We start from the raw sequence: 1,153,433 nt of genomic DNA, 5'->3' as shown, positions 1-1,153,433 counted from the left end.
CCCTTATTCCCCACCAGAACAAATATGGCATTGGGCTAAGATGCCCCTCAATGGCAATGAAAGAAAACTGGAATGGGGAAGGGAGGAGCCCTCGTTCAGGCCCTGAATAGAGTTCTGATGAGTGCAGGATCCTGGGCCTCAGAAGCAATTCTTTCTTCAGTGCAGAAAAGGACAACGTTGAGGATGGTTTGCAAGGGGCAACAGGGCCTTGCAGAACATCTAGGCTTGCTGTGGGTGAGACAGTGCCTCTTACTAATGGGCTGATAATCCACTTGCCACTGCTGTCAACGCTAGGAACACTAGCAGATCCCCTGATTACAATACTTCAGGTAGCACAATGTGAGAGGGTTAATGGACAATGGGCGCATCTTTTTCTGGTTGCTGGCCCCATTAGACTCCAAATCCCACCTTGACAAGAACTCTGTCAGTTAGAAGTGAAAGACTCACCATGGTGATAAAGCAAGAATGCAGTAACATTACTCAAATCCATGGAAAGCAGCAAAGGGATGAATAAAGACAGATTGTGTGCTGGTGTGAAAAGAAAGGGCCCTTCCCTAACAAATAATATTTGTGTTGGTGCCACACGGAAAATATTGTGTGGGGGAATCAGCCTTCCCCATTGAACTCAATTACACTCAACAATCCTTTTGTGATTACAGATTAAGAGTGGCTCCCCAATCACACTCCTGACTTCACGGAATGCATGCTTGACTCGGGTGGCTGGGGTTTTACCTCCCATGATGTCCCCTTGGGCACCTCCACTCTAATAAATATTGGAAGAAGGTGGTGAAGGTGAAGGAGAACTCTGGCACCCCCCAGCAGGGGACCAAAAACCAGTATCCTGGATCCACCAAAGGTCCACCAGCATAAGTACCTGACGAAGCAGTTGGGATAGCAGAAAACAGAACAGACTTTGGATCGCTACAATACTGCAAGCCATATGTGACACCTGAACTGCCCTGGAGGGAAGAAATGGAGTAATAAGAGTGGAGGTCTCCCCTCTCTGTCAAGAACTCAGTGATGTGGCTGACCAAAAGACCGAAGCTGAGGGCTGCACTCCCAACAGCAAAAGATGAGTTACAGACCCTCTGAATTGAACTTGCACAGCTGTTGAAAACTGCCATCTGGCTTGAATAACGTGCCAAAGCCCCTGATGGAAGATCTAGCAGGAATGACCTGAGACTTATTAGTATTCAAGGGTGCCTTGAAAGCCCAAAGCCAGATTAATCTTAGGTCCTCGTGGATGAACTTTTAGCATGCTTTGTGCTCAAGAGGGCCCATAAAGCATTAATCAAGAGGCCACCACTGAGGGTACCCTTGCATCCCATTATTGTCATGATTGTAAAGCAGGAAGAGCAGCATGCCATAAATCCAACACCAGGCTTGAATCCTCAAGAGTCATGTTATTTCCTGGGAATAGTCCACAGCATCCAGAGGAGGGGGAATGGAATAAGCCAGCACACTCACAGCTTGAACGTTTAAGAAGACATGACTAAAGAAGGGACTTCACTATTTACAAAATGTATTTATTGTCAAGATATATTTTTCCTAAATCCTGTCTATGGCTCGATCACATTCTTAGGCACTAATAGATACATATTGGGTTAATACTTGATGAGAGTTTGTTGAACTTCAGATACTATGGGTGACATCAACACCAGTGAATTTGTTGCAGGAGTTTAAATGGGCAATACTTCACGGTTTGATGTGTAGTGAAAGGGAAGTTGGGAGGAGGCTATTATGTTTCAATTGCTATTGAGTTTATTGCAGCATACAAGAGATGCACAAAAACGATGGATGAATATGTACTGCATCCACCATGACACAAGACAGGAAACTGTATGAATACCGATTGATATCCTGGATTGTGAACATTCTTAATAATAAAATCAAATTAGGAGAACTTCTATATATGGCAAGAAGTGCACTCTAAATGTGCTCCCTTTACAGGAGACTAATCTACTGAGCAGAAACTGTGGCTTCCTGGGCTGCCATCTATATACACAGGTTACCACTTACTTCAGATTCATAAAGGGATCAACAGGGATTGCTATTCTATTCCATAAATCTTTTCCAATTACAGTCAGTGACACACAGTTACAAACTAGTGCATTGTGTTATGCTCACAGGACTACTTGAGAGCGGCTCTAAACACTGGTTAGCGTGTATAAACACTTATTGGTGAAGTCTTTCAGGCCCTGTCAATGTGGTTAACGACCCTAATCAACTATGATGACAATACTAGTGAGAGTATTTAGCTCAGTTATGGGTGCCCAAATGGCCAATAGGCTTGCTATTATCCTCTCAGCGAGAAGCTCTTCGGGGTGGGCTTTTGTGCCAAAGCATAAGAGTTATTGTATAAGGCGAGAGGATGTTTAAAACCGTGAAAAAATCTGGGGAACCTGCTGGGGTCAATTCCAGAATTTACCACCTGTAACATAATATAGTACTGCAAACTGTCGTTGATAATGTAAATGTACGGTGGTGGATGGAATGTATGGTTTTTCAACAAAGAAAGCTGACATATAGTAGAAAGGCCACCCATTTTATGAGTCATAAAATGCGTTTAACTGTGGCGATTCTTTGAAGCGATGGCAACTACTGTTGTTAACATTTGGTCAGACACTCTTAGAAAATATCACAATGGTGCTGATTTTAATACACAATACAATTAGTTATTTTCATTCAATACTATTTAATTTGTAGGACTTGTACAAGTGGCTCCTGAAAACATGAATGCTAGCTTTCTTTAAGCATATATTCATTTTTCGTACAGTATGAGGCTTTTGAGTTTCCACTGTTTGAGAAGGTCCAGTGGACTTTAATTATCTTTATTAACTTATTAACTATGTATAACAAAACACTTATACTCATTGAAGGGGCCTTTTTTACCTCCCTCTGGATAGCGTTGAACTTTTTAGGGAGATCTCACTTGAGGATTTAGGTATTAATTACTGTTAGATTACAGGCCTAGGAGAAAGGTATGTGCATACACCATCACATGAACACTCTTCTCATGGTAGATTTCAACCAATATGCGTAGCAGTTCTGAAAAAATAGAAAAGGTCAACTGATAATTGTACAGTATATACCTTCCTTCCTATGCTTCCGTATCTTAGACATGTTTCATCCCCTTAATATTGTATGGAAAGAAAGTGGTCCTTGAAATCCACTGCTTTCCATAAGTAGACAGTAAATGAATAAAGTAGCACATTGTAAATTCCAAAACTGCATGATGGCAGAGTGAATTCTGGAACTACTGTCAAACTATTTAGACTTACACAAGAATTAGAAATCAGCTATGATACAGGCTATGCCTTGGAGACATTTGATTATCAAATTGGGACTTGCACCTCAAGGGAGCTACAGGCGTACTAAACAGATTAGCTGAACATTCCAGTTTCATTGTAATAATTAATGCGACTAATATCACTATTCCTCCAAGAATATATCACGCTTACTATCTTTTATTCAAATTTCTGCACAGCCTGGTGCGAGACAAAGGGTTTATATTTAATTCCTCAAAACAGTTATTTAAAGACATTTTCTGATTATGAATGCTGTTATTATTTTTTCACAGAACAGGAAACTATCTCATAGCTGCACTATTATAGTGTATAGATTACAACAAATTACTCTATGAATGTTGTGATATTGGGAGTTATGTAACTGTTCTTGACCTGTTATTTCACTCAGAACCCTAAACCAAATTTGTAATATGACTTAATTAAGTTGAAGGCTGTAAGATGAATGGAAAAACAAAATGGCCCATGCAAATATGTTTCTTTTCCTTGTTTTCAAAAGAAAGGAATTTGCAAAGTGTGTGCATTTTGAATTTTGCAGGTAATATGGATGAATGGCATTCATAATTGGAGCATGCTGTCAGGTATCACAAAGAGATACCTCCCGGTAGACAGACTATTTCTCCTATACCTCTGCACCTTAGCTATTGTAAGTGCCATGCACTGGAAAGACATCCTGCCAATAAAGAATACGGGGACAATGTGTTGTGCTCTGGTTTGACAGCATAGCATAGCTGTCATCAGTTAAACATGTGAGCATCACTAGAGAGTGGCTTTGGCTCCACTCACATGTTGGGAACCAGGAGTGCGTTTTGATTGGGAAGAAATTGTGTGCTTCCACAAGTACTTGCCCTCCTCCAGCTTTGATCATTTTATTTATCCAGATGCCTAAGCTTAAATGTAAAAAAGGCACATATAAAACATTGGAATGCTAATAAAAGTGTCTTAGATAACTAGATAATTTATATTCATTTCCTCTGGCAGCAGCACAGATGAGAGAAGGGCAGTCCTTTACCTGCCTGCATATTTAGATCTGGCTTTACAGTGCAACTGAAACCTGACATTTTAGCATACATCAATATTATTCTGCAGTCGTTTGCTTCCACGCAAATACATACCAATTTCCATTATACTTGTAATACATGACATCACCATATAACATTCCTTTAAAGCTAGATCTATTGTCATTGCCAATTCTTGTTTTTTATATTGTACTAGTGATTAGCTTGCCTTTAAAAGGAAGCCTTAATTCATGGAAACAATTTCCTAAGTGCACTAGACTGTAATTGAGTAAGAGTTGTGGGATTCTCTTTGAGTGATATGATCAGTGATTTACACAAATATTCAATATATATACACAGATGTATATATATACACACACACACACAAGGAGGAGGGAGCTCACTGCCTCTGCTACTTCTGCCCTCTACTGATAAAGGGCTAAACCCAGAAACACATGTCTAGTCTAGAGATAACAGCACTGTGCCAACTTTGGTGAAAAGCTACAGCAACTTTGAATTCAGCATACTGCATTTACCAGGATGCAATGGTGTGCAGTAATCTTTGTTTTTTTTCAGTGACATTATCAGATGTCACTGACCATGTCATGAGTGATGTAATATGTGAAGTCATAACCAGGGCATTATGGTAGCACAAGTTATAGTTAGCTCAGGTAGCTGTAACTGCTGAATTTCTTCAGTTTTGTACTAGTAAATTCAGAACAGAACTGTAACGTCAATGTAACCTTTGTTTTTTTCAGTGAATTTCTAAGGATTTTTTAATACTTTTTTCTAACTATAATGTCCCTATAACTTTTGTTGTTTTCAGTGAATTAACTTCTTACCAATAGGAAATGCTACTAGAATTTTGGTGATAAATTCAAATCCATGTAAGGCCAGCTTTTGTGCCTGTGAAATTCGTCGAATTATACTGAAACATTTAACAAGTAATTAAAATTAAATGTGGCTAATCGAAAAAGAAATTACAACATATAAATAACAGTGTGTTTCTTTGTCCAGCTGTGTTTGCAAGTTAATGGCCAACAAAACCAGAATTCTGGTCACCTCAAAACTAGAACAGCTGAAGAAAGCTGACAAGATATTAATACTACATGAAGGCAGCAGTTATTTCTATGGGACATTTTCTGAACTGCAAAACCAGCGTCCCGATTTTAGCTCACATTTGATGGGGTTTGAAGCTTTTGATCACTTCAGCCCAGAGAGAAGAAACTCAATACTGACAGAGACTCTCCGACGATGCTCTGTTGACGGGGATGCAGCACTTTTAAGGACCGAAGTCAGGAAAATGTCTTTCAAGCAAACAGCTGATTTCAGTGAGAAAAGGAAAAACTCAATCATTAATACACGCAAATCTAGCCGAAAGTTCTCCATTGTGCAGAAAGGTCCACCACAAATGAGCGATATAGAAGAGGAGGACCAGCTGGAAGCACCTCCGAGGAGGCTGTCACTTGTACCTGATTCTGAGCAAGGGGAGGTCATTTTGCCTCGCAGCAACATCTTAAATACCGGACCCACTTTTCAGGGGCGGAGAAGGCAGTCTGTTCTGAACCTGATGACCCGCACGTCCATTTCTCAGGGCCAAAGCATGTACAAAAAAGGAAGTGTGTCCATACGGAAAGTGTCCATGGCCCCACAATCCCAAATCGCCTCTGACATCGACATCTATTCCAGGCGGTTGTCACAAGACAGTGTCCTGGAACTCAGTGAAGAGATAAATGAAGAAGATCTGAAGGTTTGCACTTCTTCATACGCTATTGAAGTCAATCTATTTTTCTTTTGAACTTGAAATATTGTGTTTACCACTATGGTATCCCTAATTGCCCTTTTCCATTCTCTCATTTTTCTTTCCTCTTTCTTTTGATATGTCTTCCCTCCTTCACATTTTCTTTACTTCTACCTGCCTTCTTGTCTTTCACGTAGTGCTTTATGTTTTGCTTTCGCCCTAACTTTGCTTTACACATTCTTTCGTTCTTGTCCCTTCTATACTTATTTACATATTTCTGTTATTGTTGTCACGTCTTTCCATTTTTCTTTTTCAATTCTTTTACCCTTCTCTTATTTAATATCACATTTCTTTCTTGTCTTTAACTCCGTTTGCAACTTACTTTCCCTCTTCACTTAATTTCTTTCTGATTTCCTTTGTAATGTTTCTTCCTTCTTCCTCTTCATCTTTGTTCCACTCTTACCCTTCTGTTACTTTCTTTTGTTAGCCATTTTTCTTTCATCTTTGTTTCCTTTTCCTTACCGGCACTCTGTTCCTCTTTCAGTCTTTTCCTTCTTTCTTCTGTTTCCTTCCTTCCTTCCTCTCTTCATTTATTCATTCCATTTCTCAACCTTCTTTCTGTATTTATTTCATCTTCCTTTCCATCTCTCTTCTTTCTGCAACCCATCTACCTGTCTATGCACCCAGCCATCACCCTTTTTTCTTTTGTTTATCCCTCAATCCCTCTATCCGTTGTTCTATCCACCCTTTTTCGACCTTTCCTTCCTTCCATCCATCAGCCTTCCCAACCTTTCTCCATCCATCCTCCCATCCATTTCACCTCCCTTTCCCTCTTTTTCTCCCTTTTACAATATCTTGTCCCATTTGTTTCCCAACCCAAAACTCCACTATACTATCCTCTTTCAGTGGCATTTGCGAGCTTCTATTTGGAGAAAGGGATCCACAATCAAAGGAAGGGAGCCATAAGCAACAATTTAAATGTTTTATGTTATCTAGAACTTCCCAGTCTGTATGTGTCCTCATTTTCTTGGTGTTTAATGAAGTCTGAGTAAAGCTAGATGCCTTAAGGGATGATTTGAAGGAATCCATGCAGAGAAATGTAATGGGCAAGTCACTACATTTCCATGTGATTTAGCAAGGTATTTTTTAATTATATAATTTAATAACCAAAAAGCTGAGTACTTTCACAATGACCGATTGAACTGTCCAAAGAATTAATGGAAAATAAATATGTGTAACATATGTTATGTGCTTTCTTTGTAGGAATGCTTTACAGAGGACAGAGACACTGCCACAATGACTACCACGTGGAGCACATATCTTAGATACGTCTCATCTCACAAGAACCTGGTTTTCATTCTCGTTTTATGTGTGGTCATATTTTTAGTTGAGGTAAACTAACTTTTTCTTAGTAAGCATGTGTGGGAACTGCTCGGGTACATAAATATTAGGGTCCTATAGGGCCATTGAGGAGCTGTTATAACAATACACCAGGAAGATTCTTTCTTACTTTGTTTATTACATGGATTAACTTCATTTGGTACAACATGACAAAATGTGTTATTTTTTTAAACTACAAAATGAGTTTTGAAAGCATCAAATTGAATAATTTGAAATATCAGCTGGTAAATTCTAGCTTATAATAACAGAAAAAATGTCATTTATGTTAGGCAGTTTAAACACACATGCACCATCATGTATATATACGTGACCAAGGCTGCTGTGTCAGTCGAAACGCATTGTGTGTAGATTAAACTGATCTTTTTTTGTTCCTGAAATCCGAGTGTGCGAGTATTATATCTATTTTCTCTTTGCTTAACTAATTACCGGCTTGCTCGTGCCGGTTCTCGCACCACCCCTTTGGGCTGATTGAGATCATACTTCAAGTATTTTTGCAGTCATATATATATATATATATATATATATATATATATATATATATATATAAAAAACACTGTTAAAGTGAAGTTATGGTTTCTTTTACTCTCAGCATGCTAAGATTTGTGTACAAAAAGACCACAGTCAAAATATAGTTATGCTTGGGAACGAAATTTTAAAAATGAAATACATTTCCCAGTTGTGGTTAACTTTATAATCTATAGCACTCGCACCACCCATTGAAACCATACCCTTACACCAAATACAGTGCTCATCATCACTGTCATTATCAATAACATGACTGAAGTCGCATACAAATGCTGATCACCACAAACGTTTAGTATCAGTGTAAATAAGGACGTTTCCTTACATTCTTTGTGAGTAAATTTAGCTTTTTACGGCATACTACAGACTTCAGTTGTAATCAGTATCTACAAGGCTATGTATTGCTAGTCAGAGTAAACGACGTTGGATTGTGGATGACATCACTGTTGACATTATAGCAGAATCTGACGGATTCCTGTTTCTACTTTGGACAATTTGTTATGTGCAAAAACGTAACATGTCGATATATAGTGTGTGGTGCAACCAAAGTGCGTTTTTGGCCTACTCTTTCGGTCATGCGCAGTTAATCAAAATTCACAAAGCCATTTATTCCAATGACTAATTCTGATTGATTAACTGCATATGCTCTCTATACAGGTTGGCGCCTCTCTGGTTGGACTCTGGCTCATTCGAATGTAAGTATTGTCACATTTTCTTTTTTTAAGTTTGATCATACTTATAAAGATTATGTAGGTACATTGCAGCACCAATCAAGAAAATAAGTAAATAATATTGGAATCATAGTTCAATATTTTAACCTGAAATACATGCATGTAACTGAATGACAATAGTAACGGGAAAGGCCTAAAGTATATATATATATATATATATATATATATATTTATTTAGCGTAATGAAAATAAAATTAAATAGAAACGTAAAATTACAGATATTATAAGCTAGTCATGTTGTATTACAATAAGTGAAATCAAAAAAGGAGTAGTTTAATCTATATCTTGTAGCTGCTGCAAGAACAATAATGAAATAATACACAAAAGGAGACAAGAAATAGACAAACATAAAGGGAGGCTCCAATAAAATATACATATAGATAAGAGTAAATATATGCACTTAGTTGGAAAATAGACAAAAAAATATTAGAAAGACAAAATAAGAAAGTGATTTTAGCGTGGTTTATAAACGTCATCATGTGACAGTAGAATGAGTATACATATGTATAGATGGCACAACATTTTAAAATTATTTTTGTCATATATAGTAAAGCTGTATGCTCTGTTGGGTCTTTAATGTGCATAAGTTCCATTTCACCAGACATGTCTTTTGGACATGAGGTAATTTGTTTCAATAGAATAGTAAGTAACAGATCAGTTATCCTATGTATGTACATTTGTTAAGGTTTCTGCTGGAGTTCCATGAGAACAAGAGAACCTGCAAAGTTATCAAGGAAGGCAAGAGCTAAAGTAGGTGATCAATCCTAAGCTTCATTAAAGACAAATATAAATGCATATAGGACAACATCGACTCCGAATATACATTCGGGATCCAAGACAATATAGTAAAAGCCATTTCAATGCCTTTCCTATGTCGTGCCAATCAAAAGTTCCAATTTAGGTATATTTTACCTATTTAAACACTACAGAATTTATACTTCAGCCAACAAAAAGCAGATGTTTCTTCTTGGATCCGAAATTGAATTATAATGCCCTAGCAGGTCATGGTCAATGTAATCAGGATCCTGTCCTATCTGATACAGCCCTGAGAAGCTGAGTTAGAAACGCAGCTCCTCTCTGTGCCTCTGCAAGTACCCACTGGCATGTGAACCCATGTCGCGTGCAATCTGTTCAGAGCCCTTTACCTCAACTGTATACAAAAGCTGAGCTTATGCTAGGGAGACACTGACAGCTGCAGCTGAAGTTCATTTTAAACAGAACCATGCAATGGGCGAGGCGGCAATAGGGAGGCTTATTCACACCAGAGGTCCACATACAGGAGATCCAAAAGCAAACATGAACGGGGAGAGGGTTATGTGTTAGAAACCACTTTCTCATAATAAACATGTGAATTGCCCAGAAAGAGTAATGTGGTGATTAGCTATGGTGCCCCACTGACATTATAGAGATAAGAACATCTCTGTCCTCACTGCCCAAGTTCTCATTAGCTCGCCCTGGTGAAAGCACCACCACTTTTGTCACAGAAAGTTTAGTGCTGGTGATATGTAAACATTCTGTGCAGTGTAAATATTGTGAACCACTGCATTTGTTCTTTAATTATGCCAGTTAGTTGTAGGTGATTTTAACAAACCTGGGCATACAAACCATGAAATCAGAAAAATACTGTCCAGTGTCTTATAACATGTTTTATTTACTCCTTAGGCACGCAAGCCAAAACAGTTCTACAGCAAATGGAAACATCAGCTCCAATGTGCCGGAGTCCTTGGCAGTCCTATTCACAAGCACAAGCTCCTACTACATATTTTACATCTATGTGGGTGTGGCAGACACCCTGCTTGCACTGGGAATCTTCCGAGGTCTGCCCCTTGTGCATTGCCTCATAACAGTTTCGAAAGTGCTGCACAAAAAAATGCTACATGCTGTTCTTCATGCCCCTATGTCCACTTTGAATACTTTAAAACCTGGTGAGTAACTATAATGATTGTCCCTTCCTCTGCCCCCCAGGCGGCTGGTATCTGCTGGGGAGATGCTACAGGAAGGTCAAGGAGTGGCATCCACATAAAGGGAGCAGATGTCAAAGACACTTGTTTACTTTCTCTTCTTGCTGCTGCCACTAAGCCCAAGGTATCAAAGGCAGTGTTAAGTGGTACCAGAGAGTAAGCTATGATAGCACCTGCTCCCCATGGCACTCATAATTGCTGTGCCTGGTATTTCTTTGGTTCGAGGTTTGATATTTTGCTGGTACCTAGTGTTATTCACTGATTCATGTGATGACATCGGCAAAAGGTTGTTAAAATATCAGATTTCGAGTGATTTAGTTTTATGTGAAACTGCCCTTTCCGTCAGGTTGTTTTTCACTACTGCATAAATATCAGGCCCTAACAGGTTGGAAGTAGCCCACAAGACAAACCAAGGTAGCAAACTATATGAAAGTGTTGGTACCATTGCCTGCTTCCAGTCACTGAGCACTGCACCAATATTAAACTGTGATGTACTCTGCCCTGGGCATTGTGAAGTGGTGATCCAGTTTTTAGGACTAGTGTTAAACCGGTTTCCTCACACACTGATCTTTAACACAGCTATCTACAAATTGCTGAACCTACCCAAAATGCAACATCTATCCTTTCTCGCCTTCCATGCCTTTTACCAACAAAGTCTCATGCCGCACAGGTAAATTTCTTTAGTAAAAAAGCTCATTAGTTTACAGAAATAGCTGTTTAATTAACAGAATACTGTCACCTATTATTTAAAATGTTTTCACTTTTCAAGCTGACAGGGAAAATTCACAAGTGCATTCATGAGTACAGGAGGTAGTCCACAGAAGTACTTGTGTATTCCTCTTACATGCCTCTGAATTGTCACTGAAAAGACCCACTGCCGATTAGTAAATGTTTGGATGTGTGGGGCTGACTCACAAACACGTAAGAGCACACAAAAGAGTTTTCTTTTGCATCCTCTTACATATTTTTGTGAACTGGTCCCAATGTTTGTAAGCATCCTCAGAATGTGGGGCTGATTCACAAAGACATCAGGAACAATTTAATATATTTGCCCATGACTAGCAGACATGCTTTTCATTGGAACAGGCCTCTTATCATAACACGCTCTCATAGTATGTATTACACACTTTGGTGCTAATCATACAGTCAAAGTATAATGAATGGCTGGATCATACAAGCTTTACATGTAACGGACTCATAGATGTGCTGTTCTCATGAATCACATGAAATCACACAACTGCCAACTTGAATGGGATTCCTTTTATCTTCCAAAATACGAGATTTCCCTATCCAGCATTCAAAACTGCAATACACTGATGTTCGTAGCATCTGTATTCATCTGTTGAGACATTACTGTACAGTTTAATCTGCTGTTTTATCACTCATACTACATTCTACCAGTGCCTATTTTAAGCCTTTGGTTTACGGTGCTCGCCAATGGCACTTAATTGTCAACATCGACACTTATGACAGTCTGCCACATGGCAGCACTGTTTGTCTAATTTAGAGATAAACCCAACAGTTGTTTATTAATTTAATATATATTAAAAATGACTAATACCAGCTGCACAAACCATTCATATAGCTTTGGGGGCATGGAATGATTTAAATTGTCACTATTGAAGAGTGTGATGGTTAGTAGTTGTGTTGGTTCTGTCACTGGTGGCACTGGCAGGGCAATAAGTGGTGCGAGCTGCAGCTCCTCCTGACGAGGGCCCTGGCACTTATATTTTTACCAACAAAGTGCTGCTTTCTCCACACTTATGTCCATATCTCCCTTCCCGCATTTTCTGTCTTCAAACATTTTGAATTTGCAAGCCATCCACTAGCCCTACAAACATCCTGACATTTCCTGAACTGTCTCTTGAGATTTATAGTTTGGGAAGATATTATAACAGATTTGGGGGGCACGAAAAGAAGTAAAGACCTTAAATAAGTCTCAGTTTCACTTCAAAGTTTTTGTATAACTTCTATCTTCTCCATTCAGAGTTACAAGTGACAGAAATACTCAAGGACCAAAACACTCCAGTCTCCACTGATCTTTGAACTTTGAATAAGCATCAGACAAGGCCATGAACTTGAGTCCAAAAGCCATTCTGTGATTAAGTAGCTTGTTTCAGTCCATTACTGAAGGCTGTTGTCTTCTGACAATAGCACCATTTTTGAACTTGATGAAACCACTTATGAAGGCTTAAACTAATGCCAGGTTGGCAGCTGGGGCTCCTCCGCAATGGCTTTGTTTGGCTTAAGATACTAAAACACTGTTAATCCTTTAAAATAAGTGGTAGTAGGCTACTACATTTGGTTCACTGATAAATAACTCTGTGGAGGACTGAAATAATTTAACCTCTTCATATTCTTTCTACCTGTTATTGAGCACATGGGAGTTTAGGTAGAGTAAGAAAAACATTTACTATATGTGATACTTACCCCTGGAATGGGAGGAGTTTTTTTGTTTTGCTTGTCACTTGCTGTAGGCAGTCAGACACCTAATGCTTTTACTATTTTGGACTTTCATGTTTATATGGTGTTTTTTTATGTAAGGGTGGCAGGTGATTTACCCTTATGTTTTTCTTTCTAATTGGCCATCCTGTTGCTGGAATTTAAGTAGGTAATAATTGATCATCCAAGACCTCAGAATGTAACATTTCCTAATAAACATGAAGGAAAGTTTCAATTGTATTAAGGACACAGAGGCGAGGATTATACATTGCTTTCTTTCTTTTTTCATTCCAGCAGCTTCAACTTAACAATGACAAAACTACCTTTCCCGTGAGTCTTAGTGAAAGAACTACAACTTTAACATCCAATGAATGAAGCACAGTCCACTATCATCAGGGTCACTCCCCATGTAACATCCTCTTTCCTGAATGCAACAAGAGATTGTGACTTCCTCCTTTCTCATTCCTTTTTGGAGCCTTCTGTACCTTTTAAGTAAGGAGAAAGAGAGCCTGGTAAGTATCTCTCATTGTTGATATTCAAACAAAGCAACGTTTACTAAAGCAACAATACTATAGATAAACCTCATCATAAAAGAACGAGGTTATGTAAATTACTTGACCTCGTCACAAGCATTCTTCTACTGCATGACATGACAGCTTAGAGAAGAAAAAAAGAACAAAACAGCAAATTGGATGGAAGCTATAAATTACTTAGACCTTACAGGGAACTTCTCCCTTTCGACAATTTCACATTCCAATCACAATCGGACAGAGAAAAAGTCTTCTAAAGCCTTGGGTGGGAATAATCCTCGCCTCTGTGTCCGTAATAGAATTCAAACTTTTCTTCATTTTTATTCGGAAATGTTACATTCTATGTCACGACCGGAGGCGATGATTATGCCTGTTCAAAGCTTATCCACCATCAAAGAGGCCCTATCTAGCACTGGTTTGAAGTAAAACCGTTTGAACATTTAATCTGAGGACCAAACCGCTGCATTAATTATGTCCTTTAGCTAAGCCCCCAAATGAAAAGCCTTAGAGGCCAGCGCTCCTTTCACTGAGTGAGCACCTAACAGTGCAACATCAATTCCCGCTTCTTGCATTGCCCAGCGGATCCATCTGGCAATGGTGGGAGATGAGACTGCATTATAGGGCTTTCTTAAGAAAATTGAAGCTGCCTTTCTCCCGGAGGTCGGAACTCCTCCGTCATTTCCTCGTATGCTTTAAGGCAATGAATCACACACAATTTTGGGGATCTGTGAAAAGCAGGGTATGAAACCACTTTTGGAATTTGGTTTAGTTCACCCGGAAATATGAAATGTTACTACATCCGGGGTGAATAACCGTCCTGGAAGGTCCAAAGCTCTCACGTCCAACACTCGATAACATGACACTAAACATAAGATCATTGCTAATGTTGCAGACAGTTCTTTACATGACAAAAATTTGTTTTGTTGCCAGGCCAGAAAGAGATTCAGGACTAAATTGACAAGTGTATTCCTCTCATTAACTTGCACACCAGGGGATGTTCCCCTACCGGAGCAGCCTCCAGAGGAAAATGACCAGCTGAAATAGTAGACGTGTAAGAGTTTCTGGTCTGTAGGCCAAACCCTGGGAACCTAAGATCGGCAGAAAATTCAAGATGGAGACCATTTCACACTCCATGGGTTCGTGGTTTTTTTTAACACACCGACATACCCACCGAAACCATGCTGATTTGTAACATTTATTGGTTCAGTCTGCCCATGCAGCTACCAATATTCTCTCAGCCTCAGTCAATAATCCTTGGACTCTCCAGCGTTGCCTGAAATCAGCCAGGCCATGAGTGGCATCCAATCCAGTAGTACCAAAGGGTGATAATTTCCCAGGGGATCGTTCAGGAGATCCAGAGTACGGGGTAGAAGGATTGGAGAATCCCAAGAAAGTTCCAGAAGAACTGGAAACCAAACTTGTGACCTCCAACAAGGAGTGATCAGAACTATGCTGGCCTTCTGTCGATGGACATGCACCGATAGTCTCATGATCATTGTGAAGGGGGGAATGCATATCCCTGTTCCTTCGACCAATCCTGCAGAAATGATTCTGTCGCTATTGCCAGACGGGCGGGCCTTCCACTGAAATAGCAGGGAAGTTGGTGATCCAGCCTGGATGCAAATAGGTGTCTTGAGAAAGGACACAATATCGCATCCAGCTAACTGAATCTCAACAGGTTTAGACACCCTAAGGCTTGTGTCTGACCACTGTCTGGAGTACCAATCTGCTACTAAATTGGAAGCACAGGGCAAATATTCCGCTGTAACAGAGATGTTCTTGATCAGACAGAGCTCCCAGAGATCTCTGGCCAAGTCTGTCAACATCTTCAACTTTGCGCCCCCTAATTTGTTAATATATCTGACCACCAAGCAATTGTCCATCTTCAGAAGGACAGTGCAATGGATCCAGTCCTTCGTCCAACATTTTATCATGAAGGACCCTGCCATGAGCTCCAGGCAGTTGATGTGTAGTTTCTACTCCTCTGCAGACCACTTTCTGCTTGTACAGGAATCTTTGCAGCGCACCCCCCATCCAGACTTGCTGGCATCTGATTTGATCACCAGGTCGGGATTAGAACCGAAGATGGCTCTGCTATTCCTGGCCTCCATGTGTGTCAACCACCACCTCATCTCGTCTACCACCTTGTCTGTGGGGTGGGACCTTCTCCGAGTTTTTCAGCCCCCTGCGTAAGCTTGAGGCCTTTAGATTTTGCAAGGCCCTGCAATGGAGAGGGCCTGGAAAGATCGACTGAATGGATGAGGATAGCAATCCTACCACCCTGGCTATCTGCCGTAGAGAGGTTGAAGTCATTGAGTCTTCCTGAACTCCCTGTAAATCTACACCATCTTGCGCATAGGAAGACTCAGGCATTTCTCGACTGAATCTATCACAAAGCCCAGGACGGTAGTCTGTCGGGTGGGGGTGAGCAGAGATTTGCGTTTGTTGACAATATAACCTAAACTCTCCAAAAGACTGACGGTCACCTGAAGTTGGTCTGATAGATGACGCGTACATAGGTCCACTATGAGAATGCTGTCTAAGTACACCATAAGCTGAAAACCAGGAGATTGAATATGTTCTATGACTGGTTTGAAGAGCTTGGTGAAACACCAGGGAGCGGAGGGCAGCCCAAATGGCAACTCGCACACTATCTAAACTGCAGAAATCTGCGGTGTGGGGGAAAAATTGGGACCGTTAGGTAGGCATCTTAAAGGTCCAGCTGGACCATTCAATCGTTGGGTCTCAAAAGGTCACGTAAGAGATGCAAACTCTCCATCTTGAAATGGCGATAAACTAGCCGACTGTTGAATGCTCTGAGATTGATTACCGGGCACTGGCCACTATGCCGTTTCTCCACTAGAAAGAGATTGCTCAAAAAGCCTCGGGGTGAATTTGTGTCCTGGATATAACATTCTTTTCCAGTAGATCCGCAACCTCCTGGTCTATTAAGGCAGCCTGATCTTCTGCAAAATTCAGCATGCATGTGGTAACAAGCTGTACCAGGGTACTGTAAAAGTCTACGCGAAACAATTGGATGGTTTGCAAAACCCACACATCTGACATGATCCCTTCCCAGCTGTGTTTGAACAATGCGAGTCTGCCGCCCACTGTTGGTTGGGAAGAATCGCAAATTCTTACCTGTTTGGGTTTGCAACTGCACTCTGGAAGGGCCTCTGGATTTATGTCTCCTGTAGGGTCTTTGTGAGTTGAAGAATTCTCCCTGGCAGGACTGGCCTTGTGGATGTTTGAAGCCTTTGGGAGGGCTTTGGGCCTAGAAGCGGCCAGTTGATCGCTCGCTGCACGGCCAGCCCCAATGAAAATTTTAGGATAAAAAATCTTTTTGATAGATGTTTGCGCCTGGTCCAGCGAAGTGAAAGTAGCAACAAACCTGCCTAGCCCCTTGATGAAAGGCTCCCCAAAAAGGCCTCCCTGTGCCACTAGTCCTGCCTCCGTAGACACCAGGTCTCTGATCTTTGGATCGACCTTAAGGAAGAAGGAGCGCCGTCGTTCGATCGAGAGGGCACAGTGGCATTGTCTAGAAATATGACTTGATGTTGGGCCCAACCTGAGAAAGTCTCCGAAGACATAGGCATGCCTGTGGCACTAGCCTCCTCAGCTAGGTCTAGGAGTTTTGTCTGCGGACTGCTCACATCTAGGAGTTTGTCTTGGCACGAACGCCAAGACCTATTGATCCTTTTCCTGGGATCTTTGATGTATTTCTGCAGGAAGGTGGTCATGCGGGGGCCAAACTCAGGAGTGAGTGCCACCTTCCCAGGGTGGATGGACATTTAGCTTTGAGACATGCCCTGACCTCCTTATCTATAGGTTTGCGAAGGTGGCTAGCCACATACTGAGCCACCTTGTCCATAGAGGATCACTCGTAGAAACGCAGATGGATTAAGTTCCCCAGTTCCTGCATGTCAGTTGTGGATTCTTGTGATTCGGGGGCTTTCAGTATAGGAGAGGGGCACCAAGGGCAGGATGGACCCACTTCGTCTGGCGTATCTCCATCGTCCTGGTCCGATAGCAGAGGTACTTCTAAGTGACCCTGATGATTGTCCTCCACTGAAGGTTCTGGCCTAATAAAAGCTTTTTTGAGGGACTCGAACACTCTCAGGTCCAGAGGCTTATTGCCTTTACTTTTTTTGCGATAGACATCGCAAGAGAGGTACCCATGGCTTGGAGGTAGTATCCATTATATCACCCAGAGGTATAGGGCAGGCATAAGCAAGCTCAATAAGGCAGCGTTGCAAGGGCTCTATTGCCTCTGCTACTGCCTGGTGTATGAAGGTGTTGACCGCCTGACAAAATTCATAGTCAGTGGGGAGCACATGTAGGGACTCCTCCTCTGTATATTCATCCGCCATTCTGGCTAATAGAGGCAAAATATTGGCTCTGACCTGGCTGGTTACAGAGATTAGGTAGACTAGAGGGGCAGGAAAGAACTCACTGAGGTGCCCAAGGCAGATTTTGGAGCTAGGCCAAATAGCAGGTTTTTTGAGGCACTGTGACGCGGTCTGCGAGAAGGCTATGGTGAGCCCGCTAAAGGGGAGAAAACAACAGCAAAATCACAATCGTAGAGAGGAGAGAAGAAATGTCTACTTAGCTGCTTGGAAGCAGGAAAGAACAAGGACGTTATGGGGGAAGCGACCCGGATGATAGTGGACTGTGCTTCGTTCACTGGATGTTAAAGTTGTAGTTCTTTCTCTGAGACTTATGGGAAAGGTAGTTTTGTCATTGTTAAGTTGAAGCTACTGGAACGAAATAAATAAAGAAAGCAAGGCATAATCCTCACCTCCGGTTCTGACATAGAATTCTGCTTGTATTCACCTCAGGTTGGACCCTTCATAGGGGTTTGCAATTGCTGCAGTTGATGGACGGGGTGACATTAGTGTTGCATTTGTTCCACTATTTATGTTTTCTGTTGTATTGCTCTTATTTTTATGCTATTTATTGTTTGGGATTTTATTGGTCTTTTTTGCTCTTTTAGGATTCTATAGCTAAAGTTTTTATTGTTAAACAGCTTCAATGTTGTTTTGAAATCTAATGTCTTCATTGCGCATGTTGTATCTTTAATTTTTATTTTCAGGTGTTTCAAATGGTCTTTGTTGATATCTTTATTCTTTAATATTGGCTATTAATCTTTAGAGTCTTGCAAACTGTTTTTGTTCCTGTATTCTTAATTTTTAAATATGTTTTATATGTTTAAATATTTTGAGGTGTTTGTTTTAACTCTCCAATTCTAGATGTTTTCAGGCTGTTTGGCAGTGAGTTTCATGATGGTGATTGGTTATTGTGTAATGTTGGTTAGCTGATGGTGCATTATGTTGTCATGACATGTTGGGGGAATTTTCTTACTCTTCACAACACTAGGTATCCTGCTTTTTTTTTCCGAAGCCCATTGTAAAAGTTTATTAAGATGACCTTAGTTTTCTAGCCCAAAATCACTGTCCTCATAATCACCCACAAGCTTCTGTTGGGTGGTTGTATTACATTGTAACCTGTGCCTGTAGAATCTCTGGGTGGTTCTGGATGCAGTAGTCTTCTATTGCTCAAAGGTTTGTCCAGGCCATCATCACCAAAAACAGATGACTTCACAGCACTCTACCCACAGCAGAATTACATTGTACATTCTGATGAATGCAATGGTGCATCTCAGTTAAAACTATGATATGAAAGTCTAACTAGGCAGTGAAGTACATCTTAATAAGGATGTTTAGATGACACTGAATCAGTGCCATTCCTCCAGACCATCATTATTGAACCAAATATTTTAACTAGTCCTTCGAGTAATGGGTAATTAGTACAGAAGATACTTAGACCATCTGAAAATTGCAATTGCATACCATATGATACAAATATTTACAACATTTGTGAATGTATAATGGTTGCCTGATTTCGATTCACCTGGTCTTCATGCCTATAATGTAGGGTTCCATTTAATGCTAATGACTAGGACCGGATTTCATTCCCTTAGAAATTTGCCTTAGACATTTGTGTATTGTAGACAACTTTATTTGGGTCTTATAACATGGAGATAAAGGAGCAATTAAGGTTTAAGAGCAAAGACAGATATCAAAACTACGCAGAGGCTGCAATATTCCTAGGAAGCATGCAGACAACATTGGCCTGGTGGCCTTTAGCTATAGTCTGTATCTTTGTTTTTGTTTGCAATGGTCATAATTTTTTATGCTATCATGTACCCAGACACAAAGTAATAACATTTTAATTTGAAATTCGTTTAAAAATGTAATTTTCTCATAAATGTTATCTACCTTTTAAGAACGTTTGAGAAAAACAGATGTGAAATAACACTAAAACATGTCATCATCATAAATAGTTTATTTGGAAGTAAACATGAATTTCCATCACACAGATATCAATTCAACATAAAGATATACACTGAGGACACTAAAAACGAGAACAGTTGAAAATATTACTTTTACCATGTACTTCATGTGATCCTTGCTCAAGTAATTTTTACTAACTCCACTTCTCATCGTACAAATACAAATGTTATCAGAAATAGAGAAGCAATATTTGAATGCAGTCATTGGGTCGAACCTAACTTCTATCCAGCTACCATCACAGCTCTACTATAATCAAAGGATAATTCATCTTCTCCAAAGGAGTCTGAACCTCATGTAAACCTCAGCTATTGTCTTTGCTCTACATAGTGTTAGTACTGAACTGTAAAAGTACAGAAGGGCTACCATCTTTTTAATTTGAGAGGACGAGAACTATTTCAGACAGAAATGGATGCCTTAGTAGTCACATCATCTACCATTCCAATTTTATATTATTGATACAAAATAATGTCTTTGGTTAGTCTATACATCCTGCGATAATAATTAAACCATGCAAGTGTGCTTCATAATGGAACTGGCATTACCTTTCGTAAATGACCAGATAACATCTAAATGACAGCGGGAAACATGAAACAGACTATTCATTTAAACGATGTTATCACAGGTCAAAAATCATAATGTCTTGTGACTGTGACTCCGATAGTTTATTAACATCTTGATTATTTCCACAACATGTAAAGGTTGATTTTTACTATAATTGTCATACTACATATTTAATTTCCAAGACAGGGCAAGAGTACTTTCATGCTTGCTCAGTTTAACTGCAGAATCTGGTGTATTCTCCCAGTTACAGGAAAGTCACATCCCCTTTTCGCATATGGCTTTTAAAAGATGAATACCTCACAAACACACAGCTTTCCAATGTAAGCAATTACCAAGGGCTTGGCCTATTGGATGAATATCAAACTCGGGCCTTTAGGCATGTGTTTGACAATTGGTGATTCCTTAATTCACTATTTTGGCATTTAAGCCCTCATTATGACATTGACGGTATTGACCACCTACCGCCGTGGCGACGGACACCAAAAAACTGTTGCCTCGGCTACCTACTGTCTGCCATATTATGACTGTAGCCGGAATTCTGCCAGAAGGATGGCGGAATTCCGTTGCGGTCATGGCGGCGGACGGCAGTAAGGTGACTCTGCTGCCAGCAGCAGCCCCACACAAGTAGACCGCCGCAGACCGTATCATGACCCATGGTACAGCCTAGCGGTGTTCTGCTGGCGGACGCTGCTGCTGGCATCAGTGCCCCATCACGTCTCCTGCCAGAGGACCCACTCACAAAAGGTAAGTCGGGGGCTCCGACAGGGGACGGGGGTGGGAGGTGTTGTGTGTGTGGGGTTGTGTGGGTGTATGTTTGCATGTGCGTGCATGCAGGGTGTGTGCTGTGTGGAATGCGTGTGTGCATGCATGGGTGTGATTGTGCATGTATATTGTGTTGTGTTTATGCATGCTTGAATGTATTTATGTCTGTGTGTCTGGATGTGTGTGTGAATGGATATATGAATGTGTGGATGAATGTGGGTATGAGCATGTGTATGCATGTGTATGATGGTGCGTGAATGTGCGTGTATGTCGTGGGGGGTCTGGAGTGGGAGGGGGAGGGTGGGGAAGGACTCTGTGGAGGGGGAGGGGGCGGGAGAGACCCCTATCAGTGACAGGGAAGGGGTTCCCTGTCACTGATAGTACCTACCATCATGGTTTTCGTGGTGGTAAGGAAGCCACGAAAACCATGGTGGTAGGTGGGGTCATAATCCCGCGGGTGGGACAGTGATGGCCGCCTGGCTGGAGACTGAAGTCTCCAGCCCGGTGGCTGTTACTGACCTGGGGGACGGAGTGGTACATTGGTAGTCCAAACCGCCAATGTCATATTTTTAGAAAGAGTACCGCCAGCCTGTTGGCAGTACTCTTCTCCAAAATACTGCCATCCGCCAGGGTCAAAATGAGGGCCTTAATGTTTTTTATTATTGTTTATATTTTTTTGCATTTTCAAATGGTTTTCTTTTTTATTTGGGGTAGGTTGTATTACTACTGCATTGTAAACAAAAGATGTTGTGGGAAAGCAGTGTTGAATCGTATCACTTTGAACTAATATGAATGTTAAATTGGTACCTCCTTATTCTGCTTTAATTTAAAAAATATTGTTTACCTTTATGCAGGTCACTCAGCTAAAACACTCTTTGCATGTCCAATAAATAGAATTACAAATAAGGTGATGCTGACACCGTGCTTCAGTTTGTTGTATATAGTTAACTACTGCTATGTGAAAAGAAAATCGAAGCTTCCATATTTGAACCCATAGTAAAACATGTGTGAAAAAGATTTGTTTTTCCTGATGTACAGAACTCTTTTTATGTATTTTTTTAATTGTACATTTATTTTCTTGATAAAAATTCTAATATTATTTTCCATTCAACTTACAGGTCGGATTCTTAACCGATTCTCTAAAGATACAGCCATCATGGATGATCTACTACCGCTTACTATATTTGACTTCATACAGGTGTGTGCGTTAATAGTTCTCTCATGGGTTGTCACCCAGCGATGGATGCTTCTTAAATTAAATGGAAGTGTTGAACATGATTTAGGCAATTTCAGAGATCAGGCAAGTCAGTGGTCACGTGGAATTAAAATAATCCGTGTTTGGTCTACACAATGCAACAGGTAAAGACAAGAGTTGAGATTTGGCTGTTAGAATGATTCACACTTAGTCAAAACATCGTACTTTCCTTGGTTGGGTTGGGGTGAGTTATGGCTTCTCTATGAAAAAGTGAATAAGTAGCAGTGAAAGCGTTTCAATATATCTTTATACAGTTAAAATATGAATAATACTTTCAAGTACCATGGAAAGAGGTGCAAATCGGTTCAATTCTAAAATTAAATCACCCTTTCAAAGAATGACTTGCTGTAAGGCTGCCAAAGACTATTTACATGGAACATGATGAAAACCAAGAAGCAAAGCTGTTTCAGATCTAGTATTTATGTTTTTTGCCAGTGCGGCATCAAAAGTCTAGCAATGAACAGCCAGTGCTATGAAGTACGTATTTGGCCATTCCAGTATAAACAGATGTTCCTTAGTCCAGTAGGGAAGGAAGAAAGAGAAGCATACATATACATATTTTCTAATACTCAAATTGGAGAGTAGAATGATCCTAAAAAGGAGATTCCAGAAAGGTGTGGCTCTAAACACACTGTCAACTTCACTGTGTTTAAAGTACATGGCATTTGGAAAAAATGCCAACACGCCAGACATATCCTGTATCTTTTAGAGCTCTAAATTGGGAGCTCTTAAAAATGCAGCCATATTCAATGTTTTGTTGCTGGTATTTTGTGATGGGATGACATCCACCAGAGACAGAAATTGCATATTTACAAAGTTCAGATCACGTCAGCTCTAAAATAAATAAAATATATTTTCATTACCAATAATGATGCAAATGTTTATAACGTTGTGTAGAAGTAGACTGATACTTTTTTCTTAAGACAGAAAAGAATTAAAATGACCTAAATATTGAACAAGAAACAGAAGAAAGTTTGCCTTCATAATGCCACCCTAGATATCAATGTTGACTGTACTAAAATAATGCAGTAATGCATTTAGTGTAAAAGGCCTAGCAACACACACTAGTTACATTTGAAAACCAGAAAAGGGTTCAACATTAGTATCACCCATGCCATTGCTATATGAAAATCTACTGAAGGAGTGAACTGTTGCTACATAAGTCTTGTCAATGCTTGCATCAACTAAAAATATCCAATAAGGAAACTGTGCTCCCTAAAAATATTGATTGTAGAAAACATACAGGATTCACCAAACTAGAATAAGCCATAGTAAGAGCATAATGTGTGGGGTGGTGGCTTCATCTGATGAGGGCCAACTGGCTCTCGAAAAGGGTTAAAAATTAATTGAGTAAATTACAAAGAACAGTATTGAATGTACGATCAAATAAGTGTTGAGCCATTTAATAAGCCAGCCTTCTTTTCTGAATGAAATAAAACACAAAAAGTGAAGTAAGATCACATGAAAAAAGAATACATGCAACTTAGATGACAGAATAAGCTTTTATGCAGACAAACATAGGTCCAGGAGGGCCAAACAAGTCTGATTTTTGGGTTATCTACATAAGATAAATTTGCATTCAATACATGTAAATAGCAGGTGTTTATTCCGATCTAGCGCTGATTATACTTTTTTAATGATGCTATGCACAGTGTGTTGCATGGATGCTATTATTTTTCACTCCATTCCAAGATGTGCAGACATATAAAAATATTCACTTCATCTTGCTTGCTTTGTGTGACTTTACATTTAAGCAGTCATAACACAAATAAGACCATTTGTTTGCTATGAAATGATATGTAGATTGAGCAGCATGATGTATTGCTTCTAATAATTAATATACACCTAATATTTGAGCAGGAAAGTCTGAAACAAAGCTAGTAGACAATTAGATGGACCCATAACCTGTGGTGGTTGAGTAGAACAATTGGTTAATTTACTCGCAGAGTGACTGTGATATATGCCTGAAATAACTTTGTTTCAAAATGATTTGGCCGTCTTTTGCATGCTTTTTAACATACTGGGCATTTACTTTTCTTCTGCTCTTGCTACTTACATTCTGACACAAATGAAGTCTGCATAACAGTCTAGGGCACATATGCTTGTGTAGTTGGGCCACCAACTAGCCTTGCCTGACATTTGGCCTATCACATTCCTGTTGGCGTGCTCTATTTGAAAGTATTTCCAAAAGCTGAAATTACCTCCCCGAAAGAGCAGCATTCATTTGAATCTTGGGCATTACATGAAAACAATGAAATGGCTTAAAACCAATGTCTGGTACAGAACTTCTGCTTCAACGTTCCAATAGTTGTTTCAGTTACTCCCTGTTTATTTGAGAACATTCTACTCTTGGTGAGTGTAATAATCCATTATGGAGAAAGTAACCCCTGCCGTCCATGATAAGGATATTGCAAGTCACTGAGGAATTTCATAACCATATATCCTTTCTGAAGTAATGAAACTATGAGATGACTTGCAATGTCCTTATCATGTAATGCAGGGGCTACTCTACCCCATATAATACATGGCCACACCATCACCGTTCCCAGAGACCGCCTAATACCTTGCTGCATAGCTGTTTCATACAAAAGAGCAAACATGTTTGCAAACAGGAAGAATAAAAATAAAACTTCTAGTCTAAAATTATACACATCAACCTGTTAGATATTTGTCAAAATCAGATATTAGAAACCGTTCAATATACCACAGTTTGAAAAGAAAAAGCTGCTGTAGCTGTGAACGTGTAGAAACATGAATAAATATACTAGCTCTGCAAAAAATAAACATATTCTCTCTGTTTGTCACTGAAAGCTATTAAAATAGATCCTTAGAAAGAAAAGCAACGTTCCGTTTTCGCTGCTTTAACCAGTTGCTATAATTATACTACATGACCTAATCTGACTTTCACCTCAGCAGCTGGCTCTGGCCGCTGGCATTTTGACATAAGTGCTGAACTGTAATCACTTGTAATTGTCAAGTTCTGATGTCTTTTCTTCATAATCAGCAACTTGATGTGTCACAAGTCGCCGATTATAAAGAAATTAGTGACTGTCGCTTATACAAGGATTACAGAATCCCATATATTATAATAGTATTGAAGCTCGTCAGCCTCTTGCTATTACTGTTGCTAAAGGTACTGTCACTCGTAATAGGCCCTAACCTGTGGCTTTGGTCAATAACTCAGCTCAGGGCATTTAACAACCTTTTTAGCCCTCTGCAACCCGACAAGCTACAATGCTATATATTAGCAGAAGGCAGCAGTTGTCTACCTGGTTTACATCTAATGGAGAGCACTAACTATATCAAGCAGACATTAATATTGCTTACTGTGATAATATATATAGTTACACATTGATTTGTAACTTACTCTGCATACATGAGGTGTTATGCACATGTCTTGATTCAGGAATTAGTTCCTTTTCTTAAAGGCTTGCTTCGTCCACACAGTACACAATGCAGCCTAATATAAATTGAATGGTTTACCTTTAATTTGTTTCCTAATGGCTATCTATGTGTAACCATTTCATTAAATATATTGATAAATGAAAGAATACACTGGTCATCTAAATGTATTTTTTATGTTCCCACAGTTGGTACTAATTGTGATAGGAGCTATTACTGTAGTTTCACTTTTGGAGCCCTATATTTTCCTGGCAACAATACCTGTGATCATAGCCTTCATTTTACTGAGAGCCTACTTTCTCCACACATCTCAGCAACTGAAACAACTGGAATCCGAAGGTATGAACATGCATTATTTAAACCCGAAGCAATATGTGACAATCAAAGGTAAATGGCATCTTTTGGTCTCAATGGCAGTCATGTCATGATCACTGCAGATGGGCTCAATGACATCAATTTTAAGTACTGTTATAAGCAGGAAACATGCTTAATATCAGAATAAATACTGTATAATCTTTCACAAAGGTATAAACACAGGAAATAATGAGTAATATTCAATGTATTTTGCATATACAACTGAAGTCTCTAGAACATAAACGTAATTTATACAGCATGTGTGTATCATGAGCCTAGAAACAACTAAACATGATGGGGCTATAAGTAACTAGTTCAAAAGAAAGAGGACAGAGAAGGGAGATAAGGGATGCAGCATCAGTGGCACTGACCTACAGTAGAAAGGGAAGTATGCTGGGTGAGGGTCCAGGGAGGGTTAGGTTAGTGAGCAGAGTGGCAGAACTGTGGGTGGTATAGGAAGAGGTGGGAGTGGAACTCTTCAGGTGTCTTTCAGAATCTGGGTGGTTACCAGGTGCCAAGGTGTGACATGAACAGATGGGTTTTCTTTTCAACTCCTTCTGGAAGTGGAGAAGGGATACATGGTGGATCTGGACTGGTTTGGCATTTGGGATCATAGTAGGTGATAGGATGGGAATATCGTTGGCATGGTAAATGGGTGTGACCCCCTACCCTGAATGCTTGACTGCATGTGAAACTGGTATCCTAACTTTTGTTTGGACCTGGTATGCTTGCAGAGGCCACAACCTCTTCTGTCACCTGTGAGGTGCACCAAGTGCACCCTCCTACTGGGCACGGACCTAATGACACAGTTACGTACCTCTAACCTTCACTACTCAGAGTCATAATTTTCCTCGCCACAGTCCTGACTTAATGAGGGACTCTGTGGTTTGTGCACAGTATTCACCCATACAAGTGAAAACAAAAACCATTACAAGTGAAAACAAAAACCCACATGCCCTAAACAAAATGGCCCCTACAGGAAGTGATCACCTTCAGGCCTATATGGACTGGCCTGACATGTGTGCTTCCTGAACTATTAGCAGTAAAATATATTAACATTTATCTCCCCTCTTCTCTCAGGGATTGAAGGGAGGGAGTTTAAGACTATGGTTAGGATGAAAATGACGTGGAGTAATGAAGATTACCAGTAAATAACTGAGTCTTTACCTACTTTGTCCATCTTCCTAGCCACAGTAACAACTCAATAAGGGTGTACCAAAGCTGATGTATAAAAAAAGTGTTTGATCTCTGCAATCACGCTACAAAAGGTGTTTTTATTCAAGAACGAGTAAATAAATAAAACCATCATGATGTAACTCACTGGATCACTGAAACAACAGCTGAATCAAAAACAGAAGAGAATACATCTCCCATTCTAAGTTTACAATAGGCAATTCAAGTAAGATGGTTTGCTCAAGTTGCAGTTGAACATATGTTTTTTAGAAAAGAGAAGGGTTAGATTACTGATGTGTCAAAGAAATCACTGTATTGATCTAGCAATTCATTGTGGAAATAGTGGGAGGTTGACCTTTATTGCCCCTACCATAGTTGGCAAAACAAATCCATCTTCCGGAAGGAAGCTGTCCTTTGCAAACAGATTGTAAAAGCCCTGACTAGATCTAGAGAATGCTTTAAGAGCTCTTTCTCTGAGGAAGAGGCAGGAAAGAAAGCAGGGAACGTTAAATCATGAGATAGATAGAAAGCTGAAGAAACCTTCAGTATACATGCTGGGCTGGTCAAAGGATAACCTTACTGTGAAGTCTTAGATAAGGCTCATGACAATAAAGAGCCTCAATCTCACCTACCTTGTGTCTGAAGGAATGGCAACAAGGAAAAACAACTTTCCTTAAACTCGTTGTGTCTATCCTCCAGGCCTCCTGATATGGAAGAAGGGTGCAGAAGTTTCTAAAGAGGGCATCTTTGGGAGAAGCAAAGATGTGGAACCATGGAACTTCAAAATGATCTCTGATGTTTTGAAACACCCTAGGGTATAGAAGGAGGCAGAATGTGTGGCTCAGCAGATCTGCACTTCCATTCTCCCTCCTCAGAAGATATATCACCGCCAGGAACAGAAGGTTCTGCTCTGCCCACTTCTCTATCTGGCCCGACAGAGAGGCCAACAGAGGTATCTGGTTGCCCTGTAGATTATGCACATAGGCCCCTATATAATATCTATATCCTATATGTTCTGATCTCAGCTGCTTGGTTCATGATGTCTGGTGCAGAATGTAACAGGGCTTTGAGCACGGTTGCCTGTTCTTTCCAATTTGACAAATTCCTGGACTCTACCAGAAAGCATAGACTTTAATCTGAAAAGCTCCCCATTGTTGCTCCCCAACTCAAACTGCTTGCATCCATCAATATTGTGACTGGAAACAAGGGAGATAGAAGTATTCCCTTGCTGAGATTAAATTCAAGCCACCACTGCTAGTGGGGGAGATCTGAACTGGAGCATCAAAGTCCTGTGACACAGGGTTCCATTAAGACAGGAGGTGGTACACCAGGTGAAACAGGTGAAGGTGAGCCCAGGGAACCAGATACAAGGAGGCTGCCATATATCCCTGCACTCTCAGCCATTCCCTTGCTGGAGCCTCTTTCAAAATTATCAGATATCTGAGACATCAGCTTCTATTGATGGGCCAGAGGTAAAAATACCTTTCCCACTTTTGTGTTGAACAGGGCTCCAATAAATTGAAGCTCCTGAGATGGAGGCAGATGAGACTATCAGCCATGAGTTTCCAGGCACTTACAAACTAGCTGGACAGTTGGTAGCCCCTTTTAAAAAAGCTGAAATTAGCCAGTGTTCCGAGTATGGGAAAACCAACAGACCCAAGAACCAAGAAATGCAGGTTGCCACCAGTGGTGCCAAGTGAAAACTCTAGGAGCTGAAGAGAGGTCAAAAGAGAGAATATAGAATTTATAGTGGAGGCTGAAGGCACACAGTCTTGAAAACCTCTGAGAAGAAGGGTGCACAGGAATATGCAAGTAAGCATCTAGAAGATCTATTGATGATAAAAACATGTTTAGAGAGATATGATATTCTATGCATTCACCATCTTGAACTTTCGATGGGGGATGGACAAGTTCACTGTTTTTCGATCCAGGAGGGTTCACAATTTGTCTTTGCTCTTCTGAACTGAAAACTTCAGTGAATAGCAATCCTGCTCCTTCTTCTCCACTTGTCTGTGGGAGGAGTGCCTTGGCCACATCCGCTCACACGAAAGGAATGACTGGAAGTCTTTGTTGAACATGATTGGTAAAAAGCTCTATACAGTCCACAACGTCTACCCATCCCGGGAGGTCTGAGTGGCATAAGAAGCTTGTGATCTTCTGGCGATTTCTTACCCATGTCTTTCAGCTGGGAGCCAAAAAGCCTTTTAGCACGGTTAAATGGGAGATGGCTTATCAAAGATCAGCCTCCAAGGTTCTCATTCAGCTATGAGGTCTCACAAAGATGGCTGCACCAAAGGCCACAGCAGCAGAAAGGGAATCAAAGGTTATGTCAGATAACAATCTGATCTGCAGGTCTATGATCACCAGTTTGGATGTGCCATCTTTTCCTTCTTGCAAAACTTCTGCAAGGGCTTAAATTCATGCAGGAGTGACTGGACTATAAAAGTCTCATAGGCTCCTGTTGTGATTGGAAAAATTGCCGCTGAGTAGTATCTTTTAACTGCACCTTCAACCTTCTTGTTGAGTGGCTAAGGAAACACGCACGCTACCTAAACAAAAGCATCTGCTACAGCAGGCCACTGTATGATGACTTACAAAAATATAGAAACAAAAGAATAAAACAAACTTACTTGTGACTTGATTCTGAGTGGTCTGCAGAGAAACAAAATAAAGAGGAAACACATGTGAGGTCCCATCTATATAGAACCGAGGCTGGTCATTTCCTTTAGGGACCACATTGGTTAGGGCATGTGTGTTTTTGTTTGAATTTGTATGGGTGAATTCTGTGCACTAGACACAGAGTCAGGACCATGACAAGGAAGGCTGACATAGGTAATGTCTGAACCCTGGGTGCAGATAAAGCAGTAAAGGCAGCATACCATATTTTGTGAATCTTTAATGTGACCAGACTTTTTTTCTCTGTTTCCCATAAAATGCTGTCTACAGAACTCTTTCCTGTAAAGTTCATCTATTATGTGAACTCTGGAACCTTGCACTGACATTCTTTGTGCATGCCTTGTGTGTGTCTGTATGTACACACGCATTTATAGCAGTAGAACTCTGTGAGTCTGAGTACTTGGCCCAGTGGGATCCATTTTGAATGGCCTTGGTTTAGCAAGGCACATGATGGAGTTTGAGGACATATTCCCCAGAGGTCGAAAGTAAAGTGTTGCTCTGCTTGCATTCTGTTGGCTGGAGTGTGGAGATCCAAACAATAACATAGGAACATAGGGGAGGGAGGATAGTATGTTTCACTTAAACAAATTGATGAGGACATTCTTCGCAAATGCTGCTGATTAGGTCTTCTTGAGCACTGCCAATTGGTAAATTGTAGGGGTGGGTTGTGGGACTGCAGTTTCTGTTGTTCAAGGGTAGGATGTTTCTAGAGAAGGCCTGCCATTTTGCATGTTCCTGATTGTTGCTTCAGGAAGGGCTGATAAAAGCCAGGTGCAGAGACCTCACACTACATTATGCTCTTGTTTTGGATATTCCTACTTGGAGCCAGCACCATTGGTACCTGCTGTGAGAGCTGTCACCTTATATAAAGGCTTTGTCTGAGGAACAGCCAGAGAATGACTTTTCAAAGGAAAAACAATTTAAACCAGTCCTGAAGTGTTAGACAGTGAATTCATATCCCATATCTGGAAAAAACTGTAAAACTGGGGAAACAGGGCTAGTGACTGACTGACAGTTAATGTCCTACAGGTGAGGGGACATCTCCTGAAGACTGCAGTGTATGCTGGAGGTGCTGTGGTAACTCCTAGTGCCTGGAAGCTTACATGCCTACTTAGAGAGGTAAGGAGAGGACCTGTCTCTGCAGGAGGAGAGACTGTCCAGGAGGAGAAGGCCAACATGTTAATGATGTGAGGAACACTCAGAGAAAAGCTGATTACAACAGAGTGTGAAGCCTGGAGCAGCCTGTGCTCTGAAGGGTTTCCCCGGTCTCTGTGTGTGTGTCTTGCTGTGAACTGTACAAAGACTTTGAACAAGCATCACTGTGTCATTCTGTAATCCACCATGAGCTCAAGAGATTGGTGCTGCAGTTGCCAACATTAGTAAGAGGAGCTAAGTCACCACTAAAGCAAAAGTCATGATCGGCCCGGAGGTCACAACTGCAGAAAACACACTATAATGGATGACTTGAAGACTGCAACTCTTGTAATTGAGAGCCTGTCTTCACTCAACTGGTAAGGCAACAAATACCATAAGTGGGTACTGCTGACTGGCCTGTCATACTGACTCCATTCAGTGGCCCCTGTTCCAATGCTAGGTTGCAGACACAGCCAAGAGAGAAAAGAAGGTGCCTCTGTGAGGGTAGGTAATAAACTGCACCCACTGCACTGATAGAGCTGCAACTTGACCCAGCTTGTGACAGTAGTAGTTTGAGACACTAGAACACACAGAAGAATCTGCAGTGTGGACATAAGGCTCTTGTCTGAGTGAATTGAAGGGATGAAAGGGATGAAAGATGTTGAACTGAGTTGCACATTTGATAAGTAGGTTAACTTAAAATAATCTGCACCTGTGCCTAATGAATGCCTATGCCCACATCCTACCGGGGACTGTAGCTAGTAGAAATCACTATCGCAGAAGAAAGCATTGGAAGAGTGGTGCAGAGCCTCACTGAAGATTTTGACTTGGATTACAATAATGTAATTGCAGTTCCCATTTATCTATGTAGTACTTCATTTTTCTGTGAGATTAAAATACTTTCTGTTAATTGAAAGATAATCACTGGGCTAGACAATATGTTATTTTGTCGCTTGGTTGAATTTTGAGTTCTGAATTCTGGTCCCCCATATTACCTCCATGAAAAGCCTTAGGCCCTCATGACGACTTTGGTGGCCTTTTCCAAAGACCACCGCAGCCAGAGGACAGCCAGTGCTGGCGGTCTGCTGACCGCCGTATTTTGAGTCTTTAGAGGACTTCCACCTGGCCAACGGAGTTGAAGAGGTGGGTGCATCGCCAGCACTGCCACACCAGGAAGAGTTCGCCCGCCGGTGGCGTCTTGCTGACGTGGTAGTGCTGGCGGTGCAAAACCACCATGACCCATCCCCTCTCGGATGACCAGATCACTGGAAAAGCTAAGGTGATTGTCTGAAAGGGGAGGGGACGTTGGGGGCATGTGTGTGGTGTATGCGTGTATGTGTGCAAATGGGGGTGTATGAGTGCATGTTTGTGAGCGAGTGAGTGGGGGTGTAAGTGAATGGATGAGGGGGGTGCCTATGTGTAAGTGCAAGTGTGTGAATGAATGTGTACGGTTGGGGGTGTTTGTGGGTGCATGTATGCAGTGCATGGGGGGTGTCTGTGTGTGCGTGTCTGCGTGTGTGAGTGTGTGAGTGCCTGAGTGCGAGTATGCAGAAGAGGGAGGGGGATGTATTATGAGTGCAAGTATGCAGAAAGGGAGGGGGGTTGTGAACATGTGTGTTTGCGATTGAATGTGAATGTTTGTGTGCGTGGGAATGGGGGGGTTCTCACTCATGCTACTCTGAGAGTGAAGGGTAAAAAGGGTTGTATTTGGCCTAGTTTGCAGAGCCATAGTGAGACGGCCCATAGGACACCAGTAGCAAGCAAGCTCAACCATCATGTTTGGGGCCCAGTAACTTCTGTCTTCCCTGTGGTCCCTGGACAGAGTTTGACAGAAGACACTTCAAAGGCAAAAAATGTAAAAATGAGTCATTAATGAAATTTTTAATTACACTAGCGAAGTTCCGAAATTTTGCATTATGAGAAATTAATAAAATGTCTTCAAATTACGCAGTCGTATTACACATTAAGCAACTTTGTGTCTTTTTGCCCAAGCATCCATTTCTCATTAAAAAGTCCTGCGAGGTACCACTGTTCTGATCTGTATAGGAAATGTCTTACCAAGAACCATTTTCTACTCCAACTAGTGTAATGCCAGTGTCCCAGAAGACATTTTTAAACGAGGAGCAAACTTGGGTATGCAAATGTCTGTGATATAAAGACTGAGCTCTGGGGGGTGTAATTATATGAAATTTTCATGGACTATACCTGCTGTGGGAACTGTGCGTAAGCTCAACAAATGGACCTCTGCCCTTTCTATAGTTATTAGTGTCTTCATATAGGAGATGGTTCTCAAAGGTTGGGACAAAAAGTTGTAATCTCTGTTAAAAAATGTGATGATGTCATCATGTCACTGGTGCTATCATAGCCCTGTGGCGATGCCATCCATTAGATAAAGCTATGACATGAAATCATTTCCCTCCCTCTTTTTCTTGTCAGTTTCTCTAATACTTCGAAGGGAAGGGAGTGGGGATCTATTTACCTCTTTCCTATTGACCTCCCAGACTTCTGCCATAAAAAGTAGAGACTATGGATATTTAGGCCTTTCTTGATTTGAGGATTCATAATGTCCGGGTGAATTGCAGGGAACAGGTGAATCACAACAGCCAGTACTAACTCATAACTACTCAAATTTGCATGAGTGAGCAAGTCCTTTACAAGACTTTCTTAGCTTTGCAGCCAACTTTCAATGTTTTGTGTAAGTTAAATGACGTACATTGGTATATTGAGCATGAAGTGACATTGTGTTTTCTTAAATCCAACTTTCTGTACAGCTCGAAGCCCAATTTTCACACACCTCATCACCACGTTGAAAGGGTTGTGGACTCTGAGAGCTTTTGGGAGGCAGCCTTATTTTGAAACCCTCTTTCACAAAGCCCTGAATTTACACACGGCGAACTGGTTTCTGTACCTCTCCACCCTGCGCTGGTTCCAGATGAGGATAGAAATGATCTTTGTTATCTTCTTTAGTGCTGTGACCTTCATATCCATTGCAACAACAGGTAATACACTCATCAATCCTAAAGTTTTCACAAATTGAAGATGGGGAAACCATTGTGGTCAATGCTTTTATTCAAAATATCTAATTGTTGCCCAGGAAAAAAAAAACATCATAACCTACCTTTTGGATGGGGAGCGTTTGGAAATGCGGAAGGGGTGGAAAATGAGAGGATGATGGAAAATATGCAGCTGCGTTCTAACGTTCATGCTTTAGGAAGAAACCGAGCAATTAAAGTGGGATGCGCTAGTGATCATCTACACAATGGGCTCCTTTCTTTTCTTGATTTCAATGTTAAAGGAAATAGCTCAGTACCAGTAGGATCTGAATACCGTCCGCTTGTGTACAGGATTAACCCAAGAGATCAATATGCTTATGTTAAGGGAAAGTCGTGTCACTTCAAGATCACGGGGATTGCAAGCAGGCTACCTAATTTTTGAGTGAGAACAGTTTATAAATTTAGAGACAAACCTGTCTTTGTATTTTAACCTCTAAAAGGACCTTGTCTGACACACTTAAATGCGGGTTTGTGTTACGAGATTTGATCTAGAGTATTTACTTCCTTATGCAGAAGCTTAGGTAGAAATCGAACATTGGAAGTATAGTCCCCATACAGTACGTGCCATTTAAATATAGGCGGTAGAAAATTCTTTGATATCACTCCATCACCACTTCCAGGTGTATTAATAGCAACAAGTTACAAATAAGAAATATCCCTTCTTAAAAATAGATGATGACTAATCTATTTGTGTGTTGCATCACGGCTGCAGCAATAAGGAGATTATTTCCAAACACCAAGGCAGGTGAAAAAGCAATCTCGGTGGTGGAGTGCCTATGCTCTTTGCTCATTTATTAGAAACATGGGTGCAATAATAGTTTATAATAATATTACAGTCATTAGTGCTTTAGTATCTAAAACACAAAGAGACTAAGAGCACTTTTCTCCCTTTTGAAAAAAACTGCAAATGCAAAAATTGCACTTTATATGACATTTAAAAAAAATATAGGTCTCGATATCGTAAATTATACTTGATAAATATATCCTTCCTTCAGGCGATGGTGAAAGCAGAGTTGGCATTGTTCTCACTCTGGCCATGAACATCATGAACACTTTGCAATGGGCCGTGAACTCCAGTATAGACGTAGACAGCCTGGTAAGTCAAAAAAACATTCCTATAATTTCTATTCATGCTATGTTTCGCCAAGACGCAGTTTAATTTTATCGACTGCTCGACTAATATATTCATAATTCACAGATTTGAAATTTTCCAAATGAATAGAACCTATATCATAAGAGCATCCTTCTTCACCGAACACTTCTTATGCTCCGATTCACCCCTAAAGAGACACACACGTGCCATACTTGCGAACACGCTAGAGCAAGCAGTGAACGGAGCAGGAATAAATGGTCAAAATTCTTTACCTGGGTGCACTGCAGCGTAAACAAGGTTGCAATCAGGCCTTGGCGAGTGTTGATAACGAGCCACAAAGCAACCTATTTACATCCTAGCAGGTCTATACAGTTTTCTTTTGTGGTCTAGAGAATTTAATAAAGGAAACAGAGCCTCTCGAAATTTCAAGGACATTCTAGACAGTGCTGAAATCTTCCAACGCATTAGCTCTAGAACAACTGAAAAAACTAAGTTGTAGACATTTTTGTACGGATCCATTACAATTCCGAACAATACAAGAAGATGAGCTGGAAGATCGGAGGATAATAGTTCTAAACAATTTTGATTCTGTACCTGATCATACTTATTCAGCTGACGTAATTAGTAAAATAGTGGCCCAGGTACATGTTGAATAACATGGAACATATAGGGGATCCCAGAGGGACCCAAAAATAGGATAAGCAAGGAAAACGTATTTTGAGATGAAGAGTCCCAAATTCACCCTCTGTAATCTGACTGTGAGGAATTACTGGGTCCAATTTATGGTTGGTAAATCAGCATGAATAAGTGATCATTGATAATGGACTCTGTGATTCTAAAAACCCAATAGTGCAGTTTCAGTCCATTGTTCAGGCCAGAAACCAGATTGCATATTTTGAAGTTTTGTTATGGCAATTGTATTCACACTTTTCTCTACGAGATTTCCCTTTTACAACGCACATTGTCACTAAATTCACAATTTTCATGCAAAAGTGGAGGAAGTCTGAAACTTCCTATCTTTGTGAAGTTGCTAAGGGCCAGATGTAGGAAAGGTTTAGCGACTCGCAAACGGCGAAAAACGCCGTTTGCGAGTCGCTAAACCCCATCTGGTATGTAGAAATGCATTTTGCGAGTCGGAACCGACTCGCAAAATGCATTTCCGAGTCGCTAATAGGAAGGGGTGTTCCCTTCCTATTTGCGAGTCGCAGTGGTATGCAATTCCATTTGTCGCAAATGGACTCGCAGTTACCATCCACTTGAAGTGGATGGTAACCCACTCGCAAATGGGAAGGGGTCCCCATAGGACCCCTTCCCCTTTGTGACTGGACCCAAAAATTATTTTTCAGAGCAGGCAGTGGTCCAATGGACCACTACCTGCCCTGAAAAATACCGAAACTAAAGGTTTCGGTTTATTTTTCAAAGTGCAGCTCGTTTTCCTTTAAGGAAAACGGGTTGCACTTTGAAAAAAAAAAAAACTGCTTTATTTAACAGCAGTCACGGACATTGAGGTCTGCTGTTCCCAGCAGGCCTCCATCCCCGTGAGTGCCCTGAGTCGCTATGGGGTCGCAAATTGCGACCCACCTCATTAATATTAAGGAGGTGGGTCTTTGCGACCCCATAGCGACTCGCAGAAGGTGTCTGAGACACCTTTCTGCATCCCAAATTGACACTCGCAATTTGCGAGTCGCAGGGACTCGCAAATTGCAAGCCGCAATTTGGGACTTTCCTACATCTGGCCCTGAATGTTTCACAGAAGATCACAACGATTGCGAAAATACATTCAAACTTTGCACCCTCATGTAATGTGCTCCATGTGAAAAACAAAGTATAAGCCATGTTTTCTGATTTCAGTATCATGCTGATAAATATTTCTAGGAAATCAGTCGTGAATAAATAAATGCACAGTCTTCCTCGTCTCTCGCAAAATCTACAATCTGGTTTCTGACCTTGACAATGGACTGAAACTGCACAATTGTGTATTTAGAATCACAGAGTCCATTATGATAGACTGATCTCACTTATTCATGCTACAAGGTGTTTTCTTATTATCTTTGTGCAACACCTCACTGTAGTAGTCTTGAAAAAACTGGTTTAAGTGACAACAGTGTAAAGAGCTACCATTTCAGCCCCTTCCCAATAATATTGATAGAATATCCATGGTAGCAGTGACAAAAGAATATAATACTTTGTTTATAATAATAGCACGGCTGTATAAAATTGAAACTTCGTGTGCATTTTCTTTGTGCGAATGGTTTTAGCAAAAACATAAGATTGTTTTTGATTAAAAGAGGTCCGTACTTATCTGTTGTACCTAAAACACAAGGATGAAAAAGAAAGTCTTGCAAGAAGGTGTTTGAAAACTGTAATTACTGGATAAATGTCCGTGCTGCGTCGGGCTGGAGCTGTGTACACAACTAAGAACTAACCAAAAGTAGCTTATAGTTTATCCACTGAGCTTATCACCGTCAAGATATAAAATAAGTACAAATGTATATTGTACACTGATTTACATGTTTTCTTTTTGGCCAATGTTTATGTTACGTGTATTATGTTGAAAGTTACTTGGGGCCTGATGTATTTTGCAGTTGCAAAAGCCGAATGTAGCCATTTGTGACCTCAAAATGACCTTGTACAATGTACCATCCCTATTTTGAGACTCAGTATCCTGTTACCGACTCGCAAATTAGGGATTGCGACACGCAATTAAGAAGCAGCGTTCCAAGGGCGTCTCTTCCTAATTGCGACTCACAGGCCCATGTATGATTGTTTTGTGACCGTGAAAGCGGTTGCAAAACAATTGCAGTTAACACAAATTTTAAATTGGTGTTAACCCATTTGCAAATGGGAAGGGGTCCCCAGGAGACCCCTTCCCCTTTGTGAATGGTAGCGAAAATGTTTTTTCAGAGCAGGCAGTGGTCCCGTAAACCACTGCCTACTCTGAAAAAATGAAAAGAAAACTTTTCATTTCTATTTTTGAAATGCATCCCATTTAACTTTAAGATAAAACGGCTTTAAAAATAAATAAATAAATAACTGCTTCATTGAAAAAGCAGCCAGAGACATGATGGTCAGCTGACACCAGCAGGCCAGCAGGCCACCATCCCTGTGAGTGCAGCCATTCACAAATGGGTTGCAAATTGTGACCTGCCTCATGAACATTAATGAGGCAGGTCCCTGGGAATCGCTAACAGTGTCTCAGACACTGTTGTACATTACAGCTTGCAAAAAAATGCCAATTGTAAGTCTCACTTTGTAATGGTCGTACATCGGGCCCTAGATCTGATTCCTTTCTGTCCGCTCCCTTCATGCCAAGTAAAATGACACATTATATGAAGGAAACATCAATTTTTTTTAAATATGCTTTTTATTGAGATTAGTAAGTATAAGAAAGAAGAAATACAGGGAAAAACAGCATAGGATGATACAACCATTGAAGGCATGAATAATAGCATTTAATACTAGACTTAGCAAGTGATACATGTGGTATAATGAACAATGGAAGTCCCTGTAAAGCAAGACTCATGATTAAAAAACATAACAACAAATACCATTAGATAAACAAGAAATGCTTTGGGCCGGAAGGGGCAAGGGTGTTGATGTGGAGTGAAATATTCAGGGCGAGGTGTGGCAAGGGAACATCTTTCAGGGATGGAAGAGAGACAGCGTGCCGCCCTTACCAAGGCTCAGCTGATGTGTAGGAGTGTGGAGAGGGTGTGTGCCCAGGGAGATCACAGAGAGTCAACTTAAGAGGTGGAGCTCGAAGTCTGTTCAACTGGAGTGGTGAGTTGTTGGAAATGAGAGAGTAGGGTGTCCCATGCAGGGGATATGGGACGCCTGGCCTCCTCATAATGGAGAGCTGTACCCTCAGTGGTCCCCCACTTTCATACCGCCCCATACCATGCCTCCACTGGTGGGCCGTGGGTGCCTTCCAATGTGAAGTAACTATTCGTTTAGCTCAAATTGAGGCCCAACTAGTGAATCATGTATGAACCACATGATGTTTCTTGCATTTAAAAATGCCTAAGGTGCAGGCCTCCAAGGTGACAAGATCAGTGAGTTCAGTGATGCCTCATAGGATGGTGTGTATATTCTGCCAAAAGGAATGAATAGAAGGGCACAACCACAACATATGTTGGAGATCTGCCTTGTCCGATCTATGATGGGGGCAGGCCAGATTCACTGTAGGGAAGTATTTGTTGAGTTGCGCTGGGGTGGGGTAGGCCTGGTGAAAAAATATGAAACTGTATGTTTTTAAATCTCAAGTTTCTCAAGACGCTGTGTGGGAATGCCAGTGTCCGAGCCCATTCCTTATCATTGAACACCCTCTGAATGGCGTCCTCCCACTTAGTACAGAGGAGACCTAATGAAATACCAGTCTGGCAACAAAGTGCTCTATAGAGCCATGTGATCAAATGTCAACCAGTGCCAAAAGGAAGCAGGTTCTGTAGCATATTATGAGTGGGGGAGTTCCTCATCTCGTGTTCTCCAGAAACTATAGCAAATGTTATGGAGGTGGCAACAGGTGAGGAATTGGTCAGCTGGAAGGTCAAAGTCCATCTGAAGCTGGGAAAAAGAAAGGAGATGGCCGTCTGAAAAAAGATCCCCACCATGACAAGTAAACAATCCTGCCAGGCACGTAATGTCCTGGCAGAATATGAACCTGGACAGTGTGGGAAGCCCACTAGAGAGAATCCAGAAGCATATGGGGAGAACATGTTCAGTAAGAGTATGTAGCCTTTGGGGACACTTACATGCTACATGTACTTGGAACAACTGGGAAAGGCGGGGTAATGGGTGCAGGAGTATATGGTTCCTGATAACAGCAGCAGTGAGTGGGGGGAGTGATGACAAGTTTCACCAATATTTCAACCTGCTATCCACCTTGCTACCCATTGTAACTTAGCTACCAGGAAGTACAGCTCAAATGAGGGAGCTCCTAGCCCGCCCTCATCAGGCGGTAATTGCAGCTTGCGGAAAGCAATCCCGTGGCACCGCTTCCCCAAATTAATTTGATAAGCAAATATTCAAGATCTTTAAAAAAAGTAAACATTCTTAAACCTCTACTGTATTGTATTGCAATACCAGGATTGCCACTAACTGATTAAAGCGGGAGGGTCGAGGAGTAGTTCAGCTCAGACTTCATGTGGCTTAGAACTGAAAGATGTTATCTGTAACTCTAATGCTATTTTTAAGGTTGATTTGGTTTGAACTAACCATACTAGCTACACACATAGATACATTTATATAAGAACAATACAAACATCATGGTATCATATTATACAATCCTGAATCTCAATAGTACTTAAGCAAAACTTTGTTCATACTTGCATTTAGAGCAGCTCTCTGATGATTTTGAATAATTTAAAATATATGGTGCATCTTCAAACACCACACTTCCAGAGAAGTCCAATAATTGGTGTATTCTCTCCTTCCTCTCATCTTCCAAATGGTTGCACGCAAGCTTTATATGGGATTAGCTAATCTAAAGGAACCCCACCTATCCTCCAATCGGATGCAATATACTTGGACCCGAGACAATATTCTTCAAGTTTCATCTATCACAGTTTTCTATAAAGGAGACAGTGATATTTCGATCCCATTTAGTAATGTTATCTATCCAAGATAGACAACTTTTGCAGATGAGCTGTGGCACAGGTTCTACACTGTGCATCTAATGCTTTTTTCCTTGCTCTTGAAATGAGACATGTTGGTCACAACATGGCTGAGAAGAAGTCCTCAAATGCTGAGTCCACATAATACATGACACATGCCTCATTGTGGGATGCCTCACAATCCGTGATGTAACTTAGTATGGACCCTGGAGCAGCTTTTTTGATGTGATTCCAATGCATCATTATAAGTAATTCATCCATTACCTTCGACATTCTCATTTCCAGTTCCAGTAATATGATTTATGAAGTTTTGGAATTGAACCGCTTAATCCCAGGGTCTTCCTCCAAATGCCCTTGTTTGTGGGATCAGGGTTGACCACAACTTTGGATCAACAGTGTTGCAAAGGGAATAAAGTGCAACTGCTTGGTAGCATATTCTAATAAAGAAGGCCCAAAAGGAAGACCAGTGTACCTCTAAAGCAAATCAAGGTTGTTGGGACATTCTTCATTATAGCTTTAATGTCCTCTAACTTCCAAGTTAGGACATAATCACATGCAAAACCTCAGGTATTTGTATACAAGGGGTAAATCGAGGGAACTGTCATTGAGGTAGCCACCGCCGTAGCTCCTTGGAGTAGAATCTGCTATTACCCGATACACCATGTAGAAGAATAAAATGACGGAATGACCTTTAGCAATGCAATCTCATTTTTCATTTTCATTTACTTCCACTCTAGTGCTCTATAAATTAAATCAAAGACAATTTTAAAGTACTTGAAAAAGCAAGTCAGTGGTAAAATGTTCTTCTCATTTGCTGCCCTAGCCAAGTATGCTAACATTGTACAGCTTTGGAAGCTTGAAAAGGTATCCCTGAGTCATGTGTAAGTGATAGGAATCAAGTTAATTTCTTCTATCCATGCTAGAAACCACTTGTCAAATTCCTTGGCAAAGACTACTTAACAGGATGATCATTGAAAATAGTATATGGTACTGGAGTTGCTCAGGAATAAGGCCCTAATTTAGAGATTGGCAGGCGGAGAGGTGGAGTATGTACATTGGCCATCCTGATGGACAACGGCCCATTAAATTTAGAGATCACCCAAGGGCCAATGGTGATCTCTGTACCTTTAGAAACCAACATCAAGAAGGTACCTCGGAAAGTACAGAAAGTTAGATGGGTGACTGCCATCCAATTTAACACTATCCACTAAACATTTGGGGCCTGATTTAGAGTTTGACAGATGGGTTACTCCATCACAAATGTGACGGTTATCCCATCCGCCGTATTACAATGTCCATGGAATATCATAGAATCAAAGGATGGGATATCAGTCATGTTTGTGACGGAGTAAATCAGGCCCTTACTCTCTTCAAAATAAACTTCTTAAGCGGGAGTTTGTTCTGGAAAAGCAAATAACTAATAACCCCCACACAATGGAAGTTATTTTCAGGGTGCAGGGGTCATTATTTCATTTTTTCTGGCAGTGATAGGTATAAAAAAGGCATCAGACCCTCTGCCCTTCAATAGGTTGGGCAGTGGCTTTACTCTGACAGCCAGCACTTTGTCAGGCTGTTAGAGAAGGATTTATGTCGATATAGCCAAAGGGGGCAATGCCAAAGGATAGCTGATGATGCACCCAACTCATAATTGAGACTGTGGACCAAGGGTTTGGTATACAGTGTACACCATCACATTTTGACAATGCACATAGTCTGCCAAACTCTAAATCAGGCCCAGACTTCCTAAGGTATCGGGAACAGAACATCCAAGTTTCCAGCACTAATTAGGTACATAGGAGCGAATTAAAACTTGTCCTGTCTAATTTAATGAAATTTCAGAATCAAGACACTTGACCAGCCATGTGGCCTGAATGACTTAGAAAATTTAGTTCTGTTCCAGACCAGGCTAGAGAGAACCGCACCTCTGGGAATGCTGGATCTTTAATCTGGGGAAGATAAATGTCCTTAAGTTCAAGAGTTCAAGCACCTTCCCTTGTTGATATTAATTATTTTGTTTGTTTATTTAGACATGGTGTTCAAAATAATGATGAATTGGGATCCAGCCCGAGGAACTACCAGAGGCTGAGATTAATTCACGCATTCTATCCATCACTTGTTTTGCATAATTTAGTGTGTCACCCTAAGTGGGCCAGGTATGCCCAGGCATAGGTCCTGTGCACAATGTGTCACTGGAACCAAGTTGTAACCAGCTGATGAACACATAACTAAGGTGAAACCAGTCCTGGGTTGCCTGTTTTCTGGTTCAAGGAGGACCTGTCTTGGCAGTTTGAGCTGAACTGTTCCGATTGGGGCAAGGTCAAGACTGATTTGCATATGGCTGGGCTCAAACTGAGGTGATATGGCGGATTAGGATTTGGCCTGAGTAATTACCAGTGGCTGAGATTAATTTGAGCATTCCATCCATCACTTTTTTGTATACTTTAGTGTGTCGCACTAAGTGAGACGAGAATGCCCAGACATGAGTCCCTTGTACACTGTGTCACTAAAAGCAAACTGTACCCTGTTGATGAGCCCATATCTAGGGCAAAACCAATCCTGGGTTGCTTTTGTTCAGGATTCAGGGAGGATCTAGTTTGACAGCTCGGGTTGGACTGTTCCGACTCAAGCAGGGTCAAGACTGATTTGTATATTGCTGGTTCCAAACTTAGATGACATGGTTTGCAAAATAACAATGGATTAGGAAACGGTCCAAGTAATTACCTGTGGCTGAGATTAATTCAAGCATTTCATCCATATCTTTTTTTGTATACTTTAATTTAATGTGTAATTTAATGTGTCATCCTAAGTGGGATGGTATGCCCAGATGTGGGTCCTGTGCACACTGCGGGCTGATTATGAGTTTGGCAGTCAGAAGAATCAGAGTGCCAAACTCCCAATGAGGAGACTCCCACGGTGCTAATGGGCTTCCCACTGGCCCCTTTACGAGTTTTTCATTGGGCTGACCAGTGTCAGCCCAGTGAAAAAACATGCTGTGGCATTGGACTCGGCTTCATTTGGAGCCGAGTACAATGCCATTGCACAGGGGGTCAGACCAGCACCCTCAGAATGTGCACTGTCTGCAAAGCAGACAGGGCACATTGCAAGAATGCTGGGGAGGAGGGCCTCTGCTCTGCCCATGCTGCAGGCATAGACATTGCAGGAGCCCCCATGTGGCACCCTGCATTTGTTCTCTGCCAGCCTTTTCATGGCTGTTGAACTGCCATGAAAAGGCTGGCGGGCGACATTGTTGTAATCAGCACCACTGCGCTGACTTCAGTGCTGACATGGCTGATTACAACCACGACCACTGTCATCCTGTTGGGATCAAAGATCCTGGCAAAAACAGTGGTCTTTTGGTGGTCTGACCGCCAGGGTCATAATGTGGCTGTTACACTGCCACAGCTGCAATGGTCCGACCACCAAGGATAGTCTGATGGTTTTGAGAGCCCGCCAGACTCATAATAGGGCCCTATGTAACTGCAACCAGGCTGATGAGCCCATATCTAGGGCAAAAGAGGTCCTGGGTTGCTTGTGCTCCGGTTCTGCGAGGACCTAGCTTTGCAGCTTGGATTGGGGTGTTCCAAATGGAGCAGGGTCAAGACTGATTTGCATATACCTTGGTCCAAACAGGGGTGACATTGTGTGCAAAATAATGATGGATTGGGATGTGGCCTGAGTAATTACCAGTTGCTGGGATTAATTCAAGAATTCCATCTATCACTTTTTTGTATACTTTATTGTGTCACCCAACGTCGGTTGGGTATGCCCGGATGTGGGTCCTATGCACACTGTGTGACTGGAACCAATCTGTACTCGGCCCATAATTAGGGCAAAACCAGTCCTAGGGTGGCTGTGTTCCGTTTCAGGATGGACCTGGCCTGTGAGTTCGGGCTGGACTGTTCCAACTGGAGCAGGGTCGAGAATGATTTGTATAAAGCTGGGTCCAAACTGAGGTGACATGGTGTGTAAAATTACAATGGATTGGGATGTCCTGAGTAATTAACAGTGGCTGATATTAATTCAAGCGTTCAATCCATCTTTTTTTTTGTGTACTTCACTATTGCATTTGTTGCACAGATCTTCTGAATCTGGTATTGTTTTTGTGAAGTGTATATTTATTCCATGGTATTGAATAAGTGGACTCATGTTTCACATGGGCTATGAGTTGCTTTCTCAAAGATAAGGGTCTTTAAACATGCCCACTATCGTTTAGTATATTTGTAAAGGTCTCTGTATACGTCCCTGTTAAAGAGCATTGGTGATCCTGTTCTGCTACTCTCTGTAGAAGTCAACATTTGTCTGTCAAGAGCTGTCCTGTGACTCTGTAGTTTGTGAATGTGGGAAGAGGTTTTTTTTTTTTGTAAAGATGTATGGTACAGTTTAAGGTGAAGTGTTTTACATGGGCTGTAAATAAGACCAGTTGCTTTTAGGGCTGTAATACACAAATAGGAGACATGTACACATTTTAGTTAATTTAAACTCAAGAACTACAAGTGTTACCCAGAAATAGCATGAGTACCTCCTACTGAAACTGTATAGATATTGCAAACACAGTGTGAAAATGAAAAACAAAATAGCTTGAAAGTATGTGTACCTATGATATAGTGAGACATACTAAGTTGGCTCATCTACAATTTGACAGACAGAGGGTAATCCTTCCAAATAGCAGAGGACATTGCCTTTGCCATCCTGGTGGACTTCTGACCAACAAATTTAGAGCTGTCTGCAGGTCATGTGGATAACTCTGTACATTGACAGGAACCGCAGTCACATTGATTCCTGTCATTTTATTAAACGTTTGATGATACCTTCAGGCATGACTGCCGGCTGTCAAACTTTTTTTAACGCTTTTTGTTTTGTTACAACAAACTCCCAAAGCCAGAGTTTGTTTTAGAAAAACAATAAAAAAAAACAAATGCCCTCTTACTCTGGGGAGTTTCTCCCAGGGTGTAGGGGGTCATTATGTTTTTTTTCCTGCCCTTTACCCCTAGGTCTTCCTGGTGGTGATGGACAGGAAAAAAAAGCTTTACACCCCCCCACCCTAAATTAGGTGGATGGTGAAAGGTTGTTCTTCCGACGGCCTCTAGTATGTTCGGCTATTGGAGGAAGTATTCTTCTGACAGAAACGAGGAGGGCTCTTTGTTTTTGAGACAGATTACCCTTTTCACCAAACTCTAATTCAGGCCCTAGGGGTCTCCAATTGGAAGATTTTGTCATAGTATTTCAATAATATTATCTATGTATACACCATTATTTATGAATTTGCAGTGCAGTAATTGTGGTTTTAAAAAGCATACACTTGCTAAGTATTCTGTAGAAGACAGTGCTTTCCAAAAAACAGAAACATCGCATACACAAGCAATGTTTTTTCAGATTTTTTTGTTTTGTGCAAATTAGGCCTTTAGTAAAGGTTAGTGTGGCCTAATATGTTTGTAAAGGTCTCTCCTAATTTTCCTGTTAGCCAGTATTGATGAATGCATACTGCCAAAGTCTACAGTAGCTGGCAGCGTCATGTCTGGAGCCATCCCATGAATTTGTACTTTGTGAGTGCAGGCAGAGATTAAATTTAGTAGATTATTGATTTAAGATGTTTTCATTTGATATTGGAGCCACTCCCAGGTATGGATCAAGATCAAGAACCACCCTATTCAAAAGAGAACAATTTAAAAAGGGGCTGTTCGAACGCCTATACATCCAAAGATGCTGAGGTAAATGTCCCATTGCTCTTGAGAAATACGCTGTGTTCCAGTGTTCACAGCAAGAATTGCCATGCCTTTGATAACATTCATTCATGTTAGTAGAGCCCAGTAGCTAAAGTATAACTTTACTTTGTGGTAATACTGTCAGATTTATTGGCAGTAATAAGTTCTTTAGCTTTATTTTCAATTTTGTTTTCTCAAATCAACTTATAATGGGCTTTTCACAAATGATTCTAACTTTACTTCGTATGTCTCATTACATGAGATAAGATTCCTGATGAAACCTGCTCTGAATGATCATTTATACAGATTATGGAGGTGGCTTTCTTAGCGCAGATACCTTCACTTAAACCCACTCTGTTAACATCTTAACATTTCAAAACAGTTTCCTCATCAGTTTCTGCACTTGTTGTTTTCTTCCAAAATGTTCCCTCACTCGGGATTCTATTAAAAGTCCCAATTACTGGAGAACCCATTTAGACCATAGTACGTTTGGAATCAGCTCATTGTGGCTGAATAATTAATAATATGTACCATATGAAAAATCTGCAGAGAATTGTTGATCTCAGGTCATTCTATGATATTAAAATTTAGTCACCAGAGACAAATCATTCCCTAATAGAAACGTTTGATAAAGAACTACTTCAGTACTGTTACACGTGTCACTGTTGAGAATATCTCCAGGGGTCAGACCATCAAACTTTTATAACCAAATCAAGATTGCTGCAAGATTGCAAGTAATCTTCATTAGTCCTGGGGCCTTCTTCCTCATCCCATTCTTTTAATTTCTACCACTCCCTCCTAGAAATATATTACATTCCTCCTGCTGAAAAATTGTTTGCTTTGATTACTTCAGGCTGTGAAATTTGGTGGGGGTAAATTATGTAGCTTTCTGTAGCAGATGGGATAAAGGAAGAGAAGGAAAAGTAAAAAAATAGAAGCAAATTCATACTTTTTTGGAGACAGAATTACCTCAGAATGTGAGTGGAATGAGGAAGATGGCCCCAGGAGTACTGGAGATTACCAGTAAATAATCTGCTCAGTATACAACACAAATACTTAGACAAAGGCCCTGGCTATTTTCAGAAATGGGTAAAACACTGTACTCTGATGTGAAAATGTATTTTAATAAATATATATGTGGTTCAAGACCCTTTGAGGTCTACGTTCTGAAACTTTGGCACAGCCCTAACTTCATTTGGATGTCTTTAGTTTAGGAATCTCATGAACACCAAAAATAAATGCTTTAAAAAAATATATATATATTTCCCTTCTTAAATGAGGCAAATGTAATCACATAAAGCATAGCATGTTCACATTTAAGAATGCAGTAACATCAAGCAATTAGGATGTGTCTGTTTCTCTAGGAGATGGAGGGGTTGACTTGGGCAAATAGTGTCAGGGGGGTGAGTGGAAGGATGGAGGGAATAGAGTAACTCATAGCGGTTGCATCAGACTTCCAAAAGTGATCATTCTTTATATTAATTAGGTAAGAATTTGAAGTACAATGGGGGCTAGAAGTCATATAAGGCATCACATGAATGTCAAAAAGATTTTAGGTTATAAGAGAGCAGCATGAAGAAAGGTAGAAATTTTAAGCACTCACAAATCTTGGTAAACAAATCCTCATTACTCACTATTACCCATCTATAGTTCTACATATATTCAGCAAGGCATTCAAATGCCAATCATATTAATTTGGGTATATTAATTTAAAAAATAATTATAAAGAAAATGTGAAGCCATACAAAGGGGTTCTTCACATCGAATGAATACTATCTGATAAAAATATGGCACAGGACACCCAACACAATATTATATCTTGATCTGGGCAGGTAAGAACATAGGTCTTCATTATGACATTGGCGGTAAGTGCCGCTTACTGCCATGCTGGCTGGCGCCAACATACCGCGATCGCGGCGGTATACCGCTACTCATATTATGACCCACACATAGAAATCCGCCACTATACAGACACACACACAAGTCCGCCAGCCCAAAGGTCAGTGATAAAATGGAGGTACCAAAACCTACACCGTTCCGCCAACAGAAATACACTCACAGCATTATGACCCACGAATCACCGCAGCGGACATTCAACCGCGATAAACCATTAGCGGTACATACCGCCATGCTCAAAATACACACACACTAACAAAACAACACCACATTGGACAATTCAAACTACACACACCTGACACACATACACACACCACACCCACACACCCACACACCCACACCACTATAAAACACACACACACACATTACCCACAACCCCTTACAACTCAAGAAAAGTGACAACTGAGGGAGGGACATCCCAGGAGCTCACACAGAATCAGAGCCACAGAACACCATCGCCCATACACCATCCACGCACCTCACAGCACACAACCCAACACTTCATCCCACACACCCTCACTCACACCACTCACACTACACCCATGGCACCACAAAGACACCCCAGGTTCTCTGAGGAGGAGCTAAGGGTCATGGTGGAGGAAATCATCCGGGTAGAACCACAGCTATTTGGATCACAGGTGCAGCAGACATCCATTGCTATGAAGATGGAGCTATGGCGGAGAGTCGTGGACAGGGTCAACGCTGTGGGACAGCACCCCAGAACAAGAGATGACATCAGGAAGAGGTGAAATGACCTACGGGGAAGGTATGTTCCGTGGTTGCAAGACACCAGATAGCTGTACAGAGGACTGGCAGTGGACCCCCACCTCCTCCCCCACAACTAACAACATGGGAGGAGCAAGTCTTGGGGATCATGCATCCAGAGGGCCTGGCAGGAGTAGCAGGAGGACTGGACTCTGGTAAGTCAAATCTTTACTACTCCCCACCCTACCTGCATGCCATCAAAACTCCTACCCCTACCCTCACCCCCATCACTCCACCACCTCACATATACCCCACCATCACAACCCACCCATCCCAATACCAATCTCTGCATGCAACACCAATGCATGGACCCCCATCAGAGACCTGCATGGACCCCCATCACCACAACATGCACACTAGTGACAATCACTTAGCCACCCATATCACAACTCACACAAGCCAAAGCTGCCATGGTAATAAAAACCATAGAGGGGAACATGCACAAGATGTCACACACAGAAACAATAACACTGCACTTACATCCCCACAGGACCTCCACACAATGTCACCGGAGAGGAGGTGCAAGCAACATCCAGCCCCCCCTCCCCCCCAGAAGAGGCCCACAGTGATGACAGCAGCTCTGCATGCCTGGATCAGACTGACCAACCTGGCCCATCAGGAACCTCCGGACAGTCGGTGACCCAGCCACAGTCCCAAACCACCACAGAGCCTCCCCCCTCAGGAAACACCCCCACAGCACCCACCCAGCGGGCCCCTACCTCTGTCCCCAGGACACATCAATCAGCAGTGTGTCCACCACTACAGGGACCCCAGGCAACCCCACAAACACAGAATGATCAGGGACCTGGGGTCAGTGGCAGTGGGCACACGGTTCAGGGGACAGAGGCACAGGACAACAGGGAAGCTGGAAGGACTGCTGTGCGACAGGGGGAGGAGAGGCCAAGGGAAGCGACTCTCCACGAGGCACTCACCAACATCCTGGGAGTCATTCCACCATTCCCAGGAGACCATGGGCCAGATACTGGGCAAGTTGCAGGCGACCCAGCGGCTGCAGGAGAGACAGTACCTGGGGATCAGGGAGGACCTGAGGGACATCGACATCAATCTGGTCACCATTGAAGGGGTGCTGGCAGACATGGCCAACACCATGAGGGAGGCAGTGGCACACCAACGGACCCCTGACACTAGCCACAGCGATGAACAGCCCTCCACCTCTGCCAACGCTAGTGGGCAGGAGGCCCTGCCACAGGAACAACAGGCCACCAGCACCCCTCCCCCTGCAGAATGAGAACCACCACACAAAAGGTCCCTGCGATCCAGGCAGAAGCCAGAGAACATTGCCTAGACCCCTGCCAGGAAATAAGACTCCCCTGAATGTCACCCTTGTGTCCCACAATGTCACCCTGTCCACCTTGAACTGCCATTGCCCCACTATCTATGACCCCTTGGAAAATGCATCTGTGATACCAATAGACTAGACTCTATCCTGGGCATTCCTCCATCATCAACCCAGCCCATTACAATACCCCTACACTTATTATCACTTGAAACTAATATAAGTATGGAGTTTGTCAATGGATTGAAAAATGTATTAGTTTACTAAGCTGTAAACATTGCAATTCAAATGTACAGTTATATATACATAGGTATGACCTGTAGTGGGCAGCAATAAACACGCCAGGAGCCAAAGTGGGGCACAGATATCTGAAAATAGAGATGCCAAAGGGTACAATAAGTGGCCATAGATTTTGGAAAATCAGGCTGCCATGTACAATGTCCAACACAAAACTGCAATGGAAGGTGAAGTTACAGTGTCTTACCTGTGTGTCACTGGAAGTACTGTTGAATTATAGTAGTTCTGTTGTCCACATCCTCTTCCTCTGCCTCCTCTATGTCACTGTCCACATGCTCCACTGCTGCCACACGACCATCTCCAGCCTTATCCTCCTGCAGAAAAGGCACCTGGCATCTCAAGGCCAGGTTGTGCAACATGCAACATACAACGATGATCTGGCAGACCTTCTTGGGTGAGTAGCACAGGGATCCACCTGTCAGATGGAGACACCAGAATCTGGCCTCCAGGAGGCCAAAGGTGTGCTCAATGATCCTCCTTGTGCGCCCATGTGCCTCATTGTAACGTTCCTCTGCCCTTGTCCTGGCATTCCTCACTGGGGTCAGTAGCCATGAGAGTTAGCCAGACATTCACCCTTAGGGCCAAACCCACACCCATATACCAACAGACACTGGGTGGGGACCATGGGCTCACCTATTAGCCACACCCTGTGCCTCTGGAGTTGAGACATCACGTATAGGATGCTGCTATTCCTCAAGATAAAGGCATCATGCACAGAGCCAGGTTACTTTGCATTGACATGGTAGATGTACTGGTCCGCCAGGCACACCATCTGCAGATTCAGAGAGTGAAAGCTCTTCCAATTTCTGAACACCTGTTCATTTCTCCGGGCAGGGGCAAAGGCAATACGTGTACCATCAATAGCACCAATGATGTTGGGGATATGTCCCATTGCATAGAAGTCAGCCTTCACTGTGGCCAAATCAACCCACCTGGGGGAATACGATGCAGCTGTGTTTCATCAGGGCAGACAACACTCTGGTCAGCACGATTGAGAACATAGGCTGTGACATCCCTGATGCCATGGTCACTGTCGCTTGGAAGGGACCACTTGCCAAGAAATGGAGCACTGACAGGACCTGCACTAGAGGGGGGATACCTGTGGCGGATAGCTGAAATCAGGTCTGGCTCCAATTGGGCACACAGCTCTTGGATTGTGGCCCTATCAAGTCTGTAGGTTAGGATAATGTGCCTGTCCTCCATTGTCGCCAGGTCCACCAGGGTCTGTAGACGGGGGTATGTCTCATCTAGTCATCCTCAGCGCTTGAACTGTAGGGTGGAAAACAGTGAGCAGATGGTCATATTCAAACATATACTCAGATTAATATGCCTTGTATTCCTTACAGAAACTTAATGTGAACATGTAGGTCCGTTGATGTGTCTATGTCTGCTGTGACGCAGTTAGGTGCCATGGCCTGTGCCCCTCTGAAATGGCGGCCGCTTGACCTGTGAGGAGGGACAAGTGGAAATGAGGTAATTCCGCTGACGTTGTGTGTCGTTGCGGGAGGTGGTCAACGACTGCCATGCAACACACCAATGGTTATCATTGGGGCCTAAGAGTTCCAGGAGCCAATGGTGATGTACGCCGGTGGTGACGGTACGCACCGTCACGGACGTGACCGCCATTTGCTATCTGTTCACTCACTTGCTACCTGACCTTAAACAGGAGAGGACCTACACTGCAAGTGCTGCTGTGACCTGTGTGTGGAAGTGACCATGGCTCGAGTGTCTGGGGAAAGGGCCCCTGCCTTCACTCCCGAGGAGTTGGAGAGACTAGTGGATGGGGTCCTTTACTTTATGGTCCTCCAGACAAACAGGTGGGTACACTGTGAGCACGATGCGTGGGGCATGAATGTATGGAGTGCTGTGTGTGTAAGCTTCGTGTGGGAGGGGCTGAAGGGTCCCGGTCAGAGTGCTGTATGTTTGGTGGATAATCTCTGTGCTTAAGGGGATGGGAGGGATATGGTGGGCCACGAGTATAACAGTTCGGACGGTATGAATAATACCTTTTTTTATGTATCTTTTTCTGCAGGTCAGCTCCCATCAGAAAAAGGCTATTTGGCGTGCCATCACCAAGGAGGTGCGGACCCTGGGGGTCTTTGACAGATGGAGCACCCACTGTCGCAAAGAGTGGGAGGACCTGTGCCGCTGGGTACGGAAGACAGCGGAGGCCCAGCTGGGGCTGGCCTCCCAACAAGGAAGGGGTGCCCATCATACCCTGACCCCTCTGATGTTGGCATCCTGGCCGTGGGCTATCCAGAGTTGGATGGGTGCTTGAAGGCATCACAGCAGCCACAAGGGGGTGAGTACAGATTCAGAATCATGAAGTTGCACGTGTTAAGGTGTTTCCTGGGTGAGGGATGTGGGTCTGTGGATGCCCCTAGGCCAGAGCGAACATGGCAGGGTAGGTTCCATGATGGGCAAGCTCAGATGCACTCCAACCCCAATAATGCTAGTGGGCATCTACTACTGGGCAGGGTCCTGTGGGTTTCAGGTGTGCAGCTAATGGCGTTAGGCATTGTACCCCATGGCCTGGTGACTAGCATTGTAACTGGTAGTGCATGGCCTAGTGCATAGGGCTATTCCCTGTGAGTTGTGTACGCCAACAGTAGTGTTGTTGCTGGCATTGACCAAGTATATCCTCTGTCCCTCCCCCTTTTTGTTTTGTCACCCTGTCCTTGTGTGCATTAGCATCATCTGGCGGAGGAGCAGAGACACCGGCGACGGAGGGAGCTGCATACCACATGGGCCTGGAGGCTGAATCCGCCAACAGTGAGGGCACCAGTGGGACGAAGGGTGAGGGGAGCACCACGACGGAGACAGGAGGGGACAGTTATGACAGCAACACCTCCTCCAATGGAAGCTCCATGGTGGTGGCGGACACCTCTGTGCCCACCCCAACTACAGGTATAGTCGCCACCCCAGTACCAGCACCGCCCTCCCAGCAGCCCCTCAGCGAGTTTCCCTTGGCCGCTCACCCAGGAGGGTGGGCATCTCCTTCACCCCAGGCACCTCAGGCCCTGCCACAGTCAGCCCTGCTGCCCTCAGTGAGGAGTCTATTGACCACCTGAGATCCCTCTCTGTTGGGCAGTCAGCCATACTGAAGGCCATCCAGGGTCTAGCAGGGCATTTGCAACAAACAAATGCATTCCTGGAGGGCATTCACTCTGGCGTGGCGGCCCAACAGAGATCATTCCGGGCTCTGGCCAACTCACAGATGGCAGCCATTGTCTCTCTCTCTAGCCTCCCCCTCCAACTTCCCATACCCAGTACCATTCCCCTCAACCCCAGCCTATCCCAAGCACACCTTCAGTCCTGCATGAACCCAAATCAACACACAGAAGTGGCTCAGGCAAAGACAAGCACACAAGCACCACACTTCATCCCACAGGCACTCACAAAGCACTCATCTAGATGCAGACACACCAACATCCACTGCCTTCACTGTGTCCCCCTCCTCCTCGTAGTCCACCTCCCTCCCAGTTTTGTCTCCACTCACACCTGCATGCACTACATCCTCATCCACTACCTCCATCACCAGCACACCTATCACAACACGCCCCTCACTGGCAGTCACCACCCCCACATCAATGCACACGTCCCCTGTGTCCTCTCCCACTGTGTCTGTGTCCCCTCCTCACAAAGTACACAAACGCAAGCACTTAGACACCCAACAGCCATTCACCTCACAACAGCATCCAGCCCATGCACGTGCACACAACCACAGCAGACAGACACCTCCTACAACCACTCCCTCTTCCTCCACTCCACTCCCATACCTTCACCCTCTTCCAGCCCTTGTGCCCCTAAAAGGCTTTTCCTCTCCACCCTTGACCTATTCCCTGCCCCCCCAAACCTTCACTTCAGGCCAGAGTGGGCAGAACCCAGCCCAGCACCTCAGCCACCCAGTCCACGGCCACTGTAGTTTCTGCAGCTACTGCAGGTGTGAGAGGCTCCAAGCAGGCACCCTTCAGCACAGCCAGTGTGCCTGCACCACCTGCCAAGGGCAAGAAGGGGCCGCCAGCTAGCAAGGGCAGGAAGGGGACACCAGCCAGCAAGGTGAAAGAAGGCACCACCAGGCAGCAAGGGGAAGGAGGCACCACCAGCCAGCAAGGGAAAGGAGGCACCACCAGCCAGCAAGGGGAAGGAGGCACCACCAGCCAGCAAGGGGATGGAGGGAACATCAGCCAGCAAGGGCAAGAAAGGAACACCAGCTGGCAGAAGCAAGGAGGCACCATCATCTGGCAAGGGCAGGAAGGGGACAACAGCTTCCAAGGCCAATATAAATGGAACAGATCCCACAGGCAGGATGGATCTGGTGCCTGGGGCCGGAGCAACATCTGGGGAAACAATATCAGCCATGGCACTTCAGCCATCCGAGGCTGCAGGGGAAGGGCTGAAGCCTCCCCCCACCACTGACAGCACCACCACCTGCACCGCCAGCAGCAGCAGTCCCAGTGGGCTGCCGTCCGAGGCTGCAGGGGAAGGGCTGGTGCCTCCCCCCACCACTGACAACACTGCCACCTGCATCGCCAGCAGCACCACTGCCAGCAGCCAAAGTGGGGAGCCATCTGAGGCTGCAGGGGAAGGGCTGGTGCCTACCCCCACCACTGACAGAACCACCACCTGCACCACCGGCAGCACTGCCACCTGCACCGCCAGCAGCACCACTGCCAGCAGCAGCAGCCCCAGTGGGCAGCCATCCGAAGCTGCAGGGGAAGGGCTGGTGCCTCCCTCCAGCACTGACAGCACCGCCACCTGCACTGCCGCCAGCACTGCCACCTGCACCGCCAGCAGCACCACTGCCAGCAGCAGCAGCCCCAGTGGGCAGCCGTCCAAGGCTGCAGTGGAAGGGCTAGAGCCACCCCCCACCAGCGACAACACCGCTGCCAACCCCGCAACTGCCATCCACTGAGCAGCCGTCACTGCCGGCAAGCAGTGTGTAGTTGTGACTACATGGGCTGTAGTGTGTCCAGACCCCTGCAACACCTGTAGGTGTGACACCCAGGTGAGAGACTGTGACCTTGCACCATCCATGATCAGCATCACAGGGCACAAGGCCCCCTCCAGAACCAGTGGAAGAAGGCATCCACTGACCCCCTCCTTGCCAGGATGAAGCACACTAGGCACAAGTCCCCCTCCAGAACCAGTGGAAGAAGGCATCCACTCACCCCCTCCATGCCAGGATGAAGCACACTGGGTGCAAAGTCCCCTCCAGAACCAGTGGAAGAAGGCACCCACTTACCCCCTCCTTGCCAGGATAAAGCACACTGGGCACAAAGCCCCCTCCAGAGCCAGTGGAAGAAGGCATCCACTCACCCCCTCCTTGCCAGCATGAAGCACACTGGGCACAAATCCCCCTCCAGAACCAGTGGAAGAAGGCATCCACTTACCCCCTCTTTGCCAGGATGAAGCACACTGGGCACAAAGCCCCCTCCAAAACCAGTGGAGAAGACATCCACTTGAGACATCCTCTTTGCACTCCCCAGGACCAAGTAGTGGGCAAACCACCCGCTTAAGAGACTGTGGGCTTGCACTTCCCAGGACCAAGCAGTGGGCAAACCACTTACTTGAGAGACTGTGGCTTTGCACTCTCCAGGACCATGCAGTGGGCAGACCACCCACTTGAGAGACTGTGTCATTGCACTCCCCCGGACCAAGCAGTGGGCAAACCACCCACTTGAGAGACTGTGGCTTTGCACTCCCCAGGACCAAGCAGTGGGCAAACCATCGACTAGAGATACTGGCCCTCATTCTGACCTTGGCGGTCTTTTCGCAAGACCGCCGAGTTACCGCCGCGGTAAAGACCGCCGACCGCGGCGGTATGCCGCTGCGCGTATTCCGACCGCTGGGAGCGTTCCGCCGGAATACCGCCAGCAGCCACACTGGCGGTCGGCGGGAAAGTGGAGACTGGTCAACCTCCACCGCCACGCCAGCAGAACACCGCCCCCAGAATTACGACCCACATTTCTGTGTGGCGGTCTTCTGTTGGCGGTCTTCTGTTGGCGGTCACGTCCCTATGGCTCCCGTCGCCTCCCGGAGGACCAACGCACAAGGTAAGTTGATCGTCCGTGAGGGGAGGGGGTGGGGGGGTGTTGTGTGATGTGTGCGTGCATGGGGGTGTGCGTGTGAGTGTGTAGAGGGGTGCTGCTGTGTCTATGGGTAATGTGTGCTGTTCGGCAGGTGCGCATGTCGGCATGTATGTGTGCGGGTATGTGTCCCCGTTGTGTATGTGTGTGTAGGGGGTGTGTATATGTGCATGTTGGGGGTGTGTGCATGTCGGGGTACATGTATGTACATGTCGGGGTGGGGGTGGGGAGGGGGTTCGTACCACCTCTGGGGGGTGGCGGGGGGGTGGAGGGTGTGGGGGGAGGACTCGGGTGGGTAGTGGGGGGTGGGGGAGACCCCTATCAGTGCCAGGGAAGGAATTCCCTGGCCCCGATAGTGCTTACCGCCATGGTTCGCACGGCGGTTCCCGCCCGCAAGAAACCGCGGCGGTAGGCAGGGTCATAATACCCTTGGCGGTCTTGGGACGACCGCGGGGCCGGAGTGCGCAAACTCCAGCCCCGCGGTCATGACCGCCGCGGCGGTCGGAGTGGAGAAGTAGCGGTCGGTCGCGGCGGGGACCGCCGCGGTCAGAATGCCATTTTTAATACCGCCGGTCTGTTCGCGGTCCGACCGCCGTCTCTCCGCCGACCGCCAGGGTCAGAATGAGGGCCACTGTGTCCTTGCACTCCACGGGACCAAGTGGTGGGCAAACCACCCACTTGAGAGACTGGGCTTTGCACTCCCCAGGACCAAGCAGTGGGAAAACCACCCTCTTGAGAGACTGTGGCTTTGCACTCCCCAGGACATCGCACAGGGCATGTAGCCCCCTCCAGGAGCAGTGGCATTGCACCATCTTCCGGCTGAATTCCCCCCGCTTCGTCTTCCCCCTGAGGTGCCTGTGTATTTTCGACCTGATGCCCCTGCAGTGTTCTCTCCATATTGAGGCAGGAGTCAAGTGTGGCCTTGGCCTATTTGTAATGGCCCTGTGGGCCACAGACTTTTTGGAGTGGGCATTGTCCCTCTATTTGTATATATTGTACGTACTGTTTAGTGCTTTAAGGACATATTTATCTAAAATTTTGATATTACACTCACTTTAATCAATTCCTTTTGTCCCTGCATTATTCTTGAGGATTACGGAGTGTATATGTGATGTTGTTGCATCTGTTTGTGTGTATGGTGTTGGGGATGGGGGTGTTGCGTGTGTGTCACTCTCTTTTTTCTCCCTCCTTCCCTTGTGTGCTAGGTGCGGTACTCACTTTGGTCTTCTTCCCCACCGTTCGTGTTCCTGGTGTAGGAGGAGGTAGACCAGCATTGGAAATATGTGCAGTTTGGGCTCCATGGCATCGTGGTTCTTCCTTAAGTGTCGAGAGGTGAGTCGTTTCCCTTCTGTGTACTGTTTCCACCGTGCTTTTGATGGCGTTGGTACCGCCCGGAAAAGGTGGCGGATTTGTGTGTCATAATACAGTGGGTGGTACATTGTCTTCCGCCTGGCTGTTGGCGGTTACCGCTGTGGTCCTTATTGCTACCGCCGTGGCGGTCGGAGTGTTAAAGTGGCTGTATGTGTTGGTGGTTTCTGCCGTCGTCAAAATTCCATTTTTCTTATCGCCGGCCTACTGGAGGTATTACCGCCACTTTATCACCGACCGCCAGAGTTGTAATGAGGGCCATAGTTTACTGTGTGGCAGACATCTAAACCAATCAAATGCTTAACAAATTCAATCACAGCATCCAGGCTAGGATTGGTCTGCCTGTCACCTGAGCCACAAACTTGTATCAACCACGAGGAGATATTAACATAGTTTTTTAAATTATTAATTTCTGCTATATAGATATAGCTACAGAATTATATAATTCATGGTCAAACATCTATCAACATACCAGGACTGTTGGAATTCTATTTACTGTTTAAGAACTCAGAATATATTGTTCTTAATTTTCACCCTTTTTACCTCACCTGAAAATTTAAGTTTGGCTTTTACATTTATGAATTCACTGCCAGGCCCAGAATGCTACTGGTAGTGCAGTAATAATTGTCAGTGCTCACTGCACATAGACATTTGTCAATACAGTCCTAAATGCTGGCACATAGTTTAATATATTTTTCAGCCTTGTAGGTTCAGAAAGGTAGTGATGTTTACAACAAATGGTATAAAAGATGTAAATTGACTCAGTAACATTCAGTTGTTTTACATTTATTTACAAATTGATGAAGGCACAACGCTAACTTTAGATATTTTCCCTGAAAGTAAGAAAATTGTTTTCATTGTTTTTATATGAAAATGAAATGTAGATGTTATATAACACAATTAATACAGGGCTGTGAAAGAATAAAAGCACCACAAAATAAAATGAAATGAAATGATGGGCGGAGTGTTGAAACTTTTCAGACACTCACTCCAGTCACAGTTCTTGGCTTAATCCATTGATATTTTCCTCGCCACATCACCCTAGTTTCGACCCAGCCATGTGCAAATCGGTGTTGATCCTGCTCCCCATGGGAACAGTCCAGCCTGAACTGCCAGGCCAGGTCCTCCCCAGAATGGAAACAAGCTTCTTGGGACCGGTTTCGGGGTATCACCCCTCATCAGCCAGGCTAGCTTTAATCCAAAGGCACAGCGAACAAGGGACCCATGTCTGGGGATACCCTAGCCACTCAGGGCGCACATAGCAACACCACAAAATAAAATGATGGACGTAGTGTTGAAACTTTCCCAAAACTCACCCCCACTCGCCCATCTGCAAGGTAGACAGTGAACATTGTGATGCAGAGGCAGTGCAGGGGCCCCCCTGTGCCACCCCTGCACCTGTTCTCCACCAGCCTTTTCATGGCGGTAGCACCGCCATGAAAAGGCTGGCGGAGACCAAGGTAGTAATCCGCAGGGCAACGCTGCTTGATGCACTGCCCTGACGGATTATGATCTCCACCACCTGGCGGAGCTGGCAGTTCCCTGGTGGTCTAACCGCCAAGGTTGTAATGTGGCCGTTGGACAGCCGCATCCGCTGCAGTCCTAACCGCCACCGCGATTGTGGCAGTCTTAAGACCGCCACACTCGTAATGAAACCCCCAAGTTTTATTTTGCACATTCTGGGCTATGTATTAATGCAAACCTCCTGTTAATATACATCATATATTGATCACAAACAGCCTGAAGATGTAATGATAAATGTGGAGACACTTTCATATTTTTATAAATTTGCTCAACACATTGCATCTCACAAATGGACAAAGACAGATCGTGAAAGTCTAACCAAGAAATTGTTGACATGAATGTCTGGAGTCCATCAATACCAAAGATGTGTGGTTTTGGTTTTCCTAGAAAACGTAGACTGCACATTCAATTATGTAATTTGAGCAAAGATCACTAAATTATGGCAGAGTCACTGCTTACACCACATTCTTCATTTAGTTATTATCAAATAAGAATGGCATCTATGTACGTAATATATCGGGTCTCTATTTATAAGGTTTCTCTATTCCTTTCCTTCATCATTTCTCATAATGATTTAACCAATTTTGTACGTGAATTGTACGTGAATTGTGGTGCTCTAATCATCTTCTCGGAGAATCATGATATTTCCTAATGGTTTATTTTTTTCTGCAAATATTTCACCATATAAATTACAATATACAAGTTTTTCTTGAGAATGTTAATGTATACAGATCTTTACACATCCCTGTTAACATTTTACATCAGGCACATCTAAAATTAATTCAGTATAAAACAGACATCCTATTCTAATCTAGACAAACCATCTGCATTTACATGGTCTCTAGTTTAATTTCTGAAGAGGGGTAAATAACATCATCACACATCCTAAACATTTAAACTTCGAAAATGTAATTGCATAGTAGGATGCATAAGCATTTCTCTCTAGAGGTAACATCAATTACAATATATTCCATCTGGGCTTCTACTGTGCACCAAGTGGCTTTCACTAATGAAATCTCCATTTCACAAAACGGAGGCCCTAATTATGAGTTTGGCGGGTGGAAAAGGCCCCCTGCCAAACTCCAGCAGTCAGGTTACCACCAGTGCGGTCTCCTTCACGTGGTCCCTAATAAGAGTCCCTAATAAGGTCCCTAATAAGGCCCAGCGGAAAACAGGCCGCAACAATGACGCTGGCTCATAATTGAGCCAGTGGCAATGTTGAGGTGCATAGGGTGCACCAGCACCCGTCGCGCTTTTCACTGTCTGCGGTGCACAGTGGCTGTTCTTTAGTAGCATGGCAGAGATCCCATCCCAGATATGCACAAAAAGAACAAATTAATACTGGTCAGAAATCCCACATGCTTTCAGAGCGAATTTCACTGATGACTTTTAGAGGCTATGCAAGAAACTTTTGTGTTTGTTCTATGTAGTCTCAGTAGGTTTTGGTGGTGGTTCTATTGTCCTAGGACCACCACAGGCTGAGTAATGGGATAAAATGTTTTGGAAAAGTAATGCCCTGCAAAGCATTAAGGGATGGTTTTCAAGAGTGCAGTGAATATTGTAGTATTGGCTCTCCCGCTGTGCAGGGAGAGTCGCTTTCACTTTGAGGATTCCTGTTTTACAGAAAGCATTTACCAATTTCAAGTGTTTTAAGGGGAGAGCCACAAGAAATGACTCTGATTAGGTAACTGTGAACAACGTGACCAGCCCTCCAATACAGCTGAGCGCCTCTTCTCACTGTGAGCACTATGGCTGCAATGCAGCAAGAAGGGAAGGTACAAAAAAATAGTGTGGCCACGCTGAAGTATATCGGCAATTGTGCAATAATCCCTGTAACAGGGGCAGTCGGCAAGGCATGACAAAACAGCCTCAAGGCGGAACAAACATAAAGCATTTACCACTGACATCAAGTGATTTTGGAAAGGTAAGCCTACGAACAAGTGAAGCCCACAATACTTACAATACTTGCACGCTCGACCTACAAACGGTTATTAATATTGTGCTATATTTCCAAAGAGAGTTTCTGGTGGTAGCTTAAACCACCAGGCAGAAGCCTGAGTGCTTTGTAAATGTCACCAGAACATCAGAGTGGTAGTAGAGGACCCAATTATAAATGGTAAATAGTGTGTATTTCTGATACTAAATGTGTATGTTGGTGCAATCTTCATGAAAATAATGCTTTTCTGAAGCAAGGAAATTGTTATTTCATTCATAAATCAGATACTAGACTATACTGTTTTATTCTGGTGAAAAGAATAGAACCGTGTTTAATTATGTAGTTAAAAATACAGGGTTTTAGAGAAAGCATGCTTTGCTTTAGTTAAAATGTATTAGTGTTTTTTTATGTAAACTAAGATGCTATTATCATATCTAACTATAACGTCATTTTAACATATTCCTAATATTTGTTTTCTGTGTAATTTTAAAGTGGGTGATTAGTTTTGTGTTTTCTGCAGGTAGGTGACACGAGTTATAGCATGCATTTTCTGCATTGCATAACGTAACGGCTGAACCGGCCCTACACCCATCTTTCTGCACGTAGCACATCTGTGTGCATGGCCTTCATCCATGCACCGCACAGGTTGAATGGAAGGCCTGGCAGCTAAATTCTCTGAGTGCACCAAGTCCCGCTAAGCACAGCTGGAGGCTATGTGCAGCAAGAACTGTCCAAGGGGAAATTGCTTACCGCACAGACCGCTTACCTCACGGTGCAAGTCATTTGGCGCTACACAATGGGGGTTCCCGACCCAATTCTTTTTGTTTTCTTTTTTGAAATGACATTTTTCAGACGCATAACATTGTGGTTACGGAAGTGTGATTTTCAGAAAAATAGCAATTTGACTTTAGTGTGCACAACTTTTTTGAGGGTGTTTTTGTATTTTTCCACTCCTCTGAGTTCCCCATTGCACTTAACTGAGGCCAGGCATCCCTCATGGTACCATCTCAGTGCTGTGGAAACTGTTTTTTCCACAGCGTGACAATTTTTTCTAGCAAATATCGAGATGGTGGAATGAAAATTAATTGACTTCAACAGCCAATTACACTTGAGAAAAAAATCAAAATGCTATTGACAGGATGCACATTTTTCTGAATCACAGTATTACACTGCACCAGTTTAGAAAGGTTTCAACCTGTAAAACCATTTCAGCAACTTGTTAAAGGCTGATATCTTAAAAGCTACTGAACAGATGTATACAACACCAATTAAATAATTATTTCTGGGAAAGGTTCAACTTTCAAGCATACTTTGGGGTAAATCTGTTGTGACTGAAGGCACAATAAAAAAATTCTTTAGAAGCTTGAATGGAAAAAAGCATATATAAATTAATTCCCCTTTACTTTTTCTTTCCATCACATATCTGCATGAAAAATGGGATACCAGAGCTCTGCTGGCTATGACAAATGAATGCCCGACTTAGTGCATATCTGTCTATGGGCTCAGAGGTTATAGGCAAATCAAAAATGCCTTCACAACGGGAAGGGAGGTTGAAACATAACTACACAGTGGCTAGCGCTTTCGTGTGAAGGAGACAGTATGGATGCAGACATTAAGAATAAAATCTAAATCTGTAGTGCAAAATGAAAAGGGTATTAGAATCAGTTTAATGTAAGTCAGATTAATAAATGACATAGCTCAGTATTCATAAATACATGCAGCACTTCCATCTTTCCTGTAATGAACTATAGTCTGGAGAAAACAGACATTCATTTTAGAAAAATAGATCAGAAGGGAAAAGTCAGCCCTTGTTTTCATTTCACAGTAAGCATTGATGTCACAACTCAACTGTAATAAGTTATCGAGCAGCTATATCACTTAATTATTACAGGCGACTAGAAATGCCACAACTCGACACTAATAAGGCAATTAGAGATGTGCTTATATACAGGGATTGCAGAAGGCCATGTAATGTATGTCTATCTATCTATCTATCTATCTATCTATCTATCTATCTATCTATCTATCTATAGATAAGATATATAGACATATAGTTGAAGATATAGCTATCGATATAGATAGATATAGCACAGTGCCAGTCGCTGCTGTGTAGTTATTACTAAGCAACTGGCAGCACTGCGTGTTGGGCTGATTCCTTAGGTTTTATTTGCACAAAACGGTGCCTCACCAGACATAATTCAGCACATGTGATTAATTCTCATCCGATTCCGTTAGTGACTAGAGTCCACCTTAGGTCCATTTTATCTCACACTACCCAAGTGGCTTCTGGGGCATGCCGTTTTCACACAGTCAAAACATTTCTAACCCCTCTAATGGGCAATTATGTTTGCAGCTAATGTAATCAACAAATTATGGCATTATAATATTATATTCATTATCCTCCCTCAGTGGGCCTAATACACTTATGATTGCAAGTGTATTTGCATTTCAGCATCCAACATATAGCCCTTGCGTTGTAAAGTATCCAATTCAAGTATCAAATGTAACTTCTCTCTCAATGTTAGTAGTCCTTCTCCTCCTTTTTGTAGAGTATTCACTTAACTCCTAAAAATTTAAAAGAATCACTTTTGCCAAGATGTATATTATTGTAACGTCCCAAGATTGGATATGAAATTGGTTTAGTGGCCTACAGACGTTTCAAGAATCTTATTTCAATTTGCATTTTGCAAACAGTATGATGCCAGATATGATGAAAGTATACCTCATATCGCACAGGGACTGGAAAGCATATACCTCATGTGTACTTTCACATATTATTTTCTTTTTGCTTTTGTATTATTTCTTTTCACATTTTAACTCCTTTAACACTTCAAGCTCCACATCAGCTTTTTTTCCTTTTGCAATGATTCCTACGGAAGTTGTCTAATATTCCACTAACAATACTACGATGCCACTCACCAATCTTAGAAAATCTCTTCCCTATTGGTTCCCTATTGGTTCCCTATTGCTTCTCCAACTCTTTACTTCATTAGAAACATCTGATATGTTAGTGTCAAACTCGTTAATTTCGTTATTTGTTTTCCAGGATGTAGTGCAGCACTGTTGGACATGTTACATGAGGCTGACTCTGCCCTCTTTCACAAGTAAGATAGGTAAAGCAAACCTATTCTGCAAAAACATTTCTCTTATTGCAATACGCTCAGAATTCATAGAAGTTAAATCACCAGTGGTGTTAGCAGCAAGGTGATCCGCTAAAGAAGATAGTTTTCTAATCTTCAAATCATTCAAAACTATGGGGGTTATTACAACTTTGGAGGAGGTGTTAATCCGTCCCAAATGTGACGGATATACCACCAGCCGTATTACGAGTTCCATAGGATATAATGGACTCGTAATATGGCTGGTGGTATATTCGTCACTTTACCGTCACTTTTGGGACAGATTAACACCTCCTCCAAAGTTGTAATAACCCCCTATATGTGTAGGAGGAAGCGTGGACCAAAAATATCACCTACTAGTTGTGAAGCACTACATGCGGCTCTTCAGTGAGTCACTATGTCCATATTGTCTATTTTATCTACATAATACACCTTTTAAAGCACTAAATCTAAGAAGCAGCTGGCAATCAGTTTGCAGGAAGCTAAATATAGGCATTTGCTCCACGCACATAAACTCCAGAAATAACGGGATCCTTTCCAGGAAATATTTGTTCCCATGTAACTTCTATTCTTTTTACACATCCACTCCAACCCACCATCTGAGGGTTCTTACCCTGTTCCTTTTGCCTCATGAAGTACAACTTTCTCTCTTAATTTTGGATTTGAACCATACTTTCCACAGACCTCTCTCCAGAATCTGGATTACATTTTTTACAGATAGGCCCATAATCTAAAAACAAGTCAAAGTTGGATTTTTTTTTATTAAAAATGACCTTGTTGATAAAACAAACTCATGGCTGTGCAGCAGATAAGTGCATGTGTGAGCGGCACATGATGGTCTGTCAGGCTAGCTGCTATTGAGGCGGGTAAGTGTTTGTAGATTTAACAGTTCCGTGCATGCATAACTTTAGAATACTCGTGGAGTAGGTTATAAACGACATTATATATATAATTTCCCTCAGACCTATCTCTGTGAATTGTACATGTTATATCTAATTAAGCTAAGCCATGTTTAGATTCAGGATTAGCATGCTCAACAACATACTTAAGGCTCAATAATAAGCCAATCATTAACATAACTAGGGCAATTACCACTATCATTATTATCATGCCACATCTTTTTGGTGTATTTGACACCATGGTATCTAAAAGAAAAGGAAAAATCTAGATTCTACTTGTTGTTTCTAAGGTGCAAATCAGCAACACTTTGTTCAGTGTAAGTTCATTAGTTCTGTTGACTTTAAAATTAGAACCTACAACTGACAGCCAGATACACAAATCCTACTCTTCTAGTGGAGTTTAGGACCTGATATTTCATAGGATACAGAAAATGAGTCTGCAGCGACTAGGAACATGTCACCTAAACTCAGGAAATCATAAATTTCAACCAATCTTCACTGTGGTAGCACTGCTCATGAAGGTGTTTTTTTTAACTCTCTGTTGACTCTCAGCACCATATGTTCTCAAATCAGGTCCACTTTCAGCAAAGTACATTAATTCAGGAACTGTCTACCTATGATTAGTCACCTTTTGTCTCTTTGGTCTTCTGCCTACTGGTTGTTCACTGACGTTTTGTTCACTTTGCTCTGTTTCTTCTATGATCGTTTAAGGGATGTATTCTTCCAACTACTCTTAGTCTCTCACCAATTTTCAATCACTTCTCTCATCTCTGCGCTCTTCTGGCTAAAGTACTTGCACCTTTTTTGAGCTCGGGGGAACAGATTCAGTTCCAGCTGCTTGTTTCACTGTGATTACTGTTGACTCATTTAACACTGTCTGTGGGCTTGTCTCAACGTTCTCTGAGACACTTGTGCACAATATTCTCTTCCCTTTGACTGTTCATTCGTTCATTTAATTGTCTGAATCAGTGGTTGTTGTTACCACTTTTTCCCAGCTTGTTTTAATCTCTTGGTGTGAGAGACATGATTCTGGTTAGGAAGACCCCCCCACAAATCATAGCAGTATTTGTTGTAAGAATAACTTAGAAAGAGCCTTACCAGTGGGCTCCAGGAAGGAGTTCCTGACATGTTTTTTCATCAGTACTCAATCAACTGGACCTAGATCGTGGTACTGTTCCTGCTTTAGAAGAGGCATTACCAACTCAATCTGCTAAGAGACAAAATACACCACGTCAGCCAGTCCTTTCCAGTAGTCAAGAATGATATCATTCATTATACACACGCACAGCTGCTGGCATGGCAGTAAGTGAAAAGGTGATCTCATAGTGGAGAGTCCATTCATCCAATCAGGAGTGCTTCGGAGACTCATCTGATCTAGACGATGAGCATAGGTCTTTCTGAGAAGTGAAATTTGGCTAGTCGAGACTTCAGCATCCTGTTGACTTGACCCACAATCCTAGATGCCTCTGGCCTATAGCTAAAATGAAACCTCTGCTCCATCTGCAGAGCTACACGCAGCAGTGTTGTCATTGCACTCCAGAGAAACTGGTAGACCACAACAAGGGATGATCTCCTTCAGTGCTAATTTGGCCATACAAAACTATCACTCCTCCTGGTCAGCAACATTCCTACCCAATGCAAAAAGGGACAGACTACCAGCAAGACGTAGCAAAGTCCATTAAGAGGGGTAGCTCCAGAAAATCCAATTGTAACCAGCTAAAGGGGCCACCTAATATTTGCATGTGACTTGTGGTCACAACTATCCTCTTGCCTGCATTTGACTGCTGGCAAGTAATGCATCTGTGACATAAACTCTGCAATGACACAGAAATGGAGATTGTACTAGCAGGTCTTAAAGAGGTGGACCATAGTGACTTTTCTTATATGAGCAGGATTGTGGAAATGCATTGCAATAGGAGACAACGTGGCATCCTGTGGAACTAGTCTCCCATCTGTCGAAACTCACACCTCATTCTGATTCTTTGCACATTTGTCTTTTTCATGCTCTGGGGCATCTATCTGGATAGCTTTCAACCCTTCCCAAGTATCAGTATTGTTTGACAACCTGTTTGAAACAGCATCACTTTCAGATTTAAATGATTCTTCCTTATTGAATGTACAGGACTTTATATCGCACTACCTTGCCATCTCATCCACATAGTGTTTTTCAGCAGTGAAGAAATCCTGTCCACTCCAGAGTGCTGCACATTTCATACCAGCTACCTGCTCCATCAGATAATATCCATGTCAAATTGGGCATCCAGAGGAAGTCATAAAGACTCTCTGGCACCACATCTGTCTGAAATCATGGAACACACTAAACCTGCACTGACTGCCAGTAAAGGTGGTGACTCTCAAACCATTGGAGATACAGCACACTCTTGTAAGAGTAATCAGTTCTGCTATCTGTACAGACATTACATTGCACATATAGAGGCTTCAACTACACCCTTTAAAGCACACATCACATAAGGTCCTTTCACAATTCCTCATCCATCTCTCAAGCACGATAAAGCCACAAACAAGGTCAAATCAGGTTCGCCCACAGGGACATCTTAAATATCAGGACTGAGCTTGGTACACAGTTTCAAAACATCTAGAAAGTCATGATCATCACAATGGTCATATGCAACATTCATTGTAGGTCCATAATTATAGAAGGGCTCAAGATATTGCACCTCTTCAAGCAATCATTGCAGCCAAAATCACATGTTCACTTCTGGTGAGCTTACTATATGCCGCGTAATGTGTTTGAGTGTGGATCATCAAACTGTCAGTTGAATGGGGAGCCATTACAGTAAGCAAGTAGTCCATTACAATGCCTTTGCACAGTTGAATTGCTGACACCCACTATAGATATTTCCTTTCCAGCATCCAGCCAGCACCACAACTTCTGGATCAAGTGTGACAGAAAAATAGGCAGCTGGCTGTTTGGCTTTACCATGGGTCTGTGTCAGCACAGTCAATGTGTACCCATCATGTTCATGACAGTGCAGGATGACATTTTGTAGTAATCAGGCATTCCTAGAGCTGGAGCATGGCAGAGCTTTTTTTCTCAGCATTTGTTGTCCCAGGGTAGTGGACCAAACACATCACTGCGTGTAATTTACTGTTGAGGCTTTGCCACTAAGGAACAGTGTGGATTTCACTAACAACAATAATCCACCATTCCCAGAAACATCCTACCCTACCTGTGTAATGGGCGATGTTCATTTTCAGGACTGGAGATACTCCCTCATGGAACACTTCTAAAGCTCCTTTCACAATATAATATACCTATACAGCACCTCCCTCTAACAGTACTGCAATGTTTGTAGGGTACAACTTGTATTCGTTCTCTGCCAAATGGTACAACAAGGCAATATTGTCATGCTTGCATGCATCTTGCACTGTCAATGCCATCAGTAGGTCATCCATATATTGGACCAGAAATGAGTTGCATGGCAATTGCAAGGTCTTCAGGTTTTTCTTCACTAACTGATTAAATATTGACAGGCTCTCTGCAAACCCTTGTGGGACTCAGCACAATGCCATGATTTAACAACTGGTAAGGGACAAGAAACAGGCTATCCTTGAATAGAGGAATGGAAAAGAATGCTTGACACAGATAAAGGACTAAAACCACTCATCATCATCACAAGGTATTTGGAAACTTGTCATCGCAGGATTAGATACCATGGGACAAAGTGGGACAACAATTTGATTCACATTTTGTAGACCCTGAACTATCCTCCTTTTTTTATTTGGTTTCTGCAAACCCATCACAGGTGAGTTGCCGGGACTTGCTAGTATTTCCTTCATGATATCTTGTATCACATAAATTCAATTACAGGCATAATTGCAGCCACCACCTCATGTGAAAGGTTGTATTGGGAAGCTCTGGAATATTTTGCATTAAGTTTTATGGTTATTTTCACAGTTCAACATCTTTGATCAGATGGATACTTGGTGTGTAAAATCCCAGACTTTTTCATTTAATTTCTTAGGTGGGGAGGTAAGTCTTCTCTTGTTAGGACTGGGAATAACCCAATGGTTGTCTCGGGTTTTCAAATTGAAAACTACATCCTCAACATGTGCCTGAAGCTCAACATCATCTAGTATGCAATATATCACACAGTTTATTTTGCAGAGTAAATTCCTGCCCAACAGATTGACTGGACTCATGTCACATATTGAAAACCAATGGTATTCTTCAAAAGGCCCTATTTTCACCTGGACTTCAGCTGAAACTGGGTTTGTAAGTTACTTGTTGAAAATACCTACAATTTGGACTTGCTTCCCCAAGAATGGTAAGTTAGGTACCTTACCATACTAACAGTAGAGTGGGTAGCTCCAGTATGGATCAAGAATGATATGCGGTGTCAATTCACCTTTTAATCTACCTACAGCCCACTTGGTCTACCTCTAGAACTGTGCCGTACACAATTATCCTCCCTTCTCGGGCACCATCATTGTGAATGACCCAAGTCCAGTCCAGTAGATCTGCCAAAAACTAGAAACTAGTAGATTACCGGCACTCATGAAAAGGTTTTGTTGAACATTCGGGTTAGGATTCTGGTTATACCTCTGGTTGGTCACGTTTTGTTAAATCCTGGGAGCTAGGGTCATTTTGGCATTATATGGCCTTTGACCTTGCCCCTTCTGTATTGACATCACATTCATGTTTGGCTTTTGAACATTATTTTGCATTTGATTTGGATTCAGTCTACACTCGTTTTACCAATGGTCCATCTTGTTATAAGTATGACGTGCAGTAGTCTTTTTCAACATGTTTATGTCCAGCCTTGAATTCTGATCAACAGCCATCCCTCAGGCTCTGCCTTGTGGAACAAAATTCCCATTCTGTATCACCTAACCAACGACAAAGGAGTCTGAGCGTTTCTTAGCAGTATAGGATCTGGCCAAGCTACAGCCAGCTTACATTGTGCTCACGGATCATGAGAGACCACATTCTTGCCATATATTTTCAAAACTGATGTTCTCATATTCGTTATAGTGTACTCACTCACTTTCATTCAAATCAAGTCTAAACTCTGTAGCCAGCTCTTCCAACTGTTTGAGTTTCACAAGCACATCTCACAACTTTCATATTCCAGAATAAAAGTTCTACTTCATTGTACCCATCCATGAATTCTAACTCAAGATATCCCTTGACAAGCTTCTTAATTTCTGACCTGAATCTTAAAACATCCAGTTTGCTAGGAGATGTATCTCTTTCTTGAATTTGCGACTCAGGATCAGGCTCAGCACCAATATCAGGCACATTTATAAGAGGAGCTTTGCCCTTTTGGGATCATGTTCCACAATCTAAGGTAGTACCAGTTCCTGGAGTACTAGGGGCTGTGGTTACAATAGATGTGCCTGGTGTTATAATGATAACAGTAGTGCTACTGCCTCTTAATAATGGATCAGGTGTGACAGGGTCAACCTTTCCCTGGGGGAGCTCTGATCAGCAAGTGTAGTCAAAACTGTCCCTGCATTTGTTCCTTCTCCTCAGCTCCCATTAGGGTCTGTTGGTTTTCTGCAGCCTGAAGAACAACATAGTTGTCTTCTTCATCAATTCATCCCCTTTCTTTCAAATCCTGTAATTTTTTGTCGTACATTATTTTTACCTGCAATGTCAGGTTATTTTCTAGTTTCTGAAAAATAGAAACGAGTGAGCTGTCACTTTGACTCCTATTTGTAGTTCTCATCAACTCATATCACTATAAGTCCACCTTGATCAGCTTTTGTTGTTTCTAGAGTGTTATCCCAGTGCTTCCCAAACCCTTTGGAACCACAACCCGATTTTTAGTACAACAAACTTTTGAGACTCACCTAGCTTTAATGGGCATGAGGCAGATTTCTTTTAATGTACCTAAAGCATTGTGTAGAACATTGGCATTTACAGACAACACATTTTTCCATTGAAATGGTCATAAATGTTGCACAGATATACAGTTCTACTGATAAGACTACATTGCACACAAATGGTAATGTGTGGAAAACAGGTTTCAGTCAATATTCTCCATCACCAAGTAAAATGTCTTGATTTGTTCTGATCCTATTAAAACTTTTGTTTCCGTCACACTTCAGAAGTAAACAAAATGTGCTTCATTTTTGCTTACCTAAATACTAAATGTGTACAGTTCATTTTCAGGGATTTACATTTTGTTATGTGTCATGAAAAGACGACATTCTGTCCATTCACCCACATCATGGACGCCAGCAAGATTGCCACATAATTTACTTTTTTTTTTTTCTGACTGTGAACTCAGAGGAGTGTTTAAACACCAATCCTCATGTTAAAAAAAATAAGCAGCAGAAGAAAAAGACTTTTACTGACATTTGACTTCTGTCTTTAAAGCACAGAAAACTTGGCAAGATAAATAAAAAAGGTGAAGGCATCTTTATTTATTGCTTGTACATTCTAGACCCGCCAAAAACCAGCTCACCACCCACCAGCGGGTCGCTACACACAGTTTGGGAAACACTGTATTATCCTCTGCCAATCTCTTCATAGTTCTTGTTTTCCCTTTAGTTAAATTATCTCAACCCCAAATTTGTTTGCAATGACCATTTCTGAGGTCGTTCAACATCATTTTGTAAAACAAATAGTTTTATGCCCAGGGGCTTGAGTGAGCACGGGTTTAGGCAGGAATAAGAGAGGGAAAAAAGGGACTATGGACTAAGATCCGGCTGGCCTCAAAGCCCCATGAAGCACAAACAGGCCAAAATTGTGAAGAAGCCACAAGAAGATATCCATAACCGGTCACCCCAAATTTGGCCACACTGTCTGGCTGCTCCTTCAGGAGATGATCAAATAGACAGAGCAACGGAGGAAGACGGAAACAGATGAGCAAAGCAGGGAGAAGAAGGGAAGTCACAGAATACATTGGAGGAATGAATTTTGTCGGAAGAACAGAAGAGAGAGAGGAAAAGGAAGGTAGAATAAATGTGAGAACAAAGAGGTGAAATTAGAAGGAAAGGGAAGGGTAGAGAAACACAGAGGAAAGGTAAGGGTAGGGGAGAAAAATAGAAAGGCCAAAAAATGTATAGAGGCAAGAAAGAAAATACAAAGAAAGAGATTTAAACAGATATGAATCAAGTAGGCTTCTTGTTAACATGTTATTGCACATTATCAACTCTTTTCCAGTAAGATGATATGAATGCTCTCCTGTAGGTCTTCAAAACGGGGGAGTGGAAGAAAAGTAGTTTTGGCCAAAAGGCCACTGCAAAACTTAACAGGGCCAGTCAGGGAAGTCTCCACAGCGAATCAGCTTGTACCCCTCATACTTTTAACCACATGATGGCTTAGAGTGGGACAGCCTAGGAAAAAGCCTAGAACCTTGTCATATCAGATAGTCACATGGTCATTCTACTCAATCACAGAGCAGCAAGCAGGAGCCATCTTAGAACACTGCAATACTTCTGAATCATACCTTAAAGGTTAAAAAAAAAAACATTTCATGAGTGCAGATAATCTCTGACAGTTTCTGTTTTTTGACAGTCTCGTTGTGGTTTGTAAGGCATGCAGAAAATGAGAGCATGAATGATTTATACCAACAATGACATATATTGCAGAAAGAGTATGAAAAGTAATAAACATTTGGTAGGGATCTATAGTTATGTTCCTGGAGAAAGCCAATTGACCACGTAGCGTGAGCGTTTTCTAATGGGTGAAACAAGTAAACCTATAGATGTTGGAGTCAGTTACACAGTCCAATAACATCTAACTATGTTTTTAATTATGCCACAGGTCCCCGTAAGGAATAAAAAGAGATGGAGAACTCAGGTTTCCTGCAGACAGTTTTAAAGTAGATCCCTCACAAAACATAATCAAGGAGCTCCACTGACAAGAAGTGTTGAAAACCATCCTGGTACTCTAGGTGCCACAGATGAGGACCCGAGAATGAAGCATGCCAGCAATATTTATGAGGTGTGAGGGTCCTTCTAAAAAATATTTCTTTACTCCACCATCAGGCCGCGAATCTCAAGGGGAGGGGCAGGAATAAAATATATATATTTTTTAAAGTATCTGTTCCAGCCACCGCCTCGCTCCTCTGCTCTTCTTCTGGTGTCCCAGCATTCACTGGGACACCAGCACAGGCTACCCAGCAATCCTGGTGCTGCTCTCATGCTACACCTAGCATGAGAGCAGCACCAGGTTTGGTCTGAGCGGCTTGTTCTGCCACAAGGACAGTGCACTGGAGCCTGTGCAGTTTCTCCAATCTGGCTGTGTAGCACAGCCGGGTGGGAGAAACCTAAGAGCGCATGTGTGCTTGGCCGCACTGAGATGGCTGGCCAAACACACATGTGCACTTAGAAGTATGATATATCGTTTTATTTGCAGCTCCTGGGTTAGACAGGGGGGGCAAAGCTCCTTCGCCATTGTGATCAACCGCCCCTGATGAGTTTTCTCTTTTTTGATTTTGTATTGGATAGCAATGTGAAGCCGAGTGAACCCATAGAAGTAGTTACTTTTTCCTCCCCCTAATTTAGCACCAGAAGTTAACTCTTCTGACATTCCATTAAGTGGCAATTTAAATAAGCTGAAAATGTAAATCCCAATTTCAAATAAAAAAAAAAACATAATGTTCCAAAAACTGCATTTCACAGAGCTGACAGATGTAAAGAAGTGTGGCTTTCTTTATCTTGTGTATTGGCTGTTGGTAACACATCAGCATAATAATTGGTAGACAATTACAGATTAAGAAACAAAAGAACCCAAAGTAACTCATAAATCCAGTTTAATCCGGATTCAGATATAAAGAGTTAACTCTTCTGACATTCCATTAAGTGGCAATTTAAATAAGATGAAAATGTAAGTCCCAATTTCAAATAAGAAAAAATCCATAATGTTCCAAAAACTGCATTTCACAGAGCTCACAGATGTAAAGAAGTGTGGCTTTCTTTATCTTGTGTATTGGCTGTTGGTAACACATCAGCATAACAATTGGTAGACAATTACAGATTAAGAAACAAAAGAACCCAAAGTAACTCATAAATCCAGTTTAATCCGGATTCAGATATAAAGAGGAGTTTGGTCCTGGATCGGGATTCCCAGATTTATGGTAATTACAACCTTATGCGGGGTCTATCCTTTCACAACTTTCACCAGATAAAATCTGGCAGAACTTGTGTGAGGAAGATCCAGATTATTCCATGTTTTTCACCCTTTACAGTGAGTAAACACTTGATATTATATTGCTATATCCCATGGGGAGGAACTCAGATTAATGCAGCAATTCCATACTCCGAGGTAATGTCATGTTATTTACCCGTTGTGGTATTACCGTAAGTGACAAATCAGTCGTTAAGGGGCTCTTACTATTTGAATCCCCCAAAATGTTAGTGGTTTATGTTTTTTAAAGTCAGATTTCAGTATTAGGCGCTAGGAGTTGTCAGCTTCCCAGTTTCTGCAGGTCTGAAGATGAAAAATCTAGGCTAGGCTTGTAAGAATATTTTATCATTTTTAATTAAACAGAGCCACTCTTTTACTAACTAGTGACTGAACTGAAGTGGGAGAGAGGAGTTAAAATCTAATCTTAGAAGAGCAACACAAGGAATGGAAACAGATATGATTTGTTCAGAAATTCCTACCGGGCAAGAGACATATATTAACTTTTGTTTAGAGAGCTGGTAGTTTGCCAGAGGTCTGATTCTGAACTAGAGATAGAAAACCCTTTGTCATCAGTCGAACTTTAGTTTCAGCATGTGGAGTGTAACTGCAGACCTTTGTCAAACTACCCAGAATACTGTACCTGGTATATATTCAAATCCACATCATTTAGCCGTTGTCTGTTCAAAGTGGTGCATCCTGCTTTGGCTCCAATATCAGCGTCATCATCATTGGAAATGCTGACTGAGGGAGACAGTTCATCAGACAGACATCTGCATACATTCATTTGCAATCAGTCATCATAGCCCAAATCAGCCCTTGTGTTTATATTTATGGGTGACTGGTAGGAACTGTTCAAGCCGCGGACAAAAAAGGGTTTAAACTTAGTTTAGCTCATGTTTTTTTTTTTTTTAAAAAGCAGATATTTTTCACAAGAACCGGAAAAGACAGAGAGAAGGGCAAAGAAACGCGAAAAGCACGTGTGTCCCAGGGATGGTCTATGTGGCAGTTTGGGATTATTAACTAGCTGGTCTAAGATAGTGGGGAGATAGCTTCAATTCTTCACATGTTTGGGGGCAAACACCAGGACCAGTATGTGCAGTGTTTAGTGAGTAGCACCCCGGACCCACTGCTGCAGAGGGACCTCACACTTGAGTTGCTCAGTTCTATATCAATATACTGGCAAAAAAAATATTATACAAAACATATTTCGGCAAAAACATCCACTAAATAAATATGTAATACTCTGTGCAAAATGCAATAATATAGATCACAAAAATGTTATCATTATGAATACTGTTAACATAGTATCAACAAAAATCTAGAAATTAAAAATATTAACTTCAAAGCAAAGCAATGAAACAATACCAACATTTTGACAGTACTGGTATAGGCAACCTAATAGTGAACAAGCATAGTAATATATTGTTACAGTTAGTCCCCAGTTATAAATATATCATAAGCAAAGAAGTAAAAATACATGTTTAAAACATGTACACTCATAACCAAGTATTTTTCAAATAAGGACTAACCCTGAAAAAATAAAATTAGTAATTACTAAACCAGTCACATTCAAAGCTACAGCAATTAACAAATTATATAGACTGTTTTTGGTTGAGAATGACACATGCGGAGAAGGAGAGGAGCTAGAGCGGAGCAGAGGCAGAGTCAAAGACGTTGAGGCGGCCAGGTGCGGTTCAGTGGTTCTGTGCAGTGTTAGGACTCCACTAGCCAACAACCCTACCTGACTGCTGTACACCTGCTGACTTACCACCCTTCGTTGGTGGCTGAGCCTAAAAAGAAAACCAAAACTAAACATTCTGAGCAGGCACCTAGAACAAAAGGTGGCAGCACTGGTTGTGAAACCTGCTTTTGATGCTTCAGTAACCCCCTTTTCGAGAGGTGTTTTACAGCTCATCAGCATTCAGTCCGGACTGTGAAAGCCTCAGTAGTTCCACCATGCCCAGGTTTTGGCGGCAGAGGCGAGGGGGGCAGTAGGTGCAGACGGCACTTCGGTGCGTGGAAACTGCCATCGTTAGGTTGCTGCACTTTGCGCCTGAATGGTGAGTCTGTCTTTCCACCATGGACCTCCGTATGAGTGAATCAAAGGGAGTGAAGCCTTCTCCCACTGTGAGGGTGGAAGAATAACAATTGTTCAACACCTCTGGATGAAGGTCTGAGCCTGGTCTTATATTATCCTGTACATTTTGATGTTTGAAAAGTTCTTAATCAGCTACCATTACACCATAAATCAGTGCTCAGTTTTTGTACACTTTGGAGGTACTTTAGATGGGTTTCTCCCCCGAATGCCACTTGGAACTTCACCCTTTTTTCATTTTGGGGTGCAATATACATCATAGGGGTGATGCTTCAGTTTAGGGGTGACGTCCTGTAGTGTCTTTATCATACCAGCCTCACCTATGCCTATTGTCTGGTTTGCTGGTGAATAATGCGCACTAACTAGCCACTGTCCTGGTGATTTGTAATCATGCAATCGCACAAAGTGTGTGGGGTGGTAGAGAGAACACGCCTCTTTTGGCCTGTTCAAAGTATGCCGGTTAGGCAATTGCCTTAGTGGGTGTGGAGATATGGATGTGACAGGTGGCTAAACCTATGAGGGAGTTCCCTTTACAGACTAGGTGGCCTCACACACATTCTAGTGTCATGCTTCATCATATGGCCACCTAGCCCCACCCAGGTAAGATAATACTACCTGGGCGCACTCAACCTCTTAGTTAAAGGAAATTCGGAGGGCGTGCTGACATTTTATCTTGCTGGATAATAAAAGGGATCCAGATGAGAATGGTGATAGATAAAATTACCTTACAAATCACCTGTTGGTTTCGGAAATGTAATATCGGTGTTTGTAGGTAAGAATAAAAACAGGGATAGAGACGCCTTTGAGTATGATGACTCAAGGAGTCTAAAAATTGGGGACCAACATGTTTCTGCCCATGCTAAGAGCCTAAACGGTCTGGGGCATTCATCAGGGTCGTCTTGGTAATCGAAATTGAGTTGTTTTTGATAAGGAGCTTTTTGCGCCACCAGAAATGTTAAATAAAAAGATCAGCAGTCCTTCTTTCATTGCCCCTTGCGCTACTTTTCTAATTTTTATAAAAAGGAAATGCATGTGTTGAATACTATAGATAGACCTTCAAGATTCACAGTAGTAAAAATGGTGCAAAGAGGAGTTCTAAGAAGAAAAATCGCAGGATAGTAAAAAAGGGTTCATGGATAATAAGATTTGCTTTGTGGCTATTCTGCATGATCAATCACAAGATCCGCTTGTGGTCACTCCAACGATTCCCCATATTAATCAAATGACTTTGCCCAAGGCGATACCTTCTCATAAAGCATTAGCAGAAAGAGGAGCCCATGAACTGTCACATAACCATTTTCCCCAGCCATGCTTGTTCAACATACATTTAGGTACTCTGTAGTCTTCTCTGGATCTGAAGGCTGAAATTGTTTCCCTATTTCATTCCATCAGCCTGCCAGTGAGCATGTTTTCCTTCCATCCTATTGCGTTGATTTGGAAATAAAATATCTTCCTCTAATTCTAGATTTTACGGTTTCGTTTGATGATGAAATAGCTTTTTTGAACTGTATGTTGTTATTAAGATGTATGTCAGTAGCAGGATTTTTAAGGATGGTAATAAGCACTGATATCTTATTATTTCATTAGTGCAAAGTTTGTCACCCCCTCCAAAAAGAGATTGAGGGTAACTTTTAATTCTAAAGTTATTGTAAATCTTATAATGGGAAATGTGAGTTTTTCCTCAGAAGAGGTAGAGGTGTAATCCTTTACTTTCCAGCAAAAAGATGGACAAAGTCTGATGCATGTAATGTTTTTTGTAATTGTACCACACCCAAGAGATTTAGGGTATCTGTGTAGGAACTACAAAACAATGCTAAATTAATAATTATCTCAGTAACGCCAGAAGGAAGATCGATCACTTATCTAGGTTCAAATAATTATCCATCTGGGGCTACAGATGAAGATGGTTCATCTAAATGGAACCTGTTATCAGGAGTCTTAATCTACCCAAGCAATTTAAAAAAATAACTTTCAGTCCATTTAGTAGGGATAGTTCTTTCCTGGGATTTTCCTTACCTTTCTATTAAGTCCCAGAAGCTCCACTCACTGGACTCATTGATTGTTATCTGCATTCAGGAAACTTGGTGTATGGTGCCTCTGGAATGTGATAAGTATTTTGTGATCAACTGTCCAGCTAAGAAGGGGAGGAAGGGTAATGTAAGTGTTGGGATTACTATTTTACTAAGCACAGAATACTTTTGGTGATATAAACCATTTAGCCATCCTTCAAATCGTCTACAGTGTATGCTGCTAAACTGTGAGGGCTTTGCAAATCCGGTAATGGATCCTCTCCACCTTGTTAATCTGTATATTTCCCTAGTCTCGAAATTCAACCCTCCCATCAAAACGTTCTTTTATTTTATTTCTAAATGTAGCTGTAAAACAGGATATAATTAAATGTATCATTGGGATTGTAATACATAGATGTCTAATTCTACAACAGGATTGTTTTCAGATAGAGAAAAGGAGGAAGAATTAAATGTCACAAACTCTATTTTTATGTTATTGTGCAGAGCAGGAAAGAGAAAAGCTCTTGCTAAACCTTGAAGGGATAATGGTTTGCTAACTGGAAGACCTATTCCTGCTGATTATACTTATAGTTGTGGAAAGAGTAGTTCAATAATAGATTATTTATCTCTTTTCCCATATTTGACTGTCTTGCAGATTTGGATAAATAATAGCCACCTCCTCGAGTGACCACAAAATGTTCTCTTTTAACATTGGTTTAGTCCAGGTAGACACTTTGCCTTGGCACTTGAAGGGTGATAAGGTGCACTTTATTGCTGCTCAAGGTAAGGCACACTGGAATGTTTCCAACAAAGAAAACCCAAAAATACCCTTAAAGAGTGTCTTAAAATATAGTGCAGAGCAGGGACTTATCCCTTGTGCAAAAGTTGAGCAAGATGTTTTGTATTTTGTGGCAGATAGACTAGCTCTGTGAGGCCCTCCTAGGGCAAATTCAAGGGCCTCTGCAACTTTCCATAAATAATTTTGTATGAATAAATTGATCATTAAATTACAGTGGCAGAAATATTTGTACTTCTCCAGAAAGAGAGGAACATTGATTGATTTATTAAAGAGAATGTGGTCAAGTTAGAAAGCTACTATAAAAAGACAACAGGCTGATAAGATGTGGATAGATCTTCATGAGGCTTAAACCCACAATGATTCCAGAACTTTCTGGTAAATAATTACATTAGCTTGTGGGAGCAGCATATGCTCTAAAATAAGCACTATTTAAAGTGAAGAGGGGTCATTGTATATTACTACTCTTCATGCAGCCAGTACCATTAATGACGAGGTTCTATCTCCACTGGTCTCTCATATTGATCGTGGAGATATATATTGACTCTCTGAGGCCCATAGTAAGGATATCAATCATCAAGTTAGAATCTCCAACACCAGGGACTCAGATGAAATTCCTGTTACTGTTGTAAAGCAGGAAGATGATCAGTGGTCGGGCTAGTAGGCTGCCTTATTTACATATTGTTGTCTCACCAGATCTGTTCTGTTCTCATTAAGAGGCAGCATTATTTTCCTGTTACATGACAAAGGTTCTCTCATTCTTCCTAGTAGTCATAGGTAGATAACATTAGTTGACTGATAATGGGGATATTTTTCGTCAAGGGCATTTTGGATCATCTGCAGTGCTGGGTGGATGATGATAACATTATTCCATAGGAACAGGTGGGTTTTAAAATGAATAGTTCGTTTCTGGATAATATTACAGTTTTGCAGGTTATTTTTTTTATAAATATCTGTTATCACAGGGTACGCCTCTCTATGCAGTATATATCGCCTTTTCTACTGTTTTTGATCACATGGACAGACCTACCCTGTGGCAAAAGCTTTGAGATCTGAAAATGTCTTGCCGTTCCTTAAAATGGTGTCATGATGTACTTGGAGGCGACAGTGAGTTTTCCCCAAACAGTTTAATGAATAATAGTCTAAACCAGGTTGCTTATTAGCTCTTTAGTTATTTTCTTTATATATTTATGATTTACCAGTGGCTTTGACTTCAAAGGGAGGAGATACCCCTAAAACTAGGCCACCACTTTATAGCTGTTCTGCTGTATGCAGATGATATTGGGATTTTAGACCTGACTCCTAATGATTTATCAAAATAGTTGGATTGCTTGCATAGTGATGCCGAGAGCAGTCACTTGAAGACTGGTATAAAGAAGAGTAAAATGATGACCATAAGGGCCAAGTGTAGTAGAAAGTCCAAGAAACATAAGTGGGTTTTAAGGAGGATGCGTTGGCATTGGTTAATTCATACCTGTACTTTTTCTGCTAATTTCTCAGATAACTGTAGGGATCTCACTCTTTATATAATATATTCAAATGAGATATATCATGCAAAGAGTCCAGGGGTTCCCTTACTAGTGGACATGGGCACGCTCTAGCAATCACAATGTGCTCTTTTAGGGGGTAGTGTGGCCGGGCAACCTTAGGCTTATCACAGAGGAGTGTGAGACACTTGCAAATACGCACAGTCAATAAATGAGATGCACGACTTAAGAAGGAGATCCACACCAAGTTACAAAAATAATAAGCATGTTTCAGCACCAGAAACAATACAGTCAGTTAACACAATGCATTTTCTGAAAAGCTGCAATGTTATCCTATGGAGAGAAAAACAAGTACTGCATCCAGGTATAGTACAGCGACTTACAGGACCAATCTTGTGGACTTAAGGTAAGAATCAAGCAAGGGTGAGGATCACCCCAACAGGTCACACTGGGAAGCAGTGGGGCAGCTCGCTGCAGAGGTGTAGTACTGCATTGGGTCCCCACTGAAGTCTGACCAACACAAACGATGATAGCCACTGACAGGCCGGCAGAGACCATGTTTCCACTGGACAGATTAGGAGGTTGTACACCGCCAAGGTTTCTGCAGCGGTCGCACCACCACGGAATCCCAGGCAGAAACGAACTGCATAAAAGGAGATGCCCCCGTTGATGAAGTCATACTTATCCGGAGCTGCCATGGAACCAGAACTAGACGTCATCCAACTGCTCCTGCTCGCCCAAAGACTCCAGAATCTTCGACGAGAACAGCAAATGTAAGTACACACGTTCACCTGTTACTGTTATATATTCTCATTTTATGTACACTCACACAACATACAATAGGGAAGGGGGTATGAGGGCGACACTCACATGTAACTGCACGCTGACACGCACACTCACATACAGCCACACACTCAACTGCACATACACATTACCCATGCTACGGCCACCCCCTCTGCCCCCACACACATGTCACAAACACACACAGGTACGCACGGAAACACTGCACTGCCCGACTCTCACACAGTACCACAGAACACACAACTACAAAACAACCACACCATCCCTAATCTATAGTCAGGGACCCACAGTGGACTCTACCCAGGGACACATCGCACATACAACACAACATACAACCAACAGGGAACGAACACACAAATTTACACAACCATACTACTTACCGATCGACATACACTGGGCATCATATCTAACATGCCATGCACAAAACACACACACAGTCAAAGCACACAAAGCCACACAACACAGCAACAAACACATGTCAACACAAACACCACTCAATACCATCACAACAAAATGTGTTGAACATACACATGTCCATCACACAACACACACCCTATCACTGTGAGACAAAGGCACTGCACATAACTTCACATACTGGTTAAACAACACTGGTAGCACAAGCACCACACACACACACACACAAATACAGACACACAACTAATGTCAGCCAGGAACAACTCCATACTAGGGAAAGAAATGCATGACAAAGATGTAATCACTAAATCAACAAAAGGTTGGTTTAAATATAGTAAAAGTTAGTGGAAATGTGCATGTCAAAGGCCATAGGCCAGTCCAGATAAAAAAAACCTCTCTGTATACACAAAGTGCACATATGTGTGCCCGGAACTTGACTCCTGCTTGCCATGTAACCTCAAAAGGGAGGGGCATCAAGGGGGGCATTCAGGCACCTCAGGGGTTATCGGAGGGCGTGGTGGAGAGGGGGTTGGGCTTAGGTTTTGGAGGGGGGCTTTGGGATCTGGCTAAGGAGGGTGGGATTTAGGCTTAGGAGAGGGCTGGAATGTTTTGGGAAGGGTAGACTTGCTGGCAGGGGGAGGAGGTTGGGAACTTGCAGGGGGGCAGGATAGGGCTTGGAGGTGAAAGGGACAGACTTGGGGAGGGAAACAGAACATTTAGGGGTATCATGGGGGGAGAGGAGTAGGGAAAAGGCCAAACTCTGTAAGGAAACACTTTTTATACACACTGGAACGGTCACAGCAGAAGGGTTTGCATGTGGAGGGAGAGGGAGTGGTTGTCTAAGGTGTTGGTGTGGATGCCTTGAGTGCATGTTTGTGCGAGGTATGCTTGTGTGTGTTGGGTGTCTGTTGGGAGGGTGAGTGAGGGGGTTTAGGTGACTTGGGATGCGGTGGTGGGTGTGTAGCTGTCTGTTGGGGTGGTGACTGCAGGTATAGTGGATGTGCTGCATGTAGGCATATCTGTGGTTGTGGTGTCTGCAGGTATGGTGACTGGGGTGGATGTCTGACAGTCTGCTGTGGTGCTGTCTGTGGGTAAGATTGGTAAAGTGGCTGGATCTGTGAGCGTTGGTGTGGTGTCTGCAGGTGTGTCAGGTGTGCTGTTTGTAATGCTGGAGGTGGTGGGAGTGTCAGGGCAGGTTGTGACTGTTACTGTGTCTGCAGATGGATGTTGCTTGTGTGCATGCTGGTGGTATGTCTTGTGTTTATGATTGTCTGAGCTACCTTTGGATGTTGAGGTAGATGCATACCTGTCTGTTTGTGTGCTTTGGCTGGTAAGAGGGGTTTGGGATAGGGAAGAGGAAGTTAGAGGTGGGAAGGAAGACAACGGGTGACTAGCTGCCATCAGTGTGGCGGACAGAGTCTGAAAGGATCTCTGTAGGCCAGCCAGTGCACCGTGAATGCCCTCCACGAACGCATTACTTTGTTGGATCTTAGTTGCCAGTCCATGGATGGCATTCACAATGGTTGACTGACCCACAGAGATGGACCCCCAGAGGTCAATAGCCTCCTCTCTGAGGGCAGCAAGGCTAATAGGGGCAAAGATGCCTGCGGCAAAGGAGACGCCCACCCACTTGGGTGAGCGGGCACGGCCAATTGGGTGGGGAGCTACAGGGCGGACGGTGGTAGTAAGGGGAGGTGGCGGACAGAGATGGTGCTGGGGGGTTTTAGGTGGGACCGCCACCACCAGGGAGTGTCCACTGGAGGAGGATTCTGGAGATGACAATGTGGATCCTGTCTCCCCTGTGGCACTCCCCTCGATCTCCTGGCCACTGGGACCCTCGGTATTGGTGTTATGATGACTTAGGGTCTCGTGGCCAGCAGCTTCCCCAGTCAGCTATGCCCTGTCTCCTTCGCCTGCTGATGCTGAAAAACAGAGAGAGAGGTAGGTTCATCACATTCTTTTCATACACTTACATCACACTATACATAACACTATCGTTACATATATGTGTGATACAACCCCAGGTAGAAAGTGTTTTGAGACAACATCATATGACAACAATATCACCCATCACATGAGCCACCTATCTGACAACAACATCACCATCTCATCAGTATAGCTATGACACAAACAATTCCTGCACAAGACAAATTGACAATATGAAAATGAGTCCATATACACAGCATCACTGTCAAACAACAAACCAGCAATGGGAATGAATGTTGACATTGATTTCCACATTACGCATACTCCAAATTTACACATGCTCAGTGCATTACCAGATGTTTATTTCCATGAAAGTTAGCTCATCAAATGCCAATAACAAGACTGCATGTTGCTTAGAATTCACATACATCACATGTCACTGTGTTGATTACCTCACAATGAAAAATAGCTCAGATGCATGTACTCCGTTTGGCATATCCAAATTTGCAGTATAATAGACTCCATACACATTTCAGCAACACATTTATCGATTGTGCTGTTGCAACGGTTGATACAGACTTTTTGGACCTACTCTTCTTAGTCATTCTCACCTAGAAAACAAAGTCATGTACACTAATAGGGGCCTACTTAGCACATATGATTTAGCCACAGAAAACCCCAGGGAGCATACCAACACCTTAAATACAATGCACAACTGTCATGTACATGAAGGCCACATACAGTTCAACTTATCATGATGAGGGGCAACATCAAAATAACATTAAGTTCCAATATCACTATCCACACTTCAGACATGAGTAGCCTTACATCTTTAGAGTAAAGTTACACTGACAAAAAACACTTCTAAGGTAATTATGATTGAGACATACACCTAGAGCCAAGCCAATTTACTGACAACACATACCATTCCACCAACATTTGATGTCAACTATAACACCTGCATCACAATTAAGTCAGTGCAAATTTAGGTTTCCCATACTGAAATCATTCAAAACAGAATCCGAATACCAAATGTAAGTATGTCAAAGTAGAATCACAATGCTGAAACCTGGCAGAATTACCAATGTACACATGATATTGGCTAAAATAGTGCATATTGTACCTATATTGAGGTTGTCCTGCCCTATGTAGCAAGCCCACAAAACATTGGCTAAGGGAATTGCAGGGTAGCCACTTACCTTCACAATAACATGTACATGGTACAAATAGTTTGAACTCCCATATCAGTGATATGACTTGCACTAGGAATGTAGTAATACCACCATGCTTTTCAGCATGTAGGATGTCCATCCTGATTAAACATCGCAGGTGCCAATGTACAGTCCACACTTAACAATTGGGATATCTCCTTACACCTCTGAGTAAGTGTAGCAAGTATGCCACACCCTCACATGAACTTGACATTTATTTCACAACTCAGGGATATTTGGACTGCTTCTTACCTGTCAGACCCTATGTTGCTATATCCAGGGGCATTGGAATGGACAGAGGCCAAAGACCTGGAATACCAATAGGATACTTGGAGTATGGATCAGTAGGTGGGAAAGATGAACCAGCAGGGTATATATAGAGCACTCTGTGGTACACATATGACACAGTCACATGTGCATCACCACATGCTTTTAAGCAATAGGGTTAACATAGGTGAGTAGTATGTCACTATACACAATTGAATGTCCATACCTGTGTATCAGTGATATAAACTGTACATCTAGGTGTTCCTAGGAGACCCTTTGCCTTTAGCACTTACCACATTGTCATAGCTTAAATACTTACACATCATACACTGAACTGGCAGAGGGATGTACATGTGTCTAGTCAGTACTTACCCCCTTGTGGCTGCTGTGCTGCCCTCAAACGTCCATCCAACTCAGGCTAGGCCACCGCCAAAATGTGGGCCATTCATGAGGTCACGGTCCAACGGGCACCCCTCCCTCCTTGGTAGGACATCCCCAGCTGGGCCTCTGCGGTCTTCTGGGCCCAGCGTCTCAGGTCCTCCCACTGCTTCCTACAGTGGGTGCTTTGTCGGCTGTGGATCCCCAGGGTCCACACTTGCTTGGTGATGGCACACCATATTCCCTTTTTTTGATGGGCGTTGGCCTGCATGGATGACACAGACAAGGGGAGAAAGTTATGTCCACATGCACCGTCCCAACACAAGTGGTGAAAAAGCTTCGTCCATAGCAAGTAAGCAAACATACCCTTCCTCACAGTTCAAACTCCTTACCAAATTACCATCAACAGCTAGGCCATGTGTGAAGTGGAGTCAGCAATACAACATGCATGATCAGTATCAGGTATTGACTAGAAACAAATGACCAGGCCACAAGATTGTCCATAACATGGTATGGCTCTACTATTATTTCTCACACCATTATTGATGTACATGTTGCAATATATGTTGTGGATCATGGAAGATATATCAAACACTATCTACTATGTATCAGTACTGTATTTCTGTCTATGCACATTTACACATGTCCATACACCCACACATGATGACTCAATCCAAACCATATAGCGGTTCATACAGGGGTAGGACCTCATCCACAAGCTTGTCCAGCTCTTTTGGAGTGAAGGTTGAGGCCCTATCACCTGCAGGACGTGGACTGATTGCTCCCAGAAGCGGTACACAGCAGCTCAGGTTTTGGAGGTCTTGCTGGCAGCAGTGTCAGGGGTCAAGTGAGGAATACTTCTGAAAATGGTGGTCACGACTGCCACATACAGGACTGTCAATGCCGGTGGATGTTGCAGTTGGCCTAAGTCTACCAAAGGCAGCAATGTGTTCCAGTAGCAATGTCCACCGTGGTTGTAACCGCCTACCACCATGACGACATCTGCCGGTGAGTTAGGTCACTTCCTCATGTCCAGTGCAGAAAGTCAGGAATCTACCATTTTGAGGCAGTTATATCTATGGAAAAGTAATGAAAGGTGCATCATTTACTCTTAAGTAGTCTCTATGAATACGTTTTAAGTGCTGCCTTCATGTTTACTAGTCTCAATGTGCATGTGAGTTGTAAAGGCTGTGTAAAGTGGTATGGCTGGTTATGGAAATGAAAATCTATTGTCAACATCCTATTTTCAACGTAAATAGAGTATAGGTGCAATAAATATATCTCACATGTAAACTAGGTAGATCTGTCAAATACTGCCTGTGACATATTTATGCATGTAAAGTACATCTAAGTGTTTAGGGGTTTGAATGAAGGAAACAGTCAAATAATGCATAGCTATGTGCCTTAAATCAAATTTCAAATGTATTATCTGACAGTATATTGAGATTTGTGTGACGTGTACTTGAATATAGTCATGATGTGTAGATTGAATCATTCACCTAGATTCTGTTTTTGTCCCACATAGTTACCCTGGCATGAGGAGAGGAAGACAACTTCCAGTGTACTGCCCACTATTAGGCCTGTACACCATGGAGGAGAGACACATAATACAAATCTATCGCCTCAATAGGCATACAAACATGTATCTATGTCACCAGTTGAAGCCAGATCTGATGACTGCCATTCGCAATCCCAGTAGCATGTCTCCCATCAAGTCATGTCAGTGCTACACGTCCTGGCCATTGGGTCCTTTCAGAATACATTGGCCCTAACTGCATGGATGTCTCAGCCCATGTTCAGTCTGGTTTTGAAGGCTGTACTGTCTGCATTGTTGAAACACCTGGACAGCTACATCAGATCTCCCCAATGTAAGGATTTGGCCTATGTGAAGGCAGGGTATTTTGCTTTGGGACACATTCCACTTGTGGTTGGAGGCCTAGATGGCAGCCATGTAGCCTTGGTTCCCTCCAGTAACAATGAACAGGTATATAGGAAAGAAAAAACTACTACTCCATCAACGTCCACGTGGTCTGTTTGGTTGACCTGTTCATTTCACAAGTGTTTGCAAAGTATCCTGGATCAGTCCATGATTCCTTCATTATGCGGAACAGCAGTATCCCACTGCTGATGACACGAATGTACACAGAGAGGGCCAGGCTGGTTGGTATGTCATAGATGTTATGTGTATCTCTAAAGTTTTTCTCCTGCTATCACAAATGTGCATGTCCAAGATATATGTTTGTGTTGTTGTACCTATTCCTTACAGTGACTCTGGCTTTCCAAATCATCTTGGTTGTTGACACCAGTGAAGTACTCAACCACGCCAGGGGAATTCTGCTTCAGTGAGGCCCATGGAAGAACAAAGCATATCATGGAGTGGACTTTTGGGCTCCTGAAGACAAGATTTCACTGCCTTGACAAATCTGAAGGAGCTCTCCTCTACTCACTCAATAAGGTATGTGAAATTATTATTGCCAGCTGCATGCTCCACAAGCTTGCCCTGAGAAGTCAGATACCATCATACCGTATGAGGGTGAGCCAGCAGATCCTGTGGGTGGAAATGCAGATTTGCCAAGTGAGGATGAGCATGATGAAGATGAAGTTGTAGACATCGTGGCAGATCTCATCAATCAGTACTTCAACTTACTAAAGGTTTGTGATGTATTTTTACAAATTGTGAGGTCTTAGGTTGCTCCAATGACTCAGGTACGCATGCAGATTGTTACTTGGTAATGTGTACAGAACTCTTAGGTATAACGTGTCATGATTTGTAAATGCACAAGCTACGTCACACTTGTACTAATGAATTGCCACAGTTATGTATGTGTTCAAATCTGTCCCATCCCTTATCTTTGTCAATCACAGTTTAGCTGAGTTTCTGTTTGGCTCATCCTCATTTAGAAATCTCAGACAGTGTCACAGGCAGATGGGAGTTGCAGGCAGACATGAGAAGTGAACATAGATGAAACCAGGTACTGTCTATCATGAGTTTGTGGAGTGTGACTTATATGGCCAGACTGTCAGGACAGTAGGATGACAGTGTGCCTTTGCACAAAGAAGACCTGTATGGTACTGGAGGTGGACAAATGGTGCCATGTGTGTGTCCACCTGTGTCTGACACGTCATAATTTGGAACCCAGAGCCTCTCCCATCACATTGGTTTCTGTTGTACATGACCTACCTTGTACATAGCTGTCAGTGTGTTACTACATTGCAGACCAATGTGCATGTCTCTGAGGACTGACATAGGTGAGTGGCAAGCCTACAGCTACCTGACCATGGTAAGTGAAAGGTTCCAGGACTAGTGACATCAGTACGGATCTCTGTCTTTATCATGAGGTATGGTTATTAGGAAGCAAAGGTATGGGTATGTGATAAGGCTTTACCTAGTGATACATAGAACCAATCTATTTGCTTCCTGGGTTGTAGAAAGACTAACATGTCCCTAATGTCAGTATCCTGTGAGTTAGTAGTGTATGACACCTGAGCTGACATTTTGAAGTCACCAGCAGTGTTCCTCTATCCTCTGTTTGCAAATCTACAAATAAATGTGTGGATATTTACAATATAGTTGAATTAGAAAGTGGAGTTAGGTTTCAGAACAGCCAACAGGATGTATCTGTTGCACACAAGGGGAACCACTCAAGATAGGATCACTTCCTGGCAGTGGGTTCGGTCTTTGCATCTGCTCCTCCTTTATATCTGGGTGGACATCCACGTTTGTGGGGGGAGAGTTCTTCAGCTTCAGAGGGTGGGGTGTCTTAGGGATGTCCTCCCCATGGCAAGGACTCCATTCCACTGCAGCCGCAGATGTTGAAGGGCCTGATGAATCATTAGTAGTGGAAAAGGCCTGATGTTGGGTGCCAGATCTACTCAGGGTAGTGTTGATGTCCCTCAGCACCCCAGCAATAGAAGTCAGGATGGCATTTTGGGCCTGCCACTGCTGCATAGCTTCCTGATGGTTCTCTCTCTGCAGCTGTTGGACTTCCCACATCATCGTAGGCACCTGGACTGGGATGATGCAGGAGGATAAACTGTATAATATGTCTAAGATTGCCCCCCAATCCCTTGAGCATGTACTATTTGTTTCTCTTCATTGCACTTTAATAATTGTTTTTTCTTGAAACAATTGTTTGTGAAATATGGGATTCATGAGAGAAATTATGCACTTCAGGTATTACTTAACCTTGTCAATGAATTGATGTATTTTAAAGTTTCCTATTTAAAAAAAAAAAATGTATTGATTTTATGTTTTTTATAATATTTATATGTGGACCTCATTGAAGATCGTTATCTTAATAATAAAAATAAATACATTGAAATTGAACAAACAGAAAACATTCTTAATACATAAAGTGTATGAATAAAACAGGTGCCAAACAACTACTTATCATGCACATTTGCTTCAGGAGAGAGAAGGCTGGCACATTGACCAACAGAGCAAATTTCAAAGTACAGAGTAGTATGTCTACCTTTCTTTGTTTGAAATGTAATTATAATCTAAGTTTAAAATTAGCATTATTAAATTTTATCATATTTTAAAATATATTTAATAATGTTCCTGTATTTTATTCCCTACAGAAGAAAGCACCTTAAAAAAACTCCAGGAAACATCTTTACTAAACAAAGGAAAATTGAATTCTACACTGAAATCTTAAAGGCTGAAGTCATAAGAAATGGGAGATCAGGTGTAGAAATGCAGTTTCATTTAAGACATTAGCAACTATATGCATTATGTCTTCTAAAATTATAAATCTATATGAAGAAATATATTTCGTCTGCCTTTATATCTACCACAGAGCCCAAAATGTCTACAGAGGTAAACTTTACGCTTCTCAAGAGGGAAAATCCATTCAAACAAAATTGGGACAACTTACAGCAGGCATAACAGTTCAGTTCCTGGAAGTGCACCAAAAAAGTATCTAGCAGTGGTCATGTTAGGGCCACTAATGTTAATCATCTAATAGAAAATGTTAGTGCCCATAACCACCCTCCTCCCATGGAAAAGATTGAAATACACAATATAATTCAACACCTAAAAGATACCTCTGCAAGCTCAGTAGCTCACATTAGAAGCATTGTTAAAGAATATGCCCACAAAATACCTCTCTAAGTGGTAGGTCATCTACCTGCAGTGCAATACCTAAATTACACAATACAACGAAAAGTAGAAATGCAACAGCAGCACCACAACATATGTGGAAATTGATATCTACCCTGTTTCTGCCTCTCCACCCTAAATAGAGTTTATTTTATTTGGCAACAAATTACTTTCTGTACAGTTAAAATACGTCCCACCCAATGCCCAAATAAACCTAAATAGACCCCACAGCTCAAAAGAGTCAAATATTTATAAAAATGGAATAGCAATAATTGAACGCATATTTCAAATAATATTTAAATATAATAATATATTATAATATATTAATAATATTATATATTAATATAATAATATATTATTATTATAATCTCTAAAACAACCAACCGCATTAAACTATACCACAATAATTTAATATTTTATATTTTAAATACTGCTAATATTAACAAACATAAAAATTGCATACTTACACTCAATATTATGTTTTAAGATATTTTAACCACAGTATTATTATGAAACAATGTTTTCAAGCTGATATTTAGGTGGCACACTGAAAGCTTGTGGTGGTTTGAGTATTATAATTGTCAATATGTAAATACAAATTAACCTGCAGTTGCTGTGTATAGTTTGAAATTTAGCTTAATGCATTTAAGATTTTATTTGTGATTTCACAATTTGTATTTCAGGGTCGGTTACAGTTGCTGCTCTGCACCCTATACTGACAACCCATTTACAGAAAAGGATTTGGAATCTTTAGTGTCAGGCTCAAAGTACCCATTAGCCAGATTTCTGTTACCTCCAAGCTGTCCCCTCAGTGCTTAATTTGAAACGGTGGTTTCTGGTGGGGGACACCAGCACTTATTTTTGGGAGCAGGCACTTTTCTTTTTTGAATCAGGCATTTATTGCACACAAAAGACACTAATGTGAAAGACGGAGGAAGAGAAGCACTGACAAGCGTCACAAAAGGAGAAAGCCGAAAGATGCAAGAGTGCACTAACGGGATAGGGAGTTAGTGTAAATAGATTAAAGAGGCCTGAGATGGCTTTAGTATTACGCTGCCTCAGTATTCAGTGCATGTACATTAAATTGTAGGAACCGCATGTTTCAGAGACGAGCTTTGGTTACCGGCACATTTTTATTTACACATTAACCACTATGCCCGATGCGTCATGAATTAACAGGTATCATACTTCCCACTGTTTCAAAAGTGATCTACTGTTTACCAAGGCCCCTTTTTGGTGCGTCCATCAAGTGACCGATTTGAGGCTTTGTGCTAATCCTAGCCCTGGTTTGAATGTGAGCCCCCAAGTTTCATGGCAGCAACTTCTGCGATACACTAACCTCTATGCATTCCACATGGCAGGCCTGTACAAAATGTTTTGCACAAATTATGCCAAATTTTAAAAATGACACGTGTTAAATTTTATACATTTGTTCTGCAGTTGACTGTCTCCAAGGGAGAAAAACTCTCAAATGAGTCAGTTCAAGCAGAAAGGTGAGAGACATTTTCTCTGTGAACTGAGTCCCCATCCAGTATCTCCAATTAGTTTTAGGGAAGGCATTAGCTAAGACCTTTTGATCTTACTTAAATATGCATAATATACTTATATATATGGCGCCATTAGCCACCTCTCATCATCCATTGGTCTGTTGTTGTGTCATTCACATTTGGCTTCTGCCAACTAAACAATATAGCATGGGCAGTGGGTCAGCCTCCTTGAGCTACTAGTTAACGTCACTTTGAGAGACTACATTTTGCTCTTGCACAAGGAGTACATCCACACACAAGCTAGCTCCCTTCAGAACAGATGTTTTTGTTTTTACTTTATAAATTACTTTAGTGTTGCCTTTGTGTTTAGAGATTGATGTGATACCAGCATGCAGGGCACATTCCATCTTTATTAGATCCAATCTACTGCCAATGCTGTTGTAAATTCCTTTGGAGTGTTTTGCTTTTCTAACTGCTGCTATTTCACAGCATACTAGTTTGTGTCCATTTTAAACTGTTCTGTATTGTTATCATCTTTTTTTTCTTTCTCACCTTTCTTTCCTCACTTTTTTCTTTACTTTTTTCTTTTTTCCTTTCTTCTTCTTGCTTCTTCATTCCTGTTCTTTCTTTCTTTCTTTCTTTCTATTTTCTTTCTTTCTTTCTTTCTTTCTTTCTTTCTTTCTTTCTTTCTTTCTTTCCCTTCTTCCTTCTTTCTCTCTTGCCTTTTTGCATTATCTTCATTCATTCTTACCTTATGTCTTTCTTTCATTCTTACTTTCTTTCTTTCATGCATTCTTTCTTTCATTCTTTTTTCTTTCCTTCTTGATCTTTCTTTACTTTGTTCTTTCATGTTCTTCCCTTCTCTCGTTCCTTCCTTCTTTACACCCTTCTTTCTTGCTTTCCTTTTTCCTTCTTTTTCAAAGGCAAGGGGCTTGCTGCCAATGCCAGACTGATTGACTTTTTAAAGTTCTGTGTTAGCCAAGACCTTTTGATTTCACTAAATGTATGTAATTGTGTAGGTGTTTCAGTCAGACTTTATCCATTAGTCTGTGGTTGGTGATGTTCACATTTTTGTTCACCCACTGTAGCATGCATTAAAGGGTAATGCATCAGCCCACTTAAGCCATTGGCGGCTTTCACTATGAATTACTCTGTGCTGCCCTTTCACAAGGAGTACAACCACACACAAAGCAGTTTCCTTCAGTTCCAGGGAGTGCTATAGTAATATGTTTTTTTAGTTCGCAATATCTTTTTTGCCTGTATCAATTTTTTTTTAGATAGATGACGGCTTGGCATATTCCCAAACAAAGTTTTGCAAAAAACATGACAAAACAAGAATTACCAGATGGCTGGCTCCCAGTGCCATATCTTATTTAATATAAGATTTGTCCTCATATTCAGTTTCCACTCAGGATACCTGAAAGTGCATTTTGCGTAACTTATGTGTAATTTAATGCAATTTTCTGACATTACTCACATCCCTTATCAATTCCCACTCTATACTAAAACACAACTCCCAATCTATCAGAAACCTTGGGCCAGCTTTATTAACATTTTATGCAACACAACCCAGCAAGACAACTTGCTAGCCTGCTTCAAAGAGAGAGAGCAGGAATGCACCATACGTACTAAGATATGCTGCTTTCCTGCTCTCCCTCAGCGTTCCTTCACTGTATGCAGCATAGCGCTAACTTAGGCACCATCGTGCCATGGTGCAAAGGTGCAAAGGTGCCTACGTTATAGGCAGGATTGTTTCTGTGCAAGAAAAGGCTCCTCCCCACGCAAAAAAATCCTCAGGGGCATCTTCCTCTTTCTACGTGTGAAATAACAAGGAATAATAAGCCCTCCTTAAGCCTCTGGTTACATGGGGCCAGATGTAGCAAAGGGTTTTACCCATTCTGTGTCTATGGGAAAATGTGTTCGTACATATGGCCCATGGTGTAGCATTTTGTGCATTCCCAGGATTGCTACCCTTAGTAAATCTGGGAATGCATCAAAATCCAGGGGTGAATGCATGGGAATTCCAACACTCAACCCATGGAATACCTTCCTAATTCAGAGTAACACAAGACAGGGCTTTGCAGTGCCTTGCGTTACTTTAGATTTACAAAGCCACGCAGAGCTACACAAGGTGGCTTTGCTTGGCTTAGTATATTTCACTCAAGCCCATACCTTGCCTTGTGTTGCCTTGTGTGAGGCCATGGCAATGCAATGCAAATACTTAGTAAATCTGAGTCTCCGTCTCTGAGAATATTCTAGAAATTATTTGTTTTACTATGACCTGGTTAAGGTATGAATGCTGCCAGTTTCAAAGGAGCTCATCCCATGTAAATTGTTTGGGTTCTGTTGTAATCGGGAGAACAAACTCCATAAAGGTTTGCTAGATTGTCTTCAACTAATTAATAACTTTGAATCTCCAGTGGTCATGGGATTGTCGAAGTGTAATTATATTCCTCCAATGCTGGCAGAATTGGACAGGGTCCCCATCAAACAATAGGTTTTGTTTAACTACACTTGGTCCCTATCCAGTATCTAAGATATATGGACCAATGACTTATTCAAAATTCCAACTTTTAAACAAATTAGGATTGTGGAGGAAGACATTCTTAGTGGATGCTGATAGTTATGGAAATCATCTTTCCTTTAGTAGCCTTCAAGAACCCATGTTATTGTAGTTTTGGAAGGCCCTGAAAATGTGACTTTATCTTTTCAAGTAATGTGCAAGGTGTAGTTTTTATTCAAAAACAACTATATTGCATGCCATGGTGCCTTCCAATGTAAGTCCGCTCTACAAATTTGATAAAAAAATAAAAATAAAATGATCATGCATCTAAGGCAAGAAATCTTAAATCGAATTAAAGTGTGAGGGAATGATGTAATCTCCTCCAGTTTAGTAGTTCTTGTGTAGTTCCAAATCAGTCAAATAGCTTGGCATTACCTTGGTGTAAAAATAATCTAGACCGGATCATTAACTAAGTCCAGAAAGCTTTACTGACATATTTTTGTACATCCACCTGATTGTTTCAAAGGTCTATAATGTGTGAACCTCAAAGGATGCGTCTTTCAGAAAACCCTCTATTCCACTATCATTCACATAATTCCACCCACCGGTCTCCTGAAGTAGATCAGGTAATAACTCTGCTCTTGATCATTATTGATCATTCAACCCAAAATCTCCACTTTTGGGATTGGGCTTTGTCTTAACTTTATTTTGACTTACTTCATAAAACTTCGAAGTACATGTTTGATAAAAAATAAGGCTTCTCTTCCCATAAACGGACAATTCTAACACATCTTTATGCTACTATGAAAATAAACCATAAGACCAACAGTTACAAAATGATATCAAGCTTTAAAAATAACAATGCCCACAATGTTTGGTGTATTGCTGCCTTATCAACCAAACAACCAGTAAATAGTGTGAGAAGGAAAACATCACAGAGCTGCAAAGCAGGGCAGCAACTTATGCCTCCACCGTAGTCCATGGGTGTTTGTATTCTGTGAAGCATTGGTTCTGTGCTGGAGGAGGACCCTTCCAGTACAAACATTAAAATATGTTTCCCACTTTGTGTGCTGTACATTGCAAAACAGATGCAAAGATAGAAAAATGTGCAGGCTTATAAAAGTTGTTCCACTGTTACGCTTACCTCAAGGAGACATTTTTTTGTTGCACATTTTTTGGTGTAAATCCCTGTGTATAAATGTCTACTGTATAAAAGGTAGTTATAGATTTATGTAAAACCCATGGGTGGTTGCATGGGAATGCCCGTTTATGGCCCATGGTATACATCTTTGATGTAAAGTAGAGCAAGGTAGACATAGCACTGCTTTGCGCTACTTTAGGCAACTTTCCAATTCAAATAATAATTTATGTTGGAGTGTAACTACCACCACAACACTTGTTTTGCCTCACTTTTGTGTTGGAAACCCAATGCAAAGTATTAGTTAATAGGGGCCAAAAAGTCTAGAGGTTTCAGATTCACATAGTTCAACTAAGTTCTTCATCTCACGTCAGTCTGTGCTCTTTATCACTTGATCCTTGCAGTAACATTTAGGGGACTCAAGAATAAACAAGTACTATCAATGTCAACAGGTCTGACTTTAAAGGTGCTGTATTGTAATGTCCATACGGCCAACATGAGTTTTGTCCCTTGGGCTTTTTACAGGCTGAAACCAAACAAAATAAAATCTTGTTTACAGAGATAGACCACAATTTGTGCTTTAATCCTTACTGTTCAAACATAATTATTGGGCTGCAGTGCTACAGTGTTCATTGCCATTGCATGATATACCCACTAATATATACTTAAAATGTTTTTCGTCATAGTGTCATCTACTATAATCTTTTAATTAATTCTCAACATTAGGTATGTTTAACTTTTGACCAATCACAGTTGTTTTAACCATCCCATCACTTTTTTGCCAGATATCTGGTGCACCAATACCTACCACGTGATGGCATTGATGGCAACACTGGTTACGTATACTCTTGTCTGACCTCCATTTTCATTACTGCTTCCAGTCTCCTCCGCTCTTTCGACAAACACGCTTATTGTCTGCTTTGTTTCCCCTCTAGAGAAACCCACATTTGTTCCCACATTGCTACAGGTCAGATCATTATATTCTTTCCTTTTTTTTAATGTGTTCATTTGACGCTGAGGCACCCACATGTTTTGCTCAGAACATGTGACTCGTTTTTTTTCCTTTTCATGTTTGGTGTGAATCCTAAAGGCCCAATATAGCCTCAGCTGTGCCTTCCTCCTGCACTTTACTTTGGAAGAGGTGCTTCCTGTGCAGCACCCTCGTACGCCTCCTGGAGAAGCAAATGCAGAGCTTCTCACCAGAGATATCCATTGTACCTATTTCTAATGTAGTGATATCATTCTCTCTTCATTTATACATATGTTTAGGCCATACACAACCTGTTTTTTTGATCATAATGGATTGACTACAAATGTTATATATGTTCACAGTATTATGATGGATGAATTAATGTTTCAAACCCTCTTTTTGGAAAACTGCACACTGAAACTCTTCCTCAGAACCTACACATAAACCTTTTTTTGGGGACCTTACTATTACTCATCTTGTAAGTAATATTTTCTAATCTCCTATTTCAAACACCAATTTTTTCAGGCGCTGACTAGCTTCATGATAAACCCACTAATATATACTTAAAATGTTTTTCGTCATAGTGTCATCTACCAAAATCTTTTAATTAATTCTCAACATTAGGTATGTTTAACTTTTGATCCAGCACTTTTTTGCCCTATATCTCGTGCACCAATACCAGCTCTTGCAGACACAGCACTTATACGACACAACAACTTTTTAGGGATAAATAGCCTTAGCATGCCTCACAAGTGTGAGGTGGCAATAATTCTTAACATGGGACTTATTAGACATGGATTACCCTGGATGCTATTTGATGGAGAAATCTAAAATTCCCACCTTGTAATGTAAGCTTGAGACCCCATATCATCCCTCTTTTACCATAAAGCAATTACATCAACATCACTACGGTCTCCACTTGAGTCCAAAGGGTTATCCACATCATGGATGTATCACCCTAACAGATGTGCACTTATTTAGTAATGCAGATAAACACATGGCTTAACATACTCACATTTGGCTAGTCATTATTTCAGTTTCACACAAATCATGGCCGACCAATGTAATCAAGATTTTACTTTGGTTGCAGCCTTGAGAACATGTGAGGGGTGAAATGCATGTTGGCTGTATAGCTGTTTGATTCTCAACTGTCAAATATGTATACACGAAGAACATTTGATTTAAAAACTTGTAGTCATGTGATTGTATGTACTAATGACTTAGAGCGTTACAACCTTTTTCCTCTGTAATAGAGCCAAGTCCACAGGGATGAAAGCTTTTAGGGACACCCTTGGGTAGCTGCATGTTTGTCTTTGTGGTAGCTCTGAATTTTTTCCATTACATATGTTCATATCTTCATGTAGATTCATATGACTATATGGTTGGACGAACAGCAAGTTTCTTTCAACAGCTATCATAGTTATGTTTGTATGGAAACGTGAAGCATTACCAGTACATAGCATGGGATTGGCTATGTATTTACGTGGATCAAAGAACTGCAAAATAATATAGGTGTAGGTTAAAAGGTCAGGTGATAGATGCACTGTCAAACTAGACCTAAATATCCATGTAAGTTAATGACGACCCTTCTCTTATTTGGGGTGCTGCAGAGACAAACACCATACATTACATAGTTATCTTAAAATATTTTAATAGCATTACAGTATCATTCATGTTTGGGCTCCTGCAAGTTCAAGTCAGGCTGCTGAATAAATAAACATAATGATCACAGCTGTGTGCAAGGCAAGCACTTTATTTGTGGAAACACACAACCTCTGCTCAATCAAAAAATGAACTGGTGGCTCCTAACATGTGGGCAGAGCCAAAACCCCTCTATAATGATGCTCATATAATCATCTCAAATTTTCCTAAAATTGTTCAAAGGTACAGTGCTGTAACCAAGTGTGGTATACTAAGTTTTGGGGATTTAAGTCCTTTTTCTTTCTCTATCCTTTGTAGTTACGCAGGTGTTTCTGTACAAGAAAACTGTCATCCTCTTAAAGATTACTTTAAGCCTGGCTAGTTCTTGCAACCTTGTGTCTACTCTAACCTGCTAGAAGTAATCTGAAAACTATTACAGAATGTTTGGGATCTGTTGAGCTTTTTCAGGAAGTCCAAGTCCTGACTGCTGATAATTTACCATCAGAAACTGGTAAAGTCTTAAATGGACTATGCCACAGCTGGATTGCCTTTTGTATGTATTTTCGAAGCTCATATGGCCTCATTTAGACTTTGAAGGGAACGAAAAAGGCTCCAATTTCAGGAAGAAACCCTAAATACAAAGTAGAATCAACTGGCTCAATTTCCTTCCATTAAAGTTAGTATTGTTCACAAAATTTAGCCAGTGAATTCCACTCTGTAATTAGAGTTGCGTACAGAAATTTGAAGATTCTCAAAAATATCCAAAATCTAAATGAGGCAATTAGAGCCTGATTATGAGTACAGCGGTCCTAGGGACTGCCGTACTCACGGTGGTGGTCCGATTGCCAGATTAGGATGCTGGCAGCTGGACTCCACAACACTGCCGACACCGACAGGATCAAAGATCATAGTACCAGTGGTGGAGAAAGTCGTGTTCAAGCACAGCCGTGTCCTTGGCGGAACCTCCAAGTTGATCACGACTTGCCTTTCCACCAGCCTTCTGATGACGATTTCAACGCCATGAAAAGGCCTGCGGAAAGGCAGGGATGGGGCCACAGGGGGGACCCTGCACAGCCCATGCCCATTTCGTAGAGAGTGCAGGGCCCACCATCAGCACACTCAGAATGCTTACTGTCTGCAATAGCAGCTGTGTGCATTCTGACTGTGCTGGCTGCACAGACAGTGCAGTGGCTTTGGCCTCAGCTCTCCCTGAGAGCCGAAGCCAGTGATGCTGCAATGTCTGTGCCATGTGGCCCAGCAGGGAAATCATAACACAGTCGTAGTGGCGGTCTGACAGTTGGATCGCCACAATCATATACAGGCAATCAGTCTTTAACAGCCAGAGGTTGTTTTCTTGGAAGATTTACCATGAACACCTCAGGCTCTTCTTTTTTGGCTCCTTCCTTGATGCTAAATATTCTCCATTTTTTTCAGCTTATGGTTTTCTAAGTCTTGCTCGTAAATCCATAATTTTTGTATCATGAGCAGCCTACAAAGACAACTCTTCTGCCTTCCTAAGTCATTCTTCCATTTCTGTTACTCTGTTCTGTACCTTGAGGTGCCTGTGAGCTGTTGTTGAATGTTTGAGGGCAACGTGAAATGTAGCATTGACTGTAATGACATTTTAAAAGTTACATGTGTTCACAAACAATAATATGGATTCCAGATGATTGCTGATTTTGCCCAGATCAAAATCGTGGTCAATATTACCTACTGACTCTTTGTTTGACCTCCACCAAGAGCCTTCACAACATTTGGTTGCAGGATTTCAAGTTAGCTTAGGGACCATGCAGATGTCAGCTTTGGCATCCTGTTGGATCCAAGGTTGAGTTGCTTCTTCATTCTCTTCCTCGTCGTCAGTGTCTCCTGTACTCTCACTCTTGGGCTGTGTACAAAAGGTGTCATCACCAGACTCTTCCACTTTCCCCACAGCCTCCAGTTATTGACAAAAGTGTCTGTTAACTGTGCATTTGTGCATCTTAAAGTGGTAGATTATCAGTGTTTTTTATATTTCTAGCTGTAGATAAGACTATAAGTTCCACAAAACTGAAGTTAATGGCATTACTAGCTAAAGGAATATTTAACTGTTGTGGTTGAAAGTGAGCCTCAAAAGCATCCTAAAATAGGTTTATCCTTCACCATCAGCAAGTTACTTTTGTTTTCTGCTGTCTTTGTACAGCCTGGCTCCGCGGTATATGACCAAACTGTAAAAGATGGGGAAGGAGAGACTAGGAATCAAATCGTATTTTGAAGATAGAATCATATTTGCTTACAGCTTACTAATGCAGTAGAAATTTGAGTCTGTTGTATCTTCTCCACTGATCTGAATGGACCTGGAAATACTGAATAACATTCATAGGTACAGCATCCTTTCTAGCCATGTCCCATTGTCAACAATAACGTTACACTCCATGTCTATGAATCCTTGCTGACTACTTTTCTCAGTTGCAAACACTGCTGTACCTTCTGATGTCACCTATGAGTGTCTGGCTGTAAGAAAGATAGATGTATCCACTTTCTGTGTGCCATCTGGTAAGACTATACTGCTACACCCCTCTTGGATATTATATGCACATATGGAGAGGGATGTGACATAGCTTCTTCTTCTGTCCTTTTAATTATGTAGGTGCCACTCATAGAGACCTTTGCTATTGCATTGAGATGGCTTCCTACCCAGCAATCAGAGAAGTAAAGCCTTTTTAATGCTGCCATCATAGGACACAAATAAACTGTTGGAAGATGCAACACAAATCAACTACACTTTTTCATATCAGTTCAGTGGATGCCAGAACAATCAAATGCAGTGACTGAACCCATTTCAATGGGGCAATTGAAGACTCTATGATATATTTTCCTTTGTGATAGCTATAGTTCTATCAACTCCTTACCACTGTGGTCAATCATTTTGTAGAGTGTCTTTTTTTTAAGCCCCTGAAACAGCCCATTCATGCAGAGAGTGAGATATCCGCTAAGAAAATGGTGTAACAGCTCAGGGAAATCAAATTGAACTTTCTTTAAAGTTGAGATTTTATCCCTCAAAGAGATTAGCCAGATGTTGTCTGTAGTTTTATAGAGGGCTAATGTTTTGAAGACGTGGCCTACAAAGTACACATAGGGAAAGGATCTGGCTGTGTTCCTAGAGATCGCACCCCCTCTTATTTCAGGTATATTGTTTTCTTTGCATACATTTCTGTGTATCTGGTTATGATGTAAGGCTGCCAAATAAACTTGAAATGCTTGTTAGATTTCAACAATGCACATCATCTTTTAAGGACACAGGACACGGGATATCTTATGTCACCTTGAGCCCTGCAGAGTACAAATGGAGAGCATGATGCTGCATAATAATGGCTAGTTACAAAAAATGTGCGGAAACCTCACCACCTTGGCACCTGTTTATATTAAATGGGCTCCTTAATATGTGAAATACTTTGAAATTGAAGACACAGGAAAGTTTTACAAGGTAAATGTCATACCTATAATTAACACATTTAAGGCTATTACAGGTTTGAAACATTAATCTCTTTTACTTTAGTGCTTATCTAAATCCTTGGGAAAATAGTCTAGAAGGTTATTTTAGCAAAGCAAATATACATAGGAACATTATCTTATGAAAAATGAACACTGTAAGCAAGTCTTTTGGATGTCACTCCTCAGCCTTGATAGTCTCAATTCCTATTGAAAATGATTGTAGTTAATCATTGGAATATCCTGTTTGACAGATGTTGTAATCCTAGTTTATCCTTCCACTAGCTCTGCAGGGCTATGTTGGAATTTATTATCTAGCTCGATTGTGATATAGTTCAAAAGAACGTGTCAACAAGGGTTAAGGAGCAAAAAACTAGGCTCCTCATACCAAACATGCAAAAAATAACTGAATTTTAACAATCTACTTATATATTTCTCACTTTCTACACAATCCTTATTACCAGTGGCCTACATCAAAGCTTTTTGAATTAGAGCTGTTATTAAAAAAAAGACAGATGGCGGCATTTCACTTTTTTGCAATTACAGTGGCTTACTATATAACATAACCTTTAAACCGCATTTCAAAACCCTGAAAGTTAATTTGTTCCTAAATACCAAGCAGGTAATATCAATATACATTTAATATTTCTGATTCTAAAACGTATTAATTTCACTGTTCAATAAATTGTTGTATAGAAATATCCATGTAAGATACTGATCTGACCATCAGCCTGTTTCCCGGCTTCATCTCAGGACAGACTCCCCTTTGACTTTGATTTGACACTATACCAATGTAACCTTTGCAACTGTATTCAAATTAAATTCGAGATTGAGAGTATCACACTTTTGAGATGAATTCTGTTGTGAAGACTACACTATGCACACTTCAACATATCTAACATTCTTCAACTGCCTAGCAATCGAAAAAACATTTTCTTAAATTGGGAGAAGATAACCACTTCTTCAACCTAGTCTGCTTTCTGTTGTACACAGAACTCAGAAAGTTACAGCCCTATTAGCAGTGGAACAGTATACAAAGGCTTAATGTGCTTTCATGGGCTTCACAACCTCCAAACTAATCTGATCATTAACAAAGAAGGCTAAAGGAAGAAATACACTGCGCTCCTGCGATGATGCGCACATCAGTTGGTTTAAACATAAAATGTAAATATATATATATATATTTATACATATATATATACATATATACACACCTTACTCCAGTGTGGTATTGGTGTAGCACAGTGATGCGCACACCCTGAGAACTTATTGGTGTTCATCCCAGTTATACTCACATCTGTAGAGACACCTAGTGAGATCTGTAGGCAATATGGCGCAAGTGTCGATTGCAGCAACACCTCCATTGTACAACTTCAAGGGACTCCAGGCACTCAATGGGAACACTGGATCGACATGCTTGACTATTACTTGTTGGCTTTAGATAGTGATGATTGTAGCTCTAAAAGGGAAAAGGCAATTCTTTTGAATTCATTAGGTTCTGAAGTGCAGAGAATAGTTACATTTATGCCACCACCACTAGATAACAGTGCGAGGATTACCCATGTCTATAGGGTAGCTAGAGTTAGAGTGAGTAATAGCTTTGCAAAGGAAACAAATGTTGTGATGGCAAGGTACAACTTTTATATGCAACCGCAGTGTGTGGGAGAAACGACTAATGAATTTGTGTTAAGGTTGAGAGAGTTGATGGTCAAGTGTCAATTTGGTGGTATGGGAGACAAAATGATAGGGTATCAACTTATTGTGCAGTGCAAGAGTAGAAAGATACAAGAGCGTTTATGGGCAGCTAAAAATCCCACTCTGAAAGATGCCATTGATATGGCAAACGTAGTGGAAGAGTCCGAATTCTGTATGTGGGAGATGAGCCAATGGACAAGAATCAATTTGGATGAGAATGTTGTGGTGGAAGAGGTCGATGGAATGAACAGTAAGGTAGGTGTTGTAGAAAAATAAAGACAAAATCACAGAAAACCTCAGGTAGTAAGTTTAACTGAAATATATGCAATCGATGTGTAAGCAATTTTCATGTAATGGAAGCCAAGACATGCATTGCCATTGGCAAAGAATGCAGTAGATGTGGTTGCAAGGGACATTTCACATGCATGTGCAAAGAATAGCCAAAATCCAAAGTGCCTGTAACAAGTGATGAGAGGAGGGAGCCTGCTATAGACCGTGGAGAGTACAGGCACCACATTTTGAGTTTGGTGGATGATGAAGACACAGAAAGGAGGAAAACTAGACCTAAAGCATGGTTTACAATAGGAAAATATATGGTAGAACTCATGGTTGACACCGGGTCAAGGTACTCCATTATTCTGAAAGACGTTTTCTATGACACTTGGTCAAAAACAGATTGCTTTCCCAAAGATATTTGTCCAGGAGGGTATCAGATATCAATTTCTTGGGGTATTTTGTTTCATCGATAGAGCTCACGACACATGAAATGCAAAAAGAAATGTATGTGAATGAAAGTGGACTACCTGTCCTAGGTTGGATGAATCAATATGACTTTAATATTATTGTAAACCCAAGATCTCCAGGACAGGTCATGGTTGTGAAGGAAATGAATGTTGGAGGAATTTTGGAAGCAGTGAAAGAGATATTTCACAAGGAGTTGGGGGTTTTGAAAGGTTATGTGCTCAAGACTCATGTGAAACCTGGTGCTGTACCAGTAAAGCACAAGGTTTGGAAGGTTTTAATAGTGGTGAGAGAGTAAGTCAGTCTGATGTTGCATCATATGGTCAAGGAAGGCTTAATTGAACCTGTAGAGCTTCCAGTTGGATTTCACTTGTAGTTATAGTGAAGAAATTGGATGGCGGCTTGAGGCTTTGGTGGACCTTCTCAGTGTGAATCAGAATATAATAGCAGACAACTTTCCACTCCCTAACATTAACAAGTTGCTCCTTTTGCTCAATGGTTGTAGGTACATTTGAAAGTAAGATTTGAAAAGTGCTTACCATCAGATTAGATTGTATGAGTGCCCCAGAGATGTAACAGCATTTATCATCATGCACGGCACATTCTGTTTCACAAGGATATTGTTTGGACTGTCTTCTGAAGCCAGCTTTTTTCAAAGGATGGTGTCACAAATATTTGAGGGTTTTACAAATGTCAATGACATTTTGTTTTATGGAACAACTGTTGAGCAATATAATCAAATTTTGGGAAAGGTCCTTAGGAAAATGAGGGATGTGGGTCTTACTCTGTAGAAAGAGCAATACATATTTCTGTGTGAAGAAATAGAGTATTTGGGCCCTACTATTTCTGTGGAAGGACTGAAACTAAAAAGGGACCTGTTGAAAGTGACAAAGGTGGCTCCACAACCCAAAGATAAAGATCAGCTAAGATCATTTATTGGGCTCATAGACTATTACGCTAAAGTTGTTGATAACTTTGCTATTAATACAGAGAATTTGAAGCTCTGAAGGTATTGTTAAGGAAAGGATGTACTTTCAGGTGGAGTGAGGTCCAACAGACTTGTTTCGATAAGATTAAAAATGATGTATGTGGTGCGGAATCTCAGTGCCTTTTGAAACATCATTGTGTATTGTCCTAACCTGTTGATGCCATTCCATCAAGAGTGGGTGCTGTGTTATCCCAAATCCATAAAAAAGTAGAGAAGACTGTAGACTTTGTGTCACGCTCACTGACTGAGACTGAAAAAAAAATTCCTTGGTGATTTAGCGTGAGGCATTGGCAGCCGTTTGGTCAGCAGAGTATTTCAGAATATGTCTGTGGGGTGTAAATTTCAAAATGAGAACAGACCATAAGCCTCTCGTGAAAGTCTTAACTCCTTGAGGGGCTAGGAAGCTATCTGCAAGGTAGGCAAGATTCACAAGAGTTCATATATTCCATTGAGCATATTCCTGGGTGGAGCAATGCTGAAGCTGATGCCTTTTCACAAATGCCTGTGGTTTGGAAGCTTGAAGATGGTGAGGCGGTCTTCAATAAGGAGAAGGAGTGGGCAGAGTCTTGGTTGGAAGATGTTGCGTACTATGCAGTAGGTGTTTTAACTAGGGAAGAATGGTTGCAAGAAATGACAAAGGATGGCATTTTGCAGGTTGTTTGTCAGATGGTGGAGGCTGTAGGCATGAGAGAGAGTGCTGTTGAGTTATCTGTGAGTCCATTTGTTAAGGTACTGGATGAATTATCTGTCAAAAAGTTGTGTTAATGAAGGGTGAGAGGTTTGTGCCTCCAGAAAATCTGAGGAGAAAAATCATTCAGTTGGCACTCAAAGGCCACCTGGGGAAGACCTTGACCCAGAGGAGAGTGAAGAAAAACTTTTGGTGGCTGGGGGATGGCGTGCAAACTGTCCAATGGGTAGAAAGATATGTGGATTGTAGGGAGAGTTAGAAAAGGCTCAGGGTGCAGTCTGAAATGAATCATATTCAGGTTTCTAAGGAGGTGTTGGATTTTATTGGACCCTTGACGTGATTTGAGATTTGCCATGATTTTGGTGGACACATTCCAATCGTTGGAGGTCATATTTATGAAGGATATTTCCACTAGGGGTACTATAATCAACGCACACAGAAGTTTATGGAGGGAAGTTTTTCCACATACTTTGTTAACAGATAATGGCACCCAACTAACTTCTTTTTAAATGAAGGAGGTTTTGGCTATGCATGGGATCAAATATCATATCATATCAAATATCACAGCCTTTTATAACCCTCAAGGCAACATCATTACGGAAAGAATGAATCGTATGGTCAAGGGGACTATGCAGCTGGCCATACAGAGTGGTACATATGTTGGTGTGGCAGTCTAGGAAGCCGTATGGGATCATTGCACCACTTTGAGTAAAGGACTTGGCAAATCTCCGTTTGATATGATGAGAAGTCACAAAGCCAGGACTAAGTTGGTGCCTGGGTGGTTGAAAGATAGGGAGGCACCCTGTGTACATTGGAAACAGGATAAAGATTCCAAGATTCAGATTGGTGAGTGGTTAAAGCTCAAGGATGGACATATTAGAAGAGGGATGTTCAAGTTCAGAGGCCCATTCAAGGTCAAGCAAGTCTATGAATGTTATGTTGTTTTCGAGAATGGAAGTAAGTGGAATAGGCAGAGTAGCTTTGTATCAGAAGGGAGGCACTTGTGATAGATCCATTGTGGAAAGTGGTGAAGGATGTAGTGGATTTATGTTTGCTGGAGAGGATGTGTCTAGTTCCATGAACAGGCGAGGGCAGGAGAGTGATGGTGCTAGGGAAGTGTATGATGGAGGAGCTTTTGAAAGTGAGAGAAGGGATTATCGTGTAAGGAGAGAAAGGAGAGCTCCTGCTTATTTGCAGGACTATGTGATGGGATCAATTTGAGAATTGATTTATCATTCATTGTGCCCTGTTTAGAGGACACGTGGTTATCAACTGTGTTTTGTAACATTTCTTTGTTTAAACCTATTTCTTATTGTATATTAACTTTGTACTGGGTACTCCCTTATTGTTTAGTTTGGGGAAGTGTAGTTCTTTACATTATTGTTTTGTCTTCATTGTTTATTGTTATATGAAAGGGGTAAAATGTGTCACATTCCTGTTTATGTGGTGGAACCAAGGTTCTATTGCAATGTCATTCTCTGAATGCCTCAGTCAGTTTGTGTTTAGGCTGGCAGCAGAAGGTTACAAGGTCACGTTGTGGCAGGCTGATTAAAGGAGCACTGAAGACACTCTGTGAGCAATTAATTGTTCATTTACTGCAGTTTTCTGTCCTTGTTGAAGCAAAGGAATGACTATATATAAAAACATATTTCTTTTAGATGTAGGTTATACATGGTGACTTGTTACTAAAAAATCACTAAAATTTCTTTCTTTCAAAAAATCTTAGCTATGGCTCACAAAGGCCTTTAATATGACATTATGTAAAACAGAGATGCTACTTTTTTTGGGAAAGTGGCTTATTGCATATGTGCTTACTAGGGCATAATGGAAAGCGATGGTTTGCTTACTGGATAATACTGGAAATTTGACAGTGTGCTTATTGGAGCACGGTGGAAACAGAACAGTAGGTTACCAGGGGCAAGGCACTTACTCGTGTAAAGTGGCAAGTAGCTAACGTGCTAATAGGGGCCTAGTGGAATGTGAGCAGTATGTTTATTTGAGAACTATGGTGACTGGTCACTGTTTCATGAGACAACTGAAAGAGAGCAGAATATTGGCAATTAGATACTGTTACATAGTCAAAACTGAACATTGGCCTTGGGGTGTGGTGGAAAATGGAACATATGATAACTTGGCAGATGCAATCTGGGCAGTGTGTTTACTGAGGCATTGTGGCAACTGGGTAACGTGCACGCTGGAAAATCGTCAATGTCAATCGTACATTGTGATACTGGAAGACAATGAGGATTATGTTTATTGGGATAAAATGGAAATTAGGCAATGTGCTTATTAGATCCAAGTATGGTAGCGGAAGATTAAAAATATGGTTACAAGCAAACAATGTAAGTGGACAATGAGGGGGCTGCTGTATAACAGAAACTGGATGAGTTTATTTGGCAGGACAGTAACTTGGCAAAGTTCTCGTTGAGCATAATAGAAAACTGAATGTGATTTAGGGAATTATAGAAACAGGGTACCATGCATACATGCGTGTAATCTTTTTCCGTCTAATTTCTTCACAAATATGCATCGTATTTCAAGTTCCTGAATTAGGGTGCCAACGTTCATCTCCAGATCATAATCAGTGATGGATAAGAAAAACATCTTTTCTGTTTAAACATAATCACATAAAACAATGGAATAGGATACAGTAATAAAAATGATTTTGTTATTAATAACTACACATTTTGTTTAACCCCTACGATGCCTTGGATGAGATCACCTTGTCCTGCACCCAGGGTCAATGCTAGCACTCCCCCCATGGGCTCCCCAGCTACCCCCCCGGTGGTGGATGGAAGGGGAAGCCCTTCCCCTTCCACCCCCGACCCCCCACCCCCCCCTGTGACGTCAGCGCGCATCGCACACGGACAATCACAGAGGTCCTCCTCCCATCGCGTAAAGCATTTCTCTTTCGATCACGTGGGGGAGGCCCAGAGAGGCTTCAAAGGGAAGGGAAGGAATTTCCTTTCTTTTGAAGTCTCTCTGAGCGTTTCAAAAGCCGTATTACAAAGCAATCCGGCTTTTGAAACGCCCACTAGACACCAGGGATTTTGTTTAATTTTAGATATTGGCATAAGGGAGCGAACCCTTGGGCAAGGGTCGCTCCCCTAGGGGGCAAATTATATTTAGGCCATTTCTGCCCCCCTTCGGGGTGTGAATTTCACGCAAGGGGAGCAACCCCTTAGGCAAGTGTCGCTCGCCTGGGGGGCAAATTTATTTTGGGCCATTTCTTCCCCCCTGGGGGCAGATCAGCCTATTTTAATTAGTCCGATTTGCCCCCAAGGGGGGCAGAAACCACTAGGCACCGGGGATTTATTTATTTTTGTTTTACAGATGGGGAGCGACCCCTTCGGCAAGGGTCGCTCCCCTAGAGGCAAATTATATTTAGGCCATTTCTGCCTCCCTATTTTTATGAGGCAAATCTGCCCCCAAGGGGGACAGAAACCACTAGACAGCAGGGAGTTTTTTTTATGTGAATTTCACGCAAGGGGAGCAACCCCATAGACAAGGGTCGCTCAGCTTGGGGGGGCAAATTTATTTTAGGCCATTTCTGCCCCCCTGGGGGGGGCAGATCAGCCTATTTTAATTAGGCCGATCTGCCCCCAAGGGGGGTAGAAACCACTAGGGACCGGGGATTTTTTTTAAAAATGTTTTACAAATGGTGAGCAACCCCTTCGGCAAGGGTCGCTCCCCTGGAGGGGAAAATTGTATTTAGGCCATTTCTGCCCCCTTTGCGGGCAGATCGGCTGATTTTTGCTACGCCAATCTGCCCCCAAGGGGGGCAGAAACCACTAGGCACCCGGGATTTTTTTTTTGCGCCAATGTCACGCAGGGGGAGCGACACCGTAGGCAAGGATCGCTCCTGGGGTGGGTTAGGGGGTGGGAGGCAAATTTATTTTTGGCCATTTCTGCCCCCCCTGGGGGCAGATCGGCCTATTGTTATTAGGCCGATCTGCCCCCAGGGGGGGCAGAAACCTCTAGGTGCCAGGGCAATTGCTTTTTGTTTTTTTAGAGATGGGGAGCGACCCATTAGGCAAGGGTCGCTCCCCTGGGGGGCAAATTGTATTTAGACCATTTCTGCCCCCCTTGGGGGCAGATCGGGCGATTTTAGGTCAATCTGCCCCCAAGGGGGCAGAAACCACTAGGCACCGGGGATTTTTTTTTGTTTCGCCAATGTCACGCACGGGGAGCGACCCTGTAGGCAAGGGTCGCTCCCGGGGGGAGGGTTGGGGGAGTAGGGGGCAAATTTATTTTAGGCCATTTCTGCCCCCCCCCCCCGGGGCAGATCGGCCGATTGTTATTAGGCCGATCTGCCCCGGGGGGGGGGGGGGAGCAGAAACCTCTAGGCGCCAGGGCAATTTTTGTTTTGTGTTTTTTTTTTGGTTTGTTTTTTTAGAGATGGGGAGAAAATTGTATTTAGACCATTTCTGCCCCCCTTGGGGGCTGATCAGCCGATTTTAGGTCAATCTGCCCCCAAGGGGGCAGAAACCAGTAGGCACCGGCGATTTTTTTTTTGCTCCAATGTGATGCAAGGGGAGGACCTCGTAGGCTAGGGTCGCTCCCGGGGAGGGTTGGGGGCAAATTTATATTAGGCCATTTCTGCCCCCCTGGGGGCAGATCGGCCTATTGTTATTAAGCCGATCTGCCCCCGGGGGCAGAAACCTCTAGGCGCCAGGGCAATCTTTGTTTTGTGTTTTTTTTTGTTTGTTTTTTTACAGATGGGGAGAAAATTGTATTTAGACCATTTCTGCCCCCCTTGGGGGCTGATCGGCCGATTTTAGGTCAATCTGCCCCCAAGGGGGCAGAAACCACTAGGCACCGGTGATTTTTTTTTTTGCGCCAATGTCACGCAAGGGGAGCGACCGGTGGGGGTTGGGGGCAAATTTATTTTAGGCCATTTCTGCCTTTTTATTTTTGTTTTACAAATGGGGAGCGACCCCTTCAGCAAGGGTCGCTCCCCTGGAGGGGAAAATTGTATTTAGGCCATTTCTGCCCCCTTTGGGGGCAGATCGGCTCATTTTTGCTATGCCAGTCTGCCCCCAAGGGGGACAGAAACCACTAGGCACCGGGGATTTTTTTTTTGCGCCAATGTCACGCAGGGGGAGCGACACCGTAGGCAAGGATCGCTCCTGAGGTGGGTTAGGGGGTGGGAGGCAAATTTATTTTTGGCCATTTCTGCCCCCCCTGGGGGCAGATCGGCCTATTGTTATTAGGCCGATCTGCCCCCAGGGGGGGCAGAAACCTCTAGGTGCCAGGGCAATTGCTTTTTGTTTTTTTAGAGATGGGGAGCGACCCATTAGGCAAGGGTCGCTCCCCTGGGGGGCAAATTGTATTTAGACCATTTCTGCCCCCCTTGGGGGCAGATCGGGCGATTTTAGGTCAATCTGCCCCCAAGGGGGCAGAAACCACTAGGCACCGGGGATTTTTTTTTGTTTCGCCAATGTCACGCACGGGGAGCGACCCTGTAGGCAAGGGTCGCTCCCGGGGGGAGGGTTGGGGGAGTAGGGGGCAAATTTATTTTAGGCCATTTCTGCCCCCCCCCGGGGCAGATCGGCCGATTGTTATTAGGCCGATCTGCCCCGGGGGGGGGGAGCAGAAACCTCTAGGCGCCAGGGCAATTTTTGTTTTGTGTTTTTTTTTTGGTTTGTTTTTTTAGAGATGGGGAGAAAATTGTATTTAGACCATTTCTGCCCCCCTTGGGGGCTGATCAGCCGATTTTAGGTCAATCTGCCCCCAAGGGGGCAGAAACCAGTAGGCACCGGCGATTTTTTTTTTGCTCCAATGTGATGCAAGGGGAGCGACCTCGTAGGCTAGGGTCGCTCCCGGGGAGGGTTGGGGGCAAATTTATATTAGGCCATTTCTGCCCCCCTGGGGGCAGATCGGCCTATTGTTATTAGGCCGATCTGCCCCCGGGGGGCAGAAACCTCTAGGCGCCAGGGCAATCTTTGTTTTGTGTTTTTTTTTGTTTGTTTTTTTACAGATGGGGAGAAAATTGTATTTAGACCATTTCTGCCCCCCTTGGGGGCTGATCGGCCGATTTTAGGTCAATCTGCCCCCAAGGGGGCAGAAACCACTAGGCACCGGTGATTTTTTTTTTGCGCCAATGTCACGCAAGGGGAGCGACCGGTGGGGGTTGGGGGCAAATTTATTTTAGGCCATTTCTGCCTTTTTATTTTTGTTTTACAAATGGGGAGCGACCCCTTCAGCAAGGGTCGCTCCCCTGGAGGGGAAAATTGTATTTAGGCCATTTCTGCCCCCTTTGGGGGCAGATCGGCTCATTTTTGCTATGCCAGTCTGCCCCCAAGGGGGACAGAAACCACTAGGCACCGGGGATTTTTTTTTTGCGCCAATGTCACGCAGGGGGAGCGACCCCGTAGGCAAGGGTCGCTCCTGGCGTGGGTTGGGGGGGTGAGGGGCAAATTTATTTTAGGCCATTTCTGCCCCCCCTGGGGGCAGATCGGCCTATTGTTATTAGGCCGATCTGCCCCCGGGGGGTGCAGAAACCTCTAGGCGCCAGGGCAAATTTGTTTTTTTGTGGGTTTTTTTTGGTTTGTTTTTTTAGAGATGGGGAGCGACCCATTAGGCAAGGGTCGCTCCCCTGGGGGGCAAATTTATTTTAGGCCATTTCTGCCCCCCTTGGGGCCGGCTGAGCTAGAGGCCAAAATCCACAGGTAGGCACTTTGCAAAAAACACCTCTGTTTTCTGTGAAAAAATGTGATGTGTCCACGTTGTGTTTTGGGCCATTTCCTTACGTGGGCGCTAGGCCTACCCACACAAGTGAGGTATCATTTTTATCGGGAGACTTGGGGGAACATAGAATAGCAAAACAAGTGGTATTGCCCCTTGTCTTTCTCTACATTTTATCTATTTGAGAAATGCCCTGTAATTCACATGCTAGTATGGGCACCCCGGAATTCAGAGATGTGCAAATAACCACTGCTCCTCAACACCTTATCTTGTGCCCATTTTGGAAATACAAAGGTTTTCTTGATAGCTATTTTTCATTCTTTATATTTCAGGAAATGAATTGCTGCATACCCGGTATAGAATGAAAACCCACTGCAGGGTGCAGCTCATTTATTGGCTCTGGGTACCTAGGGTTCTTGATGAACCTACAAGCCCTATACATCCCGCAACCAGAAGAGCAGATGTAACAGTATATTGCTTTAAAAAATCTGACATTGCAGGAAAAAGTTACAGAGTAAAACGTAGAGAATAATTGCTGTTTTTTTCACCTCAATTTCAATATTTTGTTTTTCAGTTGTTATTTTCTGTAGGAACCCCTTGTAGGATCTACACAAATTACCACTTGCTGAATTCAGAATTCTGTCTACTTTTCAGAAATGTTTAGGTTTCTGGGATCCAGCATTGGTTTCATGCCCATTTCTGTCACTGACTGGAAGGAGGCTGAAAGCACAAAAAATCGTAAAAATGGGGAATGTCCCAGTAAAATGCCAAAATGGTGTTGAAAAATTGGGTTTTCTGATTCAAGTCTGCCTGTTCCTTAAAGCTGGGAAGCTGGTGAGTTTAGCACTGCAAACCCTTTGTTGATGCCATTTTCAGGGAAAAAACCACAAGCCTTCTTCTGCAATCCCTTGTCCCCATTTTTTTTTTAAAAACTGAATTTTCACTGTATTTTGGCAAATTTATTGGCCTCCTTCAGGGGAACCCACAAAGTCTGGGTACCTCTAGAATCCCTATGATGTTGGAAAAAAAGGACGCAAATTTGGCTTGGCTAGCTTATGTGGACAAAAAGTTATGAGGCCCTAAGCGCGACCTGCCCCAAATAGCCAGAAAAAGGCCTGGCACAGCAGGGGGAAAAGGCCTGGCAGCGAAGGGGTTAAGAATGATGGTAACTATCGGCCTCTTAGAAAATAATTGCCTATCTCAAGAAAATAGCAGAATCGTAACAACCAATAGTAGTGCAAATCTGAGTGAAAACACATTTTGGCCCAAATTTACTACATTCTCACTCAGCGCAGCACAGCCGCCAATAATGCTGTGCTGTACTGCGTGAGAAGGAGAGTGCCTTATTTACAGAGATATGGCACTCTCCTCCACTCTCCCTAGCGCCAGCGCTGAAATTTGACACTGAGCACCACACACACAGCTTTGCACCATAGAGCAAAGGTGTCTGCGTAAGTCTTGTATCGGTTTTGTACTGAAAGCATACCCTTCCAGTACAAAGAACTATGCTGAGACTGACTTCAAAACTTTTTCTTCTTTGTCTGTGTGCTGTACAATGCAGAACACGTGCGAAGTTGCAAAAGAAAGGAGACATAAAGGCATTTCTCCGTAATAGCGCCTGTTTGCAATGAGCACTATTGTCGACTCAAAACCTTGTCTACTTTTTTTATGGATAGGGTTTTCATCCAAAACCATCGGTGGTTGCATGGGAATGCCCTTGCAGAACACATAGAACACCCCCTTGGTTCTAGGTATTACAAAGCAGCATCCTAGCGGGTGCTTAGTTAGTGGGGATTACTGTGAAAACCCCTAGGATGCCCTGAGAATTTACTGCTAATTCCTCATTTCCTCTGCAGATTCATTAGGGTATTTTAGCTACTTTCAGCAGCTGTAATACCTGGGTGGGTAACAGGCCTGCACATTTACCTTGGACCTTGTAATTCCCCTATGGCCGGTAAATCTGTTTTAGGCCTCATTAGGATTTTCAGGGAAGTTATAATCGGACCCTGGGGTATTGCAAGTGCTCTGTGCCAGTGGTACCAACAAGTAGGAACCCATTTTTGTGCAGGTTTATAAATTGGGTAGAATACTTCAGAGGAATCCTGGTGCAGGCATAACTTACGCTGTGGAATCCTACTAACCGTGGCTGAAGACTTTAAAAGACAGCGTAGGCCTTTAAAACTGCTAGGAAGGGAAAGTAAAGAAGGACTGTGTTATTTATGTGGAATTAATACATTAGGGGCCATATGTAGGAAAGGTCTTACGCGTCACAAACTGCGATTTTCGCTGTTTGCGACGCGCAAAACCTGCATCGCGATGCCCATTCCCAGTTTGCGAGTCGGTAACCTGGTTACCGCCTCGCAAAACGGGACTGCGAGTCGCAAATAGGAAGGGGTGTTCCCCTTCCTATTTGCGAGTCGCAGGGCGATGCAAGATTGCCTTGTGACCGCGAACGCGGTCGCAAAGCAATCGCAGTTACCACCACTATCACACTAGTGGTAACCCATTCGCAAAAGGGCAGGGGTCCCCAGGGGACCCATTCCCCTTTGTGAATGGCCTTTAAAAAAAAATTCAAAGCAGCAACGTGTCATTTTTAATTTTGTAATGCATCTCGTTTTCCTTTAAGGAAAACGGGCTGCATTATAAAAAAAAAAAAAATGCTTTATTTAAAAGCAGTCACAGACATGGAGGTCTGCTGTCTCCAGCAGGCCACCATCCCTGTGAGTGCTGCGACTTGCAAGGGGGTCGCAAATTGCGACCCACCTCATTAATATTAATGAGGTGGGCCTTTGCGACCTTCTTGCCACTCGCAGATGGTGTCAGGGACACCATCCTGCATCTGGCATTGCGACTCGCAAATTGTGAGTCGCTCAGACTCGCAATTTGCGAGTCGCAATGCCGGAGTTTCCTACATCTGGCCACAAGTATTTTGCTGGCTCTCACTTTGACCAGTCCCTCAGTTTTCCTTAAGGATGCTTATTTGTATATTTTGCATTGATATGCTATAGGTTCATTGTTTGGTCTAAGGAACTAAGGCATCATCTGTTTTTATAATGTTTACATAAGTTTCATTCGCTAAAACAGTTTTATGAAGCATTGGCAAATTAAATAGGTTACATTGGCTGGCAGCCTTTAGCTTTGTCGATGCTTGCTTTGTTTTATCATAGGTTTTGTAAAAGTGTATTGTAAAATGAGCTACCAAGCCCTTGCTAATATAAAAAGAATTGGCTAAAGCACAAAAGATTTTGATTGTAAAAAGTACTTACGCCTTTAGTCACCTCTAGCACTGAAGTGAACTACTTTGTGTGCGGATGTACTCATTGTGATAGAAAGAATGCTGTTACTCATCGATAAGTCCGCCAATGGCTTTAGAGGGCTGAGCCATTCCCCACACTGTATGCTGTGGAACAAAAGTTTGCATGATATAACAGACTGATGGGAGAATAAGGCTGACTGAAAGCACCTATATGCCACTATGGGACATTGTACAATTTACTGGTAGCAAAATACAGGTCACAATTTTTGACCATTATTTTTGTTTTGTTACCAGCAAAGAATTTTATATACCTATATACTGATAGGTCATTTCTGAAAATTATATATTGTAGCAGGTTTTAGTCCAACCTACCTTATGAATATTAGCAACCCACTATGATTGGAGGCCATCCGCTTGATGTTAGCCTGCTGGAATCAGCAGACCACCATGGCTGTGGTTGCTTTTAATGTAAAAAAACTTCCTAATAGGAAATAGGGCTGCATTAAAATTAAAAAAGGTGTTTTCAAAAACTTTCAAAGAGAATCTAAAACCTTTTTTTACATTCACAAAGAGGAAGGGGCATCAGGATGACCCCTTCTTCATTGCAAATGCATTACCAACTCAATTGAGGTATTGAATAAAATTTCAATGGTTTGCAGCTGGATTTTGTCCACAAAAAAATGATAAATATGATACTGAAGCTGTATTTGGTCCGAACGCCTACAACATTCCCCTTCCAGATACTGAATCGGTATCCATTAAGAGTCACATTTTAGGAGTTGGAAAAATATTTCTGACTGTGCACCCTGCGGGCTACAGCATTTCCACCGGCTCGATTAGGAGCCAGAGACAGTGCTGCAGCCTGTTTCCCAATAGGCCAGCAGGAGGAAACTTAGGTTTCCGCCCACCGACCTAGAAGGAAACTCATAATAGCTTTGGCAGGGAGGTCACCACATAGGCAGCAGCCACCCTGTCGGAAGTTTGGCTGACCGCCAAACTCATAATGAGGCCCTAAGTGGTTGATTGTGGAAGAAAGAGGAATGAAGTGAGACCAAAACTAGGCAGCTTTTTTATTTAGTAGCCCGTTATTCTGAAGCACCAACACCAAGCTTGTAGAACCGTAGCCCCTGCACTTATTATTGTTGCTATTATAATTACCTTTATTATATATTAAGCAGTGGATCAGTCAATAAAAAGCCTGAGTGTTCTGCATTTGATGCATTGCAATATGGTCCCTAACCCAGAGGATGACGAGAAATCCAACGCAGTGGCCTAATGCAAAATGATGGTGTTCCCCAGCAGCATGTTAAGAGAGGGCCCTGAGTTTTCAGTATCTCAGACATATTCATTGGCCTTAAGTCGAATGAGAACCCCTGCAGGTTTGAGGGCCTCTTGCAGGGTTCCCTCCCCATCCCCCTCCCCAACCTCGCAGGGGTTTCCGGGACATGCATTACGCTCAAGTTCCTGCGAAGCCAAACAGTGATTACTTCATGTCACAGTACGCATGCCTGGATCTTATCTGCAAATATGCACATAAGGAATTTGCTGTGGTTTTACATGCTAGAGTTTTTTTCAAAGGTTACTTTAATTTTGCAGTCAATATTCTTGGCAGAGAACACAGCCGAAAGAAGGTCACAGTTCTCCGATAGTTTTTTTTTCCAAGCATGTTTTTGTTAATACCTTTGTGATACAGTTAGGCAAACCTTTATTTCTTGACATTCAGACAGAGGAAGCAACCTGTGAAAGTAGTAACTAGAATGAGAGCTATGGGCCAGATGTAGCAACTTAAAAATTTGTGAGGTGCAAAGTGCGAGTCCATGCGACTCGCAGTTTGCACCTCGCAAATTGGTATGCAGTACGGTGTCTCAGACACCGACTGCAACTCGCTATGGGGTCGCAATGACCCACCTCATGAATATTCATGAGGTGGGTCGCAAATTGCGGCCCCATAGCGAGTATAGGCACTCGCAAACATGGAGGCCTGCTGTCGTCAGCAGACCTCCATGTTCGTGACTGCTTTCAATAAAGCCGTTTTTATTTTTTTTAAGTGTAGCCCGTTTTCCTTAAAGGAAAACGAGCTGCACTTAAAAAAAAAAACGAAACCTTTAGTTTCTGTATTTTTTCAGGGCAGGGAGTGGTCCCTGGGACCACTCCCTGCCCTGAAAAAATATTTTTGGGTCCATTCACAAAGTGGAAGGGGTCCCGTAGGGACCCCTTCCAATTTGCGAGTGGGTTACCATCCACTTGAAGTGGATGGTAACTGCGACACCATTTGCGACCGCGTACGCGGTCGCAAATGGTATTGCATACCACTCAGACTCGCAAATAGGAAGGGAACACCCCTTTCTATTTGCGATTCCGAAATGCATATTGCGAGTCGGTACCGACTCGCAATATGCATTTCTGCATTGGGAAACGCGTTTAGCGACTCGCAAACGGCAATTTTTGCCGTTTGCGAGTCGCTAAACGTTTCCTACATCTGGCCCTCAATTATACAAATACACTTTTTACTGCATTTTCTAGGAAAACCTGAAAACCTAATTTGTTCATCTTAAAATTATTTGTGATAAACACAAAACATTCAACATATGGCTATAAAACGTGAATGAAAAAACAAAGAGTAGTTCTACTCTTACCAGGGGCTGCTCCTCTGCAATGGCAGAGGAGCGCTGCCCCAATGGCTGAGCCACCAGATAAAAAATAAAACAATAGTTCCACTATTGTTTAATTTTCCTGGTGGCTCAGCCAGCAGTACAGGGAGGGGCGGGGCAGGGCTGTGTTGAACAGCCAGGCTGGAGAAACTACACAGACCCCAGGGCTGTGTCTGAACAGCAGTCACTGCCACTCAGACCAATTCTGACACTGCTTTCATGCTATGTTCAGCATGAAAGCAGGGCCAGGATTGCTGGGAAGCATGTGCTCTTGTCCCAGTGAATGCTGGGACACCACAAGAGGAGCAAGGCATCGGGAGACGGGCAGAGCAATGAAAACAAGTGTTTTTTTGTTTGTTTTTTTAAACATTGTTTCCCCCGTCGTCCTCCACCCTCCCCCCCTTGACATTTGCAGCAGCAGCTACTGACTATTACATATTAAAGAGACAAATCCCACAATGACACTACATGCAATTCTTCACCATGCTGTCTTAATATGAAGGGCTATGGTTACAGAATAAGTGTACTGTTAAGTTGGCTACATTTTGTGAGATCCCCACTTTTTTACATTTTCGACTGGTGTAGAAGGATAAAATGTGATGCGGTATCTTAAAATGTGTCTACTGGCCACTACCTATCATTTTCTATTTATGCTGTTGTTAGAAATAGGGTCTTTGGTTGGCAGTCAGGTTACCCCCTGTCCAAGCAAGGACCCTCACTCTAGTCAGGGCAAAGGAGAAACACACCTGGTTAACCCCCACTCACCCTCTTGATAGCTTGGCACGAGCAGAATGGCTTATCCCAGAAGCAATGTGTAAAGTATTTGTACCAACACACACAGTAATACAGTGAAGACACTACAAAATGGACACCACACCAGTTTTGAACAATAGCAAATATTTATATACATCAAACAAGACCAGAATGACAAAAATCCAACATGCACAAGTCAAGATATGTATTTTCAATAGAATAAGAGTCTCACTCCATAGAAATCAATGGAAACTTTGATTTTACAAAAAGTAGCTGGTTTGCCTCAAAAATAAAGCCACACAGGTGAGCGTGCGTCAGAAAAGTCAGCGATGCGTTGATTCCTTAATCGCAAGTGAGGCCGTGTGTCACTTTCTTATCCAGTTGAGTTGGCGATGCGTAGTTTTTCTCCCTCGCAAAAGAGCGATGCGTCAATTTCTGGACGAGGCATCATCGGTCGGGGCAGGTTCACAATGATTTTGACGCCGAACGACGATGCATAAGCAATTCAAACGCACAGTGTTAAACCACGCTGTATGGGATTTGTGTCGTTATCAGCAACCGCAAGCAGGTGTTGCATCGGTTCTCCAGCCAAGTTGCATTGCTCTTCCAGACGTGATGCAGATTGAGCGTCGGTTTCTGTCACGAAGCGGGTGGCGCATCATTTATCAGCCGCGTTGTCTGTGCGTGGATTTCAGTCCTTGTTCTGCCATCTTACCCTCTCAAGGGCCCTGGAACTGGATAGGGCACCATTTGGCAGGGCAGGAGTCTCAGCAGAGAGTCCAGGTATTGGCAGAGGAAGTCTTTGATGGCCCTGAGATTTCAAAACAGGAGGTAAGCTCTGTTCAAGCCCTTTGAGAGTCTTCGCAAGCAGGAATGTACAACATAGTCCACTCTTTTTCACCTTTAACAGAAAGAAGCAGCAACTGCAGGATAGCCCAACAAAGCACATTCACAGGCAGGGGCAGCACTTCTCCTCAACTCTTCAGCTCTTCTCCTTGGCAGAGGTTCCTCTTGGTTCCAGAAGTGACCTAAAGTCTGGGTCTTTGGTCCAATACTTATACCCCTTTCTGCCTTTGAATAGGCAAACTTCAAAGGAAAGTCTCTGTTGTTTACAGGATCCTGCCTTGCCCAGGCCAGGCCCTAGACACACATCAGGGGGTTGCAGACTGCATTGTGTGAGGGCAGGCACGGCCCATTCAAGTGTAAGTGACCACTCCTCTCTCCACTCCAGCTCTGATAGCTAATCAGGATATGCAGGCTACACCCCAGCTCCTTTTGTGTAACTGTCAAGAGGATATTCACAAACAACCCAACTGTCAGTCTGAACCAGACAGGGAATCCACAAACAGGCAGAGTCGCAGAATGGTTAAAGCAAGAAAATGCCTACTTTCTAAAAGTGGCATTTTTAAACTAACAATCTAAAAACAACTTTACTTACAGATGTATTTTTAAATTGTGAGCTCATAGACCCCAAACTACATATTTCTATCTGCTTTCAAAGGGAAACTCCACTTTAAGGACATTTAAAGGAAACCCCATGTTAACCTATGAGAGAGACATGCCTGGCAACAGTGAAAACCAAATTTGGCAGTATTTCACTGTTAAGACATGTAAAACAGATCAGTACATGTCCCACCTTTAACATACACTGTACCCTGCCCATGGGGCTATCTAGGGCCTACCTTAGGAGTGCCTTACATGTATAAAAAGGGAAGGTTTCGTCCTGACAAGTGGGCAAACTTTCCAAGTCGAATTGGCAGTTTAAAACTGCACACACAGACACTGCAGTGGCAGGTGAGAGCCATGTTTACAGGACTACTCATGTGGGTGGCACAATCAGTGCTGCAGGCCCACTAGTAGGATTTGATTTACAGGCCATAGGCATCTCTAGTAAATCAAATATTGTGTGGTTCTGCAGCTGCCAATCAGGGAAAAGCCAAATACACATACACTTTCACATAGGAGCACTTCCCCTTTAACACTGGTCAGCAATGGTAAAGTACTGCCCAGAATTCCAAAAACTGCAAAAACAGAGTCCAGCACACAGTGAAAACATGGGAAGCAGATGCAAAAAAAAAAAAACACACCAAGGATGCCAGGTCTAACAGCTGTTAAACCTTGTTTTTTTTTATTTAGTCTAGATTCTCTCCCCTGTAAGCCAATCAATAGAGACTTTTAGTTTTTACGCTATGTCCTATTTTGATAGCATATGAATGGACTATGGGGCAAATTTACTAATATTTTGCATAAAGCAACACACCATGACAACTTGCTGCGCTGTATCAAATGGAGAGGGCAGGAATGCGTTGTATCTACTTAGATATGGCACATTCCTTCTCTCCCTCTCAGCTGGTTCACTTATGGCTGCCAATCACCAGCGCAGGCACCTTTGCACCATGGTGAAAGGGTGCCTGCATTACAGGCAGATTGTTTATGTGCAGGAAGTAACACCTTCCTGCACAAACACAATCTTCTGAGGCTTTTTCCTCTTTCTACGTGTGCTGCATAATGCAAGAACATGTAGAAAGAGGAAAAAACAAGGAGAAATAAACATATTCCTCCTTGTTGTGCCTCCACTGAGAAAGCATACCATTTTGACACATTCCCTGGTTTACTAGTGTTAGTAATCTAAGAATGCAGCAAAAACCATTGGTGGATGAATGGGAATTCCCATAGTGTCTTTCATATGTAATTGTTACTTAAAAATCATTTAAGTAACAATTACATAAAACAGAACTTGCAACATTACTTGCAATACATACATTGCAAACCAATACTCTAAGGTAGAGAAATTAAATTGTAATTAAAAAGTATATGTTTTTGGGCTAGTGTGTTGTGTCTTGCTAGTATGATAGTTCTAGATTAAAAGAGATTATGGAAAGTTGTCTTATATTCTTTAACTGATATATATATTCATGTTTTACTGTTTTTAATTTGATCTCTTTTCCTGTTGCCTTCTATAGCAATAGGTCTGCCCCATCAACAGAGCTCACTACAAAGAGCTCTGAATTTACTTTTAGTACCTTTAAAACCACAAATTCAGTCTATGTAATAGAGACTCACAAGTCTAATGCTAAGTGGCATTGGAATGGTGAACTCCATGCATGAGGAGATGTCGAGCTAGGTGTAGGTGGAGATCCTCACATGCAGAGATTTTCTCATCTAAATTCATTATTGTAAATTTGGCCCATTGTGTATGGATGGGTTTGTCAATTAGGTTTGGGTCTTTAGTATAAAGGCGTCATTCTTGATTATGCGGTTTTGGTGCAGAGATTGTGCAATATGGGTGTGATATATTTAAGTTAACTAGTTGAATAGTTATGTGCCAACTGGTGAGAGGAGATAGATATTCTGTTGAGCAGTGCTTAGCCATTAGATGCCTTTGGTGAGGTCTGTTTTTTAGGTCCATGTAAGGGTTTGCGTCTAATGCTTACTGTTCGTATAGTAAAGTTTGTCTATACCTTGATATGAAAGCACCAATATCAAGTCAAATAACTAGCCAACTGCATTGCTTAGAAACTTCTTGTGCTCGTGATGGCATACGGGATTGTGTTTAGTAAGTATTGGTGGTGCAGGGAAAACATTGACCATAAATTGTTCTGGATTTGCTATTAGGTATTGGGTTAGTAGTTATGTGGGAATGAAAATGTGAAACACTACCTCTCATTTTCGATTGACTATTTCTCTCCAAATCTAATCTTGTATTTTGGAGCTCTTCTTTGGCCCTGTTGCATTGCTTAGCAATGAATATGCCATAATAGTCTTTGGATCCATCCTCTCATTGTTTGGTTCCAAAGCCTAAAAGATATGTACTATTTTTCATTGTGACTGGAGCTAGACTGCACACACATTTGCATGCAGTGTACCTTGGCGACTTTTTCAAGTCGACCCTTACATTGATCCTGTAGTATCCCACTTTTATATTCATTTTCCCTTGTTGTACTCTATTCTTGAATTTTGTCTGTTAATGCATAGCTGAATTTACATCAATTCAAAATAGAGCACTAAGGGGCATATTTATACTCCGTTTGCGCCGAATTTGCGTCGTTTTTTTAGACGCAAATTTGACGCTAAACTCACGCCAACTAACGCCATATTTATACTATGGCGTTAGACGCTTCGGGCGCCAAAGTGCCCGGAGTGTGCGTCATTCTTTAGCGTGAACCCCTTCCTTGCGTTAATGATATGCAAGGGAGGCGTTCCCGTCTAAAAAAATGACTCCCAGGCCTTTACGTGGAATTTATACTCCCGGGCAAAAGTGACGCCCGGGAGTGGGCGTGGCCAAAAACGGCGCATTTGCGCCGCTTTTTAACGCCTGGGTCAGGGATGGCGTTAAGGGACAAGTGGGCTCAAAATGAGCCCAGAGTGCCCTCCCCTGCCCCCAGGGACCCCCCCTGCCACCCTTGCCCACCCCAGGAGGACACCCAAGGACGGAGGGACCCATCCCATGGGCATTAAGGTAGGTTCAGGTAAGTATTTTTTAATTTATTTTTTGTGGCATAGGGGGGCCTGATTTGTGCCCCCCTACATGCCACTATGCCCAATGACCATGCCCAGGGGACATAAGTCCCCTGGGCATGGCCACTGGGCAAGGGGGCATGACTCCTATCTTTACAATGATAGGAGTCATGTTGATGGGGGATGGGCGTCGAAAAAATATGGCGCAAATCGGGTTAAGACGATTTTTTAGCGTCAACCTGACTTGCGCCATGTTAAGACGCCCTAACGTCATTTTTTCCCCACGCCGGCGCTGCCTGGTCTACGTGGTTTTTTTCCACGCACACCAGGCAGCGCCGGTCTGATTGCGCCGTCTAACGCCATTCCATAAATACGGCGCCCGCATGGCGCTTCAGAATGGCGTAAGACGGCGCAATATTTTTTGACGCTAAACTGCGTTAGCGCAGTTTAGCGTCAAAAAGTATAAATATGGGCCTAAGTACTGCGTGTCAGGGTGTAACTAAGTATAGAACAGTTCCCATATTAAGGCTACTCATTTCTTTTGTTATGGTTGCAGTGATCTCTCAATGTTTTTGGAGTGTTAGGTTGGTCGAAGTGCCTCTGCTGGTGCGCTCACGGAGGTCTTCTTCCCGTCTTGGGTTCAGAAACCACAAGTGCTCTGGTGAGACACTATACCTCATCCCACCACTAGAAGTCAACGATAGATCAGTAGTGTTAAACACTCCAAAACAATGACATAAATCAGCAAAACTACAATATGCACATTATTTTTAGATTTCAAAGCAGATGATGGTGACATCAGTAAATCATCAACATTCTATTTAATAACATTAAATTTTCAGGGCTGGGCCATCCTGATCTCTAACTTGAATTTGGACTTGCATGTGCGGGAATGGGCTAACACATGCGGGCAAAAGCAAATGGAAAAGACAACAATACTTTGGAAAAATCATCTAATTAGGGCAACTCACTGTAAAAATTTGCTGATGTAATAATCTAAGCTGAAAAGGAAACGAGAAACCAACCAATCCATTAATCAAACAGGGGATTTGTAAAGCACACTACTCAGCCGTGAGGGTCTCAAGGCGCTGAGGAGGGGAGGGGGCAGAGGTGGGGGGAGAGGTGCTGCTACTGCTCGAACAGCCAGGTCTTGAGAAGTTTCCTGAAGGTAAGGAGGTCTTTGGTCTGGCGCAGGTGAGTGGGAAGAGTGTTCCACGGTTTGGTGGCAAGGTGCGAGAATGATCTACCGCCGGTTGTAGTTCTGCAGATGCGTGGGACGGTTGCGAGGGCGAGGTCGGCAGAGCGAAGATGCCGGGTCTTGGTGTAGAAGGAGAGTCGTCTGTTGAGGTATTCTGGTCCGGTGTTGTGCAGTGTTTTGTGAGTGTGGGTGAGGAGTTTGAAGGTGATTCTCTTGTTTCCTGGGAGCCAGTGCAGGTTTTTCAGGTGGTCTGTGATGTGGCAGTGGTGGGGGATGTCCAGGATGAGGCATGCGAAGGCGTTCTGGATGCGTTGCAGCCTCTTCTGGAGTTTGGCCGATATTCCTGCATAGAGGGCATTGCCGTAATCCAGTTTGCTGCTTACGAGGGCTTGGGTGACTTTTCTTCTGGTTTCGGTGGGTATCCATTTGTAGATCTTTCGGAGCATGCAGAGAGTGTTGAAGCAGGAGGAGGAGATGGCGTTGACATGCTCGGTCATGGATAGTGAGGGGTCCAAGATGAATCCTAGGTTGCGTGCGTGGTCGGTGGAATTCGGAGCATTTCCGAGTGCGGCAGGCCACCGGGAGTCATCCCATGTGGAGGGGGTGGAGCCAAAGATGAAGACTTCCGTTTTGTCAGAATTGAGTTTGAGGCAGCTGCTCTTCATCCATTCGGTGATGGCCTTCATTCCTTCGTGGAGGTAGGTCTTGGCGGAGTCCTTGGTGAGGATCAGGTGGGTGTCGTCGGCGTATGAGATGATGTTGAGGTTGTGGGATCGGGCAATGTTAGCGAGCGGGGCCATGTAGACGTTGAAGAGCGTCAGGCTGAGGGATGAACCCCGGGGTACGCCGCAGATGATTTCAGTGGCCTCCGAGCGGAACAGGGGGAGGTGGACTCTCTGGGTTCTGCCGGTGAGAAAGGAGGTGAACCAGTCCAGGGCTCTGTCGTGGATTCCAGCACTGCTGAGGCGTGAGCGTAGGGTGTGGTGGCAGACGGTGTTGAACCCGGCCGAGAGGTCCAGGAGGATGAGGGCTGCGGTTTCGCTGCTGTCCAGTATGGTTCTGATGTCGTCGGTGACGCCGATGAGGGCAGTTTCGGTGCTGTGGTTGCTGCAGAATCTGGATTGGAAGGGTCCAGGGTGTAGTTCTCCTCGAGGAAGCAGTTCGTTGTCTGTTGACGGCCTTCTCAATTACTTTTGCCAAGAAGGGGAGCAGGGAGATAGGCCAAAAGTTCTTGAGGTCATTTGGATCTGCCTTGAGTTTTTTGAGGAGGGCGTTGATCTCGGCGTGTTCAAGGTGGCGGACTTGAAGGAGCTGTTGTTAGTTACACCTCTCCTTGTGGCACAGCAGACAGGAAAGTTTTGTCAAGCAGACAGTTCACCTTCCCACAATATCAGTAGAAAGCAGCATCAGGAAAGTGTAGAACACGGGCTTCACATAGGACAGGTCAGCAGTTCAGAATTAGTTGGGCATATTGGTACTAAACAGCATAAACAAGTGGAGCAATTAGGGCTAAGAGGAAACTCATAATATAAAGATTAAATATGGCAGAAGGCATGGAGAGGGACAGGAGGTGACAGCATGAACATGCAAGAAGAACTCCCAGGCTTCGGCAGACAGCAGCAAACTAAAAGCAGGAGTAGACTGACTAACATTTTCCAAAGTCTCTCACTAATTAGAAATATCTAAAGCTCTTTCAATTGGTCCTCCAGGTGGGCTTATCTTACGCACAAGATTCAGCATCCAATGGTAGTCGCTCACACCGTCAAGTTTGCAACTAATCTGGATTTTCTCAGAGAAAGCGCATAGTCATTTCAATTATTTCATACAGTTCTGCCAAAATATTACATTTTCTAGTTGATCACTACTTCAGGATCCTTTCTCAAGATACAGAGGATATGCTGAACAATTCTCACATGAAAATGAATAAGATATCCTGTCTTGTTCGACAGCTATAAAAAATATTGTTACTTAGTTAATATTGAAACATGTTCTCCGTCTTCAATGCAATAGGACATCCAACATCACTTCAGCAACCTAGGAAATAATGCAGGTCGGAGGGAACAGAATAAAAAAATAATTTTCCTCTACTGCTGCAAAATATATTTTTTCATGCCTAGTCTAGCTAAGAAAACTTACCTACACATTAATGAAATTAATACACATAAATCCTAATGTGCATCTTACAATTGGAATCAAAAAAGCAAAGCAAATGATGCAATTGCAAACATTATTTACAATTTATTAGACCAACTTTAAATGTGCATTTTTTTTTCTTTACACATGTAACTCACATAAATAAATTCCATTTAAAACAATACAAGTAAAATTCATTTATGTTAATTTAATATTCTTATTTTGCTTCATCTCTACCGTTTCTCTCAAAGGTAATACATTCAATGTTAATTCTAATCATTAATTCACTCAAATTTAAGTGCACATTATCTTTCATGTTAAAACGTTATATCAAATCTGAATAGCGGCCACATTGTCCACCTTGATTCAAACGTGCACCTTTTTATCATTTCCACGTTAATTTCTCTGTTAGGCTTTTAAATGAAGGTTTGTAAGTCCCATATGCTAACTTCTATGCCACTGATGTATTAGTAACATTTTATCTCCACCACCTATGAATGCCAATCAACATTATATATAAAATAAATAAGATGTTCAAAATAGATTTACCCAAACAAGGAGAAATCCCTAGATCTTCTAACATGTATTCTAGAATATCCAGTGAAGGACCCTGAATGAAAAAGAGGCTAGCAAACAGCCCAGTTTGAGCAAGTATTGGTCTTTTTTTCAACCGGTTGGAAATCCATTAATTGTATATTTTAATTTTCAGGACAACTTGTGGAACCTTTTCACAGGCTCCTGATTAATTGTGAAAAGAACCAAACCATTTTTAATAATAATATTAATATAGTTACAGGAAATGGGACAGTGAAAACAACAGGCCATAGATTCAATATAGATTAGCACACTCTGCCTCAGGATTGGCTAAAATAATACTTCCCTTATCGTTAGTCCTGCAGTTTGGCAATATAAACCTTACAACAAAATGTTTTCACTATCCCTTTGTTCTTTCTTCTTTTTGATTAAGTGGGATACTCAGGTGTCAGAAAGTGGGTTATCAATAGGAGAGAATGTGAGTTTAAAGATCAAAGACACAACCTTGCCAGGGCAAAACACAGTCTCAGTAATTAAATTTAGGAACATTTGTAAAATATTTAGCAGTAACAAAAGTGTTAAAAAGTAAAAGCACAATACAGTAAAAATCCTAGAGCTGATTTAAAAAAAATAGAGTAAAATGTTTTAAACAAAATGATGCCACAACAATGAAAATCCACTAGGGGAACTCGAAATTTGAGTTCTAAAGGTTTAAGGCAAAATATGTCAAGAAAAAGTATTGGGGCAATCAGTAGTCACTGCCCATGGTATAATGGAAACCTTGGCAACATTTTAGTTCAAGCATGATTGAGCACTAGTTGGATACAAGAAGCAGGCTGACAGTCAAATATTTTATTTTCGGACTTGAAAGTACAGATAATCCAGTGTGGCAAGGTTGCAGACTGTATCCGATGAAGGCCTTGCAAAGCTGAATGGTCATTGGACAAAGTCCCCCTGTAGCTCTTGGTTTTGGCGAGAAAAGCTCAGAATGTGAGAATTTTAAATGTCACTGCTGCCAAATAGATGGCATTGGCCAGATGCATTTCCCTGCATAGCCCGGTCATGTTTTCTACCTTAGCGCACTTTTTATAGAGCTCAAACTCCTTCAGCGAGGCTAGCTTGAATTTGTATCTGATGAAATCAGTTTGAAAGGGGGCACCTTTGCCTCAAAATCTTTCTGACACTTTAGAGGTCTTGGAAGTTAAAAACAATCCCAACATTTCAAAGTTTCTAAAACCCCAATTACTACTGGTCATCTGTGTACTATAGAAAAAGCACCTTGAAGCTTTTAGTATCCCTATAGCCACACAGGAGGTCAGTCAGTTGACCCTTGGAAATCCCTTCTTAGTCCTAGGTACAATTGGGGGCAGGTATCCACACACATCTCAAATTGCAGGTCCAGTCTTCTTCTGCAGGTCCAGAGAGTCTGACGAGCTGTGGGTGAGATTGCACTTTTGTAGAATTCACTAGTTGGTGGGTGGGGATGACTCCTGGGACTCTCTAATGAATGTGAAAAAAGTTCCCAGGGGCTACGCTACCCACTATTTTAGCACATCTGATTTGCCTTTTTCGAGACAATCCTACAGTGCACTATTCTGAGGCAAATCCAGTATAGTAGAATCGTTCTGCCCTGAGCTTGTGTGCCAGCCAGGAGTGTGTTTAGGAAAATGAGCAGTCCCCCTCTCAGCTATACCAAACTGGTTATGGGACTAACTCCCCCCTCATAGGTTTTGTGCACAGCTGACTGCAGAGAGGCCAGGGGACAAAATGCTTCTCTTCCCCACATCTCCCTTTACACTTAACTATGAATGAGTGGGCCTCGCCCTTTTCCCTTTCAAGTTAATGAGGTTCTTGAACCCTTCTAGTTGCCCTTCTTGAGCTTATATGCGTTACAAACCTCATAACCATGCATTCCTGCCAAAAGGCCTAAACTATTATTTCTGCTCTTGGAGCGGTGTTCACACCTCATTGGGGGGAACCACTGGGAGAGCCTTCTGCCAGCAGACTTATGCATATTGGCCACTGAAGGTTGGTTCCAAACCTTCAGCCAACACCAAATGGGCTTGGCTGTTGGCTCCAAATGGGGTTATGAAAGAAGTGTACAATCTGGAGTGCTTGTGTGGAGGTCTACCTGGTGGTATGCTGACGATAGGTCTATCACACTGAAGTAGGAAGCATTACCAATCATACTTAGCATCTTGTGTATTCTAGGCAAGGGAAATCTATCTACCCAAATGTTTGCATTCAGGTCTCTGAAGTCCACACATAATCTTATTCCATTTCCTTTCCCTTTGCTGGCGACTACAATGGGTGCCAACCATTCAGAACTTTCTGTTGGTTCCATTATTCCTGATTCTTCTAATCTTTTAAGTTCTTCTCTTAATGGTTCTTCCATGAGGTGTGATACTACCCCTGCTTTGTGTACTACTGCACGGGCATTATTTTTCAGTTTGATTTTGTGCTGGTAATTCTTTAGGAGTCCAACTCTGGGATCTTTGTTTTATCCACTTTGGTTTATGTCAGCTTTTTGTAGTTGATGGCCTTTTGTGCCTAGTTTACTGTCAAACACTTTCTTCTCAATGATTGTGTATGGGGTGCACAAGTCTGCAAAGTCCATTAAATCTTCTCCATCCATATACATGGTGCATGTGGGGTATGCATTTTTGTTATTCATACAATCTGGTTCTACTTGAAATACAAATTTCTCTTTAGTATGTTCCACACCTTCACCCATCCTCTGTATTTGTTTGACCTCATTGTTCTTACACACCCTTGCCTAGTGCCCCTCACTGCATTTCCTACATTCTTTGACCGCCAGGGTTGTAATGACCCCCATAGTATGGACAAACTGTGACTTCAATTGAATTTAGAAAAGCTACAACCTTCCCATTAACATTTTTATTTTATTTGTTTGCAAATTAAATAAAACATGTTATCATTTGTGCATGTGTTTGTGAAATGCTTGTTTCAGAATTTGTTTGTGTATGGTTTTTCGATTCAAATCATCGACAATGTTTAGGCCTGGGTCCACGGCTTTCATTATTGACTAAGTGAGGGGACCCCGGATTCCAGTAATGATTCATTGGGTGTCCCTGGGTTCCAGTAATTATAATGTGGGGGTCCACACAAGGCAAAGGGTTTGGAACCATTGCACTAGTGGATCACAACCCTAGTTATGGAACCAGTGATTTTTCAGATAGTCTGGATGGCCTTGGTTACTTAGAGGTGGTTTCGATGAGATCAAACCTATTCAGTAAATGATCTTCACGGATACCAGCCTCAGTGGGTTATGTGCACTCAGGCAGGGCTTGAGAGTCTCCTCATGGAAGAGTCATTGCAACATTGAGAGTGGATCCTGGTGTCAATGTTGTTCAAGGAAGGCGCTCATATACCATATTGGCTTTGGAGCTTGTCCTAGCTGAGTTACCTCTTGGGGTTTGTGGATTTTGAATCTGATAAAAATTTACCCCAAAGTCTAGTGGTTCCCACATTCAAGGTTTCTTTCCAGACTAGTTGTCTTACCTCCAGATCCATAGCCATCACTTGGCTATGAACAAATGTTAATGCCTTTCTTTGTTAGGGCACTCAACCCTTAGATTCAAGGAGCTCTCTCTTCTGTCTTCTCTGGGTTTTTCTGCTTTCTTTCATCTCCACACCTATGAGGCACAGTTCAGGGCAAACTAGAAACATTGAATTCCCAATAGTAAAGGAGGCAAGGCAATAAATGTGGTTCAATGCACCATTGTGCACTTAAATAGTGGAGTTGCAACCCTCCTAACCCCCAACGCCCGATTCTGCCAGACAGTCTTCAGTCTAGTTTCAAATACACAGGCATGTGGAGGCAGAACTAGGCTTCTTGTCCAGTAAATCCAGAATTATTCTTCTCGAAAAACTGATATTAGACTTGTGGACACTCTTCTGCTTTCCTGCTAGACCAGGCTTCATTGGGGGCCAGGCTCACAAGTCCCAGGCTCCTCCACCTGGAAAAGACACAACCTGCGCCCAGCGCGCAAATTTAGGGCTCCATAGGTTTCTGCAGTGCAGGACACTCTCATGATTGACCGGACTTTATCAGAGGCCAAGATCACAAGCCACAGGCTTCTCCACATGGCAACAACGTGTACTGAGCAGGGTGCATTTAAAGCACCACTGGTTTCCGTGGTGCGGGACACTTCCCTACTTTCCTGTTAGATCAGGCTTCATCAGGGCCAGGACCACAAGATCTAGACTACCTACCCCCAACAATGACACAACCTGCACCGAGCGGGCCAATTAAAGGCACCCTGGTTTCCATGGCACAGGATGTGTTTGGGACACACTTGGGCACATGCCCAGGCTAAGGCCAGGCCAAGAATGGGCGTGTCTGTACCCGTTCATTGCCAGACATGGCTAGGCTTCGTCTCCTGGTCCCCACATTTATATTTGTACAATTTCTCACCAGGGTCTTGTGAGTGGGGAATCTATGGGTAAGAGAAAATCCATGGCCTCAACCAGGTCTGGTAAGGAGCCATGGATGCAACCAACACTGAGATTGAGCGTGTGAAAGAAAGGTTGGGCATCACATAGTAAGCTTCATCACAGGCCCTGGCCACTGACCTAGACCCCCAACCCTGACCAGATAGCTAAGGAGAATATGCATCAGGAGCATGTGGAAGAGGACTCACCCCCTTGTATTTTTAATGGTAATTTATTGATTGTACAGGATATTAGACTCTATAATGGCAATGAATTTGTGTGATCTCCGCCGTCTAAGAAGACAAAAGGTACTCTGTGGCACATGAATACCCATGTCAGAAGACTGCCCACTGATTCCAAGTCGTCATCTAAGTCAGTACCAAAGACCGCATCCCAAATTAGGGAACCTGAAACAAGAGCTTTCTTAAGACAGGTATTAAGCACTGAACGGTGAGAAAGCTTTATACCAGGCAATCACATCAAGGAACTTGAGGGAGTTCTCAGGACACTTATCAAACTTATACTATTAATATTTAGGGGTATACATGCAATTTTCAAAAAGCTATTAGGACAAGGGTCACACAAGATGAGGAAGATGGGCCTGCAAAGCAGAGGTGGCGATGATGGTCCGGCGGGAGCCCCCTTGGAAAATATAACTGCTGCACCTCTAACAATAATTAGCACAGCAGAGGTCCCTTGTGGCACAATAGCATCCAGCAAATTAACATCTGTACCTAGACACATTCAACAGTCATTAAATACAGGGCATACCCAATCTTACTCAAAATCAGAAATAATGATGGCTCGGAACGGTAATTTTTGTCATGTGGATACTGGTAATGGACAGCACAATAAGACACTGCAATTATCTCAGAAAGCTACCACCCTCGTGAAACAGTATCCCTACTTTACAGCCAAACCAAAATGAAGATGAATCTCAATTAAAAAATAAATTCACTCACGGGATGAGAAAGGCACTTTAGCGGTGAGCTGTACAAAGATATAATTGCTGTGTGGAAAGTACCATGGGTGGGGAATAGCTCCAAAAGGTTGATAGGATGACGGGAACTGTGTTGTCATCAACTTTAGGGACCCAATGGTGGTTGTGTTTTTTACTTCATGGATTAACATGTACTGGTGTTTCACAGAGAAACATTAAGACAATCCTTATCGGTTAATTTTTATAAATCTAGCAAAGCTGTGTCCTCTAGTTTTTGCTGTACTACCAGTCCCCCTGGTAAGGCCGCCTAATGTTGTGATCTATAACTGATTTGCACCTTTTGAAACCCTGCAACAAGTTGATTAACTACCAAACAAGAAGTCAGCACGGACATGGAACATTGTACTTTGTCTCTCTGATCCCAAGATCCTGCCAGCAGCTAAGGGTTCTGTGTCAGCGAAAAGAGAGTCACTTAACTATTGTTCTAAGGTCACATTAGTCATTTTTATAGTGAAAACAGTCCCTCAGTCATCTTTCTAACTAGATCTGGGGCACATTTATTAAGAAATCATGCAGCCCAGAGCAGCAAGTCACCTTGCTGTGTTGTGTGAAAGGGCAGAATTGGCACTGTGTGATAAGAAAAGGGCAGGAATGCACTGTACTTAACATTGTAATGTGCATTCCTGTACCTGCGCTGATGCACAATGTGCTACTTAGCACCAAAGCAGGCACTGATTGTCTGTCTGATTATATTACTATTGCAAAACAGCTAGGTCAAAAAGTTTTAAATTTCACAGTTCAACAGAATTGTCTGAGTGATCACAATCCTCTGGTACTCACATTGTCTCTAGGCAATACATAGTTATAATGCCCCCCTTCTATACTGCTGTTAGGTGTCAATAACAAGGTAATTCTGTGTAAATGGGCCAGTATTAATCCCGGATTTCTGCTGACAGTGGTTTGGAATAGGAAAGAGCTATTGGCTTCCTTGGGAAATGGGATTGATCCTGCTCACTTGCTTAGGTCCTATAATAGAATTTGCAGGTCTGTCCTTGAGCTTTTAACTACCCCAGCCTCTTGCAGGAAACCACATTTAAAAAAATGGTTAGATGGGGCTCATTCTTCTACTCATTGAAATCTAATGAGGGCTCTTTAGAAACTTCCCTGGGAGGTGGAGGAAGACTCAGATATAAGTAGGCGATTATGGAGAGAAAAAATGTCATTAGGCAGGAAGCATAGGAAAAATTACATGAAGCTGGTAGTGGGAATGATGTGTTCCTTTTTTGGAAAATTGTTAATGCGTCATTTTTAGAGCTAGTCAAAATAATGATAGCATATGTGGGCAGGACACTTCTCTAAGATGTATCAGAACAGCACAGCAAATTGGTAGACACGAAAAGCTTTATAGCCATGGTTGAACCAGTGTTGGATAGAACAGATTTCTCATTGATTACATTAAAGAAGGTAATAGCTGCAATGGAATGAAGCTCAAGGAAAAAAAAAAGGACCAGATGAGGTCCCTGTTGATCTTTTTAAAGATAATGTAGACTTATGGGCAGCTCTGTTAGTTGACGTCTTGAGGAGTGCTAAATATATAGGCCCCCCCAAGTCCCGATCTAACTCGATTATTGCCCCCCATCTTTAAGAAGAGAGATAGGGCAGACCGCTGTTGGTACAGCCCTATTTATCTAATTGATTCTACTGCCAAGGTGCTGGGAATCTTGCTGTATCGGCTGGAGGCATGGGACACTTAAACGGGTATGTTGTCTGATGCCCAGTATGGGTTTAGAAAGTGCCTGGGGACTGGAGATCAATCGCTGAATTTTCATCTCATAATTCACAAATACACTAGGGTTAAGAATTGTTGTATTTACCTAGTGTTCATGTAACTTAGATCCCTGTTTGATTGTGGTATTTGGGCAAAACTACAGGTTATGATGCTAGAAATGGGAGTGGAACTCCCAACTGTCCACCTGCCAAGCCATCTTCACATTGATGTTACGAGGTGCATTGTGTAAGGGCCCAAAGATGAGTGTACTTTCCCAATTAGGATCAGGCAGGGGTTAGACATGGATATGTGCTGGCTACTTTTCTCTTTTGCATCTACATTAATGAAGTTGAACCATCTCTGTTGTATGTAGAGGCTGCCACACTCACGACGAGAGTGAAGCAACTTACTTTACTGCTATGTGCAGTTGATTGCATTCTAATGTAAGAATCGGGGTATGCCTTCAAAGACTGGATAACATCGTTTTGATTATGGGTCAACTGGGCCTGTCCACTAATGTCACCAAATCGTACACTATGGTCTGTTGAAGGTTGAATAGTGAACCAAAAGCTCACAACATTACTAAGACCTGACTCTTTTGTGTACCAACCTTTACATATTTGGGTGTACCCTTGATAGTAAAGGTATTTGAGCATGCCTAGCAAAAATTAGCAAGGCTCAATTTGAACAGAACATAGTGGCAATTTTTAGGCTTTCTGCAATATAAGGCTCCAAACCCTTGGACACAATGACCAATATTTATACAGTCAGATGTATTTCCATGGCCATGTATGGTGCAGATATCTGGGGAATATGTGATGTATCACTAATTCAGGTTAGTAAAATACCTTTCTGAAAAGGTTGTTATCTGTTCCTACTGGAAATCCAATATATGTCTGCCATTTTGAATTGGGGGACTTGGGTTATATTATATGGAAGATTATGTGAAATATGGCATGAAAAGGCTTGTAACATCCCCTATCTGACCTTCATAAAGGACTTATTCATGTGGTTGGGGTGGCCTAAACTTTTCAACAATCCCAAATGTATCAATCCCCAGTTAAAGCAAGTGATAAATTAGAATTTCTTACTATGTCAATGAGTAGTACAAGAGAAGCATTAGAGTGTAGTAACGGAAGGGTAGTTCTTTATGAACTTTTAAATTGCAGGGAGTCATATACATTCTTTACCTCATCATCTTCATAGGTACTATTTGGTGTGATTTCAGTTTTAATATAGCCTACTTCTTGGTCTTCTGTCCCAAAGATGTGTATAGAGGAGCAAATCTTGTCCTTGTGACTGAGTCAATGCAAAACATGCTGCATTTGTTTCTTTTGTAAGCTTTACAAAGTTCCAAGGAAATTGTTTTTCATCCCTTTAATGAAGTCCCTTAATATAAGAAGATGTAGGTGGGCCCTACTTCATTTAACATTTTTACAATAAGAACTTGCTTACATTATGGTGTATAAGTTTATCTCCACTGTGCTAAGACTGGGAAACGTAATGGGTAACTAATGAGTTCGTATGATATGTCTTAATGAAAATGCATTTGTTTGGATGTGCTGCATTTTATCTTGCGTTTTATCTACTTGGTTTGGTATAAACAGGGCATATGAGATAGAAAAGTGGACTAATGTAACAGGGATCAATTGTTGTTGGACTTGGCCTACTCTGCTGGGTCACCCCCAAACCTTTTCCCTTCACCCCTCTTTTTTTGCTGAATTTGTAATTGTTGGGCTATGTGCACGTTCCTACTGCTAACCAGGGTTAAAGGACTCATGCTCTCTCCTTTAAACATGGTAAAGTTGACTTACACCTGTTTGCCATATTTAGTTTACTTATAAGCCCCTTGAAGAGTGGTATACTGTGGTATCTATGTACGTTTGTATATACACCAATGCTTAGTGCAATGCTTAGTGTGAGGAAAGTTCTTTAAAGTATGTAGAACCTGGAATGTAGAATGTAGGTGTTGGGGGGACAGTTGGTTCTTGGCTGATATGTTGGCTGGGATGTTTCTTATACCCTGTTCATTTAAATAAATTGGATTTTGGATCATCCTCCACCTGCTTATCCAGATTTTCAGAAGGACTTAAGGTACTTTCTTTGGCAGGGAACACTACCTACAGGCCCCTGGCTCATAGGTTAACTTTTCTTTGCCTGGGACAAACTTGTCCAGTGATAGTGCAAGGCATAGAGAACAGTTAGTTCAGAGCATTGAGGATCTGAGTGGTCCTAGTTTTAAGGAGGAATTGATAAAGTTCCTTGATGTGGTTGAGTATTATTATAGGTTTGTACCATGATTTGCAACTCGTAGATATAATTTAAGGTCTCAGGAAGGGTTTGAAGTTTGTTGGAACTTCTCAATGTGATCACAAATTTCAAGATGTAAAGGGTGCTCTGAGCAATGCTCTGTCTTTGCAAAGCTTTGATGTCACTGATCATTCTATTTTAGTCACTGATGCCAGCTCAGAGGGTCAGGTGCTGTACTCAAACAAGAGAAGGATGGAGTGGAGAGGACTCTAAAGTTCATTTCTAGGGCCTTGGTGGGAGCTGAAAATAGGTACTCAGAGATTGAAGGTGAAGCAATTTGTATTCACAAGGCCAGTAAAAAATGTAAGAAGTTTCTCTGTGGAATGGGTTCTGGAGTAAGGACAGACCATAAGCTACTCAAAGATGTGTTTTGTAAGGAAAATGTAGATGTGACCTCAGGGCAAATTTACAAATGGGTATTGTCCCTAGAGGATCCTATGTTCAAGGTGAAATACAGTCCCCGGGGCAGAAAACAAAGTTGCAGATTGTCTGTCACATCTGGTTCCCAAACAAACGTCTTCTGAGCCTGAAAGAGAAGATCATTTATGGAGTCTAAAAGATTTGTAAGTTTTTGAAATCACTGAGGGTGTTGCCAGTGAAAGTGAATGGAAGTCTTTATTAACTTAAGATGGAGTTCAGAAAGAAGTGATCAGTTTGGTCAACAAGGGGTGGAATTCAGAAAGTGGTGTGAGTGAGGGAGGTTAGATATTTTGGAATGTGAATGCTGAGCTGTCTGAGAGTGATGGGCTGTTGTGGAGAGGTACCAAGTTCATTCCTCCTGTTAAGATCAGGATAAAACTAGTTCAGTTAGGTCACCAAGGTGATTTGGGTGTCTCAACAAACAAGGAGAGGATCAGGTTACAATTCTCATGGGCAGGTATGACACTCAAATTGATAGATTTTTCAGAGAATGTATGGAGTGTTGTTCAAGTGATAAAGCATGCACAACAAGAGCTCAGCCAATGCCTTGTAAGGGATGTTCCTCAAAGAGTGTGGGAGGAGGTCGCTTTGGATATATCCAGGGTCCTATCACAAGCAGAACAGGTTAGTTGTACATCTTGGTATTGATAGAAATGTTCTCTCCCTGGCTGGAAATATGCATCACACAGAACATTGAGACTCATAGTGTTATTGCTTTTCTCAAAGATATTATCAGCAGAAAAGGGATTCTGAACTATATTTTGACTGACAATGGTGTTCAAATAGTTTCAAAAGAGATGGAAGAATTGTTGTCACTTACAGGTATTAAACATAAAAATGCTCTTGTTTTCATCCTGAAACTAATGGATGGTGGAGAGATTTAATAGAGTATTAAAAGAATCAATTCAGATTTCAAGATATCAAAATAAGGATTGGAAAGAAGATTTATTTGATAGAGTTGAGGTTTATCATTCAATGCCTTGCTTGGTCGCAGCTAGGGCCCGTTCGACTTATTTAGGAGCAGGAAACCAAATACCCTGATGAAACCATCCTCTGTGCAATGTAAGTCATCTGTAAGGGTTTGACCTGGTGTGAAGAAAGGTGGTATGTCATACAAAGCTAAAAGCAAGGAAAATGGTGAAGTGAGTCTTCCTCAGAAAAATGGGGCTTCTAGTTTTCTTCACTGTTCAAAGTTGTTGTTTATTTCCTAATTTGGTGAAATTTAATGGCAACCGTATTTGGAACTCAAAGAGAGTTGTGGTAGTATCTCCATGCCCAGATGGTGAAAGTACTTAGTGGGTAGGTTGTAGTTTCACCAAAGTTCTTGAATTATTTTGTGTAAAAATAATTAGTTGTTTTAAGTTATTTTTATTATTTTCCTTCTTGTGGTTGGGAAAAGTCTCATGGGAATTGTTGAGATTTATTTTATTTAAAAATAAGGGTAAAAGATGGGTGGTATATATGTACTTTTGTATATACCAATGCTTAGTGTAAATATTGTTTGTTAAAGGATGTAAAACTTGAAATGTAGAATGTATATTGGGGGAACAGTTGGTTCCTGGCTGATGTGGAGGCTGGGACATTTCTTATACCTTGCTTGCTTAAATAAATGAGATTTTGGATCATCCTCCAGTGCGTGGCAATCCTCATCACATATACCATATACTAAGGGATGTTAAATTACATGCTACTAGTGGGCCTACGGCAAATATTGTGCCACTCACAAAAGTAGCCTCTTCAAACATGTTCCAGGTCTTCCATTACAGCCTGAGTGCAATTTTAAACTACCAATTAAACTTGGCAATATAACCCACTTTCAAACCCTACAAATCCATTTTAACTGCACAAAAGCTTCACCTAAGGAGTTGCCTAGGTAACCCATAGGTCAGACTGTATTGTAATTAAAGGTCTGGGTATGTATTTTTACGTTTTACATGTCCTAGCAGTTAAAAACTCCTAAATTTCTTTTTCACTCCAGTGAGGCCTCCCTCTCTCTTTGGATTAGATTGGGTTGCCTTATTGCTTTGCTAATATTTGATTGGGAACATGTGAATGTTTCATGTTTTTTTTTGGTTTCTGAAAAATTGTTATTAAAAATCCCTTTTAATGGTAAAGTCAATTTCTAAGATACAATTTTGAAAATGCCACTTTTAGAAAGTTGGCATTTTCCTGCCCTAACCATTTGTTGCCTTTAGCCTGTTCCTGGGTGACATGACTGATTGTAGTTGGCAGTTGGACTTTGTTTATTCCTCCCAGAGAGCTACACAGTAGCGGGATCAGGTGGACGGCCATCAACTAACAAGATGGGGGGGAGGTGGCGGAGCTGGGCAGAGCTCCACTTGCAACTGAATAGGCTGTGCTCTGCCTTCACACAAAAGATTTGTCCCCTGCATTGTTCATGGAGCCAGGGCAGGGGAAGCAGGAAAAGTCAAGGACCTCAAAGGGAATTCTCTAGAAGCTTCCTCTACTTCAAAGAAAGCATCAGGTAAAAAAAGATAGGACCCTCAGACCCATTCCTCAGTTCACTTTCCGGAACTGCAGAAAAACTCTCAGAGGACTGCCTGCTGCTGTGGCCTGGTGTGTCCTTAGGAAGACTGCCTTGCTGCACCTGAAAGGACTGCTTTGCTGCTTTGCTGCCTGAAGTCTGCCTTGAACCCTCAGGGACCTGCACTGCTGTTTGAGCCACAAGGACATTAAAGGCTCCAACACCTTGAACTCGCACCTGGACCAAGTCTGAGTGAGACCTACTCCCCCAAGTGGTCCTCCTCCAGTTCTGGAGCCTTGGCGGTGGTGCTAAAAGGGCACAAATAGCCAGAAATACAAAGTGGGGACTTTTTGGTGAAAAACGTTAATGAGAACTGAGACAAGACTGGGACCAACCTGCTCATCTATTTGCCCAAGGTGCATCGCTGGTCGGCCTAACTACGTGGCACTTCCAGCTAGGCTCTTCTCCACCACCAGCAAATTCTGTTCAGTGGACCTTCGTCAAAGGGGTATCCAGCCTTGTGGAACACTCATTGGCTACAGCCTCCAGCTTTGTCCTGCTGGGGATTTTGACTTCCAGAAAAGAGACTAATGTAGAAATCTTCACCACACTTTCATCTGGATGACTTCTCCTCAGTCACTGCCTTCAGCCTTGTCCTGCTGAACTTCTCAGAACAATTTTCTCCAAAAGTTTTTTTCTATCTGAATCACTCTGCATTGTAGTAAGTCATTCTTTTCGACTTGCAGTCTTGCATGCCTGGATTCCCTCGTTTGGTGCTTTGATTTTTTTATATGCTCATTTTTACCTTAGGCTTTAAAAATTCAGAACTCCAGTTCTACTTATTGGATTTTTGTTGTTTTGGTGGTCAAATAATTTAGGTAAAATTACTCTATTTTTTTAAATTGGTGTGGGATTTTTCTTGTGTTGTGTTTGTCACTTTTTTACAGTTTTTGTGCTGCAAATACCTTACACATTGTCTCTAAGATAACAAACTACCCAATTTCTCACATCGGTCTTAACAATAGTTGGATGATAACGTTTTTTTTTTTTAAGTTTGTATTTACTAGGCTCATGTCACTTTATGACCTGATTTCTAAGGGCTGGTGAAAACTGTAATTATGTGTCATTCTAACATGTGTAGATTAATTGTATGTTTATGTGTTCTTTCATGGTTTTTATAAACCAAATAAAGATTTTTGACTGACTGACTTATCATTGGCATAGTTGGGAAGAAATTTCTGAGATGAGTGTAATTTGCAATTACTAATTTCGTTCTCAGCAGCAGTTCTCTCATCTCTCCAAAATGAATTATACCCCTTTTTAATTTTCGGGCATTCCCAAATCTTGACAGAGTTGGCTTGGAGTAACATTACTTCACAAGTTACACATATGTTTACACCTACTTTTATGTTTATTATCTCTTAGGAATCACTTTATTTTCATTTCCCGTCTTTTCTATTCAACAGATCAAAGTGCAGACTCATCACTTTGCTAACTTGCAAGGTCAGCAGCTGGAAAACAATTTTCTCTCTTTGTGTGTAAAGAGCACCTAGACTAGATAGAGTCAGGAGATCTCCAGGAAAGGGCATTCCCAGGATAAATTTCTAACTCATTGTGGAGTCACACAGTAAGGGGGCTTATATTAGCATACAGTTCCATATCCAAACCTTTGAAAAAATATCTGACGGAAAATAAACAGCACTAAAAGCAATTTACTTTAGGGGCTTTCACATACATAACATAGATATCTGTGCACCCTCAAAAAGTAGAGTATGACCTGACCTCAGAAATATGTAAACATAAATGTCATTAATTTTCAAGGGCAATATTCAAGTACCAATGGTTCTTTGTTTCCTTTGTGCTGGGTGTCTGAAGGAAAAGGCAGGCCAAGGCACTCGGGGAAAATGTTACACATTTTCTCAGCGCTCTTTTAAATTTGAAAGTGCATATGCACATTAGGAGGAAAGGTGAGCTGCCAAAGACCGTACATATCTTACACCGCCCTTACCGCTTGCACCGACGATATCAGGAGCATGCTCGACAAAGGTGAAACCCTTGCCCTCATCCTCCTTGACCTTTTCACAGCCTTCGACACCGCCTGTCACCACACCCTTCCCACACGCCTCCACGACACCGGAATCCGCCACAGAGCCCTGGATTGGCTCACAACCTTCCTCTCTGGCAGAACCCAAAGAGTCTGCCTCCCCCGTTCCTGTCAAAAGCCACCAAGACCATCTGCGGAGTCCCCAAGGGATCCTCACTCAGCCCCACCTCTTTAATGTCTACATGGCACCGCTCGCCAACATCGTCCAATCCCACAGCCTCAACATCGTTTCCTACGCAGACGACACTCAGCTCATCCTCTCTCTCATGAAGGACCCTGCAACTGCCAAGACCAACCTCCACACCGGACTTCACGCCATCGTCAACTGGATGGAAGCAAGTTGCCTCAAACTGAACTCGGAGAAGACAGAGATCATCATCTTGGGCTCCAACAGATCAGCATGGGACAACTCCTGGTGGCCTGCCACTCTGGGATCTGCCCCAACGTCCACCACCCACACACACAACCTCAGCTTCATATTGGACTCATCGCTCTCTATGACCCAGCAAGTCAACACCATTGCATCCTCATATTTTAACACCCTTTGCATGCTTCGCAAGACATTCAGATGGATTCCCACTGACACCAGAAGAACGGTCACCCATGCCCTCGTTAGCAGCAGACTGGACTATGGCAACGCTCTCTACGTGGGAACAATGGCCAAGCTCCAGAAGAAACTTCAGCGCATCCAGAACGCACGACTCATCCTCAACCTCCCTCGCCACGAACACATCTCAGCCCACCTCAGAGATCTCCACTGGCTCCCCGTCAACAAAAGGATCATCTTCAAACTCCTGATCCACGCTCACAAGGCTCTCCATGACGCCGGACCTGCCTACTTCAACTAGCGTCTCAACTTCCACATCCTGACACGCCAGCTCCGCTCTGCCAACCTGGCCCTCGCGACCGTCCCCCGCATCCACCAGACCGCAACCGGCAGCAGATCCTTCTCCCACCTTGCCACCAAAATCTGGAACTCCCTCCCCGCCAACCTGCATATCACCCATGACCTCCTGACCTTCAGGAAGCGCTTAAGACCTGGCTCTTCGAGCAGTAGCACCCCCCCAACGTCTTGAGACCCGACCGGATGAGTAGCACACTTAACAAATTACTGATTGATTGATCTTATCACAATCTCTGTGCCAGTTTTAATAAAATACAGTTTCCAGTATCACACCAGTAAGTCTCGCAAATCTGCTGATGTGTTAGAATATGTAAAACACTGAGGAGAATCATGCAAAGCCTTTGTCAGGTAATAAAGGCCTCAGTCCAAAGGAGAGGTCGAAAAGAAGTGTCCAAGATGGCACAAATGGCCTAGCCAGTTCAGTCGGACACAAAACCATCTATTTAGATACGTTTTTGATGGTAGAAGTACTCATGGTTCCAAGGTAAGTATGGAAAGCTGGAGGACCTAATATGCCAGTGAAAAAGTACAACCAGTCACATATTGTAATGGCCATCAGATGGTTCAATGCATGACCCCTCAGATCAAAACTGCTCTCATGGACATTGAAACTGGACCCCGTCATTGAGGATCTTATTTGTGTTATGCCAGTGAAAAACAGAGATGATTAATAATTTGAAGATATTTTTTTTCATTTAAATCAATTGGCTCTGAACTAGGTTCCATAAAGCTGGCAACACCTTACTTCTGCTTCAATTAAATCTACAAATTTCATGTTCACTACACGCTCTATTAATGGCAAGGATTATGTTTCCCACTTTAAACGATTAGCTGTTTCTATGGATGCTCATGGTCAATTTTTCTTTTGGTAGACTCAAACATAGGCCTGGGTGGAATTTCAATTACACCGGAGTAACTGAAGTAATTTTGGTAATTCCATGTTACTCTTTGATGCGGTATTACTATTAGTTACGTGATTAGTCCTCCTTAAGAGTAAATTGGGGAAAGAAATCCTAATGCAAGAGCACATTTAATGAGCTGCATTTAGTACTAATTCTTAGCGCAAAATCCATCATTGCATCCATTTTGGATGTGTTGGGACATTTTTACACTAAGAAATAGTGCTAAATGTAGCATTGCTCTTCTCGTGTAATTCAAGTGTAATCTCGCAGAATTTTTAGGCAAATACCTTGTGATTACACTAAACGGAATTACACGAGTTACACCCACCGTAACACAAAGCCCCACATAAACATAAAAATCATGGCATAAAATATATATTGATTAAGCATGTCAAAATGATAGGAACAGTTAATCTCTAAAAGACGTGGGCACCTATGGTTCCTACAAACAAGCCAAATAATAATGATTTAGGGCCTGATTTAGATCTCCACGGATAGAGTACTCTGTCGCAAACGGGACGGATATCCCATCCGCTGTATTACTTTTTCCATAGGATATAATGGGATAGTAAGACGGCGAACAGGATTTCCGTCATGTTTGTGATGGAGTATTCCCCACTGCCAAGATCTAAAACAGCTCCTCAGTCGCTGGCGACTAAGAAAACAAATGAGTTCCTCCTAACACCACTTCTAAAAAAAAAATTGCAATAGACATTACAAATATTAACTACACAGTTTATATTGAAACAGGTGTACTGGATCATCACAGAGTATGACCAGGAGTTTGCAGGGGATATTAATCATCTTCACCCATTTAAGCATTTATCACCTCATGGGTAGTACATACTTTGTGTTGGTGTCTGTCCAAGTCAACATGCTGGTTGTCTCTGTTTGAGTTTTTGGTTTTGTTTGGTGCTAGATACAGCGAAATCTTTCAGTGGCAGTTGACTAACACCTTGTTCTATGACATCTCCAAGTGAACATTTCTGGGGTGGACAATTCAGAAATATCCTTCAGAAAAAAAGGTCATTTGCTTCCTCATTTCCAGTTGCTAGTACTTCTTTATCTTCATCTGCACCTGTTTTCCACTTGCATCAGATTTTTCAGTGAATATGTTAAATCTTTGCTAATGGATCCAAGAACCTTCTAAGACTGAATAATATTTATGATGTGTGTTTGTGTTCTATTATTTACTTCCTGTTTAGAGGTTATCCATCTGCTAGTGTTTAACAACTGGTTACAGCTAAAAAGCAAAAAATATTCATTTGAAGATCTCATTTTTATTGACCCTAGGTATTACAAGTTCTCACCAAATATATTATGTGAATGCCCCATTGAGCGTTAAATAAAAACCTGGACTCTGTAACTAATTATGATGTATGTGTTGGTCCCTTAATCAAAAAGTAGTACACTGCTGGATCTACCATGGTTGTGCATTGATGACAACTCTACCACCCTCGCCTTCCCACATGAAGTATTTGTGACCCTGCTCAATTCTCATTCAGGCATTTAGGCCCACTACAACGTTAATCAATATATTGATCTTGTCTCCATGCAGTATAGAATCCCTAATTGACATCTAAATTAATAAAACGTGTAGAGAAATCCAGCCCTTACCTATGTGATTAGAATGGCTGTGACAATGTGCATACACTTGAATTCTATTTGTGCAGTATATACAATTTATAATAACCAGGGATGTTCTTCTTTCGTGGCCACAGTCCCATTTGATGGAAAACCACATTGATCCAGATCTGGGAATTTAAAGAGGTATCCACCACCATGATGCAGAGCAAGTCAGACCCTCTTCAATCCTCCCCGCAACATTCTGGAACCTACTCCTCTCCACGTGTGAAATCCTATACCACATTAAATGGGGAAATCCTTGTCCATTTACTTTATTTTCCAGTAGGACAATCCCCAGTGATTCAGCAGATGAATGAGTGACAAGTCTTATAAATATCCATTTTGAGTCTCAAAGACTTTCGTGTGGTTAATTTTCAAATGTGTTCTGAAAATTTAAATGTTCATTTCTTTTCATTTCTAGATGAGGTCAGTCAGCAGAGTGTTTCACTTCATTGACCTGCCAGAAGAAGAGACTGATAAAAAGCCCAAAGAATTCAAAGAAGACAAACTATCAAGTGTTCTCATCATTGAGAACGAGTACGCCAAGATGAAGCATGACTGGCCAAATGGGGGGAAAATGACTGTCAAAGACCTTTCAGCAAAGTATGTTGATGGAGGGCATGCGGTGCTCGAGAACATATCCTTCTCAGTAAACCCAGGACAGAGGGTAAGACCGGATTATTCTCTTTGTTTTCATGTTCACTCGTTGCCTCCTAAACTTTGGGCTAAATTCATTGTTTTCCTTTGCTAACTTAGCTCCACTAACAACAGTATTTCCTGTCTGTGTCTATGCATTTATTCTTTGATGTACTCCTTTCACAGAATTTTAGCAGGAAGTATGTGATTACAACTCCACTTCATTAGCATAGCTCCTGCAGCAGCGTGGCTTCCAGAGTGAACAATGTTCAGAGTTCTTTCGTCAGTCATTAGTGGTTTGCTGATATGTTGCATTTCTAAAGAAAAGACAAGACCAATGCTTAATTTGAAGTAGTGGTTGCTGGCTGGACCACCATCACTCATTTTTGGGGATGGAGACATATTTTTCCACACAAGACACACTGGCATTTAATTGCACTACCCGCTGGCTTCTGAGCAGAGCTTTGAGCAATAGCACTCATTCATTTACAAATAAAGCACTGGAGAAAACCTAAGAACAGGAATGGCAAACGTATAAGTTTGGAACACATTTTCACAAAATAACCTTAGTCATCCCTTAAGCATTCAGACTGTGGGTTTAGGACCTTTCAGAGAGGCCACAAAAATATAATTTTTGAGAAAGATACACTACATGAATGAATTCGATATTTGTGATGTGCCAGCGGTGTGAGTGTTTCTTTCAATTTATTTAGTAAGGAGATGTTTATTTGTTCCGTGCTTCTTCAAGCACATTGTTTGGGCACATTATAGTACTAAGGGGAGCAGTTTAACCATATGCCAAAAGGTACCATTCTGCTTAGAAACTGGTCTACTAACAAAAGAAATTAAAGAGTAGTTATAATCCAGGGAGGACCTGGCTTGGCAGTTCGGGCTGGACTGTTCCCATGAAGAACAGGGTCAAGACTGATTTGCATATGGCTGGGTCCAAACTGGGGTGGCGTGGTGAGCAAAAAAACAATGGAGTAAACCCATATCTTTGTGACTGAGGGTGAATGTTTGCATTGGTCAGCAGTCCGTCCATCATCTGTTCTTCTAAAAGTGGCATTTCTAAAATAGTAATGTAAAATCCAACTACTTCAGTAAACAGGATTTCTCACTACCATTCCAAACATACCAACACTACTCCCTTCTGATCTGGAATTATCACTTTAAAGTATATTCCCAATGCTAACCTATAAGAGAAGAAGCAGCCCTCACAGTAGTGAAAAAATGAAATAGGCTGTCATTACTAGAACACGCAAAACATAAGAGTACATGTCCTACCTTTTACGTACACATCACACTGTCCATTGGACTACCCAGGGCCTACCTTAGGGGTGACGTAGGTGTAATAAAAGGGAGGTTTAGACCTTGGCAAGTAATTTGAGATGCCAGCTCAAGGTGGCAGTAAACTGTGCACACAGGCACTGCAGAGGAAGGCCTGAGACACGTTTGAAAGGCTACTTCTGTGGGTGGCACATTCAGCACTGCAGGGCCACCTAGTAACATTTAATTTACAGACCCTGGGTATATGGTATGCCACTTTACAAGGGACTTACAGTTAAATCACATTTGCCAAACAGGTGTAAGCCAATCATACCATGTTTTCATCTTCAGGTTTTAACACAATTTCTAGCTCAAACGGTTCAAAAGTTACTAAAAATGCAACAACACTTATTGACATGAAGTGTAAGGTCTTTTGCAAAGTTTGACTAGTCTCCTTTTTGTTGAGTATTGCTGTATTTATGCAAGTGGTAATAAGTGTAAAAAATAAGAAAATAATGCAGAAATACTATCACAAATTGCGCCACATTACACTGCATAATTTGCATTTTCTTGCCGTTTAATTTAGTCAACCATGCTGCCAAGTCTGGCCCAACACTATTGCATAATTTCAATGGCCCTGAATATTTGTTAAGGGCAAATTTGCTGTTTAAAAGCTAGCCCTGTTTTTAGATGAGAGTAGGATGATTGTAGGCCTAACCCCACACCCACTCACCTTTGTTAGGTCGTCCGACCAGTCCTAGGCCTTTTTGGACTTGGCTCCTCACTTCGAGGCTCTCACCTCACTGCCTCTGCTCTCACCCCAGTTGATCCTCGCTCTCTCGATTATAACTCTCAGCCTGTTTTCCGCTTTCTCTTCACTCACATGCCTTTTGTCTTTTATGCCTTTTCCAATTTGTGCCTTTTGCTTTTCTCTTTTGTGCATTCTTTCTTTGCACACTTTCTCGTTTGTGCCTTTCTCCATTCACATCAGAGACCAAGAAACTGATCTGCAGAGTCCCTCAAGGACTGTCCCTTAGCCCCACCCTGTTCAACTTCTACATAACCCTACCCAACCCAATGCTAGCCATTGTCAAGTCATATCTATCATCTCATATGACAATGGCACCTAACATCCTCTCCCTGACAAACAAGACAACCACCTCCAGAAGCAACTGGATCAACCACATGACAGTGGTAGCAGACTGTTAGGTTGTCCTTGAGTAGGTGCATCACTTTCAGTGTGACTGAGAAAATCCTGGCTCCTCAGTTTAAGTCCAGAATTCTTTATTGCAAAGGTAAACAACAAGAGTGATCATGTGATGCATTATGATGTTTCACGTAAAATGGAAGAAAGCAAAAAAATAGACTTAAGTTAGGGTAAGCTTTTTTTTTCGTACATTAAACACTACACTTCAAGAAAACAGATCCCACATGACTATCCCAGCATGTCCAGAAACCCAAGTCATCTGAGTGTTACATGTTTTTGATCTGCATAGGTCCAATAGGCCTCTTATTAAAGGTAATGAAGACTTTCAAAAAATTATAGACATTTCTGGGATATTTTAGCTTACGTTCATAATAAAAACTTGTATTCTTCTTTTTGTCCTTTATCATATACATGCTTTTGTGTGCACAGAGGTGTAAATAGATTATATTCTATATGAGGGTTTTGCCATAAGCATGGTCTTATCTGCCTATTCCTCTTATTGATACATGTTTCTTTTGTCGTGGTGTTGATGTTGGCACATATCCACTAGACAATTTATGTCTGAATAGTGCCAGTTTTAAGAAATGCTCTTCCAAAAAGTGGATTAAAGGAAAGTGGTGAGAGAAGCCGTTATGTAGGGCACCCATATATTTATGGTGTTTATTCACCATCCCAAGCAAGATTAAAATTATCTGTCATTCATTACATGCTACTGACATGTTTCACATGTCTGGGTTTAATCGGTGACATTCATGAAACCATCAGGTGACAAAAGTTTACCAAATTAATAGAAGCAATTCGAAAAGTGCACCGTTGTTTCTTTCTTTTTCTTGAAGATCACTTTCAGGCAAAGTTGTTCTATTCTTTTCAACGCCTATGTTGTCCCCACTTAGGGTTATTAGTCTATATTTTTACATTTACATTTTATTTCAATGCCTCTAATATTTTATAACATTAATAAAGCTATCTGAAACAACCTGGGTAGTAAAACATGTTTTTGTATGCATCTTAATAAGTGCTGTGTATTTCCAGCTCATTAGCAGGTTGATAGTTTTGTCAGCGTTTCAAAAATATCAACATACAATTCCAATAATGATATAATTCATTCTGTATGTACAGTTATGGGGCATTGGCTTTTTGGCCCTCATCCCCCTTATTCTTGATGCTTCAAACAACCTCTATTAATCTTAATTCCAGTGCAAAATAGCCTCACTGTTAACTATACAGAATCGTGTTATTCTTATAATGTTCAGTGATCAAGACACTTCAGCTGAAGGATTGTTCCACCTAAGCATTAATCTACAATAGTCTACATAGTCCTGTAGAAGACCACATCAAAAAGCATCTTGAAGACTTTGAAATGCTGACCACTCTAGAATTTCAGTTTAATAGGCAGGCAAAGAAAATAAGGAACATGTGAAAACTAGGGGATTTCTATGAAGACATTTGTTGAAAGGCAAATAAAAAGATAGATCCCTGGTATGGCTAGATTACTCAATACAGTTACTTTAATACACCAACATTTGCTGCACATCAACTAATCTTCACCAATTTCATGATCCCTTGTTTTGATTAATTATATTAGCATTTGCTTTATGTTAGAAATTGGGTCTTTGGCTGGCAGTCTGGTTACCCCCTGTCCAAGCAAGGACCCTCACTCTAGTCAGGGTAAAAGAGAATCACCCTCAGCTAACCCCTGCTTACCCCTTTGTAGCTTGGCATAAGCAGTAGGCTTAACTTTCGAGTGCTAGGTGTAAAGTCTTGGTACCAACACACCGTAACTTAATGAAAACACTACAAAATGACATAAGACAGATTTAAAAAAATCAAGAATATTTATCTAAACAAAACCAGACCAAAACAACAAAAATCCGCAATACACAAGTCAAGTTATCAATTAAAAATTAAAAAGAGACTTCATGTAGTTTTAAACACACACTAACATTGTTTGCGTGAAAATGTACCTTGGGTGCGTCAAAAGTAACCCCGCACGGGTGAGTGTGCGTCAAAAAGGGCTTGCGATGCGTCAATTTCACTCACGAGTGAGACCTTGCGTCATTTATTATTTTGGTGGGTCGGGCGCAACGTTTCTTCTCTCCACAGGAGAGCGATGCATCGATACGGTTAGCACTCTCGGGTCCGGGCAGGCCTTGCGTTGTTTTTACACGCCCAGCGGTACTTGCATCGGAAATCCAGCCGCAAGATGATCTGAAAACCACGCAGCGCGGGCTGCGATCTCAACTGCCTCCGTCAGCAATGCTGCGCGTCGTTTCTCCAGCTTTGTGTGTCAATTCTTCGGTCGCGTTACAGGCGAGTGTCGATTTTCAGCCGCGGAGCCGGCGGCGTGGCAATTTCCCAAACGCAGATCGGAGTTGCATCGATCTTTTCCCTGCACGCCGTTCTGTGCATGGATTTCTTCCTCTTAGGCTACCAGCTTCTCCTTTCAGGGTCCCAGGAACTGGATGGGCACCACAGGGCAGAGTAGGTGTCTCTCCAGAGACTCCAGGTGCTGGCAGAGAGAAGTCTTTGCTGTCCCGAGACTTCAAACAACATGAGGCAAGCTCTAAATCAAGTCCTTGGAGATCTTCACAAGATGGAAGGCACACAAAGTCGAGTCTTTGCACTCTTACTCTGGCAGAAGCAGCAACTGCAGGATAGCTCCACAAAGCACAGTCACAGGCAGGGCAGCTCTTCTTCCTCAGCTCTTCAGCTCTTCTCCAGGCAGAGGTTCCTCTTGGTTTCCAGAAGGGTTCTAAAGTCTGTGGTTTTGGGTGCCCTTCTTATACCCAATTTCTCCTTTGAAGTAGGCCTACTTCAAAGCAAAGTCTCTCTTGAATGTGAAATCCTGCCTTGCCCAGGCCATGCCCTAGACACTCACCAGGGGGTTGGAGACTGCACTGTGTGAGGACAGGCACAGCCTTCCAGGTGTAAGTGACCACTCCTCCCCTCCCTCCTAGCACAGATGGCTCATCAGGAAATGCAGACTACACCCCAGCTCCCTTTGTTTCATTGTCTAGTGTGAGGTGCAACCAGCCCAACTGTCAAACTGATCCAGACATGGAATCCACAAACAGGCAGAGTCACAGAAATGGTATAAGCAAGAAAATACTCACTTTCTAAAAGTGGCATTTTCAAACACACAATCTTAAAATCAACTTTACTAAACGATGTATTTTTAAATTGTGAGCTGAGACTCCAAACTCCATATGTCCATCCACTCCCAAAGGGAATCTACACTTTAATCAGATTTAAAGGTAGCTCCCATGTTAACCTATGAGAGGGACAGGCCTTGCAACAGTGAAAAACGAATTCTGCAATATTTCACTGTCAGGACATATAAAACACATTATTATATGTCCTACTTTAACCATACACTGCACTCTGCCCTTGGGGCTATCTAGGGCCTACCTTAGGGGTGCCTTACATGTAAGAAAAGGGAAGGTTTAGGCCTGGCAAGTGGGTACAATTGCCAAGTCGAATTTACAGTTAAAACTGCACACACAGACACTGCAATGACAGGTCTGAGACATGATAACAGATCTATTTATGTGGGTGGCACAACCAGTGCTGCAGGCCCACTAGTAGCACTTGATTTACAGGCCCTGGGCACCTCTAGTGCACTGTACTAGGGACTTACTAATAAATCAAATTTGCCAATCATGGATAAGCCAATTACATGCACATTTTGTAAAGGAGCACTTGCACTTTAGCACTGGTTAGCAGTGGTAAAGTGCCCAGAGTAATAAAAACAGTAAAATCAGAGTCCAGCACAAATCACAAATAAAATAAAACAGAGGCAAAAAGTTAAGGGAGACCACGCCAAGGATGAAAAGTCTAACACTTTATACACACTGTTCACATTGATACCAATGCAATAGCATATTTAAAAGATAAAGGAGAAATTAAATTGGCATTTATGGTATTTTTTTTCTGGTGACAGAAGCACCAAGATTCTGCAAACTAATAAATAATTCATCTAAATGTACGTAAAAGTGAATTTCTGGACCACTTACATTTTGGGAGTTATGGGAGCCGTAGGGCAAACGTATGACTAAAGAGTCAAATGTGGGTTTAGGTAGCCTCACATTTACTCCCAGATGAAGCATTTCACCACAATGGGCCTGGATCACAAACTGTATTTTGTAGTACATAAAGTAGCAATGTAGTACTAATACTCACATACTACAAAATACAATTTGCAAACCTTCAGATGGGGACGTCTTCCTCCTCTTCTCCTATCCTTTCTTTGTGGAGATCTCAGCCATGGTGGTGAAGCTTTTCCCTCACGTAAGTAAACTATTTTAGAGTAAATGTGGCAGCACCCAAGCAGTGTGCTTGGAGAATGAGACATAACTTATAATGTGAGATTGGAAAGGGACGTTTAAGGCGGGGCTTGGGGGGAATATTCTAATACGAAGCACCAACCCACAAAAGACTAATACCGATATATTTCATAAAATAAATGTCTAAAGTTACTAAGTCAAGCATCACCCATGGCCAACCACTGATACTGCAACACTTTCCCATGGAAAGCAAAGGAAGCATGTAACCCTGGAAAAAACAGGGACGTTATAGTTAGGTGTTTTACATAACCAAAACCACTGAAATTCACCAGTAATTGTTATTTCGAGTAACTATAACCTGTGCCCTATAGTGACTGTAACTCGTGCCCCTGCCATGCACACTGGTGTCATAAATGATGTAATTTCAGATGATGCAGTTATGTTATCAATAATGTCATGGTGCATGTCATGAGTGATATAAAATGGGAGGTAATTAGCAGTGCATGGTGAGGGCGCATGTTATAGTTACTTGAGATAACTTTGCTGGTAAATTTCAGTGCTTTTGTTCACTTAAAATTGTATGTTTTAACTGACATTTTTACGTAACTATAATGCCATTTTAACGTTTGTTTTTTTCAGTGAATTTATAAGTTTTGAATTGGAAAGTAAGATGTCCATTATTGTTCCCAGCGTGGGGTTGGGCACAGGGTTTGGCATGGAAGCACCCAACCAACCCCCTGTCATGCATGGCATTTGGCCTGCAACCTGGTGCTGCCCCCTTCCCCATGGGACCCACCACCTGCCCCCTTCGGCCGAGCTCTGCACCCAAACCCTGCTGACATGAGTATGTCATGTATTAATATAAAGGGTGTCATTTTAGGGAAGGCAGACCTACTGGCTTTGTCAAACAGTAGGACCACCAAAATATAAGAGGTGGGCCTATTGGCTTTATCAGGGAGTCAGAGCATTAACATATTTAAAGCAGACCTATTGACTTTGTCCAAAAGTCATCAAAAATTATAATTAAATGTACGTTTTCTATACTCACAATGTTTAATGTTTAATAATAGTAGTTATCACAAAATGTTTTCAATAAAGCATTAACCGTCTTTGAGCCTTTTTTAAACATTTTCAGCCCAGAACGTGCATCCATGGACCCAACCACAAAGGACCCCTGCACTTCAGCTAAAGAGTGGCTCCTGCTTAGAGTCAGTACTTTAAAAAATATGGTAAGCTCTCCAGGGGTCATGGATTTAATGACCCAGGGGACTTACTGTGATTTTTTTAAATGTTTCTGGGAGCTGCTGCTTTCCCTGCAGCCCTCAACAATGGCAAATGTTGGGGGCCAGAAAGTGGGCCCCATGTCTCCTCTAGCCCCTTCCAGCTTCCCTCCAGCACCAACTTGGTGCTGGAGGGAGCCGGCTCAAATCCTTTGCTCCTGCCTGGATGAGAGTAGTTTTTTTCTGTACTTCTACCGAGCGAGAGGAAAGTTGTGTTCCCTCCTTGAGAGTGTAGACAGGCAATTAAATTTACATTCCTTGCTGCATTCTCCTGGGCAGGGAACAGCACTGTCCCTGGGGATGGGATTCCTGGGACACTGCTTTGTTCTGGTCTCAGGAGATGGGGTCCCTGAGTCCTGTGAATTGGGAGTGGGGTTAGATACCCCTCCTCTAAATTTCAAAGACGGCCTTGTGGGATGGGGTCATCGGGCCTCTATGAGGCTCAGGGAGGGAGGCACTAGCCCTTCTTCCCTAAATATAAATTCCTGGTGGATGGGGTCCCTGGGGCCTCCATGAGCTTCGAGGAGGGTGTTGCAAACCGCCTCCCCTAAATATAAAAGTCAGCCCATGGGGGCTGACATCCCAGTAACCACTGTGAGGCTCAGGATGGGGGCTTCATGCCCCCTCTTTCTAAATATCAATGTAGGCCCGAAAGATGTAGTACCCGGGGCCTCAGAAAGGCTCAGATAGGGGCACTGCATGCCCCTTCCAAACAAAAGTAATTGTGCTAACCCCCGAGTCCCTGCGACACCGGAGGGTTTATTTATGAAAAGGGGCAGGAGCCAGTGCTTTGTTCTGAATGGCACTGTGGATCTGTGAATCCTCTGTAGATCCCCTCTGGGTAATATATATTTGAAAAAGTATGTATAATTATTGATGTTTAATACTAAACTTAATTGAGAAAATAAATGAAACTTTTACACTTCTTATTAAAAGTAAACATTTTGAAATAATTAAGTACAAAACTATTAACTAAACTTACGAAAACTTTTTTTTTTTAAACTTTAGTTTCAATGGGTATTTTCCCTTTGTATCTTTGTCAGTTCCATTTTAATAAATATTTTCCACTTGTACAATAAAATATTTAATCTGTTGAGTTCTTAGTTACATGAAACCTAATGATACCTTGTTAAGGAAGTCCAAGGAGAGTACCTGTAGCATGATCTAAAAATGACAGAAATGCAGCCTAGACAGCAGGCTGTTTTCTTTCACAGAAAGAAAAGGAAGAATCTTCATTAGATTCTTAATGAAAACAGCTTTCAGCAAAAGTATTGACTTTGTGAAGAAAGGATAATTGACATGTCTTGGTGATTCAACAGGTCCAGGAATAAAGTCTAATTCATATGGCCACCACAAGGAGAACTAACCACTAACTTGGTTCCCAATTATGATAACTTCATTCTTTTCTGTTTTGGCCGTCAACAAGTACTTATTTATTCACACAGCTACCTTGGAGACATACATAGATGTAAATGGCCAAAGGCAGCATTTTAACCATTCTGCTGAATTAGTAGTTGAGTTTTGTTGGCATCATTTAAAAAGGTCAGGCCAAAGGATCTAATCAATCTAGCTAGCTCAGCTACATAAGTATTACAGATCGTATGGATCAGAGAGGTTTGCTAATAGACCCTGGTAGTCAGAGAGTAGTATTGCAAATGAAAAGGGATGAGGGAGTGGTGTTTGAGAAAAGATTCCAACCACTTTAGGACCTGAGACTTAGGCGGTCATTATGAACATTACGGGAAAAACCGCCGACCGCCGTGTCGGCGGTGAACAGAATCCCGCCATTGGCGGTGAATGGAAACCCGTCATATAATGAACGAAAAACCCATCCCTGCCAAAAATCCCCAGATCACCACTCCCTGCCATGACTCTGCTGGCAGGAATCCCGGACCACCCCACCCTGCCACCACCAAGCACACCCATTTCCCGCCCTCCAAATAATGATGCACAAATCACCTCGGTGGACAGTGGAGGCCGGACGACCATTGGCGGCTGCGAATGCCACGGGCGGAAAGTGGACTCAACAGCAAGAAGTGCACACATTGGATAGGCGTCTGACCCACACACCTGACACACATCCAGAACATCCATAAAACACCCCCAGACACACCCCACAATCCCTTGCAACGAAAGCAGGATAAGAAGACGGAGAGCACCAGAGCCAGACAGCGAACGCCAGCATACAGGAGACACACACCAACCCACAAAAGAACACTCTTACCTCATTCCCAGTCCTGACACCATCCACCACACTCACCATGTCCCCCCCCCCAAAATCCACGCTTCACTGAAAGGGAGTTAAGGATCATGGAGGATGAGATCTTGAAGGTGGAGCCACAAATATTTGGGGCCGAGGTGCAGCACACACCCATCGCCCGGAAATTGGAGCTGTGGCAGACAATTGTGAACAGGTTGAATGCAGTGGGACACGATCCACGCACCAGGGATGACATCCGGAAGAGATGGAATGACCTGCGGGGAAGGCACCACATCGCAGTGCAGAAGACTGGGAGAGGACTGCCACCAACACCACCTGACTACACCGACTGGGAGTAAAAGGTACTGGCCATCCTGCACCCAGAGGGACTCACAGGACTCACTGGAGGAATGGACTCAGGTAAGTCATCTACAATTAACCCATATCCACCACAGCTGCAATGCATGCACCACCCCACCCAAACCCACCTGGACCTACACCTCACCCAGCCATTATCCACTACATCCACCTCCCTGCATGACCTCAAACCCACTAACAGGCCCACATCACTCCTGCTGTGCAGAGCCACCCACCCCTGCACATACCCACAATGGAACAATGCAACCCCACACTGGCGCTAAATGCAATGTCAACCTCACAAAGGCACCCTGGAAGGCCACTGAAAGTAACACCAGCACAAAATAGCCCACTCCTGTACTCCTCAAACCTTCATGCATATGTAACAGACATGTCTATGTCCCCCAACAGGCATCACCACCCATGCAACCCTAACGGACGGGACAAGGAGTGCCACTGCCCTCCAGGGAGACAGAGGCGCCTCACAAGACACTGGCGAAGGATCCCCGGACACTGATGAGCAGGCAGGCCCCTCACACAGTCCTGGACTCTCATCATGCAGCAGCCCCACCCAGGAAACCACTATCACCCCTACCACCCAGTCAAAACCAGCATCCCAGGGCAGGCGTACCCACACCAGTGTACCCAGGGCACAGACTGGTGGAGCACAGGTACAGAGGCCATAGTCTCCCACTCCCAACATGCAGGAAGGCGAGGGCCCCAGTACAAGTGGTACTGCCAGACCTGTGCAGGGGACACAGGCACAGGGGGCTAGGGCAAGTGCAAGGGTCTCAGTGGGCCAGGGGGGAGGCCACAGGATGGATGCCGCAGCCCAGGATGATATTTCAGAGGTATTGGGGGCCTACCAACATACCCAAGACTGGTTGGCACAGATTGTGTCCACCCTGGAGCAAAGTCAGAGGATGCAGCCGGAACAACACCAACAGGCCATGGAGCAGTGGAAAGAGCACAATGCCACAATGGCCACCATAGCAGGAGCACTGCTGCAGTTGGTCAAAAACAAGTTTGACACCCACACCGGACAAGAGGCCCCCACAACAGCCCTGGACAACCAGCATCAGATGACCCAAGCAGCAGAAACATCCCAGGAACTGCCCTTCCAGGAAACCCAAGGGCCAACCATGTCACCCCAAGAAGCTCCACAGGAGGCGCCCAAACGTACTCTCAGGCCAAGATATGGCACTGGAAACCCAGCTAAGAACAAGGCCCCCCTCCAATTGACTCTACTACAAATGCAAAGCAACCATCCCACCCATTCCCCAACAACACTTAGCTGAGGGCAATTAGAAGTACTGTTCGACAAAATGGACCCATCAATATTACCAACAAGGCTGCCACCATATTGGTGTTGAGGACCCCCCACTCTTGCGACTCCCATCACTGTAAATAGCACTATTCACTCACTTCTACCGATAAAACACATTTAACACCTGAAACACTGTCCCCTGTCTTAAATTGTGAACAAAGTGGAGTATGGATGCAACTGGCAGAGAACAACTTTATTGTCAATTCTGTGTATGATGGTAGTCCTGTGTGTCCAAATGGTGGCAAGGAGGGAATGCATATATTTTCAGTCAGTACCATACAGAAGTGGGCCATGTATCACCTATCATGACCAACCCCCCCATATGACAGAGCACACTGACAGTATTAGTCACCAACCCCAATGACAGGCTTAAGTCCCACACAATTATTGGAAGTAGAGTTGTGTCAGTTGGTTCCTGGAATTGACATCTTCCCCTTGCTCATCCTCACCATCACTCTCCTCACCTCTCTGAGGTAGCTGATCAGGACCTATAGCACCCTCCACCTCCAAGAGGGGGATAGAATGTCTAACTGCCACATTGTGCAGCGTGCAGCAGGCCACCACTATTCTACACACCTTATCAGGCCCATAGGCCACGGAACCCCCAGAGATGTGTAGACACCGGAATCTAGCCTTCAGGAGGCCTATAGTTCGCTCTATTACCCTCCTAGTACGTCCATGGGCCTCATTGTAATTCCTCTCTGCATCCGTCTTGGGATTCCTCACTGGTGTCAGGAGCCAACCCAAGTTTGGATAGCCAGAATCACCTAGAAAATGGTGCAATACAGACTTCATTGTTATGTCCCTTAGTCAGACAGGCTGGTTTCCTGCAATGTGTCAGTTAGTGACAGGCAAACCTACCTATGATCCATCCTCTGTCCTCTTGTAGTTGTTCCATCTCCTGTGGCACACTACTGTTCCTCAACACAAAGGAATCATGGACTGAACCTGGAAACATGGCATTCACATGGGAAATGTACTGGTCTGCAGTACATACCAATTGGATGTTCATGAAGTGAAAGTTCTTCCTGTTTCTGTACACCTGTTCACTCACTCTTGGGGGGATGATAGCTATGTGTGTGCCTTTGATGGCACCTATGACATGGGGAATGTTGGCAAAGGCATAGAAGTCAGACTTGATGGCAGGGAGGTCAGTACTTTGGGGAAACCTCGCATAGGATTGCAGATGTTGTACAAATGCATTCAGAAATCTTGTCAGTACCTGGCTAAACATTGGCTGTGAAAAACCAGCACCCATGCCCACTGTCACTTGAAATGAGCCCGTGGCCAGGAAATGGAGTGCGGAGAGCACCTGCACTTCAGTTTGAATGGCATGCTGATTACGATTTCTCAGAGTTAGTGCAGGATCCAGTAATGCACAAAGGTCCTGAATAGTTGCACGTGTGAGTCTGTAAGTGATTATGATCTGACGCTCCACCATGGTCCCCATATCCACAAGTGGTCTGTACACTGATGGTGCCCTTCCTCGCCACAAGGGTCAGTACCTACGAGGGGTTACAAAAAGGAGTGATGAAAACACATACATAGGCACACTTGTCATCATTTGTGCACGGCATTGTTCATTGCGATGTCTCTACAATAACTGCTACCTGATAGATATATATGTACATCACAATGAGGGAACAGAGTATTTCATGTGTGCTACAATACTGAATGGACATTGGCCTAGGTGCTTCATGTGGCTAGTAGGGCCTGCATTGTGAGTATTAATTAATTGTAGATGCGTAGGTAAAGTCAAAATGTCTGCCCACTCTTGGTCTGCCCTATCGTTGTAGAAGTGACCTCATACCACTAGCGGTTGACGTCACAGCGTAAGGTGGTGTTTACCGCTGTTTGCACCCTCATTGGTTAACATGGATGCCAATGAGGAATCCTGGCGTATCATGATCAGCACCAGCGGTGACGGTGCACACCTCCGCGGAACGTACGCGCATTCATCATCGTTTGATCACTTGACTCCCTGATCTCGTGCGGACAGGTACTCCACTCTGTGTACTGCTGTGGACCGCACTCTGGCTATAGATGTGCCATGTGTTGCAGGGGAAAGGGCCCCGGCCTTCACCCAGAAAGAACTGGAGAAGCTAGTGGACGGGGTCCTGCCTCTGTATGCAAAACTGTATGGACAGCCAGAGGTACAGGTGAGTCTGGGTTTTGGGGTCACTGTGTGTGTGTAATGGATGGTGTTGATTGCACATATGTTTGCACCTCTGAGCCTGCATGGGCCATGGTGCATGGCATGCTGTGTGTGACTGTCCTGTATGTCTGAGAGTACTGTTCGTCCCATAGTGGATGATTAGCCAGCTCTTACTATCGTGCAAGTGCCTGACCTCTGTGTTCCATTTCTGTGTTGCCCTTTTAGGTCAGCGCCCACCAGAAGAGGGCACATTGACATGCCATCACCAAGGAGGTACGGACATTGGGGGTCTACAACCGTTGGAGCACCCACTGTACAAAGAGGTGGGAGGATCTGCGGCGCTGGGTGCGAAAGATCAGTAAAGCCCAGCTGGGGAAGTCCTCCCAGCGTGGAAGGGGTGCCCGTTGGGCACTGACTGCCCTCATGCGACTGATCCTGGCGGTGACGTACCCAGACCTGGATGGGCGCTTGAAGGCTACACAGCAGTCACAAGGAGGTGAGTATTCATTAACCATACTTCAGTCAGGAAGGATATCTGGGTGTGCAATAGGGCTCATGCTGCTTAGAGGCAGGGAATTTGACTGGTGTCCATCTCCTGTATGTTCCCCAAAGAGTGTAGGGGTGTTTCTGTCAGGTTTCACCTACTTCAGCTCCGTAGGCATTTCAGGGGATGGGTGTAGAGCAGTATTCTGGTCAGTAGTCAGGGGCATGGCCATGGGCATAGTGAACGGTGCTGCCTGTTGGGTGTGTTTTCTGGGTGGGTGTATGTCTGGCCATTATGTACCTGCATTCAGCTATTTACAAGTGTCTCTCCTGTTTTGTCTCCCCATCCCTGTTCTCTTGTGTTGGTTTGGTACAGCATCAACATCAGGCGAGGGAGCTGAGGCACTGGCAGGTGGGGAGGCAGCGGCCCACGGATCCTCCGAGGCAGAGACAACCGATGCCCAGGGGAACAGTGGGTGGGAGGGCTAGGGGACTTCCACGGAGGAGGCTACTACCACCGGAGGTAGTGACTCTGAGACCTTCTCTGATGGGGCCCCCCCGGTCGTGGCGGACCCTAGTGCACACACCACTACCATTACATCTTCCGCCACCCCCTCATTCCATCACCGTCCTCTGCTCCCCACCGAGTTGCCTGTCCCCGCCCACCAGAAAGGTGGGCATCTCCTTCGTCCCAGGCACCTCCTCCCCTGACCCAGTCAGCCCTGCTGCCCTCACAGAGGAGGCTATTGACCTCCTGAGAACCATCTCTGTAGGGCAGACAACCATTGTCAATGCCATCCAGGGACTAGCATGAGAGGTGCAGCAGACAAATGCCTATCTGGATGGCATTCACAGTGCTGTGTCTGCCCTACAGAGACCTTTTCAGGTTCTGGCCTCCTCTTGGACGGTAGCCAGTTTCCCTGGCCATTCCGTCCCCCCTCCAACCTCCTCTACCCCTTCCAGCACCCCACTCCCTTCACCCGTCCAAAGCACACATTCAGACAAGCTGACAAGCACGTCAACACACAAGAAGCACACTTCAAAACACAAGCACCACACATCCCACCACAAGCATTCACACAGCCAACAGACACTTGCACACACAACAACGTCCACTTCCCCAAGTATGCCCACCTCTTCCGCCTCCCTGTCTGTCCCCTCTACATCCACACCCTCATGCACTGCACCTTCACTTACTGTTACTGCTCCTCTTCCTGCACTCACCACAATAGCAGACAGCCATACATGCACCCTATACACCACACCTGCACTCACCACCTCTACTGTAGTTGACACATGCAGCACAGTCACCAGACTTGCAGACACCCACACAACATACATCCACACTAGCTGTCTGTCTTCTCCGACTGTGTCCACCCCCACCTCCCAAGACACACAAACGCACCAAGACACCCACCCATCAGACATCTACCACACCACAGCATACTGAGCAGTCACCTACAGCACATACATCCATCCCCTTTGCCTCCACTCTCACACCCTCATCCACGCCTATCCCAATTGCTCCAAAGAAACTTTTCCTCTCCCGTGCTGACCTCTTCCAACCCACTGGCCCACCCCGTCTTGTCCCCGAACGTGCTCACCTCCTTGCCCTTTCCGCTCCTTCCACATCCCAGCCCACTCTTGTCCGCCCTTCACATTCCCGTGCCCCTTCCCCAGATAAGAAAAAGGCCCAGACAGAACCTAGGCCATCCAGCTCCACCCGAGCCAAACAGCCCCCACCCCCTTCATAGGAGAAGCCCACCCCCCTCCACCTTCCCAAAGAAAGTCAAAGGCCCATCCCCGCTGAAAATCCCCACCCCCACCACCCCCGCCCCCCTTACCGTGAGGTGCCTGGATGCCCATATGGTGCCCCATTATGTGGAGTACCAAGCACTTGTGGGAGTCAGGTTGGGCCCGTAGTGGCTCATGACAATTGTCAATATACGGACTGGCCATTGGCCCTGTTTGGACTGTTTGGATCTGTGAGCTTGTGATTAAAGTTTCTGTGTGGCCTGTGTTTGGGCTGCATGCCATTAAACCCTAGTCATTTGTTTCTCTTTTTTATGGGTGTGGGGCTTTTGTATGTACTATGGTCAAATTGAATGAGGCTTGTGTCGGGTAAGTACCTCTTGCTGTGGGGTGTATGACTTGTGCTGCTGTGAAGGGTTGGGGGTGTTGCAGGGTGGGTGCAGTGGGTGGGTATGTAACTGTGCCCTTTCCTCCCTTGTTTCGTAGGTTGCGGTACTTACCGTCATCGTCTTCGTCGGCGGTCTCGGTCGTGGAGGTATATGGCAAGGAGCAGGGCTGGCATGATCTGCAGCTCTCTATCCATGGCTGCCGCAGCACGTTGTGTGGGACTCCAGTGCATGGTTCCTTATTTTTGGTTCATTTCCGCCTGGCTTTCTGTGGCGGTGGTTCCCGCCCCGGAACTGGTTCTGGAATGGTGGTTCATAATTTGATGGGTGGGTTGGGCCTTTCCGATGGCCTGTGGGTAGACTCTGCCGTCGTCTTCGGCACTCCTCTCCTGGAGGTGGGTGGTTCGTGGGATGCGTGTGTTTTGTTTGGAACCGCTCCTCTGTTGACTGTTTCTACCGCCGGCGGGGCGGAACGGACCGCCATGTTCATGATGAGGGCCTTAATGTTTAACATCAAGAGATGGGTTACAGGAAAACTGTGATCCACAGTATCAAAAACTGGGAAGAGGTCTAAGAAAAGCGTTGTGATAGTACTGTCCCTGATTCAATATCTTGACTGCTTCATCTATGGCTGCCATTAATACCATCTGTGGGTATGTGCACTGACCAGCACTGTAAATAATAGATGTTCTAGGAAAGATAGCAAACTGTGAATTAAATGCTTTCTTCAATTTTTTAGCCAAAAAGGCAAAAGAGAAATAGGCATATATTATATGTTCAACCATCTATTCTCAGGGGGCATAAGGTGCAAACCCTCTTCAGAAGGTAACTAAATGTATTGTTTCAAAAGCCTCTTCTTCCATTGGTTTCATCAAGAAAGATTACCTGAACAGGTGTGTCAAACTTTTCCAAGGTGGGCTTCTTACTACAGATTGGCTCATGTCATCACTTCATGCCCAGAAATGTCCTGCGGCTCAAACTAGCCTGTTCAAACTCCTGGTTGATTGGAATACCTCTGAGGAAAGAACAAGCTTTGAGCTGTTGGTAAAAAACGTCTTCTACGATAATAAAAAAAAATCTCTTGTGGTCAAACAAAACCCTTAGAAATGTCAGGCAGAAAGCAGGATGAAGCAGAATAACTGGAACAGAAACAGGATCCAACGAACTGCATAGGATGCACTCAGAGAGATCACAATGGCTCTGTAAGTTGTTATGTTCCATTATTTATTACCAGATGGTGGTGTTTGTCTGTATATTGAAAATGCAATAATTTTTGTGATAAACAAAATAGGATGCACTCATGGTGAGTATCAGGATACATATGTGATGTGCTGAAGGGGTTTCCTGAGCTGTTTATACATCTGATTTTACAGGGAGTGAAAGATATGCCCTGTGATTACCTTTCACAACATTGGCCTAGAGAATGAAGGGCGTAGGATTAACAAAAAGGGAACTTGTTCCAAAGGAAAGCCAGATATGGAGTCCGAATATTTAAGTTTTTAAGTCTTGGTAGTCGAGCATGAAAAAGGTTGAGCAGATATGCACCTGAAAGGAGTACCAAAGGCGAAGGAATACCCACAATTTAGAACTGGTACATGCAGCACCAAGCCATGTTCAGCAGTTTGACCAGCTGCACTCTCATGAGATTAAGTTTAGGAAATACTATGCCTTCCCATTACAGGAAGACGTATGCCTGATACTAAACCCCCTTAGAAAGCCTAGGTTTCTCTGACAAAGTTTGTTACACTTCCTCACCACTCACTGGCATGAACTGAAGTGGCAGGTTTTCAAGATCTATCACAAGGTTGATATCCCTACTAGTCAACCAGATACTGAGTATTTGACAACAAATCCTTCCTGACCTTTGACAGAAATGAGCATAGACGGTCTTGAAACACTATAGAGCTATTTGGAATAAGCTGAATTGAGCAAAGAGATATGAAAGGAATAAATCTTCCAAGAGGTAGATAGTTTCAGGTGTAGGCACCTGGTCACCTAGCCTGCCACTTGCCTGTTGCTTCCAGTTCCTGCTTGTTCCAGACTGATCCAGTAAAACCGCAGCTGCCTGGGTTTCCCAGCTGGGTTTTCCCACTCACTGTTCTACCTGCCAACAGACGCCCCACCTACCATAGGACCTACTTAATGCAGGCAGCAGGTGGAATGCGCAGCAGAAGCACACAACGGGTGTGCTGCTGGCATGCCAAAGGCAAGCCCACCTGCACCTGTAAGTGCCTGGAACATGCCCAGTGCCACAACCCCTGGCCCTCCCTCCCCCTGAAGATACACCCTCAACCCCATACGCTGCAACAAACACTGCCACTGTGCTGAACCACGCTCCATGTTAAAACCTTTCACCTGCACCCACTGCCACTTCACCTGCCACAGCACACAAACTAGCATACTGACCAGCCGCACCCTGAACACACCACAGACACCACCTGAACAAAAACCCCAACTTACTAGCACCTTTCTCAACTCACGCTCCCTATGCAAGCATTCCACTGAATTAAGGGACCTCTTCGTCACCCCCGCACCTGAAATCATCTTCCTCACCAAGACCTGGCTAAACCCACATCTGCCCATGACATTGCCACAGCGAACCCCCACGGATATAAAATCACTCAAGAGCAAGCCAAGAGAAGGCACAGCCATAATCCACAAAGAGACCATAGAGTGCACCACCACCAACACCACGTATCCCCATGGAATATCTCTACTTCGAGCTCCACGTGGACGACAAAACAACCATCAGACGCACTCTTGCATACCGACCCCCAGGCCCACGGTCCAGCTTCTGCAACACCACTGCAGACTTCATTGTGCCCCTATCGTTAGACTCCAAGAGCTCTATCTTCCTCTGCGAACTAATTTCTACATGGACGACCCCAACAACAACACTGCACAGCTCCTCTACAGTATGAGCAGCCTTGGATTGACCCAGATCTTCCACGACCCTGCATGCACCGCAGGATACACACTAGATCCCATTTTGACCTCCAGGAACTGTGTCAAATACAGCTATGTCACAGAACTCACATGGACTGATCACTCCTCCATCTACTTCAGCATCTCCAGCCCCTGCACCTCCACCCCCAAGATGACCAGCACCCCACACCGGAGTTGGAACAGAATCACAGAGACCAGCTGGGCAGACACCCTCAACACCTCCAACCTCGCTATTGCCACCAATCTCGAACAGGAAGTGAAAACCTTCAATGCCTGGATCACCAACTGTGTCAACAGTATTATTCCCATCAAGAGCAATAGCCAAAGAAAATCCCCCATAAAGGCCAGCTGGTACACCCAAGAACTCAGAATAGTGAAACGAGACAGCAAACAGCTGGAGAGGAGATGGCCCACCAACAAGGACACTTCCGACAGTGCAGCCTTCAAGACCTCCATCAGCCTCTACCACTGCTTGCTGAGAGCAACAAGGAAAACAGCCCTTGCCACATGCATCAAAAACAGCGGCAATAACTCCAAAGAAACTTTCAACATTGTTAAGGAATTCTCCAGCCCAGCTGCCAGTGAAAACAACATCACACCCTCACAGGAGCTGTGCTACAACCTCGCCTGCTTCTTCCACGACAAGATCGCAACCATATACAGAAACTTTGAACCCTAACCCACACCTATGGACTCCCTCGACAGATACGCCATCACCGTTACTGACACGAATCGCACTCTGGCACCTGGAACATCCTCTCCACCCAGGACATCACCTTCACCATGAAATCCATCCACTCAGGAGCTCCCATAGACCCATGCCTGCACTACATCTTCAACCTTGGAAACCAAAGGATTGGCCAGGAACTCACCACCCTGCTCAACACCTCTATGACCACACAACATTTCCAGACACCTGGACACATGCTGAAGTCAGATCACTACCGAAAAACCCCTCCGTTCACCCCAACAAACCCAAATACTACAGGCCAATCTATCTGCTCCTATTCCCAGTGAAGGTACTGAAAAAGATCATCAACATGCAACTCATGAAAACCTGGAGCAGAACCAGCTACTCAGCACCTCTCAATCTGACTTCTGCAGCAATCACAGCTCCAAAACTGCCCAGATCGCAGCCACCGATGACATCCGAACCTTTCTGTACCGAGTAGAAACAGCAGCTTTGATTCTCCTCGTCCTCTCAGCAGCCTTCAACACCGTATACCACCACATGTCAATCGAAAGACTCCACCACATCGGCATCAAAGGGGATGTGCTCAAATGGATTACCTCTTTCCTCACCGGAAGAACCCAGAGGATCCACCTCCCACCTTTCACCTCCGAACCCAAGGAGATCACTTGCGGTGTCTCCCAGGGCTTATCCCTCAGCCCCAATCTCTTCAACACATACATGACCCTGCTGGATAACATCGTCAGATCCCACAATCTCAACATAATTTCCTATGCAGAAGACACTGAACTCATCCTCTCACTACCTGACAACCCCTCCACTACCAGAACCACTTCCACAGATGCATGACAAGCCACGCTGACTGGATGAAGAACACCTGTCTGCAGAGGAACACAGACAAGACGAAAACACTGATCTTTGGCAACAAGAGCAATACATGGAACAACTCCTGGTGGCCAGAAGACCTAGGACCTTCACCCACTCCCTCCGACAATGCCAGAAACATCAGAATCATCATTGACAACAAGCTTACCATGAAATCACGGACCAAAGTCGTCTCCTCCACCTGCTTCCTCACTTTGCGCATGCTACGTAAGATCTTCAAGCTACTCCTACACACAAGACGCACCATGACACAGGCCCTCATCACCAGCCAGCTGGACTACGACAATGCCCACTAAGTACGAATCACTGCACACCTCCAACAGAGACTCCAGACAATACAGAACGCCACAGCCAGCCTCATCCTCGTCCTTCCCTGATGAACCCACATCACACTGCACCTCATGCAACTCCATTGGCTCCCCGTACAGAAGAGGTGGCAATTCATACTGCTGACCCATCCACACAAGGCTCTACACAACCAAGAACCTGCGTACATTAACCACTGCCTGAACTTCCACTAACTGTGGACAGGACTACGCTCTGCCTCTCTTTAACTTGCCCACACCCCTGCATTTACCGAAGTAGAAGTGGAGGACGTTCCTTTTCTCACATTGCAAACCTGGGACAGCCCCCGCACACATCTCTAGACCATCACCTCACTCACGGATTTTCAAATGGCCCTCAAGACCTGGCTGTTCGAATACCTGCAAACGCCTTGATAAACTATCGGCTGATTAGCCACACTTTATAAATCCTGATTGATTGATTGGTTGAGGCTTACAGTTATTGAAGTATTGCTTCATGTGATAGTGAAAGAACACAAATCGAGGAGAGATTTTAGATCTACAAATTGCTGTTGGAAGATTAACAGAAGTTACTTTCCTACTCTATCCATGAGTGCTTGTCTTATGTGCTTTTTAGCATACCTGGCCAACATCTCCTGGGATTTAATACATTTTAAGAAACAAGACCTTGAACCTTCATGTTCTCTTGATAAAGGTCTTGAATAGCTGGAACATCAGTTTAAAGGGAGAGGTTTAGTGAACTGGTTCTAGGATGGTAAAAAGAAATGGACTGTATCTGGTGGACTAATGACTCGCATTGTTATAGGCAAAATAAATGTTCAATAATGCTTTACAAATTGTCTGAGAAACAAGAGAAGTAAATATTCTCATAGGGTCCTGTTTTCTTCTCAATTTGTCCTTTGGTCTGAGGGTGAAAGCTGGATGATAAACTATATGTATACCTGAGGGGGTACAAAACTGGGTCCAAAATTGGAAATACATTGTACCTCCTATCAAAAATTATCATTGTGGGCTAGCTGTGCAATCAAACAATGCCTGAAAAAAGAAAAATTGTCAACAAGGAAGTGGAAGGAACCATAGCCAAGTGAGAAAAATTAACCATTTTAGAAAGAAATCCACTGTTACCTTTATGGCTGTACAGCCTTCAGATTTAGGTATGTCCACCATATTATCCATTAAAATAAACCCCTAGGGGTGCTCTGTCTTTCACCTGAGCACAGATTCTACAAGATTTAACATAGTAAATTACCTCTTCACAAATCAATGGCCAACTAACTTTTCTCAAAGGTATACCCGCTGTTACACTTCAACCTCAGCAGTTGGAAAGTCATGAGAGAGTTTCAAGATGTTCTTTTGTGATTGTTTGGTTGGATTAAACAGTCTTTGGTTTCAAAAAATCTATCCATCTTTACTGTGAATGTTCTGTTCAGAAGAGCTCTAATTAGAGTTGTTTAAATCCTTGGCATGTGATCAGACATTATCCAAAAAAGACTCATTCTTTTTCAAGTGCAAAATATTGTCTCTGATGAAAGGACATTCTTTTTCAGAATAAATGCTTGGTAGAAAGTCCTTAAATGAATTGTGAGACCCAGGAATGTACTTTATAATAAAGTTGTATATATATAAAGTTGGAAATAGTAATCTCAACAAGCTTAACAACTATGATGACATTGCTCTTGCTGTAAAATGTACAAATTCCTGGGATCAGTTCTTAGAGTACCTATATGAGGCCCCAAGTAGGACATGCTGCCAATCTTGGGCTGTCTTCATAACTAGGAGATTTTTCTCTATCACATACCAGTTAATGTCAGATGGAAGAAGTTTATGAGGAAAATAAACTCTTAGACATTCTTCATTCTTGTTTTCCTGGAGAAGTACTGCTCCAATTACTCGATCTGTGGCATTCTTTTCTATTATGAAGGGTTTAGATGTATCGGGAGAAATTTTTATTTGGTTTTCTGTCATTATTTTCTATGATTCTAAAAAGGCTAAAAGGGCCTCTTCTGTTCTCCCTTTTTTGTACCTGAAAATCTTTCCTTTCTTTAAGAGATTTAGGGTAGGATTTGGAACTTTGGAAAGTTCTTAATAAAGGTCAGACTAAATTTCTTACACATTGGTAAGCATCTCCTAATGCAAGAGCTTGTTCATCTTCTCATCATCCATTGTCAGTACCTTTATCACAAATCCTAAATATTCTACTGATATTTGGTCAATTTGGCAATTCTAAGGCTGAGAAAATATTTGATTCACCTTCAAAGTTCAGAGGACTTCTTTAACATGAATTTTGTGCATTTCAGGGTCTTTTGGAAAACAAAATAAAAAACAAATCTCATTGTGAAGACAATCATGGAATGAAGCCAAGGATCAGAAAACATCTTACATACATCTCTGCTCAATTTAAAGGACCTCACCTTGTACTTAAAATGTTTGGAAATGCTCCAAGGCAGTTTCCATTCTTCTTTTCTTCTGATTCGTATCAGATGATACGCTCCTTTTAAATCAAGTTTGGTAAATATCTTGGTTACCTCACTTTTTCCAGGATATCTGGGATTAGTGGAATCGGATATGTACCCTTCATAGGTTATTTGATATTCTGTAAATTCAGATCTAAATATTCCCTGAGCATTTCCTTTTTGCAGGGATATTCCTCTGAGTGGAACAGTTCTATCAAGTACCAAGTCTAGCAAGCAATCATAATTCTGAGGCATATATGTGAGGCTTATAAATGAAATGCGTCCATTACTTATTGTGAATGGCAATACTCCTAGTCCTACTCCCTCGCCTTCCTTAGTAAATAATGAGGCCCCATTGCCTCACCTAGACCCCTCCCCTATCTTTTTAAAAGGTCCCCCTGCCCTGTCCACTCCTGTACAGAAACAAGCCAAAGGCGACTCAATTGTCCTGTACCGGGAGGGAGGGAGAGAGGGAACTGTAAGGAAGGCGAGGGAGTAGGAGTAATGCCATTAACGATAAATAATGGACACATTTCTTCCCGTCCCTCCCTCGCCTTCCTTAGTAACCAATGAGACATAGCAAGAAAAACAAGAGACAGACAACTGAGTTGCAATGCCTAAAAAACACATTTAATTACAACCAGTCAAGACACAGAAAGATCCCTATTCCATCATAGAGGACAATACTCTGTGCCCCAAAACAGACTCCAAACTCCCCAATTCAGCAATACGGTAGTGGTGAACAAAAGTGGATGGAGACGCCCAAGTAGCGGCCCTACAAATCTCCACCACCAAAGCGCCCTGCAACTCAGCCACGGTAGCAGCCATACCCTGAGAGGAACAACCCTGAATTTCAGAAGGAGGTACCACCCCCCTTTTAAATCATAGGCAAGCAGCACCATCGACCGGATCCAACAACACAGGGAAGCAGTAGAAGACTTCTCTGCCTTTCCGTGCAGGACCAAAATTTACAAACTAAGAATTCCCTTTCCGAAATGCAGAGGCCCCCTTCAAATAACACTACAAGGCCCGTCGTACATCAAAAGCATGTAATCTGACCTCCTCCTCTGAGGAAGGGTCTGGACAAAAGGCAGGGAGGATCACATCCTGCTGGCCATAAAAAGCCAAATTCACCTTAGGCACAAAGGAGGGAACCGGAACCAGAACAACCCAATCTGGAAAAATGTGCAAAAAGGAAAAGAGCAGGATAACGCACTCAACTACCCCAAAAGCCTGGCTGAAGTAATAGCCACCAAAAACAAGTCTTCAAAGTCAAATGCTTTAAATCAATGTCCCCCAAAAGTTTGAAAGGGGGGTCCAGAAAAACATCCAACACCAACTGGAGAATCCAGCCAGGAAAAGAACGTACAGGTCTCGGAAACAAGTTCATTAGACCCTGAAAAAGTTAGGGCATCAAACGACCATCCTCCATATTCCGCCAAGGACCCCTAAAGGCTTGGATTGCCACTCACTGCACACGCAACGTAGCCACCGACAACGCCATACGCGCCCCAGCCTGCAAAAACTGCATGATCACAAACAGAGAAGCCACTGTAGGGTCAATCTGCTGCTGCCGACACCAAGAGGAAAAAACCTTCCACTGAGGACCAGTGACCCCCCCAGTCCAGTCAAACCCCGCTGTTCAACCTCCAAGCTGTCAAGTGCAGCCTCTGCAATGATCCCCAGGAGAGGCAAGGAAACATCAGAAGAGAGGGATGGAGAGGAAGAACCCACTCCGTACCAGGGGCCAACCACTGAAGCAGAGGAAACGGGGAGCCAACGGGGAGTGATCAAAATCACCCGAGCCCCCACCTGCTTGACCCAGACAAGAAAGGATCTGATTAACTAAAAAGGGGGAAACGCAGACCATCTAATGCCCACATCTGAGGACACTGAAACTGGGAGCAGAACCTCCCCACCTTCGCATACCCCAGGGAGGCAAACAAGTCCACATCCCCATCTCCGCACCAGACATTGGAACAGAGACAACTGAAGGGAGAAATCCCGGGAGAAAGGACTGATCCTGCTCAATCGATCCACCAGAACACTGTCCGCCCCCTTAATGTATGTGGCCCAAAGAGACAGATCAGGATGCTGAGCCCATAAAAAAATTGCCCGAGCAACCAGATTCAGCAAGCGGGACCTGGTCCCCCCCCTGTCTGTTGATATAAGACTTGGCCACCAAGTTGTCTGTGTGGACCAACACAGCCGCCCCCGCAAGATCACTTCAAAATGCACTAGAGCTAGCTGAACCGCAGTCAACTTCCTCCAAATGACGACCTCTCTGAGTGTCGCAGAGACTAAAACCCCTGAACCTGTTCCGACTCCAGCCAAGCCCCCCACCCTGAGAGGCTGGCATCGGTCATCAGCACCACAGGCACCAGAAGAGACAAAATAACCTCTATTTGGAGAGGAGCCGGCACCATTCACCAACCCAACTCCCGGCGAATGGAATCCGACACAGGAATGCGGGCCAGAAGATTGCAAGGATCCAGAGACCACCAGGAGACCAACCAGTTGACCAGACAAAGTATATGAAACCTCGCCCAAGGAACCAGGAATAGCACTGAAGCCAAGTGACCCTGCAGCCGCAACTACTGAAGTGCCCTGGGTGCCAGCACACCGCTCACCTGATCCTGAAGGCCCACTACCTCCTATGCAGCAGTCTTCCTCCCACCGGCCACTCTCCAGAAGATTGATTGTCAGGAGCCCTTCTTGGGAGCTCACTTTGCCGAGGGAACAGACCTCTTTGGAGAAAACCGAGGCGGAAACCTACGCTTCCTGGAAGTAGAGGACTGAGGAACAAACTTGGGAGAGGACCTAGAATGCGACTTCCACCCCTCGCTTGATGCAGAACTCCACTTATGAGGCAAGGCATGCTTCCGGTCCTTAAAGGCTTTAGAAATCATGGCAGGCAACTGATCACCAAACAGAGCCTGGCCCTCAAAAGGAAGTCTCAGGAGAGCCGCCTTCTCCCCAGGATCAGCCTTCCATTGCCGCAATGACAGAGGTCCGCAGGCTCCAATCACAGCCCCAGAAGCCATAGCCGAGGAGCGGATAATATCAGAAGAAATATCCGCCAACAAACGGGCCTGTTGTTCCATAACCGACAGTAATTCAGAACATGCCGACCCATCCTGCACAGCGACAAAGTCCTGAACCAAGGACTGCGCAGAATAAGCAGAAAATATACCAGCCCGAAGGGTAAAATTCCCTGCAGCAAAAGGCCGTTTCACACCAGAGTCAATCTTCCGGTCGGTGGCATCAGAAAGAGTACAGTCTTCAGGATTGGCAGCGGTTTTGCCAATCAAAGTAGCCAACATGGAATCCAAACGCACAGAAGGAGGCAGACCATCCTCCCCTTCCAGCAAATACAATTTCTGGAGAAAACGCGGAACCTGGGCTTTGTCAACCTCCTTCCACTCACGGAAAACCATGTCTTTCACTGGCCCCTGCAAAGGCATAGCAAAACGCGAAGGGGTAACATATTAAGGAAATAAGGTAGAATCCTCCTCTGCAGGCTGAAAAGCAGGAAATCCTAGATTATCAGACACATGAGCTAAAACTTTCCACATCTATTCACAAGACACATAGTTGCCCCCAGAAGAGGTAGAAGGAACATCCTCCACCAATGAAGATGAGCCACAGTCTCCACAGAGGTATGAGTAGCAGAGGAACGACTGGACTGGATAGCCCTAGCCTGGAGAGCTCTCGAAACCGCCATCTCAATCATCTCTTGAACCTCCTCCAGAGACATAAGAGGAGCAGTCCCGGCAACATCACTCCTGACCACACTAGCAGACTGCAATGGAAGAGGGACCCCCCCTCCTCAGAGGAGGCAGAGGATGAGAGAACACATCTCCATTTAGCACCCCTCTGCCCGACATGTTGGAACACAAGAAATGCCCAAATCCACCTCCAGCGCTTTAAAAAGGGAGAAAACACCACCTCTGAACACCAATCAGGCATGCAGCAGAAGTAGGCCACCAATCAGGAAAAAACGCAAAAAAATATTTAAAAAACGCGGGCCCAAAAGCCTGCCTTACCGCATAGAAGGTGAAAAATCATGCCGCTAGGTGCCCGTCCTGCTCCGCGATACTGCGACCCGGAAGCACAGCCCCAGCCACAACAGAGCCAGCCGACCACATCAGATGACACTGCTGCAACACTGACCGAGGCAGCCACGCACACCTCACATCGCCGCCGCCCTGCCAGGAAATCGCCACCAGAAGCTCTGCAACCGGCAGCGAGGAAAAAGACGACGCCCCCCCCAGGCCACGCCAAGGAGGAGAGAAGGGTAAGTCTAAGGGTGTAGCCAAAAAGAAACAGGAGTGGGCGGGGTGGGGGAACCTTTTAAAAAGAGAGGGGAGGGGTCTAGGTGAGGCAAAGGAGCCTCAGTGGTTACTAAAGAAGGCGAGGGAGGGACGGGAGGTAATGAATCATGCAGAAATGCAAATAAGTTGCACATGCTAGGATTCCCATCAAACATGTGCTCCATCTATTCTGATAATCATGGATTAGGAGTGCATTGTTGAAGAATAGCCAAAGACAATCCGAGAGACAAGTTCTCTGTGGTCATGGCCTGGAGCTTCAAGGCATTTACAGCTGTAAACAATGCCTGAACTTGATACATCTTAATGACAGAGCTTAGATCATGTGTGTGTCGCTGCCAATCTGTCAAGCCTTTCTAAGAAGGTGGTTGAGTGATGCCTTTGCTTGATGCCCAGATATGGCCTGAGGCTTGAACTAGCCAGTTCAGACTAGAACAAAGCCTGGAGAAGGAGCAAACTATAAAGCTACTGTTAATAACTGTCTTCTAATGGCAAAAAAACATTCTGGCTAGAGCAAAAATACTCTTATTAATGTGAAGCAGAAAGCAAGGCAAAGCAGGATGACTGAAACAGGAGCCAGATAAATGGTGCAGGATCGACTCTGAGTGAGGAGCAGGAATCACAAGTTGTGACACATTGAAGTAGTCTCCCGAGCTGTTTATGTATCTAGATTTAGAGAAGGTGAAAGATATGCCCCGGAGGTACTGATTATCATTTTGGTCTGAAAAATGAATGGATTAAGATTCACAAAAAAATCACTTATTCCCAAAGGTAAACCATATAAGGAGTCTGAATATTTAAATCCCTAAGTATCAAGTGCAACAGAGGCTGAGCGCAAATGCCCCCAAATGAAGTACTGAAGCTGGAACCAGCTCATGCAGAAGCAAGCTCAGTGCTTAATTTAAGCCAGTGGTTCCTGGTGCTTGGAACCAGTACATAATTGTGAGTACCGGCTATAGAAACAGCCCACCACATTGTGACGCTGACTGTTTCCTTTTGAGTTGAGCACAACAACTGTGCTTATTAAGTCAATTTCAACTGAAATGTAATGATTTCAGCCTCTCACATCATGATTGTAGCTTTGTGTGGCCTGAAATAGTCTGATTTGTCACACTTGTAGGAGGGCAATGCTTAGGTGTTATGTTTGTACTGTCATTGGTTGTGCTGGCAGGGGCATTGGGTGGTGCAGGCTGTCGTGTTCTGAGAACGGCCCCAGCACTTAATTTTTTTTACAAATTAAGCCCTGAACAAGCCACACTCAGCACAACTGCTGCCTGTGAGAAATACAAGCCTGAATGCCTAGTGGCTGGTTTAGCTCAAATAAGAATAAGTGTAGGACTTCCACCGCCTTCCTATCATGGTAAGACTCGAGCTAGAACGCCCAAGCATGACAAGGCAAGGGAACGCCTGAAGACATCAGCGACAATAGTTTGCTTAAAGGTAATGATCTCTAGAGATGCACCCTCGCAAGCTAGGAACATAACTACCTCTGTTTATTTCATTTAACTTAGGAACCACCAAAGCTCAAGCCATTCCTGATCTCAGGCTGCGTTATGGCGTATGGAGATGTAAATGCTCTCTTAAGTATCTAAGTAATCAATTGTTTATAGCTTTTTGCTTCAGAGGGGGAATCTTAAAGTTCACTCAGCCCAACAACGGCAGCCAGTGAAGATGTGTCATGTCAGGGAACACATGACCCATGCCTTTATGGTCAGCCTGTGTGTAGTGGCGTAACGAAACTTGAGGGGGCCCCCATGCAAAGTACGCGGTAGGCCCCCCCTCTTGACTCACTCAGCAGCTCTCGGGCCAGGGTACTGTTCAGAGGGGGGACCCCTGGAGCTCGGAGCCCTTTCCCCGCCCTGCACCACGGGAGGTGCGGGGGCCTTTGTTATGCCACTGCCTGTGTGTTTAAGTTAATTTGAAAATGTTGCTAGCAGGATGGCTGGAGAGCCTGGTTCCTTTGCAGGAAGGGTGGGGGAGTCCTGCTTAGCTATTCCAAGTCTAGGCCTACCACAGATATATCATGGGCTTAGTTGATTGTGCCTCCTCATCAGAATTGTGATCACTTCCCTACTTTCAAAGTGTTTCAAGGCTTTGCTTACACAGGCTCGATTTTCGAGAGGAAATTCTTACTTCCTGCTTATCACAATTGTGGTGGTGATACGGAGTTCAGTTTTCGTTTGACGCATTTTTAACAAGTTTATACCAAGCCTTTGAAAGCCATATCTACGTGCACCTGCATATCCCTATCCGTTAAGTAGGGTTTCAACATTTTCCCTTTCTGGTGATACATCGCATATTAACTAGTGAGATGTACAATTTGTGGGTATACTGACCTCTTGGAGCAGCTCACAGAAGAATGCAGTGTGATGTGCCAAGTAGAATACGTCACTTTGATACGTGCGTACGCGCCATGTATCCCATCTGAAATGCTTTATTTAAGGGTGTGCAAGTTCACTAGTCGGCGACAGCTCTGCGCAATCCACAAAACTTTACATTGTAAACCTAGTCATTCCAGTTCCTGTCATCTAAGCATTTTGCCTACTGTTAACTATATTACTTGCCAAATCTTCTTCTGAAGTAATTATTTATAGGTTACAGAGGCGTATACATGCAGGCTTTTCCTGGCAATGACTCTTAATCTCTTGGAATGTTGTGAAATACTTGTGGAACTGACAGGCTGGACAGTTCTTGGAAAACTGATTTGCTGTAATATTGGCGGAAGTGGTACTCGAAAGTACTATACTATACACACGTGAATAATTAAATTAACGCAGAATATTAAATGCCTAGAACAGAGCAACATTCACTGGAACTGCAGAACGGGAATTGCATATGGTTGTGTACCGACTGCAGGAGGAAAGTATATGTTGAATAATTTAATCAGAAAAGTTTAGCTATATGCAAGTAAGGGCCAGATGTAGAAAGCCAATTTGCAATCGCAAAGCGGGCTATGTGTAAAATCGAAGGGCTGTATTTATACTTTTTGGCGCACAACTGCTCCAACGCAGTTGTGCGTCAAAAAATGTAACGCCGGCTAACGCCATTCCAAAGCGCCATGCGGGCGCCTTATTTATGGAATGACGTTAGCCGGCAGAGCTGACTGGTGTGCGTAAAAAAAAATGACTTACACCAGGCAGCGCCGGCGTAGGGGAAAATGGAGCTTGGGCGTCAAAAAATGGGGCAAGTCAGGCTGAGGCAAAATTTTGGCCTCAACCTGATTTGCGCCATATTTTTTTACTCCCAACCCCCATTGAAATGACTCCTGTCTTAGCACAGACAGGAGTCATGCCCCCTTGCCCAATGACCATGCCCAGGGGACTTATGTCCCCTGGGCATGGTCATTGGGCATAGTGGCATGTAGGGGGACACAAATCAGGCCCCCCTATGCCACAAAAAAAAAAAAAAAAAAAAACTTACCTGAACTTACCTTAAGTTCCCTGGGATGGGTCCCTCTATCCTTGGGTGTCCTCCTGGGGTGGGCAAGGGTGGCAGGGGGTGTCCCTGGGGGCATGGGAGGGCACCTCTGGGCTCCTTCCGAGCCCACAGGTCCCTTAACGCCTGCCCTGACCAGGCGTTAAGAAATGACGCAAAAGCGGCTGGACGTCATTTTTTTTGACCCGCTCACTCCCGGGCGTCATTTTTGCCCGGGAGTGTAAATACGGCACACATGCCTCGGAGTCATTTTTTAGAAGGGAACGCCTACCTTGCATATCATTAACGCAAAGAAGGTGTCCACGCTAAAAAATGACGCAAACTCCAAGATCTTTGGCGCTAGTCGGGTCTAACGCCAAAGTATAAATATGGAGTTAGTTTTGCGTCGGATTTGCGTAAAATAAAACGACGCAAATGCGGCGCAAACAGAGTATAAATATGCCCCGAAGAGTTTCGACATGAAAATCGCTAAATGGACTTAGACATTATTAATATATTGCTATTCGTGAGGATGTATTTAGAGCATCCCTTCTAAATTGTGATTCACAATGCAATATGTTGACGTTTTGAGATGATAATATTGTTAAACTTTGAAAAGTTAACTCATAAATGACGAGTAAGGGTAAAGATATGTTTTCAGGAGTTTTCTAAATTATTGAGTGTTTCTGATTAATTCGAGGTTTCAGAGAAAGTAATTTCCAGTTCCAAGCAATCAGGCAGCAGAAGGCTAAACCACCTAAATGAGCCTTCTTGATATGAGGGAGACCAGTGAGGTCTGGGAGGAGCACAGGCGGTGAAAAAGGAAATAAAGTTTTAATCTCTTCCTTCGATAATCAGGACCCAAAATGATTATGGAATGTGATGCCATATAAAAGCATATAACTACTGAAGACTGCATGAGTGGGCATACATACTACACAGTTTTGTGCTGTGTCCACTGTTTTTCATAATGGCGAATAATTGTTGCAATGCTTTGCATCACTTTGTGCCATGAAGGTTTTCATGCAAAACTTTAAGAAATCTATGTCAAAGAGGCTACAAGATAATTCACCAGACCGAACCAAGAAACACGGAGGTGGAATTGCCGTCATCTACAGGGACACCATCCATTGTGCAACCTCCTTGGATGACTCGACTCCAGTAATGGAACACCTAAACTTCCAAACTCACAAAGATGGAAAAAACACCATCAGAGGCAACCTCGCCTACTGACCACTGGGCCCACGCCCCAGCTTCAGCAAACGCCATCCCAAACCTCATTGCCACACTCGCCATGGACTCTAAGCACTACACTTTCCTAGGAGACCTCAATGTCCACTTTGATGAACCGAGCAAAGCGAGCACAACAGATCTCCTGCATAGCATGAGCAGCATCAGCCTTAAGTAATGTGCTACTGACCCTACCACATTGCAGGAAACACACTTGACCCCATCTTCACATCCAGTGACAGAGTCAAATACAACCATGTCTCACTGATCACCTGGGGCAACCATTACAGCATGCACTTCACCATCTCAGGACCTGCCAGCACAGGTGCTCTGTCCCCCAACTCCATATGCAGAAACTGGAAAAACATATCAGAAGATCAGTAGAACAACACCCTCAACGCCTACCTCCCGCACACCACCCCCAACCCAGAAAGAGCTGCAATGAACTACTCCCAATGGAACACAGATTGTGCTGATACTACTATCTCCCTTGCCAACCATCCAAAGCCAAAATACCTGCTAGAAGAGCCAACTGGTTCACCGTGGAGCTGAAAGCCACTATATGCAAGTGCCGTCAACTGGAGAGGAAACAGTGTGCCAGCAAAGAGACATAAGACCACCCCACCTTCAAGACCACACTCAACCAGTACCACTATCTCCTGAAATGAACAAAGAACAACTCCCTAGCAGACTGCATAGAAGCCAGCACAAACTGCAGCAAGGAGCTCTTTGCCAACGTGAAGGAGTTCTCCAACCCCATAGCCACTGAGAGCAACATCACCCCCTCCCAAGAACTTTGTTACACCTTGGCAGACCTCTTCCACAACAAGATTTCAGTAATCCATGAAAACTTCAAACTTAAACCTTCCACCGCCAACAGCTTCAACCTGCTCACTCCCTCGAACACCATGCATGAACACCTGGTCACCCACTGAGATCCTCTCACTACTCAGGCCACCACCATTATCATGAACTCCGTGCACTTGGGAGCACACACAGACCCATGCCCCTACCAAATCTTCAACCTCGGAAGCAAGAAGATTGGTGACAAATTTAAAAATGCCCTGAACATCTCCTCCACTTCTGTCTCCTTCCCTGTGGACTTGAAACATGCTGAAGTGAGGCCCCTCCTGAAGAAACCCTCAGCAGGTCTGAAGAACTACAGGCCCATCTCCTTGCTCCCCTTCGCAGCAAAGGTTCTAGAGAAGGCCATCAACCAGCAACTTACCGCACACATGGAGCACAACAACCTCCTGGACCCCTCTCAATCAGTATACTGGGCCAGCCACAGCATCAAAATAGCCCTGATCTCAGCCGCCAATGACATCAGGGCCCTCCTGGGCCACAGAGAAATGGCAGCCATCATCCTCCTGGATCACAGCCTGATGAACAGAATCTACCACATTTGAATCCAGGGAAACTGCTTAAATGGATCACCTCATATCTAACTAGAAGAACCAAGAGAATCTGTCCCCCACTGTATACCTTGGAACCCAACAAACTCATCTGTGGCATCCCCAAAGATCTTCCCTGATCCCCATCATTTTCAACATATACATGACCCCCCTGGACAACACCATAAGATCACACGCACTCAACATCATATCCTATGCTGACAACATCTAGCTCATCCTCTCTCTGTCAGAAGACCCCCACCACCACCAGAGCCAACTTCCACAGATGCATGATGAAAATCACAGAATGGATGAAGGATAACTGCCTAAGGCTCAGCACGGACAAAACAGAAGTCCTCATGTTCAGGAACAACACCTCACTATGAAATGATGTTTGGTGGCCAAATGAGCTCACCCCATCCCTCACCCTTACGGACCACATGAATGTGTCAGGGTGTATGGTGGAGATTATCAGTGGGACTCTCCGATTTCCAGCCCAAGGGTCCTAAGTCAGCGGGGTCCCTTCCTGTAGGGCACACACCCGACATCACATCCACTGTAGACACAATGACCAAATTGAAATCCATATTGGCAGCGACTGAGCATATGCGTACCACCCTTGAAACAACAAGAGATGCTGTGACTATTGAAATGACTCAACTGCAATGAGAAAATAAACTTGCTGACTGTGTGTCACAATCGGAATGCTTTATACAGGAGTTACAATCTCGGGCTTGTGACATGCAGAAGCACGTAATGTACCTCAACAAGAGAGTGCAGCACCTTGTGGAGAAGGCGGATGATGTGGAGATCAGGTCCTGTCGTAATAATCTCTGGATTGCGGGCCTGGTGGAGGAGAAGGATGGAGCTGGCCCAGGCCCTACCTAGCAGCATGGATACGGTCTTCCATGCCTTCCATGGCTACATTTATCGCTATAGAAAGGGCCCATAGAGTACTGGATCATTCCCCTCCACCCGTTCCACTCCCAGGCCCCTCCTGGCAAAACTCCTGCATTATAAAGACTGGGACTCAGTTCTCCAGGACACCAAGGCCTATATTTATACTTTTTGATGCAAACCAGCGCTGATCCTAGTTTGCATCAAAGATTTTACCGCCGGCTAACGCCATTCTTACACACCATGCGGGCACCTTATTTAAGGAATGACGTTAGCCGGCGCTGCGGACTGGTCAGAGTAAAAAAAAAATGACTCAAACAAGGCAGTGGCGGCGTAGGGGAAAATGGGGGTTGTGCGTAAAAAAATGGTGCAAGTCAGGTTTGAGGCAAAAATCATGCCTCAAACCGGACTTGCGCCATTTTTTGACGCACAACCCCCATTGAAATGACTGGGCATGGCCATTGGGCACAGTGGCATGTAGGGGGGCCCAAATTAGGACCCCCATGCCACTTAAAAAAAATAAAATAAAATACTTACCTCAATTACCTGTACTTACCTGGGATGGGTGCCCCCATCCATGGGTGTCCTCCAGGGGTGGGCACGGGTGGCAGGGGGTGTTCCTGGGAGCAGGGAAGGGCACCTCTGGACTCCTTCCATGGTCAGAGACCATGGAAGTGAGCTCACAGGTCCCTTAACGCCTGCCCTCACCCAGGTGTTAAAAAACGGCACATATCAGGCTGTGCGTCTTTTTTTAAGGCCCGCCCCCTCCTGTGCATCAAAATGACACAGGAGTATAAATAAGGCGTACAGGCCTTAAAGTCAATTTTTGGGAGGGAACGCCTACCTTGCATGTCATTAACGCAAGGCAGTTTCCCGCATCCAAAAAATGACGCACACAGAGGAAGTTTGACGTCCGAGGGATCGGGCGTCAAAGTTTAAATATGGTGCACGGTTTGCACTGAATGTGCGTCAAAATTTTTGATGCACATTCGGCGCAAACAGAGTGTAAATATGCCCCCAAATGTGCATGACCACCATGGATAAACAATCACTAGGCAATGATATTTCCTGATTACACGCTTACTGTACAGTGCCAACCTGCCTTATTCATGGGTGTGAAGAAGCGTAAGCTGGGGGAGCTAGGCCTGAAGTACTCACTGATGATCCTGGCTAAGTTGCATATTATATCACAGAACACCTCTCAATATTTTACTGAACCCACAGCTGCTTAGGACTAGGCTGAGCAGCTCCCTGTCTCCCCTGACACAGTTTTGACTAAGCCGAGATCAAGCTTTGGCTTTGGGTGCAGGTGTGGAGGATCCTGATGATGACCTGCGTAATCTGAGCACCTGAAGCCAACCGCCACTGATAGTTAGTTGGCAGAGAGCCAATGCTCAGTTCTGAAGAATACAACCTTCTTTCGCACAAGTTTGGGGAGCCTGGACTCTGATCTAGTGGTCACCGCCACCTCCTCCAAACTCTGCGCGATTACTTTGGGGTATTCCGTGATGTCATACCCCAGATGGCAAATGACTTGCTTTGACTCCCCATGGCTTCTGTCATTGCCTTATGTCGTCTTTCTTGGGGCCTTTCTATTCCTCTCTTCTCACAGTATGATAGCAGATTGAAATGACTTGTCCGCCTTCCCTGTTCAGTTCGGTGCCACTTGAGATCCGGCTTCCACCCCGTGAGCACCCTTCTCCTTGTGTCCGAGTAACAAAAAATGGCATGAGTGGCATGTGGGGCCACACTCAGGGTTCCCTTCTTTATGATGTCACTCATTTCTCACCTCTAATCTATTTCTTAGTTCTACACGTTTAGACGGAGAACTGGTTGCTCTCTGCTTTACAGAGTTTTAATAATTGTTGCAATGCCCAAATTTATACTTTTTGCTGCAAAAATGCGCTAACCCAGTTTTGCTGCAAAAGGTATAGTGCCGGGTTGCTTCATTGCAAAGTGCCAGTCAGGCGCCCCATTTATGGAATGCTGCAAGGCGGCGCTAAGCTTGAGCTATAATCAGAAAAAATGATGTTAGCTAGATGGAGGAGACGGTACGGGTGAAGGGGGTTTTGCCTCAAAAAATGACGCTAAGCTTGTTAGAGGCAAAAACATGCCATTAACCAGCCTAGCATCATTTCCTGATGCACAACAATCCATAACACATGACTCCTGTCTGTTTAAAGACAGGAGTCATGCCCACCACCCCAATGGCAAACACAGGGTACCATTGTCCCCTGGGCATGGCCACTGCACCCATTGCCATGCAGGGCACTTCATTTTTTAAAAAATACTTACCTATACTTACCCTTCTTACCTGGGATGGGGTTCCCCCATCCTCTGGTGTCCCTCTGGTGTGGGGGGGGGGGGTGTTCCTGGGGCTTGGGGTGGGCACCTGTGGGCCCATTCCATGGTGTTTGACCATGGAAATGGGTCCACAGGTCCCCTAACGCCTGGTCTGACCCAGGCGTTAAATAATGTAGCTGAGCAGGGTTATGCCCATTATTAAGGTCCACATCCCACCCGTGCACCATTTTTGCACGGGAGGATAAATAAGGCGCTACGGGCTCAGAGTAATTTTTTTGGATGGGAACGCCAACATTGCATCTCATTGACGCAAGGTGGGTCACGCTTCCAAAAAAATGATGCTAACGTATAGATTTTGACGCTAGATGGGTCTAGCGTTAACATATAAATATGGAGTTCAATTTTCTCCGAATTAGTGCAAAGAAATGATGCAAATTTGGTGCAAACAGAGTATAAATATGCCCCTTGGAGTGCGGGGAAGGGACAGATGAACTCACAATTTCACTGCATAGGTGGGGTAGAGTGGCAGGATGAGGGAATTGCTGTCCCTTCATACACCTGCACTACTGCTACCACTTCTGATGGCTACTGGAGGGCATGGGTCCATTACGGTCTATAACATAATAAAATGGAATGTAAGGGGCATGTGCACAGAGTGTAAATGTCTCTCTTTCTCTGGGAATACTCACATCGCCCTTTTATATGAAACCCACTTTACGACCCTGGAGACCGTTAAGCTCCAAAGGAGATGGCATCATCAGGTCTATTCCATCAGGTACTCTGCTGACGCCAGGGAAGCATTAATATAGGTCAGAGCAGGCACCCCATTCCAACTCCTGGCCTCAAGCATTTACAGAGATGTTTGACAAATTCTCCTCCAAGAGCACCTAGAGGGTTCCCCCATTGTCCTTGGCTGTGTCTATGCCCCTTATAAGGACCAAGCCTCATACAGAGCCTCCCTATCCTCACAGATGGTGCAATGGGTCGATTCACCTTGGATTGTGGGTGGGTACTTTAGCTGTGTGTTAGATGCAGTACTAACGCCCTGTTACACTGGCTCACATATTGGACCCTCACAGATGCTTGGCGCCATCACAATCCCAATCATAGGGTTTATTCTTTCTACTCACTGACAATCTGTATGTGCGACTATGTTGACTACTGTGCTCCTCCTTTGTAAGTGCATCGATCGCACAAGCTGATTACTTTGGGTGGACTATCTCTGACCATAACCCTCTATGAGTGACCCTTATCTGGGGCTGTCCCTCCATGCCTGTTCCAACATGGCACCTGCAGCATGAGATGCTTTAAGATGTGGCATTCCACTCCTCACTGCGTTCAGCGATCACAGAGTTCTTTGACTTGAACCAGGGTACGACCTCTACTAAAGCACCAGAATGGGATCTTGGAGTTTGGACCAGCTGAAAAGACTGTGGCGTGAGGGGCAACCTGTGGAATACAAACCTCAGAGGTGCCTTGTTTCAACAGAAGGCAGAGGGACTTACAGTGCAGCGCCATTTGAGGTACTAAGGCTTTCAGCTGCGTAGGATATTGGATTTTGGACTATCTGTATGACTACAGCATGAGAGGTAGCCCATGGACTACAAATCCCAGAAGTGTCCTGTTTCACCAAGAGGCAGGGGACAGACCTCACAGCACTATTTGAGGTGCTGGATATTGGATTTTGGACCAGCTGTAAAGACCAAGGCTTGAGGGGCGGATCGTGGACTACAAACCCCAGAAGTGCCTTGTTTAACTAGGAGGCGGGAGAACTGACAAGCATGGCACTATTTGACGTGCTCAGGCTTCCCATTGCGTGGGATATTGGATTTTGGACCACCTGTACAGACTGCAGCATGAGGGGCAGCACGTAGACTACAAACCCCAGAAGTGCCTTGTTTCACCAGGAGGCGGGGGACTGACAGCACAGCACTATTTGAGGTACTCAGGCTTCCAGCTGTGCAGGATATTGGATTTTGGACCATCTGTAAAGATCCAGCATGAGGGGCACCCCATGGACTACAAATCCCAGAAGTGCTTTGTTTTACCAGGAGGCAAGGGACAGACCGCGTGACACTATTCGTGGTGCTGGATATTGGATTTTTGCCCAGCTGGAAAGGCTGAGGCCTGAGGGGCAGACCGTGGACTACAAACCCTCAAAGTGCCTTGTTTAACTAGGAGGTGGAGGGACTGACAGCATGGAGCCATTTGTGGCGCTCAGGCTTCCCGCTGCACGTGATATTGGATTTAGGACCAGCTGTAAAGACTGCGGCTTGAGGGGCAGCCCATGGACTACAAGCCCCAGTAGTGCCTTGTTTCCCCAGAAGGTAGGGTACCGACAGGATGGTGATATTTGAGGTGCTCAGGCTTCCCACTGTGCGTGATATTGGATTGAGGACCAGCTGTAAAAATTGCGGCTTGAGGGGCAGCCCATGGACTACACACCCCAGAAGTGCCTTGTATCATCAGGAGGCGGGGAACTGACAGCGTGGCGGTATTTGTGGCGCTCAGGTTTCCCACTGTGAGGGATGCACCCTAGCGGGTGCCCAGGTGAAGACGGGGCCAAGACGGGCCTGTTTTAGCCCGTCATAGCCTAAGCTGGGCCACCCCCTTTGCTCTGTTTGTTCTCTGGAGTAAATATGTAATATTTTGTGCCTCCGTATTCAGTGGTTGTGTCCTTGCAAGAAAGTTAAAGGCACTGTACAGGTATCTGCACAAATCATTGCATTTCCAAGATTCAACTGATTTGGTCAGTGAGCATTTCATATTGTAATGGGGAAACGGAAACTGACTAGTTCAGTTCAGGTCTCTGTCAGGAGCACGGTCACAGCCTAGGTCTACAATTGACAATTTCTTGTGAGGAGCCCTGGACGTTATTGCAAATGAAATAAAAATAGCAGAAAGAAGGCTTTCGCTCACTGTGGAGGACATGGCAACTTTTCTCACATCACTTTCTGTAAGGGAGGCATCAAATTAAACAACGCACCCAAAGTCTCCTCAATGTAGTTCTGGGGAGCCTATTGATATTTTAACCTCTCATCCATCCTCACATTTAACACAGTGCCAGGGGGAACTTATGGTTTTTGTTAAGACTGAGGAAATGGGGGCAGAGAGAGGAAGCACCGGTTACAAGGTTGAATATTGATGAGTCAGTGAATTTAAAGGCTCCTCATGTTGTTTCCACAGAGTCTGACCCGGCAGTAAAGCACCGAAGATGGGCACCTCCTAATATATGTACTCACAAGCAGGGCCCAATATCTAGGCAAAAGCGGCATGTTAAAGCCGCCCCCTCCTCAACTATAGATGTCTCACATGCTTTACAGGGTTCTGTTTGGGAAGATATTTGAGGCCTCCTTAGTAATTTATTAGATTTGAAGTTGAGACCAGTCTAATCACACCTAATGTCCCTGGAGACGGGGTTACAATTTTTTAAGCCCTTCTTAAAGATCCCTCTATTATAAATCTCTTGGAAGATTCAAAAGAGCCGACAGGGCAAACCAGACATTCAGCCCATAACATTTTTAACAGAGGAGGGAAAAAATATTAAAGGAAATTTATCAGCTGGAGCTGATCCCAGATAAACAAATGAGCATTTGTAAACCTCAATGCCTGTGGAGGGCGCCAGTGGGAAATGATGTGATGGATTTACCTAATTCACCAGTAATACACCTTCCAACTGCAGCCTGCCCTTATGTAGTTGTTCTGGCAGATGTTACACCCCTGACAGATTCTGCGGTTGAGTCGACATCAGCTTTAATAAATAAAGTGGCCCATCGGTTATCGTAGAACATTTTAGGTCAATGGGATTTATTGCAGGAGATTATTTTAGCTCGGTGTGTGGCAGAGTGGCATTGGTACCTTATTTCATCAAACATGAGCAGACATAGTTGTTGTTAATTTTTGTAACCCACGTTTGGTGGGGGAATTCATGCCAGTGTAAGAGCGGGAAGAGAAAAACAAAGAAAGATAAACATTTTGGGCTTTTTTTTATCAACACTTGAACCAGAAATTGAGGAAAGGTCAATCTATCAATTTACCTTTCCAGGAGGCACCCAGAGGTATTTTGACTGAGAACAGATTCAGTGTTCTTGCCTCCTTGGATCAAAATGATAGACTGAACGCTCCTCAAATAGAAGATGGTTCAGCGTTAAATTGTCAATGGGCACATTATCCAGTGGCTCATGATGGAGAGCGAGCCGGCACAGACGGGGGAAATGGGTTGACTGTGAATGAGGTTATTGTACATTCGTCACATCTTCTACAGAATTGGGTGACTGAGAATGGATGGTTGAGCATAATGTCTTGAATATTGCGGGTGCTGGGTGAAAATTGAACAATCAGGATTGGCTAAGCATCATACGCCCCCTGGACATGATCTGCATGCAGGAGACTTGGATGACCAGCCCATGTAATTTGGAGGGTTTCTTTTCTTTAACTCAACCAGCCTTACCGTCGATAGCAGGTATACCTAGGGGAGAACGCCTGCTGTTTCCCTAAAATTAGCTAAGTAAAAAATGTCCGTCGTTTGGTCATCTCCGCAATACCTGGTGTCATTATTGTCTATTTGGGGAATGCGGGACATTTTGTTAGTACATGTCTATATCAATATTTTCAGTATTTCTGCCCTTGGAGCCCTTGATGATTTTGATGAATTCATTGATAGTTTTTTAGCCAAGTGGAACAAGAAAATAATGATGGTTTCGGTGGGGAATTTAAATATCAAATTATGTGATCTCGATAAGACTGAGGCATGTGGAGTTTTACAGGGAGATGATGGGTTGAGTAGGGCCCATTTTAAGCATAATACCCTAGGGGATGCCCGGAATATGATATTATATAAGTTAGATGTGTACATACTTGAACACTGGTTAGGGTTTAGTTCTGATACAATTCCAACTTTCTCAGGGGGGACCAATGGAAGTATTGTATATTTTATAATTATTCTGGAGGATTCTGTACATTTGCCATCAGAACTTAATATCGCCACAAATTGTTTGAGCTACCATAACTCTCTTTTTACCACTTTAAATATTAATATTCATTATAACCCTATAGAGCTGAAGTATAAGTGGTCCTTTAACAAGAATAAGGGTATCAGAATTAAATGGGTACAAATGAATCCAATCTCTTTTTCAAATGAAATTATACATGATAAAATGATCTTGTTAGAAATGGGGTCTTTGGTTGGCAGTCAGGTTACCCCATGTCCAAGCAAGGACCCTCTCTCCAGTCAGGGTAAGTCACACACAATCCAAATTATAATGTGCCCACCCTCTGGTAGCTTGGCACTGAGCAGTCAGACTTAACTTAGAAGGCAATGTGTAAAGTATTTGTGCAATAAATCATGCAATAACACAGTGGAAACACCACAAAAAGACACCACACAAGTTTAGTAAAATATAAGAAATGTATCTGATTAATTTAAGGTCAAAACAAGCAAGGTTTGATAATCTCTAGTTGAAAATATCACTTTGATATCAATAAGTATAGTCTTAAGTTCTTAACAGCAACAATTGTCTCTTGCAAGCACTAAGTGCCTGGTTTGTGTCAAAATTATCTGCACAGGACCACAGAGGAGGAGATGCATGGAAAACGGGGAGGTGTGCGTCGGTTTCTCCAGGCACACACAGACGATGCGTCAATGTTTTCCATGCAGCAAGGGCTTTGCATTGATTTCTGGTGTGTGGACTTGGCCATGAGGCTTCAGAAAACAAGAGGAAAGCTCCATCAAAGCCCTTGGAGAGCACGTCTCAGCAGAGCCAGAGGGCAGCAAGGCAGCAGGGCAACAGCAAGGTAGCAGTCCTTTCCAGCATAGCAGTCAGATGAGTCCTTTGAGCAGCCAGGCAGCTGCTCTTTGGAGGTTGCAGGTTTTGGTTCAGAGTTCCTTTCCCAGTTGGTATCTTGTCAAGAAGTGTTTGAGTTGATAGGGTCAGAGGTCCTGTTTAAATACCCAAATGTGCCTTTGAAGTGGGGGAGACTTCAAGGAGTGGCTTAGAAGTGCACAAGGTCCCCTTTCAGTTCCATCCTGTCTGCCAGGGTCCCAGTATGGGGTTTGGCAGTCCATTGTGTGAGGGCAGGTTACTGTAATTTGGCATGCAAGTGTCAGGCCCTACACCCTCACAGCCCAGGAAGACCAATTCAGTATGCAGATGTGTTCAGGTGTGACAGAGAATCCTGTGTTTGGGGTTGTCTGAGTGAAATACACAAGGGAGCTGCCAACCAACCCAGTCAGACGTGGATTGTAAGGCACAGAAGGATTTAAGTGCAGAGAAATGCTGACATTCTAAAAGTGGCATTTTAAAAATAGTAGTCCAACTTCAACTTCCCCAGTCAGCAGGATTTTGTATAACCATTCAGGCCATACTAAATATGACCTTGTAACTCCTTTCAGATCAGAATCTACCTCTCAAACAGTATATGAGGGTAGCCCTAATATTAGCCTATGAAAGGAGCAAGCCTCACAGCAGTGTAAAACAAATGTAGACGTTTTACCCTACCAGGACATATAAACTACTCAGGTACATGTCCTGCCTTTTCCCTACATAACACCCTGCCCTAAGGGTTGCCTAGAGCCCACCGTAGGGGTGACTTATATGTAGAAAAAGGGGAGTTTAAGTACACTTAAATGCCAAGTCAAATGGGCAGTGAAACTGCACACACAGGCCTTGCAATGGCAGGCCTGAGGCATGGTTAGGGGGCTACTTATGTGGGTGGCCTTGTCAGTGAACTGCTCTGACTCCGTGCAGCTCCTTTATCAAGAGCAGCCCATGTCTGACTCGAACTCTGACCTTGGTCAGGAGTTTGAGGCCCTCTGCCACCCGCAGGCTCCTGCCTGCACCTCATCACTGGTATCTAGCGGGAGAGCTCTACTCTTCTACTAGGCTGCCACTTTGTGCCTTTTTTCATTTTCTGAGCTTTTCTATCTTTTCCTCTTTCACTCTTACTTCTCTCTTTTTTTTGCGCTTTTCTCATTTTTCGCTTCCTCCTCCCAACCGCTGCTGCCTCTGCAGCCTGCCCCCCTTTTTCATGCTGTTTCCCTCTCCTGCCTCCCTGCTGTCCACACCTCCCCCCCTCTCCCTACTTAATGGTGGCTGCTGCGCGGTAGGAAGGGCAACCCCAGTTACCTTGTCAGTGAACTGCTCTGCCTCTGTGCAGCTCCTCCATCAAGAGCAGCCCATGTCGGACTTCAGTTAGGAGTTTGAGACCCTCCGGCACCCGCAGGCTCCTGCCTGCGCCTTAACCCTGGTGTCTAGTGGGAGAGCTCTGCTCTTCTAATAGACTGTCGCTTTGTGCCTTTTTTCATTTTCTGAACTTTTCTATCTTTCTCCTCTTTCACTCTTATTTCTCTCTTTTTTGCACTTTTCTCGTTTTTCGCTTCCCCCTCCCTGCCGCTGCTGCCCTGTTGCCCCCCCCTTTTAGTGCTGTTTTACCACTCCCGCCTCCCAGCTGTCCTCTCCTCCCCGTCTCCCTACTTAATAGCGAATGCTGCGCAGCCGCGCAGCTGGCGCGCCAAAGGCATGCCTAAGGCAAGCCCGTCCGCGAACCCAGCGGCAGGACCCCTGACCTCCTGCCTGCCACCTCTACACGTCAGCAGCACTCGACGCACTCAACCCAGGACACAACTGCAAGGTCTCGTCTCCAACCGACACCCACGGACCTTTCAGCTGCCTCCGCTGCCGCCAATCCTTCACCATCGCCATCGCCATTCCCCAAGGATACAAGATCACCTGGAAAGACTGCCCCAGCAGCCCCGGGTGGGGGGGATCGCCATTGCCCACAAATCCAAAATCCATATGAGTACACACTCCAAAGTCCCCACAAGCCTGATGGAACACCTTCATTTAAACCAGCCCGAAATCCACCCTCAGAGGAATCCTCATCTACTGCCCACCGGGACCCCACACACCCTTCTCCAAATCCATCACTGGCTGCATCACCGTACAAGCCATCGCAGCCACCAACTACACCCTGCTAGGAGACCTCTACTTCCACCTCAACAACCTACAAGACCCCAACACCACATCCCTCCTAGACAACCTCCACAGCCTAGGGCTCCAACAGATCGTGATGGAACCAACGCACTCAGCAGGGCACACCCTCAACCCCATCTTTACAACAGGAACATCAGTCACCTTCAGCCACACCTCCGAACTTTCATGGACAGACCACCGATGCATCCACTTCACCTTCCACACACCCACCGTCCTCAGACCCCAGGACCAGCCATCTCGCAGAAGCTGGCTAAGAATCACCGACGACCAGCTCACCACTACCCTCGCTAACTTCGCCCCCTCCATAGCACACTACGATGACCAGAACAGCGCAGCACACACCTTTCACAAATGGATCGCTGACTGCACCAACAACATAGCTCCCCTCAAGAAAAACAACAGCACCCACGCCAAGAAAGCCAGCTGGTTCACCGTAGAACTCAGGGAATGCAGACGCACTTGTCACCTCAAGATAATCTGGAGAAACACCAAATCCACAGAAGCCCAAAACAACTTCAGAGCCGCCACCACCACACACCACCAACTCATCAGAAGCACCAAAAGAAAAGCAATACAAGACAGAATCTCCTCACACACACACAACAATAAGGAACTCTTCAGTATCATCAAGGAGTTGTCCCAATCCAACAATGAAACAACAGACATCCCACCCTCGCAGAACCTCTGCGACAGTCTCAACACCTACTTCCACCACAAAATCAAGTACATCTATGACAGCTTCAACAAGGACAACCTACGTGCAGAACCCCCTCCACCGGAACCCGAAACCAACAAACCAATGATCACCAACTGGATCCCCCTCACCACCGAAGCCACTCTGAAGACGATGCAGTCCATACACTCTGGGGCCCCAATGGGCCCATGCCCCCACTATATCTTCAACAGAGCTGCTGACATCATCGCCCCCAAACTCCGCCTTACCATCAACTGCTCCTTAGTTGATGCCTCATTCCTAGACGACTGGAAACACGCTGAGATCAACCCCCTCCTCAAGAAACCCTCGACAGACCCCACTGACCTCAAAAACTTCAGGCCCATCTCTCTGCTCCCTTTTCCAGTGAAAGTCTTCGAGAAAGCCATCAACAGCCAACTCACCACTTTCATCGAAGACCACAACATCCTCGACGCCTCCCAATCTGGATTCAGAAAAAACTATAGCACCTAAACAGCCCTCCTGGCCGCAACTGATGACCTCCGTTCCCTGCTGGACAAGGGAGAGATGGCAGCACTCATCCTGCTAGACCTATCGGCGGCCTTCAACACAGTCTCCCACCACACCCTGATTCGCAGATTTCACGAAGCCAGCATCAGAGACAAGGCCCTCGACTGGATCTATTACTTCCTCACCGGCAGAACCCAATGAGTGAGACTTGCCCCCTTCCTCTCAGATCCCACTCCTACCACCTGTGGATTTCCCCATAGATTCTCCCTCAGCCCTACTGTGTTCAACGTCTACATGGCCCCGCTGGCCATCATCGTTTGAAGCTACGGAATCAACATCGTCTCCTACGCTGATGACATCCAACTCTTCCTCTCCCTATCCAACAAACCCAACACAGCCAGACACAACTTCTGCGAAGGCGTGGGAGCAGTAGCTAACTGGATGGAAAACAGCTGCCTCCAACTCAACACGAACAAGACAGAAGTTCTCATCATGGTGTGGAATGACACCGACGTGTGGAACGACTCATGGCGACCATCCACCCTCGGAAACCCGCCCACCCACACAAACCAAGCCTGAAACCTCAGAATTATCCTGGACTCCAGACTCAACATGGACCGCCAAATCAGCTTAGTCACATCCACCTGCTTCCACACCCTCCGCCTCCTATGCAAGGCCTTCAAATGGATCCCCCTTGAACACAGAAAGACCATCACACATGCTTTCATCACCAGCAGACTGTACTACGACAACACACACTATGCCGGGATCAACAAGAAACTCACCAGCAAACTACAGAACATCCAGAATGCCGCTGCCTCGACCTGCCCCAACACTGCCACATCTCTCAACACCTGCGAACACTTCACTGGCTTCCAATAGAAAAAAGAATCACCTTCAAGATCCTCATTCACACACACAAAGCCCTCCATGACACCGGACCATCTTACCCGAACAGTCGACTCAATATCCACGTACCCCACAGGACCCTTCGATCAGCCCAGCTCTCTCTCGCCGAAGTACCCCGCATCAGCGTGGTACACCCTCCCGCTACACCTCAGACAGACTATCCCCCTCCTCAACTTCACAAAGGAGCTGAAGACATGGCTTTTTGAAGAACCAACTCACTGATGGACACTACACAATTTCCCCTACCCCAGCACCTTAAGACCCTTACGGGTGAGTAGCTGCGCTTGATAAGCGCTGATTGATTGATGGGTGGCACAATCAGGGCTGCAGGCCCACTAGTAACTTTTAATCTACAGGCCCTGGGCACATGTAGTGCACTTTTACCAGGGACTTATCAGTAAATTAAATAAGCCAATTGGGTATAAGCAAATGTCACTTTGTTTTAAGGGAGAGGGCATATGCACTTTAGTGCTGGTTAGCAGTGGTAAAGAGCGCAGAGTCCTAAAACCAGCAAAAACTGTGTCAAAAAGTGGAGGGAGTCAGGCAGAAAGTTGAGGGTGACCACCCTAAGCCTGTCAGGTCTAGCAGATCTCCATTGAGAAATACCTGTCTAAAGGGTCTACTCATGAAACTGTTTTAGGGAATTGTAATTATTTATGCAATTTGTGAAGACCTGACAGCATATAGATCTCCACAACCCGCTCCTATATTTTGCTGGTTTAATAAGGCAAGCTTGGAGGCACATAAACAGTTACTGTATGCTTTAAAAGTTAGGGCCCATTGCCTGCAGGAGGTCCATAGGGCTAGATAGGAATGTACGGCCATTGTGAAGGGTAGGAAAGAAGAAATCAGGGCTTTAGCTTGGGAGGATCTAAATGAAGCTGCTGCTACAAACAATTATGTAAAGTTTTGGGAGGTCATAATCGCCCTTTTTTGTAGAATTTGATAGATCTAGAATGGGAGTGATGGTCCCAGAAGAGGATCGGAATTTGCATTACACCAGTCGATCTGGACAGTTGAGTGAGGAGAATCAAGTACCAGAACCACTCCTGGTTCCTTTGTCAATGCCTATTGAAGGGGTGGAAGTTGAAAGGGCGTCAACTCTTTTGGCCCCCGGTAAAGCTCCAGGCGCCGGTAGATTTCTTCAAAGCAGATATCAAATTATCGGTCCCTTACTTACAAAGGTTCTGAGTAGTGCTGTAGATACTGAGGCCCCGGACTGCTGGAGATCAGCCATACTAGTTCTGATTTTTAAGAAAGGGGACTGATGTTCACCAATGTGTTACAGATCAATTTCTCTGATAGATTCTACACCTAAAATATTAGGAAGGGTAATTTTGGACCATCTGGAAACGTGGGCAGAGGAACGAATGGTCCTAACTCCAATTCAGCTTGGCTTTAGGCCAGGGGTTGGCACAATTGATTACATTTTAAACTTGAATCTCATTATCAGTAAGTACGTCAATGCAAAAAAGGGTCTATACATTTATCTGTTATAGATCTTTCAAGGGCTATTATGTAGACTTTGGGCTTTGAGTCCATCTTACTTACTTTTATAAAGTCATTTGGAGACTTTATGGAGGAGTTGAATTTAAAAATAAAACAAGCCAAAACCTTTGTCATGTCCTGTGGCCCAACAAATATTAAAACAATGACGCACATTATTCTTGCAAAGAACAAAGGTTTTTAACTACTTAGGGATTGCTTTTAGCTCCAATACCTCTTGGAACAAACCTATTGCAATAAAATCTCAGCAGATGTTGAGGAATTCAGAGGCTATTTTTCACTTTGCGAGAAATTTCTTGCCAGAACTGCTTACATTATTTAAAACAAAATGCATTTCTGCTGCCATATACAGGGCTGGAGTTTTGGGACTCCAGGAGGTTGAGCCGATTCAATGAGTTGAAAATTGCTTTGTCCGCTGCCTGTTAGCTATCCCAAGAAATATAGCTAACTTTATCACACACAAGGAATTGGGCTTAGCTTTTGTGGAGGATCAAACTAAAATTGCTCCTCTTTTACTCTGGGTGAAATACTGGTTGACCCGGAAGGGAATTTTACTAGAAAATGTATTTTGGATTGTTTATCTTCATAACATATTGAGAAAATTCCATGGTTTAAGTATGTTAAAACACTTTTGACTGAGATTGGTCTCCCTGAAATATTTTTAGAACCAGGTCCAATGCGTTTGGATGCCAAGATGTTGGTAAAAAAGCACTATGGAAATTTGTTAGAAATAGTAGTTTGTGAAATATTTTAAAGTTGAAAACAGTGTACTTGTATATTTCGATTGTAACCACAAATAATACACAGCCGTATTTGACTTGGTTCTCAAATTCATATTACCGTGCCCTGTTATCTTTCATTAGGCTAAATTTGTTACACTTTAGGACTGCGTGTCCCGCTCAGGGATGCTGGGTGCGGGATCTCCCCCCATGTGATTGTAATCCTATTACGAAACAGCACGAGTCACTTCACTCTGTTCTGCCCTCTATATGAATTTACAAGAAAAGTATTTCTAATTTCTAAGTGGCCGGTTTTAATAATTTTCTTGAAGCTATGAATTTTTTAGAGAATCTTAGGCCCATAATTATACTTTTTTAGCGCCACATTTGCACCGCTTTTTGGTGCAAAAACGGCACAAACTTACAAAATACAATTGTATTTTGCAAGTTTGCGCAGCTTTTGCGTCCAAAAATGACACTAATATGGCACTAAAAAAGTATAAATATGGGCCTTGGTTCTTTGGAAATTTGCTGCGCAGTTCTGAATTTTATTAGATCTGCTCTTTGTATAAACAAAAGGTATGAGATGTTGGTTTTGTAATGTTGTTTTCATATTTAACCTTTTATAGGGTGTTGAATATTATTTTTTCAATATTTTTAGTCACTAGTTTCAATTATGATTTGTTGTTCTCTGTGCTTTTATGGCAATGATTTTGCCAAATGTAGAGTTTTGACTGACTGGGTAGCTTTTAAGGTCTTCATCAGAGAGCACAGCATAGGAGGCAAGATGGGCACGCTGCGTGAGCTTGAAGTGCAGTTTAAAGATTTAACAGACTCCATAGCATCCCTTGAGAAGGAGCAATCGGAGGTGAGTACTGGCATCTTTCCCTAGAGCAGGCATGCACTCATTACACGGAGCTTCTGGAACCCCTCTGTGGCACTAATCTTAAAACATACATGGAGTATACACACTCAGAGGCGGATAAGCCCAGTACCCTACTGACGTGGCTGCTGAGACAGAATCAAACCCAGCACCCCAGCACATCCATCAGAATAGACCCAGACTCACTACTCCTCTTGCACCAGGAAATTCATTCTGCCTTTATAACTCACTACCGGAGCCTGTACACTTCACCTAATCCCACAGTGGTGACTTCGGTGGCTCACTATCTTAATAGTCTCCCCTTGCTGCGCATTACCCCTGAGCAGTAGCTGGCTTTGGATGCCCCAGGCTGTGTGGACTAGATTAGGGAAGTCATTTGTTCACTGATTACCCGAAGAATTCCTGGCCTAGACGGACTTCCTTTAGAATTTTACAATACTTTTGCTAACATACTAGCACCACATCTAGAAACAATGTCTAATGCTGCGCTTGATGCAGGAATCCTTCCTGCACCCTTACGTGAAGCTGCATTTGTTTCCATCCTTGAGCAGAGTAGCATCCTGCCGACCACTGGTGATATTTTAATACGGACTATAAAATTCTGAGTCAGCTCCTGGAGGACAGAATACCCACCCTCTTAATCCACCTGATTTACCGAGACCAAAATGTTTTTGTACGTGGATGCAGCACATTCTTCAAACATTCACCATCTCTTTCGGATCAATGAGTTTGCCCCACGGGTTTACCCCAGATCCGCATGCATTGTATTAGACCTGGAAAAGGCATTTGATTTGTTGAACTGGACATACCTCGCCCAAACTTGTGAAAAGAGGGATGAGTAGAGGATTTCCTACATTAAACAGAGCATGACTTAGGGAGGAGCCCTAAGGTACTCCATATATTAGCAGATTGTATTTCCACAGAAAAGTTTGCAACATGACTGCCTCAGTTATTCAGAAAGGAACTGGTCAATTCTAATGCTAAGGATATAACCCGAGATAAAAAAAAAAACTAGATTAGCATTTACTGAGCAACGGTGTCAAATACTTCAGAGCAAATTAATAGCATAATCGGCTGTGACACTAACCATACAATGCCAAACTGAAGTAATCAAAGACGTAGCCAGTGCAGACTCCGTGCCATAAATAGTCTGAAACCTGATTGAGTCATATTCAGTAGCTTTTATTATACAGGGGAGTGTGCCAAACGATTACTCATGACTTTTTTTTAGAGTTAGACCCAAGTGGGAATTAGGCCTAACTTTTTCATGCCTGCTGGGCCCACATTTGTTTTCACACCAGCAGTGAAAGCTCTACGGCTTCTTTGTAAAAAGTAGGCACAATAGCAATGGCTAAAAATTGATTAAGGGTGATCGAAATTTGGGAAACAATAATATGGACAACTTAAGCTAGATGTCCCAAAGAACATGGATGTTGTAGGAATCCTGATTTAGTTGAAGTTAGGCCTGAAATAATATCTTCCAATGTGAGAGAATTAACTTTTGCCAAGCAATTTGTTCACGGAGAAGTGGCAATGGATGGTATTCGTCTAATGCTATTAATTTGATCTTAAATGTTTGTCAACTGCACTTTATTCTTATATGAACTTGACATTTCTGAGGAGGTGGGATATATGTGTTATATTTTGTAACATTGAAATGGACATTGTATTTTTGTGACATGCTTTGTAATTTTATGGTCCACAATCAAAACATCCACCAAATGTCACATCTTAGCCCCACATGTCACACACACGTCACACTTAGCGAGAACTCAGTTACCAATAACTAGAGTTGTGCACAGTGCTTAATTTGTCAAAATAAAAGCACCAAGGACCTTTACCCATTACCCCTGCCAGTGCTGCTAATGACAGTACCAATACAACTACTAACCACCACACCTCTACAAATTCAAACTACTCCAGCCACCCACTGGTATAAGAATGGTGTTGTGGCAAGTAATATTCATTATTAGTGTAAATTGAATGATTAAACAACTGTTGTTGTGCTTATCCCAAAATTAGACAACAGCTCTAATATGTTGTACACATTCATTAGAGCCTGTGCTGAAAATTAAGTGGCTGTGCCGAGAACTGAAAGCAACCTGGCTGAAATGAAGCACTGGTTGTGCAACAACTCGGTGCCAATTAAAAATAAAAATGAATGTCTCAGTATCAATCATATTTGTTTTTCACATTCTAGGTTGGTTTACTTGGAAGAACTGGCTCAGGGAAAAGTACACTACTGTCTGCCTTTCTGAGGCTGCTGTTGACACAAGGAGACATTGAAATTGATGGAGTATCATGGGATCAGATCTCTCTACCTCAATGGAGAAAAGCATTTGGAGTTATACCACAGGTAAGCATTGTGGAACACCCAAAAATGTGACCAGCTCCAAATAGACTTTTTAGATTTAATAGTAGAAATGATATAACTAAAGTAGCTATTTTACAAAGAAAAAACAAGCAAGGGTATTCACCTGTCAGCATGACATCCAAGGTCAGTTTGTAAAATGGAAAAATCTAAATTCGGAGGACATGCCTTGAGACATCATGAAACACATCTTTGTAAATTCCTGCCACTAGAGTTGAGAATTATGCTCAAGTTCAGACATTGTAATTGAATCTCAACACTTACTGTTGGACATAATATTTCAATGCTGATCTAGAAGACCCTCTCAGTCCTCTACATCTGAGCCACATCGACCACCAGTCCTCCAGGCTTCTACCTTTAACCCTCATTTCTTTCCCCCCTTGTATTTCTAACATTTTCTCTCTGGCTGGCTCACCATTGTGTATGATGTCACCATATATTTCAAAGGGTCTCACAATGGCAGCAGTGCATACCAATAAACACATAAATACATTAATAAAATATACCTTTGTTTTTGAAGCACTGACAATAAAAAAAAATGTTTATGGGATATAATTTGCAACTTATTTAACATAATTAAATAGTGGTCAATTGTTAGTGTAGTAAAGAGAAAAGTTCAAACCAATCAAAATGTTAAATATGTTTTAATAAAGGAAAGTTATTTTATGCAGTGTGTGGCTATTGGCAGGGCTGCCACAAGGGGGATTAGAGAAGGCATGATGCCCCAGTCCCTGAACTTTCCAGCACATTGCTCATGTTGAGCAATATTTATTTATAGATTTTTAATTGCAAGCTAACTTGCTATAGTTAGAAATTGGGTTTCTAGTTAGCAGAGGTATGCACCTTGTCCAAGTAGGAACCACAGCCCTAGTCAGGGTAAGTCACAACCTAAAATATCCTGTGCTTACCCTCCGGTAGTTTGACACAGAGCAGGCAGGTAATGTGTAAAGTATTTGTGCAATAACTCATACTGTAACACAGTGAAAACACCACAAAAAGTACTCCATACCAGTTTAGGAAAATGGATAATATTTATCTGAATACAATAGGTCCAAACGATAAAAATCCAATATGCACAAGTCAAGATATCACTTTTTAAAGGTTTAAATGAGCCTCAATTTTTAAGAATCAGTGGTTGTATTCTTTTAACACACAGTACCTGGGATGCATCAAAAATAAGAAACCACAGGTTACGCAGAGGAGGAGATGCGTTGAAAAATAAGGCACTGCGTCAGATTTTCTGGTGCAGCACAGACAATGGGGGTGATTCTGACCCCGGCGGTCAAGGACTGCCGGGGCCAGGGTCGGCGGGAGCACCGCCAACAGGCTGGCGGTGCCCCGCAGGGCATTCTGACCGCAGCGGTTTGGCCGCGGTCAGAACAGGAAAACCAGCGGTCTCCCGCCGGTTTTCCGCTGCCCTCATGAATCCTCCATGGCGGCGCAGCTTGCTGCGCCGCCATGGGGATTCAGACACCCCATACCGCCATCCTGTTCCTGGCGGTTCGCCCGCCAGGAACAGGATGGCGGTATGGGGTGTCGTGGGGCCCCTGGGGGCCCCTGCAGTGCCCATGCCAATGGCATGGGCACTGCAGGGGCCCCCGTAAGAGGGCCCCACAAAGAATTTCAGTGTCTGCTTAGCAGACACTGAAATTCGCGACGGGTGCAACTGCACCCGTCGCACCTTCCCACTCCGCCGGCTCCATTCGGAGCCGGCTTCCTCGTGGGAAGGGGGTTTCCCGCTGGCTGGCGGGCGGCCTTCTGGCGGTCGCCCGCCAGCCCAGCGGGAAACACAGAATAACCACAGCGGTCTTCTGACCGCGGTGCGGTATTCTGGAGGGGGGGAACTCTGGCGGGCGGCGTCTGCCGCCCGCCAGAGTTAGAATGACCCCCAATGTGTTGTTTCTTTTCACACTGCAAGGTGATGCGTCAATTTTCAGGAGCGCAGCCTTGGTTCCTCACATGCGATGTGGGGATATTTTGGTGCCCAGGGACGATGCGTTGAAAATCCTTGATGGTCTGATGCAGAGGAGCCCATGCTGCATCAATCCGGTAGGCAATGCAGTGATTTTTCAGCCCTGAGGCAGGCATTGCATTGATTTCTGCAGTGATTTTCTTCTCTTTGGTGAAGTCTTTGTGGCCCTGAGACTTCAGAACAAGAGGCAAGCACAATCCAAGACATAGGAGAGCACTTTTGGGGAAGACAGTCATTTCAGCAGTCAGAGGCCAGCAGGCAGCAGGGCAACAAGCGGGCCAGCAGTTCTTAAACAAAGCCGTCCAGATGAGTCTTTTGGGAAGCCAGGCAGTCCCTCTGAAAGAGTCTCATTGTAGATCCAAAAGTGTCTGATTTTGGAGGGTCACCGACCTAGTACATGTACCCAAAAATGCCTTTTAAGTCAGGGAAAATTCAAAGAGTGGTTTTGAAGTGCACAAGGCCCCCTTTCAACCCAGCCCTGTCTGCCAGGAGTCCTATTGAGTGTTATCAGTCCCTTGTGCGGGGTCAGGCCTCTGGCCTTTGAAGTGTGAGCGCCCCTCCACCCTTCCTGCCCAGGGAAACCCATTCAGTATGCAGATGAATGCAGATGCAGTTGAGTGTCTTGTGTTTATGGCTGTCTGGGAGGAATGCACAAGGCGAGATGTCAACCAGCCCAGACTAGACATGGATTGGAGACAGGCTGTAAGGCACAGATGGCAGTACATGTAGAAAAATGCCTACTTTCTAAAAGTAGCATTTCTGAAATAGTAATGAAAAATCCAACTTTACCAGTAAGCAGTATTTTCTATTACCATTCTGGCCATACTATACATGACAGATCTACTCATTTCAGAATCTACCACTTAAAAGTATATAAGGGCAGTTCTAATGCTGGCCTATGAGAGGAGCAGGCCTCACATTAGTGAAAAACGAAAGTGTGAGTTTTTCACTACCAGGACATGTAAAACATATAAGGACATGTCCTGCCTTTTATTTACATAGCACCCTGTCCTATGGGTTACCTAGGGACCACCTTAGGGGTGACTTATACATAGAAAAAATCTTGGCAAATAGTTTTAAATGCCAAGTCGAAATGGCAGTGAAACTGCACACAGGCCTAGCAATGGCAGACATGGTTAAGGGGCTACTTATGTGGGTAGCACAATCAGTGCTGCAGGCCCATTAGTAGCATTTAATATACAGGCCAAGGCCACATATAGTGCACTTTACTAGGGATGTGCAAGTAAATGAAATATGCCAATGTTACCATGTTTTAGGGAGAGACACATGCACTTTAGTGCTTGTTAGCAGCGGTAAAGTGCCCAAAGTCCTAAAACCAACAATAATGAGGTCAGAAAAAGAGGTGGAGGAAAGCAAAAAATTTAGGGTGACCCCTCAGAGAAGGCCATTTTCCAACGGCGGTCTTCAATAATAATGAAGCAGTTCATGTTGCCAGACTTCTATATTGAGCACAACACCCTATTTTCTCTCTCCCTGCACTACATTATTTTGCAATACTTATAAACAGTTGTTTATAGCTGCCAGAAGGTCCTGCATTAAGTTTTAGCTCCAGCCCATGTATAAACGTCTTAAAAGCCTGGCCATCATTAGCAAGTGAAGGAATTGTCAAACAAAATAGTAACATGTAAGCACTGGCAAAATAACTTTTGTAATCTTTTTATTTTTCAATAATTTAGCAAAGAACCCTAGAATGATTTAATGGGAAAACCACTAAATGGAGTTTCTTCACTGAGGCATGAGAAAATAGAATATAAGGGACTGGTGTGCCTTAAGATCAAAAAGTAAACATAAAAGGATGAAAGAATGCACTGTGACCACATCTGCATTATCATATTAAGTTTCTAAAATCTTACCTTCGTATAGCTCTTGTGGCCGTATCCGTGTTAATTTTTATTTTTAATGGGCATTTTTTTCAATCTTGTTTTTATTGAGATTATTGTAGTGAACAGACAAATACAGAAGCATAAGCAATATTTGTAAAGATTACGCCCCAAAGTTATTTGGTGCCAGTTATTCACATGCAGTTTAGCCATATGTAGAAGTGTATTATCAGCTATAACTATTGGTCATAAAATATAAAATATGATCAACGTATACAAAGAAAACAACAAACTTGATGTCATAGAACCTTCTAAAGAGGTCCAGGGAGTTGGGGAGGAGGTTTCGGCAAGTGTGCCTAAAGGGAGTGTAATATCATAGCTAGAGGGCAGGAACATTGGGCCCTGTAGGGAATAATCAGCCGGTGGGGGCTGGGCGTAACATTGTCGTCCCTTGAGTTTTAAAATTGGAGCAGGTGTCACGCCCTTGTTCGTGTTGGGCATGTCAGTGGTAGACCACGAGAGAGATAGGAAACCAAGGGACCCCATGTAAATTCAAAGTTTTTAAAGTTATCTGAAAATATATCTGCCATTCTTGGCATTGGGAGGCTCCCCCCACAACCAAGCATGCCATGGTGACATTACTAGGGGTTCAGTTTTTTTCCATGCCACTAGTATGGCCATTTTTGCTGCTCCCAGGCAGAGCAATAAGATGGCTCTGTCGGATTTCATCTGACATTTGAGTATGGAGGGCGAAATCTATTGTGTGGGGGATGGGATATCCCAATATCGCTTTAATTTGTGCCAGGATCTCATTCCAGAAGGGACAAATGGTGGGGCAGTCCCACCAAATGTGACAAAAATCACCCAGAAGGCCAAAACCGCTCCAGCAGATGTGAGGGGTGTTTGGAAAAAGTTTGTATAATTTAGTAGGGGATAGGTACCAATAAGAGAGAATCTTATAATGGGCTTCCCGTAATCCCAAGGAGTGGGTAAATTCTGAGATATCCCTCCATAGTCCACGCCACTTCTCATCAGGTATCGCAACCCCCAAGAGGTCCTCCCAGAAAGCTATATGTCGAGGTAGTGAGTAGTGAGTTAGTGAGTAATAGAGAGTAGAGAAATGAAATAGTGCCTCTAGTCGTGCCCGCTCGGCAAACAAATTGCTTGATTGGCCATAAGTCTTTTGTGGCCACTAGGCGGACCTCAGATTGAATAACCCAGTGTCGTAGTTGGATGTAGTGGAATTATTCTGTGGAAATCTCTCTGATAGTGTCCAAAAGTCAGCAAGTCCCAATTATGAAAGAGATCAGCTAACATAAGGCACCCTCCCTCTCTCCAGGCATTGAAGGGTCCTGGTGTTGCGCACGGTGGAATCTTGGGTTGTAATGAATTGGTGTGTAGGGTAAGGGGAATGTGGTCCATTGTGCCAACCTGGTAACCTTATCCCATGTCTTAAGTGTTGTCCTGGTTGGGGTGCTAAGGTATGCATTCTGGGGGTTGATCTGATCTAGGCTTCCAAAGGAGATCCCAAATCACCCTCCCCACCACTGCTCTATCCATATGGAGCCAGTGCTTGCCCGACTCATGGATAGACCATTCCGAGATGATCCTCAATTGACGTACGTTGTAGTAGAGGGCCAGCCCTCCGTAATCCTTCAGAAGTCAAAATACTTTAAAGGGTAATCAAGCTCTACTGTTTTGCCAAATGAAATGTATAAGTAGCATACGTAGGGTTGAGAAAAGCTATGGAAAAGATTCTGACCGCGGCGGTTCCCGCCAAAAGACCGCGGCGGTCATTCCGGCTTTCCCGCTGGGCCGGCGGGCGACCGCCAGAAGACCGCCGGCCGGCCCAGCGGGACAGCCCCGTCAACAATGAAGCCGGCTCGGAATGGAGCCGGCGGAGTTGAAGGGGTGCGACGGGTGCAGTGGCACCCGTCGCGATTTTCACTGTCTTCTAAGCAGACAGTGAAAATCTTTGTGGGGCCCCCAGGGGCCCCACAGCACCCGTTCCCGCCATCCTGGTTCCGGCGGTGGACACCGCCACAAACAGGCTGGCGGTAAGGGGGTCGGAATCCCCATGGCGGTGCTGCAAGCAGCGCCGCCATGGCGGGTTCCCTGGGCCAGCGGGAAACCGGCGGGAAACCGCCGGCTCCCCTTTTCCGACCGCAGCTTTACCGCCGCGGTCAGAATCGCCCAGGAAGCACCGCCAGCCTGTTGGCGGTGCTTCCGCCGCACTCCGCCATGGCGGTCATGGACCGCCAAGGTCAGAATGACCCCCATAGTTCCTTGGGGAGGACTTTCATCTTTATAGCAAGTATATGCCCCAACCAGGAACTATATAATGGAGCCTTCCTCTTCAAGTCAATCTTTAATTGTATGAGGATGAGGGGAAAGTTAGCCTTTTAGAGATCGGCAATACAGGGTATTAGTTCAATGCCTAAATAGGTAATCTAACTTTTAGCCCATTTAAAAGGTGTCCTTGTCAACAGCTACTCCATGTCAGCAGTGGGTACTGTCAGGTTGAGCATATATGATTTTGTTAGGTTAATTTTAAATCCTGCCACCTGTTCAAAAAGGGCTCTCAATTTCCCCATGAGGACAACTAGTGAGGTGTTCAGGTTTGTGTCAGCAATACATTGTTGACAAAAAGGGTGAATTTGTGTGCTAAAGCGCTGAAGACAACTCACCGAATGTCTCATGTGTTTCGTATCTACACTGCTAAGGGATCAGTGCTGAGCACAAAGAACAACTGGGACAAGGGGCACCCTTGCTGAGTCCCTTGTCCCAGGCGAAAGGGCCCAGAACTTGCCCAATTCACCAAGACACAGGATGTAGGTGATGCATGGTTAGTTCTTATCATTGTCATGAATTGGTCGGAAAAACCATAGTGGTTAAGACTGAGAAATAGAAAGGGCCAGTCCACTCAGTTGAAAGCCTTCTTGGCATCGAGACATAATAGGGTGGCTTGGATCTTCTTTTTTTGCACTTTCTCCATTAGATGGATTAACCTTCTCAAGTTGTCTTGTGTTTGGTGACCTTTAATGGAACCTGATTGATCCGGGTGGATAAGATCTGGCATCAGGTCCTCCAGTCTAGCTGCCAGGACGTTGGGAGTACAGTTAGGTATTCAACTTAAGAAGTGCTATGGGTCAGTAGGAGCCTCATAATTATGGTTCTTTCCCTGATTTCTGAATCCTGAGCAAAGCTTCACTCATTGAGGGTGTGGTCAATCCCACTGACCCACTGGTTAAAGAAGGCAGATGGGGAATTAGGTAGGAGCTTTAAGTTTTGAGGAATTGAGACAAAAGGCCATCCGGCCCCCAGCGCCATATGTAGCTTGAGATTAGTTATTGCAGATCTCACCTCTTCTTCTGTAATGGGTTCACCCAGGGTTTCATTTTGTGCAGCGGTCACTTGGGGAGAGTTACCTCATCCAGGTAGTCTCTTTGGGTTTGGACTGTTGTATGGTCTGCAGATATAAAGTCTTCTAAAAGTCCACAAATATCTGCACTTTCTCAACATCTAAGTTAACAAGTTCAGTTGAGGTACGTCTGATGTCCTCAATAGATTCCTTTTCCAGTTTGACCCTTAGCTGCCTCACCAAATGCAATCCTATTTTATTTCCCAGCTCGTAGGAAGTGTGACCAAAACATAGCAGAGTTAGCTCCGCCTTGTTAGTATAGATAGCATTAAGCTTACTCCGTATGGTTGTGACCTGACATTGGAGTGTCAGGGTTGGACGTTCCTTGTGTGCCTGTTCTGAAAGTCATAGCTCAGTTTCTAGGGTTAGCTGTTATCTTGTCCTTTGTTAAGTGCAAACATCAATTAAATATATTTGCCCTGGAGCACTGCCTTAAATGAATCCCATAATACAGCTGATGTTGTGTCAGTGGGAGTATTTAGTTATAAATAATCCCTGATAGCTTTCTGTAGGTCACCTCGGGATTTCCGGTCTTGGATTAGGCAATTAAGTAAGAACCAGTGACAATATCTGGAGAGAGCTTGTCCCCAGTTTAATGTTATCGACACTGGGACACAGTCTGAGAGAGATATTGGATATGGTCACCTACTGTAGATCGTGGATTTTCGATTGGCTAATAAAAGGCATAATCCAGCCTGGAATAGGTGTGATGTGAATGAGAAAAGAAAGTGTAATCACAGGAGTTTGAGTGTAATGTCCTCCATGCATCTATCAGTCCCAGTGTATGAAAACTCTGTTTCGCTGTCCTGGAGAAGCTCCCTGAGGGTGACCTATGAGGATGGGTACTGTCCACAGCTGCGTGCCAGGTGAGATTAAAGTCCCATTAAAACTATCTCTCCTCAGCAAATCCTCCAAGCAGATGTAGGGTGGAGTGGAGGAATTGATCCTGACTGCTATTAGGGGCATAGATCGAGGCAACTGTTACGAGGTGGCCATTTAGCATGCCTTTGACCATTATTACCCTCCCATCCTTGTCAGCCTTATGTCCTGTGGGCTCAAAGTTTAGAGAGGTGTTAAACATAAGTGCTACCCCATTATTTTCCTGGGAGGTAGAAGTCTATGGTCTACATTGCTTTTGAGATTGGTCTCTTGATGGGCCACTACGTCATAACAGGGGTCCAATAAATGCTTCTAGAGTTTGTGGCATTTGGCAGGTGAGTTTAAACCCATGACATTCCAGGTGAGTGACACTAATACCAAGGTAGGAGTATAGGTGTAAAATGTTCTTATTGTGTCTCCTTCCAGTAGATTTAAGACTTTGCTCCCTAACAGGCAATTCAGTTATTGGAGTCCCTCCCCCAAGCCACTACCCACGATGTCCACCTCCTATGACAGACAGATGTATTGCATGTGGAAGTTCGCCCCCAAGCCCCCCTGAATCCACAACAAAGGTCCCAGTGTCCAACAAAAATGTAAGGGCATCTACGTTACAGTGGGCAAATGGTCATTACTATGATACATCATATAGATGTGTAATGAAATAGGTATGACATTTAGCATTGGAGTATCGTGTGTATCGTGACTGATCAACAGTGGAAGCCTCAAAATAAGCAATATCAGGTGCATTAGCCATCTTTTCTCACTTGTGATGTTCTTCTGTGGCCTCCGCCGTCTCATCTGGGAAGGCATCCAGTGTCTGTGTAGCAAGTTCCCTTTGTCTCACCATTCACGGGCCATCTCTCCAAAGTCAGTGATGCTCGTCTGTTTCCTGTGGGGTATTGTCTAGTTCAGCTGTTCCCAACCTGTGGTCCTTGCCCCCCCAGGGGTTCGTGACACATTCCTAGGGGTCGGGCAGCCCTGGGGCAGAAAGGCACTTCTTCAGCTGGGGCATCTTTACAGAAAAAGTGTGTGTTGTTATATTTATTACTTCCTTAGTGCAGCAGTTTTAAAAGCACTGCAGAGTTCTTTATACATTTAGCAGCGTTCAGGCATAAAATAAAAGTATCAAGATAACTCTGGTAATTAATGTACCTTGTGGAAAGAGATGGCAGTTTTGTCTAGTGGAAGTTTTGACTCATCTAAGGTAGTGCAGTTGGTTAATATGCCTGCTGCAAAAAACGTGTGTCTTGCAAATGACAGTATTCATGTGAATAGCACAGTGGGTTACAGTTACTGTGCTGTTCATAAGGTACAATCGTAATCTAGTACAGTGAGCTATGAACTGTCAAAGAGCTGCATGCAAACTGCATGGCACAAATTAAAAAGTTATGTTCTTCCCCCCAGTCTTTCATTTTCCCTATGCTGCTAAAAAAGGTTTCTTGCGTAGAAATACATTCTTATTATTAAAGTCAACACTAACCACCGTGTTATGTTCTGAACCCTGAGTTTGTGCTTCTCCAGACCAAGCGCTCTTAGAAAATGCCTGTGAGTGTGAATGACATGCATTATACACCTTGTAGTCCCCTGTAAAGTGCTACGACACCCTACAGTGGTAAGAGAGGTGCTATAGAATAAATTAATTACATGGTACAGAGGGGCTATGGAGAGGTGAGAGGCCCTTATGGGTTTACTTCCTTTCCCCACAATATATTTCAATGAAAAAGCTTCATCAGAGCTTATGTACCTAAAGAATAAAAACAGACATTTCATGGGAAATGTAGAATCTGACCTGAAGATTTAGCTTTCCTAAATAAAACCAAACATTGAAAGGTTAGTTGCTGAGATGCAACTCCAGCCTTCCCAATAACATTTTGTGGTTTTTGCATATTCTTTCAATATAAAATAGTTATATCTTTAGTAATTCGAGTATTTGTTTGGTGTATACTCATTTGTGCATTTTTTGTGAATTACTGTTTAATGTTTGAAATTTAAATCATACAAATAGCTTGGGGTCCCTGGCTTGCAGTAGTGATTCAGTGGGGGTCCTCAGGACTCAAAAGGTTGGGAACCACTGCCCTAGGTAGAGTCATCATTTTTTATGCAGACGAGGTTTGTGTTGGAAAAGTCAGGTTGGGGAGGCCGCAGGGTGGGCAGCACCCTCCTGGGGACTCCCCGTGTAACCCTCCCCCGATCGAGTCGCCGGTTCCAGGAGACCCATAAGCACAATGGCTTCCAACAGTTCGATGATATGATATGACATGGTTTGTTCTGGAACTCGAAGGTGAGGCCAAACTGGTATGTCCAATGGTATTTGATGCAATCTCTTCTTAGGGCATCCTTTAATTGTCTGAATTGTAGCCTTTGCGGTAGCATTGCGGGGAGTATAGCCTGATTCAGTGCACCTTGGAAGTAGACTTTTTCCACCACCTGCGCTATTCGAACAATGGCTTCTTTGGTCTCAAAGGAGTGCAATTTCACCTAGACATCTTGTGAGCGACTCGTGTCGCTTGAATATTGTAGCCAACTTTGTGAACCCTGTTGAATTTTGCTTCCATTGTTGCATCTCCCAGCAGCCCCGATAATAAAGGCTTCCAGATCGGGCCTTCTGCCCCTTTCTCCAGACTGCAAATCTGGATATTATCTATGCGAGACCTATTTTCCAAGTCTCTTTTTTTTTACGATTGAGGCTATGAAGTCCTTGTGCGAGTTCCTTTAGGTGGCTAGTACGTGTTTCCAAATCTGCAGATTTCATTTACAGGTCCATTATCCTAGTCCCTACAGAGTCCACATTGTGTTGTAAAGCTGTCAGTTTAATATTAAGATCTGATCTTAAGATTCCCAGGGATGAGTATATGTCAGATTTCAATTCTTCGCAGAGCTCTTTCGGATTGTCTCTAAGTGATGAAAGCAAGCCGTCCCTTCTGAGGGCCATGCCACACTCTGCAAGGGCATCAGAGTGACTGGATACTCTATTGGATTGATGTTTCTTGGGTGGCATAGAGACAGTGATTCCCTTGCAGGAGCAGCAAAGTGGAGTTTTCCTATGAAGGAAGTCTAGATAGCGTGGCAGCAGTATAGAATTGTTCTGTTGACACTGTGGAAGGCACCCCAGTAACTAGGATCAGGATCTCAGCAGAGGTGTCTGTAAATGCTTACATGAGGGATGATTGATAATGAGTAGGGGGATCCCAAATTACCTAATATGTTAGTGAAGTCATGTGTGGTTGTCCAAGAGCTGTTTAACACTTTCGCATGTCGTCAATCTTTTAAAAAGGATGGCTTCTTCGCCTGTGTTAAGACAGCTTCATTATCCCAGGACTGTCCACAGCACTTAGGGTTCATCCAGTAGGAAGTCTCAACACTGTGAACTGATAATGTAAACTCCCTCCAATCAGTCCCTGGCCGGTCTGTGACATATGGACCTTCCCTGGCCTTGTTATTTTCTATTTTCTTAACATTGACACTGTTTGAGAAATCTGCATAATACTTTAAAAAAAAACACACACACACACATCCACTTTGGGTTTTTCATGCAGGTTATGTGTAGAATCCCACAAGTGAAGAGACAAAATGTTTCCCATTTTAATTCACATAGGGTAAAAAAAAAAAAAAAAAAAAAATGGGATTACTTGAAGTTTGCCATGCAAATAGAAGGTTACTCAAGGAAGAGCCTTTACTTGGTGTGGTGTAAATCTGTTCAGTAGTTTTAAAAAACTGAGTGTTCCAAAAATGCTCCACTATGGACATGAATTGGTATCTTTTTGGAGATTTCTGGACCATTAATCTGCAGATCCTCCATAGATTGGCAGATCAATGGGGCGTTCATAAATCCATTAAAAAAATTAAAGGCACAACAATGGAAGAGGAAGGTTCTTCTCCTGTCATGCATTGAGGATTCACAAATCATATCCTACGCAGAAAACACACAGCTAATACTCTCCGTCTTAGACAAAACAGCTAACACCAGGACCAATCTTTGAACCCTGCATGACTGACATTACTGACTGAATGAAAAACAACTGCTTCAAACTTAACATAGACAAGATAGAAGTTGTGATCTTTGCAGAAAAACATTAAAAGTGAAACTCCACCTGGTAGGCAGAAAAACTTGCTCTCACCACCATCCCCATTCCACCCCCACACCAAGAACCTCACATTGTCACCATGACTGACTGAGTCAATGCTGCCACTGCCTTCTGCTTCCACACCCTGAATATGCTGAAGAAGATCCTCAAATAGTTCCCCAGCATCACACACAGTAGTGTCACTCAAACGTCATCAAGAGCAAACTGGACTACTGAAACGACCTCTAAACTAGAATCTGCACACAACTGACTAAATACCTATGAACCATAGAGAATGTGGGAACCAGGTTCACCCCCAACTGAACACGACACATGCATATCACCAGATATCTCAGGGAGCTCAATGGATGCCTATAGACAAACAAGTATATTTCCAATGTTCTCACACACACCTCCAGGGGCTTACCCAACATAGCCCAAGCATATCCACACAACCACATGACTTTCCTCAGATCCACCAGACACCTCCACTCAGCTGGACCCCTGTTCACACACTGTAAGCATATGCAGAACCAGAGCCAGTTGTCAGGAGTTCTCCTACTTCGCTCCTAATGCCTGTTCCAACCTGCCACTGCACATCAGAGCTGCCTCTTCTTCAATTCTCATAATTTGCAAGAACCTGAAGACGTTGCTCCTTGAATAGGCTCCACCAACTTAGCCCTAACCTGATTATGCTGCTCCTGGTTAAGTGCACGATACCTCCCCTCCCCCCACAATTGAGTGCTCTACAAATACACATAACAAATCTGGCTGTGGATTCACTGCAAACTGATTGGCAAGCTGTCACAGAAATATTTCTGTTGCAGCCGCCACTACTTAACATGGTGCACCAAGCAATGACAAAGAAAAAGGGCCTAAGGCTTTAAAAAATCGTGGTCCAGATTACACAGATTTAGCTGGAGGCAGTTTTTTTGGGTTTCATTTTGAGGGATTCTTGCATCATGGTTCCCTGACGCGGTCCTGCAAGCTGACTCCATGTTCTGCCATTCCCACGCGTTCTATTGCTGGCAAGTGAAGTGAAGGATTGCAAACTCAGCTACAGTGATCTATCTTCTCGTGATTCCTGCTGACGTTTGCTGTTGCTGCTATTTGCTACAAAGATAAGATTGTTCTGGCCCAGGATTAATTTAACATTCATACAATACAATTAGAAAGATGAGACACAAACCAACCATCCTGAAATTAGCCTGCCTTATTGTACTTATTTAGGCCATTATTATTTATCAATCAGTTCTTGACATGCAGTGGACATTTTGTGGATAGCCACATATTGCCAGAATTTAGAGAAGTCACAGACTTTTTGAACTATATTTGCTACACGTATTTGAATACTTAATTTACACCTTAGTGGGCCGGGCATACGCCAGTGAAAAGTGGGATGATCCAAAGTAATCCATTCAACATTCATGAAGGGTGTCATGTGGGGAGACATGTTTTTATTGGAGAATAAAAGCACGAACCACATATAAATGCATACATTTTTAAATTTTCATACTCCATATATGATTAAGATCTGCATGGTTCAGATTAGTACTGTTCGGGCTAGGGAAATACGAATAGATGCATGAATGCATTTTGAGCTGAAACTGTGAAAAAACAGAAGTTGTGACTTACGAGTAGGTAAAACTATGAATTAAGTAAGTTATAAAATTTCTCCATGTATTAATGAACTGTGCCATTAAACTGCACAATGTGAACTATTTGTTATGCTTGAAAGTGCTCTAATCATGGTTATTTCGGTGTAAAGTGAGATTTTTACAACAAATATTGATATAAGAAAATGGTTTATTTTATCCTAATAGAAAGTCTTTATATTTTCTGGGAGTTTCCGAAAGAACCTAGATCCTTATGGAAATTGGAGTGAAGAAGAAATATGGAAAGTTGCAGAGGAGGTAATGTTTCACACCAACATTGTTAAAAGCATTGCCTATACGGTGCAAACTCGCACAATTATAGCTGCTTTTAATGGAATGTATCTTTTCAACAAAATATGTACAATTAAATATTTTCTAAATATAGATTTTTTCAAACTGTAATTTTATTTTCTGAAAATGTGGTCATCTTTAAATACTCTTTTCATATTTAAATCAACATGTTAAAATGTAGAGTAATGTATCAAGATGGTACACATGGTCCATTATTATAGGTAGAAAAACCTGAACAAAAATCTACCCACTGAAAATGATATGGAGTCATTTCTCTTGAACAGGGTCACTGAAGATATGTCTTTTTAGGTTTAGTTCATCTTAACATATGAAACACTGGTTTTACATGCCTTCTGAGGTTTTCTTCCTTTAACAGCACATATATTAACATACATTGTACACCAGATAGCGGACACAAGGGGTCAAAGTGTCAAATGGATCAGTATGTTTCTGTGTAGTGGTGGCTGTAATATTACTCTCAGCTGCTACTGTTAAGAATCTCAGCTGCTAATCAGTTCCTGGTGGGTTTGTATGTGCTGCCTTTGGGAATGAATTGCCCTTACTTACTTAGGAAAAAGACTCTTCAACATTTAGACCATCTTATTGCTGTAAATAGATGTGGGTGGTGGTAGTATTGTCAATCACATGTTGCTCCTAGATAATCTGCACTGTTTAAGAGAAGGATGCAAGGGTTCTCCATCTACCTTGGTGCGGAATAAAGAAATGCTTCTAGCCATGGAGAAGCACCACATGCTCAGTTCTGGTTGGGTTAACATTGCCATGTGGGATTAGGGGAACTTTGTATGTTACCTCGTTGAAGGGCCTAGCAGCGTACGGTGAGAATCATCTTAATGTGTGCAACTTACTTTGCCACATTAGTTTGTCCTACATATTTATTAATTAACTCGGTTGTGCATCATCTGCAAACATGGCAATGTTCATCCATACTAAATTCTCTCATGAAAATATTAAAATATTTTATAGCTAACTGCGCTACCTGTTTTGTGATATATGCTTTGCAGCACTTACGTTGCATATTTATTCACCATCATACGTAGCCTACCATTATAATCTCAAATTAACAGCTTTAAAAAACAGTCGTTAAATGGCATTGTGTTAAGTGCATTTTCATAATCCAAGTATGTAGATACACAATTGCATTTTTAAATATTTTCATCTACAACAAAACATATGAATAATTGTATCTGAAACAACAAGAAAGCTGAGGTACACCTGTGAACTCTGACAATGTAGTAATCAGCATCGACATTTTGAGCTGTTCTATTACCCACTCCTTTTTTACTTGTGTTGTATGTAAGTTTGTAGGAATAATCCTTAAATGTCAGAAAGCACTAACGTGAATTTTGGATCCAGTGAGAGTGCTGAATTGGTCCATACTTTTCCAAATCCAAGGCCAGTCATGTACAATAGGAATATGATGGTTAGCAGTAGACCCCAGGTAAAGAGAATGGGATAAAAGAAAAGCAGAACAACTGGATGTCACCACTCCGACTCATTACTCTGCTGGCTGCTGATGTCTACCGGGGTCATAGTGACTTATAAAATAAAAGCAGGATTTCTACCTATAATACCTTGTTTCTGTGTAAGCCCATCAAATACTTGTTACATCATTTGATATTCCACCAGAATATCATCAGTCTCTCTGGGAGAACATTCCTGAAACTGAAACATAAACAACATCTTTGCAAATGGCATTGCTTGGGTTTTTTATGAACCTCATTCTCTTCTATGGTAAAGACAACTTCCTCAAGTCTTGGAGAGTATACACCCTTCACTGATAAAATACATTGAATATAGTTTCTTAAACTTAAATGCAAACAAACATTCATCAAGATTATAAACAGTTTGCACCACTCTCAATGAATCACTTTCCTAAATATCTATAACTACATTAACCACCAACATATACAACATACAATTTGAACAGTCCTTAAAGATGATGACGATCCTTTCTCCTTCCTTACACAATGTAAGCATTGAAATGTGTATCGGAAGTATATGTTCATTCTTTTTAACAATGATTTCTGAAGCACCTTTAACACTCCTCAAGTCTGGTTCCAAACAACAACTTAATCCCTTACACTACAACTCAGTATTCAGCTTCAACTTTCAATCATGTTTCAAAGGGGAACAACAAGTTCCAAGGTTTTTGCAAGGTCTGGTAAAAAGGTCCTAGTTGTAGCAACAAAGTAATCTGATGGTCTTGCAAGGAGACTCTGAACAACTTTTATACTTAATTATCCTTAGCTTCAATATGGCCACCCTCATTACCAAACCTTTCGAGAGTGGCATAGTCACATGGGAAATGTAATTCCTGATCTCTACATTGATGTCTATGTCTAATGCATCCTTCACAAATGCAAAGCCTTTTGCCAAGCTGCACCAACATGCATCTCCAGTCCTATCCTATCTTCCCCAGAATAAGCACAACACCTGTGATTTCAAACTATGTACACTTGCGACTCTGCCACAGATCATGACTTTAACACTGTGATGTTTTAGTACAGAACAAAAAAAATCCAAGTTTCTACTTTATGAGACACACCTTGAAGCGACATTTGATTTTAGATATAACAGATGGCAATCATTAAAATCAATAAGAAAATAGAATAAACTAAAGCAGGACATTTAATCCATGCAATTAGAGAAGTGTTTTCCACTTGTAACACATATTTATTATATTGTGTCATGCACACAGCATTAACACATGTTAGTTAAACAGGAAAATAAATGTACAGATCAACACTTCCACTCATTAGAAAAAAACTATTCTTAAAGCTGTGTGGTAATAAATGTGTGATTTGGAATTCATTCATTTGAATGTTAGCAGGTTCACTTCTCAGTCCAGTTTTTGTTGATGTCTACATTGTGTAATTATGTCACTTTTTCTGTAACCTTTCATAGTACTCACCCCAGTCCTCTTTTTTGATACTTGCCAAACAAGTCCTTTGGGTTACATGCACAGATGCCTATTAAAAATGTCCCATGGGTCACCTAATGTAGAGCAAAATTAAAATATTGATTTTGGTATTTAAAGACACTATGCTCCTTTTTTATACATACACAGTTGCACATGCTACAAAAGCGAAACGTGGATAGTAATTTAGATTCACACCAAATGTTTCAGTGGAAAGCATGTGGGATGCTACTTTTAGAAATAAGAAAAAGCATACGTTGCATGTTGTGTATGTTAACATTAAAAAAAAGGTTGACTGATTTAAACCATGTGGCTGTAATTCGGCAAAGGTAAATGTATGATTGTATCCATGATTAGTTTGATTTTACCACTTAGATGAAACAAGCATTGGTAAATGCATTAGGTTTCGCCAATGTGATTAATATTTAGATTTTTGTTGTCAGTTGTAGTTTGGTGAATAGTTGTGCAATGTAAGTTAGGAAGGCCTGGTAAGTTCTCTCAAGCTTGGACGAAACACTACCGCGGCTCTGAGCATGTCTGGTAACGTCTCTCAAGCTTAGAGGAAGCACTAACGCGGCTCTGAGTGGCTCTGAGCATGTCTGGTAAGGTCTCTCAAGCTTAGAGGAAGCACTAACGCGGCTCTGAGCGCCATCTTACTAAGTCACTCCTTGGTGGTATTTTTATAAATCAATATCTGTTATTTATTGCTTCGTATGTGATAGTGTAGTAGAATCGGCTACTGCGATCAGCTGCAGAACACCCATGACGATGTTTCCAAAGCACACAGAAGCGAGACAAAGCCCCTTTACCCAATGCTTATACTTTGCTGCCCTCTAAGCCTAATAGCTCCAGACAGGAAGCAATGTGAGACGTCATTCAGTGTAAAGAAAATGGAAGTGGAAAACTGACAACAGAAGTCAGATCTACTCAGTTCAGCAAAGAGCACACAGCAGCCATATTGTATTGTGATTTTGTTGTCTGGTGAAAAAGAAAAAGATATACGGGTCATTACAACCCTGGCGGGCGGTGTTAAAGCAGCGGAAATACCGCAAACAGGCTGGCGGACAAAAAAAGGGAATTATGACCCTGGTGGAAACCGCCAACAAAGACGGCCACTTTAACACTTCGCCCGCCACGGCGGTACAGACAAGCAACGCGGCGGTCACCGCCAACAGACAGGCGGAAGACAATGTACCGCCCACAGTATTACAACCCGCCAATCCGCCACCTTTTCCGGGGCGGATTCACCGTGGATAAAAACACGGCGGAAACAGCTTTTGCTATGGGAAAACGCTCACCTGAATATATCCCACGAGGAACGAGGAATCCATGGAGCCGGAACTCCAAATACTCCCTGCCCTTGTGTTTCTGCTCCTCTACGACCAACAGCTACGTAGGCGCCGCAGACAACGGTGAGTACTGCACCTATGACATGGGGGCGGGGGGAGGCAAAAGTTAGGGGGACATACACCAAACACCCCCACCCCCACCCCCACCCTCGCATATTACAACATACACACCAATGCATTCACAAGAAATCACAGTAACAACCCACAATCCCCCCGGAAGAATGAATACACAAAGCGAAAATCGGTCAAACAATGTAATGTGCCAATATACATGTCATACAAAAATATACAGATATATATTTGAAAATCACTCATAATTCTATACAATACGAGAAGTAGTGCAGATATGTACATAACAATGTCCGTGCACCAACAGTCCAAAAATGCATGGGCGAGGCCCACAAACGATACCTGACCACAATCGGAGAAAACACTGCCGGGGCATCAGATAGAAATACTACAGGCACCTCAGGGGGAAGGGAAGGGGGGGCACCTCAGCCGGATGACTGCAAAGCCAGATCCACAACGGGGCTCCATGCCTATTTATGCCATCCTGGGGAGTGCAAAGCCACAGTCTCTCAAGTCTATACAGTGGGTGGTTTGCCCACTGTTCCATCCTGGGCAGTGCAAAGCCACAGTCTCTCAAGTCTATACAGTGGGTGGTTTGTCCACTGTGCCATCCTGGGGAGTGCAAAGCCACAGTCTCTCAAGTCTATACAGTGGGTGGTTTGCCCACTGTGCCATCCTGGGGAGTGCAAAGCCACAGTCTCTCAAGTCTATACAGTGGGTGGTTTGCCCACTGTGCCATCCTGGGCAGTGCAAAGCCACAGTCTCTCAAGTTGATGCAGGTCTCTACTGGTACTGGGGGGGACTGGTGCCCAGACTGGATGAGTCTCCCCGTGAAAGGTCGTGTCCTGTCACTGTCCCAGCTGCACATGGGATAAGGATGCCTGATGTGGCGGTCCATTCATTCCTACCCAGTGCATTGCCCTGTTCAGCGGTGCTTTGCCATGGCGGTCTTTGCCCTGTTCAGCGGTGCCTTGCCATGGCGGTTCAGGACTGTTCAGCTGTGCTTTGCCATGGCGGTCTTTGCCCTGTTCAGCGGTGCTTTGACATGGCGGGTCAGGACTGTTCAGCGGTGCTTTGCCATGGCGGTTCAGGACTGTTCAGCGGTGCTTTGCCATGGCGGTCTTTGCCCTGTTCAGCGGTGCTTTGACCTGGCGGGTCAGGACTGTTCAGCAGTGCTTTGCCATGGCGGTCTTTGCCCTGTTCAGCGGTGCTTTGACATGGTGGGTCAGGACTGTTCAGCGGTGCTTTGCCATGGCGGTTCAGGACTTTTCAGCGGTGCTTTGCCATGGCGGTCTTTGCCCTGTTCAGCGGTGCTTTGACATGGCGGGTCAGGACTGTTCAGCGGTGCTTTGCCATGGCGGTTCTGATAAGGACATTGGTGTGTGGCATGACGTTTCATCATCGCCCAGCGGGGCTGTGGCAGCTGGGGCCCTCTAGGGCACTGACTCCGGCGGTGGCGGTGGTCTCCTGACCAGTGACGATACTTGGGCCCTCCTGGGCTGTGACTCTGGCGGTGGTCTCTGGACCAGTGATGATACTTGGGCCCTCCTGGGCTGTGACTCCGGCGGTGGTCTCCTGACCAGTGACGATACTTGGGCCCTCCTGGGCTGTGACTCCTGCGGTGGTCTCCTGACCAGTGACGATACTTGGGCCCTCCTGGGCTGTGACTCCAGCGGTGGTCTCTGGACCAGTGACGATACTTGGGCCCTCCTGGGCTGTGACTCTGGCAGTGGTCTCTGGACCACTGACGATACTTGGGCCCTCCTGGGCTGTGACTCCGGCGGTGGTCTCCTGACCAGTGACGATACTTGGGCCCTCTTGGGCTGTGACTCCGGCGGTGGTCTCCTGACCAGTGACGATACTTGGGTCCTCCTGGGCTGTGACTCCGGTGGTGGTCTCTGGACCAGTGACAATACTTGGGCCCTCCTGGGCTGTGACTCCGGCGGTGGTCTCTGGACCAGTGACGATACTTGGGCCCTCCTGGGCTGTGACTCCGGCGGTGGTCTCTGGACCAGTGATGATACTTGGGCCCTCCTGGGCTGTGACTCTGGCGGTGGTCTCTGGACCAGTAACGCCAGTGCTCGCGGTTGTGTATTGACCGCCGGAAATGATGGCGCACTTCTCCGCCGTGACACTCACAACAGGCTGGGCAGACTTCCTCTGGCCCTTCCCCACCTTTGGTGGAGTCACAGCTGAATCTCCAATCCTTTTGGAACCCATGTCAGTTGTTTTCCCACCAGGAGTCTTAACACGGTCCCGTCGTCCACTCTCCAATTTTAGAGCCTTTACAGCGGGTGGGCTGCCAGTGCCTTGGCTCCGGGTCCTACTGCCTGCCCTGGTGGCCGGTGCACTCCAAAAACCTTGAACAGGCACCACTGGTATTGGAGGCTTTTTGGCTGAGGCGCTAAGACAGGACTGATGGATTGGAGGGGTGGGGGCAAAAAGGTCAACTTTACAGAGGGACAGTTTCTGACGAACACTGGGATGGGTAGTCTGGGAGGGGGGTCTGGGAGGGGGTCTGGGAGTGGAGGGGGTCTGGGAGTGGAGGAAGAGAAGGTGGTTGTCGGAGGTGTCACTTTAGCTGTTTGGGTGCAGGTGCAGGTACTGGAGGCTGTCGTGAGGTGGATGGATGTTGGGTGAGTGACTGCCGGCGTTTGTGTACTTTGGGAGGGGGCGTCACAGACACACTGGGAGAGGACACAGGGGACGTGTAAATGGCAGTGGAGGTGGTGAGTGCAGGTGAGCGGCTTGTGGTGCTGGGTGTCCTGGTGCGATTCATGGTGCCTGTAGATGTGGTGCATGCAGGTGTGTGTGTAGACGAGACTGGGAGGGAGGAGGGAGAAGAGGAGGAGGGGGACACAGTGGAGGCAGTGGATGTTGTTGTGTCTGTATGTGGGTGAGGCTTGCGTGAGTGCCTGTGGTGTGTGTGGTGCCTATGTTTGCTTGAGCTACTTGTGTGTGTTGACTTGTGTGCATGCTGGTCTGTAGGTGTGCTTGGGATGGGCTGGGGTACAGGAGATTGGGTCTGGGTGGAGGAAGTTGGAGGGGGGAGGCTAGACACATGGACAATTGTTGCCCTCAGTGCTGAGGCCAAAGATTGCAGGGTTCGCTGAAGGACAGCCTGACCAGAATGAATGCCCTCCAGGAATGCATTACCGTGTTGCAACTCTTGTTCTACACCCTGGATGGCATTCACAATGGTAGACTGCCCAACAGTGAGTGACCAGAGGAGGTCAATGGCCTCCTCACTGAGGGCAGCAGGGGTGACTGGGGCAGGGCCTGAGGTGCCTGGGGCGAAGGTGATGCCCACCCTCCTGGGTGAGCGGGCACGGGGCGAACGCTGAGGGGCTGCTGGGATGGCAGTGCTGGTAGGGGAGGTGGCGGCTGTACCTGTAGAAGTGGGGGGCACAGATGTTGGGATCCCATCGGCGGACGAGTCTGTGTCGCTGCTTGGTAATCCGGTGGCCGACGTGAAGCTCCCCTCGCCCTCCGCCCCACTGGTGCATTCAGAGTCCGTGGTATGGCCCTCCATGGCCATGTGGGATGCAGCTCCCTCATGCTCCGGTGCCACTGTACCTCCGCCTGTTGATGCTGATGTACAAAAGGACAGGGAGAGCAGAAAAAGGGGGGGAGACAGAAGAAAGAGGGTTTTAGTGCATGGCATACCGCTACCGTTGGCGGACAAGACAAACGCAGCTGCCCCCTGTATTACACCGTGCTCCTGCCCTCTGCACATGCAATTTCTGGGATATGGCCTATATGGCAATGGTGGACATCTGCGCACATCGATGCCACAGGGGCAACTATACCTCGACTTGGCACTCTGCTGAGGTGGGGTAGAGTGCCACATGGCCTACATTATGGAGGGGCCATGCCTACGGAACTCGCCCTGGCCTAGGGAAACCCACAGCCCTCCTCTCCCACCCAGACACCTTCACTGCGCGCAAAGTCCACTGAATTATAGTGTACTCACCCCCTTGTGTCTGCTGTGATGCCCTCAAGCGCCCATCCAACTCCGGGTAGGCCACCGCCAGGATCCGGAACATCAGGGGGGTCATGGTGCGACGGGCACCCCTCCCACGTTGGGAGCCTCCGCCGTCTTCTTGCTGCAGCGGCGAATGTCCTCCCATCTCTTACGGCAGTGGGTGCCCCGTCTCTGGTGGGCCCCCAGGGTCCGGACCTCCTTGGCGATGGCACGCCAAATGTCCCTCTTCTGGTGGGCGCTGACCTACATGACATGCACAAGGAAAGAGGAACAGTCATTACCAACTGCACCGTCGTTGTGAGTGGCCCCCTCCCTATTCATTCCCATGCATTAATGTTCTATGAACTCTGCCCCCTTCCCTCTTCCAACCAGCCCTCTCCACCCAGGCCTAGCCCATACAACGTGCTCCCTGTGTACTAACCTGTTAGTCTAGAGGACCGTAGAGTAGCGTGTACTGGGGGAGGACCCCGTCTACCAGTTTCTCCAACTCCTGTGCAGTGAAGGCAGGGGCCCTTTCCCCAGACGCAGCAGCCATCGTCGCTTCCAGACCGAGGTCACAGCAGCACTTGCAGTGTAGGTCCTCTCCTGTTGAAGGTCAGGTATCTAGTGATTGAAGAGATAGAAAATGGCGGTGACGTCCGCGGCGGTGCGCATCATCACCGCCAGCGCACCTGTTCATTGGCTCCTGGGACCCATAGGGTCTACGACCGCCTACCGCGACGGTGTGCAACGCCAGCGCAGTTACCCCACAATCCCATTGTCCCAGTTTAGAGTTCAGGCAGCCGCCATTTCAGGGGCTCACATGGCTTCATTTACTACTGCGTCACACATAGCTAGGCCTACACTCAACACACATACAGGAAGGGTTTTGTGAGTGGTGTAGTCTTGTGTGTGACTGTGGGTACATACCTGGATGAATAATGACTGGTTCTTCGCTGTTGTCCTTCGTAGGCACCGTCTGCTGGGACATATGAGAAGATGGCGGAATCCTCCAGTGTACCGACTGCTGGTGGACCTGTTGACAATGGAAGAGCGACATGTCATCGTAACCTACCGGTTTGACCGTGCCACAATCCAGGAACTATGTACCCAGTTGGAGCCAGACCTGATGTCACCAATCCGCCATCCGACCGGAATCCCCCCTGACGTGCAGGTGCTGTCAGTGCTCCATTTCCTTGCAAGTGGGTCTTTTCAGACAACAGTGGCCATGGCATCAGGGATGTCCCAGCCTATGTTTTCCAGCGTCTTGTCCAGAGTGTTGTCTGCCCTGCTGAAACACGTAAGGAGATACATCATTTTCCCTCAGGTGGAGGATTTGCCTACAGTGAAAGGTGACTTCTATGCCCTTGGACATATCCCCAACGTCATAGGTGCTATTGATGGTACCCATGTAGCTCCGGTCCCCCCCCCACAGGAGTGAACAGGTGTACAGGAACCGGAAGAGTTATCATTCGATGAATGTCCAGATGGTCTGTTTGGCAGACCAGTACATCTCGCAGGTAAATGCTATGTTCCCTGACTCAGTGCATGACGCCTACATCATGCGGAATAGCAGCATCCCTGATATGATGGGTGAACTACAGAGGCACCGTGTATGGCTATTGAGGGACTCTGGTTACCCCAGCCTTTCGTGGCTATTGACCCCAGTGAGGAATCCCAGGACCAGGGCAGAGGAACGCTACAATGAGGCCCATGGGCGGACTAGGTGGGTGATCGAACACACCTTCGGCCTCCTGAAGGCCAGGTTCAGGTGCCTCCATATGACAGGTGGATCCCTATTCTACTCACCGAAGAAGGTGTGCGACATCATCATCGCCTGCTCTATGCTCCATAATTTGGCTTTGCGACGCCAGGTGCCTTTTCTGCAGGAGGATGATCCAGATGACGGTGTTGTAGCAGCTGTGGAGCCTGTGGACAGTGATGAGGATGAAGCTGATGAAGAAGACAACGACAACAGGGAGTCAGTCATACAGCAATACTTCCAGTGAGACACAGTTGAGAACATTTTCTTTTTTAGCATTACATTAACTTTCACAGGTCTACCTCTATCCTGTTTTTCGATTTAAATCACTATTTGGTAACTGAGTTGTACCCTTCCATTACGGTTTCACAGGTGTGGTTACCTACGTGTCAACTGCTTGCATCCTTCAAGGGCTTGTGATGGGTGACATAGGTATGTTAGCTTTAGAATGGTACACCCATTATGACACTGCCATTGATAATACATTTTTACTAAATCACAGACTGACTCCAGATTGTTTTGTGTTTCAAGGGTGTTTATTGAAGTGCTCAGAAATGGGAGGGGGTTGTAAAATGAGGATGGGTGATAGCGGAGGAATGTCCATGGCAGAGTCCAGTCTATTAGTCTCACAGGTGCACTGCCCATCTGGGCATAGGAAGTGGAGCTGGGGCAGTTTAAGTTTGGACAGGGTAAAAAAGTGGGACAGTGGGATGACAATCAGGGTGGTCTCATTTCCTGGCGGGGTCTTGCCATCTTGCTCTGTCCTGTTCCTGGATCTCAGGGACCGCTTGCGGGGTGGTTGTCCGTCTGCAGGGGGTGGGGTGCTGGTGTGTTGGTCCTGTGGCGGGGCGTCCTGTCCACTAGCGCCGGCGGAGGTGGTGGGCAGTTCATCGTCCTGGCTAGTGTCAGGGGCCCCTTGGAGTGCCACGGTGTCCCTCAAGTTCTGCTGTATATCCTTCAGCACCCCTACGATGGTGCCCAGGGCAGAGCTGATGGTCCTGAGCTCCTCCCTGAACCGCAAATACAGTTCGTCCTGCAGGCGCAGGATCTCCTGCAACTTGTCCAGGACCGTCGCCATCGTCTCCTGGGAGTGGTGGTATGCTCCCATGATGGAGGTGAGGGCCTCGTGGAGAGTGGGTTCCCTTGGCCTGTCCGGCCACTGTCGCACAGCAGCCCTACCAGTTCCCCTGTGTTCCTGTGTCTCCGTCCCCTGGACCGTGTGCCCACTACCACTGCCCCCAGGTCCCTGTTGTTTTTGGGATGGTGGGTTACCCTGGGTGCCCTGTAGTGGTGGACACACCGCTGATTGACCTGTCCTGGGTAGGGAGGTTTGGGCCCGCTGGGTGGGTACTGTGCTGGTGTTACCAGAGGGTGGAAGGTCGATGTTGGGCTGTGCCTGTGCAACGGGAACCGACTGTCCCGACGCCCACGATGGTCCGGGCTGGTCATCAGGATCCAGTAGGGCAGAGCTGCTCTCGTCACCGTGGGCCTCTTCTGGGGGTGGAGTGGTGTTGTCTGGACCCTCTGGTGTGGTGACGGTCCTTCGGGTTCCTGCAGGGGCATAAGAGCATGATTATTGCATGTGTGTGTGTAATGGTGTGCAATGGGTGGGTGTTTGTGTACCCCAGTGCAAGCATTCCTGTGTGTGGGGTTGTGTAGTGATGGTTGGGGGGGTGTTCTGGGTATGAGCAGTGGGCATGCTTTAGTGAGGGGTGTCCATGCTTAGTTGTGTCATGCAGGGCTTGGTGTTGGGATGGGTGGTTTGTGTCATGGGTACATATGTGAGGAGTTGTAGTGATAGGGGAGGGGGTGTGTGATAGCATGCAGGTAGGGTGGGGGATATGATAGTTAAGAATTGACTTACCAGTGTCCCATCCTCCACCGACTCCTGCGAGGCCCTCGGGATGCAAGATGGTCAAGACTTGCTCCTCCCATGTTGTTAGTTGTGGGGGAAGAGGTGGGGGTCCGCCGCCAGTTCGCTGTACCGCGATGTTGTGCCTGGAGACCGTTGAACGCACCTTCCCCCGTAGGTCGTTCCACCTCTTCCTGATGTCCTCCCTATTTCTTGGGTGCTGTCCCACGGCGTTGACCCTGTCCACTATTCTGCGCCATAACTCCATCTTCCTGGCTATTGATGTGTGCTGTACCTGTGAGCCAAATAGCTGTGGCTCTACCCGGACGATTTCCTCCACCATGACTCGGAGAAGCTGGGGTGTCTTTGGCGTGACATGGGGTGGTGTGTGTGATGTGTGGGGTGGTGTATGTGGTGATGAGTGTGGTGGGTGTAGTGGTGTGTGGTGTTTTGTGCGTGGATGTTGTGTGGGTGATGGTGTTGTGTGCCTCTGTGTAGTGGGGTTGTCTATTCTGTGCTCTCTCTCTCTGTCGCCTTCGTATCTAATTTTTGGTCATAGGGGTTTGTGGGTGATGTGGGTGTGTGTTTTATATTGTATTGGGTGTGTGGGAGTGGTGTTTGTATGTGTATCAGGTGTGTGTATTTGTAATTGTCTAATGTGGCAGTGTTTTGGAGATGTGTGTGTATTTTGAGCGCGGCGGTGTGTACCGCCAATGGAATACCGTGGTTGAAAGACCGCCGTGTGGATTCGTGGGTCGTAATAGCATGGGCATGTTTCTGTTGGCGTGGAGTTGGAGGTGGAGGATTTGTTTCCGCCAGTTTATCACTGACCTTTGGTGTGGCGGTGTTGTGTGGGTGTCTGAATTTCGGCGGATTTCAAGATGTGTGTTATAATAGCTGTGGCGGAATGCCGCTGCCGCGGCGGTGTATTGGCGGTCTTCTGCACGGCGGTAAGCGCCTTTTACCGCCAATGTTGTAATGACCCCCATAGTCGTCTCACATTGCTAATAATTGTTAATAGTGTCAGTGACACATGTTTCATGGCAAAACGTTAGCATAGTTTCCATGTAACGTACAAACACTGACAAAAGGCAGTGGTGTGAAAGTAACCATGAAGCTGGGAAAGGCACACAGTGAATGTAGATCTTGCAGAAGGAATAAGACTTAGGCCCTCATTATGAGTTTGGCGGGCGGCGAAACTCTTTGGGCCGGAAAACCGCAACTCCGGTTTTCCGTCCGCTTGACCTATTACGAGTTTCCTGCTGGGCCACAACATTGACGCCAGCTCGTAATTGAGCCGGCTGCAATGTTGCGGCGCATAGTGTGCAACAGCACCCATCGCGCTTTTCAACAGACTTGAGACCGGAAGCATAAAAAAAGAAAAAAACAACAGGTCTTTTCCATCTATGCACAAAGGATCTGGAAAAAAAATCCTTATATACATCAGAACCACCTCAACGCTTCTCCAATTTAAGAAAGAATGAAATACTCACCTCTTTCAAGAACACTCCATGACATTGTAATAACCATCCACAACTCAGCTTCCTCTTCTGTTGCTTGCCGACTTTAAGTTTACCTTTGATCTAAAACAGCGCTCCACTACCTTTTGGCTAGGTTTGCACTATAGAAATACCATGTACATACATGCAAACTCTCATTCCCATTGGACAGTACATCAGAGATCCCGGCGGTCTGGTGGCTGCAGCAGTCCTAACCCGCCAGGGCAGCGCTGCCCTGGGGATTACAACCTTGTTCTCCGCCAGCCTTTTCATGGCAGTAGCATTGGCAGTGCAGGAGTCCTCTTGGCCAGCACTATCACAATGTTCACTGTCAGCTTTGCTTTGCAGACAGTGAACATTGCAAGGGTGCTGGTGCACCTTGATCCCACAGCATTGCCACCGGCTCAATTGCAAGCCGGAGACAATGCTGTAGGGTGTTTCCAATTAGGCCAGTGGGCAGAAACTCAGGTTTGTGCCTGTTGACCTAGCGGTAAACTCTTAATGGGCCCGGCGGGGAGGTAGCCACTATGGTGGCAAACTCCCCGTCGGATGTTCGGCGGACGGGTAAAATTGTCCGCCAAAAGTAATGAGGCCCTTATTGCCAGTTACATGGAAGATAAACTGAGGGTGGTCAGCTTAGGGCCTATAAGAAGCATGTAAAGTTCCTAATAATCTAAAAAAGAGGCTTAAGCAATGATATTGAAGAAATAGAAAGAGAGCCTTGATCCTGAGGTACTGCAGCTTGTTCTGGGGGAAAGGGGCAACACAACATTTCCAAGCATTACTATTTGGGCAGGGGAATCAAGAATGATTAAAGCTACACTAAGACAAGTCTTTTTATTCCACAATCTCAAGTCTAGCGATTATGATCTTGTGGTCTATGGACTATTCAGGGTGACCACAGGCCAAAATGACCATATACAAATTATTTTTTTTCAATAATCAAAAGCATTTGAGCTGAATAACTGTTAAAAGATTCCGCCTAGGAGGTAAAAGTTTCAGTAAGCAACAATAATAATTGCTTGCAGTCTACTGTATTGTCTACCCAGTGTATTTGATATATGCATTAATACAATCAATAAAGATATGCTAGAAATAGTAAGCTTTTAAACTGTTTTAGTCAGAAGATGATTGCTAGCTTAGGGCAGAGCATGTGTGAATGCACAGTACCCATTTGCATTCAAACATGCTTCAACCTGAATTAGCAATTAGTTTCTGACTGTTACAATTTTTGAACTGCTTATGATTTTCACAGAAAATCCTAAACATCTGCACAGTCCTAAAGCTAGTGTTCTAAGTGCTAAGTTATTTAAACATGTACACTATACCCAGGTGGGCTGCCCACAATGCTCCTTTAGTCTGCATGCTATCCCATCCACTACTTTACATGGGCAGACACTTTCATTCACCTGAAATTATTGTACTGGAAAGAGGGCATGCCTGCACTTTTTCTAGTGCTAAAACACTTCCACAGACAGATTACCCATTCCCAATAGGCAATATATTCCCAGTAGGCATCATCTATTCTGGCATAATGATCACCTCATTTTTAGGCTATTATGCTGTTTCACCTTTTGACACAAAGACACTGCATGGTCAGCCACTTTGTCCATACCAAGCAGTTGTTGCCAATGTCAATTCAGTTACTTCTTCTGCATCGCCATTTCTACTGAGAGCTCTGATTTCGCATCATTATGTATGGATTTGTAAATGTGACTTGAGTCTATTATAGCAGTGTGTAGTTACCCCCATATTTAAATAAGCAGCTCAAGAGGAAAGTAGATCTGCTGAGGTGATACAATGTGGGCCTGTCCTTGTATATTTGACTATTATTGTTGAAATTCAAAATACATTGTAGAAATGGCTTGGGGAATATTTTTGTTTTCCAGCTGTAAGTCAGTTGGGTCCGCAAAAATCAAATAGTTATGAACTACCTTCGGTCAGTTGTTGTGTCATTCACATTTTTCCTCCACCCACTACAGCATATAGTAAGGGGTAGTGGGTCAACGTATTTTAGCAATTGGGTAACTTCATTGTGATGATATTCTGCCTTTCACTAGGAGAACATCTGCACACAAAGTAGTTCCTTTTAAAGCTAGGGACTGCTAAAGCAATGTATGCTTTTTTGAGGCCAAAAAATAGTTTTGCTTTTAGCCAATGTTTATTTATTAGGTCGACCCTAGGCAGCGCATGCGATGTCTCTACACGATGTAATGTATTCTCTCTAAGGTCTTATGGCCAACCCATAGCTTTTAATTGGTAACTTCGATTGTCCCTCGTAAAGCATTGCTTCTAACTGGTTATTTTTTCTATGATTCCTTTTAGTGTGTTGCTATTTTTCACTGAGCACGCCCATATTACTTGGGTCCTGTCTTCTTTCTGCATTTGTGTTTGTTTGTGAGTGCAATTTTTTTATTAGGTGTCTGTTCGTGTTTCATGCAGGTTCCCATTTTCTTCTCTGCCATGCCGGTGAAGCTTTAATTTGTTTATTGTGTTATTGTGTGTTGTTTATACATTAAATTGCTGCTGTGTCAGTGAAGCTTTCATTTGTTTATCATGTTATAGTGTGTTGCTTACACAGTAGTTCTTGATTTTGCATTTAGCCCAAAACACGCACATCCGACGGGAGCTTTTTTTTTATTTGGAATTCTTCTTACGCTTGTTTATTGCATTTATTTATGCTCCTTGAAATCGCCAACATTCTTGTAGCTCCACACAAGGCAATTGCTGTATCCTACTTTTATTGTGTGTGTCTTGCAGTCCTTCTTCTTCACTTCTCCCTCCTCCCACAGTCCTGCTCTTTGCCCCCTCACACCAGCCCTGCTCCCTCTGTCGTTCTGCACTTAATATTACCAAAACTCACCCCCCTTGGTAAAAACGCTTGCTATTGCAGATTGTAACGCTCCAGGGAGGCATTACCAAAGATCTATAATTTTTTAAGACAGGTCAAGTGGGCTCTTGGTTTCCCCTGCACTAAATGAACATTTTTAGCTGACGTGATTTGTGCCTGAGCAGACTCCGAGAGCCTCTGCATGCACTCGAAATGCTTTAGTGCTGCAGCTCTTGGCATCTCTTAGCTCCCCACACTAGTTAAATGCCCTGGCCGTAACCCCCAGACTTTACCAGGGAGGTACACTGAATCAAACACCCAGGCGCTACATTAAATGTAACTATTAACTCCGGCATCAGGCTCTCTAGACTAGCCTCGAAACACCGCATGGAGATGGATAGTGTATCCATCAACATTTCATAAGAATTCCCCCAGTCAGTGCCGGCTTTAGGGTGGTGCGAGCGGTGCAGTCACACTGGATGCTGACCTCAGGGGGAAGCTGTGTTTAGCAATATGCCTGCTGCAAAGACCAGAACTATGGGGCATATTTAAGAGCCCCTAGTGCCACCAGAGCGTCACTTTTCATGACGCTCCAGTGATGCTATGCCCTGCGTCGTATTTCCAAGGTGGCGTTAAGCCATTTTTTGTGGCTTAATGCCACCTTGTAAATACAGCCCCTTCACACGCACCACTTTGCGTGGAAGGGGCATGCAGTGGGTGTTTCTGTGGGTGTGCCACAGCAACATCCATTGCATTTTGACGCTGCCTCAGATTTACGAGTTTTCGTAAATCTGAGGCAGTGCCAAAATCTAATGCCACAGCAGGGGTGGCGTCAGCATGGCGCACAAGATGAAGTGCTTTCCTTTCACGGTTTTTGCTCTTTCTATGTGTGCTGCAGAATGCAGCACACATAGAAAGAGCAAATTGCCATTTAAGATTGTTTTTGTGCAGGAAGGTGTTCTTTCCTGCAGAAAAACAATCTTCCCCTCAACGTAGCCATCCTTGCACTGTGGTGCAATGGTTGATGCGCTGGCACACAGCAGCAAATTTAGCACTGGCGCAGGGGGAAATACAGGGGTGTGCTATATTCTAGTAAAGACAGTGCATCCCTGCATTTTGAAAATGACAGTGCATGATGCTGCCAAATTTGGTGCAGCGCCGCACACCATCATTTTCTATTAAATCTGGCCCTGTATTTTATGTGGCTAACTGAGTGGATTAGTAAAGCTAGCCTTTTCAAGTGCTTTGAAACAAATGAACATATGTGAAAGGGGGGCAATGGAGAAATGAGGGGCACATTTGCCGAGTGGTAGTTAGTGAATCCGAGGAGGTGGTCATGGGGTGGGCGGCGCCAAAAAATACTGTTGCACAGGGCGCCACCAGCAGTAAAGCCGGCCCTGCCCCAAGTGTTATGTGGCTGGAAGCTCAAATGAAATCCAAGGGCTGCTTTACGTTGGTAGCAGTCAGCAATCCATCCTTTTGTATAACTAATACATTCACAGGTATTTTTGAGGCAGTACACACTATGATTTGGATACCGCTGTATTTGTCAGATTGTTCACGCATATTCATGAATCTCACTGTGTCACACCGGGCAATAGCTACATGTTTTTGTTTTATCAGCAATTAGTATTCACTCTGCCGACAGATGCACACCTCCCCTGCTTTTCCCATCTTTGTTTGTTAGTAAAAGACTGAGTGCTGGGAGTTGATGTATATGTATGTTGCTTATGCAGCAGTTACAATATGAATTTCCCATGCCCTGAAAATATCAAGAACATTTTCCTGCTTGTTGGAAACAGTCAGCTCATCTGTACTCCAGACAGCTGATCTAAAAAGTTCAGTTTTTTTATCTTTACCCAGAAGTCTGCCAACTGTTCTGCAATGAGATGGAATCAGTACATTAAACAGATTAACTAAAAATACACTATTCCCACATTATACATGCATCCAACACAGCTTTTTGGTCACACCTTATTGTAACAAGAACGCTGAAGTTCCAAAACAGTGATTTGGAACATGCTTTTATAGGTGGTGTGCATAAAATCGTGTTTGAATGTGTGTTGCATTGATAGACCTGCCATGGTTTCCCCTGTCTTTTTGCCTCTGGTTCCTGTATTCTTAACTGTGTGCTGGGCATCGTTTTTGCTGGTTTTGTTACTCTGGGCACTTTACCATTGCTGACCAGTGCTAAGGTGCAAGTGCTCTCTGTGTAAATTGTATTGGTGATTGGCTTTTCCATGATAGACATATTTGGTTTACTAATAAGTCCCTAGTAAAGTACACTGGAGGTGTCCAGGGCCTGTAAATCTAATGTTACTAATGGGCCTGCAGCACTGATTGTGCTACCCACATGAGTAGCCCTGTAAACAGGGCTCCGATCTGCTACTGCAGTGTCTTTGTGTATAGTTATAAATTGCCAATTCGACCTGGCAAGTGTACTAACTTGCCAGGCCCAAACCTTCCCTTTTTGTACATGTAAGTCACCCCTAAGGTAGGTCCTAGGTAACCCAATGGGCAAGGTGCAGTTTATTTTAAAGGTAGGACACGAACTGATGTGTTTTACATGTCCTGATAGTGAAATACTGTCACATTCGGCAAGGCCTATATCTCCCATAGGTTAACATGGGGACTGCCTTTAAATATCTTTTAAGTGGAGTTTTCCATTGGGAGCAGATAGAGATGTGGAGTTTAGGGTCTCTGAACTCACAATTTAAAAATGCATCTTTTGGTAAAGTTGGTTTTTAGATTGTCAGTTTGAAAATAACACATTTAGAACATGGGCATTTTCTTGCTTAACCATTCTGTGCCTCTGCCTGCCTGTGGAATCCACATCTGGGTCAGACTGACAGTTTGGCTGTTTGTGAATTCCCTCTAGACTGTGACAGAAAGGGAGCTGAGGAGTGTCCTGCATATCCCGATGAGTCTCCTGGGCTAGAGTGGGGAGGGAGGAGCTGACATCTGTACCTGAAAGTGCTGTGCCTGTCCTCAAACATTGCAGTCCCTGCCCTCCTGGTGTGTGTCTGGGCGAGGCCTGGGCAAGGCAGGATCTTGTCAACAACAGAGACTTTCCTTTGACATTTGCCTACTTCAAAGGCAGAAATGGATATAAGTAGTGGACCCAAACCCCCAGATTTTCAGAACACTTCTGGATCAAGAGGAACGTCTGCCAGGGAGAAGAGCTGAAGTGCTGGAGGAGGTGCCCTTTGCTGTGTGTGCTTTGCTGGGGTGGCCAGCAGTTGCTGCTTCTGCCTTAAAGAGGGCAAGGATTGGACTTTGCTGTGTATAACGCTTGTGAAAGTTCTCCAAGGGCTTGGACTCAGCTTTCCTCATGTTAAGGAGTCTGAGGAACAGCAAATACTTCACCTACCAGCCTCTGGGTTCACTTGCTGTGGACTTTAACTCACCAGGTGGTAACTACTCCAGTTTTTCTGGGCCCTTGGGTGTGAAAGTTAGTGCAAAACCAAGAAAAACCTAGTGCACCGACTTCAGACGATGCCCAGATGGCGCTGCTGCCTGACCCCACGATGCTGCCTGCAACTGAAGCCGTGGTCCCTGCTTGACTGTGATGACCTTAAACGATATCACAGGCCTGACGCTGCAGATGCCGCTGACGTCTAGTGACTTTGTGAGTCTGGAGTGCCGTGTCACTGACATTTGTTTGCAGCCCGTAGTGTGACTGTGACCCCATGAGGTTGCCCCATTGTGTCTTGACCCGCTGGACATCGACCCAGCTGGAAGCTTCACCCAACATGCGTCGCCTCCACTGCACTGCAGGAAGGACCCGATGCTTCACATCGATGCCTCTGCTCCACTGCTCTGCAGCACCGGAACCGACGCCGCACCTGATCCGACTCCGAGCTTCCTCGACTCCGTGCACCTGCTTGTTTTCTCATTTTCAAAAGGTACTGCACCTGGAGGTCCGTGTGACTCCGTGACTGGTCCCATTAGCGTCAGATGGTTGGGAACGACTCCGTCACAATGCCGCATTAACACCAAATTGAAGCATTTGTGTTTCTAAGCGCTATATTGAAGTTTAATTATTGAAAAGGTATAACTTTGCTTGTGTATGTTGGATTTTTGTCGTTTTGGTATGGTTTTAGTCAGAAAAATATTGGTTACTTTTCTAAACTGGGACTGAGTCCTTTTGTGGTGTTTTCACTGTGTTACTGTGTGTTATTGTACAAATACTTTACGCATTGCCTCTGAGATAAGCCTGACTGCTTGTGCCAAGCTACAGAGGGGTTAAGTAGGGGTTATCCTATGTGTGTATCTCACTTACCCTGACTAGAGCGAGGCCCTGCTTAGACAGAGTGCAAACTGACTGCCAACCAGAGACCCCATTTCTAACATGCATGCATATTCCATTGCTAGGCAAGCATGGAAGAGCAGCTTTCACTCTGCAGGTCTAAAGCTGAAATGTGCTGCATGCAGTCCTGTGATCAAATCCTCTTGTTTTGATTCCTCAAAGACGAGCATGACATTTTCATTGATGGAAAAGTTTGGAAAGTATACTCAAACCCCAGACTACCATTGGAAAATTAAAGGCAGATTGTGAGCCAACCTAGAACTGTTTAACAATATAATCTACCACTAATTCCATTGCATTTAGGTTCTGTGATGGTGATCTTGTTCCCTCAAATTACTCACAGACCCTGTTGACATAGCACAATACTAAGCTCTTGAGGGTGTGGGGCAGTTGCTAGAAGGAAAACTCACTGTCCTCTCCACTCCTTCCCAACTCAGATGCTAATCTCTGCTCCTCTACACATGGCTGCACCACTGAGAGACGGTCTTTATGAGACGGGCCTGAAAAATGGTACATTTGCATTTGGTCTTTATTCCATCTGTTTAGTAGTTAGTCTTAGTGAATGATAAAGGCCACTAAAACTCAGTTTGACTGTGTGCAAGGTAGCTTTTAAAATAAACATTTTACCCTGTCTGTAGAAGGCATGTCACATTTATGCCATTTTTGTTTCTAAAGTGGATTAACGTGGGAAAACAATATTGCGTTTACCATTTCACACATACAGGAATTTGTCAGAACATCCGTCATTGTGAATAAAGATTAACATATATAATGCATGCAGTATATGCAGATAAATTGGAACACACTTTTTTCTAAACTCCAGGCTGTCTGCTTGACTTTGTATTAACTTAGTGTAAATTGGTGGTAGCAGGGACAAATAAAGTGTTCACTATTTTCTTTCGCACTAGGTCCTTTATATGAGTTGGGTGAATTAAACTCTCACAACCTGCCCAATATTAGGAATTCCTTTTAACTGGTGATCGTTTACTCCAGAGGGCTTTCCAACAGCTTACTCTGCATTCCTCCCAGAATGTTGCTAAACTCTTCTCAACTTGGGAAGAAAAACAAACAAAAGATAACTGAAATAGTTAAATCGCATGCCTTACAAAACTTACAACTGTTTTTTTTCCAAGCATGTCATAAAAGGGGAAAAATAATTATGTTGCGCATGCGCATCAGTTAGGTGTCGCATGTGGAGGTGAGCGCTGCCGAAGGACCAGGTGAGAATGGAGCGTGATCTGATGTGTGGGCCCCACTTTACAGGGGCTTTACCTTGCCTCCCACTGACTCGGTAGAGCTTACTTCTGCACCCCGTCCTTCTAGCCCCTATCCATAGTTGACTCGGCCCATGGATGTAAGTCTAAGACGGCCACTGACAACAGAATGGAGGTGATGGATTTTGGGAAATTACAGATACACTCTTGGATGGATCGGAAGGTGATTTGTGTTGAAGGATTGGCTACAGTAGTTGCTGCACACAGCCACTTTGTCAAGCCAGTCTGACCTAGGCAAGTGACAAGCAATGTCCAACTCCTGGAAAGTGCCCCATGTGATATGTAAGCTCCCCTTTTCTGTGAATTAGACCCTCCTCTCTTGTGGACACTCATACCCTTTTCACACTAAGTGCTGCCCAGTACCTTTGAACATAAACTGTTTTATTATATTGAACTAGTACACTTTTGCTTTCGTTTGTTTATTTTACAGTCATTTACAGTTTACAGTCCCACACTAGGTTAGGGGACCCCAGAATAATAAATATTTTAAAAAAGCAATAAATAATGGCAGTATTTACATTTTTTGCTGCAGATAGAGGAATGAGGTAAATAAAAGTGCTTTAGTTATATGCAGGGTCACTGGAATTATGTGACAGAGAGGACCAAATTATGTGGCAGGTTTGACCAATTTCTGTGGCAAGAAAAGTCCAGTTATGCATTTACAACACCAATAGCTCTAACTGAAGCAAATCCAAGACCTATTGCATTGTAAATGCGTATTTTATATTGGTGAGGGCTCAACAGCAACCCGACCAATAGTGTTCATGGCAAACAAAAATATTGACAAACGTCAAATTGTTGGCAGCCAATGCAGGACCTAATGGCTTTTCGAAAGCGAAAACAATGAGCCTTCAGATTTTCAAACTTGGTCTCATCCTTTAGAGAGTTAATTCTTCTGATTCGTCGAAAAATAAACAGCAGGATCAGCATTTCCCTGCTCAGTTTTTTTATGTTTGAACCACAGCATCAAAAGTGAACATGCCAGCCAACTGGGTAACTTAAGCACAATTGAAAAGGGTGTAGAGTGAAGAATCAGGAAATCTAATGGGATTAGCACTGCAGGTAGAATGGTTAACATGGGCGCAGTGTCAGGAGAACGATGGTGTGTTGTGTACGGAAGAGTCGAGTGCACGTAATTACACCATCACCTATTGATTCAGCGCACTGGCTGTTTCAGGGCCAACAATTGTCTTGCTACATACTGGTAAGGACAAAGACAAGGTTTCTCTCCTTTATTTTGATGGGACATTGGAACAAATGATCAGTAAAGATTGGTTTCCAGCCTTTGTTCAGCTGGATTGCGGTTTTGATTTTGCCCAGCTCCCCTTTCCCTCTCTGTGACATGTGCATTCTCACTTACTCTCTGCATCACCGACAGCGTTATCGTATCACATCGTAATCTCCTTCTTGCTGGGCTCAAAAGGTGTAATGACCACAATTTATCCTCATATCTGTACCTTCCAAGCCACATATTTATCACGTTTCTTTTGTTTGTATCCACCAGCACAAAGTACTCCTTGTATTAATGAGACGTGAACCAGCCGCGTACTTAACAGCACATTGTGAAAGAGAAATAGATTTTCCGGCGACTGATGACATTCCACCTTCCAGTTCACAACAATCACATCCTTCACTTCTTCCCTGTGTATTCAGTATCCTTATTATGAGTCAGTCACCTGAACAGCCACGCTGGGATTCATGCAGCCCATGTTATGCACAGATGCCCTCTACGTGCTTCAGACTGCTCCCATTTTAGAAATACGGCAAGAGACACACATGTATTTATTTATTTAAGTGCTGTAAAACACGTAAAGTCGTGATAACTGGCGCCCTGGCATTACGGCTATACAAATACAGTACAAGATTTTTTTTAAAACAGGTCCGTAAAGTATGGCATTATTTTGAGGGGTGAATGAGAGACGGGCCTAAACACAGTCGCACACTTTTTATTTTCCGAGTAGTGGTGGGGTTGGACCAAGAGAGAGTGGACAACAAAATGCTAAACAGGTACTTGGAAGGAGCATTTCTATTGTGGCAAAATGTAATCAGAGAAAATGTCCACTTGACCAATGTTGTATGTAGTGTAGACAGATAGTATTGTTGACAAAGCTTTTAGACTTGTTATCCAGGTGAATGTAGATTTGTGTGAGTGAATGTTAGACCTGACAGCTTTAAGGTGGTCTTTCCCGCAACATTTTGCCCACCTCCTCCATTTTTCTGATCTTGTTTTTGCTGGCTTTAGGACTCTGTGCTCTTTACTGTTTCTAATCAATGCTAACATGCTTGTGCTCTCTCCCCTAAATCATGGTAACATTGTCGTAACCACAATTGGCGCTACGTGTGCCGGAGCATGCACATTAAATGCCACCCGTGGGCCTGGAGCGCTGATTGTGCCACCAACTTAAGTAGCCCTCTATCCATGTGTCAGGCCTACTATTGTAGAGCCTTTGTGTGAAGATTTGCACTGCCATGTTGACCTGACAAAATAGCCCTTTTGCCAGGCCCAAACCTTCCCTTTTTATACATATATGTCACCTCTCAGGTAGGCCCTGGATAACCCAGAGGGCAGGGTAAAATGTAGTTAAAAGGAAGGACATGTACTTTTAAGTTTTACATGTCCTGATAGTGAAAAACTCCTAAAGTTGTTTTTCAGTGCAGCAAGACCTATCTCTCTCATAGGATAACATTGGGATTACCTTATTACATTATATAAGGTAATCCCAATTGTTGTTTTAGTATGGTTGGGTCATGACTGAACCTTTTATCATTGCTTTGAGTCCCTGTTTCCTAATGTTTTACATGCTAGCATTTTCAGGACAAAGGAAATGATTGTTATGTAGCTCCAAGATGTGAATTTTGGTAATTCCGGTGTGCTTTTATAGGTCTTGAAACTTTTTGTTTTTTTAATATATGTTTTTATTACTTCAGTTTCAAAATAGAACACATTACAGAACAACCCCGGTACAGCAGGCAGAGCAAACAATAAACTCATTACTGTAGATGTCCCGTACACCCACGCATTGTAATCGCTGTAAAGTTCTGTTATCCATCATGTCTTGTTAAAATAAACATGCACTGGGCGCACAGACCAGTGAAAACAGTTAGGCTGCAAAAAATTAAACAAGTAGTCCAGTCGGTCTTATGGCCCCCTGCACCAGAAACAATAAAACAGAGAGAACAAAAGAAACAGAGAAAAAGGGGGGGGGGGGAAGAAGAGGGGAAAGAAGGGAAACAAAGTCCCTGCATTCATAGCACTTAGTCTGATAGTGTAAAGTGCAGGCTTGACCTCTCGGGGGAGGAAGCCAACCCGCTGCAGCTGGCCATATATGCATTCAACAATTACTCACTGCCACGGGCCTCAAGATTGGTCTGTAGGGGAAGCCATATATCCCGTGGTCTAGACTTAGGCGGCATTAAGTCCCAGTATGCCGTAAGATGCTCCTGGCAGTACACCACATCACGCAGCCAATCCTGGCAACGGGGTGCCTGTCCCCTGCCCCAGCACATTGACACTCTGCGCTTTGCCAGCACCAACAAAAGTCCCATCAATCCCCGCCGGTCAGGGAAAATCTCCTTTGCATACCCTAGAAGTGCAAATTTGGGGGACCTCAGCAATTCAACTTCAACTATGTCTTCCAGTGCATCTAACACATTCTTCCAATATCTCTGCAATGTTGCACAATTCCATGCCAATTGCAGGAAGTCCGCATCTGGCGCCAAGCATTTAATGCAGCTGGCCTCCAGCTGGACACCCATCCTTTGGAGGTGCAGCAGCGTAGAACACAAGCGATGCAGAAATTTAAAATGGATTACGTGCAGTCTATAATTTGGGGAGAGCTCACGCATGTGTGTGCAGCAATACGGCCACCCATCCTCCGAAAGGGCCTCCCCGAGATCCACCTCCCATTGCGCCCTAGCTCCAGGTGTCACCGAAGGCGCCGTCTGTCGCATGCAACTGTGAAGTCGTGTGATGAGGCCGCGGGGCGACGGGGACCTGTACACCAGCTCCAGAGCGTGGCTCACCGGTGGTGCCATAGGAAAGCCAGGGTATTTAGTCCTCTTAAGCGCCCGTATTCATAGAAAAGCAAACTGATAATTCACAGCATAGCTTCTGGGGAGACAAAAGAGCCCTCCGGAAACCAGGAACCCAAGGTCGTCATCTCCAGAGCAATCAGATGGTTGCCCATCCGTTCGCCCTCCAGAGTGCGCAAATTGACGATGTCCCACACCGGAACCCAAGGCGCAAAGGGCTGCTCAGTCCTAGCCTGCCGCAGGAGTATCCGCAAGGCCCACGCCGTACACACCACCGTGTCAACTTTCTGAGTCCTCACTCTGGGTGGGTCATGTAGCACCCCAGAGAGTTCATGAGGCCAAACTGAATTTTCTTCGGGGGCCACATGTGGTAGATATTTCATGGAGTGCACACAATAGTGTCCAGAATGTGCCTGTGCACAGTTATAGTAAAGCTCCAGATCCGGCGCAGCCAGGCCTCCCAGCTCAAATGGCTGAGTCAGCACTTCCCATGCAATTCTGGGCCGTTTACCGGCCCAGACTAGCGTAATAAGCAGGGACCTAAGATGCCTCAGAAAGGTAGCTGTAAGTCTGAGAGGGATATTGGTAAACAGATATAGAAACCTGGGGAATACTGCCATCTTAGCAATGGCTATATGGCCCGTCAGGGAGAGCAGAAGTGATCGCCAGGCCGTCACCTTATCTTCTAACCACATAAGGGCCTTACCATAGTTGGCTAGCCATAACTCATTCACCTCCCTACTGACCCAGACACTCAGATAACGCACCGGACCATCAGCCCAGCTCAGAGGGTACCTCAAGCGGAACTGCACCGTAGCAGCCGAAAAAAATCACAGACTTAGCCCAGTTTATTGTAATCCCAGAGATCTGACCAAATCATGCTATCTCATCAGTGAGTAGATCAGTGAGTCACAAAGGTCTGGGTCCTTACCCAGCTTCAAGATTGTCACAGTTAGAGCCTTGTGCAGTTGTGGTGGCAAGAGCCCACTGTCAAGTGCCTCTGCGTATACATCTAGTAGGTGCAGTGCCAGTAGGTTTGCGTATTCCTTATAGAAGGCTGCTGTGAGTCCATCTTAACCAGGAGCCTTATCGCCAGGTAAATTCTGGATAACTTGTACAATGTCCTCCACTGAAAATGGTAAGTCTAGATACTGCCTATGCGCGTTCTCAAGCCGTAGCAAACTAATGCTATGAAAATATTCTGTATACGTCTCCATCTGTTGCCTCTGCAACGTGGAGTATAGGCCTTGAAACTTTAATTAAGATTTTTTAGAGAGTGTGTGCAGATTGGAATTTGTTTTGCTTGTGAGGTCATGGAGTGTACCACAATTTCAGAAATGTATAGGTAATTGGAGAAAAATGTGGCCAAATTTACTGTAGGTCTTGAATAGTATTAGTTTTGATGTGATTGGTGAAATTGAGTATTTACCTTATTGTCAGTGTGGGATCCCAGTGCACATATATTTTAAAATAAATTGACAGCAGATTTATTGTTTGGTATATTCACTCACACTGAAATTGTAAATCAGGACAGTTTATGGTGCTAAATTTTGCAGAATGCAGGTCAAAATAAGGATTTCATAAGGAATATAGGGTTCTGTCCTAGATGTCAATATAGTGTTGCAAAGTTGAAGGAGCTGTTAGACTTAAACTAAGATTTTCCAATCAGACATTCAAATTAGAAGTAGATTATAATGTGCTGTTTTCTGTACGGACCAGTAAGTGGAGGGGGTTAGTGTTTAGGTTAGTGTTCTAAGCACAGCGGTTTCTGGTGAGAAATGTATCTGTTTCTGTGGAGGTGTGGTTGGTATCTCTATCTGCAGTGGGTGGGATACAGTCTCTCAGTGGTCCTCTGGATGCACCCCTGACCTGGGACAAATGGTTCTTAGGGGTGTTGTTGGTTGGAATTGTGGTTATTGTCATGTGAGTGATGGTTGGCTTCTGAGATCACTGCTTTGGAGGTCTATCAGATTTCATTATTAAGGACAGGATGTTGGAAATGATCAAATAGGGTTAAAGTAAGAGAGGAGATAATCTTGCATTTGAAGTTCCAGGATGTGTTTTAATATGTGTATTAGTGTTAAATGGAGTCACTCTTTGTGGGGGTGACACTCGACCTAAGTTAGATGGTAATAAGCTGGTGCAATGTAAATGTAATAAATACACGGGGAAGTAGGAGGATGAGAGGGGCGTTGCAGATTTCCCAAAGGTGTAAAAGAATTAGAAGTACCAGGTACATAACTACTTAGATTTGGGTTTCAGAGGTGTGGGAAATCAGTTCAAAGGTCAGAAAGCTCCTGTTGGCTAGCATCACAATAGTATCATAACTCTAAACGTTAAAAGTGAGATTTCTGAGTACACCACAATATATGAGAGCTTTATGTCTAAAGCTACTTTGGATTTCTAAGATGTGGCTTGTGTCAAGTCTAAAGCAACATTTGATTCCTGAGTAATGGCTTATTTTGAACTTAAACTGGAATACTTGGCCATGAAGAAAATATGGTAATTTTTTGTGTTTGTTGGTCATTGGGCTGGTACAGACATCAGAAAATCCAGCTTTTAGGTTTATCTCGTGATTTTTAGTCTTTTTCTAGTGTTGCTGGATAAAGATGTTGGTGGATACGGGATAGAGAAAATACAATAGCCTACGCATTGTCGGGGTTTGAGGCCCTCTCAGGTGTTGTTAAAGCTTTCAATTTTGAAAGGGATAGAAAGGACCTTCAGTGTTGCTGTCTGAGAACAGATCATCTGGAAAGTAAACGCACAGCTACAATAAAAAATAAAAAAGTTAATGATGAGAAAGTCAAATGCTGGCAGTCAAGGTTTTTATCTCTCGTGAGGCAAACTGATGAGGTAAAATTGCTGATATTGGCTTTGCTGTGAGAGAGAGTATTTCCTGCCACCATTCTACAGATTTTTAGTGCTGCAAATATCACTTGTTATTGCAAATCCCAAAGGTACTCGTGTTGGGCACATGGATACTGTCATCACACTAGGATTTCTGTTTGTGACACATATTGCACACAAATCACTGCACCAATTACAGTAACCTACCAACCTACCAGACTCATGAAGAAGCACTAAAAATGGTAAAAAGTGCTTGGAACCCCGGTATATTTTTCCTACATCATGCTTCCTAATTTGATACCTTAATTACAAGTCCGGATGACTCGCAGCTCTATCTTTACTATTGCTCTCTTCCAGGTGTGGGAGCAGAGATGGTTACTAGGTCTGGACAATGAACTTTGCTCTGTCAGCATGAATTGGCAGTTTTGGTCACTGGAGGTTATGCATGTAACTCAGAGTTCTGGCCCAATTCCGCCTACTGCTAGGTGTTTTTATTTTCTCGTGCTGGGCTCCCAAAGGCAAGTTGGTGAATGTGACTGAGAATTGGCATCCCATAGCATGGTTATCAGGTGCTAAGAGACACCAGGCATGATTTTCCCAATGCTGGTGGTTGCGAGCATTTGCAACCGTTTGTGTCAGGAAAGCTGCTGCTCGAGTAGAAAATCTATTTGAGTGACAGGAAAACCAACTTGAGTGGCACCACCCTTTGGTGTGCCGTGTGGTGCCCTTTGCAGTGATTTCTCAGTGTGGAATGAGCTCCTTGCACTGAAAATGAGCACAACATATTGCTTTCCATAAGCTTGCGGAACTCCACAGAATCTTACCGAGTTTCTTAGTTTTTATGTAACTCTGCAGAGTTCCATAGAGCAAACTCTACAAGTTCCACCCAGGCCTAATGGTCACCCAACTATCCTAGTTACTCCACAAGTATGAAACAAACATTTTACCATTGCCTTACACTGATTTACACATTACATTACCTCTACCTCGTGACATAATTTCTGGTTTGCCTTTTCCCCATGGTAGGCAATAATGCTGCTAAATTATTATGATGGTGATCTATGGGCCTGCCTAAGCTAATTGTGTACTACTACAAAATGTTCTAGCTTTATTTAACTTATTTAAGCTCTTTCTCATAACAACAATATTGTCCACTGATAAAAACAACTAATATGAGCCTGTTCAATTGATGTTACTTTGTTGTGCCTATGAGCAGGTAGTATTGACCTGTGTGCTCTGCTAGGCAGCATGAATTCGATAAGCAGTGTTGGTTGATTAGAAATGTGCCACCATTTGTAATGGTGATGGCTCATGGTTAGGTACCTACTGGTATATATAATGTGCTTTATAACAAGCGTAGGACACCCCTTCTACTTTAAAACTGATTATTGAATGATTATATGTGGTAAGTACAGTTCCACGATAAAATATGTGAGTGCCAGTGTGGCCCATCCTTAATTTCCCAATTATTTTCAGGAAAGTGAATAATACACTTAAAAATGTAGTTCACGAACTATGACAAGCCAGGATTTCAGAATGAGCTATGAAATGAAGAATCTCACAGAACTGATTTCTTGTGCTTTTTGTCTAATATTTTGCAGGTTGGGCTAAAGTCTGTCATTGAGCAATTTCCGGGTCAGCTAGATTTTGTCCTACTGGATGGTGGCTGTGTTCTGAGCCACGGTCACAAACAACTGATGTGTCTTGCCAGATCAGTTCTCAGCAAAGCAAGAATTTTGCTCCTTGATGAACCCAGTGCTCATCTGGATCCCATGTAAGTTTTATAATTTCATTTTTAAATGTTGCTAGGTTTGATAAAATATGAACATATTTATAGCATTGAAATTTCTGCATATCTGCTTGGCATATAACATTTCAATTCTTTGATTTAAAAGTTAAAACAATATTTTCCTTTCAGCACATTTCAAATTATTCGCAAAACTCTGAAGTACGCATTTGCAAACTGCACAGTGATACTCTGTGAGCACAGACTGGAAGCCATGCTGGAGTGCGAGTACTTTCTGGTGAGTATGGTGTGCCGTATTTTCTTTACTGATTGCTGAAATTTAAAGCATAGAATATATTAAAGGTGTGAGGTTGTTCCAAAGCAGCATGGGTCTCCTATTTCCTGACTTCATCGCAATGCAAATGGGCAACGCTTGCTCAATCTAGGAGGTCAGATTCCATTCGCAAGCGTTCACAGCATGTCACTTCATCAGTCGTTCTAAATAGATTTCTTTCTTTAACCTTTAAAAAAAAACATATTAACATTTGATAGAAATTATATTTAACCGAGCACTCTTCCCTGCAGTATGCAGTCAAGGATGTGTAATCGATGGAACATTATCTCGTAAGTGGTTGGAATCTTCTGAAAACGGGATAGTTTAGAACTACTGGTATTAAGATATTAGGTAGTATCACATACTGTGTATAGGAAAGATTAACCCTTTAAAAAAAACATGAGCGTTAATATTCTGTAAAGTCATCACACATCTTTCAATGGCTGTATCAAGTGTGAGAGTATTTAAGATGGATAAAGGCACTTTACAAAGCCTTAGGGTCAGTTGTTGTAAAGCAGGTAGAATCTGTGTGATAATCTAAAATGCCACAAAACGCGATGCCATATTGCATAGGATCCCTGCCTATTGTCCCTGGGGCCTAAAATGGAACAAATGGCACATTTTCTCCGATTACACAACACTGGTACAGAGGAAGAGATCGACCTTTACATTTCGAATTGATCTACCCAGCAAGCTCAGACTTATGGTGCTGGACCTGGCCCTTTTTGCAGGGTTATCCCTAAACCTTTTGCCTTCTTCCTCCTATTTCTTCTGACCTGTTTTTGTTGGCTTTAGGACTCTGGGCACTTTACCACTGCTGGCCAGTACTAGAGTGCAAGGGCTCCCTGTCTAAATTATATTGGTGATTGGTTTATCTATGATTGGCATATTTGACTTACTAGTAAGTACCTAATGTAGTGCGCCAGGTGTGCCCAGGGATTATAAATCAAATGGCACTAGTGGGCCTGCAGCACTTACTGTGCCACCCACATGAGTAGCCCTGCAAATATGTCTCATGCCTGCTACTGCGGTATTTGTGTGTTGAGTTTTGTAAACTGCCATGTCGAAATGGCTAGTGCACCCACTTGCCAGGCCCAAACCTTCACTTTTATTACCTGTAGGACACACCTAAGGTAGGTCCAAGGAAGCCCCATGGGCAGGGCACAGTGTATTTAAAAGGTAGGACATGTATTGGTGTGTTTTACATGTCCTGATAGTAGAAATACTGCTAATTTTGTTTTTCACTATTGCAAGACCTATCTCTCTCATAAGGTAACATGGAGATTATTTTTTTGCTTGTAATTTCCCATTGGGAGCAGAAGTAGATATGGAGTTTGGGGACTCTGAACTCACAATTTAATAGTACATTATTGGTAAACTTGGTTTTTAGATTGTAAGTATGAAAATGCAATTTTTAGAAAATGGGCATTTTCTTGCTTAACCATTCTGTGCCTCTGCCTTTCTGCTGAATACACGTCTGGGTTAGGATGACAGTTGGGCTGTTTCTGCATTCACTCCAGACAGTCACGCAAAGGGAGTTGAGGTGTGCCATGCATATCCTGATGGCCCATCACCAGGCTGATGGGTCTTCTTAAGCTAAAGTGGTGGGAGGAGCTGACACTTGCACTTGAATAGGGCTGTGCCTGTCTTCACACAAAGTAGTTTCCAACCCCCTGGAGTATGTCTCGGGTCGGGGCAAGTAAAGGTAGGGTCTTGTGCTTTACAAAGACTTCTCTTTGAAGTTTGCCTACTTCAAAGACAGGAATGGGTATAAGTACTGGAACTCTGACACCACATTGAACACTTCTGGACTGAGGACATTCTGCCAGGAAGAAGAGATGGATGCTGAAGGAGGGACTGCCACTCTTTGTTGGACTGACCTGCTGCTTGCTGCTTCTGTCTTGGGAGTAAAAGGACTGGACTTTGTTTTCTACATCCTGCTTTCCAAGGTTCTCCAAGGGCTTGAATTGAGCTTTCCTCCTATTAAAAAGTCTTATGACCATCAAAGTCTTCGCCTGCCAGGACATGGGCTCTCTTGTTGAGAGACCTGACTTGCCAAGTGGTGCCAAATCTAGTCCCTGTGCCCTTCAAAGTGAGTTCTGGCGATCTCAAAGAGAAAATCCATGTATCGACTCCCAGCGCCACTGTAAATTGACATATCGCTGGAAGGATCTGATGCAGCCCTTGCACTGCCGCTGCAGAATCAACGCAGCACCTACATCACGGCTGTAGATCAACACAGTGCATCTGGATGTTTGACGCATCACCCATAGGTAGCAATTTCTTCATCAGTGCCACACTGCAGTAAGGAACCAAGGCTGCGTGTCTGTAAACCAACACAACAACTCTCCTGACAGTAAGGAACCAATGCATCACCTCCTCGCAACAGTAAGGAACCAACACATTGCTTGCCTTTCCGGCGCCTCACCTTCCCTGTGCCTGTTATCCTCTTTGATTTTTGCCGCCTGTAAGGTACTTTGCCCTAAAACGAATGCATCCAATGATTTCTATGGACTAAACGTGTTTAAACTTTTAAAACTGATATCTTGACTTGTGTATGTTGGATATTTGCCATTTTGGTCGTGTTTTAATCAGATAAATATTCACTATTATTATTAACTGGTGTAGACCCCTTTTGTAGTGTTTTCACTGTGTTACCATGTGTATGTGTACAAATACTGTACACATTGCCTCTGAGATAAGCCGGAGTGTTCGTGCCAAGCTACCAAGGGGGTGAGAAGAACTTATCTTAGCTATGTGACTCCCTTACCTTGGCTTGAGTGAGGATCTCTACTAGAACAGGGTGCAAACCACTGCCAACTATAGTCCCCATTTCTAACAAATGGACAATAATAAACCTCTCTTCTTTACCACCCCAGAGGAAACATGGGTGTGGCTAGAGAGCGAAGGACACAACATGTCTTGTAAACGGAAGGCCCAGATCGACTGTCTCTCGATGCAGACCACAGCTGCCATCCGGGGCACCCACAAATAAAAGCTGCCTGGCCTCTGACATTCGCACTGGTAGAGACTTGTGAACCTAGATGGGGTTCAGTGACATAGAGATGACACCAATGTTACCATGATTAGGGGAGAAGCATATGCACTTTAGCACTGGTTAGCAGTGGTAAAGTGCTCAGAATCCTAAGTCCAACAGAAAGATACAGCAAAAATATGAGGTGACAGGCAAAAAGTCTGGGGCAGACACAGGGATTTCACCAGTGTGCTACTAGATGGGAATCAGCAGGCCTTTGGAGGGAGGCACACCCAGAAGCCAGAAAATAATCCTATTATTCTGGGGTATACAGACTGCACCCAACATTAGATAGATTAATGGGTTCAATAGAGCTAATATCACACATGCACAACACAGAATACTTATGCTGTACTGACTCAGACCATAACACTTTTTTATTCACATTGACACAGGGAAGGTTTTAACAGTAATATCAATGTGGTAACTAGAACCAGATGGATTGCTGAATCCCCCTTTCAGGACTGCGATTGGGGAAGTGATAGATGATATTTTAGAGACAATCACAGGACAGCCTCTCACTCGAACATAGAATGGGTGGCTTTCGAAGTAGTTAACCAAGGACTGTTCATCAAAACTTCCTATGACTTCAAGACAATGCTGATGACAGAAGTCCTGAATCTGGAGAGATAACTTTAAGAACTTGAAATATTCACGGTGGAGACTCCAATGGACAAAATCACAGCTATTAGATCTGACTAAGATGTATCACTTGCTGATGGAATGGCTCCAACACATGCACTATAGAAAATAATTCACTCATCAACACGGGGAGGAAGACAGGGCAGACCGCCTCCTTGCCTGGCTGGTGAGAATGAACACCCAACAGAAAACAACTGGGTTTATACAGACAAGTGCTGGACTGATAGCCACAACGCACATAGAAATTGATAGGATGATTGTTGAATACTATAAACAAAAGCATCAGGTATAGATGCCTGTAAGGAAATGCCTTCCTTGGCATGGTTACCCCCTGACCTTTTGCCTTTTGTTGATGCCAGTTATGATTGGAAGTGTGCTGGGACCCTGCTAACCAGGCACCAGTGTTCTTTCCTTAAACTGTACCTTTGTTCCCACAATTGGCACAGCCCTGGCACACATCTAATTTTACCACTATCAACCTCTAAGGGTAACCCTTGGACTCTGTGCACACTATCTCTCACTTTGAGATAGTACATACAGAGCCAACTTCCTAGAATGCCCCCCCCCCCCAAGTTCTAGCCTGACTGGCTACCCATTTTCACACCAGGCACACAGGGGAACTATGCAAAATGGTGCTGCCAGTCTCTACCAGGGAGGTCACCATTGTAGTCTTGCTGAAACAGGGTTGAAATCCACTAGATGTCTGATCTTATAGATCATTGTCCCTCCTAACCATGTGCTGGAAAATGGGTTATTGGTAAGGGCAGGTAGGTACCTACACTTAGCCATAGGCCACTAACCTCCACTTAGGTCTCAGTAAATTAAACCGAGCTCAACCCTTCATAGCTTGGCAATGAGCGACAAGGCTTAACTTAGGAGACAGAGTGTAAAGCATTCACATATCACAAAACAGTAATTAAGTAAACACAGGAAACAGTTTAAAAATCCAAAACCAATTTATAAAAATAGATTATATTTTTATCTTTAAAATGACACAAAAACAAAATCGGATAAGGGGAACCGGAGATATGCATTTTTAAAGAATTATTGTTTTTTTAGTGCCTAGAAACAAAAAGCGCCAATCGGGTCATCTGGTTGCACCCCGACCGGGGCAAAGTCAAAGTTTAAGGCCGACCTCGATGGAGCCCGGCTCGGCTACAGGCCGCGGGAGGCCTCTGTCAAAAGTTTACCTTCGCACTTAGTCGTTTTTCTGAAGATTTTCTTCAGCGGGACGAACCTGCCAGTCCAATCCGACCTCCTGGAACCCTTCTCCGGATACGCGTCGCGGGAATCCTCGGTGGATATTTTTACCTTCGGACTTAGTCGTTTTTATTCGAGGTGAAAATCCTTCGACCGGGGTAAACCTGGATCTTGATCCAATGTCATTGGAGCCCTCCTCGGATACGCTGGCTAGGAGGTCCCAGTCCACTTTGTACGTTCGGACTTAGTATCTTTTTTTGAGATTTTCTTCACCGGGACGAACCCGCAAATCAGGCCGGGTCACAGTTGAGGCAAGCCGGCTAGAGTTGCTGCAGCGGGTTGGTCCCTCTATGGAGCTTTTTTTCAAACGTTCTTCAAACTTCTGGGTCTTCTCCCAGATGTTCTTTTAAGGTTCTTTTGGGGTCCACAGCTCACCCCAAGAGTCCAGAAGCTCTGAGATGATCCTTGGGGGTGTGGACTACAACTTCCAGAATGCACCTGGCGCAAACTCCATTTTGGCCACTGGGCAGTGGTCAGCTGGTTGATTTCTTCAGGAGTTGGTGCAGAGGACTCCTGTTAGCAATTTTTCACCTGTAGCAAACATGGTGTCCCTCCTTGAACTGGTTGAAGCCAGGCAAAGTCCTTCTTGTGGTGAAGCCCAAGTGTCCAGCTGGTGCAGTCCTTCTGAGTGCAGGTTCCAGGTGCAGGCCAGGGGCCCAGCAGGGCAGTCCTTCTTCTCCTTTGGTTCTTCCTTGTTGGAATCTGATGGGGATCTGACGTGTGGGTGCAGGTCTGGCAGTTTTATGCTTGATCCTGGGTGATAAACAGGGTGTCCTGATTCTCCAGTCAGGCGCAGGGTGCTTCCCCCTGTGATGACCACTTTCTGGGAAGTGTGGCAAAAATCAATCCGAGGAGGCAACATTCTTCAAAAATCCATCATGGCTGAAAATGATTTTTGGAGGTTACATCTGGCTGAGCCGACCCACTAGTGTGGCTAAAAATCATAAACACACCCCTCTCCTGCCCTCTCCTAATCTAATCAAGGGGGCACCTAGTTGTCTGGGGTTGCAGGATGTGTGGGTGTTGCTGGGTTGCTCCAAATGTCCTTCTCTGCCTTTGAAGACCAGTTTGGCAGCCCTCCCCCTTCCTGCCTCACCATCTGCTGAGAGGAGATTCCCTCCCACAGGCACATCTCTTTGTGTGAAGCCAGGCCACTTCACACCTCATCAAGGCAGCCTGGCCAGGCGGCCAGAGGCTGGCCAATCAGAGCACAGCAGCAAAAACAATGCAGGGCTGAAATTGGCAACTTTTCAGGTAAAGTTTAAAACTCTTCACCTGAACAAGTTACAGTAAATCCCACAACTGGAAGTTGTGGGATTTATTATAACAATTAATTTGATACCAAACTCTTTGTATCTGTCATTTAAGGGGACTTTTGAAATTAAAATAAAGTCTCCCCATTCTAGCCTATGAAGGCCATTCACTACAATGAGGGAAAAACAAATTTGGCTGTTTTTACCTCACCAGGGCTTACAAAACTATTTTTATAAGGTCCCTGCTTATAGTTACATGGCACCAAGCCCTAGGGGCACATAGGGCACACCTTAGGGGTGACTTATATGTACAAATAAGGTAGTTTAGGACTTTGAAACTACTTTTAATTCCAAAGTCGAATTTGAATATAACTTTAATTTAAAAGCAGCCAGCAAGGCAGGCCTGCCTTTAAAATTACACTGGGCACCTCAGCAGTGCACCACCTATGCTGGGGTCCCTAAACCTACCTGCCCTACCATATACTAGGGACTTATAGGTAGGTGGACTTTTATAATTAGCCTAATTTGCACATTGATTTTACACAGAGCACAGGCCCTGGGACTGGTTAGCAGTACCCACAGCACCATCAGAGTCAGGAAAACACCAGCAAAAAGTGGAAAATGGGGGCAAAAAGTTAGGAGGCCTCTTCAATCAGCCCTGTTCTCTCACACCAAGGAATATAGGATTCTGGAGAAAATTATAGCAAATTGTTTTCTCCCAAACTTACATTGGCTGGTGCAATGGATCAATGTGGAATTGTCCCTTGGCACAACAACCACATTACCCTCTGCCAACTGCTCCATATTATGCAACTAGTTGGCCACTGTCTGGGAACTGCATTTGTGGTTTCATAAGAAACTGAGAAGGCCTTCGACACACTTCTGCGGCCCAACCTGCTAGAAGTGATCCAAGCCATGGGATTTGAGGGAAGCCTCTTGAAGTGGATACAACTATTATACACAAACCCAATGGCCAGGGTGTGCACTGGCAGAGGGTTCTCTGACTGGTTAGATAGGGATGGCCACTGTCCCTTATTTCTTTTGTCCTTACCATAAAACCTCTGGCATGCCTATTATGAGCTAAGGGCCAAGCCTGAGCCACCCTGCGCTGGCTTGGTACGCAGACAGTGAGTTACTGTTTCTAAGAAAACCAGAGCATGCTCTGCCCCAGCTTGAGTTGTTCTTAAGTGGATCTGGAGAAGTGGCAGGCCTACAGATCAAATGGGAGAAGTCTTGCTTGTTCTCCCTTGAATCTTCCTGTATGAGAGACGCTTTCAGGTGAGAACCTATCACATTTAAATATCTGATGGCTAGATATACTACATTGAACTAGATTTGAAGAAAGGTAACCTAGATAAATGTGTCATCAAGATCTGCCTGGCACTGCCTTCTACTATCCCTCCCCCTCCTTGAGCCATTATTTATAATCAAAATGATCATCTTCCACGACAGCTGTATTTTCTTATGACCCTCCCATTAAGATTGCTGAAAACGTTTTTCTGCAAACTGTGAACTAAGTTTTCAGAATTGATATAGGGAGCCAAGAAGAGGTGTCTTTTGATGGAAAAGGCATTGTGCCCTTTGGAGGGGGCTGGAGTGGGATGCCTAACCCAAAGATATATTTTATGATGGCTCAGCTGGTCTGGATGGTGTGGTGGCTTCCAATAAAGACAGATTCTGAAAGGCAAAATAATGTGCATCTCCTTGGAGAGTAGAACACTAGGAGAAGGCCTAAACACTCCTACCTCAGGGTACTTAGAGCAAAACCTGCTGGGAAGCTTATGCAAAGAAAATGGGAACAAATGCCCTGTAATCCCCAGATTTCCCACTGTGGGTAACGAAGAAATTGGTGGTGGTGGCCCATAGACACTCCACACAATCATGGAATCAGGCTGGGATCACCACAATGTGTCATTTTTATAGTGGGGGCCTACTTGTCATATTTGAGAATCTTGCAGTGGACTATAGGTTATACTTAGGTCAATTCCTGACATCCAGGAGAGAGGGAATGTCGGAACCAAAGAGGTCAGAAGTTCAGACCGATCTACTAATACGCACAATACAGTGAGAGGAGGTAACCAGCATGCACAGAGCTTTGGCCCTATGACTTTCACACCAACAAATGCCTTGAAGTCCCTATGAGAGAAAAAGCCGTCTCTGACAAGAAATGGGGGCAAATACTGGAATATACAAAAACAGTGATAGGAACTCCTGATTCAAGTACACACAATTCAACTACCTACACTGTACATATCTGTCCCCGTAACAACTGATCAAAATGTAAATAGGGCACCCATATGAGTGTCCCAGATGTCACTCCGCAATGGCAGACTTTTTTCATATGGATCGGGACTACACTCATATACTTTCACATGGAGGACCCACCTGGGCATATTAACAGACCTAATGGATAGACCCCAGCCCATTACTGCCACAGTGTATTTACTGGGAAGGTTAACTAGACCAGCGAAAGCCAAACGCACATCCAAATTTATAGACCTAGTCCTATTCCTGGAGAAGTGAATCATAGTGAGAACTGAAAGGTGCTTACAGCACGCCCGATGTTGCAATGGCTTCAGGAACTGATCAAATAATGCACCTCAGAAATCAGTGTTATGACTTCTATACAGCAACAGCTGTGGAAGTGCACATCTATCACTGAATAGGATACACTACTGTCAGCTCTGCAGGCTAAATCAGATGAGATGCCCCCTTAAAGATGGACCAGAGCCTCCAACCTGGGATAAGACATTTATACTCTCACAAAAACTATTCAAAGGGTCATGATGACCCATAGAGCCCTGTGAACGAAGCACATACACTACTGAGATACTATAGTGTGTGATGCTCAGGGGGGCCCCACTTGACATGATGTGCATGACAGCCCCTACAGGCTCATACACATCATTCCGAGGTTGGGAAACGACTAGATTACAGAATGATGAACACACACTATCAGACGGTCAAACATGAACACCGGTGTGTACAAGTTTCAAACTACTGTTTCAATGTTTACATGTAACTGTTACTTTAAAATGTAAGCTTTGCAAAAATGTACTGCTCCAAATACTGTTTGACAATGTAAGTAGAAACGGTTTCCACCATGCTAACAAAAGAAAAAACAATAAAGAGCTATAAAAAAAGGATTGTATAACTAACTTGTCATCATACCATCAGAATTTGCACCTTGCAATGTACATGTATTCAGGTCTTTTTTCATTCTTTTCTTTTTCTGTGTGTGATTTTTTGTCAGTACCAGGGATGAACGATAAATTCCCCTCTGCCAGCGGAGTTGGTTGAGTTTTGGTTACTCCATGTTTCCCATATAACATGGAGTTCTGGCCAAATTCTGCCAACCACCACATGGGGGAATTTTTCCTTGTGTGCAGCTCACCTACGGTAAGCTGGTGAGCGTGAGCAAAATTCAGCACTCGCTAGCATGATTTTCAGTTGCTGGGAGTGCACCTGGCAAGATTTCCCCAACATAGGTGGTTGCAAATGTTTGCGGTCAGAAAGCTGCCACTCGAGTAGAAAATATACTTGACCGGCAGCAAAATCAACTCGAGAAGCATTGCCAAGTGGTGTTGTTAACACTGATTTTTCAGCATGGAACGAGCTCCCAGCACTAAAATTCATTGCCAGCACTAATTCCTCCTGTTCCCGGAACTATGCAGACTCTCTCAGATTTTTCAAATAATTCTGCGGAATTCTGCAGAGTAAAACTCTGCAAGTTCTGCCCATCCCTAGTCAGTACGCAGTATTGTGAATATGTTTGTTTCCACAACCGGGAGTCAATGCATTTCTTTCAATAGCTTTATGATGTTGTGTATATTCAGGCTGTCAAATAATGACTTCCTATCACATGTGGTAAGTTTAACTCTACCAATATACATAAAAAAAGAAAACCTAAATTTCTATATAGCATTGTTTTACTGTGATGTATACTTGTTTCACTCTAAATAATCATATAATTTCTGCTTTTCCAAATTATCATTTATATGAAAAACAAATAATATAACCAAATTAACAAATTGATAAGTACATATGTTGGACTTTTTCCCTTTTGCAGGGTCATCTCCAATCTTTTTGCCTCCTTCCTCCTATTTTTTCTGACGTGCTGATGTTGGCTTTAGGACTCTGGCCACTTTACCACGGCTAACCAGTGCTAAAGTGCATACGCTCGCTGTGTAAAGTGTATTGTACATTGGCTTATCCATGATTTGCATAGTTGATTTACTAGTAAGTCCCTCGTAACGTGCACTAGAGCACTAGAGATTCTTGTTTGTGGATTCCCTGTCTGGGTCAGTTTAACAATTGGGCTGTTTGCACCTCTCCTCTAGACAGTGACACAAAGGGAACTGCGGTGTAGCCTGCATATTCTGATGGGCCATCTGGGCTGAGGGGAGGAGTGGTCACTTACATCTGAAAGGGCTGTGCCTGCCCTCACACAATGCAGTCTCCAACCCCATGGTGTGTGCCTGGCCTGGTCTAGGCAGGATTTTGAAAACAACAGAGACCTCCCTTTGAAGTTGGCCTACTTCAAAGGCAGAAAGGGGTATAAGAAGAGCACCCAAAACTCCTGAAAATCAGATTATTTCTGGAACCAAGAGGAACCTCTGTCAAGGAGAAGAGCTGGAGAGTATTGCCCTTTTGCCTCTGACTGAGCTTTGTTGGGGTGGCCTGCAGTAGCTGCTTCTACCTGAGAGAGGACAAAGACTGACTTCTGTGTGACTTCCCACTGGTGAAGAATCTGCAAGGGCTTGAACTGAGCTTGCCTCCTGTTGTTGAAGTCTCAGGGACAACAAAGACTTCTCTCTGCAAGCACTTGGGCTTTCTGTAGCAGAGGCCTGCTTGCCAAGTGGTGCCCTAACCTGTCTCTGGCCCCTTGAAAGGTGCAGCTGGTGGAAAAGGACAGAAATCCAAGCAAAGACCGCAGTGCGGGGAAACTTTTGATGAACCACCCGCCTCGTGGCTGAAAAACGACGCGCCATTAGCCTCGCGGCCAAGATCGCCGCTCCACCTGCATTGCGGCTGGGAGATCCCCGCAACATGGATGGAGAAACGATGTGCAACACCCGCAGCGGTCGCTGTTAATGACAGAAGCCCCCACGCAGCACAGTTTCCTGACACCATGCGACCGGATTTTGACCCAACATTGCTGGGTGAGGAAAATCAATGCAAAGCCTGCCCAGACCAGAGGTGCCCAGTCGTAATCGATGCATCGCTTTCTTGCCGGAGAGAAGAAATGACGCACACTGACCCAACCAGAGGAGGAGTGATGCACGTTCTTGCTTGAGAGTGAGAAATCAATGCATTGCTGGCCTTTTCCGATGCACGCTCGCCTGGGCGGCTTTATTTTTGATGGTACACCAGGTACTTTTGTACAGTAACAATGTTCTCACTGTTTTCTAAAGGATTTAAGACTATTTTGCTTCGTAAATTCATAACTTGACTTGTGTATGTTGGAGTTTTGTCGTTTTGGTCTTGTTTTATTTAGATAAATATAATCTATTTTTCTAAACCTGTGTTGTGTTCTGTTGTAGTGTTTTTACTGAGTAACTGTGTGTGTTGGAACAAATACTTTGCACCTTGCTTCTGAAGTTAAGCTTGCCAGCCCGTGCCAAGCTAGCAAAAGAGTGAGCGGGGGTTAACTGAGTGTGATTCCTTTACCCTGACTAGAGAAAGGGTCTTTGCTTGGACAGGGGGTAACCTGACTGCCAACCAAAGACCCCATTTCTAACAACATATCAAGTTTAGAGCAATATAAAAAATACAAATAAAAAGTTCTGAAGTTTTGCAATGGCCATACAAAGGACACTTGTTCAGACTCTTTATTACAAGACAAACAGGCATTGTGAGAAACTGGGTTGCTGGGTTGGTGGTTGACGGGAGTGTGAGCTCTTCTCAAGCAATAGCCACAATCCTTGTCAGGGTGAATTACAAAAGTCACTAAATTAACCTGTGCTTTACCCTCTAGTAGTTTGGCACAAAAGCAGTCAGTCTTAACATAGTGGAAATGTGTAAAGTATTTATGCAGTGCACAAACAGTAATAACGTGAAAACACAACACAAGAAAAATCCCACGCTATCTTAGAAAAATAGAGTAAATTTTAATAAAACATTAGACCCCAAATCCAATCAGTAGAACAGGAGATATGCAATTAAAAAAATGTAAGGTGAGTAAAGCGTGTTAAAGCACAAAACACCACTCACAGTTATCTGGCTATGAAAGCCGCAAGTTCAGGCCAACCGTGATAAAGCACTGGGTGGATAAAGGGACGTGGTTAGTCCAGCTGAAATAGATACCTTCTCAAAGTCTGGCATAAAGAGCACAGCTCCCAGTGGAGAAGGCCGCAAGGAGCGCATTGTGAATGACTGTCTCTGTAGTCTGAAGAGCGGACAGTTGTTTGCTGTAGTGCACAAATTGCAGATCTCGTGTGGCCAGCTGTTGCTGGCGGTCACCCTAGCGTGAACAGTCTGGTTCAATGGAGCTTCCTATTGGTGATTGTCACGGGTGGAAATATCTTGGCAGTCATGAAGAGCTCAAAACTTAAAAACTTCAGGATTCCTTCTTCTGCTTGAGAGGAGTTCACTCTGATGACAACAAAGGGGCCAGGACTTGGGGAGGCACCTCTTTCGGGATCAAGGACTCACTCTTGCAGAGGCCACCAGGGATCAGGCAGCTCCAGTTGCAGGATCAGTTGCAGCAGGTCAGCTGGGCAGTTGCCTGGAGGCCTCTGGAATTTTTTATGTCCCTGTAGTTCTGAACAGGAGATCAGACAGCTGATCCTTGAATTACTTCAGGTAGCTTGAGATGAAAGGAGTCGGTCCAGTCTTCCTTGTCAGACAGTAAGGCAGACCTCAGGCAGCATGGCAGTCCTTTGGCAGCAAGGTCGTCCTTCTAATGTAGTACCAACGTGTCCTGAAGTGTACTGAAGAGTTGTGTTGTTCTGAGGATGCAAATTTATACCTGGTGCCTGCTGTAAAGAAGGAGAAACGTCTAGATTTACCCTCAGATCTGGTTATTGAATTTCCTTCCTCCCTGCCTTGGTCCCAGGATGACAGGAGTCACAAAAGGCTAGTGTGATCATTTGTATCACTGTTTGGAAGGAATACACAAAGGCCAACTATCAACTACTCCTAGTCATGTGACCCAGGGATTTTCAGAATTTGTAAATTAAAATCTGACTTTACCATTAAAGAGAATTTTAAATTACAGTTCTTTAATAAACCAAACATGGCATCGCTATGTGCTTGCAAACAAAAGTTCTCACTTATTAAATGTAATAAGGTAAACCAATGTTATCCCCAAGGAGAGTTATGCCCCTCAGTAGTCAAAAACTAAATTTTGGGTTTTTCACTACTGGAACATGTTACACTTAAATGCAAACGTCCAACTTTTTAAATACAATGTAACCTGCACTATGGGCGTTTAGGGCATACCCTAGGGATGACTTATATGTATTAAAAAATCAAGGTTTAGGACTGACAGAAAGGTTTATTTTGCCAGGTTGAAATGTCAGTTTAAAACTTCACGCAGGCTGCAATGGCAGACCTGAGACATGTTTAAAAAGGCTACTATGCTGCAGGCCCACTAGTAGCATTTAATTTAGAGGCCCTGGGTACATTTAGTACTACTTTACTAGGGACGTATAAGTAAATGAAATGTGGCAATTGGGTGTAAGCTTTTTTTATCATGTGTAGAGGACTGAGCACAAGCACTTTAGCACTGGGTAGCAGTGGTAAAGTGCACATAGTCCTAAGACCAACAAAAACAAATTTGGTAAAATAGGAGTGAAGGCAAAACGTTTGGGGGACAACTACACCAAGGATCTCAGGTGTAACTGGCATTCACTTAATTTATATATTTTTTGGATAGGCTCATGTTTTTCACATTAATACTCCAACCTGTGAACATTCTGTAAACTCATCTATACATACTTTATCAGTGTGCTAGGTCATTTCCAGAGATCTATTCAAAGTTATTATATATAGTAGGGAGTTCTACTTGCAGGGGATGGGAAAAAGAAGTATCTTATTTTTTTGTTTTTCTTGTATTGCATCTGTGTTGTGATAGTAAGTGCTTTGAGATTCAAAACATAGAGGAGTTACAATTAACATATTGATGGATATATGCCCCAATAGTGAGCGAGCAATAAAGTAAACCCAAATGATGGAAGCCCTTATCTGTACATAATGATAATGTAGAAGCCTTAGAAAGAGACAGTTGTGTCTACAGAACTTGGGTAGTGTAGGCAGTACTCTGTTTTGGACATCTCACCAGCTAACCTGACTCAAAGAGCTAGAGAGTATAGGACAGGTTGAATGCATGGGTTTTAATAACCTAAACTTGAGAAAATAAGGGCCAGATTTACCAGGCTTTTATGCAGCATGAAGCAGCAAGTTAACTTACAGCTCTGTGAGAGAGCAGGAATGTGCCATATCTAATAAGATATGACACAGTACGCTCTCTGTTGATGCACTAGTGCCTGCCAAATGCCAATGCAGGCAATCTTGTGCCATGGTGCAAGATTGCCTGTGTTACAGCCAGGATTGTTTTTGTGCAGGAAGGGACATGCAGAATGCAGCACATGTAGAGATAGGAACTAACCTGGAGAAATAAATATATTTCTCAGTTTTCTAACTTCCATTGGAAGGGTTAGCATTTTGACACATTACCAGGTTTACTGGTCTTAGTAAATTTAGGAATACACCAAATACCATGGGTGGATTTGTTGAAATACCACAGTCCATCCATGGAACGCCTTCCCCACGCAAAGGCAGTGCATATTTACAGTGCCACGCAGAACCACACAAGGTGACTCTGCATGGCATAGTAAATCTGACTTGAGAGCTTGTGCTGCTTTGTGTGACACAGGGCAGTTCAAGCAATTGATAAATCTGGGCCCTGATGCCGTGACTGAGATGTCTAGGGAGGGAGTTCCACAGTGATGGTCTCTGCACATGGAGGGTCCTTCCTCCATAATTCCACTAATGGATTAATAATATGTTCAAGTGGTTGGACCCTGGCCTGGTGGACCTTAAAGATATGGTTGGTAGTTAAGGGACAATTGACTTGGCATAGGCCAATACATGGCTATCTAGTGCACTGTGAACAAGACAGATGAATTTAAAGATTGATCTTTATTTTGTTGAGAGCCAAATGGATGGACTTCTGAACTGTGAAGTAGTAGTGCAATTTCAAGCAGATTGGAGATCATTTAGCATGGTTTGGAGTTTTTTGCTGCTTCTTGATGTGAGCTGTGACTGAGGACAACCCTGTCTTTCTGGTAGACTGACTTGATCAGAAAAGCAAAACTTCCTAGATACATGCATAGGGGTTGTAGTGTAAAAACATCAAAACAACAGTTAAGAATAAAAGAAAACGAGCATAAAGAACAAAGATTGATTTGTAATGTTAGACCTGTCAGCTCTTGGTGTGGTTCCCCTGTTCTTTTTGCTTTTGATCTCCTGTTTTTGATCCTGTGCTGAATTTTGTTTTTGCTGACTTTAGGTATCTTGGCACTTTACCACTGCTGACCAGTGCTAAAGTGCAAGTGCTCCCTGTGTAAATTGTATTGATGATTGGTTTCTCCATGATTGCTACATTTGATTTACTAGTAAGTCCCTAGTAAAGTGCACTGTGTGTGTCCAGGGCCTGTAAATCAAATGCTACTAGTGGGCCTGAAGCACTGATTGTGCCACCCACATGAGTAGCTCTACAAACATGTCTCAGACCTGCCACTGCAATGTCTGTGTGGGCACTTTTTCAACTGCCAGTTTAACCTGGCAAGTTTGCCCACTTGCCAGGCCCAAACCTTCCCTTTTACTACATGTAAGTCACCCCTAAGGTAGGCCCAAGGCAGCCCCATGGGCAGGGTGCAGTGTATTTAAAAGGTAGGACATATACTAGTGTTTTGTACATGTCCTGATAGTGAAATACTGCTAGATCCGTTTTTCACTATTGCAAGGCCTATCTCTCCCGTAAGGTAACATGGGGATTACCTTGAAGTATCTTTTAAGTGCAGTTTGCCATTGGGAATAGATAGAGATAAAAGGTGTGGGGCCTCTGAACTCCCAATTTAAAAATACATATTTTGGTAAAGTTGGTTTTTAGATTGTAAGTTTGAAAATGCCACTTTTAGAAAGCAGGCATTTTCTTGCTTAACCATTCTGTATCTCTGCATGGTTTTGGAATACAAATCTGGGTCAGGCGGACAGTTGGGCTTTTTGTGAATTCGCTCTACACAGTCACACAAAGGGAGCTGAGGTGTGTCCTGCATATTCTGATTAGTCTTCCTGGGCAAGAGTGGAGGGAAGAGCTGGCACTTGCACCTGAATAGGGCTGTGCCTGTCCTTACAGTCTCCAATCCCCTAGTGTGTGTCTGGGGCCAGGACTGGAAGAGGCAGGGTTTTGTGCACTACAAATACTTCTCTTTGAGGTTTGCCTACTTCAAAGGCAGAAATGAGTACAAGTATTGGACTGCTGACCTCACAACTTCAGAACACATCTGGACTGAGGACATTCTGCCAGGAAGAAGAGTTGGATGCTGTAGGAGGAACTTCCTCTCTGCCTGTTGTTTTGCTTGCTGCTGCTGTCCTGGGATTGAAAGGACTGGACTCTGCTTTCTACATCCTGCTTTCCAAAGTTTTCCAAGGGCTTGAACTGAGCTTTCCTCATTTTGTGAAGTCTCAGGGACATCAAAGACTTCATCTGCCAGTGCCTGGGCTCTTCTTCTGAGATTCCTGACTTGCTAAGTGGGCCCTTAGAAGTGAAAGCTGGTAGCCTGGGAGAAAAGGGTGAAAATCCATGCATCCAGGCCGTTGCAGCTGAAAAATCGACACAGCACCTGCTTCAGCGCAGATCCATAGTTGCAGTGCATCTGGGTTTTCCACGCATCATCCCTCTGCATCATTTTTTTATCATTGTTGCTCCGCAACTAGGAATTGACGCATCACTAGTATAGCGGGAAAAGAATCCACGCATGACCAGCTGGGTGGGGAAAGAACCCAGGCCTTGCCTATCCAGTGTGAAAATAATTGATGCATTACGTGCTTTCTTTGATGCATCACCTCCTTTGCGGCATGCATCTTCTTTGTTTTTGACGCATCCAAGGGACTGTGTTTTATGAGTACACAACCACTGATTTTTCAGGATTAAGACTCTTTTAAAATCTTTAAAAAGTGATATGTCTACTTGTGTATGTTGGATTTTTGTTGTTTTGGTCTTGTTTAATTAAGTTAAATAGTGGCTATTTTTCTAAACTGGTGTGGAGTCCTTTTGTGCTGTTTTCATGTGTTACTGTGTGTGTATGTACAAATTCTTTACATATTGCCTCTGCGATAAGCCTGACTGCTTGTGCCCCAAGCTACCATGGGGGTGAGAAGGGGTTATCTTGGGTGTGTGACTCGCGTACTCTGACTAGAGTGAGTGTTCCTACTTGGACAGGGTATAAACTGACTGCCAACTAGAGACCCCATGTCTAACAACAATTAACGAAATGCCACATAATGAAGACAACGTGTTTCTAAATAAAATAAACAAATAAAACAAAGAAAAAATAATTCACTTTAAATAAACAAATATGGTAAAAACTGTCATAATGTCAGTACAGACCCCTCTCTAGTTTATTATTACAGTAATTGTATTGCAGTTTATATTTCTTTCTATTCTTCCCCTTGTTCTCTTTGTAAGTTTTCTATTCCTCTTTTTGTGGTTTTATATTCTCTCCTTCACATTCTTCTCTTCTGTCTGTTCTTTGTTCACTCTCAGTTTCTCAGTTGTTCGATTGCCCTCCCTCTTTTCTACAAATATCTCTATTACTCAAATTCTCTCCTTCCCTCTGGACTTAGTTTGATATTAGTTTTTTTTTTAAAACAATAAGGGGTTATATTATAGCACACATTAAAATGTTCTGCCAACGTATTTGTTAGTATGTGTGAAACTAATAAGTAGTGTTCACTATGTCTTAGTATTAAATGTATAATCTAATTTCACTCTATTTTATGTACTGTGCCAGGTGATAGAAGAAAACACTGTTCGACAATATGACTCCATTCAGAAACTGATGAATGAGAAGAGTTTCTTTAAGCAGGCTATCAGCCAGTCAGATCGCATTAAGCTGTTTCCACTGCATCGCAGAAACTCTAGCAAGCGCATGTCCAGACCAAAGATCACTGCCCTACAAGAGGAAACGGAGGAAGAGGTGCAAGAGACAAGACTTTAAAACTGAATTTGCTGAATGTTAAGTTCTTACTTGTGATGTACAGAGCTGTTCAGTCACACACAGGCACTATTAATTTGTATGTGTCTGGAAAGAGGCATGCACATCTTTACATTGGCCACTAAGCTCATACTTAGAAGTGGAGCTGGTCATTGAGTTTCTGCCTCCATTGCATGCAAGAGCATATCTCATTTTGCTGGAGCAAATCCCCTTGGGTGTACTCTGTCTTGGCAAGTAACCTGTACAAGCATATATTTAATAAGACACAGCTTCACAAACAGACATGCACACACACACACACATCACAAATGTGCAAAGGCACACTACCTTTTCTTATGATGCTCCATAATAGGCATGTTTGCAGCAATCCTAGAGTACTCCCTCTTAGCCAAGGATGACGCGTCACTCCATATTCATGGACAACTGAGGTGCTGTTGTAACTTTCATGCGTCTTCCATCTTGTAGCAAAGTGTACTTCTGTCTGATAGAATGTAACATGTTTCCACAAAGAGAAGCAATCAGGGTTTCCGCTTTACCTCTTTACTCTTTTACCTCTTTACTTGCAGAACATTCTTGTGAATGTCTTTGACAGTATTTTGTCATAGTGCCTCTTTACAATGAAAACAGGGATGCATGTTATCAATTCACATTCCATGCCAAATAGGTGGACTTAAAGTCACTGCACATTTGAGTGCCCTTAGAGAATGTTGACAGTTTAATCTCTGAAATGTACATATTGGATGAAGGTATTCTAAACTTATAGGGTACCTTTCATTAAAAATGTTGAATCTGCAATGTGCGCCGGCCTCACTCCAGGATTGGACACTTATGTTTGAGGTACTCTTACTGAGTGATGCACTGCACGTTAAACTCAGGTCCTTCAAAGCTGACTTGTTTTCTACCATATCACATGATGTCGAAACACACTCTGCCATTCTATACATCCATTGTAGGTTGAGTGCGATTTTCACTTCTTTATATAGCTCTAAGGGCAGGAGAATACATACAAACATTGAGAAAAAGATGCAGCAGCATGAAGCTGTTGTCAAATGCAATTTGAGATAACATGTTGCTTAGCCCAGAAATCATTTGCAGTTCTTTGTAAATTGCCTAGGTAGATGGTATTAACAATGAAGCAAATATTTTTCCTAATTTACATGCTGCAGAGAAACCCCAATCAAATGCACGTATTGATCATACTTGATTGGAAATCAAAAATGTATATGAAGTGAGTTTACTGTTGAGAGGAGTTAGTACACTGCCTTAAGAAGTGTGTAATGACAGTAAGTGAACCGTCAAATACCTATGCATCATTTTTAACATCATATTACACACGATTAAATAGTAACTTTTTAAACTGAATAGTGTATGTTGTCTAAGTAAAATAATGTATGGTGGGTTATGTACTGCCACCTCAAGATAAAAATATGCAACAAATTCTGTGAACATCACTGCTCGAGCCTCATGGTAATAGATCTCTATTCGCACTGGAAAGCCAGAATGTCACTACTAGACAGAATGAATATGTTATCCATTAGCTACTGTTCATATTGGATGGAAAAAACAATAAAGGGTATTCTAGTCTTTGATGAATGCCCTGTAATAAATTACTTCCATTAATAATGGAAAAACAATCCTGAGAATTAAATAATTCCTCTAATTTCTGTATTTTCAAAACCTCTACTGTAGTGTCATATCAACTGCTGTTATGGCCTTAAGTAGATCTAGCAGCTGATAAGCACAGCAAGGAAACATTCCTGGGACATCCAGTACATACAAGAGTAAACCAACAAAATCCAAAAGCACAGCCATTTACTGAAGTGCTAGAAAAACTGAAGTAAAAGAAGGAACTCTAGACTAAAATACAAAGTGAATGTCGCTCTAGAGCCATCAAAAGTTATAAAGTAAGTATTTGCCCAGGCACACAATGCCTATTATGTTTAAATATAATTATTGGCAGAAAGAGGTGAATTAGATCTTATGAACGTGGGAATATGAAACACGAAAAATGCCACATACAGGTTGAAGGTTTGTCTGCTAAAAATCATGGAAATATAGTTCAACAATGGAGGGAGCTTACCTTTCTATCAAATTATAAAGTAAGGCTCTTCCTCTTTCCCGTCCAACAACACAAGTGCAGGGAGGACTGTTCCTTCACACACATCCCAAATCTGATTTATCTCCAGTCACTATTATCAAGATACCAATAATATTTTCAGAATCCTACTACTGAAAAAAATCAACTTGAGACATTGAATATTTAAATAAGTACAGAAATGTTTCACAAGCATCTACACTTGTCAAGGTTATGGGTAAGGTTTCAATGAAAATGACTCATAAACATCTTGAGTTTCATTGATTATTAGACACTTGTCGGAGGGTAGGCTAAAAAGGGGAAGACACTGAACTTAGGTGAGTATCTGAGTATCCCATAGTGTTTGGTTTTACCCCTAGGGAATAAGGGATTCTCATGATACTCCTAAACTCGACAACTACATTCAGTAATATCTGTCACAATATTCTCATGATAAATATTATGAATTTGACAGGTGCTATTTACATGCCACGTGTTTTTTGTGCATTATAAGTATGTGAACAGTACAAATAAAAAAGGAACCTTCAAACTCTTCTTCTAAAGGGTTCTTTGTCCCACCCTAATTGTTAAGTATGTATGACCTTGATGGTCTTAAAGGGGTAAACAAAAGTTTATATGCGGATGATGCACAAATAGATTATAACATTACAATAGTAGAATTATAACAACATAACAGAGTAGCTGACATCAAGCCAGGGTGAATAAAAAATGTCTGTTCCTGATGGGCTCAAAAATCAAACTTTTAATTTTAGAAAAAACTAGTGTCCAATGGCCACAATTCAAAAACACACCAACACCATTTCATACAGTGTGGAGTTTGGGCCTAATATTTGACACTGCGCTTTTATCCCCTAAACTAAGGGCCATAATGATGACTTTTTGGCCCAGGGAAGCGCAGCAAGTGACCATCATAGGCTTGCAGCTAAATTACTGTAATATTGTGTACTTTGACTTACTAGAGAAAAATATGCAGCTATTAAATACATTGAAAACCAAATGGATTAACAGGGAAAGATTGGAAGTGCATAACATGGTATTCTGTTTTAATTGTGCAACTGTTTCTATTGTCTCTGTAATTGATAAAACTGGATTTAATTTGAGGTAATAGAGTTTGGCATTACTACACTGCCTGGTAACACGACTATAGGTCTCTTTCAATAAAATATTGAAGGGCCACTCGTGATGCAATGCAAAGGATAAGATAGTGTTAACTCACTTAAGTTTTAAATGCCAGCATGTGTAGGACTAAATTATATTGCATATCGTGAGCACCAGTAACTTTAGTAAATGAAGGCCTATGACTCACTACAAGCAGACTGCATGACGCATGGGTGGTAATGGAGAGGGGATCCTAAACTCCATTCTCAAACACCAGTTAAAACTAAAGGCATTAAAGTCAAATAAGTGAAACATAAGTGAAACAAACTGATATTGCAGGGTGTAAAATTTGTTAGATAACCTCTGTGAGGTGAACTGAGCTTGGAAATAAATTACCAGACAATTTGAACCAACCACATGAGCGCTTCAACTCTAGACAACAACTGAAAACACTAAAGCGTCAGTAAGCATTGATTCCAGTGTCAGCCAGAAAATACATCTAAAATTACAATCCTGCTATTATTACATTTGTGTCTGCTGAGTTACATTTGAAATTGTTGTCTACTAATACTGCTGCACTATCCACAATTGGATACTGTTTTCTAGCTAATGTTATTGATGTGTTCACTTGCTAATAATCTGCTATGACGTTTTGTGACAATTTTGCAAACAATTGTGAATATTGATATACGTAACTCACCTGTTTCCATATAAACAGGTTCTGCTTTCATATGAAAAAATAATGATGTAGGTAGCTGTGATGCTTACATCTTGGATTTCTTCTCAAGAAAGCTAGTCCTTGAATTGTCCAAAATCTGCTCGATCTAATCTGGTCTCCTTCGTAAAAAATACGTTATCAATTGGACATAATGTAGGAGCAATATCTCACGTAACTACCAATTATTCTTTATTGCATATAACAGGAAGTGTCAATGAAAGTGTTGCTGCCTTGTGACTAGAATCTAAAGGTGTTTTATGCTTCCACTATTAGCATCAACTGTTACACTGAATAATGAGCTAGTGGGATGGTGTGCAGATGCAATGTGTTGACTAACCCCTGGAGTTAAAGCTTTCACTAACCTTTTTATCACCAGTAACACATTATTCACTGTACTGCGAATGTCAGACTATGCTTTATCAGGTTGTAGTAGTAATTGATGTTTGCAGTTTGCATTTCACTATTTCCTTGAAGGCATTTCTAATGTAATAAAGAATTTATTAAAGCAACCACATAAACACATATATGCATACATTTTATTTTTAAATCTCTGAAGCCTAGTAAACAGGTTAGTGCTTCATGGGGTTTTGCCATATAGAATGGCCATGTTTGTGCTGAACTATGTGCCCAAACTGGTCATTGTTTTACTGTGAATGCTTCACCATTCCTTAAGGGCTATCTGAAAGGCAAAATACTCCCTTACACATATGTGTGCGTATACACACATGCACACACATACACAAACACACACACACACATGACCACACAACATTTAGAAAAAGGAGCAATAAAGTAAAGTTTTGTTGCTGAACAGGAAGTTTACTCACATGAAGGCTAATAATTTTTTTTTATTAGGGATTAATAAGTGTGTTCAGCATTTTTACAAGGTAAAAAAGCATTTTCTGATATCTGCTGTTTGGGTGATAAGAAATGAATGAAAGAAAAACAAGTATTCCATAAAACTTCATTTTTCCCTGGTACATACAACTACAATGGTATCACAGCACGAGAACATTGTTGGAGAGTTTTTACCAATTTGAATAAAGCAAATAAATATCTTTATGGGTAGCCCTGCCAAAGTGCCTCATTGGCCGTACATCTCTTTTCTCTGTGTGTTTGCATATCTAAATATTAGTTTATATAAACATGTGTTCCTTTTAAGAACTCTTTGACAGCAAAATCATGCCATGCTTCCCTTTTAAAGTTGCAGGATTCTTCCTCTAGAATATATTATTTATTTTAATGTCGGTAAAATGTGCATTAAGATGTATTTTAATATAAAGATCACAACATGAAGAAAAATATATATTTGTATAAATACAGAAGTATGAAATTTGTTTTTGTATTTGAACTTTTTTGTACCACTAATTATTACTTAATATTAATGTTAGACAAAATAGAACAATGATCGGTTGTCAGTGACATATATTACATCCATTTTTATAATGTGCAACAGTGACCGTAATCCTGGCACAGGTATCGTTTTCCATGTTTTTTGTGTAACACTGAATCTAGCTCATACTGCCTATGTAACAATGTACAGTTTCGGTATAATCTGAAAGAAAACTATATAGATTTTTGTTGCTTGATTTTATGAACACTGCCTGTCAAACAAATTGTACATTTAAAATGTATTATGAATATTTATTGCCAAATATTCGTTAACAGAACACTCTGTAAGGCTGTTTAGTGTGATGTAACATAATAAAAATGTTCTTGGCAGTGTCTTTTAATTGGTCTTCTAACGAGATTAAAATAGAGTAGGCCTCTTTTCACTAAGTGAGGATTTATGGGTAAACGAGTAATGTGGTCGGAGGCACAGTTCAGAATAGTTATCTGAAAGTTAGAATCTTCAAACAATCTTTAAAACAAGCCGATAATGCATGAACATTTTGGCAAATTAATATTGCAAGTCTAATAATATTTTCATGCACTAACTTTCTAACTTTAATGTGGTTGAAAGCTGGACCTGTGTATCATATGAGGACCTGCTTAAATGACCTTATAGAGACCTCTGGCTTTACTCATCAAACCACGGGCTCACTTAGCCTGACACACTGACACAGCCACTTATTAAGGGTACACCTATTTACTTAATTGACTGCACAACACAAAAAAATTGAATCAGGTTCCGTCTGTAATAGAAACTTTGGGGAAATATTCTGTGGACTATACATTGTGCTGCTATGCTGTAAGAATTGCAGATTTTGTGCAACACAAATGATAACAATTAGAAAAAGTCCCTTTTAACAAAGAATCATCTTGTTGAGTTGCACACAAAAGCTTGGCCCACACAATAAGCTACATATATTTTTATTTGCCCTCTCTTAAAAATATTGATACACATTTTCAAACAAGTGAAATTTGTTTGTGAATATTTTTTTCATACGTCTTTTCAGCTCTATATCTGCTGACTAACTTCATGTTTGTTAAGCAGGGTTTAAAGCTGTGTGCTATTAAATCACAGTGTATGTAATGTCGCTCGGTGTAAAATACCAATCACATTGGTAAGTTCTAATTTTACATTTTTTCTGCATGTTTTTCCTTAAATGCGTTTATACGTGATCCCCAATTTTGTATTTCTGTGTCAGATAACAAAGTGTAAATGACATTTTGGCAATCCTATATTTGCAAATGATAATGAAAAGGTAATATTAAGTCAGAAAAGTAAATAGGAATGTGAGCATACACTATAGGTTGTATGTTTTTATTGATTATTCCTTTCTCATCATGATTTCATCTGATACTATTAAACATCCTTCCTATTACTTTCCTCTCAAAATAATGACCATAGCGGAATTACTGTGCAAGCTATCTAATTGGTGCAAAACAGTAAAAACAAAACAGACACTTAAAGTCCCATGTCAAAGCCAAATCTGTTCAGGCTAACTCTAGCAGCCTGATTATGCATGGATCAGAATTACGAGTCTGATGGTATTTAACACATCCAATAATTATCGGATAAGGTTAATAACTCAAATTTAACCAGGGAAAATGTACGGTATTTACCATATCATGTCGATTCTGGTGTGTTAAACATGCAGATGTTGGTGCTAAACACCAACATCTGTATGTTATTCCCCTTGAACTTGCACCAAATAAATAACATACCCTGTGGTATCATTATTTATCAGGGGCGATAAACAACACCTTAACTTGTAATCAGGCCCACAGGCTCAATTGTTTAAATAAACTTAAATTGATTTAGGGCTCAAGTGATTTTCAGTGGAGTTTCCTTGTAATTTTGCTAATGGTAGTATTTTCAGCAATTTACTATTACAGATTTTTCTACCACAAGAGTGAAGAAAACACACAGTAAGTCAATCCCACTCAAAGGATCTGAAGTAAGCATTACATGATATGGTTTGACTTTTTGCATTGAGAATGCCCACAAAAGTGTATACTTTTTTTCACAAACTTTATTGCAGTTTTTTAAACAGTGGCAGGAATATATCATTACAAGGGAAAGCAATCATACATATAGTACTTCCATATACAATCTCAGCATATATGGCCATTAAGAAGCCCATTGTCTCTTGTATTTCTAATTCCTGCCACTGTGGTATGAACTACCCCTAAAAACTCCCACCTCCCACTGTAGAACCAACTAGCAAGAGCATTGCCCTGTTATCTAGATTGCTTGTGTTGGGACCGCTCATAGAATCCAACATTTCAGGGCTGCAGGAACTAGAGCTGTAAGATCGAGCTAGGTTCATTAGGGCCATTTATAACACTTGTGCCAAGGCTATTTTATGTCACCTCATATGGACCATAATAGGAGGAGGGAGTGGAGAAGAAAGCCATCCGTGTGGTATAGGTGCTAATTCCTGAATTCACATTTTTGGATGTCATGTTTAGGAGTGTATAGCAACATCCACCTGCAAGTTCTCCCTAAATTTCTCCAAATACATATCCAATTCCAGGGATATAGGAGTCTTATGCAGCCCTCCATCCATACTCTTCTCTATGCAATGCTCCACTTTCAGGCAGTCCCCACTCCAACACCTCTGCACACCACTGTGCCATCTACGGGTGTATGGGTGGTTTCGAGCCATGCGTAAAAGTGCTCCTCGCCAATAGTAGGGACAAATCTATATCTCCATACACATAATCCAAACTCATAATCCCCAGGGCAGCTGTGCAAGCAGCGCTGCCCTGGTGGATTACAACCACTGAGACCGCCAGGCTGTCAACTGGCGGCAACCTGGTAATGCCAGAGGTCCGACCATGGAGCTTTCCAATCTATCTTTAAGTAATGGCGCTTTTCTATAAGTAACATGGGTCATTACTGATCAGGTTCCAAAGTTTGTTGAATATTGTGACAATATCCTGACTTTCCTTGCTGAACGTGAGTATTAATCTGATCAGAGGGAAGTCACCTGGGGCCAAAATTTAAAATAAATTGCCCCTCCCCCCCCCACAATACCGCAGTAGTCCCACAGGATTGGGTTAAAAAAACAAAATGTCAACTGCCATTTAAATATTTGGAGAAGAGGGCGTGCATGTGGCCCCCTTACCTGAGCTGATCATGGCCCCTGTGACCCCATCCCTGGGGCTGAATAGCCAATAAAGATGGAGGGGAGCATGAGGTCCATCTCTCCATGGCTCAATGGGGCTTCAGGGACTCCATCCACCAGGGCTGAATAACAAATAAAGGGGCTGCATGTTTTGAAAAAGTGCATGGGGGCATGCAGCTCCCACCTCCAGTCACTATAGGATACTAAAAAGAGGAAGGGCACACAACCCACCTTCCTGAGCATTCTTAAGTCCAAGGGACCCCATTTCCTTGGGTGCAATAATGTACAGTGTCCTGGGGCAGCCCATCTCCCGGACGCTGTGGTTCCCTACCCAGGAAAGGGGGAGCAGTTACAAAATGCTGCTCTCGTCCAGAGAGGAGGAAAGAGAAAGTGCTGGCTTCTGTCAGCACTGAGCATAGTGCTGGCTGGGGAGCCAGTTGGGGTCACAGGGTTTTTAGGGTTCTCCGATGGTCCTCAATGATACCTGAAGTGTGGGTGCCCTGCGTGGGCACTGAGGCACCCATCTATAAATGAAGTGGCTGGGGGTCTCCACACAGCCTCCACAGATCCCTGCAGTGTGGAGCCCCTTCCTGGAAGGGGAACTGGCTGGGGCAATGGAGCCCTGTAGCTCCACCCACAGCCCAAAACTATAAAATTGAGTAGTGGGTGCTCTGGGTAGCCATTGGGGCACCTACTTAAACATAAATGCTGGTGCACACACAATGTGTGCCAGCTGGGGAGCTGGCTGGGGCCTGAGGGCCCTCGGGCTCTCCCAGCAGCCCCCAACTAAAAAGAAAGGTGTTTCGTGTAGGCCCTGGGACATCCACAAATTTTTAAAAAGAAAACAAAAAAGTGAATAATAAATGAGCAGCCAGAGATGCTCATTTATTATTCACTTCTCCGGCAAGGAGTACCCCATAATCCTTAAGGCTTTTTTTAAGCAAATATTTTGGGCCCCTACATTTGGGAGGGGCACCACCAAACATTTCTGTTTATGCTGGGTGAGACTTCAGGAAGTACATCAGCAAATGACACAGTTAGGCTCCTGGTTCATTAAATCCATGACCACAGGTGAGCTTACCATATTTTGCAAAGCACTCCAAGCTGGAGCTATATGCTCTTCATCTGGAGGCCAAGGCACCCTTGTAGTTGGTTCTATGATTGCACTTTCAGGCCTGAAAAATGTTAAAAGACTCAAATATGTTGATTCTTTAAAAATAAATCTTTATTAGACAAACATTTATGGCAATCACTATTATTAAATATTGCAGTGTGTGAACCTATATATTGTACATTTGATTTTAATTAATGGTGACTTTTTGATGAAGATACTAGGTCCGCTTTATATATGCTAATATGCTGACACCTTTATAAAGCCAATGGGCTCACTTTTTATATTTTGGTATCAGTAGGTGTGTCTTACTTAAAATGGTCCCTTTAAATTGTAATATCACAGAGTCAGCCATGTGCAGGGGTGGGGAGATTAGGTTCAGGGCCTAGCTCTGGCCATGGCCTTCACCCAACACTGTGTCAGGCATTTTAGTTTACTTCAAGAAACCATATTAATTCACTCGAAAAAGACAAAGGTTAAAATGATGGTATAATTCGGAATTGTAATGTTATCTTACTTTCCATTTAAAAAAAGTAAAAATTCACTGAAACAAATCAAATTAAATGGACATTATAGTTATGTTAAAATGTCAGGTAAAACATACCATTTCAAACTAATTTGTATGAAAAGTTCAGCCGAAATGCATTGAGTCTATTTTTCTGCACTACATAAATTGCTAGGAACGTTCTCCATTGAGTGCTTCTCTTTCATTGATTTAAAATAGATTTAGAAGGTAACAAAATCAATCTATTTCTAGAGATTATATTGTAAGACATCAACTAACTTCTCAAATAAAAACATGCACATAAATACAGCAATTTTCCAAAGAGGGATTGGCAAGTTATCAAAGACATGCAGAAAGATCACAGCACATTAATAAAGTCACCAGACAAAGGTCAATGAAAGTATCAGTGAGCAGATCACATGTGAAACAAAATATGTGGTGTATGTTCTACAGTGTACATGAAGCAAAACCTATGTTGGAAGCATGACAAATAAAGTTAAGCTTAGAATTTTGCAGCGTCTTCAAGCAATCAAAAGTTATACACCACTTACTCGCTTGCAGAACACTTTTGGGATAATCACAAAGGCAACATTAAGGAACTACAATACTATGGGGTCCAACGCATAACCGTTAACCAAAGAGGAGGTGATGAGGAACTAAAGTTGAGGAGAACTGAGTCAAGGTTAATTATCCTTTCAGGAATCAAGATTATGCAAGTCCATACAAGACAAAAGAATGACTTGCTCTTTGTAATTCTAAAAATGACTTAATATTAAGCAAACTAGAACATTAGTTGAAAATTAAGGACTGATGCAGTGAAATGAGAAGGCAAATGAGATTTAGTGGAATATGTTATACCATGGGATGAAGGGTTTGCACATACATTTTTTAATTATACAATATCTAATTGCACAGTTCACAATAGGGCAAAATAGGATAGAAGAGGAATTTTGGTGTTTTATTTTACACAGAATGCATTATGATCTGTAAGTGCAATATTTGGTAAATGTAATTCATTTGTAAGTATTAGGCAATTTACACTGATTTCATGTTGACCGCTATGGATTGAGTGCATTTATTCCCAGAAGACATTTCATTATGAGTTTGATTAGATCATTTTAGAACTTATGTTGCAAACAATAGTACCAGGGAGTGCCAAAATGCTGCACTTTACACTCATTCTGCCTCAGCCTCTCAAGCCTATGTGATTGAACAATATATATCTATTGGAACAGTGCACTTTAAGATGAAATATGATGGAAGAGAAATTTGGTTGTTTTGTTTATTTTGCACTTTATGATCTGTAAGTGCAAAATGTGGGAAATGTAGTTCATTTATAAGCACTAGGGGCCAGATGTAGCAAAAATAAAAATTGCGACTCGCATTTTGCGAGTTGATGCGACTCGCAAAATGCGAGTCGCCAATTGGAATGCCAGAAAAAAAAACGATCCGATTTTGCGACTCGCAGCCGGACTCGCAACGCTGTGTGCGAGTCCGCAGTTTGCGAGGTCGCTGTTTGCGAGTGTGCAAAAAGCGAACTCGCAATTAGCGAGCAGGTGTCGCAAATTGCGATTACCTTCAAAATTGCTTCTTGTTTCTTCATGACATTAATAAAACAGTGATTTTTGTTCCACTTAACAAATGGAGTTTATGGTTAATAGGTGAGTATGGTGGGAGTTGACACGTACCGTCCAAAATATTGCGTTGCAATGTGGTCCCGTCTCAGTCTGCCTTGATTAGCGATACTCCTATCCCCATGATGGCAATGTGGTTGTTCTTGCTCTTCATCATCAGGATCTGGGTCTGCAGGGGTGAGAGGTAGCCCACGTCGGGTGGCTATGTTGTGGAGGATGGCGCATGCGACCACAATTTTGAAAACGGTAATGGGGGTGTATTGGAGGGCGCCTCCACTGCGGTGGAGGCATCTGAATCTTGCCTTCAGCAGTCCGAAGGTGCGCTCGATCAGGTTCCTGGTCCTCTTATGCGCACTGTTGTATTGCCTCTCAGATTCAGTTCTGGGTGTTAAAAACGGAGTCATGATCCAAGGCCTGAGAGCATATGCACTGTCACCTGTTGAGCACAAAAGTACACTGTTAGGAACTCCAGATAGTTGTGCACAGTGACCTGTGTGTATGTCTGCAAGTGTCTGTGGCTCTACCTAGGAGGTAACCGTCTCCAAATTCCCCACGTTCCAGGCGTTGATGTATCCCACTATGCCTAAAAATGTATGAGTCATGGGTACTGCCAGGAAACTTAGCTACGATGTCCGTGATGACATAATGGGCATCACAAACAACCTGTATGTTGAGTGAGTGGGTACACTTCCTGTTGCGGAAAATGTGTTCCAGATTAGCAGGGGGGCATATTTGAATGTGTGTCCCATCTACACACCCTATGACATGGGGAAAGTGGGCAATGCGGTAAAAGTCCAGCTTGGTGCTGTTAATTTCTGCCTCATTCCTTGGTAAGTATATGAAGTGAGACATGTGCGTGACTAAGGCATCTAGGAATGCCCTGAGGAACCTTGACACTGCACTTTGGGATACCCCACCTGCCACGGCAATGACCCCCTGATAGCTCCCTGAGGCCAAGAGGTGCAGTGCGCATAGTACTTGCACATGCGTAGGGATGGCGCAGCCACGCAGAGTCTTGTGTTCTAGCTGTGGTTTCAGTAAATCTATTAATTCTAGAATGGCTGCGCTGCTAAGGCGGTATTTGTTATAGATCTCCTCTTCAGTTTGCTGAAAAAGAGTCTGCCTGGTTCAATATATCTTCTCCTGTCTGTGGCCCCTCCTCCTCCTCTGCTGGGCTGCGTAGACTCTCCTCCTCACTGCTATCAGGTATGGCTCCGCCATCTTGAGTAACCCAGATGCCTTCTGGGTCCCCTTTTATACTTTGGTAATGGTTACCACCTGCTCTGAGTTAGTGGTAAATGGGACATGCAAACTGGGCTTTTTGCGACTAGTCGCAATTTGCGAGTTGCTATTGCATATGGGTTGCGACTCGCAAATTGCGACTTGCAATTTGCGGGTCGCAAAATGGGGTCGCACCGGATGCGACTCGCAAACGGGTCCCATCGCTTTTTGCAAGTCGGAAATGGGCTTTTTGCATCCCATTTCCGATTTTGCACTGTCGCAAATTGCGATTCGGCCCGTTTGCGAGTCGCAAGCGTTTGCTACATCTGGCCCTAGGCTCTTTACATCGAGTTCATGTTGACAACTCTGGATAGAGTATGTGTACATTGTATTGTATTGTAATAGTATTTATATAACGCTTACTACCCCTGACAAGGCGCTGAAGTGCTTTACGGCGAGTAGCATGCTACTCCGGAACCCAAAAGGAATTAGTGGTGGATTTGTATAGGGTAATATGAGTACTGTTTTAGTATTATTATGAGTTAATTTGAGCCGCGGATATGTGAGTTTGTTAGTTAGATTGACTGAAGTAATGGAGGGGTGGAGGAGGGAAGAATGCAGAAGTGTAAATTGGGAGTTTATGGTAATAGGATCTAGGCTTGGGATGAGTAAAGGGGGGATGAAGGAAGGAAGAGGCTGTGGAAAGAGTTAGGGAGCTCATAGTAGCAGGTTGAGATTAATGAGGGAGAATATAGTAGGGTTGTTTGGGAGATCATGGTAGTAAAGTGAGGTGTGGGTGAGTTAGATGTGGAAGCGGAGGGAAGAGCTTAGGCAGAGTTATTTAGGAGATGAAAGTAGTAGAATGGATTTGGGATGAGTCAGAGTGGGAATGGAGGATAGATTGATAGAGACATGACATATGGTGATGGGTAGATAAGTGTGATATAAGATGAGAGCAGGGATTCATAAGTATCTAGTATAACAACTTATCTAGGAGTTATGCAATGACCTATGAACATGTTAAGCATAGAATAACATACACATATATTCACACACACACACACATGAATACGCATATATGCACACATATATGTACATACATATACATATTTAAGCCATGAGTAAATATACATTAGTTAAACAGGTTTAAAGAGTGTGTGTGTAGTTTCTTGCTATGACATAGTAGGGATACATATTTTCTAAAGAACTATATATAACTAGAATATACACATAATCAGAAAACATGATTTATCAACATAGGCATATGCAATCCATAGCTGTTTGAATATGGTGGTTATGGAGGAAAGAGCCACCCCTTGAGTAGTTTTCTGAAGACAAGATAGTTATCTGTGGCTCTTACAGTTGGGGGTAATGCATTCCATAGTTTGGCTGCATGAACGGAGAAGGATGTACCACCTATAGTCTTTTTCTTGTATGGTGGTGTTTTAAGGCGGGTGCCAATTTTGAGCAGAGGTTTCTTTGTTGAATGTATTTGGTTATTTTGTTTCTGATAAAAAGTGGTCCTGTTCCATGTATAGCTTCGTGGGTGATACAAAGCAGCTTGAAAGTGCATCTTATGGCAACGGGTAACCAGTGTAGTGCTCTCAAGGCAGGGGAGATTTGGGCTTGTGGCTTTACATGTAATAGTAGCCTGGCTGCGGAGTTTTGAATACGTTGTAGTTTTTTCATAATAGATAGAGATGATCCATGGTAGAGGCCATTGGCATAATCCAGTTTGGATAGTACAAGCAAGATAGTAGCTTGCACCTTGTGTGGAAATCCGAGGTGGGGGAAGATGCGTCATAGAGTCTTCAAGGTGATGAAGCTTGTTTGTGCGAATTTGTCCACTTGGGCATTCATAGTTAACTTGGAGTCCATGGTGATTCCAAGGTTTTTAACTTCCTTGGATAATTGAGGAGGTGGTCTGAGATCGTCAGGCCAGGCGCACAGTGGGTCATAACTTTTCCAGTCACCACATATGAGTATTTCTGTTTTGGAGGCATTTAGTTTGAGATGGCTCCAGGTCATCCACTGATCAACGGCTCTGAGGCAACTGAAGATTAAAGAGTTTTCAATGTTTTTGGGGCATTCTAATTTAAGTAGTATTTGTGTGTCATCTGCATAGTTGTAGTATGTGAGATGAAAATCATTGATCCGTTCTGGTAATTATATCATGTAGATGTTGAAAAGCAAAGGTGAGATGATTGATCCTTGGGGGATCCCTACTTTTGTGAGGTAGGGTTTGGACGAGAAGGGGGAGAATAGATGATATTAGATCTTTTTTAAGGTAAAATGTAATCCACTTGAGAGCAGTCCCTTCTACGCCAGCTTCGTGGAGTCTTTGAATTAGGGTGTCATGGTCAACTGTATCAAAGGCAGCCGAGAGGTCCAAGAGAAGTAGTGCAGCAACTCCATTGCGGTCAACTGTGTTTTTAGGATCAACCCAGATTGCTATGAGTGCCGATTCCTGGGCAGAATCCAGTTTGGAAGTCTGAAAGTATAGAATTGTCTTCAATGAATTGTGACATCTGGGCGAATGCTGCTCTTTCTATCGATTTGCCCAGGAAAAGTCAACTTGTGATGGGTCTGTAGTTGTTGAGGTCTTGCGGGTCTAGGTCTGTTTTCTTTAATAACGGTTGTATCTATGCCTTTTTCAGGTCTACAGGAAAAGTTCCTGTAGTTAAAGAGTTGTTGATGATTCTTCTTACAGGTGTGGCAGCAGAAGTAGATAAAAGAATGTTCTTGAAGATGTGTGGTGGACAAGGGTATATTCAGCAGAGATTTTATTATGAGTTTGATTACATCTTTTTGGAAATCGTATTTCAATTAGTAATCTCAGAGAGTGCTAAAAAATTGCACTTTACACTCATTCTTCCTCCGTCATTGAAGCCTATGGGGATGTGGCTTAACTTTGATAACTCTAGAACCGTGGTTGTTCACTGCACTTTAATGGTAACATGACCTACGGCCAGCTCCTGGGATTGACCATTGCTTTTTAGGAAACTATAATATGGTTGCAGTCCTAAACTCATGGTTCAAAGTGATACATGTGCACATGCAGTTTGGACCTATGATGAATTTGGTTATATTGGGGACTGTTTTAATAAATGATTAACTAAAAGGCCTTGATTAATATTTTCAGGTTGCACCAACAAATGGTCTAATAAGAGATTGTCAGTTTTTTGGCCAAAAGGAGTGGGATAATCAGCCTGTGATGTAACGACACAATGGATAATAGTCTGAATTAGATCTGCTGGGTTGTTTCAATTTTCTTAGCTTCACTTAGAAGCTTCTACTCATACAAATCAATTAGTAGAAATATGACTGTTAGACCTGGCATCCTTGGCGTAGTCTCCTGTGACTTTTTTGCCTCTGCCGCATATATTTAGACTGTGTACTAGACTCTGTTTTTGTTACTCTGGGCACTTTACCACTGCTGACCAGTGCTAACGTGCAAGTGCTTCCTGTGTAAACTGCATGTGTAATTGATGTTTCCATGATTGCCATATCTGATTTACTAGTAGGTTCCTAGTAAAGTGCACTAGAGGTCCCTAGGGCCTGCAGATCAAATGCTACGAGTGGGCCTGCAGCACTGGTTGTGTCACCCACATGAGTAGCCCTGTAAACTGGCTCAGACCTGCCACTGCAGTGTCTGTGTGTGCAGTTTTAACCTGCCAATTTGACCTGGTAAGTGTACTCACTTGCCAGACCCAAACCTTCCCTTTTTGTACATGTAAGCTACTGCTAAGGTAGACCCTAGGTAACCCCATGGGCAATGTGCAGTGTATGTTAAAGGTGAGATGTACTGGTGTGTTTTACATGTCCTAACAACTTCGGTTTTCACTATTGCAAGGCTTCTCTCTCTCATAGGTTAACATGAGGGCTGCCTTTATATATCCTTAAAGTGCAGTTTCCCTTTGAGAGCGAATAGAGATCTGGAGTTTGGGGTCTCTGAACTCACAATTTAAAAATACATCTTTTGGTAAAGTTGTTTTTTAAATTGTCTGTTTGAAAATGCCCCTTTTAGAAAGTGGGCATTTTATTTCTTAAACCATTCTGTGACTCTGCCTGCCTGTTTACTCCCAGTCTGGGTCAGACTGACAGTTGGGCTGGTTGTGAATCTCCACTAAACAGTGACACTAAGGGAACTGGGGTGTAGCCTGCATATCCTGATGGGCCATCTGGGTTAGATTGGAGAGAGGAGTGGTCACTTACACCTGAATGAGCTGTACCTGCCATCAGACAATGCAGTCTCCAACCCCCTGGTGTGAGTCTGGAGCCAGACGTGGGCAAGGCAGGATCTTGTGAACAAAAAAAACTTTCCTTTGAAGTTTGTCTACTTCAAAGGCAGAAAGGGGTATAGGTAGTGGACCCAAAACCCCAGATTTTCAGACTTGCTTCTGGAACCAAGAGGAACCTCTGACAAGGAGAATAGCTGAAGAGCTGAGGAGAAGTGCTGCCCCCACCTGTGACTGTGCTTTGTTGAACTATCCCGTAGTTACTGCTGCTGCCTGTGAAAGGGGACAAAGACTGGACTTTATGGTATATTCCTGCTTATGAAGAATCACCAAGAGCTTGGACTGAGCTTGCCTTCTCTTTTGAAGTCTCAGGGCCACAAAGACTTCCTCTGCCAGCACCTGGACTTTCTGCTGAGACTCCTGCTCCACCAAGTGGTGCCCTAGCCAGTCCCTGGGCCCTTGAAAGGAGCAGCTTGTGGAACAAGAATGGAAATCCACTCACAGGAAGCAGTGCAGGGACAATTTCAACACACCACCTGCAATGTGGCTGAAAAATGACACACCACCCACCCTGCAGGTGATTTCAATGCATCACCTGCATCACGACTGGAGAAACGATGCAACACCCGCTTGTGGCTGCTGAACGACGCAGCACAGTTTTTCATCACCGTGAGACCAGGATTTCTCACATATCGTCACTAGGCGTCAAAGTCATTGTGAACCTGCGTGGATCCAAGGTGCCCTGTCAGGAAATCGACGCATCACTCTCTTGCGGGGAAGAAAAATGATGCATTGTGTGCCCGACTGGAGAAGAAACCGTGCACGGCCTCACTTGCAAGTAAGGAATCAACACATAACTGACCTTTCCGATGCACGCTCGCCCATGCAGCTATATTTTTTATGCAAACCAGGTAATTTGTGTAAAATCATCGTTTCCATTGTTTTCTTTGGAGTATGACTCTTTTTACTTAGAAAATTCATAACTTGACTTGTGTATGTTAGATTTTTGTCTTTTTGGTCTCGTTTGGTTCGGATAAATATTGCCTATTTTTCTAAACTGGTGTGGTGTCCATTTTGTAGTGTCTTCACTGTGTGTGTTGGTACAAATACTTTACACATTGCCTTTGAGATGAGCCTGACTGCTTGTGCCAAGCTGCCAAGGTGGTGAGCAGCGGTTGTCTTAGGAGTGTAACTCCCTTACCCTGACTAGAGTGAGGGTCCCTGCTTGGGCAGAGTGCAAACTGACTGCCAACCAGAGACCCCATTTGTAGCAATGAGGTTAAAATCGTGATTTAATAAGAGGATGTGAGAATGTAAATTGTTTTTTGTTGATCAACATTAGTCTGGCTTCAATATGACCCCTCTCTAAGAAAGTAACTTAAAATAAGGATAAAATGGTGGAGCCAGAGTGCTTAACACAGTCTAGTTTATCTTAGAAATGGTAAAGGGGCTGCTTGTGCTGTTGAACTTTATATGAACTGTTGTGACCCAACGAGCACTATGGTCCAGTTGAAGGCGGTTTGCTGAAAGTGTTGGCTGCTATTTGCATGCTTATAAGATTTTAAATACATTTATTTCACATTTGCCACAGATTTTTGTGCCGCCTCTCCCTTAAGTGGCTGAACAAAGCTCCTATACAGAAGGGAAGAGCAATATAAGAAGGATGGAACCTACCTATCATGTAGCAAACAAGACATGAGAATGCATTTTGTTCATGTTTCAAAGAAGCTCCTTTCAGAACAAACTACATCACCCCAAAGCTGCTAGGCACTCTCAATGTTATATTCAGAAATGAAAACACACAAAGGTGATTTTTACTAGTTAGCCTTTTAAAACTAGCCATGAAGCCTTTTGTTTCCAGCTTTTGGTAATAGTTTAAATAAAAGAAATGCAGGCATTGACAAAAAGTTTACCAACTCGTACAACGTTGACATGGAAGCAATTTTCTTTTAACTTCCAGCTGAATAGCGTGTGTGCGCTGCAAATGTATCTGTGCCTAGCCGAAGAATGAGGACAGGCAGCAGCGCAGGTGCTCCAAGTGTGGTCATCTCTAATGTGACTTGGGGCCAGAAGGCAAAATAGGACTGCCAAGTTATTTAACCAAATATTAAAGCTAGCATCAAGCAGCTTACTTCCTGAGTCAGCGGCAATCTCCACCAAGAGACAATAATAAGAGGAGATGTATCATCCAGAGAGGTGTTAAAGTGTCTAAAGAGTAACATGTGTTTGTAGTGATTGAGTGTTTGTCATTACATTTCTGAATAGGGCCGGGGAGAAATTTAATTCAGCAACTAGAACGCAGCGTTCCAGCCACAAAATCTGCCAATCGCTGTGTGGAGGATTTTTTTTCCCATTTGAGCAACGCAATGACAATGGGAACAACGTGAGGCTTCAGAAAGGGAGATTGCAAGCATAGGTGAGATTTGGAGTCTCAGCGGGATTTTCAGTCGCTGTGAGAACCTCCTGCAAAATTTTGAAAAGCGAGCAGTCAGAAACCTTCAAGATCAGAGGGCTTTCTGCTTTCTATTTGAGCTGCAGTAAAATCAACTTGAAAATAGCGTGGTACCATTTGTGCTGTGTTTTTTTCCAATGTGGAACGCACTATGGGCCAGATGTAGGAAGCCGTTTGCATGGTGCAAACTGCGGAAATCGCAGTTTGCGCCATGCAAACAGCCTTTTGCGATGCACATTCACAATTTGCGAGTCAGTACCGACTCGCAAATTGTGAATGCGACTCGCAAATAGGAAGGGGTGTTCCCTTCCTATTTGCGACTCGCATCGCAATGCAGAATTGCTTTGTGACCGCGAATGCAGTCGCAAAGCAATTCGCAGTTACCACCAGTGTCACACTGGTGGTAACTCATTCGCAAAAGGGAAGGGGTCCCCATAGGACCCCTTCCCCTTTGTGAATGTTGCCAAAAAGGTTATTTCAGAGCAGGCAGTGGTCCAATGGACCACTGTCTACACGGAAAAAACGAAACCAAATGGTTTTGTTATTTTTTTTATTTTGCAACTTGTTTTCCTTTAAGAAAAAATGGGCTGCAAAAAAAAAAAAACTGCTTTATTCAAAAAGCAGTCACAGACATGGAGGTCTGCTGACTTCAGCAGGCCACCATCCCTGTGAGTGCAGGGGCTCACTATGGGGTCACAAAATGCGACTCACATCATTAATATTTATGAGGTGGGACTTTGCGACCCCATAGCGAGTCGCAGACGGTGTCTGAGACACCGTTCTGCATCAGGATTTGCGATTCTGACCTTGCTACACCTGGCCCTAAGGTCCATATTTATACTTTTTTAGCACCGCATTTCTGCTGCTTTTTGACGCAAAAACATCGCACACTTACAAAATACAATTGTATTTTGCAAGTTTGCGCCGTTCCTGCGTTAAATGCAGCGCTAAAAAAGTATAAATATCGGCCTAAAGGCGCTGAACTCTGAGCATAAGAAACGAGATGTACATTTTCTCCCTTTTGGCAGAACTCCACAGAATGTCACAGAGTTTTTGTGTAACTCTGCTGAATTCCGCAGAGTGAAATTCTGCAAGTTCGCCTAGGCCTAGAAAAAACTCCAAATAGGTAGAAGGGTGACCCATAAGTAGGAAATAAACCAGTACAAAGTAAAATGAACCATTCTACCATAGATGAGATTAAATGTGTGATAAGTAAAGGATGTGTAAAATGAAATGCACACTGTTTTGTGGAATTATATAAAAATTTGGAAAAATTACACAAAATTACTGAACGTTAATTGGAAATTTGGTGTCATGCATTCTATATGAAAGCATTGTTGCATCAATTTTGTATGCAACACCACACTTCACACTAAAGAAATAGAGCCAAAAACACAAGAGCCGAAAACAAGTGTCACTCCCATTCTGTAAATTTCCATTGTTTCTGTGCTCTCACAATACAATTGTTTCCCTGAATGACCCCCAGTTATGCCTTGTAGTGTAATGGCATATGTTTGTGGAATTTCTTATTAAAACCATAAAAACCATAACGGACGTGCTAGGAAATGATCGAATGATTGAAATGTTATCCCTGCCCAGTGTTAAGTAGGAATATAAAAGCAAATTGAAACAGTAAACAACCATGAGGTCCAGCTCTAGGTCTCTACAGCTGATAGAAAAACCCCATCTCAGAAACTCAAAAAAGTACAAGATAATTTACAGATAGAGAGTAGGATTTCGTGCATTCATTGACTGTCATGTGTTTTCCACAATGACCTCTCCTTTTTAGCCCTGGCTCCATGTAGATTTAACTGTCATAAAACCTCGTCTCAATATGTATATTTTTATAAACGTACCATATGTAGATGTACAGACATCTTCATTTATTGCCTTTCGCGTGTTTTCCATGGTTCTCCATTGTTTGGCTGGAACATCCTTCAAGAGCATGGCATTTTTTGTACATGGTTACGTTATTCTGTTGTTTTCCCAAAAGGTTTTGGTGAGGGGGCTCAAGTATTCCTTTTGTTAAACCGCACATGCAACATGAAATACAACTTGTAATTGAGTCAGTGTGCATTTAATTTGCTGAGCTACATTTTTATTACTTTGGGATACTCTGCTGTTTGGGGATGTTCACATGCCACAAAAGATGTAATGTTACAGTAGTGTCACCCCCTGCGAGCAGCACCCACTGCAAACCTTTAACAATAAAATGAACATGAACTGTGTTCATTACCGTTTTATTGTTAAAGGGGGGAACCATTGGGGATGACAGGGACAAAGTGGGAGTGCACAGCACTCCTCCCTCAGTGTGCATGTACATTTGGCTGTCCGTCTCAAGCTGGCCAAACACACATGCGCACTGTGCTCTCTTCAAACCGGCACTGTGTTGCCGGGCTGGAGAGAGTAGGCACAGGCTCCCACTTTGCCTGGGAGCACCTAGTCAGGGCGCTCAAGCCAATCCTTACACTGCTTTCATGCAGCATTAGGATTGGCCGCAGGGCAGGCTGGGAAACTGTTCCTCCAGTGACCAGGAAAGAGGAGCGCACAGTGGCAAGGCAGGTACGTTTTTTTTTAAATAAAAAATAAAAATTTGTGTTTATTTTGTTCCCTCCCACCCCGCGCTGCCCTGCCCCATCACCACACAGCGAGTGATGACTGATCATACCTGTGGCTTCATTCATTTTATTTTACTGGCATGATAACGTATTGTTGGGTTTAGAGCTTTTTTGTTCACAAAGAAAAGGCATGTGCACTCTTTACATTTCTTAATGTTGCAACACAAACTCTGGTAAAACTCAAGCTATATTTTGCCACAGCTTAACTCTACTAATACAATTTGTCTTTTCAGCAAATATGTCCTATTTATAGCTTCCATATACTTGTAGTCCAATATATTGTCTCCTTATGGGTTTTCTTTCTAGTGCAACTCGATGTACGCAGATGCATAGCAGGTGCAGTGAAACTTGGGGTCCAAAGAAGTGACGGTCCTACTGCAATCTAATTAAGGAGTTTTTTTTGCTATTATATCAAACATAGGGGGGCAATTTTCTGTGCATACACTTGGGACCTTGGTGCTCTTGCTATGCTATGAGGAGCAACACACACACAATTGCCCAACTATTAACAAACACTTCACCTAACAAACTCTAGTCCTCATTGAGGGCCAGTATAAATGTGCATGTCATCCTAATCCTGATGGAGCACCAATGGTTCCCCTGGCAGGCTATCACTATCTACAAAATCAGCTGCATCATCTACAAAAAGATCACAAAGGTAATTTCCTCCATTGTGGCGGACAGACTCACCAACTCTAGTGGCTGTTGGCCCAGCCAAAGCCAGGAGACCAACATGCTAGAGATAACAAAGCACAAAAAAATAAAAACAAGACATCAGGCCTTTGCCATCTATGTAACCGCTTCTGGAATGACATCCCTTTATACATTAGGATTGATCCAGCCCACAGCAATTTAGGTAAGAGCGGAATACACACATCCTTAAAGAACATTGGGGGTCATTCTGACCCTGGCGGTAAAATCCGCCAGGGCCAACGACCGCGGGAGCACCGCCAACAGGCTGGCGGTGCTCCCATGGGCATTCTGACTGCTTCGGTACAGCTGCGGTCAGAAACGGAAAACCGGCGGTGTACCGCCGGTTTCCCGCTGCCCTGGGGAATGCGCCGCCATGGGGATTCCGAGCCCCATACCGCCATCCTGTTCCTGGCGGTTTTGGCCACCAGGAAGAGAATGGCGGTATGGGGTGTCGTGGGGCCCCTGGGGCCCCCTGCAGTGCCCATGCCAATGGGCATGGGCACTACAGGGGCCCCCGTAACAGGGCCCCACAAAGATTTTCAGTGTCTGCCATGCAGACACTGAAAATCGCAACGGGTGCAACTGCACCCGTCGCACCCCTTCCACTCCGCCGGCTCCATTCGGAGCCGGCATCCTCATGGAAGGGTGTTTCCCGCTGTGCTGGCGGGCGGCCTTCTGGCGGTCGCCCGCCATCCCAGCGGGAAACCCAGAATACCCGCGGCGGTCTTTTGACCGCGCAGCGGTATTCTGGCAGGCCCCGCCAGGCTGGCGGCTACCGCCACCGGCCGGGGTCAGAATGACCCCCATTATCTCATTAAAGTAAAAGTTCACTCCTACTCTCAACCTATCTAAATTACTTGTGGATTGTATTTTTGCCTTTGACCCTGTGCAGTGCTCTGCTGTCTTTCTACTAGGTTTGTGCTGTAGAAATACCACAAATGTACATACATACATCTTGCCTTTGCTAATGCTTGATATATTTGAATAAACAGTGATTGCACTATTCATGGCAAATCATTGCTTCCAAAATAAAGAAGGGATTGGGGTTGTTTGATCTTTGCAATTACTCTGTGATTAATTAACACAGAGAGGAAATAAGGCCCTTACTTGTCAACACATTTCCCCATAAACACAGAGTGGGTAAAACACTTTGATAGCTCAGCCCCTAAATGTGTTCTGGGAGTTGTGGGAGGAAAAGTACCAAAGGGGATACCCAAAAACCCAGTTGAGACCTGGGTACACATAAATATCTACAACAATGTCCCAACCGGTATAACTTCACAACCACAAGTTGAAAAACCTCAATGAATAAGGCTAACACAAGAGAGTGCCCAAGTTCATGTTTGTATATAAATTCTTGTATCAAAATCTTTAGAAACAATAGAGAGCATCCACATTTCTCAGAGCAAAAATGGTGCACATGAACACATAGTGAGCGTAAATATAGTGCTCGTGAATGGTGCAAGTGAAAAAACAAAAGTATATACACACATATATATATATATATATATATATATATATATACACACACACACAACAGCAAAACAAGCTATCGTCATCAAGTCCAATTTAAGTACATTCACTTGTAATTAATTGACTTTACTTGCCCCAGTTAACTGTGTGAACTGTCAACATTTCAATCCCAGTTCAATCAAGGGTCATCATCAAGAGCAGAAAAATTGGAATGTAGGGCTGTGAAAAGAACAAGAAAAACAGACCGGGAAGTTGAGGAAGCAAAAAATAAAAAACCAAAAAATAATCAATAATTCATAGTAATCCTCCAGTCCACCAACCTGCTAATCAATCCAAACAATAGATATCTAAGACCAAAGATCAATTAAGGCTGGACAGCCACAGGTGAACAATACCAAGGAGGGGCAATTGTCGAAAGGGTATTTGTGGTTGGCAATCAGTTTGCACTTTGTCCAAGCAGTGACCCCTCACTCTAGTCAGGGTAACGGAGATACACAGCTCAGATAAGCCCTACTCACTCCCTTGGCAGCTTGGCACCAGCTGATATCAGAGGCAATGTGTAAAGTATTTGTAACAACATACATAGTAAAACAGTGAAAACACCCTAAAAGCAATCAACACCAGTTTAAATTAATAGTCAATGTTTATCCAAGTAAAACAAGATCAAAACAACAAAAATCCAACATACGCAAGCAAAGTTATGAATTTTCAAAGCTTAAACTTCCATATAGCGCCTTGAAACGCAAATGCTTCAACTTGGTGTTACCACTGCATTGTGACTGAGTCGTTCCCAGCAATCTGGCACCAACGGTGCCGGTCAAGGAGTTGCACAGACCCCCAGGTACAGTTCCTTATGAAAGTGAGGAAGCAAGCCAGTTCACGGAATCGGGGAAGCGAGGCGTCGATGGATCCAGTGCAGCGTTCGTTCCAGTGCTGCGGAGGAGTGGAGTGGAAGGTGTTGGTGCTAAGCGTCAGGTCCTTGCTACGGAGTAGTGGAGATGAGGTGGCATCGTGTGAAGTGTTGGTTCCTTACGCCCCGGCGGGGACAAAGTCCGGTTGGTCAAGACGCGGTGGGACGATCTCATGGGGTTGCAGTCACATCAAGGGGCTGCAGGCGCTGCAATGGAGTCCGGTGCCACCGCACTCAGGACTCACAAAGTGACAGGACGTCAGCAGGACTGCGGCGGCGTTAGGCCTGAGATGTCAGTTGAGGTAGTCGCACTCCAGCAGGGACCACGGCTTCAGTTGCAGGCGGCATTAAGGAGTCAGGCAGCGGCATCAGTCTGTGTGTCTTCCGGCATCGGTGCACTTGGTTTTTCTTGATTTTCAACCAGATTTCACTCCAGAAGGCCCAGATACTGGAATAGGCACCACCTGACAAGTTAAGGTCCACAACAAGTGAAACCAGAGGCTGATAGTTGGTCTTTGCTGTCCCTGAGACTTCATAACAGGGGGGCAAGCTCAGTCCAAGCCCTTGGGGAAACTTCACAAACAGGATGCACAAAAAAGTCCAGTCTTTTTCCTCTCTAAGGCAGAAGCAGCCAAACCAGCAAAACACACACTGCAAAGGGGCAGTACTTCTCTTCCAGCTCTTCTCCTTGGCAGAGGTTCCTCTTGATCCAGAAGTGTTCTTAAAGTTTGGGGTTTTGGGTCTACTACCTATACTCATTTCTGCCTTTGAAGTAGGCAAACTTCAAAGGAAAGTCTCTGTTGTTCACAAGATCCTACCTTGCCCAGGCCTGGCTTCAAACACACACCAGTGAGTTGGAGACTACATTGTGTGAGAACAGGCACTGCCCTTTCAGGTGTAAGTGTCAGTTCCTACCTCCCCACTCTACCCCAGGAGACTCATCAGGATATACAGGACATTCCACAGCTTCCTTTGTGTCACTGTCTAGAGGGAATTTACAAACAGCCCAAATGTCAGTCTGACCCAGACATGGATTCCTTAGGGAAGCAGAGGCATAGAACGGTTAAGCAAGAAAAGTTCCACTTTCTAAACAGACAATCTGCAAACCAACTCTACCACAAGATGTATTTTTAAATTGTGAGTTCAGAGACCCCAAACTCCAGATCTCTATCTGCTCCCAGTGGGAAACTGCACTTAAAAGATATTTAAGGCAGTCCCCAGGAGGCCTTGCAATAGTGAAAACCGAACTTTACAGTATTTCACTATCAGGACATGTAAAACACACCAGTACATGTTCTACCTTTTTAAATACGCTGCACCTTGCCCATGGGGCTACCAATGGCCTACCTTAGGGGTAACTTTCATGTAGTAAAAGGGAAGGTTTGGGCCTGGTAATTGGGTATATTTGCCAGATCGAATTGGCAGTGCAAAACTGCATACACAGATACCGCAATGGCAGGTCTGAGACATGTTTACAGGCCTACTCTTGTGGGTGGCAAATTCAGTGCTGCAGGCCCACTAGTAGCATTTGATTTACAGACCCTGGGCACCTCTTGTGCACTCTACTAGGGACATACTGGTAAATCAAATATGCCAATCAGGGATAAACCAATCACCAATAAAATTTAGACAAAGCGCATAAGCACTTTAGCACTTGTTAGCAGTGGCAAAGTGTCCAGAGCCCTAAAGCCAACAAAATCTGGTCAGAAAAAGTAGGAGGAAGGAGGCAAAAAGTTTGGGAAGGGGCCTGCAAAAAGGGCCAGGTCCAACAACAATAAAAACCACACACACTCACATTAAATAAATATATAATTAATGCGCAATGTTAGTGCCGCTGAATCAATCAGGAAATTTCTATAAGAGAACCACTAGGGTTACAAATAATAAAAAAAGAAATAGAAAAAGGAAAGGGCTTTTCAACAAAACTTGAGGGGAAACCCCTACACCGCTACAGGCATGTATCCATAACTAAAGTTGTGGGAGTTGAGGTCTCCATTTGTTTCAATTAATCAAGACAGTTGTTAACAATAGTGTATAAAGGATAGTGTAGGACTGGCAGAGACGGCCCCAGTCACCAAGTCAGTTAAACGTTTTACTGCAACTAATACATGGAATTGGCTTGATTAACACGTCCAAATTCATGTTTCCAATTCACAAAAGATTAATTTGCACTCATAAATGAATTACTTGTGTTTAATATTAACCGTGTATGGTACAAGTATATGTACTACCAAGGGTAATAAGTAGTGTTCTAGAATGAGGAAGTCCTGGAAATGTTTTGCACACCCACATACATTTTTTGATCTTTCCAAAATGGTTCCTGGATGCATTACCACCTTGAACATGATACACATCTTCCTGCTTTCAATAGTAGGAGTGGGTCTGTTAAAACTTCCAAAACTGGTGGGGGTGGAGGGTTAAGGGGTAGGGTATATACATAGTGAAAAATAAATTGACTCCTCAGAGAAAACAAGATAAATGGCAAGCAACAATGTAGAGCCAAAGAAAATATATAAAGAATATAGAGTCAAATACCTGGAAAGCTCAATCCAAAAATCTGAGGTCCATTCCATAGTCCTTCATTCTTTTACTCTGGTGAGAAAATGCACCATCCACTACCCTGCGAAAAGAACAAGAATACCCAGAAATGCCAGCTAGAGCACCACAAGTTTGGTTCCTGCCTTCCAGTGTCCCTCTGACATACTAACAGACTGGAAACTCTAGACAAAAAACACCGAATGCCACAAAGACTTGTAGAAGTGCTTCATGGAAGGCACTAAATAGAATGGAGAAGCCTGAAATCTGTAACATGGTGTGGCACATGCGAAAAACGACTTAGTGGGACTACGTTTCTCAGGAAAGGACCTGCTCTTCAATAACTATTTCTTATGAAGAAAAAGGAGGAAAAGATGTAGACTCACTCTACTTCTGGATTATGCTCCTTTTTGTTTTAGTATTAAATACATTCTTGCATTTCATGTTGCACGAAAGACCAAAATAACCAGTGCAACTAAGCTACATATACCAATGTGAAAAACAGCAGAAAAACAATGAAGGCTTCGATTAAACAGACATAAAAGAATTACAGTTACATTTGACTCAAATGAGGTTTAACTGCTCGGCATCTGGTCATAGAAATTGGTTTTACATGGTAGCAGGATGTCATCTCGTAGACACTGGTTCAATCCGCACTCAGACGTTGATCATTTCGAGGTCGAAAAAAACTAGCACCTGTTAGAGCGTCAGACCTTAATAAGTAAACTTACAAGGAGACGCGAATAGGTCGATGAACCTTTTGACTCGCAATGAATATGTTCCCACCCTAGATCCAGTACAGTCAGATCAATAATCAATAACATCACTAATCAATGATAATCAATTACATTAATAATCAATGGAGGCAGTAATTGTCACACACCATGACCTTTCAGTCATAAATAACCACACCTTTTGTGAAAGTTAGAATATTTATTTCCCTATATTAACAATGCTAATGTCACATAAGATAATCTCAAAATCAAATGATACACATACAGAAACAACACTGGCTGTCCAAACCTGAGCAAGAAATGCAATCTAATCCAAGCTTGAACTACTACACATTCTAAGGTTATAGTGCAAATTAATAATAAGAATAAATGTGCAAACTATATCACATACATTTAGATTCAGCAAAGAAATACATCAACGTTATTCCCTATAGCAAATTCACATAAGTGAGGATCCTTATCTAACACCTGATTAGCATCAGCATGTTGGGCTTCATGGAAAACAATTTAGCAAATTCAAATGTGGATAACGTCTAACTATGGCTCTATCAAACAGTGCTGTTGGTACCTAGAAAGAAAAAGCAAATAGGCATAACAAACACATGGGTACAAGAATACCTCTCCTCAATTGGGTCGGCAAGCAAAGAAAGCCTTCATCATCAGGATATCAGTTCAGCCAGCAAGGCATCAGGATTCAGCATCAAAGTTCAGAATAGACAAAGACCCTCATTCCGACCCTGGCGGTTTCAAACCGCCAGGGTGGAGGGCAGAGGAAGCACCGCCAACAGGCTGGCGGTTCTTCCCGGGCCATTCTGACCGTGGCGGTAAAGCCGCGGTCAGAAAAGGGGAACCGCCGGTTTCCCGCCGGTTTTCCCCTGGCTCAGGGAATCCTCCATTGCGGCGCTGCTTGCAGCGCCGCCATGGGGATTCCAACCCCCTTCCCGCCAACCTGTTCCTGGCGGTTTACACCGCCAGGAAGAGGCTGGCGGGAACGGGTGTCATGGGGCCCCCTAACAGGGCCCCACAAAGATTTTCAGTGTCTGCTTTGCAGACACTGAAAATCGCGACGGGTGCCACTGCACCCGTCGCACCCCTGCAAATCCGCCGGCTCCATTCGGAGCCGGCTTCCTCTTTACAGGGGCTTTCCCGCTGGGCCGGCGGGCGATCTTTTGGAGATCGCCCGCCGGCCCAGCGGGAAAGTTGTAATGACCCCTGCGGTCATTTGACCGCGGTGCGGTCTTTTGGAGGTTTCCGTCGGGCGGGCGGCGCCCGCCGCCCTGCCGGGGTCGGAATGACCCCCAAAGTCTTTAAGCAGTAAAGTTAAGCACGTCTCTCATCAAGACACACAAGAAATATTGGCCTTTCGGCCAGCAAAAAAATAGGAAATTGGCTAAATGGCTGCTTCTTCTCGGTGCAGTCCCGTTAAGTTAAATTCCCTAAAACTATTTCCCAAGTCCCTATTGGTCAAAGGAGCGCATGTTCACACTTTGTCCAATAAAACTAAAACTTCAAATCTATGAATTCTACCACTATTCCATTCACATGTCGCTGATTGGTTTCTCATGTAAAGTACTCATCAGCCAGCTTGTCAGGTAACAATATTATTGCAGCTTATACCCCAGTAAGTGTCTCTATTGTTCTCCTCCTGAGAAAGTCAGTATTACACAAATGACACTCACAATGTTACATTTTAGCAAGAACAGCATCTTCTAGCAAGCGGTTCTCATGAGAAAGACTTTTAGCTACTAGCACATTTAGACAGTACAATGGAAAATCACAGTTTAATTTTCTAAGACAGCCAGTCTTATTAAACGTTAAGAAATAAAGCTTGGCATGAGGCCGTGCAACTAGGTCAATACCTCCGCTAAGTTAAGCCTACAGTTAATAAAGTTAGTACATAATGCATCACCCTTAATATGACATATTATTACATTAGTCAAACATATACTCAACATTTCATATTAACAAGCCATTAATAAGTAGACTTTGTGAACATTGGCAGCCACTCATCATGATCACATTTTCAAATTTGTGCATTATTTTCTCTAGGTTATTACATTTTCTACACAAATCCATAACTCAGAATACATGAACTCTCATTAATATTTTTATTAAAACACCTGCACCATCAATCGCTCCTCTGATGACTAAATGTGTCATCACACTAAAATATCACTCACAAATTTGGTATCAGCTAAAATTCTGTCATGTCAATTGCTTCATATTTTTGTTCCCTTTTCGAATTTTCCCTGAACATTTTTTCCCTTTTCTTAGCTCATCTCATCATTCTTTGACTTTTTCAATGTAATCCTTTTACACAATTTACACATTCCTCATATTCCAATTAGGCAATTATCATTAATATCCCCTGTATAATTTTCATCAAAATCCTTTCCCCAAAGTTACTGACGCAACTTCCCACTGAAGCTAAACCCTTGCCAACTTTCTCCCAAACACCTGGTTCTTTCAATTCTTTTAAGTCAGCACTTTCATTAGTCAGATTAGTAAATAAGTCTCTAATTTCTTTACTATTACCAGGAATGAACGAACAACAATGCCTAGAATTAATCATTCTACAAACTCCGGCATCCTTCGCTAAAAGAATGTCTAAAGCAAGGCGATTTTGACATGTCATAGCTCGTTCGGCAGCTAATTCAGTATCCATCAGGAGTATGGCTCCTGAAAAATTTGTCAGCGTGTTATCCACAATATTAGACAACTTTTGAATCTTTACCGAATTCATAACAACCCCAACTGAAGAAATCATTGCTCCAAATATATCTCCCACTATACCAGAAGGAGACCCCCTCCTCTGTCTCATATAACGTAATTCAGTCACTTTCGGAAATTTCTTTAAATACTCCATTTGGAAAATCTTTGGGAAAACTATTTCCAAATAATTTGTCCCATAACATCCTCATGGAAGATGGTAATAAGCCTTAGGACCAAAGATGTAATATATCCAGGAATAACTGGGTACTGTCCATGCAACATAAATGTCCATCTACTCTGAAACACAAAACATGTCTACATTCACTCGTTCTCACAAAGTGTCAGTACGTGATTTAGGCCTATATATATAAAGTTTCCCTACGTGTTGCACATCTAGAGCTAATTTCCCTTGTGTTTTAATTGCACTATAAGCATAATCATTCCTGTAAGGCCTTTTCTCTAAGCCTGTTTCTAAATTCGTCAACGCCTTTCTCCTGTCATCTGTGTGATCTACGAAGCTCTTCTCTAAAGGTGTAAGCAAGCATGTTAGATTATTGCGGTGTGCATAAGCTGTGCCAAATGTCAATGTCGGTTCAAAGAAACCTTTAACTAATACTATGTCATTATCCCTGGCTACCCAAATCAAATACCTAATTATAAGGACAAACGAAAACACAACATCATAATTAGAGAAGAAATACTGAATGTACTCCTGGTTATAAAATCTTGTTAGTAGCAGACTACAACTTATTCCATATGTTAGAGGCAGACTATGCTAATTAACTCCTTCTTCAATCTGCGTGCACACATAACATCGCATCCGTCGTCTCAACATACGCAGCAAGCGATATAAGACATTAGAAGAAAGTTCCCCTTACACATTAGTACCCTCATGCAATAACCTAAACGTCTCTATTGATGTTACTACAGTAGTCGCCTCAAAAGCAGACGTATGGTTAGCTTCACTCTTATCAAGAACAGACATTCCCACAATCAATACCACAAACAATATCCCACATACAATCACCAAATCAATACTCATATATTTGCAGCACCTATCCTTCCTACCCTGCTGGCTAATGTTACTCAAGATATGTAAAGAATCAGAAAGTAGAAGAGAAATTTAGAAAAACTGCAGCAAAAATCAAAAACAAAACAAATTCTTCTTTCTGCAGTTATTTACTCACTTCCAGGATCCCCTGTCAAAATCAGTAAGCAGCTTTGTCAAAATCAGGTTTCAAAAGTCAAATCAGGTTATCAAAGTCTTTTCAGGTTACTTTCAACAGTCTCTTCCTCAAAAATGTTCTCCATTTTTTTCAACAGTTCAGTTCATCCACTTCCTTCAAGTGCCAAAATACTGACCCGGAATGTTTCTATCAAAACAAAAAGACAAAAATTCTTGCTGCCATTCACTTGTAGTTGCATACACCCATTCAGAACCTGCACATCTTCGACTTACTATTCTCTTTGTCTTCAACGTTCGATCGCCATTCAATTTTCCTTTACTTAGATCTTCTGTCCTTGTTGAATCCACTTCTTCTATAATTGTTGTTCCAACAATTACTTCCTTTCTCTTTGCTTGTGAATCTGGCCACTTGTCTCCTTTCAGTGGACCCTTGGCCAATGTCCTTTTCAGAGTTGAGCTTGAACCATCTTCTTGGTCTATGGTGTTTTCTTTTGCTGGACCTGCAACTGGTTCAGGAGGAGTCAGACCACAGTGACTTCGATCCGCCTCAACTCCTTCCTCCTCGGGGTCTGGCAATTGCTCTATTTGTCTCTCAAGATTGTCTGCTTCTGGGAAAGCCCTCCTCTGACTAGGCTCTCCTGTTGCCTCAGTTGATATAGGCTCTCCTTCACCCTCCTGGAGGTCTTCTCCTTCGTCTCTCTCAGGAGTGACTGAATCGTCCTCAACGGGCTCAGATCTGGTCTTAGTTCCTCTTTGGTCTCTTTCCGGCCCTGAGACTTGCTCTGCTGTTGTTGGTATTCTCAACAACTCTTCTTCATGATCCAGTGGACATGACACTTTCTTGCATGAATCCAATTTGGAATTCCAGCGAACTTCACAGCTGTGGTAGTTGAACTACCTGGAAAGGTCCTTTCCAAAGTGTCTTCAAACACGTTTTCCTCACGTGTTTCTGGACCACAACCCAGTCACCGGCCCTCAGATTGTGCCCTGGGTCATGTATCGGTGGCAGTGTGGTGGCCTCCACCTGCTGAAAGAAAGAGCGAACCACATCAGTCAGACCTTTGCAGTAGTCCAACACCATATCATCTGTAATGTTGACAAGTGCATTTGCAGGCACAGCTGGCAACCTCATGGCTCGCCAATAAGGATCTCCTGTGGCGACAATCCTGTCTTCCAGTAGGGTGTGTTTCTCATTGTCATCAGAACTAAAGGCAATGAATCAGGCCATTTCAAATTAGTGGGCGCACACATCTTTGCAACTCTTGACTTCAAGCTACCATTCATTTGCTCCAGTAGTGCTGATGCTTTAGGGCGGTAACTACAATGCAACTTCTGCTCAATGTTCAATGCTGCACACAGTAATTGAATTACTTCTTTGTTGAAGTGACTTCCCCTATCTGATTCTAAAGAGATCTGAAACCCGAAATGTGGTATCAGTTCCCTAAGCAATAATTTCGCTACTGTGAGACTGTCATTTCTCCGTGTAGAGTAAGCTTCAATCCAGTGACTAAAGATACAAACAATCAACAAAACACATATCCCAAACCTCCACACACAGGCATCTCAATAAAATACATCTGCATTCTGCTGAATGGACCTCCTGCTCTTCCAATGTGGCTCAAATTAACCACTGTCCCTTTCCCTGTGTTCATTTGCTGGCAAATGACACAATGATGGCAAACTGCTTCAGCAACCTGTCTATACCTTGAGTTGAACCAATCATGTTTAAACAACCGAACCATGGCATCCCTCCCAAACATGTGCTTGACCATGATAATACCTAGCCATTTGAGACAACAGACTATTGGGCAAAACCAACTGACCCTCTTTGGAAATCCACAATTCATCTTGTCTTTGCACACATTTCATTTTACTCCATGATTGCTTTTTCTCCCTGTCAGTATAATTCTGCAACATTTTCAATTTCTCCAAGGTGCCAATTACTTTCAATCCAAAACTTGGGCATGTTTCATCTTCTTCAGGTAAAAGTTCCCACTTATCCTTGAATTATATATATTTCAATGCACAAAACCTTGCCACTTGATCCGCATATCTGTTTCCCAATGACACGAAGTCCTGCGACTTCAGATGTGCACTGCATTTCACCACAGCAATCTTCTCAGGCATTTGGATAGCATGTAACAGTTATTTAATCCTTTCACCATTTCTCACTGGTGAACCAGAAGAGGTCATGAAACCTCTCTGTGACCACAATTGGCCAAAATCATGGAGTATTCCAAATCCATACTGGCTATCCGTATAGATTGTAAACTTCAGCTGAGCAGAAACATGGCACGCTCTAGAAAGGGCAATAAGTTCCGCTACTTGGGCAGAATACACTCATCAAAGCCTGGAAGCTTCCAGTATTCCAGTAATTGTGCACACAGCATAACCTGCTTTCAATGTCCCTGTATTGTCTCTCAGACAAAAACCATCAACAAAGATAATTTGGTCATTCTCTTCCAATCGAGTATCTCTAATGTCAGGTCTCAGTTTTGTGCACAGTTACTTCAAGACAATCATGCTCAATGTCTTCCAATTTCAACATTCTCATTAGGAAGTTACGTTGCTGGGTTCAGCACTCTACATCTTTTCAATGACACATTTGGCCACCCTAGAATACTTGTTTCATATCTGGTCAGTCTTGCACCAGTCAAATATTGTTTTTTCAGTTTTGTAAGTAAAATCTCAATAGAGTGAGGGCCCATTATAATCAAAGGATATCCCATCACAATGCCCTCACACTGTGTAAGGCTTTGACCAACCGCTGCAACTGCGCGCAAACAACTTGGTAAGGCTGCTGCAACTGGGTCCAAAGTAGCTAAAAAATATGCAACTGTGCGATTTACACAAAACAAAGTGAAAGGTTTTGTGTAGTCAGTCATACCCAAAGCCAGAGCCTTGCACAGACTGTCTCTCAGTTCATTGGAACGCGTTCATTCCATCCTTGTCCAACACTATGGGATCAGTGACTTCCTTATGAATCAGCTTCTGCAATGATCCCGAAATGACTAAAACATTTGGAATCCATTGGCAACAGTAACCTACCACCCCTAGAAACATCCTGACATCTCTGTGTGTGATTGGGGGATTCATCTGTAATATGGTTCTAACCCTTTCTCTGGATATCTTTCTCGATCCTTTCTCAATCTGGTGTCCCAAGAATTTCACTTCTTTCTGACAGTATTGCAATTTAAGCGGGGACACTTTATGACCATTCTTTCTCAAATTGTTCAGCAAGGCAACTGTGTCATACTTGCACTCGCCCTTGTTTTGATTGCAATCAGTAAGTCATCAATATACTGTAACAAGGTTGATTGGAAAGGCATTTCCAGCGACTCCAAATTCTTTTTTAAGATCTGATTGAATATGGAAGGTGACTCTGAAAACCCTTGAGGAATTCGACACCAACAATAAACTTGGTCCAAAAATTTGAAACAAAAGAGAAATTGGCTGTCATCACGAAGAGGCACAGAAAAGAAGGCTTGCGACAAATCAATGACCGTGAACCATTCAGCATCACATGGAAAATGAAACATTATCACAGCTGGATTAGGTAATACAGAACAACTTTTGACCACAATCTGATTTATCTTTCTCAAATCCTGGACAATTCGAACTTCCGTACAGGGCTTTTGCAAACCCATTATTGGTGAATTACATGGGCTGCCCAATACCTCCTTCAGAACCCCTTGCTTCACAAAGTCTGCAATTATTTGGGCAACCTTCATAAGGACATCTTGTGGCATGTGATACTGGGGAATTTGAGGAAAACTGCATTCGACTTTACAGTAACTTTAACTGTCTCAACTCCCTTTATCAGTCCTATCTCTTTTCCTGTCAGATCCTACACCTTCTCCTTAACCGTTCCCTGCAAATCACGATGAAGCTCCTTCACTGTAAACATTGGGAAAAATTTAATCAGAGGATATTCCTCATTTGTAGTATCATACTCTATCTCTGGGGTTTGGTCACCTTCAACATCACTATTCGTCTGAATCTCAATTCCATCATTTGAACAAGTAATCGAGCCTTTGGTTTTACACAACCAGGGGCATATTTATACTCTGTTTGCGCCGAATGTGGGTCAAAATTGTTTACGCACATTCAGCGCAAACCTTGCACCATATTTATTCTATGATGCCCGACCCCGCGAACATCAAAATTCCTCCGTGTGCATCATTTTCTGGATGCGGGAAACCGCCTGGCATGCAAGGTAGGCGTTCCGTCCAAAAAATGAATTTAAGGCCTGTGTGCCTTATTTATACTCCTGCGTCATTTTGACGCACAGGAGGGGGGCGGGCCTTAAAAACAGTCTGATGTGCACCGTTTTTTAAGGCCTGGGTGAGGGCAGGTGTTAAGGGACCTATGGGCTCATTTCCATGGTCCCTGACCATAGAAGCAGTCCACAGGTACCCTTCCCTCCCCCCAGGGACAACCTCTGCCACCCCACCCACCCCTGGAGGTCACCCATGGATGGGGGGACCCTTCCCAGGTAAGTACAGGTAAGTTGAGGTAAGTATTCTTTTAAAAAGAATTAGTGGCATAGGGGGGCTTAACTTGCCCCCCCTACATGCCACTGTGCCCAATGGCCATGCCCAGGGCACAGAAGTCCCCTGGGCATGGCCATTGGGCAGAGGGGCATGACTCCTGTCTTTCCTAAGACAGGAGTCGATTCCATGGGGGTTGTGCATCAAAAAATGGTGCAAGAGTGGTTAGAGCCATGATTTTTTACTCTAACCTGACTTGCACCAATTTTTGATGCACAACCCCCATTTTCCCCCGTGCCGGTTCTACCTGGTTAGAGTAATTTTTTTTTACTCTGACTTGCCCACAGCGCCGGTTAACGTCAAACCATAAATAAAGCACACGCCTGGTGCGTTGGAATGGCGTTAGCCAGCGGTAATTTGTTTTACGCAAACCAGCGCCGGCGCTGGTTTGCATCAAAAACTATAAATATGGGCCCAAGTCTCTTCCCAATAGGGATACTGGACTTGAATCACAGACTATGAATTTGTGCAATCCCTGGAAGTTGCCAATTTTACCCTGAATTGGTTCTGTAATCGGGTTGGTCAAATACTGATTTGCTACTCCTACAATCTGAACTGTTTTACCCGAAAGGGGTAAGTTTGGAACTTCTGCACTTCTCACTGTAGAGCGTGTAGCTTGCATGTCAACCAAGAATGAAACTCTGTGACCCATGACTTTGCCCTTCACATAGGGACCTCTCTGATCTACTTCTAAGGAGGTTGCAAGCACAGATGGCTCCTCATCTGAACTTTCACTTCCCAAATCATCGTTTATTCCATTCACACTGGTGTACTGTGTTATTACTTTGGTTAAGCCTCTGACCTGTGGCCTGTTGAGAAAGCATCATTTGCTGCTGTTCCTTTGGGGCTTGAGGTATTTGAATTTGCTGTCTAGGTACCATGGGAACCTGCTGCTGCACTGGCTGCAACTGTGTCATTTGCACATTTGGCATTTGCACCTGCTGCATGGGTTGAAAACCTTGCATTTGAGTCACATTATTTAGGAAATTTGGACTAGGACCTCTCATTTTCGGTCCTCTGTCCAACAGCTCCGCAAAGGTGGCATGGCAATCATTTCTTCATTCTCTGCACATCATTCTGAACCCCTACAGTACCTAAGTCTGGAACACAATTCCTATTACCTCAGTGACCTCTAACCCTCATCTGTGGCTGAAATACCATGTTACTCTGCTGCTGCTGTGGTAGCGGTTGTGGAAAATTTCCCAGCATCCGTGTTTGTGCAGCTTTAATCTGCATCACCATCGCCTTCTCTTTCAGCTTTCTCTGCTTCATCTCAATTTCATCACTACAGTACTTTGCATGCTGCAATACCTCATCAATTTGCTTTGCTCGCCAGCAAATCAGATGACTTAATCACCTGGCTAATTCCATGTCTCAATCCTTCCACAAATCTGAACACAAAATGAATCATGTCCTTTGCCTCTATTGTCTCTGTACCACTGTAATGCTTGAACGCCTGTAATAATCTCTCATAATATGCATGCATCAACTCCTTTGCTTCCTGAGCTGTCCTGTCAATCATCTGCCAATCAATATTCTTATGAAAAATTCTCATTTTCAAAAATACAATCACCTTAAAGTAATACTTCATTACCTCAGAAGATGGTGCACCTCCAGTTTTATCTCTCTCTGGTTCACTTGTTGGCCAATCTATACTCCTCTTACACTCTGTCCAGAGATCAACTGGGAGCACTATCTCTAATAAAGTGTTCAAGTCCTCCCACAGGCACTTTGCAAGTTTTACAAACCAATCTGTCTGCTGGTACCACTCTACTGGCTTCTCTCTCAATTTTGGATAATCATTTGTAAATGATAGAATGTCACTTCTGCTCCAAGGGACAGGAATACAACTCCCTCCTGGAATCTTTCTCATTGGTAAAATCTTGAATAGCTCTTGGTCTTGCTGCACATTTACAGTCAGCTCCCCAGAATCCCTTTTCCTTTTGTCTCTTTTCTTTACCCATCTGCCTTCCCACTTGTCTAATGCTCCCCAGGTCTGGGCACTTTGAAGAAACTATCTGAGGTGTGCCTTCATTCCGGTAGATCTCATGTGTTCAAATCTTTAGTCTTGAAATCTAATCTGTATCTCCTTTTCAAATGCTTTGCTTTCTCTATTTCTATGCCGTACTTTCCTGCCAGGTCTGCTAGCTTCTGATGCACCTTGCTCACTTCCCTTGTAATCTTCAGGCACAGATATCTCAACTATGCTTATGTGTAGGATTCTAAGCTGTTCATACTCATAGTTCCCTCATTGAGCTCACCCGCTTCCATGCTTAGCCTAGCATAGTTCAAACAGTTCTCTACCTTAGGAGCACTCTACGGCGTATTCAGCTTGTCTAACCATTCAGTCAACTGCAGAGCTGTCAACCTTTGGAATGAGATGTTACTGGCATGGACTGGTGGCACTTGCTGTGCAACTGCATTCGGGGTCTTCGGTGTCAACAATTTCAAACTCTGGCGAATGTTTGACCCTACCATAGTGTTCGGAAGTACTCCGAATGGACTAAGGTCCAACAGTGATCTTGATCCGTCAAACGTCTGTCCCACAGGAGAGACTGCTTGAGTATTTCCATCATGTCCTCCCCCATTACATTCTGTGTAATGACACTCTGTTCACCTACACTAGATTTCCTCTGTGTAAATAAGGGTACAGCTGGTCCAACAGTAATAGGTAGAGATAAGGCATCTGGGGTTGGTCTGGTACTTAGGTTCTGTGCGAGAGTAACTCCCATGTTTTGATTCATCATTGGAGACATATCTGACTGTGTCCCTGTTCCTGCAGTGAATCCCAGCATGACTTGTGGCTGCACTTGGGGCACTAAAAGTGGATTTGGTTCTGTCTGAACCAACATCGGTCTCGGGTAAACCCGCTCCATAGGCACCATTAAGTTCAAAGTTGTTTCCTTAATGGGCACATCAGGGTAAATTATCTGAGCCTGTGGCTTTTGCACCAGATTTTGCACTACTGGAGCAGTAGGCACGTTAAGGCTACCAGTCATCGGACTCTGTGTCAGGCTAGTATTAACCTGCACCGGACTCGCTATACCATTAACCTGTGTCGGAGCTGAAGGATCAGCACTGGTGCTTGGATCACTCTCATGTGCTGCATATGGTGGTGGTCGATTTATCAATAACTGTAAAATAAATTCATCATCATCTGATTCTTCCTCCACTGCTGAAGACTTTCTAGCCTCCCTACTTTTCGGACGGACTTCTGTTAGTCTTTCTAGTACCTTTCCTTTCTTTCTTCTCATTGTCTTGCGTAATCACTGGAAACAACTTAATTCCATGCAAAGTCTCCATCCTCCAACCTCTCTGAGCACTATCCCACCTAGCCTCTGTTAAAGTCTTTTCTGCCTTTCTCATTCTCCTCTCGAATTTCTGTTGCTGTTGCTGTCTGGCTACTAGCTTCCAGATCTCTAATGCCTCAAACTGTGCTGGTCTCGGAAGAGGCTTCGATTCATATAGCACCATCCTTAAATGCTCTAAAACCCTCAAATTGATAGATCCATTTGTAGGAAATGCTAAGGCCCATATTTATAAGTTTTTAGCGCTGCATTTCTGTCATTTTTTGACACAAAAGCAGCGCAAACTTACAAAATACAATTGTATTTTGTATGTTTGCGCCAATTTAGCATAAAAAAACTACGCAAATGCGGCGCTAAAAAAGAATAAATATGGGCCTAAGTTTCCATCTTTCTCTGTTACTTTGCACAGTTGCTTTAGCCAAAGACATGGCGTACCCTTCTCTTCCATTACAATGTAAGCTGGTGTACCTTCTGGCGGTGTAGCTTCACCTATACTCGTTGTCATGTACATATCTCCCCTTAAAGCACTCTTTAAAGCCATGAAAAATGTAATCTTTTCGACCTTTTTGTTATTCAAAATCAGATCAGGAAGTGACTTTTAATCCAAGAATTCTCTTCACCCACATTCTCAACTAATTGGCTTTCACGGAAGGCTGCCAATCCGTGTGCGACCCGTCTCACTAACCAACCTATCCCAGCGCTGCTCCAATGACGTCACACTCACACGTACTGCGGCTGGCAAAGTCTTCCGGATTGTCCTCCCAAACTTCGATTCACACAAAACTAATGCAAACATTGCGAGCACTAATCAAAACCAAAAACCAAATCTGCTGTTTTACTACAGGAAAGATAATACAATCACTTCAGAAACATTATAGATTTTTCACTGACGGGCCTTGCTCTAACAGCTACTCCTTCTTTCTCAGTTTCCCTGATTCGCACGCAAAATTCGACCTGCAAATTTTACTCTCAACTGGTCAGTGGGTCTGTCCTGGTGCACATAGGATTCGCTAGATCTCAGTCGAAAATAATTTCACTCACTTTGACTCACACTCTGACTTGTTGATCATGCCCAAACGACCTACTAAACCAGACAAATTACAACATAAAACCAAGGCCCATATTTATACTTTTTTAGCGCCGCATTTGCGCCACTTTTTGACGCAAAAACGGCGCAATCTTGCAAAATCCAATTGTATTTTGCAAGTTTGCACCGTTTTTGCGTCAAAAAGAGGCGCAAATGCGGCACTAAAAAAATAAATATGGGCCCAAGTGTCTCATACACTTTTCAATATACTCCAAAGTCTTAGACCACGCAGGGTCCGTACATCAACAACCACGTGGACAATTTTTCAGCACAAAGAGCCACACACATGTGAAGTTGGACGACTTCCCTACTCTCACACTGCGTAGTATGCCCACTCCTTCTACAACTTCATTTGGAGTACGCAAACTCCGTAAACCCTCACAAACATAACAATTCACCTGCGATTTGCATTTCGCTAGAATGCCGAGAACATCCTCAAACAACCATTGGCAGGCTCCAAGATTCTGGGAAAGTTATTTCTGGAATTAGGGGAACATTTTCTCTCTAATTATCATAATTGAAAAATAAAATCCAAATCTCAGTAACAATGAACTCTCAAAAGACCAAATCATCAAGCTACTACCATCTCTGGGAACACCTATGACAGGCTCTTAAGGAGACGAACCATCAGTCTCTCCTATCATCTCTGTTAGTACCTGTTACTCTGTACCGGACGTCTATGATGGGCTCTTAAAGAGACCATCTCTGTTAGCGCATCAGACCTTAATAAGTAAACTTACAAGGAGACTCGAATAGGTCGATGAACCTTTTGAGTCGCAAGTAAGATGTTCCCACACTAGATCCAGTACAGGCAGATCAATAATCAATGCTCAATCAATAATCAGTGATAATCAATGACATGAATAATCAATGGAGTCTGTAATTGTCACACACCATGACCTTTCAGTAATTAATAACCACACCTTTAGTAAAAGTTAGAATATTTATTTCCCTGTATTAACAATACTAATGTCACATAAAATAATCTAAAAATAAAATGGTACACATACAGAAACAACACTGGCTGTCCAAACCTGCGAGAAAAACATAATCTAATCAAAGCTTGAACTACTACACATTCTAAGGTTACAGTGCAAATTAATAATAAGAATAATTGTGCAAACGATATCACATACATTTAGATTCAGCAAAGAAATACATGACCGTTATTCCCTATAGAACATTCTCATTAGTGAGGATCCTTACCTAACACCAGATTAGCATCAGCATGTTGGGCATGCAAAACAATTTAGCAAACACAAATTTGGAAAACATCTAACTATGGCTCTATCAAACAGTGCAATTGGTACCTAGAAAGAAAAAGCAAATAGGCATAACAAACACATGGGTACAAGAATACCTCTCCTCAATTGGGTCGGCAAGCTAAAATAATCTTCATCATTAGGACATCAGTTCAGTCAGCAAGGCATCAGGATTCAGCATCAAAGTTCAGAATAGGCAAAGTCTGTAAGCAGTAAAGTTAAGCATGTCTCTCATCAAGACGCACAAGAAATTATTGACCTTACGGCCAGCAAGAAAATAGGCAATGGGCTAAATGGCTGCTTCTTCTCAGTTCAGTCCTGTTAAGTTAAATTCCCTAAAACTATTTCCCAAGTCCCTATTGGTCAAAGGATCACATGTTCACACTTTGTCCAATAAAACTAAAACTTCGAATCTATTAATTCTACCACTGCTCCGTTCACATGTCGCTGATTGGCTTCTCCTGGAATGTCATCATCATCCAGCTTGTCAGGTAACAATATTGTTGCAGCTTATACTCCAGTCAGTGCCTCTATTGTTCTCCTCCTGAGAAAGTCAGTATTACACATATTACACTCACAATGTTACATTTTAGCAAGGACTGCATCTTCTAGCAAGCGGTTCTCATGAGAAAGACTTTCAGCTACAAGCACATTTAGACAGTACAATGGAAAATTACAGTTTAATTCTCTAAGACAGACATTTTTATTAAACATTAAGAAATAGAGCTTGAGGCCATGCAACTAGGCCAAGAACTCCTCTAAGTTAAGCATACAGTTAAGAAAGCTAATAAATAACGTATCACCCTTAATATGACATAGGACTACATTAGTCAAACATATACTCAACATTTCATATTATTTTCTCTGGGTTATTACATTTTCTACACAAATCAATTAAAGAATACATGAACTCTGATTACTATTTTTATTAAAACACCTGCGCTAGCACACCCATGGTCTATAGGTGAGAAACGAAAGACACATTTGTCGAAAAATCCTTGGCAAGCCTTTCAATACACTGCATAACAAAGAGTGTAGGATATTAAAGTGATAGCAGTTGTCGCCAAAGTGTGTACAATATTTCCACCTATCTCAAACATAATGAATAAATGTAGAGAGCAAAAAAGTTTCTTGGAATAAGGGATGTTTGTTAAATGTAACTCCATGATCTGCCCCAGTTTTGTTATTTATTTATTTTTTTCCTTGTTGACTGCAACACTGGGAATGTTCTCAGATATAGAGGCTAAAATCAGTTTACCAACTGAGAAAAAATGTGTTATAAAACAGAGAGTAACATTGCATACTTATAAAGTCAGCACGGAGTTCCAGGTCACAGTGCTAATCCAGTCATGTTCTTTTTATCCGCAATGCCAATATTCCGGGATCTGCACGTTGTTCAAGATTCTAGGCGCCACATAGTTTACAAAGCTGACGTACCTTATGCCACAGGTCTGTATGTTTTTGTGTTTCAATGCCTTTCCCAGAGTATAACTCTTGATGTCTCAGTGAAGCAGCGGCACTGTTTAGCTCAGGCGGAGATGTTTTTTTTCACTTACATTATAGCAACGTGGAAATCTAGACTTTTGCTGCCATCTGCAGATTTTTGCCAGACAGACTCAGGGTATTTTTCTTCTGTCTGCACTGACAAAATAATGCGCGACTGAGTACACACGCTGGGCTCGATGCACAAAACAATGCTCACAATTAGCCTGAAGATTATCGATCCTGCATGGGGGAAAGAGTTATTCATTTTAGTTACTCACAAAGCAATTCCAGGTTATGCCTGAAACGCTGCACCAGTCCCAGGTGATGCAATCATATAACTTTTTTATTTTGTTGTTTGCCACGAGGAAATACTCCCTACAGCTCCGTCAGTTACACCCCTATTGAAATGTGGGGGTAGTTCGTGCCCCTTCACATCCTGGAAAATAATTTACTTTTATTCTTGAGTACGTCGACCATTTCCATTGCAGGAAAGGGGCACAGAAGAGTTTGTGAAAAATCACAAACTCATCTGGTTGTGAATACTCACAAATTTATAAGCAACCCCCAGGAAAGTTCACTCCCATCTATTCAGGGTGATTTAGTCCATATAACATTACACGTTTGCGGGCCAATATTTATTATTTGATTTGCAACTACAAGGTCACCTTTTGTGAATTAATTTCCCAGTAATAAACCAAGTCTTTTTGATCGCAGACTTGATTTACGATCAAACATGGCTTTGTGAATCTGGCCCGTGGTACTGTATTTGCTTCAGAATATGTCTTATTTCAGTCTCATATATTTGGAATTGTGAAGAAAAAGTATGAATTTGGACTTGTTCCATTGCTGACACAGGGACGATCGTTTCGCTCCCTTGATTCCTTCCTAGCAATTTAATTTGTTAATTTTTAATGACTAATCCTTAGAGGGACTTTTCTAACCCCTTGTTGATAATAGCAAATAAAGAAGAATACCATTAATGTACATTCCGTAGAACATGCACATAAATTAATGGGCTACAAGTATGAAGATTTAAAATAGCAATTTTCTAATTGTGATGTGCTGCGAATCGCAATTAGGAAATCGCTATTTAAAATGTATGAAACTCTTTTGACTTTCATTTGCGATTTGTAGTGGGGTGCAAATAGACTTACCTCGTGAATATTAATGAAGTGAATCAATCAATCAATCAAAAAAATTTGTAGAGCGCGCTACTCACCCGTAGGGTCTCAAGACGCTGGGGGGGGGGGGACTAAAGGGGGGCAGGGAGGGTCACTGATCGAACAACCATGTCTTGAGGTTCTTTCTGAAGACTAGGAGGTCTTTGGTTTTGCGAAGGTCGGTGGGGAGGGAGTTCCAGATTTTGGGGGCGAGGTAGGAGAATTACCTGCCTCCTGTGGTGGTGCGTTGGATGCGGGGGACTGTGGCTAGGGCGAGGTCGGCTGATCGGAGGTTGCGTGTGGGAGTGTGGAAGTTCACTCTTTCGTTGAGGTAGGTTGGGCCGGTGTTGTGGAGGGATTTGTGTGCGTGGATGAAGATCTTGAATGTGATTCTCTTGTCTATGGGGAGCCAGTGAAGGGATATGAGGTGTGGTGAGATTCGTTCGTGGCGGGGGAGGCCAAGGACGAGACGTGCGGCTGTGTTCTGGATTCTCTGGAGTTTGCGTTTGAGTTTGAGTGTGGTGCCGGGGTAGAGGGCGTTACCGTAGTCCAGTCTGCTGCTGATGAGTGCGTGGGTGACTGTCTTCCTGGTTTCTGGGGGAATCCATTTGAAAGATTTTTTTTAGAGTGCGGAGTGTGTGGAAGCAGGAGGAGGTTAGAGCATTGATTTGCTGTGTCATGGAGAGGGAGGGGTCAAGAATGATGCCGAGGTTGCATGCGTGGTTTGCGGGGGTGGGTGCGGGGCCTAGGCGGTGGGCCACCAGGAGTCTTCCCATGTGGTTTTGTTGGGGCCGAAGATGATGATCTCAGTTTTGTTTGAGTTGAGCTTGAGGTGGTTAGTGGTCATCCAGTTGGCGGTGTCGAGGAGAGCAGAGTGTAGGTTGGTTTTGGCGGTGGTGGGGTTGCGGGTGAGGGAGAGGATGAGTTGAGTGTCATCTGCATAGGAGAGGATAGTGATTCCGTGTGCTCGGAGGATGTTGGCTAGGGGGATCATGTAGATGCAATTTGCAACCCATTAGGAATCGCAGCCATCACAGAGATGGTGGCCTGCTGTGGTCAGCAGACCACCATGTGTGTGATTGTTTTTAAATAAAGCAGTCTGTTTTTAACATAGCCCATTTTCCTTAAAGGAAAACAGGAGGTGTTTAAAAAGAAAAAAATGAAACATTGAAGTTTCATATTTTAAGAGTAGGCACTGCCTGAAAAAATATATCCCAAACATTCTCAAAGGGGAAGGGGTCCCCTGAGGACCCCTTCGCATTTGCCAGTGGGTTACCACTCAGTAACGGCATGCAAAAGGGGCGGGGCAAGAATTAAATTAAAAATAATTAAAGAATTTAAAAAAATAACTTACCTCCGTGACCGCCACTCCTCCCACTCCTCTACAGGCACAGGCTCCCAGCCTGCCCTGCGCCAATTCCTGAAGCTGCTTAGAGCAGCTTTAAGATTGGCCAGCGCGCTCCCAGGCAGACTGGGAGCATGTGCAGGCTGTCTTCAGCCTGGTAACTGTGTTGCTGGGCTGGAGAGAGACCACTGCACATGTGTGTTTGGCTGGCCTGAGACGGACGACCAAACACACATGCGCTTTGAGGGGGAGTGCTGTGCACTCCCCCTCACTTCTCGTCAGCCCGAGGCCCCGTCCCCTCCCAAAAAAAACCAATAATAAACACTTTATTTTTTTGTGGAAAGTTTTGCATCTGCCGCTGCTGGCGAGGGAGCAATGCTCCTGCACCCTAATGGAGGAGCCCCTCCTGTTACCACCACCGTTGAGTTGTGGTAAATTGCAAATGTTATTCACCCGCATTTCGGTCACAAAATATTCATACATACCATTCCAATTCAATATTAGGAATGTCTTGAAATGATCGCGCAAGCCTTTTCAGATCTGAAAACCAAGTCTAACATGTGGGAAATGAATCGCACACACTGTCAATTCCAACAGGAATATGTAAATGCCATGAAATGATCGCACAAACCTTTCCCGATCTGAACACCAAGATTGTCATGCAGGAAATGAATTGCGCACTCAGCTGATTCCAACAGGAATATGTAAGTGCCATGAAATGATCGCGCAAACCTTTGCTGATCCAAACACCAAGGTTGTCATGCAGGAAATGAATCGCGCACACAGCCGATTTTAACAAGAGTATGCACATGCCATGAAACGATTGCGCACACCTTTGCCGATCCAAACACCAAGATTGTCATGAAGGAAATGAATCGCGCACACAGCCGATTCTAACAAGAGTATGCAAATGCCATGAAACTATCGCGCAAACCTTTGCCGATCCGAACACCAAGATTGTCATGCAGGAAATGAATCGCGCACACAGCCAATTCTAACAAGAGTATGCAAATGCCATGAAACAATCGCGCAAACCTTTACCGATCCGAACACCAAGATTAACATCAGAGCAATGCTTCGCGTACTCTGAAAGTTTCAAGAATAGGCCCAAAAATTCAAGAGTCTTTTTAGAGCGGGTCGGGGGCCCAGCCCAACCACCGTCTTACCACCTTGCTCTAGGATCACCAAGATAATGCTGTGCAGGCCTGGAACTTCAAGGTAGGCCTCCAGAACAGGAGCTCAGGAAATTGCTGCTGCTCTGTAATGGGACCTCTGAATAATGAGCACGTGGAGCTGGGCTGGCTCCCTTGTACAGAGTCTGGCCCAGCCCACAGACCACGCCCAGTCATGCTGCAGAGAAAACTTCTAGAAGGTCCTAGAAAGGGACCACACCCTAACACACTCAATACGTCTGCAGCAATACCTTGCAATTTAACAGTTATTGCAAACATCATTAATAGTGTTTTTCAAGGTTAAAGTCTGCAATGCAAAAGGTTAACAAACTGCATATAAACACAATGCATGAATTATGCTTCTGCATAAAGGCTGGGTTTTTGCATTTTTGTCGCCCGTAGAGCGTGCACGGTCCTGATGTTGACAGTGCCCACCCTCTAGTAGCTTGTCACTGAGTGGTCAGGCTTAACTTAAAAGGCAATGTGTAAAGTATTTGTACAATAAATCATACAGTATCACAGTGAAAACACCACAAAAATACACCGCACAGGTCTAGAAAAATATATGATATTCATCTGGTTAAATTAAGGCCAAGACAATAAAGATTAAATAAGCACAAGTTGGAATATCACTTTGCAAGATTAAAAAGAGTCTCCAATCTTAGAAATCAACAGTTGTCTCTTGTTTGCACAAAGTACCTGATTTGCGTAAAAAATAACACGCACAGAGACCGCAGAGGAGAATATGCCTGGAAAAACAGGATGTGCATCAGTTTTTCCAGTGCGACACAGACGATGCGTTGTTTCTTTCCATGCTGCAAGGGGCTTTGCGTCGATTTCCAGTGTGCATTCTTGGTTCCTCACTGTGATGCGGGGATCTGTTTGACACCCAGGGATGATGAGGGGAAATCCTGGGCATCCAGGAAGAAGTCACAGGTGTTGCATCGATCAGGTAGGTGATGCGTCAAAGTTTCTGTCACATGGCAGGTGCTGCGTCGATTCTTCACTCAGGAAGTCGGGCTGCGTCATTCTGATTTGGCTATGCGTCGATCTGGTAGGCTGTGTCTCAAATTTCCGTCCGCAAGGCAGACGCAATCGATCCTTCACTCGGGCAGTCGGGCTGCGTCTTTCTGGCTCGGCTGTGCGATTTCTCAGTCGCAAAATGGCTGTGCGTTGTTTCCGGCAGGCTGTGCATTGATTTTACGCGCACAAGGAGTTTCCTGAGGAGATGAAGTCTTTTTGGCCCGGTGACTTCAAGACTTCAGAAAACAGGAGGCAAGCTCAATCCAAGCCCTTGGAGAGCACTTCTCAGCTAAGTCAGAGGACAGCAGGGCAACAGCAGAGTAGCAGGGCAACAGCAGGGAAGCAGTCCTTCTCAACAAAGCAGTCTAATGAGTCCTTTGGGCAGCCAGGCAGTTCCTCTTGACAAGTTGCAGGTTCAGGTCCAGAAGTGTCTGAGTTGGTGGGGTCAGAGATCCAGTTTATATACCCAAAGATGCCTTTGAAGTGGGGGATACAAGTTCCCCTTTCAGTACAGGTCTGTCTGCCAGGGTCTCAGTAGGGGGTTTGGCAGTCCATTGAGTGAGGGCAGGCCACTAGCCTTTGAAATGTAAGTGTCAGGCCCCTCCAGCCCATGAAGGCCCATTCAGTATGCAGATGAGTGCAGGTGTGACCGAGTATCTTATGTTTGTCGTGGTCTTGGTAAAATGCACAAGGGAGCTGTCAACCAGCCCAGCCCAGACGTGGATTAGAGACAGGCTGTAAGGCACAGATGTGCAGAGAAATGTTCACTTTCTAAAAGTGGCATTTCTAAAATAGTAATATAAAATCCAACCTCACCGATAAGCAGGATTTTCTATTACCATTATGGCCATACTAAATATGACCTGTTTACCCCTTTCTGATCAGAATCTGCCAATCAAAAAATATATCAGGGTAGCCCTAATGCTAGTCCATGAAAGGAGCTGGCCTCACAGTAGTGGAAAATGAATTCAGGAATTTTTCACTACCAGGACAAATAAAACACATAGGTACATGTCCTGCCTTTTACCTACATTGTACCCTGCCCTATGCGTTACCTAGGGCCCACCTTAGAGGTGACTTGTATGTAGAAAAGGGGAGTTGAAGGCTTGGGAAGTAATTTTAAATGTGAAGTCGAAGTGGCAGTGAAACTGCACACACAGGCCTTGCAATGGCAGGCCTGAGACATGGTTAAGGGGCTACTTATGTGGGTGTCACAAACTGTGCTGCAGGCCCACTAGGAGCATTCAATTTACAGGTCCCGGGCACAAGTAGTGCACTTTACCAGGGACTTATAAGTAAATCAAATATGCCAATTGGGAATACACCAATGTTAAGGGAGAGAGCATATGCACTTTAGCACTGGTTAGCAGTGGTAAAGTGTGCAGAGTTCTAAAACGAGCAAAAACAGTGTCAGAAAAGTGGAGGGAGGCAGGCAAAAAAATATCATAGATTAGCTGATAGGAGTGGGAAACCTGATTTGCATCCTGTGAATTAATACCCTTTGCCTTTTATGGTGGTGAGGTCCTTACTCCAAGAATTTCTGGATCTTTAGGAGTGCAACTCACTTTTACTTTATTAAGGAAATCCTCTACAGGAATCAAGACAAGCCTTATAGTGTGACATTGTACAAAAGGAACAGCATTGTGTTGCAACTCAAAGCCCACGGGTGGATACACCTGCAAAACATGTACCCTTCTGCTCTGGCTTTGATTTGAAGCACATGTAATCTGTTATAGTTATTGATTGATAGAGGGCACCGTCCAATAGGTGTTTCAAAACTACAAAAGAGTTCTTGTCAGCAATAACCCCTTTCTCAAAATCTAGTTTTCAACAGATGTTAGCTTCATGTATATGTTTTGTGGATGACATGAATATTCAAATGTGTAAAGCTCTTCTAACATACTCTAAGACATTAGATCTGATGAAGAAAGGAAGGAGAAGATTGGTAGTCTGGATAAATGGGCATTGTAACATATGTTTTCAATGCTAAGAATGGCTTCCGAGGAGTCAAGGCCATTGGGTCACAAGATGGCCAAAATCCAAGGAAGGTCTTAAAACAAACTCCTGTTCACATGCTCACATTCTTGTACCTTGTCTCACAAAGAAAGCAGAAAGAATTTAGAGCACTCCTTAGAGTGCTGAAGCTGTATTCGGCCATGGCAGCTGTGGGGTATGTGGCCCCACGAGATGAGAGCTGGGGGCAGGGTTGTGGATGTAGGAAAACCTATAGTCTGAGATAGATCTAGACATAGCGCACATTGGCAAACTGTGTATCCACAGTTTACCGGCATCGTGCTGGTGATAGAAAACATCAATTGGGCATAGGTCAGCAGTGCATACACTAGAGAAGCATCTAACTTCTTTGCCCAGTAGACTGGGCCTCCTGGCATTAGGGCTTATGGGCCTGTGAACATGTTGCATCTGGAGGCATCCCTCATTACAGTCCCTGTGGGACGTATTGCAGTCTCTCCATTCTTGTGGCCCCCCTCCAACTATTGAGGGGAGTTGTTATTCCTGAGCTGGCCTATCTTCAGTCAAGACCTCTGCCAGCAATCTGACATACCAGGCAGGAAAAAAGAGCAAAGAAGACTTTTCCAAGTCAATTTACACTGGATCAGGGAGGGCACACAGGGGCCCTTAGGTTCATCTCTCAATGGAGGACTGAGAGAAGGCTAAGTGAAGAAACCTGTGAAAAAATACAGGCATCATAAAATCTGCTGTGAAGAACATAAAAGAGAAGCTGGAGTACCTGTCCGACAGCATCTTGACAGTTGAACAAAAGATCCAAGGGTGTGTGATGGCAGTGGAAGTTATCCTATAGAATTTATCCATAGCCCTTTTAGCAAATGATGCGATGGCTCTGGTGTAGTTGGATGACATGCTGGAAGTTTTAGATGATATCTGGATATGCACTCACTGGCAGTACTTGCACTTCCTGCTGAACTTTCATCAGATGCTCTTCCTGGGATCACAAGAGATGTAATTTTGGATCTGTGGGTGCTCTGGTTGGAGGACATGACTAGAGTCACTAGAAAGGCCTTCAGATGTCCCAGAGGCTTGAAACATAGAGTGGGAAGTACAGTGATGGTGATACATCAAACCCCTGACTGGAGAAGGCTGATACTGCTAGCTGCTATGCAGAGGAAAGCAGCAGAAAGTCAATCATTCTAGCTAAAATGAGGGTCCCGATCACCTACAAGCAAGTACTTGTGTTGCGGGGGATCATAGCATCTTTGGTTGTCCTTTAACCTCTAGGTGGAGCATGTTGGACAGAAGTTTGTGTTTGCGTAGATGGTAGCAGAAAAAGACTTCCTGGGTAGTTTGGGATCCAACAATGGGTAATTTGAATAGAGCTGAGTAAGGGTTGAATTTGGGAACAAGCCTGGGTTTAGGGTGATTCTCTATCTCTCCCAAGCGTGAGGGCTAAAGAAAAGCCTCTCTTCAAAGAGAATGGTGGGATAGTGCAATATTACTTTATTTTGTTTTCCTGTTCTTTGGTCTCTCTGCTGTATTTTTCATCTCCCATTTCCTGCTAGAGTAGATGTGATGTGGCTGTTGCTGGTTCCTATAAGAAATCTCACTTCCAAAGTTTAATTTGTTTGAAAGCAGGGTTTTGTTTGTACCATTTTGGTTACATTTTGTTTCCCCACCAACTGTGTGATGCAGACAGATGCATATGTCAATTCTGATAATGGTTAAAAAGCAGAATTGATCCAAAATGGCATTTTTAGTATTATTATCACCAATGAACACTTGTCCTTTTTTGGCATCTTGTATGGGGTGGAAATTAGATAAGCTTAAACATTTTTGGAGCTTCTTAATTATTTGAATTCACTATAATAGCTTTAAAATTATGGCCACCCTCCTGTCCTCCTGTGGAAAGAGAACGTAATTCCAAGATGAAACAGAGGTCTGACAGAAGAAGAATTTCAAGTGTTGGAAATAAAAGTGAGGGATATTTTATCCTTTCCTCTACTCTTTCGACTTGCTCAGTGTGGTCTTATATTAACTGAAAGATAATCATGATGCTGCTATAACATCCACGTTTTTATCCAGAGCATATGCAACATCTCATTCAAGAAGACAGGAAATGCTGTTATGGTATTAAGAAGCTCAAATGGCATTCACCAGGTACTCTTTTCAGTGGAAACTAATGAACTGAGGCTGCTTTCTATTTGTCATTGGAAAATATATGAACCGGACCATGCCTATTTGCTGTAACTTTGAGTCTCTGTGCTTGGTCAAGCAAAACTTGTATTAGAGATAATGGATACATCTACTGTAACATTCATTGCTTTGGGTTCCAGGGGCTACAGTTAGATATATCTTTCTTTGCTCTTCATGTGTCTTTCTGAATATGACTTGCAGTATTTGTGGCTCTATTTCTATCTGAAGAATCTACTTTTCTTTTTTGTCAAATGCATATGTATGTCCATAAGGTATCGGAGCCCTACAGAAGGGGATCCTCGGTGACATAAAGACAAGCTTCAGATTGTTTAACTTCATAGCAATCAAGAGAGGGAGGGAAGAGGGAAACAAAGGTTGTGACTCACCCTCCTCACATACAGGGCCACAATTAAGAGAGAATCAACCCCGTCATGTAGTGTGGGCCCACTGGATATAGGAGAAATACAGTTTTTCTTAAAGAAACACTCACTGAATGATATCCAGTGACATGCTTCATCGAGTTCTTCCAATCCTCTGAGGTTTGGGACATGCTTTGACTTCTTTCTTTACAAGGGAGCACTTTTTTTTAAAGAAAAAGGATGTGGGATCTATATTAGGTAATCATTATAATTACCTAGACAGTGTCGAAATCTGTATTTATTTACGGGTCCATCTGACAAGGTTGTAAAATGGTGAAATTGGGCTAGTTGGAGTTACTATTACTCCTCGGCCCTTAAGTGTGATCAACTAGTTTCTGCCACATTCACCAATCCAGTGGCTTTTGTCAGGATCAGAATGACAGCGGTGCTCGCATTACTGGAACTAAATTGCAGCACAACATGCTTATTTCTGCCCATAGGTGGACCTCCACAGAATTTCGCATAGTTTTTACACCGACTCTTAGTTGAAAGGCTTCGTAGATTTTTTGTGAATTTTAATTTGCTAAAAGTATAGTCATACTTGTTACCCCACAGAACTGATGTGAGAAGCAAAATGAACACTGTGGTCTTCTGGCCTCATCAATCAATATTAATTTGAGGTTGTCTTATGCCATGACTTTATCAGGGCTTGTTTAACTATGCGTGTAAAAAAAACAAATCACACTCAGCTGTGATCCTCAGTGTACTTGCTGAGGAATTTCAGCACCGATTGAGTGAGTTCTAATTGAAATGGTGATTTCATGTTAAATGAGCTGGGCTTACTCGCTTTAAATTATTTACATGGGATGAGTGTGTTTTTTTATACATGGAATGGACTTAATATTTTAACGGATTTTGTGGAAACTGTATTGAACTTTTGACGGATAGTTGGTCATGAGACACATGACAGAAAGAACATACATGCCTGATTAAACAATACCTGCTTAAGTTGTAGGGCAAGATGCCTAATCGACGAAACCCGTGTTGGCAGATGATGAAGAACCAATAAAGATTGGATTCTTGATAATAATGGACCTAGACATCTGAGGAATAATTGCACAATTATGTAGATGGTTTGCGTGTGCTTAAGGCTTTGTTGTTGGTCGTAAAACCCTTGAGGTTTTTTTTAGGGTGTTGGGTGGAAATCCTCCCTTTTATGCACTACATTAATGAGGTGACCTTCAAAGAGATAGCGTGTACTCTATGAGTGAGCACCAGAATTCCCAAATCACCCTTTGTTTGTAGGTCCATTTGAGATCCTGTTAATTTGCTAGGTGTCACACAAGATATACACATACGACCTCACAGTTCAATGAATCCTGGGTGTGCCAAGTTCAGCAGAACATGGCAAAGACATTCAGTAGGCCTCCAGGGAGGGTCTTTAAAGACTGGCAGTTGCAGAATAGCTAGTAATAGGTGGACGGTTTCCCATTCAACCTATTTAGGGTATATATTTTATATATACTCTAGGATGGATGGCGCACCTGCCCTAGTGACAACTGTTCTGATCACAGTACTTAGAGTGTGTACACTCTAAATAGAGTGGACAGGGCATCTGTCAGTTTTTGGTGGATGTCCTTCATATGCCAAACTCTAAATAACATCACTGGCCTTTTGAGATAAATTAGTTTTTTGTGTCACTCAACCTCGTTCTATTCTAGAACAAAAAAGAATAACCATTAGGGACCAGTGCTAGCCACCCTTGTTTGCAATTATGCTCAATACAACATGCTACTTAAGGGAAGCATTGCATTTAGTCATAGCCAAAAAGCTGGGAAATGAAAAACTGAATTTAATGCTAGATATGACTTGTAGGCATAGTAGATTTTGACACTTGGGTTATGTAAGGATTTGATCACCTAGTATTTTTAATAAAGGATGTATTGAGTTTTAAACATCTTGTGGTCATTTTTTTACATTGTAGACTCGTTGTGCTTATGAGGCCCAACATATCAACACATCCAAAAGGTTGTAGACATAATGTGTGATAATCTTCATGTTACAAATTGATCTGGTCATGTTAGTTTGCCTCTGGGGGATCAACTTTTCTCCAATGTAGATGACTCTCGGCCTCTGCTGAGATTCAATTAGTTGTTCTCTAATTCCTTTAGCCACACGGAAGAATGCCTAACCTCATTCATTGCTGAAAGGCAGACAATTTTCTGGGGATGAATGGGTACAAGACGGAGGTTGTGATCCTTGCTCGAAACAATCGCGTTGGAGCAACACACAATGGTCTGCTCAAATCTGGTCTATGCCATCACCTGTGCAGCTGGTGAAAAGTTTTGAGAACACTTTTAAAAGTGACATCTACTTTGAGGCACACATTCAGAAGGTTTGTTCAGGCAGTTTCTTTCAACTCCTCCTCCTCTGAGCATATGTCTGCCACTCTTTGACTATAGGAGCCCCATCTATCTCAGCATGCCTGGGAACAAAATCCAGAGACATCATCACATAGAGGTAAGACTGACATGTGGCCTCTGAACATTTGGCTACATTTCAGAAGACTTTACCTTGGTTTTCTGTCAAACAAATGATCCAGTGAAAAGTTCTGTGACTGAGTTGTCATGCCTATTACAAATTAATGCAGGCTTTCCTGCCCAAGCTGTTAATTATCAGTGTGTTTACCACTCCTCTGCATTGTAGGTTGCAGGCTTTGCTTGAAGTCTTCTGCTTTTAGCAGACATGATATAGAGGTAGATCCTTCTGTAATCTGCGGCATCACATCTGGAGTGGCCTGCTACTGATTCCCCTATCTTATAGATAATGATCAATAATTTAGGAAAGTCCTAAAGACACTTTTTGTTTGCTAATCCTCTGGGCTTGTTCTGCTGTTTTATCTGTTGCTTTCTTCCTTTCAGTTTGCCACGTTGAAGGGCTGGTTCCTAGCACCAATATAGCTTTGGAATACTGCATGTTTAATAAATAAATTAATAAACAAATAAGACAGAAACTTGGGTATCCCTTGCTACTACCATTGTATTTGTATATTTTTCAATGTTCTCTGAAGATTTTATGAATGGATGCCATTGAAAATTGTTGCCTCTGTGTAGGGAGCTTTGTTTACTACGGTCCTTCAGACAGGATTTTTCCTTCTTGCAGTTTGAAGGTGACAAATTGGCCTTTGACTCTTGGATCAGCTTAATTCACAAGACATCATTCTCAAATTAGAGTGATTGCAGGCATATTTCATGAAAGCAGTACTTGATAAAATTGTTTCCCTCTTTATACTTGTATTTGTCCTGCCCAGGAGAATCTCCAATCGATAAGTTACATTTTCATATCGATCTCTTTATTTTATTGAATTTATTTAATGAAACAATTTGTACAAAAGTTAATTTAGAAAAAGAACAGTATACTTAAATCTTTCCACTACTTATTTAACGTGGTTCATCCTCTCAGGGATAAATCATAGATAATAGCCAATTGTCTATATTCTTTATATCTATAAACTCGGGTACTGAGCCCATGACCCAGGATCTCTACCCACATTCCTGATGGATAGGTAGCCCATTTATGATAATATAATATATACAAGGAGTCCAGCATCAACTCATTAAATAAAGCTTTTCATTGGGATCCTAACAAGAGTTATACCTGAAAGTAGTCCATTCTCTATAATGGAATATGCCCACGCATGATGGCTTTAATCAACACTTTCTGTCATGTTTCATCATGTCCCATAGTGTGCTTCAAAACAGCACAGTATATACATCACACCATTTGAATCACATGCAAGGTTTAGACCATACTTCATGTTCAGATTTCATGACTATGGTTGTGCAGCAAATCCATCTATCCATTTAATTCTTCATATAAGAGCTTCATACGGACAAATGGGACGTACACTGTCTCATAGGTTCTATCTATACAACGTTGCAAGCCAATCAAGATAGATTGACTATGGAACATGATAAGTCACAATGGGATGAGATGCATTAAAGCTAACAACCTTGTTATGTTTGTGTCTCTGCCTCTTGAACATTTAATGGAAAAAAGAGGGCATGTGCTTCCAGCCATACCACCTCCACTCATGGGATGTACCACACTTTCCAACACCTTCTTCCTGAGTTGCTTCTTGTGCTTGCCCTTGCCTAACTTCCATTAACCTAACTCATTTATAACTAAACTTAAACCTAGACTAATCCCTGCCCTTAGTTAACTTTTGTTTAAATCCCAATTTATCTCTGAGCAAGAAACAATATTTGCTTACTGATGATAAATTAGGGGGGGTGCGGGGTGGGTTATGAATCAGGTAGGGGCAGGGCCACTCAAATTATTATGTGGCAATAGTTGATCATATCAATCATACCAAAGGTGAATGGAAAATGCTTGCAAAAAGTCCTACCACTAGCAATCACTCTGGATAACATTCCCTCCTATCATTCTTTTGCTCACCATGCCACCTCTGATTAGGCCCAGTTATATGGAAAGCAGTCTTGGTCCTGATCCAGTAGGAACAGTCTAGCCTGAACTATTAAGTCAAGTCCTCTCCAAACCAGAACACAAGTAACCCAAGATCTTTTTAATGAAAGTGAAGGTGACCATGCAAAAAGAGGCACTACATATTGCATGAAAAGCAAATGCATGTGCTGAATAAAATATACTGCACCACATTGTTCTTTGTAGTATAACACACTTTAATAAAGTCATGTACCAGGTTCATCTCATCAATGTTTCTTTTTTTTTTTTACTTTTATCATCTGTATGACCTAAAATCATTTTCATGCAAGAGGATTAATCAATGACAAGTACTGTATATAGTAATCAAGTATTCAAAATTCCAAGGACACAGATCAAAGGATACTAATGACCCTAGGCAGAATAATGAGCAATCAATTAGTTGATAATATGAGAAAAACATACAGAAAAGACAAAATGGCTAATAAAATGTACTGTGGGAACATATATAAATGTTTTTTAATTATAATTTTGGGCCAATGTTTATGCTGTGAATATGCAATATTATTGGATGTATACAAATGGAAATATATATAGTGTTGGTGGTTATTTTTCTATAGTTTGAGCCCTAGGCAGAATCGCCTAAGATATGTGACTACACAAGCACATGTGCTTATAGAGGGTCCTATAATTTAGTCTTGTTCTTCTGTTCTCAGTCCATCCTACTGCTCCTGTTGGAAGCCAAGAACCTAAGGAACACTCATGGAGGCAGGCCTGGCAGAATATAGCCATTTGGCTGTGACTGTAACAACTGAGGTGGAATTCCACAGGTTGGTGAACATGGAGCAGGAGGAGGCAGGGACAACAGCAGTTTCAGCCACTGTCGGCAGTGTTATAGAGAGGGCACAGTGCTGCAGTATTCGGGTTCTGAATGCTTATCCATAATCCAGCCTGGGTATTCCGTGATCCCATGTATGGGTGGCTGTTTCCAGAAGCCAGGATGTCATCACACACTGGAATCTTTAGTAGGTACATGCCCTTGAGAAGCTGCTACCTTCTACAGAGGAAAAAGACAAAGGAATAAAATCCTTCTTGCTGGATGAAGATTTCAGAGAAATGAAGAAAACAGGAAGTCAAAAGTGGAATTCTTCATGAGCGAGTAGTCAGGATCAGCAAGTGAAGGGAACAAGGAAACCAACTACCAAACACTGCTTTGTTTTGACACACCCTCCAATCAGACTGACGTCTTTAGATACTAAAAGGACAGGAAAAAGAAATGACATCAAACATTACATGACCAGAAACACAAATGATTGATAAAACCAGAAAGGAGTCAAGGTAGAAACTGAGAGATGGAAAAGGAAAAGAAAATAGTGAAACCCTGAAATGGACAAGCTGTGTAGCAGTTTTGAAAGCCAGCTGCCAACCCTTAGATAGGTGATTAGGAGTGGGCAGAAATGGCAGAATTTGATGCTGCAGAATTACACTGAATTACGTTCAAATTCTGTAAAATTCTGCTGAATTCTTTGGCTGGCAGAGTGAGCATTTGACCCACTTTTCCTAGCATAAAATGCATTCTTGTGTCCAAAAATAGATGTGAGGATGCATTTTGAGCTAGGAAAATAGTGTAGCCAATTTTAATTTTTATGTTAAATAAATTGTTATATTATTTCCTTCAGTACTTCAATAATAATTTACTATTAGGCATGATTGGTTAGTGAAACATGCCCCTTAATTAAACTGGAAGCTCCACCTATGTAGTAATGACAGTGGCTGTTCCCCACACCTGGCTTAATACAGACCAATTTTCTGAATGTGTCTATCCCCTTCATTCTCTCTTTAATATTTTTGTTCATCCCCATCATCATCTCTTTTGTCTCTCCCTATGTAAGGTCCCTGGCTAGGTTAGGTATGTTACCTTACAATAAGTCCTCCAGTATTAGTCTTTCCCCCCGAAACCAGTGCTGCAGACCTGACCATGGCCACACACAACCCTCCCTCTTTTAATGGCCTGATCATACTGAGAAGCACCCACTCTCCCATCAGTAATAGCTGTATTACTCTTTTCAGCTATTAACCACAAATGGTGTCTATCAGCACCGAGCCAAATCAACAACAGCTCCTTTCCATTCTGATAACTTATTTTCTTACCCGAGTAGAAAAAGTGGTCCTTGCTATGTAAGAAATTGGAGTACGAGTTGTAGATGGAGGAAGCCCCCATCTCAAGCAATAACCACAAGCCGTGTCAGGATGAACCAAGAAGTCACTAAATAACCCTGTACTTGACCCCCTAGTAGCTATGGCAAACATGCTTAACCCAGAAGCAATGTCTAAAGTATTTATGCAGTACCAAAACATCAATAAAGTCATAATGCAGAGAAATAGGAATCCCAAAACAAATTAGAAAAATAGAGTGAAATTTATAAAGAAAAAGACACCAAAAAAGCACAAAAAGCCAAAGATGGTTTATGGTTGCGGTACACAAGGACTTTGGTGAAATTTGACCCTGAATGAGATGGAGCTTAACACCAACCATGCTCATCCCAGTCAAAGATTTTATCTTCTAATTGTGGTCACAATCCACAGCAAGACTACACTTCTAAAGCCCCGAGGACCTCAAGGGAGGCACTTCCTAGATTCCCTCAGTGAGGTGTAAGAAAAAGGCCAACAGTAGGGTTCAGTCCAGTTCAAGTTGCCACTGGTTAGCTGAGAGGTAACAGGAAAAGCCTCATAAAAATTGTTGCATCCATGTAGCTTGAACATGAAGCTTGCTTTATGACCATTGGAATCCACTTCTTTGTCCTAGTTTCAAGAGGAAGTTAATCCAGTCCTTCAGGGCTCCTCTCGGGAAATAGACAGCAGGTCCAGTCCTCTTCTGTTCTTTCTCAGGTCCTGAAGTGTCCTGAAGTGGATACCTGGAGATTCCACATTTATGCCTGGCCCAAGCTAGTGGTTTGGCATCCAGGGGACTCCCTAACCAATGGGGTAAAAGTTCCCAAGGACAACCCTATCCACTTTGGGCATTTCCAAGTTAGCAAGCATCCTCACCACACTAAACTTGGGGTATGAGGGCTGGAGATGTGTGGAAATGTACTATGGTGATCCTAGTGTTCTTCCACATATAGCACTAAAATCCAGTTTGAAAACAGCCACAATAAACACAGAGACAGAAGTCTGGTAAGACAAAGGAGGTTTCATCAACAGCCAGAGAGTGGCTACAAAAGAATTGTCTTGCCTTCCTGTTTCCGTCCTTTCAAATGTGCGCTTAGTGCTATATTTAAGTCCAGCAGGCCTGCCAGGCAGCACTTGACACTAATGTCAAAAAGGATGTTCACAGCCCCACCCTTCAACATACACACACATATTCTGTGAGGTCAGCCATTGATCCATTGAGGTCAGCCATTGATGTCAGCTTTTTCTTTTGCCCCTTTTAGGTATTTCACACCTATTCAGATGGTAATTACTGTCCGGCAGACGTTGGAGGGCAAATGCAAATTTTGCCTCCAGAAACCACAGGCAGGGTAAAAGCAATTTTCAAAAAGCTACTTTTCCTTAATATTGATTTAATACCAAACTTCACCACTGAATTTGATATTTAATAACTGTTAAAATAGTAGTTGCATTTTTTTTCTAGCTAGTCCTGTTGAGTGTTAGGGTTTTATTGTGCATTCTGGTCTTCTACATAAGACAGCCAGTCCTGCCACAGTGGAAAAATACATTTTAGGTGTTAGTCACAATAAGGACATGTTAACATTAAATCTTTACATGTACTACTTCAGAATATCAAGCACCTTACCTTGTGTACTACAGCGCCTTAATAGGGTCACTTATTAATAATTAAAATGGAGGTTTGAACCTGCCAAAGGGGTTTATTTGGTAAAAGAATAATTGATTTCCTAAAGAAAAGACCTGTGCACAAGTTAAAGGTAACATTGTGGATATTTATTTGTAAGCTCAAGCTGAGAGTCACAGAATGATCGGCTCCCAAGTAACTCCACCTTTTGTAGACAGTCTTATGTATACATTCTTGATGCCAAACGTTACAATTACACAAGCTGACTCATCACCAAACCCAAACAGTGTGTGCAAGGTTCAGACTTATCAGCACAAACATGCTCAGCCCAGGTTGTCAGTTCAAATATCTGCCTGAAAGTATCCATGAGATGCACATAGATAACGGAAGAACAAGAGAGAAAGTTTTCAGAGAAACTCGAGGACAAGCAAGGGGTGTACATTAGCAAGCCATAATTTTTGACAGCTAGTAAGATGGAGGTCTTTATAAAAAATTATATATATATATATGTATATTTCAATGTATGTATTTGCAAATATAGTACTTTTCCTCACTTTTGACAGGTCTAATTGCAGCTTTTTATACTGCTACTGGTCAGGCTATAATGGTAGGCCTAAAGCAATGTTTTATGATGTCACTGTAGTGGATGGCACAATAGGTGCTGAAGCTCACTAGATACTTTTAACTTACAGGCCCTGAGTACATATTGTACCATTTACTAGGGACTTCCAGGTAAATTAAACATATCAATTAAGAATTATTGACCACGTTTAAAGGGGTAACACAGGTTCTTTACTACCGGTTAGAAGGGGTGAAGTGCGCAAAGTTCTCAAGCTAGCAAAAATGTAGGGTCAGGCAAAAGACAGAAAATCCGGGGTGCCAATGTAGAAAATGTGTATTTCCTATAAGCTACCTTCCCCAATGAGTCCAATGCCTTGAGGCATGCATTTTTTTTTTCAAAGGACCTGAAGGTTCGTGGCTGCCCACCACTACCAGGGAAGACATCACAGGAAAAACAAGATTCTTCTTATTCTGAATGTTGCCAGTTTTTTAGCAGCCTGATACTCCAAAGTTAGCTAAGTGTTACATAGACTGGAAAAATGCAAAATAAGGAGCACCCAAATAGTTTAATTAATTTCTTTTTATAATAATAGAATAATGATACTGTATATAAATGGATGGTGCATCTTACCTTAGGGCACGAGTTATAATTGTTTGCGATAACAATAACTGGTGAAGTTCTGTTGTTCTGTGTGTGTAAAATCTGAATCTAACTAGAATGTTTTTTTCAGTGAATATATATCTATTTGTATATATACATTTTTTCAGAGTATGTGTATATATATATATATACATATATATATATATACACACATGTACTTACATATGTATATTACCTAGTGCGTAACATCTTCTATGACATCATTGATATCGCTGCAACATTTGCAGTAAAATTATTGATGAGCAAACGGTACAAGGCAGGGGTGCAAGTTATAACTACTATAGTGGGTATGAGTTCTAATTACTTGACATAGCTCTAACTATAACTGGTACATTTCACCGGTTTTTAGAGTTTAAAACATTGGATTGTTATAATTCACCAAACCATAACATTATTGTAATGTTAGAAATGGGCAGTCAGGACCCTCACTCTAGTCAGGGTGAGTCACACACAATCCAAATTTTCCTGTGCCCACCCTCTGGTAGCTTGGCACTGAGCAGTCAGGCATAACTTAGAAGGCAATGTGTAAAGTATTTGTGCAATAAATCATGCAATAACAGAGTAGAACACGACAAAAATACACCACAAAGTGTTTCGAAAAATATATAATATTTATCTGGTAAGATGCAGGTCAAAACTATCAAGATGCAATAAGTTGAGATATCACTATAAAAATGATATAAAGTGTTTTTAGCATTTAAAAGCAACAAATGTCTCTTGCAAGCACCAAGTACCTGGTTTGCGTTCAAATTCTCTGCCAGGGACCGCAGAGGAGGAGGTGTGTGGAAAACGGGGAGGTCTGTGTCAATTTCTCCAGCCGCACACAGACGATGCGTTGTTTATTTTCCACGCAGAGAATGCTTTGAATTGATAACCTGTGCGCGGACTTAGATCCTCGGTTGGGTTGCAGGATTTTCGGGCGCCCCGGGGACGATGCATCGAAATTCAGTGCTTGCAGAACGAACACACAAGGAGATGCGTTGATCCGGTGGGCGATGCATGGAAATTTCTGTTGCACGGCAGGAGCTGCTTCAATTCTTCTCAGGAAGTCAGGCTGTGTCGTTCCGGGTCGGCTTTATGCCAGTCCAGTGGACCGTGTGTCAAAGTTCTGGTTGCAACACTGGCGCTGCATCGATCTCCTCGTCAGGAAGTCAGGCTGTGTTGTTCCGGTTCGGCATGCAGTGAATTTTTCACTGCGATGCAGGCTGTGCATCATTTCCTGCAGGCTGTGCATTCATTTTTGCCGCACAAGGAGTTCTTTTGCATGAATGAAGTCTTTTTGGTCCCCAGACTTCAGGGAACAGGAGGCAAGCTCTATCCAAGCCCTTGGAGAGCACTTCTCAGCACAGCCAGAGAACAGCAAGGCAGCAGGGCAACAGCAAGGCAGCAGTCCTTCTCAGAATAGCAGTCCAGGTGAGTCCTTTGGACAGCCAGGCAGTTCTTCTTGGCAGGTTACAGGTTCTGGTTCAGGTTTTCTTCTCCAGTAAGTGTCTGTACCCAAATGTGCCTTTGAAGTGGGGGAGACTTCAAAGAGTGGCTTAGAAGTGCACAAGCACCCCTTTTAGTTCCATCCAGTCTGCCAGGGTCCCAGTAGGGGGTGTGCCAGTCCTTTGTGTGAGGGCAGGCTACTGTCCTTTGACATGTAAGTGTCGGGCTCTCCATCCTCCAAGTCCAGGAAGACCCATGCAATATGCAGATGTATGCAAGTGTGACTGAGCATCCTGTGTTTGGGGTTTGTCTGAGTGAATGCACAAGGGAACTGTCAACTAAACCTAGCCAGACGTGGATTGTAAGCCACAGAAGGATTTAAGTGCAGAGAAATGCTCACTTTCTAAAAGTGGCATTTCTAAAATAGTAATATTAAATCCAACTTCACCAGTCAGCAGGATTTTGTATTACCATTCTGGCCATACTAAATATGACCTTGTTACTCCTTTCAGATTAGAAGCTACCACTCAAACAGTATATGAGGGTAGACCTAATGTTAGCTTATGAAAGGAGCAGGTCTCACAGCAGTGTAAAACTAATTTAGGAGTTTTACACTAGCAGGACATGTAAACTACACAGGTACATGTCCTGCCTTTTGTCTACACAGCACCCTGCCCTATGGGTTACGTAGGGCCTACCTTAGGGGTAACTTATATGTAGAAAAAGGGGAGTTTTATGCTTGGCAAGTACTTTTAAATGCCAAGTCAAATTGGCAGTGAAACTGCACACACAGGCCTCGCAATGGCAGGTCTGAGGCATGGTTAAGGGGCTACTTCAGTAGGTGTCACAATCAGTGCAATAGGCCCACTAGTAGCATTTAATCTACAGGCCCTGAGCACATATAGTGCGCTTTACTAGGGACTAAAATAAGCCAATTGGGTATGATCCAATGTCACCATGTTTTAGGAGAGAGAGCATATGCACTTTAGCACTGGTTAGCAGGGTGAAAGTGTGCGGAGTCCTAAAACCAGCACAAACAGTGTCCAAAAAGTGGAGGGAGGCAGGAAAAAAGTTAGGGGTGACCACCCTTAGGCTGTCAGGTCTAACATGTAACCTTTGGATTTTTTTGTGAATTTATATAACATATATATATATATATATATATATATATATATATATATATATATAAACAAATATATATATATATATATATATATATATATATCTGTATCTCAACATCTATATTTATAAATATATAAATGTATATATACATTCACCTAAAAACCAAAGGTTACAGGGATTTTATAGTTAGGCTCACATTTTAAATGTACAAAACCATAGAAATTCACTGTAATAGTTGTAGTTATCTTAAGTAACTATAGCCCATGCCCTAAGGTAACTATAACTCGCGCCTCCGGCATGCCCAGTTTTTTAATATATTTTTTTAGTGCAAATATTACATTGATATTATAAATTATGTTATCAAAGATGTCATGAGTTCTGTAATTTGTGGGGAAATTAGCAGTGCATGGTGAGGGCGTGAGTTATAATTACCTTAAGGACGAGTTATAGCTCGTTGAGATAACTAACAATAACCAGTGAACTTCTATGGTGTTGTATGTTTAAAAAGTGAGCCTAATGATAACTTCCCTGTAACCTTTGTATTTTTTTAATTTATGCTTTTACAATTGTAACACTTCAAGCAAAATGCAATTATAACTTCACACATTATAATGTTAATATACATACATGACTTAAGTACGATCTAACATATACATCTATGGCTACACCGGAAGGGCCAAGCAAAGCGAATTAGTATGATAATGGTGCCCATTTTACATTCCCAGTTCTCCCCTATGATGATGTGTTTCGCAACTTCTCCACTATATGACACCCAGTGTATATCCGAGAGCTTGCAAGTTATCTTTTAGGACTGCTCCCAGCATTGCCACTCGTCACATCACCCTCAGGCTCTCCCATTTCTTTCCCATTTAATTATTTCTGATAAGGTCCCCAGAACTGTTTAGGTCTGTTTGTCGGGGGATAAGCTCATTGTATATATCTGTCTGAGTGTTGCAGTATAACATGTCAGCATGCCGTTCTTTTAACGTAGGCAATGGCCCCCTGTCCCATCTCATGGCCACCCTACGTTTTGCCAGCAGCAGCCCCATCAATATCAAGCATCGACCGTCTCCCCCTACTTCTCTGTCATAACCCAACAGAGCGAGGAGGGGCATGCATTGCAGTCGGTTTCCTACCATGCCTTCCAATTCATCAAACACTTTTTCCCAGAACCACTGTATGCCCTAGCAGGACCAAGCCATGTGGAGAAATCCCACCTGTTCTTTACCACATCTAGAACGAATTGCCTCACTGCATAACCCGTAGTTGAAGAGTTTAAGGGGTGTGTAATATGTCCTGTTAATTAATTTAAAGTGTATCAGACGGTGTCTACCATTGAGTGACATGTTACAAGTCATTGAGCAGCAGTAGCGCCACTGCTCATCCATTAATTGTATCCCCAAATCTCTCTGCCACTCCAACCTAGCTTTCATCAATTCATTCCCACGAGCCTCTTGTGTGTGTGTAAAGTCTAGGCACTAGCTTACTAGGTTGGGTGTCCGCAATAATCAAGGATAGGGCTTCCATATCTGGTGGCTCCTGCAATTCATCTCCTAATATTGACCCCATTGCGTGTCTGGCTCTATATTATCGATTTTGTATAAGAGGGGTTATTGGTTGCACCTGTTCTGCAATTGATGCCCACGTACACATTGTGCCCTCATGGAAGAAGTCTCCTATTGTCTTAACGTTCCGTTTGTGCAATGCAGCCACCGGGTTTGTGTTGCGTTCTTGGGAACTGTTGGACTTTCGCTTATGCAGGGTCATCCCCAGTCTTTTTGCCTCCTGCCTCCTATTTTTTTTCTGACCTATTGCTGTTGGCTTTTCAACTATGAGCACTTTACCACTGCTAACCAGTGCTAAAGTGCATATGCTCTCCGTGTAAATTGTATGTAATTGGTTTATCCATGATTGGCATATTTGATTTACTAGTAAGTCCCGAGTAAAATGCACTAGAGGTGCCCAGGGCCTGTAAATCAAATGTTACGAGTGGGCCTGCAGCACTGGTTGTGCCACCCACCCAAGTAACCCTGTAATCATGTCTCAGACCTGCCACTGCAGTGTCTGTAAGTGTATTTTTACACTGTAAATTCGACTTGGCAAGTGTACCCACTTGCCAGGCCTAAACCTTCCCTTTTCTTACATGTAAGGAACCCCTAAGGTAGGCCCTAGGTAGCCCCAAGGGCAGGGTGCAGTGTATGGATAAGGTAGGACATATAGTAATGTGGTTTATATGTCCTGACAATGAAATGCTGCCAATTTCGTTTTTCACTGTTGCAAGGCCTGTCTCTCTCATGGGATAATATGGGGGCTACCTTTAAATAAGATTAATGTGTAGATTCCTCTAGAGAGTAGATGGCTTGTGGAGTTTGGGGTCCCTGAACTCACAATTAAAAAATACATCTTTTAGTAAAGTTGATTTTAAGATTGTGCGTTTAAAAATGCCACTTTTAGAAAGTGAGCATTTTCTTGCTTAAACCATTCTGTGACTCTGCCTTGTTTGTGGATTCCCTGTCTGGGTCAGTTTGACAGTTGGGTTGTTTTTCACCTCGCACTAGACAGTGACACAAAGGGGGCTGGGGTGTAACCTGCATTTCCTGATTAGCTATCTCTGCTAGGAGGGAGGGGTGGAGTGGTCACTCTCATCTGAAAGGACTGTGCCTGCTTCTGACAATGCCGGCTCCGACCCCCTGGTGTGTGTCTGAGGCCTTGCCTGGGCAAGGCAGAATTTCACAAGTAGGTGTGAGTCCCCTTTGAAGAAAGCTGACTTCAAAGGCTAAAATGGGTATAAGAAGGGCACCCAAATCTACAGACTTTAGAAACACTTCTGGAACCAAGAGGAACCTCTGCCTGGAGAAGAGCTGATAGCTGAGGAAGAAGTGCTGCCCTGCCTGTGACTGTGCTTTGTGGAGCTTTCCCGCAATGCTGCTTCTGCCAGAGTAAGAGGGCAAAGACTGGACTTTGTGTGCCTTCCATCTTGTGAAGAAATCTCCAAGGGCTTGATTTAGAGCTTGCCTCCTGTTGTTTGAAGTCTCAGGGACAGCAAAGACTTCTCTCTACCAGCACCTGGAGTCTCAGGAGAGACTCCTGCTCTGACAAGTGGTGCCCTACCCAGTCCCTGGGCCCTTGAAAGGAAAGCTGGTGGAAATCCAAGGAAATCGACTTTGGACGACTTCGGACCGACGCCGCTGCTGAATCCGGTAACGCCGCCTGCACCTGACGCCGTGACCTTTGCTGCAACGCGACGCTCTTCGCAGGCCCGATGCCGCAGCAGCCCCGCTGAAGTCCGCGACTCCGTGGAAGTCGCCGCACCACGTCGTGACCAACGCCGCTCGAAGTGCACGGATTCAACGTTTCACACAGACGCCGCGATTCCCGACTGCGCGCATCGGCTTGTTTTCACTCTTCACCAAAGGTACTGTACTTGGGGGTCTACACGACTCCGTGTCCGGCGCCACTGGTGTCGGCTTGTTGGGAACGACTCCGTCACAACGCCGTGTTAACATCTCATCGAAGCATTTTTGTTTCTAAGCGCTATTTTTGAGTTTAATCTTTAAAAATTCATAACTTGACTTGTGTATGTTGGATTTTTGTCGTTTTGGTCTTGTTTTGTTTAGATAAATATTTCCTATTTTTCGAAACTGGTGTTGTGTCATTTTGTAGTGATTTCATTGAGTTACTGTGTGTGTTGGTACAAATACTTTACACCTAGCACTCTGAGGTTAAGCCTACTGCTCTGCCAAGCTACCAAGGGGGTAAGCAGGGGTTACCTGAGGGTGATTCTCTTTTACCCTGACTAGAGTGAGGGTCCTTGCTTGAACAGGGGGTAACCTGACTGTCAACCAAGGACCCCATTTCTAACAGGAACCATGCGCACCACTCCAGAGATGAATAGGAGAGTATATCAGAGAGAGCCCCTGTCTAGTTATCAGACTATGCCAAGTGTGTGCAGTTGTTTTAAAGAGTCAAGCACCCCATGACACCAGATCGGAGGCAGAAATATCCGTTATGGCAGAGTGTGGGGCAGCCATACCCCGTTCCACTTTCAGGTATGGTAGTTGAGAGGAGCCATGTATCCAAGCGTGTGGAAACATGGCTTGTGTCACTCTATAATATGTCTCTAGGTTGGGTGCATTGAGTCCACCCAGCTCGTATGGCAGTCAGCACTCTTCACTGCACTCTTGGTTACTTTCCTGCCCAAGCAAGTCTAATAAGGAAGGTTCTCAGGGTAGAGAAAACTGATTTCGGCAAGAGCATAGGAATATTCTGGAAAAGGAATAGGAACCTTGGGAGTACCACCATTTTCATGAGGGCTATACGTCCCACCAGTGAGAGAGATAGTCTAATCCACCTTTCCACATTCCCCGCCGGTTTTTTTATTGCAGCATCGTAATTATCTGCCATTACTATCTTGGGGTCTGTATGAATTTGGATTCCTAAATATCTATCAGAGCCTGTCTCCCATTTAAGGGGAAAGTCCATGTGAGTTGTGGCTGGTGTTAGGGGGAGCACTATGGACTTATTCCAGTTAATCCGCAAACCAGAAAGGGCACCATATTTTATAACCTTTTGGTTTTGGTACAAAATTACGGCTTGGGTCTCGGATATACAATAACGTGTCATTTGCATATGTGGAGACTACTAGGTTATACCCTTGGAACCTAAGGCCCCGGTGTCCATGGTATTCTCACAGAGCACATGCAAGCGGTTCTGTGACAATCACGTATAATAGAGGCGACAATGGGCACCCCTGTCTGGTGCCCCTGGTGATATGTATCATGTCCGATACTGATCCATTGATCCTGACTCTTGCTAATGGTCTTTCGTATAGGGTTTGTACTAATTGTAGAAAAACTTCACCCACACGACAAAGCACCGCCAGCAGGAAGTGCCATTCCACAGAGTCGAAAGCCTTCTCAGCATCCAGGAAGACTGCAACAGCTCTTACCTCTGGATGGCACCAAACACTGTAAGGAGGTTTGCCGTAAGGTTGCGGCCCGAGATGAATCCCGACTGCTCTGGTTTTATCAATTTGGGTATTAGTGCTGCCAAATGGTCTGCCAGAATTTTAGCATAGATTTTAGTGTCTACATTGATTAATGATAATGGCCTATATGATGAGCACTGTAAGGTTTCAACAATGTGATAAGTACTGCCTCTTTCATAGATGGTGGCATCTCCTTAGCCCTAGCCACTTCCTCATACACAGCCGTCAAGTGGGGTATTAGCAGATCTTGAAAGGTTTTATAGAAAAGATACTGTTAGCCCATCTGGCCCTGGGGCCTTTCCCTCTGCCATACCCTTGAGAGCTCTACATATCTCTGCAGCTTGCAGGAGTGCCACGAGGAGCTGCCTGTCTGCATTCATTAACAATGACATTGCAAAATGCATCAAATAATCAGATATTGTGTCTAAGTCGGGAGTGATTCTGGTTGTGTAGAGGGCTGAGTAATAGTCACAGAATCTGTTCTCAATCTGCTCCTGGTCTGTGATTATACTGCCGTCTTCATCTTGTATTACCAAAATTGTGTCTCTCTCTACTGGGGTGTGCCAGACCCGCCAATGTCGACCCCGGGCACTGTCCCTTCCCGTAAATACGGGGCCATTGCATATTTCCCCATGTGTTGGACTTCAGTGTGTGCTATGTCCTGAAATGCTGTTATCTTTGCATGGATGCGGCCCAAGAGGTGATTGTCTGCAGTTAGGAGATGCTCCTCCTCTAATCGAGCAATTTCTTGCTCCAGATGGGCCAAGCATCCAAGCAGCAACTTCAGGACCCCAGCTTGCTTAGCTATAGTAATCCCTCAAATATAGACTTTGAATGTTTCCCACAACGTGCTTATATTGGCGACTGAGCCAATTTTGACCTGAAATAATTCCTTAATGGCCGTGGCTAAGTCATCCCGAAACACTGAGTCAAATAACGAATATGGGGGAACCTCCACATAAATGGGGGGTATGTTCTTGGGACCCACCTAAAACTCAAGCAGGACTGGTGAGTGATCTGAGTATGTTCTGGGCCAGGGGTTTTTCAAATGCATACTGGGGACCAGACTCTTAGAAACTAACCAGAGGTCAATTTGTGTATGCAAATCGTGTATTGTCGAGTAATGGGTAAAACCTCCACTTGTTGGGTGTCTGTGTCTCCATCTGTCTACTATCCTAGTATCTGCCGCCATCTCATTCACCGCCTTAGCGGCAGAGGCCGGTTTTCTATGGGCACCCCCTGATCGATCAAACAGTGGGTCTAAAGTACAATTAAAGGCCCATATTTATACTTTTTTGCACCGCTTTTTGACGCAAATGCTGCACACACATACAAAATACAATTGTATTTGGTGAGTTTGCACCATTTTTACATCAAAAAATGACGCAAATGCAGCACTAAAAAAGTATAAATATGGGCCAAAGTCTCCTCCCCATATCTATGGGAGGCTCCTCCACATTGCCACCATAGCAGATAGATCGTAGTAAAACTGTGGATTATCGAAATTGGGACTATGGAGCCCAATAATGAGAAAGGTGATATCTTTGCTGCAGTGTGCCACAGTATATCTGCCGTTGGGGTCTGCTGTGAGCTCCTGAAGGCAGATACCTTAATGTTTAGATTCCCATAACAGTACTTCACTGGAATTTATCGTGAACCCACTGCCAGAAACTGTCCCTGCATTTGCCCTGGGATAAGCATGGCACTATCTGGTTACAAATGTGTTTCTTGCAGTATAGCCAAATCAACCTTATGTCACTGAAAGTAGGCTACTACCTTCTGCACCTTTCTGGAATCATTTAACCCCCCTGATGTTCCATGATACCAACCTCACAGTGCCAGAACCCCTCCGCCATCCAGCTCAGAATTATGATCTGTCATGTGTAACGTGGTGTTCAAGATGCTGTTATTATGGTGTTCTTCGTGTGAGTCTGCAATTGCCATACTAACAAAAGAATCCCAACTGGTAACTTATTGTAGGACCCCCTCACCCACCCGCAACAGGCATTTCCCCAATCCGCCCATCTGTTCACATGAAGGGGGGGGGGAGTCCCCTCTTTCTATGTGTCATATATATCAGCTCCCCCCGGTGTCAAATTTTGGATCAAGCATCTTCTGTCTTGAATCTAAGTCCCATGATCAAGCAATAGCGCCTAAATCATACATTAGCATTTCAACAGTGCATCATTATCGACCAGATTGACTACCCAAGTCTCGCAGGCACAGTTTTATTGTGTCTATCTGTTCATGCCACCAACAACAACCAAAACTGTAATCTCTGGATATACATTTTCCCTCTGTTCTTATAGGGAGTCTTCTGCTATGTCTCGCCTGCCCGCTTTAGCATTTCGCCGCTTCAGGAATTGGGTAAGCAGTTTATGGTCTGTCAACAGGATTGGCTTGTCGTCCCCCATTACACGTACTTTGGCCCCATAAAGCATGCAGTATTCCAATTGCAGATCTTGTAGCTGAGGTTTCCGTGGGATAAAGTGTTTTCTTCCCTCTTGTATTTGCTGTGTAAGATCAGGGTAGAGTGAGATTGTCATCCCTTCATGTTGTAGTGTTTTTAGTTCTCTTGCTCACCGCAGAGCCGCATCACGGGCCCTGAATTTCAATAGTTTGGCTATGATAGGCCTAGTAGGTGCCCCTGAAGGCGGATGGCCACCAGCAAGCGTGTGCTCTCTCAACCACAAACATATTTGAAAACGTGTCACGGCCCAATACCTGGGTTAGCAAGCATTCTATATATCCCTCCATGTTGTCAGTGGACTCCACAATGCCCATTATGCAAAGATTGTTTTTGCCTGATCTGGCCTCTAGATCATCAACTTTCATCTGTAGGGCCGCTAACGTCTTACTCATACAAGGCTGATTGGAATTTAATGGTGTATGGCCATCCTCTATGTCTGAAATGCGCCTCTCTGATTGATATAAGCGCTCTGCATGTTTGTCTAGTGTTTCAGTCATTCATTCCATCCTGAAGGACAGAGAGTCAATCATACTGTCTATTTGAGCCAGGCTTTGTTGCATTGCGGGCAACATCTACTTTAGGTAAGTCTCTTCCTCCTGTGCCGTGTCCCCCTCTTCGGGAGTTGGTGCGGCCATCTGTTCCACTGGTGTTTTATGTGCTCTACATTGGTCAAAGTATAGCTTGGGTTGGTTTTTATCATTTTTGCCCATGGCAAGCGGTGTGTCTGGCTTATGTGATACCCTCATCGCCGTGGTTGTACAGGCTTCTTCTGCGTTGCAACCTTGTATTCGTCTGATCCTAGTCTCAGGCAGAGCCTGGTCTCTGGGTGCCCCTTTTCCCCCATGCCAGTCTTTAGGCCCTGTTGTTTAGGACCCTGTGCTCTCAGCTCTTCACATTCACAGCGATTCAAAGGGGACTTCCTCTTCGGGCATTTGCTGTGTTTCAATATGGGGGCAAAGTGTGCAGTCTCCTGTCCACCAAGGTGCCAACGTCTGCTCCTGTTTGCTATTTGTCGACCCCAGCTTACCTCTGATGCTGCCTATCTTGTCCCAACTCCTTGCAGAGGCGGTGCCTTACTTCGCTGGGGGCTGCTCTGATCTGCATACCATGGGCCTACTATGGTGATCTCTATGCAGTAGGCTTATTTGGCTGACAGTCCACTGTACCTTGCCTGTTGGGACCTCGCAATATTAACCATCACTCCCATCTGTCCCTGTCTGGCTGTTAGCTGCAAGCAGCCCAGCTGGGGCACCCTCGATGTCCTCCCCTTCTGCCCTGGCTCGCTTCCAGCCGTGTAGGCCGCTACCAGGCCTCCTCCCCGGGATTTGTGTTCGTGTCACAGGATCACCGCTGGAGTGCTGCTTTGTGTTTTGGGTCTTTGGTTTGATGTGATTGCCAGGGATGCACAGCATGGGGATCACATGTTGCTACAGCCACAGGATTATGAAGCAGATTGTTTGTGGTCGGCGGAGCTCTGTCAACGAGCAGCCATCTTGCAGCCGGGCAGGCTCTGCTCCACCCTTTGTATTTTTTAAAGGAATTTCAATGTTTTTTTCTATTCTATTTCTTAACTAAAACATCCCTGTAACTTTAGGTTTTTTTTCAGTGAGTTTCTATGTTTTTTAATGTAAAGCTATTTTAATTACTATAAGGTAATTCAACCACCACTGTGCATGGCCCATGGCCTTTGGCCGTGCACAGTAGGGGTTGCCTGTAGGGCCTAACCTGTCGTCAGCCCCCTATTGTCACCCAACACCGCGTTGCGCACAGCCGCCCCCTATAATCACCCTACCCCATGTTGCCCACAGCCTTTGGCCATGCGGTGCAAGGGTTGGCCGCAGAGCAACCCCCATTAACTACCCAAACCCACGTCATGCATGGCCTTTGGTCATATACCATGGAGTTGGGTCTCAGCAGCAATTCATAAGAAAAAGCCCGTCTCTCAGTCACCACACGAGATATTGTGCTTGACAATTTAAATTTTAATTCTATTTCCCAACTATCACGTCACTGTAACCTTTGTTTTCTTTCAGTGAATTTCTATGTTGTTTTAATGTAAAGTTATTTTAATTACTATGCATTGATTCAACCACCACCGCTCACGGCCCTGCAGCTAACCCTCTATAATCAACCCAACCCCACGTAGTGCGCGACTAACCACCTATTACCACTCAGCGCTGCATCGCGCAAGGCCTTTGGCCAGGCGCAGTGGTTTGGGTCTCAGTAGCAGTTGACAAGAAAGAACCCACTCATCACAGTCACCACATGAGCTATTGTGCTCGAAAAAGGCAAGGATACAAATACCTCCATCAAGGAATACAGATAACTTTACAAAATGGGAATGCAGTGAAAAACACACCTGCTTTCGCTTGGCCAAACACCCAAAGTTAGGATGATTAGTACTTTACATAAGTGGAGCTTCAATGTGGACACTTGCTTTGTTTATATCTGTAAGTGCTTCATGTTGAGGTTTAATTTCTGTTATATGAGCATCATGCAAGAATGATTTCTGCCATGTGTCTTTATCCAAGAAGAGGCCATTATTTTGTGCAAAATGTCTACCCAAATGGAATACTTTCTGTTGGCTAATTATTTATATATATAAAAGTGCTACCTTGTTGAGTAAATGTATAGTGAATCTCCTACACTACAGCTGCATAAAGGATGCAGAGGAAATGTCTTCTATGACATTGTGTGTCTCTAGCTTTGCCAATGTGATTATTCCTCGCGCTTCTTCAGGCCCCCGTGGTCCCAGCCGGATCCTGTCTCCTGTAGGAGCCAGCATTGCTGCCACAAGAAAGGAGCTGCTTTAAATAGCAGCTTCCTGCTTGCAGGAGCAATGTTTTCATGTTTGTCCCTTCACGCATATTTGCATGCAGGTAAAGAGATGAAAACTCCACTTTCACAAGAGGGAGCTGTTTGACAGCTCCTGCTTGCTGGGAGCAAAGTTATGTTTGCTTTTGCTTAGCGGGAGCAGTCAGCTCTCACCAAGCAAAAGCAAACAGCTACATCCCAAGGGTGGGCACCTGGGGAGATGACAGGAGGTGGCCCTGTGGGGATGACGGTCCCCAGGGCATTCTATGGCTCCACGAGGGGGTCACATGGTCCCCTTCCATTGTTTCATTTGTGCCCCGGGGAGGAGCCCCTACATTAACTTATTGGAGCCCCCAGGAGGTCGTGCTGCCCAGAGTGTGGGGGCTGTGAAGCCCCTCCATATATTATATTGATAGTCCCTGGGAGGTGGCAGTCACCAGGGCTGTGGCGGGGCTGCGCGGCCTCTCCATTGAGTATGATCATTGCCAATGGAAGGGGGTGGTCCCCGGTGCTGCGGGGGCATTGCGCATCCCACATATTTTTTAAAGTGGCAGACTACGGGGCTTCAGTAAGCAATAGGAGGGAGGCCGTGCGTCCACTTCCTTAAAAAAATATGGTGCTGGGACCTGGCCCAGCCGGGGGCAAAAACAAAAGCAAGCATGGGACACTGCTCTTGCTTTTATTTTATTTTTAAATCACGGTGAAATTCTTGAATATTCACAATTTTCTCTGTGATTTTTTGCCTGGGGGGTTATCCTTGGGGGACCCCTGCACCAAGGCTAGGGTAACAGTATCCTGCCCCCATTTTTTTTTTTTTTTTGAGACACAGCTGAAGCCGAATCTCAAAATGGCTGCCAACACTTCCTGGGTGAAGTGCTGGCAGCCAATCAGATCTCTGCACAAGATCGGGAGGGTTTGCAAAGCATTCACGCCTCTAGATATATGCAAATTTGGTTTTCCTTTAATTTCTCTTATACTACTGAACTGATTTACACCAAATAATAAAAAAGTGTAATCTGTGTACCAAAAGCAACCTTTCTGCCAAATTTGGTGTAATTCCATCCAGTGGCTTGGGCTGTAGTTGTGTTCAAAACTCCTATAGGAATTAACATGGGCAATGCACTTTTCTTGAACCTCCCCCATTTTCTAGGCCCCTGCTAGACGGATCACCCTGAAACTTTCCATGCACAACACGATTTTTGGGCACACTTTTTTTTTATTTATTTTTTAGAAAATGTTGTGAAGATTTGGCAAACTGTGCCAAATATATAGTCAAGTCAAAAAATGCTTTTACTAAGTAAATTAGGTCCTAACTATAAGTACCTACTGATGACCACCAGTCGGTAATATATACATTTATATATATATATCCAGAAATTCTTTGTCCAATTACAAAGAAATGCCAAGGCGCCTTCGGAAAGTTGAAAAATATATTAAAGATAGCACAAGTTAGTTCCTCCCAACGTGTTTCAGCCATAGCCTTGATCATGGATGGGGGAGTCACAATTCAAATTACATAAATAGCAAAATACATCAAGAGTGGGCACCATCTTGGGATGTCAGTGGACTCCACAATGTGAATTACGCCAAGATGGCGCCCACCCTTTTGAGTAGTTTGTTTGCATTGTAGTTTTAGTCCATTTTCTATGTTGATGTATTTTGCTATTTATGTAATTTGAATTGTGACTCCCCCATCTGTGATCATGGCTACGGCTGAAATGCGTTGGGAGGAACTAACTAGTGCTATCTTTAATATATTTGTCAACTTTCCGAAGGCGTTTTGACGTTTCTTTGTAATTGGACAAGGAAATTCTGGATATATGTTTATGGGACTCCCAATCCCATGGTCAGACCTCCACATTTGAGCCTCGTTATTTTGGGATATGTAACTGGTAAATATCTATGTATACATAAGTTTTCACTGAGAAAACCAAAGGTACGTTATATTTAGGTTGCTGTTTTACCATTACAGAACCGCAGAAATTCAGCTGTTATACTGAAAGATATACTCATGTTAAGAAACTATAACTCATCACTTAAAGTCTCTTAATGGCCTGAGCTGTAGATGCTTCATATAAGTATGAGTATAACTATAACTGCTGAATTTCTATGGTTTTGAATGGGTAAAAAGTCAACCTAACTATAACACCCCTGTAACCTTCGATTTTTTTCAGCAAATTTCTATGTTTTTATTAATGTAAGGTAACATCTAATTAGAGCACGTTAATGCAACTCCTGCCGTGCATGGCCAGCAGGCAACTCCCTGCATGCACCCAACCCCATGCCATGGGTTTTTGTGTGTGGGTAGGTTTTTTTTCATTGTTTTTTTTGGATCAGCGGCATCTCTGGAAGTTTACAGAGGAGGCACACTGAGCTCCATGGTGGATTTGCAGATCCATGGATTGCTAAAAAAAAAAAAAAAAAAAAAAAAAAAGGGTGATTTTTCCCTAGGAGGACCTTCATCTCTCCTATGGAGTCAGAATACCTGTATGCTGATCCCTCATGTAAGTATTTTGGTGTTATTTCCTCTTCCTCGGCCCCGATAAACAAAAAGGGCGCCCACAACTTTCCTCAAGTTGTGGCCAGCAATCAGAGCCTTGATTTTCTCCTGGATCGACAGATCCTCTAAGAGTGGATCCGCAAAAGGTCTACGTTCCTAGATATCTATGTTTCTTTATCCTTTAGTGCTAGCTTTCTGGCAAATTTGGTCTGTCCAGTGGTTCTGGCTGTAGTCGTGCCTAAAATCCCTATGGGAAATTGCATTGGGAAAACAAGTTTTGGGACCATACTTTTTCTCTGCCCCGCTTGATGAATCACCCCAAAATTTCCACACAGCTAAAGTGGCTAGCGTACAAGTTTAGCAAATTTTGTGAAGATTCATCAACCGGCACCAAAGGTATAGGCAAAACAAACAATGCTTTTCCTATGGAAACTAGGGCCTGATTTAGAGCTCGACAGACAGGTTACTTCATCACAACGGTTGTGAGTATCAAGTCCACCAAAATCTAAATCCCATTATATATTAAGGGAATTTAGATTTCGGCAAACCCCCTGCTGTGCATGACCGGTTGCATGCAGAGGGTTACGCCCAACCCCAGTTGCATTACAAAAAAAAATAAAAAAGGTTACAGGGATATTATAGTCAGTTAGGAATTAGCATTTACCAAAACCTTTTAGAATGTCTTGTTTTGCATAGAAAGCCTTGGGGTGATCCGTCAAGCTGAAGCCGAGAAAAAGGGGGATTAAAAAAAGTGTGTTTCCCATGTTAATTCCCATAGAAATTTTAAACATGACTACAGCCCAAACCGCTGGACTGAAAGACACCAAATTTGGCAGAGAAGTAGCTCTTGGTCCAGAAAGCGCACTTTTTTGTTATTTGGTGTAAATCTGTTCAGTAGTTTTTCAGATTTTAAAGAAAATCACTTTTGTATATCTGGGCTGAGACTAAGCACAGATTTCATGGTGAGATCTGATTGGCTGCCAGCACTTTAACATAGAAGTGCTGGCAGCCATCTTGAGACCAATATACATGATGGCACCCCATTGAAATGCATTGCAGTCAATGGCAGCTTTTGAGGTCACTAACTGAGAACATATATAGGGTGATAATAGATTTTAGTTACAATATAATTCATTTGTTGATAGTACCATACCCATTTTACGAATTGTGGTGTGTTCTAAGGCAATTTTACCCTGTGAAAAAGCCTTCTGCTAGGATTTCATGAATCATGCTTCAGACAAAACAGTTTTCTCATGATTTTCCCATAGAGGTGTTGGAGCAGATATGCTAATATGAGAATATTCAAATGATTTACCTATACATACTAATGAGAAATGATGACAAACTAAACTAATGATTGAAAATACGTGTAATGAGTAAAATGTGTCCACGGGGAGGGGTCACCATGTATGTTAACAGTACTAAAATAACGTGAAAATATAAGAATTATGTATTAATATGTCAAAACTGATGATATAACCTATGTTTTATGATGCTTCGTATCCTAAACTTAGCCGAACTAGAGGCATGGTCGGCGCTGGGCCTTGCTTGCTTAAACGTGGAGACGCGATGAGCTGCCGAGGACTGGAACTGGAGAAAAGGACCTTGAACTGTACAGATTTCAGATGAGCTCTGCTAGATTGTTCTGCAATGTACCAGCGGACAGGAGACAAATAAGAACAAACTGATACAATTAAGTGTAAAGTAGGCTAAATGTACTTTCCCAGGACTGCACTGACTAAAAGACTGTGGGCAACAATTTTGTTACCTGAAGAGCCGGATGATGTTCTCATCGACTGAAGGACCAATCATATTAATGGAACTTGGTGCTTGAACTGACGCAAACAAGTGGTAAACAAAAACTATAGGTTAGAATTATAACCTCAGATAAGGTTGACCAATTAGCAATTTGTGGGATGGACTGATAGACCCTAATAAAAAGTCATGACACGAGAAGGGAGATCAGAGTGGAGGGGCGAAAGTTGATGACGTCAGGAGATACTATCCGAAGTGCTGAAAATTGGGCTTGCTCTCTGTGAGCCCGAGCCTTGCATTTGACTGATGACCTGGAGACAAAGACTGACTCGTTGCTGATCTATCTTGGATAGGTAGCTATAAAATGTTGACTGACTAATGTGTCCTTTTTCTTCTAGGTACCAACTGCGCTGCTTAAAATATTTTTCTCTCTTAGTTAGATTTTTCCAAATTAATGAATTTTGATTAAATTGTTTTCACATGAAGACCCACATGCTGATGCTAATTTGAGACAGGTAGACTGACAAGGGCGACTTAATGGTGATGACTGACTGACTGAATTGCATTGCTGAACTATTCAATGATCAAGATTTGCTGAGTTAGGTTGATGATATTTTGCTCATGATGCTAATAAAATGTAATTAATCATTGATTATCCAAATAAAGTTTTTTGATTAGAATTGTAACTAATAGGGAATAACTTAATTAACCCTTATGAGAGTGATGGTATTTTCTTATTAGATAAGGGTTTATGGCGTTACATGTTATGATGTTTATTGATGATTCACTGGTTACCACTTAACTAGGATACTCTATGCGATCCAAAAGATTCTTCGACCTATATGCGCCCCCTTGCTCTAGCACCCTAAATGAAAGCATATTTTCTGCAGATTAACACTATCTTTCTCAGCCATATGAGAACGAAGTCAGACATTCTCAGTGAAACCTACTGCCACAGGAGCAGCCTGTCAGTTGATTCCCTTATGCTCTACTGCAGCTGTCTAGAGTGTTCTAAAGAACAATTAGATTGCTAACAGGCTTACTCATGACACAAGTGTAGCACACCTGAAGCCATATCATTTGAATCAAACTGGTAAAACTTAAAACATTTCATTTAGAAAGAGACAACATGAGGGGGTTTATTGTGTCCTAAGTATCTTTATCTTTTATTTTGTTAAAATATTCTGATATGCGGCCTGAAATATGCACTTTCAACACCAGCAGCAGACTGCCCTTAACTCCCTGTTGATCAGCAGCTTACAGTGTTGTAATAAGCAACTAGAGGGATACCGTTCTGAATCTTTTTTTTAAATGTGGCACAACTGAACACCATCTTGATGGAATCGAAGTGGAAAACTGAAAGCATTTTCTACTGAGGATACTACGCTAAAACAAGAAATTAGGGAGTTTCATAACAAATAAGTTTCCCACGATGGCCACCAGAGAAAAAAAGAGCCCAAATGTAGCACACATATCACCCAAATGTAGCCCAAGTATTGCCCAATGACAGAAGTGTACAAAACACTTGGGGGTTATTACAACTTTGGAGGAAGTGTTAATCCATCCCAAAAGTGACGGTAAAGTGGCGGATATACCACCAGCCGTATTACGAGTCCATTATAACCTATGGAACTCGTAATACGGCTGGTGGTATATCCGTCACATTTGGGACGGATTAACACCTCCTCCAAAGTTGTAATAACCCCCATAATTTGCAGTTTTGTATAGCGCAGACTTGACTCGGGGTATTAGATTGCTGTACATGAGCATCAGTTACATTAAACAAGGGCACATTCATTTTCGTTTTAAGCATGGAGAAATTCATTGATTTGCCCAGAATCACAGGATGTTGAGCTGAATCCAACATCACAAACTCTGCAGCTCTGGCCGTAATGCCACATCCTCTATCCTAAGTGTAACAAATAATAGATAAACTGGAAAAAACAAATAAAGATAGCAAATAATTTAAAAGTGCTTTGTCGCTATTTGAGAACTCAGGAAATGTTAGTTTTTTAGAGCAATGACCATAATTTATGTGATAATAAGCCCCTCTCATATCTATCATTTCTAAGGGAATTATTTAGGTATTATAGTTTTGATTACATCAAGATGATGTCAGGCGTGCCACACTTTTGTAATAAACATAGAATGTTAGCAATCTAGTTGTTCATTAGAATACTGTGGGAGACAGATGTCAGGGGCATGGGCTCAGATAGTTGAGGGCTTGGAGAAAGGTGCAGAGGCAACAAGATGACCACACTGGGCAGGCGGAAGGGGCAGTGGCAGTACAGCGGACCATGGAGGGCAGGCGAAAGAGGGGCAGAGGCAACAAACCAACCATGCAGGACAGGCATGAGAGATTGTGGCAATGCAACAGACCATTAAGGGCAGAAGGAAGAGGCAGTCATAGTCAACCATAAATGCAAACAGAGACGCTTCAGGCAGGAGACTCCTGATGTTTTTAAGCCCAAAAGGGCTTTATTTTATCTGCCTCGAGCCAAAAATCTCCTCTTTTTCAATGTAAGCCAATTGGGAAAATCAGTTACCCATGTTTTTTTTTTTTTTTAAAACCTCCCCCTCATCAAGTTCAAAATGTTGGCAAGTATGGTACATTGGATCAGGGAGGGTAGGAAGAATGGGGTAGTAACATGGACTAAGATGACAAAGGGAAGCCTTACAGGGCAAGGGTCAGGGGTTGCAGCAGCACAATACACCACACAGGGCAAGCGGGCCTGCAGTACAGCACAACGGACCATAGAAAGCAATAGGGAGGGGACAAGGCCATATGCATGGACAATAGAGAGCAGAGGGAAAAGAGGCAAGGGAAGCAAGCTGACCATATCTGACAGACACGAGGGACAGTTGCAGCATAGAGTACAATGAAGAGCCATGGAGGGAGGTGGCAGTGGAAGCACATCCGATCATGCAGGGCAGGAGGGGACTGGTGCATGGCCTCGGACAACAGGGGTCAGCAAGCTAACTGTTCAGGGCAGGCGGGAAGGGCAGTTGCAGAACAACAGCCACATAGGGGTATAATGAGGGAGCAGGGGCATTGACTTGGACAATGGATGGCAAGAAGGAGGGGGGCAGGAGCAGTATACTTGGGTGGGTCTGCACAATGGCAGGCCAGGCCTTGCATCAAACCCGCTCAACTACGCATTGTTATGGGCATCTTACTTAATGTTAAAAGGCCCTAGAAATTCACTGAAAAAAACAAGGATTACAGCAATTTCATATGCCTCAAACCACCTATGTGATGCCACACTTTCAATCAATCAATCTATTTATAGAGCGCTCTACATACCCGTGAGGGTCTCAAGGCGCTGAGGTGGGGGGGGCTGCTACTGGTCGAAGAGCCATGTCTTGAGGAGTCTTCTGAAGGTGAGTAGGTCCTGGGTCAGCCGCAGGTTGGTCGGGAGGGTGTTCCAGGTCTTGGCGGCGAGGTAGGAGAAGGATCTGCCACCGGAGGTCTTTCATTGGATGCAGGGAACGACGGTCAGGGCGAGTTTTGCGGAGCGGAGCTGTCGGGTGGGGGTGTAGAAGCTGAGTCTGTTGTTCAGGTAGGCTGGTCCGGTGTTGTGGAGTGCTTTGTGTGCGTGGGTGAGGAGCTTGAATGTGATCCTCTTGTCTACAGGGAGCCAGTGAATGGCTCTCAGGTGGGGGGAGATGTGGCTGCGGCGGGGTATGTTGAGGATCAAACAGGCGGAGGCGTTTTGGATGGGTTGGAGGCGTCGCAGGTGTATGGCCGGGATACCTGTGTAGAGTGCGTTGCCGTAGTCTAGCCTGCTGCTGACGAGAGCCTGAGTCACTGTTCTTCTTGTTTCGGTCGGGATCCACTTGTAGATCCTGCGGAGCATGCGGAGGGTGTTGTAGCAGGAGGAGGTGACTGCGTTGACCTGTTTTGACATGGAAAGGGAGGAGTTGAGGACGAAACCCAGGTTGCATGCGTGGTCGGTCGGCGTCGGTGGGGTTCCCAGTGAGGTTGGCCACCATGAGTCGTCCCAGGCGGAGAGGGTAGTGCCGAGGATGAGGACCTCCGTCTTGTCCGAGTTCAGTTTTAGACGGCTGCTTCTCATCCAGTCGGCGACGGCCTTCATTCCCTCGTGAAGGTTGGTTTTGGCAGTGTGTGGGTCCTTGGTGAGGGAAAGGATGAGCTGGGTGTCGTCGGTGTAGGAGATGATGTTGAGGTTGTGTTGGCGGCAGCTTGTGCGAGGGGGTCCATGTAGATGTTGAACAGCGTTGGGCTGAGGGATGAGCCCTGGGGTACACCGCAGATGATGTCGGTGGCTTCGGATCGGAAGGGAGGGAGGCGGATTCTCTGGGTTCTGCCGGAGAGGAAGGATGTGGTCCAGTCGAGGTCCTTTTCTTGTATTCCGGCTTTGTGGTGGCGTGTTTTTAGAGTGCGGTGGCAGACCGTGTCGAAGGCGGCTGACAAGTCCAGGAGGATGAGGGCTGATGTTTCGCCGTTGTCCAGTTGGCGCCTGATGTCGTCTGTGGCGGCGAGAAGGGCGGTCTCGGTGCTGTGGTTTTGTCTGAATCCGGATTGGGAGGGGTCCAGGATGTCGTTGTCTTCGAGGTGGCGGGTCAGTTGCGTGTTGACGATTTTCTCAATGACCTTTGCCGGGAATGGGAGTAGGGAGATGGGTCGGAAATTTCTGAGGTCCTTGGGGTCCGCCTTGGGCTTCTTGAGGAGGGCGTTGATTTTGGCGTGCTTCCAGCTTTCCGGGTAAGTCGCTGTTTCGAAGGAGATGTTGATGACCTTCCGTAGTTGGGGGGCGATGGCTGCGTCGGCTTTGTTGTACACATGGTGTGGGCATGGGTCTGACGGAGATCCTGAGTGGATGGAGTTCATGATCTTGCATGTCTCGGTGTCGTTGACTTTGGTCCAGGAGGTCAGGCGGTTGGCACTGGTGGTGTTTGTGGGGGTGGGGTCTGGCTTGGTCGGGGTGGTCGTGGTGTTGAAGCTGTCGTGGATGTAGGTGATCTTCCGGTGGAAGAAGGTGGCCAATGAGTTGCAAAGTTCTTGGGATGGTGGGATGTCTTTGACGTTGGCGCTGGGGTTGGAGAGTTCTTTCACGATGCTGAAGAGCTTTTTTCTGTCGTGTGCGTTGTTGTCCAGGCGGTCTTTGAAGGAGGATCTCTTGGCTAGTCTGATGAGTTGGTGATGCCTGCGGGTGGCGTCCTTGTGGGCTGCGTGGCTGTCAGGTGTGCGTTCGTGGAACCATTTCTTCTTTAGTTTCCGGCAGTCACGCTTGGAGGTTTGGAGCTCGTCGGTGAACCAGGTGGCTTTTCTGCTGGCTTGGTTGTTGGTGGTCTTCTTGAGTGGTGCAAGGGAGTTGGCGCAGTCGTTGATCCACTGTCTGAGATTGTGGGTGGCAGTGTCTGGGTCGGTAGGCGGGTTCTGGGCAATGGTGCTGCTCAGCTGGTCTTTGGTAACTTTGCTCCAGCAGCGACTGGTTGGTTGTTGGGTGCGGTGGTGCTTGGTCTGTTTCTTGAAGGTGAAATGGATGCAGTGGTGGTCGGTCCAGTGGAGTTCAGTGGTGTGGTTGAAAATGATGTGGGTGCTTGTGGAGAAGATGGGATTGAGCGTGTGGCTGGTGGTGTGGGTAGGTGTGGTGACGAGTTGTCTGAGGCCGAGGTTGGCGAGGTTGTCGATCAGGGTGGTGGAGTTGTTGTCGTTGTTGTTCTCAAGGTGGAAGTTAAGGTCCCCGAGGAGGATGTAGTCCATGGAGGTGAGTGCGTGGGTGCTGGCGAGGTTGGCGATGGAGTCGCTGAAAGGTGCCCGAGGTCCGGGGGGTCTGTAGACGAGTGTACCTCTGAGGGTGGTGTTGGGGTCGGTGTGTATTCAGAAGTGCAGGTGTTCGGCGGTCTTGAGGGTGTCGTCCATGTGGGTGTAGACTTTGAGGGTGGATTTGTGGGCAATGGCTATTCCGCCTCTGATTCTGTTGGCGCGGTCCCTGAGGGAGATTTTGTAGCCGTCTGGGATGGCTATGGCGATGTCAGGCGCCGAAGAGTCGTTCCACCAGGTTTCGGTAAGGAAGGCTACGTCTGGAGCGGCGGTGTCGAGCAAGTCCCAGAGCTCGACAGCGTGCTTGCGTGCGGAGTGGGTATTGAGGAGTATGCAGTGGAGGTGGTTGGTTCTGGTCTTTGGAGGTTGGGTGGCTCTGTCGCAGGTGAAGCTGCAGGTGCGGCAGGAGAAGGGCCAGTTGGTGCTTCTCGGTGAGGACTGGAAGCATGCTGCAGTGTGGCCAGGATTGAGGGCGTCGAGGTCGCTGGCAGTGTAGCGGCGTCTGGAGGTGCGGGGTCCCATGTACCGGGGGGGTGGCACTGGGCGCGGTCCAGGCACGGACAGACGCAGACGGGCTTGCCTCTGGCACGCCATCACGCATCGACCGCCATTAAAAGGGGGAGGTGGGAGGGAGGAGCAGCTGGGAGGCGGGAACTAATAGGGCCTCTAGGGGGGGCGGGCCGCAGGGACGCAGCGGCAGGGAAGAGGAAGCGGCTCGGGGGAGCAGAGGCGCTGGTGGGCAAGGGGGCACAAAAATACGGTGAAAACAGGCGCAACAAGGCAAAAAGCAGAAAATACAAATGGAACAGAGATTACAAGAATAACAGTAACAGTACTACAGTCACTAAGCTTACCACTGGACAGCGGGCGGAGGAGGGCCTCGATCAGCTGGGAGCAGCGAGGGCGGGGTGGGGAGACACGAGGACCGCTGGGAGGTGCTGTGCGCGCGGGGATTGGACCGCTGGCCAAGCAGGTGAAAGGTCACTCACCGTAGTGCGCAGTGACGGCCATTAAGAGGGGGAGGTGGGAGGGAGGAGCAGCTGGGAGGCGGGAACGAATGGGGGCTCGAGGGGTCGGGCCACAGGGACGCAGCGGCGGGGGAGAGGAGACGGCTCGGGGGAGCCGAGGCGCTGGGGGGGGCAATGGAGCACAAAAATATGGCGAAAACCGGCGCAACAAGGCAAAAAGCAGAAAATACAAATGGAACAGAGATTACAAGAGTAACAGTAACAGTACTACAGTCACTAAGCTTACCACTGGACAACGGGCGGAGGAGGGCCTCGATCAGCTGGGAGCAGCGAGGGCGGGGTGGGGAAACACGAGGACAGCTGGGAGGTGCTGTGCGTGCGGGGATTGGACCGCTGGCCAAGCAGGTCAAAGGTCACTCACCGTAGTGCGCAGCGACGGCCATTAAGAGGGGGAGGTGGGAGGGAGGAGCAGCTGGGAACGAATGGGGCTGGAGGGGGCGGGGCCACAGGGACGCAGCGGCGGGGGAGAGGAGACGGCTCGGGGGAGCCGAGGCGCTGGGGGGGCAAGGGAGCACAAAAATATGGCGAAAACAGGTGCAACAGGCAAAAAGCAGAAAAAACAAATGGAACAGAGATTACATGAATAACAGTAAGAGTACTACAGTCACTAAGCTTACCACTGGAGAGCGGGTGGAGGAGGGCCTCGATCAGCTGGGAGCAGCGAGGGCGGGGTGGGGAGACACGAGGACAACTGGGTGTAGTGCTTTCCTCTTATTTAGTTTCTAAGCACTAACATAACACAACAGAAATGCACTTCTGAGGTCAAAGAAGACTTTTATTGTTGTTAATTCTTCCCCAACCACAATATTTATGAATGACGAATTAGTAGCTTTCAAGTCCGCGTTAATCAAACAAAATATATCAGTTTGCAATATACACAGCAGGTTATATTTATAAGATATTGAATGCAAAGCAAAACAAATACTTCACCGTGTGGGAACTATCTACAGCTTCATCTTTCTAAGGTCTGCAAGCTGATGACCCCTGTCAGCCGCGAGAAAGAGATTCATCTACCCACACGGGATTGCTGGCAGCTGGTGCCAAGCTCCAGCACGAGGTCCGGCAGATTCGAATCTGACTCTCTGCAGCCTGTTACATTTGTTACAAAGGTGTGCCCCCTCCTCTCAGACCTGGGAAACTGAGCAAGCCTTTTGGAGACTGGCCAGGTCTCCAAGACTACTCCTGTTCCCAAGCTCAAGCGAAGAAAACAACACCCATGTACTCTCTCTTATCATGTCTAGTCTACTGTGAGAAAAACATCTTGGTTCTCTGGTGCAAAAACACAGCTTGGAAAAATACAGCTTGGATTCTCAACTGCAATGTCTAACTCCACGTTAAAGGCAATGGGCAGCTAACCTAAATATCAAATGCAATGTCTAGTGTCATGTCAAAGCCAATAAGCATCTAAGCTGAATACAAAATGCAATGTCTTATATCATGTCAAAGCCCATAGGCAGCTGAGCTGAATACAAAATGCAATGTATAATATCATGTCAAAGCCAATAGGCAGCTGAGCTGAATACAAAATGCAATATATAATATCATGTCAAAGCCAATAGGCAGAATATCTAATAGCATGTCAAAGTCAATAGGCAGCTAAACTGAATACATCATGTCAAAGTCAATAGGCATGCAATGTCAAAGCCAATAGGCGGCTAGACTGGATACAGAATGTCAAAGCCAATAGGCAGAATACAGAATGTAATGACTAATGCAATGTCAAAGCCAATAGGCGGCTCAACTGAATACAGAAAGTAATGGCTAATGCCATGTCAAAGCCAATAGGCGGCTCAACTGAACAAAACATACCATGTGCTACTGGTGAACATTGAGCAACTAATATGCGCAGTGGTGAAACACAAAGTCATTGGTCAAAACAAACTTTATCAAATGGCAGTACACTGGGAGATGCTGTGCGTGCGGGGAGTGGACCACTGGCCAAGCAGGTCAAAGGTCTGACTTTAAAGTCAGGCACCCGGTCTCTGGGTATGTGGATCCCTCCTTTACCTCTGGATACAGTTGTTTCATTGCCTCTATTCCTGCTGGACTTTAACAGCTGTTTGGCCTTTACGTCCAGCTCTTTAAGACTCAGTTCGTGAGCCAACAAGATTTTTCTCTTTTCCAAGGCTTTCTTACTTTCAACTTCTGTTTGTTTTGCCTCCATGACAAGTTTTCCCTTGGCTAAGGCCCTGTCATACTAACCCTCCTCCACAAGGGCTCTTTCAGATTCAGCTTTTCTCTTCTCTGCAGCCAGTGGCTGCATCCTCAGGTCCCTCTCAGCCTGTGTGTCCTTCAACTCCTCCGTAGACAGCGTGTGGGAGGAGACACTGCTTCCTCCATTGGATTTAGCAGACAGCTCAGTCTGTGTGGGCTCTCCCGCTCCTCTGGAGCCATTTCCAAACAATTTTCCTCCCCTTCCTCATTCTTTTCAGGTCCACCATCCCCTTGGGGCCCTGATTCCGGTGACAGGACTAACTAGGGCTCAACATACTCTAGCCCTAGTGCTGCAAAGTAGTCTTTCTCAGAGTCATCACCCTCTATGTCCTTTGTTGAAGTCCTGAATCAGTGTCCTTCCAGCCCTTTCTTTACCACCAGTCCACTCAGAAATCCTTCAGCACCCTCAATTTGTAGAATGATAGGTAGTTGAGATCCAGTGTTAATCCCATTCTAGCAAGGTATCACTTGTGCAAAAACAAAAGAGTCCCAAGTATATGAAGGTGAAGCAGAAATCAAAATTTGGAATATGACCAAATGAGCCAAAAAGGAGAATTTAAAAACTCATCAGTCTTAACTGTTTTTGTGTTCCTGTTCTTATTTTCATCAGGAAAGTATAGTTCATCCTCAAACTCAGGGGGTCTTCCAGGGGATTATCACTTACCACACTTGTGATGTTGGACCAACTGTTGTTATCCACAGATGCGTCCTGTGGAGCCTCATAATTTCTGGGGATGAAGGGTTTATTTATTTTAATCATCAGCATTATTTACACGTTTCAAGAAAAGAGACTGGTCCTTCAGGCTGTGACAACTACCCCAGCTACACTAAACACAGGGTCTGAAGATACACTGACTACCAGGCAAAGAAGAAAAGTTATTACCATCCTGATAAGTTTCCCACGATCCAGGTACACCTCTGTTGGGTCATGCAAATAATCTTGGACCATATTCTCTATTGTCATTGATGTTGGCGCTTGCTGCTGTTGCCTGAACTCTCGATATCAGCCCTGCCCTATGAAAACCCACCCATTGCAGATATTAGAAGGGGAACTGTTGGTGCTGTCGTTGTAATAGCTGCTGATGGTATTGGATGCTGGTGCTGCCGTCTCAGTGGGCTTCTGAAATTCTGAGAGCCAACAGCACCACCCACCCGAGGTTGAAGGCTGCTCTTCAGCTCTTCCATGGCCTCAAATTTCCAATCTCTCTTCTTCTGGCTCACTTGCTTTCTTGACCATCCAATTTAATAATAATTGAGCCATTCAATGATGAAAATATTTCCATCATATTTCTCTACCATTGATCCAGTATTGTGGCACAGATGTACTCTTTAGGGGACACAATCTCATTATGTAGCCTTTGATTTGTGTTTAAGCAAAGGTACAAGTAGTTGACCAAAGAAGCTCATTGTCATTGTTAAATGTTTATTAAAGCTTTGGCAAATGTTCCTGTAGCAGGTGCAACAACATGATCACTTGGCTCACAGTACTGTCCTCTTTGATGACTTCCCATGTCATTATCTAAAAAGGCAGTAGCATTTGGGTGAGGTACTGCATTAGCTCCCATTTGTCCACCACCATGACTTTCACAGTTGCACCCCCCTCTCCTTTGTAATACATGATCATTGATAGTCCTGTAGTACTTAAATAGGTTTTGCACCCTGTAGTAGGTGTAGTTCCATAGTGTTGTCACCACTTAAAAGAGGGCTCAATGAGCACGACCATCAACTGCTTCCAAGATTTGAATGAATTACTAAAATGAGTGCACATTCCGTGACAGGTTACCAGTATATTTATAAATGCTACTTTTTTCTGAGGCAGTTTTGTACAATTAGGTTTATGCAATGCGCTAAACACAGGACTCTGAAGTACCCTCTGTCGGTCATGTCCTTGACAAAATCACTGCCATTATCAGTGGTAATGAATCCAATGCGGAGACCTCTGGGTCAAAGCAATTGCTAGAGTTTGCTATTAAATTTATCCAAGATATTGGCAACTGTATTTGCTTTCTGAACGGCGAACATCACAACTGTTGTATGACACGAAACTCCCCAAAATGCATCATCAATGGTGAGACAAATGATCAGCCTTTGCTGTACTCCCTTGAAGGCGATCCTGTGCATCCAGTGATGTACATGTCATCTGTTGCTTGACAATTGATCTGTGTGTGCCACGAGGTGGATGGACTGAGCAGCACTCCCTTTCTTGTTTCACCAACCAGTTGCAGCACTGGATGTTGCACTGCTGGCACAGGATCAGTGGAAAAAATGGGTACAGCTGGGCACCTTCCATATTGGGCAGACGGTCTCCACAAATTACAGAAACCCCTCTCCTTCCATGAAGAAAAAAAAAAAAAAAAAAAAAGGTCAAGTTCTAGTATTTTGAGCAGCTTTCCATTGTGTAAATGGACTTTAATATTGGTCTGGAGATTTGGCGAATTCTTGGTGAATATAGCCTTGATAGCTGGATGTTGTGACTTACGGGCCAGCAGATAGGCTGTTAGGGCACCACTTGGGGTTAACTGTATCCCTTTGTCCACTATACCATTCTGATGTTGCTGTGGGTGTCTGTGCACTGCAATCAACAGTCACAGGGCTGCTTTGCATTACACTGACATCCTGTTCTGCCTTCTTACCACCACCTCCTTCTATCAGTTCACCTTCTTCTCTCTCATCAGCAGCTATCTCTATAAGGTGTTCTTCCAAAATGATTGTGTGGGTTTTTTGGGTCTTGGAAAGATGGAAGCAGATGGTGTTGGAGGAACAACAAACATACAAGACGTGATGGAAGGAATGCTTGCATTACGTCTAACCAGAGTAGCATTTCAATCCACTTCTCTTTTGTCCACCATGGTACCTCAGATTAGACCCAGAAATATGCTAATAATCTTGATCCTGCTCCAAAAGGAACATTCCATCTTGAGCTGCCATGCCTGGACCTCTCTGAACAAGGAACACAGGCAACCCTAGACAGGTTTCAGCCTTATTAGGCTTCTCCTTTTTGTGTAGCTTGGTTCCAGTGGCACAGCGAGCAAGGGACCACACTTGAGATACTTATGGCATTACATTAAAAATACTAAAGGTGATGAGAGGATTGCTTGCAATACATCTAGCCACTGGGAATTACTCTGGGTCAAAATAGATGGACTGTGTCATTGGGTCATTGTGTAAATTGATTTTAGCATAGGTTTGGTGGTAGGGTGACTTTTTGGTAAACATAGGCTTGACAGTTGAATGTTTCAACAGTTTTTTTCCTCTTTTTTGCAATACCACCAATAGTGACCTATAGGGTCAGGTAGGCTGCTTAGGCACTTTCAAGTGACTGTACCCCCGTGTCTTATCACATTCTGAAGTTGTTGTGGTGATAACTGCACACTACAAGCAAGAGTCACAGGGCTGCATTGTAGGACGCTGACATCCTCATCTTATTCCCCACCACTACCTCCTTCTACCTGTTCATCTTCCTTCTCACTAATAACTATCTTTGTGAGGTACCCTTCAAATGGGTTTTTGGGATCTCGAAAAGATGGAAGCAGGCAGTGTTTGTTGAATGTAATGACTTAGAGAAGATTGAATAGAAGTGAAGTGTTCTTCCTCTGTGCCACTCTCCACAACAACAATCACTGGCTCATCATCATCTCCCTCACTTTGAAGGCTTTAGGGCACCTTCCTTTTTCCCTGTCTCTCATGGAAGGTCTTGGTCAGGGTCCAATCCATGTCAAGAGCCTCAGAAGGGGAGCTTGGAGAACATGGGGGAGTGTTCTTCCCTTGCTGGGAATTGTGAAACTGATGTGCCCAATAAAAGAGCAGTCACAACAACATCCTGCTCTGGAGTAAGCTTGACTTTGTGCTCTGATATATACACACATATATATATATGGAGAAGCTGCAGCCTTTTTACCCACTTTGAGGCACTGCCATTGAAATTATATTTTCCCATCATTACTTCTTTAAGCATGTACACTGTAAGCCACAAAGCTCCATGAGCTGGGGTTGACTTGCATGGGCAGTGTAGGCCCCAACCCCCGTGGCCCCCTGCACTTGTTCTCTGCCAGCCTTTTTATGGCGGTTCCACCGCCATGACAAGGGTGTCAGAGAACAAGGTTGTAATCAGCAGGGCTGCGCTGAGTTCAGCACCTCCCTGGCTGATTACAACCTGCCCCGCCATTAGCCCATCGGGATCTAGGATCCTGTTGGAGACAACTGTAATTTGGGGTGTCTGCCCACCAGCCTCATAATGCAGCAGTCGGGCCACCACAGTCACGGCGGTCCAACAGCCACCGCGAGTCACACTCGTAATCGGGCCCCTAGTGTCAAGAGTATTAGAATACCAAAATATATTGTCGATAGGAATATCGAAGATAAAAGTATTTTTTTAAGTGTTGTTTTCAAAATTGTTGTAAAAAAATACCAATTTAGAAAATATTGTATGTAGTATTGCAAGTGTTACTTTATATGTAATTGATTATAGTGTTTTATTCTATAGGTTTATAATTTGTTTATTAATTTGTGTTTTTAGTAGGATAATTTACGCTTTACGAAATTGTTGAAATTTGCATTTTCAGCTGTACTAACCACTTCACTGTGGGCATCGGCCACTGGCTGACACCCGCACTACCTCCCTGGTGCAGGTCCCGACAAGTGACCGACACCACGGAGGGGGGTTAAAAAAATCCTTGCACCCGAGGATTTTATTTTTCTTTATAAAAAAAAAACCCGGGAAATACGGAAGAGCTTCCATGACTCACCCTGCCTCCTCACCACCCCTTTGTGACATCAGCGCGCCGCGAGGGATGCTGACATCGCAGTTTGTTTTTTCCATCAGAGCAGGAAGTGGCCTTATGGCCGCTTCCTGCTCCAGTGGAGAAAACAGGCCCAAACGCCTTCCCTGACTTTCGGGAAGGCCTCGTTTGAAAGGGGAGATTCTCTCCTTTCAAACGAGGCCTTCCTGAACCAGTTTCCTGGCCTGCGATTGAGGGCCAGGAAACCCTACTAGGCACCAGGGATTTCACTTGGGGGGTCGACCCCCTCGGAAAACGGGACTTCCCCCCGCGGGCATATATATATATATCTTTTTTTAAAGGTAGGTTTACCCCTGGGGGGCACGATCATGCCCTGTCGCACCCTTCAGGGGTTTAAAGAAAAAAATTGTCAGGGGGCAATACGTTTTTTTTGTTGTTGTAATAATTGTATGGTGTCCCTGGGGCTCACTATGGCCCCCAAGGAAACCATACAGCTATTATATATATATATATAAATAAATATATGTATATGTGTCAAGTGTGTGTGGTTTTCCAGGGGGCTGCGATCGGCCCCCAGGAAAGCCACACCCACATATAAAAGTGATATATATATATGGAAAATGTCACTTACCCAGTGTACATCTGTTCATGGCATGCAACGCTGCAGATTCACATGCTGTGCATATCCCGCCATCTAGTGTTGGGCTCGGAGTGTTACTAGTTGTTTTGCTTCTAAGAAGTCTTTTTGAGTCACGAGATCGAGGGACTCCTCCCCTTTCGGCTCCATTGCGCATGGGCGTCGACTCCATCTTAGATCGTTTTCCCAGCAGAGGGTGAGGTAGGAGCTGTGTATATAGTAATAGTGCCCATGCAATGGAGTAAGTATGTATGTACATAATGTGTCTAAAAGTGATATATATATCTATTTACAAATTTACAAGTTTATTTTTATCAACTTATAACGGCTACAGGCTCCCGGGGAGGTGGGAGGGCGCATGTGAATCTGCAGCGCCTCATGCCATGAACAGATGTTCACTGGGTAAGTGACATTTTCCGTTCAATGGCATGTGTAGCTGCAGATACACATGCTGTGCATAGACTAGTAAGCAGTTATCTCCCCAAAAGCAGTGGTTTAGCCTGTAGGAGTTGATGTTGTTTGAAATAATGTTCGTACTACTGCTTGTCCTACTGTGGCTTGTTGTGTTGTTAACACATCCACACAGTAATGTTTAGTGAATGTATGAGGCGTAGACCATGTGGCTGCCTTACAGATTTCTGTCATTTCTATATTTCCTAGAAAGGCCATGGTAGCGCCTTTCTTTCTAGTGGAGTGTGCCTTTGGTGTAATAGGCAGTTCTCTTTTTGCTTTAACATAACAGGTTTGAATACACTTAACTATCCATCTGACAATGCCTTGTTTGGATATCGGATTTCCTGCATGAGGTTTTTGAAAAGCTACAAACATTTGTTTTTGTTTTGCGAAATTGTTTGGTTCTATCAATGTAATACATTAGTGCTCTTTTTATGTCTAATGTACGTAATGCTCTTTCAGCTACAGAGTCTGGTTCTGGAAAAAATACTGGGAGTTCCAATGTTTGATTTAAGTGGAACGGTGATATAACTTTTGGTAAAAATTTGGGATTTGTGCGTAGAACCACTTTATGTTTGTGTATTTGTATAAAGGGTTCCTGTATGGTAAAGGCTTGTATTTCACTTACTCTTCTAAGAGAAGTGATAGCTATTAGGAAGGCTACTTTCCATGTTAAGTATTGCATCTCACAAGAGTGCATGGGTTCAAGTGGTGGACCCATGAGTCGTGTTAATACAATATTGAGGTGCCACGAAGGAACTGGTGGTGTTCTTGGGGGAATGATTCTTTTTAGACCCTCCATAAATGCTTTTATGACTGGGATTCTAAATAGTGATGAAGAATGTGTAATTTGTAGATAGGCAGAAATTGCTGTGAGATGTATTTTAATGGATGAAAAAGCTAACTTAGACTTTTGTAAGTGTAGTAAGTAGCTTACAATGTTTTCTGTGGATGCGTGTAATGGTTGAATTTGATTATTATGACAGTAATAAACAAATTGTTTCCATTTATTTGCATAGCAATGTCTTGTAGTAGGTTTTCTAGCCTGTTTGATGACCTCCATGCATTCTTGTGTAAGGTTTAGATGTCCAAATTTTAAGACTTCATGAGCCAGATTGCTAGATTGAGCGATGCTGGATTCGGGTGTCTGATCTGTTGTTTGTGTTGAGTTAACAGATCTGGCCTGTTTGGTAGCTTGACATGAGGCACTACTGACAGGTCTAGTAGTGTTGTGTACCATGGTTGGCGTGCCCAAGGTGGTGCTACTAGTATTAGTTTGAGTTTGTTTTGACTCAATTTGTTTACTAGATACGGAAGGAGTGGGAGAGGGGGAAAAGCGTAAGCAAATATCCCTGACCAACTCATCCATAACGCATTGCCCTTGGTGTGAGGGTGTGGGTACCTGGATGCGAAGGTTTGGCATTTTGCATTTTCTTTTGTTGCGAATAGGTCTATTTGCGGTGTTCCCCAGTTTTGGAAGTAGAATTGTAGTATCTGGAGATGAATTTCCCATTCGTGGATCTGTTGGTGATCTCGACTGAGATTGTCGGCTAACTGGTTTTGAATTCCTGGTATGTACTGCGCTATTAGGCGAATGTGATTGTGAATTGCCCAATGCCAAATCTTTTGTGCTAAGAGACACAGCTGTGATGAGTGTGTCCCTCCCTGTTTGTTTAGGTAATACATTGTTGTCATGTTGTCTGTTTTGACAAGAATTTGTTTGTGGGCTATTAGTGGTTGAAATGCTTTCAATGCTAGAAACACTGCTAGTAGTTCTAGTTGATTTATATGAAGTTGTTTTTGCTGAGTGTCCCATTGTCCCTGGATGCTGTGTTGGCTGAGGTGTGCTCCCCACCCTACCATGGAAGCCTCTGTTGTGATTACGTATTGAGGCACTGGGTCTTGGAAAGGCCTCCCTCGATTTAAATTTATAGGATTCCACCATTGAAGCGAGGTGTGTGTGTTTGGCGGTCTATCAACACTAGATCTTGAAGTTGACCCTGTGCTTGTGTCCATTGTATTGCTAGGCACTGCTGTAAGGGCCGCATGTGTAATCTTGCATTTGGGACAATGGCTATGCATGAAGACATCATGCCTAGAAGTTTCATCACTAATTTTCCCTGATATTGTTGGTTTGGGTGCACGCTTTGTATTACGTTTTGGAATGCTTGTACCCTTTGTGGACTTGGAGTGGAAATCCCCTTGTTTGTGTTGATTGTTGCTCCTAAGTATTGTTGTATTTGACACAGTTGTAAGTGTGATTTTAGGTAGTTTATTGAGAACCCTAGTTTGTGAAGGGTTTCTATGACGTATTTCGTGTGTTGAAGACACTGTTTCTGAGTGTTGGTTTTTATTAACCAATCGTCTAGATACGGGAATACGTGTATGTGCTGTCTTCTGATATGTGCAGCTACTACTGCAAGGCATTTTGTAAATACCCTTGGTGCTGTTGTTATCCCGAATGGTAACACTTTGAATTGGTAATGTACTCCTTGGATTACAAACCTTAAGTATTTCCTGTGTGAAGGATGTATGGGTATATAGAAGTAAGCATCCTTGAGGTCTAATGTTGACATGTAGTCTTGTTGTTTGAGCAAGGGAATCACGTCTTGAAGTGTTACCATGTGAAGGTGATCTGATTTGATGTAAAGATTTAGTGTTCTGAGATCTAAGATGGGTCTTAGAGTTTTGTCCTTTTTTGGTATTAGAAAATACAGGGAATAAACACCTGTTCCTTTCTGATGGTTGGGTACTAGTTCTATTGCCTCTTTTTGTAACAACGCTTGGACTTCTAGTTGTAATAGATCCAAGTGCTGTTTGGACATGTTGTGTGTTCTTGGAGGCACATTTGGTGGCAATTGTAGGAATTCTATGCAATAACCATGTTGGATAATGGCTAGGACCCACAAGTCCGTAGTTATTTCTTCCCAATTTTTGTAATAATCTGTGAGTCTCCCCCCCACTGGTGTTATGTGTTGGGGATTTGTGACATTGAAGTCACTGTTTAGTTTGTGGGGTCTTTGGAATTTCCCTCTGGTTTTAGGGAACTGTCCACCTCTATATTGTCCCCGAAAGCCTCCTCTGATACTGGCCCTGGTATGTGGGTCTGGCCTGTGAGGTTGAGGGTTCTGTGCTTTGGGCTCGAAACCCTCCTCTAAAGTGTGGCTTCCTAAAGGTGCCTCTGCTCTGTGGGGAGTAGAGCGCGCCCATGGCTTTGGCCGTGTCACTGTCCTTCTTTAGCTTCTCTATAGCTGTATCCACTTCCGGCCCAAACAACTGTTGTCCATTAAAGGGCATATTAAGCACAGCCTGCTGGATCTCTGGCTTAAATCCGGAGGTGCGTAGCCATGCGTGTCTCCGAATAGTGACCGCTGTGTTTACAGTTCTGGCGGCTGTGTCCGCTGCGTCCATCACCGATCGTATTTGGTGGTTGGAGTTACTTTGGCCCTCCTCCACCACTTGCTGTGCACGCTTTTGAAACTCCTTGGGAAGATGTTCAATAAAATGCTGCATTTCATCCCAATGAGCCCTGTCATATCTTGCCAATAAAGCCTATGAATTGGCTGCCTGTGCTGCAGCCCTTTTCCCCGCTGCATCAAACTTCTTTGTCGGGTGGTGGTGCATCCTCAGAAGTCTGTGAGTTTGCCCTTTTGCGGGCTTCGCCTACTACCACTGAGTCAGGTGTTAGCTGTTGGTGATGTACACAGGGCCCGTAGGGGGAGGCTTGTACTTCTTTTCCACCCTAGGTGTAATGGCTCTGCATTTGACGGGGGTCTTGAAACACTTGCTTTGCGTGTTTTAACATCCCTGGTAACATCGGCAGACTTTGGTACTGGCTGTGTGTTGATAAAGTATTGAATAAAAAGTCATCCTCAATAGGTTCAGCATGCAGTGCTACAGTGTGAAAAGTAGCTGCTCTGCATACCACCTGCATGTAAGCAGTACTGTCTTCTGGTGGTGACGGTCTTGCCAGGTAGCAATCTGGACTATTGTCAGATACTGGTGCATCGTATAGATCCCATGCATCTGGGTCATCCTGGCTCATCCCTGTGTGTGTCGGAGATTGCATCATTGGTGGTGTTGCAATTGGTGACAGTTGCGGTGAGTGCTGTGGAGATGGTTGTGGCGAAAAACGTGGTGGAGTTTTTTCTTTAACCACTTTTGCTTTTGGCTATTTATCTGCTTCTTGGAAAGCAAGTTTCCTTTTCATTTTAATAGGGGGAAGAGTTCTTATTTTCCCTGTGTCTTTCTGAATATGGAGCCTTCTTTGTGTATAGTCTGGCTCTCCCAGCTCTAATTCTTGTCCAAATTTATGGCCTTGAAGTTGTGATGAAAGGCCTTGTTCTTCGGAATAGCAGCTTTGTTTTGGCTCCGATGCTGGGTGTTTCGGCACTAAAACTTTTCCGCAGTCTTTTTCGGCTCCGAAGCCACCTTTTTCGGTCGGAGCCAGTATCTCGGTGTCGAGTTTGGTCGGAGCCAGAATCTCGGTGTCGAGTATGGTCTGTGCCGGTATCTCGACCGGAGTCGAATGTCTTTGACACGTGTGTGCCCTTTTTCGGTGCCGATGGTTGGTCACCGTGTTTACGGGTTAAACCATGGCCTGCCGGCGGTGGCGTCCCCTGGGCTTTCATTATTTTGGTGTGAGTTTTGGCCGGGGCAGTTTTACTCACGGTTTTCGCCGGCTGCTCACTTTCGGCCTCGTCCGAGTCTGAGTCTGGAATGGAGAAAGTCTCCTCTTCTTCGACGTCTTGGTGTCCTGACGGCGTCGACGCCATTTGAAGCCTTCGAGCTCTCCGGTCCCATAGCGTCTTTTTCGACCGAAATGCCTGACAGGCCTCGCAGGTATCCTCTTTGAGTTCGGGTGACAAACACAAATTACAGACCAAATGCTGGTCTGTGTAAGGATACTTATTGGGGCAGAAGCGGAATGGGGTCTGTTCCATGAGCCTTGAAGATGCACGCGTTCGGGCCGACCTGGCCCCGCCGGGGAATGGAAGCTCCGAAGGGCTACCGGAGCTCTTCTTTTATTCAGTGTCGATCTGCTATAACTAACCCGATACGGAACGCAAACAACACCGTCGAGTTTTCCGAGATTTAACTAACTTTCCGAACCGAAACACGGAGCGAAGAGTAACACGTCCGAACCCGATGGCGGAAAGAAAACAATCTAAGATGGAGTCGACGCCCATGTGCAATGGAGCCGAAAGGGGAGGAGTCCCTCGATCTCGTGACTCGACAAGACTTCTTCGAAGAAAAACAATTTGTAACACTCCGAGCCCAACACTAGATGGCGGGATATGCACAGCATGTGTATCTGCAGCTACACATGCCATCGAACATATATATATATATATATATATATATATATATATATATATTCACCACCAGTTCTCTTGCAATTTCAGTTTACGTCTTCAAAGCAATGCACATACTTCAACTGGCGTGTTTCAACTGTAGCTTTTAGGCAGCCATAAAAAAGTCAAGTAAGTCTTGTGATTATGTTTCTGCCACAGAAGGATCTGACTTTTGTCTAGTGTCAGTTTTGATGCCATAAAGTAGCGCAGAAGGTTTATATGGCAATCACAAAGATCAAATCTGTACTTTATGTAAATTGCTGAGTAGATTAGTAAAGTCAGCCATTGCCTGCACTATAATACAAATGAAATGTATGTGCGGGGGGGCTATGGAGAGATGAAAGGCACTTTTGCTAGGTGCTAGTGAGGAAATCCAAGGAGGAGGTCATGGGAGTGGGAGCACTAATAATGATTGTTGGACTGGACGCTAGAGGCGCTAAAGACTGTGACGATTGGTATGTGACAAGGTTAATTAATAGTGTGCCTTTTTTGAGTGTCTTGAAAGAACGTGCTGATTGAGGGAAGAAGCGAAGGTAAGGTGACCTCTACTGTTGCTTGTATCACACGCACACCCACCAGCAATTTTGTGACGGTCTACGTAGGCTAGTGTTTAGGAGCAACAGTTTAACCAGTAGCAGAGATGGAATCTCCTTGGATGACTACAGCTCGAGCCCTCACTCGAGTTATAGAGGACAGCTCTGACGTAGAATCAGAGACTAAGACAGCAGCTCCTAAGAGAGCATCTGAGGGATAGGACAATGGTGCAGACTCTGGGAGTGATGTTTCAGTCAGAGGAGCCCCAGTCGATAACTCCTCTTCCATTGATTTTGAGGGAGGTGATGAGGACAGTTCTGCTGTCCCTTGGCAAGCACAGTCTATGCAGCGGGACAACAGAGGGTTAGCCCAACCCAGAGACCAGGTGCATGCGGCGGCAATCACATAGAGAATGCTCTCTTGGGAGCTCCCCAAATTAGTTCAGCCCCAAATTTCACCACCCAAATCGTATTGTGGAGATATCAAATTTATCTATCACAAAACAACCTGGTTTTGTTAGGCACTCACCTGCGTTTTTGGCCCTAGGCTCAGCGGCCATACAGGGAAACCTACCAAACCCAGACATTTCTGGAAACTAGACTTCCAGGGGAGTCAACAGAGGTGTGGCTTGTGTCGATTCTCCAAAATGTTCTTACCCAGAATACCCTGCAAAGGTGTAATGTTGAAAAAACCTCAATGTTTTCTTGCATTTCTGTCACACAAACTACAGGAATGTGCTGGGATCCACAAAATTCCTACCACCCAGTATTTACCCACATGTCCTCATAAAAACGCTACCCCACTTGAGTGCCGGCGTCAGGAATGGATCACCCCAGAGTCTACTGTTGCCCTCATGTAAGGACCAACATGGACCACTGTGTGATCGATTTCTGTCGCAGATGCTAAGCCTACCCATACAATTGAGGTACCATTTTCATCGGGAGATGTGGGGGAATGCTGGGTGGAAAGAAATTTGTGGCTCCTCTCAGATTCCCAGAACTTTCTATAACCAAAATGTGAGTGAAAAATGTTTTTTTGCCAAATATTGAGGTTTGCAAAGGATTCTGGGTAACAGAACCGGGTAAGAGCACCACAAGATACCTCATCCTTGGTTCCAGTAGGTGTCTAGTTTTCAAAAACGCACAGGTTTGGTAGGCTTTTCTTGGTACTGGCTGAGCTACAGACCAAAATCGCCAGCCAGGCACTTTGGAAAAAACACGTTTGTTTTCTTCAGAAAAATGTGATGTGTCCACGTTGTGTTTTGGGGCATTTTCTGTCACAGGCACTAGGTTTACCCACACAAGTGAGGTACCATTTTTATCAGGAGACTTGGGGGATGGCTGGATGGAAGGAAGTTTGTGGCTCCTCTCTGATTCCAGAACACTGCAGCACAGAAATCTGAGTGAAAAAGTGTTTGTTTTTTTTGCAAAATTTTGAGGTTTGCAAAGGATTCTGGGTAACAAAACCTGGTGAGAGCCCCAACAAGTCACCCCATCCTGGATTCCCCCAGGTGTCTAGTTTTCAAACATGCACAGGTTTGGTAGGTTTCCCTAGGTGCCGGCTGAGCCAGAGGCCAAAATCCACAGCTAGACACTTTCCATAAAACACATCAGATTTCAATGTAAAAATGTGATGTGTCCATGTTGCGTTTCCTGTAACGGGCATTAGGCCCACCCACGCATGTGAGGTACCATTTTTATCAGAGCACTTGGGGAACAAAGAATAGCAGAACAAGTTTTATTACCCCTTGTTTTTCTCTAAATTTTTTCCTTCCAAATGTAAGACAGTGTGTAAAAAAAGATGTCCATTTGAGAAATGCCCTGTAATTCACATGCTAGCATGGGCACCCCAGAATTCAGAGATGTGCAAATAACCACTGATTCTCATTACCTTATCTTGTGTCCATTTTGGAAATACAAAGGTTTCCTTGGTACCTATTTTCCTATTTTTCACTCTTTATATTTCACCAAATGAATTGCTGTATACCGGGTATTCAATGAAAACCCATTTCATGGTCCAGCTCCTTTATTGGCTCTGTGTACCTAGGATTCTTGAGAACCTACAAGCCCTATATATCCCCGCTACCAGAAGAGTCCAGCAGACGTATCGGTGCATTGCTTTAAAAAAAGTGCCATAGTTGGAAAAAGTTACATAAGAAAATGTGGACAGCAATGGCTCTTTTTTTTAACTTCAATTTCAATATGTTTTAATTTTAGCTGTTACTTTCTGTAGGAAAACTTTGAAGGATCTACACAAATGAGCCCTTGCTGAATTCAGAATTTTGTCTACGTTTCAGAAATGTTTAGCTGTCCAGGATCCAGCACTTGTTTCACACCCATTTCTGTCACTAACTGGAAGGAGGCTGAAAGCACAAACCATTGTAAAAAGGGGTATGTCCCAGTAAAATGCCAAAATTGTGTTGAAAAATGTGGTTTTCTGATTCATCTGCATGATCCTGAAAACTGGGAGGATGGTGATTTTAGCAACGCAAACCCTTTGTTCATGACATCTTCAGGGGAAAAACACAAGCTTTCTTCTGCAGCCCTTTTTCTCATTTTTGTTTTTCAAAAACACACTTTTAGCTGTTTATTGGCTAATTTCTTGGTCTCTTCAAGGGGAACCCACAAACTCTGGGTACCTCTAGAATCCCTAGGATTTGGAAGAAAAAGGACGCAAGCTTGGCGTGGATAGCTTATGTGGACAAAAAGTTATGAGGGCCGAAGGGCAAACTGCCCCAAATAGCCAAAACAAGGCTTGGCACCTGAGGGGAGGCCTGGCAGCGAAGGGGTTAACAAAAGTGTCTGTGCTCTTGATGTTTGCGGTTTTATTAGTTAAGTATAGGAAAGCAAGATTGTTGTTAACAATACTTTTTCCCAATAATTTCGTGTTTCTATATTGTATGTATCGATGTTAAGTCAGTGATCCTAATCGTAGCATCCAATAGGAAAAAAGTCTGAACAGCATAAACCATTGCATTAGCGCATTCATACCCAATTGTTCTTCAGAATAAACCGTTGCATTAGTGCCCTCATACCTAATTGCTATAACAGTCTGTCTTTAATTCAGTGAACTAGAATACCTTTGGTGGAAACTCAAGTGGATGTGGGATGATGTGGCAAAAAGGCAACTCCACTGTCAATGAGGATCCTATCACCCCAGTTCTGTGCACTCTGCATTAACTTCCAATAGCCAGGAGAGTGCAATTTTAGGCTGTGAGTATCACAACCATGCCCTAGATGACATTGGAAACAGCTTCAGCACTATCACCCCAGAAGTGATCGAGCTGTTAATCAAAAGCTGACGTCTCATTAAGTCTTCAGAGGTGAAGGATGCTAAGCTTTCTTCTTCCAAAATGGGAAACTGGAACTTACCTCAGACCTTCATTATGACTATCTGCAGTTAGCTTACTTTCTACAGAGACACTAGGAAACATTTATTTGCTGGTGTGAAGAACACACAACTGTCATGATCACTACAAGTCCCTCAGATCATATAACACTACCAACTGTGCTGAATTCAAGTAGGTAACTGTGAGAAATGGGTTCCACCCCATTGAATCATCATTCATTTTTTGCAATTTTGGACTACCTGGTTTATGGATTTCTGCCACGTGTGGGCCTCACTACCTGAGTTTTACTCACTGTAAGCTCTGGTATAATGGATTGGGAGTATTCATTGCCAGTGTCTGCTTTTTAAGATTTGGCTCACTGTTTCTAGGCTAGAATAAGGGGATCTGGACTGGCTGCATGTGAAACCTGCTCACATACATGTGTACTGGCTGAGTGAGTGAGATTACTGTCAAACTCAGCCTAGTATCTACATACAATTAGTTTGCGATAGGGTGGACCTTTCAAGGATTGGTACTAACCTGTTCAAAATGTATAATATTTAGGGGGTGTTGGACCTGGCATCCTTAGCATGCTTTTACCCCATTTTGCCTTCAGACCGCCTGTTTTGCTTTGTTACTTATAAGTCCCTAATACAGTCACACTACATGTGCCCAGAACCTGCAAATTAAATGCTACTTGTGGGCCTGTAGCACTGATTGTGCCACTAACTTAAGTATCACTTTTAAACATCTCAGGTCTGCCATGGCCATTTGTGTGCAAAGTTTTAAACTGCCATTTCAACCTGGGAAAATAAACCTTTTGCCAAGCCCAAACGTTCCTTTTTAATACACATAGGTCACCCACATGGTAGGCCCAGGACAGCCCAGAGGGCAAGGTGCAGTGTATTTAAAACATTGGACATGTACTTTTAAGTTTCACATGTCTGGTAATGAAAAACACTTATATTAATATTTCACTACTGCAAAGTATACGTCTCCCACTGAATTACACTGACATTATCTTACTACATTTAATAAGCTGTAACTTCCAAATGGCAGCAGATCACTCATTCATGTTTGGTGTCTTTAGCATTGTAATGTAAAAGCCTATCTTATGGTGAAGTCAGCTTTTAAATTACAGTTCTGCCATTTGGTGCCTGCAGACTGTCTCAGTCACATGATTAGATGTAGTTTACAGCTGGGCTTTTTGTATTCCTCCTAGACAGCCACACACATTAGATAGGGTAGATGTGTCTTGATGGGCATCACTGGCAGGATGGGAGGGAGGGGCTGGGCACAGCCTCACATACACTTGAATAGGCTCTGCTCTGCCTCAACACAAAGGGCTGCATACCCCCTGTAGTTAGTCTGGAGCAAGGGCAAGAAAAGAAGGGCACCTGTGCACTGCGAAGGCATGCCTCCAAAAGTGTCTCCCACTTTAAAGGCAGAACTGGGTATAAATATTGGACCCCAGGCACCAACTGTTTATGACACTTCTGGATCTGAGGGTACTCTGCCAGAAAAAAGGACTGCCATGCTGCTGAACGGACTACTACTGGACTGCAGCTCTGAAGTAACTGCTGCCCTGCTCTCCTGAGCTGCTGCCCTCTTGCCTGGGTGAGAAGGACTAGAACTGCATCTGTTGAACCCTGGACTCCAGAGTGACTTCAAGGACAAGTTGGCTGGCCTCCTCACTTGAGTCTCAGAGACAGAAGACTCCACCACCTTGATTCCAACACCTGGACTCTGCCATCTGTGAGCCTACCCTGCCAAGGTGCTCCTCCAGCTTTTCACCTCGGCTGTGCTGCACAACCCCGAGAAGAACTGATACAATGCAGCCACTGCTGGGGTCTCCTTTGTCGCTCAGAGCCACATCACATGGTGGCCTGTTGCCTCATCGTAACTGCCACTGCGTAAAGCATCCCCGAGCAGTCCCTCACATCCCTTGTCAATGGCAGCCTCAACAACAATGCCAAACTCCATTTCAGCGCCACTCTGAACCAATGCATCATCCAAACAGCATGACGCATCCTAAAACACCAAATTTTGCATCGCAAGCCCTCCTTGTGGGATCCTTGACATCGCATCCTCACTGCATCTCGGAACAAACGCATCACTTAGGCTATGCAATGCATCTTCAACACGGACCTTTGCAACACTCCGTAAACCAAGATTTAAGGTACTTTGTTCAGTGGGTCTATCTGGATCCTTGTAGCCAGCTTGCATCTAGAGAGAGAGAAGGTTGGGGTAAAATCTGCATGTTCTAATTACTTTACACAGAGCACGTGGCCTGGGAAGACTCAATCCCACAGAAATAAAGAAGGGTAACTAAAACTCTAGAACCAGTCACAGGAGGGGATGTCCTTTGACGTTTTGAAGGGAAGGTAACAGGCAGCTGTGGCAGTGAGGGGCTGGGCTTAGGCTCTCAGAGGTGGTCCTTCATCAGATCATTTGACTGAACTATCCTAGATTTTCTTAAATACTGCCCAAGAGGGTTAGGGCAGGGGTGGAGTGATGTCTCACCCTGGGATCTGACAGAGGTGGCTAGCATCTCAAACTTTCCACTCCCACTGAAAACAAATGCACACGTGGGAGACTTTGGAGAACGGTGACGCAAGAGGAATGTCCAGCTGGAAGAGAAGGTAGAGCGGTAAAAAACAGGCTTCTCAAGAACTGCAAAACCTAGAGGCAAGAATGTCTGAAAAAAGCCCTCCTGGTGACTGCAGAGCACCGCCACATGCAAAATGTACTCTTCCCTGTGTAGTGAATGATTACAGTCATTAATGAATGTCACTGTAAGAGATTACCATCCTAATGGTTATAATGGTGTTGTATTGAGTTACCATGACATTTCGGCATTATTATGGTGACACCGTGACAAATTCAGTAGGTCTGAATTTTGATAATTACACACTATTGAATTATGCCTCATATTGTGGTTTTAGGGTTCAGTGCTTGCTGGGGGTGTGAACGGTTATGAGAGTGTCCCTATATGTATTTTTACCTACCATCATGTATATGTACATTAATGTATAGTATTGAGTAATGTATGAGTAAAAAGTATTTTTGCTTTTTGTATGAAAAGGCACTGGCTAGACAATGATTTATTTCCTGGTGTTTATTGCATTTCATGTGGACTGGCGTACTAGCCCATACCCCCTTCCCTCCCGAGTAGGCCTCTGCCTTGCTATCCTGAGACACCCAAATGGTACAAGTGAGTACTTGGTTTCCAAGATGATTGAAGGTCTAACATTTTCTTGTGATGGATAATCATCGTTTGCAACTAAAAAACCACAGTAACATGATGCAACCTAACTTCTTTTCAGTAGATCATTTGGTCTGGATACATACCTTCACGGGTGATAACCTATGCCATACAAATCTACATAATATTGATGAGCGTCCCTGTCTGTTTTTGGGTATTTTACTGGCCAAAATACTCCTCTCTATACAACTTTCCAGTTGTGTGTTACACAGCACTACACAACTTTTAACAGCTAGACCACACTATCAAGACCCCTGGTATCCATACATACAATCAACTACAGACAATTCAAGGGCAGGTAAAAGCTATTTAGGCTCCACTTGTGCCAGCAATGCATATTATGATGAAATATAGGAAATATAAGCATAATGGTGCATAAAATACAGTAAGAAGAAAACCATTTTTAATTTGCCATTCCTTCGGGACTGCAGCAAACAACATCAAGCACTACAAAACGGAAGAACTTTCTCTGTGAGGTTTCACATATGTTCGAAATCACATTTTCATTTGTTTTTCATGTTTTCTGTTAACAGCTACTATTGTGGCAGACAACCAGGAACTCAAAAGTCTCATCACACCCATCCCCCAACAATAAAGTAAACAAACTCCATTAACTCAAGCCTTAAAGATACAAAGGATGTCTTAAACTGTCACCTTTACAATACAAAAGGGTGATGCTAAAACATTACTTGCCATTTAATGCATTAGAATTTCAATTGGGTACAGATGTGAAAATGTAAAGGACATCATTGTTAAGTACTTTCTATTTAAGAAAAACTCCAAGATAAATATTGTACTTTTTATGAAATACACAAACCCATAATACACTAGGGAACCATTATGGATATTCCACATATGGCTTGTTGTGAATAATAACTGTTCAGTGTATCCAAAAGAATTGTTATTGCCACATTCCACTTATTATCAGAAAATTAAAGGTAAGATCTTTATCTTACAAATATATGCACAGATGCAGTGAGCCTATAATGTACATAACTATGCACAAAGTACAATTAAACTTAAGAGGTTCACTGAATATTCCTCTATACATTTTGTAGTAACCCTGAATATTAACCAGTAACAACTTCAAACTATAGGAATTATGTTCATATTACAAACAATTTTAAAAATATTGTGGTCGCCGGTATCCAATACTGAAGTTCAAATCAACACCATTTCAAATGAAAGGAAATACAATTTTAACTTTACATAAACATATATAAAACAATTTATTTACATATAAATGTTTCTGTGGTCCCATATACACATTATATATCAGGGAAACTACTCCTTTAATATGTACATAAATAATACTTTGCATTTATTAAATAAGATACAGATAAACTAAACCTCGAATAGAAAGTTTTTTAGGCAGGTCTATTTGTTAGGTTTATCTATCTGTGTGCTTTTGTGCAAGTGCCAAATCTCATCATTTGAGTTGTTATTTAGCTCTATTTGCCTTGTATTACTGCTGCTTCTTTTGGTGCTCTTAGAAGAGTGAGACACTTTATTCTTGGGTACAGGAAGAAGAGACTTGACTCTGGAATCACTCCATCCCATCTTCGATGCACTGAGTTGATTTGTAGTTCCATTGCTGCTGCTGCTCAGAGGACAGAACCCATCCTGAAATTAGAATTGCCGATGGTGAGTAATTTTTGTTTGGTTTAAACGTTCCTTAACCTGACAATTTAATAATGCAGTGAACATAATTATAGGGAAACTGACCTATGCCTACAACTTTCGTTAGAGGGAGTGATTTCATTTTGTTAAATCTCAACATAAGTGATCAATGACAAAGACTGTGTAACACATGAAGGCTTTGGATATCCACCTCGAATTCACTGGAAAGGCAGAGAAACAATGGGCTGCATGTACACTACCACATCACCTGGTTGAAGAAATTATAATTAAAATGAAATGTATCTATGTTATAAAAACACCTACAATTCATTTTATAGGCATGATAATTTTATGTCTGTTTGATGTTACCAGCAAACAGAAAACATAAGTAAAATCAAACAAACCAGTATGGGTTAGACTTTAACATCTTCACCAATTTTGAAACAATGAATAGGATTAAAAACAGGATGGGGAAATGTTGTAGCTTAGTTCTCTCATTGAATCAGATACAGAAATGGAAGGGTACATTAAAATAAAGCTTGTAAATACATACTGGTGTCAACATTTCTGAATGGTTTTAAGATGTGTAGCAGCATCATCTTGTTTTATAAACTCCTGCTGTAGACTCAAAAATCTCAGGTCTCATAGTACCTACCAGCACACTAAATTACAGTGATATGGTTATACCCCATTAGCTCACAGAAATACATTAAATGTTTTTTGGTCGCAAGACCTGAGGTGACAGAATGTGAAAAGATGTGGTTACATTGTTGTAACAGTATTACCTCAAGCTTTTCTCCACATGCATCTGCAAATCTGGACGTAGTGACAAGCATTAACTTTATTATTTCTGTACATTATCACTTTAATATTTAGTGTGTACCTCTACACTTAGAAATGTGTATAGGCAATAACTGACAAAGTGTAAGTATAGATCAGTGGCGCTAGAACAATTTTCAGAGTGGGGGTGCTCTCATAAATGTTACATCACTCACATCACACAAGTAGGAGAGTGGTGAAGGTGTGGTTTATAGCCGGCTTGTGTGAATTTTGAAGCATACTTGCACAAATATATTGCTAAAGCATGGTGTGGCCGTGCAGTGTCATTTACAAATAACTTTTTGTGAAAGTGCGCAAACGACAATGTATGGAAATCAAGTTTCAGCAAATAATTATCATTTGCACACCAATAAGTAAAGTTTCTTGATGTGTTTTGATCCAATGGAAAAATGTTTTGTTCTTATCACACTACAGAATTTAAAAAAATGCTTAATTTGTGCTTCGTTAACTGCCGTTTAATGTTGAAATATTTATATAGTGCATTTGAATGTATTTAAATTTGATGTTTTAGAAAACATTAACATCCTACAGCCTTTCCAAAATTGTCATATCAATCTTTTTCCAAAATTCTCTCACTTTGTACTCAGAGAATGAAAACTATACACCAATCTCTGTGTTAAACACATAAGCAGCAAATTGCCCGAAGACATTTGACCTTTGCCTTTGAACCCATGGCAAATGTGGCAAGATAAAGACAAAATATAAAGGCATCTTTATCACTCATTCACCTTCTGTACTCCAGCATAGTTATTTCTGTGGGTTCTGCAGCACCCCAGCACTTCTGGTCCAGCACCTATGATATAGGTTTGAGCTGTACATAGTAGAAAAAACTGCACATAGCTGCAGTTTGCTGTGTAGGGTGGGTCCCAGATTTTGAAAGATCTAGAGCAGTGTTCTCCAAACCACAGACAGCCCATGGGCCACATCCAGCCTGCTACAAAATTGTATCTGTCCTGCAGCAACTTGAAATATTTTTTTCCCAACCACATGGTTGGGCAGTTAACAGATGCAGTCTATACGCATGAGTGCGTGCAATTCATGGATGTGTATGCTGCTAAGCTCTGTGACAAACATGACAGCTGCCTGCTCAACCGACCCTGCCACTCCTTTCTCTTCCTAGTTTTCACACAATTGATTCCAGTGTAAATCAAGATCTGTCTTCATATACCCAATAGGAAGAATGGGGAGGCGGGCGTAGAGGCCTTGAGGATGCCTACTCTTGCTTAAGGTGACCTGCAGGGAGAGGCAGGTGTAGTCTGTTTAGAGGGGAGCACAGTGCAGGTCTCAAGTTTGAACTCTTTACTGCATTGGCTGTCAGTGGCAGAGCAAAACATCTCTCTCTAGCAAGCTCACCTTGGACAAGTTTGGTGTCAAGAACAAGAGAATTGTGATGGGATTCGTGCTGGCATTTTGGGGATGGGGCCTTCACCTGTTCACAGTGAGTTTATCACTGTCTAGGTAAACTGACTCCGAGATGCAATGCTCGAGTCTTGCTCTTCTCATTTACAATTTATTGTTTTCAGCTTAGTTACATTGGGTAAATTAGAGTGAGTTAAGACTTCAACTCCCACAATGCATTAGGTTTTTGAATGGAGAGCCAGAACTGGAGCAATGGTTTACTGGTGTCATGGAGCTATCTGATATACTTTATACAGTGGGGCTGGTGTGGCTGCTGCATAGGAGCTGCAATGTGGGGGGGGACACAGTCTTCAGGTTGGAAATAAGCACTGTTGCTGTATGAGTTTTTACTTCCTTTGTAAGGCAAATCAGCAGGTTAATAGTTTGGAATTACAAAGCTGGCTGGAAAATGGCTAGGTACTGCTTGAGAAGTCTACATACAACTGGGCTGTAGGGGGCAAACTGTTCTGCATTGCATCGGGTTACACCTGCCGGGGTACACGTTGTCACTAAGGCAGAACCCCACAGTCACTGAAATTGACACCACTTAGGCAACGGCTGAAAGCGGAACTGCTTTGTTGTTGAAAATCAAAAAGCCTGGAGTGTGTTTCACATTTATGGTTAAGCAGGTTTGCCATGTGTGGCTATGATCCCAGAGGTCCTGCAATATTTTTTTCTATGGGATCTCGTTGATAACCTATGTTGTTGGTGCATGAGGGCTGCTGCATGATGTTGATGTTGACCCTAAAGGCCAGAGAGCTGCAGGCTCTGAAGGACATGGTATCTGCTGGCTCATATGCGGCTCCTATGCCCTGCACCCACAACAATGAGAATGTATTTTGTGATCATAGCGCTGAAAGGTAAGTGGAGTGTGGTCAAAAAGCCTGCAAGGAACAGTAATGTACAGGGAAAAGGGAGAGTCATGGATAGGAAGGGACATTGGTAGATGCGGGAGGGGTGATAAATGTGATGGGAGAGCTGTTGGTGTAAGGGTGGAGGAAGACTAAAGCAGAGAATACTAAAGGTGGTTGGCAGTAGATAGAATGGACAGGTAAGTGTGGGTGATGGGAAAGATGCAGTGGTAAGGGGAGAGTGCCATGGGTCAACTGAAGGAGAGCACAGGTAGAGTTGAGAAGATGGCTAAGTGAAAGAGTAGGGGCAGTGGATAGGGATAGTCGTAAGGGGTGATGGATGTATTATGAATGAGGGTTAGTAAATGCAGAGGTAAGAGTAGTAGTGGTCATGAGAAGAGTTGGTATTGGATACCCACTGTTCTTTTCGGCCCAAATATATTTGTAAAATATATGATGTGGCCCTCATACTGAAAGGTTTAGATACCCCTGATCAAAAGGACATGTTATACCAAGACATAACCAAGGAACTCCTTACCAAGACTGATATGTGAATATTATGTAGAGATTTAGAGTGTGTACATAATGTGGTCTTAAAATACAGAAAATAAAATGTTTGAGGTCTTGAAGAGTTTCCTCAGCTTCTGTGCCTAACACACCAATGGTATTGAAAACAGAGAAATAAACTGGGCAAATAAAATGAATACACTTAGAATATTTATCTGCAATTTTCAAGGGATGTTGCATACTGGTCACCTCAAGAGAAGTCTCTTGTTAAAATTGGTCTTTGAGACACTAGCATGTGCACTTGCTGTTACACCAAACACTGACTCGGAGGGTAAACAATAAAGTGTCATGTAAGGCAAAGGCTGGGGCTACAACATCCAGGGAATACGAAGAAGTGACGCGTGGAAGCTCTCAAAGTGCACCAGCAATTAAACAAACATTAATTACCAAGCACTGCAATAACATCACGTTAGAAGTAGGGGTGTGTGAAGTTACAATGCTTTTTCACAGAATCTCCACGATGTTCTATTGAAAACTAACAATATTGAAGGGTTAGCCTTTACTGTTCTTTTAGCCCTCTCCATTGCCCTATCTGAAGTGCTTATTTACCATCCTCCCTGATGCTTCAGCTAACTCTCTACAGTGACTGACAGATGTGTTAGGTCAACTGTCTCCTCTTCATGACAATTTTATACAATTAGGTGATTTTAATCTACATGTGTATGGCCTGAATAACAGACTTGCTTCTCCCTGGAAGATTTCAATCTAGAACAGCTAGTAAAGAAGCCCACTCATAAACTGGGTCATACACTCAATATCATTCTATCAAACCCCTCAATAGTCCAGGCTAAACCTGCACTGAAACTTACCTGGTTGGACCATTTTTTGTTCCATTTTAGTGTTCTCTCCAAAGCTGTTTGCAGTTCGTAAGGGCTGACATGTAAAACATTCAGACCTTGGCACAAAAGTTTTGATTTTCAACTTATGGAAACATTACCGCCAATTCCCTTTAATTGCAGGGGCATTTTAGAACATGACGTGACCAGCTTTAATATTTGGCTGGCCAGTGCCCTGGATATTAGTGTCCCTCTAAAATTCTTCACTTCTAAAAGAGCTAAGCCTTCTCCCTATTGTTCTCAGATGTGTTAAAGGTGGAGATATCACTATGCAAAAGAGTAGAGCAGAGATGGAGGTCCTCTTATGATAAAGAGACTAAAGCAGCTTATCAGGCAGTCTTGAAAAGCTATCACGCTGCCATCCAGAAAACTCAAAAAACCTTGATTGTTTCCTCCATTTCTGAGGCTTGTAATAAAGCTTGTGAGCCGTATAAAATCTTAAACTCATTTCTCTCCCCTACAGCAACAAAGAAAAAATGTTCCCCTTCTACTGAGCAATGTGAAAACCTCTCTGATTTATTTTTCCAGAAAAGTTGAGCCTTCCATGAGCAATTTCCTCTCCAGTTTTTCTTAGGTCAGAGTTTAGTGTTTTTGTATCACCTTAGTCCTCATCTACTAAGTACGACAACATATCCTTGGAGAAATCTGTGGCAGAACTTGATAAATGCAGATCGGGATCCCCTTTGGATACTTGTCCACCTACCATTTCTGAAATATGCCACCCCAGTTGTAAATCCTGTCAAACAAATTGATGAATGACTCCATGGACTTATCTCCAAGAGCTGGAAGCAAGCCTTGCTCCTTCCTTCATTTGAAGAAGAAAAAAACAATTGTCATAGACCCTAAGGTATTAAGCTACTAAAGACCAATTTCACTCTTGCCTACAGCAGCTAAGCCTTTGGAGAAGATTGTTAACAGGTAGCTATGTCATTTTTTAGAATCCAACCATTTTCTGCATGACTCCCAAATCACGTTTTCGTATGGAATACAGTACTGAGACTGCTCAGCTTGAGGTGTTGGAGTTTGTAAAGGACAATCTGGACCAGAACTCACCTGTTATGGTGATGTTACTCGATTTGTCCTCAGCATTTCATACGGTTTCCCATTCCATTTTACTTGATAAACTCAAGGGGATTGACATCAGAGAACAGGATCTGCTTTGGATAAATTCTTTCAATGAAGACTGTTCTCAAGCAGTTTTCCTTCCCCCTTTTTCTTCTTCCTCCAAGCCACTTGTGTGTGGCGTGCCTGAGGGTTCAGCGCTCAGTCCCAACCTCCTTAATATCTACCTGGAGCTGCTGGCAAAATTAGTTAAGGCATACGGTGCGCGGATTGTCTTCTATGCGGATGACACCCTGCTCTTTTTGGCTTTTCAAGATGTTCCAGTACCTCTGAGTTCCTTTAAGCTTTGCTGGAATTCAAAGTTTTAATGGCTTAATGTAAGCTGTCTAAAGCTCAATTTAGAAAAAAACTGAAAATCTCTTTTTTGGCACTAAAGCATCTTCAGATCCCAGTAATTGGTGGCCAACAAAATTACCACCTCCCTCCCCCCTCTTCTAGCACCTCTGGTGGGAAACCTAGGTGGGAAATTTCATTCTAATATTTCATTTGAGCCCAAAATCAAGGCTATCTCTACAACTTCCTTGCCACACTTAGGTCAGTAAAAAGAATTCTCCACCTTATCCCGGAATACTTTCACAAGACGATTGTCCATGCCTTAGTTATGTCGAAGCTGGATTCTGCCAATTGATTGAATTTGGGTTTGCCTGCGTACCTAATTCAATTATTACACACAATTCAGAACTCTGCTGCTTGTTTAATCTTGAAGATTCCTCCACTAGTTTTGGTGTCATGCCACCAATGCCATCTTACTGGCTCACAGTCATCAAGAGTATCCAATATAACTTATTTTTGCTTTAGGACCTTTATGCAAAAAGGTCCCCCTGTCTTATGAGAATGAGATCTTATGTCATGTTGGATGCCTGAGATCTAATAACCTCAAACTGTCTCAACTGCCTTGCATTCGTAGGGCTAGAAGAGGAGGCAGATATTTTGTCTTTCTCAATTCCAATCTGTGGAATACACTTACTCTAAGTATACTGTGCAGCCCTTCTAAATTTGTCTTCAGAAAGAATCTTAAAACTCTGCTTTTTGGCTCCTGTCTAGAGGGCATTTAAGCCTTTTGCTATTAATCTTTCTTCTATTAATGGCTTGTATTGTATTGGCATATGATATTATGCCAATACTACCTTGGAAATATTTAGTACAGTGCAGCATTGGCCTGGGATCTCAATTCCTGTTAAATGTTTGTCTTTCTGTGTTTTATGGGGTATGTGTTTTTTGTTTCCTAAAATGCGTAAATAATTGTATATTGATTTGAAAAGAAATTGCTTTTATACAGTGCTTACTACCCCTCACAAGACAATTAGATTTGTTCATGTTTATATAACTACTTTTAACAAATATGTATGTTGCCATTATTTTGTAAAAGAAGCATGCAAGATACAATGCGTAGATAAACATAATATAAATTATACAGAAGAAACGTAGCATGCCTTACTTTCTCACTTCTTAAATGACAGCAATTACCAATGAAAGTTAGAGGCAACTCACTGGCAGACTTGCCTAAAAAGTTCCTTTCCCAAACACGGCCAAAGCATAATTAAAATCCCACATTTGTGAGGATCCTTCTTGGCAAATAAATAGAAACAATCAAAAAGGTGTCTGTAAGGAAATGCCTCCTTGGCATGGTTGCCCCCTGACTTTTTGCCTTTGCTGATGCTATGTTTACAATTGAAAGTGTGCTGAGGCCTGCTAACCAGGCCCCAGCACCAGTGTTCTTTCCCTAACCTGTACTTTTGTATCCACAATTGGCAGACCCTGGCATCCAGATAAGTCCCTTGTAACTGGTACTTCTAGTACCAAGGGCCCTGATGCCAAGGAAGGTCTCTAAGGGCTGCAGCATGTCTTATGCCACCCTGGAGACCTCTCACTCAGCACAGACACACTGCTTGCCAGCTTGTGTGTGCTAGTGAGGACAAAACGAGTAAGTCGACATGGCACTCCCCTCAGGGTGCCATGCCAGCCTCTCACTGCCTATGCAGTATAGGTAAGCCACCCCTCTAGCATGCCTTACAGCCCTAAGGCAGGGTGCACTATACCATAGGTGAGGGTACCAGTGCATGAGCATGGTACCCCTACAGTGTCTAAACAAAACCTTAGACATTGTAAGTGCAGGGTAGCCATAAGAGTATATGGTCTGGGAGTCTGTCAAACACGAACTCCACAGCACCATAATGGCTACACTGAAAACTGGGAAGTTTGGTATCAAACTTCTCAGCACAATAAATGCACACTGATGCCAGTGTACATTTTATTATAAAATACACCCCAGAGGGCACCTTAGAGGTGCCCCCTGAAACTTAACCGACTATCTGTGTAGGCTGACTAGTTTTAGCAGCCTGCCACAAACCGAGACATGTTGCTGGCCCCATGGGGAGAGTGCCTTTGTCACTCTGAGGCCAGTAACAAAGCCTGCACTGGGTGGAGATGCTAACACCTCCCCCAGGCAGGAATTGTCACACCTGGCGGTGAGCCTCAAAGGCTCACCTCCTTTGTGCCAACCCAGCAGGACACTCCAGCTAGTGGAGTTGCCCGCCCCCTCCGGCCAGGCCCCACTTTTGGCGGCAAGGCCGGAGAAAATAATGAGAAAAACAAGGAGGAGTCACTGGCCAGTCAGGACAGCCCCTAAGGTGTCCTGAGCTGAAGTGACTCTAACTTTTAGAAATCCTCCATCTTGCAGATGGAGGATTCCCCCAATAGGGTTAGGATTGTGACCCCCTCCCCTTGGGAGGAGGCACAAAGAGGGTGTACCCACCCTCAGGGCTAGTAGCCATTGGCTACTAACCCCCCAGACCTAAACACGCCCTTAAATTTAGTATTTAAGGGCTACCTTGAACCCTAGAAAATTAGATTCCTGCAACTACAAGAAGAAGGACTGCCTAGCTGAAAACCCCTGCAGAGGAAGACCAGAAGACGATAACTGCCTTGGCTCCAGAAACTCACCGGCCTGTCTCCTGCCTTCCAAAGATCCTGCTCCAGCGACGCCTTCCAAAGGGACCAGCGACCTCGACATCCTCTGAGGACTGCCCCTGCTTCGAAAAGACAAGAAACTCCCGAGGACAGCGGACCTGCTCCAAGAAAGGCTGCAACTTTGTTTCCAGCAGCCTTGAAAGAACCCTGCAAGCTCCCCGCAAGAAGCGTGAGACTTGCAACACTGCACCCGGCGACCCCGACTCGGCTGGTGGAGATCCCACACCTCAGGAGGGACCCCGGGACTACTCTAAGACTGTGAGTACCAAAACCTGTCCCCCCTGAGCCCCCCCAGCGCCGCCTGCAGAGGGAATCCCGAGGCTTCCCCTGACCGCGACTCTTTGAATCCAAAGTCCCGACGCCTGGGAGAGACCCTGCACCCGCAGCCCCCAGGACCTGAAGGACCGGACTTTCACTGGAGAAGTGACCCCCAGGAGTCCCTCTCCCTTGCCCAAGTGGAGGTTTCCCCGAGGAACCCCCCCCTTGCCTGCCTGCAGCGCTGAAGAGATCCCGAGATCTCTCATAGACTAACATTGCGAACCCGACGCTTGTTTCTACACTGCACCCGGCCGCCCCCGCGCCGCTGAGGGTGAAATTTCTGTGTGGGCTTGTGTCCCCCCCGGTGCCCTACAAAACCCCCCTGGTCTGCCCTCCGAAGACGCGGGTACTTACCTGCAAGCAGACCGGAACCGGGGCACCCCCTTCTCTCCATTCTAGCCTATGTGTTTTGGGCACCACTTTGAACTCTGCACCTGACCGGCCCTGAGCTGCTGGTGTGGTGACTTTGGGGTTGCTCTGAACCCCCAACGGTGGGCTACCTTGGACCAAGAACTAAGCCCTGTAAGTGTCTTACTTACCTGGTTAACCTAACAAATACTTACCTCCCCTAGGAACTGTGAAAATTGCACTGTGTCCACTTTTAAAACAGCTATTTGTGAATAACTCGAAAAGTATACATGCAATTTTGATGATTTGAAGTTCCTAAAGTGCTTACCTGCAATACCTTTCGAATGAGATATTACATGTAGAATTTGAACCTGTGGTTCTTAAAATAAACTAAGAAAAGATATTTTTCTATACAAAAACCTATTGGCTGGATTTGTCTCTGGGTGTGTGTACCTCATTTATTGTCTATGTGTATGTACAACAAATGCTTAACACTACTCCTTGGATAAGCCTACTGCTCGACCACACTACCACAAAATAGAGCATTAGTATTATCTATTTTTACCACTATTTTACCTCTAAGGGGAACCCTTGGACTCTGTGCATGCTATTCCTTACTTTGAAATAGCACATACAGAGCCAACTTCCTACATTGGTGGATCAGCGGTGGGGTACAAGACTTTGCATTTGCTGGACTACTCAGCCAATACCTGATCACACGACAAATTCCAAAATTGTCATTAGAAATTCATTTTTGCAATTTGAAATTTTTCTAAATTCTTAAAAGTCCTGCTAGGGCCTTGTGTGTTAAGCCCCTGTTTAGCATTGTCTTTTAGAGTTTAAAAGTTTGTTAAAAGTTTGAAATTAGATTCTAGAAACAGTTTTAGATTCTTTAAAAAGTCTTCCAACTTTTAGCAAAATAATGTCTGATACAGAGATGAATGTGGTGGAACTCGACACCACACCTTACCTCCATCTTAAGATGAGGGAGCTAAGGTCTCTCTGTAATATCAAAAAAATAACCATTGGCTCCAGACCTACCAAAATTCAGCTCCAGGAGCTGTTGGCAGAGTTTGAAAAAGCCAACCCCTCTGATGATGACATCACAGAGGAAGAAATTAGTGACTTGGAGGCCAATGTCCCTCCTCCAGTCCTAAATAGGGAGAACAGGACCCCTCAAGTCCTGTCTCCAACTGTGTTAGTCAGAAATAGTGAGTCCCTCACAGGAGGGTCCCACATTTCTGAAATCACTGAGGATGCTCTCAGTGAAGATGACCTCCTGTTAGCCAGGATGGCCAAAAGATTGGCTTTAGAGAGACAGCTCCTAGCCATAGAAAGGGAAAGACAAGAGATGGGCCTAGGACCCATCAATGGTGGCAGCAATATAAATAGGGTCAGAGATTCTCCTGACATGTTAAAAATCCCCAAAGGGATTGTGACAAAATATGAAGATGGTGATGACATCACCAAATGGTTCACAGCTTTTGAGAGGGCTTGTGTAACCAGAAAAGTGAACAGATCTCACTGGGGTGCTCTCCTTTGGGAAATGTTCACTGGAAAGTGTAGGGATAGACTCCTCACACTCTCTGGAAAAGATGCAGAATCTTATGACCTCATGAAGGGTACCCTGGATTGAGGGCTTTGGATTCTCCACTGAGGAGTACAGGATTAGGTTCAGGGGGGCTCAAAAATCCTCGAGCCAGACCTGGGTTGACTTTGTTGACTACTCAGTGAAAACACTAGATGGTTGGATTCAAGGCAGTGGTGTAAGTAATTATGATGGGCTGTACAATTTATTTGTGAAAGAACACCTATTGAGTAATTGTTTCAATGATAAACTGCATCAGCATCTGGTAGACCTAGGACCAATTTCTCCCCAAGAATTGGGAAAGAAGGCGGACCATTGGGTCAAGACAAGGGTGTCCAAGACTTCAACAGGGGGTGACCAAAAGAAAGGGGTCACAAAGACTCCCCAGGGGAAGGGTGATGAGACAACCAAAACTAAAAATAGTAAAGAGTCTTCTACAGGCCCCCAAAAACCTGCACAGGAGGGTGGGCCCAGAGCCTCTTCACAAAACAATGGGTACAAGGGTGAAAACTTTGATCCCAAAAAGGCCTGGTGTCATAGCTGTAAACAGCATGGACACCAAACTGGAGACAAGGCCTGTCCCAAGAAAGGTTCCACTCCAAACTCCCATCCAGGTAACACTGGTATGGCTAGTCTCCAAGTGGGATCAACAGTGTGCCCAGAGCAAATCAGGGTCCACACTGAAGCTACTCTAGTTTCTGAGGGTGGGGTGGATTTAGCCACACTAGCTGTCTGGCCGCCTAACATGCAAAAATACAGACAGCAACTCTTAATTAATGGGACTAGAATAGAGGGCCTGAGGGATACAGGTGCCAGTGTCACCATGGTGACAGAGAAACTGGTTTCCCCTGGCCAATACCTGACTGGAAAAACTTACACAGTCACCAACGCTGACAATCAGAGAAAAGTACATCCCATGGCAATGGTTACTTTAGAATGGGGAGGGGTCAATGGCCTGAAACAGGTGGTGGTCTCCTCAAATATCCCAGTGGACTGTCTGCTTGGAAATGACCTGGAGTCCTCAGCATGCGCTGAGGTAGAACTAAAAACCCATGCAGCAATGCTGGGTATCCCTGAACTGGTGTGTGTGAAAACAAGAGCACAGTGCAAGGCACAGGGTGAACAAGTAGAGTTGGAGTCTGGAAGAATGGCCCAGCCTACCAAGAGAACAGGAAAGTCAGTTGGGAAACCAACTACAACACAGCAAAAGAAAGGGAACCTCTCTTCTCAGGAAGAAGTTCTGCCCTCTGAGGGAACTGAGCCTTTGGAGCTTGAACCTTATCAGGTTGAGCTCTTAGGCCCAGGGGGACCCTCAAGGGAGGAGCTGTGTAAGGGACAAGAAACCTGTCCCTCTCTTGAAGGCCTTAGGCAGCAAGCTGCTGAAGAGTCCAAAGGCAAGAAAAATGGAACACATAGGGTCTATTGGGAAGATGGACTCCTGTACACTGAGGCCAGAGACCCCAAACCTGGTGCCACTAGGAGAGTGGTAGTGCCTCAGCTGTTCAGGAAGTTCATCCTAACATTGGCCCATGACATTCCCCTTGCTGGACATTTGGGACAAACCAAGACGTGGGAGAGGTTAGTCAACCACTTCTACTGGCCCAATATGTCCAACATGGTTAAGGAGTTTTGCCTCTCCTGCCCCACCTGTCAAGCCAGTGGTAAGACAGGTGGGCATCCAAAGGCCCCCCTCATTCCACTTCCAGTGGTGGGGGTTCCCTTTGAAAGAGTGGGTGTGGACATAGTTGGTCCACTGGAACCTCCCACAGCCTCAGGAAATATGTATATCCTGGTAGTAGTGGATCATGCTACCAGGTATCCTGAAGCTATTCCCCTTAGGTCGACTACTGCCCCTGCAGTAGCCAAGGCCCTCATTGGTATCTTTACCAGAGTGGGTTTCCCTAAGGAGGTGGTGTCTGACAGAGGTACCAACTTCATGTCAGCATACCTAAAGCACATGTGGAATGAGTGTGGGGTGACTTATAAATTCACTACACCATACCATCCACAAACTAATGGCTTAGTTGAGAGATTCAACAAGACATTAAAGGGCATGATCATGGGGCTCCCAGAAAAGCTCAAAAGGAGATGGGATGTCCTCTTGCCATGTCTGCTTTTCGCTTACAGAGAGGTGCCACAGAAGGGAGTAGGATTCTCACCCTTTGAACTTCTGTTTGGTCATCCTGTAAGGGGACCACTTGCCCTTGTTAAAGAAGGCTGGGAGAGACCTCTCCATGAGCCTAAACAGGACATAGTGGACTATGTACTTGGCCTTCGCTCTAGAATGGCAGAGTACATGGAAAAGGCAACCAAAAACCTTGAGGCCAGCCAACAGCTCCAGAAGTTTTGGTATGACCAAAAGGCTGCACTGGTTGAGTTCCAACCAGGGCAGAAAGTCTGGGTTCTGGAGCCTGTGGCTCCCAGGGCACTCCAGGACAAATGGAGTGGCCCTTACCCAGTGCTAGAAAGGAAGAGTCAGGTCACCTACCTGGTGGACCTGGGCACAAGCAGGAGCCCCAAGAGGGTGATCCATGTGAACCGCCTTAAGCTCTTCCATGACAGGGCTGATGTGAATCTGTTGATGGTAACAGATGAGGATCAGGAGGCAGAGAGTGAACCTCTCCCTGATCTTCTGTCATCAGACCCAAAAGATGGCACAGTAGATGGAGTGATCTACTCAGACACCCTCTCTGGCCAACAGCAAGCTGATTGTAGGAGAGTCCTACAACAGTTTCCTGAACTCTTCTCCTTAACCCCTGGTCAGACACACCTGTGTACCCATGATGTGGACACAGGAGACAGCATGCCTGTCAAAAACAAAATCTTTAGACAGTCTGACCATGTTAAGGAAAGCATCAAGGTGGAAGTCCACAAGATGCTGGAATTGGGAGTAATTGAGCGCTCTGACAGCCCCTGGGCTAGCCCAGTGGTCTTAGTCCCCAAACCTCACACCAAAGATGGAAAGAAAGAGATGAGGTTTTGTGTGGACTACAGAGGGCTCAATTCTGTCACCAAGACAGATGCTCATCCAATTCCAAGAGCTGATGAGCTCATAGACAAATTAGGTGCTGCCAAATTCTTAAGTACCTTTGACTTGACAGCAGGGTACTGGCAAATAAAAATGGCACCTGGAGCAAAAGAGAAAACAGCATTCTCCACACCTGATGGGCATTATCAGTTTACTGTTATGCCCTTTGGTTTAAAGAATGCCCCTGCCACCTTCCAAAGGTTGGTGAATCAAGTCCTTGCTGGCTTGGAGTCCTTTAGCACAGCTTATCTTGATGATATTGCTGTCTTTAGCTCCACCTGGCAGGATCACCTAGTCCACCTGAAGAAGGTTTTGAAGGCTCTGCAATCTGCAGGCCTCTCTATCAAGGCATCCAAATGCCAGATAGGGCAGGGAACTGTGGTTTACTTGGGCCACCTTGTAGGTGGAGGCCAAGTTCAGCCACTCCAACCCAAGATCCAGACTATTCTGGACTGGGTAGCTCCAAAAACCCAGACTCAAGTCAGGGCATTCCTTGGCTTGACTGGGTATTACAGGAGGTTTGTGAAGGGATATGGATCCATTGTGACAGCCCTCACTGAACTCACCTCCAAGAAAATGCCCAAGAAAGTGAACTGGACTGTGGAATGCCAACAGGCCTTTGACACCCTGAAACAGGCAATGTGCTCAGCACCAGTTCTAAAAGCTCCAGATTATTCTAAGCAGTTCATTGTGCAGACTGATGCCTCTGAACATGGGATAGGGGCAGTTTTGTCCCAAACAAATGATGATGGCCTTGACCAGCCTGTTGCTTTCATTAGCAGGAGGTTACTCCCCAGGGAGCAGCGTTGGAGTGCCATTGAGAGGGAGGCCTTTGCTGTGGTTTGGTCCCTGAAGAAGCTGAGACCATACCTCTTTGGGACTCACTTCCTAGTTCAAACTGACCACAGACCTCTCAAATGGCTGATGCAAATGAAAGGTGAAAATCCTAAACTGTTGAGGTGGTCCATCTCCCTACAGGGAATGGACTTTATAGTGGAACACAGACCTGGGACTGCCCATGCCAATGCAGATGGCCTTTCCAGGTTCTTCCACTTAGAAAATGAAGACTCTCTTGGGAAAGGTTAGTCTCATCCTCTTTCGTTTGGGGGGGGGTTGTGTAAGGAAATGCCTCCTTGGCATGGTTGCCCCCTGACTTTTTTGCCTTTGCTGATGCTATGTTTACAATTGAAAGTGTGCTGAGGCCTGCTAACCAGGCCCCAGCACCAGTGTTCTTTCCCTAACCTGTACTTTTGTATCCACAATTGGCAGACCCTGGCATCCAGATAAGTCCCTTGTAACTGGTACTTCTAGTACCAAGGGCCCTGATGCCAAGGAAGGTCTCTAAGGGCTGCAGCATGTCTTATGCCACCCTGGAGACCTCTCACTCAGCACAGACACACTGCTTGCCAGCTTGTGTGTGCTAGTGAGGACAAAACGAGTAAGTCGACATGGCACTCCCCTCAGGGTGCCATGCCAGCCTCTCACTGCCTATGCAGTATAGGTAAGCCACCCCTCTAGCAGGCCTTACAGCCCTAAGGCAGGGTGCACTATACCATAGGTGAGGGTACCAGTGCATGAGCATGGTACCCCTACAGTGTCTAAACAAAACCTTAGACATTGTAAGTGCAGGGTAGCCATAAGAGTATATGGTCTGGGAGTCTGTCAAACACGAACTCCACAGCACCATAATGGCTACACTGAAAACTGGGAAGTTTGGTATCAAACTTCTCAGCACAATAAATGCACACTGATGCCAGTGTACATTTTATTATAAAATACACCCCAGAGGGCACCTTAGAGGTGCCCCCTGAAACTTAACCGACTATCTGTGTAGGCTGACTAGTTTTAGCAGCCTGCCACAAACCGAGACATGTTGCTGGCCCCATGGGGAGAGTGCCTTTGTCACTCTGAGGCCAGTAACAAAGCCTGCACTGGGTGGAGATGCTAACACCTCCCCCAGGCAGGAATTGTCACACCTGGCGGTGAGCCTCAAAGGCTCACCTCCTTTGTGCCAACCCAGCAGGACACTCCAGCTAGTGGAGTTGCCCGCCCCCTCCGGCCAGGCCCCACTTTTGGCGGCAAGGCCGGAGAAAATAATGAGAAAAACAAGGAGGAGTCACTGGCCAGTCAGGACAGCCCCTAAGGTGTCCTGAGCTGAAGTGACTCTAACTTTTAGAAATCCTCCATCTTGCAGATGGAGGATTCCCCCAATAGGGTTAGGATTGTGACCCCCTCCCCTTGGGAGGAGGCACAAAGAGGGTGTACCCACCCTCAGGGCTAGTAGCCATTGGCTACTAACCCCCCAGACCTAAAAATGCCCTTAAATTTAGTATTTAAGGGCTACCCTGAACCCTAGAAAATTAGATTCCTGCAACTACAAGAAGAAGGACTGCCTAGCTGAAAACCCCTGCAGAGGAAGACCAGAAGACGACAACTGCCTTGGCTCCAGAAACTCACCGGCCTGTCTCCTGCCTTCCAAAGATCCTGCTCCAGCGACGCCTTCCAAAGGGACCAGCGACCTCGACATCCTCTGAGGACTGCCCCTGCTTCGAAAAGACAAGAAACTCCCGAGGACAGCGGACCTGCTCCAAGAAAGGCTGCAACTTTGTTTCCAGCAGCCTTGAAAGAACCCTGCAAGCTCCCCGCAAGAAGCGTGAGACTTGCAACACTGCACCCGGCGACCCCGACTCGGCTGGTGGAGATCCCACACCTCAGGAGGGACCCCGGGACTACTCTAAGACTGTGAGTACCAAAACCTGTCCCCCCTGAGTCCCCCCAGCGCCGCCTGCAGAGGGAATCCCGAGGCTTCCCCTGACCACGACTCTTTGAATCCAAAGTCCCGACGCCTGGGAGAGACCCTGCACCCGCAGCCCCCAGGACCTGAAGGACCGGACTTTCACTGGAGAAGTGACCCCCAGGAGTCCCTCTCCCTTGCCCAAGTGGAGGTTTCCCCGAGGAACCCCCCCCTTGCCTGCCTGCAGCGCTGAAGAGATCCCGAGATCTCTCATAGACTAACATTGCGAACCCGACGCTTGTTTCTACACTGCACCCGGCCGCCCCCGCGCCGCTGAGGGTGAAATTTCTGTGTGGGCTTGTGTCCCCCCCGGTGCCCTACAAAACCCCCCTGGTCTGCCCTCCGAAGACGCGGGTACTTACCTGCAAGCAGACCGGAACCGGGGCACCCCCTTCTCTCCATTCTAGCCTATGTGTTTTGGGCACCACTTTGAACTCTGCACCTGACCGGCCCTGAGCTGCTGGTGTGGTGACTTTGGGGTTGCTCTGAACCCCCAACGGTGGGCTACCTTGGACCAAGAACTAAGCCCTGTAAGTGTCTTACTTACCTGGTTAACCTAACAAATACTTACCTCCCCTAGGAACTGTGAACATTGCACTGTGTCCACTTTTAAAACAGCTATTTGTGAATAACTCGAAAAGTATACATGCAATTTTGATGATTTGAAGTTCCTAAAGTGCTTACCTGCAATACCTTTCGAATGAGATAATACATGTAGAATTTGAACCTGTGGTTCTTAAAATAAACTAAGAAAAGATATTTTTCTATACAAAAACCTATTGGCTGGATTTGTCTCTGGGTGTGTGTACCTCATTTATTGTCTATGTGTATGTACAACAAATGCTTAACACTACTCCTTGGATAAGCCTACTGCTCGACCACACTACCACAAAATAGAGCATTAGTATTATCTATTTTTACCACTATTTTACCTCTAAGGGGAACCCTTGGACTCTGTGCATGCTATTCCTTACTTTGAAATAGCACATACAGAGCCAACTTCCTACAGTGTCGTTCTAGTCCAGAAGTTGTTTAAAACTTCTTGCTTGTTTCTGTAGGCCCCAGTACTGGCAGAATGCAATCAATTTTAACCGACATCCTTAATTAACTTTTTGTTCTGAACCAGTATTTTTAAAAGGCAATTCTCAAGAAATACAGCACATTATAAATATGCCGACAGAAATGCATAAAATAAGAATACAGCCAAGCAGTGCTAAAAATAAAAGTTGCTACTTTTACTAATTAATATAGAGTCATAAACTGTGTTTGCTTAATGCCCTGTTATTTTAATTTCTCAGGCCTAAGACAGAGAAAGGGGTAGGCACTTTCTCAGTGAGGAACTTGCACCAAAGGAACATATTCAGCTCACTGGAAAATGTCTTACTAACAATGTGTTTCAACTTTGTTTAATTTTTTTTTCACAAACATGAGATTTTGTTATTTCTTTTAAACATCTTTTTTATTTCGACCGTTGCTCAGCATACACATTTTTGACACAGTGATTGACCAGGTAGAAACTATCCCAGATAAGGTATAGAACAGCATCATTAATCTAAGCGATATTAATTGACAATATAATCAATGCATTTGCATGATTCCATTACTCCTAAACAATTACAACGCCCATCCCTGACCCCCAGAAGGGAAAGCAGCCTAAACCATGATCCCCAAACAACGACGTGCATTGTCCACAAAAGCGGAACAACGCATTCCTGAACAACTCCCTGTTTTCCTCTGCCTTAACCATGCATGCCTGAATAACGAACATACGTTTTTAGGGGTGGGGGTTTGGGGTAGTTTAAGGGGTGGGGTAGGGGGTTGGGGTAGTTTTAGAGGCAGGGTAGGGGTAGTTTTGGGGGTGGGGTGGGGGGTTGAGATAGTTTAGGTTTTAGAGGCGGGGTTGGGGTAGTTTTAGGTTTAGGGGTGGAGGTTGTAGTTTTAGGGGCGGGGTGGGGGGCGGGGGTAGTTTTAGTAAAACAAACAACAGCAATGGGAAGAAGATTCAAGGGAAAAAGGCGCTCACAGAATTCACCAAGCTAGTAAGTAGATTCAAGCAATTTTAAACACGGTGCCTGGTAGTTTTAGGTTTTAGGGGCAGTGTGGGGGTAGGGGTAGTTTAGATTTTAGGGGCGGGGTGGGGGGGGTCGCAGTAGTTTTAGGGGTTGGGGTAATTTTAGTTTTTAGGGGGGTGGGGGTTGGGGTAGTTTAGGTTTTAGGGCCGGGGTGAGGGTGAGGGATCGGGGTAGTTTAAGGGGCGGGGTCACAGTAGTTTTAGGGGTGAGGGTCGGCGGTCACGGTAGTTTTAGGGGCGGGTGGAGGTGGTCAGGGTAATTTTTGTTTTTAGGGGTGGGGGTTAGGGTAGTTTTAAGTTTCAGGGTCGGGTGGGGGGTCAGGCTAGTTTTAGGGGTGATTGGTCAGGGTAGTTTTAGATTTTAAGGGCGGAGTTGGGGATCGGGTAGTTTTAGGGGCGGGATCGGGGTAGATTTAGGTTTTAAGGGTGGGGGGGGGTTGGGGGATCGTTGCGGTAGTTTTAGGGGCAGGGGTGGGTGTCAGGGGGTCACATGCTGGAACCACGCATGCTGTTCCACGCATGCCTTTACCAGGCATGCCTTTACAACGAAAAATCTTTGTTCAGGCATTCGTGGTAAAGGCATTAGTGGTAACATCGCAGTTGTTGTACCGACTGCGTTGTTCAGGCATGCGTGGTTCCTGCATGCGTTGTTCTGATATATATTCCCCAGAAGCCCTTCCTCCAACCCCAAGTTATCCCTCAGTGTCTCTATAGGAAGTCCACTGTACCCATATTTTCTCGTGCTTCTTTGGATAGCCCCTGCTTTGATAAATCACTTGCTCCGCTCGCAGGCACAAAACCAGGTGTCGCTCCAATCCGATAACACCGGGGCCTGGCTCGCTCCCCACACTCTTGCTATATTCCATTTGGCTGCTGCCAGCTGCAACCAAATCCTCACACACTTGGGCCATCCCTTCCCTCCCCCTTTAAATGCAAGATAAGCCATCTGGCCTCCAGCGGTATAGGTAGGCCCATGACCTTGTTCATAATTTGTACCACCTTCCCCCAGTATCCCTGAATTACCGGACATCCCCAAAGGATGTGGAACAAGGATCCCACCTCACCTGAACACTGAGCACACAGATTTGAGCCACAACGTCCCAGTTTATGAAGCAGTGATCTGGAATAATACGCTCTGTGTAAAACCCTGAGTTGTATTAACCGGAGACAGGCCTTTATTGATACCTCGCTAGAGCTCTGGATCCGATTAACTCCAGGTCACCCTCCCATGCCATCGTCAATGACTGCATAAGGTCAGGGGAGTTGTTCATTAATTTTTGGTATGTCAGGGAGACGGCCTTGTCCGTCATGGGTTCTGGCAGTAGTCTGTCTTCCAACGGAGACGATTCCTGCAATTGCTCCCCCTCTGGTATGTGTCTGCATAGCACATGTCCCAGTTGCAAACACAAGAATTTTAAACATAGTAATATGTTTTATATATAACATTTCAACAACACTTCTGTTTTTAAATGCTATATATAATAGTTATTACTATTGCTCTGTGTCATTAGTCCTCAGAAGGATGCAAGGCTGATTTGGAACTGCCTGAGTTCAAATTTGTGACCACACTGCAGGTGTTGGCTGTTAGGGATTAAATTGCTGAGCCATTTTACCAGCTTATGAATGGTAAACCAGGTTCATTAAATTGATTAAATACATATGTTCACTCTATAGATGCAGCTGTTCGTTTATTCTGTTTGTTTATTTAATCTACATATTTGAGCATTTTTCTAGAGCTCATCATCTCCACTTCAAAAACAGTAACAGTGAGCAGTAACAATAAGATGTAATGGGAAAAGTTCTAGTAAAATTATTAGTACTTTGTTCGAGGTCAGGCCTTTAGTCAAATGAATGTCAGTTTCCTCATGCTAATTGTCATACAGGTAGTTAAATAATGTTCAGGTGAAGATTCAAGGTGTTGCACAGTGGGAAGCCATGCACTCCCATGGAAAGCTTCAGCTGTGTGCAGTCCCGCTGTGGGACCAAGTGAGCGGTGGGCAAGCAGATATTTTTAGTTTGTATTTATAAGGCTTCTCTTATGCTTAACTTTGTGTGAAGTTTAAGAGAAAGAGAAACTTTACCACAGCATAGACATCTGAACAATAAAGCCTGAGATCACAGAACTGACTTGAGGTATGAATTATAGGGCTAAGTTGAAGACCACCTGTAAATTCCAAAACTTCCTAATTATATTTGGAGCAGGACCATGCTTGGAGGCAACTCATTGAGTGTGTGTGTGTGTTTATGTCCTGAAATCCATTTGTCCTGGGCTGCTATCTCAGATTTCGCTCCATTAAAGTAGATGAAACATTCTCTGATCCAGAGATATGCACAGCCCAGGAACCTGATAGTGTTTGATACCACAGGTCATTCTATAGGATTATGTTACTTTAAATCTCATCAGTGTACATGTGGACATTTACTTATATTCATCCAGCACAAACTCTTAAGAGAACATATAAAGGCTAAATATCAGGGCTTAGAGAGAAAACCCTTGAGCAATAACACACATTACCTTAGAAGGGGATGACTCTGTAAACTACTTAGCGGAGAAAGTAGTTAATCTAGTGTAAAGGTATTCTTGAAATCCCTGCAAATCCCCTTAATCTGGACAGTAATTTTTGATAGTCTACCACATCATGTCATATGATATATATAGGACCTCATATGATACAGTCAGATAGGAAAGAATCAGAGTTGGTTAATAGTATTCATTAAGGGTAATAAGAAGCCCCCTTTGATTTAGGGAATGTCAAATGTAGTTGATTTCATTGTTCGAACTCCTTTTTGCAGTTGTAAAGTAGGTGGTTTAGCTTCACATACTCTTGCAGCTGAGGTTTCAATTTTTTTTCCAGTTTTTGTGGGGTATGAGAGATTTGCTACTGTGTTCCACTGGGTAAACCACAAGTGGGTCTGTAGTTAGTTTTAGTAGTAAGCCACTTCTTTTCAGAAAGACTTCTATATAAGGTCAGTCATTGTTGTTGCAAGTGAAGGAAACTGATTCTTCACACATGTGTCTGGGAAAGGTTCCTTTCACAGTTTTGCCGTTTTGATCTTCTGTGGAAGATTTGCGATCTCCTTCTGTTCTGTGATGGATTGTAAAATAAGGTGTAGACTCTTGACAAGTCATATTATCTTTTGGAGTTTGAGGATTTGTCTAGAGGAAACAACTGCTGGTATTCTCTGTTACATGTGGTGGCAAAAGGGTTGCCACTAGAAGATGGTGAGAATTTAGTTGAACAGTTTTGGAGTTCGCCAATGTATTTTGGATTGCAATGTGTGCTTTAGCTCTCCTCGAGGATTTATTTTACGCTCTTCTGATTTTCTTAGATGAGGTCTTTTCAATTTAGAACATCTTTAATGCAATAATTTCCAATCTTGACAACTGCTTCAACTCAACTAGTTTTCTGTTAAATCATTTAATTGTGGGGCTCACTTTGGTTTCCTCATTTTGCAGGGGAGTGGGAAGTTGGGTTGGGGTTGGTATATCTAATGCAGTGCTGATATTATGATAGATGTGGCTAGTTATGGCAAAAGGGTATTGATTGTGTTTTATGATAGTGAATGCTAAGGTCATGCCAATTATCGCTGTTATTGATTTTTGTTCTATACTGAGGGTTGTGTGCGGCTTCTAATAACATTCAGTGCGTGCATAGTAATAAGTGTTCTTCAGTTTGTCTAGCTAGGCTTTAAGTCACCAAATGATGATTGTTGGAATTAAGGTTTGCATGTACAATGGGAGGTCTTGAAAGTTGTTTACAGATTTTGGATGCTATCCTGGCTATTGGTGGTTGAAAGTTGTGATTAAGGCACTGTTTGGATTCATACAGCCTCTCTCAATAACAAACTCCAATAAGGACCAGGCAGGGACATAGGAGGAATACAAATTATATAGCTGTGTAACTTAGACAGTGTGTTACCCCACATATTATTTCATTCCCTTCTGGTTTAGCAGGGCTGATTTGAATGTTGCCTAAAATCTAGGGAGGAAGGGAGGAATGAGTAAAACATGAAAAAAAGGACTAGAATAATAACCAAGCAGTGGAATTACTGCAACAGCAGAGGTATGATCCACTGAAAAAGATATTTACTACAATGGATTTTTCAGTAAGTACTCTAATTTCAATTAGCTTAAAGCACATTTGACAGAACTTGAATGCATCATATTGTTGAAAATAGAGGAATTGAATGTGGCCTCCTTTAGCCACATTCTCTTTAGATACACAGAATTGGAGGTACAAAAAATCTCAGTAAATCCTCTCAACTAACTGATACCCCAGATTAACATCTCCCCTCGTATGGGCAGGAACACTTCTTCAACCAGGAAGTACTCTGTCAAAATTCTACTATCCTACAGCAAATGTGACGGAACTTGAGTGCATGACATTGTTGAAAACAAGGGAATTGGATTTGGCCTCCATTAACCACTCTCTTTAGATACAAAGAATTGGAGGCACCTAAAAATCTAAGTATACTCCTTCAACTAACCGATACCCCAGATCAACATTCCCCCTTGTATGACCAGGACCACTCTCATAGTCCAACCCATATTTCTTTAACAAACTGAATGCTTGCAACACATCCATGACAGAGGTAATTTCACAACCTAAACCACTGTCTGTCCCCATTACAATAGAATTTGGAAAACAAACCTCATACCATTCGAGCAACAGTATGTTATATAGATTGAAGAGCACACTATCACCCAAGGGGGTATCTTGGTTCTGTGCAGGTATCAGACTAGCCAAACCTAAGGCCTAGAGGGACTATTCAAAAGGCCAGGTTTTTTGCTCCTTGTGGAATTCAAGAAGTGAGTAGGAAGCTCTTATGAGTGTGCATGACGATTTGTGAGACGGTAATTGGGAGCCATTTAAAAATCTTTGTCATACAGGCATTGAACTTGATCCAGGCCATGGGCATCTTGTCAGTGATGGAGGGAATGAATTGTGTGTTTTCAGCATAGGAAGGAATCTTGATGATGTGAGAGTAGATGACAATATTGGCTAGAGGGGTCATTGAAGAGGGTCGGGCTCAGAGAGGATCCTTGCGGAACTCTGCATATGAGGTTGTGGGTGTCTGAGGTGTACGGGGCTAGGCTGGATCGTCCAGTCAGGAAGGAGATCTATTGGAGTGCATGTCCTTGGTTTCCAATGTTGTGAAGGTGTTAGACGAGGATGGGGTGGAACACTGTGTCAAATGCTGCAGAGAGGTCCAGGAAGATGATGGCTGCTACTTCTTCTCCATCTGGAGTCCTGTGGATGTCATCCATGGTGGCAATCAGGCCAGCTTCTGTACTGTGTTCGAGTCTGAAACTCGACAGTGATGGCTGGGAGCTTGTGGTCACTGAGATTTTCAGTGAGGTGTTTGTTGATGTGGTGTCTGAGCACTGAAGGGTATGCTGCTTTCCATCTTGCATCTACTTTCCATGATATTTGCATCTTTCCAACATCTGAGAAGGTCGCAGAACAGGTAGAGGCATTCAGAATGGGTGTGAGAATGGTGCTAATAAGTTCCAGTCCTCTGGAGGAGGTGTGGTAGGGACAGGGGTCAAATGGGGTCTCTGAGTGGTGGTAGATGTTTCTTCTGAGGTGATGAAGGTCCATGTGGTCTTTAAATAAGATCAGGAGGCGTTCAAGTGAGATCTGCTGGGTCCCGTTGCAAGGTTAAGTTGCTATAAATGATTTGTTTTTCTGAACAATTGAGAGAGATTGTTGCAGAGGTTCTTTGAGGGGGGTCATTGAGTTGGAGGCGGCTGCTAGTTAGGTGAAATCATTCACAATGGCAAAGAGTTATTTGCTTCTTTCGGTACTGGCATCAATGCAGTTCACCAGAGAACTGCATTAGATGGTCTGGATCATTTGGTGGTAGTTTCTTTGGGTGGATATGAATGTGCTCCTGTCTGCATTGCCATGGCTAATACAACATTTGCACTCCAGTGGCCTGCAGTGATGTTTCTTCAGTCTGAGGTCCTCCATGTATCCGGTGGCCTGGGATCCAGATCTGTATCACTGTGATTGAGAGGGAGGGGGACAGGGAGTTGGTGCAGGACATGATCCAACTGTTGGGATTTTTGATGGCTTTGAGGAGGGCTGTTGCTGTGTTTGGGTTGATGGGTATTGAGAGTGATGTTCCAATCTCTATCAGTGATGCTGTTCCATTTTTGGCAGCACGTGCATTCGACCAGTACTGCGATGTTGAACTTGACAAAGGTGTGGTCTGTTCAGGAGGCTGGTGTGGGCTCGTTGACTCAGATGTTGTCAAAGGTGGTAAAATTAGCATCCAGGAGGTGCCTGGTGATGTGGGTATGTCCCTTTACTTGTTGGGTGTAGCACAGGCTTTCAAGGTCTTCGATGAGTGCTTCTAAGATGGGATCGGCGTGGTCTTTCAGGTGGAAATCAGGTCTTTGGGCAGGATGTAATTGCTAACCGCAAATGTGAGTGATGTGACAACATCTGTGATGGCATTGGTAAAGTTGGTGCATGGTCTAAGTGGTCTGTAGATGTGAGTGCTGCTTAGGGTGAAGTTGGCTATAACGTGGAGCTGGAAAGACCAATGTTGCATTTTGGAGGATGATGTGTTTATGGAGGTGGTTCAGCTGATGGCGTTTTTGTGGATGATGGTGATTTCTCCTCTTGGCCTGGGAAGCCTGGCTTGTCTGGCAATCTAATAGACAGTGAGGATGGGTGTGGAAAGGTCAGGTGCTGATGTAAAGGTCAGCCAGGTTTCAGTGAGGAAATGTAAGTGCAGGGTATTGTCATGCACCAGATCCCCTATGTCTATGGTGTGTTTGATGATTGAGCAGGCCTTGAGGAGCATGCATGCAAGTGTGTGAGAGTGATTGCAGAACTACGAGTGTGAGAGATTGGGATGTTGGGAGCTATTGGTGCAGGTGTAGTGACTGTGGCTAAATGCATGAAAACTTGTTGGAAGAACAAGAGAATGCTCCTCAGTGGTGTGTGGTGTGGCAAGGCAGCAGTGTGTAGAGCTGCAGTGAGGGTTTAGGGCATGGAGTGTCACAGTGGTGTAGCGGCAGGAGAGGGGAGGACCAGGGTTCCTGGCACTGAACATGTTTGTGGCACAGTCCAGCTGCAGGCAGGTGCAGATGGGCTTGCCTTTTGCAAACTAGCAGCACATACACAATGAGACTGCCATTAAGTAGGTCCAGGAAACAGTAAGGAGTGATGCCCCTTCCTGTGAAGATGGATGATCAGAAATCCAGTAATGCCACTTCCTGTGATGGATTATGGAAACGAGTTCTCTTACTTGGCTTCTTCTTTTGAGGACAGCTTTGGCAGGAAACGTCCTGTGCAGGAGGATAATTGGAAATACAGTGTTATTTCCTATGCAGATGAAAGATGCAAATGAGCCCTCTTGCTTGCTTTCTTCTTTTAATGACAGCTTTGGCAGGAAACCACTGATGTCACCTCTCACCTCCTTTGTAGATTGATGATGGGAAATCCAGCTGTCACTTTCGGTAACAGATGGATGATGGCAGATCCAGTAATGCCAGTTCCTGAGCAGATGGATGATGAAAAGAGGAAGATAGCGCTAGTAATTTAATTTGTGTGCCCATTATCTCTAACCCCTCCAATGCCTTCAGCTACAATACACTTTGCACAACTGCAGGTCAGCAGTTAAACAGTGACTCAACCTTATGAGAACACCTTGGTTTACTCTTCCTCACAGTAACATGGAGGAATTATATGTTGCCACCTGTCTTAGACCTCCTCTTCCCACCTAACCACTCTATTCTTTGCCAACAAAAAAAACATGATGTGGAGTGGCTCCCATACACATAAATCTCAGTAAAATTAAAGAATTGAAAAATATATTGCCAAACTTTACAATGCTTAATGATTAAATTGCAAACAATGAATACCCCTCCCACAAAAAGTCAGTTCTTTACTACCCTCCAGGCTGCAATATACCCTTCCTTGAAAAGGTATTGGACTTAATCATAACTTAGTTACTCTTTATCACTAACAATCTCTTGTTCTCTTACTTTAACCTTCACTGGGGAAGCACCAAAGACATGGAGGTCTCCTAGATGTTCACATTATTTGCTAAAAATGACCTTGGATAGTTCTGTGATACACCTTCACAAAATAAAGGCTCAATTTGTATTCTTCTACCACTAAAAGGACTGATACAAATGAAGAAGCCCAGTGTGTGAACTGGTCAGAACATATATAATGGCATCCTTCAACATTCATATCTCTAAAATTTGAACCAACCTTGAATGTAATAAATCGAAAATCTGGGTTACAGAAACATAAACTTTAATGTAAAAAGTTAAAAATCGAGGTTAGGGAAATATCAATGTCTCCTTGCTAACAGAGTAATTGGCGATGATACTTGCTGCCCACTGAAGGAAATCCAACTTAACTTTTGGAATAGAGGACATGTGGATTAGGTGTTGAGCTACTTTGAGGTAGACTTGACTTGCAAGAGGAAGTCCTTCAGATACCAGAATGTAAAACATAATGTTTTTTTTTCCTATCACCAAAGAACAGAAATATTATGTCAACCAAGTTAAATGACATGACTACAAGCCCTACCATTGTGTGTGTTGCTACAGCTTAGAGGACATTTTTGATACATGAATTCTTCATTGGTTAACTTTTGTATCAGTTCCACTCAAATTGCTAGTAAGCTAGTAACATGTTCATTCCTGCTTTTTCTCCTTTTGAAAAATATTTCACTTTATTGTAGTCAAACAGGCTAAGGGCTATTTGGCCCCACAGGGACTATTTTATCCACTTCATGATGTCCTTAATATTTTGCATCATTTTATTCAGATGACATTTACCACTTTAATCTAGCTTGATTTTAAACATTACGTTCTTTCAACTTTAACCTCTTAGCTGCTGGGCCTTCCCTCCCCCACCCCCAGTGCTGAGCCCTTTTTGGCTATTTTGGGTAGTTCGCACTTAGGCCTTCATAACTTGTTGTTCACAAAGGTTATCCACGCTAAATTTGGCGCCTTTTTTCCCAACATCCTAGGAATTCTAAAGGGACCAAGAGCTTGTGGGTTCCTGTGAAGACGGACTTCAAATCAGGTTAAAACAGTTCCTTCTTTTATTGTCTTTTTAGCAACATGTTGGTTCAATACAGGAGCCGATGTCAAGCACTCCACACCTCCAGCCCGTTGTCCTCCCAACCGCCACCTTTCAAACCTTTCCTTCTCCAGTATTCCTCTCTGAGGTGGATCGAATGTAGGTCTACACTCGATCCACGCGACACACATCTTCCCACTTATCAAACAAACAAAAAAATATTATCTTATTACTGTTATATGTTTTCTTCCTACATGGAACAGAAACACACAACAAAATATACATATATAAATTTTCCTAAACAAGGAATACCATCATAACCACTTATTAACTTCCCATCACAAACTCATTGAAATGTCCAAGCGACTTCCGTTCTCTCTGACTTTTCCAAATAGGTAGCATACTATTCTCATGACACCTAGGCTCACTCTCATCACCACCACCTGAGGACAAATCATCTGGTTGCAACATGGAATTGTCTCCCCATAAGTATCCATTAGTTTCATCCAGCACCTTGCAGCTTCTCCCTTCAGGAATACTATGAGTTTTAAACAAACTCAGATGCCGCAAATTGTGTATTCTCCCATCTTCAAGTTGAACAGCTCCATCCAAAATCTTCACAAATTTCACAGGACGCGACCACCGAGCATCCCCTTATGTATCAATCCATGATTCTTTACACGTACATACTGTCCAGCCACCAATTTCGGCATAATTTTTGCATTGTCAACTCTCTTCATCACTTTACTTTGATACTCATGCACTCGTTCCCTCACAGCACTAAAATCCTTTCCATCCACATTCCTTTGTCTCTTGTTTTTTAACCACCAGGGAATTAATCTAGAAGATGGTTTCCGACCCCTAAATAGTTGTAAAGGTGTTTTCCCAGTGAAAGAATGTGGTGTAATCCTGTAAGATGTTAACATACTTTGAATGGCCTCTTTCCAAGATGATTTAAATGCCAAAGCTAACTGTATTGCTTCCTTGATCACCTTATTAAATCTTTCTACTTGACCATTACCCTCAGGATGATACAAAGATACCCTCACATGGTTTACAACACAGCCCTTCAAGAAGGATTGCAATTTTTCCAGACGTAAGTTGCACTCCATTGTCTGAAACAATAGTTTAGGGAATGCCTTCCCTAGCTAACACATCCTTAAGAAAATCAATAACTGGATTAGTAGTTATATTACCCACCATTCTAACTTCCAGACATTTGGAAAAATAATCAATCAGGACAATAGCATATGCTTCCTAAGTAGGTAACAAACGGGCCCATAACATTTATTGCAACCTTACGCCATAGACCATCAGGCAGTTCTACCAACTGTAATGGCACCACTAATGTTTTCACCGATTTATCACTCAACATGCATTTATCACATTCTCTTACCCAACGGTCCACCATGGCATCCAGACCCAGACACCATAAGATCTCCTTAATCTTCCTCCTAGCACTTGCCATGCCACCATGTCCCTCATGTCCCACCTTAACAATAGTATCACGCATACCATAGGGTGGCACAAATTGATCACCCCTCAAAATAGACATCTCTTCTTTAACCTCCCAGTGCTGCATTCACCTTGCAAACTACATTCTGATGGCCACCCCCTCAAAATAAAATCCCTCACTTTCAACAAAATTTCATCCTTCTGCATTTTCTTCACCAACGCACATTCAGATATCACACCATCCATTTCCACTTTCTGCAGGAGCAACACATCCTCAAAATGATACAGTTTTAGTTTCAAGGCTAATCTCGCCAACCTTGGAGTAAGGTTCCTTTCACCTCCTGAACTCAATATCTTAACCAGAGGCTTGTGGTCCGTACAGATTTTAAATTTGTGCCCCCCTATGAACATTCTAAATCGTTGCACAGCCCAAGTAGAAGCCAACAACTCTTTCTCAATCACTGAACAGTTTCTTTCTGCGTGTGATAAAGTACGAGATGCATATGCAACTACCCATGAGTCCCCATTCTTTTGTTGAGACAATATTGCTCCAATTCCATATCCACAAGCACCTGTTGATATGGTACATTCAGCAGTCTCATGAAATGATCTCAGATGCATTCACAATATCTTCTTTTATCGTTGCAAACTCCTTGGCATGTATTTGTTTACAGCAAAATGTCATATTTTTTCGGAGCAAAGCACAAAGATTTTCCACCTTGGATGCAAACTTTTCCACAAAGCGAGAATAAAATTCAGCTAATCCTAAAAATGAGATAAGTTGTTCCTTACTCGTAGGTTCCGGATTTTCACGAATAGCCTTCACATGACTAATCTTAGGCCGAATACCATCCTTAGAAATAATATGGCTTAAATATTCCACCCGACTCTCACCAAATTTGCATTTTTTATCCTTTAACAGTTAATCCGAAGTCTTTTAGTGCCAGCAACACTACCTTTAAGGTACTGTCATACTCAAAGTTATCCTTCCCATATACTAATATATTGTCTTGGAACACCTTCGTACCCTTTACATCTGAAAGTATTTTGGATAACTCCCTTTGGAAAACTGCAGATGCTCTAGCTAAACCAAATGGCATTCTTTTATACTGGAACATCCCTTCTGGTGTGATAAATGTCGTGCAATGTTTAGACTCAGGATTCAAATGTATTTGATGGTAACCTCTAGCCAAATCAATTGTTGAAAACACTGTAGCATCTCCAATTGAGGACATCAATTCCTGCAAATTTGGCAATGGAAATGCGTCTACCCAAATCGCATCATTTAGTGCCCGCAGGTCAACACACAGCCTAAGATCCCCATTAGATTACAATCGGAGAAACCCAATCAGAGCACTCTATGTGTTCAATAACATTCTTGTTACACAAATCCCGTAACATTTCCTTTAATTTCCCTCTATAACATAAGGGAACATTCCTTAACTTTTGTCTCACTGAAATAGCATTCTGTTTTAATACCATAGTATATTGGAAATTTATCACTGACCTTTGGTGTGGTGGACTTGTTTCTGTGGCTGTATAGTAACGGACTGGTATGTGTGTGTCATAATATGGTAAGCGGGTATCCGCTGAGGCATCTTGGCGCAGTCAGCATGGCGGTAAGTGGGATTTACTACCAATGTCATAATGAGGGCCATAATATTTACAATACATGCCCTCCTGAGTAAAGTAGTGCTGTATTTAGAAAATTGGTTCACAACATAAGTTGTGCCAAAGGCCTATCAGTAGTCTTCACAATGAAACAGGTGCACAGAATATTGTTGTGGTTTCCCATTCATGGTGCTCCTCCCTACACAGTGATAGCTAATTTCCTTAATTGTAGTGATCCAGACCACTTGCTTTAACCTGTGAGACAGCAAGTCCTGTATCATGTGGAAAATAGCAAGATGCTACTGTTCCCGAACTTCACAGTAGCAGTTCACAGATACCACAACTCATCCCTGTCGGTTAAACATAAGTAAAAGAACTAGGCCTGAAATATATGCTGTTTTTCCCTGCACAAAGCCATAGATGGAGGCTGAAAATTTCTCATGCTTCCCAATTGACCGCTAAAAACTGTTGGGAACATCTTCTTTAAGTCAGAGTACAAACCATTCGGCAACCATTCCGCACCCACTGTATGCACTGGCGGGTTAGCACTAGGGTCCACTTTTAACCCCAATTCACATATATGGCGCCAACCTAAAATCGTTGTACTACTTTCAGCTATAAGTATCTCTCCTAAACACCTCTTCCCCCCAAACTCAATCAATGCTTGCATTTTTCCCACGATCACAATTTGATGTCCTGAATAGCTACGAGGACTTATTCAGTATTTTGTAATTCTCTTCCAGGCCATAACAGATGAAATAATGGTTTTCCCATAATAGTGTACACCACACACGAGTCTACCACGACTTCCACCTGAACACCATCAATACTTAAGCAACACTTGGGAAACTGATGGTCCTTCCCCTTAATGTTACTACTTTGAATACTCAACACCATATTCTGCATACCTTCCTCAATTCCATCATCCACGCTCTCCACAACGCAACTCACTGTCCCCCAAAACTTTTACACACTCGAGTAAAATATCCTTTTTTCTTGCAAGTACTACAAATTTTTTCAACAGCAGGGCGTCCACTAAAATTAGCAAAATGTGAGCTGGCACCACATCTGAAACACACTTTGACATTGTTATTCGTTCCAGGTTTGTTGGCCCCACCGACAAACCGTGTAACAACCTCTTTCTTCTTGTCCTTGTCATCCTTATCACCACTCACCATTACATACGGTGCCATTATCCTTGACTTCATTCCTCATAATTTGTATGCAACTCTGTTATCACGATACTTCTTGCCACTTCAATAGCTGTTTCCAAAGATATTTTTCCTGAAGAGCATAGTTTCACTTGTATTTTCTTAGATTTAGTCTTCATTAATAATTGATCTCTTAAAACTTGGTCATATGTCATATGATCAAAAGCACAAGTAACCGAAGGGCCTTTTAATACTGATCAATCGATTTGTCCACTTTCTGTTCCCTAGAATAAAACGTATATCTTTCCATAACCACACTGATCTTCCTACCATACCTTTCCTGTAACTGTTTTACGCACACTTATACACATCTTCTCTATTCACATTCTCTACTGGTGGCACATTTTTTAGTTCCCTCAAACCAACATCCCCCAAACGATGTTTAAGCAATGACAAATGTCTTTCGGGTGAACATTCACCATCTTCTAATACATCCACGTATGCCTCAAATAAGCCCAACCATAATTCCCACTGAACAGAAGGATCTCCAGGTTAATTTTAAAAAAATGGTGGAGGTTGGATACTAGACATTCTACACAATAGTTCAGTATGTATAAATATGTAAGAATCACTATAAAAAACAAATTCTCAATTAATAATAAAATGAACCCAAATATTCAACACGAAATGTGACAATATCGATTGTCTCTTAATGTCCATATGAGTTGCGAAATCAACAAGCACCAAGGTGTGCCTATCACCAGTGCTTCAGTAAAGGCACAATGGTGTGCCTAACACCGTATGAGTGCACTGGAATTTTTATAATATATTGTTCCAGTAAATCTGGTGAAAATATTCTATAACTTTGACAGGCACAAGGGTGTGCCTACCACCCGTTGTTCCAATAATTATATAGGACGGCAGACACTATGGTGTGCCTATCACCATATAGGCAATGAAGTTGAATGAAAAACTCCCCAATCCTCAAAGATGGCCGCCGTAAGCCACATACGTGTTTTCAATAGGAATTCGGGCACACTGTTACCCAGAAGTCCATGCTCCTTTGCTGTATCCGATAGCAGGAAATATCGCAGTTGAAGCACTCAGGATTACTGCGGCTGCGCAACCTCAATTCGAATCGCTGACGTCTCCGCACATGAATCCAGAATAACCAGCATAAATCGCAGACAACACACAAATCCGGAATGGGCGGTACAAACCGCACAGCACCTCTGCTGACACTGCTCCTGTCCGCCTCGTTGCCATTGTGAAGACGGACTTCGAATCAGGTTAAAACAATTCCTTCTTTTATTGTCTTTTTAGCAACACGTTGGCTCAATACAGGAGCCGATGTCAAGCACTCTACCTCCAGCCCGTCGTCATCCCAACCGCCGCCCTTCGTACCTTTCCTTCCTCAGTATTCCTCTCTAAGGTGGATCGAATGTAGGTCTACACTCGATCCACGTGCCACAGTTCCCCTGGAGGAGACCAAGAAATTTGCCAAAATACATCAAAAATTTACTTTTTTAAAAACAAAATTGGAAAAAGGGCTGACGAAGAAGGTTTGTGGTTGTTCCCCAAAAATGGCATCATCAAAGGGTTTCGTGGTGCTAAAATCACCATCTTCCCAGCTTTCAGGTAGACTTGAATCAGAAAACCACACTTTGCAACACAATTTTGGCATGTTACTGGTACATGCCCCATTTTTACTATTTTTTGTGCTTTCAGCTTCCTTCCAGTTAGTGACAGGAATGGGTGTGAAACCCATGCTGGGTCCCGGAAAGAACAAAATTCTGAATTCAGCAAGGGGTCATTTATGTAAATCATGTAAGGTTTTCCCACAGAAAAGAACAGCTGAAATAAAAAATATTGAAATTGAGCAGCCATTTGAATCCACGTTTTACTCTGTAACTTTTTCCTGCCATGTCAGATTTTTGAAAGCAATATACCGTTACATCTGATGGACTCTTCTGGTTGCGGGAATACATAGGGTTTGTAGGCTCATCAAGATCCCTAGGTACCCAGAGCCAATAAATGAGCTGCACCTTGCAATGGGTTTTAATTCTACGCCGAGTATAAAGCAATTAATTTGCTGAAATACAAAGAGTGAAAAATAGGTATCAAGAAAACCTTTGTATTTCCAACATGGGCATAAGACAAGGTGTTGAAAAGCAGTGGTTATTTGCACATCTCTGAAGTGCGGGGTGCCCATACTAACATGTGAATTACAGGCCACTTCTCAAATAGACTTCTTTTTTTACACACTGTCTTACATTTGGAAGGAAAAAATGTAGAGAAAGACAAGGGGCAATAACACTTGTTTTGCTATTCTGTGTTCCCCCGAAGTCTCCCGATACAAATGGTACCTCACTTGCGTGGGTAGGCCTAATGCTCGTGACAGGAAACGCAACATAGACACATCACATTTTTACATTGAAATCTGACGTGTTTTTTTGCAAAGTGCCTAGCTGTAGATTTTGGCCTCTAGCTCAGCCGGCACTTAGGGAAACCTACCAAACCTGCACAATGTTGAAAACTAGACACCTAGGGGAATCCAGGATGGGGTGACTTGTGGGGCTCTCACCAGGTTCTGTTACCCAGAAGCCTTTGCAAACCTTTGAAATGTGGCCAAAAAACCACAATTTATTCCTCATATTTCGGTGACAGAAAGTTCTAGAATCTGAGAGGAGCCACACATTTCCTTTCACCCAGCGTTCCCCCAAGTCTCCTGATAAAAATGGTACCTCACTTGTGTGGGTAGGCCTAGCGCCCGCAACAGGAAAAGATCACACAACGGTCAATGTTGGTTCTTACATGAGGGCAACTGTTGACCGTGGGGTGATCCATTGCTGACGCAGGCACTCAAGTGGGGTAGTGTTTTTATCAACACAGGTGGGGAAACACTGGGTGGTAGGAATTTTGTGGATCCCAGCATATTCCTGTAGTTGGTGTGACAGAAATGCAAGAAAACAGAGTTTTTATTCAACATTTCAGCTTTGCAGGGTATTATGGGTAAGAAAACTTTGGGGAATCCACACAAGTCACACCTCTGTAGACCCTCCCGGATGTCTAGTTTCCAGAAATGTCTGGGTTTAGTATGTTTTCCTATATGGCAGCCGAGCCCAGGACCAAAAACACTGGTGCCTGCCTTACAAAAACCAGTTTGTTTTGTGATAGATAATTTTGATGTCTCCACAATACGATTTGGGCGGTGAAATTTGGGGCTGAACTAAATTGGGGAGCTCCCAAGAAAGCACTCTCTCTCTCTCTCTCTCTCTCTGTGCTTATCGCCACATGCAACTGCTCTCTTGGTTGGGCTAACCCGCTACTGTCACGTTGCACAGACTGTGCTTGTGAAGGGACAGCAGGACTGTCCTCAACATCTCCCTCATAATTATTGGAAGAAGAGTTATCGAATGGGAATCCTCCGACTGAAAAATCACTCCCAGATTCTGCACCATTGTCCTATCCCTTAGATGCTGTCTCAGTATCTGCTGTCTCAGTCTCTGATACTATGTCAGAGCTGTTCTCTATAACCTGAGTGAGGGCTTGAGCAGCAGTCATCCAACAAGATGCCAGCTCTGCTACTGCCTAAACTGTTGCTCTAAAAAACTAGCCTACGTAGACAGTCATAAAATTGCCAATGTGTGTGATACGTGCAACAGTAGAGGTCACCTTGACTTCGCTTTTTCCCTCAATAAGCATGTTCTTTCAAGACACTCAAAAAACACCTTGTCACATACCAATCGTCACAGTCTTTAGCACCTCTAGCGCCCAGTCTAACAATCATTATTGGTGCTCCCACTCCCATGACCTCCTCCTTGGATTCCCTCACTACCACCCAGCAAAGGTGCCCTTCATCTCTCCATAGCTGCCCCCCCACATACATTTCATTTGTATTATAGTGCAGGTAATGGCTGACTTTACTAATGTACTCAGCTATTTACATAAAATCCAGATTTGCTCTTTGAAGTAGGCATATAAACCTTCTGCGCTACTTTATGGCATCAAAACTGCCACTAGACAAAAATCTGATCCTTTTGTAGCAGAAACACTTGACTTTTTTATTGCTGCCTAAAAGCTACAGTTGAAACACGTCATTTGAAGTATGTGCATGGCTTTGAAGACGCAAGCTGCAACTGCAAGATAACTGGTGGCAAATATATATATATATATATATACACACACACACACACACACATATATATATATACACATATATATATATATATACACATATATATATATATATATATATATATACACACACACACACACATATATATATACACATATATATATATATACACATATATATATATATATATATATATATATATATAGAAAATGTCACTTACCCAGTGTACATCTGTTCGTGGCATGAGACGTTGCAGATTCACATGCAGTGCATTATCCTGCCATCTAGTGTTGGGCTCAGAGTGTTACAAGTTGTTTTTCTTCGAAGAAGTCTTTTCGAGTCACGAGACCGAGTGACTCCTCCCTTTCGGCTCCATTGCGCATGGGCGTCGACTCCATCTTAGACTGTTTTCCCCGCAGAGGGTGAGGTAGGAGTTGTGAGTATACTAGAGGTGCCCATGCAATGGAGTAGTAATGTATGTATCTAATGTCTATTAAAATATTATTTATTTACATATTTACAATTGTTATGCAACTAAAAATGGCTACCGGGGAGGTGGGAGGGCGCATGTGAATCTGCAGCGTCGCATGCCACGAACAGATGTACACTGGGTAAGTGACATTTTCCGTTCGGTGGTATGTGTAGCTGCAGATACACATGCTGTGCATAGACTACTAAGCAGTTATCTGCCCAAAAAGCGGTGGTTTAGCCTGTAGGAGTTGAAGTTGTCTGAAATAATGTTCTTAATACAGCCTGTCCTACTGTGGCCTATTATGTTGTTAACACGTCTACAGAGTAATGCTTAGTAAATGTATGTGGCGTAGACCAGGTGGCTGCCTTACAGATTTCTGTCATTGGTATATACCCAAGAAAAGCCATGGGGGCGCCTTTCTTTCTAGTGGAATGTGCTCTTGGTGTAATAGGTAATTCTCTTTTTGCTTTAATGTAGCAAGTTTGAATACATTTAACAATCCATCTGGCAATGCCTTGTTTGGATATAGGGTTACCTGTATGAGGTTTTTGGAAAGCTACAAACAATTGTTTTGTTTTATGAAATTGTTTTGTTCTGTCAATGTAATACATTAGTGCTCTTTTTATGTCTAATGTATGTAAGGCCCTTTCAGCTACTGAGTCTGGTTGTGGAAAGAAGACTGGAAGTTCCACAGTTTGGTTTAGATGGAATGGTGATATGACCTTTGGTAAGAATTTTGGATTTGTACGGAGAACCACTTTATGTTTATGCATTTGTATAAAGGGTTCTTGGATAGTAAATGCTTGTATTTCACTAACTCTTCTAAGTGATGTGATAGCTATTAGAAAGGCTACTTTCCAAGTTAGATATTGAATTTGACAAGAGTGCATGGGTTCAAATGGTGGGCCCATGAGTTGTGTTAATACAATATTAAGGTTCCACGAAGGTACTGGTGGTGTCCTTGGGGGTATGATTCTTTTTAGTCCCTCCATAAATGCTTTAATGACTAGGATTCAAAAAAGTGATGTTGCATGTGTAATCTCCAGATAGGCAGATATTGCAGTGAGATGGATTTTAATTGAAGAAAATGCTAGATTAGACTTTTGTAAGTGTAACAAATAGCTTACAATGTCCTTTGTGGAGGCATGTAGTGGTTGACTTTGATTAGTGTGGCAGTAGCAAACAAATCTCTTCCATTTGTTTGCGTAACAATGTCTTGTTATAGGTTTTCTGGCTTGTTTAATGACCTCCATACACTCTTGTGTAAGATTTAAATGTCCAAATTCTAAGACTTCAGGAGCCATATTGATAGATTGAGCGATGCTGGATTTGGGTGTCTGATCTGTTGTTTGTGTTGTGTTAACAGATCTGGTACATTTGGTAGTTTGATGTGGGGTACTACTGATAAGTCCAGCAGTGTTGTGTACCACGGTTGGCGAGCCCAGGTTGGTGCTGAGTATTAGTTTGAGTTTGTTTTGACTTAGTTTGTTGACCAGATAAGGAATGAGTGGGAGAGGGGGAAAAGCGTAAGCAAATATCCGTGACCAACTGATCCATAGTGCATTGCCCTTGGACTGAGGGTGTGGGCACCTGGACGCGAAGTTTTGGCATTTTGCGTTTTCTTTTGTTGCGAATAGGTCTATGTTTGGTGTTCCCCAGTGGTGGAAGTGATCCTGTAGGATCTGGGGATGTATTTCCCATTCGTGAGTTTGCTGGTGATCTCGACTGAGATTGTCGACTAACTGATTCTGAATGCCTGGTATGTATTGTGCTATTAGGCGAATGTGGTCGTGAATTGCCCAATGCCAAATCTTTTGTACTAAGAGACACAGTTGTGACAAGTGTGTGTCCCCATGTTTGTTGAGATAATACATTGTTGTCATGTTATCCGTTTTGACAAGAATGTGTTTGTGGGCTACTAGTGGTTGAAATGCTTTTAATGCTAGAAAGACTGCTAGCAGTTCCAAATGATTTATGTGAAGTTGATTTTGTTGATTGTCTCATTGACCCTGTATGCTGTGATTGTTGAGGTGTGCTCCCCACCCCATCATGGAAGCATCTGTTGTGATAACAGCTTGAGGCACTGGGTCTTGGAATGGCCACCCTTTGTTTAAATGTATAGGGTTCCACCATTGAAGCGAGGAGTGTGTTTGGCGGTCTATCAACAATAGATCTTGAAGTTGACCCTGTGCTTGTGTCCATTATTTTGCAAGGCACTGTTGTAAGGGCCGCATGTGTAATCTTGCATTTGGAACAATGGCTATGCATGAGGACATCATGCCTAGAAGTTTCATTACAAACCTTACTGTGTAGTGTTGGTTTGATTGTATGCTTGATCTTACATTTTGGAATGATTGGACTCTTTGTGGACTTGGAGTGGCAATTGCCCTTTGTGTGTTGAGTGTTGCTCTCAAGTATTGTTGTATTTGGGATGGTTGCAGATGTGATTTCTGGTAATTTATAGAGAACCCCAGTTTGTGTAGAGTTTCTATGACGTATTGCGTGTGAAGAAGACACTGTTGTTGAGTGTTGGTTTTTATTAGCCAGTCATCTAAATATGGGAATAAGTGAATGTGCTGTCTCCTTATGTGAGCGGCTACTACTGCTAGGCATTTTGTGAATACCCTTGGGGCTGCTGTTATTCCGAATGGTAGCACTTTGAATTGATAGTGTATGCCGTGCATTACAAACCTCAAGTATTTTCTGTGAGAAGGATGGATGGGTATGTGGAAATACACATCCTTGAGATCCAATGTTGTCATGTATTCCTCCTTTTTTTAATAAGGGAGCTGTAGGAGGCTGGACTGGCTTGTAGTGAGTACCAAGGGGTACTTGCACCTTGCACCAGGCCCAGTTATCCCTTATTAGTGTATAGGGTGTCTAGCAGCATAGGCTGATAGATAATGGTAGCTTAGCAGAGCAGCTTAGGCTGAACTAGGAGACGAGTGAAGCTCCTACAGTACCACTTAGTGTCATATGCACAATATCATAAGAAAACACAATACACAGATATACTAAAAATAAAGGTACTTTATTTTTATGACAATATGCCAAAAGTATCTCAGTGAGTACCCTCAGTATGAGGATAGCAAATATACACAAGATATATGTACACAATACCAAAATATGCAGTAATAGTATTAGAAAACAGTGCAAACAATGTATAGTTACAATAGGATGCAATGGAGACACATAGGGATAGGGGCAACACAAACCATATACTCCAAAAGTGGAATGCGAACCACGAATGGACCCCAAACCTATGTGACATTGTAGAGGGTTGCTGGGACTATTAGAAAATAGTAAGGGTTAGAAAAATAGCCCACCCCAAGACCCTGAAAAGTGAGTGCAAAGTGCACTAAAGTTCCCCAAAGGACATAGAAGTCGTGATAGGGGGATTCTGCAGGAAAGACACAAACCAACAATGCAACAATGATGGATTTCCAGTCGAGGGTACCTGTGGAACAAGGGGACCAAGTCCAAAAGTCACAAGCAAGTCGGGGATGGGCAGATGCCCAGGAAATGCCAGCTGTGGGTGCAAAGGAGCTGCTACTGGACAGTAGAAGCGTATGTTTCTGCAAGAACGACAAGGGCTAGAGACTTCCCCTTTGGAGGACAGATCCCTCAAGCTGTGGAGAGTTGTGCAGAAGTGTTTTTTCTGCCGAAAGACTGCCAACAAGCCTTGCTAGCTGCAAATCGTGCGGTAAAGGTTTTTGGATGCTGCTGTGGCCCAGGAGGGACTAGGATGTCGCAAATTGCGTCAGGGGACAGAGGGGACGTCGAGCAAGACAAGGAGCCCTCTCAGCAGCAGGTAGCACCCGGAGAAGTGCCAGAAACAGGCACTACGAAGATGCGTGAAACGGTGCTCACCCGAAGTCGCACAAAGGAGTCCCACGTCGCCGGAGAACAACTTAGGAGGTCGTGCAATGCAGGTTAGAGTGCCGTGGACCCAGGCTGGACTGTGCACAAAGGATTTCCGCTGGAAGTGCACGGAGGCCGGAGTAGCTGCAAAAGTCGCGGTTTCCAACAATGCAGTCTGGCGTGGGGAGGCAAGGACTTACCTCCACCAAACTTGGACTGAAGAGTCACTGGACTGTGGGAGTCACTTGGACAGAGTTGCTGGATTCAAGGGACCTCGCTCGTCGTGCTGAGAGGAGACCCAAGGTACCGGTGATGCAGTTCTTTGGTGCCTGCGGTTGCAGGGGGACGATTCCGTCGACCCACGGGAGATTTCTTCGGAGCTTCTAGTGCAGAGAGGAGGCAGACTACCCCCACAGCATGCACCACCAGGAAGACAGTCGAGAAGGTGGCAGGATCAGAGTTACAGAGTTGCAGTAGTCGTCTTTGCTACTATGTTGCAGTTTCGCAGGCTTCCAGCGCGGTCAGCAGTCGAATCCTTGGCAGAAGGTGAAGAGAGAGATGCAGAGGAACTCGGATGAGCTCTTGCATTCGTTATCTAAGGAATCCCAAGAGACAGAGACCCTAAATAGCCAGAAAAGAGGGTGTGGCTACCTAGGAGAGAGGATAGGCTAGCAACACCTGAAGGAGCCTATCAGAAGGAGTCTCTGATGTCACCTAATGGCACTGGCCACTCAGAGCAGTCCAGTGTGCCAGCAGCACCTCTGTTTCCAAGATGGCAGAGGTCTGGAGCACACTGGAGGAGCTCTGGGCACCTCCCAGGGGAGGTACAGGTCAGGGGAGTGGTCACTCCCCTTTCCTTTGTCCAGTTTCGCGCCAGAGCAGGGCTAAGGGGTCCCTGAGCCGGTGTAGACTGGCTTATGCAGAAATGGGCACCAAATGTGCCCATGAAAGCATTTCCAGAGGCTGGGGGAGGCTACTCCTCCTCTGCCTTCACACCATTTTCCAAAGGGAGAGGGTGTAACACCCTCTCTCAGAGGAAGTCCTTTGTTCTGCCATCCTGGGCCAGGCCTGGCTGGACCCCAGGAGGGCAGATGCCTGTCTGAGGGGTTGGCAGCAGCAGCAGCTGCAGTGAAACCCTGGGAAAGGCAGTTTGGCAGTACCAGGGTCTGTGCTACAGACCACTGGGATCATGGGATTGTGCCAACTATGCCAGGATGGTATAGAGGGGGCAATTCCATGATCATAGACATATTACATGGCCATATTCGGAGTTACCATTGTGAAGCTACATATAGGTAGTGACCTATATGTAGTGCACGCGTGTAATGGTGTCCCCGCACTCACAAAGTCCGGGGAATTGGCCCTGAACAATGTGGGGGCACCTTGGCTAGTGCCAGGGTGCCCTCACACTAAGTAACTTAGCACCCAACCTTTACCAGGTAAAGGTTAGACATATAGGTGACTTATAAGTTACTTAAGTGCAGTGTAAAATGGCTGTGAAATAACGTGGACGTTATTTCACTCAGGCTGCAGTGGCAGGCCTGTGTAAGATTTGTCAGAGCTCCCTATGGGTGGCAAAATAAATGCTGCAGCCCATAGGGATCTCCTGGAACCCCAATACCCTGGGTACCTCAGTACCATATACTAGGGAATTATAAGGGTGTTACAGTAAGCCAATGTAAATTGTAAAATTGGTCACTAGCCTGTTAGTGACAATTTGAAAGTAATGAGAGAGCATAACCACTGAGGTTCTGGTTAGCAGAGCCTCAGTGAGACAGTTAGTCATAACACAGGTAACACATTCAGGCACACTTATGAGCACTGGGGCCCTGACTAGCAGGGTCCCAGTGACACATACAACTAAAACAACATATATACAGTGAAAAATGGGGGTAACATGCCAGGCAAGATGGTACTTTCCTACACAACGCCCCCCCCCCAAACGAAGGACAATAAGACTAGCCATGACCTGATGAGTCCTCATTGTCTAAGTGGAAATATCTGGAAAGTCCATCTGCATTGGAGTGGCTACTCCCAGGTCTATGTTCCACTGTATAGTCCATTCCCTGTAGGGACCACCTCAATAATTTAGGATTTTCACCTTTCATTTGTTTTAGCCAAAGTAGAGGTTTGTGGTCTGTCTGAACAATGAAGTGAGTGCCAAACAAGTATGGCCTCAACTTCTTCAGTGCCCAGACCACAGCAAAGGCCTCCCTCTCAATGGCAGACCAACGCTTTTCTCTAGGGGTCAACCTCCTACTAATAAAAGCAACAGGTTGATCCTGGCCCTCAGAATTAAGTTGTGATAGGACTGTCCCTACTCCTAATTCAGATGCATCAGTTTGGACATAGATTTTTTTTAGAGTAACAAGGGCTTTTCAGGACAGGTGCAGAGCACATGGCCTGCTTCAGCTCCTCAAAAGCTTTCTGACAGCTAGCTGTCCACAATACCTTTTAAGGCATCTTTTTGGATGTGAGGTCATTAAGAGGGGCTGCAATGGAGCCATAGTTCTTAATGAACCTCCTGTAATACCCAGTGAGGCCTAGAAAGGCTCTCACCTGAGTCTGAGTAGTAGGGGGAACCCAATCTATAATAGTTTGGATTTTCCCCTGAAGTGGTGCAATCTGTTCCCCACCAACAAGGTGTCCCAGATAAACCACCTTCCCCTGCCCTTTCTGGCACTTTGAAACCTTGATAGTGAGGCCTGCCTTTTGCAGGGCCTCTAAAACTTTCCATAGGTGGACCAGGTGATCATCCCAACTGGAGCTAAAGACAGCTATATCGTCCAAATATGCTGCACTAAAAGCTTCCAGCCCTTGCAGGACTGTGTTCACCAACCTTTGAAAAGTGGCAGGTGCATTTTTCAATCCAAAAGGCATTACTGTGAATTGGTAATGGCCTCCAATGGTTGAAAATGCAGTTTTAGGTTTAGCATCTTCTGATAATTTGATCTGCCAATACCCTGCAGTCAAATCAAAAGTGCTTAGATACTTGGCAGATGCCAGTGTATCTATGAGCTCATCTGCCCTGGGTATAGGGTGAGCATCAGTTTTGGTTACTTGGTTGAGACCTCTGTAGTCTACACAAAACCGCATTTCCTTCTTTCCATCTTTGGAATGGGGTTTTGCTACAAGTACCACAGGAGAAGCCCATGGACTTTCAGAGTGCTCAACCACTCCAAGTTCTAGCATTTTCTGCACCTCTTGCTTTATGCAGTCCCTGACATGGTCAGGCTGCCTATAGATCTTACTTTTGACAGGCAAGCTGTCTCCAGTATCTATCGTGTGCTCACACCAAGAAGTGGTACCTGGCACAGTAGAGAAGAGTTCAGAAAACTGACCCAGGAGATTTATGCAATGGTCTTTCTGCTCAGCAGTAAGGCAATCAGCCAAAACTACACCTTCCACAAGAGCATCTTGTTCTGTGGAAGAGAAGAGATCAGGTAGAGGATCACTGTCTTCTTCCTGTCCCTCATCAGTTGCCATGAGCAAGGTGAGATCAGCCCTGTCATAGTAGGGTTTCAGGCGATTGAAATGGAGCACCCTAAGGGGACTCCTGGCAGTGCCTAAGTCAACTAAATAGGTGACTTCACCCTTTTTCTCAACAATTGTGTGGGGTCCACTCCATTTATCTTGGAGTGCTCTTGGGGCCACAGGCTCCAAGACCCACACTTTCTGCCCTGGTTTGTACTGAACCAAAACAGCCTTCTGATCATGCCATTGCTTCTGGAGCTCTTGGCTGGCCTGAAGGTTTTTACTGGCCTTTTTCATATACTCAGCCATCCTTGATCTGAGGCCAAGTACATAATCCACAATATCTTGTTTTGGAGCTTTTAAAGGTTGTTCCCAATCCTCCTTGACAAGTGTTAGTGGACCCCTAACAGGGTGTCCAAAGAGGAGTTCAAAGGGGCTGAAGCCCACTCCTTTCTGGGGTACCTCCCTGTAGGCAAAAAGGAGGCATGGTAACAGGATATCCCATCTCCTGCGGAGTTTTTCAGGGAGACCCATAATCATGCCTTTGAGAGTTTTGTTAAATCTCTCCACCAGTCCATTTGTTTGTGGATGATAGGGTGTAGTGAACTTGTAAGTCACACCACACTCCTTCCACATGGCCTTTAAGTATGCAGACATGAAATTGCTTCCCCTGTCTGATACTACTTCCTTTGGGAAGCCCACCCTGGAAAATATTCCCAGGAGGGCCTTTGCCACTGCAGGTGCTGTAGTGGTCCTTAAAGGAATTGCTTCAGGATATCTTGTGGCATGGTCCACTACCACCAAGATAAACCTATTGCCTGAAGCAGTTGGAGGGTCAAGGGGGCCAACTATGTCAACCCCTACCCTTTCAAAGGGAACCCCAACCACAGGCAGTGGAATAAGGGGTGCCTTTGGAGTGCCACCTGTCTTGCCACTGGCTTGACAGGTTTCACAGGACTTACAAAATTCCTTTGTGTCCTCAGACATCCTAGGCCAATGAAACAGGGGAACAAGCCTGTCCCAAGTTTTCATTTGCCCCAGATGTCCAGCTAGGGGAATGTCGTGGGCTAGAGTTAGGAGGAACTTTCTGTACTCCTGAGGAATCACTAACCTCCTGGCAGTTCCAGGTTTAGGATCCCTTGCTTCAGTGTACAAGAGGTTGTCCTCCCAGTAAACTCTGTGAGAGTCACTGACATCCCCATTAGCTTGTTTGACAGCTTGCTGTCTTAGACCCTCTAGTGTGGGACATGTATGCTGTGCCACACTCAGCTCCTCCCTGGCAGGGCCCCCTTCACCTAAAAGCTCAGAAGTGTCTGCTTCCAGCTCCTCTGGTGTAGGTTCTGCACAGGGTGGAAATTCTTCTTCCTCAGAAGTAGAATCCACTGTAGAGGGAGGGATAGTAGGAAGTGCTTTACTTCTACTAGCCCTAGCTTTAGGGAGCACTTGGTCCATTGTTCCAGGATCCAAGCTTCCCTGTCCTTTTTGATTTTTGGCCTGAGCCCTTGTTAAAGCAAAAATATGCCCTGGGATGCCCAGCATTGCTGCATGGGCCTCCAACTCCACATCTGACCAAGCTGATGTCTCCAAATCATTCCCTAATAGACAGTCTACAGGTAAATCTGAAGCTACCACAACTTTCTTTGGACCAGTAACCCTCCCCCCCAGTTGAGATTTACAACAGCCATGGCGTGGCTAAGTGTGTTGTTGTGAGCATCGGTTACTTGGTACTGGTGACCAAGTAGGTGTTGTTCAGGGTGGACCAGTTTCTCTATGACCATAGTCACACTGGCTCCAGTGTCCCTGTAGGCATGAACCTCAACACCATTTATTAGGGGTAGTTGCTTGTACTTATCCATGTTAAGGGGACAAGCAACCAAGGTGGCTAAATCAATAGCCCCCTCAGAGATTAACACAGCCTCTGTGGTCTCCCTAATCAGACCAACCCCAACTAAGTTACCAAAAGTGAGCCCAGCTACTCCCTTGGATTGGCTATTAGTAGGTTTGCTCCCACCACCACTGCTATTAGTAGGGACACTAGGTGTAGCAGTAGGGGTTGTAGTGGTAGGAGGCTTGGTGCTTTTCTTTGGACAACTGGGATCTGTTGTCCAATGGCCTTTTATTTTACATAAATAGCACCATGGTTTCTTTTCTTTGTTTTGATTAGAAGAGGATTTGGGCCCACCACCCCCACCAGAGTGTTTTTGTGGGCCTGATGAAGACTAATTTTTAGATTTGTCCCCACCCTTGTCAGAAGACTTACCATCCTTCTTCTTGTTGCCATCTTTGTCACCCCCTGTATGAACTTTTCTGTTCACCCTTGTTCTGACCCATTTGTCTGCCTTCTTTCCCAATTCTTGGGGAGAGGTCAGATCAGAGTCCACCAAGTACTGGTGCAACAAATCAGACACACAATTATTAAGAATATGCTCTCTCAGGATCAAGTTATACAGGCTGTCATAATCAGTAACTATACTGCCATGTAACCACCCCTCCAAGGCCTTCACTGAATGGTCAATGAAATCAACCCAGTCTTGTGAAGACTCCTTTTTGGTCTCTCTGAACTTTATCCTGTATTGTTCAGTGGTTAAGCCATAACCATCCAGGAGTGCATTCTTAAGAACTTTGTAATCATTAGCTTCATTTTCTTTCACAGTAAGGAGCCTATCCCTACCTTTTCCACTAAATGATAGCCATAGGATAGCAGCCCACTGCCTTTGAGGGACATCCTGTACAACACAGGCCCTCTCAAGTGCAGCAAACCACTTGTTAATGTCATCCCCCTCCTTATAAGGGGGAACTATCTTGTGCAGATTCCTAGAATCATGCTCTTTTGCAGGATGACTATTGGGAATACTGCTGCTGCCACCATGGGTTTCTAAACCCAGTTTCTGTCTCTCCTTCTCTACTTCTAAGGACTGTCTATCCAAATCCAGCTGTTGCTTCTTGAGCTTCAGTCTGGTTTGTTCCACTCTCAATCTATTGAGCTCCCTTTCTAACAATCTATCATCAGGGTGGGTGGGAGGGACATTCCTAGACACAGAAGTATGATGAGAATGAACAGAAGGAGACCTGTCCCTTACAGAGGGCACCCTAACAGCTTGGCTGACAGTGTAATGTGAGAGCACACCATCTGTATGATGTGACTTCACCTCAGTACCAACTATGCTAGACTGTCTAGTAATGGGCAGGCTAAGAAGTTTCTTTCCTGAATCTTTTCCTGGGGGAGTCCCTGGATCAGATTGGGAACCATTAGCTACTTTTTCAACAGATGGGGCACTTTTAGCCTTATCTTGTTCTCTAAGCATGTTAAGTAACAATTCCAAGGAAGGATTCTTCCCTACACTCAAACCTCTCTCTATGCAGAGACTCCTTGCTCCTTTCCAGCTAAGGTGATCATATGCAAGTTTGGACAGATCAACATTTTGGCCTGTGCCAGACATTTTTAGAGAGAGTTAAAGTGATAGAAAAAGAAAAAAAAGTTTGTCAGAGCTTTTAGAAAGACAGAGAAAAAAAAACTTTTTAAACTTTTTAGAACTTTTTGAAAGTTTAGAAGTACTTTTCAGCACTTTAGAAAAGAGTGAAAAGAGGAAATGCAAAACTTTTTAGTTATGTGTACACACACTGAACTTGTTTTGTATATTTTTCTCTTATGAAAAGTACAATGACAAGAGTGGTAAGTAGTCTCAAAGCACTTATCCCACCGCTGCACAACCAATGTAGGAGGCTGGACTGGCTTGTAGTGAGTACCAAGGGGTACTTGCACCTTGCACCAGGCCCAGTTATCCCTTAGTAGTGTATAGGGTGTCTAGCAGCATAGGCTGATAGATAATGGTAGCTTAGCAGAGCAGCTTAGGCTGAACTAGGAGACGAGTAAAGCTCATACAGTACCACTTAGTGTCATATGCACAATATCATAAGAAAACACAATACACAGATATACTAAAAATAAAGGTACTTTATTTTTATGACAATATGCCAAAAGTATCTCAGTGAGTACCCTCAGTATGAGGATAGCAAATATACACAAGATATATGTACACAATACCAAAATATGCAGTAATAGTATTAGAAAACAGTGCAAACAATGTATAGTTACAATAGGATGCAATGGAGACACATAGGGATGGGGCAACACAAACCATATACTCCAAAAGTGGAATGCGAACCACGAATGGACCCCAAACCTATGTGACCTTGTAGAGGGTCGCTGGGACTATTAGAAAATAGTAAGGGTTAGAAAAATAGCCCACCCCAAGACCCTGAAAAGTGAGTGCAAAGTGCACTAAAGTTCCCCAAAGGACATAGAAGTCGTGATAGGGGGATTCTACAGGAAAGACACAAACCAACAATGCAACAACAATGGATTTCCAGTCGAGGGTACCTGTGGAACAAGGGGACCAAGTCCAAAAGTCACAAGCAAGTCGGGGATGGGCAGATGCCCAGGAAATGCCAGCTGTGGGTGCAAAGGAGCTGCTACTGGACAGTAGAAGCGTAGGTTTCTGCAAGAACGACAAGGGCTAGAGACTTCCCCTTTGGAGGACGGATCCCTCACGATGTGGAGAGTAGTGCAGAAGTGTTTTCCCGCCGAAAGACTGCCAACAAGCCTTGCTAGCTGCAAATCGTGCGGTAAAGGTTTTTGGATGCTGCTGTGGCCCAGGAGGGACCAGGATGTCGCAAATTGCATCAGGGGACAGAGGGGACGTCGAGCAAGACAAGGAGCCCTCTCAGCAGCAGGTAGCACCCGGAGAAGTGCCAGAAACAGGCACTACGAGGATGCGTGAAACGGTGCTCACCCGAAGTCGCACAAAGGAGTCCCACGTCGCCGGAGAACAACTTAGGAGGTCGTGCAATGCAGGTTAGAGTGCCGTGGACCCAGGCTGGACTGTGCACAAAGGATTTCCGCCGGAAGTGCACGGAGGCCGGAGTAGCTGCAAAAGTCGCGGTTTCCAACAATGCAGTCTGGCGTGGGGAGGCAAGGACTTACCTCCACCAAACTTGGACTGAAGAGTCACTGGACTGTGGGAGTCACTTGGACAGAGTTGCTGGATTCAAGGGTCCTCGCTCGTCATGCTGAGAGGAGACCCAAGGTACCGGTGATGCAGTTCTTTGGTGCCTGCGGTTGCAGGGGGACGATTCCGTCGACCCACAGGAGATTTCTTCAGAGCTTCTAGTGCAGAGAGGAGGCAGACTACCCCCACAGCATGCACCACCAGGAAAACAGTCGAGAAGGCGGCAGGATCAGCGTTACAGAGTTGCAGTAGTCGTCTTTGCTACTATGTTGCAGTTTTGCAGGCTTCCAGCGCGGTCAGCAGTCGATTCCTTGGCAGAAGGTGAAGAGAGAGATGCAGAGGAACTCGGATGAGCTCTTGCATTCGTTATCTAAGGAATCCCAAGAGACAGAGACCCTAAATAGCCAGAAAAGAGGGTTTGGCTACCTAGGAGAGAGGATAGGCTAGCAACACCTGAAGGAGCCTATCAGAAGGAGTCTCTGACGTCACCTGATGGCACTGGCCACTCAGAGCAGTCCAGTGTGCCAGCAGCACCTCTGTTTCCAAGATGGCAGAGGTCTGGAGCCCACTGGAGGAGCTCTGGGCACCTCCCAGGGGAGGTACAGGTCAGAGGAGTGGTCACTCCCCTTTCCTTTGTCCAGTTTCGCGCCAGAGCAGGGCTAAGGGGTCCCTGAACCGGTGTAGACTGGCTTATGCAGAAATGGGCACCAAATGTGCCCATGAAAGCATTTCCAGAGGCTGGGGGAGGCTACTCCTCCTCTGCCTTCACACCATTTTCCAAAGGGAGAGGGTGTAACACCCTCTCTCAGAGGAAGTCCTTTGTTCTGCCATCCTGGGCCAGGCCTGGCTGGACCCCAGGAGGGCAGATGCCTGTCTGAGGGGTTGGCAGCAGCAGCAGCTGCAGTGAAACTCCGGGAAAGGCAGTTTGGCAGTACCAGGGTATGTGCTACAGACCACTGGGATCATGGGATTGTGCCAACTATGCCAGGATGGTATAGAGGGGGCAATTCCATGATCATAGACATATTACATGGCCATATTCGGAGTTAAGATTGTGAAGCTACATATAGGTAGTGACCTATATGTAGTGCACGCGTGTAATGGTGTCCCCGCACTCACAAAGTCCGGGGAATTGGCCCTGAACAATGTGGGGGCACCTTGGCTAGTGCCAGGGTGCCCTCACACTAAGTAACTTAGCACCCAACCTTTACCAGGTAAAGGTTAGACATATAGGTGACTTATAAGTTACTTAAGTGCAGTGTAAAATGGCTGTGAAATAACGTGGACGTTATTTCACTCAGGCTGCAGTGGCAGGCCTGTGTAAGATTTGTCAGAGCTCCCTATGGGTGGCAAAATAAATGCTGCAGCCCATAGGGATCTCCTGGAACCCCAATACCCTGGGTACCTCAGTACCATATACTAGGGAATTATAAGGGTGTTCCAGTAAGCCAATGTAAATTGGTAAAATTGGTCACTAGCCTGTTAGTGACAATTTGAAAGTAATGAGAGAGCATAACCACTGAGGTTCTGGTTAGCAGAGCCTCAGTGAGACAGTTAGTCATAACACAGGTAACACATTCAGGCACACTTATGAGCACTGGGGCCCTGACTAGCAGGGTCCCAGTGACACATACAACTAAAACAACATATAAACAGTGAAAAATGGGGGTAACATGCCAGGCAAGATGGTACTTTCCTACAGGAGCTACGTCTTGAAGTGTTACCATGTGGAAGTGGTCTGATTTGATGAAGAGATTTTGTGTTCTGAGATCTAAGATAGGTCTTAACGTTTTGTCCTTTTTTGGAATCAGGAAATATAGTGAGTAGACGCCTGTTCCTTTCTGATGATTCGGTACGAGCTCTATTGCTTGTTTTTGTAGTAGTGCTTGGACCTCTATTTGTAATAGGTCTAAGTGTTGTTGGGACAGAATGTGCGTTTTGGTTGGCACATCTGGCGGGAATTTTGTGAATTCTATGCAATAACCATGTTGGATCATTGATAGGACCCATGCGTCTGTGGTAATGTGTGTCCAGTTTTGGTAGTATGTGGTTAGCCTCCCCCCCACTGGTGACAAGTGTTGGGGTGTTGTGACATTGAAGTCACTGTTTGGTCTGGCTTGGTTTGGTTGTTTTGACCTTTCCCCTTCCTCTTGGGAATTGTCCTCTATAGGAACCACGAAACCCTCCCCTTTGGTATTGCACCTGATAGGTGGGTCTGGTTTGAGAGGTGGAAGGCTCAGATGTTTGTTGCCGAAAACCTCCTCTGAATTGTGGTTTTCTAAAGGTGCCTCTGACTTGTGGGGAATAGAGCGCGCCCATGGCTTTAGCCGTGTCCGTGTCTTTTTTCAATTTCTCAATGGCTGTGTCGACTTCCGGCCCAAACAACTGTTGTTGATTAAACGGCATATTCAACACCGCTTGTTGAATCTCTGGCTTGAATCCAGAACTTCTCAGCCATGCATGCCTGCGAATGGTTACAGCCGTGTTGACAGTTTGTGCTGCTGTGTCTGCTGAGTCTACTGCGGACCTTATCTGGTTGTTAGATATGGCCTTCTTCCACTACTTGCTGGGCATGTTTTTGGTGTTCCTTGGGCAAGTGCTGTATGATGTCTTGCATCTTGTCCCAGTGTGCCCTGTCGTAGCGTGCAAGTAGGGCTTGCGAATTTGCAATCCGCCATTGATTGGCTGCTTGTGCTGCCACTCGCTTGCCCGCTGCGTCAAATTTTCTGCTTTCTTTGTCAGGCGGTGGAGCGTCTCCTGGCGATTGAGAGTTTGCTCTTTTTCTTGCCGCCCCTACAACCACGGAGTCCGGTGTAAGTTGTTGCGTTATGAACACAGGATCTGTTGGGGGAGGTTTGTACTTTTTCTAAATTCTAGGCGTGATAGCCCTTCCATTTACAGGCTCCTGGAAGACCTGTTTCGCGTGCTTGAGCATGCCCGGGAGCATTGGCAGACTCTGATAGGAAGCGTGGGTGGATGCCAGAGTGTTAAACAGGAAATCATCCTCCATTGACTCTGTGTGCATTGCTATGTTGTGGAACGTAGCTACCCTGGATAGTACTTGCGAATATGCAGTACTGTCTTCTGGTGGTGACAGCTTTGTTGGATAACAATCCGGACTTTTATCCAATACTGGTGCATCATGTAAGTCCCATGCATCAGCATCATCTTGTGTCATCCCAGTATGTGTGGGTGACTGCATTATAGGGGTTCCCACTGGTGACAGTTGTGGTGAGCGCGGTGGGGACGGTTGTGGTGAGAACATTGGTGGTGGAGATTTGTCTCTAACCACTTTTGCCTTAGGTTGCATTTCTTTCTCCTGAAATGCAAGTTTCCTTTTTGATTTGAGCGGAGGTAAAGTTTGTATTTTTCCAGTCTCTTTTTGGATATGTAACCTCCTTTGTGTATGGTCAGGTTCTTCCATAGCTAACTCCTGCCCGAATCGATGTCTTTCCTTGAATTGGCTGGAAAGTCCTTGCTCTTCTGTATAAGAGCTTCTTTTCGGCTCCGAGGCCGCTTTTTTCGGTACTGAGTTTTCCTTGTTTTGGGCGAATCGAACTCTCGGTGTCGAGATCGTTCGGTGCCGGATTCTTGACCGGAGTCGTAAGTCTTCGGCAATTCTTTGGCCTTTTTCGGTGCCGATGTTTGGTCACCTTCCTTTCGGTGGGTTGAGCCATGGCCTGCTGGCGGTGGCGTCCCCATGGACTTAAATGTTTTGGTGTGACCCTGAATTTTGGACGGGGCAGGTTTAATCATGGTTCGTTGCACCGTCGAGGGTCGTTCACTTTCGGATTCATCCGAGTCCGTCTCCTGGATGGAGATGCTTTCCTCCTCTCCGATGTCGAGCTGTTCTTTCGGTTTCAACGCCATTTGTAGTCTTCTTGCGCGTCGATCCCTCAAGGTCTTTTTTGATCGAAACGCTCGGCAAGCTTCGCAAGTATCCTCTCTGTGTTCAGGTGATAAACACAGATTACAGACCCGGTGCTGGTCTGTATAAGGATACTTTGCGTGACACTTAGGACAGAAACGGAAGGGGGTCCGGTCTATTAGTCTGGGACGACGTGTGTGGTCGGGCCGACCAGGCCTCGGTGAAGAGTGGAAGGCCCGAAGGGCCTCCGAAGCGGTCTTAATTTCGGTGCCGATACACTAACCTGGTACCGAACGCTAACAATACCGTCAAATTTTCGATACTTTTGCTAACTTTCCTAATTCGAAATACGGAGCGAAGAGAAACACGTCCGAACCCGATGGCGGAAAGAAAACAATCTAAGATGGAGTCGACGCCCATGCGCAATGGAGCCGAAAGGGAGGAGTCACTCGGTCCCGTGACTCGAAAAGATTTCTTCGAAGAAAAACAACTTGTAACACTCCGAGCCCAACACTAGATGGCAGGATGATGCACAGCATGTGTATCTGCAGCTACACATGCCACCGAACATATATATATATGGTAAATAGCTTTTGTCATTTTACAGCTCGGCAAGGATGACACTTGTCAATCCTATGTTTAAAGATTTTGCTGTACAAATGGCAAAAGACTGTCACTATCTAGCTCGGCGTGGATAGCACTGTGCTTATCCTATGCTTAAAAACTTTGCTAGATAAGCAGACATTTGAGGTGAGCAAATCTAGAGTGTTGCTGGTGTTGCAGGGTGCTCCTTACTAGAGCTGCTCTCCACCTAAATTTTGGAACTTCATAGAATTCTCCTTTGTTTTTTGCATAATGTATGCGTCACTCTAACCCTGAAAGGGCCTTGTTTTGACTTATAATGGATGCTCCCTTGTGTCTGGACAAAGCTAAACCCCTCTGAAGAGCTCTAATGAGAGCGAAACACGTGGCAGGGGTTGCTTTACTCATTCCAGGTTGGCTTGGACGGTATTTGACCGGTCCAAAGCTGTAATACTGTGCCTGGAGCGGTAAATGGCTTTTGTCATTTTACAGCTCGGAAAGGATGACACATTTCAATCCTATGTTCAAGGATTTTGCTGTACAAATGGCAAAAGACTTTGTCACTATCTAGCTCGGCGTGGATAGCACTGTGCTGATCCTATGCTTAAAAACGTTGCTAGATAAGCAGACATTTGAGGTGAGGAAATCTAGAGTGTCGCTGGTGTTGCAGGGTGCTCCTTATAAGTTTGGGAATTTCCCAGAGTTCTCCTTTGTTTTTTGCATATATAGATCTACATATAGATCTATATGTTTTTTTTTTGTAGTTGTATGGTTTCCTTGGGGGCATAATGGCCCCCAGGGAAATCGTACAATTTCAACAAAAAAAATAATATTGCCCCCACTGGGGGTCGCCCTGCCCACAGGCGGACCCTCGTCAATTTCTTTTTTTTTTTTTTTTTAATTTAGGGGACACCTACCTTTTTATAAAAAAAAATATGGGCCCAGGGCCGACCCCCCTAAGTGAAATCCCTGGTGTCTAGTGGGGTTTCCTGGCCCTCGAGGTCAGGAAACCTGTTCAGGAAGGCCTGAGGCCAGAGTCTCCCCTTTCAAACGAGGCCTTCCCGAACATCGCCCTTGCGGCACACTGAGCCACAAATGGGCAAGTGGAGGGGTGGGGGGAAACACAAAGATCTTCAGTGTCTCCCGGGGTGTTTTAAAAAGAAAAAATACTCGGTGCCCTCCCTGGTGGCGGCCACTGGTCGTGACCTGCACCAGGGAGGTAGTGCGGGCGTCAGCCGGTGGCAGACGCCCGCACTCAAGGGGTTAAGTTCTTTAATTCTTCAACTAAAATGTTTGGTTTCTTTGTTTAGCAGCATATCACACACTCATTTCCCTTGAAGTTTGTCTTGCTGTTCAAGACAAGATATCAAATGAAACACAGAAATTCCCTTGGGGGAAATTTACCATTATGTGTCAGTTTAGATAGTGGGGGAGGTCAGTTACAATTCACAATGCCACTGTAACGGTTCCCTCTATAGACAGTCAGTTTAATTTCCACCAATTGCTGTGTGCAAAATTAAAAGAAGCAAATATCTTCTGACAAGGCATGCAATTAAAAGGTTACATACATCTGGTACAGAGGACCCACACCTGTTACATACACCTGTTGCATACATCTGTTACAGAGGATACAATCAGAATAAGAACATAGCCACTCTGTTACATTACATTTATGTAAAGGTCAATTCATATATATTTTCTAGCAAGAATAAAGATGGGTAAAAGACTAAACCTCGCCCTTCCCACTGACAAGATCTCCGCCATCTATAAAAACTTTGAACCCATAAACCCACCGCTATTGACAACCTCAGATTCCTCACCCCCATTGAGGCTAACAACCATGATGCAATATCTGACCACCTGCTCGCCGCATGGGACCAGCTCGCAACAGAAATTATCACAGCCATCATGAACTCCACCCACTCAGGACCTCCCACTAACTCCTAGAGCCATCACATTTTCCACCTTAGGAAGAACGTGATCAGTGGCAAGCTCACTGCCATCTTCAACTCATCCATAACCACGGCCTACTTCCCCGAAGCATGGAAATCCACAGACATCAAACCTCTTCTCAAGAAACCTTCCACCGACCCGCAATGAGCTCAAGAACTACAGTCTCATCTCACTGCTCCCCATTCCTGCCAAAGTCCTTGAAAACGCCATCAACCGCCAACACAAGGAACATCCGGAGAGCAACAATCTTCTGGAGCTTTCCCAATCTAGATTCTGCACCAACCATAGCACCAAAACTGCCCTGATTGCTGCCACAGACAACATCAGAACCCTCCTTAACTGTGGAGAATCGGCAGCCCTGGTCCTTCTTGGCCTCTCTGTAGCATTCAACACCATATCCCACCACACCTTTGTAAAGAGGCTTCATCACACTGGAATCCAAGCAGACACCCTCAAATGATTTGCCTCCTTCCTCATTAGAAGAACCCAGAGAATCCACCTAGCACCTTTCATCTTGGAACCCAAGAACATAACCTGTGGCGTCCCTCAGCCCTACACTGTTCAAAATTTACATAAGCCTCTTCGCCAACATTGTCAGAATAAACATAATATTGTACAAAGATGACACCCGGCTCATTCTCTCACTGTCAGAGGACAGGCATTGCTGACTGAATGAAAAACAACTGTCTAAAGCTCAACTCAGAATACACAAAAGTGCTGATCTTCGGGAAACAACATCTCCCTGTGAAACGACTTGTGGTGGCCTTCTGAATTAGGACCAGCACCCACTCCAACAGACCACGCACACTATCTTGGCATCATCCTGGACAGGAAGCCCACTATGAAAAACCAGATCAATGCAGTCTCTTCCACCTGCTTCCTCACTCTTCACATGTTCTATAAGATTTAAAATGGCTCCCTGTGAACCCAAGACAAACCGTCACTCAAACCCTAGTCACAAGCCCACTGGACTACAGCAACACACTCTACGTAGTAATCACCATGCACCTCCTGAAGAGACTACCGACCATACAGAACTCAGTGGCCAGACTCATCCTTGACCTTCCCAAATGGACCCACACCACCCCCCACCTCAAGAAACTCCACTGGTTTCCCATTCAGAAGAGATGTCAATTTAAGATGCTGATCTACACTTACAAGGCCCTTCACAACCAAGGACCAGCATACATCAACCACCGCCTGAACTTCCATCAACCCTCCAAGGAACCTCGGTGCACTTCCCTCTCCCTCACACACCGCACGCATCAACAGAAGCAACAGTGGAGAATGCACCTTCTCCAACCTTGCAGCAAAATTTTGGAATGACCTCCCCCTTCACCTACAGACCTCATCCTCTCTTTTGGAATTCGGGAAATGACTCAAGAACTGGCTGTTCAACTGAACTCCTACCAACAATGCTCTCAGTGCCTGGATTAGCAGCGCTCTATAAATCTGATTTTACAAACAGACTAGGGCATCAACATCTACAGCTGGAGTACAACAATGAAATCCCTCTCGTGGTACGTGGAGCAGATACAATGTTCTTGAAAAAGAAAACTAACAAATGTCAGCAGTGTCACTTAAAATCTAGATGAATCAGGTATATGAAAAGCCAGTGTTGTCAGTTCAGTGGACTATGGTATCCACTGCAGGGACCAATTTTCAACCAACGGTGACAGGTTAAAATTCACACAGCCATTCGTCCTTCTGTGGTTGGCAGAAAGCATACCACTGATGGAAACATGGTAGTCAAAATTGTTTCAGCACTGAGAGAGAAAAAAACAGTGCCATATCTTTATAGATATGGCACAAACACTGATGCATCCTAATACATCTGTTTTGGATTTGCAGGGTCATCCTCAAACTTTCTACCTTCACCCTCATATTTTCTAAACTCAATTTTATTGGCTTTTAGGACTGCTAACCAGTGCTAACATGCTTGTATTCTCTCCTTTAAAAATGATGAAATTGCCTCACACCCAATTGGCACATTTAATTTACTTGTAAGTCCCTAGTAAAGTGGTACTACATGTGCCCAGGGCTGGTAAATTAAATGTTGCTAGTAGGCCTACAGAATTCATTGTGCTACCACTTAATTAACCCTTTAAACATGCCTCTGGCCTGATATTGTAGCCTGTGGGTTCAGTTTCAAACTGTCATTTTGACCTAGCAAAATAAACCTTTTGCCAGGCCTAAACATTCCTTTTTATACATATAAAAGGTCCCCCTAGTGTAGGCTCCTCACAGCCCATAGGAAAAGGTACAGTATGGTTAAAAATATGGACATTTATGTTTCTTTTTACATGTCCTGGTAGTGAAAAACTCTTAAATTCATTTTTCACTACTGCAAGGCCTGCCTCTCTCATCAGGGAACATTGGGTTACCCTATTACGTTTAATAAGTGACGCTTTTCAATTGGGAGCAGGTAAGAATGCCCAGTTTGGTGTCTAAGGAATTGTAATTTAAACCTCCCTTTAATGGTAAAGTTGGGTCTTAAGTAACAGTTCTGCACATGCTACTTTTAGAAAGTTTACATTTTCATGTCTCAACCATTTCCTGTATCCTGGGTCACATGTTTAAGTGCAGATGATCTTTGCATATTGCTCCCAGATAGTGAGATAAATAGGGAATAGGTGCTGACAGTTTGGGCCATCTCGGACTTGATAAGGGAGTGGAGCTACCATCTACTACACTTGCACATGACAAATACTCTGCCTCAACGCACTCACAAAGGGTTTCACACTAGTATTTTCTGCCCCGTGCCAAGATGGGGGCAGGGCAAGGAGGGAGGAAATTCCGACCACCTCTGGGGGTGGATCCCTCTAGAAACCTCTCCAACTACAAAGCTACTACTTCAAAGCCGGCACAGAGTATAACTGTTGGACCCTCAGTAGACCTCTGGACCTGTGGTAGACTCAGCAGGACTGCTGTGCTGCTCTGATGCAAGAAGGACTGCTGCTCTGATGCCTTGCTACCCTGCTCCCCCCACTGCCTGAATGAGAATGGCTGAACCTGCATCTTGAAACCAGGACCACCAGAGTGAATTCAAAGGCTAGTTGGCTGGCCTCAAAGCCTCAGGGACAGAAAAGTCTCCAACCACCATGAACTCAGCACCTAGACTCTGTCTTCAACACGGGATCTTGCAAAGCTTTGCAACCAGGATTTAAGGTACTTTGTTCAGAGGAGCCTAACTTGGTCCCTGTTTTCAGGCCATGCTCCACCTGGCTTGACCAGATAACCATAGTTGGTACTTTGCGCTTTTAAGCACTATTTTGATCTAAAACTTTAAAATTGCACATCTTCGATTCTACCAATTGGATATTTGTCATTTTGGTCTCAAATAATTTATTATGTTTTACTCTATTTTCCAAATTGGTGTGGGATTTTTCTTGTGTTGTGTTTTCACTGTATTACTATTTGAGGTGCTGCATAAATACTTTACATATTGCCTCTGAGTTAAGCTTGACTGCTTTATGGCAAGCTACAGAAAGGTTATGTATAGGTTAATTTGGAGTTTGTTTGTATAGGTTAATTTGGAGTTTGTGTTTCATTTTGACAAGAATTGTTGTGCTGTTTCAGTAGGGTTTAACCCCCCTCAACCAGTAACCCATCTCCTACAATATGAGACTGTGTTTCTTTTTTCATTTGATACAACTTAGCACAGCAAATGCTGTACTTCTAGTAAATTTGGCCCTACGTTTCCAGAAAAAGACATAAACACTGTTGTATCAATGACCTGCATGGGGAGGAGAACCAAACATAACAGTCCTTTTATCAACAGGTGGAAGGCATGGGTAAAAACAGAACTGATAGGTGAAGACTCCTACCGCTTGTATGATTGACATACCCAAGCTGAAACTCCTGGCAGGGATAGCTAAAGGGAGGGCATAGTGGTCATAAATTATTTTACACGTTCTCTTGCTGCGTAAATGGTAATTAGTCTATGCTCTTAATAACTGACTAGGTTTCAACATGCTCCATTCAAATTTAGATTAATTATCAACAGGGTTAAATAGTTAACTGCACTGTTCTTTGAGGAACAAACATGTTAATCAATACCTGTAACCAACATACAGTATTTTACAAATTCTGCTATTATTAATGATGTCATTTAGGCTTATTGGATATAAAGCTGTGCCAAAAGAATATCAAAACACCAGTTTTTGTTCATGGACAAAGTTAGAAATGCTAGAAAATAATTCCCTTTATGTTGCGTAGTCGACATTTTTAACATGTTCAACTTCATAATGAAGAAAAATAAAGTCGTAACTCATTTATCTTTAACATTAGGATAGAGATGTGACTAAAAAGCACAAGTTGATTGGCAGGTGGCCACTCAGGCATAATTCATAGATGTTTCTCCTTGGGGGATGAAAACTATTATCTTGATGCCCTTCAGAGTGAAGAGTATGGTAAATTACATACAATATATTTGGCATAATTCTAGCAGCACACACAGATATTGTTCCCCTGAACTTCTCAACAAGTAAAATGCACATTTACCTTCACACTTACACTAAGAAAATGATAACTTGCAGTGCTTCTGAAAGTGATTAAACACATTCTTTTCACTTACTTTTTGTGGATTTGAAATTGTTGTTGAAGGCACTGGATCATTCTGAGAGTCTCTGAACAAGGAGAAACAATCCTCAGAACTTCCAATCTGAAATGGGTGATAAAAACATAAATGCGGAAGTTATTAAGGACTTTAAATTCCCTCCCAAGTGCCTGCAAGTACTTAGGGCTATATGCGCAAGTTAAGACGGAAACACAAGTAGCAGGAAAGGTATGTTGTACAAATATGTTTTGAGAACAAACTGCATTTTCAACTCACTGAGCAGAAGCACCATTCACATCATCTCACACTGCCGAAGTCGAAAGTCATCCATCCAAACACAAGCCATGCGGCAAAAATATTTTACACCTTGTATCTATCCTCCAAAACACACTGAAGTTGTAGAGGACAATTATGAAGACTCTGTTTTGGTCATTGGTTCAGGATATATCACGGAAAAGATAATCATTAGTTTATTTCGACAGGGGAACTCGCATCACATCACTGTCTATAAACTCACAGTCATATGCACCTACTTATTGAATCATGGCAGTGCAGAGCACTAAGGGCCTGATTTAGATTTTGGCGGAGGGGTTATTCTCTGTACCTCTGTATTGCCCATAATGAAGTTCAACATGTACCTCACCACTGCATTCCAAAAGAGGTTCTTTACTCAATTATGATCTACTCTGTAGGACATTGCGGTGACTGTGGCCTTGCATGTAAATAAAAGCACCCTCCTCTAGGTAGATCTTTTCATTTTTTTTCATGTAACTCTTTCATTCTGAAGGCTATAGTCTAGGGACTGAAGAGTGTTTTTAAGGGCCATTTATAAAACAGAAATCTAGCACCCAAGATTAACAGAGACTATCACAGGGATGATGAATATGGAGGCAAAATGCAAGCCCTGACGATAAAGAGTCTTCAAGGTTTCCTTTAATCACTGGCATGAAGCTGTTCAATCTCGAGTAGCTTGTATTCTTCAGGTTCAGCAAAGAGTAAACAATAGCGTAAAACGCTGGAAAAATGTTGGATCTTATCTATTTGAGGGGTATCTTATTAACATCCCCCTCAGAAATCTCTCTTGAATCAAGCACAACACGCTTTTAAATGGTAATTTATATCAAAATCAACCCTCCAAACACACGTAAAAGGTTTCCACATTGCAGACACTCCTGGGGCAATTTAGATCTTGACAGAGTACAGTCTGCTTTACTTAGAGCTCCTCAGATGCCAGATACTACAATGAGTGAGCCCCTTCACAGCAGTGAAGGCTTGTTGTGCAAACTGCATGCATAAGGCGCACGCTTGTCAAACATTTTTGTATTGAAAGATAAACTTCCAAAGCTGGAATTTTTGTTTCCACAACACAATATAAAGACAAATGGCCCTGACACAAAGAGAGTTTCCTTCTTTCACATGGGAGCCATTTCAAACTGCAAACGTCCACCATACAATGTATTGTGGGCACAGCCAAAGAAATGAGAGGTGGTTGCCCTGCCCTCAATAGGCATGACGAGTCACAGTGGCAGGCGGGCCAACATGTCAGAGGTTTACAGTTGCAGAGCCAGCAAAGGCTCACCAGTGTAAACACAGCATTTCCCCTGAATCTAAATAGAGTGGGTGAGCCATGAGATTGGAGGGACAGTAGCATATTTGATTTAGAGCAGTGCTCCCACTCTTCCAAAAACTCTAAATGAGCCTAGTATGCAATACTCATACCTGCATTAATAACATTTTGCCCCTACCAAGATCTTGGTTCTAATTTGTCCAGCTTTAAAAAAAATCTAATCAAGGTCATTCCTAATAACATTTACTGGACTGCAGCAGGTAATGTCCATAACCCTAGGAAAGTAATTTCATTCTGTATCCCCTACTCAGTTCCTTGACAGACTTCCACCAACGTAATGAAGAATTTATTAAATCCTAATGCTTGCTACTATCCTGCCCTTTGACACTAAATGATGTAACCAACTTCTCTATGAAGGGGTAGTTCTTTATGTTTGGAAGAATGTCATGGTTTTAAAGAAGATCACTGCTAACAGGCCTATGCAGTTTTTCCCATTTCCCTTCAAAGTTGCTTGAAGCCTAGTAAATACTCAGCTCTCCTTTTTATTGGAAGCAAGTTCAAGAGTAATGTGTAAAAGTCTGAGACAAGAACCTGTCTCATAGATTGTGAAGAGCTGGTATCACTGTGGCAGAAATAAAGTATTCAAAATGTCTTGGGGAATCAAATAGGACTCCAAGGTCTTTAGCTTGATGAAGCATTAAGGGACATTAGGAAGGAAAGTGATGGAGGGAGCAGAAAGCTGAGACTTGATGAAGCTGGAAAATAGCCAATTCAGTTATAACTTAGTTTCACAATATAGACTGGATGTGTTAGGAGTCGGAAAATTGAAAGGTGTGAGAAAAGGTGGCTTCTATTAGCAAAGAGGTGATGAGGTGAGAGAAGGTTTTTGGAGCACAGCTGAACCATACAAGAAGCTGTAAGGAGGGGATGATTTGATTATAGTGACAGCAATGACAAGAAATGCAAGGATATTTTGCAAGATATACTGGTTGACTGCGCTGTAAGGCACAGATGGGTCAGTGAGGCAATCAATGTGAGTATTGCTGATAAAAATCAAATACATGAAAAACAAACTGAACTTGGAGGACTGGGTGACTCAGGAAACAAACTGAGGAGGTTGCATACAAAGTGAATTATGAGTATGATGGAAAGCCACATGGTCAAGTATTTTTGAGGAACAATACAGTGTTGAGGAGACAATAGCAGGTGGGTATGTTGGGATCAGTTATTGTTAAATTTCAGATGTAGGAATACCACAGTGGACTAGAAGCAATCTGGGTGTACCCTTATGATAATGGAGATAATTAACCATTATGAGGGAGAAGAACTAGACTTGTCCAGAATGCCAGAGATTTGTAAATTTGAGAATATAAAGAACCAACTGGGCTGCATGGATCATTCCTCCTTTAAAGGATGGAAAAGATCCAACTTGTAGATGTAGCTGAAAATAAAGTGAAGTTGACAGAGCAGATTATTGATGAAAGAGAAGTATAAGAAGGGGGCTGTTAAGAGAGAGGTATGTATGGATCTGACATTATTTACCTTAGTATGAAAGTATGTACTCGTTCCTTTAGCTAAAAGACCAATTGAGGGCATACCAGTATGAAGGGACATGAGAGGAGTGAGATATTTATATGGGACATACATACATTTATGTTGAGGCTAAAGCAACATAAAAACAAAACAATTTGCCCCTCATTGGCCATAAATATAACACTAGTTAATAATTACAACATGAACACAAATTACATGTCAATAATTTCTGAACAATCAATCTTATTTAATTATAGTCTGTTCAATGTCGTACTCACATATGATTCCTCGTACATAAGAACAGAAAAATAAAATAAGTTCATATACATACAAATGCCGTGTTACATATCACATAGTACATATAAAACAGCACCTATATGAATTTTACATACATGAATTTCTCATTTCTAAAAAAGTGTCCAAGATAATAAATACAAAACATAAAATGTATCACAACTCTCGATGTATATAAACAACAATTCAATGGCGAGGAGGGGAAGCCACATTTACAATGTTATTTCCACGTTAAGGATATATATTCCATTACTTATTAGTTCTTGACGAAATATGTATTTACATTTTCCAAAAGGGGAGAAACTGCTCCATACTACTCACATTAAAAATTCCAGAAGCATTTCAATTTCAATGTAGGCGGGACAGGACTTTAAAAGAGATAATTATTTGGGTGTGTATTCATTTTATCGGGACACAATCAAAAAACAATTATATTATATAAATCAATTATAATTCAATAACTGTTTTTTAATCTGTTTAAATTTTGGTGTAAAATTTTTGACATACCCACTTTCGGGTAGGATTATCAGTGTTCTTCACATATCTGAAAAGATAAGAAAGTGGGGAGGATAAAAGAGGGGTTGTGGAACCCGAAGTTGGTAAGTGTGGATACATTTTTAAACCATTGTGTCCCAGCACCCGAGTATGTTGTTTTTAAAGAATGCTCACCTATGACCATTGTGGGTTTTGCTTTTAAAGCTGAAATAAAAACAGCTGTAACTTCTATTAATAAACAACAATGGTTTGTATGTTGGACAATTGTGTCCAACAATGGGTTCCATTATCACTCATTTGAATTTCTATTGAAATAGAGTGCACCAGTTTCCTATATTCATCGCGTATGCGGCTGCTCCGTATCACATTTATTCGCTTGTACGGGTGAGCACGCTCATGGGGACACGCTCATTTGTATGATGGCATTCGCAAAGTTGGAGGTGGAAGCCAATTTCTGACAGAGGGTTGCTGGGAGATGTAGTTTATAGCGCACACATGGAGGAACGTTCTTTTGTCCTATGCACTAAAAAGGGAACTTTATCCATGAATTAGACTGCTGGGCAACAATCTCAAAATGAATAAGAGAATATTTATTTCCTTAATTAAAGGGAATGTCTCTCTCTATGTTACACGTTTGGAGTCCCAAGGCACTTAAACATTCAATTTGATAAAAACAGAAATCCTTCCGGAGATATTATTTTAAAATATACATTTCACAGTTTATCAAAATGTGTTACTGAGCTCAGACATCTCATTTAGTACAGTTTCAGCAGTCTGTAGTTTCATGATGATAAAAGCCTCCTGTCTCAGTGAACACAAGTTTCCATGTGATTTAACTTGTACTTGTCTTAGTACTGTCCATTTCAAATTTAAGATTGCAAGTTAAGTTTGGAGAAAATGTTATACCAAAGGAGCTGACATTGTATGGCACCTAATTCTTGATTTGTGTTGACCAATGAGGTGTCTTGCTTCCTGATTAGTTTTTCCAATGTAGGCTTTTAGGCAGAGGCAAACTATACAGTATATGTCATTCTTTGATATTCAATTTGTGAATTAATTGTGCTTAACTGTAATGTTGCATGTGAACTCAGTTCCCTCTATGGTAATGTCACATATATTACAGTTAAGACATTTGTGATAGTCAACTACTGATGATAGTCCCAAAAGACTTCTGAGATTCTGTGGTGACTAATGTTTTACTGATCTGGAATGGACCAATCCGTCTCTCAGATTCTTATTTTGTTTGTTTTGAAGAGGGCCAATACTGAAAAGTTGTCACACAGCATTATATCCAATTCTCTGTCTCCATGGGCTCTAGGAGGGACTCCCATGGTGCATATCATGCCCTCTTCTTTGCTCGTTTCAACTGTTGATGTGGATATTGAAATTCTTTTGACTTATATATATGTCAGCATTTTGAAAATCATTTTTTTTCGAACAGTTTCTTTAGATTCGCAAGAACGGACTATAAGATAAATTACCCTTAATGTTCCTTTGGTGATGAATAATGTAGGAACATATTCCTATCAGTTTCTTTTGAGTACAGGCTGGTGAAGATGTGTCCTCCCAACTGTTTGATTAAAAGATTCAAAAAATTAATTGTGTCCTCACTTCTCTGTGATGTAAATTATACGTCTTCATATCCAGTCAACAAATTTCTCACAATGATCTTCTCCCTCGTTCCAAATCATGAATGTATCATCTATAAATCGGTTCCATGTCATAATATTCCTTAAAGGGGATTTTTGCAATATATCATATCTACAGCTAATGGGGAGGGGGGATTGTTCTGATTGTATTCTTGTATCCCTCCCCCAATAAGAATTACAGGATCACACTCCATGCTTTTTAAAACAACATAATAAGGCTGTGGCAGTATTCGTTTTTTTCTTCATCAAGAGGCATGATTAGTATTTGTATGTACTCCTCAAGATGTTAAGGACCTCAAGATTTTCTCAGTTTGTGTAGCCAGGTGTGACATGACAGTAAACAGGAGAATGATACTGTATTCACAGAGTGGAGGGTTGACAGCACGTTGAGTGTGGTTTGAGATTAGGATCTTATAATTGCCATGTGAATGGGTGGAGAAAGTAAGCACTCCGGCAAGAGAAAGATTCTAGAGATTTTGGGAGCAAAAGGTACCTTGAATATATTTGTTTCAAAATGGTGAAGAACAGGATTGGATCACAATCCAGCCTGAGAACTTGAAGGGTCTTTGCTTTGAATAGGGGAGCACCCAAATACCCTACTCACTCTGGTCACTGGTCCGCAGGACCCTGAAATGGAAGCAAAGAGGTCAAGGGAAGATGTTCAAACCTGATTTCCCCCTTTAGCAACTATCTAAAATGTATGGGAGCTGGTGCAATAATAAGCTTTGATGGCATGCACTGCCTTGAAAATTAGGCAGAGTGTTTTGAATTCAATGTGGACTAAGGTATTAGCCAATAATGTACTTGAAGTATAGGGTTAATTATATGGTTGTGTGGTTTTTTGGTCGCAAACAACTGACTACTGCATAAATGTCCACTTTGTGAGGCCAGAATTATTTTCTAGGAGCCCAGTGATCAATCCAATGGCACCTTCAATATGTGATACAACATGCCAATCTTGCAAAGCACTGACCAAGATTATTCCAGGGCTAAATTATGTAGTCTACGCCTATATTTAGACTAAGTCCAAATAAAAGAACAAAGGGGAAACAGACTACTTAGTATTATAAAATAGCCTACTGCCATATATCTCATTAATACATGTTCACAACCTCCTCAATATATTACTGCTCTACATTCATTGTACAAATAATACAAAGGGTCTATAAATGGTGTATTGTATATGTACATATGTGTGTTTCATGAATGTGTATAAACAGCTTCCTTAATCTATTACTGCTCTATTTTCATTTAACAAATAACTATAACTAACAAATGGTCTATAATTCGCGTATTGTATATGTACCATGTGTGATTCATGAATGTGTGAAACGTACTACAGTTATAAATGTATTTCTAGAAGGGATTCATACAGCACCAGTGGGCAATTTATCCGTTGTACCCCCATCATTATGTTGTTACTTTCCATTTGGATGTTCATAATAATCCACCTTTTCTTCATGTTCACACATCTGAGATTTGTATATTTTTGGTACATTTTAGTAAATTCATTACAGGAATAATTACAATGAGCATAGGCAATAATTTATGGTACACAGTTCGGGTTATACCTATAAACTAATGTTCTGATATTATTCAGAAAACCATATTTACTTTTGTATAAAAGAGATTGCACACTATTGCAATTTAGAGGCAGACAATAGCTCTTCTGTGTCCAGTCCCTGTGGATCCTCCAGTTTCCAACTTCCTGATTCACATCTGCATAACTGCAATTCCTTATTATCTTGGGGTGCGTTGTCAATTACATAATACCTCAAAATTGAACCAATATCAAACTTCCACTTCTGTTTCCAGTTTTGGACGAACCTGCCAGTCCAATCTGACCTCCTGGAGCCCTTCTCTGGATACGCAATGAGGGAATCCTCGGTGGAGATTTTTACCTTCAGGAGGTCTTATTGGACTGGCAGGTTCGTCCCGCTGAAGAAAATCTTCAAAAAGAGACTAAGGGGGTTATTCTAACTTTGGAGGAGTGTTAATCCGTCCCAAAAGTGACGGTAAAGTGACGGATATACCACCAGCCGTATTACGAGTTCCATAGGATATAATGGACTCGTAATACGGCTGGTGGTAAATCCGTCACTTTTCCGTCACTTTTGGGACGGATTAACACCTCCTCCAAAGTTAGAATAACCCCCTAAGTGTGAAGGTAAACTTTTAACCGAGGCCTCCTGTGGCCTGTAGCCGAGAAGGGCTCCATTGCGGTCAGCCTGAAACGTTGACTTTGCCCCGGTCGAGGTGCAACCAGATGACCCGATTGGTGCTTTTTGTGTCTAAGCGCAAAAAAAAAAAAAATCTTTACAAATTCATATCTCCGGTTCCCCTTATCCGATTTTATTCGTTTTGGTGTCATTTTAAAGATAAAAATATAATCTATTTTTATAAATTGGTTTTGGATTTTTAAACTGTTTCCTGTGCTTTATCTGATTACTGTTTTGTGAAATTTGAATGCTTTACACTGTCGCCTAAGTTAAGCCTTGTTGCTCGTTGCCAAGCTACCAAGGGTTGAGCTTGGGCTAATTTACTGAGACCTAACTGGACCTTAGTGGAGGTTAGTGGCCTATTGCGAAATCTTGCAGTACTCATAATATGGTGGGTGGAAAACCACCAGCACTGGTGTCTCCTGGTGCCCGCAGCTTTAGTGGTATTTCAAAAAGACCGCCAAAGTCATAATGAGGGCCAAAGTCTTTTGAAATGTAAGTGGCGCTGAGACCAGCTCTGCCCTCAACAATACTAGCAGGATGGTCTATCTTGTCCACACCTACTCACCCCTTCTGTGTCACTGTCTGGGAGGAATGCACAAACCACGACAGTCAAGTGACTTCCAGACACTAGCAGAAGGCACAAATGACAAGGATAAGAAAACTTATTAAGTGTGATAAGCTGATGTTATCATACAGGAGAGACAGGCTTAAAAACTTTTAAAAATGACTATGCGTTTTTCCACTACCAACACATGCAATACTTAAACTCACATGTCCTACATTTAAATTACAATACACTTTGCCCTTTGAGCCTTTAGGACCTACCTTAGGATGGCTTCTAAGTGTTAAAAAAATCAAATTTAGGCCTGCATTAAGGTTTATTTTGCCATGTCGAAATGACAGTTTAAAACTGCAGTACAGGCTGCAGTGGCAGGCCTAAGACATGTTTTAAAAGGCTACTTCCTTGGGTGACACAGTGAAGGGTGCAGGACTACTGGTAGCATTTAACTAACTGACCCAGGGCACCTGTAGTACCATTTACTAGGGACTTACAAATACATGAATTGTGTCAATTAGGTGTAGGCCAATTGTACCATGTTTTAGGGAGAGGGCACACACACTTTTGCATTGGTTAGCAATGGTAAAGTGCACTGATTTCTAAAGCCAACAATAATGAATTCAGCAAAACAAGAGGGGTGAAGACAAAAAGGTTTGGTAGTGACCCTTCAGAGAGGGCCAGATCCAAATTACTATACTATGTAACCTTTCACAACTGGAAAATGGTACACTGTGCCCTGAATTACATTATCAGGATTTCTATTTAAAAAATCTAACTCTGAAAAGAGACACAAATATATTCCAAATGTCTCAAAATGAGGTTGTAGATGCACTGGATTCCCGAGGATTGTTCCCAAAGGCAACATTTCCAAAACATGTTGATATAAATATGTTTTACCCTTTGTCTGAATTACTGACACAGATAGCACCTGCAGGTTTGTCACTTATTCGAGTGTCTCTCAAACCCATAGATATAACTAGACTGGTTTCACTTTCGACACTGTAAAAAAGCTTGAAAGATGATTGCTAAAAGTAGGTCAGCTGTCACCAGTACACTAATAGCTGCACAATAGAAGAAGCCAGGTTGTGGAAATTACCTACAATGTAATCCTATCTCTAATCAGATTCCACCATATAATCTGCAGATTAAACACAGATAAGGGTGCTATTTTGGATCTTAGGCAAATATGTCCCTAGAAAGAATTTAATTTCTAAATGACCCCAAAGGGAGTACACAAAAATGTTTTCACAGCAGAGGAGTTTTAACAAATAATATGAGAAAGTGCCACATATGTATAAGACAAAGACAGTACAAAGCAGAAATACCATAGGGTTGTATGCCCACAAAAAGTGGTATCCCATAGTAATTCTAACCATCAGGGACATAAAAATAACTTGTCTGAGAGACGATTAGAACTAAAAGGGAGAAAAGTGTTCTGGTGATTTGAAAACTAAAAATTAAATTGAGAACCAGATTATCTTTTTTAATTCCAAAAATTTGCATAAGTGTAAAAATATCTAATTTAACATTACTTTATTCTGCAATGAAATAACATTAAAGGTATTTAAGGTTGGACATCTAGAGTTTTGTTGTGAATTGTTCATATGGAAAATAATCCATCTTTTTGCCATGTTTTACCTGAATATGATTTTATTGATTCTGGGAGACTGGTATTTCAACTTCGTTATAGTTGGAGCTAGATGGCTTCCATTTGCTTGGAAGACAATATCTATAAAATAGTGTTGGTGTAGGTTAAAAAGGTAATGTGACTATTCCACTGTCAAGCTAGACCTAAAACTCCACGTAGGTTAATGACTGCCCTCCTCTCATATGCACTGCTATCAAACAAAAATAACAAACTATCTGGTTATCTAAGACACTTACACATCATTCCAGTGTCATGTGTGTACCCCCTGGAAGTTTAAGCTTAGGTAGCTAGATAAATAACAATGATCCCAGTGCCCTAGAGGGCAAGGAAAATGTTAATTACCAGTAGACATATATTTGTGGCATGTAGTGCTGTAGATTCACATGCTATGCATAAGCTCGCCATCTAGTGATGGGTTCGGAGTAGTACAACTTGTTTTGTTTGAAGAAAGTTTTTGAGTCACGGGATCAAGTGACTCCTCCTCTAGGTAAAACTACGCACGGGCATCAAGTCTTTTGTTAAGACTGTTTGTCCGCAGGCGGGAGAGTGAAGTAGGGAAAAGAGTATATAGTATGATATAAAAGATGTCCATGCAATGTATTTACATATGTACATACATACACACTCACACATATATATATATATATATATATTAAATTCCAATCTCTACACACTTCCGGGGAGGAGGGAGGGCGCATGTGAATCTAGAACACTACAGGCCACGAACAGATGTCTACTGGTAAGTAGTATTTCCCGTTCAATGGCATGTGTAGCTGTAGATACACATGCTGTGCATAGACTGTAAAGCAGTCTCTCCATAAAGTGGTGGCTAGTGTGTAGGGGTTGGAATTGTTTGAAAAAGTGTTTTAATTACAGCTTGTCCAACATTTGCCTGGCAAGGACGTCTGGACAATAATGTTTAGAAAATGTGTGTGGTGTAGACCATGTTGCTGCCAAATGTAATTGTCTCATAGCTTTAGTATAGCAAGTTGAATGCATTTAATTATCCATCTTGCTATAGTTATTTTAGATATTGGGACTCTTTTGTGTGGTAATGAGAAAGCCACAAAAAGTTGTTTTGTTTTCCTAAAATCTTTTGTCCTGTCCATATAGTACATAACAGCTCTTTTGGCATCTAGAGTATGTAGAGCTCTTTCTGCCACTGATTCTGGTTTTGGGAAGAAAACTGGCAATTCTATTGTTTGATTAATATGAAATTGCAAAATGACTTTTGGAAGAAAGCTTCCTATAAAGTTAATGCCTGAAGCTCACTGACATGCCTAAGAGAGGTGATAGGAATTAAGAATGCTACTTTCCATGAAAGGTATTGTAATGGGCAGGAGTGGAGTGGCTCAAATGCTGTATCCAGGAGTCTTGTGAGTACAAATTAAGATGGAGCTGGAGGAATCCTTGGTGGAATGATTCTTTTTAGTCCTCCCATAAATGCTTTGATAACTGGAATTCAAAACAAGGAAATATATTGTCTATTTTGCAGATATGCAGCTATAGCTGCTAAATGTAAGCAAATGGATGTGTAGGCTAAATTTGCATTTTGTAAATGCAATGATTATTGTACAATGTCCTGTACTGTTGGTTGAAGAGGGTCAAGGTTTTTGGATAGAGAATAACAAACAAAACGTTTCCATTTTGCTGAATAGCACTGTCTAGTGGTAGGGCTGCATGCTTGTTTAAGGAGATCCATACATTCTTGTGGTAAATGTAAATATCCAAATTCCATGACTTCAGGAGCCATATCCCCAGGGTGAGTGATTTGGGATTTGGATGTCTTACCTGTCCCTGTTTTTGTGTTAGAAGATCTGGTCTGTTGGGAAGTTTTTGATGAGGAACAATTGAAAGTTCCGAAAGTGTTGTGTACCATGGTTGACGTGCCCATGCTGGGGCCACTAAGATCATGCTGATGGAAGATTGTTTTATCTTCCGTACTAGAAATGGTAGGAGTGGGAGAGGGGGAAAGGTGTAAGCAAATATCCCAGGCCAACTCATCCATAGAGCATTTCCCTCGGACTGAGGGTGAGGGTACCAGGAGCCAAAGTTTTGGCATTTTTTTGTTGTGGTTTGTTGTGAACAGATCTATTTGAGGTGTTTCCCATTTTGTGAAGTATTGTTGAAGAACTTGTGGGTGGAGCTCCCACTTGTGTGTTTGTTGATGCATCCTGCTTAGCAGGTCTGCTAAATGGTTGTCTGTTCCTGGGAGATACTGTGCCACTATGTGAATATGATGACACATTGCCCATTTTCATACTGATTGTGCCAGTTGGGGCAGTTGTTGAGATTGTGTTCACCCCACCCCCCCATTTCTGGAGATAGTACATGGCAGTTGTATTGTCTGCACTTATCAACACTGTTTTGTGCTGCAATTGTTGAAGGAATGTTTTCATTGCCAAGAATATTGCTTGCAGTTTGAGGTAATTGATATGAAGAGTCCGGTGAGTGTCGTCCCATACTCCCTGAACTGTTAGGTTGAGGAGATGAGCTCCCCAACCATTGTTTGAGGCATCTGTTGTGAAAGTAATCTGAGGCACAGGGCCTACAATGGGCCGCCATTCATAAGATTTGTGGTATTCTACGAATGTAGAGAGAGAGAAGTCTGGCAGCCTAACAACACTAGATCTTCCATTTGACCCTGTGCCTGAGACCACCGACGAGAGAGACACTGTAGAAGAGGACGCATATGAAGTCTGTCATGAAGCACTATGACAATACAAGATGCCATCATTCCTAACAGTTTCATAACAGTTCTTACTGAGTATGTTTGTTTCTGTAATTATGTTGCAATTAATGTTTGAAAAGCCTGGATCCTGTTTTGGTTGGGAAATGCTATTCCCAATTGTGTATTGAGGATGGCTCTTAGGTATGGTTATGTTTGCAGAGGCTGGAGATTAGATTTTATGTAGTTTATGGTGAATCCTAGAGAATGTAGGAGGCATATTGTAGTTTGAGTATCTTTTTGACACTCTGGGAATTAATTGGCTTTAATGAGTTAATTGTCCAGATAAGGGAAAACATGAATTTGTTTTCTTCTGAGATGTGCTGCAACCACTGCGAGGCATTTTGTGAATACTCTGGGAGCACTTGTGACTCCGAATGGCAACGCTTTGAATTGGTAATGTTTCCCTGCTACTACCATTCTTAGGTATTTATGGTGTGAAGGATGAATGGCAATGTGAAAGTAAGCGTCCTTTAGATGTAGGGCTGTCATGAAGTCTCCTATTGGTAATACAGAAATAACATCCTGAAGAGTGACCATGTGAAAATGTTCTGATAGGATGTAGTGATTTAAGGGTCTGAGATCTAATATTGGTCCGAGAGACCCATCTTTTTGGGAATTAGAAAATACAGAGAGTAAACTCCTGTTCATTGGTATTACAATGGTACTGGTTCTATCACTTCTTTTAGAAGAAGGGAATGTACTTCCTCTTTGAGAAGAGTTTGATGATCTTGTGAGAGTTTGTGTGTACAAGGGGGTATATTTGGTGGAGTGGAAATGAGCTCCAGATAGTAACCATTTTAGATAATTTGAAGTACCCATTGATCCTTGGTAATTTGAGTCCATTGGGGGTAAAAGAGTTATAATCTTCCCCCCTACAGGGGTGATGTGATTTACTATTGTGTTTGTTAAGTCACTGTTTAGTGACTGATGAAGAACCTCTATATGTAGATGGTTTTCCTCTTCCTTTATTATTGTTTCCTCTATATGATCCTCTAAAATAACCTCTGGTATTTTGAGAGGGGGTTTAGTTTGATTTGTGACTTATTCTTGGAATGATGATTTAAATCCTCTACTAAAATCTGCACAACGAAAATTATTCCTATGTGTGCTGACTTGTAAATCTCCCATGGCTCTGGCAGTTTGATTGTCCTTATTTAATTTTTCAAGTGTGGTATCCACTTGTGGACCAAATAAGTGCTCCTTATCGAAGGACTTATTTAAAATTGCCTGTTGTACTTGTTTAAAGCCTGGATATCTAAGCCATGCATGACGTCTTATGATGACACTTGTATTAATACTACGTGCTGCTGTATCAGCAGCATCAAGTGCACATCTAATGGAGTTGTTGGATATTGTTTGTCCCTCATTTACAATCTCTACCCTTCTTTTACAGTGTTCTTCTGGTAGGTATTGTAAATGTTCCTCCATAGCATCCCAGTGAGCTCTGTCATATCTGGAAAGTAAAGCATGAGCATCAGCGATTCACCAATGATTGGCTGCTTGAGCTGACACTCTCTTCCCCGCAGCATCTAATTTCTTACTTTCCTTGTCAGGGTGAGGTGTGTCTCTTGTTGACTGGCTATGAGCTCTTTTTCTTGGAGTAGATGTCACAATAGAGTCTTAGGAATTTGTGTTTTTATATATAGAGGATCAGTGGGTGCAGCTTTGTACTTTTTATCAACTCTAAGAGTGATAACCCTTGCTCTAACAGGCTCTTTAAATATTTTTCCAGCGTGTCTGATCATTCCTGGGAGCATTGGAAGAAATTGGCTTTCTTTATGTGTTGCACCAAGGGTATCAAATAAGAAATCCTCCTCTATTGGATCAGTGTACATATTTATATTGTGATATGGTGCTGCTCTTGCTATAACCTGTTGGTATGATGTGGCATCCTCAGGTGGTGAGGGTCTAGCTGGGTAAAGATCTGGATCATTTGGTGAGCTAGGATCCGGAACTTAATCATCTCATGGGTCTTGCTCTTCTAATGCATCCCCTATATCCTGTGACCCACCAGGTGGTGAACTAGATGGTGTGAACCCTAATTGAGTGGGAGATATTGGTGGAGTATGTTGTGGATAGGTAGGTAAAGGTGGAGATGTATAAGTATGAGAAGAAGTCTTTTCTTTGATAGTCTTCTTTGGAGGTGCAGAGCATTCAAGACTTTCTTCAAAAGTTAATTTCTTCTTTAGAGGTGGCGGTGGTGATATTATAAACCGCCCTGTTCCTTGCTGAATTTGAAGTCGATGCTGCCTAATGTCCATAAGTTCCAAAATCAGTTCCACCTGTGGTGGGTGTAGATGATGGTACAGGTTGTCCATAGTCACAGAGTCTTTTGGTGTTTTTTTCGGTTCCGAAGGTTTTTCAGATGGAAAATATTTGGTGCCGAAACTGTAGCTACTTGTTGTTTCTTTTTCGGTGCCGTAGTGGTTGGTACCGAAGCAACATACATTTTTTTGTTTTGTCAGTGCTGTAATGGAGCTACTGGAGGTCGATGCCGAAGACTTGTCTTGGCTTTTTTCGGAGCTGGTATGCGGGCCATACGAATAAGTTTCTCAGCTCCGACCATAGCTGGACGGCAGTGGCGGACCGGTGACCTCTTTTGTCTTATCTGATGGGAAAGGGGGCTTTTTACTTACAGTTTGTTCTGGTTGTAATGCAATGCCCGACTGCACATCTGCATCCGAATCTTGAACAGAGAAGACACCCTCTTGTTCCACACCTTCTTGCACATGCTCGTCTTCAAAGACGTCAGGTGTATCTTCTGTCTGTTGAGATGCCATTTCCATTTGACGAGCTCTTCGGTTTCTAAGTGTCTTCTTCCACCGAAAAGAATGGCACGCCTCGCAGGTCTGATCATTGTGGTCTGGTAAAAGACACAAATTACACACCTGATGTTGGTCGGTGTGTGGAAACTTCGAATGGCATTGAGGGAAAAACGGGAATGGAGTACGTTCCATCAAGGCTGCATTGTTCGATACCACGTGCAAGAGGTAGTCCCAAGGAGGGTACGAACGAGCCTTACTGCCCCAAAAGGTTAAAAACTATTTGATTCCGAATGTAGAAAAAGGAACCAAGAATTGACTATTAAGGAATACACGTTTGGAAACAATACCAACAAAAATAGAAAGATGGAAAGAATCCTGTTTTAGACTGTTTGGAGCCAAGAACTCAGAGCGAGAGGAACACACATTTGAGGCCGACAGTGGAGAAAAAAAAGTCTAACAAAGGACTTGATGCCCATGCGCAGTATTACCGAGAGGAAAAGTCACTTGATTATGTGACTTGAAAACTTTCTCTGAACAAAAAAGTTGTACTACTCCGAACCCAAGATGGCGAGCTTATACACAACATGTGTATCTACAGCTACACATGCCATCAAACACACTTTTTTGAGGAATTTATTTCCTCTGCTCAATCGAAACATGTATCCTGGCTCCCAAACATGTGGGTGAGGCAAAGCCCCCCTCTAGTGATGTTCACATAATTGTCTGGTGACAGCTGTGCTGTCAAGCCAGACCATAAAAAGGAAGGTATTTTTTGCACTTAAAATACCAGGTTTACCACTCTTGTAGCTCTGATGATAAAGTGTATCAATCAGTTAGATAAAGCTGCACGCAGTACAAACCTAAAAAGAAAAATGTTTCCCATCCTACATCTCTAAAACCTAAATAATAACATTTAATTACAAACTATTTTTGGACAAGTACTAGCTTTCAAGTAATATTCTATATTAAACTCTATTTGTGCTAAATCGTTTGAGGAAATAGCATACATACTTTGGGCTAAATTATAGCTTTTATACAAAAATTCATATGGATGAAAATTTGCTCTTCCTGTATTAGGGACCCCGCATCAGATTCAGCTTGCCCCGTCTACAACTCCTCAATGACGACCACTCCTTCTCCATAAACATTTCTAAGTCAGAAGGTAAACATTCCACGAGGATGAACCTGGTCCTTGTGCCAGACCCACAATCTGTTGTGGTCAGCGTTAACATTTGAATTTGCCTCTGTTTAGTATGACCAGATAACCATGGTAGGCATTTTGTGCTTATCACTTATTTCATACTTTAAAAGTTCACATTTCCAGTTGTACCTGTTGTAAAATGAAATAAGACTGTAGAAGTGTTAGCTGGATTCACTCAGGGGCCTTCATCATCCACAGCTAAGTTTACAATGTAAAAATCTCTGCACACTTACTATGGAGAGAGCTGATCATAACAAAGACAATACTGCTTGCATGCTGGAAGGATTCCTATCTGCCTGGTGAAGAACTGTGCAGAGTTGTCTCTAACTTCAAATTCTTCAAAGACTCTAAATTCACTCCGATTTCTGCACCTAAAAACTGCTCCAAGGATAAAGGAAGGTAGCCTATTTATGACACACAGGCAAAAGAGTTCAGGTGCTGAATAGGGACATATGCCTACTGATGCAACCTCTCTCCTGTGGCTGACTGAGAGACTTTAAAATCTAGAAGACAGAGAGTGCTGCATTGAACTGGAGGAAAGGATGTAGATGTGACTGGAAGAGCCCTTTCACTGCTTTTATCCTTGGGCCAACAACCAAGAAGACTTTCCAAGAAAAACTGGAGACTTTTGGATCACCAAAGAAGTAGTTCTGGAAGAAATCCTGAAGTTCTGAACATTTTTATCAGCTGCTTTTTAACAACACTTGCTGCTCTACACAATTTACTGTGTAAAAAGGACAGAATCTTCTAAAAAGCTATTTCAATTCAAACACATTCTACAGGGAGCATCAGTGCCCACAACATTTCCACAGTAGCCCCCAGTGACTGTGTTTGAGAGCCACAGCTAGCATGTTTTGCTTAATTTTACTTCCAAAGATTGTTTTTCTATAAAAAAAAAATCTGTTTATTTTCTAGAAACACCTGGTCTCTATCAGATTTATTTTATTTTTGTGGCATTGTGATCATTTCATTTTGTTTCTAATTATACTAATATTGAAATGTTAACTTGCTAATATATTAACTGTAATATTGTTTTGGTGTTGATTGTCCATATTCCACAGTCATTAAAGCCCACACTGCTCATACAAAACTTGTAAGAGTAAGCTAATTACTCCTCAACAGAAACCTGTTTATTTATTAGGAATTAGATAGTTATGTCTTTTTGAGAGCTCAACCACAGCTCACATTGACAATGTGGGCCCTCTGCTTCATAGTTCATGAACCCGGTTTCCTATGCTCTAAATTAGTCTAAGACTACATAGTACATAACCTAATTTCAACAACTCAAATAATGTTTGCATTAAGTATTTGGCTGATGTTCAGTCAAAGAAAGTTGCCTGGTAAAGACGTGAACTTACGAGTGTTGGCCTATTATAAAATATCGTGCCTGGGAAAAATGTGACCAGTGAATCTGTTTCCCTTAGTAACATAGGTGTTGAGAACTTGCTGGTAAGTTAATTAGGTAGTCAATGAATGGAGAATATATAAATCTAGCTGCCATGTATATTGATGGGAGAACTGAAGTCTCCTTGGAAGTGAGAAGCTTGACACTTAATGTAGCATCTTCCTCTCTGAATAATCTAACATAGCAATCAATAGGACCACATGGCTCAAATTCTATCCAATCATATCAATAATATGCTAGACTACTACCCACAGGACTGCACCTCAAGAACAGGGAACCCTAATTGTAATATTTTCAGATCTGTAGATGATTGAGATATTAACACTAAAATAATTTATGGATCTATCAATGCCACATGACACCAGGATTACATTGAGATAATCCTCAGGTCTTTGAACTAAAGGTTTGTTCATTAATTACTACTTCATTTTTCTGTGGGACAAAGCATAGCATGACAAATTATTGAAAATGGATTGCCCAAGACCCCTTTGTGTATGTGTATATGTAGGTATTTTTATCTATGACTATTTTATTACAAGAGTCTATGGCAGCTAATATCTCTTGACCTTAAAGGCAGGTTACCCACTCACCTAGAGGGGGATAAGGAATACCTTGGTAAACTTCAGGCATCTTGAACTTATTTACTGCTGCGTTTAAAAAATACAGATTTTGTCATATTACAAAACTGAAATTAAACGTTACTCACAAAGTGAATTTCTTGGCCATTTCTCTAAACATCCAATGCATATATATGGGCACTACTGCAAGCAAGAAATATTGGCCTCCTGACCTGTAGTTAGGTAGTAAAAACAACCATATTTGGTCATGTCCCTGGCCCTGGTTCATGACTTACTGACAACTTCCTCTAAATGACAAGAGACAGACTGCAAGCATACATTTACAACAATGTATAATTTACTTATTTTTAAACAATATAAAAATGCATTTATTTAAATATTGCTGTAAAAATTACAATTGACAACATACTTAAACTGTATTAGAAAATGTAAATTTTGGGAGCTTCATGTAAGACTATAAAGTGCCTCGGCTTTTAATGGCTGGTATATGCCTTCTCAACAGTCTAATGTTTTGTCGCTCCTCTTCCTGTTTCTCCCTTTTAACTTCTCAGAACATTCCACTCTCAGTGGGTGGAATGTTCTTAATAGTCTTATAGTCGGGCTACATAGATTTCTCCCTTAATAAAGGCTCTTGCCTTGACTTCAGGGCCTTTAACAACGAGTAAAGCCCACTGCAACAGGTGACAAGGCTACATCTCTTACATTCTATTTTGCAAGTTATATCCTTTTCTTTGACCTCTCCAGTTCAGAAATTATGTTTTTTCCTTTGTTGCACAACTAATGTACACAGGAACCAGCCAAAGATCTTTCTCAATAATACAGACAAGGCATAAAAAAGAATGTGATATCTTCACCTTTCTGATATCGGGCTCAGATTTGCTGAAACACATACTCTGAAGTTCATGTACAAGATCCACCTCATCATCCGAACCATGTGAAGACTGCTGCTCCAAGTTTAACACTCTTGTCTGGTTATTTTGCCAGTCTCTAGAGAAAACAACAATCAACAAAAGGATGAAATGTAAGAATTGTGTTAACTTTCAAGTGACTACCAATGCAATGCAATTAAAACTATTTAGTTAATGTTTTCATGTCAAAATGATCTAGCATTCTAGAGAACAATGCAGAAACAAAGGTGTTAATGTTGAAATAGACAGACAAGGAAAATGACCTTCTGATAGCTGCACATACAAATGCCTTGTTTTTTCTGACAATAGATGCATATAGGAAGGTCATGATATTCTGACAGTAGAGGTAGATACAAAGATCTTGAGCTTCTGACTGGAGATACAATAATTCTTTCAGTTGATGTAGACAGAACAATCCTCGTCTGAAAGTAGAAGCAAATACATACTGATAGTAAATAAAGAGACAAACGTCTTCATATTCTGTCAGTAGCTACAGATATATGTTGAAAGAGAAACTGTGCAAGGTATTGAGTGCCCAGTGTACAAAGGGACAGATTGCAATTAGTGGTCATAGATTGCACAGAGACTATTTGTGACTGTCTCTGATACAATTAAACCAATCCATTATTAAGTCATGTCACAAAATCACCAATCTCAGGAAATTGCAGAATAATATGCCTAAAGAATGTGAATTAAGCAGGTCTCTATTTGCGTCCCCCATGTGATAGGCTCCAAACACGGGTATGGTGGAGTTCAAGGAAGAGCAGACCATTCTTGCTGCATTTGCATTCCCAAAAAGGAATTTTTTTTTAAGCAGGATGTTTTCCACAAAGGAACTGGTGCTTCTTTTTTTTAAAAAATGTTTCCCATATGTGAACATATTGAGTGAACACTGAATGGTTCCTCTGGACCACTGTCTCCTCCACCTGAGTTTCCTTGACAAAATTCCAAAAAGAGAATATGTCCAAAAGGGACAGCTTCCCCATTGTGATTGAGTCAGCACCTCCTTTAAGGAGTCGACAACTTATCAATGGTTGTGAAAGCAGATGCATTCACACTCTAAAGATACATCTCACTGCAGTTCACAACTGACACTCCCCCTATGCCCTTTCCTAATTGTGATGCAGACCAATTATAAGACACAAAAAGGCTTTACTGAAGAGCAAAATAGGTTTAGTAGAAAGAATAAAAGTTATTTTGCAGGCACAAACCATGTGATTTGGTGAATTGCGGGTTTTGCAAAGACAAAATGGCTTTGTTTAAGAAACGCTAAATGCAGAATGTTTTATTGGTTCAGTGCCTTACCTGCTATGAATAGTTTCCAATTAGTGCCCAGGTAACATGTTTACCATGCAGTGCAAGAAGTGTTACTTTCCCAGACTCTTAATCAGAATGGTCCACTCCCTGTGACAGCATACGCACCATCCAGGCACTAGAATCTGTCATAATCTTTATTTCCATCAATTCATCTCTAATTACAGTTAGTCCTAAACATTATTACTTACACGTAAATCCTACACAGCTTTTTAGGATTTTGTTATTGAAACTCGTAAGGGTACCCACAGCAATAAAAAATAAGCAAAGGAAATTCTCTTCTTAACAGCTTAACAGATGTTTGAAGATTGTGAGCTATGCTACTCATTTCATAACATTACAGGCTCAGGAAAGAGTATCTTTTCTCCTTTCATAAAAAAAGATAAAAATGCATTTTGTTGACCTCCAATTGAATAAATATGATAGTCATCCATTTTTGTCAGACATTTAGGTTGGAGTATCACAAACATGTGAAAAAAAGTCCTACTCTCCACCATAGAAAGTATGCCAAATCAAAATTAATAAACCCCCTGTGAAAGACATGTGACATAGGTGTGCTGTTGTATATAAAATATTGACACACATTTGATAGTGCTCAACATAATAATAACAGTTCAAAACCCAACAGTGGTGTGTTCACTTATATGATCCTCTACTGCTCCTTCCCAGACCATTGTTGAGTCTGAACAATCTGTTTATGCATTTAAAATAACCACTTGCGGGGTTGGGAGCCAACACCAAACATGGCGGTCGAGTAATTGGAGGGCTCTCATACTCGGGCCCTGTAATCCTCCCAAAATTGCACCCTAATAGCACCATCGGCAGCCTAGCCCAGGAAGACAGTGCCGGACGCCACTACTGCCTGCAGCAGCATCACTGTGAGGGAGCTAGGAGCGTTGCTACGGCTTCACTGGCTAACTGATCGGAAACTTCACCGCGCAGTTAAAATGGCAGGCAGAGGCTGGCCTTAGGTGAGCGAACTGACGAAGATACGTGGATGGCATCACACACCAGTTGCACCACTGCAGCAGGCGATCTGTCGTGCCCGAGGGGTGGCAGGAACTAATGACATCTTCGGGATCTGATTGCACGAGCTTCGGCAACCGCATAGAGCAACTGGAGAAGACGACAAGTGGTAGACCTCCTGCAGCCCCTTCGGCCACACTAATTGGGCGGCACTGGAGGAAGTGGCTGTGTCCAGCATCAAACCTGAAGTGGCGTACAGCCTGAAGTGGAGGGGGAAGGGTGCTCCTTTTGTCCATCTGCCCGGCAGGAAAAGACTCAGTACCCACCCCCCTAGCAGCCCGAGAAGCAAAAGGGGGCTTGGGAGTGAGCAGTGTATGGAATTAGCAGACCTTCCTCTGCATCTGTCTCTCACCACCCACTGACTATCACTTCCTGGCTTCACTCTTCCACACATCTTAGGATCACAGCAGGGGGCACACTCACAATGGCCTACTTTGCCAGAACTGGAGGCTCAGGGAGTGAACAAGGCCTGGGAGGAGACTGCCGAGGGCAATTGACAACGAGAACAGGGCCACTCGAACAGTTGGCGTCAGGATGTTGCCCTGGTGTGTGCAGTCAGCACGATGTCCAAGTGGCCCTTACTCTTGGTGGACAGGGCTGCCAGGGATCCTAGGCTCTTTTAAATATACTCTTGAGAGGAACTGGAGCATGGAGTACAGGGGTGAGACCCTGAATACTCCTCCCTAACTATAACGCTGTTGTTACTGGCTGTGCTCCTGCTTGAGGGCCCCAATGCCACTATGGGGTCTTTAGCGGAGGTGAGCGTGGCGTGGCTACTCCTGACGACACTAACAGGCCTGAATGACGGTGGGCTGCATATGCCCTAGGTGGCCCCCTGCTTAACTGGCTGGCTGGCTTGCTTGACAGTGAAGCACGAAGCTCACATGTTCAGCAAATAGTGCTGGGGCCATACGAGGCTCCTTGGGAAGGCCCCACTCCCCGTATTTATCAGGTTGCACAGGTGGCAGTGCCCTCCGGTACATAACACCTGTCCACCAGGCTACCACTGAAGTAGGGATAGTCCCCTGGGGCCAAGAGTGGGTTTTCTCCAGAACTAGAATGGGTGGCCCTACACTAATACCATCAGGGGCTCTCTCCCACACTCCATTCTAGGGTACCATCACATGTTGAGCAAGTCCATAGGGTGAACCAGGACCAAAACTAATAAGCCGGCTCCTTCAGTGCAGCCCCACATCCCCCATCAGATAGCTCCCCAGTCAATACACCAATAGCCAAACTAGACCTGATCCTGCAAGAAATACGGGAATCGCAAACGGTTATGGAACAAAGATGGCTATCGCAAACTGACCAATAGAGTCAAAGCTACTGAACTATAGCTCTCAACACTGTCCCATGACCCTTAAGAACTTACGATGCACTGCTGAATGGATCTTTTACAGGACTGGGCGGAGGATGCGGAAGATGCGGAGGGGAGAGCTCGTCACAACAATGTCCGCATCATCGGATTCCCCCAAAGACACCGAGGGCACGTGCATCACCCAGTTTGTGGAAAAATGGCTTTGAACAGTGGGGGCTCCCAGCAGTATCCCGGACATGTTTGTGGTTGAGAGAGCCCACAGGGTCCCTGCTAGGAAAACTGGAGCTCTCCTGAGAACCATTGTGGACAAAATCCTTAACTTAAGGGACTGACATACTCTATTACAAGCCACTAGGGAACGAGCACCTATCCTGAGGTCTCCCTTTTCCCAGATTAAGCCATTGCTGTATAGCGCAAACAAGCCTCTTTCCAGGAAGTCAAGAGGCAACTTAGACCTGAGGGCGTCTGGTATGCGCTTCCCTTTCCTGCCAAACTCAAAGTGTGACATGACCAAAAAGCCCATTTCTTTAGGGCCCAGAGCAAGCCCTGCAGTGGCTGGACAACATTTCCCTGATTCCTGGTTGTGAGAACAGTCAGACCCGGCACCGTTGAAGGCAAAGCGAATCCTGCGTAGGCAACGGTGTGTCACGACTGTCCAGACTGGTAACACCCATGGGTGCTTGGAGGAGACTTCAATGCTGTGCTAGATGTCACTCTAGCAAAGTCGCACCCCCACTGCCATGGACCACACCGGCCCGCCAAGCCCAAATGTTAAAGCAGTGGGTGGATGGGTGGGAATTATGTGAAGTGTGGCATGTCCGTAATGAAGGCATGAGAGAGTACTCCTTTTACTCACACCCACATGCACTGCATTCAGGATTAGATTGATTCCTGTGTCCAGTACACCTCAAACCAAGTGTCACCCATGCCACCTACCTTGGTAAAACCATACTGGATCATAATACCCTAAAGATCTCGCTGGAGTGGGGTGGGGTACCAGCTTCAATTCCCACTTGGAGGCTCAAGCCCAGCTTGCTAAAAGACACTGTATTTCAGAATGACCTATCGACTGCCATTGACACACACTTCACAGACAACGCTCGCACCACTTCCTCAATTATCATAGATGGGAGGCATTTAAGGTAGTGATCAGGGTCACTGTCGTTACTACAGTGGTGGAAGCTGTAGAAAGTCTTCAAGACCTGAAGAAAGTAGAAGACTCCCAAGGGCCCCTTGAGCGGGCAGCATCTGATAATGCAGATATTTCACCCCAGTTGCAGGAAGCTAGGGTGAAGTATGTGGAATTTCAGAAACACCTCTCAGTAGTGGATTAATGCCTATACACACAGAGGATGCACACGGAGGCGGACAGATCAGCACATTCTTGGCATGCTTGCTACGTACGGATCGCTCCCCCATATCAATCCTGACACCCTGGCCTTGGGCACAGTGGTAACTCAACAAGGTGTGTAATAATCTCGGAATGCTGTAACAATAGAGTTATACTCCACTCACCCCCCTCCTGACCCGGAGGAGGTACTGAGGTTCCTTCAGGGAACATGACTTCCTAGGGAGTGGGATGCTGACAGGGAGGTCTTCTCTGCCCCTATTCTGCCGAATTAAATCAGAGGGGTCATGAAAGAGCTGGAAAGCAATAAAACGCCGGGGTCCGATGGACTCCCGGTGGAATTTTATTCCACTCAATTGGTCCTGCAATTAGGAAAATTGTATAACACATCCCTCAACACAGGCCTTCTTTCTCTTTCACCAGAAAAGCACTTACTGAAACCACGGAAGCCCCCACGGGAACTGTCCTTGTATCGCTCACTATTGATACTACACACCGACTATAAAATCCTTAGCAAGATTCTGGCTCACAGGCTCCTTCTATTGGTCCCACAGCTGATACATATAGACCAATTTGGCTTTGTGCCTCGCCGAAACACCTAATTGAATATCCAGCGGTTGTTCAAAATAATGGATGTCTCCCAGGACCTTTACCCCCATGCTTGTTCTCTCTCCCTGGACTTACAACAGGCTTTTAATTCCTTAAATTGGGACTTCATGCTAGCAGTTCTGCATAGCATTGGAATACCTCAGGCCTACATTCAATGGGTCAACCTACTCTATATATCATTCCAACAGCTTGGGCTCGAACAGTTCCAAACATATCCCAATCCTACCCGGTATGGCAAGGTACAAGGCAAGGTTGTCCCCGCTTCCCCTCTTCTTTTCATACTAGCAGTCAAACCCATAGCACAGAGAATTCAACAAGAAGGAGGTCATAAGGGGATTCCCATGGGCAATGCAATCCATACTACATTACTCTATGCAGATAATATGATTTTGTATTTTAAAGATATTCGGGAGGCACAAGCAGAGATGTCCCATTTCTTATTCACCTTTGGGAATTTTTCAGGCCTCCTCATTAATGTGGACAAATCCTGTGCATACTCCTTCGCTGGCATATATGCACAGCCCATCCTGCACTTCGATGATCATGTGATAGCGGTGGCCCCTTGCACCTTTCGGTACCTCTGTGTCCAAATTTATAGAACTGGCCCTGACCTACTGGAAGGCAATGGTTCACGAATGATTACGGCGCTCAAATCACAATTAGCCTTTTGGGTTACGTTACCGCTGTCCGTAGACTGACGTATAGCCCTTGCCAAAACGGTGATGTTACTGTGCATCTTATACCACTTTGTGAATTTACTAATCGCAGTACCTGCAGAAATCTTCCGAAACTTGAATACCATACTGACTGATCTTATGGGGGAGGGGTGCCGCAGAGTCAGCTTAGTGAAACTGCAACTACCAACTGATCAAGGAGGCACGGGGGCCCCAGACTTTAAACCGTATTGTATAGCCGGGCAACTGCAATGGTTGGCATACTGGCTTCCCCATCATAACCTGTCTGAAATAAAACATACTGCGGCTCAACTAGAGCACAACCAGCTACATCACCTGATGTGCCCTGATGCAATGACGCTGCCTACACATACGTTATTATTGTGCACTATGCTGGTGTATTGAAAGCTAGTGACAAAATACACAGGGCTTGGGCACCTTATATACCCAATAAACCGTTATGAGGCCTCCCTACCACCTCAGGCACCTTGATGAAGGGAAGACGTGAACTCTGGGTACAAGAAGAGATCACTACGATGGGGGACCGGTTTGCAGAGGGCTATCTCATGGCACACGGAGACTTTAGAAACACATATAACCTCCCGTACTCCCTATTCTTCACTCATGGCAGTATCCTTCGGTATGTGTGTGAATATTGGGCAGCGGATGGTCTTGAGCTACATGATGGGGCATGGTTGGCACCTAGTGTGGTGGCTAAATAGGGGCCTCTGGGTCCACCTTATGACACCACTTCCATTCTAAGGAGAAAAATGGGAGGAAGATTTATCCAGGGCACTTTCAGACAAGGAATGGGCATGCAGGCTAGATACCCCTACAAAGTGTCTCGCAGGTCAAAATTCAAATGTATTCAAATCGCCATTTTACACAGGGCTTACTTAACACATCGTAAAATCAATCAGATGTACCCCACTGCATCTTCAATGCATCCCCAATGCCGATTGAAAGGGTTGCTATGGGCCTGTCCAGAATGTTCAGACTATTGGTCAGGAACAGCAAGAGCAATGGGTGAAATCACGGGTCAGGCCCACTGAGATACCATGGAAACCCGGTATACTAGGGATGCCCATATGACCTAGAAGATCCACCATGGAAGTGCCATTCACTAAATTGGCTGTACTCCTGGCGAAACACCTTCTCACTAAACCCTGGAAGGCCCGATTGGCTCCAAAACTAGAAGACTCGTGACAGGAGGTTCAGCGCTGCGATCTTGCAGAAGGTTTGTACGTCTGTCAGGAGGAGTACAGGGGGCTCCATAATTCACCCATCTCTATGGAATGGAATATACTGTTGGAAGGCTTTAAGAGACAAGAGCCCGATTCATGGGGAGACACTGATTCACAGCTGGGTTTGTCGCGTAGGCTCCCATTATCCTAATGAGACTACTGGATTTTGAGCGGCAAGATCGTTCACAGTGTGGGGCACTAAGTCTGATCCACGGTGAAGGACCCTTGTCACTCTAAATCCGGGTTTTGCTCCGGCTAACTAGCAGTGCCTCATCTCTCCCAAAGAGAAGAGACAATTGAGCAGCCGAGCGCATAACATCTTAGCACTTCCGAGGGAAGTCGTGGTATCTCAGGTCACAACTGGTTCTCTCATACACAGTACGGTCTCACATAGAAATGACAAAGGCAGTTTAAGTTTTAAAGATTGGTTTAATAAAACTACTGCATTTTATATAGCAAAGCGTGAGCTGCAATAACCAGAACTACACAACACAGTAGGATTAAAATAGTAACGATGAGAGTGAAGCACAAGAATAAAGCTATCATAGTGCCACTAGATTATGTTCTCTCTAAGTTATATTTTGAGCACAGCATGTGAAGCTCTAAGCCTGCCTTTCAGGTTCCCCCGGGAGGACATCAACCCTCATACCTGAGCAAAGGCCTGTAATCTGCATCAGCATCTTTAACGGGGCAGTCAGCATCTAGTTGTAGGTTCCTGGCCGGAATCTCCTTCGGACGTGTACTAGGAAGTGTTTTTATAACTAACACACAGATGTTCTAAGAAAATGTCCCTATGTAAGGATGTGTATTTTCTACGAATACTGGAGACTAAACTTCTACTACGTTTACCGGCAATGCACCAGACTGTGGCCTTGACTGAAGCACAGGGCGATCAAGAATGCATTATTTGAGAACACAGTGCTTACCTAAGCTAAACAGTGGGATAGAAGGAAATTAAAACAAGACCATAAAACTGGTTATTGTAAAATAACAGTGCGAGGCTGAATAAAATGTATCTAGGGCAAAGTGCACAGCGGCCTAGTATGTTAAACTACCGTGCATGAAGCTATATTAAAAATGGCTACACTACACCATCCCCTTGTCGGTAGAAAGTGGTTTAAGCTGAAGCTAAAATGCCCTAACCTAGAATATATATAAAACCCTATTCAAATTTTAACACGTTAAGAGGACACACAAGCATACTAATTTGCAAATTTAAAAATGAGCATGTGGCCAAATACCGAATTCAAAGAAAAATTGTCAATTTAGGATTAGTCCCAATCAAGCATTAGTCATAGGAAGCATGGGATTCTCCACCTCGGCAGATGACAAAACCGGTAAATCCACGTCAAAAACTACCAAGGAGCAGGTGTGTTCCAGAGCCCCAGTATCAACCAAGGCGGCATCCTGTGCAGTGCCTACGAACGAGTTAATAACAACTTCCTCCAGGAAGGGTAGCTCGTAATCAGCTTCTCTAAGCAAACGCAGCCGCAGTGCGCATGTCCGGTAATGAACCCTCATCAAGAACATCAACAGATCAGCATCAATCTCTGGGGGGCGTTGCTGTGAGAGACAAATGTCCAGTGCTTGTTCAAAAGAGCACCAACAGCACCGAAACACGGGCTGCACACAATCCAAAACCGGTCTGAATGACAGAGACCAGTCACACTCCAAATGTTCCAGGAGTGTTGCTCCAAAGTGCTGCATTATGCGTTCACGGCACAGCTACGCTAATGGTAGTACCCACATTCGTCCTTGTTGCGGCGGAACAACCATTGCGGAAAAACAACAGCAACAGCAAAATGCCGGCTAATAAAGCCAAAGTTATCGGAAATCCCCCAAAAATGCTTCCGAAAATGGAATGAATAGCCGAAGGTATTGAACCGAATATGGAGGAAAAGCTGTGAACAAAACCAATACCAACAGCTTTGAAAAAATGAGCTAATCTAGCTGTGCTGGACGCATTAAATATACGTCCCACGAGTTCACCAAAGTGTCTCGGAAAGTTTGTATTTAACAGGGACTGTATTTCCGCCGATGACCTTGCCACCTGAAGTGCGTAGGTCTTGCGTGCAGATGTAAGGGCCACATGCTTCTGAAACAATAAAGCCTTTAGTCTACTTTACTTGTCAAAATTCACCTTGGAAGTAAGCAATGTGAGGCCAAATATCCGCTACCTCCCGAATTTTGGTGGGGGGAAACAACATGTTCCTGCAGCAAGTAACAACCTGAGTGACTGAAACAACAAACTATTCTGGCCTGCATGCCACAACAGTCTTCACTATTGAAGAGGACGTAGCTGCCGTTTGAAAGCACCTGGAACGTGCGTTTAATCAAGGGAACTGGAACTCCCTTCAGATAGCAAGCCAAGTTCGCAACCGAGGCATTACACGCCCCATGCAAGGACAGCTGCTTACAAATCATCGAATGGCTGACTGAAGTCTCACATCCACTGCCGCTAAGAAAGACCTCTTTCATGCCATTGACGCATTTGTACGAGAAGGGAAGCTTCCACACCTCATGGATGTAACTATCTCCCAACTTTTCATATCTGCCTACCGGAACATGTTTCAAACAAGAAGTGAATTGTAATGTAGAAATAAGCAGATTAATAACCCCGTGTATCAACCACTCTGCTGAGGGGATCTCGGCCACGGTAAAACGCAATCTTTCAAACTTTTCAATGTTGAGCATGACATAAGTCGCCTCCTTCTTAGCCATTAGTTGTTGTTGTCGCGTTAAATTAAAGGAAACAAATATTTCCCGGGCACTGATGTGCTGCCACGGAACGCGACCCGCCTTCAATGTCTTAAGCGTCCAACCCAACTGCATAATGGACCTGGTCTGACTCTGTCCATGATATAAAGAAGACATATCAGATCGTATAATGTCTATAGCAGAAGAAACAATGTTGTTAATTGTATATATCCGGTCGGACAAGGTGTGAATTCCATTATCCACAACAGCTAATGCCTTTTTCAGATTTTCCTGATCTATCTGCCTTAACCGGGCTTCAGCCTCCTGTTGGGAAAGTTTCCATATTTCATTGTATACTTCATACAAGAAACGCTTCCTACGTGGTATGTTTGGGCCTGACAAAAAATCTCGTAAGTCAGTGTTATTAGATTGGAGCGCGAGATGTGTCTTAACTGCATCTAGTGAGGATGATTTTAGCCACTGTTGGCACAACTTTCCCACACTATATGTTGTAATTATTTCAGCATGTTCTGGTGATATATAGTGAGGGTCTGACCTACTCGTTCGGAAACCACCCAAGGAGGTGACAAAACATTGATGACACCCATTGGTATCTACTGGCCACAATAACCACCCGCCTGGACGTGTCAGTGAAATGTTAAATGTACCATTCTGGACCCATTCATTAAGCTCACTAAAAGTTGCATTCGTGTACTTTTGCCAGTTATTAAATTTTGCAGGGGCAGGTATGCTGGGCATGTTTAATTCTCTGATTGTAGCTAAGCCTAAGCAACTGGTCTGTTGTACAGTTTCATTTTTAAAAAAATCATTTGAACGGGGATGAGACATGCTCTAAACAATGTTCCTCTACCCTTGGTTTGCCAATTTTTTGTCCCCCAAACACTTTTCAAATCAACATTTTTTTACTAATATTCATAACCTTCAATTGATAACCGGGAAACAAAGGAGTCGGAATATATAAATTTTGTGTTGGTCAACAACATTTGTTTATCCCTGGTTGGAGTTATCTTAAAATAATATGACTGCATTTTTTTGATGATGCCCAGAAAAATACGTACATTTTTCAAAATAAGTTTTTGAACTCCCTTGCGGGGGATTTGGGCACTGTTCCCATTGCGTATAATCAAATATCGTTTTTGGACTGCTCGCTTTATGTATGAAGTGGTGCCCATAATAATTATAGCAAAACATGTCGCCATAATTGTCCTTAAACTGGTAAACATCCTCATTTTCATAGACAGTATAATATTGCAATTCTGTCATCACTGAGTCAACTGTTTTCACATCCCAATCATCAGATATAATGCCTGGTATGACTATATCATTCATGGATAACTTTAGCACATACGGTATTTGAATTATTTCAGTGGGACCGTATATATCAAACATTACTTTATCCCACACAATCCCATCTGGAATTGGCACTGCAGAAATGTTCACAAAGGACAAGTCTCTTTGAACCTTATGTGATGAAAAATGTGGTTTCAATACCTCCTCCACCTGTCCAACCGCTGATCTCTCAGGAAGAAAATGCCCATGTATTAACAGAAAAAAGGTAATGACAAACCCAATCCAAAGAAAAAAATGCTAGGACAGTCAATAAAAGCCACAGATAGTTCCATGGAAAAATAAAATATGTATCTTTAAGCCAATATATCAGCTTACGTGGACCTGACAGGTCAGCAGTCGAAGAGGCAAACGAGTCCGATAGACCATCGTTGTTGTCGACGAAGTAACCAGAGGCAGCTCGTGCAAAAAGGCGCTGCCGTTGTCAATGGAGGAGTCGGTGTTTCCCGTCATGGTACACTGTAAACAGCACCATCCGTCACGTTTATAGTCATGGTGACTTGATCAAATGTTTCTAAGTTGCTCGTTGTTAGTGGAACTAATGCAAGATCATCATCCAGCCTCCCCAAGCTCGGAGAGGCAACAGTGTTGGTATAGACAACTTGAAGTGGAACTTCTTCTCCAGTAGTGAGATGGATTCGGGAACTACTGGACGTTCCTCTTGGTCGGCTGTGTAGAATCGGCCACATGTTGTAACTTGACATTGTCAATAGAAACAAAGCGATTTTCTTTGGCACCTGGCAACCGGGGTAGAATAACAGTTCTGGTTCCGTGTATCCCTAACACAGGGACTGGTGCACGATAAGAAGGGCCAAATTCTTTTTTCACTGCGACCATTTCACGCACAAGATCCCTAACCCTGGTAATGCAGCCGGTAGGTGTTACTGGCACATACTTGATTCCTGTGGAGGCAGAACTTTTAGAAGAGTTATCTTCACGGAACTGCTGTAATTCCTGTAAAACAGTGACACGATCATTTATGTTAAAAGGTGTTTCCACTGCCTCCACACCAGGACCATCAAGATCCGGAATAATCATTTGTGTTCCGAACAGGCACTCATATGAAGTACAACCCCCCAGGGACCATCTAGGCAGGTTAATTAGTGCTCTCTGAACTCCATACAGGTGGGTTAGCCAACTAAGACCAGTATCTAAGACTCTGGCTGTTAAGGATTGCTTTAAATTGCGGTTTAATCGATCCACGACAGAATTTCCCTCGGGATGACGGAGACGAGTACTGGAGCTGGACCCCCAACGAAGCCATGTTGTCCCTGAATGCCCTTGAGGCAAAAGCAGGGCCCTGGTCCAAATAGAACACCACAACTGCATATGTACCGACAAAAACTCGCAAATCTTTAATAACAGTCCGAGCGTCAGATGAGCGTTGTGGCCACACCCACACAAATCTGGAGCAAGAATCAACAGCGACTAGTATATATTTGTAAGCACTATCCGGTGTTAATGGACCGCAATGATCCAGGTACACACATTGTAATGGTCTGTTTGAGATTAAGAGGGGCGTCTGCGGCGGGTGCTTAGCCGTGGAAACTTTATGTGTTGACAGATGTCACAACAAAGGACATACTGCTTAGTCTCTTTATAGAGACCAGGCCACCAATAACGGGCCTGCAAGAGTGAAATTGTAACAGCCATGACAGCATGTGCAGATGCCACCCCCTCATGTGCTGCTTTAATCAATTGTGATCTTACACCTTTATTGGGGATGTCATGTACGCCTACGCCTGGAATTTTAACTTCAGCATTCAGCATACTTCCCATCAAGTATTGATATTTATTAGGAAATAATTTAGGATAAGGCAAACCATCAACCGAGCTTTTATGGCAGCCATAATGTCTGTGTCTGGTTTGGAACTCAAACGAGTCACTGCAGCTACAGTGGCAAATGCCACTGCTGACTTTGTGGCTTCATCAGCCAAAGTGTTTCTAGCTACGTGTATTCCAACGCGCTGGTGTCCAAGTGTATGCACAACATGGACTTTGGGTAGCGTCTCTTTCTGGTCTGCTACCTTCCCCCACAGTAGTCTGTGTTTTATGGTGTTGCCTTTCGAATCTCTGAACCCATTCAAGCGCCAGTAATGCAGGTATTCATTAAAAGACTGGACGCAATGATAAGAATCACAAACAATAAGTGTGAACTGTGTAGGATCTGTATGTTCTAGTGCCATTAGTAGAGCTTTTAGCTCAGCCAATTGTGCTGTACAATCCCCTAAGGTCTGTGTATAGGTATGTTGGGGAGAGAATTTCTCCCCCTCCATATAGCCGCTCACAACCACACATGCAGCAGAATGAAAATGTCACTTACCCAGTGTACATCTGTTCGTGGCATCAGTCGCAGTAGATTCGCATGTTTTGCAATAGCTCGCCATCTGGTGTTGGGCCGGAGTGTTACAAGTTGTTTTTCTTCGAAGAAGTCTTTCGAGTCACGGGACCGAGTGACTCCTCCTTTTGTCTCCATTGCGCATTGGCGTCGACTCCATCTTCGATTGTTTTTCCCCGCAGAGGGTGAGGTAGGAGTTGAATTGTAGTAATAGTGCCCATGCAATGGAGTGACTAAGTATGTACCTACTTAAGGTTGAGATGATACATATACAAATAGTTGAAGGTAACTTCCAAACTGCTACAGGCTCCCGGGGAGGCAGGTGGGCACATGCGAATCTACTGCGACTGATGCCACGAACAGATGTACACTGGGTAAGTGACATTTTCAGTTCGATGGCATCTGTCGCTGTAGATACGCATGTTTTGCATAGACTAGTAAGCAGTTATCTCCCCAAAAACGGTGGATCAGCCTGTAGGAGTGGAAGTAGTTTGAAATAATGTTCTTAATACGGCTTGACCTACTGTGGCTTGTTGTGCGGATAACACGTCTACACAGTAGTGCTTGGTGAATGTGTGAGGCGTAGACCATGTGGCTGCCTTACATATTTCTTGCATTGGGATGTTTCCAAGAAAAGCCATGGTAGCACCTTTCTTTCTGGTTGAGTGTGCCCTTGGTGTAATGGGCAGCTGTCGTTTAGCTTTAAGGTAGCAGATTTGGATGCATTTAACTATCCATCTGGCTATACCTTGTTTTGAAATTGGGTTTCCTGCATGAGGTTTTTGAAATCAATAAATAGTTGTTTAGTCCTTCTGATGTTCTTTATTCTGTCAATATAATACATCAATGCTCTTTTGACATCTAATGTATGTAGTGCCCTTTCGGCTACGGTATCTGGCTGCGGAAAGAACACTGGAAGTTCCACTGTTTGGTTTAGATGGAACGGTGAAATAACCTTTGGCAAAAATTTAGGATTGGTCCTTAGGACGACCTTATTTTTGTGTAGTTGTATAAAAGGTTCTTGTATTGTAAACGCCTGAATCTCGCTTACTCTTCTTAGGGAAGTAATGGCGATGAGAAATGCTCACCTTCCAGGTTAGGAACTGTATTTCGCAGGAGTGCATGGGTTCGAAAGGTGGACCCATAAGTCTAGTTAGGACAACATTTAGGTTCCATGAAGGAACAGGTGGTGTTCTCGGTGGTATAATTCTCCTAAGGCCCTCCATGAATGCTTTAATGACTGGTATTTTATATAGGGAAGTTGAATAGGTAGTCTGCAGATATGCAGATATTGCTGCCAGGTGTATTTTAATGGAAGAGAAAGCCAGGTTAGATTTTTGTAAGTGAAGCAAGTAACCCACTACATGTTCTGGAGTTGTGTGTAATGGTTGTATTTGATTAATATGGCAGTAGCAGACAAACCTCTTCCATTTACTTGCATAGCAGTGCCTGGTGGATGGCCTTCTGGCTTGCTTTATGACTTCCATACATTCTTGGGTAAGTTGTAAGTGCCCGAATTCTAGGATTTCAGGAGCCAGATTGCTAGATTCAGCGATGCTGGATCTGGGTGTCTGATCTTTTGGTTGTGTTGTGTCAACAGATCTGGCCTGTTGGGCAATTTGATGCAGGGTACTATTGATAGGTCTAGCAGCGTTGTGTACCAGGGTTGCCTTGCCCAAGTTGGTGCTATTAATATGAGTTTGAGTTTGTTTTGACTGAGTTTGTTTACCAGGTAAGGAAGGAGAGGGAGAGGAGGAAAAGCGTAAGCAAATATCCCTGACCAGTTCATCCATAGGGCATTGCCTTGGGACTGTTTGTGTGGGTATCTGGATGCGAAGTTTTGGCATTTTGCGTTCTCCTTTGTCGCAAACAAGTCTATCTGAGGTGTTCCCCAGAGTTTGAAATAAGTGTTCAGAATTTGGGGGTGAATTTCCCATTCGTGGACCTGTTGGTGATCTCGAGAGAGATTGTCTGCGAGTTGATTTTGGATCCCTGGAATAAATTGTGCTATTAGGCGAATTTGGTTGTGAATTGCCCAACGCCAAATCTTTTGTGCTAGCAGGCTTAACTGCGTGGAGTGCGTCCCCCCTTGCTTGTTTAGGTAATACATTGTTGTCATGTTGTCTGTTTTGACAAGAATGTATTTGTGAACTATTATTGGTTGGAAAGCTTTTAGTGCTTGAAAAACTGCTAGAAGTTCTAGGTGATTTATATGCAGTTTTGTTTGATGTACGTCCCATTGTCCTTGTATGCTGTGTTGATCGAGGTGTGCTCCCCACCCTGTCATGGAAGCATCTGTTGTTATTACGTATTGTGGCACTGGGTCTTGGAAAGGCCGCCCCTTGTTTAAATTTATGTTGTTCCACCACAGAAGCGAGAGGTAAGTTTGGCGGTCTATTAACACCAGATCTAGAAGGTGACCCTGTGCTTGAGACCACTGTGATGCTAGGCACTGTTGTAAGGGCCTTATGTGCAGTCTTGCATTTGGGACAATGGCTATGCATGAAGACATCATGCCTAGGAGTTGTAATACCATCTTTGCTTGTATCCTTTGTGTTGGATACATGCGTTGTATGATGGTGTTGAAATTTTGAATTCTTTGGGGACTTGGAGTGGCTACTCCTTTTGATGGGTCTATTATGGCTCCTAGGTATTGTTGTACCTTGCGCGGCAGAATGTTGGATTTTGTGAAGTTGACGGTGAACCCTAGTTTGAAGAGGGTCTGTATGATATGATGTGTGTGATTTGAGCATTCTATGAACGAATGGGCCTTGATTAGCCAGTCGTCCAAATATGGGAACACATGTATTTGCTGCCTTCTTATGTGTGCAGCGACTACCGCTAGACATTTGGTAAAGACTCTTGGTGCGGTTGTTAATCCGAAAGGCAGTACCTTGAATTGGTAATGTATTCCTTTGAATACAAACCTTCGTTATTTCCTGTGCGATGGGTGTATTGGTATATGGAAATAAGCATCCTTGAGGTCTAAAGTTGCCATGTAGTCGTGCAGTTTTAGCAATGGTAATACTTCCTGTAGTGTGACCATGTGAAAGTGGTCTGATTTGATGAAAGTGTTCACTACTCTGAGGTCTAGGATTGGTCTCAGTGTTTTGTCTTTCTTTGGTATCAGAAAGTACAGTGAGTAAACTCCTGTGTTTATTTGTGTGTTTGGCACTAGTTCGATTGCATTCTTTTGCAATAGTGCCTGCACTTCTATCTCCAGGAGATTGGAATGATGTTTTGTCAAATTCTGTGCTTTTGGTGGTATGTTTGGAGGGAATTGTAGAAAATTGCTAGAACCCAAGTGTCTGTAGTGATTTCCTCCCATGCTTTGTAGTACTGACTTATTCTTCCCCCCACTGGTGTTGTGTGGAGGGGGTGAGTGACATGTGAGTCACTGTTTAGTAGTAGGGGTTTTGGGGCTTTGAAATCTTCCTCTATTTCTAGGGAATTGCCCTCCTCTATATTGTCCCCGAAAACCTCCTCTATACTGTCCCTGGTAACTGGACGGTGTTGCCTGTGAGGTGCTGGCTTGTGTGCTCTGACCCCGAAACCCCCCTCTAAAGGGTGTTTTACGAAATGTGCTGTAATTTCCTCTGCTCTGCGGGGAGTAGAGTGCGCCCATGGCTTTGGCAGTGTCCGTGTCTTTTTTGAGTTTCTCAATCGCTGTGTCCACTTCTGGGCCGAACAGTTCCTTTTCGTTAAAAGGCATATTGAGAACTGCTTGCTGAATCTCTGGTTTAAATCCAGACGTTCGGAGCCATGCATGCCTTCTGATAGTTACAGACGTATTAATTGTCCGTGCAGCTGTATCTGCAGCGTCCATGGAGGAGCGGATCTGGTTGTTGGAAATGGTCTGTCCCTCCTCAACCACCTGTTTTGCCCTATTTTGTAGATCCTTGGGCAGATGTTCAATGAGATGTTGCATCTCATCCCAATGGGCTCTGTCATAGCGCGCAAGTAGTGCCTGGGAGTTCGCGATGCGCCACTGGTTTGCAGCTTGTGCTGCGACTCTTTTACCAGCTGCATCGAACTTGCGGCTTTCTTTATCTGGGGGTGGTGCATCTCCAGATGTGTGGGAGTTGGCTCTTTTTCTAGCTGCTCCTACAACGACAGAGTCTGGTGGCAGCTGTGTAGTGATGAAAACCGGGTCTGTAGGAGGCGCTTTATACTTTTTTTCCACCCTTGGTGTGATTGCCCTACTCTTGACCGGCTCCTTAAAGATTTCTTTTGCGTGCCGGAGCATACCAGGGAGCATAGGCAGGCTTTGCTATGAGCTGTGGGTGGAGGAGAGTGTGTTGAATAAAAAATCATCCTCGACCTGTTCTGAGTGGAGGCTTACGTTGTGAAATTGTGCTGCTCTGGCCACCACTTGAGAGTACGCAGTGCTGTCCTCTGGTGGAGATGGCTTCGTAGGGTATGCCTCCGGACTGTTATCTGACACTGGGGCGTCGTATAGGTCCCATGCGTCTTGATCTTGGTCACCCTGGTTCATGGTGGTGTGAGCTGGGGAGTGTGATGGAGTTTGTGCTGGTGAGACGTTAATCACGGGCGGTGGAGTAACTCTTTTCACCACTTTTGGTTGTGGTGTCTGTTCAGTTTGGAACTCCAACCTTCTCTTTCTTCTAATAGGGGGAAGGGTGCTTATCTTTCCTGTCCCCTGCTGTATGAAAATACGCTTTTGCGTATGGTCCACATCCGTTGATTGTAGCTCTTCCTCAAACCTATGCTTTTGCATTTGTGAGTTTAGCGAGTGCTCTTCTGTATAAGAGCCTGAAGCTGGGTCGGTTGCAGTTTGTTTCGGTACCGAAACCCTGTCAGCGTCCTTTTTCAGCTCCGAGGTGACTTTTTTCTTTTTCGGGGCCAAAACCTCTCGGCGCCGATCTTCGTCGGGCCCGCTGTCTCGGTGTCGACGCTTGTCTCCAGCACTTTCTCGGTCCCGAGAAGGCTGTGTGCCGGTGTCTCGACCGGAGTCGGACGATCTCGGCACTGTTTGGGCCTTTTTCGGTGCCGACGGTCGGTCACCGAATTTATGGGTCGAGCCATGGCCTGGTGGCAGTGGCGTCCCCTGGGCCTTGTAAATGTTCCTCTGAGTGGATTTCGACGTCTTACTCACGGTTGGTGTATCGTCGAATCCTTCGGAGTCCGAGTCTTGGATCGAGAAGGTACCTTCCTCTTCTTGTTCCTCGAACTCCCGGTGGGCTGTCGGTGCGGACGCCATCTGAAGTCTTCTGGCTCGACGGTCTCGGAGTGTTTTTCGGGACCGGAACGCACGACAGGCCTCGCAGGTGTCTTCGCTGTGCTCAGGTGACAGGCACAGGTTGCAGACCAAGTGTTGGTCTGTGTAGGGGTATTTATTGTGGCATTTGGGGCAGAAACGGAACGGGGTCCGTTCCATCGGCGTTCTTCAGCACGTGGTCAGGCCGACCAGGCCCCGACGGGGGATCTAAAAACTACCCCGAAGGGCACCGGAGCTCTTCGATCCTTCGACGCGGTGTTGAATCTAACTACGCCGAACCCGAACGCAACAATACCGACGAAAATCTTCCGAAATGTAGCTATTTTTCCGTTCCGAAACTCGGAGCGACAGGAACACGTCCGAACCCGGTGGCGGAAAAAAAACAATCGAAGATGGAGTCGACGCCCATGCGCAATGGAGACAAAAGGAGGAGTCACTCGGTCCTGTGACTCGAAAGACTTCTTCGAAGAAAAACAACTTGTAACACTCCGGCCCAACACCAGATGGCGAGCTATTGCAAAACATGCGTATCTACAGCGACAGATGCCATCGAACTATTGATGTTTTGTTCCAGTCCATGGTTGCACAGAGCCATCGGTGTACTTGACTACTTGATATCGATCAATAGGCAATGTGTCAGCGGGAACTGGATATTCAACTTCATATTGTGAAAATTCCTGAGTTTGGTCGGAGGCGGTGCCAACCAACATGGCCGATCAGACGTGAGCTCCTTCGGCTCCGTCCGATTTCTCCCAGGCCCGATGCAGTGAGGCGGTAGAGAAGCGTTGGCGGGCCTCCTCCGATTCGGGGACTGGCTGCGTGACCCCGGGAGAGGCAGAACCCGGCGGAGAGGGGAGAGACGCCCGGTGGGGCTCTTCGCTCGGGTGCGCGTCCCGCGGTGGGGCGCGGCCTTGAGGCCCCATGCTGGACGAGCGAGAGCTGGCTGGAGCCGGAGAGGGGCCGTCACCCCGGGATGGAGGAGTGACGGTGTGAGACCTGAGAACAGGGGGAAGGCGGCACCCCCGACGCCAGAGCCGCAGGTGAGCAGCGGCGGGACACACTGAGAAGACCGCCTCCAGCCACGGTAATGGCGAGGTGAGATCGGGGGAGGCCTTCCCTTCTCCATTCTGAATGGCGCAGTTGGTGGAGGCCCAGTTTAAGGTACGCGGCTGAAGCTCATAGGGGGCCCACCCGCCCACTAGAAATCATAGAGCAGCAACAGGAAGATTTTTCCCCCGGTGGGAGAAGGCAACTAATACAAGAAATATACACCGAGCTGGGATGGCGAAGCTGTGCATTTTGGGGTCAGAGGAGGACTGTTAGAGGCCATTTTGAGAGGCACAGAGTTGTAGAGCCTCCTCTGCTGGAGACTCGGAGAAAGTAGAGATTGCAGAGGCGAGTATGGGCCCCGACCGGCAGGTCACTATCACTGGGGGTGAGCCCACAAGGGGGAGCGAGAAGCCATTGAGGGGAGAGGATATGGCTTTGAGACAGTGGAAAAGGAGAAATCCCCTACCTCCCCCCTAAGAAGTGTGGTGCGACAGAAGGGCGAGGACTCAGAGGTGGCCCCTGCAGTGAAGGAGTGTAGATCTGAGAAGAGGGCGAGCCCCCAAGTTAGCACAGGGGCTTGGTCCTTAACAGTTTCATATGCCACAGCTTAAAATCCAGGCCAATCGGGTCTCCAGCTATTTCGCGCCGGCCAGAGTGGAGAGTGCTGACCAGACACAGGGAGAGGAGATGGCACTTACAAAGGAGGACCTCCTGTCCTCTCTTCGTGCCTTTAAAACCGAACTGCGTGAAGAGCTCACAACAGGTATCAGAGCAACACTAGAGGCCTTCCAAACGGACGTCAATGGCAACTAGCCGCTCACCAAACAGATGTAGATTCAGTAGGGGCCCGTACCTTGGACTTGGAAACACACATACAGAACTTACAACAGAAAGTGGCCCCGGTGGATACCGAGCTCGCAAATGTTAAAGCGCAATTACGCCTCACCACAATGAAGTGTGAGGATTGGAAAAACACGCACGCCGGGATAACATACGGGTGAGGGGCCTGGAGGAGGGAGCAGAGGGGCCTGACCTATAGGCATTTGTGGTAGGGCTGTTTTCCTCACTTCTGGGAGAGGATCAAGCGGAGGTACAAGTGGAACGAGTACATCGTGTGGGCAGCAGAGTCTCGGGCGATGGGAGGAGACCGAGAGACGTTCTGGCTAAATTAAACTCATTCAAAGTGAAGGAACGGATCCTTCTAAAGGCGAGACAACAGGACCTCGTCTCCTTCCAGAGTGCGCAATGCTCACTCTTCCAGGATATGGCTGCAGCAACCTTAGCTCGACGACAACAGTTCCGGACAGTGACGGAGGCGCTGAGAAAGAAGAATATAAAATATCGATGGACCTTCCCCTTTGGCGTGGCGTTTGAACTCCATAATAAAGCATGCCATTTCTCGACGGTGGGGGCGGCGGCTGCTGCATTGGGTCTAGAGACTAGAGGAGAGAGGGGTGCCACCGACTTTGCGGTGGGAGAGGGGCAAGGAGGAGATGCCCTCCCCCGCTGTGGCGGACCAATGGAAACAACAGAGGAGAGATAGAAAGACCCCTAGAAAATGAAGCCACGCTGCAATCTGGTACTGAGTAGAGTCTCATCATTTCTCTGATTCAAGCGGGGGAGACCCCGGTGGAGAGCTCCAGGGGTACTGTAAGGACGAGGGAGGTCCCCCCCTCTCGACGGGAGAGGGTGGAGCTCGTCTGCACGCTTCGGATCTCGGTGTCGCTCGCTACTCAAGCCTTTGCGCTGCCCGTTGGCATGTTCATGCCTGGGGGGAGAGATGAGAGGGAACTGGATTCTGTCCATGACATGAAGTTTGTAAGACACTCGGCGGTTGTATACTGCCAAGATCCTGTTTGTATTTTTTTTAGGAGATGTTCTTTTGAGTTGTTTAATGTTTACCATCCATGTCACTGTGCAAAGAGTCAGGGGAAAGCGTCACAGCTGATTGAGTGTTCCCAGAGGAGGAGGGCTGGAAACACGATGCGGGATACTGGAGATACTACTGGGGGCCTGGGTGAGAACGTTGATGTTTCACAGAGATAATGCTGGAACTACTTTCATGGAATGTGAAGGGCCTAAACTCCCCCAATAAATGTTCTCAATTGAGAAAAATACCTTGAGAATCATCGGTACGATATAGTGGCCCTACAAGAAACACAGTTGAAGAGGGGGGAGGGACACCGTCTTCGTCACAAACACTACTCTCAAATTGCCCTAGCCTCAGCTCTCAAAAAACACTGCAGCGTGGCGTTACTGTTTAGCAGATCAGTCCACTTTAAGGAAATAGGGTCTAAGAAAGATAAGGAGGGACGGCTCCTGATGTTGAAGGGCAACCTGGACGGGAAACTTTGTACGATAGCTACTGTCTATGCTCCTAACAGCGGTCAAACACAATATCTGTTACAGTTCCTGAGTGAGCTAGAGGGCTTTGCGGAGGGCGAAGTTGCCCTGATCGGAGACTTCAACCTGGTATGGGACTCAACATTAGACAACGCACCCACAGAGATCACAAACGAGTGCCTTTGCCAAATCAGTGAAATCCTCCTTTCGCCGTTTGGGGTTATTTGACTCCTGGTGGGCCCTGAAGCCCCTGGGGAGGGATTACACCTTCTTCTCACATACTCACCGCTCATATTCACGGATTGACTATGTATTTTTGAGCAAACCGCTAAGACACATCCTTACGACTGTAGCTATTAATCTAATTGTCATTTCAGACCACGCTCCGGTGGTGGTAGGTTTAAATTGGTCACTAGCACGCAAACCATCCAGTTTGACTAGTGAATATTTCCAACATAATGGGGCGGGTGATACTAACCCTCATATTATCTGGGATGCCTTAAAAGCGGTTCGAAGAGGTAAATGCATTGCACTTGCTGCTGCCATGCACAGATTAAAGATTAACGACCAACTCCTTTTGGAAAGCGAACTTAAGGTGGCTGAACGCAAACATAAATTATCACCGACTTGGCAAGCTCAAAGGAAGGTAACAACCCTCAAAGGTAAACTGCAGGCTACATATACAAATAGGGCAGAGATGACCCTGTTGAGATAACGGAAAGCCCATTACGACAAAGGCAACAAGATAGGCACCCCCTTAGCAATACAGCTGCGAGTCCAACAGGCCCGAGACTACATTGATCAGGTCAAAGACGAGCACAGGGAACACCTCACTGAAGAGGGAAAGGTGAGGGCATTTAGACGATTCTATGAGCGTCTTTATCAATCAGACCGCCCACCCGCCCACGCCCAAGAGTCTTATTTGCGCTCAGACCACCTACTGCAGGTCTCTCAGGAGACGAATGACATGCTAGAGGCACCCTTTACGGTGGAGGAAGTACAGGCGGCCATTGACGCCCTTCCCCTGCATAAGGCTCTGGGCCCTGACGGTTTTACAGCCCTTTTTTTTTTATAAGACTTTCGGAGCTGAACTAGCGGGTCAACTCGCAATACTGTTTAATTATATACGGGGAAGGCGCGGTGTCCCCATCCATGGGGGAGGCCCTGATAACTCTCATACCCAAGGTCGGGAAAGACCCTCAACTCTGTGCCTCATTCAGGCCCATTGCCCTGTTGAACCTGGATGCGAAATTATACTCTAAAATCCTGGCGCAGAGGCTGGAGGATGTGATGCCAGAGCTGATACATCCAGACCAGTCTGGCTTTATTAAAGGTCGCCAGACTCATGACAACTTAAGGCGTGTCATCCACTTAATGGAAAAGGTACACAAGAAAAAGGTCCCGGCACTCCTATTGACTTTAGACGCCGAGAAGGCGTTTGACCGGGTTGAGTGGTCTGTTTTAGTAGCAACCATGAGACGGTTTGGATTTGGGGAACAATTTATATCCATGGTGATGAGCAACCATGCCTGCCCTAGATCCCGTGTCTCGGTCAATGGGTTAACATCTGAATTTTTTAATCTATTTCGAGGCACGGATGCCCCCTTTCCCCTCTGCTCTCTGCGCTCAGTGTCGAGCCCTTGGCAGTGTGGGTGAGGGGGTGCCCAGAGTTCCCAGGCATTACATTTGGCGCAGACTCACATAAGATTTCCCTATTTGTAGATGACATTTTATTGTTCGTCACTGAGCCCCGTGCATCTCTTTTAGCCATACAAGAAGAACTGACTTGTTTTGAACAAGTGGCGGGTTTCAAGGTAAACACAGAGAAATCCTATCTCCTCAATCTGACACTGCCCGCGGGTGTGATGATCCAGATAGTCTCCCTGACCCCATTTGCTTGGGCCAAGAAAGATATTACCTACTTAGGCATTCGGATTGTCCCCCAGGTGGCTGATCTGTTTAGAGCTAACTACCCTCCTTTGATTAGGTCTCTACGAGATGACTTCAGGAGGTGGTCCCCGTTATGGATATCCTGGCTATGGTGCATTAATAGTATTAAAATGACGGTGCGCCCCAGATTTCTATATCTCTTTCAGAGCCTCCCCATTGAGATCCCGCCTGATTTCTTTGCGGAGACTTGAACTCTATTCACGAAATTCATTTGTAGGGTACAAGAGCTAGGGTTTCATACAGATTACTGATGCGCCCCAGAGAGAGGGGAGGGTTGGCGCTCCCAGATCTCCTGCTATATTATAGAGCAGCACAACTGCGAGTCTTAGCTGAGTCGTCCCTCCGAGAGTCGGATAAGATTTGGCTGCACATGGACAGAGCGGTGACAAGACCTTGTGGGATATCCCATGGAAGCCCAAGGGGGCACGACCACCAAACGCATACATTAGCACACCCACCGCCAATACCCTAAAAGTGTGGAACAAGGTAACTAAACTCTATGGGCTTACTTCCTTCCCCCCAACACACACCCCTATCCACCTTAACAAGGCATTCCCACCAGGGGAACTTCCGGGACCCTTTGATCGATGGAGAGAAGGGGGCTGCTTACACATTGCAGATCTATACCATGGAAATCAACTTAGGACCTTCAATAATTGCGGTAGGGACTTCCAACTCCCACAATCCAAACATTACCATTACACACAGTTAGTGCACTTGGTCACGCAGCCACATATAAAGGAAGCAGCTACAAGGGATCTTCTCCCAGTAGAGAGATTTGTGCAAAGGGGAGGAGCGACAAAGGGCAGTATTTCTACGCTATACTCTATAATCGCTACGGCACAAACAGCGCCGACCCCTCGACACATCCCCTTTTGGGAGCACGTCTCGGGTGCTTCGGTGGAGGAGGACCAATGGCGCTATCTTTATCAAGATATACCCAAGCACAACCGCTCCATGGCAGCTAGGGAGGCTCACTACAAACTCCTTTATAATTGGTACCTGTATCCTGAGAAACTTAAGAAACTTTACCCTCAGGTGTCAGATAGATGTTGGAGGGGCTGTGGCATGTTGGGAGACTTTAAACACATATGGTGGGACTGCCCAATGATTCGCCCCTATTGGAATGAAATTCTCTCTCATCTGAAAGAGATGCTGGGATATCCCATTCCTATCACGATGGTGCATGCCCTCTTGGGCCTTCGAGCCCAAAAACTACAGCACCAAACATACGGGGACCGGGCTATTCTGTGGCTGGCTTTGGGGGCGGCAAAGACAACCCTAGCATCCTGCTGGAAAAAAGCAGAACCCCCCCTATAACTTTGTGGCTCACGCGGTTGTAGAAAAGCCTCGCCATGGAGCGTCTGGTTGATAAAGGAGAGGGTTTGTGCAGAAGTTTTGATTACATATGGGATCCCCTAGTTCGGTTTCTTTCCAGGGGGCTTCCCCTCACAACTTGTAGCCCCAGACGAAGGGCCTTGCACCTCTTCCATATCTAGAAACCGGAGTCTGAGACGGGGGGACTGGAGAGGACCCCTGTGGGCCCAGGGAGGGAAACCCGTAACCACGGACTCCTCTTAGCTACTCTTGACATGACCAGGGATGGATGGTTTGTTGTATGTTAACCTGTTTACTGTCATTTTTAAACGGTTTCATTTATTTTACGTGCTGGCTACGCTTACAACCTTGCATGATGACAAGCGTCCCTTAGAGCGGAGTATTCTTATTGAACAATGTAACACTTACCCCAGCTGGGGACAAACGACAAAGGGAATGGAGTTGTATTGAGTAGTCTATGATGCTTATTGATTAAGTATGCTTGCACTGTTTCACAAAATGTCAATAAAAAGAAGATTACAAAAAAAAAAAAAAAATCCTGAGTTTGTAACTTTGGGTCAAAAATGTAGTCTACATCCGTGGCTGTTAAAGACGTAGCCCATTGTATCCATCGTGGGTGAAGTGCTTTTGCATTCGGCACGCTAGCTTTTGTAACAGCCTCGAGGGCCGGAATAGGAGAAACGACAATAATGCGTTTTCCTTAGGCAAGAGGTCTTTCTTTAATAACAGCCATCTGTTCAGCAGTGAGGATTTTCCCTGTGGGTGCAAAGCATTGTTCATCAGCAGAATACAAGTGTGACAAGTATGCAATCGGTACTGTCTCACCTTCATTAAATGTGACATAAGTAAACCCAATGGCCCCAGCTATCACCCTGATGACCAAATGTGTCTTATTGTCCCGTGTGTGTAAATGTTTAGCTGCTAGCATATCTGCCTGTAACTCTCGAAGAGTATGTGTATGTTCAATTGTCCAGAATCTGCTTGAAAAATCAGGACGTATTAATTCATATAAAGGTTTTATGCACGTAGCATAATCAGGAATGTATGTTCTGTCAAAATTTAGAAAGCCCAACAATGATTGTAGTTTTTTTATCGTATTTGGTGGTTGCAATTGTGCACATTTTTAAAAAACTGTGGCGCTAGGCTCTTCCCTTCATTCGACAGCTCATATCCCAGGAACAGGACGCTGAGGAAGGCAATCTTTGATTTTTTTAAGTTAAATTTGTAGCCGAGTTCGGCAAACCCTACAACGATGCGGGCTACCCGTCTTAAATGTTGTAGTATCTCGTCATCTATGAGATATATATCATCCACATATGACAACGCTTCAGGGTCTATCTCGTGTAAGATAGCAGTCACACGAGCTGAAAACAGTCCTGGGCTGTTATTATACCCTTGAGGCAAACAACAGCATTTTTTCTGGGAGCCTAGTGCGTTAAAGCTTGTTAAATCTCTGCTTTCAGGTGCTATATTCTGGCAGAAGAATCCATTTGAGATATCCAAAGTCGTTTTATATTTTTTCTGCACAATGCTGCTCATTAGTGCAGTGCTATGTGAAATTTGTATAGCATATGTACGTGTATGTCCATTTAAATGTCTGTAGTCTAATACTATTCTATATGAATGGCCCTGTTTAGCTACAGGGAATAAGGGATTATTCATCGGCGAGACACAGGGTTCAATCACCCCCTGGTATTCTAATTGCGTAAGTATTTTTTCCACCGGTGCCCTTGCTTCATGTTTTATAGGATACTGCGGTTCGCCTTTAATGGGAATTACATGGTATGGAGAATCCCTGTCCCACCCTACGTGATTTCTATATAACCCAGGTGCTTGTGCGAGAGCCCATTCAATAGAATAGGACTCAGCGAGTTCCTCAGGAACAAGGGGTGAAAAGGAAGGTTTAATAACTTCCTCCCCAGCAGGGCACGTGTGGACAAAGTCACGCGGCGAATCTTGTTCGGCCAGCAAAATGTCATATATTTTAACTACACGATCCCAGAAGATTGCGTGTATGGTGCGTTCAATGTCTCCTTCCAATTGTAGAGTTACTCTATACACCCTATCGGGTTCGGAGACACGCATATCTGCTGTTTCTACTTGTATGTCCACACTGATGTGGGAGATTCCACCTTATGTGGTCTGCTCCGCAAAGCCTCTTTATCCACTGGTTCAACAATCTCCATATCTGTGCACAACAATTGCATGTACACTTCCCCCTTACTGTTCTGAGCGACGGCTCACACTTGACAAATCAAGTGATTCTTGTTCTGGTTTGGGATCCAGGTTGGGGGTTGATTATGTTGTTGAATTTTGTTTGCTTTTTCACATTGGCTCAATCGAGAATGGACTTGCAAACCACACTCATGACACATTATGTCTATGTATATACCATTAACTATTTGCACTGATTCACTACTTATCAATTATTCTCCCGTAATGCCCACTATTTAAGAAATTCATACATTTTGTGTTAAAAAAATAACCACGTCTCACCATTCACTTTTTGCCATTTATGTTTTTTCCATACAGCATGTAGCCATGGAGTCTAACCATGTGGATTCTTAGGTTTGAAGACCTTTTTTTCTAAAATGGACATAAGATTTACTTACTTATAGAGGCTTTTAGCAGCCCTCCTCATCCACTGGTCTGTTATTATATCATTAAAATGTTTATCGCACCAATTACAGCATGGGGCAATGGATGAGCCCACTTCAGCTACTGGCAAACTTCACTGTGAGTTATGGCTTTCTGCAGCTTCCAGAGCGCATCCACACACAAAGTAGTTCCCTTCAGTGCCAGGCACTACTATGTCAATGTGTATCTTTGAAGACTAGAAAATTGTTTTTGCTTTCAGGCAATATTTTATTTTGGATTGACGTTAGTCTAACACTATCTCCCAAAACTAATGTTTTGCAAAAACCATGACAAGACTAAGCAAGCACTGACAAAGCCATAATGCTGACAGCGATGCCGGATCTATTGTCAATGCTTGTTCTTCTATGGCACTCTTCATAAAATATATTTCTATCAGCACAGCAATTGCTTCTAAGTCTTTTCCAGTTCACAGGGCAGGCACTATGTAGGAACTCGATCTGTTCTTGTGCATTCCATAATGCAATGAGCATTAGGTTGTTCTGCAAGTAATCTGAGCCAACTGTACATTCTGAACCCTGATACCTTCGTAATCTTGTATTAAGGCTGCAGCATAGCAATTGAGAACATGCTGTAGCGGCGATGAGAACCTGCAGACAAAAGGTGTGCCTCGGAAGCTTCCTTTACTTTTTGTTCATGCCCGTACACAGACGTGAAATACCCAGTTTGATGCAAGTGATTTTGGGAGCCCTGAGGAAGACATACTTTAGGGGTTTCTGTTCAGGACAACTTTGCATGGGATTACATTTTTATCATTTGCGGCTAATTGGAGTCCCATGGTGTCAAACTACATTTCATAACATATTAAAAGTTTAGATGGATAAATAGATCTGAGCAGTGCTTAATTTGTGCTTGTTGTTACCGGTGCTGAGCACTGGCACTTATTTGTGAAGGCCGGGGGTTATTCTTATGCCTCAAGCATTTGCTGCGAGCAAAAGACACATATGAGAAAGACGGAAGAAGGAAAAACTAAAAAGCGTCATAAAGGGAGAAAGTTGCAGGATAAACTGAAGGGGCAGGGGTGGCCGTAAATGCATTGAAGAGGCCCGAGATGGCTTCAGGATTACGCTGCCTCAGTATTCAGTGCTGGCAGATTTAATTACAGCAGTCTCGTGTTTAAGAAAGGGCTTTGAGCACCGGCACCTCCTTATTTACAAATTAAGCACTGGATATGAGAGAGAATTTCCGTGGGCCCCTTGTAAGGTGGGGGGGGGGGGGGGACGGGGGTGCTGGGTAATTACACACTTTTGCCCATTAGGGTGACCACCCGTCCGTAAATTTCACGGACTGTCCGTAATTTCGTCCGTTGTCCGTGATGAAAGGCTTAACGGACAGCATTTGTCCGTAATTTTAGCCTTTCACCAAATGGACAAGGGAAGGTAGAGCGAAATTACGGGCGATTAGTTTCCCCAGCAGGTTTCAAAGGCAGGGAGTCTCGTGTGCTCTGAAGGAGGGAGGGGCACACAGATAAGAATCAGACCCTCTTGCTAGGGTGTCACCTTCCCTAAAGACATGCAAATGTGCGCAGCTGGTAAATCTGCAAATACAAAGGGGCTTGAAAACCTGCATTGACTTTGCTAAAAGGAGTCACTGGAAGTTTTCTGATGGCAAAGATATTTATTTTAGAGAGGGATTGTAATGGTGTTCCAAGGTGAGCTGTGGAGTGTGTGGTTTTAATGGAGTGTTATAACATTTTTTAGTACTAGGTATAAACTGTAAATTATTCAAATCTGTATTTGAGAAGCGCTTTTTTTAATTTAACCAAAATGTATTTGTGCATTTTGTAGCAGCTTTTATTATGATGTAATTGTATTTTTCACAGTTCTTTCAGCGACCTCTGTACCTCATAGTACTAACAAACATTGGCAAAGCCAACATGTCTCGTCTACGAAAGAGTTATTGTCTTTGCTAATGTGTTTTAGTCATTAGCCATGTTATACACCAGAGTAGCTGCTGTTCAGCATGGCTTAAGGTTAGTGGCATAGTTGTGTGGAGTGGAGTAGAGTGGCATAGGAGCAGTGGTGTAGAGCACAGTGGTGCAAAGTACAGTGCAGTGGGGTACAGTGCAGTTGTTTAGTGTGCGTTAGCGTAGAGTGCAGTGGTTTAGAGTGCAGTGGCATGGAGTGGCGTGGGACAGAGTAGAGTGCAGTGGAGTAGAGTGGCATACAATAGAGTGGCAGAGTGAGCAAGTGTGTAGAGTGGTACAGTGGCATAGATTGCAGAGTAGACTTGCGTTGCAGGGAGTGCAGTGGCGTAGTGTAGATTGGTGCAGAGTAGAGTATAGTGCTGTAGAGTGGAGTGATGCAGAGTAGAGTGGCATAGAATGCATTGGCATAGAATGCAGTAGTACATAGTAGATTGGTGTATAGTACAGTGGTGGAGAGTGCAACGCTGTAGAGTAGAGTGTCAGTGCAGTGATGTAGAGTGGCACAGAGTGGCAGTGGAGTACAGTGCAGTTGTTTAGAGTACATTGGCACAGAGTGCAGTGGCATAGAGTGGCATGGGGTAGAGTTACATAGAGTGCAGTGGAGTAGCAGAGACTGCAGTAATGTAGAGTGGTGCAGTGTCAGAGTGTGTAGAGTGGTGCAGAGAGGATTATTGTAGAGTGGTGTAGAGTATAGTGCCTAGCGTTCAGTGGCGTAGAGTGGTATAGAGTGCAGAGTAGAGTGTCAGTGCAGTGGTGTAGAGTGGTACAGAGAACAGTGGCATAGAGTACAGTGGTTCAGAGTAAAGGGCAGTGACACACAGTGCAGTTGTTTAGAGTGCACTGGTGTAGAGTGCAGTTGCATAGAGTGGCATTGGGCAGGGTAGAGTGGCATAGAGTGCAATAGAATAGAGTGTATTGGTGCAGAATGCACTAGTACAGAGCAGAGTGGTGTAGAGTACAGTGGCGACCAGTGCAGTGTGCAGGTGGGAAGGCTTAGCAAAGGTAGTGCAGGAGCATAGGGTTTCTTCAGGTCAGTGAGTTTACAGTTCTGGCAGGGCAAGAGAAAGCTGTGCATGTTAACCCCAGATGGTGATCCATGGAATGGTCAGTAGGAAACAATGAGCAGTGTATTAAGCCTTCCTTAAAAGTATTTACTGGTAAACCCCATCTAATGCAGGGAGGTGGACAGAAAGCCAGCGAGCCACCCATTGGACCTCTGCAGCTGAATAATAGCATTCTAAGTCCAGAAAACCTAATCCACCTGCAGCCACAGGTACCTTTAGAGTGGAAAGAGCTACCCGATGGCACCGCGGCAACCAAATCAGATGTGTGGCCTGTCTGAAGAAGGAATGAAGGACGAGCAGGTGAAGGTTTGCAAAATAATACTATCATTGGGGTAGCACACCATCTTCGCTAGTGCCACATGGCCCACTAAAGAAAGCAGAAGAGAAGACCAAAAAGCAAACTGGGCCTGGAGGGACCATTCGCTCTGCCGAGATTTTCATCCTGGAAATCAGTGTAAGAATGGTAGATCTTAATCACTAGATATCAAAAGGTAACTGGTTGCAAGTTCAATCTGAGATCTAATTGTATATAAAGGGGAAAACAGTGCCATATGTTTAAGAAACACTAAATACATTTTAAAATTTGTATATTTTGTTTATAAAATTTACATCCCAAATATTTTGAAGATTCTATGTGTACTTGACACTTAAGGATAACCCAGATCTCTAGTTTGGCTTTTGCTCAATTTCAAAACCATTTAAAGACATGGACAAAGCAGGCAATTGACTTGCACAACCTTGTATGGGGTCTGCCCCCTGCTCATCCTTCACAAGCACCAACAGCGGACCATTGCACCAGAAGAGTTTGCAAAGGTGGATGGGTGTTGCTTGTTCGACCACTTGATAGTGCCTCTTCTGTTTCGCTCCTGTGTGCAGAGACATTTCCCCAGGTACCCAGTACCTTCGAATAGTCTTGGTGGAACCATCTTGTCTGATTTTAGGAATTGTCCTACCTTGTTCTTCTCTTCTTTATTTATCCAGTTATTAGCAACAACGCTTTGAATTACTTGCTGAGGTTCTCCCATTTGATCTCAATTTCATCCTCCTCTTTTATTATCTTTGATTTGTAGTCCAGGCTCCCATTTCTGAGATAAATGTAGAGTCCCAGACATACACACTAGTGCAGTGAGACTACAGACAAGTTATGGGTGCCTCTCATCCTGACATTAGGTGTGAGACTGTCGCCCACACCATCTGCCCAGCCTCTTTAAAAAATAATTAGGTTGAAAGTTCATGGGCGGTTGGGGTAAGCCAGGTGTTTTTGTTCAATTTGTTTAAATTAGCATAAGGTTAATTACGTTAATGTTTCCCATACTGTTTGCCAGGGGTTTTAAAATGTTCAGAAACATAATCAAAATGTTGCTGTTACTTTCTCTTCAAGAAAGATCGGGTAGATTTGGGTAGGGGGATGGGCTTTCCACAGTACTGAAAGGGCATTAATTTACTACTGAAGAATGACGTAATGTGACACCTGAATGTAGCATACCAGGAGGCAATCACAGAAAGACCACAGTGAATAAATAGTGCTATGTTAAAAAAGAGTAAATAAATGCACTGACAATATAGTGAGGCATGGCCTCTCTTGCGTGTGTCTGTAAAACTGATGTTTGTTCTTGAATTTTTGTCCTGAATTTTGAACCTTTGTCCTGAATTTTTGTCCTGAATTTTGACCCTTTGTCCTGAATTTTTTACAGTCCTGTCCAGAATTTGCCTCAATCCCAGGTGGTCACCCTATTGCCCATGCCTTAAAACGTTTCCAGCAATACCGGTCGGTAGAAACGCCCCGTAAAGCAAAGCGGCATATTCGTTTTAGAAATGTGAACGTGCCGCAACCAGCACTACAAAACTTTGTTAAATGGTTTAATGTTCCAGACATAGAATTCACAGAATTACAACAAAAAAATTACCAACACGTGCATTTGTTATGTTGGCTCACTTTCTCTAGACATTGCTGGCTAAAGGCGAGTTCGTTTTCCCCTAACGATGCCAAGTTTGCTAGTCATACATTTAGGGTACCTTATATTCCAATTAAAGTAAATAACATAACAAGTATTTAGAAGTGTTTTCTCGTTTCCTGACTTCTTTCTGTTGACCAATACCGACAAAAGAAAATCGAAATATGCTCTTGTTCAATCCAAAATATTTCTTGTTCATGAGGTAAAACATAATAAACAAGAAAATATTTGTCAACGTCTATATTAGAGCAGTGACGTCACTAGAAACTTGACACACATTTCGCCCAAACGCCTTAAGATATATTCAGAAAGTGAAAAGCAACCAGTAGATGGCAGTCGCTCCTCATCATACCGTTTCTACTTTCACCCCAGTCTGCATCAATGTAAACCCGCATTCACTTCTGTTCACTCTATCCTGATATTTGACCAACTCAAATTAAAAAAATAAACATACATACTGTCTCAACCACGATTTGAAATTAATTGATCTTAAAGAACTCCTTGTTGTTTACCTACACATACATCAGAGGCTCACTCGTTTCTCATGTAGGAGAAATAAGCGCAGCCCGCCTAACCGTGGTACTCACTCAAGGGTAGGCAAGCATATCCCTGGCTTGCTCTTTGGTGCTCCTAGAGCTATGATTGCAACTACTGGTCTCAGGTGGGACCAGGCCCAAGTATGTGGGGGACCAACGGCACAGAAACTATGACTGTCTTTACTCAACAAGCAGTTGAGGGGGTCCACTTTCAGTGCTAAGACTAGAAACCATATCACCCTTACTACACCACTGCAAGAGCCCTCTTTCCGTTCTGCATGTTGCACTCCTTCACCTTGTTCTAAAATGCCACCTGCTAAATAGGAGGCTGTTCCGGGTCGAAAGACAAGGAATCGACGTCATTACTTATTCCAGGTTAAAGGGTGTATGACGTATCTTCCAATACCCCTCGGATTATAGAGAGTGGCCCTTCATGCTCCTTCCAATTCAGTCTACTAGGGAAACTTGGGTTATAGTTATAACGAATAATAAATAGATCCCTGTTCTAGCTTTGATAACTTTTAACTCACGTCGATAATCCACGAACATGTAGGTCAAAATTAAAGTTCTTACGGAGTGGAAGAGAAGCAAGCAAGGGAAGCCAACGATGATTCATTGTGTTAATAATGTGCAAAAGATGTTTCAGAATTGTCTTTAGATGCCTTGCAGTCTTTAGATGAAGCGGGGTATACACGGACAATAAAATAGGTCTGTCATATAAACAGTTACACAGCAGATCACCAATCAAATAGGATAACGGCGAAGATGCATAGAATCTGAAAAAATGTGACAATCACTGCCCCTATAGACAGGCGTGCCGGCAGCACGTGCAAGGAACTTTCGATTGATTTCTCAGCCACTGCGAGTTTATCGCCTGTATAAAACTACATGTACTGTTTACTCTGGAATGATGGAAGTGCCCTAGATCATTATATTGAAGCGCCCTAGATCATTATTGAAGCCTGTAGTTAAGGCAAACACGTAGCTCAGGGCCTAGCATTAAAATAGACCAAAGCGTATTTAGAAGCAATTTGGAGTCATTGCACGAGCGCCAAATCAACAAATAAGATAAATGTTGTTATTCTTAGGGACATTTGGTCAGGTCACCCCAGTATTTTCCCCTCCCACCCAGTGGCTTTTTTTTTTTCAAAGTCTGTATCCCAAGATGCAATCACATCTGCTTGTCAACCTCTCTCTGAAAGGGGAAATTCCATTCCTGATGCAGGGATGAGAACAAGGCTCAGATCACAAAGAACCTTTTTTGAAAATTGACAAGATTGTGGTTAATCTGTGATCATTCTCAGCTTAAAAAACAGAGAGCATTAAAGTGAACAATTAACCGTGCTCACTCGTAGAACAAGCACAATGTAAACTGAAGTCATTGTCATGATGGGTGTGAAATATCACTTCAACAGTTACAGCTGTGGCTCCTCCACTAAAGTGTTACACGGCGGAGGAGCGTCGCCCCGCTGCTTGCAGCAGAAAGGGAAATAAAAGTATAATAACGGAGTGTTATTATCATTTTATTTTTCACTGAGCCTGGTTAGGACGGGGTGGTTTGTGCACCATAAGTGTGCATGTGTGTGTTTGGCCAGCGGTATTAGGGCGGCCAAACACACATGCACACTTTGCATTTCTCTCCTGGGAGGAGAAAGTGCACAGGCTCCGAATCCCTGTGCAAGTGCCGAAGCAGGCCGCTCACACCAATGACAATGCTGTTGTCATGCTGATGACAACAGCTTTGTGATTGGCTGAGGGGAGTCTGAGAGCCTGTGTGCTTCCCGATGAGGACGGAAGAGACGTACCCGGCTCCCGACGGACAAAGTATTTTTTTTGTTTTTGTTTTTTACGCCACCCCCGTTCAGTGGCAACCACCACTCAACAGTTCTGATCATGAATCCCAAATAATTATTCGCTCATCAAGCGCCTTGAACATAAAGCACCAGGGTGAGGATAGTTAGTGGATTTGTGGTTCGATGCAACCATCAGAGGTATAAAACACAGTCTAGTGCACAATACAATTGTTCAAACTTGTAGGAAAAATACATTAGAAACTCAAGATTGATAGGTATATAATGATTGAACATTAACTAAGAGACATCCTTTCCCAACGTGATTTATTGTGTTGTCTTTCCAGTCAGACCTCAGTATTCTTACTGGAGGATTGCATATCTAGGACAGTAGAGAAATGAATAGTCCTATAAGTCCAAAAAAGCAATATCTCTTTATGTAACATTAAGACACCCGCCCCATGCCCCTTTTCCAAGTAGGACATAACATTAATCAGATACAGTGCCAATATTACAGAGGTGACTACTAAAGGACTGTATCACATTGAAGACATTTTAGATACAATCTGGATATACTACAGCCAGAAGGGTTGAATGACAGTGCTGACAGTTAATGCTACTGATAACACGAACTATAAATGAAACAGAAAAAGTAAAGTGTAAGAGAAAGGTAAAAGTAAGAATAGACATAGCCACAGCATGTGGTTTTGAAAACTAACATTGGGTGGCATAGCATTTGTGGCTTAATTTAACCCTAATAGTGTGTTTAACTCACCAAATGCAAAAGCAATGACTCATGAAATAGGTTAGCGCCACTGGATTCAAGCTAGCCTGGCTGATGAAGGGTGATACCCTGAAACCGGTCACAGGATGCTTGTTTCCTGTCCAGGGAGGACCTGGCCTAGCAGTTCGGGCTGGACTGTTCCCATGGGGAACAGGGTCAAGACTGATTTGCATATGGCTGGGTCCAAACTGGGGTGACGTGGTGAGCAAAATAACAATGGATTAAGCCCAGATCTGTGACAGGGGGTGAGTGTCTGAAAAGTTTCAACACTTCATCCATCATTTTAGTTTGTTTCGTGATGTTGCTTAGTGACACTTATTTCACTATGGGAGGAATATATGACGTGAACAATGTAGAAATAATCCAAAATTACATATTTCCCTCAAATATCACAGGGATTGAAATGTAATGTATTTCAAAACGAGCACTGGCAAAGTTGCTATTTTCAGTTGCAAGCCAGACTTATTGGTTTTTAAAATGCTTTGCTTCAATCAAAACATTTTCCATTCAGACTATTTTAGAATCCTATAAATAAAACATTGTTTAGGGAACACAACAAAATTAAACACTTGCCATCATTCATTTTTATTGTATGGCTCGTGGAACACAGCACATTTTTTAAGTAACTAAAGAACTAGTTCAATTGAAGTTTAAAATAGTCTGGCTCTGCTAACTCTGCATTTACTGGATTCAAAGATGCCATCTCTTATTTGTTGCGCAGTCACTATCAATGTCAAAACACTATTGCATCTCCAGGAACTCGGATGCGACTAGTATATGGAAGGCGCTGGCCATGGTTCTGCCGGAGATGGGAAGGAGGGAACATCAAGGAAACTGCTGACGCAGATATGTGAATTAAAATTATTAATGAATGTTTATGCATTTTGAATAATATGTAGAGAAAAAATTTGCACGTTTGAAAATGTGCCCACGAAGAGTGGTTGTCAACTCACATGAGTTATACCAAAATGATTAAAAACTGCCTGAAATATTAAAAATGCATAATAATAATGTAGTAATATGTCATATTGAAATGCATAATGTATGTGTTTCATTATATTGTAGAGTTAACTTTGCTGAAGTTGTGGCCTAGTTTTGCCAAGCCTCATGCAGAAGTTGAATAATCGTGCAATGTAGAAAAGCTGATGCAATGAACTGACCATGAACTACTTATGTTAATAAAATTTGCTTAGCTAGAATATTCTGCAATGAACCGACGGACAGGAGATGAGGGAATCGATTTTGTATCAAACCCGGTGTAAAGCAGACGAGATGTACTTTCTCAGGACTCGAACAATAGAGACACTGACTGGAGAAGAAGATGCAACATTTTCGATACCTGAGGAGCCGGATGATGAAGACATCGTACAGAGAACCAATCGACACCCGGAGAACGGCGAAACATTACAATTCATAGATTTGTAAAATAAAAGTCATTGGCTAGCGTCACATATGGTGATTAATTTACCAATTAGGAATTAGGGGATGGACTGAGCAACTTTAATATAATGTCATGACAAAGGGGGAAAACTTCAGAACTGTTGGGGAGAAGTTTGAGGCAGATGATCGGGAGAGACCTTGCCGAAATTGATGCAAGATTCTGTCATTGGGCTCATGCTCTTGAGAGCCCGATGTGATGCTGATCGATTGACGACCTGAAGATAAAGACTGACTTTGTTGCTGATCCATACTGGGGATAGGTAGCTATGACAATGTGACTGATGCCTTTTCTTTCTAGGTACCAACTGCGCTGTTTTATAGTTTTTCTTATAGCTTGATGTTTTTCAAAATTCAAGTTCTAAACTGTTTTCGCATGAAGTCCCACATGCCAATGCTAATCTGTGTTAGGTAGGGTTCCGATTCTGAGACGTTGACATATACTATGACAAATGATTGATGGACTAATTTGCTGAATTCTGCTATTCATGTTAGCATATTCTTCTTTATTGGCTTATGTTGAGGAATTAGAAGGCATGTTTTCTCAAGTACTGATTAGGTTATGTTATTGGTTGTCACTAATTAATCTTGAATTGAATAAAGTTTGAATTAACCTTATGACTTAGAATTGTAACAAATAGGGAAATAAAATTGATTAAACGTATATATGAGTTGTGGTTATTCATGAGATGTTGACGCTTTTCACTGATGATTAATGTTTTGTTTATTGGTAATTTGATTGGTTTTATTGAATATTGATAACATTGGTCACTACGTAGCTAGGATACTCCATGCGATCCAAAAGGTTCATCGGCCTACACGCGTCCCCTTGTAAGTTTACTTAGTAAGGACCAGGCGTGCTAGCAAAACCAAGGGTCACATCCTGGAGGAGAGCAGGGGATGCCTGCTATTTGAATAATAAACTCTTATTTACTAGTCAACATCGGGTCAATCGTGGCTTGGTCCCACTGAGTTTCCAGTCCGCATCCAAGCAGCCTCTGCTTTTATCCCTTGAACACCAGGACACCAGCCGTGCGAAAGCCCAGGGTGGTGGATAAGAGTGAAAGCACAACCGGGATGTTCTGACAAGGCTGGTGAAAGGAGGTTAATGAATATCCAAGACCCAACTGAATCCAATAATAGAAGCGTGATGCATCATACAATAACATGCAGACATTCATTCAATGTGATTACCGGGTCACCAAGCAGGAATATGATTGCTATGCTTTGTTTTGATTTTGCATATTGTGTCTTACTCATGAGGTGCAGAAGCATGTAATTCATTTAAAGGTTCTTTGTTGTATTAAATGTGAATCTACTTAAGCTTTCTGGTAGCAAACAAAAAGCTGCTGTGAGAGACGCAGTGGCTACTATTAGGATGGGTGTAAAAACAAATTGTTAGTTTTGTTAGTACTAAACACAAATGGAAACTAAAAAAGAATACTGTGAACAGCTACAAAATGCCCAGGGCTGACCTACAACATGATGAATAGCCCATTGAGCTAATGGCTGTTGGGGTTCACACAAATAAGTCAATCGCTGAAGAGACCTGACTCAATGCACTGTGTCTGTATGTAATGTGTGTTGTCCGTGTTGTGTCTTGTGATACTCACTCAGCAAAACATTTTTAGGTCATGTAGATATGGATGGTCTCAGCTTATGCACAGCAGAGATACATCCCAGGTGTCGCACACCTCACCGGTGTAGGTCCTGAATCAGCATAACAAAGCACTAAGCATCTGCATGGTGGTGTCATAGTGTTGCTGACTGTGTGATGAATGCATGCGCAATACTGAAAACTATGTAATCAGCGTTGCGCATGTAGGGTGTTGTAAAAGAGTGATCGTGAGCAAGTGGTGTTAAAATCAATTCTGGTTCTTTGAGTGCTAATTGGAATATGTAAGCGAGTCAATGTAAGCATATGGTGTTGACTGATGTCCCTAGTTGATCTATATTTATGTAGCTGGTTTAGTGTTATGATTGAGCAAACATATGTTGAGGAAGTGGTATGATTAGGTGACGGAGAGTAGTGGATCGTTTAAGTGGCTGATGGATAATTAAAAGCCTGAAAATTATGAACTGAATGCAAACATATGTGCACTGGAAAAGAGTGAGCAGACTGTCATTGTGCAAATTGTTTACCTTTTCCTGACCATCTATCTAGTCACCTAAGTGATTGAGAGGGGAACTTTAATATACTGTAGTTATGCAGCTATCTTCTGCTATGGCATAGGCAAAATCACAACCACAACTTAGTCTCCTTCTAATTAATTATTTCTTAAGAGGGTACATCTCTGACATTTCTCAGACTGCTGCATCAAGATCCTGGGTTTGGGCATGCACGCTTGCTGCTAAAGGGCATATAGCTCAAAACTAAGTGAATAGATTACGTTTTACCTCCATACAAAATGTGATTAAAGCAAATATCAGATTTCATAAAAACTACAGGAAGCAGGGTTTACAATGTGTAAATCCAGAATAACTACCAAAAAGACCTACTCCAGAACCTTACAATAGCAACTCTCATCCCAGCACCATCTACATTGCAACCTCAAATAATAAGCTTTCAATTTTAGACACAAATCAAATTATGAAATGAAAAGGCAATTGACAAGGCACATCCCACTATACAAATTGTCAAGACAGAAAATACTCCTCTTAAATCTATTTGTTTTTCCTGTAAGAAAAAAAAAATCTTTAGTGGGTGTGTCCAAGATGGGGGTTAAGAAAAAGTGCTTTCATATTGCTGTATCACCTCAACATTCCTTAGCTAACAACCTACAATTTACTGTTCCAGGCCCACTAAACGTTCCCCTCTGAAAACTGGATTGGCAATGTAATTTTCTCCATTACTTATGCTATCAGATTACCTGACACATTCCTTACATTTGAGGGATGCTGGAAAGAGAGTTTGAGCTGCCCCATGTTTGAGTTGTTGGTAGCACACTGTGTCTCTGCTACACGTGGCAATGCGATGTGCATTGAATTGCTCTGTGATTATGATAAGCACCATTGTGCTGTGTGACACCCTAATCACTAGAAGATGGTGCTGGTGTGGGTGGTTATATAATGGCATTAGTTTGATTGATGAGTGGCGGTGGTAAATAGCACAGTGTTTCTAAATGCAGATGAAGGTACTGCTCCAAAGGCAAAACATGAAAGTCCACGAGTCAACAAAAGGTTGTCAATGTAAAGAAAAAGGGTTTCGAAAAACAGCAGCAACATACCTTAGCATCAGGGTTACAAAATGTTTTTAGTAGTCAATGCATCAAACAGAATACTTTTTATTAAAGCACGTGACCTTTTTGTGTCACAGGCATTCTGTAAATTGTATTAACCTTTTTATTTTCCAACGTATTGTTTGCAACTTTTACAGCATACTATTAAAAATGTATAAACATAGCTACTACATTTCTATACCAGGTATCAATCAATCAGCAGCATTTATAGAGCACAACTTATCACCCAAAGGGTCTCAAAGCACTGGCAGGGATGCAGGTAAGTCAAAGAGCCAGGTCCTGAGGTCCTTCCTAAATGGAGCCAGCAATGGGGTCTGCCTGAGGTGGAGAGCCTTAGTGGTTCCAGGGCTGCGCAGCTGTGTTCTTCCAGGAACTGGGGATGGTAGCGAGGGCCAGTTGCGCTGAGCGGAGTTGCCTGGAGGGGGTGTAGAAGGAGAGGCAGTGGTTGAGGTAGGCATGTCCGACATTGTGAAGGACTTGTATGCGTGGGTCAGGAGTTTGAAGGTGATGCATTTGTTGATGGGGAGCCAGTGTAGGTGTCTCAGGTTGGCAGATATGCAGTTGTGGCAGGGGATGTCCAGGATCAGTCTGGCCACGGTGTTCTGAATTCTCTGGAGTCTTGCTTGGACTTTTTTTGTTGATTCCGGCATAGAGTGCGTTGCCGTAGTAGAGCTTGCTGCTGACGAGTGCCTGGGTGACTGTTCTACTTGTCTCAAAGGGGATCCAGAGCAGCTGAAGGGTGTGGAAGCATAAAGAGCAGACATCATCGACTTGTTGGGCCACGGACAGTGATGTGTCAAGGATGATGCTGAGGTTGAGGGAGTGGTCAGTCGGAGTTGGGGCTGTTCCAGGCGGAAGTGGCGGGCCCCAAGATGAGGATCTGTCTTGTCAGAGTTGAGCTTGAGGCAGCTGTCCCTCTTCCAGTTGGCAATACCCTTCATTCTATTTTGAATGTATGCTTGTGTGTTGGTCAAAACAACACACTATACAGTAGACTGATCATGAGAAATATATCACAAGAAATAAGCACACCTCAAAATAGTGCTAGACAAAGAGCCACTTCATGAGACAGCATTAAGAATCGATCAGAGCAAATGTAGAAATATATAAATGGCCATTCATTAACTATGTGCACTCCTATAAACCGTTAGAACCAGAGACGACATACTTTTCCTTCTACAGTTTTTCTACTATTTAACATCCTTAGATCACATACAATCCCAATAAAACCTCCTCTCAGCACCTTCTAAATCTCCGGTCTTCAATTAAAACTTTCAATGTTTTCCTCTTCTTTCTTTCTTTTAAATGACCCCCTCATAACACGTGCCTCCTATAATCGGTACAGCCTACTAAAAGTTGCATGCCTGCCTACCTTAATCAACTTATTTGAATTGCTGCATATTGCCTACACTTCCTTGTATAAACCACAACCTCGCCTTCTTTTGCCTGCAATCTAACAGTAACTAATCTCCTCTACACTATCTTCATACCACCAATCATTTGAATGAACTCACATAGACCCCTCTAATGAACCCCCTTGTGTCCTACAAAAGCATGCTACTCCCTGTGTTATGAATGCAACTATAATGGGGCGTGGCCAAGAACACAGCCAAGTAGGACATGGAACTCAGAGTTTCTTGGTCCTCAACCCCAATCTAAACAATTCTGTGCCTTCATGTGAGCCCTCACCATGAAGACTGTCATCAAAGAACAACTGGACCAGTAGGCATTGCAGCGAGGCCCCGTCTTATCACCTAGCAGCCGCTGCAGTTCCCAAGCGGGCTTGTGCACAGGATAACCTACCATCCCTTAACAGCTGTTGTACATGGGAGGCTAGCTCAGCCTCTCTCAAGGCCACGCAAGGACCAAGCAGCAGCATGACGAGGTCCTGCAGTGACACCACCTGCGAGTTGTAGATTCTGGTGCTCACTTGCTCTGACAACATCCGGAAGAGCGCTCATCCCTGGCAACGACGTACCACACCCAAGTGGAAAATGCGGCCTTCTAGTCAGGCTGCTGAAAGATCAACAGGAATGGCAGTAGAGTCCTGATCTGGCTCCATTCCACAGTTGAAGAGGATTGACTGTCCCCGGACAGGCTGCAAATCTGAGCGGTGAGCGTGACCAAATGCGTGGGCTGCATGCAGCACCAAACACGACTTGAGGCCTGTCCCTGGGCACCCGGCAAGAACTGGCGACAACACGCCAGCGGCCCGACTGCCTCACACTGCCTCGCACACCCAGAAGCGTGAAATTGCCCCAACATGCCTGGTGACTACCTGTGGAAAGCCCTTGATATCTGCACATGGAGATTAGAAAACTGGGTATTCCTATCCCCACAATATGAACATTCATGGGATAGACAGGTGCTAAGGAGACCGGAGGGGGCAAATGTTCAAGATTGCTCTCTAAGCAGTGACTGGAAGCAACGGTAAGAGTCTTAAGACACCAACAGGGAGTGCTGCAGCCCCAGACATTCAGTTAAAAAACAAAAGGCACGCATCCCTGAGCCTGTAGATGAAGTCTCTTGACTTAAGTGTCACTGAGACCTAGAACTGCAAACACTATCCAGTGGCACTAGATTAAAAGGGCCTGGCCGTATATAGACACAGCCTGATGGGGATTTGGCCCCCTCTCCACAGCCTCATGAATTAAAGAGTCTTCCCACATAAAGACAGAGAAGACTGCACCCAAAGGTTGGGGGGCCCTCCCTCATCTTTGCTCCCCTCTGAGACTTTTTTGCCTACATATGGAGTTGGGGTGGCAGTGTTCAGCACTGACAGACCTGACCTTATCACATGACAACAGTACCCAGAGTCAGTAGATCACAGAGGGGCCGTCATCTGTAAGCAAACTATATGCCACACACAGCTGGCCACGGCACCAGGGTACCTGCAATGCAAACAAACTTAGACCCACCGCAATGCGCTCCTAGCATTTCAACTGTGACACCAGACATTATCCTCAACTTGGTGAGCACAAAAAATTATAAGACCTCAGCAGCGCCGGCTGGAATGGGGGAAACCCAGAAAAGGAATGGGAGGCGAGTGCCTCAAACAGCTCCCTCGCAACCATGCTAACAGAACACTCCTGTAATTTGAAGATTTGCTAACTGCAGTCTTAAATACTAAATCTACATTGGGCCCAAAGATCAATGCACTGCGGACTGATTTAGAACACATGTGCAAAGACCAAAAGAAATTAAGGGGACGAGTCAATAACACGGAATCGACTTCGGCCAACCTCTGCCCTGTTGTCACAAAAATGGAAAGCATCTGCTGGTGCTGCAACACAAAGTCAACTTCCTCCGGAGATGGATAAACGACCAGGAGGGGAGATCAAGTTGAAATAATGTACTAGTTGTGGGCCTTCCAGAAAAATAATGGAACTGTATCTCAAGGACTGATTCACCAATACGATACTGCTAGTCAAACAGTCAACCTTCTTCTCAGTCAAACATGCCCAAATGTTTCAAGGCAGACCTCCCTTCCCCCCACCCGTGCTCCCCCTCCTCTCACCTTGGGCACTCGCCTCCTCAATTACAGAGACAGAGATAACATTCTGCTGGTGATACGAGCCAGAGGCCCATGGACGATTAATAATTCCCAAGTAAACATCTTTCCTGACTTCACTATGGAAGCACAATGGTGAAGATCCTCCTTCCTGGATATTAAGAAATGCCGATGGGATAACAGCATCAAATATGCACTGCAGTTTCCCGCCATGCCCCGAATTATATACAATGACACCACCACCTTCTGTGCCACATCTGATTATGCTTGGACCTGGCTGGAGCGCAAAGGTATCTCAAGCCCACCCAATGGTGGCAAGGAAACCCACACAGAATGGACTGTGTAGCGTTGATGTAGGCCCTGACCCAACCACTGTGCAATCAGCCCATCGAAGGAGCAAAGACAAACTGCCAAAGACAAAGTGCAAGTGATTACTGAGGTGGAACAGTGAGAGATGGCTTCTCCTTCCAAAGGGTCCGAGTCAGGAAATAATACTAATGGGCCCTCAAAGACACCTGACTCCTTGATAGACACTACACTGGGGGGAGGTGGAGCAGTTACTCCTCAAGCAGCCAAGGACTTGATTATAGGCTATTGGAGGCAGTTTAATGTCGGACATTGCAGCATTATTTGTGAGTATGTAAACTGGGGGAGGACATCACAGGGGGTTTGTAGCCTCATCTGTGACATGTGAAAGCTCTCAGCACTTCTACACCACCCCTCCTAAGATTGAACACTGACACTAATGCAGACTAGTGACTCCAATAGAGAATCTGTTTTATCACAGTGCATATGGCCGGGGCCCGGTTAGCAGACCAGCCTTGGAGTGGGTATATATTTTCATGGTTCATTATTCTGTTTATCGTTAGGTTATTGTATTGAATGTGATGGGGGAGGGACGGATGGGGGCAGGACGTGGGAGGGGGAACATGTGGGTTGATGAGCCGAGAAGCGTCAACACATTACAGTACCGTTGGGCACCAATAACAACTCACCTGGGCCTCAACCTTAATAATGTCATGGAATGTACATGGTTTGACTAGTTATAAGAAAAGATACCAAGTCTATCAATACTTACGCAGACATAGGATTAAGACAGTGTTGTTCCAGGAAACCGACCTTACCACCCCGCGCTAAAGGCACCGTGCAAATGCTGGAGAGGCACATTAGTAGGGAATACCTACTCTTGCTATGCAAGAAGAGTCCTTATATGGGTTGCCCAAGGGGTATCACTAGCAGTACTGCATATTGAAGTAGACTCAAAAGGAAGATTTACCATACTAGAAGGGCTTTTAGATGGACACTCTTTATCACTAATCTTCTTACATGCCCTCAACAGCTATCAAACAATTTTCCTACACTCCCTGTCCCCAGCGCTGTTACAAGACACCCTGGTCTCTTGCTACTGTGGCTGTTTTGGGGCGAAACAGACCTCAACATATCTAGACCACCGATCCCAGGAGCTCTATCTACACAACGCTTTCAGAAATGGGCTGTCAATAACCAAGTCAAGGATGCTTGGTGCAAACTACATCCTAATACTAAAGAGTACTCATACTATTCGGGCCTTCATGACCTACACACATGAATAGATCTTTTCTTTTATTCCCCCACTGCATTCATGAGAGTCACACAGGTGTAAGAACTAGGATGTACAATGGCTGATCACTGTCCTTTACAAATGCAGTTGTGTTGGGTGAGTTCTCGCTCCCATATCCAGACCCACAGCTGCTTACCGGATGCAGCGTTTCGCACCGACCTTACAGACCACCTTATCACAAAGTATTTTCAAGTTAACACTAACACGGCATCAAGCACCAGTACTGAATAGGACGCATTCAAAGCAGTGCTTTGCAGACACACAATCAAAGCAGTATGGAGGGCCAAACTAACTCTCCGTAAAGAACTTAACACACTTGAGACCGACATTCGTAAATATGAACAATTACTGCCCGAAGACCAGACGCCCGCTGATCCACTGGCACAGTCCAAGCTCACATACAGGAGAACACTGGAAAAACTGAGCTCCTTGGACTACTAGGAATATCTAGCCAAAAAGCACAAGGAAGGGGTCACGGCAAGCAGACTCTTGGCGAGGTTCCTCCCTTCCGATTCACCCAGATCTCCAATCACTGAAATTTGAGACACTACAGGTCTTCTGCGTAATTCCCAGGCAGACATCAATACCACTTTCAGGTCATATTATGCCAATCTTTATGCAGCCCCACCACTAGCAGGTCCAATGGCGATAACTTAATTTCTGGAAGGGTTTACCCTCCCGCAAATACAGGCGTCATGAGATCAGACTTGGAAGCACCCCTTACAGAAACTGAAATCACGGAAGTGATTACACAGATGGCAAGTGGTAAGACAGCTGGGGCTGATGGCTGGCTGGTGGAGTTTTACTCCACCTATCAGTCTCAGCTAGCCATGTGACTCTTTAAGCTCTATAACGAGGCATACACAGAGAGCGTGCTTCCCCCAGCGTTACGTCAGGCGGTGCTGGTGGTGCTCTCTAAACCTGACAGGGTCTGCTGCTCTTGGGGGTGCACTGCCTGCTTTCACTGTTAAATATAAACTACAAAATCCTTGGTAAGGTGTTAGCTAACCGCCTGATTCCTGTAGTACAGCACGTGATACACCCAGATCAAAATAAGTTTACACTTGGCAGAGACACATTACTGAACCTGCATCGCCTGATCGCATTAATGGAATGGGCGCAAGTGGCGGGTGTTGGTCCCTAGGTAGCATCCTTAGACATCGAAAAAGTGTTCGACACCCTGGGGTGGGAATACCTTATGGAAGTTCTCTGTAGGTTCAGGATCGGTCCCAGATTCCTGAAATGGATATCATTGTTATACAACTTGCCTCTTGCCCGAGTGAAAACTGATACAACTATATCAGACCCCTTCACAATTGAACGTGGCACTCATCAGGGATGCCCAATATCACCGATTTTATTCACACTTGCCCTGGAATCCTTGGCATGTGCACTCTGGAACCAGGCTTCTAAATGGGGATTATATGCTGGTAACCGTTGGCATGTAATCTCAATGTATGTGGATGATGTGATTCATTGGCGTACCTTCGGATTGATAGTGCAGTAATCCCAAACCTCATGACATTGTAGCAACGATTTGGTGATGCCTCCAGCTTACGTGTAAATTGGGGCAAATCCTAGCCATTCCCACTGACAGCGCTACCGGTGGAACAATGCCAAATGCTACCACATACCATGCTGCCCTGGTCCTGTGATTCGATCAAGTGCCTGGGGGTCTGTGTATATCACACACATAAAAAGACCTGGTGGTAGGCAACTTGGGAAGGGTACTGGCAATCACCAGATCCTCTTTGCCATTCTAAACAACCTTGATGCTTTCCACTATGGGACAATTAGCTATTTCTAAATGCTGCTTCTCCATAGACTGCTGTACTATTTCCCTGCCCTCCCTATCCTAGTAAGAATTACGTACACCTCTGATTGCTTTGATATGGAACAAGGGAAGAAGGTGTGGGGGTGCTTAACTATGAGAATTACTATGCAGCTGCCAACGCCAGTGACCTACCTGCTGGCTAACGAACCATAATGTAACCCAACCGAAACTATGTGCTGGGGAGCCGTGCACAACTCGGGTATTAGAAAGGCTTCTGGGGACTGACACGGTAATCACTAGGGCCACAGAGAATACTCTAATGTTATGCTCCCGAGCTGCCTCTCTGGGTGATGCCAGGCTGTGTAGAGCTGGACTCCTGACCGGATGCGCTCAGATGGACGGAATATGGTCTTACCACATAGAGTGACCTCTTTAATGACAAAATACAGTCTAGAGGGTGACTATGGTATACCACCGGGCTCCTTTCAAACTTATGCCTCACTTATGCCGCATCTCCACAAGGTCTGGCACAGATCACATGATGATTCAGACACCTCGAAAACCCTAAAGTTCATATTGACTCATGAGCCTAGTCACCATGCTGTCAGGTGTTTGTACAACTCATTACACGCTGACAGAAATATGTCACTCCTGTCACTTCGTACATACTGGGGCGAAGCACTTGACCCTACCCTTACAGATAAGCAATGGACACTGCCGGGTGATCCTGAAAACAGTAACAATAAATGCCTGTCTTAAATATACACAATTTAATTACTTACATCACACATACCTTACACCTGAGAGACTCTGCCCGCATGTACCTGGGGTCTTCAGGTTCCTACCCTCGATGCCACAATACTGATGCTAACTTTACACAGATGGTTTGGTTGTGCCCCTAGCTTACCCCCATTGGGAAGGGGTATTATCTTCCTCCCCACTGCCTTAGGCTATACACTCAACAATACGCCACACACGTTTTACCGGGAATCACTTCTCGCTCAATAACATGCAATTCTATTAACAAATGTATTGAATTAGAATTACACTTGGCGAAACACAGAATAGCCATGAACCTGAAGTTGACTGCTGCCCCTCCCCCCCCCCCCAAACTATGACAGTAGTTACTGGACCTTCGTGCTAGCATAACAGCCAAACAGGCAGCAATGGGAAATGGCAGTTTGGGCCGACAGGCCGCAATTAACCCTCCAAATTTGCAAAAACTGTCACTATTCCACTTTAATCACACAACATTGGATGGACCATAATTGAGGGCATCAGCACTCCTGTTCTGCCACCACCTGCTCCTCCTCATCACGATTGAAGATGACACTAGGAGAGCATTGACCTGAATGGGGCCACGCACTACACATGCCCCCTTCCCCACCACCTTGACCCATCCTCTCTAACAACTAGGGAGGGTACCTACACATCCGAGGTTCCTCAGTTGAAATTGTTACATGTTGGCATTATAACGGTGGCTTAAAGAGGACTGGAAGGGTACCCATACTGATTTGTGGCAGCAGGATTATCATAGCTGGAAGTTCCACCAAATCCAAACTGTATAATGATGCAAAGATAAACTCTATTTTTAAATGTTGATATTGGCACCCAATTAAAAAGTCTTGCTTACTGTTGTACTCACAGATGATAAACTTGCCAATAAAAATTTAGTGAAAAAAATAAAGAATACAGTTATGAAGTACTGCCTCAACATCTAGCCCTAATAAAGTAAATATTTAGGCAAGGCACTGTATATCAAAAGACTCTTAAAAAAATAAAAAAATAAAAAAAAAAGTATCGGAACACACACAAGCAAATTGACTATGTGTATCAGGACTAATGAAAGGTCCAAAGGTAACATGGTTAGACATATTAAGTGAGGATGACATGTTTCACAGCTAAAGTAATTATACACAGTACTGATTATTTCTTTAAACTGTAGTGTTCAGATTGCTTCAAGAACCAAACTGCCAGCAAAGAGCTCTTTATTTTTCTGTTAAAATTAAAAAAAAGAATAGTTTACATTAATTTTCAAAGGAAACCAAAGGCGGAAGAACCATTCTTTTCCAAGGAAAATTAATTCCGGCTAGAATAGTGCTTCCCCAGCTTTTTAGAACCAGAGCCCAATTTTTAGAAGGACAAGTTTTTGACACCCACCTAGATTTCATGGACAAGAGGTGTGCAATTTTTAATGTAACTAAACCATTGTGTGGTAGAGCACTGTCATTTACAGGCAGCACATTTTCCATTCCCATGGCGCTACATTTGCACAGACATACAGATTTAGTGATTAAACCATATTGAACACAAATGATGTGTGAAAACCGGGTTTCAGTGAATATTTATCATTTGTGTATCACCCAGTAAAGTGTCTTGATTGATTTTGAGCCTATTAAAATCTTTGTTTACATCACACTTCAGAAATGTGCTTCATTTTTGCTTTCCTAACTATTGAATTCGTACAGTTCATTTACAGGTATTTACAGGTCATTAAGTTACAAAAAATGACATTATGTAGCCTTTCCTTTCATGTTCCCTGTACTCCAGAAAGATTTTCACATAATAGACTTGACTTTTCGTTCTCTGGTTGCAAAGTGAGAGGAGTTTATAAACACCAATAGCCATGTTAAAAAACTCATAAGCAGCCTTTTGACAGAAGGCATAGCCTCTGTCTGTGAAATGCAGCAAGTATGACAAGATAAGTACGGAATTTAAAGGTATCTTTATCTATTGCTTGCTTTCGCGACCCACCAAAAATCAGGTTGCGACCCACAATCTGTGAAACTTTGGTCTATATGTTTTTCCCACAACCTTTAACATTCCTTTGCCATTTTAAATGGGAAGTTCAAACTTTGATGCTGCCCTCATAAGTTTTTTTTTGTCCTTTGTGACCAATCGGCACAAAAGCTGTCAAAACTATCTAACAGGAATTCACACTTTCTTTTTTAAATAGCCTATCTATTTATGTTGAGTATATAGTAACAACTCAATCATAATTATAGGTATCGCTGATTAAGAAGGCGACCATTAAGAATTTTCAGACTGAGTTGTTTCAGACATAACTGGGTTTATTTAAAGCCTTTTGATCCAGAGGGCTTCAGTTAACATTACCATGGACACTCCACATTCTGCACTATCCTACATCGGTTTTTCGTGCAAGAACTGCATCCAGAAATTGTGCAGTATATTGCTATGTTTAAAGAACTGCATTTTAAATTCCGCATTCATTCTCCTATTTACCTGCCTTCCTAATGTTGCTAAACTCTTTCATGACATTTGCATTATTTAATGATATATGATGCTTCTTTTATTTTTTGTAATCGTGAAATCCAATTAAGAAATATATTAAAAGAAAATGTCAAAAAGGGATAGCTTTTAGGAATGTGTCTAAACTACTAGGTTTTGAACGAATTGATTACATTTCTAGGAGCAATCCATCTGTAACTGAGAGAACAGTATTTGAGGACAAAAAGTACAACACACTTCACAGTAAAAAGCCAACTCACTTGTGCTTCTCTGGAGAAGTCTTTTTATTGGAAGCTTGCTTTAACACGTTTTTCATGATTTCACCTATAAACAAAACAAAATGCCATTAGAGAAAAATGTTTATTATTCTGCCAATGTGTTTTTATTACAGAGCTTGTGCAATTACACTTTAACTGATGCCTTTTCAATAATTAAGTGCTTTTAAAATGACCCTCCGAGTTCTGAAGTTACTTTCTGAAACTGTTCAGGTTGGTAAGGATGGCCATTCCAAAACGTTTTCACATTTCCAGGAGTTCTTAACCAAACCCTTGTAGTACATCTCTGGCACTTTGGGCAAGATATCTGACCTGAAGGTCAATACTAAGGTTGCATTGGGAGACTGGGGCCAACGCAAAAAGAATAAATGGGACTAGGAAAGTGGGATAAAACATACTTCCAAAGGCAAAGACAGAAACAATCGTAATAGAGAATGGTATCAGGGTGAACATGTTATCATCTCAGGTATTAGCAGCATTTTCTATAGTACACTTAGCGGATACTGGAGATCCAAAGGGTGAACTTTCCAAATCTTTTAACGCATCCATAATTTGCATCAATTCAGTGTTTCATCGGCATCCGACTCTTTTTGTTGTCATTAATTTAAACATACATTGAAAGGTGACCACCAGGGCCACATTATGTAAAGGACATACTGGTTCTGGTGTGAGCCATGGTGCACCAAGAGCGAACAGGTACAGTGGGCTCTATACATATAATGGGTGAAGTGCATTAATAACGGACCAGCTGAATGAATTAAGTTCTATCTTAAGACCAAATCTATTGCCAACACCTCCAAATAAAGGCAGAGGTTTTGTGAACTGGAGATTACTTGCCAGTGAAGCGTTAGTTGCATTGATATATTATATAGTCAATACCCAGTGATATGGACAAAGACTGTGTAACACTGGGGTGTATCAGTTATGGGCGGTTGGGTGCAGGATTTAGCTGAAGGTCCTCAGTGTGAGCTGAGACTCAGAGTTCACAATTTGCTGCATGTTGCCAATGATTATGTGCATTTTAGGTTGGCTGTTCACAGAACAATGGACACAGGTCTATCAGTGTCTAACTCCCATTGCACATGCCAATGGCAGAGTATTGCCATGATTGTATGGTGTCATCAGTGATGTGATCTAAGAAGTCATCAGATGATTGTATGGTGTCATTAGTGATGTTATCTAAGAAGTCATCAGATACATCTTCAGTGATGGCATTTGGAATGTCATGAGTGATGTGATATGTAAAATCATAAGTATTGCATGACTGGCGTGCAAGTTATGGTTAGATTTAGTTTTGTAACAATACCTTCAATTTAACAGTTTAAGCGAATTTCAGAGGCTTTTTAAGCATTAATTATGGTGTTATGAGCATACCTATTCATGAGTTCACTTTACCCTTTGTATTTTATATGAATTTGCGTGATTTTTAAAAATCATATTCAATACGCAAGCACCGCAACCTAAGTGAAATTCCAACCATTGCTGTCAACACATTCTGGCTATGACTAAAATGGAATACTTGTGGTCTGTGTAGAAAATGTGTGTACACAACTTATCCATTACAGGGCAATAATATGAATCATAATGACTGCATGTTATGTTTTTATAATAAACCACTTTATCCTACCTATAATAGAGATTGAGTATGCTGATGTTGTTCTCAAACCTAATCTGCACTGCGTGCTTCCCTCAACTGCATGGGAAGTCTGTCAGGATTTGCAGGGCAAGCCCTGTGTTCCAATGAGAACAGGCCACTTTAGGCTGTGTGCAGCAGAGGGTGAGGTGAAGGCTGTGCACGCTGGGCAGTTTGTACAACTTATCCTTCATGTGTGTCTGACATCTAATGCCCACTAGGAATGGCCTTTGATTGTCTGCAGTTGGGATGAGACCAATAGCCCTAACGTTGTACACTGAATGGGTGGTGTGCAGGGCCTGGAATTTGTCAAGGCCCTGCACCCCGTCCTCCATGGGCATATGACCCCCATCGCCAACAGCCTTCAGCCATGAACCGTTGTAGTAAGCTCATACACAGTGCAGGTCAGCTGCAGAGCTATGCACAACCAGTCCTCTTCACACTGTGAGGTTTGGCCCAATGTTGATATACTGGGTGGAAGTTTGGGGGTACTGCCTTATACTATGTCTCTGGGCCATGTACAGCAATAACACTTGCTCCCAGTTGTGGTGCAATGAGTGTGAAGTACTAGCCCCCTCCAGAGCTGGGCCCCTTTCAGTCTGTGAAGCTTGCACCTGGTGGTGGTATATCGGGAATCGGTACTAGCCCCTCCATATCTAACCCCACTGCATATGGCCCACACAGTGACAATTGGCCACAAGGTCTGGCTCTGACCAGATCCTTTTATCTTTTTTCATAAACATTTTTTTGAGGTCATAAAATTTACAAATCGATCCTCTAATCCACAGTAGGGGCATTCCTAGGATCTTTGAATCTAGCAAATGGATACAGATATCCTGTGACAAAATATACTGTGGGTGCAGTCAACATGAGCGTGGGTGTAAGGGTGTGCTGATCTTTCACCTTTATGTATTTGTGTGTGTGTATATATATATTACTTAGTGGCGGTCACCACTAGGTAGGTATAGTTAGGACTTTTTTCCATAGACAAAGTGCTTTTTGTTTTGCCAATAACTTTGGCGCCGTTTGATGAATCTTCCCGAAGTTTTCAAAAGGTATACTTTGGACAGTTCAGCTGCTCTTCTGAAAGTTTTGCCGTGATTTGTCAAGTGGAGGCCAAGAAAAAAGGGGGGGCCCAAAACACTTTTTCCCCATTCTACATCAATGGGATTTTTCAAATTTTTGAACCCAACTACAACACGAACCACTGAACAGAATTACACCAAATCTGCCAGAAAGTTAGCTCTTGGTCCAGAAAGCGTGCTTTTTAAAAATTTGGTGTAAATCCATTCAATAGTTCGTAAGATATTAAAGTTTTTCAAATATATGTATATACAGGGATGTGCATCCTACGCAGAAGGCCGTGTGCAGCTTGGGTTTTGGTACAGGCAGGAGGGTTGGTGGCCAGGTCTGACCTTCGGCCGTGCATGGTGCTAGTTATATTTACATCTGTGTATGCTAAAAAATATATATATATATATATATATATATATATAGAGAGAGAGAGAAATTCACTGGAAAAAAAAAGGTTACGGGGATGTATAGTTAGGTTCTGAATTATCTAGCACAAAACCAGAGTAATTCAGCAGTTATAATTATGGATAGCTCAAGTAACTATAACTCGCGTACTAAGGTAACTATAACTTGTGCCTTGGCTATGCATAGCTATTTACTCCACATATCACATCACGGATGACACCTTCTAAGGCATCATTGAGATTATCAATACATTTGCAATACAATTATTGATCAGAAAACTGTAGCCACCTTGGCTTAATTCCTCACAAGGTTTCTACGCTTGTGGCCACTGTTAATCATGTAAATTTACTGCCAATGTGAAGAAGTATGACAACATTTTACTACACAAAAACCAAATATATGAAATGTAAAACTGATTATGTGGTGTAAGTGAAGGCAAAAGTAAATCATGACACGTTATATTACAGCACTACACTTTCATGAAATCCACATTGGAAATTGGAAACACTGATATATCTTGAAATAGACTGCATTTTCAAAAATCATAAAAGGGGTAAGAAAACATTGGCTCTACACAGGGTGGAATCCAGACATGTTATTGCATTAATGTGCCTGGTACCAAGGAGGATAAATGTGGAAGTGGATTAAGTATCACAAACACGCTTTTATAATGTACTATAGAAATAGAATTAACTCTGTGGACAACAAGTGGACAGTAGGATTAGTGTAATATATATGTTTTTAGATGTTGGGGTAATACACAATTTTAACCATATTTTGAAAGTAAGAATAGTTTGATTCTACAGGAATAATTGGTCAGAGATATTTATGGGGAACCTTATATTGTGGTTGAACTGTTATCTGAGAAATAGTTGATTACATCAACAGTGAAAATTGGCGTCCCGATGTAATCTGAGTACTCTTTTGCGTTAATTACAATTAAGGAATGAGTGTTGGATAGTACAAGATAATGATATTTGGACTTTCCAATCATTTACAGTTATTGATAATGATTTTTCATGACTACTATAGCAGAGATATCATTGATTAAATGAGATAAACAAAGACATGATGGACAAGTGTTCATATATACATGATTATGTCAACATTGTTTGCATTTTAGCTCATGTCAATATCCCATTTACAAAGCAGAAGGCGTTAACTTGAATACATGAAATAATATAAATTATTTCAATATTTGAAGGAACTAAGCATAATGAGTCTTTCCTCCATTTCTCTGGTTTTGTCAAGAAAACACAGTAAATTCCAACAGGAAATCACAACAATATACGTATGTGTACTTATGAGTGATTGAAAAATATATTACAATTATATAACATTTGTGAATTGCAATGATTGAATTGAAAATGATCTATGAAAGTTCACCCATCCACATTGTTCTGCACAATTTGAGGTGCCTTGGCAGATTCAAGAATCTATAGACAATTTGCAAATCCAAAAACAAAAAATAAAAACACACCATTGAACTAGGGAGATGTTACTTTCATTGTCAACTATGGATTGGTGATTCTGGCTATCAATCAATCAATAATTTGTTAAGTGCGCTACTCACCCGGTAGGGTCTCAAGGCGCTGGGGCAGGGGTGGGGGAGTTACTGCTGAAGAGCCATGTTTTGAGGCACTTTCTGAAGGCTAGGAAGTCCTGGGTCTTGCATAGGTTGGTGGGGAGGGAGTTCCAGGTTTTAGCGGCAAGGTGGGAGAAGGATCTGTTTCCTGAGGTGGTGCGTTGGATGCAGGAGACTGTTGCGAGGGCGAGGTCAGCAGAGCTGGCGGGTCGGGATGTGGAAGTTAAGACATTCGTTGAGGTAGGCCAGTCCGGTGTTGTGGAGGGCCTTGAAAACGTGGATTAGGATTTTGAAGACGATCCTTTTGTTGATGGGCAGCCAGTGTAGGGATTTGAGGCGGGTAGAGATGTGCTCGTGGTGAGGGAGGTTGAGGATGAGACGTGCTGTGGTGTGGTGTTCTGGATACGCTGGAGTTTTCTCTGGAGCTTGGCTGTGGTCCCTGCATAGAGGACGTTACCGTAGTCCAGTCTGCTGCTGACGAGGGCGTGGGTGACCGTTCTTCTGGTTTCTATTGGAATCCACTTGAAGGTCTTGCATAGCATGCAGAGGATGTTAAAGCAAGAGGATGATATGGCATTGACTTGCTGAGTCATGGAAAGAGACAAGTCTAGTATGAAGCAGAAATTGCATGCATGGGTGGTGGATGGCAGGGGTGGTCCTAGGGTGGCCATGAGTCGTTCCATGCTGTCTTGTTGGGTCCGAAGATGATGATCTCGGTTTTCCTGAGTTCAGTTTGAGGTGGCTTGTTGTCATCCAATTAGCGATGGCGAAGAGTCCAGCGTGGAGGTTGTTCTTGGCGGTAGAGGGAGTCCTCATGAGGGAGAGGATGAGCTGGGTGTCGGCATAGGAAATGATGTTGAGGCCGTGGGGGCGGACGATGCTGGTGAGCGGAGCCATGTAGATATTGAAGAGGGTGGGGCTGAGTGAGGATCCTTGGGGGACTCCACATATGGTCTTGGGGGCTTTAGACTGGAATGGCGGGAGGGAAACTCTTTGGGTTCTTTTGGAGAGGAAGGAGGTGAGCCAGTCCAGGGCTTTGTGGCGATTCCGGCATTGAAGAGGGGTGTGCGGAGGGTTTGGTAGCATACGGTGTCGAAGGGTGCGGAGAGGTCGAGAAGGATGACGGCAACGGTTTAACCCTTGTCAAGTCTGATCCTGATGTCGTCAGTGCAGGTGATGAGGGCGGTCTCAGTGCTGTGGTATGTGCGGAATCCAGACTGGGAGCCGTTGAGTATGGTGTTGTTCTCCAGGAAGCGGGACAGTTGTTTGTTGACTATCTTCTCTATAACCTTCACGGGTAAGGGGAGTAGAGAGATAGGTCGGTAGTTTGTGAGGTCTTCGGGGTCTGCTTTCGTTTTTTTCAGCAGGGCGTTGACTTCGGCGTGTTTCCAAATATCTGGGAAGGTTGCGGTCTCAAAGGAGCTGTTGATGACGGACCGGAGCTGGGGAGCGATGACTTGGCTGGCCTTGTTGAAGACGTAGTAGGGGCAGGGGTCTGTTGGGGAGCCTGAGTGGATGGAGCTCATGGTTTTGCTGGTTTCTTCATCGTTGGCGGGGGTCAAGGTGCTCAGTACGTTGGTGCAGCAGGGTGCTGTGGGGTTGGTTGCATCGGTGGTGGTGATGGTGGGTGGCGATGTTATGAAGCTTTCGTGTATGTCTGCGATCTTGCGGTGGAAGTAGCTGGAGAGGGAGTTGCAGAGGTCTTGCGAGTGCGGGGGTCGATGGCGCAGAATTTGGGTTTAGTGAGTTCTTTGATGATGGTGAAAAGTTCCTTGCTGTTGTGTGCGTTGTTGTCTATGCGTTCTTTGTAGAAGGATCTTTTGGTGGTCAAGATGAGCTGGTGGTGTTTGCGCATGGCTGATTTGAGGGCGGAGAAGTTGCTCACTGATGGCTATGGATTCACACATCTGATGTGTTCTGATTGACTAGCCACTGCTAAAAAAAATGTTTTACTGTGCCTCTCATCACTCAACATGGTGTACGAGCACCATGTTGGGGAAAAAAAGAGAAAAAGGGGAAAGGGACCCGGGTGAGCCTACAATGGCCCCAAGACCCTTGTGCGTGGGTTAGAAAGAGACCCCATAAATAATTGTTGAAAAAAAGAAATATGCAGGATTTGGAAATTTGATGCTGTGTTCGTAAATACTGGAAAATGTTGGCTTCAGGTTCACAAATTCTCTAAAAATGTAAAGCAATATTCAGTGCACTGCTGATGCAATTGGCTAATGGTCACGTATGATGGCTGGCCGCACAATTCTGTGAGAGCAGGGCCTGGCTGCAGAACAGGCCATATTCCCACCCCCCTTTCCAGAAACCTCAAAAATTCACTTACAATCCACAGTTAAAGTGCATCCAGAGTTACAAATTATGGCTGAAAAAAACTGTGATATCCTCAAGGTATGGCTAGGAGCACATTACATACACGCAGAACGGCCATGCAAACCATACGCTGCACACCAAATAAAATGCTTATGACCTCACAATATTTGTACAAAAACACATAAAAGCCAGATGTAATTTAATAATAATAGATATTCAAACCAAATAATGCTACTATATTTACAGTCAACCCTGTCAATGTGGAAAGGTTAATGTGATACGTAATCTCATTTACAACATTTTAAGTTTCATTAAAGATGAAGGCATGAGCAATACATTTGGTCTGTTACATGCATGAGAACTAGGTGAATAGCCAGGGACTGTGATGAGATGGGAGTAGAGGATGGGAGTGAAGTGGGGTTCTCTTGGTAAAAAGACACTTGAAGTTTTGTAAACTGACTGTAATTGGTTTTATGTTTGTTATCTTTGAATGCTTTTGTTTTAGAATTTACTTCTATAACTAAAGAGAAAAGCTAATTTAATACCCAATTCCTAAGTAATGTTTTATGGACTACCTTTAAATAAACATGACAATTTTGAGTGATCAAATGGACATTTATATTCAAATTATTATATTAAAACTAATGGGAACAGTGCTGTTTTAGATAACATAATCTACAATGATTTAAATTAGCAAGAGCTGTCTTTCTGTTGAACTGGATGACATGCTATTAGTTCCAATCCTTTCAAGCAGGCTTTATTATGAAGCAAATATGGGTGACACCAATACTTTGTACACTATGGCCCTCATTACAACCCCAGGCTGGCGGTACAAACTCGGGGATTCCGATCGCGGTGGAAGCGCTGCGGTCGCACCGCCGGGACTGGCGGTTTCCCGCCATGGTCGTCCCGGCGGTTTTAATCCACCAGGGCAGCGCTGCTTGCAGTGCTGCCCTGGGGATTACGAGTCCCCTTCCCGCCAGCCTGTCCATGGTGGTAGGAACCACCATGGACAGGCTGGCGGGAAGGGGAGTCGCGGGCCCCCTGGCACAGCCCCACACTGCTTTTCACTGTCTGACAACTGCACCCGTCGCACGGCCGCAACACTGCCGGCTCCATTTGGAGCCGGCTCCCATGTTGCGGCCCACATCCCCGCTGGGCTGGCGGGCGGAAACTCTGTTTCCGCCTGCCGGCCCAGCAGGGATGCCAAAATGGGCACGGAGGGAGTGCGGCTGCATTGGCGGCCGCACAGCAGTTCAACCTTCCCGCCAAGGTTGTAATGAGGCCCTATATCACTTAAATATCAGCATATGTTGTACTCCTAGATTTTTTAGTTTGAAGACAGCCAATTTGAATTTTGGGAACCCAAGCACTGGAACCAACTGCTTACTCCATCACTGCATCCTTCAGTAAAATGATTACCCCCACCCTTTCCAGTAATTCCGTTCATAAAGGTACCTACATATAAGGTCACATGCATTGTTTGCTGATCTACTCCTGTAGGTAGTTTCATAAGCAAAATGCAAATTACAAGTTACAGAGGGATAACATCTTAATTGTATGTGGAATATTCAATGAATATGTGATAATTCTTGGAGAATCAAACTATAATCCTAAGTAATGAAAATACATATGGTGAATCCTATATCATTTTGTTATTCGTATGTGCACATTTAATGATCAGCTTCAGACAGAAGCTCTTAGGAAAAGGTAGTTGCTTTGAATATTTCACAATATCACAGCATACTGTAAATCATAGTGCACCGTCTTTCCCAGGAGCTTCATGACCAAAGCAGATCCACAACATCAGATAGTTTTTCCTCGGATTGCAGGGTCAACAAGTCAAGCAACCAACACCCATTTGTATGGAGTAGACATTTTGTGCTTAACTCGCCTATACAAACATCTGTTTTTACCACAATATGGTAAGCAAAAATGGGACATAAGGGAAGCCAAATACATGATCAATGATCTCGGTCCAATTTAGTTAACTCCCTGACCATTTCCAAATGTTGTCAGGATCATCTATATAATATAGCACTATGTTTCATTGTGAAAGTAAGTACCACTTTCTCTTGTAGAACTGTAAATAAGTATGACCCTGTCAGAATGATTATGAAGAGTGAATGAAGAATACTTGTAAAGTATTCTATAAAACAGAAGGGCCTCTTGGTTCTGGGTGAAAGCCAATAGAAATAACCGAAATTTGCAGGGAAGGAGGGAGGGAAAGGGGCAAAGAAGAAAAAGATGAGTTTTGATAGACTTGAGAAAAAATGAATTGTTAGCCGGCAAACAGAGTCTAAAGAAGTGAACTTCGACACTCCTCGATCCCTAAACAGAAGACATACTACTCACCCATCCAAACGTTAAATGTGAGAGTCAATTTTACAAGTTCATGAGACCCAGATCAAAGAAGTTAGGATGGCACAAAGAGATAGTAGAGTTGTTTTAAATAGAGGAAGGCATAGAAAGCTAGACAGCTCTGTGAGCTAAGCAAAGGACACTGAAAGTGATCTGCCAGGCTACCTGCAGCTAGTTGAATGAGGTTACATGACCAGAAACAGGAGCGTATTGAGAGATTGCCAGAATGAGGGGAACAACTGCAGTTTGGATAACTGGAGATAAAAAGATAGCTGATAATGATTTGAATGAAATGGTGCAGAATGAAACATGGAATGTAAGTGATTGATTCAGATGAAACATGATGACAAAGAAACATGTGTCAAAGATAAATCAAGATGTAAATTTAAGTGATTTTCTTTGGGGACCACATCCAGTGTATTTAAGGTTTGTAGATACCATAATTTATGCTAAAATAAAAGAAGAACAGATATACCCAGAGAGAGCCTGCAGAAAGAATTAGAGAAGCTGAAAGGGAAACAAATGCAAACCACTTTCAAAGTTATTGATAATTACTTTTTGAGACTTTTTAAAAACATGAACAGAATTAAAAAACATTTTAGGAAGATTTAAAATCTTGACAACATGGACAAACTCAAATGTGTATGCTAATACAATTGAGCTGGGTGCTACAAACACTAAAGTCCCATAAGGTGCCATGATCACTCAAATAATTCTGCTATCTTTCTTCCTTGCAAGTTTACTTGAAGGCAGATAATAATTTCAAAGAAAGAAGCATCATACAATCGCCTCTCCATGGAATAGACCAGTCCTTTGCCACTGCTGAAGATATACATATTATGTCACTCCTGCATACGGTAATTTCTTATCCTATTGTTACCTATCACTTCTATGACTGTCAGAAATATAAATCACTTGGATGGTATAAATGCATGCACAACACATCTAGACAATACACATGCAATTTTACTATCAAGTACCATTGTTAAACAAAAGACAATCTTGCTTCCATGAGCATTAATTCATGAATCTAATACCCTAGGACAATCACTTCTTTGTTGGTGCTTGTAATCCTTCTAATGCCCTGCCTTTCTTGTCAGCTCCTCGCAACAACTGCTTCTTTCATTCATACTTATCACTCACTTGAAAAAATAAAAAAAACATTAACAAATCAAAAAAAACACAGCAATGACTCCTGTTGGCCCAGGGACTGGCATATTTGATAATTGTTCTCAAAATAGTAAAAAGTATTTGCAATGCAATAGGTCTTGCGTTTACTTGAGTTAGAGCTATTGGCATTGTAAATTCATAGCTGGACTGTTCTTGCTACATAAATTGGTCAACCCTGCCTCAGAATTTCATCTTTCCTGCTATATAATTCCAATGGCCCTGAATATAACTAAAGCACTTCCATTTATCTTCTTCCTCTATCTGCAGCAAATAAATGAAATGTTGCCAGTTAGCATCCTTATTTAAACCACCAGCAAAACCAACACCTAGTGGCTCTCATAACTGAATAATGTATTCTTTAACAATCACAAAATAACTTTGTACAATATGAATGTGCATTTTAAGTACGCCTTTATTGAAGCAATAATCCACATTGTTCACACACTCTGTAAACCAAACGTCTTTCACTAGGACTTAAGGAGGCTTGAATTGGTCTCTTCTTCCTTTGTTTTATGTGCTGTTGTTCCAACTACCAAAAAACAGATGAATGAAGTGGATGTTGTTTGGTTTGAAATAGGAATGTTCTATGGTTTTAAGAATGTAGGGGTTGAATGTTCTTAAAATGTTTATGGTTTCATGGGACGGATTGGTAGACATGCTGTGAGATGGTTTGTGTAGCAGGAGGATCGGGACATACAATGCCTGTGAGTTGGAGCTCCACGAATAAACTTGTACAAAGAACAGTGGTTTCAGAGTTGTCTGTGTGTTTACCTGACACAACAGCAATGTGCTGGTTCCAATGTAAATGTACATTCCTTGCACACAAATAGCTGAGATTTGGTCAGAGGTGATAGCAGAGAGTGCGACACAGAGCTTAGAAACTGCATTAATGTGATGATGCGCTATGTAAAGCAAAATAGTCCCTTTCCCTCAGTTCTTGGGAGAGGATATAGCAGAGCAGTAGGAGTGACCGTCTCGGGAGCTGGAGATCCGTGTTTGATCCTCGGTGTCGGCGCATCTTCCTGTGGTTCTGGGGATCTCCCTTAATCTCCCCGTGCCCATGGACAGCACCTTGAAACCTTCATGGGTGATAAGCCCCGCTATATAAATCTACATTTCAACAGAGCCCTGCTGCTGCATTTTCTGGGCTTGCTATATTACTTTATAAAGCGCTGATGTAAACTTGTTGTCAGGAGCTAACAGGAATGTTTACACAGAAATGGAGCGGCTGTAAATGATCAAATGACAGATTCAGATCAGCCGCAGACATAACCAATAGCTTTCAATGGCAATCTGGAGAGCAACATTAAGTGCAGGCCCCCTTTAATTGGATTTCTGTCAAGAATTTTCATAAAAGTCCTCATACAAAGTGGGAAAACCTATCTAGAAGCAGTATTTTAGTGGTATGCTTGATGTTTATGAACCGCAGACAAACCTAACTTCAGAAGGAGAAATCTCTATTGCACCAGCATCTGGTCTCCTTTACAGTGCAAGCATGGTGGACGGGTGGGCCATAGGTGAGTGGGGGTGGGGTACACCGGTGGAGGGAGTAAGGCAGGAGAGGGAAGCAATATTAGGGGAGAAGTGGGGGAAGAAGGTTTGGGCAAACTAGAGGTGTTGGGAGAAAGTCTGAAAAAGCACAGTCAGCGGGCTTGAGCGGGCAGACTGCCTACCCATGCAATGTTAGAGAGTGCATTTGTAAAAGTAAAAGCAAGCAACTTAATGTAGTATCGGACTGAACCAGATTATGGGAAAGAACAACTCAGGGAATTTCCTTCTTCTTTTCTGCACATTTTAGGGTGCCCAGAATACCCGCCATAAACTTCATAATAACTGCCCCCAATAAAAAAAAAAAGTTCATTTGGGACGTCTGGCATGGAGGCCTGCAGCACTTAACCCCCTACTGATCCTGCGTCCCAAAAAAAATCAACTGTTTATAACTGCCCACTTAAAACTTAAAAAATATAGTATCCACTGATGGCTGCTCCGTGGCTCTCCTGCTGTCGCCACTAAAGAGAATGGAATGTATTCTACAGTGAGGCTGAGTAAATTATTAATTAAACGTTCCATTGCATCTGAAAGCATCTTCCTTTGGCATGTTGCTCTTCCTTTGGCATGTTGAAAGCTGCATCCCGTTTTCACTGATTCTGGCTGCCAGAGGCTTTACTTCGAAAGACCACTAGAAGATGCTGTTTGATCTATGTCCAAGAAATTATTTGCAGCTTTCCATGTGACCTAATTTACGAGCTGCACGAAAAGCAAAAGTATACAACAAAAGCATTTAAAAAAAAAAACAACAAACCAGCTCGCCTCCTGATAAAGAAAGGGACCACTGCCACCTTCTAACAAAGAAACTAACCCAACACTGCCTCTGCTCGTCATTTCGCAAACTCCTCTACTGCTGGCACCACCAGAAAATATGGATGAGAAACAGTGAGAGGAAGGCGAGATGAAAAAGTGTAAAAAAGCATGCCACTGACAAGCCCACCTGAAATGCGTTCAGCCGCAAAGGAGATTAGGTGAAGGGCGCAGGACAAACAAATCAAGCACAGTGCAAGCGCTGTGCAGCCAAAACCTAAACAAGACCGCAGCTTTTATCCCCCTCAAAGCGCCACATTAACTGGTTGTAATGAGGTATCGGCGTGCAAGCTTTAAAAGAAAACGAGAGAAAGCATGGAACGTAAACTTACATTAAATCAGTGCTCTGCATTGAGATGATATCAATGTGTAGTACCTGGTAGTCATGAAAAGTGCTCCAATACTGCCAATTGAATTCACATTGTGTAATACTTCAAAAAACAGCACGGAGCGTGAAGGGGAGAGACAAGAGAAGCTCGAACTAAAAAGCGCAAAGGCGAGAGACAAGAGAAGCTCGACCTAAAAATAAAAAAATTGTCCAGAAACTGGGTGTAAAACACAGACTCTGTATGTGTTAACAGTAGTTGGCAGGTGCTCTCAAAATGAGCTAAAAACAGGAAAAGGCATGACGTATGCATGCCTTTGACATATGAAATCAAGGGAATTTTAAAAAGAAAGCCCACAAACGAATGAAAGTGATGGGCGTGACATGGGCATGGTTTAAGCCCACAGAATAGATCACAACAGATTGGAAGGGCTTGTGCTCTACACCTAAAAGGCTGTGGTATTACATTTTATTCTCCAGTGATGAAAACTTTGCAAAGTGCTTGTGGGCTAAACGTAGACATACACATTTTGATAATTTAAAAAGCTTATTGTACTTATAATTCAGATAGAGTGAACCTTTAACATCCCAGCTGAAAACGTTTGCTCTTCAAACAGTCCATTACACATCAGAAAACTAGCACCATTTGCAAACCCAATTTCCAGTCCATTTATCTGATTTGTTGCATAGTGTGTTCCATGTCTCCAACTCATCTGCCATAACCCATCTTTTTAAAACGATCAGATTTTGCATGGTGTCTGGCTTGAAAACTATTTCTGGATTCCAGTTTGACTGAATTTCAACTACTTTTCCGATTTTGGTTTCCAATTTTTTTTCATTTCTTTCCAGATGAACAAATAAAAGTCAACATGAATGGAAATGCACCCTACCTAACTGTATATCAAGGCTGGAAAGCTATTGCATTCTATCTCAGAGGAGAACCACACTTTAAGTGCACTCTGGACTTTTTTTTTTTTATTAGAACACACAGCGGGGTACATGTTTACAACACGGAAACATAGGTGCATCAATGTTGTCATACAGAAGAAAGAAGCATTCTAATCAGTTATCATAATTGTAATTTTTAATGTCTCATATAGAATTCATTATTTAGCTAACATATTCTCGGGGCCCAGGAGCCATGCAGCAAAGGGTGCCCAAACTCTAGTGAGTCTTTTGCTGGCCGCGGCTCCTTTTAGTTCATACAGGCTATTCTCCAGGTGATACATAGATAAAAGTCGTGAAAGCCATTGATTAAATCGTGGGGGGTCTACATCCCGCCACAAAGATGCTATGCAGCTGCAAAATACCGACATTGCTATGAACAGGAAGTATCTCGACTATTACAGACTGAATGATCAACTCCCAACAAAACCATTTGAGGTGTCAGATAGATTGCCTGTTTCAAGATTTTCTTCAATATATCGGATATCCTGGTAATCAAACTTTCCAATTTTGCACATTCAAAGAACATATGACAGAGATCTGCTTTCGGGCAACCACATCGTGGACAAGTGATTCCCACAGTTTTACCCCAGCTCGCAATCTTAGCAGGTGTATAATATAGATTATACAATACCATAAAATGTTGAGCTTGCGGGCCCGCAGACAGTAAAACCGTCCGTGCCATTTCCATAGAATCGCAAACCTCTGCCTCTTTAGCTGCAACCCGTCCTTCCCATTTTTTGACAAGTAAAACCAGGTCATCCTGTATAGCACTTAAAAGCAGTGGATACAAGTTTTTAATGCCGCAGCTAGTGGGGTATCGCGAAACCTCCATTAGCTTAATTTTGTCTATGTGCCAACCTTGAGTCATACTGGTTAGTAGAAAAGCTCTAATCTGTAAAAATTTTAAAAAATCTTTTTTTTCCAGCCCAAATGAATGCCACGCTTACTCCACCTCAAACAATAGTGGTCTTTAAATATCGCTGGAAACATTGGAGTATTCCACAGGGGAGTATAGTAGCAGATGCTTCCTATACCTATCTTGCGCTTAACCTGAGTCCATGCCTTAAATGCAGCATAAATTACCTTGAATTTAACCTTTTTGTAATAACTGGGTTCCAAAATCCGCAAAAAAACTGCATCTGCTTCTTTGCCCAGAATCAGGGTATATATCGAAGGGAGAGCATCTTGCCCAGATCTATCCGTAACATAAAGTGCCTGTGAATACTGCAGCACTGCTGCCAGATAATAAAGTTTAAAATTGGGGAGTGCCCACCCCCCTTTCTCTCTTGGAAGAGTCATATAGTGGAAGGCCCGGCGCAGCTTTGTATAGGACCAGATACAACTATTAACCAATCCCTCTATTAGTTTGAACCAGTCCTGCCCAATCTCTAGTGGGATTGTTCTAAAAAGATAAAGTACTTTAGGTAAAAACACCATTTTAATCACGTTGCAACGTCCCATGAGTGATAAGTGTAGGTTATTAATGCGAGCGAGATCTTTCCTAGTTTTCTTTAAAATCGGGGCCATATTTATTTTCACCACTTCGTCGAGGTTTACTGTATGTTTAACACCTAAATATTGAACCTGTGTCTGTACCCGCTCATCCTTAAAATCTACTGATTCATTCACCAACATTTGGCATTTACTTTTGTTCAACAAATAGCCAGATCTTTTCCCAAACTGTAGGGCATCCTGCTCTATTTCCAATATAGCAGTCCTGGGTTCCGTGGTAACCACCGCAATTTCGTCTGCATATGCTAAGATCTTAGTGCACCCCCCTTTCAATGAGACTGGAATGATCCGATCATTCCTGATCATTCTCCTGATCAAGGGGTCAATATATAGCGCGAAAAGCAATGGTGAACACGGGCAACCTTGATACTGATTGAAGCCGACTTTAGCCCGGCAACTTGTATCGTAGCCGTTGGTTTATGGTAGAGCTGTTGAATTGCTTTAACAAACCCAGGACCGATGTTGTTTTTACGCAGGACAGCCCATAAAAAGGGCCAGTGTACCCGATCGAAGGCTTTTTCTGCATCTAGCAAGATTACTGCCATAGGAAGCTTGGCTGTTGCACTAGCGTCAAGTAACGTGATAACCCGTCTTATATGATCTGCCGTGCTCTTCCCCAGGATAAAGCCATGCTGCCATGGAGATACTAAACCTGAGATTACCAAACTCAGGCGGCTAGCAAGTATTTTAGCATAGATTTTGGCATCGCTGTTAATTAACGAAATTGGGCGATATGAACCAGGCAGGCTGGGTTCCTTGTCCTTTTTCAGAAAGACTACTATCTTGGCCTCCCCCCAGGAGGCCGGTTGAGGGGCCCCTGCCTGTACTTCGATAAATAGGCTAAGCAGCTGTTTACATATCTCCCAAAAAAAAAAAACTTTATTAAATTCTAGTGGAATTAAATCCCCCCTGCCGCCTTCCCGCTTGCCAGGGCGCGGGTTGCTATATCCAATTCTTCCAATGTCATGGGCGCTTCTAAAGCTGCCTTATCTTCCTCTCTCAACTGGTCTAGTATCTGATTGCCCGTAGCATCAATCCCCTCCTCTTCTTGGGGCTGTTCTTCCTGGGTATATAATTTTTGATAGAATTGTCTAAAGACTTCCATGATCTCTGGGCCGTTGTGTACCAGCTGACCCTCTTCATTCATTAAACTTTTAATGTTCCCAAATACCTGCTTTTGTCTTATTCTTAAGGCCAGTTGTTGGCCAACTTTCCCACTATACTCATAACATTTCTGGCGATATACCAAATATTTTGCAGCGAGCTTATCCATAAAAATCTTAGTGGCTTCTGCCTTAATGATATTTACCTCACACAAAATGTCAGAAATCTCTACTCCACTACAGATCACCTCCCCTATTCGCTGCTCTGCTATACAGGGAGTGCAGAATTATTAGGCAAGTTGTATTTTTGAGGATTAATTTTATTATTGAACAACAACCATGTTCTCAATGAACCCAAAAAACTCATTAATATCAAAGCTGAATATTTTTGGAAGTAGTTTTTAGTTCGTTTTTAGTTTTAGCTATGTTAGGGGGATATCTGTGTGTGCAGGTGACTATTACTGTGCATAATTATTAGGCAACTTAACAACAAAAAAATATATACCCATTTCAATTATTTATTATTACCAGTGAAACCAATATAACATCTCAACATTCACAAATATACATTTCTGACATTCAAAAACAAAACAAAAACAAATCAGTGACCAATATAGCCACCTTTCTTTACAAGGACACTCAAAAGCCTGCCATCCATGGATTCTGTCAGTGTTTTGATCTGTTCACCATCAACATTGCGTGCAGCAGCAACCACAGCCTCCCAGACACTGTTCAGAGAGGTGTACTGTTTTCCCTCCTTGTAAATCTCACATTTGATGATGGACCACAGGTTCTCAATGGGGTTCAGATCAGGTGAACAAGGAGGCCATGTCATTAGATTTCCTTCTTTTATACCCTTTCCTGCCAGCCACGCTGTGGAGTACTTGGACGCATGTGATGGAGCATTGTCCTGCATGAAAATGAAAATGTCACTTACCCAGTGTACATCTGTTCGTGGCATCAGTCGCAGTAGATTCGCATGTTCTGCAATAGCTCGCCATCTGGTGTTGGGCCGGAGTGTTACAAGTTGTTTTTCTTCGAAGAAGTCTTTCGAGTCACGGGACCGAGTGACTCCTCCTTTTGTCTCCATTGCGCATGGGCGTCGACTCCATCTTCGATTGTTTTTCCCCGCAGAGGGTGAGGTAGGAGTTGAATTGTAGTAATAGTGCCCATGCAATGGAGTGACTAAGTATGCACCTATTTAAGGTTGAGATGATACATATATAAATAATTGAAGGTAACTTCCAAACTGCTACAGGCTCCCGGGGAGGCGGGTGGGCACATGCGAATCTACTGCGACTGATGCCACGAACAGATGTACACTGGGTAAGTGACATTTTCAGTTCGATGGCATCTGTCGCTGTAGATACGCATGTTCTGCATAGACTAGTAAGCAGTTATTTCCCCAAAAGCGGTGGATCAGCCTGTAGGAGTGGAAGTAGTCTGAAATAATGTCCTTAATACGGCTTGACCTACTGTGGCTTGTTGTGCGGATAACACGTCTACACAGTAGTGCTTGGTGAATGTGTGAGGCGTAGACCATGTGGCTGCCTTACATATTTCTTGCATTGGGATGTTTCCTAGAAAGGCCATGGTAGCACCTTTCTTTCTGGTTGAGTGTGCCCTTGGTGTAATGGGCAGCTGTCGTTTAGCTTTAAGGTAGCAGATTTGGATGCATTTAACTATCCATCTGGCTATACCTTGTTTTGAAATTGGGTTTCCTGCATGAGGTTTTTGAAATGCAATAAAGAGTTGTTTAGTCTTTCTGATGTTTTTTGTTCTGTCAATGTAATACATCAATGCTCTTTTGACATCTAATGTATGTAGTGCCCTTTCAGCTACGGTATCTGGCTGTGGAAAGAACACTGGAAGTTCCACTGTTTGATTTAGATGGAACGGTGAAATAACCTTTGGCAAAAATTTAGGATTGGTCCTTAGGACGACTTTATTTTTGTGTAGTTGTATAAAAGGTTCCTGTATTGTAAACGCCTGAATCTCGCTTACTCTTCTTAGGGAAGTAATGGCGATGAGAAATGCCACCTTCCAGGTTAGGAACTGTATGTCGCAGGAGTGCATGGGTTCAAAAGGTGGACCCATAAGTCTAGTTAGGACAACATTTAGGTTCCATGAAGGAACAGGTAAAGTTCTTGGTGGTATAATTCTCCTAAGGCCCTCCATGAATGCTTTAATGACTGGTATCTTATATAGGGAAGTTGAATAGGTAGTCTGCAGGTATGCAGATATTGCTGCAAGGTGAATTTTAATGGAAGAGAAAGCTAGGTTAGATTTTTGTAAGTGAAGCATGTAACCCACTACATGTTCTGGAGTTGTGTGTAATGGTTGTATTTGATTAATATGGCAGTAGCAAACAAACCTCTTCCATTTACTTGCATAGCAGTGCCTGGTGGATGGCCTTCTGGCTTGTTTTATGACTTCCATACATTCTTGGGTAAGTTGTAAGTGCCCGAATTCTAGGATTTCAGGAGCCAGATTGCTAGATTCAGCGATGCTGGATCTGGGTGTCTGATCTTTTGGTTGTGCTGTGTCAACAGATCTGGCCTGTTGGGCAATTTGATGCAGGGTACCACTGATAGGTCTAGCAGCGTTGTGTACCAGGGTTGCCTTGCCCAAGTTGGTGCTATCAATATGAGTTTGAGTTTGCTTTGACTGAGTTTGTTTACCAGGTAAGGAAGGAGAGGGAGAGGAGGAAAAGCGTAAGCAAATATCCCTGACCAGTTCATCCATAGGGCATTGCCTTGGGATTGTTTGTGTGGGTATCTGGATGCGAAGTTTTGGCATTTTGCGTTCTCCCTTGTCGCAAACAAGTCTATCTGAGGTGTTCCCCAGAGTTTGAAATAAGTATTCAGAATTTGGGGGTGAATTTCCCATTCGTGGACCTGTTGGTGATCTCGAGAGAGATTGTCTGCGAGTTGATTTTGGATCCCTGGTATAAACTGTGCAATTAGGCGAATTTGGTTGTGAATTGCCCAATGCCAAATTTTTTGTGCTAGCAGGCTTAACTGCGTGGAGTGCGTCCCCCCCTGCTTGTTTAGATAATACATTGTTGTCATGTTGTCTGTTTTGACGAGAATGTATTTGTGAACTATTATTGGTTGGAAAGCTTTTAGTGCTTGAAAAACTGCTAGAAGTTCTAGGTGATTGATATGCAGTTTTGTTTGATGTACGTTCCATTGTCCTTGTATGCTGTGTTGATCGAGGTGTGCTCCCCACCCTGTCATGGAAGCATCTGTTGTTATTACGTATTGTGGCACTGGGTCTTGGAAAGGCCGCCCCTTGTTTAAATTTATGTTGTTCCACCACAGAAGCGAGAGGTAAGTTTGGCGGTCTATTAACACCAGATCTAGAAGGTGACCCTGTGCTTGAGACCACTGTGATGCTAGGCATTGTTGTAAGGGCCTCATGTGCAGTCTTGCGTTTGGGACAATGGCTATGCATGATGACATCATGCCTAGGAGTTGTAATACCATCTTTGCCTGTATCTTTTGTGTTGGATACATGCGTTGTATGATGGTGTTGAAATTTAGAATTCTTTGTGGACTTGGAGTGGCTACTCCCTTTGATGTGTCTATTATGGCTCCTAGGTATTGTTGTACCTTGCGCGGCAGAATGTTGGATTTTGTAAAGTTGACGGTGAACCCGAGTTTGAAGAGGGTTTGTATGATCTGATTTGTGTGATTTGAGCACTGTATGAACGAATGGGCCTTGATTAGCCAGTCGTCCAAATATGGGAACACATGTATTTGCTGCCTTCTTATGTGTGCAGCGACTACCGCTAGACATTTGGTAAAGACTCTTGGTGCGGTTGTTAATCCGAAAGGCAGTACCTTGAATTGGTAATGTATTCCTTTGAATACAAACCTTAGGTATTTCCTGTGCGATGGGTGTATTGGTATATGGAAATAAGCATCCTTGAGGTCTAAAGTTGCCATGTAGTCGTGTAGTTTTAGCAATGGCAATACTTCTTGTAGTGTGACCATGTGGAAGTGGTCTGATTTGATGAAAGTGTTCACTACTCTGAGGTCTAGGATTGGTCTCAGTGTTTTGTCCTTCTTTGGTATCAGAAAGTACAGTGAGTAAACTCCTGTGTTTATTTGTGTGTTTGGCACTAATTCGATTGCATTCTTTTGCAATAGTGCCTGCACTTCTATCTCCAGGAGATTGGAATGGTGTGTTGTTAAATTTTGTGCTTTTGGTGGTATGTTTGGAGGGAATTGTAGAAATTCTATGCAATAACCATGTTGGATAATTGCTAGAACCCAAGTGTCTGTAGTGATTTCCTCCCATGCTTTGTAATAATGACCTATTCTTCCCCCCACTGGTGTTGTGTGGAGGGGGTGAGTGACCTGTGAGTCACTGTTTAGTAGTAGGGGCTTTGGGGCTTTTAAATCTTCCTCTATTTCTAGGGAATTGCCCTCCTCTATATTGTCCCCGAAAACCTCCTCTATACTGTCCCTGGTAACTGGACGGTGTGGCTTGTGAGGTGCTGGCTTGTGTGCTTTGACCCCGAAACCCCCCTCGAAAGGGCGTTTTACGGAATGTGCTGTAATTCCCTCTGCTCTGCGGGGAGTAGAGTGCGCCCATGGCTTTGGCAGTGTCCGTATCTTTTTTGAGTTTCTCAATCGCTGTGTCCACTTCTGGACCGAACAGTTCTTTTTCATTAAAAGGCATATTGAGAACTGCTTGTTGAATCTCTGGTTTAAATCCAGACGTTCGGAGCCATGCATGCCTTCTGATAGTTACAGCTGTATTAATTGTCCGTGCAGCTGTATCTGCAGCGTCCATGGAGGAGCGTATCTGGTTGTTGGAGATGGTCTGTCCCTCCTCAACCACTTGTTTTGCCCTATTTTGTAAGTCCTTGGGCAGATGTTCAATGAGATGTTGCATCTCGTCCCAGTGGGCTCTGTCATAGCGCGCAAGTAGTGCCTGGGAGTTCGCGATGCGCCACTGGTTTGCAGCTTGTGCTGCGACTCTTTTACCAGCTGCATCGAACTTGCGGCTTTCTTTATCTGGGGGTGGTGCATCTCCAGATGTGTGAGAGTTGGCCCTTTTCCTAGCTGCTCCTACAACGACAGAGTCTGGTGGCAGCTGTGTAGTGATGAAAGCCGGGTCTGTAGGAGGCGCCTTATACTTTTTTTCCACCCTTGGTGTGATTGCCCTACTTTTGACCGGCTCCTTAAAGATGTCTTTTGCGTGCCGGAGCATACCAGGGAGCATAGGCAGGCTTTGGTATGAGCTGTGGGTGGAGGAGAGTGTGTTGAATAAGAAATCATCCTCGACCTGTTCTGAGTGGAGGCTTACGTTGTGAAATTGTGCTGCTCTAGCCACCACTTGAGAATACGCGGTGCTGTCTTCTGGTGGAGATGGCTTTGTAGGGTATGCCTCCGGACTGTTATCTGACACTGGGGCGTCGTATAGGTCCCATGCGTCCTGATCTTGGTCACCCTGGCTCATGGTGGTGTGAGCTGGGGAGTGTGATGGAGTTTGTGCTGGTGAGACGTTAATCACGGGCGGAGGAGAGGGTGGTGGGGTAACTCTTTTCACCACTTTTGGTTGTGGTGTCTGTTCCGTCTGGAACTCCAACCTTCTCTTTCTCGTAATGGGGGGAAGGGTGCTTATTTTTCCTGTCCCCTGCTGTATGAAGATACGCTTTTGCGTATGGTCCACATCAGTTGCTTGTAGCTCTTCCTCAAACCTATGCTTCTGCATTTGGGAGGTTAGCGAGTGCTCTTCTGTATAAGAGCCTGAAGCTGGGTCGCTTGCAGTTTGTTTCGGCATCGAAACACTGTCTGCGTGTTTTTTCGGCTCTGAGGTGACTTTTTTCTTTTTCGGGGCCGAAACCTCTCGGCGTCGATCTGTTTCGGTGCCGCTGTCTCGGCGTCGAGCCGTGTCCACACCGGCATCTCGGTGTCGAGGCTTGTCTCCAGCACTTTCTCGGTCCCGAGAAGGCTGCGTGCCGGTGTCTCGACCGGAGTCGGACGATCTCGGCACTGTTTGGGCCTTTTTCGGTGCCGACGGTCGGTCACCGAATTTATGGGTCGAGCCATGGCCTGGTGGCAGTGGCGTCCCCTGGGCCTTGTAAATGTTCTTCTGAGTGGATTTCGACGTCTTACTCACGGTTTGTGTATCGTCGAATCCTTCGGAGTCTGAGTCTTGGATCGAGAAGGTACCTTCCTCTTCCTCGAACTCTCGTTGGGCTGTCGGTGCGGACGCCATCTGAAGTCTTCTGGCTCGACGGTCTCGGAGTGTTTTTCGGGACCGGAACGCACGACAGGCCTCGCAGGTGTCTTCGCTGTGCTCAGGTGACAGGCACAGGTTGCAGACCAAGTGTTGGTCTGTGTAGGGGTATTTATTGTGGCATTTGGGGCAGAAACGGAACGGGGTCCGTTCCATTGGCGTTCTTCAGCACGCGGTCGGGCCGACCAGGCCCCGACGGAGGATCGAAAAACTACCCCGAAGGGCACCGGAGCTCTTCGATCTTCGATGCGGTGTGGAATCTAAGTACGCCGATCCCGAACGCAACAATACCGACGAAAATCTTCCGAAATTAGCTAATTTTCCGTTCCGAAACTCGGAGCGACAGGAACACGTCCGAACCCGATGGCGGAAAAAAAACAATCGAAGATGGAGTCGACGCCCATGCGCAATGGAGACAAAAGGAGGAGTCACTCGGTCCCGTGACTCGAAAGACTTCTTCGAAGAAAAACAACTTGTAACACTCCGGCCCAACACCAGATGGCGAGCTATTGCAGAACATGCGTATCTACAGCGACAGATGCCATCGAACTCATGTTTTTCTTGAAGGATGCAGACTTCTTCCTGTACCACTGCTTGAAGAAGGTGTCTTCCAGGAACTGGCAGTAGGACTGGGAGTTGAGCTTGACTCCATCCTCAACCCGAAAAGGCCCCACAAGCTCATCTTTGATGATACCAGCCCAAACCAGTACTCCACCTCCACCTTGCTGGCGTCTGAGTCGGACTGGAGCTCTCTGCCCTTTACCAATCCAGCCACGGGCCCATCCATCTGGCCCATCAAGACTCACTCTCATTTCATCAGTCCATAAAACCTTAGAAAAATCAGTCTTGAGATATTTATTGGCCCAGTCTTGACGTTTCAGCTTGTGAGTCTTGTTCAGTGGTGGTCGTCTTTCAGCCTTTCTTACCTTGGCCATGTCTCTGAGTATTGCACACCTTGTGCTTTTGGGCACTCCAGTGATGTTGCAGCTCTGAAATATGGCCAAACTGGTGGCAAGTGGCATCGTGGCAGCTGCACGCTTGACTTTTCTCAGTTCATGGGCAGTTATTTTGCGCCTTGGTTTTTCCACACGCTTCTTGCGACCCTGTTGACTATTTTGAATGAAACGCTTGATTGTTCGATGATCACGCTTCAGAAGCTCTGCAATTTTAAGAGTGCTGCATCCCTCTGCAAGATATCTCACTATTTTTGACTTTTCTGAGCCTGTCAAGTCCTTCTTTTGACCCATTTTGCCAAAGGAAAGGAAGTTGCCTAATAATTATGCACACCTGATATAGGGTGTTGATGTCATTAGACCACACCCCTTCTCATTACAGAGATGCACATCACCTAATATGCTTAATTGGTAGTAGGCTTTCGAGCCTATACAGCTTGGAGTAAGACAACATGCATAAAGAGGATGATGTGGTCAAAATACTCATTTGCCTAATAATTCTGCACTCCCTGTAGCTAATTTTGTCTGAATTAGTTTTAACTGATCCATGCGTATTTTCTCCTTTCTTAACCCATAACTCAAGGTTTCTCCTCTGACAGAAGCTTTAAATGCATCCCAAACTGTCTGTCAAGAAGCAGAGCCCTGATTTATGTTGAAGAATTCCGGGATCCATTCCTTCATTTTTTGGATATACCCTGGATCAGCTAATAGTGACCTCTCAAATGTCCAAGATCTAGGCTGCAGACCCTTTCTCCCAATCTCCATGGCCAAAACCAGTGGGTTATGATCTGATATGATTCTAGGGAGTCTGTTGACCCTTATTTGATTTTGTAGAGAGGCTGTCACAAAAAAGTAGTCTAACCTGACTAGCTTCTTATGTGGGGCAGAGAAAAAGGTGAACCCTGGATCCTGCGGGCAACACAGCTGCCAGGCGTAGATCAAGCCATGATTGATGGACAATAACTGAAGTGCCCTAAAAACTTTATTCTTTCTACCCAGGTAGAGTGTTTGTTCCTGAATGGATTCTTTATTATCTAAATGTATATTGAAATCTCCACACATTATAACAGGTGCTGCCCAAGTCGTAAGTTCTAAGTTAAGCGATTCCAGTATCTCTGGATAGTCTGTGTTGGATCCGTAAATGGAACATATAGTGAACCTTAGCCCCTTAACCGAACATTCTAACAGAGCCAGCCTGCCGAATTTATCAGCAAATTGTTTATGCATAACCAATGTTCTGATCCGAGTTAATATCGCAACCCCTCTAGTAGTTGTGTGTTGATGTGTAAAAGCCGCTAGATTCCACCCATAAAACTCCATTAGCTGCTTTTGTGTGCCTGGAATATGTGTTTCCTGCATACAAAGACTATCAACGTTCCATGACTTGAAAACCTCTCCTACAAGCTGTCGCTTTTTATTATTATTGAGCCCACAGACATTTACTGTGGCAATACGTATTTCACTTTCCTGCCCCATTTTTATGGATGTTGATCCTTCTGGCTCCCCTGTACGCCCCATTCAACTTTGCTGCTTTCACGACCTGACCCCTTTTCCACTGATGGGAACCATCCCCACTCCCCCTGCTGTGTGTCCCATTATCCTTTTTGTCCCTGTACCCTCCACCCCCTCTAACCCACCCCCTCCCCCTAAAAAAAGGATCTGCCCTCCTCTAACCCACCCCCCCAACCCTTGCCCCTACAAATGGAATCGCCGGGCTCCTGAGCCTGTAAGATGGTGTTTGCCAGTCCCATAATCCCACCCATACGTAAAACATCTTCACACATTTATAGCTTGCAAATCCTTGCACGCGGCCCCTCTTCTTCACCCTCCCAATCAATACCTTCGACCAGAAATAATCGAAAAAGGCAAAAAACGAATGGAAATAAAATAAATAGATACGAAGGAAAATAGGGGAATAGAAAACAGAGAGAAGGGCGAGTTGCCTACCCCCAATCAGTATCACATACACTTACATATAAATGGCCATTTAAGGCAAACCGCCTCCCCCCTTCTCCCGTACCCCCTGCGCTTGACCGGTTTTCAATTGCTGTGCATATTCCCCTGCCTTAATTTCTGAGAGAAAAAAACTTGTGGTTGTTTTATAGATAACTTTTAGATGCGCAGGGCTTAAAAAGTAGGCTTCCGCCCCCAACTCTTGGAATTGAGCAATCATCTGCCTGAGTCGCCACCGTCTCTCTACAGTGGCATGCGCAAAGTCTGGCCTGCTAAAGAATGATACACCTTCCACCATCACCTTTGAATTGGGGCGAGTGTTTTCAAACACAGCCTGTCTCAATAAAAAATTACCAAAATACACTATAATAGCCCGTGGATAACTCTGGTCTCTACCAGTAGAAGTCAGTGCTTGTTTTTTCCTCATTAACGGGAAACGGTGTGCTCTCTGAATCTCCTTTTCCCAATTCCACCCAATCAGATCTGGGAATGCTTTCTTGAAAAGTGAAGCTATGTAGGCCCTATTATCCTGCCCCTCGAGGTCCTCCGCTATACCCCAAATCCTCAAATTATTCCACCGCTGGCGGTTTTCCGCGTCTTCCAATTTCCATTCAATATCCGAGATCTGCTGCCCTTGTGTCGTCGTCTGTGCTGTTGCCGCTCTAACTTCAGTCTCCAACTCCTCGGTATGAGTCTCCATGGTGGCGATGCGTACACCAATGTCCTGGCAGGATTTAACCACTTTTTTAATGGATAGTTGTGGCTGTCTATTTGCTGATTTCATTTTCCTGCTCTCCCTCTGAGCCTGTTCATGATTCTGAACCATTGTCTGGTAAATAAGATCCAACGAGGGAGGCTCTGCAGGGCCATCAGTGGGAGGGGGCACTAGAGTGTTGCAGGCCGAATCTCTTTTCAAAAAGGCCTGTTGGATAGCCGTATAATCCCACTGCATTTCACCATCCTCCTCTTGAGGATTAAGCGGGTCTCTCCTAAGCTTGGCCCCTGAATTGCATCTAACACCAGTCTGCTCAGCTGATTTCTTCTACATGTTGAGTAGTTAGATACCCAGATAATTGCTGCAGAGCTATTTTCAATATCTGAGTCTGTTAAAGGGATTTACTCGTCTAAGTCTGAATCTCTAGACTGATCGGAGAGAGAAAAAAAAGCTTTCTGCTGTATCGAATGGCCCCTGATCAATGTTTGCTGGTTTCGCCTCTTTCCCCCTCTGGGCCGAGGCTGGTGCAATAGTCTCATATGTCGTTGAGTGCTTGGCCATACCCTCAGCCTGTTGCGAGTGTGAATTGCTGCTTAAGGCGCGAGGTTGTACATCACATTTCTCTGGATTAGACTCCTGAGGCCCCTGATTTGGCTCTTTGGGTTCCTGCTCAGATGACTTCTCGCTCCCCACCAGGTGGGGGGGGACCACCACCTCCCCGCTATTTCCTGGGCTTGTACTGGTAGTCTCTAGGCTGGGTGGCTCCCTCCCCCCTGCATCACATATAGGAGTGAGTACTTCAAGAGATATAGCTGCAACAGGCACCTGCCCACCATCGACTCCTGGCACACTGGATTGCGAGTCACGTGCTGTCTTTTCCGTGGACATTTGCTTAATCCGCATCATGCTGGTAAACATTGTTGGAACAGAGTTCCTTGCATCTTTTTCCATATCAATTGTTTTCTGCAGGCCCCCCTTCACATGAAGATTGCTGTGCTCCTTCAATCTGGGGACTGGTAACTTTTTGTCCTTTCTGGTTCCTCCTTGGTCTTGATTCTGCCGTGCCCGTAGGGAGCGAGGGGTCCTGCTCAGCTTCGGCGCCATCCGGACGTCCCACACGCCAACTACTACCGCCAGGAAACGGCTGGGGTCGCGCTCGGTCGGGAGGAGAAAGAGCGCAGCTCTAGAGCGAGCGCCGCGCTCACTTCTTCTTGTGGCGCCCTCCGGTGCTTGCCCTCGCGGCCACGATCCTTGGAGGAGCCGCCAGAAAACCGTAGAGCGCCTGCAGCAGTTTCGCGGGTGAATGAGAGCCGCGTGCAGACAGGGGATGGGCTAGAGCGGCAGTGGCGATCAGCCGGGAAATCCGGCCGCCATCTTGGATTCCCGGGATGGAAGATGCGTTCGAGAGACTACTCTTTGATGTAGAAGTGCACTCTGGACTTAATGTTTTTGCAAACTTCAGCCAATTTGAGCAAAGCCAATGTTTCAATGTCTGAACTATTTTCAAATTGTCGTTTTACTGGAACAACAATCTGTAATTCTCATCCATTGCTTTGAAGTAACTTGACTGATAGTGTCAAGCGTTCCGCAAAGCAATGCAGTTCCCCATCATCAAATATGTTATGCATGAGTCTTCACCTGTACTGACACATGTGCCAACATAAATGGGATGAATTATCCCACAATTCTATGACACCTTCAATGTTCCTACACAAAGCACTAAAACCGCTACAGCTCCTTCACCACTGATGCTGTATTTTATAACACCATCTTCAATTTTCAATCACATCCTGGCTACATCATCATCACCAGGTCGAAAGTCAAAGTATCATGGCTCTAAACTGTAATATTTCCAATTTTTCTATTACAATTGAGGAGAAACATAATTGTCTAATCCTTCAATTTCATACATTTGAGTGCACATCTCATTAAAAAATGCATGCAGCATTTAGTATTGTTTGCACATGCATAATGTTGGAAATAGGCCTTTCTGCACGGTCACCCCCAAACTTTTTGCCTTCCTCCTCCTCTTTTTCTGACCTACTTTATATTGGCTTTATGACTCTGAGCACTCCAGTGCTAACGTGCACAAGCTCTCTCCCCTAAATCATGGTAACATTGGTTTAACCACACTTGGCATATTTCATTTACTTTTATGTCCCTAGTAAAGTGCACTACATGTGCCCAGGGCATGTAAATTAATCGAGTACTTGTGGGCCTGCAATACTGATTGTGCCACCCACTTAAGTAGCCCTATAACCAAGTCTCAGACCTACCATTGCAGACCCTGTGTGCGTAGTTTTACACTGCCCTGTCGAATAGGCAAATGAACTGCTTTGCCAGGCACAAACCTTTCCTTTTCATATACATAAGTCACCACTAAGCTAGGCCCTGGACCCAGAGAGCAAGGTGCAATGTATTTAAAAAGCAGGGCATGTACTTTCAAGTTATACATGTCCTCGTACTGATAAACTCCAAGGTCCTTTTTCAGTACAGCAAGGCCTGTCTCTTACATAGGATAACACTGGGATTACCTTATTACATCTTATAAGTGTAATTCACAGTCTGGAAGAGATAGGTTTGGTGTCTCTGAACTCACAATTTAAAATTACAACTTATGGTGGTCAGATTTTAAATTGCAGTTCTGAAAATGCCACTTTTAGAAAATCAGTATTTTCCTACTTTAGGCGTTTGGTGCCTATTGCCTTCTCCGATACACGTGTGGGGTGGGGTGACAGCTGGGTTTGTGCAGTTCCTATAAACAGCCACGCACAAAGGGAGCTTAGGTGTGACTGATGGGCTATCCTGGGCAGGATGGAAGGGAGGGGCTGCTGTTCATTACAGAACAGTCAGTGTTCTTTCCCCACACAAAGGGCTGCATTCCCCCTGAATTGAGCCTGGCACCATGGTAGGAAGGGAGGACCCTCTGTGTACTTCAAAGAACTTTCTTTGAAGTCTTCCATAATTCAAAATCACAACTGGGTAGAAAGTACTGGACATCTGACACCATCAACTCAGTACACATCTGGACCTGTAGATACTCTACCAGGAAGAAGGACTGTTGCCGTGCTACAAGGACTGCCACTCTGCTGAGCTGCTATTCTGCTGGACTCATTGTTTGGTACGCTTACCTGCTGCCTTCGTGCCTGGGAGTGAGAAGGACTGGACCTGCATCTGTACATCCCAGAACCAAATTGACTTGCCTTCAATTTTCTGAAGCCTCAGGACACAAAAGACTTTCAACTCCCTGCTACAGCTCCTAGACCGGTCGTCAACCAGCTCCTGACCCCGAAGAGGTGCATCTCCAGTGCTGGGCCCTTGGAAGTTTTTTTGCCTCCAAAAAGCAAGCTTTTGGGCTCTTTGTGGACACGGATGGGCCCACTTGCACAGGAAATGTACCACTCGCCCAAAGAATTACCGTGAGCCACCGCAAGTTCTTCTCATGGCACAGCACGTATTGTTGCTCGCAACTGAAAGGCCCCAGGACCGCCCATCCGTAATTCCCGGCTGACTCTTTGTGCCCGTGGACCACTGCCAGCACTGCTTTCCTTGCTTCCAGCAAACTTCTTGCACATGAACGGGATTTGTGGCACAATTCTTTAGAAGGTAAAACTTCATCAGGACATATCTGGGTCTGTTTCTAACCAGTGCTCCATTGCGGCCAACCTGAACGTTTGGATTTAACTGGTCTAGCGTGACCAGATATCTCTGGTTGGTGCTTTATGCTTTTAAGCACTATATTGCATTTTAATCTTTAAAAATTCATACCTCGACTTCTATGTATTGGATTTTTGTCGTTTTGGTCTTATTTTGTTCATAAAATTAAGCTCTATTTTTCTAACCATGTGTGATGTTTTCACTGTTTGAAGTGTTGCACAAATTCTTAACACATTGCCTCTTAAGCCTGACTGCTCTGTGCCAACCTACCAGAGAGTGAGCACAGATTAATTTATGGTGCGTATCTGACTTACCCGGAGGAGGATTGTGCTTCCTGCTTGGACAGGGTGCATACCACTGCCAACCAGAAACCCAATTTCTAATATATAACGTATATCATTTGCTTCATTATGGTTTGATAGTGCATCGATTACTTGCATATGCATTTAAACAAGTTATAATGATTCATAGGATTAAGTGGAGGTGCAGTAAGATTTATATGTTAATTCTTGCATTTGACATCATTCATTGTGATGCGCTGCCATTTACAGACAAGTATAAAACAGAAAGGAGAATTTTCGTCTTCCTCAGAGGCTTGGTTCAAGCAAACACATATGCAAATATTCCTTGGGACGGTCACAGGCAGGCATCTCTGAACCAACATGGAATTATCAGCTTGAATTGTCTACAATAACATATTAAGAGCAGAGACAGAAAAGTACCTCCTCAATACAAACAAAATGTATGTTTGTTCACCTAATGTATGTGGGTGTGCAGCTACTCTCACAACTCAGACATCATTTTAGTGCTGAGACAGCTTAGCTAGAGGCAAGAAGAGCATGTTTGGAGAACAGAGAGCGGCCATCATTTCACGCAAGGAAATTCTAAAACACTGTTAGAGTTCTTTTTCATAATTTGTTTATTAATCACTTTCATTGGAACTATTTTGTTTATCTTTATAATTACAACTATACGCACTATTGGCACAAGAACATGGTGCTCATTTTAATAAAATGTAACATATATTTACAGGGTTTATTCTTAAGTGTGCATTCATTGTGAAGAGAGATTTGGAACCAACTAACAAATAACACTGCTGTGAGTTTCACAGGACTGATCATTACCTAGAACAAACCACTCTCAAAGTTCACAAGTGGTTCCTGGGTTACAGTCCATCATGTTTCCCGTTTTATTCCATGGAGCCCTGCTGATTGTTCCAAAACAATAAATGAAAGTGAAGATATTCATTTCTATAAAGCCCAGTTCAGTATTTAAAAATAACTAGAAAAGAAATTCAACCCATGCTAAAATACACCATTAATATATTCAACGTTGCAACGAAACAAATGTTTAAAATTAAAAATTGTGAATGTATATTTGAAGCATACATCTAAGTAAATGGGTAAGTATAATCTAAAAAGAGGATACCTACAAATGGAAAATACATCAAGATTACATCACCCCTTTGATGTAGTTCTTATTGCACATTTTTTGAATAATGAAATGAGATACTCCAGCCAGTTAGGTCTGTCTGTAGCCAGACCTAAAAATCTACCTGGTAATCAAACACCTAAGTAACTAAACCTTGCAAATCTTCGATTCACATATGCTTAGGGTTACTTATGAACTCAACCACCTAAATTTTGTAACTTCCTCCTGTTCATGTGTCTTTCCTCTTTTAGATGTAGTGATACTCCTATATCCTTAAATGTCTTTTGCACATTCTCTTCTCATGCAAAGTTTTAGCATATAAATAAATCCATTACAGTCTCCTTTCCAACTGAGTCTGTGCTACACAAGAATGATCAAATAAATATAAAATAAAATTATGATAATACATCCATGCCACTGCAGAATTTTAATTTAAGTGACAAAAAGTACATACCATCCTCATGCCCCTCTAGTGTATTCCAGGATTGTGGAGACAAATGGCTAGACTTCTTCCGAGGACTTGTGCTTACTTTTCTCCAAGCTTCACTCCCTCCCATTTTTCTATTTTTATTCTTGTAGTTTGTAACCGCTGATAATGGAAAACTTCCACCTCTGAAATCTGCTGTATACTGATCCAGCTCTGCAAATACATAATACAACAAAGTAAAAGTTCTGCTTTAACAATTAGGAGTGGTGTTTACATTTCGGAAACTACTAAATTAAACAGAGGATTATGACTATTCATCTGGTAATAAAATAAACAAATATGCTGCCCAATCTATTTGCAGCAACCTAAGCAATAAATTAATTGATTTGATTTATTGCTGAAAGTCCGTGCAGGGCAGCATTCGAATGGGGAACTGCCAAAATGGATCTATGAAAAATTGCAATAAAACAGCTTTTATGAAGTGTTATATGCTAAAAGTTTTGAGGATTTAAATACTGCTGCAAATGACAGATGCCACTGTCATCCAAACTAAATGGTACTCATTTTGTCAAGCCACGCTCAGGGGCTAAATTCTGTGATTTTATGCTGTACACAAATTTAAGCAGAGGGCTCAATGGCCACTGATCTCACAAATTACAAAAACTTGCATTGAAAACAAACAGGAATCACCTATAATACAAAGACATACATATTACAAAATCCATTTAATGTCTCACTTGTAATTATGATGCAATATACAAAAACGTACTTGTGAAGGAATATAGACCATGTGCTCTCCACACACAAGCATGTTATCAACAAAGATCCATCACTCTTCTAAGTGTTTTTCCTATTGGCACAGTTTTATAAAACTCTCTTCATTCATACTTTGCAGATAAGCCATATTCCATCAAGGAAGTAACACAGAGGACAGAGATGAACCATGAAGGGAGGCTTGGGGTGGAGCAGATTGAGACTCTAACTGCTGAAGGAACCCTGACTTTGATAACCACCAATGAAGCTTAAATCTACCATACCAGGATACTGAATATGCTACTTACAATTAAGCTTGTAAAACAGCGTAAGGTTGTGCCCAGAGCATGATGAGGAAAGATTTTCTTCTCTTTGGGAGATGGAAGATGTAGCGTGCCACAACATAAATGTAGGGATTAAGTGATAAATACCATGGAAGGATGTCCACTTATATATATTTTGATATGTTGCAGCTGGCTTGTGTATGCTTGGTGTCAGGATCTTTATGAAGCAAATACTGTTACCTAAATACTCACCAATCATGATATTGAATTAGTAGAGGACTTCTTCAAAGAGATTGTAACCACTGTCTGGGACCTTGATCCTCTAAAACATCTGGCATCACCCAGAAAAATGCACACATTTGTTTCCTACCTAATTTTGATCACAGTATTAGCTCCATGACATCAAGTCTAAAAAATTCTAAACATCTTACCAACATTTAGCACCGGAGGTAATTTAATAAATAATAATAGTAACACTACTGAATTCAAGGAAACAATTCAGGCCAACGCCCCAGTTGACTAGAAACCATCTCAAACTTTCAAGTAAATCTTACTCATCACTATCTCATCAAGAACAATCATTAACACCTCTCTAACCTGTGGCATCTTCCTCTATGACCTCATACATGAAGTCGATCACAAGACAAACCTCAGTTCATCTGACCTCACCAACCACCTACTGATCACCAATGGATCATCCCTACGAAAGATAGTCTAAAGAGCAGCCTTTCTTCAGATATCCAACTTTATAGCAGAAAACAATCTACTCTCTGACTACCAAACTTGAGTAAACCTGGACAGAGGACTTTGATTTGTTTCTGGGATAATCTAAAGATCTGTTGGCAGGAATGAAGTTGCTGCCCTATTACTTCTGGAGGGATATGCTGCATTTGATATAGTCAGGAATCTGTTGCCATTGATGAGGGTACAGAAGGTTGCTTTCCTGGTACCATCCAAGACAACAGCTCTACTACCTTTCCAATAGGTCATGCTTAATTTTATGCCCTCTGCACATCTCTGATCCTTAGAGCAACAACTTAGGCATCAGAAAACGAATGGCACTGACAGTGGTGGTCCAGATCTCCGTACTGCTCTACCAGCGCACTGAAACACAAGTTTTTAAAACAAAACTTATTTGTATGACAGAAAGATTACATGTTCATGACCATTTAATGAAAGGTTTTTCTGCTGCATTCAAACCAAACTACAAAGATTGTCTTAAACGTTTTCTGTTTTCTTGTTGATAATAACATTATTGATAAGTGTGTTACCTGCTCTAGGGAGAGGACAGCCATGTAGAACAGCTTTATTCAGCAGGATACTGAGGGCAGCTCTTACTACAGCCTGCTGTCCTTGGCTTGGAGGTTTTCTGCCAACTCCTTGACCAGCTGGGGAGAGTCTTTTCACTGAGGCCCTGGAGAAAATAGCTTCTTGGACTCTTGGAGCAATGACAGCATTCCACAGTTTTGACATCCAACTGCAGGCATAAACCAATGGCGGGGAGAAAATAGCACATGATAAACAATTAAATTTTCTACATTGCTCGTTTTTTTACACATACATTTCTTTAACATGTTTTCTGACAATGAAAGCTGCATCCGCAGCTACTATACTGTGATAGGACTCAGAAAAAAAATCAATAACCAGGGAGTTAGGATCACAGATAAGAACGACCTACACACTCAAATAAGGACTAAAGATAAAAGGCCTTTGCACTGTGGTATAATAAATAATGCTTGAATGGTGTAGGATGCATCATTATAATTCATTATTCCTTTCACATTCTAATTTATTATTAAATGTACTACATGCAATACTCATTCTTCCACAGTAACCCATTGCATATAATGTAGTCATAATTAGGGGCAAATATGTTCGATCAACATCCAGGGACAGAACATATATTCCCGTTCCCATATGTATAATCATAAAGAGCTTTCATCCAAAGTGATTTATGTACTTTAAAAAACATACAATGCCAGTTGGTAAGGCTTCTAAATGAAAGCGCCACTTCTGTTACAGATGAATGTAACCACCCAAACATACATGCACCCCGTCTGTCCTTCTTGTGCTTACATATCCATTCATCCATCCAGAGACTCATTCTTGTATTCAACCAATTATCCATCTGTGATAGAACATGCACATATCGTAAACGAGAATAAAGATAATAAATTAAAAGAATAAAAGTAGAAAAACAAACATGCCACTAGCCAAACTATCCATCACCCTTATGTGCAAAATCATAGTCTATGACAATGTCTGTGTTTACAGAGTAAATGTACTCAGAATTTATGCTGTTATATAGTACTGTGCTTGTCTTCCTTTGAATCCATAATCACACTGACCATGGCTGATGGGCGAGAAGTGTCAAATGGCAGTGGGTGGAGAGTAGTAGGTGCAATGAGTGTGATTGCTCAGTCTCTCCTGCCACAAAGGACGGTATAAAATACTACCCCATACTTCCTGGTCCTCCATTAAATTAGGAGGCTACAGGAGGAAGCAAGTTAAGGCCTTTCATAGATCTACAGCCCTTCAGGACTGATGGTATGCCTCAATGTTATGGATGCAGACTGGACACCACAATTTAATTTGGGGCATGCTGGTACACTATGCAGTACCCATGGTACAATAATCTGAACAAGTGATATTTATATTTTGCTGTGGCTGATGTACTGATGACTATTAAGGTGATTAACAGCAATGCTTGTAATTTTCAGTGCTGTAAAAGAGAAAAACTGACATCTTATTGAGATACAACCATACCATACTGAGCATAGATTATAGATTGAGAAGCCCCTATAAAAATACATACATATATATATATATATATATATATATATGTATATATTCACTAAACAAATCAAAGATTACATGGGTGTTATAGTTAGGTTCAGAATTTTGTAACAGAAGGAGGAAGTGGAATGTTGTCGCGATGGTGTGCGCGTAACTGTACCGCTGACAGTCTGGAGCACGCTGGCCATGGCGCTTGTGGACTGCTATATTATATATATATATATATATGGAAAATGTCACTTACCCCGTGTACATCTGTTCGTGGCATTAGTCGCTGCAGATTCACATGCTGTGCACATCCCGCCATCTGGTGTTGGGCTCGGAGTGTTACAAGTTGTTTTTCTTCGAAGAAGTCTTTTCGAGTCACGAGATCGAGGGACTCCTCCCATTTCGGCTCCATTGCGCATGGGCGTCGACTCCATCTTAGATTGTTTTCCCCGCAGAGGGTGAGGTAGGAGTTGTATATGCTAGTAATAGTGCCCATACAATGGAGTGAATACGTGTGTACATAATGTAATTTAAAGTAATATATTTACAAATATACAGATGTTCAAGATCAACTTCTAAACGGCTACAGGCTCCCGGGGAGGAGGGTGGGCGCATGTGGATCTGCAGCGACTAATGCCACGAACAGATGTACACTGGGTAAGTGACATTTTCCGTTACAGATACACATGCTGTGCATAGACTAGTAAGCAGTTATCTCCCCAAAAGCGGTGGTTCAGCCTTTTGGAGTTGAAGTTGTTTGAAACAATGTTCGTAGTACTGCTTGGCCTACTGTGGCTTGTTGTGCCGTTAGCACATCTACACAGTAGTGTTTGGTAAATGTATGAGGCGTAGACCATGTAGCTGCCTTACATATTTCGGTCATTGGAATATTTCCTAGAAAGGCCATGGTAGCACCTTTCTTTCTAGTTGAATGTGCCTTTGGTGTAATAGGCAGTTCTCTTTTTGCTTTAAGATAACAGGTTTGAATGCACTTAACTATCCATCTAGCAATGCCTTGTTTAGAAATTGGATTTCCTGTATGAGGTTTTTGGAAAGCAATAAATAATTGTTTTGTTTTTCGAATTATTTTTGTTCTGTCAATGTAGTACATTAACGCTCTTTTGATGTCTAATGTATGTAGTGCTCTTTCAGCTACAGAGTCTGGCTGTGGGAAGAACACTGGTAATTCTACTGTTTGATTTAAGTGGAACGGTGATATGACTTTTGGTAAAAATTTAGGATTTGTCCGTAGAACTACTTTATGCTTGTGTATTTGAATAAATGGTTCTTGTATAGTAAATGCTTGAATCTCACTTACTCTTCCTAAAGATGTGATGGCAATTAAAAATGCAACTTTCCATGTTAAGTATTGCATTTCACAAGAGTGCATGGGCTCAAATGGTGGACCCATGAGTCGTGTTAAGGCAATGTTGAGGTTCCATGAAGGAACTGGTGGTGTTCTTGGTGGTATAATTCTCTTTAGACCTTCCATAAATGCTTTTATGACTGGTATCCTAAATAGAGAAGTTGAATGCGTAATTTGCAAGTAAGCTGAAATTGCTGTAAGATATATCTTAATGGAAGAAAAAGCTAGCTTTGACTTTTGCAGATGTAGTAAGTATCCTATGATGTCTTTGGCAGATGCGTGTAAGGGTTGAATTTGATTATTATGGCAGTAATAAACAAATCTTTTCCGCTTATTTGCATAGCAATGTCTAGTGGTAGGTTTCCTAGCTTGTTTTATGACCTCCATACATTCATGTGTAAGGTCTAAGTGTCCGAATTCTAGGACTTCAGGAGCCAGATTGCTAGATTCAGCGATGCTGGATTTGGGTGTCTGATCTGTAGTTTGTGTTGCGTTAACAGATCTGGTATGTTTGGTAGTTTGACATGAGGCACTACTGAGAGGTCTAGTAGTGTTGTGTACCAAGGTTGTCTTGCCCATGTTGGCGCTATTAGTATGAGATTGAGTTTGTTTTGACTCAACTTGTTTACTAGATATGGAAGGAGTGGGAGAGGGGGAAAAGCGTAAGCAAATATCCCTGACCAACTCATCCATAACGCATTGCCCTGAGACTGATCTTGTGGGTACCTAGATGCGAAGTTTTGGCATTTTGCGTTTTCCTTTGTTGCAAATAGATCTATTTGTGGTGTTCCCCAACTCTGGAAGTAAGTATTCAGTATTTGGGTGTGAATCTCCCATTCGTGGATCTGTTGGTGATCCCGAGAGAGATTGTCTGCTAACTGATTCTGAATTCCTGGAATAAATTGTGCTATTAGGCGAATGTGGTTGTGAATCGCCCAATGCCATATTTTCTGTGCCAGGAGACACAACTGTGTTGAGTGTGTCCCTCCCGGTTTGTTTAGGTAATACATCGTTGTCATGTTGCCTGTTTTGACAAGAATGTGTTTGTGGCTTATTATGGGTTGAAATGCTTTCAGTGCTAGAAATACTGCCAATAGTTCTAAGTGATTTATGTGAAACTGTTTTTGGTGAGTGTCCCATTGTCCTTGGATGCTGTATTGATTGAGGTGTGCTCCCCACCCTATCATGGAGGCATCTGTTGTTATTACATATTGTGGCACTGGGTCTTGGAAAGGCCGCCCTTGGTTTAAATTTATACTGTTCCACCATTGAAGCGAGGTGTATGTTTGGCGGTCTACCAACACCAGATCTAGAATTTGACCCTGTGCCTGTGACCACTGTGATGCTAGGCACTGTTGTAAGGGCCGCATGTGCAACCTTGCGTTTGGGACAATGGCTATGCGTGAGGACATCATGCCTAGGAGTTTCATCACCATTTTGACTTGTATTTTTTTATTTGGACACATGGCCTGTATTACATTGTGAAATGCCTGAACCCTTTGTGGACTTGGAGTGGCAATCCCTTTTGCTGTGTTGATTGTCGCCCCTAAGTATTGCTGTGTTTGACACGGCAGAAGGTGTGACTTTGTGTAGTTGATTGAGAAATCTAGTTTGTGAAGGGTTTCTATGACATACTATGTGTGTTGTGAACACCTTTCTAGCGTGTTGGTTTTGATTAACCAATCGTCTAGGTACGGGAACACATGTATTTGCTGCCTTCTGATATGTGCAGCTACGACTGCTAGGCACTTTGTAAAAACTCTTGGCGCAGTTGTCATTCCGAATGGCAACACCTTGAATTGGTAATGTATCCCTTGGAATACAAACCTTAAGTACTTTCTGTGTGAAGGATGTATCGGTATATGGAAATATGCATCCTTTAGGTCTAGTGTTGTCATGTAGTCTTGTTGTTTGAGTAGTGGGATTACGTCTTGTAATGTCACCATGTGAAAGTGATCTGATTTGATGTAGGTATTTAATGTTCGGAGATCTAACATAGGTCTCAGACTCTTGTCTTTTTTGGGTATGAGAAAGTACAGAGAGTAAACTCCTGTTCCTTTCTGGTGTTTTGGTACTAATTCTATTGCTTCTTTTAGTAGTAATGCCTGAACTTCTAGTCCTAGAAGATCTATATGTTGTTTTGACATATTGGCGGTCATTCCGACCCTGGCGGTCATTGACCGCCAGGGCCGGGGACCGCGGGAGCACCGCCAACAGGCTGGCGGTGCTCCCAAGGGCATTCTGACCGCGGCGGTACAGCCGAGGTCAGAAACGGAAAACCGGCGGTCTCCCGCCGGTTTTCCGCTGCCCTGAGGAATCCTCCATGGCGGCGCAGCTTGCTGCGCCGCCATGGGGATTCCGACCCCCTCACCGCCATCCTGTTCCTGGCGGTCGTGACCGCCAGGAACAGGATGGCGGTGAGGGGTGTCCTGGGGCCCCTGGGGGCCCCTGCAGTGCCCATGCCAATGGCATGGGCACTGCAGGAGCCCCCGTAAGAGGGCCCCTAAAAGATTTTCAGTGTCTGCATTGCAGACACTGAAAATCGCGACGGGTGCTACTGCACCCGTCGCACCCTTCTATTTTTTTGGAATTGTCCCCCTCTATATTGCCCCGAAAACTTCCCCGCTGATATTGGGTTTGATAAGTGGGCCTTGCTTGTGAGGTTGTGGCCTCTGTAGGTTGACCTCGAAATCCTCCCCTAAATTGTGTTTTGCGAAATGTGCCTCTGCTTTGTGGGGAGTAGAGTGCGCCCATGGCTTTTGCGGTATCAGTATCTTTTTTGAGTTTTTCAATAGCAGTGTTGACTTCCGGCCCAAGCAACTGCTGTTCATTAAAGGGCATATTCAGCACGGCTTGTTGTATTTCCGGCTTGAATCCTGACGTACGCAACCATGCGTGTCTCCTTATCGTTATTGCAGTATTTACTGTCCTTGCAGCCGTATCTGCTGCGTCCATTGATGACCGTATCTGATTATTGGAGATACTTTGTCCTTCTTCTACCACTTGTTGTGCCCTTTTCTGGAACTCTTTGGGTAAGTGTTCTATGAAACGCTGCATTTCGTCCCAATGAGCTCTATCGTATCTTGCCAAAAGTGCTTGTGAATTGGCAATACGCCATTGGTTTGCTGCTTGTGCTGCAACTCTTTTACCGCAGCATCGAATTTGCGACTCTCCTTGTCTGGAGGTGGTGCATCTCCCGAGGTATGAGAGTTTGCTCTCTTGCGAGCTGCCCCAACCACCACAGAATCTGGTGTTAATTGCTGCGTAATATAAACAGGGTCTGTTGGTGGTGGCTTGTACTTCTTCTCCACCCTTGGAGTTATGGCTCTGCCTTTTACAGGATCCTGAAATATTTGTTTGGAATGTTTTATCATTCCCGGGAGCATAGGTAAGCTTTGGTATTGGCTATGAGTGGAGGAGAGTGTATTAAACAAAAAGTCATCCTCAATTGGTTCTGAATGCAAGGTGACGTTATGAAACGCAGCTGCCCTTGAGATCACCTGCGTGTAGGATGTACTGTCTTCAGGTGGCGACGGCCTCGCAGGGTAACAGTCTCGGCTGTTATCTGATACAGGAGCATCATAAAGGTCCAATGCATCAGGATCATCTTGACTCATTGCAGTATGAGTCGGGGATTGCATCAGTGGTGGAGTGGCTACCGGTGATGTGTGAATTGATGGTGGTGGAGATGGTGGTGGAGTTGTTTGTCTTGCCACCTTTGCCTGTGGCTGCTTGTCCTTTTCTTGAAAGGCAAGTCTTCTTTTCATTTTAATTGGGGGAAGAGTGCTTATCTTCCCTGTGTCTTTTTGAATGTGGAGCCTTCTTTGAGTGTAGTCTGGCTCAACAGATTCAAGTTCCTCTCCGAACTTATGTCCTTGCATCTGGGAGGACAATCCCTGTTCCTCTGTGTAGGAATCTGTTTTCGGTTCCGAGGCTGGATGTTTCGGAATCGAAATCTTTTCGGTCGCCTTTTTGGGCTCCGAGGAAACCTTCTTTATTTTCGGCGTCGTGGTGTCTCGGTGCCGAACCATTTCGGTGCCACTGTCTCGGTGCCGAGTCTGCTCGGAGCCGCTGTCTCGGGCCCGAGATTGTTGTGTGGCGGTATCTCGACCGGAGTCGGATGACTTCGTCACATGCATGCCCTTTTTCGGTGCCGATGATCGGTCACCTATTTTTCGGGTTAAGCCATGGCCTGTTGGCGGTGGCATCCCCATGGCTTTTGTTGTCTTCTCGTGAGTCTTATGTTTCGACGTCTTACTCGCGGTTTTCGGCATTTCTTCTGGATCGAGCTCGTCCGAGTCCGATTCATGGATGGAGAAGGTTTCTTCTTCCTCCTCGAAACGCCCTTGTCCTGTCGGCGCCGACGCCATCTGCAGTCTTCTCGCTCTTCGGTCTCTTAATGTCTTCCTCGACCGAAACGCTCGACAGGCTTCACAGGTATCCTCCTTGTGCTCTGGAGACAGACACAAGTTACAGACCAGATGCTGATCTGTATATGGATACTTGTTATGACATATTGGGCAGAAGCGGAATGGGGTCCGTTCCATCAGCCTTGAAGAGACACGTGGCCGGGCCGACCAACCAGGCCCCGACGGGGGGATCGAAAAAACCCCGAAGGGCCACCGGAGCTCTTCAAAAGTCAGTGTCGATCTGTTGTAACTAACCCGATACCGAATGCAAACAATACCGACGATTTTTCCGAGATTCTAACTATCTTTCCAACCCGAAACACGGAGCAAAAAGGAACACGTCCGAACCCGATGGCGGAAAAAAAACAATCTAAGATGGAGTCGACGCCCATGCGCAATGGAGACGAAATGGGAGGAGTCCCTCGATCTCGTGACTCGAAAAGACTTCTTCGAAGAAAAACAACTTGTAACACTCCGAGCCCAACACCAGATGGCGGGATGTGCACAGCATGTGTATCTGCAGCTACACATGCCATCGAACATATATATATATAAGCATTTGGTATCTTCCTTAAGCATTCTGTTTCCTACAAAGCATTTGTTTGGGTTTCCACAAGCTTTCTTTCCTGTCCAGCTGGCTCTCACTCGCAGGATCCTCCCTTTCCTGAAGGCCTAAAATAAGAGAGTGACTATCAGGGTTCGTCATTAACATATACAAGTATTATGGAACTCCTTTAGCCCCCATCAGGGGAGAGAAGGGGAACTAAAGACTAACTGGCAAGACAAGATATTACCACAGATTACTAAAGGTAATCAAGGCAATACCCCCCTGTTTGATCTGATATCCTTGGTGTGAGTGTCCCCAAACCTTTTGCCTTTCATCCTCCTGTTTTTGCCGACTTTGTTTTTACTGGCGTTAGGATTCTGCACATTTTACCACTGCTAACTCGTGCTAAGGAGCTTGTGCTCTCTTCTTTAAATATGGGAACATAGACTTACACCTACCTGACACATTTAATTTACTCGTATGTCCCTAGTGAGGTGGTATTACATGTACCTAGGGCCTTTAAATTAAATGCTACTAGAGGGCCTGCAGCACACTCATTTAAGTAGCCTTTTTAAAACATGTCTGAGTCCTACTACTGCAGCCCCAAGTGTGCAGTTTAACCTGCACTTTCAACCTGGAAAAATAAAACACTTGACAGGGCTAAACCTTTTTAATACATATGCCACCCTTGGAGTAGGCTCTAAATAGCCCATAGGGCAGGGTGCAGTGCATTCAAAAAGTTGGACATGTACTTTTAAATTTCACATATCCTGGTAGTGAAAAACTCATAAATTCATTTTTCTCTACTGCAGCTCCGAAAGAATAACATTGGGTTAACCTATTACATTTAATAAGTGATACTTTTTGATTGGGAGCAGTTAGGCATGTCGAGTTTGGTGTCTAAATAATTATCATTTAAAACTCTCCTTAATGGTAAAGTCGAATTTTAAGTCACAATTTTGAAAATGCCACTTTTACAAAGATGGCAATTTCTTGCTTTAACCATTTGGTGCCTGCAGCCTGTATCCTGAATCACAGGACTAGGTGTAGCTGGCAGATGCTCGTCGTGACTTGCTATTGCCCCAAAACAATGAGACAAAGAGGAATAGCTGTTGGTAGGATGGGCCAACTCTGACTTGATGAGGGAGGAGCTGTCACCTACCAAACTTGCATATCACAAAGGCTCTGCCTGAGCACAATCACAAACTGTTTGACACTAATCTTTTGTGGCCCCAGATAAGCTGGGACTTTGACAGGGAGGTAAAAAATTCCAAGCACTTTTGGTGGTGGAAGTCTCTAGAAACTTCTCCTGCTTCGAAGAGGGAATTAGGTACAAATAATGGACTCTCAGACTCAACTCTTCAGTATACCTCTGAACCTGTGGAAGACACAGAAGGCCTGGTGTGCTGTTCTGCAGGAAAGACTGCTACTCTGCTGCCTGAGTGAGAAGGACTGGACCTGCATTTTGATCACAGGATCACCAGAGTGAGTCCAAGGGCTAGGTGTCTGGCCTGATTAGAGCTTACAGGACAGAAAAGACACCAACCACCTTGAACCCAGCACCTGGGCTTTGACTGCTGCAAGTCCTCCCCTCCCCCACTACCCCCCAAGTGGTGCCATTCCAGTACTTGACCTTTGGAAGTGGGCCTGAAGGGGCTCTATCAGACCAGATGCAACGCAGCACATGTCCTCCCAGCTCAATCACAAAGGCTGTATCCCTAATGCAGGACCTCACATCACAGCCTACAGCTTCCACAGAACTGCTGCTGCACAATGCACCCTCAAGGCAGGCCTTCGCATTACGAGACCCTCATCGATGGACTCCTTGACGGTGACACAGGACTTTGCAACGCAGCCCCAAAGCTTTTTCGGAACTGCCGCTGCGCAACGTATCCTGATGCAGGCCTTCACATCACAAGCCCCATGTCAACAGCATCCTTGAGGACAACATACAACTTCGCATCATAGCCCTGCAGCTTCTTTGGAACTGCCACTATATGACACATTCTCGAAAGCGATCTCGCAATGCTCCATAAACCAAGGTTTAAGGTACTTTGTCCAGTGGGCCTAAGTCGTCCTTGTATCCAGCCCAAATTCCATCGCAGTCAGCTCGAACTTGTGACTTTGTCCTGGTTGAGCACAACCAGATAACCACAGTTGGTCCTTTGTGCTTTTAGGCAATATTTTCACTCCAAACTTTAAATTTGTATATCGCTAGTAATTGGATTTTGTTGTTTTGAACTGAAATGATTTATTAAATTTTACTCTATTTTTCTATATTGGTGTGGCATTTTTCTTGTGTGCACACTTTAAGTTACTGTTTGAAGTGCTGCATAAATACTGTACACATTGCCTTTAAGTTAAGCCTGACTGCTTTTGGGCCACAGGAGGGTTAATCAAAGGTTAATTTGGGGCTTGATATGTTTCACCCTGACAGGAACTGTGTTGCTGCTTTAGTTGGGTTTCAACCCCCTCAACCAGTAACCCAATGTCCTACATGCTCCATCTTCTCTTTCTGATTCAATTAATAAATATTTATATCTATGCAAGCATCCATCCTGAAGAAGTACATTTGGGGGAGGGGGCAAAATAATCTCCATTGGCCTGGCAGAGGACTTAACGTCTGCCAGGCTGAGACTTCTCTGCCCAACACATTTAGAAATAAACTCTGGGTCGGGGGTTATTTTTAAAGCATTGGCAGGAATCGCTGTCACAGCGCTTACTGTCAGTGCTGTTTACAGTTTGGTGCATGCCTCCGTCAACATGGCATAGACAAGTACCAAACTGTATTCTTTTTATTTTCAAAAAGAAAATCCGGAATTGGTATTTTCTTTCAGAAAATAAAAAGAAAATGCTTCCCTTGCTGTGGGAGTTCTCTTCCATGGCAAAGGAAGCATTTAGCACTTTTGACTGCCCCTTACCGCCAAGATATTCCTTGCAGTGATGGCCAGTGAAAACTGACCTCTAATTCCACTCAACTGAACTAAGTGGGGGTGCCGCTGATGGCCCTTGTTACACAGGGCCGTTGGAGAGCTTTTACCATGGAGGAGACCGAGAAGTCTTCACCGTGATTAAACCAAGGTCTGTCTGTGATTACATTTGGCAGGCAGACTGCATTCTTGGAGATCAGGATACTCCATTGCCAGTGCAATGGAGTACCTTTATCACCCAGAATTAAATCAGGCCCTAAAGCACAGCCAGTGGGGTAATGAAGGATGTTGTCGCCTGGAAGAGGCCCACGCCTTACACATCTTAGGGGGCTGCGAAGAAATTACAAGCATTGGCAAAGGAAATAGGTCTAATCTTTTGGACGTATTGACTTTGTTGAGGCTGTGCAATATCTGCAAAATGCAAAGTGCTTTTTGCCAAAGCTGCTCAGCATCAACAAAAAAATGAAGAAAGAAGAAATAAACAGCAAGGTGACACACCTGCTGTTTCCAGTTGTTTCATTCTGTAGGTATCTTTATGCTTTTTAATGACTGAGCTAAGATGATGGATTGCACTTATATTGGTTAATAATAAAAAGAAATGCTGTGTGTGAAAATGTTTTTGATGTAGCGGGGTGACCCAAATAAATACACAAAAATGAAGAAACGCATGTCATAGGTAGGTGAGTAACATGAATAAAACAAGGGTCTGCCTGCATCTAAATTTTGTGGGCAGACCCTATTCTTGAAGGTCAGGATATTCTGTCATCTTTGCTCTGAGGTCCAGAGTTCTATTTGCAACCTGTAAGCAGCAAGTATGGATTTTAGGAAGACAGTTCATTTTGTTAATGTACCTTCTGCAGAGATCTGGTTTAATATGCACACTTCATATTCAAGCCCTAGTAAAGTAGCCGAGATCGCTAAACCACTAGGAAAAAAGGGTTGTGTAATATGCAATTTATAGGCTCCAAATCCCATGAAATAGCCTAAGGTAGTAGTGCCCAATCTGTGCGCACAGTACTCTAGGGCGTGGTCAAAACTAGCCAGGGGCGCTGCACTGTTTGGGAACCACTTATTTATAGTGTCTAGGTGAGTTAAAGGTTATGGGCCAGAACTCCACACAGTGCCTGCCGGTAGGTCAAAAAGAGGTGATCAGCCTGTCCAACTTTTGGCGTTTCTGCAGAGCGATGTTCACATATGTGCCAATAGCAATTTCTATTTTATATAAAAGTGTCTGAAGTAGCAATAAATAGATGTCGCAATAGACAGCAAGAAAAGAAAATGCTATGTTTACAGGTGAAGAAAGAGAGGGTGGGTGGTTGTTTGGTGAAGGAGCCATACAAGTAGTGCATGCAGGATGCAGTCAAACACCAGTGATGAAGAGAAAATAGATGACAGATAAGACAAGCAAAAGAGGTTTTCAGATACAGGGGAAAACAGGGAGTAAGTAGTTAACAGTGAAATACTGCAGATCAGAATATTTTCAAAAGAGAACAGGGCTGATCAGATTGAGAAACTCCGAAGACTACTAGCCCTTTCACAAATCCTAGTAATGTTTAATTCACAATTAAATCTTTTCAAACTTGAAATCTTTTCAAATTTAAATATTCACAACACAATTGTTATTACTTACTTAGCTGGTACTGTTAACAAGGATTGACAATGCCAATAGGTCTGGCTCATTTAAAACATTTGTTCATTTGCTGTGATACATCTGGATATAATTATAGAAAATTCAGAGAGCACTCAAGTACTGCTTACTCCTTTGATTTACTTGCAAGAAAGTGCCACTCAAAGTGTCACTCATTTGATAGTAGAATGTCACTCATATACAAACACTGAAAAAACACCTAAATGTCACATATAAGCCTTCTGAAACCTTGGCAGCTATGAACTCACATGGCATCACTCAGCATAGTTTATGTTTCGTGATGGTTTGGGAATCTAGAAAACAGATGAGACATAGACAAACCGTCATGCAAAATCTCTCTCTCTCTCGCTCTCTCTCCCTCTTTCCCTCTCTCTCCCTTCATCCTACCAGGGCTTCTTTCCTCCACTTGAAGGGCTTTTTTTTTAAGGGGGTTCCAGAGGCAACAGACACTTATTTGAGAAAAAGAGAGTGGGTGTTTAAAAATGTCTAGTCAGGCAAAAATGAAACAAAAAATGCAAGTTTCGGCAAAATATGCCTTAGAAAGGCCACAGTGTTCAGTGATCCTTCACAGGTGATGGGGAAAATGGAATTGCTTCACTGATGTTGCACTGAATAATGATTATAATACCTTCATCGGCTTCATCTCAGTTATTTTCCGGGGAAAAAATGTAAGTACTCCCAAAGCCAGACTTACAGCCCCCCACCCCCCCAATACTCCTCCACCGTGCCAAAAAAAAAGTGAGATAATGGTGAGCCACGGCCAATAGGGCAATGGAGCTGGGGGTCAAAAAAGTTTGTGAACTACTGCTCTGGGGCTAAATCACCTGTCACAGAGCTGTGCATATGGCTATCAAGTCAATGGTTCCAACGAAAGATAAGATGGGGCAAATCTGCTGTAGTAGAGAGAAATCTTTTTGCTCTATGCACGTCTCATGTTAAATACATAGTAAGGAATATTGCCTGGGAAATTTGCCTGCTAAGGAAATCAGTGAACGACATATTTAAATTTAATCAAGGTAAATACAACTGCGAATCGTTCTACGAATAACAAAATAAGTAACTCTGAAGAAGGTAAATTATTTGTTGTGGTAGTTACAACTAATGGAAAACCCTAAAAGCTAGGTTTCATCTTGAGAGCATCTAAATAGCTTTTATATTTTTTTAAATTGAGAAATAGGAATATATTCATATTTAACCTGTTCTGCAATTCAAAATATAACCCTCCAAAAATAGGAATATATGCGTCTCAACATTAGATAGTTGAACAATGGGACAGACGGGGTGATAATGAGGAACCAGATTTACATTGAAATGCATTTTGAACAATGCATTTATAATGTGGCTACACTAGGAAAATACATTCAAATTTTAGGCCTGAAAATGAGAACTGTCCCTCTTAAACAGAGACCGCTGATAAGTATGAACAAATGTATAATCACATGAGACTAAATGCAATATTTCTTGTATGACTTACTCATTCCTGAATTAGATCACATAATAAAATAGTGAGAACCACCATCAAATACTACAGAAAATGCACACAAATAAGGTAGAGGATGGAGAGCAAGAGAGACGAGAGAAAGAGGAGGTGGAGAGACAATAAGCCCCCCTTACTACCAATAGCTATGATTGCAAAAGCTTTGACTCTTTACACAGCAAGCATGAAATTAACAACAGCCCATTCCCAGGCATGATAATGAGGTGACTACAGAGTCTCAGAGCCTGTAGGGCAGTAAATGCTTAAGTTACACTCCTATACTGTGGTATTTGGCTTGCCTGCAGGAGATATAGAATAAAATTATCCAACTTTCAGCCTTGCTTATTTATTGACATACTCAATATGTTATACAGCTGGTTCCAAGGCAGTGTGCGAGTAAACCTATTCAGCTCTCAAGATGAGGAATGTCTTGGTTATCTACAGACCAAATCAGAGATGACACAGGACTGGTTCCCAGCCACTATAAGAGTACAGTTATGTAAGTTTCAAGATAGTGAATTCTTTAGCAATTTACAGACCAGTATTTACTTAAAATGTAGCAATTTCACAGGTACTAATGGGATAACATTTCGCAGTGCTTAGAATGGTGACATTTTTGAGCTACTTACAGACCTTGCGACATTACAGATGATTCTCTCTTTCAGAACTTTAGAGGTAAATCCATACATCTTTCAGGACAATTAATGCTTTGTATATTTTCAGCCTCCAGGATAGTGAATATTTTGCCCAGATACGCTTATCTATTTTGATATACTGCGCAGAACATTCCTATGCATTGCAACACATGATTAATGGTATAACCATGCAGCTGCCAATACATTAATTCTGTGTTTATTGTGGCTTGCTCCAAGGGATTTTAGGGATATACACACACAGGTTTTAGGGTGGTGGGGCTTTAGTTTTCCCCTTCCCTTATGGCCAGCAAATGAGTTTGTATCACTAAGGATACAGCAATCCATTTTCTTGGTTCAGTTTAACAATGTAATGAATTCTTCAATTTGTAGTCCTTGTGCACTTCAGTTGTGCCTAATGCATTAATAGGCCTGTTTACAAAGATCTGAGAAAGTAAATCTGAGAGCTAAAGCACGGTGTCCTTTGTGACAGAGTCAGAAATTCCCTTATCCTCTTTGGATATCCACCTAGACGGATGCATTCTGTATAGAAGACAATCTAAAATACCACGTTATTAATGCACTAGGAAACTGTGTTTAATCGTATCAATTTCAACTAGGCATACTATATTTATGAAGTGGGCTGTGTTAGGAATGGAAAATGTCACTTACCCAGTGTACATCTGTTTGTGGCATGTAGTGCTGCAGATTCACATGCTGTGCATATCCTGCCATCTAGTGTTGGGCTCGGAGTGTTACAAGTTGTTTTTCTTCAAAGAAGTCTTTTTTCGAGTCACAGGATCGAATGACTCCTCCTTTCGGTGATAGTGCGCATGGGCATTGAATCCTTTGTTAGAATTGTTTCCCGCAGAAGGGTATAGGAAGGAGTGAGAGTGAAAGAATGTAAATGTACAACTACATGTAATAAGTAAATAAGTTGTCCATGCATATATATATATATATATATATATATATATATATATATATATATAAAATGTCACTTACCCAGTGTACATCTGTTCGTGGCATGTTCCGCTGCAGATTCAAATGCTATGCATACCGTCTGCCATCTAGTGTTGGATTTGGAGTGTTACAAGTTGCTTTTCTTCTAAGAAGTGTTTTCGAGTCACGGGATCGAGTGACTCCTCCTCGGCTCCACTGCACATGGGCATCAACTCCATGTTAGATTGTTTTCCAGCAGAGCGTAAGGTAGGAGTGATAGAGTATAAAGAAAAGAGATGCCCATGCAAATGGAATATGTAGATATACAAGTAAATGTTGAACTTAAACGGCTACAGGCTCCCGGGGAGGTGGGAGGGTGCATGTGAATCTGCAGCGGAACATGCCACGAACAGATGTACACTGGGTTAGTGACATTTTCCGTTCGATGGCATGTGTAGCTGCAGATACACATGCTATGCATAGACTATAAAGCAGTTTTTCCTTCCATAAAAGCGGTGGTTTGCCTGTAGGAGTGGAAGTTGTTTGAAATTATGTTCTTAGTACAGCTTGGCCTACTGCGGCTTGTTGCGTTGCTAACACATCTACACAGTAATGCTTGGTAAATGTATGTGGTGTTGACCAAGCAGCTGCTTTACAAATTTCAGCCATTGGTATATTTCCTAAGAAAGCCATTGTAGCCCCTTTTTTCCCTGTGGAATGTGCTTTAGGTGCAACTAAGAGCTGCCTTTTAGCTTTAAGGTAACATGTTTGGATGCATTTTACTATCCACCTTGCTAAACCTTGTTTTGAAATGGGGTTACCAGTATGTGGTTTTTGGAAAGCCACAAATAACTGTCTAGTCCTTCTAAATGATTTTGTTCGATCTATGTATTACATTAGGGCTCTTTTAATATCTAATGTATGCAGGGCTTTTTCTGCCACAGAATCTGGCTGTGGGAAGAAGATGGGTAGTTCCACTGTTTGATTGATATGAAAAGGTGATACAACTTTTGGAAGAAATTTAGGGTTAGTTCTAAGTACGACTTTATGTTTGTGTACTTGTATGAACGGTTCTTGAATTGTGAAAGCTTGAATTTCACTAACTCTTCGCAATGAAGTAATTGCGGCTAGGAAGGCAACTTTCCATGTTAGGTATTGAATCTGACATGAGTGCATAGGTTCAAATGGAGGGCCCATAAGTCATGTGAGCACTATGTTTAAATTCCACGAAGGCACTGTAGGCGTTCTAGGTGGGATAAGGAGTTTGAACCCTTCCATGAAGGCTTTCATAACAGGAACTCTAAATAAAGAGCTGCGCTGTATATTTTGCAAGTACGCGGAAATTGCAGTGAGATGTATTTTTACGGATGAAAAAGCTAAGTTTGCTTTTTGCATATGAAGCAAATAACATACAATGTCTTGTATGGGTGCTAAAAAAAGAGGTAATTTGTTTAGATTGACAGTAATGTACAAATCTTTTCTATTTGTTGGCATAGCACTGCCTGGTAGTGGGTTTTCTTGCTTGATTAATTACTTCCATACATTCAGTTGGTAGTTGTAGATACCCAACTTCTATGACCTCAGGAGCCAAATCGCTAGATTTAGTAAGTTGGGATTTGGATGCCTGATCTGTGGTTTGTTTCGTGTTAACAGATCTGCTCTGTTTGGGAGTTTGATATGTGGTACTACATAATAGTGTTAATAACAGGTCTAATAGTGTTGTGTACCAGGGTTGACGTGCCCACGTTGGCGCTATGAGTATCAGTTTGAGCGTGTTTTGATGCAGTTTGTTGACTAGAAATGGAATGAGCGGGAGAGGGGGAAAAGCGTAAGCAAATATCCCTGACCAAGTCATCCATAGAGCATTGCCCTTGGATAGGGATGTGAGTACCTGGATGCGAAGTTTTGGCATTTTGCATTTTCGCTGGTGGCGAACAGATCTAGGTCTGGTGTTCCCCATTGTTGAAGGTATAGTTGAAGCACTTGAGGGTGAATCTCCCACTCGTGTGTTTGTTGATGATCTCTGCTGAGAACATATGCAAATTGGTTGTGCATCCCTGGAATGTATTGTGCTACCAGGTGAATTTTGTTGTGGATTGCCCATTGCCAAATCTTTTGCGCTAGGAGGGAGAGTTGGGATGAATGGGTCCCTCCTTGTTTGTTTAGGTGATACATTGTTGTCATGTTGTCTGTTTTGATAAGGATATTCTTGTGAGTGAGGAGAGGTTGAAAAGCTTTGGGTGCTAGGAATACAGTCAGCAACTCTAAGTGATTTATGTGTAACTGTTTGTGTTTGGCGTCTCATTGTCCTTTGATGCTGTGATTGTTGAGGTGGCCCCCCAGCCAATCATTGATGCATCTGTTGTAAGCATGGTCGGAGGCACGGGGTCTTGAAATGGCCGCCCTTTGTTTAGGTTTGTGGAATTCCACCACTGAAGGGACATGTATATTTTGCGGTCTATCAGCACTAGATCTTGAAGTTGACCCTGTGCCTGTGACCATTGCTGTGCAAGGCACTGTTGCAAAGGCCACATGTTTAGTCTTGCATGTGGGACAATGGCAATACAGGATGCCATCATGCCCAATAGTTTTGTGACGAATTTGACAGTGTACTGTTGGGCTGGCAGTATTTGTGGCAATATATTGCTAAATGCTTGTATTCTTTATGGACTTGGGCTTGTGAGCGCTGTTTGAGTATTTAGTGTTGCTCCTAAATACTGTTGAATTTGCGCAGGTTGTAGGTGTGATTTTTGGTAGTTTATGGAGAACCACAGGGTGTGTAGGGTTTGTATTACATATTGCGTATGGTTTTGCCACTGTGTATGACTGCTGGATTTTACTAGCCAATCGTCCAGATATGGAAATACATGAATGTGTTGCCTTCTTAGGTAGGCTGCAACTACCGCTAGGCATTTTGTGAATACTCTGGGAGCTGTTGTTATTCCGAAGGGTAATACTTTGAACTGATAATGCTTTCCTTGAATGACAAACCTGAGATATTTTCTGTGCGCTGGATTGATGGGTATGTGAAAATACGCATCTTTGAGGTCTAGTGTTGCCATGAAATGATGTTGAAGTAGTGGGACAACATCCTGTAGTGTTACCATGTGAAAATGTTCTGACCTTTGACCCTGCTGCTGCAGGTAGGTCACTCCCCGCTTTGCCCTCCGCGGCCCCACCTCTCTCACCGTTTTCCACTTTGCCTTTCCCGCCGCTGCGTCCCCTGCGGCCCCTCCCACCTCCCCCCTCCTTCTCTCTCCGTTTCCACTTGCCTTTCCCGCCGCTGCGTGCCCTGCGGCCCCTCCCGCCTCCCCCCTCCTTCTCTCACTGTTTCCACTTGCCTTTCCCACCGCTGCGTCCCCTGCGGCCCCTTCCGCCTCCTTCTCTCACCGTTTCCACTTGCCTTTCCCGCCGCTGCGTCCCCTGCGGCCCCTCCCACCTCCCCCTCATTCTCTCACTGCTTCCACTTGCCTTTCCCGCCGCTGCGTACCCTGCGGCCCCTCCCCCCAGCCCTCCCATAGGACAAGCCCTCCCGCCTCCCAGCTGCCACTCCCACCCTCCCCTCCTCCTATGGCAGCCGCGGCGCGGTCGCGCGCAGTGGGCACGCCAAAGGCAAGCACGTCTGCGCCCGTCCACGCCTGGACCGCGCCCAGCGCCACCCCCCCCTGGTCCGCGAGACCCCTACACCTCCAGACACCGCTACACGGCCGACCAACTCAACGCCCTCAATCCCGGCCGCATCACAGCATGCTCCAAGCCCTCACCAAGGAACACCCACGGACCCTTCGCATGCCGCTCCTGCAGATTCACCTGCGACAGAACAACGAAACCAACAAAGAACGAAACTAACCACCTCCACTGCATACTCCTCAACACCCGCTCCGCACGCAAGCACGCCATCGAGCTCTGGGACCTGCTCGACTCCACCGCCCCAGATGTAGCCTACCTGACCGAAACCTGGTGGAAATACTCCTCGGCGCCGACATCGCAATAGCCATCCTGGACGGCTACAAGATCATCCGTAGGGACCGCAACAACGGAATCAGAGGAGGCATAGCCATCGCCCACAAATGCTCCCTCAAGGTCGACACTCACACTGACGACTCCCTCAAGACTGCCGAACACCTACACTTCCGCATCCACACCAACCCCAACACCACTCTTAGAGGAACGCTCATCTATAGACCCCCCGGACCACGAGCACCATTCAGCGAATCCCTCGCCGACCTCACCAGCACCCACGCACTCACCTCAACAGATTACATCCTCCTCGGGGACCTAAATTTCCACCTGGAGAACAACAACGACACCAACTCCACTACTCTGATCGACAACCTCACCAACCACGGCCTCAGACAACTCGTCAACACACCAACCCACATCGCCGGCCACACGCTTGATCCCATCTTCTCCTCAAGCGCCCATGTCACCTTCAACCATGCCACTGTACTCCACTGGACTGACCACCACTGCATCCACTTCACCTACAAGAAACATCCCGAGCACCATCGCTCCCAACAACCACCCCGCCGATGCAGGAGCAAAGTTATGGAAGACCAGCTTACCAACGCCCTCGCCCAGAACCCACCCCCCAACTCCACCGACCCAGACACCGCTGGCCACAACCTCACCCTGTGGATCAACGACTGCGCCAACACCCTTGCACCACTAAAAAACCCACCGACAACCAAGCCAGAAGAAAAGCCACCTGGTTCACCGACGAGCTCCTAAACTCCAACAGCAACTGCCGGAAGCTAAAAAAGGAATGGCTCCTCAAACACACACCTGACAGCCTCACAGCCCACAATGAGGCCACCCGCAAGCTCCACCAACTCATTAGACAAGCCAAACGATCCCACTTCAAAGACCGCCTGGAGAACAACGCACATGACAGCAAAGAGCTCTTCAGCATCGTGAAAGAACTCTCCAACCCCAGCGCCAACATCAACGACATCCCTCCATCCCAAGAACTCTGCAACGCACTGTCCACCTTCTTCCACCGGAAGATCACCGACATCCACGACAGCTTCGACACCACTCCCACGCCAGACCCCACCCCGAACACTCCACATGGGCAAACCTCCTGACCTCCTGGACCAACGTGAATGACACAGAGACATGCAAGATCATGAACTCCATCCACTCAGGATCTCCGTCAGACCCCTGCCCCCACCACGTATACAACAAAGCCGACTCCGCCATCGCCCCCCAACTACGGAAGGTCATCAACATCTCCCTCGAAACAGCGACATTCCCTGAAAAATGGAAACACGCCAAAATCCGCGCCCTCCTCAAGAAGCCCAAAGCAGACCCCAACGACCTCAAGAACTTCCGACCCATCTCCCTGCTCCCTTCCCCAGCAAAGGTGATTGAAAAAATCATCAACACACAACTAACCAGCCACCTCGAAGACAACGGCATCCTAGACCCCTCCCAGTCCGGCTTCAGACGAAACCACAGCACCGAAACCGCCCTTCTCGCCGCCACAGACGACATCAGACACCAAATGGACAACGGCGAAACATCAGCCCTCATCCTCCTGGACCTATCTGCCGCCTTTGACACAGTCTGCCACGCACCCTGAAATCACGCCTCCACGAAACCGGAATTCAAGGAAAATCCCTCGACTGGATCGTCTCATTCCTCTCCGGCAGAACCCGGAGAGTCCTCCCCCCCCCTTCCGCTCCGAAGCCACTGACATCATCTGCGGCATCCCCCAAGGCTCATCCCTCAGCCCGACGCTGTTCAACATCTACATGGCCCCCCTCGCACAAGTGGCCCGACAACACAACCTCAACATTCTCACCTACGCCGACGACACCCAGCTCATCCTCTCACTCACCAAAGACCCGCGCACCGCCAAAACCAACCTCCACGAGGGAATGAATTCCATCGCCGAATGGATGAAAAACAGCCATCTGAAACTGAACTCGGACAAGACGGAGGTCCTCATCCTCAGACCCACCCCCTCCGCCTGGGGCGACTCCTGGTGGCCCACCACACTAGGAACCCCACCGACACCATCCGACCACACTCGCAACCTGGGCTTCATCCTCGACTCCTCCCTCACCTTGTCTAAACAGGTCAACGCAGTCTCCTCCTCCTGCTACAACACACTCTGCAGAATCTACAAGTGGATCCCGACAGAAACAAGGAGGACAGTAACACAGGCCCTCGTCAGGAGCAGGCTGGACTACGACAACGCACTCTACACAGGCATCGCAGCAAAAGACCTACTACACCTCCAACGCATCCAAAACGCATCAGCCCGACTGATCCTCAACGTACCCCGCCACAGCCACATCTCCCACCACCTGAGAAACCTTCACTGGCTCCCTGTGGACAAAAGGATCACTTTCAAGCTTCTTACCCACGCTCACAAAGCGCTCCACGACACCGGACCAGCCTACATAAACAACAGACTCAGCTTCTACACCCCCACCCATCAGGTCCACTCCACTAACCGCGCCCTCGCCGTCGCCCCCCGCATCCGAAGAAAGACCCCCGGCGGCAGATCCTTCTCATACCTCGCCGCCAAAACCTGGAACACCCTCCCCACCACCCTGCGACAGACTCAAGACCTACTCACCTTCAGAAGACTCCTCAAGACCTGGCTCTTCGACCAGTAACAACATCTCCCCCACCCCTCCTTCTCCCCCCCAGAGCCTTGAAACCCTCACGGGTACGTAGTGTGCTTTATAAATCCTATGATTGATTGATTGACAGGATGAAAAGATTGAGGGTTCTGAGATCTAATATTCGCCTTAAGGTTCTATCCTTTTTGAAAATGAGGAAATACAGTGAGTAAACTCATGTTCCTATTTGATTTTGTGGCACTGCCTCAATTGCTTGTTTGAGTAATAGAGATTTTACTTCCTCTTGCAACAGGGCGATATGTTGTGTGGAGAGGTTGTGTGGTTTTGGTGGAATATCTGGTGGAGTGTGTGTCAATTCTATGCAATAGCCATTGCAGATAATTGATAATACCCAGTGATCTGTGGTAATGGGTAGCCAATTGTTGTGGAACCTTTGCAGTCTTCCCCCCACAGGTGAGGTGTGAATTGGGAAGGGATGGCTCAAGTCACTGCTTTGCTTGTTGTCAGGCTTGTTTTGCTGTTTGATATTTTCCCCTGCTTCTGGGGTACTGGCCTCTGTAAGTACTTTTGAAACCAACTCGTTGATATTGAGGTTCGTAGGCCGGCTTTGTTTGTTTGTGAGGTGGACGCATCGGCTGTTTGGGCTCTAAATCCACCTCTGTATTGGGGCTTACGAAAGGATCTCCTGTATTGTGTGTTATACAAAGCACCCATGGCTTATGCTGTGTCAGAATCTTTTTTCATTTTTTTTAATCGCCATGTCCACCTCTGGGCCAAAATCTTTTTTTGGTTAAACACCAGATCGAGGACAGCGTGTTGTATTTCAGGCTTAAATCCTGAAGACCTAAGCCATGCTTGTCTTCTTATTGTTATCGCAGTATTAATGGATCTAGCTGCTGTATCTGCAGAGTCTATGGCTGACCTGCTCTGGTTATTGGTGATGGCTTGCCCTTCCTCTACTATTTTTGTGCCCTCTTCTGCTGTTCCTTGGGGAGATGTTGTATGATGTCTTTCATCTCATCCCAGTGGGCACTGTCGTATCTAACCAACAATGCTTGGGAGTTGGCTATCCTCCACTGGTTGGCTACTTGAGATGCCACCCTTTTCTCCACAGCATCAAACTTTCAACTTTCCTTGTCTGGAGGAGTTTGCTCTTTTCCTGGCTGCGCTTACCACTACTGAGCCTGGAGGCAACTGTTGTGTGATAGACAGGATCAGAGGGAGGTGGCTTATATTTTTTCTCCACCCTAGGAGTAATTATTCTAGTTTTAACTGGCTCCTTGAATATTTGTTCAGCATGCTTTAACATGCCAGGGAGCATGGGAAGCGACTGATAAGTTGCATGTGTAGAGGAAAGTGTATTAAAAAAGAAGTCATCCTGTAATGGCTCAGTATGCATGGCGACATTGTGATAGGATGCCGCCCTAGCTATGACCTGAGTGTAGCCTGTAGTATCCTCTGGTGGTGATGGCTTAGAGGGATAGCAATCTGGGTTGTTGTCTGGAATGGGGTCTGGATCATAAAGATCCCATGAATCCACATTGTCCTGCTGTGAATCAAATGAGTGTGCTGGTGATTGCATAGGTGTAGGACTAGTAGGGGGAGAGATAAGTAAATGAGGAGAGTGAGTAGGAGAATGAGGAGGAGAAAATTGAGGAGGTGGAGGTTTCTCTTTGGTTTTTGGCACTTTACCTGGAGGCTGAGCAGTGTCCAATTCTTACTGAAAGGCTAATTTCCTCTTTGGCTTTAGAGGAGGTGCTGTTAAAATTCTGCCAGTCTCTTTATGGATGTGAATCCTGGCTTGCCTTTCATCCATTGCCTCCATTTGTGAGTGTTCCTCAGTAAGTTTATGGCTTTGAGTGCTTGTGAAAGTCCATGTTCCTCTGTGTAAATTAGCTTTTCAGCTCCGAAGCTGGTTTTTTCGGTATCGAAAAAGTCGGGGTTAAGGATGGTCTTGGCCCCCGAATATGATTTTCGAGGTTTTGACTCGAAGGATCGATGTTTGGTGGGCTCGGAGACAGAGCCTCGGCTCGAGTCCGATGGCTTGGGTGGCGTGGCCTTTTTCAGTGCCGAAGTTGTGGGTTGGCCACTGAAGGTCTTTTTCCGGGTCAAGTCATGGCCTTCTGGCAGTGGCGTTCACAAGGCCTTTTGTTTGGGCTTGGCTGGGACAGGGGCAGGCGTACTCACGTGCTGTCCTGTCATGACCGGTCTGTCCTCCTCAGACTCCTGCTCGGAGTCGGATCCTCACACAGAGACAGCTGTCTGCATGATCTCCTCCTCTTCGACGTCGAGACTTTTGGTGCTCTTGGATGCCATATCGAGTCTCCGTGCTCTTCTGTCTCAGAGCGTTTTCTTGGAGCGTGGGGATATGCAGGCCTTGCAATTTTCTTCCTGATGGTCTGGGGAAATGCAGAGATTACAGAGAGGATGTTGGTCTGTGTAGGGAAATTTAGCATGGCACAGAGGACAAAAGCAGAATGGGGTCCGGTTCATGAGGCTTCCACGTGGTCGGCCCAACCAGGGCCAAAATATTTGACCCGACGGTACCGAAGTGTTGATAGAAGATGGAACGCGATCGAAACAATACAGACGAGAATTAGAGAGCTTTGAAACTTTTCTGACTCAAACTATCGGAGCGAAAGAAAACACGTCTGAACCCGATGGTGGAAAGAAAACAATCTAACATGGAGTCGATAACCATGCGCAATGGAGCCGAAGAGGAGGAGTCACTCGATCCCGGGACTCTAAAACACTTCTTCGAAGAAAAACAACTTGTAACACTCCGAGCCCAACACTAGATGGCAGACGGTATGCATAGCATGTGTATCTGCAGCTACACATGCCATCGAACATATGTATATACATATGTACAAATGAATACTGCAATGACTACAGGCTCCCAGGGAGGAGGGAAGCACTACATACCAAGAACATATGTACACTGGGTAAGTGACATTTTGCGTTCAGTGGCAGTAGCTGCAGATACACATGCTGTGCATAGACTAAAAAGCAGTTCTCCTCCCAATAAAGAGGTAGCTAAGCCTGTAGGGGTTGAAGTGGTCTGAAATAGTGTTCTTAGCACTGTTTGCCCAACATTGGCTTGTTGTTTTCATAAAACATCCACACAGTAATGCTTTGTGAATGTGTGTGGTGTGGACCATGTGGCAGCCTTGCATATGTCTGCCATTGGTATGTTCCATAAGAATGCCATGGAGGGAGCCTTTTTCTTAGTGGAATGTGCTTTAGGAGTTATAAAAAATTTCCTTTTTGCTTTAATGTAACATGTATGAATACATCTCACAATACATCTAGCTAATCCTGGTTTTGAAATGGGATTACCTTTATGTGGTTGCTAGAAAGTTTAGTTTTAGTTTTCCTAAAATCTTTTGTTCTGTCACCATTGTACATTAGAGCTCTTGTAAGGTCAAGAGTGTGTAGAGCTTATTCAGCAGTTGAGTCTGGCTGTGGTAAGAAGACTGGCAACTCCACTGACTGATTAACGTGAAAAGGTGAAACTACTTTTGGTAAACATTGTGGGTTTGTACAACTTTATGTTTGTGTACTTGGAAAAACAGTTCCTCTAGAGTAAATACCTGAATTTCACTCACTCTTCTTAATGAAGTAATTGCTACTAAGAAAGCAACTTTCCATGTGAGAAATTGAATATCACATGAGTGCATGTGCTCGAATGGTGGTCCCATCAGTCTTGTGAGTACAATATTAGGATTCCATGCAGGAACTGGTGGAGATATGGGTGGAATAATACATTTAAGTCCTTCTATAAAAGCATTTATGACAGGAGAGCGAAGTATATTGTATTTTTTGTAGGTATGGTGATATAACTGTTAGATGAATTTTAATAGAGGAAAAAGCTAAGTTTGCTTTTTGTAAATAACTTGTGCTGATACTTTAAGTGGATCTATATTTTTAGGTTGGCAGTAGTAAACAAACCATTTTTTTGTATAGCACTGTCTGGTTGTTGGTTTGCATGCTTGTTTAGAAACTCCATACATTCTAATGGAAGGTGTAAATATCCAAACTCTATGACTTCAGGAGCCAAATCGCTAAGTTGAGTACACTGGGTTTGGGATGCCTGACTTGACCTTTGTTCTGTGTTAACAGATCTGTTCTGTTTGGAAGTTTGTGATGGGGCACTACTGACAGATCCAGGAGAGTTGTGTACCAGTGTTGGTGTGCCTATGTGAGAGCTATGAGTATCATGGTGAGAGAGGTGTGATGCATTTTGTTGACCAGAAATGGAATTAACGGGAGAGGGGGGAAAAGCGTAAGCAAATGTCCCTGACCAGTTGATCCATACAGCATTACCCTTGGAAAGAGGGTGTGCGTGTCTGGATGCAAAGTTTTGGCATTTTGCGTTTCACCTATTGTGAAAAGGTCTATGCCTGTTGTTCCCGAAACTTGAAAGTAATGTTAAAGTACCTGTAGGTGAATCTCCCACTTGTGTACTTGTTGTTGTGTCCTGCTTAGTAAGTCTGCTAACTGGTTGTTTATTCCTGGGATGTATTCCACTAGTAAGTAAATCTGATTGCGAATTGCCCATTTCCATATTGTTTGGGCGAGTAAGGATGAATGTGTCCCCCCTTGTTTTTTCAGATAATACATTGATGTCATGTTGTCTGTTCTTATTAAGACTGTATTGTGTGTGATCTGAGGTTGAAATGCTTTTAGGGCCAAGAACACTGCTACCAGTTCTAAATGATTTATGTGATAAGTTAATTGTGTTGAGCTCCAATCCCCTTGTATGGTTAGGTTGTTGAGATGAGCTCCCCAACCGGTCAATGGCGCATCTGTTGTTAATATGGGCTGTGGCACTGGGTCCTGAAATGGCCGCCGTTTTATTAAGTTGTTATGATTTCACCATTGCAGAGATTTGTAAGTTTGGCAGTCTAACAACACTAGATCCTGTAACTGACCCTGTGCCTGAGACCATTGTTGTGAGAGACACTGTTGCAGTGGTCTTATGTTTAGTCTTGCTTGCGGTACTATTGCTATTCATGATGCCATCATTCCCAATAGTTTCATGATAAATCTTACAGTGCAATTTTGATTGACCTGTATTTGTGATATGAGGTTTTGAAAAGCCTGTATCTTCTGTGGATTTGGGTAGGCTAATGCTTTTTGAATATTGAGAATTGCACTTAGATAAGGTTGAACCTCTGCTGGTTGAAGATTAGATTTTTGGTAATTGATTGTGGACCCTAATGTGTGTAGGGTATCTATTGTGCATGAGTGTGTTCTCTGTTTACTGTCCATAACCTCCAAAACTGGTTGGATATCAGAGTCCTTTGTTTGATATTCAGACGTTTGTATTCCTTTAGAGCAGTGGTTCCCAACCTGTGGTCCGCAGACCGCCAGGGGTCCGTAACACATTCCCAGGGGGTCCGTAGGCCTGGGCTGGGAGTAAGGCACTTCTCCAGCTGGGGCCTCTTACACACACAAGCATGCGTGTTTTCTTATTTATTACCTCCTTTGTTGAGCATTTTTAAACGCACTGCAAAGCTCCTTGTACTACAAAAATAAAAACTGTCAAGCTAACTCAAGTGATTAATGTATCTGCTGGAGAGAGATGGGAGGTTTGTGCAGTGGCATTTTTGATTCAAAGGTAGAGCAGATGGTTAATATGCCTGCTGCAAAGAACATGTATCATGCAAAGAACAGTATTTTATGTGCATGGCACAGTGTGTTACTGCTTTTGTCACAGATTCTTTTGTTACTGTGCAGTTCATAATCATAATATAGCACAGTGAGCTGTGAACTGCCATTAAAGAGCTGCATGCAAACCGCATGGCACAAATTAGAAAGTAGCTTTTTTCCTAGTATTTCATTTTCCTTATGCTGCTAAAAAAAGGTTTGCTTTGTAGAAATACATTCTTATTGCTAACGCAGTGCTTCATTTGTGCTTCTTGTTTCCGGTGCTGAGCACCAGCACTTATTTTTGAGGGCCGGGGCTTATTCTACTGCCTCAAGCATTTGCTGCAAGCAAAGGACACATATGGGAAAGACGGAGGAAAGGAAAAACAAAAAAGCATCACAAAGGGAGAAAGTAGAAAGCTGCTAGAGTGAGCTTATAGACAGATAGAAACACTCTATTACATTTATCTAGCAACCATCCACGTAACCTGAAGGAAAATTTACCATATGGTCAATTTTTACGAATTCGCAGATATTGTACCAACAAAGAAGATTATTTTGCAAATGCGGAAGACTTGGTAATGCGTATGACAGCAAGGGGATACCCCAGAAAAATAGTAAGGAGGGCTTGTAAGCGGGCTTGGTATACCCCGAGGGAAGACTTATTAACTTCCAGAGAAAAGAAAAAGGAAGTTCCATTGACTTGTGTTTTAACTTACAACCCCAAAGCTAACTGAATTAGGTCCATCATTGAAAAAAAATTGAAAATACTATACCCATTAGGGAAAGAAAAGCCACTCTTTTCCTTTAAAAGAGGTCGTAATATACGTGACACATTAGTCCATGCTTCCTGTTCTACACCTAAGAAAATGAGAGATCTGAGGGGAATGTTAGAGTTACCCCCCCTCATGGGTCACTATAAATGTAACAACTGCACAGCTTGTCAATATACGGAGAATACAAATAGTATTGTAGTAAACGGGAAAAGTTATCAACAACTCTGCTTCTCAAACTGCAACACTAGGAATGTAGTTCATTGTATTACATGCCCTTGCATGTTGACATATATAGGTCAGACAACACAACCAGTAAAAGTGCGTATTTTACAACATCTGTCTAGAATTAGATGTGAAACACGAAACGCGCCTCTGGTGGATCATTATATGGAAAAGAGTCATAAAAAGGACGACATAAGATAGTCAGTACCATATGTGGTTGAGAAAACACAAACAGCTATTGAATGTACCTCCATTCTACACAGGATGGAGGCAAGATTAATTGAAAAATTCAGTACAGCTAGAAGAGGGCTGAATGATCTTGACAAGATGTGGGCTCTAATCAACAATTAAAGATTAAAACATCAGGAGATGCCTGGTTTATCCCTCCATTTCTTTCAACTTTCCCCCTTCAGTGTAAGTTCTTGATATTCGGTCCCGTAGCAAGTGTATGTCAAAATTTGGCCTTCAAAACCTTTAATTACATGTGACTTATTTGAATACAAGTAGTGTACCAATTTTAAATCCCCTTTCCATGCTACAAATTGACAGTTAATTTAAATTCAATGACATGCTTTAACGATTCATCTGTACCTATTGCTTAGTTCAAAGTCACTATGCTCACTGTATTCATACAGGCAGTTACATATGGGACGTTCAGCTTTCATATTATTAACAACAATGAAGTGTCCTCTTTCATAAGATAAAAGATTTTCAAAAGATAAAAGATATTGACTTTGGCAGCTCCAAGATGGCTGCTAAAAAATACCCGGATGGGTATTTTGTTGAAAATCGAGTCCGTTGTTACTGTTTACTTAATTGCCTACCGCGGCGATTACCTTAGTTTCAAATATGCCGCGTTTACACACACAATCAATCAGTGTATTTGTAGAGCGCACTACCACCCGTGAGGGTCTCAAGGCGCTGGGGGGGGGGGAGGGTGCTGCTACTGCTCAAATAGCCAGGTTTTGAGCCGCTTCCTGAAAGTCAGCAGGTCTCCGGTCTGTCAAAGGGGCAAGGGAAGGGTGTTCCAGGTCTTGGCGGCGAGGTGGGAGAAGGATCTGGCTCCAGTAGTCGCTCTTCGGATGCGGGGGACGGTGGCGAGGTCGGCTGAGCGGAGTTGGCGGGACGGGGAGTAGAAGGTGAGTAGTCTGTTGAGGTAGGCTGGACCAGTGTTGTGGAGCGCCTTGTGTGCGTGGGTGAGGAGCTTGAAGGTTATCCTTTTGTTGACAGGGAGCCAGTGTAGGTCTCTCAGAAGGGGGGTGATGTGGCTGTGGCGGTGGGCGTCGAGGATCAGGCATGCGGAGGCGTTTTGTATGTGTTGCAGTGGTTTGAGGAGTTTGGGCGGGGCAACAGGGTAGAGGATGTTTATGTAGTCAAGTCTGCTGCTGACGAGGGCTTGGGTGACTGTTTTTATTGTATCTGTGGGGATCCATCTGTAGATCTTGCGGAGCATGCAGAGGGTGTTGAAGCAGGTTGAGGAGACAGCGCTGACTTGCTTGGTCAGGGAGAGTGTTGAGTCGAGGATGATGCCCAGGTTGCGTGCGTGGTTGGTGGGTGTTGGGGCTGCTCCCAGAGCGGTCGGCCACCAGGAGTCGTCCCAGGCTGAGGGGTTGGTGCCGAAGATGAGGACCTCCATCTTATCTGAGTTAAACTTTAGTTTGCTGTTCCTCATCCATTCGGCGACGAACACACACGTACTAAAAAAGATTGGAGAACCGGCATACGGGCAGTGCTCCTTACACGTTTGAAAGCTGTTTCGGGAAAGAAATTTGTAAGTATTTTAACGATGTTTGTAGAAAATGTAGTGTGTAATGGACGATAACTAAGTGTATTGCAATAATGGTTTTCAGTACTACCGAAGGATGTTTTGAAATCAATGGCAACTCTTCTGTTGAAAAAACGTTTCCTGAACTGCAATTCTGCACATAAAAACAAGGTTAGCCATTTTCATTTCATCTGTAATGATTATAAGAATAACACCTCTGTAGGGCAATGGATAATAATAGAAAAGGCTCTTACTGCCTTGATAAGCATGGTCTTTCATTTTTTTGGTCTTGATGTTCAGGAGAAAGGCAAAGATTACATACCACGTGCTGGTCAGTGTAAAGGAATTTTGCGTGGCCTCGAGGACAGAATCAGAATGGAGTTTGATCCATCAGGCTAAGGCGTGGTAGGTCTGAACAGGCCCGAAAAGGGCGCAAGCACCCGAAAGGGTGTTTTCTTGATCCTGACGGTACTATTGGATTGATTGCAGATGCAAACACTGTTGAAATAATACCGACGGTAGAATAAAGTGAATATAACGTTTCCGAATCGAAAGTCTCAAGCAAGAGGAAACACTTCCAATCCCAGTGGCGAAAATTAAACAATCTAACAAAGGAGTTGATGCCCATGCGCACTATCACCAAGAGGAGGAGTCATTCGATCCCGTGACTCTAAGAAAGACTTCTTCGAAGAAAAACAACTTGTAACACTCCGAGCCCAACACTAGATGGCAGGATATGCACAACATGTGTATCTGCAGCTACACATCCCACCAAACATATATGGATATAGGAGACCAGGCAGTTAGTGAAATAGACATACAACAGGATGATGGTGCTCCCTTCACCTTACCCTTCAGAAGCTGCTCAGGGTTCTCTATACCACAGACCAGAAACAAACCAAATGTAACACTAATGACTCTAAACCAAGAAGACACAGGCAGCAACAAAACAGAATAGCAACCAACAAAGACCGCAACTTCAGCAAGACGGCCTCAACCAAGACCACCCAACCACTGAATTGAGGAACGAAAGGCTGAGAAAATAACCTATGCAGCTCCTATGAAGCTCCAAACTAGTGACTGAGAAATTAAGGCACAGAAGGAATCCCATGACAATGTGCCAGATATATCAGAGACTACCTCCATCAGAAGGACCATCTCAGTGGCAAAAGAGTCAGAGGAAACCCAAAAAAGGGTTAATAGTGCAAGGTTGGTGAACATTCACCACAAATGGTAGACCCCAGTAAGGAACCAGAACCCTCCTACCACAATGCAGCAACAGAAATTGCCAAAGTTTGACGGCATTGAAAGAGTAACCTCTTTGAAAGAGAAATGAGCAGGTCACGGAAAAACAGATGTCTATGACACCTGCAGAGTCTCAATGGTAGTGCTCACACTTACCCAAGATTGCAGACTCTGCAACCTAAAGAACAGAGTAAGTTAATCTCACAATAGCCAAATGTCAAAAGGTGTAGAATTAGCCTGACCACACCGACACACACAGAAGCGCTAAAAACAACTTGAAGAGAAGTCCTTCCACTAAACATCAAAAACCTAAGTAGGCCCACTCACTAAAATACAAAAAACTATACGAGCTAAGGACAGTCCATCTCTTATCTCTTCACCTTTTTGACACCATACTGAAACTTTTTTCCTCAACTGTACTAAAACAGTCTTTCACTTTTATTCACAACATATTGATTGTTGTAATTAGATGTGCAGCACAAATTCACACTCATGGAGTTTAGTGCCACCTCAAATCGTATGCTTCCTGGGTATCAGCAAAACAAAACTGATTACTTGGTAATCTACCAGTTTAAATATGTGCATGTGTCCACTGTTTTACCATGTAACATATTTATGCATTGTTTGCAAATGAAAAGGTACATTTTACTATTTTTTCCAAAAATGCTAATCCTCTAAATAAAACGAATTGAACTACAGTTATTATATATAAAACCAAGTCCCTCTTTCACAACACAGTGCCAAGGGCTTGACTCCATTATCTGTTTTCCTCGTTCATACGTGTTGCATATCAACACCCAAAAAAATCTGTTGCCACACAAAATATTAAATATGAAACTGACATAAAATTGAACATAACCATGTGGGGATTTTAGACACCCAGATCAACGGAAATGCAATACTATTACTAACTTATTGAAGAGAATGGCGCCAACTTCATGCGTAAGTACTGAGGCATCAGATATGTTATGTTATTATGTTATTATATTTTGTAAAGTGCTCGAATACCCAAAGGTGACTTGGCACTAGCCTTCAAAAGAGGAGTCGCTAAAATCAGCGCTTAATAGACAAAGATGGAGAAAGGGAGATTGGGACTAGAGATTTACATCAAAAAGCCAAGTCCTGAAAAGCTTCCTAAAGTGCAAGAGATTGGGCGAGCTCTTCAGATGATGTGGAAGAGCGTGCCATAGTTTGGCTGTTCCAGCTACAATGCTTTTACCTCCCCAGGAGTATTTTATTTTTATTTTTTTAACTTGGGGCTGATGACACTCTTTGCTGAAGAAGAGCGTACTGATGTGTTAGGGATGTACCAGGAGAATCTTTGGATTAGGTACATTGGGCCGATATTAAGCAATGCCTTAAAAGGAATGTGCAGGGCCTTAAAGGCTATCCTTTTCTTGACAGGTAGCCTATGAAGCTGTCTAAGAGCAAAATATGCAGATTGGTGTTTGGTAATACCAAAAAGAAGCCTATCTGCAGCATTGTGTAAAGTCTGCAGTTTGGATAAGAGGTTTTGTTGCATATTAATATACAGTGTGTTACAATAATCTAATTTAGATAAAGCAAGTGCTGTGACAACTGTTTTCCGAAGGTCAGTTGTAATGTAAGGAAGATTTTTTCTAATTATTTTTAAAGTGTAGTTGGTATATTGGTAGTTTGTATATTGGTTGATAATTGCTAGGGCCGTCGAAGGGAGATTTTGTTCAAGATTTTTGGAATATATCAAGATTCATGCATATTGTGGAAGATGTCAGACATGTGCTCAGATAATTTCAGGTGATTGTTTAAGGATTTTTGGAGGGCAGGGATCTTCTGGAGACCCAGATTTTATAGGAGAAAATCTGGTTAATGGCTCCTAGCTGGTTGGTAGTGGATTTTCATCTAGGCAATTAGGGGTCTCTGCTTGATTCACCAAGACGTCTGTGTAAACATCCTCAACCTTAGACTGAAAAGTGGACAATGTATTACAGAACGATTGGCTGGCACTGGGGTTTATGTTTTCAGGTAGATTTGAGAGTAGTTTAAAAAAGTTCTTTGACTGTGTCTTTGGCAATTTCGATTTTCTGGGTGAAGAAAGATGATTTTTCTTTAAAAAATCAATAGTTTGTAAACTTTAGGGCAGTTATTGTCGAGATCTTTATTTGAAGGATTATAATATTGCCTCTAGTGTCGTTCTACTTTACTACACAGATGTTTTTTCAGTTTAAGACTTTCTCGATGGAACTAAGTTTCTGGACAAAGGAGGGTGGGTCAGTAAATGAGGATGCCATTAAACGTATTCTTAGGGTCCAGTTTAATTTTAAATGCTAATGCTTCAAAAACTGTGTTATGGGGTAAGGAGAGACGGATGCACTGAAATGAGAAGGGTAAACAATAGCATACCACCATCCTCTTTAGGTTGGGCAGTCTAGTATCGCAACTGCAAGATCAGGCCCAGCTGATTGGTCAGCCATGTTTCAGTGATGAACGTTAGATCTATATTGTTGGACACAAGGAAATCATTGAGTTCAATCTTGTTTTTTTTATCATAGATCTTACATTTATCGGTGTACATTTTATAGGTTTAGTTTTGGCTATGTTTAAATCCTTTGGTTTTATTGAGTGTGTCTCTTTACTTTTAAGATTGATAAGTGAGAAGTTACAAGACGGACAGGCAGTATTTCTTAAGCTAGCTTGCAGATGCAGCTTTGCACAAAATTGGTTCTTACCAAAAGTTTGGAGACTGAGAATTTTCTCTCTTGAGTATCTTAATTATGAGTTTGAATCTGAAATGAAATGCGCAGAGGGGTTGCGCTGGCCGCTGTCTGGCTGCGGACGGGTGCAGATGGGCTTGCCATTGGCGCACCACTGGCGCAGATGAGCTGAACCAATGTATTTGTAACTGTTCATTGGGGGTAGAGGGTGTGTTGACACCACGATGAAGCATGAACCTAAAACAGTGCACAGGGAAAACTAAAAACTTAACAGGGGTCCAGCAACCCCTTGTGAGCGCCCGCAGGCTTCCTTGAAAATATCCACTACTGGTAAAAGAAATCAAAATTAAAATAAGGTGGATTAAAACTCAAAATACATAAAAGCAATTAAAAACAGACAAGGGCTAAGGCTACTCAAATATGTCGCTCCTAAAGTGCGGTGGAGCCAGGCAAATCCAAGTACAAGGAAATTAAAAGGGAGGAAGCCGAGACCAGCTTCTTACCTCTAATGCAAGGCAGCCCAAATGTGCTGAACAGATGCATTTGTAACTGTTCATTGGGGGGGCATACCTGGGGCGTGATGACACCGCACTGAAGTGCGCACCAATGGAGTGCACAGGAAAAACGAAAAACTGAACAGCAGTCCAGCAACCCCTTGTGGGTGCCGACAGACTCCCCCGCAGGTGTCCACATGAAAAAAATCAAAACTAAAGTAAGGAAGATTCAAACTCAAAAAACATAAAACAATTAAAAACTGATGAGTTCTAAGGCCACTAAAATATGGCGCTCCTAAAGCCTGGTGGAGTCAGGCAACTCCAAAATACAAGGAGGAAGCCATGATCAGCTTCTTACCTACGATGCAAGTCAGACAGTAAATACAGTTACTCACTTTACTATGCTTTGTGCATTTCCTGGCACTATCGGACAAGACAAGAAATGCTTTGGTCCTATGAGTGCTTCCGGTGTGCCTAAGCGTGATAAGCAGGCATTCAGCTGGTGCCAGACGGAGGAGACCCAATCAATGCTCTTACATACTGGATCGCACGATGTGGGTGTTTTACCTTTGAACTATAAACGAAAAAAAGAGACAAATATGATATATTATTATATTTATTGAATATATCGACAAAAACTACACAAACCATTAAAACAGAACACAAGCTATTGGTAAATCATTGTTCTTCAATGAAAACGAGCAATGAATGATAAACGTGTCCTTGGCTATACGTTAAACACAAACCACACTAATGTTAATAAATGTTTTTGGTTCACGTGCTGAAAAAGAAAGGAACCACTCACTTGTGATAATTATCATAATTGTGCCAAATTAATTTTATGAAAAACTATCTAGTAAAAGGGGAGAAAAATCTTTTAAATAATAGAAATCTACTTATCCAGTTTGAGATGAATTTATTTACTGCAGTTGAAAAATTATTATGAAAATGTATCTATGCACTGCACGCAACCTCTATACCCATGAACGATATTTATGCTATGAAGGTCCAAAAAGATTGGCATTAAAATATAAAATAAGCCCTAATGTGCTCTACAATTTCGGACGTGGCAATTGCCGTGCTTTCTATGGTTTTCGTGGGAAATCTTTAAAGGCATCTCTTATTTTGCCAAAGAAGGAAAATACATAATATTCTCCTGTCTGGTAGGAATAAACAAGAAACACCGGAGGGCTAGGGGAAGTAATGGGGATCAAAAGACAGACAATACAAAATAAAGCTCCCGTAAAGCAGTCCTAACCTAGTACCCACAGACATGCCCAGACCATAACTGACTACGAGAACTATATGAGGGACTGCAACTTAAAACACTGAGCTGTATCACGAATAGCTGAATCAGGGAAGAGCCAAGCTCCTATGTTTTTCTCACCTGCACTGTCTTAAGTACATTCATTTCACCAGAACCTAAAAAAGAGTACACCTCAGAAAAAGGAACGTGCAAAACCTGTTCACTGTTTTCAAGCAGTACTGTCTGAAAACCAAGCTCGGAGTTAGAGAAATATTGGATTAAATAAATACACTTTACACCCTGTAGGCACATAAAAATGCGCTTGGCACTGGGCTGCCCTGGCGCAGCTGCTAAAAAGGGGAGGCACCTACATAACTGCACAGTTAAGTATGTCACTCTGCTTCTGAGTATTGATTGTGAATAGCTGAATTAAAACGCAAGAATGCTCAAGTTCAAAAGAGAAGGTTGAGAACATAGCCGAGTTCCTTAACGGCAAAATTCAGAAAGCATTGTTCTAGGTCCACACACACACAACAGATTCCTGCAACATTTAGTAACTTAATGGTCTGCTTTTTGACCCTTTAAATTTTATGTCTGTCACAAAATAATAGCGGCAAAGAACCCATTGTTGTAACTTGAAGAACCTGCAACAAGTTATGTAATTAAATTACACACAGAAAAATGTATTTCGTTACTGTTCAAAATTCTAACCTTATCTCTTGCAGGAGGTACACCTCTGTACCTCAGTGAGTCTCCAACCTTTCTGACATATATACACCTTGAGAAGATTCCGTCAAAAGGTAATGGAGTGGACTTCTGCCAGTGCAAATGTATCAGGAACGTCTAACCCCCTTAGGAAGCAGCCCAATCCTACTATCCGCATCTAAATCACTCAAGTTTTTGGTCGACCCTTCCTAATCCTTTTTGGATCACATAAAAAACCTCTCAGAACAAGCCTCTAACAAACTACACCTGGTGAAACAATTAAAAAATTCCAACCTCCAATGGACTTTAGCTCTTGGGTGGAGGCAGAGATTCAATTGTCTTTCAGTAGAGGCAAAGCCACTCTAGTAAACCTCCCTAGCTTGACAATCTCTCTGGCACAGATAATCTTGCTCGCGGCAGCTATGCTGGTTACAAATATCATGAAAGCCGCCCACATCATGCCAGTACTAAAGCGACACTACTGACATCCTGTTGAGGTATGAGTTAAATTTGAAAATTGCATGAATGACTCACAAAACCGTACATTCAGGACTCCGAAGCTACCAAAAAGAAAAAATATGCATCACTGGGGGATTAAGAGCAACAAGAGAGAAGGAAAACGCAATACTTGAAATCCCATCCTGAAAAGAAATATAAACCACCAAAGTGCCTTCTCATGTGTTTCATCCAAACTATGGGACCAAATGTCTGAGGTCATAAGAATAATCTCCAACATCCTAACATTTTGCAAAAAGTTCAAAATGCACCTGCTTAAAACTACCTTAAAGAACTGCAGAGGTGATACCAATTATTTGATATTTATGTTTGTTATAGGATGTATCTAACTGTGCTTTATAAATGTAATTAATAAATTAATATTGCACAACCTAGGTTTTAGCTAATAATAAGAAGCATTTGCAATGTTATAGGTCTCGCATTTGTGAGAATTAGAGCTATTGGCTTTGTGTAAATGACAGTCTTTTACGTACGTGTTTTGGTTTGGAGTGTAGTGGATGTATGCCAGGTGCCACAGAACCCTCCTAGTCCTGTCACTGCAGGACAGAAGATTCAACAAGGCTGCCATCTTGGGAGTGTTTTTGAATCAGTCCTGCAGACTGGCTGTGATACACTAGAGATGGAACCCTTACTAGTGTGTTTACCTAAACGTATAAAGCACCAAACAAGCCACAAAGAGCCACCTTTGTGGCATTTAACCCAGAGAATGAAGGGGTCAAAAGAGTTAGGAGCAAAGAAAAGGGAGCAGCCATATATTTCTGTGTGTTAAACTTTTAAAGGAATTATTCCACTACATTGGCAATACCACCCAACTTTTAAAAACATTGACTGTATACAAAGAGAATAACAGAAGAGGCAGCTTTTCTGCAATTGTATTATAGCGATTTTGATAAGAATGTCACCTGCTTTGCAGTGCTATGAAATGGCAGAACCTGTATGAACCAGCGCTACATAAAAAAAAAAAAAAAGATTATTCCCAGATTGCCCTAACACATACCAGACAAAGAACCTTAGGGGAGAGTATGTGACGTAAGGGCCAGAGCTGTCAACCTTGGAGCTGGGGAACACAGTTCGGGTCTCAGCGCCGGCTCAACAGCCTGTGATTCGGGGCAAATCGCTTAATCTCCCCTTGCTACCAAAAATTTATGTCTTCTTGTGTAAAATACCCAGTGCTCATGTAAAGTGCTGTATTACCTTTGTATAGAGTTGGCGCAAACTGAACTCTATTTGAAGAGGCCCAATTTACATCCAAAGGCTAGATGTTTTTTGCTATCAAGCTTGAGGCCGTGAAGTGCTTGGACTTGGAGTCATGACTCGTTTTCCACCATTTTGGAGACAACACCATTCGCCACCTTCTTGCCTAGAACTAACCTATATGCTTGGCTGGTGACCCTCCAAACAGTATCAACAGCATGTGTTATTGCCTAGTATTAAGCACTACTCAAGTCGGTTGATTAATGCACCCACTGCAGAGGTCTTAACAGAACGAGAATGTCACAGATTGCAATCCTGACATAGTTTTTTCACTTCTTCATCTCTGCAAAGTTGATGCAAATGAATTATACCGATTTTGTTAAGAATGTCAATTGCTTTGCAGTACTATGAAATGGCAGAACCTGTATTATCAAGCGCTATCTAAAACAAATGAGCTATTCCCAGACTGCCCCAACATGCACCAGACAAAGAACCCTAGGTGACAGGATGCGGCGTAAGGGCCAGAGCTGACGACTTTGGAGCTAGGGAACATGGTTCGAGTCTCAGTGCTAGCTCAACATCCTGTGATTATGGGCAAATCACGTAACTGGTGCTCATGTAAAGCGCTGTAATACCTTTATACGAGTTTGCGCTACACAAAACTGCAAACAAAATAAAATAACGTGCTCTAATACCACTGTGTGAAGTGTGCGCTACATAAAACTGCAAAATAAATAAATAAAAAGCCCAGCAGACAACGCAAAGAAACAACAAGATGCCCGAAACCAAGAAAGACAAAGAAACAACATTCCACCATAAGCAGAGGTGAAGCAAAAGAAACAATAGTACCTTCCCAATTGTGAAATAATACATGCAACAGTGTCAGTCTCCAAGGAGGTCAAACGCAAAGCAAACGCAAAGCATTTACCAACGAGATCAAGGGATTTTTTTAAAGGTAGGCACAAGAATGAATGAAAGTGATGGGCGTGGTTAAAGCACTCAGAACAGATTACATGTTGAGAAGAGCAGCGCTTGTGCGCTGCTATGCTCAACTTAAAAAGTGAACAAAGTGTAAATGAACAAGTGAACCAAGTGCAAATGAGCAAGTGAACCAAGTGCAAATGAACAAGTGAACCAAGTGCCAATGAACAAGTGAAAAAAGTGCAAATGGGAAGTGCTCAGCGATAGTGCTACACAAACCAATAAATTATATACAATTATCAACAAACCTGATTCCCCTCATGAGACAAAACATGAACATTATACAAGTGGCTTCAATTATTTTGCCACTTATATTTTGATTCCTCTTAGACTTATTGATAATTGTATCTATATTTTTGGTTTATATAGTGCTATTACTTGACTGAACCCTATGCCGTCTGCCGTTTGTTACATTGTTCACTTGTTATCATTTCCTTGTACCTATGCCAATCAGTAACACACTTTTCATTATCTTCAAGCTGTTGCTGTGGGTGTCTCTTGTTTGTTTATTTCATTGTTGGCCAAAATTATCCATTGAAAGATATTTTTCTTTTTGCATTCCAGTAATAATTATCTAGGAAGAGCGACTATTGTTCGTTTGTATTATGCATTTGTTATTTACCACACAAAAGGTGCGTAGTGTGGAAAAATGAGTTAACAATTTTACGCTCCTAGCTCCTCTGCAGTTATCTCAGAAGATCTGGATCGGTCATCTCACCCACTTGCTGGGGCATGCTTCATCATTGATGACCTATCTATACCAAGGTGGGTAAGTACCACCATGGCTGACTCAAATGCTGTTCAGGAGGTTAGGTAAGAAACTGCACCTTGCAGGGATCCAGGTTTTTTTAAGAATACCTTAGGGTATACCCCATAAGTTATTGCTCTTCATTGAAGGAGTGCCCTGAATGTGATTAAAACCATACCACAAGGATGACACAAAGTATAATGAATCATAGGTACAGTTGATACCTAGCCAACATGTTTTGGCCTTCATCTATGCTTATGTGGATCATCGGCCTTTATCCGGGTTGCACTTAGTTTAGTCTATCTCCCTATATCGCATTCCTTCCATGCATCACTCTAAGGAATTGTGGGAAACTGGCTCTTTGTTGCAGTACCCCCCCATACACCGTTTTTGCCTGGTTTCTGGACGCAACTTGGACTGGAGTGCACCGGGATCCTGCTAACCAGCTTCTCAGTGCCAGTGTTATTTCCCTAAAATTACAAAGGTAATTGGCAACACCTTTAGCTGCCATATAAGCCCCTAGTAAATCTTTCTTAGGTCTCCGGGGCAGGGGGAACTAAGGGTAGGCCCCTGAGGGCAGCAGCACTGATTGTGTCACCCTCTAGGGTCATGCATCCAGATGCACCCAGCACTGCCATAGCAGGCTGAGTGTCCTGGTGCAATCTTAAAATGCAAACTCGACATAGCACACTGACTATGTGCCCTGTCCACTATACACTGAATACCATATAGGTAAGTCACCCATCTGGCAGGCCTTTCAGCCCTAAGGCAGGGTGCACTATACTGTATGTGAGGGCATATCTGCATGAGCAATTTGCCCCCACTGTGTCCTTGCCAACCTGGGACATAGTGAGTAAACAGAGCAGCCACTGTAAATGCCTATGCCGGACACTGGTCAGTATGATTTTCACAGCTACATGATGGCTCTTCCGAACCCTGGGTTGTTTGACATCAAAACTCAGAATGATAAATCCAAACTGGTAACCGTATTGGATTCATTATAAAATGTACCGAGGGGTCACCTTCGAGTTGCCCCCTGCAAACGCTAGCTTCCCTGTCATGGTTGCTGGCCAGTCTCAACCATCTTGCCACTGCCAGGCACAAGTCTGCACCCCTGGGCGAGAGCTCCTGCTCTCTGTGATTCAGAACACTGCCCTTCCTGGGTGGGGGTTCTCAGGAATGTGCATTGCATTGCTGGTGGGCTTCAAAGGGCTTACTGCCCTTGAAGTTCAACCCCAAGGCCTGCTGCTAGCACCCCCACATTTGGTGAGAGCAACAGCTGGAAGACCAAACAAAGGGTAGTAGGAGCGGCCCTACCTGACATGCAACACCCCTAAGGTGTTGCCTTTGAGGTGGGCACTCCATTTCATTTTTCTCCATCTCGGATGTAAGGAAACATTCAATCAGGGATAGGGAAGTGACCCTTCCTACAGGAAGTGGTCACTTTAGTGGGTGTAGCCACCCAAAGGTAGATGACCCATTGGTCACTACCAGGATTCCCCCTAAAACTCCCACTACAGTATGTAATTTGCATTCCTAGCCCAGGAAATCAGATTCGACAGACAAAAGAAGACCAGCACCAAGAGGTTCCAAGGCACGAGAACTGTGGACCTGCTGCAACAAAGAAAAGGTGCCAAACCCTTCCTGCTGCACCCAGGACCTGACAATCGCAACTGAGGAGCTGCTGGACAACTGCAAAAAAAACTCCAAAGAACCCCAGAGGACCTCCAGGCTTTGAAAATTGCCATAGACCTTCTCCAGAGTAGAGTTACCACTCAGCAACTGCAAGAAACCAGCAAAACAGTGAGGGTCACTCCACTGACCAGCCAGTAACTCCCAAACCGGAAATCGCAGCTGGACCCAACGAAACACCGACAATCATAAGGAAAAGCCCTACAAGAGAGCCATGTTTGATGGCACTGCACACTCTAGTGGTCAAATCATAACAATACACTAGGTATTGGTCAGCAAACGTTGGACACTGAGAGAACCTGCCCGCCCAGGCTGAAAAAGGACCAGGAATAAGCCACAGTCAAGGGATGTTAGAAATAGGTCTTTGGTTGGCAGTCAGGTTACCCCCGTCCAAGCAAGTACCCTCACTCTAGTCAGGGTAAAAGATAATCACCCTCAGCTAACCCCCGCTGGCCCCCTTGGTAGCTTGGCAGGAGCAGGCAGGCTTAACTTCAGAGTGCTAGGTGTAAAGTATTTGTACCAACACACACAGTAACTTAATGAAAACACTACAAAATGACAACACAAGTTTAGAAAAATAGAAAATATTTATCTAAACAAAACAAGACCAAAACGACAAAAATCCATAATACACAAGCCAAGTTATCACTAAAAATGCAAAGAGTCTTCATGTAATTTTAAACACAACGCTAACGCTCCAAAAAAATATATAGCCCACTCTTTATTTCAAAATGGCACCCAACTAAAATGCCGTACCACACATCATGGGATTTATCCCGTAACTTGGCTCGACTTTTAAAATCGACTGATCGCATTTGCTCAAGAAAGGAAGGTCCACCATGAATATACTTTTGCCTTGAAAAAGCCCCGGGTGAATTAACCAAAAAGGGGGCGAAACACTGTTTTTCATCATATGTTCAAGATTTCTACATGGGAATACTAAGACACCTAAAATTCATTATTACCAATAAATGAAACCTTCTTGAAAGCAATAATAGAAAAGCTTCATTATTGATTCCAATTTGATGGAACTTTGACAATACGAATCTTCATGAGTGGGCTATTTTTTGGAACTTGATTCATGACTTGGGGCACATAATATATAACTGGGCATTTATAAGGACAGGAGAATTGGACTGTCAAGTTTGATATTTGATATATCAGACTTATAAAATGCTACTGCTTTTAGCTTGAAAATGTACCTTGGTTGCATCCAAAATAACCCTGCAGGGCGAGTGTGAGTCAAAAAGGGCTTGCGATGCATCTATAACACTCACGAGCGAGACCTTGTGTCGTTTCTCTTTAAGTCGGGTCAGCATGCGCCATTTCTTCTCTCAGCAGGAGAGCAATCCATGAATCCGGTCAGCAGTCTCCGGTCCGGACAGGTATTGCGTCGTTTTTACATGCACAGCGGTGTTTGCATCGGAAATCCAGCCGCACGATGATCCGAAAACCACACAGCGCAGGTTGCGATCTCACTAGCCTCCATCAGCGATGCTGCATGTCGTTTCTCTAGCTGTGTGCATTAATCTTCCAGTTGCACTGCAGGCGAGCGTCGATTTTCAGCTGCGAAGCCGGCAGCGTGTTGATTTTTCAGCCGTGGATAGGAGTTGCTTCGATCTTTTCCCAGCACGGCAGTCTGTGCGTGGATTTCTCACTCTTGTCCTGCCAGCTTCTCTTTTCAGGGCCCCAGGAACAGGAGGGCACCACTTGGCAGAGTAGGAGTATCTGCAGGGGCTCCAGGTGCTGCCAGAGAGAAGTCTTTGCTATCCCTTAGACTTCAAATAACAGGAGGCAAGCTCTAAATCAAGCCCTTCGAGTTCTTCACAAGAAGGAAGGCACACAATGTCCGGTCTTTGTCCTCTTACACTGGCAGAAGCAGCAACTGCAGGATAGCTCCACAAAACACAGGTAGGGCAGCTCTTCTTCCTCAGCTCTTCTCCAGGCAGAGGTTCCTCTTGGTTTCCAGAAGTGTTCTAAAGTCTGTGGGTTTGGGTGCCCTTCTTATACCCATTTTGCCCTTTGAAGTAGGCTTACTTCAAAGCAAAGTCTCTCTTGTTTGTGAAATCCTGCCTTGCCCAGGCCAGGCCCCAGACACACACCAGGGGTTTGGAGACTGCATTGTGTGAGAGTAGGCACAGCCCTTTCAGGTGTGAGTGACCACTCCTCCCCTCCCTCCTAGCACAGATGGCTCATCAGGAAATGTAGACTACACCCCAGCTCCCTTTGTGTCACTGTCTAGTGAAAGGTGCAAACAGCCCAGTTGTTAAACTGACCCAGACAGGGAATCCACAAATAGGCAGAGTCACGGAAATGGTTTAATGGTTTAATCAAGAAAATAGCAACACAAAAGGATGATGGATGGAGTGCTGACAATGCAAACACTCACCCCCAGTCACAGATCTGGGTTTAATCCATCGGTTTTTTGCTGCCCATGCCACCCCAGTTTAGACCCAGCCATATGCAAATCAGTCTGGACCCTGTTCCTCATGTGAACAGTCCAGCCCGAACTGCCAGGCCAGGTCCTCCCTGGACCGGAAACAAGCATCCTGGGACCTGCTTCAGGGTATCACCCTTCTTCAGCCAGGCTAGCTTGATTCCAGTGGCATAGTGAGCAAGGGACCCATATCTGGGCCTACCCTTCCCACTTAGGGCAACTTTAACAACACAAAAGGATGATGGACGGAGTGCTGACAATGCAAACACTCACCCCCAGTCACAGATCTGGGTTTAATCTATCGTTTTTTTGCTGCCCATGCCATTTAAGTTTGGACCCAGCCATATGCAAATCAGTCTTGACCCTGTTCCCCATGGGAACAGTCCAGCCCAAACTGCCAGGCCAGGTCTTCCCTGGACTGGAAACAAGCATCCTGGGACCGGTTTCGGGGTTTCACCCCTCATCAGCCAGGCTAGCTTGAATCCAATGGCATGGGAAGCAGGGGACCCACGTCTGGGCATACCCTTCCCACTTAGGGCGACATTAGCAACACAAAAGGATGATGGATGGAGTGCTGATAATGCAAACACTCACCCCCAGTCACAGATCTGGGTTTAATCCATCGTTTTTTTTGCTGCCCATGCCATTCCAGTTTGGACCCAGCCATATGCAAATCAGTCTTGACCCTGTTCCCCATGGGAACAGTCCAGCCCGAACTGCCAGGCCAGGTCTTCCCTGGACTGGAAACAAGCATCTTGGGACCGGTTTCGGGGTTTCACCCCTCATCAGCCAGGCTAGCTTGAATCCAGTGGCATGGGAAGCACGGGACTCACATCTGGGCATACCCTTCCCACGTAGGGCGACATTAGCAACACAAAAGGATCATGGACGGAGTGCTGACAATGCAAACACTCACCCCCAGTCACAGATCTGGGTTTAATCCATCGTTTTTTGCTGCCCATGCCATTCCAGTTTGGACCCAGCCACATGCAAATCAGTCTTGACCCTGTTCCCCATGGGAACAGTCCAGCCCGAACTGCCAGGCCAGGTCTTCCCTGGACTAGAAACAAGCATCCTGGGACCGGTTTCGGGGTTTCACCCCTCATCAGCCAAGCTAGCTTGAATCCAGTGGCATGGGAAGCACAGGACCCACGTCTGGGCATACCCTTCCCACTTAGGGCGACATTAGCAACACAAAAGGATAATGGACGTAGTGCTGACAATGCAATCCATCGTTTATTTGCTGCCCATGCCATTCCAGTTTGGACCCAGCCATATGCAAATCAGTCTTGACCCTGTTCCGGTCCAGGGAGGACCTGGCCTGGCAGTTCGGGCTGGACTGTTCCCATGAGGAACAGGGTCAAGACTGATTTGCATATGGCTGGCTCTAAACTGGGGTGGCATGGTGAGCGAAAGAACGATGGATTAAACCCAGATCTGTGACTGGGGGTGAGTGTTTGCATTGTCAGCACTCCGTCCATCATCCTTTTGTGTTGTTAAAGTTGCCCTAAGTGGGAAGGGTATGCCCAGATGTGGGTCCCTTGCTCACTGTGCCACTGGAATCAAGCTAGCCTGGCTGAAGAAGGGTGATACCATGAAACAGGTCCCAGGATGCTTGTTTCCGGTCCAGGGAGGACCTGGCCTGGCAGTTTGGGCTGGACTGTTCCCATGAGGAACAGGGTCAAGGCTGATTTGCATATGGCTGGGTCTAAACTGGGGTGGCACGGTGAGCGAAAGAACGATGGATTAAACCCAGATCTGTGACTGGGGGTGATTGTTTGCATTGTCAGCACTCTGTCCATCATCCTTTTGTGTTGTTTAAGCAAGAAAATGCCAACTTTCTAAAAGTGTCATTTTCAAACACACAATCTTAAAATCAACTTTACTAAAAGATGTATTTTTAAATTGTGAGCTTCGAAACCCTAAACTCCACATATCTATCCGCTCCCAAAGGGAATCTACACTTTAATCATATTTAAAGGTAGCCCCTATGTTAACCTATGAGAGGGACAGGCCTTGCAACAGTGAAAAACGGATTTAGCAGTATTTCACTGTCAGGACATATAAAACATATTACTATATGTCCTACCTTAACCATACACTGCACCCTGCCCTTGAGGCTACCTAGGGCCTACCTTAGGGGTGTCTGACATGTAAGAAAAGGGAACGTTTAGGCCTGGCAAGTGGGCACACTTGCCAAGTCGAATTTACAGTTTAAAACTGCACACACAGACACTGCAGTGGCAGGTCTGAGACCTGATTACAGAGCTACTTAGGTTGGTGGCACAACCAGTGTTGCAGGCCCCCTAGTAGCATTTGATTTACAGGCCCTGGGGACCTCTAGTGCACTTTACTAGGGACTTACTAGTAAATCAAATATGCCAATCATGGATGAACTAATTACATACACATTTTGTATAGGAGCACCTGCACTTTAGCACTGGTTAGCAGTGGTAAAGTGCTCAGAGTAAGAAAAACAGCAAAAACAGAGTCCAGCACACATCAACAACTTGGGAAACCGAGGCAAAAAGTTAAGGGAGACCACGCTAAGGATGGAAAGTCTAACAAGGGACTTCAGGAACACCTCAGACCTCCTACCAGAGTACCCATGTTGTCCTGCAAATGACTGAAACTGACTTCCTTTCAGCTCCAGAGGGCATCCTTGTGCATAGCTCCTGGCTCACCGATTCGCTCTGCACCCGACCCTGTGCCCTGCACCAAAGAACCTGCTGTGCCCTAGGGGTCCTCCACCCTTTGCGGCCATCACTCCAAGGGGACCCCAAGGAACCATCTTCATACTTATGTGTGCAGTGCTTTTCCAAGTGGTTTGCACCAGCTCCAGAGACGTTTCATCGCTGCTCATGCCGTAACCAGGAGCTGCCTGAACTTCTTCAGCTGGCACAGTGTGTGCACCGACGACCTCAACCAACCTGAACTTCGTAAACCAACTATATGATTTTATATGTATTTTTAAAGGTGATCTTCAATTAATTCCTATGGTGCATAATTATACACAAAGACAATTTTTATCAAACTTCAAAAATTTATTTCTCAAAAAGTAATTTTGATAATCTTGGTCTTACAAATTACAAACAAATCTGAAGCATTTTTATAAAGTGGACTCGAGTTATTCCTTTGAGTGTGTGAGTTGCATGATTGATACTGTGAGTAAAACAAATGCTTTGCACTTCTGTAAGATTAGCCTAACTGCTCGACTAAGCTACCTTAAAAATTAGAGCATTAGGTGATCTAGTTTTTACCCCTGTAAACCAACGTGTGGTTGCCTGGACCCCTGCACAGTGTGCCCAGCTTTGCACACTACATAGAGAAACAGCCTCCTACATTTGATGGCTCAGCGTTGGGATAACGACTTTGCATTTGCTGATACCACTGTGTCAATTTTGTGAGCACATGGATAACTCTCCAAATTGCCTTTAGTTAATATATATATATTTTTTTTTTTAATTGACTAAACATTTTTTGCAAATTTTTAAAATAATTATTAGGGCTCTGGTTAGGTCCCTACAGCTCTAGCAAAAAGATTTAAAAAACCTTACTTTAGTTGGCCTATCCAAGAAGGGGATCCCAAATTCTTAAAAAGGATCCAACTTTAGTTAAGTAAAAAAGACAGATGTAGAGACCCTGAACCAGGAGCTCAACCTGGAACCTTATAAGGCATATAGCTAGAGCCAATTAAGGAGCGACTACAGACTGTAAAAAATTCATACTGGAAATAGCCCCAAAGCAGAGAAACTTAGGTTTCTGGTGGCCCAGCATGAAACAGATAATCTCCAAGATGAAGTAGATGATGCATATGTGATGGAAGCTATGGACAATGGAGGTCAGGGTAGCTCCTCTCACTCCAGCACTAGTATACCCACAGAAACAGACCTGGATATTGCCAGGCTGACCAAGAGACTGGCCTTAGAGAGGCAGCTCTTGGAAATAGAGAAACAAAGAAAAGAGTTGGGTCTACGACCCATCTTTGGAGGCAGCATACTATTAAATAGGGAAGAAGAGATACCTTTCAGCCAAACACTCCCAAAAGGAGTCGTCCCCTACCAAGAAGGAGATGAAATCCAGAAATGGTTAATTTCCTTTGAAAGAGCCTGCATTGGGAGGGATGTCCAAAATAAGCACTGGAGCACTCTGTTATGTGAATTGTTCTCAGTAAAGTGCAGGGATAGGCTCCTGACACTGAGTGAAATAGATGCTAAATCCTATGACCTAATGAATGGTACCCTGATTGAGGGCTTTGGATTCACCACTGATGAAAGCCGCATAAAGTTCAGGAACACTCAAAAATCCCAGAGTCAGTCCTGGGTAGAATTTGAGGACCTCTCAGTAAAAACACTAGGTGGTTAGTTAGAAGGCAACAAGGTATATGATTAAGAAGGACTGTACAGTTTAATGATAAAAGAATACCTTTTTTGAGTGATTGCGTCCATGACAAGTTGCACCAGTACCAACTAGATATGGGGCCAGTCTCCACCCAAGACTTTGAGAGGAAGGCTGATCATTGGGTGAGAACTGGGATGCCCAAAACTAGAACTGGAGGGGATGGCCAAAAGAAAGAGTCAGGGAAATTGGCTCCCCTGTCATTCCTCTAGGACAAAAAGGTGGAGCACCATAGAAATAAATAAAAGGAGTCCTTAGGCCCCCAAAAATCAGTCCAGGAGGGTGGGCCCAAGGACACCACACAGAAAAAAGGTGGGTACCAGGGTAAAAACTGGGATGCCACTATGGCATGGTGCCACAACTGTCAAAAAACAGGGCACCACACCAAGGACACTTCTTGTCCCAAAAACAAACCCACTACTAAGCCCCCAGGAGTTACCATTGTAGCCATTGGGGATGACTCCTCAGATGAGGTCCTCATATCCTTTAACAAGATTAATGGAACCCGCACTATGGGTTATTTTTGTGTATCCAGGACATGATGTGGAGTCTCTCCGCCCTGTAGTCATACACTTGTCAAAGGAGTGGAGCTATATGCAATCTACTGGGAAGACGATAAACAGGTAGGTTGCCCGTGGCTCCAAACCATTGACGAGCATTTGACTACAAAGCAGAACACCCTAACCGTGTCCTGGATACACAAAAATAACCCAAAGTGTGGGTTACAGTAAACTTGGTAGGGAGGTGGTGCTTAGGTTCTTTTATCCTCTCACCTTCTATTTGTTATGTTTGTACAATCGGCCAAGTTCCTCTTAAACCTTTAGTTTGACCGGTCTTTATTTTTATTCCAGAAGTCAGTCAACTAGAAAATTCCTAGTGAGGGATAGATACACGTAAGTGGAGACATAGTGCGCCTGATTCAAAAACGTAAACTTACACTTTTGTGTAAGTTAACAATTGTTTTCTATTCACAAAGGTATTTTCCAAGTAGTGCCAGTACGACTGCAGAGTCTCCACACATAAAAAGATAGAGCTGTTATCTTTTTATGTGAGGAGGCTCTCCAGCCTTAAAGTTAGCACTCATAAAATACCTTTGTGAATAACAAATAGTCGTAAGCTTACACAAAAGTGTAAGGGTAGCTTTGTGAATCACGCCCAGAATAATATTATTATAGATTTTAATACACTAAGGAGTGCCTGGCGCTTGGATGAGGACGCCTGCTCAGTCTGGGCCTACTTTACAAATATTTTTCTGTGAGTAGTTTTTTCTTACTCTTAGATGTCTTAAGTCTGATTTAAACCTGAATTCCCACAAGCAAGATGGGTCGTTGTAAAAATGTTTTGAGATTGGAGTTCGTAAAAAAGGTTTGAGTGTGCAAAAGGGAGGAGGAGGTAAGGCAGATTATGGGAGGTTCACGACTACTTTAATCAAGTTGCAATACTATTTAAACACTGGTGTGTGCATTCTCCAAAGAGCTTCTGGGGCTACTTCATGATTCAATAAATTTTGAAAGAAAAAAATATTCCGGGAAATGTACTCTTTAAAGTTCGATGCAGGAACGTATATATAATATTAAATAACTAATCAAATATTGCTGTTGATGGGATCAAATATGTAGTGCTTTCCAATGGACTTTCCCGTCACTTGCCCTATAGCCCCTCTGTTTCAACATGTAACCCTTACACTTCTCTGCTTCCTTTAAAAATATAAGATAAACAGTATAGCATTAACTAACGTTGGACAGCATATATGTTGAAAGAGCATTGTAATTATAACAAAACATTCAAAATCAGTACGGCACACTGAATCCACGCGCCACACACAGGCTGGCAAACGGCAAAGTTCACCGGGCTAACGAGGTTCCTGACTTTAATTAGCATGACGAGCCCCACCCCCATGCTTAGAATGGCAGCATTTGATTCATCGCTGTGATAAAATTATCCCCTTCCCTGGCTCAGAATATGTTGCTATTAATAACCTCTCCAGCTCTGCCGCTTACCTTATGTATAGCTTTCCTGCGTAAAAATCGCTTCAACAAGCCATGAATTGGTTCGCCGTCCCACCTCAGCTGAACCCACCGGAAATGTTGCTGCACTAGTAAATCAGACCCTTGAAGCCGTGCCTTTGCGATTGTTCCCATCAGGTAGCAGTTCTCATGGAAGTAATACGCATCGGATGATCCGTTTGCTGAAAACAGTTTGAAGGAACAAGGAATGAGACCCCGCATTCGTCGTGTTAGGAAAAATATAATTGATATTCACCGTTGTGCAGTAACACCGCAAAGCACTATATGTCATAGGCAGGAAACAAACCATGGTATTTCTATTGCTAAACACTGACGCCAAACATATTTTACTCGACAAGAACATTTACTTAAATATCACTAAAAGTATTATTCGCGTTTCTAGGTTGTTACTTTGTATTGTGGTTTTATTCAAGCCATAAAACAATGGGATGTGCAACATCGGGCATGTTTTTATTTCACACAAACGGTGATTCGCTTATATTCATGACATTTTCATATATGGCCAGGCCGTGCACAAAAAAGTCAAAATACGAGGAAAACACCAGTTTGAGAAAAACAAATGTAACTTCAATAGATATTTTCTTGAACAATTCTCCCATAAGCACAACATGCACAAATTGCATATTTCATGAATTTTGTTGTAAAGCTTAAACATATCAGTCAGGCGTAGTACATTCAAAGCAATGCAAAATTATGTCGAAAAATCAAACCGATACACTCCCATTAAATGTCTGCAAAACGTCTTGGCTCCTCTTATCCAATTAGAGAAATGTATGTACAGCAAAAGCACAACTGCAAGGGTTTTGCAAGCTGTGTATTGCAACTCATAAAGAGCCATCTGTCTTCAATTTCAAGACCACTTATATTCTAACAAGCACTGCTCTTCGTATAATATCTGAACCCTGCTCTACCCCAGTACATCTTTTTTTAGTTTCCCTTTTTACATTTTCAACAATAATTTTGGAAAACTGATGTGCAATTCAAAACCAGAATTAGGGACTATATTTGAGAACGAAGTGTGAACGAGATGCATCATTGCATCCAAAACGGACCTGAGGACACAAAAAAAATAGCGCAAAGCAAACATGCACAGCAAACAGCAGTTGCTCATATCTGCCATTTTGCTTAATGTTCAAGATAACTATTCAATGTTGTTTAATAGAGCCATTTCTGAAATTTCAAGTACAAAGTATACCACAAAATTATTGAAATTGTGAGATTACACCTTCATTACAGAAATTTTGCTGGGTCTAATTATTACTTGAAAGGTATACCTATTTCCTTGCAGCTTTAATTGCTCTACCTAATACTGATTTTAATAGTTTTGTAATAACCCTAATTCTCATCTTTCATATAGGGTAAAGAAATAAACCAGTGACATAACTGTATAATAACCACACAAAAAAACATATATTGTATAGACAAACTTGCTTTTAGAAGGTGTGTAATTGCTCCACTTTGCAGAGAATAGATGTGCACTCAATTCTTTATAGTCAATGAAACGCCACAAAACTTGTGATGTTACTTAAGTACAATGTGGATGGGAGTGGTGTTTAATTCTGTACCACTGTGTATCTGTGTTACAATATATGTGTGTGAATCTTTGGATGTGTTTGGTCCATGCTACCTTTCACTGCACCAGGTAACTTGCAAGTCATCCCTATAGCAGGCCCTCAGCCCCGAGCGCAGGGTGCAAATTACCTGTGTGTGAGGGCACCCCTGCACTAGCAGAGGTGCCCCCACAACCTCCAGGACCATCCTGCATCACAGGTGGTGGACTGAAGTGGTCCTGATGGTCTTGACGTCCTACTGTCCATCTTTGATGGAGGTAAGAGCTTGCCTCCCATGCAAGACAGTACCCCCGTGCACTGCGTGTTTTGCAGTTGCCAAGGCTTGTTGACATCCTTCCACGAAGTTCTTTGTGCATCTTGCAGCTCCGGCCCCATGCACTCTATCCTGCGACGCACAGCTTCCTGAGTGGTTCTCCGCGGCATGGGAGCCTTTGTCGTCGTGCTGCGTGGGCCTCTTTTGCACCTTCTTTGTCCCCGTGCTGTGGGACTCCTGTGCATGCTGCCTGGTCTTCTGTGGGCTCTCCGAGTTGCTGAGAGCCCCCTTCGACTGTCCCTCCTGGGTAGAGTCCACTGGGTCCTTCCTAGTCCTGGGCAGCGCCATTTTCCACTTACCGTACCGCAAGCTTTGAGTGTGCCAAGGCTTGTTGGCGGACTCCAGCGACACAAACCAGACTACAATCCTCCATCTGGCGTGGGACATCATTTGCACCAACTAGGTACCCGACTCTATGGTATTTTTGGTATTTGTGTCACCAAGCTAAAGTACCTTTATTTTTGTAACACTGAGTATTTTCTTTCATGTGTGTGAGTACTTGGTGACTACAGTGGTATTGCATGAGCCTTGCATTGCATGTCTCCTAGATAAACCTTGGCTGCTCAGCTACAGCTACCACTAGAGAGCCTGGCTTCTAGACATTGCCTACATTTCACTAATAAGGAATAACTGGACCTGGTATAAGGTGTAAGTACCATAGGTACCCGCTACAAACCAGGCCAGCCTCCTACATGGATCCCACATTTATACTCATTTTAAAGACATAGGATGTCAATCCACTGTCCAAAGTGGCAGAACCAGTTTGGGTTACTTCTTTTTCAAATACCATTTTCAGGTTGCTTCCAGACACAGCCTTTGTGCAAAGTGATGGTTCACACAGCAGTTAGAAAATATTCTGGCTCCAAGCAGGGGGATCGAAAACATGGGCACACTAAAGTGTGAGATCTTTGCACCTGGCTGTCATCAGCATTTTTTAAAGTATCAATAAGTGACTAACAGAAGGGCAGACCTTGCTAAAAAATCCCTCACATTTAACAACAGAAAATGAAGTCCCACCTTTTATAGCTGGCATTCACCAAATGGCAGGCTCCGAAAGAACTAAGAACTAACATAGAAATTGCCTGTTGTTTTATTTAAGCCAGCTTCACTCAAAACATAACTATAACATACATGGATTCAACATGTTTCCCTGAGCTCACTTTACTGTGCGGTAAGTATAGTGAATGTGTCTTCAATGAGTGAAGGTCCTCTTGGCTATTTACAACTCACAGCTCTGAAACATTAGATAGACTTAACTGAAATCTCCCAGTCTTCTCCAGGTGTAAATTTAACTTTGAATTTGGTTTAATGCTCGTTATATGCTGTGACTTGGTTACTAAGATGGGTCTCATTCTTCCAAAAGGGACCTTGAAGAGAGTGATTTTACAGGTATTTTTTGAAATCTCTTAACATTTGTTATTTCAGTCCTGGATCCATTTTGTTATATAATAAGGGCCCCAGGTCATTTAAGGTTTCTATTCCTAGTTCTATACATTAAGTTGATTTGATCTGGGAGAAATGTTGGACTGGATGCGGCCTGATAGAATTGCCAGTGGCTGAGAATATTTCAAGCATTCTTTCCATCACCTTAATGTTTGTAGCAATAGATGCCCTAAGTGTAGCATGTATGCTGGATCAAAGGTCCCATGCTCACTGTGCTACATGACTCAAGCTATACCCAACTGACGAGGTCTTAGTAGGCCAAAACTGGTCTGGGCTACTTTTTTTTACCTGTCTGTAGGGAACCAGGCCTAGACTTGTCCTAATGAAGCAGTGGTAAGACTGATTTGCATGCAGCTGTTTTCTGTCTAGAGTAGCATAGAGGGCAAAAACAATGGACTGGTATGTATCAGTCCTTTTAGGACATTGTTTTCAGTTGTAGTAGGTATCCTAAGTGCAACTGGGCTGCCCCGACAAGGGTCCCATGCTCACTGTACCACATGACTCTTACTATGACTCACTTGCAAGGCCTAAACAGCTCACTGTAACAGATAGGGCTTAATTGTGTGCTCATCTGAAGGGGACAAGCCTGGCAGCTTGGGCTAGGGTGTTCATATCAGAGTAGAAACAAGACTGGTTTGTAAATAGCTGGTTTTATAGAGTGCAAAGTGGACTAAAACAATGGAGTGGGATGTAGCTCTGAACGACTGCCAGTGGTTGAGATTAATTTGAGTATTCCTTTCATCATCTTGTTTGTTACATTAGGCAAACATGCAAGAATCTCTGCTTTCTTGTTGACACACTGCAGGAGGCCAGATAATACAGAGAAAGGGCACTGGGTGCACTGCATAGGTGACATTGAAATGGATTACTTGGTGGACTGGGTGCTAATTAAGTGTTGTTCTCACTCATTTTTGGAATAATGCATGCCCTGATTACCTGATGATGTTGCTAATACCAGGTTGGATCTGTCTTCGATAGGCAGGCTTGGATGATTAAATAGCCCAGCCTAGGTACAACCCAAATATTTTGTAAGTTTGCTATTGTGGTTTACGTGAAGTAATCAAAGTGTGGTTCTTAGCAGCAACAGTGGAGATCTATGCCTTTGATACTCTGAATGAGGAAGAACAATGTTGCATCAAATAGGAGTTTGTGCATTTGCAATGGAGTTTAGAGCAGAAATTGGCATGCAAAAAGTATTACATCATTGGGCATGCCTTGCAAAATAATTTCATCTGTTTCTTCACACCTGAAGCAGACAATGAATTCCTTTATTCAGGCACATGATGTTCCTTCAGTCTTGGCAGTCTCATAGGTATCCACCACAATCTTTGGTAAAAATATAGTTATATTTGAGGGTTCTGATGGAAGGTCTAGCCATCTATGGTGCAGGAACTAATCAATGAACCAGTTCAGTGTTCTCTCAAACCTTAAAGATTGCATGTTGTCAGACAGTCTTGAACATGTGCATAGCAAACTTTCTTGAGCTCAGAAGTGGGCAGCTATTGTAAGTTTGCACCATCTACAAATTGTGGCTGCATAGTTGATGGTAATGGTTTGAGATATTACGCTTTCTGACTATATCCTGTATTGTGCAGAAATCTGAAGTTTGAGGTATGTTTCATGTTTTAATATTTATAGGTACATTGGTTCCCAGTTTCTCTGTGAGAATAGAGTCACTGAATGAATTTAGTATAACGTCTCAAATCTATGAGCCAGATGTTATGCCCTCCATGGATTGCTGTATTTATGAAGTCAACTTCCAAGATAAGACTCAAGAATATTTTCAATCAAAGGTGCCATGTACCTTCAAAAAAGCATCCCTTTAATACTTTCCAGCACTCCTTATAGCCAGGTTTGGATTTTACCAAAATTCTTTGACTACTCAACTTTCTATTTTTATAGGTTTGAGAAAATAGGCAACACATTTGTGCAGGCATCTCAATTACTCTGAAGAGGAAAGTGATATGACTTCTAAACAGTATAATGGTGTCTGCATACAGACAGGGGAATCATATGACTTTGTCATCCAAAGTTAGTTTTAGCTTTATAAAACTTGGTGTTGTGTGTAAACAAAATATTATCATCTGTAACTGTTGGAAAGTGGATCATTGTTAAGGGCAGGCAGGTACCTACACTTAGCAATATGCCACAAACCCCCACTAGCTCCACCCTTGGTAGCTTGGCCCACAACAGTTAGGCTTAACTTAATAGACAGGTGTGTAATGCATTTAATATCAACAAAAGAGTAAATAAGTAAACCACAACACACAATAAAAATCCAACACCAATTTATAGAAATAGAAAATATTTATACCTTTAAATGACACAAAATGACAAAGATCCAATTTAGGGAACCAAAAGTATGAATTTTTAAAGATTATAAGTAAAATTGGCTCTTAGAAGCAAATAGCACTCAAACAGTTACATAAAAAAAAGGTTGCACTGGACAGGGACAAAGTCCAGAGTTAAGGCCATCCATGATGTAACACTTTTACACTTACTTTCAGAAGTGTTACTTGATTCAGGAAAGTGGTCCATAGCACCTGCCAAAGGTTCAGAGGCTCTGATTTGGGGTCTGGGACTTCAACTCCCACAGTGCACCATTCCAGCTTGTGGTGCTTTGAACGACAGTTGGTCCAAACTTCTTCAAACTGCTGGATCCTCTTCCAGAGGTCCTTTTTAGGTCCTTGACGGGTCCACAAACCTGATCCAAGGTTCTAGAGGCTCTGAACAGCTCATTGGAATTTGGGACTACTGTTTCCAGAATGCACCTGGCCAGAAACCTATAATGGCCACTGGTCAGCTGGACTCTTCTTGCAGGACTTGATGCAGTGGACTCTGGTTAGCTCCATTGTACCAGTAGCTTACAGGGAGTCCACCCCTGGAGTTGCAAAAGCAAGGTAAAGTATCTTTATTGGTGAAGCCCTAAGTGTGCAGCTGGTGCTGTCCTTGAGGGTGCAGTCCTTGAGGTGCAGACCAGGTATTCAGCAGGACAGTTGTTCTTCTCCAGTATCTTCTTCTAGCAGGGATCTGAATTGTGGGGAAGCTCTGCCATATTTATCCTTGCGCCTGAGTGGGGAAGCAGGGAGGTGCTCCTGTCCAATGGGGTGCAATTAGCCACCCTCTGGGGTGACCACTTCCTGTGAAGTGTGGCAACAATTAATCTCAGGAAGCAGCAGTCTCTAAAAATCCAACATGGAGAACATTTATCCTTGGAGTTTAGATCTGTCCAGGTCAACCCAGTGGTGTGGCTAAGTCTCCCTAACACACCCTTTCCAGCCCCTCTCCTAATCCAATCACTGGGGCTCCCATCTGTCTGGGGAGCAGGGAATGGGGGAGGTCCAGTTTCTGTCCAAGTGGCTTTCCCTCCCTAGTATATTCAGCCTTAGCAAGTTGTTTGATGTATTATTACATTTAATTTGATACCAAATGTGATACATTCATCTCTTCTCTGTCAGAAATAAGGCTATTATTTTAAAATAAAGTCTCCCAATGTTAGCCTATGGAGCCTATTGACTACAATAAGGAAAATTAATTTGGCTGTTTTCCACTCACCAGGGCTTATAACACATATGAAGTCCCTGCTTATATTTACACTGCACCCAAACCTTGGGGCACCTAGGACAGACCGTAGGGGGTGACATATGCAAATATAAGGTTGTTTGAGATTTTGGAAGTACTTTTAATTCCAGAGTCGAATTTGGGGTTAATTTCAACTTAAAGGCAGCCAGCAAGACAGGCCTGCCTTTACAATGGCACTGGACACCACAGCAGTGCACCTATGGGTGCTTTAAATAGACTGGGGTTCCTAAACCTACATGCCATACCATGTACTAGAGACTTATAGGTAGGTTGTTAGAGCTGTTTATACTGTACTTAGGCGTAATTTGCATATATAATTTTAATAAGAGCACTGGCCCTGGGACTGGTCAGCAGTGCCCAGGGCAGAGTCATAGTCAGAAACCACCAGTGTCAGCTAAAAATGGGGGCAAAAAGTGAGGGGGCTTCTGCAATCAGCCCATTTTTCTCACAGTAACCTCTAGCTGGTATTATTACATAGCATACATTTTCAGGTATATAGTGGGTATGTTTCTCATTTTATAGTAGTGAGCTTTTCGTTCACAAATATTCAATTGATTGTATAGTGTTTTAGTAATACATAGTTTTGCATAGTTTCGCTTCTATCCCATTGAGAGAGGCATTCTTTCACTCCTATTTGGATCACTGCTCCAAGGACTTCTGGCTTAACAGACTAACAATGACTGTTGGTCATGCTTGACAAAGGCCAGAATGGCACACAGCTCTTGGCATCATGTATGCAATTGCAATATTCCACTTCTCATCAAAGGAAACATTTTAGATGCTAAGCATTAGTAACAGATATCCTGTAGTATACAGAAATACCAATAATATCAGGTGAGCTTTTTCCATAATATTTCCATTCTTTGTATTCTTTATTTCCACAATGTGTGATATTTGCTACCACTATTCTTCATATTTTTTTTTATCAAGCTTGGCTACCCATTACAACCTTTAATACCATTGGTCCAGATGTCTAGAGTGTGTGCTGCCTCAGGAAAAAGTGTGAGGGGAACCATAAAAATAAAACCTGGCCTCTGGCAGGTTTGTTTGTTCCTAACACAGATCCTTTTCATGAAGAGACAGATTCAGGGAATACATGTTCATTTTCTCTACTTTAAATGGTATGTTGGTATACAATCCCTGCATGGGGCCAAAAGAAATCTGCTGGGTGTGATCAGGATCCCTTGGCACTACTACATAGGTACTATTTATCATGTTATTTTTGCATTAATATACTTTCTGTACTACACAGTCAAAGTGTTAGCTAAGTTAACTTTAATACACATACATGTGTAACCTTTTGACTTTTCAGGCACGAGAAGCGTAATGTTGTATTCTATATCACCAGTGTTTCCACATGCAATATGCATTTGACCATAATGCAAAGAAGGTGTAGACCTTAGTAATTGGCTTCACCGACCCTTAAAGTATGCTTGTTTTGGTTAGAGAATTAGTGGTGGCATATCTCAATTTCTAGGACCAGCTGTCTCCTAACCTACCCTGTTCTATTTGGCATTCCAAGTTTTTTTTACTACAGTAGCACGTTTGGGATTATAATGAGACATTATTTAACAACATTTTATCCATGTTTTGTAATATTTGGGGAATTGTTCTTTAATGCCCCCAAAAGATTCCAGGACTTGAGATCGAATAGTTAAAACGCTTCCTGAACTACAACAGGCAATGTTACACTTTTCCCAAATATTCTAGACCCAGAGTTAGAAAAGTAACAATGCAGTCCCAGTGTTTCAAAACCTCTTCTGCTCTCAAGGCACAACAACAAGCAAAACACTCAATGCAGCATTTTAATTTCTAGTCCGGTTAGAATGATGTATTGGCCGGCTTATAAAGATGAAAGGCAGAGCATAGTCTCTGTTCTGTTGGGAAATAGGCCTAAAGGGCCCTACTGTTTGTTTGAGGTAAAGACTGACTGCCATTAGGATGCCAAAACAAGGACTCTGATTTCAAAAATAAAGAGAAAGTTTTCCAGATTTAGCAAATTCCCAGCCTTGGTCTTGTGCTACAAGCCAGAGCGGTGTGGGGTCCTGGATCCATAAATGGGGTTTGGGGGGTGTTTGATGAGCAGGTCCAGTGGTAGAAAGACCCAGGGTGTCAGGGGTAGGAAAACAGACCAGCATGGCATTAGGGCTGGACTAGCCTAAGCTTAGGAGTCTCCACCTCAGATTTCATGCATCTAAGGGTAATCATAGGAAAGAGGTGGAAGGCTGCCGGTGTAATAGTGGCGGCACAAAGAAAGACTCATGCAAGGCAGCAATTCCCCAAACACGAGGTTGGGGCTCAGTGTGTTTGCTTCTGAAGTCTTGGGTGAGTGACAAAGATCTAGTCAGGTGGCTTGCAAAGACTGAATACGGATGGCACACGTAGTAATGACCCTGTCTTGAAATGCCAAAGTGTGATAAGGACACCTGACTGGTGCTGACATTATAGGGTGCAAACAATTGGGAGGCTAGGTTGGAAGATCTGTCAACTAGAAGGAATGTCTTCAGGACTGGATAACCAGTGAGATATATTCATGGAGCAGTCTAGCAGCTGGACATGTTGTCAAAAATGTCCTGAGACATCAACTCACTGTAACCCAATATGTGAAAAAGGCATTAGCCGTTCATAAGTTAAAAAAAATTATACAGGTTAGTGTACTAGTCACCACCATGCTCAAATAACTCACCAGAGGAACGGTAGGAATGCAAACAGGTAATATTTAGAAACAGAACAGAGGCTAATGTTAAGGACACCCATTAAATAAAATATATAGACACTGTTAGAAATGGGGTTTCTGGTTGGCTAGGGTATGCACCTCAGCCAGGCAGAACTTACCCACTCTAGTCAGGGCAAGGGAGTTACACGTCCAAGATAACCCCTGCTCACCCCCTTGGTAGCTTGGCACGAGCAGTCAGGCTTAACCCGGAGGCAATGCGTAAAGCGTTTGCACAACACACACATACATGTGACGCAATATCCCCACCACAAAGGAAACACAACACCAGATTATATGAAAATACACTGTATTGTACACAACGTAATTATTAGACCAACATCACATAACAGTACTATCCTGCTACCTTAGCAGTTGTCAGAACGTTACACATTAGTTACTCTGCAAACTAGCAGTAGTCACACATAACACACAGGTTACTCAGTATTCTGCAACATAAGCAGTAGTCAGGAAACACGTTATCACATTAGAACACTTGTCATAAGCATATCATAAAACGCCCATAGTAGGAACATTAGAAAACCTATGGCAAGTTAGGGAAACATATTAGCAAGTCATGCCCATAAAAGGAACATGTGCACACATATGTAAAAGCATCATAGAACAGGTAGGCAATATAACACAATCAATAAAGTCTGTAGAAAGAACTTTAACTCTTAATCATATTGGTCCATTTTAAAAAGTACCTGTAAATGATGAAAAGGCACCTCCAGTGCCTAAAACGAATAATGGGGCCCCCGGCGCTCCTCTGCGCAAAACGGGGGCCTCCCTGATCTCCTGGGGTCAGGGGAGGGCGGCACGCACCTCCTCTATGCCAACAACGGGCCCCTGAGGGGACCGTAAACACTGGGGGCCCCCCTAGGCCTCCACCGGCCTTCTCGAGGGGGGGCCAGGTCAGGGAAATCCTTGCAGGGGGAGGGGGGCGCCTCGCGCTCCCCCCTCTCAGAAACGCGGGCCCCTCCGGGGACCCGCTAAACCCTGGGGTCTCCCTGGACCTCCGTGGCCCTGCCAGTGGGAGACCCCGTGATAGAAGACTCCTGGCCCGCGAGGGGGCCAACAAGAGAGCTGGGGGGCCAGGGCGAGCCTCCGATGAGGCTGCCGCCCGGCCTGGAATCGCAGGAGAGTCCTCCGGGACTCCTGCACGAGAGGGAGAGGCGTCCTCCTCTCCCTCTCCGTCCAGATGACGTTGCGGTCCCAGGTGGGGCCGGCTGGTGCCCCGGGGGCGCCCTGAGAAGGGCGCGTCCCCCGGGAGCACGCGAGGAGCAGGCTTGCTCCGATTTCTTTAAAAAAATGATCCTCCCTGTGCCCCGGGGGCACAGAGCTGAGCGCGCTCCTCGCGCTCAGCAACAAGAAAGAACCCGGCTGCGGCGGTGATATTTAATCCACGAAGAAGCGCTTCACAAAGCGCTAGGGCACAGTTCAAAGCCCGGGCTGCGGCGGTGATTTCTCTGGGCATAAGAAAGGCGCTTTCAAAGCGCTACGACACCTCAACAGCCCCGGTTGCGGCGGTGATCCTCTGCAGCAGCCATAAGGAAGAGCGCTTTCCCTAAGCGCTAAAGCCACGCTGTAGGAGATCGGTGCAGGGGTCAGGGGCCACAGCACCCTGCCCCTGGGAACAACTCAACAAGAAGGAGCACAGGGCTGGTGGGCCCAGCTACAGGCCAGCACAAGGGGTGCAGTTGGTGGCAGTTCCTCCTAGTGACCAGGCAGGTCACAGGTCAGCACAGCAGCAGCAGTCCATGGCGGTTTCCTGGTGAGTCCATTCATCAGCGTTCTGTGTCCAGTTCCAAGTTCCAAGAATGTTCAAATTGTGGGGAAAATTCCCCTGTACTTATAGTCAGTTCTTACAGTGTTTTACAGTGGTAGGGAGAGGAGGTTCCAGCCAGTTACAACTGGTTCTGGGAGTGCCCCCTCTCTCCTTTCAGCACAGGCTCCAAACATCAGTGGGGGGTTAACGACCCTATTGTGTGAGGCCAGGACACAGCCTTTACAAATGTAGGTGTGCCCCGCCTCTCCCTTCTCTCAGCCCAGGAAGACTATTCAGTATGTAGATGCACCTCAGTGACACCTCCACCCTCCCTGTGTACAGGCTGTCTGAAAAGTATGCACAAAGCCCCAACTGTCACTCTGCCCAGACGTGGATTGGAGTCAAGCTGCAAAACACCAGAATCATAAGCACAGATAAATGCGCACTTTCTAGAAGTGGCATTTCTGTGATAGTAATAAAAAATACACCCACACCAGTAAGCAGTATTTATTATCACCATCACAACCATACCAAACACGCCTACGCTAGCCCTCATAAATCAGACAATACCCCTACACATAAGGCAGGGCATTTCTAATGCAATCCTATGAGAAGGCAGCACTCACAGCAGTGAGACACCAAGTTAGGCTGTTTGTCACTACCAGGACAGGCCATGCAATATGGCACATGTCCTGCCTTTCTACATACATGGCACCCTGCCCACAGGGCGTACTTTAGGGGTGACTTACATGTAGTAAAAGGGGAGTTCTGGTCCTGGCAAGTAAATTTAGATGCCAGGTCCCTGTGGCAGAAAACTGCGCACACAGGCCCTGCGCTAGCAGGCCTGAGACAGGTTTGAAAGTCTACTTCAGTGGGTGGCGCAAGCAGCGCTGCAGGCCCACTAGTAGTATTTAATTTACAGGCCCTGGGTATAGAGATACCACTGTACAAGGGACTTATAGGTAAATTAAATATGCCAATCAGGTATAAGCCAATCATACCAACTTTAGATGGGAGAGCACCTGCACTTTAACACTGGTCAGCAGTGATAAAGTGCTCAGAGTCCTAGAGCCAACAGCGAAAGGTCAGAAAAACCAGGAGGAAGGAGGCAAAAAGACTAGGGATGACCATGCGTATGGCCAAAAGTCCAACACAACCCCCTACCAGCCAAAATCCAGGGGAGAACAATCAATACCTTGATGTACTTTCCTGATTGGGGCGATAGAACAAGGACCCAGGCCCACAACAGCAGGGGCATGTTCCAGTTCTACGCCTTCCTGACTCCACTGGGATCTCTCTGTCAATGCGTCCCAGGCAGCCTAGACCAACCCACGGGGATTCTCTAGCTGCCAATGGCCAGAACCAGGCCCCAGGCCATCTAGGAGCCTCTGGTCTCTGAAACCATAATGAGTGGGGGGCGGTAGCCCCAGGTGCAAAGCAACCTGTCTCCACTCCATTTCTGATCAGTTCAGGGGCTCTACCCTGCCACTGATCCACCAACCTAGGGTCCGCACCCATAGGTTCTACAGGGGCTAGAGGCGAGGCTCTCCTCCCTCTACCCCTCCTTCTAGGATCCCGCCCTCCTCTCCTAGGAGGGGTATCACCAGAATCCACACTTGCCAGGGTGCTGGGTACAGCAGCCCTGCACAACTTTCTCGCCAGCCCAGGATCACTACCTGGCGACTGACCACCCAACCCAGGGACGACACCCTTGGGTTGCACCGGGGTCCGGGGCGGGCTTCCCCCTCCCTGAACCCCACTTCCAGAGTCCTGCGTCTCCCCACCTCGGGAGAAGCCACCAGAAGTTTCACACGGGGAGGTGAGCGCACTAACCGCCCCCCCAACCAGGTCAGAGTTTACCCCCTGAACCTGTCTATCTAGTCCAGGGACGACACCCTTAGACTGGACCATTGCCCAGCGAACCAGGACTTCCTTGGGAGCACACCTACCCCCTACCAGATCAGAGCTTACCCCCTGAATCTGGCAATCCAACCCAGAGTCACTACCCTGCGGTTGAACCACTGCCTGGCGCACCAGGACTTCCTTGGGAGCACACGTACTCCCCATCAGGTCAGAGTTTACCCCCTGAACCTGATCATCCAACCCAGAGTCACCACCCTGCGGTTGAATCATTGCCTGGCGCACCAGGACTTCCTGGGGGGCACACCTACCCCCCACAAGGGAAACACTTTCCCCAAGGGCCATACAAGAGTCTGGCTGGCGCAGGTCTCCTGACCTCTGCCCATCTGACAGAGTCTGGATTCCCCCCAGCCCAGAAATGGTCTCACCAAGGTCATTCCTGGGGGGCTCTGCACTCAGAGCTGACCCCTGACCCTCCAGGTTCTCCACTGGGGCCCGCAGCCCCCTCTCAACCCTATGTCTGGATTTCCGCCTCCTCCGCTGTAGAGCGAGACTACCAGACACCAGGACCGGCGGAACGCTATCACCAGCCACCCGCCCAAGTCCTAATGACAAAATGGGATCCTTCTGAACAGCTGGCCCTACGGCACAGGCTAGGCTCACCTCCTGGCGTTCACTCATGGAACCCTCCAGGACCTGGGACTGGAGCTCGGGTACCCTGGGCCTCAGCCCAACCCCATTCCCTCTCTTCTGAGACTGGACATGGGGTGCCTTACCCGCCCCAATACACTGGGACCTACCTGGGACACAAGCCTTTCCCACCACACCTGGTTGGGAAACACCTAGACCACTCTCATTAGGAACACCCCCTAATGTCACACCAGACCCTCTGGTACGCAACCAGAAGTCTGCCTCCTTTGCAAGCTCCCTGGGGTCAGAGAGCTCACACACTGACAAGTGTTGGCGTAACTCTGAAAAACAACAACGAAACAGGTGCTCTCTGAGAATCAGATTAAACAGCCCTTCAAAATTGTTTACTGTGCTACCCTTCACCCATCCATCTAGTGCAATGCAGCAAGCCTCCACAAACTCCTCCCAAGACTGGTGGGACAGTTTCTTACCACCCCTAAACCTTTTTCTGTATTCCTCAGGGGAGAAACCATACTTCACAATCAGTGCGTTCTTCACAGCGGAGTACCCCTCCCTGTCACTCTCTTCTAGAGTCAGTAGGGCATCCCTCCCCTCCTCAGGAATAAAACTCCCTAGGCCAGTTCCCCAATCCTTCTCAGGGATCCTGCGCTCTACCAGAGCCTTCTCATATTCCTTTAACCACTGACGTATGTCACCCCCCTCTTGGAACCTAGGTACCAGATCTATGGGTATGTGAGTAACCTCTTTGCTACAGCACTGTACATTGCTGCCACCACTGGACTCCACCTGCAGCGCTGGTGAGTCCAGAACCTTCAGACTGCGCTCTAGAGCGAGTCTTTCTCTGGCAAAGGCCCTCTCTGCCTCTGCCATTCTCTCCTGTACTAAGGCCTTCTCTACCTCAGCCCTTCTCTCCTCAACAGCTAGGCGCGCTAACTGCAACTTCAGGTCCCTCTCTTCCCGCCTATCTCTTAGCTCATCAGGCGTCAAGGAATGAGAGGTAGCCCTGCTTCTTACACTGGACCCAGCAAGGGACTCCCTATCACTGGGGCCTTCCCTGTCAACTGGCGTTCCCAACCGGTCATTCTCACCCTCCTGATCAGTCTCTCTACCACTCTCTAGGGATGAGGTCTGGGAGCCCTCCCATTGGGAACCCTCGCTACACTCAGGATCCTCTGGGTACCCCCTACGCACACTCCCTCCCTGGGTAAATGTCACAAACCTTTCAAAGAAATTCAGAGATCTCCTGAGGTCCCCTTCTACAGGCAGCCCTCTCTCTCTACAGAACCCCTCTAATTCCCCCTGCGTGTAAAACGGCAGGTCCTCTAAATCAAAGGTAAGCCCCATCTTGAAAAGGTACAAATAACTCAACTGTGACAACCACAATACCCAAGCGTGAGAACTGAAAACAGGAAAAATGACCAAAGAGAGAAAGTTAAGAGAAGCCAAACATGTGATGGTCTAAACGCAATCCTTGTAGTGAAATAATGAGTCACAATGGTATTGTGCAAGCGCAAGTCCTATCCTCACCGCTGACTTCCAATGTTAGAAATGGGGTTTCTGGTTGGCTAGGGTATGCACCTCAGCCAGGCAGAACTTACCCACTCTAGTCAGGGCAAGGGAGTTACACGTCCAAGATAACCCCTGCTCACCCCCTTGGTAGCTTGGCACGAGCAGTCAGGCTTAACCCGGAGGCAATGCGTAAAGCGTTTGCACAACACACACATACATGTGACGCAATATCCCCACCACAAAGGAAACACAACACCAGATTATATGAAAATACACTGTATTGTACACAACGTAATTATTAGACCAACATCACATAACAGTACTATCCTGCTACCTTAGCAGTTGTCAGAACGTTACACATTAGTTACTCTGCAAACTAGCAGTAGTCACACATAACACACAGGTTACTCAGTATTCTGCAACATAAGCAGTAGTCAGGAAACACGTTATCACATTAGAACACTTGTCATAAGCATATCATAAAACGCCCATAGTAGGAACATTAGAAAACCTATGGCAAGTTAGGGAAACATATTAGCAAGTCATGCCCATAAAAGGAACATGTGCACACATATGTAAAAGCATCATAGAACAGGTAGGCAATATAACACAATCAATAAAGTCTGTAGAAAGAACTTTAACTCTTAATCATATTGGTCCATTTTAAAAAGTACCTGTAAATGATGAAAAGGCACCTCCAGTGCCTAAAACGAATAATGGGGCCCCCGGCGCTCCTCTGCGCAAAACGGGGGCCTCCCTGATCTCCTGGGGTCAGGGGAGGGCGGCACGCACCTCCTCTATGCCAACAACGGGCCCCTGAGGGGACCGTAAACACTGGGGGCCCCCCTAGGCCTCCACCGGCCTTCTCGAGGGGGGGCCAGGTCAGGGAAATCCTTGCAGGGGGAGGGGGGCGCCTCGCGCTCCCCCCTCTCAGAAACGCGGGCCCCTCCGGGGACCCGCTAAACCCTGGGGTCTCCCTGGACCTCCGTGGCCCTGCCAGTGGGAGACCCCGTGATAGAAGACTCCTGGCCCGCGAGGGGGCCAACAAGAGAGCTGGGGGGCCAGGGCGAGCCTCCGATGAGGCTGCCGCCCGGCCTGGAATCGCAGGAGAGTCCTCCGGGACTCCTGCACGAGAGGGAGAGGCGTCCTCCTCTCCCTCTCCGTCCAGATGACGTTGCGGTCCCAGGTGGGGCCGGCTGGTGCCCCGGGGGCGCCCTGAGAAGGGCGCGTCCCCCGGGAGCACGCGAGGAGCAGGCTTGCTCCGATTTCTTTAAAAAAATGATCCTCCCTGTGCCCCGGGGGCACAGAGCTGAGCGCGCTCCTCGCGCTCAGCAACAAGAAAGAACCCGGCTGCGGCGGTGATATTTAATCCACGAAGAAGCGCTTCACAAAGCGCTAGGGCACAGTTCAAAGCCCGGGCTGCGGCGGTGATTTCTCTGGGCATAAGAAAGGCGCTTTCAAAGCGCTACGACACCTCAACAGCCCCGGTTGCGGCGGTGATCCTCTGCAGCAGCCATAAGGAAGAGCGCTTTCCCTAAGCGCTAAAGCCACGCTGTAGGAGATCGGTGCAGGGGTCAGGGGCCACAGCACCCTGCCCCTGGGAACAACTCAACAAGAAGGAGCACAGGGCTGGTGGGCCCAGCTACAGGCCAGCACAAGGGGTGCAGTTGGTGGCAGTTCCTCCTAGTGACCAGGCAGGTCACAGGTCAGCACAGCAGCAGCAGTCCATGGCGGTTTCCTGGTGAGTCCATTCATCAGCGTTCTGTGTCCAGTTCCAAGTTCCAAGAATGTTCAAATTGTGGGGAAAATTCCCCTGTACTTATAGTCAGTTCTTACAGTGTTTTACAGTGGTAGGGAGAGGAGGTTCCAGCCAGTTACAACTGGTTCTGGGAGTGCCCCCTCTCTCCTTTCAGCACAGGCTCCAAACATCAGTGGGGGGTTAACGACCCTATTGTGTGAGGCCAGGACACAGCCTTTACAAATGTAGGTGTGCCCCGCCTCTCCCTTCTCTCAGCCCAGGAAGACTATTCAGTATGTAGATGCACCTCAGTGACACCTCCACCCTCCCTGTGTACAGGCTGTCTGAAAAGTATGCACAAAGCCCCAACTGTCACTCTGCCCAGACGTGGATTGGAGTCAAGCTGCAAAACACCAGAATCATAAGCACAGATAAATGCGCACTTTCTAGAAGTGGCATTTCTGTGATAGTAATAAAAAATACACCCACACCAGTAAGCAGTATTTATTATCACCATCACAACCATACCAAACACGCCTACGCTAGCCCTCATAAATCAGACAATACCCCTACACATAAGGCAGGGCATTTCTAATGCAATCCTATGAGAAGGCAGCACTCACAGCAGTGAGACACCAAGTTAGGCTGTTTGTCACTACCAGGACAGGCCATGCAATATGGCACATGTCCTGCCTTTCTACATACATGGCACCCTGCCCACAGGGCGTACTTTAGGGGTGACTTACATGTAGTAAAAGGGGAGTTCTGGTCCTGGCAAGTAAATTTAGATGCCAGGTCCCTGTGGCAGAAAACTGCGCACACAGGCCCTGCGCTAGCAGGCCTGAGACAGGTTTGAAAGTCTACTTCAGTGGGTGGCGCAAGCAGCGCTGCAGGCCCACTAGTAGTATTTAATTTACAGGCCCTGGGTATAGAGATACCACTGTACAAGGGACTTATAGGTAAATTAAATATGCCAATCAGGTATAAGCCAATCATACCAACTTTAGATGGGAGAGCACCTGCACTTTAACACTGGTCAGCAGTGATAAAGTGCTCAGAGTCCTAGAGCCAACAGCGAAAGGTCAGAAAAACCAGGAGGAAGGAGGCAAAAAGACTAGGGATGACCATGCGTATGGCCAAAAGTCCAACAGACACTTTAGTGCCCCTAAAGACATTGATCCTAAATAATTATTTAGAATCGTTTTTCCACATCGTTTTCTTCATGTTTGAAGAGCACTGAAAAGTGATTAAACTATGCTGGTTGGAATTACATTTATTAATGAATTCAGTAAGCCCATGCTTTGTGCTTCCAATATCGTAGTTTTATATGGAATATAAGTCATTCTTGGCAGGACATCAAAACAAAGTGCACAACAATGACCTAAACGCAGAAGTGGCATGCTCTGCACAGCTTTGATTCCCAAACTTTCCAAGGCTGGGAGTGAGCAGCTAGGACTTTAATGTCAATAAAGATGAAGTATACTTTAAAATTACAAATATTTTTTGTGAAGGTTGTTTAGTTCTAAAATTAGGACATTCAATCCCTTTTTAGTAAATTACGTTTGCATCGGATGTGTGATAAATGGGAGAATGAATTGGTCAAACAACTAAATTCCGCCCCATGCAGCTCCAGTGAGCAGGCACTTAATAAAATAGGCCTGCTATTGAGTTGGAGTTGTGGAAACCTTATTATAAAGGTAAAGTGTGGTGGTTGCAAAAAAGAGACCTGCTTCTATTCTATGAAGACTCCTCAAAGGAATCACTAAAAAGGATACTATTTAGAGAAGAGAAACATCCATCCTGTGTACTCCTATGTCTATTCAGTAGTCCCCCATTAGATGAATGAAGCTAAGTTTAAGCCACTGCCATTAGAACATTTCCACAGCCAATGAAGGCATGGGACCCTACTAAGACTGATTTTCAATAATCATTTTACTTGCATTTTACTTGCGGGCAAACTGGAAGATTCAGTAGCTAACTCTGAAAACAGTCTTCTGTTTATGGCCCCTTATAAAGCAACCTATGTAAGCAAGTCTCTCCAGAAATGCTTTACTGTTCCAGAACATCAGAAGAACAAAGCTGCACTATTCTATATTTTCTATTAACTCCAAATATATTGTTTGGGTTATTTTTGTTGGAATAATAGTTTTGTTTTTACATTGTATTTGCACTTCTGTATCATACAGCAACAGATGATGTTTATCATAGTCAGAAATTCTATGACTAGTGTACATGTGACAAGTCTGTGGTTTAATTGAAAAGTGTGCCTCTCCCTCATATGGGAGTCCACAGTGCTTTGAAAGGTGCAGATTTCCTAGGTTTTCAGAAATCCCTAAATATTTGGTTTTTAATTTGTGAAATCATTTACTGAACAATGCACTGTGGATGTTCTTTGACATGGCATTTAACTAACCCATTTGGTTACTGCTAGGAAAATATATCAGTGACATATCATAAGAGATAATACCCAAGAAAAGATCTGAGGAGAACAAGAGATACAAAGCACATTCAATCTGCCAGTGTCCCTCTTGTTTTCCAATTCAATGTCAACTTTTTTTTGACCGAAGCAAGTAATTTCTTCTCCTCCTTTCTGTCCCCAAATATCTATTTTGTGTCCTTCATTATACTCTTTAGTTTAATCCTAAACAATGTTTAGTCAAGCTGATCTCTTCTTAGGTTTCCTTTGAACTCTGTTTCTGGATTAAGGTTGGGAAATAAATTGATGCCTTTTTCTGTGCGTTATGTGCATGTTTCGCTTGTACCCTTGGCCGGGTATGTATGGTAACCATTCCGTCTGGTGAATTTTGTTTCCTGGTAGAGAGAGTTGTAGTGTGTTAGATACTGCTACAGTGTTCAATGGTTGAAGACCATGAGAAAAAGAGGGCGTTCATATTATAACTGGGAATCCATTCAAGTTGAATAGCTTAAGTCAATAAGCCCAAAGTACTCCTGACTCACCTACAGTTCTTTCCAATTTAAATGCAAACATTGGTCTTATATAGCCCGGGCCCAACAATAATTTTGTGAACCTTCTTCCCAAGATTCCAGATTCTTCAAAGATGTTTTCAGCCTGTGGCCCTCATTACGAGTCTGACAGTCCAAGGACTGAAACAGACTTGCAGTGTTGGTCTGACCACTGCCAAAGCGGTGGTCCAACCGCTTTGGTGGTGGTCTGACCATCAGATTACAACCATGGCGGTTGCACCCCAGTCAGACAACCAGCACCGCCAGTTTCCCTCCACTGAAGGGAATGGCAGTGCTGGTGATCCTAATATGCCAGGGCAGCACTGGGTGCAGCACCGCCCTGGGGATTACGACCCCCCTCTCTACCAGCTTTTACATGGCGGTTACACCGCTTTATAAAAGCTGGCAGAGACGGTGTGCAGGGGGCCCCTACACTGCCCATGCAGTTGGCATGGGCAGTGCAGGACCCCCATGGACAGCCCGTCACGCTTTTCACTGCCTGCCAAGCCGATAGTGAAAAGCACAACAGGTACTGTTGCACCCTACGCACCGCAATATTGCCATCGGCTTGATTAAGAACCGGCATCAATGTTGTGGGCTGTTTCCCACTGACCCAGTGGGAAACTCATAACAGTCTCTGCAGGAAGGTCACCACACTGGCGGTGACCTGACCACTGGACTTCGGTGGGCGGCCTTTTCCACCCACCAAAGTCATAATGAGGACTAGAATCCTTTAAAGATTTTTATCAAGTCATTATCTCCTGTCGGATCCAGGGCCCATTTCCATGCTCTCTAGATATGCCTCTCCTTCGCTGGTAGGCTGCCACTGTATTCAAACAGTAATAGATTATTCTTCTCTTTCAAGCTATATACAGTGGCTTCCTGTCTCATTATGAAACTACCTTCCTGTTCCTGTATCTCTGCTACATTGCTAAACATCGATTCCATTGCTCTTGTTTTGGGCTCTAGGTCACATTTGTGTTGGCCAGTTTTAAATTCTGACATACATCTACTGTATTGTTGAGCACAGTCTAGTTAATGGCTTTAATTTAGCAGGAAGCTGTTGGGTCTCAGATCCGACAGTAATTAAAAACGAACTCTATGTTCATGTCCTTACCGTTACTGAGAGAAGTACTGATCGATTTCTCAACAATGACTGTAAAGTAAAAACCCTAAGATAATCTGTTCCAGTGATGCAATTTATCTTTACATTTCACATGTGGCACTTCATCTTGAAGTCTTTTAGAGTATTCACTTTTTGCAAGATGCTGTATGTCTGTATGCAACATAGGACTTTTGTATAGGGCGTACTGTGAATCCCCCTCCATGGGTCTGGGTGACTTCACGTTGTAGGTTGGTGTTTATGATGGCCGACACTTGAGAACTCTGAGGTTGAGGCAGAAAAAAGTGGACGTTTCTCACAGTGCAAATCAGTTGGTAATAAAGGTGTGTGCAATATATAAACATCCAATCACTGGTGTCTCTGCAGATCACAGAGCAGGGGTTCCCAACCTCTTGACGCTTGTGGACCCCCACTTTATCAATATTGGAACCCGGGGATCCTCACTGAATCATTAATGGAATCAGAGGACCCCCCCACTGAGTGATTACTGAAAGCCGGATAATATGAACTGCAAAACTATACACAAATAATACAGAAACAAGCATTCCATCAAACACATCCACAAACGATAACATTGTATTTAATTTGCAAATAAAAATTTAATAGGAAGGTTGGAGCTTTTCTAAACTCAATTAAAGCTGCACATCATCCATACTATATTCTGTTTGATGCACCTGCTCTGCTCCCACAAATCAATTTGAGGTTACTAACTGAATTTTTAGCCTCCAATTACAATTTCCTCAACAATTACAGCATGTAATATTAGTTTATTTTCTAAGCAGTGTCAGACCCGCTTTAACATTGGCAAAGCCAATAAAACTGGCTTGGGTTAGGTATATGTGTCTGTGCATTAAATGTCGGAATGCACTTACAGAAAATGTGTAGGTGTGTATCAAATACTGCTCAGGTGGTGTTAGACCTAAAAGCCTTAGACTGGTCTTCCCCAAAACTTTTATCTGCTTGCCTTACATTTTGCTGATTTCTTTTTGTTGGCCTTGGGACTCTGAGCACTTTACCTCTGCAAACCAGTGCTAAAGTGCATGTTCTGCCTCCCTAAAATGTGGGTTAATTGGTGGATACTTAATTGGAAATTTTAATGTACTTATAATTCCCTAATAAAGTGTATTACATGTTCCCCGGGCCTGCAGAGTAAATGCTACTAGTGGACTTGCAACACTGCTTGTGACGCCCACTTAAGTATGTACACGTCATCCCTAAGGCAGGCCCTAGGTAGCCTATAGGGCAGGATATGATGTAATTAAAAGGCAGGACATATACATTTGAGTTTTACATGTCCTGGTATTGAAAAACAGTCAAATTCAGCTTTCACTACTGTGTGGCTTTCCCCCCCATAGGATAACATTGGGAATTCCTTATTACATTTAATAAACTGTAATTCCTGTTTGGGAAGAGGTTGACCTGTGATGTTTAGTACCTATAGAATTGAAATGATGGATGTATGATTACAGTTTTGAAAATGCCACTTTTAGAAAATTGGCATTTTCATGCTCTTAGTACTGTGTGCCTCAGCCTGTCTCTAATGCAAGTCTGGGGTGGGGTGACAACTGGGCTTGTGCATTCCATCTAGACAGCTACACATAATGGGAGTTTAGGTGTGACTGATGGGCTAACAACACCTGGTTAGGCCTTTCTGGGCAAGATGGGAGGGAGGAGCTTAACCCCATGTGGTGAGTCTGGAGCCACGGCAGGATGAGAGGACCTCTCTGCACTTCAAAGCCCTTCTTTGAAGTCTGCTCCACTTCAAAGGCACCACAGGGTATAAGAACTGGACTTCTGTCCCTACTGACTCAGAACACGTCTGGGCCTATGGATACTGTGACAGGAAGAAGAACTGTTGTGCTGTTACAAGGACTGCTATGTTGCTGGACTGCTGCTCTGGAAGAACTGCTTTCTTGCTGGACTGACCTGCTGCCTGCTTCTCTCCTTTCCTGGGTGAGAGGGACTGGACCCACAACACTTGAACCCAGAACCAGAGTGATTCCAAGTGCTTGCTTGCATGCCTCCTGTTCTTCTGAATTCTTTGGGACACAAAAGACTTCTAACCCATCATCTACAGCACCTGGACTCTGCCATCTTTGAGTCTTGCCCTGCCAAGTGTTGATAATCCAGTTCTGGGCTCTTGGAAGTGGATATATAGTGCTGCTCCAGTCCAGAAACCACATATTGATGCTGTTGTGCCGCTCGGAACCGTCTCATATCCATCGAAGCATCACCACTGCTGTGAGGAATGGGGACATTGCATTGCCATCGGCACGTGCATCACCTCCAGTTCTAATGCATCTTTGACTCCGCGTGGCTCAGAGCCGACTCTTCGCCTTCCTTACTCCTCGCATCTTGTTTTCAATGTTGACGCAACCGCGAACCAAGGTACTGTTGTGGCAGGCCAAGGCTGGTCACTGTATTTGACCCGTGCTCAATCACAGTCGTCCTGACCTTTTAGATTTCACCCAGTCCAGCATGAACAGATAGCCCTAGTTGACGCTTTATGATTTTAAGCACTACTTCTCAGTTTATTCTTTAAAAATGTATATCTCGAGTTCTACCTATTGGATTTTTGTCTTTTTGGTCTTATTGTGTTCATTAAATTAAGCTCCATTTTTAAAACCAGATATGGCATCTTTTTGTGTGGTACTTTAAGTGTTTTACTGTTTGACGTGTTGCACAAATACGTAACACATTGTCTGAATGCTCTGTGCAATGCTACCCGGGGTGAGCACAGGTTAACTTTAGGGTGTGTTTGTGACGTACCCTGTCCAGGATTGTGGTTCCTGCTTTGACAGGATGTAGCATACCTCTGCCAAACAGAAACCCACTTTCTAACAGGTGGCATGCTGTATGAGCCACAAGATTTAATTTACATATTCTAAGTCACACCCTTAACTATGCCATGCCTCTTGGCCTTGTTTCCTAAATACTATTTGGAGATTTTACATGTCTTTTGTTCTCCATGAGCTCTTAATGGAAATCGGTCAGTTCTGTTTGTAATACACAAAATGAACTAAGATGCATTTGTCATCCTAGTAAGTGCAACCTGGATTTACTTACTTGTGATTATTTGGAAGCCAAGCCACGCAGTCCTTCTTGCATGGAATTTGCCCCTTAAGTACATTTGAATCCATTCTCAGTCATGCTGGAATCAAGACAAGACTCCTAAAACTGTCAGCACATTGCCAAAGGTTTGTGGCATGCATAAAATGTCTTGGTGCTAAATACCAATGTTGCTGAAAGTCTTGATTCCACCTGAATGTCTCTTTCATCCACCATTCTATATTTTCAGACACTCTTGCATGTTATTTCACATCCATTTTCTCCCTTAGTCTGTGTTCTATATTGTTAACACTCCTTCCTTATTTTTTCTGCCTTTCACTCTCTTGCTTTGGGTAAAAAGTCTGATGATGAAAATAAGGTCAAATTCCATATTCAAATGTAGGTGTCTAATACCGACAGCCAACTGCTTAATTGAAAAAAACTTTTGAAACATATATTTATAGGTGATAGACCTAGCTGGTAGCCTGATCCTCTCCAAATTCAGACCAATCTCTCTCCTCCCTGCGGATTCAAAAATCCTAGAATCAACTGTCAATCATCAATTAGCACAGTTCATTGAAACTCAATCTTCGTTAACCTTCTCAATCTGGAGACTGCTCTGCTTGAACTCACAGGTTCCATCAAGTTGACCATGGATCAGGTCCAGAACGTTGCCTTAATTTTGCTATTAGTAGCATTCATTACCATTTTCTATGATATATTGCTTCAACGTTTGGCTGATGTTGGTGTGGGCGGTTCCTCCATGAAGTGGCTCAAATTTTTTTTGTGGTAGAGAACAGTCAGTCCGGATGAAACCTCACTTCTCAAAAGCTAAAACTCTCAAGTATGGAGCTCCCCCAGGGTTCGGCATTAAGCCCTAGGTTGTTTAATGTCCACATGTCCCTGCTTGCCTTCCAAGTGGAGTCATTTTGTATTAAGAACATTTCTATGCGGATGGTACCCAGCTTCTCTTTTCTTATGAGGTAGTCTCAGACTCAGCTAGGGGAAACTTTCTCCACTTGCATGAGATCTGTCTTCGACTGGCTGAAAACGAATCATTTGCAATGTAATCCAGGGAAGACAGAAATCCTCCTCTTTGGGTCCAGTCTATCACCTGGCTGATTGGGATGTTGGTCTGTAGGTGGCACCCTTATCACCCACCGGTGCTGCATGAAATCTGGGTGTATTATGTGATGATCTCTCTACTAAAGGCCAAATCGCCTCACTAGTAAGGGTGTGCATCTGGTTAATGAAGGCCCTGAAGAAATTCTTAGTTTTACTTCACTGGAAAGCCCAGAAAATTGTTTTTCAAGTGGCCCAGTTGATTACTGTGCCACTCTTTAAGAGATCCAAGCATGAAGGTTCTTTTTCTGTGTGTGTGGCTTCCATCTGGAATCAGTCACCTGTTCACCTCAGAAACACTTCAAATGAGAATGTTTTCTGCAACATCTGAAAACATACCTCTTCGGCCTCTAGAGTTTAGATCTCTTTCTCTGCACACAATAGTGCCAGGACACTGAGTAGCATATGCACCTTTTTGCTAGGTTAGTGTTACAGGAAAAACAAATATATATATTTACTAAAAAAACCAAAGCTTACAGGGACATTATAGTTAGTTTTTTTTGCAAACAAAACCATAGAAATTCATCACTTATGTTTATGTTACACTTATAGTTATACTTATGTTCCAAAACTATAACGCTTGGCCTAAAGTTACTCATCAGCACAAGTTATAGTTTTTTCAGATAAATATAACTATAACTGCTAAATATCTATGGTTTTGCGTGGAAAAATGTCTGCCTAACTATAATGTCTCTGTAACCTTTGGTTTTCTCAGTGAATATTTCTAACCTAAAGTGATATATACTTACTGTATGTTAAGACAACCACCGCCCTGCATGGCCTTTGGCCATGCACACCGGGAGTTAGCCAGAGGGCTTGACCACTTGCTAGGCCCTGCATCCAACCCCAAGCTGTGCACAGCCTTAGGCCGTGTGCAGCATGGGTTTTGTGTATGGAAGGGTGTGTTTTTTCTTTTTAAGTCTGCTTTGGATCCATCGCAGATTTACACTGGGGATTACCCTGAGCCCCGTGGTGGATACACGGTTCAGATGGGAAAACAAATGGTCAATATTTTGCCCATGAGGGGGACCCCTCCATGTGTCCTGTGGAGTCAGGATACTTGTATCCTGACTCCTTATGTGTTTTTCCATCCCCCCCACCCAAGCAGGAAAGAAAATGGTGGCTGCAACTTTCCTGTCAGCCAATCAGAGTCTTACTTTTCCCTGGAATCTGCGGATCCCCCATACATGGATCCGCATCCCTAGATATCTATATTTCTTTTTTCCTTAATAGCTCTGAAAAAACTGAATGGATTTACACCAGATTACAAACAGCATGTTTTCTGGACCAAGATCTAGGTTTCTGACAAATTTAGTGTAGTTCTATCTAGTGGTTCGGGCTGTAGTGGTGTCTAAAATCCTTATGGAAAATTGCGCATTGGGAAAACACATTTTGGGGCACCCCTCTTTTTCTCACACCCACTTAATCACTGCAAAACTTTCCAAACAGAAGCAAAAGTGAGTGGCAAAGTAGTTTTGAAAATTGTGAAGATTTGCCAGGGGGTGCCAAAGTTATAGGCAAAACAAAAAATGCTTTACCTATATAAACATGAAAACTAGGTCCTAATGATAACTACCTACTGGCGATATGTGTGTGTGGGTATATATATATACATACATATATATATACATACATACATACATATATACATACATGTATATATATATGGAAAATGTAACTTACCCAGTGTACATCTGTTTTTGGCATGTAGTGCTGCAGATTCACATGCTGTGCATATATCGCCATCTACTGTTGGGCTCAGAGTATTACAAGTTGTTTTTCTTTGAAGAAACTTTTTTCGAATCACAAGATCAAGTGACTCTTCGTCTCGGTGATAGTACACATGGGCATTGAGTCCTCTGTTAGATTGTTTTCCCACAGGAGTGTGAAGAATTGTATGTGTACAAATATATAATAAGTAAAGAGGATGTCCATGCAATGTATATACATATCTACATATTAAAGTACTACCACTGCTACAGGTTTTGGGGAGGAGGAGGGGCACATGTGAATCTGCAGCACTAAATGCCACGAACAGATGTACACTGGGTAAGTTACATTTTCCGTTTGATGGCATGTTTAGCTGCAGATACACGTGCTGTGCATAGACTGAAAAGCAGTCCCTCTCCTAAGTAAGCGGTGGCTACCCTGTAGGAGATGGAGTAGTTGGAAATAGTTTTTTAAGCACTGCTTGACAAAAATGTGCTTGTTGTCGAGATAACACATCAACACAGTAGTGTTTAGTAAATGTGGGTGGTGTGGACCATGTGGCTGCTTTGCATATGTCTTCCATTGGTATATTTCCTAAGAATGCCATTGAATCTCCTTTCTTTCTGGTAGAATTTGCTTTAGGAGTTACTAATAGTTGCCTTTTAGCTTTAAGATAGCAAGTTTGAATACACTTTACTATCCATCAGGCCAACCCTTGTTTGAAAATAGAATTACCTTTATGAGGCCGTTGGAAAGCCACAATAAGTTGTTTAGATGTTCTAAAGTCTTTTGTTCAGTCTATATTATACATGAGAGCTCTTTTGAGATCAAGTGTGTGGAGAGCTCTTTCAGCAACTGAATCTGGCTGTGGAAAGAAGACTGGCAATTCCACTGACTGATTAATGTGAAATGGTGAAACCACTTTAGGTACAAAAAATGTGGATTTGTCCTAAGTACTATTTTATGTTTGTTTACTTGGAAAAGGGGTTCTTCTAAAGTGAATGCTTCAATTTTACTTACTCTTCTTAAGGTAGTAATTGCTACCAGAAAAGCAACCTTCCATGAGAGAAACTGAAGAGCGCAAGAACGCATGGGATCAAAAGGTGGACCCATAAGCCTTGAGAGCGCAATGTTTAGATTCCAGGCAGGAGCTGGTGGAGCTCTAGGTGGAATAACTCTTTTAAGGCCTTCCATAAAATATTTCATGACAGGAATTCTAAACAGAGAGGTATGCTGTCTGTTTTGGAGGTATGCTGATATTGCTGTTAATTGAATTTTAATAGATGAATATGGAAGATTTGCTTTCTGTAAAAGAAGCAAATAACATAAATAACTTGTACTGATGCTTTAAGTAAATCAATGTTTTTAGGTTGACAATAATATACAAAACGTTTCCATTTAGCTGCATAGCACTGCCTGGTTGTAGGTTTATGTGCTTCCTTTAGAATGTCCATACATTTTGATGGAAGCTGTAGGTATCCAAACTCTATTACCTCAGGAGCCAAATCGCCAGGTTGAGCATACTGGGATTGGGATGCTTGATCTGACTCAAGTCAATAGGTCTGGTCCGTTTGGGAGCTTGTGATGTGGTACTATAGACAGATCTAACACTGTTGTGCACCAGTGTTGATGTGCCCATGTGGAAGCTATGAGTATCATAGTGAGAGAGGTGTAATGGATTTTGTTGATCAGAAATGGAATTAGTGGGAGAGGGGGGAAAAGCGTAGGCAAATATCCCTGACCAATTGATCCATAGAGCATTGCCCTTGGATTGAGGGTGTGGGAACCTGTATACAAAGTTTGGGCATTTTGCGTTTTCGCTTGTTTCATAGAGGTCTATGTCTGGTGTTCCCCACATGTGAAAGTGCTGTTAAATTACCTGTGGGTGAATCTACCATTCGTGTATTTGGTGCTGCATCCTGCTTAAGAGGTCCGCAAGTTGGTTGTGTGCCCCTGGGTTATACTCTTCTAGTAGTTGAATGTGATTGTAAATTGCCCATTTCCAAATTTTCTGTGCTAGAAGGGACAATTGGGATGAGTGTGTTCCCACCTGTGTTTGCAGATAATACATTGTTGTTATGTTGTCTGACCTTATTAAGACTGTTTTCTGTATGATATGTGGTTGGAATACTTTGAGTGCTAAGAACACGGCTAGCAATTCCAAGTGGTTTATGTGATAAGTTTGTTGAACTGAGTCCCATTTCCCTGTGTAGTAAGACTGTTGAGATGGGCTCCCCAACCTGTCATTGATGCATCTGTGGTGATTATGGTCTGTGGCACAGGGTCCTAAAATGGCAGCCCTTTTGATAAGTTGGTTTGATTCCACCATTGCAGAACGTTGAACGTTTGGCAGTCCAACAATACTAGATCTTACAGTTGACCCTGTGCCTGAGACCATTGTTGCTAGAGACACTGTTGGAGTGGTCTCATGTTTAGACGTGCATTTGGCACTATTGCTATGCATGATGCCATCATTCCCAATAGCTTCATGATAAACCTTACTGGATAAGTTTGATTGAATTGTAATTGGGCTACGAGAGTGTGAAACTCTTGAATTTATTGTGGATTTGGGTAGGCTAATGCTGACTGAGTGTTCAGAATTGCTTCTAGATATGGTTGAATCTGTGCTAGCTGAATGTGAAATTTGTGAATGTGAAATTTATGGTAATTGATTGTGAACCCTAGCCTGTGTAGGGTATCTATTGTGTATTGCATGTGCTGTTGACAGTTGTGAATGGTGCTGGCTTTTATTAGCCAGTCCAGATATGGGAAGACATGTATGTATCGTCTTCTGAGGTATGCCGCAACTACTGCTAGGCGTACCCTTGGTGCTGCTGTTACTCCAAAGGGTAGTACTTTGAATTGATAGTGCTTGCCCGCTATCACAAACCTTAAGTACTTGCGGTATGATGGATGTATAGGGATTTGGAAGTAAGTATCTTTTAGATCTAATGCCGTCATGTAGTCTTGTTTTTGGAACAAGGGAATGGCATCCTGTAGAGTGACCATGTGGAAATGATCTGACAGGATATATTAATTTAGAGGTCTGAGATCGAGAATTGGTCTGAGAGTGCCATCCTTTTTTGGTTTGAGGAAGTATAGAGAATATACACCTGTCCCTTTTTAATTGATGGGAACCATCTCTATTGCACCTTTGAGTAGAAGAGATTTTACCTCTTGTTTTAACAGACTAGTGTGTTCGAGAGAAAGCCTGTGTGAATGGGGAGGAATGTTTGGTGGAGTGGAGATACATTCTAGGCAATAACCACTGCAGATAATTGACAGTACCAGTTAGGATGGAAATATTGCAATGTTCCTCCCACAGGAGATGTATGCTGTGTGGGGATACAGGGAAAGTCACTGCTTTGATGAGGTGGAGGCACCTCTTGCGGCAGCAGATTTGCCTGTAGAGATGAAAGTCTGTCCTCTATAAGAGCCCCTAAAAGATCCCCTAGGATAATATTGTTGTCCCTGTTTTTGTGAGAGGTAGAGACCTCTGATTTTGTGGCTTAAACCCTCTAAATTGAGGTTCAAAAAATGACCCCTGAAAAGGCGTACAAAGGGCTCCCATTGCCTCTGCTGTTTCAGAGTCCTTTTTTAATTTGGTAATCTATCTACCTCAGGTCCAAAAAGTTGCTGTTTATTTAGGCATAATGAGAGCCGCTTGTTGTATTTTTGGTTTATATCCTGAGGATCTCAACCAAGCATGCATTCTAATCATAACACTAGTGTTAATTCCCCTAGCTGCTGTGTCAGCTGCTTCTAATGCTGATCTAATCTGATTATTGGAAATGGCTTGTCCTTCTGCCACTGCTTGCTGTGCTCTTTTATGGTGTTCCTTTGGGAGGTATTGAAGAAACTCCTGCATCTCGTCCTAATGTTCCCTATCATACCTGGCTAAAAGAGCTTGGGACTTGACAATTCCCCACTGATTTGCAGCTTGAGTTGCCACTCTTTTGCCTGCTGCATCGAATTTGCGGCTCTCTTTATCAGTGGGAGGAGCACCCTTTGTGGACTGGCTATTTGCCCTTTTCCTGGCTGCACTGACCTCGATGGAATCAGGTGGCAATTGCTGTGATATAAAGGCTGGATCAGATGGTGCAGCTTTATATTTATCTACTCTAGGTGTTAAGACCTTAGCCTTCACAAGTTTTTTAAAAATGTAATCAGCAGGTTTTAACAGACCAGGTAACATTGGCAAACATTGATATTGTTTGTTAGTTGAGGAAAGAGTGTTAAATAGGAAATCCTCTTCTATAGGTTCAGAGTGCACTTGTGTGTTATGATAAGTGGCTGCTCTGGAAATGACCTGATTATAGGCTGTTGTATCCTCAGGCGGAGACTGCCTTGTGGGCTACACATCAGGGTCATTGAATGGAATTGAGTCAGAATCATATATATTGCATGGATCCATGTTGTAAACATGGTCACCCATATATAATCCCCATATCAAAAAATTGGGTAATGTGTGGACAATTGTGTGGGTGAAGGTAGTGGTGGTGGCGTATGAGGTGGGGGAGAAGAGAGAAAATAAGGTGAATGTGGTGGGGAAGGCTATTGTACAGTCTTTGGCTTCTCCTTGTGTTTAAACATCTTGACTGGTGAAGAGCCAGTTCCCAAGTCTTGTTGGAATGCTAATTTCCTCTTTGTTATAGGAGGAGGAGAGTCAATAATCTTCCCTTGTATCTTTCTGGATTTGAATTCCCCTTTGCCTTTGGTCCATGACCTCAAGAATTGGTCTAATATCTGTTTCATGTGTTTCCTGTTCTAAAGATGAAACATGTTTGCTTCCCACCAATGAAGGCTCCGAAAGCTTGGTAGCAGCGTGCTTTATGCAGGCCGAAAAAGTAGTCTGTTCAGTAGGCAAACGTTTTTTTGGACTCCGAAAAGGAACTTTGATGTTATGAAGCCGAAACAGGCATGGCAGTCTGTTCATCGGAGTGAGTCTTAGCCTTTTTCAGCCCCGAACCCGAGTGTTAGTCGTTGATATGTTATTTTCGGATCGAACCATGGCCAGCAATCAGTGGTCGACCCAAGGCCTTCTGTGATTTTTTAATTTGTTTCTGAAGGAATCTCTAACGGTCTTGCTCTTCGATCCCGTAATGTTTTCTTGGATCTGAAGGATTGACACGCCTCGCAGGTCTCTTCTTTGTGGTCCTGAGAGAGGCAGAGGTTAGACACCCAATGCTGGTCTGTGTAGGCGAACTTGGCGTGGCACCGAGCACAGAATCGAAATGGAGTCCGATTCATGAGCCTGTAATGCAGTAGGCCCGAGAAGGCCTGAGGAGGGTGCGTTTAATCGATCCCGACGCTACAATCGGATCGAGTGTAGTCAAAAATGATACTGACGTTGTAGAAAATGAAGTTCAGATAGTACCAAACTAAAATCTACCAGAGTGACAGAAAGCAATCTAACAAAGTGCGCATGGGCATCAAGTCCTATCACCGAGAGGAGGAGTCACTCGATCTCGTGACTCAAAAAAAGCTTCTTAGAAGAAAAACAACTTGTAGCACTCAGAGTCCAACACCAGATGGCGATATATGCACAGCATGTGTATCTGCTGCTACACATACCATTGAACATATATATATGGAAAATGTCACTTACCCAGTGTACATCTGTTCGTGGCATGTTCCGCTGCAGATTCACATGCTATGCATAGTCTGCCATCTAGTGTTGGGCTCGGAGTGTTACAAGTTGTTTTTCTTCGAAGACTCCATGTTAGATTGTTTTCCCACAGAGGGTAAGGTAGGATTGATAGAGTATAAAGAAAAGAGATGTCCATGCAAATGTAATATAAATATATATACATATGTACAAATGAATGTTGAACTTAAACGGCTACAGGCTCCTAGTGAGGTGGGAGGGTGCATGTGACTCTGCAGCGGAGCATGCCACGAACAGATGTATACTGGGTAAGTGACATTTTCCGTTAAATGGCATGTGTAGCTGCAGATACACATGCTATTCATGGACTACAAAGCAGTTTTACCTCCCTTAAAAGCCTGTAGGAGTTGAAGTTGTGTGAAATAGTGTTCTTAGTACAGCTTGACCTACTGTGGCTTGCTGTGTTGCTAACACATCTACACAGTAATGTTTGGTAAATGTATGCAGTGTTGACCAAGTGGTTGCTTTACAAATTTCGGCCATTGGTATATTTCCTAAGAAAGCCATTGTAGCTCCTTTTTTGGAATGTGCCTTAGGTGTAACTAAGAGCTGCCTTTTAGCTTTAAGGTAACATGTTTGGATGCATTTTACTATCCATCTTGCTAATCCTTGTTTTGAAATAAGGTTACCAGTATGTAGTTTTTGGAACACCACAAATAACTGTTTGGTTTTCCTAAATGATTTTGTTCTATCTATGTAATACATTAAGGCTCTTTTAATATCTAATGTATGCTGGGCTCTTTCTGCTACAAAGTCTGGCTGTGGTAAGAAGACTGGGAGTTCCACTGTTTGATTGATATGAAACGGTGATATAACTTTTGGGAGAAATTTTGGGTTTGTTCGAAGTACAACTTTATGTTTGTGTACGTGAACGGTTCTTGAATTGTGAAAGCTTGGATTTCACTAACTCTTCGCACATAAGTAATTGTGACTAGGAAGGCAACTTTGCAGGTTAGGTATTGAATCTGACATGAGTGCATAGGTTCAAATGGTGCGCCAATAAGTCGTGTGAGCACTATGTTTAGATTCCACGAAGGCACTGGAGGCGTTCTAGGTGGGATGATGCGTTTTAACCCTTCTATGAATGCTTTGATAACAGGAACTCTAAATAAAGAGCTGTGCTGTATATTTTGCAAGTACACGGAGATTGCAGTGAGATGTATTTTTATGGATGAGAAAGCTAAGTTTGCCTTTTGCAAATGAAGCAAATAACATACAATGTCTTGTATTGATGCAGAAAGAGGGGTAATTTGTTTAGATTGAAAGTAATGCACACATCTTTTCCATTTGTTGGCATAGCACTGCCTGGTAGTGGGTTTTCTTGCTTGTTTATTACTTCCATACATTCAGTTGGTAGTTGTAGAAACCCAAATTCTATGACCTCAGGAGCCTAATCGCTAGATTTAGTATTTTGGGATTTGGATGCCTGATCTGCTGTTTGTTTTGTGTTAACAGATCTGGTCTGTTTGGGAGTTTGATATGTGGTACTACTGACAGGTCTAATAGTGTTGTGTACCAAGGTTGACGTGCCCACGTTGGCGCTATGAGTATCAGTTTGAGCGTGTTTTGACGCAGTTTGTTGACTAGAAATGGAATGAGCGGGAAAGGGGGAAAAGCGTAAGCAAATAAGCCCTGACCAATTCATCCATAGAGCATTGCCTTTGGATAGGGGATGTGGGTACCTGGATGCGAAGTTTTGGCATTTGCATTTTCGCAGGTGGCAAACAGATCTATGTCTGGTGTTCCCCAATGTTGAAAGTATAGTTGAAGTACTTGAGGGTGAATCTCCCACTCGTGTGTTTGTTGATGATCTCTGCTGAGAACATCTGCCGACTGGTTGTGTATCCCTGAGATGTATTGTGTTACCAGGTGAATTTTGTTGTGGATTACCCAATGCCAATTTGTTTGGGCTAGGAGGGAGAATTGGGATGAATGGGTCCCTCCTTGTTTGTTTAGGTAATACATTGTTGTCTGTTTTGATAACAATATTCTTGTGAGTGAGAAGAGGCTGACAAGCTTTGAGTGCTAGGAATACAGCTAGCAACTCTAAGTGATTTAGTGATTTATGTGTAACTGTTTGTGTTTGGTGTCCCATTGTCCTTGAATGCTGTGATTGTTAAGGTGTGCCCCCCCCCAACCAATTACTGATGCATCTATTGTAAGTATGGTCTGAGGCACGGGGTCTAGATATGGCCACCCTTTATTTAGGTTTGTGGAATTCCACCACTGAAGGGACATGCATGTGTAAAGGCCGCATGTTTAGTCTTGAATGTGGGACAATGGCGATACAGGATGCCATCATGCCTAACAGTTTCATGACGAATTTGACAGTGTGCTGTTGGGCTGGCTGTATTTGTGACAATATATATTGCAAGATTCTTGTATTCTTTATGGACTTGGGCTTGGAAGCGCTGTTTGCGTATTTAGTGTGGCCCCTAAATACTGTTGAATTTGCGCAGGTTGTAGGTGTGATTTTTGGTAGTTTATGGAGAACCCCAGGTTGTGTAGGGTTTGTATCACACAATGCGTATGTTTTTGACACTGTGTATGACTGTTGGATTTTATTAGCCAATCGTCGAGATATGGGAAGACATGGATGTGTTGTTGTCTTAGGTAGGCTGCAACTACCGCCAGGCATTTTGTGAATACTCTGGGAGCTGTTGTTATTCCGAAGGGTAACACTTTGAACTGATAATGCTTTCCCTGAATTACAAACCTGAGATATTTTTTGTGTGCTGGATGGATGGATATGTGAAAATACGCATCTTTGAGGTTGTGTTGCCATGAAATCGTGCTGTTGTAGTAGTGGGACAACATCCTGTAGTGTTACCATGTGAAAGTGTTCTGACAGGATGTAAAGATTGAGGGTTCTGAGATCTAATATTGGCCTTAAGGTTCCGTCCTTCTTGGGAATGAGGAAATACAGTGAGTAAAGTCCTGTTCCTTGTTGATTTTGTGGCACTGGCTCTATTGCTTGTTTGAGTAGTAGAGATTTTACTTCCTCTTGCAAAAGGGTGATATGTTGTTTGGACAGGTTGTGAGGTTTTGGTGGGATATTTGGTGAAGTGTGTGCCAATTCTATGCAATAGCCATTGCGGATGATTTATAATACCCAGTTGTCTGTTGTGATGGGTAGCCAATTGGTGTGGAACCTTTGCAGTCTCCCCCCCACAGGTGAGGTGTGAGTTGGGATGTGTAAGGAAATGCCTCCTTGGCATGGTTACCCCCTGACTTTTTGCCTTTGCTGATGCTATGTTTTGAATTGAAAGTGTGCTGAGGCCTGCTAACCAGGCCCCAGCACCAGTGTTCTTTCCCTAACCTGTACTTTTGTTTTCACAATTGGCACACCCTGGCATCCAGGTAAGTCCCTTGTAACTGGTACCCCAGGTACCAAGGGCCCTGATGCCAGGTAAGGTCTCTAAGGGCTGCAGCATATCTTATGCCACCCTGGGGACCCCTCAGTCAGCACAGACACACTGCTTGCCAGCTTGTGTGTGCTGGTGAGGACAAAACGAGTAAGTCGACATGGCACTCCCCTCAGGGTGCCATGCCAACCTCACTTCCTATGAAGTATAGATAAGTCACCCCTCTAGCAGGCCTTACAGCCCTAGGACAGGGTGCACTATACCATAGGTGAGGGCACCAGTGCACGAGCACTGTGCCCCTACAGAGTCTAAGCAAAACCTTAGACATTGTAAGTGCAGGGTAGCCATAAGAGTATATGGTCTGGGAGTCTGTCAAACACAGACTCCACAGCATCATAATGGCTACACTGAAAACTGGGAAGTTTGGTATCAAACTTCTCAGCACAATAAATGCACACTGATGCCAGTGTACATTTTATTGTAAAATACACCCCAGAGGCCACCTTAGAGGTGCCCCCTGAAACCTTAACCAACTACCCGTGTAGGCTGACTGGTTTTAGCAGCCTGCCACACTCGAGACATGTTGCTGGCCCATGGGGAGAGTGCCTTTGTCACTCTGTGGCTAGTAACAAAGCCTGCACTGGGTGGAGATGCTATCACCTCCCCCAGGCAGGCGCTGTAACACCTGGCGGTGAGCCTCAAAGGCTCACCCCCTTTGTTCCAGCACCACAGGGCACTCCAGCTAGTGGAGTTGCCCGCCCCCTCCGGCCACGGCCCCACTTTTGGCGGCAAGGCCGGAGGAAATAATGAGAATAACAAGGAGGAGTCACTGGCCAGTCAGGACAGCCCCTAAGGTGTCCTGAGCTGAGGTGACTAACTTTTAGAAATCCTCCATCTTGCAGATGGAGGATTCCCCCAATAGGGATAGGAATGTGACCCCCTCCCCTTTGGAGGAGGCACAAAGAGAGTGTACCCACCCTCAGGGCTAGTAGCCATTGGCTACTAACCCCCCAGACCTAAACACGCCCTTAAATTTAGTATTTAAGGGCTCCCCAGAACCTAGGAACTCAGATTCCTGCAACCTAAGAAGAAGAGGACTGCTGAGCTGAAAAACCCTGCAGAGAAGACGGAGACACCAACTGCCTTGGCCCCAGCTCTACCGGCCTGTCTCCCCCCTTCTGAAGAAAACTGCTCCAGCGATGCTTTCCCCAGGACCAGCGACCTCTGAATCCACAGAGGACTGCCCTGCTCTAAAAGGACCAAGAAACTCCAGAGAACAGCGGCCCTGTTCAACAAAGACTGCAACTTTGTTTCCAGAGGAGCAACTTTAAAGACCCCTGCAATTCCCGCCAGAAGCGTGAGACTTGCAACACTGCACCCGGCGACCCGGACTCGACTGGTGAAGAAACAACGCTACAGGGAGGACCCCCCGGCGACTCCAAGACTGTGAGTAACCAAAGTTGTCCCCCCTGAGCCCCCACAGCGACGCCTGCAGAGGGAATCCCGAGGCTCCCCCTGACCGCGACTGTCTGATTCCCAGATCCCGACGTCTGGAAAAGACCCTGCACCCGCAGCCCCCAGGACCTGAAGGATCGGAACTCCAGTGCAGGAGTGACCCCCAGGAGGCCCTCTCCCTTGCCCAGGTGGTGGCTACCCCGAGGAGTCCCCCCCTTGCCTGCCTGCACCGCTGAAGAGACCCCTTGGTCTCCCATTGATTCCTATTACAAACCCGACACTTGTTTGCACACTGCACCCAGCCGCCCCGCGCTGCTGAGGGTGTACTTTCTGTGTGGACTTGTGTCCCCCCCGGTGCCCTACAAAACCCCCCTGGTCTGCCCTCCAAAGACGCAGGTACTTACCTGCTGGCAGACTGGAACCGGGGCACCCCCTTCTCCATTGAAGCCTATGTGTTTTGGGCACCACTTTGAACTCTGCACCTGACCGGCCCTGAGCTGCTGGTGTGGTAACTTTGGGGTTGCTCTGAACCCCCAACGGTGGGCTACCTTGGACCCCAATTTGAACCCCGTAGGTGATTTACTTACCTGCAAGAACTAACAATAACTTACCTCCCCTAGGAACTGTGAAAATTGCAGTGTCCACTTTTAAAATAGCTATATGTGTTTTATGTAAAAAGTATATATGCTATTGTGATTATTCAAAGTTCCTAAAGTACTTACCTGCAATACCTTTCAAATGAGATATTACATGTAGAATTTGAACCTGTGGTTCTTAAAATAAACTAAGAAAATATATTTTTCTATACAAAAACCTATTGGCCTGGAATTGTCTCTGAGTGTGTGTTCCTCATTTATTGCCTGTGTGTATGTACAACAAATGCTTAACACTACTCCTTTGATAAGCCTACTGCTCGACCACACTACCACAAAATAGAGCATTAGTATTATCTCTTTTTGCCACTATCTTACCTCTAAGGGGAACCCTTGGACTCTGTGCATGCTATTCCTTACTTTGAAATAGTGCATACAGAGCCAACTTCCTACATTGGTGGCAGCGGTGGGATACAAGACTTTGCATTTGCTGGACTACTCAGCCAATACCTGATCAAACGACAAATTCCAAAAATTGTCATTAGAAATTGATTTTTGCAATTTGAACTATTTTTCTAAATTCTTAAAAGTCCTGCTAGGGCCTTGTGTTAGTCCCTGTTTAGCATTTCTTTTAGAGTTTAAAAGTTTTGTGAAAGTTTGAATTAGATTCTAGAACTAGTTTTAGATTCTTAAAAAGTATTCCAACTTTTAGAAGTATAATGTCTAGTGCAGAGATGAATGTGGAGGAACTCGACCTCACACCTTACCTCCATCTTAAGATGAGGGAGCTAAGGTCACTCTGCAAAATAAAGAAAATCACAATGGGCTCCAGACCTTCCAAACTACAGCTCCGGGAGCTTTTGGCAGAGTTTGAAAAAGCCAACCCCTTTGAGGATGGCAACACAGAGGATGAAGATAGTGACTTGGAGGAGAATTCCCCCCCTCCAGTCCTACTTAGGGAGAACAGGGCCACTCAAGCCCTGTCTCCAAATATACTAGTCAGAGATGCTGTTTCCCTCACAGGAGGAACCAGCACCTCTGAAATCACTGAGGATAACTCCAGTGAAGAGGACATCCAGTTAGCCAGGATGGCCAAAAGATTGGCTTTGGAAAGACAGATCCTAGCCATAGAAAGGGAAAGACAAGAGATGGGCCTAGGTCCCATCAATGGTGGCAGCAACATAAATAGGGTCAGAGATTCTCCTGACATGTTGAAAATCCCTAAAGGGATTGTAACTAAATATGAAGATGGTGATGACATCACCAAATGGTTCACAGCTTTTGAGAGGGCTTGTGTAACCAGAAAAGTAAACAAATCTCACTGGGGTGCTCTCCTTTGGGAAATGTTCACTGGAAAGTGTAGGGATAGACTCCTCACACTCTCTGGAAAAGATGCAGAATCTTATGAACTCATGAAGGGAACCCTGATTGAGGGCTTTGGATTCTCCACTGAGGAGTATAGAATTAGATTCAGGGGGGCTCAAAAAACCTCGAGCCACACCTGGGTTGATTTTGTGGACTACTCAGTGAAAACACTGGATGGTTGGATTCAAGGCAGTGGTGTTAATAATTATGATGGGCTGTACAATTTATTTGTGAAAGAACACCTATTAAGTAATTGTTCAAATGATAAACTGCATCAGCATCTGGTAGACCTAGGACCAATTTCTCCCCAAGAATTGGGAAAGAAGGCGGACCATTGGGTCAAGACTAGGGTGACCAAGACTTCCACAGGGGGTGACCAAAAGAAAGGGGTCACAAAGCCTCCCCAGGGGAAATGTGTTGAGACATCCAAAAACAAAAATAGTAAAGAGTCTTCTTCAGGCCCCCAAAAACCTGCACAGGAGGGTGGGCCCAGAGCCTCTTCACAAAACAATTTTGGGTACAAGGGTAAAAACTTTGATCCCAAAAAGGCCTGGTGTCATAGCTGTAATCAGCCTGGACACCAAACTGGAGACAAGGCCTGTCCCAAGAAAAGTACCACTTCTAACTCCACTCCAGCTAACACTGGAATGGCTAGTCTCCAAGTGGGATCAACATTGTGCCCAGAGCAAATCAGGTGTCACACTGAAGCTACATTAGTCTCTGAGGGTGGGGTGGATTTAGCCACCCTGGCTGCCTGGCCTCCTAATATGCAAAAATACAGGCAGCAGCTCTTAATTAATGGGACAAGTGTAGAAGGCCTGAGGGATACAGGTGCCAGTGTCACCATGGTGACAGAGAAACTGGTTTCCCCTGGTCAATACCTGGCTGGACAAACTTAACCAGTCACCAATGCTGACAATCAAACTAAAGTACATCCCATGGCTATGGTACCTTTAGAGTGGGGAGGGGTCAATGGCCTGAAACAGGTGGTGGTCTCCTCAAATATCCCAGTAGACTGTTTGCTTGGAAATGACCTGGAGTCCTCAGCATGGGCTGAGGTAGAACTGAAAACCCATGCAGACATGCTGGGTATCCCTGAACTGGTGTGTGTCAAGACAAGGGCACAGTGCAAGGCTCAGGGTGAAAAAGTAGAGCTGGAGTCTGGAAAAAGGGCCCAGCCTACCAAGAGGAAAGGAAAGACAACTGGGAAACCAGCTGCAACACAACAACAAAAAGAGAACCTCTCTTCTCAGGAAGAAGTTCTGCCCTCTGAGGGAACTGAGCCTATGGAGTTAGAACCTTATCGGGTTGAGCTCTTAGGCCCAGGGGGACCCTCAAGGGGGCAGTTGTGTAAGGGGCAAGAAACCTGTCCCTCTCTTGAAGGCCTTAGGCAGCAAGCTGCTGAAGAGTCCAATGGCAAGAAAACTGGAACACATAGGGTCTATTGGGAAGATGGGCTCCTGTACACTGAGGCAGGAGATCCCAAACCTGGTGCCACTAGGAGAGTGGTAGTGCCTCAGGAGTTCAGAGAGTTCATACTGACCTTAGCCCATGATATTCCCCTTGCTGGGCATTTGGGACAAACCAAGACGTGGGAGAGACTAGTCAACCACTTTTATTGGCCCAACATGTCCCAGAAAGTTAAGGAGTTTTGTGTCTCCTGTACCACCTGTCAAGCCAGTGGTAAGACAGGTGGACATCCAAAGGCCCCCCTCATTCCACTTCCAGTGGTGGGGGTCCCCTTTGAAAGAGTGGGTGTGGACATAGTGGGTCCACTTGAACCTCCCACAGCCTCAGGAAATATGTACATACTAGTAGTAGTGGATCATGCTACTAGGTATCCTGAAGCTATTCCCCTTAGGTCGACTACTGCCCCTGCAGTAGCCAAGGCCCTCATTGGTATCTTTACCAGAGTGGGCTTCCCTAAGGAGGTGGTGTCTGACAGAGGTACCAACTTCATGTCAGCATACCTGAAACACATGTGGAATGAGTGTGGAGTGACTTATAAATTCACTACACCCTATCATCCACAAACTAATGGCCTTGTTGAGAGATTCAACAAGACATTAAAAGGCATGATCATGGGGCTCCCAGAAAAACTCAAAAGGAGATGGGATGTCCTCTTGCCATGTCTGCTTTTCGCCTACAGAGAGGTGCCTCAGAAGGGAGTAGGGTTCTCACCCTTTGAACTTCTGTTTGGCCACCCTGTAAGGGGACCACTAGCTCTTGTGAAAGAAGGCTGGGAGAGACCTCTTCATGAGCCTAAACAAGACATAGGGGGTCATTCCGACCCTGGCGGTCATGGACCGCCAGGGCCGGGGACGGAGGAAGCACCGCCAACAGGCTGGCGGTGCTTCCGGGGCAATTCTGACCGCGGCAGTAAAGCCGCGGTCAGAAAAGGGAAACCAGTGGTTTCCCGCCGGTTTTCCCCTGCCCCAGGGAATCCTCCATGGCGGCGCTGCTTGCAGCACCGCCATGGGGATTCCGACCACCTTACCGCCATCCTGTTCCTGGCGGATTTCACCGCCAGGAACAGGATGACGGTAACGGGTGTCGTGGGGCCCCTGGGGGCCCCTGCACTGCCCATGCCACTGGCATGGGCAGTGCAGGGGCCCCCTAACAGGGCCCCATAAAGATTTTCAGTATCTGCTTTGCAGACACTGAAAATCGCGACGGGTGCCACTGCACCCGTCGCACCCCTTCGACTCCGCCGGCTCCATTCGGAGCCGGCATCCTCGTAGAAGGGGGTTTCCCGCTGGGCCGGCGGGCAGCCTTCTGGCGGTCGCCCGCCGGCCCAGCGGGAAAGCCAGAATGGCCGCCGCGGTCTTTTGACTGCGGTGCGGTCATTCGGCGGTTCCCGCTTAGCGGGCGGCAACCGCCGCCCGCCAATGTAGGAATGACCCCCATAGTGGACTATGTACTTGGCCTTCGTTCAAGGATGGCAGAGTACATGGAAAAGGCAAGTAAAAACCTTGAGGCCAGCCAACAGCTCCAGAAGTTTTGGTATGACCAAAAGGCTGCACTGGTTGAATTTCAACCAGGGCAGAAAGTCTGGGTTCTGGAGCCTGTGGCTCCCAGGGCACTCCAGGACAGATGGAGTGGCCCTTACCCAGTGCTAGAGAAGAAGAGTCAGGTCACCTACCTGGTGGACCTGGGCATTAGCAGGAGCCCCAAGAGGGTGATCCATGTGAACCGCCTTAAGCTCTTCCATGACAGGGCTGATGTGAATCTGTTGATGGTAACAGATGAGGACCAGGAAGCTGAGAGTGAACCTCTCCCTGATCTCCTCTCATCAGACCCAGAAGATGGTTCAGTAGATGGAGTGATCTATTCAGACACCCTCTCTGGCCAACAGCAATCTGACTGCAGGAAGGTCCTGCAACAGTTTGCTGAGCTCTTTTCCCTAACCCCTGGTCAGACACACCTGTGTACCCATGAGGTGGACACAGGAGACAGCATGCCTGTCAAAAACAAAATATTCAGACAGTCTGACCAAGTTAAGGAAAGCATCAAGGTGGAAGTCCACAAGATGCTGGAATTGGGAGTAATTGAGCACTCTGACAGCCCCTGGGCTAGCCCAGTGGTCTTAGTCCCCAAACCTCACACCAAAGATGGAAAGAGAGAGATGAGGTTTTGTGTGGACTACAGAGGACTTAATTCTGTCACCAAGACAGATGCCCATCCCATTCCTAGGGCTGATGAACTGATTGATAAATTAGGTGCTGCCAAATTCGTAAGTACCTTTGACTTAACAGCAGGGTACTGGCAAATCAAAATGGCACCCGGAGCAAAAGAAAAGACAGCATTCTCCACACCTGATGGGCATTATCAGTTTACTGTTATGCCCTTTGGTTTAAAGAATGCCCCTGCCACCTTCCAAAGGTTGGTGAATCAAGTCCTTGCTGGTTTGGAGTCCTTTAGTGCAGCTTATCTTGACGATATTGCTGTCTTTAGCTCCAGCTGGCAGGATCACCTGGTCCACCTGAAGAAGGTTTTGAAGGCTCTGCAATCAGCAGGCCTCTCTATCAAGGCATCTAAATGCCAGAAAGGGCAGGGAACTGTGGTTTACTTGGGACACCTTGTAGGTGGAGGCCAAGTTCAGCCACTCCAGCCTAAGATCCAGACTATTCTGGACTGGGCAGCTACAAAAACCAAGACTCAAATCAGGGCATTCCTTGGCTTGACTGGGTATTACAGGAGGTTTGTGAAGGGATATGGGTCCATAGTGACAGTCCTCACAGAACTTACCTCCAAGAAAATGCCCAAGAAGGTAAACTGGACTGTAGAATGCCAACAGGCCTTTGACACCCTGAAACAAGCAATGTGCACAGCACCAGTTCTAAAAGCTCCAGATTACTCCAAGCAGTTCATTGTGCAGACAGATGCCTCTGAACATGGGATAGGGGCAGTATTGTCCCAAACAAATGAAGATGGCCTTTCCAGGTTCTTCCACTTAGAAAATGAAGACTCTCTTGGGAAAGGTTAGTCTCATCCTCTTTTGTTTGGGGGGGGGGGGTTGTGTAAGGAAATGCCTCCTTGGCATGGTTACCCCCTGACTTTTTGCCTTTGCTGATGCTATGTTTTGAATTGAAAGTGTGCTGAGGCCTGCTAACCAGGCCCCAGCACCAGTGTTCTTTCCCTAACCTGTACTTTTGTTTTCACAATTGGCACACCCTGGCATCCAGGTAAGTCCCTTGTAACTGGTACCCCAGGTACCAAGGGCCCTGATGCCAGGGAAGGTCTCTAAGGGCTGCAGCATATCTTATGCCACCCTGGGGACCCCTCACTCAGCACAGACACACTGCTTGCCAGCTTGTGTGTGCTGGTGAGGACAAAACGAGTAAGTCGACATGGCACTCCCCTCAGGGTGCCATGCCAACCTCACACTGCCTATGCAGTATAGATAAGTCACCCCTCCAGCAGGCCTTACAGCCCTAAGGCAGGGTGCACTATACCATAGGTGAGGGCACCAGTGCACGAGCAATGTGCCCCTACAGTGTCTAAGCAAAACCTTAGACATTGTAAGTGCAGGGTAGCCATAAGAGTATATGGTCTGGGAGTCTGTCAAACACGGACTCCACAGCACCATAATGGCTATACTGAAAACTGTGAAGTTTGGTATCAAACTTCTCAGCACAATAAATGCACACTGATGCCAGTGTACATTTTATTGTAAAATACACCCCAGAGGGCACCTTAGAGGTGCCCCCTGAAACCTTAACCAACTACCCGTGTAGGCTGACTGGTTTTAGCAGCCTGCCACACTCGAGACATGTTGCTGGCCACATGGGGAGAGTGCCTTTGTCACTCTGTGGCTAGTAACAAAGCCTGAACTGGGTGGAGATGCTATCACCTCCCCCAGGCAGGAGCTGTAACACCTGGCGGTGAGCCTCAAAGGCTCACCCCCTTTGTTCCAGCACCACAGGGCACTCCAGCTAGTGGAGTTGCCCGCCCCCTCCGGCCACGGCCCCACTTTTGGCGGCAAGGCTGGAGGAAATAATGAGAATAACAAGGAGGCGTCACTGGCCAGTCAGGACAGCCCCTAAGGTGTCCTGAGCTGAGGTGACACTAACTTTTAGAAATCCTCCATCTTGCAGATGGAGGATTCCCCCAATAGGTATAGGAATGTGACCCCCTCCCCTTGGGAGGAGGCACAAAGAGGGTGTACCCACCCTCAGGGCTAGTAGCCATTGGCTACTAACCCCCCAGACCTAAACACGCCCTTAAATGTAGTATTTAAGGGCTCCCCAGAACCTAGGAACTCAGATTCCTGCAACCTAAGAAGAAGAGGACTGCTGAGTTGAAAAACCCTGCAGAGAAGACGGAGACACCAACTGCCTTGGCCCCAGCTCTACCGGCCTGTCTCCCCCCTTCGGAAGAAAACTGCTCCAGCGACGCTTTCCCCAGGACCAGCGACCTCTGAATCCTCAGAGGACTGCCCTGCTCTAAAAGGACCAAGAAACTCCCGAGAACAGCGGCCCTGTTCAACAAAGACTGCAACTTTGTTTCCAGAGGAGCAACTTTAAAGACCCCTGCAATTCCCGGCAGAAGCGTGAGACTTGCAACACTGCACCCGGCGACCCCGACTCGACTGGTGAAGAAACAACGCTACAGGGAGGACCCCCAGGCGACTCCAAAACTGAGTAACCAAAGTTGTCCCTCCTGAGCCCCCACAGCGACGCCTGCAGAGGGAATCCCGAGGCTCCCCCTGACCGCGACTGTCTGATTCCCAGATCCCGATGCCTGGAAAAGACCCTGCACCCGCAGCCCCCAGGACCTGAAGGATCTGAACTCCAGTGCAGGAGTGACCCCCAGGAGGCCTTCTCCCTTGCCCAGGTGGTGGCTACCCCGAGGAGCCCCCCCCCTTGCCTGCCTGCACCGCTGAAGAGACCCCTTGGTCTCCCATTGATTCCTATTACAAACCCGATGCTTGTTTGCACACTGCACCCGGCCGCCCCCGCGCTGCTGAGGGTGTACTTTCTGTGTGGACTTGTGTCCCCCCCAGTGCCCTACAAAACCCCCCTGGTCTGCCCTCCGAAGACGCGGGTACTTACCTGCTGGCAGACTGGAACCGGGGCACCCCCTTCTCCATTGAAGCCTATGTGTTTTGGGCACCACTTTGAACTCTGCACCTGACCGGCCCTGAGCTGCTGGTGTGGTAACTTTGGGGTTGCTCTGAATCCCCAACGGTGGGCTACCTTGGACCCCAATTTGAACCCCGTAGGTGGTTTACTTACCTGCAAGAACTAACAATAACTTACCTCCCCTAGGAACTGTGAAAATTGCACTGTGTCCACTTTTAAAATAGCTATATGTGTTTTATGTAAAATGTATTTATGCTATTGTGATTATTCAAAGTTCCTAAAGTACTTACCTGCAATACCTCTGAAATCACTGAGGATAACTCCAGTGAAGAGGACATCCAGTTAGCCAGGATGGCCAAAAGATTGGCTTTGGAAAGACAGATCCTAGCCATAGAAAGGGAAAGACAAGAGATGGGCCTAGGTCCCATCAATGGTGGCAGCAACATAAATAGGGTCAGAGATTCGCCTGACATGTTGAAAATCCCTAAAGGGATTGTAACTAAATATGAAGATGGTGATGACATCACCAAATGGTTCACAGCTTTTGAGAGGGCTTGTGTAAACAGAAAAGTAAACAAATCTCACTGGGGTTCTCTCCTTTGGTAAATGTTAACTGGAAAGTGTAGGGATAGACTCCTCACACTCTCTGGAAAAGATGCAGAATCTTATGACCTCATGAAGGGAACCCTGATTGAGGGCTTTGGATTCTCCACTGAGGAGTATAGAATTAGATTCATGGGGGCTCAAAAAACCTCGAGCCACACCTGGGTTGATTTTGTGGACTACTCAGTGAAAACACTGGATGGTTGAATTCAAGGCAGTGGTGTTAATAATTATGATGGGCTGTACAATTTATTTGTGAAAGAACACCTATTAAGTAATTGTTCAAATGATAAACTGCATCAGCATCTGGTAGACCTAGGACCAATTTCTCCCCAAGAATTGGGAAAGAAGGCGGACCATTGGGTCAAGACTAGGGTGACCAAGACTTCCACAGGGGGTGACCAAAAGAAAGGGGTCACAAAGCCTCCCCAGGGGAAAGGTGTTGAGACATCCAAAAACAAAAATAGTAAAGAGTCTTCTTCTGGCCCCCAAAAACCTGCACAGGAGGGTGGGCCCAGAGCCTCTTCACAAAACAATTTTGGGTACAAGGGTAAAAACTTTGATCCCAAAAAGGCCTGGTGTCGTAGCTGTAATCAGCCTGGACACCAAACTGGAGACAAGGCCTGTCCCAAGAAAAGTACCACTTCTAACTCCACTCCAGCTAAGACTGGAATGGCTAGTCTCCAAGTGGGATCAACATTGTGCCCAGAGCAAATCAGGTGTCACACTGAAGCTACATTAGTCTCTGAGGGTGGGGTGGATTTAGCCACACTGGCTGTCTGGCCTCCTAATATGCAAAAATACAGGCAGCAGCTCTTAATTAATGGGACAAGTGTAGAAGGCCTGAGGGATACAGGTGCCAGTGTCACCATGGTGACAGAGAAGGAAAATGTCACTTACCCAGTGTACATCTGTTCGTGGCATTAGTCGCTGCAGATTCACATGCTGTGCACATCCCGCCATCTGGTGTTGGGCTCGGAGTGTTACAAGTTGTTTTTCTTCGACTCCATCTTAGATTGTTTTCCCCGCAGAGGGTGAGGTAGGAGTTGTGTATGCTAGTAATAGTGCCCATGCAATGGAGTGAATGCGTATGTACATAATAAAGTTTCAAGTAATCTATTTACAAATGTACAAATGTTTAAGATCTACTTCTAAACGGCTACAGGCTCCCGGGGAGGCGGGTGGGCGCATGTGAATCTGCAGCGACTAATGCCACGAACAGATGTACACTGGGTAAGTGACATTTTCCGTTCGATGGCATGTGTAGCTGCAGATACACATGCTGTGCATAGACTAGTAAGCAGTTATCTCCCCAAAAGCGGTGGTTCAGCCTGTAGGAGTTGAAGTAGTTTGGAATAATGTTTTTAGTACAGCTTGACCTACTGTTGCTTGTTGTGCAGTTAGCACATCTACACAGTAGTGCTTGGTAAATGTGTGAGGCGTAGACCATGTCGCTGCCTTACATATTTCGTTCATTGGAATATTTCCTAGAAAGGCCATGGTAGTACCTTTCTTTCTGGTTGAGTGTGCCTTTGGTGTAATAGGCAGTTCTCTTTTAGCTTTAAGATAGCAGGTTTGAATGCACCTAACTATCCATCTAGCAATGCCTTGTTTTGAAATTGGTTTTTGAAAGGCGATAAATAGTTGTTTTGTCTTTCGAATTAGTTTTGTTCTGTCAATGTAGTACATCAATGCTCTTTTGATGTATAATGTATGTAGTGTTCTTTCAGCTACAGAATCTGGCTGTGGGAAGAACACTGGTAATTCTACCATTTGATTCAATTGGAACGCTGAGATTACTTTTGGTAAACATTTGGGATTTGTTCGTAGAACAACTTTATTTTTGTGTATTTGAATAAATGGTTCTTGAATGGTAAACGCTTGAATTTCACTCACTCTTCTTAGAGATGTGATGGCAATTAAAAATGCAACTTTCCACGTTAAGTATTGCATTTCACAAGAGTGCATGGGCTCAAAAGGTGGGCCCATGAGTCGTGTTAAGACAATGTTGAGGTTCCATGAAGGAACTGGTGGCGTTCTTGGTGGTATAATTCTCTTTAGGCCTTCCATAAACGCTTTTATGACTGGTATCCTAAATAATGAAGTTGAGTGCGTAATTTGCAGGTAAGCTGAAATTGCAGCAAGATGTATTTTTATGGAAGAGAAAGCTAGTTTTGCTTTTTGCAAATGTAGTAAGTATCCTACTATATCTTTTGTAGATGCATGTAATGGTTGAATTTGATTATTATGGCAGTAATAGACAAATCTTTTCCATTTATTTGCATAGCAGTGTCTAGTGGCAGGCTTTCTAGCCTGTTTTAGGACCGCCATACATTCTTGTGTGAGGTGTAAGTGTCCGAATTCTAGGATTTCAGGAGCCAAATTGCTAGATTCAGCGATGCTGGATTTGGATGCCTGATCTGTTGTTTGTGTTGTGTTAACAGATCTGGTCTGTTTGGTAGTTTGACATGAGGTACTACTGACAGGACTAGTAGTGTTGTGTACCAAGGTTGCCTTGCCCATGTTGGTGCTATTAGCATGAGTTTGAGTTTGTTTTGACTAAACTTGTTTACTAGATATGGAAGGAGTGGGAGAGGGGGAAAAGCGTAAGCAAATATCCCTGACCAGTTCATCCATAGCGAATTGCCCTGAGACTGATGTTGTGGGTACCTGGATGCAAAGTTTTGGCATTTTGAGTTTTCCTTCGTTGCAAATAGATCTATTTGTGGTGTTCCCCAAATTTGGAAGTAAGTGTTCAGTATTTTTGGGTGAATCTCCCATTCGTGGATCTGTTGGTGATCCCGTGAGAGATTGTCTGCTAATTGATTCTGAATTCCTGGAATAAATTGTGCTATTAGGCGAATGTGGTTGTGAATAGCCCAATGCCATATTTTCTGTGTTAGGAGACACAACTGAGTTGAGTGTGTCCCTCCTTGTTTGTTTAGGTAGTACATTGTTGTCATGTTGTCTGTTTTGACAAGAATGTATTTGTGGGTTATCATGGGTTGAAATGCTTTCAGCGCTAGAAATACCGCTAACAGTTCTAGGTGATTTATGTGTAACTGTTTTTGCTGTACGTTCCATTGTCCTTGGATGCTGTGTTGATTGAGGTGTGCTCCCCACCCTGTCATGGAAGCATCTGTTGTTATCACGTATTGTGGCACTGGGTCTTGGAAAGGCCGCCCTTGGTTTAAATTTATACTGTTCCACCATTGAAGCGAGATGTATGTTTGGCGGTCTATCAACACCAGATCTAGAAGCTGACCCTGTGCTTGTGACCATTGTGATGCTAGGCACTGTTGTAAGGGCCGCATGTGTAACCTTGCATTTGGGACAATGGCTATGCATGAGGACATCATGCCTAGTAGTTTCAGTATTATTTTGACTTGTACTTTTTGTTTTGGATACAAGGTTTGTATTACATTGTGAAATGTTTGTACTCTTTGTGGACTTGGAGTAGCAATCCCTTTTGCTGTGTTGATTGTTGCTCCTAAGTATTGCTGTGTTTGGCACGGCTGCAGGTGTGACTTTGCGTAGTTGATTGAGAAACCTAGTTTGTGTAGGGTTTCTGTGACATATTTTGTGTGTTGTGAACACCGTTTTAGCGTATTGGTTTTGATTAACCAATCGTCTAGGTATGGGAACACATGTATTTGCTGCCTTCTGATATGTGTAGCTACTACTGCCAGGCATTTTGTAAAAACTCTTGGCGCAGTTGTTATTCCGAATGGCAACACTTTGAATTGGTAATGTATCCCTTGGAATACAAACCTTAGGTACTTTCTGTGTGAGGGATGTATTGGTATATGGAAATATGCATCCTTTAGGTCTAGTGTTGTCATGTAGTCTTGTTGTTTGAGCAGTGGGATTACGTCTTGTAGAGTAACCATGTGAAAATGGTCTGATTTGATGTAGGTATTTAATGTTCTGAGATCTAGTATCGGTCTCAGGCTCTTGTCCTTTTTGGGTATCAGGAAGTACCGCGAGTAAACTCCTGTGTTTAATTGATCTTTTGGTACTAATTCTATTGCTTCTTTCTGTAGCAATGCCTGAACTTCTAGTCATAGAAGATCTATATGTTGTTTTGACATATTGTGTGTTTTCGGTGGGACGTTTGGAGGGATTTTGAGAAATTCTATGCAATAACCATGCTGGATAATTGCTAAGACCCAAGTGTCTGTTGTTATTTCCTCCCAATGTGTGTAAAACTTAGTTAGTCTCCCCTCCACAGGTGTTATGTGTTGGGGATTTGTGACCTTGAAGTCACTGTTTGTTTTGAGGAGTTTTGGGACTTTGGAACTTTCCTCTGTTTCTTTGAAACTGTCCTCCTCTATATTGTCCCCGAAAACCTCCCCGCTGATACTGGCTCTGGTAAGTGGGCTTTGTTTGTGAGGTTGTGGCTTCTGTGGTTTGCCCTCGAAACCCCCCTCGAAATTGTGTTTTTCGAAATGTGCCTCTGCTCTGCGGGGAGTAGAGCGCACCCATGGCTTTGGCCGTGTCAGTGTCTTTTTTAAGTTTTTCAATTGCAGTGTCCACCTCCGGCCCAAACAACTGCTGTCCGTTGAAATGGCATATTCAGCACAGCTTGCTGTATCTCTGGTTTAAATCCTGATGTACGCAGCCATGCATGCCTCCTTATCGTTACTGCTGTGTTGACAGTTCTAGCAGCTGTGTCTGCAGCATCCATTGCTGATCGAATTTGATTATTGGAGATATTTTGTCCCTCTTCGACCACTTGCTGCGCTCTTTTTTGAAACTCCTTTGGCAAGTGTTCAATAAGGTGTTGCATCTCGTCCCAATGGGCCCTATCATATCTGGCTAGCAAGCTCGCGAATTTGCAATACGCCACTGGTTTGCTGCCTGTGCCGCCACCCTTTTGCCTGCCGCGTCAAATTTTCTACTCTCTTTATCTGGAGGTGGCGCGTCTCCTGAAGTATGAGAGTTGGCTCTTTTGCGCGCTGCTCCAACTACAACAGAGTCTGGTGATAGCTGTTGTGTGATGTACACTGGGTCTGTTGGTGGCGGTTTATATTTTTTATCTACTCTTGGAGTAATGGCTCTCCCTTTGACAGGCTCTTCAAACACTTGTTTGGAGTGTTTTAGCATTCCGGGCAACATTGGCAGACTTTGATATTGACTGTGCGTAGACGACAGTGTATTAAAAAGGAAGTCATCTTCAATGGGTTCTGAGTGAAGGCTGACATTGTGAAATGCTGCTGCCCTTGATACCACTTGAATGTAGCCTGTACTATCCTCAGGTGGCGAGGGTCTTGCTGGATAGCATTGAGGACTATTGTCTGACACTGGTGCGTCGTAAAGGTCCCATGCGTCAGGGTCATCTTGACTCATCCCCGTATGTGTTGGGGATTGCATCATTGGTGGAGTGGCTACCGGTGATAGTTGTGGGGATGGTGGTGGTGTTATTTGTTTAGCCACTTTTGATTGTGGCTGTTTGTCCTTGTCCTTGTCTTGGAAGGCAAGTTTTCGTTTCATTCTGATTGGGGGAAGAGTGCTGATCTTCCCTGTATCTTTCTGAATAAAGAGCCGCCTTTGCGTGTGATCTGGCTCTATTGTCTGTAATTCTTCTTCAAATCTGTGTGTCTTCATTTGAGAGGACAGTCCTTGTTCCTCTGAATAGGAACTAATTTTCGGTTCGGAGGCCGGATGTTTCGGCACCGAAACCTTTTCTGCTGCTTTTTTCGGCTCAGACAAAATCTTTTTGCTTTTCGGCGTAGTGCCCTCTCGGTGCCGACCAATTTTGGTGCTGCTGTCTCGGTGCCGAATCTTTTCGGAGCCACTCTCTCGGGCCCGAGATTGCTGCATGCCTGTATCTCGACCGGAGTCGGATGACTTCGACACCAGCTCGCCCTTTTTCGGTGCCGATGGACGGTCACCTACTTTTCGGGTTAAGCCATGGCCTGTTGGTGGTGGCGTCCCCTGGGCTTTGGCAGTCTTTTTGTGAGTTTTTTGTTTCAACGTCTTACTCACGGTTTTCGGCGTTTCTTCGGGATCGACCTCCTCCGAGTCCGAATCCTGGATGGAGAATGTTTCTTCCTCCTCCTCGAAACACCATCTGTTGATGGTAACAGATGAGGACCAGGAAGCTGAGAGTGAACCTCTCCCTGATCTCCTCTCATCAGACCCTAAAGATGGTTCAGTAGATGGAGTGATCTATTCAGACACCCTCTCTGGCCAACAGCAATCTGACTGCAGGAAGGTCCTGCAACAGTTTGCTGAGCTCTTTTCCCTAACCCCTGGTCAGACACACCTGTGTACCCATGATGTAAACACAGGAGACAGCATGCCTGTCAAAAACAAAATATTCAGACAGTCTGGCCAAGTTAAGGAAAGCATCAAGGTGGAAGTCCACAAGATGCTGGAATTGGGAGTAGTTGAGCACTCTGACAGCCCCTGGGCTAGCCCAGTGGTCTTAGTCCCCAAACCTCACACCAAAGATGGAAAGAGAGAGATAGGTTTTGTGTGGACTACAGAGGACTTAATTCTGTCACCAAGACAGATGCCCATCCCATTCCTAGGGCTGATGAACTGATTGATAAATTAGGTGCTGCCAAATTCGTAAGTACCTTTGACTTAACAGCAGGGTACTGGCAAATCAAAATGGCACCTGGAGCAAAAGAAAAGACAGCATTCTCCACACCTGATGGGCATTATCAGTTTACTGTTATGCCCTTTTGTTTAAAGAATGCCCCTGCCACCTTCCGAAGGTTGGTGAATCAAATCCTTGCTGGTTTGGAGTCCTTTAGTGCAGCTTATCTTGACGATATTGCTGTCTTTAGCTCCAGCTGGCAGGATCACCTGGTCCACCTGAAGAAGGTTTTGAAGGCTCTGCAATCAGCAGGCCTCTCTATCAAGGCATCCAAATGCCAGATAGGGCAGGGAACTGTGGTTTACTTGGGACACCTTGTAGGTGGAGGCCAAGTTCAGCCACTCCAGCCTAAGATCCAGACTATTCTGGACTGGGCAGCTCCAAAAACCCAGACTCAAATCAGGGCATTTCTTGGCTTGACTGGGTATTACAGGAGGTTTGTGAAGGGATATGGGTCCATAGTGACAGCCCTCACAGAACTTACCTCCAAGAAAATGCCCAAGAAGGTAAACTGGACTGTAGAATGCCAACAGGCCTTTGACACCCTGAAACAAGCAATGTGCACAGCACCAGTTCTAAAAGCTCCAGATTACTCCAAGCAGTTCATTGTGCAGACAGATGCCTCTGAACATGGGATAGGGGCAGTATTGTCCCAAACAAATGAAGATGGCCTTTCCAGGTTCTTCCACTTAGAAAATGAAGACTCTCTTGGGAAAGGTTAGTCTCATCCTCTTTCGTTTGGGGGGGGGGGGGGGGTTGTGTAAGGAAATGCCTCCTTGGCATGGTTACCCCCTGACTTTTTGCCTTTGCTGATGCTATGTTTTGAATTGAAAGTGTGCTGAGGCCTGCTAACCAGGCCCCAGCACCAGTGTTCTTTCCCTAACCTGTACTTTTGTTTTCACAATTGGCACACCCTGGCATCCAGGTAAGTCCCTTGTAACTGGTACCCCAGGTACCAAGGGCCCTGATGCCAGGGAAGGTCTCTAAGGGCTGCAGCATATCGTATGCCACCCTGGGGACCCCTCACTCAGCACAGACACACTGCTTGCCAGCTTGTGTGTGCTGGTGAGGACAAAACGAGTAAGTCGACATGGCACTCCCCTCAGGGTGCCATGCCAACCTCACACTGCCTATGCAGTATAGATAAGTCACCCCTCTAGCAGGCATTACAGTCCTAAGGCAGGGTGCACTATACCATAGGTGAGGGCACCAGTGCACGAGCAATGTGCCCCTATAGTGTCTAAGCAAAACCTTAGACATTGTAAGTGCAGGGTAGCCATAAGAGTATATGGTCTGGGAGTCTGTCAAACACGGACTCCACAGCACCATAATGGCTACACTGAAAACTGGGAAGTTTGGTATCAAACTTCTCAGCACAATAAATGCACACTGATGCCAGTGTACATTTTATTGTAAAATACACCCCAGTGGGCACCTTAGAGGTGCCCCCTGAAACCTTAACCAACTACCCGTGTAGGCTGACTGGTTTTAGCAGCCTGCCACACTCGAGACATGTTGCTGGCCACATGGGGAGAGTGCCTTTGTCACTCTGTGGCTAGTAACAAAGCCTGAACTGGGTGGAGATGCTATCACCTCCCCCAGGCAGGAGCTGTAACACCTGGTGGTGAGCCTCAAAGGCTCACCCCCTTTGTTCCAGCACCACAGGGCACTCCAGCTAGTGGAGTTGCCCGCCCCCTCCGGCCACAGCCCCACTTTTGGCGGCAAGGCCGGAGGAAATAATGAGAATAACAAGGAGGAGTCACTGGCCAGTCAGGACAGCCCCTAAGGTGTCCTGAGCTGAGGTGACAATAACTTTTAGAAATCCTCCATCTTGCAGATGGAGGATTCCCCCAATAGGGATAGGAATGTGACCCCCTCCCCTTGGGAGGAGGCACAAAGAGGGTGTACCCACCCTCAGGCCTAGTAGCCATTGGCTACTAACCCCCCAGACAAAAACACGCCCTTAAATTTAGTATTTAAGGGCTCCCCAGAACCTAGGAACTCAGATTCCTGCAACCTAAGAAGAAGAGGACTTCTGAGTTGAAAAACCCTGCAGAGAAGACGGAGACACCAACTGCCTTGGCCCCAGCTCTACCGGCCTGTCTCCCCCCTTCGGAAGAAAACTGCTCCAGCGACGCTTTCCCCAGGACCAGCGACCTCTGAATCCTCAGAGGACTGCCCTGCTCTAAAAGGACCAAGAAACTCCCGAGAACAGCGTCCCTGTTCAACAAAGACTGCAACTTTGTTTCCAGAGGAGCAACTTTAAAGACCCCTGCAATTCCCGCCAGAAGCGTGAGACTTGCAGCACTGCACCCGGCGACCCCGACTCGACTGGTGAAGAAACAACGCTACAGGGAGGACCCCCAGGCAACTCCAAGACTGTGAGTAACCAAAGTTGTCCCCCCTGAGCCCCCACAGCGACGCCTGCAGAGGGAATCCCGAGGCTCCCCCTGACCGCGACTGTCTGATTCCAAGATCCCGACGCCTGGAAAAGACCCTGCACCCGCAGCCCCCAGGACCTGAAGGATCGAAACTCCAGTGCAGGAGTGACCCCCAGGAGGCCCTCTCCCTTGCCCAGGTGGTGGCTACCCCAAGGAGCCCTCCCCTTGCCTGCCTGCACCGCTGAAGAGACCCCTTGGTTTCCTATTACAAACCAGACGCTTGTTTGCACACTGCACCCGGCCGCCCCCGCGCTGCTGAGGGTGTACTTTCTGTGTGGACTTGTGTCCCCCCCAGTGCCCTACAAAACCCCCCTGGTCTGCCCTCCGAAGACGCGGGTACTTACCTGCTGGCAGACTGGAACCGGGGCACCCCCTTCTCCATTGAAGCCTATGTGTTTTGGGCACCACTTTGAACTCTGCACCTGACCGGCCCTGAGCTGCTGGTGTGGTAACATTGGGGTTGCTCTGAACCCCCAACGGTGGGCTACCTTGGACCCCAATTTGAACCCCGTAGGTGGTTTACTTACCTGCAAGAACTAACAATAACTTACCTGCCCTAGGAACTGTGAAAATTGCACTGTGTCCACTTTTAAAATAGCTATATGTGTTTTATGTAAAAAGTATATATGCTATTGTGATTATTCAAAGTTCCTAAAGTACTTACCTGCAATACCTTTCAAATGAGATATTACATGTAGAATTTGAACCTGTGGTTCTTAAAATAAACTAAGAAAATATATTTTTCTATCCAAAAACCTATTGGCCTGGAATTGTCTCTGAGTGTGTGTTCCTCATTTATTGCCTGTGTGTGTGTACAACAAATGCTTAACACTACTCCTTTGATAAGCCTACTGCTCGACCACACTACCACAAAATAGAGCATTAGTATTATCTCTTTTTGCCACTATCTTACCTCTAAGGGGAACCCTTGGACTCTGTGCATACTATTCCTTACTTTGAAATAGTGCATACAGAGCCAACTTCCTACAGGAAGGGATGGAGTAAGTCACTGCTTTGGCTGTTGTAAGGCTTGCTTTGTTGACTGATATTTCCCCCTGCCTCTGGGGTACTGTCCTCTGTAAGTGCTTTTGAACCCACCTTTTTGATATTGAGGTTGGTAGGTGGACTTTGTTTGGGAGGTGGATGCCTCAGGTGTTTGGGTTCTAAATCCACCTCTGTATTGAGGCTTACGAAAGAATCCCCTGTATTGCGTTGTATACAAAGCACCCAAGGTTATAATGGTGTCTGAATCTTTTTTCATTTTTTCAATTGCCCTGTCAACCTTGGGGCCAAAAAGCTGTTTTTGGTTAAATGGCATATTGAGGACTGCCTGTTGAATTTCAGGCTTAAATCCTGAAGACCTAAGCCATGCGTGTCTTCGTATAGTGACAGCAGTGTTGATTGTTCTAGCTGCCTTGTCTGCAGAGTCTAGGGCTGACCTGATTTGATTGATTGTGATAGACTTCCCTTCCTCAACTATTTGTTGTACCCTTTCTTGTTGGTCTTTGGGGAGATGTTGTAGTATATCTTTCATTGCATCCCAGTGGGCTCCCTCATATCTAGCCAACAATGCTTGGGAGTTGGCTATCCTCCACTGGTTGGCTGCCTGAGATGACACCCTTTTGCCCGCAGCATCAAACTTTCTGCTCTCCTTGTCTGTTGGGGGTGCATCCTCTGATGACTGCGAGTTTGCTCTTTTCCTAGCTGCGCTTACCACTACAGAGTCGGGAGGCATTGTTGTGTGATAAAGGCAGGATCAGAGGGGGTGGCTTATACTTTTTCTCCACCCTAGGAGTAATTATTCTGGCTTTCACTGGTTCCTGGAATATTTGATCAGCATGCTTTAACATGCCTGGGAGCATGGGAAGCAACTGATAGGTGGTATGTGTAGAGGAGAGTATGTTAAAAAGGAAGTCATCCTCTAACGGCTCAGTGTGCATGACGACATTGTGATAGGATGCAGCCCTAGCTATGACCTGAGTATATCATGTACTATCCTCTGGTGGTGATGACTTAGAGGGATATCAGTCTGGGTTTTTATCTGGAATGGGATCTGGATCATAAAGATTCCATGGATCCACATTGTTGTGCTGTGAATCAAATGAATGTACAGGAGATTGCACAGGTGTGGGACTAGTAGGGGGAGAGATAAGCAAATGAGGAGAGTGAGGAGGAGACTGAGGAAGAGAAAATTGAGGAGGAGGAGAAGGTTTCTCTTAAGATGCCTCGGCTCCGAAAATGATTTTTGAGGTTTCGAATCGAAGGATCGATGTTTGGTAGACTCGATGACAGAGCTTTGGCTTGAGTCCGAAGGCTAAGGTGGTGTGGCCTTTTTCGGTGCCCAAGTTGTTGGTTGGTCACCAAAGGTCTTTTTACGGGTTGAGCCATGGCCTTCCGGCAGTGGCGTTCACAAGGCCTTATGTTTGGGCTTGGATGGGGCAGGCGTTCTCATGTGCTGTCCTACCGTGACCGGTCTGTCCTCCTCAGACTCCTGTTCGGAGTCAGACCCTCGGACGGAGACTGCTGTGTGCATGATCTCCTCCTCCTCCTCGACGTCGAGACGTTCAGTGCTCTTGGACAACATCTCGAGTCTCCGTGCTCCTTTGTTTCGGAGCATTTTCTTCAAACGGAAGGATCTGCAGGCCTCGCAATTCACTGAGGCTCCTATATATGCCCCTATGGGGCATTTTTTTTTAAAGTGGAGTTGCACACAGTTCTGCACCACTTTTCTTACGTCCCTTAGCGCTCCCTTAACACCACCATGTGTGCGCTGTATTTAAATACGGCGCAACATGGCGGTAGTAAGGGGACTAATGTCAGAATTTTTTATGCTAGTCCGGCGCTTTGCAGGATTAGAGTATAAAATGTTGATGCTAATCCTGCAAAGCACCCAGAGGCCCATTGTAACCAACAGAAGCCTCCTTTTAACGCCTGCTCTGAGCAGGCATTAAAAGTGCCGGAAAAAAATGACACAAAGAAATCTGTGAGATTTATTTGTGCCATTTTTATGCCCCCCCCCCCCCAACATTGGGATGCCCCCTTTGCATACATTATGCCTGGTGCAGGCATAATGTAGCGCAAAGGGTTACAAAGGCGCCACTTTGTAAATATGGCGCAGCATTTTTTGCCTTCTAACGCTACATTAGTGTAAATAAATGACACTAATGTGGTGTTAGAATGGCACTAGAGGCTCCTAGATATGCCCCTATGGCAGTGCTTAATTTGTGCTCGTTGTTTCCGGTGCGGGGCACCAGCACTTATTTTTGAGGGCCGGCACTTATTTTTCTGCCTCAAGCATTTACTGCGAGAAACAGACACATATGGGAAAGACAGAGGAAGAGAAAAACGAAAAAGAGTCACAATGGGGAAAAAACAGAGATCCGCCAGTCCGGCGCTTTGCAGGATTAGCGTAAAAAATGTCGATGCTAATCCTGTAAAGCACCCAGAGGCCCATTGTAGCCAACAGAAGCCTCCTTTTAACGCCTGCTCTGAGCAGGCGTTAAAAGTGCCGGCGCAACGAAATCTGTCAGATTTCTTTGCGCCATTTAAAAAAAAAATGTAAAGCCTAAACAAATGACGCTAATGTGGCGTTAGAATGGCGCTAGGGGCTCTTAAATATGCCCCTATATTTTAAGTGGCTAGCTGAGCGAATTAGTGAAGCCAGACTTTACAAGTGCTTTAAAACACATGAATGTATGCGAAAGGGGAGCGATAGAGAGATGAGGGAAACATTCGCCGGGTGGTAGTGAGTGAAACCGAGGAGGTGGTCATGGGGTGCGAGGCGCCACAATAAACTGTTGCACAAGGCGCCAGCAGTCCTAAAGCCAGCCCTGCTTGTAAGTATACTTACTAAGGACCAGGCGCGCTAGCAGTTCCATAGTTTAGAGACCTTTTGATTCTTCCATTAGATGGCACTGTGCATAAAACAAAATGTTTTTTTTTTTTTTTACCTTTTTGAAAACAACAGCTACTTGCCAGGCCACGGTTTTCAAGTGGTTCCAAAAAGTCTCCTAACAGCTCCAATAAAGGTGTTTTCTCCAAGTTCTCCAGAATCACGATCGTTCGTTTGGCCGGAGGTTGTACCATTACAGGTATCAGGCATTCTGAAACAGGAAGAGATCATTACTATTCGCTTGTGAAGCCAAGAGCTCCTTTCTACAAAATAGGCCATCATGAATCAGGAGATATTCAATATTCTAGTTCCGGTACATTTCTTTTTACACCCCGGGGAAGGAGATTTCCAGATATAGACAATGCACATTTAACGAACGAGAACTTAAAGCTCGATAGGAAAATGGTCCATCATCAATCATGAAAAAAAGACAGCAGCTAATAGGATTAGGGTGTAGATCGAGAAACTGAAGAGGTATGTAAAGACAGCTATAACATAAAAGATTGTTACACAAAATAGAGGGCATACTGGAGCTCCGTTAATGTATACTAGGCAGCTGCCTAGGATGCCATATAGAGCGGAGGAGTATTAAATACGGTCACAGTGCCACGGTACAAAGTAGGAAATGTAATCTTGTGTGAGGGCTAGAATTACTAGAACTGCATTGAAGCGTTTTCAGTTCAGTACTCGGTTATCCTTACAGACATTTATGCCTCTCCCGTCTGAACAAGTCACAATGTCCCTTTCCGAACTGTCTGCAGTACTGTTACCAGGTCCTTCCATAAACTTAATGTCCTCCTTGGCACCTGGTCTTTATTCCCTTCTCTTCCTCTCGCCGTTACCCCTGCTCTTTGTATTTCAGACCTGTATAATGTTGGTTATTTATATAACGCACGGACATCTCCCACGGGTAAGAGTTCCTATTTATAAAAAACACACATAAATAAAATCAGCAAAAAATATACAGCAAAAAGCCTCAGACCCTTTGCCATTCAGGCTTTAGGTCACAGCATGCCTCCAACCTAGCATTATAAGCGGGAAACATTTTGTGCCACAAAGCTAAAACAATGTTATTTACTTTTTAATTTTTTTTGCAAGGAGGGAGGCAATTTTTGTTATTGGAGCACTTTTCAATGTGGGACTTTCAAAGGTCAGACACAAATGAGAACCCTGTCCAGGACTAGCACAGTCGGGAATACGACGAGTAGAGGTAATTAAAATGAGCCTCTTGTTTTCAGGCAGTGTATTATGCGAGGTACAGATAAAAGGGCTTAGCACCTGTGTAAAGTTATTTATGGGTTTTAGTTTTGAAAATGTTTGGAATTGTTGCCAAAGGTTATAAACCCCACAGGGCAGAGCGTTTAACCTCTTAACTGCTGGGCCTTCCCACCCCCACCCCCCCACCCCAGTGCTGAGCCCTTTTTGGGCTATTTGGGGTAGTTTGCGCTTAGGCCTTCAGAACTTTTTGTCCACATAAGCTATCCACGCCAAATTTGCTTCCTTTTTTTCAAACATCCTAGGGATTCTAATGGTACCCAGAGTTTGTTGTTTCCCCTGGAGGAGACCAAGAAATTAGCCAAAATACAGTGAACATTTCGTTTTTTTAAAACAAATGGGAAAAAAGGGCTGCAGAAGAAGGCTTGTGGTTTTTTCCCTGAAAATGGCATCAACAAAGGGTTTCTGGTGCTAAAATCAGCATCTTCCCACCTTTCAGGAACGGGCAGACTTGAATCAGAAAACCACATTTTTCAAACGCAATTTTGGCATTTTACTGGGATAAACCCAATTTTTACTATTTTTGGTGCTTTCAGCCTCCTTCCAGTTAGTGACAGGAATGGGTGTGAAACCAATGCTGGATCCCAGAAAGCTAAACATTTCTGAACAGTAGACAGAAATCTGAATTCAGCAAGGGGTCATTTGTGTAGATCCTACAAGGTTTTCCTACAGAAAATAACAGCTAAAATAAAAAAATATTGAAAGTGAGCTGAAAAAAAACAGCCATTTTTCTCCAAGTTTTACTCTAACTTTTTCCTGCAATGTCAGATGTTTTAAAGCAATATATCGTTACGTGTGCTGGACTCTTCCGGTTGCGAGGATATATAGGGCTTGTAGGTTCATCAAGATCCTTAGGTACCCAGAGCCAATAAATGAGGTGCACCTTGCAATGGGTTTTCATTGTATACGGGTATACAGCAATTCATTTGCTGAAATATAAAGAGTGAAAAATAGGTATCAAGAAAACCTTTCTATTTCCAAAATGGCCATAAAATAAGGTGTTGAGAAGCAGTGGTTATTTGCACATCTCTGAATTCCGGGGTGCCCATACTAGCATGTGAATTACAGGCCATTTCTCAAATAGACGTCTTTTTTACACACTGTCTTACATTTGGAAGGACAAAATGTAGAGAAAGACAACGGGAAATAACACTTGTTTTGCTAATCTGTTTTTTCCCCAAGTCACCCGATAAAAATGGTACCTCACTTTCGTGGGCAGGCCTAATGCTCGCGACAGGAAATGCAACATGGACACATCACATTTTTACATTGAAATCTGACGTGTTTTTTGCAAAGTGCCTAGCTGTAGATTTTGGGCTCTAGCTCAGCCGGCACCTAGGGAAACCTAGCAAACCTTGGCATTTTTTAAAGCTAGGGGAATCCAAGATGGGGTGGCTTGTGGAGTTCTGACCAGGTTCTGTTACCCAGAATCCTTTGCAAACCTAACAATTTAGCTAAAAAAAACAAATTTTCCTCACATTTCGGTGACAGAAAGTTCTGGAATCTGAGAGAAGCCACAAATTTCTTTCCACCCAGGGTTCCCCCAAGTCTCCCGATAAAACTGATACCTCACTTGTGTGGGTAGGCCTAGTGCCCGCAACAGGAAATGCCCCAAAAACACAACGTGGACACATCCCATTTTTTGACAGAAAACAGAGGTGTTTTTTGCAAAGTGCCTACCTGTAGATTATGGCCTCTAGCTCAGCCAGCACCTAGGGAAACCTACCAAACCTGCGCATTTTTGAAAACTAGAGACCTAGGGGAATCCAAGATGGGGTGACTTGTGGGGCTCTTACCAGGTTCTGTTACCCAGAATCCTTTGCAAATCTCAAAATCTGGCTAAAAAAACACTTTTTCCTCACATTTCTGTGACAGAAAGTTCTGGAATCTGAGAGGAGCCACAAATGTCCTTCCATCCAGCGATCCCCGCAAGTCTCCTGATAAAAACTGTACCTCACTTGTGTAGGTAGGCCTGGTGCCCGCGACAGGAATAGATCACACAATGGTCAATGTTGGTCCTTACATGAGGAAGCTGGTGACTGTGGGGTGATCCATTCTTGACGCAGGCACTAGGTATAGGCACTCAAGTGGGGTAGTGTTTTTATCAGGACAGGTGAGGAATCACTGCGTGGTAGGAATTTTGTGGATCCCAGCATATTCCTGTAGTTTGTGTGACAGAAATGCGAGAAAAATAGAGTTTTTATTCAACATTTCAGCTTTGCAGGTTATTCTGGGTAAGAAAACTTTGGGGAATCCACACAAGTCACACCTCTGTGGACTCCCCCGAATGTCTAGTTTCCATAAATGTTTGTGTTTAGTATGTTTCTCTATATGGCCACCGAACCCAGGACCAAAAACACAGGTGCCTGCCTTACAAAACCAGTTTGTTTTGTGATAGATAATTTTGATGTCTCCACAATACGATTTGGGCAGTGGAATTTGGGGCTGAACTAAACTGGGGAGCTCCCAAGAGAGCACTCTCTCTCTCTGCTTGCCGCCGCATTCACCTGCTCTCTGGGTTGGGCTAACCAACTATTACCACGTTGCACAGACTGTGCTTGCGAAGGGACAGCAGGACTGTCCTCATCACCTCCCTCATAATTTACTGGAAGAGGAGTTATCGAATGGGACTCCTCCGACTGAAAAATCACTCCCAGAGTCTGCGCCATTGTCCTATCCCTCAGATGCTGTCTCAGTATCTGATGTCTCAGTCTCTGATCCTATGTCAGAGCTGTCCTCTATAACCCGAGTGACGGCAGCAGTCATCCATCAAGAAGCGATCTCTGCTATTGGCTAAACTCTTGCTCTAAAACACTAGCCTACGTAGACAGTCACAAAATCGATGGTGTGTCTGAGATATGTGCAACAGTAGAGGCCACATTACCTGCACTTCTTCCCTCAATCAGCAGGTTCTTTCAAGACACACAAAAAACACCTTGTCACATACCATTCGTCACAGTCTTTAGCACCTCCTGCGCCCAGTCCAACAATCATTATTGGTGCTCCCATTCTCTCCTCCTCGGATTCCCTCATTACCACCCAGCAAAAGTGCCCTTCATCTCTCCATAGCCGCCCTCCACCCCGCACATACATTTCATTTGTATTATAGCGCAGGTAATGGATGACTTTACTAATGTACTCAGCTATTTACATAAAATACAGATTTGCTCTTTGCAGTAGGCATATAAACCTTCTGCGCTTCTTTATGGCACTAAAACTGCCACTAGACAAAAGTCTGATCCTTTTGTAGCAGAAACATAATCACAATACTTACTTGACTTTTTTATTGCTGCCTAAAAGCTACAGTTGAAATGCGTCAGTTGAAGTATGTGCACTGCTTTGAAGACGCAAGCTGCAACTGCAAGACAACTGGTGGCAAAATATATATATATATATATATATATATAGATCACTTTTATATGTGGGTCTGGTTTTCCTGGGGTCCGATCGCAGGCCCCAGGGAAACCACGCATGTATTGACAAAAGTGATATATATATATATATATATATATATATAGATCTATCTCTATATATATCTATCTACATGGATATATCTATAGATAGATCTATATATATATATATATATATATATATATATATATATATATATATATATATATATATATATAAAAAGAGGAGAATTGTCCTGACAAGCGTGTTGTGGCGCACTTATTTCACCGGTGGTGCTGATTGAAGGCAGGACGTCCGTATTTCAAAAGAAGGGGATTTCTCTTTCACTTTGTCAAGAGAAAAGAACCGCACTCCGTCGTTGTGCAATTAATAATTAAACTGTTATTCCATTCGTGGGATTACAAACAAACAAGACAGGAATCCCCTGACGCGTTTCGGTCACACCGGACCTTGTTCACAGGTGTTTCCTGTGTACTCATTTAGCGCTTTAAATAAACTACCTAGACTCAACAGAAAAAATACTACTAAAATTGCACCCAAACATCAAAAAATCAAAAAATGCTCCTTAACATCACAAAATATATACACTTTAGCAAGACAAAACAAAAACTTTTTTTACTAATGTTCTTCAACCAACAATAATATTGTTACAAAAATCCGAGATGTTTGTCTCCTAAATTTCCCATTTGCTATGTCTTCTGGTAGATGTAGTTTATAACATCTCCTCAAATAAATTAAATTATTTTAACATGTATTATTTTAAATTTTGTTTCTTGAATTGATTGAAAAATAATATTAGAGCAGTTCTAGAGGTGTTTTAACATACTGCATGGCGCCTCATTAATTTTTAATTAATAGAATAAGGATCATATTCATTTCTTGCCTATAATAGCACAATCCCCAAAAATCTATTTTAACAATGGCCCACACTTAATCCTACACCTCTGATGTCAGTATATTTTGATGTTATTACTGCAATAAATTTCTATTTTGGGCACCAAAAATATATATATGTCCATCATAATAATAACTAAGAAAGACAGAGATAGGAGGTGTGAAAGAAAGAACAAGGGGAGGGGGAGAGGGAGAGGAGGAGAGTATGACGGGTGGGAAAGTGAAGGGAAAGTGAAGGGTGAAGCAAAAGCCTATAATTCTTCCCTCAGAAATAAAAAAATGGAAAAATATTTTTTTCTCTTTTCTCTTTACTAACATATAGGCCAAAACAAACCCCCAAAGGAGAAGCATCTTAAAAATGATGAAATTCAGTTAGCTAAATGGCAAACTTTTTAACCCTTATAAGTGTACAAATAACTCTTCATCCTGGTTTAAACCTAACGGAGTGAGAGATCGGATATCCAGTATATATCTGGATTCCAGCTGGCGTAATTTCTTTTCTCTATCACCACCGCGCTCCAGTTTTGGTACCTGATCAATTGCATAAAATGTCATGAGTTCCCACTTGCTATCATGTTTTTGTTCCATGTGTCTCGCCGTTGCATAGCTCCTATCTGTATTGATAGTTGCTCGAATGTGTTCTAAAATTTGCTTTTTAGTTTCACATATAGTACTGCCAATATATTTCAGCCCACAAGGGCACTCAATCACATATACTGTAAAACGACTTTTACAATTCAAATGTTTGCGTATCACTCTTTCCATGCCAGTATTTGTAGAGTACTCTTTCTTGTTCACACCAATTTTACATGCCTTACAGCTACTGCATTTCCAAAAACCGGGTTGCTGTAACCAGTTTGTTTTTCTTATTTGGAAAGTGCGGTTCTTTTCTCTTGACAAAGTGAAAGAGAAATTCCCTTCTTTTGAAATATATATATATATATATATATATATAAAGGCGGCTACGCCGAAACGCGTTCCTGTATTGTTTAAATAAACCTTCGGTTTAACCATCGTGGAGTGCTGGAAGCCTTAATGATATTTTAAGGTGTTGTGTTCGATGTAAAGACGTGGCAGCGCGCGTCCTATTCTAGCACCATTGGCGTTCAGGTGCAGAGAGAGAAACGCCTATATATTTATATATATAGATTTATCTATATATATAGATAGATATATATATATATATATATATATATATAGAGAACTATATATATATATATATATAGATCTATATATATATAGATCTATATATATTTTTAGTAGTTGTATGGTTTCCTTGGGGGCCAAAATATTGCCCCCACAGGGGGTCGCCCTGCCCACGGGCGACCCCCTGTCCATTTCTTTTAATTTTAATTTTTTTATTTTTGTAAAAAAAATTAAAATAAAATGTAGCCCCCAGGGGACACCTAGCTTTTTTTTTTTTTTTAAATATTCCCCCGGGGTGGGGGGGGGGGTATTTTCCGAGGGGGCCAACCCCCTCAAGTGAAATCCCTGGTGTCTAGTGGTGTTTCCTGGCCCCCAATCGCAGCTGTGCTGCGATCGGGGGCCAGGAAACACTTTCAGGAAGGCCTCGTAAGAAAGAGGAGAGCCTCCCCTTTCTTACGAGGCCTTCCCGAACGTGGGGAAGGCCGTTAGGGGCTGTTTTCCTCCTGCTCCGATGGGGAAATCAACAAAGTGACGTCTCCCGGGGTTTTAAAAAAAAAATAATCCTCGGGTGCCCCCCCCCCTCCCTGGTGTCGCCCACTGGTCGTGACCCGCACCAGGGAGGTAGTGCGGGCGTCAGCCAGTGGCCGACGCCCGCACCCAAGGGGTTAATACATGGAGTGATGACTGAATGTTTTATTCTTACTAAGTGGATCAGGCGAGCACTATAGGGTTGAGATACTGTAACACTGAATCACAAAGGTAGGAGGAATCTGAGTAAGGGTGACTATCCTGGTTATCCTTTGGAGGTTAATGTTCTAAGTAATATTAAACAAGAGGTCAATGGCATGAATTAGGAAGAGGGGTGATTCAGCATTATAGCAATTTCAAGTGGATACATTGAGTACAGGTTACTTCCATAATGATGACACCTATTTTAAAGTGTCAGATATCAGTTTATGTGCTGAACTTGAAACGTGACCTGCAGTTTTCTGTGGCATGCACTGACCGCATTGAACTATTTTTTATCAAGTTCTTTTTTTACATAAATTGAGAGATTCATCTATTTAGGAGCAGCTTGTTAATAGGCTAGATGACAACATTTTGAGCTAGTGTTCACAAACCTGTCACAAAGAGGGATGCTTTGGTATTTAGTCCACATAACCGCTCAGACATTTTCACCCATTTTAGATCCGGTTACATATCTTAACTCAGGGTTCAACCTTTTCTGTAATAAGAGCTACTTAGGTTCAGTGAAAATCATCCAGAGCTACTGATAATAGTGATGCAATAGTGATCACCCAATCAAAGATTATCAACAGTGATCAAAATGGTGCATTAGGTAGGCTCGCAGTAAAGTAAAAAAGCATTATCGATTTGGAATACCTCTGCATGGGTAATAAAAGCCATAGCTGAAATCCCCCCGTCACCAAGGTCATAATATAAGTAATGCATTTTTCCAACTTGTATAGCAGTTTCAATACATTTTGGAAAATAAACCATTTATCGCCAAACATCAATTTATGTGTTCTGAAACTATACACATTTTTGTCTCTAATAAATGTTTTTTAGTTTTGTTATACATACAGTACAATAACTGGTCAGTGAAGTGCTCTGCCTCCGCATAGCTCCACCTGCAAGTGGAAGCCCTTTCTGACTCGAACTCTGACCTCAGTCAGAAGTTCGAGGCCCTCCTCCACCGGCAGACTTCTGCCTGCACCTCATCCCTGGTGTCCAGTGAGAGAGCACTGCTATTCTGCTGGGCTGCCCTCTGCCTCTTCTCTTTTCTCCTCTCCTCCTTCCCTTTCTGTGTGCTGTTTTTGGGTGCCTTTGCTTCGGCACTTTCCTCCTTCTCTGCCTCTTTCCTCCTTTTTCTTAGCAGTCAGGTAGTAAGCTACACCACGTAGGGATGTGCTCAGGAGGAAGAATGTTGAATTTTAGTGTGGTCTAAATGGGAAACATTTTAATTTTGTGAATGACGGACCAAGATGATGCTCTGTCACTGTGCATAAGCATGAAAAGGAGAGAAAGCTAATGAGGGTGTCTTGTGATGAGTAGCAGATTATACACCTTATCCTGCCTGCCATCCAGAAGAGAGCAATTTTAGAACATGAAGAGGAACCCATATATAGGCACTAGATTAAAGACAGTAATGGCAAATAATAGAGGATGAGAAATATACTAAATCTTCAGCAAGACTCAAGCACCAGGACCACAGTGCACTTTCAGTATTCCTTGATCTTGTAAAGGGTTCTTCTAATAAGAGAGGCTTGAGTGAAAAATACAGATGTACCCTCATCCACTATCAGGGCCCCCCCTGTAGGTATCTACTAACTACCCATCTAAAGAAGCAAACTCACGGAGGTGAGCTGACTTAGTAAGGCATCGGTAGCTAGATAACCCAAGGGCTCAAAAATGGGACTCTCTGGAAATATTCTCACTTGTACAATGAGTAGAGATGCATGCATAGGTGGTCTGAGATGGCGATGCCAATTCACTTAAAGAAGGACAACAGGAGCTACCTGCACTGATGCAGCATCTACTCCTTAGAGCCACTGCAAGCAAGTGCCACTAGGTAGGTGAGTGTTCAGTTTTTACTGATATAGATGTGGTCTGTGGTGTTGTCTGTGTGTACCACCACATCCTGATCGCAACTCTATATGGAAAAGCTTCACTACTAAGAAGAAATGTCTGCAGCTCCAAAAGGTTTATGGATAAGGACTTTTCTGATTTATCCCAAAAGACAAGGACAAGAATGCCCCACAAAGTGTCCCCAGACCAATTTTTAAGTAGCAGTGACAATGTACTACAAACTGAAGAGATGGAAGGGCATCTTGACCAGTTTGACAGTATGTTCCCACCAACTCAAAATCAAAATCAGGGATGGATGAACCAATGTGAGATTCAACTGGTCTTCTTACAGCTTGCCATGTAGTTTGTAATGGAGCCCTACGTCTATGCAGTTGTACTTGAAGCCCCGGAATTTAAAACCACTAGATTATCACATTTTGTTGGTGAAAGAGTGCCGCACTGTGTAACTCATGAATATTACTCTGGAGCAAGGAAGATCTTTGCCAAGCTGTAGTCCAGAATTATCTCAATGGACCCACATCTTATGGGGATAAAAAATCATTGAGGTTATTTCACTCAAACCACCAGCTTGTATGAGGACCATAGTGTAGGGCTAAAAAATACTTTCCATCCACCTTGGACACCTCTTGAATAAGGTGGTATTTCTCTTTCAAAGCAGCAGTGGGAAAAACATTGCTGTTTCCTTTCTGGGGATCGTAAGGTGCAATTACCTATAAAAGTAGTAACCTCTTTATCTCCTGTCCGACTTAATGGTGAGCTGATTGGGGGTAGAGATGCCATGGTTCTCGTTCCAAGACAGCTGTAGAGAAAGCCCATTTTTAAGACCCATGCATCATTGGGAATCTGGATCCACATTTATTGATATAGGGACAGCCTTACTTGCAACCATGGTGGAGAGGGCCTTCTAAGACAGTAGTGATTTCGATGGCTAGTAGACAGAATTCACTAGGAAGTTAATGGCCTCCACTGAGGCTTAAGTATTAGGCTTGATTTTTCCCTTGAAGTGTCCCCTCTTTGTCTGCTTGCTCCTTGGGGAAGTGAAAGTTCAGAGCACAAGACTTCCATCAAAAGAACTTCTACACCCGCAAAGACTGGAAAGCATCCATTGAGTAAAGGAGAGGGAAATGCCTGAGCGATACTGCATGGACGCCAATCAAAAATTTGGCTTTGACCATTTATGCCTTATACTGTTGGAGAACCTTGCCCATGAAGAATCAAACAAGTTATTTCCATTGAAGGGGGGATTAACTACATTTATGTGGGTCTTCAACTTCAAGTCCAGTCTCAAGTCTCAGCTACTGATGCATAGCCAGATCAGAGTTCCTGGTCCCGGTAGCTGTGGCTATGAGGTTCCTAGACATCGGCAACTTCTGTTCAGCAGATTCCTTGCCAAGGTAGAGCATGAACCTTTTCTTATCCCTGGCACAGATGACAAAATTTCAAAAGGACTGGTTCTCCAGAGTTTCAAGCAAAACTGAAGAATATTCAGCACCCTCAAAGCAGGCCCAGCAAAAAAGAAGATGCTATCCACAGATAAAGATACCACTACTGAAAGCAACATGATTGGTCTACTTAGTCATCTCAATAAAGGAATCACTGCTGTTCTAGATGAATTTACCCCTATGTCACTCCGGAAAAACAGCTCGATAGAAGACGTGAGCAAATAATAGATGAGTTTCCACTGAACAAAAAATTCTGCAATTATGTGTATGTATATTTGGGAGACACTATTTACCCAGGTTCCATGTGCCTTTTTATCAAGCGGATGTATACCTATAAAAGTAAACTACAAGAGGTAAAGAAAGCATAGCCCATTACATCTACCCCAAACTTGCCTAAAGAGCTTTTCCATATTGTAGTGGATCTCTAAACTCTCTGCGTCTTGCGGCTGTGCCTCCAGCCAGCTCACTGCATACAGTGGGAGCGATCATTGCTCCTGCCCACAGGGAGCAGCTTCTGATGCTGCTCCCTGCAGGTGCAAACAATATTTTCATCGGTTTACCTGCCTGCTTAAGTGCTGGCAGGAAAACAAATGAAAAGTCTGCTCCCAGTGGGCCAGAAATCTTTTTGAAATTCTGGCCCGCTGGGGGTGGACTTGGTGTTTGTTCGCGTTTGGGGGAGATTTAAAAATACTCCAGCCAAGCAAGAGCAAACACAGGTTTCCCATCCCGTGCTGCTGAGGGCATGGAAACTGCTATGTTCCGGGGATATTATTTATTTTTTGTTTATTTATGAACATTTTACAAACATATATGTTGATTTAATAAATCCAAAATGTGTTTAATTTTTAATCATTATACCTATTAATATGGTGTTTCTTTATATTCAAATAAATTCTATAATATAGAATTTATTACTCAACTAATTTATTTATTATTTAAATAAATCAGTTGAGTAATAAATTTACAGTAATTTATAATATCAATTTTTTGGTTACATTATACTAAGAATGTTTAGTTGATGCAGGGACCAATGCTGGAGAATGGCACCAGAACTTGGGACAGTGAAGCCAGCTGGATCATGTGCCTTCCTAGGGCCTCTCGAGCCACAGCAGGACTGCAGGGGATACACTGGGGTCAATGCAAGTTACACTAATTGATGGAGAACCTTTACCAAGACTGGAGGGAGAAAGGTCTCACAGGTTTCTCTGGCCTAAACTTCATATGAAGAATAGCCAGGAAGGAGGCTGAGTAGAGTCTTGAGATGAATGTGGCGGTAGATAGAACAACTCGATCCAAATGGATTGGAAAGGGTATATAACTAATGACCCCTCTGCTTCTGGTCTCATTGGGAAGATTAATTTTATCTGTCTTCCACAGACCCACATTCTCAAAGGGAGGAACAATCCACAGAACACTGTGTTCTGTGGATATGAACCACCTATACCAGAAAGGACACTGGGTGAACTAACAGCTGCGCTGCACTGGGGGACCTGGGTAAAGTCCGGCCCCTCATGGATGTAGGTCAATAGAGTACGGGTGAACTTGCCCACGCCTTGACTTGGTGTGCCTCTGGTGTTGGGGTGACCTCCCAGCATGGTTAATGTAATGGTGAATTTGAAGGGACTACTTTGGCTCAGGTCAGTGCTCTCTGTTTCTTGCTTTTTCTTATACCTTGTTTTGTTTTGCAGTGGGCCACGGATGCATCCCAACACTAAGGGAGCTCCTTGTGCTTCCTCTTCTCCTGGAGACTCTGCTTGATGACTAGATGGCACTCCAGTTCTCAACGCACACTTGCACAGTGCCAGAACCAAGCTCAACCATAGGGTTAGGGAGAGGGGCTATTCTATAGACTGTAACAGAGACTGATCACATGAGTAGCAAAACTAGAGAAAACCTGGAACCCTGATCATAACAGTCTCAATGTCCAGGTGCAAAGGACCAGCAGTAGCACACCCAGAGACTGGTTTGACTTCTTGATAAAATGTATTTTAGAATCCTGTGCACCAGGACAGAGCTGGGCTCATCTCAGTGGTTCAAAAGAGCATGAAACAGACCTTATGGAGATCAACTGCTGAAAATGGCCTAAGGCATGACTCACATGGCTTGAAGTGGGATGCTGAGGTATAAGCTACCCAACTTAATGCAAGAAGAAGATAAATGTGAAGAACAGTCACAAAACAGATCGGAAAGACCAAAGTTACTGAACGAAGACCCATGGAGAAAAATTGCTGAGCGTGAAACAATCATGTTCAAATTCACATCATTTGGTAGAAAATATGTAACGAGCTAATGAATTCCTAAGTACAGAAATGGGGGGCATGCCTCTACGTGGTGAATTCAAATGCAGAACCTGCATTAAAAACCTTTCATTAATACAGCTATTGTAGCAGTCTCCACTTCCTTCGTGCTGTCTGTGATCAAGGAGGTGGTTGCAGAGTCAAATGGAGTGAAATTATAGTTCTCTTCTTTTTTTTATTAAATCGGAAATCCAGAGTTGTTAGAAGAAATTTTGAGTTAAACATTGTTGTAATAACTTATCCTGATCATTTGGGCTCTTTCTTCTGCACACTGTTTTAATGTTAATGTTCAGATGCTGCACCAAGCTTTTTCTGAACATGTTGGTACCATTCTATTTTGACAAACACATTATTTTTCATATACTGATCTATAAGAGCTGCTTTTTCCTTTTTTTAAAACATGTCTTTATTGTAGACAATATATAACAATTCGGAGAGCGTATCATGAAGGCCAGCGTTCCAAGCAATAATTTATCAAGTATTCAACAGGTGGTCCAACATACATTATATAACAAGCATTTGCAATGCAACGGGTCTCGCATTTCTCCGAGCTAGAGCTATTAGCAGTTGTAAACTCCCAACCGGACTTTTCTTGCCTCATTAAATGGAAAAAAAAGAGTGCGATCTCAATGCTAAGGTTCACTCGTAGTAAAACCTATGGGAAAAAGTGCAATTATCTATGAAACCGGCAAAAGTGCAATTAACTATGTAACAGGGTCGATGTCATGCAAAGCGCTCGACTTCTGCCAAGTGAGATCACGCTGCGAAAAAAGAGAAAAAGTAGTCCACAAACCGGACGGAAAACAGCGAGCCTCGTATGTTTTCAGTACTTGATTCCTGCACTCGAGGAGGGCTAACCACCGGAAAAGCCATGATGCATGCATGCCTTCCACTAATGAAAGCAAGCAGATTTTAAAAGGCAAGCCCACAAACCAATGAAAGACACTGACGTGACATGGACGGGGCTCCGAGCCCTTTTCTAACTAATACAGCGTCTCACAAGCGATACACATGCGCAAGCGCATGCTAGTGCAGACTCGACCCTAAGAAGCCGGTAAGGTAACCTTGCACACTGGGTGTTAGTGCAATGTGCATTAGAACCAACTTGTCAGAAGCATAGTGACACATTCTCTAGGCAGCATTTACCTATAAATCTGCCAGTCTAGGTCGACATTCCTCAGAAACAATATAATGAAAACTAGCTCAACTACGAGAAAACAGGTGTAGAAACCAACAACAGCGGCAGCTTCTCCCCTTCTCAGCCATTCACCACGAGACGCATCTTACTTTCATCTATAGTCCGCTTTGGCTATGCAGGCGTGAGCGAATTACAAGTGTTTAAGCTTGATTAAGTGAAAAGCGAAATTGTGCTGCTCAATAGTTGCAATTGGGGAGTGTTTAAACAGATTATGATTGGTATGTCTATCTCTGCCTGGGTCTTAGCACATGAAAAAAATAGGGTCCAGCAGAGACCCACGTATATCTACAAAGCATCACGTATATATGAAGATTTCGATTTATCAAACTATTATTGAAAAATCATAATCTGTTCTGTTAATGCTGAAAAACAGTGCAACCATTGGGGAACATTAATTGCTTCAAATTAGATTTTTGCAATAGCTTCCTCTCTCGAGGGTCCAAGAGACAAATTCAAAAATTAACTATGCTACAACACTCCCACATAATCTGTGTCAAAGGTGCATAGAAAATATCCGATCTTCCCAATGTTCAGAGATTTCAAGCAGTCGTTCGTTGTCAGAGCCAAATTTAAAGAACTGACTGACCTATAAAGCAAAGTTAGGTAACCAGATCTTCATAATAAGCCACATCTAGAATCTATTTTCTTTATGTAAGTCTTCACACAGTGTTCTTGTATACGGAAAAAATGGAGGTGACATGTCAGACAGCTTTGTAACTCCATATAGGAAACTGGTTAGATCACTCCTATTCTGATTTCCATATTACCCTCCTCTCTTTGGGTTCTAGCACTTGGTTGCCAAAGGATTTTTAACACTAGGTATGCACTGATGATGATGAAGATGATACTTAAACACACGGTAGGGTCTCAAATGCAGGTACTGAAGTTGCCTAGTATGCTCTGTACGGAGTGGGCAGCAACACAGGCACATTCCTGCATATATCAGCACACCACAGAATATTGCAAAAAGGTTTACCCCACCCGATCCTTACACGCCTCAGCAAACAGAGAACATTACTGAGGTGAAGCAATATGCCAAAAGGAAGAGCGGGTGAGGATGTGGTGAGCGGGGCCTACATCGGAGGGGAGTTCATGGCATTCGAATATTTGTAATTTGTTTGACCTGTTAGCGGTTTTCTCCCTTTCAAGAATAAGAGTCCCAGAAGCAAGATTAAGAAGTCATGCCGAGCAAACAGTGGGAAAACAAGCATGAAAAATAATGTGGGGCGTGATATGCTATCCCTGTCCACAAACCAGAGATGTGCAAATCGCACATCAACCTGTTAGCAGTGGAGATGTAGTAACCGGCTACGCTGCATATTTTCAATGTGCAGGAGGCTGGCTAATGAACATTAATCAGTAAGAACGACATTTGCGCACTCCTGCATTTGCTTGTGAACTCAGGGGTGGAGCCTGCGAGGGACAATAGATTCTATCCCTCCATTCGTATTCCCAAATATATATTTTTTAAACAACCTGTGCTCTTTAAGGAACAGGTGCTGCTTTTGAAAAAATAATGATGTAAATAGATATGCATAGGGAAGACATCTTGGGAGCATCCTTTGGTACGCTGGACCTCTCTCTGCTCCCTTGAAGTCCCCAAACATGACCGTCAGAGGAACATCTTCCTCTCTATGCATTAGTTACCATCTTCTTTGAGTTAAATGTTCAATTATTTAGGACCGCAACTCTATTGCAAATCATTGAATGTTATCATTACAAATCTAAATTTGGGAGAGAATTATGATTCATGGAGATTCGTACAATACTTTTTCCGAGTCCGAAAGGTGTTCCCAACTCATATAACTGGATTAATACTTCGCCAAAAACCATTTAGTGTTCGCAAACCCTTTGATTTCGCACATTACAGCGTTTGCGACTACAAAATGGTGTGGTACATCAGGCCTTCACTCTGAAAAGGTCTTCCAAAGCACAGTTGACAAAAAAGTTTGGCCAGTAAATAAAACTATCAAAAACAACACATTTCTTTTTATCCTCGACAGAAATCTGCATATTTTTACAACAGTAAGCCCTCAAAAATGCTGCTACCTGCCCCATCACTATAGTTATCAGATGTGTAACATGTGCACCGTGTGGCTGCTGTCACAAATATAAACATTTTCCATTGTCTCTCAGATAAAAACTTGAACTTGCCAGTCGATTCTTTACAAAGTTACACTGTTCCCTGCCCCACCCACATGTCCACACAAATCACCTGAAACGCAGAATTTAAGATCACCCGGGCCTACTCTTAGTCCCTCTTTTTGGGTTTTATGCATCCTGCCTTTAATGGTATATAAGACTTAACGTCATACATTGTGGTCTGGCCAACAAGGACACACTAGAAAACCTCACCTAATGTTTTTAACAAATTGATAATACTCACAGGTATTCTTTAAAAGTATTTGCCAAAGTCGGCACTTTTTACCGCACGAGAAAATACAAGGTGATCATGGAGAAGGAGTGCCTACTTAACGTTGAGATTAAAGTAGTTTTAATCAATTATTTTGTAAAAGTATGAAAACTCAGTAGATTTCTTGCAAATGTAACTTGCTGCAGCTTCTCTATGTCACTTAGCAGTTCAATTAAATTACCAGATTATTATTAAAACGTATACATGGAGACACACGGTACATACGGATTTGTCTTTTTAATCCATCATCAGACATTCTGCTGACTCCTTATTAATATCATATAGACGGGAATTTCCTTACCACGACTGATGAATAATTCCACAAGCTGCTCCTTGGAGAACTCCGCATCCAATTGCACTTTAACTACTTCACAGCAGAAACCCAATGACTCATGCTTGTGCTGTGTTAAAAATAGAGGACTTCAGTGATCATCTCTTTGCAGTGCTACATACCAAAGGCATATGTTTCATGTGCATGCATCATTACCTTAATGCACAGAGCAATCTGATGTGCAATGTAGTCTTGCAAGCTTTCTTCTGGCCCGTGAAATATGACATTATGGTACTGCTCCACCTAATAGTCAAATAAAAGAATAGTTATAAAAAAATACGATAGAATTTAAAAAGCCAAAACACATTATGTAGTGTACATCATTACAGAATTCCAGCTCTTTACACCTTATTGGCGTTATTGACTTTAATATGTCACATTGCTTCGCAATTTAAGCCTCACAGATCTTCATGAGGTAGAAATACGAGGAAGAGAAGAAACAAGATGCTTCATTACAACATTTCTGTCAGAGAAAGAATGGACATTACATGTGCTTTCAATGGATCCCAAAAGGCAAGCATTAACAAAAGCCAATAAAACTGGCCATGACAATCCTACCATGTTTTTGTCATTGCTATTTTTTTAAACATGCAATGTTTTAGAAAGGTAAAAGGTAAAAGTTAAAGTGGTGACCAAGCACCCCAGGCCTACCAGTCCTGGCACGTTATTTTGCAAGTTAATGCATACATGTGATCATGCAAAACGTTGTCAACCCAAGTACAAGACAGTCAGGCTGAAGTGGGCTGAACCACTGCCCCATGCTGTGTGTTGTGGTGAGTATAAACAAAACATGAATGACAGGTAAAAAGACCAAGGAATGAAAATGGCTGGTTAAAAGCCCAGCTGGATATGTATTTTTATTATGATTTTTGTTGCACATGAGGCTGGCAAGGTAACCAAGGCTGTCACTAGGCTAGTCCTAAAAAATTAAAGTCAAACAAATGTGAAACTATAAAAAATATGCAAGTCCAAGCACATTAAAACATGAAGCACAACCTGGATAGTCGAGATAAAGACTGAAATTTCAGTTTTTAGTCCAAACATCCAAACTATCAGTGAAATTTCCCATAAGGGTCTCTAAAATAATGCAATTGATTTAAATCTTTTAAAATGTTATACCTTTTTGGTATTTCTTAACCCCTTCACTGCCAGGCCTTTTCCCCTCCTGTGCCGAGCCTTTTTTTGGCTATTTGGGGCAGTTCGTGCTTAGGCCCTCATAACTTTTTCTCCACATAAGCTACCCATGCCAAATTTGTGTCCTTTTTTCCAACATCCTAGGGATTCTAGAGGTACCCAGACTTTGTGGGTTCCCCTGAAGGAGACCAAGAAATTAGCCAAAATACTGCAAAAATGTCGTTTAAAAAAAAAAAAAATGGGAAAAAGGGCTGCAGAAGGCTTGTGGTCTTTTTCCCTGAAAATGGCATCAACAAAAGGTTTGCAGTACTAAAATCACCATCTTCCCAGCTTTCAGGAACAGGCAGACTTGAATCACAAAACCCCATTTTTTAACACAATTTTGGCATTTTACTGGGGCATACCCCATTTTTACTTTTATTTGTGCTTTCAGCTCCCTTCCAGTTAGTGACAGAAATGGTGTGAAACGAATGCTGGATCCCAGACACCTAAACATTTCTGAAAAGTAGGCAAAATTCTGAATTCAGCAAGGGGTCATTTGTGTAGATCCTACAAGGGTTTCCTATAGAAAATAACAGCTGAAATAAAAAAAAATTGAAATTGAGGTGAAAAAACAGCCAATTTTCTCCACGTTTTACTCTAACTTTTTCCTGCAATGTCAGATTTTCAAAAGCAATATACCGTTACATCTGCTGGACGCTTCTGGTTGCGTAGATATATAGGGCTTCTAGGTTCATCAAGAACTCTAGGTACTCAGAGCCAATAAAGGAGTTGCACCTTGCAACAGGTTTTCATTGTATACCGGGCACACAGCAATTAATTTGGTGAAATATAAAACGTGAGAAATAGGTATCAGAAAACCTTTGTATTTCCAAAATGGGCACAAGATAAGGTGTTGAGAAGCAGTAGTTATTTGCACACCTCTGAATTCCGGGGTGCCCATACTAGCATGTGAATTACAGGGCATTTCTCAAATAGACGTCTGTTTTACACACTGTCTTACATTTGGAAGGAAAAAATGTAGAGAAAGACAAGGGGCAATAACACTTGTTTTGCTATTCTGTGTTCCCCCAAGTCTCCCGATAAAAATGGTACCTCACTTGCGTGGGTAGGCCTAATGCTTGCGACAGGAAACGCAACATGGACACATCACATTTTTACACTGAAATCTGATGTGTTTCTTGCAAAGTGCCTAGCTGTAGATTTTTGCATCTAGCTCAGCCGGCATCTAGGGAAACCTACCAGACCTGTGTATTTTTGAAAACTAGACACCTAGAGGAATCCAAGATGGGGTGACTTGTGGGGCTCTCACCAGGTTCTGTTACCCAGAATCCTTTGCAAACCTCAAAATTTGGCCCAAAAAAAACTTTTTCCGCACATTTCGGTAACAGAAAGTTCTGGAATCTGAAAGGAGCCACACATTTCCATTCACCCAACGTTTCCCTGAGTCTCCCGATAAAAATGGTACCTCACTTGTGTGTGTAGGCCTAGCGCCCGTGACAGGATATGCCCCAAAACACAACGTGGACACATCACATTTTCCCAAAGAAAACAGACCTGTTTTTTGCAAAGTGCCTAGCTGTGGATGTTGGCCTCTATCTCAGCCAGCACCTAGGAAAACCTACCAAACCAGTTTATTTTTGAAAACTAGACACCTATGGGAATCCAAGATGGGGTGACTTGTGGGGCTCTCACCAGGTTCTGTTACCCAGAATCCTTTGCAAACCTCAAAATTTGGCCAACAAAAACACTTTTTCCTCCCATTTCGGTGACAGAAAGTTCTGGAATCTGAGAGGAGCCACACATTTCCTTCCACCCAGCGTTCCCCTCAAGTCTCCCGATAAAAATGGTACCTCACTTGTGTAGGTGTGCCAAGTGGTTGTGACAGGGAAGAGCCAAAAACATGTTGAAACTGAGGGGGAACCAAAGCGGGTCCAAAAGGGCAGTTTGATAAAAGAAAAACACTTTTAGGCTGATAAGTGAAGCTGAATTTTTATCAGTATAGAGGAGACAATGCTGGGTGGTAGGAAGTTTGTAGATTCCTGAAGGTTCCATCACAAAAATGTGGGAAAAATGTGTGATTTCCAGCAAAGTTGGAGGTTTGCAGGGCATTGTGGGTAAGAAAATGGTGCGGGGTGCCTGTGAAGCACACCACCCTGGAATCACCCAGATGTTTAGGTTTCAGATGTGTCTAGGTCTTGTGGATTTTTCTACATGGCAGATTTCCAAAGTCCATAAAGTGCAGCCCTCACCATTCCAAGTGGGACGATTATGAGAGTTAGCCAAGCTCTTATGGCCCAAATGTAAAACGAAAACCCAAAATAATCAAATGTCCTCTTGCTTGCCATGGGATAAGATGTTTTAGTGTGTGGGGGAGAGCTGAAAGACTGCTACCCCCTTCAGTTGGGGTGGGGGAATAACCAGGCCCATACTAGTTGGTAGCCATCACCCCATTATTATTATTTTTTGTTTTAATTCCCTGGCATCTAGTAGGCTTTCTGTCCCCTCCTCCCCCAGGGTGTGGATCGGGGTAATTGTCCCATCTGCCCACCGGTGGGCAGAACACCTTTGTCCACATTTATTTGGGGCTCGGGTATAGCCATAACCCCACCCTTTTATTTTGAAGAAAAAAATCTTCCCTGGTCTCTGGTGGGCTTAGGGCCTTCCAAAAATAAGCCAATCTGCCCCCTATAGCCAACACTAATGTGCCCCCATGGGGAGCGACCCTTGCCCAAGGGGCTGCCCTCCCAAACAAAACACACACACACAAACACACCAATCCCTGGTGCCTAAGTGGTTTCTGCCAATAGAAATAGGCCGATCTGCCCCCAAGGGGAGGAGAAATTGGCTAAAATAAATTCCCCCCCACCAGGGAAGTTACCCTTGCCTAAGAGGTTGCTCCCTTTGAGTGAAATTGGCGCAATAAAAAAAATCCCAGGTGCCTAGTGGTTTCTGCCCCACTTGGGGGCAGATCGGCCTAATAAAAATAGGCTGATCTACCCCAAAGAGGGGCAGAAATGGCCTAAAATAAATTTCCCTCCTCAGGGGAACGACCCTTGCCTAAGGGGTCGATCCCCTTGGGTTAAATTGACGCAAAAAAATAAAGATCCCTGGTGCCTAGTGGTTTCTGCCCCTCTTGGGGGCAGATTGGCCTCATAAATATAGGCCAATCTGCCCCCAAGGGGGGCATAAATGGCCTAAATATAATTTTCCCACCAGGGGAGCGACCCTTGCTTAAGGGGTCGCTTCCCTTGCGTGAAATTCACGTTAAAAAAAACCTCCCTGGTGTCTAGTAGTTTCTGCCTCCCTTGGGGGCCGATTGGCCTCATAAAAATAGGCCAATTTGCCCCCAGGGGGGCAAAAATGGCCTAAATATAATTTGCCCCCTAGGGGAGCGACCCTTGCCTAAGGGGTCGCTATCCACCTCTAAAAAACAAAACAAAAAACAAAAAAAATATCCCTGGCGCCTAAAAGGGGGGAGGGGGGGGGATAGAAAAGGCCTTGAAAAAAATGCCCCCCTGGAGAGCGACCCTTGCCCAAGGGGTCGCTCCCCTTATGCCAATTTCCTAAATGAAAATAATCCCTGGTGTCTAGTGGGCATTTTAGCAGCCGGATCGCTTCACGATCCGGCTGCTAAAATGCTCTGAGAGACTTCAAAGGGAAGGAAATTCATTCCCTTCCCTTTGAAGCCTCTCAGAGCCCCCATCACATGATCGGAATAGAAATGCAAAAGCATTTGTCTTCCGATCGACTCTGTGAGGTCAGTGCGATCGCACACTGACGCCACAGGGGGCTCGGGGGGAAAGGGAAGGGCTACCCCTTTCATCCCTGCCTTTGGGGGGTGGGAGGGAAGAGCTCTGTGCCCAGGACGTAATGGTTACGTCCTGGGCACACGAGCACTGTGCCGCAGGACGTAAGCATTACGTCCGCGGCACAGAAGCAGATAAACAACCAAACTAAAGGAATACAATTGAGGAAAGTTTTTGTGAGATGAACAGACAATTATTGTGCTTTTCACTTCCTAGCAGTACAACTTCAAAAATCCATTGCGTCGTATTCCCATTGTTTCCACTCTATGTATTCTTTTTTGTGAAAGATTGCTTTTATGTATCTATGCTCATAATGGGGCAAATCCTCGTACCCTCTCTTCCCTACATGTTCAGCTTCAAATGAGGGTTGTTATGCTAGTGCTGCACGGCTAAATGCTCCGATATTAGTTTATTTTACTATTGCTGTGTTCACTCACTTTAAATATTGTCTGTGTCGTGTATACTGTATTTTGTTCTAAAGTTATAGGTAAAACGTTTGCCAAGGGTAAGTTTCCCTGCCTTGCGGCTCAGGCGACTGGACTGTTTCCGAGCAACTGGAACGCCCAGCCATAAAGGGTTAGGACATCCTGTAGATGGGAAAGAGCAATATTTGAAATCCTGACTTTTGCAGCAATAAGACTATTTTTGTGCTGGCTCAAATGGCCACTCAAGACAACTTATTTTCTTTAAAGGTTGTGAGCTTCAGACTTCACTAAACTTGAAATAAAAAAAATAAAAAAATTGCAGAAGTTAAAGTTGCTCCTCTTTGCAGACACCTACTTATTAATCTAGAGTGCAGTTGTTTTACATCATACATTTGAAATGTCACAGAAATTAAGAAAATCGAATAAAGAGATAAAAGGATAAAGAGGCGTAAATTAAATATAGCCATTAGGTTACGTTCAAACTGTCTACCCATGTGGCTGAATGGACCTAACCTCCTATGGGTATTATACATGAACGTGGTGGGGTTTAAGTTGGAGGTCGTTGCCACTGAAAGTTTTTAACTTTGGACTTAGAGTATTTTTTAAAGATTGAAAATGTTCAACTACAGCCTGCCGTTTGTAGCTGCACACAGATCCGCAATTAGTGATGTGGTCCCACGCTAGCCTCAAAATTCACACCAAAGGCTGAGAGTAGGAAAATGAATAAAATAAAGCTGCCAATGTGGTCTTTTTTTCAGGCATGCTTGGCTTCTTGGCCCAGTCCCAGAGATCTCCCATTTTATTCTGTAGCTAACCTGCTTGCACCACTGCCTTAAAACAACGATTATAAAACCTTTAGAGCAGTTCCTTACATGCCATTCAGTGGTTTGTGGTTGCACAAAGTAGCCAATAAATTCCAGTTAAATCCATAGGAACATGTCTATTTTAATCTGAAGATGTCTATAGCAGGCAAAACAGTCCCTTCCCCTATACTCCAGAGTTTCTGCTCACTTCAGCAACACAGAAAAGGGACACAACAAAGCAAATAGAAGACCAATTGTAACAAGTCAACTTGAATATGTCCCAAAAGCAGCAACTTTTGCAAGACCTTTTATACCCTGCAGCCACGGGATGAAAGCTTCACTAGGGTAAGTTGGCTTCTGAGGCATGACCTAGACCTCTTTAACCACTTCTGGTGAGTAGAAGGCCAGCCTTAATGGTTAGTGCAGGAGCAAAAGTCCAAGAAAGTTCTGGAGTCAAATTTCTTTACCACTCAGGCAGACAGGAATTCTTCAGTGCCGCAGGAGGCATGGATGTTTTCTATACACTTAATTTCCTGGTACACTATCTAATGTCATGCAGAGAATTATACTGGATAAACCATTCAGCTATTGGTGGTGAGACCTAGACAATCTTAATAACTATCTTACCCTCTGCTAAATTTTCAGCACTGTAATACCTTTCCATTCCTTTCCTGGAAAACGCTTTGGGGAAAATAAAACTATTCCAGATTTACATGCACCCATAAACTAATATGGTGCAGTTCTTGATCAGCTGTGTTGGAATCTCTCTCTAGACCAAGAACTGTGCATCTGCCCTTCTCACGTTTCTCCACTAATATTTATAGGAAATCACCTCCACCATGTCCTGGAGTCCTCTACTGTCTATTTCCATAAAGGTTGCAGAAACCCTTTTCTAAACAGGAGAGATACTACTGAGCTCAATTTAAATCCACATTTGACTCATCTGCAATGTTCCCTTTTCTCATCCCATTTCTGTGTTCAGTCGTTTCAATTACAAGATGACAGGCTTAGATTCCTTGAAGGTATGCAAGATATGTAACACCAGGCAGAAATGTAATATGCAAAAATGTCTTTTCCCAAGTGTCCCCTCCAGCATTAGCCTGTCCTATCGATGGGCACAGTATTCAAAAGATACACCAGTCCAGAAATAAATAATATCAAAACAGGAGTAACCAGTTCCAAACGTTATAAATGTGTATTATCATACAATGATTACTGTAAAAGAAAAGAGCCACCCAACGTGCTCTACAACAAATCTGCTTCTTCAGGGCTAATTTAAGTATGAACAAAGTTCATTGTCTTGATGATGGTCATTAATTTGTGAGTATTGCATCACAGGATACCAAAAGTATGTTTATCTTTGGACTCAACTAAGCAGAGCTCCTGGAGAATAGATTTCATATTTACAGGTGATCCTTTGGTACATACACTGCATATTTGGTTTCAATATCATGTTCCTAAGACGAATTACTGTTTTAGGATTATCGAGAACATAGCCTGTAGCAAGCTGTTACTGAAATTAGGCAAATTGCCTTGTTTTAGTTGTAAGATGGGCTCTGTGCTGAGAAGGTTGGCTTACAGTTACGTCTAATTATAAAAAAGAACAGCCGTCCATTTACAAGCAGCATGTGGCCAAAACCAGTTTAGCAGTCTGTACAACTGCAGAGTTTGAAATACAATGAGTCCACAGTGAGAAAATGAGAGGAAGAAAGAAAAGATTCATTTCCCTAAAACATTCCTTACAAAAGCGACTCCTCTGACCTCCTGGTCAGTGTCTGCCCACTCTCCTCTGCGCAGCTCCACCGGTTGCTGCTGCCTCTGCTTCGATCAAACTGTCTGACTCTCTGTTTGAGGCCCATCTCTACCCGCAGGCTCCTGCCTGCGCCTCATCCCTGTTTGGCCTATTGGCCATCTGTGTGTGAGTATTTGTGCTTGTCATCTTTATTTCTGTATATCTTTCTGTGCTTTATTTTTCTTTGTTTTATTTCTTAATTCTCTTTCCTTTCAGCACTTTTCCCTCTCCCTGCACTCTGTTTCCCTGCCGATGCTGCCCGTGCGGCCCCACCCCCCTCCTTGCGGAGCATTTTCCTGCCCTCCCATTTCCCAGCTGACCGGACCCTCCCACCTCCCCTCCCCTTATTAATGGTGGGCACTGTGCATGTGCGATCTGTGGGCGTGTCACTTGCACACCAAAGGTGTGCCAAAAGCAAGCCTGTCTGCACCTGGGCTGTCCCCCAGCACCATGGACCCTGATCCTCTAATCATCCATCATTACAATGCAGAACCACTCCACACTCTGAACGCTCCACCGCCTGTTATCTCGCATCACCCAGAGACACCCATGGACTGTTCTCCTGCCTCTGCTGCCACAGCACCCTCACCCTACACCAAACGTGAGACCTTCCCACCAGTGGGCCATCAAACACCACCCACCCGGAGTGCCTCAACAGCATCCTCCTCAACATACGCTCCCTCCACGAGCATGCAGTAGAAATCTGGGACCTGCTAGATTACACCTGCCCAGACATCACCTTTCCCACTGGAAAATGGATGAACCTAGCATCAGCACTGGACATCGCAATCCCCCAGTGACTACAAACTGCTCTGCAATGATCGATCCTCACGAACAGGCAGCAGCCTGACCATCATACACAAATCCACACTCTGCCTGACAACCAACACAAAAGAACACTTCCCCCTCATGGAGCACCTCCATTTCCAGATGTACGTCACCCCCAAGTCCACCTCCCATGGCATCCTCAGCTACAGGCCTCCCAGCCCCGCTCAGCCTTCAGCGACTCCATCACTGACATCATATCTCCCCACGCACTTGACTTCACAAACTACCTTCTCCTCAGCGACCTCAACTGCCACATCGACAACTGCAATGACATTAATACTGTCCCCCTGCTTGAAAACCTTGCCACAGCAGGCCTCAAACAACTAGTCACCTCCCCAACACACATCACTAACACACACTGGACCCCAATTTTCCACCAGCTACATCATCACCATCCACACCACCTCCATGCTACACTGGAATGACCACCACAACATTCATTTCTCCGTCACCACACCGATCTTCCACCCTGCACTTTCCCTCTCCAAGCAGTAAATGGAACCAGATCACTGAGGAACACCTCACAAGTACCCTCAGCAAGTCTCCTCCTCCCCTCGCCACTGATGTAAACATCTCACCATGGAACCTCCACCAATGGACCTACGAATGTGTCAACACCCTAGCACCACTCCGAAAGGCCTTAGCAAAACACAACCTCAAGAATGCCAGCTTATTCTTCCCTGCATTCCAGGACTCCAGGCACACCTGCAGACAACTAGAAAAAAGATAGAGAAACAGCAAGTCCCCGGAAGACCTGCGGCCTTCAAATCCACCATCAAAACCCACCACCACCTCATCAGGTTCACCAGGAAAGCTGCCCTGCAGGACTGCATTAGCACCACTGCACACAACACTAAAGAGCTCTTCGCCGTGGTCAAGGAGGTTGCCAAACCCCAATCGGAAGCGGCGAACATCCCTCCATCTCAGGACCTCTGCAACCAACTAGCCACCTTTTTCCACAAGAAAATCAAAGACATCTACGATAGCTTAGGACCCCAAGGCCCTCAAGCCCACCAATAACATTTCAGCCAAGACCCTCTGAACCTTCACAGATCCTGCACTGCTGGACCACCCTCACCATGGACAAGACCCGCTCCAGCATGGGTCGGCATCCACTCTGGAGCCCCTACTGACCCCTGTACTCACCACACTTTCAACAAAGCCAATACCTCCATTGCATCCGAGCTCCACCACACTCTCAAATGTTCCATGGAGATGGCTACCTTCCCTGTGGACTGGAAGCACACCAAGATCCGCCCACTCCTAAAGAAACACACGGCTCACCCCCCTGAACCTCAAGAATTACCTCCCCATCTCTCTGCTGCCTTTCCCAGCCGAGGTCATCGAAAAGGCCATCAACGCACAGCTCCACAAACACATCAAGGACAACAACATCCTAGGCATCTCCCAATCAGGTTTCAGGTGCAACCACAGCAGGGAGACCATCTTCTTCACTGCCACAGCTTGACCACAACCAAACAGCAGCCCTCATCCTACTGGACCTATCGGCTGCCTTCGACACAGTCTCGCATCCTCTGCTCCAGACTCCACGCAGCTGACATCCGTGGAAAAGCCTTACAATGGATACACTCCTTCCTGACCAGCAGTACACAGAGAGTCAGACTCCCACCTTACCGGTCAGAACCTAAAGAGATCAACTGCGGAGTTCCACAAGGCTCCTCCCTGAGCCCTACACTCTTCAACATCTACATGGCCCCGTTTGCATCCATCATCAGGAACCATGGACTGAACATTGTTTCCTATGTCGACGACATGCAGCTGATCATCTCACTGATCGAAAATCCCACAACTGCCAAGAAGAGTTTCCACAACGGAATTGAAGCCATAGCCGCCTTGATGAAGGACAGTTGCCTCAAGCTCAACTCGGACAAGACTGAGATCCTCATCCTGGGGCCTCCACATCAGCCTGGGACGACTCTTGGTGGCCTGCTTCCCTCGGCACCTCCCCCTCACCAACAAACCAGGCACACAACCTCGGCTTCATCCTGGATTCATCGCTGACCATGACCAGTCAAGTCAGCTCAGTCACATCCTCCTTTTTTCACACACACCGACTTCTCCTGAAGATCTTCAAATGGATCTCAAGCAACTGCTGCAAAACCGTAACCAACGCCTTTGGTCACCAACAGACTCAAATATAGCAATGCCCTCTATGCTGGCACCACCTAGAAGAACCTGAAGAAACTACAACACATCCAAAACGCATCCGCCAGACTCATCCTGGACATCCCCCGATGGGAACACATCACTAGACACCTAAGGGACCTCCGCTGGCTCCGCGTCGAGAAGATGATCAACTTCAAGCTCCTCATCCACGCATACAAGGTGCTCCCCGACATAGGACTCAGCTACTTGAACCACCGAATCACCTTCTACTCCCCTGCCAGACCTCTCTGTTCCAGTCAAGAAGCACTAGTCACCATCCGCGCATATGGAAGACCTCGGCTGGAGGAAGATCCTTCGCCTACATCACGGCAAAAAGCTGAACACCCAGTCACCATTGTTGCCTTAATTCAGGAAGGACCTTAACACCTGGCTCTTAGACTGAAGCACAGAGGACTGACCCCTTCAGCTCCTTGAGACCCTTACGGTGAGTAGTTGTGCTCTATATGATTGCTTGATTGGTAAAACGTATACACCATGAATATCAGGTAATATCGTAGAAGTATTTCATATTTGATTGTCATACAGTGGAATTTCATATAAAAGTTAAAGGTGATTATTTTATGGTAATACACTTTTGTACCAGAGTTATACAAATGCACATATGTCCATTTCACACAAATTGCAATCCAAGTTTCAGCAACGGCGTTTTAAAATGCTAATATAATGCCTATGTAGGTTGCAATGATTAATTAAAAGAAAAATCACAATCTGCAATATCGCAATTAAGACCTTTGACATTTGCAAACATATTCATACAAAGCAGTATGTGTAACAAACTGTAGCCCTTGGCGCAGTCATTAGCACTCTATCCTGCTCAGTTGAAAAAGCTATAATCACAGACTTCTGTAAACAGTTGCCACCTGTAGACCCTAATCTCATGGATTAAGCCCATGATTACTTTGATATTTATGAATAAACAGCTTCTTTTTGGCATTCATTTTGCTTCAAGTGAGAAGCATGCTGCACACAGTATTACTGAGGATGTGGGGTACTTTTTAAAATGGTCATACTGCACAGAATATGCTTTATGTTATAGATTGCTTAATGCTACCACCAGCCTCTTTCAATAATCTAACATGTCTTCCTACTAAGAAGGACTGAAACTAATTATTTTGTAGTCTGCTGCAGTTTTGACACAAGAAGGTGGTCCATAACAGCTAACTAACTTGCTATTGCATGAGCGCATACCTTGATGTAGAAAAAAAATGCCACGTCACAATTTTCAAAGGAGTCATTGGCAAAACTTGACAGAAACAGCAGTCATACACAGCTCAATGCCACCCTCAAACTTTGATAGAGTGAGTAAATAAAAGATAGATTTTACAGCAGGCTTCTCTAATGAGTAGCACATGAGCTACTGGTAGCTCTTTACCTACTTGTATATAGCCCTCCTGTGTGCAACCCAACCTACTAAATTCGAAGCATTTGCTTGGTTGAATTAATATATCTATAATAAAAATGAAAAGTGTGTGTTTGAGATGAAAATGTATGTAGTTTCAGAACTCATTACCTGATGTTTGACTTTCCAGAATGGTTGAGTTGGGTTTGAGTGGTGAATAATGTGGTGTTGAGTAGAATGATTATTAATATCATTAACTATATGTTTGACTTGTGTTGGGGTATTGCAGCTATGGCTCTTCACTGACTCTTTAAAAAAGAACTTATAAAATTATGATTATTGTGATAGACCATCACCTTCTCAGAAGAATTATATGTTTCAGGCATGGCAGTAGGGTAAAAGAAGAGTGCTAATAAGTCAATTCTGTGTGCAAATAGGTGTTTTAACACAACAGCATCCCCAGCATGGAAATCGAAAATCTTCCCAAGAGCCCATTTCTAGGCAATATAACTGTTATGGTCCTGCCACAGTTCGTTTCAGGTCTTTGCTACACAGAGTTCACTTATAATGCATGTAAATTCCGCAAAGTATAGCCCTCCCACTCACTGCTCCTCTTTACTACTTTGTATAGGGTAGATTTTACATGGCATGCTCAGACCACCAAATATCACCGTTAAATGATTTTTTTGTTTTGTTCATAACTTGTCTCTTATTTCTGTCCATATATGCCTCCACCTGAAACCTCCATTTATGGCCCGCTAAACTACACTTGTTTTTGGATCATTGGCATAGCTGAGCAGTGGAATGTTGGTTCTTTTATTTTTCTATGCGGATTAGTGAATGTTTCAAGTGCAACTAACAGACTGAAGGGAACACTATTTTGGTCAGTGCAAGGGAATTTTTTATTGTGTGTATCGTTAAGGGGAATCTTGATTATTGTTTACTTTCTTGACTCGTAGTGCATTTCAAAATTGTGCCTCTTGTACTCAGAATGCACTTCTTATTAGAGAAAATGGTTAGGCAAGGAGCCATTCTTAAAAATGTACCCTGTTATGGGAGGAACATTGGAACTTCGCTTGCTGGCACATTAGACCTTTCCTTTGGATGGTCCTGGGCAAAATGTACAGTGTATGAAGGCAGATGATCTGTCTATCGGTAGCGAATAAGTAGTCAGCAAAGTACATGAAGTTCTGCTGTGATGCAATCCTGTGGATAACGGTGTAAGAACTGTCTTACTGCAGAGGTTTGAATTCTTTGCACCATTTGTCATTGCCCAATAAAAACGTCTCTACACCTACATCCTTCTCTCTCCTTTCCAGTGGTGACTGATTCATTAATTGTGGTGAAGCTGCACTCAAAATTAAACCTGCCTACACCAGTGCAGGGAGTGAGGAATGCTCTTGATGAACTAGCCATGCAATGAGCAATTCACATTTAATGATGTATGAAGAAGTGCTGACTACAGGTGGCTCAGACAAACCATAAGAAATCCCCATATAATACAGGAATCCATGTCTCAGTGCCGTTATAATGCATGTACAGTCCTCGCTGCATATAAAAAGCCTCAAGAGGTTGTTATGAAATGTTTCTACTGAATGCATACAAGAACCAGTTAAGTGTCACAAAGATCTGTGCTATAATATTATTGATCTGTCAGTAATACTTCTGGGGGACGCAGTACAGAGTCAATAGCTAAAATCACGCCAGTTTTCAAATGGCAAACATATGCATTGTCTTCCACATGCACATCACAATGCATGACTAAAGATGACATTTGGATAACTGACTGGACAAAATATAGGAAGCTGGTTTAGACAGACCTTCAAGAGGTATGCCTGGGTGTTGATGGAATGTATAAATATTGTTCAGCTATATGCCTCAATCCTTGTCCAATGGTTTCTTCACATGAATGTCAAGAAGAACAAGTTACTTACCTTTGGTAATGCCTTTTATGCTAGAGACATATTCTAGTTACAGATTCCTCACCATTGATTTCCCCCAGGCGTCAGACTGGATCCATAGAATTTTCTGAGCAGTACCCCTGCATGCCATTAGGTGGCATCGATCAGCTCCGCGTTACTGTTGTCGGTGAAGTCTGCACTGGATATGACGTTGCAGGTCCTATATAGGCGCCACCCCGGCATACTGACATCAGTTTCTTTTCACGACTTTCCATGCCAGAAGGGCAGAACCATGAAGATCACTGACTACTTATGCATCAAAACTAAGGCCCTGAAAGGGGAGTCCCTGTCCACAGAAATCCGTTTGCAGAGTGGGGAGGATAGGTCGATCAGTAAGGAATCTGCAGCTAGAATATGTTTCTTCCAGATAAGGCATTACCGAAGGTAAGTAACTTGTTCCTCTGGTAGAGATTTCTAGTTGCAGATTTCTTACCTTTCAATAGATACCCAAACAATACCATCTGTGGAGATGGGTCTGCAAACCAAGATCATACTAGAAAGTCCTGTAGGACTGAACGGGTAAACTACCCCTCCTTACAGACTTGCTGTCCAGGCAGTAGTGTTGCTGCCGGACAGATTTCAAGGACTGGAGCTCGACGTGCTAACACATTGGTCGTGGCTGCAGCTTGGGTAGAATGAGCATGCAAGCATTCAGGTGGTTGCTTTTTGTCCAGTGCATAGCAGATCTTAATGAAGAGTATGACCCATCTGGGGATGGTGCACTTCTGCCCGACCTTTCTTCACACCCACATAATCGACAAGGAGTTTATCATCCACCCAGAACTCTTTTGTACGATTGAGGTAGAAGGCCCACAGTTTTTTTGGGTCGAGGCGGTGGAGTCTCTTCTCTTCCTTAGAAGGATGTGAGGGTGCGTAAAAAGTAGGCAAGGTGAAGTATTGGCCTACATAAAAGGGTTTAACCACTTTTGGCAGAAAGGAGGCCCTTGTGCAAAGCACCACTTTGTCAGGGTAGGTGAAAAGGTAGGGCTGCTTAGATGACAATGCCTGCAGCTCACTTACCATGCGAGCAGATGTAATGCCCACAAGGAAGGCAGTTTTCAAAGTGAGAAGCCTGAGAGGACAATTGTGGAGAGGCTGAAAAGGAGTGCACATCAGAAATGTGAAAACCAAATTCGAATCCTGTTACACCTGGCATCCTTGCCATGGTTCCCCCTGTCTTTTATGTCTATGCTCCCCATGTTTGGACTGTGTGCTGGACTCTATTTTTCCTGTTTGTGGTACTCTAGGCACTTTACCACTGCTGAACAGTGCAAGTGCTCCTGTGTAAAGTGTATGTGTAATTGGCTTTTCCATGATTGGCATAATTGATTTACTATTAAGTCCCTATTAAAGTGCACTAGAGGTGCCCATGTCCTTTAAATCAAATGCTACTAGTGGGCCTTCAGCACTGGTTGTGCCACCCACATTAGTAGCCCTGTAAACATGGCTCAGACCTGCCACTGCAGTGTCTGTGTGTGCAGTTTTAAACTTCCAACTGGACTTGGTGTACTCACTTGCCAGGCCTAAACGTTCCGTTTTTATATATGTAAGACACCCCTATGGTAAGCCCTAAGTACACCCATGGAAAAGGTGTAGTGTATGTTAAAGGTGGGACATGTTCTGTTTTATTTTACATGTCCTATCAGTGAAATACTGACAAGTTCATTTGTCACTGTTTCACGGCCTATCTCTCTCATAGGTTAGCATGAGGGCTGCCTTTAAATATTCTTAAAGTGCAGTTTCTCTTTGAGAGCAGATAGAAATATGGAGTTTGGGGTCTCTGAACTCATAATTTAAAAATACATCTTTTAGTGAAATTGGTTCTTAAATTGTTAGTTTAAAAATGCCACTTTTAGAATGTGGCCATTTTCTTGTTTAAACCATTCTGTGACTCTGCATGTCTGTGGATTCCCTGTCTGGGTCAGACTGACAGTTGGGCTGTTTGTGAATCTCCTCTAGACAGTAAAAACAAAGGGAGCTGGGTGTAGCCTGCAAATCCTGATGAGCCATCTGAGCTAGAATGGAGGTAGGAGCGGTCACTTACACCTGAATGGGCTGTGCCTGCCCTCACACAATGCAGTCTCCCAACCCCTGGTGTATGTCTGGGGCCTAGCCTGGGAAAGGCAGGATCTTGTGAACAACAGACTTTCCTTTGAAGTTTGCCTACCTCAACGACAGAAAGGGGTATAAGTAGTAGACCCAAAACCCCAGACTTTAGATCACTTCTAGAACCAAGAGGAACCTCTGCCAAGAGGAAGAGCTGAGGAGAAGTGCTGTCCCTGCCTGTGACTGTGCTTTGTTGGGCTATCTTGAAGTTGCTGATTCTGCCAGTGAAAGGGGACAAAGCCTGGACTGTGTTGTGCATTCCTGCTTGAAGAAGAATCTCATAGGCCTTGAACTGAGCTTGCCTCCTGTTTTGAAGTCCCAGGGCCATCAAAGACTTCCTCTGCCAGCACCTCCACTCTCTGCTAAGACCCCTGCCAAGTTGTGCCCTATCCAGTCCCTGGGCACTTGAAAGGTGAAATTGGCAGAACAAGAGCTTAAATCCACGCACAGAACACCGTGCGGGGAAATTTTCGACGCACCATCTGCAATGCGGCAGATAAATGATGCGCCACCCGGTTCACGGATGAAATCGATGCTCCACCTGCATCGCGGCTGGAGGATCAACGCATCATGGCTGGAGAAATGACAACACCCACTTGAGGCTGCTGATAACGTTGCAAACCCCAGGCAGTGCAGTTTTCTAACACTGTGCGACTGGAGAAAAACAACGCATTGCATACCCGACCGGAGAAGAAATGATGCACAGCCTCCCTTACGAGTAAGAAATTGACACATCGCTGACTTTTTTAAAGCATGCTCACTTGTGCAGCTTTATTTTTGATGCAAACCAGGTACTTTGTGTATAATTAACATTTCCATTGTTTTCTATAGAGTAAGACTCTTCTTCTTTTGAAAATTTATATTTTTACTTGTGTATTTTGGATTTTGTTGTTTTGGTCTTGTTTGATATAGATAAATATTGCCTATTTTACTAAATTGGATTGGTGTCCATTTTGTCGTGTTTTCACTGTATTACTGTGTGTGTTGGTACAAATACTTTACACATTGCTTCTGGGTTAAGCCTTTCTGCTCGTGCCAAACTACCAACTGTGTGGGAGGGGGCTAACCAGGTGTGTTTCTCCTTTGCCCTGATTAGAGAGAGGGTCCTTGCTTGGATGGGGGTAACCTGACTGCCAACCAAAGATCCCATTTCTAACAAATCCCACTGGGGCATAATGAATGGGGATGGGTGAAACCTATTTGTAAGACCTTTAAGGAACCTATTTACAATAGGGGACTTAAGCAAAGAAGGTTGATCAGGCAACCTCAAAAACAGAAATTGCTGACAAATAACCTTTGAGAGTGCCCATAGCACAGCCCTGCTGGGCCAGGGAAAGTATAAACAACAGAACCTCAGAGAGAGGGGCAGAAAGGGGGTCAAAAGACCTGGTCTGTTCACCATGTGACAAATTTGGTCCAAGGACAGGTGGATACCATTTTGGTTAAAGGATGCCTGACTGCTAAGTTAAAGCTACAGACTTTGGGTGGAAGGTCAAAGGCTGTCAACTGCTGCGGTTCAGTCTCCAGAAAAGAAGGCCTAGAGTGGACCGGTTTCGGTGCAGAACCCTCCCCTGCTGCTGCGTCAGAAGATCCTCCCAAAGGGGCAGTCTGATTGGAGTATCGATGGACATGCTCAACAGCTCAGAATACCAGACCCTTTGTGCCCAGTCCGAAGCCACAAGGACTACTTCGGCCCGGTCATTCTTGATCTTCTTGAGAACTCTGGGCAGAAGTGGTATGGGTGGATAGGCATATAGGAGGCCAGAGTTCTACTCGAGATGAAAAGCGTCTTCGAGCAATTGCTGCTTTGAAACTCCATCGCACAAAACAGTTGACATTGTGTGTTCTCTGCAGAGGCTAACTGATCTAACCAAGGATCTCCCCACTGCTGAAAGAGACTTTGCGCCTCCTCCGGATGAAGATGCCATTTGTGATCAGGTAGACATTTTCGGCTGAGTTTGTCTGCTATGGCATTCAGAGAGCCCACCAGATGTTGAAGCACCAGGGATTTGTCCTGCTATTCCTGCAAGTCAGAGGTGAAAAGCCTCCTGATAAAGGGTCAATGACCCCACCCTGCCCTGCTTGTTGGTGTACCACATGGTGGTGTTGTCCATGAACACCCGCACCATCTTCCCCTTGACAGAGGGAAGAAATGCCTGCAATGCCAGCCAGATTGCAAGAGCTCCAAGAGGTTGACTTCGCCGAAGACCAGATGCCTCTGATCTCCACCTCTCCCTGATGGCCGCCCCATCCTAGGAGTGACACGTCTGGCACTACTGTCAGATCTGTCTGGGTAAGGGAGAGCGATCTGCCTGTAACCCACTCATGGTTCTTTAACCATCACTGCAGATCTTTCGCAGTTCCCTCCGAAATCTAGACCTTGTTGGAGATTTTACCCTAATGCTGCGCCCACTGGAAGACAGGTCCCACTGCAGAACCCATATATGCCACCTGTCATGTGTCACCAACAAGATGCAGGAGGACATGAGGCCCAGCACCTCATAGTCATTCTCACCGAAATCCAGGATAGAGATTGAAACATCAAAGCCTGAATATCCTCGACTCTCTGCTCAGGAAGATAAGCCCACAACTGCACTGTGTCCAGAACAGCTCTGATGAAAGGGAGCATCTGAGAGGGAGTCAGGTGTGACTTTGGCACGTCTATAGTGAACCCCAGCAAATGCAGGAAGTCAGCCGTAGTCTGGAGTTGGAAGACAACAGCCTGGGGTGAGCCAACCTTCAACACCCAGTCATTGAGATAGGGGAAGACTGAAACCCCTGATCTATGCAGATGAGCTGCAACCATGGCCATCACCTTGGTGAACACCTGAGAGTCTCTGGTAGGGCCATAGGGGAGCACAGTGAACTAGAAGTGCTTGTGGCCTACAGTGAACCACAAGTAATGTCTAGGGGGCAGGCAGGACGAAAATATGCAAATAAGTGCCTTGCAAGTCCAAAGTTACCATCCAACCTCCTGGATACAGGGAAGATAAAACCTGAGCCTGAATAAGCATTTTGCACGTCTACTTCTCAAGGAAGAGATTGAGGAATAAAATGTCTAGGATAGGGCAGAGGCCCTTGTTCTTTTTAAGTGCCAGAAAGTAGGGGGAATAGCAACCACAACCTACTTCTGGCACTGGAACCCTCTCAATGGCTCCCTTGGCCAAGAGAGCCCTAACTTCCTCATGGAAAAGGGACAGGTGATCCTTCATTATCCGATCGTACGATAGTGGCATGGAGAGAGGGGTAGTCTTGAAGGGGAGGGAATAGCCCCTTTGAACTATCTGCAGAACCCACCTGACATGATGGATTGCCAGCGAAGCAAGAGATGGTGAATCCTGCCTCCGATTGGCCCTAGGCGGGAAGTCAGAGTAGGAAGGCTTAGAGGCCGTTGCGGGGGCGGTGGACTGGTCAGAGGATCCCACTCCCTCGGCCATGCAGAGGCTGGGGAATGTGCACCACACGATGGCTGGCCGGGAATGGACGCAGTTGCAGGCCCTTTCCATGGCCACGAAAGTGGCAAAAGGCAGACAGGGGAACCGAGGGGCTGCCATAGCCCCTCGTCCCCCGAGTTTGGTTACAGCACCACTTTGTCCACGTGCATCTTTTGGGCCTTATGTTGACCTTAAATAATCAGGGTCGAAATGTCGTTGACAATTAAAGCAGCAAATTAAGTCTTTTTGCTTTACATATTACATTTGAACATTCTCATAAAATTGTTAATTTCAAGTTTGAGTTTTTTAAGAAGATCGCCAGTATATTAGCTGCTTTCTATTCTGCTTTGTTTTCTGCGTATCAAATGCGCCAGTTTAGGGCACATGTTCATGAGCGTTATGTGTTCACCTTGTTTTAGTCACAGCACTTCTTTGGATAAAGAGGTATGCTATCTTGTTCTTATGTCCTGTTGAATTTGAAATATATGATTGTGCTATATTTGGTAACTTCCCGTTTCTTCTTCTTGGTGTTTTTGTATGATTCGGTCATTATTTGCAAATTATTTCTAATTGGTACCTTGAGAAATTATTGTTGATATTACCAGGACCTGGCTTTTGCATAAGATTCCTTGAAGTGCTCAAGCACAGAATCTGCCTGGTCATCGAAGAGATGGGTGCCATCAAAGGACATGTTCATCAAAGTAGCCTGGACATCCCCTGAAAATCCAGACGTCCTCAACAAAGCCTGGCATCTCAGGGAGACTGTTGACAAAACCACTCTGCCCAGTGAGTCAGTGGTGTCCAGTTCACAATGAATGGGGAACTTTGTTGCGTCTCTCTCATCTCCAACTGCCTGAGAGAGTCCAGCCCGGGCTTCCTCCTGGACCTGTGCCAGCACTTGCACAACTGTTTCCCACAGCATGTGGGAATAACGGCCCAAAAGACAGGCGGTGTTAGGCTGGAGGAAGAAAAAAACCTTCTTCCCAAGTGTATCCAACCTTTTGGATTCCCTACCCAGGGGTGCAGAAGGGAACGAGCCCTGTTAAGTGGAGGCTTGGATTACCATGCTCTCAGGGGAGGGGTGTAGCGTCAGAAAGCTTTGTCCCCAGAGTGTGGCAATGATGGCCGGCAAATGTCCTATCGACAGAAGTGCCTGTGCTGGGTTTGGACCAGGTACCCAGTAGGACATCCATAAGGGCTTCATTAAAGGGGAACATGGGTTCTGAGGAGGAAACCCCAAGCTGAATCACCTCTGTCAGAAGGTAAGTCCTGATTGCCACCAATGCCAACGCCAAGTTTCAAGACATGAGCTGCTCTTCTCACCACCATTGATTAGGAAAGCCCCCTCCTCCGTAGCCACAGTAAGAGGAGAAAGCATGCCAGTATCAGAAGTATCCATTCCGCATGTCTCATCTAAGTCTTTATGCCAGTCCATAGGGTCTTGAAGCTAGTATTCTAAAAGGTCCAGTAACACCTAATTTCTCACTGTAACCTAGCTCATAAGAAAGGGGCTCAGGATCTGACATAGGAGACAAGACTCCGGTCGGCGTCAAAGTCAGCCTTATACGATGCCCATCTGGCTCTGTGTCAGAGTCCGCAATGAGAATGGGGACGGCGTTGCCAATGGGCAGCGCCGAGAGTGTCGGGACTGGCATTGAGGAAGGTTGGGTGGTACAACCGATGCCAGTCTGGATCCAGGACTGGATCGGTGGGTGTGCAAAAGGCTGAAGCCACTGATGCAAAACCCAAAGGGACCCCTTCTGACTCTATAGGGTCCGAAGGGGCTTCAGCGAAGTCAGGCTGCCCAAAAATGAGGTGCATGGCCTCGTAAAACTCTCCAAGTTGGACAGGGGCTGATCCGACTCCCAGAAACTCAGGGAGGCATTGGAGTCAGCCCAGGCACAGTTTCCTCGGAAGGAGGCTTAGAGCACCGACGCTCCCTCGTCCCATCAGCCAACGGACAAGGAGAAGTCAAAGAATACTTCAACTTCTTGCTTTTCTTCTTGTGCCTCGACTTATCCGATCATCCTGAGGACTTGGAATGGGAAGACGATGATGATGGAGCACTCTGCGATCACTCTCAGGACCAGGACCTCGACTTGTGGAGTCGAGCGCTGGGCCACCGTCAGCTTCAAGGACCGCTCCCTCAAAGCCTTCGGATTTATAGCCGGACACTCTGAGCACGACTTTGGGTCATGGTTGCGCTCCAGGCACCAAAGACACACAGGGTGCGGATCTGTCATGGACATTGCCCAATGACAGGAACCTCAGGGCTTAAACCTGGTCTTCCTTGATGTCATCATCGATGAGCCAGGAGTAGAAAACTTGAAACTTATTTGCAAAAGTGGAAAGAGGCCATTCAAACAGTGTCTGGGGATTAGATCTCTTCAGATAGGCGCAAGCTGGCTCTGAAAGAAAAGAACTAACATCAGCGCACTGAGGTGACACCTACATTGGACCTGCAACATCATATCTGGCGTGGACAAAGACTGATCCGGAGCCAATCGATGCAAATTAACAGCACACCAGGGTAAGGGTCAGAAATTGCTCTGGATCCAGTCTGACCCCTGGGGCAAATCTGCAACTAGAAGTCTCTATCAGATATGAAAATTCTATTTGCCGGTTACTGCTGATATCGTCATATAAGCTAACCAATCAATCCTTGGAAAATAAGTTTTGTTAAAAATAATCAAAGGTTAAAAGGTTGTACGAAAAGATTTTGGATGAGGCAAGTCCTAAGGGGAGGAGGAGATAAAATTAGGCAGTACAAAATAATCTTGTTGAAAGTAGGATAATATGAAGGATGTAGAGAAATATAGAGATATATTTATTTTCAAAATGTCCCAAAGCAAAAATAATAGGTTTGTCTCCTCCATAACACATGGAAAGGTGAAACTGTCCATTAAGATAATAAATGTGAACAAGACAGCCATGTGCCTCAATGCACGCTTTATGTAGGGTTTTCCTGGACAACTGAGTTTTGCTCTAAACATGTATTAGATTTGTAGTGCAATTAGCAATCATATGGGATTCTACCGGGGAAGCTACTATTAGACTAACCCCCAGAACTGGTAAGAGTTCTATTATATGTGTGTTATCAGTCAGTAGTATTAACTAACTGGCCTGAAAATAGTTTATTAAAATCCAGGACTCCATATTGCTGGAACGTCCCATTACACACACCAGGCTCTGCTCTAGGCTCTTCAAGAAATTCAGAACGGTGGGGGATGTACAATAAAAATAACTATAACATAACCCTTATACAGACGATTAAAAAGAGCTTTGACAAATTGAATTGGCTATACATTTTCTGATTGGGAAGGGTAGGAGTGGGCATAATGAATAAGGCTACTATAAGGTTTTGCTAACACAGGTACTTCTTGTTTTCTTGAATAAGTGATAATGAATGACAGTGAACCTTGAAGGGGAGAATGTGGACAAGACTTCAGAAACTCCCGAGTGCACTGAACGCCAAGAAAGAGGAATATTGTCACGCAGAGCAAATGACTATAGAGCTGTTAAACTGAGGCTCTGCAAGTATAAAAACTAAGGAAGTACATTGCAAAATAATGACCAAGTAATACCAAATGACCACAAAGCTAATATGGGTGTTCCTCGCGTTTCATAAGGAAGGTTGGAAGGAATTCAGAAAAAAATCGAGGAAGAAGGACTATTTAAAGAAGTATTACCTGTCATCTGCATAGCCATTCGTAACCCTTAGGCTGGCTACCAATCGATATGATTCTTGCAATGGGATACTCCAAGAATGCACATACAACCGATCCTGACAGCATTAGTGTTATATCTTAATTGCAGCAAAACTGGCTGGTGCACAGAGAAAACGATTTGCAACTTGAGCAGGGCTACAAATGGAACCATGTACCCCAACATAATAACCTTTCTCTGTCAGTCTGCCCTAACTAGTTTAACAATAATAACTTGTTTTTAATAGCACTCCTGACATTTCCAGTGCCGTAAATCATATTACGCTTACCCAAGTAATTGTACTCAATGTAGCAGCACTGAAACAATGGATGGCAGAGTTGGGCTAGCCGAAATATGACTTCATGCCCTACAGAAGATGTAAGAGATGGGTGTTTAAGTTCAATCAACTGAGCCACCTTCCTGGATGTTAGAGTGGCGCTCTCTTTAATGGCTGGTATGCCATGGATCACTTCTTTTCCATTCTCAATTCACAATGACACTGGTCCACTTCCCTACTTAAGACACCATTACTATGTCCATGAAGAAGGGGGTAGGGGCCATACTCGTGCACACGGTTCCTACTAGGAGAAAGCGACTGCTGAAGGAGTTCTTTTGCAGCACTGTGGGATGTTACTGTATGAAGCAAAGGAACCCAAAAAATGTTATTAAACAACTAAATCTAAACGTAGTCAATATGCCAAGGACACTAGAGCACTAATGATTTGTGTCCGTCCAAAAGGAGTTCTATTCTGCATATTTGTGCGCTTTGTATGTGTAGCATGCTGCTATTACTTCTCTCACATTCCTTTTCATGGGTTTATCATTTACGCCATGAATAATTTGGTGCTCATGTTTCTCAAGCATATATTGACATGTGTGTTACATCATTTTGCATACGCAGGTTCTAAGATAAGTCAGAAATCCTGAATTGTATCTATCTTCTCTAAATCGCTACTCATCTCCCAGTTGCCGCAATAGCTGGTCCCTGCCAAACAGATGCAAGGTAGTGTGAAGGATGACCATCATCGGATGGCCCCTAGAAATGATAACAAGAGGCTGTTCTCTTTGGGAATAATGCTCCGTAATTTGTTTTTTTATACACCCGCACTCTGTAGGCTAATTAGCTAATACCCCCATACAGTTGCCACTGAAATGGGCCCTGCAGCAGATCTTGCACTAAATGTCTAAATTTGAAGGTCGCATTTCTCAACCACAATTAAATAGTACTCTGCAGGAGGCAAACATACCCAATTTTGCTCCAATGGAAATGGGTGAGTGGCTGATTTCTAGGAGCCTGGTGAGTGTCCCATGAGCCCATGCGGCATGGGAAAGAAGAGGCACAGATAAAAATAACTAGAGACTGTCGTTGTCTGGCAAAAGAACAAACTCATCATACCATTAAAGTGGCTCCACAAAGACTAACAAGTAATCATCTTTAATAATGTGGACATCTATATTAATGTGTTAACTGAAATGTCAAAGTATGGCCCAGAGCCTTGCCATATTTCCTACGTATAGATGATTGATCTGAAAAGTAATGGATTACTCGTATAAGAACTATTTTCACCAAACGTGGATATTTGATTGCAAAATGCAACTTTCATTTCTTCGGCACTATTCTACTCATTAACAAGGCAATGACTGCTAAAGGTTAACCTGGTGTTTTTAAGTCCAGTATTATTTTTGTCATTATTCGACGTAACTGTGTGGTATTCATTCTCACCCATCCTCTGATTTCTACATGTAATGCTTTTATTACATATGGGATAACTCACCCCTGCCATACATTATAAGACTATTGCAAGACATTGAGAGGTTCCATGTCCATTCAAAGGTACAGGACAGAATGTAGAGTTCCTTTTATAAAAATGGAACTCTGAGATAACTTATTATGTACGGCAGTGGGTACTTTTTTCATTTTAATACATGGCCACACCATCACCTTTCCCACAAACCAGTTCTTTCATATGAGAGAGAGCATATTTGCAAATATGAAGAATAAAAAGAATGCTTAGTTCAAAATTAAACACATCTAAAAAGCAATGAGATATGTGTTGCAAAAAGATATTGGAATAAGTTTAATACAAGTCATCTTTTAAAAAAGGCGCAGTAGTTTGAAATGTATAGAAACATGCATACATTCTATAATTACTTAAGGACAGTAAAAATTAAACATGCTGCAATAAATATCTCCTTTCTGCTTGTCACTGTACAGCTAGAGAAAGAGACCAGAAGAAAGTAAAGCAATGTTTCATTGTCCTTCTGTAAAGAGTGGCTTTAATTATGCTCTGTTACCTGACCTGCCTTTCTCCTCCACCGCTGACAGCATGCAGTGTGATGTCAGTCCTAAATTGTAATAATTTATTACAGTTGAGAGGCTATGTTTTTCTAATAGGTAAATGGAGGCATCATAGGTCGACTTTTGTAAAGAAATTGGAGACAGGTTTTTATACAGGGATTGTACAATCCCAACTATTTTAAATAAATTAAACAAGAGCTTTTATACAGGGATTACAGGATCTCATGTTATAAATAAATCAGACACAGTATTTTGTACAGGGATGCCAGTATCCCATGTGTTATATACATGTGTTTATAGAATTTACTATCCTCTATATGCTGCTTCTAAATAGTCCAAGATTACAGAAATATAACAAACACACAAAGAGATAAACTGATTTTACGAGCAATTACCTGAGCCTTGACTTGAGGTCAGAAACTCATAACTAAAAACAATTAGTCTTTCTTCACAAACATTTGTCCATCAAGTTAGCCTGGTTAAGATTAACTGAACAAAGGCTTCGGACAATATAATTCATGGCAGAGGAAGGCAGGTAATACGAAGATGGCACATGACACAAAGAAATGAAACATTTTGAACAACTAAAATCATCTGGACTATCACAGTGATGAGCTGAGATAACAGCAAACCGCCTGGGAAACAGTTTAAGCAGATTCACTTAATGTTGGGATAAACAGCATTAATGAGACACGTGAAATGGCTCCTGAGCATCTACAAACTCAAAATAGTTTATTTCTGGATAATATGTATATTCTAACTTTTGCAGAGTCATTACTATGTTACAGTGTTATTTTTTTGTGGCGGGGATGAATATAAAATATGTAACTTAGAATTACAAGTTTACACCAACATGTAACTGCTTTCCGGTCTTAGTGACGCAAAAAGTGAAACTGAAAGAAGGAAAAAGGAGCTTGTATAGTGATTGGTTACTTTGGTACTACTGAGCTGAGCCAGGGGAATCAGATAAATTAAGATTAAAATGATGGATTTTTAAATTTTTGCAACACCATAGATGAATCTGACAACGGGATAGATGGGCTTTCCTCATCAATAATGGATAGGCTCCAGGTAGCGATCTACAGGTTCAAGCAGGTTCATAATATAGACTTACTATGCAGATTGGCAGGTACACTGGGGTGCAGCGAAGGATGATCCAGGCAGAATGTTCTGTAGTAAATGTTATTTTCCATTTTAAGAGTGAAGCTGAGAAAGATGACTTGTAACATTGGTATGAGAGTTCAGACCAAGAAATAGATGAGTGGCTGTGAACTGAACAATTTACAGTCTGAATGAACCCATCTGTCCTCCGTGAAGAGTCTTAAACACAAACCTCCTCTAGGTTTAGAGAAGGGGAAAACAAATGGCAGTCACCATTTATCTGAGGTGTAAATAAAAAGGAACTGTTAAAAAGAATGCCTAGGTTCTGGGGCTTAGAGTCAGAAATTGGAGGGGTTGGGCAAGAATTGGCAAAGCCCACTGTTGGACCTGGCTCTTTTTGCAGGGTCTCCCGCGATTATTGGCTTCTGTTGCTGAACCCTTGTTTTTGGTACATGGACTCTGCACAGTTTCCCCCTGTTAACCAGTGGTAAAGTGCTTGTGCTGTCTCCCTCAAAACATGGTACAATTGGCATCCACCCGATTGGTACATTTCATTTACTTTGCGGACCCAGTATATGGTACCATATGTGCCCAGGGCCTGTAGATTAAATGTGACTAAAGGGCCTGCAACACTGATTGTGCTACCTGCTGAAGTAGGCTTATAAAATATGTGCCAGACGTGACACTGTAGCCTGTAGTGCAGTTTTAAACATCCATTTTGAACTGGTAAAATACATCTTTTGCCTGGACCAAGCTTCCCTTTTTAATACTTATAAGTCAGCCAAAAGTAGCGTAAAGGCTCAAATGACAGGTTGCATTGTATTGAAAAAGTAGGACATGAGTACTTATGTTACATGGCAGTGAAAAAATCCTAAAGTTTTTTTCCACTGTTGTAAGGCCTATCTCTCCCATTAATTAACACTGGGTACGACATTACTTTTAAGATGTGATCACTTTGAATTTGGAGCTGTAAGAGATGTGCTGTTTATGCTCAAAAGAATTGTAATTTAAAATTATCTTTAATGGCAAAGTTGGATTTTAAGTCACAATTCTGCAAATGCCACTTTTAGAAAGTCGGTATTTTCTTGTCCCAATAATTTGTGCCTTCTGCTAATGTCCTGGGTCACATGACTGTGAGCTGCTCTGCTGTTGGGGTTTGTGTATTGCTTCCAGGTAGTAACACAAAGGAGGCTTAGGTGTGCGAAGACTGGCCATCCTGCCAGGATGACTGGGAGAGGTTGTAGTCAGTCCCACTTACATTTCAAAGGGTTTTGTCTCTTGCACACACAAAGGAATCTGACACCAGGCCTGCCCTGTCTTTTGTCACCCCAGACAGTATGGAGCCTTGAGAGGGGAAAGACCTTCCAGAACCAGATGTAGGGGTAGTATAGGGAATCACCACACACAAAGGGTGGTGCCAGGTACAAATACTGGACCTCCAGAGCCACTCCTCAGATCACTCCAGGACCTGTGGACATTATGGAAGAACTGCCCTCCTGCTGAGGACTGCCGTGCTGTCTCAGGAGAAAGACTGGGCCGTCTTACCTTCATCCAGGCTAACCTGAGTGACTTGAATTGTGAGCCCCTGGGTCAGGTGCTCCCAAGGTTACCCTGCAACACCCCAACTGACCTGCTGCACTGGACCTGCCTGGATCTGTAACTGAGCCTGCATAGGTCCTGCTGGGCTATGCTGGAGTGAGCTCCTAATCCTTTATAGGTGTCCCCCAGGACCTGGACCCTTGGCTGGCATCAGTCTGAGCTCCTCCAAAGAAGATGTGAAATCCTGAATTTTGCACTCTTTGTGACTGTGAACAGGCCCCTTCACATCGAGAATCTACCACCCTTGACGACCAGTAATGCAAAGCTCCGATGAGACCTCCTCTTTGCACTACAGTGACCTCCAGCAATGACTGGCAATTTGAGATCTGCACTCTGCGCTACAGTGACGGCAGCCCATGATGACCACCACCGTAAAGCTCCAGCAATGACCATCTGCAAATGCATGACTGGCTCTTCATACTGCAACAACCACAGTACATGATGCCAGGCCTGCTCTTTGCGCTACAGTGATGACCATCCCCTATACTCTCCCTGCTCTTTTCAGCCTCCTCCACTGTGAATGGAACTCTTCTCTCTGGACTATGAGAAGGTAAAATTTTCAGCAGAACTAACCTGGTTCCTGTATCTGACCCACACTCCATTGGCTTGAACTTGTGACTATTCCCTGTTCTACTATGACCAGATGACTGCGAATGGTGCTTTGTGATTTTGGGCACTATTTTTATTACAAACTGTAAAATTGAATAACTCCAGTTCTAATGATTGGATGTTTATCGTTCTGGTATAATTTTATTCATTAAAATGTACTCTATCTGTCTAAATTGGTTTGGGATTTTTCTTGAGTTTGTGTTTTCACTTTATTACTGTTTGTAAGCTGCATTTTTATTTTACATATTGTCTCTAAGTTAAGTCTGACTGGTTTGTTTAAAGCTACCTGAAGGTTAAGTGCAGATTAATTTAAGGACTTTTGTGGTTCACCTTGACAAGGATTGTGGTTGTTGCCTGCATCGGGCTTCCACTCTGCTCCATCAGGAACCCAATTTCCTACATCCGCCATGGTGTCATATGTGATACCACATTCTGGGGTGCAGTATTAACAGTTGTAATGAGGCAGGGAACCCAACTAAGACTAATCTCTGAGAAGAATTTGTGCCAGTTGTAGTGTAATATTGTAATTCCCCATACATTGGAGTCTATGATGTAACCCCAAGTGGTTGATGGGGTCATTGAGTGTAACCCCACCGCAAGACAGTCTTGGTCTTATAGGCAGAGTGCAACCAAGGATGGGCCCAGTCTAAGAAGTAAACTTTTGCCCTCTCAGCAACTTTAGCTTACAGAGGAAGGAGGGCTAAAGGGTAAACATTCTCCAGGTCTTTGGGGACAGCAGAGGACTTTTTCAGTAGTGACATAAATAAAGTCTTTTTAAGACTAATGTAGGATGTACTTATTGATGGGGACATTTTAGATAGCAAACACAAAAACTGCTGATGCTTCCCTGGCTCTGCAGGAGGACAGATCAGAGAGCTGGGCATGTAGTAGTTATGCTAGTAGCAATCTTGTTTGAGCAGAGAAACTGGGAATTATAAAGCATGACTAAGGGTTCAGTAGAATCCCCAGAGCCATAAAGGGGAGGGACTGGTGAGATCTGAGGAAAGAAATTCCTAATACTGTCAATTTTAGAGAGAAAGTACATAGAGGATATTACCAAAGTTCTTAATTGCTGGAATGGGTTATGAGCAGCGACGGGGATCATAAAGTGAAATAGGTGGCTCTTCTTAGGACGATGGCTTCTTTAAGGTCAAGAGATTAACATAAGTAGATTTTTGTGTCATAAATTTGCTGTACGATTGCCACCTATTTATTGTGCAAGCAGTTTTCATATTGGCTACGGGGAAACCAGGGTGTTCTGGGACTTTAAGCCGGAGGTTACTTCGTCACAAACGTGGCGGATATACCATCCGCCATATTACGATCCCAGTATAGCCTATAGAGATCATAATATGGCAGACGGGACGTCACGTTTGTGATGGAACAACATGTCCACCAAACTCTAAATCAGGCGCTTTGTCTCTTAGACAAGAAGGTTTTCAAAGGAAGAAACACATTCATGGCAGCAAGAGTCTGTTGTAAACTGAATTAGCCATAAGAATAGTAGTGTTTTATTTTAGTTTCAGTGAGACTCAATGGTCTATGTAGTATGGGAAACACAAAACAATTGTGTGATGATCAACCCAGGGCAAAGCAAGAACACCCTGTATGGAAATTAAATGGTGTAGAGAGGAGAAAAATAAATTGAGAGTGTCCTACTGTTTATATGTGTGGTCAAAGATGCACTGCTGAAGATCGATGATGGAAAATGACTTGAATAAAATTGGAGCTTCAAATTGACCTATACTGAAAGAGGCAGAGACCAGACTATGGTATCTAGAATATTTAGCGCATATCCCAAACGTCTACATAATATAACCCAAATAACTTTAGAGACTGAGAAAGGCTCAATTGTAATGGTTAAAGATTATGGAGCAACTGCTGATTAAAGATGAGTGAAGGTTGATCTACAGATAGGTATTTTCTTAGCTTGCATACTACAGCCTGAAAACACAAAGAGGCCTGGACAGGTGAGAAAAGAATAATGCAGATAAAACATAGTTGCATATGTACCGTCAATAATCGTGCCGTTAGCCAATTAATAGGAATTGCATATGATATTGAACATTGCTGAGTACATCGGGTCAATCATTTTCTTGACATATTTGATGGATAATTGCAATACACATCTGCATGATCACATTCTCAAAACCGGCGATATCAGCAGAAAAACGATATCATACTGTTGTGGAAACTCACCAGCCGGAGAAAATTCTGCAGCGTTTGAAGTGGGATCATAGATGCATATGACACACTGTGCAGGCAGCCGTCTTGAGGGCCTAAAATATACATTGTTTGTGTTAGATGTCAGAACACACATATCCTACTCTACAAAATGTCAGCCACTCCAAAAGGTTTGCATTGCGCTACAATCCGTGAAAACGCTGCCGGCATTTTGCAGAGACGCAGTCTCTGAGCCCACTCGGCTCAGCTATTACGACTTTTCACATTCTAAACGGGTAATTTTGTCTTCTCAGATTCCCACCCTTAGCCTCAGAGATTGACATTCTGCATGACATCAGAAGCGGAGCTGTGAGCCGTGGGTGTCCCTAGAGATAATCACCACCATGGAAGATTAGTGCCACTCCATGGATCATCAGACTCCAGGGCTATGATTAACTTATTTTAAGCAAATCCACTCGAAAGACCTTACTCCTTCGCTGATAATAGCAAAGAATGGTTGAAATGTAAAGCCTATTCTGCCTTTTAATTCTTTCATTTACAGTACTCGGTAATCGTAGAGCAATATTTGAATTCTCAGGAAAGAACCTTACCAAGTAGTCTAACCGTTACAGCCTGGCAAGTCCTCAAGATATCCCAGGGAGAATTGGGAAGCATCTGGTCTGGAATCCAAGATGCATTGCCTACAACAACAAAGACATGAGAGAAAATCAATGGAGCACCATCATCACTGGGAGACTATATTATATCACAAAGAGGGAACTTTAGTATGGTTCCCCTGGACACGTAGCCGACTCGATAGGAATGCTTGTCATTCTGTTTGTTCCATCGATTTAATTCATCCACCTCCACCCGCCAGTGCGTTTGCCAGTAACTTTGCCTTAAGATATGTGTACACTTCTCATGCCCCCTAGGTGCCTTGAAAGAGGTGAAAACAAAAACAAAACCACAGAATCATTTTCAGAGTCAAGAAAGTCAATGAATATTTACTGTCGAGTTAGTGGGTACAGCAGCAACAATGGACAGCTTTGTAGTTTAGTGCTCCTGTACACACCATGTTTATAAAGGTCCAATGCACCAAGAACGTTATATGTTTCTGTCAAACGTGTACCTTAGTAGCAGCAAGCCCTTCATTCCAAACAATGCCTAATTCACAAAGACGGGCAATTATATTTACATTTAGAAAAGGTATGTAAGAATATGTGGAAGTTCCGCAAACCAATCAGATTATTCTGCACTTTAAAGGACTTCCGTTGGGTGTTTAAAAACAAGAGTTATGTAAGTGGAACATGGAGTTGAGGCGAAAATCCACAGTGCACAACATTATGTGAATTCACAATCATTTTCAATGCCTTTCCAATTACGGTATGTGAAATTCGCTTTTGCATAGTTACATGAAACTTCAGTTAAATTACACAAAATTAGGTGTAATGCAAACCATTTAGTGCTATATTTTAGCACAAAATATGTCCTCACGTCAATTTGTTGATGCGAGGATGAAAAAAAAAACACAAAGGTAAACAATAGCCACACTCATTCTGTTATTCCTGTGCATTCATGGTAAATGTTTCTGCGAATGGCACATGTACGGAGAATTTTTGTGGCATATGGTACATGATTTTGTGAAGTAGAGCAATGACGTAATTCCAGGAATTTTGCAGTACCCGCTAAACTTACACCTAAGTGATTTAAGTCTAACGAGTGCAGAAAGTGCATAAACTAGCAAAAAAAATCTACATTTTTATTGCATTGTGAGGAAAGAGACTTCAGATGCAAAACGTTTCCCCTTTTAATCGAAAGAGTAGAACCAATAGATGGCTCTTAGTAAAATATCACAAATTCAGCACAAGCAGTGTTCAGAAAAAACAACATGTCCAAACGCATGTGAATACCATAGAGTTCTACATTTAAGTTCCAGACGTCACTGGCAAATCTTTTATTTAAAACTATCAGCTCGCATTCATTGATCCCTTACGAGCAAATGCATTTTATGAAGAAATGCAATTCCAGTGGTTATTTCTTGGGGGATAACAGGACACATTCCCCTATCCCACTTCTATTTTCATCTTCCATATCATCCCCCTTTGTCTTCTTCGGAAGGGAGCATCTCTTTTCTCTCTCCTCCTTTAACTTAATTTTCCTGTAGTTCCTTTTGACCCTCATTGCTTTCGTTTGTTTTGCTTTTTATATTTCTATACTTCTACCACTTCTACCAACCCCACAACTCACCCAATCATTGCCACATTTACAAATAAAATTGAAGCTTTCAACAGATTACATATTTCACCAATACCTTTTTTTAGTGAGATGCCCGAAGTATGAGCGGTGTGCCGAGACATGAGTCCTCTGAATACTGTTCCACTGGACTTATGCTGCTTCTAGCATTGAAGGTTAAAATGTTCCTGGCCAGGCTTGTTTTCCCACCTGGTAGCTTGGACAAGACTGGTCCTACTAATGCAGGACCAAGACTAGATTGCTTAATGCTGGTCTGTGGTTAGTGTAAGATGGTAACACACACCAACAAGGCGATCGAAGGTATGCTTGAATTAATCTCAGCCACTAGCAATCACTCTGAGCTACAAAACTTCCCATTTTTTCATCCACTATACAACTCTACCCAGAGGTCTGCTATCTGAAAATCAATTTTGGCCCTGCCCCAACATGAGAAGTTTGATCCAAACTACTAAGCCAGGTCCAATGCAGTCAGAAAGACAAGCAACCCCTGATCAGTCAGAGCCTACTTAGGCCTCATCAGTGGGTTATAGCTTGAGACCTCAGGGAAGAATGCTTGAAATAACTTGAGCCACTGGCAATCACTCTGGCAATCACTCTGGGCCACAAAACTGTCTATTATGTTTTGCCTACTATGCCACTCTAGACAGAGACCTGTCAATTTAAGTATGGTCTTCCTCCAATAGCAACAGCCCAACTGGAACTGTTAGACCATGTCTCCTTCAGACAGAAATACAAGCAACCCCAGAGTGGCTACAGTCATCTTTGGGATAGTAAGTGAGGTTTAGCTTGAGGTCAGAGGCACAGAGAGGACACGACTGCAGTCTACGCATAGCTTTCATTGTTAGCATATGAACAAGCAATAAATAACAAGGTTCTATAGGGAATGCTTGAATGAATCTCAGACAATGGCAATTGCTTCTGGCAGCATTCCTGTCAATCATTTGTGCCCATGTTTACACTTAAAATAAAGACCTGCTATAAGTAAATCAGCTGTGGTGTGATATGGTGGCAAAGTAAAGATGTAGTGGAATGCAGCACATTTGGGTGAGATTAATTTAAGCTTTCTATCATTTTCAGTTTTTTTAAGTGAGGTGCCCTAGGAATGACAGAGATGCCCTGATGTGGGTCCCATTTTTTCTCCAGCACCAGACTCAAGCTGTACCTCACTGATTAGGTAAAAGTAGACAGAAACCTGTATGGGTTTGCTTGTGTTCCTGCCTGAGAGGAAATGTGTCCTTAACGTGTGTGCTGAATTCTTTTAATGCTGCTGCATTTTTTTAATTGAGATGACAACACAAATACATGAAATCAGCCTAAACCAGTGTTCCCAAACTGTGGGTTTGGACTCACTAGTGGGTCCTAAACCAATTTTTGTTGTCGCCAAGTCCTGTTCTATATATAAGTAATATTTAGAATGATTAGCACCCATGCAGTGGTGCTGAACGTAGGTTAGTATTGGTCACCTGGTGCTACCGTTACGCTCTGTGAATAGTTGCGTCAGGGACCAGCAACACGGCCGCAGGGTGAGTTGCGACGGGCGTCCGCAGTGCTGCAGCAAGAGGAGAGCAGGCGATGGTGGCATCCGGCCGGTGATTTGCAGGGCTCACATCTGCAGAGGTTTCGGCATCGGCTCAAAGCCGGTGAACACAGATGACACAGATGCCTTAGCGTGAAGCAATACAGAATGGCAGGGGCCGACAGAGCAGCAGGAACCAACATGGAAACAGCTATCCCTCTTGCCCCCGGACATATGTAAGACGCATGCAGAAGACGGCACGGTGAGTGCGTCTGTATTATTGTGCTCCCATAAGCTCAATCATTAAAAAAAAAAGGAAGGAAGTGAAAAGGAATGAAGGAGGAGGAAGGGGAGAAAAAGAGAGAAAAGACAAAAGGGGCAAAAGAAAAGGCGAAGAAGAGCAAGCAGAAACAAAAACAAAACAAATAAAAGAGAATGCTAAAGGAAGATGGAAAGACGAAGGCGGTTATAACCCCATAAAAAAGGGGTTGAAGCAACCAGTGGGGTGTCATTAGGCCGCCCTACTGCAATCCAGGTAAGTCCCCTATAACTGGTACCCCTGGTACCGAGGGCCCTGATGCCAGGGAAGGTCTCTAAGGGCTGCAGCATGTCTTATGCCACCCTGGGGACCCCCTCACTCAGCACAGACACTCTGCATGCCAGCTTGTGTGTGCTGGTGGGGAGAAAATGACTAAGTCAACATGGCACTCCCCTCAGGGTGCCATGCCAACCTCACACTGCCTATGGCATAGATAAATCACCCCTCTAGCAGGCCTTACAGCCCTAAGGCAGGGTGCACTATACCATAGGTGATGGCATAGGTGCATGAGCACTATGCCCCTACAGTGTCTAAGCAAAACCTTAGACATTGTAAGTGCAGGGTAGCCATAAGAGTATATGGTCTGGGAGTCTGTCAAACACGAACTCCACAGCCCCATAATGGCTACACTGAAAACTGGGAAGTGTGGTATCAAACTTCTCAGCACAATAAATGCACACTGATGCCAGTGTACATTTTATTGTGAAATACACCCAGAGGGCATGTTAGAGATGGCCCCTGAAAACATACCCGACTTCCAGTGTGGGCTGACTAGTTTTACCAGCCTGCCACACACCAAACATGTTGCTGGCCACATGGGGAGAGTGCCTTTGTCACTCTGTGGCTAGTAACAAAGCCTGTACTGGGTGGAGGTGCCTCTCACATCCCCCTGTATGAACTGTAACACCTGGCGGTGAGCCTCAAAGGCTCACCCCCTTTGTTACAGCGCCACAAGGCATCCCATCTATTGGAGATGCCCGCCCCCTCCGGCCACGGGCCCACTTTTGGCGGCAAGGCCGGAGGAGATAATGAGAAAAACAAGGAGGAGTCACTGGCCAGTCAGGACAACCCCTAAGGTGTCCTGAGCTGAGGTGACTGACTTTTAGAAATCCTCCATCTTGCAGATGGAGGATTCCGCCAATAGGGAGGAGGCACAAAGAGGGTGTAGCCACCCTCAGGGCTAGTAGCCATTGGCTACTAACCCCCCAGACCTAAACACACCCCAAAATTGAGTATTTAGGGACCCCCAGAACCGAGGAAGATCGATTCCTGCAACCTAAGACGAAGAAGGACTGCTGACCTGAAGCCCTGCAGAGAAGACAGAGACACCAACTGCTTTGGCCCCAGCCATACCGGCCTGTCTCCCCTCTTCAAGAAAAACTGCAATAGCGACGCGTTCCCCAGGGTCCAGCGACCTCTGAAGCCTCAGAGGACTATCCTGCATCTAAAAGGACCAAGAACTCCCGAGGTCAGCGGCCCTGTTCCAAAGAAACCAAAAACTTGCAACAAAGAAACAACTTTTAAAGGACTCCACGTTTCCCGCCGGAAGCGTGAGACTTTCCACTCTGCACCCGACGCCCCCGGCTCAACCTGCGGAGAAACAACACTACAGGGAGGACTCTCCGGCGACTGCGAGCCCGTGAGTAGCCAGAGTTGACCCCCCTGAGCCCTCAACGCAACGCCTGCAGAGGGAATCCCGAGGCTCCCCCTGACCGCGACTGCCTGCTTCAAAGAACCCGACGCCTGGTAAAGACAGTGCACCCGCAGCCCCCGGGACCTGAAGGATCCGACCTACAGTGCAGGAGCGACCCCCAGGTGGCCCTCTCCCTTGTCCAGTGGTGGCTACCACGAGGAGCCCCCCCCCTTGCCTGCCTGCTTCGCTGAAGAGACCCATGGGTCTCCCATTGAAACCAATTGCAAACCCAACGCCTGTTTGCACTCTGCACCCGGCCGCCCCTGTGCCGCTGAGGGTGTACTTTTTGTGCTGACTTGTGTCCCCCGTGCCCTACAAAAGCCCCATGGTCTGCCCTCCGAAGTCGCGGGTACTTACCTGCTGGCAGACTGGAACCGGGGCAACCCCTTCTCCATTGAAACCTATGAGTTTTGGCCACCACTTTGAACTCTGCACCTGACCGGCCCTGAGCTGCTGATGTGGTAACTTTGGGGTTGCTCTGAACCCCCAACAGTGGGCTACCTTGGACCCAAACTTGAACCCTGTAAGTGCTTTACTTACCTGAAAAACTAACAAATACTTACCTCCCACAGGAACTGTTGAATTTTGCACTGTGTCTAGTTTTAAAATAGCTTATTGCCATTTTTGCCAAAACTGTACACGCTATTTTGTTGATTCAAAGTTCCTAAGATACCTGAGTGAAATACCTTTCATTTAAAGTATTGTGGGTAAATCTTGAACCTGTGGTTCTTAAAATAAACTAAGAAAATATATTTTTCTATAAAAAAAACCTATTGGCCTGGAATTGTCTTTGAGTGTGTGTTCCTCATTTATTGCCTGTGTGTATGTACAACAAATGCTTAACACTACCCTCTGATAAGCCTACTGCTTGACCACACTACCAAAAAATAGAGCATTAGAATTATCTCTTTTTGCCACTATCTTACCTCTGAGGGGAACCCTTGGACTCTGTGCATGCTATTTATTACTTTGAAATAGTACATACAGAGCCAACTTCCTACAGTCTGTATACCACAGATGCAGCTTGCTGCCCTCTTGTGACTCTCAGGCCTTCCCTAGCCCCCCACCAGTTCTTTGGCACTGCAGTTATTTGGAGAAGGATGAAGCAGCTCACGCATGATGGACTGATAAAATCTTGATTAGTGGCAAAACCCCCCTAATTCCATAAAAATCGCAAATCTCCTTCTACACCAACCAAGGAATCCAACATGTCTTCAAAGAAGGAGGCCTCTCCTGATGACCCTACAGCAGTTGCACAACAGCAAGCTGCGCTAGAACAGAACGTGTCTATTGATGCCCCTTTAGAGTCCTTACAACTTCAGACTCTAGATGAACTGTTATCATCCTAGGCCACAAATAGCTCTTGAATGTACCAGCCCTTCGAACATAAGAGCTTCCCCTTTGGCGGTCGGATAGAGGAAACAAACAGTAAGAATTCTCAATCATGTGTGAGTGCAAAAATTAAATCAATCTATTCCTTGTTTACTGCTCCTAATGCAATGTCTGAGGGATATGAGAGGGCCTCCTCTGAAACCACACCCCAGGTCTCAGGTGTCCGCAATTAGGATATCAGTGACATCAGCATCATGTTAGCAATCATGGTTTAACTTCTACAAATGTTCCGGAGGGGTCCAATGAGGCATCTTCTCGGGTCATGCGCAAGTCTGAGGGTATTGAAGCTATTGAAGATATTCGAGATATTGACAGCGCCTTACAGCCGTGGTCTCTTTCCTCATCTCAGGAAGTTCTCACCGTAGCATCAACTGTCCAGTTTCTAATATCTCAGCCTTCACCACAGAGCGTGGACACTCCAAGTCCACCCCCACTGTCTTCATCACTTGAGGCAATGCTTACTGAGATCTTAAAAGAACTACTCCATATGAAATCAACACAGGCAGAAGCCCGTAAAGAAACTAATGAGCATCTGGGGCAAATTAATGGTAGTATTCTTCAACTTTCCTCCCACATCTCCCAGGTCCAGCAATGGGTATCTGATCTTGAAGATTCCATTACTAAGCATGACAATGCAATTTGAAAGATTCAGGTGGAACTGGAAGAACACCAGCTCAAGTTGGATGAAACTGAAAATAGGTAAAAAAGCTCCAATCTGAGATTTGTAGGTTTATCGAGGACTATGAGGCTGTGACCCCGGTTAATTAAGTGATTTCCAACCTTATTTTCAAGCTTGTACTACCAGATAAGACCTCTGGCATCTTTGATTTAACTATCATGCGTACCTATCTGGTCCCTGCTACAAGATCTTCTAATTCGAAGTTTCCACACACGATTCTAGTAAACTTTGGTGATTTTAGGATCAAAGAAAACATTCTGTCACATGCTATTAGGATGAAAAGCTATAAAACATCTGACAACTTTTTATTCTGAGGTTTTTTTTCAGTTATGTCTTTCCAGACTGCTCGGCGTAGGTGAGAATTTATAGGAATGATTGACCACTTGATAAGACAAGGAGCGCCTGCTGGTGAATCGCAACAATCCAAGCTCAAAGTAATTTTTTAAGGGACAGACTCATGTTTTACACTTAGTTGGGCAGCCTAGGGATTCCTTGCACTCAATCAGAAAGAAGGATCCTTAATCTTTGAATTAGTCCTTGATGCAGAATGTCAGACAGGAATAGCTGCCAGAAGTAACAAGCGGCTTATGCACTCCTATGAGCTGATATTCCCTTGAAGCAACTTAGGAGTGCCGCACCACTGCACTCCATTTCAGGGGGAGGGGTGGAAGAGTTGGAGGGTATGGGGGGGGGGTTCAGGTTCCCAATGGAGGGAGCTCTCCAGAGTGGGTTTGAGCCCATGACAGGTTGTGCTGCCAGGGAAGAAGGGGAGAGGGGATTGGGTTTGGCACATTAGGGTGGGGGGCTGAGTTTGGTATATTAGGGTGGTGGAAAATAGCAGGTGGTATATGCAAGGATGGCTTTTGGATTTACTGTGCTCATTTGCCAGTAGTTGCGAAAGACGCTGCGGTTCTAAGAGCAAATGCCCAGACTAGAGCAGCCACTATGGGGAAATGTGATGCATTATCGAGTAGGCATATTCAGAGTAGAGAGGTCAGTATTATATGCCCACAAGTCACAATTACAATATGCTAGGCAAGGGTAGGAAGAAGTTTAAAGGTTGTCTCATGTAACCTAAATGGGGCCAATAACCAGGTGAAATTACATGCAATACTTAAATGGTGAAGGTCAACTCAATCTCAGATATTTCTTTTGCAGGAGACTCATCTAAAACTTGAGGGCAAAATTCCCAAACTACCCAAATTCATTTCTCAGTCTTTTTTTTTTTGCATCTACCAATGTCGCTGTTCGTAGGGTGGCCATTTTAGTAATCTGTGAATTTCCTGGGGAGGTCTATTAGGTTCATAAAGATCCACAGGCAAGGTGGCTTATAATTAGTACACTAGTTCTAAATCAGTGTATACACTTTGCTAGCTTTTATGGTCCCATTGATGATGAAACAAGCTCCTTTCAGGGCTTATATAATGTTTTGATTACACTTCCTGGCTTGCTCGTCGTAGGGGGGGATTTTAATATTATACCCGATACCAAGCTCAATACATCACATAAGAACAAGTCACAGATTAAACCTACAGCATCCCGATTTTTGGCCAAATTCATTCACAACTTAGTGTTAGTAGACATCTGGAGGGTAGATCATCCCCTGGGGTTAGAATGTACTTGTTTTTTCTAAAGGTATAATACAGCCCCAGGATAGATTATATTTTAGCTTCTTTCCAATGGGCCAGGGGTGGCTCGAGTATTTTGTCCAATCCTTTTTCCGATCACTCAGTTCCCCAGATGAATTTAGATATGCCAGGGGCACGGGTTGATTGTCCACGATGGAGCTTTGACAAATCCCTTTTCGCAGATGAAGGGTGGATTGAGATCCTTAAAGCATAGGTCACAATGTTCTTTGACAACAATAAAGGGTCCACCTCCACATTTGATATCTGGGAAGCCTGCAAAGCTTCTATAAGAGGTGAAACATTATCATATAAAGCTCACTTATCCAAATTAGAAAGGGAGAAAGCTTCGGACCTCCAGGAGTAGCTACCAGGCTACCCATGATTCAGAGGCTGCCCTCAGACTAAAGGAGGCCCAGGATAAACTGAGGGATTATTATCTATCTTGAGAAATATTCAACCAGCACACTAGCTTCCAGTGACAATATGAAGAGAATGAGCATGTGGGTAGGCTTCTGGCCTGGTCCATAAATAAAAGGTCTAACAGTAATTTTGTCGTCATTATTTGATGAGAGCTAGGGAATTTTAGTAAACCACCAAAGGACATCAACGAGGCTTTCCTGTCCTTACTCAAGACCTTACACTTCTACGCTTCTTACTAATGTGGAACACATAAATCAATATTTAAGTTAGATCGAGCTGACAATTCTAGGTGAGGAATCACAGGCCTCACTAATAATGCCCATTATACTGTCATTAGTACAAGAGGCGATTCTTGCTTCACCGATCGGGATAGTGTGTGGTGAAGAGGACCTGCCAGCCGAGGTCTACAAAGCATTGATAGGTCAAATAGCTGAATTCTTGGTCATTCTTTTTAATGATATTCTTAATGGAGCAGAGATACCAGCTTATTTTACAAGGGCTGTCACTGTTAGCTTCATAAAAAAGGGTAAGCCACTCGAGAAACCAGACTCTTATCACAGATCAGTTTATTAAATCATGTCTACAAGCTCTTGACACAGATTTTGGCTGCCAGTGTGGCTTTCTTTCAGATAGACTAATATCAACTAATACCAAGGTCTTAGTACAGGCTATTGACTACTTTTCCCAAAATAATATCCGGGCTGCTATCATTATGCTTGATGCAGAGAAAGCATTTGATTTAGTTCAATGGGAGGTTCTGTTTTCATCTTGGATAGGTTCAATTTCCCCATGCAATTTATCCAGGTAATTTGAAATCTATATTCTAAGGCCGAAGCCAAGATGTTAGTCAATATATGCAAAGCTGTGACTTTGCAAGTCTGTCGGGGTCCCTTCCAGGGATGCCCGCTTTCAACAGTGCTGTTCGCTCTTTTTAATCGAACCCCTGGCAGTCCCTCTTTGGCAAGATATTTCTATACATGCACCTTTACCTCAAGCACCCAAATTTCAATTGTTTGTCGTCGATATGATTCTCTACCTTTTAGCCAAGTCCCAGAACATAAAAAGGGCTTTGGCGAAGATTAAGGGTTTTTCAGATTTGGGTGGGTATAAGATTAACCATACCAAGTCGGAGGCTCTCTTGATCAACTGTACTGACTCTCCTTCCCTCTGCAATGCAGGCTCAATTTCAGCTCGCGTACCCAATTAGGTATTTGGGTATTTATGTATCTCATAATTTTTCTGACCTTTACCAGCTTAACTTTATGTCTACCATAAGAAAAGCTCAAGGTCTTTTTGCAGAAATGGCAAACTTGACAATCATTGGGCAGGTGTCTCATAATTCCCTCATAAATCTTTTTAGGGATGTAGATATGATGCTCTGTCCGTTTATCTGGGCAAACAAAAAACCTTGCACACAGCTTGATACCCTATCCATAGCGGTAGATGAAGGTGGACTAGCCTTACCCCATTTCAGGAAAAATTATGAGGCCACTTTTTTTGATTGGGCTATAAGAGCTGCCTTATCATACAAGTAAGACTTCAACTTTTATCTTAAGTGAATGTTAGCAGAAAGCAGTATCCAGCTTCCTCATCCTCTCAAAATACCACGACTTCCCAAATGTACTAGGTATAAAATGCTGATCGCAGTTTGATTTAGGGTTTTGCAATTCAAACGGAAATATCAAGTCCCTAGTTTTCAACAGCCAATTTTCCTCTTGTGATTCAGAGATGTTGGGCCTTAAGCTGAGCCCGAGCCATATTAGAAAGTGGGAACAGTCAGGCTTTTTCAGGTTTTTCGATTTTATATTAGGTGACCAAACTAAAACATGGATTCAATGTCAAGCTGGCGAGGCATTTATTCTAGAATATGTTAGATTTTCCTATCTTCAAATTCAACACTTTTTGCAGATGGTCAAGAAGATAGTAAACCAGTCTGCTTCCACAATTGACCAGGCTTTCTATGAGAAAAGTCAGTGGGGCACAGACAATTGGTATCATATTCTGAGCCTGCAGTCTTCATCAAGAATTATCCCCCGTTTTTTTAACAAAGGTCGAAGTGGTGACAGGATTTAAGATAGAATATTATGATTCCTCTACAAACGTAAATCTAGCTCACAGGGCGCTAATGGGCGCAAATGTAAAAAATGCTCTATTACACTCCAGCCCGAATCAAGAAAGCATTTCCTGCAGCTTCTGGGTGTTGCCCGCGCTGTAGGCGTAATCAGGGGGATTGGCTACATCTATGCTTTACATGTCCAAAGCTAGCGGAATACTGAGAGAGAATATTTCAGTGGATTAGCTCTGAAGTCCATGTTTTTCTTGTCCCAGATCCCATTTCTAGCCATATTAGCTTATCGATCCATTTTAATTATTTTCATTGCTTCCTTGATTGCCAAATCATTAATACTACAGGCGTGGAAGTCACCATTACTGCCACAATATGAGACTTGGGAGTGTAAAATGAAACTCGTACAATACAAGGAACAAGTGTATGCTCAATGAATCAGAGCAACACAGAAGTTCAAGGGTATCTGGGGAACAAGTAGGGATCCACTCTTATGATAAAGGGCCTCAGCTTTGCCTACCTGGGAAATAGTAATGCACTAATGTATATTGGATCTATATATACAGTATTGACTTTTCTCTAACCAGGAATATGCTATCCTTGTTTTTTCTTAATTTCTTTGTATGCCAACATTGATTAATTTATGCTTAAATCATCAAACTATGTACCTGCAAAAATTGATTAAAGACAAGGGGCAGTGGTGCAGAACAATGCCCATAAGTCCACTTTTAAAACAGACCCTTGCAAATATTCCCAAGCATGACTCCTGGTGAACCTTCTTAATAGAGAATGTGCTCACTATACTTAATCATACACAACCTTGCCACTGGTGTACGACTTTCACACATAACCTGAGAAATATAAGTGTGGCCTAATGGCCGCAGTTGCCAACTTTGGATCTAGGGAACCAGGTTCGAAGTCTGGCATCGGCTCAACATCCTATGTTTCGGAGCAAATCACTTAATCTACTGTGCTTGTACTAAAATTTATTTTTACTTTGAGTAATGTAATCTGGCGCTCATGTGGAGTGCTCCTGGGCTGTGTTCACACTATAGCAAACTGTAAAATTTATAGCACCAAATGCACCACTGGGCCCTATTTAAACACAAAATGGATATGAGGCCTTATCCCATACTTTGCTTCAGATGGGGTTTCCCAAAGTTGCTAAAAATCATTTGTATCAACACTTGTATCAAGATTGTTTAGAAGCTTTATGATTTTAGCCCCTCTTTTGAAAGTGTTCCAGCTCCAGTGCAGTTCACCATTTGCCCCTTGTATGCGCAGATCAATATCTTGGCTGCAATCCAGTATTAAAGGGTGTAGTCATGGTCATGATATTCACAAGTGACTGCTGTTATTATGATAAAGAATTTCCCCACCTCATGTCCATTAAAGTTAGGGAGGGTCACAAAAAACTTGTCATTCTATAAATTAAGTTGGGGTTCTAAACGTTTGGGAAGCGATGATCTAAACGACAATATAAAAGTATTTGTTGGTAAATAGGCATCAGTTGGCATTTCCCGAAGAAGGGATATATATATATATATATATATATATATATATATATAGATTAGAGCATATGCAAGTCATTTGCACATGGCTAGTCTTAATCTACTGCGGTACGCTGGGCAACACAATGGACTGGAATGCATCTTGAGAAATGACCAGAGGCTGACATTAATTCAAGCACTCTACCTACCACCATTTTCTTTTTATTCCGTAAATCAACTTACATAAAATAAAACAGCACAGTTTATCAATTTTGAATCTACCTTTGTTGTATCTTCCAAACACTACATCATGCGATTACCCCCAATTGTATTTCAACCTACATTTGTTAAGTGTATGTAAAAAGTACTATATAAGTAACATCTTTGTATTATGTTTGTTTTAAATTATTATTTTCTTATTAGTTTTATGTATGGGTACAGACAAATGATTTGATAGAAGGAAAATAAATCCATTTGTTTTCTAGTTAATCTTAAAAAGAAAACATCCTGAATTAGTGATCCCAGTGTGCTGTAAGTATCTAAAACATTCAGTAATTCTAGTCAGCACATATTTGATTGAGGCACTTTATGTTCTCCTATATGGGGAAAACAGAACAATGCATTGAGGGAGATGATTTAGACCAATTGCACAAAGACATATTAAGTGTGATGTCTAGATCATCAAATTCATTTCCAAGGACAGGTTTAGAGCATTATCTCAAACAAATCTCATTCGAACTTCAGAACTTGGGATTTCTGGGAAATCCTCCATTAGACATACATTTTAATAAATTACTTAAGGTGTATCTCCTTGTCATAGCACCCTGACATAATTTCATTCAGATTTTTATAACGTGTGGATCATTAAACGTAGAACTCCACGAACTCCCAGTATGAGAGGCCCAAGTCTACACATGCTGCTAGGTATAATGTGCCCTCTACAACAGTTCATGCATAAGAATTTAAATAGTTGTGCACTCATCCTGTTGAGAAAAGACAAGTCCATTTTAGTGGCACTGAGGGATATATTTAGTGCTAAGAATGGATTGCTAACATTCATGTCTCTCTCCATATCTGTAGGTGTGGTGATCTTCCACCCTCAAGAGCTCAGCTATACAAAATACTTCTTTGTTTATACGGTATTGGCTTTGTTGTACATAGCTTACCCTCAAAACACTTAGCATGAATAACCGGAACTCAACCTGGTTATCTACTGCTGTGATGGTGCAACAGTAGTTTACTCAAATGGTTAGAAAACTGTTGCAACTTTACCCAGAGAAAGCACTTGCTTCCCTTTTGTTCCTCCACTATTTCTGGGTTTCGAGATCCCTGAGCACAGTGGAGGAATAGCGGTTGGCAGTCTCACAGCCTTCCACACCTCTCCCAGGTCTCCATAGACCTGAGAGAGATGAAAGAACACAGGTGGTGCTGTTCCTGTGCCAACCATTTTCTCCCTTGTCAGCACTGGTCTCTGCAGACCTGTGCTGACAAGGGAGATGAAGCCCCATTTACAAGCAGATGTCACAAAGCCCCTGTCACCACGGCACAGACACCCACTCAGAGTGGGAGAGGAAAATGTGGCTTTAGACTATGAGGGATCAATTGCGGAGTCTAGTGGAGTTGAGTGGCTGGAGACCAGTTTTTAAGTTAGCGGAGGGGGAGGGTATCACCAGGGTAGAAAAGGTGGGTGGCAGGATGCCAGATTTATTTTCCAATTTAAAACGTGTTGCTTAGGGTACCCTAATTACTCCTATGTGTCTGAATACATGTTGGAAGCATGGAAGATGAATTAGGGGGCACATAGCATAAAACATGGATAAAATATAAATAATAGGGATGTTATTCACCACACTTTCTATTTAATGCCACTCAGAACTCTTCCGTAAATTACATTCTTGTTATTCACAGTAACACATTTATAATTCTATATATTGATAGACTGTCATCATTTGAATTAAATGTGTGGAGGCATCTAAATTAAAGTTTTAGGTATCACAGAAATAATACAATACCTAACACTCAATTATGATAGGGGTAATTGACCTTCCCTAGACTGCAAAACACAATAACTTTTCTGAAATAAAAGACTTAAATCAATATTAAACATACGAGTATTGAGTATCATGACCAATGTCCTAATTGTCAATTTATTTTAGGCATTTGCTATAGAGCAGATTTAATTCCATACTATTAGATTGCATCACAAACATCATGTAACAGAGTAGAACTGAGTAATTGAAAACTTGCAAGGTAGCAAATGTTGCATATTTCTTCATGGTTATTCTACAAATACGAAAAATTTGATACAGATGAAAATGAAGTAATTTGACCAGATTCACGTAGTGGTCTAGTCAAGTACCAAACCCAGGATTAGAGCTAAATTCTAAAGGTAAGCAACATGATAAATACAAAAAATATTCTGAATATTGTTCAATGGCTCTCTCTATATTTGGTAGATACTTAGTACATTTCCCTGAATTGATAAGAGAGACAAATTATATGATATTGTCCATGGTGTCCCACTGACTTTAGAATAATAAAATATTAAGGACAATATGAAATCCCAGTTCTAATTTGAAAGTCTGCAACTCACCTTTTTTGAGAAATTGAAAGTTGTGTATAATCTAAGGGACTAAAGACCATCAGAGTGTGACCAAAGAATTTTCCCCAAGTAAAACCACTTTTTCTCTGGTGTTAATGAGACAATTGGGTTTTCCTTTGTTTCAGTTCAAGAAACTAGTACAGATGTTTATGACTCTTCTTCCTGTTCTTATAATTAATGGACAAGAAAGAAAAGAAGAGGTAACAAAGAGGAATCCCCGGACCCCATTAGAGGAACTTGACCCAATATGCATTAGTAACAAGCTGTATAGCACTCCTAGAAGGACCTGAAAATGGGAACACAGCCTGATTGCATGTCAGGCAATGTGGAGTACCAATATGCCTGATCATAACTGGCCCATTCCAGGTGGAGAACACTTTGCCCTTCCTGCACAGGTTCCTTTTCTCACATTCACCACCTCCTCAGATCGGGGATTTCTGCGTAGATTTCTACCAAGCAAAACCTAGACCACAAACTTAGTTCACATTCTGTGGGGTTTGACTATTACCCGCACTGTACTGGTGGGGTGTTATCTCACTGTAGCAGAACCAGTACCAAGCAACTCATAATTAGGGCCTTATTGAGATTATTGCCATATTGTTCTTTTAGTACTGTTTCACCTTAATGTAATTTCTGCCTCGCACTCAGTTAAGCATGCAGATTTCAGAGTAGCTTGTAATAGCACTGGCTGCCACTAATGCATGACACAGGTTGTACAATTGTATGAAGCTATTCTGCTATAATCGGGAGATAGCTCTGGGATCAAGACAGGTGAATATGTCCTCCAGTGCCAAGTTAATCACCACTGTGCTGATCACAACTTCCCTTTCTGCCAGCCTTTTGGCTGGTGGAAAGGCAATGCTGGGGGCCTCCCTGCCAGCACCCTCGGAGTACACAGTGTGGGAGCTGAGGCCAGTGCCGCTGCACTGTTTGCACCGAGCTGACCAGTGGAAATGTCATAATATGACGACTTCCGCAGGTCAGCCCAATGGAAACATCGCAATATGGCGATGGTGAGGACTCCAGCTTGACGGCTGCCTCACCACTGCCGTTTTTGGAGTTGTGGCGGTTCAACCGCCCAACTCATAATCAGGCCCTTAGTGTTTAATTTGTTGCTTGTTTCTAGGTTTCATTTGGATTGTTTGTAAAGGTTTTTAGATAAAAAAGTAAAGAAACTAAAGTGTGCATCTGGATTTATAATGATTAATACATGCCTTTTCCTAATGTAAGTAGAATTTCCATTGCTATAATGATGCAATGTTTTTGGGATCGACTCCTGGAGTCTGAAGTATATGACAGCACACCACATGGAGAAGTACTTTACTCTCCTGTACTTTTTGCGCTGAGTGAAGTTTATTGTGATGGCCATCACTCGTATGGGATTTCAGTTAACATGCTTGTTGTCTTTTACTTTCAAGGTAAAGCACATCAATGCCTGATATCAATCTAAACTAAGGTATAAAAGCTTTAGTTGAAAAATAAAGATAAATTGCCAGTTCCTGAAGGAAGGAAATGTTGAAATCTAGTATGGACCTCATTATCAGAGTTACAGTAACTCAAATTCCATTGCAATGTGTTTACAGTGTAATAGCCAGGTGGCCTGTACAGCTCAACTGTTTTATTTGCACGTTTCTGCAGGAAGTATATGGTCAGATGAGCGCATGGAAAACTGAACAGAACTGATTCCCATCGTATTTCCCATTACTAGCTCAGAAACTTGGAATTTTACAGGAATTTCACCCAGGGGAAATATGAATACCGCCATACTGGGGGGTAAGTCAGTTGTATTCAGACACGTGAGGACCTCCTAAACGTCTACAGGATAGTTGTATGCTCTAAATGCCACAAAAGAAAATGACCGTGCGTGCTGTAATGTTTGGAGTTGAATGGTGCCATGCTGGTCTTCAGCTTCATGAGGTGCCTTTGTTTCTCGATACTTTTGTCATGCATTATACCACTATTGGCTACGCACCAAAATGAGTGTGACTGATTTTAGACATCATCTAACTGTACGGTGTTCTGTCCGCTCTTACAGTAGACATCTTCTGAATATATGAGTTCGGTTTACATTTACAATACCCAAATAAGAGTTACAACATCCTGGACTGTGTCCTAAAAGGATGGGTGGAGTAGTTGGAGTACCTAGTTTGACTGAAGAAATGCTGTTCATGGTCAGCCCCATGCTGGATTCTGCTTCATTGTAGCATAGTTGTTCTTCTGTACTCCCCCATTCATTGGACACAATTTCCTGAAAATGATTCATAATCGCCCGAGTCACAGCTTCAGAAAAGTCTTCCCATGTCGTCTGTTTGCGGATACTCAGAGCACAAATCATGTTTTCACTCTCACTGTAATCAGTACCGCAGAACATGTGGGTTTTCTCTTCAACTGAAATACTTAAATGCACTTTAAGAACATCTGCAAGGACAAAACAAACCATCTTTTTAACGCACAAAGAGTTGTATCTATGAAGCAAAGACATTTTTATACATTAGCTGACCATTATACAGGAGTTGAGATATGTATCTTAAATGTTGCAGGTGCTGCACGATGTAAAACATTTTCCATACTAATTAAGCAGCTAGCTATAAAGAACACATGCAGCAAATGAACAGAAATCCATGAAATATAATTGACTAAATTTAGGAGCTAGAATAATGGAAATGCAGAAGGCAATATTAGCTGGGAATAAAGTTCGAGAATATAAAGCTCCTGCCCTCTAGAAAAAAAAAAAACATTGGGTGCTCTGAATGACAAATATACTTTCTCATAATTATCCAATAACATTGGTAGCTCTGAATATATTTTATACAATTCAAACATTGCAGATATTTTCAGAATATTTTAAAAATGCAATCAAATACATGATCGCCACCATGCTAGTGGTAGCATGGACTCCCTAAAAGCATGAATGTGTCAACACTGATCATTTATCAGAAAGGGAGCCCTCCTGCCACGACATGAGGAAATACAGACATTACTTATGGCCCATTACTCAGCGACTCCCTGACACTCTGCTTTCTGTTTCATATATCTTAAAACAGATTATCATCATTCCAAAAACTGATGTGTGATTGTAAAAGTTGAACGGAATACATTGTAAAAGGCCTGATAATTCTGGGAACACATCCGTATGCTGAATTCTTAATTTTTGGTCTCATTTGTCATTAACCACAAGCGTAAAGTGCACATCTATTGTCTGTACCAGACTCTATTAATCCATCAATAAAGTGCCCTCTGAGCAGGGCAACTTGCCTATCAGTCTTTGGCTTAGGCTGAATAGTCAAATGATAAGCTCAAGTAAAAGATAAGTTGATTGTGTCAGGCCCATCTTGAGTGCTGCCTCTTATAGCAGGAGGATCACCAAAGTACGATTTACTGTAGATTAATATTGGAACCCTTTAAATACACACAAAATATAGATGTACCTTAAACCATCAGAAGCATTTGCAGACTGAAGAAACAATGAGACCACATATATTGTTTTTAGAATGCCAGTTTACAGCTTTTCTTAGGAAAATCATGTTTTTTTTAATTTCTGGAAATAATATCAGTCAATACATTGTAGTGGTACTTGGTCATTAGTTTGTGGCCACAACACCCATCTGAGCTTTGGCTTTTCAAAATAATCTATAAATTCAATCAACAGTTCAATAACTCCTTTTTAGACTTCCACAACCCAATCGTAAACACTGAACTTGACACTCACTCAGATTCTCTAGAAGCTGTTTGCAGTCATCAGTGGCCACATCATGTACTGTCCTATTGCACTTATCTTTCTTTTCAATCTCCAGTCCATGATGATTGCAGAGAATTCCGAGACAGTCCTGGAAAAAGTACATCTTTATGAGTGATATGGTAGTAGGACTTAAGCTTTAACTCTTAGACAACACATTTAAATAATTCAGAGCTGGAGAACAATGCAAGTCTGTTTAGTGGCTTGAATCACTCCATTTCTGCAGACCTTTGTCAATGGGAGTTCACTTCAGAATCAAGAAATAACTGAGAGGTTGAGTTAAGTTGTTTTATTTGAAACTATGCATATTAGTTTCAAACATCTATGTGAAAGCTTGGACTACAATCTGCTGCATCTACAGTCCAAGAGATAATCTTGAGTAATCACAGGCATGCTTTACTTCATGCAATGCTTCAATGTGTGATGTGTGGGGGTGCTTTGAAGGGAATATGCAAACAAACACAAATGATGGACAGAATATGCGGAACCAATCAAACATTCACCCCAGTCACAGATCTGGGTTTAATCCATCAGTTCTTTTGCTCACCATGCCACGCCAGTTTGGCCCCAGCCATATACAAATCGGTCTTGACCCTGTTCCATATAGGAACAGTCCAGCCCAAACTGCCAGGTCAGGCCCTCCCTGGACCGGAAACAAGCATCCTCGGACCGGTTTCAGGGTATCACCCTTCATCAGCCAGGCTAGCTTGAATCCAGTGGCATAATGAGCCCGGGACCCACGTCTGGACATAACCAGCGCACTTATGGCAACAAAAGCAAACTAACACAACTGATGAACGGAATGCGGAACCAATCAAACATTCACCCCCTGTCAAAGACCTGGGTTTAATTCTTTTGCACACCATGCCACCCCTGTTGAATGGAATCGGGCTTCAGGGCAGTTAAACCAAAAACAATTAGTAAGAAGAATCACAGGCAGGCTCTGCCTGCTTCTCAACTACAGAGGAAACAGGACGTCTTTAGGCTGACATTTGCAATGCAGAATGGCAGCAGAAAAGCATGCACTGCACTTAACTAGTGTGCTCCTTGTTGCTGTTGGTAATTGTAGTACATTTTAGAAACTGAACCAGAGACAACTGTTTTCAGAGGCTAGCCCACATTTGTAAAACAATCTTTAAATCTGCTAAATTTTGAACAATGTTCCTAGCCTAATGTGTTTTGAAATACATTTTCTAAAGGCTAATGTTTAAACAATCATTGTCAGAGATTCCCCAACATCTCCTGTATTGTAGCTCTTAAATATTTCAAGTCTGACTAATGTCAGAGGCCAAATAGGATTACAAATTCACTTGATATAGCAGAAACTTTAATGCTGTCCCTCATGTCACAGAAGTCATCTATATGTGACAGCTTATCATGTTAATCAAAATACTAATGGTTTGAACGTAGAAGATGCACTGAGAAATACTTTAAATGTGCATTTGTTTAGACTGATGTTAGAACCCCTGATGGTATCAGGATTAAAGTAAATGTTTGAAGAATTAAACTGATATGTTATAATTTAGACTCTAGAACAGGGGCTCTTCAAACTGGGGGCTGGGGACCTCAAGTAATCCCAGAGAGGGGGGGGGTAGGGGGGGAGAGGGGGGGCTGCTCTGCCCAAAAGAAGCATTATGCATATAACAGTGCTTTCTTTAAAGTAGAACAAAAATATTGCATTTTTAAAAAGGCAACAGGACTTAGCTGCAATGTTTAAATAAGTCTAGACATATTCAAACATTGCCAACTTAACAGAATAATTGTGAAAAATCCCGAGGGATGGCAAGAATATTTTTGTCCATGGGGTAAGGAGGGGGGTGTTGGGGGCACGGCATGAAAACGTTTGAAAACCGCTGCTCTAGACTAATAGAATGTATTGGAATCGTGTTATTGATTTCTATTGGATGATGCCCCTTCAATGTAATGTGGACTGTCAGAGCGAATTAGATTGTCATATGAACTTTAATATGTCATTGACAAATTGGACTTTAGTCAGATTGATGAGCACCCTGTCGATGATAAGAACCTGAGCCCCTTGGAAAGGTAGGTTCCTCTCTCCTTTGCCCAACTGAGATGCCCTGCGGAGACTTAGAGATTCTTTTCTTAATCTCTACAGAAGACTCTTGATCAAGCTTCTGACATGCTGACGCTTTCCCTTTTTACCTGTCTTTTGCCTACCTTAGCTAGTAGCTTGATGCCAAAGATTATACTTTTGCTCTTTTTGTCTTTTGCTCACACGTGTTCCATTCCGCACATGTTCTTCCCTGATTTGTCAGACTAGGGTTTCCTCGTGCCCAGCTAAGTTACAACTATGCTGATATTAAATTAATTTGATGCTTGCCAAACCTGATCAACACATGATTTCTGTATCTCAAATAATCTTGTTGATATTTTGTACTCTCTTTATGGAATGCTTAGTTTTATTAATGTTAGTTCACCTGAACATATTTTGTCACCTTTGGCAACCCTTGGTGATCCTATCACTTTATAACTTTGACTTGCGACTTTTCTCCGTCACTTTGAGCTTAAGTTTGTAATAAAACCCCTTCACTTTATTTATTGACTGGAGATTTCCTTGTATGGCCACATTGGTCATACTATGTAATTGGTTTGTATTGAAATTTTGTTAGTGGTTCTACCACATCCTATGCAGGGTCCACAGATCCATTGACCTTGATGAACATTGATTCCTGCGAAGGATGAATATGCTCATCCACACTATTTGCAGAAAGCCTAACCTATCAATAGAGTAGTCTTTACCCCTCAAAGTCCTGACCACATTTGCTGGCCTAACGTGTCAAATACTTGAAATTAGCTTCAAGATGCGGTAGAGACCATCAAAATTAATAAGTGGAATACCAATTTAAAACAACTCAATTGCAAAACTTGCCCTTAATTACTTCATTCCAATGCCATACAAGTGTCCGGTCTGCCCTGCATGAGTTTTAAGAAGGTAGTTCATTTTTAAATGGTAAGAGTTTACCAGTTACAGTTGAAGGAAGTTCTGAACCACTGGTCCATGGAACAACCAATTTGAGAAATAATGGGGACTTAGTTCCATATATCTAGGAGAGCAGATAATTATTTTTAGCAATTACTCTTATTTAAGGATAGAACAACAGCGTGATCTACATGTTGATCTACATGTTGTGCCAAGTGTAGGATTCTGTACTTATTATTAACATTCTCATATGTGGCGAAATAGCCACAGAACTGAGAGTATTGTGATACACGTAAGTAAGAATGGAGTGCATCACTTTATTTAAATGTAAAAGATGTATTTTGCTTCATTAGCTGTCAATGGGCCAATCAAGAGGGTTTTTCCTAGGATAATTCTGAGGTTGCAGGTAAGTGCAGTCACTTTGATCATTGTCAGATATTTTCAGATCTATTGTTAAAGGTGATTTTGGTAGCACTTTCACATGAAAATGTAAGTCTGAAATATGCATTAAACAAGGGATCTACATGAACCCCTGTGGTGTTCCAATGCCACCTGAGAAAAAAAGCCACGTTTAATCTTTTAAGCCTAATGCACAGTAAATGACAAACAATGTCAGGGAGATATCTGTAATATCTGCTGTATTTTAGGTGTTAAATCTTTTTATTGTTATCATTAAGGCTTTAGCAGTGTACAACAGCACCACCTACAACCACTGGCCGGTGGAGGTAAATATAACAGTAGAATAGAGAACGTACAAACAGACAAACATTGTTGCATCTCTAATTTTGATGACCACATTTCAGATCATAATTATCACCCTTAGTGAACCCATGCATTCTATGTAGTTTTTGCTGTAGTCAGCCGTGTGCCTGGTGCAGTCAGGCGAAGGACGTGCAGATGCCGTGGGCATGTCAGCTCCCTGAATTTGTCGGAGAAGTAGGCAACACAGGGCCCCCATGTTTTATCAAAAGTGGGCAGGGGGGCAGTAGCCGCTACGATGAGCCTCTCCAGACTCATTATGTCCCACAGTTTATGGAGCCAGGCCGTGTGAGTGGGGATCACTTCAGTACCCCAGCGTGCTATAAGTAGTTGTTTAGGTGCTCCGAGCAGTAATGTGATAGCCCTACTGGCCAAAGTTCTAAGAGGGTAAGTCTGTGGGTTTGGAAGCCCCAACAGCATGTAGCTAGGGAACCGTGGAAGGGTAGTGTCATAAATCTCATCAACCGCCTTTAATATGGTATCCCAAGAGGAGGCTACTGCGTCAAAGTGCCTGGCTGCCCACAGTTCCGCCAACATCGGTCTATACTACCCCTCCGCCACTTAGCTACCCGAGCCGGTGTGAAGCACCAATAATGTGCAATTTTAAAGAATAATTATTTAGTGTTCATGTTGCATGCTGGCACCGAGCTCGATGTAACTCATCCCACCATTCCTTATCTGTGAGGGAGCACTCGCATTCCGCTTCCCATCTGCACCTCGCAGGTGATTGTAGCAAAATTGATGGAGTGGTCAAGAAGCCATATATATCAGATATGAGTTTCTTATCGTTGGTGCGTGTTAAAAGCCATTTCTCAAAGGGGAGAAGTGGTGTGGTCGCATGTGGACTAATCTCTGGAGAGGACACCCAATGTCGTATTGTTAGGTACTGCCAGTAAGTTTTTGGCAACAAGCCGTACGCCACCTGCAGCTGATAGAAATCCATAATGCCTTGGGCATCATAAAGGTCTCCAATCCGCTTACAATTGGAGTCCTGTCAGTCTTGGAATGAGGTTCCCGTGAGAGCTAAGGGGAAGTCAGGACTGTCGATAATCAGCGTTTGCAGAGATACGGGAGAAGACAACCCTTTAAGCATCTGCACCATGTCCCATGCGTCCATCGTGGCCCGTAGAACAGGGGAGACAGACTCCCGGTAGTCGAGGCCCCTGGGGGAGCCATAGGATTTCCCAAATGTGCTGTCCAGCCACTGTTTGGTCAATGAAGAAATACTCTGTGCGGTCCCTCGACCATTCCAATAAATACCGTTACTGGGCCGCCTGGTAATAGCTAGCCAAATGGGGGACCCCCCCAGTCCTCCCTTGCGGGAGATAGGCCTGCAACCGTGCCATTCTTGCTTTTTTCCCGGTCAAGATATATTCCCAGATTAACTTCTGCACAGTGTCTAGCACCCCGCTGGGAGGAATCAGCGGGAGGCTTTGCATGAGAAACAGTAAGTTGGGTAAAAGCGCCATCTTTATGGCTGCTGTGCCACCTAACCATGAGAGTTTATAGCCTTTCCACTTGGCCAGGGCGTCCCTAGCTTCACTCACGAGGGTGGTGTAGTCACGTTGTGCTGTGTCGGTTAAGGTGGTGCAGATCTGGAGGCCCAAGTAGTTCACAGTTTTCTTAGCCCATGTAAAAGGCAGGGTGGGCCTCAGTGTCACTACGTCTGTTTCCAAAACTGTTAAGTTGAGGATGGAGCATTTAGACAAGTTAGCCTTAAAGCCAGCCACATCCCTGAAGGCGCTCAGTTCCTCGAGGAATGCTAAAAGTGACATTTCCGGTTGTGACAGAGCAGGACATCGTCTGCATATAGTGCAATTTTGTGCATCCCCCCCCATTGGGATGCCATAAATTATCTGATTAAGCCGTATGCATTCCGCAAAGGGGCTCCATATATAGGGCAAACAGCAAGGGCGATAGCGGACAGCCCTGCCTGGTCCCTCTGTTTATGGGGAAGATGGAGGATAAGCCCCCATTTATGCTAACTCTAACCTGGGGGGAGGTGTAATTACACCTCACCCATTTGCAGAATGTCAGCCCTAGACCATAACCGGGTAAGACCGCAAACAAAGTCCCAGTGAACTCAGTCAAAGGCCTTTTCTGAGTCAAGTGATAGCAATAGAGTTGGTATGTGGGCTCTCTGTACTTTATCCAAAAGGTGGCACAGCCGTTTAGTGTTATCGGCACAAGTCCTCTCTGGGATAAACCCAGTCTGGTCAGGGTCTATTAGCCCCTACATATAGGGATTGAGTTTGTTCACCAGGACATGGGTGAAGAGTTTTGCGTCCACGTTCAATAACGTGATAAGCCTGTATGAGGAACAGAGGGCTGGATCTCGCCCAGTCTTTGGAATCACTGCGATCGTTCCTACTTGCATCGAGGGGGTAAGTGTTCCGGTGTCCGGAAAATGATTGGAGAGTCGACCTAGTATAGGCGCCAGGAGGTCCCCAAATTGTTTATGGAATTCTGGCCTAAACCCATCCTGTCCTGAAGCATTCCCCAGTGGGAGATGGTGTATGGCTTGTAAAACTTCAGTAGGGGCAATGTCTGTGTCTAGTGTGTCAGCTGCCATTTTTGAGAGCCGGGTCAGGGGGATATCATCTAAATAGCCTATTATTACCTCTGCATCCCTTCCCTCATGTTTGTAAAGGGAGGTATAAAATTCCTCAAATTCCTGCAGAATTAACCTGTCTGCTTTCATGGTCTCACCCATTTTGTTTCGGATGTCAGTTACCTGACGTTGCACTGCCTGAGCCCATAGTCTATGGGCCAGTAGTTGTCCCGCTTTGTCCCCCACCACATAGTACATCTGCTTGGTGCGTAACATGGCATGCTCTGCTGTGTCCATATCTAATGCCCTTAGTTCTTTACACGCCACCCCTAGCTGAGATCGTGCCTCACCCAGCGCCCACCCCTCTGTGCCTTTCTTCCAGTTCTTTTACCCGTACTTCTAACTGATGGTGCTTCTCCTTTCGAAGGGCGTTAGTATGTGCTGCAAGGGCTATAGAACGGCCCCTCAAAACGGCCTTCAGTGCTTCCCATACCCCGGCTTCTGAAGTCTCTGGTATGTCATTAAGTGCTAAGTAAGACTTAATCATGTCTCCTATCTCCGTGCACGCCTCTGCAGGATGAAGGAGCTTAGTGTTGAGTCTCCACAACCTAATGCTTTGTCTCGGGGCTGGTACTGTGAATTGCAGCGTGAATGGGGCACGATCAGAGAGGGACGCCACTTCAATTTTGGTCTGTGTGATTGTGTGTAGAAGACTGGAGGTGGCCAGGAAGAGGTCAAGTCTCGCATATGTCTGATGTGCAGCCGAGAAAAATATGTACTCCCGTCAGGTTGGGTCACCATACGTCCGTTAGGTCCCATTCCTGCAACCAGTGTCAAAAGCCCACCGAATATGCTCCAGTCTGCCTATAACGTTGTGCTGATCTGTCCATGAGGGTGTCAGGAACCACATTAAAGTCACCACCTAAAAGGATGTCAGTGTCCTTTGTCGTGAGCACTTGGCCGATGGCCTCCCGGAGGAACATTAGGCCTGTATATACATGCCACAGTTATGCTGTACCCATGGATGTCTATGTGTAAGGAGATAAGCTTACCACTCCCTTCGCCTGGGTGCCCAACACTTTCCCGGGGAAGTGTGTGGCCAATAATATCACCACCCCTCCCTGCTTCCCTGGTCCCAAGGAGTGGACCGGACGGTGGAACCAGTGGGATTTCAGCCTCTTCCAGCCTGCTCGCAGCAAATGCGTCTCTTGTAGTAAGCCTATGTCACATTTAGATTCCCTGAGGTATGAGAGGAGGGCTTGCCGCTTCACTGGAGCACTGAGGCCTTGAACATTGAGGCTAATTACTTCAAAGAACATGCATGTGTGTGGTGATATTTAGGATGGGGGTGCCTTGGGTGTCTGGCTCACGTTTAAAGAAAGTGGTGATTAGTGATGTTCTTTCCAGAGTCCAACAATAAGATGCGGTTTGGTTAAGTAACATAACAGGAAACAATACAAACCAAGAAGCAAACATTAACTTGGCTCCCGGCCTGGGAGCTACACCATATCCGTTGGGGGGGGAGGTACATCTTCATGCACCAGGTAACTTTCCATCTCGTCTTTCTCCACCGTGTGACTCCGTTGTCATCTCGTCTGTCCACCTGCATTGTTCCTGAGTAATGATATGCGTCCGACCGTGTAGCCCGATTTCCCCTCGCATGGGGCCCAAGAGGAAGGGAAAAGACAGCGAAAAGTCAAGACAGGGCAGCTTCTCATCCGTATCGCCCCCTCACCTCCTCCATGTATGTCCTTCTTCATTTGGCATCACGGTTCTACTTCATTGTCTGGGGTATATTTCTGACGCCGTAGGCTGCACAGTAGGTTTGCTCTCTCCCTCTTGCTTTCTTTTTCAGTTGGTTTATGGACTCTACTTTTACATTGTCGAGTCTTGCGTCCCGGCCCCTCTGCTTCCTCTTGTGATGGCCGATCTGGATCTTCATAGGGGGGCCGGCTCAGAGCCTCAGTCATGTCTGGGAGAGATTCTGCCTCTTCCAGTGTACTAATAAGGTGCAGTTCATTTTGCCAGATGAATTGCAGTCTGAAGCTGTGACCCCATTTGTATTGAATTCCCTTCTCCTGGACCAGGTTGGCGCTGGGTCACAGCGTTCGTTGATGTTGCAGCTTTAATGGTGAGAGATCTTGATAAAAGTATATTTTGTGGCCCTCAAAGTTGATTGTACTCAAATCACGACAGCTGCAAGGATTTTTTCTCTTTGTTTATAGTAATGAAGACACATGCGTATGTCCTGTGCTTGACCCGGGACGGTCAGCCCACTCTATGCATACGGTCCAGTATTATCTCTTGGTCTTTGAGTGCCAGGGCAACATGCCGAAACAAGCATGTCACAAACTCTTCCAGTGGCCCCAGTGTCACCTACCTGGGGAGCCCCCTTATATGTATGTTGAAGCGTTGTGGCCTGTTCTCGAGATCTCCAGCCGGTATTGCAGTTCGCAATTGCTCTCTTGAAGTGTGAGGAATTCCTGTCTCTAGTGGTCCTGTTCTTCCACCTGTGCATTATGGAAGCATTCCACCGTGTCCACTCTCTGTTCCAGTTCAGCTACTTCCCTTTTGAGTTCTTTATATGTGATGGCAATCTCCTGTCTAAGAATAGCAATATCTCCACGGAGTCCACCAAACAAATTCTCCAGATATGACTTTGTTATCGGGGTTGTGTCTTCCTCCACCTGTTCGCCTGCATTGGGTCTGTTATCCTCTGATGCCCATCCCAGGGTATGCTCCTGCCTCATCGCCGGGGTCTTCGCAAAGAGCTCCTTCAAGTTGCCTTCCTTTTTACTTTGCCGGCATGACGCCATATTTCCTTGCATACGGGTGAGGCCACCAACAGGGAGTCTGCGCAGTCCACCCTTTATTCTACTCCAAGCTTATACTTTCACATATTATTACGCTTAGGATGTTCACTCCCTCCACCCCGTGGGTTCCCTCGGGGTATGGACTTCAGGCGGCATGGGGGTAGGTTGGGCCGTCACTCTAGTCCATCCAGCACCAGGAATGTCTCCTCAGTGCCTCAGGAGCTGTGGATGCCTTTGACTGTGTGATTCTGCTAGTGGGTATGTGCTGTTTAAGAGGGCCCAGTCACTTTATCTGTCCCTTCTCCAGTGGGCTCTCCTCCGACCCTATAGCTATTGATAGTTCTCCTCAGGGTCTGATCCCTCACACAAGCATTCGTTTTGGTTCCCCCCAGTCAGACCCTTGCTCACTGTACCGCTGAGCTGCTTTATGGGGGCTGCGCTGCAAACCAGTCATTGTCTCACATGTTGCCCTCTATCTTTGCTCCTTCTCTGTATGGTGCCACAGCGCTCAGAGACTCCGGTACAGGGGCGTGAGGGGGACGTAACGCTTCCTAGGCTGCAATGCAGGTCCCGTGTGTGCATCTGACCCACAGGGAGGCCCCCCAGTCGCCAGGTGCCACGCAGCGACAGTTCGTCCTCTGGTCCCCTCCCTGGGCCCCTTCTCGCAGGTCTCCTGGGTCCCAAAATCGGCCCACAAGATGCACTTTCAGCCTCCCTACACCCACGAGCAGCCAAGCCTACCAACAAGTCCAGGCGGGCCTCTGCGCTGAACTGTCGTCAGCCGTCCTTTCTTCCTCCAATAGCACCGGAGGGGGGGGGCACCTCATGTCCCCAGTCATCCGCAGGGAGGGGGGGGTCTCAGGGGAGTTCACTCACTCCCGCCGAAGCCGGCCGTCTGCTCTGTGCCACACGCGGCCACCATCTTGGTAGAGGCCGTGTCACACAACATGACCCTCTGTCACTCCGCGGGCTCCTCTGACCTGGGACCCTGGACAATGCTCTGGTGGTGCGGTGGGTGCTCTAGGTGGCATCAGCGGCTCACGGCCTGATCGTGACAGAGCTCCACCACGGCACTCCTACCTCACCGCCATCTGGGCTCCGCCCCCACTGGCCATATTTTATAGACTCTTGTAAAATGGTGAGTTCGCCGACTATGGGGCAAAGTGGTGGATATATCCAGAAAGATGAGCAGAGACAACCATCCTGGTACCAGTTTCAGGGTATTACCCTACATCAACCAGGCTAGCTTGAATCCAATGGCACAGTGAGCATGGGCCCCACATCTGGGCATACCCTGGCCACTTACGGCAACTTTAGTAACACAAAAGGATGTTGGACGGAGTGCTCAAACTTTTCAAACACTCCCCCCCCATCACAGATCTGGGTTTAATCCATCCTCACCATGCCAGCACTCCGCCCATCATGCTTTTGTGTTGCTAAAGTTGCCTTAAGTGGGAAGGGTATGCTCAGACGGGAGTCCCGTGCTCACTGTGCCACTGGAATCAAGCTAGCCTGGCTGAAGAAGGGTGATACCCTGAAACCGGTCCCAGGATGCTTGTTTTCAGTCCAGGGAGGACCTGGCCTGGTAGTCTGGGCTGGACTGTTCCCATAGGGAACAGAGTCAAGGCTGATTTGCATATGGCTGGGTCCAAACTGGGGTGGCATGGTGAGCAAACGAACAATGGATTAAACCCAGATCTGGGACTGAGGGTGAGTGTTTAAAAGTTTCAGCTCTCCGTCCATCATCCTTTTGTGTTGCTAATATCTACTATTTTACAGGAAAAATGTGTACTCTAAATGAATTACGAAATCCTCAGATATTGTGATTTTTTCTGCAGTTAATTTAATTGTCCTTCTGCTTCACATTTGGGTGCAATGTTCTCAGATCACAGAACATAATGTCCAATCATTTAAAATCACCGGTCATTTTCTTTCTAGGGCAGTTGTCATCTGTCCTTTTGATTCATGAAGAAAACAACACTTTCTCCCAAAGCACCAATTTCTCCAGATACCAAAAAATATTTAGGTGATCTCTTTCTTCACACTTCCATAAATGAGCATGGACCCTGGTGATGAAGGCACTGATGACAATGGTTGCAGAACTGTGGCAGTGACAGGCAGAGCATTCTATCACTCTGGCATTTTTCTGGTAGGCTGTATGATAGGATGCTGGTTTCAGAGAAGAATGCCATGACCCATGCGTGGCCCCATGCCCCATTCCTCTTGTGGTTTCCTGCAGGATGGGGCAGGTATGAACATTTTTATCAGGGCTGAATTTAGGTTCCAGTTCTGTGCTGGTGGTAGCCAGGAGCACCAGAGGCAGCAGCACTGATGGAGACTCGAGAGGGACCATGACATTGATGACCATGTACATAGAGGTAACAGATGGGAAATGGTACCATGGGACCCTTCACTGAATGCTCTGGCAATTCACAGAATGGTGGATTCTGCTACTTCTGGCAAAGCATTATGGATATCATTGGCACCTCCTGTGGCAATATTATTGATGCAATATCACATATGCCTGCTAATACACTGTAAAATAGACACCACTGGCATGCTAATAAGGTAGTTAATAATAATGCTATACAAAGCTATGCCAGCTACTTGTCACCTAACAAACATTATGTGTTCTGGAGGATGTAGGTTTGAATTCTGGCAAGGGAGAGTCAGACATCTCCCTTTCATGTGAATAAAGTGAGATAGCATATTGGGTTTAAAAGACTTGAATATTTGCAGAACCTAGTCTCACATTATAATTGGCCAAATAAATTATGACTCCTTTGCCATGAACTGTTTGCACAGAGGATGAAATAACACACTAAGGGCCCTATTACGACCTTGACAGAGGAGTTTCCTCCATCACAAATGTGACGGATATCCTGTTCCGTCGTATTACGATCCTCATTGAATATAATGGGAGCATAATACGGCGGACGGGATATCCGCCACATTTGTGATGGAGGAAACCCCTCCGGCAAGGTCGTAATAAGGCCCTAAGTAATTACCAGGTGTTATAAAGTCTAACTCATGAAGGTAAATTTCAGCAGTGAAACCTGTTGAAATCTAACATAATAAATGCCAGAGAATTACTGGATCATGTACATTTTGTTGCAGCAAGCACCAAAATCCATATGCTATGGTTCATTTGCAGTGTAGGTAATAACTGCTGCATCAATTGAATTCCAAAATTTGGAGTATCAGATTGTAATGGGTGCTATAATATACAATGTATGCACTACTGGTATTAAGGGCCTTACAAGGTCAGAAATATAGTATTTACATTTAGCATGATATACAACTAATTATCATACATTCAGAAAGGCCAATACATTTTTCCCAAGACCACTACCTAATTAATTGGCTGTTAACACAAACATGATATAAAGTGTACACAAAGCAGATGAGAATGAAAACAGCAAATGGAAAGTCTCTTCTTATGATGATTCTAGTGTACTATAAAGCAGAATATTTTATGAATTATTGTGAAAAAGAAATAGAAGAAAGTGAATTACTATTTTGGACGCATGTTAGTTCACCCCAAAGTAATAAAGTCACTAACCTATGAGGTCTAGACAAAGAAAAAATGTGAAGAATGTACCAAAACAGTTAAAATGTCAAAAACATAACACAATAAAAATCCTAATGTATTAAAATAGAGAAGAGCTTATTTTGCAAAATGAGACCAAAATTACAAAAATCCCAAAAGGGGAATCAGAGGTATACATTTTTAAAGATTTAAGAGAAAACCATCAAGAAAAATTGAAGCACCAAAAAAAAAAAGTAGGCCTGGGCCTAGAACTCCGCTCCAGCGTCAGAGTTTGCGAAATTCGGGCACTTTGCACCACGCGGAGTAGCATGGAGTTCCTAAATTTCACACTCTGGCGCAGATCAGAGTTTGTTCACGCTTGCGAGATTGGTTTTTGTCGCTCTCTAATGAGCGCAACTAGACTCCTGAGCCGCTAGCTAGCACATGCAAGACTTTGCATTGCTTTAAGCTGTGCTGGCAGTCAAAACAGAGCTGCTTGTGAGTGTAAAGTCAGTTCTGAAGTAGATTTTCAACTCCACAGCTACTCAATCTAGTCAAAGAGAGATTTTGACTAGATTTTTTTCTCCAATGGACCCTTCAATTTCCTGTCCCTGTCCAGCAGGCTCCTCCTAGTGCTTTGTCTATCTCCTGGTCACTTTTCACTTGGACTTCAAGGTGGAAGGATCACTCTCTGTCTCCTGGATATACCTTTGGATTTAAGGGCTTTGTATTTGTTGACTCACACACGTAAGTTAAAAAACTATTATATAGGAGTGTTGTGTTTGTTTGCTTGGGCATGCATCAGTGTTTCTTTTTTACTTTAGTTTGATATTTGATTTTAAAATTTTATAGTGTTGGGTGGGCTGGAGTTTAAGTAGGGGTCAAGTTATTATTTATTTTGCACTTCATTGATTTTTCACCTTTTGTAAATGAAAATAGTTGCACAGCTATGTACCTTTTCTACAGGTTTGTAACATTTGCAATATTATTTTAGTATGTGGCCTAGATTTCCAAAGGGCCATTTAGTCAGTCAGCCTAGTACTAGTAGTCATCAGTGCATGAAATAAACGTTTCAGTGGTATATGTTTGAAAAAAACATTCAGAGCAGGGATGGCATTGGATGAAATTTAACATGTTGGCTATTGTTTGCATTTTTTTTTTGCAAAATGTGTATATATTGGGAGGAGATAATATTTGATGGCACAGGAGGATGTCCTTTGACCATGGGTCTGGTAACCATTTACTGCATGCAGCCAGAGTCCCTTTGCTATAGGCTTGCATGTGTTCTTTGTTTGCCATGCCTCCTTGGTCTTGTTGTTGTTTGGTCATGTGGCTGGCAGTCATTTTGTGCATGCAGCCAGTGCCCTTACCTTTGCCATAGGCTTGCATTTAGTGATTAACTACTACAACTTGAGAATGAGGACATTTTGGAGATTAATGCTATTGACAAAATGGAACACCAAGGAGTAACTGTACTGCTGAGTGAAAGCTGAGAAGATAAATTGAACTCTTTGGAGAACTCTGTATCCAGGACTGCTGGACTAGAGAAGTGTTTACGTGTTTGTAAAAACTGTGGAGTAATGTTAAGGTATAATTCAAATATAGAAGAAGGATTGGTAAATTATGCCATTGATTTTGATGAGAAGTAGCTTAGTGCAGATGCAAATTGCGTGAGAGAGTACAACAGGTCAAGAGGTAAATATGCTCCTCATTTAGGACAGTATCCTATTTATGAAAAAAGAGTATTATGTCCTAAATGGAAACTGACAAAATAATCAAAAATGATTATTGAAAAGACAGATATCAAAAGTAAAGAAGAAGGTGTGAAGATCAGAAAACTGGAAAAAGATGGAGATATTGTAGTTCACCAGTTGGATAACACTAATGGTGTTAACTGCTATGCTAATGTTGTTCTCAATGTTCTCTTCCATTTACCACATTTAAATGCAATCCAAGACAAGCCAAGGAACACATTGTGCACAGCACTATGTAACTGCCTTCAACACACCTTGTGACAGAACTGTTGTACATTCTGCTTCAGGCATCCGACAACTAGTAGACTCATCCTCGGCTCCACCCCCTCTGCATGGGACGACTCCTAGTGGCCTGCCACACTGGGAACCGCACTGACACTCACTGACCATGCACGCAGCCTGGGATTCATCCTGGACTCATCGCTATCAATGACCCAGCAAGTCAACGCCGTTTCTTACTCCTGCTTCAACACCCTCGCATGCTTCGGAAGATCTACAAATGGATCCCCACTGAAACCAGAAGGACGGTCACCCAAGCCCTCGTAAGCAGCAAACTGGACTATGGCAATGCACTATATGCTGGAACCATGGCCAAGCTCCAGAAAAGACTGCAATGCATACAGAACGCCTCCTCACGCCTCATCCTGGACATCCCATGCCACAGCCACATGACAGCCCACCTGAGAGACCTGCAACTGGCTCCCCGTCAAAAATAGAATCACGTTCAAACTACTCACCCATGCTCACTAGGCACTGCACAACGCCAGACCAGAATACCTCAAAAGACGGCTCTCCTTCTACACCCTGACCCGAAAGCTTCGCTCTGCTGACCTTGCCCTCTCCACAGTCCCACGCATCCACAGAACGACTTCCGGTGGCATATCGTTCTCCCACCTCGCCGCCAAGACGTGGAACACTCTTCCCACCCACCTGCAACAGACACAGGACCTACTTACCTTCAGGAGGCACCTCAAGACTTGGCTGTTCGATCAGTAGCAGCCCCCCCCATCAGCGCCTTGAGACCCTCACGGGTGAGTAGTGCGCTTTACAAATGCTTTGAATGATTGATTGATTGATTGATTGATAGACAAATACAGTGGATCTGTATTATTTACTCTAAATGCTCAACAAGATGGGTAGGAATTTATTATGGTGATCCTTCGAGTTTTAGAAGCTGAAGATGTAAATATTAATGAAATATTTGGGCTCAGTTATACATGGAACCATGAGTGCGAAGAATGCTCTTTCCCATCTTCCACTAAAATCCAATCTGATTGATTCCTCTACTTAAGTCTATTAGACTGCAAAAATGTATCATTTGATAAACTAATAAAAAAGAGTGACCAAAACATTGCCTGTCCAAATTGTAAATCAAGTGTGTTGTCAGCAATGGTTATACAGAGAAGTGGTAAATACATTATAGCAATATTTCAACGGTATAGAGCATATGGTTCAAAATTGGATATCAATATTACAAACTTTAAAGCAGGTCAAATGTCAATATCTGGGAGAACGTACTGTACTTTGGCTATTATCTCAGATAGAGAACTTAATATTACATCTGGATATTACAGGATATTTTTGAAGACAAACTAGATGGACAGAACACAATGATAGCAGTCTGAAATTCAAGCAAAAACTAACTTTCAAACTTACTAATTCTTATTTATTTGGCTTAACAAGGGTGATGTTCTCAAAGCAATGTGAAAAAGTGTTTTGTCAATGAAATGTATTCAAATGTTTTCCAGGAAAGAGACAGGTATGAATTATTTTCTATATGTTGATCATCACTGGTTAAGATATCTTTCGGCCCATCAAGGGTGATATCAAGAAAAGCTATGGAAAAATAAAATGTGGATGAATATTGTCCTAATATTTATATGGAAAAATGCCTATATAGTCTTCTCTGTATATAAATAATAACTCTAAGACAATATTCAGCCTATTGCAACTGATGTATACAAAAAGAAATGAAAATTTGTGATGCTTGATTATCTTCACTCTAGAATTTGTTCCTTAAGTATATTTATTTACAAAAACTGAAATTAATTTAAAATAAAAACAAAGGTTACAGGGACACTATACTTAAGAAATAGAATTTTAAACAACATAGAAACTCACTGAAAAAAACAAAGGTTACAGGGGCGTTATAGTTAGTCTGACCTTTCATACATACAAAACCATAGAAATTCAGCAGTTATAGTTACCTGAGCTAACTATAACTTGTGCCTTTATAACGTACTGCTTATGACCTCACATAGTACATCACTGATGACATCTCAAAAGACATCACTGATAGTATCATCCACAGAACCACTCACATATCCATTTGTACCCTCTACCAAACTTTCATCCATCCACACACACTCAACTACTCACATAGTCATTTACAGACCCATACAACTAGTGACACAAAAACGCTGACACGACTCAGTAATATTTTTGTAACTCAGCTATTCACACAGTATTACAGTTACTTATAAATACACTCATAAATCCATACAGCCACTGACATAACCACTCATACAGCCACTCATACAGCCTGTGACTCACCCGTAAACACACTCAAACACCCACTCACCCATACACAACTCATTAATTCAATCACTCACTGATACAGCTACTCACACATCCACTTACTCAGAGTCTCTAACACATGCACACACATACGAAAACCCACTCATACAACCATTCACTCAATCATACAGTCACTGCCTCGCACACCCAATCAGCTATATAGTAAATAACATGCCCAGTCACTAACCCATGTAACCAGTCACACACCCAGAGACTCAACCATGGAGCCACTCACACACACCCTACCTCACTCATGCAGCCACACACACATTAACTGACTGATACTGCTACTCATATATCTATACACTCTCCCATACAGTCACTGACACATCCACACAAGTATGCATACAGCCACTGATACACCCACTCAGTCAGTCACCCATGTACTAATGATCTAAGCATGGATAATGCTTTTAATATATTATAAGGAAGGTGACAAACACAACAAAAAATATAAGAATAGAAAGGATTGTAAGTCCAAGCTCCCTTACGTATCAATTGACAAGTTAATGACATCATAGGAAAATTGCCAAATGTAGTCGGGCAGCACAAACTGGGAAGATAAGCATGTTGGATAGAAATTAACTTAACCCTAATCACACCCACGATCACAGGAACATGAAATGAAGGACGGGGGTGCAATCCTGGCCAAAGCAAGCCTGGAATCCTTCCTGCGAACTAATCTTAAAGCTAAGTCTTCATGACAATGCATTTTTTGTAATGTCTTGTGGCAGATTTGTTAGGTGTGGTGTAGGAGTATCTGGGAACTGTCTAGAGATCAATACTTCTAATTTCTTTACATTTTAATTAGCTCCTCGGAGGTTAACATTACTTAATTTGCAAGTGTTCTTAATTATTTTTAATCAACATGATGCAAGTTTATTCTGGCATGAACAACAGAAAAAAGCAAACACTGCCAACATGAATAGATTGTCAGTCAAAGATGTTGAAACCGATGTTTGAAGGAGGGACATTCCAAAAAACCTTAGAAAACGTGACTTGAATCTGTAAAATAACATGAGCCCCATCAGGCGATGTTTTAAAGACTGCTGCTAGTGGCATTCAGGTTGTTAAACTCTCTTCTGGTACAAAGGTGAATTCTATGGTCTAAAGGACGCAGAAGCACGTGACATAAATGTGTTCGAGGCTAGGGCATGGGAATTTCACATCAACATTTGCAAGGGTTCATTCTTAAATTGAAAACATGTTTTCAAGCCAAACCAAGGCTTCAAAGTTGGTTAATTCGTGTAGGCTTATTGTTAACCCTCTGCTGGAGTCAGAATGATTTATGCATCTGTGCATCCAATTTAACAATTTCCAGTGTACTTAGGAGATGGAGCACACTTAAAACACACATATTATCTCTAATGAAATGTATCCATTAAATTCAAAAGCATGCCATGTTCCTCCAATGAATTTTAGCCAACGTGCGCCCTTCCTCAGGGAGAGAAGCTATTGAAAAAATAAGCATGTATGTAAAATAGGAAACGAGAACTGATGAAAACCCCCACCTTCTGTTCTTAACTCAATGGTAATGAAAAAATCCACAAAATATGAAAGCTCTTAATGAAACCAGACGACTGAGAGAATATAACCGCTTTTTTCCCTGCCACTACAAAACACCAAACACGCCAAAAATCCACTAATATCTTGAGAACTAGAAGCACCAAGACTGCATGCCAACACATCAGTGACCTCTGCCATTGATTTTAAAAAAAGTTTAAAAATGTGGACGTGAAAAAGAGATCAACCATCACCCAAAACAGCATTCTAATACCGTGCTGAAAACAAAGTGCGGACAACAGCGATAACTAAAATGACCTTTATCATTTTACACCATTCACACCAGCATGTGAACGAAACTACCTACATAACAAATGTAGACATAAAAATCTTACCTACACCGTGAATTACGCATTTGTGTAGAAGCCATTACAGCCAGGCTCGTTTTCCAACTGTTTCCTAATATACTTAGGTTGCGTGACTGTAATACCGGTGACTGCAACCTCTGACGTCCGACTGTCTGTGCCACCTTGAAACATGTTGAATGATGCTGCTCAATAATGTGCAACACTATTTGTAGAACGGGAGGATTTCAAAAGTAAAATAATCTCAACGTTTGTGTGATCAAAGATAAACAAACCTTAGCATGCATGGGGCCCTGTGTACGAAGATTATTAAAATCTGTGTTACCATGAGCAGGCATATTTTGTGAGGAGCTGCAAATTACTCAGTTGCGAACCGGATATAAGCTCTGGTGACATTTATTCTACAAAGACTATAAATACATTGAAGATCCAAAAGCATCAAATGCATGTGGCGGACAACAGAACAAATGTATAGTATAATAAATCAAAGACTTAAGCATGATTATGAAGCCTGTGCAATAGCTTTTTGGTGGCTGAACATAGCCTGACAACTATTCTGGAGAAAACATGTGTTGCCAAACAAGAATAACGATAACGCATGCACATAAAATCACTTTCAAACATAATTTGATCATACAAAACATGACATGTCTAATCTGCCAATTAAGCCGGTTGGTTGCATGACATTTAACAATGTGACCCTGTGGGTTGTTCTCTGTAGCAATTTTCTGTTGATGTCTGCCTCAGGGTTGAGTGTTAAAATTTTCAAGGACTTAGAAGGATACATGTCTAATGTTCTGGTATGCATCAATGCAAGTTGTTTTGAGTTTCTTCTTGCTGTGTGTCTCAATGTGATGTTATGACCTATTTGGGTGGGGCCCAAAATGGCATTGTTTCGGTGAACACAGTTTCCACATCTCACAGTGTCTTTCCAGTCCTTTTACAGGACAGCATTACTTTTTTGGGACATTTCTTTTCAATTTCTTGAGAGCTGGAATGCAAAGGATGGTCCTTATTTATGAAGAGTCACAACATATTCCTCACTTTCCCAAATTTCAGAATGCCTCAGAAGGATCCTCTTGATTTTATTGGAAATGCTGGACAATTTGAATATGAATGTAAACACTGTCTGTTGCTGTTTCGTATATTGTTGCAAAAATCATTCTCGTTTTTTTTTTTTCAATTTCAACTGATTGGCGGAGTCTTGCATACGTTTTTTGGGTACCCTCGTGCCACATGATTTATACCAATGTGTAGCAATGCTAGATGTTTTGAGTTTTTCTGAATGTTGCACTTGTGCTTGGTAATTCAGATTTTGAGTTTTCTTGCATTTTTACTTAAATATAGTAGCACAGACGTTGGCACTCTAAAGCATACATGCATTTTTTATTATAACAACTTGCAGTGTGTCTCAATACGATTTTATTACCTTGTTTGGGGTGAGTTACAGTGTTGTCCAAAATCGCATTGCTGCAATGAACAAAAATCAATATGGAAACCGACTTCCATGACAACAAAACATTTAATCACTATATGAAATATTCTACTTATAATATATGATTCAATGGTTCCATTGACAATTCATCAAGTATGTTGCACCTGGATAATTACAATATTCACAATCATCTGATTGTAAAGTAGACATAAATTCACATTCAGACAGGTCTCAAAATAACCACAATTCTTAAATAAAATGAGATACAAATCAATGGTATGGGACATTCTTAGATCTGGCATAGCCTTAAGACCCATTATTGGCACACATATTTCTACCACCTATAGAAAAGCCAGAGCTCTTCATGACATGTTGGTCCATTGCCATTTTGAAACCCCTGGATAAAAGACATGGTTTGAATCATCCAGAGCCTTTTATAAATGTGGAAATTGCAAAGATAGCAGCAATCACTTTACATACCCGCTAACCACATGCAGAACCAAATCAATTTAGAAATTCTTTACTTGCTCTTATTACTTTTGTGTTTATGTTCTTTAATATCCTTACACACTGATTTATCTGGGTAGTACAATCTTTCTGGGGAAGAAAACAATCATTGTAAATTTATGTGTAATAAGAAAATCTGTGATTTTACTTATCCGGTAACTTTGTATGGGATGAGAAGAGATGAGACGATGATCTGGAGTGCAATTACACTGCATTATAGAATCTCGCATCGTTTAGGAATGTAATCCAAATGGACTTAATAAACATGAGGAATTACCATGTATATTGGCTAAGTGACTTTCTGAAAGAATTACTGACTAATAAATCAATGTCCGTCTTATGGATTGCTTTTTTGGCGATGTACTTGCCCTTATTGACATTGTTTGCATAGTTGTGTATATCACTATATATGATTTCTCCAATTAGGTTTAAGTCTGTACAGATTTTCTGCTCACACATTTGGGTTGAACCTGGTCTTTATAATGTCTTATTATTTTTTAGATCTCCATCCTGGCACATTTGGGCCTTACACACCTTGTCCTATTATTGGTGTAATGTATAGCCATACATGGTACATGGACTGTAGCATGTATGGCTATACATGGTTGATGCCACCCACTTAAACATCACAGCAATACACCCCACATATATGGTTTTGCGCCCCTTGGCACTTGCTCTCAGGGATCTGCAGTCCCACCCCTTTATATGACAATGGCCACCTGATCATAACAACATGGGCACTGACATAACATTACCTACTTGGCACTTAGAAATAAAATGTTACTTATGCAGTAAGCATCTGTTTGTGGCATGTAGTGCTATAGATTCACATGTTCTGCATATTTCCACCATCTAGTGCTGGGTCCGGAAGGTTGCAAGTTATTTTTATTCGTAAAGCTTTTCGAGTCATGAGGTATAGTGACTCCTCGTCTTGCTCAGATTGGTTTCCCGCATGCGGTTGTGAATGGAGTTTTGTGTAAAGATATACAAGAGCAATTGACCATGCGCGTGAATGTATATTAAAAAACTGAAATGACCACAGGTGTCCGGAAAAGTGGGTGAGTGTTTGTGATTCTACAACACTACATGCCACAAGCAGATGCTTACTGGGTAAGTAACATTTGCTGTTTCATGGCATGTGTGGTGTAGATACACATGCTCTGCATAGACTGTAAAGCAGGGCCTTCCAAGAAGTTGTGGGTAACCCGTGGATGTTACAGTAGTTTGAAATAGTGCGTAACACTGCCTGACCTATAGTGACTTGCTGGCATTGTAGAACTTCCACAAAATAGTGTTTAGTGAATGTGTGAGGTGTTGATCGTGTAGTTGCCTTACAAATGTCAGCTTTGGGAATGTTACCTACAAATGCCATAGACAGACCTTTTTTTACGTGCTGAGTGTGCTCTAAGGGTCTTTGGCTGTTGCATAACAAGTTTGGATACATTTAACAATCCCTCTTGATATACTTGATTTAGTAACTGGGTTACATTTATGAGGTGAAGAGAAGGTAACAAAGAGTCATTTTGTCTTCCTAAATGTTTTAGTTCTATCAATGTAGAACATAAGCGCTCTTTTCACATTTAACATGTGGAGGGCTCTTTTAGCAACCAAATCAGGTTTTGGGAAGAAAACCCGCAATACAATAGTGTGGTTGAGATGAAATTGACTTACTACTTTGGGTAGAAATTTTGGGTTGGTACAAATAACCACTTTGTCTATGTATTTGGAAAAAGGGTTCTTGCGAGGTTAATGTCTGGAGCTCACTTACATGTCTTAGGGAAGAGATTGCAACTAAAAAGGCCACATTCCACTAAAGGAATTGAACATGAGTGTAGTGGTTCAAAAGGTGGTCCCATAAGTCTAGTGAGTACCACATTAAGGTTCCAAGAAGGTACTGAAGGCAATCTTGGTGCTATCACCCTTTTAAGCCCTGACATAAAAGTCTTTGGGATTTTGAAAAGAGAAGACCGTTGTCCATTCTGGAGATAAGCAGCAATGACTGCTAAATGTAAGCTTACAGAAGTATATCCCAAGTTTGCTCTATGCAAATGTAGGAGATACAAAATAATAGTTTGAACCAAAACTTGTAAAGGGTCCCAATTTTTAAAAATGCATTACTGGACAAAGCATTCCCCCTTTTCTGCATACCATGCCTTTGTGGTTGGTCTACATGCTTCTTTAAAAATGTCCATACATTCTTGATGTCGATTTAAATATCCAGATCCTAACACTTCAAGAGCCAAATAGCAAGATTCAACTCCTTAGGATGTGGGTGCCTGATTTGGCCCTGGTTCTGAGTGAGAAGGTTCGGGTTGAGAAGAAGTTTCCCGTGAGGCTCTACTGATAGGTCCAGTAGAGTGGTGAACCATGGTAGTCTTGCCTATGTGGGTGCCACTAGTATTAGTGTGAGAACATTTTGTCTGAGTTTCCGAACCATATACAGAAGGAGTGGGAGAGGTGGAAAAGCATAGGCAAATATTCCTGACCAATTCATCCATAGAAATTTGCTCTGAGACTGAAGTTGTGGGAACCTGGAGGGTAAGTTGGGGCATTTCGAGTTTTCCCTTGTTAGGAATAGATCTATGGCTAGAAAATCCCACTTATGGAAGTAGGGTTGCCAGACACTGGGGTGAACTTCTCACTCATGGACTTGTTGCCACATCCTGCTGAGGAAGTCGGCCAAGTTGTTGTGTGACCCCAAAAGGTGTTCTGCTAACAGGTAAATGTTGTGTTGAATCGCCCAACACCAAATTGTCTGTGCAAGGCGCAACAACTGTAATGAGTGCCCTCTGCCATTTTTGCAGGTACAACATTATTGTCATGTTGACTACATGCGTCACAAAATCTTTGAGTGCTAGATGAACAAATAACAGCTCCAGATAGTTGATGTGCAAAAGTCTTTGTGCACGATCGCAAAGACCCTGTATTGTGATCTCTTGGAGGAGCGCACCCAAACCTGTTTGGGAAGCGTCCATTTACAGAATGACTCGTGGAACAGGGTCCAGACATGGTCACCCTTTCGAAAGGTTGGTTTTGTTCCATCATTGTAGACAGCGAAAGGTGCAGTTGTCTACTAGACCCTGTAAGTAACCCTATGCCTGAGACCATTGGTGTGATGGACATTCTTACAATGGGTGCATGTGAAGACGTGAATACTGCACTATTGCAATGAAAGAGGCCATCATTCCCAGGAGTTTTATGATTGATTTCACTGTAAGACATATATTGGGATGAAAGTGAAGAAGTGGTGCTTGAATGTTCTGTACTCTTTGTGCAATTGGGTAAGCTATTCCTAGCTGTGTATTGATTATGGCCCCATGGTAAGGCTGTACCTGGAGTGGCATGAGATGTGATTTCTGAAGGTTGATTGTTAACCCTAACTGGTGAAGTAAATCTATTGTGGTTTGAACATGGATGAGGCACAGATTATGAGAGCTGGCTTTGATAAGCCAGTAGTCTAGATAAGGGTAACACATGAACCTTTTGCCTGTGAAGGTAAGCTGCTGCCACCACTAGGCACTTTTGAACACTCTTGGTGCTGTGGTGACCCCTAATTGTTTTACCTCTACCTCTGTAATTACTTCCTCTATAGGCCCCTCTGTAGAATCCTCTGTGTGAGAATGTAAGTTGCTGACCCTTATTATATGCTGAGGATGTTTCATCTGAAGGAGTTTTAGAGGCTGGCTTATATTGTGGCCTACGAAAAGTACCTTGAGAACTGGGAAGCTGGAGTGCACCCATGGATTTGGCTTATTAGCTTTTTTCATTTTCTCTAAGGCCTGGTCTACTTGAGGGCCAAATATGTCTTCCTGAATTGTTTGTTGCACCTCTTGTTTGAAGTCAGAGATGCATAACCATGCATGTCTATGTAGTAGGACACTAGTATTGATATCTCTGGCTGTGGGATCAGCGGAATCTAGGGCACAAAGTATAGAGCTATTCGAAATGAGTTGTCCCTCATTAACAATTTCTTGCCCCCTTTTCTTATGTTCTTCCTGGAGGTATTGGAGTAACTGCTCCATTCCATCTCAGTGTATCTCCTTGAATGTAGGCAAAGTGCCAGTAATTTGCTGCTTGTGCTGCAACACATTTTCCAGAAGCATTAATAAGAGTACTCTCCTTATCAGGAGGTGGTGCCTCTTGCACTTCTTGTAAGTTAACTTTCTTCCTAGCATTAGTTACTACCAAAGAGTCTGCTGGAATCCAACTCCTGATGTATATAGGGTCTGAGGGAGAGGCCTTATATTTCTTCTCCACTCTAGGAGTAATGACCTGAGCTCTAGCCAGGTCTAGAAAAATGTCTCACACAGGTCTTAACATTCCTTTAAGCATATGGAGATACTGAGTGGATTTGTCTGAAACGGTTAACATTTAAAAAAAGAAAGTCATCCTCGATAGGAACATTATGAAGGGGTACCTGATAGTAAGCTGCTGCCCTCCCTACTAATTATTGGAAAGAAGTAGTGTTAAAAGGTGGCAAAGGTCTAATTGGATAAGCCTCTATATCTGTGTCTGCATAAGTAACTACATCATATTGACACCTAGGGTCTATGTCAGTATGTAAGTGGCCTATGCCCTTTTCCAACATCTTGTGGAATATGAAGAGAATCAGGTGATCCTTGTGGTGAATATTCCAAGGTGTCACCCTGAGAGTGTTGAGGAGACAGAGACTGTGTTGAGGGTGTGGTGGTTAGTGGAGGAGATGGAGAGGAAGGTGGCTGAGCCTTTTGTACGTCTTTGTCTAATCTTCTTTGTCTAGTGGAGAAGTGTGGCTCAATGGTTAGAGCGGCAGACCCTGATGCAGAAATCTGGCCCGGGACCAGGGTTCAATTCCTGCCTCGGCGGGTCTTGGGCTCAATTTCCTCGGACCTGATAATTCTCGCATCGGTGCCTAATCTAATTCATGGGTCCCACTCTGTAACTCTGGGCAATAGCTTGCTTAATCTCCACAACGGCCCCAACAGCGCTGGGATGCCTGGCTTCACCTTGGAGGTTGCCCAGGAGTGGGCATCTCACAGGGAAAAGCCAGGAGGGGTTCCACAGCGGCATGCGTACAGCGCCTTGAGACCCTAACGGGTGAGTAGTGCGCTAAACAAGTATGAAGTTTCTTTGTTTGATTGGTGGTATAGATTGTTCTATAGCCTCCTCAAACACTAGTTGTCTTAAGGAAGGGGTGGGGATAAAGGTCTTAGCCAACACCCTCCCCGTTTTTGGCTGGATATGAAGTTGACACTGCTTGCTTTAAAGCTGTTGCTTAATTTTATGTAGAATTGGTTGGGGTAGTGATTTTGATTCTGAAATTTTGTGGATTTGAGTTTTTTAGGTGATGAAGCAGGCTTAGTTTTCAGTGCCTAAGTTGTCAGAGCCGAGGCTAGTGATCTTTTCAGTGTGAAAAGAGAGATCATGCCGAATGAGAAGTGAAGGCTTTTGGTGCCTGATCTGAAGCTGTTCGGCTCGGTGTGAATGCGGATACTTTTGACTTGGTTTCACTGCTGAGTCTGAGGGCGAGGCATCTGAAAACATTTTTTGATGCCTGCCATGGCTAGAATGCAATGGTGGCTCGATAGCCTTTGCTTCTGAAGTGGTGGGTTTTTTGTGTGGAGGAGGGGGTGATTTACTCATGATCTGTTGCCCCAGAGGAATATCCTGCATTTCGAGCGTCACTTCGGCCTTGGAGTCTAAGTCTTTGCCTCCTCCTCTTCAGCTAATGCCTCCTAGATCGCCTACTCAGTGTCAGACAGGGTGTTCTCTATACCGAAAATGTTGGGCATGTCCTCCGTCTCCTCCCTCTGCATCTCTAGCCAACGAGCTCTTCTGCCGTGCTGAAGGATTGGCAGTCCTCACAACCTTCCTCCCTGTGCTCCGGCGACAAGCAGAGATTACTGTTGGTCGGTGTGAGGGGAATTGGAATGGCACTTCAGAAAGAAACGCAAAGGCGTTCATTCTATCAGTCCTTCATTATCCAAGGCATAGGATGGAGATAATCGCTGCCCTAAGAGTCCGCCCGAGAGGACCGGCATAGAACATTTCGATTAAACATAGATTGCTTTGATCACGGAGTGAAAAGGGACAATACTGACAGGGTTGGAGAGGGTTTCCCGAATGGAAGAGACTTATTACGGTCTCGAACTGGAGCTCCGAAGAAACATGACTGCACACCAGACAGCGGAAGAAAACAATCTGAAGATGGAGTTCAGGACCATGAGCATTGCCAGCAAGAGGAGGAGTCACTATATCTCGTGACTCGAAAGACTTTTCGAACAAAAACTATTTGCAACCTTCCAGACCCAACACTATATGTTGGAAGTATGAAAAGCATGAGTATCTACAGCCACACGTGCCATCAAATATTATATTTCCTTATTTGATGACAGCTTTATCATGTAGTGTCCGATTCTGCCTGTCTGGGTGTCCCACTGTAGCATTTTAACTGTGTGACTTTGAAATAGTTTTGGCATCGCATTGTCACTGGCATTATGGGAACTATAGTGCTCTATTTATTGGACAAACAGCAACTTGTTTTGGAAACAATCACAATTATTATTGATTTATTGCCAAATCACAGTATTCCTGTCCGATACCATTGGTTGGGACTCATATATTTTGAAATATTTAGCTGTTTTCTTCTCTGCATTCATGTGAATAGATGTCTCCTTAACATTAGGATGATCATGATTATCATAATTATTAAGACGTAACATATGTTATGAATTTTCAACTGAACCACTAAATGATATATGATATGTAGATTGTTTCATATTGCAATTAAATATTTTGTTGTCACGGATGCCTGTCTTCCACATTCATTTATGTCACACAATTTGTTTTGAGAGGTGATCAGGCACATTACTTGACAAAGGATCCTTGAAGGTGAAACACGTTGATCCTAGCATCACAATGAGATGTATCTGACCAGTTTCACTGCCCACCTCCGCTTGGTATAGAAAACTGAAGTTTGTGAGGTATTTCAGTAAACAAAAATATATATAATCACTATTATTAGCGTTTATGTGTGAGTATACAAATATGTATATATATATATATGTATATATATATATATATACACACATCTATATCGCTATATATAAATAGTCACTTAAAAAAAACAACGGTTACAGGGGCACTATAGTTAGGTTCTGAATTTAATTGCACAAAACCATAGAAATTCAGCAGTTGTAGTTAGAGTTACTTCAAGTAACTATAACTCATGGCCTTAGGTAACTAACTCGTGCCCCAGCCAAGCATAGTTTTTTCTTCAACAAATTTACCTCTAAGGTTTCATTGATATTTTTAGTGACGTTATAAAAGTTGTTATGAGTGCTAGGCAGGGGCGCAGGCGAGGAGTGATCGTTAGGCATCCTCCCGCCCCGGAACCCATGTCTTCAGCGCACCCCTGGACCAATAGGGGGACCCTCTTCCCCCCCCTTCAACAGGATTAACCACCCTTACACCGAACTTGGCGGTGTAGACAGCGAACTGCCCTACTGCAATGTGTCTAGCATCGCCTCATTGGGAGTAGCCTTCAGTGTTCTTCTTCTGCCCATCCTTTTGAGTCTTACACTCATTATCTATACTACGTGGGCCATTGCACCAAAGGTCTATTAAGAGCACCCTGGGCCCTGCCATCGTTCAGGGATACCACTGTTAACCGGCTATCTTCGTCCCCACACAATACCATCAGTGAGGCTCGGTGATAGGGTGAGGACTCCTTGACAGAGAGGATCTGAGGAGAGTGGAGCTCGTAGGTGGGGGCTCTCTGCGACTCAGGGTCTAAAGATACTCTGCAATTACTGTACACCTTCCCTCATCTTTAAGGTGCTCCAATCTTGGTCAGACCCGGATGGTAGATATATCCTTACCAAACTCAATATTGGAGGTCTCACACTATGCATTGGGTCTGTGTACGCTCCTACAGGCTCCAAACATTCCTTCTTTCTACACCTAAACCGCCTTTTGACAGAGATTGGTGCCTCCCAATACTTCTTGGGTGAGGATTGGAACCTGGCACGAGAGCCGATCCTCGACAGAACAGGTAGCTTGGACATTGGCAACAACGCAGATAAGGCCCTATGGGGAGATGTAATCTCTGAAACGTAATCTCGGACCACGGATTAGTAGATCATTGGTGTTTAACACATCTGGCTGACCAAGAGTACACTTTTATATCGCTGGTTCATGGGACACAGTCCCGATTGGACTACTTCCTCGTCTCTTATACACTGGTCTCCATGGTCAAAGACTCCTGGATATTTGAAGCAGCGATCTACGACCATGCCCCGTTAGTTTGGTGCTAGACTTGGGCCTGGCTTCTCCCAGCCATAAACCGTGGCGTCTAACCTTATCATGCTATAATACACCGCAAGGTAAAGAGAAACTATATGCCCACGTCTCTGCCTACATAACTGATAAAGGTTCAGTCTCCCCTCCTCAAGTATTTTGGGCAGCGGCAAAGGCAACAGTCAGAGGACAACTTATGAGAGACGCAGCCCTTGCTAACAACCAGAGACGCTCTCGCCAACGAGAAATAGAAGGATTAATAGCAACATATAACTGTGATTATATGGTATCCCTCTCCCCGGTCACGCGCTGTCATCTGGAGAAGGCAAAGATGGAGCTCAATGCATTATATACCTCCCTGGCAGAGTACGCCCTGCAAAGGATGAAAGGTAGACACTATGAGAAGAGTGAAAATGCAGGTCGGCTGCTAGCGGCCCAGCTACATCAGCTGGAGGCAGCTCTTGCCATACCTGCCACCCCGGATGTTGACGGGACGCTGTTCAACCATCCACAGGATATAGCTGATACATTCAGGCGATTTTATCAAACCCTCTATACCCCCGAAACAGGAGAGGATCATGACAGATTAGCTGCATTTTTTTAGGGTGCCCAGATTCCCAGCCTTATCGAAGAAAGCAGAGGGCTACAAGAGGCAAGATCAGTAAAGAGGAGATCATACATGCAATAGCCAACCTACCCTACCACAAGGCCCCGGGGGAGGACAGATTCCCAGCGGAATATTACAAATGGACTGGAGCAGATACAGTGGCCTCCCTCTATGAAGCTTTCCGGAGCACGGAAAATACGGGATCCTTATATCCTATTTCTAATAGGGTGTCCATAGCGGTCCCCCGAAACCAGGGAAGGACGCCTTACTATTTTGCAGCTATCCTCCCATCTCCCTTCTTAATGGAGATGTTAAGATACTGGCCATTATCTTGCCATCTCACCTCAAAAAAGTCATCCCGTCTCTGATCCATCACACCCAGATGGGTTTTGTACCCAGACACTCCTCCAGAAACCACCTCCGCACCCTAGCATATACACTTTGGGCCAACAGAAACTCCAGAGAGGAGACTGTGGCTCACTCCCTTGACGCTGAGAAGGCCTTCAACAAGTTTGAATGGTGGTATCTTTTTGAGACCCTGAAACACTTTTGGTCTAGGTGATCGGTTCATCGCTAAAGCCCGATGGCTGTACAACTCACCCACGGCACAGATCAATTGTGGGGGATTCCTCTCTGATGTGTTTTCCATCAAACGGGGAACCCGACAGGGTTGTCCACTGTCACCACTGCTATTCCTATTGGCAGTTTAACTCCTGGCAGCTACTATCTGACGGTCACCCACCATAGCTGGCGTTCCTATCCCTGGAGGCTGCTCCACAATTTACCTATATGCAGACGACATATTGCTCACACTTACGGACCTCTCACGTTCCCTTCCAGTGCTGCGAGATATCCTGGCAGAATTTGAAGCACTATCAGGATATAAAATAAACTGGGATAAGAGTGAAGCTCTACCCCTGTCCCCAGTAACCACGAGTGCAGCTCTTAAGGCACTTCCGGTTACCTGGAAACAATCATGCTTTAAATATCTGGGGATCCTCATCAATAGGGGCTTAGCCCACATGGTACAAGATAATCTGAAACCCCTGCTAGACCATACCAAGTGTGATTTTGAAAAATGGTCACAAATCGGACTCTCCCTATGGGGGAAGAGTACAAGCTGTACGCATGGTCACTCTGCCATGGTACATTTATGTGCTAGGGATGGTACCATTATTAGTTCCTCTGTCAATGCTCAGAACAGTTAATACGCATTCCCAGACACCATCACTTTTATTGAAGGAGTACAAAAACAGAGGGACCTGGTATGCTACCATTGATATTGCTAATACTTTATTTTCTATACTGTTGGCCGTGGCTTGTCAAGAGTAATTCAGCTTCTCACATTGTGGCAGAAAATGTAAGACGTCATCTTTGCCTATGGGGTATATACATAACCCCATCATCTGTCACTGGCTGGTGGCAGAGCACCTGGGTGAAATATCTGAAATTCCAGGAGTGAAATTGACCCATTACATTGATGATATGATGATTCAAGGAGAGACACAAGAACAGGTGCAGACTCAATTGGAGCGGGTTGTGGAACTCTTGCAGAGTTAAGGGTAGATGATTAATCCAGACAAGACACAGGGACCCTCTCAAAATGTAACGTTTCTAGGAATTCAGTGGAATCAGGGTCATAGAGAGGTGCTGCCACAAGCAAAACAAATTATTTTAGAGTTTACCACTCCCCGCACTAAGCAGGAGACACAGCTATTCATTGGATTGTTTGGTTTTTGGAGACAGCATATCCTTCACTTGATTCAGATTTTGGCCCCTCTGTACAAAGTGACACAAAAGAAACATGAGTTTGAATGGGGTGAACAGCAGCAGTGTGCGTTTGACTTGGCAAAGGAGGCGATTCAATAAGCTTTAGGAGCAATATGCCAATTGGAGCATGTAGCAAAAAAAGGCAAGAACGAGGGTGCCCCTGAGTTTCTGGACTGAAAACTTACCTGATGCTGGAGAACAATATACTCCTTTTGAGAAATAGTTACTTGCTTGTTACTGGTCTCCAGTGGATACAGAGCAAATGACTCCAGGTCATAATGTGATTCTGAGGCCTGAGATTCCAATAATGCAGTGGGTGATGAGCTCACTAAAAACTCACTGAATAGGACAAGCACAAGGAGCTAGTATCATACGCTGAAATTTGAACTTACAGGATAGGCCCCGAGTGGGATCAGCAGGGACAGCCGCTTTACATGAACAAGTGTAACAAGCCCCTGTACAGAATGAGGAGAGGGTGAAGGAGGTACCGCAAATAAAAGTCACCAGTGAGGTAGGGTTAGCCATTTGAATCCTTGTCCCCTCAGGGTAGGAGGCATGTATGGTTTACCAATGGTTCAGCCAAGTGTGTAGGGGCTAAGAGACATTGGAAAGCAGTGTCATTTAACTCAAGTTGTTAATTACTACAGGAGAAGGAAAGAATAGTCAATATGCAGAATTGTACACTGTGTATCAAGCACAGAAACAAGAACTACCTTGGACTGGTCACATTTACACTGATTCTTGGTCTACCGCCAATGGGTTAGCCACCTGGCTTCCCACATGGCATGCACATAACTGGCAAATACATTCTATGGAGATGTGGGGCAAAGAGTTGTGGCAAGAAATTTGGGAAATGCTAGAGCAAAGTACCGTTACTGTGTATCATGTAGATTCCCACTGTCCCACAGATTCACTAGAACGATGGTTCAATTCCCTTGCAGATGACAAAGCCAAAAAATCAGAGTCAGAAGTGGCGGCACAGGATTCTGACTTGGTGGGGATGGTTAAGGGGGTGCACCAAAAATGAGGACACCTGGGAGAGAAGGACACTTACAGGTGGGCACAGATTGGAGGGATGCACATTCCCCTAGGCTAGTTAAAAACTGTGATCATGCAATGTCCTACTTGTCAACACACACAACAGAGATCTATCCCGCAAACAGTTAAAGGTCAGTTAGGGAGAGGGAAATTACCGGGACAGATATGGCAAATTGATTATATTGGGTCACTACCGATTAGTCACAGGTGGCAATACGCTTGCACAGTAGTGAACACTTATTCTGGTTATCTTATTGCCATCTGTTGCAAATGTGCCACTCACTATAAGACTGTCAAGACTATGGACTTGTTAATATTATATTATGGAGTCCCACTCCAAGTCCAGGGGGACACTGGGTCACATTTCAAAGGGATTTTGGTAAAAAACTATTTTCTACAACACAATATTGAGTGGATTTTTCACATTCCTTGGTATCCACAAGCTGATTGAGAGAATTAACAGCTTGCTGAAAGCCCAATTACGAAAACTATCAGATGGAACTTTGAAAAACTGGAGAGAGCATTTAAATGAAGCACTCAAACTTTTGAGCAACAGGCCACTGACAAATGCAGAGACTCAATTGGTGAGAATGTTAACTCCAGCATTACAGATACAAACCCATGTGGCGACCAATACTGTCATATATTGGGAAATAAGACCAGGAGCCATACCTGAATCTGCAGGTCTTGATCTACATGCTTTAAAAACTTACACATTGAAACCAAGAGATGGCACTCTGTGATACAGGTGTTGGAATACAGATTCCCCTGGAGCATTTCTGATTGATTGCTCCTAGAACTGGGTTGGCACTCAAACGTATTCAGGTCTTGGGAGTAATGATTGATGCAGATTACCAAGAAGAAACGTACCAGCTGACAACTGTTATTTGCGAGAATTATGATACTTGTTTCTTTTACAAATCATACTACGAGGTCTCTGTGTGCTAGCTGTGCTACGTGGTCTCCTTTTGGGCGTGTGCATGTGGGGTCAGGAGGGACCAAAAGCCCCCAGCTCTGAAATGATTGATCGACCCACGCCAATCAACACCTTTACTGCACTTGACCAAAAATGTCTGGACACATCTGGCACGAGCTGTACTCAACAGGTCGGACTTTTGAATGGGAGCTATGCAAAGTACAGTGGACGTCATATCCACCTGTCTCATTGCAATCCCTATGCCTTTAAATGTTTTACTGGAGATGTTCAACGTCCCCAACAAAGATAGAGATGCCCAGGAAAGTGAAGTATTATTCCATCTTAGTCCCTACGAGTACTGTAGGTTTTGCCAAGAAACGACTGATGAAAGATGGGATATTTTAACCCAGGTGATTACTTACAATATCACCACCAGCGATGTCTGTTATCAAATGTCATGTAACTCTCATGATACATTACATACATTCCTGCTAATATAACTGGTGGACCGTGTACCTTTACACGGTTAGGACTCATGATGTTTCCATTTCATTCTGTACATCCTCGCTATCCAAGAGAAACAGTTCAATTGAGCGAGGATTGCGACTCTGAAATTCAATTATTATCTAAATCAGAATATATAAGTTTAAGTCTTTCCATTGTAGGAGTTTCAGGATTAGCTGTTTAGAATACTCGAGTTATTAACAAATTAGCATGTTTAATAGTTAAGAATATCAATCATACTTCCATCGCTTTAGCTGAATTATTGCTAAATATACAAGGTACTAGAAAAGCTGCACTCCAAAACAGAGCCGCTAATGATTATTTACTCTTAAAGCACACATGGTTGCTCAGAACTTGAAGGTTTGTGCTGCTTCAGTTTGTCAGACCACTCTAAATCCATCTAGTCCCATAGTGACACTTTACATGAATTGGTGAAAGGAGTAAAACAAGATGTAGATAAAGGGTGGTGGGACTGGTTGTTTAGTTGGCTGCCCGATTTTGGTCAATTACGCAATTGTTTAGGTGGGTTACTTGTAGTGATTTGTATTATAATAATGCTATGTTGCTGTGTACAATGCATACCTAACCTGCTTACTATGTTTAAACCGAAAAGAGTTAATTTTAGACCAGTATGTTATGAGAGTCACTGGTCAAAGGGTGGAGTGTAATGCTATCTGTATTTAACCACAAGCTCCATCTTGACCACTGACTCCATTTTGTGCTTAGCTTCAAACGCCATCACATTAGTAGCGCAGGCATTTTTCCATGTACATCTTGTGAACGTGTTTTCACTCTTTCTCACCAAGGACGGGATCATAACATGGATGAGTAAGGGAGATAAGGATGTATCAGGCTGAGAATGTTTATGGTTAAGTAGGGTACAGGTCGGTCTTGGAAGTACACCTTGGGAACTGGCCAGTCTCTAGCGTGTTCTTTCAACACTGACATGGTACAGACAGCGTTTGAACAACAACTTACTCAATGGGAGGGGGGTTTCTAGAATCTTCCTCTTCAGTGTGTTTAAAATATTATAAGGTTGGGGAAACTTGACGGCTGGGAAGAAGGAACTTATCTGAGAAGGGATGCCTTGCTCAGAATAAAATCCCATTACGGGTAGTCTCCATCTATCTGGTTGTCCAGGATTCCACGACCTGAAGTTGGGAGACAAAGGGATGATGCTGTTGTCAAGCCCCATGGTGATGCATTTTGAATTCTTATTTTTAGCTTTGCATTGTGCATGTATGAATACGTAGTCTCTCTCTCTCTCCATATATATATATATATATATATATATATATATATATATATATATAAATATCCATTGTTGAAGTATTGCATTTTCTTTGTTTCTGTGATCATTATTATTCTACTGCTGTGACTTTTTTTTTAATTGCACGCTTTACTGCATTGGAAATAAAAGCTCCAGTTATTCTTTCTGTGTATGAAACTTGTGAAGTGCCTTAATAAATTCATTACTCAGACTAAGAGTGATACATTCATGCGTTCCCTCTCAGTCTGAAGCAGAACACTACCTAGTGGAGACTGCCACTCGAATATATATATATATATATATATATATATACTGTATATATATATTGCATCCAGCGCTTCCACTGTAGCCCGCAATCTCACCAGCGGACTCCCTGTACCAACAATAGGAAAATCAAAGCTATCCAATGTATGCCACATAGATTTTGTAATGATTTACAATTAACCCACAGTAAAGTACCGATTGGATGCTGTTTTGTATATATATATAACAGTGATGTTACCATCTTGATAACTTCAGATCAGAAAGCAATCACCATCTTCCAGCCGTAGCTTTCTACCAGGTACAATGAGGTGCAATCTCCCCAGAGTATTCAGATCTTACTAACATACAAGGCAACTTGAAATATTCTTCATGATATATGATTCATCTGTTAGAATTTCTTATATCAAATTTACATTTATATTCAAATACAGATATATAGATCACACAAGCATATTCATTGCAATATATCTTTTTAATGGCGATGCAACTGCTCAGTTTGAAAGCATTACGACTTGTACAGAGAAATGCAAACGCTGCCTTCCTTCAGATGTACATAAAGTACAGGGTGTTCCTCAAAAGGTGCAAATGCTCTCCCTTATTTTACAAAGATACAAGTAGTACGTTCAGGAACGATATAACATGTTCATAAAGTATAAGTGTTTCCTTAATTTAACCGCATGAAAAGTACAGCACATTTATAAACAATTATTTGCAATGGAACGGGTCTCGTGTTTTCTCGAGTTAGAGCTATTAGCATTGTAAACTCCTAACGGGACTTTCCTTGCCATATAAATTGAAATTTAAAAGTAAAACTGTTTTACATAAGGGAGCTGATTCACAGAGCCATGGCCGCCATGCATGAATAGGCACACAAAAGGATAAAGAAGTTCGCTCGCAGTCAAACTTATTGGCAAAAGTGCAATTAGCCATGTTACAGGAGCAATGGCCAAGGCGGTAACTAAACCTCCCCAAGGAGGGACAAACGTAAACCATTTACTAATGTCATCAAAGAATTTTTGAAGGGCAAGCCAGGGAACGAGTGGTAGTGATGGGCGTGAGGTGGACTTTGTTAAAAGCCCTGGTAAATACCAACACGTCGGAAAAGCAGCACTTGTGCGCTGCTATACTCAACCTAAAGAAGTGTGACCTCTTTCATATATGCAGAAAGTTACAGCAAAGCCCACAGAATACACAAACAAAATGCATTTTTTTTTCTCTGTAACATACATCAGAGACTGCATACAAACAGATATAAGTACACTTTTATCTTAGGATACTCCTCCAAAAAAAATCTTCTAAACAATATATATGATTCCACAAAAGAACCACACCAACAGCCTTATAGCAAACAAAAACATGCTATATAGAAGCTAAATAAGTGTATAAAAACACACTGTTTTAAATTACTCTGCTGCAGAAGTCCGTTTAGTAATTTGCCAGCAGCTAAGCCTTGCTGCATTGGCAGAATAGTTTTAATTTGTGAAGAAATGTAACTCTTCAACGCCAGTCTGTGTCCTTTTTGTTTGTCACTGTTATTACTTTATGGTATTTTGGATTTGGGGGTGCTATTTCTTAAACAGGTTAAGTGTACTTTACAAATCCTTTTTTTTTTATTTCATGCCATTGCTCACCTGGTAACACCCTTACAATTTCTCTGAAAAAAAATACATATTGAGCTTTAAGTGACTCACCAGGGTCGGCGGGAGCACCGCCGACAGGCCGGCGGTGCCCCGCAGGGCATTCTGACCGCGGCGCTTCGGCCGCGGTCAGAAGAGGCAAACCGGCGGTCTCCCGCCGGTTTACCGCTGCCCTTTGAATCCCCCATGGCGGCGCAGCTTGCTGCGCCGCCATGGGGGATTCTGACACCCCCTACCGCCATCCTGTTCCTGGCGGTTCGCCCCCCAGGAACAGCATGGCGGTAGGGGGTGCCGTGGGGCCCCTGGGGGCCCCTGCCGTGCCCATGCCAATGGCATGGGCACGGCAGGGGCCCCCGTAAGAGGGCCCCGCAAAGTATTTCAGTGTCTGCTAAGCAGACACTGAAATACGCGACGGGTGCAAACTGCACCCGTCGCACCCCTGCAACTCCGCCGGCTCAATTCTGAGCCGGCGTCCTCGTTGCAGGGGCATTTCCTCTGGGCCGGCGGGCGCTCTTTTGGAGAGCGCCCGCCGGCCCAGAGGAAATGTCTAAATGGCCGCCGCGGTCTTTTGACCGCGGTGCGGTCATTCAGTGGCGGTAGCTTGGCGGGCGGCTCCCGCTGCCCGCCAACATTAGAATCAGGCCCTCAGTTAAAGTCAATTCTGGCTTCTAAGCAACCTTTACATTTGCAGATTAACCAGTTGCACACACTTACATTTAATTCAGACAGCAGGCACCCTGTCAAGAAGGCATGTTTTTTTGTTTAGCGGTCAGTCCCTCCCTGTGCTCCACAGCACAGGACACTCCTTCCCTTCAACTTCAGTGGAAGCATATCAACTGTTGGAATTAACAGTCTGGGGAAGGTTGTCTTTTAACAAAATATTTGGGCAAACAGTTTTTATTAAATACAAAATGTGTGGGCACATTGTGTTCGGATGAAGCCACCCACTTAGATTCATTTTTTTAATGGGATAAAAGGGCTACAAATCCCAAAATGCACGTAAAACTGGTTTGGAGAAGTTAGACACACAAGGCACTTGGAAACCTGATATTTTTCTATGGTAAGAGAAAACTAGTTAAGTGTCTTCAGGTATCTGTTTTACTATTCTTTGTGAAACTTGGTAACACAAACCACACAAATACACTCCACACCATGCCACATAATTCCAATCAGCATAATTTCACTCAACGCTACACATCCACGACACACAATTCAACTCTACACATTTCCATTCCACACCACATAATTCAACAAACTACATGATTCAGCTCACCAACACAATTACTCAACGCACCACATACATCCAGTCCACAACACAGAATTCTACATCATGCCACAAAATTCAACAGCACACCACATAATTAAACTTCACTACATACCACTATATAACACAAAATACCCTTCAAAATAATTACACTCCAAAACACACAATCCCACGCCACATAATTCAGTACACTCAACACCACATAATTACTATCCACATAATTCCATGGCACACCATGCCTCATAATTCCACCATACAAAATCTATTCTCCACCACACAAAATTCCACATCTAACAATTCCAATCTAACCCACATCATTCCACTGTACACCACATACATCCACTCCAAGTCAAAGTACACGGATAAAAGACATTGTCATTTACAATGCCAATAGCTCTAACTCTCACAAATGTGAGAACTATTGGACTGGAAATTCTTGTTGTTATTATATGGTTTCCATTAAAACTAAAAAACTAATTACCATCGCACCAACTTGCTAATGCCAGACCTACTGGCTTTTCTAGTGTGTTTTTTGCTTTTGTTCTTTAGTTGTGACTTTGCTGATTAAGTATGCGTTTGCAGTGATTGTAAATAGGCAGGTCACGGGTCGTAAACTAAACTTCCTACGGCTAAAATGTTAATGACTTTAAGACGCTCCCTCGGCATATGAATAGAAACTGAATGTCAAAGGCCAAACCTTTGGGCTGTCGGAAAGCTGGTTCTTCCTGAAAGAGCCGCATTCTTGAGAATTTTAAGACACCCCCTTGGTATGTAACGTGAAGTTGAATCAGAATGGTCAGTTCCTGGGATCCCATAGAGTTTATTCACATCTACATTCTGTCATGGACTTGTGATAGTCGTCTGATTGTGATCTTTTTGGTGGGCTTTGCCGCCATTGAGCCCGGAGTTCTCGTGAATGACTATCTACCAGCCCTAATGATGGCGACACCAGTCTTCGCCATTTGCAGACATCAAAGGGTTTCACCAGCACTTCCCAGCAAGACACCATGCCAGTGAGGGGCTCCGCCCCAAACTGATGTGCAACCGTGCAACGGTGCAGCCCCTAACAAGCGTATCTCTATTTCTATTGCATCACTACCACTGTGCTTGTTTAATTCATCTCCGTGTGGCTGCACGCATTTCAAGCGTGCATGTTGAAGGCAATTTTGAAATGCGTGCAGCCACGGGCAGATTATGTAAACAGTGCTTGTGCTGTTCTTGTTTACTTAATCTGCCAGTGGCTGCATGCATTTCAAGATTGTCTTTAACATACATGTTTGAAATGTGTACTGCCATGAGGAGATAATGTAAATAAGCAAAGAGCTTGCACTGTTTACCTCCCCCTGGCAGCACGCATTTCAAGCGTGTATGTTAAAGGCAATGTTGGAATGCATGCAGCCACGGGCAAGTTCAGTAAGCAAGCGCTGTCCTTGGCAAATATAACAAGCTACCAAGCGCCTTTCTTTTCTGAACATGGTTCCCAAAGTAACTAAAACACAAACACGCCTCCCAAAGTAAAAAAAAAAACAAGATAAAGAGAGAGTGAGGGCGACCTGGCCCTGAAAAAGCCCCCCTCTGCTGTTGGTTTTATGTTCGCAGAGGGAGCTAGTGGTGAGGAGGGACTGGACACACACCCACAGGGTAAGACGAACAGGCAAATACTAAAAAAAAAAAAAAAAAGTCCCCTACAGAAGAGATAAACAGGATATAGCGTAATTAAACAGCAGTTGGTGCTGCTCCCAAAGTGAAAAAGGCAGGATAAAGAGGCAGAACTGACCACTAGCAAGCCAGGATTTTCGAAGGACACTGCAACCAACAAATGAAATACCTTTGAACCACAGTATAAGTATACTTAAAACTATATAACACGTTGAATGCTTACGCTCGACCTAAAAAGGGGAGAGGGCACATTTAATTCCTTTGAGCATTTTCATAAGGTGCATCAAGCCATATATGCCTCTGTTACACAAATGTTTTTTTCTTTCAAATGCAGTATATCACTCTTGGGAAGTCAAATGCTAAGTCTGAAAACATTAAAACATTTGTAAGGTGTACTTGCTCCTTCCACTCAGTTCTATTATGCAATATTGTGCATCCATATTCCCTAAAAGTACATGTGCCATCGTTCAAGGTATGTCCACAAAGTGCAATAGATATTTCATAAAGTGCTCTAAGTCACCTTGTGTAAAGTGCAAGTGCTAGTTGTACCAGGACTGGAGACTACCATATGCTTCTCTCTATCTTTCTTTTCCTGAATTTACAGAAATATGTCAAGTTCACTGCATCTGTTAAAAAAAAAAGTGCAAGTGCTTCATTTAAGTATATTCATGGATATTCTTAAAGTGTGATGTACATTGCGTAAAGCGCTGGGCATTATGCTCCCTATGAACAGATATATGTCAAATATACATCTATCAGAAAACTTAATGTGCTAAATGCAAGTATATTCATGTATTTTCTCAAAGTGCATCATATATTGCAAAAACTGCTGTGTATCTGTTTTACCAAATGACATAGAAGACCGTTAACGTAGACTATTTCATGCTTTTGGCAGATTTAGATTATTAATCAGACAAGATCCTTCTATCACCTCCTTGATTACTCAATAATTTGCATCTTATCTGGGATCCATATGTACAGTATAGTGCCCGCTACAGGGGGTTAGTCTGGCAAGATGGTCACCAGGACATAGCTTTCAGAGCTCCCGTCCTGGCCTGTTGAAATCCTGCAGCATCCTAAAATATAGCTGTTTCGGAAGCAACAAAATAGATCACCACTGCAGCGGGGACCCTGTCGGACGACTTGCTGGGCAGCTGGGAGACGTGAAGGTCCCCCGCCTGCGGGGGACATCTGCAGCCTTGCCACAGCCTGAAGAAGCCTGGTGCCGTGACACCACCTGATGGGCCCAAGATGAGCAGGGTTGCCCCCCGGACCTTGACTTTCCACTGAGGAGACAGGGCAGGTTGCCTGGAGTGCTGTAGAGAGTGCAGTGGTACAGTGAGGGGTACTGGCAGTGGCTCCTGGAAGTCCAGAAATTAGACTGAACGGCTGTGATACCAGGCAAGGACTGGTGGTGGGAGGCGAAACCATGGGTGTGGCCTATGACGTGATGATGTCCGGTGGTCTCCGTGGGCCAGGAGCCACAATTTATTGACCCTGCAACAGAAACAGTGGTGCCTGGGGGAGTGGTTGATGCCTGTGGGGACCCTGCTGCTGAACTGCTGTGAGGTTCACGACTATGAATCCTGCATCCCCTGTTCTCTGGCTGGTGCTTTGTGGGAATCATGAGGCCACAGTTAACAGAGAGCTCTGATTTGCTGGCCTCACAGCTGGGTCTGCGGTGCTTTTTGTGGGGTGCGCCTTGCATCCTGTCAGAGTACGGTGGCCACCAAGAATTGGGTGCTGTGCCGTACTGGTCCCGCAGTGGATACTGCAGTGCCTGAGGGATGAAGCAGGCCCCTGAGCAGACCCTTGTTGCCGGCTTGTTGAGAGGCAGAATGGCCTGAAACCATCACCACCCCCCACCCTGATGGGGTACGACCGGCAGGGAGCTGAACATGGGCCAGGAGAGAATCCTGATGCCCCTGCAGGCAATTGACTGGGTGTGCACTGGGGATAAAGTACTTTGAAGAAGCCTGGTGGTGAAAATCCTGCTGGGGGAGGAGGGGCAGCCCCCTCCTGGGCACTGGTTGTGGTGAACGTGACTGGGGTCAGCTGAGAGACAGCCCCTCCAATGAGCTGGATGTTGGGAACCCCAGTGCTGTGAGCACTCCATGGAGGTTAGAGATCGCCAGAGAAATGATTGGTGGTGCCTTACGTCCTGGTGCTGCCTGATGGCTGATATGACCTAGACTCGGCTCTCCCCCCTGCTGGGGGTCAGAGGGCTAGCTAAGAGTGTAAACTGCCTGTTCCATGGGAATAAGCTGGTGAGTTCTGGAACGCCACTGGGAGCAAGCATGAGGGACTGGCAGGGGTGGATTCCGGACATGCCATGTGGAGTTCACATGGTTGAGATCCGGCTGCCCCCTCCCTTCTGGCTGGAGAGGAGATGATGGGGAAAGATAGATCAGAGTGCAGGGCCCAACAGACCAAGACGAACCAACTCATGGCCCCGGAAATAGGTGCAGAGGGGGCTCCACTGCCGTTGTTCTGATATTAACAGCTATTGAGACATCCAGCGCAACTGTTCAAGCTAAAATACATGCTATATCAAAGGATGTCATCCTGGTATGGGTGGAACTCTGTAAGGTTGTGGAGAGGTCACTGGCCATTGAGTAAGATGTGACAAAGCTTCAGGAGGAGTTGTGGACAAAACTGACAGACCTCTTGGCCAGGACAGCCAGGCTGGAGGACAGGGCAGAGGACGCGGAGGGGCAATCCAGGTGCTGGTACCTCTGGTTTGCTTTCTTTCCAGAAGGTGCTGGGTGACTGACCCATGAACTTTTCCTTGAGCACTGGGTTACATTGACGATCCCGTCTGCTAAGCTGTCATCACTTTTTGTGACAGAGAGGACACATTGCCACTTGTCACTGAGGCCACCTGCGGGGCACCACACACACAATCATACAGAGACAGGGATGCACCTTGCAGACGTCCTATAGGCTGGGGATTCTGCATTCGAAAATCATGTGATCTGCATTCTCCAGATTACATGAAATAGGTACAGCAAATGAGACTGACTTTTGGGGGAGTGAAGCAAAAGCTGAAAGCAATGGGAGTGTGTTACATGCTACTCTGCCCGGCGAAGATAAAAAATACTTAATGATGACTGCATGCATTTCTTCACTACACCTGAGATAGTGTGGGATATGCTGGAAACACGAGTTGATGGTCATATCCCAGCGCCGGTCCCCCAGGCTCAAGAGACTGGCTGCGGGGTGACGGAGCCTCCTAATCCTCCACCCCGGTGGTGGTCGGTCAGGATGGTACTTTTGATCTGAAGCAACAGCGGTCAGCGAGACAGGAGGCGAGAGCGCTGGTGGAAGCAATTGAAAGCAGAGTTGACATTTGCTGCTTGGGTGGCTTCATGAAGTGTCTGTGGGGGACATGGAGCCTGGAGGTTCACTGGGAGACTTGTGTGCAGATTGGCATTCTGGCTAGTATATTCAGGGAGAAATATGATGATGTGTGTGGCTCAGCAGCACGTGCTAAGTTGACTAGATGGGTTGCTCCCTCAGCAGTTTTGAGAGTCAAGTGCTGAGTGTGTGCGGCAGGGCTGAATGAGTGTCATGGCACTGTGTGTATGTGGTTGAGTGTGTAGGTCATGTGGGTGTGTGTTGAGTCTGCTGGCAAGCATGGATTTCTGCTCTGGGACAGCTGCTTTGTGGCTGGCACTGAGCAAGGCTCCCCCCTGATAATTACCAGGACAGTGAACTGAGTGTGAGCTTGGGAACATTCCAGAACTAAGTTATGAACTTATGACACATAGGAGGCAGAATTTGTTAATGGGGTGGGAATAGAGGGGCTGAGACGTTTGGGGGGTATGAGTTGTTCTGGGTTCACCCAGAGGGTGGGATGGGGTTTTATGCTACAATTTGGTGTGCAGCAGCCGTATGGTAGTTGTTAAGGTGGTAGTTGGGGGGCTGGGGTGGTCAAGGGTGGGGGGCAGTAGCAGATAGACTGAGGCATTATGGATGCATGTTTTAGATGTGTGACATGGAAGGTCCGTGGGCTTAACTTATAAGCTAAATAATATAGGATACAGATGTACCTCTGATGGCAGGGCATACATATCACTATACTGCAGAGACATTTGATGGATGAGATACAGAAAGTGAAAAGGAAGCGGAGAAGACAACTGCACTCCACCACATACTCTATGCCTGGGGGTTTTGATCTGGGTTGCCCCGCAGGTCCCCTTCAAGGCTCATTGATTCAAAGTGGATGCTGAAGAGAGGTGCCTCTTAATGTATGGTCTGTTGGATGGTACGGAGGTGTGCCTGATGAATGAATATGCACCAAATGTCGATGATGGAGGATTCTATCTTGAGATAGAGTGCGAGCTGCTCCCTTATATCGGGATCCCCCTCCTATCGACTGGAGATTTTATTTTTGTTCTGTAGAAGTGGTGGAATAGGCACCCTCCGCTACCCCACATAAAGGGAGGTATATGTCGACCATGCTGAGTGCCATAATAGAGTGAATGCACAGTGTGGATACTTGCCGTGAGGTACATCTGCGGGTCAGGAAGTTCATGTGCTATGCACCGGTGCATGAAGTGTATAGCAACCTTGACAGGTTTCTGGTGTTGGAGGAGCAATCTGCTGTGGTGCTGGATGTATGTATTCTGGGGCAGATTCCTCTCAGACCATGCACCACTAATCCTGGAGAAGGGCATGGATGGAACTAGGCTGTGGTAGCTCTTGTGGTGTCCACGTCTGGAGATGATGGGGACTTTCAATTCCGTGAGGAACTCTGGGAAGTGATGGTAGGCTACTTTCAGACCAATTGGTCTACAATGGCTTAGAGAAGGATGGAATGGCATGCCCTGAAAGTGACGACACGAGGACAGTGCATGCAGGACCAGAGGTACATAGCACCACCTCAAGCTTGAATTGACTGGGAAGTAGCTGTCATTGGAGGACCTCCAATGGGAGACATGCTGGGGAGAGAGGCAGGAAGCATTCTTAATGACCCAGAGGAAGGTAGGGGAGAGCTGGAACAGGCTGGATTGCCTGTTCTGGTGTGAATAACATCAGAGGTTGCACAGGGAGTGGGGTAAGTCGGGGTGACTACTTGCATGGCTGTTTAAGAGGGAATGCCCACCCCCATTGATTCTATAGCTGAGATGCAGGGATGGAACCGTGGCGGGGACCCAGACATGCATTAACTCTCTTTTGCGGGATCATCTGCCGACGGTATACAGTGAGGTGGCCTAGGACCGGCTGGTGGATGCTGGATGTTTCCTAGATGGGTTGTTGCTTTCCCTGTATTACAGCAGTGCAGGGGAGAGGACTGGAGAAAGAGCTCTGGGTGGAAGAACTGAAGGACGCAGTTCAGGATATGGCATTAAGCAGGGAACCAGGCCCAGATGACCTCCCGATGGAATATTAGCAAGTATTTTCTGAAGTATTGCTTCCCTACCTATGGGAGACTCTCCAGGAGTCAAGGCAGTGAGGGGTGCTGCCTAGGTCAATGAGGAAGGCTAAGATTGTCGTGCTCCCTAAGCCAGGTAGGAACCCAACAGACACTGGTTTCTACAGGCATCTGTCTATAACAGGGGTTGAATATAAGGTCCTGGAGAAGGTTCTGGAGTCTAGATTGTGGGGAGTGGTGCAAGAGGATCATTGTGGTTTTATGGCTGGCAGGGGCACACACATAAACTTCCAGAGACTGTCTCATGTCCTACACTCTGTGGCATACACAGACCTGGAGGCTGCACTGGTAGCATTAGATATCAAAGTGTTCGACATACTCAACTGGGAATATCTCTGGGAGGTGCTGAAGAGGAAGGGACTGAGGCGGTCTTTCTGTCCTGGGTGCAACTATTCTGCACCCAGCCTGTTGTGCGTGTCTGAACCAGAAATGTAGTATCTGAGTGAATGCCATTTGAGAGACAACTGAGACAGGGCCCCTTCTCGCTTCTCCTCCTTGCCTTGGCGATGGAGCCTTTACAATTAGACTATGCCGAGAGCAGGCTGAGTGGGGTCTAGGGGTAAGTGGTAACACCAATGTTGTCTTGGTGTATGTGGATGAAACATTGATCTGTCACCCGCCCAGAGAGGTCAGTGAGAGTGCTGATGAAGATCATGGCTGAATTTGGTGGGGTATCGGGCTTACAGGTCAACAAGCAAAAAAATAAAAATGCTTTTTCCTTGGGCAGGGTTGGTGCATATGGACCCTGCCGGTCTCCCTATGACTGAGCTTCAGTGGGAGCGGGATCAGTTCTGTTATCTGAGAATACAGGTGGCTCATACTTCAGAGGCCCACTACCAGCTTAATATGCATAGGGTGCTTGGGAACCTAAAGGAATCTATTCGCTTCGGGAACCAACTGTCTCTGTTCATGATGGAGGCCTAAAATAAAATGGTGTTGCTGGCTCAATGCCTCTACATCCTGCAGAACTCCTTATGCAGTGTCCCGAGATCCATATTCTCCAAATTGAATATTCTCCTGGTGTCCCTGCTGTGGGCTGGAAAGAGAGTATAACTGGAGATACCGAAGTTGGACATGGAGCTCAAGGGACTGGGCCTTAGAAACTTGCCAATGTATTATTTTGTGCGGTAATTCCAATACGCGGTGCATTGGTGAATTACCGGCCTGAATGGGGAAAATAACTTACTGGTGGGGTGGTTAGATGGTACAGACCTCCCAAGGTACTTTCGAGAGTCCTGCAGATCTGCCCGTTTATTGTCCGGCAAGTGGTGGAACCAGGCAATCACACTGTGTTGCGTAGGGGCTTTAGGCCAGGTTGCTCCCCCTGAAATAGCTACAGCCTTTCCAAAGATATACAAACTGTGATGGATATGGTGCAGTGGTTTGAGGGGGCTGATCCATGGCTGAAGACCTATACCTGATTGGCACTTTCCTCACAATGGGGGAAGCACAAGATCTGTTTCAACTACAGCCGGGCCAGTTATTGCAATTTGCTAAGTTGTCCTTCACGGCTTGCGAGGACAATGCAGATTTTTCTGCAGAGCTAATGGAATTACAGACACTGCGGTTGCTGCTGGATTCTGGCTTCAGTAGGGGCCCTGTATCTACAAAGCCCTGAACAGAGACCACAAGACCGACATGGCGGTGGCCTGGGAAAGATGAACGGGTGACTTGCTTGTGCCACTTACGGAGGGCGAGATCAGGGAAGTACCTAGTAATGCACGTTTCAAGTCTATCCAGTTTTATTATTTATATTGAACCTACTAAACACCACAAAGGTTACATAAAATGAGTGTGTGGTGAGGTTGTTTGCATGTCTCAGATGTGGATTGCATACTGCTTCATTTCTAAATGAGGTGGAAGTGTGGTAGGCTGCAGAAATACTGGGAGGGGGTGCTGCAGGCTCTAAAGGAAGCTTCATGTGTAAAGTTGGACGCCTTGGTCAAGCATTGCCTGCTGGGAGTGTTCCTGACCCCCAAAACCACTCTCCTTAACACCATAGAATAACTCCTAAATGCAAGAGACCATGGTAAAGTCTGAGCTTTTTTACTATTGAACTCATCTGCAAATTCTGATACCATTATTCACAAAAATACTGATGGATTGACTGACTATGATATAATAAACAGAACAGCAATATCTTTCTTGTGATATTTCTTTGGCAACTGGTTTTACTAAGCAAAACTGAGAAATTCAGTTCAAATAAAACCAGAATCTCTTGTGGAGTTTTTGAATATTCTGCCATCTCACAGAGCCTGTTCAGCATCTACATGGTGCCTTATGCCATAAACTTAGTGGTAATAATGTAGGCTACACAATGTAGGTGGATGAAACACTTACCCAACTAAAAGTGGAAGAAAAATCAGATTCACAACAAGTCCAGCCCTACGTGTCACAAAACTACTTTTGTCTCAACAGCCAGATCATTCTGATCTTATTTCTTTCTTGCCTGGCCAAACTGAATAGGTGCTCTGCCGACACAGCTATCAAAGTTGGCACCCCAGGTGGTCTTGTTCAACTTTGGTCTCTCCTTCACTCACTATGTGAAAGCTATAATACAAAACATGTTTCATTATCATCTTTAGTCCCACTCATACAGTTCCACTTATCCTCCAATGAATTACTTTAATTCATTCTGCAGTTGCATCCCACCTGGATTTGTGCGTAACCCTCTAAACTGGCTTCCCTCTTAAATCTACAAAGAGTCAAACACTAAGCAGCTCAACTCAAAACGTAATTACTCTTTTAGACCAATCCTCACAGCACTCCAAAAGCTCCTGATAGAGCAGAGATCACAATTTTAACTCTGTGCTTATTCCTCAGTTCTGTCCATAATAATGTTCAATCACACATGAAGAGTCCTTTACCCATACCAGCTTGCCAGGTGCTTGTACTCAGCTTCCACTAATCTATTGGTTCCCTACATATAAACTCAAAATATTTTGTGGAAGAACTTCCCATGCCCATGGTTCTAGCTCTCCAGACCTTCTCAAGCGTTTGGTTCAGAAAAGGCCTAGAAAACCATATTTCCCATTCACCACTCAATTTGTTGATATCTGAACTAGGCACCAAAGTCCATACAAAGGCGGTCAATTACGAACACGGCATGGCGGGCCGAACCCCCATATAAAGAACAGGGTGACGGCTATCAGCGGCAGGCGTCACCCACTGCCATGCTCCCGCCGTCAGGCCGCCAGGGTAGCTGCGCTACCCTGCGGATAATGTTTCAGATGCCGCCAGCCTTTTCCTGGCGGGATATCCGGCCAGGAAAAGGCTGGCCGAGGGGGTGCCCCGGTGCACCCCTGGGGGCCCCTGCACTGCCCATGCAATTTGCATGGGCAGTGCAGGGGCCCCGGTGCAGGCACCCGTCGTGCTTGTCACTGCCCGAGGAGCCGTCCTCAATGTTGTGGCCGTGTTCCCCGCCAGGCCGGCGGGTGGAGACACTGTCCGGCTGGCCTGGTGGGGAGTTCATTATACGGCCGGCGGGTTTTTCAAGAGGCTGGCGGTCGATGGAAAGACCGCCAGCCCGAACACGGCGGGAATTCCCGCTGTGTTCGTAATGAGGCCCAAAGTTTCTGACCATTGTCACATATTCATCCTTAATCATAATCATTCAGGTGCCCAAGATCATTTTTTCTTCAGCTTTGCTATTTTTCATATATTTTCTTCTGACATAGTTGTTATTTTTATGGCATTTTCATCTGACATAATATGGCAAATAGCACTCCACAACTGGGCCTCAGCAAAGAAGCATACATCATGTCCCAGGACCATGGACAATCACTTGATGTCATACAAGTCACTTTGATCTGCTACACTGGTGGTTTATTGCAAGCCCATTCCCCTGCGGGTCCAGAGAAAGCACTTATCCAGTGTGGAGAACTTCATAAAAACTCTAACTAATTAAATAATAGAAGATGTGATGAAGGTATAGTGACTCACTAAAGAATATATTGATGGGAACATTGTATTAAGGGGTTAATTTTCTTGTGGCAATTGCTGCTTTGAAGGGATTCCATGCGTTGCCAAGGCCTAGAACCTGAATTTGGGTGCACAAGGATGGCTCAAGGGAGGAGCCTTTATCCAATTTTCATTAACCAGATCAAATATCAATTTCTGCTTTGAATTAAATTAGGTTGTAGACAGTAACTAATCCCAAACATCCGTGTTCAGTTTCGATAATGTGACTATTGGCAAGGTGTAACAATTTATCTTATTAACTACAAATATTGAACAGGTCACAAGCAGCACTTTTTGATCACATTTCCACTTAAGTAGACTTTTTTAGTCCAGCATTTCCAGCTTAACTAAGGCCACAAGTGTAAAGTATGTGGAATCAAAAGACCCCTTTTCCTCCAGACTTCCCCTTATCGTTAAACTACAAAAGAACAGGTCTTCCCTATGGCCACGTTAATGAAGCTCCTTGATGTTCCTAATCTGCCCTGCTTGCGTTAAGCTGTCCTCTCCACCCCACTTGCCTCCAAGGTATCACACCAGACCAAAGCTAATGGCTCGGCTCAAAAAAAAAAAGGTACTATTTCACACCTCATCAAAGCAGCACTGACAAACCAGTTGCAGGCAATGCTAATTAGCCTACAGGAGCTTCAGCTGGGGAAGGTTTAACTTATTAAAAGTTACTTTTCCTGTATATTTATCAAGAAACCAACTTCACCATTGAATTCGATTATAATAAATATTAAAAACAGTGCTTTGGTTGTCTCTGTTGTGTATTCTAAAACCAATATACAAAATTCATATATTTTGTGTAATTTAAATGTGTCTTTATTGAACCAGCAACAACACTAACATTGAAATAGCTTTGGGGATTATGACTGTAGGAACATACAAACATAGGATTCATTTAAATACCAGGCGCCCCACCTTGTGGGATACTAGGCCTACTAAGGAGGTACTTAGTTCATATTTAAAAGTAGAATTCCCCTGCTGTCAAAATGTTTTTTGACAGGTCTGCCTGCAGGTTTAATAGCTGCAAGAGCCAGGCCACACATGTAGGTCTGAAGCCATGTTTTTTTGTCCGCCTCATGAATGGCACAATTGGTGCTTAAGTTGACAGGTGACATTTAGCTTTCTATGACACTGGTCTATTTTCTTACACAATGAACTCTGGCTTTACTAGAATGCTAAATATGCCTCCTAGGGATTAGCCAATTTTACCATGTTCTAGGGTTTAGACAACACACTGGGGACTGTACAGCAGTGCTTCAGTGTTCTGAGTTTTTTTAAAAAAAAGACAGATGTGCCAGTCCACAAAATAAATGGGGGTGACCACGCAAAAAGACACTTTCTCACAGCGTCTTAATTTGTTAATGTTTGCTTTTCTGCTTTTATATGGCTATGTGGGTCACATCAGATCTAAACTTAATTTGTGCCGACTGATAATACTTTACATTTCTCAATACATATGCTACAATGGCAGACTATCCACAATTCCGGAATTTTCACTTTCACTGTTATTTGAAAACATGCATTACATATTCATGTTCAACAACAACATTCAGTTGTAGACTTCTTGAATACATGAACTTTATACAGATCCCATTCTTGTGCTAACACATTTAAAAATGTATAAATGTGTGCTGTTGAATGCACATCACTTTGCACATACACATGGTTTAGGATTCTTATATACCATTGTTTAAGTCGACTTCACATACTTGGGGGATTGTACAACCTCTCCTCTGTGCTTTATGATGTATTTAGAAACATTAAACAGAGAGCAAAGTGGAAAACCAACATGGTGTTATAGCAAACGTCTCAAATCAATTTTTAATTTTGTGATGCACTATTTAATGCAATAAATTATATTTAAAACCAGCCTGAGTGTCAATTTATAAATGTTACATCTGTGAGGTTTGTGCATTATTTTACATGCACATAAGTAAATATCTTTAACATTAATTGTTATATGATGCAGTAGCCCGGTTCTAAGTCAAAACATTATTGGACAGTCGTTCCATGTTTCAGCATCATAGCAGAGCCATATTACCTCTCAAAACACCAAATGTGACCCTATCAACTATGGAAGAAGCTGCATGGTGTCTGGTGGCAAATGTGTCCATTTTGCCTGTACCTGCTCTACTGATGTACTTCAATAATAACATAAGCTTCTTTAGCAAGAATAGTTACATTAAATTGAACCAGCATATGACATGATGTTGTTAGGTAAACAAACCTTGAATCCTTTTGATGCTGCTATATGGGCAGGAGTCCAGCCCTCATTGTCAGCATGGTTGATGAGGCTTGCAGAAACAACAGGCTTTGCTTTGCTACCAGAGAAGTCTTCTCTGTAGTCTGAATCACAGAAACCTAAATCAGGTTCAGCATCATTATTAATGCTTCCTCCGCCAGCTACATCATAGTACAAGAGCAGGTTGAGGTTCTCAGGGTTACCAGAATCCACTGCAGCATGAATTGGGGTTCGCCCACCCTGCAAAGGAAAAGCACATTATTCTTTTTTTGTGAACAACACAGTCATTTTTTTTAAATGAGTGTTGATCAGTGATATGTTATGAATAGATGAAATGAACTGGTGCAGTGGAACAGTATAACACTGTGCATTTATGCACATGCAACTGAATGCATTAAGCCTGCATTGCGGCGGCCTGCCCAACTTACTAAATTTCATATCACTTCACATACACAAGAACCATTAATCATAATTTAGACACAAAAAATGGCCCACTTGCTATCTGCAAATCTTTCCTCTGGTAACCCCTTATAACTTTGATAAGCACCACACACTAGAGAAAGCTGCTGTTATGCATCAAAACTTAGAAGAGGGCCTTCTTTTCTTTTTGTGGAATATATATACTCTTGGGCGTTAGTCCTCGTTGATGTACTAAGAACATACAATGCTCTTGCGAAAGCTTAAAACTTCAAACACTCAAATACCTTTTTCCTACTTGACTATAAGCTGAATATCAGCCTTTTTATAAACAGACAACACAAACAAATCATTTTGGGAGATATTGAAAAACAAGACAGCAATTCCTCTGGCGACAGTGAGGCAAAATGAATAACTAATGGGTTAATATTCACCATAGCTCATATTTAAACTTTACAACTTAAATTCAAGCCAAGATGTTTTTTTTTTTACTTTAAAGAGAACGGAATTAAAAAGAAGAAAATAACCCCTTTTGGGATTAATTAAAATAATTTGTCTATTAAATGTAGTTCATATAATTAAGATGTTCACGGCACATTGACCGAGCAATGCTGAGGATATTGATTGCATTACAACTACTCGTGCCCTGTCTTGTTCATCAATATGCACATGCATGTGATGTATATGTTACTGTAGGCATCAGATTCCAAGCACACAGATCATTGCTCTGAAGTACAGAAGAAAAGTAAATATATATGTATCTTTAAAGTAAGACACTATAAGCCAATCTCCTTGCAAATCAGTCTCAGCAGATGGAAATATATATACTATTGTCCATTTTTCTGCACAGGCCCTTGTCGATAGAATATGTAGCCATCCACTTATAACTTTTCACTTATAAATGTTCACTTATATTGCAGATTATCACAACATAGGTATGTACAATTGCATTTTTGGGGCAAAGTACACATGATGTGCACCCTTCCACTATTCTTCTATATCTAGGGGCTTACTCCATGCCCCTGAGTAAGCAGCAAAATCCTTGTCACACTAGGATGCTCTATCACTATAGCAGCCTTCTGATAATTCACCTCTATATTTCAAGCAGCAGTCCAATTTCATTTGGGGAATTTTATAGAAACCACAATGTTTTTTTAAATTCCGGGTGCAAGGCACTATTGATTTCCCTGCCATACTTTTAGATCTCGGCTAGGCAGTGCATGCGCTGACTCTTTTAGACATACTGTTTCTACTCTATGGGCTTCGAGCATGCCCATTGTTTTCCATTTGTTCTTTGGTGTGCCGTTTGGGAATCCTCGTTTTTTCAGTGAGGCATTGGTTGTATTTGTCCCTCCTTTTGGTGTTTGGTTCCCTCTCATGGACAATGGCCCTAATACATGTAGTTGCCCCTCTACTTTAATTATGTTAGTTTCAGAAAACTACTTTTTTTTGTCTCGGCTCATGTTTTCTGAATGTTGTTGTTTTTGCACTCAGCTGACTGCATTATCATTTTCCAACTAGAAGGTAGCATGTGTAAACAATCTTTGTTTAATTATATGCTTTCAGAGCCCACATGGTAGGGGGCTGTATATTACAGTTGGCCGCATTACTGATTTAGTGGTTTACAGACAAACATTATTCAAATAACTACAAATGGTGGATGTCTATTTACAATCGCGGTTGAGGTACTGAGCGATTTTGAACAGAGCTTATTTGTTTTCCATAAGGGATTGCTCTATTGTTTTTGTACTTTGATGTAGTGCAAACTCGGTCCAGGGACACTGGAGTGCTTTACCTGGCCACCAGTTCCAGTGCACAAGGTCAGATTTTGTTTTAAGGCACAGCAGATTAATTTATGTACCCTGGATATCTAGCAGAGGCCAGGACTGGAACCTGAGTCCCTAGTTCCAAAGTTGTAGCTTTAGCCACAACACCCCTTCCTTCGCATACCAGTCTCCACCCCCATTCCTCATCTGCTTTGCTGCACCCTGTGCCTAGCTTTAAAGCCTCCATCAAACCACTTTTAGCACAAACTATGCCCTAGGGCTTTTGGAACGCTTTACGTGATCACCAGTTCCATTACACAAGGCTACATTCATATAGTAGACACAGGTGAGTTTAATTGATGTGCCCAGGATCATTGTTGAGCTGATCCCGGGACTTAAACCTATTTAGTACACATGAATTCCAGGATGGCAGTGGTGTGCAGCTGAGTTGGCATTAGGTGGCTCTATTGCTGAATTTCAAAGTGAACATTTGTCTAAAAAAAAAAAATGCTTCTTATACCATCTTTGGGACTTGATCACACAGCATTTTAGGAAAGCATTACACCACCCAACTTGTTTTTCACAGGGGACATCACTTTCCTTTCTGCTGTTACTCACAGGACACAAATTAGTTGAAATCCTTTCTAAACAGGCAACTGCTATCTTTATAGTTGAACAGCAATCAAGCGGTTCACATGTCCTTGTTTTTGAGAATTTTTACTTTGATCACTATATATCTAACAGCAAAATTTAAAGTACGGGTCATTTCCTTTTGATATGTGAAAACAGAAAAACATACAAGGCAATAGTATAGTTTTCTGTAAGATCCCATATCTGTATGTTATCTAGCTATTTGTGTATTATCTATCTCTATTTTACCTATCTATCCATCATCTGTCCATCTAGACTGTTATCTGTCTGTTATCTATCTATCCGTCATCTATCTGCAATCTATCTAATCTGTTGTCTGTTATCTATCTGTTATTTATCTGTTTATCTATGCATCTGTGTGCTGTCTGCTGCATGTCTGCTGCCGTGTATCCGTCTGTCTGCTGTTGCCTGTCTGCTGTCAACTGTCTGTTGTCCATCATCTCTATGTCTGCTGTCATCTGTCTTCTATCTGTCTGCTTTCATCTGTATGCAATTGCCTGCTATCTCCTTTCTGCTGTCTGCTGTATCTCTGCTGTCTGTCTGCTGCTGTCTGTCTCCTGTTATCTCTATGTCTGCTGTCATCTGACTTCTGTCTTCTGTCTGTTGTCTGTCTACTGTTGTCTGCCTGCTGCCATCTGTCTGCTGCCATCTGCTGTTTGTCTGCCATCATCTGTCTGCTGTTGTTTGTCATCGTCTGTCTGCTGTCCATCTGCTGTCATCTGCCTGCTGTTTGTCTGCCTCCTGTCATCTGTTTGCTGCTTGTTTGCTGTCATCGCCTTTCTGCTGTCATCTGTCTCTTGTCACCTGTCTGCTATTGTCTGTCTGCTACTGCCCATCTGTTGTCTGTCTGCTGTCTTGTGTCCACTATTGTCTGTCTGCTGTCGCCTCTCTGCTGCAGTCTGTCTGCTGTTGTCTGTCTGCTGTTTTGTGTGCCTGCTGTTTTGTGTGCCTGCTGTTGCCCGTCTCTCTGCTGTCGTCTGTCTGTTTTTGCTGTTGCCTATTTGCCATCTATCTGTCATCTATGTACGCTTCCTCTAACATTTTTTTTCCCTTACTTGTGCTTCTTGCTATCTCGGTCCTATTTTCATCCTTCTTGTAACTAACTAGCATTTCTGGAGTGTGTAGTTCCCTGGAATCGCATATGGAATCCTCCAACCAATCACAACCTACCTTGATTTTATTGCTGCACTCTTTTGAGACTCTACTGCTCTTCTACGGTTCTTTATCTGAGGTCTCCGATGTGTTTAGTTACAGCACTTGGCTTCTATATCAGTGCCTTCCCTTGCTACTTACATGGGTGTCTAACCTCCCTGACACCACCCAGTATCCATGTATTGTGTCTCATGTCTACCAGCGTCGTTCATGGTGTAGGTGTTTTCTACATCAGTAGAAAATGTTAAGCTTAATCTGCAGTTTCAGTAGCAGTGTGAGTTAGAAGTTGTCCAATAGATGCCTAAAGCAAGGGACGCTGCCAACACACCTAAAAACAATAGCTGCTGTGTTTTGGGGAATATGCTGCATGTCTAAACGCGTAAAATGGACAAAAGGCGAGACCTATTGGCTATGCCATTGATTTTGCTTTTGAGACCATCTATCTCATTTCCTTGCTGATCTCCATATATATTAATTCATTTTTATATGGCTCCTCCCCATCTGTTTGTCCTGATGAGACCTGGCTATCCTTCTAGGTAGAAACGTTATCAACACAGATAATAAACACAGGTGAACAATGTACAGTCCTCACAGGGCTAATGGACTAACTCTAAAACGCAATATTGTTTGTTAAAAGAAACATAGCATTTTTTTTCTTTATGGGTTTGTTTTGCGGTTCTTTGTTCACTGGAGTCACTGTGCACGTGCTTTTATTGGAAGCAACAAGCCGTGAAATGTTTTGTATGATTATCTTCATTAATGATCCTGATAAAGACTTACTAAAATCAGTATGGTGTTATACAATTTGATTACATAATGATAACATTAGGTGTCATATGCTAACTTAGCACGTTCATCCTCTGTTGTTGTTTGAATGATACATACGAGTGACCAGACTTACGTCACTGTTAGCACAGGTTATTTGTGCGCATGGAGCAGGATTTACTTCCAAAGCTGGCCATGACATTTATGCTGATCTCATTCTTTGCTTTGACGACTTTCTTTACTAAATAACACTTTTAAGTTGCAACTAACACTCTGACACGTCACAAACTAATCCTCTCACTCAACCCTTGCCTGATAATGGTGTAAAAATCTGCACCAGAGCATCTGACTGGATCATTCAGTAGGTTTGCAGCCATATATTTACAGGGCAAGCGTTCGCAGAAGACCTTTAAGTAGAACGTAAGCCAATTCACATGCTGTTATATATCTCCTGTCAACCACTTCCTGTCACTCATCAATATTGGGTGCAGACTGCATGCACACGGAGGACTCTACCACAATTCCTCGAAGAAATGAGTAAACATCTCATTGTTTTACTTACACTGGTTATGAATCCCCGATCTGCTCCAAGTCCCAGCAACAGTTTGATACATTTATTGTTTCCATTTTGAGACGCCAGGTAAAGGGGGGTCTGTCCTCTCTCAGCAGCATGGTTAATGTTTGAATTGTATGCAATTAATAATTTCATACACCTAGATCAGGGATATTAAAAGAAAATATCAAAGCATGTTCAACTGAATCCCATTCGTGTTAAAATACTGTCTGTCCAGTGTTTAATTTGTAGAAGAATAAATGCGGGTGGCCAAATCTCTGCTCTGAAGTTGGCGGCTGGCACCAATGCACCAGTTACCAAGGTTACACAATCTGAAAGCCACCTCATGTCCCCTTATTCGAATACCAGGCAGTCCCGCCTCTTTATCTTACTAATGCAGGCTCCTACCTTCTCCCTTTGTGACGGTTTCTAACGCTATTCCCTTTCTGTTTCTTTCTCCTTTGTATGTTTTCAACCTCTTGCTCTCGAGAAATGTCCGATGAATGAAAGTAAGTGCCCGTCCCCAAAAATGAGTGCCAGTGGGCCCCACCGGCAATCACCAGCTCAACTTAGATATAGGCTAAAACATACGCAAATGCTGTGTTGACTGTTGCAAAAAGGTTTGAAACAGCATGCTGAATTCGGTTTTAGAAATGGGTGAAAGGAAGGCACAAGGCCAGTCTTTAATTCACTCAATCTAGTAATCCCCCAGAGGCAATCACTTTAACAGGACATTTATTTTCAGTAGAGCTCAATACAGGTGTGACAGATTTTAGGATACTGAAGAACATACTTAGGTCTGCTCCTTTTAGTAAACGATGTGTACTCTAGTGACAGCAAGACTTTTTAATATACAAGCTTGTATAAAGGGGTAAACAACATATTTTTTAATAAAAAGTGTTGCTAATCGGAGCTATATTCATATAACACACTGAATGCATATTTAATAGGTAAGAAATAAAATAGGGGCATATTTCGTTTTGTGAGAATCCAGGTGCATTTTGGGAATAGATGTATAAAAATACGAAATGCAAATAAAAATGTTTTATAACAAATGTTTTTATAAACCATGTTTTAATGAAACAAGTGATGTCTTGCACATTTCCATTGCATTGTTCAATGGAGCAAATCCATGATTTGGGACGTGAATCTCAGGCACAAAATGCTGCAAAGTATCAGTTTCTCTGTTCTTTCTTGCTCTCAAAAGATGGTTACCATTATTAAGGACTTGAAGCAGGAAACAATGAGGAGAGTGCTCTAGCACAGTGTCTTCAATGCTATTGTAGCATTGGTAATCTCATTCCTAGACCCAAAATCCCAAGTTAAAGAATTGCCATTGTTTCCTGTTAATGTACTCCTGCCCCAGTCCACCTGCTAAGAATCATAACTCCGAGAACATCTTCTGGAGAAAAAACCCCAAATAAATTAACTGATGGGAACCTTTAGTTTCTAATAATGACCTTAAGAAAATACCTCCCAAGTGTCCAAAGCAATTTCCTAGTATTGGGTATGGTCATTAGCAGTTTATTACAGTATTCCAATTCACTGTTGCCTCAAAATGTTGAAGACTGACCACCAGGACTATCAGATCCATATTCTGGCTCCATGGCAATGCCAGAATTGGTTCAGACTCAAGGTGCACTGCATAGATGGCAAGTGCTCCTTTGGTTACATTTCAGCTTTCACTCAACCATGTGAAGTTTGAGACACTTTCTTCATTCTGGCCTTTGCCCTCTCTGACCTTTACTCTTCAAAGGAAATATGTCACAAAGCTCTGTGGCTTTAGAACAATTTTTCATCTATACAACTTGTTAGAAAAGCATCCCACTTTGACTGGGATCTTCACTATAGCCGTATAGCCCGTTGCTGAGGGCTATACTGGTTGTTAAGGGCCCTGAACTCGAATTAGAGACCTGAGCTGCAGGAAATGGCCTATAACAAAGGAGAGGGCCTTTAACAACTGCTGTAGCAACAGGCAAAAGAGCTGAAGGCTATTAGAACATTCCACCCACTGAGAGTAGAATGTTCTAAAATAAAAAGGGAGAAACAAAGACAAACAGAATTGTTGAAGCAGATGGTTTATTTAATCCATTATAAACCCAGATCTACTCCATTGTCTTCTATGGACCTGTCAACATTCCAATGTTCTAATGCCTATTTGCCACTCCAATTGGTCATATATTTATCACATTGTTTCTAGGGGAAAGGTACAGGGATATCACCTATATGTTATAAGTTAGGCTCCTTTCTGTGTGGTACCACTTTTTAGGGACACAAACCCTTGAAGTTGACATAGGGCACCCGGTCCCCCACTCCATTGTTCGAAGGGTTGGTGCTGCCTCAGACTTGGCTCCCTCACGGGTGGATTGGTAAGTGGCTCCACGTCAAATATATATTACTTGCTATTACAAAAAGTGGTATGAAACAGCTTCCTCTTTTTGTTTATGAAAGAGAAAGTGGAGAGTTAAAAAAAAGAATACAGACTACCCGAATCACAAAGTTAAATACAAAGGTGGGTTTCAGGTTGTGTCAAGTTATACTCTCTTTGTAAATTACACAGTGTGAGAACCACACCTGCTACTGTACACAGACAGCGACTTTTGGATGGTAGGAAGGTTTCCCAAGCAGACTTTCCATTCTAGAGCTCAAGAAATAATGACGTCACCTATGTGAAGCCAGGGGTAGCAGCTGCTACACGTGCAGTGTTCTTTACTGCCCCTGGAACAGTTTATAGCCCTTCCCACTACACTAGTCCCTTTGCAGCATATAGGAGGCTTAATAGGGGCTGAGTTTGGGACACAGTTGTCAACAATCTGATGTCATTGGCAGTCAAAGGGTGCATGATGTAACGTCAGTTTCATTTAACCATCTGGCGCATTGGCAGTCATGTTAGTGAGTTGAAAGCATCAGTTCTCACAACATGTAAAGGTTATGCAAAAAATAATGTTGAGTGCATAAGGTACGAAAGGCTAATAAAGTTTCAATATAAGGCGATGTGGAGTCAGCTTCATCCTCCCGTATTCAGTACAAGGTACAGATTTATTTTCCTTGGTTTTAGACAAACATAAGCAGTATACTAACATGCAAAGGAAGACAGTAGAGGACATATGCAACAGCCACAGAAGAATAAATATGCATTTAGTGGTTCTTCTATAGTGCAACCCCAGAGAGGATGCAACTAGCACTGAATATATCAACAACACAGTATTCACTGTCGTAGCTGAAAAACCAAGAAACACTAGAAGTTCTGTTCTGCCTTTGTGTTGCAGTCTTGAGGAAATTGGAAGCCTTGCCTAGATTGATATACAGCATAATTTAGTTTTGAATACTGTAGTTTTGGAATAAAAGCTGGGACTGGAGAGGAGATAAACCATTCAACAGGACGAAATACATTATTTTAGAAAGATATGGATAGGCCCTAGAGAACCCACAGTACGGACCCTTCTTCCTATATGTAGCAGGCTCTGGGCAATTTAAAACTGAAAAAAGTTTATGAAATTAAAATTAGCAAGCATTCCTTGAGCCACAGGGAGAGCAGCATCATTTTAAACGTTCCGCTTTTATGTCCTTTTTTTTCCATGCGGACACACATGAGCACTTACCCCTTACTAAGAAATGCAAGACGTATGAACGTTTCTATGTCACATGACAAGTATACATGTGAAGAACAATTTAGTTAAGTAAAATGTTTTGATAAATACTGTACAAAAAGGAGTAACTCTGGCTTGGCTTGGATAATGCCTCCTCACTGTGAAGTTCTGTGGGCGAAATCAATTCTGTTCAATAGCACCCCAGGGCCTGACCTTCTGCTTTCCCTTCCTGGTGTTTTAATAAATGTGACACTGCACACATCACAGATCACATTTACCCTGTCAGTGCCAGTTAAGTGTTCAAGGTTGACATAATGGTGTTTTGACAGATCTCCAGGCGCAGTGTTCTCCATATATATTCGTTGTGTTAAAGCAGCAGCTGTTTCCACAGTCTAGCTCATGATTAATTTTCCTGCAGGGAGATTCACTCTGCCATTTTTTCAAAACCAAGGGTGGTCTTCAGGGCTGCTTCGATAATATGTAATGCCAAAATAGTACTTGTGTGTGAATTTTAATCAAATGATTGCAACCCTTTCCAGTCCTGGCCACTTGATACCTCCGTAAAAGAAAATTGTCCAGAGATTTTCATTTTTTGATTTGTGTTTTTCGATCATTAGAAAAGTATTTTAGCTTGGGTAGACATTGCTGATCTAGACTGAATTTTTCTGGACAACATTTTTAAAAATGGTGAATGCGTTGCAGTGATGATGTAATATCTGAAGAACCATGAGACCGCTATCTTTTTTTTTTTTTGGTGTCAAAACATAGGTTTTGGGGCCAACTAGTCTTCTAGAGACAGAAAATAACTCCTCAGAGCAACCCTTCCTCCATTTTCGAAAATGGCAGCTATGATAGAGAAAGAAGAGACATATAGAAATTAAACAAATAATAATGGTTTTTAATACATTTATGTATACACCAAACATTGTTTATGCTCTGAATATGAAAAAAAAACATGTTCTAGACACATTGTCATAGTTCACTTTATTTGTTTCAGCAATTGCTTATGGTACATTTGCAGAATGTAGAACATACCGACAGGGACATCTTTTTATAGTAAAGGTTTTGCAAGTACATGTATGTGTATGTGGTTAGAGGCTTTAGAAATTTAAAAGGTTTTTAGCAACCCATCAATAGCTTCCCAAACAAATACACATGGATCTTTCTCTACATATGCATGATCAAAAACATTTACACATCTTCTGATCAAGTAGAATGCTCTTTTAATGTGTGCATGCACAGAATAGGACGGCAGTGGAAGGTCACTCAGCAGAACTGATCTTTTGAACTCACTGTACCGAAGACTGTCAAATGTGTGACAGTCAGAACTTGTTTTTCACCCATGCACAAGGTATTTTTCTATGTCTTTAAAGTCACATTCTTCTTCTGTCCCAGCAAATCTTTTTAGAAACTTCACAGGTTCAGCAGTTAAAGCACCAAGCTTTGTTCAAATTTTGTTCGTATTGTTATCATCCGTAAGACTCTGTGCCTTAATAAGAACACTGGGCATCTCTGGATCAGGTTTCTTGTACAGAATATGCAGCGGGATAAAGTGTCTTTTCTCGCCTGTTCCGTAACATATTAATTACTGACAATCCTTGACTTATGAACATTGCAACAAATTTAGGAAGCACAATAATTACATCTATGTCATTTGACAGTACAATGACTCGATTGAAACCATTTCGAACTGCCCACTCAAAATGTGGCACAACACACAGGTTAGCTTCCTCCAATTTGCTGTAAGTCCTCGAACAATATGGCCTGTAACGTTTGACTATCTCTCTGTAGGAACCAACTCCACATTGACACTCATTCTACTTACAATAATTGGAAATTCAGTGTTCAGTGAAGCATCAGCAATGTTTTAAGGAATTAACATCTCCAACCTCATCTTGTTCGATGTTGATGACCAGAATTTATCAAGTTACACAGGTATAGGTGTCGAATTTTTGATGCAGGCAAGGTCAATTGTTCTACTTGTAGACACTCATCTGATTCTCTCACATTCTTTGTCAGATAGTTCAAGATAACTGTCAAAGACAATGTGCAGTTCTTGCAAGGTGCACACTGACTTTGAGATCTGTAGACCAGTCTGAACGACCTCTCCGACGTTTTGCATGGATGAAATCTTGACCTTTCGCAATTGTGACATATAGCACACAGCAACAGCAGTTTTCAATGAGGATACCTTTTCGAATATAAATTCTTCAGGTGAAAGTGTTTTTTTTTTTAGTTGTTGTACAAGTTTGTGCTTCACTGGTTTGATTGCAGCATCTCTATCAAATAATGTGTTTGTTGGAAGGAGATCATGTGACAGAATGTCCATGATAAATACCCCCTTTTTTTGCTACATCTATCTCTTTATGTGAATGCCCAAGTTGTTCTTTTGTAACCTGTTTTGTAGTGGCTGGTTGGATGAAACTCTAAGTAAGGTAATTAAAGCGTTGAAGTTTAGCTTTAGTGATTATGTCAAACAGATTGTTCGCTTTCAATACAAATCTCTCCTGCTTCAGTTCTGTGCATAGTTTTATTCCATGTTCCAGGACATCTAGTAGACAAGTCTTTATATCAGTACCAACATATTATTTCGTCATAAAGCTGTGTAGTCGCAAGGGCTCAGTCCTTGCTGTTGTGTGAAATGAAAAAGGCTGTCAACATGTTTATTAGAACGTTCCCCTCTCTTTACCACAAGTTCGTGGTGAGGAACATTTTTACGATGGTCCATTTATTATAAATTTGTCATCTGTCCGAAAACATTGCAAATAGAAAGGATTTCATGGTAAACTAGCTGCCATTGTTCAACATATTCACTTTTACATGTCTGACCAACAATCCATAAGGAACACAAGGAAAAAGGAAGGCAAAAGCTGTAGATCACTAATTAAACTGTGTCAGTGGAGAAAATGAAGCAGAGCACATCACTGAACATTAAAATAATAGTATGAAGACAACCAACATACAATGTTGCAACTGAAATTAGTTGGGCAAGGGTTGGTAAAATAAGTGTTGTCAGTAAGGACTTTATTAGTATGGTGAAGGAAAGGCAGTTGGTTAATCAGTGTGGTCTCGGAAAATAACAGTCTGTGGATGCTAGAAGGTGGTGTGGGTTGAGTTTAAGCATTTATGGCCAGTGTGCTAAAGAATCTGTTGAGCAGTGAGTGACTCAACAGAAAATGGTGACAATATGAATGGAATAGCTGGAGCAAGGAAGAAATGTAGGTATTAGAAGGGAAAATTAAATAAGTAAAGAAGTATGCCAGGATAGTATGAATGACTGAAATAGGAAGGTTGAAGTATAAAAAGTATATGTGTTAGGAGAACTGGGATCAGCAGGATAATAATAAACCCTTCTGAACACACAATAGATCTTATGATGTCATGTCGGAGTGACAGTGTACTGAGTATCAGTGACCATCCAGATGGTTCCTTTCTTATAGGAGATAGGAGGCAGAGAAAGTAGATGTTGGTATCTCGTGAAAACAGCATAAGAGCATTAAGGAAAATAGGGAGTGAATACAAAGTAAGAAAGATATATATATCTAGCTTGTTAAAGTAGGTGAGCAGGCACAGTAGTGGGTGTAATGGTATTTAAGGGGTGATAATCTGGTTGAAATGAAAATAAATAAATACAAATTAAAGTGTAATCAACAGTGGTAAATATATTGAGACAGAAAAGAGAAAAAAACTGGGCTATGTGTAATTATTCTTGCAAAAATCTTTTGATTTATTGTTAATATTCCCTGAGGACAGTCTATTCATTTTTCTTGTTGAGACGTTCAAATGTATCTTGTAAAAAAATTCCATAGTGTGTTGGGAGTCAACTGATTTTCTATCTAGTTTTCTCCATCTTAATGACGTGTTTTAAAATTGTAAAAGTACCCAACCACTATATTTTAATTTGATATTGGTCTTGACAAAATGTAATAAAATATTGCTGACAAAACATACTGCATTAGCCATTGTTTGGGTGCAAGTACCTACATGACTTGCAAAACTGGAGCAGTGTTCCCCTTGCACATATTCTGAACAACTCTGAATGCATGCGTTACCTGACATTTTTGGCTCTGCACTGATGTCAATGGGATACCCAAAGGCACCTACATTCTAAGTGTGCGTGACTACATTCTCAATGAAAGTTATATGGTGCATGGTGGTGGTGGGAGCGATATTCTAGGCAGGGGCACTGACCCTTGTACATGTGATGGAGAAACTGCCTACCAGCTTTCCAGTAGCGGTCCAAACAGTCTGCAGGATGAGGTCCCCTTGACTTCATCATGTCTAAGATATGTGAAACATGTATGTTGCATGTGTTGGATGTGTGGTTCATCAACAGACTACTGAGTGATGGGGTCCAAACTGACTAGGTGTAGATGATGCAAAAAAATGGTCATCTTGTTGCTGTAAGCTGGATGTAGTTATCTCGAACATTAACACCTGTGTACTTACCTCCTGTGGAGCACCTCAAAACATATAGGACCTTGTAGGTGGGTGATAGTATCAAGCCCATATGTCTATCTAGTGTTGGTTTCCACTGCCCTGAATGAAACTAACCGAATCAATTCCATGTGATCTGGCCATCTGGAAGATGCATGACGAAGACCATTACTCATAACACGTAGAACAGTATGGCTAGGAAAACTGGTAAGACAAAACACACAAGGTCAGCTGACAGCAGGTCTACCTGTGGAGAAATCAGTAGACAGCCTGTCCGAGAGTCAAAGTTGATGCAGCTCAGATGCCTAGAAGGCAAAACAATCAAGAAGAGCATCATTTAGTCAAGGACCTGCAAACTGCTTTTTGACATCAAGAAAGGTGAGCCGGTACTACCCCACACCTTTGGCTGTGGGTCGACTGTATCCCTCCTTGTCTAAACACAGAAGTTTTAACAGGAAGTCAGAGTTGAAACTCCTAGGATCGGGTACACTCCTGATGGCTGCAGGAGGTCACCTGAATTTGGGTGCTTTGGGAATTACCTTCTTGCAGGAGCTTTTGATTTCCAGTCGGCTTTCGTTGGACTAGTGAATGCCCTAGCTCACATCAAAAAGCATTGCCAGCAGATTATGTCCTAAACATTTATTCATCACATGAATTTAAGACATCATGTACCCAATAACTCACCATCAGTAACACTTAGAGAACACTAGACACTTCGCTGTGATTTCGTTGTGTGGGTGGTTAGTCTTGCAATGTATCTTTTTAGGAATAGCACCTTTTAATTTGCCACCTAGCAGTTTTAAAGGGAGAAGCCAGTTGTTATGACCCTGTTACCAGAATGGTTTACATGGTTAGACCAGGATCAGATTTTATTGAGGGTGCCCACATCTATATTACTTGCCCACCTTTCAGACGTTTTGCCCCCTCAAACATTCCTGAAGATCACAGAGCTGACTCAAACCACACTTTGTCGAATAACGATGGCCATCGGGCAAATGTTAGCAGAAATGTAATCTCTAGTGTGAAGATGTTGTGAGAACATCTGGAGTTGTCGTTTGGTCCCAGAAAGAGCTCACACTATGTCTTTTTTTCATCTTAGATACAAATGAACTATATATTTACCTCTGAAAAAAGTTATCTTTTACTTAATTAAGTCCTGACTACACAATGCTGCAATTAACTATTAACGTGTGAAACAGTATCTGACTTTCTAACATTCTCTCTCCCACACCTGTATGAGTATGACCTGACTGCTCATCTATGCTTGAGAGAGTCAGATACCTAAAACGAGTAAGTTGAAATACTGGATTCTAAAATCAGAGCTTGCACTCAATGTTGCTAAGTTATAAAGTAATTCCAGGCTTCTCTGGCAGGGTTCTCTGACAGCATGTCAGAACAGCTCTGAAAACCAGGGAGCACAGGTTCTGGAGAAGAACACATACACAGAAGAAAGGCTATGTTATGCGTGAAAGCTTTAATTAAAACATAAAGCTCAATACACTTATTAGCCAGAATGAGTGAAACTAAGCCAAACTAAAGCTGCCTCTAGTAAACGTGCATTAATTTTAAACTTTGCATGACCTATGTTGCTTGACTTGCTCAACTGATAACGTTTACACAGTCTTCCAAACTTAACTCAACATAATTGTTTCTTTCCTAACCTTTGCATGGACTATGCCTGATACAATTCCTTCCTGCTTTAACAAAGGCAACAGTGTTAATTACTTTTTTTTTTCCTTTCTTACTGATTTGCTTTGGAATGCATGAATTAGTTAACTTAATCTATAAAATTGTATATCTGATTAATATGTTTATAGGGTGAGAATGTGTGAAAGGGAGATGATGAGAGAAAATGATCTGTTTTTTTTGGAAAATATTTTTATGTGAAGAGCAGAAGGGCAGATAAAATATGATACATACAGTTCAGGGTGCATCAACATGAAACATTACATAGTATCATACCATAGATGCAGCGGGATATCCCCAAACAATGCATATAGGGGTGCAAACTCCATCCCCAGGTTCCACCATAGCCAGTCTCTTCCACCCTCCACAACTCTGTTCCACTTCCACCCCATCTTCATGAAAAGACCAACAACTGTCCAAACCTTCTGCCATTTTTGGATGCAGCCCCTACCCTGGTACACCACTTTTTATGCCCGCTGGCACCAGTCCATGTCTCTCTCACAGTCATGAATCCTGGGTGCACCCCATGCTTTTGCTATTTTCTTCTTTGCCTCTCAGGGTTCGATGTCCAGCAATAGTTTATTATATTTTTATATTTACGCATGTACATTTAGAACAAGCCATTTGACATCCATCAGGACCTCTTTAGCCACTACTCTGGACATCAATCTTGTTACACTCTCACAAAAAGGACTGAATAAGCAGACAAGCCCATACTATGTGTATAAATGTACCCTCTTGATCACAGCCTCTTACGCAGTGTTGTGTGGACACCTGTCTTATCTTGTGTAGCAATGTTGTTGAATAATATGATCTATGTAGGATTCAGAGCTGGACCAGATGAAACCCTACCCTTATCGCTATGATTCTTGGACCCTGTAATGCCTCACTCCATTCCTACCAAATATGTCACCCAGTGGTCCCTCAGGGAGCCCAGTGTGTCTGTGAAATTGTTCATAATATTCTTATGTGTGAGGGAGATGGCCTTATCTGGCATTGGATCAAGCAGTAACCTGTCTTCAAGGGGGGGTGAATCTTCCACCTGAAACCACTCTTGCAGATGTTCAGTCAGGGCGTGGACTACATGTAGATAATGGTAATATTCCGGGTTTATGAGTTGGAACTTCGCCTGTAGCATTTAAAAGGGCCGGATCTTCAACCCTTCAAATATATCCCCTAATCAGTCGATACCCAGGGTGGGAAGCCCACCAGGCTACCCATGTCTGACAGCAACTCCCTGCCCATCCCGGGGCTGCTGATCACGTCTCCAACACTGTTTGAGTATGTATCAGTAAGTTATGTCTCCTTCCTTTAAATAAAGGAGCTTATAGTAGTCTCTGGGGCGCATCACCTCTCTATCCCCATGGAGTGCCAGCTCCTGGTAGGTCGCATATACCCACTCACTTATGACCACCAACGTGGAGGCCTAGTAAAATTTAAGAATGTCTTGTACAGCCAGGCCACCATTGTTCACACCCCGCTGGAGCTTGTGCAGTGATATTCTGCAACTTCCCTAGACAGATTTCCTGAATTATTTAGTGAAATAAGGTCCAAGGTACAACAAATGGTGTATTTTGCAGAACATATAAAAATCGAGGTAGGACCATCATTTTATACAGGGCCACCCTACCCATCAGGAAAAAAGGCACCTCCCACCAGTGACTGACCTTGCACTGGAACCTATCTAGGACTTCGTTTAAGTTCCTTCTCAGGAACTCTGTGGCATCTCACATAAAGAGATACCTAAATAGGTAAAGCTGTCTAGCTCTACCGGCATCACTGCCCCGGTGGTAAATTTGGCACCCATACGCCAGGGGCTACAGACATGATTTGTCCCAATTAATATGGTATCCGAGGGGTCTCCAAATATATGCAGCACTCTATCAATTTATATGTGGGGATCAGTGAGGTACAGCAGAACATCATCTGCATGCATAAAAAGATATACGCTCCTCCCAATCACCCATACTGCTTATCCCCATTCAATAAGCGGGTCATCACGAACCCAGACAGCCAGCGGTTCTATTGCAAGTGCAAAACTCATTGGGGAAAGTGGGCATCCTTGCCAGGTACCTTTGCCCAGACCAAATGTATGTCACAACATTACATTGACTTCACCACTGGTTTCATATACAGAAGTCGGACCCAGGCACAGAATTTGAGGCCAAAGTACAGGAACTGTAGGATGGCAAAAAAGGTAGTCCCACTGAATATTATTGAATGCCATTCTCAAGTCAAGGGATCTGCATGGGAATCCTGCATCATGTGTAAGAATCCATATAGGCATCTCATATTGAGCTGCGTTCTTCTAAGGGGCATAAATATGTACTGGTCTGGGTAGATTATCATGATAATTACTTTGCAAAGCCTAAATGCCAACACCTTAGGAGAAAATACACTCCTGAAATTATGTGAGTGTTTTGTTTTTCAGCAAGCAGAACATCAAAGAAACCATTTTCAAACTGTTCTTTGTTTGTGAAAAGTTACATCATCTAGGGGGCGTGGCTATGGGCGTCAAGATGGCGGTCGCACTCTAGGAGTGCTCTGGACCCCTCCGTCATCCACCCGAACAATCCACCTTCTCTGTCCCCGTTCTCTCACTCACGGAACCCCCGGGCATGCTCTGACAGCTGGTGCTCCCGATCGGCCAGGAGCCGCAACATCCAGAGCTCGCGCTCCCTCAAGAGGGCTGGTCGGGCCTGTGGCGGCCGGGACCGGGACTCCCCGTAGCGCCGTACGCCCCCGGCCCGGACGCTCTGCCGGGCCGGGCTCTACGGAGGCGCGTCGACTGCTGGCACCGCCCCCGGTGGAAACGCTGCACCGGTATTGTGCGGCCGGGGGTTAAGGCAGCTGCCCATCAGCTGCCGGCGGCCGCAACTGATCCCCGCTTGGTGGAGGAGGCAGCGAGGCCCTGCCCCAGTTGAATGTTCGTGGACAGGGGCCTGACGAAGACAGCGGGATAGACGCCAGTGACGCGCCGGCGGTGAGATTGATGGGGCCCCCTCCTTGTTTTCTCGGCGGGGCTCGGGGAGTGGAAAAACAGTCTTGCCGCCCCCAGCCCCCCTCCCCAATTCCTTAACGCATCAGTGACCCGCCGGAGTCTGGGGGTGTGCTGTGCCCCGCAGCTGGGTCCGGACTGGGACCAGAGGTCGGCACCTGATCCGGAGGCGAGGAACGAGGAGACACGCGGCCCCCCAGGCATCACATCGCAATACCTGGCAGACAGCGGAGACCCTAGGGACCCCACCTCCATATGCCCTGGGAACGGGAGTGGTCCTGAGTCAGCAGGACAAGGCCAAAAGCGACTGGGGTGGGTCCCCTCCTCCTCCTGTCTTCATCGACGCGGTGGGCGACCCTGCCCCCTGGAGACCCCGGGGTGCCGTGGAGGTGCGCTGGTCGCGGCCCGGTTGCCTGGACCTGAAAGGGGACTGGTGGTTGGCCGCTGCTCTGGAGGAGGCCATCACGGGAACGCTCCCCGACTCGTTGGTCCAGCGAGGAAGACACCCCCCCCGGATTGGACCGGTCTGGGGACCCACCGGGACCGGGATGTGGTGACCTGGAGCACAGCAGATTTTACGGTCTCGGCGAGCAACCTGGCGCTTTGCTCCACGACCGCAGTCTCACGCCCCGGCGCTAATGACTGGCGCCCCGGCGCTGGGGCGACCTGGACACGAGGCCCCCTCTGGGCGCGCTGGGTGTGGGGGGTCCTTGGAGTGATCGGACCCCATCCACGTGACCGGGTTGCGCCACAGCGGCCTTGCTCAATTCCTGAGTGAACCATGGGGAAGGATAGGGCCTCCAGACAGTCGTGGCCATCCCAACAGAAGATCGACCAATTTACTACACCGGCGGCCTCTCGAACCGGGGGAGAGCCCCCACCTAGCGAACCGACCCCAGACGGAGTCAGTGCTATCCTTCAAGCAATCCAATCATCACAGCAGGCGGTCAAAACCAAAATTGGGGAGGTGGGAGAGGACGTGGTCCTCATCAGACAAGACCTTAGAAACGCAGTGGGCCGGATCACGGAAGTGGAAAGCCGCGTGTCACAGAAAGAAGACGACCTGGAGGACCTTAGGACCAAGGTAGCTCAACTGCAAGCTCGAACTGGTGAACTGCATCGCCGGGCCAAAGACGCCGAAAATCGCTCTAGGCGCAACAATCTACGCTTTGTCGGTTTCCCGGAGGGAGCAGAGGATAGCAAAGCCCCTGAGTTTCTGGAGGGCTGGATCAAGTCCTGGATGCCAGAACACACACTCTCACCATGGTTTGCAATTGAACGGGCCCACAGGGCTCAGGCCCCGCCGGGTGGGCCTAGGAGACCCATGATCGCATGTTTTCTTAACTTTAAGGACCGCGACATCATTCTTAGGGAGGCCAGACGCTCCCCTGACCTCCTCTGAGACAACCACAAAATTTTGATCTTTCCTGACTATACTCGAGAGGTCCAGGCCCGGCGTCGGTCATACGAACAAGTAAAACAAAAACTCAGAGCGATGCAACTTTCCTACATGCTCCTTTTCCCTGCACGCCTCAAAGTTATCCTGGCCGGCAAAGCGCACTTCTTTGAGTCACCTGAAGAGGCATGGAACTGGCTCACGGAGGAGGGAGTGGGAAGCCGACGGGGACCCGCGGGCCCACCTGGGGGGGCCCCGGGAGCTGGAGCCGGCCCCCGACTGGACATACGGAGAGGTCGCAAAAGGACAAGGTCCAGACGCGGAAGGCGGAGGAGTGCCGACACCGCGGCAAAGGAAGACAAGAACAATGAACCGGACCTGGACTTTCGAGCGAGTGGGGAACACGGGGACTCCCAGGAAACTCCGACCCCGGGTCGGGGGCAGGAGGGGGACCGCTTGAGCCAATACCCTACACTTGGTTAATGTGGTTTTATGCACTGGGTCATATTAGGGGGGAACAACCACACTTGGTGCAGACCCGTGTAGAGGGGAGCGGGGACACACACACAATGCAGCGTGATCAATTCCAGTAATATCTAAAGTTTGGCTAATAGCAGCCGATTGCAACTGATCCGACTGAAAGGAGGGGTCCACCACTCCACTTAGGGACAGTCCATCTGACTGTGACACCCCAGTTGGGTACTTGGGCAACAGATGCTTCCTGGGTAGAAGTATTGGGGTGGGGGGAGATTGGTGGGGGGGGGTAAAACTTTCTTTAGGGTTTAGTAAAGTTGTTTTGATAGGTTTCCTTTGTTGCACCAACTACATTGGTCCTCTTCGCTTAGAACGTTCGCCTCTGGGCCCCCGGACGGGCTCCAGACATATCACGATCTCAGTACTATGCATACAGCTCACTCACTGACACAAGTTCTCTCATGGAATATAAACGGGTTATTAGACAAAATCAAGAGATCTGCGGTGTTCAGCACCCTGCGCAGGTACGCCCCGTCATTGGTCTTGTTGCAAGAGACTCATCTCCTCGGCACTAACTGTCCCATGCTGGCATGTGGGGGCTACGACAAGGTCTACCATGCAGGATTCTCAAGGGGCTCTAGAGGGGTGGCCATCCTATTCCATTGCACACTACCTATGGTGGTCACAGCCACACACTCAGACCCACAGGGTAGGTTGGTGGCAGTAACTGGAATGCTACACGGCCTACCATTTAATGTTGTGAGTGCTTACGCCCCCCCAGCTGGGCTCGACACCTATCTACTTACACTCCGCAGGGTTCTGACAGACCTCCCTCAAGGTATTACACTGATAGGTGGGGACTTTAACTCCGTCCTGGACCCCAGACTGGACGTCTCTGGGTCTATATCCACCACTCGGTCCGGGAGGGTGTCGAGTTTAAGCGGGTGGGCTGCCAAATCTGGGTCTGTGTGAGGTATGGAGGGCCTGGCACCCCAGGGCGCGACAGTACACGCACACATCAGCTGCCCACCAATCTCAGGAAAGAATTGACCTCGTGTTCATGCCTGCACTGGATGCCTCCAGGGTCACCAATGCGGAAATACTACCGCGGGGGGTCTCGGACCACTCTCCTGTGCCAATCCGACTGGGAGGTATTGACCCGACCCAGCGCCCGACGTGGAGCATGAACGCATGGCACCTACAAGAAGAGGAATATACACTCGAGATTAGGGATCATCTCACACAATACTTTGACCAAAACCTAGGGTCCGTACAATCTCCGGGCACGATCTGGGCTGCATGTAAAGCCTCACTCAGAGGCCATGCCAAACACCTCGTCCGCATCAGAGAACGCGCCCATGATTCACAGGTGGAGAAACTTGAGGCCAAGGCATTACACCTTGAACGACTAGATACTACAACTGCCCCAGCATCCGTCCTGAGACGCCTTACCATAGTCAGGGAAGAGATAAAACAATTAGTACTGGAATCTGCTAAATACTCCTGGAGAGCGTCAATGGCACGTGTGTACGGGTGGGGGGACAAAAAAGGCAAACTCCTACACTGGCTGGCCTCGCATCCACTAGCCGATAGAATTATCCCTGAAATTACAGACGAGACGGGCTCAATTGCGAAGACACCTGGTGAAATCGCTAAGAGCTTCGCCTCCTACTATGCGCAATTATATGCGGAAAGCCCCCGGCCCCCGGCTGAGAAGGAATTCCCCCCTCCTGGATGACATCGTCCTCCCTAAAATCTCACAAACGACCAGAGAAAATTTAGATGAAGCCATAACGCTTGCTGAAATCACAGCAGCAATAGCCAGCTTATCAACGGGCAAAACACCTGGCCCAGATGGCTTCCCATCTGAACTTTATAACAGGTGTGGGGATATTCTGAGCCCTCACCTGCTCAACATGTTCGACGAAGCCGAGAAAAATGGCTGTTTCTCCTCTGGGATTTATCAAGCCACGATAGTGGTGATCCCGAAAACTCAACCCCTGTCTCACAATCGCTCGGCATACAGACCTATCTCTCTCTTTAACACTGAGATCAAGGTGCTATCAACCATACTCGCCGCCAGACTGAGGGCTGCACTCTCATCACTGGTACACCCTGACAAGTGCGGATTTATGCCATCGCGTAGCACCAGACACTGCATCAGACGACTGCACGTCACCCTGGCACACCGAGGGACCCTGACCCGATCTCCCTTGGCCCTTCTTCTGCTTGACTTCGAGAAGGCCTTCAACACTGTGGACTGGTCCTACCTGGAGCACGTCCTACGGAGCAACGGTATTGGGCCTAAATTCCGTGGTCTCGTAAAGCTACTATACTCCAACCCAACCACGCGGGTCCAGGTAAACGGTGTAGCCTCTGAGCCATTTCCCATCCGCCGTGGAACTCGGCAGGGATGTCCGTTGTCCCCGCTACTATTTGCACTAGCAATAGAACCGCTAGCGAGGTTGATAAGGGAAGACCCCCTGTTGGAAGGTTGGTCATGGCCTGCAGCCCAGAAGACAGGGTGGCACTGTACGCAGACGATGTACTCATCTACCTCTCTAACCCTGCCACGAGCGGTCCGCTAGTCCTACAACTATTAGACCTTTTCTCACAGGCCTCAGGCCTGGCCTTAAACCCGGGAAAATCCCTGTTGGTCCCCTTGCACTCCTCTAGAGACTGTGTCGACTGGCAACAAAATATCCCGATCCGCCGCAACAGCTTTAAATACCTGGGCGTACACATAGCCCTATTACCCGAATTGGCATGGGAATTAAATATCACTCCGCTCATTAGGAAAGTTAGAAATGACCTCAAACGGTGGCGGAGTCTACCCCTCAATTTACTGGGCAGGATTGCGCTTTATAAAATGAGGATACTTCCCAGGTTCCTATACCAACTACAAAACTTCCCATACCTAGTCCCCCGAAAGTGGTTCAAAGAGGTGCAGTCAACAGCGCGCCAATTCCTGTGGCACGGCTCCCGCCCTAAACTGTCCCTCGCTACCTGTCAGAGAGATATCTATGACAGAGGGCTGGGTATTCTACTTCTATTCTCTGGCAACACACTTACTAGTAATTAATGACTGGACGGGAGGGGGCTGGACGGACCCGGAGTATATACTGGAACTCCATACAACGGGCTACAAAGGGATCTTTAAAGCACTGTACGGGGACCCAATTCCACGGAATACCCCAGAAGTGACTAAAATGACTCTCACAGGGTGGCGGGCAGCTCAAAAGGTGTCGGGCTGGTGGAGCCGCCTCACCCAACAGACTCCTCTCTGGCAGGGAAGGTGGTTGGCAGAAGTCTCCACAACGGAAGGATTCCAGAAATGGGACACTATTGGAATCTCCACCCTGGGGGACGTCTGGGAAGGGTCACATATACGATCATTTGGGGAGCTCCAAGAAATCTATTCACTAAACAATACCCAATTTCATAAATACTTACAACTTAGACACGCCCTGCTCATACACGTGCGACCAGGGGACGATATCCCAGAGCACAGCCCACTGGAAGCGAAGGTCCTAATGGGAAGCCTGGGAAAAGGAGGAATCTCCCAGCTGTACCGCTCCATACTCACTAACACTTCTCCACCCCTCGGGGGACTCCGTTTAAAGTGGGAGGGCTGGGTGGGCCCTATAGATGAGGCAGATTGGAGGGAAGCGTTGATGGCCCCCCCGATCACTGGCCATCTCCTCCCGATTCCAAATGCTGCAAACCTTCTACCTACATGCAGCATACCTCACCCCCAAAAGACTCTTTAAAGCAGGCCTCCGTTCCACAGATAACTGCCCCCGATGCTCCAACCCAGAAGCCGACTTTTTCCATATGGTCTGGACCTGTCCAGTCATAGAGACGTACTGGAAGGCAATTATAGGTGAGGTTTCAGAAGTCCTACAATCTGAAGTGGAGATATCTCCTACACGGCTCCTGTTGGGGGTTATGGGGGGAATGGGTCTGACTAGGGCGAACCGAACTTTCCTGGGAGTGGCGTGCTTGGTGGCAAAGAGAGACATCATGGCAGATTGGAAGGCTGAAACAGCACCGGCCCTGGCCAAGTGGAGGCGAGGGGTGGACTGGTGCGCACAATGCGAAAAACCTATATATGAAGCAAGGGGACGCCCAAACAAGCACAACAGAGTGTGGGGGAAATGGGAAAACGCATTAGATACCTAGCCTGTGGGTGCCCATGAGAGACGAAACACACCAGCCTCAGATCTGCCGCTTCTGTGACGAGGGAGCTGTAGCTAAGACGCACACTTACATTATTTTATTCATTGTATTACTGTGATCTATAGATTCAGATTTGGATGAATACACGCACTTAGTGTTTGGGGGGCCTGTGGGGACCAATGGGTCAGACGTTGCACTCTGGTTTAATGGTGTCAATTTATTTGCATTTGTGTTTGCACTTTCTTTTCTGTTAACTTTCTCTAAAATCAATAAAAGCTCTTTATTAAAAAAAAAGTTACATCATCTAAGGCTTCAGAGTTCCGAAGAAAATACAGAACACAGAAATCTTACATTGTACTCAAAATGTTTCTTTCTGAAATTGTATTGTTTAAAAGTGGCATAGAGAAAGGGAAGATGATATCGGTCATGAGGTAATGATAATCACTGAGAAGAGAGGACACTGACAAAAGGGCAAGTAGGGAGATTGCAACTGAGCTTTTGATTTCTATGAAGGGCTCCTAGAGAGAGAGAGCAGCGAAGGCTGTTGTGCTGATAGATTGGATGACTGAGTGAGAGGAAGATAGTGTAGATAACCATTTTTAGCTATTTCAAGAAATATAATTCTTGGAATCCTTATTCAGCTGGCTAGACTATTTCTATTAAAGCATGTTACTGCATTCTTTAGGAGTACTGATATCTTTTTCTGACTAGACTGCAGTGTTAGAATATGAATAGATTTCAGGACACAGTTTAAGCAATGTTCTGAAAAACGTATTTGACTAATAAAACACAATACACTTTTATTATTCTAAATAAAATTAAACTCTACTAACTAACTTCTCATCACTGACTCATATATATATAAAATATAAGCATAACAAGAGTTTTATTGCAGCCAGTATCTCTAATTTCCAATCCCCTGAAAGGCCCAAAGTGGCATGAGGTATTTAATCAATTTAGTACTTTGAACTGCCCAAATGCATGGCCCAATAACTCCTCTGCATAGTAGCTGAAAGCATGGCCAGGTGTTTTTGGGGACCATACATAGCATAACATTACAGATGGGTAAAAAGTAAAATACAGGGATGTTTTTCACCTTGACGTTTTAAGTGACATCACAGAAAATTCATGCTTTGCTGTCATCTTCTCTTTGATGTCACTCAGAGAACCTCAGTAAAAAAACATTCCAATCAAAAACTCTATATGAAGTGAATTGATATTGTCAACCTGGGACATGGGGTGGAATGAAAGACATGACAATGCACAGCAAAATAGACTGTTTTGGAGCTCCCTAGTCATGGGATAGAAACAGTTTGTCCTCCTATAAATTAGAGGTGGTCGGCCTGTAGGAGTTGAAGTTGTTTGAAATAATGTTCTTAGAACAGATTGACCTATTGTGGCTTGTTGTTGTGATAATACGTCTACACAGTAGTGTTTAGTGAATGTATGTGGTGTTGACCATGTAGCTGCTTTACATATTTCAGCCATTGGTATATTCCCTATAAAAAAGCCATTGTTGCACCTTTTTTCCTTGTAGAATGTGCTTTGGGAGTAACTAAAAGCTGTCTTTTTGCTTTAATCTAGCATGTTTGGATGTCCCTTACAATCCATCTTGCTAAACCTTGTTTTGATATAAGATTGCCTGTATGAGGTTTTTGGAAAGCTACAAATAGTTGTTTAATCTTTCTAAATGGTTTAGTTCTGTCTATATAGTACATTAAAGCTCTTTTGCTGTCTAATGTATATAGAGCTTTTTCTGACACAGAGTCTGGCTGTGGGAAGAAGACTGTCAGTTCCACTGTTTGATTTATACGAAATGGTGATACAATTTTTGGTAGAAATGTTGGATTTGTTCTTAGTACAACCTCATGTTTGTGTACTTGGAAGAAAGGTTCCTCAAGAGTAAAGGCTTGGATTTCACTTGCTCTTCTTAAAGAAGTAATTGCCACTAGGAATGCAACTTTCCATGTTAGAAATTGAATTTGGTACAAATGCATAGGCCCAAATGATGGTCCCATAAGTCTTGTAAGCACTATATTTAGATTCCAAGAAGGAACTGGTGGAGTTCTGGGTGGAATGATGCGTTTTAAACCTTACATGAAAGTTTTACTGACAGGAACTCTAAATAAAGAACTGTGTTGTTTATTTTGTAAATATGCAGAAATTGCAGTAAGATTAATTTTGTAAATGAAGTAAATAACATACAATATCTTGTATTGATGCTGTAAGAGGGTCTATATTTTTGGATTGACAGTAATATACAAACCTTTTCCATTTGTTTGCATAGCACTGTCTAGTAGTGGGTTTTCTTGCTTACTTAATAACTTCCATACATTCTGACGGGTGTTGTAAATATCCAAACTCTATGACCTCAGGGGCCAAATTGCTAAATTGAGTGTCTTGGGATTTGGATGCCTGATTTGGCCTCCGTTTTGTGTCAACAGATCTGGTCTGGATGGGAGTTTGGTGTGTGGTACTACCAACAGATCTAATAATGTTGTGTACCATGGTTGACGTGCCCATGTTGGTGCTATGAGTATCATGTTGATTGAAGTTTGATCAACTTGTTGACTAGAAACGGAAGGAGTGGGAGAGGGGGGGAAAGCGTATGCAAATATTCCTGACCAATTGATCCATACAGCATTCCCCTTGGATAGGGAATGTGGGTGTCTGGATGTGAAGTTTTGCCATTTTGTGTTTTCGCTTGTTGCGAACAGGTCTATGTTTGGTGTTCCCCACTTTTGAAAGTATTTTTGAAGTACGTGAGGATGAATCTCCCATTCATGAGTTTGTTGGTGATTTCTGCTGGGGAGATCTGTCAACTGATTGTCTATCCCTGGAATGTATTGTGCCAAGAGATGAATTTGGTAGTGGATTGCCAATTTCCACATTTTCTGAGCTAGAAGGGACATTTGGGATGAATGTGTCCCTCCCTGTTTGTTGAGATAATACATGGTTGTCATGATGTCTGTTTTGATAAGAACATTCTTCTGTGTGAGAAGAAGTTGAAAAGCTTTGAGTGCTAGAAAGACAGCTAGTAACTCCAAGTGGTTTAAGTGTAGCTGTTTGTGTTTGAAATCCCATTGCCATTGAATGTTGTGATTGTTTAGGTGAGCTCCCCAACCAAACATTGATGCATCTGTTGTAATTATGGTCTGAGGCACAGGGTCTTGAAATGGCCAGCCTTTGCTTAGATTTGTGGAATTCCACCACTGAAGGGACATGTATGTTTGGCGGTCTATCAACACTAGATCTTAAAGTTGACCGTGTGCCTGTGACCATTGTTGTGCAAGGCACTGTTGTAAGGGCCGCATGTTTAGTCTTGCGTGTGGAACAATTGCAATACATGATGCCATCATTCCTAAACATTTCATGACAAATCTGACAGTGCATTGTTGATTTGTTTGTATTTGTGTGATTATATTTTGGAAAGCTTGTATCCTTTGTGTATTTGGATATGCTAGAGCGTGCTGAGTATTTAGTATTACACCCAAATACTTTTGTATTTGTGCTGGTTGAAGATGTGATTTTTGGTAGTTTATTGAGAAGCCTAGTGTGTGTAAGGTTTGTATTACATAATGCGTATGATTTTGGCATTGTGTACGACTGCTTGATTTTATTAGCCAATCGTCTAGATATGGAAAGACACGCATATGTGGTCTTCTTAAGTAGGCTGCCACTACTGCCAAGCACTTTTTGAATACTCTTGGCGCTGTTGTTATTCCAATGGTTAACACTTTGAATTGGTAGTGTTTTCCCTGAATGACAAACCTGAGATATTTTCTGTGTGCAGGATGGATGGGTATGTGAACATACGCATCTTTGAGGTCTAAGGCTGTCATGAAATCTTGATTTTGTAGTAGTGGGATGACATCCTATAAAGTTACCATGTGAAAATGTTCGGACAGGATGTAAAGATTGAGGTGCCTGAGGTGTAATATTGTCCTGAGGGTGACATCTTTTTTTGGGAGTTAGAAAGTATAGTGAATAAACTCCTGTTCCTATCTGAGACCGTGGAACCAATTCTATTGCTTGTTTGAGTAGTAGAGATTGGACCTCTTCTTTTAACAGAATCGTGTGTTCTGTAGATAGTTTGTGTAACCTTGGTGGAATATTTCTAGGAGTGTTTATCAATTCTAGGCAATTTTGCCAATTTGTGTGGAACTGTTATCTTCTTCCCCCCACAGGAGAGGTGTGGAGTGGAAGGGAATGAGGGAAGTCAATATTTTGGCTGCTGTGGAGGCTGCTTAGAGGTTTGAAATGTCCCTCTATTTTTAGGGTATTGTCCTCTATATGTGCCCCTAAAACTACCACGTTGGTATTGCAGTTGATAGGTTGGCTTTGTCTGAGAGGTTCATGTGCCTCGGAGGGTTGTGTTCTGAAATCACCTCGAAACTGAGGTTTATGAAATGACCCCCTATATGGTGCAGAGTAGAGTGCACCCATTGCCTTTGCTGTGTCTTTTTGCAATTTATGGATGGGTGTGTCTACTTCTGGCCCAAAAATATGTTTTTTGTCAAACGGCATGTTCAACACAGCCTGCTGTATTTCAGGCTTGAATCCAGAAGATGGGAGCCATGCATGTCTATGTATAGTGACTGCAGTGTTGACACCCCTAGCAGCGGTATCTGCTGCATCTAGGGCAGATCTTATCTGGTTGTTTGTAATGGCTTGCCCTTCCTCCACTACCTCTTGTACCCTTTTCTGGTGTTCTTTGGGGAGATGCTGTATTATGTCCTGCATCTCGTCCCAATGGGCTCTGTCATAGCGAGCAAATAGTGCTTGCGAGTTAGCTATCCTCCACTGATTTGCTGCCTGGGATGCAACTCTTTTCAATGCAGCATCGAATTTCCTGCTTTCTTTATCAGGAGGGGGTGCATCTCCTGACGAATGACTATTTGCCCTCTTCCTGGCAGAGCTAACTACAACAGAATCAGCAAGTACCTGATGGGTGATATAATCAGGGTCAGAGGGTGCAGGTTTATATTTCTTCTCTATTCTAGGTGTTATGATGCGTGCCTTTACCAGTTTGTTAAAGATCTGATCTGCATGTTTTACCACGCCTGGGAGCACCAGGAGGCTTTGGTACCTAGAATGTGTTGATGGATAGAGTGTGGATAGAGTGTTGAATAAAAAAATCCTCTTCTAGAGGTTCTGTACGCATGGTAACACCATGATATGCTGCGGCCCTAGCTATGACCTGGTTATAGACAGTACTATCCTCAGGTGGTGATGGTTTAGAGGGATAGCGGTCTTGGAATGGGATCTGGGTCATAGAGATCCCATGGATCAACATTGTCCTGTTGTGAATCGTATGAATGAGTGGGTGAATGCATTGGTGTAGGGCTGGTAGGAGGAGAGGTAGGTAGGTGGGGAGGAGGAGGGTGAGGAGGAGAAGACTGATTAGGTGGTGGTTTCTCCTTCTGCTTTGGCACTTTAGCTGGAGGCTGCATAGTGTCCAATTCCTCCTGAAAAGCTAGCTTCCTCTTTGTTTTTAAAAGGAGGTGCAGTAAGAATTCTTCCAGTTTCTTTATGGATGTGGACCCTGGATTGTCTTTCATCAATAATTTCTAGAATTGGTTCTACCTCTAACTCCTCTTCAGAGGTTTTGTGGCTTTCTTTAAGTCTTTTTGAAAGTCCATGCTCCTCTGTGTATGTTGGCTTTTTCGGCTCCGAACCGTGCTTTTTCGGGATTGAAAAAGATGAGGAGGACAAAGGTTTTGGCTCAGAAACATGCTTTCTTATTTTCAACTCCGAAAATTTATGTCTACTGGAGTCGGAAACCGAGCTTTTTGTTGTCTTCGATGTTTTTGGAGAATTGGCCTTTTTGGGTGCCGAACTGGGAGGTCGGTCACCTACAGTCTTTTTTTCGGGCCGAGCCATGGCCTTCCAGCAGTGGCGTACCCAAGGACTTTTGTTTTTTCTTTTGTGAGGGTGCAGGGGCAGACGTACTCACATGTTGTCCTGATGTGACTGGTCTGTCTTCGTCTGATTCCTCCTCAGACTCCGAATCTCAAACTGAGATTGCTGTCTGCATCAATTCTTCCTCTTCTACGTTGAGATGTTCCCCGCTCTTCAATGGCATTTCAAGCCTTTTTGCTCTTTGGTCTCTAAGAGTCTTTTTCGATCGGAAGGATCGACAGGCCTTGCAGTTTTCTTCCCGATGGTCTGGGGGAAGGCAGAGGTTGCAAACCAGATGCTGGTCTGTGTACGGGTACTTCGTGTGGCACAGAGGACAGAATCAGAATGGAGTCCGATCCATGCGGCTTTCCACGCGGTCGTCCCGAATAGGCCCGAGTTGGGCGCGTGCCCCCCAAAGGGCGAAGAAAGTTGTTTTTCTCGACAGTACTGCTGTGTCGATGGAAGAATATGAACCCGATCAATACAATACCGCCGAAAAGAGAGTTTTACAAAGTTTTCTGAATCGAAATCTCGGAGCATGCGGAAACACGTCCGAACCCGACGGCGGAAAGAAAACAATCTAAAGATGGAGTTGACGCCCATGCGCAATGGAACCGAAGAGGAGGAGTCACTGGATCTACTGATGGACTAATGCACAGCATGTGTATCTGCAGCTACACATGGCAACACATATATATATATATATATACATATATATACATACACACACACACACACACACACACGCATGCGAATTACAGTGCATTTCTCAAATAGATGTCTTTTTTACACTTTTACACACTGTATTACATTTGGAAGGCAAAAATGTAGAGAAAGAAAAGGGGCAATAACACTTGTTCTTCCATTCTGTGTTCCCCCAAGTCTCCTGATAAAAATTGTACCTCACTTGCATAGGTGGGCTTAATGCCTGCGACAGGAAACGCAACATGGACACATCACATTTTTACATTGAAATCTGAAGTGTTTTTTTGCAAAGTGCCTAGCTGTGGATTTTGGCCTCTAGCTCAGCCGGCACTTAGGGAAACCTACCAAACCTGTGCATTTTTTAACTAGACAATGTGGGGCTCTCACCAGGTTCTGTTACCCAGCACCCTTTGCAAACCTCAAAATTTGGCCAAAAAAACACTTTTTCCTCACATGTCGGTGACAAAAATGTCTGGAATCTGAGAGGAGCCATACATTTCCTTCCACCCAGCATTCCACCAAGTATCCTGATAAAAATGGTACCTCACTTGTGTGGGTAGGCCTAGTGCCAGCAAAAGGAAATGCCCCAAAACACATCAAAATTATCAAATACAAAACTACCTGTTTTTGCGGGGGACCAGCTTTTTTGGTCCTGGGCTCAGCAGCCATATAGGGAAACCTACCAAACCCAAACATATCTGAAAAATAGACACCTGAGGGAGTCTAGGGAGGTGTGACTTACATGGCTCCCCCAGTGTTTTCTTACCCAGAATCCTCAGCAAACCTAAAATTTAGCTAATAAAATCACATTTTTCCCACATTTCTGTGTGGGATCACCGTACCGGGACAAATGCTCTACCACCCAACATTCCCCTCAGGCTCCCGGTAAAAATGATACCTCGCTTGTGTAGGTGGGCCCAGTGCCTGTGACAGGGAAGAGCCAAAAACATGTAGAAATTGAGAAGGGAACCAAAGCGGGTCCAAAAGGGCAGCTTGAAAAAAAAAATGTTTAGGCTAACAAGTGGGGCAGAATTTTTATTGGTATAGATGAGACAATGCTGGGTGGTAGGAATTTTGTGGATTCCTGCAGATTCCGGAAGGTTCCATCAGACAAATGTGGGAAAAATGTGTGTTTTCCAGGAAAGTTGGAGGTTTGCAGGGCATTGTGGGTAAGAAAATGGTGCGGGTGCATTGAAGCACACCACCCTAGACTCACCCAGATGTTTAGTTTTCAGATGTGTCTAGGTCTTGTGGATTTTTCTGCATGGCAGTGTCCCAAAGTCCAAAAAGTGCAGCCCTCACCATTCCAAGTGGGATGATTTTGAGAGTTAGACAATCTCCCATGGCCCAACTATAAAACCAAAACACAAAATAATCAAATGTCCTCTTGCTTGCCATGGGATAAGATGTTTTAGTGTGCTGGGGAAGAGCTGAAAGACTGTTTCCCCCTTCAGTTGGGGTGGGGGCATAACCATGCCCATACTGGTTGGTAGCCACCACCCCATGTTTTTTTTTTTTTTTTTTTAAATTCCCTGGCATCTAGTAGGTTTTCCAACCCAGCCCGGGGAGTGAATTGGGGGTAATTGTCCCATCTGCCCACCAGTGGGCAAAATAACTTTTTCTCCATTTTTGTGGGGTGGGGGTGTGGCCATACCCTCATCCTTTTTAAAAAAAAAAAAAAAGGCCAAAGGGGGCTGATATGGCCAACAGTAATGTGCCCCCATGGGGAGTGACCCTTGCCCAAGGGGCTGCGCCCCCAAGCAAAACACACACATACCAATCCCTGGTGCGTAAGTGGTTTCTGCCCCCCTAGGGGCAGATCGGGCTAATAGAAATAGGCCGATCTGCCCCCAAAGGGGGCGGAAATGGCCTTAAATAAATCCCCACCCAGGGGAGCGACCCTTGCCTAAAGGGTTGATCCCCATGTGGAAAAAAATAAAATAATAAATAAATCTTTGGTGCCTAAGGGTTTCTGCCCACCTTGGGGGCAGATTGGCCTAAGAAAAATAGTCTGATCTGCCCCCAATGGGGGAGAAATTGACTCATAAAAGTTCCCCCCAAGAGAGCTACCCTCGCCAAAGGGGTCTCTCCCATCTATAATTTTTTTTTTTATATAAAATCCCTAGTGCCTAGTAGTTTCTGCCCCCCTTGGGGGCAGATCGCCCAAATTAAAATAGGCTGATCTTCCCCCAAGGGGGGGCAGAAATGGCCTAAAATAAATGTGCCCCACCCAGGGGAGCGACCCTTCCCTAAGGGGCCGCTCTCCTTATATATATATATATATATATATATATATATAAAAAAATCCCTGGTGTCTAGTAGTTTCTACCCCCCTTGGGGCAGATCGGCCTAAAAAAAAAAAATAGGACGATCTACAATTTGCCCCAGGGGAACAATCCTTGGCTAAGGGGTCGCTCGCCACAAAAAATAAAAAAAATAAAAATGATCCCTGGTGTCTAGTTGGTTCTGCTCCCCCACCCCCTGGGGCAGATCAGCCTAATTTAAATAGACACGTGTTTCGCCCCATGTGGTGCCCCTAAGGCTTTTTCAAGGCATTAAATTACTCATTGATTTGGGTTCATTTTATAATTGTTGGAAATCCAACATGGCGCTGATTTAGAACGCCGTAACTTCAATTTCGGGATTATTCCCAGGACTTTGGTATTTCGTACCTAGATTTCCAACAATTATAAAACAAACCTAAATCGATTAGTAATTTAATGCCTTGAAAAAGCCCTAGGTGAATGCACCACATGGGGCGAAACACGTGTCGTATGTTCTCGCATGTTATCATCAGTACAATTATAAGCTTGGAATCAAACAATTTTGAACAAAATACCAGAATTTCATGGACTATTGCCTTTCTGTGATCAACATTCTCAGAAGTTTTTTTAAAAAAATGTACCTAAGTGGGTTCTCAACTATTGTATTCTTTGAGGATTATTTACTCTGGGGAAAACCAGTCCAAACCCCCACTTGGTTACCCACTGTCTAAACTCATAACTTTGGGCATTTGTCAATGGAAGGGAGCATTGGACCTTGACCATTTATACCGGACATTTGTTGGAAGCCATTTGTTTCCAGTGTGACCGGCACCCTCTAATGACACCAGCGTGCAATTGTCTGCTGAGGTGATTAGAGGGGGCAGGGAGAGTTGCTTCCTCCGAGCTCCGGTGCCGGGACGTAACCGATCCGTCCTTGGCACAGGAGCACTGTACTGCGGTACGTAACCGTTACGTCTGCATCACAGAACCGGTTAAAAAAGGAAAGGGTGCATGGGGCCCCCTCCCCTAAGGCTCCCTTGAGCCCCAGGGAGTACCATCTCCTCAAGAATCTTTTGCAAAATTGGAGGAGACCGCACAAACCCCCATCCAATGGGCTCATATAAGCCCAGGGGTCAACCACCTCCCTGGGGCTTTTTGTAAAAAAAAAATTTTTTTTTTTTTTTTAAAAAGTAAAAAAAAAATTAAAAAAATTAAGGGGGTCCGCACGGACCCCCCTCTCCTTGGGCTCTGACATTCCCCTGGGACCATCACCTCGCTGGGGCCAGAAACCTAAGTCAAAGTTGGAGGGGGGTTGTGTGGCCCCCTTCCCAGGCCCTTTATGGCCCCAGGAACCACCACATCCCTGAGGCCAGCCCATGCCAAATTAAGACGACAGCTGTGCACCTCCCCTTCTGCATCCATTAATGGCCCTGGTGCGGGGCATGGGGTTGGCTACTTAATGGGGTTTTGGCTGCAGGTCCTGGCTGCAAGTCAAGCCCTGCTGCCAACCCCGTCACTCTTGGCTGAAGGTCGTGCATGGCACAGGGTTGGGTGTTTATAAGGAGTAGGCTGCAGGCCTGTGGCCAACCCTTGCTACGCATGGCCAAAGGCCGTATGTGGCATGGGGTTGGGTGCTTATAGGTGGTTGGCTGCAGGGCTTCACCTGGGCAGCCAAAGGATGTGTGCAGTGGTGGTTGGATTAATGTGAAGTAATTAAAATTACTTAACATTAAGAAAAAACAAAGAAATTCACTGAAAATACCAAGGTTACAGGGATGTTATAGTTAGGAAATAGAATTTTAAAAAACATAGAAATTCACTTAAAAAGCCAAAGTTTGCAGGGACGTTATAGTTAGATTCAGATTTTACAAACACACTGCTAATTACCCCAGATATTACATCACTCATGACATCTTTTGTAACATCATTGATATCACTGTAACATTTGCCGTAAAATTATTGATGACAAAACTGTGCCCCAGCTGTGCAAATAAACACTACAGCTCGAGAACGCAGCATGCACTTTTCCAAAATGGGTCCCATTGCACGTAAATACCACTGCTTAATCAAGTATCTTTTGTGACTGATCACACCGAGCACAGCTGCTTTTATGCAGCAGATAAAGGGCCTCATTAGGAGTTTGGTGGTCCCATGGTGGTGGCATGCTCCCACACTATTACAATCATGGTAATAGAGCATTCCACAGTGCCCTTAAAGGAGCCAAGTGCTATCTTGTACCACAGAGGGAACTGACCAGCACCCTTGGAATGCGCACTGTCTGCAAAACAGACAGCGCACATTCCAATAATGCTGGACGGGGGGGGGGGGTCCTGCACTGCCCATGCCATGTGCATGGGCAGTGCCATGGCCCCCATGTGGCCCTCCTCACTTGTTCTCTGTCAGCCTTTTCATGGCGGGGTCTCTGCCAATAAAAGTCTGGCAGAGAACAAGGTTTTAATCAGGTAGGCGGCGCCGAGTTCAGCACCGCTCTGGCTGATTACAACCATGACCGCCGTCACCCCATCGGGATCTGCGATTCCGACAGGGACGACGGTCTTTAGGTGGGTCTGGCCACCTAACTCGTAATGTGGTCGTCGGACCGCCACAGCAACAGCACTCTGTCAATTCACTAAAAGATCCGGAGTAGCAGAAATGACATTGCATGCCATATCACCTTTACCTTCACTAAGCCACACATGCTTACACGTAACACAAAATCACACACACACTCTCACATAAACACACTCTCACTTGCATGCATCACACAACATACAATTCAAAAGCATTGTTAGTTATCTCAACTGCTGGGGGGGGGGGAAATCACATTCCAGCTAATTGTACTCCATTTTTATAACACTTAGTGAATAATATGTTATTAATCACTATTAGTGTAGTAGAAATTGACAAAAGACTGCAGCCCCAACCAATGTCCATAAGGACAGGGTGCCCGCTTTATTCCGGACACTGATTTTGCTCCCCCTGAGACCATGGTTAAAAAATGCAGTACTAGAGGTCACAAGGGGCAAGCCAGGGGTCATAGTTGCAACCCTTTGTGATCCATGACAACCATGGATGTAGTACGGACTGCAGCATTGAAGGCCACAAAAATGTTGATGTGATTAACAATTAATTGCAGTCCTTAGTTGCCAGACCTAGTACCTTGTGACTATGACAATGGGCTTTTCAAGCAATCCTGGTTTAAATATAATTGCATGACCAGTTAACCAGCAAACGGTCCAGATGAGGAAGCAGAAGGTGAGAGCTAAAACCAAATTCTGGACGAATGGATATACTATATATATTTTGCAATGTCTACTGATAGTTGTTTCACTAGCTGCACCGATTAGCAAGTTATACTAAGCTAATCTTTGATTTGATGATAACTTGACCAAGTTCATACAACATTTCATTCAAATTATTTAAATGAAGCATTCAAAAGGAATACTAAAAAATAAAATTAGAGATGTCTTTACAGTTCTTTTTGTTGCCAATACTACAAAGCCAGTAAACTTGATGTTACTTTCATTAACACGTTAAGCAGAAAAAATTAGATAACATGTGTGCTAATGTCAGCAAATGACATACCTGAAATGTCCCTGAGCAGCGGCTGAGCACAAAGCTGTAAAGCCATTTTTATCAGCAGTATCTACTTGTGCTCCTGCAGTCAGCAGCAATCTCACACATTCTAGAAATTCAACAAAAAGTAGTCTAATATTAACAAAAGCAGAGAACTGAAAAAAACTTAAGACATTAGGAGATATATACATTGCACTGCAAGCCAAAACATACATTATAACTCCCACCTTCAAATGATTATATTGAATCATTCAAGAGGGAAACCACATTGTTGTATGACAAATGTCTTCAAAGAAAAAACAAAGGTTAGACCATTGCTATCATTAGGAACACCTAGCGTATTCTTTCTATACAAACAAAAGTTAAAATACGTAAACATTACAAATTCTAAAGTTATACGTTCTATAAATACTTTCTGCGCCACATTCACATTATTTTAACTTTGTTTATTCTTTACCAAAGAACAAACTTAAACTACACAAAAAAATTAAATTGAAAACCTCCACTTGTACCTTTAATTTAGAATTTAAGCAACACCTTCAAACTATTGTAATTTGTGCACCTCCATACACATCGACTTCAACTCAGTAACCACACTACAATAACTACAACTTGCTACTCTACCATGCACTATGTCCCCAAAAGATTTGATTTGTGATGTCATAATTATTAGTGTAAATATAATTATACTAAAAGGTATATGAGATTTTATAAAAAAGGGAATAATCAGTGCAGGGAGGATGCATAATTATAGTTAATGTAGTAAGGCATAAAGTGGAATACAGTGTTTTACAGTTGTGCTGTATAGAGTGGAGTGTTGTGTAGTGCCATAGAATGGTGTAAAATGTTGTAGAGTGGAGTACAGTGGAGTAGTGTGTTCTATAGTAAAATGGCTCAGATTCAAGTAGTGTGGAATAGCATATTATACAGTAGAGTAAAGTGTTGTAGAGTAGAGCGGTGTGTGGTACAGCAAAGTGGTCTGCTGCAGAGTCTTGGAAAGTGTTGTAGAGTGGAATAGAGAATCATGGACTGGATTAAAGTGTTGTACAGTGGAGAGGAGTAGAGTGCAGTACAGTATGGTACAGTAGAGTGGGATTGTTGCCGCACAGTTGAGTGGCATAGAGTAAGTGCAGTGGATTGTAGTAGAATGTAGTAGCGGAGTACAGTGCAGTATTGTCTCACAGCACAGTATACTAACTGCGATGGAGCAACATAGATGGATTTGCATGGCGTTGTAGAGTGCAGTACAGTGCTGTAAAGTGCTACAGAGTTGAGTGCTATACAGTGGTATTGACAGGAGTATATTGTCATACAGCATAGTGAAACAATGGAGTACAGTGTGGTACAGTGGAGGGATGTAGACTTGAGTGTCGTATAGTGTTGTTGAGCAGAGCACTGTGGATTTGTGTGAAGTGCAGTTGGGTAGAGCGGAGTGGCGTAGACTGGAGTAGTGTACAGCTCAGTGGTGTAGAGTGCAGTGGACTGGCATACAATGGAGTGGGGCATAGTGAAGTGGCACAGATTGGAAAAGCAGAGTTGAATGTGGTATAGTGGAGTTATGTGCATTGGAATAGTGTAGAGTACAGTATTGTGGGGTGGCATACATTAGAGTGGCATTAACTGCAGTGGTGTAGAGTGGCTTACAGTGCAGGGAGGTATATTGTACTGGTATACAGTAAAGTGGTGTAGAGTGCATTAGCACACATCTGAGTGGGGTATAGTGGAGTGGCATACAATGGAACAGAGTACAGTAGAGTAGCATACTCAGAAGCAGCATAGAGTGGAGTGATATATAGTTGAGTGACATACACTGGAGTGGTGTGACGTGGCATAGATTGTTATAGCACACAGTGGAGTGGTGTAAAGTGGAGTGGTCTACAGTGAAGTAGTGTAGTTGTGTACAGTGGAATTGTGTATTGTGGAGTAGAGTGGAGTGGCATAGAATAGAATGGCCTACAAAGGAGTAGTATAAATTTGAATAGCATACACTGGAGTGTTGTAGAGTGTAGTGCCATTGAGTGTAGTGGTGCACAGTAGAACAGTGTACACTAGATTAGTGAAGAGTGAAGTGCTGTAGAATGGAGTGGTGTACATCGGAGTGAGGTATAGTGTGGTGGCATACAATAGAATGGCACAGAGTGGAGTGCCATAGAGTGGAACACAGTATTGTGGAGGGAGCATAGAGTGGAATAGGATATAGTGGAGTGGCATAAAGCAGAATAGGATAGAGAGGAAAAAGTGGAGTTACTTACAGTTGAAGAGTGTAGAGTTGATTGCTGTGCAATGGCATTGATTGGGTATATTGTTGTGCAGCGTAGTGCTATACAATGAAGTATAGTGTGGTACAGTGGGGGGTGTAGACTGTTGGGTGTTGTATAGTGTTGAGCGGAGCACTGTGGAGTGGTGTGAAGTATAGGTGGGTACAGTGGAGTAGTATAGTGAGTAGAGTATTGCTGAGTTGTGTAGAGTGTGGCATACAGTGCAACAGCATAGAGTGGAGAGATGTGCAATGGAGTGGCATATAGTGAAGTGGCACATAGTGGAATAGAGTGGAATGTAGTATAGTAGAGTTATGTGTAGTGGAATAGTGTAGAGTACTGTATCGTAGAGTGGAGTGTTGTACATTGGAGTGGCATTAACTGCAGTGGCTTAGAGTGGAGTGGCATACCGTGCAGAGAGGTACATTGTACGGGCATACAGTAGAGTGTTGTAGAATTCATTAGCATACAGCTGAGAAGAGTACATTGGAGTGGCATACTAATGAAACCGAGTACAGTAGAGTAGCATACACAAACACCACAGATTCGAGTGGCATACAGAGGAGTGGTGTACACTGGAGTGGCATATATTGTTATAGCACACAGTGAAGTGGTTTAGAGTGCAGTGGCATACAGTGAAGTGGTGTGTAGGGGACTACAGTGAAGTAGTGTACAGTATATTAGCATACAGGGGAGTGGGGTAGAGTGGAGTTGCATAGTCAAATAGAGCTGAGTGGTGAAGAGTGTGGTTGTGTACAGTGGAATTGTGTATTGCAGACTGTCGTACAGTGGAGTGCAGTACACTGTAGTGGCGTAGAATAGCATACACTGCAGTGTTGTTGAGTGTAGTGGCATTAAGTGTAGTGGTGCACAGTAGAATAGTGTACACTAGATTGGTGATGAGTGAAGTGCTGTAAAATGGAGTGGCATACAGTGGAGTGAGGTATAGTGTGGTGGCCTACAGTAGAGTGTAATAGGGAATTGAGGAGTGGCATATAGTGGAATAGCCTGTAGTGGAGTGCCGTAGGGTAGAATAGCATAGAGTGGAAAAGAAAGAGTGGAGTTGCTTTCAGTTAAATAGCGTAGAGTTGAGTAGCATACAATGGAGTGGTGTAGATTGGAATGGCATTGAGTGTAGTGGCCTAGAGTGGTGTGGGAAAGAGTGGGGTAGAGTGGAGTGGCATAGAAAGGAAAAGCCTATAGTAGAGTGGTGTACAGGAGCGTGGTGTACAGTTGAGTGTCATTAAGTGGAGCAGCATAGAGTGGCATGTCCTACAGTGAAGTTGCACAGAGTCGAATAGTGTAGAGGGAATTAGCATACAGTGGAGTGGTATAGACTGGAGTGGGGTACATTGTAGTAGTCAAATAGCATAGAGAAGAGTGGCGTACAGTGGAGCGGCATAAAGCAGAATAGCGTCCACTGGTGTGGGGTAGAACAGAGTGGCAGAGTGGCATGGTGTTGAGTGGAGTAGCTTATCATCAAACTTAGATGTTAAAGATGTCTGAAAGTGTGAACTTTTAAGTGAAAGGTACATATCAGGGTGACTCTTTATTCCCTGTTCCTATAAGGGCTGCACAGTTTGCACACAATGCAGTGGCACCGGACACAATGCCACTTGTGTATCACAAAAGTGCGAGTGGTGAAACCCGACCTGATCTGCAGAGTAGAGTTTCAGATAGGTACCAAGTAATTTGCTGTGGCACATCTTTTAAATACAACTTATTATTTTATATGTCTGCAGTCTTAACGAGCGTACAGAGCTGAAAACATTACATCTTTAAGAAATAATATACCAAGTTACAAAAGAAATACATTAATATGACAACACCTGTTTTCTTGTGGGGGATAATGTCGATTCGTAATTGCTAGAATACATTTGCACAATGGCACATATATTTGCTGCCACTTCATGGTTAGACTTTCCATAAAATGGATAACATTTGAATAAATACATTACAACGTTTCTGTAAAATCATTGTAGTTTTTATCTTATGAATGGAAATCATCACCCTGGGATGGCTCTTAGCACTTAGTAGCAGACCTTACCTCAAGGAACTTTAAAATGAATGCAATTTCATGAAAAATAATTTAACTATAAATTACCTGTATGTCCATTCTCAGCAGCAGAATACAAGGCAGAATAGCCATCTTCACAGGAGTAATTAATGTTCGTTCCTTCTTCATTAAGCAGCATTGACAATAAAGTGACATTTCCCTGGGCAGCAGCTTGGTGAAGAAGGGTGGACCTGCCACCCAGGGGGACAGGACCACCACTCATTAGCAAGGGGGTTAGGGAGGGAGACCAGCCTGTGAGTTAAAGCGACACACATTAGAAAGGAATACATTCATGAATTAAGACTCCACACTTATGTTTCAACTGTTGTTGATTAGGATCAGTGCAGCCTTATCAGCATTTAGCAAAAACGTTGCGAACAATAATGTCTCACACAACACAGACTTTCAGTTTCCAATGCAAATGATAGTTACCATTGGCATGACAAAAAAAGAAATGACCGATTTAAGAAAACTACTTAACATTTGAAATTAAACTACAATTTCCCAATTTGAACTTTAATTTCGATTAGGTCCAATGATGCATTATGCAGTTAACTGAAAATCTGCTGTAAATAATTAAGCATTTCTCTCAACGTGTTAATATATGTATCAAATTCTCTTTTGATGATACATATTGTGATTCCACAAGTAAATCTAGAGATGCATTTTAAGTGTCACTTAGATTGAAGTGCAATGACTACAAGCAACTCTTTAAATCTGTTTACCGATTTAATTATGTTTAGTTTACACTTTAACCTTTGCTAACTAAGAGACACAGTCTTTACAACAATATTAGAAAAGTTGTTATTTTGGTTAAAAGTTCTTAGTACAAGTTTTAAGCAGCAGCTTTAGAAGAAGATTTGCTAAGCGTATGACGTTTCTTGCATGTGGTGTGGAAAACTTTGTTAACTCTGCATTGCACATAAGGCTGTAAAAAGAAAAAAAGAAAACAAAAGAGGTTTATTTCTGTTGTTTTGATACCATGGAGACTGAAGTGCAGAAACCACGCAGTATTTGCTTTTGCACACAGACGCATTTATGTTATACATTGACAAGGTATACAAATCCAGTCACCAGTTGTGACAGCGGTCTTGACACGCTTTTCTAGTCCCAAGAGGGCAGATCAGAATGCATACTTCATTTAAGATGACACATCCCCACATACGCCATCATTAAAGTAATCATATTTGTGAACCAAATGTTCAGTGTTTACAGACAAACGTGACATTCCGATTGAGGAGACACCCTGACTGGGCACACGTGGAAACAAACATGGATGACATATATTTTGAACTACTTAATGGAAAACTCCAAAGGAGGGGAAAAAGCTAGGGTTAACTGAGGAAACCATGCCATGCGAAAACCATGATCCAGCAGCAGGCTTTGCTTTAATTTTGCTTTAACAGCACGAAGTCGTCAGTGAGCTGTGGATTTGCAGTACAAGGCTATATTGTAATTGGCACTGACAGACCAGCATAAAATGACTTTTGTGCAGTTCCCGAAGTGCCATTCTTTGGTAAAAATACTGATGCAAAATTGTACACCACGGCTGCAATGTTGATCAATCTGTTCCAGAATCATGTTGGTTAGTGGTGGCCCGGGAGGGGAACAGTGCGGCACCTGTGACACGCAGTTAGGTGATAATCATATTGAAAGAACACATAAAATGTACAATGCTATTTCGTTGTACTGGGAACATGAGACCAGCAGAACAACATTCCTCGAGTTTTGAAGCCCTATTGAGTTAACCTACTGTTATTGGTTGAACTGGGAAGCTTCTTTAGAGCGGCTGAATGATGGGAGCAGGGAGTGAGCTGACCTGAGCATTCAGGCCTCAGTAGTAGCGAGAGGTAAAATAACGATCACCAAGAAATAACTGAAGCGTTTTAACACTATATGTGCTATCTACAATTTACCATGCCTAAATATTTATTAAATGTTTCTTTGTTTTGGGTTGGACTCATCCAGGAATGAAAAAAAAATAAGTAAAATGTTTCAGCTTGGGATCCCTTTGAACACAGTAGGATTTACATGAGGATCAAAAAATTTAGTTGAGAGAATGGAATGAAAACCAGGGGGATTGCACATTAGAATTGAGGCACAGGCAAATTTAATAGCAGTCAACCAGCATGTGATCATCAGATGTGTCTTACGAAGAGAAGTTGCAAAATTTCAAGAAAACCTAAGATATCAGAAGCAATTAGTATTATGTAGGAGGATGTTTTTGTAAAAGCCTGGGCCCTACTTATAGTTTTTGGGTACCAGTTTTTTCAGTGAAAATAGTCTATTTTTTCCTACTGCCTTATGCCAATGCACAAGCCGACCTACATGATTTAATTAAAACTGACAAACAATGAAATATTTCAAAAATAGGTTAATGACTATTATAATTAGTACATGAATACCCGTAAAATACTCTTAAATTCAAAATATCCCAAAAGATTAGGAGATGAAAGCATGGACTACATTTCATCCAATTTTACATAACCCATTCACATCCACTCATTCTTATACATGTGAAGGATTGGAGTAGGGATGCCGTCATAATACAGGTTTCTTAAAGTCAGTTTCTCTTTCAGTGCCAAATTATTGATATGAAAATTTAAAACTCCACATCCATAATGTGGGGATCAAACATAAAATGATAAGTACAGAAGTCCAACTTCAACTGGCTCTTAATGATCAACAAGCAACATAGAACGTGTTGTTGAGGATCCACTTTGTCCTTTCAAAAGGCACAGAAACTGGATGATTCTACATGTCTTAGTGTGCACAAGTTGATTTTGGCGAGACCAGATGCAGGCAAAATAATTTTGGCCATGCTGCTCAGTTCCAAGGAAGTATGCAGTTCGCACAGTAGCATCTTTAGGACTATTTTGTTGAAGCCCAGGAAAAGATCTAGCAGGGCCAAAAAAGTCACTGCCTTGTGAGCACAGGGCACTGTGTAATATCTAGTATGTGGTTATTGGTAAGAAACTTTCCAGATGACCGAGGAGCAAGTTCTCTCTGACACTGTAGGTACTTTCAAGGATTGAACTACAATTCCTTTGTTATGATTTTCCACAGAAATAAAATGTCCCAAACTAGTTTTTATTTGATGGCATTCTCATGGTCAACACTTGGTGTATGGTGAGTAAGTCCTAACAGGCATCTTGTACACTGTGCTGATTTATAACTGAGACAGCAGCCAAATGAATTGCAGTATGCTGTCATTCAACAGCAATAGTGCAGCATTAATGTCTGATTTGGGATTGGGTTAGTCACAAATGTTAGGTTCCATCACTATATTCAAATCTTACTCTTGAAAATAGTTTTGCAAAGTTTGGCCATTCTTTTTTTAAAAGATGTAATTAAAGTGCGTGCAATAATTATGCACAACTTTGATATTGATGTGTGTAATAAGAGTAAGGTTTTGGCCCTGGGATTGTCAAAATGATCCACACGTTAACAAATTGGCAGGTCACCAGCACCAATTTTGCTTCAGAGAGGTCAGGAAAGAACCCCAAATTATATTTTGCCAGTAGGAAAAATGTATTAAAAATCAGTCAAATGCCAGCAGAGAACTAGTACTGGCACCTCGATCATTCCCAGGGTGGTTTGGTTGTTTTTGTAACTCTGGAATACGTAACTCAATGTTGTGCAGAACACAAAATAAAAAATAAAACAAATCATCTAAAACTTCTATTCCATTTCGATAAGAGGACATTAAACTATGCTCCTTTTTCCTCACAGCACAGATTTTCAGAGATGAGACAGAACGCACGTAAACAAATACTATACTTACATTTATGTGAAGGAAATATAAATTGAGGGCAGCACGTGTACCATTTATAACTTTTGTAGTTTTCGGTTGACCATCTGTGACACTAATACCAAGCTGATGTTTCTCTAAAGCATTCTTAACTGGATGATGGTATGAAAAAGATAATGACTCTAATATTCATAAATCACAGAGGTTCCAGGCTTCTAAACTTTACAAAAAAATGTATACATATTAAAAATATTATACATTGATTAGAATCTTTATATTTCACATTCAAAACGTTTGTGCTCCACCGCACAATTTCCTAAGAACGAGAAAATAAAAATGGTTCAGTCTGCCTTTAAAAGAAGATTCATTTACTACTGAGCAGTGTTTTCAGAAAATGAGCTGATCCCTGTAAATTATTAACATCCCGGTTATAACATCATTAAATACTTCTGGTTAATGTTCGAATCGGAAGACTTCTTTGTTAAACAAAATATCTTATATGCACAAGAGAGCTCATTGTACAGAGCCTGCAACGATATGCAGTACATAGCTGGTTTGGGAGCAGAATTAGAGATGTTACAATGAATGTATGCAATGAAATAGTTACAAAGACACGCAGGGGTTAGAGAAAGGCGTGGAGTGCATGTGAAAGTAACAACAGTGAGGCGTGCAGTGACTAGAGCACACAGGGAGAGGAAAACAGCTTCTGGCATCAGCTTCAGAAAATGGAGAAGGTTAATTTTAGAACCCAGATTAATGTATTGACCCTAGCTTCTAAGCCAATCACATTCATGAGATAAACAATTACTAACAAAAAAATAATAAACGTGACTATTTAAAGTGCAATCATCAAAAGGAGGGTGCAGAAAAAAGGAGCCATGGGGTATGGTATTCCAGCTGCTTCGGGTATGTATTTATTTCATGGTTTTCTTCGGAAATGTGAATGCATATTCAAATTTAACTCATAAATTATTCTCCCTTTTAAATACAGTTATCATTTTTGAAAGCCACAGATTGCAAAGAGCTAACCCTCATTTAGGCAGTGGTTTTAAATTCAGGAATACGCTTATTGATTTAGATGCTATGAGAATAAACTGTGACTGTTCCTAGTGGTTGGTCCTTTGCATCAACCGAACATCTAACACATGAGGTCTCGAGGATTGTTGTGACAGAAGAGCTCTCTCGTTGACCTGGGCGTGTTGTTCTAAACATGGAGGAATGCGGCCTCCTTCCGTGGAGCCAGTTTGGCTCTCATTCTTCTGCGCACAAAGCCAGACTTACAAAGCTTTTGCTACAGGGTACTCGAGCATGTCCTTTCTTTTTTAACTTTTCAAGACCTTTATTTTCAGCCATGTGAGAGGCGTAATAGTAATTGAATGACCCCCTACATTTTATGGAGCCGGTATTGTCACGAGGCTCCAATAATGACCTGAGTAGTTACTTTTAGTCTGGCTAACTCAGCCTACCCTTCACACACAGTGCTTGCTTTTGACCTCAAGGCCTAAAATAAAAAACTAAGGTCACGTGCATGCCATGCACTGTTGACGTTTCCACTAATTTGGGCTGGGACTCCGAGGACAAGGAGTTACATATGGCCAGCGATGTAAACTGGAAAAGCATGGATTTGGAAGCTAATTTTCACAAATTGACATGTCAAGTATCCAGAATAAAATAGGACCTGGGATATCCAATCACAGGATCTTTAAGACACTGTATAAGCCTGTCCTGACACATTGTGAGGTGTGGCCTAGCCTCTGGACTGCAGCTCTGATAGCCGACTCAGGACACGAGTACGGAGTATTCCAGGGCTATGCACCTACACCATGCGCCGGCACGGCCCAGTTCTGGTAGAAGTAAACAGGAATACACAATAATACACTGATTGAAGTACTTCTCTGATGACATTCCCCAATTTTGGATTCTCTGGAGACATTCAGCTTCTTTGAGGAACTACTATAGAGAGCATTGCCGTAATCTAACAGTTAATTCACTATTGATCCAACTATTTCAGCCCTTAATTTTTCGGGAATACACTAAATGATTATCCTCAATGGGAGAGATGAAATCAGAACTGCAGTAGAGCTACCTATTTTAGTTATGTGCTCTACAAAGTGGCACATCACGAGCACTCCTCCAGGGAGGGCCATCACTTGAAGCGAGACGGAGCATCTTGCTTCTCGCACTCACACAAAGAGCACTGATACAAAGCACAGTCATGTGGTGATAGGGATCCCAGAGCCTACATGGTGAACCCATGAGGTATATTCTTTGTATTTCAAACACCTCAGGCACTCAGCTGATATAGTACACCTATCTATGAGGTTTCGATAGAAGTGCACCCCAAGATGATTAGAGCCATTCCCAGCACTGAATAGTAGCTTGATTGTTGATGGTAAATGAGGCTGCTGAGGTTTCAAGAACAGAACATGAACCTGTAATAAAAAATTAAGTCTCTGGTGGCTTTTTCTCCCCTAATCTTTCCCTCCACTACCCTTCCATGTAACTTTCTTAAACTGAGCATTCTTTGTGATTTGACACTGTGGAATTTTACAAATACTGGATTATGTTCACACTGTTGTTCTGTAGAAATGTAAAAAATGCCTTTTTCTGTGAAGACTTTTCATTTAACTATGACCTACTGCTCTTGAAATTGTTTCTATATGAATATGATTCAGCTACAACCTGAAGGTTTATTGAGGTGTCTGTGAAGCATTTTCATTTACGTATGACCTACTTCTGTTGACATTGTTTCTATATAAATATAATTTAGCTACAACCTAAATGTTTATTTAGGTGGTTTAACCCCTTAATAAGGCAGTTCACTACTAAACTGACTTCATAGTTTCATGGGAATGTAGGAATTGTTATGAGGAATTACCATACACCCAAAAAAATAAAAAATGCCATCAGCAAACTCTAGGCCAGTAACAGACCACAGAGCTAAAAATAAAAATATGCCAAAGTAAGTGCAGAGAGTGAAGAAGAGACAGGACATTCTAGGAGACAGTTGGTAAATGTGCAGTCCCTTTACCTGATGCTGTTACCAGTAGGCTGTCTGAATCACATGGTCTACAGGATGAAGCACTTACAGGGTTTATGGAGGAGTTACAGGCAATGGTGTTGGAAATGACAAGGGAGCTTTCGGAACATGCAGGTTGTTTCAGTCCAGGGGATTTGGGAGGCCAGGCACCCACCTGTGATGTGGCCATGGCTGGAATGACACAGCCGGCAGATGCCACAGATAGTTCAATAGTTGGCTTTGGTGGCAGCTGGGGTGAGGAAGACTTTGACAATGTTTCCTCATTAATGCCCCTGATCCCTTGTAGTGATGTAGATGAATGTGAACTCATGGATTTGTTTTCAACCCTCCCCGCAACATGAGGGGATCGGCTGCCATCCATAATAACTTTCAATTGTGGGTGTGGTGGAGATGGGGTTTGTGAAAGCCCTGGCTTTTTGGGAGGTATTGGTGGAGGATTGCCCCGATCAATTCTTGATACAGTGGGAGATTTTAAACCAAAAGATTGATGACCCATTCTTCCAGCTACTGGCGGATATGTTCCCACTTCCATTGAATGTGGCAATCCTGGTCTCAAACTGACACCTCCGTGTGGACTTGTAAATCTTGAAAGAACTTGTGTGACAGTGTTCCTGGCTAGCTGCTTTGCAGCTACATTGTCACGAGGAGGTATTTCTCTTGTTGAAGCACTCGGAGTTGCGTTCCCATTTTGGTCGTGGTCATTAGCATTGGCTTGGAACCTGAACCTAGCTGCTTGCACTCGAGGATTTAGACTTGAGTGCAAAGTTGTGTTGGCACAATGTGATTGTAAACTATGCATAGAAGAGGATAAGTAGCTTGGTGACGCTGGTGATGTAGAAAAGGCAGGGTTATTTTGATACAGAGAAGAGCTGCCTGCTAAATCTGGTGAAGAGCCAGAACCATTCTCTTCTGTCCGGCTATGAGGTGGGCCTGCCGAATGGGCTGTGGAAGAAACAATAACCGAGTCATTACAGCTCATGTGCCTGTCACTACCTGGTTTCCCGATTAATGAATTAGTGCATACATTCATTTTTGTATTACCAGCAGCCATCGCTGCGGGCTTGGCTGGGACAGTGAGTGGTGACTTCTTTGTGATTTCTGTTTGATTATCAACCCTAAATATATCAGTTTGGCAAGAAATGGATTGCAAAGACGGTCTGTCAACTCCAACGCCTATTGAAACAAAATGCAGTTCTTTCGTTTTTGGGGGGCGTGAGGAGTTTAATTTGCAGTCATTTTCCCTTTGCATGTGCTCAACTACCATTTTCATTTTCTCCATCTCCTCTGTAAGGTCCTTGGTGTGTGCTTCTTCTCTAAAGAGTTTGGCACGAAGCTGCTCCCTCTCCGTGTCAAATTCAGAAAGCTGCTTTTCCATCTGAGCTTCCATCTGTGCTTCCATTTGTGTGCTTTTGAGCTTCTCGGCAGTGAGCGCCTCCTCCAGCTCAGAACATTTTTGCTTTTCTGCCTCTAGCTTTGACATGAGTTCTTCAAGTTTCTGGGACTCCTCGATTATTTTGCTGGACAGTTGTTTGCATTCCTTTACCAGCATCAATACTACATGCTTATTCTTGGCCCGCTCTTCTTCAAGACGAGTTGATACATTTTTATGCTCTTGCTCAAGGTTTTGCAACTGGGTCTTTTCGAACTCAAGCTGAAAAACATACAAAACAAGAGATTAAAGTCAGAGATAGTCAGATGTAGGTGATGAGGTTTTTATTCAAACATTATATCTCTAAGTTTGAAAAATAATTTGTTCTTTCTAAACGTTAAATGGCAAAATTCACACAGAAAAGGTTAAGTATGGTACTTAAATCAAGTTTGAGACCATTCAGAAGTATAAAGAGTTAAATTTTCAACTGTAGTTAGTGTGAAGTACAATAGAAGAAGCAATATGGCCATTAGATTTCATCCAACGCAGAGTTGGAGACATTTATATTGTAGACATCAATGATGGAATAGCGATTTGCGCTAAATTTGTGTGAGGAGTACAGGCAGGGAGGTTGCCAATTTGACCAATCATTTAAATTTTTCAACCCCCATCAGCATCAGAAGCTGTACAACTGGCACAGTTAAAAAGTTGGAACGGTTCACTGCATAAGGAACTTTCCAGCTGCTATGCAGGGGGGAGGGAGAACCAGAGGTTTAGCTTTTTATTGTGAGCGCCGAGCTCCATCTCCTTTCCCTGCTCCAAATTCATCCTGGAGTTTTGCACTATTTAATTTATTATTTGAGTTAATAAGGAACTGACCCAGATCGTTGCTTTTGAATTGTTAAATCAGTTGATTCTATTTCTTATTTAGCAAACGCAGGAGAAAGTCCAGTTGCTACATTTTTGCTTAAGAACAAAAAACTTAATAAAATGTGGAGTGGCCCATGCCCCATTTTTTGCTTCACTGCAAACATCACATAATTAGGCCCAATATTTATTGATTAGGAGCTTGTAAGAACCTTTGCAGAACAGGACCACGAGAAGTGTTCGACTACTGTGTTGCATGGGGTGAATACAGATGAATGTATTCCATTTCAGTAAAAAGCTTGGTTATCATTGAGAGTTTCAATCCTTCAAAATTAAACAAAGAGATAATGAGTGAGAGGGCATGTTTATGTAGTTTACCTTGTCCGACTGTAAAAGTTAGAAGCATCCCATGTTTTGATCATCAAAGAGATGGTACATCTGACCTTCCCCATTGCAAGAGAGTCACGTGCTGAGATCTAAGGGGTCAGTATTGATTTATTTTTTCAGTTTTATATCACGAGCAAGACCCGAATCGATCTCCGGGATCTGCGCATGTGAGCAGGCAAGCAGTTTTTATGAGAATAGTTTCACAGGTTTTAATGCATGCAAACAGTTTACAAAGGAATAACTTCTCAGAAAGTTTACAAAAGGCCATATTTTACAGTATAACAGCAGGTTACACATCTCCAAAATATGTTTCAGGACCATACAGCTTGGTACTATGTGCCAACTTATTTTGCTATTTGTGCGTGGGTAACAATACGTATTAAAATGACCACTAGAGTTCTTACTTATTCTTACTTATTCATGTGGAGTTGAGGTGGAGTAGGACCAGACCAGTAACCGGTGAGGTCTAGACTTTTTCCACTACAACATTGTTTTATTGAGCATTCAGATAAAAACATGCATTTTGAGTTTTTTTTCCTAGAATGAAAGCAAGTCCATAGTACACCTGATGTCTTCAGGAAGTGAATTCAAAGTGATGTGGTAGGGCAGAGAAAGACTAGTTAGTAGCTCAATGATGTAAGATTTTTTTGTTTCTAATCAGAAAGTGTCTTTGCTTCTCTGGTCATCAGAAATTTTAAGAGAGTTGTGCAGATATTCCGGTTGTTTCTCATGGATTGCTTTGAAAATAATGCAGACAGTTTTAACTGAATCATCATTTCCAAGGGGAGCCAATGTAGGTCACTTAGTACAAGATGTGTTCATTTTTTTTGTACCAGAGAACAAATTGGCTGCTTTGTGAAGAACCGCTTTTAAGGTCTCAAGGTTTGATTTTTGGCTCCCAATCAGATTTTAATTTTCATAATAAACAAGAAAAACTACAAATACACTAGTCAAAAGTTCAAAGTTTGAGAAAAGGCTTTAACCTTTTTAGAGAGTATAGTGTTGATGTACCTGCAGAAACTTGACCAGTGGAGAAGATACACTAAGATGGTTATCCTACCAGATACCATACCCAGCAATTGTATTTCTTCTGCAGGTGAATAAAATAATCCAATTGAATGCAGGTCTAAGAACCAATCGCCATGCCTTTTAATGTAGTTAGATCTGTGTAAGAAAATATATATTTTTTTTCCAGGATTTAGTTTCAATACATTTTTGGCCATCCTTTCTTGAAGCATACGTCCTCCCAATGTTTCTTCTCTTAGTCATCAGTCTTGAATAATCCTGGGTTAGAAGAGTATGGTTTTAAGTTTTGCCTGAAAGTGTTTTAGATCAAATCTGTTTATTATTTTGAAAGCACGAAAAACATATACATACAAAATATAAAATGCAAGTACAGTACATCACAGTGCTATATATGGTAAATATCACCGCTTCAGAAGCTCCAAGTCCACTGTCCAGGATCTTCTAAGCTAACTCTAAATTTGGCTAAAAGGCGCCTCAAATCAAACCACCCTTTGTTAATAGAATTAGCATACGGAGCGCATCTTAAATCTTCAAAGCTGCGAGTCCCGCGAAGAAAAAACACTCAAACATACACGTAAAATGAAACACATTAACAATGCTCCCCCATCTCAGCCATATCATCTTCCTAACTTTTTATCATTCCATCCCCCCTCCCACCGCATCACCGCCCTCAGACGTTTCTAAATCAAGCATTCTAGTCATGGTTCAAATCAGCCTTAGGACTCTCAAGTAAGCTGGGCATGTCAACTCAGTGAATTCTGCAGATAGGATCTGCAAAAATGGCTTCCATAATTCGCTCAACTCCCCTGTCCGCTGCTGCGAGGCCAATGTGAGTTTCTCCATGGCAAGAACAAACCAGAGTTTCTGAAGCCACGCATTACGTGTCAGGACTCTATCCGTGCCCCACATGGTTAGGATCAATTATAGGGCTGCGTTAAGTGGTAGAGCCATCTGTCTCCCTCTCAACGACTTCAAGGGAAAGGTAAGAGGATTAGGCAGCCCTAGCAAAATGTATGATGGAAATCTGGGGATCTTAGTTTGGAACGCTAGGTCAATCTCGTCTATTATGCCCTCCCAGTAGCGGTGAAGTTTGGGGCAGTGCCAAAGCAGATGCACAAGTGTACCCGTGCCTCCGCATCTCCTCCAGCAGAGGTCCGATTTAGCCGGGTCCCATGTGTGTATATGCGCCGGGGTGTAGTACCAGTAGGAGGCCACCTTATATGACGTTTCCGTCCCCGCTGCATTACAGGCTGTGTGATGTATTCTAAAGAAGATACTGTCCCACTCCTCGTCTGAGAGCTCCCTCTCCAACTGCCTCTCCCATCGCAACTGACCTTTAGTCTTAGGCGGGCGCTTGTCCCCCTGTAAGAGCCGATAAAGTTCTGAGATGACTCCCTTATCGTCTTTCTTTAACAGGAGCCATTTCTCAAAGGGCATAAGGGGTCTATCTATCAACGCTCTGTTTGGTGGCTCCAGTGCCGTATCTGGTAATACATCAATCTATCAGCCTCTGTCAAGCCATACGCTTCCCTCATCTGTGCAAAAGACAAGACCCCCTGTTCGTCAAAGAAACACCCCACCGTTTTACAGCCCCCCCCCTCGTACCAGCATCCCAGGGCCTCCAGCCGAAGCCCGGGCTCAAAGTCTGGATTTGCGCCTATGGGAGTCATCGGGGATGGGAAAGACGTCAGCCCGGATCGACTAGCCATGGCATCCCATGTGCGCAATGTGACCCCCCGTAATCGGAGAGGAATAAAGTCCGACTGCCCTATGTCGGCGTCGTAGCCATGGCTCCTTCCATATATGCGAGCCCGCTACAGCCTGGTCCATGAAGCACCAATGTTTCTCAGTGAGTGGGCGATTCAACTCCAGAAAGAAACGCAGCTGTGTCGCCTGAAAATAGCGCTGGAGGCAAGGGATCGCCAAACCTCCCTCACTCTTAGTCCGGTACAGCAACTGCTGCGATAATCTCGCCGGTCGTCCCTCCCATATAAACCTCAGAATCGCCGATTGAAGAGTCGCTATTGTTCTCGGAGGAGGACTTAGCGGAAGCACCTGAAATACATAGAGAATGCGCGGCAGGATTGTCATCTTCACCGCCGCCACCCTACCCAGCCAAGACAGTTTATGCCTCCCCCATGAGTCAAGATCTCGCTGGACCTCACGAACTAACGTCGCATAGTTCCGGCTTGCTGTCTTAGCGACCGAGGTCGCTAGCTCAACTCCTAAATAGGGAAGACTCAAGGACGCCAGAGAAAGGGGTAGCTAGCTCTCAAGTCAGCCTCATGATCAGGTCCCACCGACAAACCGAGAACCTGGGACTTCTGCATATTAACTCGGAACCCCGTGACCTGACCAAACTCGACTATTATCTCCATGAGTGCCAGCAGTGAGGTCATAGGCTCCGCCAGGGTAAAGATCACATCATCCGCTTAGAGGGTGATGAGATGGTGGTCTCCGCCAAACCTCACCCCAGAAACCAAGGGACTATCCCGCAATCTCTGCGCAAGGGGTTCCATATATAGTGCAAATAAGAGGGGAGACAGCGGGCATCCCTGTCTGGTCCCACGTCCGATCGGAAAAGGCAGGTAGAGTTCCCCATTAACTCGAACTGCCGCCCTGGGTGACCGATAAACGCCACTGATCCAGGACCTGAAAACGGGTCCCAGCCCAAATCTCTCCAGCACTTTAAAAAAATAGGGCCAATGCACCCCATCAAACGCTTTTTCAGCGTCTATAGAGAAAAAGAGCGCCTCCTTACCGGAGCGATCCGTTTTATCCAACAGGTACAGGAGCCTTTTCGTATTGTCTCCGCATTGTCGGTTTGGTATAAAACCCGATTGATCCGGGTCAATGAGACACGGCAGATAAAAATTAAGGCGGGAAGCAAGGATGCCAGTCAACAACTTAGCATCTATATTCAGGAGCGAGATCGGTCTATATAAGGAACAGTCCTCTGGGTCTTTACCCGGTTTATGTATGACTACAATAGTAGCATCCAACATGCTAGGTGTCAACGCTCCTGTCGTCCGAAAGGAGTTAAAAAGACACACCAACAGCGGAGCAAGTTCCACGCAAAAGGTCTTATAGAATAGAGCCGTAAACCCATCCGGGCCGGGGGAATTCCCAACTTTTAGTCGGGAAATTGCCAAAATAACCTATTCCAGCCTTATCGGCTGGTCCAACCACCGCGCCTCCTTCTCCCCAAGAGACGTGATTGCTATGCCCTCTAAGAATGAGTACAACGCCTCGGGCTCTCCCTCGTCAGCCGCGTAAAGGCCCCAGTAAAACTCTGCAAAAGCCTATGCAATCTGGTCACTCGTGCCCGCCACTATGCCGGAGGAGGAGCGGATCAGTTTTATCGCCGACACTGCACGCTGTGCTTGTAACCGATGTGCCAATAACTTCCCGCACCTATTACTCCCAACATAGAATTTGTGCTGGAGTTTCGCTATCGCATACTCTGCACTATCCCAGTCCAGCCTCTTCAGCTGTTGCCTCACCCTCTCCAACTCCCGCCAGATTCAAGGCGCACCAGTAGTCTTGTGGGCGTGCTCCAGAACAGCCACCCTCTGCTCCTGCTCCTCCCTTATCTCTCTCCTTGCCTTGTTATCCCTCGCCGACAGCGCCAACACCTCGCCCGCACCACTGCCTTCATAGCCTCCCATAATATCTCAGTTGAGGTGCTAGCATCATCATTAAATCCAAGATAGTCCGCGATCACGTGTCTAAGTGACTCTACCGTTGTCTCACTCTGAAGCAGGGAATCTCTAAGGCGCCAACTCGGAGTACCCACCGGTCTCACCCCCACAGTGACCTCCAAGGTAATTGGGGCATGATCAGCCAGAGCTCTGGGTTCAATCGTGGCCTGCCCGACCCGGGGGACAAATTCCTGTGAGACTAGGAAAAAAATCAAGCCGAGCGTAAGTCTTAGAAGCTGCCGAGTAAAAGGAATAATCTCGGAGCGTAGGGTTCAACTTTCTCCAAATATCTTCCAACCCACAATCAGCCAACCACTGCCGCCCCACCTCCGATAAAGCCCCAGTTTGTCCAAAGCGTTGGCCAGAGCGATCAAGCTCATTGTCCATTACCAAATTAAAATTTCCCCACACTAAAATGGCCATATCTGGTGAACTAAGAGTTGGGTAGATCACCTGTCTCAGGAATGCCTCTTGTTGGGCATTCGGAGCGTAAAGAGAGGCGACAGTAAAAGAGAAGGCCCGAGTTTTATTCTAATGGCCAAGAATCTGCCTTGTACTTCATGTATCCTCCCCACTATCTCCCCCGAGAAGGTCCTGGAAAGCAATATCGCTACGCCTGCATGCTTTGTAGTTGCTGAGGACCAAATCTGCCTGGGAAACCACCTTGAGCACATGCGATATGTGTCTTTATGCAACAAATGTGTCTCCTGAAGTAAGCATATGTGACACCCAGATTTCTCCAGAGCTGATAAAATCGCTACTCGCTTAGTCGGATTACTCAGCCCACGGACATTTAAGCTAAGACACTTAACCGTCATACAGCACAGGAAAGCAGTTATTCAGGTGGGAGGAAGGTCTACGGAGTAGCCAAGATCCAGAACCGGACCCCCGCCACTCCAGCCCACATGGCCAAATCTCCAATAGCATGCCTAAACAAGCTCTCAGGGAAGCATACAAACAAATAAACAAAATGGACAACGGGTGCCTGTACCAACTAAGTCCTCTCTCCCACTTCCAAAGAGGTAAAAGTCTCAGCTGGGCTGTAGAACCACACATGTTCCTCCACCGAGTCCACCGGCTCCGCCGCCCAGGCCCCGTCACTCAGTCGCAGGGCCGTGGTCAATGGCCCCTAGCCGGCCAGAGGGACCCCAGCACTCCCTGTTTAAGCACTCGTCCCGACTGCTACACTGCTCACTGCCGACTGGCGCTCCGAGATCTGCTCCAACACGGTAGGGCGTTGCTGTTTCTTTCTTCTTTCTTTCCTCCGCCAGCATGGACGGTCGCCATCGGTTGAACTCAACCCCAAACCAGATGCAGGGGCAACCTCCTCCAAGCCCAGGATCCGGTTAGCCTCCGATATTGACTTCACCTGGCGCAGTTGATCCTCCCAGCGAAAAACAAGGCGTAACGGATGACCCCACGAGTAGGACACCGCCCGCTCGCGCAGGTGCTCTGTGATGGGCTTGAACTCACGCCGTCTTTGCAAAGTCCGAACCAATAGGTCCTGGAAAAGTTGAAGCTGATGCCCTCTAAAAAGGACCTGTGGGAGATTGCGCGCCTTTTGCAGTATACTTTCTTTCAGCCCAAAATTATGAACGCATGCTAGGATATCTGGTGGGCGATCCCCTGCTCGTCCAGGTCGGCCCACGCGGTGGACTCTATCGAGGGTGATCTCCCGGGTCTCCTCGAGTTCTAAGACCGAGCGAAACAGCGCCACCACGAAGGCACTAATGTCCTCCTTCTCTGCCCCGCGCGGCACTCCTCTGATGCGGACGTTATGTCTGCACGAGCGGTTCTCCAGGGCCTCCACCGTCATCTGGAAGAGATCCTGCTGCTCTCGCAGGCGCAGAACCTCCTGCTGCAGGTCCGCCACCTCCTCGCCGCGGGTCCGCCACCTCCTCGCCGCGGGTAATTTCACCATCCTCGACCTGCGTCAGCCGCTCACCCAGGGAGGAAAGCTCCACTCTCAGCTCCTTTACCTCATGGGATGTGTCTTTACGGAGTGCGTGGAGGTCACTCCTAAGTGATTCGAACAGGGCGGTAGAAAGCCCTTGGTGACTGTAGCTGCCTCGTCCTCCATCACCTCCCTCACCGTCTCTGGGGTCCTCGTGCTCGACATCTCCTCCAGTACCCCTCCTGGCACCTGGTACCCACTAGTCAGCATATCCCGGACCGTCCAGTCCTGTTTGGGCTTAGAGGTCGCCATCTCAACCACCCACTCACTGCACGTAAGCCAGACTCTGACTATCCCCTACCCAGAGTCGCCACAGGCCACTTCCTCTAGGCCTCAATCCCTCAAGGACATCGACCCTCCAGCTGCAGATAGTCCTTGGGCCTCCTCGTGGCCCCGCTCCTCCCCGATCCTAGTATGGCCCTCCTGCGCCGTCCACTCCACTGGACCGCAGTCCTGGTCCTCTTCAGCACTCAGGGAGCACAGCCTCAGGCCCAAAACGACAGGTGGACCCACTGGTTCGCTCCCTCACTTCACCCCGGGTCTCCTGAACGAGGCCCAAAATGGATGGCCCGGCTACCACCGTGGCCCGACTCCAGGCCCCCACCGGGCCTCAAACGCTGGTCGCTCCTCGCCGCAGGGGCTCGGCTCCCTCCAGGGCGTTGCCGCACCACCAGACCCAGTCAGCAGTCTTTCAGGCCCGGGATCGTGGCAAAGAAGAACCCGCAACCCCCGGGGCCTCTGCCTCCGGTCCTCTCGGATCCACGTTCCTCGGGAGCGGCGACCAGGCACCTCACAAGGTCGCAGCGGGCCCCCAGAACCCTCGGGGTCCCAGGTTTCTCATCGGGGCACCCCCGGCCGGCCTGCCCCTCATCCAGGCAGCAGATTTCAGGCCAAGGCGGCGGAGCCCGGACCGACGCGTCCACTCACGCCGCCATCTTGGCCACGCACCCCCTGAAAGTGTTTTAGAAATATCTTTATTGTGCTTAGGGAAGTGTCCTATTTATCTGCCAAAATAGGAGCACAGGTAATTTCTACAATCTTGTTAGTCAAAGATTATGCTGTCACAGAGCACAGGTCTCTTTTTGGGTTTGAGAGTTAGATTTTTTTGTCCTTAATGTGGGAGTGGCTGGTTCTTTCAGTGCTAAACTCGTTATCAGTAACAGTTTTAAGATTGCTCTAACTAATATGGACCACCAGTAGTCTCTTCTTTGAATAGGGGTTATCTTAGGCTGTTAATTTAATAATTACCTTTCATGGAATAGTCTGTATTTTTTGCTATTAGCTAAATATATATAGGGGCTTAAGATGTTGCATCTAGAATGGTATGTGTAGTGGTAGAAATGTTTTTTTCGACTATGAAAACTTAATTGATTTTTAGGTGATCATTGCTGAACGTGTTTCAGGTGAGTACAGTGGGTATAGTAGTCTGATCTTGTTTCTAGATAGGGACGATAAGTCTCTTTTAAAGGCACCACTGTGGCTGTAGGAGGCTGGTTATTAGTAGACTTAAGTACACACCTACCATTAGCAATAATGTCTCCCAGACAATGTTAGGCCCAGTCAAGCTCTCAAACGATTAGTCCCTGGCTCAACACCTCATAGCTTGTCAGCAAGCAGGGAGGATTAACTTAGAAGACATGTATGTAAAGCATGTAAAGCATTGTAAAGTATGTAAAGCATTGTAAAGTATGTAAAGCACTTACATACACCAATGCAGTAAATACTTACGACACAACAGGCAAGAAAAATTCCACACCAATTTATAAAAATATGAAATATTTTGATATCTTTAAGATGACACCAGAACAATAAAAATCCAAGAAAGGGAACCAGAGTTATAAATGTTTAAAGATTTTTAAAAAGAGTGCTTCTTAGTGCTTAGAAATCAATAGCTCCAACTGGGGACATCTGGTCAAAGGTTGAGGCTGACTGTGATAGAGCCCTCCTCAGATACACTGAGCGGGAGGCCTTGGTCAAACATTTACCTGAGCACTTAGAAACTGTAGGAAAATGCCTCTTTTGATATGATCACCCCCCCCCACACACACACACTTTTGACCTGGTTTCTGGTGCAATTTCAACTGAAAGTGCACTGGTCCCTGCTAAACAGGTTCCTAGAGCCTGATCTCTTTCCCCCAAAACTGCACAGTCATTTTTCCCATTTGGCAAACCTTTAGATACCACTATAAGACCTTAGTAAATGTTATCACTAGTACCTAGGGCATTGGGTACTAAAGGAAGGCCCCAGAGGGCTGCAGAATTAATTATGTCACCCTCAGGGACCCTCTAAGTGCACACAGTGCTGCTTTCATAGGCTGCATGCGTTGGTGCAGAACTAAAAAGAAAACACGACATGGCACATAGCCTGTGTGCCTTGTTCCCTATAGATTTCATGCAATATAAGTATGTCACCCCTCTGGCAGGCCTTACAGCCCTAAAAGCAGGATGCATTATATTACATGTGAGGGCATACCTGCATGCGCAGATATGCCCCTTCTTTGCCTTTGTCGATTCTCAGATATAGTAAGTGAACAGGGAAGCCATTTTAAGTACATGTGCTAGACACTGGTCATTACACGTTCCCCAGCTACATGATGGCTTCACTGAAGATAGGGATGTTTGGTATCAAACATCTCATATTAATAAACTCTCATTGAATCCAGTGATGGATTTATTAATACATGCACACAAAGGGCACCTTAGAGGTGCCTTCTGAAAACCTATCAACTCCTAGCGTGTACACTGACTGGTGAAAAACAGTGCAGCCACATTAGTCAGAGTTTTGGCCCCCTGAGGTGAGAGCCAACGCTCTTGAGGTCTCAGAACAAAAGCCTGCTTTCTGCAGAGGTATGACCTTCTCTCCCAGGCAGGATGGACATTCTTTTTAAATCCCTCCATCTTGTTTGGAAGGAACTAGGCCACTAGGGTTAGGGTTATGCCCACTTCCCAATGGAAGTGGTCATAAAAATGGTGTAGTCACTCTAAAGGTGAGTATCCCATTGGCTACCACCTGGCACTCCCTGTAACTCTCCTAAAGTCAGTATTCAGGTGGCACCCCTGAACCCTAGAACTCAGATTCCTGGTGAGCTAAACAAGCAGAGAAGACTACAGACACCAACTGACTTGACCCCAGCCCTACAGACCTGTATGCAGTGCTTGACGATTCTGCACCAAAAGACGACCTGTCCTGCAGCCCAGCAACCTCTAAAGCTTTGGGACAACTACCTGCCTTTGACAAAGATCAAGATTTCCTGAGAACAGCAGACCAGTTCAAGAAGAAACCAACTTGAAAAGAACTCTGTCCTGAGGAACCACAAAACCACCTCCAGAGCCACCTCTGCACCCAATGTCAATGGCCTGAGTCCCAGTGGCCCACCAGTCCTGTTAAGGTTCTACAGTGATTCGGAGTCTACCATGGGCTGACCCCTGCCAGACACTGCCTCAAACCCTGCAGCCATAACCAAAATCTCTCGCTAACAAGGACCTGCCTGGTAAGCTGTTCCCGATGCCAAAGAACACCTCTGCACCCGAATCCCATGGGCCTTGGGGAGCTGGACTGTCCTAGCATCAGAACTTACCTGGGAAGCTGCGGGTTTTCTTCATTCAGTCTCCCGGCCCGACCCTGTAGACTTTTTCCAAAACTGATCTTCCCCATTGACTTGCGTTATGCGCCTCATGCTGTGATGGCACTCTGTACCAGTTCACCCATGCCACTGAGGCTGTAGGTTTGGTGCTGCCTTGTGTCACCCCGTGCTTACCTCAACCCCGGGAGATCCACCCCTGACACAGCTTTACTCGCCAATGAGCAGCGCAGCTTGGTTCACCCCCAGACTCCATTGATTAACATTGGGCACAAATCCGAATTTGACCTCTGCACCCGGCTATCACTGAGCTGCTGTGGGTGCACTCTTGGTACTGATTTGAACCTTGCCTGCTGTTGACCTAAAACCCCGAAGACTGGATTTGTAAGTCCTGTAAAAACCTGCAGAACTGCATTCTTGTTTTCCTCCCATAGGTTAACATTGTTGAACTGAAAAATTGCTCTGTGTTGATTTTTGACGCTGCAAGGTATTTATGCTTGAAACTCTACTTACTTGATTTCAAAGTTCCCGAGTTTGAAACATATATAAAGAGAAATGTTATTTTTCTAAATTGGTCTCAGATTCATTGTGAGTTCAACAAATGCTTAGCACTACCCTCCGATAAGCCTAACGTCTCATCCACACTACCACAAAATAGAGCATTAGTCCTTTCTACTTTTGCCTCTGCAATACCAATTGGGGATCCACTGGACTCTGCACAGTGTACTTCATTTTAGTGTGCTGTAGAGAGAGCCAGCTTCCTACAGAATTTTTTCTGGAGCTTTTCTCTCACAACATTGTGCAGTGCTCCTCAGCAAGCCGATTTCAATGGAATGTTGTTGGACCGCATTTCCACAAGGCCCTAGTCAAATCCCGAAAGTCTGGCGCTCCAGAGTTTTCAGCAGGACGAACCTGAAATCCTGGCTGGGTCGTGGGTTGAAGGTAGTCAGCATGACTCACAACGGCAAGTCAGTCCACTTATGGAGCTTTTTCCAAATGTTGCTCCAAACTTCTGGAACTTCTTCTTGAAGTTCCTCTTGGGGGTTTAAAGTGTCCAAAACACACATCCAAGGGTGCTTGAGCTAGAAGCTCTGAGATGGTCCTCGGAATTTTAGGATCACAATCCCAACAATTCACCAGACCAAATCCTTAAAAGTCCACTGGACACAATCAAACCTGGGGACTTTTGTGATATTTGATGCAGGCAAGACTTGCTAACTTGTTGCTTTCAGGAAGTCCACTCCTGGGTCCTTTTTGAAGCAAGGCAAAGTCCTTAGGGCTGGTGTTCCAGTTTGCAACAGGAGCAGTACTTCAGTGTGCAGTCCTATGGGTGGAATACCAGGGTTCCAGCTGGGCAGTTCTCCTTCTTTTTGTGATTTCAGGCAGCAGACCTGAGTTGAAAGCCACTTAAATTCGATAATTTTGGGGGACAAGCAGGGAGGCTTTGTCCAATGAGCTGCAGGGTGCCACCCAAAAGCATGACAGCTCCCTCCAAAGTGTGGCATTTTCTTGCCCCATAAAGCACCACACTTTAAAATTCCAAGATGGACAATTTTCCTCCAAAGTAGCAAGACCTGGCTAAACCAATCTACTGGGTAGGCTCCTTTTCATTAGCAATCCCTTTCTGGACATTTGCAATTTCCTTCCTGGACCTGCTGTCTATCTGTGGAATACAGCGTGAGAGAACAGGCCTGGCTGGCATTCCTTTCTGCAAAATGCCTCCAATGAAGATCAGCTTGATTTGTCCATCCCCCTTCCTAACCTCAGCTTCTGCCAACTTCCCCTCAAAAGATAACCTCTGCTCAGTGCAGGCCACTTACCACCTCATCAAAGCAGCCTGGCTAATCCTGTTAAGGCTGACCAATCAGGAGAGGCCACTAGCAGGCCGGAATCTGGCTTACAGAAAAAAGTAGTAAAACTCATTTTCTGTATTAGTTATGATACATTTAACAGTGGCAAGTTGTTGGATTTATTATTACCATTCTTTTGAGTCTTTTCATAGCACATTTAGCACCTTCCTAGCAATACATATGCTTATGGAAAATATCCCCATGTTAGCCTACGGAGCTAAGTACCTACAATGAGGAAAAATTAAAGGTGCAGCTGTTCCCTCACCAGGTCATATAAAACTTATTTTTTAATGTCCCTGCTTTTAGTTACATGGTACCCCACCCCTGTGGCATCTTGGGGAGACCTTAGGGTTGACGTACATGTAAAAATAAAGTAGATTATCACTTTGGAACTACTTTAAACTCCAAATTTTCAGTCATTTTACTTTTTAAAGACAGTCTGCAAGGCAGGGCTGCCTTTAGAAATGACAGCAGGCAACACAGCAGTGCACACTCCAGTGAAGGAAATCGCCTGGGCCTCTAAAGTTCCCTTCCCTATTATATGCTAGGGACTTATTTATTAGTTAAAATCCCTCTTGCCCTATTATTTACTAGGGACTTACAGGGCATGGACAGTGGTTTGAATATGTTTATAACAAGCAGGTTCTGATAAGAATTATAAAGGCTATAGACCGTATTATGTACATGGTTTGGTGTTGGTGTTAATAGATATTGGCAGCATTGTAATTTGTTGTCTAAAATGTTTAAACTCAGAGCGGTTGTTCTTTAGGGGCTCCTTTGCGTATCCATGCCACCTGTGAGGCCACAGAGCTGTGGCTAAATTAAATTATTGCTCATATACAGTTAATTTAGCAGTGTTCTTGCATTTACCACTTTTGTGTTTACACAAATTCTGCAGTGCACAGATCAGCCCTCTTGGTCTCTCCACCATACTGATGAGGGGAGGGGGAGGCGGGAGCTCAGTGAAGATCCAGCTACAGAGTGTTGTTTACAAAACACAGCAAACTGTAGATGTATATCTAGACTGCACATGTGAGAGCCATAGTTCAACTATGATCGCCTAACCCAGTACACAGTCCTTTTTATTTAGTTGCAAATTCCGCAGGAAGCACAGTATATCTGCTAAAATGGGGCTGTCAAGGCCCACATCAATGCATTATACGGGGTTAATGAGGCGCCACACATAGTAGCAGGGGAAGGACCCCAAACACTGTCCCAGCTTCTGATAGAGATGTACTTTTGGTCCTATCAAGAAGTTGGGAGAGGTCTTGAGTTGGGTCTTCCCCTTTTCAAACCTGACTTTGCTGCCTTGCTGCCCTGTCTGGCTCCTCATTAGGAATTGGTGCAGCAGGGGCAATAAGGAACTCCAATAGTTAAAGATTTAATGTAAACAGAAATATGAAGTTCCCACACCCCATTTGGCCCAATAGGTGGGGCCTCTGAAGTGGGAAGAAATTGGTTAGAGCTGCATTTCAATCAACAGGTTATTGGCATTTTTAAATATCATTCAGTTTGGTAGGAATCAATAATGAGATTATTGGTATAGTTTTCAATTTTTATTTAAATGTCTTTAGTAATTAAATTCTTTGTAAGCATATAAGATTTTCCATAAAATTACAGAATAAAGCGGGTTCCACAAAGATGATTCCTATTCTAAACTAAAGTGAAAAGGAGTATCAGCGGAACTCGAGTTCAAGGTTCGAGAGGTTTACAGAACGTCCTATAAAGAAAGGTTTGAGAAACTCAGTAGAGTCTTAGAACCGCATTAATTCAAAAGGAGAATCAAAAGGATTTCTCAGAATGAATCTGAGAAACATCAGCATAGAGCCTGAGTCAGAATGTATCTGAGTCGAAGTGCTCTCAAGAAATTCAGCGAAAGGGTCTATCAAGTAGTCTAGAAAAAATCTTCAATCTCTAGTCTAGAAACACTCATTTATACAATAAAACATGTCATCAAAATGCAACATTCTGCAAAGTCTTATGAAGATAGCTCATTGTCTCAACCAATAGGATGACAATGTCTTAATGGGAACAGAACATCTTCCATCAATTTAGCAAACTTTTAACAAAAAGTCCTAAACACAAAAATACATTTAACTACAATTCATAATACGATTATCAATGTAATTTCATTCTTTCAGTGCTTCTTTGTATAAGACAAAAGAAAAGAAGGTAGATCACTCCCGTTTTCATACACTTCAAGTGACAAGTTCTATTCTTAAAGAAACAACTTTTTAAGATTAAACTAACTCAATACATAACTATATTTTGCTTAGGTCAAATGGGGGAAGCAAGCTGAATCCCAACAAAATTCCCATTCATACTGCTGTTTTAAGAATATATTTGCGTCACAAAAAACATACACTCATGACCATGTCACAGGTCAGAGCAAACAAAGAATATAGGAAAGAAAGAGAAAAATGTATTTGTAAGTAGGTGTTTTAAGCTAAATGCCGGTCTTCATGAAAAACTCAATGTGCAAAGCCACATTTTAAGCAGTGTTTAGTTTAGGCCTACATGACATAACGTACAGGTTTATTATGCCAATATCTAACTAGTGAAAAGGCATCAGCAGAATCATGGCTTGCTGGTTCCAATATCCAGAACCTGATTCCTGCTCTGCTGGTGCCATGGAGCCTCTGATTTCCCAGTAAAAGAAGATAGGTAAGTAAATAAACTAAGTGTTGTTTTGCAGTGTATGTCTGAGTAAAGTGTGTTTGTGTGTTATTGAGATCGAATGAGATTGAGTTTAATCAGTGTTAGTTTAATGTGTTTGAGAGTGTCAACAAGAATGAAAAATTCAGAATCATTGAGAGAGAGAGAGAGAGAGAGAGAGGCAGTATGAATAAGGAAAAGGCAGGGAGTAAATAACGCAGTGTGAGTGAGCTGGAATGACTAAGAGGGATATTATGAGAGGGAGTGGTAGTGTGTCAGGGATGCTTTGATCAATGGTGCAGCAGGTGCAGTTGCACCTGGGTGCAGAGGCCCTGGTGCAACTCTACCTGCTGGACTATTAAAGCTGAACAACTGTACTCCAGGAGTTCTACTCGGAACTACTGTATGTTAGTAGTGGTGATTGACAGTTAGTGATTGTGAAAGTATGAGTGTGTTCAGGTGTGTTTTGTGTGTGAGAAACAGCAAGTTTGAGTGTATGGTTACATTTGTGTGTGAGGGAACCCAAGGCAAATTTTGAAAACTGTGAGGTGAACCTGTGGTAAGTACTACACCCTACCACCATCAGGGATCACTAGTCGCCACTGTTTATACCTCTGATAGTAACAAAAGAGCAATTATATAGTGTAATAAGATGCTACTCACAGTTTGCTGCTAACAAAATACCCCTTATGCTGTGTAGCACTGATCAATTCAAATACCGCTGATACATCTGTTTATGCGATATGGCCACTACTGCCTATAAACTCAAATACAGCCATCACAAAACTGTCTATATGATACCGCAGCATGTGTTCAGAGGCAACACAACCATGTGCCATTGGATCAAAATGTTCTGCCACCAGAAAACCCCATTATGTTGTCACCTACTCAGCTGCTACGTGACATATTGCTGCAACATATGCAAAACCATCTGTCTGCTAGAGGTAGTCCGTTTAGCACAGACATTTACTACATGGCTCCTTAAAACAGATTTTCTATTAGAAGCAAGACACTTCAAGTGAAAAGAATAATTTTAGTTGACGAATTGGAAAATATATATATATATATTTTTTGCCTGACCCTTTTGTGTAGCTCTGATAGCCACAGAGGATCACCAATTCATCTTGGAAATTAAATTCCCAAATTTTAGAGAATGCTTCTGATACGCAAACTGCTGCATTCTCAAAATAATTATATTGTCTGGCTTGCCCGTCCTTTGATAATATTAGGTAGGGGTTATTTTACATCACTAACTTTGTAAAAGGTATGACTTAAATTGTAAGGAGCAAATCAGACTGTAGGACATGCATATAATCATGATACGATATATGAGGGATGAGGCACGAGGCACCTTTCATTTTTTGAACTGTGGTGCTAAGAGGAATCTACTGGATGTGACCAAATTCTTTGTGACATATCAACTACTGCTCTAGGGTGGTAGTAGTAGTTCATTGTGCATATATTTGTATTTCTTCACATTTCAGAAAGTAGAGGAGTTCCAAATTAAATTGCTGGTATAAAAAGAAGAATCTGAAGAAGTGTTTACAAAATATTAAGCAGGTCTGGTAAAGTACTATTTTCACTTATCAACATTTTGAATTATGTGTTCCATGTACAACTCTCAATCTTGTTAGTGTAAATACTGTTTCACTAAACAATGTAATCAATAAATTAAATGTACAGCTGCATTTATATGTAAAGTTCTCTTACAAAAAAAATATTGGAGCAAGATACCTGCACAAATGCCACATCATCACTGATACAGGGAGAAATGAATACGTTTAAGTTGTCTCAGAGCACAATGAACTATAATAATTTACCAAATATCCAAACTGCAGAAAGGAGCACATTTGAAATACTTGATTTAATTATTGCCTAAAAATTAAATGAAGTGGGGCATGAGTGGGAATTATCACTTTTCCAATGTGCTGATTTACGTCTAACGCTGCCTTGAAATTATCAGTTCATTGTTGTGAATCCTTAATCTTCAAACCCTCAGGTCGATACTTGCACTTTTCTATGCTACGGGGACCTCCTGTTCCAAACAACTTGTTTGTAGACCAGCTGGCAGATATTTAGTCAAATTAATGTAAACTGTGTGACCCTTATCATGCTCATTATTATGAATGTCTGGGAAGAATGCCACCACGATCCTGCCACTCACCACTTAACACCCACCAATTGGCATCCGTTGCAAGCATTCCAGAGACCACAAACTCAACATAGTTTTCTCTATAGAGTCCGTCATCTCAGTGGGCTCTTCTAAATTAATTGCTTGGTCTGATTAGCTCACTATTAAATTTCAGTCAGTTGTTGAGAAAGCACTCTCCTTCAGCATTAGTTCTTACTTTTAAGTCTAAATAACTTGCCAGCCCCTTGCTTAGTCATCTCCACTGAGACACTTGAATAACACAATACCAATTTGTCTGTACCATATTAAACGCACCATTCAAATAAATAGTTTGTTTTTAATAAAAGCATATATTACATCAGTTTAAATGCCAGCTAGGGAACGTTTAACTCGAAGACAACAAAGCGATAGGCTTTTATCCCCAGTGTATTATAGAAATGATAAAGAACACAAATGACTACAAATCCTTGATAGATAATTGCAAAAACACCATACGAAATAAATCTTTGATTTTTTGTTTCCCTCTAAAATGTTCTATAATGTTGCAAAGATGGTTTCCAGTAAAGCCCTAAACAATTACCTGGATCCACTCCAGCGATTTTTCAACAAATTGGTTAATTCTTTACATTTGAAAATCCAACTGAAAATAGCCAAACTGAATGATGTTAGGTTACTGGTATGCAAAATGTACATGAAAGTTACCTCTGCTACAGACATCTAATGCCTCAAACACCGCCAGCACATCATGCAGGCCTGGATGTCCAGTGCATACCTGAAGCTCAACTCAACCAACCAGAATTCATGGTATTTTCCAAAGCAAAAACAGAAAGTACAAACCTGGCTCAATCACATGAACCTTTACAGCTTTGAACACCAGCTGTCACTGAATACCAGCTCATTTGTGTTCAACCTGGACATCAACATCAACCTCAAGGAACACTTTGACAAAAGAACAAAGACAGCCTGATATCAGCTTGATATCATATCTCTCTCTCCTAAACCAAGTGAAACAGTTTCTTCTAGAAAATGACTTTAGGATTGCAGTCCAATTCCTCATACTCTTGTAACTTCATAATGGTAACACTCTAGTCTATGGACTTCCAGACTCCCAACTGGTATCCTACACAGCATAGCATGCCTTAATCAGGGCCTGAAGAAGTATGATCAAATCACCCGAATCCTTGCCAGCCCATACCATCTTCAAGACTAGCTGCATCATTTACAAATTCATCACAACCCACAGCGCTGCTTATCTTGCAGACAAGCTCTTCTAGGCCATCTTCAGAACTTCCAAGGTGGTAAAACTGGGCCATTTTAGCCAAAATCACTGGTTGGACTGTGTGATGTTTTGCCTGAACTCATCAGGTCCAGAGGTTGCATGTGCTGTTCCTTTCATGAACGGATTATGAAATAACTTGTATTTAAAGCTTCTTAAGTACATGCCATAGATCCTGAAATGGTTTCAGAACAGAGCTGTAAGGTTGCTGTATCAGTAAAGTACATTGCCAAAAAGCAAAATGTAAATTGCTGTGCCTAGGCCATGGGGTCTGCTGCGTTCCAGACCAGGGTTTCTTTTAGATCTATTAGGCAAGCATGTTCCTGGATATTCAAAGACAAAAGCTACAACAATGATTATGGCACTGTCAGGGCCAGCCATCAAGAAATCCCCAATACATATAATTGTCAAAAGAAGGGGGTAGAGGGAGACGCACTCTCATAGCAAAGAGGAACATTAGGAGCCTATTGCCCCATAAGACATTAAAACAGAAGATCATATAAGTCTCCAATCAGAAAAGATGAATATCACGACACAGGTGTAGTAACAAGGTCCATTCTTTATTTCTTGCTTGAACTTAAAATGAGAACATGGACACAGCCAATGTGTTTCATCCCAAACACAAGGACACCTTCAGGGCTGTTAGAAACATGCAATAATAAGACTTGAGGCACATACAAAAACAGAAAAAAGCAGCAAATTATAAACATCATAAGCACGATAATGAAACATGTATAACAGCAGTTTAAAAATCAACACATAAATGCTAAAAGATATTTACCCAATAACATCGGATACTAATTGGACAAGATGCAAAATGAGTCCAGATTTTTAACGCACACATATGATCCACCATGGTGTCACAAGACACGTTGCAGATAACATATATTTCATTTTTACAACTCTATTAAAAAGAACTATCCATGAGATTCAAATGATCCAGTCAATGTGATTATATAAAATAAAAATAAATCATTTTGTTTGTTCCTCTTAAGTCACCCGTGAATGGCAATCAAAATTATTCTCTATCAAAAGTAAAGCCCATATGCCAAGTGCAAAACATCCACAAATCAAAATTACACCCATCTATACCTACATATATATGTATACACTACTAATGCTTACCTCATGATAAGGTGTAAGGATTCCAATGTGCACTACTAATGCTTACCCCCATGATAAGGTATAAGGATTGCTAAATAGGATTCTTTTATTATGCTTGTTCAGATGTAGCTCCAAGGTGTCACTTCTTTATTGCCCAAAGTTTTCCAACAAAAATGTAATATGTGTGAAGGTTTCCTTCATTCTTCAGACGGTCATCTCTTAAGATGTAAAGACATGAGATGTATCCATATCCCATATTGGCCACCACTCCAACCTGGGCAAACAGGTATGTGAATTAACTGTTGGTCTGTTGTACCCAGCCTCTTAGGAGTGTTACTACTGGTTGTGAAACACCGCCCATGCTCACCCTTTGCTCTCTGCTTTTTTAAAACTGCATAAGTTCTCCAAAGTGTGCCACACCGCTACACATATGTAAACTATTATGTGACAATTCCCAGGTCCTCAATTCCTCTCCCACCATAATGCATTTCAACTCAGAACCAACAAAGAAACATACATGCCATATTATCACACTAGCATTCTTCATGTTTTTGATTTCAAGTATATAAATCTTCCCAAATGAGCTGAATCACTGCACATTCATAAACTCCATACAGCCATTTGCAGATCCTCACTCACTCTCCATTTGTACTATCACAAAGACAGGTTCAACATTTTTAATACCATGTATACATAATCCTCCCAGAAAAGCTGAATTTTGACCAAAAGCATTATTAGCACCACACCATGATATTCGCCTACACATGGACTTGCTTAGGGAGACACGGGTGCCACCAAGCATCATCAAGCATGCTAAACTAACACAAAGAGCATTTCTCTGCACTTCAAATACCACACATCCAAAAAGTCTCTTCAGTAAGCTAAGATTAAGCGCATAAAAGCAAAATGTAAATTGTTGTGCCACGGAGTTGACTACATTCTAGACCACGGTTTATTTTAGATCTGTTAGGCAAGTATGTCCTGGATATTGGCCACCACCTACAAAAGTGATTTCCAAGCAGCCTCAAAATACAGCAGGGTATCCTGTTCAGGTTTAAGCACTTAGTGAATTTTCAGGTAAACTGTTAAGCATCAAATCTACTTTGGGCCTAGCTTTTTAACTTATGTCAGTTATGAGTACTTGGCACTGCATCAAACCACCATACTTAACAGAACTCGATCCAGCGTCAATGATAAATTATCACCAATGTTTCAATCCTCTGTATTCCCTGATTTACTATCAGCCACATTACAGAAAATTGTTTTAAGTCAAAAGCAAAAAAAAAACGCTATCTTAAATTTAAATTACACAGTGGTGAACACTAAGTAGGTGTAAGTGGCTGGCATCCTCTGAATTACTATTTTCAGGTTCTCCCCATAATATTGCATTCTAGTTTTATTGCCTAAGGGCACACATGTACATAATGGTACAGGGTGTGGTGTAAATGTGCTCATATAAAAAGAAACAATTTAGATTAATTTGTTTTGTGCAACAAAATGAATTAAAGATTCTGCAGTTATTTCAATGTCAAAGCAAATATGTATTATGTCAATTTGTGTAGTGCACTAATCACCCAAGAAGGTATCCTGGGAAGGTGTGTAGATGTGTGGTCCCCAAGGTGCTTATATGAAGAGCCAGGTCTTTAGCTTCTTGCAGAACTTGAGAAGTGAAAAGTGAGAAGGAGGCTCTGAAGTGCTGAGGAAGGTTGTACTATGAATTCGGTGTGATGTAGGAGAATTAGCGAGCTCCTGTTTTGTGGATGGGGAGTGAGAGTGAGACAGAGCATAGGTGCCTGGTAGGTTGGTAAAAGTGAACGCGGCTGTTTACGTCTTCTGGTCCTGTATTGTGTAGGGCTTTGTATGTGCGCATGAGAAGTTTGAATTGGCTGTGCTTATTAATGGAGGGCCAGTTAGGCTTCTTGAGATGTGATGTGGATGCAGCTTAGGAGGCCAAGTAGGAGTCATGAGTGGCATTCCTGATGGTCTTGAATTTGTGTAGGAGTTGTTTAGAGATTCTGACGTACAATATGTGACTGTAGTCCAGCATGCTGGTGATGAGTGCTCGTGTAACGGTCTGTGACTGGTGTTTTGAGGCAATCATTCGAAGATCTTTCACAGCATGCACAGTAAGTGGAAGTAGGAGGTTCTCATTGCATTGACTTGAGCCATCATGTTGAGCTTGTCATCTAGGATTGTCCCTAGATTTTTTGTGTGGTCTGTGGGTGCTGTTTCTACCTCAAAAGGCCACCAGGTAGAGTCCCATTTTGAGGGTTTGTTGCTGAAGACCAGTACTTCCATCTTGTCAGAGCTGACTTTCAGGCATTTGGTTTGGATCCAGTCTTTTACCATGGCCATTTAGTTGGAGAAGTTGGTTCTGGATGTGGTTGTCTTACCTCTCAGTGAAAGTTTAGTGTCATCAGCGCAGGAGATGACAGTGATATCTTGTGATCGTATGATGTTGGTGAGCGGTGTCATGTATTTGTTAAAACAGGTGGGGCAGAAGGAAAATCCCAGTGGGACTCCGCAGTTTCTTGGTCTCTGATGTGAAGAGTAGCAGCCTGACCCTTTGGGTTCCTCAAATGAGGGAAGAACAGATACTTTTGAAAGCGGATACTTGTAAGACAATCTCTTGGAGTCTTCTGATGAGGGTGTTGTGGGAGACACTGTTAAAGGCTAAGGAAGATTCAAGCAGGATGAGAGTCACTGTTTCTCGTTGGTCCAGGTAGGTTCTAATGTCATAAATGTGCTGTGCTGCTTTCTGAATTGTGATTGGGTACTGTCTAGATGGGTGAAGCTCAAATTGTGAGTTGCCGTTTTATGGCCTTCTCAATGACTTTGGCTGGATAGAGTGAGCAGGAAGATGGGTTGGACGCTTCTCAGTTGATTCAGGTCAGCTGTGGGCTTCTAGCAGAGTGTGTTGATTTCTGCAAGTTTCAATCTGGAAAAGTGGCACACATGATGGAGGTGGTGTTGATGTTGATTAGGGTGGTAAAGATAGGTGATGTTCCCAGGTTGTAAATGTGGTCGGGGCATGGGTCCATGGAGGCCATCAAGTGGATGGTCTATAAGATTGCCGGTGTCTCGTTTCTGGTGGGGGTTGTCCATTCAGTTAGGTGGCTGTCTCGGTTGGTGGTGGGTAGGTTAGTGATAAGTTCTCGGGGTTGGATTGGTGTGTGAAGTTGCTGTAGATGTTTGCGGTTTTGCAGTGGAAGAAGTTGGAGGTCATCACAGAGTTGCTGGGAGGCAGTAATGTTATTGACAGTGACTTAGGGTGAGTTGAAATCCTTGACAACTGAGAGGATCTCCTCACAGCTATTGGAGCTTCCTTCAACGTGATCCACTAGTGTTTTTTATGGTGTCTCTTATTTGCTGGAAATAGCATTTTAGTTCAGCCTTATCAGCTTTACTCCCAGAGGTGTGCAGCCTTATCAGTACTACTGTTAGAGGTGTTGTGGCTGCCTCTCCACTTTATTTCTGGCTGTTTACAGTGTTCTTTGGTGTCTGGGAGAATTTCTGTGTACCAGTGTGGCATGTGGCATTCTCTGAGGATGCTGTACATTTGATGGATTTGTTGTAGATGTGTCAGGGAGACCAGATCCTTGGAGCCTGCGCATGTTCCCAACATGTCCACCACTAGACAGCTCCAAAACTCCAATAGATATACCACAGAGCCTGAGAGAGTTCAAGTTGGGGACAAGGGGATTAGATAGGGAACAGCTGGGAGGGAGACCTGTAGGAAGCAAGAGGTTAAACAACACAATGTCAAGATATAATCACATTGACTTTCAATAGACTATGGTTCTAAGAATTCTTATACTGTAATCATGGATAACTTAGGATATGACTATAACTAGGCCTCAAGAAATCTAGGTACCTGGAAAAATCAAGAATGGGTTAATATAATGTTTCCTTTGAGCTTTTAGGAAATATCATATACTGTCTAGGATACAAGAACCTTCTTCAAAATGTTTTCAGAATAAACATTGCATTTTTACAGGAGGACAAAGGCTATCTGAACATTCCATGAAAAAACAACAGGAAATGTACTAGGAGCCTAATTAGCACAAAGAATGTCGCATTTTGAATTAAGCGTTTTGAGAAAACCAAAAGCTCAGGATAAATGTGTGCACCTCAACAAACACTGCACACCAAAGTATTCAATGCCATGAAAAGATCGCGTGCACAGCTGATCTGAAAATCAAGAGTTTACTGCCAGAAAAGAATTGTGCACCTTGCTGCCGATTCGAAGTTTCACAATGCTAATGTCATGAAATGATCGCGCACACTGCCGATCTGAATGTCAGGAGTTTTTATGTCAGGAAATGAATCGCGCACCTTGCCGATTTGAAATACACAATGCAAATATCATAAAATGATCGTGCACACTGTTGCCAGTCTGAATGTCAAAGTTAAATGCCAGGAAATGAATCGCACACCTTGCCGATTCGAAATACACATTGCAAATATCATGAAATGATCGTGCACACTGTTGCCGATCTGAATGTCAAAGTTACATGCCAGGAAATTAATTGTGCACCTTGCCGATTCAAACAAGAATATGTAAATGTCATGAAAACACAATCACGCACACAAGGAGTTTCACAACTAGGCCCAAAAACTTGAATGTCTTTGAAAACGGGGGTCGGGGACCCAGCCCGACCTCCGCCTTACCGCCCTGCTAAAGGGTCGTCAATATAAGGAGGGCAGCCCTGGAAATATCCTTGTAGGCCTCCGGGACCGGAGCTCAGGAAGTTGCTGCTGTTCTGCACCGGGACCTCTGAATAGTGAGCACGTGGAGCTGGGCTGACTCCCTTATTTAGAGTCAAGCCCAGCCCACAGACCACACCCAGTCATGGGGCAGGGAAAGCTTCTAGAAGGTCCTAGAAAAGGACCACACCCTGATACACTCGGTAAGCCTGCAGCAATACCTTGCAAATGAACAGTTATTACAAACATCATTAATAATGGTTTTCAAGGTTAAAATCTGCAATGCAAAAGGTTAACCAGCTGCATATAAACATAATGCATGAATTATGCCTTTGCATAAAGAATGGGTTTTTGCTTTTTAGTCGCCCGTAGAGCGTGCACTGTCCTGATGTTGACAAGATGATAGTGAGTGTTCCTCCTGGCTTGTGAAGGTAGTCCTACCCAGCAACCTTGTGGCCTACTGGGATTACCATGGCGATGTCAGGAGCTGTTGAGGGTTTGAGCCATGTCTCTGTGATGAAGATGATGTCAGGTGCATCGCTACTTAGCAGGTCCCATATTTTATGTGCATGTTTGCTGAGTGATTGTATGTTGAGAAGCATGCGAGTGGGTGTTGAAATGTGGGTTTGCTGTGGCATGTGGTGTAGGGTGTCAGGCCCATTCAAGTTAGTGTGTCTGTATATACTAGTGTGCAGTTTCAGGATGTGTCTGGCTCCTGCATCAAATCTCTGCGCCATTTGTAAAAGGCTCATGCTGTTTTTAATCATCATTTTGTATGATGTATGATTTCTTAGTTTTATTTAGTTTGTGTTGTGCTTCTAGTAGTATTACACTGCATGGGAGCTTGTAGTAGTATACGAGGGGTTGGTTGTTATATCTACATTGTATTTCCTTGTACGCACTACTATGCAGTTTCAGGAGGCGCCTGACTCCTGCATCAATTTTTTTAAACATTTGTAAAAGGCTCATGCTGTTTCTAATCATCAGTTTGTTTTCTGATTTCTTGGTTTTCTCACTTTATATTAGTTTGTGTTGTGATTTCAGTACTTTTTCTCCACAAGGGAGCTTGCGGTAGTACAAAAGGGGTTGCTAGACCCCTGTTTGTATTTAATTTTCCCTCCCTAGTTTTTGAGCTGCACTGAGAATTGTTGTGTTGTCATGCCCTAGGCACGCCCCCTTGGATCTTGAATACCAGTCTATAAAGCAAACTGCATAGCGTGTCCCCGTAGCCCTATTCAAGGCAGTGTGTCTGCCTTTGTTTGTTTTATCTACATTTTATTTCCATGTACGCACTAGTGTGCAGTTTCAGGAGGTGCCTGGCTCCTGCACCGATTCTATTTTTATGTGTTTCCTTGTAAGCACTAGTGTGCAGTTTCAGGAGGTGAATCAATTCTCTGTACCATTTCAAAAAGGCTGGTGCCATTTTTAATCATTTAATTTTATGACTTCTTATTTTTCTGACTTTCATTTAGTTTGTGGTGCGTTTCCAGTAGTATTACTCTGCAAGGGAGCTTGCGGTAGTATATGAGAGGTTGCTGTATCCCTGTTTGCATTTAATTTTCCCTCACTAGTTTTCTTAGCCTTGCTGGGAAGTGCTGTGTCATCACGCCCTCCAAGATGCCGTACTGCAAATCAATCAGCACAATGAATCTGTGCAGCCCTATTCAAGGTAGTGTGTCTGCCTTTTGTTTGTTTTATCTACATTTTATTTCCTTGTATGCACTAGTGTGCAGTTTCAGGAGGTGTTTGACTCCTGCATCGATTCAATCCACATTTGCTTCTTTGTAAGCACTACTGTGCAGTTTCAGGAGGTGAATCAATTCTCTGCACCATTTCAAAAAGGCTGGTGCCATTTTTAGTAATTTAATTTTATGACTTCTTATTTTTCTGACTTTAATTTAGTTTGTGGTGCGTTTCCAGTAGTATTACTCTGCAAGGGAGCTTGCGGTAGTATATGAGAGGTTGCTGCATCCCTGTTTGCATTTAATTTTCCCTCACTAGTTTTTTAGCCTTGCTGGGAAGTGCTGTGTCATCACGCCCTCCAAGATGCCGTACTGCAAATCAATCAGCACAATGAATCTGTGCAGCCCTATTCAAGGTAGTGTGTCTGCCTTTTGTTTGTTTTATCTACATTTTATTTCCTTGTATGCACTAGTGTGCAGTTTCAGGAGGTGTTTGACTCCTGCATCGATTCTATCCACATTTGCTTCTTTGTAAGCACTAGTGTGCAATTTTAGGAGGTGCCTGGCTCCTGGATCAATTTTCTGCACCATTTGTAAACGGCTAGTGCCGTTTTTAATCATTGTTTTGTTTTATGATTTCTTAGTTTTCTCACTTTAATTTAGTTTGTGTTGTGTTCCGATTAGTATACTCTACAAGGGCGCTTACGGTTGCATACAAAGGTTTGCTGGACCCAGGTTTGTATTTAATTTTGCCTCACCAGTTTTTAGGCCACACTTGAAAGTGCTGTGTCGTCACACCCCTGAAAACGCCTCCTGGATCCCGTCCTACAAAGTAAGTGGACAAACGACCAATGGCGTTCCAAAGGCAAATTCGTCCGCACCTGGACATTGCCCAGCACCAGAAACCCCCCGCCCGTTTTTCATCCCATTCCACCGCCACTTGTAAATATTCAAGAGAGGAACTATTAAAACTTAAGGTCTCATGTAAGAAACCTCACTGTACTATTTTGGAACCACTAGAGACCATAGACGCTAAGAAATGTCAAGCTTGTTAGCGCTAACCAGTCATATAACCGGAAACAGTAATTCAAATAATGCAGTCACCATAAGTAAGAGAGGTAATCATAATATTTTTGCTTGGGTTTTAATAAACGCTAGATCTCTGCTAAATAACAAAATGGAGTTCTGAGATTTTTTAGAATCCCATAAACTGAATTTGGCATTTATATGAAACGTGGGCCATTTTCTTATCCGGGCTTGACTTGGTAGCCGCCATTCCATCAGGATACGCTTTTTTTTTTTTTTTTTTTTTTTTTTAATGGATCAACTTGACACCAGAGGTAGAGGTCTCCCCATAGTATTTCGCGATCAGCTATCCGCCAATTTCTCTGCAGTTCCAACAATTGCCAAGTGCAAAGCACTTGCTTTTAAGACTGGGCTAAATAAAAACAACACCTTTAATGGTCTGCCGTGGCCCAGGTCAACATTCACGCAGGTCTTAGCTCACAGTAAGAATTTAGCTCTGCAGATTTTACGGTTCTCAGAGATTTTAACTTTCATTTAGAAAAATCAATCAGACAGTGATTCAGAACTTTTAATTGAACCCATGGTCAGTATTGGCCTTGTTCTATTGGTAAACAGCCCGATGCATGTGGCTAGCCATATACAGGATGGGATTTTCTCTGACAATTCATTTTTAAATCTAACTGTAATACTATCATTGGTATGGTCTGACCATCTGGTGATTATGTTCAATCTAAACATCATGGAAAATCACCCCCTGAAATGGGCCCCTACTCCACTAGAAAGTCACTTCCGTGGCACAAGATTGAATCGGATATGCTGAATTCGGTTTTAATTTGGTCAAAGCCCACTCCCTCTAAAGATCTGGATCTAGCGGTTTCCAAACATCATGAGTGATAAGGGTCGGTGATAAGCCAATTAGCCCCAGAGAAAAAGAACATTAGCCATAAGAAAACTCCATCTGAACCTTGGTTCTCTGGTAAACTCAAGGCCCAAAAGCAACTCTGCCATAGGCAGGAGCATAAATGGAGAAAGAGTTACGGAGAAAGTGGGAGAGAGATGTACAAACACACAAGGTTTATAAGTCTCTGATTCAAAGAGAAAATCCTCCTATTTTATTAATACAATTGAGAAGGCAAAAAACTCAAGTAAAGAACTCTTTAAGACAGTAAAGCAACTTGGTAATGTTCCTGATAATAAAAACACTAATTCCAAGCAATCTTGTTGTACTACATTGGCCTCGTTTTGCCAGGCTAAAGTTGAAGATGTGTATAATAGCTTTGCAGCAAATACCACTTTGATTCTACAGTGTCCTGACAAGGCCTCCTTACCTTCTAAACCAGAAACGTTAGTTTTTTTTTCACCACTTTCTGTAGAACAGGTGCATAGCTTGATAAATCCCACAAAGTCAGGCTCCCCCACTGATCCAGGCTCACCTAAAATAACTCAATTGGTCCCAGAAACAATATCAGTACATCTGGCTGATATCTTCAATAAAATTATTTTCTCTGGCTAGTTTCCAAAGGCTTGGAAAAAATATTCCTACTGCCATTAGTAAAAGAAAAGACTAACCTGGCCTTGACAGACCCCAGCAGCTATCGGCCAATATCATGCTTGCCATTCCCGGCAAAGATAGTAGAAAAAGCCATGAATGAAGAACTTGCTTCTTTTATAAACATGAATGACTCCGCTCCACTCAGTTTCAGTTTAGGAGTGAGCATGGCAATGAATTGGTTCTGATTGTGGCAAGGGGGAGCGCCCAAGGGGCGAAAACCAGGAAAACAAGGCACAAAAAGTAAAGGCACAAGTTAAAAACAGTCACAAAATACAATAATGGCACAAAATACAATCGGGGTAACGCAATCAGAAGGGGCACAAATGGGGGCAAGAGCGCAAGGAGGCAAGGCGCTGAAAAGTGGAAAAACACTTACAGAAACGGCGAAAAGCGGCACACGGGTCTAGTGAAGCTTACCAGAGCCCACTAGACACCAGGGATGAGGCGCAGGAGGATGCCTGCGGGTGGAGGAGGGCTTCGAACACGCTAGCAGCAGCGTGGGCGGGGGTCAGGGGCACGAGACAGCAGGGTGGTGCTGCGGACGTGGGGGGCGAGCTCTAGACCTAAAACAGGTCAGAGGTCGCTCACTCGCTACGCGCAGCGCCAGCCATTAAGAAGGAAGGGGGGAGGGAGGAGCAGCTGGGAGGGAGTGGCGAATGGGGGCGCGAGGGGGGCGGGGCCACAGGGAGGCAGCGGCAGGGAGAGATCGGCAAGGGGGAGTGCCCAAGGGGCGAAAACCAGGAAAACAAGGCACAAAAAGTAAAGGCACAAGTTAAAAACAGTCACAAAATACAATAATGGCACAAAGTACAATCGGGGTAATGCAATCAGAAGGGGCACGAATGGGGGCAAGAGCGCAAAGAGGCAAGGCGCTGAAAAGTGGAAAAACACTTACAGAAACGGCGAAAAGCGGCACACGGGTCTAGTGAAGCTTACCAGAGCCCACTAGACACTAGGGATGAGGCGCAGGAGGATGCCTAAGGGTGGAGGAGGGCTTCGAACACGCTAGCAGCAGCGTGGGCGGGGGTCAGGGGCACGAGACAGCAGGGTGGTGCTGCGGACGTGGGGGGCGAGCTCTAGACCTAAAACAGGTTACCCCGATTGTATTTTGTGACTGTTTTTAAATTGTGCCTTTACTTTTTGTGCCTTGTTTTCCTGGTTTTCGCCCCTTGGGCGCTCCCCCTTGCCGATCTCTCCCTGCTGCTGCCTCCCTGCGGCCCCGCCCCCCTCCAACCTCCCGCCTCCCAGCTGCTCCTCCCTCCCTCCCCCCTCCCTTCTTAATGGCTGGCGCTGCGCGTCTGCGCCCGTCCGCGCCTGGACCGCGCCCAGCGCCACCCCCCCCCTGGTCCACACGCCCCCCGCACCACCAGCCTCCGCTACTCAGCCAGCGAACTCCTCGCCCTTAACCCTGGCTCCTCCACAGGCTGCTTTCAGGCCACTCCAAAGCACACCAAAGGACCCTTCTCCTGCCGCACCTGCAACTTCACCTGCAACAGAACAATGAAGCCTTCAGCAACCAACACCAACCACCTCCACTGCATCCTCCTCAACACACGCTCCGCACGAAAGCACGCCATCGAGCTCTGGGACCTGCTCGACACCACCGCCCCAGATGTAGCCTTCCTGACCGAAACCTGGTGGAACGACTCTTCGGCCCCAGACATCGCCATCGCCATCCCTGACGGATACAAGATCGCCAGAAGAGATCGCACCAACGGAATCGGTGGAGGAATAGCCATTGTCCACAAATCCACCCTCAAGATCCACACCCACACGGACGACACCCTCAAGACAGCTGAACACCTTCACTTCCAGATCCACACGGACCCCAACACCACCTCAGAGGAACTCTCATATACCGACCACCAGGACCAAGAGACCCCATTCAGTGACACCATCTCCGACCTTGCAAGCACCCACGCCCTCGCCTCAACGGACTACATCCTCCTTGGAGACCTCAACTTCCACCTGGAGAACAACAACGACGCCAACACCGCATCACTGGCCACCAACCTCTCCAACCTCGGACTCAGACAACTGGTCAACACACCCACCCACATCGCCGGTCACACGCTATACCCTCTCTTCACTGCTAGCAACCACATCTCCTTCAGCCACACCACCGAACTCCACTGGACCGACCACCACTGCGTCCACTTTACATTCAAGAAACACAGCGAACACCACCGCCCCCCACTACCACCGCGCCGCCGCTGGGGCAAAGTCACTCAGGACCAACTAACCAGCACCCTCGCCAAGAACCCGCCAATCGACCCTACCGACCCGGACTCCGCAGCCACCAACCTCCAACAGTGGATCCTCAACAGCGCCAACATCCTCGCCCCACTCAAGAGACCCACCGTCAACCAAGAAAAGAAAAAAGCAGCCTGGTTCACAGACGAACTGATCACCTCCAAAAGCACCTGCCAGAAACTTAAGAAAAAATGGCTTCTCGAGCGCACACCCGACAGCCTGGCAACTCACAAGGAAGCCACCCGCAAGCACCATCAACGGATCCGACTCGCCAAACGCTCCCATTTTACAGAACGCCTAAACAACAACGCACACGACAGCAAGGAGCTCTTCTGCATCGTGAAGGAGCTCTCCAACCCCAGGGCCAACGTCAACGACGTCCCACCATCCCAGAAACTCTGCGACACACTCTCCACCTTCTTTTACCAGAAAATTGCGGCCATCCACGACAGCCTCAACACCACACCTCCGCCAGAACCCACCCCCGGCTACTCCTCCAACACCAACCGCCTCACCTCCTGGACCCACGTAGACGACGACAAAACCCGAAAAACTATGAACTCCATCCACTCTGGATCCCCCTCAGACCCCTGCCCACACCACGTCTACAATAAAGCCGACTCCACCATCGCCCCCCATCTTCGCAAGATCATCAATCTATCCTTCGACCTTCCCAGACAGCTGGAAGCACGCTGATATCCAAGCTCTCCTCAAGAAACCCAAGGCTGACCTCAACGACCTCAAAAACTTCCGCCCAATCTCCCTCCTTCCCTTCCCAGCGAAGGTCATCGAGAGGATCGTCAACGCCCAGCTCACCCAACACCTAGAAGACAACTCCATCCTAGACCCCTCCCAATCCGGCTTCAGACGAAATCATAGCACCGAAACTGCGCTCCTCGCCGCCACAGATGACATCAGACAGCAAATGCACAATGGCGAGACCTCAGCCCTCATCCTTCTAGACCTCTCCGCGGCCTTCGATACAGTCTGCCACCGCACCCTACTAACTCATCTCCACGAAGCCGGAATACAAGACAAAGCCCTCAACTGGATCTCGTCTTTCCTCTCCGGCAGAACCCAGAGAGTCCGACTCTCACCCTTCCGCTTCGAAGCCACCAACCTCATCTGCGGCGTCCCCCAAGGCTCCTCGCTAAGCCCGACGCTGTTCAACATCTACATGGCACCCCTCGTACAACTGGCCCGTCAACACAACCTCAGCATCCTCTCCTACGCCGACGACACCCAGCTCATCCTCTCCCTCACCAAAGACCCACACACCGCCAAAGCCAACCTCCATGAGGGACTGAAATCCATCGCCGAATGGATGAGAGAGAGACGCCTAAAATTAAACTCCGACAAGACGGAAGTCCTCATCCTCGGACGCACCCCCTCGGCCTGGGACGACTCCTGGTGGCCCACCGCACTGGGACCCCCCCCCCCCACTCCAGCCAACCACGCACGCAACCTCGGCTTCATCCTCGACTCCGCCCTCACCATGTCCAAACAGGTCAACGCAGTCTCCTCCTCCTGCTTCAACACCCTTCGCATGCTCCGCAGAATCTACAAGTGGATCCCGACGGAGACCAGAAAAACGGTGACCCAGGCCCTCGTCAGTAGCAGACTGGACTACGGCAACGCCCTCTACACAGGCATCCCAGCAAAAGACATCCAACGACTCCAACGCATCCAGAACGCATCCGCCCGCCTGATCCTCGACATTCCTCGCCAATGCCACATCTCCCACCACCTGAAAGACCTCCACTGGCTCCCCGTGAACAAAAGGATCACCTTTAAACTACTCACCCACGCGCACAAAGCACTACACAATGCCGGACCCGCCTACCTGAACAACAGACTCAACTTCTACGTCCCCTCCCGCCAACTCCGCTCTGCCAACCTCTCCCTCGCCATAGTTCCCCGAATCCAACGCAAGACCTCCGGCGGCAGATCCGTCTCCTACCTCGCAGCCAAGACCTGGAACTCCCTCCCGACCCCCCTGCGTCTGACCCAGGACCTCCTCACCTTCAGGAGACTCCTCAAGACCTGGCTCTTCGACCAATAGCACTTCCCCCCCACCCCCCCCCCCCAGCGCCTTGAAACCCTAACGGGTACATAGAGCGCTCTATAAATGTTATGATTGATCAGACACTATTAGATCTACTCTCGGCAAAGGAGGAAATGCAGTCCAATTTTTCTAGCTCTCTCAGCAGCATTTGACACAGCCAATCATGATTGATGATTGACCGTCTTTACTCATTAGGAATTAGCTCTCCTAAAATCCTTACTGTCGGAGCGAGAACAATTTGTCGCTTTGGACAATTTTGTGTCTGATACCTTTTTCCTCCCATGTGGAGTACCTCAAGGGGCTTCCTTGAGCCCCACCTTTTTAATCTACACGTCACCCCTTTGGCTAGGCTTGTAAAATATTTTGGGTTTTTAGTAATATCTTACGCTGATACCACCCTAATTGCAGTGTCCATGTCCAGTAATCCCAATCATACAGCAGCCAGATTCAATGACTATATGCTGCACATAGGCAAAGAGATGAACAGCAATTACCTAAAATTACATTTGGGGAAATATCACAGTATTCCAGTTTGGAAATAACACCTCCTTTTGGTCCTCTAGTTAGTAACCTCAAGAAATGGGTACACTGCTTAAACTGGTCGAGAAAGTGAGGAACCTAAGAAAACTTTTTGACAATCAGTTAACCTTTGAAAGTCAAATTTACACAGTAACATCATCTGCGTTTTATATTCTGAGGATTCTAAAAAAAATACTCCCATTTATTCCAAAGGAGCTTCAAAAGTCTGTGGTTATAGGACATGTATTATCAAAATTTGATTATTGTGATGCCCTATATTCCAGCTTACTGACTATTAAATAAACAGCAGATCTTGCAGAATGCTGCAGCTCGGCTCTTCCTGGGAATCTCCAAATATCAATCAGCTTCTATGGCTCTGAAATAGTTACATTGGTTTCCCATAAAGAAGTGCATTTTCTTAACGCACAATGTATTGCCTTTAAAGCACTTTACAACTCCGCCCCCAATTATCTAAAACGCATCTTTTCCTGGTATCCACCAGCCAGATCATTGCAATCAGCTACAGCCAAAAACGGTATTGGTCCTAGATACCATACCAATCTTTATTTGGAAAAATTGTCATAAAAGCACACAAAATACAAGACATCAATACAATAAAAGCATTTAAAAACATCATGTTAAAAATTAAGAGAAAATCCAGGAAAATAGCATTATGCATATATAAAGTTGAAATTATACAAAAAAGTAGTACATGGCACTAAAGATTCAAAATCACGGTAAAAGAACATAAAATTCATTTAATAACAGCCGACTGTGTAGTACTGGCATGGGCAACATACAAGTCCCGACACCTAGTCTATCAACAAATGAGCTGCAGTTTTCGGTCTGCATCTCCACATATCCAGAAGAAAACGTGAAACAGCAAATACAACTGGCGATGCTGCGTTAGATCTAAGAATCCTAAAGGCTGTTCTATAATACCTGGCCCCCAGATTACAATACAGGGGCATAATCCATTTCCTCCAATAAGGATGATAATGAGGGCAAAAAAAAAAAAAAAAGAGAAATGTTCTACACATTCTTTTGTGTCAGGACACAAGGGGCAATTCACATCTAGCTCTGTGGGTGGGGAGGAGAGAGGCTATTTAGCAGTGAATGAATGAAGCAGCAAAGTCCAAATTCTAAACTTAGGTTCTGATTTAGATCTTGGTGGTGCTATCGCCAAGCCGTGTCAGTGGCAGACCTGAGAAAACTGTCAAGTTGACGGTGTACTGCCCGCCATATTTAGCTGTTACAATTTTGCAAGCAGAGGGCTGGCAATGGATTGCTGATAGAGGAAGTCGGCGGTGGGACCCAATAGACTTCATACAATGACAGGGGCTATGGAATAGAGGTAAGTGACACCCACACACCCACTGTACCTTAGCTATATATGTCCTCCGGCACTACACACTGCATAACACATTCATACACACCATCATCCATCACAATCTCAACACAACCTGCAAAAACACACATTGACATACATCCATGACACAACACACACAGACCATTGACGCTGCACAAACACGACAAAACCACAACAACCAAAACAACTACACACTGAGCTACACAAATACACACACATAGGCACAACTAACACATCATGACAACATCCGCCGCACAACAACACTACTCACCTGAATGTGTTGCACGGAAACACAACATACACGACAAGATCAGTCTCATATGCAAGTGACACACATACGGACACAACCACATCACCCACACTAGCTCTCTCCACCTCAACCAGCCAATCCACACACCCATATATACATGTACTGACTCACATACACAACAGAGAGCACAATCTACCAGTACATGCCCCCCTGCAATGCACACACGGACACTCAGGAGGAATTAAATGCTAAGGATGGTCATCTTCAACACAGAACCGCTCCAGCAGAAGGCAGGGAGAAATCAGTGTTCTCATCACTAAGTCTGAAAAACATGGAGAGACCATTACCATTGGAATGGTCAGTCCCAGGCGATGTTTCACCATAAAGTCCATACCTAGTAGGGAAATGGACCACCTCAACAGTTCAGGATTCTCACCCTGCATTTACATTAGCCATCTATGGGTTCTGTGGTCTGTTTGAACTTGGAAATTCATCCCAAAAAGGTATGGTCTCAGTTTCTTCAGTGTCCAGACCACTGCAAATGCTCCCTCTCAGTAGAACTCCACCTTAGATGCTGACGAAGATTGCAGTTTAGTCTAGGTCCCCATGATGATACTTTAACCCCTATTTACATTAATTAGTGACAAAACACCAACATAAATAACAAAACAATTCATACATTTATATGGACTGCACAGATCACTTATGAAAATGGTACATGAAGGAGTTTCTACAGTGCATCTGGAGGAGAGTGCTCTAAATCACAACTCTCAATTATGAATTTCAGTATTAAGTATAATCCACGTAAAAAAAAATGAAGATGTTACATTTTACTATATTAAGTGCATAAAAGAATTAGCTCCAGCCAGTTTATATTTGTAATTAAAACATTTGCACTAACTATACATTTTAATTGCAAATGAAGAAACTCATGCTGACCACCAAAGAATTTCCAAGAAAGAAAAATACAAGTGAAGTTAAAAAATGTCAGCTAAGTAATTGGAGGCCCCAGGGCTACCTTTATGTGGGTATAATGTCTACTATTCAATTTTAAACCATCTTGTGGAAGTTACCAAGAAAAAACAAATTGGTAATACAGACTTTTTTAAATAATGGGAAACAACAAATCTGTTTTTTAAGCTAACGACAGGAGCAATACATCAACAGTTCCAAGGCGGTGGTATAATAGAAATAGAATAGAATAGAAAATTAAATTGAAACTTAAACTGAAGTCACATGTAACCATATTTAAAACATAGAAATACAACTATATTATACATTTCTTGCCCGTTTTTACCAAGAAAACTGGAGAAAAATACAATTGAAGGCTCCGTATTAGACATTTCCTAAGAGGAGGATGTACAGAGGTAGGCCTCGAAGGATTACCTGTACAATGAACACTGCATGATTATTGTAAAGACTTGGAGAAATTGGAGAAAAACTAGCAAGAGGAAATGCTGGGGTCGGGTTTCGCAGAAGATCGGATTACGCAGAGTTATCAGCCAGAAGAAACCTTGCACGACACACTGGCCTATTGTTAGTTTTGTCTTTTCAGCGAACAGCACGCCCACAGCTCAAAGTTGCCAGTATCATTTCAGTGCAATTCATAACTGCCCCCTGTGAAATATTCATGTTCTTCAAATCGATAATCTGTCCAGAAGAAATTCACAATATGGTTCCTGGTGGGAAGCCAGAGAAACTGCTGCGCCCTCTGATATTAGATTGTCTCACGGTCACGACTGAAAGAAGGACGCATTAATTTGGCTTTCAATTTGAATAATCTTACCAAAAATCACTCTACTTTCAACAGAAATTAGACTTTTAGACTTTTTCACTTTTTCTTCAGGGCAAGCAGGATTAGGTAAAGTGTACTGGGTTTCATATAACTACAATCCCGAGTTAAGTGCACAGATCATAAATAATGGGCCACAATGGGCCGGGTTCACTGGCGCCCCCTGTGCTTTGCATTTACCAAGGACATGTGCTAACTGCAAATGTCTGAAATAGTAATTTCTTGAATTCAAAATATGTTGTCTGTTGAGACATGAATTTACTCATGTGTGATGTACTTTTCTTTTTATAAAACCCATTGTTGTTTCTGCTTACATTGCTGGTGGCATCATGTAAGAACATGTACGTTTCAGAGTTACATTCTGTCCACGGCTAGGAGTAAGGGAAGATAAAAAGCTCCTTTACCATCACTGAATCTTTCCAATAAACATTATCTCAATTCCTTTATAGTTTCTGTCCAGTGCTTGCTTTCTCTTTCTCGTTAATTTCACATTTTAAGCCTAAAATATGTCACCGTAGAGTCCGCTCTTGAGAGCCATAAGCTCATGAAACTCAAATTCACCAAAATGCCAGGTGTAGCAGAAGTGCAAAAACAACAGATGATGGACAGAATGCAGAACAAATCAAACATTCACCCCATTCACAGATCTGGGCTTAATCCATCAGTTTTTTTGCTTGCCAGTTTGGACCTAACCATTTGCAAATCAATCTTGACACTGTTCCCCGTGGGACTCCATGGGTACAGTCCATCCGAATTGCCAGGCCAGGTCCTCGTTGGACCAGAAACAAGCATCCTGGGAATGGTTTCAGGGTATAACCCTTCATCAGCCAGGCTACCTTAAATTTGGTGGCATAGCAAGCACTGGACCTACACATGGGCATACCCTTCCCACTTAGGGCGACAAATGGAAAAACAACAGTTGATAGATGGAATGCAAAACAAATCAAACATTCACCCCCAGTCACAGATCTGTGTTTAATCCATCCGTTTTTTTCCTTGTCATGCCATTCCAGTTTGAACCCAACTGTATGCAAATCAGTCTTGACCCTTTTCCCCATAGGAAACGTCCAGCCCAAACTGCTGAACTTGGTAGCAGAAGTGACATCACACACCGTTTGAAGTTCAGTTTCACTCACGCTTACACATGCAGACACTTACACACTCTCTTGCTCTCTCATGTGAACACACACTAACCCTCACACATGCATACATTTAAAATATTATTTTTACTTACCTCAGCTGCCAGGGAAGGTCATATTCCTGCTAATTATACATCATTTATTATTACACTAATATGTAATAATTAAACATTATTCCCTATTAGTGAAGTAAAAAAATAAGAGGCAACAGAGAATAGCCCCAGCCAGCAGTCATAAGGACTAAGGACAAGCTGTCTGTGATTTCCTAGCACTGATTTTGCCACCTCGGAGGCTAAGGGTTGCAAAGTCAGTGACAGGGGTCCCGAGGGGCAAGCCAGAGGTTGCATATGCGACCCCTGGCGACCCCTAAATGACCTCGATGCATAGGCTCGTCGTTTGTACTAATGTTTATTTTTTATGGACCTAGCAACAATATAATTTTAAGTTAAAGTTTATACACGATGTCATTGCTCACCAGTGGCAGCAGCCCCTTCAAGTTTCCCAGGTCCATGGGTTACGTACTGTTACAGTCTACAATTTCTCTTTGAATTCTGGGACTTGTAGGCTTGGTTATCCCATTATAAGACAGGACTACAAATACCAGAATTCAAAGGAAGAAACTGGACTGGAGCAGCACCTCACACATGGACCTGAGAAATTTGGCAGCTACGCTGTGAGTTAAAACAGTAAAATGCACAATCGCCAGTCTATAAGGATTTAATCGCTGCTGGAAATACGCATGTCCACAATATCTTTGATGTACTGTGTTCTATTTTCCATCTTTTCCTTGGTTTCTTCGTGCATTCTAGTCAACACTAGGGTCACAGATCTGTCCTTCTGTATTTATTTATACTGCAATGACGATACGATTCACCGTGCGAGCGTGACTAAATATTTACAATCTTTGCGTCGTTGATCTCCGTGTGAGAGCATGTACTGCCCAAACTGCAGATCTTTCAGCGCACTGTCCTAACACCCCATCTGCGTGGCTGCAGCCTATCATAGAGCACAAGGCTGCTGCGCCCATGGCATGTTTCTACTGGCAGGCCAGTGTGCTAGCCATATGACTGAAATTACGTTGCCTCACCACTCTTGTTTACTCGCTCAATGGTCATCACTCGGCCACACTCCAGGTTAAAAAATATCTAAGCTGCTGCTAACCTATGTTTTGATTGGAGATTCCTGACGAGTGCTGTGAAGCTCAATGACGCTCCTCACAGCTGCGTGCAGTGTTGTATTTATTTAGGATGCCCTTGTTGTCTGGCAGGGCATGTCTCTTTATATCCTCTACAAATCCTTGCTGTTTACTCTGCGTTTTTAAATATATTACATATGCACCAAGATCTTCCTGCAACAGGAAAAAATAGTTTCAATATTCTGGACAAGATTCAGTAATTGATTTATTTTCTACTGTTACATTGAAAAATAAAGCCTATGCGTTTGCCTCCTCAGCTGGGTGTTCAAATGTAGAAAAATGACCTGTTCCCTGTTTCTCTGTTTTCGATTCCACCTCGCTGCCTTTGGAAAACACAGTTGATATTGTAGTACAAACCGATTCTTAAACGTTCAGTCTGGGCATCAATCTCTCGAAATATTTTTGGTATGTTAAACACCGACTTAAACTAAAACTGTGACTCTCAATGTGGGAATACAGTTTTCGTGAAGGATTTATCAATTAAATCAGCAAGAACGATTACCAACTTTTTCATGTGTTTTTATTTTACTACTATCTGCTCCTACTTTTATTTAAGTCATTATGTATTAGAGGCCACCTGCTGCGACCGTCCTTTATCTATTGTCTGGCTGTTCCCTTCATATTAGCAGCAAGTGTCCAATAACGATATCTTTTCCATCTTTTATCATTCAGTCCATAAGCGCTTTATTAAGCAGTGTACAGGGTTTAAGCTCCAATAGATCCAGCAGATGCAGTAGCACCAGGGTCCAGATTCCTGAGAGGGGGCACACAAACCTGATTATTGCTGTACTGCACAGATCAGACAGCGGCCGAGCCCATTTCCTTCCTTGCATTAGGACCCAGGGCACCTTGACTATGCCACTGGCAGTGTATGGTTCAATTGTTAAACGTTGCTTCTTCGAAGGTCGATTCGTGTGCCCATTATGAATTCTTGGACTGATCTGTCAGGGATATACAACTTACTCTGCCATATGATAAAATCGAAATGCATTTTTGGATGTTTAAATGTACTCCAAAACACACGGATAGAAACTATGATCCCTTATTTCTCACTACGAGTGCACATCTGAGATTCTAAACCAAATATATCCCTTATGGGGAAAGGATTCAAACCAGAAAAAGAAAATCAGTCAGAATCTTCATTTCGAAAGAACAGGGGCAACAGAGACAAAATATTCATCCCAAGAGGATATGACAATAAAGATATTGTAAATTCAAAGAGAAAGATAACAAAATTTAGTAGAGCAACCACATTGAAGCAAAAGTTGAGGACACACCACAAGAAAATATATTGACATATGCTTGTTGCATGTTATGGATATGAACTGTAGAAAGTCATGAATGTGCCTCAAAGGAATACACTTAAGGAGCGTAAGCAAATGGTATAAGGGGGTATTGCACAACACCCTTGTATGAAATTTCATAGATAAGGTGCACTTAGAAATGTCCTGTCACCCGGCTATCTGGGAAACATGCCTATTAAAACCTTGTTGTCTACACAGAGCGCGTAAATAGTCAAATGACTGAAGCAGCAAAACTCCCATTACACGTCAGGGTAGCAGAGGACTAAAAAGAACAAACACCATCAGCAAACACACCTTTACTTCAACGTCTCTCAATGCTTGCCATTCGTCCATCCACCCTTGAGGGACAACGTTCTACTCTTTCACGCCCTGAACAAAGATAGGGACCTTAAGTACCAAGAGGCCACGGTACCAGGAGGCCACATGTCAGTGTGCGGCCACAGCACTGGGAGGACACGCCAGGAGAGTGCTCTTAAGTGCGTTGGGTCTCCTGCGACGCTCTTCTGTTCTTTCGCACCCTGAATGGAGATGGGAACTCCAAGTCCCAGGAGGCCACAGGCCAGTGGGCAGCCCCAGCACCGGGAGGACATGCCAGAAGAGCACTCTTAAGCGTGTTGGGTCTCCTGCAACGTGGGACGCACACGGGCTGTGCCAGGGAAAAGATCAGTCCAAGAGGGGGCCCATCTATATCCCTCTGTGGCTTTGAGGCTGGGTTTGACCAACCCCCTTGGCTCTAAAGTAGGGTTTGCATTTTATCAATAACCTCACTGCATTCTTATCTTAACCAGTTGACTCTGAAGGTCGTGCTACCTACAAACATAGTCTAGAGTATGGGGAAGCGCAAAGCCCAAGGAAGCCCTTTGGTGGAAGTCACCTTACCAAAAATTCCTAAGTCATCACATAAATCCTCCGCCAAATCTTCCGACTGTGTTACTACTGAAATTGATACCTTAATTGAAGAAGTCTATATTGAAAGGGAACGAGAGGCGAGTATCAAAGAGGCCAAAAAGCGCCTATCTTTCATCCTTCTTCAAGCCTAAATAGGCTAAAATAAGGGATCAATACCCTGAAACATGGATGCCCCCATTGTACTGCCAGCACAAGGGAAGCAGGACGAGGCCAACGCTGAGGAAAGGGGACCAAGCCTACTACAGAAAACAGATGCAAGTGCCCTGGATAGAAGCATAATTGTGCATGAAATACCTTGTTCAAATCGCTTCTCCTTGTTGGAGAGCCTGGAACCCTCACCTGGAAGTAGCAAGTAGCAACCTGGATGCTATCTCAGAAACATCTAGCCACCAGGTCACAGACTACAACTTCCAGAACGAGGTGGTAAACATGATTATTTATCTGAAAAAGAGGTCAACAAACTCAAACTAATGCGGACAGAGGCACTCACCCTACTTCGAACAGCAGCAAAGGAAAGGGACATAAAGAGCTCTCCTGGAAAACCCCCAACCCAAGTCATGCCTAGCTCCATCAAGCCAAGAAGTTCATTGAGTGCAGGCCCCTTTAAGGAAGCTGATAGGGCAAGAGTACCCTTGGAAAGAAGCAAAAAGGGCTAAAAGGAAATCGGGCACAGTAGCCCCACCACCCAGACCTGCCCTAGTGTGGAAGTGACAAATCTCATGGAAGGGCAGCCTTCTGTCAAATATCATAACATTGGCTAGCCAATTTATATGTCTAAGGTCCCTACATTGCCATGGAAGGCACGGTAGGATAGCATGTCATTAAAAAACACAGTTATCCACTGATTAAGACATGTCCGTCACTGCTGCTCCATTTTATACTCAGACATCATTTATGCCAAATGATATTCAGGGGAGGCGGAGCAATGGGATACCATTGAGATAATACTATCTAGTCCTAATTTAGTTAAAGGCCTGATATCTATGGAGGTCCATCATCCAGCACGCAACAGCTCAAATATCTTTTTTTTTAAACTTTCAGCCGGAGCAATATATTCCATCCTTGAGGGCACCTACCATGGGCTACATGGAGCAAGCATCACCCCCAAGGCCTTATAACATGGATATTGCTAGGAGGAATCATGAGACCCAGGTCAAGAGGCAGAGATCACCCAGAAAAATGTGCAAAGACAATCTCTCAGACCTTGATTGACTGCGGGAAGTCACAGCCCCCCCAGAACACTAATATAATGACCGGGGCGAAAACTCCCAAACAGCAACTAAAGGGCACTTGGAATCTAATAGCCTGAGGGGGTTCAAACATGCTGGGATCATTAATGTGATAGATGACACCAGGAGCACCAACGCAACATCCATTGCTAAGGATTCATGCAATACACATGTGGGAATTGACTCTTTCCACCCTGCTCTAATCGCATGGAATGTAGCGGGCATACGAAATAAGATTGACAATGTAGAGAGGGGCTTGTTCATAGATAGTTCTAGTGTATGCTTATTTCAGGAAACATGGGCCACCACGAATGTACGCAGGCACGGGTAAATTTCATTCTGTAAGGAGGCAATCCCTTCATCTGCAGGGAGGTCAGGAGGCGGCCTTGTTACATGGATAGAAATTTCTCAGGATGGCTTAATGAAGGAAATACATGTTGATTCAGCTGACATTTTGGTGGATTCTAATAGGTTAAACCAGGGACCCCTGCTCCTGTGTGTAAATCTTTACAATAGACCAGGTCCCCCTAGCCAAACCACAAAAACATCAGTCTTTTGAGCTCACTTGTGACAAAGCTACTATCCACACATTTTGTTATCATAGCCCGAGACTTTAATGTGTCTTTAAAACTTAACTCCGTTTTCACAGAGCTAATGCAAGCAGAAGATGCTACATGGCGTATCTCATCCTTCTCAATACTGAGGAAGCAGTTTAAGACTAGGGCATTGCAGATTATGGATTTAATGTGGAAGCATGGTCTACAGCGAGTTAATTGGTGTTTCCCCTCAGATAGTCCAGCCAAATCCTACCTTTTTTAGAGGGAGCTACAGTAGCATCATTGGTTATGTGCTCATAGATATAAGGATTTGGCATGAGATTAATGATCTTAGTGTGATAAAGCAACAAAACAGTGATCATTCACCCATAATGTTAGATTGGAAAAGGTGGTTTTCTTGCAAGGGGGATAACTCATGGAAGCAAGAGGTCATGCCACCATTAGTGGTGTCAAACAAACCAGCGTACTTGAAAACGCAACACTTTCAGGAATTCAGGTGTTCTAGTAGCCAGGATGCACGATTTAGTTTCCAGCCAATTGCTAGTTCTCATATCTAAAATCAATGCTCCCAACCAGATAATGGCGAAGCATGCCGAGCTCTTCGCCTCCCTGAAGGACCTATTTATTAGTGATGCCAAAGAAAGAAGATAGGTGATCTTGGGAAAAGCCAACAAATGGTTTGATAACATATGTAAAAAAAAAAAAAAAAAAGCCAAGTGCAGACTTCTACAAGCAATAAGACATAAGGGCAGATCGATGATAATCTTGGCAAGGCGTGCTCATGCTGATGCTGTTAATACAAGCAAGGCACAGTGGGAGAAGGGCACGTGGCAGGAATTATTAATAGCAGTGAAAGAAAACAATGCCAAACTGTTCTGGTCCTTAGTTTCCCCACAACGGGAGTAATGAAAACTCTAGACCTGATTGCCATATCTCTGCCTAAAACTAGACTCTCCACTTCTCTGAACTATATAGACAAGAGCCCGCTTGCTCAATAGAACCCGTGGTCCTAAACAAGTGGAGTAACACAGGGACAGGAATGATTACCCCGTTTACCATGAGGGAAACTCAGACAGCTATTATGGCCCCAAAATCGGGTAAGGCGCCCTGGCTAGATGTGATATTGTCTGACCTGTTCAAATCTGACTTGGAGTTTTGGGGTCCTTACATAAGTTGTGTGTCTAATGCTGTTCTGGCAGGCAGCTATTTCCCCCGCTCCTGGAAAGGCGCAATCATTGTTCCTATTTATAAAAAAGGGTGATAAGTCGGTCCTGGGCAATTACAGGCCGATCAGTCTGATAGACAACTTGCAGAAAATATTCTGCTCCAAGTATTAACTAGGCTCCGGTATTGGATTGAGGAGAATGATGTCCTAAGCCACCTACAGGCAGGCTTCAGGCAGAAGACCAGCACAGTGGATCAGATCTTCCGGTTTCTCACAATAAAATGGAAATCGGTTGATCTAGATGTCAGGAGACTGTTTGTTGCCTTTGTAGACCTTATGTCCGCTTTTGACTTTGTCCCCAGACATGAACTATGGGAGATTCTAGGCAGAACTGGCATCCCTGGGGCTTTGCTAAGATTGATCCAGGAACTGTATTCCAAATGTTTTGCTAGAATAAGATGAGGTGTGGACGGGAACTAACAGAGGAGCTTCTCATTCAGACAGGGCTGCGTGTTGGCCCCTACACTTTTCCTTCTAGACATAAATGCTTGCATTCCTCATTTATATGATTGTGAAAATTATGCCCCCAAAATGGGTGGGTCAAAGATTCCCTGCTTGCTATTTGCTGACAACACTCTCTTATTATCGCAAACAGCGGCCGGATTGTCTAAGCTTCTGGAGACATTTTTGGGATTTTGTAAAGGCCATGGCTTGCAAATAAATACTACTAAAGACAAATATATGGTTTTTGGTGATAGAAAACACAGAGGGAAGAAAACCATATTGCTAGATGGTGAGATTCTTGACTCAGTATTGGAATTTGATTATCTGGGAGTCAGATTACAGAATTTCCACAAATGGGCAGGCCAACTGTTAAGGTGTACTATGTTGCTAAGACAAAAGGCAAGGGGTATATTAAGATTCGCTAGAAGATCCTCAAAACTTCCCATTACACCAGCAATACAAATATACAAAAGCCAAGCTAGAGGAGGAGCCTTGTATGGTGCTGAGCTATGGGGTCACGGTAAATGGCATGATATGCTAAGAGTAGAGAACCATTATTTAAAAAGCTTTGTTAAAGATTCCATCGAGCTCACCCACATTTCCAATTCACTTGGATCTGAGGTTGCAATATATTGCAGATCTTGCTGCTTTGAGGATGTTACAGTACTGGATCAGGGTCTGTTCTACAGATGTATTAGAACCATACAGGGTACGGCTAATAGGGCTCCTCGGGGCCTCACAAGCTGATAAAATTGCATGGTGCAATTACGTAATTTTTTTTAAATCAAATTAGTTTTGTCTTCCTATTGGTTGGATCCCCTGCACCTCCCTAGAATGCTGTACAGAACCTGAAGGATGCATATTGGGCAAACTTGCAAATGGCAGAATTTGCCTCTGCTCCATCTGGTAGCTTGATGGATAGTTTCTGATCAGTTAAGTGCTTCTACGAATTTGAACAATATTTTGGTATTATTTTACAGCCCTTAGCATGTGCACTTTAAATCAGATTCAGAATTGGATCCTTACCTTTGCGTGATTTTATCTCCAGATGGAAGCAGAATGATGGCCTAACTGATTCCTGCCCTATGGGATGCAAGACTAAAGAGAGCAACAGCCATGTCTTATTTTATTGTCTTGCCTATAACAAGCAGAGGGCCTGTTGGATTAGACCCCTTTGCAACAGTCTGGGGCTTAGGGATCGTCATTCAGCCCTCAGGATTTGTAGAACTAGCATTCACAGTACTGTTGTGAGTGCTGTAGCAAAGTTTTTAGCAGGATGTGGCACTTAAGAGAAAACTCCTTAAGCACCAAGGAACAATTTCAAAACCAGAGGGCTCAAGATGAATTTTGGAAAACTTCTCTTTTTGTATATTTAACATATTGTGTGTATATTAGTTTTTCATTCCCATGTTGTCATATTCTAATTCTCGATGGGTTTTTTTCTGTTTTATTTTTGCTTTAAGTCTACCTTTTATGATTCAAGAGAATCGAAATAAAGAACAATGATAATGATGACTGAATTAAAAAGAAAGTGCTATAACTATGACATAGCTTATTTTTTTTTTTTTTACATGTCAGCCAGAGCTACTGTACAACATGTTGAAAAAGCATTGACAAAAACAATAGCTCTCTCAATAAACTACTGAGCTTTGCCAATGCTTGTTGGACATGGTGTGACGTCTATATGATCAGACACACCATGAAAGAAAACTATCGTTTTACTATTCGACATTTGTTTTAGATAATTTCACCTATGTTGTTCGAATTAAAACAACAAAAGCAGCTCTATTCATTTGTATTAGCCATGTCTTTCCCCCGCTGCCCCACATAACATACCAATAGATAGGAGACAAGCTAGTCTTTTTTTTATTTTATTTTTAAAGTAGTTGGTGTAAAGGCCACTCTCTGAAACTTTATGCACAGTTTAATATGTGTGTGTGACTTCTACATGTACATAAAATCGCCTGTTGCTAGTAGGGTATATTTTAGATATGACCATGTGGTCGCATAGGCTGCCTCTGAGTTGTTGCTGACCACAATCCTTACCCCATGTCTTTTCACCTCCTTTGATTTAACTTATCTGATTTATGATCTTTATTAAGTATATAGGCCTGTGGTCATGGACTGGCTGTATCAGTTAGATTCTGAATCTGTACATGTTGTTGTTTCAGGTGATGCAACCCAGCCCGAAGTAAAATAATTGTCAGCTCCTGTGTTGTCAATTGGCACGTGATCCGAAGAAACCGATGATTGATTTCTGGTGAAATGTCTTCTCAATGGCTTTTATGGCGGGAGACAGGTATGCCGTGGCTTAATGGCGTGGGAAAGCCCTGCGGCCAGCATGCTCGTGAAAGTAAACGGGCACCACTTAAGGAAAGGAACGATGAAAAAGTTGGTACCGCAACTGTTACAGATGGCAAGTAAGAAATCTACAGGCATTAGCCCATTTCTGTTCCATTTTTTTAGAACACAAGTTTATTGAATTTTTATACAAAACATTACTAAAAGTGAACACCTAACTTTTCGCCTTACACACAAATTAGGAATATTGAAGTATTAAATTATAAATTGCAGCTCACCGCGTTATTTATCCTTCAGATATCCAGCAATATTGTTAGACAGGAAAATGTGCCCCTCCCCCCAATTTCTGCAGTCCACATCACTACCCAGAACAATTTCTCATTAGTCCCACCAATCAGTCCACATTTTAGCATGATTGTTCTGGCAACCTCTAGAGTCAGAGACCGGCATTTCCAAAATCGTACAGTGATCTAACTCTGCCCTATCTCTCCAATGATGGGCACAACGTGCTCCCCCACCCCCTTGCAAAAGACCTCTTAGCCATCAATAGCACCAGATACAGGAAGGCCTCCGTGTACCTGCTGGATTTAAGATTTTAATGATTTGAGTAGGGTCAATTTAGGTTCCGATTCCCAGAAGCATCCCAGCCCCTCACTCATCATGTCCAAGACCCCAGACATGAAGTAACTAAGCTCAGGGCATGACCAGAGAGTATAGAAAAAAAATCCTTTCACCACCAGCACATTCAAAGCAGTGAGTAGAGGGGTTCTTCACAAAGCACCAAAGTTTAGGTTGAGTGATATAACCGTCATGTAGTATTTCAGCTGAATTAGCCAAAATTGCATAGCAATAGCTACTACTCTGAAGGCCATTCTAGCATCATGCCATTTTGTGTCTGACAAACCCCTGATATCCTTTTCCCATGCAGCTCGCAGATCAAAAGTGTTGGGAGAAGTATTTACAATGGCGAAGTAGATCAAGGACATTCATTTCCTTCCTATTTGGTCCACCAGTAACCGAGCTTCTAAGGGGTTAAACATAGGGATTTCAGACAAACGTGCAATATGTGGATGCAAAGCATGGTCAACCGAGGTAGCAAAAACATTAGTGTTTGTTTACGAGGAAGGAGGACTGCATTCAAACAAACATTACCAGCCGAGTCCCCAGCAACACGTCCCACAATGCAGAAATACCTATTATGTCCCAAACCTGAAAAATCTCGGAGTCTCATAGAATTGTCCCTACTAATAAAAGGATCATCTAAGTAGGTTTTCTGTGTCATGAAAGATCTCCCATAGTTTCCTGCTAGATTTCCAACCTCTGCTTTGTCGCTGGGGGTTTCTTGCTCAATTAAATCACCCCCAAAACCGAAAGGAAACAGAAGTCATTACAAAGTCTATTTGGGACCCACGCTTAAGCGCATGTCTATGTAGTTCCACACTTTCTGTATTATGAATGTATACCTACAAACACAGATTCAAGTTTCCATTACGTTTAATAGATGAAACTTTGTTGAGTACAATGATGTTTATAATAAGAAATATGTTTGCCTTTCTTTTTTTTATATTTCTATCCCCCTTTGGTTCTCCTCTCTATCTTTTCCCTCACTCCCTTTCTCTTTTTTCCTCACTTTAGCTGTCCTCCTCATCTCTTCCTAGCTTTCTTTCTCCACATCACTCTTTTCATTTCTACTTTCTCTCCCTCTCACACTGTTCTGTCTCTCTGCATGTCATATATTTTCTTTTGTCTCCCCATTGTCTTCCTTTCTCTCTTTCTGGTTCCCTTTTCTACTGTTATTGTCTTTCTAGTTTATGTTCCTCCTTTCTGTCTCAATCTCCTTTCTCTGTCATTCTCTCTCTGCCTCATCTTGTCATATTAATTTCCTTTCTTCCTGTGTTATTCTCTCTCTGACACACTCATACTCTGGTTCACAGTGAAATATTCCTGACACTTTATTATTGTGCACCATGTGTAAGTCTCTATCAAACTTTAGTCACATCGCACAGAATCATGGATGTTGTGCAGCATGGCTAAAGAGGCATTGGCAAAGCCAATAGGTCTCGCCTTTGAAAGGTGTTAACTAATGTTTTAGCTTTCACATTGCTTGCTTTTGAAAAAAGAAAAATGGTCATTCCTGATAAAGAAGAGCATACAAAAAGGCAAAATGTCCTGTCTCAGTGTGAGGACATATATTCGTCACCACGCATGCACACGATTGTCATGAATGTGGGGTGGCCATTTTCTGTTTACTTTTAATGTACTGTTCCAAGTTGTCAGATGCCCATCATGGAGCTTCAAATTAAATAATACAAAAAGGCGAGTGTATATTACAGAGGCAGGACTAGCTGGGTAGCAATTTTCAGTTGCTAGGCAGTACAGAAAAGTAGAAAAAAAGTGAGGGATAATTAATAGTATTGTGCTCAACTTATACTCTTCTGCAGGGCAGGTTTATGTTTTTGTGCTGTGCCGCCTCTATTCCTGTGTAGCACATAAAGAAAACACAAATAAAGAAAATTCCAAAGGACCAAATCAATTGGAAAGTAACCCTTTTTAGACACGACCTCATCAACCTGTCCTGGCTTTATGCTCAAAAGCAGGTTGCTTTCTGGGACTTGTAGCCCCTTCCTTAGAATGAGAAGTGTTAAACTAAAAGCCTCAGTTTGCAGTGTGCTACTGGTCTTAAGCCAAAAGTAGCCCAAGGTGTCATTATCATTTGGAGCCACTTGACAACTATGTCATGGTGCCACTGATTGAGCAGGAACATTATTCCATCTGCTAAAGACCTGTTGGCTAATAAGCTATGACTGGCTGAAGGTGCTGCACGCAAGGCCCCATGGCAGTTATGCCATCTATATACTATTACTCTGATTCAAGCTAGGAAGTGCCTGAAGTTAATTCAAATTGTGAGTTGGAACACCACCATCCAAAAATAGGCAACATTCTTATTCAAATAAAATGTGATTCTTAACTGCTCTTTCACAAGAGAAAACACGTATGGTCGTGCTCTTTAGTAACAAGAAAAGCAGTTGCCTTTTTTCTGCTACTTGTAATGGGCAACAGTTCTGTTTCAAAGGAAAGGAATATTACTTTTGACAGCCCAGGGCTAGGGATCTGCCATCTCACAAGGAACTGAAGTGCTCCTTGGTTATTAGTGAGGAGAAAAGCAAGGATCTGCATGGCTGTTTGTTACTATAGAGCATGCCATCGTATATCTGACCATCAGAACGTTTGTACAGATTTGACTAGCTGTTTATCAAAATGATGATAAAGTGATTGTACACAGTGCCTAATGCTACAGTTGTTTGTCCTTTCTAAGTGCTGCAAAGACTAGGTGCTCCAATAAAGAGGTTTGGTGCTGCAGGGCAGTTTAACATGAGCAAGCGCAATGTGACAGAAGTGTAGCGCCTACTGTTGCTCAGTCAGAAAATGCAGAGTTTCAGGTCTCTGTCAGAAGACACGAGCCCATAAGGCTATTTGTAGTCAGATGATCACTTTACCATGAGGCTGCCTGTGATGGAAGTAATAGGAGTTTTGGAGGAGGAAGCACACTTCACTGTTGTTTATAATGTTTAATAACGTACACATTATTTTTTGATGGTGTGTACACAGATGGTGATCCTGAGCATTACGTGCGTATTTATTCCATCCTTCCACCTCATGTTGTTACCATCACCCGTTGCACAGTGCAACTATGGAAAATGCATTTTGCAGTCAGTGCTGGATACATTTTTCTGAATATTCTACAGAATATAAAAACTTCCAATTTGCATGAAAACTTTAAAATGTTTCCCGCAAAATCAATGCAGCTAGCAGTTGTAATACAGAAGCAGGGAAGGTGCCCCCGCTGCAACCTCCTGTGATTCTGGGCAAGTCACTTTTCTCTAAGTCACTCACTCTGAAGTCAGCCAAAAGCAAAATAAACGCCAGGCTCCCTGGAAGACACAGCTTGATATTTGACCTCCATCTTTGAATGGACAGCACATGTGACAGGATAAGAACAAGATTTAAAGGCCTGTTTACAGAAAACGAATTTATGGAAGGATACAGTGAACACAGCTTTGGCATTGGGAGGGGCGAAATGAACCTGGAGTGCCTAGCCAGCAAACTGAAAGCCAGAAAATGTGAGTTACAAACGACAAAGCCAATGGCAAGCAAAGGTGAAATGCATTCCTAGGTCAATTTTCTGAAACTCTCCAAGATGTCTTTTGCACATGCAGTGAGCTGGGCTGTCTGGTAGGCTGTGACCTAAAAACAACTTCGTTTTTTAGTGAGACCTATTGTGTAAATAATGGGGATATATATTTTGAGGTGATGTATAGACTGAAACAAAGGAGTCTTGCAGGTATTTGCTTTAAAGTCTAATGTTTGTGTGTGTGTAAGCCCTGAGATAACAAATAGATAGACCTATTTTCGGCTAACAGTATACATTTTTATCAACACATTTCTTTGGCTCGTGCATTCGTCCATACACACTCCATTTTCTTCATTTTTCTAGGCGATGCACTTTTCAGGGATTTAAGACACTTCCCCTTTTCCAAATTTCAAGGAGGCAATAGTAACATTCTTATTTTATAAAGAGAAATGTAGAGTGTGATGCAAACCTATTGGTGAATCTGCTGCAAACAAGATCATCATAATAATTGTGATCAGCCTCGTGTATGTTTTAAACTCTTCAGCTGACACTTGAGGCATAGTTAGCACTACTAAATATGTTTGGATAAATAAAAAGAAGGGTGGGAGGAATGCATATGTTCTCATCTTTGGTGCTATTTAACACGAGACGTGCATATTCAATAAGCATTCAGCGCAAGAGTGGCTTGGCAGGGATTCAAAGCTGCATTTAAATGTACAACCCTTTTTGAAGTCAATTTTTTTTATTACGTTTTCACCTATCAAATGAGGAATACTTACAGCTCTCTTTACGAAAACAAAATACGATTGGAGGTTGTTGACCTAAGTACCTTGTTTCAATATAATGACACAGGGTACTTGCTTTCAATCTAACCATGGATCAGAGGCTGAGGTGAGAAGTACAGGAAGAAATGATACCAAAAACAGCAGTTTTGTGATTGCAGTCAACTGATAATATGAAAGGAGAAGATACATCGACCTGAAATGGGGAGATGTGCTCTAGGGGCTAAGCTGCCAAATTTGGACTCTGGTGATCTGGGTGTAATCTAGCTTTCTTCGGCAAATGACTGAAAATTGGATGATTCTTTACAAAATGTTTGATGTCTCTAGTCCAACAATAAAGGTAAAAATGCAAAATATAAGTGGAATTATGTGAAATGTACACTAATTGTGTAAGTTAAAACTGTTTAAATTCCTTCTATATGTATACAATTCTGCATCATCTCCAAAACCGCCTATTAATTTGCAACACCGTGTCTATGCAGCTAAATTCTGGGTGTGTAAAATACTGATACACACCCATTGAATTCTACCACGTACACAATGCCCAGAAGAAATTCAGACTGGGAGGACCATAACAGTGGATGAATTTGAATAGCACAGAACGGCCTATTAAAGTCATGAATCTGTGAGGATTGGTGAATTCCGATCCTTGTACAAATAAATGGTTGCAAAGGGACTGGAATTCCAAGTGTTGTTGTAAAAACATCACCACCCCACCGACCCCCACCCCCCCCTGGTGCGGGCCCCGCTGGCCGGGCGTCGAGGCTCACTCGACCTAGGTTTTAGACCCGCCGGTTAAAGTTCGAGTACATCGGGACCCGAGTCCCGTTCGTTCTTCTTTATCTTCTACTCTACTCTCTCTCCTCCTCACGGACTCACTACCTCCTTTTTCTCCTCCTTTCAATTCTCCTCCGTGTTTTATATACCTGCTGCTTCCCCTCCTCTCTTCCCAGCATCCTTCCCAGTTTATAGAGCCTATTCCATCCCCCCCGAGCCCATACCCCCGGGTGGGCTGACACAGGAAACTAAGATGCCCACCTTGACGGGAGCAACAGTAGTACCTCTTCGGGTCATCTCATGGAATGTAAATTGTCTCACCCACTTCATCAAACGGAAAAAAAATTCTATCCTACCTCAACTCTAGAAAGACTGACATCGCCCTATTACAAGAGACACATCTAGGCAGTCTCGAATCGGATAAATTGCGGCGTGACTGGGTGGGTACCGTCCCGTTTAGTTGCAACTTGCCCTCACCAGATACGGAGAATGTCCCAAGGAAATGCGGGGTGGCGATCCTCTTACGTAAAACCCTTCCTTTCACGGTCGTCAGATCGTGGACTGATCCTGAGGGCCGATACGTATTTGCCAAACTGAAAATCGGTGACTCAACACTGTGCATGGGATCCGTCTATGCACCAACCGGTCCCAAACGTCTCTTTTTCATACAGCTCAACAGACTTTTGACTGAGATAGGGGCATCGCGTTACATTATAGCTAGGGACGCGGCACTGGACAGGACGGAGCCCCTAGACACAAGCAATAATGCAGATAGAGCCATACAGACCGATGTACTCGCGGACAATGGCTTAGTCGATCACTGGAGGCTGACCAACCCGACGGACAGAGAATTTACTTTTCTCTCGCCAGTTCATGGTACCCAATCACGGATCAGCTATTTCCTCCTATCCCACAACCTCGTGGCCCATACCCTTGAGGACGACATACTTGAGGGAGGCCTTTCAGACCACTCCCCAGTCACGGTAGCCATCCGCCTCGGCCTGGTATCTCCAGGCCGAAAACCCTGGAGATTAGCGATCCATCGCTATCGATCCCCCCCAAGGTAAGTTGCAGCTGCAAGATCACGCACCGACTTTCGTCCAAGATAACCTAGGCACTGTTGATTCAAGTCGAATCATGTGGGCCACAGCCAAGGCCTCGATACGGGGACAACTCATGCGGGACGCGGCGATAGCAAACAAAGAAAGAAAAGAGCAGCAGGCGGCACTGGAACTCGACATACGCCGACTAACAAAACAATATACAACGCACCCCTCCCTTCTAGGCCGTCGAAACATAGAGCGTGCCCAAATGGCCCTTAATGAGCTGTACACAATGCAGGCCGAATTCGCGCTACAGAGACTCCAAGGGAGACACTATGAACAGGGCGAGAAAGCGGGACGACTGCTAGCTGCCCAACTCCGTCAAAGAACAGCCGCTTTAGCCATCCCAGCTATCCGCTCCCCCCCGGGACATTCTGACTCACCCACAGGCAATTGCAAATGAATTCGCCCGGTTCTATAGACACTTCTACAGGCCGGAAACAACGACTAACCCAGCGCAGATTGTCACCTTCTTAGAGAAGCTTGACCTCACCTCCCTAACAGACGAAAGCCGTAGCCTATTAGAAGGGGAGATAAGCAGGCAGGAGATAGATAAAGTCATCTCTGACCTCCCTTATCACAAATCACCCAGAGAGGATGGATACCCAGCAGAATTTTACAAATGGGTAGGGACAGAGGCAATCAATATCCTATGCGAAGCCCTCAATGAAGCCTGCGAAACGCAAACACTAGGGGCCATATCCAATAATCCTACAATAGCTGTCATACCGAAGCCTGGGAGAGACCCTTTACAATGTGGCAGCTACCGACCCATTTCCCTCCTAAACGGGGATATCAAAATCCTAGCAAGCGTCCTGGCAAACAGACTACGAAAAGTAATCCCGTCCTTAATACATTACATGCAGGTGGGGTTTGTGCCGGGCTGCACCTCTAGGAACCATTTACGTACCCTATGTCACACCTTATGGGCGACCAGGGACTCGCCGGAGACAGCACTGGCCTTGTCCTTAGACGCCGAAAAGGCGTTTGATCGCATAGAATGGCCCTATTTATTTGCGGCCCTGGAGAGATTTGGTCTGGGCGGCAAATTGATCTCCATGGTTCGACTGCTCTATGACCAGCCCGCGGCCAGAGTCAACTGTGGGGGTTTCCTCTCGGACCCTTTCCCTATCCGGAGAGGCACACGGCAAGGATGCCCCCTCTCACCTCTCCTGTTCCTGTTGGCAATGGAGGTCTTGGCGGCAGCCATCCAATCCTCCCCCTCCATAATTGGCCTACCACTACCCGAAGGTACCTCCAAGATATATCTATACGCCGACGACGTTCTCTTAACACTCACGGACTTAGAACGATCTTTACCAGCCCTACTAGAGGTAATTGAGGACTTTTCAGCCCTCTTGGGATACCACATTAACTGGGAGAAGAGCGAGGCACTTCCGCTATCGCGAACAACCACAAAAGCAGCACTCCTAGGCTACCCATTCCGCTGGACACTGAAACGCCTTAAATACCTAGGAGTGCTAGTCAACCCAGTCCTGACACATATGGTGGCGGATAACATTGACCCTCTCATTACGCGGACGAAACTGGACTTTGCAAAATGGACCCAGTTGGGCCTCTCCATGTGGGGCCGAGTACAAGCGGTAAGAATGGTGACGGTGCCCCGCTTCACCTACATCCTGGGTCTTCTCCCCCTACAAGTGTCCCTTTCCACACTGCGCGGCATCGATGCACTAATCAAATCTTTCATATGGGGCACAATGCGACCACGGCTATCACCAGCTAAACTTTTGGCCCGACGTACGCACGGAGGCATGGGACTCCCATCGGTGGAGCACTATTCCCTTGCCCTCCAAATGTCCCAACTGTCAAATACACTATTGAATATACCTGATCCCCCCTTGTGGATAACAGTGGTAAGACGACTCCTAGCTGTGAATGAAGGACTCGGAGGACCTTACCGGGAAGACTTCTCATCCACCAATTCGGTTAATCCTATCTTGAAGGCGACAAGGGCAGCCTGGCGAAGAGCCCACCGACTGTTTGGGGTCCACCCCCTCATACACGCCCAAGCGCCCCTATGGCACAACAGCGGCCTCCGCATAGGAGGCGAGGTACTCAATTGGCCGCAGTGGAGGCAGGCAGGTATCCTTACCCTCAGGTCCTAGACAATGACGTGCTCAAACCCTTCCCCGAGCTACAGGAGGAGTTTGTCTCCACCCGAATCAGGAATGGAGATATCTGCAACTCAAACACTGCATTTCCCGGGGGAATATATCCCCCCTCCGGGGGTCCCTGCCTTCACCTATAGTGACTTACTTACAGCAATGGGGGCAACATAAGGGAGTAATGTCGGGCCTCTACGATCTAATTATTCGACGACTCTACTCCCAGCCTCTCTCGGACAAATTGCGCTTACATTGGCAAACTCGACTGCAGCAAGACGTAGACTCAGATGACTGGGAAGCTATCCTAGAGGCACTAGATAGAGGTACCCGGGAGGCACGCTTGAAATTCTGCCTCTTTAAAGTCCTACACGACTGTCATTGGTCCCCAGCGAAATTACATAGGACTGGACTTCTCCTACACGCGAACTGCTGGCGATGCCCAGAGACATCTTGTGACTTGAAACATATCCTAGTAAAATGCCCAACAGTTTGACCACTCTGGGATGCTGTGAGCTCCACCCTGGCTGAAGTGATGTCACTCCCATCACCACTCACTCCTGCCCTTATACTTCTACAAGATACAACTTCTCTACTAGATCTCTCTAGACCTCACAAGAGACTGTTGCATACAGCACTAGCCACTGCAAAAATATGCATAATCCGACACTGGCGATCAGAGACCCCTCCAACTCCGGGGGAATGGATCATAGCCATGACCCGCATGGCCACACATGAAAGAATCATCTACAACTTACAAGATCAAGCTCAAACATTCATGCAGGTATGGGCTCCCTTCCTTACAAGGGGGCAATAGTGCCCCACCCGGAACCACCACCACTGCTCCCTCCCCCCTCTCCTCCCACCGCCCTCCCTTTCTCTCCCCCCCTCTCTTACCTACCCTCGCTCTCGCATCTCTCTTTCTTCCTGAGCTCTTCTCCTCTCTCTCCCCTCGCTTCCCCTCTCCCCTTTCTTTCCTTTTTCCCTTTCCTCCTTATCCCTATTTCCCTCTCACATCCTGTCCTTCTCTCTCTTTCTCTCGTTCGTTTTATTCCTCTCCCTCTATCTCTCTTTTCTCCCACATTTCCTTCTAAAATCCACTAGAGATTACAAACCATCCCTTAGCAATATCCCAATAAGACCTTCGCCACAGACCCCTACCCTGTGTTGTTAGAAAGATACTCGGTTGCAGCCGAAACTGGCCACGGGGTTGACAAGAGCCACAAGCTCCACTACACGCGGTGCAACACTCCTCCCCCCCTGGTAAATTGAAACCTTGGGACACATCACTACCACAACGCCAAGTTCTTCCCAAGATGAAACTTCCCTGTCTCCCTGTCCGAGCAGTTATGATCCACCCTCTACCCTTATCTAAATCTTCATTTTCCCCATTTGTTTAATACATGTTAGTATAGAACAGTACCTCAGGTTTTTCGAAGTACGAATGACAACTTATTAGTGTCTAATACGATTTTCATTTTCTATAATTTTCTAATATTTCTGATGTGTAATTATTTCTAACTGCCGGGACCTTGATCTCAACTGACCTTGTACCATATTGTGTTGTTATCAATAAAAAAAGTTCAACAAAAAAAAAATCACCACCCACAAATCAAATGTTGTCCCACTTAAAAAAAATCACAGTGGCTCCATCAAGTATGCAACATCTGTGTGGCATGTAGTTATAAGGAAAACCCCACATCAATGAGAACTGTCAATAAAGAAAACAGACTTTGGCAGAAGGTAGAAATAGTAATGTGTCAATCACACCTTTAGAGTCTGAGCAGAAAAATGGTACTTTCAGAAAATAAAAATCAGAATACCACAACAAGGAGATTGACATGAAACCTCCTGGCTTATGAGAAATGGGATGCTCACAAATGAAGCTGGTAACATCAAAGTGTTGGCAGTGTGATCACTGCCAAAAAAAGATGCTAATTGAGACAATTATTTCATATAAAGCAATCAAAACAAATACGTATGATACTTTCACATTCAGTACCTTTCTTTGCCGTCGTTCAGCAGCAGCCAATTGTAAGGACATTCTCTCCTGCATTTTCCTACAATGAGCCATGACTATTTCCAATATTGAGATGGGGTTAGTACAGATGGGCCTTTTCTGTTTTTCACCACCTGTCTCATAGTCTCGCTGTAGAGCCAGAAAGGGATCGCTAAGGTTGAACTTTCCATAGCGATCCTGGATGAAAGCCTCCCTCGTTCGTGCCTAAAATATCAAAACGAGAAGCGAAAGAATGTTAATTAAATAACCATTGAAGAAAAACATGTTCTTTACCATGTGCATATAGATGCTTGCATACACAGTGACAGTTAATAAAACTCAGTAAATATACGCGGATAATGCAAACCACTATTGGCATTAATATTTAATATTTTAATATGTATTTTTATTTTTACCGATGCAGGAAACGTGTCTACTTTGATGGGAAGATGGTCTCTTTTTTGACTCTTTTTTATTTAAGTCTGAACAGCCGAGTCGCCAGACCTAGTGAAATACTCATCATCATTATTTATATAGTTTGCAGATCACATACTAGGCCAAGAGAGAGAGTTTTATGTAGTAGACCAGTCATAACTAAGTAATATAACATATATAAACTATTGTAAAGTGGGGCTTGAACCAGATATTGAGTAGCCCAGGGAGTCGTCCTTAACAAAAATAATGTGCGGAGCAGGTATAAGAGGATACGAGTTTACAAACTAAGGGCCAGATGTAGCAAAGGTTTAGCGACTCGCAAACTGCGAAAATCGCCGTTTGCGAGTCGCTAAAGCCACTTTGCAATGTAGAAATGCATTTTGCGAGTCGGAACCGACTCGCAAAATGCATTTCCGACTCGCAAATAGGAAGGGGTGTTCCCTTCCTACTTGCAACTCGCAATGCGATGTAATTCCATTTGCGACTGCGAATGCGGTCGCAAATGGACTCACAGTTACCATCCACTTGAAGTGGATGGTAACCCAGTCGCAAACGGGAAGGGGTTCCCATGGGACCCCTTCCCCTTTGTGTCTGGCATTAAAAATAATTTTTCGGAGCAGGCAGTGGTCCCATGGACCACTACCTGCCCTGAAAAATACCGAAACTAAAGGTTTCGTTTTTTTTTTTTAAGTGCAGCTCGTTTTCCTTTAAGGAAAAAACTGCTTTATTTAAAAGCAGTCACGGACATGGTGGTCTGCTGCTCCCAGCAGGCCACCATCCCCGTGAGTACCCTGAATCGCTATGGGGTCGCAAATTGCGACCCACCTCATTAATATTAATGAGGTGGGTCTTTGCGACCCCATAGCGACTCGCAGAAGGTGTCTGAGACACATTTCTGCATTCCAAATTGCGAGTTGCAATTTGCGAGTCGCTGGGACTTGCAAATTGCAAGTCACAATTTGAAACAATGCTACATCTGGCCCTAAATGTGTATTGGTCGTGCAGTCAGTTAATCTATCAAACAAAATACTATGAGGTAAATTAACAGTTTTGGCTCCCTTCTGAAAGGACAAAAGGACAGGATAATATAAGCCTGGGCGGACTTTGCAGAGTTACAAATAAACTCCGCGAGAGTAAGTATAATTCCGCGAACGGGCAGAAATAGGAAAAAGTTGCACTGAAAAATCACCACGAACAGCATCACCCGGCGTGTCCGAGGGCGTAGCTTCTCAAGCTGATTTTGCTGGCACTCAAGTACATTTCCTACATGAGTGGCAGCTTTCTGACCATGAATGGTTGTGGCTTCCAGCGCCACTTGTTCTGGAGAAATCTACACGTGTACCTTCCTAGGGACCAAAAATAGCGCTAGTGGATGACAAAAAACTTAGCATGTGCGAAATGCACATGAGAAAAAGGTCCACCACATGGCGGTTGGTGGAATTTGCCCAGGACCTCTGCATTACAAGCACATTGCGGAGCGGCCAAAACTACGCCAACTGAGCAGAGTATGTCGCCCACCCTTAGATAAATATAGCTAAAGAGCACAATGGAATTCCAAGATTTAATTATGCAATAAAGAATTGATAGCTTAAGTTTCAATGTTGTTACTTGGTTGCCAGGCTCTCTGTGGGCAGAGAAACTCTTGATATCAGGGTATAAACCAAGTCAGAAGATGCACAAAGTCTGCTATGACACTCATTGCCAATGTTGAATGTCCAGGTGGACATCAAGATTCAATTGACATTCGGCTTTTCATATGAATAATGGGTCATCTCCAAAGCGTACAATAACTTCTTCATTTCTCTAAATAATTTTTATTTACATATTTTGCACAATATTCTGCAAGTTTTCATAAAAACAAATTTTCTGGGGGGAAAAATAATATTTATTAAGGCAAACAAAATGATTACATTAACAGTAAGACTTAGGACAAGACAACAGTACTAGTGAATGGAAACTTTTTTTATGTGTGAGGTCATAGATATCGCTGAGTTTATTATATTTATAGCTCATTCAGTGAATTTATTTACATTTGTCTTGGATGTGTAAATACTGAGGAACATTACTTCATTTATAGACTAAACCAAAGTGAGCATTCGAGCACATCTTAGTCTTGGCAGAATATTCAGGATAGCTCTCCATAAACCATACAATGGTTCTGTATATTATTTCTTCTTGGAGCAGAATATTAACATGTACACAAACACTGGATGTTTTACTCTTTAAAGCTCAGTTGGGCTCAGGGTTTGTCGCAGCTTTCCAAACAGGTTACACATTCTGTTTTACTTTTAATTTGAATAGGGTATTTAGGACCATTTTTCAGCGTGAGACAGGATGAGACAGTTGGTGGTAGATTGCAGTTTGTCAGGACCCTTCGAAATCACTGCTTCTGCAACTGGAGCTGCAATTCCTGGGATTTTAGACTGTGGTTGCTGCTGTTTGAATCTCATCTGAAGGCTTTATGTGAGATGATGGGACTTCGGAGGATCATTTCTTGGTCCCGGTTTTGACTGTGTAACTCTCACACAACCTGTGGTCTGTAATACACAGAAAGTTGCCTTGGAGTCCCCCTCTTTCAACCACTGACCAAACCTCTTTCAGCAGCTGGTGGCTTCAGGCTTTGTCACCCACATATTGGTTACCCACAGAGGAGTACTGCCTCCTCACCTGATGCTACTGGGTTTTGCAGTGTATCCTTCCATTGTCAATGGAGTATTTACATTAAAGTGCCCGAGGGACGGCGTGCCTCTGTGTCAGCACCACCGTGCTGGTTACTGCCTGTCCCACATATACCCACATGTGTTTGCTTCCTCCCACCAACCTCTCTGTTCTGTGTGTGGATCCTTGTTTCTCTCACACCTTCCTCTTGTTGCTCCTCTTTCTCTATTCCCCTTCCTGTGGTTTGATCTTTTCTTCCATCCACATCTCTGTATTTCCTCCTTCACACCTCACCCTCTTTTCCTTGTGCCGTTCTACTTTCCTCCTGCGCCTCCCTTTCCCTCGTGCCATTCTCTTCCTCTGAATGTCTCTATTCTTTTTTCCTGTGTCACTCATTCCTCCTGCACCTCCCTTTTGTTCCGCCTCACTCTCTCCTGCTCCTCCCTTTTTCCCCTGTGTGACACTTTTTGTTCTTGTCTCATGCCCATCTCTTCTTGTGGCTTCCTAGCAGTGCAGCCGCAAGGAAAGTTGGTGTATAATGAATGCTATGTGAAATAAAAAATGGATGGCAAGGTGGCATTCGTTATAAACCTTTCATATCTATGACATAGTGCCTCATTACGAGCAGCCTGGTAAATGGTGTGATTTATCACACCAGACAGAATCAGAATCTGCCCATTCGATATTTATTGAGTGCAATACATACCACCCAATTACATGTTTTTGAGGACTAACATGCAGATTTTGGTGTTTATCGCATTAAAATCCACATAGTCCACTAATTATTGGTTATTCCACCCCCTCAATAAATAATATGCATGAGAAAAGTAGTTTTCATGCATTAGTACATTAAACCCAACCCCATTGGCTTTGGCAATGTTTATTAAAATTAGCATTATCACAACGTGCATGTAGAGTTCAACATTTGTTTCAGGAAAAAAAGGTCTGGTTTAATAATGGAAAATAAACAACATACAATATATTTCAATTTAGATATTTATTATAGCTAATTAAACATTCAGTTCGCACATAATATAATCAACATAGAATCAACCAAAAAAATATAATACAACCCCCTAACCTAAATGAAACATACATATATGAAAACATAAATAACATACCAGTAGATGCGCAAAAATAAACAAAAAACACAGAACCATCAAAATCACGAAATAGTATACATACAAATTTACAACCGCCTCATACATGAGAGGATATTTAAACAGCACAATAAAGTTACTGCTTTGATGCTACAATTATGCGTTGTAGTTTGGATTGTATAAAATTCAACATAATAACAGACAATTCTAGGTTATAATTTGATGGTAGCCAATCCTGGTCAGGGCTTCAAATTTGCCAATTTCAAACACTTCATGCCAATGTTCAAGACCTGCCAATTTACAAGCCGACGCGCGTTTCGGTGAGTAAAGAAAAATATAAATACACCTTCATCAGAACTTTATGATTCAGTATAATTGGCATACGTACATCTTGTAATCTGCCTTAAATATGAAAGAACTTAGATATCCCTTACAGGCTGGATTAAACACTCTCCAACTTCAAATTTGTAGTCCAAAATGAAGGACTAACACATGGATATAGCTAAATGAAGCTATGCTTTCTCACTCTACAAGTTCACATGGTTTAAAAAACGTAATCCACAGGGGAAACCCACAAGGATATCAAACTTGTAGGGAACAACTTGCTAACAGTATCAGCAGGATCCAGGACATATGACCAGCACGATGATCTCTCGAGGAGCAATAAATCATCGTGCTGGTCATATGTCCTGGATCCTGCTGATAGTTTGCTATGTTAATGGAGAGTAAACTACGTTATACTCATAGTATTGCTTCCCTGTGTGTTACTCTCTGTATCTAGCTCAGGGACCCTGTTTAGATACGAGGATTTAATAATGGATAATTCAAACTGATTATGAGGATAACAGTGTGCAATCATATAATGTTGTATAGGGTGAGGATTCTACGAGCTTGAATGTTTTGATGTTCATTGTCTCCATTTATTACATCTGGATTTTTGCAGCAGTGTTGTCGAACAGGCCAATTCTTAACAATATATATGGAGTGGCATTTGGGTCTACCCCGTTCAACCATTGACCTTTACTGACAAGTCTTCTTTCAGGCATTGGCTGAAGATGTGTTGATCATGTCTAAGGCTCAGCTCAATAGAGTATTCATCTCTCACCCAATCCCTAAAGCTGTTTGAATATATCTTTCCACCTCCACTTGAGTGCTTGCATTGAACTGCATAAAGGACTACACAACAACACAAGCACTTAGTCCACTGCAGCTGGCTGCCTCCCGTGTGCCTCGCTGTATATCATAACACTGAATGTATCAGCACAATAAACTCCGACCTACTGACTTTGCCAATGCTTGTTTTTAACAACTGACAGATAACATTACTGCATGCAGTACTATTAATCCCAAATGCACATGGTATTATTGTGGAATGTAAGGATGCAATAATATTCTATGTTTTTACAATGTTAATACATGTTTGAATGTGCTTCCTTTGTACATGCTCTTGTACAGCAGAGAGGACACCCCACCTTTATTTTCAGGCACAAAGGCAAACAGAGACAAATCATCTGTTCTTCCTATTCCCAAAGAGAGTAAATCATCTAATCACAATCCCTGGTCATTTGAACGGGATCTTAAATATATTCAGGTCCTTGGCGACAGAATTCCTATCTGAGGGCGCAATTTAACACCTCCCATTTGACATCATTTAATGCAGCATACTGGCTTAGAAATACGGCCCCTGTAAGATATGCATCCCTGGAAAAAGCTCAACTATATCCATTTGGGTATTTGCCAAACATTTGTTTCAGAACATGCTAATGCTTTTTCCATTCTAGGATATTTCCAAATAAACAAGATTATTAAAGACGTTTTTAGGACATGGATAAGAAACCAAACTTTCGTTGGGCAGACGCAGACTCACTTAATACCATAGTTTTCGATTTCTAACTCCTGAGGCTAATAATAATAAATTCAATTGAAATCAAACACATTATACATCCAGTATTCAATTTGTGAATTGCTATGTTATGGTAATTTGCATAGCACACTCATCACCCGAGAGTGCATACAGGCGCTTGGGCAGGTGTGAGGCTTGTGATACCCAAACTTAAACAAATTAACATTAAGCATGCACTCTATCCTGCACTGAGCCTTAAGATAAGGGCCTGTATTGGTATTTCTGCAAAAGCAATATCCATACTAAATGCAGTGAAATCTTGAATTAAGGTTTTCACAAAAGGAGCTGGTAATCATAAACCTATGTGTTTTTCTATATCCTTTAAGTGTTATCCGTTAAGTGCCATTTGTGGAGGTGTCCTTTCAATAGATCTGCATATAATTACCGCATTAAAGTTCAAACGTTTGACTGCTACATATCGTTAAAGGAAAGTGTACTGGGATCATGCAAGTGTTCTCCACACTTTTAAAGACGTCATTCATGCCCACTGACTTTATGGAGGACAACTAGTGCTAGGATAGAGTCATTATAGATTTTATCAAACAGAGCGTTCTGTACCAACAAACGTCAATGCCACCCAACTATCCTTAAGTGGTGACTTTGCCTAGAACGCCTCGAGGGGTTTGTGAAATGTGTTCATTTACTCTTGAGATTCCCACCACCTGGGATGGACCTCGAGCACTGAAGACTCGGCTAGGTGAAATCACAGGAATATGTTTTCTTTTTTAAACAAAGTTAAGAACATCTCATATGCATACATTAATTCTAACCACATTTGTCTTTACTTAATATCACATAAGCCTACAGTTAGTAATTCTAGTGGTCCTGATGGGCTGAATGTAAACACAGTGAAGGCACAGTCATTTGGGTGACATAATTTCAACTGCATTCTTAATATAACCTTTACTAATCCGATAATAGATAAATAGGGGAATCATTATTATTCCTCACATTCAAAAGCAGTTGTCATACTAACTGGATAGAATATTGAATTTTATTGAAGCTTTGTTCCCTGGCTAAGATATTTGCCAAAGTTATTCTCGATTAACTGATTTTTTGGATTCACAGAAAAAGATTTATAAAAAATTAATTATGTGGGCATCTAAGAATGAACCGAAATCAACAAGAGTTTCCGTCAGCGTGACAGCAGGAAAAGTCAGGCTAAAGGTAGCATGCCTGGCCTCAATTCCAGGGCCCTTAAGCCCCTAGCACTGCCTACCACTGTGCACTCCAACAAAGATCAGGAGCTGAAGCTACTAAATAACCCTGCAGACCACCCCTGACTGAAGGCAGGGTCGGCGTACTGGATGTCTCTGTGGCTTGGAACACTTACTTTCAGTGAAGTCAAAACCTAAAATAATCCAGTGTGATTAGGCAGTGGGTAAAAGGCACATTCAGTCTCAGAGGCAGGAAGATGTGATGCATCAGTCTGCCTGCAGCAGTCATAGGACAGGGTAGGATTGGAAAACATAGTTAACCACACCCCACCCTGTGACCAAATGGAAAGGGAAGAGTTAAGAAGAGTTAAAATACTGCTATTCCTTGTTCTCTGATGTCAGGTCATACCCATTTTTCAGTTTATCCATTTAGGTGTACCTATTTTTACCCCACAAATGTTGGTTCTTGTTTTGCAACTTCTGTTTGGTAAAACAATCTGTTTTTTCCTCCTACTTCAAGTGGGTGTTTGGAAAGGAGGCCCGCCGACATTGCATTTGAACGGTGGACGCTGCTTGTGTTCACAATAAGAATTGTTTGGCTAAGAATGTATTGCATACAGAGTGTTATGTCGTTGAGACACCATGTCTAGCCCTGTGGTTCCACTTAAAAAATCATTGTTATGAAACTAAGAAGAAGGACGTGTGGATGACAAATCCCAGCATGCAGCATGGGTGTGCTGATGATCTTGATGTTGTGCGCACTCTCATGTTTCCCAGGCTCTTGTGTGGGAGCTCATCAAATGCACATTTTTGTGTTTGCATCCTGGGACTTGTAATCCTGATTTTATAAGGGTCTAGCATGGACTGCAAGCCAAGGAATGCAAAGTAGAAAAGACCTGGACTTGCTGACCCATTCGTCCATGAAACATTGGAAAGCCGAAATTATGTCCTGCTGACATTTTATTTTGCGGCACGGCCGCTCACTTTTCAGTGAATCTGTTGCAGGCTTGTTTGCTTTGTAGTCTGCTGTATAGAGTCACTGCAATAATGATTTGGGGTTTACACAGTTAAATTCCATGTATGGCCTTATGCTCCACCACTTTTTCAAAACACCAGCCGCCACTGCAAACCACTCCACTTCAAAAAGTGCTCTCCATGTCTACACCAATACGTTGCACTCCAGTGTGCCTAAGCATTATATGGAGACCACCATGCGCACCGGCCACACAGAGAACAGCAGTACATACAGTAAATACCTGCCAGCACTATAAGGAGACCACCATGTGCACTGCCATCACGGAGAACTGCAGTACATACAGTAAATACCTGCCAGCACTATAAGGAGACCACCATGCGCACTGGCCACACGGAGAACTGCAGTACATACAGTAAATACCTGCCAGCACTATAAGGAGACCACCATGCGCACTGGCCACACGGAGAACAGCAGTACATATAGTAAATACCTGCCAGCACTATAAGGAGACCACCATGCGCACCGGCCACACGGAGAACAGCAGTACATACAGTAAATACCTGCCAGCACTACAAGGAGACCACCATGTGCACCGGCCACACAGTGAACAGCAGTACATACAGTAAATACATGCCAGCACTATAAGGAGACCACCATGCCCACTGGCCACACAGAGAACAGCAGTACATACAGTAAATACCTGCCAGCACTATAAGGAGACCACCATGTGCACTGCCAACACGGAGAACTGCAGTACATACAGTAAATACCTGCCAGCACTACAAGGAGACCACCATGCGCACTGGCCACACAGTGAACAGCAGTACATACAGTAAATACATGCCAGCACTATAAGGAGACCACCATGCGCACTGCCAACACGGAGGACTGCAGTACATACAGTAAATACCTGCCAGCACTATAAGGAGACCACCATGCCCACTGGCCACACAGAGAACAGCAGTACATACAGTAAATACCTGCCAGCACTATAAGGAGACCACCATGTGCACTGCCAACACGGAGGACTGCAGTACATACAGTAAATACCTGCCAGCACTATAAGGAGACCACCATGCGCACTGGCCACACGGAGAACAGCAATACATACAGTAAATACCTGCCAGCACTATAAGGAGACCACCATGTGCACCGGCCACACGGAGAACAGCAGTACATACAGTAAATACCTGCCAGCACTATAAGGAGACCACCATGCGCACCGGCCACACGGAGAACAGCAGTACATACAGTAAATACCTGCCAGCACTACAAGGAGACCACCATGCGCACCGCCCACACAGTGAACAGCAGAACATACAGTAAATACCTGCCAGCACTACAAGGAGACCACCATGCGCACCGGCCACACAGAGAACAGCAGTTCATACAGTAAATACCTGCCAGCACTATAAGGAGACCACCATGCGCACCGGCCACACAGAGAACAGCAGTACATACAGTAAATACCTGCCAGCACTAAGGCAAGCTCCTACTTAAAATGGCTGCCCTGTACAAAGATAGAAACTGCATCCCCAGCCAAGATTTTGGCATCCACAACGCACATCTTTTAGCTATGAGAGGAGTAACCTTACTATGAAGGCAGTCATGATTCATACAGTAAGGATAATAAGCAGAGTGTCAGAAGACTAGAACATTCATTTCATTTTCATAAACATCTGTGATTCAGAAGGAAGTGAATTGTCATGAACTGAACATGACCCCAAAATAAAGATGGATGCTTGTCACCTTATACCCAACCAACTGGCACTTATATTTTTTCTTGAACTTCACTTATGTTTCTTGTGGGAATGTGCATTTCAGTACAGCAGTGTGGGAAGCAAAACTTTTCAATATGAACTTGTTTTCATTCCTCTTCAAGTATTTACAAAGCATTCCATTTTCTTTTTCACTACACTCAACAATCGAGATCCGGCTGTATTACTAGAGAGAGCAATGTACTCTTGCATAACTTTAATGAAGCATGCCTGGCCTCTTGTCAAAAATGACAACAAAATGGTTATCGATTTTTAAAGCAAATTAGATCACGTCCGAGGCTCTAACCTCCGTAACAGTTATATGTGGCATAAAAAAAATAGTCTACCAGCTAATACAGCTCCATCAAGCGTCTTATTCAGATATTGGAAAGAAACATTATATGTGACATACAAATATTATAACTATGGGGGTGTAGCTTTCAATAAATAATATCCACACTATGCGATCCCTTCTGACACATCAACAATCCGGTAAATTCACAATTCAGTGGTTTGACTGAATAATTCATTCACGCAGGACACAGGGAATGGAGATCATTCTCATGCATTACAGTCTTCCTGCCCTTCTATATAGTTGCATTTGCACAGTCAAGATATCTCATGAAAGCCTTGGTGCGTCACAATGACCAAAGACCCCCGCATAAAGCGCCAGTCATCTAAAAATCAGAGAAAGTGATACGTCCAGGAACGATGGAGCTCGCAGTGCCGGCTCGTGTGGTCCATTGTCACCCCTAGAGAACCAGGAGGCCAGAGGGCAGGGGCGGCCTAGATGGGCGTTTCACTCACGAGTACTAGTAGTGAGTTTGGTCTCCCCTCCTCATCGTACTCCTGCTAGGGATACGTGGAGTACTGATAGGCTCGGTCCCATGGCATGATTGATTCATGGCTCCTAGGCTGTAACAGGGTTTTTCTTCCCTCATCACTGAGTCCCCTGAAAAGGCACTGGAATGCAAGGTTTGACGCTGCTGTTTGTCACCGAGCCCCGTCCTGTGTGTTCCCCTGCAGGCTTGCATGGCTATCTACTGCAAATTAAAGAGGCCTCTAGCTGGGGAGGAGCGAGGATATCATTAGTGCCGCAGGTGCGGGGGCACCAGAGCACGCGGGTGTGCGGGACCCCCGCGCCATAATTATGTTTTTCTGTCACTGCGCAGCCAGGTAGGGGGGAGGACTAGTTTCTTAACTGAATGACTCAGCAGCATTGTTTATCTTTTGGGCTACGAGGGAAACCAGCGCGCACTGCATTTACACAACGCTCCACCAGGCTGGATACAAAACAGCCGTTCTGGGCAATTCTTTTCGAGGTTCAACATACGCTTAAGCGCAGGATAAATACAAAAAACACTACATTCACTGACTAACAACATCTATTATGGAGCAGAGAGAATATCATTTACGCAGTATGCAGGTTATCGCATCTTTCACGAATTGTGGTTTTTGTAACATACTAACAACATCAAAAGGCAGCGTAGCGCCACCACTTACCATGATGCGTATTATGGAACTTCGAAAAAAAGCGAACAGGCTTGTTCTGTGCATATTAATGTGAAAAAGTACATGAGCGCATACGACTACGTTCCCACGAGAAACCGTTATGCCTCCTGCACTTAAAGTTTAGGCATTCAGATAATGAGATATAGAGATTAGTGTGTAAATGTCACTAGGTTACTCTTTACATTTTCACTTAAAGAACCGGAGGGATCAAAATCATGCCTGCAACAGAGCTCTGAAAACAAGAGGCTGCTTCATTAATGACTAAACAGTACTCTAACATATGATATGGGGCGTGCAGACATCCTCCCTGATCCTTGGAAGGCCAGGGGGCCCCATCCCCTAGAGCTGACATTCATTTAAAGGGGAAGGCGGCCTGCAGCTCACCTCTAGGTGCCTATATTGGCCGTGGGAACTTTATACCCCAGGGTCGACATTCGTTTAAAAGGGTAGAAGCACGCAACCCTCCCCCAGGCCAATACTGGCACTTGGGAACCCATCCCCAGGAACTAAGGTCATTGCTGAAATAATCAATAATTACGATTAAATATGTATCTCCCATAATTCACACAGTGTAATGCTTAGAAAAAGTGATGGTCATAAAAAAGTAATAGTGTTCCCCAGCCATATTGGGTGCTGGTGGGAGGAAGCACCATTCCTTTGCTGCTGCCCAGGTGAGAGCAGCATTTGCTTACTGCTCCCACTGGGTGGATACAAACTTCAGTTCCCGGCCCGGGAGAGTGCAGGCACTGTATACTTGCACTCTCCCAAGTAGGGACCCACAGTGTCCCAGGGTGGACTCCGCAGCACACTGCAAAGTATCAGGCCCCGGGGGATGGGTGCTGTCGGTCTCATGTTGGCTCAGGGAGGAGGGCTGCATGCTCCCTCCCCTACATTAGAAAATAGTCTTTGAGGGAATGGGGTCCCTGATCAAGGCTTGGTGATGGGGGCCGTGATCCCCTCTGCCCTTGTTTAAAATAAATATGTATATTAGGTCCATGGGTGGGATACTCAAGGCTTGAAGAGGCTCGGGGAAAAGGGCTGTATGGCCCCTGCCCTTTAAATATGTATCAGCCCCAGAGGATGGGGCCCCCGGGGTCTCAAAGAGGGAAGTGGAGCACATGCCCACTCCCCGTTTTAATTGATTTGGTCCAAAGGGCTTGAAAAAGGCTCAGGGTGCAGGACCCTTCCCTTTTAAAACTATTGTGCCACTTCCCTGCAGGCCATGTCCCATCCCTGAGGGTTTATTTTTTTTAATGCACTGGAGGCAGTTAAAAAAAAAAAAAATTACCACTAATTTGTAACTCCATCACAAATTTGCGGCAAAATTACAAAAAATTATATGTATTTGGCCTGGGGTGCCCCTGGGATGTCCCTACCAGGCCTAGGGCAGCTGGGTATCCCTACCCTATGCCCTTATATATTTTCTAGGACTCAGGACCAAATCCTGAGTCCTAAAATGGCTGCCACCACATTATTGTTGAAGTGGTGGCATCCAATCAGATCTCGACTCAACATCTGCCTTCCCTGCGGATCATCCTTGGCATGAAATTTTGACTGTAAATGTCTCTAAAACTACTGAACAGATTAAACCAAATTATGAAAAGTACACTTTCTGGACCGAGATCTAGTTTTTTATGAAATTTGGGATAAATCCATTCAGCAGTTTGGGCTGTGGCTCTGTCTAAATTTGCTACTGAAAAATAAAAGGGGAAAACACATTTTGCGATCCACACCACTTTTTTCAGCCCCTGCTTGGTGGATTTTTTGGAAAGTCTTGTAAAGATTTGTCAAATGTGCCATAGTTATAAGAAAACCAAAACATGTTTTTCCTTGCGAAACGTGTTTCTAACTCACTGCCCAGTGACAACTGCCACTGGGTAACATATATTAAACATGTACATAGTTTAGATAGATATTATGATTATGTAAAGGTTGACTTTAAATGGGAAGAGCGTGTAACAGACTAGGGATAAACATACCTCTGGATATCAGTAAGATTTGTAAGAGAAATCTTAGATCTCTCATGCTGCATGCTGGGATACACAAAGTGATGGAAAAAGCACAAAACTCAATTCACCCTCAGTTTGAAAATCCAGCTCAATAAAGAAAAGATTCTTTAAATTCTGTATACCTTTTGTGTCCTTCTGGTGTAATTCCTGACGTCATATATATTGCAAGGTTGGCAGAATAGATTAGGTTTTCTCGTTTTTTTATGGAACATCTGAAAAACTGAAATGATCAATCAAAGGGGTTCCACTACTTAGTACGAACGGGGATTTGATGATGCAAAGTAGAGATATAAAACCACAATTTCGCCTTCCAACGAAGGTCAAATGCATGGGCTAAGAGCAATAATGAAACAGCAAACTGATTACCCGTATCAGGTATCACTGCAGTGAAGCATCTGTACTATCTATTACAATAAAGACAGACTGGAATGTGAAATGACAAAACACGTGGAAGATTTGTTTAAGGAAACAAATTCCCTAATTATAGTAAACCACTTTTATCATCAGACTACCTCTAGGAGTAGTAGTGGAAAGTGAAGGGGTAAGGCTTGACACCAATATTAGAAATGATGTTTTCTTAAAATTGAGATTGAGGACATAGAACATATTCCGGACACCATTCGTGTCCCCCCCCCACCCACACACACAAACACAGTATAAGTATGCAAGGAGACAGGAGCTCTGATGTTTCATTAGGCAATGAGTTTGAACATGCAGTCAATATTCAAGGTAAACTATTTATCATTACTCATACAATCTTATACTCTCTTATTTAGTACAGTTAGGAAACAAAAACCGGAGATAAAGTAAAAGTGTCAACAGCTTACATATTACAAATTCAACAGAAGGATGTTGTCAAGACAGAGATTCTTTAGATAAGAAACATACATAAGGAAAGGGATTTGGGTCTGTCAAGCAGCAAGCCACTTGAGACCTATCAGCAATGAAGAAGGTGGTGCATGCATGCTAGGCAGCAACTCTCAATCTAAAATAAAGGCTATTACCTTCACAGAATGTTGGTGTTGGCACACACAAAGAAGGGGATATGTAGAGCTGAAGCAAAACCACCAGGGGAAATAGATCTAGTTCGTAAATGTTCTGAATGAAGCTGAGCTTAAAACATCAGCTAGTTGGCTATTTGTTTAATTAGTATTTGAGGAGGAAAGAAAAGATAGGATTACTCCTCTTGAATACAGACCTGGCTTTGCCTATCCTCATTAAAAATAATGACATTTTAGATACAATAGATGCTCGTTCCTCGGACATGGACGCTGTTTCTGAGGGATTGATTGCTAACTTAATTTGTCATTACAGTCAGATACAATACGTCAAAAGGTTTGAGAAAACAAACATGGACAAATAGTGACAAGCTGCACGGAAATGATGAAATGCAGGAAAATACAGTTACTAACATCAGTGGAAGAAAACTGCTCAAAACGGCAGCTTTGGGTCCTATTGAGAATGCTCAGAGTGACTCGAACACAGGCAGGCACACTGTGTACAGCCTAGTGTGCTTAAGCAGAACATTATAGAAGGTTTTAAGTATGAACCATCTGCAGGAGCAAGAAATGTTTTTTCAGGGCTGAAAAGGCTGTTGAAAAGTCCAAAATGCTTTTGGGTGTGCACCTGAAGTGAGACTGTGGTTGCCATCCGATGTCTGACTAGACAAGAATGATCCATGCATCGTTACCAGGATGAACACTCAGGCTATCAAATTTAAGCCAAAGAAGAATGACTCAAAACTGATACTCTAGATCTTCCACCAAAAACTAAAGATATTGCCTATGTCCTTCTGAAGATCCATCAGTTTCTGGCAATAAACTTAATTACACTAGAATTTATTTTACTGGTTGATTCATTTATGTACATCAACAGGACGGTCCAAGCAGTCCTACGGCAGACAAAGTGAGAGTCACTGGATTATTTGGAAAGGAGAGTTTGAAACATAACTAGCCACTGATTCTGGTAAAACAGAAAACACTGTAAGAGATGCAATTCCTGCACTTGGGATATTTTCAGGCGTACCAATTTCTAGCTGGTGGAATATGTGACCTATCACAGCAATGTAGCTGAAATTTGGATTTGTGAATGAAAACGACAATGGGGTTTGATTGCTTCATATGAAGTGCTCCTATTTGTACCTCAGCTCATGGATCTGTCAGTTCCTGCCCAGAATTGCAGAAAAGGTGAGCACTCCAGTGTACCCTAAATTATGTAAGGCACCTTAGATGAATGGAGGGTTGCCTGGTCATGTCAAGGAGTACTTTACCCTGAAAGATGCTGGGAAAGTATCTTATCATTCAAAAAATTGAGCATTTTCTTCCCAACATCAGGGGTTGACTCAATTCCTCTTGTGCATCCTGCAGACATACTGAGAATGTTAACCATGGCAGGGTATTACACATTACAGCAATGCCTCGTGCTGATTTGATTAGATTTTATGCATTGTATCTACTTTTATCCCCCTTATTGTATCAATTTGTTACGTAAATCCTGGTCATTCAGTTCAGCCAGGGCTGCACAGAACTGTTCTATATGTATAAAGTATGTTATTCTTTAGTTATGTGAACCTATTCATTTGCGTGACTCCCATGTAGAAAGAGTAATATTCTCCCATAATTAAGGGCCTACCATGAGATGTCTGTTTGATTGAAGATCAATTACCTCGGAAACATTGTATTCTGTAGTACCAGAATAAATATTACTCTTGCATTCAAATGTTTTGTCTTTTAAGTGGAGAATGCAAACACCTCTATCCATATATGCTTTAAAACAAGAAAGGGCAGTTGTCCTTGTCATCTAACAATGTATACCTTTCGCCTCCAAGTGTTCCCCAATAACAATGAGGCTCAGGACTAAGTTAAACCTCTAATGCTTAAAGTGTATGTGATGTCTAATCCTGCAACTCAGAACGTCAAACTCCACTCCAAAAAGCTATATTTTTTTAAAGGAAGAAACTTGAAGGTTAAATCTTTTGATTCTGCGCTACAAAAAAAAATCCTGAGCAGGTTTTTGAAAGGGATGTCTATTTTTACACTATGACAGTATATGATAATCTTGCATCCTAAAATCATCTCCCATTGCTGAAAAACACAAAAGGACTCTGGACAGAAGAACTATCTTAAGGAAAGTAGTCTACTTCTCTACAAAATCCATAAAGATAGTTTAGTGGAGGTCTTAGATGTTGGACAGATGAGTCTGTCTGGAGACATCGAGAAGAAAAAGAAAACAGAGATTTAGAGAACTTGCAATTGTCTGGGACTACAAGGCTTAGGTAAATACATCTGACTTGTCTGGGACATACACATTTTCTCGTTCTAAACTATCAGCAGAGATCAGACAACAAAAAAGGACACTATGAATATGTGCATGGACGTAGAAGAGGAAGACTGGTGCAGTTTCAGTCAGTCTTGGTTAGAGCCCAAGGTGTAAGTTACACAAAGGATGACACGGTGACATCAATCAATCAGGATTTATAAAGCATGGCAAACCACCTGTGAGGGCCTCAAGGCGCTGGAAAAAGATGAAGCCGAACAGTAGCTTGGAAGGCTCTTGTAGTTGTCTTTAGCCTGACATTTGTTTCTAAAGAATCCTGGTATTCTCATCTATGCAGCAAAATTCGTCTTTATTAAAAAACTAGGGAAATGAATACACATATCTGGAACATGTATAAACAATGTGTTTTGGTTAAAGAAAGGTTATGAATATATATGTATGGTGGTGCACTTTTCAAATCAATGTCCATAATTGTTTTTCCAATTGTTCCTTTATACTATTTTATAGATGTTGTTCAAAATTATGCTATATTATTTACGTATTCATTTTGATTTTTGTATAGCATTGTATGTTGCCATTCTGTTACTTCAGAGAATTGAGGATTGTACAGAAATCATACATTTAAAAAACGAAAGGCGTAAGTTAATAACTCAGGCGAACAGGTTAGAACCATGAACTTTGCTCTTCAGTCTGGACCCCAAGTCTCTCCAGATTTCTGTTAAAAACAATACCAAATAGTCCAATATTTCCGTTTTCTGAAATGTTCCTGAACAGCTTGGGAATAGGTGTGTATCTCAGATTAACATTCGAGGTAGTCCCACAGCCTAGGTTTTGCTATGCTATTTTATGTTATATTACATGTTTGGTATTTGTAGAACACCCAGTTTGCTAACTGGATGGTATCGAAGCATTTTCAATTATACAGAGGCGACTATCCAAATGGTTCCAAGATTTTCATTGTTAACTGACATCAGCGGTGAAGTTGTGTAATCAAATAATATTATTTGATTCAGCTAATGCGTTAGCTTCGGTGCGGTGTGGGTGAGTGGCGGGGGCTTTGATAGGTGAAAGCAGAGGGCTGTAACAAGTTAAGGATACTTTTTCTAGGTTGGATAACCTGCATTAAGCCTCAGAGACATAAGGCGGTAAGGCAAGTGGTGGCAGTCAGTGTTGTTGGGTGCTGTACTAGTAAATGCCATGTTTAAGCTATGTCAGGAGCTCTGGCTTAACGTGTTTTTTGGAAGAGTGTACTTTATACTGAGCCTCCATGCACTCAGACCCGGAAATATTACAGATATAGGCCCAATTGGTCTGCTTTTGTTTGTGCACGAAAACAGCTCTTTTAATGCATGCATATATTACATTAGTAATATGTTCCATTACAATTCCCGTAAAATGTCTCATAATTGTGGATAACATGATCCTGTTGTTTTCTACACCTTAGGGAAAACTCCGTTTTTCCTGAACTTATCTGCGTTCGGGACACCAAGGTATGGTTTCAGGAGGAGGCAATTTTATCCAGGTCCACAAACGAGAACCAATATGTTTCATAAGAATCGTCTATCATCAAATAAAACATCTATCCAGCCCTATAAATACTGCAGAGGATCACTCAAAATCAGAAGGGAAAAGAGCGGAGGTATCAACTAAACACTCATCCACTAACAGCATGTGTCTTAATCCTGAGAAATAGGAACCAGGATCAGGAACAGAAGTCACACAGATACTGTTAAATGGGGTTAGGACTAAAGCTTTGCTTGCTGGCATCTCTCTGCCAACGTGCCATGTATGTCTTAGCCCCAAAACATAAAAGGAATCGGTCAGCTAATGTCAGAGAGTGGAGAAGAGCAGAAGAACATACTTCTCCAATTCCTCTGTGTGTTGATTTTTACAAAATGAGTTTGTGGCTGGAGTTCTACTCACTCACGACTTGGCGCCGGATCCCCTAATGAAACTTATGGTCTCTATTCCTGCAACTCACTGTTGGTTGTCAGTCATTGGACCAAATACTAGGTATTATTATCCCTGCCCAATCTTTGGTCTTGATGGCGTGTGTAAAGCTGCTCCTGCAGTCACTACGGTGAACTCCATTATGCTGGTCAGCCAATGACAAGTATCCTTACTCCCTGTTGAACCAGTCTGGTCCAGTCTCAAGAACCTGGCCTCCAAATCTTTTTCAGGTCTAGCATTAGCCAGCATCTTTTGATTTTACTAAAACGTGTGTGGTATACTTATTCATGGGGGCTTTCAGTCACCTCTGTTCATCCATTGCTCTGTTGTGTCTCACATTTTGCTTCTACTCATCACAGCCTACAGAATTGGGCAGTGGGTTAGCATGCAGGAAGCCGCTAGTGAACTTCACTTTGAGTTATTACATTTTGCTCTCTCACAATGAGCACATCCACACAAAAGGTACATCCCTCCAGTGCCAGTATTTTTATTTTTATTTTTACTTTATAATACTTTAGTGTTGCTTTTGTGTTTAGAATCTGATGTGATAGCAGGAGACTTGATATAAGCACATGGCACATTCCACTTTTATCAGTTCTTGTCTCCCGACAATGTTATTGTAAATTCCTGTTGGAAAGGCCTTTTTATCTGACTGCTGCTATTTCACTAGTCTGAAGGAGGAGTGGATAACAGTCCTTTGAAAGAAAACAATAATACAAACAGCAGTTCACAAGAACTCCAACTATTATCTCATGAGCGTGCTCTATCTTTGAAAACCTGTCTAGTTTTCTTTCTTTCCTTATTGTTTTCTTTCTTCTATTCTTCGTTTTGCTCCATTCCTTTTTTTATACTTCTTTCTTTTCTTGCTTTCTTTCTTGCCTTCTTTCTTGTTCTTTTCTTTCCCTCCTCCTTTGTTTATATCCTTTCTTTCTATCCTCCTTTTTTACATTCTTTCTTTTACTTGTGCTTTCATTTTTTCTTTGCCTTCTTCTTTCCTTCGTTTTGCTTTCTTTCCTTCTGTTTACTTCATTATTTTCTTCTTTCAGTCTGTCCTTTCTTCTTTTCTCTTTCCTTTCTGTCACCATCTTTCTTTCTCCTCCTTTTCCTTCTCTCTTCCATTCTTTCTTTTGTTTCTTTCTCTCCCTCTTCTCTTTCTTTCACCACTGCTCTTTCTCACCTTTCGTTCTCACTTTCATTTCTGCTTTCTTTCTCTCCTTCCTGCTTTCTTCCTTTTTTCTTCCTTCTTTTTTCTTGTTTTCCCTTTTCTCTATTTCATTTTCCTTCCTCCTATCTTCCCTTCCTTTCTGTCATGCCTTCATTCATTTATTCTTGCAAGCCTTCTTTCTTTCTTTCTTGCCTTCCTTCTCAAACATAAAAGGACGGCAGCAAATGCTAGACCAATTGGCTTTAGTAGGTGTGTGCTAGCCAAGATCTTTTGACTTTACTAAGATTATGTGTATAACATAATCTTCCAGACGCCATCCATTGGTCTGTGTTTGTGTCATTTACATTTTTCTTTTGCTCTCTGCAGCATGCATCAGCCAACCTCAGCAAGTAGATGACTTCGCTATGACTTACATCATTATGCCCTTTCACAAGGAGCACATCCACACACAAAGTAGTTCCCTTCAGTTCGAGGGAATGAAAATGATGTCTTTTTTAGAGACCAAAAACCTTTTTGCCTTTAGCCAATTATCTTTTTTTCTTTTTTATTATTTTTTTTAAGATTGAGGAGGGCTCGGCAACTTGCACTATCAAGTTTAGCAAAAATTGTTTGTGCTTCTGTTTACTTATGATTCTTCTGTTGTATCTATCAGATGATCTTGCACAATTTGCCATTCATGTGCCTTTGTTCATTTAAAATTGGCAGTTCGCTTGCCACTATAAAAAAATTAAAAAAAACTCTTCTGATGCTGACGATGCCTTTTAACAGACTAATTCAGTTCCCCCTACAACGGAATACGTTCATGAATAGTTATCACTATCAGTCATGGTCATTCTTTTGTCAGGTTTTCTGCTTTAAATCTTATTTGATCCTTATCTCATTTTATTTCTTTAGGGGATGCTTCAGGTTTTGTGCTTTAAATTACATTTTCTTCTCTTGGATGAAATTCATTCATCCGGGGCATTTTAATAGCCTAAGAAACCTCGCTATTGCTCGCTCCGCATCTCCCTAGTTTAAACTCACTAAAGTTGGCAAACGTGACCCGATTCTTCTAATTGACTCTGTCCTTTACTTACTAACAATCTATTTGAAGTGCTCAGTTTCCTTCTCGGCACTATTACGGTGCATCTTTAGCCGTCCACGTCTCACTCATCATAGTAGCAAGATATAATTTTTGTAACAGTTTAATTAATATCTTTTGCTCTTTCAGCTCTCTTCACTGTAACGCCTGTGAATCTTGAACGTATATCTGGAATAGTAATCTAAATGTGTTATGTGCTAATTAGCTTTTTGAGCATGAAAAGCATTTGGAAGAAGCTTCAAAGAGTTTTGACTTGAACAATAATCATCAGAGGGGAGAGATTTATTAATAGAAAATGTCCTGGCAGGGACTAGCAAGTCTTAGGGTCTTAATCTTGCATGATGATTATTAGCTTGTAAAGTGAGAGCCAGCCGTGATTGTCGCAGAAACTCTGTTCCCGAAAGTGTTATTTGGCTTTCAGCTGTTTTTCTGCTCAATAAATGTTTTTTTATTTCAACTAAAAACCTCCATTTTGTTGCCATTTTTCATTTATCTTTTTGCAGTGTGTTAGAAACAGTAACATGTTCAAGCATTGATCAATACTGACAGCACATGATGTCGTTATTATGGCAATACAGTATCGTACATGGTATTTTGCAACATTTTACTCAAACATAATGTGCCCTGGACATAAAGCACAAAGTGATGATCCCCAGTCACATACATCTACATTAGCTATCATTCGTTAGCTCCTCCCGTTACATCCACCTACCCCCGCATTTACATCATCCTCTTCCAGTTGTTTGAGTAGGTAACTCTGAAATGGCCCCGAAATGGCCCTTGGTCTGGATGCAGAAGCAAAAACAAGCTGTACGTGTCCAATGTGTTGTATAATATACCAGATCTTGCACCCAGTCTTAGATTTTCGGGAGACGGCCCTGGCCCCATATCATCACCAACACCACCCTCCTTTTTTCCAGCAAGAGAATTACTACACTATACTTCCTCTCCGTCTGCAGAACGTCTTTTACATAGCAGGGCTACCAGTGGGGATGGATCACAAACGCAATTGGTCAAAGTCCCACCTCAATGTAGTTGCTTCTCCAGTATGCCTGGATACCCTGGCAGTACAAACCAGATGCAGGAGGTTTGGTGATGCATGACTGGGCGTTGGCGTTTGGTTACTTCCACTAAGCCATTCCGTTGTAGCCTATCCAGAGCGTAATAACAACACTGAATAAACTTAAACTGAGTAAGTCTGCGACTAGGGTTTAGTGAGATGCCTGGAATCATGGAAAGAACGTCCACTGTCAATCAGTGACAGTACAGTCTGCATTTTGCTCCCATTGTGCGTAGATGCCTGACTGATTCCCACTAGCCCAATACACCGAGCCTGCTTGTACATCCTGGACATTTTATGTTGATATTCCTTAGTCTGAATCGAATGCACTAGCATCAGAAATTACTCTTGCTCACTTTGGTAGTTTAGCAGAGCACCCTTAAGTGCGCTGTGCACCTGTATAATAGAGAACCGCATCCATTGCAGGCAAATAGGGATTAGCATCTTTTACCTGATCTAATGTTTTTCAATGTGTCATCTGAGAACAGGATCCCCCCTTCACATACATCTATTTTTTTCAAGCTGTCTACCAACCTTCGCCTCCAGTGGCGCTGGGGACCATGCACACCATTTCACTTTCATCCGAACTATATAATGCAACCAGGTCCCGGCATACCTAGTTAAACGGACTAGGTCAATATACATGTGTAACTCAGTAAACAGGCTAAGTAATCTCACCACTAGTACCATAGATGTGAACTCACCCTGCTCAAGTTTTAAATGAGAGTGATGTGCATGACCAATAATTTACATAATAGGCATAATGGATTTATGCAATTTTACAATATAATTCCAGCTGGCGGGCTGCCATACCTCCCTAATCATATGGAAACATCAATGTACACCTCTTAATACTCCATTGCCTACCACCCAGACCATTTGAATTATCAGCCATCTGAGGGTACAAATGAATGCTTCGGTGAGGATTATGGGGATGTGAGATGTATGGTACAACATTCTTGAAAGCACCGCCATCTTCATGATGGCTATTCTACCTAATTGAGATGGTGGGGGCTCAGTCCAATTCTCAATGCAGTCTTCTAATGTATCTATAGCCGTTCCATAATTGCAGCAGAATACTTCCACAGCATCTTGGTGTACCATTATACCCAGGTAACACACTGGCTTTTGTGTCCTGAGAACACCCACAAGACAGCAAAACGTAATCTATCATATAAGAAATACCATTCACTGCAGAGTAGACTATGCAATCTAGGCCTTGCGGATTCCTATAGCTCCATACAGAGAAGAGCTGCGCATATTGCACGATAGGCCTTTACTTCCCTGCTGCTGCGGACAGTCATCTTGGGGTCTGCCAAGTTGTGGGTGCAAAATCGAATTAAAGTTCTACTGTACTGCACAGTAGAATGATGGGTCATCATGTTTAAGGCCATCTACATTAACCAGGGTTCTTTACTTGCCCTCAATCTCGCCCAAAAGCAGCAGGAATCCCCGTTTGTGCCTACAATCATTTTCGGAATACGGAATGCACCCCCTCTTCTCACCCTAGCCCTGCATGGGCCAGTATAATAACACGTGCTCTTCACTCTACTGGTTTTTAGTGCTGGCATTTTGCATTGTGAGCACTGTTTCCTGGACCAAGGCAGTATCTTGTGATAACTGTTTGGCCTCCAGATTGTTCCAGGTTAATAGCTTGAGCCTTTTTTTTTTTTTTGTTGCTTTGCTTACTGCCATGTACCTTGATTACAATCCCAGTAAGCATAGCTTTTCATCTGAGGCAGTACAGTCCCACTGACCAATCAAATACTAGTATGTTTTTTTACCACCTCTGCCAGTTCTGATTACAAATTCCTTCTCCCCTCCCTTCACTACAAGCTCCACCATCTTGGCTTAGTCCGCCAGGGCCCGCAGATCGCAGTGCAGCTCAGTGGTGCGGGCAGAAACAGCCATCCATACTCCAAGCTCCCTTCTTCGTGACTTGGATGACCCCCATCACATAGAATTTGATAGATTATTTGCATGACTGAAGGAACTGCATTACAGAGCTTCAATTTTCGAGCCTTGGTGACTCTATCCCATCAATAAATTTATATTTATGACTTCGTACATATTGTTAGGGAACAGGTTTTACTGTGCTGATTGCACAGCTTTAAAATAGGGAGCAGTGACCTAGAGAAAAGTAAACTGTAACTGAGATACAATGAGTTAAACCTGTTTGTCCAGGATTACACATTTTTGACAACTGGCGAAGCAGAGATTGGAGCTGCTGTTTCTCAGTACCAAAGTCTGCAAAGCAGCTGCAAGATGTATTGCATCCTGCTTCTAGCATCACAGGACAGTGCAATGCCTTATTACAGTTATTTTTCAGGAGTTACATTATTTCACAGTCGCTGACCGGGTATAAGTTGCAAAAACATAAGTGGGTGCTAATTAGCGGAGACAATATGCAGCGAAACCACTAGTAGTGGCATCATAAGAAAAGGTGAGGGTGGATGTGCGCTAGCATGGTAAAGCGTTGCTTGGAGCTAAATAACATGGCGGGTCCAATACAATAATAGTATTGTGATGACAAGTTAATTTTGTTAACCTATGACCACAGAAAACCCCATTTTAAGTATCAACATAAGAAAAGGCACCAGAAGCTTATCATTCCCTTGACTTAAATCTTAGTTGTCCTGTTTAATATTGATTACTCTAATATAGCCTGTGCATTGACCAATGCAACATTATTTCTACTTTCTTGCATAGGGCAATGTTCTTACCTCTCACATACACTTTTTTCCTTGTGACTCTAGTATGTCATAGTTTAGAACTGAAAACCTGAATCGATGTTTCAACAGAGCTCGCAGGGGGAGTTTAAACCCCCACTGCCGAGATGCCTGGGTGACTTGCCGATTACAATTTCAGAAAGAAACGCCTTTTACCCTGATCTATGAAACGAGCACTACATGAGACTGGACAACAAGTGCAAACGCAAAAGCTATTTGTAAAAAGCTATGGATAAAAGTGCTATGTAAGGAGCCAAGCAACAATAATAATATAATTCAGTTGTAATCTTCTCAGTGGAAGGTTAATGCTTTTTTCTGCATTCACTGTTTTAATTTGGTCAAAATACAAAACTGCCTCCGTCAACCCTTTGGTATCCGAATGCTATGATCAGAGGCAAGTGGTAGGTGGTCGTCTCTTCACAGCCAACAGACTCAAACACAAAGTGATCCTGGCCTTTCCCAGGGAGTTAAGTGATGCCTACCCAGTTTATAATAAAGTGAAACTGTCCCCCTCCAGTAAGGAGAGAGACCAATCTTGAAGAGTTGATGAGTGGCAATGGCTGTATGAGACAGTTGTGAATGAAGGAAGGTGCAGGTCTTACTTTCCAGGTTGTTGTAGCAGGTGCCCTCAGAATTCTTTAGGGGTGGGTTTTATGAAACTCATAATTCCATGGTTCCATGGTTCCATAATTACCAAGAATACTATAATTATTGTTAAGACAAAAAGAAGCTATAACTATGTAACACCTACTGTAAAACGCTATATAAACCATTTGTTATGCACTGCTGCGAACATCTTTTCAGAATCCTGATAATCTCAGGAAAATAACATTTTTAGTAATATGAAAAACTAAAGGCTATATTGGACATTGACCTTTATAACAGACCGAGTAACAAAACAACGTTTCTTATAATCTCACACACAAAACTACAAGCAATGCAGCTTTGAGTGACTGCAGTGATTGGAATCTAAGCAATGAACAGGGGTGTGCATTCAAATGGACCATCCAGTGAATGATGTGTCACAATACATATCACAATCCCAGATGACATCATCAAATAAAGGAAGAATCTGAAAGCCCATTGTTGGTGATTGTTAGAGATGCTGGACTTGGTGAAGAGAACTATTTTGTTTTCCTATGTACTGAGTTGCCCTTTAAAGAGTTTTGTGTGGAACCCTGACTGTTCATTATGTCTTCTCTCAAACTGCTCTTAAATGCAGGAACATAGTGCTTGCTTAGCTACGGAAAGATCTTAAAGTCAAACAGGCTAGATCTACATTTAAGGCCCCTTCTTTCATTATTTGGGTGAATGATATACCCGATCTGGACCTCTATGAGAACTTGGCGCTTTGCCTTTCAGGGCGTCTTTTCGACCCTTCCTGTACTGAGGACTCAGGCACAAGTAGGGTCTTATGCTTGGATCAGCATTACAAGATGTGCACAATTCACATCCCTAAATAATACCTGCCAGGTTTTGCCACTTAAAACCTGGCAGGGAATATTCTGTCAGAAAAGAAAAAGCATAAAGTGGAAAATTAGACAACAATCCACAGTGTAAACCCGAGTGCAAGAAGGGAATCTCGGGATGGGATGATGAGTGTGCCCAGTGCCAAACTGCAGTATCAGTATTCCCCCGAAGCGAAATGAACAGCTGGTGAAGCTGGTAAATTTAGATTTAAAAAAATAGAATTATCGAATTACAAACCCCAGGTAAACTAAGCAAAAACACACTCTGCTCAGAGCAGGATGGGCAAATCCTTAGACTGGCTCCAATGTCTCTCTTAAGGAACGAAAACCTAGACCGATAACCGCTACAGCAGGCAGCGTGAGCGCGTGCGGAGATTAATTTATAATGCGCAACAAACGGTGCCCACTGATGTCTGACATTTTAGCATCAATGTAAATGGTGCTGTTGAGAGCAATCTGGTGTTTCCGTTCTAGATGCATATATTATCATTCCTAATTTAAAACATTTTACAGATATGATTTCCAATTTGCGATTAGAGGTTTATGTTTTACAAACATCTGGTGTCGGAATGTCAAACAAGCCTCTCTCTTCAGCCAGTACTCTGCAGTATGAAAGTGGTTGTTGGGCTACGGAGATAAGCGGTGCGTGATTAGACGGCCGTTCTTCTGAAAATAAAAGGAACAGGGATTTTTTTTTTTTTTCTTTTTAAAGTATGAACTCCCTTTGAACAAAAAAATAATCTAATCATGGGCTTGAGGCACGGCTCTAACAAGGAAGAGCGTGGTGTGAAATCCTAGCAAAGTGGCTCTGCTCAGTGAACACTGAAGGTAAAACAGTGTAAACAGATCCTCGTGGCCCAATAGCAATAGCTGTAACAGCCTTCCCTAAGGCCCGGTTTATTTTATTGGAGCATCAACAGACAACCATCCTAGCGATGATCCGTCAAGCGTTTGTGCGTTATGTATATAGCAGCACTGAACTTCAAAAATCCACGCATTATCGTCGATGACTGAGACACAACTCTACAGCTCGTTAATGAATCTACTTTAAGCAGAGCAGATTAAGGCACCATGCCAGTGCCTGATGATTACTTTGCAGGGGGAGGGCACGAATAATTATAAAGATGTGTGCTAGAAGGAAACCTCAGTCCACCCCGAGTATATGTGAGTATTAATGTAAAATGGCCTATATGATAGCTGGTCCCCTAAAGCAGGGGTTCCTAACATGTGGTCCGTGGACCTCTGGGGGTCTGTGAAGCCTTCTCAGGGGGTCTGCGAGAGCCTAGAAAATTAAAAAATATTAACAAATATTGACATATTTGGTGCCCAGCTTCCAATAATGACTCAGGCGGGAGTTCCCGGATTCTAATGATGATTCAGTGGGGTTCCCTGGGTTCCATTAATGTTAAAGTGGGGGTCCACAGAAATCAAAAGGTTGGGAACCACTGCCCTAAGGAGCAGTTTACTCCACCAGCACACAGCATTATTACTGGTCACAAACTCTGCAGGGCTCTTTACAGGGAAAGGGAACTGCAACAATGTTAATTGCCCAGAGGAGTACACTATTTGGAGTGTTTGATTGCAGGCAGTGTTAAAGGATCAACCACAGTACAAGGTAGGATACTGCGGTACTAGGAGGTAGCGCGCGCACACACACACACAAACACTTGCACTTCAGTGTTTCAATGCTATTTGTTTTTTCATTTAAATGATGTAGTTCCATACAGTGTGAATCAAGCTCTGGCAAATCAGAACCGGGTAAGTGTTTTGCGAAGCCCGAATAACAGAAGAAGAACTGTATAGTAAAGCAGTTGAAAAAGTATCAGTGCATCATAACGTACAATATAGCTCATTAATCAAATGGGAAGGTCTCTGAGGTGTGTTTCCATAAAATATCGTAGAATTATTTCCTTTGCATATTGCACTGTGTGCAGCTGTACAAGTAACCTGCCCATGTTCATGTGCATAGATGTATTTCACATTACATTTCAGGAATTGTTAGAAATGGGTTTCTGGTTGGCTAGGGTAGGCACTTCAGCCAGGCAGAACCCACTACTCTAGTCCGAGTAAATGAGCTACACACCCAAGATAACCCCTGCTGACATCCTTGATAGCTTGGCCAGAGCAGTCAGGCTTAACCCAGAGGTAATGTGTAAAGCGTTTACACAACACACACACTCTGGTGACACAATAAATACACTACAAATGACTCCACACAGGGTTATATAAAACATATTTACCATATATCGTAAATATATCATTAGACACAAAAGCTTCTAGGTCACAAGTACAATGCAGTTTGCGCATTTACTGAACAGTTCCCAATATCCTGCTAAATGCAGTCAGCTATAGCAACAGATAACACATGATATCCCCACAGGCAATACTACATGCATACATAAATCCTCAGTTATATCAGAACAATAGGAATCACAACCACTATACTTGAAAGGGAGTGGAATTATGGAACATGAACCAACACCTCAGTGCAGTAATTCCCAGTGGTAGCATGGCATATGCAACGTAACATGAGTATTGCTGGGTAACAAGACAACTATTCCACGGTCATGAACGAACAATAGAACACAGGTGCCCCTGTGCTCCTACTAGCCGTCATACGGTAATCTGTGGCATAACTGAAACCAGTGTGCTCATAATCATGGGGTAGGGTACAGGACCATTTGTATGCCTACTACCAATAATGTGGTAATTCTAGGACATCCCCAAGACACAAGTTCTATCCGGCAGCTAGGATGTTCAAGAGGTAATCCCATGCCTCCCCCTGGGACCTCCACAGGAGTTTCACCCCAGATCACCATGGAAAGACGATGCCCCCAAGCTTACTACTTCACCAACCCGGGCTACTCGGGCAGAACTGATGCACCACTCCCCCAGGATAAAATCTGTAGGTACGCCTGTTACTCTGGCGCTGTCAGATGCTGCTGGGACATGCACCATTTATGACAAGGACTCCCAAAGACCTGAGGGGTTGGCCCAATGCAACATTACCGCACCTCTCTCGGCAGCAGGTGGGAAGAGCGCCTGTGCCTTTTTACTCTGGCACTAGTCTCCTGCCATTGCTTCCATTACAGGAAATTACTCAACACACGGAGGGTCAGGTACCAAAGCCCACGCTGCTCTCCTGGTGAAGGCAGGAAGCGCTCCACCCACACTGCTTCTGGCACCGGAGAGCTGCAAGTAGTGCTCCTCACAATTCAGACAACACTCAATATGCATTGATCATGGCTCCATGTCGAAAAGCTAATTTTGTAAACAAGCGGAGAGAGGGTCGCACCACCCAGTCCCTGGAGAACAACTGGGGGAGCACAAAAGCAAGGACACAACAGCAGGCTAGCACATCAGGCCCCTTAAGGCAAAGTGACAGTCCTTCTTGTGACCCAGTAGGCCACAGGTCAGTACAACAAGCAGGCCAGTCCTGACGGTGGTTCCTCATAGCAGCATAACAGCTGCTTCTGGTAGTGTACGGAACTAACAGCATCTGGTTACAAGTACACACAGTGTCTAAAAGCATGAGGTACAACCCATGTACTTATTCTCAAAATGTCTTTGATCTAGGGGGTACTTCAAAAGAACTTTAGTAGTGCACAACACCCTCTTTCAACCCCAGCCCAGGCGCCAGACATCAGTAGGGGGTAAACAAGCCCTTTGTGTGAGGGCAGGAAGTAGCCTATCCAAATGTAAGTGTGACCTGCCTCTCTTTCTCCCAGCCCAGGAAGGCCATTCAGTATGATGATGTAATCTTGTTACACCTCCACCCTCCCTATGTGATGGCTGTCTGGAAAGTATGCACAAAGCCCAGCTGTCACTATACCCAAGACATGTATTGGAGTCAGGCTGTAATGCACAACAGTCATAAGCACAGTGAAATGCCCACTCCCTAAAAGTGGCATTTCCACAATACTAACAGAAAATCCACCTACACCAATAAGCAGGATTTCTCACTATAATTCCAAACATACCAAACATGCCCATGTTACTCCTCACAGATCAGAAATTACCATTCAGACATTCTTAAGGGAATTCCTAATGCAAACCTATGAGAGGTGCAGCACTCACAGCAATAAGAAACCAAATAGTCTGTTTGTCACTACCAGGACATGCCACACAATGAAAACACATGTTCTACTTTTACATAGACAGTACCCTGCCCATAGGGCTACGTAGGGCCTATCTTAGGAATGACCTATACGTAGTAAAAGGGGAGTTCCAGGATTGGCAAGTAACTGTAGTATTTTTAAATTATTAAATTATTATTATTAAATTAGTAAATTGTGCACACAGCCCCTGCAGTGGCAGGCTCGAGACAGATTTGAAAGGCTACTTCTGTGGGTGGCGCAAGCTGCACTGCAGGTCCACTAGTAGTATTTAATTACCAAGTCCTGGATGGATATAGAGGATACCACTGTACAAGGGACTTGCAGGCAAAATAAATGTGCCTATCAGGTGTAAGCCAATCATACCAAGTTTAGAGGGCAGAGCACATGCACTTTAGCACTGATCAGCAATAATTAAATGCCAAGAGTCCTAAGGCCAACATAAAGATGGTCAGAAAAATAGGAGGAGGAAGGAGAAACGTTTGGGGATAACCCTGCAAAAAAGGCCAGGTCCAACAGGAATCTATTATGGAAATCAGTAATGCCTACTGCCTTATTGATATACTGGTGGGGCCAGCTTGTAAAGTCAAAGTGGGAGTAGCGGAGTGTCTGGTATCAGGAGTTTGTAGGCTGGAGACCAAAAGGGAATATAGCCATGTAGCCAGTCAGGCCTAATATAGTTAAATCTTTATAGGGAACACCTGCTCTTACCAGGGATTAGGAGACAAAGGCAAAAAAGGTATCTAAGGTGATTCTGGATATGCATGAACGGTATAGGGAAGCCTTAATCATAATGTGGGTGGCGAGGGCTCCGTTCAGGTTATGTGTGTAATGAACGTGTTTTGCATGGTCTGTGCAATGTCAGAATGCAGTACAGCTATATTTGTACAGTTTTTGGAAGCTGTCAAAAAAGATAAACTCTACGTTTACCACATTTAAAAGCTTTCCTCTGTGTAGCTATTGACAAATGACACTAAGTTCAAGAAAACATGTACACTAAATATCAAAGCGTGTGAAATAAATACCTGCTTAGGATTAAAGCTTATAAGCTACTTAAATATTCATTATTCTGCAGGACAATCACAAACTAGTGTGCAACCTCTTTTACTCCAAAATGACCATGGCTTACTTACATGGCTATGTAGAGACAATAAAAAAGGAGCACAAATGTACAACATAAGCTGCAGAAAAACTGTCATCCCCTCTGAGAACATTCATCAGCACACTTGCTGTCCAAAAATAACTTGTGTGGTCATCTGACCTTTAACGAGATTCCAACCAGTGCCAAAGTTATCATAGACAGAGTACAGTCACATGTGACAATCTAATGAACGCCTGAGCAAAGCTTTGTGTTCTGTAACAACACACAGAGAAGGATTCTTCGCTAATTATCACACAGGGCGTTAATCACACACGGCTCCACGATGCTCAGACCCACGTGGCACCCCTTCATCCCATAAACAGCTCTCAGTTGGAAGGGTGCAGCGCCTCACACCGAGAGCACAAGAAGTGGATGACCACAGAGTCGTGTAACTTTTTAATTGTTTAGCAATCACAACTACCCAAAACCCTTTCTACTTGGGATAACCACACCAAAACAGAGAATTCTTGTTTGCGGCTTCCTGCCTTTATCAAACATCAGACATACCAATATTCTTTCAACTTGCACAGGAACAATGTTACAGGACTTGTACACATTATATGAATGCTGCATTTCTTCTCTCATTTAACTGCATCAGAAGAGAATGACTAATGTTGCCGAACCTCATAACTATTTTAGCATGATGCCTTCCTTTTTAACACGTCAAGACTAGGTCTACTATTCTGCAGTTTTTGTATGCAGTCACCACAATATTTGTATGTTTTTATGTATTTTTTGTTTGTTTATTATGCTAGTAAAACGATAGGTGGAACGGAGATCGTAAGCACCGTATAGGTTAATCACAAAATATTATAATGTATAAGTTATAATTAGTACGGACTATTTATAACGCATGAGCTAAAGGTTTATACTACTTTAAAATGTGTTCTCAAATTAATATCATAACCTCATTTTTAAACCACAGCCATGTTTTTAAAACTGCTGTTTAAAAAAAAATGTTTGCCAAACTAATGAAGCAACCTGTGCCACCTGGCTTCATGTATTCTTTATGCAAAGCACACGAGCATGGCTTTGGAATTACAGCACACCCTAAAGACCTGACAATGAGTAAGTGGCCCATTCCTGCCGTGATGGTGATGGTCAGAGGAGCGGCAAACAGATGTAAGATGACGAGATTCCTTTTGACGAGAACTGTCTCGTCAAAAAATTTGAATCAAAAAAAGGTCTTCCTAGAAAATAATAAATACAGTAAGGAAACAAGACACACGGTAAAATGACCAAAACACCTGTGGTAAATCCGTGAAGTAAGTGGTATTCAATTGGTAAATCAAAGATCTGCTTACCGTCCCTCTTCAAGTAAGGGGCCCCTTAGGGAATGGCACGGTCCAGCCAGTCACATACTACTGAGGGTTATATATGTACTGTATTTATTATTTTCTAGGGCGACCTTTTTTTATTCAAATTTTTTGACAAGACAGTTCTTACAAGTATAAGTGACTATTATACATTTCTATATACATAATAGATAGAGTTTCTTTTATTTCTCATACAGTCAGGAGAAGTTCAGTTGATTGTAGGTCCTGATGAAGCGTTAAAGGATCTTTCATGACCACATTACGCGAAACATGTTGACCAGACCCTAGGAGTCAGGTGACAATTTCCCAGATCTCCAGGCATTCCTAAGTGGTTGAGCATTGACCTCATTATCCACTTTTCTATATGTTTTTAATCTTGATCGCAACCCCTTGATATACTTATTAAAGTCAATTGTTGTGGGGATGCTAATCAATTTTAATTTTGTCTACTCTCCTGCAATAACGAGTGTCTGACCTCGACGACCGTCACGGCAGCCATTTAAAAAAGATCTCCGGTAAAGAGCCCCCGCAAGGGGACCCGTCAGATATTGCACCACCGGTCTGACGAGGAGCTTCCCGATGATGAAGCATGACATCCATCTGGGTGTGTGAGGGCTCTTGCTCCTGAACTTTCAAATGTCCCCCTAAATATATGGAACAGTGTACCCTGTTACTGTTAATTAGTCTAATTGGGAGTACGTACACTGGACCTCTAACCTCCCTATCCCTCTCTTTGTTGAGCTTTCCAGATTCCATCCAATCACCTTGGTATAACCTTTATTTATCACATATACTGAGATCTTCCCAAATACCTATCTGATTTTCGCCAGGTAGCTCACGGTCTTGTTTGGATCTTTTGAATACATGATAATGTCCTCCTCATACAAATTGTTTACGTAATTCTATGACTGCGATAGGATTTTTTCCTCCCTACTCTTTTTTTATGTTGAGCCTGTAGCACTGGCATTCAGGGGAGACAGAGAGATAATTCAATTTCAATCCCAGAATTACGTAAATAAAATTGCTTCATAGGAGGAAGACATTATTGTGTATTAGCATGGTAATGTTGAATAATTTTGCACAAAATAAGAAATTAAATAAGTTTACTCTAACTTCATTTATGCTTTGAATCATGTCAAAATGTGTATTTAATTAGCACTTTGAGAGTAATGGTAATGGTATTACTGTGATTGTATAATGGTATTGTTTCGTAAACCGCTTCCTCTGTAATGGTGGTTTAAATCAAAATGCACATTTTAAAAAAATCCCCCAAATCATTGCCTGAAAATCAGAATATCTGTGCGCTCAAAAAGGTGGACAGACTATCATTCTCCACAACAATAATGAATTGAAAAGAGGATGTGGAGTTGCTTTAACCAATTCTCATTTTGCCTGTCCTCCCAGTCTGTCCATAAAGGGCTTCGGGTGGACCCCCCACCTAGGATATCATGAGTAAATTGGTATCAGTCTCACTCTAAGTAAGGCAGATGGAACATCTGCCACCGAGTGTAGATGCCCCACTCTAAATAAGTAATTTATACACTTTTGAACACATGCCAGACAAATTCTTTCTTGATGGTTACACCTCTTAAAACACCAGAGAGACACTTCACTTTGAACTATAAACTGTCTGCTAACCTTGATGAACTATCCTCACTGCACTGCTGAATTTTTGTACTGAGTGACTAACATCTGAATAGAGGATGTGGAAACCTCCTTTATAGTGGAAGTCCTTGACGCTTTCCCAAACTTCTTCTTTGTTATCCACACAGATGGGCTTTTACTAGGGTCACTCATGCAACCGTTGACCCACAATCTCAAACTTTGCTTTTGTCATCATCCATCCATCTACCCAAGTCCAGAAAACCAAACAATTCAGTCATCAGTGCAAAACAAGTATCTGCTAGTGACACCCAAAAATAAGAGGCAAAGAACTTGAAAGATGCTGATTGCAATAAAGCGGGGGCTAAAAAAGGACATCAGCAGACAAAAAGTGAAAAACAACAGATTGTGAGCCAACATTACATGTTCTGTGCCATTCAAAACATAGAAAATAACATAATGGCAAAGTCAAAACAACACCCCAGCAAAACCCAATATGCTGTCCACATAGAAACTGATCTCTCACAAACTGCAATACGCTCCATGACATTTCCATATAGACAAAATCTATAAAATCAAAAAATTACTTCTCATCTGTTATAGCCATCCAAATTTCTCCCAAAGCCCTCCTTCAAAATTATACAGTGAGTGAATTTGCTCGTTCACCTACCCTGAAATTTCAGAAGAAAAAAACTTCCTGACAACTTAACTTCACAATGCCTATGATCCACTTCTTACCATCCTTGTTTATAACATACTTAAAATTTGCAACGTTTGGGAAAATATGAAAGGCACTCTAAGGGTAGCTTGGAGTGACTGGGCACCTTGACACCCCTTATCGATTCATGGATTCAGGGCGAACCCAGCCCAAGGTCCTCTGCAGAATCAGTTTGCCTACTGTATGAGTTTAACAAGAGTCAGACGACTGACATGATCCCTTTGGTTTGGTCAGCTTACTTTGACAGTATTTACTATAAGATACTTGTGGCGTGATTGACTAAAGTGTTTCTTATCAGCCTTCACCTCCCTATAATACGTCATTATAAACTATTCTCAGCAAGTAAATATTATTCCTTGCCTTGCCCCTGTAGAGTGCAGAGTTCCCAAAGGCTCCTCTTAATCCTTTCTTCCCTTGAACTCCTACATGAAACACTAAAAAAGTACTAAGCACCTCAGGTCTGACTGTACATTGGTGCATCCCACTAAGCAGATTAGGAGTGCGACATGCCCAAGAACCTCAAACTACATCCACCTGCCTCAAAGCCACACAACGATTTATAGCCCAGAAGAATTTCTAACTTAATTGTGGGACAACACCAATAACTCTTAGTCTTTGATCCCTTACTCAGCATACTAGTCATCCATTGGTTCAACATAATCAGAACTCAGTTTCCAGCACTTACCATTGCCCACATCATTTGAGTCCTACTCAACATAAAACCTTCATTCAAGAAACTCACCAGTCAACGTGCATATTTCTACATTCTCAGTCTGGCAAGGAACTGAAGAGTTTTCCTACCAATGAAACTGAAAACAGTTCTCTTCAGATCAGCATCCTTCCTGAACAGACTATTTCAAATCTCTTTAACTTGGTCTGCTTTGTTTCAAAACTGCATAATTCCAGACCATCCAGAAGGAGGCAACTGGACTCATAGTGAACATGAGACCTATGTGCCTTTGGAAATCTACGGTGGCTAACCGGAGACCCAGCTCAAACATTGACTCTGCTAAGCCAATGAAGGCCAAAGTTCTATAAATCTATGTGCCATGATGAGGCGCTGAACTCAAGAGGTTTCTTACATCCTGTAATGTAATCATTGTATCTGAGCCATGAACCTTTAAATAACACTAAATAGCCAGTGTTTCCCAGCTCTGGCCCTCTCGAACTCTCATTTAAAAAGGGGCCATTTTAAATTCTAACAAAAAAAATGAATTAGATTCACCGAGTCTTTTGGGGTAACTGCTTTCACACCTCGGCTTCAAAGCTGCAGTGTTGCACTTCTACTGTCCTCCATTGAAGCCCTTTCCACCAACACTCGAAAGCGGTCAAGCACATGCACGAGTGAAATATAAATACTTAATAAACAAAGTTTTAACTAAAATTAAAAGGCAGAATTATGTTTTGTGTTCCTAGTACCTGAACACGGTTTGGCATAGGCTTCCATGGGATTGCAAACTGGTAATGATCGAGTTACATGATTTGAGTTTCAAAAGCAACCCTGTATTTTCGCTATCGATAAAACTGAAATGACATTCGGATCTCACGAGGCAACCCCCTTCTTTCTATATGCAGAAAGGTTATGTTGATGCAAACAAATGTCCCTATAGACGTAGAGGTTTTAAGTCTGATTTACATCACTGAAGCATAGTGCACAGCAAAAGTGCAAGGGAATTGTTAAATTCCAAAACACTCCATCCTCTCCTCCTCTAGGCGCCCTCGGAGTAATTATTCCTCCTACAGTCAAACAGGGAAAGCATTGCATACTCCAAAACACAACCCATCGTTGTCTTTTCGAATACCGGGAAGCCACTTGGACAAAGTAATTGTCTTGAATAGGAAGGAAGCGGGCCGCAGTTGGCAGACGTGCTGCGGCCGCAGTAGGTGCAGTCTGTGTCGTGCCGGGAAAGGAATCCCACTCACGCTTCTGCCAGCTGGAAGGAATCAGAAGTGATGTCCCCGAAAGAGAGCCTTGTCTTGAGGATGGCATCAGCAGCATGATAAATGAAGCAAAGCGCTGCATCTCGCGCAGGATTATTCAAATTGTTTCCAAGATATCGGACGTCAGCAGGGGCGCAGCAGGTAAGCGCTGCCAGGAAGGATCTGCCTCGCACCGTCCTTCCTCCCCCACCACTGAGATGTTGGCAGTTTGTGGAGCGAGCTTGCGTGCAAGCAGAAGGACAATTAACACAAAAAAAGCAGCAGCAAAAAGGCAATTTGCTGAGATCGTTGAGATTTTGAAGTAAGACTTCAGAAAGATAGCATAGCTGCTACTCAAGTGTAGCTTATATAAATTATAAATTTGGGTTTAGGACAATGGACGGGAATTGTTGCAGAAATGTCCTTCTCTGGAGCACGAGGCGGTGAGTGAAGCAGCTTTAGTGGAGAGCAGCTCCGGCCTTTTCAGCAACCGTCCAACAACATCCCTGAAGCATTCATGCTTGGGCTGGCTGCGGGGAGCCATGCGTTTGCTCTCTGTTTTTATTTTACTTTGATTTTATTTGATAATTTACAAAACGCCTACACATCACCTTTTTGCACCTTTTAGCAGCAGCTAGTTCAACTCATTGTGGTGTTTGGCTAAGATCTTGCCTTCAGAAGAGGTCAGTGTTCAAATCATTATCAATCTCATGGGCAGAGGGTGGTGGGTAGGACATATTGTTCGATCTTGGGGGCTCTGTCCCGCGTGATCAAGGGACTATTCTGGGGGTTCATCAAGGTGTGAGGTCAATTCAGTTGGGGATGACCCAATTGAATAAAGCACGTTTTAGTTTGCACTTAAATGCAGTTCAGAATGTAGAATGGAGGAGGGTAAATAATAAAATAATCTTCAAGGAAGGACATTTGATTGCACACACAGAAGTGCAATAAAGTACACTCAGTTTCTTACGGACACCTGGCAGTGTGACCGCTAGTGCTGTCATAAGAGCGTCATGTCTGATCAGCATTAGATCATTCATAATTTTAGCCCATCCCAACTTACTGCCAACTTTTAGACTTTGCCACTAAGAACAGGTGTGCATCTACAGATAAGACAGGACATAGGTGTCCCACGGGCACTTCTGTAAAAGGACTCCAAACTGCTCAAAGCAATGGACAGAAAGCAGCACCGAAAATACATAAAATCACTCCATGAGCTGCTCCTTAAATTAACCAGAGTATGTGAGAACTTTGCTCCTCAAGATACCAAGACTCCCTCAGAAATGTGAGTGGGAGAGAGTACAAGTCAGAGGCTTATGTGAGTGAGAGTGTGAGCATGTGATAACTAAGGGCTTCAATCCAGTGCGTCATGTATTGTAATTGCATTTATATACCACCTAGTACCCCTGACAATGTGTTTAAATGATTTTGACAGGTAGCATGCTACTCTAGAACCCAGGATTAATGGGTATGGTTATTGGTTGTTTGTTACTGGGATTATTTATGTGCTCTCAATGGCAACATTCCATGCATCTACTAACGTTTCATCGTTTAGATTACGTTCATAGGTTTTAGATGTAATCATTTCTGGGGGTATGTGAGTTCTTGCAAATGGTTGGAGGGATGAATGGATAGGCAAGTGAGATCAAGTATTTTTAGTTTGTAGAGATGACCTAAGAGAAATTACTTCTGATCAGGAAGAGTGAGCATTGTACAAAGCCAATAATAGAAATTAGATATACGGGTACGTGGCTTAGAGTAGGCTACACCCAAGAGAAAGTAAGACAACCAAGTATTGAGGATAAGGAGAGGGTCGCTCAATAGAAATGAAAGACAGAACAGGCAATCATTTTTTCACGCAAGGTTTTAGGAATATAGAGGAGGGTTTTTTAAATAGCATGCAATCTTAGGAAAAACTGTAGAAAAAATAACATTGTTTGCATGTGACATAGTACACTGCATTGCAGCAGGTGTATAGTGCTTACAACCTCTACTTCACTCATGGAGATTGTTTTTAAATATGTTGTGAGCTGCTAAAGCCACAACAACAACTTCTTCAATGAAACCTTGCACAAAGTGATTGCTGGTTTTGGTTTGCTGTTGTTCTTAGTAAGTGGATGTTTGTGAGGGGATTGATCTTATCTGGTTCTCCAATGAGCATTAGAGGGTAATGCAAGGTTACTTCTTTGTAGATGGTGTAGAAGCACAGCATATAACTAAACCCATGCAGGCAAATCACTCACTTATGAGATGCAGCTGTATACCAGCTCCGCTCTAAATTTTCAAATTAAGACTGCATAAACTCAATTTTGGGTACATAAAATATTGATTGTTTCTCTCAGTCTTCCTCCCCTTGCTTTTTCCAGAAATGATCGTTCTCGCTCTTCCTCTTTATTTATATCTCTCTCCTCAATCTCCCAAATCCTTGTCTTCCCCAGGGATCCTTCATATATACCAGTAGCACCACATTTCATATCTGTTTTTTCTCCCAGACTCTACATCCTTTGTCTCTTATTACATCACTAATACTTTTTCTACATTCTTATCTCCATATATTCTCATCCCGGAGGAGGGGCAATCACACGCTGTAACAGGGGTAAGCATGACCTAGTGTGATGGCCAACAAAAATGTTCACTTAGTGAAATCACCTTGGAGGGAACTCAGCACAAAGGAGGGACATTTCACATAAAGCAAAAATAAAAATGAAGCATTTAAGACCAGCACAACAAAGAATGAGTAGCTGTAGTGGATGTGGTTAAAAGCCCACAAAGAGATTATAACAGGCCAGAGCACTTGTGCGCTCAACCCTAAAAGCAGCATGTGTTCCAATGCCTCTTCAAATATGCATTATCCACACAGCCGGCTCCATGTGCTAAGTGTTGGCACTTCCAATAAAGGTAACTGGTTAACTCTGATTACCACACTTTTTTTTAATTTTTAAATTCAGCATGTACTTTATTGATTCCTAATTTTAACAAATGGGGTTCAATCAAACATCTTAAACTCTCTCATAAAGGACTTCTTCCAAGGCCTACAAATCCAAATCTTTGTCCAAACAAGCTTTTATAGTGCTCCGTTGCCATTTGCTTTAGAAGCACTAATAAGAGTGGAAGAGTAAGAAAAAGCTATGCACATACCCATGTGCAACATCAAAAAGTAAAAAAAAAGCCTTTTCACCACTTAGTTCTCCCCTTTTTAGCCTTCATTCATAAGAGAGCAAAGCTAATTGGTCCTACCTCTACTCAACCATTATTTTTCTAACCTTATTTGAGTTAAATTGGCAAACAGTCAGTCAAAATGAGGATCTCTGCCCCAATGCCCCCAAGCAATAGGCCCCCAATCATGCACCCTCCCATGCAGCCACCACTATTTATTACATCTTCATTTTGCTAACCTGTTTTTCACTCTTTAATTTGTTAACTTAATTTTTTCACCATGGATAGTTTGACCCATTATTGTACTTACAATACAATTGACATCACCAGAATGATAACACAGTAAACTAATACAATGAGATGGGGAAAACAAGACAATATATTAAAAAATATTCTGTTATATTTAGAAGTCAGACTCAAGCACCTCCTTCTTTTTTCCAACAAGAATTGTCCCGTAGGTTTTCATTATCCTAATGAGACTACTGCATTCGGGTGGCAGAATCACATTACTGCAGGGGACTGGGTCTGGTCCCGCACTATGTGACACCTGTTGACCTAATCCGGGTTTGTTCCGGCTATCTAGCAGTGCCTCATCTCCACCCAAGAGCAGGGATGATTGAGGCAACTGGGCACATGACATGAATGACTCCTCAGAGAAATTGTGGTCATTCAAATCTAATCTGTTTCTCTCAGTTACATTAGTCTCACGTATGCAAGGACAATCAGAGGCAGAGTAAAGTTCAATAAGGTTTTATTGTAGTCAATGCATCTTAGAGAATAAAGCATGTATTGCAATAAGTAGGACGATGAAGCACAATAAGATTCAAATTGTGACAAGGAGAGTATAACACAAGAATAATGCTACCATACTGTCACTAAGGTTTGTAGGGATAGTTCCTACCTAAGCTATGTTAGAGCACAGCATGTTAAGCTCTAATTCTGCCTGTCAGGTTCCCCCTGGGAAGACATCATCCCTCATACCTGAGCAAGAGGCCAGTAGTCTACATAAGCCGCTGTAGTGAAGCAATCAGGAGTCCGCATACAGTCATGGTCATCTGGCTTGAATCTCCCTCTAACGTACATGAGTCAAAGTAGTGTTTTTATAATAAAACCTCTGATGTTCCAAGAAAGGATCCCCATGTAAGTGTGTGTATGTTTTGGTGAACATTGGAGACAAAGTGTACCACTTTTGCCAGCAACCTATCTTACTGCAGCCCTGAGAAAAGCACAGAGTGAAAGAAATGCCTTGTTTAAGAACGCAGTGCTGAACTAGGCGAAGAACAGCTAAATAGAGAAAATAAAACAAGACCGCAAGTGTGGCTACTGTTAAAATAATAAAACAAAGCCAAATAAAATATATCTTGATTAAAGTGCACAGCGACAGACCTAATATGCTAAAATAACATGTGTAAAATTATAGCTAAAATGGCTACAAAAGAGAATGGGCACTTGAATTGTTTCCAGATCACATCCTTAGCAGGAGAAAGTCATGTGCTATAAATTAATGTGAAATTCTGACTTTGCAAAAATGTTAATTATTTATGGTGGACCACAAAATAACCCGTTTTAAGCTGTCAAGTTAGTGAATAAAATGGTCTATAAATCATCAATAGTTGTATGATGGAACAATACATGCAATTACCATGCATGCCTTTACAACCCATCATTACACTTCATGAATCTTTACCACGTGTGCTTTACAAAAAAAACATTTTACCGGGCATATGCCTTTACCACAAAATATTTGTTATAAATGTGTATGCATGGCAAAACATTTATGGGTAAGTATACAATATATATATATATATATATATATATATATATATATACATATATACACACACACACAGAGCTAGAGGCAGTCGCCGCTAGGTAGTTATAGTTAGGACCATGTTTCCATAGAAAATAAATTTTTTGACTTACCTATATCTTTGGCACCTTTTGACTATTCTGATCAAATTTTCCAAAGAAAGTGCCCCATTGTTTCTTGTTGCGCACAGAAAGTTTTGGGGTGATCCATTAAGCGGGGGCAGAGAAAAAGAGGTGGGTCAAAGAAGTTGTGTTTCCCATGTAAATTCCCATTGGACCTTTGAACAAGGTTACAACCCAAACCACTGGACGGAATTACACCAAATTTGGCAGAAAGCTAGCTTTTGGTATGCAGATTGTGCTTTTTTGCTTATTTGGTGTACATCCATTCAGTAGTTTTGGAAATATTAAAGGGAAAATAAATTTGTATATCTCTGGCTGTGACAACTTTGTGAAAAAAGATAAGCCTGTGCAGGGAAATGCACAGCTCTGACTGGCTGCCAACACTTCAAACCAGGAAGTGATGGAAGCCATCTTGGGACTTGGCTTCAGTCGAGTTCCACTGAAAAAAGTATAACCAAAACAATTAAAAAAAAAAAAAAAAACAAAGGGCCAGGATAGAGTCATCCTCACTCCTTAGCTCTGGTGTTGGGGTCCCAGAGGGATCCCTAGACCTAAAACACATTTAAAAAAAAAAAAAAGAAAAAGAAAAGATTTTCACTGTGATTCATGGTGGATCCGGCAAAAATTAAAAGAAAGGAAACTCAGACTCCTGTGCTTCTTTTTTCTGAAGCCCCCGGGTAGGTCAAGTCCCAGGAGCATTGCTAATTTAATGTGGCGTGGGGGGGGTCTGCCCGCCCCTTTCCCCCCCACAGCCCTGGAGACCACCACCTCCCTGGGGCTTTACAGAAATATTATGTGGGGGGATGCATGGCCTCCCCGCAACCCTGAGGACCACCACCACCTCCCTGGGCCTTTAGATAAATATTATGCAGGGTGAGTGGCCCCAACATAGCCACAGGGACCACCATCTCCCTGGGTCTATAATCAAAGGAATGAAGGGGGTTCTTTTCGGGCCAGCAAACCTCGGGGACCACCACATCCCCAGGGCTGTGTAACATTGGAGGGGGGGCCACGTGGGCCTCCCTTGAGGAGCTAATGATGGCCCTGGGGACTGCCACCCTCAGGGTCGGCTCCTGCTATGTCCTGGGGTGCCGACTTTCAATTAGCTGCAACTCCAGCTGATTGATTGGGGAGACGTGAAACAATACCAACATTCCTATAACTCCACTAGGGTTCATGATAACATTCACGAGTTTACCAAACAAGCAGTAAAAGTATAACACAAAGTGTTAAGGTGTTTTACCCTGATACAAAAAGTGAAAATGTGACTTGATGCTGTGTCAATAAATAGTCTGTACCCGTAAATATTCACTCAAAGATAGCTAACGAAGATATAACGACAACCTGTGTTTTTGGAGGCATTCCTTTTTAGTAACATTTAACTGGTTTAACTGCTCTTAAAAGAGCAAGCCAGAAGAGCTCGAAGGGTCTAAAACTGAATTTCATACACTGACTTAAGCAGTCTTTGCTCTGTGTCTTACACAAAGCGAATCTTTGTCCATATGTCGTGTTGCAAAAGCATTGACGGTTGCACATCTTCGAACTTTTCTTTTGTCAGAACTTTTAGGCTTAGTTGTTAGTTTCCAGTGCTGTTCTCTCCTAGCTATGGGGAGGGAGGTGCTACAGAGCTGAAATGAAATTTCACCTGGAGCAATGAAAATCCTTTCACCATTTCTGTGCACTCGTTCAAGTGGTTATTTTGTCAAACTCTTTTTTTCCACCAACAGTAAAACGATGTGTGTTTTATTTTTGACAGCAGTCATGATCACTTAGTGAGTAAAATGCTTGTAGATGACATCTGCTATGACTGCAAATCACATGTCCCAGTCCCCGAACAAGTAACTCAGCCTTTCATCCTTCTGGGGTTTGTAAACTGAGCACCATTACATGGGTTAATAGTTTCCAATAAGTTACACTTTTCAGAAGTGGCCACACATTTTTCATTTCGCGTTACATAAAAACAAGCTATTATTAATATTAAACATCCCTTTCTAGAGCATAAACAGTTTGATGTTTCTTAGCTTCCAGCTGTAACAAACTCCTGCTCTGGACTGTGGCACCTAAAGTACAGTGTACAAAGTCATACGAACGAATAACAAGTATTAGCCGCTTTCCTACCTCAAAAGACGGCAAACAAAAAATCATTCACGACCATAACCAACAAATTTGACACTGCACAACCTCAATTATAAACATAACACGATCCAAGTCTGAGTCATAACGATTTAGCTGAAAAAAACACTGAAAACGGTTGCATGAGCACCAGGGTTTCCCCTTATTCTGCCAGCAGCTTGTGGGATAATTATAGTGTTCGCATCTTCTCATGATTTTTGATGTTGCTCCCCTGCAGTTAGCAAGAAAATTGTTCTGAGAAAAAGAAGCATGTTGTCGAGTCTCTCCGAAGAATGTTCTCGATGCTACTACACATGAATATGAACAAAGTACATCGGTCTGGAGCAAGGGAGAACTGTTAAGATATAGACGAAGTGACCCCAGGTCAATGCCAGTGCTTGACTTGAGCCGGTGGTTGCAGGTGGGGCCTACTGATTAAACTTCTTTTAATTAATCAACTTTGACCCAGTACAACAGAGAGAAGAGCAGCAAAGAGAGAGGAAGAGGGGAGAAAGATGGGAAACTGCGGCAAAGATCCAAAGCAGGAATAACAAGCATTTGCAATGCAAGGAGTCTCACGATTGCTCGAGTTAGAGCTATTAGCGTTGTATATTCCTAACAGGACTTTTCTTGCCACAAATTGAAAAAGAAAAGGAAAACAGTTGAAATAAGCGAGCTGATCCAAAGCGCCACGGCCGCCGCGCCATGAGCATGAGCAAATAGGAGAGACACAGAAGTAAAAAGAAGCTTGCTTGCAGTTAAATATATTTCCAAAATGCAGTTATCCATGTAACAGGGTTGATGGCCAAGGCCAAGGAGGACAAACGTAAAGCATTTGCCAGTGATAAAGGATTTTTGAAAGGCAAGCCCATGAGCGAGTGATGGTGAGAGGCGTGCGGTGGGTGTGGTTAATAGTCCACAGATAGATTACAGGCCAGAGTGCTTGCGTGCTCGACCTAAAAAGGAATTATAACAGTGAGAACTAGGGGCCGAGATACTAAACTGGAGGATAAAAGGCGATATAAAGAGTATACAATCTTGGTATTTAGCAACCCAGACGTTTGGCAGCAGCAACGGCGGCTTTTTAGAAAAATGTGGCCCTCTGCACTTCTTGTCTTCCAAATTAAGCATTAATTACTGCATATCGTGTGATCTGGAAACAATGTATTGTTTTGTGCCCTAACAAAAAACACCCCAAAAATACCTTCGACTTTTTGTAAAATGTGAATATTTGTTTTTTGTGGAGGGTCAAGGAGAAGTAGCCGTTCACCTTGCATCCATTTGTTGTTATCGAAATCATTGTGAGTCACCACAGATCATCTTTCTTGTATGCGTACCTCTGTTAAGATATGTATCTTATGGCACATATATCATTCTACTCAATCAATGTATATGTTTATCATTTTTTTTTTAGATCTAAAACATTGAAATGTAAAGAAGCCATAACTGTAATCTGGAAGCTGCCTCAAAACAGTTTTTATAAAAAAAAAAAAAAAAAAAAAAAAAAAATACTGCACCGATAATACCTGTGTGACTAAAAGGCTCGTTTTTGGAGGACGCTCTGATGGCTTGTTAACGTTGGTGTGACATATTTAGACATATTTGCCGCCAAAGCTGACACTGAAAGTCCGATTACCCTGAGTATGGGCACAGTCTTAGCATATTACTCAGCAAAATCATAAATTGCATATTTGGCTATAATTATGAGACAGCTGGCAGTGGTTGTAGAAATCATTCATTCTTGGCGGGTATACTATGTTTTTTTATTTCTCAGAATTTATGGACCTGGTATAGTTCCAGGGAATTGCAGATTTCAACAATGGTTAGAAAATGAGTTCTTTTGTCTGATTTCTTGATGTATTAATCACCAAACATACCATAACTGGGATAACGAAAAAAACGTGCTTTTTCTCCTGTCAGTCCTCCAGCTTTAAAAGCACCCAACATTCATGGACAGATGTGGTCAGTTTAACCCCATCTAGAGATTAACAATGACATGGTTTTCTATTACTGGGGACTACCAAATATTAAACACATCACGTATTACAGTTTCAAACATGCAGCTTTCATTGAGACCACAGGAGTTCGAAAAGTATAGCCTTTCATGCTGTCTTTCATGCAGTGCTAAACTACAACAATTAATGTAATATGACCAATATTGCAATCATATATACACACACCTTTCGTTTACAGTTTGTTGACACGTTATCTGAAAAGCTGTATGGAATTACGGGACCATGGCAAAAGTTAACCTTATGTGTCCTGGAGGTGATCTACTCCATTCTTGCTGTCTGTTTCAACAATACTTACGATTGCTGTTATAAATAATAAGAGTGTTTGCATAGTATAAAATAATCCTTGTGTACTTTCGTGGTGCCTACATGTTGGTAAAAGGGTTTCTATTACCCACCATATACGATAGTCATATATTCATTTTGCCAATATTGAAATACTTAAGGGCTATGAGGAGTATTCAGTGGTTTAGCAAACGTGCCAGGTGCTTTAGTGCCACCGAGGAAAGTGGTCCACCTGAACCTAATTTGGTTAGTAAAAATAACTTTGTGAGGAGCTCAGCCCCTCAAATGGTTGTGCCCTGTAGCCACTGAACCTGCTGGACCAAGAACAGCTGCAGCCCTGAATGGAAATGTCACATGTTTATTCCGAAGCCATTTATGCCATGTGCCCAGTTACACATAACCGGATGTTACTGTGGCTCTTAATGGCCAGGGATTGTTAAATATGCATTACCTCCATTTATTAGCTCAGATTAACAAAGCCCAGAAGTGCACTGCAGTCCTGAGAAGATGTGCTGAGTTCTCTCGGCTCATAGCCGGATTCAGGAAGTCTGGCAGCTGGCTGCATCTTCCGGTCACTTGAGAAGACACTGGATGCACAGTCCAGCCTTCGGCCCAGCTCATTGCCCTGCATCAACACAGAAACAGTGCGGGGGGTAACTAGGAAGAGCTCTCGCTGGTACATCTCCAACCCAGGCACTCATGTGCTTTCAATCAAGTGCTGGTATCAATAAAGCACAGAGGGGGAGGCTGTAGTTTCACACCGCACGCCTTGATGACCATGTTTCTTTGAAAATTATTTATCCAGCAGCAATTGGCAACATACCCACTGAGGAAGTTCCTCAATACAGAAGCATTTAATTAGCATCAGACTAATCTGACGGTTCACTCACTTCTCCAAGCGATAAGCTGCATGAGAGATACCCAGAGTCCTCAAACTCTCTGCCTTTTGCAAAGAAAGACAAACACTAGATTCCATGTCAATGCTCATTTTGAGCTGGTGGTTTCCAGTGCTTGGCACGGCCCTTAATTGTCAACACCAGCACTTATGACCAGGGGCAGCTCCTGTCATAGCAAAGCGGTTGGGTGGGGGGCACAAAACAAAGACAACATTATAAATTAATTAAAAAAAAAAAAAAAACCTTATCTGACCTGCCGCTTGTCGTCACGACACTTTTCTGCCTCCACTCACTGCAGACACAGGCTCCCAGCCTGCCCTGCGGCCAATCCAAACGCTGCTCTCATGCTGCTGGCAGCTCCCAGGAAGACTCTGGGTCTGAGCCTGCTCTCTCCAACCCGGCATTGTGGTGCCGGGTTGGAGACCGCTCAGTGCGCATGTGTGTTTGGCCGTCCCGAGACAGCCGGCCATACACACTTGCGCACTGAGGGGAGTACACACCACTCCCCCTCCGTCCCTGTTAGCCCCCATAGCCAAGCCCCTTGAAAAAATAAAAATGATAATTAACGTTGTCCATTATCGTTTTTATTTTTTAATTTGCAGCACCTGCTGCTGGTGGGGGGCGACTTTCCTTCGCCATAGCAGAGGAGCCGCCACTGCTTATGGCAGTCCGCCACATGGTTGCACCATTTGTCTAACTTGGGGATGAGCACAACCGTTGTTTATTAATTCAATCTACATTGGGAGCCTGAAATAGTCTAAATTGTCACACATGTAGTGGTGTGATGGGTAGGAGATGCGTTAGAACTGTCATTGGCAGCGCTGGCAGGGGCAATTGGTGGTGCAAGCTGCAGTAGCCTCCTGACGAGGGCCCTGACATTGTTCTTTTAAAAAAAAATTTTTTTTTTAAAAGAAATTAAGCACTGTTCTGTGTTAAAACCACTTCCCTTTCCCTGGTGCAGAGAGCACTCATCACTCTCTATTGTTAAATTGCGATTATGCTGCTGGGAGCTGCTCATTTTCTGCTGTCATTTTGGAAAGGAAATAATGTAACACATTTATAAAGCATTACCATAAATAATATTAATTATAGATGTAAATTAAGCTTGCCAAAATGTATTAAACAAATTAAACTATATAAACATAATATAATGTTCACATTAGAAATGTCCACTGTTGACAGAGTTCATTAATACAAATTAGAAGTCATAAAATAAGACCATTTAAATGAGATTGAGATTTATATATAAAATACCAAAATAGGAAAAGAAGCGTTTCCTTAACTCGTATGCCACAACGAACGTCTGGGGAATATTATGGCATCATAGCAGAAACTATATAACTAATGATTACGTCAATGATCACATGACCTTAACTCGGGCAGGTCCTAGGGAGATGCCACATGTGTACATACCCATGGCCATTTTACCAAGAGAAGCCGCACCTTAAAGAGGAGATGGAAGCATAGTTTGGGACTTTCCTCGAGTTTCACTAACATGACCGGGAGAGAAATCCACTGTGTATGCCCTACCAGAGGCTGGGCCAGTGGTGTGGAGAGAGATCACACGTGTTCCTTCAGGGCTGCAGTTTAACTACTATTGCCTGGTCTCTCTCAAAATAAAGAGGGTTTGATTCTAACCCTCCTGAACTCAGTAACCGAAGTTGCAGAACAGAGAGGCCACTGCAGAAAGGTTGTATTTTTAGTAGTACCATGGGTCATGTATTATTTTTTTCTGGAGCACTGTACAGGCTTGTCTTGTGAAGATGGGATGCCAACATTTGCAGTTTTTTGCTTGCTCTCTAGATTCCTAATCTCATTCGTGATTATCACACCCAGTCCATTATTTGCAATCTGCTGCCTTGCTCCTTGCTTTATCACATTGTAACTTCAGTATCACAAGTACCAGCATACAAATATATATTCTGATTGGCTTAGTTATTCATGTATGGAAACTAGAGAGCTATAACGTGGGACGCAAAAGGACTGGCTACAATTTGGTAAGTAAGGAATCGAGAAATATTAATTATACATATGTTTATAACAGTAATTTCAAATAGCTTTTCCTATAGGGCGCTGAAAATGCCATAGGCGATAACTTAAATGTTATTTCTTTCTTTGTGAGCAATGAGTTGTGCTGGGATTACCGATAACGTCCATGGCAGGTTTACAATAGCGGATCAGACCTTGCAATTAACAGAAATTACGTTATTCACAAAAATGAATTCATATTCCCTGCAAATGCACTGATTTTTTTTTTCAATTTCAATTAATGGGAAACAACGAGTTAAGTCAAGAAAATAAATTAAATACATAAGGAACGACAGAGTTTGATAACTTCACCTGTAGCACCTATTGAAATGTACAGAATTAGCAGAGGCTCATTTTGTCTCACTTTGATGTATAAATACATTCAGATATTTAGAATATATCTTTCTCTTTATTAACAGTTTTTCTAAGTTACCCATGCTCTCAAACGGGTTTAAGAGCATTTAAAATGTGGGTATATTTGAGGTGAACAGTTGTGAGCTCGTTTACCTGTTTCTGCGATCAGCTGCAATGCATTCCTTTTACTAGCTTAGTCAGGTATTAGTTTTGTGGTGGCAAAGAAATTATAAAGCAAAATCGAAGTTTGTCAATTAAACTCAGGAGTGTAAGACACAAACGAGGACTGTTAGGAAGTGCAGGCATCTCTGGGGCTCTATACACTGAAAAAAACAATACATGTTAAAGCCACCAAACAATTGGAACCGACGTGAAACACCTGGTTTAATAGAGTTGTTTATTTGAAAAGAATTTAAACAATTACCTGTATTTAGTCATACGAATCATTTGGATAGCGGTACGCACAGGTGTGGCTGATGCTCAGCATTCTGCCTAAATATGCTCTTTTTAACCTACAAAAGCGTTGTTTTGAAGTAATGCTACAAGGGACTGGAGGCACTTCAAGATTCCATCTTGTAGACCAGCTACCGTGTAGTGTGCCTAAGTACACGTTCTTAGTTGTGTTAGAGACTGCTCTCCAGATACTCCCCTGACATTCGACAACTTCCAAACCATCATATAACTTATATGTTTGAAAATATATGGGTTTACTCGTGTGTAAGACACAACGATCTGCAACCATTTAATATGGACATTCAGAAGCCAGAAATACCCAAAGAGTACTATTAAGAGATTGTGATTATATTAATACTTCCGGATTTGACAACGTTTTTGCAAAAGTATGAGTTTGTGACACTCTTTAAAGGCAATGAAAGGACACTTGACTTAACAGCACAACACACACAGGACAAACTGTAGCTAAGCCATTTCCCTGAATGGTACATCGACTTATAATATGCTCAAAGAGATGGTAGATTCTCTTTTCTAGGGAGATAAGGGGTCCCTAGTTACAATAACATTATGCATCCTCATCACGTTTTGCAGCATACTGCTACTGTAAGTCTTGAGAAACTACCTGTGTTGCAGGACCAGGATTCTGTTTAAGGAAAGGAATCAGAGGGCTTAGGGGGGAAAAGGTAGGACCGTAAGTGGAGGAAGTTAAGAAATGGCGCTGTTCAAATTGATTGATTGCACATTATAGCACAAGGATGTGGAGAATATACTAGTCCCAAATCCAGACTGTGCATCCAGTTACTTAAATCATGTGTAAGTTCGAGCAAGGAGAGGGAAAGAATGACATATTCTGCAGAGCCAGCCCTGACCCTCTCTTCACATTTCAAGAAGGATGGACACGGGGATCCGCGAGCGAGCCGACAACTAAGATGGCTGCCTGATAACAGAGCTCTGCGCCTCATCGGACAAATCTCCACCGCCGGAGCCTTTTTTTTTCCTTCTTTTTAATGTCGTTCCTCTGAAAACAACCATGGGATGTTTTGGTGAGCATTTTCATCGTTTTTTGGGCTGCCTAGCATATTTCCTGACTCTTTAATTACGTTTTCTTATTTCTCCTCATGAATGCGGCCATTTTGACTAGCTTTGCTCACCATTACATTATACTTTTTGTTTTTTTTAAATATTTGACTTTCTTTTTTGCACAAGCCTGTTTTTTTTTTTTTTTTTGCTGTTTCGCTAACATATTTTTGGAGTTCCTGTGTCACTTGCTTCCTTATTGAAGGTTTTTTATTTTTATATGGACAAACTAAAGAAAATAAAAGCTCTGTCGCATCAGTCCTCCTCAGCTGACAAACTTTCGCACTTTTTTCAATTGGACACTTTTGCTGCAGGGTCTTCTTCCATCTCAAAGATGTCTTCCTCATCTTCTTCTTCGCCTAAAGTTCCTCAGCATATTTCTGCATCCACTCATAAGAGGGTCAAACAAGACCCACGTTCACCAGTAAAATCTCCCTCGCCGATCTCTCTTGAACTTGTGCTTGACGAAATACGTGCATTGCGTCCTTTTATTGAAGAAACTAATTCTCGGATACAAAATCTTGATTCTAAGTGGTCTCAAATGGAAGTGAGAATCTCTGCTTTGGAACAAAGTCAGCAACGTGCAGGATGAAACACATAAAATTATTAGTTTGGAGAAGGAAGTGGCAACCTTGAAGACTCTTATGGAGGATTTGAAAAACAGAAATAGGCGCAATAATCTTTGCCTTTATGGATTACCGGAGGGTCTTGAAGGGAGTGACCCAATTTCATTTTTCACCTCATTCTTTCCACAGTTGGTGGATCTACCATCTTCTACAATATTAAACATCCAAAGAGCGCACCGCATTGTTCATCGTTCTCCGCATTCCTCCACATCTAAACCAAGAGGCGTGATTATTTTCTTTCTTGAATTTACTGACTTATTGAGAATTCTTAACGCAGCAAAAACTAAAAACAAATTCCTTGGCAGGGAAGCAAAATCTTCATTTCACAGGATGTGTCCAAAACTACAGCAGACAGGAGGAAAGAGTTTTTGGATCTTCGTCCACAGCTTTGTGACTTGGGAGCTCGTTTTGGATTATTCCATCCATGTTTGTTCAAAGTGACATATCAAAACAAGACCACTTCATTTACCTCTCCTGCAGTTCTTCGTGATTTTCTACGAATACACTCTACAAATTCTATGGAAACAGCTGGTCCTTCTACACGTTTACTATATACGTTTCTTAATTTATTATGTCCTTTCACTATTATTGCGATAGAATTGATGGTCCTTTATATGCAGTTTATACAGTATACTATATTGACGTGACTACAGACCCTTTTTTGTTAATTTATTGTTTTCTTTTCACAGGTTCCTGGTGTTCTATAATCATTATTTTTGCTCGTAACCTTTGTCCGTTGATGCGTTCCGTTCCCTTGCTGTGCCGTCTTCAGTCTGTGCTGTCACCACCCCTCCCCTATTGTTCGTTCAGCTCAGGTATGTTTTAGCAGTCGTCTTTATTTGACATGTACTGTCTCTTCTTTTTTTTCTTGACTACTTTCCATCCTTTTTCCTGCTGTTTTCCCTTTACTCTTCTCTCCTTTGTTTTTTTCTGTTTTCTTTTCCCTTATACGTATTTTCAATTATTTATGGCACAAGACCTTTCGTGTACATATATGGTTATGTGACGTAAATTCAGGGTTGTTTCTTGGAATGTCAAAGGTTTTATTAATCCAATCAAAAGGCAGAGAATTTTATCCCACTTATCTAAATATAATCCAGACTTGGTTCTTCTGCAGGAGACCCATTTGACGGACTCTGAAGCTATGAAACTTAAAAAAGGCTGGGTGGGCAATGTTTTTACTTCACCTTCGTCTACAAAGAAATATGGTGTAATTGTGCTTTGCCATAAAAAATTATCAGTTAATGTTATTTCACAAGACTCGGATTCTGATGGTAGGTGGCTCTTTGTGAGGCTTAGTATTAATGGAATTACAATGGCTATTGGTAATCTTTATGGTCCAAATAATTCAGATTATATTTTCTGGCCCACTATCACTAAACAATGTTTGCATTATAATGATGATTTTCTTCTTATTGGAGGGGATTGCAATCAAATTCTTGATCCCTTTATAGATAGGCAATCTGTAATTACATTTTCTCCCCAAAAAATGCATAAACAATTTAAGGCATTTTTCTCACAATGTAATTTAATTGACTCATGGAGAACTTGCAATCCTGATAATAGGGATTTTTCGTTTTATTCTCCACCACATGGCTCCTTATCTAGACTTGACCATATTTTTGTTTCTTAATCATTATCCCAAAATCTTATTAACTCCTCCATTGAACCTATGGTAATATCTGATCATGCCCCAGTCATTACAGATTTTGACTTGCTCCCGGTGCATCCCAAGTCCAATAGGTGGCGATTTAATAATTCTTTATTACTTGACTCTAAATTTTCTACTTCCTTTGTTGCCTTTGCAGATTTTTTTTTTCTATTTAATGAAGATTCTCACGTTTCTCCACAATTGTTATGGTATTCGTTTAAGGCTGCGGCTCGTGGTCATATAATAAATTTTGTCTCTAATAAAAAAAAAAAAATCTTTCAATGCCCAACATCAAGCACTACTTCTCAAAATTAAACGCTTAAAACATCAGTACTATTCTTCCTCCTCCAATTTTAATATACAATAACTTATTCAGGCAAAACTGCAATTTAACAAAATCTCAACGGATAATGCTTCCTCTTTTCTACGTAGTAGTGCTCGTTATTATGGAGGTCGGAATAGAGCGGGGAAGCTTCTGGCTAATTATTTAAAAGTTCGAAAGCAACGCCATAATGTGAAGTCTATAGTTTCAGATACTGGCGAGTCCCTTTTTAAGGATGAAGATATTTTAGCTGAATTTATTAATTATTACCAGACACTTTATACTCCTAAGTCAGTCCTGACCCCCTTACAGATTGATGATTATGTAAAGAATATTCCAAACCCTAATAAGACACTGATTGATGCTACTTCACTTGAAGTAGATATTACTTCGTTAGAAATTTTTAAAGCCCTTCAATCTCTAAAAAAAAAGGGAAAACCCCTGGTCCGGATGGATTTATAGTGGAATTTGTTTTACATTTTTCTGACCTGTTACTTCCTAAACTTCTTTAACTTGTCCAATTCTTCATAGATTCTGGTTTTACAGGGGGCACATTTCAGGAAGCTTCGATTTGCCTAATTCCAAAGGACGGTAAGGATCATACTTTTTGTAAAAATTTTAGACCAATCTCTCTTCTTAATACAGATTATAAAATCTTTGCTAAATTATTAGCCCTACGTCTTGATACCCTTTTACCTGCGATGATAAGTAAGGAACAAACGGGTTTTATCGAAGGTAGACTTGCTTCTGACAATTCTAGAACATTCTTTACTGTACTCAGCAAGGCTCCCGCTCTGTCGTATTCTCTAGTGGCAATTTCCATAGATGCTGAGAAAGCATTCAACCGGTTAGATTGGTCTTTTCTATTAAAAGCTTTAGCCTGGCATGGTTTAGGGCCTCATTTCATTTCATTTATCTCTTTGCTTTATTCAATCTCCAATGGCATCGATATCGGTAAATGGGAAATTGTCTAGATATTTTGTATTACGCCTAGGTGTACGTCAAGGGTGTCTGCTCTCTCCACTCCTATTTATTCTAGCTCTCAAGCCCTTTCTATCCAGTATTAGAAATAACATTAAAATTGAAGGTTTCCAGTATGGCGTGAAACATTTAAAATTAACAGCATATGCAGATGATATACTTTTATATATCTCAAACCCTGAGCTCTCAATTCCGTCTCTACTTTGGGAAATTGAGGGTTTTTCCTTGATTTCAGGTTATTTGATAAATTCGGATAAAACTGAAATCCTCCCTTTAACAAAATTTTGTTTTAAAACATCGTTTGATATCACTGGTTTTCACTGGAATTCATCCAAGATTAAATATTTAGGTGTTTGGTTCACTTCATCCATTAAAAAGTCCACTGAAGTAAATATTTCAGAGGCTTTAGAGAGAGTTGATAGATCGATTCTGGCTTGGAATCCGTTATTTTTATCTTGGTGGGGTCGTCTTGATTCCATTAAAATGATGATTTCTCCTAACATATTATATATCCTATCCATGATTCCGCTTCCTTTACCTGGTACCTTTTTTACACAATTGGAGTCCAAATTGTCTAAATTCCTCTGGAACAATAAGAAATCAAGATTTTATATTAGTCATCTTCGCCATTCTAAACAGGAGGGAGGAGTCAATTTTTCTGAATTTAGATTGTATCACAAATCCTTTTGTTTGCGCCAAGCTTCTAGGTGGGTCTCCCTGTCAGACTCTAGGTTTACTCCATTATGGTAGGATACTGAGTGTTCTTTTCTTTTGCCTTTTTCCCCTAGTGAGGTGGTATCCTTTTCCTATAATATTTCACTTATCTCTTCTCTGCTTCTTAAACATACTTGCTCTCTTCTGCATTCTCACTATTTACCTCCTTCGGTTTCTCATTCTTCTTTCCTGAATTCCCCTATTTGGCATAATTGTCTTATCACTATTAATAAAAAAAACTTATTTTGGAAATCCTGGCAACAGAGAAATATAATTTGGGTCAAGGATTTATTCTCCAATAATACTCCACTTTCTTTTTCACAATTCCAACTTCTATTTCATTGTCCCAATTCATTTATGCCTAAACATCTTCTTCTTAATATTATTCTTGATGTACTTTTTTCCTTGCCTTCCCCTTCTTCTTCGGAATTACCCTTTTCTTTGTTGTCCTTTCTTATCTCATAACCTAAGGAATCAAATACCTATAAACTTTTTCAGTATCCTGTTTTGACGAGTCCTAAATCTAAAATTGAATCTCAATGGGAATTGGATTTGGGATGTACCTAGACTGTTTCCTTTTGGAATAAGGTGTGGCATTGATCTTATAAAATATCCAGATCAGCTTCTACCACACAATCACTTTTCTTTCTTTATCACAGACTTTATTTTACCCCTTCTACTATAGCAACATTTTCTGTAACCTCCACTCCAAGTTGCTGGTCCTGCAATAGCCCAAAGGGAGATCTTATGCATATCCTTTTTGAATGTCCTCCTACTGTCTCTTTTTGGAGAAAAGTTTGGTGTCAGCTTACCTGCATTTTTCATTTGCAATCCCAATTATCTCCGCTGGTGCTTTCTTTACGTAGTCTCTCTGCTGGCATTGTTTCAGATGATGATAATTTAACATTGTTGGATCTCATGTTAGCTTTGGCCTTTCAACAAGTTACTCTCAATTGGAAAAATTCATCCAATTTTTCCTATAAAGCTTGGTGGAATAATGTTTGTCACTAACATAGATTAGTTATTGCTTTTATCTCTTTATGCTGCCCTTCCATAAATAGAGATTTGTACTGGTTACCTTTGACTGATTATATTAAGGGTGTTGCTTGTAATTCTACTAATTGTACATTATCTGAGAATTTTAAGCCACCATGAATTCTTTATTTTCTCTGTTCTTGAGTGAATTTTAACTTAGCTTACATTTATGCTTTTTTTAATATTACTTTCTTATATTTAACTGTTGAAGTTCCTATGCATTTTTCGCATTGTAAATGGTCTTGTCCCGTTTTCCTTGTTTCCTCCCCTTTTTTATACTTTAAAATGTTAAACAGCTTTTACAACTCGTTTTAAAATTATATCATTATCATTATGATAGATATCTTGTATTGTTAGTAAATAACCCATATGTATTTTGATTTTAATAAAGCTGATTTACCTTAAAAAAAAAAAAAAGAAGGATGGACACTCATAACCAAGTGCTTCGTCCCCGAGAAAAGTAGACAGAGAACTTCTGTGTAATAAGATTAGGATAATAAATCGTATACATTCTAACCTCTAATATGTGCGTACGTTTACAGATTTCTAATTAACTGATGATAAACGTCTCGGTAAATGCATCACAAAATCTATGTTTTGTCAGTAGACTTGTTTGCACGCTGTCAGGTGCTGTGGACAGTTGTCTCTTTACAACTGCTCATACATAAACGTGTCTTTTGACAGATCTGATGTTCAATGAAATTCTTGACAATGTGAATTCTGAAATGAACATTGAGAGTCAGAAAATAAGGGCATTTAAATAGATGTGTCCTTTGGTTAAAGAAAAGTAACAATCCCCAAAGAGCCTCTGATGAAATGTTTTATGGCTTACAGCAATCAATACTTCTGATTAAACAAGTGGACATTAAGGCATTGACCCACCCCACTTCCCATCATAACGACATCTGCTCACTGTACAGAATGTAAAAAGGATATAGTGAAGACCACATTTCTACCTGCAGATCCCGTGGCCCAATACTTCCAAAAATGTAGTATTTTCGAGTTTTCTTATTTAACTCTGATAAATGCTTTCTGATGCAATCTTGCTAGATAAACGAGCGTCAGAATCGACAACAGTGACATAACTGTGATAAATAGTTCTACCATGATGAAAGAAAGCTTCAGTAGGTGGGCAGTTACCAGAGGCACCGAGAAGGCCGAGGCGACATGGGGTCAATGCAGTTTCAGTGAAAACCTTTTTCCTTAAACACAGCACAGAGAACAGCTAATTATTTTCTTCATGTTTGGACATTGACAGTAAGGAAAATAGCCTGATACTTGAAGTTTCAGTGTTATATGAGAAAAGTAAAGGGATATTGATGTAGTTTTTATCAAAGGCAATTCATAATCATGGCGCTCATCTATGTGGCGATCTGGGATGTTCACTTCACATAGAAACCTAGTCAGTCATATAAAATCCTAGTAATAATTTACTTGTAGGCATTTATGTCTTCATTCAGAGTTTTTATATAACATATTTTACCTAACACATACAAGGAAAAAGAACATCGAAGCGCTTACTGAGGTCAGTCTATAAATAAAACAAGCATTGGCCATGCTAACAGTTCTGGCTTATGAATGAAATGCACTGTCAAGCCAGAAATAGAAATCCATGTATATTAATAACTACCCTCCTACCATCTGTGCTGCTGCCAGAAAGAAACACCATAAATTATCTAGTTGTCTAGGACACTTTACTAGTTGCAAATGGCATGTGTGTGCCCCTAAAAGGTTCAAGCTCAAGCAGCTGGAACGATAACAAAATAATCACAGCTGTGCGAGGGCAATCACTTTTTGGTGGAAGCACACAACTTCTGTCCAATCAAAACATGTACTCCTGGCTTCCAAAAGGTGGGTGAAGCCAAAGCCCCACTCCTGGTGATACTCAAATATTTGTCTGGTGAAGCCAAAGCCCCACTCCTGGTGATACTCAAATATTTGTCTGGCAACAGCTGTGCTGTCAGGCAAGACCATAATGAAGAACAATATCAGACATTATAGAGAGGTCAGTGTACTGGAGAATAGAAACGGATAGTAAACATAACTATACAAGAGATGGCAATCAGAAAATTCAAAGTTAACGTATTACAAGCGATAATTAGAGGACAATACAAGCAGCAAATTCAAAACTGTCTAGTGCCATTACAGAGGTCACTATACAAGGAACTACAAATTAAGCTAGTAAAAAGCCACGGATCACCCGTCCAGGCCACTAAAACTGCAACTCACCCCAAAATGGGCTATTCAAGAAGTCATAATATTTACACCAATAATATTTATACCAATAGTCAACTTGCCTTTTTTTTAAAAGTGATAAGTAACACATAAGCAAAGAAAGTAAACTGTATCAAATGTCAAAAGTAAGGTGATAATTAATGTCACCAGAAATGTAATTGATGTAATTTCCGATGCATTATTTGCGAGCTCTTGGGCACCCCATCCTGGAGCAAGAAATGTTTTTTATTTAGTGGACCGCAACTGGCCAGATTTCAGGGATTTTAGTCTTTGTTGTGAAACCATAATGCAACTTTAACTGTGATAGATAGAACGATAGATAGAACGATAGATAGATAGATAGATAGATAGATAGATAGATAGATAGATAGATAGATAGATAGATAGATGTAACTATATCTTGCACCTTCACCATGCAGTTTTCTATTCAATACTTCTATTGCAAATGTTACAGTGATATTATCAATGATATCATAGAAGATGCCACAACTGATGTAATTTGTGGGGTAATTGCCAGTGCATGGTGAGGGCACAAGTTACAGTTACTTTTGGGCACAAGTTATATTTCCTTGAGATAAGTATAACTGCTGAATTTCTATGGTTTTGTGTGTATAAAATCTGAAACTAACTAGAACGTCCCTGTAACCTTTAGTTTTCTCAGTTAATTTCTATGTTTTTAATGTAATGTAATATTTAATTACCATACATTAATCCAACAGCCACCGCACATTGTCTTCTGCAATGCGCTGCAGGGTTTGGCCAACCCCCTGCATGCACCCAACCCCACACAGGGTTGGTGAGTGAGTATAATTTATTTTGACTGGGCTCTGGATCTGTGGACCAGTCGCAGATTCATATTGGGCGGCCACACTGAATGCCACAGTGGATCCTCATGTGTAACAAAAAATAAGTTTTTTGCCATTTCTTTTGCCCATGAGGTGTCTCCAAGAGACCTCTACATCAGTTCTATGGGGTCAGGATAGCTAGGGTCAGCATACCTTTATCCTGACCAGTAATTTCAGTTTTTAAATGTATTTACCCCGGGACCGAGTTCCAATAAACAAAATGGCGGCCACAACTTTTCTCTCAGGTTGCAGCCGCTCAATCAGGGCTATGCTTTCAGCTCATGGGGACGTGGATTGCCTGCAGGGGATCTGTTGTGGATCCACAACCCTAAATATACATACATCTTTTTTCTTTAATAACTCCAAATCTACTGAACAGATTTACACCAAATCACAAAAAGCACTATTTTTGGGCCAAGATCTAGCTTTCTGCCAAATTTGGTGTATTTCCATTCAGCGGTTCAGGCTGTAGTTAGGTCTAAAATCCCTACGGGAAAGTGAATGGGGAAAACATGTTTAAAGACCCACTCCACCAATTTTCTCACCACCGCTTGATGAATCAACCCAACGCTTTTAAAACAGCAGCTGAAGTGAGTGGCAAACTAGTTTAGAAAATTTAGTGAAAATTTGTCAAATGGCACCAAAGTAACAGGCAAAACAAAATTATTTTCCTATGGTAAGCAGGACCTAAATATAACTGCCTATTGGCTATCGCTACTACATAAATAAAACATAAAGCATAATCAAATCCAAATTCCTCCATGGGTGTATGAGGCAGAGCAAATAATGCTGGTAGCTAAAATATTTCCTAGTATGAAATTAACAGAGCTACTGCAAAAACAAAAAAAAGATTGAAAGTCTCAGAAGAAAACAGAACTAAGCAAATCCAACAAAAGTATTCACCTTACAAGACATGCAACGGCCACCAAGAGAGCTGCATACCCATTTCAGATTACAGAAACTGTTTTTATTCAAACAGAAAATGTATCAGGGGACGTAAACAAGGTTGCCCCAGTGGTCCAAGCACAAAAAAACATTCTGGGGCGGGTTTGTAGAAATTAGGCATTTTTAACACCGAAGGCAAATATTTGCCAAAAACATGTAGGACCTGACTTTTCAAAGAACAGACAAGCATCTAGTTTGCTGTTAGCCCCATGTTAAAAATACAAGTTAACCCACCAGCTCTTCAGGAAACCTATGAATAATTAGGCGTTCAAGCAAGACTTTATGCTGTTTTGTACTAGGGCATGCAGTGACTGAATTGTGCTGGAGTGGGGACCTTTCTGTGTCTTGTACTATGGCAAATGTTGCAGTACACATCAAGTGTTGTGCATTACCTCCATTACCAATAACTCATTCATTGTCACTTTCTGTTCAGACATGGACCCAGTAAACATCTTCCTCAATCACACGCACCTGTATACTGTAGCATCTTGATGCAACATGTCCCCCTTCGCACCTTCAACCCCAACAACAGAGAGTACCTCAATGCAACTGGGAAGAATTGTTACAAAGCACACTGCAGAGGCTCAGGTTCAGATGTCTGGCAGTGCACGTACCTGAAACAATAAATAAGCACTGGCAAAGCCAAAAGGTTATTGTTTTGGCAAGCCTGTAGGTTTGGAAACAAATGTTATAGGAATGTAAAGTGCTATAATAATAAAATGCAAAAACTGCTCCATCTAAGAGAAGAACCCATATGTTTGAAAACAATTTTTTTTTTTAAAAGAAAGACCACTCACAAAATCAATTAAAAAAAGGAGATAAGGTAAAATCATAAATGAAAACAGGAAATTAACCTATCAGACCCAGTGCTGAAGGGGACTACTTTTAAGAAGAGGTGCACAAGCAAAATGCTATCACTCACACACTGAAGAGAGCCAATGAAATGAAGTGGGCTGACCCACTGACCCATGTGTGAGCTTTGGTGGAAGGAAGCAAACATGTATTTAACTTGAACAGACCATGAAGGAAGCTAATCAAACGCCCCTGCATGTATTTTTTAGGAATCAGGAGACTGAGGAAACAGCTAAAGTGGTCCCTAGGCCAAACTAAAAAAAAAACTGCAACTAACAACAGTGCCTGCAGCTGATCCTACCCTAGCTTTCATATGTGTGCCAACTCTGGGTTTCAAAATGGCAGCACACACTATACTCTACTATCAAAGGGTATTCACAATTCTGCCTCTTTATTTGAAGAGAATGAGTAAGAGTACAGCAACGCATATCATCTCTACAAGCTACTTGGTGGGAGAAGTAGGGTAGGAAATGATGAACTGATCCTACTTTTACATTTCACTTTACAAAGAATTGATCACAGATCAGGTGAAGAAATATTAAGTATTTCACGAATAAGTAACAGTTATCTACCTTGAAAAAAGTTATAGGCACTTTATGGAAGGTATCAGCAGTATGGACGTGAAAAAGAAAAACCACCGAATTTGAACAAGACAAAATATAGAAACAATGCCCTTAAGCAGTGCAAATGATCACTGAGTCAGCTTCTGAAGGGTTTTCAATCAATCCTTGCTGTGGGTGATGAAACGTGCCCAATGAAAGAAGGGAGAGGTAACTACACCAAAGAGCAGGCATTGTATCCAAGATCATTCTCACCAGTGTAAAAGGAAGATTAACCGAAGTTTTACAGCTAAGACACAGGTGATTCATGCTTGGAAGCTCAATGGGGTGCTCTTTACAGTCTGCAGCTCTTTTTAGCATGATGGTTCTCGTTACCTCCTGTCTGGGACCCTAGTTACGATCAGGGGGCTCAAGAGAGTGAAGGACAGTGACAGTGTATTCACAGTGTTTCAATACAATAACAGCAACAATAATAACAATAACAGCCATCATTAATGGCCCACAACGTCTGTCATAGGAAATCTGTGTGTAGGTTGTTATTTCGTCAATGCCTGTTTGTGATCCAATACATTATAATCGGATCAATGATATTAAACAATAAACTGCAGACTCTACATTTTGTCATTACAGTGTCATGCTCTGTTCTCTACCAGCCATGGAGCATTGGTAATGATGTCAGAACTTGTTTTATGTACAACAGAATACACGCTGCTTCTTCTTATTTGGTTTGGCTGCACTGAAAACATTAAACCCACCATTTGGATGGCCAATACCACGAGAGTCCTCAGGGAGATTTTAGGATTTCAGACCTCTCCTTTGAAAATAATCAAGAATATGTATTTCGCAAGTAAACATGGTTTAGTTTCACTGTGGAGTGCACCTGCCTGGTGGTTTACCTCTCAGGCTGTAATTAGCAGCTGCAGGCTACACATCTCAAGTGGGGACACTATTTAAACTCACAGGATTTGTATATTTTAAGCAAATTGGACTGCATATATTCTACAAACTTTGGATTTATTTTTGGCCTGTGATAGGTAATGTTGAATGAAAATTGACAAAGTCTGAACGACATAGCACTTGGAATACGATATACCAAATCACTTTTCCTTCCCAGTAGGATGGGCCCTCCTCTGAGGAAAGGTTCTGTCTGTCACAATCCTGACAATTAGATCTTCCTAATTATGCAATTATGACACTTCAGAGAGTAATTGGGCAATTACACAATGGCAGGTTGTTGCCAGATAATTTTTCTGCTTATAACACTTGTCTAAACACGTTTGCAAACTTAAGTGCGGAGCTCCCGGATGAGTTACCACTCACTTAAATCGCGTATACATGTATTAAATAGGCTCATGTCAACTTTAGAACACAGACCTGCAAATTCTGTATCAATAATTAGGAATGTTACATTTGCCTTTTACTATAATCATTTATGCCATTACATCAGAACAATAATAACTGCACTCAGGGGTAGCCTCTCTGTTATGGCGGAGGAGCGTCACCCGCTGCTGAAAGCAGAAAAATGAAGTGATAATAAAAATATTTTATTATCACTTTGTTTTTCTACTTTCTTAGGGCGGGGCCAGCATCCCCCATGTCAGCACAGGAAGGTGTGGTATTTGCACTTCTAAGTATGCATGTCAGTTTGGCTGGCCATCTGATGCCGGCCAAACTGACATGCACACTTAGAAAACTCTACATCCGGCTGTGTTGCACAGCTGGGCAGAGATCAAGTGCAGTCTCCTAGTTCCTCACTGAGCAGCATTTCAGCCCACTCAGGCCAATCCCGGCACTGGGTAACAGCATGAGAGAAGCATCAGGATTGGGTGGGGGAAGGGAAGTAAAAGAGGAAGAAGAGAAGATTTTACTGAGGTGGCGGGAGCGATGGCACACCGAGGCAGCAGGTACGTTTTTTGTTCTTTTGTTTGTATTGCCGCCCGCCCCCTAGCGCTGCCACTTCACCTCTGCCTGGCAGCAGCCGCTGCTGACTGCACTTAGGTAGAACTGAAACATTGACAATACCAGAGCTGTCATGTTCAAATCAAACATATTGACATGACATGTTGCACTAGTGTTAGCATATGTCATACATAACAATGAAGAAACAGCTCAAGTAGTCTGCTGTTACTCCTCTGATTTAACACTAAGTTATACGTGTTGATGAAGTTGGTTGGACACACATCAATTTACATTTCGGTCTACAGTACATTTATGCACCCTTTAATCAATGGTAAAGTTAGATTTGTTTAACGCAGATATCAGAGCGTAAACTTTGTCTAGCTGAGGAATGTTATCCTTACAACCAGGAGACTAAGGTTCTAGTTACAGCTTAGTCACTTGACAAAATTATGTGAACCAGGGCAATCACAATAGCTTCCAATGTCTCACCTATTAGCCACTCTCTTGAGTGATTACAAGCAAACTAGAACTAGACTGAAGCTTATATTTATAGAACATGCCTGGTTCACCTTTGGCTCTTCCTATATTAAGCATGCAATGGAATGACGCGAAGCAACTGAGGCATGGAACCACTAGTGTTAGGTTTTCCATGGGAACGCTGTGAGACCAATGCCAGAATAATTAGTTCTGTAACTTGAGCAGAGTGGTGCCCACCCATGAGGAACATGTCGTTAAAGAGCTCCCTAATGACATTTAGAACAAATGGCTTGGGAGGCAAAATCTATTTAGTAACTCCACTTCTGCAAGCAATAAGGAGCGGAAGCTTGAACACGTTCATGGCATCACCTCACTGCTGTGAAGAGCACCTGCGACGGAAAGAACATTGCAACCTATTTACTTTTAAATGGGCTGATTCATTTCCATTACAGCTAATGCACCCTTGCAGGTATTCCATTCACTCCTTTAAATATTCTTATGCTATGTCATAGCTGCATCATCAGTTCTGGGGGTGAGGAAGTACCAGCCCCCCTCCACCAGCAGTACAAACCCACATTCCTTACCAGCCCTTTAATGCACAGGTTTAGAAACAACTTGTATTTGCAGTGCTTTATCTTCTTTTCCTGCCAAGTCCTTCAGTTTACAGTGAGGTCGCACATATGATATTGTTAATTGGTGCTTGTTTGGTTCACAGTCTGCCATTAATATGGTATTGCAGGGCCTTGTGGGAGTCCAGCTTATGACTTTTCAGCACAGACCAGGTTATGATTTGGTTGTGTGGACGAATGTAGTCAGGAAGGTGGGTATAGTGATTTTATTGAGTTGAGAGTTTTTTTTTTAGTGGATGAGGGTCAGATGCTGTACCAAATAGCTTATAAATCCTCACCTGCCTTGGGTGTATGATAAGTGTCTGATGGAGAAAAGTGTTGTTGCCTGTTTATGTAGCTATTAAATGTATATTCAGTATGCATTAGTGGGGCATCATAAAGCAAGAGAAGACAGCTAAATAGGTAAGACAGTAAAACCGAAGTATTTCACGCATTATAGGCCCGGGTGGAAAACTTCACTTAAGAAGTTTTCAGAATTCGGGCACTCAGTGCTACGCGAAGTAGCATGGAGTCCCTGAATACTGCCATCCAGCTCAAAGTGGAGTTTTTTGTTTCCATTCACATGTGCAAGATTTGTTTTTGCCGCTCACGAGTGCCACAATATTGTCAGGTTGCTAGCAGGTGAGTGAGAGGTTTTGCGGCCACGATGGAGCCAATATAGTGCCGCATGCAAACACAAACCTACTTGAGAAGCAGCTAAATGCACTCAAAAAGACATTCTCCAGCTGACCATTCAAGTTGTTTTTTTAGTGTGAGAAGCCTTTTTTTTGGCCTGTTCCTGTCAAGCAACCTCCTCCCGGTGCTTTGCCCATCTCCTGGTCACTTTTCACTTGGATTTTCGAGATGGAAACACCACTATCTCTGTCTCTTGGATATACCTTTGGATTTAAGGACTTTGTTTTTGTGATACCACACAAATAAGTTTTAAAACTATTGCATAAGGGCATTGTTTGTTTGATAGGGCATGCACCAGTATTTCTTTTTACTTTTATTTGATTTTAAAATTTCATTGTGGGGGTGGTCTGGAGTGTAAGTCGGAGCCTAGTTTTTTTTTTTGCATTTCATTTTCATGTTTTGTAAAGGAAAAATGTTGCACAGTTCAGTACGTTTTCTCCATATTTGTTTCATTTGTAATATCATTTATTTTACTATGTGGCCTAGTCTTCCTATGGGCCATCTAGCCAGTAGGGCCAGTACTAGTCGGCAGTGCACAAAATAAATGTTTCTGTGGTATATGTTTTTAAAAGTTCATTTAGGGCATGGATGGCATTGGATTAAATTAAAAATGTTGGCTATTGTTTGAGTTTCAAGATTTTTCCTGCAAAAAGTGTATATGTGGGGTAATATTTGACATTGTAGGAGGATGTGTGACGTTTTTAAAGTTTTATAGCTCAGTTAATTTTTGTGTTTTGCATAGCTGAATTAATGGTAGTGTTTTCTTCAGTGTTACCACCATGCCTCCTTTTTCTGGCCAGTGTGTTTGTCATCGGCCATTATTTGTCTTTGTAATCCATGCACTGTGGCAAGGGACCATTTTGTGTAGTCTGAATGTGTTCTTTGTTCTCCATGCCTCCTTGCTTGCTGCTGTTTTATTACCATATTGCTGGTGGGCATTTTGTGTAGCCAGCCGGAGTGCTTTTTGCCATATGCTTGCATGTGTTCTTTATTCCCCATGCTTCCTTGCTCGCTGTTGTTGGTTGACCATGTGGGCTAGCAGCCATTTTGTGCATCTATTCAGTGTGCTTTTGCTATGGGTTTGCATGTGTGCTTTGTTCTCTATGCCTCTTAGGTCACTGATGTTATTTGGCCACATGGCTGGCGGCCATTTTGCGAATGCAGCTAATGTGACTTTGCCACAGGCTTGCACATGTTCTTTGTTTGCCATGCCTCCTTGCTCATTGTTTGACCATGTGGATGGTGGCCATTTTGTGCATCCAGACAGTGAGCCTTTGATATAGGCTTGGTGTGTTCTTTGTTCCTCATGCCTCGCGCGCGCTCCTGTTTGATCATGTGGCTATTTTGTGCATCCAGTCAGTAAACCTTTGCCATTGGCTCGCATGGATGGATGAGATATCAGTTTAATAATATGTTTGAGGATCATTGTAGTATATACATATTATAAATATCGTTATGAGGAACAATGCTTATATTACATGCATTTTTGCATTTTTCATTTGGACCTCCTTGTCTTACAATAGGTTGCTTCTCATACTCCACAAAAAACAGCAGTAATTATTTATCTTTTTTATTTCTATGTTTTAAACTTTAATTTATTTTTATTTTATTGGGGGGAAAAAAGTAATTAATTTTTTGCATTTTGCCCCTATCAATCCATCCACCATAGGATTCCATTTCCTCCTGGACACCCTGCCTGTGGTGCATTGTAGACACACCAGCATTATTCCATTTCCCCGAGACCACCTTGCCTGCCATAGACGCACACTAATATTTATTTTTTAAGGATTATTCCATTTACACATGCACCTCTGTGACTGCCACAAGTGTCTCCTTTACAATAGAAGGACATAAAGCAAAGAGCAATATCTGTCTGCTGTGTTATCCTGATTGGAAATTGAATTTTATGGTATGGTGGTCAGGTTTCACTTTAAAATTACATAGATAACCAACCACATTAATGTTGTCTTTGTCGCTACTTATTTAAACTGCAGCTTAGTGCCACTGCCAACTGAGAGCTTTAAGATGGCCCCAACGAAAGTTGATCCCAAAAAAGTGGTCAGTTAGAATAAGCAACTTTCCACCAGTGGTGTGCCGACCACAACCTTTTTCGGGAGCCATGTGCCTGCTGCACCTGCCTCCGGGGAGGAACCTGGGAGCAGCACTCCGGCATCAACAGCACCACCCCAACCTAAGCCCTAGACCATGTCTGTCAGTGAGGCAGCCACTGCAATCATTGCAACGTTGACAAGCAGTGACATTGAATTGGATTTGTCCCTTTTGCAAAGTAGTGCCTCATCATTTCAGGAAACAGAGCAAAGTGGACAGCAGCCACAGCCAGCAATAGTAGATCTTCATGATGTTGGTACAGAACAGGAGGTCGAGCATCCTGCCGAGTAAGGACCTCCTCTTTTAGAATCATTGCCTCCCAAATCTTCAGCAAGGAAAAGGAAGGGCACGCCACTGTTTTCTCCAACCACCACTTCTGATGATGATGATGATGGCTACAGACTGGACCCAAGCAAAGTCCATGAGACACCAGGAGAGGCAAGGGAAAAGAAAAGTTCATGAAAGCCTTAGAATCATGGAAGGGGATAGTGAGAAGGATGATGATGAAGAGCCACGTCATTGTGGAAGCTGGCACAGAGGAGTCCGATATTACTCCTCCTATTCAACATGGTCCGAGGGATTTGGCATAGGGAGCGCCACCAGCCCCCATTTTTCTAAGGCCCAAGATGAGACCTTTATCAACCCCTACCTCAGTAGAAGTATGCACTGCAGAAAGGCAATCAATGACACACCCACCAAACCTCAAACCTCTAGTTCTTCTCTGCATTGGCAGTCGCCCACAAAGAAAGTGCTTTCCCCTAGTTTGGGACTTTTTTAGGTTTAGCAAACATGAGGAGAACATTGCAATATGCTCCATTTGCCACACAGGTGTTCGTCGAGGTAAGCCTGGTTCACATTATGGTACTGGAGGCCAAATGGCCCACATGAAGAAAGATCACACAATCCAGTGGGAAGAGCACCTTAAAAAAATTGCTGAACGTGGTCATGGTGGTGAAGGTGAGGAGAGTCGCCTCCCTCACATGCCTGCCCCCCTCACATGCCTATCCTATTTTTTGCATCACTTTGTAGGGCTGCCAAAAAAGGTCATTGATTTACAGGAGCGCCAATACCATATTCTTCAAGTTGCAGTGGACCTGGCTCAAAACAAACAACAGTCAAGATAAACTGCAGCTACACAAACTTAACAGAATATACAAATCATCAATCAAAAAAGCTAAACAACGGTACTACTCAATCGGAATTATAAAAAGCTAAATCTGCAACCAAAGAATTTTATAAAATCCTCAAAGAATTTCGAAAACCTACATGCATGGAAGGAAGTCATCCCACTACTCAAGAAGAACATTTAATAACGTAGGAAAAATAATGCACGCATTTAAAAAGTATGACCACGTTAGAGGTTATCGTTCCGCTCAGTGCAGACGGGAAGTGATTTCGATTGAACAGGAAGTGATTTCACTTCCCGTCCTACTCCGTTTGCAGCGAGCACCCGCCATAAATAGACGGACGTTAGGTAAACCGGGTTTCTCTATGAAAAAATTGTGAAGCGGCGGAAAATAGAAAAAGATATAAGGACGCCGTCATAGAGGTAAGCCTATGGAACCGGGCATATCAGAGGGGGCCTGAGGGCTGCTCTCAGCGGGGCTAGCTCCATTATAGCATTAAACATAATGCGAGTAGTTGATACATGAGGATTTAGTAAACAGGTCTTTTGGCATGAGTATTTGATGTAGTGTAGTGGCAGTGTAGCAGTAGGGTGATTTCTGATTTATAGTTTTACAAATACTGCAAGCAATGTGCAATTTTGTAATTTAAAATGTTTGATTCTCATTGTTGATTCAAGGCTTGAACCAGTTGATTTATATTTGGTTCTGACCCATTTTAATAAATTTGGATTCCATGGTAAGTCCTAGGACTATGACCAGTGCATGCCATGAAATTAAAGATATCGTGGAGATGTTATGATATTAAAAACACTATTGAATTGCATGAGGGATATGTACAATATTTGTCTCCTTTTTGCATCTAGTGTAATATTTTGTTTAATCTTGGGGTGCACCTATGGGTGAAGGACAGCATGGATGAACTTCTACCACTACAGGGAGTGCAGAATTATTAGGCAAATGAGTATTTTGACCACATCATCCTCTTTATGCATGTTGTCTTACTCCAAGCTGTATAGGCTCGAAAGCCTACTACCAATTAAGCATATTAAGTGATGTGCATCTCTGTAATGAGAAGGGGTGTGGTCTAATGACATCAACACCCTATATCAGGTGTGCATAATTATTAGGCAACTTAACAAAAAACAAATATATACCCATTTCAATTATTTATTATTACCAGTGAAACCAATATAACATCTCAACATTCACAAATATACATTTCTGACATTCAAAAACAAAACAAAAACAAATCAGTGACCAATATAGCCACCTTTCTTTGCAAGGACACTCAAAAGCCTGCCATCCATGGATTCTGTCAGTGTTTTGATCTGTTCACCATCAACATTGCGTGCAGCAGCAACCACAGCCTCCCAGACACTGTTCAGAGAGGTGTACTGTTTTCCCTCCTTGTAAATCTCACATTTGATGATGGACCACAGGTTCTCAATGGGGTTCAGATCAGGTGAACAAGGAGGCCATGTCATTAGATTTCCTTCTTTTATACCCTTTCTTGCCAGCCACGCTGTGGAGTACTTGGACGCGTGTGATGGAGCATTGTCCTGCATGAAAATCATGTTTTTCTTGAAGGATGCAGACTTCTTCCTGTACCACTGCTTGAAGAAGGTGTCTTCCAGGAACTGGCAGTAGGACTGGGAGTTGAGCTTGACTCCATCCTCAACCCGAAAAGGCCCCACAAGCTCATCTTTGATGATACCAGCCCAAACCAGTACTCCACCTCCACCTTGCTGGCGTCTGAGTCGGACTGGAGCTCTCTGCCCTTTACCAATCCAGCCACGGGCCCATCCATCTGGCCCATCAAGACTCACTCTCATTTCATCAGTCCATAAAACCTTAGAAAAATCAGTCTTGAGATATTTCTTGGCCCAGTCTTGACGTTTCAGCTTGTGTGTCTTGTTCAGTGGTGGTCGTCTTTCAGCCTTTCTTACCTTGGCCATGTCTCTGAGTATTGCACACCTTGTGCTTTTGGGCACTCCAGTGATGTTGCAGCTCTGAAATATGGCCAAACTGGTGGCAAGTGGCATCGTGGCAGCTGCACGCTTGACTTTTCTCAGTTCATGGGCAGTTATTTTGCGCCTTGGTTTTTCCACACGCTTCTTGCGACCCTGTTGACTATTTTGAATGAAACGCTTGATTGTTCGATGATCACGCTTCAGAAGCTTTGCAATTTTAAGAGTGCTGCATCCCTCTGCAAGATATCTCACTATTTTTGACTTTTCTGAGCCTGTCAAGTCCTTCTTTTGACCCATTTTGCCAAAGGAAAGGAAGTTGCCTAATAATTATGCACACCTGATATAGGGTGTTGATGTCATTAGACCACACCCCTTCTCATTACAGAGATGCACATCACCTAATATCGAGCCTATACAGCTTGGAGTAAGACAACATGCATAAAGAGGATGATGTGGTCAAAATACTCATTTGCCTAATAATTCTGCACTCCCTGTATATGGGTCATCACATGCTGGCTGAACCTTTGTTTAATGATGAACAATGGATTTATAGTCTTTTATTCTATTCATATAGAAACACACTCCATAAAGACTGTGGATGTGAAGGAAAGTATCTATATGTATCAGTGTGGATGTTGTGCATTGACTTTTATGGAGGTGAGTGATGGGGTTTGTTTTTATAGTTAGTTTTCTATAAAAGAAAAAAATAATAAAGAAATCTATATTATTTTTTTATAAAGAAAAAATATTTTTTATAAAAGCTTTTTAATGTAAATTGGGGGTATACCCTGGGGGTATGAAGTTGGGAGATATATATACATATTTTTGAACTATGATGCATTGACATGCATGTACATTTACATGTATGCCGATGCAATTATGTTTAGGGTCTGGTGTGGAAGAGGTTTAAAGAAATCTCTGTCTGTGACGATAAATATTAAAGGAATCTGGGTGCATTTTTTATAATGAATTAGTTGCCTTGAGGGAAGGAATGGTGTGTCTGGGGAGTTTTAAATGTAAAAGTATATATATATATCTATATATCTATATATATATATATATATATATATATATATATATATATTTTGAGTTTATTGTGTTGTTGTATGTAGGTTTTATCGAACCATCTTGGGGAGCATAATATATAGTCCTGAAGAAGGTGGTGAAAAAGGTTTGGAATCCCACTGAAATGCGTCGACGCATTACCCTTACTAGACCCACAGAAGGAGGCTTTTATCGAATAAAGAGTGTTGATAATTATCGATAAGCCTAGACCTATCAATATTGGGACAGTTTTATTTTATAGACTATTGTACATGTCTTGTGTCTGTCTCCCTTTCATTGAATTGTAATTGATATCTATTTTGTGCTATTGATGTTTTAGTAGTTATATGGTTGTTTTGTCTTTGTATGATTTGGGATTTTATTTGGAATTATATTAAACATTTACCCTTGATTCCTTTGATTTTGAGCTGATCAATAGAGAGATTCATTGTCTGTGTGAGTGAGGTGTGATTGGTCTGGTTTTCCCGTGGGGGACTCCTTTATGATTTTATTTTCCCCTTGGGAGCCCATCGTAGAGGCCCGGTACATGGTATTGAGAAACAGTGGATGTCCACAGAGACAATAGCAGGCTGAAGGTTTGTCCCCTTGGGAGCCCATCGTAGAGGCTGTCCCTTTGGGAGCCCATTGTAAAGTTCCAATAACAGGTACTAACAGTGATGGTAACAGCATGAAGATTTGTTCCCTTAAGAGCCCATCATACAGTCCAGGAAGAGAGGTAGCAGAATATTTGGTCTCAGAGATTATAGGCGAGAAATAACAGATGTCCCCAGAGATGGTAGTAGTTTGATAGTCTTGTGTGAGCTAATTATCACCGGGATTTGGATTTAGTTTTCAATGATTCAAATTGGAGAGAAAATGAGCCCCTACGTCCTGGAATGACTTTCGCAGAATCTTGGAGCTTGCCAATAGTTGTTTGAGGATGTTCTTGGTGTTCTAGTGACAGTGTGAATGAAGTAGGTTTTACGCTTGCACAGCTCATGCAAATCGCAGGTGAATTGTGAAGTTTGTGAGGTTTTAGGGAGTTTGTGAGTCTAAGTGAGTGAAATAATTTTTCGACTGTGATCTTGTGAGTCCTATGTGCACCAGGACAAACCCACTGATCAGTTGAGAGTAAAATTTGTGGGTCGAATTTTGCTTGCGAATCAGGGACAATGAGAAAGGAGGAGTAGCTGTTACATCAAAATGACATCAGTGAAAAATCTGTAAAGTGTCTTAAGCGATTGTGTTACCTTACCAGTAGTAAACAGACAAATTTTGTTTTGATTTTGGTTTAGTGCTCACAATAAATTGCATTAGTTTAGTGTGAATCTGAGTTTGGGAAGACAAGCCGCAAGACTTTGTCAGCCGCAGTACGTGTGAGTTTGAAGTCACTGAGTCGCGCTGGGATAGGTTGGTTAGAAAGAAAGGTTGCGCACGGATTGGCAGTCGTCTGTGAAGTGCAATTGGTTAAGAATGTTGGTGAAGAGAATTCTGGGAATAAAAGTCAGTTCCTGATTTGATTTGAATAACATAGGTCGAAAAGATGAAATTGTTCAAAGTTTTAAAGAGTGCTTTAAGAGGAGATACATACATTACAATGAGTATGGGGGAAATTACGCAGTCAGAGGGTACACCAGCTTACATTGTAATGGAATAAAAGGGTGTCACGCCATGTCTTTGGCTTAAGCAGTAGTGCAAAGCGACAGAGAAAGATGGGAGTTCAGGGTTTCCTGCTAAGAGAAGATTTAGCTTGAGGAGTTTAGAGAATCTGAGGAGGGTGCTGTACGATTTGAAACCCCCTCCAAGACTAGCACAGTTCAAGGCATTAGCGATCTGGGAGTTAGTAGCCAGACAGCAACAGCAACAGAAGTTTGAGAGGAGAATGAGATAGGCAGAAAAGACACTGGCAGAGGCTAGGTGGGATCACGACCAGATATTTCGGAGAACGGAAACTTTTCAGGGGATTAAGTTATTCCTTTCAATTACACAAGACAGTGAAAAGGAAGGAAAGAAAGCTACCCATAAGACTAACAGAAGCCCTTCTGAGAGTAGAGAAGCTAGAAAATCTTCAACAGTGGAGGACAACTCAGACGATGATGAGTTTCTTTTACAGTTATTGAGAAATCGTCCACCACCATATGTAGCACACGAGAGTTGTCCGAGTACCAGTGGTGATCCTACAGCTCAGACACGGGTTGACACAACACTGAGTCCAGTGCAGGTTAATCTGAGCCCGACACAGATTCCGATGCAGAGTAGTCTTAACACACCTATTACTCCAGTAGTACAAAATCAGGTGCCACAGTCAAATGTCCAGAGAATTTGCCCTGATGTGCCCAATGTGGAAACTGCCACAAACCTAATAGTGCTACCAGGACAGGTTTTCCCTAGACCAATGTTGGTTGAGACAGAGCCAACTCCACATTTACTGCTTCAAGTGAAGCCACAAGTAATGCCAAAATACACTTTAATAACAAGGACACAGTCAGATATGTCAATACTGAGGAATCAGAATGCAGGAATTACACAACCACAGAACTTGAATGCTAGACCAAGCCCAGATGCTGTATCTGTACCCGTTACCATACGTCCAATTGTACCTTTGTTTGCGCAGGAGAATAACAGAGCAGGTGGACAGGGAATCTTGAGTCAGAATTCAATGAGAGGAAGACAATGAGAATACGCAAGTAGTCTCTCTAGTGGGACAGACTTTTGACGGATTGAGATCACTACAAGACCTTACTCCAGTCGGAGGTTCCTCTGGATACTGTGATCAGGCCGAATCTTAACTTGAAATTACTGACACCGCAGACCCCAAATATGGTGGTGCAATAGGTACCGCCTGTCCAGGCCAGCAACATTTTGTTGCAAGGTTTAACAACCAAGCAAATGACTGCATGTTTAGACAAGCTGAATACCCTGCATAGTGCCACAAAGGGAGAGGAGTATTTGAACTACACTAGGCTGAGTATGGAAGCGGGTGATCTCATTCAGGGCTCCATGGGTGTGAACAGGTTAGAGTCCTACACAGAAGCAAAGTTGAGATATCTATGCTAAAAATTACGAGGGAAGAGAGCAATGTGCATCAAAAGCTAGCAGACCTGGCAGATAAGTATGGCATAGAAATAGAGAAAATAAAACATTTGAAAAGGAGTTACAGGTTAGATTTTGAACATATGAGATCTGCCGGAATGAAAGCACTCCTTAGGAAGTTGCTTCAAAGTGCCTAGACTTGGGAGCATTAGACAAATGGGAAGGCAGATGGGTAAACAAAAGAGATAATGGATTCTGCAGAGCCGACTGTGAATGTGCAGCAGGACAAGGATCCGGTGAATGTTTTACCAATGAGAGAGACGCCAGGAGGTATTTGTTCATGTCCCTTGGAGCAGAAGCGACATTCTATTGTTTTCAAATGATTATCCTAGATTAAGAGAGAAGCCAGTGAAATGGTACCAGCAGACAGATAAGTTTGTGAAACTTGAAAAGTGCCTTTGGGATAATTTGAACGCTCTATAAGAGATAGTAGTTCCAGCTGATTTGTGGATGGAGTGGAAGAGGAGTATAGATCTGCCAACAAAAGAACCAGAGACAGATATTGTTACTGGTGCACTGTCTCCTGGGGTAATAAAATATTATTATAAGGAGAATGATTTCTGAAGATGAGAATTTTGCCCAAAAACATTGATTGGCAGAGAATTGACAGGTCAGCACAGGAAGCAAAGGAGTCGATACATGCGTACTATGAAAGATTGTTGCAGGTGTTTAAGCATTAGAGTTGTACAGAAACAATTGACCCGAAAGACGCAATTCATTTTGTGTAAAGATTTGTGGAAGGATTGAGACCTAAAATTAGCAAGATGATTAAGAGTCATTTGATTTGTTGGCAAGCAAAGCCAATTAATGAGGTGTTGCAGTATGCAAAGTACTGTAGTGATGAGACTGAATTGAAGCAGAGAACGGTGGAAAGAGAAGGCAATGGTGATGCAGATTAAATCTGCACAGACAGGGATGCAGGGAGATTTTCCACACCAGCTACCCTACCACAGCAGCAGCAGCAGGGAAACATGGTATTTAAAATTCAGATGAGAGGTAGAGGTCACAGAGGTAACGTAAATCGTGTTCCAGACATGTGTACTGTAGTCGTTCAGAATGATATGCAGGGAATCAAGAAATTGTTGCCTCGTCACGCTTGCGGAGCGGTCGGACATTGGAAGAGGGAGTGTCCGATGATGGTGCAGGAAGGTGTTGTTCAGCAAAGTAATGACATCAACTCGTTTCAGAACATGAGAGGACTGAGAATGAGAGGTTATAATCTGAATTTCTAAAATAATGTGAATCAAATGCAGAATTTTCAACCCCTGCAGCAAGTGCAAATGCCAAGTGTACAAATGACACAGTTGCAGCCAGTGCAACAGCAGGTTCCCATGGTACCTAGACAGCAAATCCAAATACCACAAGCCCCGTTGGAACAGCAGCAGGTGAAGCTTCCTCAACAGGTCACGGGTCAGAGGCTTAACCAAAGTAATAACATAATAAACCAATTCCTGTCACACAGTGAGATTGGAATAAACAATGCTTGGGTGAGCAAGAGTTCAGATGAAGAGGAATGTGTGCTTTCAGCTTCCTTAGAAGTAGATCAGAAAGGTCCCTATGTGAAAGGAAAAGTTATGGGTCACCGATTTTCATTCTTGGTTGACACCGGAGCTACATGCTCTACAGTGAGAAGTGCAGAAGTTCCAAATTTGCCCCTTTCAGGAAAGACAGTCCAGGTTGTAAGAGTAGCGAATAAGAATCTGACAAACCCAATTACAGATCCAGTACAGGTTAAAATTGGCAACTTTCAGGGAATGCATAAATTCGTAGTCTGCAACTCAAGTCTGGTATCAGTACTGGGAAGAGACTTGCTGTGTAAATCCTGGTGCTCGATTACCTGTTCAAATGATGGATTCGAGATTCAGACAGATAGTGATGATGAAGATGACGAAGCCCCAGAGATAGAGTGTGAAACCACAAATGAGGAATACCCTCTGATTGATTTCTTCCTAATCTTCACAGTGAAGGAGCTTCATCCTGATTTACAGGGAACGGTTAAAGAGAAGGAGTGGGATCTGACAGGGAAAGAGAGAATTCTGATAAAGGGAGTTAAGCCAGTTAAAGTTTTGTGAAACCAAATGCAGTTTTTCCTCAGATTGCTCAGTACCACATGCCACTAGATGTTCTTATAAAGGTTGCCCAAATAATTGCAGAATTTGTGAAGCAAAGGGTTTTGAAAGAAGTGTTGAGCAGCCCATGTAATTCACCGATAATGGGATTGAAAAAGCCCTGTGGGAAAGTTCGAATTGTTCAGGATTTGAGAAAAATAAAAGATATTGTGATCAAATGTTGCCCTGTACCTAATCCAACTGTGCTAATTTTTTAGATTTCAAGTGATGCTGTCATTGACTTGTCACAAGCCTTCTTTATTGTGCCTCCTCATGAGGACAGCCAATTTCTCTTTTGTTTCAAGTTTTTAGAACAAGTTTACTGTTGGTGTTGAATTCCTCAAGGGTTTTCAGAATCACCTTCCATATTCAATCAGATCTTGAAAAAGAATTTGGAGTCATTGGAATTGCCTTTCCAATCGACCTTGGTACAGTACATTGACGACTTACTGATTGCATCCAGAACAAGGGACAAGTCAAGTATGACAACTGCATTGCTGAACCATTTGAGAAAGAATAGTCATAAAGTATCTCCACTTAAAATGCAATGCTGTCAGAAAGAGGTGAAATATTTAGGTCACCAGATTGAGAGAGGATCAAGGAAAATATCCAGAGAGAGGATCACGACCATATTGCAGATGAATCCACCGTTGAAACAGAGAGATGTCAGGATGTTTCTAGCGATGGTAGGCTACTGCCGCCAATGGATTCCTAATTTTTCAGTCACTTCCAAGCCCTTGAGAAAACTGACCCACAAAGAGGTCACTGATCCCATAGTACCAGGCTGGTATGGAAGAGTTTTCTGTGTTGGGAGAGAGTATGTGCAAAGCACCGGCTTTGGGTATGCCGGATTACACAAAACCTTTCACGCTGTTTTGTCATGAGCTGATGCAGGTTCTTTGTCTGTCTTGAAGCTGGTCCACAGAGGTGTAAACCGCCCAGTAGCATATTTTTCAGCTACTTTGTACACTGTTGCAGCAGTCTTACCAGGTTGTTTGCGTGCAATTGTAGAGGTTTGACAGAGCCTCACACAGTGTGAAGGCATTGTGATGGGACTTCCCTTAATGATTATGGTCCCTCACTCCATCAAGATCTTCCTCACAAAGATGAAAACCCAATACCTAACAGGTGCAAGATTGACCCGTTACGAGACGAGTATTCTAGGGTCAACAAATGTGTCACTGAAAATATGTACAGTGCTGAACTCAGCAACTTTACTTCCAAATGAAAATTTTGAAATTGAAAAGGTGAAAGAAATTGAACATGATTGTCTCGAGGTAACTGATCTGTGCACAAAACCGAGACCTGATATTAGAGACAATCGATTGGAAGAAAATGACCAAATTGTCTTTGTCGACGGTTCTTGTCTAAGGGACAACACGGGGACACTGAGAGCAGGATATGCCGAGTGCACAATTACTGGTATCCTGGAAGCGTCTTGGCTTCGGGGAGTGTATTCTGCACAAGTAGCGGAACTGGTAGCCCTTACTAGAGCGTGCCATGTTTCTGCTCAGCTAAAAGTTACCATCTATACAATAGTCCATGATTTTGGCCAGTTATTGTTGCAGAGAGGTTTCATGACCTCTTCTGGTTCACCAGTGAGAAATGGTGAAAGAATTGAAGAACTGTTGCATGCTATCCAAATACCCCAAAAGATTGCTGTGGTGAAATGCAGTGCACATCTGAAATCACAAGATTTTGTGTCAATGGGAAATGGATATGGGGATCAAGTCGCAAGGTTTTGCGCACTGAATTGTATATCGTTTAAAGATAAGAGGGATTTGTTACCTGAAGAAGATGAAACGTGTCCAAGTTTTGCATTGAAAGTAATTGATACGTTGGAAGAATTGAAAACATTGCAGAATAATGTTGATAGGGAGGAAAAAAGTTAATGGACCAAAATGAAATGTGTACAAAGATAAGATGAACTGTGGGTTTCAGAAGACAGTCAACTGGTATTGCCAAATAATCGGTTGTCTCAAATAGCTAGGTATTATCATGGTCAAGCACATGTGGGGAGGGATGCCATGATTTGTTTGTTCAAGCACAATTGGTTCAACCCAAGGTTTAGACAAGTTGTTGAAGCAGTTTGCCATTGTTGCATCATTTATCAGCAGATGAACGCGGGGAAAGGGACACTGATTAATTTGAGCCACATTGAAAGAACAGGAGGTCCATTCAGCAGAAGGCAAATGGATTTTATTGAGATGCCTGTATGTGGAGGTTTGAGATATGTGTTGGTGATTGTTTGCATTTTTAGTCACTGGATAGAAGCGTACCCTACACGAAGAAATGGCAGCCTCACAGAAGCGAAACTACTGCTTAGGGAACTGATACCACGTTTTTGGTTTCCGATCTCTTTAGAATCAGATAGGGGAAATCACTTCAACAATGAAGTAATTAAATTAGTGTTCAGCATTGAACAGAAGTTGCATTGTAGTTACTGCCCTGAAGCATCAGGACTAGTGGAACAGATGAATAGTACCTTGAAGTCAAGAGTTGCAAAGATGTGTGTGTCCATAAATCTGAAATGGCCTGATACACTGCCTTTAGTCCTGATGACACTGAGAAACACACCAGACAGGAAGACAGGATTGCCGCTGCATGAGATCCTTATGGACCGAGCCATGAGGCTGCCAGCGGTGCCTGCAAATGCACTTGCCAACATTACAGATGATATGGTGTTGGACTACTGCAAAGGTCTGGCTGATGTGGCTCGCTCTTTCTCTCAGAAGGTAGAAGCCACCACATTGCCACCGATCCATGACCCAGGGCACAACCTGAGAGCCGGTGACTGGGTTGTGGTCCGGAAACAAGTGCGGAAGATGTTTTGGAGCCTCGCTCGAAAGGCACATTACAGGTAGTTCTGGTTACTACCACAGCTGTGAAGTGCGCTGGAGTTCCGAATTGGATTCACACCAGCCACTCGAAGAAAGTGGTCTGTCCGTCTGAGGAAAAAGCAGAGTTGTTGAAATACCAACAACGATAGGACCAGCCTCAGGGCCGGAAGAAGAACAAAGGGGAACTGAGACCGGATCTGAGCCCGTTGAGGATGGTTCAGTCACTCCTGTGAGAGAGAAGGAGAAGACCTCCAGCAGGGTGACCGTGAGCCTATCTCAATTGGGGCAGCAGGAGAGCCTTATCAGAGGAGGGATTTCCCAGAAGCAGTCGTTTTTGAGAGACAGAGAACTGCCAGACCCCGAGGGGGAAGGATTTGAGGCGGATCAAAGCCAAAGTGGTGTAACACCTCCTGAACCAGCTGTAGGTCCGTCAAGTGAAAACACCACAGAGTAAGAAGAAGTCTCAAGTTCAAAACTGAAAAGAGCATTTACCAAGGGTCCACTGAAAGGAGATAAGTGGTCGGAGTCACAAAGGAAGAGAAAGGAAGCAGTTGTTGAAACAACAATCGAAGAAGAAGTAAACACAACAAGGAGAGAAGATCTGAGTGAAGGAGAGTTGCAAGAGGATCGAAAGTTGAAAATAAGGAGAATGGCAAGTCGAAGATACGCAAGTCCTGAATGGGCATATGCAAATACAAGTGAATGGCAAAGAGAGTTTTTGTCTTTTTGTTTTGATCGCGATATTCCAGGTCAATATTTTGACACTTGAAGGAAGCTGATGAGCTCAACTGTTGGAACAAAATCTGAAAAAAATGCAAAAAGAAAAAGAGACTGCTGAAAGTAACTGGATACGACTTTGATAACCTGATTTGGCCTTTTGAAAACTGATTTTGACAAGCTGCTAAACTGATTTTTGACAAAGGATCCTGGAAGTGAAACTGAGAGCTGCAAATAACTGCTGAAGAGAACATTTTTGTTTTGTTTTTTGCTGCATTGTCTAAATTTCCTCTTCTGCTTTCTGATTCTTTACAGATCATGAGTAACTTTAGCCAGCAGCATATTAAGAATAGGTGCCTTAAATGCATGAGTATTGGTTTGGCAATTGTGTGTGTGATATTGTTCGTGATATTGATTGTCGGTATGACACTTCTTGACAAGAGTAAAGCTGACCATATATCTGCTTTAGAGATGACTACTGCATTAACAGCTATGGAAAAAGTTTAAGTTAGATGAGAAGTATCTGCACGAGGGTACTAATGCAAATGGGGAACTTTCTTCTAATGTGTTCTATCGCTTATTGAGTGAGTATGTTGAGATGATGGATGCGAAGAATTATTATGTGTGTACGAAGATTCCTTCAGTCGAAGAAGGAGTTACTTATCATAGTTTGCCTCTTACTTGTGGGATATATTGTAGTCTGTTACTAACAAGATCCTGTAACCAGGAGTACATTCAGTATTTCTACTCCAACCACAATGTTGTGTTTTTGTTTGTTCCTATAAATAGGTATGTGAGTAGAATAGCTAAGGATAATGACAAAGTATTAGTTAGAGGTTTTACATTAACTTTTGGTACTGCTTATGCACCCCGTAACAACTTGACATGCTTGCTTACACCTTTAGACAAGAGCTTCATAGATCACACAGATGACAGGAGAAAGACATTGAAGGTGAAATTGGATAAGGGTTTAGAGAAAAGGACTCACGCAAATGAATATGCTTATAGTGCAATAAAAACACAATTAGCTTTAGATGTGCAACACATAGGTAAGCTCTGTGTATATAGGCCTAAATCTCACACTGACACTTTATTTGTGGGAATGAGTGAATGTAGACATGTGTTTTTGTTTCAGAGTAAATGGACGTTTATGTTGAATGGACAGGATCCAGCGATTCCTGGGATATATTACATCTGTGGTCCTAATGCTTATTACCGTCTTCCAAGACGATGGTATGGGACGTTATTTGGGGATAGTTTTCCCAAAGATTTTTCAAATAGATGACTTGAAGAAATTTCTGAACGTGACTGAATTACATCATATTAGGCAGTTGAGAGAGTCTCCTTCTGGTATAGTGGGAGATATATTTGGAACAATGATATCTTCAGTAGGAGTTGTTCTGAATTCGATAAAGATTCAAAAGCTGTCTACTATTGTGGATAACATGCTGACAAATTTTTCAGGAGCCATACTCCTGATAGACACTGAATTAGCTGCTGAAAGAGCTATGACTCTTCAGAACTGTCTTGCATTAGACATTAATTTAACAAAGGATGGTGGAGTTTGCAAAATGCTTAATTCTAGGCATTGCTGTTTGTTCATTCCTGACAATAGTAAAGAAATTAGAAGCTTATTTACTAATCTGACTAATGATAGTACTGATTTGAAAGAACCGAAAGAGCCAGGTGTTTGGGAAAAAGTTGACAAAGGTTTTGCTGCATAGGAAATTGGCTCAGCAACATTGTGAAAGGGATATTTTTCAAATAATACAGGGGATATTGATTGTTGTGATTTGTTTAATTGAAATGTGGGGAATATGTAAATTGCTTAAAAGGATTAAATTGAAGAAGACAAAGAATAACCAGAGGAGGGAAGAAAAGAAAAGGGAAAAAATGTTCAGGGAAAATTAAAAAAGGGAACAAAGATTTGAAGCAATTGAATTGACAGAATTTTAGCGGATGCAAACATTTGTGAGAGAACGTTTAGTGTGATGACACATCTAGTCATCAGAGGAGGGATTGTTAGAACAGGAGTTTTTTAATGAAATTACTAATGAATATTCATGTATCCTGAGTGTTGAATTTGCGTAGAAAATGTAATGAAGTAGGAAATGCACGCATTTAAAAAGTATGACCACGTGAGTGGCCGCCAATGTTCACAAAGTGTACTTATTAATGGCTTATTAATATGAAATGTTGAGCATATGTTTAATGTAGTAATATGTCATATTAAGGGTTATGCATTATGTATTAGCTTTATTAATTGAAAGCCTTATCTTAGCGTAGGTCTTGTCCTAGTTGCACAGCCTCATGTCAAGCTGCATTTCTGAAGCGTTTAATAAAAATATCTGCTTAGAGAATTAAATTGTGATTTTCCACTGTGATGTCTTGATTTGCTTGTAGGTAAAAGTCTTTCTCATGAGAACTGCTTGCTTGGAGATGCTGTTCTTGCGAATGCAACATTGTAAATGTAATGTGTGCAAGACTGACTTTCTCAGGAGAGAACAATGACCATACAGACAGGAGTGTAAGCTGACGAGCCGAATGGATGAGAACAGTACGAAAGGAGCTAATCATCAAACTGTGAACCATGTACTAGTAAAAATGTAGATTTGATGTTTTAGTTTTATTGGACAAAGTGTGAACATGTGATACCTGGACAAAGTGTGAACATGTGATACCTGGACCAATAGGGACATGGGAAGTAGTTTTAGGAAATGTAATTTAGAGGGACTGTACTGAGAAGACAACGCCATTGCGCATTTGCCTTTGCCCAAGCTCATTCTTGCCCATTTTTCAGTCTTGACAAGAGACATGCTTAACTTTACTGCTTAAAGACTTTGCCTTTTCTGAACTTTGATGCTGAATCCTGATGCCTAGCTGACCAAACTGATGTCCTGAGGACAAAGACTAACACTGCTTGCTGATCCATACTGCGGATAGGTATATTAACAATGAAAGTTGTTTGCTATTTCTATTTCCTTTTGTCTCTAGGTACCAACCGTGCTCTTTTGACAGAGCCATAGACAGATGTTTTTCAAAATTTGTGTTGACGAAATTGCTTTGCATGAAGTCCAACATGCTAATTCAAATCCGGTGGTAGCTAGGGTTCTCACTAATGAAATTCAATACATGGAGCGACTTGTAATGTCTTTTCTTTGCTGAATCTACATGTATGTGATATTGTTTGCGCAGCAGTTATTCTTGCTATTAATTTTTTGTATTTCTTTCGCCGCAATGGCCACCAGTGTTGTTTCTGTATGTTTATCATTTGATTTTGAGATGCACTTATGTGACATTAGCATTGTTAATATAGAGAAATAAATATTCTAACTTTGATATAAAGGTGTGGTTATTCGTGACTGTAAGGTCATGGTGTGTGATAATTACTGACTCCTATTGATTACTAATGTTACTGATTGTCATTTATAGTTGATGTTAATAATTGACAATTGGTTATTGATCGATATATGTACGGGGCCTATATAATGGGAACATCTCAAGCGTTGGTCAAAAGGTTCCTAGACCTATTTGTGTCCCCTTTGAAGTTTACTTAAGGTCTGACACACTAACAACCATTAGCCAAATAGGAAGACTCATTTGAATGCCAGAAAACCAATGTCTGTGTGCATTATAAGCTGAGAAAAGGACATGTCTGAGAACTCAATGAAAATGTGGTGTGCCTTCTCTAATGCCACAATAATGAAGTTCATAGGTTTCAGTTTTCCTATGTCCTCTTGCGTAACAAGCCCCACCCACCCCTATACCTTTCCTCCGACCCTAAACATCATAACCTTTGCTAAATCACTTTCTAAGCATCAAAATCTCGCTGATAGCTCGACAAACTCCGACACTCAAGATTAACTGCACATCTTCCCAGAAATGTTAAGTACAAATGACTCTGGAAAATGTACATAAACACCCAGACTTTTGGTCATCGCTTTTTTCTGTAGCATACTCCTTCAGGGTGCTTCAGATCATATGTACAGCTATTGTCCAATTAAACAATATATGTATTTGTTTACAGTACTTGGGGGTCGAAAAGTTGTAGTTCATAGTACTAACTCCTGCACCCCTCTCCCAGTCGTATGCCGGTCCTCCATCTCCTACCACTCGTTTACACAGTACACTCGCTCCCTTTCCCTATGATTGCTTGTCCCTTACACTCAGTGCCTTTCCCCGTTTTTGCTTGCTTCGCCTCCTCCCACCAGAAAAAACAGTGTTGCGCCATTGAGCTTTTCTTTTCTTAAGCATTGGCAAAGCAAATAGGTCTCACCTATGCAAGATCTATTGGCTTTGACATTATTTTTTATCAAGTTGTACAGCAGCGTTGGTGAGACCTATTGGCATTGCTGATGTTTGTTTCATGTATTACGCACTGTTTAACACAGAGTAGATGCAAGCTGAGGAGATATGGAAAATCACATGAAGTAAGCTGGGCACTGAGGGGCTGTATCATTAGACATCAAGGCGACACGAGGGCTGCAGGAGCTGTAGGACAAAAAAGGTGTAGTATCCCGTTACTAAGTTAGATGAAAAAAACGGTCTACATAAATGTTACAGGAACTATTGTCTTTCTAGGCATTATAGACTATTCCTTTTCGTCCGGAGTGGTCAGCAGATGTCCGAATCAGACAGTCATTATTGTGTCCCAACTCTTACTAACTGAGCAGAGAGTGTGTTTGGCTCTTGGAAAAAAAGCTATAAACGCCTTCTGCACTAGAACTAATTAATTTTGTTTTTGCTAACTGAAATGTGGAAAATAGCAACTGTTCGAATATCCTGCATTTAACAAAGTATTAATAATGTATTTTGTTAATATATTAATGCCTCTTATTACACGAGTAACAAAACAAACACACCACACACACAAACATTTTCGAGTCTCTCCTATTTGGAAAAAAGCTGATGCATACGGCTAAACCTGCAAACATATTTAGGACCATAATATTATGCAAGTGAGACAGCAAATTCGCTTTATTCATCTGAATATGAAATATAACAGATACGCTTTTAACACATGATGCCATTATTTTTTCCTTAACTTCCAAGAATACGTGCCTGCTCGTTTTTGCATGCTTTAAGTGGGATATTACACTGTGCAGCTGTGTGTTAAAATAGAATTTAAGATGGAACTCACCATTTAACAATACTATTTTATCTGTTAACATAAATATTAACTGCTTGGTTTCTTTAATCCTGGAACAAGTTAGCAGGACGTCTTTCTGATATAAGAGCATGCTTGTCTTTGACTATAACAAAATAATATACATGTACAACGTTAAGATATGGCAGAGGACAGGGTTAAGTGCTGAGCCCTGCGGAACTGTGTTGAATGCTTTCAAAGTCAGAGCTGCAAGGGGTAAGGCAACCAATCCAGAAGGTAAGACTCCATCCACTTTAGCCAATACCACCACCTTCAATCAAAGGTAATCCTGCCAGAAGGATTTTGTTGTTGACCATGTCGAAAGTAGCTGACAAGTCGACCAAAATAAAAACTGTTGACTGGCTGCTGTCCACCTTCACGCAAAGGTCATCCATGGCAATGAGTAGAGTTGACTCAATACCATGCTCTTGTCTGAAGCCAAACTGTTCCTCCTCTAGGAGAGGATGAGTTTCCAGCTTCCTGCTAACACAATGCTCCAGTATTTTCACTTGGAAGTGAAGGAGGGATATAGGTGTATAGTTATTCAGGGCCAGGAGGTCTGCTGAAGATTTCTTTCAGGAGCGGAGTTACTATGGCCCTCTTCCACATCCATGGTACCATGCCTTATTCCAGGGATGTATTGCATAGCTGTAGTGTTGGAGAGGTTAGTTCACATGGCATTTCTTTCCACATCCCAGGTGGTAGAAGGTTGAGGGAGGAACCCAACGAGGTAGACATGGCAATGGTTCGGAAGCATTTCTCATGGATAGGTTTGAAGGTTTCAATCCTACAAGGAGGACTCTTAAGAGGGCCTGCTAGTTATATATCTTGGTATTACATATCAGTGGGCTTCTGTTTTGGAAGGAATATCTATGCTTGTGACTATACTTCCATTAAGGTGCAAGTTATCCAGACTGGAGACTATCATCTGGGAGGGGCCTCCAATGTCCATCAGAATCTTGCTGATTACTACAGAGATCTTGCAAAGGTATTATTTCCTGTTGTAGGCAAATAGGATTAAATAATTCCCAAAGATGGCAAAGACCTCTTTGGCACTGTTTAGGGGGATTTCTTAATCTAATGTTGCTAACATTCCCTTATAAAATGCTATATAGCTGATCTTAACGGGAGTTCCTAGGATCAAACGTATTAGGTTACAAACTGGTCTATGTGTTGGCCTATTAAGTTTATGCCACACCCTGTCTTTTCTTGTTATGGCTGCAACCATCCCAGGAAGGTAGTGTTCCTTTATTTACAGGGGAAAATATATTAGCGCATGGTCAGTCCAACATAAGGGTGTGATTCCTTTCACAGAGATAAGACCATCTAGAGAAAATGTAAGTCCAGAGTATGGCCACCCTGATGGGGTGGGGCCGTGTACTAATAGCTGCAATCCTCGGACTTCACAGGAACCCTGCAATTCCTTAAATGGGAGTGATAAATCCCCATCAGCCCACAAATTGAAATCCTTCAGTATAAAGAAATTAAAATAAGTGAAAGCCATGTTGGAACCAACTTCTATAAGTCATTGAAGATGCGGGTTCAGGGATCCTGGGGGTCTATAACATACAACCCCTGAAAAGACACTGCCTCTTCCAGATTTCATAGTGAATCCCAACACTTCTGGGCCTCCTAGTTCATTGAGTGGGAGTGTGCAAAATTTCCATTTTTTATTGTAAATAATCCCCACTCCTCCACTTTTCTTATTGATGAATGGTTTATGTAGAACTTTAAAGGCCAAAGGGCATGCCTTGCCTGAGTCTACAGCCGAGTCAGGAGTGGTCTTTGTTTCTGTTATGAACAGTGCATCCCAGTTGTCGGTTTCTAACAACAAATTAATGTCAGTGGAATGCTTTACTAATGACCTGGCAGTGAGTAAGCAACATCTCAAAATGTCAGGCATTTTAATGTTCAAATGCAGAGGAGGTCTAGGCCCTATCTCAATGGCAGTGGGTGTGAGTGAGGGGATTTTAAGGTGTTTATTAAGTTGCAGTAGTTGGTCTCTTGTGAAACAGGTTCTGGATCCTAGCATGCAGTGGCGACCCTGTGAGACCCAGAGGTGCAACTGGCAGCATGGCTGGAGCTGTGTGTGGTCAGTGCACGGATGGGTTTGACTTGGGTGCGCCTTTGACACACCAGCGGCACACCCGCTGCACACGTCCACCGTGCAGTTACACCAGCTTTTGGCTTAAATACTCTCCTTAAAAAGAAACTAGACATGCAACCAAAATGGCAGTCTGAAAATGTCCAGCTCTGACAGGCAAGAACAGAAGTAGCATGTAGGTATCAGCAATAAGAACACAGTAAGTACACAGTAAACTCAATGTGACTTAGTTTTAAAAAAAATGTGCAAAACCGATATGTGCAATTAGAGCTTTGAGCAGCAATGCATACGATATAAACACACTTGCATCCTTGAGTTGATTTCATTATTCACCCGACACGGAGTATTGTGGGAGGACTTGTAGACTTAAGTCACACATTTGGGAACTAGTATGTACCCAATTCTTTGTACACAACTACTCAGTGTTCATCTACAGTATTTAGGGTAGGTATTAGTAGTGGTGAAGAAGTGTTAATGTTTGTCAATATTGCACATAGATTGATTTATTTTTCAGGGGATTTGATTTAGCGTAAAACACGATGTACCCTGTTTGGACTTTCTGGTAGATAAAGTCAATCCTAATGAACAACAGGTCCTTGGAGCTCATTACTATTCCTCTGCCTCATTCACTGAAAATTTTTAATTGAGACATTATTACCAAATTTTAAAATGTTTCAGCAGTGAAGAGGGACAGAGTACTTAAAAAATATGCTGTGGCTAACAAATGTTAGAAGTATTCGCTCCCTCGCAGCCTCAATTCAACATAATGAATTGCTCTTATCCATGTGTAATGTGAGGCACTCAAAATGGTTTGCTAAGTTTTTAAAGCACATGACATAGTGCTATGGAATTCTACCCTTCTCATGCTTCTTAGATTCAGAAGGAAGATGCTGGCATGACTTATAGCCTTTGCTTTTTCTCAACTAGAGAGCCAAAATAACTTATTTGAGTTGGAAGATGCACTCTCTAAGTAGACATTTTTTATAAACTGATGGATGGAGTGATGGCAAAGAATAAAAGGGGAGGAAGGAGCTGTTCGAGCATAGTCATGGCAGAAAAGGCAGACCACAGCTATTTGAACTTAATCTAGCACGTCTGCGAGAGTATGTTTTACCAAGATGACCATCAGAAGCTTGGAAGGTGTTGAATTGGTGTACATGGTCAAGGAGGGAACACAGGTGATGATTTGTATATTTGAACTTCTGTAAGGCACTTGCTTCTCAATTTGTTAGACTTACAAAAAGTGTTCCTGCCTTCTTGCAGTGTCTGAAAAGCCAGTACATCCAAAGGAATATGAAGAATGTGCTCACCAACAAAGTAACTTGGAAGATTATGCTGGGCATTAAAGGGACAGAACACTATACCTCTCAAAGAAGCACGCCCACAAAAGAATCTCAAAGCAGGAAGAAAGGGATGGTAAGTTGTTGTATTTTTGTCAGTTTCACTGACAATGCACGTTATTGAAGATGCATATTAGCCCGATGTCCAGACTGACAATGACGATTTAGGTTTTCCTAAATACACACCGTAATCAATGTGTGAGTACAGGCAAAATGGATATCACGCCATTATGAGCAGTAAAGGAAACGCTTTTGTCTAAGTGTAAAGCAATGGTAACTAAAGACTGTTGTAATGTTGATGGCAGGATTCCACATTTTACAGAATACGTTTACCATTTCTGCAGACTATGTAGACTGTCATTAGATTGGCCTATATTGATCTGCTTCCTACTATCCCTGCCACATTTATGCTACCTTTCAATGGTCAAAGTCACTTTTGCCCACATGACTCGTTTATGAGTCATGTGGGCAAAAATGCAAGTAATAATATGAATCTCTGTATTGCAATGTGTTTAAAGTACTTCATTGCTTCTGGAACCTAACAGTCAAAAGATACTGAAGAAATGCCTTTTTATTATGAAAATACTCCGTTCGTTTGCAATGTTTATGCAATTGTTTTCCCACAGATATACACGTCTTCTTTCAAAATAAAACAATAAATTATGTCTGAATTAAAGATGAAAATGTTGTGCGTATTTCCTAATACATAATAAGTTAGAGCAAGCATTAGCAATGCCAACAGGTCTGGTTCATGAATGTACTGACTCAAGCCAGAGCTAAAAATCCAGGTACGTTAATGAGTGCTTCCTCCCATTTGTGCTGCTGTCAGAGAAAAACAGCATGCATTATCTAGTTATAGAAGAAACTTTATCAGCATTAAAATGGCATGTGTGTGCCCTGAAATGTCAAGCTCATCAGCTGGATAAATAGATAAAATGGTCATAGCTGTCTGGAGGGTGATCACTTTTTGAGGACGCCCACACCTGCCCTATCAAATCATATATTACATGGATCCCAACGGGTGGGCAGCGTCAAATCCCTCTCCTAGTGGTTCTCACATAATCGTCTGGTGACTGCTGCGCTGTCAAGGCAGACCATAAAAATGGTACGAGCTGCTTTGACACTTGTATGCTTTCATTTGATTATTTCTGTCTCACAAACTTAAGTACTTCATTGCCATCACCAGTACGAGGTCTTTAAATATAGATGTTGCATGTGCAATAAGTATCACGGTGGTGGTGTATTGTTTTATAATACAGCATTGCAGGAGCATTATCTTTGAAGAGAAGATTAGGGCAAGACTTGAAATCTGCACGGTATCAGAAAACACAAATGTTAATAATAACTATGATGAAGGTGTTTAGGAGCTTGGACGAATCATATGGAAATCGCAGCGGAAGCATATTTATCAAATCTGTGTCAGTCTAGTTCAAATGTCCTCAATCAATGTTCCAAGACACTTGAAACAGGAAAGTGAAATTCACAATTTGCACACCAATATGTGGATGGTGATCCTGCATGTTAATGTTTTTGATAGGGATTTACACCCAAACCAATGGGTGGTTACATGCACCACTCATGGAACACCCACTTGATGCAAAATAATGCAAAGCAGTGCATAGTGCAATTTTGCATTCCTTTGGGATACTATCCAACTGAAATCAAGATTTGCGTTGGATAGTAAATCCTATGCAAACACTTTACACCAGGTATACGTCACAAAGGTGACACAAACACTGTGCAAAGCGTTAGAAAACCGGGCCCAAGTGTCAGTAAGAATGAGTGAGAGTGAATGTGAATGAGAGAGAGAGAGAGAATGGTTAAGAATAAAAGTAAGGGGGTTTAAGGGTGAGGTTAGGGTCATGTGGCATGCTTTCCTGAAAACAAAAAACATAAATCGAGGTCAAGGGTCATATGATGTCACATTCTGTGACTGCATTAAGATCAAAGGAGATGTGATGTCACTTCTGCTACCCTTGCTATTTTAGTGAATCTACACCATGCTTATGAAAGTAACATTTGTTTATAAGAACTTTAGAAATTCATTAAAGAAAGTGAAGGTTAGAAGTTTTTGTTAACAAACATTTAAATCTATTAGTTTTGGATAAGAACATAATTATAATTCAACCTTAATTAACTGCTCCTGGTCTTATGCGACATCATTGACTATGCCATAAAAGCATTTTTAGTAAGGGTATTAAAACACAAAAGCCAGGGACTGTATCCACAAATCTATTAGAGCACCATTAGGACACCTTTTGCTCCTACCAAGTTAGGTGACAAGACCTCTACTGTACCGAATCAGTGCTACGAGAAATAGTGCTGTAGTCCAGCCTTGTATTTTTCAAGTATGTTTACATCACCATATGCTGAGATTGGCAATTTAACAACAGGGCCAGTACCTCTACTGAAAGGCTGCAGAGCATGGCTGTTGCCAGAGTCCAACAGGCTCTCAGAAAAGCTGTTTTGAGGCCAGGCCTTGACTTCCAGCTTTTGGTCAGAGACCAATATTAAGCCTTTTGAACCATGGTCAGTGTCATCTTAGGGATTTTTGGTCCCATTCAAGACATATTGTGGGCTCTCTGTTCATAATTCCACTTCCCATGTTATGCTAATTGAAGCCTTCATGATGCTAAACACACGTACAAAAATGGGGTTCACACAAAAACAGGGGAAATTTGTCTTTCAATGGCCCCGTGGCCCCAAAACATCGTTAGGATGACACTGGGCACAAAGACAGTCTCAGAGTTAGAGGTAGACAGACAGCAGAGAGGGTCAGATAAGGAAATAGACTGAGGAGAGCTAAATATAGAGAAGGTTTACTTTCCCAGCAGGCCCCTTGGAAGATGGATCCCTGGGCAATTGCCCACTTTGTCCATGCCTTAAACATATCTGACTTCGGTGTGAAAGTTGTGACCAGCTCCGTTCAGAATGTCAACTGTAATTCAGTATGTCCTGACACAACTGATGTCTATTGCATCATGCATAAGGTCATTATCAGTAAATTGGTGTAAATTATAATATAGGTCATCCTAAAAGGTGAATTTGAACAGTATTAAGGATTAGGATTACAATGGAAACATACTTTTCATGAGAGTATTTTTTTATGAACATTTGGAGGAGAGAGGGGGAAAGAGAGATGGAAGGAGGTAGAGAGAAGCATGGTGTTTTGAAAAATTATAAAAAGTAATTTAGAACATGAATATTGTCAACATCATATAGCACAGGTAGACTGTAGCACAGATTTTAACAAGTGCTTTTGTGGGCATTAAAATTGTAAGTAGCATAGGCACAAGACCCCAAAATTTAAATACATGAAGCATTTAAGACCGGGAGAATGAAACATTACTTATGTCTCACATGGCCCGTTGATTTATTCCCAAAGAGATGGTTTGCAGATTGACAAATATAGTGGTAATTTTAATAAATGTATTCATAGAATATTAATTTCTGATCGTCCTCTAGTCCTTTCAGAATAATTATCACCAGTTTTGGAAACATTTATAGAATGTATGAAAAAGAAACCTCTAGGAGTATAAAAACAATTTCAATATAGGACATAATTTAAAGGCACAAAATGTTATGGAAACAAATACAAGGTCATATAATATGAGACCTTAAAACTGCAAATAGCTTCTTAGCTAGTCACCGTCCACAGCGGTACCACCTAGTAAGAGTAAAAGGCAAAAATATGCATGTGCTTTCTTTTGATCACCAATTTCATAAGCTTTTCAGTTACAAACTTACTCGCCAATTTATATGCAAGCACTTGCCCAATCCCACAAGGGGTTTCACAATCAAACATCTAATCAAAGAGGCTTCAGACCATAAGAGTCAAATAATTTTCCCCAAATCCCCTAAATCCATTCATGTTTGCAGGTACAGCCCCTCGTCATGTACATAGGTTCCTCCAGTTTGCACACCAATCCATTCCTGCTTCCAAATCGGCCATCATGGGCAGGCCCACCATCTAATCTACGGGCAATGTCCTTTTTGGCTATTATCATGGCCATCCAAGGAAAGTAGCTTTCTCCCCCTCGTGTGCCCTAGATCATCCTGTATCTCCAAAAGGGCATCTTTGGACATTAGTTCAATCGCATACCCTAGGACCTCGGTCAGGGAGTTTGCTATTTATTTCTAGTAAGGAACTGGAGGGCTCGGCCATGTCATATGTAAAAATGCTGCTTCCATATTGGGGCATTGGAAGCATGTCAGACAGGAAATCATACTGGTTGCCACAGATTCAGGGCAGTGAATTAGATGCAATGGAGTTAATTCAATTGGATCAACCTCAGTCAGGAGGATTTTCGTGCAATTTTGTGGTGGGTCCATGATGGCAAACTGCCAGTCCAAGGCCTCCTGGTGGCTGATCCAGCGCTTCCATTTCTGCTTGAAAGGGGACAAAGACTTCTGGAGTGATGTCCATCAGGGTATGGTATACACAGTATACACCACCTCTTTCCAACTTGCCCTCCAATAGGTTGTATTCAGGGAGCTCACCAAGACAGTCTTTGTCCATAGCCTAGGGCATGTCTGAGTTGCCGGTACATATGAGACTGGGTCTTTGCTAGGGCATATTGGGCCGCTAGGTCCTGGAAAGACCTGATGTGGTCTTCTGCCAAAAGATTCCCAAGTTCGAAATGCCTATTTTATCACAAGCTTGGAAGCCATGGAGGACAAAAGTGTGGTAGAGGCAGCCTCCTCCATAGTGGATTAATTTGTGTAAGTGTGGTGTACATGGAGCACAGCGCCACTCTCCAAGTTAGGAAAATGACTCTGGTTTATTTTGGAAGTCATTTTGGGAGAGGGTCCCTGGACAGAAGTCCCATTACTTTATTGAGGCTCAGAAGGGAGAGTTTGGCGTAGTACACAGGGCAAACCCATGGGTCAGCCAAACATTGACCACCAGTAACTGTGTAGCCTGGTTGTTAATCTGCAGGTTTGTCATACCCATGCCAGCATCTTAAACGGACATGCAGCATCTAACCCAAGCTGTCTGGGGTGCGTGATAAGCCCACAGAAATGTGTGTATTCTGTATGTGAGTTCCCTGAAACACCGGTCTGGGAACAACAGAGGGAAGGTGTATAAGTACCATAATAGGATCATAATTTAAAACAGGGCCATGCAACCCAGTACATTGAATGGTAGAGCTGCCTTGTTTTGAAGGTACAATTTCATTACAAATATGAGGAGTGTAATGTTTAGACTCCAGGTCAGCTTGGGGATGTGAATTCCCAGGTTTTTAAAGCCCAGTCATTTTGTTGGTATGAACAATAACCATTGTGTGGCCTCATTATCACCCTGAATTGGAACTAACATGGATTTATTCATATTTATTGAATGTCCTGAGGCCCCCTTATAAAGTTCAAAGAGTTGAAGACGTGGTCCAGTCAAGTGCAGGTTTGCTTAAAAAAAAAAGAAAAAAAAGGCAGCGACCATCGGCATAAGGTGTGATTATTTTATCTGTGCTACTCTCGCAGCACGTATTGGGAGGTTTACGAGTTTCTCTGTGAGGGCTTTATAGGTTTAAAATGGCAGATGAGGTGGAACATACATACAACATGTTATGTATAACATGTGCATGTTTTAACTTCATTGGATTTATTCAGAGATATGGCAAGAACAGTAAAAGCAATTTCAATAACTTTCATTATAGAAGTATGATTTGGAAAGATTAGTTAAATGACAACCACTAAATTAGAACAAAGAAAAGGTCACGTAATAGCCACTCCAAATTTTTCTTAAAATAAAGTAACTACACAAGAAAAAAAAAACACTCATCTACTAAATTTGATCACTTTCCAACTGGTCTGGTGTTGGATTCCTACTGTTCATCTGATTACAGAAACTTCATAATGTCACAAGCATCTTACGCATTGCCTTCCATTAACTTCAGACTAAACGTACATTTCTATGTTTTTTTTTCATCTTGAAGAATGTGGAGGTCTGCAAATGCAGTAATTCATATCCTTGGGACAGTTATTTACATATCTTCTATAATAAGTTATTGTTATATTTAAGGAAATTTTATTTCCTGAAAAAATGGCTGTCTTTAACTACTTTCCATGATCAACGCATAATCACATTGTTACACACAATCACACACATATATACTGAAAATGTTACATTCAGAAATATACCTCCACAGTGCATTAAATCTTTGATTAACAGATCTGCCTGTTCTAGAAGATCGATTTTAAAATGAAGTTGATATTGAGTGATATAAATATACTGGAGACAAATCACTGCTATGACCTTATATGTGTAATTTATGAGGTACTTCTATCTTTTGGTAGGAAAATCATCCTACAGCAGGGCCAAATATATGCTGTTCTTTGTCCTAAATATCAAGTATAACAGTGTTACAATTATAACCAATGGGAGTTATTAAAATAAAAAAAATGAACATCACAATTACATGATGTGTATACATTTGGAATTGCCCATAAATCTCTAGCATTTAAATAAGCATTCTATTATTTGAACGCTCAAACTGTTTTGTAACTAGTACAAATTGTATGTATCCTAGAAACGACACTATTCATATCTCACCATTTACTATAAAAATCAAAATTCTGATCTCACACAATCTAGTTAGTTACACAAGTCTGTTAATGCTACACACTAATAATGGACTGACAATAGGAACCAACACAAAATCCCTCAACTTAAGAGAAAATGTACTTGCTAGGAATGATGATAGGAAAGATGTTCCTTCCTATTCGTGTGCCCCCTTCCATACACATACATGTCACTCCCTCGACAGAACATGTTTCTGGAATACGCTGAAGAGGTAACTAACTTGACCATTTAATAGTCTGCCTCTTTCTTGTCCAGATCTATATTTTCAAGTGGAGGAATCACTAGCTTTGCTTCAAAGTAATATTTTGAGCTTAAAGGAAGCAGCACTGCTGACACCCCCTCCTCCCAGTAAACATCAGTTTCAAGCATCTACTAAGCATCTAGCTTCACCAAGACTGATACTGTATATCTCTATTTTGCATTCATTTACTGTTTTTATGAGTGGCAGCTACCATCTTATTAACTCTGACACAACCGACACAGTAAAACAGTGGAAGTGAAGTACCTTTATGGTCCTTAAAAGCAAGAAAATGCTACTAATTGGCTGGCTCTAGACCTGTATTGTCGGTGCTTACTTTTTGGTTCAAGAAGATAGAAATGAATGAATAAAGCAGCTCTGTGGGTGAGATCACCACAAGATGCCTTCTGATTTTGAAAAGGATTCAGAACAAATGCATTTTAGGTGTCTTCCAGAATGTATGCTGGGTGGTATTGCAACACACGATTCTTTTGAAAGTGCCAAAATACATGAAGATCCCACTGAGCAAAACACTTCTCTTCCATGAGGCACCATGTTCAGGGGACCCACTGTCAATAGGTTTTTGTTAAATACTCTCTGGGATATTATGTTGTAGTTTGCTGTTGACATAGGTAGTTTGTATATTTTCCATGGAGACACTTGTGAGTGGGGCAGATGGTCTTGGAGAAGACCTAGGTGTTGATGTACGATTCAGTGTAGTTACTATGGTCTTAGAAGATGAGCCTTGGTGTTTTGTCCTGATACAAATATCCATATCAAGGATATGTGTGATTTTTATTACAGGTCACATAAATAGCATAATTTAAGAAACTATACACTATATGAAATAGGAATTGTATGAGCGTGAAATTGTTCACACTTTTTGCCATGGAGGACAGGTATGAGCAGAAAATGCCTTGCAGGAGAAATGTCCTCCTTGAGCCAGGTCTCTTGACTATATCCTACGTGATTTTTTCACACAAGGTTTGCCCTTACATCCACTGTTCATTCAAGATACCTCCTAAAGTGCAGAAATTACAAATTTGCAATGTAAACGTATAATCTCATGTAATGTTTTCCAAACTTTCAGGGAAAAATGTACACTGTTTTCTCATCATCCATTGCTTTTTGGGGCCATGAAAGCTCATGTGGAGAAAAGGTGGGATACTGAAAAAGGCTCCCAGGAACTGATCACTAGAATATGAATTCAGAATTTCACACTTGGATTATTTTTGGGCCTGCCAAAATAGTTGTTGTGAAGTAAATTTTAAGAAAGTTCCATTGTACTGATTTCAATGTCAGTCAAAGTCACTTGGCAGTTCACATAAATTCTTGTAGTATAACCAATTAATAAAATCGCCAAACACGACTCATTAAGGATCATGTACTCCCTCCTGCCAAATTGATGACCCTTAAAACCTCAAAATCAGGAAACTTACATGGGCTTCAAAGATTCCTTCTAGCTTCTGCATGCTAATTGGAACTCAGTCATAATAAATCTGGAAAAGGAATAACTGACAAAATTCTAGAACAATCATTTAAAAAAAAACTATTTTATGCATTGTACATTCTTTCACGTTAAAATTACAATCCATACATTTATTCCCATGCGTTGTACATTCCATTCAAAGGGTTTTACCACCGCTGTAATTATTTAAACGAAGGTTAAAGATTCTTAGCAAGCAGTTTTCGTGTCTGTCATTCTCCTATTCTGATATATTAAATTCGTCATTTGTGTTACCTAATCTGCTTCACATAGCTCTAAATTCAAAGGTGACTACCCCCACTTCTTGCCACACTCAGAACAGTATTAGTAAAATTAGCGTTAAGCGTACATTTGTGTTGTAAGTGGTGACACTGAAATGCGTAACAGCAAAATAGCGAAGATATTTCTGACAAAGGACCAGTAATTTTGTTACAACTTTCAGAAAGCCTAAAGTCTTTTCTTTGGCAACCGAAAAGCTGCAAATCCAGAATTTTATGATAACTGTAAAGTGAAACAAATGAACACACACCAGTGATTAGTGAATAGCGGAGGTCCTTAATGAAAGGCTAAGGCAACCAAACGGCAGCAATTTGCAAGAAAAAGGGACTTCAGTCAGCAATTCTTATTTCATCATGTCAGCAAAGTAAATAATCAAAGCACAGACACTGGGCCTCAAGGTGCGTCACATCTGTATCATAACTATAGGAACTCCTTAAGGCCCAGTTACCAAAACCAAATGGGAGCACACATGGGATAACGTAGCATCTTCAAACTGCTTTTACCTTGATGGACAGTCCATGCAAGCAATGGCGAACCATGAAGTAAATATGAACGGCGTCACTCAAGAGTGCCGACCACCGAGCCCGTTCTCAGTAATTGTTATTGTATTTTTTGAAGAGTTGATAGCAAGATATGTTCTCGATATTAAAGATATCCACAGACAGACCTAAGACTAGGCTTATACATTTGTATCTTGCAATGACTATTTCTTTTAATCATTTATATTGCCAGAATATAGCTTGCACGTTCAGACTGAGGTGTGTTCTCTCTATCTTTTTCTTCCATTAACGTGTGTATCACATGCTTATAGTAGAAAAAAATACAATCACATCAGAATGACTAGGCCAGACTTACTGGTTTACCAATGCTGGTTTATGCAGCACTGGTTATGAATGTTGCTCTTTTGGAGTGCTGTAACTATCGGCTGATACTATCATAGTAATCAGTACTACTCATCACCCTAGGAAAGATTAAAGCTTCAGCCCGCCCTTCTCGGGTTCCAATCGAAAAATACCAAGTTGCACGGTTTTCTGAACTCCCCGAATTTTCCTCCTAGCTCGGTAAGGAAATGTTAATCCCATTAACTAGGATGAAACGTGTTCCCATTAGAGTACCAAATGTCTTTGGAACCTTTGAAAAATCCTTATAAACCACCATAATTTACAGGTTGATATATCAGTCTTGAATCAGAAGGTTTCATTACAGAACTGCATTCGTTTAGTCATTAGACTCCATAGGATTAAAGTGAAACCACCACTATGGGCAAATTAATTGGAGAAGATAATGAAGTAAAGCGAACGAGAAAGCGCTTTGCTTCTATAATGATAGTACGTTAAGTGGAAAGATGGTGCGACATTGTTTGTACATGGAAATCACTCAAAAGATTATCTGGGCAGTTAGAGGACGCATGATAATAAACCGTCGAAAGCCTGTTTCTACCAAGAGCTTTTTTCCACGCCAATGCACTCCATACAGCGTTGCTAACGTGCTGTGGCAGCATAATTGTCAACTTATTAGCAGTGGGCTGCAATTGAAAAGGAAAGCTCAGTAGAAAAATAATGAATTTATGTGCCAACAATTAAACAGCAAAATCCCATCTAATCTGTAAGCGCCCTACAGCGATATGTTTATTTTGTTATGAAACACCTCCTGCCCTCTCTCTCCCACGCACGCCAAAAACTGCACCCCTCCCTATGGCTAATCCATGCCTCCCTAAAGCCATCAGCCAAAAAGTGTTAAATCCGTTTGTTTAGTTTTCAGCGGCCCTCTCTACCACCAGCACACTCACACATCTACACCCAACCTCAGACTCCCATCCGTCCACCTAATGTGCATTATTTCACTGCCCTTCTTAATTCCCTCCCGATATTTCTAGCAGTCAGTCCAGTCCCTTGGACTAAAGTAAGTCAACTTGACTTTATACCATTCAAAGAAAGGATGCGAAGTGTAAGAGCAACAAACAGAGTTTATGCACCATAAAACACAGACATGATCACTGACTTGCTCGGTGCTTAATCTGTAAATTAATCAATTTGCCCGGGCCCAAAGATTTGTTCAGAAGCCCACAGCCAAAGCTATTGAGTGCCAGTGTCGGGCAATCTTAATTCCATCTCATGCCATCAACATTCTCTGCCCCTTTACCACACTCTTTCAGGTTCTTTTTCACCCACGTTTACTTTCTCACTGTTTTCCATCTTTCGTTTTTTCCTTCTTTCCCCCCTTTCGTGGTTTTCTCTTTCTTGCTCTGGGTCTTAGACGGCTGAGGAAAAATAAATGCCGATTCCTAAAAATGAGTGCATGTGGGCCTCACCAGCAACCACCAGTTCCAAATAAGCACTTTGTGCAAATCAAATATTAAAAAGTAATAACTATTGATGCCAGCGCCCAATGGGAATGTTTTAATATCATTTATAAAACTAGGAAACCCTTTGAGAAATAGTTTTTTTTTTACTTCATAAGTAAGCGAATCCGTAATTAATACCATCTTCTTCCTTAACCCAAGACGAAATGAGTACATTTTCTGTTGAAATATAGGCCTCCCCGCAGGTTATCCTAATTAAAATATTTGTTTTTAAATATACAGTACTGTTCTTAAGCCAGAAGTGAGTCTAATACAGACACAGACCTTAATAAAAGTGTAAGAACATTTTTAAATATATCTTGATCGTGAATAGGAATATTGCACATTGAGCCAGTAAATCATTATTTGTTTTTATCAGGTTAAGAAAAAAACAGCCAGTCATGAATATTTTTTAAAAGGTGTGCCATCAAGTATGTGATAATTATTTTTAGGTACACCTTCTACCGGGGCCAGAGTACTAGATGTATTTATTGTATATGAGGTTTTCATGAAGTAGTCAGTGCCCAGGCGGCTCCTGCAAGGTGCTTTGGTTGGCACTAAGAGATACGCTGTGTGCACATGGTAGCCAGGATGGCTGATCAGTCTCTCCCATGGTAGAGTGCAGATCCCACTTCTACACAGCTCTCGGGTGGTATGTTAGCGTGGTTTAGGATGGCAGAGGAAAGTGCCCAGTTCTCGCATCCTAGATTTGTGTGGTAGTGACTTGGGGGCAGTTATATATGCAACTCGTATTTCATGAGGTTGGGAGAACTGTTATAGCATGTTGGTGAGATAATAACACAGGCACTTACTTATTGTCAAATTGAACGGCACAAGTATATCTCTAGATCTCTGAGTAAATGCACAAAGTTTTCTTCTTTCTTTGAAATGAGAGGTCAGCACGAGGGCGTTTCAGAGAGAGAAGCCCTGCACATTTAGGTACTGCCCTCTCAACCTGAACGGTCTCACTATCTTGCAACAATAACATAGAGGATGGCTGTGTTGGTAATAGAGACATATTCACAAAATCTGGAACTGCCACCGTATTTTGATAGGAAGAAAATAGATGGCCTTCAACTTGGGCTTGATCTAGTAATCATGGTGAAGGCCTAATATGAGCTGGTTCAGACGACCTTGGGCTCTCTAAAGAGAGCTGTAGTTTGCACTTGCATGTGAACCGGGCTTCATTATTATAGTCAGGACATAACTGATGTTCTGTTTTTATGCAAGAGTGAAAGTAACCTATTTGGAACACATTAAGATGGCAATTAAGATACTCATCATAAAAGACTGATGAGGTTCCAATTGTCATATTTAAAAGCAAGCAGAGAATGGGATTTTATCCGATGGACCACGGTTAATGGCAAAGTAAAGGGCACCCTTTTACATTCTGGTCTTATCCCCACAACTGTACTGCAGTCCTTGTTTGAAGAGGCATACAGTTTAGCAGTGTGTTCTAGCCATCTCTCCTTGGATATAACCATGTCAAGAAACGACCAGTAGCTTCTGCCATTGCTGGGCTTAAGTCACCAGAAATGACTAGAATTGTAGGAGCCCAGAACGCATCTGAACTATCTCAGCCTGGACCCCTCATTGCTAACTTTCTATCACTATCATTTTTCTTGTAGGCCACCTGTTAGTAACAGATTCCCCCGGATTGTGAGCAATGGTTTAGCATAGTTTTTTATGGCCTCAAAGGCCCTTGACAATGTAGTCTACATATGACTATAAAAAACTCCATGCCAGTACATCTATGTTGCATAGTACCCAATAATGTCTTAAACACATAGCTACCTATATCAAGAAAGTCGACAGTCAATGCAGCATCGTCGGAGCAAGAGGTCAAATAAAGCTTAAGGACAAAGGTAAAATTAACCATCTCAGTGGTAACCTTTTCTTAGGCCAACTTGTGTCAAATGTAGTTGTTTACAATTATAAGTTACTGATACAACAGTTGGTTTAAATAACGATCTAAACTGGAAACATTAGTATTGGTTACACCTATCTGTAGTAAAGAAGAAATGGTTACTAGCTCATCTTGGAGATATGTATGTAATACAATTAAACATACAGTAGAGGCCAAAATGCATTCCATAATATAGATTGCTCTCTTACATCAAACTTTGGGGTATCCATATCTATCCAAAAGAAAGTGTCTGTTAAGGCTACTGAGGTACTGTCCTGATAGTCAGTCTAAAAGAGTGTCTCTACTTGTTTTGGCTCTGAAATGTGTTCTGGAATCCCTCTTGCTTACTCCGGTCTGGAGTCAGCACCAGCATACATTGATTTATGCCAAGGTTGGCGTTAAAATCACTCATCACTATTATCCCAAATGGACAAACCGGCACCAGAAATTAGTTGAAGAAGTCCAATACGCTGACTAAATGAGAGACACATCCTTAGCAAAGTAGACGTTTGTAGGAATCAAGTGAGCACGGTCAAAGTCAGGTGAAATTTAAACTCCATTATCTGAGTCCCTTGCTCACTGTGCCACTGGATTCAAGCTAGCCTGGCTGATGAAGGGTGATACCCTGAAACCGGTCCCAGGATGCTTGCTTCCGGTCCAGGAAGTACCTGGCTTGGCAGTTCGGGCTGGACTGTTCTAATGAGGAACAGGGTCAAGACTGATTTGCGTATGGCTGGGTCCAAACTGGGGTGGCATGGTCAGCAAAAAAAACGATGGATTAAACCCAGATCTGTGACTGGGGGTGAGTGTTTGCATTGTTCAACACTCCGTCCATCATCCTTTTGTGTTGCTAAAGTTGCCCTAAGTAGGAAGGGTATGCCCAGACATGGGTCCCTTGCTCACTGTGCCACTGGATTCAAGCTAGCCTGGCTGATGAAGGGTGATTCCCTGAAACCGGTCCCAGGATGCTTGTTTCCGGTCCAGGAAGGAACTGGCTTGTCAGTTCGGGCTGGACTGTTCCCATGAGGAACCGGGTCAAGACTGATTTGCATATGGCTGGGTCCAAACTGGGGTGCCATGGTGATCAAAAGAACAATGGATTAAACCCAGATCTGTGACTGGGGGTGAGTGTTTGCATTGTTCAACACTCCGTCCATCATCCTTTTGTGTTGCTAAAGTTGCCCTCTATGGTGAGGAAAAGCAAATTCCTGTCTGTGTATGAATCAATGCTCTCATTGGAAGTATTCACTAAGAGACCATAATCTTGAATCTGTTGATGATCCTTTTTAGGATTGAGGTGCCTTTTATACATTTATGTGTGTGCACACCACACCAATGTAGTTTCCTAAAGGACAGCACATGACACTGATTTACTTTAGCTTCCTCACCTACAACCCAGAACAAAATGGAAAACTGAAAGCAAGTTATCACATTGGGGCCTTTTAGATCAAAATAGAAATTGCTTACATAAAGTGTCCCCCAGTGCTCCTCACTTAGCCCAACTTTATTAACTGTGTATATGTCACCCCTTATTACTCGCATCAAAATCATTTGGTATCTCTACCATGTTTTATATGGATGATATGCAATTGATTCTTAACCTTGACAAGAATTCCACCAGCTCTAAATGAAATTTAAAAACCTGCCTTTTGGAAGCTATTACGTGGATGAATGACAATTTCCTGAAGTGCAACATGGATTAAATGGAAATTTTACCTTTTGGGAAGAACATCCAATTCTTTTTCTCAGATTGGTGGCCATAAAATCATGATAGCCCCATCCCTGTATAAGGTGGTGAAAAACGTGGGAGTCAAGCTTGATAAATATTTGTCTTTTTACCCCCATGTAAATAGCCTGTCAGGGGTATGCTCTTCTGTGATTAAGTCACTAGAAAAGCTTGTTGATTTTCTTCCTGTTTCAGCAAGGAAATCGGTTGTTCAAGCCCTGATCCCCTCTGGGATTGATTATTGCAATATTCTCCTCTTGGGTCAGCCTAATTATCTGATCCTGAAGGTACAGGTAGTACAAAATGCTGCAGTGAGGGTGGTACTGGACCTCTCTTGTCAAAGCTCATCACAGAGGGTTTGCAGGAGCTCCATTGGTTACCAATTGATAAACTGATTATTTTTTTAAGTTTTACTAGTGTGCACCAGGCTTATTATCAAACTGATCCCAAATTCCTCGCCGATTATTTTGTTCCCTACCAGCCAATGAGAACATTGAGATCTCCCTGTAATAATGCTCTAGCTATCCCGATGTTCAGTTTACAAACTAAGGGGCACAGATCTATATCTGTTCTTGGGGCAAAGACATGGAACAATCTTCCGCTCACTCTAAAGCAAGCTGCCAACCTTGCTACTTTCAGAAAGCTTCTGAAAACATGGCTGTTCACTCAATCTAAAGTTATTTTCTCTGAAGGGACAGGTTTCTTTCTTTTGTTTCAGTGTTGTTAGTGCTGAGATGCCTCTCAAGATGGTTGTTAAGTTTTACAAATGACAAGTTCATTTTTTCATCCATGAAACCACCCTACAGCCCAGTCCAAGTGCATGGATGTTTGTGTGAATCCAAACAGAATACCCACTAGCTGGAGTACTGGCCTTACAGAAAAGTTACATTTTTCTTATGATGTGTTATAAGCAAAACTACACTATTGAATACAATAATAAGGATCCAATTAAGAGGCAGTTTAACAGAGAATATTCACCAGACACACATGCTTCAATGCTACCTGCCCAGGCATAGCTTCAGCCTTAGAGTTAGAGTCACCACTAGTGTTACCTTGTCTCAGTGCTTCAGAACTCTTTAAAAGGAGAGTGTATCAAAATGACTAAATAGTAGAGCAGACATGTACAGAGTGTGATATCATATGTACTGGGATTGTCAAATATACTAAGTTATACTATTCTTTAACAGAAATAGCCAGATAAAGCATGTTTTGTAGCCTGGTGTGCAGCAGCGTAACAAAAAAGATGTCCAGCCCTCTCCCCCCTTAAGGATGTGATGAGGGCCCCCGAGTCTCCCATGTCTCACAAATATTCATTGGCCTAGGGATGAATTGGGCTATCTGAACGAGTGGGGAACCAGGAGGGTTTTGCCGCGCCCCCCATCCCCACTCACCCACCACCACAAGGGCCTGTGCTATGCCCCTGCTGGGTTGTGAACATTAAAAGTCAAAATGCAGTTGTCATGTAAACGCAGTCCAGCAGAAGTAGTTTATGAAGTAACCAGATGAGGCACATGTCCCAGGATTATATACAGTCAGGATTATCGCCTAGTTAAAATGATAACCAAAGGAAATATTTGAAGATGTAGGCAAAAGGGTACAGATAATTGCATCATTTTGGTTGAAACTAGGAATGTCAAAACATCTTATTTCCCTTGCTAATACAATTCTCAACTGATAAGAGGCCAGCAGTATAACAAATATTATGTTGGATAATTACTCCAAAAGTTATTTGGAGTGCATGGAAGGAAAGTGCTAAAGACTAATCAGGCACTGATTTGTTAATATGAAAATTAGATTTTTTTCTAAGACATGTCGGGTAACGTACAATCTTTTGCAGTAAGGACAGTAGATGTTCACCACTTTATTTCCTGAAAGAATGAAAAAAGCTTTTGAAACAAATTATGTATTATTCTGAATTATTTTTTGTAACATCTGAACAAAAAAGGAAAACTGTGAACTCTCAAAATGTGACTGATGGCGGTTGCCGGATATTCCGGGTGTCCTTTGAATACACTCACAGCTTCTGCAGAAACGTTAATTAACCTGCTCCGCATACACCAGTCAGTCAAGATGAGTGAGTTGTGCATTACAAGGCACATGACAAATCCTTGTCATAAATAAGGATGAACCTCCCTCTACACCTAAAAGAAAAATATTGCTATTATTCAACACACGTAGGCCATAACAACATGTGACAAGACGTGGCATTCAGAACCTGGTTACCCATAATCTTTGGAGAGTTTCTTGATTTTTTTAAATGAAAAATGCGGGATGCAGACATGGTGTAAAGTGCAGAAAAAGTGTAATGTTTTAGATAAAAGTTACCAGGGATCCATTGTTGTACATACACAAATCCTTTTTCCTTAGTTATGACTGACTGCCTGAACACCCCAGGCATGAGGAATTGTTTTTAACACTCTTCAACTTTTCTTCCGCAAAGATTGTACTCTTTGCATGCCCATTACTGAGCAATGGCAGGCATATCAAAGTATCTAAGGTATAATTATTTTCATTTTCACAAAGTGAACACGCAACCAATGGTGGACTGTAGGCGTGGCAGAAGCAGGCCTCAAAATGGTGGTCTAAGTAGTGGGGCATTCTCAATACTGCCTGTTTTAGGACAGAAACGAGTCCCCTACATGGCTGTGAATAGCATGTGCCCCTGCCTTTTGGTCATCATAGCAAGTTGTACGTTTCGGACCCACAACTCAACACACAGAATGATCATTTGTGTGCACTGCGGGTATTTTTGTGACATGGATGGAGACCTGGAGTGAGGCTCTGTAGTCTGGAGGGGGACACAATGAGCACACTCCTACTGTTAGCTCATTGGGTTTTAGAGGTCTGACAGTTATGGAAGTAATACAGTTACAATCGCAAGGAGGGTCTTGCAGGCCAAATACTGACAATGGCTTGGATACAGAAATGTCCAATGTATAATGCTTTTTTTCATTGTGTTGCGATGAGGGAAGATCCCCGGTGTGACTCTAAAGAATATGTGCCCCTGCCTTGTACTCAACATAGCAAGCTATAGATTTCGGACTCCCATTGCAGAACACACAGGACTCTCAGTGGTGTCAGTGGTTTAGTTGCAGTGGCAAGGCAGGCCTTTTGTAACTGTCCATGCCAGGGAGAATCACTTATTAACCTCTCCCACCTTTTTAAATTGGTCTGCCAGTTCTTTCCAACTGGGACTTTTGCCAATGTATGTGGAAGATTGAAGTCATCTGTGTATACTCATCTGTATGCGTGATTTATGTGGCCATAGCCACATCGAAGTTCATTTTGCATCTGTACTTTGTGAATGGTCAAAACTGTTTTTTATATATATTTTGTTGGAGTAGGCAGTGGTGCACTGGACCACTGCCTACTCTTAAAAAAGTTTTAAAACTTTTATTATTATTATTATTATTATCTTTTTTAACGCCACAAATTTTCCTTTAAGGAAAATGAGCTGCATTAAAAGAAATTGCTTCATTTAAAAGCAATCACTGACATGGTGGCCTGTTGACGCCAACAGACCACCATCTCTGTGATGGCAACGAATGGCAGTGGATCATAATTTGTGACCCACCTTATTAATATGCATTAGGTAGGTTAGATTCTGACAAACTACGATTTGGATTTTTAAGAACCAAACTATTAATATGTGGGTTGATTCTAAAAACTTTTAACGAGTCGCAATATACTGGTTGCAAATTTTTAACAGTATTTTCAGCCAGTAAATAGTACATATGGCCCTAGATTTCTTTCCCCACAAAACCTGGTGCTAATAAGACTTAGAAACATTCGGTTTTGCTTTGACATTCTTCCAAAATGAGATTTCCCCGTAAAAGCAACTCTGCTGCCCTCTGAATGAGATGAGGTTTCATTAGGTCTTGGACAAAGTCTTTATATTAATTTGCTGGCACTCAACATTCGATTTTCCTCAAAGAACATCCACCCATTCCTTCATTTCCACCCTTTGCAACAATATTTAGCAATTTGAATGGCTTCTTTCTATGTTTTGTTTAATATCCCCACCAAACCATTTGCTTCTGAATGATAGAGTGAATATATTTTAGGACTTATGCCCTCCTCTCTCTTTTTCTAGCCTCAGAAACTCTCTCTCTCTCTCACCAATTAATCCACACAAATTCCAACTTTTTCTTTAACAACAGCCTTATCCTGGCAGTTCTCAGAAAACCTAGGTAGACACTATTAAATTCTGCTAACCCCAAAAAGATGCAAGTTCATCATTTTTTTTAGATGCTGGAATGTCACTAGTTTTAATAAGTTTCTTTTAACGTTTTAAACACAACATGACCCAGAATGCCCAACTCCTCTCTGTACACTCTGTCGAAATTAAATGTTTCTCATTCAATCTACTCAAAACAGCTCTCACCCTTGCATCATGTTTTTTAATATAGCGGCAATGTACTAAAATGTCATCCTGATACATTCTAATGCCTTTTAAGTCTCCTAGTATAATATTCATCACCTACTGAAAAACTAAGGGGGCTGAGAATGGCATCCTTTTGAATCTAAATGTCCTTTTGGGTGTCACAAATGCTGTGTAATCCATTGGGCTTTCATGAAATCTAATTTGATGGTATGCCAACAAAAGATCAAATCCCAAGAAAGGCAAATCTGTCAACCACCACAGATAAGTTTAACGCTCTTAAATCTACACACAATCTTCCATCACTATTCTGTTTGAGTGCAGTCACTACAGGAATCAACCATTTTGTTCCTTAGACCCTCTCAATAAGTCCTGATGATTCTAGTTTCTTCAATTCCGCTGATACTGCATCCTTACTTCTATTGGTGTATTCTGCACTTTACTTCCTAATGGAAATGCAGCTTCTCCTGAGTTTAATCTTATGAAAGTAACATTTTAAGCAATCTAGTTTACAGATGCAAATCTTTGGACATTCTTTAAAGCAGCATCTTTTAGCATGACATAAATTTTACCTCTTGGGAATCGACATTTATGTTTCAATTCACCCTTGAACTAAACCTGAAAATCTGCTGGTTTTATGTTGAGTTTGAAATGTTTGACCTAATCACATATTCCATTTCTAAACACACTTTAGGAAATTATGGTTAATTTTATTCCTGATTAAAGTGACATATTGACCTTCTTCACTTTGGCAATCACGTCATTATCGGGTACTTGATCTTTTTTCCTGTTATGTGTATAACTATCCCCTCACAATCATCTTCCACACCCTCACTTTCATTTCTCTGCCCGTTGTTGAAATAAGTGCAACATTACTTGCTTTTCTCCCACATACTTTGCATGTGCTTTCCATACAGATCAAATTTTGTTTTTTATACTTATGACTAATCATGCCATACCTGTAGCATTTTTTCACAAATTGCTTAACACGAACATAACATTAATCACTACTAAGATATATTCAATCAGCCTTATATGTGCTTTTCTACACACACTTTCTCATTTATCTACCATGTTCATACTGTCTTTGCAACTTAATTTTGTCCACAAATGCCAATCTATCATCCAGTCTATTCACTAATGCACTATGTTCTGTCAAAGAAGAAGGTTCATCACATAACCATATTTTTACTCTGGCTTTATCTCTATCACACTGTAACAGAATGCACTCACCCAAGTAGAACAAACTTAAACAACAAACCCAGCCTCCTTAAATATGTTATGTAGTCCTCCACAGATTCACCATTTCCTTTTAAATATTTTACCAAAATGAAATCTTTTTTTAATTGTCGTTACTTTATCATCCAGTCTGTTTACTAATTAAATATGTTCTGCCAAAGAAGGATCATCACATAATCATAATTCTTCTCTGGCTTTATCATTATCACACTGTAAGAGAATACACTCATCCAAACTAGAACAAACTTATTCAACAAGGCTAGCCTCCCTAAATAGGTTATGCAGTCCTCTACATATTCACCTTTCCTTTTAATTATTTTACCAAAATTAAATCTTTCTTTAAGTGTGGTTACTTTAGATACGTAATGGTTGTCTATTTTTTATGCACACCTCATATCCATTTAAACCATTAGCTTCTTCACTTGACTTTGCAAGCAAGTCATCAAAGACTTCTTCATCCTCCCGTCCAAGACATTTCTCCCTTTTTATACTAGTGCCACATAGAGACACTAGAAGAAATGGTGGAGTAGTTCCATTCTACTCAGTAATAAAGTATGCGAAAAGTCCCTGTATGTCAATTATTTGAAGAAGCTAATGATGCACATAATAGTGTAACAATTCTCATGACCCACTATAACATTTTACACCAGCATCTGACATTATACTAGTACATTCCATCTGCGTCCAACTCATTGCCCGAATCCACAAAACAAAATTAATAACAATATGCATTTGACCTGAGGACCTACTATCTTTCAATGTAATCAAATTGAACATTGATTTGCAACACACTACATACCTATGTATGAATGCAAGGGACAAAGTCCAAGTTACTGATTGTGGTGAACATGCAATGTTTATTCCATATACAGAGTTAATTAAACCTTCCAGTGTTAATGCCCAACAATAATGTTGCCAGAACACTATAAATGCTCAAAACAGCTGAGTAACAAGATTGCATGAGGATTTAAAAATCGCAGCATATGTTAACGTGTATTTGAAGTATCCTGCTAATATTTACCTGTGAATGTACTATTTTGTTGCATTTAGCTGCTTAATCTGTTAAAATATGACAAGCAGCAAAGTACGAGTGCATGATTATCAGTTAAATACATGTGGAGTCATATGACTGTCCAAATAATTTATTCACAAAACCAAAAACAAACATAAATACGGTAAGATGTAAAATGTTAATAAATACCTACCAATTGTTTTTTTTTTTAATACCATAAAACTGGAAGCCCTATTCATAATACGTTATGGTGTTCACAAAGCAATCCAAAGGTAGCCAATCTTTGGAAGCATTATAGTCCATTACAGTGTGAACACGGAAGCAGAAAGAGGACCAACTTATTAGCCGGCAACCCTGTGTTTAACCACCTAACACATGCACTGGAAGATCACGTAGTCACAATCACACTCACAGCAGACTCAAGCCTCCAGTCAGGGTTTGTTTGAAAGAAGAAGTGAACATATGATGTTTTCTTACTAACAACTGCTTCCACATCAAATAACAACGATGCAATAAGATATCCCACATTGATAATGAGTAATTACATGAAAATTTAAACTTGGAATAAACAAAGGTGTGCTCAATTAAATTAAAGGGGGGAACAAAAACGTCACCCTTATTCAAATGCCTTCAGTTCAATATAAGCAGTGAAAAAGAAAACACAAACAATTAATTGATTGTATCTGAACGATACACTGTTATGATACTAAATAATTTAATTAAAATCCATGCTTCATGAAAAGCCACTGTAAAACTTGCACAACATATTCAACCTATATTTTAAATTTAGTATTTTCAAATTAGAATTCTTCATAGGGTATCTTCACCAATATCCACTAATGAGGTGAAGTTCACTTTCTGCCAGTGTGGTCTGAGTTGGTTGTACATAAAACAAGTTTAATCAATTACACAGCCATCTACTACTCTCCAGTCCAAGCTTCCCCACACTCCCTTTGTATCGTATGAAAACCCTTAACTTGCTATGTTTTTACCCTACATCATAATTAGGGCTCCCGGTTTTAAGGTTTTTGTTTTTTTGACATTTCGGTCTGTATTCATATGTTTTTGATAATTTCATCTGTATTTATCTGCACTTATTTTACGTTTTGTGAAAAAATGAAGATGAAAGTATTATATTTCCATACTTGGTGAACTGAAAAATGCACATTCTTATTTGAATGTCAGCCAGTTTTCAATGATATCAAGGCCTGCAGATACAAAAATCTGTACACTTTAAAGAAAAAATTAAACCTTTAGTATCAATCTTATGCATATATACTGCTCTTTAAGCAATAAAATATGTCTTTATTTTTAACCTTCTTACCGATCAATTCGCACAGCTACTGGCCTGACAGTCATGATAACAGTATTTAGAACTGACCAGTAAAGATCCTGATTTCTGTTTTTGTCCACATTTAAAAATAAATACAGACAGGAAAATGCTTGTTTTTCTGTCTGTATTTATCTGTAAAAATCTGTAAATACAGAAAATAGGAAGCCTTAATCATAATGAAACTGCAAACTTTGCTATATCTAAGAGATGAAGATATGACACTATGTATGTGCATGTACTTATTGAAATTGCAACTTTTAGAATTCCAGATACAATCAGTATATTAGCAAAAGGGTTTTTTAGTTACTAAATTAAATGTTTTCTGTAGCAATAAATAATTCAGCATGGTTTCACTGTTCCATAAGAGACAGAGTGAACAATTGGTATGTGCTGTTACTGGAAAAATCTTACAGTGGCTATTCACAAATTTTCAACTAATATGAAAAAATACAAAGTTTTAAATATCATGATTAAATAACAGGCAAGCTGATCTTTTGCAGAATGGCATCCATGTTTGGGTCTTGCCTAATGATTTTCCTATTTCAGAAAAACGTGTTCATTTTGATTTCATGAAGTAAATTATAAAGCAACAAATAGTAATTAATTTCGTACAAGTCAAAGAATATTAGGCAATGCACCAAATCAGCAAATGCACATGCTAAAATTCATAAATATCATCTTGGTACATGATTTATTCTGTATTATTGGGTAAATGTTTTCAGTACTTCATTTTTAACTGAATCTTTATACAAAGAACTGTATGCATGCAGTGGAAGATTTCCTTTTACTCCTATTCTTCGGTTTGCAGCCCTAGAAACATAGTTGCATAGCATGGAAAAAAATTATTTTGAATTTTACTCCATTGTACATCTGAAATTAGGTACTGGATGTATTGTTAACAATGAGCAAGACAGGGTTACTATTGTTTAACAGCTATGCATGCCAACTATACAACAAACTGAATTAATGTTGCTGTCCTTCTGCTGTCTTTTGTTGGGTGATTTGTTACCTACTCATTTAATTTCATAACCTTAAACATTGTAAGGCACATTGGAAAATAAAGATTTGATGTCTTATTTCTGCATTTTATTTCATTTCCATCTTAGTAACATATAATAGCAATGGGTCTGAAAAGTGTGACCTAAACTAAATAAGCATTGATAACCAGTTTTAAAATTAAAACATTTTTTTCTGTTATGGTCAGTGCAATAGTATTGCTATATCAAAATTTGAATTTGAAAATGATTCTGAACGTCTTTCAAATCTTTATTTTTTAAATAGTTTTCTGATGAAATTACACGTTTGTGTTGAGCAACATATGCCACATACAACAATAAAACAATAACGGATAATGGTTCTTTGAATGTGTTATATGTTCCTTGTGGATCACCATGATAAATGGCAGGGAAAGAAAGAATGAATCAAGATGTTCACACTATGAAGCATTAAAGATCAGGGGAGGGAAAAGGAACAAGTAAAACAATTGCCTGCTGTCAAACAGTATTTTTCTTGTTTTTTAAGGTTGCTCCTGTTGAGGACATTGTAGAAGTGCATTTCAGCAAATGACATCCTGCACTCTATTATGAATTGATGCACCTTGAATGCATCATGGCAACAGAACTGATTCTTTCAATATCAAGATATGGTTTAAGCTAGATATTTCTGTATGGGAACCACATAACCCTTTGCATTAATATCAGTAACTATGATTGAGTTTGCTTCTTTACATTTAATCCAGGAAAAAGTGTAAAAGCTGGCATAGGTGGGTACTGCTTTGAATTCTAAGATCAGACTAACAACCCTATTTTTCATGGAGTCCGGAATGTATTGGTGGTCAACCACTTGATGATCCTGCAAGCCCATTTCAGAAGTAAATTGCATTGCTTAATCAACAGGTTCATTGGCTGTTAAAGAAAAGCTTGTAAAACAAAATAATACCCTGACTGACAATCATATGGAATTGGTATGACAGGTTTCATGTGCAATGAATTCTTCATGCTTTTCATAGTCTGGTTTGCAGTATTCTAGTCACAGATGTATTGAGGATTGGTCAGGCTGCCCTAGTCATTCTTAGACTGTAGCTACAGGCCGATACACCAAGACAAGTCTAAAAATAAGACTTACCCTTAAGGCTTCAATCACAAGATCCCTTGCTTCCAATTCTCCTTCCAGGATACTTAAAAGAAAACGCAATTCAGACTGGCTGAGGCTGTCCACGTCAAACCCCTTTTTCTGGCAAAAAGAATGAGACACAATTAAAACATGCCTTCAAGGGGTAAAATAATGCAATTTAATTGCTAATTAAAGCAAAAAAGAACACTTCAGATCCCAAAAAGCATAAATGGCATGGAAACATCACTACAAGTAAAAACTAAAAGCTTGGGCACGTGTAAAGTGGAATACATGTTTGCAGAAAATCAATCGTCCATCTCAGTTTTAGGGGGTGCAAAGGTTTCAGCTGGACTGATTGCATTACATAGACAAACCTTTGCAATATATATTGAGCTTTTTTCATGGCACAACAAATACTGGCTGTGGAAACAATGCAAAACAAGTACCTTATGCTCTCTCCTCCTACCTAGCCTCTTATTTGTTGTGAGGATAACTGGGAAACTATGATCCCATGGATCATATACACACAACATCATGTCCCCCACCTGCAGTACCTTTGCAAGGCTTTTCACCATGTAGCCAAGGGAAAATCAGAACCAATGAACAGAATGCCAAGAGTTTTGCCAGTGTCTTTATATCGATTTGAAGTTCCTGTCCAGGGATGCCAGTAATATCCCCACTCTGCAACCAATACCTTCACATTCTAAAATATTTTACTTAATTTGTTTCCCATTAATGATGTCAATTTTAATGTGCATTATTCATTCCCAACCTTTGTAGGGGAAGGACTTGATCCCTTTTGCCAAAGATCGGGTCCTTTGAGCAGTTCAAAAGAAAAAGCTCTTGTGAAATAATAATAAAGCTCTGTTCCAAAGATAACAAACACATATTTAATATTACCTCCCAAAACATAGAAAAGCTTTCTTTGGCACACTGTACACTGCCATTAAAAGTCAGGCGATACAGGTAAAAAGGGTACTTGCCAACCATTTCTTTGCAAGATACATATAGCTTTTGGAAAAGGCTAGAATTAGGAAAGCTTACCTGGATGTTAAGCAATGTCTGCAGAGTACTATTTTATGGTGAGTTTATCATAATATTTATCAACCACATTTTAAAAGCTTTACACATAGACATAAATGTTTAAATGTTTTTGTGAGTTTATGGTTCCGTTTTTTGAGGCACTATGTCCATATATTCAAATTTCAATTACAAAAGTAGTGGACTGTAAGCATATTGTGAAGGGCTTTGTCAAATCTACTGTTTTTTCTATTTCAGAGTTTTAAAAAGGACCATAGGATCTAGAAAGATATGAAGTAAAGTAGAACTTCTGAAGTACTGTAGAACATAAAAAAAATGCTTAGAATAGAATATTTGTAAGCACATATTCACCAAAAGGGTATCTTCGTGCTGAAGTACGTAACAGGCATGCTTTACAAAAAAAAAGGCTACAATGTTAAAATTAAAAAGATGTCTCTTTAAAACTTAAGGGACACGTTTGTGATTTGGAATTAATTATGGATTAATCATGAGTTGTTTCCATAATATCAGCCAAAAGGCTAGAACAATGGTTGGATTAAAAAACATGAGGCAGAATTCTTGACCCAGAAACAACCTAAGGTACCTTACTTCTACACATTCCCTGTGGTCCACAACAGGTTCCCCTGATTGAGTCAGGGATAGTGTCTGTCCTGGAACCTGTGTCACAATTTTATGACCTTTTTCCCGTCTCCTTGTGAAAAGAATGCCCACGTTCTTGCAAGATACCAGGGATGTGCGTGACTTGATAAAGGATCTACCCTTCCATGAAGCAAATGAGCTGTTGATTAGTTTGGACGTGGAATCCTTGTGTATGAATATCTCACAGGAAGCTACCTTGGATTCTGAACAACATAGAGGAGGAAAACATGGCCCCATTGGATTTTGTACTTATTCTGGTTCATTTAGCCTTCAGACACAACTTTTATGAGTTTGAGGGGGAATATTTTCTCCAAATACATGGGACATCAATAGGGAGCACATTTGCTCCTAGTCTGGCATGTCTCTATGTCCACTCGTTTGAATCTGAATGCGTCTTACATGATCTGGATCCCTCCAAAGAAAAAATACAGTTGTGGAAAGGTTATATAAATGATGGGCTAGTTATCTGGACAGCACCAGGGAGGAAGCAGAGGAATTCTTACAATGGCTTAATTAATTGAATCCTTTCCTGTGTTTTACAGCCAACATGGGAGGCACTGAGCTGCCATTCCTTAATCTCTTGATGGACACCTCAAAACCGAGGTGTTTTACAAACCGACAGATCGGAATAATGTGCTTAGTTTTGAGAGTTACCATCCGTGAGTGTTGCGTGAGAATTTACCAGTTGGGCAATTTCGTTGTTTGTGATGCAGCTGCTTAGAAATAGCAGATTATAAAACACACACTAAGTCTGTTGTCCAGGTTGACTGAGAAAAAAATACTCTCCCCATCTGATACAAAGAGCAAGGAAAAGAGCCCTGAACAATAACAGGGAACAGTGTCTGTCAACTTACAAGAGAGAGGAGGATAATAGATTGATCTGTTTGACTACGTTCACCCCCCTTTCAAACAATTTTCAGAGAATTATCAATGAACATCTGGATATTTTGGGGTCAGGGTATGGACTTAAACCCATGCATTCTTTTAAGAGGGTCAAGAATATTAAGGGCATGCTCGTGCACACACACCCGAAAAAAAACGGCAATCATGGTAGATTTGGCCACCTTTTGGAATCTGCCTGTGTCAGTTGGTCACTCACCCTGTGGAAGCTGTAGCGTATGCACACTCACAAGAAGGACAAAAGAAGTGGACATTGATCTAAGGTCCCCCTGGAGACTGAAAAGCCTGACAAACCAACTTGAAAGATGTCATTTGCATGATCCGGTGCCCCTGTAATCTTCTGTATATAGGCATGACTACTCTGAACACCACAGTACAATCCAGTGTAAACAGGACATGACAAAGGCACTATATAGAGAGTGGACATGGGGAGAATGACATGGAGTGGTGTGTGCTGGATAAAGTGAAAAAGACACAGCCAACATGGGACCTTTTTTTTTTTTTTTTAGCAGAGATGGATCTACAGGCTCCAAACAGACCACTAGGTGTTGAATGATGACATCCCCTGGGGGAGCATGAGTGTATAACCTCTGTAGCACTCAAATGTGGAGCTCCTACAATGTTGCTGCAATAGGATCCACTGTAAATACATTCTGTTAAGAATTGTGTTGCCCATCCTTATTTCAGATTGAATAAAATGCATAAAAACAACAAGTGGGTCACATGGGAAGATTTTTCATGCATGAACCTTGCTCAATGAGACATGAGTAGTCTCCTCTCCCCTTGTGCCCCCAAGCACCCCCTGAAAAAAAAAAACACAAAAAAACCCACAAACACCACCACCACCAATCCCCCTATGCCTTAGTTAGATTTAGTTTTTTGGATCAACATGTTGTGTGAGGATGAGAGGGAGGGGTATGCGGAGGGGAGCTATACTATTCACCCTCTTGCTCTCCAAGGGCTTTGGTAGGGAAATACGCCTCACACACTCACCAGGATAGTGGGAATGGTCTTTAATTCCCTTAATCCTAGGGCACGCCATGATGCATCATGACGCAAGTGTGCCCCGTACGTGACACAGAAGATCTGTGCCTCGTGAGTAGATGTGCAGGCTAGGTTATGTTTATTTATTCCTTTGAGCTTTAGTTTTGAACAACAGGGAAGGATAGGTGGAGGGTAGTTGTCACTCTCAGTCTTTGCTCTCCAAGTGCGTTGGCAGGGCAATAATGTTGCACATACACTCCACAAGAGGGGGTATGGAGTTCAATTTCCATGATCCTAGGGCACGCCATGACATATCACCACATGAACATGCCTTTCATGTGACACAGAAGCTCCATGTTTTGTGAGGAGACGCGCAGGCTTAAAAACAGCTGTACTCTACTGAACGCCTGTACCGTTGGCAAGGAACAGGCACAGATAGGTGGACTGGCACAATGTACCTTTTGATGTAGTAACTGGGAGTGGGCCGTCCTGAAGTGGGGGGGGTGAGTCTGAGCACATGCTGGATGGAGATGGTCAGCATGTGTGGGTCACAATGTGGGGCAGATACTATGGCCATGAATAAGGAGAAAATAGTATTTTGTGGATTGGATGTGTGCGAGTGTCATGTGTTCCTTGTGACACTGGTTAGCTACATTTTCTGACGCTATGGACCATGTATGGCAGGGAGATTTGTTACGGCTCCGGGACCTTAATGATTTTTGCTTAACATTCCCAGTAGTTTGAGACTTCAGGCACTATTGATGTAATGCCAATGGTGTGTTCATTTGATACTGAGAAAGGTGACAATCATTATCAGCGGACCCTCTGGTCGATACACGGGGTTTCCACTCCTATAAACACAAAGAAACCCTATATAAAATGCTATAGAGAGGAGTGGTAACACAGCAGCATCAAGGTGTAATTTGGAGTGATATGAAACTTACATGGTCTACCTCGATCGCATCTGCTGATTTGGGGTTTCCGTGTAATTTGCGGATAATATCTGCAATGTGGCACTTTGTTTCAATTGCCCAGAGTGTGACTACAAAGGACATTGTCCCCCTCTTTGACCAGGAAGTCGGTATCCGCTAAAGTGTAGGGTAAGGGATTTTTCAATTAGATTTTAATGAGTAATTCTCTTATAATATGTCATACGTGTATTATTATTATCAACAGTTTAATACTGCACACAGTCCATATGGGCCATCTTTGCATGAGTCATGTCACTCTTCTCATGTGTTTTTGATTGGCTTGCAATATTGTGCCACGTCTATGCCCACATCACTGGAGCTTAGGTGCGTCTTTTGTAAAGGGGAGGCAGTAATGAACTTTTGTCTTTTATTTATTAGGTCATGAATCTTTGATTTTTCCTCTCAGGTAGGACTCAGCTCAGTATAGTCACTACTCACCTTTCACTAGTTTTTCATAATTGATAGAGGTGGAGAGTAGATATTGAGGGATCCTTGGCCCTGAGGAATGCCCGAGACATGATTGACCTAGTGAGAGAGGACAGAAACATGTTGGCCTGTATGTGGATGGAGTAAGTCATAGTAATCAGAAGCCATCCCACCTGGTTTTCAGTCAGACCTGCGGTCCCTATAGAATAAAGTTACTTGATTTGAGAACTGTAAGGTATTTTTAATTCACTGTTCTGTATCCCATTACTATCCAGTAGTATTTTATCTAAGAACTCCTTTCTGCTCTAAGTCCAACAGGATGTCGAGTCCACCATGGTGGAACTGTCCTACCAGGGTGGGGAGAGGTTGGCGATCTATCATGTGTCTGAGGCTTCCTCTTCCATAAGAAAGGCCTGGACAGACATTACCTTGCGATGCAGGACTCAATAGTATCAGCACCAGTACCAGGAAGGGTCCAGTGATCCCGGGACATGGATTTCAAAATATATTCTTTGTTCACCTAATAACACCAGCATAGTTTACCATGCACCCGCTGCATGATCAAATCTGTCCAAATCAATGGATTATTCTCACTGACATATTCTGAACAAGTTGTAATCTGGTGAGCAGTTTAGTGGGAATCCTAAATAGTAGCATTGGCATAGTCCATCAATACCCAAAACATGGGGCGGGGTAGGAGGTTTGTATTGGTGCATCACAGATCCTCCCAGCTGAATCATAAATCAAAAAAATGTGACCTTCTGGGAAAACACAGGGTCTACCCTAATTCAGAAGTCAAAACTTATTTAGTAGCAAAACAAGCAAATGATGACTAACGCTATGTGTTTGCACATCCAATATGTGGTCGTTGTAAAGAGAAAAGAACAGTTCCCTGAATTATAGTGTCCTATTATGTTGTGGTATTGTCTTTGTATTGCCACCCTGCCACCACAGGTGAGTATGTTGTCCTCGAGAGATGTCCCCGTATAATAGACTATGGAGCAGATGAAACTGAAGCACTCAATGAGTTCCCAAAGTAGATGCAAAACACATTCCAAAAACGTGTCCGCATTCTCCAAAGTCTTCACGTTTATAAATAGTACATTTAGGGCAGCCAATGTGTGTTTCGTCAGCAAGATTTTTCAAGACTGCAAAGAGTATATACCATAAACAAAGCATCACTGTGCATATTGATAATAACCACAATGAATATAGTTTACTTCGTGTGACCCAGGTGCCTGGTGCCCCAATAAAATAAAAGAAGAAAAAAAAGAGAAAGGGCACCTGCGACTAAAAGAAGGAGATACCATGCGTGTCTACCAAATTGGTAGATCATACCTCCAAAGACTAAACCAGCATGCACAAAGTCAGTGCCATGCAGAAACTCTATAAGTATAGTCGCCACAGTGAATGTATACATCCTGGCAAACTGCCAATATCTGAGGTAACACTTGAGGTATCATTCAAACTGTACAGTGGTCCTGAGAAAACCAAAGCCCCTAGCACCCAACTGAGAGCAGGTCACCTGTAATTATCCGCAATACAGTAAATCAGTCCATAATGTACCTGAGAATTCAAAATTCAATGTGCAATCAATTGTCCATCATACAAGTACAGCAAACATGATTAATGTCTATAAAGGTGCTAGGAAGTAAAATAAATTACTTAAAACAATATAAAAGTAGATCCAATCACTGTAATTGCTGTTAGTATAGCCCTCACCAACTCAAAACAATATTTCATAGTCACCTTGGGCTTTCTCTTTTCCTGCAAAAACCAATGGTGCCAGCAGGACTTCGTCCAAACAGCTATCTGGTTTTAAGAGGACTAAGCCTACAACCTTGCCTTTCTGGAAGATTTCAACTGCCATTTCGGAGACTACATCAGAAGGTAAAATTATTGACTGGGGCAAATGACTTTGGCTATCCAACCTCTTCTCTATTGTGGGCAACCTGAAATTGTGCCTAGGTCCTAGTTCCCCCCCGAACAGCATTTTATGACTGGTGCTTTACTTTTCTTACCAGTTTTTGCTCTAAAATTTTGAAAAATCATGTCTGGTTCCTCCTATTGGATTGTAGCCATTTTGATGTCTTTTTTCTTACTAAATATTCCTCAATTTTTAGAAACTAGTTGGATATTGTTTTTTTTATTGTGCTTTATTTCTGCTTTTCAAATGTTTCTGATATTGCTAAATACTTTACATACTTTTTCTTAAAATTTGAGACTCTCTGCTCTGTGCCATAGCTACCAGGGATTGAGCCCAGGTTTAGTTACTGAACTTGTGAGTTGGACTGGACAAGATTTTAGACTTATTAATTGGGAAGGGCTCACATCCCCCTCCCCAACTAATAACCCATTTTCTAGCAAATACTTCACTGGGTTGAGCTAAGAAATAATTGACAAAGTCTCAAACTAATAGCTGAAAGAGACAGTTGAAAAAAATCAATGCTCAAAAGAGATGGATACAAAGGCCATTTCTATACATTATCATACAAATTATGCATAATTGATACATTATACAGTGGCACTGGCAAAACCAAAATTCCAAGAGTCCCTATTGGCTTGAACATGACCCTAAATCCACATGAAATATGTGGTCAGTACATTCCATCGTAAAGCCAGTGTACTCAGAAGTATCCTCCCATTTATCTCTGCAGAGAGGCACTCAGTAGTAATTGGAACTACCATTAAAAAAAAACTGTGTTTACTCTAGGTCAGCCTGCCAAAAAGAACAAATGTCATGCCTCCAGGAGGTCCACAGTGGCAAACCAGGCTAGTTGCTAGATGGACGCGCCAGGAATCGTATTTCTATAACTCGGAAATCACTATAATGTCTACAAGCAAAAGACACAAATAACTGTCAGAGCAAATGCACTCACATAAAGGCTTCTTAATATGTGAGAAGAAACAAATACAGCACCACATCTTTGAATTATCCCTACTTAACCTGGACCAGCAACAGATCCCCCAAACTATCAGCAGCACAAAATGAGGAGCGGTGCCACAGTTCATGGTAACTGGCTGTGGATTGTGCTACGTATCACTATCCACAATGCTGCTTTGCATCTATTTACCCAAAAAGTATAAACACATAGTTAAATAATTAAATGTGCATCAGTCAGGAAGTAGTCTAAGTGGAATCAGTTTCCATAGCCATGATAAATAAAGTCAGTCATAAACATTTTAAAGGTCACTGAAAGATTGGATTTTGAAGTTAAATTGCAATTTTTGCATTTATTTTTATGCACAGCCAGATTATGGGATTGATTTAGGAATTGGTGCTAGAGTTACTCCGTCACAACGGTGACGGATATCCCGTCCGCCAATAACTAAATCCCTTTATATCCTATGGGAATTAGATATTGGCGGAAGGGATATCCATCACGGTTGTGTTAAGCTTTTAGTCTCTGCTTACACAGCAAATCAAATGTGCTAGGGCTCCATCATATTCTCAGATCATCAAACAAGGATTAAATACTGTGTTTTATACAAAATAATGCACAATTTACCAGCAGGTGGAAAATGGATCTCTGATTGGAAAGATGCCTCCGCATTCTGCCACTGCTTGTGGAACACGCACCTTCAATACAAGATTCCCAGTGGCTGAGTAAGTAATAGCAGTAAAGATTAAGAATCGGAGGTTGGCTGGAGGGCAAGTATCTTCATGTTCCCGGACTTTGAAAAACTCAGTTTTTTATTATTCCCTCTACACTGAATGAGTACATTTCACAGATGCAAGGTAGAACTAGAATTCTAAATCACTGCCCGTCATATATGACACAAGGATGGATACACAGGCGTGAAAGGGAAAGAACAGCATGCTTAAGGAGGTCCACAAAGACATCCATAAAAGCACATTCAAATAGTGACAGTGACTCAGGGAGGCAATATCTTTCACACTCTTTAGACATCATCAGTTCGCTCAAGGACCACTACCCTGAGTGGTCATTGTCCTCTTCGCACATCACTTAGGTTTAAGTAGCACTATGAAAGAATAGACAGGATGCAGGCATCCTGGAGCAGCACACCAAGACAGTGGCATCTAGATTTCTCCTGATAAATCCTTGTAAAAAATAAATTTAAAAAATCTGTGGGATTTACTACATTTCCATTAACCACTATATATGCATTTGAAGACATTTTTGCACGTTGTCGACTTGCTTAAATTGGCAAAGGTTTAAAAATAGTCTCAAATTCAGGAAAATCTAACTTTGCAGATTGCATCGAAATTTCTTTAGATTCACTATTGTTAATGCTTATTTGTCTTCAGAGGGCAGTAACTCTTCTAGAACTGCGATACAATTATCAAAGATCAACTTTTGCAAAAGAGCCACAAGATTGCAATATTCAGCCCAAAGCAGGCCGTGGATTTAGCAGTTGGTTTATAAAGTCAGTCTCTATGTCTCGTTGTACACAGTTTGGAGTGTTGAAGTTATATTCTTTACACGGGTGTAAACGATGTTAGCTGTCTTGTCAGCCTCACGTAAGCCAAACAATTCATGAATACATGCGTATATACATTCAAAGAGGGCTTTAGCCAATTGCCAGTTTAAGCGTAATTTGCTTACAGCCACCACAGCATGGGGCAATGTGTGAGCCATTGGCTCTCTTGCACAGTGAGCGACAGCATTTTTCCCCGATTACACGTGCTCAGCCACCCAAAAGATTGTGCACTTAAGTGCTAATGCTCGTGGGCTAACTTTTTCTTTGCCAATGTTTGTTTTCTTATTTCCCATTCTTCATTCTTTTTTATATTTTTTAGCCCTCATTATGTGTTTACACCTTGTTTTCATGTTGTAGTAATTAAACGTCAATTGTGTATTTTATTTGTGCCAATAATATTCCCATTTCTCATGATGTGCATAAAAAGTGAAAAACGTTTGTACACTTGTTCTCAATACAACTAGCTGCAAGGAAGAACCCATACTGTTCCATTAATATGTTTGATTATTAAACTATGTTTGTATTTTGAATTGCATTTTTTACTGCAAGCTTGTGGCCAGCACGTTTCATATGCTTGCAATAAAAAATAAAATAATTTGTAACCATCTCACCAGCTTGTCACGGCAGACCATTGGTTTCATGAATCTGGCTGTATGTTGTTATTTAGCTACGGCGTCCAGTGACAGAAGTAACGTCGGCAGATTATTGATGTATTCAGTGCTGCACAGGGCCGTGTGTGATGCGCCGAAACTATCCTTGTGAAAGAATACTACGACAGCCACTCAAAACTAGATTCCCAGGCATGACGTGGAAGCCTTCTCATTTTAAGTTCAGTGGGATTTGGATACCGGTCCTCTCTTCGGTTGTACACAAAGTGCTCTGTTGCCCTTGTGAGAGGGTCCACACTATGTAAATATTCCAAATAAATATATATTAAAATATATGGCATTGTCTCTTACAAGTTGGTGCCGCACAATTGGCAAATTTCTATATAACGGTCACAAATGCTCACGATCACGAAGAAAAATAATAATATTTTGTTTTTTATTACATATAGAATCATTACATGAAAAAACACAGCAGCAAAGGTACAGAATGATGGGCAAATCCATGCGTCTTGTTTGCAGGACAGATGCTTGGTTTCTCAGTCGCACGTGCTCTCAACGATTTGTGCCCAGCTGAAAACGGGCACTGGAATGATTTGGTGATGTGTGTCCCCATCTAAGGCTGCTTGCGAGTTCTGCAGCCATACTACTTTACCCTTTCCAGCGTTTGTGAGAAAAACATTCTCTCTCATTCAACACCTTCGGGATTGATGACTCAAGTACTGACTGCCGTGGCAACAGCACTGTATACCTGCCCAGTATTTTTATGTTTTTATGTTTCCACATACCAACCAATGACTGCTCTTTGTTCTCTGCCTCTCATCCTCGTATCTAAACAGGGTCCCTGTGCAACATGCTATTTTCTTTTTCACAAGAATCTGTAGTGTTTTCTCTCATAAAGCCGCCACACCGGTGCTTACCCCGCGATGTCAGTAGGAGGAGATCTTTCAAGCGAGGAGTCCGTGGAGCTCGGCGGTGAGAGCAGTGGATGGCTTTTCAGTGACGGAACAGAACGCTATGCACACTGCCCTAACAAATCACAAGCCAGCGCCTCTGCTTACACTGCAGGCTACAGCTCTCCAAGAAAGACTCAAAGAATGAACTCCACACGCCTGGTCTGGCCAATGTCTCCAACGAATCACTTGGGAACATACATTTATTAACTTGATAACAAGGAGAGAGACTGTGCTTGTCTTTCCTAGGTCTAGAACCCAAGAATAGATCTTTTTAGGCACTGTGTTGTGGCACTGTAAACAGAGGTAACCAGGGACTGAAGAGCAGTCAGACCTTCAAAAGGTTACAACAAAGCAGGAGCATTCCTGGTGTCAGTCAATTCCTGACAGAGTCCTCGAGTTAATATGCAGTGGAAATTAACTCTGCGACCTCAGCAAAACCGGAACTCAAGTGGGAGCCGAAGAAAAGGAATGAATGGAGGGATGGAACAGATCTTATTGAGTGCACTACTGCCCCGAAGTGTGTCCTGGCTCGGACCATAAAAAGCAGACTGTACAAAAAAAAAATCCTTAATCTGACACAAAAACACCAGATGGAAATGGAACAGAAAGGGAGACATATGACGAGGAAAACAGCCATATCGTAAGCAGCTTGCTAAAAGCAAATTAATTTTCTTCTAGTCCCAAAGTGGGTGGCAGCCTGTTCCAGCCTCTGGCGGCTAAGACCGAAAAAAGACAGATCAAACAATCGTAACATGACAAAAAGACACATGATACCACCGTTTTGAACAGCCACTGGTTGCCTTTTATCACTTTCTGGTCACCCCCAATAACATCCATTATATAGCACTGCACACCACACTGCACTGGCTTCTAAGCACTGCTTATGCCAATTGTTACCCAATTTACATACTTATTTTTTTAATGTACAGGCCTCAGACCCACGAAAGGCGGAGGCTGCCTTACCCTGACCCCAGAAGCACCATTTTTATTCACCTGAGCGTTCAGCTCACGAAGCAACATGACAGTAGCAAATGCACAAATAAATACTCTTATTTAAAGTTTATTTTTCATTTTAAGGTGTGCTTTACAAGCAAACTGGCCCTAACCAAGCAGAACCTTTTAAATAAAAGTAAAAAGCATGCTAGCTAATACAGGTTCACGCACAGAACAACTGTCAGAACTAAGACTAATACAATACCAATTAATATTCAGTTTTACAGCACAGCACCAAATGTTGGGGTTCCCATACGGACCACGTTGAGGGCATCCTACAATTTACGGTGCTTACCATAAAACTGAATAAGCGTAAGTGTGCCATAGCCACTAAATATCTCACTTGTAGGGACAGTAGAGCTCACTGCTATAAGTGTCATAAGACTGGGGATTTAAAGATGTCTAACCTTCTTGCAATGTCTGAAGGCCTAGAGCACAAAATCCGGAGTATGCCGACCTACAGGGGAGACCGAGCTGTTTTATACCCCTGTGAAATATGCCTAATGGTCACTCAAAGTTGGAGACAAAGAGAAAGAAAGGGTCAAAGCTCATATGAACATAGGCCAAACCCTAACTTCTTCAGAGGTTCAGTGACTGACTCAATGTCTAGGGGTACATGGATTGGGTACCCGATGAGTTCTCTGCCTCTCATCCTCGTATCTAAACAGGGTCCCTGAGCTAGATACAGAGAGTAACACACAGGGAAGCAATACCTCCTCGAGAGATCATCGTGCTGGCCATATGTCCTGGATCCTGCTGATGCTGTTAGCAAGTTGTTCCCTACAAGTTAGGTATCCTTGTGGGTTTCCCCTGTGGATTACGTTTTTTAAACCATGTGAACTTGTAGAGTGAGAAAGCATAGCTTCATTTAGCTATATCCATGTGTTAGTCCTTCATTTTGGACTACAAATTTGAAGTTGGAGAGTGTTTAATCCAGCCTGTAAGGGATATCTAAGTTCTTTCATATCTAAGGCAGATTACAAGATGTACGTATGCCAATTATACTGAATCACAAAGTCCTGGTGAAGGTGTATTTATATTTTTCTTCACTCACCGAAACGCGCGTCGGCTTGTAAATTGGCATGTCTTGAACATTGGCATGAAGTGTTTGAAATTGGCAAATTTGAAGCCCTGACCAGGATTGGCTACCATCAGGCCTGTAACACGAGAATTTGAACCAAGAAATTATAACCTAGAATTGGCTGTTATTATGTTGAATTTTATACAATCCAAACTACAACGCATAATTGTAGCATCAAAGCAGTAACTTTATTGTGCTGTTTAAATATCCTCTCATGTATGAGGCGGTTGGAAATTTGTATGTATACTATTTTGTGATTTTGTTGGTTCTGTGTTATTTGTTTATTTTTGCTTATTTACTGGTATGTTATTTATGTTTTCATATATGTATGTTTCATTTAGGTTAGGGGGTTGTATTATATTGTTTTGGTTGATTCTATGTTGATTATATTATGTGCAAACTGAATGTTTAATTAGCTATAATAAATATCTAAATTGAAATATATTGTATGTTGTATATTTGAATTTAAGATTTCCATTCCTATGTTTGCTATGTTAATGGAGAGTAAACTACGTTATACTCATAGCATTCTCTGCCTCTCATGTCATAACCCAGCAACTGACCCTCCAATCATGACTTGTGCAAGACTGAAACCTATGGGATTTTGACTTCCATTACAATCCAGGGTCCTCTGGATAAGTACTCTTTTAGCCACAACCGATCACTAGATCACTTTAAGAGGGGTGCCTTGGCAAATAGGAAATTACATTGAAGGAGCCATGTAGCAACGGACTTGGTGTGTTGGGAGCCAATAGGTTTTTCTTGCCCAAAATGCATTCATTCAGAGGTCCTTGAATACAGTGCATTCTACTTAAAGTTTCAGAACACAAAGACTAAACATCCTATAATGGGCCACATTTACATGCTATTTATGCACAGCCTTCTGTGATAAAGCAAATGGCGAGGACGAATCAAGACTATCTTCGATAGCCACTCCATCTAAATTTCTCTGCCGAAGAATGCCTTCACAGTATCGCAGGTGTGATAAAATCAGATTCCTGAAATCGGTAAATCAGCATATTTTTCAGACTACAGCTAAAATCAATAATTAGCCAAACTATTATCATTTCCATTGAAACTACATTAACATGTCAGCACAAACGACCTATACTCCAAGGTTTAACAAACATGCTATACAAAGATTGATTACGTTCAGCTTAGGGAATTCATTTTCATCAAATATGCCCAGACAATAAGATCCAAAACTCGGGAATGAGTAAACACATTTTCTACTTTCTGGGATTGAACAAACATGTTCACTAAGCAAACGTGGAGCAAGTCTGAAATATTCAGGATATTCCACTATGTTCTGTGGAGTACTAACATCAAAAGGCCAAATTATTAAAATACACATACATTAAAAGGATGGTTACATTTAAAATGCAGCTTAAAATTAGACTTCTGTATTTTATGCTAATTGTATTTAAAATTTAATTCTTTGGATGTATGGCTTGGGAGTAGTGGTAGCATGTTAGTAAGGGTTAACTTTAAACAGTTAAGCAATCCCTAATTGAGCAATCCCTTATTCAGACGTATAGTGTACGTTAAAAAAAAAACCAAAAGAGTGGACAATTTTGAAGTTTGGTGATGTTATTATATTTAAGCAATGTCAGAGTAGTGGCCATATTAACAAACTTTGATAGGGATTGCATTTTGAGGTCTTGCTTACCTGTATGCAAAAACCTATTGTGAATTTATAGTGTGCTTACAGCATGTTAGTAAGGGTTAACTTTAAACAGTTAAGCAATCCCTAATTGAGCAATCCCTTATTCAGACGTATAGTGCAAGTTCAAAAAAAAAAAAAGAGTGGACAATTTTGAAGTTTGGTGATGTCATTAAATTTAAGCAATGTCAGAGTAGTGGCCATATTAACAAACTTTGATAGGGATTGCATTTTGAGGTCTTGCTTACCTGTATGCAAAAACCTATTGTGAATTTATAGTGTGCTTACAGTTTCAGATCATATAAGCCAGGTAAGACTGAAGAATGTTTCACATTTTGCAACAACTGTAGCAGTAGAGGATCAAAGGGGTACTATCCTAGGAGAAGCATAGAGGTATGAGTCATGACTCTGACTGTACCACTTATTCATCCTAAAGCACCACTCAACACACTAGCTCAATATGGTAATTCAAAACCTAAATATCGGGGACATGTCAAATTATATATTTTTAACCCAAATTAAGCCATTTGTAAGTCGAGAGGTACACCAGCCGCTGAGGAGTAGGCATGGGTAGTGGGCCCTGCCTGCATGTGTAACACCAATTCTGAAAGTATGAACTATGCCACTAGAAAATAATTAGTGTATGATGTTTTAGGGCATTATAGTACAGTTGCATCACGTGTTACGTCTTGGAGGGCTCAGTACCTCTGACTTTTGTGAGCATTCAGGATTCTGAAAATAAAGTAAATATATAATTAAATAGTGGTATAGAATTCCTAAGACTTTTTGTTTGAAATCTAAAGCAAGTGGCCACAAAATAACCGTCATGCAAAAGCTGGAGGACACGGAGATCGGCATCCCCAGGGAGGATTAAGACTGCTGGCACTGCCAGGCCGTCGGCTGGCCTAAAAGTGGCACTTTCGCCACAGTTGTAATAAAGTTGCAGCTCGCAGGAGGGAAAGGGGCGGGGCGGCACAGCACATGGCGTGGAGGGAGGAGGTGCCCCCCCCCCAAAAAAAATTAAAAACCAAACACCCCTTAACTCACCCCTGTGCTGCTCTATCTGCTCTGCTTAGTTGTTGCAGGCAGGAACAGGCTCGCAGCCTGCCCTGCGGCCAATCCAGAGGCTGTTCAAAGCAGCATCAGGATTGGCTGGGAGCGCTCAGTCAGGGCTCCCCCCATGCAGACTGGGAGCCTGTGCAGGCTCTCTCCAGCCCGGCAACTATGTTGCCAGGCTGGAGAGAGCCTACTGCGCATGTGTGTTTGGCCGGACCGAGACAGCCGACCAAACATACATGCAAAGTGAGGGAAGTGCTATGCACTTCCTCCCCGTCGACGTCATGCCCATGGCCCTGCCCACTTTTAAAGAAACAACATAATACATTGAGTTTATTATGTTGTTTCTTCAAAAGTTTTGCAGCTCCTGCCGCTGGCAGGGGGGTGGGGTGGAGTGATGCTCCTGTTGTAATGTGAAGGTAAGACCACCACTTTGACAGCGGTCCGAGTGTGACCTCCATATTGAATAGGATGCACTGTCAATTTCGGGCATTGGGGTTTCCCTGGATGCACTACTGAGCATTGCTAAATGATTCTGTATTACGAGGCTGTAGAGGGCTTAAATTACGTAAAATCGTGAACCATTATGATTTTGACAATAGCGTATGTTGTGTGTACATTTTTGTGGGGTTGTTGTATCTGAACATCTTTACCACTAGTTTAAAAAAATAAAAATAATATATATATATATATATATATATATATATATATATGTTATGTGCCACACTGTATTCAGCAGAACTATCCCATGTATCAGTTCAACATGGAAGATGGTCACTGATACTTTCCTCATAACTTTGTTTTGCAAACATAAGTTACTCCTTTTTGAAAAAAAATGATATTTTTTTTATACTTACCTGGAGATGACATTACGATTTTAATTGAAAAACAAATTATACATATAGTGATCTCGAATACACAATTTTCTAAGGTTGAAAATTAATCATGCAACCTTCGACCACTTGTTTGGTTGATACTCATTACTTGATTTAATTGTGGTAATGCTTTAATACAAAACATTTCCTCTTGGAATGATTCCTTTCTTTTTATAACTGATTCTAACCAAATTAGGTTTTGAGATGCAGGAAGCCTTGCATTGTCTCTCATTAAACTACTTGGGTGGGTGGGTGTTACATATTGGTGACTTTGGTATTCTACAGCAATGAATCATTGTGGGTTGTAAGGATCTTAAATGTGGTATACATATACATATGCAGTGTTAGTAGTGTAAGGAAACCAGGCAATTAGTTGTGTAGGATGTGAGGCGTGAGCAAGTAATAGGGCCACAGGGGGGAAACCAAGAACGCCATAGTAGTGCTTGCCTTTCTCAGGGTAGCAAATCAGAGCACTTCAATTCCTACTGAGGGGATGTGCTGTGGATACTAATCACCATTCGCTGGCACGCAACAATACCACTCAATAAATGATTTTCTTTTCCAAAGAAAAAGCAGAAAGTGGACAAAGTACAATTATTACACATGCACTACTAAATACTGTGCAGTAATTTATAAATGTATACATAAGATTTGTGACACTCTGAAATCACATTTGACCCCTAAAGTGTCATGATCTCTAAAAATCACAGAAAGACCCTCCCATACCTTATACCACAGAACATTACTATAAAGGAGGGCGTCACTTTAAATAAAGCAGGACTATTGGCTTTGTTAGGGTTACCATATTAAATAACCAGGAATCACATTTTATAAACCACCCCTCTATCACTGACATCAATAAGAATTTTTATGTGCAATCATGGTTATCAATAGAGCAATGCAACATTTATGACAAATCACTGTTGTCTATACATCTTTTAAATAAAGCATCATGAACAACGTAACGTGTCTGTGGCTTTTGTTAACTATTTTAACCCACAAAGCATGCTGGCTGCTTGCTGTTACTGGCAGCTGAACACGTTTTCCTGCAAGTTTTGCTGCCAATTAAATATTGGGTCCTAGCATCCTCTTTGAAGGCTAGGATCGGCTGAATGAAGGAAAAATAAAGGAGGACTGGAGGAAAGCCAAAGTCTAAAAGATAAGAGTATTACATCAAAGGAAGGATAAAAGAAGGGGTCATGAAAGAATAAAGGTAGTATTGGCGGCAAAAGGAGGATCAGATAGCCCCTCTGAGGAACTTCCCTACAGCTTACTTATGAACCTTACTATTTCCAAGTTTGAAAAGGCTTTACAACATATACAGGATGAGATATGGGAAGTACAGATTGTTTGTAAATGTGTAATCAAAAAGAATTGAAAGTAAAAATACATAATACTTCAACTTCAACCCTATTCAGTTTCTTTCATAGAGCCTAACTCAACAACCTCAAATCCACATTGTAATGGCATAATGGAGGCTTTAACAGGGAGAGCAAGAGGCTGAATGGTCCCAATAAGAAGGCCACAGGTGGACTTACCACAGGAAGACCCTCCTGATGGAAAAAAACACTAGGTCAAAATTGTCTCTTAGCACTCCCAATGGTCAAACTGTAGTAGAGCCAACTAGGGCCACTGGTCTAGCTTTCATCTCAGCAGATAAGCACCAGTGAAGCAGGAACAATTGTGTGATCACTCCATCCTATTAAGCTATTTATTATGTAACTTAAGGCGGAACCTGGACAGTTCATAAACACCTTTTATTACATTTCTGGAATCTACACAGTCTACCACAGAAGCCTTCTTGGCTAGCCTTAGAAAGGCCACTAGCCCTGAGCTGATTAGAAAGCCCTTGGATATTCCTGCACCTGTAATGTTCTCAATCACGGCCATATTATCAAGCTCCTACGGAGTATAAAAGTCATTAGGTCATTTAGGCTCTTCAGAAAATGTCTCAATACAGTTTTTACCACCACAAAACAACCAGAAATCTGAACCAAGTTTGGTTACGTGGTCATCACAGAGAGTAGCAGACCTGGTATTCTCTGAAAAAGATACCATCAAAGAATAGGGGATAAAAGTTTCAAGATATTGTTCCGATGCTTATCCACATACTCTTATGCAGAAGCACTGGGAGGTGGTGCAAGATACCGTATTTTAGAAATCGCAAGTTATCAAAACCTACTCATTTCTATGCAACCCAATTGGGTGAGCCATAACTCCTGTGAAAAATGTGAGAACCCCAGATTGGTCAGAGTCTGGAAAATTAGCACCACTGACAAACAAATGGAGCTGGCTTCCAGAGGCTCTGACCACTCAATGAATGAGCTTGATTACTATCAAATGCAATGCACCACAAAAATTGAGATTTTGCTCCAGGAATATTGGAGATTCATTGAGCAAATGAAATTATCCTGAAGTTAGAGACTACTTGGCAAGCCATCATGTCTTAACGTTACAAAAGAATTGGGCTCAATATCCCGTACCACTAATTGGGTTTCTAGAATTTACAAAGGTAGCATAAAAAAAATCAAGAGAAAAGGTCGCCTCAGGGGAAGATTAGAAATGTACATGAGCTCTGATTTAAATTCTTCCTGCTCTTATATTAAATCATGGGAGCCATGGCTTCTTGCTGATAGATATCAACATCTATATACAGCCGACACCGACTAATAAGTGAAAGGCAGTTTTCTATATTAGCACTTTCATACCTAAATTAAAACCAGCACATCTCATTTTATAATATCTGGAGACTTCAATACGAATCTATTTAGGAATCCATTTACAGATGAACAAACTTGATCTATTATGGAATATACCTTTACAAGCAACACCACTAGTTAATTTGCAAGACAGGTCTGTTGAAAATCTCTCTGCCAAATTAATTAATATAGGATACAGAATAGTAAATGGCGGACTTAAGGAAGATAAACCCCCAGCCTGGACACGTACTACATCTGCTTCTAAATCAATAATTGATTATACATTAGTTAGCCTTTCTCTTTGGAGCCACATTAGTCGCTCGAGCTAAAAGCGGCCACCTTCCGCAGTTCATTGAATTATCTTTTGGAGCCACATTAGTCGCTTGAGCTAAAAGCGACCACCTTCCGCAGTTCATTGAATTATCTCTTATAACGCCTTTACTGGTGGCATCAACTTGTGCTCTAGTATTTGCCCAAAGTGAGAACTACAAGAGGCTAAAATGGAACAATCAAGTGATTGTTCCAGGAGATCGGAAAAAAATGCAGGTGTAAGATAATTATTTGGTTCAAAGATGTAGTAGTGTCTAAATTTAGCAACAATTAATCAAACTAAGCTTGAAATTTCAGCCTTTATGCCTTAAACAAACCCTGGAAAACTAATGCAGATGGTCTTAGGAAAAGGAAAGTAAATCAGGCATGAGGAGGTTTAGGAAAAAGCCATTGGAGGAGAAACTGGCTCATAATTTAAAATCTGCTACAAAGGACTATAAAAAAGAACTGTGGGTCACAATGAAGCAGTATGTAGATCTGTTATGGGTTAAACTCTTGTATGTCAGCAAATCCAACAACTCCAGGACATTTTGGAAGATAGTACATCAGATGGAAGGATGGCCCCTAATAGATACCAATGTGAATGGAGTGGAGTCATTGTGGTTTCAACACCTTCAATCACTTTATCAAGGCCATAGAGCCAAGTGGGAGGATGCAGGTCATATAAAAGCATTGGACTGCCATCAATTTATGTCAACCATGACTGGCTATGGCTCTATAGGGCAGCTGAATATTCCATTACAAAATAACATGATCAAAGAAATAGAAGCTTTGTTACATCCTTCTGAGCAGGTTGCTGATATCATTTTACATAGCAAGGACAGTGCCCCTGGCCTGAATGGTTTGCCACAAGCAGGTTAGTCCAGTCTTCAGGTCCATGAAGCTTGCAAAGATGCATAATCATGTTCTCAAGATCAACGCAATTCCAGAATCCTGGAAAGGTGCAATTGTGCATCCTATTTACAAAGGAGAAGATAAATCATCTCCAGCTAATCATCATTGAATTTACCTTTTAGATAACAATGTCAAAATGTTTGCTTCATTGCTGTTGAAAGTTTTGGAGGCTTGGGCTAACAGAAGGAAAGTTTTGCCCATAACTTATGTGCTCTTTCATTAATTGTTGATAATACTATGGCATTCAATTCCACCTCAGTGGCCTGTCCTGTCCTTAAAATCTTCATTTGACAGAGTTTTGACGGCCATACTATGAGAAAAACTGAACTAGGGAGCGTTCTTAGAACTGTGCTCAAGGCAATCCAATAATCATATCAAAATACTTGTATTCGAGTGAAAATCATTGATGGCCAGATGATCTCATGCCATATTCCAACCTGCTTTAGATTGAAGCAGGGTAATGTATTCGCCCCCCTGCTGTTCCTTTTGTTAATCTTCACTCTTTCATGTGAAATATTGCTCACAAAGTCCCCCCCCTCCCCGGCTCCACGAAGTTGGATTTGAAAATGGCTTTCCAACATGCTGTATGTAGACGACACGGTTCTTCTCAGCAAAACATAAGTTGGCCTGCAGCGGCTGATTGACAAACAATATGAATATTTGCCGCCAAATAAACTGAAGGATACCGTAACCAAAAGGAAAACAAGGGTAATTAGCAGAAAAATGATAAAGCAGCAGTCTTGGTTTTAAAACAACAAGCGCATCAAAGAGACCAGTGAATATAAATATTTAGGATTAATAATGGATCATAACGGATCATTTTTAGCTCATAAGCAGTATACACAAGTGAAGGCCCAAGCACTACTACCACACTCATAACACTCAAACTCTGAAGGGTCCTCTATTAGATCCAATAGTGAACGTAGGGGAGGCAACACTTTTACCAACAAATAGCAATGGAAGCGAAGCCCTGCATGGTACTGATGCCCTCCTACTGGACAACATTGTGATGAAGATGTTTAAGCAACTGTTCCATTTGCCGAGATCAGCCTTTCCAGCATATGTTCAATTAGAGTTTTGATTACTGACCCAAGTTACAGCTAGGCAAGGGCCTATTTATTTATTTATTTTTTGCTACAAGGTAAAATCAACAGTCTGACTCAGTACATTATTTGCCTTGGGATGAATTGATGCAGAGTAATCCCAATTCTCCAATACGTCAATATTAAGAAGGAGCATGAGGAAGTCTGGGAGCGGAAGGCCTTTTAAATGACCAATTCCTGTACAAGTTTTCAAGAAATACATTAATAGGAATATGATAACACCGTTGCACCTACAGGAGCAACCAATTTTAACTAAGTGAACCCACATACGGATAGTGAGACAAATACACAGTCCTGCAGAGTGCGGAATATTTTTCCACAGGGTATCAGACTCACATAAAATATAAATGTGTGCAGCATTTGATTGGGCTACATGTCAATCCACCAACCATTAAAAAGGTCTAAGGAATTGAAAACAAGTTATGTAGCTTATGCAAAGAAGCTACCATGTCATTACTCCATTTGATTTGCATTTGCTCAGGCATCAGGAGGAAAGACAAAACCTTTTACGACATTTGTTTGATCAAAGCCCAATACGGTCCAAATGAACCAATTTGAAACATAAATACAGCAAGGTTCCAGAAGCACGCTGTAAGGAAACAAACGGTATCATTATTGTGCATAGACGACTGATGGCTGTGTAAACTTAAGTAATGGAAAGGAAAGATGCCTAAATGAGTTATATGACAATAATTGAAGAATGTGTACAGATGGCTGGTGGACTCGTTAATTCCAGCTATGCAAAGCCAAGTTGGCTGGGGAAATATTTTAATTTATTAAAATGATGGAGGAATGTGTCTTATTAGTTTTAACTCATGCAGGAAGCACTGTCACGTCATATTTATTTATATAGCCATATTTAACACATGCACTGTTAAAGTAACTAAGCATGAAATAAAGACTTGACTTGAATACTGCCGAGAGTAATGCCCACTCTTCAAGACTGATCCGCACTTTTGCTGCAATTACCGTTTGCTGTTTAAATCACTTTTCAACGCAGGCAAAAGATAAAATAACCGGATCCTGAAAGCCCCTTCTTCCTTTCTCAGTAAAATAAGTATTTTATAAAGAAAGTGCAACTACAGCCAGAACTAAAAGCTACCAAGGAACTCTAAACAATACTCAGCCAATCAGTCAACTAAAGACAATCGAACAACTACGGCCAACCACACTTTAGTTTTATAAGACCGTGAACGGCACCATATCCAGAGAAAATATTTTATACATCATTCAGGTGTCGAGCAGGAGGATGGTCAACACTAAATTATAAAGGGGTCAGTTTCTTATCAAGGCTAATAAAGTAACTTTGTCAAGTAGCCCTCTCATAGAAAGAACAGGCTATATGCCATGAACCTTAGCATTGGTTACATGATTCTGAAATGATTCATGCCTGAGTCATTGCACAGAACTGCCAGGAGCCAGAGTTTTCCTATTTCTTTGTTAAAACGTTAAGATCTTTGCACAATTCTCTCCACACACCTAAAGGGAGGTCGTTAGTCCTTAAATGCAAAGTAGACGCTTTTCCTCAAACACAATAGGAAAGGGAACTCGAGTCAACTTCATGTCATTTCAGCCTAGTTTTGTAAAATATTTTTTTGAAAGCTATTTTAATATTTAACAATGGAGTTAAACATTCTGGATGACTCAAAATAGGACTTTTCAATAAAGGATCTGCACATTTCCTCCTCTTAGCAGTTTTCTGTCATGTTATCGAAAAAGGGGTGTGCCCAGCAGGCCACACTCCGTGACTCCCGAAAAACAACCTGGCCATGTAAAGAGAATGAAGGAGGCGATTGCTGCACAGATCAATAGCCGCCACATTTTTGGCTATTTAATAGAAAGTGTATCCTTTCCAAGTCCAAATCATTCTTCTACAGAGCATGAGACTATGATGGATACTGTGCAGTACCTGTTCTAAAACACTGGGCACAACTGGAGGTGCTGACATTCTTGAACAGTATGGAATGCGCCTGGATACCCTTACATGTGACAAGCAACGCTCTACAAAACCACTTTACAATCAAATATGTCAAACTTACGCATTGCCAGAAGAGTAATGTGAAAAGTAAAGCATGCTTGGAGCACAGTCACACGTCGAGTGGAGAAAGTGCTTTGTGAGTTGACTATATCAATACATTTGACGGTCAAATAATAATCTGCTTTACACATCTATTAAACATTTATCCACATTAAGATATTTTGGCCTTTCGTACAAATTTAGTATGCAGTGCATAATACATGGAAGATTGCAATGCCTTTGTGAAAGCCCAGTTCTAATTTCTCTGTTACAGGTGGCTTGTGAGGCACTTAGTCACCTGTAATAAAGAAATGACGTAGCTGTTCACCTGTGAGATCCTATTATAGTTGAGTTCTGACATCCCAATGCCAGCTGCCAGAGACTGCCCCACAGGGACGGGCAGGTCATATTGCATCAATTATGCTGTTTCAAAAACAAAATCTGCCTTTTACTACTTCTGCTCTGTTTTTCTAGATGAGCAGTGATAAGCAGAAATCAGATATTTATGGCAACATGTTTATTTTTTCACCCTCTAGTTAATTATAGAAAAGTCAAAATTCCTCTGTGTGCTGAGTTATGGAGTTTGTTTCCATGCGACCTATATTAAACTGATTCTGATATATTTTTGCAATAAATATTAAGCTACGTTTGTTTATTTAATTTTGCACTAGGAATTCGGATTGTCTTCATGTGTACAATGATCCTATCTCTTTTACTGAAAGAGGAACACATCATGGATTTAAGGGTGTGGTGAGAAGTGTGATGTGTGGCCATGTATTATAAGGAATAAAGTACACCCTGCGTACATTATAAGGATACAAGTCACTTCTAAGTTCCATGACCTAATAAAGGAACTAGGCCTTCACTCTTGTTCCTCTATATGGTCAAGGATCAACTCAGTGACTTGTAATATTTTTTTAATGTCCAGCAATCATAGACCCCAGCAGTCCACCATCCCTGTGATTGTGGCCATTCCCAAATGGGTTGCAAATTGTGACCTGCCTCATGAATATTAATGAGGCAGGTCCCCTGTGACCCAATTGGGAATTGCAAACAGTGTCTGAGACACTGTAGTACATGGCAGTTTGCGATTTCCTAATAGTGAATTGCAAATATTCACTATTATGAGTTCACAAACCACTTATTTAGCACATCTGGCCCAAAGACTCTAGAGCAAAGACCTCACAGTAATATGTGTACAATAATGTCTATAACAGTTCAAAATGATCCATGACTGAATGGCAAATGCAGCCAGGATGTCATTTCCCTGAAAAGCAACTTCTCTCTGTCCTTTTGGCCAGGAGTCTCCTGGGCCGTGTTTGTAGATGGTTAATCAACACACAACTTGGGAATGGTTTCTTGAGAGTCTTGAAACTCAGCAGAGTGCAGGTGAGAGAGTCAGTGCCTTAAAGACATATTGGGACTTTATGTAGTTTTCGGGTAAGTGAATGAGTGACCACTCTGCTGATAGTATAAAGAGAGGACAATAAATGCATGAGCTGGAGCTGAGCAGGGACCCACCACTGCTGGTCGAATGTATTTTCATACAGCACGCTTTCCTTCAAATGTCTACAAAAATCAAGACCTGTGTGTCCAGTTAACAAATGATTTAACTCTCAAACACTGTCAAATCAGGGGTTGAATATGCAAAGTCCTAACACATCGCTGGAGCACCTGTGAATACGTAAGAACTCTCAGAACCGGTAGACCTCTTCTGGATGTGCCTGCACAGGTCAGTAGACACATGCAATGGAACAGCTGCAGACACTGGCAGTGGGCCAGCACCACACGGTCATTCAGAAAGTCTTTTTTGAGAAATCTCATTCTCATGGTGGAGTAGACAATCAACATACACAAAAGACTATAAAACATGAATGGTTACACGCTGTCCCAAAAGACCTTTAGGTCCAGTATTGTGAAAACACTGCAGTCCTGCCAAGAAGAACACCACATTGTTGAAGATCAGTATCTTACCATCTGTAAGTAGAGGTGCCTTATCCAAGGGAAATGGCACTAAAAGGCTCCATTAATAGTCACCAGCGTTCTTCAGTGTATTCCAGCAAAACGTTTAAGTGCCAGTGTTCAACAGACCCGGATTTTAATGTGACCCTCACTCAATGGTAAGCATAGCATGTTTCTGAAGTGTTCATCGGCCGTAATTAATTTGAGGTTTTCAATATGAAGATGCCGCTACACATGGCTTCTCAGTACATATAATGCTAACTTGAACCCTAAATCTCTACCATAAAAATGAATACTGGCAAAGTACAATAACTCTCATTCCAGGCACACCTCATCCATCACTATGTAATTCTGACCACAATAATGAAGAAAACTGTCATCTTAATAATCTATTGGAGAAACAACAGCCAATTAAGAAACTGCTAATCACATCTTTTGACCTATATCTGACTCTCGGTAAATTGCTTATGCACACAAAAATAAGTAGACCATCATCATTTCTTGATTCCATCAGCACGGATAGCAGATGTACTGCTTTTATTACAATCACAACAGAGGAAAAGCAGAGCTTAAAGATAATTGTATCACAATACAAAACAAGGTGTGGAACTCTGTGCTATTTGGCCTAATCCACACAAGGGGAAAGAAATGAAATATTTTCTGTGTTACTACCGCTTGAACAATGTTTTGCATGGACAAGTACCATCAAGTACAGGCATGAACAAAATGAGTACAAATTAAAAAATGAAAGCAAATTCTAAAATTGGTGCAAATACAGTTTATAGACATTTTTAACATACTCGTCATGGAATGACCTCTTGAAAAGGTGACAACATAAGCAATCTGAATGCTGAATGTAGGACTCCTCAGTAGAAATGCAGTCAAATGAGTGATTACATTTTATATTGCCTACTTAATATTGCCTACTTGGCTCTTAATACATTAAAATATTTCCAATTAGTGTTTTTTAAACTGATATACACATAAAAAAGGTTTTACAAATAAAATAAAATAAAAATTCAGGGCTGAATGTCCTCGTGAAAAAGGAAAAAAAAAAAATCACTTTATTGATAGACCACCATCTAAGTGTCATAGTTCCAAACTCTCTTACTAATAAAAGTCAGTCATGTTTCCCAATTTACGTAGGTTCCCCGCTGAGACACACAACTATATGCCACCAGTGGATGGAAGCAAGCGGCTTTCCTCGGCTCCTTTATGGCTTCTGCCATGTCCTAATGGCCTGGCATTTAGAAACAATCATGGATAAAGCCAATGCATCCTGCTACAATGCAAATGCATGTAAACATTAGAGGTGGGTGATATATTCTCCACGGCTGGCAGGATTGGTGGAATTTTGGCCACTTCTCATCATGCTTGGAACACAGAGTTACGGCCAAAGTCTGCCAACCACAGCGTGGTGGAATTGGTTTCTCATGCTCGAAAACAGTAAGTTGGAGAGCACAAAGTTAGATTAGGCATCCCCTAGCACAATTTTCGTTTGTTAGGAGGACGCCCGGTGAGAATTCTCCAGGCCGGGTGTTCGTGACAGTTCACAATCAGAAAGCTGCTGCTCAAGTAGAAAACTAACTCAACAAGCTGCACCCTCTGGAGCACTGCGTGAAATCATTCACACTGATTAGCGGTGCTGAACACAGTCCCGGAGCTAAATCACAGCACATGGAGCGCAACATGCCTGGTTCCTCACGTTCCCAGAATCTCAGAGTTTTTTTGTAAACCCAAAGAATTCCGCAGAGTAAATGTGTGCAAGTTGCTTCCAGGCCTAGTAAACATAAGCATTCACAAATGCTCTTTGAGTGTGTTACTCACATAAATTCACATTATAGCTAACCCTATCAGCTTTCCCAGTTCTGTGAAAAAGCTGCAGAAACGGATGGCTATCTATATAGGATGACTGTAGGAGAAAAAGTGAAGCGATTGATTCCACTTTACAAATTTAAAATAGGTCCTCATGTATTCCAGTCTAAGCACTTGCTAGAAGGCAGAAAGATATACTAATTGCATTTAGGCCTTGTTTACTGTTCCCTTCCCTGGTTTCTCACTGTCCCTCCTTCACAATTTCGAGGCCATTGGATGGGTTTGTGCCTGTCCTTGCCCCTGATTGAAACACTGACAAAGCTTCAAGCCTTAGCATTTCAGAAGCCACAAAGGTACCAGTGCAGTGCCCTGCATAGGCCTGCCCTCCCATGTACAGTTAAGAGGGAAAAAAAAGTATTCTCCTTCTATGGTTACAAAAATGCACTGAGTGCCCATAGAGGAGATCATTCAAAAATACACAGTGCTCTGTAGGGGCATTTCTTCAACTGCAGCAATGTATTTAGATATATAATTTTTGAAATGCAGTGCGCTTATAAGGTTATGTTTCTCATACATAGCTAAATTGGACATTTGAGAGTACATCTGCTCATTGGACAACAAAAACCTGCACATATGGGGTTTCTCTCAGAATATACAATTATGTCTGTGTTTAAAAGATTGTACTCTCTCTGAGGGGCTATACCCAACTGTATGATCTGTAGCTACACTTTGAGGCTGTTCATAGCAATATCACTGATCTGGTCAGTGCACTGCTCTGCCTCCAGTGGCTCCACCCTCTAAGTAGAGCCCTTTCTCTGGCTCCTCTGAACTCCTGACCCCTGTCAGGAGCTCGAGGCCCTCCTCCACCCACAGGCTTCTGCCTGCACCTCATCCCTGGTGTCTAGTGGGTGAGCTCTGCTTTCCTACTAGGCTTCCTTCTGCCTCTCTCCTCCTTTTGCTTTGCTCTCTGCTCTGCTTCACTACTGTCCCTTAGTGCTCCTTTTCCTCGTTTCTCTCTCACTCCACTCTCTCTCACTTTCACTCTCCCCCGCCGCTGCTGCCCCCAGCGGCCCAGCCCCTGTTTTCAGCTCCGCCCCCTTTTCCTGCCCCTCCCCCTTTATTTTGCGCTGTTTTTTGTCCCCCTCCTGCCTCCCAGCTGTCCTCTCTTCCCCCCACCTCCCTACTTAATGGCGGCCACTGCATGGCCGCACAGCGGGTGTGCCGCCGGACTGCCAAAAACAAGCCAGTCTGAGCCCGGACTGTGCCCAGAACCAATACCCCTAGCTCCTGCCCCCCCCTCCCACCGCCGCTAAGCATGCCTTCACTACGACGCCGCCACCCTCAACACCAGCTGCTTTCCCGCCTGCCTTCAAGACTCCCCACAGACCACCCACGGACCTTCCTCCTGCCAGAACTGCACCTTCACCAGCCTCCACACCAACAACCTACCCACCAAGCCAGGATGCAACCATCTCAGATGTATCCTCCTCAACACCCGCTCTGTCCAAAAGCATGCAGCAGAGCTATTGAATCTACTTGACTCAGCCTCCCCAGATGTCGCCTTCCTGACCGAGGCCTGGATGAACCCCTCCTCAGCACCCAACATCGCTATAGCCATCCCGGATGGCTACAAGATCACCTGCAGGGACCGCTCCAACAAACAAGGAGGAGGCTTCGCCATCATCCACAATAACACCCTCAGGATCACGACCAACACCGAAGACACCCTCAGCACCGCCGAACACCCGCACTTCCAAATCCACACTGACCCAAACACCACCCTCCGAGGGACCCTCATCTATAGGCCCTCCCGGCCCACAACAGCAGTTCAGCGGCTCCATTACCGACATCAGTAGCACACATGCTCTCGCATCCACGGACTACATACTCCTTGGGGACTTAAACTTCCACCTCGAGAACACCAATTACAACAACACCGCTACCCTGCTCGACAACCTCTCCAACCTCGGCCTCAAACAGCTCGTCACAACACCAGCCCACTCCGCAGGACACACACTCAACCCTATTTTCTATGCCAGCAATCACGTCTCTTTCAGCCACACCACCGAACTCCACTTGACAGACCACCGCTGCATCCACTTCTCCTTCAAGAAACCCACAATACACCACCACCTACAACAGATCCCCCACCGCAGTTGGGGCACCGAAGACCAACTTATTGTGACCCTCTCCCAGAACCCACCCATCAACACCACCGACACTGATGCAGCTACCCGCAACTTCAGGCAATGGGTCAACACCTGTGCTGATACTCTTGCCCCAATCAGGAATCCCTCCAACAGACGCACCGACAGAATGGCCGCCTGGTTTACTGTCAACCTCCACGAATCTAGGCAAAGCTGCCGAAGACTCGAAAGAAAGTGGTGCCAAGATCAGACTCTGGACAACCTCATAGCCTTCGGAAAATGGCATCCACAGACAGCACCAACTTATCCGAGCCGCCAAGAGAACTGCCTTCAAAGACTGACTCAACAACAACATACACAGCCACAAGGAGCACTTCAACGTCATGAAGGAACTCTCCAACCCCAGCTCCAACGCCAATGACATCCAGCCATCCCAAGACCTCTGCGACTCCCTAGCCTTCTACTTCCACTGCAAGATTGCAGACATCCACGACAGCTTCAGCACTCAGACCCCCCCACCCTGCAACCACCAACACCACAGTCACCTCCGACCAACCTCCTGCTCTCCTGGGCCCCCGACAATGACATCATCGAAATCATGAACACCATCCACTCCGACTCTCCATCTGACCCCTGCCCTCACCACATCCTCAACAAAGAAAGCTCTGTCATTGCACCCCAACTACGTAATATCATCAACAGCTCCTTCGAGTCCGCCACCTTCCTGGAGAGCTGGAAACACGCAGAGATCAACGCCCTCCTAAAAAAAAACAAGGCGGACCCAAAGCACCTCAAGAACTTCCGGCCTATCTCCCTGCTCTCCTTCCCAGCAAAAGTCATTGAGAAGACTGTCAACAGACAACTAACCCGCTTCCTCGAGGAGAACCGCACCCTGCACCCTTCCCAATCCGGATTCCACAACAACCACAGCACAGAAACCACCCTCATCGCAGCCACCGACGCCATCAGAAACCTACTGGACAGCGGTGAAATTGCGGCCCTTATCCTCCTGGACCTCTCGGACGCGTTTTACACAGTCTGCCACCACAACCTACACTCATGCCTCCGCAGTGCTGGAATCCACGACAGAGCCCTGGACTGGGTCACCTCCTTTCTCACCGGCAGAACCCAGAGAGTCAGCCTCCCCCCATTCCACTAGGAGGCCACCAAAATCATCTGCGGCATACCCCAGAGTGCAAACCTCAGCCCGACCCTCTTCAACATCTACATGGCCCCGCTCGCTTACATCGCCCGATCCCACAACCTCATCATCATTTCATACGCCGATGACACCCAGCTGATCCTCTCCCTCAGCAAGGACTCCGCCAAGACCAACCTCCATGAAGGAATGAAGGCCATTGCCAAATGGATGAAGAGCAGCTGCCTCAAACTCAATTCCGACAAGATGGAAGCCCTCATCTTCGGCTCCACCCCCTCCGCATGGCATGACTCCTGGTGGCCTGCCACTCTTGAAACCACTCCAACTCCCACCAACCACGCATGCAACCTGGTATTCATCTTGGACCCCTCACTATACATGACCCAGCAAGTCAACGCCATCTCCTCCTCTTGCTTCCACACCCTCTGAATGCTCCAAAAGATCTACAAATGGATACCCACCGAAACCAGAAGAACAGTCACCCAAGCCCTTGTAAGCAGCAAACTGGACTACCGCAATACCCTCTTATGCAGGAACCACGGCCAAACTCCAGAAGAGGCTGCAATGCATCCAGAACACCTCGGCGTGCCTCATCCTGGACATCACTGCCACATCACAGACCACCTGAAAAACCTGCACTTGCTCCCAGTCAACATGAGAATCACCTTCAAACTCCTCACCCACGCTCACAAAACACTGCACAACACTGGACCAGAATATCTCAACAGACGACTCTCCTTCTACACCCAGACATCTCTGCTCCGCCGACCTCTCCCTCGCAACCGAACGCATGCACAGAACTACAACCGGCGGTAGATCATTTTCCACCTCTCTGCCAAAATGTGGAACACTCTTCACACCCACCTGCGCTAGACCAAAGACCTCCTTACCTTCAGGAAACTTCTCAAGACCTGGCTGTTTGAGCAGTAGCAGCACCTTCCCCCCCTTAAGACTATATTTGGGGACATGTGGCTATGCCTGAAGTTATGAAAATGAACTGGGCAAATGTACCCAGGTCTTCACATATGAGCCTTCCATAGGCAAAGCTGCAATAGGAAAAGGAGGATAAATTGCCATAACTAGCATGTGGTAGGCATGTAAGTCTGTGCCTGAATATAAGAACTTATTGCAAATTCCGAGGCTGCATTGGGCATATTCGGCTATACCTTCACAGGAGTTGGCATCGGGCACACAAGGCGATACCTGTACACATAGTTTAACAGACTGAAGCACAGTTTTAGTCTGACATGCTAAACTTATCAGTACTTGAGGCTACTGGGCACTTGCGTGCACACTTGAGCGCAGATGATGACATAATTGCATTTAGGAACCTGTATCTACACCTAGGAAACTTCATTGGGTAGATAATACTATTCATAGGGACATCAGATTATATATGTGCTAACTACGATGCTTTGAGAATAATATGCTTCAATGGCCATATGCAATTTTACCCCTGCATATTTGAGTCTGTCCACAGCATTACGCCCTTTACATATCAGGCTGCACTGAGCATATGAAGCTATACCTGTTAATATGTGGCAACTCAAAACACCTAAGGCTGTGCCTGGATATGGAGCTGCACATTACAAACGGACATATACCTGGCATTATGATGCACTTATGTATATAGGGGAACATCTGACCAGGTGGTGTTATATTTTTATATTTCATGTTTTACCAACACATAATGGGCTACATTTGAGATTATAGGATGATACAGGAGTATGCCAGGCAACACCTTTACAGACTGGGCTGTGGTTGATCTTGTGGACCATACCAGAGCACATGGACTACATTTAAGGATCATTTCAGGGAGTGTATCAATCTTGGGCTGCATCGTCGTGAGTAAAGATGAAGCATTTATTACCCATTGCCAAAGTCGTAAGCAAATGATTGTTAAAAGAAATGTCCAAAATTCACACAATTTGCTTTATTGTAACTATGCGAACATTCAGGAAAATTACACAAAGTTCTGCATATTATGTGAAATGCAAATCCACCATTTAGCACTATATTTGAGTGTGAAATGCATCCTCATATCAATTTTTGACACTGACAAAACACACTTTGCCAAAACAAGAATTGCTAGTGTTCTGCTTGTTTGCATTGCTCCCATGCTCCTGTGCTAATGTTGCTGCAAACAGCAGTATAATTGCACAATATGGCCATGGGCATCCGCAGGAATTTTTTCAGGGGAGGCATAATTTTCAATCCTCAGGCAGCGTAACACTACGGCCGCCGTAGTGTTATACTGCACGGTAAACCTGCACACCAGACTGTACCTAAATCCAGAGGAGGGCAAACACACCCACTTAACTCCTCAGCCACCCTCCCCCTCCAACCTGCGGACGCTATGAATGTGGCAGATGTAGGGGCATCATTTCAGAAAACGAGCCTCACAAATTTCGGAATTGAATGAATTACTCATGGGCCTATTTGTAACATATCAGTAGTACACAATGTACATGACTAGAGGTAATGCCTGTCTCCCAACCAAAGGTGTGACACATGGCCTGCAGAAAAAAATTGCAGCGCATGTTTTTGAACATCCAAATGGTGCACACAGCCATACTGTGAATCCCACTATCACACATTTCCTACGTCCTGGGATATTTTGAAATGTACATATGGCAGAGAGTATTTAAATATATATATAAAGCATATTTTACACATAAAATCATTTACTAGGGTGAAGTGAAAAGTTTTCTGTCAGTACTAATACTCAATTATTTCAGTGTTGTTTTTTAAAAAGACAAATGAAACTTTTTAGTTCATGTGTCGTTATGGCAACACAGCCCCAGATATTGAACAGGTAATGTAGCTGTGCAATCGCAAACTTGACCCACAAGGCATGTCTCATGATCTGACAAATAACGCCAAAGAAGACAAAACATATTTTCTTACATCATCAATGAGTGCATTACAAAAAGCATAATGCAACAAATCGTAAAAGTATAGTTCAGTTTCCTATGAATAATGGATTCCCTGCTATAGATATGGGTCCTGGACCAGGGACAAATAACAGAATTCAAAGAGCATCCCCAGGCAACCCTAGAATATATAGTGACAACCCATCTGTCTCTATCTATTTTGACTGTATAGCATAAGAAGGGAGTTGATTAAAGCTATTTTATTCTTGACAATTCATAACCAATATAACAAATTGTGTATAATGGTTATGGGAGAATTTTAGTTCACAGCTTCCTACATGATTACTCCTGTACTTGACAGTTCCAGATACCCATTAATGTCACTGCTGTAATCATCAGTACTTGTTGGCTGTCAATGGAAAAGTCAGATGTCAACTGCAATATGTCAGATGAGAATGTTGTTTAAGTAAGTGGGCAAATAAGCAGATGAGTGGGTGAGTGAATGACTTGATAAATAAAAGTGCGAGTAAATGGATAGATGAGTAGCTGTGTGTGTGAGTCAATGAACTGGCAACGCTCCTGAGAGTCCTGGTGAGGAGGTGAATGAGTGAGTAAAATGGTATTTGAGTGTACCAGAAGTGACGATCTGAAAGAAAAGGTTTCATATGGCCAGAATAGGTCATCATATTCCCCTAAATGTAGTTTATTAAAGGTTGTATTCATATGCCCGAAATGTGCCATCATACACAATGTCAGCTCCTGGCCTGAATGTGAAATTATTGCCCTAACGTGCTATGCATCTCAAATGCACCTGAATATGCATGAATCGTATCAATCATGTGCACAAGGGTGAAGTCATATACCCCTAAATGTGCCTTCATATACCAAAAAATATTCTAGACTGTATCCCAACTGTGATATTATACATGAAAAAAATGCATCTGGGGTTCAATTAAATGGATGTCCAATCTCTAGTCACGTCAGGGTAAAAGTATGCCATAGATATAAACGTACTTGACTTTCAGGCCATTTGGGTTACAAAGATAAGAACACTTTCCAGATTTTGCAATGAGTATATATTATTCATATCACCTGAAAATGGTAGGAATAATTGGTGATTTTTTTAATGCAATATATAGCAATAACTTGGTGAGATGCTGCATTCTTCTGCATCTTATATAAAACTAGGATGAAGACAAGTTATCACATGTAGTGTGTTTCCGGACGTTTCACCAGCATATGGCTCTTCATCTCAAACACCATGGATCAATGCCAAGCACAAAGGGAGCACTATCTCTTCCACATATCATTCATATACCCTGACAAGCCAGTGCAAAAGTGACATCTGTGCTCTATGAGCACAGGGTGACCGCATCAGAATGTGCGAGATGGAGCACTTCCAGGTGGAGGTCTGGAAAATGAGTCATAGGCTGTGGATCAAGGCACTTTTTTCTGAGTAGATACAGGGGGGCAGAGATGATGATTTTTTCAACATAGCTCTTATAAAAGAGCAAGTGATTTATTAAATGCTATGTTCCAGTAACCTCACCAAAAGTCATTTTAAACATAGAAATAGTACTATCCTCATGCATGCTTGCCACCTCAAAGCAGCCTTTTTAACCTCCGTTTGCCTAGAAACTGTGCAGATAGTGCAATGTATTGGAGGTCCTTAGGAGTAATAAGAACATTTATCACTGAAAGATGAGATTCGAATAGAGGCTGTCTCACTGTCTGACAGGTGTCTAATCTCAAGAGTTCCATACAACATTAAATAGTCATCAGCGACGATGAGTAAGAGTGCCGCTGAAACAGTTAAGAGTTGTTTTTTAAATTAGTGTTAAGCTTTGTTTACCTCAATATTTATTCACAAACGAGCTATAAACTGAAAGCAATATTTCGTCTGGCTATCTCCTTTTCACTCTCTCCGGATTACAGTGTTAAAACAACTATATACAAAAGCTTTTCAGATAGAGAATATTTGCAAAAAAAATCACTAACATCAGAAACGCTATAACAAAGTATTTGCGCGCTGTTGACCATACCACTTTCGTTAGTGATCCGTTGCTTAGCAACATCCAAGATGTAGTCTCGAACCAGCATTTGGGCAATTAGGGATAAAATGCAAATATGGTTGACGTTTAGATTTTCGAACAGTGGTTTCATTCGCTTATTCACAGCAACAGGATGCAGTCTAGATTTTGAACTTTAATTATGAACATTCCGGTTAAATGGACTTTCCAACATCTTTCCCACTGAGAGTAAGCTACATCTTGGGTTCATTTCCATGCAGTTCAGTACGCCAGCGATGGACATATGGTAACACTGGTTCTATGTATATATTGGAATCACACCAGTTTAAATGCACAGTGTTTAAAACATACGTTGTTCATAATTGTCACTAACTCTCTCATAACAAAGGAAAAAATGTATGTGCCTTTCCCAATGTTACTAGCAGTCCTATTGTATTAGATGACAGATGCTGGACCCGTTTCTAATTGACTGTGCTGATGTCAATGCAGATCACCGTGGGAGTCCTAACAGAGGGCTGCATTAACGATAAACGGAATATACAGGGCTCTGGTGGCAACTGATGTGGCAGCAGTGATGTCACATATGACACAGCCAGCCAAGCAAGGAAGTTCTTGAGGTGGCGGCATTCTGTCCCCTAAATATATATATATATATATATATATTTTTTAATGGCCATTTAGTGCATTTTGCAGAAGGAGATTCACATACATGTACTAATAGTGTAGATGTTCCCAAGAGGAAGTAATAAAATATTCCAATAATGTTGTTGTGTATTAGGCAGATTTGCCATAACTGGGGTTGTTGAGCGGTAGTTCACTTGAGTGAACTTAGACCAATGATAGTAAAACAATAGAATTTTCAGCATAATTTCAGTAAAATTGACTGAAAGGCTATAGGTATTTTAGATAGTTAAAATGATTTGAATATAAAATAAATGTATACCGCAGTTTTACTTGGTTTCCATCCTGCCTTTTCTGAATCGATCCTCAGTTATAGTTCATGCTGTTTTTGAATCACATTGGAAGGGGCATGGTCGAACAATGAAATGTAGTAGAAATTGGAATGTTGCAGGTCTTACAATGGCAGAGATGCATAAAGCCTAGAGCAGTGGTTCCCAACCTATGGGCCGGGGACCCCCGGGGGTCCGCGAAGCCTCCTCAGGGGGTCCGCGACTGCTTAGAAAATGGAATAATATTAAGTTCCAACAATCAGTAATGACTCAGTGGGGGTCCCTGGATTCCAATAATGATTCAGTGGGGGTCCCCGGGCTCCAGTATTGATAAACTGGGGGTCCACAGAAGTCAAAAGTTTGGGAACCACTGGCCTAGAGGTTTATATGGTAATGCTAGTCCTCAATTACACTGAGCATATGACCATAAACTAGACCGGTTATGGCGATCTTGTATAGTCAGGCATCCATTAGCCGCAAAGATTGTATCATAGAAAGCTTTAGCAACATGGACAATGAAATGTCTCCACACAAGTCATAAAGTAACAGCAATAGCACTATGGCATGTGCGAAATTTAAATTACACCAGTGTACTTTGTGTAATTTAGTGAATTTTCCTTGGGGCCTGTTATTAAAAATTCAGTCATTATGCACCATTAGTAGTAAAAATTTACAACAAACGCATGGTACATGGTAAATGTTTACCACAAACACATAGGAACAGAACACAAGTGGGTTTTGCTCATGTTGCTTTTCATTTTGCACTTTTTGTCCGTGTGAAATGTACCCTTGCATCACAAATTGAAGCAAGGATGCATTTCACATACAAATATATCAAAAAATGCTAGATTTGCATTTAACAAAATTATGCATAATCTCTCTTAATTTTGGCAAAATTTTATGTAATTACACAACAGCAAACTCTGCAACTTTCGTACACTACTAGTATAATCTCTTATACATAGGAACCAATATGTTTTATGAATTTGGCATGAGTTATTCCTCAAATATCAGTTTTTATTACAATTCAGAAATGTTCCTATTTTGTCTGAAACTTCATATTGCCTGTTTCTGAAATCCAGACATTTCACTATGAAATACAGAAGGTATATTTTGCATAATTAACCTCAAGTCCTACAAAGAGACGTCTGGAACTATATTTTTGTGTTGCAAAGCTGAAGAGAAGTCTGGTCACCAAACAAAAGATAGTAATGTTCGCCAAGCACTCACGTACACTCCTCTCACACAGATCGATTGACCTTATGCTTCCTTTGATCAGCAGTAGCATCAAGTGCAATAGATGTGCAACATACGGCAAAGGTTTTCATCACCACTGTGCCAGATTTATGTGAAAAACGGGCACAAGAATTGACACTATTGTGCCAGTACCACCACCAATATGCTAAGAGTAGCCACCATTATGACTGGAACACTATTATGTCAAGAATACGCTAATTTTGTGCTAGGAACAGTCAGAATATCATCAACAAAGCCCACAATATAAAAGAAGATGAACCTACATTATGACAGGATCAGCAAGACGTTTATCAAGAATGCCCACAATATATGTGCCAGATAAAGCCAAGGACATCAACAATAGGACATGTTAATGACTATAAAAACAAGAGAGACAATCAGAATACAGTCAAGAAGGCCCATTAAATGTCAAAAGCAGGCCTCTCTCAGATCGGGGATAGCCAGGGCATCATCAACAATGGCCACAATATGTCAATGATCCCTCCCTTATGCCATTGATATCCAGAACATCATCAGGAATAACCATATGCACAGGCAGGGCCACTGCCAGGTCAGCAGGTCAGGTAAAGCCAGAATATTGCCAACACCATCCAGAATGACCAATAACAGACCCAGGTGAATACCCCCTACAACAAATGCATACATAAATGCACTCAATAACATCCCCATGCTGGTAGAATCAGCTGTACACTTGTCCGAACATACAGACGCAGACTCTTCACCTCCTCAAAACATACCAGCAGGCAGCTCTGCACGCAGGTTGATGAGTACATGCCCCCTCTGCCAACCAGCAGTGGAAGGAATACGAAAGGTGGAATTTGCCTACGCAACGGGCATTTCCTTGCACTGCTCTTCACTCAGGCAAATGGGGTTTTTCCTGCATGCAGCATATATGAGAACCGCTGTAGCTTAGTCACACGCTTACATGTATTGCCCATGTAAAAAGTATTGGGATTCATTAACTAGATTGATGGGCCATACGTTTAATTAATAATACCATCAGAGGCAACTGGACAGATGTGGGACAATTCAACATAATGAGCAGCCACAACAATTACTGGACCATACTAGGAGCTTCAAGAAAAGTTACATTGTAACCAGAAGATGACTAGGGCTCCTTGAGTATTCAGAAAGTAACTTGAAAGCCCCAGTGGTGTAACAAACGCCCCTGCGGTGCAAGGGGCCTCGAGCACCAGGGGACACCCTCTGCACAGTACACTGGCCTGAAACCTCCCGAGTGAGTCCATGTTCTGTGCAGGGCGACCCCCTCAAGCTTGTTACTCCACTGGTAAGCCCGTCACCATGATGGTAGCCACAGAATGCTCAGTTCAGCCTTCATATATTAGACCAGGACTAGTATGAAATGGACTTCTTAGGCAAAGACTCTGATTGGAACTATTAAATCCACAACGTAATTAAGAGGTAGCTTTTAGGAAAAACGAGTAGATCGGCATCTGGACTTAATATCTAACAATATGCAAGGGTGCTATACATCATACTTAGTTGTGATTTCCAAGGAAATTACATGTATCAAATATGTGACACTCGTTTTGACCCCAATCTCATCATTGGAAGGGACGTCACTGAAACTGTGACCTCAATGGTGGCTCATAGTAACTTTCTTTTGAACAATCTTTATTGAATACTCGAGGCTGCAAACAGCTAAACAAGAAATACCAAAAGCGAAGGCTAATCTAATTGTAATACGATCGCTGGCCAGACTCATCATCAGTCAGATTGCGAAGCAGGCCGCGGAGGATAGAGGAAGCAGCATTTGGACAAATTGCAACTCTTGAACAAGACTCTTGCTCGTAGTTTTGAGCTCAAGTGTGCTTATCTTTTGAGAGACGGCTTAAGGCATCTGTATCAGATACTACTGTAGTCTCTCAAAGTGATTGTGTTTATACTATTTTTTTCGTGTGGTCTATATTAGCCATTATAAAATCACTCAAGAGCTAGAAACAATGGACTGCGTTACAGAGAGCACTTAAAGAGCAGACTAATGACTGTAGTGGTCTGTAACTGCTCTTAACATCTGGGTATTAATGTATCTGCCTGTGCACCAGAGGCATGCAGACCTGTAAGTATCTAATGCTAACAATCGCAACAAGAAGATTTCGTAGTCCTTCTAGCTAGTAATAATGTGTAATCTGGTGTGCTATAGATCATTTCGTCAGCTCCATAAGAGAACGTGGGCCACACCCAAAATGCTGTGAAAATACATAAAAGTGAGTAGAGATGCCCAAGCCCCAAGATGAATACTACCAATGCTGAAATGAAATGTTTGTTATAATAAGAATGCTGAAGTACACAGACGAATTTGGAAAGACGTTCTTCCAAAAATACTATTTTGTTAGTTAGGGAGGCATGTTCTTATGATAAACAGGACAAACTACGTGTTTTTGGGACATAAGGGCACAACCACTGACATATAATGCTGCAAAAATTCAAATAACTCTCTCACCCATTAAAAAAACTAATTCCAAATGTAATAAACATTGCTAAGTGTGAAGGCATAAGTAAGGTTATTGAAAGTGGTATATAAAGGTGGCTAGTGAGACGCAAAAGTAGTCATCTTCTGTGGTCTCAATTTATGGAAATAGCTAACCTTTGAAAAACATTGGAGGGCTAGGGAGGTGAGGATGGTGAAAGGGATAATGGTGGCTAGTGGAAGGAATAAGTTTATGATTCATGGTTTGATGTTGTATTGTTTATTGGACATGAAAATTTAGGAAATGTATACAGCCTATTTGATGTGCTTAGAACCCCCATGTCCAAAAATAGGTAACTGTGAGATAGCCTGCTTAGTATTTATGCTACTTGGCTAAAGCATGCTATTTAGGGATCTGCAGGGAAGACATGGAATTACCTGACTGGAAAGACCCACAGGTCAGGACTTCAGAGATGAAAGAAGCATTTTGCAGATTAATTTGAACCCCATAGGAGCTAGTGTCATTAGGTGAGTTCCGAAAGGTGCTCAAGGTCTTTTATACCAGCGGTACCTCAGAGACTACAAGAAATGGGAAATACTTGAATGTGTCAAAGACGTTTCAGCCTGACTTATAGCTTTGTCTTGTTCAACAGAAGATTTTGCTGAGACTCCACTGGTTTTAATGTAACTCATCAGACTGCATTTATTAGAAGGTGATTGATGTTTGAGGTGTAGCGAAGGGAATGAGTGCTTTCTGTTTTATGGTTGGTTGTAGAGTGGCAGTGGTCTTCTAAGAGGGCACCTTCTCCAAAAGCAACAATGCCATGAGAAAGAATGCATCTATGGAGAAGAAGAAAATAATTCTAAATAGCTTACCAGGTACATTTATTTAGGAATGTAGGACAAATCCCTGGATCTTAAAAAGCCTGATGATATGTACCAAATTAACACACAGAAGAAGAAGGATTAAACAAAATACATGTTTAACTGTGTGAGAAGGAACTGATACATTTGGAAGGATTGAATAGATAATTCACAAATAAGAGTATTTTTTAAGGATTTTGCTGTGAATGTGTGCATACTTTTAGGTGTAATTGCTAAGACACTTTTTTCAAAATTTATTTTTAGGTAGCTCTCTGTAGTTACTGTAAGCACTTCACAAAAATCCTAAATAAATACATATATGCTTTCCCAATAGTGTGATGTTCCTTTGGGAGTTGGAAACACTTGAATGTTTACCCTACTTTATTGCTTTCCATGATGTTCTTTTTTCAATATCATACTGTTATTCTGTAGGTGATGTATTGCATATGTTGTTTAACTGTTATTAAAAGTGTATACATCTCCTTATGAGTAGAAAAGCTACAAAATAGTTTTTAGGGTACTAAGGGCGCACGTATGAAAGGTTTTAGCAGACGCAAATAGCAAATTGGGCTGTTTGCGACTGATAAGTGTTTTTAAATGTACTAACCCTATTTTGCAAGTCACTAGCTTATTACCGCCTTGCAAAATAGGGTTTGCGATTTGGTATTCAGAAGGGGTGTGTTAAAGTTGGCTTTTCTTAACAGTGACTCGCAGTGGTATGTTTAAAACTTTTCCGACCAGAATGTGCTTGCAAAATATTTGCAGTTTACCACCAGTTTCAAACAGGTGGTAACCCATTCGCAAATGGGAAGAGGGTCCCCAAGAGACTCCTTCCCGTTTGTGATAGGGTACGTCAACACTGTTTAAGGGCAGGCAGTCGTGCCACGGACCATTGCCTAATCTTGACAGGCATCTACAATGCAATAGGTCTCGCATTTGTGAGAGTTGGAGCTATTGGATTTGCTAATGACAATGTCTTTTATCTATGTGTTTTGGTTTGGAGTGTAGGGGATGTATGTAGTGTGGAGTTGAAATTTGGAGTTTGATTAGCAATTGTTGATTGTGGAATTGTGTAGGGAAGAATTGTATGGAGTGTATTTATGTAGTTGAATTTTGTGGCATGGTGAATATACAGAGGTGAGAGCAGCACAGAATAGATAGGAAGGAAGATTGAAAGGGATAGGTGTTTTATTTAGGAAGTGGTGAAATAACTTGAGATAGAAGCTATGTTGTAGAGCATTGTGGCTGCATCTCCAAAATATATGTAAAGCTGTTATTTCAGTGATAAATTATGTTTCATTTGGGAGACTTTTTACAGATGGTGTTATCTTGCAAGTAGAGGCATTGCAGTTATGGCTGCTATGTATTGTCTATGAAAATGTTTTATTTTTTGACAAATTTCTCATTAAATTATTGCTTGCAAACATGCCTGATGCACTGTGGTGGTCAGTGCTGTTAGTAACCTGGCATTTGATGACCACTAATGTAATTTCGTTTTATATAGCATGTTATTCATTTATGCCGTGATCCTCAAAGACAGTCTCAGTCTGTAATGTTACACGGCTGAAGACAACCGTTCTCAGATTCCCTTTGGTTTTAAAAAACATGCATGCTCTGCTCACACAATATTACTGTTTAAACGGATTTGTTAGGCTTTCCACAGCTGACTTCCTTGTACGATAGCTAGGACCAGTGGTTGAAGTGTATTTAAAACAAGATGAGAGTGTGGAGGAACGGGAGCTGGGCTCTGTGAGGCAGGACTGGCAAGCCATAAATAAACAAACAAGTAAAACAGCATGGGGGAGGGAGGAAAGTCAAGAGGCCCAAGATGGCTTTAGGATTACGCTGCCTCAGTATTCAGTGCTTGCACATTTAAACGCAGCAGCTGCATGTTTCAAAAGAGGACTTTGGGCACCAGAAATTTTTTATTTACAAATTAAGCACTGCTGCATCACATTATAGAGGTCACTTGTAATACATCAAATCACTCTACTACTAGAAAACTATCACATCTATTATTATGTTACGTGGGAATGTGGCAAAACTTGCAGGCATGATACCTAATCCAGTACACGTAAGGAAGCGCCGGGGTTGTGCTCACTTTTCTGAGTCCCCTAGGACTTTCCCCAAACAGCACCGATCCTGCCTGGGTTTCTAGTTAGAGAAAATGTTTGAGCTGGATTTTCACCCACAAAAGGGGGTTAGGCCAGTCAGGATAGTTTTGATTTCATAAAAAAAAAACATTTTCTTGATTTACACAGTGATCCCCAAAGGAGAGTCCCAGTCTGTAATGCAAGCATAGCTGAAGACACTGCTCTCAGATTCCTTGGGGTTTTATAAACATGCATGCTCTACTCACAAAACATTACTGTTAAAAAGGATTTGTTTCACTTTCCACGACTGACTGCCTTGTGTGATAGTTAGGACCAGTGTTCGAAGTGCATTTAAAATAAGATGAGTGTGGCGGAGCAGTGGCCGGGGTCTGTGCGGCTGGACCAGCAAGCCATATATAAACAAATGAGTAAGACAGCATGGAGGAGGAAAGAAAGTCTTGGAATACACAGCAAATGGGACCAAATAAGATTTACAGCCCTGTTTACAACAGAGCTCGGAAAGACAAGCACTCCTCTCCAGTGCTTCAGATGAAAGATCAAAGTAGTCCCTGAACATATCTTAAAATGGTGAGCAGTGTATTTAGAAAGTAGTTGGTTGGATCTCCTAGGAGGCAGAAATAAAAAGTGGGACAAGGAGTAAGATTACCCAGTGACAAACAAGGATTTTAAAAGGACACTGGCATGAATAAATCACAATGACTGGGTGGAGCTGAACCTCATAAACCATCAATAACAGGTCACTAAGCAACAGCGCAAGCGCCGTCTACGCTCAACCTAAAAACCTAAAAGAAAACATCTCATTTTTGTTTTTGATAAGCATCCTTTTTTCTTTTGAGGCAAACTGGCTGCATTAAAAAAATGGCTTTATTTAAAACGCAGAACCAGATATGGCGGTCTGAAGTCCCCAGCAGTCCACCATCCCTTTCAGTGCCAGCCATTCCCAATGGGTCCCAATTTGCGACCTGCCACATTAATATTAATAAGGCAGGTCCATTATGCCTATTTGGGAATTGCAAACAGTGTCTGAGACACTGTTGTACATTGCATTTTTCGACATCCTAATTTTGTGTCATAAAAAGTCACAATTAGGAAGTCGCAAATTCATACGATAGTATATGTGGCCCTAAATCTGGGTGCAAAAGACTTTGGCCTGATGTGAGGCCATTTTTAGCTGTCACAAATGGGTTGAATCTTCATTTGCAACCGCTAAATCGCCTTCTATTTTGTTAGTCCATAACCTATTACAGACTCTCAAAATAGGGTTTGCTAGCCGCCAATAGGAAGGGCCATGCCAAGGGCTTCCCTTCCTAAGAGCGAGTCACAGGGGGCCAGATTCGTGATCGTTTTTAGCTGTCACAAATGGAGATTCGTTCCATTGGCATCCGCTAACACGGCCTCGGGCATGTATAAACTCTATCTTGCAAGTCAGTAACTTGTTACAAACTAGCAAAATAGGGTTTGGGAGTCACTATGGGGGGGGGGGGCAAGGGCGTCTGTTCCTAAAGGCGAGTCGCAGGGGAATGTTCCATTGTTTTGCAACCGGAATGCAGTCACAAAACAATTGCAGTTTGCCACCTTCTTCAAGTAGGTGGTAAGCCAGTCACAAATGGGAATTGTAGCAAAAAAATTTTTATTTTTTTTAAGAGCTGGCAATGGTCCCATGGACCACTGCCTACCCTCATAAAATGAAACAAACATTTCATTTTTTTACATGGCAGTGTCTAACGCCACGATAAAGTCAATAGGCAGCTAAACTGAATACAAAATGTAGTCTGCAGCTGGTGAACACTGGACTAATCCAGGTGCAAAGTGGTGCAATACAAAGTCAGTGGTCAAAACACATATTTCACTACAGCTGACCCCAACAGGCCACCATCCCTGTGAGTTCCAATCATTCCCAATGGGTCACAAATTGAGACCTGCCCCATGAATATTAATGAGGCAGGTCACATGAGACCCATTCAGGAATCGCAATCAGTGTCTGTAACACTGTTGTAAATCAGCTTTTGTGACTTGCAAATTGCGAGTCACTAAAAACTGCAATTTGCAAGTCGCAAAAGCTGATGGTTGTACATCTGGCCCTAGGTTACTAAATAAGCAGAAATATGACAGAACTAAAACGAAAAATAATTTACAAAAATTAAGCTTGCTGTTTGGGGAATGCTAGCACTAAGATTTGCATTCTCAGATTAAAATATTGTCACATATGCTATGAAGCACTGTCGTGGTACATCGTAATTCACGATGTCTTATGGAAGAAGTCGACACGCCTGGCTTTTTTTAAGCCAGTGAAAGACTTTGATTACCGCTGGATGCGTTTGTGCGAGAGTCTGCGTATTGCTGACTAGTTTGGGTTTGAATGGACGGAAGGAAGGGACGATGGATTTTCTCATTTTAAAGCACACTAGGACAGTAACATTGATATGTATCTAATGGGATGAGCAAATAGTGCTTCCCAGTATCGAACATTGCTGCTTGAATGGATAGCGATTCCTATTATGACAGTCTTATGCAAGATAACACAATGACTAACTTGTGCTAAATAAAAAGTATCTTTCAGCATGGCAGTGTGGTTTCAAATATCAGCAAAATGGAATGCAGCCTATTTCATATATTGTAGCCCAGTGGGTCCTAACCTGTGGTCCATGACCCCTGTGGGTCCACAAAGTTTCTTCACGGGGGTCTGTGACTGCTTAGAAAATTAACCAATATTAACAGATTATAGATAGATAGTACAGTTTAAATTTTTAAAACGTACTGTAAATGTCAAGGAATTTAAAATTGGAGGCTGAAAATTAAATACATAGCCTCAGATTGATTTGTGGGAGCAGTGCAAGTGCATCAAACAGAATATAGTACAGACAGTGCGTGGCTTCAATTGAATTTAGAAAAGATTCAACTTTCCTATTCAAATTAAAATGCTTATTTTGTTATTTTATTTGTTTACAAATTAAATAAAATGTGTTATTTTTTGTGTGTGTTTGATGGAAAGCTTGATTCTGTATTTAAGTGTGCTGTTTGGCACTTCAAATCGTTGACAGTGTTTAGGCCTGGGTTCCCAGCTTCCAGTAATGACTCAGTGGGGGTCCTAGGATTTCAACAATGATTCGGTGAGGGTCCCCAGGTTCCACTAATGATAAAGTGGGGGTCCACATAAGTCAAAAAGTTGGAAACCACTGCTGTAGCCCAATGTCAGACAATTCTGCCCACTATCACAGTGCTGCAAACTTGACACACTGTCCATTAAAGGCCCTTCTCAGCTCAACTGCAACACACTGGTTTTAGCCAAACCTCAAAAACTCTCCTTTGTCACATAATTTGGTTCTGCACTGAGCTGATATTACTTTGCCACAAACAAGTTAGAGACGTTAAGAGGGTGCTGAGGTGCTTTTTTCCCAATCCCATTGATTTTTTGTTTCTTTAATGGAACCATCTAGTATTGTTAGAAGTTGTGGTAATTCGATGTGTTTTACTAATCCTAGAATGAGTTTTGGTGCGATTTTAGTGGCTCAAATTACTTAATTGGTTGTGCATACACTCTCATACAAAGATCCAATAGGGAAGATTGACTGAAGATTATTTCTGCACAAAAGGTAGTTGTGTGTGTGTATATATTCAAAACAGTAGTTCCTACTGGAACCTCGGACCCTCCTGGAGGGGTGAAATGTTGCATTGACAGAGCCCCCCGGCAGTACACACAGAAACAGGCGGTACCAGTAAAGACGCTCATTGAGAACTTGATACAGTGGAACCTGAGGCGTACTTCAACACCTTCATATGTGAGCAAGACCGCTAGTCAGTTGAAACACATCATGAAGGTTTTGGAGTAAACTTCATGTTCAACCACATCGTGTCCTGAGTGAGCATCTTTACACACACACACTGCAGAAGTATCAAGAGTAAGAAATGTGATTGGTGTACTGCATGTACTGGTGCTCTACTGTGGAGAGAATGGCCATTGGCGAAGCGTAGTTTCTAAGTTTTTTAGCCCGTATTCATGCCTAATATTGACCTGTATGCTCAGTCAATGAATCAGCTTGTAGCAGCTGTGTAGAAAATAATTTTTGAACTGTTGAAATTAATAAGGTTATTTAAATGTACTTAAAAATGAAAAAGGAGTAACAATAGTACTTAGGATGAAATCACAATTTCCAAGAGAGAAGAAATTGCTTTTTGCTCTTAAATTAGTGAAAAAATAGAACCAAGGAGCAGATCTAAATAAAGAATAAAATACAGTATCAGCATTAAACTATGTTCAATCACTTTGTTTCATAAATGTATGCTATCTTTTTTTTTTTTTTTTTAAGTTAGAGACATGCCCATGGGTTTGCAAATTAAGATCAGTAGGACAACATGCATCTTCAAACACATTGTGCCAGATGTAAGAAAGACCAGATATTGGATGATAAAATAATGATATTACTCTTTCTTGAGGTGGGAGAGGTGGGACGTCTCTGAAATTCAAAGGTTAATGGATTGATTTTAAACAAATCTACCTCTTACAAAATATAAGGGGTCACACTGTATGTTATTTTAAGTGTGACCTTTTGACCATTTCTTCTGATCAATCAATTTCAGGGTTCTAAACTGTGAGGAGAGGATATATGTCCTCCACTGTGAACATGAGCAGGACCACAGAGATAGCAGGTGGGACTTAATAGGTTTTTTGGCAGGTCCCCCAAAAAACAAAAAAATCTCTTGGTAGTGATGCAAAATTGTAACCACGAAAAAAAAAAAATTGGAATTAAAACACCCCCTCTGTGAGCGTAAAAGCATGAGTACATTTTAAAATTCACAGAGGAAGTTAAAGGTTAGATATGAAAGCACAAGGGTGGGAACATGTGGGTTGATAAGGAAATCCGTGGATTCCCCTAAATGGCTCAGTTGGTTAATTAGTGCACCACAGAGTGGCTTATAATTAATGTTCGCTGGAGGTGGGAGATTCCCGAAAGTGCCCACCTTTCATCTACTATGTGGTTTAAACAAGGAAACTGGCTAATGTAAAGGATGGCAGTCTCTGGATCATTCTAGTCAATGGGGAATCCACAGGAGTTGAAACTGTGACCACTGGCAACCCCCCCATAAAAACCAATGGTGCTAATCTTGGCTTCCCCACATGACCCTGTAATTTGATCTTGGACATCCACTCTACCATCCCAAGTCCCATTATAAATGCATATTAAACACTGGAAACAGGGTTAATGTTGGTGGGAAGAGCTTTAAAAGTATCTGGACATTTACACAAAATATTTAGGACCCCATTAGGATCTGGGCTGGTAAAAACAGAAGAGAGACTGAGTCGGTAATAACATCACTGGCAGCCCATTTCATTATATTCAGACTTTGCCAAATAGATTGGTATCACTGGCAAAAACATTGTTGCCACTAGCAATTCAACCAACTTTCTTTTCAGCAAAAGTCTGTCGAAGAAAACGATTAATTCGCAGGTGAAGGGTATACATCTGGGAATTAGGACTGCAGCATCTGTTAATACACCTGAAAAGTTTTCAAAACTGTACAGAAAAACTTTGCTATCCAGCTACCATAATTACCTCCATACTGTGCAGTTACAGACAAGTGTATGATCCGGGCTTTATTCATTTTAGTCTAGACATGTGTTAGTAAAGCCTGTTTAATGGACTTAAGTCCTTTTCTCTCTCTGGTTTGTGTCATTTGGCCATCAATGCTGGTAGTGGGAGAAGGGGCTTGAAATTGAAGTGCAGAGGGGCACACATAGAGCCATGGCCTCTCGTCAAAGTCAGGCCAATGAGATGCATCACTTGCAATAAATCTGAAAGGAACAACAACATATTTGACTCAGAGCACTAACATTTGCTTTTCCAAACTTGACAACCTAAATACAATTGTTTAAAGTTTAACATCAGGTACTTTAATTTGCACGTATAGCATGTTGAATATAATCAAAAAGGCATTACATATTCTAAACAGTGTGAGGTCATGCAAAGACATATATATGTCTATCACATTAAATACAACAAAATGGAATAAAAAAATTCAAAGAGGAGATCCTGAACATTAATGTATATGTCATAATATAAATACACTTTAAAACAATGACTGTGTGAGGGAAGGGACCACCACATTTACACAAAAACACATCGACACACACCATTTGACTAGGGTGACCAGGTCTTGAGGACCAAAAACCTAGAAATTTTCAAAAAATAGGATTACAATTTTACATCAAGGAATCAGCACAGAACGACAGCTCTGATCAACATAGGAACAGAGAAGAGGCACTAAGAAAATGAATAAAAGGTACATTTTAAAACCATTACCATACCCGTTATTTTTAGAGTGCTTACTTTAAACAGCTATTAACTAGCACAGCTTTAGAATTCATGGAAAGTGCCTCTCGCTGTTTTCAGTCCACCCCCTCTAAAAACAGGGACATGACCAAACCTGCTGAAATGTACCGGGAGAGCTGGTGAAAGCCTGGACTGTCCCAGCAAATGAGGGTCACTTGGTCACCTTACATTGTACCGTGTTTCATCTCGTCGCTCATCTGACTACACTAGACTGTAACCTTGCACTGTAAGCATGCACTCTGCAGTGCTCCGAAGTGACCTCATTGTGGAATGCGGCGCTAAAAAAAGAACCCCTTACATGCAGGCTTCAGACTGGCCCAACAGAGGCATGGGAATCTATATAAAAACACGAATATGCGCACAATATAGTCACCAGCCGGAATCGCGATATTGCACGTATTTTCCTTCTTGGATAAAGAAAGAGCGGAATGACTCACTGACGCGCCATCGCTGAAATAAATGTGGTATTACACGTATACTGTCTAGGTTACCAACCCACCTGCTTGTGCGTGTCTTTTAATAATTCATGCACAATCCATTAAAACACACGTTCCCATTTTGAAGTCGGTTTAATCGTTCAAACAAGTCATAAGAGCCGCACAAACAGCTAGAGGAAGGGGGATATACAAATGGACTAGGTTTCGAAACTTAACTGCAGGTGCACTGAAGGGTCACCTTAAAAACCCCGTCCCTACCCTAAACTTCCAGGCACATGAGGAAACAGCCCCAGTACACTGGTGTACACAGTTCATTCCTGGGCGGATTTCAGCCAAAGACTGCTTGCTATGTGCGAGTTACTGTAAAGAAAAACCGGCTTAAAATATATACGGAACACTGGCCTCTTGTTCGCTTCAACAAAGAACTGTTTTCTGCAAAAAAACAAAAACAAAAATGCTGTACAGTGCCCATGAACTGCATGGGCCATGGGGGCTGGCGCATGCTGTGGAAAAGCATAAAAATACTTAAAGAAAGAAAAACGTGATCACCGACATTCTATGTAACCTAAGCGGCCCTGCGGCCGGCGAAGGTGAATCCTGCGAGATGACACCGAGAGAGCGCCGGTGGGGGTCCCTGAAATGCTATCCCCCCTGACCCCTCCAAGCAGGCCAATAGTTAATCTGAATGTCAACAGGCCGGCGCTAAGAGCCATCATCGGGCACAACAAGCCCGCGTCAGCGGCAGAGACCTGGGAGGCAGACTCTGCTCGGAGCCTGACGCACCTCGCCATCGAAAGGGACGTTTTGAAGCAATAAATAGAAATTAGCCCTGGGGGGTGGTCACGTTACACCGACAGAGCAAGGCACCGAGTCAAGTTACACCGATAAAAATCTGCAGGTTTAAAAAAATATATATATTTGAAACATTGGCTGGAGAAGCGTGTAGACAGCTATAATAAGGACAGCGTATACTGAAAGGATATACATTGTTTCAGGAAAGGGGCTGGTGTGTGTTGAAGAGAACGACATACGCAGGGTGTCAGAAAAGGAAATACACTTAAGAAAAGGGATACAACGTTTCTATAGAGAAGATACCGTATCTCCAACGAAAAGAAACAAAGGTGCCGGAAAGATTATTTTTTCTACAAAGGAGAGACACAATGTTTCCCCGACCGGCGTCTGCATTTGTGCCCAGCCGACCTCTCTCGGGAGAGGCTGCAGCCGAGTCCCGGCGCCGCTGCAGCCCCCGCACAGTGATCTGCACGGATTGGGAACCGTGCAAACAAATGCACTAGTATAAAGCCGAGCAGCTGAACAAAGGCTGCCGCGGGGTCTCCCTGCACCTCGCGGCAGAGGAGGCACCGCTGCTGGGGCTCCTGATCCAGCGAGCACCTGCCCAGCCAGGAGCCAGACTCCATCCCCGGAGATGCCCGTCTTCCAGGAGCACCTCGGGTTCCGCTTGCTTCTATGCCTGATCCCCGGGGGAGCAGAGAGGGTGTGTGTTCGGGGACCTCAGCCATACTAGCTAAGAGGACCCCCATTCACCAGAATCTCGCCAAGCCCAGCTCGGCCGCTTTACCTTCTCTGCTGCTTCCCCCGGCTCAGGGGAGAGAGCGGCTTCCCCGGCTGCGCTCGCACCGTCCGTCGCCATCTTCTTGCTGTAGAGGGTCTGCGAGCAGGAGAAGGGTAGAGAGGCAGGGAGAAGCACACCCCCCGCTGCAGAGAGGAGGAGGAGTAACCCGCTCACTGCCAGGCGCGACCTAGGCTGTCTCTACCCCTGGCGGAACCACACAGCACACGAGTGGGAGTAGTGTCCGAGAATAAACACAGCCAGAACCGAACTCTCGCCGCCAGTGCCGAGCGTCGAAAATAAACACAGCACAGAAGCAACCCCAAACGTAAAGAAACACTCCGCTGGCCCAGGACAAGCCCTAATTAAACACAGCCCAGGGCCAACTTTACTAGAAAATACACAGAGCCAGTATCAAGCTCTACGTTATAATTATTACCACCCAGGACTAACCCTACCAGACAACAATCACAACCTGTGCTGTATTTTCCAGAAAATACAGACTGCACAGAGCTAAAAGGGCCCATGAAAAAAAAAAAAAATTGACGCAGCGCAGAAGAAACCATGACTTAAGAGACAGTGTTCAGGAGCAGGCTAGCAATAGAGTAAATACAGGCCAGGGCTAACTTTATTGGGCAATAAATACACGCAGAACCAAGGCATTCTTTAATAACTACAATAATTGCAGTCAGACTAAATGCAGCTAGTACGAAACGCTTCCTGATAATAAACAAAGCCCAGAATTAAACACATCAAAGACCAAAGGCAACTCAGTGCTTGGACTAACCATAGAACAAATGCAGCCAAAAGTTAACCACCTGGACAATAAATGCTCCCCAAACCAAACGTGTTTATACTTACTCACAGCACATAAGTAACCCTTCATCTGAATAAACGCACAAGACTAAAAGGTCTAGATGAGAAAACACAAAATGAACAAAACCATTATTTATTTATTAAGCAAAGGTCTGGCCAAATCCTAGTAGAACATAAATACAGGCTAGGACTAACCATACTACAAAACTAATGCAATCAGCACTGAATCTTTTCTGGGATCAAACATGCCCTAAATCTAACTATGCCAAAGAAAGAAACGCACAGCTCAAAACCATTTTGGCTGTAAAGAAACACGTCCCAATGCCAGGACTAACAACAACGTACATACAACCCAGGACAACACATGTCCGAGAACATCTTCAGCTCACGGTTAACTTTGGCGAAACAAAAACACTGTCGATGGTTAGTAGCATGCACACAATATAGGAATATTGCTTTTAGAGAAAAAACGCAGCCACACCAAACGCCTTGCTGATAATAAACACATCTCCGAACAAGACATCTCTGAGGATAACCACATCTCAGTACCAGTACTAGCCCAAGCACAGCCTTATTATTGTTGAATTCATTAATTATTTCAGTTATAATAAACAAAGAAAATGACTATACAAATTGGAGAATAAGCAGGGTTCCGGACAATAACTCTGAACAAGCCTACATAACAGGGCTTTGTTTATTATATTTATGTAGTTCTAACTGCGTTTAATATATACCCACTTTAAGGTTTTGTAAAGTGCTGCTATGTACTCAGGTTTCAGTTAAACTGGAGCACTGATAGTGAAAACAGTGTAGAAAACGAATGGAGGAAGATGTTAGAGTCAGCTCTGGTAGGGTGAGAAATCAAGTCTGATATTCTTGAGTCCGAACCACTGTTCAGTATGGAGTTCAGTTCAAAGTCAGTCTAAATTGCTCTTATCCCAGTATATATTTTCAAAATAAACACGGGATCAAGTTAACGCATGCCAGAGCGGAGCAACTTGCACATAATCACCTTTCCTGCAAATGAACAGCACCAGGTTATGTTGACCAGGATTTACACAGCCCGTGATAATCCCTGCCTGACAATAGATATAGGCTACCACAGCCTGACAATAACTATAAAACCATGGGCGCACTTTACATGAGAATAAACACAATTCTTCACTTGGTAGCCAGTCTGGGAATAAACACAGCCCTGGTACTACTACTTGAAAATAAACACCACTACACATACTATGCTGGATGTTTGGCACATGAACAGGAACTAATGACATATGACTTCAAAGATAAGCTCTGAACTAGAGTAGCAGGTGTGGGGGATGTAAAAACACATTCTAAAAAGAATCTTTGGGACAAAAAAGTGGAAAACAGTCACCCATGCCCTAGTCAGCAGACGACTAGACTTCGGCAACACACTCTACGCAGGAACCTCGGCCAAATTACAAAAGAAAATGCAACGCATCCAAAACGCCTCCTCCCGATTTATCCTTGACATCCCACGATGCAAGCACATCTCAGCCCATCACAGAGAACTACACTGGCTACCCGTATCGAAGAGGATCACCTTCAAGCTACTCACCCACGCACACAAAGCCCTCCACAAAGCAGGTCCGGCCTATCTCAACAACAGACTCACCTTCCACACCCCAGCCCGCCAGCTCCGCTCCACCACCCTCCCCCTGCCTGCGTCCCCCGTATTCACCGCTCCACCACCGTAGGAAGATCCTTCTCCTACCTCGCCGCCAAGACCTGGAACACCCTGCAGCTCCAACTACGCCAGACCCAAGACCTCCCACCCTTCAGAAAATGCCTCAAGACATGGCTTTTCGATAACTAACTCCCCCCGCGCCTTGAGACCCTAACGGGTGAGTAGCGCACTTTATAAATAGTTTGATTGATTGATTGATTGATTGAATAATGCTCTTACCTTTTTTCCCAGGAACTGGTAGTGAGGGATGTTAAATGCCACAAACAGGTATTAAAAGTGAAGTCTGCCTCTTTAAAATACTTACAATTAATGTCAATCGCTCTGAAATCAGTGCTTTGGTCACTGTATTTGAGATTTGTATCTGATCCTCCAGGAAAAATAATTTTCAAAGGGTAACTAGTCAGTCATTCCAAAACCATATAATGATAGAGATCGGATGGTGGATTGTTGTCCATCAGTCGGTTGTCCTTGTAGTATAGGGGCCCTTTTGAGGTTATCAGTAGTAGACCAAGAGTATGATGGAATGATTTAATTAAAGCTTTGTTTTATCCATTTGGTGTTAGTATACGTCTGCCCATTTTGGACCACCTTTATGATTATACTGCGTGTATTCTTGTTGCGTCATAAACAAAAGAGCACACTGTTCCTAAGAAAAAAACACAAAGCAAGTGGGCACTTCTGAATCTAGAAACTTAAACCCTCAAGCATCCATTGGATGACAGGCATCATCATTGGGTCTGCTCCTCGGCGGCCTGGCACTGCAATGCCCGACGGGCCCCTGTTTGGGGGCTCTGTGTCCTAGGTTTTATACAATAAGCGTGCCACAGAATCAAGCAGGAGCAAATTTAAACCCACTATCAAAAATAGAGAAAACTAAGAAAAAAATGGACTCAAGAACCACCCACAATCAGATTTATACGGGATGGAGGGTCTCGGACAAGATTAAAAACATACAGAGTAAAGGGAAAGTAATGTTCCCCTGCTCTAACCACAAACATGGTGGGTGTAGAGGACAATGGCTCTCACCCAAATAAAAAAGGTCAACATGTTTCACGCCACAGCTGTCCAAAAAGGATCAATTGGTGTTTCATCAGGACCAAAAAAAAGGGGTAAATTCTTCTTAGAGAGTAACAAGTCAAAAACTTACATAGGCAGCTACGTAAAAAGGGAGAAAGGCCTCAGTTGACGTAAACCTGTAATAAGAAAACAGAGAAAGAAGCCCCAAAGTAAAAAGGTGAGCCCAGTAGCATGTTAGCATACTGGAAATGAATCTTGTGCAAAATGTGATGTCATAAAGCCATATCACCCAACCAGAACCACATAAAAACCATACATGATGTAGTACTCACCTTCCTTAATTTAAGGAATGGACTTCATGGGTCACGTGTTGGCCAAAGGACTACCATCCCCTTAAGTAGAAATGGTGAACAATAGTAATAGTAGAAAAAATAATAGTTATGGGCAACAGACAACAATACTGACAACAAAGGTATAAGTTAATTGAAAAGAAAAATCTAATTATGAAAAAAATAAGACAACAAGAACATATATGCCTGAGATGTTGCAACAATTGACTTTCCAGCTAGCAACACTCATAAATGGCCAGCGTGAAAAGACCAGGAAACCGAAGACAAACTTTGCGTAACTGATGTCATGATGGTATATATAGACGCCAGCCCAACCTGAAAGGGACTCGGAAAAACACAACAGAGTGGGACCCAATTACGAGGTTTGTCAACGATGCATCTACCCAACTGTGTGGATCAGAACCAATGCATTGAGTCTTCGATGCCAATGTTTGCTTCATCCAAAGTACTTTTTAACGGGCCCTGCATGAGTTTTTGTGTGTGATAAACCTATACATTTGTTCAATGTACATTTGTGCATTAGCATTTCTCAGATCCTGTTGATCCAATCTTGTGATTCACAGCACATTTATTTTTGTGGTTAAGAGACATGAGCAGTGCTTAGGTAGGCATGAAAGGATATTTTTCCTCAACCAATTGGTGCTTCAACTAGTTATGCTTATGCTCCACTGAAGTCAAGAACTGGTGGTTTAACTGGACTATACATGATGACTCCAGGCACTCAAGGTATAGAGAGAGTCTCTACAGTTCGCTCGAGTAGGGAACATCCCAGCTGCTGTCTGACCAGTTCAGACAGCATTAGTGTTTGTAAATCCCTACAAATTGTGAATGAAGCCTGATTATATGTACCTATTGTAGTACTTTTTGAATTAATTCAAGATTTTCATTTGGGCAGATGACAACCACTAAACTGGGTTTGTAAGTTTTGGGGGAGTCCCAGTATGTGAGGTGATAGAGGTACGAATACAATCTATGGTGCAGAGCAGATGGCTGTAGAATAGGGAAGTAAGGAAAAGAGAGGCAGGATTGCCAGGAGTCTTGCACATAAACTAGCAGATGAATGTGTGAAATCAAAAAAGGAACACTGATCCAGCTTCACTGAAAGTTTTGAGAGCATCAACAGTCTATGACTGGAGAATTTATAAAGCAAGGGGCTCCACTGACAAGCCTAAAAATAACATTCCTACCTCCTTCACAAGAACAGTTGAAAAGAACTGTTAGGCCCAACTCAATGTTTTTCCTCCACCCTCATCCCCATCCATGGGATGAGCTATAGCACAAGGCTGGCAGATACTGTGATGATTTCTTGGTTGTGAATGAGGAAAGAGATAGGGACAAATACGTCAAAATAAGAACAATGCCCAGCATAAGGGACTTCTGGCTTTACAATGTACAACTGAAATGGAAAAGGCAGACACATACAGGTACAAATAGTGAGTTGGGTTCCCTAATGAGTACCGGAAGAGACCTTTTCCAGAGGAAGATATTGTGTACCTAGAGCACTTGAAAATGTAAAGAAAAATACTAAAATAACCCAAAAGCAAGGTAGATGCCATTCTCCATAAATTGATACGAGGAATGTAAGACACACAAACATGAATCTTACGTAATACGAGAGATGAAAGATATATAGATGTGTGTGTGTGTATATATATATAAATATATATATGTACATACATATATCTATATATATTTATGTTGAATGTATACATGTATATTTATATATATATATATATATATATATATATATATATATATGTTCAGATTTCACACACGCAAAATCATAGACATTCAACAGTTATAGTGATACTGATCTCAAGAAACTGTAACTTGTGCCTTAAGGTAACTATAACTCACGCCCCCGCTATGCACAGTATTCTCATCAATAATGTTTTGCAAATGTTGCAGGTATATTATCAGTGATGTCAGTGAAGATGTTATTACTTATTTAATATGTGTAAGTACCAGTGCTTGGTGAGGGTGAAAGTTATAGTTACCTTAAGGCACTAGTAGTTTCTTGAGATAAGTATAACTATAACTGCTGAATTTCCATGGTATTGTGTTTGTAAAATCCATCCTAACTACAACAACCTTATAACCTTTGGATTTTTTAGGGTTTTTTAATGCTATTTCCAAAGTATAAAATTCCTGTAACCTTTGTTTTTTTCAGTGAATTTCTAGGATTTTTTAAACCTAAAGTAATATTTAATTACCATACATTAATCCAACCTCTGCCAGACACAGCCCTTGTCTGTGCGCATCAGGGTTTAACCACAAGGCCTGGCCTGAAGCTCTGCTCTGTGGCCAACCTCCTGAAGGCAGCCAACCTGTTGGACCCCTCCTTGGGCCCCTTTTGGCCCCAGGGACCCCATTCCAGGGCCTTATGCATATTTTAGAGGGGGGCCAAACCTCTCTCCCTGGGCCCAACAACATAGTTTAGGGGGAGAAGAGCACACAGCCCCCTCCCCAGGCTCATGTTGGCCCCCAGGGACCCCATCCCCAGGGCCCAGCACAATGTTTCATGGGGAGGGCATGTAGCACTCGTCCCCAGGCTGCTTTTGGCCCCAGGGATCTCATCTCCTGGGGCCTTTCACATTTGTGGGGGAGGGGGCACATGTCCCACCTCCCTGTGATAGGGTCACCAGGGTCCAGTGCATTTTTTAGGGGGGTAAATGGCCTTTCTCTATGGGTGTTTTCTTTGTGCCAGGGTCCACGTCTCGCGGGTCAGAATATATTCTGAAGGGGGAAGGGAGCTAGCAGCAACCCTTCCCAGGCCCATATCGGACCCCATCCTGCAGGACCCAGTTAAGTTCTAAAGGAGAAGGGCGCCATGCAATCCCTTCCCTAAGCTGATTTTGGCCCTTGGGATCCCCATTCCGGGTCCCAGCCAACTAAAGGTGGGTGCCCTAGCACCCATCCAGGCCACACACCACTCTATAGTTAGAGGCCACAGAAGAGCCCAAAGTCCCCTGCAGTCACACCTGGCTCCCTCCCATCAGCAGGAGCTGGCATTGCTCCTGCCTGCAGGGTTCAGCTGAAAATGCTGCTCCCTTTCGGTCAGAGCAATTTTCTTTTCATCAGTTTCCCTGCCCGCTTCAGTGCAGGCAGAGAAACAGATGAAACCTCTGCTCCCAGCGGACGGGACTATTTTTCATGCTGCTGCCCATTGGGAGCAGACTTATGGCCTCATTACAAGGCTTGCGGTCCTAGAACCTCCAGCCCCACGGTGACGGTCAGACCACTGCAGCTGTGGCGGTCCTACCGCCACATTATAAGTTTGGCGGGCAGACCCGCATAAAGACCGCCATCCCCGCAAGGATCAAAGATCCCAATGGGGTGACGGGAGTCAGGCTTCTAAGCAGCTGTGAGGAAAGTGCCTCTTTTGACATGGTTAGTCCCCCACTTTTTGCCTGGTATTTGATGTGGTTTTAAAGTTGCGAGTGCCTAGGGCCCCTGCTAACTAGTTCCCTGGGTCAGATCTCTTTCCCAAAACTGTTGTGATACATTGGCACACTTGGCAACACCTTTAGCTGCTACTATAAATCTCTAGTAAATGGTACTTAGGTTCTCAGGGCATGTGGTACTAAGGGTAGGCCCCTGGGGGCAGCTGCACAGATTGTGCTATCCTCAGGGACCATGCATCCAAGTGCACCGAGCACTGACATTCCAGACTGAGTGTCCTGGTGAAGTCCTAAAATGCAAAACTGACATGGCACTCAGCCTGTGCGACCTGTCCACTACACACTGCATGCAATAGAGGTAATCCACCCCTCTGGCAGGCCTCCCAGCCCTAAGGCAGGGTGCATTATAATGCATGTGTGGGCATTGATGCATGAACAATATGCCCCTACTGTGTCCTTGCCAAACCTGGGACATAGTAAGTAAACAAAGCAGTAATTTTAAGTGCATGTGCTGGATAAGGTCAGTACGAGTTTCACAGTTACATGATGGCCACTCTGAACCCTGTGTTGTTTGGTATCAAACAACTCAGAACAGTAAATCCAAACTGGTAAATCCAAACTTGGATTTAATACAAAATGTACCAAGGGGCCACCTTCAAGGTGCATCCTGCAAAAGCTAACTAACCCTGGCATGGCTGTTGGCCAGAAACAACTAGATTCTGGAGCCCTGTGGTGAGATCCTTTACTCTCTGGGTTCCGAAAACAAAGCCCTTCCTGGGCAGAAGTGTTACACCTCCTCCCCCAGGAATGGGCACTGCCCTAACAGTGGGCTTCAAAGGGCTTGCTGCCCTTGAAACTTGACCCTCAGCCCTGCTGCTAGTAGCAGATGCCACCCCATTACAAACTGCAACAGCGGGAAAATTCACAAAGGACAGGAGAAGTGACCACCCCCAACTTGCACCACCCCTTAAGTGTTGCATGCGAGGTGACCCCTCCGTTTCATTTTCTTCCATCTTTCATGGTAGGAAAATAGCCTATCTAGGATAGGGAAGTGACCTCTGCCCACAGAAAGTGGTCACATAGTGGGTATAGCCACTTTAAGGTAGATGACCCACTGGTCACTACTATGGTTCCCCTAAATGCCCACTAAATCTAGTATTTAGTGGACACCCATAGACCTGCAGATCAGATTCTAAGGACACAAGAAGGCCAGCAACAAAGAAGATCCAAGGCTCGAGAACTGCAATCCTGCTCGACAAAGAAAAAGGTGCCAAACCCAGTACCTGACAATAGCCACTGAGGGGTTGCATGGACATCAGACAGACTCTACAAAACCCCAGAGGACCTCCACCCTTCTGATCATTGCCCTCTAGAGTGAAGACATCATTCCCTGCAACAAAGAAGCAAAAGACTAGGGATGTCCAGTTCACTGACCGGCTGCTGACCAAGGAACCGGACAAATTAGCCAGACCAAATTCCATCTAACAGACCCAGAGGACAAACTCTGCAAGTGTGCCAAGTTTGGTGACACTGCGGCCTCCCATGGCTGAACAGTGCCGTAGCCTGGGGAACTGGACCCCCAAGGTCACACACCCAAAAGAAAAGTCCACTCCAGACTATCCAAGGAGCAGGAGCAAGCCCCAGTCAAGGGACTTTAGGACATGTAAAACCCACCCACCAGAGTCACCCTGCTGACCTGCAATCCACCCTCAAAGTGACCTGCCTTCTGGTTCCATGGGGAACGTTTGCACACAGCTCTTGGCTCACCTATCTGCTTTGCACCTGGCTCCCTGGGCCCTGCACCAGAGAACCAGCTGTACTCAAAGGGTCTCCCACCCTTGCGACCTCTACACTCCAAGGGGACCCCCCACAGTGGTCTTCCACCAGCTCCGAGGAAATTTCAGCAGCTCCTCCTGCCAAAACCAGGAACCACAAGAGCTTCCCCAACTGGTCCACAGGATTTCTCAATAAACTCAACCTAAAAATGAAAGGAGACATTGGCAAACGCATTGCCTGATTTTATATGCATTTTTAAAGTTTTCGCCCATTGATTCCTACGGTGTGTATTTATGCACAGAAAGACTATTTTTGCTAAATTGTGAAAAATCATAACCTAAAAAGTACTTACCCTATTTTGAGGAGCTTTAAAAATGTTACATAAATATAAAGTATTATTGTAAATTGGTCTTGAGTTATCCTTTTGCGCGTGTCCACATTAAATACTATGAGTACAACAAATGCTTAGCACTTCTACAAGATTGGCCTAACTGCTCGACCAAGCAACCATAAGAATTAGAGCATTAGGTGGTCTAGTTTTTACCTCTGTAAACCAAGGGGGAGTTGATTGAACTCTCTGCACAGTGCACATCATTTATCTACACTATATAGAGAGCCATTCTCCTACTCTAGCCATGGCTACCTTGAACTCAGCTCGCCTGGCTGATTACAACCTCTCTTCCTGCTAGTCTTTTCATGGTGGGGACCGCGTCATGAAAGGGCTTGTGGAAAGCCATGACCTGTGGCCACAGGGCATGGGCAGTGCAGGGGCCCCCTGCCCAGCCCAATTGAAATGTGCACTGTCCGATTTGAAGACAGTGAGCCTTCTGAGGGTGCTGGAATGTTAGGATATTGACCTCAGCTCCCTTAAGAGAGCCGAGGCCAATATCCTAACACTCTTCCATCTGGTCAGCTGGGCAGGAGCACGTATTGCAATGTTCCCACCGGTAACACCAGAGAGAACATACTCCCTCCTCCTTTTTAGTACAGCTGGGCCCTGGGGAATGGGGTCCCCAGGGCCAAAATCAGCATAGGGACATGCCCCCTTCCCAGTTTATTTCAGAGGCCAGACCCACCAAATATATTGATTTTTCCAGTGTTTGATTTGTAAAAAATTAAGTGCTGGGGCCCACAGTATTTCTTGGGAGTCCGCTCACCTGGCACCACCCTAATACTGCCACTGCTGCCAAATAGAAATGACAGCAGTACCTACATATATTAAATCACTCTTGGAAATTGCCCTTTTTGCAGGGTTATCCCTAAACTTTTTGCCTCCTTCCTCCTGGTTTTTCTGACCTGTTTTTGTTGGCTTTAGGACTCTGGGCACTTAACCACTGCTAACCAGTGCTAAAGTGAATGTGCTCTCTGTGTAAATTGCATTGTTGATTGGTTTATCCATGATTGGCATATTTAATTTACTATTAAGTCTCTAGTAAAGTGCACTAGAGGTCCCCTGGGCTTGTAAATCAAATGCCACTAGTGGGGCTGAGCGCTGGTTGTGCCACCGACAAGTAGCCCTGTAAACATTTCTCAGACCTGCCATTGGAGTGTCTGTGGGTGCAGTCTGGTACCCACTTGCCAGACCTACATTTTTCCTTTTTATACATGTAAGGTACAACTAAGGTAGGCCCTAGATAGCCCCTAGATAGTCCCAGGGGCAGGGTACAGTGTATGTTAAAGGTGGGACATGTACTGATGAGTGTTACATGTCCTAACAGTGAAATAATGCTAAATTCAGTCTTCACTGTTGCAAGGCCTACCTCTCTCGTAAGTTAACATGGAGGCTGCCTTTAAATATTATTAAAGTGCAGATTCCCTTTGAGAAACAGATAGAAATCTGGAGTTTGGGGTCTTTGAACTCACAATTTAAAAATACATCTTTTAGTGAAATTGGTTTTTAGATTGTTAGTCTGAAAATGCCACTTTTAGAAAGTATTCATTTTCTTGCTTAAAACATTCTGTGACTCTGCCTGTTTGTGGTTTGCCTGTCTGGGTCAGTTTGAATGTTGGGCTGTTTGTGAATCCCCTCTAGAGAGTGAGACAAAGGGAGCTGTGGTGTAGCCTGCATATCCTGATGAGCCATCTGTGCTAGAGTGGAGGGAGGAGTGTTCACTTACACCTGAAAGGGCTGTGCCTTCTCTTTCACAATGCAGTCTGCAACCCCCTGGTATGTGTCTGGGGCCTGGTATGGGCAAGGCAAGAACTTGTCAACAAAAGAGACTTTCCTTTGAAGCAGGCCTATGTCAAAGGCAGAAAGAGGTATAAGTATTGGACTCAAAGCCCCTGAAAATTAGATCACTTCTGGAAGCAAGAGCAACCTCCCAGCATACCACCATGGAGGCGAACATCCGCCCCCCAGATAATGACACACACAAAAAAATGACAGAAACCAGCCAAAATCAGAAATCCGCCAGACCCAACGAATGCGCAAAACTGTCGGAATGAACACCCAAACTGTTACGCCAGCAAAACAATGCCCCCACAAATCACCACAGCAGACATTCAACTGCAGTAGACCATTGGTGTTGCACACTGTCACGGCAGAAATTACCACCCAAAACCAAAACAAGACAACATTGACCAGGCTTAATAACCCACAACTGCCCTATAAAACACCCCTCACATCACCCACAATCCTTTGCAAACAGGAGAAGACCACTACTCCTTGTCAGGCCAATCCCAGTGATAACTCCACACACACCCACCACAACTACCCATTCAATCATCACTCACCACACACCGCAAACCCTACCACATCATTCAATACCCTCTGTACAACACACACAACACACAACAGCCATGTCCCCACAAAGGCACCCCTGTTTCACTGATGAGTAGTTGCGGGTGATGGTGGAAGAAATAGTCAGGGTAGAGTGACAGCAGTTTGGAGCACAGGTACAGCAGATCTCCATTGCCAGGAAGATGGAGCTATGGTAGAGGATCGTGGACAGTGTGAATGATGTGGGACAATAACCATGCACAAGGGTTGACATTTGCAAGAGGTGGAATGACCTACAGAGAAAGGTGCGTTCCATTGCAGCAAGGAGCCAACTCGCCATCAGCAGGACTGGCGGTCAACCCCCACCTCCTCCCCCACAGTTGACAGCATGGGGGGAGCAAATCTTGGCAATACTGCATCCTGAGGGCCTCACTGGAGTAGCCAGAGGACTGGGCACTGGTGAGTCACCATTACCAACCTACCACCACCCATACCTGCATGCCATGTCACCCCCTCACCCTGTCTCCCTTCACCCCATTCCATCCATCACAGTGCACCACCCCAATCTCCACACCTAAATGTTTACCCCTGCATGCCATACCCACTGCAAGCACATCCCTTCCAGCTCTGCATGCACACCCATTAGCAATGCATGGACAGCATATAGAACTATATACCCAAGAGGTATGGGGAATCTAGTGAACCAACCGTTAAGCTCTGCCCGACTAGTGATAAAATCACTCTTTTCCGTTATCTAGATCAAGATACTGTATGGTTGTAATAACCCTGTTTTGAACACCTGTTAGATGGGTTCTTCCTTACGGAATAGGTGGTCTCACACACATTATAGTGCAATGCTTCATCATTTGATCACCCATCCCCACCCAGGTAGGATAATACCACCTGGGCGGACTAGACCTTGTGGTTAAAAGAACCTCGAGGGAGTGCTGAAATGAAATATCTCTGGCTAATGTGGTGATCCAGTTATGTGAATAAAATTACCTAACAGATCACCAGTGTAGCTCACACCTTTTAATGATGGTGTCTGTTGGTAAAGATAAAAACAACTGCGGGACCCTTATGGGAATAATGATTCATAATGTCACTCAAATCCTACTGGTCAACATGTTTCTGCCCACTTATATAGCCATTACTGGTCTGGGACATTCGTCGGGGCCTGGGATCCCTCATGAAGCTCCCGTGTTGAAAGTGCCTCTCCTCAACTAAAGGTGACAGGCTAATATTGAACACACTCTGGTCCTACCTGAGTGCTAACTCGAATAAGGGAGGCCTAAGAGAAGAAACGGAGGGCAAAATTAAAGATAATAGTTATTAGAACACGGCATGCACAGAGGCTACAAGTGTGAATATAATCACAGCAAACCACTGCACACAAAGTGTAAACACACATGCCATAAGTGATATCACAACCATGCAATCACTCATTGTTGTGGAAGCGTTGCCTTAAGAAATTAATATCTGCACTGCCCCTTTAAAGGAAGGCACTAAGGGCCAGATGTAGCAAAGTTTTGCGAGTCGCAAATGGCCCGATTCACAATTTGCTACCTCGCAAAATCCGAAATGGCATGCAAAAATCCCATTTCCGAAGTGCAAATAGCGATGCGAGCCATTACCGACTCGCAAAATTTGTGAGCTGATTTTGCGACCCACAAATAGGAAGTCCCAATTTGCGAGTCGCAAACCATATGCAAAAGCCAGTCGCAAATTGTGACTAGTCGCAAAAAGCCCATTTTGCACACCCAGATTACCACTGATTCAGAGCAGGTGGTAACGAGAACCAAAGTATAAAAGGAGACCCAGAAGGCATCTGGGTTACTCAAACTGGCTGAACTGTATGTGATAGCATGGAGGAGGAGATTCCATGCCGCCCAGCAGCGGAGGAGGAGCCAGAGACAGGAGAGAATATACCGAACCAGGCAGACACTATTCCAACAAACTGAGGAGGAGATTTATGACAAATATAGACTGAGCAGTGCAGCAATATTAGAATTAATTGAACTACTCAATCCGCAGCTTCAACGACAGACAATGCGCGGCAGCGCCATCCCTACACATGTGCAAGTGCTATGCTCACTGCACCTCTTGGCCTCGGGTAGCTATCAAGGTGTGATTGCCGTGGCAGGTGGGGTATCCCAAAGTGCACTCTCACAATTCTTCAGATGTTTCCTAGATGCCATACTCACACACATGTCCAGATACATATACCTACTCAGGAATGAGGCAGAAATTAACAGCACCAAATTGGACTTCTACAGAATTGCCAGCTTCCCCCATGTAATAGGGTGTGTGGACGGGACACATATACAAATCTGCCCTCCTGCAAATCTGGAATGTGTGTTCCGCAAAAGGAAATGTACCCACTCACTAAACATCCAGGTGGTATGCGACACCCATAATGTCATCACTGACATTGTAGCCAAATTTCCAGGGAGTACACATGACTAATACATATTCAGGCACAGTGGGATACACCAACACTTAGAACGTGGGGAGTTTGGAGACGGATATCTATTAGGTATTGCCGAATACACCCTGAAGCCATACATACAGGTCACTCTAGAAACCATCCATGCCCTGCTAACATTGCTTATTTTTGTCAAACAGGTGACAGTGCATATGCTCTAAGACCATTGATACTTACCCCTTACCTAACACCTGGCAATGAGAACGAGAGGCGATATAACAGTGCCTATCGGCGGACCAGAACTGTCATCGAGAGGACCTTCGGATTGTTAAAGTCAAGATTCAGATGCCTCCACAAAAGTGTAGATGCACTCCAGTATGCCCCAGAAACAGCATTCAAGATCGTTGCCACATGTGCAATCCTACACAACATTGCCACCAGACGTGGGCTACATCTCACCCCTGAAGACACAGATTCGGAGGATGAGGAGCAAGAGCTACCACACCGACAGCCTGGGGATAGAAGTATTGCAAATCAAGGCAGAAAGAGATGGAACCACATTGCAACCCAATACTTTGGCAGGTACATGGCAACTGTCACTACACTCACTGATGTCAGACAAACAGAGCCCAGTTGTGTAGTGGAACAAACAAAACCTTTTTATTTGTAAACTAAATGGTGAAAGAAAAGTGCTGTCCGTTAAAGTCTGCACATGTCCTAATGTAATGAGGACACATTAACATCATGTGCCTCATGAGTCAAACTGTCTGATGGCTCACACCCTCCTCCTTGTGCGCCCAGCATGGCTCATCCCAGGTGGGTCAGCTGACCCCTGCCGTGCACTTGCACTCCTTAGCACACAGGACTCACTGGCAGACACACTACTTATTGTGGACCCCTCCTCATTGTCCTGAGGGGTCTCACCTGTGCCCCTTGCTACCTGCCTAGCTTCCATCAAGTGAACTGCGTGGCTGATGCAGCCAAGTCCAAGTGCCACATCCCCTGCAAAGTGACCAAGTTCCACCTGTAAACTCACTGTCCGTCTAGACAGGCAAGTTGTGTTTGTTGCAAGACACCCAATTGAAGCTGCCATGCGGTCGAATCGTGCCACTGTGTTGCGCTCCCTGAGCCTTGCGTACTGTCTGTCTGCCACCAGTTCCGTCACGAGTTGGCGGATGGCCTGGGTTTGATCCCCCATATGTTCATTCAGTCTACTGAACTGCGTGTTCACTTCAGCCAGCCCAGTGGTCATGTTGCTCTCCATCCTGTGTAAAGTACTTGAGATTGACCTCAATTGTCTGTTTTGCAAGTGCTGACCGTTAATGAGGGATGCCTCCATTCCTGCAATGCCTGCCTCCCCTATCTCCTCCTGAGGCACCTCCAGAACTCTGCGTCTGTGTCTGCGCCTTTGTCCTGCTGCTGGCTCAGAACAACTTGCTGTGGGGCTGGGGCCAGGGGTCGTATCAGCTGCCCCCATTCCCTGCTCTTGTTCCTGATAGGACTCAGGTGGTGTCCTGCTGGGCCCAGGAATCTCTGCAGCAGCCTCCTGCACTGTCTCTGGCCCATGGTCTCCTCCCTGCCTGTTGTCGCTGCTGGGGGTGTCTTGTGGGAGACCTGTGGGGCATAGGGAATACACTGTCAGTCTCTCACATCTGTTTTGCGCCTCATAATAAACATTTGCCTATATGCTGACTACTGTCCTTCATTGCCCATAATGCACTATTCTAGTGGTTGCTAGACTGGAATGGAGCTAGTCTGATGGTACCTGCTGCTGTGTTCTGGGAGAGTGTGGATACTGCATTTGTAGTTGTGAATGCATATCTCATGGTACTCACATTTGGATGTCCCTGGCGCAGAACTGTCCACTTCTCCCATTCTGAGTATGGTCTCAGGCTCCAGGGTCTGCTCCACCATTGCTTCCATGGCTGTGGGTGGTGGGACGGTGTATGGGCCTCCTCCGGTGCCCCTCATTTCTCTCAGCCACTCTGCTACCCTCTCCTTTGTCCTGGAGCGCAGGTCATACCACCTTTTCTTGATTTCCTCCAGGGTGCGGTGGCCCACCCATATGGCATTATTCCGGTCCTGGATTTGCTGCCAAATCATCTTTTTTCTGTGGCTGGGACACTCAGGGCTGCCTTCCCAAACAGTTTGTCATGGTGCTGGCAGCATTACTCTGTGAGCACCTCCAATTCTTTGTCATAAAACTTCAGTTTTCTTCTTCTCCCAGCACTGCCTGTTTCCTCCATTGTACCAGCAGGTCCTCTCTCCTGGGTGTTGCACAGCAGTTTGGAAAGGGTGTGGTCCTCCCTCCTCCCAGGTGTATTTGATGACTTCCTGGTTCTGATGTCATCACCAAGAGCCAGGAAGTGAATTTCCAAACTGTTGTGCTGCACCTGCAGGCAATTTGCGGGCCAGTCACAATTTGCGACACCCTACTCGCAAATTGTGACCTCGCTTTTAGCGAGGTCGCAAAATGCGACCTCGCTAGAAGTGAACTCCCAAAATGCAGTGCGACATCATTTGCGAGTTGCAAATTGGTGTCACACTTTTTTCTTGGATTCCATTTTGCAAGTCGGAAATTGCGATTCGCATTGAATCGCAATTTCCGACTCGCAATTGTTTTGCTACCTACATCTGGCCCTAGATCTCTTACCCTAAACATTGAGGGCAATTGGCCCCTGGTCTGGGGGAGGGGGAGATTCCCCCTTATAGTCACACACTGAGAGAGAAAAAAAATTAGCGGATTCAAGGGAAATCATTAGACAAGGAAACAAGGTAAGAAAGGTATGCTGATTGCAGTAAGGTAAACAGCCTCCCATCAGGAAGAAATAGGGGCACTACCCCTTACCTCTGTATGGGCAGTAGTATGGGCAGGAGTATGGGCCTCCAGACCAACAGGTGAGTACATCATGGGTACGTTGCATGCAACATGGCTGCATGTATATGTATGTGTGTGCTAGCAGTGTGTCATTTGGGGGGGTCTGGCTGCAGGCAATGTGGATGCAGAGGTGAGGGTCATGTGTGTGCTTGATGAGTGGCTAAGGCAGTATGTAAGCCATTTGTGTGACAGGCTGGATTGTATGGTGTCTTTCTGTCTGTGTTTCCTCTGCAGGTCTGCGCCCATCAAAAGAAGGGGTTGTGGCGTGCCATTGCCAAGTACGTGTGGACCCTGGCGGTCTATCACCTGCAGAGCACCCACTGCAGGGAACAGTGGAAGGACCTGAGATGCTGGGCACGGAAGTCCATGGAGGCCCAGCTGGGGACGGCCTCCCAACGAGGGAGGAGTGCCCGTCGAAGCCTGACCCCCCTAATGGCCCGATACTGGTGGTGGCCAATCCTGAGTTGGGTGGGCGCTTGAGGGCAACACAGCAGCCACAATGGGGTGAGTACAGACTGTGTGTTATTTTGTATATGTTGCCTGCCATGTGGTTTGGGTGCAAGGTTCTAGTCAGTGGATGCCTCAATATGCCGGGTTAGCCATTCCTATGTGGTCCTGCCTAGCTATGTAGGGTGGTATGCATTTTTGGTAATGGTAGGTAGCTAGCATACCATGGCCTACAGGGCTTAGTTGGTCCCAGTAGGTGTGCCAATGGTAGTGTTTGGGTTCCTTTCTGCTGTAGTACCTAGGCAATGGTTTGTCAATGTGGTCCGTAATGCCCAATGTTAGTCCCCGGGAGAGAATGTGATGTGTATGCCATCTGTGCTGTTGGTACTGTGATTGACCCCATGCTCCCTTTCTTTCGCCCCCACCGTCTCTCCTTTTGTCACCCTGTCCATGTGTGCATTAGCATCATCTGGTGAAGGAGCAGGGGCATCAGCGAGTGAGGGAGCTGCAGCCCATGGGACCCAGGAGGCACCGACGCCAAGGCGACCAGTGGGTTGAAGGGGGAGGGAAGCACCACGGGGGAAACTGGAGCAACAAATGCAGACTCTGATTCCTCCTCTGATAGAAGCTCCCTGGTGGTGGCAGACCGCTCTGAGATCACCCCAGCTACAAGATCTTCCACCACCCCGTACCAGCACCGCCCTCCCAGTTGCCCACTCATGCAGGATGGTGGGTGTCTCCTTCGCTCTAGACACTTCAGGCCCTGCCCCAGTGACCCCTGCTGCCCTCAGTGAGACGGCTATTGAGCTCCTGAGATCCATCTCTGTAGGGCAGTCAACCACAGTAAATGCCATCCAGGGGCTGGCATCCCAGATGCAGCAATGCAATGCCTTCCTGGGGGGCATACACAGTGGCTTGGCGACCCTACAGAGATCGTTTCAGGCTCTGGCCTCCTCTCTGATGGCAGCCAGTGTCCCTGTTTCTTCCATCCCCCCTTCAACTACCTGTTCCCATTCTCATTGCCTTCTCCCCAACCCATCCCATGCACACAATCTGAATAAGCATGCACACACAAGAACAGCCATTGCCTCCACTGTCTCCCCATCCTCCTCCTCCCTCACAGTCACATCAGCGCTCACACCTGCATGCACAGCATCATCAGTCCTAGATCCCGCCACCTGTACAGCCTTGCCCACAGTCATCACAACAGCACGTGCAGACATGCACCCCACACACCACATGCACAATCACCACCACCACCATCACCTCATGCAGCACACCCACCTCACTTGCAGACACCACCACAACATACATCCTGTTTGTCCTCCCCACCCTGTCTGTCCCCCAGAGACACATAAACGCTCCCACTCAGACACTCAACACACCTCACACACGCACACCGTCCATGTACCTGCACCCTAGTCCAGCACATATCCTCCTCCTACAACCACTCCCTCTTCCTTCACTCCCATTCCTCCTCCCACACCCCACCCCACTGGTCCTAAGAAGCTTTTCCTTTCCCACCTTGACCTCCTCCCTACCCCACCCCTCCGTCCTGCCCATAAGAGGAGAGTCCCCCTCAGCCCTCTAGCTTCTAATCAACTCCTGCTCCTCCCCCTAAGAGTTCCCCCGCCACTAAGGGGAACAAAAGTGGCACTCTGGTCCCCTGCCCCAAGGACACTCCTCTGCACCTACACAGAAGGGCATGGAGCTGCCCCCTCCCAAACCCAACCCCAACGACCCCCCTCCAAAGAAAACCTTCCCACCCCCTCACCCTCTGAGGTGCCTGCCTGCCATCTCCATGATGCCCCTGCTCAGTGGAGTGCCTAGGCTGTCAGGAGTCAAGTTGGGCCTTGGATGTTGCCCTGTGGCCTTTAAACACTGTAGACTGGCCAATGGCCCTTTCTGTAAATATTTATATTTATCTCTTTATACAAATGAGGTTGCTGTTCCCACCTAATTGCAGTGGTTGGACAACTGTTATGTGTCCTGGCTTTCTTTGCTCCTGGGTTATATTGCTGTTGATTTACTCTACAGATTGTTCTAGGTGTGTGGCATGTATGTTTGCTGTGTGTTGTGCATGTGTGTGTGTGCCACTCTCCCCTCCCTCCCTTGTGTGCTAGGCAGCTGTCCTCACTGTTGTCATCTTTGTCAGCGTTGGTGCTCCTGGACAGCCATTGCGTGGTACAGCATTGAGAAGACTTCCAGGTCGGGTTCCATGGCAGCCGCGGACTCGTCTGTGTCCCTGGAGATGAGTGTCTCCTTTAATATGATGTGTATCCACCAGGCTTTTGGTGGCAATGCTAACTCCCTGGAAATCCTGGCAGTCTGCTATGTCATAATTTGGTGGGCGGATCCTTGTCTGCCACCGGCCTGTGGGTAGTTACCGCCTTGGTCAGCGGCCGTACCATACAGCCGGTTGGGGTGGTACATTGGCTTTATATGGGGGGATTGCCTTGACTAGGGAGGATTGTTTGCAATGTTCAGCACTCCGTCCATCATCTTTTGTGTTGCTATGGGAGGGGATCACCGCCATGGTCATAATTTGGCCGTCATTACCACCAGCCTGGCAACGGTACTACTGCCATCACCGGCGTGGCAGTCACCGGACCGCCAATGTCATAATGACCACCTCATTCTTTTGAAACTTCATATTTTAACTTGTGTAAGTTGGATTTTTGTTGTTTTTGTCTTGTTTGATTTAGATAAATATTACCTATTTTTCTAAACTGGTTTGGTGTCCATTTTGTAGTGTTTTCACTGTATTACGGTGTGTGTTGGACAAATACTTTCACATTGCTTCTGAAGTTAAGTCTGCCTGCTCATGCCAAGCTACCAAAGGGGGTAAGCAGGAGGCTTAACTAAGTGTGATTCTCCTTTACCCTGACTAAAGTGAGTGTCCTTGCTTGGTCAGGGGGCAACCTGACTGCCAACCAAAGACCCCATTTCCAACAATCACCATGGATGATTTCAGCTTAAAAAAGGCAAAGGGTGGATAAATAAGTGCTGGTATTTATAAAAAGGTGACTGTGCTAAGCACCGGCAAACACTAGCACGAATTAAGCACTGGATCGTTCCCCCGGGACCTAACCCACCCAGGGGGCATTAAAAAACAAGTGTAGGAGTCCACACTTGTTTTCTTTTTAAATTTTGCTATGAATCCACAGAACCTCTGTAAATTTGCAGCAAAATTAAAAAACAAAATATTTTTGGCCCAAGGAGGTGTGTCTTGTGCGAGCCACTGAACTCAATTCCAGGTGTTCCGATGGGGCAATGACAATTCCCCAATCCTGATGAGGACTAACGTGACTGTGATGAAGAGTACATTGCCCTCTCGCAAGTTCTCAAGGAAAAGGGGGTTTTGGGAAGAGAAAATACCAGGTTCTGATTTGTGGACTGCAGAATTGGACTGCTGGACCCTGGACTGCATGTCAAGTTGGGCGTCAGGACTTCTGATTTATCAAAATACTTGGGTTCTTGGTTTTTAGGATTCTGAGTTGAAAAATAATTACTTAATTAATACATTAAACTTGCAATGCCAAATTATTCATTGTTGACACGTTGTGCATATGGTTCCATAAGGTTGAACAAGTCTCTTCCTCTTTTTACAATACTTTCAACTTAACTAAAGGGCTTCTTTGTGTTCTGGTGTAATCTTTTGCCAATAGTAGTTTTGATATACTTGCTCTATTTCCAATCTCCTAATTCTCAGAGGAGGACTTTTTACACGAAATACGTCTTTCCTTTATGTCTGTTCAGCGGTATTTTAGATTCACACCCAAACAATAAATCATGCTAGTTCTTATTGTCATAAAGGGGGTCATTACAACATTGGCGGTAAAAGATGCTTACCGCCGTGCAGAAGACTGCCAACACACGGCCGCGGAATCCTGCCACAGCTATTATGACCCACATATCGGAATCCGACGAAATTTAGACACCCACACAACTCCGCCACACCAAAGGTCAATGATAAACTGGCGAAAACAAAACCTCCACGTCACGCCAACAGAAACAAGCCCATGCTATTACGACCTACGAATCCACGCGGCGGTCTTTCAACCGCGGTATTCCATTGGCGGTACACACTGCCGCGCTCAAAATACACACACATCTCCAAAACACCGCCACATTGGACAATTCAAAATACACACACCTGATACACATACACACACCACTCCCACACACCCAATACAATATAAAACACACACCCACATCACCCACAAACCCCTACGACCAAAATATCTGAAAGAAGGCCAGAGAGAGAAAACAGCAATAGACAACCCCACCACACAGAGGCACACAACACTATCACCAATACAACATCCACGCACAAAACACCCCACACCACCACACATCACCACACTCATCAACACATACAACACCCCACACATCACCTACACCACCCCATGTCATACCAAAGACACCCCAGGTTTTCCGAGGAGGAGCTCATGGTGATGGTGGAGGAAATCCTACGGGTAGAGCCACAGCTATTTGGAGCACAGGTGCAGCACACCTCCACAGCCAGGAAGATGGAGCTATGGCGAAGAATCGTCGACAGGGTCAACGCTGTGGGACAGCATCCAAGAAATCGGGAGGACATCCGGAAGAGGTGGAACGACCTACGGGGGAAGGTGCGTTCCGTGATATCCAGGCACAACATCGCGATTCAGCAGACTGGTGGCGGACCCCCACCTCCTCCCCCACAACTAACAACATGGGAGGAGCAGGTCTTGACCATCATGCATCCTGAGTGCCTCGGAGGAGTCGTGGAGGATGGGACACTGGTTAGTCAAATCTCAACTATCATATCCCCCACCCTACCTGCATGCTATCTCACACCCCCACCCTCACCCCCTTCCCTATCACACCAAATCCTCACTAATGTACTCAATACACAAACCACACATCCCAACACCAAGCCCTGCATGCAACAGCAAAGCATGGTCACCCTCACTAAAGCATGCCCACAGCACATACCCTTAACACCCCCCCAACCATCATCACACAAGCCCCCACACTGGAATGCTAGCACTGGGGTACACGCTCACCCACCCATTGAACACCATGACACACACACATGCAATAATCATGCTTTTATACCCCTGCAGGACCACTTCCCAACGTCACCAGACAGGAGGGTCCAGACATCTCTACCCCACCCACAGAAGAGGCCCACAGTGATGACAGAAGCTCTGGCCAACTGGATCCAGATGACCAGCCCGGACCATCGTGGGCCTCAGGACAGTCGGTTCCCATGGCACAGCCCAACACTGACCTTCCACCCTCTGGTAACACCAGCACAGCACCCACCCAGCGGGCCCATACCTCTGTACCCAGGACACGTCAATCAGCGGTGTGTCCACCACTACAGGGAACCCAGGGTAACCCACCACCCCAACAACAACAGGGACCTGGGGGCAGTGGTAGTGGGCACACGGTCCAGGGGACAGAGGCACAGGAACACAGGGGAACTGGGAGGGCTGCTGTGCGACAGGGGGCGGACAGGCCAAGGGAACCCACTCTCCACGAGGCCCTCTCCTCCATCATGGGAGCATACCACCACTCCCAGGAGACGATGGCGACGGTCCTGGCCAAGTTTCAGGAGACCCAGCGCCTGCAGGACGAACAGTATTTGGGGTTCAGGGAGGAGCTTAGAACCATCAGCTCCGCCCTGGGCACCATCGTAGGGGTGATGAAGGACATACAAAAGACCATGAGGGACACCGTGGCACTACAAGGGGCCCCTGACACTAGCATGGACGATGAACTGCCCACCTCTTCCGCCGGCGCTAGTGGACAGGACGCCCCGCCACAGGACCACCACACCAGCACCCCACCCCCTGCAGGCGGAGAACCACCCCGCAAGCGGTCCCTGAGATCCAGGAACAGGACAGAGCAAGATGGCAAGACACCCGCCAGGAAATGAGACCACCCTCATTGTCCTCCCACTGTCCCACTTTGTTACCCTGTCCAGATTTGAACTGCCCCATCTCCACTTCCCATGCCCATATGGGCAATGCACCTGTGTGACTAATAGACTGGACTCTGCCATGGACATTCCTCCACCATCACCCATCACCATTTTGCCACCCCCTCCAATAATTAGCGCTTCAATAAACACCCTTGAACCGCAAAACAATCTGGAGTCAGTCTGTGATTATGAAAATGTGTATTAACTATGACAATGGCAAAATCCGTTCGAAAATGTAATGTCAACATACCTATGTCACACATCACAAGTCCATGAAGGATGCAAGCAGATGACACACGTTGGTAACCACACCTGTGAAACCGTAATGGAAATGTACAACTCAGTTACCATATACTGCTACTAATTGACAGACAGGATAGAGGTAGAAGTGTGAAAGTGAATGTGATAGTTAAAACATTGTTCTCACCTGTGTGTCACTGTAAATATTGCTGTGTGACTGACTCCCTGTTGTCTATGTCTTCTTCCTCAGCTTCATCCTCATCACTGTCCACAGGCTCCACAGCTGCCACAACACCGTCATCTGGACCATCCTCCTGCAGAAAAGGCACCTGGCGTCGCAAAGCAAGATTGTGAAGCATGGAGCGGGCGATGATGATCTGGCACACCTTCCTTGGTGAGTAGAATAGGGAACCACCTGTCATATGGAGCCACCTGAACCTGGCCTTCAGGAGGCCAAAGGTGCGTTCGATCACCCTCCTAGTCCGCCCATGGGCCTCATTGTAGCCTTCCTCTGCCCTGGTCCTGGGATTCCTCACTGGGGTCAATAGCCAGGACAGGTTGGGGTAACCAGAGTCCCCTAATAGCCACACACGGTGCCTCTTTAGTTGACCCATCACATACGGGATGCTGCTATTCCGCAGGATGTAGGCGTCATGCACTGAGCCAGGGAACATAGCATTCACCTGGGAGATGTACTGGTCTGCCAAACATACCATCTGTACATTCATCGAATGATAACTCTTCCGGTTCCTGTACACCTGTTCACTCATGCGTGGGGGGACCAGAGCTACATGGGTGCCATCAATAGCACCTATGATGTTGGGGATATGTCCCAGGGCATAGAAGTCACCCTTCACTGTAGCCAAATCCTCCACCTGAGGGAAAACGATGTAGCTCCTGTCGTGTTTCAGCAGGGCAGACAACACTCTGGACAGCACGTTGGAAAACATAGGCTGGGACATCCCTAATGCCATGGCCACTGTTGTTTGAAATTATCCACTTGCAAGGAAATGGAGCACTGATAGCACCTGCACGTCAGGGGGTATTCCTGTGGGATGGCGGATTGGTGAGATCAGGTCTGGCTCCAACTGGGTACACAATTCCTGGATTGTGGCACGGTCAAACCTGTAGGTGATGATCAAATGTCGCTCCTCCATTGTTAACAGGTCCACCAGCGGTCAGTACACCGGAGGATTCCGCCATCTCCTCAAATGTCCCAGCTGACGGTGCCTAAGAAGGACAACAGCGACCACAGAGTCAACAAAATCCCAGGTATGTACCCACAGCTACACAGAACACGACACCAAATACAAAACTCATCCTGTATGTGTGTTGAGTGTAGGCCTAGGTATGTGTGACGCAGTAGTAAATGAAGCCATGTGGGCCCCTGGAATGGCGGCTATCTGACCTCTAAAGTGGGACAATGGGGTGTGAGGTATCTGCACTGGCGTTGTACACCGTCGCGGTGGGCGGTTGTAGACCGCGGCGCAATGCTGCATTGGTTAACATTGGACCCGCCACGGACGTGACCGCCATTTTCTATCTGTTCAATCACTCGATACCTGACCTTCGACAGGAGAGGATCTATACTGCAAGTGCTGCTGTGACCTCAGTCTGGAAGAGACAATGGCTGCTCCGTCTGGGGAAAGGGCCCCTGCTTTCACTGCTCAGGAGTTGGAGAAGCTAGTCGACGGGGTCCTCCCCCAGTACATGCTACTCTACGGTCCTCCAGACCAACAGGTAAGTACACAGGGAGCACGTTGAATGGGCTATGCTGGGTGGAGAGGGCTGGATGTCAGTAGCAAGGGGGCAGAGTTAAGCGACCATGAAGGACTGTGAATGCATGTGCCACATGGCAAGGGTAGGGATGGGGGCCACTCACTTCGACGGTGCACTTGTTAATGACTTCTCTTCTTCCCCTGTACATGTCATGTAGGTCAGCGCCCACCAGAAGAAGGACATTTGGCATGCCATCGCTAAGGACGTCCGGACCCTGGGGGTCCACCAGAGACGGGGCACCCACTGCCGTAAAAGATGGGAGGACATTCGCCGCTGGAGCAAGAAGACGGCGGAGGCTCATCTGGGGATGGCCTCTCAACGTGGGAGGGGTGCCCGTCGCACCATGACCCCCCTGATGTTCCGGATCCTGGCGGTGGCCTACCCTGAGTTGGATGGGCACTTGAGGGCATCACAGTAGACACAAGGGGGTGAGTACAACATCATTCTGTGGACTTTGCGCACAGTGTAGGGGTCTGGGTGGGGGAGGAGGGCTGTGGGTTCCCCTAGGCCAGGGCGAGTTAGGTAGGCTAGGCCCCTCCGTAATGCATGCCTTGTGGCACTCCACGCCACCTCTGTAGAGTGCCAAGTACAGGTATACATGCCCCTGTGTCATCTATGTGTGCAGAAGTCCACTATAGCCATGTAGGCCAGATCCCAGGAATTGCATCTGTAGAGGCCAAGAGCACGGCGTAGTGCAGGGGGCTGCTGTGTCTGTATTGTCCACCAACGGTAGCGGTAAGCCATGCACTCAACCTGTCTTTCTTCTGTCGTCCCCCCCCCCTTTTTGTGCTCTCCCTGTTCTTTTGTGCATCAGCATCATAAGGCGGAGGTACAGTGGCACCGGAGCACAAGGGCGTTGCATCCCACATGGCCATGGAGGGCCACACCACAGACTCTGAATGCACCAGTGGGACGGAGGGCGAGGGGAGCTTCACGTTGGTCACCGGATCACCAAACAGCGACACGGACTCGTCCGCCGATGGGAGCTCCCTTGTGGTGGCAGCACCATCTGTGCCCCCCACTTCTACAGGTACAGCCGCCAACCCCCCCTACCAGCACTGCCCTCCCAGCAGCCCCTCAGCCTTCGCTCCGTGCCCGCTCACCCAGGAGGGTGGGCATCACCTTCACCCCAGGCACCTCAGGCCCTGCCCCAGTCACCCCTGCTGCCCTCAGTGAGGAGGCCATTGACCTCCTCAGGTCACTCACTGTTGGGCAGTCTACCATTGTGAATGCCATCCAGGGTGTAGAAAGGGAGTTGCAACACGGTAATGCATTCCTGGAGGGCATTCATTCTGGTCAGGCTGCCCTTCATCAAACCCTGCAATCTCTGGCCTCAGCACTGATGGCAGCCATTGTCCCTGTGTCTAGCCTCCCCCCTCCAACTTCCTCTACCCAGACCCAATCCCCTGTGCCCCAGCCTATCCCAAGCACACCATCAGACAAGCATGCACACACCCCAACACACAAAAGTAGCTCAGGCAAACATAAGCACCACACATCCCACAGGCACTCACGCAAGCATCACCCACATACAGACACAGCAACATCCACTGCCTCCACTGTGTCCCCCTCGTCGTCGTCTCCCTCCTCCCTCCCAGTGTTGTCCACACTCTCACCTGCATGCACTACATCTACAGGCACTAGGACTCGCACCAGAACACCCAGCACCACACCCCGCTCACCTGCACTCACCACGCCCACTACCATTTACACGTCCCCTGTTTCCACTCCCAGTGTGTCTGTGACGTCCCCTCCCAAAGTACACAAACGCGGGCACCCACACACCCAACATCCATCCACCTCACGACAGCCTCCAGAACATGCACCTGCACCCAAATCACCTAAAGTGACACCTCCTACAACCACCTCCTCTTCCTCCACTCCCAGACCCCCTCCAGCTACCCATCCCAGTGTTCGTCAGAAACTCTTCCTCAGTGACGTTGACCTCTTCCCCCCACCCCACCCCTCCAATTCATAGGTCCCGTAGTAGCACCTCAGCCAAAAAAAGTCAGGTACCAGTGGTGCCTGTTAAAGGTGTGTGGAGTGCACCGGCCATCAGGGCAGCCAGTGTGACACGGAGCCAAAGCACTGCCAGTACACCCCCTGTAAAGCACCTTAAGTTGGAAAGTGGCCGGCGGGAGAGGGTGAAGACTCCTGGCGGAAAAACAGCTCACAAGGGTCCCGGGGGGAGTGCTGAGTCTGCTGTGACTCCTCCCAAGGTGTTGAAGGGGCAGAAGAAGTCTCCAAAGTCTGGGAAGAGCAGCACGGCGGAGAAGGCCGCCATCCTCCCCGCTGGCCGGGACGCCACCGCCAGCAGTATCGTCACAGGTCAGGAGACCACCGCCGGAGTCAGTGCCCTGGAGGGAACCAGTATCGTCACAGGTCAGGAGACCACCGCCGGAGTCTGTGCCCTGGAGGGCACCAGTATCGTCACAGGTCAGGAGACCACCGCCAGAGTCAGTGACCTGGAGGGCCCCAGCAGCCACAGCCCCGCTGGGCACTGAGGGACCATAATGCCACACACCGCTGCACAGGTCAGAGACAGCAAAGGCAAGCACCGCTGAACAGGCCTAAAGACCGACATGGTGAAGACCACTGAACAGGGCAAAGCACCGCCATGGCAAAGCACCGCTGAACAGGCCAAAGACCGACATGGTGAAGACCGCTGAACAGGACAAAGACCGCCATGGTGAAGACCGCTGAACAGGGCAAAGCACCGCCATGGCAAAGCACCGCTGAACTGGCCAAAGACCGACATGGTGAAGACCGCTGAACAGGGCAAAGACCGCCATGGTGAAGACCGCTGAACAGGGCAAAGACTGCCATGGTAAAGACTGCTGAACAGGCCAAAGACCGTCATGTTGAAGACCGCTGAACAGGGCAAAGACCGCCATGGTGAAGACCGCTGAACAGGGCAAAGACCGCCATGGTGAAGACCGCTGAACAGGACAAAGCACCGCCATGGCAAAGCACCGCTGAACAGGCCAAAGACCGACATGGTGAAGACCGCTGAACAGGGCAAAGACCGCCATGGGGAAGACCGCTGAACAGGGCAAAGACCGCCATGGTGAAGACCGCTGAACAGGCCAAAGACCGACATGGTGAAGACCGCTGAACAGGGCAAAGACCGCCATGGTGAAGACCGCTGAACAGGGCAAAGACCGCCATGGTGAAGACCGCTGAACAGGGCAAAGCACCGCCATGGCAAAGCACCGCTGAACAGGCCAAAGACCAACATGGTGAAGACCGCTGAACAGGGCAAAGCACCGCCAAATCAAGCATCGTTAGCCCTTGTGCAGCTGGGACAGTGACGGAACAGGGCCCATCAAGGGGAGCGTGATGCACTCCGGGCACCAGTCCCCCTCCAGAACCAGTGGAGACCTGCATCCACTCTGTCTGTCCTTCACAGGATGAAGCACTCTGGGCACCAGTCCCCCTCCAGAACCAGTGGAGACCTGCATCCACTCTGTCTGTCCTTCACAGGATGAAGCACTCTGGGCACCAGTCCCCCTCCAGAACCAGTGGAGACTGTTATCCACTTGAGAGACTGTGGCTTTGCACTCCCCAGGATGGTACAGTGGGCAACCCACCCACTGTTATCGAGTTGAGAGACTGTGGCTTTGCACTCCCCAGGATGGTACAGTGGGCAACCCACCCACTGTTATCGAGTTGAGAGACTGTGGCTTTGCACTCCCCAGGATGGTACAGTGGGCAAACCACCCACTGTAGAGACTTGAGAGACTGTTGATTTGCACTCCCCAGGATGGTACAGTGGGCAACCCACCCACTGTAGAGACTTGAGAGACTGTGGCTTTGCAGTCCCCAGGATGGTACAGTGGGCAAACCACCCACTGTTATCGAGTTGAGAGACTGTGGCTTTGCACTCCCCAGGATGGTACAGTGGGCAACCCACCCACTGTTATCGAGTTGAGAGACTGTGGCTTTGCACTCCCCAGGATGGTACAGTGGGCAAACCACCCACTGTAGAGACTTGAGAGACTGTGGCTTTGCACTCTCCAGGAAACATCAATGGGCATGGAGCCCCGTTGTGGATCTGGCGTGGTGCTGTAATCCGGCTGAGGTGCTCCCCCTTCGCTTCCCCCTGAGGTGCCTGTTGTATTTCTATCTGATGCCCCTGCAGTGTTCTCTCCGTTTGTGGACAGGTATCTAGTGTGGGCCTCGCCCATGCATTTTGGGCCCAGTGGTCCACGGACATTGAAATGTGCATACCTGCACTACTAATCGTGATGTATATATTTGGAAAGTGTATATCTATCTGTATGTAGTAGGTTACTGTATTTTGATACATTACAATGTTTGAACTGATTTCGTTTTGTGTTTGCATTCTTCCGGGGGGGGGTTGTGGGTTGTTACTGTGCTGTTTGGAACTGCATTTGTGTGTGTGTTGTAGTGTGCGAGGGTCGGGTTGGGGGTGGGGGTGTTGCGTGTGTGTCCCCCTGACTTTTGCCCCACCCTCCCCTATGTCGTAGGTGCAGTACTCACCGTTGTCTTCGGCGCCTATGTTGCTGGTGATCGTACAGGAGCAGGAAGACAAGTGCAGGGAGTATTTGTAATTCAGGCTCCATGGTGGCCTCCTTCCTCGTGGAGTGTGTTCAGGTGAGCGTTTTCCCATTGCAAAAGCTGTTTCCTCCGTGTTTTTATCCACGGTGAATCCGCCCCGGAAAAGGTGGCGGATTGGCGGGTTGTGATACTGTGGGCGGTACTTTGTCTTCCGCCTGTCTGTTGGCGGTGACCGCCGCGCTGCTTGTCTGTACCGCCGTGTCAGTAGGAGTGTTAAAGTGGCTGTCTATGTTGGCGGTTTCCGCCACGATCATAATTCCCTTTTTTTGTCCCCCGGCCTATTTGCAGTATTACCGCAGCTTTAACACCGTCCGCCAGGGTTGTAATGACCACCAAAGTATTTAAAAGACCGAGCTCTGTTTTGTTTCAGCTAAACGATTAATCTTTCTTTACCTTGAAATTAAGTTACTTACTTGAAGATTTCAGAAGAACTCTTTTCTTTTCCACCTTTCTTATTTTCTCTCTTTTACAGGAAATACTGGATCGTCGGCGGAAGATGGAAGAGGAGAGCCAAAACTCTGCAGGAAACCCATCGGAGGATGAGGATCGCCGAAACTTGACTGGAGGTTGTCCGGAGGACGAAAAATGCTGGAACTCTACTGGTAGCTGACCGGAGAATGAGGAACACTAGAACTCGACTGGAGGCAGGCTGGAGGACAAGGTACTTGGCATCCACTCGATCTCGACTGGAGACAGGCTGGAGGACAAGGAACTTGACTTGACTGGAAACAGGTTAGCAGAACAATAGGAACACAGCCAAGCAAGACCCCAGACTCACAAGCCTCCTTAAATAGTCAAATGTGCACGCATGCCTTTTGGCTGTTGATTGCTTGTTAAGGAAATGAACATTTATCCTCCTGATTGTGGCACATGTTCAGTACTGATCACATATTGAAGAGCTCATGTTTTGGCAGTTACAGTTGGCGCAGATGGAAAGGCAGTTTAAATCCCCCCTTGGAAAATTACATCGGGAAACTGCTCTAGACCCTGGCGCCTGACATGTAAGGTAAGTTTGGTGCCTCAGCATACCTCTCTCTTGCCCTTTTTGTCCAAGTTCATATCCCCATTCCACCTGCCCTCTGTGGTTTAATGTGCCATACACACCAGCATTTTGAACTTGATAAAAGGGAGAGTTTGAAAAAAATCTAGGGAACTTATTTTTCCCATTGGCTTACATTTAAAATGAGGAGATTTTAGACCGGAGACTGCTGAAAGAAAGCTTTTTTGGGCTTAAAAACATTGGGAATCTCTGGTCTGTTAGCATGTATGGTTGTACTGCCACTGCCTCTCCCTTCTGCCCGCAATGGTCTGTTGTGTTGCCACAGCCTCTCTTACCTGTCCTACATGGTTGGTTTGTTGCTCCTGGACTTTTTCCCTGCCCTTCATGGTCCGTTGTGCTGCCACTGCCCCTCCTGTCAGCCCAGCATGGCCAAAATCTCTGCCTATTCCTCCTCCTGCCTGCCCTCAATTGTCTGAGCCCATACCCCTGACCTCTCCCTCCCCATAGTATTCTAATGAACAACTAGATAGCTAACATTCTATATTTCTAACAAAAGTGTGGCAAGCCTGATGTCATCTGTAAGAGTAAAACCTAAAGCATTTCCTTTAGTGATTATAAAAATGAGGGTGGCTATTTCCATAGAAATTATGGTTAGTGCTTTAAAAAAACAAAAATGAGGACACATTTTCCGAGTTCTCAGACAGTGACTGTTGGACCTGGTCCTCTCTTTAGGGTCGTCCCCAAACTTTTTTGCCTTTTGCTTCCACTTCTTGCCAAATTTGTATTTGTTGTCCTTAGGACTCTGAGCACTTTACCACTGCTAGCCAGTGCTAAAGTGCATGTGATCTCTCCCTAAAACATAGTATGATTGTAATATACCTAATTGGCATATTTATTTGCGTATACAGCCCCTGTAAAGTGTACTAGTTGTTCCAAGGGATTGAAAATTAAACACAGGCCTGCATTCACCTTGAATACATTGTCTTACTGCCATGTCAACTTGGCATTTAAAACCCTTGCCAAGCCTTCTTATTACATGTAAGTCACCCCTAATGCAGGCCATAGGTATCTAATAGTGCAGAGTGCCATGTAAATAAAAGGCGGTACATATACCTTTTAGTTTTTTATGTCCTGGTTTCACTACTGTGAGGACTACCCTTCTCATAGGATACCATTGGAGATTCCTTGTTACATTTAATAAGCTGTAATTCCTCATTGGGAAGGGGGTAGATCTGTCATGTCTAGTACCTGTGGAATTGTAATGATACATCCTCTTTAATGGTAAAGTCAGTTTTGTTGTTATCATTTTGAGAATGCCACTTTAAGAAGGTTGCCATTTCCTCCTCTTTGCCCTGCAACCTGTCTCCAATAGACATCTGGGGTGGGGTGACAGCTGGGGTTGTGCATTTCATCTAGTTAGCCCCCACAATGGGAGCTTAGGTGTGACTTGATGGGTCCTGATGGGCCATTAACTGGCTTGATGGGGGGTGGAGCTAAGCACAGCCTCACACTTACACCTGAATGGACTGTACTCTGTTCACACACCTTAGGCCTAAATGACCCTGTATTGTCACTCTAGGCAGCTAGGAGCCAGGGCAGGGGAAGAAGGGAATTGTATTCACTATCAACACACTGTCTTGAAGTGTCCCCCACCTTCCAGAACCAGGACACCAAAGTATAAATACTGAACCTCAGACACCACCTCTTCAGTACATGTCCAGACATGTGGATACTCTGCCAGGAAGACAGACTGCTGTGCTGCTGCAATGAGTGACACTCTGATGAGCTGCTACTCTGCAGGGCTCCTGCTTTGCTGAGCTGACCTGCTGCACTCTTGCATGGGGAAGGAGAACTGGACCTGAATCCCTTCATCTTGAACCCAGGACCCCAGAGCAACTCAAAGGGCTAGTCTGCTGATGTCCTGATCTGAGCTTTAGGGACATAACAGTCTCCCCACAGCTGCTTGACTCATCTTTATCAAGCTCCTGACCCCCCTCTCAGGTCCTGGGCACTTGGAAGTGGTTTGTGGCTGCCAAAATCAAGCTATTGGGATCTTTCCGAACTGGCCCGCTTGTGCCAGAATTGTGTCTCTTGCCCAAAGAATCAGCATGAGCCATCCCAAGTTTGTCTCCTCACAAACCAAGTATGGCGGCACGCAACCATGAGGTTTCAGCTCGCCAGTCCACAACACAAGGTCAACTCCTTGCACTCATGGACCACAGCCAGCATGGGTCTCTTTGCTCCCGGTAAGAAGGGAAACTTTTCTGGGATAGGCCAGGGCATAGAACTCTGCTCCACCACTGGAGTTTGTGAAATTCTGATAGCGCGGAGTTCCAGAATCCCACAATCAGGTGTGGAGTGGAGTTTGTTCACAGGCACAAGGTTGGGTTTTGGCACTCTCTCATGAGTGCCATAATACGCTAGGGCCGCTAGCGAGAACGTGTAATACTTTGCGTTCACTCGTGCTGTTTCTGGCCATGCATGCAAGACTTTTGCCCTCATTATGACGGTGGCGGTAAGTACTGCTTACCGCCATGCTGACTGCCGCCAACATACCACCGCCGCAGGGGATCACCACTACCCATATTATGACACACACATAGCAATCCGTCACTATACAGCCACACACACAAGTCCGCCAGCCCAAAGGTCAATGATAAACTGGAGGTATCAAAACCCACACCGTTACGCCCACAGAACTACGCCCACAACATTATGACCCACGAATCACCGCGGCGGACATTTAATGCCGCGCTCAAAATACACATCACATACAAAACAACAATACATTGGACAATTCAAATAACACACACCTGACACACATACACACACCACACCCACATCACTATAAAACACACACCCACATTACCCCCAACCCTTTACGATTACAAACAAGTGCCACAAGAGAGATAGTAAGACCACAGACAAGAACACAGACACACACCACCATCACCTATACACCATCCACACACCTTACATCACACACCCCAACACATCACCCTACACACCTTCACCCACACCACTCACACTACACCCATGGCACCACAACAACACCCAGGTTCTCAGAGGGTCATGGTGGAGGAAATCATCTGGGTAGAGCCACAGCTATTCGGATCACAGGTGCAGCAGACATCCATTGCTAGGAAGATGGAGCTATGGCGGAGAACCGTGGACAGCATCCAAGAACAAGCTTATTGACGTGTCCTGGGGACAGAGGTATGTGCCCACTGGGTGGGTACTGTGCTGGTGTTTCCTGAGGGGGGAGGCTCTGCGGTGGTATGGGACTGTGCCTGGGTAACCGACTGTCCGGAGATCCCTGATGGGCCAGGTTGGTCATCCAGATGCAGGCGTCCAGAGCTGCTGTCATCACTGTGGGCCTCTATGGTTGCAATTGCCCTGGCAGCTTTGCCTTGTGTGTGTAGTTCTTTGGTGGGCTTGCAGTTTCCCTCTAGTGTGCATGCTTTAGTGATGGGTGTCCACGCAGGTCTGTGATGGGGGTCCATGCATTGGTGTTGCATGCAGGGCTTGGTATTGGGAGGGGTGGGTTGTGATGGTGGGGTGTGTGGGAGGTGGTGGATTGATGGGAGTGAGGGTAAGGGTGGGGGTATGTGATGGCATGCATGTAGGGGGGGTGATAGTAACAGAGATTTGACTTACCAGAGTCCAGTCCTCCTCCTACTCCAGCCAGGCCCTCAGGATGCATGATTGCCAAGACTTGCTCCTCCCATGTTGTTAGTTGTAGGGGAGGAGGTGGGGGTTCACCGCCAGTCCTCTGTACAGCTATTTGGTGTCTTGCTGCCACAGGACGCACCTTCCCCCGTAGGTCGTTCCACCTCTTCCTGATGTCAGCCCTTGTTCTTGGATGCTGTCCCACAGCGTTGACCCTATCTATGATCCTCTGCCATAGCTCCATCTTCCTTTCAATGGACGTCTGCTGCACCTGTGATCTGAATAGCTGTGGCTCTACCCGGATGATTTCCTCCACCATAGCCCTTAGCTCCTCCTCTGAAAACCTGGGGTGCCTTGGGGTGCCATGGATCTGGTGTGAGTGATATGTGTGAGGATGTGTGGGGTGATGTGTGGGGTGATGTGGTGTGGGGTGTGCTGTGAGGTGCGTGGATGGTGTATTGGTGATGGTGTTCTGTGGCTCAGATTGAGTGGGTGCTCCTGGCTTGTGTCTCTCTATGTCAGCAATCTTTTTTTTCGTTGAAAGGGTGTGGGCAATGTGGATGTGTGTTTTATAGTGGTCTGAGTGTGTGGGTGTGGTGTGTGTATGCGTGTCAGGTGTGTGTGTAGTTTGAATTGTCCAATGAGGTGTAGTTTTGTAAGTATGTGTGTATTTTGAGCGGTGATTCGTGGGTCCTGATACTGTGGGTGTATTCCTGTTGGCATACCGGTATGGGTTTTGGTACCGCCAATTTATCACTGACCTTTTGTCTGGCGGACTTGTTTGAGTGTCTGTACTGTGGTGGATTTCTCAGTGTGGGTCATAATACCTGTAGCGGAATACCGCCGCGGTCACGGTATGTTGGCGGCCATCAGCACAGCGGTAGAGGGCATTTACTGCCAGGGTTGTAATGTAATGAGGCCCATGGTCCTTAAATCCAAAGGTAGATCCAGGAGAGAAAGAGATTGATTCTTCCACCTTGAAATCCAAGTGAAAAGTGACCAGAAGATGGACAAAGCTCTGAGAGGAGCCTGCTGGACAGGAACAGGAAGCTGGAGTATCTGGGGCACTTCCTCCCTGTTTGAAAAAGAAAATAAAAGGCTTCTAGGTCTAAAAAACAACTTGAAGGGTCCATTGTTAAAGACAATCCACCCCAAAACACTTTTTCACCAGATTTAGATGTATCTTAAGTAGAAAACCTGCTCCTGGTGTGTTCGCGCTTGCAAGTGTGACTGTTTTGGGGGGCTGCCATAGCTGGAAGCAGTGCAGGTAAACACAAAGGTCCTCATTACAACCCTGGCGGTTGGTGATAAAGTGTCAGTAATAAAGCCAACAGGTAACAAAAATGGAATTATGACCACGGCGGAAACAGCTCAGACAGACAGCTACTTTAACACACCGACCACCACGGCGGAATCAACAAGCACCACAGCGGGAACCGCCAACAGCCAGGTAGAAGGCAATGTACTGCCCACTCTGTTATGATTGGCCTATCCGCCACCTTTTCCGGGGCGGTACCAGCGACATCAAAAGCCTGGTGGATACAGATCTCAGTAGTCAAAGAACTCACCTGTGGAGACTCAGGGAACAACCACGACGCCATGGAGCCTGAGCTGCACATATTCCCCATGCTCGTCTACCTTCTGCTGCATTATGAACATCAACGCAAAGACGACCACAGTGAGTACTGCCGCCTAGCACATAAGGGAGGCGGGAGGAAAATGAGAGTGACACACACACACGCAACATGCAACACCCCGACACCCAACACCATACACACAACCAGATGCAGTAACATTACATATTCACCCCGTACCCCTTAGGAATAATGCAAGGACAAAATGATTTGAAGAAAGTGAGTGTAATATGATAAAAACTATAAATAAGTGCATCAAAATCCAAACGTAAATACATATTTACAAATGTTGGGACACTGCCCAGTCCTCAATGTCCGTGGGCCAGAGGGCCACAACACATAGGTCAATGCCACACCTCACTCCTGCAACAACATAAAGAGAACACTGCAGGGGCATCAGGTCAAAAATAGACAGGCACCTCAGGGGGGCACCTCAGGGGGACAGGGAATGGGGGGCACCTCAGCCGGAAGATGGTACAACACCACTGGTGTTATGGGGGGGCAACATGCCCTGTGCGCTGTCCTGGTGAGTGCAAGGCCACAGTCTCTCAAGTGGGTGGTTTGCCCACTGCTTGGTCCTGGGGAATGCAAGGCCACAGTCTCTCTAGTGGATGGCTTCTCCACTGGTTCTGGAGGGGGCATTGATCCCAGTGTGCTTCATCCTGGGAAGGATGGGGTGAGTGGATGATGCTTTCTACTGGAGGGGGCATTGTGCCCAGTGTGCTTCATCCTGGGGAGGATGGGCTAAGTGGACGGCTTCTTCCACTGGTTCTGGAGGGGGTATTGTCCCCAGTGTGCTTCATCATGGGAAGGATGGGGTGAGTGGATGGCTTCTTCCACTGGTTCTGGAGGGGGCATTGTGCCCTGTGATGCAGGTCTTGGGGAGTGCAAGGTCACAGTCTCTCACCTGGGTGTCTGACCCACAGGACTTGCAGGGCCCAAGCTGTACAACAGCCCATGGATGCAGGACTACACACTGCCTGCCGGCTGTGACGGCTGCTCAGTGGTGGCAGTGGCGGTGCTGGTGGCGGTGCTGATAGTCGTGGGGGGAGGCTCCAGCCCATCCCCTGCAGCCTCGGACGACTGCCCACAGGGGCTGCTGCTGCTGGTGATGGTGCTGATAGCGGTGCTGCCAGTGGTGGGGGGACACTCCAGCCCATCCCCTGCAGCCTCGGACGACTGCACACTGGGACTGCTGCTGCTGGTGGCGGTGCTGGTGGCTGTGCTGCCAGTGGTGGAGGGGAGGCTCCAGCCCATCCCCTGCAGCCTTCTACGGCTGCCCACTGGGGCTGCTGCTACTGCTGGAGGTGCTGCCAGTGGGAGGAGGCTCCAGCCCTTCCCCTGCAGCCTCGGACGGCTGAACCACCATGGTTGGTGGTGGCGGCTCCGAATGAGTCCCAGCACCATGCCTCCTGTCCTTCCTGCCTGCTGGTGCAGGCCCGTTGCCCTTCCTGTCAGCAGCTGGGGATTGCCCCTTGCCCTTCCCTGTAGAAGCTGGTGGTTCCTCCTTGCCCTTCCTAGACGCAGTTGGTGGGGCCTCCTTGCCTTTCCTTGAAGCACCTGGTGAAGGCACACTTTCAGTGTGGCTGCCTGGAGCCCAGGATCTTCTCCCACCTGCAGTAGCTGTTGACACTACTGTGGCCGTGGACTGGGTGGCTGAGGTGCTCGCCTGGGTTCTGATCACCCTGGCTGGACATGAAGGATGGGGGGGAGTGGTAGGGAAGAGGTCAACGGTGGAGAGGAAAAGCTTCTTAGGGACACTAGGGTGGGAAGAGGGTGAAGGTTTGGGAGTGGAGGAAGAGGAAGTGGCCTTCACACACACTCCTCCATCATTCATGCCCCATGCATCGTGCTCACAATGTACTCACCTGTTGGTTTGGAGGCCCATACAGCATTTAGTACTGGGGTAGAACCCCATCCACCAGTCTCAGCAACTCCGCCGAAGGGAAGGCAGGGGCCCTTTCCCCAGTGACATGAACCATGGTCGTTACTAGACACAGGTCACAGAAGCACATGCAGTGTAGGTCCTCTCCTGATGAAGGTCAGGTAGCAAGTGAGTGAACAGATAGAAAATGGCGGTCATGTCTGCAGCGGTGCATACATCACCATTGGCCAGTCACCCTGGTCACCCCCCCCATCCATGCACACATCCCCTGTGTCTTCTTCCAGTGTGTGTGTGACCCCTCCTCCCAAAGTACACAAACGCAAGCACCCACCCACCCAACAGCCATCCACCTCACAACAGCATCCAGCCCATGCGCCTGCAGCCAAATTCAGCAGACAGACACCTCCTACAACCACTCTCTCTTCCTCCACTCTCAAACCCTCTCCCTCTTCCTGCCCCAGTGTCCCTAAGAAGCTTTTCCTGGCCAACTTTGACCTCCTCCCTGCCTCTCCACCCCCGTCCTTCCCCTCAGGCCAGGGTGGTCAGAACCCAGCCCAGCACCTCAGCCACCAAATTGTCATCCGCTGTGGTTCGTGCAGCTATCAAAGGCTCAAAGGGGGCACCCGTCAGCCCAACCAGTGTGCCACCAACCCCTGCCAAGGCCAAAACCATTCCACCAACTGGCAAGGTGAAGAGGGGGAGAGGATCCAGCAAGGGGAAAGAGCCACAACCACCCAGCAAGGCCACCTCAAAGACTTCAGCTGCCAGACCCAAGGTCACACCACCATCTGCCAAGGTGAGGAAGAGGCAGAAAACACCAGCCAAGGCACTTCAGCCATCCGAGGCTCCAGGTGAAGGCCTGGTGGGTACCAGCACAACCGCCAGCACCGCTACGTGCACCGCGGCCAGCACCGCCAGCTTCCCCACCGCTAGCACCGCCGCAAACCCCGCCACTTGCACCGCTGCCTGCACCACCGGAAGCACCACTACTGTCAGCAGCAGCAGCCCCAGTGGGGAGCCGTCGAGGCTGCAGGAGGAGGGCTGGAGCATCCCTCCACCACTAGCAGCACCAGCACCTGCACCATGGCCAGCACCACCACCTGCACCGCCGCTAGGACTGCCTCAGGCCCCTCCTCAAGCACCGCCACCTGCACCGCTGACAGTAGCGCCACTACCAGCAGCAGCCCCAGTGGGCAGCCTTCCGAGGCTGCACAAGAAGGGCTGGAGCCTTCCTTCACCACTGGCAGCACCCCCACCATCCCTGGCACTATCACCAGTTTGCAGTCATAGCCGTCACCGGATGGAGTCTAGCCCTGCCTCCATGGACTATCATGCAACCTGGTCTCTGTAAATTTCGTGCCTCAGACACCCAGGGGAGGGACTGTGAACTGCCACACCCCAAGTGTTGCATCACTGGGCACAAAACCCCCTCCAGAACCAGTGGAGATATGCATCTACTCACTCAATCCTTGGCAGGACGAAGCACACTGGGCACAAGGCCCCCTCCAGAACCAGTGGAAGAAGGCATCCACTCGAGAGACTGTGGCCTTGCACTCCCCAGGACCAAGCAGTGGGCAAACCACCCACTTGAGAGACTGTGGCTTTGCACTCCCCAGGACGGTTGTACGACGGAATGCGACTGACAAAACAACGGGTGCCTAAACAACGAGGTCGGAACACCGATTTCGTTGTTACTACTAATGCCTTTACCACAAATGCCTTAACAACGATATTTCGTTGTAAAGGCATTCCTGGTAAAGTCATTGGTAACAGGCACCCATTGATCATGCATGCCTCACCCCACCCCCCTCATACCCCACCCCAAAGCCGAAAACCCCGACCCCCCCACCCCCTCCCCAAAACCAAAAACGCCCCACCCCCAACCCCACCCCAAAACCTAAAACCCCCGACCCCCCACCCCCTCCCCAAAACCAAAAACGCCCCACCCCCCCCAACCCCACCCCAAAACCTAAAACCCCGACCCCCCACCCCCTCCCCAAAACCTAAAACGCCCCACCCCCCCAACCCCACCCCCAAAACCTAAAACCCCCGACCCCCACCCCTCCCCAAAACCAAAAATTCCCCACCCCCCAACCCCACCCCAAAACCTAAAACCCCCGACCCCCTCCCCAAAACCTAAAACCCCCCACTTACCTGAGTCATCGCCTCATCTGCGTCATCCTCCTCAGCCGACTCCCTTGTTTGTACCTTAACCATGCATGTTCGTTGTTCAGGACATGCGTGGTTAAGGCACAAAATAACGAAGTTGTGGTTAAAGAAAGCGTTGTTCCGCTTTCGTTAACCAGGACTTCGTTATAAAAAAGTCGGCATAAAGGATGTTTCCCCCCAGGACCAAGCAGTGGGCAAACCACCCACTTGAGAGACTGGGGCTTTGCACTCCCCAGGACATTGCTGTGGGCAACCCACCAACTTGAGAGACTGGGCCTTGCACTCCCCAGGACATCACTGTGGGCATGGAACCCTCTCCAGGCGCAGTGGCGTTTTACCATCTTTCGGCTGAGGTGCACCCCCCTTCACCCTCCCCCTGACGTGCCTGTGTGTTTTCGACCTGATGCCCCTGCAGTGTTCTCTCCGTATTGAGGCAGGAGTCAAGTGTGGGCTGGGCCTATGAGTTTTGGCCCAGTGGCCCACAGACATTTTGAGTGGACAATGTACCACCTTATGTACATATTGTATATTTTTTGTAAATACTGTTTTCAAAAATCTTACATATATCTGACTATTTCTAAAATATCACTGATTTGACTCTATTCCTTTTGTCCTTGCATTCTTCCAGGGGGTTACGGGGTGTAAATGTAATGTTGATGCATGTGTTTGTGTGTATGGTGTTGTGGGTGAGGGTTCCATGGCGTCCTGGTTCTTCATTGAGTGTCGAGAGGTGAGTGGTTTCCCTTCCAAGTACTGTTTCCGCCGTGCTTTTGATGGCGTTGGTTCCACCCTGGAAAAGCTGGCAAATTGGCGGGTTGTGGTGGGGGGGTGGTACATTAACTTCTGCCTGTCTGTTGGCGGTTACCTCCGCGGTGTTTGTTGCTACCGCCATGCAGTCGGAGTGTTAAAGTGGCTGTATGTTTTGGCAGTTTCCGCTGTGGTCGTGATCCCATTTTTTTTACCGCCGGCCTGTTGGCGGTATTACCGCCGCTTTAACACCAACTGCCAGGGTTATAAAGAGGGCCTATGTTTTTGTGAACTCACACAAGCAAGTTCCAAAACTATTGAATAAGGGTGTTGCTTGTTTGCTTGGGCATGCACCAGTACTTATTTCTACTTTAATTTGATTTACAAATGTATAGTGGTGGGTGGCCTGGAGTGTAAGTATGGGCCTAGTTATTTATTTTGCATTTCATTGAGTTTTCATCTTTTGTAAAGGAAAACGGTTGCACAGCTCAGTGCCTGTCCTTTTCTACATGTTTGTAACATTTGCAGCATTATTTTACTATGTGGTCTAGATTTCCAAAGGGCCATCTATCCAGTAGGCCCAGTACTAGTAGTCATCAGGGCATGAAATAAATATTTTGGTGGTATATATTTCTAAAAGTTAATTTATGGCAGAGATGGCATTGGATGAAATGAAAAACATTGGCTACTGTTTGCATTTCACTTTTGTTTGCAAAAAGTGTATATGTTGTTTGGTAATATTTGATGGCATAGGACGATGTGTACTGTTGTTGTGAAATTTTATGGCTCAGTTAATTTTTGTGTTTTACATTGCTGAAATAATATTAGTGCTTTCTTCAGTCCTAGCAACATTCCTCCTTATGGCCAGTGTATGTGTGTGTCTGTGTGTGTGTGTGTGCGTGTGTGTGCTTGTCATCATCCAGTATGTGTCTTTGTTCTCTATGCTGTGTGGCCAAGGGCCATTTTGTGTAGTCTATGCCCAGAGACTTGCATGTGTTCTTTGGTCTCCATGCCTCCTTGCTCACAGTTGTTGCTTGACCATGTGGCTGGCGGCCATTTCCTGCATCCAGCCAGTTTCCGTTTTCCATAGGCTTGCAAGTGTTCTTTGATTGCCATGCCTCCTTGCTCCTTGTTGTTGTTTTACATGTGGCTGGAATCCATTTTGTGCATGCGGCCAGTGTGTCTTTGCCATATGCTTTCATGAGCTCTTCCTTGATCTCCATACCTCATTGTTGTTTGACCATATGGCTGGCGGCCATTTTGTCCATCCAGTCAGTGTACCTTTGCCATAGGTCGGCATGTGATTTTTGTTTGCTATGCCTCCTTGCTCCTTGTTGTTGTTTTGCCATGTGGCTGGCAGCCATCCTGTGCATCCGGCCAGTCTGTCTTTGCCAAAGGCTTGCATGGGTTCCTCTGTGATCCTCATGCCTCCTTCTTGTTTTTTTGACCATGTGGCTGGCAGCTATTTTGTCCATTCAATCACGTTCCTTTGCCATAGGCTTGCATGTGTTCTTTGTTTGCCATAACTCCTTGCTCCTTGTTCTTGTTTTACCATGTGGCTGGCATCCATTTTGTGTCTCCAGCCAGTGCGTCTTTGCCATAGGCTTACATACAAACACTGTTAATTATTGATCATTTGTTTATTTTAAGATTATATTTTAATTTTGTAGTTTAACCCCTTTGCTGCCAGGCCTTTTTCCCCTCCTGTGCCAGGCCTTTTTTTGCCTATTTGGAATAGTTCTCGCGTAGGCCCTCATAACTTTATGTCCACATAAGCTACCCACGCAAAATTTGCGTCCTTTTTTTCGAACATCCTAGGGATTCTAGAGGTACCCAGACTTTGTGGGTTCCCCTGAAGGAGGCCAAGAAATTAGCCAAAATACAGTGACAATTTCGTTTTTTAAAACACAAATGGGAAAAAAGGGCTGCAGAAGAAGGCTTGTAGTTTTTCCCCTGAAAATGGCATCAACAAGGGTTTGTGGTGCTAAAATCACCAACTTCCCAGCTTTCAGGAACAGGCAGACTTGAATCAGAAAACCCAATTTTTCAACACAATTTTGGCATTTTACTGGGACATACTCCGTTTTTACGATTTTTTGTGCTTTCAGCCTCCTTCCAGTCAGTGACAGAAATGGGTGTGAAACCAATGCTGGATCCCAGAAACCTAAACCTTTATGAAAAGTAGACAAAATTCTGAATTCAGCAATGGGTAATTTGTGTAGATCCTACAAGGGTTTCCTGCAGAAAATAACAACTGAAATAAAAAAACATTGAAATTGAGGTAAAAAAAACAGCCATTTTTCTCTACGTTTTACTCTGTAACTTTTTCCTGCAATGTCAGATGTTTGAAAGCAATATACTGTTACGTCCGCTGGATTCTTTTGGTTGCAGAGATATATAGGGCTTGTAGGTTAAGAACCCTAGGCACCCAGAGCCAATAAATGAGCTGCACCTTGCAGTGGGTTTTCATTCTATACCGGGTATACAGCAATTCATTTGCTGAAATATAAAGAGTCAAAAATAGGTATCAAGAAAACCTTTGTATTTCCAAAATGGGCACAAGATAAGGTGTTGAGGAGCAGTGGTTATTTGCACATCTCTGAATTCTGGGGTTCCCATACTAGCATGTGAATTACAGGGCATTTCTCAAATAGATGTCTTTTTTACACACTGTCTTATATTTGGAAGGAAAAAATGTAGAGAAAGACATGGGGCAATACCACTTGTTTTGTTATTCTATGTTCCCCTAAGTCTCCCAATAAAAATGGTACCTCACTTGTGTGGGTAGGCCTAGGGCCCGCAACAGGAAATGCCCCAAAACACAACGTGGACACATCACATTTTTCCACAGAAAACAGGTGTTTTTTGCAAAGTGCCTACCTGTGGATTTTGGCCTCTAGCTCAGCCGCCACCTAGGGAAACCTACCAAACCTGTGCATTTTTGAAAACTAGAGACCTAGGAGAATCCAAGATGGGGTGACTTGTCAGGCTCTCACCAGGTTCTGTTACCCAGAATCCTTTGCAAACCTCAAAATGTGGCTAAAAAAAACTTTTTCCTCACATTTCGGTGACAGAAAGTTCTGGAATCTGAGAGAAGCCACAAATTTCCTTCCACCCAGCGTTCCCCCAAGTCTCCCAATAAAAATGGTACCTCACTTGTGTGAGTAGGCCTAGTGCCCGCGACAGGAAATGCCCCAAAACACAAAGTGGACACATCACATTTTCTCAAAGAAAACACAGGTGTTTTTTGTAAAGTGCCTACCTGTGGATTTTTGGCCTCTAGCTCAACCGTCACCTAGGGAAACCTACCAAACCTGTGCATTTTTGAAAACTAGAGACCTAGGGGAATCCAAGATGGGGTGACTTGTCTGGCTCTCACCAGGTTCTGTTACCCAGAATCCTTCACAAACCTCAAAATGTGGCTAAAAAACACTTTTTCCTCACATTTCGGTGACAGAAAGTTCTGGAATCTGAGAGGAGCCACAAATTTCCTTCCACCCAGCGTTCCCCCAAGTCTCCCAATAAAAATGGTACCTCACTTGTGTGAGTAGGCCTAGTGCCCGTGACAGGAAATGCCCCAAAACACAACGTGGACACATCAGAATGATCAAATAGAAAACTACCTGTTGCGGGGGGCACCTGCGTTTTTTCGTCCTGGGCTCAGCAGCCATCTAGGGAAACCTACCAAACCCAGACATTTCTGAAAACTAGACACCCGAGGGAGTCAAGGGAGGTGTGACTTGCGTGGATCCCCTAATATTTTCTTACCCAGAATCCTCAGCAAACCGCAAATTTAGCGAAAAAAAATAATTTTGCCCACATTTCTTTATGGGATCACTGCACTGGGACAAATTTCCTACCACCCAACGTTCCCCTTAGTCTTCCGGTAAAAATGATACCTCACTTGTGTAGGTGGGCCAAGTGTTTGTGACAGGGAAGAGACAAACACGGAGAAATTGAGGGGGAACCAAAGTGGGTCCAAAAGGGCAGTTTGAAAAAAAACATTTTTAGGCTGACAAGTGCAGCAGAAATTTTATTGGTATAGATGAGACTATGCTGGGTGGTAGGAATTTTGTGGATTACTGCAGATTCCGGAAGGTTCCATCACAAAAATGTGGCAAAAATTTGTGCTTTCCAGCAAAGTTGCAGGTTTGCAGGGCATTCTGGGTAAGGAAATGGTGCGGGTGCATGTGAAGCACACCACCCTGTAATCAACTAGATGTTTAGTTTTCAGATGTGTCTAGGTCTTGTGGATTTTTCTACATGGCAGCGTCCCAAAGGAAAAAAAGTGCAGCCCTCATCATTCCAAGTGGGACGATTTTGAGAGTTACCAAGCTCTCATGGCCGAAATGTAAAACAAAAACCAAAAATAATCAAATGTCCTCTTGCTTGCCATGGGATAAGATGTTTTAGTGTGCGGGGGAGAGCTGAAAGACTGTTAGCCCCTTCAGTTCAGGTGGGGGCATGACCAGGCCCATACTGGTTGGTAGCCACCACACCACTATTTTTTTATTTTTTTATTCCCTGGCATCTAGTAGACTTTCTGTCCCCCCCGGGGGTGTGGATCGGGGGTAATTGCCAAATCTGCCCACTGGTGGGCAGAGAACAACTTTGGCCCCTCTTATTTTGAAAAAAAAATCTTCCCTGGTCTCTGGTGGGCTTTCTGCCCCCTTTGGGGGCAGACGGGCCTTCCAAAATAGGCCAATCTGCCACTAAGGGGGGCAGTTATGGCCAACAGTAATGTGCCCCGTGGGGAGAGACCCTTGCCCAAGGGGCTGCCCCCTCCAAACAAAACACACACATACACACAGACACCAAACCATGGTGTCTAGAGGTTTCTGCCCCCTTTGGGGGCAGATTGGCCTAACAAAAATAGGCTGATCTGTCCCCAAGGGGGGCAGAAATGGCCTAAATACAATTTGCCCCCCAGGGGAGCGACCCTTGTCTAAGGGGTCGCTCCCCATACATAAAAACATAAAGTAAATAAAAAAAATATATATTCCTGGTGTCTAGAGGTTTCTGCCCCCCCCCGGGGGCAGATCTGCCTAATTATATTAGGCCGATCTGCCTCCAGGGGGGGCAGAAAAGGCCTAAAAATATTTTGCCCCCCCCCCCCGGGGAGTGGTCCTTGCCAAAGGGGCCGCTCCCCTTATGCGTTAATATAAAAAAAATAAAAATTCCCTGGTGTCTTGTGGTTTCTGCCCCTGTGGGGGCAGAAATGGCCTAATAATAATTTGCCCCCCCCCCCGGGAGCGACCCTTGCCTAAGGGGTCGCTCCCCAAACATAAAAAAATAAAAGTAAACAAAAAAATAATATCCTGGGTGTCTAGTGGTTTTCTGCCCCCCTGGGGGCAGATCAGCCTAATAATATTAGGACAATCTGCCCCCGGGGGGCAGAAATGGCCTAGAAATAATTTGCCCCCAAGGAGTGGCCCTTGCCCAAAGGGCCGCTCCCCTTACTTGAATTAGCCCACATAAAAAAATATTCCCTGTTGGCTAGTGGTTTCTGCCCCCCCTGGGAGCAGATCGCAAGGCCGATCTGCCCCTAGGGGGTGCAGAAATGGTCTAATAATGATTTGCCCCCGAGCAACCCTTGCCCAAGGGGTCGCTCCCCAAACATGACAAAATAAAAAAAAAATTACAAAAATTATCCCTGGTGTCTAGTGGATTTCTGCCCCCCTGGGGGTAGATCGGTCTAATGACATTAGGCCGATCTGCCCCCAGGGGGGGCAGAAATGGCCTAGAAATAATTTGCCCCCGAGGAGCAGCCCTTGCCCAAGGGGCTGCTCCCCGTATTTCAAATAGCCCACAAAAAAAAATATCCCCTGGTGTCTACTGGTTTCTGCCCCCCCTGGGGGTAGATCGCAAGGCCGATCTGCCCCCAGGGGATGCAGAAATGGCCTAATAATGATTCCCCCCCCACACCCCCCAGGAGTGACCCTTGCCAAATTGGTCGGTCCCCAAACATGAAAAAATAAAAAAAACAATAAAAAAAATTATCCCTGGTGTCTCGTGGATTTCTGCCCCCCCCGGGGGCAGATCGGCCTAATAATAATAGAAATATTAGAAATAACTTGCCCCCTAGGAGCAGCCCTTGACCAAGGGGCTGCTCCCCTTAATTCAAATAGCCCACAAAAAATATATTTCCTGGTTTCTAGTGGTTTCTGCCCCCCTGGGGGCAGATCGCAAGGCTGATATGCACCCAGGGGGGGGGCAGAAATGGCCTAATAATAATTTGCCCCCAGAGTGACCCTTGCCCAAGGGTTCGCTCCTCAAACATAAAAAAATAATAATAATAATAATAATATTTTCCCTGGTGTCTAGGGGGGTTCTGCCCCCTGGAGAGCGGCCCTTGCCCACGGGGCCGCTCTCCATATCCAATAAATAAAAATCGGGCAGCAGAAATGCTCAGAGAAGCCTGAAAGGAGAGGAAAGGCCTTACCTCTCCTTTCAGGTTTCTCTGCCCCCTCCACGTGATCAGAGGAGAAATGCTTTGCATTTCTCCTCCGATTGGGCGCTGGAAGCGGAGGGAAGGCCTCTGATGAGGTTAGCGCGCAAAAGCGCGCTGACGTCATCAGATGCCACGGAGGGTCACGGGGGAGCGGGGGTGGATGGGGAAGCGATTCACCTTCCCTCCATGCCTATGGGAGGGGTGTGCCTGACCATAGGGGGGAGCGCTAGCGCTCCCCCCGGGGGCCTCAAGCAGGATGAGGTGATCTCGTCCAAGGCACTGGGGAACCGGCGCATTGGACGAGATCACCTCGTCCTGGGCAAACAAGGAGTTAATTTCTATTTTATTTTTTATTGTTTTTATTTTGTTTTTAATTTTTTAATTTTTATCTTAAGTTTTTTTTTTATTCTACTTTTTACTTTACTTTTTGATTTTGATTTTTAAATTTCTTGTTTTTTATTTAATTTATTTCAGTTTTTAAAAATGTAAAAAGTTTAAAACAATTTATTTAATTTTATTTAATTCTGCATTTTGCCTCAATCCACCAAAGGTGCACATCTGCACTGCAGCATTTGGTTTCTTTAGGTGTACAATAATTCAATTTTCTCCTTGACACACTGGCTGCGGTGCAATCCAGACAAATCAGCAGCATAATTATTTTTTCATGATTGTTCCATTTCCCCTGGACCACCTTGTCGCCATAGATTATTTAAGGATTATTCCATTTACCCAAGCACCTCTCTCTGACTACCATAGGTGTCTCCTTTAAGACAGATGCAGATAAAGTAAAGAGATATATCTACATGTTGTGCTGCCTGATTTGAAATGAAATTTTATGGTGTGGTGATGCGGTTTGACATTACAATGTATGATTAAGTTCGTATTTATTACATAAGTAACCCACTGCATTAATATTGCATTTATCTCTACTATTGTAACCTGCAACAATGCCATGTTTCACAAACTACATGTTTTTCTTCCTTGGTTGCTTTCAGGTGCACAAGAGAAAAGACGTTACATCACCCGCAGTACTGCCAATAAGAAGGCCTGTTCAGTTAAGTCCTCAAATCCTGCTTGTGCAGCTTAGTGCCACTGCCAACTGGGAGCTTTAAGATGCCCCCAAAGAAAGTTGCTCCCAAGAAAATGGTCAGTAAGAAGAAGCAGCTTTCCACCAATGGTGGGCCAACCACAGTCTTTTCCAGGAGCCATATGCCTGCCACACCAGCCTCCAGGGAGGAACCTGGGAGCAGCAATCCCTCATCTACAGCACCATCCCAACCTAAGCCCAAGACCATGTCATTCAGTGAGGCAGCCACTGCAATCATGGCAATGCTCACAAGCAGTGATGTTGAATTGGATTTATCCCTTTCACAAAGTAGCACCCAATCATCAGGAAACAGAGCAAAGTGTACAGCAGCTGCAGGCAACAATAGTAGATCTTCCCAAAGTTGGAGCAGGAGATTGAGCGTCCTTCAGAACAAGAACCTTCTCTTTTAGAAATAATGGCTCCCAGATTGCCAACAAGGAAAATGAAGGGTACTACTTCACCATCTTCTCCAAGAACCACTTCTGATGATGATGATAGGGACATGGAGTGGCCCCCAGCAGAGTCCAGGAGAGGCCAGAAGAGGCAAGGGAAAGAAAAGTTCCAGAAAGCCTTAGAATCAGGGAAGGGGATGATGGTGAGGAGGATGATGACGATGAGCCAGACATTGTGGAAACTGGCACAGAGGAATCTGACATTACTATCCAATCTGCTCTGAGGGATGTGGCACAGGCAGCACCGCCAGCTCCCATATTTATAAGGCCCCTGCAGAGACCTGCACAAACCCATACCTCAGTAGAAGTATGCACTGCAGAGAGCCAATCGACACACCCACCTACCTCCAGTTCTTCTTCAGGCATTGGCAGTGGCACAGTAAGAAAGTAAACAGGAGGAGAACATTGCGATATGTTCCGTTTGCCATGCTAGTGTTCATTGAGGTAAGCGTGGATCACATTATGGTCCTGGTATTCAGAGAACCCATATGAAAAACATCATGCAATCTGGTGGTAGGAGCACCTTAAAAAATGGCAGTAGGTGGTTGTTGTGGTGAAGGTAAGGAGAGCTGGGAAACATCAGCTACAACTGGTCAAATCACGGTGGAAGGTGAGGTAGAAGAGAGTGACATCCTCACGCAAAACAGCCTTGTTCCCACCAGTACAGCAGAATCACCTGCCCCAGTGATCTCAGAATGGCACAGGAAGACTTAGACTCATATGGAGACACCACGGCATACAGTGGCTCCACCACGACTCATATTGAGTCTATCAAAGCCTACATCTCAAAAGTCACTTGTGTCAGTGGCCCCACAAGGGAAGAAAATCCAGACTTCTGTTATGGGCATGTTTAGTTAGGAGGGGGCTCTATGACCCAACCACCGAATGATATGTTTGTACAATGGGAAGCTGGCAAAAATGTTAAAGCTGGACTGCCTCTCTTTTTGTCTGTGGAAGGAGTGGGATTCTTAGAGTGACGCCATCTACCCGAAATGGAAGGTTTCAAGTAGGACCTGGTAGCAGGGCGCCCTCCGTGGAAGCAACCCGTGGATGCCCTGAGGGTACATCCGCGGACACCCGCATCCCCGGGGGACTTTTGGTGTTGCCTTTCCCAACCCGGAAGTTTTTTTACCCGGCACCGAGGAACGCCGAGAGACTGGATGGTGCGGGCCTTTTAAAGCCCCTAAAGGAGAGGAACGGGAGATGCCGCCGCAGTACTAGAAGATGATGGAAGAGCTGACCGCGACACTGGAGGAGGAAAAAGGAACACAGCAGCCAAGCTTTGGACCGGACGACCAGGAGGCATCAGGATGCTGAAGCCGGCCACGCTGTAGGAAGAGCGTGGCCTAACCAGATATGGGAAAAAGGACGTTTTTTTTTCTTAATTTTTATTTTGGGTTTTCCCTTTGGTATGTAAACGGGTATTGAGAAAAGGCCTGAGATGCACATAAGGTGAAACTTATTTTTACACAGACAAAGATTGTTTGTTTTCTCTTTCTTTATTCATTTTTTTGTTACAAGGTGTGTAGATAGAGAAAAAGCAAAACAGAACCAGAAGAGAAAAGGAAAAAGCAAGTTATGCTCTTTCTGACATCTTTAGTTCTATATATATATGTCATTTTTTCATTATGACCTTTTGAGAACAGTAGGAAATCGAATGCAGGATATAGAACAGGATGGGAAGAAACGCAGCTAAAGACAGGAAAGTGAAACTAAGGCAGAAAGAAAACCGAAAGACAAAGAGAAGATAAAGAGAAAGAAGCAAAGCAGGAAATTAAGGAAAGCTACCAGATAGAATTATAACAGAGAGGAAAGCGAAAATAATAGCACAAGAAAGGAAAATAAAGAGGTAGAAAAAAGAATCAGAAACAGTGAGGGGAAAGAAGGAAAATAAAACAAAGGAGAACATACATACCAACCTTCTGAGTTCTTCTTTCTTTATATGCTACTCCTGAGTCAGCCCTGGATAAAAGAAGAACAAAAGAGAGGAAGGTAAAAAAAGAAGAAGGAAAAGACGAAGAGCCAAGACAGACCTAGGATAAAAAGATTAAGAGACTGTCAGACTCTTATTTATCTTAATAAACTACTATATCAAAGATACGCATGTACCTCTATTACTGACACTCCCACAAACCTACTTTGCCAGAGTTGCTGTTCCAGCGCTGCATCACAATGTGCTGCAATTGGCTGGAGAAGCTTTGAAGCAAAGTGTTGTTCACACTATCCAGCTGTAGACATACATTTGGGCCAGTTCTCAGGCTACTGATTACATGTGCATCACTGCACACTGGATCTCTTTTGCTGGGGTAAAGCAAAAGCTCTCTACAGGTCTTGGACCTGCAGAAATGTTTAAGAGCATTCAGTGGCATGCAACAGCAGCCATGTTTGCCATGGAGAAAATGACTTACTGCTGCAAACATTTTGGACAGATTTAATAGAAAAATGTCTTAATGACTATGACCCAGAGGTCTCAGAATTGAATTTGTTGCCACAGACAATGGTAGTAACAGACAAGGCTATGGGAGACTGTGGCTATTTCAGGGTCCTGTGTTTGGCGCACTGTATCAACCTGGTTGTGCAAGACTTTCTCATAAAAGAAGACATTGGTAGTCATTATGACCTTGGCGGTCCTGCCTTGCCATGCCTGTGGTCGCGGTCAGACCGCCGACAGCGTGGCGGCGTAGGGCCACCAAATTATGACAGAGCTAGTGAAGTGACTGCATCGCAGCCAGTTCACCACCTGTGCTGCCAGGGGGGTTGGACCACCTGGCCGAAGGTTGACTACCTTTGACCTGGCAGTCTACCTAACACCGCCCACAGTATTTTGAGTATCCTTACCGACAGGGATTCTGTGGCAGTGGCCCCGCCACGAAATCCCTGGCGGTAAGGATACTGGTGACAGGAATACTCATTCCTGTCACCACAACAGGACTCCACAATGCACCTTCATGTAGGAGCCCCCCACCCCTGACCCCATCAGAAGCCCCTCAACCCCCCAAGCAGTGATGACCCCCTCCCCCCGGTCTCCGTTCTGAACCCCCTGCCCCCTATCCCCATTCTGACCCCCGTCCCCCCATTCACGCATGCACAAACCACACTTACATACATACACACACACACACACACAAACGCTCATTCACACACACATGCACACACGGCCACAACACACACCCCACCCAACGCATACAGTCATTCACACAAGCACACAGACAATTGCACACAAACACACACAACACCCCCACCCTCCTCCATTCACACACACACATACACACCCATTCACGCACACAACACTCAACACCTCCCCCCTCCCCTGTCGGACGATCACCCTACCTGGTGGTCGCGGTGGTAATCTGTGAGGGAATGGGGTTCAAAGGAGCTTGCTCAGCTGCCAGCACCCCGTCAGCACAACACCACCACGCCATTTACAATGTTGTAGTACAGCGAGCGGTGTTGTGGTGACGTGACGGTGGCAAGCTATCCTGTTGTTACATCTGCTACAGGAGCAGCTAAAGAAGATGTCTGAAAGGTTCGCACTCGGAGGTGTGAACGAAAATGTAGAAGCGCAGAACTTGGTTGAGAGCCTTAGCTATTGCTTGACTTGTAATGCAAGGCTGCAAAATTACGTTATCAAGTCCAAAGAGTACATCTGTGCCACCCACCCTACTTGATCTGCGCTACAAAATAAAATCTTCTGAAGGGGTTGTTTCAAAACACAAGATGTAGTTTGTTGAGCAAGCCAGAGAACTGGAGGAGAATGGATGGAACTTAGAGTCCCACTCCGTAGTTCTAGAGTGCGGCCTTCAACTTCCAGAGAGGGCAGTCTGGTGTCACAGCAGCCAACAGCAAAAACCAGATCACTGGCTACAACACCATCAGAAGAGTTGGACCCATCCTCTGCATTGCCTTGGTTTCGAGTGGCAGGTCTTAAATCCAGTAAACAGGCGAAGGCAAAAGAGACTGAGGAAGAGTATGTTCTATGAGTATCTGGATGACCCAAAAGAGGTGTATGTGGATTAAAACCCATTATGTATTGCTATGGGAAGATGCACCAATGGCTAGAGCTCAGCAGGCTGGTAATGAAGTATCTAGCTTTTCCTTTAGTCAGTGTGTCTGCTTAACATGTGTTCAGTGCAGCTGGTGCAGTTGTTACAGTGAGCAGGACCAGTCTCTTGCATCAAAACACAGAAAGATTAACCATGATCAAAACGAACCAGAATTTTATACCACCTGGTTTCACCATTCCCGAAACACCAAAGGGGGAGGAAGACAATGATTGATCAGAATCTAGTGTGTTTGCTGGCCAACTTCTGGGTGAACCACCTAAGTTTGAGGACAAACTCTACTTACTGGATTGAATATGCCAGTGCCAACATAGAACTTTTTATTTATTTATTTTTGAACTTCTTTCTTTCTTTGCAAAAAAGATAGCTAGTAGAACATTATGTTTGTGTCAGATTTATGCTGCCCCACCATTTTTTAGTCACATAAATGGCCGGATTGGAGTTCAGCCTGTGTGCAGTGAAGAAGTCCACAAATTCCTTCAGGTCTTGGAGACAATGTCTGCCTCCCTCAACTGCCATTGCCTATCCTTTTTTTTGTTACATCAGCTACCAGGGCTGCCCACGAAGATCATTGATTACAAAACTGCCAGTGCCATTGCTAAATTCCAATGTGTTGTTACCATCAAAGAGGAGATAATATTTTGTATCAACCATTATGCTTGGATTGGAAAAAGTAACTACTAACTATTGCACCAATGAGTGGCGATATATTGAGTGATGGTGACTTCTGATTGATGATGTATATGGTGGCTGACAGTGAGGGAGGGAGTTCTACAAATTTGTAAACTTGATTCCGATGAGTTGCAATGTTTGGGGGCTGATGGGTGATAATTTTTTCCTGAAAGTGGTTGGCCTTTCAAACGTAGCAAAATTTACCCACAGAGTCCACTACTTTGTTCTGGTTACTCAGAGACCAGACCAGTCACTTTAGTTACCAAACACAAATCTATACAAAATGCTCCAATTCTGCTCTCTATTGGTTCTTCAACAGCAGTCCACTACATAGGTCTACCTCACTCGGTTTGGGACTGGGATGGGGTTACTAAGAATCAGGAGGATAGAAGGACTCAGGGCAGGTCTACCTCAACAGCTAGAAAGAGAAAGTTATCAACTTCAAAGAGAAACCATAATGATGGCAAAGAATCGGAACCTAGTACTTACTCAGCTCGGTGGACTGGAGAGATGTATACTGATTTGGGAAATGCAGCTGAATGTGTGTTTGCTGTATTGCTGACTCAAACATGAAAACCCTCTTTATGTCCTTGCTTTGCCTCTGAGTCTTTTTGGTACACTCCTGACTCCTCATGAAACTTACCTTGCTTCTTTCTGTCATTCTCCTTTACTCTATTATACAGTTACTGTTTTTTAATACGCAGGCCTTCCCCTAGCCGTCTCCTGCACGGACAAAACTGTGTGAAAGCTCAACACTCCAGCTTACCTACTGGACAGGTTCAGCCAGGCATCCAAGAGTGACAGACATTCCAAGAAGAATCAGATGCACTGCCCAATTTAACAACATTATATTATTTTACATTTAACCATCATAATTTGTAGAACCGGGTGGGTTAACTTCAGACCTCCATAATTTTTACTTTTCACATCTAGAAGACATAACATGTAGAAGTATACTATCTTGGGTCTCTCTTGGGCAGAAGGAATGTTTGCAATGCATTTATCTTAACTGTGGCATACTTATCCCTTCATCATTTCTTTCCACATCAGATTGATGATTGTGTGCTGCTCAGCATCCAATGAATATTGTTGTGGTTTCTTTTGTGTAGTTTTTGTCTTTGTCACACCTTTCCCCAAATTCCCTTTCCCATCTATTCATCGAGCCCCTATCCCTCTTCCCCCAGGCTGTATGATTTATTAAGATGTGACTTAATTTTACACCATAAATGGATCACACTCTTGCTGGGGCTTATGTGGTGAAAGTGACACCAACTCACTGCATGACCTTCTATTATCAGAGCAATACTCCACACCGACCCCATAAACAGCATCATTAAGGGCTTGTGTTGAGTGTTGCATAAAGGCTTAGCCTTGTTGTTAGACCTGACAGCCTTTGAGTGGTCATCCCCCAACTTTTTGCCTGCCTCCCTCCACTTTTCTGACACTGTTTTTGCTGGTTCTTCTTTATTTCAGCGCACCCAGAATTTCCCAGCATCGTCCCTGGGCATTAAAAAAGATCCCTCCATCACAGTGAGGAACCAAGACTGCGCGAAGAAAAAAGACACAAGCCCATTGCAGCGTGGATAGAAACGGTGCAGTGGCTGTGCGCGTCGGAAAATCCGACGCACACCTTATTTTTTCACGCATATACTCCTTGGCGGTCTCCATGCATGTTATGTTTTACGCAAACCAGGTACTTTGTGTAATCAAGAGATAACTGTTGATTTCTAAGATTGAGGACTCTTTTTAAACTTAAAAAAGTGATATTTCAACTTGTGCTTATTGAAACTTTAATGATTTTACCTTATTTTAACCAGGTAAATATTATCTATTTTTCTAATCCTGTGTGGTGTATTTTTATGGTGTTTTCAATGTGTTGCTGTATAATGTATTGCAGAAATACTTTACACATTGCCTTCTAAGTTAAGCCTGACTGCTCAGTGCCAAGCTACCAGAGGTTTGGCACAGGATAATTTGAATTGTGTGTGACTTACTCTGGCTAGGATTGTGGTCCGTACTTCGACAAAGGTGAATACATCTGCCAACTAGAGACCCCATTTCTAACACTTGTCCAACCACTCTTGAGTCTGAGCCCACTTCTCCTGACTCACGGTTTTTATTTCATTTTGAAATGCTAGCTCCATGTTGCTCAGAGGAAGCTGATATTGCCATTTTTTATTATCATATCAGGTCTTCTTTGTTGTGTATCAAACACTGTCATTAAGGAAGTCTGTTCACAGACTTCCTAAAGGTGTGAAATAATATATATATATTTTTAATATATCTTTTATTGCATTTATTGTATTGTTAAAACAAGTCGATGATAATGATATTACTATAGTAAATCCCTAACTGTGTTCTTAAACCCCCTCCCCCCACTGTGCACATAGTTCGTCGTTTAATGTTCTTAATTCGACAATTCTCTGTAGATAAATTGTGACTCACAAACTCGCAACATTCTGTTTTGTAGGCGTGGAGGTCTGCTCGGATTCGGAGTCTGAGGTACTAGTTTCGTCCCCTGACATGGGAGCGTCCAGGGTCCTCAAGTTCTCCAGCACTGAGTTCCATTGTGTGGCATTGTCTCTAGGTCTTGGTCCATGTAGAGCCTCTTTCAGTAGCACCGTTCCCTCGGTTTCCGCCCATTTCTCCAATGCGTTTTGCCATCTATTCACTTGGGGGCTCATCGAGTCCTTCCAGTGCAAGGTTATTTCTCTCCTAGCTAGAACCAGAGCTAGGTCAATGAACCTGTTGGATATTTTGTGAGCTGAAGGGTGGGGGAAGTCCCCCAATATTGGCACTATTGGGGATGGAGATAGAGTCCTTTCAGTGCTGGAGGAAATTTTCCTGAAGATTTCTATCCAGTATGAACTGAGTTGAGGGCAACTCCACAACATATGTAGTCCTGCTGCTGGTTTAGCGCATCGGGGGAAGCCAGAGTTGTTTGCGCTGTATATTTTAGTTATCATTTGCGGGGTTAGGTAGGATCTGTGGTAGATATACAAATTTATTAGTTTAAACCTTGCATTTCTGGACACTGAGTAAATGTGGGAGGTAATCCTAGCCCACTGCGATTCGTTCATGGTGGTGTCTAACTCTGTCTGCCATTTGGTTTTGAGTTTACTTAGGGGTAAACATGTGCTGTTCTTTAGGGATTTATATATTCCTGAAATCACCCCCTTCCGATCCCCTATTGAGCAGAGGAGGCTACAGCCCCCGTGGGTAGGCGGTTCAAGTTATCCTGTACCCCATATTTTTTTAATGGTTCTGGTTATTGCGTCATAGGTAAGGAACAATCCTGACGGGAGAGCGAACTGATCTTGTAATTCTACGTAGGTGCAAAGCTTCATGTTGCTAAATAGATCTCCCAGTTTTATAATGTTATGCGTCACTAATTTGTTAGTGCCCATTAGCATTTGGCCTCCTGAGATATGTTTCAAGCAGATTAGGGGGGCCTCTGGTGCGTATGGGGTCTTTGTGCGGGTGAGTTTTAGGTATTGCTCCCAACAATATCTTGTTGATTCCCACTCTAATGGTAGTTGTTGTTTCGGCTTTTTGGTGTTCAGTAAAATACTCATGATTTTTTCAAGTGGGCAGTTCAGGGGGATCTGTAATTCCTTTGCAACTGGGGGTTCTTTAATTAATTTTGCCAGCCATTGTAGTTGCCCTACCGGGTAGTAAATCTCTAGATCTGGGGCAGCCAAGCCTCCCTCTGTGGTAGGCCTCTGGGGGGTGCGTAGTGCGATTCTGTGCTTACCCGATCCCCATATAAAACTCATGGTTATGGATTCTATGCCTCTGAACACTGCTTTCGGGATTAAGAGTGGGATAGTGGAGAAGTAATATAGCAGTCTAGGCAACACTATAATTTTGAGCAAGACAATTCTTCCAGAGACCGTTAGGGGTAGTGTGTCCCAGAAGTGCATATTAGCCCTGATCCCCCTGAGTGCTCCTTGTATGTGCCCTTCGAGCAGGTCTATCATTTTGTGGTACATGTTAACCCCTAAGTATTTAAATGTTTTCGGGGTCCAGGGCAGTCTTCAAGTGTCTATAGGTTCCGTGGTGTCTTTGATCATTGGAAAAATGGAGGATTTTCTCCAGTTGATTTGGAGTCCGGAGGCTACTCTGTAGCTCTCCAACATGTCCATTGCTCCTGGTAGGTCTACTTCCAGGTTCCTGAGGAAAAGTAGCATGTCATCTGCATAGAGGGTGATATGATGTGTCCAATTATTAATTGTGATGCCCTCAAAGAACCTCCTGGATCTGGCCATTTGAGCAAGCGGTTCTACTGCTACAGCGAACAGAAGGGGTGATAATGGGCAGCCCTGTCTGGTACCTCTGGCTACTGGGAAAGGGTCGGATATAGTGCTGCCTGTTCACACTCTCGCTGTGGGATTGGTGTATAGTAGTTTTGTCCAATGTACGAATCCCTCTCGAAGTCCTAACTTTAGCATGACCTGCTCTAGGTAGTCCCACCTCAGGCTGTCAAAGGCTTTCTCAATGTCCACTGAAATAATCGCCATTTGTGACATTGCTAGGGGTATGGAGTGGAGCACTGACACCAGGCGTCTAATATTTTGAACTGTGCTGGACTGTGGGATAAAGCCCAACTGGTCTTGGTGAATCAGTGAGGACATATGAGGTAAGAGTCTATTAGCCAATACCCGGCTTAATTTTTTGTAGTCTAAGTTAAGCATGGATAGTGGCCAGTAGGAGCAGACATCAGTGGAGGGTCGATCGTGTTTCAGTAGGGGTATCATTATGGCTTTGTTGGTTGACTGAGGTAAGCTACTATTGTTCCATGCTTCTGCATACATTGTGCTAAGCTTTGGAGCCAATAGGTCCTGATATAGGAGATAGATCTCCATTGGGAGTCCGTCCGCTCCTGGAACTTTGCCCCTTGCCATGCTTTGGATTGCAGTTTTGAATTCAGCAATTGATATAGGTGTCGCCGGGGTCGTGCCTTCCTTGGCTCCCAGTTTGGGGAGGGCGAGAGCCTCCAACTCTTGTATCTGGGCGTTACTTATTGTTTCGGTGGGGGTGCATATAATGTTGAATAGTATTTAAAAAAGATAGCATTTATCTCCCTTTGACTATATACGCTATTACCTGGGATTTCCTCAATTTCAACTATAATAGTTTATTGCTTAGGAGGCCTAGCAAGCCAGGCTAGCAGGGTGCCTGCTTTGTCCCCCTCCGCATACTGTTTGCTTAATTACTGCATATATTCGAAGCGAGACAATCTAGTATTCGCCTCGGTTATCTTGGTTCTGGTTTCGTTCAGCAGGGGGGTCAAGTCAGGATGCGTAGGGTGCCTCGCTCGATATCCCTAAGGGAGTCCTCAAGACTTCTAAGTTCGGTTTCCTTTGATTTCCGAACTCCAATGTTCTCACTGATACAATTTCCCCTGGTTACTATTTTGAATGTTTCCCACTCGAGGGATCTAGAGGATGCTGTCCCTGTGTTTTGTTTAAAATATTAGTCAATGTTTTAATGCAAGAGGTGTTTAAATGCTTCGGCTTCGAGTGTTTCTGCCCTAAGGCGCCATGTTGGGATCGTTGGTCTCTCCCTTCTCCAGGTCAGCGAAATTATCAGGGGGTTATGGTCTGATATGGTGCGGCTAAGGTATTCGGCTGTTACAAGATCGTTTTGTATTTCAGGGGATACTAAGAAAGTGTCAAGCCTAACATGCAAATCATGTACTGTTGAGTAATATGAATAATCCCTGCTAAGTGGGTTGAGTTGCCTCCAGCAGTCATTTAGTTGCCAATGTTGTTGCCAATCTGTAAATGCTTTTTCGGTTTTTAGGGTTGGGGATTGCGATAGGGGGGGATGTGACCTATCCAGGTTGATGTTAGCTATACAATTAAAGTCACCACCAATTATTTTTGGGCCTGTGAGGAGTGGGCCTATCTCAAGGGATAACTTGTCGAAATATTTCCCTTGGTCTTGATTCGGTGCATATATACCACTGATGGTTATCTCCCTTCCCTCTAGTCTCCCGGAGACTACTACATATCTCCCTTCCTTGTCTATGGTCTTGTGTAGTGCTTGGAAGGGCACCCCTGGGATCCACAATAGCACTCCCCTTGCAAATGCTGAATAATTAGTGGCAAATATTTGGCCTCTCCATCTTTTTTTTAGAGCATTAACTTCTTGCTCTAATAGGTGGGTTTCCTGCAGTAGAGCTATGTGTATCCCCCTGTGCTTGAGATGGTTATATACTTTATATAGCTTGGACATATTATTTAAGCTTCTAATATTCCAGGTTATTATTTTATATTTTGTGGACATGGTCTAGGTTTTTTTTTTTGTTTGTGATGGCTATCATGGGTATGCATGTTGCGGAGTTTGGCATTGTATTTAAGTGACGAGGTTCTAGGTCGAGAATTGTCTACTTCATTAAGGACAAGTACACAGGTTACCCCTTTTACTGAATTAACTAACTCAACTCCCAACTCCCACTCCCCAGGACCGGTAACCAGAACTCTCCCAGTCCAAACCATTATGGGGGTTATTCTAACTTTGGAGGAGTGTTAATCCGTCCCAAAAGTGACGGTAAAGTGACGGATATACCACCAGCCGTATTACGAGTTCCATAGGATATAATGGACTCGTAATACGGCTGGTGGTAAATCAGTCACTTTTCCGTCACTTTTGGGACGGATTAACACCTCCTCCAAAGTTAGAATAACCCCCTATAACTGTTCTTATTTAGTGTCCTATAGAGACCGAGAGCCTGCGCTCCGGACCGTTTCCGGGACCCAGCAAAATTGTATCTGCAGCCCATGAAGTTTTACTTAAGATGTGTCAATATCAGTTGTTTCGGAGATGTCTTCATCTGTTAACTATTATGAGTTAACTATGTTCGTATTAATACTCACAGTCTATTCGGCCCGCTCAGTGAGGGATCAAATAATTTCTTCTGCTGTTCTCGGGGTCACTTTTGGTAGACTGATAAGGGTGTCTCGCGATGGTTCAGAGGAGCCTTCACAACCTGAGTCAGGATCCGAGATATTACCAGAGGTCTGAGATAGGGGACAACGTCCTCCGCTCAGTGCTGCTCAGTGCTGCTGCAGCATCCACGGCGTCCCGCATCTCTTGGAGAGTTTGGTGCCTTGGGAGGGTAGCTTCTGTGACTCGCTTGGTAGATCTGCTGCATTTCCTGCCCGGTGTGCGGGGGCTCTGGGACGGAGAGCTAGCTTGGTTATATTCAGGGAATCCAGCCATTCCCCTACCAGTTGCGGTGATAGAAAGAAGTGCGTTTTGCAGTTGTATTCCACTCTGAGCTTGGCCGGGAAGAGCATTGCGTACTTTATGCCATTCTCGCGTAGGATGCGCTTAGGTTAGTTGAAGGAGGCCCTTTGCTCTTGTGTTCCTTTAGTGAAATCCGGAAAGATCATGACTCGCTGGTTATAGCACATAATTTCACCTTGTAGACGGGACTGGGAAAGTATGTAATCTCTGTCCTTATAGTGCAATATTTTCGCTACTATTGGTCGAGGTCTAGTTCCGGGAGGAGGAGGTCTGCTGGGTACCATGTGGGCTCTCTCTTTTGCGAAAAATGATGAGAGGCCCTCGGGAGCTACTGTTTCTCTGAGCCAGTTTTCCAGGAAGGATTCCATATTGTCTGCTGAGGATTCTGCCCCTTCTGGTACCCCAACTAGTCTGAGGTTACTCCTACAGGCGCGGTTTTCAGCATCCTCCGTTCTGGTTTCCAGGGTTTTGATCCGAGTTGTGAGTTCCATAAGTTCTGTGGATGAAGATTTCTGCGTTAAGGTCACTATGGCGAGAGTCTTTTCGTTTGTTCCCACTCTCTCTGTTAGTTTAGAGTGGTCATCCCGCAATAATGAGAGGTCCATTGTTAGGTTATCTATTTTTTGTTCAAGTGCTTTGCGGGATTCCCTGATGGCTTGGAGGACCGTGTCCAGTGTTGTCTCTTGTTGTGTCGAACCATCCTGGGAATTTGAATTTGTGGATTGACCAGGCAGTTTGGTGGTTGTGGCGTCATCTTGGTTCTGCTCCTCGTGCTTTTTGGGTTTACCCATTATTGAATCAGTTATTTGATCAGGTAGGGAAATAATTTTGCCCGATGAGATCAGAGGATCTCTGTCCTGAAAGTTCCGCCTGGTGACATTTCTTGTTGTCCCCAAAGTTCACCGCCTTTCACCAGGGTCGCGGGGGTTTAATTACTGCGAGGGGGAACAAGGTCTCTTCTTTCCTACTGTTTTTTTTGGCCGTTGTTCAGGAGTCCCATAGATCAGGGTGGGCAGGAGAGGGGCTTGGGTCTAGAGTGCTTTTACATCACTTATGGAATTGCCCAGCGCTGGGTAAATGACGTGTGGAGAACTCGTTCCTCCCTCTACCTCAAGGGAGCTATTGTTCTTCAGGGTGATTCTCCCCTGAGGGGTGTTCCCGGGCATGGTGATCCCCGACCAGGAGCTCACGTGTGGTCCGTTTGCGCCTCTTCTGGTGCTTGCTTCGTTGTAGGGAGCTCCCCATGACGCCCGCAGTCCCTCAGGGCCTCAGAGCGATGGATCTGAAAATCAGCTGTGTCTCTCCGGCTGCGATGGGGCGGGTTGTTCTGCCCTCTTCCGCCCATATCGCTATGCCGCGCGACGCCCACCTGCTCCTCCACTCACCGGCCTCCTCCGGTGCAACCAGGGGGTCCGTTGTCGCTGGGGAGTCACTCCGGAGGGCAGGGGCGAGAATGCTGCGGTTTCAGGGCGTCTGATCTTCCTGCTCCTCTGCACCGCTTCAGCCGAGTCGGCATTCGGGCATGGCCGCCATTTTAATTCTCGGCGGTCGTGGAGAGAGCACTCCAATTTCTCCCGGATCGTCCGTCAAATTTTGTCGGCGTTGGCTCCTCTATAGTCCTGCAGCTTTCCGGTGTCGGGACTGTCGATTGCTGTCATTGCAGGGCTCTATTTACAGTTGTTACATGGGCCGTGCACCGTTCTCGGATCCGGAGCGTTGTGCTAAACGTGCAGCTTCATCGGCTGCAGGCCACGCCCTCGGTATGAAATAATATATGACTCAATAAATCCCTGTTTTCTTTCAATCTAGTTGACAGTGATGGATAACCCTTTGGTTAATCCTGCAGTTGGAGTCCACATAGGTGGGAGTGGTACCTTGTGTCTAACCTGCTACTACTACTACCACCCCCTTAACATGCCAACTTGAGAAAAACCCTGCAGTAAGAAGACTGAGGTATTACTATTAACCCTCGCTTCATCTATTTAGTTACGAGATGTACAATGGATTGAAGTGAACTTTTTTAGTTAGCAATTAACTTCTACTGAAGAAAATGTTGTTCGTGTGTATCTAGGTTTTTGTAGGCAAAATGGGCAATGACAGTCATCCCCAAGTGGTCACGATAGTTACAGATGGAAGTAGAGCAAGGGCATAACTAAATGACATACACTTTTTAGCAGATTTGAAAACAGGCTACATTAAAAGTCAGCAGTGCAAACTAAAACAACTAAATAAACATTTGAGGCAGAAATGAAGTGAAATATCCCCTTTTATTTTTAACATAAAACCAATCCTTTCCAACACAACAGGCACGCCTCCCTCCCCAAACAAATAGCCTTGTCCCCTAAAAGTCCAATTAAAGCCCTAAGTGAAACCCAGTCCTAACTCTCTCTCCACCCTCTCCACCCACAACAAGCCCCTCCCACGAAACAAAAAATTAAAAAGGGCTTTGAAGAAGGCATTGTCTATTTGGTCCCAAGCTGGTCTAGGCTCTGCTCTATTCTAGTGGGCCGGCCCTCCATACCAGCCATCTGCTGCAGGATGTGCTGGACTAATGCCCTGTTGGAGTGTGAGGGTGCGGCTGCAGTTGCAGTCATGGCCCCTGAGAGCAGGTGGTGGCAATGTAATGGCCGTGAGGCTGGAGGCTGGAGGCTGGAGCTGGCGTGCTGCTAAACTGAGTCCTAGGTCAGAGGCAGCTATTTCTGCCTCTTCATCCTCCAGGACCACCTGCCAGCAGAATTCGGCCTGTATAGTCCCCAGCCTCTGCCAACACAGAAAGGCCTCTATTTACTGCCTGGTGGGTGCTGCTGGTCAACCAGCAGGAGTAGCTATATTGAGAATAAACAAAAATAAACAAGACACATTGTAAACAATGTTCTGAGCAAACACTTCTTTCAAAGTAAGTAGTGGGTGGCACAGTAGCTGTACATTATTGGTCTCGTAGGGACATTGGAATTTGATATGATTATGATTAGGAGAATCACAGGGTCAATTTCATTTGTTTACCCATACCTGCCTAACATAAAAAGCACTGTCTGCTCAAAAATAATTAAGGCAGAATAACACGAGATTAAAAAAACATTGATTTGATTTATTTTTTTTAAATGCTTTTCTAGTAACTAAACAGTTAATGGAAAAATAAAAATCAATTACCTCTCCTTTATGAGTAGGGCATTTTGCACTATGGATTATGGAGGCATGTTGGCCAAAGCTTCAGGTACTTTGCTACTGTCTGCATCTGGGGAAGCTGTAGTTGACAATTATATATCTTTAATTCTAGTAGCCCTGCTCTTCTCCAAATGCCTTTCACTTAATTTCTGCCGTAACTCCAAAGAGGCAGGTGAATAATAAATAAGATACGTCACACACATCATGTATAAAATGCAGATATACCATCCTCTCTGCCGTAAGTAGACAGAGGGGAAAACAATGCACTGCCCAGCAGGAGAAGGAATGGGCTATGCAGATTGTATTTGGCATGTTCGTCACAGAGTATCCCTTACACCAATCTTTAAATCAAATCAGGCACTTATTAGTCCCATTTTACTTACTGGCCTTGCTCACCACCACAAATTATTTAGAACAAATTAATTCGCTGGGCAGTAAGGAAAGGAAACTTGACTTACTCTATGGTAGGAAAAGGCAGAGGGATTAGGTGGGTAGGTAGAGCTTTTGCTACAGAACGGAGGGGTGCCACTGATCATCATTTCAACATTTGCCTAAACTTTGGCTTATTCAGTCACTGTATAGATGAAAGTCTGAAAAGGAGTAAAATTAATCTGTTATGAGAAACCATAAAATATATTTTGGAACACTTCACATGGCCATAAAAGTGTGGCACATGACAAGAACGGATTTTTCATTTTTTTGGTAGACTGGGACAGAAGGATGTAGGAAAGAATACAGGAGTAAAGTACTAAAAGGTGACTGAGTGGCAAAGGGGAATACACCCTGCATGTTTTTTTGCAATGCATTGAAAACTCTGCAAATGCTGCATTAATTGAAGAAGAAGTACATTGCATAGCCAACACTGTAGTCACAAATTGAACCATACTGCACTTCTTCTATCATGGGAAGAAATGCCCTGGGCAGAGAGGGAGTTGATGAATGATGATGGGTGTGGTACATATTTGCCTCGCTTAACAAATACGGTGAGTCAAGAGATTAGAACACAGATTAAAATAACCGCCACTTTGAGCCATAGGTTTGATAACTATAAAACAAAGCAATGTAGGTGAGGAGCATGCCCCTCTCCAGAAGAGCTCCCTTGTTTATTCATAAGTAATTATTCAATCATCCTTTCATTCTGCCTACTATATTCATCAATAGCCACCATGATTTATGGGTTTCTTTCTCTCATCCAGTCTTTCATCAAAATTCCAAATTCATTATCCATCCATTCAATATCCACCCTTTCTTTCAATCATCCTTTCACCCATCCATCCATGTAACCAATACTCACACAAGCATCCTTTCGCCCACCCACGCATTTCACCCATCCTTTCTTTAAACCTTCTGTCCTTTTCCGTTTCAATCAAACCATCATTTTAGCATACTTTGTGTGAGCTTTTGTTGGATTGAAGATAGAAGGGGGCCGAACCCAACCACTGCTGTAGCTGGTAATGCAGGGGGGGCCACAATCACGGCAATACCCTTGTAGCTAGTGAGTATAATAACAATTGTCAATAAGCAAGCAATGTGACTTACCACCACCTGTCCCTGCTGCCGCTTCTCTCCCTGCTCCTTCTACTCCTGCAGCAGCACTTGACAAGCCGGTAGCACTCTGTGTGGTTAGAAACAAAAATTATAAAACATTTTAAATGCAAGATATGCCTTCCCTTAACTTTTTTAATAAAAAAAATACAACTGGAATACATCACTACAGTTCGGTTACCACTGCAGTATCTTCTTTCAAAGATTTCACTCTTGGTATTTTGCTGGTTCACAATGTTAGGAAAGCCAGGTAGTAAAGCCAACCAAACACTTTTCATAATGTGGAGGCAGAGCCATAGCAAATGATGATGATGACTCTGAATCATTGAAGCACAATGAAAGGGTGGAATAAAAATTGTCAGTGAACAACAGAAAACAAGATAATGCAGGGATAACAGGAATTAAACAAATATTGTAGAGGGGAGTTTGAAAAAAGGAGACAGTATAAAAATAAAAGTAGTATAATAGTGGGCATAGATAAAAGTTAGGGAAATAATAATAATAAATAATAGGACTTACTGGCATGAGCAGAGCCGTGGATTTGTTGTTTGGGGCCTCCTCCTCCCCAGCTCTTCCCAGACCCTTCTTGGCTCTGCCCCACTTCTTGCACTTGGGTGTTGATGTAAGAAATAAAGAAGATAAAAAAAAAAGATTAGTGCTACAGTTAATCTCCACAAAATAATCTTAACAGGCAAATTCAGTAACATTGTAATTATCTAAATCAGATTGCCTATGGAACTAGTATCGAATATTGTTGTGTTGGCTATACTAATCCTAAACTCCCTATTCCAAATTTCCTTAACAAAAAATACATTTGGAACTAATGCACAGCAATGAGTAATTTTTGATTCTGTTCTCATTTCTCAACCCCCTTGATGGACCAACTCAGTCTCTCTTTTTTCAAATCCATCAATGCGTACTACTAGTATTACACAGTGTGAAATTGATTGGGACTGTATGAGCTACATAGATAAAAGTCACAGAGAATGCTAACTCACTGATATCACTAATTCCCTATGGTGACAGGAGGACATAGGAGTCTGCATTGCAATGGCTTCTTAAATAATCAGCCAAAGTAAGCGCTGATGAGTAGTTAGGTAGCACCGAGCACCTGCCTAGCTCAAACTGAATCACATAATAATATTCTTAACATAAACTAAATGTTCCTTACCTCTTAGTGTGAGCAACATGCTATTTAGAAGCATTGTAGGACACAAAAACAACAAATAATATAATTAATACTCACCGAGCCTCAGAATCTCAACAACTAGCAGGTCGAATAGGTCCTGCTTACAGTTGAGGATATCCGCCCAGCGGTGCGTCAGCTGCTGGGTGGTGCGCTGCCACTGGCTAGTGTGCTGCACACACCTAGGCACCCTCCTTAAATGCTGCTGACACTCCCGAAAGGGGGTACCCGCTGCCAGGGCTGCCACATGCTGCCCACAATGTAGGCGGCTGCTGCTGCTGGCTGCTTGGGAGGGCCTGGTGCTACCGCTCCCATGTTCACTGGCATCGCCCTGCTCTGCTATGGTGCTGGGTGAGGTGGGGTAAAGAAAACATAAAGAAATAGGAGAAGTAAGGAAGAAATAAGGAAGTAAAGAGAAAAAAAAGTAATGAAAACACAAAGGCCCTAATTATAACTTTGGCGGTAATACCCACCTACCACCGCGGTGACAGCCTCCAACATACAACCGCGTTGGCGACCATTCGCCCGCCTGATTATGAGCACTGCCTTACTACCTTCTCCATCTTCCCCTCCCAGTGTATCTAAAAAAACTGTTCCTGGCTAACATTGACCCCTTCCCTATCCCTCCCCCACGTCCTTCCCCTCAGGCCAGGGTGTCCAGATCCCAGGCCAGCACCTCAGCCACCAAGTCGTACCTGCAACTCCCAGAAGTTCAAAGGGGGCACCCATCAGGGCAGCCAGTGTGCCACCGACCCCTGCAAAGGACCAACCCATTCCGCCACCTGCCAAGGTGAAGAAGGGGCCAGCATGCAGGACGGCCAAGGAGCATGACCCACCCAGCAAGGCCTCCTCCAAAACCCCAGCTGCCAGTGCCAAGGTCCCAGCAGTATCTGCCAAGGTGAGGAAGGGGCAGAAAAGCCAAGGCAAGGCACTTCAGGCCTCGGAGGCTCCAGGTGAGGGCCTGATGCCCACCATCATAACTGACAACCCCACCACCTGTACCACGGCAAGCACCGCCGCAAGCACTGCCGCAAGCACTGCCACCAGCACCGCCACCTGCCCCGCCGCTGCCACAACAACTGTCAGCAGTATCATCCCAAGTGGGTAGCCGTCCGAGGTTGCAGGAGACGGACTGGAGCCTCCCACCACCACTGGAAGCACCCCCACCAGCACAGGCACTACCAGCTATTTGCAGCCTTAGTCGCCACAGGATAGAGTTTGGCCCTGCCTCCATGGAGTATCATGCAACCTGTTCATTGCAAATCTCGTGCATCAGACACCCAGGTGGTGGGATGTGAACTGCCACACCCCAAGTGCTGCATCACTGGGCACAAAGCCCCCTCCAGAACCAGTGGAAATATGTATTCACTCACCCAATCCTTGGCATGTTGAAGCACACTGGGCACAAAGCACCCTCCAGAACCAGTGGAGATATGCATCCACTCACCCAATCCTTGGCAGGATGAAGCAGGCTGGGCACAAAGCCCCCTCCAGAACCAGTGGAGATATGCATCCACTCACCCAATCCTTGGCAGGATGAAGCACACTGGCCACAAAGCACCCTCCAGAGCCAGTGGAGATATGCATCCACTCACCCAATCCTTGGCAGGATGAAGCACACTGGGCACAAAGCACCCTCCAGAACCAGTGGAAGAAGGCATCCACTTGAGAGACTGTGGCGTTGCACTCCCAGGACCAAGCAGTGGGCATGGATCCCCCTCGAGGAGCAGTGGCATTGTACTATCTTCTGGCTGAGGTGCCCCGCATCCCCCTGAGGTGCCTGTGTGTTTACAACCTGATGCCCCTGCAGTGTTCTCTCCGTATTGAGGCAGGAGTCAAGTGTGGGCTTGGCCCATGATTTTTGGCACAGTGGGCCACGGACATTTGCAAAGGACAGTCTACGGCCTTCTGTACATATTGTGAATATTTGCATATACTGTTTTTCAATATTCGTTTATTATATCTGCATATTTCAAAATATCACTAATTTAACTCAATTCCTTTTGTCCTTGCATTCTTCCAGGGGGTAACGGGGTGTAAATGTACTGTTGTTGCATGTGTTTGTGTGTATAGTGTTGTGGGTGAGGGTGGGGGTGTTGCGTGTTGCGTGTGTGTGTCACTCTCTTTTTCTTCCCCCTTCCCCTGTGTGCTAGGTGCAGTACTCACCGTGGTCGTCGCTGCCGCCTTTGATATTCATCGTGTATGAGGAGGTAGACCAACATCGGCAGGACCTGCAGCTCGGGTTCCATGGCGTCCTGGTTCTTCGTTGCTTGTAGGGAAGTGAGTGGTTTCCCTTCCAAATCCTGTTTCCGCCATGCTTTTGATGTCATTGGTACCGTCCCGGAAAAGCTGGTGGATTGGTGGGTTGCGATAGGGTGGGCAGTACATTGTCATCCACCTGTCTGTTGGCGGTGGCCGCCGCGGTGTTTGTTGCTACCTCCGTGGCGGTCGGTGTGTTAAAGTGGCTGTATGTTTTGGAGGTTTCTGCTGTGGTCGTGATCCCATTGTTTTTATCGCCGGCCTGTTGGCCGTATTACCGCTGCTTTAACACCGACCGCCAGGGTTGTAATGAGGGCCATAATGAGGGCTAAAATTTAAAAAAAAAACATAAAATACACAGACACAAAAACTCATACTAATACAGTTAATAAAAATGCGGGGTAGATTAATTAGGAGAGGAAGGATTGGAAAGGTATAGAAAGATTCCAAAAACAGGCCCAGCACCATGAACAGACTGAAAAACAAGATGGCCGCTCCCATACTAACCATATGGTGGCATTCACATTCGATTTTAAACACAAGAACATACTTCACGTTGCGTTTGACGTTAAACGCAATAAGAACGGGTGTGACAAGAAATTCTGCCTTCCCACGGAACTCTGCGTAATGCGGAGGAGTTTTTTACCACTTCACTGAGTTCTGCGTAGTGGGACTCCTCCCACCCCTAGTCTGGGACTACATCCGACATGCGCTCCATTACAGTCAGCCTAAACTTTTGGTTGGCGCTTTATGATTTTAGGCACTGCAGCTAAGTTTAATCTTTAAAAAGTCACATCTCAGCTACTACGTATGAGATTTTTGTATTTTTCGTCTTGTTTTGTTCATTAAATTACAATCAATAATTCTAGTATCTTTTTGTGTGGTGTTTACACTGTTTTGCTGTGTGAAGTGTTGCACAAATACTTAACACATTGCCTCTAGAGTTAAGCCTGACTGTTCTGTGCACAGCTACCAGGGAGTGAGCGCAGGTAACATTTAGGCCCTCATTATGACCCTAGCGGTCCATGGACCACCAGGGCTGTGGTGGCGGTCTCACCGCCGCAAGACCGGTGGTGTGGGGACCACCATATTAAGACCGTGGCGGTTTGGTCACTGCCAAACCGCCGCATCCCCGCCTGTCCCGCTGCATTACCGTGGCCAGCCTACTGGAGGTTTCCACCCCGAGGTTATTCCGACTAGGGACATCGCCAGCATTTTCCTGGCTGTCTCACTGCCACAAAATGCTGGCGATAGGGTATCCGGACATTGGGAAACCCCCCAAACACCTCCGCACACAAACACGCATGCACTCACACACACATATTTACACACAGACCCACCCCCACTCACACTTGCACTCACAACATTCACCTCCAGACAAGCATAAATACTCATAAACATCACACATGCACGCATACACACTCCATCCCCGACCCCCTCCCTTCAACTACATACATACATACACAACCCCCACCCTCTCACTCATCTTCACACAACCACCCCCTTCCACATGCATACACACACACATCACCTCAGTTACACACAGACACACACGCACACACAATCACTCCCCCTCCCTCACTCACACATACACATTTATACCCCCCAACAGTCTCCCCTTGCGGACAACACTTACCTCGTCCAAAGAGGTGCTCCTCCGTGAGAGGACGGGTCCCAGCGCTGCCACCGCCTGCACTGCCACACCAGAAAAAGACCACCACACATAATTACTGATCGTAATTCTGTGTACGGTCTTTTTTTGGTGTGGCGTTCTCGGCAGTAGAACCGCCTAAGCACAGCTGACTGCCGTGGTGAATGCCCCCGGATAGCCGACCGCCGGCGGTGCAGCTATCTGGTGGCAGTCATAATACGGTGGTCAGAAGACCACCAGCACTGTAGGTCTTCTGGCGGCCAAGGCTGCTGAGGTCTTGGGAAAAGACCGCCACAGTCATAATGAGGGTCCTCGTGTGTATCTGACTTACCCTGACTAGGAGTGGTTTGTGCATGTACAGGGTGCATACTTCAGCTAACCAGAAACCCCATTTCTAACATTGGTGGCAGTGGTGCACCATTTCTAAAAGCAACAAAGTGCTTTTAAATTATTTGCTATCTCTATGTTTTTATCCAGTTGATCTCCCGAATATTTGTTGCACTTAGGGGAGAGTATGTGGAGTTACGGCCAGAGCTGCCGACATTCCAACTGGGGAACCACATTTGAGTGTCAGCATGGGCTTAACATCCTGTGATTCTATGAAATCACATAGGGCCTCATTACGAGTTTGTCGGTACCACCACGGGAACATTGTAATACGCGAATAGTGTTAGGATATTGGCCGGGGCTCACTTAAGGGAGCAGAGCCCAATATCCTAACACTCCAGTACCCTCTGAATGCACAGTGTCTGCAATGCATACAGTGCACATTTTAACGGTGCTTGGCAGGGGCCCCTGCACTGCCCATGATATAGTTGTGGGCAGTGCAGGGGACTCCTGTGGCCCCCAGCACTTCCTTTCCACCAGTCTTTTCATGGTGGGCTCCGATTATCGGAGCGCCGTCCTCCGTGTTTTTGCACCACATTAACGGTGCATTTCAGGAAGCACATTTCATGCTCCCAGTCGCATTGTCCTTAGCTGTTTCCCTGACTTTTCTTCCTGCTTGTTGGTAGAGGATTCCTCTTCTTTTCTTTCCCCTTCTTTTCTTCTTCTTTCTGTGCACTTTGCTTTTTCTTTCTCCTGGTTTCCATGTTGTCGCTTTTTTCCTTTGTACTGTTACCTTTATTCCTATTCTTTTCTATGGGCCTTTCCCAATCCAAAATGGTGTTGCTTTCTTTTCCTGTGTTGTCACTTTCTGTCTTCCAGTATATAAGTCACTCAGTCCTGATCTTCTTTGCGTTGCAAACACTTCCTCTTGGTGGTGATCCTCGCTCCTGTTCGTTGTGTTTTCTCCAGTTCCTGTTGCTCTGTTTGAGATTTTTCCTTTTTTCAATCTTGTTTTTATTTCCTCTTTTTCAGGAGTTCCTGTTTTGAGGTTTTTCCCATATTTTGTGGTTTTTTTCCCTCTGGTACCCCTTCTGGAGGGTATGGTCTGCTTTGGCGTTTCCTGTCAAGCAGCACCGTGGCTACTAGAAAGGGTCGCCCGTATCTTGGTAAGTCCAGAACCAGCAGAACACTGGGTGCTCTTTCAAATCCTTCAGTCAAAACTGAGAAGCATCATGTAGATCGTGACAATGTGTCTTTGTGTAATGTAAATGATGCTTATGTAAAGCCCTCCAGGACCTTAGAGTCAAGTCCACACAACAGAAAAGTGCAAACAAAATATGCGGTTTGCACATTTCTGTCTTTGGGCTCCAACTGGGCTACATTTCGATGATATTTTGGCTACCTTTGGGCTCTTTTTCTGGGGTGGCCATTTTTTGAGACTTTTTTATGAGGCTCCATATTGTTGTCATTTACTGCAGTATCCCTAGTAGAAAATATTCTCAGTTTTCTCTTTCAGTTCCATTAAGATGGTGTATAGATGTGCCACATATTTGGCATAAATTCAGAATGTTAGCACTCTAGTTGCTCAATAGATCACTGTGGTAAAGCTGCTGATTACCAAGAGTTAACTGGCAATCTGCTGCTGGTGTTGAAAGTGCATGTTTCAGTCTGCATGCCAAAATGATTTAATGAAACAGAAGAGGAACATATCTGAGAACTCATTAAAAATGTGTCCTAATTTTGCTTTCTACAGCACTAACAATAATTTCTCTGACAAAATGAACCTCATTTTTTTTCCTTTTTAAATGAAATGTTTGAGGTTTTACCAGTTTGATTCAGTCAAGATGGCTTTAGGATTGCCATAAACTTGTCTTAAGTAAGACTATTAGCAGTCGAGCTGTTCTTTAGAACTCTCATGGCAGCTGCAGTAGAATACAAGGGAGTCAACTGACATGCTGCTCCTGTTGGAAGTGCATGTTTTACTAAGAATCTCAGCCTTTATTCTCACATGGCTGAGAAAGATAGTGTGAATGAGAAATTTCCTAGCTATCGAGAAGGAAAGTTTCAATTCTATTAAGGACACGGAGGCGAGGATTATGCATAACGTTCTTCATTTTTTATTAAGTAGCAAGTTCAAAGTTCAACATATTCAAAGTTAAACTACAACTTCCATGAGGCAAATGTCTCTATGGTAACCAATGTCCAATCACAGTTCATTCAGACGGTGTGTATATATATCCTGAGGTGCCGTCGTCCGTTCTTGACTTCACTGCGATAGGAAGCTAAGGTGTCTTCAAGTTGTTGCATTCTCCATTCCTAAGAAGGAATGTAGTACAATGAGCCATATAGACGAGTTCCAGTTGAAAGGTCTAAACAGTTAATATATCTAAACAATCTGGAAAACATTTCCTCCTCATAAACATCATTAATGCATGAAAAATATCCATAATGAATATTAATCAAAATCAATAGCAGGTTGTATCCTTGATCATTGAAGGAAAGGTAAATACCGCCTCCAGTGTTGGTGCATCAGCTCCCGGGTGGGCAACATTTCCCTAGTGTTGGGCGGGATAATCCTCGCCTCCGTATCCTTAATAGAATTGAAACTTTCCTTCTCGATAGCTAGGAAATTTCTCATTCTATGTCAGGAACGGACGCAAGGATTATGCATGTTTAAAGCTTACTTACTACCAATGAGGCTGCTTTGTGAACAGGTTTCAAATAGACTCTGACGACCAGTCAGCAGCACTCATGATGTCTTCCAGTCTTCCACCTACCTGAACGGCTTTTGAAGCCATGACACCTCGGGTGGATCGTGCCCCAAAAACTTGTACATCAATGCCCGTTTCCATCAAAACCCATATGAAGCGCCTGGCGATGGAGGGAGAGAAGACCCCCTTAAAGGGTTTCTTTATTGAAATCAATACTTGCCTTTCCCCAGGGGGACGGTGTTCAGCCATCACTTCTTCATATGTCTTCAGACACCTTACCACACACAATTTAGTAGTATGCTCGAAAGCTGGATAAGTTACTGACCTGGTATTGCATTTTGTACATCTAGATATCGTGAAGGTTTCTCCCTCTGGAGAGAAAACCCTCGCTGATATATCCAGGCCTCTCACGTCCGATACTCGTTTGTACAAGATGAGGCATAGCAGAATAGCGAATTTTGCTGACAACTCTTTCCGGGAGAGATACTGGTTATCTTGTCAAGAGGTTAAGAGACGCAGAACTTGGTTGACATCCCATAGTTCTGAATACCTGGGTTCGGGAGGTCTGGTCATCCTGATACCTTTCAGTAATTTTCACACCCATGGGTGTTCCCCCACCGGGCAGTTGTTAACGTTGGGGTGTCCCGCCGAGATCTCGGATCGAAAGGAAATAATCGAGCAGTAAAACAGGCTGGATTCCGCAAGATCCGCTAGAAAATTTATAACATCTGTAATTTGGGCCCCCATGGGATCGATGTGCCTTTCCATACACCAATGAACCCAGCGGCTCCAGGCTGATCTATATCTCTTACATGTGCTCGGAGCCCAGGCTTGTCTGATGAATTTTTCAGCATGTTGTGAAAGTCGGTTGTCTTCCCAGCAACACCGGAAATCTTCCAGGCCACCAGAATTAGATGGCCTTGGAGGACCAGCGGATGAGGATGACCCACTGGGTTCAAGAGAATCGACGGGAAAACTGGGAGTTGAATCAGATAGTCACAAGAGAGTTCCAACAGGGATGGGAACCACACTTGTGACCTCCAAAGGGGGGTAATCAGGACCACCGTAGCTACTTGGCGATGCACTTGGGCTGCCACTCTCGGAATGAGAAGGAAAGGGGGAACGCGTAACTCTTGTCCCAACCCCAATCCTGCAGGAACGCATCCACTGATGTTGCTCCGGGATCTAGATGCCAGGTGAAATAGTTTGGGAGATGGGTGTTCAATCCGGACGCAAAGAGATCCACTGAACAGGGACCCCAGCGTTCCATGAGCGCGAGAAACAAACCTCGGTCCAGTTGCCAGTTGCTGGGATCCTCCAGGAATCTGGAGTGTCAGTCCACGTGTGTGTTCTGGGAGCCCGGGGGGTACTCCGCCGTCACCAATATTTGCCATTGGAGGCAGAAGTGCCAGAAATCCTTTGCCAGTTCCACTAGGCCTCTTGAGCGAGTGCCCCCTAGGCGATTTATGTACTGCACTGCAGATACGTTGTCCATTCTCCGGAGAATACAGCACAGGACTTTGTCCCGAGTCAGAGACCTGATCGCAAAGGATCCCGCCAGGAGTTCCAGGCAGTTGATGTGTAGGTGGAGTTCCCGTGGGGTCCAACGTCCCCCGAATGAGATATCTCTGCACCGGGATTCCCAGCTAAGACGGCTGGCATCCGATTCTGTCACGAGGTCCGGCGAGGATCCAAAGATCGCTCTGCCGTTCCACGCTTCCATGTTGTCCACGCACCACTGGAGCTCCGTCCTCGCCTGCTGGGGAAGAGTTATCAATTCTGAATAGGTTAGTCCACTCCGGAGATGGTGAGCTTTTAGGCGTTGAAAAGCCCTGTAATGCAGTGGTCCCGGAAAAATGGCCTGGATCGAGGATGAGAAAAGTCCCACCACTCTGGCCAATTGCCTGAGGGAGATTCTTTCGCGTCTGAAGACCTTCCTCAGCTCCTTCTTGATCTTGAATATCTTCGAGATCGGGAGATTGAGTGAGGCTGCATTGGAGTCGATGAGGAACCCCAGGAAGGTCATTGACTGCGAGGGAAGGAGATCTGATTTCTGAGGGTTGATAATGAACCCCAGGTCCTGGAGAAGTGCAATAGTTGTGGTCGCATTGGATAACAGTTGCGTGTGAGATTGGTCCATCAGGAGAATGTCGTTGAGGTAAATGATCAGGCTGATCCCCCGGGACCGTAGGTACTCCACCACTGGTTTGAGCTGTTTCGTGAGGCACCACGGTGCCGGCGATAGGCTAAAGGGAAGGGACGTGAATTTGAACACCTGATTCTTCCCAAAAAATTGTAGAATTCTGCAATTTGGGGGAAAAATCGGGACCGTTAGATAGGCATCCTTGAGGTCCAGACGGATCATCCAATCCCCCTGTAGGAGGAGATCCCTGAGAATGTGAATGCCTTTCATTTGGAAGTGTCTGTACACTACCCACTCGTTGAAGGCTTTGAGATCGATTACTGGCCGGAAGCCTTTGTCCTTTTTCTCTACGAGGAAGAGGTTGCTCACGAAACTTCTGGGATGAAGGGTCGACTCGTGAATGGCCTCCTTGCGCAGGCGATCTCGGACTTCCGAGTCTATCAGTGCATAGTCCCCTTCTGTAAAGATCAAAGGTCTCAGCATATTCTCTTGAACCGGTGTTCCCCAGAACTATATGTGGAACCCCGTCACTGTCTGTAGGACCCAGGCATCTGATGTTATGTGTGCCCACTTGTGTACGAAAAAACGCAGTCTCCCTCCGAGAATTTGAGGGGAAAAAAGGGTACCATTTGAACCTCCTGGAGCCTTTGCTCCTCCGCGGGCACCTCTGCTCGCTCTGTTCTTTCCTCTGCCCCAGTTAGGGAAGAAGGCGCCTTGACGGCTGTCTTGCCATTCATTATTCCTATTGGGGTAGGAGTTGGAGCCTTGCTGGTACATGCGGCCGGAGGAGCGACCCCTGCCTCTTCTGGCCACCCCAAAAACCTTTCCCAGAAAGATCTTCTTTATAGAAGACTGTGCTTTATCAAGCGCAGAGAAGGTGGCCACGAATTTGCCCAATTCTTTTACGAAAGGATCTCCGAACAAGTTCCGTGGGCAATAGCCCCTGCCTCTGAATTGGAGAGTTCTCCCAGTTTTGGATCCATTTTTATTAGTAAGGAGCAGCACCTCTCTGCGTAGAGAGCGCAATTAGCATTGCCCAGGAGACATAATGCTCTCTGGGCCCATCCCGCCATGATATCCGTTGGCATGGGAGTATTAGTGTGCCTTGCATGCTCACCTAGTTGCATTATCTGCGTTAGAGGTCCTAAGGCATCTAGTAATTTGTCCTGACATGTTCTCCAGGACCGGTCTATGCCCTTTTTGGGGTCCTAGATGTATTTCACAAATAAGGTACACATTTTCGGGTCAATGTCTGGCGTTGCCGCCACTTTGTTTGGCAGAGTAGGGCGAGGATATTCGGCCTTCAACCGGGTCCTAACCTCCTTGTCCAGAGGTTGTCTTATTTTGCTGGTGACATAATCCACCACTCTTTTCTCCGGTCACCAGTCTGAGGATCTAGGATGGTATCTATCCTCTGGATCAAACATCTCTGATTCAGAGTCCTCAGGCTCCTGCGGGTCAGGTGTGGCAGGTGTCGGACGCCAAGGACGGCTGGAGTCTTGATCCTAGCCGAGGAGGAATCTCCCTCTGTGTCCCCTTCTACCCGCTTAGGTGACCCTGCATCAGTGTCTATTATGGGGTGAAGCTCTTCACCGGTCTCTCCGGGCCAAGATCCCTCCTGGGAAGGGTGGTTGCTTAAGCGCGCGCGCACTCTTGTGAAAAACTTTGGTTAAGTGATCGTAGCCTTCCAGGTGCCCCGCATCACGCTTGTGCAATTTCTTGGGGACCGTCGCTGTTACTTTAGGGTCGGCACCTGTCCCCACAAACATGCCTGTCCCCTTAATAACCTGGTCAGATAGTTTCGCTATGCTATCCTTAAGGGGGGCAAGGCCCTGGATATGGCCTGGATAAAAAGTACATCTACCTCAGGAGGTAGCGTGCGTTGGGAAGTGCCCTCCCCTGGGGACAGGCTGGGGTAAAAATCATGGTCCTGAATGGACTGCATAGGGATCACAGGAGGGAAAAGGACAGGATAATTTCTCCCGTAGTACAGTAAAGAGGGAAGCCCCCCCGCACTCCTGTCAAAATATGAGGCCAAAACTGCCTCAGCGCGCGAAATAAACGTTGCGCTGTGCTCCTAAAGTGGGAGCCGTTCTTACCGCAAGCGCGGTGTTCTGCGGGGGTTGAAGGGTTAATTTGAGCCTGATGCTCAAGAAAAAACCCTGTCGCGTTATCCTGAAGTGATCAAGCGCTTACGTCGTTTTAGATCGCTGTGGAAACGCTTCGGGACACCAGCGTGCGCGAAAGAGCGGCCTCTGGTGGACCCGACGTGTATCAAAGAAAATTATCTGCGCTCGGGCATAAAAGCCTACTGAGCTAGTAGCATTCGTAGCAACAAGCGATCAGAGTGTTATACAGTAATGCTGGCACAAGGCTAGACAATAAAAAAGATGTTAAAGATAACAATCACTCTTTCCAAATCAGAGACAGTTATTCAAGGGACTTAACTGACGGAGAGCAGTGAAGAAAGAGGACGGACGACGGCACCTCAGGATATATATACACACCGTCGGAATGAACTGTGATTGGACATTGGTTACCAAGAGACATTTGCCTCATGGAAGTTGTAGTTTAACTTTGAATATGTTGAACTTTGAACTTGCTACTCAATAAAAAGTGAAGAAAGTTATGCATAATCCTCGCCTCCGGTCCTGACATAGAATTTACAGAACACATGCTCTTATTTTAGCTTCTGGAGCACCTTCCATATCCTGTGTGAGAAAATCATGAGAGAAAACAGTTTTCTCTCAAACATGATTCATGAAATCCCAGCACAGGTTTAGAATTTTTCACGGAGTAAAGTCACCATAAAAAATACATCATAATTCCTAAAATTAGTATGGCCCCATCAAGAAATGATTTATATTGTAACTAAAATCTGTTAGTACCATTTATACGTGCCCCTTTAGTGACCATCAAAATGTGCCATTCACTACAATGCATTTCAATGGGTTCTATGTCCTAGAGTCCTGCACAGCTGTCACAGTATGTTGTCCATGTTGTCTGGGTGTGCTTACCCTGCCCTCTTACTTATTATTTTTAAAATTCATTTACAGGAAATAGGGACCAAGTCCCTGAGTCTTGTAATGGCTGCTGAAACATATTGTTCAGGTTGTCCGGATTCACTAGTCGTCTTTAAATTAATCATTCAGAGCATATCTGGACACCAACTGTCCAGATATCTATACATTTTGAACCTTAGTTTTTCAAAAACTACTAAATTGATTTACACCAAATCTCAAAAAGTAATATATCTGGACCAAGATCTAGCTTCCTGCCAAATTTGGTGTAATTCAGTTTAGCAGTTTTGGTAGTAGTGCTTCTTAAAAAAGCCTATAGAAAACGCATGGGGATTTTACATTTTTGGACCCTCTTTTTCCTTGCCCACTGCTTGATGGATCACCCTGAAAAAATTTCCATGTTCAAAGTAGGCGAAAAAGCACTTTAATGAAAAGTTTAGTGAAGATTTGTTAAATGGCGCACAACTTATTAACACATACAAGGCATTTCCTATGGAAGCACTAACCTAAATATAACTACACAGTGGCGACTTGCTAATATTATATTTATCACTCACAAGTGCTTCTCAAAACATATATTAAGGTACAAATCATATATAAAAAGTAAAATGGATATGCAAATTGGTTTTTACCACTTCCTCAGTATATGGTGAGTTATAATTCTTCAACTGTGTCACTGATGTTTATATGTAAACAGCAAATATTGAGCATAGCATAGTTGATATTAAATCCTTAAACTTAAAACTATAACTGTGGTGTTTCTAATGTGTATGTACTTTAAATGTGTTGTTGTAGTAATGCAATAACCCCTAGCTGTAACTTATAGTTTTGACTGTAATGTTAAAATATTAATATTATTTTTTTGTAGTATTGGGATATAGATTTTTAGCCCAAATTAATGTCTGTGTGTTTTTAATTCAAAAGTGTTAGAACTATGTTAAAGTTACATTTTGTTGCTCAAAATTACTAGTACTGAGCAGGGTATAAGTTGTGTTGAGAAACAAAGCAGTTTTCCTTTTTTCTGTGCTTGCTGGTACCACAGTACTGTCTCAGGAGTACTGCAGTGCTCCACAAGTCTAACACAGATTCTAATAGGCTCTAACAGACCTGCTGCTTCTTCTTGGAGACCAGAAGAAATTCAAAGAGTCGGTCCTGTGGCAGTTCTCCATTCCACCCGGTGAGAAGAAAGTTAACGCATGGCAGGAGACTTGTTGCCTATCAATAAAGTCCTCTCTCATGGGAGCAGGCTACAGTACTCCCTAGGAACAATGGGAATGAGAAAGCACCTGCAAGCCACGCATGTAAACTCTTTGACCCTGGCTGAGAGGAGGCTGGAGCTGGCACAACTTGATGAGGGAACATAGGTTGCACCTGAGGATGTAACACCTGCTGCTGTAAAATACACTTCTGGCATTGTGGCTCAAGACTGATCACAAACCTCGACTTCAGTTCCACCCACCATTCCAGCAACTGACTCCCAGGTTGCTGTAAACCTGGCTTCGGCAGCAGCGTATGCAGGGACTGCACCATACTGTCTGTACTGCAAGACAGTTATCATTAAAGGTGAGAGTGACTTGAACATTCATTGGGAGCTTGTTATTGCTAACTGCTGTCCTGCCCGAAACCTGTAAGGTTTTTGTATTTTTTGTTTGTTTTCAGTATGTTACATTTTTTTCTTTTTGGGTGGGTTTTTGGTTTTGATTTATCGTTGGTCCTGTTGACCTTCAGTTCATGGAAAAAAACACAAAACAAAAAGAAGAAAAAACTGTTTTTATTATAAGTATTCTCAAATTCATTTTAATAAAGAGCCCTGGTATTATTGCTAACTTTTTAGTTACAAGTATTAGTAGTAAGTAAATGCAATCGAAGAGTGAATGAGAATGTAAGTGATCGCTAAGTCTTGAGGAAAAAAAACGTGCATTATATTAATAAATACTATGGTTACTTTTTAATTACCAAATGCATACCCCACACTAGAAAAGGTGTACATACACTAATTATTATAAATACAAGCTAAGACAAAATTGTTTTATTTAGTGTTCTTGAAATGTTAGTAACAGGAACGTTACTAATTTCTGCCATCATTGATCACACGTCAGTGTGCAGAGTAGCATTATCTTTTGTTCATTATGCAGCACTGGGGAAAAACACAAATCAAATAGATAGTAAAAAAATCCCATATAAACTGTGCTTGTTCAGCTGTTAGTTGGACTGTAATTAGCAAAGCTGTTCCTAATATCTAACTGCATTGCTTACATGAAGCAGTAGATTTCTTCAGAAGTCATTCACCATGCTAGGCCACATACTGACATATCTACTGTAGGTAGTATGTATTATACGTATTTCAGATGTCACACATGTTCAGGTCATAACATACAATTACAATTTAAGAGTTAAAATGAGAATGTAACATGTTATTATGTTTTTTGGCAATCTGCGTTTAAAAGTAAACTAGTCATCCCATTCAGTCCAACCTATATTGTCTATTAAATATATGGTGTAATGGCCATAAATTGTGTGTCCTCCATGGTGGAAAATTATTGCAGGACAAGTAAAAGTGTATCCAGTTATTGAAATCTGAGAAGCAATGAAATCAGTAAATACAGTTTTAATCTTTGTATTATCTGGAGCAATTCTTTGTATCTTTGCACATAAAATACTTATTTGCCATAGTTAATGCAAGTGTTGATACAAGCTGACATGCACCGTTGGAACAAACGTTAGAGTGCACAGTTTGATATATCAATTTCCTAAATGATATTGATTTACAATCAGGAATAGAAAGATATAGAAATCATCCAAATTATGTGACTGATCACAAAGCATGTAAGCATTGGAAACATAATAGTTGATAGCAAAAAGATCAGGATGAGGGAAAGTCTAATTTGCTGGTATTTCAAGAATAGCCATACAAGATTCCTGGGCATCCTGTTGCTTATTTAGCGAGAAACAAACATTTCCTGTACAAACATCGACTATATCTCTGACAACACATATAGAATGACAAAATTGTTTATTGTACTGAAGTAAGGAATATATTAGTTGGAGTCTTACAAGAAGGCTTATCCTTGTTTTCTAAAGTAAGTCTTTTACTAATGGTAAATATAAAAGCAAATAAACAAGGGCATTAAGATGAAAGCAGGTTTCACATATATAATGAGTTTATTTTCTCACACCCATGTTGTCTATTGTAATATTTGCGAAAAGATAACTTGAAGAATTCAGTTCAGAATGCAGCAAAGTATGAAAAAACGTGCAGACATATCAACAAAATGGTGTCTGCAGTCCTGAGAGATCACAACATGTTTTGCATGTATCACTTCGACATTATGCTTTCAAATACTTCCCATTATTTAGTAGATGGTGTTCATTTCACTGCAACTGGTAATAACATAGTCATTAGTAACATCCACCAACTCCTACTACAGCATATCTAAATCCAAACTACTCAGTAATAAAAGAAGGCTCTTTTAAGAGCCAACCTGAGAGGAACATGAGTAAATATAAAAAAATATGGGTTGCTTTTCTCAAATAAATACTATTACAATACCACAATACTCTCTGTACCCTCTAGAATCCCATTTGGCTGTACTGCTGCATTCCGTTAATTTGATTAATTATATTAATACATTTCAAAACTTTATTGCCTGCATCACACCCATACCGACCTCAGTTCAATTATAATTACAAGGCTAAACATTTTTTTCTGAGGAATTTTTAACCTGTATTCCAAAACACACTGAAAGTGGTATCTAAAACAACATGGCTGCCATGAGGTTTTGAAAAAGTACACATTAGTCAAATAGATAATCCATTGTCAATGCTATGTACCGAGGTTGTATCACAGTACTACTGCGGCCACGAATATGGCTAAAAAGCACCTTATAACTTAACATTTACTTACTGCACTTGATTGCACTACCCCATAGAATCATCTGCACCCCTTACTATTCAATACTAGCAAATTTCAGAAAAATGTAGCTGACGGATTTTGCACTACACAAAATACAAAAGTCTATGAAAAATGCATTGGATTTGTAGCCTATTGTGGGATCTCCCTTTTTTTTGGCACCCTTTTAAAAAATGCTGTGAAATTTGCAGGACTCCAACAATAAAATAGAGGCAGCAGGTCTGCAAAGTTTTACAGACATTCGTCAAACTTGTGCAAAGTTATTTTAAGGACAAAAATCCAAAAGCTCCATATCTCTTGGCGACCTACCTATAACTACAGAGTGGCTATCACCACCAAACAGTTATCATATATCTTTGGCACCGTTTAACGTAGCTTCATAACATTTTCCCAAAGATGTGCCCAAGATTCTTGTAGTGCATGGAAAGTTTTTGGATGATCCATCAAGCGAGAGCCAAGAAAAATGGGGGTAAAAAAAGTGCATTTCCCATTTTAATTCCCATAAAGATTTTAGACAAAACTACAGCCCGAACTGCTGGGCGGAACTACACTAAATTTGGCAGGAAGGTAGCTCTTGGTCCAGAAAGAGTTTGTTTGGTTATTTGATGTAAATCTATTCAGTAGTTTTTGAAATAGTAGAAGAAAACCAGATTTCTATATCTGGAGGCATGAAGACTTCACGAATACTCCCAATCTCGTGCAGAGATCCGATTAGCTGCCAACACTTACACAAGAAGTGTTGGCAGCCATTTTGAGTTGTAGCTTCAGCAGAGACTCAAAAAGAAATCCAGAAAAAAAGAAAATGGGCAGGATACGTTTACCTAAACCCCATAGCCTTGGTGCAGGGGTCCCCCTGGGCCTCACTCAAGGCTTAAAAATATAGATTTTTAAAATCATGGCAAAAATCACGGCGGACCTGCACACTTTTTGGAGAAAAAAAATGCGGTCATCCAAATATCTTTGTTTTCTCCGGGGGCATTTTGGCCCCCCTCCTAGGAATACTAGGAGCCCCGGGTACCGCTACATCCCCGGGGCTATGTTTATAAAATATGCAGGGTCCACACAGCCTCTCCAGGCCCTATGGAGCACCACCTCGCAGGGCAATATTTTTAAAGAAATAAGAGGGAGGCCTGTGCAAATCTCCATGCCCTGAGGCCACCACCTCCCCTGTCTGTCTGGTATGGTCAGCTTGCTGCCACAGGGCTAAATAGTTATATAATAATAGTGGGGGGGTCCGGCCTTTTGGGCCATCACCACCTCCCAAGGCTAACTTTTGATTGTATGTGGCCCCCAAGGGGCATGTCCTAAGGTAACTATAGCTCACACTCTTGCCATGCACAGTTTTCTCATCAATAATTTTACTGAAAATGTGCAGTGATATTATCAATGAAGATGTCATGAGTGATGTAATAACTGGGGTAATTTGGAGTGCATGGCGAGGGTGTGAGGTACCTTGGGGCACGAGTTACAGTTACTTGAAATAACTATAACAGCTGAATTTCTATGGTTTTGTGCACTGTAAACTCTGAACCTTTTACAAATTCTATTTCCTAACTATAGCATCCCTGTCACCTTTGTTTTTTTCAGTGAATTTCTAGGGTTTTTAAATGTTAAGTAAGCTGCCTATCGCAATGCACGGTGGTGGGGGGATTGGATGCAGGGCCTGGCATTTTGATGCCCCAACCTAAGCTTGCTGCTCCTCCCCCCTTGCCTTCATGGTCCATTATGCTACAACTGTCCCTCCTGTCTGTCTGGTATGGTCAGCTGCTGCCCTTGCCTCTTCACCCTTTGCTCTCAGTTGTCCATGTGCATGGCCCTGTCCCTTTTCTGTTGCTTTCCATGGTCCATTGAGCTGCACTGCTGCCTCGCTTGCCCTGTTGTGCTGCTGCAACCCCAGACACTTGCCCTGCAAGGTCAGTTTGGTGTCCCTTCCCATCTCCCTCCTGCCCTCTGTTATTTGAGTCAATGTCCCTATCCCATTTCTCCTGTCCTCTGTGATCCATTGACCATACCTGCCAACACATTGAACTTGGTAAGAGGGTGATTTTGAAAACAAAAACCTGGGGAATTGATTGGCCTCGTTGACATACAATGAAAATTTATTTTAGGCAAGGGGCATCTAAAATAAAGCCTTTTTGGCTTAAAATCAGTCCTCTGCCTGAATTGGGTCTGTTGGCATGTATGGTTGTACTGCCACTGCCTCTTTCTTCTACCCTCAATGGTCTGCTATATTGTCACTGCCTCTCTTACCTGTCCTCCATGGTTCATTGAACTGCCACTGCCCCTCCTGCCAGCCCAGTGTGGTTAACTTGCTGCCTCTGTATCCTCCTCCCAGCCCTCAATTATCAGAGTCTGTGTCCCTGAACTCTGCCTCCGCACAGTATTCTAATGAACAACTAGATTGCCAGCATTCTATATTTATTACAAACGTGTGGCACACCTGACATTGTCTTGATGTAATCAAAACTGCAATATCTAAAGCATTTCCTTTAGAAATCCTAAAAAAAATGAGAGGGTTTTATTCCCGTAGAAATTATAGTTAGTGCTCTAAAAAACTAAAATGAGGACATATTTTTGGAGTTCTCAAATAGTGACAAAGCACTTTTAAATTATTTGCTATCTTTATGCACCAACATTGATGTGTCCTTGTATAATGTAAATGATGCTTACGTAAACCACTCCAATACCTTTGGGTCAATTTTGTGCTATATAAAACTTAAAAAACTACACAATTAAGTGTTTTGCACAATTCTGTCATTGGTCTACACTCGGTCTACATTTGTGCAATATGTTTGCTTCATTTGGACTCTTTTTTTTCTCTGGTGGCTGTCTTGTGAGACTTCTTTGTTATGAAACACCCACATTTCCTTATTTACTGCAGTATCATCGGTAGAAAATGCTTTCAGTTTTCCACTTCGATTCCATCAAAATGGCATTCAGATGTGCCACATTTTTGGCATAAATTCAGAATGTTAGCCCTCTAATTACTCATTAGAACACTGTAAGCTGCTGATCACCAGGGAGTTAACTGGCAGTCTGCTGCTGGTGTTAAAAATGCATGTTTCAGCCCACATGTCAGAACGTTTTAATGAAATAGAAGAGAAAGATATTTAGGAACCCACTTAAAACACATCCCAATTTTTATTTCTACTGCACTAACAATAATTTCTTTAACAAAATGAATTCCCTCATTTTGTTCGTTTCTAAATTCAATGTTTGAAGTTTTACCAGTTTGGTTCAATCAAGATTACTTCAGGAGTGCCACAGTTTTGTCATAAGTTAGACTGTTAACTATCTAGTTGTTCCTTAGAACACTTTGGGAGGCTGCAGTAGAACAGTAGGGAATCAACTAAAATACTTGCTCCTGTTGGAAGTACATGTTTTACTGAGAATGTCAGACTTTATTCTCATATGGCTGAGAAAGATAATGTGAAAACAGTTTTCTCTCACATATGATTCATGAAATCCCCGCAGAGTAAAATTACCTTTGAACACACCACAATTACAAAAATTAGTATGGTACCATAAACAAATGATTTATCTTGTAACTACAATTTGTTATAACCCTTTATACCTTCTCCTTTTTATGACCCTAAAAACCTGCCATTCCCTGCAATGCATTTCAATGGGGTATATTGGTGCCAAGATGGCTTCCAGCACTCCCGATCAAAAAGCTGACAGCTAATCAGACCTCACCATGAGAGCTGTGCATAGGCTACGCCCAGATATACAAATTTGAACTTCCTTTTCTTTCTCTAAAACTATTGAATGGATTTACACCAAATTAAAACAAGAATTTGCAATGCAATCGGTCTCACATTTTTTTGAGTTAGAGCTATTGGTGTTGAAAATGCATAAGTGGACTTTTTTGACATATAAATTGGTCAACTCTGCTGCGCACTGAGGTCCTTTTTGCCATAAATATCTGGTGGCCCTGCATATAACTGAAGCATTTCTATGTACCTTCTTCCTTTATCTGCAGTTGAAATTGAATGTGTTGCTAATTTATTTTATTGTTTTATATTACTATTTTGGGGTCTCTCCTACTATATATATATATATATATATATATATATATATATATATATATATATATATAATATAATATAATGTATATGTTTGAGAAGCAATGAAAAAATCAACATCGCATTTAAAAGTGAATAATTAATCTACGCAGAGCCGGCTTTATAGCGGTGCAAGTGGTGCTGCCGCACCGGGTGGTGAGCTAAGATTTGGGGGCGCTAACCTCAAGGAGGCGCTGTGTTTCACAATAACTTACAAAACGTGCGATTTTAAAGCACCTGTTGAAAACTCAGATTCTGTTCAGCCTTCAGAAACAATTAAAATATGAAGATCCCTCTTGTGATTAATGTTCCTGCCAAGGAAAAAGATGGGAGTTTTGTACAAAGCAGCTATAGCTTGCCATACCGTAGCGTAGACAGTTTATGTGCCTGCTGCAAAGAACAGAACAATATTTTATGTAAATAACTGAGTAGATTAATAAAGCCATATTTTACAAGTGCTTCAAAACAAATAAATGTATGTGAAATTGGAGCTAAAGAAAAATAAGGGGCTCATTTGCCTAGTGGTAGTAAGGAATTCTAAGGATTTAGTCATGGGGCGGGGGCACCAAAAAACACTTGTTGCACAAGGCAACACCAGCACTAAAGCAGCTCTGCATCTACATATGGAGTGGTGTGAAACAGTTAAATAGTCTGTCAATGTGTTAAAGTAGCAGACAGCTATTCACAAAGAAAGAGAGAATTTAAACAGCCAGCCGTAAAAATGTGTATCTTTGTCACAACCAGCATCTGTGAATGTCTATTTCAGAAAGGCAGTGAGTGAAATGGCCGAATTCAGAGATGCTGAGCTTCACACAAAGAATCTGCAAAAAAACAGGGGGAACCCTATACCCCTAACCTGCCCAGGGTAAATACAACATCACAAAAGAGAAAATGACAGGTAGGGACAAATTAAATCCTAAATTATACGAACAGTCATTAATTCTGTTACTCCTGAGTTTATTTCTTTCTCATATTTATTTCAAAAAAGATTTTGTAGTAAAAAAGGATCTATGTTTGTATAATACAAAACTTAATACACATTACATAAATAAATAGACCGGACTGGAGAAGGGCAATGGGCCAAGCTTCCAGGAGCTGAAGGATCAAGAAGGGTGCCCCTCGGTGAATATCAAGCTTGCTTCATTGCCTTTTTTCAGAATTGTGGCTGGTATGAGCCTCGCTGGTCTACTTCGATTAAAACAAGCAATAGAAGCTTGGCCCACCGCTTGAGGACGAGAGACAGTAAAAGAGATTTGTTTCCTACGTTTGTTCTCCTACAAAATTATTATTGCCCTTCTCCAGTCCTGATGAGGCCCTAAATCAGTAGGCCGAAACGCGTTGACTTCGTTTCATTGCAAGTGCATTGGGCTTGCCGAATAATGGACTATATTGTAAAGACTTAAAATGCACTATATCACGCTTGTGTGAAAGAAATACACAAGACGGTGATAGTTAAGTGCATGAAAAGCCCATTGCCTTAGTTAATAGAAGTGGATCACATGTGGAGTTACGCAATAGTGACCACTATTCAAGTATGTAGGGCACCACTTTTTGTTGGTTTTTTCACTGTGGTTTATATGTGAGTATTGTGAGTAACGGTCTATTTATTTATGTAATGTGTATTAAGTTTTGTATTATACAACCATAGATCCTTTTTTACTACAAAATCTCCTTTGAAATAAATATGAGAAATAAATAAACTCAGGAGTAACAGAATTAATGACTGTTCGTATAACTTAGGATTTAATTTGTCCCTACCTGTCATTTTCTCTTTTGTGATGTTGAGCTTCACACAAAGACACAAGGCTACTTCCCAAGCTTTCAAATTGTTAAGAAGAAAACGTATTCCAATGCGCTACATAATAAAGAGATTATTTCAAAGGAAAGCATTTGCTTTATAAACTTCCATGTTGCATTCAACATTAAATAATTTATATGCTTTGTTGTGTGATAAAAAATAGACTTTATTTTATGGCAAGTGTTGTTTTGCTTAGTTTTGCAATAAATAAATAAAGTTAAATCGCCACGCAGCCTACCAAATGCCAATAACTCACATTGAACACCATATGAACATAAAACTATAAATGCAATGTATCTTTTATTCAGCTATAAAGTCGATAAATGTTAATATATACCCAAAAAGCAAGTTACTGAAACACACAAAAACTTCAAGTTTAAAAAGCAATTAAAAAATCAACATTACATTTAAAAGTTAATAATTTATCTAGGCAGGGCCGGCTTTATAATGCAACATCTGCATTTAAAAAATGTGTGAGAGAGAGTACGGAATAGAGTAAACAAAGTCACACATGACTACTGATGAAAATAAGTATTAGACTAGAGCCCTGTTAACAGAAACAGACTGAAACCACTAAAACATCCAGCGCTCTGGTTAAATGCTATTAGCCTAAGAAAAAAGTAATCCCTAAGCACATGCTACATAGGCACCAGCGGAAGGGTACAAGTATTAGGGCCATGCTCCAGGAGAGTGTACAACTGTGGAAAAGGTGGGACAAAGAGCAAAGATTAACCACTAGCAAGAAAGGATTTTTTAAGGACACTGAAACAAACCAGTGAAAATGCAGAGACCCCACAAAGAATTATAGAAGTATATACTAAGGTATATAGAAGAGGTCTCAAATGCTCGACATAAAAAGGGTGATCTGCAGACCAAAAGCTACTTTTCCACCAAATTTAGTGTGATTCTGTCCAGTGGTTCAGGCTGCAGGCGTGTCTATAACAGGCTATGCAAATTATCTATTTTACCTCTCTTTTAATCAGCCCCGCTTAACGGATTATCCTAGAACTTTCCATGCACAACAAGACTCTTGACCAAACATTAATTGAAAAATTTCATGAAGATTCGTCAAAGGGTGCCAAAGATATAGCCAAGTAAAAAAAATGCTTTGTCAATGGAAGCTACATCCTAACTGTACCTAACTCCTGGCGACTGCCAGTAGGTTATATATATATATATATATATATATATATATATATATATATATATATATAATCCAAAACAAGCAGTTCCAAACAACTGCAAAACTGCACTCCAGGAGAAAAATTAACTCATGTCTTTATTTGCAGTAAAAAAAGTCACCAACCATCACCATCGACACATTTAGACCTACTGATCTTGTTCACAGTATCTATACATATAATACCTAGTGGGGGTCGCAACTAGGTAGGTATAGTTAGGACCTAGCTTCTATATAAAAAGTGTTTTTAAGTTGCCTATATCTTTCGCATGACAAATCTTCACAAAACTTTCCCAAAACAATTGCCAGTCATGTCAGCTGCTGTCTGGAAAGTTTTGTAGTGATCCATACAGGGGAGGCGGAGAATAATGGGTGGTCCCAAAATACTTTTTCAGATTCAGTTTTTCACAGGAAAAATTAAATAGCGATAGCATCTAAACTAATTGATGGAATTACACCACACTTGGCAGAAAGTTTCTTCCTGGTCCGGAGAGCAAACTTTTTTGTTTTGGTGTAAATCCGTTCAGTAGTTTTTGAGTGAGTAAGGGGAAAACAAATTTGAATATAGAGAAGGACGTGTATTTGCGACCCCTCCTGATCTTGTGTTGAGATCTGATTGGCTGTCAACACTTGAACCAAGAAGTATTGGCAGCCATCTTGGAACTTGGCAACTGAGTTCCAGAAAAAATAATTAAAAAAAAGAAAAGGGGCAGGGTACAGACAGTCTGACCCCTGAGCTCAGGTACCAAGGGCTAAAAAGCTTTTTTTTCACCACGATTCACGGCAGATCTGTGGATCTGGTGAAAACCTTTAAAAAAAACAAAATATGGGTTCCAAGCTTTGTCTTTTGAAGCCTCTGGGTGGGCCAAGTCCTGGGAGCAATTTTATCACAATGTGGGGGGAACTGCCTGGCCCCCTCTGACTGTCCCGTGGACCCCCACCTCCCTGGGACTGTATATAATTATTATGAGGGGGCCATGCAGCCCCCCCACTGCCTCAGGGACCTCCACCTAACTGGCGCATTACACAAATATTACACAGGGGGTCACATCCCCTCTACCCCAGGGACCACCACCTTTTCAGGGCATTGAAAATAAACAATACAGGGGTGCTTGCCCCCCACAGACCCAAGGTCCACCACCTCTACAGAGCCACCTGAAAAAAATTGAAAGGGGGTCTTTTTCTGACCCCCTGCAGCCCAGGGAACCACCAACTCCCCCCGGACACATTGGAGGGGGGTTGCGCGCCCCCCTCGAGGAGGATCAGATAGCCCTTGGGACTGCCACCCCCAAGGCTGGCTCCTGCTATGTCCCGGGGTGCCCACCCCCAAGACATAGCTGTTTGCTGTAGCTTGGCTGCAGCTTTGACAGCTGCAGCAAAGTCACAGCAAGCATAACTTCACTTTGTGACAGTGGGACCTGTAAAACAAAGCAGAGTTTTAATCTCCGTTCCCTGCATGCAGATATGTGTGCAAGGAACAGAGATGAAAGCTTTGCTCTACAAACCACGGAGCTGCTACGTAAAGCAGCTCCTTGGTTGCTGGAGCAAATGACGGCTTGAGCCTTCCTGTGTCGTCCCAGATAGCCTGTAAAGGGCTACAAATAAAAAAAAATACAAATCAAGAGGGACCTCGGGGATGCCTTGAGGCTTCCCTTGTGGTCCCATATAGCCCATAAAGGGCTACAAATCCCCCAAAAAATAAAAATCAAGAAAGACTGCAGGAGCCTTCATGCTCCCCCCCCTATGATCCCAGATAGCCCGTAAAGGGCAAAGAAAATAATTATTTAAAAAAAACAAGTATAGCCTAACAGAAAAGGTACCAGACCTTCACACTGACACTAACAGAAAAGGTAACAGACCTTCACACTGACAGTTTATGGTTCGACTCCAGGTGTATCCAGAGTCATTTCCCTCCTTTAATTATTTTTTTACCTGCAAATGTTTATGGTTCAAACTGAAAGATGATCTTACCATTTTTAAATGACGATTACATTCTTCTTTTCAAATTGTGCAAAAATATCTCATTTTAAGTATATCATACATCAAAGCCTGAAAATCCTATCTCTCTTCCTCTCACTCTCTTTCTCCGTCTCTCTTTCAATCACTTTCTCCCACTCACACACCCACTTAGACCCTTAGGCAGCCAATCACAGACCCAGTCAGACACTCACGCACCCACACACAGACCCACTTCGAAACGTATGCACCCATTCACACACCAATTCAGACTCTCATACACCCACTCACAGATTCAGACACCCTCATGCGCCCACTCACAGACCTTCACAGACACTGACACACCCACTAAGACACTGATGCACTCACTCTTACACCCGGACAGACACTCTCACAGCTACTCTCATCGGGAGATACACCGTCTTACACCTATTCTCACAACCATTGACAGGCTGCGGTCAACTCCCACCACGCATGGCCAAAGGGCTGTGCTCAGTGTGGGGTTAGATGGTTAGGAGGGTTGGCCACAGGGTATGCCTGCAGGTCATACCTTGTGGGCAACCCTTGCCATGCATGGGCGAAGACTGTGCATGGTGGTGGATGAATTAACGTATAGTAATGAAAATTACTGTATGTTAAAAAAACAGAGAAAGGTTACAGGGACGTTATAGTTAGGAAATAGAGTTTAAAAATGACATAGAAAAAATATATATATATATTCGCTTAAAAAAACAAAGTTAAAGGTTAAGTTAGGCTCACATTTTAAGCATACAAAACCATAGAAATTCAACAGTAATAGTTTGAGTTATCTGAAGTATCTATAACTCATGCCCTAAGTCAACTGTAACTCGCACCCTCGCCATGCACTGCTAATTACTCCACAAATTATAGCACTCATGACATCTTTGATAACATCATTGATAATATCAATGTAATATTTGCAGTACAATTTTTGACTAAATAACTGTGCATAGTGGGGCAAAATATATTGTTACCTTAGGGCACAAAGTATAGTGATATAACTTTAACTGTAACTGGTGAATTTCTAGAGTTTTGACGTCTACTAAGGGCTCCCAAAGCTAAACCTCTCTGAAGAGATGTAATGACATTGAAACACATGTCAGGGGTTGCTTTTGCTAATTCCACGTTGGTTTGGATGGTATTTTACCAGTCCAAAGCTGTAATATTGTGCCTGGAGTGGTGAAAGACTTTATTCATTTTACAGCTCGGCAAGGATAGCACTGGGTCATTCCTATGCTTAAAAACTTTGCTAGAAAAACAGAAATTTGAGGTGAGCACATCTAGGTGTCACTGGTGTTGTAGTGTGCTCCTTACTGGAGCTGCTCACCACCTAAACATGGAAACTACCCAGAGTTCTCTCTTTCTTTTTGCCTAATTTATGCATCACTCTAACCCTGAAAGGGTGTTACCTTGACTTATACTGGATGCTACTTGTATCTGGAGAAAGATAAAACTCTCTGAAGGGGTATAATGACATTGAAACATGTCAGGGGATGCTTTTGGTGTGGGTGGCACTGTGCCAATCCTATGCTTAAAAACTTTGCTAGAAAAACAGATTTTGAGGTGAGCAAATCTAGAGTGTTGCTGGTGTTGCAGGGTGCTCCTTACTGGAGCGGCTCTCCACCTAAACTTGGGAACTACTCAGAGTTCTCTCTTCCATTTTGCATAATTTAGGCAGCACTCTAACCATGAATGGGTGTTGTTTTGACTTATACTGGGTGCTCCCCTGTGTTTGGACAAAGTTAAACCTCTCTCAAGAGATGTAATGACATCGAAATATGTGTCAAGTGTTGCTCTTGCTCATTCCAGGTTGGCTTGGATAGTACTTTACCAGTCCAAAGCTGTAATACTGTGCCTGGAGTAGTGAAAGGCTTTTGTCATTTTACAGCTCGGCAAGGATGACACTTGGCAAATCCAATGCTTAAAAATGTTCCCTTACAAATGGCAAAAGACTTTGTCGATTTCTAGCTCGGCGTGGATGGCACTGTGCTAATGCTATGATTAAAAACTTTGCTAGAAAAACAGACATTTGAGATGAGCAAATCTAGATGTTTGCTGGTGTGGTAGGTGTTTCCTTACTGGAGCTTCTCTCCAACTAAACTTGGAAACTACCCAGAGTTCTCTCTTTCATTCTGCATAATCTATGCGTCACTCTAACACTGAAAGGGTGTTATTTTGACGTACTGGGTGCTCCATTGTGTCTGGACAAATCTAAACCTCACAGAAAAGATGCAATGGCATTAAAACACGTGTCAAGGGTTGCTTTTGCTCATTTGAGGTTGGCTTGGGTGGTATTTCACCAGTCCAAAGCTGTAATATTGTGCCTGGAGTGGTGAAAGGCTTTTGTCATTTTACAGCTTGGCCGGGATGGCACTGGGCCAATACTTTGCTTAAAGATTTTGCTGGTCAAATGGTAATGCCACCTCCTGCTCCGTATATTTATGTAGATAGATAGATACATGGATATGTATCTCACAAAAAGCACAATCATTAAATATCTATAATACCTAGTGGTGTGACGCTGCAGACTACCACTGAGTCCCTTTTTCAGACCACGGTCGGGCCGGCAGTCCACATTTCGGGATGCCAGAACCGCCGCAGCCCGTTCTTTGTGCTCGTTTGGGGTTTCTTGCTGCTGTGCGGCCCAGAAGGCACATTTTGTGCTCTGGGTCACGCCGCAGCCCCTGGCAGCCTCCCTGACTTTCCCTTCCACTTACCTCCATGGGTCCTTTCTCTTTTTCTTCTGTCTTCATTTCTTCTTTCTTCTTGGTCTTCCACATTGTCTTCTTCCTTGGTGTTTGTCCTCCCTGCATGCCCTTTTTCCTTTTCTACTTGGTCTTTTTCTCATTAATTTCTATGTCGTCTTTCCCAATCAAAGATGGTGTTGTACGTTCTTCCTGTTTTGTCACTTCCTTTTTCATGGTACATAAACACTGCAGTTCCTTCCTTGCGTTGCAAACACCTCTGTCTTGGTGGTAATCCTACCCTCCTGTTTCCAGCTTTTTACGTGTTCCTGCTTCTTCCCTGAGGAATTGTCTTCTGTTTTCTTTGCCTTTTTCTATTGTTTTTTTCCCCTCTTTTTCAGGAGTTCCTGTGATAGAGGCTTTTCCCCATTACTTGGGTTTTTCCTCTGGGACTCCTTGTGGAGGGTATGGTCTGCCTTGGTGTTTTTCTAGTAGGCAGCACCGTGGCTACTAGAAAGGGTCACCCTTATCTTGGCCAGTCCAGAACCAGTAAGAAACCAGACCTACCTCCAAGTCCTGCAGCTTATGGCAGTAAGAGACGAGCAGACCGTGACAGATTGCAACTCTAAAAGAATCAGCGTTGCATGAAAACTATGGAGGGACCACATGATGATGTTGTAGAAAATGCACAATCCACGCTCCATACTGTGCAACAACAAGCCCAAGAATTACAGCAACTGCGTGCTAAGAATACCGCACTATGGCAAGCCTTGACTTATTGACCCATGGATATACCTCCTTTGTCCACCTCAACACCTCGATATTCCGGAGATCCTCTTAAAGTGAAGACATTTCTTGACTCTTTGACAGTCTTCTTTGCTTTTCGACCCTTCCAATTTTCATCTGACAAAGCCAAGGTGGGTTATTTGATCAATGCCTTGTCTGGCCCCGCACTAGCTTGGGCAACCCCCTTGGTACCTGCTGAGGATCCTGTATTATCCAATTATCCTTCCTTTCTTAAACTTTTTTAACAGATGTTTGAATGACCCAGGTTGGAGGCTGCTGTTGAGGAAGCATTATGTGATATACAGCAAGGCAATCGGGATGTAGTGCAATACATAACCCGATTTAAACAGTTAGCAGCTTAGACCACTAGGGTTGAATGCACTTTTGTAACCCTGTTTAGCTGAGGACTTCGAGAAGAAATAAAGGGTGAATTGGTGGATTTTACTCAATTAGGATCCCTGAAAGACTTGATGGATCAAGCTTTGAATACAGCGTATCGGTTGCGAGAACGTAACATTGAAAGACAAATGACTTGCTTAACGTATCAGTACGAATTACCTCGTTCCACAGCCCGTTGTTCTGACGAAGTCCATCCTGAGGTGAATAAGTATACAGAAAAAGAACCCATGCAGATAGACCTAGTCCATGGTCCTCTATCTGAATCAGAAAGAGAGGAGAGGTGACGAAAGGGCCTTTGTCTTTATTGTGGCAAGGCTGGTCACTTGATCTGGATGTGTCCTGTCAGTCCGTCCTTCCAGACTTACGGGAAAAACAAGCTCCCACCCCCTGTGAGGAGGAAGGGGACTGGAGAAGTAGACTTACCTTCAATATGTTCCTCCAAAGAGAATCCCACAGGTCTATTTATACTGTCCGTTACAGTACAGTGTTCCCAGACTCAAGAACAGCAGGTTTTTGCATCATTGGATTGTGGAGCAAGTGATATATATTTGGATGAGATGTGGGCCAAAGAAAGAGGTATACCACAAGTGCCTACAGAGATGCCGGAACAAGTCCACACAGTAGATGGTTCCCTGTTAACCTCAGGATCAGTGGTGGATACTACACCCACCCCCTGTCTGTGGTTTGGAAGACATCAGGAATACATTACCTTTGATCTAATATCCCCTCCAAATCATACCATGATATTAGGAATTCCCTGGTTAACTCAGCCCAACCAATATATTAATTGGGAAACAAGAACAATATCTTTATCATTACAGTTTTGCGAACAGAACTGTCACTCCACAAGATCTTATTGGTCCTTAAAGGTTTAATCCTTTCTTCCAAAGCTACAAGCTGTTCTATTAACATGATACAGGGAGTACCAAGCTGTTTTCAAGAATACTGTGATGTATTCCAGAAGCCTAGCAAACCCATTTAACCTCCTCATCGGGTCTATGACTGCGCCATTCCTTTGATTCTGGGAGAAGTGGTTCCATTTGGATTGATGTATTTGTTGACCGAACAAGAAGTGAAGGTACTTAAAGAATACCTAGATGATAATCAACAGAATGGTTTAATTGCCCCCTCTTCATCTCCTGTGGGGCTCCTCTGTTTTTTAATTACAAAGAAATCAAAAGATCTGCAACCCTGTGTTGCCTTTCGTGGACTGAACAACATAACCATCAAGGATCGATATCCCTTACCCCTTATTAGGGATATACTTGACGCAGTTCAAGGAGCCAAGGGGCTTACAAAATTGGATCTGAGGGGTGCCTATCACCTCTTACATGTCAAAGAAGGAGATGAATGGAAAACAGCTTTTCACACTCCATTTGTCCTTTATGAATATCAAGTCATTCCTTTTAGTTTAACAAAAGTACCCTCAATATTCATGGACTCCATGTTTTCAGATTTTTTTGAATCACAGTGTGGTGATTTATCTGGACGACATCCTAGTATATTCTTCTATGCCTGAACAGCGCACTGAGGGAACACAAAAAGAATGATGGATGGAGTGATGAACAATGCAAACACTCACCCCCGTCACAGACCTGGGTTTAATCCATCGTTCTTTTGCTCACCATGCCACCCCAGTTCGGACCTAGCCATATGCAAATCAGCCTTTACCCTGTTCCTCATGGGAACAGTCCAGCCCGAACTGCCAAGCCAGGTCCTCCCTGGACCGGAAACAAGCATCCTGGGACCGGTTTCAGGGTATCACCCTTCATCAGTCAGGCTAGCTTGAATCCAGTGGCACAGTGAGCAAGGGACACACGTCTGGGCATACCCTTCCCACATAGGGCAACTTTAGCAACACAAAAGGATGATGAACGGAGTTCTGAACAATGCAAACACTCACCCCCAGTCACAGATCTGGGTTTAATCCATCTGACTTTTGCTTGTCATGCCACCCCAGTTTGGACCCAGCCATAGGCATATCAATCTTGATCCTGTTCCTCATGGGAACAGTCCAGCTCGAACTGCCAAGCCAGGTCCTCCCTGGACCGGAAACAAGCATCCTGGGACCAGTTTCAGGGTATCACCCTTCATCAGCCAGGCTAGCTTGAATCCAGTGGCACAGTGAGCAAGGGACCCACATCTGGGCATACCCTTCGCACATAGAGCAACTTTAGCAACACAAAAGGATGATGGACGGAGTGCTGAACAATGCAAGCACTCACCCCCAGTCACAGATCTGGGTATTGGCAATTTGTCGAGAATAAGGCAGCGGGAGCACGTAGGTTTGTGAGAAATTAACTTTATTTCTCGAAGCACAACCTGGCGTACGGCTACACTTCTTACTCCAGCCCAACCGTCTCCCATAGAATCCCGCAACTCTCCCCCACGAGCCCTTATGACGCATCGAGAATCACAATGCATCATAACGCATACTCTCCGGTTCACCAACAGACTACAAAATAATAAAAATTCGCAAAACCATAACAGTGAAAGAAAGTTATACGTAAAAGATAAGCATGATAAATTGGAAACAGGACAAAACTCCTATAGAAAAATTATAATAAATAAAACTCTTTGCAATAACTGTAAATCATCTGATGAAATACTCAAGATAAGAAGGTGGTTTTCTAATCCTTTCCTGAAGGACCGGAGCATTCATGCTCTCAACTGAGCCATTTCCAGACTCATCCATGCCATCAACCAAAGACATTCCATCTCTCTCCTTATTCACTTCACCATCACTCATAAACATCAACCCTGAACATCCCTCAGCAACTCCCTTATCAACACTTCCACCCTTCTGATATAATGCTACATTTCTGAGATTCCACCTCTCACCATTCTCCTATATTACAAAATATGTGCCAACCTGTTGAACTTGGAATGGCCCTCTGAACTTGGTTAACCCACTTTGTATCCTGCCTGACCTCACTTTGACCCAATCACCCATCTCAATTCGTACCCTCGTTCGTATGTCCCTCCTCTTGGGAGACTCGACTGAGTCCTTGACACCTGTTCCATCATACAAGACTTTGCTTAACCAGGATGGTACTAACTTGGTGCCAGGTAATCGGCCCCTCATGTCCACAAAAGAAATCCTCTGAGTAACACTGTGTGGCGTGGTGCGGAAGGCCCACACCATATTAAAAATGGTCTCTCTAACATCACACTGGTTTGTCAAACCCAACTGCAAAGACCCTTTGAGTAGTTTGACAGCTCTTTCCGCCACACCGTTCCCTCTAGGATTGTATAAGGAAGTACATGAATGCCTGATTCCCCAAGCTCTTAAAAACTCTACCATTTCATGTGAGGTAAGTTGTGTGCCATTGTCCGTAATGAGAACTGCTGGGGACCCTTCCTCTTTGAAGATTTTTTTTAGAACCCCAATAGTCGTTTTTGTAGTAATGTCTCATAGAAATTCTACCACCAACCATTTAGAGTGAATATCCACAACCACCACAGCGAATTTCATATCCGAAGGCAATTCCCTCAGTGGTCCTATAAAATCCAAGCAAATAGTATGCCATGCTTTCCCAGGGTCCTCTATATGTCCACCTTCACACTTCTCGAGAACCAATCTCTTCTCTCTTTCTTTACAAAAGCAACAATTACGCACCCATTCTTTAATCTGGTTGTCCATCCCTGGCCACCAAAAGCTTTCTCTCACCCTCCTAATAGTCAACCCTTGAACAGGAGGAACAAAGCAATCTCCCTTCATAATAACACCACCACAAACAGACAACTCCTCCAACACCTTTAGATATGGTCTGACAGCAGGGGTCAACATACTCTCCCTTACTGCTCCAAACTTAATCATCCTAATTACATTATTCAGCACCAGGTCCTCTGCCATCTCCTCTTCCCCGAAAATGAACCATTTCCAGTATCCACTACATCATGTACAGTGGCAACGGCACCCTCCATATTTATATCTTTCACTCCAACATGATCCACATCCTTCCAGCTCAAAGACAGTCTGGACAAGCAATCTGCTTGAACATTCTTCCACCCCTGTATAAACTCAACGGTGTAAATATGCTCTTGAAGCCTTGAAGCAAGCCTAGCTAATCTGGCTGAACCCTTTCCTGCACCACCAGGAGCTAAAATTCTCACCAGCGGCTTATGATCCGTCCGTATAACAAACGGTAAACCCCATAGATACACACGGAAGTATTCAGCCCCCCAGGCTGCTGCCAATGCCTCACATTCTATGACTGAGTAGTTTTGCTCAGCAGTCGTAAGAGTACAAGAAGCAAAAGCTATAGTCTTTTCTTCTCTACCATGAAATTGAGAAAGAACCACTCCCAGACCAGAAGCACTAGCATCAACAGTAAGTGCAGATTTAAGATTGCCATCAAACACCGTTAATATGCCTGCTTGACATATCTCTTCTTTTATGTTGTCAAAACAAAGTTGTTGGTCCTCTTGCCATTCAAACTTGCTGCCTTTGCGCAACAACTTCTTCAGGCCCTCTGTTTTCTCTGCAAATTTTTGCACAAACTTGGCATAGTATTCTACCAATCCCAAGAATGACCTTAGTTGGTCTCTATCTTTCAGAACAGGTGCCCTTTCTATAGCATCCAATAAGGAACGCTTTGGCTTGATCGAGCCCATAGCAACATTATAGCCTAAATACTCCACTTGCTCAGCCAGGAAAGTACACTTCTCCTGATAAAGTTTGAGACCATGCTCCTCTAATTTCCTCAGTACTAAGCGTAAGGTGACATTATGTTCTCTCTCCGATGTTCCCATCACCAAAATGTCATCTTGGAAATAAATAACATCTTTTATCCCTTCTAAAACTTTCGTCATGACCCGCTGAAAAACACTGGCAGCGGAAGCCAACCCAAACGGCAAGCGAGTGAATTGGAATGTTCACAGAGCGTAAGTCAACACAAAACCTAAGACGACCATCAGCCTTCTTGGTGATAACTACCGGAGACACCCATTCAGACGCTTCAACAGGCTCAATAATACCGTCTCTCAACATCTCTACCAACAATTCTTTCAAACCTTCACGTGCTGATAGTGGTACCCGTCTTAATTTATGTTGAGTTGGAATGGCATTTAACTTCACATTTACTTTATGAACGTACCCTTTCAGACATCCCAACTTTTTGCTAAACACATTCCTTGCTTCAGACAACACCTTCTCCAGGGAATGTTCATCAACCACCTCACCTGGTTTGGGGCTCTGGGATTCAGAATAATGTTCAGATCAAACTGATGCATCCATCCCAAGATAGACGGTCCCTTTAAGGACACATACACTTTCCCTTCAACACACAGTGACCAAACTGAATATTACCCACCATGTACCCCAAAATGTCTATGGATTCACCCTGATATCCTCCCGGGTTTATATCCTTAGGTCTAAGTTTGACATTCTGCCATAACATTTTGAAAACCCGCTCAGGTATGATTGTGTACATGGATCCAGAGTCCACCATAAGTTCAACGTCTCTCCCACACACTTTAAAAATCACTGTAGGTCTAGATAACCTCCCTTTTTTTTCGAAGTAAACTATACTGCCAGAGTTAATGTCTTTCCCTACTACCAGAACCCTGTCTGTATTCACACTTCCCATCGCATTTTCAACCACACTCACAATAGAACTTCGGTCCATTTTGCATACTCTAGCATAATGGCCTGTACGCCCACACTTCCTACACATTTTGTTAATGGCATAACAATTTTTTGAGTCAGAATCATGAAATTTGCTGCCACAACGGGTACAGTCCCCTTTGGTCTTGACACTGGAGAAGTTCTGTTCATCCTTGCTCTTAGACAAGCAGTTCTGTTCAACCTTGCTCTTAGACAGACTATAACCCTCCTTCTTAACTGCACAAACTCCATTTTCATCAGAGTCTTGTTGATTCAGATTAATTGCTGCAACATCCATTGCCTTGTCATTTCTGTTGAGTTCCTTCATGCGCCTTTGTGATTCTTCAATTATCTTAGCCATTCCAATGGCCTCCATGAGAGAAGGATCTTTCGCCGCCCAAAGCCTCTCTTGTATCTTCTTCTCCCTGCACTGCACGATAAACTGATCACGAATCAATTCTTCAGTCATATTGCCAAAGCGACATTTGATGGAGAGCTCCCTTAGCCTGGACACAAATTCATCAATGGACTCTTGTTCCCCTTGAGGTTGTGTATAAAATTTGTATCTTGCCATAACTAAATTGACTTCCTTTGCAAACCGATTTTCCAACCTTTTCACAGCTTCCTTGTAGATATCATCCATGGGCTGACCGTTGGGCCCTAATGCTACTGGCAAATATTTAAAAATTCGCTGCCCTTCATTACCAAGAGCACTCAATAAAATTGCCTTTTTCCTGGCAGACGTAAAGCCCTGACCGTCAAGTGCCATGATGTAATTTTCTAAAATTTCAATCCAATACTCCCAACAAATGTCAGGCTGGCCTGCATGTTGTAGAAAAAAGGGCGGTGTAATAATATTCCCTAGAGAAGCCATGAAAGTAACAATTAATTTGCCTTTGTTCTTGAACAGACCAGTAACTAACAATCCTTTTTTTTTTTTAAACTTCCTTGAAATTTGCATGTTACTGGTTGAGTGACAATAAAACTGCCCAGAGTCCCACACACCGTTAATGTGTCATAAATGTAATGAATTCACACACATGGACATGCAATAAGCGTTGAATTAAATAAAGAATGGGTAAAAACAGTCTCACCGGTGCTTTGAACTAGTTTCCTTGTCTCCAGAAACACTGAGACTATGTACTCTTACTTCGGTGAATCCGCACACATGGACATGCAATAAGCGTTGAATTAAATAAAGAATGGGTAAAAAACAGTCTCACCTGTGCTTTGAAATAGTTTCCTTGTCTCCAGAAGCACAGTGAAATGCAGACTAGTCTTTCCCAATGAGGATTTACATTGCGGCCCCTCCCACTGCAAGGCCAATCAATCCAATGAGGAAGTGCAGGGAAAATCTCCTTCGCCGGTCTAGTGTTTGTGGACTGCCCCTCCCTTCTCCACAGCACTGAAAGTGAGAAGGAAATCTCCTCAAGAGGTCATCGAGAACAGCTCTCTAGTGAGGTTCTGAAAACTCCAAGTAAGAGTAATGTCGAGCCGACCCAGGTTGTGCTTCCTCTGTAAGCTCGTCGCCAAAAATGTCGAGAATAAGGCAGCGGGAGCACATAGGTTTGTGAGAAATTTACTTTATTTCTCGAAGCACAACCTGGCGTACGGCTACACTTCTTACTCCAGCCCAACCGTCTCCCATAGAATCCCGCAACTCTCCCCCACGAGCCCTTATGACGCATCGAGAATCACGATGCATCATAACACAATTCATACAAGACAAGACTTTGCCTATCAACAACGTTTTATCACTCAGACCATCAAAGGAGAAAATCTGAAGAAGTGATTTGTTTGGACTGAAAGTGCAGAGATGGCCTTTCAAAATCTGAAATGGACCTTTACCCAAGGTCCTATCTTATGCACCCGGATACCACTAAAAAATTGATAGTAGTCACTGACACCTCTGACAGAGCTATTGGTGCGGTCTAACTTCAGAAACAAGACGACGATGGCTTGGAACATCATGTCTTTTACTTGTCCCACATACTGAGAGAAGCCGAACATAATTATTCTGTTTTCGAATGGGGTTTACTTGCTCTCAAGGCTGCCTGTAAAGAATGGAGAAATTTCCTAATGGGCACCAAAGAACCGCTCGAAGCAAGAACCGATCACCATAATCTACAATTTCTCTGAAATTTCCAATGTCGAAATAGTAGGCAGGCAAGATGGGCTTTCTCTTTTAGCCAATATGACTTTGTTGTGACCAACATTCCTGGAACTCAGAACCTAGTAGCTGATGCATTATCCCGTCGCAATCGAGAGAGCGCCACCACTTCCTCTCCTGAAATAATAGAACCCAGTTGGGGTTGGCCAGTCCTTTCTTGATCGTGTTAAGACAGAATACCAATATCTTCCACTCGAAGAATGGAATATTTTGAGTCCTCAATTACAAAAGAATCAGGACTACTTCTTTCATCAAAACACTATTTTTACTGATCAAGAAAGTACATACCGGGGCTTTACAGATGTGCCATGGTTCTCCTGTAGCTGGACATTGTGGAATTAAGAAGACACAGGATTGCTCCTACGTTCTTTTTGGTGGCCTACACTTAAGACCGATGCCGAATCCTATGTAACATCATGCCCTATATGTGCCCAAACCAAGACACCTCGGACCAAGCCAGCAGCTTTATTAATGATCTTGCCTGTTCCCTCTGCTCCATGGCACACCCTGTCTACAGATTCCGTGTTCTTGCCGAGTCGTGTGCGTTAACGCAACTATCACATGACTTGGCACGAACGTGGGAGGCTTATCATAGCCACTTTTTCTTCAAACGTTTTGAATTTATACAGTATATGCAGGTCAGTCTGTTATTGTGTAATTTCTGATACAACGTATTCTCAACTACGTTTGAATCCATCCACAACAGAATACGCCTTGAAAAAGTCAAGATGACGAAACACGTGTCGGCTGTTTTCTTTGGAAAAATCGTGACTTGGAAAAAATAAACCCATAACATTTACAAGATGTGCCTAAGACTCTTATTAACATACTGCATGTTTTATTTGGACTTGTACAGACTGCTTTGGTGTGCCCGGGTAACTCATGACACTCTACTGTACAGTATTCCCCTAAAAGCTACTCCACTCTATGCTACTCCACTTTACAGTAATCTACTCTTTGGCACTATAGTGTATGCCACTACACTCTATGCGCTCCATTGTATGCCACTCTCCTCCACTCTATATAATTTCACTCTATAAATGTCTGCAACACTTCATGGCACTCTATGACATTCTACTCCACTATATTACTGTCCATGCCACTGTCCAACTCTATACTCCACTCTATGCCTGTACACTGCAATGTACCAAACTCTATTACACTATTTGACACTTTTCCGTATGACACAGCACTTCACTTTTCTGTATGAGACTGTAAGAGGTGCGGGTATAGCGCTATGCGAACAGAGCTTAAACGAGTTGAGCTATTGGGTTTTTCTAAGTTGGTGCTTTTATTTCTCTTATCTATGTCTTTCTTGTTCAGTCTATTTTGCTCAATTCTCAGTCTCTTTCCAGGCTTGATGATGTGATTCCCAAGACTCCCTCCCTCTAATCGATCACACGTTCTTCTGTTCTCTTTTCAGGTGGCTCTCCCCGATGATGCAATCTCCGTCATCCCAGAAGAAGCAGAGGTCAATGGTGTTGGAGTTGGAAAGGGGAGGGAACGGAAAAAGAAAGGAAAGGTAAGTCGGACATGTTGGGGTTCTTTGCGTAAGGTTAGAAGGGGAGGTGCGGTGTGGTGGGAGGGGTGTCGGGGTAACCACTACCACAATACAAGCTTTCACCCAGTCGTGTTGTGCTCCCCTTTTGTTCACCAATGAAAAATAATCAGGCTCAGACAGGAGGACTGTTGGCTTCACAGTCCTCCTGGTGTTTTTAGTAGTATGAGCAAAAAAAAAAAAAAAAACAGAAACCAAAGACAAAGCTCAACCACCGGACACAAAAACAAAACAAAAGGAAACCTTCATGGCAAGAGTTTTTCCTCTGACCCTCCACTCTCGGTCGGGTCTTGCTTCTTTCTTCCTGTCTCCCCTTTTTCACCGCCCGCTCCCTCCTCCCTCCCGAGGAATGTACGTTATCGGGTTTTTAAGCAGGAACGTACCTATGGGGATGGATCCTGTGAGGGCCTCTGAGGCCCATGCCGTCACGTCTGGATCTTCTTCACGTCCTTCTAATGGTTCCTCCTCTCACTCTTCGTGTCTCGCTCTTCCATCCGCGGAAACTTCCGTCTCTCTCTCTCTCTCCCCCTGCGCGCATCTGCCGTCTGCCCTTTGTTTTGGTGGAAACCCGGGTATTCGAGTTTCCAGAGAACTACATTTCCTGATTGCGATAAGTGGTGCCCCCGGGGCACCCTTTGGCCGGTCTAGCATCAGTGTGAGTAACCGGGTTGGTAGGGACCCGGTTACAGAGACCCTACTCCAATTTATAACAGTTTACTACCTATGCTATGCCTGTACACTGCTCTCCATGCCACTCTACTCTATGACACATCAATGCTCTCTATTGTACTTTACTTCATTTTACATTATACCACTACACTTGACTCAACTTCAGTCTACAAGACTTTACCTCACTATATGCAACTATACAGCAATTCACTCTATGCAACTCCACTGTTTCACAAACTACTGTTCTCTATGCAGCTCCACCCTACAACACTCTACAAAACTGTATGCCACTCTCTGATACTTTCCTCCTGTCTATACCTCTTCACACCAACCTACAAAACTGTACTATATGGTATACACTGTACAACACTCTACTTCACTCTATTCTATGAAACTCTAATAAATATATACAACATTGTAACCCACTTTACTCCACTATACTCTGACATAGTACTCCACTATACTCCACCACTATACTGTATGGCACTCCCCTCTGCGCCACTCAATGCCATTGTACTCTATAACACTGTATGCCGATCCACTGTACCACACTCTACAACACTGTGCGGTACTGTACACCACTTCACTTTACAAAAATCTGCTATATTGTGTGTCACCCTATTCTACTGTAGTCTACATCACTTCCCAATACTGTACAACACTCCACTACACTATACTGTACAACATGATATTCTACTTTATGACATTTTACTCGACTTTATCCTATGCAACTCCACTCTACTGCACTCCACCCCACTATAGTCTACAACACGCAACTCACTCTATGGCACTTTACTCCACTCTAGACTTCCACACTCCAGTGTACTCCACTATATTTCACTGTATTACACTTTATCTCACTCTATGCCACTATACTGTACTCTACTCTACACCTCTCCACTGTCCAACCCTCTATTCCACTGTATGTAAGTCCAATCTACAACACTGTACTACACTCTATGCCACTACACTCTACTGCACTTTTTGCCCATCAGAAATACACCACTTTACTACATTGTATGACACTCAACGACATGCCATTCAACTTCTCTCTATAATTCACCACTTAAGACACAGCACTGTACTCTACTACACTCTCCTCCACTGTACTCTACAACACTCCACTTAATGATGCTCCACTCTATGACACTCCACTTCACTCTACTATACTCTAAAACACTTGACTTCTCTCTATAATAGTCTACGACACCCTACTCTACTGTGCGACACACCATTCCACTGTACAACTCGCTGCTTCAGTCTACAATACTTGACTCCACTATATGAGACACCAGGCCACTACACTATATAACACTTTACTACATAGTGTGGTATATTACTGCACTCTACTCCACTCAGTTCCAATTTCCAACATTCCAGTCTATGACAATAGACTTTATAACACTCTCCTCCACTATACTGTACAACACTCCACATAACAACCCTCCACTTCCGACACTATACTCTACACTTTGAGACACATTTGTATTAAAAATGAATGAAAAACTCAATGAAAAGTCAAAGGTTAGTTAGGGAAACATATTCCCCTATATAATCTAAGTTTAAATTACACAAACTTTAAAAATATTAAAGTTATAGTTTATCATTTTCATTCACAATTTATCCACCTCCTTCAAATTATTATAAGTAGTCGACCTCTTTAAACACTATTTTCAGCTCACTAACCAGATGACACTAACTGTAAATCACCACTCTACCCTGCACTGTGTTTTCACAAATAATAATGCTCCACTGAACAACACTACACTGTACAAGAGTCTGTCACTCAACTGCACAACACTACACTCAACAGCTCTGAACTATATCACACTCTTCTGAACTCCAATCTATGCACTCTATGCTACTATACTCTACAGCACTCTGCTACACTCTATGCCACTCTACATCACTCTACTCAATGACACTCTACTCCACCACACTCTATTTCATGACACTCTAGGCGATGGCACTCCACTGTATAAGACTCAGGTCTACTGTTTGACATGACACTACACTGTACCACACCCTGCTCCACTCTACAATACTTCACTCCATGATATCACCATGCTACATCACTCCACTCTACTTGACTCCACTCTATTCCACTCTACAATACTCCACTCTACTACACTAGACTCTATAAAACTCTCATTTACTGTACTGTACTCCACTCCACTTTATGACACTCCAGTCAATGACACTGCACACTGTGGTTTGAAACACATTTTTGTTAAAAAAATAAAAACCATTAACATGCGATGAAAGAAACAAAGGTTAAGGATAATTTATAGTGCCAAATACCTTACATATTCTTTCTATACAAAAACCAAATTAAAATACACAAACATTACCAATTGTAAAGTTATAATAATAACTTTAATTTATGATTTACCTACCACTTTCAAATTACTATAAATTGTGCACCTATTAATAAAGTCGTCATCACATTCCCCACACTACACTAACTGTAGCTCATGCAGGGTTCAGATAAATGCAGGTGAGAGATTTATATTGAAGAGGGACATGCAGATGTAAAGGCAGGTAAGGTTGAGCACCTGCGTGCCTGTGAGTGGTACATAAACCTGAGAGGACTTTTGGCAGCATTTCCAGAAACCCCACAGACAAAGCTGCTCTCTGCTGATGATGGGCTGAACCCAGAAACACGTGTCCAGAGATTTACAGCACTTGCTGCACCTACTAAGGGTTAAAAACTACAGTCTACTTTATGGATATAAAACAAACTTTGACTGCATTTACCATGATGCATTGTGGCTGACTGCATTCTGGAATGTGAGGCAGGGTGTTCCCATCTGTTTCCTGTTTAAGAAGGCTTCCTTGAGCCAATGAGCTGACGAGCTCTGGTTGAGCACCTGCGTGCCAGTGAGTGGTACATAAACCTGAGAGGACCTTTGGCAGCATTTCCAGCAACCCCACAGAAAGCTGCTCTCTGCTGATGAAAGGCTAACCCCAGAAACACGTGTGTAGAGATTTACAGCACTTGTTGCACCTACTAAGGTGAAAAACTACAGTTTACTTTATGGGTATAAAACAAACTTTGACTGCAAATACCATGGTTCATTGGGGCTGACCGCATGCTAGAGTGTGAGGCCGGGTGATCCCTTTCTGGTTTTCTTGCCTTTTATTTGGCATGGAGGGATACTTTAGGCAATTGATCATGGAATTTGCATCCATGGCTAGGCCTCTCCAAAATTAAGTAAGGTAAGACACCCCAGAACATTTGCATTGGAATAGAGAAGCAGACCAAGCCCATGTAAATTTGAAACAAGCTCTCTTGATTCATACTATTCACTTTGTACTGTCATGGAATAGATGGGTTTGGCTCTAGGGTATAGGTACAAGATCACAGAGATCAAATGAAGCCCGTAGCCAATTACTGTTCTGCCGTTGACATAGTTGAGGTGGGTCTTCTACTGGTTTCACAGCTGTAGAAGCTACCATCTATCTTATGAAAGCCTCTACAAATATTGTCCCCAACTCTAACTTCATTGTGGTTGTGCCCTATGCTCTAGATCCTAATCTACTCACCACTAAAACCTCACAATTATCCACAGCCTGATTGTCCAGGTATGAAATTCTCCAGTTTTCTAGGGCCATATGTACGAAAGCTTTTTCCCATAGACACAGAATGGGTCAAATCCTTTCGTACATCTGGCCCATACTTCTTATATTATCCTAGTCTGTTGTCCTGGCTCAACCTCAGCTTTCGTCTTACGCACACACCAAGATGGGGAGCCCCATGATTGCTTACTAGATACTGACCAACTAGGCTCATATTGATATATACTTTGTTGATAGTTCATGTCTCTAAATCAATAATGGCTGGTGTGTGCTCTAAGTAAACTGTATGAAGTTGCTGAATGTTGTTTACACCAAGTGCATGCCGCTTACATTTCCAAAATATTTGCTCTACTTGCATAAACTCTGCTCAAAACATTGTTACCATATTTAATGATTATGGTTTGAAGTACACTTTTAGAGTGGCTCATTACTTTGGCATTCTCTGGATACAATGGGGTTTTCTCATAGCTGCATGAATTCCTATCATAATGGCACTTGTTTGATGCATTTATTTACCTTTTAAAATTGCTGTTGTTAAAGGTGCTGCTCATCAATCCTTTTAGGATTAAGTGTGATGGGGTAATGTTTTTGCTGTCATACTACTAAGAAAACTGTGTTGTCCCAAATTCTGATCTGACTTTGTGTGAGGAAAGGCCTCTTTTGGCAAGGTTAGCCTCCCCACACTTTTTGGCTGGAATTTGATGTGGTATCAAAGTTGGTAGTGCCCAAGGCCCCTGCTAACCAGGTTCCCTTGGCCAGATCTCTTTCCCTCTCAAGGGCCAGCACTGCCATTGCAGGCTGAGTGTCCTGATGCAATCCTAAAATGCAAAGTCAACATGGCACACAGCCTGTGTGCCCTGTCCACTATTGCCCTGCCTACAATATAGATTAGACATCCCTCTGGCAGGTCTTCTCCCCCTAAGGCAGAGTGCACTATACTGTATGTGAGGGCATAGCTGTAAACCTGGGACATAGCAAGTGAACAGAGCAACCACTTTAAATGCATGTGCTGGGCACTGGTCATTACAAGTTTCATAGCTACATCATGGCTAGTCTGAACCTTGGGTTGTTTGGTATCAAGCAACTCAGAATGATAAACCTGAACTGGTACCAGTATTGAATTTAATGCAAAATGTATCCAGTGGTCACCATAGAGGTGCCCCTGGTAAAAGCTAACCACCCTGGCACGGTTGCTGGCCAGTAACAAACAGCCTACCACTACCAGACAAGATTCTGAGTCCTGGTTTGAGAGATCCTGCTCTCTGGGACTCAAAACAAAGCTGTTCCTGGTTGGAGGTGTAAACACCCCCATATCAGGAATGTGCATTGCCCTGCTAGCGAACTTCAAAGTGCTTACCACGCTTGAAACTCGAACACCAAGTCTGCTGCTATTGCAAAGCCACGCTGTTGTCAGGCACAACAGTAGGAAACCAGACAAAGGACAGGAGGAGTGTTCAGTCCTAGCTTGCACCACCCTAAGGTTGTTGCATGCGAGGTGACCTCTCTATTTCATGTTCCTCCATCTTGCATGGAAGGAAAATAGCCAATCAGGTGTAGGGAAGTTACCTCTGCCCACAGGACACAGGAAGTAGTCACTCAGTAAGTGTGGCCACCCTTAGGTAAATGACCCATTGGTTACTACTAGGTAGCCCCTAAAACTCCCACTCTGTTAACCAACATGTGGTTGCCAGGACCCTCTGCACAGTGTGTCTTACTTTGCACACTAAATATAGTATATAGTGAGCATCCTAAGACCAAGAAATCAGATACTAAGGGCACAAGAAGGGCGGCAACAAAGAAGCCTCAGGGCTAGAGAACTGAAGACCTGCTGCACAAAGAAAAGGTCCCATACCCTGTCTTCTGCACCCAGGACTTCACAATTGCCACCTAGGGGTTGCTTGGACATCAGAAAGACTCTATAAATCCCCAGTAGACCTTAAGTCTTTGAAAATCACCAAAGACCTCATTCCAGAGTTAGGGCATCACTCTACAGCAACAAGGAACCTACAAGCCAGTGAAGTCCACTTCACTGACCAGCT

General features: G+C 43.5%; 2 protein-coding genes across 4 annotated transcripts in view; one reads left to right on the top strand and one right to left on the bottom strand.

Moving 5' to 3' along the window:
• The window catches only part of CFTR (CF transmembrane conductance regulator), a 1,002,572-nt gene extending 733,437 nt beyond the window's left edge, over positions 1-269,135 (top strand). Inside the window, exons 14-27 of the mRNA XM_069228908.1 lie at positions 5,321-6,053; positions 7,308-7,436; positions 8,625-8,662; positions 10,361-10,623; positions 22,426-22,505; positions 26,153-26,303; positions 34,073-34,300; positions 35,350-35,450; positions 146,864-147,109; positions 200,016-200,171; positions 214,187-214,276; positions 244,636-244,808; positions 244,953-245,058; positions 263,304-269,135. Coding sequence (XP_069085009.1) covers positions 5,321-6,053; positions 7,308-7,436; positions 8,625-8,662; positions 10,361-10,623; positions 22,426-22,505; positions 26,153-26,303; positions 34,073-34,300; positions 35,350-35,450; positions 146,864-147,109; positions 200,016-200,171; positions 214,187-214,276; positions 244,636-244,808; positions 244,953-245,058; positions 263,304-263,510 — 2,701 coding nt within the window. The 3' untranslated portion in view covers positions 263,511-269,135. The remainder of the gene's footprint in view (positions 1-5,320; positions 6,054-7,307; positions 7,437-8,624; positions 8,663-10,360; positions 10,624-22,425; positions 22,506-26,152; positions 26,304-34,072; positions 34,301-35,349; positions 35,451-146,863; positions 147,110-200,015; positions 200,172-214,186; positions 214,277-244,635; positions 244,809-244,952; positions 245,059-263,303) is intronic.
• A 102,013-nt stretch (positions 269,136-371,148) lies between these two features.
• On the bottom strand, positions 371,149-1,042,018 carry CTTNBP2 (cortactin binding protein 2). 3 transcript variants are annotated; one of them, XM_069228905.1, is made up of 23 exons: positions 1,041,823-1,042,016; positions 990,212-990,319; positions 876,169-876,390; positions 815,819-817,478; positions 809,085-809,288; positions 804,732-804,831; positions 773,526-773,676; positions 768,198-768,452; positions 716,601-716,718; positions 715,034-715,309; positions 697,446-697,535; positions 696,871-696,950; positions 665,697-665,783; positions 665,511-665,610; positions 648,603-648,755; positions 588,830-589,017; positions 573,308-573,486; positions 538,006-538,211; positions 535,725-535,910; positions 503,499-503,562; positions 451,808-451,940; positions 432,325-432,411; positions 371,149-372,390 (listed from the first exon to the last, which is right to left on the bottom strand). In XM_069228905.1, the coding sequence occupies exons 1-23, from the start codon at positions 1,041,892-1,041,894 to the stop codon at positions 372,145-372,147; spliced, it is 4,965 nt and encodes a 1,654-aa protein (XP_069085006.1). In that variant the 5' UTR covers positions 1,041,895-1,042,016; the 3' UTR covers positions 371,149-372,144. The 3 variants fall into 3 exon arrangements, with proteins under 3 accessions (XP_069085006.1, XP_069085008.1, XP_069085007.1); XM_069228907.1 differs by lacking the exons at positions 876,169-876,390; positions 990,212-990,319; positions 1,041,823-1,042,016 and having other exon boundaries at positions 815,982-816,119; XM_069228906.1 differs by lacking the exons at positions 371,149-372,390; positions 432,325-432,411; positions 503,499-503,562 and having other exon boundaries at positions 1,041,823-1,042,018.
• Positions 1,042,019-1,153,433: the final 111,415 nt, after the last annotated feature.

The sequence above is a fragment of the Pleurodeles waltl genome, chromosome 4_1 (assembly GCF_031143425.1).
Source record: "Pleurodeles waltl isolate 20211129_DDA chromosome 4_1, aPleWal1.hap1.20221129, whole genome shotgun sequence".
In the NCBI taxonomy this organism is placed as follows: Eukaryota; Metazoa; Chordata; class Amphibia; order Caudata; family Salamandridae; genus Pleurodeles; species Pleurodeles waltl.
Note: the sequence above shows the minus strand (reverse complement) of the source record. Positions and strands in the feature narration are given on the sequence as shown.

Excerpts from the sequence above, each read along its gene's own strand:
- CTTNBP2 (XM_069228905.1), bottom strand. The coding sequence starts at position 1,041,894 with ATGGCGACGGACGGTGCGAGCGCAGCCGGGGAAGCCGCTCTCTCCCCT. Across the intron at positions 716,719-768,197 it reads CAGCATCAAAAGGATTCAAG|GACTGTCTCGGAATTCTCTG; the intron begins GTTTGTTTACCT and ends TACTTTTTCCAG. Across the intron at positions 503,563-535,724 it reads ACTAGAGGGGCATGAGGATG|GTGAAATCATGAAAAACGTG; the intron begins GTATGTACTTTT and ends TTTTGTTTATAG.